This window comes from Cheilinus undulatus, linkage group 2 (assembly GCF_018320785.1).
Source record: "Cheilinus undulatus linkage group 2, ASM1832078v1, whole genome shotgun sequence".
Lineage (NCBI taxonomy): Eukaryota > Metazoa > Chordata > Actinopteri > Labriformes > Labridae > Cheilinus > Cheilinus undulatus.
Window position 1 is genome coordinate 39,535,183 of NC_054866.1, and position 1,055,518 is coordinate 40,590,700.

Genomic DNA, 1,055,518 nt, shown 5'->3' on the forward strand with positions numbered 1-1,055,518 from the left:
GTTTTTTTAGATGTTTTTTGCCTTTAAGAGGGGTTTGGATGCACAGATTGGAGGTTTGGGAGTTTTTTCATTGTCATGTGAAACTCAATAACGTGAGGAGGCTGCTTGTCTGACGGACACTGATGCTGATGCCGGTGTGTGTCATTAATTGAGCGCAGCTTTAGGACCCGGGGAGGCTGACGCGGCTGTTCGCTGCAGGAGAAGCATGGACAGATCTGTATGCGCTGGCTCTCCACCGCTGCACGAACTGCACCATACATAACCGCACAGGATATTCTTTTTCTACCCTGAAGGATACGCTTTATCAAAGAAAGGCTTTGGCTCCTGTTTTTAATGTTTTATTTCTAATAGTCAAAAAGGATAACCGGCGTCCTCTCAACTCGCTCGATCATTAGTTGTAAGCTGAACGCTTGCACGGTTTCTTCTTCTCTGCAGCGCGCGCAGCGAATAAAAGTTTTACGGACTCGCCGGTATGGATCACTTCTGCTTATAAGGGACGGGCACGTGCGGCAGCTACAGCATCATTTTGGAGCGGTGAGTTGGATTTCACTTGAATGGGTTTGTGCGTAAAGAGTGCTGCAGCAGTTTGGAGGAAAAATGGAGCGCGTTGCTCTTTCTGCCGGTGTGAGAGAAGGGAAGCTGTTCCCGGTTGTCTGTACAAGCTTGGCTGCATTTTTTCCCCCTCTATAGAGACCGATTTAGATACTACAGCTGTGCGTAAAGGATGCTGCTTTTACGCAAATCCGCAACAGACAGGCTTCTGTCCTGGTATTGGACAAGATAACACAACACTCAAGCAGCAAATCTTGCATCTTATCTGTCATGAACTCTCTCAGTGTCATTTCATGGTGTAAAAAAAACAGAAACACTCGCCTAATCCATAGATTGTGCCATGCTGAGATTTGACAGGTGTGTTCCTGTCACAGCAGCCTGTTGACAGACTGACTGACAGGAGGCTCGCACTGCCGTGGAGGAGCTGTCTGTGGTGCTGAAAGTTTCCCAGCTGGATTGAGTGGAGAGAGGCGTGTGCAGATAGATGTAGTTATCTTATACAACAATGGTTTAAGGGCTTGGAGATATCCATGAAATCCATGAGATGCATGGTCCAGGGTTTTGCTGGAGGTGGGGGGGGGGTTGTGTTACTCAGCCAGCACTATCTTGCCGCACTGAAAGGAGGATCTCAGCAGGGAGTGCACCGGAAAGTGAGGGACAATGAATCAATACAGTTTCAATGAACACAGAAGGAATTGGAAAAACAGCAGAATCCTCGCTGAGCTGCTTCTCTCTTTGTTTAATAGTCAAAAGCACCAGTTTAGACACAAGTTACTGTAGGTTCTTGCATAATAATCTCATAAATTGACAATGTTTGATGAAATAAAACCAGTCTCTGCCTTTAAAGACACTTTACTTTGCTGTATTGTTGCTTTTTGGCATATTTTTTGATAAATGCATGTTCTCCTTAACTTTCCCTTTAGGTCTGGTATTTTTATATGTTGTCACATGTAAAGGTTGCTGTGCAATTGTCCCCATCATCCGCCGTGATCATCCTCCTCCCCTGTGATTGCTGCCGACACTTTTCTGAGATGAACAAGTGAGGGTTTCTGTGATCAGGTGGTGGGTTGTCCACGCTGCTCTCCCTGCTCATGCTCCAACATGTGCTGTATTCACTCTTGTGTGATATTGCATGAGTCTAACTGGACTTGGAAGCATTTGCCACCCTGGTACTTTCCAGATTGATTTACTTTCCCAGAGAGCTCCCAGAAGTCTTTATCTTTTTATCTCTTTTTTTTTCCTCTTTGGATGGGTTGGTTGGATGGATTTTCCAATCAATGATTTGCTTTTACTTTTTATCAGAGCCAAAACTTCTGCTTTAACTTTCCTCATTTTGATGGGACTTATTTTTTGAGCCCCTTCTTTGTTTGCTAAACTTTAAATTATTATTGACTGCAGCAAAATAAGATATTCTTTTGCCTAGAGCTTCTTGTTTTTTAATTTTATCAGGATAGAGCTGCTTTATCAGTGCAATTCTATCGACTTATTAATCATTCTTTTGTTATATCCCCTTTTATGATGTTGAAAGAGAAATAATGCCTTCAAACAATAACATCTTGCTTCCTTAGTGCTGTTTTATCTTTCCTATTCACAGCACATCAAGTCCACATGCGCGTACGTTTTCATTTTCTTTGTCTGAATATGACATCTCACCCTGGATCAACAAGGCTCTAATTAAGTCAAAAACAGCGATCAGATACAATACAAGCAGTGAATGAGACATTAGAGGCACATTCAGAAGGAACAATAGCCCAAAATGAAAAATGACTTTATTTGCAGCTTTTGTTTGGAGAGTGGGTGAGTTTGCCCACTGTGAACTGCTGGTCACACGTCTGTGACTGCCTGGATAAATCTCTCTAATCCAGACAGGCGGACCAGATCTGCCTTCATGGCAAATTTGGAGCTTATGTGCAGACTTGGAATTCTGTGTGTGGCAGCCAAAAAGGCAAACATTAATAGATTTCATCTAACAGGATTAATGATATTTGGAGGGGAGACAGCAGGCAGAGATGAATAAGACATTAATATCCAGGGAGTAAAACCAACAACACTAATGTGTGAATAAAGATTCTTTAAAAGGCACAGACTTTTCTTTCATAAATCTGCCCAGAAGTGTACAATGATGATTGTGTTTAAAAAGATTAATTAAAATAAAACAGAATCGTGTTAATCTGAGGGGAATGTGGTGCCAATTGCTCCAAAACTCCATGAAAAAATCTGAGCAACACAAGCATCAAACGGAAGTACACTTGAAAATGATGCTAAAATATTTAGGCATTAATAGATCAGCATAGTTCCTAATGGGATTACAATTGATCAACTTCCTCCATGGCCTCCCCCATCTCTCTGTGATACAGTAGAAACAGAATGATTTTCTCAGCCAATCAGTGATCAGTCAACATCACATAAAGTGACATCACACCAATCAGAAGTGGCCCAGTAACCTAGAATGCCAGACTGTTTTATTTATCCGTTGCATGGATTTATTTCACATTCATCTGGGAAACCTCCCATAAACAGCGTTTGCTTAGGGCAGGACCTTTAAAAAAATTCTCTGAAGGTGATTGGATGAATGTTCTGTCTGTAACATTCACTATGGCCCAATCAAGGCAGCAAGACAAAATGAGCTAGTACGCACTCTCAGCTCCAGGAAGCTGGACAAGCAAACGCTGCTGTGATTGTATACAGTGAAGCATTACATGAATCAAACGTATGCCGAGGCCAGCTGGGAAAAGAGAGAAATTGTGTTTCTGCTAAAAGAGTTTACAGTGTGGCTCTTTGCTCTTGATGTAATTAAGAATTGGGGTCTAGGTCTGATTAAACTGCTACCTCTACAGCTACATCCAAGGTAATTGCTACCAGCTTACAACACAAGCCCCCTACCCCCGCAACGATCACTAACTCATGCCGCAGCAGTTCAGTAAAAGAGCAAAAACATCTTTTCTGTTGTGAAATGCTTTTCTCTCTATTATACAAAGAAATGTGGTGTAGTTCTGATAAAACTGCTGCTAAACTAAAGCTACATCCCAGCTAACCGCTACGCCAAGCAGAAGCCATTGCCATCAGCTCACAGTGCAACTAAACCCCACCCCGTTCTCCTCAAATGACACAGATTGGTCTGAACTATGTACTGTTTGACACAAATGTTGTGGATTGAAGATTTGCAGGATAGATTTGCTAGATAACAGAGATCGAGTCTAGCCAGTCCAAGGTGTCTCAAACTTCCTGTTTCCTCCAGAACTCGCAAAATGCAGTTTTACGTCTCTTCTGGTCCCAAAATAATGGCCCTAAAAATCATAACTAACCATGATAAGCTGATGAAACTTACACATTTTAAAGGTAACTAAAAGAGCTTAATGTCAGGATAGGTTTCATTTGCATAGGATGTTTGGCAGTCAATTGCGGTTTAGGGGTGTAAAATGTTTCTAAATCAAGACATATGGCCAATTTATCAAGCAACCATACTAATGGGATTTTCTCGACAGATAACTAGTTATAATGTAAGACAACAGTACATAGTGTAGTTGGTAAATTGTGCAAATTTATTGAAATTTCCAAGTTATAAATAGTAAAATAGGTTTGATTTTTGGTCAGTTTTATAACCTTATAACATATTTATTTTACTAATGTGGTTTCTCTGTTTCTCGCTGTGAGCCTTATTTCTGCTTTAATTAATTGAAACTTTATTTATGATGTTTCTTATGTTTGCAGTTGGATTTATAAAGAAAATAAGTTGTATAAAAAGTGAAAATATGAGATTTTAATCGATTTTACAACAGTAGAACAGTGTTATTCTACTTAAATGGTTTAATCACTTCTTTTTATTGCAAGCCTCATGACTGCTAAAATTTACTTAGTTATTCAATATTTATGATTATTATAGGTTTCTTGTTGGAAGTTTATGATGAAATCGGTGGTACCAACATTATTTGTACAATATCCTGAAGCCAGTCATCTTCCTGGCTCTATAAAGGCAACCTCACCATGTCTTGCAAAATGAATATTTTATATTTAAATGTGCAAGTAAATTTTCATTACACTCTATATGTGTTGATTTTCCACAGTTTAATATGCATACACTTTATGGATTTTTGCCATTCAGGCAAGGGACTATATATGGTGACTTTGCTGGCCATAATTTTAACATAATATGGAAAAAATATGTGAAAAATATGTATGGGGATTTCCACCAGTAACATAGGGCTTGAATTTTGAATTTGAGAATTTCAGTTAGTGCCCTCTAAAGGGTTAAGGAAAAAGTAGTAAAAATAATAATTAGTAATATTTGTCCTTATGTATTTACCAGAGGAGATTGCTGAATTTGTCTAAAGAATGCTTCACACTGCTCTCTAAATCAGAAATATTTCGGTAGAGGAAACATTTTTAGAAGAAAAAAACACAATAATAGCTCTTTTGATAGGTGAAAATGATGGAGGAAGTTCCCATCACACTCCTCCATCTTCCCCTCGACCCTCAAGATGTTCAAACACCCCCAGGCCGCTCACGATTGATTCCTGTTTTATTGTTTTTATTTTTCATCGCGACACCATCCCACATGAAATCACTGTCCTGCAAGGGTGCCTGATTGAAAAGCTCCAGCTCCCCCGTCATCTGGGCCTCATACTCCCCCTGAAGAGCCCCGAGGCTGAGGGTCCGACATCAGGGAGCTCCTGTTTCCCCCCACCCTCCGACAGCCGACCTCACATGCAAAAGGTCGAGCGCTGCAAGCTGTGGCAGGTCTCATCATTCCCTCATGACACGGCCATTATGGTGCCCTCCGGATGGCATGTCAGTCACCCATGGTGGCAAGTCAATTAGTCATGTCTGGGGGGAGTTGGCGTGTGTTTGCTGGTAGGATTTTTGACACTCTTGTGCAGGTGGGGTCACACTGGAAGTGGATTACAATTTCCAATTACCTTTGCCACACATACTGTTTGAAATGACCAGATGACATTTAATAATCAGCTTTCATGTGGATTTTAATTCAACAGTACTCCTGCCTTGTAGATTAAGTGATATTTGGAGGAAGTGGACTCATCTGGGATTGGGTTTAGGGATACTATTGGTATTGTATGGGTTGCTGAAGTACAGTGGTGTCCCAACTTTTTTACTGAAGGCCACATACATAAAATATATGGACGAGTGGGCCATTTTGACATTCCTAATCTTTAGTATGTTAAAGTTCAGTGGGGGTACAAGATAATCTTGCTGATTTTTGGTAAGATTCCACCTTCGGACCAAAGTCAGAAAAGGCTCAATTATTGGATGGTTCTGAGGATGATCCAGCCAGATTTACTGTTTTGTGCTTAGAGTGATCTTTTCCTCTCTGGTCCATTCACAAGACAAGTGGCAATGCTCCGACTATTTTACATGTTCAGTATTTACTATCAGATATACTGTTATGTGGGGGGGACACCATGGAAGGGCATGAGCAGGATTGTCACATGGTGTGGAGCAATACTAAATCAGGAACCAAGCTGAGCGAAGGAGGAAGCACAGCAAACACAGCCATGGCAATGATAGTGACATGAAGCATAAAGTTAGATAGGCGTCAGACATGGAGGACCAACTTGTTGGTTGGTTGGTTCCCTAACCTTTGAACCCACGACTAAAAGGAAAGCATCATGTAAAAACTGACTTTTAAGAGTTTTTAACACCGTTTTTAACACTTTTGGAAATTCATATGTAGTTTCAATTTGTTTTACGATAATTAGTAAAATATATTACTTTGAACTACCATTTTGGGAGCCCCCACTAAAACAAACCGGAGCTAAACTGATGAAGAGAAGAGCTGGAGCAACATTTCCTCCACAGTGAATGTAACAGATAGGTAACAGCTAGCCACATTTACCTTGTTTACTCTAAAGTTGCAGTTGACCGCATCAGATTTGGAATTGTGGGCATCGAGACTTGTTGGCGAATGCGTGGAGTGAGTGTTGGTCATTTTGTTGCACATCATACACTGAAAGGGAAAAACAGTTAAACCTGTCATCACTTGTCATGTTTGGCTCTCTTAAAATCAGTTAAGATTTGAACAAATTTTTTGTTTAAACCAATCTGATGTAGGTTAAAATATGTTGATTGATTAGATATGCTTGGAAAAAAACAGCCTAAATCATAGCTTTCTTTGATGCTTGACGAGGCAAACAGCTAGTCACTGTTGAGGATTCTGGGGTGACCAGGCAGCCCTGGCTGCCACTGGATCATCCCATCGTCAAAATGAAAGTGATGCTGCATAAAAGAGAAAGGGGAGATGCTAGTGGCTCACTTTTTGACACAATTTTTATTTTGACACAAAACACAAAAAAGAAAACCAGACACCTTTGTGGAAACTGGCCATCCACTAGCATTGTGTGATACTGCTTGTCCATGCTTTAAAGGGAAGCTTTGAGACACAAAAGTAGCTTAATAGTTAAGAATGTTTATATTTTCCCTTTGAAAACTCAGCATAGGTGTAAACAGCATTAAACATGCTTGTTTTGGTAGCATTTTTCCCTCTTGCTGCCCAAGGGGGCAGCTGCTGCTACGTGACGTCATCTGCAAAGAATCTTTATAGTCAAGCAAATTCATGCTTTAACACTGGCCATATTTCACGTTACCTTTACAGTTTGCTACAGGCTGATTAAAAAATTGGTCACAGGCCACATTTAGTCCCCTGGTCATAGCTTGGACATCCCTGCTCTATGAGCCAAAGATGCATTTTTTTTTTTTCTCTCTGCTGCAGATAAGTGTCATTGTTATACATCTAAAGTGCACATTTCTTGTTTTTGTTTGATTTCTCACTCTGAATTTATTGATTTATTCATCTAAAGTCACCAGAGTTACATTTCTCATTCAGCCTGCATGATGCATAATTTATTACATGTTTACAAAGTGTTCAGCATGCTGAAAACAAATGCCATGATAAACCAATGGGAAAAAATACAACAGCATCCTAATAATCCCAATACAAATACTCCCATTCTGTTGTTTTAGTTTTTCTACCGTAAATTATGGCTCTATTTTAATTTGTCATGTTGCATTAGTCTTTGATATGCTTAGTGCTTATTTTGATAATATACTTGAGTAAAGAATAACTGATTAAGTTATTAACATGACTGAAGAAGAGGAGGGAGGGAAAGAGGAGGAGGAGATGGTGATCAAAGCTTGGATTAGGGTATCTTTGCCTGGCTTTTAAGGAGATTCAGTTTAGTGTAAATCAAGCAGACAATCTGCAGAACCACATGGAGATTAATGCTGTTAAGTACCTGGAAGATTGCTGGAGTAAAAACATCATAATATACTGGGAATGTGAGAGAGTATGCATGAATAAATAGCTCATTTATATTTACAGGAATATTTCTATAACTAAGAGAAAAATGATATTAATGTGGGTGGATGCCTGTAAATATATATTCTTGTTTGTATTAACACGCCATGACAGAGGTTTTTTTTTGTTCTGTCTCCAAATCTATAATGTAATTCGGATATACAGCTCCATAAAGTGTGAAATGGAAAAGACAGAAAATGTGTCTGAGGCCGTCCTCTATCATTTGTCTCAGGATAACTGTGCATTTACTGCCTCACAACTCTTGGTAACACAACCACATTCAAAGCATCATCTCCATCAGCAGTAGTAAGATGCTCAGTCACACGCGTCACTGTAACAAATATTTCCAGAAAATAGGAGGCAATCCTTTCCTGCATGCCACTTAGCATTAAAGAGAATGTAAGCCTGTGTGATCGACTGCTGTCCTAGCCATGGGGTTTGTGTTGTACACCTGCTGTAAGCTGCTTCATGGCCCTGCATGGGATGATAAGCTGAGGCTGTGAGCCGCCTCAGCATGAACAGGGCTTATACATTGAAGAGCTTACAGATGAATGTAAATGCTCGGAAAACCATTTTGGGTAAGCAGAAAGTCCTGTTAACAGTAAACCATAAATCAATGTAGCACACTTGAGAGACATTTTACCATGTCTATATTTATAAGCAAATTTATATTCATTTAGTCTTTGAGTGTGCAGATAGATCCTCACTCAACAGGCTGAATTGTCAGTTTCTGCCTCTATCGTGCCTGCTGAATCAGCACTTCATAGTCTGTTTATTTTCCAGCCATTAAAAAGAAGCTCTTAAAGCTGACAATTACTCCATTCCATTAAAGAACACAAACATCACAGCTGGTAGAAGTGGGCTTATGATTCATCAGGTGTTTCATCTGGTTTGTTGTAAGACAGTCCACTGTGTTATGAACCACCAGGCCAAATTTCAGTCACAAAAAACGCAAGTTAAAAAAATTAAGCTTCAAAATTGTGAAAAATGAGACCATAAAATCTGTTCTAGGATGGTATGGGCATGTCAGTTAAATGAGCTGAAGCCACACCCACTCACATGAAATGTGATCCTCTCAAATTAAAAAAATACCAGCTAGGTGCCAAAACATAAAGACAGAAGTTGGAGATCAACTTTACTGTTTTCTGGAACAAATCTCACGGAGATTTTCTTTAACATTGTAGCTCTAGGGGGCCAGGTAATTAACCATCAAGACTAGTGATGTCATGGGTTTGGATTTTGCCCTGCTCAAATAAAACCCAGCCACGAAAGAGGTGAACAACTTTCTAACTGTCTAGATGAAAAAAACAATCACACATAGATCTCAATGTTTTCAGCAACCTTATCTAGTGTGATAAGGCACGAAGTTTGGATTTCACTGTCACAGGCATTTTGAACACAAAAAAGTGGGTCTTTAAGCCAGACAAGCTAACGTGCTTCAACATAATAGCTCATCTAATTAGGGGGATAGCATCCTACAGTGTGCCTGATCTTTGTCGCTTGCAAAGCAACAAACAGCTAGCTAACATATTTTACATTGCAAAAGTAAACTTGCTTATTTAATGATATTTTCAAGTTTTCAGGCCCTTCTGTAATATGTTGATAGATTGCTATTCTATTTTGTTGGGTAAAAAAAACACACACACATTTTAAACTGAACTTGGTCCCTTCATAGTCCACCAGCATGGCTGAAGCAGAGTACAGTAAATCAAACATTAGGCTGGTCACACACTTGACAATTTTAAGTCCAACTTAAGATCAGATATGCCCCCCTGACGATTATTTTACTGCCTCTCACAGAATACTTGGAACAACCAAAGAAAGTGAGCAATGAGAGTACTTATGTCTGTAAATGATAAATAGACTTGAGCTTGTACAGGCCTTTTCTTGTCGTCTGACTACTCTAAGCACTTTTACACCTACCCATCCACTCCACATTCACAAACTGATGGCGAAGGGAGGATTGACCATCATCCAGCTATTCAGGGTGGCAGGGGTGCTGGAGCCTATCCCAGCTGTCATTGGGCGAGAGGTGGGGTACACCCTCCACTGGTCACACATATCGAGACAACCAGCCACACTCTCACACCTGCAGACAATTTAGAGTCACCAGTTAGCCTAACAGGCATGTTTTTGGTCTGTGGGAGGAAGTGGAGCGCACATGCAAGGGCAGAACATGCAACCACACAGAAATTCAAACCAGGTAGCTTCTTGCTGTGAGGCAATGGTGTAAACCCCTGCCCTGCTTTAAACCCAGAGTGTGGCATCAGTTTTAGTTAATCCAAACTGGGGGCAAATTGGGGTGAGGTGTCTACCAAAGACACATAAACATGCGACCACAGGAGCTGGGGATCGAACCCCAAACTTTCCGATTGCGACCCTACATACTGATCCACAGTTGCTTGTTAGGTAGATCTGAAATCACTTTTAAATTAGTTAAGATTTGAAACCTATCAGTGTGTGGCCCCGTAGCTGGGGCAAAGAAGGATGCATTTATAGGCCACATTTGAAGGAGCCTACTATTTGGGCAACATTCAAAATGCTTTTGTGAAGAAAACAGTCCTCCAAAGGATGCATCCCCTGAATTGGGACACAGCCATTGCTTTATTGAGAGTGGAAGCTAGTTAGCTTAAACTTGCCAACTTTAGATATTTTTTGTGGCATTAAACAGACCATAGTAGTACAATAAGCAGGATCAATTACACAGACCTGTAGTTCCAAATAGCTTGACAGTAACCCTTAAAACTGTGTTTTACATGCAAAAGTGGCATGTGTGAAGAAGTATTACATTAGACATATTATTAGGGCTCAGCTACATAGACTACAAATCAAATCTCAATATGTTTTTTAGCTGAACAGTGATACATGGTACTTATTTATATATTTTCACTGTATCGAAATAAAAACAGGGGTGCTGATGGCCTAGTGGTTAGGCTGCACCCCATGTATGCAATTTTATGTCTGGCTTGCCACTCCTTTCCTGCATGTCTTATGCCCACTCTTTCATCCCTGTGCCCTAATATCCTCTCAACTCAGCATTGAATAAATCCATAAAAGGACAAAAAATTAAAAAAAAAGAAATTAAAACAAAATCATTTATAAGTAGAACCCACATGGGTCAAATGCTAAAAGTCAAACACTCTGATCAACAATCAGTCCCACAGTGCCATCATGTTTCATGAATAAAATAAATCATTTATCATTTCTCATTTAGCCTAACATTTCAAATGCATGGTTTTGTGCTCAGTATGCATGTTGCTGTGAATTGTTCTTACTGTAAACAATCTTTGTATTAACATCTTTTCTCCAATCAATAAAATTCATATCAATTTAAGCCAAAATGTTTTACTGTGTAAGTAATTTGATTCTTTTAGAAAATTTCTTTAAAACCCATAATGTTGCCCAGCCCTACTGTACAGAGTATCACAGTTTAGCTCTAGACAACTCTTTGTCTCTACCTCTAACTTCTTGTGCTGCTTCAGTGCTTCACTCAGTCCAGTCATCTTCTGCTGCAGTGGGCTGACACCCACACTGACCAGCGTTTGGAGGGATCTCTGCACTCTATTATTTTGTGGTTGTTCTTGCTGTAAGATGTTGCATTATTTAGCAGGTTTTGAAAGTTATAAAAGAGCTTAGGTCTCAGTGGGAGGCACCCAGCTGTACTTGGACTGCTTCTCATTCCCCTGGTTTTAAAGAGATTTTTGATTTGCGACTGTCTGGTACTTGGAGACAGTTTGAAATGTGAGAATGAAAAAAATGAAGGGCCACTGAAAACACATTTATCCTGTCAAAGCGGTGTCATCTATTTTGTGCTCCAACTTTACTAATCGTAACTTTTCCTCAGATGAGTGTCCATGTTTCCTCACATCATGAAAAATTTGCTGTTTATGGGACAACAGGGAGAGTAGTGGATTTGTTATTCCTCAGAAACAAAATAAAACAGCAAGGTCACTTCTGCAGAGTGTCCATGTTAGCTTAGATTGAGGATGCTGCTGATTGTTTGTGTGCCCCTGTTTGTCTCAGGCTGTGTCTTTAAACATAGCTGCTAACTTTGCATGCTCAGCAGTGCCTCAGTGTTTGATGTCAACACAACTCCAAACAGGACGAGGACGAGTACACAGATGGCGTGCATGTGTTGTCGGTGCATCTCTGATGCCTGTGCTGCTCTGATTCTATAATCAAATGTACTCATGTGCTGGCACATTTATTTGTATGATATATTTGCAAAAATCTGCTTGCATACATTAATGTGAATAAGTCAGCAGTGGGAGTACATAAGCATCCACTTTTATGTGTATTTCTGCTACACACTATCCCACAGCAGAGGCTGGGGTCATCAGTAAGGAGAACATGAACACTTTGGCTCTCCCGGCACAGACAAAGGAAGGAGACGCCTCATTGGCTGAGACGAGAACAAAGCCGTGCAGCGTTACATTAAGTCAGGTAGATAAACAGATACATGAATTAATCTAGGGCATAGTGAGATGCTCCCTCTCCTCGTCCACTCCAAATCAATGGCCATTATGTTTCCTGGACTGCTGTGTGGAGAGTGTACCCAACATGCCCCGCGCAGTACTACCTTTCCTTAATGATGGGCCGGTGCAGTGCTGTGAACATCGTTTGTCCCCTTTAATTACCTAGAGGTAGAGATTGTTATTCATGGTATGGGATGGGGTATAGCTCCCCCTCCTTCCCTGAGGCCTACTGCTCTCAGCATTGATGTGGAGGATGTGCACAAAACAGATGCTACCCCATGATTTCTGAGTGTTTGTACTAATGATGATCTCCACTAGGCTATCTTTCAACCCTTTTAATGGAGGTTCAGCCTGATTTAAAGTCTGATTTTATGGATGGAGCTGTGGTTTCCAATCCTGCTCATCACCAGGGGCAAAACTGAGGCTCTTTTATGCGGTGTGACTGTAATTCTTTCAAGGCACTCCTTATTTGGAGTTTAGGGCTGGTCTGGCACTGTTTGCTCAAGAAACACACTGGTAGTGTTTTTCCCTTTACACTGCAAATTGTGTTTGTTTACTGCAGATGTGGAGTTTTTTCAAAGCACTGCACAATTTCTAGGACTTGTGTACCTCTATGGAGGCCACTGATCTCAGTTCATTAATATTTGAATTAGAGCTTTCAAGATTAATTGCAATAACTGCAATCAACAAAGATCCACAACTGGTGCATTAATTATTTTTGCACGATTGATCATTTTTTATTGTCCTTTTCAACACTTTTTGGTAAAACCGCTGCAGCCTCTCCCTGCAGTCACAGTGATGTAAAATAAGGCTATCTCTGCTCCTTAAAGTCTCATTTCACTTAAAAACTCACAGACAGCTCAGTGGAAAAGTGTCCACTGAGCTGGTCCCTCATTACCTAAGATCCATAACAAGTTTTTTTTTTTTTTTTTTTTTCTGTGGATAAGTTCATGTTTTATCTTTGATCTACAACCCTAATTCTAAAAAAGTTGGGGCACTGTGTAAAATATGAATCAAAACAGAATTTCCAAATCTCAGAAACTTATATTTTATTCACCATAGAACAAAAACAACATATCAGATGGAGGAAATTGGACTTTTTTTTTTTTTTTTTTTTTACCCCCTCTTCTTTTAACAACAGTTTGTAAGCATCTGGGAAGTGAGGAGGCCAGTGGCTGGAGTTTTTGGAGAGGAATGTTGTCCCATTCTTGTCTAATGCAGGATTTCAGCTGCTCAACAGTCCTGGGTCTTCTTTGCTGGATTTTTCCTTTTATGATGAACTAAATGTTGTCCACTGATGATAGTTCTGGACTGCAGGCAGGCCAGTTCAGCACCTGGCCTCCTCTACAGCGAAGACATGCTATTGTGATGAACGTGGTGTGTGGTTTAGCATGGTCTGGCTGAAGCATGCAAGACCTTTCCTGAAAGAGACATCGTCTTGATGGGTGCATATGTTGCTCCCAAACCTCTATATACTTTTCAGCTTGATAGTGCCTTTTCACATGTGTAAACTGCCAAAGCCATAGTCACCAATGCAACTCCATACCAGTGTTGCATACTAATGTGCACCATGGCATCCTAAGTCACATGCACTGCAGGTACATTTCAAAGTGCAGCACAGTCAACATCAGAGTTATCAGTCATTCTGCCACTTCTGCAGCAAGGAGTTAATGACATCAGTAAACTGCCATTTAGGCACAATAACAACAACTTAAATAATGTGCAACAAGTTAGATCAGAGAACTTTAGAGCAAAAAATACATAAACAGAAAATCACAGGAAACACACTGTTATATCCACAAAATCCTTTAAAAAAACGAGCTCACTGATGAGTTCTGGTAGTTACATAATTATGGGCCTTTTTCAGCACAGCACTGCCACGAATGAATGACCACAGAAGGAAGAGATGAAGAAGTTTGTTGATTTGTGGGGATAGATAGACAAAATGTTATTTTATTATCTAAACAAACAATACTGATGTATTTGTACTATTGGTTTTGTATTTCAGCAAACTTATTGTACATAAAATAAAATTATAACCTACATGTTGACAACTTTTTAGAGCTTTCCCTAAGCGTCTCATTTGAGGCTTTCAGGAGAGCTCATGCCCTTTTCAGTGGAGTCATGCTCCCCTTAGCTCCCCTGTGATTTGAACTATGCCCCATACCATCAGAGATGTAGGCTTTTGAACTGTGTACTGATAACAAGCTTGATGATCCCTGCAGGACAAGGCATCCATGTTTTCCAAAAAGAATTTCACGTTTTGATTCATCTGACCACAGAACAGTTTTCCATTTGGCCTCAGTCCATTTAAAATGAGCACTGGCCCAGAGAAGATGGCAGTGTTTCTGGAATCATGTTCCCATATGGTTTCGTCTTTACTTGATACAGACTTAACTTGTATTTGTGGATGGCACGGCAAATTGTAATTGGTTGAAGTATCCCTCGGCTCATGCAGTGATTTCCAGAATAGAATCATGCCTGTTTTTAATGTAGTGTCAGCTGAGAGCACGAAGATCACAAGCATCCATTATTGGCCATGGCCTTGTCCCTTGAGCAGAGATTTCTCCAGATTCTCTGAGTCTTTTGATGATATTATGAACTGTAGGTGGTGAGATATTCAAAGTCTATGCATTTTTACCTTGAGGAACATTTTTCTGAAATCGTTCCACTTTCATTAGATGCAGTTTGTCACAGATTGGTGAACCTCTGCTCATTTTTACTTCTGAGAGACTCTGCCTTTCTAAAATGCTCTTTGACTTGTTGCAAGTGAACCTGATTAGTTGTAAAATGATCTTCCAGTTGTTTTTTTAAAGAATCAGAACCATTTACTTTTCCAGCCTTTCTTGCCCTGTCCCTATATTTTTGACATATGTTGCTGCCATCAAATTGAATCTTCTGACAGCCCTATTGCAATATAAAAATTCACTCTCTATTGCATGTTTCACATCACTTGCAAATCATTTCTGCCTGCTTTGACAGATTAAATGCAGTGCTGTGAAAACTGTCTTTGTTGATGCATTCAAAGAGGCTAGGAAATTCAAGATTTTTTATATGGCAAAATTTTGGAAGTCACCTCTTTAAGTTTCAGTTTTTAAAGTGTCCTGAAAGTCCTTGGTCACAACAATATAACTGCACAAAGGTGAGGTCATTTAGATAAATAAAGAAAGCAAGTTGCATCATCCTTCTCCAGGCGGCTTAATCTGTTTGTTTACTTATAGAAAGAGTTCTTAGACCTTGATCCCCTTTACCTCGAATGAATCAATAACATCTCCTGGACACATAAGGACAACACAAATATAGAGTTTTTTAGCATGATATTAATATCATTGAAGAGGGTTTTTTTTTCGACCCATGCGTGGGTGTCTATCCACTGAGTGTTTAAGTGTAGGATGGGATGTCCTGCAGGCTGCCTCTTATTCCCAGAGGTGTCCATCAGACCCCTGTCCCTCCGAGCTCTGACAGAAGGAGCTATTATTTTCTCATCGCCCCGGTGGCCCGCGTCCCCCGGGAGAGTCCTCACCACGTGACTGACAGCTCCGTAAACACAACAGCCAGCCCCCAGGGTGACTGAGTGAGAGCTCACCGTAGTGACGCCCTTGTCCCACCTTCTCTCCTCCCCTCCTCCTCCCCAGCCGTCTCATCTCCATGCGTTTCTCTGTCTTGACCTCGTCCAACCCTCCACCTCCAGATATCGCCCTCACCTGATGCCTGGGGTCAGAGGTCATGCAGGTTGAAGTGAGGGTGATTTCTAACCTTGGTTCACCCTTGAAAGCACTATCCCAGGGAGCAACAAACCCCCAACACCGTGATGCCTCTGTCATCCATTATACTCAGCCAAAGCGCTGTGATATTTTCAATATTTCTAGATGCACTCTATTAGTTTCTTTAATGCAGTATCATAACAGCACAGCAGAGACGGCTGAGGCTGGCCTGCTGTCTGAGTGTGTGTTTGTGTGTCTCACTCCTGTGTAACTAAGACAGATGACTGTGTCAGGGTTGTTTCCCCACAAGGCTGTGAGAGGACTTCTCCTCCCATACTGCTCTGCTCTCTCCACTTTGCAGGCCACGCTGGGCCACGCTGCTTATTGTAATGACCTAATGTGGATTCAGGATCAGCAGCCGGGGACATCCATCTACATCAGAGAGCAGGAGACAGGAAAACCCTCTGAGTGGGTTTGCTGGTTTGTGTCTGTGTCTGTCTGTGGCTACATGTGCGGCTTCATGAGGGCAGGTGTGAGGGCGTGTAAGGATTATTCTTTTGTTCCCTCTTTGTGTGTTAAACAGATTTATTTATGTAGCCCGTCCTGCACATTTGATTTTTTTTCATATTGATCCAGTCACCTATGCAGTTCCATTCTTGCTGTCTTTTTTACTGTTGATTAAAACAATTACTTTGTCTCTTAAAGCCCTAGGTTTTACCCCCAGAACTCCAAATTTAGCCAAAATTGTTAACAAATGTATTTAAAAGAATACACCTGCTCAACATGTTTTTCCCCATGCCCTTGGCAATACGCAAGAACATCCAGAGCATGACAGGGGTTGTGTCAATCCTCCTTTCTGCCTGATGGTGCTCTCAGGCGGCTTACTCACCACATCTATGCCTTACTTCAGCCTCAATTTTTGGCCCAAACACGCCTAAAAGTTCTACACAGTACTACATATGAATACGACAATCAAACCCTGTGTTTGAAATAAAACAATGAATAAAGATCACTTGGAAGATGTGGTACTGAATTGCTTTCAGTCAAACCTTGGAGTAGTTTGTTTGGGAAACCTACACTCATCAACAGGAAAAAAAATCCCTCATTCTCCAATCATACTCCAGCAGTAACAGTGGTGGTGGTGATACCAGGCAATTTCAATTACAACTGATGATAGAATAATTATCTGCAATCCAACAGGGTCTTCATGTGCTTGGGTATAAATTAGCATAAAAATAGCATCAGGTTAACGGTACATCTCCTCAGCAGAGGATCACAGAACCCAACAACATCGACCAGCTCAACAACTCGCTTGGTTCCCAGAATTTTATCCAGGTCATTAAACTGTGGAAACATTTCCTTCTCATCACCAGAACCTCCACTTTTGCAAGCTTGACTCCCCTTTGTCAGAGCCTTTCTGCAGAGTTTGCATGTTCTCCTTGTGCATATGTAGGTTCTCTCTAGGTACTCCAGCTTCCTCCCTCGAACCAAAGAAATGCTTGCTAGGTTAATTGGTGACTCTGAATTGGCCATAGGTGTGAGTGTGAGGGTACTGGGTTGTTTGTCTCTATATGTCAGCCTGTGGTTGGTTGGTGACCAGTCCAGGGTGTACACCCCTTCTTGCCCAATGACTGGGATAGGCTCCAGACTCCCACAATCCCAAACGAGATATGCGTTGTAGAAAATGGATGGAATTTTGTTTTGAAGAGGCAAGTATACAGCCCTTTTTTGCCAGTTATGCTGTTGAAAGAACAAGCTAGTGGCCAATTGTTGATGTCATATGATAACCTGTTATTGTGTTAACAGGTGACCATTAGCCACCTGTGTGTGACTGGCATAATTACAACAGATATGGAAAACAACAAGAGTACTCAGGAATGCATAGAAAATCAAACAACAAAACAGTCATAGGAATGCCATTGAACATCAGTGAACATGGGAATACATAAAATCATAACACTGTTGGAGCTGTGAAGGCCCCCCTCCCTCACCTGTAATTGCTGTGAACTTAAAGTAGGATCAACCTGAGATTTAAACTGAACCAATCTGGACAATTTATGTGAGACTCATATAAACTCTATTTCTAGAGATTCCAGGTACGTCCTGCTTGAAGTCCACATGGGCAATCACAGGTGAGCCCACCATGGAACCTGCAGACGAACCCACGTTAGACCCATATTTGACCGTATTTATTGAGTAACAGGTGTGAAAGCACCCTTAGAAATTGCAGTGTTTAGCTTTCATACATCACTTAAAGCAATGTTTCCAAAACTGTTTCCCTTGGAGCCCCCATTACATGTACCTAAGAAAAGTGGAGCCCCCCAGGACCCGAGAGAAGAAAGAGTGACACATGCTGTCAAATATTAACAAAGAATTTTAATTGTTTCACTGATAAAACCCTCAAAATGGCCTATGCATGCTTTTCTTATCAGAAGACCTTTGTAAAACCTACTTAATAATTGTTTTATCATGGTTTTAACCAATATTTGCAAATTTAATTTTGGCAGCCTCAGAACAGACAAAGCCTTGCACCCCCCCCCCCCCCCCCAAGATCTATGGCACCCCCCTTGGGTGGTCCCAAACCCCAACCAATGACTTGGAGAGTTGTTAGAAAGGGAGGGTTTTAAATCATATGAACTCCTTCCAGCTGTTAGAACTGCCATCCCATTTGTGTGAACACAGAGCTGAGAACAACAAACCTAGAGGAAGTCTGGCTTCATTCTTTTGTGAAGAGTGCATTTAAAATGTTTGCAGACAGATTTTTAGTTTGTGTCCATGAAACCCCCTTGATTCATGTGTCCGTTGTTATTTGGCTTGAGGTCAAAGTTTCTCTCTTATGTGTTTGTTGTATTGAAGATGAAATTTCATAGTTTTTCCTACAGTCAGCAAGGATTAAAGCAGAGATTCAAAAGGTATATTCTTCATTGGAAATGAATTAGTCTAGGAATCTGGTACCAAAAGTGAGGTGAAGCAGGTCATGCAGTAAACAAATGTTTTGTTGTTCTTCAGTCTAACAAAATAAAACGTTGTGAAACTTCCAGAGCTCTTGATTTGTCTGCATCATATATCCCCCTGTCACCTAATTAATGGAGGAACAGAAACCATTTGATTTCTTCCTTATGACGCTTCTGTCCTCATATGCTCTCAAATAAAAACTGCTTTCAGTGTGTTCAAGTGAGCGTGGCTGTCTCAGTTTTAGTGCAGAGTGGGCGACACCTGCTCCTTAGAGGGAGCAACGAAAGGGCAACATCTCCTGAGGTCGTGTTCTGTTCTTTGTCATCAACGCCAAGATCCTGACAACAAATTACCGCCAGTTCTGTTCTGCCTGATACAACCTCACATTAAAAACAAATCCGGCTCTCTAGCAGGGAAACACTGTAATGAGCCACTTTGTGAGAGTGCAGCTTCACAGAGCATGTGAGGGCGAAGTTAATTCAACAAAGCGTGTAAGTCCTCCGTGTTTGAATGAATATTCCGAGCAGTATTCCTGCTGTTTGCCTGCCACGGTCAAGATAAACACACAGGCAGGAATCTGAAAATGCCCTTTTTTGTTAGCTCTCTGTAAACAAATGCTAAAGCGGAGCGGTGTGGATGACAGGTTGTGTAATTGCCAATATAACTTGGCTGGTGGTATCATTTCATGCAACAAGAACTGGAGGAACTGGAGGATGAAATGTTCAGGTTTCAGGAGTTAGAAGAGTGTTACCTTGAGCATACTTTCAAATAAAAAGCTAGCAAAAAATTTCCCCAAAAACACACATCAACAAAGTTTTCATCTACTTTGACCCTTACTTTTAATTGGCTGAGGGAAATGGAGGCTGTGATCCGTGCCTGTCAACGTGTGAATACTCTAATTAACTTGAACCTCGGAGCATTGTAATCTTTGGATTTTAGGGTATCATAATGTATTAACTTTAATTAAGCTTGTGAGCTAAGCACGCTAATTAGATGAATGTGCTTATTTGTAATCTGGATAATATGAATACATTTTACACAAGCTCAAATCAGTCAGTCTTGCTAATTACAGTGTACGTGATAGCTCTAATTGGTGATTGTGTGTCTGCCGGTGGATGATTCACTGAAGCTGCTGTTCCTATCCCTGCACCGGCTTAGGCTAATGTGATGAAAGCCTCATGGAGAGATGATGTGCTCTGCTGAAGGCTGACAGTCCCGAGGAGAGGGGCTCAGCATGTCAGAGGCTTGTTGAACCACGTACACGTTCAGGACCGCTGCTCCTGTCTGTCAGCTCAGAGATGCTGCAAACCCACCATGTTCTCATTATCTACCTGTGGGGCTTTTTTTTTTTCTTTCTTTCTTTGTTCACTGTAGTGATCTTTGCAGCTCAGGCTTTTTATCACTGAGAAGTTTTTTCATGTCTCATATCGCACATTTGATCTTCGTCTGCTGTTTGCTGGAGCATGAAAGTCTTACTATGAGTCGGCAAGGCCGGTGGTTTGAATGTTGGGAGGGGAAGAGAGAATTGTACCTGTTAAAAGCTCTGATTTATTCCTGAGACGCACGATATCACCAATGTTTTAGACTTTTGGCTAAAAGGTAAAAGGGCAGTTAGTGGAATAAATTTGCTGAATTTTACTTGTTTATTTTTTAGCAGAATCAAAACTCAACCATCCAGGTGTTTACAGAAATAATCTGGTTTTCATGGACCAAAAACAGACTCTCATTCAGCTTATTTTTCTATTTTGTTACAATGTAGATGCTTTCATTCAGCGTGATGTACATGTGGGACAGGTGTTCCTGGCATCAAGGACCTTGCCCAAGGGCCCATACTGGACACTCATTGTGCTCTGACTGGTATCCTAACCCCCAATCTTGTGTGAAAATGTCTGCAATGTAAGCCACTGAGCTATTTTCATGAGTCATGAAAGAAGCAATATCCTGTAGTTTTGCTGTTAGCCTTAGTAGAAGATAAGATATTTTGATATTACTGCCCCTCTGTGTGGACTGTATCATCATCTCCGCTTGTTAGCATGCTGCAGCAATGTAGCAACAGTTAGCTAGCGCATAACCTACATAATAGACATTACTTACTATCTAGTAAACTTGAGTAGCTTTAAAGCAGGGTGTATGTCCTGAGAATTGTTGTGAAGCAGCTTAACACAACTAATAAGCTGTAGCTGTGGCTCAGTGCTAGTGTCATCCAAGGTTATTGCAGTCTATCAGTCCTTGGTCCTCCCAGTCTTATGATACTCTTGTGAGGCCTGGATGCTGACTGATAGCCAGAGGCGCTGGCTAGACTCCTAGTGACTACTTCTCTCCGGTACATTTTTAGGTATTGTTAGCAAAATCATACCTAAAGGGGTGGGGCATGGGCCCGGTGCAGGCCTGGACTATGGCCATCAGGAGGCCCAAGCAGTACAGGACCAAGACTGACACAGCAGAATGCCGAACCAGCATATGCTCCCGAACATGACCTGACCTGATGGTTGCAGGGATTCAGGCCCCAAAAATCTGTCATTTCATCTCATGTAGTGAATGATAGTGCACACCAAACAAAAACAAGTCTGAAACACTTCAAGACCTCTAAACAGAAAATCTAGCATGTTTGATTTTTGTCTCCAATTTGTCTGTAATGTCAGTAAAATTGCCTTGTAAAACGAAGGAGCGGGTCAGCGGATGATGAGGTGCATAGCGGCAGAGGTCGCCAACTTTCTGCAAAGTCAGTCGCTACAGACCTCCAAACTTCATGTGGCCTTCAGATTAGCTCAAGAACAGTGCGTAGAGAGCCAAGTGCAATGCCATGCATTAGATGCAGTGGTGTAAAGCACGCCGCCACCGGACTCTAGAGCAGTGGAGCACATTCTCTGGAGTGACGAATTGCGCTTCTCCATTTGGCAATCTGATGGACAAATCTGGGTTTGGCGGTTGCCAGGAGAATGGTACTTGTCTGACTGCATTATGCCAAGTGTAAAGTTTGGTGGAGGAGGGATCATGGTGTGAGGTTGTTTTTCAGGAGCTGGGCTTGGCCCCTTAGTTCCAATGAAAGGAATTCTGAATGCTTCAGCATACCAAGAGATTTTGGACATTTGATATCAGATTATCATAATAGACAAATAAATCTGTTTGACCTCAACCAAAGTGACCTTGCATAAGATTCTGAACCCTGAACAGCTCCAGATACTACAGTACGTTAGCATGTGAATCTGATCCGTAGAAAATCAGCTGATTGTGATGGAAACTTTACGTAGTTCTCTCTGCCATTAGTGTGTGGTTGAATAAGACCTGTGTTTTTGTTCTTTGAATAGTGAAAAGACTAACTTAAAGAGCCATATGAGCAAAACTGCCTTTGGGTTTGTTGTTCTCAGCTCTGTGTTCACAGTGATCTGACTGAGTCTCTTCTTTGTTTATTTTGCACATAGGCTCAAACATTTTTCACATGTTTTTGGGTTAAACCTTTCTCTCTCTGTTGCTCCTGACACTCCATGGGGGGAGTGAGATGTCCCACCCTCTCAGGGAAGATGTATGTTGTAGAGTTTTTCGCAAGAGCACAATTGCAGGAGAAGCAACAAACTTTCCAAACTAAAGAAAAGACTCTAAATAAGATCTGAATCTTACTTTGAGCTGCATATCTAAATGGAAATCAGTCCTACAAACTGCTTCACTCAATCTGCACACAAGGGGACGGATGGGGAGGAAGGGGAGTGCTGCCTAAGGAGGTTTTGTTCTCTTTAAATTTCTCCTTGGGGATCATCCATCCATCCATAGTTTTCTAGGAAACAGCATAGATGCTGAGGGTTTATGGCTGTTACTACAAGCATACATGCAGGTACTCCCAGTCACCTCATAACTGCTTTTCCTGTTCTTAATTTATGTCTTATTGCTCACTTTCACCAGTTTATGCTCTATTGTTATCTCTATGGACCCCTGTAAGTGTATTTCACTTTATTTGATAAAAACAGACTCTGAGTAGTATTGCAAATATAACTCCAAGGTGTTTTATAACGGCAAAGTCTGCTGCTTTCTCTGGTAGAACATTGAGCAACAGATCTTTTTTATTCCCGCCCTTTTAGCAGAATTGCTTTCTTAGATCATCCTGCTTCAACGACAACCTGGTTAACTTTAACTGTAAAGACAAATGAGACAATAAAGTTCACCACGCAGGCAATAAGAGGTATGTCAGATAATAAATGAGGAGGGGAACATGTTCTGTGGAAGAGGGGGAATGTGCCCGTGGCCCAATTTAAAACAGACGCCTGCAGTCATGTTGTCTTCGGTCTGTCTCTGCTTCTGTATTCTGTTTATTCAGCTCCAGGCGTTCTGTGACAGCTGTGCAGAAATGAGCTCGTCAAAGTTCGAAATGGGCTCATGTAAAGTCAGGAACAGCCTTACACAACCACCACTGTGTCACTTCTTACAACGCGTAGCACCAGGGAGCTGCCTGCTGCAATCACACATCACAGCGAATAGATGAATAAGCAAAACAAGCTGTGAGTATGATCAGCACACAGACTGTAGCAGCAGAGGATGCCCAGACGTTCTATTCTGTCACATAAACCTCTGTGGAAGACGTACCTATTTATAAGTTATCACAGTCAGCGGGGTGAGATACATACGGGTGTACGGCAGGCAGACGGAGATTGCCAGCCACTGTCACTTACAGTGAATGAAACCTCAGTGACTCCTGTCCTCCACAAAGTGCATCTGAAACACACTATTAACTTTCCCATTGCCGATGTCACTTTTTATTGCCCTGTGGTTTCAGGTCTTTCTGAGTTGGCAGGCTCTGCTGTGCTGCCTTCCAAAGCCAGATAAATGCTCTTGTCAGTGCACAGAAATACAGCAATGATGGAGATATTATTCTGAAGATTTAATTTGCCAGAGTGGCTTGGAAAAGTGCACCCTTATGGTGATTAATGCAAAAAGGCTACCGCGCACTGCTGAGGGAAAATCATCCTGCGTGTAGTTTCTGTTTGTAGGATCTTTGTGGTTTTATGAAGGCATCTTTCAGCTGTGTATCAATATAAAATGCAAATTTAAACACCCTTTACTGCATTTGTGTTTTAGTATTCAGCATCAAAAATTTATGCTAGTATTGATATTGGCCTGGAATTGTATATCGGCCACTGCGTAAAAACATGGATGCAGTCTCAGTGAAGTCACTGAAGCAGAAATATTCAAGCCCAACAGAAGGGGTCACATATTGGAAAGGCTCTCTTGCTCTAACTTTGGATGGCCCAGCAGGAGAGGTCAACTTTAAGCCAGCAGGCTAGCAGCTTGGTTGTAAGACTGCAAGACCCAGCCATGAAAGGGATACACTGGTGTCAAAAATCAAGATGACTTTAGTTGTTTCATCGATAAAACCCTTAGAAAACAGGTCTACCTAGAGTTTCTCACCAGAAGACCCTTGTATACACTAATAGATTAGTGTTAAAATATCATTTTAGTTAACATTCAGTTGAAATGTAGTTTAGACAACCTCAGAGCAGGTGGGCCTCATGCCCCGCCAGGATCTTTGGTGCCCCCCTCCCAGGCCTGCCCAGATGTCTAGACCCGCATTTTGGAGCTTAAAATAGTACCAACCTTTATTGGGCTCTGATGATGGAATTATTTATTTGTGCTACTTTTTAACCCCTTTCTGTCACTTCTTTTTGCCCATTTTTTTCTGCTTTTATTTGCATTTTTCATTAATTTTGCACAATTTTCACAACTCTTTGGCTTTTTCTTTACCATTTTACAACTTTAAACCAATTTTAAATCCTTTCCACCACTTTTTCCACCAATTTTTGCCACTTTGCAGCTACTGTTGCCTCTGTTGACTGATTTTTGCCACTTTTAATCCTTTCAACCACTCTCTCTGCCCATTTTGGTCAATTCAATTCACATCTTGTTAAGCCCATTTTTGCTGTATGTAACCCCTTTTCACCACTGCTGCCTGTTTTTACCACTTTGACCCATTTTTGCCACTTTTTAATCCAATTTCACCACATTCTCCACCAATTTCTGCCACTTAAAAGCCATTCTTGCATTTTTTTAAAGCACATTCCACCACTTCCTTCACCCATTTTTGCCATCTTTAACTGCATTTCACTGTTTGTTATGCCCATTTTGCCACTTTTCCTGCCTGTTTTTGCTACTCTTAACCCATTTTTGCAACTTTGAATCCATTTCTATGACTTTAGGAGCCAGTTGAAAGCACAATCAGTAGTCTGGTCATAGAGCAGAATTTTTTAAATCTACTGGATGTTCTACGCATTCCTTGGCTTGACTTCAGCCAAATCTGATCTTTCTGCTCAGCTTTAGAAGTGCTGTGTGTAGGTTTCATTGGACTCTGCTTGTATTTCAGTAGACTTGGGCAGATTTGTGCTTCTGGCAGTTGTGCTAGAGTGCTGAATGTGATAAGAAATTCATCCTCTGTACATTGTGACAGTGTCAGTGTCAAGACGAGCTATTCAGACCAAAACCATTTTTGTTCCAGGCTGTAAACTTGTCTGTTTTTTCTGTCAAATGGGCATTTCAGTCTGAGTTTTAATAAACTACAGATAGTCCAGCTAGTCTGGCCTTTAAATAAAATTGCATCTCTTCCTCTGAATTTGTTTACATTTTTACTCATACTATTTTATTTCCAGGATGATCTTTTAGGTATATTTAATGTTTTTTTTTTTTTTTATCCATTTTATTTCTATATTTCAACATAACCTCCAGTGTTTCCTCATTTTGATCTCAGTCTTTTCTCCCTTTTCTCAGAGTGGCCTTTATTTAAGACACAGTATTTGCCAGCCATGTTCATGGATTGTGGGTTTAGGGAGAGCAGTGGGGTGGGGTCTTGTCTTGTTTTCTTTTCTTTGTTAATTTTCTTGTTTGAATGTAAAACACTTTGTACTGCAGTGTTTTTTTATGAAAATTTCTTTATGAAATAGTTTGATTGATTGAAATGCGACATCCAGACTCCTCACCAAAACAACAAGGAGAGACCATATCACTGCCATTTAAGCCTTCCTTCACTGACTTATTTTAGAATTGATTATAAAATTTGAATGATAACTTTAAAGCACTTTCTGGTCTTGTCCACTGTTCATCACTGATCTCACTGAATATCCCCATATCCTCATATAGAATAACATATTCTATCTCTGTCTTATTTTATTGAGTTTCAACTAATATCTTCCTGACTGATTGTTTTGGTTATTCTATTTTTGTCCTGTTCCTGTTATTCTGTCTTTATTAATTTCATTGTACTACACTTTTTTAAATTAATTTTGCCACTTTTTCAACCTATTTCACCACTTTTTCTGTATGTTCTTGCCACTGTTAGCCAATTTTTGCCACTTTCTGCATATTTTTTTGCCTCTGTTTACCCATTTTTGCCTCTTTTGACCCATTTCTGCCACTTTTTAATTATGTTTCACAACCTTTTCTACCCATTTGGCCACTTTAAACACATTTTTCCTCTTTAACCCATTTCAATTCTGTTTTAAGAAAAAGGGCTTGCATTTTGCAGAATGCTTTATACTGTAGCATCAATTTAAAAAATTGCTGCTTTGACATGAGTATATATATTTTTAGGTAAAACATAAAATATGGTTATCGCAGTTTACCTTTATAATATACCATGATTTCCTGACTTCCATGGGACCCTAGTTTGGCGAAGCCCCAGGAAGCTCTCCCTTATATCCCCCCTTATGGGGCCTGCCTTGCTGGCCTACAGACTATTGTCCAAGACAACAGCTGTACAAGTGTACCTCAGAAATGTTGGGGGTAATGTACTCCAAAGCAATACTGTAGTGTACTCAGATTACTTTTTTTGTTGTCTTTGCCATCCTTGAAGAGAGGATTTTTATGTGGTATACTCTACAGAGATGTAACTGTGCTGTGTTACGCATACTTACTGAAAAGTATTTGTGAAGTAAAAGTCAAGTAATTACCTCCACCGAGGAGGTTATGTTACCGAGTGAGTTTGTTTGTTTGTTTGTTAGCAACATAACTCAAAAAGTTATGGATGGATTTTCATTAAATTTTCAGGAAATGTCAGAAATGGCATAAGGAAGAACTGATTAGATTTTGGGACTGATCCGGATCACTGTCTGGATCCATGAATTTTTGAAAGGATTCTTTATTATTGGGAGATAGGGCTAATGGTGGAGCTCTGCGCTGTTACCACTTAACACCAGGAGATGGCGGACATGAGTAACTTCAATCCCAGCAGCATTTTAGGTGGGTTTCCATTCAAAGTTTTGGAGTTTATAGAGTTTGAAAGACACACACCCAGTCAAGGAGATGAGTCAGAGCGTAACAGAGAGAAAGACAGAGAATTGTAGCGAAAATACTCACAATGCTGGGAGGAATAGAGGAATATTCACCCTCTGCTATGATTTCCAGTCAGCTGGTGAGACCATGGGTGAGACTGTCAGTGCATCTGTCGGCACCGGCAGGCATTGCTTCCACCGTGACAGTCACCCCATAGTGAAGCCAATGCTTTTCCTCACCGTGTTTCCACCCCACCGGAGAGGGAATAATCGGCAAATGCCGTGGTGGGGAACACGGGGACGGATCCAGGAATTTTTTAAAGAAATCTTCATTATTGGGAGATAGGGCTAATGGTGAAGGTCTGCGGTCTCCGAGTGCTTTTCTAGCTGGTATTGGGAAGAATATATGATAATAAACATCTCTGATTGAAAGTACAGTATAATCTGTTTGCAAGCCTTAAAATTAAATATGGCATTGGTGGAACTGTTTGCATGTTTAAATTCAGTTTGATTTGCGACAGCCAATTATATCTTGACACAAAGTGTGTTTCTCCACCTTCTAGGCAGGTTTGACAAAGGGGTCAGTAAAGTGCCTCAGTACAGAATTAATAGAACTAAATAATAATAATTATTATTATTATTATTATTATTATTATTATTATACATTTTATTTATAAAGCACTTTTCGAGACATTGCATGCCAAAGAAATCAAAAGACCTTATAACAGCTTAACAGAAAACAAGAAAACAACAAGCAGGTAAGACAAGACCGAATCAAACATTAAAAGCCAGTTTAAAAAGGTGAGTTTTGAGCAATGAATTGAATGTGGAAGAGTCCATATAGTCTTGGATATAGTTAGGGAGGGAATTCCAGAGGGAGGCGGTGGCTATGGAGAAGGCTCTGTCCCCCCAGGTTCGGTGCTTGGTTCTTACAGAGGAGATTGAGGTTTGAAGAGTGGAGGTTACGGGTGGGGGTGAGATGGCGTAGGAAGTCAGTAAGGTAAGGAGGAGCCTGTTTGTTCAGGGCTTTATGGGTGAGGAGGAGGATTCTGAATTGGATGCAGCAGAGGACAGGAAGCCAGTGGAGGTTTTGGAGGACAGGGGTGATGTGGTCATGGGAGCGGGTATGGGTGAGGTGGCGTGATGCAGTGTTCTGGATGTACTGGAGTTTATTGAGGACTGTTGAGGATGTGCCATAAAGAATGCTATTGCAGTAGTCTAGTCTGGATGTGATGAAAGCATGGATAAAAGTTTCAGCTGCAGGAAAGGAGAGTTGTGGACAGATGTGGGCTATGTTTTTTAGGTGGAAGAAGGCAGGGTTTTTTGGTACCCCAAGACTTAAAAAAGCACTTGATTGAGACTTAATTGTTGGAGAAAACCATTCAGCCTCCTGTGGATGGAGCTGAGACTGAGTAATGAGATGGACCACTTGATAAAACGAGCTCCATCAATTAGGCCTATGCAGAGACATATTGGTTTATGTCATATAATTTAGTTAAGGCTGATTCATTACACCTGTTATTAATGAGATATTATTAATGACAGGAAGTGTGAGGTGGTACCATGAGGGTTTAAACCAGCCATCAAGGGACAGGTCTGCTGTTCCTCCATGGGTAACACATGTGCTGCTTTTGTAAGGGCGACAATGCTGAGTGGCATTTGAACATGCGCTTGCTGCATTGTCCACGGGCAATTAACATTGCATAATCTACCTGCTTACAAAGCAACTTTTGTAATTAGAGGTATGATTGCGGTGGGATAATGACGGCCATTGTGCAGCAGATAATGACTGTGGTGCTGCTGGCAGTTGCTGCATTGTTTGTGCGGCAGACTTCTGACATATGGGACACAAAAAGACACAGCAGCCAGGCAGACCGCCTTTGTTCCCACTCAGGCGGACCCAATCACCCCAGACAAATTGTGCTGTGGGCTGTCCAAGTGATGCAGACCTCGGGAAAATGGTTCAGACATTTGAGAATTGGACTATAATGTAAAAAGTTCAGCTGTATGGAAGCATGGACTGTGAATGTGAGCACAGAGAGAGAACCCATGGCTGCAGGAAATGCTGTTTCTCGTGGGAATAAGCTTGTTTGTTGTGCCTTTCATTCTGCTTTATTGCATATGATTAGAAGTAAGAAATCAACCAAAACACTCTACTTCTCATGTTTTTAGCCTAATATTCCATGTTGAGGATGCACAAATGGATTATAGCTGGATTAGTATTTAAAAATCCCAGTCCCTGACTTTATCTGTCTCAGCTGCAAAGTCAAGTCTCTCCTGTGTCAGTGCTTAACAGGGTGGGATGTTTGCTTGGTAATACCACTTGAAAAAAATCAAAGAACCATCCATCTGTCTTATGCAAAAATGGAATTGTCCTTTAAAGAGATTGGCGGAGCATTTATTCAAATAAATTAAGAGTTGTCAGAGAGATGGCATCTTGGGAGGAGGTACTTAGGCCCTGTGGCGTTCGCGGCTGTGCAGTCAGTGGGGACAGTCCATAGAGCAGACTGTGGACTAATCCATCACAGCCAGCAAGGGGGTGGGGGGCTGGTGGCTTGGGGGTGAGCGCTTGGCTTCTCCCTCCAGGAAATAATCAGCTTTTAATTTATCATAGATCACATTCATGAGAAGACAGATCGCTTTGCGGAGGCCTCGTGTGACCGGAGCCATCTCTCCACCGTCACGCTGGAGTGCTTTCAGTTCTGCTAATTTATTCTTATTTCTCCATCATTTTCCCATTTTTGGATGAGACACCCTTTAAACCCTGTTAAATCAAAGTGATTTTAACATTTATCTCAGAGAGTAAAACTCCAATCTAGGCCACAGCAAACATTAAAAAACATTTCAAGGGAGCAGCAGTCATTAAATGACAAACACAAGCGCAAAACAGAAAGTGGGACAGAGACATAGCATGTTTCCCTGTGGAATGAGTGGAGCATATGCTATTATGTAAGTCAACTGCAGGGCGTTCTAATGGCTTTAGATTTGTTTCTGTTCCCCTTGTGCAGCCACAGTCTGCACCTCGGCCCCCGCAGGAGTCAGGATGATTAGTAACAGGACCTGTAGGAGCACCGGAGATGTGATTTATGCTGGGGGGGAAGGACAGTTCAGCCTCATGTCATCCACCCTCCCCACCGATCCCTTTACCAGGTCTCCAGCAGGTTAATCCTTTTATTGTAATGAAGTGAAGGGGCATAATGTACTGTCAATGCAAGATGCTTAATCCAATGTTGGCGTTTTTATGAGGAAGGAGTAGCCATAGTGACATAAGGAACTGAGTGCTGAAGAGGCACGGGAACTATCCATCACAACATGAAGCTGACATAGCGAAACATCCACACTCAGGGGATTTCATGTTTATGCTTTAAGACAAACTCACTTTACTTCCACTGCTCTCTGATAAACATTATATCATGCTAGGCCAGCAACCTGGAGTTATTCTCCACAGTTTGAGGATTTTAAGTTTCTCAGGCGTTGTTAGCAGCAATCCACTATGCCCTGATAACAGTGTTCACCATATGGACAAAAGTAATTGGGCACACCTGCTAATTGTTGAATTCAGGTAGGAAATGGATTGTTATGAAGAGCTCAGTGACTTCAAGCATGGCACTGTGATGGATGCAATAAGAAGGTTTGTGAAATTTCATCTCCGCTAGATATTCCAGTCAATTGTAAGTGACTGCAGTTAGGAGCAAGCAGTGTCAGCGACTGCTAAGGCACATGTTATGTAAAAGACTCCATAGCTGAAGAGTTCTGAACTTGCACTGGCATTAATGTAAGCTAAAAAACTGTGCAGAGGGAGCTTCATAGAATGGATTTTCATGGCTGTGCAGCTGCATGCAAGCCTCACATCACCAAGGTCAATGCCAAGTGTTTGATGGAGTGGAGCACACAGATCTGGACTGGGGAGTCAGGTGGGTGAGTCTGGGTTCTCAATGGGGACCAGGATGAATGGGCAGAAATTCCCACAAAACACTCTAAAATCTTATGGAAAGCCTCCCAAGAAGATCAGAGGTGGTTATAGCAGGAGCATGGAGACCAACTCCATATCATAATAGTACTTGAATAAAATGTCATTACAGTCAGGTGTCCGAATACTTTTGTCCAGATAGTGTACCTGTGGAAATGATGGTCATCTTCTCATTAATGCCAGCATAATCCACAGAAGTTTCTCCCCTCTCTCATTGGGCCCTATTAAATCTCCATCACAAGTTTTTCCAGTCATGAAATGTCCTTCTCTGTCCATGACAAATACCAGGTCATTTCCATTGTGAAGTTTGTTCAGCTTTTAATTCAGCTTTATTTGATGTCTCTTTCAAAGCCCATAGATCCAGACAGCTGATCAGTGTGCTCTAGGTGGAGGAACACTGTCTGGTGTACTACAGAAGTGTGAGCTGGCCAGGAGAAAAGCAATGGCTATATAAATTATTTTTTGTTTTCATCATCACAGAAATTTACCCCAACATTGCTTTGTTAGCACTGTTTTTCTACACTAAATTACGAGGAGCAAACAGCCTCATCTGCATAACTGTTTAATCTTTCTCCTGTGCTGGCACTCAGGCAGGTGTCTCCTCTGGAGACTTTGTCCACAGGTGCTGCTTTTTGCACTGTTAGTGTTCATTTTTAACATAAAACCAGTGTATTCCAACTTAGCATCCTGAGTGAAGAAAGCTTTAGCTGTTGTTAGTCACAGCTCAGGCTGCTCTTGGGTCTGCTTTAGGTTGGAAAGTTTTTAAAGTGCCAAGCTCATCAGTTTCATACTTCTCTCACTGGCCAAGATATCAAAAAGGTGGACTCTACAATATCAGCTTTGTTAACAGCAATGGCAGAGGAGAAACTGATCTGAATTTCTGCTCTGAAGATCTGAATTTCCATGCTGCAAATACCAAGAGGGGATTCCTTTACATATTATTTTCAAATTTTCATAGTGATATGTCCTTGAATGAAGGAAAATATTTAATGCAACCAACAACAATAAAGGCTGGTGAGAATGGCTATGAAACTGAGGTTGTGGACACTGCCACACAAAAAGCAGCACAAGTGGACAAAGGCCCTGGAGGGGCAAAGCTTACAGCACCCCCTGTGGCTTTTATACTTATTGGTGACAAGTACTTCAGACAACCCCACACAGAAAACACAGAGCTACCACTTTAAGTGTGAATTTCAAAGTTTGGATTTTTTAAGGGCCCTGTAAAGTGAAATCCAAAGTTTTTGTCTTAACACTCTAGATATGTAGGAATATGGTTGCTGTAAACATGTGAAAATACTGAGCTCTACATGTGACTGAATTCTGGATTTAGGCCATTTCACCTCTTTCCTGGCTTTGTTTAATCTGGGCGGGGCCAATATGTGGGCTCACGATGTCATTAGCCCACAGTAGGGAATGACCCCACCCCTCTAACACTACAATATTGTGGAAGGAAGCAGTCACCTGGAGCAGGGACTTCTGGGATTATTTTGTGCAAAGGAATTCACTCTTGTATCATTCTATAATGTTCATGTTTCATTGCAAAGTTATAGTTATGCATGTTTTGTTTATTGGTTCATGTTTTTAGGGGAAAATATTTTTCCAAGTATGACACCATGAGTGAGGGGGTTAATGCTGCAGACTACCTGTATGTGTCTTTATCTGTGGTTTTGAATAAAAGATAGCTGCTCATGCTGACTGCATGAGGGCTTGTTAAACTCTTTCGACTTATCTATGAGCCACTCCTCATCACAGTTTGCCATAATCTTAAATCACGAAACTGTTCTTCTCAGTGGAGCCACAGTGGTCTATGGATCGTTTAAAGCATCATGGCAGAGATTTGAACAGACTTTGTCTCTTCTTCTAAGGTCAACAAAAGGTCAAGAAACAGGCTCCATTCAGATTGTAACATTCTTAAAACCTGAGTGGATCATGTTCTTCCTGAGTGGGCGTGGCTTCAGCTCATTCAACAGACACGCCCACGCCATCCTGGAGCAGATTTTACTGCCTCATTTTTCATGAATTGAAGCTTATTTTAATAAACTTGGAGATGCTTTATTTGACTGAAATTTGACCTGGGGGTTCATAACACAGTGATCTATCATACGACAAGCCTAAATACAGATTTATTTTTACTTCACAGGGTCTTTAAGGGTTAAAACTCCCATGGGGAACTTTTAGTGTTGTGGTGATTTTGGTGAGCTACTTGGACAGAGTGGAAGATTTATTTGCTCATATTTTTAAACACATTTTTAAGCCAAGTTTTTATTTTGAATATCTACCTAATCCTAATTCACAATAAATCTTGGGTTTCATCAATTATGACACCCAGAATCTTGGTGTCATACGGGCTAACTGTCAATATTCATGTGGCCTTGATTGCTTGTTCTTGCCAATAGAGGGTAACTCCATGACAGTTGTTTTCAAGGAAAAGGACTTGAAATTTTCTATTTTAAAAGCCATTTATTTATGTCGACCACAATTTGGAATTTTTGAGATCATAAAGTCAAAAATAGGTGATTACATGGATGGAAATCAGACCATATGAAGGAGATTTCCTGCAGTTGAAAGACTAATCAAATGATACTTCTTACTGGGACTGATGATAAGGAAGCACTTTTTAATTTTTCAACATCACATTATCGCTATCATCTGGACTTAGAAGAGACATTTCTATAAAATTGGGTTATCAAGCCACTGTTTCCAGTTTGGTATCTCAGGAATTTTTTTTAAATTTACAATGTGGTTAATCTAAAACATTAACACTTGAAATGTTGAGGTTTTTAATGTTGACAACTATGACTTTTTAAACTTGATTTTTTTTTCTCATAAATTCTAATAACCTATAACCTCAAAAATTTCATTTTCTTTTATCTAAAAAATGTTGACATTTTTTTCTTAAATTGGCGGGTCCTCCTTATTATTTTTTCTCTTGTAGGGTCATCCTAGCATACTGGCTTACATCATGTTTCCAATCATGATGTAAAAAAAAAAATCATACATCTAATTTTGACAACCTCAGAGCAGACAGGGCCCCACACTCCCCCGGAGGCCTCTCTGCATGCACATTTAGACCTGTGCAGATGCTTCAGAATGCAGGCACTCTTCATCTCTCTACACTGACTTCCAGTTGCAAATCGCATCAAATTCAAAACTCTAATAACTGCTTATGAAGCGGTACCTAAAACTGCTCCTGTTTTCCTAGAATCCCTTATCCAGGTCTACACTCCTTCTCGCCCACCATGCTCAGCCAGTAAAAGGTGCCTGATGCTTCCATCACATCAGAGCTCTAAGCCACTAGCTAGACTCTTCTCCTCTGTTGTCCCCACTGAGTCTCCCAAATAGAGTTAGCTTGAACTGCCCCGCTTTACTTCTGGGGGTTTTTCCACCCAGCTCCTTCTGAGCGACCCTATGCTTGGCAGCACCTGTGTCCAACTGGACTTAAAGCACTTTGTGGCACTGACTGATGTTGTTTCCATACGTGGCTTTGGACAAAAGTGTCTGCTAAATGACACTGAAACATTATAACACAGTGGTATAAGAGGTCAAGGATTGGACCAGACTCTACGTCTGCTTTGGAGTGTATAAGGTTGTGTCCCTTCTCTTTTAGCGAAACCTGGCTGATGTTATTACTGTGTGAAATATATATGGAGCTCATATAGTTAGATAAATATGCTTTTGTACATTACCATTTCTTTATGTTGTTGTCCTATTCCTTAATAGTAAAGACAGACGAATTATCACAATATCCTGTTTGAGGTGTATCAGATGACTTAATCTCTGAACCCCTCTAATTAATAGGATTTGCATCTCATTACTGTAGAAAACACTGGGTAATTCATTAACAGAAACTACTGGTTATCAGCGCCAAGGTCTGTATCATGGAAGCCAGGAATAAAGTAGACTGGATCTGAACGGCCTTGTCCCACAGAGCTAATAATACATCATTGTTCTCAACAGAATAGTTGATTAAGCGAGTACATTACAGTAGTTTAGACTATTTGCTACCTCACTGAACTGCAGCCAGTGATTCATGCTATAGAGTGTTTAATCCCTGCACCCCCTTGTGTTTGTTTGAATTCTCCATAGCTGTTTAAAAAGACTCTTGAAACATACAGAGGCATACATTAATGCAGAACTCTGGAGTCTAAAACTTTGTTGTTGACACTGAACTTAAATTGCACAAAACTCTTGACTCTCTGGTGGGTGGCTGAGTGCGAGTCGTGCATAAAAATGTTCTTTTGGTTGCATAGAACCTGTGGAGAGGTGGCTTTGTTTTTATGCAGCTGAGAAACACACGGAGCACGTGGGTAAGGTAAAAAAGAAATCTGGCTTTATAATAAAGGCTGGGCCTTGTCACATTATGGTCAGATTTGTTGACAATAAAGGTAGTGTTGGAATTACAGTTATACACAGATATGAAATAGGAAAAAGATCTGGATTATTTCAAATAGATGAAGGCATTCCCACCAGCAAGATCTTAGTGGACACTATGGAATATATTACTAATTATCCAAACTTAAACTGTTGGAAATATAATAAAGACCTTGTTTTTACACAGCTTGTTAATGGTTACGGTGGCACCTCATAGCATCTTTATTCCGGTTTGCATCCCTGTGAGGCTGATGCCTTTCTATGCAGCTTTTGGTGTCTGTGCATTTGCATGAGCTCTCTTTAGATACCCTGGCCTTCTCAAACAGTCCAAAGATGTGTTTTTTGTTCAATGGCAGCTCTAAATCATCTGTAGGTGTGATTGTTGGTGTAAATGTGTGTCTGTTTCTACATTTAAGCCCTATAGTTTAGTAAAGACAAGTCCAGGGTGCACGCTGTCTCTCACCGAATCACAGCTGGGATTGCTCCAACCCCCTGTGACCCCAAATGAGATGAGTGGTATACACAATGGATGGACAGACAAATATGGACAGTCTGGATTGATGTGACAAAAATATATTCTGGAATGCTCTTTAAAAACATGAAACCTCAGAATGTATCACTCCCATATGTCCATTTAATTTAGAAAATAAAATAATCCTGATAATGATGTGGCTGCTTATTAAATGTATTCACCCCTTTGTTGACAAAACAAACGAAAAGATTTTTTACATAGTAATGTCATTAATGACAGTATGTAAGGAAAAATAACTGCATAAATATTTGCCCCCTTTGAGTCAGTATTTAGTAGATGCACTTTTGGTGGCAATGACAGCTCTGAGTCTGTGTACATAGGTCTCAATCAGGCTTGTACATCTGGACACTGCAGTTTTACTCCATTATTTATTTCAAAACTACTCTAGCACTGTTAGGTTGTCTTTAACCATTTATGTGTAGCTTTCAGGTCATTGTCTTACTGGAGAAATTCAACTTTTCCCAATCTCTTGCAGTTCTCTTGCAAACCGAATAAGATTCTCCTCCAGGATTTTCTTATATGTTGCAGCAGCCATTTTACCATCTACCTTTTCAAGCCTTCCAGAATCAGCTGCTGAGAAGCATCCTCAGATTATGATGCTGCCACCCTTGTGCTTCACAGTGGGGATTAAGTGTTTGTGGTAATGCTAGTGTTTGGTGTGCGCCAAACATAGTGTCTTGTCTGATGGCCAAAAAGCACCATTTTGATCTCATCAGGCCAAAGAACTTTCTTCCACTTGACCATGGAGTCTCCTCCTCTTTGGTGAACTCTATTCGAGATGTAATATGAGTTTCTTCAACCGTGGCTTTCTCTTTGCCACTCTCGGGGTGAAGAACCAGGGCAACAGTTGTTCAATGCAGAGACTCTCATCTCAACTTCAGAGGTGTCATTGGTGTTAAGGTGTCTTGGTGGCCTCTTCTTCTTACTCGATCACTCAGTGAGGACGGCCTCTTCTAGGAAGATCTACATATGTGCCTAATCCTCTATTTCTTGATGGTAGATTTAATTGAAGTCTGGGGATGTTTAGAGCCTTGAAAATGGTTTTGTATCCATTCCCTGACTTCTACTTTCAATAACCTTTTCTCTGAGGTGCTTGGAGTGTTCTTTTGACTCCATGGAGCCAGGAATACTGATTTACCAGTGACTGGACCTTCCAGACACAGGTGTCTTTATACTTTTCACTGGCACTGTATCACGAACCCATCATTGTGATAGGTATCATATTTTTGTACAGTGTATCAATGCATCCCTTATAAGACTGCATTAGAATGTAAACTTGCACCATGTAAAGTAGTCCCTTTGTGTATGAACTCTCTGGGGTATTTGCTCCCGCTGGTTTTGAATTCCTGTCTTCTTTGCTTCATCTTCATACTGTGGCCTTTTCCTCGTCCTTACACTTCAGTCTGCCAGTGTGAGAGCGGGTTGTTTGATTCAAAAGAAGAAGATGAAAGGGAAACAGATTAGACAGTGAGAAGTAGAGGTCCACATCAGAGGTAAATTCAGGTTCATTCTTAGTCTCAGAGGACTTCAACTATCTACCCTTAAGTTACCTTCACTTTTGTCTTTTAAACACTTCACCTAAGTTTTGCTGGGGTTAAAGAATACTGCTAAAAGCACTGCATCCCATTAGTGCATCCAAAAAAAGTTGTGTCCATTCATCCGCACTGATACTGACAAGTTATCCACAGTAGTCTCATCTCTTTCGAGTTTAAGTGCATGGGTCATGTGGCAGTGTCACGATGAGAAACCACAGGATTTGAATGACACCGCTTCGGTTTAAGCCGGCATAGGAAAATCAATTTGTGGGCAGTGACTGTTCTGCTGATGGTTCCTGTCTTTTGTGGGAGTCGGTCACTGAGCCAGCAGCGATGCTTCTTGTCACTGCCCTGATTAATTGGCTTCCATCCATTCAGCAGTCATTGAGTCAGATAAAGAGAGACAATAAGGGCCTTTCATTCCTCTCGGACTGAATTGGTAGTGAATGCAGAGGAAGCCACCGAGACAAGTCTTGTAAAACATGCTCATTTCCTTTGACGGAAGCGAGGAATAGTCATTGATTGGGCTTTGATGCATCTTCGTGTACATGTTTGTGGTTTCAAGAAAGGAAGGCTGGAATAAATCTTCCTTTATCTCTAATCCGTCCATTCATTAATCAAATGAAACAGTGTGATGGGGTGAATTACAAGTCCAGCTCCTTCTTTAAGGGCTTCAGAGGCCATTTCAATGCCATATATCCCCTAATACTGAAACCTAGACCTCTTCATGGTAACTTGTCACAGCCATCTCCTGTCTGGTAGTTGGGTATTTATCAGATTCCCTGCAAGAGGTTGATGCTGTGTTTATCTGACACAATTATCTAGAAAAATGGAGAAACCTAGCCTGCTGCTGCTCCAGAATACTGGTGTGCAACTGGTTTGGGCAGCCCTGCAGAATATAAACACTGGAATCTTCCAGTCTAACTGCAGGGACTACTTTATCAGACATTTTACAGGGAATATGTCGCTATTATCAAATGCAAATGAAGCAATTGTGCAAATAGAACACATAATTCTTTCAGCTCTTGTTCAGCTCTGGAGGAATGAGAGGTTATGATAACACACCCTGCAACAATGAGCTCCCCCATGGTTTAGATCTGACTGACATCTTTAAGAGGCTCTTCTAATTCTGGGAACATGAAATGCATATAAAAGTGGGGAAGAGTATCCACTGAGTGCCCAAAGATAAGATTAGAGAGAAAGGTAGGAGAGGAAATTGGTATGCTTGTGCCTTCTTACTCCTCCAGAGCCATTAAAGAGAGGCATGAGGCTGAGACGAAGAAAGAAGGTGCTGCTGATAATAAGAGGAAAATAGTGGGGCCACTTAGGGTCTTATGAATTAAAATATGACTTTGCCATATATACGCCTACAATGTGCAAGGAGGGAAATTCAGGGCAGTACTGGATGGAAGCAACAATTCAATGACACCTTAATCTCTTTTGTGGCCCCAGTGTGAGGGTAGGGGGTTTGATCCCCAGCACCAGTATGTGCATATCAGTGTCCCTAGATGAGAGTCTGAATCCTAAATTTCCCCCCCTTGTGAATGTGTAACAAGGGGATTATTCAATTCTGCATGGCACTTGAGAATAACCTGACATGTTAGAAAGACTGTTTCATATGTCCAGTTGTATGGGATATATATTACATTTGTCTGGGAAAACCTCCCATTCAAAGTGTTTGGAAAGGGCAGGACTTTTCTCCAAATTCTCGGAAGGTGATTGGATGATTGTTATTTGTGTCACATTCATTTCAGCCAATCAGAGCGACAAGGTAAAATGAGAAAGTAGGCATGCACAGCTCTGGTAGTAACCTGAGCTCAACAGACAGGAACTGTGGCCAGTTATGAACAGCTTGTTGTTGGATAAAACTCATGCCAAGGCCGGTCAGAAGAATTTCATAAACATCTTCTCCGCCAAGTAACATTTTCAGTGTGGGTCTACAGTCTAACTAAACCCTGCCTGTAACTATTGTAATTTATGCCAAAGAATTTCAGGAGATAAGCAAAAAAATCTTTCCATCATGAAAAACTTTCAGTGCTGTTCTTTGTTCTTTATTGGCCCAGATCTGATTAAACTGTTGCTATACTACAGCTACATCCAAGCTAAACATTACACCAGCAGCAGCCATTGTTATATGATCCCAGCAAAACTAAACCCCTGCCTGTAGGTACTGCCTCGTTCTCCTCAAATGACACTGATCCGTCTGGTCTGTTTGCAGACCTGGCACAATCATTTCAGACTGGAGCTACGCAAGACAAACATGGAATCTGGCCAATCCATCTGCTTTGCAAGCAGCCTCTGCAATCAGTGTGTGAAAGTGTTATTTCTGACAGCTATTTTTAATTTTAGTCTTAGTCTTTCAATTACATGTCTTTTAGTTTTAGTCACATTTTAGTCATTTCTACCCTTTTTAGTTTTAGTCTAGTGTTAGATGACAAAAAATCCAAAACATTTTAGTCTAGTTTTAGTCCATAAAAAGCCCTCGCATTTTAGTCTGTACTTTTAGTCCAAGCATTTATTCTCTTGCCTAAATTTGGTACCAAACCATGGTAGTGTGTTCTATGCACTCTGCCAAACCTGGGGTCCCTGCTTTCTACAGCTGAGAGACAGAATAGCTATAGTTGCATTGTATTTTGACAGATTTACCCACAGTGGAGAAATGACTCCCCTCTGTTGCATGATGACCATGCATTTTCATGATTTTATCAAAGTTGATATATTATGTTGTACCAACTAAAACTTTACTTTAAAATACATTTAAACAACATAGTCTGAAATCATACTCTGTAAACATGTCTTGAAGTAGGACTAGCAAACCTAGATAGTTTGGTTGAGGCCATTTACTCCATGTATGCAATGTAATTGCACCTAGCTGATGGAGGCATGTTCCTGTGCTGACTTGTTGAACTGCAACCATGTAATTACAATAAAGAAAGCAGAGAGGAAGCAAGATGTGCAAAGAACTTGTTTGCAAACAGTAAAGTCTTGTATCGATAGTTTGGTCCGTGACAGAAGGGGACCAGAAGAAGGTCCAGGAGGAAAAAGCTGGAAGGAAGCATATTGCACCAAATGAAGAGGAGTTGGACATACTTCTGTTAACTAATGGATTCTTTACCATTGCTTGTATGCTAGAAGAAGAAATATTTAGATAGTCAAACAATTACATTTTGTGTAGTCAATTTTAACAAATGGCAGCTTAAGACAGACATTACAACATAAGATACAAGGGAACAAAAATGCATGAAAATTATATTTTTTTTAAAAAGTTATGGATATGATAACAAGCTAGTACAAAGTGCTATCCCCTTTTCTAAGTTTGATTTTGAATGGAAAAGGGAAAGAGATTACCACAAAAGAAGAAATAAAGATGAGCCGTTCCAAGCTTCAAGACTTGTTCATACATGCTGGGCTTGTTGGTTTGCCAGAGAGATATTTCTCTATCTAGAGCAACTAATTAATGAGTGCTGAGTAAAGGGCGTCCTATAATGCAGCAGGTCCCAAGTAGCCTTTCTTTAATGGTTTAAATTGGAAAATGAATTAAAAGTGTGGACGATTATGTTGCCTGGTACTTTTCAGTCTAACCAAAAGACCTCAGACTCAGGGCAAACTGAACCTGGTATCCCCCTGATATCTCTGTCACCCTCTCTAGGTAGGGAAGACCCACGGTTGGAAACCCCCAATGTAAAGAATGTTATAACTTTCCCATATGAGTCTTTTTTGAATCCCTTTAGAGACCACATAATCACATTGTTACCGTTACAAAGTTGTGTCTTCATGATCTCAAATATGCATGACTCAAAGAGACTCAGTCACCACTGTAGCACCTCAGAATTCCCGATAAAGCAGGTCTATCATATTACAGCCGAAGCATATCCAATTCATCGAGTATGTCATACCGGGGGAAAGTCCCTGAAGGGAAAATCACAATGCATAGCTGTGCAGAAGTTAAGTGTGAATGAGAATGAGAAATATGGAGAGGAAGACCAGGAGACGTTCGGCCTGCTGGATGTAATCAAACAAGGGTGAACAGGTTGTTCCACAGACGGCTGATCCGCAGAATCTTCCGATTTATTTCCATGCAACAGACGGTCCCTGTCACCAACACCCAGGTGATGTCAGCGCTGTGACATCGTCTCGCACACACCACTAAACTCTGACACTTTTGTCTCAGCTGTCTGAAATCAATTTGACACACACAGGCATTTGTTGTTGGCGTGAACAAAAGGAGAGACTGAGTAAGAGTTTAGCACCAGAGGAAGTCGATTTGCAATCTTCTTAACATTCAAAGACTCGACTCTCTGGGGATTTTAAATAATGGATTCCACTAACATAGTATTACAACATAAAGGAAGTCAATAGATAATTGTTATTCATTTGCCATGAAAGCTGTTTTGTATTCACTAATGCTATAGTAATGCTGTTAGAAATTAGATGTTTTATGTATCCTGGTCATGCTTTTGCAGCAATTGTTGTTTACTCTTGCACTCTGGCATTTTATTGTTGATTCACACAATTAATTAACTTTTTCTTTCCTTTACTACGTCAATAAACAGAGGATATCCTACATAACCAAAATTAACACTTATTTTCTCCTCTTTCTCCAGATTGATGCCTCGTGATGCCAGGACTGTGAGCATCATAATGCGTGGCACGTGGTCGGGGGCCATACCCCTCCTCCTGATGGTTCTGCTCAAGCTGGCTCAGGGCCAAGAGGTTCCTTTGGTCCCAGGTAAGACTGATGATATTTCTGTTCTCTTACATGTCATTACATCAGCGATGTACACTCCATGGTCTGTCTGTCTGTCTCTTCATGGTGTGTCTGTCAGTCCACGCTACTGTCTGACTCTTACATGCTTGACACCTTTGCACTGGCTTTAATGATTTATTACTGCACTGTTACTGTGAACCTGCACCACCAGGAGCTACATCACAGTTTTTTAGTAGCAGAACTGCAGCACACAACAGCAACCTTTCTCTTCTACTGCTAAGGAGAGATTCTCTATGCTCTTTTAGAAATCACTGCATGCAATTTTGCAGCACATTGTGTATCCATTTATGATGGGTATAAAGAGTCCTTTCAAGGTTGGACCCTTTATCTTTACAACGCATGCTTAGATAGTCCTGAAACATTGTGTTAAAGATATGAAAAAACAGATTAGACAGACTGTCAGCGGGATATTTGTTACAGAGTGAATATGAGTACTGCTCTATCTTACTGGCCTGGCAGCACTTGTGCCTGATTTGTAAGAATGATAGGAATAATTGGTAACATTTTATAATGACTGCACACTTTTAGCAGTTAAAAAGCATGAATGAACTGCCAAAGTAGTAAACACATAACTCATCATCTTTAAAGTATTATTAATTAATCATATGTCCTGTATAGGGTTGAAGTCTGGCCCTGTTTTGCAGCTTCAACAGCTATGACTCTTTTTACAAGGCTTTCCAGAAGATTTTGGAGTGTTTCTGTGAGAATTTGCACCCTGTCATTCTTTAGAGCATTTATGCTGGGGTTCTCTTACTCTTATTCATGGTGGATTATTCTTGTCTGTAATGTGAGACACATATGCACCATGAGTGAAGTTGTCCACTGAGTTAGGGTTCTTGCTTGTGCTTTGGGTGCCCATTCTTCACCAGTTTGCATTGCCTTGCTGAGGTTGACTCTCTGTTATCTTCTTGCCAGAGTTGACCTACATTGCCAAAGATGTTCAAGAGTTACTGCAGCTCTGTCACATTGCAAAATAGTTAACACTTTAAAAAGTGTTAACTATTTGTAATGTGAACCAATATAGATACTTTTCACATGTCAAATTTAACTCTAGACACGTTTAATTTTGCTGACTTTCTGATGAAGGTTTGATTTTACCTGAACAAACCTGGTTGGAGATCACTTCTCTTATGTCCTTTTTAATAACGAAAGATCATTATTTACCGTACAACTCCTCATTAGTTAGTCAGTAATCAGCACTTGAAGTAAGCTTTAAATTAAATACTTTTTACCTCTACTAGAGTAGATTAATAGACTGACACTTTTACTGGTACATAAGTATGACCAGAATAGCAATAGTTTTACTTTAGAACAGTAGTCATGTACTTCTTCCACTTCTGAAGGATGGCTAGTGTGTGGGCTAAGTTAGCAATGCCATTTTTTAGAAGTTTTTTAACCCTTTTTGGTCATAGTCCTGCAGTTAAAGAAAATGTTTGTGTAAATAAACTGTGAGAAGTGCTGGTTTGATTGAAAAGACTAACCAGACACAAGAACTGGCCAATAGAGACAATTTGGTCACTGTCCATGGTGCTGCACGTCACAGTTTAACCATCCTACCAGTTGCTTAACCTGACATGCAAGATGGGTGTTTGAAACACATCCATCTGGTAAACCTCTCATAGATGCTGTTTGGAAAAGGGCAGAGCCTTTGAAAAAAAACTCTGTCACATCTTTACGGGCCAATCAGAGCAACAAAACACGTGACGTAGCCGCTACCGAGGTGCACCACGAACAAGGAGTAAACTCCATAGAGAACTGCATACCGCAAACCATGGCGACTGTAGACATGTCAGTACACAGCCTTTGTCGATTTTGAAAAGAAAACAAGTCAATGCTGTTCTTTTTTCTTCTTTTAACAAAGAAATGTCGTCAAGCTCTGATAAAACAAACACTGTAGTAGCACTGAAATTGAAGCATTGAAAAACATCACACAGGAAGATCCCCAAAAAAGACCAAATCTTATACAAGTGGGATTTATATTTATTATACACTATACGTCAAAATTCGTTAACTTATGCAACCCCATGCATGCGTGACATTATGAAAGCTGCATCAGGTTTGCAAATCCAGCTTAAAGTTCACTTGTGTTGGAAAATCTAAGTCTCCTGGAGTTTTTCTACATCTCTCTCAAAGAAAGTCCTTTATTCAAGGAATCATTGACATCTTTAATGATCTTAAAAGGGTTTTGTTACAAGTTGACATCAGGTGTTTTGGCTCAGTTAAACTGGGGCATTGAGCCTGAAATTTTTTATTAAAGCATTTTACCGTTTACAAGGTCACTAATGAATTTTAGATCTTTCTGGCATTTGGAGTTCTGAAATGAAGAGTTGTGTTTAAGAGATAAAAGGCAGAACAAGGAAGAAGTAGTCCTGATTGAACTCTGCAGTGCATGATGTCACCTTGTTTTGTCGTAAGGGTAGAGTTAAGTTATGAAGAGCAAGTTTTTCAAACTTAGTCTCGACTGATCTCAGCTGTTTGAGGTCTTTTAACCAAATGTTTTTTCAAGTTTTTATATTCTTGTTTTTCTGTGGCTTTTTTTTCAACCTTCCACAAAGTTTGATTCAAGTAGTTAAGTCTCTCGCTGTAATGTCTCCCTGTCTGTGATAAGAGAAAGGCTTTTATTGTCACCTTGTGACAGTCATCTCAGCCACACCGCATTGATTTCTCTTGGTTTCCACCCAGCTCTCATCAGACAGGAGGACAGGTCCGATGCGGTCCTGGTTAGCGGACCATTTCACACTTGCTGCTCTCTGTTATCTACTTCTTCTGGCTGCTTCGCTTCATTCTATTGCCTTTCACCTCTCATTCATTTTCTTTAACCCATTCACGCCACCATCTTTCTCTACAGGTTTTCTTTTGCCAACACAATCTAGGAAGCAATTTACTTGTCAAGCAAAGGGCAGTGTGTGGCTCCCGTCACTGATTTAATGTGTGTGTTAGAGAGAGTGTGCGTGTGCAAAGGTGAGAGATCTCTACCTTGGCAAAAATGCTCTCACTCACTTCCCTTTGACTGGCAGCAGTTAGAGCTATATTAAGATTGAATTCAGCACTTGGTGAGCTGACACTTCTGCTTAAAAGTCTGGCGGCATCAGAGCGCTCTAACCACGGGGCTTCTCTTATCTCTTTCTGCTTACATTTCATATTCTGCTCTAGTTACATCTGTAAAGAAACAAGGTGATATCCAGAGGAATTTCAAGTGCAGAGTGACGTATCTGCAATCGGTTGAAGTTTGTAAAAAGGGTATTCCACCTTACGTAAGACATCTGATGCCTCGAGCAAGGTGTTCAGCTTCACTGACGATTCACCCAAACCAGAGAGCGATGTCACATCCTCGTCATGAATTGTGCTACCTGTGAATGTGTCTCCTGAAAAGCAGTCGTCACTGATATCTAGATGTAGGAGAGTCTGGTTTTGCAAGGGAAGGGTGTCTTTCTATTACTTTGTCTCAAGAGATATAAATGTCAAGTTATCACTTTGGTTTTATTCCTCTGCCAGCCTACAGACTGGCAGCTCTTTTGATTTGTCTCTTTAAAGTAAATACCAGCCGCTCTCACAAGTAATGACTCCCTTTTTTTTTTTAAAGCTGTGCTCTCTTCATTTGGGTTGTCAGAGGGACTCTGTTAACCCACTCAGGCTGATGAGTAATAAACATGGCCTGTCATAGATGCTAGATAGATTTGGTACCAAGATTTAGAGTCAGTGCAGGAAGTAGTTTGGCTTTTTGTGGCAGAATATGGAACTTAGACTTGTGTTTGTGTGGGCAGTGAGTCTGAGTAGACAGATATATGTCTGTAGTGACATAATCTGTCATTGATGATTGGCTTTTATACTGTAGACCAGGGTGCTCCAGTCTTTTTTATCTAAGATACTTTGAAAAAATGAAAGTGGCCAAAAGCTGCTTGCATCATTCACTTTCATTCACGTTATTTATTAACACAAATCTATACGATCACTAACTGTCCTATATTAGCTGGGACTATGTATACCAAACCAAATTTGTTTTTCCCCAGTGGGACGCCCCTTGTCCTGTGTAAAGGCCACCCACAAGGAGGAAAAAGAGGGACATTTTTCTGTGGCCCACAGGGGCCAAAGAGGGCAAATATCTGGGGCTTAGCCATAACCAACAGGTTTGAGGAACATGCTTCCAGATTATTTTTTGTCCCTATAGGTCCAACCTGTCCAGGCACTTTTACCTTTTCAGAGAAAGTTCCATCAAAATGAACGCTGGTAAAATGGGAACATTTGGGTCAGTCACAAAAAGATTAAAATACAAAAAAAAACAAAAACAAAAAAAAAACATATGGTTTGAAGGCTATTGAGAATCCAGATCCTCTAGCAAGTGAGTTATGCATAAGTTGGTTGAGGTGTAACGATTTACAGATGTTACAGTTTGGTTCATACCCCAGTTTTTGAGTCACAGGTCGGTACGGGGTCGGTTCATCGGTACAAACAAAACATTAAGTTCTGAATTTATTGTCCTAATTCTAGGTTTACCTCATTTCTTGCTTGACAGTTAGCTGCTAATAGCTGCTGTTCTCTACTTCTGCATACTCCCGTATAACTTTCAAATGTAATAGTGTAGCTAAGTCCTCAACCCTTTCTGCTTTTACATCCAGAGGCTTTTTAAAACAGCGCAGAGACATTAGCAAGAGGAGGAAAAAGCCGGAGGATCTCGTCACTCCTCTGCTACTGCACACATAGCTGACTTTTCTTTTTCATATGTTTTGTTTTGCCTGCTTCTTCGTCTTCTTCATTGGTTGTTTAAACATGGTGATCTAACACTTAAGAGTATTACTGCCGGCCCCACTAGAGGGCATACTGTCATCTGTGATTACAGTTTTTCTCCATTCAGACCATAGACTGTAGGAAGAATCCGGACGTATTCATCACTGGGTTACATGATGACCCCCGAACCGTGATGGTTCAGGATGTTTACAAACACAGTTACACTCCCCAAAAAAAAAATTATTAAACCAACAAAGTTTTAGGTGCATGAGTGTCTGTTCAGACTCTTTCGGGATGTTTCGGGATGTCATCAACCATTATCACATACCTTATGTGTGAATTTTAACCATGTTAAATAAGAAGATTCTTAAGTTATTAACATAGTTAATACATCAGTGAATCAGACTACAGCTCCTGCTCTTACAGAGCAATCACTGGCTTAAAGTAAGTAGAAACACAGTAATGGTCGAACATTTAACCACTTTACTCATCTCTAGTTTCTTCTGAAACAGTCCTTTTTCAATGAAGGATAAAAACATGGTAAATCATAGCCTATAAATGCTCACAGTGCAGATATGTTTAATGGCTTTGCTACTAGTGTTTCCTAATCTACTGCCATTCAGACTTTGGGCTTGGAAGTTGTCACTATATCAATCAGGCACCTACATGTTCTATTTGCCCAGAAATCTGTACTTCATTAGGGGGAAAAACAATATTTCCACCTAAGAAAAATATTCCGTCAGAGCCAGTGTTATTTTGTAATATGCAAATTTTCTCAATCAGTCCAATGCTGAGACTAATAAACGTTACGTTGAAGACCAGTATTTGATCTCTTGCCTCTTCAAAAAAGTTGTAACAACTATATGACATTGTTTGGTTGGGAATCTAGAGTACTAGTCAAAGCAGGTACAGATGTCAAGCTAACGCTACTTTTTAAGGCAGTTTTATTTGTATGGCAACTGTAGTAGTAAACTGTGGTAAACAAGCTGTTGAAAGAGGAAAAAAGTTTGATTTTGTCTGTTAGGCTTTAAAAAGAATCTTCAGTGCTGTGTAACAGGTCAGTAGAGTCCATTTTTATGATCATTTCCATTCATCTTCTCTCTTTGGCGTCTCTTGCCACCATATTCTGGACTTACGTCGTCTGCTTAGCTGAGTGTGCCATATGTGTGGTGTATTTACTCTCATATACTAGTCTTTTATTCAGAGGATAAAATGGCTCTCTGGCTCTCTGTATCATTTATATCCCATAACGCTCTGCCAGCCTGTGTGCAACAGGTGGCTTATATTTTTTAAGTATAGGAGTGAGTTGAGCTGTGCATTAACCATATGTTTTATGTTTGGTTTAAATTAAAATTTCAGTATTACAGAAGAGAATTTGTGTTGTTTTTTTTCCCCTAAATGATATCGTTAAAGATGCTCCTTTGAGCACATTCAGCTTGAATTCATTTTAGCTTCCCCTGGTGATAAAGAAACACTTCTTGTTCCTTTGATTAATTTTTCCTAAACATGCGACTCTAAATATTATTCCTTCAAATTGAGATAATTCTTTGTGATACGCCTTTATTGATCTCAAGAGGCAAATTTTAAGGTTTTTCAATTTCAAACAAATTGGTGAAAATTACATGTATTTATAAGGAAGTATAATGTGTTAGTCCTATCCCTTTTCACTCATGAATGTTCAGCGCCTTGGATTTATTTGTATCCATCCCCTGATTTATACTTTTCCATCACCTTTTCTCTTAGTTGCTTGGAGTGTTCTTTTATATTTAAGGTTTAATGGTAGCCAGGAATACTGATTAACCAGTGACTGGACTTTTCAGACACAGGTGTCTTTATACTACAATCACTCTTTGCTAGTTGTGAGACTACTAGCACCAGTTGGCCGGATCTCTGTTGAATTAGGTCAGTCAATTTGAAGGGGGTGAATATTTATGCAGTCACTCCATTCACATTACATGTTTTTATTTAACTGGCATTAGTTCATAGAAAACTGTTTTCACTTTGACATTAAGAGGGCTTTTTTTTTCAAAAGCCAGATTAAATTGACCATGATTGATGTATAAAATCAGTTAAAGGGTTAAACATCAAAGGGGTAAATACTTTTCATAGGCAGTGTAATTTGCTTAATATAGAGACATAAAGGGTTTTGGAGTCTTGCTGTTGAGGCCAGGGGTTCTCCCCAGAAACCTTACTGGATCATTAACATCTGCAAATTTCCTTGAAGTATCAGGGTATAATTTTTAACTATATCATGCATATGGGGTGTGACCAAAGTGTCAGGCCATCTGTGCCCCCAATTTGTCCCCATCTTCTGGTAGAGATTAATATAAACTTCTCACAAGTGAAGCTTTTTTATTGGTGAACCCACTCTTAGTTTGATTATCCCCGACTTTCCATTTTTTTCTGCAGGCTCACAAATGTATTCCTAATTTCCAACATTCCAGGTTTATTTTTAACTCAAGTGGAAACACAGAGCTGTCCTTATGGATAAGCTGTTCCTCCTACATATCATGAGTCACATATATATGAGGCGGGAGAGCTGGGCCCTGAGCTGAACTGTGGATTTTTACCTCTTTCCTTCTACTTTTAAGTATTCTGCTCTCACCCCACCCTGAGGGTGATTAAATATGTGGTTAATACAGCTCCATGAGAGTATTGAATTACACAAGAGCCATGCTGACCTTTTTAAATTACAGAACCAATTGTGCAAGACGGCAGAGAAAGTTTATAACAGGTGCTGCCAAGATGGAGCCCCAAGGAGCATGGATCTGCCGCTGCCCCACCGTCCTGCTGACGCGCTCCTTATTAGTGTTCTGCACCCTGTTTGACACCCGTTCCTTCCTCTCATTCCCTCACACTAGGTGTCATTTGACAGGAAAGTCTTTGTCTCTTTGTCTCACTGCACAAACAGCCTTTAGATCTTCTCACAGATGAGCCAAAATCCACACACGCTTCGCCCACACACAAACTAATTTGACATTTCATTTCACTGTTGATGAGACACGCATCACTCTTGACACCCGCAGCACCCTTACCTCATAAATCTTGATTGCTGGCCTTTTTCCTCCATGCATCCTAGTCAGCATATTGGCTCCGCTGATATCTGAAGGTCGTTTCTGATGCCTGATCTAATTTGAAGCTAAAGCCAGAAAAATGAAGCAGTCTACTCTGGCATCAGTTGCATGACTCCACAGAGTCGCAGCCATTTTTCAGCGATGGCTCGTCTCATCTTCAATCCCCATCCAAAGGATTCCAAACCTAACTGGCAGCGATACAACAATCTCTGCTTGGCAAAGGGCACGCAAAAGCTTTTTACCAATGAGGACGTCCAAATAAAATATTCAGACATTGGAAACAAAGTATTTCTCTTTTCTTGCCAACTTTGAGGAGTGATTCCTGATTGCTTTATGCAGCATTCTGCAAAATGCTCTGTAATTGTATGCAGCTGATCCACCTTCATTTCACCAGTGTTTTATTCCTCTTACTCCAGAAATATTTTACTAACACAGTGGAAGTGGAGGGAGTGAAGTTTAGGCTTTTCATATAATGAAAGTCTTGTGACTGAGTGTTATTTTGTGGAACAATACAATTTAGTGGCACCCTTCATTCCATTAGGACATATTAAAAAGCTTTGTCAAAAAGGATCAAACGCATACAGTGGGCCTTTTTTTTTTAAACACTGCCCAGGCTGATTTCTCAAAGCAAACCAATCTGAGTCTGTCAGGTGAAATTGCACATAGCTTATCCGAGTTGTCACTCCATGCATTTTGTTCCTTTTCACTTTCATTCCCTGCACGTTAACAGATTCTAGCTAGCTTTGAAGGCTGTTGTTTGCTGTGTTGCAGTTTAATCTGTTCCAATACCACTAAGTATGATGTATGGCAGTATTTGTGTTCAGGGAGCAAAATGTTTGCACTTGTGTTTAATGGAATCAAAACAAATGGTGTTGGTGTGATTGCAGACTCATTACTGAGGAGTGTGCGGACACGGCTTGAACAAATGTCAGGAAATCTCTGGTGTTTCTTTGTGACGGGATGTGGGCTAAATCTAAACTGTTCGCTGCTGCACCCACAAATGACTGTAATCGAAAAGCCTTGCATCCTGCATGGTTGTGTTAAAGCTGTTTCTCATTGCCTTCTGTAAGATGGGATTGATTGGCCTCTGAAATAGTACTTTGGAGCGATTTGTTGCTGAAGTGGTGAACACTGCAAGACACTTGGGTTGATTTTGAGCCTGATTCTTCCCCTGCAACAAAACTTAGCAAAGTTTTACAGTTTTTTAAGATCTTGGCAGATTTTCCTGTGAGGTTTGGTGTGCAAAGTGAGATCAGACCTGCTCAGAAGAACGTCTGCGCCACACCGGTTTCAAAATATGATATTTTTTCATCTGATATCCTGTCAAGTGCATTTGAACCAGTGAGACTTTCGTATTGAAGTGTCAGGACTCTGGTTGTTCATGAATGGAGTCTGTCAGTACGTGATGTGCTCGCTCACATAATGTGATGGGTCTCTCGCATTTTCAACAACTGTAAAAATGGTAACAATCCTTAAGAGTGAGTCTGGCTCTTGCAGTGGAGCTTGACTGAGAGCAGTAACAGACTGGGGTCCAAAAAGGCCGTGACCTTTTCAACAGGCTGGCCTTATAGATAAAAATCCAACTGTTACCATAAAATGCTTGAGGAAAAACCTTACAGGCTGACTTAAATGGAAAAATAATACAGAGCATACAAATGATGTACAGTACAATCACTATGGTTCCTGATGTATGCTGACAATGACTGACCAATGTCTGACTGTCAAACAGCAAAATTACTACGCTTACAAGATAATATGATGAGCTGATGAGCTTATGCATTAGCTGCAATAACATTGGTACTTTAGAACCAATGTAGCATCCTTTGGTTTACTTTACATTGAACTGACTCTGTGGTCTGCTTGCTTATTTAGATACTTTGCTGTGTTTATGTGAGGATTTAAAGAACAGGATTAAATAAACTTTATTCTCTAGCCTCTCTGGATACCTCTTATTAGAGACTCACATTTTTTGATGCTTTTCCAAAATATAGCTGTATAAATTTCAATAAAATCACAGCTTTTCTATGGCTGTCAGAGTGTATTATGGAGCTGCAAAAAAATGTAATTCCCTTGTGGTGATGGAGGGCGTGGCTTCCTGAAAGGTTATTATTGATCAGGGATTGCCTTATCCTTGAGAAATATCATTTCTAGTTTTCTGTTATATCTGTATTTCTTTCTGAGTCCAGATTTGAATAGCTACATTATGTACAGTATGAACCTACACTAGGACAAGAACCACCCTGTATTCAACTGCTACCTGTTTGTACTGGAGACGAAAGCCCAACATTTTCAAGGCAGTCTGGCTGCAGACCACAGATCTCAAATGCTCCCCCCTTGCAGACCACTACGGTGAGACGATGCATCTGTCAGAATTGGAAATACACACTGAAACTTTCAAAATAAAATTGGATGAAACTCCTTGTTATGGTTAGGATACCAAAAGCTAAAAGTCAAAAGCCTGCTCTGCATAGCACAAAACATTACAAAACATTTAATAGAGCCGTTTAATAAAGCTTGTCCTACCTGAAAACCAATGTTGGGCAAGTTACTGAAAAATAGTAACTAGTTACAGTTTCTAGTTACTGCTTGCAAAAAGTAACTGAGTTAGTAACTGAGTTACTGCTTTGAAAAAGTAACTAGTTACTTTGAAAAGTAACTCAGACGTTACTATTTTTACTTCAATCCTCATAGCCTACACATCACGTTCATTTTTGTTGTTGTGGCAGTGTGAGAGGAAATAATCTATTTTCATACTACATTGTAAACATTATCATTATGTTGGTAAGTGGTGAAACAGTAGAGCTCAATAGAAATGTTTTTCAACTTTTGACACCGTTAAAGCATTTGCACACTGTTTAAAAAGTCTAAAATAGATGTACAGATTAAATCCCAGCTGCTCTCTAAATTTCTTTCTGCATCATAGTCCTCTCTCGTCTTATGTTTTTTTTCTCATTAGTTCTCTGGAGGCAGCGGACTCTACATCTTATATCAGCATGTCTTTAAAGTGTAAGTGAAGCCCCGGCCCAGAGCTAACTCCACCCACCTCCGTAATTCAACAAATGCACAGAAAGTGAGCAGTTTGGTTCTGAGAGGAGGGAGGGGAAAAGGACTGGGTTTGCCAGTTGAGGCAGGACTGACAGTGATTTCCCCTTGTCAGAGAGAGACACAGACAGAGTCCTACAGCACTGCTGTCTCATAGCGATCTTTTGAAGTGGAGAAGTTTTCGCTTCCAGAGTCCCCTTACACAGGCTATGGTGTGGTGGTGGACCGGGTTGTTTGCTCCAGCAGCGGCGTTACTATAAGCAGTGCAGGAGAGGATGGGAGTGGTCTCTGAATGGTAAAGTCAGTTAGACTTACGCTCTACCTTTTATATAGAGTTTGTGACGATGGTCGGTTTCTACGTCACATAAGCCCCACCTTTTCAGAAAAGATTTTTCAAGGCAGATGTCCGTTTGAGCTAACTAAAAGCCATAAAATCCAGACTTTGATCAGTTTGGTGCAAATTTCAGCTATAACACCAACACTGATGTGTTTTATTATAGTTCAGTAAATTACCTCAGTGTACAGATGAAATAAAATGTTAAAGTGTTCACTACCTCTTTAACAACATATGTTGCTATTAGTCTGTTAGTGCTGCCTTGGTGACACACGGTGGCAGTGATTTGAAATCCAGCCGTGGTTGTTTACATGGAGTGGCTCCTCCATGTCTGCCAGGCTAACGTGAGCTGTACCTGGGTTAGTGGTGTTTGTAGCATCCTGCTCTCTGGAAACTAGCTTAGCTGTAGCATGGGTTTAACTCAGTACTTCGCAAGGTTGGAATAACTGTTCTTGGTGGTGGGAAACTTTACGTCCCTGTTCTTTTTTGTCCTTTATCCCGAGGAGGGAAAAGTAATGCAGGTGTTTCGAAGACAGAGAGTTCACGCTCGAGTGCACAGCTATGATGTTTGTGCGTGCTTCAGAGCCTGTGTTTGTGTGTGTCTGCAGAGGCTCTATTCTCTCACAGGATGCTGATGTCCTTATGGTCCTGTCACGTCGTCCGCTTACCGACCCTCATCAATGAGTTTTCAGCTGTAAAAGTAACGAGCAACGTGTGATTTAAATTCTCAGTAACTGTAACGGCGTTAATGATTTTTAAAAGAAACATGTTACACTACTAGTTACCATAAAAAGTAACGGAGTGCTAAGTAACGTGTTACTCCCAACACTGTTGAAATCATTCTAATGCAGCTAGAGGCTGCACTAAAGGCTAAAGCTAACAAAGCTACATCAGCTACATGAGCTACATAGGAAATGTAGCTGTCACGGATTTCAGGAAAAAACTCAAAAGGGAGGACCCAAATGCAGATAACACAAAAAGATTTAATTAACAAACAAACAAAAGAACTACTTACAACTAAACCCTAGGAATCAAAACTCAAAAGTCCATAAAACAAAACAAAACAAAATCCACTGGGAGCACGAGGAAGCATGAGGAGTAACAAGCACGGGGAGGACATATGCAATAAACCTACACAGACACAGGGAGACACAGAGCTTATATACACAGGGAGTGATTAACAATGGCAGACAGGTGTGGACAATCAGACACAGGTGAAACTGGTGAAGGATAATCAAAGTGGAGGGAAACTCAGGCAGGAAGCAAAACTGGAATCACACACAAGGGAAGGCAACTACAAAATAAAACAGGAAACATGGGGCCTAACACAAGAAGCACACAAGGACTGAAAACTGAACACAAGAAGCTAAACTAAAGAAACACTGAAAACACAGGAGGATACAAAGAACCAAGGAGTGAAACTCAAACACAGGGAGTAAAACTAAAACATGAGACACAGGAATTAACCAAACATGAAACACAGAAAATGTAAAACTAACATTAAGCAGGGAATTACTAAACATGAAACACGAGGAGTAAAACTAGACATGAAACAAGGAATAACTAGACATAAAATACAAGGAGTAACTAAACATAAAACACAGGGAAACCTAAACATGAAGCACAGAGAATAACTAGACATGAAATACAAGGAGTGATAAAACATAAAACACAAGAAGTAACTAAATACTAGAAACAGGAAAATACTACACAAGAATCACGAGGGCTAAAGAAAACTCCAAATAAACTCAAAACCTAATACAAGATCAAACTAGAAATCACAGAATTCACAAAGGATAACCATAGGAAAACTCAGAAACATAATAAATCAAAACCTGGATCATGACAGTAGCTTTAGACTTTACACCTTTCACAGTTTTGCAAATCTCATAAATCCATGTTTTATTCAAGTGAAATTGCTAGCTGGAGCTGAAGCTAATGAAGCTAAGCTAGCTACATTAACCTATGCTACATTTGCTAAAACTTAGTCATATACAATTTTATGTAGCTGACTTAGCTAAATCGGTATTAGCTACATTGCTAATGCTCACATCGCAAAGGCTAAAGCTAATGTAGCTACATTGGCTTATGTAGTAACATTGAATACTTAGCTAGCATAGCTATATTAGCTTCAGCTAAAGCTAATGAAGCTAATGCAAGCATCTGTTCACGTGTAGTTCTAAAATGATTCTGTTGATAATTTAATCCCAGATAAGACTTCAGACCTTTATTCTGTTCTATTTATGAAATGTTGCTTAGTCTGTGAGGTTGCAATGTAGTTATTTCATGAATGTCACTGTCACACTTTGTTATAAAAAAAAGTTTACATTTTGGGGGAAAAAAAAAAACTTTTTGAAATGGGGAATACTCTGTACCAGCAATACTTCTTTTCTGTCCTGACAGATGCTACATCCCATTGTAGTGTTCTCCAAGAGATCTGTGATCTCCAGTCAGACCTGTCTCAACAAGATTCACACCTCAACCAAATCTGAAACAATTTTAAAAACGTGGGAAACCACAGACATCAGGACAATTTCGAACGTTTTTTTTTTATCTTTAATCTCCTGAACATATACACTAGACACCTCAGCCAGACTGTCAGATCACTGGAGACCACACACCTGTTGACCTGCCAACGACCTCAAGCGATCAAGTGACTTAAAAAAACAAACAAACACGGATGTCTGTGATACCCTCCTGCTGCCCCTCCAGAACAGGCGGGCCTTGCATGTGTTACAGGTGCAGCAAAAATCATTAAACAAGGGAAAGACTCAGGATGAAATCCTGCCTGAATGAATCCACACTTGTGTATATGTTTGTGAGCGGTGAAAGGATGTATGATCCGGCTGGTGACGCTGCCCCATCTGCTCGCTCTCATTGGTTCTTGTGGGTACTCCATCTGAGGCACTACGGCCTAGAATCTTAGGTATCAAATGTGTTTGATATTTATGGTTTGGGGTCTGGGAGGCTGGGGATATGCCCCAAGATCGTCGAAGTAGACAAATCTGCCCTCAAATCAGCTTAAAATCTTGTAGTGTGTAGCCAGCCTGTTTCATCCTTTTGTTGACCCCAGCCTATGAGCAGGACTAAACCAAAGTATGAAGTCAGTGCAGCTCTTCATCTGTAGGCATATTACAACCCACCCTTTGTCTCATGTGTCATGGTAAAACATTAAGAGTGTCTTTAAAGTATCTTGTTCTTCTGTGGTGTTATAAAAATGCCACTATACGAGTTTTGCTCCTTCTAAAAATGCAGTAAAAATTTGAAGGAGCTCTGATGACGCTCATGGTCCACTTCCTAATGGATTTTATGTAAAATACTAGCAATCATCTTCTTTCATGAGCTTATCTCTCTGAGCATGCTTGACCATTTAAAAACTAGCCTACATTATTCACTTGTATTCATTACTTTTTTATCACTTTACTGCCATGTGCCATGTTCTAATGTAAATGTATTATCTTTGTTTTTGGCCTTCCTGTTTCAGAGAGAGCCCAGTGTGATTTCAGCAGGAAATCTGTCTGCCATCTTTGTGTTTGCCAAAAACAGATAAGCGTATTGTTAAAAAGTGTCTGACAATATTGGTGTGTCCTGAGGCACAGAGCCCGGTGCTTATCATCTCTCTCTCTCCCTCTCCCTCTCTCCATCCACACACCTTTTAATTACAGAGCGGGGCACACGCCAGTGTTTCCTCATCACAGAGGCTCTGCCCTCAGGCCATCATTTAATGATGAAAAATCTGCTCCAGGAGGTGCAGGACATTTGTTTTATTGTTATTCTCTTCCTTTTTATTGTCTGAGCTCCTCTCTTTTTTGCCATGGAGGTGTGTGAGTTTGTGTGTCTTTTGTACGCAGCCAGCTTTGTTACTTTGCCTTTCATATTTTGCTCCTAGGCTTGAAATTTGATGTCCTGAGCTCTTGAGTGTGCTATTTCTTTATTCCACACCTTTGGCTACGGCTTCACATGCATCCATTGTGACTTCACCTTGAACCAAGGCTCAGTGCTGTTTAAAGCTGGATCTATAACTTGGTTGGTGTGAAGAGAGAAGGAGAGATGTAGGGGAGGTCATGCTTCCTGTAAGGAACCAAAGACAAAATGCAGCTTTCAAAAAAAAGGCATTAAGGTGAACTTTAATTAGCACAAAACTTTGATAATAGCAGATGCTGAGAGCCCACAAGTGTTAGCAAGTCATTTCCAGCATTTTCAGCAAGATCAACAGAAAAGGCATTTTCTTTAATGTCATCATAAAATACGCTGACTAATTTAGAAGTCATTACCACCCACACATGCATCAGAAAACCTCCAAGGAGTTCAAACTTAAATGAGAAGAGCTTTTCTTCATCTGATTTTGAGCATTTTTCACACAGCAATATAAAGTTTTTCTATTGGAGTATTAATATCAGAGTGCTTTTAATCATGACTTTACTAATAAAATGATGCATCTGAATGTACCAAAGAAAGTAATCTCTATCAAATATAATATAAGGCAATAAGGGAACGGATAACACAATAACAGACAGCTGCCTGTTTTTCCCCATGCAGCTTCTTCATGCCTCTTCCCTCTCATGTGTGCGTCATTTTGTGTTTGTGTACACGTGTACACATGTGTGTAACGGTGTGCTGCACATGCTGCAGAGTTTATTGATTTCCACAGAGACATGACACAGGCACCTCTGCATCTTTCCCCACAATCCTCAATCTTACCCCCCTCCCAACAAACACACTCTCTCAGATATCCCAACAGCCACTGCTCCCCATCCTCGGAGCTACAACATCCCTCTCGTGGGGTTTGGTGCTGTGGGGCTCCAGGAGAGTGTCATCTCACAAATGAATTTCTGCTCTTTCCATTGAAGGAGCTGTTTGTGCTCGTGCAGCAGCGTGCAGCTGCCGCTCCCCCTGCAGTTGTTTGTGCTCTCACTCATAAGTGCTCGTTATTTGTACCTGCACCCTCTGTCTACCTGCATCTAATGCTTACTACAGAAACACTGATCCTTACCCAGTTTGTTTACTTTATTGATGTGCTTTCATTCATGCATGTGAGAGGATATTCAGATCTACATTTGCCTTTAAGAGATTTTGTCAAGATTTTGCCGAATAGCTGTGAAGGCATGCTTGCTCCCAGACTGCAGCTACTGCTGCTCTCCAGTCTACACAGCCCAGGGCTAAAGTACACTTCCAGCTTACAAACTAAAGCAGTGATAGCACCTTACCCTGATACACAATAAATGCATAGCCCTTGTGTTTGTTCATTATATATTTAGTTTTTTTTTTTGCAGCAGCAGCAGCAGTTGGTCTTGCACATGAAGTTTTTCTCTGACAGTGTACTTCAGCATTCATAGAGACCTTCAAGGGCAAATGCAACAGCATGAAGGTATCCATTCAGAGAAAACAGTCTACAAATGATTCAAAAGTCAATTCAAAATAAAAAATTTAAATACTTGTTACAAGTAAAGGGGCTTCATGGCAGCGTAGGGGTTTGTATGTTCTCCCCGTGCATGCATGGGTTCTCTCCGGGTACTCTGGCTTCCTCCCACCACAAAAAGCATGCTCGTAAGGTTAATTAGTAACTCTAAATTGGCAGTGGGTGTGAGCGTGCCTGGTTGTTTGTCTCTGTTTGTCTCTGTGTGTCCGCCCAGCGATTGACTGCTGATCAGTCCAGGGTGTGCCCAGTGGCAGCTGGGATAGGCTCCAGCCAAAGCTGTTCTTCCTAAATGCTTCCACTTGCTGATAATATCAATTACATTTGGTGAGGCCAAATACTTTTGTCCATATAGTTTATATTGTTGCTGTAAAGCAAGTGTTCTAAAAACCCAATAAATGTAAAGTCAAAGGACACAAAAAAAAGGATAAATAGGTTGCCAGGTTTGGCTTCTAGCAGCCCTTTCCTGACTCCATAAAAAACACTCCTACAGCTGTTTCTGACTTACGTCTGACCTCCCCTTGCTCTTCTAAAATCTGAGCTCTGTTTTTTTCATCCTGGGAGTCGCTGTCCTGGTCAAAGTCACTGTGAATCTCCTGGTAAACATTTATAATTTTGGTCATACTCCGCCATCATTGCCCTCTCAAGGTTACTGCTCGGTCGCGTTCTCTCTTATTGAAAATTAAGATTTTCCTCAATGCACTGCCTGTGCATGTTTTGAGTTTAGAGTATTTCTGTTTTTCTCTCAGTTACACTTTCCCTGTCACCTTATTTTTCAAATGCACTACACATAACATACATATTTATAGTGAGTTTACTGTAATTGTGTTTTGTCTCTCTGTTTTACATTTTTTAAGATTTTTGTTTGACTTTATGAAACTAAATCCTGTCTGAAATGCATCTAGTTTCAACAAATAGAATTATTTTCAAACACTGCAGCGTATTTGCCCTTTTCAGCAACAGTTCTTTGCCTACATTTAACTTTATGCAACTAGAACATTTACATCTTTTCTATTCCTGTGGGTCCAGCTTTCTTTTATTTGTTCGTATCTGAATTTGAAATTGAAATGGAGGGAAACATTGTCAATCCTTGCACATACAGGAGCTATGGTGTTCTGCTCTCACATGAGATGAGCTGCTCAACAGGCCTCCATCTGCACAAACTGTTGATTTGGATGCTGTACTCAGCTGTGTAGATTGGGCAAACTGAGGGACTAGCAGACAAATTGAGCAACATCCGTGATTGGAAATCTATCTGTCTACGTGCTCAGAAGTATAATGAACATCTCGGTTTGTCTCTATGGAAATCACACACAGACATTTCCAGACATATTGTTGATTTTTTTGCCTTAGGAAGAAGGCAATTTTGGCTAATCAGTTCCTTTCTGTGTGCACCCCTCATTTATGTCCATCTGTGTATGTAAAACAGGATGGATTTGTTAGCATAATGCAGTATGAAAAGTTTATAGAGTGAAGGGAAAGAACAGTTGGATGCAAATCCCCTCAGAAAGTCACTTTTCTATCTTGATGTTCCATTGAATTTGAGCTTTAAAGCCTCAGCAGGACCGCTGGGTATTTGGTGCATGTTGTATAAATGGCCTTTGTAACGCTCTGAATTGTGAGCTCAATTTTCCATGCACGCTCATCTCTTCCCTTTCCCATTTGAGACAAGATATTGGAGATGATCCCCCCTATTCTGGCAAGTGGCCGTTTTTAATAGAAGCTATTTCGGCTCTTTCATTTGTCAATCAGTCTGAAGAGTCAGTCTCCAACGGCAGCTCAATGTGAGCCTGTAATTGTCAGCGTCCCCTTCTGCCCAACGCACAGCCTTCACGTTTTGCATGTGAAAGGATCCTGAAAGAAGACGTGAGCGCTGAATTAATACCCAAACCGCCTTTTGTCTCCATCACTTTGGCTTCTGCTGCCACGAGACACTGAGGCGCAGACGTACAGACAATTGATGAAGGAGCAGAAGAGAGAGGAGGAAGGAGGGTCTGGAATTTTTTTTTTTAGCTTCTGTCTCAGTGAAACTTCAAAAGCTGGCTCAGAGAGTTGGACCCACCTGTAGGTGCTTCAGTTTCAATCAGAAGTTATAAAAGGAGAGGGCCATTTAGGATTAGAAATCTTTTATAAAAAGTAGTCCACTTTCAAAATACTGCAACAAATCAAAGCTCGGGTTGGTGCAAAAGCTTGAAAGCAATGTTTAAAATAATATACTATATATAGAAAAACAAATATTTATGAAAAATCATCCCTAATACCAGAATAAACTTCTAATTTAATAAAGCAGCTAACCCTGACAAATAATAAAGGTGTAGTCCCATTGCTTGGTGCATGTAGTAATACTGCAACTTTCTAGGTCCAGCACTTTTCCTCATGGTTGCATTGAATGCAAAAGGATAAAACTCTATAATAAATTCAACCTTATTAAAAGCATGTTGGTGCAGCCTGGTAATACTCATATATGCATCGTAAAGGCCGGTGATGTGGTTTAGTTGATTTAAAATCATCTCCAAATGTGCCCAGACTCTTGAGAGACAGTCATAAATTGCTGATTATATTCTTCTAATAACTTCAAGCTGAACAGATTGGTTTTCTACTTCACTTAATTACGTAAAGGTGCTTTGAAAATGTAGAAAAGCTGACTGTAGCAGTCAACAGCTTCTTAATCCGTTACATCATCAAATAATTAATCAGCTACCGTAATGAGAGGAAACTATAGTGCATTAAATCCTATAATTACAAATGTATAATGTGAATAAATATAACAACAGTCAAACTGAAACCATGTGACAAACCACGTGAGATCCAGAAGAGCTGCCTCTTTTACAGCTTGGATGAAAACAGTGAAATTTTTCTTGTTTTAATGTTGATTTAATCTTCTCCAGTCACTGTAGAGAACTTAATAATTCCAGTGTAATTTCTTAATTTTGGCTCCCTAAATTAAAATGAGTCCTTCCTGAATAATCAAGTAAACTGTAGGGTCAGGGGTTAGGAGGTCAGGGGTTAGGGCTACAGTGAAATACCATCTAATTACCAGAGAACTGCCACATTATTTATGGAATTACTGCTAATTAATACATTGTGACTGGGGTAATACTTCCTTGTGCCTCATTTCAGTGTTACCTGGTTAAATGCCAACTCGTAAAAAGTTATTACCACATTTACTTTAGAAATTATTAGATAATTACTTTGTATTACTTTAAAATACTAGTTAATTTGGGCCCGCTAAATTTAAGTGTGTCAAAGTATGACCTGGAAGTCATGGGACATGTTGGGGAAGAACAAGGGTCAGCAACTACATTTGTATAAAGGCCAGCTTTTATCTTGGCAGATACTGAGATTGCTGGACTTTTAAATAAACTAAGATAAAATAATTTCACATTTTGATCTAATTAACATATATTTATTTCTTTTAAATGTATTTTATTTAAAGCCTTTGGCAGTGAACTCAGTCTCTTTCCTCTACTTTGCAGCTGGCCTCAAGGGGGTGACCAAAATATTTGAGCTACATATTTCTGGGTCTGCCATGCTGGCCATCACTGGGTTTGATGTTAATACGTGGCATCATGACTGGTGAAAAACACGTGCAGGAAACAGGTCTTTTGATTTGATTCTCAGGCAGGGAAAAATACACCCAAAGCACCTGAATTGTTACTTGATGCAGAAAACAGCAGCTTAAATGAAGAATGGACTGATGAGTGTGTGTTTATCAGGCGGCTTATAATGGCTGATGGGTAGATTTTTGTAAAACTGATCCACAAAAAAGAATCCCACCTATTTATTCTGATTTTTTTTTTTTTTTTTTTTTCAGTGAAACTTCTCAAAACTTGCTCATTATATTTTCTGTCTAAAACCGCAATAAGGGCTTTTTCTGTGCAACTCTAAGCTATAATGAGAGATTTTGTAAACACATTTTTTAGTCCAACATTACCTGTTGTAGCGAAGGGAGCATTGATTAATGAGACACATGGAGGCACATGCATGAGGAGGCAAAAGAGGGACAGCTTCTGTGCTGGTTAGCCACAGTGTGACACTCTCTCCCATCCTTTTAAGATAGCGAGTGTGAAAGATGCCAAACCTGCTTTAAAGTACATAGAAACACAGCAGAATTTATTGTAAGCATGTGAGTTTGACACTTTCATTCCATAAAACTGACTCTAAACTAAGGTGAAAACGTCAGATTTTGCCTTGTCTGCATATTGTTTCACTCACTATTTTAATGTACTTTGTTTTTGGACATTTGTAAATGTATTTATGAATCATCTGGTTTTCAAATAAGATGGAATAGTGAACTACTTAAAGCCCAGGAGCCTCCAGTTGATCAACTGTGGTGAAGGATGAGGTTTTGAAATATTCTTTTAAATTAAAAAAACTCCAATTTATTACTGGATGTGTTGCATTGTAGGGTTTGGTAGTATCAATTTTTAATGCCATTTAACCTTCTCTAAAGAATGCTTTTAATGACACAAGAAGGCCACTGGCATATTTAGAGTCATTAGGACAGGGGATCTAATGAACTTTTGTCTCCTTTTCCTCTCCCTCTGTGCAATGGTAACTTTCGTCAACTGAATCTAAGTCAAAGAATGGACGGATCAATCCAGATCATTTCAGGGCTGGTGGATACAATAGTGTTTATTTCATGCAGAGTTTTATATATGTCAATCTGTAAAGACTTCTTTATCATGATCCCTGTCCAAAAATGCTACACAGCATTCCTGTTCCCAAAGCAAATAAAAGTACAAACTTTTCAGAGGGCGGGATATCTTTTTCAGTTTGTCTGTGGATGTAATGTCAAACTCTGAGCAGATAGCCCAGCTAGGGGCTGTGTCGAGCTGTAGAGACTCCCCAACACTGTTGTGTAAGTCAAAATGTGTGTCTGAGTTTGATATGAAATATTTATGTGCATTGTGCTTCTAAAGCAAAAGGTCAGGTGTCTAGAGAGAATGAGGATGAAGTCTGAGCGAAGCCTTAAACTTCATGTTGAAAAGCATGGGTCCTTTTACACTTATCGCCATGAATAACACAATGATAATGATGATTTTGCAGCAGTTCCTACACTAAAAGTTTGCATAAGTGTTAGCATCAACATTCCACCCACAGCTCCACATGTGGTCCTAGTCTTCTATTAAGAGGGACGATAACCAGCCTATGATTGTACACACCAGCAGATAGTCGTCTGTCAGGCAGGCCTGGCATCTATTGTGTTTTTAGGAAATGAAACGCTGCTGTTTTATGAGTTTTCTCTTATCTGCTCTTAATGTTGTTGTCCCACCTGCACCCTTGTAATCTCCACAGGCATTCATAGCTCAGTTCCAACAAACCTGCCGTCTAGTGCACACAAACGGATTTGGATAAGAAATGTTAGAGGACGTTCTGCGATAGGAGTTCTGTCTAGACTTTGGGAATAGTCCTGTTTATATATTACAGTATAAGGAGAAAGATTAGGGGAGAAATAGGGCTGTCTCAGCTGCACAGTGAGTTATAGCAAACGCCTGTGTATATTCCCCCCTCCTTTATGGTTACTATCACTCTCTAAACTTACATAAACATTAAATGTCCATTTTGGCTGACATGTGGCACACAGGCTAGTTTCTCCTTCTCTCTGTTTGATGACCTGTAATAGATTTCTCTGAACAGTGGGCTCACTGATGATCATGTCCAGGTAATAAGCCTGATTTACAGTCCCATTTCCCTAATGTTTACAGCAGCTACGCACAGCTTTAATTAACCAAAGAGGCGCTCCTGTTGCTCCTGAACAGCCTCACCTGATCAATTATCTCCATTTAGAAGCACTCTTGACCATAAAAGTCAAACAGAAAATGACTTTAAGGAAGCGGTGCCTGAAATGCCTGAGATTAGCTCCCTGTCAGCACAAAATATCACCCAGGAAACAGTGTACTCACAGAGACAACGGGGGAATTAATTTGGGACAAAAAGCCGGTGGCAGATCTTTTACCTTTATCTCTCTGTGTGAACTTCACAAGGAGCCGGATGACATTGGTTTTATTACAGCCGAGCATTGATGACGAGCGGGATGAGCGAAAGTGCTGACGAGAGGGAACGGGCGAGTGATCAGTCACTGGCTGCGTGCCCATCACAGGCACTCAAGGATGCTGGGAGGACGTTGGCCTCTGTCATGTGATTGCCTGCATAGGGAGACCTCTGGCAAGGGGCAAGTGTGGGGGTTAAACACACAGAGCTGAGCCCAGACATTAGTAAAAAGAAAAAAATAGACGTGAACTCCATCATAAGGTATGTACGCACCACCACAGACAGAGAGATAGAGATCACGATGATGCTGAGAGAACCACGACAGCATTTAGGTGACTTATGTCAAGTGTCAGCATTTCCTCTTGAATCCATATGTCGCCCTACCCCCTCTCTCTGCCTCATATTAATGTCAGTAAGAGGCGAGCGAGAGAGAAACTGAGCTTCCTCTACCAATACGGTGTTCTTTGCTGAGTTTTATTGCCTGTGTCTGTCACACCTTCAGGCTTTGGTGCACAAGTGTACTCAGCTTTGGTTTTATCAGCTCTGAGAAGTTGACTGCACGAGGCGTAGCTTGAAGGTTATAGCGCCCCGCGAGCAGCAGCTATTCAGAGTGATGTACTGATATATCCTTCACGCCCATTTTATTGGTCTAACATTAGTATTAGTCACAGCTTTTTTATGCCTGAATAGGTTTGATGGCTTCTTAATTGGTGCTATTTGAGGATTTCTGACCAGTTTATGAGGTCTACTGGTCTCAGGCAAAGGCAGTAAATAAGACAACTTTCAGGAGTCATGGGTCATGTAGAGATAAGAGCTGTGTTATGCTTAATGGTTAATTTCTCATGCCTGGATATTTCAAACACTCTTGCAGGGTTTGGTGTCTTTGGTACAATATTGCAAAAAAATAAATAAATAAACATGTTTGTCTTTATTCACATGCCAAACCTTAACCTGCTTTCTACTCTGTTAAAAAATTTAAATTAAATGTTTAGTGCAAAAAATAGGGATGTTAATCCATCCATCTTCTTCTGCTTGTCCTGGGTCCGGTCGCGGTGGCAGCAGGCCAAGTAAGTCAACCCAGATGTCCCTCTCCCCAACGGCATTTCCAGTTCTTTCTGGGGGATTCTGAGGCGCTCCCAGGCCAGATGAGATACATAATCCCTCCAGCAACTTCTGGGTCTGCCCCAGGGTCTCCTCCCAGCTAGACTTCCACAGGAAGGTGCCCAGGATGTATTCTGATCAGATGCATGGACCACCGCAACTGGAAGTGATGCTCACAGAGACTTATTTCTCTGTTGATTAAACAAAAGTTTAAATTCAGACTAGACAAGTTGTCTAAAGTAAAAAAAAACCCACCAGAACAGTTAAAACTAGGCATCTTTTGTTTAACATTTATAACTAGGGATTACAATGCCTAAGGATGAACAAAGGCAAATAGGTTTCTAAGTAAGGCTAACGTTAGCAGAGCTAGCATCCCCAGCCTTTGGTCCTCCTAACAGGTTAATATCCACATGATTAACCCTCTGAGACTGATGTTGTCATATACAACAAGCAGTGATGAAGTTCATAAAAACTTAAATAACTTTTGAACTATAAATTGTCGCCACTGTTTTGTCGTTTTACCATTCTAATGACGCTATCCAAGCCTCCATAGTCCTCACAGAAGCTTCATTAGCGAGGCTGGAACTTTGGGTGACTTTCTGGGGTTAATCCACACCAATAAATCTGATATTGAATGTGTTTTAATCTAACCTTGCAAAGCAGATGGATACGCCCTTTGTTTTTCACTGGAGAATCCATCTTGCAAAGCTCCCGTCTGAACCGTTTGGGCCCGGTTAGAAAGTGACAGGACAAATCAGCAACGAGGGGAAGTACTTTCAGGCACGGCAGAGTCGTGACGTAAACAAGCAGCAGCAAGAGGCCGGTGCAATTATGGAGGAAGAGATTAGCGTGGATGCAGCTGAAGTGTAAATTTTTTTAGAACTTGACAACATTTCTTTGTTGAAAGAAGAACAAAGAACAGCAGTGAGTTGTTTTCTTTTCAAAAATGACAAAAGTCGAGTACTTACATGTCTATAGTCGCCATGTTTTGCATTATTCCTCTGTAGCTGTGCACGCGCAGCTTGATAGCTGCTACGTCACGTGTTTTGTTGTTCTTATTGGCCTGTAGAGATGTGACAGACAGAATGTTCATCCAATCACACTCCGAGTTTTTTTCAAAGCCTCTGCCTTTTCTTAAACGTTTCCTATTGAAGCTTGTCCAGATGGATGTGTTTCCATCTGGTGTGTCAGGTTAGTTTTAATCCATTTTTCAATCAATTTTCAATTGTTTCTGGCACTAGTGGATAATCCTAACTGCAATTTTGTATCCCACAATGCTTGGTGATGGGCTGTGACAACCGATGGTAGGCTGTTCTGTCAGCGGGTCATGCTTTGTCAAACTGCATGTCTGACACTGCAGATCATGCAGGAAACGGCCTAATCAGCTCATAATGGAGAGAAAGAGATACAGAGAGCCTGTGATGTGGCCCTCTGTGTCACTGCAGACAGGAACCGCTTTGATATGGCACAAAAAGAGCAAAGACAGAGCAGCCCAAGGACTTTTTTTTGTAAATATGTCAATATTTGTAAAGATTTTTGTTACAGAATTATTATTTTTTCACTTTTTAGTCCCCAAGAGATGGCAGAACAAGTCTGTGCATAAAATGTCTTAGTCATTAATGTTTACTGTGTGTAATACATGAAAATCTTTAAGATGGAATTTCCATTTAGTTTTGCCTTTGTCTTTATAGTCCCATAACTTCATCTAAAATTCAAGTGGCATTACCGCAGCACACATGTTCTTAAAGCCCAGGTAATCCTGAAAAAAAAGGATGTTTAGAAACAACAGACTAAGATCTCTAGACTAAGATGAAAGACACTGAATGCTCCAAAAATCTGCTGAGAGCATAACATGGTAAACTCAAGCCTAACAAGGACAACAGATGGAGAAACTGACCTTAAAGTAACATTAGTTAATAATAACTCAATGTAGAGTCTAACTTCAGACTTCTAGAAGTTAACTCCTCTGTTCTCAGCAGCTTAACACAGAACAGATCTAACCATCAAACATGGGCATAAAGAACATGGTCAGTGAAGTTTAAGTCACTTAAAGATCATCCCTGATCCTTCACACTAAAGTAGAGAATTTCAGCCTCACATGTGGGAAATAAAGGCTCACAATCATCCCTTTACACCAAGAGATCTCACAACAGGATGGTACAGAAAGAGAGACTAAATAGAGTTAGAGAATTAGACTACAGATTACTGGGAGAAGTCACATCTCCTCTGAGAGCTCAGCAGTAAGGCACAAACACATCTACTGGTGTTTCACTGTTCTGATGTGATAAGGTAGATTCAAGAGAAAAAGCGGGTTTTTACTTTCAAATGTCTGCTATTATTTATCATATTTTTATTTTCAAACTAAAAAATGCCCAAACATAAAATAAATGCTGACAGTTAAAAATTACTGTCACCAGTCCAGTAGATTTACTGGAATGATATCAATAAACACACATTTAAAGCTGCTTTTCAAAATTCACACACAAAATAAAAGAAGTGTAAGGTGTAGTAAGAAGACTTAACCATCTTTCCATCCTTCAGATCATAGAAGAGCTACAGATTTAATCTCAAACATTTTTTTTCTTCATAAATAAAGGGGACCTACAGTCTAATAATGCATTTTAGCTTATATTGTGATACTCAACAGAGCTTCTTCACTCTCAGGCTCACCTGTAACACCTCTGCTCCTGTTACACACCAGCCTGTGCTGTTCTGTCTCCTCCTCCTCCTCCTCCTCTTTAAGCCTTTTGCTGCATCTTGATTGACTATTTTTTTTTTTTTTTTTTTTTAATTTGGCGTTTATTTACAGTTCCAGTCGATCGTTTCAGCGCATAAGTTTCGTTTTTTCCAAATACTTTCACTTTCAAGCAGGACTGGAGTGGGGATGGGAGAGGGGTAAACGGACCTTTAAGAGACGTGATCGGACCTGTCAACAATCAATATGAAGGGTCAGCGCAGCTGTAGTGCCTGTTCATAGCAGATATAAATAAATGAATAAATCATGCTGCCCCAAAAGTGCCTCAACCCATCAGGAAAACCCCCGGTATGATAGATATCGAGTCCATCTCTGCTTGCAGAGTTGTCAGAGCATCTCCTTTGTAAACAAATCCAGCATGGAGGGGGCGGCTCTCTGCATTAGCGGTGTGCTCTGCCTGCGAGGTACTGACTATTTAAGATTCTACGAACTCCTGGTAACTCAGTTCATGTCGACAGTCGGAGAAAATAACTTCAGTTTTATCTGACATGATCTGAAAGCTGAACCTGCTATTCTAAAGCCTCTGTCTTTTATCCATTTCTGCTCGCTTGCACTGCATCAGCGCCGCTTGCTGATCTGGCAAACTACAGGATGGGTCGAGGGTCACGCAGAACGCGCATGCATTAATCGTGCGACAAAAAAAATAGTGGCATTAAAAGTAATTTGAGTTAATGCGATATTAATGCATTAACTCAAATTCCATCAGGCGTTTCAGCCCAGCAACCAGTCACATTTTTGTCCCATGGTCATACTTTTTTTCAACCCAACTTTTTCTTTTTTTTTATTTTCACCTGAGAACCCTTGTAATTTTAGTAGAAGTTGGGGTGAGCTACTGGGAGAACACAAGACCTTCAAGAAAACTCAGGGGTGATAATGGTCCCATCATGTGTGGAGTGCAAGACTGATGCAATCCTCATGTTGAGAAAATGGTTTACTATGTTTTCTACTTGCCAGTGTGTTCTGTTTGGCTTCATTTATGGTGAATTTGTCCCATCAGCAGCATTGGTAAGGCAAAAAATGTCATCATCGCCCCGGACTCTGATCCTTGTCAGCTATGTTGGTTTTTCTGCCTCCCAAGACCCCATCTGTCAGGGACAACCTCTTGCTCTGAAGGGGTGCTTGTGAACTAGCAGAGAATCAGCAGCTGAACTTTTGTTAGTGGCTGGAGGTCTGATTCTTTTAGAAATATTCAGGAGTGCATGTGTGAAAACAGCACAAACATAAACAGACCTTTGGGTTTTAACTCCTTCCTGCAACTCAGCTTAAAAGTGCATGATAAACAGACCGCTTTATTATTGATATTGACAGCTGGAACAAGTAATGAAACAAAAGTATACTGTGTAAGTTGACCACTGTTTGTTGTTGAAGTGTGGTGTAAAATGTCTACATATCTATATAAATAAAAAAAATACTGTTAAAATACTGATTCATGAAATACACCTGGGGACCAGCCAAACTGGGGGGCTCATGGAGGTCTGCAAAATCATAGTTATTAGAAAGTTAAGCTGTGATAACCATGTTTTATGAATACGCTAGAAAAAGCTCCAATATTTTCACAGCATGCTCACAAATTGACCTTAGAAACACACTTCCAGCCTTCATCAGGACTTCAAACAGGACTAGGAGGCTGTAGGTTCTTTTAAATGGCACTGACAGATAGGTCAGTGCCATAGACTCCATGAATCCCATTTCCAAAGAGCATTTCAAACAAAGTCTTGAGTCCAGAAAACATCCCTTTCTATAGTGTTGTTGAAAACCATATTTGATTTTTAACCCATATAACCAAAAAATATTCACGAAACTTCTTTCAAAGTGGCATAAAAGTGTCATAAAAAGGTTAAAAGTATCAAAAAGTGAAGGAAATGGGTTACAAGTTGCAATAAGCGGCAACAATTGGTTAAAGGTGGCAAAGAAGTTGACAGAATTTTGTTAAAAATGGCTAAAAGATAAAATAATGTGGTAACAAGAGGTTAATATTAGCAAACCTAGTTAAAAGTGACAAAAGAGCTTTGAAAATGGGTTACAAGTGGCAAAATGTGGTAAAGAATGGCCCAAAAGTGGCAAAACATGTTGAAAGTAGCAAATAAATGGCAGAACTTGGTTTAAAGTGGCAAAAATGTGAAAAGGGTTGAAATCTGGCAAAAAAAAAGAGCTTTCAAAGTTTGTTAAAAGTGGCAAAACTTGGTTTAATGTGAAAAAAAATTGTGAAAATTTGGTTAAAAAAGGCAAAAAAATATTAAAAGTGGCAAATAATGCAGCAAAACAGCAAAAAATGTGAAAATTAATTTGGCAAAATATAGTGAAAATGGACTAAAAGTGGCAAAAATGTGGTGAAAATTGGGTAAAGGTGGGAAAATGGTTTAAAAGTTGCAATAAGTGACAATAATGGGTGAAGGTGTCAGAAAGATGTTCAAAGTGGCAGACAAGTTGTGAATATGGTTTTAAAGTGACCGCATGTGGTGAAAATTGGATAAAAGTGGCAAAACAAAAGTAAAAATGGCCCATAGGATGCAAAAATGGGTGGAAAAAAGTGGTGTAAAGGGGTTTAAAAGTGGCATGATTAAACAATTTTAAAATCAGATCCAAATAAATCTTGACACACTTTTAGGTCCAAAATGACATGACTAACCAGAATGGTAGCACCAATGCTACTGGTCCATCACATCTGCAATCATATCATCAATAAATCACAGCTGGGCCCAGCCCTATCTGTGGGCAGGCCTGGTCACTCTACAGGCTGTCAAAGCTCACATCATGTAGATGCATAATGGCCCTTTAATGACACAGTGAGGATGTACCTTTGCATGATGCTGGACAGACTGAGTGATGTGTGCCCAAACATAGTTAGATGTGTGCATGCAGCTGTGCATTATTGTAGGAGTAGGCGCTTGCACATATGCATAATGTCCCAACAAATGAGCAGCATTATGAGTGAGACATCTTCTGTAATGAGATGTATAACAACACGTATACGGGGGATTACACCTTTGCTGCAAAGACTGCTTATGCATACGCTGCCTTTGTGCATAAACAGACTTTTACTGGCTTCCTCGACAGGGTTTTATGCACCTCATAAGGCTGTGATACTTCTGTTTTCTGTTCTGTTTGCACAGATGAAAGCAGAATGGGACAGATATTAATGGTTAAAGATCTCTGTTGTGAAATCACGTGAGTGGCCTGGCAGATTTGTGAGGACATAAAACTCCACAACGGCACAAAGCAGCCTCTTCACTGTCTGGGACATCATTGCACTGCCATTGTGTTTTCAGCATTTTGACTGAAATTAATTACCCCTAGTGCCCTTCATCACCTGACAGTGCTGAGAGATTTGAAGTTGACAGTGTTGACTTCATTACCTCTCATTTCCATATGAACAACCGCACTGAAGAGGCCTTCAACCTGCCCACTTACCTCTGCTCCGCTTATAAATTGTGCGACGCCAACGTACACATTCACAGTTATTCACATATTCCACTCTACTCTTTCGTCCAAAACCAGCACATTAGCATAGATAACTGCCCTTCACAGCGTCTGACAGGTCTTTTTTTCTTTCTGAAAGTGCTGCAGTATTAGAATATCTTCATGAAGTGCTAGTGGGGACAGGAGAGTGAGGGACAGAGGGACGCTCATTAATTGGTTACTGGAATCCGCAAGACTTCGATTTGTATGGATTGCAGCCAGGTGACGGAGGGGTCTGAGGTGTCTTATCAAAAGGCCGCGCTGCTGCAGGTCTTTGTGTGTTGGGTCATTAATCTTGCTGTCAGTAAGCTGTCATTTCAAGTATCTTTTTTGCCCTATCCTCACCCTGCTTTCTCTCTTTATCCTGGGTCGTGAGCATAAAGAAATAGGTGGCTGAGCTCCATGAGGCCTCCACCCATACACCACTCGTCTAATCACTTGATCAGAGCTGTGTTTGATGATGAGTGGGATGAGTGGAGGAGGCCTCCAGAGACCCATGAGGTGGCTTGTTTTTACCTGTTACTGATTGGGAGTAGAACTAGTTGCACTGTGGACTTCTCGTCTCTAGTAAGGCTCTACGTGCAATGCAAAGCATTCTGCAGTGTAAATGGTTTTGCCAGCCGAACAAGTGGACCGTGGAAGAAGCTGTCCTCAGGGTGTGCTGACATGGCCGTTCTGAGCCTGTCTGAGGGAGAGGCCAAGGTGCTGAGCTCATGTTTCCTGACCCGGCAAGTACTAACAGCAGTAAGCAAAGCATAGAAATGAGAGGATGGATAAAATCTAGTCTGAAGCTGAGTTTCCACCAGAAGTGTGCCAGACTTTAAGTCTAGGTACTTTTAGTTTCTACTGAGTCATAAGGAACAGGGAAATTAGGAAAATTAGCCTGCTGATATGGAAAACTTACACCTAAACCCGTGCAATGAAATGTTCAGAGCCCAAAAGCCTACCACCCAGATCAAGGACCTATTTTTGCAGATGAAATAAGCCTCAAGAATATTTTCATGTTTATGTTTTTCACAGTGGAAATGTGCCAAGTGCCACTGAGAGTTCCTAGTCCCCAATGAAGTTAAGGCTTAATATGTGACTTTCAGAGAACACTTCAGCACCAGTCTCTTAGACTCAAACAAAGTCATTCTTTGGCATCCCTTCACTGTCTTTCAGTACAAAACAACACTGAAATCATTGCAGAGGTATGTAGCACTAATCTCTATTAACACATGCGGCCTAATTTAGAGTGGAATCTTAGTCCTGTTAAATATTTTAGTCCAAATAGTGTCTTTACATTATTTATTTTAGTTTCTTTTACATTATTTATTTACTTTACATTATTTATTTTTGACACTACAGATAACATTGCAGACAACAACTTTGCAGGGCTCTCCTTCCCCAGGTAAGATTAATGATTAGAGAGACTAAAAAATTAAAGTTAAAACCTGAGCTGCAAAACCTGATCACAAAATGTTTAATAACGTGAGTAAATAGTCTGCTTACAGGAAAAAAGTTTGTCCCTCGTAAAAGTATTCTAGGGCAGCAACCTTAGCTCACGTGGCTCTGTTGTCTGCAAAAGCTACATAGATAATGGAGCTAAAGCTAAGCTCACAAAGCAGCTACTTAAGCTACATATCTATCTTAGCTTTAGCTATGTTTGCTGAGGCTCAAGTTGCTTAAGCTGACTGAGCTATAGATAATGGAGCTATGTTGCTAACATAACAAACACAGCTAGAGCTAAGCTCACAAAGCAGCTATCTAAGCTATGTAGGTATGTCAACTATGTCACTAAATTAGCTTTAGCTACATTTGCTAAAGCTAACAAAGCCGCATTGCTTATGTAGTAATATTAATTATTTAGCTGGCATAGCTATGTTAGCTTTAGCTACAACAAAGCTCACGTGAGCTACAGTTCAGATGAACAGTCTGTGAGAGCGGCTGTCAGAGATGTATGGTCTACTGCCAGACCCTCCTCAACATCTCTGACCACAACATAAACAAACTTCTTTCTCAGTCAGAGGAGAATCTAACCCAAGCCTGGTAAAAACAAGGCTAACTTTAGCCATGCCTTTGCGCGTGCCAGCCTACAACTCAGTCATGCTGAAAATACATAGTCCGTCCTCTGCTTTAAGCAGCTCAAACTTAATATTTGATTCTTGAATTAAACTCTTGCAAGGAAAATCAGCCTGTGTGCCTACATGCAGCATCCCTCAGTGAGAGTGGGGCTATCTTATTACCCAACATAGCAGGGCTTATGGTTAGAGAAGGACGTTTTCACGCTGGAATATATATTTACCTGAGAAATATGTTTTAGCCTCTGAGCAAAGCCAGCTAAAGGAAGCACTGACCCACTAGAACTACTACTAACTACTACTAATAGAAGTACTGGCAGTTATTGTAGTAGTATTAGTGGAAAAAGAAGTCCCCACAGAAAGTTTTTGAGGTGGAAATGCATCTTAAGCGCTCTCTCCAGGTATTTGAATTTAAGACAATGCCCCTTTCATCCTTCAGTCCCTTGTTCTTTTGTTAAATTCGATGAAGGATTCTTGTTTTTATGACTCTAGAGAGATGAATCATCAAATTGGAAATGAAAGATATTCATGAGCTGTGATGAAGTGTGATTTACCTACGGAATGAAATTGATAACAAAATTGAGATGGTTTTCTTGCCCCGTGTGCTCGAGCTGCATGAATCTCCTCTCAAGTGCCACTAGTGAGATGAATAAATGAATCAGATATTTCAATCTTTCATCCATCTTCTTTTGTCACTTTCAATTGAATTTGTTTGGAAACTTGATTCCTTTCAGGTACACAGATGTTTGTCCCTGATCTTGCTCTTTTCCACAGACCAGCTGAGGGTTATTCAAAAAGTATTCCCTCTTGATATTTTAACACTCAATAACTTGAAACTCACACAGACACGTCAGAGAGCTATACGAACCCCTTCACGCCCTGTGACAGGTACAGTAACAAATGGCAGGGCTCTCTCTTTTTAACAGCACCAAATGTATCCAGCTCAGCAATTACAGACTTTAATGAGGCCTTTAATGACAGATTTAACACTTGTCTTATAATTTTATAGTCACTATATAAATCGATGGAGAAATTTCCCTGCCATTCTGATAAAGCCTCTGGATGAACCCAGTGAGCGACACTGGCTCTGGATCTATTTAAAAGCACCTGGATGGTGATTAGGGATGTGAGTGTCGCTGTGTGGCTGCTGTTGATTGCTCTGGGAGGGAGCTGCAGGGTGATGTCAAGGTGACAATGTCATGGTGTCATTTCTGGACGTACTCATGCAGAACATTGCTTATTTATACATCTGATTTCTCTATTCAATTGGTTTAGCTGCTCCGGCAACGTATCACGCCGAATTCCCTGAGGAGGCCTGACAATCAATATGGAGGTAGCTGACGCAGCGCTCTGGGAATGTGAGTGAAGAGCTGACAGGGCTCACATCACTCCTACGTGACACGTCTTCAGTACATCTGACATGTGCCGTCAAACACCGACCCCTCACCGCCGTACGGCATCAGAGCAGCCAGAAAGATTTACAGTGCTTTCATTCTTTTTCATTACTTCCTTTGCTGGGACTGTGACATGTTGCAAAGTCAGCTTCTTACAGTCCACTACTGTACACACCCCACTGTACTGTACGTGTACCTGCTGATTGGTGACTCTATTTGCTGGCCTCCTCTAACACAAAGGCTTTCAGGAGGTTTGACATTTCCAGATGTTTCTGCTCTCCTGCCATATGTTCAATGAGAAGTGGGCTGCTTAGTATTGATTTTCCATCAGTCATGTGGTTATGCTGGGTCCAGTGCTGAGGAATACACTCGTCTCTGGAAAAAGAATGGAAGGATAATGGATGGATAATGAGGAAAATGGATGTGCTTTCTTAATGCAAGTCAAAATAGCAGCAAAATAATGCACCTTAATGTATGTTTTTATGTCAAAGCCCCTTTTCCTGAGGTGGTTCTCTGCAATTTGTATCTCTGCTTCTATCTTCAGTTCATCATTATATTTGAACTTCTCTGTTCCTTCTATAATTCTAGCAATGCAAGCAATATCTCAGATTATCAAGACATCAAGTAAGGCTGAATGATAGATTTCAACTAGATGGCGATGTGCACATGTGCAATAGTCAGGTGACCGAGTGCATGTCACGCTGCTGCTTCTGTGCGTTTGGATTCAGAAAGTTGTGAAACCTGCTTTGATAAGAATCATCTCATAATCCTTTCCAGAAGACCACCCCACACCACATGTGTGAAGTCAGTAACTCAATGGATAACTTCACCCATGATGCAAATGTGTCTAATATCAAAATAACAAATAATCCACCAGAAACATGAGCAAAGAAATCCCAGCAGTGATAACTGTACCACATGGGACATCTAAACACAACTAACCCATGTAAATACATCTAAAACATGTAAAACACATCTAAACACACAGGCATGATGAGGAAACTCAGCCCCCCAGGTTTGAATCAGTTGACTCTCCAGATTTGGACTAACACTGAATGCATGTACATAGTCAACTGACTCCTACACTGAAGGCCATTTCATTCACAATTGAGTTAAAATTACACTTTTGGGCTTGAAATCAACTCTGAAATCTTTAACACTGAGATTTCAACACTCCAGGTTTACTGTGAACTTTACTTGAGTACAATAATCTTGTACTTTTCCACCTTTGTGACTACACATCAGACATCACATCAGTAGCACATGGAGAGAGAATGATTTACGTCACATTTATAAACAGCAATCGTACATAGTAAAACCTGGAGTAATACCTCAGGGTTTAACATTTCAGTGTTCTGAGTAAAATACTGGAGTGTTTAGATGTTGGTTTGTATGTGTTTAGATGTTTCCTGTTGTACAGTGATCCCTGCTGGGGTTCTCTTGCTTATGTATCTAGTGGACCTTTGTTGTGGGATACATTTGCACCATGAGTGAAGTTATCCACTGAGTTAGAGTTCCTGCCTGTGACTTTAGGTGTTCCTAAAGAGTGCATTGCACACTAGTATGCATTACCTTGCTATGAGCTTGACTCTACTCTGTTCTTGACAGAGGAGACCCACCTTGCCAGAGTTACTGCAGCTCTAAAGTATTTTAAAGTATTGAACACTTTCAAAAGTGTAGTTTAACTGTATGTAGTGTGGACCAACGGAGATGCTTTTTAAGTGTTATGTTTAACTCTGTATAAGTTAAATTACGTAATGTAAATATGGAAAAAACAAGCTAACGCATTCAAAATAAAATCAGATAAAATTTCCCATTTGGTGTTTACAATAAGAGTTAAGGTAAGGGTTTGAATACCCAGAGTTTAAAGTTAAAAACCTGACCTTCATGTGTTTATCCAGATTTCAAAGAAATGCACTTGAGATCATGGTTAAATGCAGTTAATCTTGACAGCCTTAAAAAAAACCGCAGTAATAAAAAGAAGAGTTATCTGTTAAAACTAGACTACAATAATAAGAACATCAGGCTGAAAAGCTACAGTCAGATGTGTGTGCCTCTAAATCACTTAACTTGCTCTTCAAAGCATCCACAGAGAGTAGCTCATTAAGTTTCAGGTCTTTTTTGAATTAATTCCAAGCAAAGGGAGCAGTAAAACTTAAAAACCTTTTTCCTCAGTTTAGATCTGACCTTTGGAACAGATGGTAAGAGAAGATCCAGAGATCGAAGAAAGATCCTAGGACTGATGAAAAGCGGGGTCAAAGAGAAGCTTGCACCTTTTGAATGCAAAATCATAGTCCATGAAGCATTTTATAATCTGTTCTCTGAGATTAGACTGAGATAAGGAGCATAGTAAAAAGTACATAGTCATAGTAATTCCTATGTAATGCTTGCACATTACTGTAAGCATAATGTTTCAGATCATTCCCACAGATCTGTGAATGTAGGCCAACTGTATGTCTGTCACAGTCTAAATTTATGCCCCTCTCAGTTTTTATCATAGACCTAAACCCACCTTCTAAAGGCTTCTTTACCTGCCACAGCTGACAGCTCCTTTCTGACCTATAGTGCAGCAATAGAGCTGTCACCCACACTAATTTAGTAGCGACAATCCATCATCTTGAAAAGGCCCCATGGCTTTTAGTGTATTAACACGCATTAACACTTCCCTCCATGCTGAGCCAACCCTCTCCACCTCCCACCTCCTAGCCCTCCTACGACCACTAATGAAGGAATGTTGAAAAAGACGTTTATTGTTCAATACTATTGACCTGCACATTGCCAGTGATTTATCCACCGTTTTATTGGGATTGTTTTTCAGTGTTTGTGTGTTGGTAGAGGTTTTAAGATCACTACTGCTCCTGCAAATGCTGCACATCCACTGGCTTCTGACTTGATTTATCTGTTTAAGGAGGGAATTGAAGAAAGTGGGAGCACAGTGACATTCCAGTCCATTCATCAATGTAAAGGCCTGTTTCCCCTTGAAACAGAGCTAATTCCAGCAGAGCTCTTAGTGCACCAATGTGGTCATCAGAAAAAAACTGAGCAGGCTTCTTCTGAGAGTTATGTCCCACACACTTTTAGAATACAAAGACTCTGGTGCTATCCTCCCCTTCCAGGCAAAACGAGCTTTAACCTGCACACCACGTCTAGAGCCTTTACTTAAACATATCATACGCTCTACCCCGAGGTAGAGGGCACAGGGAGGGCTTCAGCTCTTTATACCCAATTAAGCTTGCCATGGGAGGGAAGATAGTCCCGACTGAAACCTCCTCTCCCTCTGTGCCCCATTAGAGCACTGAGAAGCCAGAAGAAGTCTTAGTCCCTGGTGGACCAAACCCCTGACCCTGAGCCAAGGAGAAGCTCTCAAACTCCTAAATATACAGACGTGACCACTGAATAAAAAGCTGCCGAGGCAAGATAGGGGGCTGGGTACATGAGTGTGTGCTGGCATGTTTGTGTGTGTGCCAAGAGAGGTGAGAGATCATTGTTTGTTTTTAGAAAACAGGGTTTGTCTGAGACGAAACCAGAAAACAAGGAGAAGAATGTAACAAGTAGAGCTGGGAACTGCAGAGTAACTCATGAAATCATATAATAAGATATGATGCACCAAAATACAGTAAGAAATGATATGATACAGTTTGTTTCAATACATTACAATACAGAAGGTTGTGTTACATTACGTTACATTGCTATACAGCATAAGCTACAATACAAAACTATATGATAGGATATATGATCGGATACAGTACAGTACGATAGGATGGGATACGAAAGTATACAGTACGGTACAATCAATTCAATATGACTGGATACATTACAATATGATAGGATACAATAAAATACGGAAGGATACAAAATTATACAGTACAGTATGATCGATTCAATAGGATAGGATACGATACGATACGATACGATACGATATGATACAATACGATATGGTACAATCAATACATTATGATATACAGTACATATATGGTACAATATGGTATGATCTGGTACCAAACAATAGAGTACTACAGAATACGACAGGGTACAATACAATACTATACGATACAAGACACCAGATAGTACACAGTGGGTGGGTAGAATACATAAGAGGGGAATTGAAATGAAGCAATACAATATGATGAAATAGTTACAATAAAATACGATACAAGACATGAAATAGGAAATGGTGCATTGCAATACACAACACAACACAAAAAAATGACACAATAAAACTTATGATGGTACAACACAATAAGATGTGATAACAATACGTTATGATACTATACAGTATGTTACATTTTATTATGTTAGGTTATGACACCTACCGTTATGGTACCATACGGTAGGTTTTCTACAACACAATACATGACAAAATGATAGGATACTACGTGTCATGGAATGTTTTGTTAAGTTATGTAACAAGATGTCACATTACGTAACATAATGTAATGTTGCGCTACAGAATATAATGTTAAATTACTACTCATACTTTACGTTACATTACAATCTGATCTGTTACGTTATGTCACGCTACCATATGAAACATTGTGTTACGGTACGATAGGGTAGAGCAGGGTAGGGTACAATATAATAAGATATGACAGCACACAATACAATTAGATAATTACCATATGATATGATACGATACAGTATAATGCATAGTGATTAGGTTAGGATAAGATAGGATAGGATACAATATGGCACAATGGGGTACAGAGGGATATGATACAATATGATGAGGAAATAGTTAATGATAAAAAATGATACAACAAGACGAAATAGGATATGGTACTATACAATGCATCAAAATGTAACATAAAAAATACAATACAATAAACATACAGTGGTATTGATATGATAGAATTCTGATTAGATTTTGGGAGTGATCTGGATCACCGTCTGGATCCAGTAATTTTTTAAAGGATTCTGTACTATTGGGAGATAGGGCTAATGGCGGAGGTCTGTGCTCTCCGAGTGCTTTTCTAGTTTGTTTCTGATATTAGTATTATTTTCAGTGTTCAACACTGCTAAGTTAAAGGTTTCAGTTGTAAGATATCTGTGAGTATGGCTGTCCATTCACCAGTTTTGCTAGGAAAGGGAAGAACTGTTGTTAGCATGCCAAAAATATTAAACCAAAAATCTTTAAATATTGGCAAGCCTAAAACTAGTGTCATAAACCCTCTTGTGGGTAATTGTTGTATCTTAGGTGATGATGGAATAAACTATTTTTTAAGGTGCACCATATGGATAACTTTAGACTGAATAAAACAAAGCAACAAGATTAATCAAATCAGAACAATTGCTACCTGGGGTCCTACTTTAAATGTTCGTTTATTTTTATCACTTTTCCCATATACTGAAAATTCCCATTACCACACACTAACTTAAATCATGACCAACGTATCTGGTGTGCTAATCCAGTGCTTTCACATCACTCATAATTTTACTGTCCCCCATCCTCCCTTCCATCTGGGATCGGCTTGCCCCAACAGGGGAGTCAGAGCCGGCGCCGCTGGTGAGCTGCAGCACCGGCCCATCTGTCCCTGCCCGCAGGCTGTTGTGTCGATCCTCAGCTGTCTCACAATCAATGACCATGCAGACACTCGCTTCTATGCACCTCCAACTCTGACAGGTCTGCAGGTGTTTGGGCTCTGACTGTCTGGCAGGCTGTCTTCCTCTTTATATCGCTGTCTGTTGTCTGTTGCACCAACAGCCTACATTCACCACTCCAAAATCTCCACCCCCATAGCTTACACACCTTTCTGCAGACAAAAAGGGCTATCAGTGGAGTGTTCGCACTTGGATCTTAACTTCAAATGGCAGTATAGATTGTTCATGAGCAACACACCACCTGCACCTGAAGCCAGAAATCCACTAGTTTCCTTTTAACCTATAGGTAATCTCACCAGATGCGGACTGTCCCAAAAACAACATGCATTTTACCATCAACTTTGCAGCAAAGGGCAAGGATTTAGAAACTTTTAATACCTTCGAGTGACATTTTCAGACAGAAAATGGAGTGCAAGGTGCTAAATGTCAGCTTGAAAGCCAATATCAGAAGTTAAAGTCTGCATTCTTTTGCTGATCTATTTGTCTTTACCATTCCTTATAAATGAGTGATCAAATAGCAAGCTCAGATTTCAAAATAGGTTTTTAATCCTTTTAATATCATCACAAGCTGCTAATTTATTAGGAATCACACTCTTAACCACACTTGCATGTGCTCAAACACTGGTTAGGCGACATTTATCTCATTACAGAGGATTTGTTTTTTGCACCATGTGGGACGCCATGAAGACATTAGACATGCCCACCAGTGGTTTGCTGGTGGAGGGGGAACCAGTGGAGGGATTCATGTGCTAAGCCCAGCTAATATGTCAAACAGAGGCTGAACTAACTGCACTCAAAGCCCCTGCTTACCCAGTTTTCACTCAGGTTATTTGCATATTTTGAAATGTTTAGGTATGCCAGAAAAATAACCAGGAAAGCCACTCAGGACTAACTGCTTTTAGCACATGAAGACAAGCTGGAGATGCAGCAGAAGCAGTAGCAGCTTTTCAGGCCAGAGACGTTCTCATGGTTGCCATAATTGACAATCAGGCCCGCTTCTTGTGAGCCAGCTCAGCTAACTAGCTAAATAAATAGGACTGTGAGAGTCTGGTGTCACTGACTGCAATTGGACTGTTAGGAGGGGGAGAGAAAATGAAGGAACAATGGAGAGACAAGCCCCACATAAAGAGACAAAGAAACTGTTTGACTGAAGAGACAGTAAAGCAGAGTTTGGGCACCTATGAGGCTGTTATAGCAATTAAGATGAAAAAAAGCTGATTAAAGCCGGGGGATTGTGGTATTCTCTGCACTATTACCTGTCTGAATGTGTGTTTGAGAGGCAAAACAAACTAGACAGAGTGGGTGTGTGACTTGGAGTGGATTTGAAGCTTTATTACCAGCCTATATTGCAGCCCAAATTTCTAATCTGAGCAGTTATTCCTGCCTCGAGATGTTACTTCAACCCAGCGTTTGAGGCAAATCATCCTGTAATGATATTGCTTATTGCAAATGAGGGAAGTGATGGAAGGTAATGAATGAGGCGGGGGTACAATCCGATAAGGTGCCACCTAACTAAGTGGGTCTCTCCTCCTCAACCTTCAGCCAGCCGACCCCTAAGCATAGACCATTATTCAAACAGTAACAAGCCGATTCATTTAGGCTGTCTGCGAGCTGAATTAGATTCCCGCTTCAGCGAGCATTGAGCAAAACATAAAGATGTTTTCCGCACCAAACATGCAGCATTTGAATAATTTCTTCTCAGGTTTGGGGCAGCAGTAATAAGTTATGATAAAACTGTCATTAGGGGGAAGGAATGTGCAGGGAGACAGAGAGTTCAAGATTAATATGGGAGCTCTCCGCGGTGCTGAAATGTCAGGGGACAGAGAATAATGAGAGCGGCTTTGTAGGGATAACATACCTGTATGGGCACATACTTCCCAGTGTGTGAGTGCCTGAATATTTCAGTCTGGTTACATCTGAGAGTCTTTGTATACTAATGTGAAGGTCAAAATGTGTGCTCTAATGTTCCTCCAGCAGGCTGCCCTCAGCATATGATTGCTTTCACAATGGAGGAAACCACAGCAGGAGATACTGAAGGAGCATGAACTAAACTATTAAAATAAACTATTATAATATCCTTGGTAGCACAAAAAATGCCGAACCTATTTTCATTTAGAAAAAAAAGCACGTACAAATAACACTTTAGAGTCTGTGCAAAGCAATGCAAAACACAGAAGCCTGTGTTATTGTACCTGCCCATATTTCAGCCTTAAACAATTAAGTATTTAGAATTATGTGTCAAAGACACAAAGAATTTAGCAGGGAAGATTCTCTAGTGGAATAAGGGACACATCAAGTTGGCAAAACTTGTGATAGAGAGGGAGAAGAAAGTTGCTTCAGCACTGCTTTTAGTAGTGCTTTTATATCTTTGAAGTACTAGAGGGGTGGATAATGATGAGGGACTCGGTGAAAGCAACCCATCATTTGGCACAAAACTGAAATATCAGGCAACTAAAAGCAACTTTTACAAACTGACAACCAGTGTTGGGGAAGTTATTGAAAAATAGTAACTAGTTACAGTTACTAGTCACTGCATTCTGAAAGTAACTAGTTACTTTGAAAAGTAACCCAGGCATTACTTTTGTACTTCAATCCTCACTGTAGCCTACACATCACATTCATTTGTGTTGTTGTGGCGGTGTGAGGGGAAATAGCTATTGTCATATAACATTGTAGCCATTATTATTATGTTGGAAAGTCGTGAAACAATAGAACTCAGTAGAAATGTTTCTCAACTTTTGACACTGTTAAGACGTCTTGAATAGCTGTACTCTACTGACAGTATACAGATTAAATCCCAGCTGCTCTCTAAATTTCTTTCTGCATCACGGTCCTCTCTCGTCTTGTTTTTTTTTGTCTCATTATTTCTCTGAAGGTAGCGGACTCTACATCTTATATCAGCAAGTCTTTAATATCATACCTTGCTATTATTCCGTTAGTGCTGCCATGGTGACACACTGCAGCTGGCAGTGATTTAAAATCCAGCTGTGGTGGTTTACATGGAGTGGCTCCTCCTTGGTCTGCCGGGCTAACGTGAGCTGTACCTGGGTTAGCAGTGTTAGTAGCATTCGGATCTCTGGAAACTAGCTTAGCTGTAGCGTGGGTTTAACTCAGTACTTCATAAGGTTGGAATAACTTTTCCTGGCAGTGGGAAAGTTTGCTTCCCTGTCCTTTTCGTCCTTTATCTCAAGGAGGGAAAAGTAATGCTGGAGTTCCCAAGACAGACAGCTCACGCTCGAGTGCTCAGCCATGATGTGTTTGCGTGCTTCAGAGCCTGTGTTTGTTTGTGTGTGTCTGCAGAGGCTCTATTCTCTCACAGGATGATGGTCCTGTCACGTTGTCTGCAGAACCGGGTGTTTTCTAACCTTCATCATCAAGTTGTCGGCTGTAAAAGTAACGAGTAACATGTGATTTAAATTCTCAGTAATTAGTTACCATAAAAAGTAATAAAGTTACTGTAATGTTACTTAGTAAAGCGTTACTCCCAACACTGCAGCCGACTTCCCAGAGACCTTAGTTGCCTTATACCATGCCAATGAACCCTTGTCCCTAGTCCCCTGCTGGCCTGCACTCACATTACTTACACTGATATGCCAGTACATCAAGATATGACACTTTTACTTTAGAAGGTTCTCACAGAGTCAGCATTATGGAGAAGTGCAAAGACAACATGACACTCTTCTCACTTTGTGGCTAACTGTTGAAGAAAACTCATCTCATTTAATCTTGACTAGAGTTCACCAAAAGGCATATGGCAGGCTCCATGGTCAAGTGGAAGAAAGTTCTTTGGTCTGATTAAATCAAAATGGCACTTTTTGGCCATCAGACAAGACGCTATGTTTGGCGGACCCTGCACATCACCACAAACACACCATCCCTGAAGCAAGGTGGTAGCAGCATCATACTGTGGGGATGCTTCTCAGCAGCCGTCCCTGAAAGGCTTGTAAAGGTGGAGGGTCAAATGAATGTGGCAAAAGATTGGAAAATCTTGGAGACAATCTTATTCATTCTGCAAGAGAACTGCAACTTAGGCGAAGATTTATTTTCCAGCTACACAATGACCCGAAGCCTACAGTGACAGCAATACAGAAATGGTTTAAAGACAACAAGGTGAATGTTTAGGAATGGACAAGTCAATGCCTAGACCTCAACCCAATAGAGAATTTGTGACTGGACTGGCATAGGGCTGTTCATGCCTGATTCTTGTGAAACCTGGCAGGGCTTGAGCAGTTTTGCAAAGAAGAACAGAGTAAAATTGCAGTGTCCAGATATGCCAGCACTGATTGGGACCTATCCACACAGACTCAGTACCCTGATTGCAGCCAAAGGTGCATCTACTAAATCCTGACTTGAAATGGGTACATGTTAATGCAGTCACTTATTTCACATTTTAATTTAATTAACATTGCTTTTTAGAAATCTGTTTTCACTTTTACATTCAAGTTTTTTTCTTTAAAAAAGCCAAATTATATTGTCCATGGTTGATTTATAAGATCAATAAAGGGGTATAATATCCAAGGGGGTATTTCAAATTCTTGTCCTGTGGTTCCAAGAAAAAAATGCATTGTTTGCAAAGTCTTCCTGCTGTTTTTCTTTAACATGATTGCAACAATTCTAACATTCATCATCTTGTCAGGGATAATCCCACATGGACAGACTCCTAACTATCTAATAACACATCTGTTCTGCATTTCTCCTAGTCAATCCTTCTCTATTTAGCAGCACCTGTTTTTAAAAAAGGGTGTTAATGGACTGAAAAACTCTGTAATTACTTAAACAAATGTGCCTAATAGATGTTACAACACAAAAAGAGCTTCAGGAGGACATGGCATCCAGGATAATGTGTGATTTATCTCAGTATACTGCTTCAAACAGAACAGTAGATGGAGATCAGTTGGATTTCTACATGTGCAGATCAAGGCAAGAACATGTTTGGCCATAATGGATGACTTACAGAAAGTGTGCTGTGTTTTCACCTGTGATGCTGCTGTTTTAAAGGAAGCTTTTACCCCAGCATGTGGCTTTGAAATGGATGTGAACTTAATGGTTACACTGCTGCTTCAAGTCTTATTGTAAGGAGATTGTGATTTAAAACTAAATGCTTACTGCAATTTTTCCTTTTTTAAGCAGCTATCAAATTTTCCTTGAAATTTCAGAGAGCAGTATGTGAGCTACAATAGCTAAGAAGTGGGTGTGAAACAGGGACTCTAGTGTCACCGTCACTTGGGGATTGGGGCGGCAACAGAGCACAATTTAACAAAGATTAATCTCTTCCACTTACAGTGCCTGGTGTGTTTATTTTCCGAGTATGTCTTTGGAGGGGGAGCACATTACTTTGCTCACCTTTTGTCCTCCAACGTGTGGACATTTCAAGACACGGACTCAGCTATTAGTAGTCTTAAAAAATGCCTTTTAAAGTCAACATTCACTGCATCCTTCTCTCTGTTTTCCCATCATAGCTGCTCTCGTTCTCGCCTCTCTGGACTTGGTTTAACCTGCAGCATTGATGTGCCTCCTCTGAAGCAAATCAAACGCAGAGCCTCCGCCTGAAACACGCCGATCTCTCTCCTGTCATGGGCTTTATTGAAAAAGCTATAGCCCTTTATAGAGAGAGTGTCAATTTCAAGACAAAGTCAAGATGGCAGTTGCGCAGAATCCATATTTAATAGTGGCAAACGGAGCAAACACAATTGAGGAAAATCAATAGCGCTTTCACGTCTGATCATACATCACGTTCCTCTGAACTGCTGCTTACCTGCGTCCTTTTGTCTGCCTGAGAGAGGCTGTGCAGCTCCGACAATAGACTGTAAACAAACATAATAGTTCCACTTCTCTTTGTGGTTGTGCGGACAAAGAGCCTTCTATAGCTGCCTACACAGACAGGAAATGGCTGTGAAAACATGGCATTAAATCTGTCAGCGTAAGGGAAGAATAAGTCTATTTTTTCTCTCGTCTGCTGTCGATTTTACTGCTCTCTGCTCGGGCATTTTTTTACACAACAAAGCACTTTAGTGGTTGTAATGATGTGGTAATTGGCATGAACAGATTTAGGCCAGGATTCAGTGGAATAAAGCTTTTATGGCGGCCACGCTGATGTAAAAAAGGGCCTGTGTGCTGTGATTTATTGGGAATTTAAGCTTCTAAGACTGAACATTATGGCCGGAAAAAAAGCTGATCCTGCCCAGATTAAGTTTAAAAATCATAAGCACTGGACAAGCAACACATTTGAGGTCTTAAATATCATTGGTTAAATCATGTTTGGTCCAGGGGAGGTCATGGCAGTTGAGTCTTAGTTTCCTCTAACCCTCATCATCAGCAGGCAGCTTGTTCACCAGATGGGCTTCAGGCGCCGACAGAGCAATGGGTTACTGCGAGATGAAGGTGGGAGGGCACACACATGATAACCTGTCAGGTCCTGTCACCTGTCTTTGTCTGCCTTTCTTTTCTCCGTGACCCCCCCCATCTCTCCAGCCCCTCCCCCCTTTCTCCCTGCTCTGCTTCAGAGCCCCACAGGTAGCGAGCAGCACTGTTTGGTGATGAAAGGCCTCAGTAATGGATCTTTTCTGTATCCAAGCCCGACTAAACTGGTGTGACAGCTCTTCCCTGTGTGCAGGACTGGCTTTATATTGTCTCTGTCTGCGAGTGAATACATTCTGAGTGAATGAATTTGATTACAGACCCTTCTGTGTGCATGCATATATGTGTAGGGGCGTGTGTGTGTGCGACTATGCAGGCTAGGATAAGGTGACATGTATGGTCTGTTCCCTGGTGGGCTGCAGAATGTGTGCATGCATGTAATATATAAAAGTCAACACTGACCCTGAAAGAGCACTGTTTGCCGATAGTAGATCAAGTAGAATAAGATGGAAGAGCTAAAGGCTGTGTTAGGATTCAGTCACAAGGAAATGTGATATTTCGGACACAGCAAAGAAAGTAAATTTGTTTTATATTGCAAAGATGCAAATTTGAAGTCAATAAGACAATTGTTCAAAAATTAAATCATTCTGATATCTCATGGAAACAGACAAAAACACAAATATTTCCCACTGTACTCAAATTGTTGGATTTCCTGTTGGTGCTAGAGTCTGATCCCAAGATTGTCACATCTTAATTTGAAATTCCATAACTATAGGTGAAAATGAAGGTAGGGGGCTTTAACTTTTAAGGCTGCAACATGGTGCTATCAAGCCAACTTCCTACATGCATGCATTCACAAGACAGTATGATTTTTTAGCAGGCCTAATGCATGTGCCAGTTGACTTTTGAGTAATGTATAAAAGGGGTGGAACAACGTATCATTAACTCTGCTCATGAAAAACAGTCATTTAACCATCTGTACCACACAATGATTTTTTTTTTTTTTTTTTTTAGGGTGGTGGGGGGGGTTTGGCCTCCCTGCTGGTTTGACTCAGTATGACTACTTCATGACTCCTTATCATGACTCTTATCACATGAATGAGTCTTATGTGATATGAAATTTCAAAATCAAAGGGGAAACAGTTGGAAGAAAGAAAAGGAATAAAAGAAGCAGAAAAGATAGGGTGTAAGTGGTAAAAAGAAGTTAGAATGCATTAATGTTATGCTTTATAGGGTCACTTTGTGTTCTTAGTTAATCAGATGTTTGTTTATTCATTAAATGAATGACTTGCAAAATGACAGTTATTATAGAACCACTGTATCTTGATTTGATTGTATTGTATCAAATATTCATTACATCATATCATATTATATCATATTGTATATAATCTCATATCCAAGACAATATTGGACAAAGTTTGAGTAACAGGCTTAAGACAGTCTAGCCGCAGACTGCTCATCTCCGACGCCCTCAGCTCCAGCAAAAAATTTCAAAAAAATATTCGACTAAACTTCCATTTAGGGTAAGGGTTAAAGTCAAAAACCTATTTAAAAATGTTTAATAAAGCCGAGTAAAAAGTCTGCTTGCAGGAAAAAGTTTGTCCTCCGTGAAAACATTTATCACAGCAAGTGTAGCTTACATCACTCCGTTAGCTCTGTTCGCCTCATTAGCTCAGTTAGCTCCGTTAGCTCCATTTGCGAGACCCAGGGGGCTTTCAGGGGGGTTTGGGTCCAGTCCATGTCAGCCACCATACTTAAAAGGCTGTCTCAAACTGAGTTAAGATCAGACTAGAAACAAACACAGTTGGAGTTAAAGGGGTCTTGGGTTTCTTAACATACAGCTATATGATGCCAACTTTAAGTCACATCGCCTGGTTATAAAATGACAAATATACGTACAGTGTGTTAACTGAAATGACGTCTTGTGTCATAACGCATCATGTTGTATCACATCATCTTCTCTTGTCTCATCTTGTCACGTATTGTATCATATCTATTTTGTCATATCTATGGTATCGTATCTATCATATCATATCTGTTGTGTCAAATCTATTGTATTGTATCCATGGTATTGTATCTATTGTATCATACTATGTTGTATCGTGTTGTCTCCTGTTATAGCATTCATACAACATCGTATTGTATTGTCTCACATGATATTGTTTTGCATTGTATCATACAGTATTATCCCATCATATATTAAGTTGTGTTGTATTGTGTTGTATCATACCATATTGTATTGTATCCTGTCCTATCCTATCATATTTTATCATAGCTTGTTGTATGGTTTATGTATACACATTAGTTAAAGGAATGTATTTCACATGAGAAAGAAAGAAAAGCAACCCCTGCACTTGCTTTCCCTGCCATGTTTGCTGATAGTGAAGCTGGTTGTGTCTGTTTACTGGGACCGTATGTTGAGATTCAAGCCAGAGAAAGCCATTCCAAAGCCAGCAGGGAGATGATTGACATGGGAGGCTTCCTCCTAATGTATAAAAATGTGTCTCTGATCGCTGCTCACTCATGCAGTGGAGCATGCTGGAAAATACCGAGCCCGCCGCGAGCTCCAGATCCCCCGTCGTTGTCGTCCTTGTTGGATGATGTCCCCCCCACCCCCCTCACCCCCCATCCACACCACACCATTCCTGATGCTCAATCTGGTGCACAAGTACCCATCCCTCCCTCCTCGCCCCCAAGTCTATCTTCTACCCAGCTCCTCCTCCTCCTCTTTCTGCCCCCGCCTTGGCACACACACTCTGGTATGCAGTGAAATTCAATCAGATGCTTAATTACATCTTAACATGGGTTCCTACCAGCTGGCTTTATTCCCCTGATTCTGATTAAAGGGATTAGAAAAATGAAATTTAACAGTGGATTTGCATACAGCTCTAAAAGGGGGAACTGGCACGTCTCTGTGGCTGTCTGGCCGCTGTTTGACGCTTTTGCTCCCTGTTGTCCAAAAAATAAGGAGAAATACACAAACATGTTCCTTCCTGCATTTCTGCACAGCAGGTAGAAGTAATGATGAGAAATAGAAGCTGGGTCTTACTCTGAATCCTGTGGACATTAAACCCTCTGACACAGTGTTCAAATGCACAGATACCAACAAGCAGCATGGAGGAGACAAAGGGATGGATTTCTGTATGTTTCATTGGGAATAAACCATTCCCAGTTACTTAAATCTAACTGAAAAATGGTGCACAGGGAAGCTGGGTGGCTTTAGGCTTCCTCCTAATGGGGCCAAGTAGGCCCACTATCCAAGCTGTGCAAAGAAAATGGGCCCATTAATCACAGAGCCACCACCATCATCTCCATATGATTATTCTCCTCATGTGTTGGCTAACTCCTCTCTGCACAGGAATTATTGTGACATCCTCAGTGCTCTCCACCGCTCTCTCTCATCCTTTTTTCCCTCAAAATAACTCGCAGGCTTACTTTTCAACTTAATCCCCTTGCTTGTAGCCGAGCTAAATCTATCCTGAGAGGAGATCTGGTTACGCATTCACTGTTTATTTTATGCAATTAAAAAGTGATTCTGTTGGAAGTTTGTATTAGGGGGATTAAAGGCTTTTTGGTCTGTCAATTCTCAGGGAGAGAAAGAGGAAACTGTGAGAGAGAGAGTGGGAAATAAAACAGACAGGAGGGGGCGTCTGACGGGAGATGAGGTGGAGAGACTTTAAGTGTTAAATATGAGCATTATGTCAGCATATACTTTAAATGTGTGTTTACTTTGACCAATTAGTGAATGCTTCCTCAGAGCAGTCATTTTGGTATCACTTTGGGAACAAAAGCAGATCAATCATTAACATTTTTCTATTGATGAAGAACTCCGTAATTAGTCCCTGTGAAACGGGGATGATATGCTCAAGGAGAGGAGAGCTGTGAGGAGAAAGTGGCTTGCAATGTGACACTCTACTGCCCTCTTTTGGATGTGGAAAGAAAATAACTTCAAACAGTGCAAGAAAGAAAAGAACACCAGAGCCATTATCTATACCAGGGGTTCTCAAACTGTTCAGCCCATGACCCCCAAAATAATAGCATCAGAGATCGAGGGCCCCACCCTTAATTTTTTTAGTAATTTTTATAACTTTTACTTACATTTAATCACAAATATCACTTGATAACTATGCTATATTAAATTTATTCTTGTTTTGTGTAAAGCATCCCTTGACCCCCTTCACTGTCTCACAACCCCCCAGGGGTTCCGACCCCCACTTTGGGAGTCACTGATCTAAATCACTGGCTCTCAAACTTTTTTCTTGAATGCACATGTCACTATTTTAATCAGTTTATTTTAAATTAATCAAATTATTGATAGTGCATTAGGAGGAGTGTTTTAAATGTATATTTGTTTTACAATTTGGCTAATTAAATTAGTTCAAAGTGAATAAGCATCATGATCAAAAGTACACACTAAACTGTAATGACTTTTTATCAACTGAGACTTGAATTAAAATAGCTTAACACTGGTCTACACATGACAAACTGACCAAGATACCTTTGTAGAAACAATTCATAAGTGTTATAATACAGTGCCTTTAAAAAGTACTCTAAGTACACTTAGATATTTTACCCTTTTATTAAATTTATAAATCAATCATGGTCAATATAATTTGGCTTTTTTGACAAAAAAAAAAACCTTTAATGTCAAAGTGAAAACAAATGTCTACAAAGTACTGTAAATTGAACAAAAATGTGTAATGTAAAAAAGTGACTACATAAATATGCACCCCTTTCAAGTCAATATTTCATAGATGCACCTTTGGCTGTAATCACAGCACTGAGTCTATGGGGATAAACTGTATGTCTCAATCAGGCTTGCACATCTGGACATGGCAATTTTACTCCATTCTTCTTTGAAAACAGATGTAAACAGCCCTTTTCAAGCTACAAATCCCCTATTGGATTGAGGTTTGGGTTTTGACTCAGACACTCCAGAATATTCACCTTGTTGACTTTTTAATCAAAGGTCCAACTAGAGACAAGAGTTGGAAATAAGCAATCGCTATAAACTTTCTGTGCAGCACATCAGCTTCACGCTCTGTAATGAAACTTTGTTAAACTGCAGTGTCCCTATCAAAAAAAAAAAAAAATCCAATTCAGTTTAAACCATTTCTGTGTAGCTTTTACTCATCTTGTCTGATGGTCTCATCAGACCAAAGAACTTTCTCCCACTTGACCATGGAGCCTCCCACATGTGAACTCTAGTCCAGATTTAATGAGTTTTCTTCAACAGTGGCTTTCTCTTTTCCACTTTTCCATAAAGCTCCAACTGGTGAAGAACCAGGCAGCAGTTGTTGTATGCAGAGACCCACCCATCTCAGCTGCTGAAGCTTGTAACTCCTCCAGAGTAGTCACAAGTGTCTTGGTGGCCTCTCTCACTAGTCTCCTTCTTCCTTAATGAGGATGGTGTCTCCTGAGGCTCATTTAGTTGCTTCGGCATTAGTTATGAGTGTTGCGTCATGCCAAGGGTCTTATGATATTTTGAATATTAGTGCTTGTGCTTTTTTCTAGAAGCCTTCAAAGTTTTATTGTGAGGGATATTCCTGTACTTCACAGCTCACTAACTCTAAACATGTTGGTTGGGGCCTCTACCCTGCAAAAGCCAAGTAATATAATAAAAACAAATGATATTTCAGAGTGCCAACACTTCAGTTTTTGTTGGTAAATTTAGGACTGACAGTAAATATACACCAGACCTTCCAGCTATATTAAGATAATAATAAAATGGCCTGTTTTATCTCACCTTAGGGGCCATACTCCTTCCTTTAGCCACATCCTACATGGGTGACGTGTTGTCCTCTGTATTTCAATAGACCCTCTGCTCATGTGTAGATGTGTATAGTGGATGGTGGAGAGGGGGGCTTGAAAGTATTTTCATCTTTAAAGAGGGGCCTGGCAGAAAAGGTTTGGGAACCAGAGGAGTAGGGGTTTACTTGACGTTTACTTGAAAGTCTGTCTGAAATTACCCAAGAATTAATAAACTGAAATTATAAATGACCTTGCTGCGTTTAAAGAGGAGTTCAATACAAAGTTAAGACAAGAGTTTGAAGACTTTGAGGAGGACATCAGTCTAAAACGGACGGAAGACAGCAGCAAATAAACCTAATGAACCAGACACAACATAAATGAATCATGTTTGGTTATCTAAAGTGTAATCTTTTAAATAATAGATTCATCAAATCTCAGCTTTGATTTTTTTTTCCTCTGTTTTCTTTGTTGCAGTGTTTAAAATGGTTTGTTCTGTATGGCTTTGAACTAAACGATCCTTTAAAAGTATTTTATTAGAAATTAAATCATTAGAGAGTGTTGTGTCAGGCAGGAAACCTGCACAAAAGAACAACTCCGTTTCCTATCACATAGTGCCACCTCCTGGCCAGAGGGAGCATTTTCAATACTCCCATCACCTCCTGCATCCCACAATAGCTGGTACTAAAGCCTGATGTTCAGATAAATATGGCTTCAATATTTTCATTTTATGTGAAAAAGGATTCCCATATAATTTTATGTGCTGGATGTTTTATGTGGACAGCGTTTGCTGCCCTTTGGAGATAATTTTGCAATTTTGTGGTTGAAGCCCAACAGATAGCAGTTTTGTTTAAAGGATCCCTTTGTGCAACACAAAATTTGATAGGGAAGACACTCATGCCACAATACTAATCAGTGTTTACACTGCATGTGCACATGTGCAGACATTAGCAGATCTGCTGCTGAGGTGTGCAAAGCTGAGAGAAAACTTAAGGGCAGGCAGGCATTAAAAGTGTAAGCACCTCTTCTAGTTTCCTTCGAATCTCTTCTTACTGTCTGCATGCTTATCTTAGACTCAACACAAAAAAAGAATGGTTTAAAATACAGCTTTTGTTCAATTTTTTTGAGCCGACCAAAGAATATTTTTCACTTCATGAACACCTTTTGTGCTCTCTTTTGTTCACTTGATTTGACAATTAAGTCAGATGTTTGCAATGTCTTAGGCTTTGTGGGACTCGCATGCTCTCTTCCATCCAACGCACTCATCAATCGTCCTTGAAGCTCTCTGAGGAGAGAGTGTTGTATATGATGTGTTAATAATTTATACCAATCAATGCCACTGTAAGTGATCTTGTAGATAAAGAGCATCTGATTTACAGATCAGATCTAAAAGGGTCTAAATCAGGACCCCGCTTTCACACCTAACGCCCTGATCATCCTCAGGTGTCCCCTAACCTCCCTTGGGTGCTTAAATATTGACAGAATCCAACGCTGCCCCCTGCTGGCGGATAATTATATCACATGAGCTGACCTCAGAAGCACCCTCTTTACATCTGCTGCATATTTGGCAGCTCTTTTTGAAGCGTGTTCCTCTCTGCTCTTTAATGTTCTAACACCTCTTATACGACACCAGATGTTTCACCTGCTTCTCATCACACAGGCCGCTGAGCTCACACTGCAGCAGGAGGCTCTTTAGAGGCACACCGAATCGGAGGCGCTGAGCATTAAAGGATGCAGAACCACTGTTATGACACTCCCATAATCATGAATGAGGCGCATTTACACTGAGGGTTTAGTGATTATCACCTAGACTCTTGGGGGAGAGCCAGCATCAATTTGTGTGGGTTTGGTGTCCGAGGATTTTGTGTGGCAGACAACTTCAGTCAGAGGAAGGTGCAGGTGTCTAAAGTGCAAGCACTGATAACAGGGTTGACTTTAAGGCTTATATCAAACATAATTTATAACTTAAGTGCCCCTAGCTGGTATTCAAATGTGAGCAGGAGCATAGATTTAAAAGGGGTTGAGTAAATTTACCCTTACTCTATATGTGAGCCCATTCTTCTTTAGGTCTTTGTTTAAAAAAGAGATACAGAGAGGAAAAAGATTAACTTTTGCCTTTGAAAGCATTGTGCAAACTCATTAATCTGCTCTGAATGGCTTCAGTAACTTCCTACAACTTACTTTTATCATCTTTAACATTCTATAAATGGAAAAAGAAAACGTGTTGAAGGCCAAGTATTTAACTTCCACTGTGCCTCATTTTATGAAAAGTACCTTCTAATAATGCTGCATATTATATCCTCCAGAGAATCATGATTGATCATGCATTGCATTGTATTTATAATGCAGTAACATGTGGGAAGTGATCATTAGCATTCCTAGAAAACGTGCATGTACACTTGTGCAAGCAAAAGAATGAGAAGAAAAAAAGCTCCATCAGCATTTTCTGCACACTGTAGATGAAATAGTGTATGTTATTTTATGCAAAAGAAGAAGAGACATGCAGCAAGCATGAGACATGCACTAAGCAGGAGTAAAAGTCAGAGATAGAGGAGGAGAGGGCGATTGTAGAGTGTAATGCTGAGTGCTCAGGAGTAGTTATGGTCCAGATGGCCCTGCAGCAGCAGCAGCTGTAAATCACTGCATGTTGTGCGATCCAGATGATAGTGCTGCGGGCAGGAATCTCTCTGCAAGGTGAGAGCGCTGACGACAGCCATTACAGGGAATGAAGGCAGGACTGTAGGGTGAAGGAGGACAGGGAGGGAATGACATTAGCTCTGTTTGTCTCTATAATGGAGCAGATGCTACTATTGTCATAAAATCTTATTGCATTATCAACAGCATGGTGGTTTCAGCATCAGATCTCTTTCTATATATGACTGTAAGGATAAATTATAATGCATTTTTAAACTGCAAACTGTATATTGCATCAAATATTTTCTTTATTTATGTTACAGAAGCAATAAGTCTGACCTGCACTGTTCTGTAAATTTGACTTTGCTCTTTGACTTGCCTTTAAGATACTCAGAACCAATCTGATGACAGTGCAGCTGCAGGACAGTTAGTGATAAGATAATCTCAGTTTACAGATTCTGCATAGAAATGTGTACTGTTGAGGTGCAGAAGGCCTTGCGCAGTGGTTTTCAACCTTGGTTTGATCAAGGCACACCATATCCATACTGATACAGAACAGCCTCTGTAAGTTTGTAGTAATAATATGTTGTTGGCTTCGAGCCAAAACCTCCAAAATCACCACTTTATAAGGACTGACAAAAAACTTGTATTTTCCAATTAATTCAGCACTGAATGGTCATAGTCAGCATTTTTCTGACACCTTTTATTGTTCTTAAGTTTGTTAAGAACCCACTGATGGATGCAAAGGGTGGCCAATAGCACTGATTTCTTTTTTTATTCAAATAATAAAAAGAAAACTGCTGACACTCTGTTAAAAATTGTACAATGCCTCTCACGTCCTTAGTTTGAGAATTTATAAGATCCTTTAGAGATGCCAGAACAGAATTTGCTGGGCCACAAAGAACGTTTACAGAGATTAACATAAGAAAAGAAAACTTTACTTTGCAGGTGCCTGATCAGAATAAACAAGAAAATAAAAAAAATAAATCATGGTGGCTCATTTAAGGTAATTTGCTACCCCACAAACACTTTCTGAGTAATGTTATTCCCTCCAAAAATTAAGTATTTGCATTTTTATTCTCTGTTTATAAAATAAGAATATAAAGAAATACTTTGAGTCCCATGCCGCTGCTGAACAAGAGTTTTGGTCAGCCCCAGAGGACTATCGGGTCTCAAATCATGCCACAGCATAGTGAAGTTTGGGAAAGGCTGATCTAAACAAAAAACAAATTTTACCAAGAAGTTTTTTAATTGCAGGCCACTGACTTTAATTGAATTTAAGAGGAATCCCAGAGGCATATTGGAGAAAAGAGGAAACTGTGGTTGAGAAGCAAGATCTAAAGCCTGGAACATCCTTTAAGATTTGTAAACTCTTAACCCATTTTGAAAATATGAGAGTCCCCACATGATGACAGATTTAACAGTATTGTTCTTACGGTGTATCGTGTAAAAAGAGAGTTAATGAGATGACACCACACACTAGCAGATTTATTTCTCAACTGCTGGAGTCCTTACTCTCAAAACTTCTAATCTGCATGGTCAAATGCATCTTTTCAGTAAACAAGCTAAATGTGGCTAGCTGTTAGCTACCTGCATCCATTCCAGTAGCAGTTTCAGTCCCACTCCTGTCTTTGTCAGTTTGATTTTAGTCTGTTTAACAGGACACATTGGATGAACACTTGTGTTGTTGCCAAAAATCAACAAGTTGGTCCTCAATTTTTCAAAGGAGTCCTGCCATGGCTGTGTTTGTTGTGCTTCCACCTTTAGTCAGTGTGCTTCCTGATTGGCCATCATTCCATCCTATAATCTTCTGAGCAGACAGGAGAGGGAAAGATCCCTCCTAACAAACCTCACACCACAGGAAAATCTGGCAAGATCATCTTCAGAACCACCAGATAACCAGGCTCTTGCTGAGTTTGGTCAGAAAAGTGATATTTGACCCAAAATCGGCACAGTTATCTTGCAGTGTGTACCCTGGTTAAGCACTTGAATGCTGGTATCCAAGAGATTGGTTTAAGCTCAGTCAATTTCATTTTTTATTGGGTTTTCAGGATTGCATTGTGGCAGACAGTTTTTACTACTTTTCTATTCACACAAGTTTAAATCTTGCAAAGTCAAAGCTTGCTGGCAAACTATCAGATGATGCCACTTTCACTACAAAAGGAAATCAAAACACTCCCACTGCCAAATTCAGGTTGTGCATCAACAGATATTACATGATTATGCAGGATTTCTGAGCAGAGATTATGCACTTCAGGAAAAATGATGCTTGGTTTTGTCAGAGTTGTAGCCAAACCATAATTCTGGTAGGTGTTAATCACAAACAATCGACAAGAAAACACACAGAGAAATCAAAGTAGTGTTGCAGCCTGTTCCACTACTGCTCTGTTTAAAGTGTAATGTGTAACCACAGCGAATATTTATGCAGTTTCGTTTCTCCTCTGTGTGATCATATGTGTTTTTCCCCTGCACACATTAACCTTCAGCCAGGTTCTTCTCATGTCTTCCTATTGATTGTAGAGGGATACTGAGCCTATGTGTGTATTGGAGAAGACAGATATGGTCTTGAGGTGTGGGTGGGACTGATGATGTTGATTGAGTGGGTCATTGTAACCTGGCCCTGCGAGGAATTCTGGGCGTGGTCCTCTCTATCATCCTCCGTCCATGCTGCACATAACTCATTCAGAAACAGCGGGGGGCTCTGCAGCAGATGTATTGATATGTGTATCCAAGTAAAGTGCAGTGTTACAACACTCCCCTGAGAATGTACACACTCACACACACTGCCCCACACACACTCACAGATTGTCTGAGCTGTATTTACAACCTGTAGATTAGATGTCACCAAGCTGCGTGTCCTGCAGTAATTCTTAGCCCAGGTTGACGCCCACTCCTCTGTTTATGTGGATTGATCCGGATTTTTCTCTGCATTCTTGAGGGTGAGACTGAAATGAAATATGAATTGTGGGTAAATCTGGAATGTAAGTTTGGAACAAAAATCTGTCAACACACAGTGTGTGTGTGTTCAACCAGAACACTGGTGGCTAATTTATGCTCCATCTGCCTTCCTCCAAATCATTACAATTAAAATTCTGATAACATGCACCAGAAAGAGGCATACTGTTAGCTACTGGGTTAATATAGCCATGCATCACTAGAGACCTTTATCTTAATACATTATGCACAGATATGGACACCAATTAGTATCGTCTTTAAGCTAATATTATTCCCAGTTTTATTCTGAGCAGATATGACCTTGTCAGTGATAGCAATAGGAAACATGAACCTCTGTGTAGCTACTTACTTAGCTTGAGATTGTGGAAGTTAAACTTGCTCTCTTGCAGAGAGGGAGATGTTTAAAGTGATGGAACTGTTAGCTAGCAGCAAGATAGCTTAGCTAAGCTACGTCAAAGAGAGGGAAATAGCAAGCTGAGCTCAAGCGTACAAAAACATACATTTACTAGCAACTCATAAGCTAACACGTATGGTCTAAGTGATTTTCCGTCCTATTTCAACAATTGTGCTAAGCTATTTTTTTCAGGTTGTCACTGTAAGTTATGAACCTAGTTTTTGGCCTACTTTAGGAAGCTAAGCAGCGTATCTACAAAAATGTCACTTTCCTTTTAAGGTCCCAGAATTGAGAGTGGAACGATGGACACTTCCCACCCCCAATGAACACCATATTGCTGACACAGCGGCTATGTCACAAACTTCTCAACTTTCAAACTGTAGGGAACAGCAGCCACCTCGCGACAATGTTGATACAAGTCATATATATTCTTGTTTTGGCACAGTATAGGTTCTTTGCAGATGATGTCACACTGAAGCAGAGAACTCCACTTGGAGGGCAAGAAGTCATTTCTCCATAGAGAAACGCCACCAAGAAGACCATGTTTTTATCTGATAATGACTATGCCAAGCACTGAAAGTGTGAAAATATTAACATTCCTTATTCTTTAGCTACTTTTGTGTCCCAAAAGTAGTGAAATATTCAAGCAAAAATTAAAAGTTAAAAAAAGGCCTCCATCTAGAGCCCAAAAGTGTGCTATCATGCCCTGCTTGTGTATAGTCGGTTGCTGGTTTGGTTTAGCACAGTTTTGCTGGGGTTTAGCACATTAAGCCCTGATCTTACTTATGTTTCTTCAGCCGATGTCCATCCAGTCTTGCTCGTTGTGACAGGAAATCCATCTCTTCTAAGAGGTCCAGATCATTTGGCTTAGCTCACTAGAGCTAAGCCAAATGATAAAGCCCTGAAGTTAACCTTTTACCTACTGAGCTGGCGCTGGCGCTGTGTTTTATATGTATTATTACCAAAACTCTGTCAAAGTTTGTCCAATCAGAAAATTTCCAACGGTGTTGGAAAGCTGAGAACTTTGGACATGCGCACATATATGGTTCATTACGGTACTCACAGCCATATGACATGGGCATTCATAGCAAAACACCATAGCAAAACACCAGAAGTATTGCGAGACCGCTACACAGATTCTCAACATTGTAACTCCTCGAAAATTTGCTCAATCTAAGAAATTCCAATACTGACAGAGAGCTGAGAATCTGTGCTTTCTGGCAATATATGAGGTGTGGTATATGTATTATGGTAATGTCAAACAGCACCACGAAAACGGCAGCTTTGGCACAAGACGAGTGAGAAAGGAGAGTGAAGGAAGAGAGTAAAAGGGGAGTGAGCGAGAGTGGTGTTTTGTTTTCAAAAAATAGCGTTAGATAGTGGCATTTGTGTGTGTCTGTCATGTGCAATAACAATATCTTACTTGAGAATGTTGAGAATGCATTTTTCCACCTTTATTTACATTAATTGTCACCTATGTATATAGTTATCTCTTGCACTGTTTTTTGCACACCCAGAGTCCTAGACTCAAAAAATGACTGGTGATTGTTCTAAGCATGTATAGGTTCACATTTCAAATGTCAAATCAAAACTTCATGAGCAATAACAAAATTTCTCCTCATAAAAGCCATGAAAAACAAATCTGTTTTTGTGTTTTTCTTCTTTTAAACTGCTGACAATTCCATATAATGTGCAATAATCATTAACCAGATGTTGAAAAGTCAAGTTCAAGTACTCCTGGGAAAAGGGACCAAAGCTCTCAGACTTAGGGCATTTCCTGACTATTTTACAATAACAAAATATGTCCAAACCGCCATTTTTAGACTCAGTAGGTAAAGGGGTTGAACATCATTGTCATACTTAAGGTTGAGGAAGCATGCTGACAGCTGAAGTGTTACTCTGAAAACTTCCAGTAAATTGTTGAGAGGTTTCCTAGCATTGATTTATTTTCTTAAATTGTATAAAACATGGACATAGTTCAAGCGATGTCACCCACTGACTTTTGAGGAGGAGTTTTGAAGCCACATCATGCTTGTTGCCACATTTGAGCGTGCTATCTCGTTCTGATTAATAGTCAGTCTAGTAACAGGAAAAGAGGAGGAGAGATGACGGTGAGGAAGGTTTTGTCTTAACAGTTTAATGTGCCCACCTGTTGGCCAGATCTTTTTGCAAAAATCAAAACGTTATAATTTAAAATGAATTAGCTATTTAAACCAGGATGTTTATTTCTGCCATCAAAATCAGCACTGATGGGAATTCTTTCATTTTTGGAGTCAGCTTTAAGAGGGCTCCATGAAACTTTACGACTGATGGCAGCTGTGTGGTCTCACTGTATCTGAAACTTTCCTTATGTCAGTGGTCTCTCAGGTTTTGAAAACTAAAATTTTGTCTAGTGTATGGCCAGACTAAGTTCTGACTCAGATCCTTAACATCTTAAACAATTGCAGTTCTTCCCATGAGCCAGCTTTTCTTCTTGCTTCCCTGCATGTGTGGGTGCCCATGAGTAGCAGAAAGTGGGTGCCACTACCCCCCTGAATCTCTTGCTGTGCTCCAAGCTGTGTACCAATGTCCAGTCCTCTCCGCCTGTTCATCCCTGCTGGGCATCTCTGTACCGCCCATCAATCCTGCTGTCACATCATGTTGGCAGAAGTGAGAGGGGCCAGAATGTGAGCTTCAGAAATGCCAAACTAGGATGGAGGAGGGACAAAATACAAAGGGGATCTTGTTTTCAAGGGAAATGCATGCTCTAAAACACTAATTATACATACTTTTTCTCAGATAGTATTAATAGTGCTAAGTAGAGCATTTGCAGAGAAAATAGGGGAAGGAAGATACACATTGTGCTACCACCTTGACCAGAGTTTATTACTCTCAACAGATTGTCAGATTTTAAATCATTTTTATGATCAAGGTCAGAGACAGAATGTGTCTCGGCTTGTCGAAGTGATATTTGTGTTCCTTCTTTCAGCTCCTGAATCATTTCAGCTCTGTGTTGCAGCAGTCCCCAGCCACAGTATGTGCATTAACATAGCTTCATTTAAGCACAAGTACAGGACTGTGAGACTCACACTAAGCATTTTATACTTTCTCTAAGTATCAGCATTTTATAATACTTAGTCCTGGGGGAAGTCATTTGATCTGAGCTGTGGAGGATTGCAAAGGTGAGCAGTTGTTTCAGTCTGCAGCTGCACTGAGCAGTCAGCTCTAGCAGTGGCATAAAAAGGTGTGGTTTGATGGTGTTTCTCTCTCTTTAGTTTACTGAAGTCTCTGGAAACTTTTTGCCAAACATCCCTGTGAATAGTGAATGTCAGTTGTTTAGCCTTGAGAACTTTACAGCTAAAGTTAAGGTGGAGAGAAGTTTGGTGATTTTGAGGACTGGGGTCGGGAGGTTGTTGAAGTTGTTCTGACAGGGTAATTGAGTATCAAACCTGACAACAAAACTTGTGACAGAGGTGAAGGAGAAATGTTCAAATCAAAAACAAAACTGTGAAGGGGTGATGCCAGACTAAAACTCCAACTCTGTGTAATTGTGCCTTTTTCCCCTGAAGGCGTCTTGGAGACATACAGTAGCACAGCTGAGGTAAAGTTTGGCACAGCTTCTCTGCTATCAGCATTCAAATTAAAAGATGACTCCTGCCTAATCACTGACACCAACAACAAAGAGTGTAGAGGTTGACAAGATAAGGCGGCGGTTTGACCCTGTGGGGCTCTACAGCTGCCAACATGTGTGTCAGACCTCAGATCCCTCAGGAGACGAGGTGAATTCTGCCAGAGGAGAAAGACAGATAAACAAGTCCAAGGATTTACTTGAGATAACAGTGTTATAGATTTATGGAGGCAATAGAATATACCATTCAACATTTAGATCAGCTGAAAATTTAAGCTTGTTCTCACTTCAAATACCATGGCTAAGCCTCAAAACACAGAGCTGATGGAACCCCTCAAGCATTATTTCTGCATGCTCTACTAGCTTATTGCGTTGGATTGGTGTTGAAGTCTGGTGACTTAGTTCAAAGACTGAGCAGAGTCTGCTTGTGTTTATAGTTGAGGCTGAAGATCTTTGGGAGGGCTTTTGTCTTTATTAAGAACACTGTAGGGACAGAAAATGTGGTGAGAAGGCTAGCAGGTGACATGCACAAAACAGTCAGTGTGTTTGCATGTCAGAAAATGTCCAAGCTGGATTCTTATAATGCATGTAAATATGAAGCAAAAGTCGCATTTTCACCTTCCTGCAGTTATCACTGCTACCGTTACATTTATGCCATAAGTAAAGTGTAGAGCAGTGATCACCAACTGCCAGTCCAGGGGCCACATAAGGCCCCCCACAGCTTCCCATCCGGCCTTAGAAGATTTTTAAATTCAGGAAATTTGAAAACAATAAAATGTAGTAAGTAATTTTTAAAGATGTGTTTTGGGGGCTTTTTATGGCGTTTGTTTTTTTTTTAAATCCAGAAGGACTGTAGACCCAATAAGAAACAGGATTGAGAGAATGGGCGAAAGACATGTAAGAAAGGAGCCACCTACTTGAACCTGGGCCATCTGCATACATGGGGCACAACCCAACCAGTAGGCCATTTGCTCCACAGCATGCCATTGTTTAACTTTTTTTCCCACAGTTTAAATAAAACATTCAACCCAGCAACTTATTAAACAAGAAGCACGCAAGTACGGTACTTTTTAAGTTGGCATGGTAAACGTTTACTTGACAGTCTTATCTGAAATAAAACTGTGGTTTTCCTATCATTTTCCACCCAAGTTTCCTTGAGAGTACAATTTCCTTACTGTTAGTCTACAATGAAGATCTGTTTCCTACATGTGTTTTTAGCCAATGACGACATAGCATATTAGTATCCAACTCCACACTGTTCCATTCATTTTTGAAGCAGATAATGTTTTTATGAGAATATGTTAATCAGACCAAAATATTGATTTTATTGTAGTTCATTTCTACATCTATTCCCCACAGCATCTGTTAAGAAAACTCTGGTCCCTTTGCAAATAAAGTTGATGATAGAGCATGTATGAAATGTAAAGGGGTGTAAAAATGTATCATGTTTTTAGTATTCTATATATAGTTTACTGCTTGCTATCTTGTTGGCTGATCATTGCTAGTTCATTAGGAAGGTCAACAGGAAGAAGGAAGGGCATATAGCCATCTTCCAGAGCTCTGATCATGCTCTGATCAATGAATCACTTCTGTTGCTATGCATGTATACTGGTACGATGAAGGTAGTCCAGGTACAGTAAATGGCCAAGTTGAGCAGGAACCATAGCTTGGCTTGTCTGTGCATGTAAACCTACTCAGTGTCAGGATGAGGAGTTGAACCCCTGACCAGTTTAATTACAACTGTGGCCTCTAAACGGGCACAAGCTGAGCTAAATGAGTAACATGCATCTTTTTACATTGGCTAATGTAAAGTAGTGATGTATGATGTAATAATATCATCAAAGGAGCTACATTAAGTATGCAATATATGTTAACTCCAAACAAAATGTTTTCCTTTTAAAAGCAGGCTTTTACATGAGCAAGTAAGCCTATTTGAGGTCAAACAAAACCCACTCCATAATTTTGTAATGTTAATTAGCTGTTTATGGTCATAAGAAATCAAAAAAACCTAAAAATTTGCCTGGATATTTCTTATGTAGTTTTGCAAACATGACTGCTTTGACTTTTTGTTAACAGAGCCTACAGTACCCAGCAAATCCTCAAGTGGCGCCAACACTGTCAAGTTTTGAAGCTAAGGGTCCAGACTGAGTTTGATAAGATGAGAGTTATAATGCTGTCTAATATCTTCCTCATAAACAGTACTGTGCCAAACTTTTAGGCATTTTGGGGCCAAAACCTGAGGCTGTAGTAAGACGTTATTGCGGATGAGTTAACCTGCCTGAGGGCACCATTGGCCGGGAAAAAGGATTGACACAACCTGTTGACACAACGTTCTGTTCTGGATGTCCTTACCAGGAGCATGGGAATATAATCTGTTGGAAAAAATATCAAAGTCCACACCTTTAGGGCAGAGTAAGGGGTGGATGTGGAGAGTAAGAAAGGAGTAAAGAGGTCCAGACAAAAGAGATGCCGTCCAGCTTGACCATGGCTGATAAGCGACACACATGTCAACGTGTCGAGATTGTCCCTGCCCCCTCTCAGCCGCTTGTTGTGGCACATCAAGCCTCATGATGAATCCTTAGCACCCTACATGCCTGAAACTTGTGCACATGAAGATTTATATCATTACAAATATCTGCCTGTTGCCTTTCAGTTAGGTTTTTGAAAATGACCTTCATTTGAACTTTGAACAATTGAATTTGGAAAGTAAAAATGACTTGGCAATATTTCTTTGCGAATCAGCTTTGGATGTGCTCAGTTTAGCAGGGGTACAATAACATGTCTCCACAATACCTGTAACACTTGTTGGTTCTTGCCTCTTTTCTTCTAAAGCACAAAAGATTACCTAAATCTATATTGCCTGTACCAAGAGCTGAAGTGGTAATCTTTCATCAACATATCTATTTTTGTCACAGCAAGTTATTCCTCTGTTTTTCCAAGCATGGTATCTACCTGTGTTACCCGCTGGCTCTGAGCAAACATGAGGCTAATCTGTTTCTCAGGCTTCATATCAACAAATATACACATTAGGCTACCCGTAGACAGCAAATAAATGTGGCCTTTGTTCTAACTTGCCAGCCAATCTATTCTCCCTGCACAGAACTAGCCATACATTGTCTGAGTCACTAAGCAGTTGGCATTAGCCGTGACATTTTGCAGGTAGAAGCCATGTTAGATTGGCGTCCTAAGGGGCTGAAGTGGCCTGTCCTCTCTGCAGTGGTAATTATTCCAGGGGCCTAATCATTAGAGAGCTGTTTTAATCAGACTTCCATCAGTGGCTAATGTAATGTGATTAATTACATCTCCAGGAGCGTGCTCCTAAAGGGGCACTTCATCAGGATTACATGACTGACAAATAGAGACTCTAGGGTAGAGCATTGTCCACATTATCAACAAAATAAGAGCATCATGTTGCCAGGCTTAATTTGAACACATATGTAGACTGACACTATTTTTGTAACACCTTGTTAGTGTTCAGCAAGTGAGCCAGCACACAGACTGACCTTGAACCTGGTAGATTGCCATTTATTCTACAGTGTGCTAGTTTAGAGAGGTTTACACTTGCCATTTTTCACAACACTAATGAAGGGCAAATGAGAGAGACAGGGTGGAGGGCATTGGGGGGTGCTGCTGACACCTCCAGTTTCCCATGTTAACCTGTTTCACCTGCATCCTTACAGTGCAGGCAGAGGAAACGAGCAGTGTAACTCTAAACCCAGACTTGCTGAGCTTGTTTTTCACCAAAATAGGCTTTGTGGTTTGTGCACTTGTGTGTGTGTGCTCATCAGAGCCTATGCCTATATTGCTCTGTGTGTTTACACTTTAAACACAGTGATGTGCAGCTGTAAGACTCTCTAATGACAGGATGATGAGGTCATTTGTTGGTGAATTTAGGTCCTTTTATTCCCCTAGAACAAGGTTTTTGCAAGGTTTTTTTCAATACAGAATATACATCCACTTCAATCTCTATCGACATTTTGGTGTTTTACATTCCCATTGTATAGTTTATCAAAATCAGCCTTGAGTTGTTTAAAGCTACTCTTACTTTTAGTCTGATTCAGTGGCATTAATTCATAGGAAAAGCAAGAAATAGCCTAAATAAGACTCATAACAAATGTGAAATGCTTTGTCATCTGTTAATATTTTAAGTCAGTATAAAGCCACCAATTATTTATCAATGTGTTTTTTAGTCAGACAACAAATCTGCATTTTTGTGCTACAAATACATTAAAATGTTATCTTAAGACTTACAGATCTAGACCATACTCTCTGTTTTAACTGCAGAGGACCAACACTAAGCCAACATGAGCACCCCTTTGCAACATTCAGCAAAGTTACAGCAGCAACGGAAAAACTGCTTTTAACAGGCAGAAACCTTGAGCAGAACCAGACTCAAGTTGCAGAGTTCTCTGTCATGGGAGATGCAGAAATTGAGGGACACACTGAGATAAACAAACAGAACAACAATGAAAAAGCTAGATTTATAGCCTTATGCCAGTCATGAAGCTAACAAAGTCTGAGAGTAGTATTAGCATTTATGGTGATGATGAAAAATGGGTGTATTAAAGGTATAAGGTAAAATACTGATAGTGAGCTGGAGCTTATATTAATAGTTGTAGTTGTTGAGTCCACAGCAGTGATCAGAGGAACCTTCAAGAAAAAGGCACTCAGTAACTCCCAGGAAGATGCACGATTAGTGACTTATAATACTATACATGAAGATTTACATTTGGTGACATGTAGTAATGTAACCTGACACGCCAGAAGACTGTTTCATATCTCCATTGCATTTATATATCTTACATTCATCTGGGAAACCTCCCATAGAAAGCGTTCAGGAAGGGCAGGACTTTAAAAAAAGTCTTAGAAGGTGAGTGGACAAACATTCTGTCTGCCAAAATCATTACGGGCCAATCAGAGCGACAAGATAAATTGAGGTAGTTGACATGCACTGCTCCAGGGTTAAGCTAAGCTAAGCTAAGCTAAGCTATACGCTACTAAAGTGCCAGTGTAAAATTCATGACGAAGATTATTGGGAGATGTGCGTAAACGTATTGTTTAGAAAGAGAAGCTTTCAGTGTGGTTCTTTGCTCTTGTTTTGTGAAAGAAATATGGTTGAGCACCACAGATGTTTGCAAATGGAGACTGCATGGCTAGGTACTTGATTTTATACACCTGTGGCAACGTGTCTTTTGGAAATACCTTAATCCAGTTAGTAACAGGTGTGGCCAAATACTTTTGTGCATATAGTTTAACAGCTTTTACTATCATTGTGCAAATGTGGAGTGAATGGATGTGAATGGTTAAGGGTAGTCAGACAAGTGCATGCTCAAGCTCATTTATCTTTTACATCTATAGCGTGTTCAGAAACCAGTTGCTTAGTTTTTCTTTCACAGTCTTAAAACAAACTATGATATCCTGTGTAGGATGACTCACCTGTAATTTTTCAACTGTTTCTAAAAGCTGAAATTGTTCCAACATCTTTTCTAAACTCTGTGGTAGGTATTAATTTGCAACAATTACCACTGAACTGTCACACAAATGAACACCAGTCAGACTGGTCTGCGTGCCTGTCAGTACAGGTGCATGTGGGACACGTCGGTTGCTTGTGCATGTGGGTGCCACAGTTATTTTCTTTTGAATCTGGGAAAGCATTAGGTTACAGTAGCCCTGCTTCAGGTAGCACACACACAAACACACAAACAACTCAGGTAAAAACGGTTGAGCTCAGACAAGCTTAGGCATATCAGCGATGAAGATACTCATGAACAAGCATCAAAAGCACAAGAGCTATTGCACTTGAGAAACTGCTACTTACACCCCCCATGCTCCTCTCACTGAGTCTCTCTCCTCCACAGCTCCCTCTCCCCCTCCCTTCCTTCCTCTGTAGATGCTCGCTCTCCCTCTTCCTCCTCTCTCGCTGTCAGACGCTCTTTTGACAAAGTCAAGGCTGCTCTGAAGTGAACTATCTCTGTGATTTATTCCTTATTATCATATCAACACGGGCTCATGTGATCTGAGACGAGTGTGAGGTGGATGAAAAGAGAAGAGAGAGAGAGAGAGGGAGAGGGGGGAGGAGGAGGACACACTTGCATTTACACTCCTGGACACAGTCGCCCATTCAGTCACTGCCTGATGCGGGTGACGGGAGTTTGCTGTCGCTGCCGGATCAGTGATGTGTCACCGTCAGTGTCAGCGGTCCACACTGTGACCACAACAACTTCTGCTCTGCAAGACAGGGAAACAGTTTCTTCCTGTGCTATCTCTGCTTGTGGGAGCTGTTACCACTGAGCTTGGGTCCAGGATTTCACCAAAAAATACTCAAGAAGATACTGAAGAAGAGGGGAAAGGATCAGATCAATATTTCAAACTGAAGCCCTACAAATCCAGGCTTGCTTGCCTGTCTGCCCATGCTGGAATTACAGTCAACTCGTGCAGCTTTTGCCCTCAGAAGGATAACTCCAACCCCCCCAGGAAGAAGAGGAGGACTGTATTTGGTGAGTGTGTGACCCTGCAGGGGCGTCAGAGTCGTGGCCCGGAGGCTAACGCTCCAAGGGAAGCTGGGCGAAAGGAGGAGGAGGTGGTGTTGTTGTTTTTGAAGTGTCCACACAGCTGTGGGAGATATGACTGAGTGTGGGACAGTACTCCCCATGGACCTCCTCGACTCTCTGCTGTAGCCCTGATGAGAGCTCCAGAGGCCGGCATGGCTGGCGGGCGGATTCCCCTGCTGCTCCTGGTCGTCCTGGTGGAGGTGCTGAGTGTGGTCTGCGTGCCCGGGGAGGGCTCGGTGAAGCACAAGGGGAGCTGGAGGTGGAAGGGTGACAGGAGCCGTGAGTAACTCCTCCTCCTTCTCACCCTGTTCCTCTTTGCTCTCTTCTTTCCTTTTCCTCTTGCTCTTAAATAAACAACAGAGTGAGATATCTCTTCTTCCTTGCCCTTTCTTTTACTCTTCTTTTACGTTCCCTGCTGACAGAGTGAGATCTGGGAAGCAGTAAACATTGTGTGCCACTTTGATTACTCCGGTTGCTGTTTGAGTCTCAGCTCATTTCTCTGCGGCACCTGGATATGAGAGTGAAAAATAAATCGTCTATATGAGGCCAGTGACCTCGGCCAGCTTTAAGAGGTATCAATATGACTGCGAGAGTGCCTCCTGGTTGTTGCATTTGCTGTGAGTTGCAGTTCACACAGTTTATTATCCCTCTCTCTCTCTCGAAGCATCACTCTAATATTCCTGCATGAATATCTCATAGGGGCTCATTCGTAGTCATTAATTGATCAGTGTTGAGTTGTAAAAAGCTACTCAGAGGGATGCTGCAGCCTATTTCCTCTGAGTAAAAGCCGGGAGCAGCTCTGAGAGTTCATTATACATGCTGACACATGAGTGCATGGATGTCAGGAGGAGAGAGGATGTCCTAATGAGCATAGTTGTGGTTTGATTCAGGACTTACTGTATCTGCTGCTGCTTTACCCCCAGCTTTTGGCTGGAGGCTAATGGGATTGTTTGGCATGCCACCACCGCTCGACGCTGAGTGATGAAGAGGGGAGTTTGTACCCTTGTGCCTGTCCCCTCTGTGGAGGTTAAAGGGAGATCGCTATCTTGATACTGTTCCAAGATTAAATGACTGCAATGGGATGGAAGAGGCACTAAGTCAACGTAAAGCAGGTCACTTGACTTCCCAAGGAGACAGGAGCTGGTCCCAGGGTGGCATGAAAAGTGATATCCTTTATAGGTTTGGATGGCAATGACAGTGATGCCTTGAGTTTGGGGTTATATTTAGCTACACATCCCTGTGTTTTACCACCCTACTGTTCAACTCAATACAGCTCAGAGATGAGTCTCATTGAGCGGAACAATTGAGAGGATTTTTAGATTTGCTTCTCAAAAAGAAATAACCTCTAACGCTTGTTTTTATTTGCCTTTATAAAGATCGGTTAATGTTGTTGTTTAATACATTGCTACCATAAAATGATAGATTTATTTTGAGTGGGAATGCACAGTGTTACTGGCATTATAGCTTGAAAAGCCAACTATGGTGTCAGCAGATGTACATTACATGGAAAAAAGTATTCAGCTGTCTGATCATTACACCAACATAAAAGGCAATTATACTTTATTCAGATGCATGATCTTAATATAAAGTCCCCTCTTCCCTCTTTTCAGCTGTAACAGCCTTCACTCTTCTTGGAAGGCTTTTCACAAGATCTTGGAGTGTTTCTCTGGGAAATTGTGCCCATTCATTCTGTAGACCATTTATGAGGTCAGGCCATACACTAGAAAGAACTGGATAAACCCTGTGTGACGTCAGCCATCTGCTTACAATAGGCGGACTCAAATTGCTTTGAAGTCAATCCGTGGCGGCTTCCATATTGAAATCGCTGTCTCAGCCGAACTTTGGATCAACCTAACAGCCCGCCCACTAAGCTTGACTTCCTGCCAGCTGATGCTTGACGTTTTAAAGATTTACCTGATATGTTGCAATCATATCTGAGTTTTTATTGGCCCAAAGCTGACCTATGTGGAAGTCATTGGTTTAGTATGGTTGTTTTATGGTTCCTGTATGTAGTTATTTACTTTTTAATGACATGGCATTACTTGAATAATTTTTTTGAATTATTTTGCAGACCCCCAAGCTGTGGCTCATGGACCCCCAGGGGTCCTGAGACCCCAGTTTGAGAACCACTGGTTTAAGAGATAGAAAGAGAAAACAACAGAGAAGGCAGTGGGGGTCTGTTTAAATTCTCAGGTTGACATTTCGTCCATTCAGCTTTAACTCTAAAGTTGCATTTATGTTTCCCTTAGACAAGCAGCAGATGAGATGATTCTGTCTAAACTGGAATAATGCACTGTTGCTAATGCAAGTTGTCAATAAAGACAGTGTGCAGGAAATAGATATTTTTGATTTAAAAAAAAAATTTAACTACATGAATCTGGTAGCCTCTGGCATATTTTTTGTTGCTGTGGCATCAGAATTGGTGTATATATATGATTTTATATATGGTTTTAAAAGTTTTGCAAGTCTTGTATCAGAATGACCCTTGTATTTTCATTTTATAGTCATCCATCTGCAGTTTTGCATGCTTCTGTGCATTCACTGTTTGGAGCTGTCTTTATAAAGGAAAGGATTGTGCTGAGAGACAAAAAGTTGAAAGCAACTCATACATTTGCAAAAACCTGCACCACTACTGTGAGCTGTTCTCACACAAAAATCTTTGTGCATTCCTCGGAAAAAAACTTTTCAAAGTTTGATTTGGAACGGTGATGAAATATAGGACAGGCTGTTTCAGTAAAGTTTCTAGAATTTACTGCTTACAGCTTGGGCATTGCTTTGTGGGTCAGTGTTTTTTTAATCTCTAATCCTCAACCTTGACTCTGTTGCAGCCTTCTCTCACATGTACATTCCCCCTGTCAGTCAACTTTACTGCATCATGTTTGGGGTTTGTTTCAGCAAGTGTAATAGATCCATGGTTTGATTTGGGGCTCAAAGTCTGTACCATGTTGTACCAAAAACTCTAAATGCTCAGTGGATGTTTTCAACTGAAATCTACAATTATCAACATTTTTGTATTAATAGTGACTGAAAAAAGTCCTTTTATTTTAATCAGATTGGTTTTGTAGCCCTAAATCTCTCTTCTTTTTTTGTAGTCTTCACTTAGTAAAGGTTGTACCCAGATGAAGAAAACCATGTTAAAAAAAATACTGGAATGTTTAGCTCTTGAAGATCCAGATTTTTTCCTCAGGAAATTTTTGGAGTGTAAATATCTGACCTAGATTTGCCAGCTGGCCACAAACATGACTCCTGAGTTATTGAAATGATGTTGCATAGCTACTTGAAGTTAAACATGCAAGTTTTTTGCCACTGTATCAAATCTGCCAATTAGATTAAAACCTTATTGGGTGTTTTTTGTTTGCAGAGACAAGAAAGATTCATTTAACCATGCTTAATGTTGAACTTGTGATGAGTGTGTTTCTTTTGTCATATGCAACTCCTCTTAAAACTTAAATGTGCTGGATGTATATTTCACCACGGGGAGGGGGGTCTCCATGAAATACAGGAACAGTAAAAAGGTTGACTTGTCCATGAAGCTGTCTGTGAGTTTTTGAAAGTAAATTGAAACAGTCAGGCCTTGTGGCGTGCTTTTATTATTATTATTGTTATCATCATTTTTATTACTATTACTATGATTATTATTTATTTATTATGTATTTATTTATTCATTTCTTTAAATTATTGTTGCAATGGCTTAAATGAAGAAATTAATTCTATTTTATGCTAATTAAAAAGAAAGGAAGACAATGGGTTGGATCAGACCTTGGTAGGAGACAGCTGGGGACATGGAGGGGTCAGCTGGGAGGATACCTGGAGAGATGGGGCATGGGTTTGGAGCAGGCCTGGATGATGGTGATCAGGAGGCCAGAGCAGTACAGAATCAAGTTTGACAAGGTGAAATGCCAAACCAGCATATGCTCCCACACCTGACCTGACCTGATGGACCTTACTTGCGTCACTATTATGATGAATTAATGCTGAAAGCCCTACTTTTTAAAACTTATTTATCATTTGAACAACAAATCCAAGCATGCAACATATATATGAAATTCCAGCTGCAGCAATTACTCATTTTACGCCCAGTGTATACATACCATTTATCACACAACCAACACAGAGCCAATGGGCATAAAAGAATTAAAGAGGGTGAGAGAGAAAAAGCTTTGGCCAAAAACAGAATAACAGTATAAGGGTGTAAGTTGCCTTGATTATATTAGATTGGCACTCTGACAAATTTTTGAAGTAGCAGAGCATTACAGGCGCCCTCACTTTAAGTAGGTGTAAGGCAGTTGTAAAGGTTGACCAACAACACTAAGTTATGAAAAAAAAATGGAAATCATAAAAATTGGAGATACAAGGTTTCAGCCTTAGGCAAGCAATACATGTATGTGTTTTTATCAGACAGACATTATATACGGAGGTGACAGCCTTACTTTTAACTGCTTTTCTCCCTCATTGTAAAATTCATCCATGAAATGAAGACAGCGGGTGACTGTTCATTAAACAAATCTTACAGCATGCATTTTTACTGAACAACTGAGCTCATGAAGTAAGCAGTAGAGGTGGGCTAACCTGAACAGCCCACCTCCACTTCTCTACCCAACTTGGAAATGTTTAATGGGACAACAGTACCACAGGGGTTATGGGAGTGCATAGGTGACAGAATGCACAGAATGCACAGTTGATGTCAGTATGAAATTTAAGGAAAACACTGTGTTTTCTTCTTTCTTCCACTGCCTCTGACACTGTTTAGATCGAATCACCAGTGTCATGTTCCCGTTGTCTCTTCCTTTACCTTATCCAGTGAATAAATAATCTGCTTATCTGTTATTATCACTCAAGTATTCGCTTGCTTCCTTAAATAATGTGTCTCGTCTTCTGTGTCACGCTGCAGTCTGCACACAAAAGTTCCATTTGGTAGCACTAAGAATACAGTGATATGCATGAAGGCAGCCTGCTGATTTAAGAAGTAATGTCACCTGCTATTATTTGCTACCTGAGACTAAATCTGGAGTCAGACTGTGAGGCCCTGCTCTTCTGTCTGACTGAGCACTTTAAGGCACACATACTCCATCTCTGACATAAAACACACATACGCAGACACACGCACTCTGGCCAGCACATGAACCCACAGCAGGACTAATATGTAAACCAGAATCTGAGCGTGTTTGTGTGCACGCTGTGTGTGTTTGTGTAAGCGTGCGCGCATGATAAATAAAATATCACACCATCTATTTTTAGTGGCAACTTGTCTCCTCGAGTCCGTGCAACTCAGATATGTCCCTCTGTGAAATCCTTCCCTTATCATTTGAGACTTTCCTCCCCGCTTTTCACATCTTCTCCTTCGCAGCGCTTTCAACATTTCAAGTTTAAAGATGAAAGTCAGACGCTTTCCTGACGGCAGATGGATGACCCTCTTTTAAAATGACATCGTCATTCATTATTAATACAGTGTATTTACCAAATTCATGCATAAATATGAGCCCTGGTCCAGATTGTAGACCTCCAGTCTGGTGTTGTGAGCTGAGGTTTTGTTTCCTTTCTAACACAGCTTTGTCCTTATGATGGATGAGGAAGATTAGAGAGTTTACGGCTGATTTACTCTGCTCTGGATGCTAATAGAAGCCTCGCAAATTTCACAGGCTGACTCTTTGAATTCAATCAAAGTACCAGGCACTTATTTATTTCAGATATATCACGGGCCATTTTCCATGGACTCCGTTTCTAATGTTTTTTCTGCAGAAAGCCTGCAAGACAGACATTTAGATGTAACTCCATATAGTACTGAGAGCATGTGTGGTTTGTAAAACACAATATAAGACTGCTGATGACAGACAGTGTAGTGTTAAAATGTTCTGGCTGTATACTGCATGGTTTGTGGCTTCATTTGCCTGCATCATTAAGATCACCCAGAGAGCCTACATTCTCAGTTAGGAACTGTACTAATACAGTTACATTTCATCTGTAGCTTAAACTATCATGCTTTATTTTCCCTACAGTTATGTAGGGATATGGACTCATGCATCCAATAGATGGCAACAGTCACATACACTCTGGTGGAGCTGAAGTGAATGTTTGGTTCTTAATGAACTGTGCGGATCCTGCGGTTTAGGTCAGAGGCCAGACGGAGTCCAGACAGACAAAAGCATGCACACAAAGCCAAGAGAAAGTTCTCCTGATTCAGTAGAGCTTAGCAGGCATGTAAGTAGTAATTTAACATGAATTTTTAAGGAATGCATGCTTTGGATGATTCCCATAAGGATCAGATCAGAAACTTTTTTTTTTCTTTGCTTTCTCATGAATGTTAAAATTTACAATGTCAGATCTTCTTGTATTACTTTAAATGAATTTCCTTTGAAATCAATAAAGTATTCATCAGTCTAAAAGTTTTATGCTCATTCCCTAAATTATTCCAACAGTTGCAGGATGCTCCTGTTTTAGGCACTGAGAAATAATGAAGAAACTGCATGGTTGGGTCCAAAATTGCACTGTCAATTATTATCCCCTATGCATACATACCGTATATCCCCTGTACATGGGGAGGTCCTTGAAGAGGACCTAATTGGAAGTAAATTTTATAAATAAATAAACTTCCATTTTTACTCCTTTTTGGATGCAGATAGTGACATTATTGTTATGGCTTAATTAAGATGTGCAGCAATCCAGGGATGATTTATGAATAATGATATGAACACTGTTAAGCATTAGTAAAGCCTTAAAAATTTTCTAATAATTTTTAAGCCAATCCTCCACCCAGCTGTTCAATGGTAGTTGTCTGCTAAGCTAACATCATATGTGTATATATGCAGAAATATGGACCAAAAGAATGTAGAGGTGGAGCGCTCCTTCTGTGTCCATAAGTGTTTTAGACATAGACCATAAATGAGCCTTTAGGGTTAGGGTAACTAATCTTTGCAAAGCAGATGGATTAGCCAGACTCCATGACAGTCTTGCAAAGCGCCAATCTGACACGTTTGTGCCAGGTATGAAAATTGACCAAGACAATCAGCGTTGTTTGAGGAGATCAAGTCGGTAGTCGGCTAGTTACAGTGTGAGTCAGTATATTCAACAACTGTGGGTGGAGCAGCTAGCTCAGATGAAGCAGAACTGGACGTGTCTTTATTATCATCTCTTCCAGCTGCCCTGGGCAGGAATTTTAGCTACTGACAAAAACTATGGCATCGCTAGCCTGTAGACCTCATTTTGTTTTGTCATCCATAATGAATGTGAAGGACAGATTACTCATCCAATCAGCTTCAGAATTATTTTTTAAATAAAAATGCTTTGCACAGGAGGTTTCTCAGATGAAAGTAATACATGTCCATGTACTGGATATATTTGAAACAGTCTATCTGGCATGTTAGGTGATGGGGTTTTCAAATGTAACTCTAATGATTTAAGTATTTTCCAGTGCTTTACTAATGCTTTGATAATGCTGTACTTAATACTGTAGTTATTATGAGGTGTATAACAGCTTCTAGTTTTTGCTTGTGCTTTTCCATGCAGACAAACATCATGCTCAAACTCTCCAAAGCTTTTGCACTCCAATGCATGCAGGAATGAACTGCTAGGCTAGGTTAGTGACCTTTGATTGTACACTACTTTTTACATTGCATTTTGCAATGAATCAGATGTAGGCATAGGCACTGATCATGCTCAGTCCTAATTTGGACACAACAAAATGGCGAATGCTCTACAGTGCTACGTAAATAGAGAGTGTGGGGTTATTCATACAGACACATGTCATGTTTTACATGCCAGACAGTTTAAGACTAAAGTTAGGTATAGCTTAGGTAGTGGTGCATTCTGCCATGATCTGCGTACGAACTCAATATATTTCCTTCACTTAATCTGAAAAACAAAAACTATAAATAAGCTAAGAATATTCTTGTTTCATATTTACATAAGGTGACATCTAATAACGCATCATCCAAGCCTGTTTGTGGTTACCAAACATTTATATAGCAATTACTGATTTAATTTTTCTATGGGTTTTCCACTTAGACACCATGACCTCTGGTGTTTGTAGCATTCTTGTTTGAAAAAAATTCATTTGTGACAAAGTATGAGAGCAGTAGAAACTTTTTAGCAGAAGGAAGTGGAAAAACAGGTGAACACTGTGATTAGACATGGCTCATAAATACAGGGCTCTGAAAGACATGGGCCCAAGCAAAAGCACAGGGATCCAGCCTTCTGAGGATATGTGAGGTCAGCAGTCATTGAGTGCTGAAGCAGATCTGTAGAGGTTAAAAATCAAACACTACCACTCCTGCTGCTCCTTGAAGTTCTTTATCTCCCTTTTCACGCCACTTTCACCTCGTCATTTTTACAGGCGGATGTTTGCACTAAGAGACCCCGGTTTGAACATCTGGATCTGACACATATGCAGCAACATAGAATGTGGAAAGATACATTTGGACTTGTCTTTTGTACTCTGTGTCAGCCCTGATGCTGGTTACTTTAGTTCACTGAGACACTGAAACATTATGTGCTTTCTGTCTGCTTCTTGTTGACAGATTGTGCCTCATTTGCAATCACATTTACATAACAGCATGGGAACACATTCATAAACAATGCAAAATATTGGATAGCTGATATTTTAATGTGTGGATGCCATCTTGTTCAATTATTTATTTTTTTTGTCCAGATTGGCTGCTCCTCAAACAATGTGGCATGGCAGACTAAATGGAAAGTTTGATTTACAAATTGGTTGCAGGGGGAGAATGCATAATGACTATTAAAACTTTATCCATACACTTAAATATATTGGGCGTTGGTTTAGTTCAGCCCATATACAGAGGCTAGAGGCCTTAATGCTCCGGTTGTGGGATTGATTCCTCATCCCAGAATTGGTTGGTGCATATCTCTCCCCCCACTTCTTGTCTCTTTTCAGCTGTCTGATCACAATGGCACAATCCCCCCAAAAATAATATTAAGAAAAAAATGAACAAAACAAAAAAATAAATCAAATTTTATAGAGGTGAATGGCACTTTTGTGAAAAAAATTCTCATCAAAACATTGATACAATTTGTTTTTGCCACCAAATCTAAAAAGCAGGGCTAAGCTAGAGCAGATAAATGAAGGCATATGTGTAAGTAACAGTAACAAATGCATCATCCACTCTCAATAAACAATTTATTCATGCCAGATTTTGTGTTGTTTTTGATCAGTACATTTGCATGCAGTTAGAAAAAGTCTAATTATTTTTAGTTAAGTCAGACAACTCACATTGCAATTGCTCAGACATATTTATTGCAGCAGCAGAACCTCATCCTTCTTCCCAGATTTATTTTACATGCAGTAGAGTGATGAAACAACAACTTAAAGCCTTGTCAGATCCTGCAGGTGGATGTTGTGGTGATGATGGGCTGAAGGCAAGAGCGCATACTGGTTCAAGGGAGAGCTGGCAATAGCAGAGCAGAAGGAGAGACTGGTGATCTTACTGGTTGGTGTAGAGGAGTATCTTGACTAGAAAATGTTAACTTTAGAGCCTATTCTTATGATTTTACACTCTTTCATAGGGAAGTGATAAAAGACTGCCAATGTTTTTGTTCACGCCTCTTTTAAAATGACAAGAAGTGCAGAGCAAGAGATTTAAAGAGGCAAAGGTGGAGAGATTACAATGTGAAGAGGAATAGTTTTGTTGGCTGTCTGATTAAAAAAAAGAAATGTTAGGGTTTCTTTAAAGCTTCCTGCAAGAATGGTTTAAAATAAATGTTGAATCGGCACATTTTGTAGTGAGAATTAAAATATTCAAGCGTGACAGAATGAGTTCAGTTTAAAGCACACTTTGTCAGCTCTTTCATTACTGCTTTTAGCTGATGAGACAGCCTTTCTTTTGCTTTCTTGAAACGCACACTGTAGGGCAGTCAGAGAGAAATGCGTGCATATAGGGCACGCAGACTGTCTAGCTGACAGAGACAAAGCCTACCATCCAACCACAGCAAAGACGGGACAAGCTGTTTACCATCCCAGACGAAAATCTGCTGGGGCCTCCATTTTTTCCTTTGCTTCACTGATGAAGTGGTAATTACAGGACAGGCCTCACACCTCCGGAGAGCCCAACATCTTACACGCAAAACACCCCACTGTTATGCCGTCTCAGACACATTTCGGTCACGCCACTGACCAGAGGACATCATGTCTAAGAGTTGCTGCTGCTGCTTTGTTAAATTGGAGCAGGGAAATCTCTGCTGTGTGACTGTCACTTGGGCCAATTTGATGTGATCACAGATGGCAATTCTATACAATTTTAATGGAAGACCTCGCTCAACTGTGAAGGAAATCTGGAAAGTAGCAACTTAGATTTTATTTGAAGGGTTGCATGTCTTTTTGTTCTCTTTTACACTGATAGAACTATGTCAGAAAAAACAAAAGCATATTTTCCTACAGATGTGGAAAACAGCTTAATAGCTCTTCCAATTCAGGGTGTCTGCTTGGCTTCCTTAGTGGCAGATCAGCATCAGTGTTAGCTCAATCCAGCTGTGTCAGTGGTTGGTCTTCCACGGTTAGGGCTGAGACGGTCTTTGCATCAGCAGCCCTCTGTTGCTGACACAGCCTTTGCACACATCATTTCCACCCAACAATCCCCAGCTCTGTCCAGCAGCATCAGCGCAGCCATGATGGAAATACATTCCTCACTAAACACTAGCTAACTGTTAGCTCCTGTTTTGTATCTGTGTGGAGATATTTAAGACATCTGTTTCCACAACACAGACAGAAGGGAGATTTTCTTTGAGACTGAAGTCAGAGTCAATTGGCCTCACAGAAGGAAGCGCAGAATCCAAGGCTAAGTATAGATTACACTCATAGTGGTAAATTGAGCATCATTCTCACCATATGTGCCAGCCTCATGTTACTGTAGAAAATAACACTTGTTTAGTCTCCAGTGGGCCCTGTTTTAACATTTAAGATGTAGCTGAAATAACGTAATTTCAGATGTTTTTAACCGTATTTGTATGTAGCCAGTATACTTTTTGGCATACGATCATGATAAGGCTTGGAAACTCAAACGCAGTTATTTTATTTGTCCTTCATGTTGCTAGGCTTTTTAAAAAATTATTGGTTTTATCACTTGACAGCAACCAGATTGTTCGCAACTGACATAACTGACATTGAAAGATTTAAAAGGAACAGATCTAATTCAACAGAGGTTCAGCCAACTGGACCTAGCATTCTCAAAATTAGTAAAATGGGGATCGCCTGAGTGCAGAGACTGTGTCTCAAGTAATTGTAGTATATAGGTGGTGTCTGGAACGTCCAGTCATAGGCTAATCAGCATTCCTGGCTACCATTACACCATGAAGTCAAAAGAACATATCAAGCAACTCAGAGAAAAGGTTGTTGAAAAGTATAAGTCAGAAGATCAATACAAAAAGAATTCCAAGGCACTGAACATCCCCCTGAGTTCAGTTAAACCCATCAGGAAATGGAAGGAATATGGCATAGGTGTAAATCTGCCTAGATGAGGCCATCCTTACAAACTGAGTGACTGTGCAAGAAAGAAACTAGTAAGATTGGCCACCAAGACACCTGTGACTACTCTGAGGGAGTTACAAGCTTCAGCAGCTGAGATGGGAGAAACTCTGCACAAAACAACTGTTGCCCTGGTTCTATACCAGTCAGAGCTTTATGGGGGAGTGGCAAAGAAAAAGCCACTGTTGAAGAAAAGTCCTTTTTAAATCTGGACTAGAGTTCTCCAAAAAGCATTTGGGGGGCTCCATGGTCAAGTGAAAGAGAGTTATTTGGTCTGATGAGAGCAAAATGGTGCTTTACTAAGCCATCAGAGAAGACATTAAGTTTGGCAGACACCAAACACTGCACATCACCACAAACACCATCTCCACTATGAAGTACAGTGGTGGCACTATCATGCTGTCGGGATGCTTCTCAGTAGCCAGTCCTGGAAGGCTTGTAAAGGTAGAGGGTCAAATGAATGCTGCAAAATGTAGGAAAATACTGGAGGAATCTTATTCGTAAAATTATGGCTTGGGAGATGATTTATTTTCCAGCAAGACAATGACCCAAAGCATACAGAGTTTTCAAAGACTGCCTAGCTCAAACAACTTGGAATAAGTGGGTGGGATTCCTGGTGGGAGTTGAGTAACGTACTCTTGTATGTTTGTATATTTATGTTATGTTCTGGCTGATGTACACATGGTGAAAATAATACATTAAAAAAAAAGCACTATGCGCACTTAAAGAATGTTGTATTTAGTACAGAAGCATGCCGTGTTTGCTCATGTGAGTTACCGATGACTGCCAAGCTAAAATCACTTACTGAGACTTTGTGACTTCTTAGCTAAGATGTGAAGAGGCTAAATTTGTTAGCTAGAAAGTTGTTGAAGTTGTTGACTTAACTGTCCAAATAAGTTAGCAAATTTGCTGTTTCAGAAACCTACAGTCAGCTAAGTCGCAGCAGGTAACATTACTATCCATTAGTTTATATTATCGAGAGCAAGGAATATATTTATTGTTGTCTACTTAACAGTAAAAAATTGATCAAATGAAGTTTTGGCTGGTTTCTAGGGTACAGAGCAACAGCCATGTTAGCTGTTGTGTGAGCATCGATAACAGGCTTTAAAATGTTAAACTTGAACTTTGGTTCAGTTTTTATTATACATGTTATAATTGCTGGTCAGTCAGGGGATTTTATAACATTGTAAAATAAACTGAATGTATACAACTTAAAACCTTGAATACCGCAGTAACATTAAAGCAGCATTTAGGCTTCCTACCCTGAGTGTGACGCAGCTGTTTGAATTTGGTCAATTGCTATGCTATAATATTATTACACTCTGAAGGCCAAACTAGAAATATATGAGTGACTTTTATGAGCAGCAGAACAATAGCGAGTCACCCACAGCTTGTGACTCAGTGAGAGGCCAGCCGAGGCAGTGGGACTAATCAGCTCTAATGAAGACTGGCAGTGTAGCCGTGCACCATAAAACCTAAAATGAACCCTTCTAATTAATTTGCTAATTGGAAATCTGGATTGAGACAAGGTCAGCGTTATTATACTGAACAGCCTTTTTGTAGCTTTGATTTGAAGAGAAATGCAGCTGGTGATTATCCAAAGTGGCATACATTTGATCATTGTCCCACTGCATTTATTTTAGGTTTTGAATTATGTTAGCACATTATTGTGCCCGCTTACTTACTTGAACAGCATTTTCTCTAATGCTGGAAACAGATCTTTTCAGCACTCTGAACACAGCAGATTTCCAGGATTAAACTGGATGTGCATAGAAATAGTCTGACACCACATGAAGGCACTATTGCACATATTACCACCAGATGTCTGACACTGGGGATTGGTCCCCCCCTCTCATACACATGAATGTAACGAAAGTGTTGCTGGTGTCTTGTGTGATTTACAGTGCTGTGGATTCATTCCAATAAAATGTGAACATTCAGCTCTGTATTTTTACATTCTCAGCTTTCAAGGACAAAACAACACCTTCCTTTCAAGAAAAAGCGCCCTGGATTTTTTTAAGTGTCAAAGCTTAACACAAACAGATGGTAATATAATACACTTCACTGTAGCACATCAGCCCATAACCTCGCTGTGATCCAGAAAGTCACCTGCCTCTAATAAATCTGGCTGATTTCATGAGCTGAAGGGGTGGCAGAAGGGAGGCCTTGACAGGAGGTGTGGAGAGTTGCACTTTGTCTTTTGTTGCATTTCTGGCCTTTTTTAGGATTTATGATCTGCTTCTCACAGCCTCTGGCCTTAGCTTTCCCATGTGTCATATGACACTACAGCTTTGTAGTGAGCAAACACTCATCATGCCTGAGAAGATCGTTGCAGGGCATATCTGGCACAAGATAAAATCATTACTATTTCATCTTCAAGCCTGAAAGTAAACTTTTAATTGGCTAGAAAAATGACAAACTGTGCAAACAATAAGACAATCTCGAAGAATTGCTGCCTTTCGGTGTTTACCAGAATTGGACTTTACATGGTCTTTTATAATACATTATAAGCATAAAAAAACACTCATTTCTATAAACATTCACATAAGACTCATTCTGCAGCTTTGCTGAATGCAGAGATGTGTCATCACTCTATAATCATTCATTTTATTGGGGATTATCATTATCAGAGGGTAAATAAAGTAGAAAGTTGATAAATCTGCTGACTGATATATAACCTTGATATTTTTTTGCGTATATCTCTTTGGCAAGATTTTGTACTGAAATGATTTAGGGCAAAAGCATAATGAAATTGAGAATTGCCTTATAACCTATAATTATGTCATCATCAGAACACCCTCTGGCTGGATATCAGGTGCAAACAAGCTTTGATTTAATGGGATGACAGTTGGATGGATTGCATGGGAGGGGAAATTTGAGGTCATTTTTTCAGACATACGTAGAAATATTCAGTCAGATCTTTAACTGCAGGGGTACTTCAGATGAGAACATGTCAAAAAAAAATCCTTTAGACATTGTCAAAATGTCATTTTACTGCTTTACAAGGCTTTCTGTGACTTCCGTGTGGAAACATGTATGGCTTAACCTGTCAGAGAGCAGACAGGGTGTTCTTACGTTGTAAATCCTGATCCTGGCTTCTTGGAGTCAAACTTAGCCCTAGGTGATTCACATATTTCCTTTAACTTAACGGTACAATATGCAACATTGTAAGCATTAATAAAGCAGCAAGTGTATCACTCAGTAAAAGTGAGGTCAAATTACCCATGTCTGTTGTTCTCAGCTGTGTATTCACAATGATGTAAAGGAGCTTCCTCCCACCTTTTTTATGTTTCATGTATGTTTTTCCAAGCCACAAGTTCTTCAGTTGAAAAAATGTAATTTATTTGATTAGGTTAAATACTAATTTATGCATAACTAGGGGCACAGCAGATGGGAACTACAAGCCAGCATGATGTAGCGTTTTGTCTGGAGGCTTGAGACCCGCCTCAGCTTCGTCTCTTTATGGCTAGGTTGATCTAAAGTCAGTTTGAGGTGTTTTGGATACTGCGGCCACCGTGGTTTGGACCAAAAAGCCGTCTTCAGCAACCAAATAGCTGACATCAGTCAGACTTGGGCAAATATTTTCTACTGTCTATTGCTTATGCACTTGAACCGCTACTTTTCCAACCATTAGACCTGCCAGCATGTGGTGAGATTATGAGCCTTCCCATGCTGTATGTGCTGTATTTTCATTTCTGCTTGTATGTTAACAAGTGAGAGCTTTCAGACTGCCAGCATGAGCACCAAACCTCACATACCTGATACATGCTGAGAATCTAGAGAATAGAAGGCTTGCCTATTTTTTCCCATGAGCCATGTGCATCTCAAGGCCAAAACTGTCGGGAAATGTTAAATAGCGAGCCATATTTGCATTCTTCCTGAAGATATGTATGTCGGCATTAGTAGAATGTGTTTACAGTGTGTTTCTTGATGATCCTGATAAATGACAAAAGCTAAAATGCATTAGCATAATGTTTTTTCTCTAAACTACTGCTGTTGGTGGAACTTTTCTGTTACCACATCAGTAGAGCATGTCACAGGAATGATAAATCAGGTGTATAGCATTAGTTAGTTGTTCAGTTAGTTAGTTCAGGCAGGCCACAGAGTCAAGTCCTGCCATAAAATTGAGATCAGCTGATATCCCACCAGCCCTTGTCAGCTGACAGCCAGCTGATTTGCTCTAAGCACACTATTAGCTAATTGCACTCAGGCTGCCTGATTTTAACCATTCCAGCCTGACTACACTCTGCAAGCTGCATTTGCAACCTTCCTCCACCCTAGCTCCTCCTTCATTCTGCTTCTGACTTAATCATTCTGTTGTCATTGATGCCTCCTCTGCTCTGGGATTTTTTGTGCAGCTCTCCCACCCTTAGTGGAAGCCTGTGCTGTTGCTGCTTGATGCTGTCTACATAGGCTCATGGAAGGGCAGAGGGATCCCAGGACAGCCACACCGCCAAACATAAATAACAGCATAAGTGCTGAGTAATAAGTGCTAATAAAGAAATATTCATAAACTTAAGTCATGTGTTTGTCAAAGCCTAGTTTGGCATTTCTGTGCCAAACCCTTCTCATTTGTACAGAATGCTTTCATCTGAGTTTTATATAATCTGAATTATACAATGAACCAAATAAATTGTTGGAATATTTATTAAGGTAAAACTTATAGAAAAAAACAGGGCTATCAGCAGTCAAACTCCCCACCAGCCACTGCCTGGCCAGGCACTTGATACCAGAAACTAAAGCATTGGAGCTCGCTTCCCCACTGAGTTAGTGAAAAAAGCTAAAATAATAGTTGTATTTCACCTGCAGCCAAGGCCTCTTACTTATTCTGCACCAAGAATAAAAGATAGTGCTAAATTTCTTCTTCTGCACTCTCAAACTGAGCTGCTACTTTGGCAGCCAAGATGTGCCAAACAGCTGTTCTATCATGGAAAGACTTAGCCTGCCGTGGCCAGCAGATTGAACAAAGCGTAGCGGCATAAAGTGCCATAGCACGTCCATTCGTGTCTGGCTACCACCAGTGTGGGTTTGTAAATAATGGGAGCAACTGTTTGGGTGTGCATCGATTGGTGACGGTGTGTTTTGGGCCTCACAGTCTTCACACAACCAAGCACCCAGTCTGAAGTGGGCGTGAGAAACTCATGCTTAAGTGTGTCACTGTCACTGGACACCTACTCTGAATGTATCATATTATACCTTTAAGCCTCCCTTATACTCAACAACTTAATACAGCTCTTTCCATACAAGTTACCACATCATTTGTCTTTCTTTTAGCACAAAGAAAAGGTCCTGCTAATGCCAAAGGCTTACTGTTAAAAACAGATGAGACCAGGAATGATCCAATCTGAGCTGGCTTACTCACAGCTTCTCTTACATTCCTTTTTAGTGACTAACAAATGTAAGAAACTCTGATCCTTGGGTTCACTGGACTCAAAATGATATCACAAATACTTTGTGATTGTTTGACACATCTGAGAAATGTCTAAGTATTCCCTATCCAGTGTCACACAGAGGAGAATCAAAGTCACGCCACAGGCTAGCAGTCATTTCATCCTCACTCCCAGCTGTAAACTACTGTATGTTAGAACAACAAAAGAAGAGTGATGCTTGTCATGTTAGCCTGCAGATTTAGACCTTCTTTACCATCCCCTTGTGGTCTCACCGACTGTTTTTCACTTCTAAGGACATATTGCAGAGAGAATGCACCGCCTCTGCTACCTAAGCTGCCAGTATTGATCTGCCTGTCTACAGAGATTGTTAGCTTTCTTTTAAAGAGTGCTGAGAAACTGGCTGCACTACTGCAATATTCTCACCACACATCTTCTCAGTGCCTCGTTTCCATCTCCTCTAATCACGGCAAGACATATTGAGACCAGGAGTTGGTTTATCTGCACCCTCTCATTGGGCTGTGAATAGTTAGTGAACGCTCCAGTGAATTAGCATACACATGTTTCTCTCTGACAAGCACCAATGCGTGGTGGAATGATGGAGTGTGTATTTGTGGATGGAAGGAGAGAGACTGGGAGAGGGAGATAGGCCCTGCTGTTTGTTCTGTTTGTTTGCCTGACTTTAGATCAGATGGAGACTGAACTGTGACACAGGCAATCACAGAAAAATGAAGGAATTCATGACGTTAAAGTTATTACCACTCAGCTATATGCAAAGCAGCTTGTCTTCATGTTTTAATATTAAAGTTCATCGTGTTTTGGAAAGATGAATATGAGCACTTGCAGCTTTAGACTACCCTTTAAAAAGTGAATTCAAGGGATAGTCATTATATATTTGTCTATATTGCATAAATCAACTGTAAAAATATTTACATCTAACTGACTTTAAGGGATCTTTTATCAAAATGCAGTCAGTGAAATCATTTTAAAACTGCCTGGCTGGATTTCCTACTCTTTTCTCTCTCTACCTCATCACTCTGGGCTTGATTTTGAAAAGGCATGGTGTATGGTGTACCACACCACCTTTACGAAGAGGATACTCAAATATACCTGCATTTAAAAAACCCAGTAAAACTGAAGTCATTGTATTAGGCTCAGGTGGAATCCAGGATGCCCCTGTTTTGGAGCTGGACCTACTACTACCATATGTTAAACCCACAGTGTCAAGTCTTGGAATAAAAATTGACAGTGATTTTAAGTTAGATTAACAGATTAATTCTGTCATTAAATAATCTGAGGCTTTTATCCAAGATTAAATCGGTTTTATCTTTGAACAACTTTGAGTGAGTGATTCATGCTTTTATTTCTACATGTCTGAACTACTGCAGTGCACTTTATATTAACCTAAACCAGACCTCCTGTACACATTTACAGTTAATCCAAAATGCTGCAGCAGCACGTCTATTAACAGGTAAACATGAACAAGTTCACCCCATTCTCCCCTCCCTCCTCTAGTTCCCTGACCTTCTAAGATTAATTTTAAAGTTTGATTTTTTCTTTTAAATTGTAAAATGGATAAGCTCCCCAGTACATTTATGACCTTTTAAAAGTTTGTACCCCATTGGGGTGCAGATGGCCTTGTTTAAGGTTTAAGGTGTGTCCCAATCTGGGTTCAAATCTGACCTGTGGCACCATTTCCTGCATGTCTCTCCTCAACTCTCTCATCCCTGTTTCTGTTTCTATCCACTGTCCTCTTCAACCAATAAAGGAATTAAAGGCCCAAAAATATATCTTAAAAAATGAATAAAAGTTTATGCTCCATTGAGATCTTTGAAGTCTGCTGTTCAACTCCCTCTTCTTGTCCCAAAAGCAGATTAAAACCCCCTGGTGATCTAGCATTTTCTGTGGTAGTAAATTGTGAAATGAGATACCTCTGGAAATCAGAATGTCCCCCACCTTACTTCAGTTGCATCTTAAAATGTATTTTTATTCCTTGGCTTTTAACTGAGCATCAGAGTTATGTGTGTTTGATATATTTTATTTTACTCATATTCTTCTGCTTACTCATATTTTTAAGCTTTATCCCTTTACAGGACATTCATTGAAACACTTAGGAATTAATAATGACCATGTAATGTTCCTTGCCTTATGGTGGGAAAAAAATCCATAAAAATAAACACATATAGAGGTGAATGAGTATTTACTCACACACTGAGAATGTATTTAAATAATAATACTTTTAGAATTATTTTCAAGTTAGATAAGGAATCTTTAAAGAGGTGCTTGAAATACAGCCAGGTCAAACTGAGTCATCTGAGGTGACTGCAGTGTCTCCTGACAGGGTTGGGGACATCAGAGTTGATAAGGTTGTCTTTAGATTCAGATCTTTTTTGTCTACTCTAAGAGTGGTAGTGATGCCATCAGTTTTATCTCATAATTCCAACACCAAAATACCAAAAAGAGACAAATATTGAATTGAAAAGTTAATTATAGCTGTGACGAGGCTCACAATAAAGATAAAAACTGACTTATGCATTAAGTGTAATAAAAATAAAATCACCTAAATTTCTCTATTTGTTTGATTTAATTTTCCTTATAATTCCATCAGAAAGCCCTGAAAAATCCTAAATATTGTCTAAATTAATTTGAGTGTAAATACGCTGAAAGTGAAAATAAAAATGAATATAACTACATAAGTATAACCAAATTGTTATGAGGTTTTAAAACTGACCACAAATTGCACCTGTTTTTCACTAGTTATACCTTGAAAATGTCTATTTGTCAAATTTACTCTTGGATCACGCTTTGATATTTTACAAACCAATAGTAACATCTTATTACACTATAAAGAACTTTCATCCCAAATCACGTCAAGTTACTTGTGAAGAAAATCACTCTATTGTGGCCATATGTGTTAATATAGACATTTTACACCAGTCAACAGGCGTATGATCAAATATGGTTCGACCTGTTTTTACGCTAAAATTGCAATAATTGCAAGTAATCCTACACAAGCAAAACCTATCATTACATCACTGTTCACCTTTATACGTAATGTGTGAATTTCATCAGCCAACCATGGTTGGTTACAAAATTAGAGCCATTTGTTTGGGACCAAAAGAGATGTTGGTACTGTGTGTTGGTAGTTCTGGAGGAAACAGGACATTTTAGATGCTCTGGGCCACTGCTGATTGGTCAGATCGTCAGATGTGATGTCACTTTCTGTGACTTATAGAAAGATCTCAACTGATTGGCTGAGAAAAATCAAGCTGGTTCTACTCTGACAGAGAGTTAAAGGGAGGACATGAAAGAAGTCAACTGAAGTGGCCGTTAATGGTTCCTCGCCCCATAAAGAGTTACAGAGGTTTAGTATGAAAGATGCTGCTCATGTCTTTATGTTCTGAATATGCACAAGATAAAACTGAACATTGTGCAGATATTTAAACATTCAAGCACACTTGTAGAGGGAGTCTCCCTTCAAATATCAGCAGAAAGCCAAGAGAAAGAGAGAATATATGAACACATGCGTAAGTGTATCCTTCAACAGCACTTCTATTGTCTATTGTGTTTTTTAACTCAGAGGTCAGGAAGAACACCCTGGTATGATGTCATAATTGCTTGTCATTCGAGGTATTTGGCAAACATTGCAAACCAAGGTGCATTCAGTGTTTGCTCATTTGTTTTGACCATAACACAGCTTGAGAGAAGAAAGAGATGATTAGGTGTGCCTGGTGTGAACTGAGCGCCGGGTGTCATCACATCAAAAGAGCGTGGAGGTTAAACATGACTGCTGGATGTTTTCCTCTCTGAGGATCTCTAATTAAAAAACTTTTTCAGAATTCCCCTTGGCTCATACTTTAATGGCACAAACAGCCCCAAGGGATTTAACAGGAACGAGGGCACATGTGAACTTGGGATAATAAACGACTATTACACCTCTTTTGATAAAAATGAATATGATTTTTCTACAACCCTACAGCAATGGTTACATTTTTACCAGCAATACTGTCACAAACAAGTCCAGGAGTCATGGTCAAGTGGTTGTGGTCATGTTTTCCTTTTGAAAGCAGCTGTAATGCATTTCATTTAAGTATAAAAGTGTAATTTCCCAGCCTGGAAAGTCAGACCATCTCCTCAAAAGATTTTGCTGCAAGGAATGATGGATTAGAGGCTTGTTTTTGGCCTTTGAGTCTGGGAAAGAATTGCTCCCATTAACATATTGATGGAATTTCAAAGACTATACTAAAAGCATATGTGGATAAAGTCTGAGGGCTCTTTCCTTCCCTTTTGTCAGTGTGCATGTTTGTGTTTAGACCACATGTGCATGATTAAGTGAAGCAAGGTAGCGTCAATGCAGTGAGCCTTAAATGTGCTGGATTATCTGCTCCGCTCACTTCTTAACTCCTCTTCTAGAATCTTTAGTGTCTCTGTTACATGACATTTTCCCACGTCTTTATCTCCTCTCATCTTTGTGATGAAGTTAGTGAAAGTATTGGTGACTTTATCAGACGAAGGGTTAAAGAAAGTGTCAAAAACATCTCTAATGATATTATTCTGTCAAATCGCTCTTAAAAGCAAAGAAACCTTTGTTTTAGAGTGAAGTGCAGCATACAGTACTTTCAAAGAAGCAGGGTTTTATACTGAGAAGTCCTAGAAGGACATTTTTCTGGTAAAGATGTTGACAAGCTGAGTATAAGCCGTGACCATAAGCTGCAGATTCCAGATCAGCCTGAAGCACTGAGAGGCTGCTCACCTCAGATACAGGACTTGCAACTTTTGAAAGACTTTGTTGTTATCACCTAGAAAAGCATCTCAGGCGTCAGTGGCGGATTCAGGGTGTTTGAGTGGCAGGGGCAAAAGTAATAAAAATGGCACCCACTGCGCAGTGAGGCACCAAAAGTTGTCATTTAAGTGAGATACTAGTTGGAAATTCTGGTTAAAATTGAATATTTCTTCTTATGATGATACCTACGACTATAATATATCATGTATTGTCCATTTAAAAGGCAACCTAGAGACACTTTGTCATTTATTGTTTACTAAAGGGCACTAAAGAGAACACTTTGCCAGATGTTGCACAGAGGGCACTTAACAAGGCACTTTGTCAAAAATTATCTATTTAGAGTGCAGTTAAATTGACACTGTCATATTTTGTCTTCTTATAGGTAAATAATAGGCAATTTATAAAACTGTGTCTGTTTAGAGGGCACTTAAAAGGCAATTTGTCAAATTTTGCTGGTTCAAGGGTGCTTAAGGTGACATTGTCATTTTTTGTCAATTTAGAGGGGACATAAGAGGCAATCTGTCAAATATGTCAAATTGTGTCAATGAAGAAGGCCCTTAAAAGGGCACTTTATTATTATTTGTCTATTTAGAGGGCCCTTAAGAAGGTCCTTTGACATATTTTGTCCACAAAGAGGGCACCAAATTGGGTATTTTGGTTGATTCTGTCCACTGAGAGGGCACCAAAGGGGGCCCTTTCTCATGTTTATGTACCTTACGGGCCTACAAGAGGGCTCTTCTGCTGTGATTTTTGAAAACATCTGGACATCTACCAGCGTCAGGCATCAGGCGTTCTATTTTTTATACTCCTTTTACTTTTCTCTGGTCCGATGTCATGGAGATGGACATGTGGGCTGTTGCCAGCTGTGTTGATGCTTCCTCAGCTGCACAGAGAAGTCAGTGCAAGTTCAGACTTCTCACAGGCTTGAACTCACATGACATCAGTAACTGAGAAGAAAAGTTTATAGTGCATCTTACATAATGTAAAATTATGAGGAATTAGATATCCATGAAAAGTTAAAGCCTTTCTTTAAATTTAGCATGATCCCAAAAGGGCCATGACAGCAGCTGTGATGCTAACAGTGCTAGCGGCTAACTCACTGAGTAACTCAGTGAAGTGACCATGCAGTATTAATCACCCTTCAAGCCAATCAGCTCTATTTGTCCTGGAACTGTCTCTCTGTTTTTCTTCCTGTGGTTGGGTTGCTGATGCCCTCCGAGCAAATCTATCAGTAAGCAAACTTGCACGTATTTCTCTCCTTGACATTTGCAATTTTATTTATTTAACCACAATCAGCCACTCATGCATTCAAAGATGAGTCACATTCCAGCTTTGAAGAGTGGCGTGTGTGTATGAAGGGTGGGGGTTTTATAACCAACAAAACGCTGGTTGTGAACAGATAAAACATACACACAAAACAGCAGCGCGACTGGCAACAGTAAACTCCCGTGTGCATGCGTTCAGCGACAAAGTGGCGGGTAGTGATCACAGTCTGTCATTGCACTGATGCTTCCTCCAGCTGGAGCAATGTTCCGAAAAACTGAGACTGTTGGTGACATAATGAGGGAAAATGTCTGCAAAGTCATTTGTCAACATTTGGTTTTTATCTGCAGTTAACCCATGGGAGCTAATGCAGTTCTAATTGTTGCAGTTTTTCTTTGTAACTACAATGACTGTAGAGAACATGATAGCAATGTGTACCATTAAGAGTCAGGGACAAAACTTGATTTCTTCTCTTTTTGCTCTTAATTCCACTATTTTTTTCCCAACATACACTGTCTCTAAACATAAAGCATTCCTATAATTTCCCAGTTTTTGAGACTTAGCAGTGTGAAAATAAGTCAATGCACTGATCAATGCAATTTATATTAAGTTAGATAACCGTAAATCAGGACATAAATAAGACTGTTTTACTGCCAGACTAAGAGCAGGCTCAGCATTGTGACCTCAAACATACAGAGTAATGACATATGCTATCATACACACATTTTTCCCTCTTTGGTGATTTATAGTACAGTCTATGACTCCAGCCTGGAGTCAAAGGCATCAATTAGCTATTAATATACTTCACAGTGGTTTTGGTGGCAGACTTTCCTACATGATGAAATGTTAAGAGCCCATGGGTCAGCAGAGCTCATGCCAAATGTGAGCGTGAGTATTAAGTGTGTCATTTGCTCCACTTTCTCACGACAGCTGCTGCATAACTCACTGATTTGTGACTCTGTTTTTTTCTAACATATGGGGAGATTAATTTTGCTAAAGATTTATTCTGAGTATATTTATCATATGGATATTATTTGCATCATTTAAATTAGCTGCTAACGTAATTAATGTTTATATAATGTACTTGTATGGTTATGAAAGACTACTGTTTAATGTAGGGCACTAAAGGCCACCTATGGAGGGTATAAAGGGGAGAGCTTTCTGGGGTCCTGCCAAATGAGGGGAAGCAAAATCACGGTCCTATTGTAAGCTTAATCTGTGATAACCATATTTTATTTTCAACCTGAATAATTACCACTCTTAATATGAAACAAGAAAATAATTGTATTTATTTTTTTATGCTGTAGTACATTTAACTTTTTCCAAAATGTAACCCCCCTTTTTAAAACAGAATCAGGATGCCAAAATTTAGATTAGAGAAAACTGAGACAGCTGTAAGAGGAAAAAAATTAATTGGTTGTGAAAATGGCAAAAAAAAAGGGTCATAAGGGTAAAAATGGGTAAAAAGTAGCAGAAATTGGTGGGAAAAGTGGGGGAAATGTGTAAAGGATTGGCTTAAATGGGTTAAAATTGCAAAAGAACAGTGGCAGAAGTGGGCAGAAAAAAAAGGTGTTTAAAAATGGCAGAAACAGACAAGAAGTGTAAAAACTTGGTTAAAAGTGGCAAATATGGGGTAAAGAGACAACAGTGGGTGAAAAATGGCAAAAAGAAAGGCAGCTAAAGTTCTTAAAAGGGTTTTTAAAAGTGACACAACTGGCAGAAAAAGTGAGAAAGGGATAAAACAAAGGGCAAAACAGACAAGAGGTGTAAAAATGGGCACATGGTTTCAAAAACTTGGTTGAAAATGGCAAAAGAATGAGAAGAAAAAGTGGAGATGACAAGGGTTTAAAGTTTCAAAAATGAGTTCAAAAGGCAAAAAAGTGGAAAAAAACTGGGGATTTTAAAAACGGGTTAAAAGATGCACAGCACTTTGCTCCACCCAGAGGTGAATTACCTCCTACACTGGAAACATGTCTGCAGCACTGCTCAGCCCTGAGTAGTTTGATCTGAGATCACAGGAGAGCTAAGAGGTCACTCAGGACTAGCATGTAAGCAGCCAATTTTTTGCCTCCCTAGGGTGGATTTGCCATTCATTTCAACATGATTTCATGGTTTTATTGCTTCCACCATTCGTAAGCAGATTATGAAGGTAAAAAGTTGATGTATATGCAGTTTCATGTAAAATTCAGTGGTTTTCCACTTTAAAATGGATTTTTTTCTTGTTAGTGGTGCCATATTGGCTCTGTGACCCACTGAACTCCTGTTGACCATTTGCTTGTGCCACAGGATGAGACATAATGTTGATATAGTGATGATTTGCTATCGGGAGTCCATGCACGGATTGTTAAGGTTTGGCAGTGGCCACTGTCACAGTAAACCTGGCAGGAATCTCCAGCGAAGTGTAGCAGAGTGGCACTTCTGGGAAACACCAGAGTATGGGCAGTGGAACTGCAAAGATTGACCACAAAGGGAGCAATCTGCTCCGCGATGCACTTGCACAAGTGGATGGCAGCAAAGAAGGAGTATGTAGAAACTGGAGGTTAAAGACTGTGGTGTCCTTATGCCTGTAAGGACATTAGAACATAGCACACCCATTACAGTTGGATGTTGGTCTCCCACTGCCTGCATTATGATGTTACAGAAGCACAAAAGAGCATGCACATAGAAACATGTACACACAGGGAGCTCTCATTTACCATATTACATCTCTGTTAATACCTCTGAGGACTGATGGGGGGTAACAACTTTGCCCCACCATACACATTGTAGATGAGATGTTACATTGGCATAAATATCCTACAGTACAACTGCGATCTACAGGCATCCAAAGTCAGCCTAAAAATTAAACTGAAGGCATTTTTACATGTTCTATTTTTTATATTATAAAGTTATATTTAACTTTTTTAATGTTTAGCTGCCAGTTTACCTGAGGCCGAGTAGTTAAATGTTGAGATTGATGGAACTTTTTGAAATGTTTTTGAGTCATTGATTGTTGAAACCAACTACATATTTTAAATGTGTATAATTTTGTCTATTTTTTACAAAATCTAACTTTTTTGTAAAGGCGTCTGTCAGAAAAGTTGAGTTTAAAGACATCACACATATGCCAAGTAATGAGTTGAGTCATATCTTTCTTTGATGATAAATGCATCACTTTTATTCTATAAATCAATACTAGGATTACTTGAGCCCCTATTACATTTTGACAGAAAATACACCAACTCTTATCTTAAATAGTTTGGCATTATCTCAATCTCAAGTCCTTTGTAAAGAAATGAAGATTTCTTTGCTCATTTTTGTAAGTCACGGACAAAAAGCCTCTCCACTCTGACTTTGTCCTTCTCCTTTTCTCTGCAGCAGTAAGAGCTCTCTGTGTATGTATTATCTCAAGGCCTGATTAAAACTCCATTAGTCATGCAGAAAACAAAGAAAGTGTAATCAAAATGGAAATTAGTGTAATGGGGCTGTGGAAACAGATGAAGCGAACAGACCGCCTTCTGCTGAGAAAGACTTTAGTGAAAGACTGTGCTGTTTGTGTGTCTTCAGTAATGTTAAATCTACTAAACTCTAAACTAAACTGATGAAGTTACTGTGAAATTGGATTATGGATTGTAAATTAAGGAGGAAAGACACAATTTTGACTTTTAACTGAGAACTGATGGTACAAGCAAGTAAGATCTCAGAGCCCTTTTTCCCTCCTCCTGTTCAGGTTTCTCTCTCTCTCATCAGACTAAAGCTTTCCAAGAAAACAATGTAATCATTTAAATTGCTTAAGGTCATGTAACAACACAATTATGCTGTCTCTCTGATCAGCCTGTGTAGAGGAACTTGTCCTACAGCCACCAATCAGTCAGCCCTGTTAACAAGCCCTAGAGTCTGACTCCCCCCTCATCATTTTAAGGCCATCCATCACTTCTACAGGCTGCTGGGGCAGCAGCACTTCTGCCAATACATGACAAGATAACAATGAAACAACAGCTTTGGCTCCTGCATCCTCGTCTATTAAGAGCTCACAGTGTTTGTCACACTAAACAAGCTCGACAACAGGGGCAATCAGTTAGACATCAGGTTTATTGTTATGTCAGGGCATGGAGGGAATCAAGTGTTGATTGAGCACACTTAGCAACAGAGTTACATACTGATACTGAAGTTTTATTTCTTGTTAGAGAAGATCTGAACATGCATTGGTAAATCTGGTTGCGCAACAATTACCTTACATTAAATTAAGCTTTACTGGTAGCTAGACCTCTGAGAGATGTAGCAAAAACTAGCTGGCAGCACAGCTAGAGTAGCTGTAGCTGTCACTGAGGGCAAACTAAGTCAAAGTCTGACAATTTTGGTGACAGAAGAAACACTGGTAGTTAACATACTGCAACATTATTTGGTTCCCAACTAATGCTGCTACTTTTCCATGTAGCTATAAATAGTTACCTGTTATTGGGTTCTTAAAAATATCAAATACAGCATAGAAACAAAGTCATAAGCCTGTGTCACTGAGGAATACTCCAGACATGGTCTTCTTTGAGGGGACTGACCAAAGGGGGCCCAGGCCAGCCTTTGTTTTGTTTGAAAAGCAGTCAGTTATCTGCACATGTGCCCTGCTAATTATCCAACAGGGAAACTGGGGCTGGGAGCAAGATTGGGGTTAAAAGGAGGGGCTTTGTGGGATAACATTGAGGTCCTGACTTTTCATCCTCAGACCCCAGAGGGAGTTGGATGTAACACCTGTTAATGCCTCTAAAGGGGTCACTAATTGGACCTGACAATGGAGCAAATCATGTAAAGACTTACCAGGGGAATTGGATATGAAGAACTGATATAGCCTAAATCTTACAAGATAACACATTAATCAAGACTTATATCAAGATAAAAATGTTTAAGAATTCATCTTGCTGTATATCTTCTGGTGTGTTTTACCAGTAAGTGTTAGGATGTGTAACCTCCCCAACACTGGTTTTAAAAGACCAGCATATTCAGGATTATGACTGTACATTTTCACTGTTCAATGGTTATTATTCAGACCTGCACTGCTGTAATCAGCAAAGCAGTTTTGATTCATATTTTTCCTGACAAACTTGTATACTACTCATATACTAGAGCTGCATAGTTAGGACAGGGTCACCATCAGGATGTATTCCTTCAGGAACCAGACAAATACATTATTAGGTTTCTAAGTTCAGGGCTGTGCAGCTGTGTTACAGCATATATTCACCGATGCTTTAAATTAGGCTAGTCATATGTTTGGCTGTTAGCAGAATAAAAAATGTGACTTTTTGAGAACAATTTTAAATCTCACACAGGACATGGCCAATAAAGAGGAAATTTGTAGGCTCCAGCTTTGTCCACAGGGGGCACTAAAATCAAGACTAATCCAAAATTTCCTGGAGATGCTTTTACCAGTAAATGGAAAGGTTTAAATGCTCTGTTCAGAAGCTGAAAACAAGGCTGTTGTTATTTGCATAAAAGGTCCACTTTTGCATCTACACTGTTATCACAGGAAAAGGAAAAAATATAGCTTTATTTTGTATAACTCTTTTTTTTTTCAAATATATTTCACAAAGCCAAGAAGAAACCATAATCTTCCATTGTAGACCTGAAAATGAGACTTTTATTTTAAACTAATAAGTCCAAAGACAGCTCAAACACTGCAAGATATCATACTGCTTTTGCATCTGCTTTACTTATGTACAGGTCTTGAAATTGTTTAAAATGTATTGTTTTTGTAAATTCACGTGTGTTTGATAAGAGAGAAAGTCACTTAACTTCCAGTAAAGCTGTCAAGATTAAAGGTCGTACTCAGTTTGTCCAGGAGGTGGTGCTCTGCTCACACTGTTCTTGCTAAGTGTAAACAGCTAGGAAGCGGTGAGAACGTCAGAACACGCTGCGTAGCAACTGTGACTCCCTGTCTGTGCTCTCAGGTTAGTAAACTGTTGAAAGTATATTAAAGTGCACTAAAATGGCACAAAATACAAACAGGCTATTTCATAAGTTATGTGAGCAATTCTATTAATCACGGAGGACTTGTAGATGTGAGTTTTAGACAATGTTAGCTTCTCGTTTTTTCCAAGCTATGATGTTAGCTTCTTGCTAGCGGGCTACACTGTGAGCTCAAGTGCATAGCTAGCTTTCTGTTCATGAATATTTTAATTACATTAAAGCCACAGTAAGTTGTTGCTGAAGTTGTTGCTTAGGTGAATGAATGAGAAGATTAAGTAGTAAATGTCACATATCACATAGTGTTAGAGATACATGACGCAACAATTATTACTAAGAGGAGATGGACACTCTTGTAGCCTACCTATATGATATGCATTATTACCAGTAATGGGTGGGAAAATTTTTGCTTTTTAACATTGAAATGTATTGTCTAAAGCTGTTGTTTTGCTGTCTCCAAAGAAAATAATTGCCTTGATAAGTCAGTAGCGAGTGTGCACTATACTGTTGATCAAAGGACTCATGATTTAATTTGATTTTTTTTTTAACCAATTGTGTACAGTTTTTCAATTCTTTTAGAAAAGGCAATATATCAACATTTTCAATGCATGAACCAACCTAACCAGCTACTTAAAGGCATTTTAGACCCCTTTAAGATGTGCTGAAGCACCCCTAAATTTCACCTCAGCACCCCTAAAATGACAAATCTACGGGTATGTGAGTCCATCCCTCAAGATTTTTGGCATTTGGGCGAAGCTTTCTGAGCATCATTTTGGAAAAAGGCATAGTAACTACTAATAATATTTCAAGTCACATAATCCTTCTGATGCCATATCATACCTTAAAAAGACTTAGGCCTACACTTTTTCACAGTCAGTTTAGTCCAATAAAAGCAACTGGACGAGCAAGTTCACACAGACTCAGACATGAATTTATAGGTAGCAGTAAATCACTGAAGTATTATTTCACTTATTTAATCCTTTGGTTTGCTTGTCTGGGGTTGTTTTGATGTAGCATGTTAAATATTCATCAGAACAGCTGAGAGGCGAGTGAATTTTAACACAACGAGAGGCCCTTCAGTGTTTTTGACTGCTGTATTGTAGTCATAGGTAGCCAAACACTGATTTAGAATGATGATTTTAGGTTAATAGGCAGATAAAAAGCTCCGCCCTTCAAACATAAAATAGTGCAATAATATTGCAAAATGTGAGCTTATAGAGAAATCTTATGTAGTTGTGGTTCTCAGGTGGTCCTGCCTCAGGACCCACTACCAAATTGATAATGAGCTATTGTCAGCGGCCAAATTTCTGATATTCTTTTCAACCAGAATTACTCAATGAACCATTCCATGATTATGTTCTGTGAAAAGTCCTTGTAGCCTAACTAGCTACTGCTGAAAATTCTGTAGAGTTCCTAGTTCCTTGTTAAATTTAAAGATTTGGGGGAAAAGTCCCAGAGAATGTTACTAAAAGTTTTTGAAAAAATGCCCCCATATAAGTTAATACTCAAAAATGAGGGGAAATTACTTTACGTTTCCTAAAAAGATTATAGGGAAAATTTCTCAAAGATTTTAGGTAAATTCACAATAAAAATTCTTGAATAATTCAGAAAAATATCTGTCAAGTACATTTTTTGTTCACTTTCTACTGACAGCAACAAAATTGAAAAATGCTTATAGTCTTTGGCCATTTTTTTCCAGGCACACCTTCTCAACCCACTGGAAACATCATCACCACCCACTTTGGGTGGGTCCACAGGTTGAGAACTACCGCTTTAAAAGAAATGTCAATAGATTAGCAGAAAAATCACCTTTATGTACTTTTAAAATTAGGCCTAGTAACACTATGTAGAGATACATGAAAGTCCTGGATTCAAAACTTTGTTGATTTAGAAGACTCATTTAATGGCATTAATATTTGTCTCAACAATGAACAGAATTTCATCACATTAAAAAGCAGATAAAAAAAAGTAAAAGTCAAGTTCAGAAACATATTTTCCATAACATACTTTCCTTCTAATAAAATGAGGGATTATTCGGTAGGCACAACATCCTATGGAGCTGAACCTTAAATCCCCCCTTTAGCTACCTTCATACTCATGTCTGTAAAACATTAGATTTTGTAGTATTTCTTGTGAAAAAAGGTTGCAGCTGACAGTGATCATCCGTGGGCGTGGTATACATTTACATGGTTACTGAACACTCTACCTATCAGGTATTTTTTCTGACACTCTAGGATTGTGGGTACTGTAGTTTTTTGGCTATTATTGCAAGTAAACTGTGTTTTTCTGTCAAAGCGGTTGATATCTTACAGGCTTTTGTCTGCTGTGTATGCCCAGCATAAGCCATCATTTCACACACAGGTAACACAACTAATAATCAGATCAGCTATGGAGAAAATGAATGGGATTTTCCTTCCAGGATCACACTGTTGAGCTCTTTAACGATGATTGAATTGTTAAGAACAACACGCAAGCAGTTGGCTTTGTTGTAAGTCATTCTCAGTGTGCAGTCCTGAGGCCAGTACACTTACATAGCCCTCAGTGGAAGTATGTTTACTCCTTGCAAGACGAATTACAAAAAGCTCCTCGTTCTTGAACAGATTTGTTTTTGGTACTTGTCCCAGCCTGTAATTCCTGTCAGTGCAACAATTCTTTTCAAGTCAGAAGCAGAGACTGCATCTGTGCTTAATTTGTCTGTTTCACAAAAACCTCAAAGAAAACACTGCCACATCTTCCTGGTGTCACGCTGTAAGTGTCAGACAGTACTTCAGACTCTGTTTGATGTCTGTGTTTCTACATGTCGACATGTTTTCATCTCGTGTGTAATGTGTACCATCTCGCTCCATTCATGTGCATGACAGAATAACCTATGCGGTTATTTCTGGGTGACTCAGGCGTTCTGCTCTCCTGTAGTGTTGTCAGTCATACGCTGCTGTTTGGATAAACAGGAGTGGATGATGATAGGTTTGTGCCAGTGTGACGTCCTTTCACTGTCACACTCTGATTGCAATGCTACAGGAGCAGCAGGGAGGAAATGATCACTATGTTTCTAGTGTCTTTGTCTGTGTCCAAATCTGTTGAAAGTGAGTTTGTGGGTTGAAAGTCTGCATGGATTTTTTTTCTCTAACAGTGGGAGGGGTGGATGAAATGATGGGTTCCCTTCTTCTTCACACTCCGGTGATCTAAAGTACCCTCCAATAAGCGATTCCGTCTGTCGTCTGCTATTTATCAGAAGTGATGCCAGATCTCATTGAAGAAACAGATACTTCCGACAGGCCGCCACCCAGCTAGCTTAAAGGGGTTGGACTCTCTTTGATTAAGATTCTCTTACCTCCCTGGCCCAAATTAACCCCCTGTCAGAGAGCCACAAAGAGAACAAGCATGGCTGAGTTTGATTTATTCCTCACAGAGCCATCATGAGGGCACAGTTGGCCTCCCCATTTCCCCCCATAAGCCATGCACAACCAGACACTCTTGGCCTCTCTTTTTCCCTCCCTCCCCCTAGCCTGTCCCGCCCTCACACCTCCTGTCGCACGCACTCAACCTGTCACTCACAAAGATGACACACACAAAAAGACAGGCAGGAATCAAAAGGAGCTGATTAGCAATTAATGGTGCATCATTGTATTTGCATCAGGAGCATGTGTGTGTGCATGCAAAGTGGCGATGTCAATCATGCAGAGTGTCCCCCGGTCCCTCCCTCCCGCTGTCCGGTCCATGTGCTCCCTTAGGGGTGCAGCCACTTATGGCTATTGATACAGGGGAGATGACTCTGTTTAGTACCCACACACAAAACACTCACGCCCAATGCAGGAGAGCACAACGACCTCCTGCTGAGACAAAAGCTGCAGACACCGTTCTGATGGGTCTTAACACAACAAGCTGACACATCTACCAGGCAGAACACTTGGAATATACTCCGTTTTTGGGATTACAATGTGGCAGTTTGGATTCTGCACTCAGAGACAGACTGTAAAAGGATGGAGCTCAGCACTTCTTTGTGTGGTTGCTCTCTGCATGTGTCACGGATGCAGAGGGCTGCAAGTTTGGACTGTGGGTGGTGGGGGAAGTGTGCAGAATGCGTCCAGGTTCTCAGTTCCTGTGGTGTTATTGTTGACAGAGACGGGAGTCCCTCAAGAAGGAGTCAAGGAAGGGGCAACACCAGCTCCCACCACTGAACACGAGGATGACAACTCTCTGGGCTACACAGGTACTGCTGCTGCTTTCCCATTAGTCTTAAGGCTCATTACTGCTTCCTGTACATATCAAAATAGATCTATATTGTTTACAATCCTCACTGCTCATATACTCATGCATATCTGGTACATTTAAGTGACTGGTAAAAAAATTACATCAAGGGGGCAAGGTCTCACATGGACTTCCACTTCTCTTTCACTGCTCATTTGTGTTGTTGTAGTCATCCATCTAAGTGACCATGCAAGCTAACATTATATTTCTCTTTATAGTTTCCAACCAGCTCTCACGATCTTTATACAAACTGTCCTGTAATTTTCAAGTATTCAAGTATATGTGTTTTACTAGTCTAGTTTGAAATGTTAACTACATCACTGAATATGCCCTTTTGATGTTGGGTGCCATTGCAACATTTGGTCCATATCCATAAGCCTCTAGAGAAAGTACAACATTTTTTCAAAATGTTCAACCACACATATTTTCATAATTTGTAATTAATAATTTGTAATATAAATAATATGAAATATTGCAATTCCTTTTTGGAAAAATGATTAAACAAAGAGACTGGACAAAACAAATATCTATATAAATTACATGAATACAGCAATTTGACTCTATTTTCCCAAAATACCATAGAAATTTGGTAATTTCTCACAAACTTCCATTATTATCCCAGCAAAACCAGCAGTGTTAGGAGATATGTGATTTGAAATCTTGAGAAATAGTCAGAAATGTACTTGTCCTCACAAGAAAACGGAAAAAACATATGGGTGTACTGTATGTTCTTTTAGGGCATCCAGTCATCATGGACTTTATGTCATATTTTTTATCCTGGCACACATTGGGAACTCATTGGTAACAACTTTGCAACTCACTTTTGGGTCCCGACCTACCAGTTGAGAATAATTGGGATAAGCAGTATAGGTGATGGATGTACAAATTATAGAACTTCTCGTAATACTATGCTGTTTGTCTTTTAAACTGTTTTCATGTAACCCTGTCCTTATATTTATCAGAAAGCACTGGCTGTCTTTCAACACATTCTTGTGTGTAATCCTCTAAGTATTGTGTAAACATACAGTAGATGACGCTCTTAGATTCAAAATATGACTCTGGAACATGAATTAAAGCATTTTAAGGTCAGATTTGCTATAATACATTGGCAACCTCTGGGTAGATCAACAAAAAATGATGCCGATAGTAGATGAGCAATATCCAAATCAGTTCTAAAACTTGCAGGTCATATGTTATTGCTTTTAGAAGTGCATCCATTATTAACACATGGTCAACATAACCAATTGGTAAATGGGTACAGAAATACTTATAGTTACGTGCAGGGATAAAAGCATGATTTAAGTAAATAATAATGTGCATTCTTGGATGAAAGTACTGAGTATTAAAATACCCATGAGGAGTTTTAGTTGGTAATGAAACACGAGATTGATTATATTTATGCCATCATCTTAATGCCTGAAACAGCTGCTGGGGATATGTGTTGGACCAGATGTTTGATTTTTGTGTAGGATAAAATCAGAAAAGAGATGAAACACACCTCATGGTCCACAGGAGGCACAAAATTAAATGGAAAGGTCCTCACAGGTGCTTTAACTAAACACACACTTGACTGATAAACTAGTTGACATGCCTTTAGTTGATAAATACACTTCTTACCTAGGAATGAAGTCAAATTCTTAAAACACTGGAATTGATCCCCTGTTTAATGGTTGAACATGTCAAAAATGTTTTAATTATACATCCGTTGATCTGACTTCGCATACAAACTCTGTGAGCCTTATTCTTTGTAAGTGGTTTAATGCAAATTTAAGAAAAAAGCACAAATTGCACTCAAGGGGCACCTAAAAAGCTTTTCACTTTTTTGGCGACTGACTGAGCTGCTGTATTTAAGCCCTCTGAAGTGAAAACAGGCTAATTAATCAGACCAGAAATACAAAAATCACTTTGTAAAAGCTATAATGGAGGCAGAAATCAAAGTTAAAAGTTTTCAAACTGAAAAATGCATACAAGTATTGTCAGATCTTTGTGTCTTAGGTTGCTTTGTGGTGAAGAGCTGTAAGAGGGAGTCCTCACATGTGGACTCAGACTCACCTCATGAGGGCTCACAGGTTTCTGGAGAAACATTGTGATGACGTATGTGTTTTGGTTTCAGGCTGAAAGTGAGTGAAATAAGTGTTCTCAGTGTGTTTCCCCAGTGAGGACGCTTACCTCCCAAGGAGAATAACTGACCTCACACAGCTTCAGGAAACCTTGTGCAGAAAAGGAAGTCCAAATTAACTGCCAGAGGGTCATCGCTGTGTGCAGTGCTTGCTGCTCTGGACTTTATTTGCTTAAGAGACTAAAAAAAAAAAAAAAAAAAAAATCCTGAAATTTAACTATTATCAAGCTGTGCTTTTATCTTTGATGCCAAGCATTTGAAAATTTTGAGTGCAAACTAGTGCAGAAATCCTTAATGTAAACTTTGAGAATATCATCAGAGATCCCAGTTTCAAAAGGCTCAGCATGCTTTGAGTGAGTGTTTAAACAGGAAAATTATGTCATGCATCATTTAGCATAAGTTCATCTTAAATCTGACGGGTGGACAGTGCCAGAAGTTCATCTTTAATCTGGCCATTTAATCCCATCTGTGCATGAAAATGAAGGAAATTGATCTGGCCCAGTCAGTGGATTGGAAATGAGACTAATGTGTCCTAATACCTCAGTCTGCCGTTGATAGGGTGAAGTGGGCATCTGCCAAAGATTCAATTTTCAGGGAGCGTGATTCGCTGCAGGAGGATTATCTTGACAGCTGCCACTTTTTGCTCAGGTGAAAGAACAGTGCACCTTCAAACATGATGCTGAAGGCTCCTTTAGGTGCCAGCTTGGCTTTAATTGTCATGTGAGTTGAGTGATTATCATAGAGAACGAGAATCACTGATTTCAGATTAATTTTCAATGTTTATTTGAACTTACTCTGACATATGACACTCAGGCAGAATGAGGAGGTCTCGATGAAAATTGGGCTTCTTTATCACGGCCTCAGTCAACTCATTTTCATATCTACACCCCCATGACACAAGTTAGGCTTTACAAGCTTTTAAAAGGATAAACTCACTGTTATTTTAATCATTTGATTATTTACGCTATCAATGACTGAAGCTTTGAAAAAACTGAACCTATTTCATAAGAAGCTCCATTAGAGAAGAATAACAACTGTTTCAGACTGGGTGCTTGACAGGATCATGATAGAAGCTACTTTCCATGTCAACATGCATATTAGCAATTCAGCGCTGCCAGACCAACAGCATGAGCACTGCTACTCAGACTGCTCATGCTCAAAGAATCAAGAGAGTAGAAGGCTCACCTGCAAAAATTTGCTTGATAACAATTGTTAATTACTAGGACTACTATGCAGTGCTCTTACTACCTCTGCATAGTAAGACACCTTTAGTTGTGGTTCCAAGCACACCTATCCAACCCTAAACGGTGGAGCTAGACACACTGCCAGCTTATACCCCCACATTTTCAGGTCTCCTTTGAAAAAGAGATCTCTGATCTCAATGGGACTAACCTGGCTAAGTAAAGGTTAAAAGGTTAGATTGCAAAAAAACAGAAATAAACAAACAAACAAATAAAGGTACAGTTGGCTATGTTAACTCAGTTGTACAAAACCAGACTGCTTGGTGAAATGAATCATAAGGTCTTCTTCCTCCATAGCCCCCCCAAACTCCTTTGTTTTTATCCTTTAAAACCTTGAAGCAGCTGCTACAGACAGTGATATGCTAATGTCTTATATGGTCGTCACCTGGGATTAATTCAGCCCACTTTGAATTTTAAGGAACCACGTGCTGACCTGAAGTTCACAACACATTGAAAGTGTTTTTTATTGGTCCCCCAAGACATCAACTCTCAGCTAGCTCTAAATTGTTTCCCAATATCAAAGAGCTTTGCACAGAACTTAACATTCATAATAAATGAGACTGACCTGTGTAAAGGCAGAGGATTACAAAAAGCTCTCATACTTTGCTACCCAACACACATATAAGGCCACATAAGTCTTTGGCTCTTCTGCCTGGACATGAAAGGCAGAGCGTGACTTCAGAGAGCGCATCAGAACTCATATCCTGCCTCTCTGCTGACGGCTACCATTGTGTTTGTCACCGATCACAAAGGAAGTCCACCTCAGAGGGCTGCTCTATTTGTCAGGTTGTGAAAATAAAAATGGGGAGGAAATTGATACTCTCTCCACTGATTGGCTGCTGAATAGAGAGGCTCAGACTACTGTGTTATTGAATTTGATTCTTCTCTCAAAGCGTTTAATCCTGAGCGTCTACAAAAGAAACTTTGCTGTACTGACTGAGGTACAGAGAGGTCAAGAACTAGCCAACCAAGTCAGAGGAGGGCTGAGGAATCTAAGTGGATTATTTGATTAAGGAAATATGGAGGATAGCGTTACAATTAAGATCACCACAGTACAATGACAGCTCTTAAACCATATTTCTGTGTTGAAGATATGACAGCAGATGGATAAAGACAGAAAATAAAATAAAGATTTGGACCAGTCAAGTGATGCAACAAAGAAAATTCAAACCCAATGGTTAATGAAGGAGAAATCTGCTGACCAACCAAAACACATAAATGATGCAACACTACATCTCAAAGCCAGTTTTGATGTTCTAGTTGTTGTAAAAGCACAGCTTTGATTGGATGATTCACTCATAAATTAAAATTGCTGAGAAAACAGAGGCTAACATCAAGTATATAAATGATTCATTAGGCTAGTTCAGTTAGATGACTGATATGATACCAGTGGGGCTATATACACACCAAGCAACCACCTTGGATATATCCCCCTACTCATATATGCTTTGTCACAAGGACTCAGCCTTTTTAGGCTGTGGCTACCACTCTGGCCAATCTGATATAAGAGGGTTTGGTCTACAGAGGATTCCCTATCTGCACCGACAGCTGTTCCCATGCTAACCCTTTCATTGCTTAACACTACCCCAGTCATCTAGCAACATCATCAGCTGCACTGGAACTAACAAATATGACATACGTCATGTAAATTGATCTATTGATTATTGGTTTCAAGGCCCCTTAAGTTTCTTTTAGATTACCATTTGTAGCTGTTTGATTAAGTTTAAACCAGTTTCTTAGAGTTACAAAAGTAAATATAAAGTCGCTGATGAAGAAAACTCATGCTGAATCCCAATTAGGGTCTGCCAAAAGGCGTGCGGGAGACTCCATAAAAAGGTGGAAGAAAGTTCTTTGGTCTGATGAGACCGAAATGGTGGTAATTGGCCATCAGCGAAGACACTATGTTTTGGAGACACTAACCACTGCACATCAACACAAACATACCATCCCCACTGTGAAGCACAGCGGTGGCAGCATCATGCTGTGGGGATGCTTCATGGCAGCCAGCCTTGGAAGGCTTGTAAAGTAGATGCTAAAATGAGTGCGACAAAATATTAGAAAATCCTGGAGGACAATCTAATTCAGTCTGCAAGAGAATCACTCACAGATTTATTTTCCAGTAAAACAATGACCTGAAGCATGCAGCGAAAGCAACATAGAAATTGTTTAGAGACAACAAGGTGAATGTTCTGGAGTGGCCGAGTCAAAGCCCAGACTTCAGTCCAGTAGAGGATTTGTGGCTGGACTTGAAAAGGGCTGTTCATGCCTGATCCCTGTGCATCCTGACAGAGCTTTGGTAGTTTTGCAAAGAGGAATGGAGTAAAATTGTATTATCCAATTGTGTTAGCCTGATTGAGACCTATCCACACAGACTCAGGGCTGTGATTTCAGCTAAAGATGCATCCTCTTAATAATGGAATTGAAGGGGGTGAATATTTACCCACTGATACCACATCATTTATTAGTATCCTGTTTTTTTCATTGGTTGGGCAAGGCGCAACCTGCCCCACTCTGCCTTTAACTGGCCAGAATTCATTTGTGCCTTCATTGTTTGGTTTGGTAAGGATTTCAGAGGAAAGCCAGTCAGAGGTAGAGTAGAGCAGGTCATACTTAGGTCAGTACTTTCTATCAGCTTACTTCCCTCATCATGATTTCACAATGATCCTTATCATCTGAAATCAAGCAGCAGGCGTTGGTGGTCACTGTGCATGTGCATAGACTGTTTATCCTCAGCTGGACAGGTTGCTAAAAAATTGAGGCATACATGCAGATAATGCCTACTTCTGCAGACTCAACTATACTACTGCTCATGCACAGGGCCAAAACAGTAAAAAGATATGACAAGGCTTTGTCAGCATTTGGTGCCAAAGTCAACACAAACCAAAGGTTCCTCTTGGGGGCTTGAACTAGAACTAAAATGCTTTCGTTTTAGTACTCCAGCACTTACACAGATTTTTTATTCATGCTTTTGGCTGTGTTTTTAATCTATCTCCTTAACTTTAATGATGTGCCACTCATTATCCCTAAGTTTGATATTATTTACCACACCTGCACATAATTTTCCAAGGAATGACACATGCTTAGAACTTTGCACATTTGCTCACTTCCCTTGAATTACAATTGCTGACTCATACTCATGCAGCTAAGCTTGTTAGATAGGAAAAATAGTCAAACATGTTGCTACAAGTTGTTGCACACATTCACTACACATGTATCATTTGAAGAAGGATAAATCATTCTTAGAGTGCTAGAGATTTAATGACATCTAAGATTTAGCTTAACTGTTTATTCTTCTAACTTCATAAAGATAAATAAGAGCATGTTCCACTTTAAATTGAGCATTTGATTCTTATTATCTTATCCTATTATTGTTAAGGTTAGTGAGTGGCTACAAGAAGCCTGTCTCCCCTTATTGCTGTAGAGGAGGAGTTCTCTCTGTGTGAAACATGGCACTGACAGCTTTACCATGAGAGAGATGGAGAGCTCTACTCTCCATTTGTCCTCTGCTTTCATTACCGGGCTGTTGCTCTGGCCTTGAGAGTTCCCAGCCTGAAAACCAATTTCATTGACAGTGTCACCCCCCTCATTTATTACCCCCGAGTCAGCACAGCATCAGGGTGGCACATAGCCATGACACTCACTTATGTTCATCAGTGTTAGTGCTATTGTAATCATGATGCAGGAAACAAAGAGAGCGCTACACGCTAGGCTAGCTGCACTCTCATATATTACTCCCAGTGCAGCAGCAGGGCTCATTTGCTTGCAGTGCAACAAAAGAGAAAGATCCCAAGCTATGCCTTAAGGAGCGATTCACATGAGATATAATTGGCAATAATGTTCTACATGCAGTTAAGGTTTTTTTGGTTCCCCCATCCAATCTCATTTCTTCTCCCTTGTCTGCACAGCTTAGCTTAGCAGCATCCCAGGAAACGGCTCTATTAGCCTTTCCCATCAGGATGGAAAGTGGTGTAATGTGGTCAAGAGGCACTGGAGAGGGGCCTGAGATTTGAGCTGGGAGTTAGCACAAATGTGAAGCACAAAGACAGCGAGGTGAGAATTAAATTAGACATATTCAGATTCACGTTTCTAGTGTCCTCGTGATAATTGGGGAGAAATTTGGATATGGTTTTGCTAAGTGCTAATCATCAGCTGCTCCTGCCCTGTCAAACAGGTTTAATCTCTCAGTGAAAGGATAATAAGTGTTTTCTGATGATGTAAATGGGTCACATTCTTCAGTGTCCCAGGGGAGAAATGAGGGAATGATTTGGCTCATCTGACTTCAGGGTTCAAATAACAGCTGCAGCGTTTTCTTTAGATCCTAATTTTCACTTTCTTTGAAATGTTGTCTTTGACCTCACTTTCCATCCCTCTAAAGCTCCAAAGATTTAGGCCCCAACAATCAAGGGGCTGTGATACAATTTGAGGCTCGTCACAACCGATTATGGCACAAGTAATCCTCAAGTGTGTGGTGTCACTATGATTATTTTACTGCTCCTGATTGAGTTGGAGCCTCTCTGATCTTGAATTGTAAATATAAAAGGTTGGATTTTTTAGAAATTAATTCATCCATCCATCAATCGATCCATTTTCTACGCCTCTTATCCCGTGTGGGGTCACAGGGGACTGGAACCCGTCCCAGATTTCATTGGATGAGAGACAGGGTACACCCTGGACTGGTCACCAATCAGTCACAGGGCTGACATAAAGATAAACAACAGAGCATGCTTACACTCACCTGTGGCCAATTTAGGACGTGAACTAGGAACCTATGTCAGGGACCAAGCTATCACACACAAAGACAAAGGTGTAAAAAGTAGAAAACTGGTTTCACCCTTGTGTTGTCTTAAATTTCCATATACTTCACTTATTCTAAAAGTAAAAAAAAAAAATACTCTTCACTAAACACCTGTAAAATAGAAGATGAGGAGAAACATGCAAGAACATTGCTCAACAATCAAAATGAAGTCAACTAAGTGAAAGGAACTAAAGTATCAAGACATAATTAAAGAGACCTGAGTCTAAGTGACACAGATGGGGTTTTATATAAGGACCAGTCCAATATAAACACAAGGGGGAACCTACATTTTTAACTGACTAAACTGACTAAAGCTAAAACCAACAAAGTCACCCTACAAGCCTACAAAGTCAGCAGGTCATTTGTCAGGAGATCTCAGTGAACAGAACACAAGAAAAGGCAAGTATTACTAAAATTAAAGCACTTGGTATCAAATTAAAGCATGTGACAGAGTGTTGGCTAAACTGTGTGCACCCATATTTGAAAACAACTTTCACAGCAACAGTGAAGTAAGATTTATTTTAAATAAAGTAAATGCATTGTTTGGTTCATTAAAGGAGGAAAAAATGGCAAAGATTTAACATATTAACAAAAAGATACACTAACATGAGGGAGCAGCTGATGCAACTGCTGCAGTCTCCCACATAAACAAAACAAAGCCAAACAAAAAACACAAAACGATAGAGTACGACTACATTGAAACACACAACATCAGTGTAAATATTAGCCCTTGAGGAACAGTGTGGTGTAGCTGCCACACTGTGCGTTGCATCAAGTGACTCATCTTTCCAGCAGAAACTTTTAAAGTACAATTTTCAAAAATGAGAAGCCCATAAAACTAAGAAAACATTTTCCTAGGATCACTAAAGCTTTTAAATCACAGAGGACTATCAGTCCTGTCTAATGCAATTTTGAAAGTGTAGAGGAGTTGTATCAGTAAATTATTTAAAGTCTTTCCTATGTTCAGGAGCTGAAGGAGGTGAGCGTACTCTTTGTGTGAGCACAGGCATCTCGTCTAAAATGCACAGAACTCTACAGACTGATTTAAAAATATAATATGCCTCCTTAGAAACTTTGGAATTATGGAGACACTTTCTTGGAATGCAGTATCCTGTTTTCTTAGCATGCCTGTTGTCAATACAACATCAGATTGTGGTTTATTTAAGAGAGCCAAAGGCTAAAATAAAAGAAGTAAATGGATGGACTGAAATACAGAGAAACAACTGGAGCACTAAACCCTGACTAGAAAGTTTGTTCAGTTTCACATCCATCACAGATTGAATTGGGCTGTGTGCCTTCAGGCAGCTCTGTGTACTTCTCCAGCTTTGAAATCAGGTGTATATATAAATGTCAAAGGACCGCTCTAAAGTTAAGGACCACTGTGTCTTAATAGTGTGTAGTAGGGGGTAGACTGACCACTGGCACAGTCGAATATTGATCCAGATATTTGGCATTTAGCTGATTATGGTATCAGTGTTTTGTTTTACCAATACTAAAATCAGTTAATTCAAAGGTGTGCTACTTTGGCTCCACTACATGGTGTGTCTTCCCCTCTGGGTTTGTTTTCTCTCTCTACAGTCTCATCTAATGTTCTGTCCACAACACTATCTGACTGGCTTGATGTCTCACAACTACCGGCCAATCAGCACTGAGGCCTGGGTGGTACTGACACAGGGAGTGTGGGGTGTCACTTTCTCTTTCCTGCTGTCACTGTGTTACCCTGTGCTGTTTCTTATGTTGACTGAGCTAGTGCTAAACTGTGTATTTTCCCTATTTTTTCAACATGCAGTTTTACTTTCACCACACTAAGTACATTTTGTTCTTCATAACAAATGCTTATCAGTTCCAAGTATTGGTCACTGGTCACATGCACAACTAATAGTCAGCATTGATATCAACTCTTAAAAAACAATATTGGTCGACTGTATGGATCTCTTTCATGTCCAAATGGCCCCAAATAAAGCACAATCTATTCTTTTATTCAGTTCTGTTATGTAGAGGATATACACTTTTCCAACAGACTACACTCATGAAACTGAGTGTCAGCACATTCTGAGGCCTGGTTGTCTGCAGTATGGAAAAAAAGTTGGAGTGAAAAAGGCTCATATCTGCTTAGATTAGGGACATTTGGACTCAACAATGATACCTACTGTTCCCAAAGACATAGTGGACTGTGCACACATTGATATGTGGCCAGATATCAGGTTTCATAGCATTCATATGATAATGATTACTTTATTTATATAGCACTTATCAAAACACAGTTTCAAAGTGCTTTACAAATTGCATAGAATAAAACAAGATAAACAAGATCAAATTAAAAAGAACAAACAATATTAAAAAAGGAGAGGAAGAATACACAGAATAAAATACAACAAAGATTATAGGGAGGAGGGTGAGGTATACAGACTAAATAGGTTAGTTCCCAAAAATTAACTAGGATTTTCAATTAAAAAAGCCTTCCTATAAAAATGAGTTTTACGCTTAGATTTGAAAACCAGGAGTGGGTGTGTCAGCCTTATATTCTCTGGTAGGGAGTTTCAGAGTTTAGAGGTTCTAGTGGCAAATATCACATATGGACATGAAGTTCACAAAGCAGAGCTTGAAGACATAACATGAACCACTGCTCGATGTGAAACGGAATTAAAGTTTAAGTGTTTTATTACTTCAAGGTTTCAGATCACTTTTTGTTATTTTGTATGCCAACGATCATGTGATCATTTTTACTGTGCTTATATGTAAAACTATCTCTCTGTGTTTTAGTCTGTTCAGATTTGAGGTGTAATCAAAGAAAGATTAACATACCTGGGTGTTCTTTAAATATAAACTAGCTCAATTTTTCACTGGTTATATTTAATATTCTATTACTATAACAGCGAAACTGTCCTTAATATGTGTAAATATGTTTGGCAAAAATTAAAAGTATAGAGTTAATTTACTGATTTCATTTAAACTGTGATAAATATCTGTGAACAAACCTTTATTTTTTCAACTCTATCTGAAAAACTAGCCATGATAATCAGGTTCTACAGCTTTGTCCTGTTGCTTTGTTAACACAATGTTATAAATCCAATCATACATGTTACATCAGCTGAGGACCTACACTTCCTATGGAGAACATTATCAAGAAATAATTACTAAATACACAGCCATTTTCAGCTGAATCAAAGCACTTTACTGCATACTTTCTGTTGATTAGATTGCAGTCACCAGTATGGTCTTTCCGCCACAGGTGGTACTTCAGTCTCTGGCACTGGCTGACGCAGTGTGCATACCTTCTTTTTTCTGTTCTACTTTGTTCTTTGCTATTTTACACTGACACTGAGACAGAGACCCGTTGTGTGCTTCTTGTATTCAGACTGCTGTTAGATTTTAGAGATGAATTCATCAGCCAGATATTTCATCATTTTAACAGAAGGTAGCAGCAGTGTTAAGCACTTATTATAACTAGTTCAAGCATTAAATTATCTTATTTTTATTGTGTTAAGAGAGAATGCTGGCAATTTTTTGTACTTTCCTTGTAAAGTTGAGTGTTTCGACTTAAACACTGAAAAAGTAAATGGATTCTTTAGATCCGCCTTTGCCTTTAGATCAATTAGTGATTTTTATGAGCAAACACATAAAGAGTGCCTCTCTGACAGCACCGTGTACTCCTCCCTGCAGAAATTACTCTAATAACTGTCAGTGCTGACTGACAGCTTGATGGCCTGTAAAACCATAGCTGGCTTTTATTAGGGCTGATATGATTCATCCATAGTCATGTGGCTCACCAAGTTCAGCCGGAGCTGATATTTGGCCTGTTTCTCTGAGCCTCAGTGTGAGACTCAGCGGTGTGACCATGTCTCAGCAGGGCTCAGCGTCTGTCTGTGTGAGAGAGGAGAATGTCATGGGTGGGTGGGGTGAGGGGGGGCAGTAAATCTGAGCAGCACCTGCTCCCTGGACTCGAGCGCGTGGTGTGAGGTCAGCAGCGCCAGATATCCCATCGATCATATTTATTACATTCATCACAGCGGCAGTTTGTTTTGGCAGCTGATCGCACCGGAGAGAGAGAGAGAGACAGAGGAAGAAAGAATAGTCTTTTTATTCGAGGGGCAGGGGAATTCTTATAGTCTGAGCTCTGTCTTTGCATTTTTCTCTGCTCAGAGTCTTCAGAGAGAGATCATTCACTGATGCTGGCTCGGAGAAGTTCCCATTAAAACCACAAACTACTGCAGAATGATACTCTGGAAAGTTTGTGGGAGAAATAACTTTGAGAAAGACAAATATTACTGCTCTATCAATTCTCAGCTTCTTGGCAGTTTGGTTTTACAGTCACACTTTGTCTAGAATGTAGAGTGTTTTTGTTTTTCTTCTTTGATGGATTTCTCTGCAATTATGTCAAAGAACAAATGTAGAAAACACATATTTAATAAGGAATATTTATGTAGTCGTCTAAATCTGCAGAAAGTATTACAGACTTTTTAGCCACTGTCATAACAGTGATATTTGTCTCTCGGTTAGAGCAGCAGCCTCGTTAAAATGCTTTGTTCTAAATTGTTAATTTGTTTACTGGCACACAAAGTACGAGGAGTGATTTTTCAGTTATTACTTACCTGTTTTGGTGATGTTAAGGCAATGAGTTATTCATAATAGGTTCCTTGCAGATGATGTTACACGGCAGCAGAGACGGCCATGTTTTGAGCTGTTTACACTATGCCAACCATTCACAGTGCAATAATAGAAACATTCTTAATTCCTAAGTACTTTTGTGTCCTGAAAGTAGTGAAACATTTGGACTGAAAACAGAAACAAACAACACTCAGAGATATGGCAGCAGGCAGGAATTGACAAAGCTTTCATGTACTGCCTGGACACGTAGTGTCACACATCAATCGTGGTCTGCAGGACTGAGTACTTGGAGATATTGATCGCCTCTATGCCAGGTAAATCAGTTTAACTGTGAAAAAACATCACTTTTTTAGTAAAGTGAAGGGATAATACTCAATGTGTGTAGAAATGTTCTGGTTCCTGTTCATTCCTCAGGGCTGTCCCCCACTTCCTGACCCCCAACAGACACTGAGGATCACATTATTGTAAACAACCTATATACGGCTGATATAGACAGAAAGTTTCATATCTGCCGATACCAATATCACACCGATAATATTGTATATCCAGTGGTAGCTTTTCCAAGAGGCCAAAACCCTGTCTCAGCCCCTCCTCTTTGCCTGTTACTTTTCTATATGTCCAGTGTTGGGCTTCAAAGCTATGCTTCAGTGATGTCACTGACAATACGTCCATGTTTTATACAGTCTATGGGACAGTGGGTCTGATGCACAGTTTTTGTTTTTTGCCTTTAAATGTTACAAATACAATCCATTTATGCCATTATTTAAAAATTGTATTGCCCAGAGATTTATAGGATAAGTCAGCAGAAACTGGTGATCCCCTCACCTTTTTTAAATGTCTCTATTAGTTTGACTTTGTGATATAAACCATTTTACCAACTTTTAAATGATTGCCAGTACTTAGGAACAAGTATTGGTGTCCCCCTTGGATGAACTGCATTGACTCTTTTCCAGTATGGTGCCATTACTGAATTAGGATTTAATCTGCACACATTGGCTAACAACCAAATTGAAGTAAAACTGACAAACTTCCCACCAGATTCAGTTTTACTTAGTGTTTATACTTAATAACACAAGTTAGCATGCAAACCCACCAAAGACAGTGAACATGGTAAATGGTTACAAGTATAGATAAGTTAGCATATTTTGATTATCGTGAGCATGTTAGCATGTTCGCATGAGCATTTAGTTCAAAGCACCTAAATTAAGCCTATTAGAGATGCAGACTTGACAGTAGACTCCTGTTGGCACTCCTATGCTGCCATTTCAAGGTGGAATATTTACACCACTATTATGCCTCATCTGCAGTGTGAAACACACACTGACAGATTGGTAACAATGGAGGGAAGACTGGCAATATGTAATATTAGAGTAGGCTGGTCTGGGCAGAGCTGTGCATGTGTGCATGCTCCAGTGTGGTTGTATATGGAGCCTGTAGACACTCTGGGACAAAAATATCAGGCATTGCAGATTCAATTTGTAAGAACAAAGCTGTAATGATGGCAGAACTCTGTTACTAGGCTGTTGTTGAACCACAACCTATACAGGACTCCAGTCTTGTTCAATTAGTGTCGGCAATGGAACTGGGATTTTGAAGAAAAGGGAATTGACCCAATTGGGACAAACTGAGCTACTGACCTAAAGATACAAACACAAATCAGTAATTTGTAATTATTAGATCGTCTTTGCTGGTCTTCTTCTAGTACTAGACATTATTCCTATTTAAAGGGTAGGAGCTGAATTCTTTAACTTGTTAGCAGCACTTAAGAGCCAGTCATGTAGTTTCACACTGATGACATTGCTCTGCATGTCTATCAGCTTCTTTGACTCTTATTGAGTTGTTTAATCTGTCACTGTCAGTTTTGTCATGTGTTTATCCTGAGAAGTTATCAGAATAGAATATTTGACCCTTTTTAAAAACCTTTACCGCTGATGCTCACATTTGTAATGCAGTTACACGTAATGAAGAGATTAAATCAGGAAATCGCTGTTTATGCTTCCTCTTAAACAATGCTCAGATTGTTGATGTGATCTGCAGCTCTGCTCTCAGTCAGGATCTCGTCTTGTATCTCACCGGCTTTTGATTGGCCGCAGTCCAGCAGCGATAAGAACAAAAGAATCTCTTGGCTCGGTTACTCCGAGGCCCACTGTCACTCATTAAAGCTCTCCTGCCTCTAAACCAATTAAGCCAATTAAGCATGAAACACAATGCTGCTTGTTTCTGCCATTTTGCATTTTATATGAGGGAGGGAGTGAGTTGTAGGTCACCAAACAAACTGCACAAGAAGAGAAAGGAGCAATTCAAGGACAGCCAGAGAAACTTATATTGGATAATATGTTCCAGGCTCCTTTTTCTTGATATTATGCAGCGGGGCAAAGAAATGCACAAACTGGATACAAGTGCAGATCAGAAGGCTGAATACTTGTTACTAACATAATAAACTTCCACATGAAACATAAGCAACTAATAAACATTTCTGAACAGAAGTGGCAAATATTCATGCTCACTTCCTGAACGTCTGCTGCAGCAAATACTCCAACATGTGACTGTATTTTGAAGTCGCCGCCAGGACGTTATGTGATAGCCGGGTTATTTTAATCAGCCTCCACAGGCCATGTCGAGGCTGACGCTAAACAGATGCTAATGTGAGGCCCATTAAAAGACATGGGGAGAAAAAGAGGGGATTCAGTGTGTGCAGGCAAGCAGAAAAGCAACAGCCTGTTTATCGCCTCATCCTGCTTTGTGCTGCAGAACCTCGCCGCGGCATCCTGTGAAGCTCCCCCTTGCTCTTTCTGCCTCACATTTCTTGCAGCAACGTCATGCATGGGGGCATTCCCTGAACAGAAACAGATTTGTTTAGTTCTCTGTCCTTTTTTTCCTCTCATTGGACCCCCTGTCCATTTTTTATCATGTCTGAAAACTGAACAGAGAGGCTATGGTGTGAAGAAGACTGTTTCACTCTCCACTTTATGTTTTGTCACACATTTCTTTGCATCTGTCTTGCTCTGTCCTTTTCTCTGCCGTTTGGCAAACGCTCAATAAAATGGTGACAAGAGACATTTTTAGCCTTGTCTGCATTTTAAAGAAAGTTTTGGCTCCTCTCTCATGTTCATCTGAGTGGGTTAACTGTATTTATTCTGGGACAGAGCCCAGATTTCTACATTCCTGGGCTCTTGTGCTGGGCTGAAGGGCCAAAGTATAGTCCACAGTGGACAGGCAGGAGGAAACGTCCTGCCAGTCACTAAGGTTTCTGTAGATGTTCCAGAGATGTGACGGGACAGCACTTAGAGCTTCACTTTCAGTTTATGCTGACATGTGTCAAGGTCCAAATATGCTATTTTTGTCTAACTGACCAGCTTTGATTTAAATTCAGATCAGTCTTTTGGCACAGAGGACACATTTTTAAACACAGATGATGTCTGTTCAGAGGGAATCAGAGAAACCAGAGGATAGAATAATTGGATAGTGTTTCTAAAACAACTTTGACCTCAAGATAATTTCTGTAGGAAAGTTCAGACCTTAAGTGAAGTGATGTACGGTTCACCCCCAAGCAAAAAGATGTTGTTAATCATTGATTCATTACATTTTCTGTGAGTATGCTGTGTATCAGCTGAACACCACCTGTTTTTCTGTTTCCACTGAGTCTCAGTTTCAGTGGGTAAATTCAGTCACTTATTCCACTATGGCGTACTGGATTTGTCTGATCTTTGCTCTTTTATTCCATATAAATATATTTTCTTGTGATTTGATTGCAATTGATTGGTCAAAAGTTTCCCAAAGTGATCATGATTATGAACCAGTTTTGTTAAAAGTAACAGTGCTGTGTCAGATCAATCTCAGAGAGACCAAGAAAAGAACTTATAAAATGTTTGTTTTTGTAATAGAGGTCAGCTAGTTCATTTGTAAATCATTCCAGGAAATCAGGGAAATCTGAACATTGATTTGTGTTCATGTCACACTGACAATCAAATGTTTCACTTCGATTTAAATTTTTTTTTAACTGACACTATAATGCCATAATTTATGTAATCTTGAACATTTATACCACTCAAGGTAGATCAAGTTGCATAACTACAAGTGACAATAACTAAAAGATGCACACTAAGCCAAGAAGTCCACTTCTGACATGTTCAGTTTACCATCCATAGAATAATGTGGTTGCTCCCCAGCGACGAGACTTTTCTGAGTCAGTAACTTCACTCATGGTTTAAAAGTGTCCATTACTCAAGCATTCTGGGAAAACTGTGGATTAAGAGATGATTGTCAAATAACTTTAGTACGAGTTCAAAATATATTTAAAGTGACTGAGTACTAAAATTGTTTTTTTTTAACTCAGAAAATAGAGCTGAAATAGCTGGTCTGGATTTTTAAGTCAACACAACTAATTTTTAATAACCTTCAGCTGTTGGGTCTTACAGCGCATTCAGTAATTCCTTAATATTCATGTTTGTGTCATGCTACATGCATGAATTTCTTTTCCTGTGATAGTCTTGCATCCTCTGCCACAAATTCCCATCATACCACTGACTTTCAATTTTATTTTGTCACTAGAAAAAATTATTCTGTGTTTGGTCTGAACACACTTTTACAGTTTAACCCAAATTTTATCAACCCCACACTCATTTTATTTGCGCTTTATTCATTTAAACTCATTACAAGTAAACTTCTTTCCCCATCAAAATTGATGCGAATCAGCAGGTTTCAACTTCAACTTTGTTGTTATTGAATTTGGATCATCAGCAGGCATCGAGACACAACAGATACACCAAAGACAGCTCATAAGATAGAAATAAGACATAGAATTTCTCACTTTAAGTGAAGGGCAAGCATACTTCAACCACACAGGGTAAGAGGCTGAAACGGCTTGAAAACTTCACAGTTAAGTGCATCCTTAAGTCAACTACAGTGATGTGCAGAGGCAATAGGTATAAAAGTGTTTGATCTTAAAGGTAAGATAAATAATGTGGACACCAATAATAATCAGTATTTTAAGAAGTGTTAGGCTGGAGTACTCTTAGAAACATCAGAAATTCATTGAAGACAGTACAGCTGATGTTAAACAGCTCCTTCACTACCCTCAGCAACCAATCAAAGGGTTTGTTTCCTAATTTAGCAGACATAGCAACACCAATATGATCCAGCTTTGTTTGGACTGTAGGTCATCCCTCCTCTCTGCCCTCACATCACTTCTCCTCCTCCTCATCCCTTCCTCTCTGTCTTTGTCGGCCCCACGTTGACAATCTGTCATCCCACCTGAAAATCATCCCATCCTCAGGAGGGCCGTGACAGGGCAGGGAGAGGTCTCCTGTTTTTACGCCCACTGCATGACAAGGCAGTGTTCATTTCACATGATTTATACCCCGCAGACTCCAGCGACCACACAGACCCATCATGCAACAGTTACTTCTACAGGAAGTCTTCAAATAAGAGATTTCCATGTGTTGTGAGAGAATGGAAAATGCTGGCTCAGGTGAATAAATGCAATTCCATATGGTGACCGTCCTTCATTTCAAGGCTGATTTTTGTTTAACAGTGAGGGTTTAAGGCTTTATATGCCACATTCTGAATATTACCCTGAATATACTCTGTGTAAATATATTGCATGGTTGTGGCTTCCTGAAAACAGAGTGAAGTCAACCTCCTTTTGGGTTTGTTATTGTCAGCTCTGTGTTCACAGTGATGGGATTGGATTTGTGTTGTTTGTATAAATCAATTGGCATATACAGCTTTAATTTTTGACTCACTAAGTTTATGTTTTAAATGGTCATTCTTTTTTGGATGCACAACAATGACATGATGAGCATTCAAACAAAAGGTGTGTCAGCAGTTGCTTTTCCGTATTTTCTTTCCATCCATGTACTTCAGTATGTCCAAGTCGTTCAAAGAGCCAGCTGTTCCCAACCAAATGGCCATGGACCGGTACTGGTCTGTGGGTCATTTGGTACCGGGCCACACAGAAAGAATAAATAACTGATTTTATTTCCATTATATTGACTGTAGGATTCTTACAGATGTTTTATTTAGAAAAATTACCAAATTCTCTTCCATTAAGTCATAACGTCTGTGCCTTTGGCCTCTTGACACATGTTAAAATACTTGTCTCGGTCATATGATAGCCAAAAACTAAGCCTACAAGCTAGCTAAAATTAGTAAAAAAAAAAAAAACAGCAAACAGCATTGTAGAGCTTCTTTGCAGAGGGGCAAAGGCTCAGCGAGGAGACAGAAGTAGAGCATACGACTGCCAAGAAAAAGAAAGCTGCGTTTAAAAGACAATGCTAGGAGTCCTTTAAATTACAGGTTTATTTTGACTCTCATGCCCCAGCTGACTCAGCATTATGGCGAGTTGTATTTTTTCTGCAATGTCTGTAATTTAACTGGTCCATGGCACAAAAAAGGTTGGGGACTGCTACCTTAAGTGACACATCATAAAAAGTGTCTGGCATGCAAGGTTCTTACTCTAGCATTGGCCATATTGATAAAGTAACAAAACCATCAGAAAGTACATGTTTCTGAATGGCATAAAAACTCCACTTATTAGTCAATATGCTGTTAATCTGTGGAATATTGATTTATCCATAAAACAATACAAAATTAGGTGAAAAGAAAATTTTTATGAGTTTCAATTTGTTACTTTAGCTGGTTGTGTGATGGCAACGGAGTGTGATTAATAAACACACATTTTTAATTGCATTTGTCACCCCTGTGATGAATTAATCAATATTATTTGAAATTTTTGACAATTTGTACTGTTTGATTTCTGTGTCAGAGCTCGGCATGGGAACTGGGGAGTAGAATACTTAGCAAGTTTATCGTCAATTGTGGTGCACATGCATGAGTAAATCAACTCCAAACTGTACAATCTTGACGTGTTAGCCTTACATAAAGAAAGTGGAGTAACACAGTCAATCAGGTTTTTTGAACTGCATGTAAACGTTTTGTTTTTAGGAGCATAATGATGAAATGTCTTGAAAGGGTACAGCTGGAGGAGAACCGGCAGACAGGAAAAGATTGTCTTTGTCCTTTGGAGACAAATACCATAGATAACAGCAGGCACTGTGAAATGAAGTTCAGAATCTTGTTTTTAGATGTTTATCAGCACTTGTCTGCCACTTTCCCTCTCACAGAAACTTGCTGGTGAGACAGAACAGGAGGGGTTTTGGAGGCAGGAGAGGAGCTAAGGGATGATGGAAATCAAAAGAATTATTAGTTTTAGTCTGGAAATCTGTCATGTAAGTTGTACAGTAAAGCTTTAAATGATGGAGTAAATGCTGTTAAATCCACATTTTCCATACAACTTTTAGTCTAAATAAGCCTAAAACAGGCATGAGAGGGTGTTGCACTCATGCAGGTTTGACTTTGTCATCCTAGACTGTTTTGGATTCATCAGTAGCTGGTCTCATGTAACTGTAAAATGAGTAATCCTGCAGCTATTTACCTATTGTTCTGGGAAATTGTAATAGAGCTCAAACTAAACACGTTCATTTTTACCTTGTGTTCTTCATGTTTATCTCTTTAAAACACATTGGAGACCCGGTGCCCAGTGCCAGCTCACAAAAACTACAAATTTGAAATGCTGTCTTATAAAAGAAAAGGGACACAATGAATAAATAAATAAAAGGATGGCTCTTCAAGGGCAGGACATGGATGATAAAAGGCTGGAGTGAATGTGAGGCAAGTGAAGTATGCTAACCATCCAGTTGGAGCGCCTGTGAAGCCAGCTCACATATACTGTACCTGCAACTGCCACATTCTGTCCAAGGTGACCCAGGCTGCAACTTTGACAAGTTTCTGTTTACTGCCTAACATATTCAGGAGGGAAAACTTCAGTCTGAGGAGTGTGATACCCAAAATGCATCAGTGCTTTTCCGAGGATGGAGAGTGCACTTTTCTGTCCACTACGGGAAAAAAAGTTTTTGTTGTGTCTCCACGGGGAGTTTCTTTTCATTTTGGAGAAAGGTTTTGTTTTATGCCATCTTGTTTGGTGCACTGGGGAGACGGGAATGAAAGCCATTAAATAGTCTTAGTAAAGGAAAAAAGAGATTGTGGCCTCCTTTGCTTTCCCCCCGCCTGTGTGTCACCCCGTCACCTCTATGCCAAGGGGGCCTGAGTTTTGTGAGGAATCCAACACATCTGAAAAGAGGGACTCAGCATGACGGCTACAGGATCCCCCGTCCTGCTGCATGCATAGAAACATCATAAGGGAAGCCGGATGGTCCACAAACTCCCTTTGAATATTAAAAGGAGAATTATCAGAGTTTCAAAAAAGGCCGGGAAGATGAGAGACAGCCTCTCTATTGAGCGCTTAGATGGCGAGATGGAGAGAGGAGTGAACCTCACCGTGCATATTGTTGACAGAGTTGCCCTCATTAAGATCCCATCATGCTCTTGGGGGAAACATTGTCGCTGGATTTAGGAGAGCAGCCAAGACTGCAGGGGTTTATGTATTTGGCAGATCTCAAGGGAAGCAGCATGAAGGATTCCCGGTGGGAAGTGCGGCGATGTTTGCAGTTTGTTGCCGTTTTTTAAGACGGTCTCTTGGTTGGATTGTAATTATTTTCCACTTTTAAAGGAATACGTGAATATAGCAGCTGAAATACCAAGTTTTATGAAAGCAAGAGGCCATCCTTGCAGCCAAACCCAGCACCATGCAGATTCTGTGTGTGCTGGTGGTGCTGTTTGCAATGTTGGTCATGCTGGGAGTTCCTAAAGACCACCATAAGGGTCCACACGGGTCCCATCGAATCAAAGGGTCAAAGAAGTCTCACTGGTGCAAGCGACTTTCTACACTTCAAACTTTGAGGCACTCCCACAGCAAACTGCATGAATGCAACTCTGGCTTCTACAGTAAGTAAAAATAAGAGTCCCATTTTGCAACTTTCCTCTAAAGTATGATGACTCATCAGATTTTTGGCGTTGTTTTGGTTCTCTTTAGTGGTTTTTGAAGCCTCAGGGTGCTCTGAAATCCAGGAAGGGGAAGTTTTTTAATCCTTTTGTATCTTGTGTTTCCTTAGAAGTTGTTTTGTGAGAAAAGGATCTGGCTGTGGTGTTAAAAGCTCTAAGCTGACTTCACTACATCACAGATCTGACAATGTATCATTTTTCTTGGCCTGGCTGGTCACATTAAGGATGGAAGAGCGGAGGAAGGGCAGAGATCCTCCTTTTTATGGAGTTAAGGTGTCATATCTTGCTCATGCTGTGGATTTTTGTATTTTATTTTGTGGCAGCCATAGTATAGTGATGAGTACACTCACAGATGAACAGGGGTTTACAGCAACATTAGTTGAATAGAATGTGGTTTTATGGTTACTGTCTATAGAGTAGCCAAAACATTAGCTATATGGACATGAGTATCTGCCACACCTGTATTTGTGTATTGGTGGTTCAAAATGGGTCGTTTCAAAAAGCTCAGTGACTTCAAATCCGGCCATGGGGCATTTAGGAACAACAACTGGAAGTGGAAGACCACATGAATTCAGAGTGGAGTTAAACCCTGCTATGGCGCATGGTGCGTGAAAGTTGCCTAGCTTTGCTGATTCCATATCTGAAGAGTTCAGAACTTTCATCGGCATTCATTTTGTAATCTATCACTGAAATGTATTATTTATTACGATGTGTGCTGCTAACCTCTTTGCCAGGTCACCCTTGTAAAAGAGATCTCAATCTCAATGGGTCTTTACCTGGTTAAACAAAGGTTAAATAGATAAAAATGTAAACACACAAACTGTGCAGTGGGAGCTTCATGGAATGGGTTTCCATGGCCCTGCAGCTGCATGCAAGCATCACATCACCAAGTTCAGTGCCAAGTCTGGGCAAGACTGGGTCTGATGGATGCCAGGGAAATGTTACCTCCCTGAATGCATTGTGCCAACTGTAAAGTTTGGTTGAGGAGGGATAGTGGTATGGGCCTATCAGCATATCAAGATGTGGATAATTGTATGCTTCCAACTTTGTGGCAAGTTGAAGGTCCTTTTCTGTTCCAACGTGACTGTACCCCAGCGCTCAAAACAAGGACTACAAAGACATGATGATGAGTTTGGTGTGGAAGAACTTGACTGGCCCACACAGAGCCCTGACCTCAACCCCATGGAGCACCTTTGGGAAAACTTGAACAGATATTGCAAGCCAGGCCTTCTCATCAGACATCAGTGCCTGAACTCATAAATGATCTGCAGAATGAATGGGTGAAAACCATACTGGTGTCATGGTCAGGTGGCCAAATACTGTTTTTTTTTTTTGTTTTGTTTTGTTTTTTTTGACTCATTTCATCTACATTGATTTGCAATTATTTATTATATGCAGGGAATTTAAGTGGGGGAAAGACATGCAAGTATTTCAAATGTACAGAAGCCTTTAAAGAACATGAATTTATTAATTTGCTTTTTGTCCATTGTAATGGAAATCTCATATGTATCAAAAGACATGATATTTATGGGGTTTTGTCAAGATGGTAACACTGTTTTTTTTTTTTGTTTTTTTTTTTGTCTTCATAACAATTTAATTTGGTCATGCTCTCAAGATCTCTAATAACAAACTCATTATTCATGATTAAACCGGCAGTTTCCAAGATTACAAGACAATTAAAGTCAATATCTCAAGAAACTATCAGAAATGTACTTATTATGATAATGTTTGATTTAGCATGATAGCTGGGTTATTTCGTGAGATATTTATAACATGAACAAATGAACTTCTTATCACAGAAAAAAACGACACTGCCATCTGGATAAAACCATGTGAACAGGTCAAGATCTTGACACTACAGCTACCCAGTGTCATGGAAAAAACTGTGGATGTACAGTATGTCTGCTTACGGCCTCTGTCAGTGCTGTTCAATCATGTCTGGTTTCTGTGGCACAAATAATTCACGTTCTTTAGCGTTGATACATCAAAGAATTGAAGAAAAAAAAAATCAGCCCTACAAGGAAACCTTTTATCCAGTTATGTCTAAAAAGATTTCCTGATAATTGCTTCCAAGTTTAAGTTCCCTGCTGCTGTCTGGAGGAAACCGTACAGTTGAACTGCTGGTGTTCAGCTGAATGGCCTCTGTGCAGGCCCATGGCTGTAAATGGCTTGAGAAAAACAGGGCACATGAGGACTGAGAGGGAATGGAGTGTGTCAGCTGTAATATAACACACGCATGGATGAATGAGAAACAACAACAAGGATGCATGAGTTGAAAGGCATGAATGTGTCGGTCGGGTATCGTTCAGGAGTCTCAAACTGCTGCAGCTGAACATGCAAAGGCAGGGCTGCACAGAGAAACTGCAGGGCCCTTGAAAGACAGACGTGCCTCCCCATGCTTGGTTTGATCCTATAAACCCATGCACATCCGGTATTAGCACCTGCCTCTGGCTAGCATACAATAACAGCCTGGCTTCAATCAGCGTTAAAGGTTAAGAGTTATTGAGGGAATGACTGCACACAATCCAACAGTTGAGTCAGTTGGCCTCTTCACAATTTTGACAATATGAAAAAAAACTTACCATTTTAAGTAAACAGGGTTTACATTTTGATAAAGGCCACATTTTAATGACACAAGCATCAACAAGCCATAACTGTGATCATCGCTTAAATTGGATGGACTATTTTTTCCAAACTCTAGACCTGAACGTTTTCTTCTTTACCCCCCTCATGGGTAGTCGTTTGCAAAGGCAATACACAGATTGGTTGACATGGATCTAAGGAGGATTGTTGTTGTTTCTGTGTCTTTCTCTCATTCTGAAAGCCCAACACAGTCTCAGTGTGATGGCTGTTAGACATGAGTGTGGCTCTGTTTCAGGTTTCTGCCTGTTGAGAGGGAGTTTCTCCTGCCACTGTTCCTGCTGAAGATGACTCTTTATAGCATTTAACAAGCACCACAGATCCACCATCCCATATCATCTACTGTGCACATAATTACGTGATACATTATTCATTTTGGCAGCTTTTTTAAAAGTTTTAGTCTTAGGATCATCAGCCGCATTTTAATCATATCTATTCTTTATAGTTTTAGTAAACAAAATCTCAAAAACATTTTTCCCATAGAAAGGGTTTCACATTTTAGTCTTTACTTTTAGTCGAAACATTTATTCTCTTTGCCTGAATCATACAAGGCAGTAAACAGGAGACCTCTCTGGGGTCATGCCAAACTGGGCGGCCTGTGGAGGTCAGCAAAATCCTGATTTATTTAAAAGTTATGCTGCGATTAACATAGATTTTTTTTTCCTGAATAATAATTACTCTTATCAAATCAACATAGCCTATATATTCAGCCCTCTTCAAAATGTAAACCTCTTTTCTTGAAACAGAATTAAAATGGGGAAAAGTCACTAAATTAGTTAACAGAGGGGGTAAATGAGCGGAAAAGTGGCAGAAATTGATTAAAAGTGGCTAAAAAAGGCAGAAAAGAGGTGAAATAAGTAACCAGGCAACAAGGAATGGAGTAATAGTGGCAACAAAAGAGGTGAAAAGGGGTATATGGTGGCAAAACGGGTGAAGAGAGGCACACAAGGCGGAAATTATTGTAAAATGTCTTTAGACAACATTTGTTACCAGTTGGTGCTTTTTATGTTTCTGTATTGATAAATACCAGCATTTTTACATGATTGACTTCTTCATAACAGATATGATCATTTAAGTTCATCTTTCCATGTTTGGGTAGTTTATATGCTTATGATGACTTTCTTTCTAATGACTGCATTCAGACCAGATTAGTATTTTTAATCCACAGTGTGATGATGGAGCATTGTGACGGCTCAGCTGACAGAAATGTAAATGTCAGCCATTTATACTCAACTTTCTGAAAGAGATTCAACTGAATCTCCTTTCCTTCTTATGATGAAGTGTTTTTATTGTTTCAGCTTGATTCTTTCAGACTGTGATGAGTCTCAACAGTTTAGCCTACAGCATGAAATGTCTCAGACAGGAACGTCACTGAACGTGGGTGTGTGGGTTTCTAAGAAGTATTTGAAGCATTAAACCCTTCCAGCACCTCTGTACTTGATGACTAATGTGTCACCAGGCTCTCTGGAGCTGACATATATGGGGAGAACAGCTCCTTATAGTTCAGGCGTTCTCCACTGGAGGGCGCTGTTGGGTAACAAATGCTCAGTGGAGCTCTGAGCTGTGGAAATGAGAATCTTTGACTTCTTTTTAGTCATGTCTCCCCCGCATTCCAGATATTTCAACTTTATACTTTTATAAGTTAAACTTCCCAGATCTTATAGAAGTTGTGAAGCTGAAGTCAGGCAGACTCAGAGGTTCAAAGAAACCGTTGGAGAAATTAATCACACCAGAGCAGAAGGGTTCAGAGGAGTTTGAATTGGAAATAAGATGAGAAACACATTTTTATGGGAGAGTCCCTGATTTGTTGGAAAATGTGAAATTAGAGCTGTGGATGAGCAGAGAAACAGGCACAGTAGGTATGAATTAGCCAGGTGCTGTCATGGAGCACTGATGCTCACTCCTTTAGGCTGCTTCCTTTACATTTCTCCTGTTTTCATACCTGGACCCCAGCTTATGTTTGGAAATGAGGTTTTAGAGTGGATGATGTTGAGTTTCTACGTGAAACAAACTTCTTAAACAAAGTTGGAGCACAACCTGAAGATTTGGTGTTTGGCATATTGGTGTGTCAGGTTTGTAGTCTGTTTAGAAGGATAAAAATAGCATGTAGAGCTAACCCTTGTGGTGATATTGTAATATTAATGGAGTATGAAACCACAGGAGGAAAAACAAAAGTCTAAAGTAGGCTGACTTTGAGCCATTATATAATAACTTGTGAGTTTGAAAAGCACACAGGGAAATCCCTGCAGGACTATCAGCGGAGTCTGATTTTACATGAGTTATCAGTCATGAATCGCAGAAACATTAAGAGCAACATGTCTGATTGTTTCCTGAGCTTCTCTCTTTATCGGACAAAGTGAAAGAAAACACAGCAGCCCGTCAGAGCGCTGCTGCTCACAGCGATCCAGGCGGGAAGAGGTTAAATTTCTTCTCAGGGAAACATTGTCGGGTCTATGGAGGGGGTAGAAAGGCGCATACCAATTGAAGAGCCATTCCTCTTTTCCTTCAATGAAATGCTGTGAATATGAATCCGTCTTTGCCCCCTCGCGTATGAGCTCCGGGGGTCTGCGACGCGCACGCGGATCTTGTCCGAGTTGCAGCGGTGGAGAAACGAGGGGAAAAGTGATGGAAAAGTTGCTCTGATCTCGTGTGCGGATCCGGTGGATGAGGGAGGACTCGCAAAGTTTCCGATCTCCAGTGACAGATTCAAAAGTGGACTAGAATAATGTGACTGCAAGGACGGAGCGTTTACGCGTGGGCTACAGCGACAGCTGGTGTTATTTGACGCACTTTTTACTCAAATTTCGGTTTCTGTGGATTTATTATTGTGTCCTTTTTACGCACAAAGGAACTAAATGATATGAATGAGATCGTTTGAGTGGTCAGAGCGCAGAGGGATGAAATCACAGACGGCACAGAGCTCCTCTGCCCTCTCTTAGTTTGAGCTCATTTCTTCATTCAGTTCTCTTTGAATACTGAAACGGAGAATTCTGTGACATTTCCAGCTGTTTGGGTTTTTTAAACTGTTATTTTATACCATTTTCTTCCACAGAAAGAAGCCAAACAAGCTCAGCTTTGGTATTTCACTTTCTGTGACTCTCACTCTAAAATCTGGACGTTAAATGGATTTTAAGTTTTTGTTCTGCAGTTTGACATGAAGGAGTGGATGCCCGAGTCTTCTTCTCAATAATTTGGATTACTCTGGAGCATTTCTCTTAAGAGAGACGTTGAATGATGTCTCCAACTTCTATTGGATTTGTAATTCTGTTAGGAATTCTTCATGTGTGCTCAGGTAAGTCAGACAAAGTTGTGATCGATACTTTTGAAGTTGTTGCTGTAAGAAAAAATATTTGACAAATATTTGAGAAGCTTGACTCTTTATCCTGTTTAAAGATTACATGGCACCCTGAACAAATCAGTCTGTTGGAGTAAAATCATGACTGTAATGTTTAACATGAATGGTCCTTCAAACGTGGGCACAAACTTTCCAAGCCATAAGAACAGTCTTTTTGAACATTGGACTCTTGTTAAGCCGTGAGAGTTTCAGGCCCTGGTCTGGTGTTTATAAGACTCTCATCTGTTGTGTATTTTCAGTTTCATGCTCTGAAATAAGGACAGCAGCTTTGTGATACACACAGGAGAGAAAATTCTCTCCATTGACCAAGGACTCTCAGGGTAAAGGGAGATTGTGTAACTTTGAATAGCTGAGCACACATAAAGTCACATTTAAAGTGGTGCAGCCATGTGGGATGTGTGCAGAGAGGAGCTATCATCCCTCATACAGACAGCACAAACCCCTGTGGAGACCATGTTTCCATGTATGTCGCCTCCCTGCCCATGCATGACTCTTATTGCTGAGTTCAACGTTTTCAGTTAACTGAAAATCTGCAGCATCTACAATAATAGGCTCTTGTTTTTCTTTCCTTTTACTCACTGTTGGTCTGTTTTTAATTCAGATTCATGTTCTTCTTATTCCCTGTGTGCCACTCCAGAGGCTTCAGTCTTGGTCTTATTGTATTGTTACACATTATTCCTCCTCAGCTTCACATGTCTGTCTTTTTAGAGCTTCTGGACCATGATAGCTGGGGTTTTCCAGGTCACTTGCTTCTGTTATTAGGAGGCTACTGTCCTCCACCCCATTATAAGACATTAGGGAAAGTGTATTATGAGTAGAGGCTAAAGGGGCATGTTGAAGCAAAGCATGCACACAAACTGTTAAAAGTAGGGCAGTTTAAGACAAAAACACACAACTTAGAGGATATTTTCTACCCTGCATCACAGCTACAACACACCCATATAATTACATGTAAGTACAAGTGTAATTGTGTTCAAGTCAGGACCTGAAAAGCCATTTGAGCTCACCTGTCCCAACCTTAAGTCTGTGACCAGATGTCCCTCGAAGTAAAGTCCCTCTGTGTGTTTTGCACATGCTCAAAACTCCTGAAAATGTCCAGAAATTTTAGGAAAGGGCTGTATGTTTGAACACAAAGCAAAACACTCGCCAGTACAAAGCAGCACAACCAACTCGTCTTAAGTGGAGAAAACACTCAAAAATTCTCCACAGGGTCGTTGTGTTGTGAGGCTGCTGTGCTGAGTAAAGTGTGGCTAAAATTAGCGGCTAGCTCTGCCAGACTTTGTTCCTCTTTTCAGATAAATGTCATCCTAATGTGGTGACGAATCAATGGAAATGTCTTATTGTTTCGGTTCCCTGCTTTGGTCTTCTCCACATTTTGTTGATTATGCTCCACTACACATTGCATTGATATGAAGGTGAAAACTTTTCATCATTGCACAGGATGTGGCTTCTTTTTCCGCCATGTTTGTATTTTTTTTTTTTTTTTTACATCATATCCTGCCTCCTCATAGCTCCTGTTCAACAAAAAGAAGACTCCTGCTGTAAGGTGCATCAGTGAACGGCCAAACCAGGAAGATTTTGGGGCAACTTGTACCTTAACAGTCTTGTCAAGAGTGCATGTGTGTGCAAAAGGCTTACAGACAAATGCTTAACCTGGCAGGCCTAAAAAAACTTTGTGGCTGTCTTTCATTTAATGTTTGCCGATGTTTTAGTCAGTATCTTTCTGCAGAATTTCAGCATCAGCTCTCTCTTCCTGATTGGCTTCCTGAATTGGCTCTTTGTTTCCTGAAAAGAAGCACAGATTAAGCACTTAAGAGAAAAATCTGAAAACGTCGCAGTCATTTGAGGAAACACAGTGTAACACCTAAACAGGAAACAATGTCATAGGTCAGCGTTTGGAGCTATAGGTGTCGGCTCCATGTGGTCCACCCTTGGCCGGATCCTGAGCCCCTAATGGTCGTGTCCTGGGAGAAAGACTTTCAGACACTGAGGTTTCCAATTACGCCTCGCTGTGGGATGTTTTCTGGAGAGAGGCGTGAGAATGAGACCTGCTAATAGAGATGACCAGACAGCAGATACTCAAAGGATTGCTCTTGGATTAGATACAAGTGTCAGGAAAATTGGATTACACACCACTTGTCTGGAAAAGATTTCATATTTGCTGCTAATTGGAGGGTTAACTACTTCAAGTCAGTGTAGAGGAGGTGTCAGATCTCTCCAGTGGTGTTTGGTAACATCTCTGTGGATAAAATGAAGATTATTTTCTCTTTGCTGGCCTTCGCGTACATGTGAAATAGAAGGAGGGAGATGAGATGATCTTTGCCCTTGTCAAGCTGGTGGTGACTTGCTTATTGCTGCCCTGCTCTGTGTGAAGGTTGTAAATTGATACCTTCATCTATCAAGCCTGGCCCTGTTATCAGGCGATCTGTCCTCCTGCTTAACACTAAATGGTTGTTATCTCAGCTCCAAATGCTCGTCACACCTTTTACTCACCTCAGAGGGGCCGTTCAATCGAGGGCAAGAGGTAGCACACTTAAAATGACACTCTGGATTATGTTGAGATGATGAATAGATCAAAATTTGGAGGCAATTCCAGGCAAAATCTTTTAAAAACATAGAAACATGAGTGAAGGGTGTATAAATCTGGTCTGAATATTGGCTGTAGCAGTAGTGCCCTTGTAATCAGCCGTGGTTCCAGAAGCACCCAGGCCTCGAGGTCTTGACAAATTGACTCGTAAGTGCTGATAAATTGCAGACCCCTTCCACCTCCTACATCATGGCGGTATGACAGCACACAGCAGGCTGCAGGGCCAATTAATGACCAGAGAACACAGGTGAGACCCATCTCTGTCTCCTGTCTAAGGCCTGAAAACACATTCATTAAAGACAGCCTCTTCCCTTCACCGTCTTCTCCAATTTTTTAGTGTTGCGAAATAGAGTTCTGGTATTTCAAAATCCCCCAGTTATCATGTTGTATTTGAGAGTTTAACCCTCTGCACTGAAGCTGTTTAAGGCAGCTGGCATCTAAAAAAAACCCCACAGAGCCTCGTACTCTGAGGAAAGAAATCTCACACCTGCGTTTGGTGACAGTGTCCATAAAGCTGTATCTCTGTAACTTCCACTAATACACATTAATCTGATCCTAATCCAAATCAAACAGGATTTTACACCCTAAGATCCAGGATTAGGCCGACTTTGGCTTAGCGAAGCCGTATGGAGGAATGCAAGAGGGCAGGCCGTGTCCTCCTTCAACTCATGAGAACTAGCAAAGTCATTAATGAGTGCCTATATAAACATTTCAAAGCAGTTTGTTTGAGGGCTAATGATTAGGCAGTGACTCCTAATGATCTTTTTCTCCCCAACAGTTCTTCCTTTAATGACCCAAAAGCTCTGTTAATTGGATTAATTAACAAATCCATCTGACGTCAATAGTTTGTAATTTACCATGGCTGCTGCTCGAGTGATACGCATGTCTGCACAGAGAATCAGAGGATTTAGATAATTTAGTAAAACTAGGGGTACATCCCACTGCCCTCTGTTTCAACCTCTTGAAATTCCTCAGGCATTAACGACAATGTATCACCAGCTTAACTTCAGACAGCTAGTACCGGGTAAAGTCCTGCTCGTGGCTTGCTGATAATGTTGTTATGATTTATTTAGCACGTATCACTTTGTCTGTCAAGTTGTCCGTCAGTCTAAGCTGTAAAAACGTAAAGCCAGACAGCGATAAGCCGTCTACACCAAGAATACTCTGGAATATGACTTCAAATAAGCTTTCTGGTCTGGAGCTGGCTGATACTAGGAGGCTGCAGCCACATTCAGGATTCATGGGTCATTTGGGATGGTAAATGAATCTTGTATCGCCAGTTGATGTGGAGGGCAAACATTCCCTACGGCTGCTCTGTGTGGGGGTTATAAATGTTGCGTCCTTAGTGGTTGAAAGGTGTTGCTAGTTTCTGTCCTGGTCCACAGATGGCATGCTTGGAATTCCCACAGCTTTGCTTCCTGTTCTTTTCTTTTTAAATAACTTTTTGGGGCATTTTTGCAAACCTTACTGCAGATATAGACTGTTTCACACTTCCATGGTGTGGTTTTTGTTTCACATCCATATGGGATATACCTCATAGACGGTGTTTGGGAAGGGCAGGACCTTTCATAAAGCACTCGAAGCTTGACTGGATGAACGTTTTATCTGTCACTTTCCTTACGGGCCAATAAGTAAGCATGTGCCACCCCTGCAACCGTTACCAATGTTCACTATCACTGGAGCTAGTTGGTTAAAAAAACTTTTGCCGAAGCAAATCAGGAGAAGAGAAAAATAGCCAAGAAAAGTTTTCAGTATAGTTTTGAAGTTTGATATTGTTTATTTTAATATTGTTTCATGCATACAATCATGCCCAGCTCTCATGGGCTTGCATGAAACCAAGAATTCACCCAATCCACAATCAGAGTGCCTAGAAGGTTTGGCCATTGTCATTGAGCAAATGAGGATAAAGAGACAAAGTAAGAAGGAACTAATTTACCCTCTGAGACCGATCATATACGACAAGAGAAACAGGTAACAGGTTATCTCAAGTTCCATAAGTTTTTAATCATAAATCATAGCCACTTTTGTCCCCCTCTGGAAGCCCTCCATTGTGCAGAGCCCATATAAAGTCTATGAAAGCATGGGTAGCCTCATGAGAACTTGGGTGACTTAAGTGACTAAACCCACATCATTAACTCTTATACTGAATGTCTTTTTATCCATTTTTAATATATTTTCAATCGTTTTTGCCACTAGCTTAGCATTAGCCAACATATTGTTTCCCACAATGTTTGTCATGTGGGCTGTTTGTTGCATCATGCTTTGCACAACTCTGCATGTCATTACACTAAAGTCATGCTGGAGACAGCCTGAATAGCTCATAATGGAGAGAAAGAGAGTCAACATGTCTGTGACGTGACCCTCTGTGTCACTGCAGACAGGAACTGCTTTGAATAATGGCTTAAAAAAGCCAATATAAAAAGACTTTTTGTCAAAGATTGATTGTTTTTTCACTTTTTGGTCCCCAAGAGATGGAAGGACAGGTTTGTGCTAAGAAAAGTCTTGGTAATTATTCTTTACCGAGCTTTACACATAACAATCTTTGAGTTTTATTTTTATCTTTTGTGTTTGTGGTCCCATATAAAAATTCCAGAAACATCTTAAAGCTTAGGCTGTCCTGAAAAAAGGATGCTTAGAGCTTGATTGTGCACCTCAGGGTTCATGCTTTACAAGCTTTTCAAAACAAGAAATCCAGGTGAGACAAAATGGTTAAGATATAGCTCGGGTTAAACAGAATTGTCTCCTTTTTCCAGGCTTTTGAGACAAAATTAGCAAACCTAAGCACATCAAGTTTAAAGAGCCACTTCAGTTTTTGCTCATCAGGCCACTGTAGTATTTTAGGATTTTGACAAACCATTTTATAGAGCAAAACTCTCGCAGATCATCAAATTTTGTACAGAGCAAAAGAAAATGGGACTCACTGTCCACTTCAACTAAATCACATAACTCACAAAGTCAGCTATCTCTTGGAATAATTTTAATCATTTCACCTTAGTGGGGAGAGAAAGAAAACCAGATTTTAACTGTGCAACCAAGGACCTTAATTTATTATTCAAACGTACAACTATGTTTGATTTGCTCATGTTCTTGTGGTTCTTTGCTCTTCTTCCCACAAGGTGATGTCCAGGTTTGCTAAAACTGCTCTTAGAGCTGCATCCACTCACCAGCCACCATGTTTACAGGCTTGCAGTTCACCCAAATCCTGCCTTACTGGGAACAAGGGTTTTCAGCTTGAAGCATTGCAAGATGGATCTAACTGATTGTAGACATAGAATGGCTACATTTTCAACACCTTTGCAGAGGACTGTAGCATCTAGTCTTGGGGCAGTGCTCCAACTATTAAGCTTGAGCATGTTGGCTTTGCTTCCAGCCTCAATTTGTATTAGCAGACAATGATGCATGAGCAAGTTAAGCCGTTTCTCACGCTTGCAGTATTGAAAAATCTTTGCATCCCACTGCTAGACACTAACCTTGGTTTGCCAGTATGTGGAGATACCACTAGCTGGACTTGATGCGCAAAGAACAACCTGGAATTGGATCACAAATCAAGAAGGTCTGACACTGTGACGATCATTTTTGCTTCTATAGTAGTGCTATGCATATTTCAGCATAGTTACTGTATTAACCAAATTGCAGAGAAGAAGAAACTGGTAAGGAAAACAAACAAACGAAGTGGTTTCAGACATTATCAGCTCTCCCACTCACTTCTGAGTTTTCCTAAATATTTCCTGCTGTTTTCTCCCATCAAATCACCCCGACTCCATGTGCTGGGTGCTGGCAGGAGAAGTTCTGTGTAAGTCAGAATGAAAAATGTATGCCATGCAACTCACCCTGAATTTATTGGGACATTTTAAGGACGTTTGTGCATGTTTGAAAGCGCCATTACATAATCCTAATCCCCATTTGATTCCAAATTGTAAATGCATGTTTGCTGTCATACTGCAGCATAGATTAGCTTCCCGTGACTCCACTAATATAGATGTTAGCGAGTCGGAAGGGCAGGGAGGAGGGGTGTTTGTGTGTGTTTGTGCGTGTGGAGGGTGGCAAAAGGAGGCTTGAGGAATCTCTTCATCCCCTTCTCTTACCCATCCCCCATTTTTTTGTCTTTTATTTGTTTTGTTTTGGCCCAATTTTTTAAGACTTGCCTTTTTTGTGGCTGGTCAGCTCAGAGCCTTTCTTCAATAAAGCAGGAAAAAAAAGCCTGTGGGGACAGGGAGGCCACATTGTGTCGCCTTAACGGGGCAATTGTAAGGCATGGAGGAGGGGAAGGGAAGGCTTCATGAGGGGGCTGAGGAGTGTGGTAGAGAAAAGGGGGGGAGTGCGGTGGCTACACAAAGGCTACCCCAGGGTGTGGGAAGGGGAGGGGAGGATGGAGGATGGAGCAGTCAAACATACCATGATACACCAGCTCAGGGAGTACCCTTGATCTGGCTCTGTGTGCTCACATTGCATATTCTCTCTGGTCCCTCGTGGCAAAGAAAGTGCTGATGATCGGGGTGGTGGTGGTGGAAAAACTCTAAGGCAAGGATGCCTTTCTTTTAAAGGTGGACATCTGGGGAAAGGTGAGGTTTTCTGCTTTAAAAGTGCTGAACGATAAAATGATCTCCAGTGTGGCATTGAGGGTTTGGTTTGGTGAAACACAACCCACATCCCCCTCATGTATCTAATTCTGCATGCTCAGGAACTCCCAGAAGGCTTTGCCCTGGGCCTCGGCGTTAGCCGCAGTGGAGAAGCAATGCTATGCTACCATGGGGAACTCTGCCTTACACATTTTAAAAAGGCTCAGACCTCCCTTTCTTTCATTTTCTCCACCAGGGGAGATGGAGAGGTGGCATTGAGGACAGCCTTTTCCCCCAGTATCCTTCTTTTCTTCCTCACTCCCTGAGCTCAGGCCTCCTCCCGGCCTCTGTGACCATTCTATTAGCCTCTCACTGCAAGGCCTGGATACACTTTTGAAATGCTAAACCTCTCTTTTGGCTATAACTGACAGGGGAAAATACCATTAAAGAGGCTGAGAGGGAAAGATTGAATTAGCAGTTAAAAGAGAGACTGCTAATTAGTTGATTAATGTCTTTGGTTCCTCCCACTCTTAGCTGTAAGATTCCCTCTGCTGACAAGCTTCTTCTTCACATTCAAGCATTATTTCTTCTAAGTTTTTGCAATCAAGCATGTATATTTTTAAATGTAGACAGTGCAAATAATACATCAAGATTTCACGTTGAAAAGCCCCTTATTTGAAGCTGTATCAGCAACTTTCCATATGAGTTCCTGGGGGCTCATTCTGTCACACAAAGGCGATGATAAAAGTAGGAGGGAGTGCTGGAAATCATAATTAATGAGAAGGTGACCTTGAAATTCACCATTAGTACTGCTTTTAGAGCCTCTCCCACCATTCAGCAGTAACCATGGCAAGGAGGGTTGAAATAAGTGGGTGAATATCAAACATGTAAATACAAAGCTGCTCAGAGTTAGGAGAATAAGTCTTATCCTGACTCTACTGTCTGCAAATTGGTGACTTTTTGCGTAAATGTGATACCACCATAAGAATGAACAAATCCCAAACACGTTCCTACCAATTTTCTTTACTTCAGATAAAGTGTGTTTCCCTTTTTGAATCTGCAAACACTGTCAAAAGTTTTGAACAAGAAGCATACTTTGATTTCTACTCAAAACAGCAGGATTTTCACCTTTTCAAAAAGCTTTTAAAGTATACTTTCCAATTCTGAAAGAGCTGTTTATCAGCCCCCTCCTTTCACCATCCACAATCCGTCCTTTTCTGCAGTCACTCTCTCTGCCTCCCACATCCCATCTCAATGCTTATACAATGAAAGCTCTAATTGAATAACAATCGTCGTCACCCGGTGAGAGACAGGTTCTTCAGGCTTTATGCTCAGGATTGCTTTCTTTTTGCCTTTGCCTGCGCATCTGTCACCAAGTCTTAATCGGAAGCTTCATACTTAAACTATAAAACGTGTGCTTTAGGTTTAGAGCCTCACCTCTGATTCCCTGCATGTGCTGGGCTGCATTTTTTAGGTTTATAAGACCGTTCAGTGTAAAGGTGCTCTCTGATAAATGCTGCCCTACTTGACTGTTGTGATTCTTTCCAACATGCAGCGTTGACAGGCGGTGTTTATCCCATCTCACTATATCCTCTAATCAGAGCACATTCACTCTGGACTCCACCTTTGCTTAGTGCTGTAATGAATATGATGGGCCTGCTTTAGACATCACAAAAAGTATTTGGCTTCCTCTTTCTGGGAAGCTTCAATAATTCAGAGCACTTTCTTTCCCTTTTCACTGATTGAGCAGAGCTAATGCCATTTTGTTTTGTACTCTGACTTTCAGAGCACATTTTGGCTTTATATTTGCTCTCATTTACTATTTATCTCTTTTGACATGGAGGATTACAACCTTTTTGCTACAAATGGAGCATGAATGGTGGGTTTGAAACCAGATTAGTTATTGTTCAGTAATCTTTATTGGCTGTCTCAGTTTTTACAGGCGTAAATCAACTACATACTTTTAGCTATGTAAACTAGAGTTAGAGTATGTATTAGTGAGTAGGGTGGGAATGACTAGTGGCCCCACGATACCATATTATCATGATATTTTGCTCCCGATTCAATATACAGTGCTTATCAAATTTATTAGACCACCACCTAAAGTAAGGTTTATGCCACAGCTGCCCTAAATTAACAGTATTGGTAATTACCAAAATCATTTTTTATGTTTCTGCAATGGTTAATACACCAATATGTCGAAGCTCTTTAACCCAAATGATATTTTTAATGCTAAAATATAATTATTACTGTTATCAATGAATTTTCAAATTTGCTGATTTACAAAAACACTGAAAAAATAGTAAAGAACATTATTATTTCTTGATTAATATGTCAAATTATAGTTATTTACTTCCATTCCTGAAGAGAAAAATGACTTTTAGTGGTTGAATGTTATGCTTGATTCATTTCTGACTTCTCAGAGAAGCCCAGTGAGCTGGCTCAAATTTGGGTGAATTCAGTTTGAAATCCCTCATTCCTGTTCAAAATGGTAAAGCGTGGAGAGCTCACTGAAAATGAAAGAGTCCGCATTAAAGCACTTCATGATGCTGGATGGTCTCTGAGACAAATATGACAGGTGATCTTATAAATTTGTTAAGCACTGTAACTGCGATTTTAAACATTTTGTAATACAGTTAGTATTGCAATATATTGCGATCGATACCATTTTTTCAACTGTTTAGCTAATTTAGCATTAGTCTTGCCCTCATGTTTGTCGCATTTCCACAGTATTTTATTTTTATGTAGCACTTCTTGCAAACCTCATGTGTCAAGCTTTTATACATCCTGTCCCTTCCTTCCCCACCTTTCCCTTAGTATTAAGACTGCAACCATCTTTAGCACGGTCCTCTATTCAGATATGCCGTCCAAAGTTGATTAAGCCCTTATCTTTTGGAGTACTGTCAGTGTGCAAAAGTTTTTTTTTTCTTGGTCTGGAAAGTCTGTTATTGTCCTTAAATTCTATTGTTCTGGCAAAACTTCACTATTTTGCCTCTAAGTACAACATCTCTGAGGGGACGGGGCCAGCTCGTCTTGGTCACAGGTTGGAAGTGCTAGTGGTTGGAGAGGAGATCACAAGAAATGTATAGGCTAACATTTTCAAAACAGATGGAGCGCCCCTGGTTGCCCACGTGTACACAGGCAGCCGGGGTCCAGCCTTTGGCTCATTTCCCACATGTCTCTCCGACCTTCTCCCATCCCTCTTTCTGACTCTGTCCACTGTCCTTCTCGCTCAATAAAGGCATTAAAACACTGAAAAATATTATGTAAAAAACACATTTAAACCTCTGAGTGAAAGATAAGCGAGACACAAGAAGTGCTGTCCCATTACTGTGAACACAAAGCTGAAAGCAACAAACCCTCAGGGAGTTTGACTTCACTCATTGTTACTCGATGATATTTCTTGTTTTAATGTTTATGTTTAAAATCAGCACTACTAGGGAAATTACACTCAGTTGATATGTTCGAGAGCTCTAGCAGCCTAGTGGCCATGTCTGTGTGCCTTTCACAGAGGCTGTTGTCCTCAAAGTGGGTTCAGATTTGTCTGGTAGCTTTTCTCCCATGTCATTCCTCACTCTCTCTCTTTCTAATTCCAACTTTATTCACTGTCCTATCTGAATCATAAAAAATGAAAAATACATTTGATTTGAGTTTCTTGTGCTTCAACCACTCCACAGGTAGAGGTTGGTGCTCTCAGAAAAGGTCAAGAGATGTTTAAAAGATTACTCTCTTATCTCAGGAAACTCCAAGACAGAATCTGGAGCTATTTGGTCACTTTTCTATTTAGTAAGATGCAAGGGACGAACGTTTTGCTCTGCATCTCCATCAGATTCAAACAGTATAGGTGCGGTTTTAAAAAAGTTGATTGAGCACCAATGTTGACTGGTCACTCAGAGTGGGAAGTAAGCATGCAATGAACCAATACTGTGACACTCTTCACGGTTTTCAACTCTTATCTGCTGCCTGAAGCAGAGTCTAAGCCTCGTCCATATTGATTTCCAACTTTTTTCTCCCTGGATGAAAGCTGAAAATAAACCTTCAAATAACAAATCTTTAGACATGTTGATACGCCATTGGGCAAGACAGTTGACCCCAGTTTGCTCCCACTGCTGTGCTAGTGGTGTGTGAATATGTATGGATGCATAAGAATAGGGTTAGCTAATACTAATGGCCACTCTAAATCACATCCTTCACCATCAGTGTGTGAATTTGAAATGAATGGGTGTAAATTGTTAAGGGTCATCAACAGGGAGTAGTCAACAAACTAGAAAAGTGCCATACAAGCTTAAGTCCTTATTAAAAAGAGTTATTTCTCTGAAAGAAAGGCTTCTGTTTTCACTTTTGATTTGATTCAAGCCAGATAAGCCAATCATTGTTTACAGAGCTGCATTTCAAAAATGATCACATGCAGCATTACTGTGTGCAGAGTAAAAATGCCAATCAAAACTGGATTGGCCACGCCCCCACAGCCTTAGGCAAAAGTCTAAACTGGATGCTTATTGAAGCTCTCAACTTTAACATCATAAATACTTTTTTACTGTTTCAGACACATTTCCAGAGGCTTTAAAAAAGAAGTTTGGAAAATCAATATAATTCAGCGTCTGTGGAGAAGAGATATCCTCAGGGTGGTTATTTCCATCTCCTAAACATTTTAAAAGTCCATTGGTGATAGGGATATTTAGTTTCTTGCATGTGTCATCACAGCTGTCTCACAGTGATCTGCTTCTCCCTCCCCCTCCGTCTTCAGCTCTGAAGGAAAACAGGTCTCTTTTTTAATTCAGAAGTCTGACAGTATATCTGCTGTCAAATGTCAGAAACTGATAGACGGGAATTAAGGGACTGGGATTCATTTATGATCGAGCCGTTTTTGGGATAGAGCATGAAAAGCAAACAGCCTCTGGTTGGATACGCTGTGTACCTGGACAGTTGGTATGTGTTTTGAGGAGACGTGGTAAGTGGGTGCTGGAAAGCCGACAGACCAGTGAGCAGTTGTCTGCAGAAGGAAATTTGATTTTAATGCCAGACTGGGCACAGTCTCCCCTCTGTGGACGTCGAGAAAAAGGTTTCTTGGCACGCATGGCCCCTTCATTAATTTTGACCAAATATTTACTGTGCATCACATGGCATGTCTTACATCCCACTCTCATTTTTCCAGGCCAGGTTTTGAACACTTCGGGGCGATTTGTGTTCCATTTGGCTGGACTCAGGCCATGCCCCGCTCAGCAGGCCTGTACTGCTGTCTCTGGGATTCTGCCACATGAGAAACTGGCTCCACTAAGTCCTAACCTACACTGTGCCTCTGGGAGCCACGTTTCACTTTAATAATACCTTAGATCCAGAACTACACTGCATGAAGCGCTCCCACATGTATGTATGCACATGCACAAGCTTTCACACATTGACAGTCTGATGCTATGTGCTCCGTGCTTACCCTTTTAACCTCAAGGGTACCAAGGGGAAATGTGCCAAGTTTCTGCACCCATGGCATCACAGCTGTACCCTGGTCTGAATGCTGTAACTAAAATTCCCTTTTAACAGCCAGCTGTCTGAGATTTGCTGTAGAATGTGTTTGGCCGGACATTTAGAATAGCCTACATAAGGTCAGCGGCTCTGCTCTCTGGGGCTGTAATCTAACACTGATCCAGCAGCAGGCCCGTATCAGCCACTGCCATCAGCTAAATAACATTTAAAAAGCATTAGGTGCTTTTTGGCCGTGTCTGCCTCCATTCACTTTGGCTTCTCTACAGAGCTGCTCTTTTTCTTGGCACCCAGCCTAAATGCCATACTCCCTGTGGCTGTGCAGTGCCAGCTGAGCGTGCTGGTTCTACTTCCTCCTCCCTGCTTGTCAGCCCCTCCTATGCAACCTAACCCAGTCCCCCCATGGCCGGTCACAGGAACAGAATCACTGCAGCTGGTCCAGGGAGTCACCTTGATAGTAGCAGAGCATTGCACAATAATGTTGTGGAAGCACACAGCAGATTTAGAATAGGATTAACCCGTGTTCTGTTTGTATTAACCCTGCATTAATTGCATAATAAGTGTGAAACAGAGCTATACTGTCTATTTATATGAAAACCACCCTTATATTATCTGCTTTCACATATATTTGTTTTTTAAAATGCTAAGCACATTGGCTGAAATATAATTTATTAATCTCTGGAGAATTTTCAGCTCATGTTTGAAAGAATCAACAGAGAGATGCCTGCTTTTCTCCCTGTTGGGGAATAAATGCAGCATATTCAATTACCCCTGCTTCTCCCATGCTGTTTGTTGAACGCTGCTTTGATGTATCTCAAAGATCGCACTGGTCAAACCTCATTAAAAAACGCTGGAAAACAAAAACAAGTAATTGCCCACTTGCACTCTTCAAACCTTGCCTGTGCTGCATACAGAAGCTAAGCTTCCTAATAAAGGGTCTAAGCCTAGTCCATATTAATTACCAGCCTTTTTTCTCCTTTCTGCAGAAGGAATGACATCTAGACACCGGTGTTAGAGCTCTTTTTGGCCTCGTTCTCTTCTTAGGTCATCACTTTGAATATTCAGGGTCAACCTGAGGAGCCTGAGAGTCTACTCAAAGCCAAAAACAGACATGCACATTGTAGTTAGATTGATAGATAGAAGCTAGACAGACTGATTTGCACTCATATAGACAAACTGGCTCTTTTCTTGCCTCTGTCCTGCTCAGTTCAGCCCATCTGCCTGCACTGTCTCCAGAGCCAATTTGACAGGCAGCTTTCCTAACAAGCATTCCAGTCTTTTCCACCACAGATTCCCCTCCTTGTCTCAGTGAGTGGATATAATAAAGCATAGGAAGAGTGTTTTTATCCTGCAGGAATGAGTTCTGCCCTCATGGCCTTCTCTCAGAGTTTGACAGTTTTTATTTGTGTCTAATGACGCTCAGTGGAGCAGCTTGGCATCGAGAGAAGCTATAACTCGTGCACAATTGTGTCCCCTGGGTTTCTGTTGACAATTCATTATGTATAGTATATTTTCCTCTTGCCATGTCCCTCCACAGTTACTCCCTTTTGTCATCCAGCTGACAGTTAATGTAAAATTACTTCAGTCTATAAATTACAGTGAAAAAGCCTTATTTACATGAAGAAAGAAATAATGATTTTGTTTCAATTTTTTTACTTTTATGCAATAAGGTTGAAAAGACAGGCAAAAAAAAGCTTCTCTTGTCATCCTCAGTTGACTTTAGAGGTGTTTCTGGAGCATCAGTGCCCCTTTATCATGTTTCCCATCATGCCTGGTGTTTTGTAAATGTGTCAGGCCTGCAGCAGCAGTGGAAAGACTGTTCCTATTGTTGTAGCTCCAGATGGGGGCCTCAGAGCAGGATGGACCCCAGCCTCCCAGAGGAGCTCTCCTCTGCTGGTGCTGTCTTATTCCTCGTCTTCCATTGCCAGGGGAGAAATAGGGATGTGTTCCCTGGATGACGCAGCCAGGAGTCTGGGCTGCTGCTCCAGGCCTAGGATGTCTTTGTTGGATCCTGTCCTGATGAGGAACAGTGGTTATGCCAAAAGGCCTTGAGCTTGAAACCCATGTCCTGAGCAAGGGAGGCAGAAAGGCTTGTTTATGGTGTCATCAGCAGATCCACATATCTCTACTGTATTTGACAAATGATCCAGGAGAATGTAAGCAAAAGTGGTGGCATACTGGGCCTAAATGTATCTGTCCATATATGAAAAAATAAAACAGAACTGGAGAAAATTCTTTGGTTTACAATTAATTCAGGCTGCCAGATTTGTCAGATTTAAAAGTACAATATGCTCCTAGTAAAATCAAAGTTTATGCACCACAGCAAATTAGAAATCTGCAGAGCCAAATATCAGGTTATTTATTTACAGTTGTCCATTCACTTGTCTGGACCAGCATTTTGAATGCATTATCTCTAAAACAGTATGAGGTATCTTCACTTAAACTTTGCACAAATGTCCATTCTGACTCAAGGGTGAACTGGTTTGATTATGAAGGTCATATGATAAACATCAAGGTCATTAGGCCTCATGTTTATTCCTAGCTTCTGAATGCAATATCTCAAGAACCCTATGAGATAAAGTGCTTATACCAGTGGTTCTCAACCTTGGGGTCTGGACCCCATTGGGGGTCGCGAAACACTAATAGAGGTCTCTGGATGTCGTAAAAAAAAAAAAAAAAAACCTAAGAATATTTTTAAAATTACACCGTTGCCACTTTACTCCAATTTCTCCCCTTTTCATCATTTTTTCCCACAAATTTCAACACATTTTTGCCAGTTCACACATAGTTTTGTCAGTTTTAAACTCTTTCCACCACTTTTTTCAGCCTGTTTTTGCCACCTCTAAACCAATTCTTGCCACTTAAGCTTAATATTTCCTCTGTTGACCCATTATTGCTAGTATTAACCCCTTTTAACACCCAATGTTTCCCATTTTTTTTAATCACATTTCACCATTTGTTATGCCTAGTTTTGGTAGTTTAACCAACTTCTGCCAATATCTGCCTATTTTTTCTTTTTCAGTTAACCCTTTTATGAATATCAATTTTTCATCCCATTTCACCAAATTTCCACCCATTTTTGCCCATTTACAGTGATTTCAGCCACATTTTAACTCCCTTTTACTACTATTTATGCCCATTTCTGCCACTTCCAACCCATTTCTGCTACTACTGAAATTCAACTTCACCACCTTATTAACCCATTTTAGCCATTTCTAAACCATTTTCATTCTTTTTTTGACAAAAGGGATTTCCATTTTTTAAAAAGTCTATTTACTACACACATGAATAAATAAAGATTTGTTTCTTTGGTAAGAGTGGTTATTATTCAGGTTAAATATAAAATATAGATATCACAGCTTAACTTTACAATGGACCATGGTTTTGCTGACCTCCATGGACCCCCACTTTGGCTGGTCGCCAGAAAGCTCTCCCCTTTATCCCCCTAAATGGAGGGCCTTGTCTGCACTATTCCTGAATGTGCATTGCTGTTCAACCACCTTCTGGGGTCCCTGGTCTCTGGCACCTTTTTGGGGGGTTGCAGGCTGAAAAGGTTGAGAACCACTGGCTTACTGATCATCAGCCAATATTGGCGTCAATAATCAGTTAACCCCTTATTTATAAAATGTGAAGGACTTTGCCTGTAACTTTTGAGGGATTTATTCCTTGTCTGCACATCTGTCTTAAGAAATAGGTGAAAATGTTGAAAAGTCTTTGGTCCCTTCTTAAACTCTGATCAACAAATCACAAAACTTACAACATCAAACTTGAAAGGGTCTGACAACCTAACTAAATATGAATTCATGATACCTTCCCTGTTTATCATGTGGTGCACCTAACTGAAGAAAAATGGAATCATATGTTTTCCTGCACTTTGTGTCGCAATTTCAAAGGCTGCTATAAATTTAGAATGTTAGTTAATGAGTGCACTTATGTAATAGTTTCTGGGAGGTTATTACAAGAAACTTAGAAACCTTAGCTTTTGTATTTAACAAAACAAAACAAAAGCAGAAGTTACGTAACATGAGAAAAGAATTAACACTGCTGTACACTGTGACTTTATTGTAAGCGAGCAAGACTTTTCACCTGTGGCTTCCTCAGTTCTTTTCTTATTGTATATTTATCAACGGAGTGTGTAGGTGGGCTGTGCATAGGAGAGTCCTGCTGGAGTTCCTATGTGTTAGGAAAAGTGTCTGATTATTTGCCATTTTATATGTGCAGCGTCATTATTAGGCACTGAAATGTCAATTGGGAAACAAGATATTGCACAGCTCTTTCTGATTCTTTCTAGTTGTTGAAGAGAAATAAAAACTGATTGTACAGGTTGTGTTGGAAGCCTTTTGGAGTAACCACAGCTTGCGGATCTGTTTTCTGATTACCTCCCTGACCTTCTTCAGTGTCTTTGCCTTCATAATAACAAAGAAGTTTTGTGTCATGTTTACACTGCAGTCTGCTGAAGCCATATTTCACTCAATATCAATAGGAGCTTTGTGATCTTCTACAGGAATCTAGACTTTATTGAGTTTACACAACAACAAATACAGCTAAACAATCAAATAGTGCCGTGTTGGGTTGCAGTGTTGTATATAAACTCTTGGGTAGTGTGTTGCACGTCTGCTTTGATTAAGAAAAGCACAGATTTGGACTGTGTTGGTGCCTTTTTCTGTAAACTGATCTCTGTTCTCAAGTGCTGCTGTGGTATCAGCGAGGTAACTTTAACTGGTTGTGTTTGCTAAACGGAGACAAAGAGAAGAGAAAAGAAAGAAGCTATAAAGATATCCATCACCCAAAAACCCCACCCCTTAGTCTCCCTGTGCACACATACACACACAGAACTCTAATCCTGCCTCTTAGGAGTGTAAGTGATAGCCTTGTGTAACATTAAAAAACAGGTCCGATCTGATGCAACTGGCAAAGTCGTTCAAGCGGCACATTCCACGGTAGGATCCTGATGTGGAAACGCTCAAAGATTCAGTTTCACTTTCCTGTTAATGTCATCTGATCAGCAGGAGAACGCTGCCTCGCCTTTTCTCTCTGTTTCCGTCTCTCGCTCTTATCTCTGCCCTCTCTCTCCGTTATCATCTCTAATTCAACAGAGAAGGGTGCCTTTTCTTCCCCTTCAGTCATTCATAGGCTGACACTGTGCCAAGAAGGCGTGTCTCCAGCCTCGAGGGACACGCCCTCTGCTTTTATCTCTGCCATAAATCCCTCTTAAGTCGCTCTAATCACAGATTAATGGGACTGTAGATATGGAGTGCCCTACTGTGCTCAGCCTTCCTTATCACAGAACCATATTCCACGTCTGTGCCATTGCTCAGCTGGACATCTGATATGGGGCAAGATGATATGGCTCAAACTCCCGCAACACCTCCCGATTTTAGCATCTGTCTTTATGAGATTCTGCAACCTTGATCTTTATGATGGGAAATAAAATCTTACTGCTATTGCTGGTATAATCACATGCGACCTGAGGCGGGATCTTTGTTCTTGTGGACTGAATCACCCAGTGTTGTGGAGTTGTTCTTGTTGTATCTAAATTGACCTTACAGTCCCTCTCCCCTGTGAATTTCAGGGGTAAAGTACACCTGTCTGTTTGTTTTCTGCCTAATCGTGCTCTGTTAAGTAAGGAGGCCTTAAAACTGCCGGAAGAGACCCAAACTTTTTAAGTCACAGACTTTACTGGACTAGAACTTCTGCTAGGTGATTGTTTTTATCTCTTTTCTCCAAGCCTTTCCTGTGATAAGTGATAGAAATGCAGCACACATGACATAGCCTTTGGGGATAACAGCAGCTTTTAATTGCAAAGTGAAAACGTGCCCTGTTTGACGAATGACCCCAGCTTTGATAGAGCTGACCCTGTCTGGATTTGTCTTTTCCTAGGGCTTCTTGGAGTCTAGTGTGTATTTCCAGGGTCATCCTTTGTTATTTCATTTAACGTGTTTAGATCAATGCTTCTGTGTAGCACTTACTGTAGGCTTTGTCTTGTAGTTGTTCTCTTTGCTGAAAGTGATAAAAGGCCAACAGAAGTCTCTTTTATATATATAAAAGAGTATATTTTATGTAAGCCATAAAACTCAGAATTTAAGTTGCACCAAAACATAAGTGTCAGTATATTTTAGGGGACCTCTCAGAGGGAAAAGGGGGTTTCTGTCACTCGTTATTAGGTACACAGTTGAACCTGGGGCTCTTGCTTACATCAAGCTGTGTTCCTTCACATCAACTCCCTTTGCTTTTAGCCAAGTCTACCACACACAGCTCTTTGTATCTCTTTCTACTGTGTAGGTAGGTAGTTGAGCTGTGCCCAGGGTATGATTTATAATAGAGACAGCGCATATTTATGACAAAGATTAGCTAGATTTTTGTTAATATGGATATGCTGCTGTTTTTAAGTGTCAAGTATCAGTCCTTAATACCTCTGTGTATCGTTTATTAATTTTCTTACTTTTATTATTTCTGACCAAGTATTATCAGTTAGATGAACCTTGAGTGTTCTAGCATAGTTCTAAGTCACTTACTAAAATAGCTGCACGGTGTGCAACCACTAGTAACCAGTGTTCATTTTGACAGCTATTTTTCAGGTCCCTGCTGTCTAAAGCTGAGAGGCAGAAGTGATACAGATGCATTGTCTTTTTGACAGATTTAGCCACAGTGGAGAAATATCATGGATTTTGAATGTCTGACAAAAACATCATCAGATTTTAGTCTAGTTTTAGTCATCACAGATCTATCTTTGTTAGTCTCAGTCTACTTTTTGTCATGGAAAAAAGTCTGTCAACTAAGATTTTTAGTCATAGTTTTAGTTGGTGAAATTACCTCTGCAGAAAATAAGAAATAATTATAAAATTGATTAATGGCCAAGGCAGCCTTTGTGTTACTGTAATATTATCAAATGCCCCTCTTTGCATTCTGTAATGGTGTAGTGGACACCAGTGTATAAGACACAACCCACGTTTTAAAAGGAAAAAACGATTAAAATTGTGTCATATTAATTTTACCATCCTTTTTTCACTGTGCTTCCATAAATGATCAAATATCACAACTTATTTACGTAAAGGAGACGTCACACTCCTTCTCTCTTTGCAGTTCTCATAAATTAAGTGTTCTTACATGTGGCCATAACAGCTCTAATATATATGGCTTATTTGTGTTAAAGTTTGATCTAAATGGTTGAAAAGTGTTGCAAGTTAACTTGGAATGAATAATTTGATGCTGAATCTAATGTATAACACTGAAAAAATGAATATGAGGGCCCAACATAAAACAGTTAACAAGTTTCACAGCTTTTTTAAGTTGAAGGGCCAAACTTGATCCTTTTTGCTGAAATAACATGCTTATAGCTAAAATGTTGTGTGCAGAAAAAATTCCAACAGAAATCTATGTTTCAGTTAGCTTAGCTAAAGTAGTTGTGTCACCTATTTAAGTTGAAAATGTTGGCTCAACTTAAATCTTTATGTTCACTCAGTATATACCTCATATTGTTTGAGAAACTCAACAAGTGTAGTTACCAAAAGCGCATCTGTTTTTTCCCTTAACACTACTCAAGTTTGATTTTTACAGCAAATAAAGAACTAATACAATCATTCAATGCATCTTGGCATCTACTTTACACAGTTTTCAAGTGCAGTTAGGCTTCCTCACTCTTAATACAAAGTTTTATATTGATATCTATTTTGGTAATCTTACTGGGGAGCAGTTTGTAATAACTTCACAATATTAAGCATTAGTAAAATAAGACTTTATAGTAAATGGTAAACTTATCTATCAGGCATAATTAACTAATTTATCTGTAATTTATTAGCACATTTATAAATGCTTTATTGATGAGTGATTAGAGCATGAAGTCATCATCTTAAAGCATTATTATGTAGTTGGTATGTCCTTTACACAGAGCTATAGAGGCTGTATTAATGCATTAGTAAAGAGGTAGTTAGAGTAGAGTAATGCATAAACAAAGCACATACATCTGAGTTTATCAATGACGTATATAAATAATAATGTTTTTTAGATAATGTTAAGGTTTAATAATGATCTATTAATGCTAACGGAGTGTGTGGAGGGTATTGTTTTTGCTGTTTGCTCTTGACAGTGTTGCACTCTTTCTTTCATTTTATGCAGATTACGAAGACATTAAATGCACTCTGATTCTGATTATCTTGGTCATTAACAGCAACGCAGAGCCATGGAAGTCATTTTCACTGTGCAAAGTTTTCCTCAGCCTGTCTGAATCTGATTAACCTCCAGACTCCGTGGTTTACTTCCAAAGTGAGTGCCCTCTGCAGTAGGTCACATCATATTTTAATGCATTTACACAATTGGTACCAGTATGCTCTTTTTGCCTGTTAATTTTTATATCAAAATTGAGGAAAACAGGCTTATCTCTTGGTTTCATAGATTCACAGCACATCCACTCATGTTGCAGGGTGAAAATCAAGATTAGCCCCAAGATACGGATGAATCGATAAGAAGCTGCAAGCTGAAATGTTAATATACAATGAACCTATATGCTGTAATGGACAGCAGGATGACCTTGGATTCTTCAGAGGCATCACAAATCCAGTGATTATGCCCTGCCTGTCAATGACTGGTGAGGGGAAGAGCTGGGATACTAATGTTGGGTAAAAACCCCGGAGGTCTTCATGAATCCTGGGATGCTTACAGACACTGTGCATGTAGGGGTCACCGTCTGGGTCTGGACCCTTGTGGTGGCTGCACAGTTGTTAAATTTTTCTTCTTGTTGTTGCTCTTGGGCTCTCATGGAATTGTTGTTCATTACTGAGATTGCTTTTAGCAGTGAGAAAATAGTCGGAGAATTGTGGGTTTTTTTAATTACCTCCACTGCAAGCAAACACCCCCCCCTAGTTGAATTTAGCTTAGTCTGTGTGTGAGTAAATGAGAAAAAAAAGAAAGACAGAGCGCTCCAGCAAGTGAGAGGGTTAAGGGAGAAGGAGAATCACGCCTCAGGCACCAATCGATCAGATCCTCGCAGTAGAAGTCCCAGCTTCCCTTTGGTGCGGCTGTGTATTGCATTAGCTCATCTCACATTTTCTGTCTGTGAGCGGAGGAGAAGGGAGGAGGGTGGGACGAGGGGGATAGAAAGTAGGAGAGAGGGCGTTTGAAAGCAGCAGAGGAGAAAGAAGGGCAAGGCTTTGAAATAAAGGGAGGGTTGGACGACTCAAAGAGAAGAAAACATGTACAGCTTGGTTCGGTAGCGAGGTTTGCTGTTTTCTTGTTTTTCCTCAGATTTCAAAGTCTTCTTCAGGCAGGGAAGAAGACAAGCTAGGTTGTCGGCCGTCTTCTAAAAGCGTGCACCTGTAGCAGGAGGCATGGGAGAATAATCCTCAACGCTGGCTCTGCCTTTTCCCGTGGTGAGGGGTAATGGAGCTGAAATAACCGGGGTCACTCAAAGTGTCTGTGGGGATCAGCACAGCACAAACTCACACATACACAATGAATTTAATCAGAGACAAGGCAAGCATAATACCATTGTGTAACTGATACATGTTCTCACCCACTCACTACTCAAACAAAAGCACACACAGTCTCTCAGGAATCACACAAACACTTATTAGATTTCTCCAAGAACTGCTGAATATTTATTCGCTATGTTTTATGTTACACTATACTGTAGCCTTTATTGTATTCTTAGTCTGCATATTAATCCTGCGGTAATCACGGCGAGCAAACAGGCACTGATCAAACACTCTACACAGCTCCCCTCACAGCGGGCCGCATCTAAATAGTTAATGGTTCCTCCAGAAAAACCCCAAACTTCAGACCATTTCAAATTAGAGAGGAGCCATCTAAATCAGGAAGGGGACGGGCAGAGCAGATAGCGGCGGAGCTCTTCAAAGTCCTCTTTAATAAAACATATTAGCCTGCCTTGTCTGGTGAGGGGCGGCGGCGTTGGTGGTGGTGGTGGTGGTAGTGAGGTGGTAATGGGCTTGTGTATGCAGTAGTCTTTGCTCCAGTGTGCTTCCCAACTAAAGGGGGAAATCTCGTTAGCATATGGTCTGCAGGTTTAAAAACTAGTCATGGGAGAAGGTTGCAAATGGGGGTTAATTAGCTGAGTAGTGGTTCATGCAGCTTCAAACGCCAGGAAGTTAAGAAATATATTTTTTATAAACACCATTGAGCATCATATAGAAGGCTGATTCATTCATGCTGAAGGCCTCATACACAGCTATCTCTAACCCTCCATCTGTTTCTGTCTGCCTCTGAAATGCTTTAATCTTTTCAGATACATTTTTAGATCCACAGAGTTTAAATAGACATATAGAACCAAACATGTTTCAGAATTACAGGGATTTCTGTGAGACTTCATCTGTCATTGTGTGACTAAATAAATACTCATCATCTGACTGAGTTTGGAGTGCTTGCTCTAAATAGAGAAGCGATGGATAATACCCTCAGTGCCGGAGAATTAAGCTGAATTTCAGTTGTAACGTTCCTCCATCTTAAGCCTAGAATCTCATTTGTTTACTTTTATCTGTAGGGCATCAGAAAGTAAATGATCCTCAGCCCCCTTAAAGCCTTTAATTTGTGGCTAATTGGCTATTTACTACATCACATGGTGTTTTTTCTCTGACAATGAGCTCCGGGTGCTTTATTGCTACATTATGTTTTAGGTTGCACGTTTAAAAGAAGTTTCTGGAAAAGACAGTGCAGTTAAAATCTGGAGGGACGGCAGACTATATATCAAGCTAAAACAACTTTATCTATATAACCCTGCTACTGCCTGACAAAAGCCAACACCATCATTTGACCAGTATATGATACTGTTAGCGATTTTATTGGCATCTGTAAGCAGCAGCATTTCTTCCCGTTGGGGGGTCTGAGTAACCTGACATGCCAGATGGATTTGTTCCACACATCCATCTGGAAAACCTTTAATGCTAAGCGTTAGGGAAAGGGCAGAGGCTTTGAAAAAAGAGCTTTGAGTGTGATTGGATGAACGTTCTGTCTGTCACATCTTTACGGACCAATCAGAGCAACAATACATGTGATGTAGCCGCGACCGAGGTGCGCGTGCTCAGCTACCGAGGAATAACGTGAACCATGGCGACTGTAGACATGTCAGTGCACAACTTTTGTCGTTTTTGAATAGAAAACAACTCACTGCTGTTCTATGTTCTTCTTTTAACAAAGAAATTTAATCAAGTTCTGATAAAACATAACTGCACTGGCCTCTTGTTGCTGCTTGCTTACATCACGACTCCGCCACACTTGAAAGTACTGCCCCTCATTGCTGATTTGATCCTGTCACTTTCTAACCGGGCCCAAATGGTTCAGACGGGAGCTTTGCAAGATGGATTCACCAGTGAGAAACAAGGAAACAGGCGTATCCATCTGCTTTGCAAGGTTAGGGTCTGGGGGTATCCTCTTCCATAAAGATTTGAATGAACAATGCCAATTTTGATGCATTCTTATACTTTTTGGAACCTCATCTATGCTCAAAAATATGTCATCATTCTAATTTCTCTTTCATGTTTCAAACTGCAAGACATTTGCTTGTTTTCCAACTTAATCACTTATCATGTTGATAATGTGAAGGAGACAGAGAACTAGTGCATTTGATACTTAATGGGCAATAAGTGCTTCATGTGAAGATAAAAACATGCAAGGATGATAAACAAGCTAAGCTACAAAGTTAGAACTACCTAATTGTTAGCTAACTAATGCTAGCTAACAATCTGTTGCTTACCCTCACAGTTCTGCTGATAAATCCCTCTTGCGTCTGAGAACAGGCGTTAGTGATGTGGTGGGCATTGCTCGTGTGTTCTTAGGTATATCTGGAGATATCTTGAAAACTTGACAATACCTTGGCATTGTGGACAGAGACAAAAAGTTATCCAAAAGCCAGTTATCTGAGTGCAACCAGCAGGTAGCTCCTACCGTGCTTCTGCAAACAGCCAGTGAGACAAAGTTATCTTGGTCATACCTCTGTTTCATTCACTTAAGTCAGGAAATTACAAAACTGCTGTCTTATTTAGTGTTACATGGCTCAGTAAAGTACTTTTCTACATCCACAGTCAGAGAGGAGGAACATTGTCCCAATTGCCTGGGTCAGCCAACGCCTGTGTCTGTAAGATAAATTGGCAGTACAGATAATTGGCCGAACACCTAATTTCAGCCCAGATAATTGGTCAGGCTGATAATCTTTTGACCCCTAGCTACCACTACAACATGAATGGGGGCTATTTGGGCAGTGGTGTGACAATACTGTATACTCTGACCAGTCAGTGGTTGGCATTGTCTTAAAGTCACTTTTAGAACTTTCCCACCTCACCAGAGGTGATAGCAAAAAAGTCCCAGGTATGATCCTTAATGGGAAACGAAAGGAAAACATATCTGTAGATTCAAGATGAGGTTAGCTGGTTCCTCATAGTAGAAAAGCACTCTATCCTAGCTTGCAGGTTATCAAATCTACTGCTAAAGTTTAGAATATGCTCCAGTTCTCTTGAAGATGTCACTTTACATTGTCCTTTCAACCCATTTTGACCTAAGGCCACTAAAATAAACAAAAAAAAACCCTCTAAATTACGTATTGTATGAAATTTACTTTTTTGTGGGTTCTGTAAAAAAAACTGCACAAAACTTCAACTTTCACCAAAATCTTTTTTTCTCAGCTTCAGTAGCAGATAAAAATGTGAAATAAAAACCATCTTGGAACTTCAAACCTTGGTTTTCATTTTAAATGTTGGCCTTTCTCTTAAAATGTATCAACATTAAAAAAATAAAGGAAATTTTAAACAACACCTTTAAAGGAGTCGCAGCAGATCAATATTTTTTCATGGTTCATGGTGATAGTTTGTACTCCTTTCCTTCCCTTGTCAGTACTCCTTATTGATCCAAGTCCTTATTAATATTGATATCAATATTAGATAAACAAGTTGCAGTTTTTCAGACATTTGTGATCAAATTTAATCTGAATGAGTGTATGTGTCAGGTTCCCAACACAAAATGACTTTCCTTCTTGAGACATTAGGTGTTTCAGCTTAACGCTAGCACACTAGCTTCCCATTCTGATGATTGCATTAGAGAGTTATGTGTCTGTGTGGTTACCATGCTTTTGTTTATTTCACCATCATTGCAGTTCGTGGCAAAACAGTTAAAGATCATGCATGGAAAGGTTAACTAAACTGCAAAGTTGAAGCCTAAATCACATCTTCAGAGAAGCTGTAGTGAGGAAAATTCACAGAAAAACAATAAATGTAGCAGATGTAAGATCACAGTCAACCATTTTATTGAAATAAGTCCAAATATTACACCCTGTGATTGATAATGGTTAAGAAAAGACTTAAAAGGGCTTCTGATCATGTTGTCCTTCACTGGACTACTGAATTAATTATACTTCACTGACCACACCACACATTTGCATTGAAGTGATTAATCTTTCCAGGGAGCTGTCACTGATTATGCTGACTTTACCTAAAAGATATGGCGAACGCAAGAAGATGCCTCTTCAGCAACGCTAGACTTGCAGGGTGTCTGTGGTGGGGGATGGGCGGAGGGCACAGAAATGAGGCGGTGTGGCAAGTTCACGGGATGCTGGGCAAATTAATTGCGGGTCTGTGCCTCCAATTAGACCCGACTCTGTTTAATTGGCACTGAATGGGCTCCAAAGGCCTTATGCTTGGAGATATGTGAGTAGTGGAAAAAAACACTCTCTTTCTCACTTTCCCACTCTCAGACACTCACACACGTACACTACTGTGTGTGTAGAAGCACAATGCATTCACCAGCACCAAGTCCCACCCTTCAGGAATTAACAACAGGAAGCTAATTTGCATGTAAAGCAGGATGATAGCCACAGCTGACTAGTCGGAGAGAGCAATTGTAATGGCCTTAGATAGCACCAGGGTGTTAACCCCCCTGGCGCTGCTGTTGGCACCGCTTTTTAGCTGCTCTGTCATTCCCTCAATAGTTTATCTCAGTTGCTGTCTCTTCTTTAGCTATGCACTGCATCTTTATCTTATCTTTTATCTCTTCATTTCCTTCTACCCTAAAGGTGTGTCATATCCTTGTTTACTGTTGACTTCTCTCTCTTTTTTCTGCTCTTTGATCCGTGAAATGACAGAATCACAAAGCTGAAGCAGCGCTAACTTTAGATAAAAAAAAAAACTGCTAATGTAAAGGTGACTTTTCTCTCAGAATGGCAATTTGTGTGATCTTAACTTCCATGAAAAATAATTCTTAGTTTACCTTAAAAACAGCTCTACTTTATTGTATGTTGCTGTACAGTTATTATATGAGACATGTAGGAGTGGAGTTACATATACATGGAGCATAAATATTCATAAGTGCATATAGTGTGTTACTCATCAAGTTGACTTTGTGACCCCGAATCTCGTCAAAAACCAGAAAAACTGCATAATAGGTTGGCATGCTCACCTTAAAGTCAGTAATTAAAACAGAAAATAGACTGTAGGTGGTACTCATAAGAACTGGAATACCAACCCTGTATGGTGACCTCACTGAAATGTCTACGAGCTGTTCATTACATGTTGAAGGCCTGATTCACCAAAGGATTGCATGGCTATTGCAAATGCCGAATCTGTGCAAATGAGTCAATATTAGCACCGTCAACTTCATAATACACAGGCAAAGGGATAAATGCACTCCTACGTACACAGTGGTGCACAGCAAGTGTTCAAGTGTGCCTGCACTACTTGCAAAATCTTAATGATCCGTTATGAAGTTACTGGGGGACAACCAGGGATGGGTACCTTTCACATTCGAACTTGTACAGTCCCTATTCCCAGTACCTGTGAACCGGCACTGGTACAAAATGGTACCAATTTTTGAATGATATGTAATGATAAATGTTATGTAACCTCAAAACTTCTGAATTTTAGTTATTTATGTCTCAATATCAAAACACTATCAAATAAAAAATATATCAGAACAACATCAAACACTGTTTGTAATATAACATCACAAGGGTTTTTACAAATTACTCCAACATGGAAAACCTAAACTACTATAACCACCCACTATTTTTTCTTTATATTGCCCAAATGAAAACCCAGCCCCACCACCACCCATTCCTCTAATTTCCCCTCTTGGAAAAATGTGCGTCGGGGTCCATGGAGGGCAAATAAGTTTAAAACAAATGAACAATAGAGTATGGAGTCAAAATAACTAACTAAATAAATAGATAAAGGTGGGTCATTACTCACATGCGTGCAGTGCTGCGTTCATGTCCGGCAAGGAAAATTGACTACTCTTCCAATCTCTTGCAGTCACAAGGATGTGTTTAGGTACTGTACAATTTGATTTTACTTCAATCAGTACTCGGAAGTACCGACAGAGTTTGGTCGGTACCTGTAAAAGTACGGAATTCAGTACAGAAACCGGCCCCTTTCTAATGCACTAGAAATGCACCAATTGTGAAAATTAGGGCTGAGACTGATAGTGATGTGTGAAATGACAATTTAGCCAGATGCAGATGTTTTACTCACTACTGTCTTTGGCTTAAGACTCACTTAGGCCAACATTTTCTCTTGCTCTTCTAAATTGATTGGATACAACAGATAAACATTGGCTTCTGATATCTGTTCGTGCCTCGTTATTTGCCCTGGATGTTTTGAAACAGGTCTGATATCGACCAATGTCAATGTTAACCCAATGTATCAATGCATCCCTACTTTCTATGTTACTCAGCCTCACTGCAAATAATGTTTGATCCTCAAGCACAGAGTGTCCCCAGGGTTTTAAAAAGTATTAAAAGTGGATAAATCAATTTAGCTAACATTAAGGCTTTCAAAAAGTATCAAAAAGTCTGAAATGCAAAGCTGTGGGTAAGAGAGTGAAAAAAACTTACTGTAAATGATAACTGCCACTGTATTCTAGACGGATGTCAGACTTTTCACAGACTTTTCAGTGATTCAGAAAACAATTCCACCTCTGTATGCCTTAGAAAAATGTATTGGCCTCCTCAGTGGTCACCCCAAATTCTAAATTCTAAATTATGACTGGACATGTGTTATGTCAGAGACAAGACTTATATTTGAATTATTTTTTTTAACTATGTTGCAGATTGCAAGTAGCTCCCACTTCATGGCACATTTGCTTGGGTTGGTACTTGAAGCTGTAAATTCTGACATCTTTTGAATCCTTGAAAATAAAGCTAAGAGGATCTACAGTACATGTTGTCATATACACAGGAATAAAACACTTGTAGGATCCATTAGCATTAGTGGTTTAATGAGATATGCTCAGCTAAATCAGAAAGGGTAAACAGATGTTATTAATCTTGTTTCAGAGCAGACATACTTCAGGCCACCTCTGCACAGTAATTTTCAACTCTAAAAGTTCTATTTTTGTAGAACCAAAGATTTAATCAATCCTTGGCTAATCCTTAGCGAACATAGTACTTCATCCAAATGTGGTGATATTTCCAGCTCCTCTACTAACTCCTCCTCTTTATGTGGTTGAAATTGTGCTCCATCAGCATGCAGACTGAACTCTGTGCAGAGTAAAAATGGAGATAACTTTCTTACACATTCTGATGCAAAACAAGAGAAAAGAGCATAAAGAAGGACCACTTTTGAGGCTTGTTTATAACCTGATTATCATTGGTGCTACATGTTTTGAGAAAATGACTTTGACATGGATCAAAGCATATGGAGCAGGAGAAAAAGTCATGCATATTTTGGTGCTACTAGTTACTGCAACCAGGTCTTAGTGCATCAAGCCCTCAGAGTGAGTCAGTGTCTCAAAAGCTTTTGTATTCAGTAGGTGGAACTGAAAAACAAAAGCTAGAAAAAACTATATAATTCCTTGCAAATGTAAGCTTTAACTTTAACTTTTTCCTTTCTACTTAGGATCCCGTCTGCGCCAAGAGGACACCCCACCCCGGATTGTTGAACACCCTTCTGACCTGATTGTGTCCAAAGGGGAACCTGCCACTCTTAACTGTAAAGCAGAGGGCCGTCCGACCCCGACAGTGGAGTGGTACAAGGATGGAGAACGGGTGGAAACAGACAGGGACAATCCCCGATCTCAGCGCATGCTGCTTCCCAGTGGCTCGCTTTTCTTTCTACGCATCGTCCATGGACGACGGAGCAAACCAGACGAAGGTTCCTATGTCTGTGTTGCCCGAAACTACCTGGGAGAGGCAGTGAGTCACAACGCCTCGCTGGAAGTAGCCAGTAAGTACAACACGTCTTTCCATCTTTGCCTTCAGTATGGGTGTGAATGGAAGAGTTTGGGTTCAGATGCAGCTGAATGGCAGCTCCAGTTTCCCTCAGTGTTTGGTTGCTGAATGTGTTCATTGAGTTGAATAATCTCTAAGAGATGGGCAGGATGTGTTTGGCCCAGCGCTCTCCGTAGGCCTGCAGAGCCTTTGGGGGAGAAGTGGTCTGATCATTCCAGGGTGAGTGCTCTTCTAAAGAGCCCTTGGTAGGTGGTCAGGAGCCACAATGGGAACAAAGCACTTGCTGTTGTGGCCCTATTTCTGCTTTTGTCAGAGAGATAGATATGAGGTTTTATTTCGAAAGGAATGCAATCATTGCATCTGAGTTTAGTCATCTTTTAATGAAGAGCTTTCTTGCACATTTCATTGTAGTATCAGAGATTGCTTTCATTGGCTGTTACCCTTTCCCAGTGACAGGCTAGCTTTGATGTAAAGTGGATTCAAGCATTTCCAGGGTCAACCGACAGTTTGAGACATATTAGTGAGGAGTTAATTCTGCAGGCAGTACTTATGCAATACAGGCAGCAAAAATAGTCTCAGTCTCTTTGAGAGTGGTGACCTATGTTGACAATTTCTTCCCATGATTCTTTAAGGGCTGCTTTGGTTGGTGAGGTCAGCTCTTCAGAATTAGGCTATTATCTTTTTGCTCTCTTGACCGGCTGAGAGTGAAGGCGGAGGACGAGAGCTCAGATATCAACCGCTCCTCTTGCATGCCCAGAGGCTGTCACCAAGCCGCTCACTGTAATCTAATCAAGATGGGGAAAGAGAGAATTGTGTGTGTTTGGATGTGTGTGTGTGTGTGTGTGTGTGAGAGAGAGGATGTGGACTATGGGGGTTTCTTAGTGGGGCATTGGCTCCTGGCTTTTTGGAGGTTGTGATTTTGGGTATAATGTGTTGGTCAGATAAATCAGATTTAGTTTTGGATTGTAGTGGAGTAGGGATTGATTTTTAGTTGTTTGGTCCAGTTGGTTTCCTGTCAAGGAGTGAGCCAGTAAAGCAGATTGAACATTAGCTGTGAACACCAAGACTTGTTTTCTAAGTACAACAAAAAAAGCTTTGAGCAGCACACAGTTTCAAAATGAGTTTATTAGTTCCAGGTTTATCACAAGGAGCTATAATAACTTCATTTTTTGTCAGCAAGTCTTAAATCATTGCTATGGCTGTCAGAGAGGGGCTGCTTTTAGTATGTTTTTTGTTTTTAGGCTAGAATTCCTTCACTCTGTAGACTACACATTTTTACTAGCAAAGATATACAAGTATATATCTTTATTCTTAGAAATCAAAGGATCATTAACAAAAAAACAGGGAAGAAACACTCCAAATAATTTAGCTAAAGTCAACATTTGGTCAATTTTTGTCACTTCAAGTCAGGACACACACATAGTTTGCAGTTATTCATATTTTAATTTTATTGGCAGCTACTGTTATGCATTTACTGTCGTTATTTACATTTGGTGTATGGCTGGGATTCTGGGATCCACCTGCCCTTCCACGAGCCTTTGTGAAAAGTAGCAAGCAGAGACAGCACACATTCCTGTCACAGGTAGAGAATCAGCAAAAAACCCTAGTGCAGAGCAGGAATCAGTGACAACAGAATGACACTGATTATGTCAGGTGTAGCATAATAGAGGAGCTGGGGTGGAGGAGGGTTTCAATTGCAGCTTTGTTTATATCAAAAAATAGCTATATCTAAAACAGGAAACACATTTTACATGCAAACTATGTTTCTTTTGTTCTGAAAGAGGCAGTGTCTTACAGTAGTGGTCTGCAAGAGGAGCATCTAAGCTCTGGGGTCTGCAGCCAGACCCCTCTCCATGGGCAAACAAATGTCATAAAAGATCAGGTAATTTTCAGCTTAAGAACAGTTTTTCTCAAAATTGTGTTAATGTAGCATTTGAAAGATTTTAAGTACTGTTAAAAGATATTAACCAAGAGTCATTTAACATGTTTTGGTGGACTTTCTAACACATTTTTTTCCCTAGATTATTTTTTGATCATTTTAGCAAAATATTTTATGATTGTGATTTAGATTAACATTTTTTTATACTTTAAATTCCAAATTTTTAAATTTGTTTTGTTTTTTTATATTTATATAATGGGAATAATATATCTTTAAGATGAAGTTAAAGGTATATACAATCTTATATTAGGAATTAATCACAGTTCAAGTATAAACAGAACTCATACAAGCAGCTAAATCAGGGTTTAAAAAGTAATACACAGTTATCAAAAGCTTTGTATAGAACTGCCAAATCAGATCCAATCAGCAAATCTCTGAGTCAGAATTGTTCTCTGATCCTGCCTTCATAAATCCTGCTACAGCTAACACTAGCCAAGCTTGTCAACATCAAAATTAACGTCAGCCCAAATCAAACAGAATTATCTAAACTACCTTGTAGGAAAATAAATTACATGAAATATAACTATAAGAAAATAAAAAGACTCTCACTGGCACATATTGAAAGTTTCCAAAGGTCAGAAAGCTAAAAATATTTTTCCGTAGTTGTAGATGATATATAGTGTTTACTTCTCAGGCGGGTGTCCCAAGTAGAAAAACAAGCCGCTTGGCGGGACTTTTGAGGAGCAGGGTGCAGAGAGCTATTGGCTCAGGCTCAAGTTTAGGCTGCTTATTCTGTACGAGGTTCAAACAGACCCATAATGACAAGCCACTGTGCCTCAACAGTCTCTCTCCTTCTCGCTCGGTTGGTGTCTCTCACTCCCCTCTCTGCTGCTCCTGCTTAACTACATATAATTATGTTGTCGGAGCAACTGGGATGGAACCCTGGCGGAGAAAAATGCCATAGAGAAAGAAAATGTCAGAGGGCGACTGAAACTTCTCGACAAATATTCATTTAAACTCCTGATAAGAGCACTGCAAGCCATAGATCAGGCTCACAAGAGCATAAACAAGTTTTAGAGTTTTTGGGGTCTGTGACATCAATAAAGCTGCTCATAACACGAACACTTTTACAGGCCATGTTTTACTCAGACTCAGTGTAAGGGGAGGGTACCACCAGCCTTTTTTATTTCCAATGAAACTCCTAAGAAGGAAGTGGTGCTTTTAATTGTGTTTACTTTGCCTTGCTCTCCCCTCCTATAATGTTTTTGCTCTAAAAGCTAAGAACACATCTTTTTTTTTGTGATGTTATTCTAAGAGCTCGGCTCTTACAGTTTCCCTTACTCACCAGCGATTGTTAACATAATCCAAGTTTCAACAAGTCCTGTTTTGTCAGACTAGGAGAGCTAACCCAGTTTGTTTGGTTTATCATTAACCACATGTACAGTACAGCCCACAATCTCTCTATCACAGCCTCTTAACCCAAAGCCTGCACTAATGCATTAACCGTGAATCCTGTTTGAATTGTGTATTCAAACAAGCTTAAGACGGGATTCTTTTCCTATTATGTTATTGCTTTCTTTGTGTTAGTGATGTGGATGTCAAATAAAGGACTTCCTCTGTGCACACGGTTGATAAAGTACTCAGGATAAGGCCACATTGAAATTTGACCTACATTGTTACTAAAAGTGTTTGAAAATATTATGTTTCCTTAATCTGTGAAATGTTTGATGAAAGTCATGTTCTTACCAGGGTGTGAGTGAACAAAAACATGCTAAATAGTCAGTAAAATAATGACAGATTCAAAGATTTGTTTTCCACACCGTTTATTCTGTACTGTGACACAGAAATCTCCTTTCCCCGGTGTTCTTTGTGGCCCAGAGTCTCTCTATGAATAGCTCGTGTCCTTTCCCCTGGATGCAGAGATAGTAAAGTGAGGTAATGGACGGCACACTGCTCCACTTCAGCAGGCGATAACCTCAGGGCCGGCTGTCTAGTGGCCTGGCTGCCTGCACAGTGCTGACCACACAGCCCTGGCTGTAAGCCTCATATTGACACACACACAGTCCAGAGTCAGAGTTTACTTTGACTGCCACTAACAACAGAAGCAAAGGGATGTTTACTTGAATTTGGTCCATTGCACATAACTGCATTCTGCCAAGTTTATCTCAGAATCTCATTGATCTCACTGCTCCTGATGAAATCTCCTTCAACACGTGCAGTCAGCTGGCTTGGCCGACTGTGTTTGGTGGGGGCTGTGGCTGCAGATTTGTTGAAATGAGCAGGGTTCAACTTGACAGACTTTGGGGCCATGCTCGAGGGTCATCTGCAGAGCGGGGGGACAGTTGGCTGGCATGCACGGGTTAGGTTAGGGTTACGAATCTGAACCTCCCACTGATAGGACGGCTCGCTTGTCTATCTTGTAGGAAATCCCTTGTAGCACATCTGTTGGCCCTCAAAGACTTTGCTTTTTTATGTTCCGTGCAGCACAACCCCTTCTTCTTCTATCATATTTATTTGCTCTATTTTACTTGTCATTATTTTTCCACTGTGACCCAATGAATTGGAACAGGCCCTGTGAGTGACACAGTTTCTTCCTCTACCTGGTGGCACAGTAATTATTTATTTGTCATGGTGTTAGCTTCCATTAACTTATTATGAAAGTGTAAGTTTAGCACAGCAGCTCTGTCTCTTTCTCTCTCTGTCTGCATTTTCACACATGCACAAAATTCTACCAGGAATTTGCTGCATATGTGAATGCAATCAGCCAAAATTTTCACCTCAACTTAACCCTGAAATTTTCCAGCAAGCCTCCGAGTAGATCCATTTGAAGTTGGGGTCAGCCACCATAGAAAGCAGTGGATATATATTTATCTTGTACACAGTGAGGCAGCGTCATTCTCTTCAGCTTGCAAGTATTTTCTTTATCACTAAGTTGTTGGAGCTATGAATGCATCCAATTACATAGCATCGGTATAAAGGCAAAAACTGTCTTTATAAAGTCAGTCTGTGCCAGTTTGTTGAGCATTTCCATGATGTACTTTCCTGACATCATGTTCTGCATTCTGAAAAATCCAGTCTCCCTGCTCTTGGATGTTGAAAATCTCCCCCACCAGGTATACTGATTTGTTCATGTGTTTTGCACTGAGGGAGGCTTCCATCTTACCATAAAGCCCAAGTCAGTGAAGGGCTAGAGTGATGTTTGTCCTACTGGAATGTCCACACAGGATTTCTGGAACTCAGTCAGAGTAGCCATCAGGTTCTTGGTCGCCTCTTACTAAGGCCCTTTTTCCCCATTTGCTCAATTTGGCCAGACAACCAGCTTTTCAGAGAGTCCTGGTTGTGCAAGACTTCTTCCATTTGAGAACTAGAAAAGCACTCAGAGAGCGCAGACCTCCGCCATTAGTCTCATCGCCCAATAGTGAAGAATCCTTTAAAAAATTCCTGGATCTGTCCCCATGTGCCCCCCTCCACGGCATCCCCTATTACTCCCTTCCCAGTGGGGTGGAAACACAGTGAGGCAAAGCATTGGCTTCGCTACGGGTGGACTGTCATGGCGTCAACCTGCTGGTCCAAACAGATGCACTGACAATCTCACCCATGGTCTCACTGGACGACTGGAAGTCGTAGCAGAGGGTGAATATTCCTCTATTCCTCCCAGCATTGTGAGTATTCTCGCTACAATTCGCTGTCTTTCTCTCTGTTACGCTTTGACTCGTCTCCTCGATCTGGCGTGCGTATTTCAAACTCTATAAAACTCCAAAACTTTGAATGGAAACACTGCCAAAATGCTGCTGGGATTGAAGTTACTCATGTCCGCCATCTCCTGGTGTAAAGTGGCAACAGCGCAGAGCTCTGCCATTAGCCCTATCTCCCAATAGTACAGAATCCTTAAAAATATTCCTGGATCCAGACGATGATCCGGATCACTCCCAAAATCTAATCAGTTCTTCCTTATGCCATTTCTGACATTTCCTGAAAATTTCATTGAAATCCGTCCACAACTTTTTTAATTATGTTGCTAACAAACTAACAAACAAACTAACAAACGAACAGACCCACCTGATCACATAACCTCCCTGGCGGGGGTAATTATGGAGGCCACTGTGCTCTTGGGAACTTTCAGTGCAACAGAATTTTTTTGTAGCTTTTCCCAGATCTGTGCCTTGCAACAGTCCTGCCTCTGAGCTCTGCAGGCAGTTCCTTTGACTTCATGGCTTGGTTTTTGCTCTGATTTGCAGTGGGTCTGAATAGTTCTATCAATGTGATATTTCAGTTTTTTTATTTTTCACAAACTGGGGGAAAAGAATCATGATGGGGTACTGAGTATAGTGTTGATGAGAGAAAAAAAAACAATTTTGGCTGTAGCATTAGGCTGCAACATAACAAAATTGACAAGTGAAGGGGGTCCAAATAGTTTCTGAATGAACTGTATGTGAAAGCTGTCAAGCCAGGGAGTCTTCATGGTCCTCTGTCCTGATATTCACTCAAAACTTTTCCTTTATTTAACCCCTACTTTCTGCTCAGAAACATTAAGGAGTCACAGATACAAAATTATTCAATGAGGAAAAGTGGAAGAAAAAGTGAGCGAGGTAGACAAAAGAAGCAGAGAATAAGAGATGAATAGCAGGAGGAGAAGAAATCAGGACAGCTAACCCCAGCAGGAGCAGCAAAGAGTGTGCTGGCGAGCCGCCAGGCGACTGGAGGCAGAGTGTGTTACAGCTCTGTGGCGGTTATTTGTCTCAGGGAGGTTCACAGCAAATTGGTGCAAACGGCACAGCCAGGGTCTGCTTCATGAGTCAACAGGCAGCCGAGGCGTGGGCTCCACACCACAGACCCTCCTTGGCCTCTTCTCCAATCTGTTTTTTTTATTGGAACGCAGACAGAGCCGTTCTACAATCTCAAAGCCCAGTTGTGTTTATGTGTTTCAGAGCTGAACTCTCTAAGTAAACTTTCTCTGTCTATTAAAAGTTCTGCATACTTACTGTTTGTGGAAAACAAAGCTCAAGTGAATTCTTGTTCATTCATTTCACAAATTTTGTCTTAATTTGTTATCTTACCCTGAATAGCTGCTGCTTGTGAGCTGTTGTTCAAGGCTATTCCGCTCCCATGCTGTTAATCTTTATGTTACAGCACAACTGACCGGTGTGTATTTATCCCCAAACACTATGCATTACTGTCAGCTCAGTCTTTGTGCAAACCTCTGCAGCAATGATATGCTCCACACTTGCATTTCAGTTAGCCTGAAAGTAATCTATGTATGCAAAAGGCTATTTTATCATGCATGTTGCATGTGGTCCGAGCATATTTAGCCCTTCAGGGTGTTTGCATAAATCAGTGAAATCCATGTTGTTAAACCAGTGGCATGTATTTGCTGTGTGTGGTCGATATTTAAATGTCATTTCAAGAGGAGAATTTCAGCAGGGAGGGCATTAAAAAGTGTGTGAAGCCTCTTTTAGTGTGTTACCACCTTAATACATACCTGAAGACTTTGGCCATGTTAACTTAGAGACACTCAGTCTTATATTGGATGTCATAAATGACCTAAAGCTCAGATGTCACATTCAGCCATCACAGCAGGCTGCACTGAGCAAGAAGATGCTCCTGTCTCTTTCACTCATGTAAAATTGTGTCAAATGTCACACTGATTTTGGGAGTTTTGGAGCCTGTTTTCCACATGCATATCTTCGCCCACGCGTAGCCCGCCCTCCCCCACCAAAACTAATACTGCTGGCAAGATGCGAGGCCAAGCGCTGAAAATGCTCACCACAGGGAAAAAAGAGTGAGCAGTGCAGCAGAGGATAAGAGCAAAAGCAGGAAGCAGGGCAGCTTTTCTGACAGAGTTAGCTGCTTTGTGTTGTTTTACAGCGAACACTGGCTCTGAGCCTAAAGAAAGACTCACATCCTACAGAGAGAGAGAGGCTACTATGAATGGATTGGATTATATAAGAATGAAGCCGTTTGATAGAAGCAGATTGGGCGAGGCAAGGCTTCCTGTGTCTGTATGTGTTTGTGTTTAACTCCATCAATCTGTCATTGTGTCTACACTGCTTTAGCGAACAATGTCTCGTAGAGTTTTGTATGACAGAGTCTCTACATGAGCTAAAGGGGCAGGTGTAAAGGAGCCTGCCCAAAGTCCCATCAATCACTCCATGCTCCGCCCGTCTCTGACAGCCCACTGAGCCGGGGAAGACGGGGGAGACATAGCATCCAAAAGTACAACAGAACCCCTTTCATTCCTCCGTCTGTGTCCTTTCTTCCTACAGGAAAAAGAGGATGAGACAAAGAAGTGCTCAATTTGAGATTTATGGATGTAAAAAATCCAAATTAGCATATCAAGGAATAATCGCATGTGATTCCTTGTGATTCCCATTCTGCGTCTTATCATCTGCATTATCAGATTGTCACGGGTCGAATTTAGCAGGAAATTGCACCATAAAACAATAAATACAGAGCTTTGGTGAATGAGGGACTTTTTAATGGCCACATAAAAAACTTCCTGGAAAGCCATAGCTTGAGGTAGGCCCTGTAGTGTGATAGATATTTGTCTGTTTGATCTCTTATGTCTATGAAAATAAAAAGACTGAAATGTATTAGATATGCTTAACACAGCTGCTTCACACTGACATCCACATTGTTTTTTGGCTTTCAGATCCACTGTCAGTGTTCCTTTATGTGGCAATGATTTATCTCCGTTAAAGGGAATTCCTATTTTCTGTGTGTGTGTGTGTGTGTGTGTGTGTGTGTGTGTGTGTGTGTGTGTATTAGAGGAAATATCTGTGATTTTATTTTACCAGGGATGTTCACATCATACTGTTTTCCTAGATCGCTGAATTGACATTTAAGTCAGGATTACCTACAAGAAAACTGAGAAATCATTCAATATTGAGCACACTTTATTTAAAGTTGTCTATGGGGAATTTGGTTTGCCAGCTGTGGTTTATGTTTATACTGCACACTCTGCCAGCCTCCAGTTGCTCATGCAGGTTCACGTCCACATTTCTGTCCCAAATATGAGTACACATCACTGTAATTAAACTTAACTTAGCACAGCCTAGATTTTTATTTCAAAAAACATTTTTAAGTTGTGCTGCTAGCTCAAGATGCTATCTGTTCTCTCTGCTTGTTTATATCCAAGTAGCAGAGCCCTAAAAGAAGGCCCATTAAGCCAGTCTACTCCGGATTCTGATTAAGACAACGTTATTGATCCCAACTAGCTAGGTTTTGGAGTATACTCAGACTAAGGATATTCCCAGACTACTATTTCCCTATCTGGCTAAACATGCACTTGAATTACATTCAACTGACTAGTCTATAGAGGACAAAATGTTTGGAAAAGGGTTAAATTCAGTACAAAACAATGAACCTGCATGGAGGGCTATAACATTATTTGCTTATAACTTACGTTCATTCTGCTGCTGACCAGAAAGAAATCATTTCTTTAACTGTGCAGTCAATTAAATGCACACATCCCTAATTTCTGCACATTTTTCTTTGAAAAAAACATACTGAAGTTTTGAAACCACTCCATCAGATTACTTTAGCCAGCAATTGCTAGATGGATTGTAATGGCTGTAAGAATTAATTTTAATACTGGTGTATGTCCACTACAAAGATTGTTTTTGCAGTTGGCACAGTTGGAGTTTATCCCAAGAGTTCAGGAAATAATTTGGGATGCCTGTGGTCAAGTGGTGTATTGGCACACTCCATGTATAACGATGTTAACCTTGAAGTCCATGATCCAGATTTGGGTCTGACCTGTGGCACAAGAAAAAGCACTAAACCCCAAAATAATAATTCCTAAAGAGCTGATCATCACAAATGAAAAAGTAAGATTCAATTTAGTGCAAAACATTACACTTCAAAACCACCCGACAGTTTCCACACATAAGACAGTTTCACCTTCTAGTACACAAGAGGTTTTCTTACACCAGCCCTGATTGTGTAGTTTGTTAGTTACTGTTTGACTTTGAAGTTTTAAAGGCTATCTCAGATCCAGAATAACATTTCTGTCCCAATAACATACAATAAATCTAATAAATTAACACATTAAGGCTGCAATAGATAAGCAGGTTATGTCTAGAGATAAAATTGTGTCTCCTGCTAACAGAATTTTGCACATGTGGATGTTTGTGTTTCCAAAAAGAAGCACCATACCCTCAGTATAGGCCTCAGCTTTATGAAAATTTGAATTACCCTTTAACAAGGCCAGAAATGCTGATGTATGGGGTCCACTTTGAGCACTTTCCACTGTTTCTGTAGAGGTTTTCGCGGTCCCTCCTTTACTGATGATGACATTATCCAGATATGTCTTGCTGTCTTTCAAAAAGCAGACCTACTGCACAGTTTTGTGTCTGGATGCTTCCCCAACTCCAGTGCGTCAGATGTTTTTTTTTTGTCTGGTGGCCACAGTGTCTGCTTATTCATCTCTATGTAATCCACCCCCCTGGCTTTAGTACAGCACAGGATCACTGGTAGGGTGGGTGGGTGCAGGGTCCCAATAGGATGGTAGAGAATGATATTAACATGATGAAGTGCTAGTCTGGAGGAGATAAGATACTGTATGTGGGCTCTTGAGTCCAGTGGTCCTGCACCCACTGATAGCAGAGTACTTCTACTTCCTGTCCTCTTGAAAACACATCTTCAATGTTAGTGTGGGTGCATGTTTCAGTGTGCTATAAGTACGTTTTTTATGTGCATCTTTTATCAACATGTTTCCATATTTGTTTGACGTGTTCGCCTGGCTCTGCTCCACATGTGATGAAAGCTCTTGGTGTGTCAGCGCTTGTGAGAACCAGATGAATGTATGCTGCTGACTCTAATCTCTGCTTCTTCTGCAGAGACCTGCGTATTACTCTTGTTGCGAGGTGTAATCTCCTCTCGGTCTGAGCCTCTCCTGTGGCCGGAGAGGCTGTGTTATATGTGTGTTTATGGGTCTGTGAGGTTTGTGCGTGCGTGTTTGGTCATATGACGAGGTGTTCTGCTCCATGGACATGCTCTGGTTATTAAACCCAGGTTAAGCCCTCACTTGAAACCTTCTATCATGCTCCTCGATCCGAGACGATGGAGTTATGGGAGGATTAAGGGGTTGAGGAGACTGGAACTTTAGGGATTTTTCAGCAAACATTTTGGCAAAGTTTGAAAAAGAAGCTGAAGGGGCACACGCAGCCCACTAAAGGTGAGCCTGCATGGACCTTGTGATGGCGTGCGTTTTTTTCCTCCCATCTCCTGTTTACTCCCAGACGGTCACCCAATTCGTCACGTGTTGATGGTTTTCAGCTTGTAGCACAGTGCTGACATTTAGCTGTGAACTCTGGGTAAAATGACAGCAAGGAATGAGACAAGACCAGATACAGACTCAAAAACCTTGCATCAAAAACACTTAAGACCTTATGATTTCAAAATTGTGAAATATGATAAGTTTATCAGCATATTGGTGCAGTTACAGTCACATTTGCTTCTATTTTCTTATTTTAGTTACATTTGAAATGAACATTAGCATTTTTTAAATGTAAATACATGGAGAAGTTTTTGTTTTTTAATCTCTGATATGGACATCTTTATCTTTTTAGTTTGTTTTGGAGATTGTTGAGGTCTTGAGAGGCAGTTTTGGTTTCAGCAAAAGTAGCCATAGAGAAAGAGGCTGGTTCTGCTTTGATTTGGTGGATGTTGTGTTCACACAAGGTGTGACCGATCGCATATCTGAACGTGCAAATATAGTGAGTTTACCCACTTAATTTATTGTGATTCACTCAAATAACTCGCTCCACACATATGTCAAATCACATGTACTCAAGTGTCCAAAAGACGTGAAAGGGGCAGGGCTTCCCTCTCTCACATCTGTCATTTTAGCTGGATTTGCTCAAATTAGCCTCATTCAGGTGAATCACTTGCACAGTTTGTACCGCAAATTCACCACGTTCACGCCTTCTGAGCTGAAATTGCGTATTCTCTCATCTTTACATTGAATAATGTAATTAACTCGCGCAAATGATTTTCTCGAATCTGATGCGAACTCGATGTTACACTTCTGGTATGTGCTTTTTGAAATAAAACTCCAGTGTAGCTTTGGGATTTCTAAGGAGAAACTCTCTTCTTTTGTACAGAAAACCTTTTCTGACATTTTTCTGACTCAGTTATACAATCAGCCAAGTAGGGAGATTTTTTAGGTAAAACTTAGAAAGGCTGTGACAGCATGGAGATGCAGCCATTCTGTGCACAGCCAGTATAAAGCAGGGACGGCCTGCAGCAAATTCACAGCGAGTCTGAAACAGGTGTAACATCTATGTGGTTAGGGTACATTAACTATTGCATATATGCCTCAATCTGATCCAAACTGGCCTTGGCGTTCCTGATTGTGCTTCACAGTTTCAGTGCCAGCCTTGTGTAGAAGAAAGGCAGAAAGAAACACAACAAAGGATTCAACATGGTGAGAGCCAGAGTGAGGATAATGCATTTTGGACACATAACAAGGTATTTTGTGTTTATCAGCCAGCATGTACAGAGCTAAATAGTCATGTTTTCTCCCTTTCGCATTCAACCAGTTCACCACTTGTTTGCCAGCTGTTTATTATGTGACATAATAGGTCAACCAATAAGAAGGTCTTATAGTTACTCACCATATCACCAGCTACCATAGTAGGGTCTGACATAACCCTGTCAGTATAAGGTGCATGTGCTGGATCAGGGATCTAATCTAGCTATGAAAATAGTTTGACTTAACTGTACATCCTGACTCTTTTTCCTTGCTTGAGAAAAATCTTCTTTAAAGTTATTTATCTTTCCTTTCCCACATTCTACTGCCTCTTCCTCTTTCCTCCTTTCTCCCTCTATCTTTTCCCCATCGTGACTCCAATATGAACTGAAAGAGGAAAAAAAATAAGGCAATAAAGTCAGAGTTTATATCCAATACTGCTGGAAAGGAGAATAGATTGGAAATGGTGGAGGTGTGGGGGAGGGCTTTGAAATTTTATCAGAGTTGTAGCATGTTGCTGAGCCTGAAGCAAGACACACTAGAAGAGCTGGCGAGCCAAGCAGTCGACCCAAACACTGATAATGATCTGATGAGCGCTATATCTGCCTCCAAATGAAGTGCGGTCTACTTGCTGCTGACTGTGGACAGTCTGGGCCATGCCATTACTCAATGACACATGCAAACAGGGGATACGTGATGGCATTCAATTGTCATCTAATTGTCCTTGGTTACCGTGGCAGCTAATCTGATCATTAGGGCAACAATTGGGAGAAAATTAGTTTCTCCTTGTCGTGTCGCCTAAAATAGGGTCAGTATGAGGGAGTTGTTGCTCATTATCACGCTGTGGTAGTTGCATGCAAGCTCTCTGTTATAATGACCTCTGTGTAATGCTAGCTGTTCTCTTCTGAGCTCCGGATACTCAGCATACTAGGTCTCATGTTACAAAAGGAAGGATTTACCCCATTATCACTGTAATGATGCAGTAATGACAAAGGAGTGAAAGAGTAAAACAGTTCAACAAACTAACTGGAAATATGCAGGTTGTATCTGAGGGATTTTGCTTTTAAAATCACTTTGCACAGCGTTGTATTATCTTCAAGAGCATTGTTTACACCCCTCAGGCTTTACTACATGTGCGGCGAACATAATCATCCTCATTGGAGTGTATGTAAACAAATACAATAGTCTAATTAGGAGCATAAGGAGAAGGGCAGTGTCACCAAGAGATGAATGGAGCAGATACACTCTCACCTCTCCTTTATGCCCGTTTGACCTTTCCAAACAGGGTGTGGCAAGGACACAAAAGCATCTCCATGTAACAATATACTGCAAAGAGGTGGATGAAAGACAGACAGAAGGACGTCATGTGTAAAATGAGGAAAATGGAGAGGATCCATTGAAAATTCAAACAGTAGTCAGCTGCTGTGGGTGAAGTTTGAAATAGCTGACATCTGACTCAGTGAGGCCCCGTATTGTATGACCGTAGTGCTGCTGCTGTAGGGCTCGGGGGTGACATTTCTATTCTCCCTTCCAGACCCCCACCTCTTCTTTCTCTCTCTCTCTGTCTCTGGAACTAGTATCAGATTCTAATCTGTCAGTGATGCCTCAGCTCCATTTAGTCGATTGGCTCCCAACTGATGGATGGGATAGAAAGTCCCTCAGTGACCAACCGGGATATAGCTCAATTTTTCCCAAAGTTTCTCACCTCCCTAAAGCTTAGCCCATTTTAAAAGAGTTTAAACAGAAATTGAAAATGTAAGAGATCCCACACTGAATAATGACATTTTGAGCACTTCCCACCATAGATATAACTTTTTATACAGTTTTAGTCCTGATCCTCAAAAATGTAAACCTCCTTGAATCTCTTGCAATCACATCTTCAAAATGAAGAAACACAAGAGATAATGCGCAGGGAGAATTAGTAGTGATAGTTTTAGCTTTACTTTTTACTCAGTTTCTCAAAGGTAATCTAAAAACTTGAAGTCACAGAGATGGCAGAACTTTACATGTGAGAGCATGAGATGGAGCCGCATCATTGGGACTTTGAAAATGAATCTCTGTGATATTCATGAGGTGAAGAGGACAACAGTATGGACAGTGAAGAATGGTCTGTTATATATGTTGCAGATACAATTAAGAATAATTACAGCGTAGAATCCTGTGTAAATCATAATTTGACTAAAATACAAAGGCTCTTCCATGCACACTTCTATACAAGAACATTTCTATTAGTTTCAGAGAACAGCAGGTTTAATACCACTGAGAATAAGTCTCATTTTCTTTCTAACTTTCCTATCTATGAAGACTTCAGGGTTGTACTGTTTAGTCAGATACCTCCCTGTAATGCTGATTTATTCTGGTTGGACGATTATGAAGAACTGGAGTTGTGCTGTGGAAAAGGGACTTTTTGCAGCAGATTTTATCTGCAAAGCCTTGGAGAAAAGGCAGAATACAAAGTGTAAGGCCAAGCTAAAGGGAGCATGCAGCTTTGTAATGACTTGTTTGAGCACTGCAGCGATGTTTCTGATGTCTTATAAACATAAATGGGTTGGTATCTAGTGTTCATGACACATTTATAAAATAAGTAGAATTGAATCTATTGACTAATAGTTCAATCAGGTGAGACTTCATACAAGTTTAACAAAAATTGTACACATTTTAATCAAATAAAGCTCAGTGAATATTTCTTTTGTTGGCAATCTTTAGATTTTTGGTGTGAGACACAGCACTCACACAGACGGTCTGTATCCCTGACATGTTAACAGGAAGGCTGAAATGGATTTCAAGCCATGATGCAGCTGAGGTGTGGCTGCACGCACCCAGTCTGAACAGCCGTAAGATAGCTCACACCCCAGGAAGAGCTGGCAGGATAATCTTTAGAGAAGGAGAGGTGTGACTGCATACTTGCTCAATGCCAGATTAAGTTTGCTAAATCACAACATTTCCACAAGAAACAAGTGATAGGATTGAGAAGTGATTTTCAAAAAGTGATTAAATAAACTTTCTTGTAGCAAAGAGGAAGTGTGTGTCTTCTTCTGCTGCTGTCTGAGTTATCCTGCACCTACCTTGTATGTGATGAGCAGGTGACCACCTTGCCTGAAAAATCACCTTTACAACCATATAATAATATGGCTTTTTTGTATTTTGGTCAGAAATCAGGCCCAAAATTGTCATCATCACGGTTGAAATGCATTGGAGATACTTTTTGAACCAACTTTTAACACCAGTGTAACAATTGTACAGCTCCTCCACTACCTGATCTCTTTTGGTGGATTCGGACTTTCAAACCTGCTTAATTTTCTTCGTTAGCATCCTGCCAATAATCACGGTGTTGTAGCAGATAATCTCGGGCCCTGGCCTTTGTGTCCACTCTCATTTTTCCCCCGCCAATGGGATTAAAGAGTGCCGACTCTGCAGGTGGAGCCGTAAGTTAATTTGCCTTCACTGTTCGGAGCTATAATAGCTTATTGATTGCCTGACAGAGATGCAAGAAGCAGCATGGAAGGGCACAGGGAGGGTAGAGAATAAGTTAATCATCGCGCTGTGTGTTGCCAGGATTTAATCACATTACCCAGGGTTCACCACTGCCATGTAAATTCACTTTCTCCCTCTGAGGAGTTGGACTAAGACAGAGGGGACCCCGCTGCTTCTGTGAAACCTCTCCTCAGCTGCGGTCTAGTCCCTGCTGGCGTGGCGCTCCCTGCCCGGCACCCGCCTCAATCCTGTGGGATGCATTCTCCCTGCCCAGGGGCCCTGGCTTAATTCATGCTAAGCTGTTGGTTTAATTTTAGCTATGCTACCCAGTGGTGACCTCCATCTGCTATAGTGCTGCTCAGGTTGACTGAAAAACATCAGCCTGGCCTCCAGGATTGAAACTGTAAGTCCCAGACAGCTGGTAGGGCCATCATTCACTACTTTCACAAGTCTTTCCCAGGCTGAAGTGTATAGTACTGGTGTGTATACAGTATATGCGTGTTTCTGTGAGGAACTCCGGCCCATTAGCACTGCCATCATATACACATTCTCACTACGGCTGGTTACCTGGAAACTGCACATGCTGCTTTTATTTGGCTGGTGGCACTCGAGCTGCCAGCACCGATTGAAAGAATGTTCCCCTCTTTTAACAGCTTTAGTGAAAGCTGCCATTAACACTATGCTCTATATTAGCATGTGGGCCATAGCTGAGCTGACTTGTTCCATTTCAACCCCAGCTAGGATGGATTTCACCACCATTTAGGACCAAAAATCCACTGCCCACGATGTTTACTGTGAGGGTATCACATTGGCATGTGTTTACACTGAAAGTAGCAAAAGCAGGTTGAGCTGTGGTTATAGTTTGCTCGTGTTCAGCCTGGCTTCTATCAATCTGTCTGCACCCAAACACTCCACTAACTAGAAACAAAACAAAGGCACAGAGAGGAGAGAGGTGAAGGAGAACGAAAATGTAAACACAGAGACAGAGAAATGGCGACCTTACACCCCATCAGATGCACCCGGTCACTGACCTGATGCTCACATTCCTATCTAACAAAAGAAGAAACATCTGGAAAAATTGTCCTCCTTTTACCCAAATCTAAACCTCTTAAGTCTCATTAGTGCCAGGACTGCAGGTACATCATTTAGAGTTCTCCCCTGTCTGAAGAAGCCTTGATGTGATTCAAAATAATTGCAAGGAATCTCATGCTTTGAGATCAAACGCGCAGAAGGAGAGATGAAAACAAAGACAGGGGATAAATTGTGGACGAGAAAACGGCAGACAAGCTGCCATTAAGCATTGGATGAGGGAGATGGAGGTGGCTCCAGTTGGATGGAGCGTCTCTCTTGGCTCGTGAGGGGAAGATAAGGGGACAGGTGGTGTTCTGTTCCCTCAAAGATCTCCGACAGCTGGCAACTCTCTGGCTATAAGCACGCTGCCATAGAATGTACGTGTGCGTGTCCCTGAGACTGTGATATGCTTGTTTGTGTGACATTTGTTTGTGTGTGTTTATAGCTACATGTGCCTGCATTTGGTTGGTTGTTTGAGCACTTGCCAGCTAAGATATCTCCCCAAAGCCAGTCTGTACTCTCATACCTATTTTTTTTTTTTTTTTTTATAGTTTCCTTGTTCTTTTTTTCTTCTTACAGGCAGAAACTGGCATCGTGCCATTTTATACCAGTCTGCTCAACAAGAAGATTTTTCTCTGTGTATTTGGGCTTTAGTGTGTAGCAGTGATGTGTGAAAGTCAAATAGTTCAGACTCAAGGAGTGTTCCTACATGCTGCTTAGTCTTTTGTTTATTTTGTCTTGGCTTTTGACAAATCTCCTGCCCCTTTTTGTATCGTTGGACTGCTTTTTTGTTTTAATAATACAATGTTATGTACATATTTCTATGTAGCTTAAGGTGTTGTGTAGTTTATATCCCTGAAACTGAAAATCGTGAAAACTGTGCAGAAGTTCTTGATATTTGTACTTATTTCAATATTTTTGTTGTTTTTAATTAGACTGCATGGTGTTGCAGTGGCTGTGGCTGCCAACTTTGGTCCAGAAGGTTCCTGGTTTGAATCCCTGTCAGAAAGGCCCACTCTGTGCAGAGGTTGCATGCACTTTCCCAGGGTTCTCTGCGGGCTCTCTGGCTTTCTCCCTCAGGCAAAGACATGCTCACCAGGTTAACCGGTGACTCTAAATTGTCTGTAGTAAATGTGGGTGTGCCTGGTTGTTTGTTTCCACATGTAAACCCTGTGATTGACTGGTGGCTAGTCCAGGATGTACCCCGACTCTTGTCCAAAGGCAGCTGGAATCAAGTCTAGCTTCCTGTTATCATAAAGGGGACAGGTACACTGAAAAATAGAAATTTATGGACCAACTTGGTCCAAATGCTTCAATTTGTTACAATCAAGTTAAATATGTTTTTTCAACTTGAGTAAATAAGTAACTTCCTGCATCTTCCTGAATAACACAAACAACGACATAATTTCAATCCAGTATTATTGTGTTTAACTTTGTATTATTTTTACAGATACCAGGCTGACCTGGGTGTTGACGCCTTCTGATTTAAGCCATGAAATTATGCAATCATGTTCACAAACCAGTCGCAGGAAAAAGTCACATATTGTTCATGATTTTTTGGCAGGTTTAGCTGCCTTTGAGCTTGTAATTTCTCTCCACTTACAACCTTCGTGTGTTGGGGTGTAGCTTCATGAAAACACATCACCAGCTAACAGGGATGTTGAGTATCAAAATCCCATAGTATGGTATTAATTAAGGATTTCTTTGATTCTAATATTGATGGCTATATTTGCCATTAATTATATATCTTTTCAGAATAAAGATACTGAAGGTAATCTAAACAGTCATACATTCATTTTTAGCCTTTCAATCCAAATTTCCAGAGTCTGGGGTTTGTTCTTCTCATCAGTCTGATTTTATGACCACTGAACCCTCCTCCATACTAAGCAGATACCAGGATAACAAATGAGCACAAACAGAAGGGACCTTAGACTCCTGTGTGCTGTCCTGACAGTATATATAGTCTTCATGTACTCGGGTTAGTTCAGAGTTCTTTACTGTGTTGTTTTTGGGCTCATTCCACATTCAGCTCCGTGTTTGATCGGCTGCTTTCGCAGTAGCCACTGAGAAGAGCTCGTGTCGTCTCAGTGGCAGTCGGCTTTTGTTTGCAGAAAGAAAAAAGCGATGGCACTAAATGGGCCAGAGGCGGTTATTTGCTGTTGGCAAACACAAACTGTCCTCAGCGGTGAAGCACTCAGTTGCCGCTGTGGCCTGACAGCTGGCTTTCATCCTCTTGCTGCTGCAGAGTCTCCTCACAATGTGAGCCGCTCTTGAATGTAATTCACGCTCTTAAACTCCACATGGCCATCGGGGCTCTGGTGGACGCTCTGCATAAAGGTTTCCCCTCCAGCTCTGCTTCTGGTCAACAGAATGGAAATCAGTATCTGAGACCACTATTGATTGATGTCAACTGTTCTACGTGCCCTCTTTTCTTCCCTGTGTTTTACCAGTGGTTTCTTTGAAGTTGCCATGAGTCTTTTCAGCGTCCCACCTTCAATGGAACAGTCGGCCTGCACCTGATCCATTCATGTTTCTCACCCTGGAGGTCACCTTGACTCTGATGGCCTCTTTGTGGTGGGAACTTTTTCATATGCTGATGATGGTGTTTTATGATAAAAGAACTCTCCACACTTGCACCATCTGTATCCCCTCTCCACCTTGCTAGAAATATTTCACTCCCCACCTGTCTTGATTATAAACTGTAGCCTTTTATATAAATCACAGTGATAGGGACTTGTTCCTGATCTAATCAGCTGTTAAAGGACATTTAATGTACCTTCATGCCCATAATCACACCTTTACTTCAGCCAATTTGGCTCATATATTCCATCACTTGTGATCATTGACTCAGTATAATATAACTCCTGTTACTGTGCATCTCATCAAGAAATCATTTACGCTAAAGCTCTTTATAATTAACATTTGCTGGGATGATTCTGCAGATCAATAGCTTCTAATTGCTTGGGGTTGTTCTCACACCCCCTCATCTTAATGGAAATGTTTATTAAGGAAGGACTTTTTCAGAGTAGAATAACACTTATGCTTGATTTGTTTTCACACAACAGTAAGCACTCTGATTCTGTTTTTGTGTCTTCTCTGGGACTTTATGCCTCTTACCTTCCTTTGTTTGGCAAAGTTATTGACAAACTGCAGCAATTACAGCCCCAATTCCAAAAAAGTTAAGGTGCTGGGTGGAATGTAGTAAAAAGCAGAGTGCTATGATTTTCAAATCTCACAAAGCCGTATTTTATTCAGAATTAAACATAAACAACACATCAGATGTTGAAACTGAGGTATTTTATCATTTTATAAAAGTAGGAGTCTATTTTGAATTTGACTGCAGCAACAAATCTCATAAAAGTAGGGATGAGGCAACATAAGGTTGGAAAAGTAAGTGGTACTATTGAAAACTGGCTGGAGGAGCATTTTGCAAATTAATTAGGTTTATTGGCAACAGTTCAGTAACTTGACTGGGTATAAAAGGAGCAGTTAAGAGAGGTAGAGTCTCTCAGAAGTAAGTATGGGCCTAGACTTTGATATCCCACCATCTACAGTATATAATCTAAGCAGAACATTCAAAGAATCTGGAGAGACCTCTGCATGTAAGGGGCAAAGCCAAAGGCCAGTAATGGAGGCTTATGATCTTCAGGCCCTCAGATGGCGCTGCATTAAAAACAGGCAGATTCTGCACGGGAAATCACTGCATAGGCTCAGGAACATTTCTGGACATCATTGTCAACACAGTTCACCGTTCCATTCACAAATGCAAGTTAAAGCTCTTTCATGCAATGGAGACATATACAACAATCCAGAAGTGCAGACGCTCTCTCTGTACCAAAACTCCTTGGGGTAAAATGAAAACTGCTCTGTGGTCAGATTGCAAATCTTTACATTCTGTTTTTATTTACATGTACACAGAACCTCAACTCTTTTAGAATTGGTGCTGTATATATTTTAATGCATTAATTAAATGCGAGAGGAACCAATCTATTACAGTGACTATCACACCCTTAGGACTCTTTTCAGATTCACTTTCCCCCAAAAATATTTCTGCTGCAGAATTTTCAAGCTTGATTTGTGTCAGAAAGAGTCCCCTTCATTGGGTCCAAGGTTCCAGACATTTCCCCAAGGCAAAGCCACACAGAGCCAGCTTTATCCCTTTAATAAAGCTGCCCCATTATGGCTATAAATATATCCACTGGGAACATCAACTGTTATTCATTTTGGCGATAAACCTGAAGTTCAGAAACAATCACGTAAGAATGAGTCTTAGGACACAGAGGGAAATGGCAGCATCCTGGTTTGTGCTCTAACAACAGTGTAAACGTCTCAATAGAGCTATCAGTCAGATGGCGGAGCATGCCAGTGCTGTCTTATCTGTATGCATGCATTTGATTCCTTTTGTTCACAGGTCAGATTGTTGTTTTCCAACTTGATAAAAACAGTGAGTCTTCAAACTGAAACAAGCATATGTGAGTGGGTGTCAGGATGTTCCCTAGAGAGGTGGAAAATCAAAGAGGCTGGACAGAGGAATATAAAATCTAGGCCAAGTTCTCTGCAGACAGCTTTTCTCTCTCACCTCGTCTGGAAACTGTCACTGGAGAGGAGATCAAGGTGACCATTTTGCCCGTCCAAACAACCCTGGAAGCCATCGCCGCTGGCCACTCATTCCTGAGGGCAGGCTGAGCAGAGCAGAGCATAAACCCTTAAAGCAGGTTTTAAACAAACACTCTGGCAAGAAGGCTGCGTGTGGCTCTGCTGTTTAAATGCCTGTGTCCTCCTCTGTGCAGGGCTGTGTGCAAGCAGCACCGTATCCCTGTCTGATTTATCTCTGCAAGGTGAGATAAGACTCTCCCTCGGCCCGCCAGTTAATCCTCTCAGGCACAGATGGAGAGCAGGCATCAGTCCGGCTTGTAGACAATGGGTTTGCTGCATGGAAATGGTTGACTAGACACTTAATACACACCTGTTCTACCTTGACTATCTGGCTTTTCTGGAGGAATTCAGGGAAGTAATTGGAAAATATTTTATCTTAGCAGGTTTCCCATTGGTCGTGGGCTTTTGGGAGTAACTTTATCAAGGCAGAGAATGCCAAGGGGTTTAATAAATTTCCTTGAGAAGTCAAGTATTATTAAATCATTATTCAAATGTGTTTATTTAATTGAATTCTTCTCCCAAAATGAGAGCCCAGATTTTTCACGAGACCATTTATCATTAGTTTTCCTGAGCTGCAAAAGTCACTAAAAAGATTGATCGCAGTTGTTTTTTGGACACAAATACTAATGAAAAATGTGTAAATACTCAATTAAGGCTAAAATTAGAAACCCAGTCAAAAGGTGCTTAGCATGGTGTTTTACTCTCAGGTTTTTCCATACAGTAATAATACCTCCCCATAGCCCATTTTTGCAAAGCACTGAAAGGACTGTATTCATCGTTCAGCTTTGATGTCAGGTTAAAAGACTTTAAAAGACTCTTTGAGTGCACTCCTGCTGAACTAAGTTAAACAGATGCTCATTTTTTTCTCTTCAGATGATCACAAGTGAGTTTGTGGAACAAAGTGAGACAGATGAGACCCCCGGGAACATCTTTCAGCAAGCGTGTGTACGTGTACTTTGGATGTATAGATGGACACCAGATGAAACCGATTTATTTCCTGGACATGCCTGTATTCATCAGGGAACCTCGGCATCACTCTGTACTGCTGACAGCACCGACCTGTAATAGGCTGACAAAGTTAAATGTCTCTGGTGTGGACCAATAGAGGAACTGTTTGGTCTAATATGAGCAATGCCACACAGGCCTCAGCGCAACCCTTGGGTCAGAAACCCAGGGAAACGTGGAGGGTAAACAGTGGTTCACTTAGACAGAGAATACAAATGACTCATACTTCTTGGACCACACTGTAGCCCAAGAGGCACGCCGCTTCGCTGCACTACAACGATTGTCCCCAGCTGTCCTTCTCCTAACAATTTCACTCCTCTGTTCCCTTTCCAAAGAAGTGTCAGCACCATGTTTGTGAAAATTACAGGGATTGGTATTGGGATAATGAAATTTTGTTGTGCTGAGGGTGGAATTAGACTTTGGGTGATGAGTGAAGGTAGATAGAAGTAGTGGGTTGATAACGTGCAGCTGTGGAGCATAAGTGAGCTGTGCTATCCAGTAGAGTTTTAATGAAATACTGCCTATTTCACAAGACTCCACTTATTTTAGGACGACTAATGCATGCTTCAAAGAACATGGTGATTTAATAGAAAAAATTATGTAGAAAGAACCTGCATGCTCATTGCTATAAGACATGTAGAAGTTCCATAGGCAAAGCACACACTGTTTAGTGACAGAAATGGAAGCTCTCCAGCTGGATCTCTTTGATGTGGTAGACAAAAAGCAGGAATGGCGTCCCTGAAGAGCACTTATGTTCAGGGTACATCCCTCCCGATGTGCAGCCCAGCTGTTATCAGTTTTATAAGCTGGTTTCTAACTGTACAGTAACTACCATTTACATGATAATGCTCCCTGGGTATATAAACCACTAACACTGCCATGTCTTTTTCCACTGCTTTTCCCTCAGTGTGGTGCCTATCATTACTCTCTGCATACTGGCAGAGAAGAAATGATGAATAAATAGAGCTGGCTTCAGTTTACAGACATGGTTGATCCTACAGTTTTCAGATTCTTATACTTAGATGTGTCCATTTGTGGCTATAAGTCTCATCTCGGAAGTGTGGTGGTTCTAATTTTGTATTTCCAGTTTGGAGTGTCCAGTTTGGTTGTTCCAGTTTGCTGCTTCTAGTTTGGTGTTTTAAGTATGGTGATTCTACACTGGTATTTCCAGTTTGGTGTTTCCAGATTTGTTCCTCCATTAAGGTGCTTTTATTTTAATGTTACCATTGTGGTTCTTCCACTTAAGTGCTCCCAGTTTGGCGTTTAAAGTGTGATACCTCCAGTTGCCCTCCCTCCCCAAGTTTGGGCCAGTTCATTTCATGCAACCAGTTGGTTCTTTCACAATGCTTCCAATAAAGCATTTCCAGTTTGGTACCTTGTGTCTGATGTTTCTAGTTCAGTGTATCAAATCTTGCTCTTCCTCTTAGATTCTTTTATTTAAGTATTTCCAGTTTGGTGCTTCAGTTTGGTCTCTCTGGCTTGTTGCATCCACTCGATGCATCCTATTTGTTGCTTCCAGTTTATTGCCTCAAGTGAACTGTTTTTTCTTTTTATTTTTGCCTCCAGTTTGCTGCCAGCTTGTTTCCTCCACCTTAGCTGAATTCACTTTGTTGCATCCAGTTTGATGTCCTCAGTTTTCTTTTTCCAGTTTTGCAACTTAATGTCTGTCAGTTAAAGCATAAAGGGTTCTCAATCTCCTTCTCTTTTGCCATTGACCTCTGTCCTTGCACCTTTAATCCCATCTGTCTGTGTTTATAAACTTTATACCTTTTGACAGCCAGTGTTGTGCAAGAAAAACTGTTTTCAGGGGGTATGCGGGATTTTTTTTTATCTTCCTGAGCCCCACTTCCCCACTTCTCAGCCAGCAGGGAGAGAGACACTTTAAAGGCTTAAAAATAATCGCTCTTTTTTCTGGAAGGGGCCTTTCTAATTGAGCCGTGGGTGACCCCTGAATGTGACCGTGGCGTCTGGTTTCCATCGCAGCACTTGATTGAAATGGGAAAAAGTAGACAGAGATTCAACTCATTCTTATTTATTTATGTTTGGTCGTCCCCTGTTTTGCATGGCCCAGCGGTGGATTAGCACGCTATAGATGGGTCCATGGCAGAGGGGGCCCCATTTCCCTGTCACACTCAGGGGGGGCTGGAATGTGAAACACACAGTTTGGACTAATGGTGTATGAGAGGGGGGTTGTGTGAACTGGCTACCTTAATACACCTCTCTTCTGTGTTGGGGGGCTTTGCATGATGCATTTCTCCAATTCTCTGCTGCACATTATTTTGTACTTCAAACTAAAGAAAAGTTTCAAATTCAACTCCAAAGAATTAAAGCATTGTTGAATTGAATTGCAGTTCATGTCATCTGCAATATGATTCCCACTCTGGCCAAAAAGCGGACATTTTTAGTCCTGTTAAAAAGTCTTGTGGTAAACAATGTTGACAGCATGCTTGTGTACCAGGAAGTGCAGGCAGGATGCAGGATCTGTGTAGGTTAAACACATCTGTCGAGGCCACAACACTGAGTCCATTCATTCTGGTTTTACATGCAGCATGCTATCAACCTCTGACTGACAGCTAAATGTGCTGGCTTATATTAGAACTAAGCCAGTGTGTAATTGAATATTAGTTAAATCCTGCTCATACTACTGAGATTTGACCTAAAAAGAAACATCTGTAATTGGAGGACTTGCGGCTCCCCTTAGGCATAACAGTTGGGCTTTTACTATTGCATTCATCTCATAGACTGTATAAAACATGGGCATAGTCTAAGTGAAGGCACCCATTGGTTTCTGAAGTGCAGTTTTGAAGCCAAATGATGGTGGTCGCAACATGTGAAAAACTGTCAACATTTGTTCAACTATGCAACAGGCAGGCACAGGTTTAGCTTAGTGGGTAGAGCAGGCACCCCTATAGTGAGGCTAGAGAATACACTGGTAGTTTGATTGATAAAAAGAGCCAGTGCAAAGAAGTGCAAGGACTTTTTTGTAAATATGTTAATATTTTGAAGATTTTTTGTCACAGAATGATTATTTTCTTACTTTCAGTCCCTAAGAGAATAAGAACAGGAACTCACTACTGACTTTTATATTTACAAAGCAGATGAGTTATTACAGAATCTGCCCTTTGTACAGTGTGTGGCAATAGAGAAATTATATTTTCAGATTAAATCTTTTAAAAATGGGCTGTTTGTTTCTGCTGTCAAAATTGTTATTTTAATAATGTTGTTAATGGGATTTTCAGGGCTTCTCTTCCCAGCCTCAGGTAGACACTCAGGGAACTGCGAGGTTGTACACTTCTGCATTGGTTCATTTCTAAACAGTGGAGGTTGTAGTTAGAATGATCTCATCTTAGTTAAGATTTAAAAATGTATTTTTTCAAGTCTTTCCCAAGGCTGCATCACCAAATTTTGGTCTTAACTACATGTCTGGGAGGAATAGGTTGCACTTATGTTGTTTTCTAGTCATTTTTTCAACACCTTTCAAGTCAAGATGAATGCAAAAGTTGTGCGAGAATCTTCTATCATCATTAGCCTCCAGCTTTTGAAGATGTCAGTGCACAGCATACAACTAACAGGCTTTGATCATTTTTATTTGGTGTTGGCTTTGTCCACGTACTGTGCTCTGTTGGTGCTGAAGTTAAGAGGAAAAAAAGAGAGAATTGGTGCCATATTACACAGTCTGTGCAGAGTTACACTATGCGGAGAATTCCACAGTGAGCATCCTGATTAATGTAGAGGAGTATTAAAGCATCTCCAGGAAGACATGGGCCTAGACAGCAGCGCTGTTTGATAAAACATCTCTAATTAAAGTCCATGTTTCCTCTCTGTTGTTCTTTGTATATATTATCTTGATTTTTCTTTGCTCACTGGGGAATAGGATGAGATGCATTAATTAAGTTGTGCTCCAAATGAGCCATTTTCCTGTGTTTAGTGATTTTTGTTGCTGCAGTTTGCCTTGCCTGTTAATTGAAAGGCTTGTAAACGAACTAACAGCCAAGAGACTTCAAGAAGCCCATCTGTATCGCTCAGTTGTTTCCTCACATCACATTCACCATACAGATGTCTGCTGCAACTGTTCTCTTCTGTCCTCTGTTGAGAGGTGTGCGCGTCCTTCAGGGCTGTGTGGGGAGTTGGGTTGCAGAAACACAGGTCAGCAGTGTTACGATTCCTCCGGCAGTGTGCACAGGGGAAGGAGAGAGTGAAGGAGAGGCAGGACTATCATCATAGCTTTGTTTTTTGAGTTTCAGTTGTGCCCTGGAGCTCATTAGGTTTTCCCTCTAGATGCTTCTCCCTTTGAGCCTCTCACTTTATTCTTTTAACAATCCTGCACTAAAAGTTGTTTTGGACATTACCTGCATGAGACAGGAAAGTCAAATTTCATTTTCTCCACAAAAGAAATCAAAGTCGACAGCATCAAAGATTCATAGAGCTCTGTCCTTTTGTTTTTGTTATTAGGGTTTTTTTGTTTTGTTTTTTTTTTTTTGAGTTATGGATTACCTCACGCCATGTTTTTAATGTTTTCAGAAAAGCTTTGGAACAAAAGAGAGTTTAAATGCCAGAGAATGGTTTTAAAAGACACAGTTAAAAGTAAAGAAACAAACAGGAGCTGAAATATCATCCACTGACCCATTACAGTAATGTATTAAGATCTAGATGTCTAAAGAAGGGAGAGGAAACAGACGTGATGGATGTTGGAGGACGCTCGTCTTAACACTCTCAGCAGGGGTGCCAGATAATGCGAGCCACTTAGTAGCTAGACAGGAAGGAAGGACGCAGCTATTCTTTTTTACACATTGTGAATGCCAGATCTCCATCTGTTGGAGCCAAATTGCTGCAGTGTTGTTCATAACTCCTCTGCATTCAGAGTTTTATGTGTCATTAAATACAGTTTTGTGAGAGCATAGTGCTCACAAAGTGGAACGGAACATACCAAACACTAAATTGAATTGACGATAAGAATGGAAGAAAAAGTCTTCTTTTTCCTCCTGTCTTCATTTTCCCTCTCAGTCCGAGTGTCCTTCAGGCCTCTCTCCGTCCGAGCACTGCTCGAGTTGACATTTACCCCTCCTGCACACAAAGAGCGCTGGCACACTGAATGGGGGAGTGGAGGGAGTAGCCGGCAACTCCAGGGCACAGGCCAGATGGATTAACTTGAAAGGCATGGCATTGTAAACCAAATTCAAATTAATCCTTTTTTTGTGTCCCCTGATGGAACAATGCTTCTTTCCTGGGCCTCAGAGAGACATTGACGCTGAGGGGAGAGTCAGGCCTTCGCCGTATTCGACACTCTATTCACATCACTGCTCTCAATTACCTGCAAAGAAATAAGGCCCTTTTTTGACACTGGACTATTACCTCCCATGAGTCAAGGCAGCAAATACTGAATATAGATTTGAATTTTAATTGATGGATCTTATTTTGAAGATAATTTAGACCCCTGGAAACTGGTTTTATCATATGCCCAGTGCATATTTTTCCTGGTCTGACGTGCATTTTTAATGCCAACACAGTCAGGATTTCCATATAAAATAGTTCTCAGACAACATGGCTCCATCCAGTTTTTTTTTTGGGCATGTCTGTTTCCCCTGCGGCTCTGACAAATAAAAGTGGACTCCAACCCCCCCCTCTCTACTGCACAAAATCCCTGAACCTTGCTGAACCCACCCCCACTTCACCTAGAGTTCTGGTTTTGACCACTTTGACCAGTTTATTCTTCTAATTCGCTGTGGTTTGCTAGTTTTGAAAGAATGTCTTTATCTGCCAGCTTCTCTCTTTCCATGCTGCGTCTCAATGATGCTCGCTGTTTCACATTTTATTTCCTTAAGACATTTTTTTCTGGGGAAGTCTGTTAGTAAATCACTATTAAACTCTTTTTGGAAGCGCTTCTTAATTCTTCCTCCTCCCCCTTCTTTATGTGAGCCTTTTGTGTGTGTAATGTGCAGCAGAAGTAGGACAAGGAGCTCCCACTGTTACAGCTTGTATTATTTGACAAAGCTATTCATTAATTATCTTCCCGGCGCAGTCTTCCTTATCGCTCATTGTTTTCCCTTTTTCTGTTTTATGCTGCGAGCACCTTGTTTGACGCTGCTCTAATCCCTGCTCTTTGTTAAACATTCGCCTACCAAGTATCCTTGGGAATGTCTAAAAGAATACAAAAAATGGCTATAACATGTGGCTTTAAATGCTGCTGTAATCTGGCATAAACCAAGGAAAGACAGGACTGAGAGTTTAACCCTTTAGAAAAAATATTGCTGGATGCCACTCTTAAATGTCTTTCTCTTCACATCTGTCCCTGGGGTCACTGACCAGCTCCAAGGACAGATTTATGTGGTGTTTAAGTCGGACAGAAGTGTTTGGATTTACCACCAAAGGCTCAGAGGGAACTTGCACACGCTTACACAGACACCTCCAGCTCCTTAATGTCACACATGCTTTTACTCTGCTGCCCTGCTTTGTTGATGGTGGGCTAAATGATCCATGGCACTGTATATGAACTGCACCTCCTCTCATTGGTCACACACACTTGCTTTTTATTGAATCCTTCAGGTTAGTCCATACAAATGTTGGCCTGTGTAAAGTCGTCAGTGCTGATCAATGCAAAGATTTATAGATTACTGATTTTATAGCATTTGAAGTAAGACCTTTTGTCCACTTGCAGCTTCTAAAAAACAGCTACTGGCAGATGGCTGATCGATTCTGTTCAAGCCCTCTGCTTGGTAAAATGAAAATTTTTCTTGCCACAGTAGGTTGTTTGCAGTCACATGATCCTGATGATGTGCAAATGTCAAATGGAGGGCAGGACAAGAGTCCTCTTGTACTGAGCAAAGAGGCCAAGTGTGCCACTTTAACAGCTTTTCTCCCTTGTTTTGTCATGATTAAACCTGCTTTTAATCCAGTGTTATGCAACTTACATTCTTAGAGCCAGGGTTTGCTGTGCCAGACTGTACCATTCCATACCAAACCAAACTTGACCACTTGGTGATAACGGACCAGATACTGTAAGACAAAACAGTAAAAAGGTTATTGAAGAAATGAAAACACATAGTAATTTTTAGGTTAACAGTACTCAAATTATTTGACAATCATTCCTTAATCTGAACAGATTTCCCAGAATGTATTAAGGCATTAGACAATTTTGCCATAAGTGAAGTTACCCACTGAGTCAGTGATGTCCCGCCCCAATGGAAGAGCACTTCCTAACTCAGCACTATTCAATCATTGTTGCATGCAGGCGCTAAATTAAGACTACCTTGGGTGGCATGAATGTTCAAAATTAAAATATGTGAAAGAGTTAAGTGAAAATTACAGTGGATATATTTTGATTCTTTTTTAGGTAATCAAATACACCAATATTTTGATTTCTACTAACTTATCAGGCTTTAGACTGATGTTTTTAATTCATGTCTACCACATTTTTTCCATGAGCTTAATTAACTTTTCTTCCTTAGATCAATTGATGAAAATGAATTGATTGTTGATTGCCACTTGTTTTAGGCTTTGCTCCCTCAGCTGCTCCTCCAATCACAAGCAATTTTTTAAGGTCCACTCTCCACTCTGTGGCATCCTGAAGCACAGCCTGTGTGGCTGTAGGCTAAACCTAAAATTGTTCATTCTCAGTGCTATTAATAAAAAACGTTACTGACAAGCACAACAGCAGGAATGTCGTGCAGTCAGTTATAGACAGAAAGGCACACGAGGGAGAATTATTGACGGTGGGCGACTCAAAGTATGCTGAAACCTGTTTGTGGAACAGGGCGTGTGGGGGGAACGTTGATGTTCGTGCCCCTGCCGAGCTCTGGGTGCTGTGATGAATGGTGCTGTATTGCGTTTTACTGCCCTGTGCATTCCTGTGTCTGGGCTGTTTACTGTTACCACACCTCACTCCTCTGTGTAGTGGTAACCAGCAGGGTAACACATGCTGATGTCTATGCCAGGAGCATAACCCTAGCTCAGTTATTCTGACCCTGCTTTACAACTTAACTTACTCTGCTGCCCAGGCAAGTCACAGACAGATGGCATAGCTTTATAGCACGAGATCTGAAGTCCTGAAGCAAAACAGTTTTGCAGCTGCAGAATGCCATCAGTTCAGCATATTCACACTGTAGCCATATTTCTGTGATGGCACGCCAGGGGTGGGAAACTCACTATAATGTTTACTTTTCCTTTGCAAGATGTATCACTGAGTAGGTTTACATGCAATATATTAGTCCTGCTGAAATCAGAAGGAGTCAAATTTTGTGAAGTTGGATGCACACACCTACCTAGATAATGAGATAAGCAATCAACTGACACTTTTCTTCCTCTAATTTTATTCTAAATTGGACCCAAACTGGCCTAGGTGTTCTGTGCTTGCTCCACAGTGTTAGCTCTGGCCTTGTCCTGGGAGTCAGACAGGATTAATGCATGGTTTTGCAGAATTCATGATGTCAGATATTACTGTGAGCTAGAGGAAAAGGGTGTATAGCATTCATACAGAACGTGAAGCCTAGTGTTCATATGTACAGAGCTGTAAAGCTGGTCTTGTTTCCACTGTTCAACACTGCTTTCACTGGCTTGCTGTTCGCTCACTTGGAAGCAAGGTGATGAAGAAAGTCTAACAGTAATTTCCTGAAAGAAGCACCAGTGACATAACAATAGTTTATTAGCCTTTTTAATTTTCTATCAAAGAAAACAGCAGACCAACTTTAAAATGTGTGTTTGAGCTCCACACCACTAGCCTTACTTCAGAATGAAATGGTAGCTGTGTGAATATGTTCATTTGGTGCAATAGTTGAGATGAATTAAGCGATTCTCATGCCAGAGGCATTTTAAACCATTAGCTACTGTGCCTTGTTTTGTTATCCTAAGTGTTCATGCTGCACAGCTGTTTGTTTTTTGTTTCTGTCAGATGGATTCCATGCCTTGTTAAGGCTGGATTTATGTCAGCAAATCCACATTAGCTCCAGGAAGGACACTGACCTCCAACTGTAATTAGACTGAGACTCCGCACCAGCTCAGTCCCTTCAAAACTGGCCTTGACTTCCATGATAATGTGTGGACATGTGCTGATCTGCTGGGGACAGGTGGGGGTGTCATCATGACCTTAAGTTTGAAGCCTTTGACTCTGGCTCTCCTCTCTCTTCAGAGAAATGCTGATATTATTGAAAAACTTGAATCTTTTGCGGATCGTTGTTTCGCCCGCTAACTAAAACTTTTAGCCAACTAGCTGTTGTGGAGAGTGCTGACAGCCATGAGAGAAACATTTGCCAGGTTGGAAGACACATTTTGCCCCCTTCAGCCGGTTTAGCATCTCGGCGCCATCCTGGCATGTCCTCCGGTTAACATTTGTGAGAAGAAAAGAGGAAATTCAGCGTTCAGTGACAACTGTGAAATCATCTAAGATGGAGGTAAAGTGGAGGATTAGGCTGGGATCAGGCCAGAGGAGAGCAGAGTGACTCAGGGACTCAGAGAGGGGGATGGAGGAGGAGCAGTTCACAGAAAAATGCACTGAATAGATTTTAGAGCCTCTTTAATTGTCTCTCTCTCTCTCTGTGCTGTCCTGGAAAATCACCCACTCCTCCTCCTTGCCTATTCTTTTAGTCTCCAATAAAGTTCTTTCAGCTTTGAAGCTGTTGTTGCTAAAGTCTCATAGGTGATAAGCAGTTAATAGGTGATAATCATTGATACTTTTGGCTGCAGACACATTTTGTTTGTTCCATTCTCACTCTTTAAATGCTGATTCTCTCGTGCAGTCTTAACTTGTTGTGTTTTCCCCCTGCTGTCACATTGAACTATTTCTTGTTCCCTTTAAAGTGTGTCTTCTGGAGTTGTTTATCTCCCTGCTGGCCTTTTCACATTTACCACGCTATATGCAGCAATGTGTTGTGACACACAGCACACTTTCAAGATGCTCTTTTCTTCCTCTCTCACCTGTCTGTTCCTATTTCCTCACAACACCAGTTATTTTCCTCTGAAAACTATTCTGACTTCTTTTCTATGACAAACAGATAGGGGGTTTCCTTAGAGCTGTTAGCCCACCACTATAGTCTGCTTTCCCTTCCTTCGGCCTCTGTCCATCATATGTCCACTCTCCTTTTTAAAGTTTCTTCTTAGTCTTCCTCCTCTTCCTCTGACATGCTTTTTCATCTTCCTTTTGGCATCTAGCAGTGGCACCGTTTCTTTCTTCCCTTCCAACTCGACTCTGCTGGATGACTGGAGCCCTTGTTGAGGTGTTGTTGTACTAGCTGGCCCCGGCTGTTTCTCAAGGGGCTCCTTCAGCTTGTCTCCCCTCCCTGAGTGTCCCTGGCCCCTGGTCCCCCAACTCCCACTCCCCCTACTTGCCTCACAAAGCTGCTGTCAGTTCACGGGCCACATGTGTCAGGACTCCAGTCCTTATTTAAGACCCAGGTCCTGCCTAGGCGTCACAGCTCCAGCAACACTGAGGGCACCATGAAAGAGAGGGTGTCGGCGGCTATTCAGCCATCCGGAAAGACACAGAGGAAGGTTGGACGAGAAATAGCGATGGAAAGAAAGCAAAAGCACTCTCATTGGAACAATCGCTCTTAGCCCAGCTGACACGGTGAACCCTTAAAAAAGTTCTCCTGTTTGTTGAGAGGTAGAGTGACTATTCACCCACACAGAGTGCTCCCAGTTCATAAGGCTTTGTAAAAAAGTGTGAATATGGTAGTTTGGCTGGAGGGGACAGTGGAGCCAAGCCAGGCCAACACACAACAGGCTCTCTGTTCGGCTTTTTCTCTCTCTTGCCCAGACACATTAACAAATACAAGCCTCCAATAAAACTCCCTGTTCCTCCAGCTCTGCCAGTGGTCTGATAGGCTGTGTATGAGGTGCAGAAAAGCCGTGCCATTCATGCCATTTGGGCTCTGTTTTTCTTTACAAGGCTTTGGTTAAACAATGATGACTCATGCCATATCTGAGAGTGCCAGAGGTTTGATTTTGTTGCTTTTTTAATGCTGCTTTCAGCCATTTCACATTGCTTTTTATTAGTTCACTGCTTGCGTTGTTTACTCAGTCATTAGTCCAGCTCTGGGGACGGTCGGTGGTTTGTGGTGACGCTGGCTTAAAATAGTGTAGAGATAAAACCAGGTAGAGGCCACTGAGCTCGTCAGCAGCTTCTTTAAGTCTTTCGTAGGGGGTCACTGGAGACTGGGACTCCAATTGACAATCAGTGGTGAGTGTCTAAATGCAGTTATTACAGGGGGTGCAGGGCCTTGATCAGCCAGTGTGGAGAAACAGGAGGGGGTAGAGGAATTTCATAGGATGATTGTCACTTTATCCTTAGGGTTAAAAAAAAGAGAGACTATAGCCCAAATGCTGATGATAACAGCTAAGGGAATGGTGTGTCTGACCCTTGGATGATCACATACTGGATTTTTCTTGCCCTCTGAGGTGGTTGTGAAGCCTTGCTGAGTAGGATATTGGCAGTTTCCAAGGAAAGAAGGTGAAATAGAGCATCCATCTTTGTTTTCGGAGCAGACCCAGCAGCAGTCTGTGGACAGAAACAAGCCCAGACACAGACAGGGTAAAAAAGGGGAACAGGGCAAATTAACATTTTTGCCAAGACCCAATTTGACGAGTCGTAAAAGTTTCCTCGCTGTGGTCAGGAGGCAATATTAAGCATGAAAGGTTTGAATTAAAATGTCCAACATGAGCACTGGTACATGTCTGAGCGGCGTTTCTAAAATGGTAGGCGTTTTCAGGGGCATTTTAGAATTATTGTGATTTCACATTTCATTACTTCCCAAACCCGTATTAATAAATCACAACCCTGGTGAGATTTAAACATTGGTTTACAATGCAAATAATGATATTTTCTTATGTTTATACTTGTTTCTTTTCAGTTTCAACTCTATATTACACTCTTTTATGCAAGATGCATAAAAACCTCCGCAGATTACATTTGGCATATCTATTTTGCTGGCAGGTATTTCCACATAAAGCCTTCCTTGTTTCCCTCCATTATCCTCTTTTAATTAATTTATCTCCCAGGACCCGTTGTGTACTGTAATTAAAGGCTAATTGCACTCAAGGTCAGTGGATTTATTAATTTATCTGTTCATTTAGTTTGTAATCAGCCTTTTTTAAAAGTGATTTTATCTCTCCTGCTGTCTGGCGTCGTAGCTGTCCTTTCCTCACCTCCTCTGCAACAGAACACCACCTTAGCCTTGTAAGCCGAGCGGAGGTGGTGATGGCTGTAAGGAGGAAACCAGTGACACATAGAGGTGTCGCTACTAGCCCTGCAGGCCTAAGAGACCTTGTGCTCCTTGTGGGCTGGTGTAAGGCGGCGGGCGCCCTCAGGATATGCAGTCTCTAGAGGCAGTTTGATTCAGTGTTGGGTGTAAACAGCGATATGCTCCCGGCGCTGGCTGGGGTCAATGCTTAACGGAGCTGTTAACATTTCTCTGCTTTGTTCAACAGAATTCTCCTCGTATTAATGTGCTCTTGTCTTTTTGCCTCCTGGTGTCCTTTTATCAAGTGACTCTTTCGTCTGGGCCAGAAGAGGAGAGAGTCCTTGGTATCTCCGATGTTGCCAAGTGCTTTGTCATAGCTTGCATCATTTTCATATTAATAGTAGAGTTGTTCTGATACTGATGCTCAGAAAGTAGTAAGTTTACCAGTCAATGCACTGATCCAATTTATCAATTAAAATCTCCATATTTTGGTTCTTTTTCCAACCACATGTTTTGACTGCTCTTATCTCTCTTATTTGAGTGATAGATCTATTGAAACATGCTCAAGCTTCACAAGCACATGTCATCATAGCATCCCCTACAAGCAACAGGAAGTGACACAATTGGGCCAGATCCTTATTCTAATTACTGAATTGAACCGATCAAGCTCAGATTTCCTGTGAAGTTGGGGAGCATTTTGATGTCTTGCCAATTTCACAGGAAATTGGCATAATTCCCATATGAAACATCTGATTTAATCATTTTGCTGTAGTGCTCCCTACTGGCAACAGGAAGTGATGCAATTAAACCATATCTTTATTCCTTTTACAGAGCTGAACCTTTCAAGCTCAGATTTTGATAGAAGGGCCTCATTATTTCTCAACAACACTGATAGATATTTTTTAAGTATGCCTCACTGCTGAAGCTGACCATTTTCAATATCATCACTTTCACAGGAAGTTGGCAGAAGCCTCAAATGAAACATCTGATTTGCTTCAAATTTCAGATGATACCTCAGCAGAAGTCTTCTCTTTATTTATCATCATTCGGTACACTCTGAAGTGTGTTCTAAGGACTGATATTTGAGGTCTGAACCACTTTTAACTATCGGTATTGGCTAGAATTATGTTGAAACAATCTGCCTATCAGATATTGGTAAAAATCTTATATCATGCATCCCTGTTAAGAAGACTGATCTTGTAACCAGCAGGTAAAAATGGTTGGGTTAGGGTAAAGGACCATCTATATTTTTTAGTCTTTTGTTACAGCACCCGCAAAAATATACAAACACATGCTTGCACACTCAGGTACACATCCATAAAGGAATGGCCAAACAGACAACCTGCATGCCCTTGCACGTCGTCAGTCGATGGGGTTCCTGCTCAGCATGTGTGCAGTAGCCCACCTTGCCTCTGTCATGTTTCCATATTAAAGTGCCAGGATGGCGGGCTCCTGCTGGTGGCAGGGTAGGGGCCCTGTCCCTGGGCTGTGCACGTGGGTCTAATCTCCTCATTAACTCAGCCAGTACTAGGCGCAGATGGCAGGTTGGCACTGAAACCCGAAGCACACCCCCCTTCTTACTACCGCAGTCAGACCCTGAGATCACTCTGACTGGTACACTCTCATTACTGTTAATGGATCTCTGTTGGTCTGTCTTGACTGCACCCGTGTGTTGAGTGTGTTTTTGTACCTGTTGTTTCACTAAGGGTGTGGACAAAAATCATCCCAAGACCCATCTGTAAATTTAGCGCTGCAGCCCTCTAATCTGCAGAATATGTCAAGAAAAATGAACAAATGCGAATGAAGCATAGCATGATGCTCTCTAATACAGGCTGCAGAGGGGATGGTTACACCCATGACCACACACAACTTACTCCTCTCTCTTTGTCTGTATGAAAGATTGTTAGAAACTGCTATTTTCACAAGCTTTACTCCCTGAAGTGCCGCTGATTATCAGAAGTCCTAAAAAAGACATTTACAAGCTTCTCAGCAAAACTGACTCTGCCAGCCCATGAAATAACAAACTCTTGAAAGCGTTCTTGCAAATTTTCTGCCAACAGGCTGGGGGAAATATGAGGGACCTGACAATAAAGACACAGCACTTGAGGTGCTATGCACTCTTGCACTGGCAAAAAAAACTGAAACCTTGGTGTCCTTTGAGAATTTGTCAGTCCTCTGCTGCAGGGTAAATGTGCTGGCACTGTGGTTAAATATAACGTGTTTACAAAATGTCAAATAGCCCCCTTTTCATTGACTTACTAACAGAATTTATTTGTCTAATTCCATTTTCTTGTAATAATAACCCAGAGTGGTGCTGAACACAACCAAACATCAACTTTTATTGTAAGAGAGAGGAGCAGATATATAGTCTTGGAAGTGGGCCAGTCATGGACAGATGAAAGACTGGTGTATGTGTGTAACTTTGAGTATGTTTGACTCTTTGAGCATGTGTGTGTGCTTGTGGAGGTCATTCTGGGCTTCCTGTTGACAGCTGCAGGCTGTGGGCAGATTTACTCCACAGCAGATGCTGCTGAGGGACACAACTCTGCCTTAAGTTTATGTTGTACCATTTGGCTGCATCTATTTATGGAGCAGAGCTATACAATGTGGATGGGTAGACTAAGCAAAGCTGCGTTCACTAGTAAAACCGTCTTGACAATGTTTCTGTCCGTGCTTTCGGCTGTGGGTGATGGTGATGGTCTTTTTGGGTGGCAGTTGCTAGCTTAGTTGGACACCCTCATTACCAGACATGCACAGGAAGGCACGGTTGATTTCTCTGCACAATAGGGCACGATGGGTCTTGAAAAAAGTCCACAATAGACTCACTGTGACATCCTGGCGCTTCCTTTCATCTCCTCCTTCCTCTCGTCCATGCCTCCTTCCATGCGGCTGTTCTGCTCAATGTCTTTACAATGTGATGTCACATGTAATTTGTATCCCTGCCTGAGATTTTGTGAAAGAGGATAAATCTGGATATTTTCACCGGGTGAGTGACTGGGCCAATGCTCTGAATCTGTTCAAGTATGTCAAAGACTGGTACCAAATCATTGTCCCTAGAGATGGCAGGAATGGTCTGGCTTTCCTCAAGGTAAATATCAAAGTCCATTCATGTTGGAGAGCCAACATCCGTAAGTGAACATCTAGATACATCTGACAACCAAAGAAAGCACTCATCTGTTCGCTGTGAAACCGTCATCATCTTTGCTTTTTCTTTACTTGGACTAAAGAAGCACTCACTGCCTTTGGTCGGTCATTGAGCCAGCTGAGTGACTTATGGATTTGTACTGTATGTGTTGGCAGTCTTAGATCAGGGGCCAAAATCCAAACAGAGCATAGGACCTGAGGGCCAAATGGGACTACTGAAAGTTCAGAAAAATGCATGTTTAAGCAATTACTCAAAGAAAATTAAAAAGCACAAAGTAAAAATAGCTATGTATTTTATAAAGCATTGAAAATAATATGTATACGTTCCACTACTTCCCTAAACTTTCCTCGTCTCCTGCCAAAAAACCCTGCAGGTTAGCTCGATGAACATAGATTATATTTCATTGCTCAAGCATTTACCGTTTTGCTTCACTATGTATCAGCCTGCAGTTTTACAAAAGCAGCTATTGTACCAGAGGGACATTTTTTGGCTTTTCTTTTTCTTCTCAAGGCTTCATTGCTGCATACTAGCAGGGGGGCTGCATGACAGATAAGTTTCACTTCATGCCCACAACAATCAAAGCTCTTTTGTTCAAACGAGGCGGTTTTGTTTGCACACCCATGTCAGAGAAAAAAAAAGATGAAAAGGAGAAACAAGTTGATTGCATGTTGCTCTAAACCAACAAGACACATGCCAGAATTTGTTGTGTTTTTCATGTGCTACTGTCTTGTTTAATTTTAATGCCTTGGCATGTTCATCCTCTCATATTTTTCTATACTGAAGGCTGGCCAAATTGCATATTGGTGGCTTCAAAAAGCCATGGGTGAAAACAGGAAAATTGCAACATTTATTATCAGAAATATGGCCAGGAAAATGTCAGGGAGCTGTAGATAGCATGCTTCTGTTTAACAACCCAGGCAGTCTGTGGTGATGTACTGTATAGGATGAGAGTAGCTCTTTTTGGATAGAGTGCTCAACGCTTCTGTTATAAAAATAGACTGTTTGTATTTCAATTAGTCACTTCTTGTGAGCGAAGTGTCAGTTTTGACTTGTGGATTTGGAGGGTTAGGATTAGGGTGGATGGGAAAGGTGCAGGAGGTGTCTTTGGCCCAAGTGAAGGAGTTCAAGTATTTCTGGGTCTTGCTCATGAGTGAGGGTAGAATGGACTGCAAGATCGACAGGCAGATTGGTGCTGGTACTGTCTTGGTGAAGAGGAAGCTGAGCTGGCAGGCAGAACTCTCAATTTACTAGTCGATTTTTGTTCCAACCCTCATCTATGGTCATGAGCTGTAAGGGAATGACCAAAAGAATGAGATCACAGGTTCAAGTGGTTGAAATGAGATTCCTCAGGAGGGTGGCTTGGCTCAGCTGTAGAGATAGGATGAGGAGCATGGACATCCAGAGGATCCAGTTGAGGTGGTTCGTGCATCTAATCGGGATGCTTTCTGGCCGCCTCCCTGTGGAGGTCTTCTCTTCTGGGTGCGTCCAACTGGAAGGAGATCCCGGAGTAGACCCAGGATTGTAGGAGAGATTATGTATCTCATCTGGCCTTGGAACACCTTGGAATCCCCATGGGGAAGCTGGAAAGTGTTGCTGGGGAGAGAGATGTCTGGGTGGACCTGCTTAGCCCGCTGCCACTGCGACCCCCTGGGAGAGGAAGAAAACAGATGGATTAGGGTTAGGGTTAGTTGCAATTTAAGAGACCTCTCTGTTTCATAAAGCTGTTTCTTCCTTGATTGTTTGGTAAAACAGCCTTTTATATGGTTGGTACTAATTTGGAGTTTGATTTTACTGACTTAGATCAAGTGGTCTGATCATTGGGGTGACTATATTTGAGTCATCCACCAAATGTCAGAGTTCTCTTGACCTTAAAGCACATTTTATGTGGAGCTAAAAAAAATCCAACATATCTTTATTTTGAAAACCCATGTGTAAGTACTGGCATGTTTGTTGTACTGTGGCTGTAGTCAGAGACAAGGACAGGCTAAATGAGAGCCAGACTGTTTTCTGTAAGCCCCGTGGGGTCGCTCGTGTTGACGAACAATATCCTGGCCCCCTTGGTCTGTGGCTCCTAAGTGCCCTTCAGCTACATGACCTCCTTTTCTCTCAGCATCTCTCTGTCATCAAACTACTTATCCTGGTCCCCCGCTATGACAGCTGTCCTTTCATCAAACATGGCCCTTTTAGATTGATGAGGACTGAGTAACAGTGGCATAGCTCTGTTGACAAGCGTCATGGTGAATGATTTTAGCTGCCACTTTGGAGATCTGGGTTGTATTAGGCAGCTTCAGGGCTTTTTTGTGATGTATTTTCCAACCTTTACCCATTCACCCAGATTCAGGACTCTGAACCTGGCTGGATGGTCAATCATAAACAGGATATGAGGTCATCTTCTTTGTGAATCAAGCTAGCTGGAAAGTACTGCATTGTCAACTCTTCCTCACCCTCTCTTTATCACCCACAAGCTTCTTATCAGAGCAGAGTCACTCCAGTGTTGACCTTGTGGGAGAGGTTTGGCCTTGCCCTAAACGCAGCGTTCACAGCCATTGTTTGCCATTCTTTACAGATCAGAAAGAATCGATTAGGCCATTTGCTGACTCCATGGGCAGAGGTTAAGTGTCCTAATACTTGACTTGTGCATTCTCTTTTAATGATAGGGATGCCCTTTGAACACATGACTAACAAGCAGAATTACCATCAAGAATTTGTCAGACATGGCTTTGCTGTTGCGTGATATATTTTGCCTCAAGCGTGAAATGTAGAAGAACTTCTTGAGTTTGGTTTTACATGTGTCTCCTTTCTTGACTTTTCTCCAAAGAAGTGTCAGGGCACTTGTCAGGGGATTCTGTCTTTTACCGTCATCCCCCAAGAGTCCAGCTTCTCAGTGTTTCGTCAGAACCGCTACATTATATTTTTCCACATACTGACAACTCAGAGACAAGAGGGTTAGCTATATATTGAGACGGATTGGCAAGAAATGCCAATATGAGGAAAGAGAGGAGAACAGAGAAAAGTGTATTTATTCTTTGAATTGAATGAATTCCCCTTAGGAGTATATGGATGTGTGTTTCAGATGCACACCGTTGTTCTTTTGTAATATTGGTTTTGGGTTTTTTGTGCCTGAAGCTATGTCTTACACTTTAAATTTCCCACAATAACAAGTTGTGGACTAGCTGCCACAAAACTAAGAAAAGTTGTCTTCATTTTGGAGGAATGATTGGATTCTTTGTTCACTCAGGTTGTGTGTAAATATCTTTCTCAAGATATCTTTTTTTCTCTGTGATTCTGTGATTGGAGTGCTGTGGACCGATCCTTTATGCGAAATTGAGAAGAGGGAAATTTGGACCAGCTAATACAAGAGAAAAGATACACTTGACCAGCTTATTGATTCTCCCCCTTCCCTACCTCCTTTTACCCTCCCTCTCACTCTATCTGTTCCTCTTTCCCTCTCCACTGGACTGCTGATGAGCCCGCTCCCTGCAGACCTGCTGCCAGCCACAGTCAGGATTTTTTGAGACCATCTCTAGCCCTGCTAGGCTGAAGATTTCTCCCGAGGCCAAGAGGGGAACAAGGCAGATTCTGTTACAGCCAACGCAGGAGGAAGAAAAACGTACTGTTACTAGATATGAGTGAAATCAAATCTGTTTGACTTGCCCGGCAGCTATGACCGTTTTCCATGCAGACAGAGAACGTGAGGATTGAGTGATTGGAATGCAGTTGCTCCTGGTGCGGCTGACAGATTTGTAGCACTGTGAGTGTTAAAGTAGATCTGATAAAGAATTATTTTATTTTCATGAAAGGCAGATTTGGTAGCAAGTGGTAGAAATGCTTGCGCCTCCCAGGTTGTCAAGTAGATTGAATTTCACTTTCATTCTATTTTAATTATCCAGGGCCATATCACGACACACTAATTTAATCACACTTAACAAAGCCTATAGAGCAGTTCAGTACTGTCATTTTGTATGATTGTATAAGATAGGGATACATGATATTATCAGCATATGGGTATTTGCAGATATGAGCTCAAAAAGATAAATATAGGTATCAGCAGATATGAAAATGTCTGCTCATATTTATATCAACTGTAATTATTGGTATCTATTAGCTGTATATATTAGCCGTATTTACCAACATGTACCACATTCTAGGCAAGATCACAGGGGGGCACTAAACTTTGTCTGCACTTAAGTTATCAAAATTAGTGTTACAGTCATGTGCCTAACTTTTAGGCATGTAGGGTGCTAAAGGTTCACCATGGGGCCTGATGTGCCACCACCCAGGGCTGGAGGGGGGTGGCCAGATTCCGGCTTTGCACATGTCGAAACACACGTGACGCTTGGCAGCCAAGGTCAAGATAAACAGCATCTTTTTTGTCATGGCCTTTAGACCCCTGGTGAAATCCCAGCAGGTTTCAGACCCTTTGGTCCTCAGCATTACCAGGGGCTTGTGGTGACCCTACTAGCCATTCAGACGGTATGGTAGGCCTGTGGTTTTCAACCTTGTTTTGTCAAAGGCACACCTAAGAACAAGCCAAAATCTCAAGGCACACATATCCATATAAAATAGTCACTTTAAAACATGTCTTAGTGTCTCAATTTTTGTATTTTTAGTAATATTAAAGGATGTACAAGTCCCCATGGCATACGAAGACTTGCGTTGAGGTACGCCAATATGCCTTGCCACACCATATGAGAACCACTGCCTTAGGCCATGCATACTTGCCACATCCACCCCGAACTCCAACCTAAAGGTGTGGACTTTATTATCATTTTCCCATGCTCTTGATAATATGCAGAGACATCCAGAGCACTACTGGGGTTGTGCCAGTCCTCCTTCCCACCTGGTGGTGCCCTCAGGTGACTTACTCACTTCATCTACGCCCTACTTCAGCCTCAATATATTGCTTAAACATGCTCAACAGAAAAAAGGTCGGTAGCCACTGCCTTAAGGCATATACATTTGACCAGGGATAGCATGATATCTGGTGTTCCTCGTTTGTAAATTCACAGTGCATTATGGCATCACTGGAGCATGAGAGCTCAACACAGTAGGGGCTTCACACACAGGACACATAGTGCTTTGCTCCCTGCTGGCTCTGCTGATCCCATTCTAGCCTCTATGATCCCTCTGTTACTGACCTATATTATTTATAGTGAGGGCAAAATGTCACAGGGGTGCTCACAGGTATGAATCAGCCTAGAAAAATTTGTTTTACAACGCGAGAGCTCATTTCTTGGTAATCACTTGGCAACAGCTGCATGTTTCTAAAAGGCAAGGAAAAGCTCTCCTCTGTAGGCAGAAAACCTGAGCAGAACTGGACAGACTAGTGGACATCTATCTGTCAATAGATGGCAGAGAAATGGAAATGGATCCATTAACCAAGTAGCAATCAATAAATTAACATATATATTTATTATACAAGTATTACTGGTAGTTGTGCTTACTTTTTACCCTGTTAGGCTGCTTTTGTGTCACCTTTGCATGCACCTTTCCGTAGGCATGACACCATCCGGCTCAGATGACAGCAGAGTTGGGCAGCAGCAATTTTTTTAGCTTCTATCAGGGCCCCCTATCAAGCCAAATGTCTACAATAAATGTCTGCAGAGCAGACTGAGGGAGAGCACGCTCACTCCAAAGCTGCTCTCAGATGTCTAAACTAACATCCAGCCTTCACTTCAAAGGCCTGTGGGCGCTGACACACTGCCCTCCTTTGTGTTAGCGTGTATCTGAGTAAATTGAAATTGAGGAGCCAAAGACAGGGCAGGGAGAACAATGGGTCATAAACAAACCTGGAGTCAGGCTCCATAACAGTTGGTGGTGTCTTGTGTTTGCTCCAGCAGTGTGACAGATGTAACTGTATGGCCTTTTGCTGCTTTTATTGTCTGTGTGTTTTGTGTGTCAGTGTGTGAGCGGCCGAGCGAGTACGTTAAGGAGAGGGAGAATAAGGGCACATTCCAGAGGAAGAGCTCGGCAGATCAAGCCATTATGTGCACTTCACTGACCCTCTTTGGCTGTAACAAATTAAAAAAATGCTCTTTCCGTTTTTCTTTCTCTCAGATTTATTTACTGTCTATCCTCCACTAGAAAACACAAAAAAATCAGAAGGCAGTCAGCAGAAGCCAAACAGCAAACCTTTTCCTAATCAGAGCTTGTAGCACTACTACACCGTTTTTGCTTGGTGGCTTACGTTTGAGCCCCACTCAGGCAGCCTCTCTTTTTTTTCCGCCCACCTACAAGATGCTAGATGGCTGGCAGACCCACTAATTGGATGGTGCTGTGTGTGTGGAGCCCCGTGTCCCTCTATAGCCCTTCATCTGGGCAGATGCTGCGGATATGGTGGATGTTAATGTGAGATGCCGCAAGCTTCATCATCTGGTATCCGTCACTCTGTAATTGGACCAGCCCTGGTGGTTGGTTGTAGCCTTCCCAGGCCCCTGTTTTAACCCCACCCACGCTCTAATAGTGGATGGGGCTCTCCATTCCTAACCATGTGTGGAGGAATGGAGGAAAAGGGAGGGAGGAGGAGGTTGATCTCTTGCTTCCTGTCCGGCTCTTGAGGGTACCCGTCTGGTTACCAGGCTGCATCCCCCTCCCTCTGCTTCCTCCCACCAAATCCACCATTTCTACCCATCCTCCCTCCTACTCTGCTTTTTCTCCCACTAAAATGATGACGGATTGATCTCACCCAGCGGAAATGACTTTTTAACGCCCACACATTTTTTGGGTGCTGTGGTTTATTTGTTGTCTGTTGTTGTTGTGTAAGTGCGCTTGAAATATACTGAGAGAGGGGAAAAAAAGGTTCAACCCCAAAAAATGCACCCCTTCAAACTTCCCTAAAGCCTAAAATTTGTGTTTTGAAATATGTTTTTGCATTTTGGGGCACATGATTTTAAACGCGTGTGTATGATACCGTGTGTGTGCATGCGGGAGCATTTCTGTGTGTATGTGTACTCTTCTTGTGGAGCTAATTAAAAGGCCTTGTGGAGGACAGAACCATTCATCTTAGTGATGGGCCCAAGCTGTCTCTTAACCCACAGTCCTATGGGGGAATGAGCCGCAGTCGCAGGAGTAAAGGACAGCACAGTCTCTTTCTCTCCCTCAACATCTTAAAGATTGTTGCATTCAGTATGAATCTACCATCTCTATGATCAAAAATTCAAATTAGTTGCATTTTCTCTGCTCATCTTTCTTCTCTTTTTGTCTATGATGGAGAGAAATCCCCTCCCCCTGTCAACTTCCCCCTCTAAAGGTGACAAGAACTGTTAATGTTGATACCTTTGACGATGGGATACAGATAAGCAGACCTCTCCCTTGTGATTCTCTGTGCTCAGCAGGCTTTTTGGATCACAGGGCATTTTTATTAGCAGTGATGGCACTGACAAAGATTGCTGCCAGTGGAATTTGTAATTGATGCCTTTTTAGCATGCATCTCAGGCTTGTGTATCCTTTGGCCTCCTTCACCTGCTCCCTTGCCCCTCTGCTCCATGGGTGAACCCAGAATGCCTGTCCCCTTGCCCTCTCATTAACTCTGCAGATCCTGGGGGTGCTGCCCGGGCACTGAGAGGTGAAGCAGCCGGGTCAGAGCACAATGCTGTTTCTGCCTGCAATGACACCAGGTAGATGGTTTGAAAATCCCCCATTACATTGTCATGCATGAGAAAGCATAATGCTGTCTCTTATTGATTATGGATGATGGAAATTGATTGGGCTTCTTTCCCCTGCATAACATTATCTATAACCGCATTCATGTGCAGCTGCGGTGTGACTGTGTGTACTCCTATTTCAGGACTGGTTAGTCATCAGTTGTGGGATACACACATTTATCAGAGTTAGTGGCAGGAAGTCCTCCGGGAGGATGAGCAAAGACACAAATAGTTGCTGAGATCAGGTTTTTCTGAGCCTTTTATTTATTGGAACTATCTGGAAAGATGAACAATACATTGCAGTTTCTGCGTCATGGTGTAATGAAGAAGTGCAAAACAGACTGCAGGAATATCACAATAAATATGGGGGGAAACTTTTTGTTCATTTGTACATGGTATTCACAATCAGTGTGCTCTTTATTTGGCCTGTCTGGTGAAGCTCAAACAAGATTTAAGGTTGCCTCAGAGTAGCTGTTGGGTTTGCAAGTATGGTTAGGCAAGGAGAACAGGGAAGAAAATAATGCAACCTACACCTTGTGGTGCAAAAGAGCAGCACTCCTCATATTTTAACTATGTTGGATTCAGAAGAGAAGATGTGTTATTAACACAACTATGATGGAAAACATGCTGGACCACAGAAACACTTGGAACTGAGTTAGACATTCTGCTATTCATAGAATGTCAACATGATTAAACAAATAGAAAGGACAAAAAACATATTTAAAAAGCGCAGACACCCTGGAAGGACATGCATGCATGCCTTTTTTTTACTCAGTTTCCTGTAATTACATGTACATTTTGGTTGCTTTGAAGAGATCTTGTAATACTTACACATTACCAAGGGAAAACCAGCATTTTTGCCTCCTCTGCAATGACATAAATAAATCCATATCTAAAGAAACCAACCAAAATGTACTCATTAAAACAGCAAAATGAAATAAATGCATGTATGTCCACTTAGGACTTTGGTATGTCTAGTTTTTTGCAACAGTTGTTTTTCATTCCAGACCCACACTGTAAAACTGAACAAGTTGAAACTGCTCAAAAGTTTTGTTGAGACTCTTTACATTAAAGTTTTTAAGTCGTAGAAACAGATTTTTGAGAAATCATTACTTGTACATTTATGTTTAGGCAACCTGAGTTTTGTAAGTTAAACTGCGCTGTGGAAACTTTCCTACACTTGAAAATTCTGTTTAAATCAAACTCAGACATGGTTAAGTACTTTTCGTAAAGCTACATGGTCTTCAGCCGCTGCAATTTCCCTTTATTTCTGTCACATACTTTAATATAGAGCATTAACGTCCATCAAGGTGGTCCAGTTTAAGGGACTACAAGTGGCAATAAGTGAAAAGTCCACACTGAACCAGGAAGTCCTCTTCCATCATGCTCAGTATACCCTCCACTGTATGTTAGAGTTGTTCCCCACAGATGGGACTTCTCTAACTGAGTCAGTAACTTCATGGTGCTAAAGTGTCTAAAGCCCAATGGAATTCTGGGAAAACTTTGCAGATGAAGAGATAATTGTCAGATAATTTATGTACGATTAAAAAAACTTTAAAGGATTGAGTACTGTTAACTTAAAACTAAAGGTGTATTCTATCAACTCAGATAAATAGAGCTGAAATAGCTATTTTGGATTTTTAAATAAAAAAACTCATTTTTTAACAACCTTCAACTGTTCAGTCTTACAGTGCACTGAAAGCAGCTCTACACACCACTTTTGGCTCATGAACCACCAGTTGAGAGCCACTATTCTAAATAACCATGATGTTCACTGTTGATAACTATATAGCTCTTTTTATTTGTAACTTTTTTATCACTTATGGTTTTTGTTTCTATGTCTGATTATTTCTAATAGTATGGTTGTCTGAAATATGTTCATTATGGGGCACTGATTGTCCTTGTCCTTTGGTCAAGCACCCCATGGACAGAGGCTAGTTCTTAAAGCAGGCTGCCGAGGTTAAACTCTAATCTGCACCCTCGTTCCTCGTAAAATTCCTCGCTATCTCTTCAATTCCTATCCTAACTAGTGTCCTTCCTCTCAAATAAAGGCATACAAGGTCAAACAAGGGGCACCATGGGTGTAAGCAGAGCCCCATGTATGTATCATCTAGTCCTGAATCAGGCAGTCTGGGTACAAATCCGACCTGTGGCTTCTTTTCTTACACCATTCCCTGCCCATAAAGAGCAAAATCCCCCAAATAAATCTTAAAAAGTAAAGATGTCTGTAACATGTCATATCATCACCACAGGAGTGTTAAATGTTACCATACACTTGACATTTCTCACATTGTGTGAGCTTACTATGTGGCTGATAATATCCAGAAGTCCAAAAAGCAAAGATATATTTGTAGGGGTGAAAGGTACCTTGGACCTGCATGCATGACTTACAAACCATGCCACACTGTGAAATGTCCTTCATCACATGTGTCAGGACACACAGGCGAGAAAGCACTGAAATGTTTGGTGATTTAAAGACACTTTGGCATTTTGAGTGATTGTTCTCACCATGCTTCACGGGGTCATCCCAGGTCTGCCTGCCCTTTGCCCTGAGAAGCCCTCCCACCTAGAAACAATGCGACTTTTCTCTTCTGTTGCTGTGCCATTTGAGATCATCTTACAATAATTACAACCTTTTTTTTTTTGCAATTCTCGCTCTGTTGTAATCCTCTGAATGCAGCTGTTAAGAATAGGGTGCAGACTGTACCTGCCGTTTGAATAGCCCAAAGTGAGATGAAATGGGTAGTTTTAATCAGTCTCACAGTTGGTGATGTTCAATGAGAACTTGGTTTGAAGACAGTTAATATCAGCTCAGATCTCTCTCTGTTCTTGATAAGAACCAGCCCCTTTTCTTTACAATGGTCAAGCAATGGTGTATTTGTATGCACATGCTGGGAATCTGTCTGCCTGACAGTGTGTTGCAGCACCTGCACAGCACATAAAAGCAACACGTGTGTATGTGTATGTGTATGTGTGTTATTTGTTTGTAGGGGGAAAGAGGTCGATCCCTGAGGGGGTCTGCTGCACTGGGACACATAGGGAGCAAGGGGTCACTGAGAAGGGGAGGGAGGGGCGGTGGGAGCCCTCACCTCCGTATGAACCTTAGACTGGTGAGAGAAGACAGCAGAGAGTGAGACTGGGGGGTGATGGGGGGGTTGAGACTTGAGCTTGAACATACGTCTGCAGGGCCTGAGACAAATGATTGGGATTTCCTCTGCCTTACTGACCACGTCTGACTGTCTAAGCCCTTATCTTATATCTGTCTGTCTGCTGCTCCGAGGGAAGAGGAGTGCTATCTATGTAGCTACGCTTGATACTTAAAGCTCCTGCAAGGAGTTTAAGCAAGCATTCAGACATCCTAAAACGAATATTGATATCACTAAGAGCTACAAATAAGCAAACTAGACCACCAGCAGCAAGATTTAGTGTTTTTATTTGGTTATTATAATGCCTGTCACCTTTGCAGCAGGGTAGGTGTCCAACGGTGAGATTGACAGCTAACCTGTGAGACATTCTCTTCGAGGTATTTCTCATGTAACACCCCACAGGATCAACTCACAAGATAATCTTGAGAACCATCCGGTTATCTGGCCTTTGCTGACTTTGGATGGAAGGAAGGATTCAGCCTGACAATCAGCACAAAGGAGGCAAAAATTACTAAAATGTGGCTAAAACTAGTTAGAGTTTTTGTGAAAAGACTTAAGACTGAATCAAAAATGAATACTGATTGCACCAGAAATGTTAAGATGAATTGATTTTGTCAGAAAATTGCACAGAGAATTATCCACAGGGGATGCAAAAAATGATATAACAGGAAAGTTCCTTACTGGAACTTTAATAAATATCTAATAAAATGTGATAGAGAAGACTAGGTAGAGATCAGAGAACATTGGCTGAAAATCTTTTTGTCAAAAAGTTCTTTTCATAGCTTTTTTCCCTCCTGTCCTTGGAAAGTTGTTTTCACAGCTAAATATGATCCAGCAGGTGAGGAAATACTCTTTTAGAACCATTTTTTACATGGCACATTTACTGTTCCAACTTTGCTAACAGGGAAGTCTAAAGGTATGAAATCTTAAAAACTGGATTTTTATTTTAACACGCTTTTTCGCTCTAAAGAAAAGAGACGAATGTCAAATATGGAAAATCTGTTAGACTGTTAGATTGCTCATGGTGAGAAGTGTTTGTGAGCTGAAGCTGTTAATGGAGTAAAACAGCATGAATCTCTCCACAGGATAGGCTTAATGTCCAAAATGACAAGAAAGATATGGCTGTCAGATGTGCTGCTGTGTGATGGATTGACAGAGCCGGGGTTACAGCAGGGTCACCATGTTTGTTTTGTAGTGTTTGGGTGGAGATGGGGCGAGAGGGGGCCTCCAAGCTTTACTTTGTGTTAATAAGGTCTGTTTGCCACACTTCATCACCATACCTCAAAGTCTGATGGGAGGTGTGTGCAACCTCTCCCCCCTCCTCCATCTCTCCCTCCTAGATTAAATAAGGGGCGTTGAAAGACACTTAATCACTATCTGCAGGTAAGTGTGAGTGATAGTATTTCCTAGTAAGTAATTGGTCCCCCTTGGTTGAAGTTAGCAGTGTTTCTCAGCAGCAGACAGTCTCTCCATCTATCAGCAGAGCATCCTTGAGCAGGGGGGCCTGCCCACAGATGTGCTATTATTCTTTACTATAATATCTTACCTTCAGTGAAATCACCAATTCTCCATGGGATGAGAAAAAAACACTCTGATGGAAGTGAATACAAGCTCACAGACTCTGAGGAGTAACCTTTTATCCCTGCGTATCATCTGCTCCATCACTAAGCTCTTTTCACTGATGTTTATAAATAGCTGTGGAATCAGTTGCCAAGGCTGCCCTTGTGACCCGAGCTATCTTTACTATGGCGGTATATGAGGATCAGTTATCCATAATGGATCATAATTCACGTTTGCTACAGTGGGTGACCTGCAGCACAGTTTCAGTCACATTACTTACACTATCAGTGGAAGTGGGAATAACTGACCTATCATCATCAGGGTATGGATGGCTTTCCAGCTTGTTTTACCAAGGCTGTTCACCTCTATCTTTTTTTTTTTCATCTCCAGAACGAGTGTTGTAAGCATGCCCATTTCGATTTAGTTTCCAGAACATTTTCTCATGCTTGATGCTGACACTTCAAGCGTGAGTTCTAAAGCTGGTGTGTCGTGAATAGAAGCTGCATTCAGGTCAGAGGTGTGTGTCTGTGCCATATTTTCTAAACCCATACATTATCCAAAATAGCACAAGGTAGAGTTGTTATGATACCAGGATTGTAGACTTTGATAGGATTTGGGTAATATCCAAATGATAGACAGATCTGCTTTGATAGATACCTAATATTAGGTGACTCATTAGCCTCTGTTAGCAGTGACTCCTGCATATTTTTTAACTTAGAGAAATATGCTGGCACTGTTTTAGTGTGTAGGGTAGCATGTGTGTAGTATAGAGTGTTTTTGTTTGTGAATTATTATGGATTCTTTCCTCTCCTGCACATCTTCCAAAATAGACTTACCTGTATTTTTTTATGATACTATTTTCCGTTAGAGTAATGCAGATTGTCTTATGATGAAACATGTGGTATCAAAAATGACCGAAGGATAGATTTTTTTAAATATTTCTAAATATTTTTTCTTGATTTGTAATAAGAGTCAAAATGACTGTATGTATGGAAGCGTTAAGCTGCCATACATCCGTTAAATGTATTTGACTGATTTCCCATAATGAAAGTGTTGACAGATTGTTTTCTCAGGGTCCTGACTTATTTATTTTTGTCTTGAGATAATAAATCTGGTTTTCCATGATTAAATCTCTTAAGTATAACTGAAAACTGACTTGTTAACACAGGATACCAGTGTTTTAATTCCATTTACATCATTTTTAATGAGATCAGTGAGTTAAGTTTAGTTTATTAGGTTATTAGTTTAATTGGCAGGGATCCTACCAACACAACTGTCGGACCAATGTTAGGTCCTTTAAATCTATGGTCTCTTTTTAAAGCACATGATTTAGAACAGTGGTTCCTAACCTTTTTCCTGGAACCCCCCCTTTACTTAGCCTATATCTAAGAAAAGCCGAGCCCCCCCAAGACCCACACGAACTAAAAGATGACTGTCAAAAATTAACATCAATTTGAATTGTTCATTAGACAAACCCCAAAGAAAGTAGGTTTATATATGTTTTTTTACATAGACATTTATATAAACCATTTAAGTAAAGTTCTACCATGATCTTAGTAAATACATGCCAACCTAACCTTGACAACCTCAGAGCAGACAAAGCCTGTTTGTGAGTTGATATACTCTAGAATTTAATAGAAAGAGAATACATGCTTCTTTAATTCCAAAACATCAAATCAGAGACTCTTCAGTGCTGTTTTCCTCCTGTTCCCTGTACAAGGATGCTTCTGATCTCCCTCCTGCTCCCTGAGTCTGACTGTCAGCTGCTGCTGCTCTAATCAAACTAAATGTAATAGCCAGAGCCCTCACCTGGAACCAGGAGGATCACTGGGCCATATCCTCACTTTCACGCCAGACTGTCCCCCAAATAAACTCCATACATGCTGGCAGTGGTCTCCTGCAAACCCTGTCACATTTATCTTCCCAGCCTGAGTTGGCTTATCAGGGTTCCAGCGTGTCAACCATGAAAAATTATCATATAAAGGGTACCATGTCATAGCTTGTGAGCTGAGAAGAGGGCATTTCTATGTATTGCACATGTTCGATGTGTGGTTGAGTGTTCACTTGTGACCAAATTTGTTTTTTTCTCTAGGATGAGATGCTTCAGTTGAGATTGAGACACATAAAGTAGGCTTAGACTGTGGTGCATGGTTTGAATTTACAGATAATGGATACAGAGCTGCTAATTTGTCATTTTGTGCACCTGTTATCAGCACAGTCTCGCAGCCAAGTTGTGGTCAGACAGCTGGATTAATCCTCTCTTTAGAACAAATCAACCCCCTTTTAACCTTTGTGAAAGGCGGGGGGGGAGGGTGAAAGATGAAACGGGCAGAGATGATCACACAAGCTGATAGAGCTGCTGTTAATGAGCATCACAAGTAATGACTTTCCCAGGAAAGGACTTTTGTTTATGTCTTCTATGTATTATAGAAGGCAGAAGATCCATTATTTCTGAAGCATCTGAATGACTCAGTGCTGCAGTGTTTGTGATAGACCTGGTACAGAGAGTTTTCTGATTGCTAAAAGCATTCCCATCATGTACTTCCCTTAGGATGAGGTTGCTCTCACAGCAGCTCTCCTGCCAGCACAGATTTGGGAGATTCCAGAGGACCTTAAACTCCCACTGTACATAAGGGAGGGCAAAGAAAATACAACAGAGGGAGAGGCGTCTATAACCAGCATAAATGTGTTCTCATCAAAGCGAATATTTCCCCTCGCCCCCACTTGTTTCATCTTTTATGTATTTTCTCTGACAAAACATGTCTTTGAGGCCACATTCTCTGACAGATATTTTGGCGATAATTAGGTTTACAATAAAAGAAGAGCAGACATTTGAGGATTCCCTCTGCTGTTTGAACATTTCTTTTCAAGGGGAAACTTTGGGCAACTTTTCCCTCTTGAGATGAAAAGTCAGAGAGACACTTCACAGCTTCATAACTGTCTGTGAGTTCTTCCTTCCTCCTCGTTCCTCTCTATTTAACCCGCTTGTCTTTCCACATGCTTCTCCGCACCTACTCATTTACTCACTCTGCTCTGTCATTACCTGGGACAGAGGTGGGTTCATGGTGCATTTTGCTCTCTGTAGTTTCCCTTCCTTCCTCTTTTATTTGCCCTGCATGCAAATAGCCATCATGTTAGAGAAGCTGTGTTTGAGGGAATCTTCTCCTTGGTCTTATGCTGGCATTTTTTTTCCTGTGTGCCTCTTCAGACTCAGATATGTCACATCTGTGCTGTTGCCTTGAATTCTTTATGTTTTCAGAGCAGACTGGAAGGACATTCTCTCACATACATGAGTTTGATCCACATATTTTACAGCAGTTCTGTAGCTAATCATTCAGATGTGCAAACCCAATTCCAAAAAAGTTGAGGCACTGTGTAAAACATAAATAAAACAATGATTTGCAAATCTCATAAAGCCATATTTTATTCACAGTAGAACATAAACAACATATCAGATGTTGAAACATTTTAACATTTAATTAAAAATATTAGCTTATTTGAATTTGATAGCAGCAACACATCTAAAAAACGTAGGGACATGGACATGTTTACTATTGTGTAGCATCTATTGGTCTGGACTACAGGCAGGCCTGTTCAGCACTTGGGCTCAGGCCTTCCCTAAAGAGTCGTCATCTGGATGGGAGCATATGTTGCTCTAGAACCTCAATATACCTTTCTGCATTGATAGTTCCTTTCCTGATGTGTGAGCCACCCATGCCATAGGCACTAATGCAACCCCATTCCATCAGAGATGCAGAATTTTGAACTGTGCACTGATAAAGCTGGATGGCCCCTCTCCTCGTTAGTTTGCAGGACACAGTGTCCATGGTTTCCAAAGTAATTTCAAAATTTGACCACAGAACAGTTTTCCATTTTGCCTCAATCCATTTTAAATGAGTTTTGGCCCAGAGAAGATGGTGTTTCTGGATCGTGTTATGGCTTCTTTTTTGCATGACACAGCTTTGACCTGTATTTGTGGATGGCAGTGATTTCTGGAAGTCATCCAATACTAACCTTCAGCCTTCTCCAGCTTTTCTGAATCTTCTCTGCCCATCTTTACAGTGTCCCAGCTTTTTTGGAAACATGATTATAATTAATGTCTTATTAAATTAGAAATCCTGTCTGTTTTTCTTTTGCAGTTGGCTCTGAATACTAACCCTCTAAGGCTTTTTAGGTGTTAAAAGTCCAATGTGACCTTGCCCTGAGGTGAGAGATCAGTACTTTAAATAGTCAGGTCAATTTGGCACTACTTTCCACATTGAAGGCTAAAGCTAGCTCTAAAATAGCTCATTCTCAGAATGCATTTGTCTTTGAAGCTAGGTCAATCTGCGTGTGTGTTAAACAGATGCACAAACTGGATGAGGTTTTTCTATTTTAAAATTCTCCAAAGGATAAAAGCAAGGTCACGCCTGGGTGTAAACAGCCATTTGAATGTTGTGCTGTGTTTAAACAGGTGTTCAAAAGAGAGGTTAGTGTGTCTAAGTAGTGTTTACACACATATTCCACTGAATCCACCAAATTCTGTGCTATGCTCCCTCCATAAATCACCCACAGTGTCTTTCCTGTGGCACTTTCCACCCAGTTTATTATGCTAATTGTGTTGCATTCATTGTGCTGTTAGGCCAGTGTGCATGACATCTGTGTGCATGTGTTTGTGTACAGTTATGCGCAAAGTTTGAAAAAGATTTAAGACTTTTCAGACAAATCCCCCTGAGCTTCTTCTGTCTTTTCATTGTGGCCTTTCTATGACTCGCATCTGATCTGTGTAATCTTTAAGCATCACACGCAAACTTGTAAGTGGAAAAGACAAAAGTGTTTGAGTAGACAGAAAGTAAGTCAAGCTGAGAATAGAAGAGATGGCAGTGTACTGGCCTAGAAGTGAGAGCTTTGGTCCACATAATCTCTTTTATGCCTTTAATTTGGGCGGATTAGTAACCTACATTCTCCCCTTTTATCTCTGTGAGGACAGCCTTTTATGGATGGACACTGAGTGCACCCTTTATTACGCCTCCTCTTTTTATTAGGATCCAAACCGTCATTCTGGTACCTGAGCACTCGCCAAAAAATGAAAAACAAAAGTGCTTGTTGCTTTGCATGGATCTTGGAAATTTGTTAAATGCCTTTACACACAAATATATTGATGCATGACCAGAATATACCCTTGAAAAACACAAATAACAGGCAAAATATTCTACTGTGAGGCTGTGAACTTTTTTTTGATACTTAATTTTTTTCAGTTATACATTCTCATTATTTCAATGCTTCTTCAGAAAGTGAGAGACATGTTTAAGAGATAAATAAATCTTCCAAAATTGAAAGAGACATTTGCACACACTGTTCAGATTGTGTAAATAATTGCGGACATCAAAGTCCTGAAACGTTGCTGTCATGTTTTTTCAATTTTCAATGGGTTTGCCTGAAATTTTTGATAACTGAAACAAGAAATTACCAATAGGTGCCTAGAACTTCTATGTTGGTTGCCATTCTACTGAATAGGTCATAATATTGCTTTAATTATGCTATCAAAAGGTGACATAGCTTTATAAAGACCTTTTTTTATTATATAACTTTAAAAGATGAATAAGTTGATCTAAATTTGCAATGGACACTCCCAAACACTGTCCTGATTGCATAACTACATTGCCAATATCAAGGTCCTGAAATGTTGTCATCATATTTGTTCAATTTAGATACTTTTAAGGAGTTTGCCTGCAAGTTTTTTATAATTCAAAAGAAGAAATTACCCAATAATAGTGGTCAAAAACTCTATTTTTGTAGCCACTGTTTTGAAATAGGTCACAATATTGCTTTTTTTGCCAGCATCATACTAAATTTAAATATTTTAGTGTAATGATAACCCTAGACCAGTGTAATATGGTTTGAACTCCATAGTTACATAATGAAATGCATGAATTTTCTTCTTTGCTTGGATTTATTCCCTGCCGCATGATTGGTCAAAGGGATGATTGCCAATCATCCTTCATTTCTTCCACTCAGTCAGATGATTACCAGTGGGGGGGCTGCAGTTGTATGTACGGATTGGCTGTGATTATGTAACACACACATACACAAAACACACAGACACACACAGACACACAAAAGGCAAAACCACTTCAGCATGATAAATTCCTATCACCTACTGTTGTCCTCCATTGATCCGACAAACGGAGGCTTCCATTGATTGCGGCAACCCGCAGATTACAATCAGAAAGATGCACGGTCCGAGCTCTTCTTTAAGCCCGAAGACACAAAAGACGGATGCTGGGCTGTAAAGTTCCTGCATCTTAATCCATCCAGATGCCACCCTGTAATCCTCCTCCTCCATCCCACGCACTCCGCTAATACATCTTGCTTTTTCTGTCTTAAGTTTTAAGTTAGCCTGTCCTTAGAGTGCAGGAGAATGGGGCAGGAATTACTGCAGAGCTGAGTTTGGTTGTGCATAAATCACAATATTTGAAGATGAATGACTCTGAGTGCAGCTTTGTAATTGCTGACAGAGGAATAGCTTCATTTTGCTACAGAACAGAAATAGATTGATGTTTTAAAAGTAGAGTTCCTAATGTGCTCTCAGACTTTGTTCTCATTTTTATTGATGTCCTCATTTGATATCCACATCAGCACAGAGAGTGAACTGCCACTCCCCCTGATTTACACCAGACCCATCCGTGTGTGCGTGTATGAGCGAGCGAGACAGAGCGACTAGGAAGAGAGAGAGAGAGCAATAATTCAACTCTTTATTTGTGCTCTCTGGAATGAATGTGGCTCATTATAACACCCTATATTATTAACAAATACATCAGAACTATAGGATTAAGTGAGCAACAATGTCATGTATGGGATATTAAGAGCCAGAGCATTTAATTTAAAGATAGCTCAAGAGCACGGGATGAGGTTAGGGAATAGGACTAAATGAATAAAGGTTTTAGATAAGAAACATGAAGTAACTCAAAAACTTTCTGCTCACATAAGAAGTTAACACAAATGCAGATTTTCTCAACATTTATTTTCAGCATTCTTGATCACAATTTCTTCTTCCATGCATTCTTACACCTTCTAGTCTCCCCTCTAACATAGTGGTCACCAACCTTTCCAACTGAAGAACCCTTAATAATAGTACATCTAGGGAAATATCTAGTCCACATCAAGTGTTAAAGATCTACCAGTAAACCATGCTCTACAGGTTGGTGCCCCCCACTCCCCCCACTAAACTTCAATATATGTTCTTGAACTATGCACTTTGGCCAGTTTAAACCTCTTAATTGATTTGAATAGATTTTATGACTTGGTTATTTCTTGAAATGTTTTTGATATTTAGTCATGTCCAGAAGATCTTACATTTTAATTTATTCACTATCTCTTTAACCCTCTGAGATCAATGTTGCATACAAGAGGAGACACAAGTTACACAAAGTTAAATAACTTTTACCCATAAATCATAGCCACGTACTTTTTTCCATCTTGCAGCCTGTTGTTTTGCCATTCCAATGATGCTATCCATGCCTTCGTAGCCCTTGTGGAGATTTTTCTAGTGAGCCTGGAATTTGGATGACTTTCTGCGGCATTTAAATATCAAATCCACACCAGTAACTCCCAACACTGAACGTCTTTTTATTCATTTTCTTATCCATTCCAATCAATTATTTCTACTACTAGAGGTTAATGCTATCCACCATTGTCTCTCATAATGCATTGTGATGGGCTGCAAGCAACCAATGAAAGGCTGCTCCATCGTCATGTCCTGCTTTGTCAAACTGTGCTTGTCTTTATACTCAGCTCATGCAGGAGTGGTCTGAATAGCTCATAGTGGAGACAAAGAGAGACAGAGAGCCTGTGACATGGCCCACTCTGTCTCTGCAGACAGGATCAGCTTTGAATAATGGCTTAAACATGCAGAAGACTTTTTGAAGACTTTCTGTCACAGAATGCTATTTTTTTTTCATTTGTTGGTCCCAAAGAGATGGGGTAAGTTTGTTCAAAACAAAGTCTTATACATTATTATTTACAATGTGTCACACCTAAAAATCTTCTGTTCAGTTTGTTCTTTTGTCTTTATAGTCCCATAACTTTTTTTTAATTCAAGTGACATCACTCCAGCACACATTGTTCAAGCCCAGGTTGTCCTGAAAAAAAAAACTAGATGTTTAGAGCTTGACTGTACACCAAAGAGTTGATGTTTTACAAGCTTTTAAGACAGTAATTCCATTAGAGACAACATGGGGTTAATAATCACTTTTGAGGTATGCCAGTTTACCTCATTTGGTTAAGCAGAGATCACACATACAAATGTTAAACTCTTCATCATTCTGGACTCAGCTACAACTCCCAATCAAAATTGTCTCATTTTGCTCAAGGTGTCCAATCAAATTAAATGGAGATGCCCTAAAATAATCTCTAAAGGCTCATTTATTATATATATTCTTATGTATCTTGAATTCTCTTTTTTTTTCTAAATAACATTCTTACTGCTCTGTTTTTTCTCTATGTAAAGCACTTTGAGGGGGCAATCACAATTGGAAATCCATACTGTGCCAAAGCATGCTTGGTCCCCAAAGTCCAGTTTGTAGTGTGAATTTGCTTCATATTCTGCTAGGGCACGGCACACTTCTTTGACCCTGGCACAGATCCAAGAGGACCAGTGGGTCTCACTTTGGTCATATCAGACCAAAAGGACTGAAAATAAGCCATAAAGTGAGTTAAGTTGTAGTCCTGTAGTCAGTGTATTTCTCAATTGTGCCAGCTCTGTGAACGTGCATGTCATATAAAAATATGAGGACGTATTCATTCACAGGCTTGGAGCAGTGTGAGTGCTTAGTGTTTCAAGCTTAGTGTACCCTCTATAGCTCTATGTTTAAACTGTGTTAGTACATTAGCTTGCTTTGCCTATAGAAAGTCTGTGCACAGTCTAGCAAAAGCTTTAGCTTTGCTTAGTCTCTGATTTCTATTCTGCACAGTTAACCTAGCCAAAATTCAACTGGACTTGTTTTTAGTCCAGTTGCCCTAAGCGTCAAGCTTTGAATCACCATGAGTAAAAGTGTGAATATATTACCTGTGGCTATGCAGAATAGTGGATGTGCTTGAGGGCTAAAAGGCTGTGACCCTCTTTTTTCCCCATTTACTTCTAATCTTTGTTCCAATGTGAAGTAAATGTATTGCTTCGCACATCACCAAGCAGCCCCCTGCCCCCCTTCTCTTGGCCGGGCACACTCACTCTCCATGAAGACTCTTGTTAAGACTGGCCGCTGATGAAGCACCAAGGGCCTTCCAGGGTCAGGCCTGAGTGCCCTCTTGACCTTTGTCTGCTTAACTCCAAATTATGATGCATTAAGGCACAAAGGACGACTAATGGCTTTGCATGTATTAAACATCTGTGCGGGTCCTTGATCAAAGGGCCGTTTACAACAGGACTCTAAATATGCTCACAGGAAGTAGTGGTGAGTAAAAAAGGTCAGAGGTCTTAGCGGGCGTGTGAAGTGGACCTGTGGCTAATTATTGGTTTGAGAGAGTCTTTGTACTGGTAGCCAGCTGTAAGAGGACTATTTAATATCCTGTTTGCAGCCCCAAATGTTTCTCTGTATCAAAGAGGAGCATTCCTGGAGGAAAGCAATGGAGGCTGCTGCTTTGATGATGATCGGGCTTGTCCTCTAGTCCTGGAAGCAGATGCTAATCTGCAGCGCACGTGCCTAGAGAGAGAATATCTCAACCTCTGATTGCGGTGAGGAACATTTCCCGTTATCGCAGCTCGCGATAGCAAAACAGCAGTCAGACTTCAGGGTAACTCGCTTTCCTCAAAGAGTGTGAGCATTGTCTCGGTTTGGAGTTTGTGGCTCCATTCCTGTGGTGTCAGAAATTATACAGTGGGTCTGAAACGACAAAATCTGCTGTTTGGACTTGACTCGGCCACAGAGTGCAGGGCTGTTTAACTCAAAACCCCTCAATTTGCTCCGACTTAAATGAGACATTGAGAAGTCGGCAGACATTCCTGGAGTGAGTGAGCAATCACTCTGCATTGTCAGGGCAGAGACATGATGGAGGAAAGCAATCAAATAATTGAGAGATGGTTGAGGTAGGTCACAGGTTTATGGGTTACCACAAAAATTGGTAGTGTTTACTGGGATGTTAGGTTTTCCTAGAACTGAGTTACTAAAACTGTGGGGGGTTTTGATCCTGATTTTTGTGGGTGTATGAGCAAATACTGGATTCTTTTGAACATGCCTGTATCCGTTCAATAAAACAAAAAAAATATCCTCTGAAAGCTCATGCTTTATTTACTATTTTCCAATCTCCAACTTTTTAATTTGCCTGCAAAAACCAAATTAAATCACCTTAACCTCTTTAAAATTCCTCCAATTAAAGCACCTTTAAACTGTGCAATTGGCTATCCTCTGAAAGTCAATAAGTCACTGACCCCTTTAATGAGAAAGTGAGAATGGATGATTCTTAATTGTTCCATTTATCTCTGCTCTGGATGTGCTTGAGGGCTCGCGTTACAGCAGCATCTTACCACTTCTTGACGGAATAAAATATCCTGAGGAGAAAGATGGGATCACATTGTCTTAATAAAAAACAGACTTTGTGTTCCTCTTTGTTTAGCCCTGGATTCAATCCTCAGTCAATTTGACAAGTGACTCTAAGGGAGACAATAATTACAGTCAGCCGCACTGTAAATTATAGTAAGCCTTGTAAAAAGTGGCAGAGAAAGCACAGAGAGCTTTTGTGGAGGGCTATACATGACATTATTCATTAAGTAATAACACCATTAAGTGTTACTCTATCAGGGATTTGGCTGGGTGCAGTTTCTTTAAGGTTGTAATCATCGTTTTTTCTGGAGCTGGCTGTCAACAGATAGAGTATTGTGCATGGTTATTATATTCCAGTGTTTTTTATTTTTTGTACTCCTCGGAGAAAAAGAGCCCACACAGCAAAGTCAACGTATACTGCCAAGAAATAAAAAACAGGTGAAATGTGCAGGTCACAACTTGTCCACAGGAGCGTTTTGGAGTTGTTGGATTTGTGTATTTGATGAGTTTGATGAGGGAAAGCAAAAATTCTGTCTGCTAACATAGCGTTAGCGGTGCAGCTGGTTTAACGGTCCCCCCAGATCTAGAAACAGCTTGCACCGACAACTAAAGGAAACGAACCTATTAGTAAGACTATAGGAATTATGGCAATGGGCGAATTTGCCAAAATGTTGAAGTATCCCTTTAAAGGAGGAGGCTGGGATGGAGGAGGTTAAGCTTTGCTACCAGCAGCAGCGTGGTGCAACAGCATTAATACAAGCAGGAGAAAGTGGTGGGAAACTTGAACTAATACAGTTGTTTGGATGTTAAATTTGTTATAACAGCATATCAAAAAACAATACACGACACAATTCAAATACAGATAAACCTCATTGGTATTGGCAGTGGATCAGCTAAGCTCATTGATTAATGACTGCTATAGGTATCAGCAGCAAAAATGTGATGCAGGCATCTCTATCATGAACCTTTAGAAATTATTATGGGTAGAGGGATCGTTCACAAGACACCACATTTCTACCTTACAAGAAATCTCCACCTTTCCTTACCTCACCTTTCAAGAAAGTAGCAGAGAAATGTACTTTATCATCCTTATCTCTTTCCATGCTTGACCTTTTTTCTCTCCCTCCTTATGTCTCTATAGGCCATGTTTCTGTCTTCTCTTCCTGTCTGTCTCTCTCAGTGGGGGTGTATACTCACTCGGTGGAAGAGGTCTCTCCCCTTTCCCTCTAATTGGCCAGCTCCCCTCTCTTCTTCTTCGCCTGCTAGATAATTGGACATGCAACCCCAGCCCTTGCATCCCGATCATTGGCTCTCTTCAGCCCCCCCCTCTGCATTTCACACACTTCTCATCCCTGTGTGAGTCTCTCCATGGACCTGTCTTTGACCACTGGATCAAAGGGAATATACAATCCTGTGCTGCCCAAATACATCGCAGCTCACAGGCTGTTTCTCACCTCGCTCACAATACCAAATATCAGTGTGAGATGGATTTTTTATGTCCAGTATATTGCATACAACATCTCCCTCCACTACCTGAGCCCCTGGAGAAAGAGAGAGCAGCCTCTCCTTCTGCAGTGTATCCAGAACAAGGTAATTCATTTTGGGGGAGCCCTGCTGGAATTATTCATAAGGGGTTCAATATCAAAATATTCCACTCTGCTCTGGTCCTTAATAATTCATGCTTAGCATCCATCTTCATTGGTATACAGGGTAGAGAAGTCATCCATCACTATAGGGAGCCTTGGTTAAGGTAGTACCCAGCTCCAGTGTTGGTTGTCTGGGTTTACAGAGGTAAGGCAGGAGGGAGGGAACAAAAGAAAGAGGCGTGTGGCTTTGTCACACTGACGAGTGGGCCCCCCCATCTCTGGGAAGGCAGCTCAAAAAGGAGGAGAAGGCTGAGCTGTTGACCTTTGGGAAAGGACCATTGGCTTTAGATTGAGTGATGGTGTCAGCCGCTAGTGTAAAACACCTCTATTAGGAATGCCTGGCATGCTTGGGCGCTTCTAATTACGAAGAATGCAAAACAACAGTCAGGAGAGACAGGAGAGGTCGCCCCGCCGTCAGGCAAACCAGGCTTACTCACCGACCAGCTACTACTGTGTGGGACTCACCACCATTACTACTGGTCTTATCTCACAGAGCTGACACATACCATGCTTTGTATCACAAAAGCTTTTTACTGCAGTCAGTTCTCTCAATCTATAGTATATTTATGGTATTTTATCTCATCATATATCAGACCATATCGTTTAAAACTGGGCCTTATTATGTTGTATTGTTTAAGTCCATTTCATATCGTATCATGTGGTATTTTATCATTTCCTATTGTGTCATACTGCAATTACTGTGCAGAATTGAATTGTAATGTTTTTGCAATGGACTGTATTGCATTGTATATTATGTTGCATTGCATATCCCACCATAATGCAATGAACTGCATCATATCCTACTGTATGGATTGGTCTGGTCTGGTCTGGTCTGGTCTGGTCTGGTATGGTATAGTGCGGTCTGGTCTGGTCTGGTATGGTATGGTATAGTGTGGTCTGGTCTGGTCTGGTCTGGTCTGGTCTGGTATGGTATGGTATAGTCTGGTATGGTATGGTATGGTATGATATAGTCTGGTCTGGTCTGGTCTGGTATGGTATGGTCTGGTTTTGTCTGGTCTTGTCTGGTCTGCTCTGGTCTGGTCTGGTCTGGTCTGGTCTGGTCTGGTCTGGTCTGGTCCGGTATGGTATAGTATGGTCTGGTATGCTATGGATTGGTTTGGTTTGACACTATAATTATTCTATTGTATGGCATGGTGGATATTGAATCCCGTCCTATGTGAGTTGCTGAGTGGGATCTCAGGCAGCTTCCCAGACTCTTATCAGTCTAAAACCACAAATATTTCACCAACAACCTTGACCCAGAGAAAAATCATTCAACATTTGTGCTTACATTTAAACAACCAATGATATAAGCCATCTGTGTGCAGCTTGACTCAACTGTGTTGTCATCCCACCTCCCTGAAAGGTATCCCTGTGAGGGTAAAAAGCTTTGTAACATTATCAGCAGATATGCATAGCTACTGGGCAGCCAGCGATGAAGGGAGGAATGGACAGGCGGAAGGATGGAGTAAGTGTGGAGCTCAGCGAGGGAGTCCTTGGAGATTTTACCACCAAGAGACAGAGGTCAACAGCAGAAAACATATAGGCTTTTTTTTTTTTTTGAGAGAGAGCGATTGTGAGGGAGTGAAACAACAGTCCATTCTACCCCCCTCCTCCACCTTTCTGTCTGCCACTGAAACTGAGAGCTCATTACTGTGCAGCTCAGAGAATGGAAGAGGTGATAAGACTAAAGTCTGGGGTTAGACACAGTCATGCTAGGACTTTGGAAGGACATCTTTGGATCTTAGAATTTTGTGTCTTCAATGCAGAATTTATTTCTTTCAAGCATCAGGGAGATATTTCAAGCATACCCTCTCTCTTAATAAATAAAAATCAAGATAAATTGGTGTGTATCTATCATAAAACCTCTCAGTATTCATTCATTCCTTCTTCAGCAATAAACCTTCCCCCCTGTGTGTATTCAGAATAACCCAACCGGCAGATTTGTCATGTCATACAGTTTTACTGTCACAGCACCCATAAAACATCTCTATTTATTTAGTGGCAGCCGAGCGTTGCTGTTCCTCTGAAAGGAATGTCCTTGTGCCCACCCTAGTAACCTTGAGCCCCTAATGGAGGAGGTCAGTCCAGAGCAAATTGGACCTATAATGAGGGAATAAAAGACTCAGGGTTACTAATGATAGTAAGAAATAGCTTTTTGCTGGAACCAGGTGATTATTCATTATCTGGAAATTCACAGTGTCTTTGTCTCTAAAGCTATTGTTGTAGTTCTCACATCTCAGCAAAAAGTTTTCTCTTGCATTGCAGTTGTATAGGATTTAGAATACAAACACTTTCTGAGTATGCATCCTCCAAGCTTTATTTTCTGTTGGTAGGAAATAACGGTGCCAGGCAGAGAGTCAGTGACAGGGGAGGGCGAGAAAAACAGAGTCACAAACGAGGTCCAGGTGTGCGGGTAATCAATTTCATGGAGTTTGGTTTTGCAAGGCTGCATGCTGAAGGAGACTGTCATAATTGGGCCACCGTTTCAGACAGGTAATGGCTTTACGGCATTCATTCTCTTTAGGATACACACAGAGAAACACACACACTCACACATTCCAGCGTGGGCTCATAGAAATCACAGGCCATTGAACACAATTGAGACAGATAGGTTTGTGGCATTGCCTAGTAACCCCCATGTTTCAAGGACTCTCGCAGGCTTGTTCATTCATCATCAGGGGAAAGGCTGTTTGGTGGAGCTTTTTATTTTCTCTTGCTGTAGTCAGATTTATCACAGAGCACAACTCCTGTTTGGCTTCTTAACATTAGCTGGATGAGCTGTCCACAGCTGCTGTGCTGCAAAGTTAAAGGGGCTTTTATTAAGGCTAAACTGCAAATGGATTCACATTACTGAGCTTCTGTGCACACTTACCAGGGTATCCTTGGAGTGCCTATTAGTTTCTTCTTCTTTTCTCTCTTTTTCCTTTACAGGCTTGCAGATACAACAAATGCACAACATGATTTCATACCATACCTTACCATACCATGCATGTCCGAAAATGTAGATACTATTACAGTGCAGCAGTGATCATGGATAGAGTGCTTGTCATTACTGAAGTGGGGTTCACTTATGATAAAATACACGATACGATACATTTTATTGTTCCCTCTGGGAAATTCATCTTGGACTCCTAGAGCACATATACAGCTGCCACCACAGTAATTTAATTAGAACAAAAAGCAACTACAATACACTTCATCGTCAATACAAAATCTACAAATTTACAGAATAGCAAAAAGAAATACATACCAATAAAAACTACTTTCTACTATTTACTATGGACCTGTTGACCTTGTCAATAGGTTAGCTAGCAGCTAATTGGGTCTGTGTTGAGAGGTCATAACATGGACTTAATAAGCCTGAACGCTTTGTGCACGATTCGTGCTTTACTTTCAGTACAAACAAGATAAACACCATACCTCTAGCTTAAGGCAATATCCCATCCTATATCTATCCAAAAGAAAACAGTAACATGGGTTCTGCTATGCTACACATTTACACTCATCAATTTCTGGATCAAAGCCCTGTTGTGAGGCCATGGAGCAGTAGTGTAGTGCAGGGTTTACCTGCTTATTTTTTACTCTTCTTAGAGTATTCCTACTTCTAAATGTCATCTACAACTCGTCAATCAGTTGTATGCTGCTCTTTGTTGTTTACTATGGCTAAGGCATTGCCTACTTTACTCTGCCTCTCACTGGCAAGTACTTATTGCTTTTGTTGGATGCAGAGTGCAGAGTGAGGTGGGTCATATTTTGCAGGCATTTTAGGATATCTAGTGACTTGAACAGAGCTGGGGCTTTCAATCAGCTTGATTCAGTCATCATCATTTTTTCATAATGATCTTTTTTTATCTGAAGCCTGGCAGAAGTTGGGTGTCAGTGTGCAAATACAATGGCTTATTGTGGGAGTATCAAATATACAAGCGCAATCTTTATTATATTTCATCTTCAGAGGATGGGTTGCTAAGAATATGCAGCAAACCAAGTTTTGATAGACTACATTTCAGTCGTACTTTGATCTTTACCAGGTCTGATTGTTCACACAATAGCAACCCCACTTGTATTTATATGTTCTTAATCCAAGCAGGCTAACATACAAACACCAACAACAAGTCCAGGTGTTACCTTTTCCTCTTTGGCGTTTTAGGGGCCTTTCACCTCAGTGATGTGCATTCAAGTCTTCTCTATCTAACATAAATCAAGAGAATACCCACTTTTTCAGGCAATACTACACCGCTGTTGTGGGCATGCTCAGAATGCCCTTTTCCTTGATATGACTGAAGTGCAAGAGTAAATGTGTCTTCAGCCTCATAATCTAGGTGTGTTGATCCAACTTCCATGAGAAATTCAGCTTCAGAGATTTCAATCAAGCATATTTACATTCATTTTGAAAGTTGAGTTTTAGTTGAACATAATTGTTTGCTTTTTTTTAGCTGCATTTAAAGATGCTCAGTGATTTACACCCTAACATGTCTAGTGTTTATAAATGAAAGATCAAGCTCACATTTAAAGTATTTCTTTCTTCCATAAGGCAGGACACATTCATGTGACTGACAGAGCGATATTAATATTCAGCACAGTCGACAGAATTGTCATTAAAATGACTTGCTGCCTTTATGCCTGTAAGACTTCCAAATTATATTGTGAAACTTTATCTAAATTGGTCCCAAATTAACCACTGTTTCACTGTTGCAGCAATTAAATTCAAGAGGAACTGACATGCACTGGAATTTTTTAATGACAACATGCATTCACACACACATCGAAAAAACACTTGCAAACACAAAAGACATGCATCTTACAGTCTCTTGCCTTTTTCTCACTTTAATGGATCCAATTACTCTTTCAGAGACTGCCAACACTGTACCTTATGCTGAGCCAATTGAGATGGTAATTTGGTTGTTTTTAATGGACACTCTCAATAATAAACCTGTGGGGGGAAAGATTTTTCCAGACAAATTGCTGCTCACGTGGTTAACGTACATCATGCTAATGTGAGGTGCGGAGAGGTTGTCGTGTCCCATGAGGTACAGGGTGTCATATAGCCCCCTATTATAATGGAAGAACCCTGCTGTAATTGCCCCTAGTTTTGTACGTTAATGGGAAGCGAGGGGTTTGATGTAGTGCAGAAGTATGTCACAGTGTGCTGAAATAACAGGAACTGATAGATTTCCCCTACTGTGGTACAGTGTGTTTGGCTGAATTGGTATGCATCGTTTATTAGTCATGGTTTGGATCATGGACACACTCTGCTGCTTTGTTTGAGGGAGTCAAATATGACAACACAGCAGATGGCTCTTAGATTCAGTCCAAATTGTTATAGCAAAACACAAAAACCGAGTACAGCATTCTTTCTGGTACGATCACTCTGATCCAGAATCATCCCATCCTGCTGCCCGAAAGGCTCCTGTTCCAGCCCCCCCCCCACTCCCACTCCCAGGTTCTCCATCTTTGACACTCACCAGACAGGAGCCTGGGATGGAGACCACCGGACACAGAGGGGGTCACTGTATCCCTTTTCACCCAGAGACGATGAATAGATCTGGGACAACCAAACACACACTGCCCCCCCAGACTGCCTCAGGCACCACGGTCCGGAGAAAAGAGGGGAGGGAGAATAAGAAAAGAGTGACTGAAGTGCATTCCTGAAAGAAGGAGAGATGGGATTGAATGACAAGGGAGGACGGGGGGCCGCTGGTGACACTGGCAGCCACTAGGATCGGGTTTTCTGTCTGAAAAGCAGGCTCAGAACAACAATGACTCGTGCATCTGTCTGGAAGGGGGGAAACAGAGACTGGGATCCTGTGAAGCAGAGGGAGGGTTCACGGGAATGCCTTTAATGTAACCCCACCCGGCTCTCATCAGACACTTCATGGCTCTCCTTGTAAAATGTAACATGAATAAAAGTCTATCAATAAAAGAGACACACTCACCAACTGTGACGCTCCTTGTCGCTTAAACACAACAGAGGAAAAGATTACAGTGAATAACTGAGGTTTGTGTGCCAAGATGACTTGTCTTGTCCTCAGGCCATATCCTACATTAGATAAGGATCAGCATTCCTCCACTTTACAGATGTAGGTCATGTAGCCACAGTGGAACAAGCAGCATTTGAGTCTTGCTTCATTTGTTTTATTACCCATCACTATGTACTGTGAATTTTCTGTCTTTGCACCTCGTAGATCAAATTAAGTATCCAGCTCCACTTTGTCTAATCTATTCCACTGCACCCACAAAGATTAGATACAATCAAATCAGCTCTTCTCTCTAGGCCAATGATTTCACTCAAGCAAGACAATAAGGCACAAGTTTGTTTTTAAGAAGTGTGGGCACCAAATCAACCATGTAAAAAATAGTAATTTGAAGAAACTCATGAAGACTAAAACTATGTTAGTCTGATACCTGTCAACACAGACGCAGAACAGAAAAGCATACGTAAATGGGCAATAATTCGCTATAATATTTGATATTCACTGTTGCTTCTGAGAAGTTTTATCTGCTAATGAAAGGCACTGAAATCAAAACTGATGCCTCACTATGAGCAACAAGAGCAAACGAGACCTTCAGCTAGAGGGCTGTATCCTGCGGGACCCAACGCAAATCTCGCGGGAGTGGGCGGTTTGAACTTTGCTGCGGGCGGGAACGGGTGGCTAAAACAAACACTGCGGGATCAGGATGTGGCTTGGCGACAGGATGGTGGAGTCAACAAATGATGTAGAAAAGAAGCTCAAACAAGGTCTTTACAACTGAAAAAGAAAACAAGACAAGTCTGACAAGTTTTGTTTCTGCAGACAAGCTCTGATGGAATAACAGATTAATTTCTACTACTGAATACTAAATGGCGAGACAAGTACAGTTTCATAGATAAATATTTCAACTGAAAAAGCGGGTTTTTGTGTTGTGAAAGTTAATGTTTATGCTGAGAGTGGCTAAATGAGCTGGCCTTGGTGCTGAAACGCAGCAGATTTGACTGACAGCTGCCGCTCAGAGAGCGAGCGAGTGAGGGAGAGGGATGCTCTCCGTCGATGGGCGATTGTATGTGCTTCTCTGCAGCTGATTCTGTTTTTTAATCATTTAGATTAATAGGTTGTTTGCACCCACACAATCTTCTTGAACCGTTTTTGCACAAGGCACTGTTTTTCGTTTTTGATGTATTCCGTGACATTTTTGTTTCCCCTTTACCGCCGGAACAACACCCGGTCTGCGTTACAGGTCCTGAAGATTTACAATAGAGCACTGCCCATGAATCTTTATTAATAGCCTATAAAATGACGTTTTTTCTCCTGCGTGACAGGAGAAGACACAAAATCAATGCATCTCTATTATTGTGCGGGCATGAATTCTCAGGGTTTTTGCGGGTGCAGGTGGGAGTAGACAAACACATTGCGGGTATGGGCGGGAGTGTAACACACACGTTGCTGGTGTGGGCAGTAATGGTAAGAAATTCAGCGAGAGAGGCCAGGAGCAGGATGAAGAAAACAGTTCCATGCAGGGCATTACCTTAAACCCACAGCTAATGTTATTTTCATGACTGCTACCATAGCTGCAGGGTAGGAGTCATTAAACATAATGTTTTTGGTCCTTCCTTGCATTATTTTTTGTTTGTATTCAATTGTTTAAGAAGCATGCTTTAGTTTTCAGTTAGCATTAAAAATTAAGTCTATCTTTGTCTGAAAAGTAATGGAGTTGCAGTAGTTTTCTGGTAGCCTTTATCCACCCTGAGAGGCAAACTCAGGGCATCTAAGTACGAAAAAAACCCTCTCTATTGTTTGTAAAGCTGTTGTTGAAATTTCAAGCAACCCAGATATGAACAATCCAACGGTTTCCTCTCCAGAGATTTCCCTGAGTAAGTCAAGTTAAAACTGCAAAAGTTGAAGAACTGAAATAGGATTTTTTTTAAAAGTGAGGGTGTGACATCCCTGTAATCCCCCTGTGTGAGTTATGCCCTTAGTCACACAAACACACACAAATGCTGATGCACACACAGAGGAAGTGTTACAACATCATGCCGGAAAGAATTTTAGAAAATGATCCATCGGGGAGTTGGTGGCAGGTCACGGGGTAACTCCTCTGATGAAGTATGACGGCAGTTTGAACGAGTCCTTATGGTGGGAACTGTCAGAGTCAGTGATATCCATCAGCAGAGGCTGCGGCGTACAGGCAAACACAGGTCAGGACGTCTGCACCCGGCAGCCCAGCCAGGGGCCCGACACACCCTGCAGACCCAGGCTGCTATCACACTACCCACTGCTGAGCTTTTGTTGGTGGTTGTCTGTGAATCAGTCCAGGGAATATCCCTTGAGTGCCCTTATTGCTCCAACACAGGAAGAGGCTAAACAGAATCCAATTTGCTTTGATTTAAGGTCAATTAGCTTCTTTCTTCATCTATTTTCAACTGTATATTATCTTTGAGGGAAGGAAATGATGGGAGCTACTCTTTGGTTGTCTGTTGAACTTATGCCATCCATCCAAAACAAGTGCCTGAGCACAAACACACTCAGAGGAGTAAATAAACAGACGGACAGAGACGTACAACAAAGGCAGACTCAAATCCCAGGCGGCTGTTTCTTGTATTTTAGTGGAAAGCAGAGCATGTTCCTGCTATTTTGAAGGTTAAATTAAAATTTGAATTGAATGGCAAATTTAATTAAATGTACTTTTAAGGTTGTTTCTTCGTACATAGATATTTTAGGCGCATTATGCTGTCCACTGAGCTGTTGTTGACGTGGAAGGAGGGAACACTTTGGCTTTGCTGCAAAGGAAATTGAAGAGAAACAGAATACCAGGAGTCAGATTTCATGAAATAATAGCTGTGACAGAAATGGGGAAAAGCAAGGCAGTAGAGAAACCAAGAAAGATTTTTATTCTTGGCCTAAACAAAACACAGACAGAAGACAAATACTTCATCAGGATCGTAACAAATGGGCCATTGTTTAAGCACTTAAAATCACACCGTGTAGTTGGAAGCAAATATTGCTTCTGTGGAACTGTCATTTGAAGCTGAGGTTGGTCTGTTGGTGCAGGAATCTGATTTAGAGTTCTTTGACTGCAGAACTCTCCTGAACTTTTCCTCACTTTCTTTCCTTCCAGGATTTTCTAGAGGGAATTATTTTTTTTCCTCTTTGTCAAGACAGAGTTCCAACCAAGCGTGGCATCCTGGATCAGGTCCATGTGCCTGTGGCTTCTGTGTTTTATGGTGACCTGCCAAGAATTCTGTGCCAGAGGGTTGATCTTACTGCAAACCAGTGCTGCTGTCTTTACCAAGCCTTTAGGCCACAGGTCAAAGGGCTACTGGCTGGAGCTGTCAACTCTGTTCTTCTTCTTAGCAAAAGCACACAGTCATAGACCAAGGCACACAGTATGCATGCACGAGTGGTCAAGCTCACATCGCAGGGTGCACAAAAACATCAGCACATCGGGCCCTCTTGTGCCTTATCTCAAGTGGGAAGTTGTCCATTTTGCTTTTAATTTTGTTTTTCTATGCATTAGCCCAGGGCTCGTTGTGAGCTAGTACGGGGCGTGGGTGGATGCGTGAAGCCGTGACAGAGGGGCTTTTAGTGGACGGATGAGAAGGTGGAGGGCCTCATCAGCCTGGGCATCGCTCTTGTAACTCGTGTAGAGTGGCCGTGGATTGCTCTTACTCCACCATTCAGGCTGATCACTGCCAGTCCTTCACTCCAGCCTTCCTAAACAACAGCTTTTGTTGGTGCTGGCGACTCATTTCAAGGACATACTTTGGAGCACATTGGTGACGGACGCCGCAGAGCACCCCATATCCAGCTTGCACCTGTATGACATTTGTCAAACATTATTTGTGCTTCCTTGTGCAGCTGAATGACCAAATAAAAAACAGTGATAAGGGCTAGAAGGGTTAGTTCAGCTGATAGAACTAAAGTCCTCGATGCTTGGTTCAAGTCCTGATCCTGGCCCTATTTGGTGCATGTCTTCCTATCCTCTCTTGCTCCATATCCCTGTCTCCCTTCAGCTGTTAAAGGCCCAAAAAATAATCTTAAAAAAGAGGGAGGATCAGGACACACATACTCTTTGGTGCTCTATGTTATACTTGAGCTGTTCAAATAAGTACATTCATTTTCTTTCTCATTACTGGACTTATTACAGAAAAGGGAAAAAAATGAATCAGGAAATTAAGATTTCATGGATCGTATCCTCCTCTGTGGCTGGACGTGGACCAGTTTATGCTGGACTGGTACTCTAAGATTAAGTTCTTGTTGAGAGAAAACACACTGAAAGCAAAGCAGAGGACAACTCAGGGCAAAAGAATCTTATCCTTATGCCTGCTCCACAACTCAAAGCAGAGATACCCCAGTTTTCGAAGTTTCCGTTTGAATGAGCACACGGGGGAAACTTGGAAACACAAAAGTTTGATAAACACACACATTGCATTTTGTCAGCAAACTAAATTACAACCCAGAATGTGTTACTGAAAGTAGGCCAAGTAAAAATTCACTCATATCAGTCTGAAGTTGGAGCAGGTTCTGTCATAAAGTAAAATGTATTCAAATGAATTCACTCTATGCAGATAACTTCCCGACATACTGTAGCTTTTAGCTAACAACCTTCAAGATATTAGATCTACAGCACAAATCAAGAACGGAATTTCTCAAATGGTTGCTACTGATAGGCGCAACATATCCTGGTACGATGCCAGCCTCACCCCTGTGTAGATTAAAACATCGGATCAATAGGAAAGATTGGGTCATTTGTAATTCAAAAGCTTGAAATATAGAAACCATAAAGTTTAATGGCAAATGGGTTTTTGCACAAAAAGATGGCATTTCTGATGCACATTTGACACACAAAATTCAACACAATTTTGTTTAATCACACTGCTCTTGTTGTTTCCTAATCTACACCCATTCAGTTTAAGCCAAATGGGCAGGACAGACTGGCTGCAGACGGTTCATCCCTGATGGCCACTTGGCAGACTGTTCATCTGAGATGCCATATAGCTCAGAATGGAAAAACAAACTTTAAATCAGATTAAGGTTAAGGTAAAGATTAGAATACCAAACCTAAAAAGTCAAAAACCAGATCTGCAAAACCTGATCACAAAACATTTATTAAAGGTGGGTAAACAGTTTGCTTACAGGACAAAAAGCTCGTCCTCCATAAAACATTCTAATGCAGCCACCGAGCTTACGTAGCTCTTTTAGCTGCATAAGCTGTGTAGATAACATTGCTTTATAGCTTATGTGGTTAAAGCTAAACTCACAAAGCAGCGTAACAAAACATTAAGTAAGCTTTAGCCATGATTGCTAAAGCTCATGCTGCTAAAGCTAATAGCTATAAATAATGGTGCTACGAATCAACAATTGCTATGTAGCTGATGTTGCTAAAGCTGATCTCACAAACTAGCGATGTAAACCAGATAGGTACATCATTTACGTTGCTATGTTAGCTTTAGCTACCTTTTGTAAAGCTAACATTTGTAAAGCTAACATAACTCCATTTGCTTAGTAACATTAAATACGTAGCTAGCGTAGCTATGTTAGCCAAAGCTAATGAAGTTGAAGCAAGCCTCCATTCATGTAACTACTTCTTAAACTGGTCTATACATAATTTAATCTCAGTTAAGACCTCTGATCTTTTTCTCTTTTTTTTTTCTTTTCTTTTTTTTTAATGAAATGTGGTTATTTTACAAATGGAACTGCGAGATGCTGTTTTTGAATAAAGTTGAATTAGCAAATTTCAACACTTCCTTTCTGAGATACAGAGTGTCTCAGATGAATGGTCTGTGAGAGTGGCTGTCAGAAATGTATGGTCTGCAGCCAGATCCCTCTCCAAATGGGGTCATGGTCAGTCTGAGAGTGAGAAGTGATGTCACATTGCTCTTATCAATTCAGACCAGATAATGTTACTAGAATGGCCAAATTTAGGTCACAATCAGTCTGTAAGTTGACCCTTAATCCGTATTATGAGTCTAAAATGTAAAAGGTAAAATATGATTTAAAGACTATTAAGTCAGCCTTGAAATGTCATTGAACAGCATGCTTTTGTTTTCTAATGCAGAATTTCATAGCTAGAAGAGAGGACGTTCAGTAAAATGCATGTATGTATGAGATGCAGTGAGGCAGGGAACCCCAGAGAGATCATTACTCATCACTATGCAGAGACATACTGTACGGCCTTGTCTGTCACCGCTGAGGGGGGACGCACTTCTGCAACTGGTTCGTTCCCCGATGGCTCCGACAGTATCATGCTCAGATGAGCAAAGAAACCCATCTCGCGTACAGTAAGAGAGTTATTATTCTCGACCTGTGTGCTGATGGCGTGTAGTTAAGGAGAAGCAGTAAAATAGATGGTGACAGATCGAGGGTCAGACGACAGAATTGTAAGGACAGCATTGGTGGGGGGTTTTAGCCACATGATGACAGAGTTGACACGAAACAGCGTCTGGCATGCTTGGGATGTCTTTGTTTACTCGTCAAGGTTTCCACTCACTTGACTTTGTTGTAGTCCTGTCAAGAGGTGAGGTGTCCACTTCAGCAACAGTCAATCAGAGGGTTACATTGCTTGAGTTTTCTAGTCTGCTTCTGAGATGTCTCCTCCCTGATCTTTCTCCAACGCTTGGAGTGTTCATCCCTGCGGATGAGGGTTGAACAGATAAGACAAAAGATTTTATACAAAGAGGAAACAGAGCAGAAAGAGGAACAAAGACAAAGAAGGAAGCAAGATGATAGAGAGAAAGATATTGCCATCAGTTGCTTCTGAATTATTCATAGCTCCTTCATAATCGAAAACCCACTTCTTTTTATGATGTCATATTTCACAGCTAGTTTATGGTTTGGACACCTCTTAGACAATGGTCTGACACCACTGACTGAAGAAAGAGATATTAGATGTGGCTGTGATACTCTAGTGTGGTGTTTTCCCTCTCCAGCTCAAACATAGTGTAGCTCTTGGGTCATCCCTCATAATTCTTTCTTGCACGTGTATATTTTCTGTCTCTGTTCTGATACCTGAGGCCATGCTGATTACCCGTGCATGAAAATTCATCAGATCAGACCACAGTCAATGAGGTGAACCCCGTCCTTTGTGTCTGTCTCTTGCAAACACCTCGTCTGATGTGGATTCGCTGGTCAACCGAGCACTTGAGCGTCCTTAAGAAGCTCTGGTCGACTCACCTCAAAGCCATCTCTCATCACAAAGAGTGCGTGCTGCAACCGCAGAGCCCGGGGTATTGAGCTCACATCTATCGCCACTTCAAAGACCAGCACAATCTATAGGAGCCACTGCCATTGTCTGCCGTGCAGGTGTGCTGCCTCACACAGGCTCTGAAGGTTTCTCAGAGCTTCATAGAGAGGGTTCTGCTGAGATGCTATCGCTCCCAGATACAGACAACATGGTCGGGACTCAGACAATAGAAGGCATGTGGTACTTGCAGGAGGGGGGATTATAATCAGTGCTAACATTTGTGGGCAGACTGGAAATGGTTGCAGGGGAACTTGAAATATGAAGTTTTCCATCCACCATAATGTGACCCTTGTGTGCCAGTTTCATCTCGCATTCCAAAAAGATGCAAATCAGGTGGCAGAGTACTAGCCTGCAGAGTGTCTAGCTCTACAAACTTCACAATGGATTTGCTTAATGAGATGATCATTTTTTTCATCTTTACAATGACAGTTTCTAGAAAACTTCAGGACAGGCTGCCCCTTAAAAGGAGACTTCCTTCGTCATACAGGAGAGGAAGAGAGTTCAACACATTTGGCACATTTATCCTGGCAAATAACAGCCTCCTTGTTTTGGTTTAATCAAACTACCAAATATCTAAAACTGGGGAGCTACCTCTGTGAAGAACAGGAACTAAAATCCAGCTGCCACTGCAGAAGAATCTATAAATCTAAGTGCTGCTAAATCTGTGCTGTCATAATGAATGGATGTGGGTTTTCAAGTGATCACATTTTATTTGTCTTTCATGTCATTTGTAAATGCAATACAAATGTAAAAACAGTCAAATTATTGTCATGGTCTTTCTGGAGTCAATAAAGAAATGTCCAGTACTGATTATTAAACTTCAGCCATGCTGATCTCTTCACTGGCAGCCATTGTTTACAGGCTTGCATTACAACTAATCCACATCTTTAGCTACTGCCTCATTTTCCTGAAATGACACCCATTAGTCCATTCATTCTGTGAACGGGAGTAAATTTTCCGCTTAAAGCTTAGCAAAATGGATCTGCCTGGTGACAGACATGGAATCTCTTGCCAATCTGTCGGCTTTGCTAGTTTGACCTGTTTAGACTATCAAAATAAAAGCAAAGGACACAAATAGAAAACCTAAAGAGACAGTTTCATTACATGCACAGAGATGCATGTCAGCTGCTTGCTTTAATCAACCACTCCCTCTTTCTAGCAGAGAACTTTCCAGAATATTTCCTACAGCATTTTCACACACACACACCCTTACTTCATGGAGAAATTTCAGGACTTTCTAAGAAAGAATTCCCAGTAAAGGGCCAGGAAAAGTCCAGGAAAGTGTTCTAGTAAAGGCAGGATAAAAAAAATCACTCAAGAAGTCCATCCCCTGAAACTTTTGGGAAGTTTTTAGAAGTTTAAAAGAACTGCATGAACACACTATTTATGAGATTGGACACCCATGGAGTCATGATTTTTTGCTATGACTGCAGAGATACAAAGAAGAATTCAAGAACCTGTTGTGTTTCACTGACTCTCACTGCTTGCATTATTTAGCACATTTGAATTTTTTCACCATAAAAGGCTTCTTCTCTTATTCTTCAATGTCATGCAGAGTGACTTGCTGCCATTCCAGTGTCCGCTCTTCTCTACCAAGATGAAACCAGTGCACCCATTGGCTATTTTCATCTGTGATGCTCTACATCTGTCAGCCCTGATAATTATCAGGCTGATGTTCCATGGTCTCATTCCAGCTGAGGACTTTGGATGCATGTAGCAAATATTCAGGGATATTTCTAGTGAAAAACCTCAAAAGAATATAATAATTGACTTAGTGCAGGAACATTTTATTGATAAAACATGGCCCATGTGTCCTTTGCTCCCAGGCAGGTCTCACCCGCATGACACGAACTGCTCTGTTTTCTTTTTTCTCTCTCCACAACAAACTGAACACCCTCATATGCAGCTCCAGAGGGCAACAAGCCCCATCACATCCTCCTCCTGATTTGCTCTTTCTCCTTTGTTGAGCACAATGTAGCTTTTTAGCTGCACAATCTCTTATCGTGACGGTGTTGGCATATTTTGGGGACTGGCAGAAACTAAACATGGATTTATTTTATGATTTGCTCCAAGGGGAAGGTAGTGGCAGCAGTTTGCAGTGAGTATTGTCCCCATTTGAGGCACGATTGCCATGTCTTATCTCAGCGAAAGCTGGGAAAAGCGGAGGGAGAGTTTATCTGTTCATTGAGTCCTGACCTCTCTGTGCTGATGATGTTCAGTTTGTTGAAGAGATAGTGAGTGAGACAGTGACGGTTGTGAGGGCTTCTTCTCACTGCTGGATGATCTCATCCTCTCTCTCTCTCTCTCTCTCTGCCAGGCGACAGTTTGTTTGCCGGCACAGAGGAGTGTTTCATGTTTGCTTTCACGCTTGCTTGCGATACGCCCCAACTCTGCTGCTCAGTGAGGGCAGTGAACCATTTGGGTCAGCAGGTGCTAATGAGATGTACCCCTGACCACACAAACCGGCAGCTCTTAACACACTGCTGAGTGTGTACACATGGACACTGACCTCAAATACACATACTGAACCCATCACTCCCCCATATTTGTGCGTAGAACCTGGAGGCTAACATGAATTGACTGTGCCAGCCAAATTCTGCGAGGTTTCATCATATTAAAGGTGTTTTTAGAATGTATTCTACTTGTAAATGAGTTAATTTTCTTTGACATCTAAACTGGCAGGATTTAGATTCTCCCCTCATAGGATCTGTTACCTAACCTCATCTTGCCTCTTTCGTAGCCTAATTTATTGCAGTCCAGATCTCCTGCCCAGTCCGTTCACCCCCTCTGGCAAGCAAACTTAAACATCTGCCCCCCCCCCAAACTTCTCTGTCTTTCTTTCCTGCATTCCCTCATCCTCCAAATCGCCCAAAACCACTTCTCTGTCCTCCATTTCTTAGATTTCCTCTTCCACTCCCCTTTTTTCTTCCCCTCCTCCACTCCAGATGGGCTCCTCTTTTTCTTCCACAGTAATCTGTCTACGATGCATGGGGAGCTTTGGGCTGACCACATGCCTTTGGATGTTGGAAATGGCATCCATGTTGAGGAGGAATTTTTTTTTTTTTCTTTTTTTTTTTTTTTCTTTTTCTATAGAAGGGTGAGCGAAAGGTTGCGGATTCCGGTGGTTGTCCCTGTAGACACCTGCTCAGCAAAACCATTTCAGAGATGGAGCAAAGCCTGTGGGTCATTTTGAACTGTGTTTGCTGTAGATTTATGCTCATAAATTTGAAATTAGCATCTTCTAGTGGTTGAATATTATGCTTGATTCATTTCTGACTTCTCAGAGAAGCCCAGTGAGCCAGCTCAAATTTGGGTGAATTCAGTTTGAAATTCCTCATTCCTGTTCAAAATGGTAAAATGTGGAGAGCTCACTGAAAATGAAAGAGTCCGCATTAAAGCACTTCATGATGCTGGATGGTCTTTGAGACAAATATGACAGGTGGTCTTAAAAAACTTGTTAAGCACTGTATGCTAAATGAGCCAATCAGTTAGTCTTCTTTGGTATTGTGCAGATTCATACCAAAAAGTATCTCTCTAGGCCCGACTGAGACTTCAACTGTTACTGCCACTCCCCCAGTCAAGTCATTCTGAACTGAAGGACAGAATACCTACAACTAGCATAGCAAGAAAGCCTACCTAGAAAAAAATCACAGAATAAATTTCATCTAACAGTAAGTTTTCTTTATAGTTTTTGTTGTACATTTGATTGAGTGGTACTGTTTTAAAAGGGTTTGAAATCTTTCCAAGAGGCCTGACTTCTAGAGAAAGCTTCTTCAACATAATTATGTGTTCGGATATTTATTTTTCACAAGTTATTCTTTTGAAGAATTTATCAGCAACTGTTTAATAGAGAGAGTCAGCTGGATGGGATAGACAGATCATCTAAGATTCTCTTTTAAAGTCACCCAGTAAAATGCATCAGATGTCATCAGCTTTTATCAGGTTTTCAATCATATGCTGTCTTATATAGTAAAGATATCTTTTCATCTTAGTATGAATTTGCTTTCAGAAGGTTTCCATTGACAGCTGCTTGAGAGTTGGATTATATCACGGTAGGGAATCCTTTCGCTTGTTTATAAGAATGAGCTTCCTGACAGGATATGCTTGGTGATAAAGAGCTCTGATTGGGTAGACCCACAAAAACTGACATCCAAATTTCTTTAAATATATCAGGCTTGTATCAGGCTGCCAAGCTTAAATAAGTTGCAAGAGGAATTTTAGAGGAGGAAAAGATTTTCCTCCCACTTCTATAAATCTAGTAGATATTTTAAAAGTCATCTCAGTAGAGTTCATGCAGTAGCCTGAGATTTCCCTTGCTGCTTGGCTTGGCTCTATACCCTTGGGATCATAAATCAGCTCACCATGTTTCAGCCATGTTAACAGCAGCAAAGAATAACATGAAACAAGCAGCACAAATCTATGAAGGTGCTTCTTTGACTTTGTCTTGTTTAAGAAAAATGTAAATCTACAGCTTAACATCGTGACTGAAACCTTACACAGTGTCAATTTCACAGGGATCAGGGTAATTTCTAGCACACTTAGGATACTCTCCCCTTGGCATCAGCCATGCTTGAGTTTGCATGTTGCACAACTTGACAAATGTGGTGAAAAGCTATAGCACCAAAGTGTTTGGCAGTGATCACGCAGGCATGCATGCTCACGTGGTGGGCAAGTGCTAAAGATGAAATTTCAACTCTCCTCTTTCTTTCTGGCACTCTGTCTCTGACAGCATTCCCTCGCTCAGTATCCCTTCCTGCTGTAACAGATCCTCTCTTAGATAGGGATGTGGACATCTTTTCATCTTTCCGGGGTCCATCTGGGAAAGTTTAGGTCCATGTGGAAACTATCGGAACGGAATGGCGACTGATCAGAGAAAGATGTGCCCCTCTGGAGGTGCAGCACATGTTTGGATCCCTGTACCCTTATTTGCTTTGTCTCACCCTCTTTTACATTCCTGTGCCCTCTATCCCTCAAGGACTGCTTTTGCTTAACCCTTTTTATCCTTTTCCTTTAGTTGTCCCTTTTCCTCCTTCCTTCCCCGTCTCCCTTGTGTCTGGTAAAGAGATTGGAGAGGGATCAGCGTGGTGGAAATGAAAGTGGCCATGACGAAAGGCTGAGGGATCTGCTGTAACATTACATTGAATCCCCTTGTGTTTTTCCTTCCCCGTTTTCCTCTGTGCCTGCCCGATATCGTATTACTCCTCCCCAAGTCACCTCCACAACAGCCGCTGATGTAATCCAAGTTTATAGTCCTGTCTGAATCAAGACCAATGTTCTCCAAGACAATCGCTCACTCCTACTGTTTCCTAAACCTCTATCAAATTAGACTTTCATTGGAGACTCAGTGAATTAGGCTACAATTTCCATTACACCAATTTAAGATGAAAGGAAAACGTCTAACGATTCTGCTTTGAATTAGCTGGTTTGGCATTTACAAGAGAGAGAACATCAGCTCACCTTATGTCCACTGGATCTCATTAAACATACATTAATAAGGTGTAGCCCAAACAGACTGGCAGCAAAATCAGTAGGGAGAAGTAAAACAAAAGCAAACACACCTGCCTACACAGACATGCTCACAGATTCTGCAGTGCTGTTTTTACACTGCTGAAAAATGGGAAGAAAAAAAAATCACAAGGGTAATCACAGTAACATCTGTAGTTGAGTTTATTTTTAAAAATACATGCCAATATATCATACAGGAAAGTCTAGAAAGTACTCAACCTATTTCCAGACAGTTCAGGACTTTTTTGAGCAGGGTGGCCCAGCTGTGGAGCTAACTTAGACAGGCAGGAAGTCCGTATCTCTGCAAGCACACAAATGAGTAGCATTTGTTTAACCTTTGTATCTCCACTACTCATATCTACTTTAACCTCTGGCATTAAGGCAAGATACAGTGTTTTTCTTACTGTGTATATTTTTGACTTAGAACTCCTGTGAGAGGTTTTAAGCTGGTTATGAAAGACTAATGTATTTATAGCACCTTCCAAAACAAAAGAGACCAACAGCAACAAGATGAATTATTTATTTAAAGGTTTATTTAATGTCTGTTAATGCTGTCACAGTGTAGGTGTCAGACAGCATGTCATATGATTTCTGATCACAGCACAATTACAATTCAGAATTATACAAAATAACTTCAGATAATTGCTCTTGTCTTATTTTATAATGATAAATATTAATAAGACCCAGTTGTTCTAGCCTGTACAATATAATTCTGAACATACATTTTGTCCACACAGCATGCAGTGTATAGTTACTGAGAGGAACTGAACACGTTAACACACATATTACATGTTCAAATGTGCATTTTAATGAGATGATAAAGGACTTAATACGTTCCTGCTGCCTGGTGAGTAAAACAGACAACAAGGTTAGATTCTATGATGGAGTAAGGAGCGGAAACACTTGCAGAAATTTGCAATACATACCAAATCCTGCATTTTGTGTTGAGTTGTGGAGGTGTTGTTTTTTAAGTTTTTAAGAGAGTAACCATTTTGAAACAATCAGAAGGTAGCTTGTTCTGCATCTGTGTTTCAGTCCCTGTGTCTACACACCACTGCATGCTCCTCCGTCTCATTCTCCCCACTGGGAATGAGAGCTCATCGACATACCACTTGAACCATCCAGCTGGAGGCCCTGCAGGTTTCAAGGATGGCTAAGGCCAGCCTTGGACATTGATTGATCCTGTCCCTTTGCATTTCAGTCACATTGTTAAACACAGCATTAACATGAAATATTTATTTCATTTTAATTATATTTATTACTTATTCAAGAGAGCTTCAGCTATTCATCAAAAGACTTAAAATTGAGTGGGTGCTTGATGCACTCACATGATCTCCTGCTGTCTCCTAATCTTATCTTCCATTGTTATCCAAATGTTACCTTCACTACAGTGCAGTCTTACTGAACTCTACTGTCTTGCATATTAGCAAGTTATTCCAGCCGAGTTACTGTGGCTGAAATGAAAATATACCTGAAAATGGTGTGAAATAATCAGCAGAGTCATCGGTTCATGTTTCCTCAGTGAAAATTGTGGTTTAATGAGAAAGATTTCCCCTGGTGTGTGGGTGGAGACAGCAATAATCAATCTCAGCCAATCAGATTAAGACATCTTTGCTGAGCACTGATAAACTACAATATGTTGCTGGTCAAATTAAATCACAAATCACATAAACAATGTCAAATAAACACCATTTAAAACTATTGATGTAAAGATTATGAATTTGAAATAAACACACTCTTAATTTTTTATTCTAATTGGGCATGGCGTAGCGGCAAAATCAGTAGAAGGTCCAGTTTATCAGAGGCGAGCAGGAGCTGCATAACATTTGTGCTTTGTGTAATCTTTGACATGAATCAAAGCCAGACCCACAGTCATTGTCAAGGGTTTCATCTCCAGCTCCACCCCAGGATCTCATTCCCTCTGCCTTGGTCCTGTTTGCACAGCGCCGCTCTGGAATAACACTGTATCAGCCTCCACTGTTTGCCGATAGTATATCTTTGTTTTGGGAAGATAAGTGAGGGACTGGGGAGCGTCGTATAATCTCTTCATGAGATCTCAGTCTAATAGAGAAGTGAAAAGATCGGCTGCAGATGTTCCAAAATGCTCCGATGAGGGCAAGCAGCAGGTCAAATGGCACTCCACAGGAAAACAGGCTGTGTTTGTGGATGTGATTTCTCTGATGGTGTGAGTTAGCCCACTGACAGGCTACTCTTACAGTACTCTTCCTGAGAGGGACCATGCACTGCTCACCAAATGAGCCCTTATCATTGCATGTCACATCAAATTAGGAGTGTTTGCATTGACTCTGCCGCTCTCACTGGTGCCTTCATTGAACCCCGCATCATCCCTAGCGCTCCAGTTCTTTTCACAGATGAACACACGAACAAACACACATGTAAAAACAGACAACCATGCAGATTTTGGTTACGCAGGAAGGAAAACAAGTTCCCTCATATCCCCCTCGTCTCTCAGTCCAGTCATATTCCAGAGTCCCGTGATTGGTCCAGGTCCCACACAGCTTCTTTGTCATTGCAGATCCAAGGTGGGGTCAGGTCTGGAGGAGGTCCAGGGGGAGGGTTGCTGGAGGCTCCAGGGGCCAAGAATGTTAATTGGGAAGATTGTTTTAATAAGGCCCTCATCTCTGCAGATGCTGGGAGAGGGGCCACACAGACGGGGAGGGCAGCTCACAGTGAGATATTGTCAGCAAACATAACTGACACAATGTGAACCGAGCTGCAGAAAACACACAGGAGGGATTAAGGCACAAGTGGATAAAGATATTCCACGGTGCTTTCTGTGTTTACGCATGCTTTTCTGGAGGTAAAGGGATTTACTGTAATGAGCATTCTATGGTGACGAATGTGCGATCTGCATGTTACACCAGTTGTGTGTTGTGTAAAATCCTATTACAGTGTGAAGACTCAGACAGGCGAGAGTAGTCTGAATACAGACAGTAGAGAGAACAGCAGGAAAAGAGGGAAATCTTCCATTTCAAACCATGCAGATAGATCCACTGGGTGTAGTTTTTAGGAGATTTCTTCTCCTCCCAACTACAAAGCCAGTGGATTTTGTTTGTCGAGTTCACAACACTGAAGTATGCTCATTTAAAAAATTCAACAGCAGCTTCTCTCTCCAGAATCAATGTCCTCATTACTGTGGATAATCCACAGAAGGCTCTGTCAGCAGTTTTCATTGGAAATATTTTCTTCTGTAGAAAGTATTTGGAATGGAAATGTTAATAGCAAGGACCTTAAAGGGATACAGTTAATGGGAAAAAGCTTATTATGAGGCCTGTCAGTCATACGTTTGATTAAAGAGAGAGAGTACAACAATAGGAAATAATAGCCAGCATTCATATACTGGAAGAAATAACCCTGAAACATTGCAGTGCAGGGCTTTTAGGCATTTTTGGGCCATAAATGGGTTTTTATTAAGGTGTGTAATGGAAATTAAGTCTATCTGAGAGCACCATCAGACAGGAAGGATTGACATAACCCAGGTGGTCCTCTGGATGTCCTTGTATATTACGGGGGGAATGGGACAAGAGTAATGGCTGAGTAATGGGTGGATGTGGTGATTAAGCATGACCTAGGACACTCATTCCCAAAGTCTGGGTCGGGACCCACCAGAGGATTTCTTTTGGGAAAAGAGATCAGACAGCCGCTGAAAGCCCAAGGGGTGGAGCATGCAAGACAGCCAGTGGTGAAGTGGCTTCTTCCAGGCTTGTAAAAAGAAAGCACCAGATCAGGACCAGGTTGAGTCTGAAATTAAGTTCTAATAATCCAAGCTAGCACCCAACATCAGCTCAACCAGTCAGCCATGGACAGCACGGAAGGAAGACTTGATTAGCGATAACGTATTTAAAAAAATATAGTTGTTGGGTCGCGATGGCTTTTACCTTCTGATTAGTGGGTCACCAGAAAAAAAGTTTGGGAAGCACTGTCCTAGGGTTCCAGCTGTGGGAGTAGTAGGGTTCCCAAAAGCCCCTAGTTGTGCTGCGGATGTGCCAAGGGCCCATAAACCGCCTGTAGTCTCAGGGTGTATCACCAGACAAAAGAGATGTTGTTGAGCTTGACCTTGGCTGCCAAAAGACACGTGTGTCAACATAGGTCAAGCTTGACTCCCCAGCCTTGGGTTTCGGGCACATCAGGCCCTGTGATAAATCCTCAGCGCCCTACATACCTAAAACATGTGCAAATGACTGTACGTATAAAAGGTTTTGATAATGTCAACATGTCTGATGTGCAGGGCTGCTTGTGTTAATTGATATCCCATTGGTAAAGAGTTTAGAATGCAGTGATTTGTGGTGTTCAGGTGTAATTGATGATTTCAAAAGTAAACTTTCCTACCTTTAATATTTGCTGACATTGTAAATGCAATGATACCTTTAAATACAGTTGAAAATAGGTAAAAATGGGAGCATTGTCAGTCCACTTGAGGCAAGGGGAGAGCTTTATAGATATTGTAAAATCAAGTACAGATTGTGCCGTGAAAGATGCATCGTGTTTCAAAGCACAAGTGTTGACACAAGGTGAGCAGAAAACTAACAAGACAAATACAGTGCAAATATTGCAGAAGGCTCACGAACGACACAAATAGCACTACCAACATGACACAGCACGTTAAACAGTGCCATGCTGCAAAGATCAACACACAAAACATATTAATAACATATGCTGAAGAGCAGTTTTGAAAGCTCACTTGCCCAAACAAGTGTAGGAGCCATGGAGCACTACAAGGGTTGGTGTTTTAAGGATTCAGGCTGACATGTAATGTAATTATCCAACTTTTCAAGAACTAGAATGAAAACTTATTTTAGGCCGCTAAGCATGGAAAATTCATCGTCTTTTAAAAGCTTTTTGTGTTTCAATGCCAGAAACAAAGGCTGCAACTCTGGTTATTTTCAGATTTTTTGATTTGTGAGATACTTGTTTTTTATGATTTAGGATTTGTTTCAGAATCCGTATTTTACTTTTAACAAAAGTTGAAACTTGACTTGTATTATTAGTGTCACACACAAACTGAAAATTATGAAGCAAGAGCAAAGAAAGTAAGGACTGGAAAATGTGGCATTGTTGCTGTTGGATGATTGAAAATGACTTCAGTCTCATAGCTTTATTTAAAGAAGGAAAATCCTAACAATAATAATAGAATTTTGTAATAAACTGAATCTTTTGATATATATTATAACAATAGCTGAGTGGTTTGTTTTGTCCAATAGTACTTTTAAAAAAACATGTTGACAAACAGATTCAGAGGCTTGAAATACTTATGGAAGAACAATTACGAGTAAAAATAACAATAAAACCTTATTTAAATAATATTAGATTAACACTATTTAAACAAGATGAATGAGAATAAAATTTGATTTAAAAAAACATCATGATTAGCTTTTATCTGAATTCATATCATGTAAAAACATTTTTTTGTCTGTATTGTCTACACGTGAGTGAAGAATGCATATTGTTCCCTCGCCACAGTTCACAGAGGGCAGGTCAGAGACTCATTACCTCAGCCTGTGTTGTGTGAGTGATAAAAAGAGAGCCTGAATGAGAGAGCACACTGTACAGGTGTACATGTGAGTGTGTGCTATACTGTTACATCTGCTCTTTTGTCTCTCCATGCGGAGAGCTCCAGGCTCTACACAACACAGCGAGTGGTGACAGCTGAGTTACTGAGGTTTCTCAATATCCTCCTCCTGGTCCTCAGGGAGCACACAGCACAGCTCCACCTAAAAACCAGGACACATGATAGACAAGCTGGTCTCAGTGCTGCTGTAGCTATGTCATTATCTTTTGCTGCTGCTAAGGTGCAAATCATGGCAATTCTGTACTTGTAAAATACTTAGATTTACCTGTTTCTCCCACCTTTCTCTCCCTCATTATTATTTTATGGCATTGTGAAACTCCACTGTTTGGGAATGGAAACAGAATGAATTCCATTGGCATCAGCTGGATGCTGTGTAAACAGACTATTTTATTTCACACGGTCTGCCTTAATGAGAGAACTATATATGTCTCAGTGTGTTTAATGAACCACATATTTGGTGCTAGTTTTCCACAACAGTGTAAATTTGGGCAGCTATTTTGAATTTAGCCTTAGTTGTAGTCTTAGTGTAAAGTGTTTTTGGGGTCCCATTGTAATCATTTTTTACCTTTGCAGTTGTGGTCTAGATTTAGTTAAATGGTCCCCAAAGTGGGGGTCCAAATACTGAGAGTGGGTTGCAGGATTCCTTCCAGAAAACAGAGAGTATTTTTCAGGGGTTTTAAATTGTATATTTTATCCATTTTGTAGAAATACATGCAGGAAATGGCTCAATTTAAAGTAAGAACATGTTTATTTGTGAGACTAATGCTGCAACTAGCCTTAGGGACAGTGGGAGTCGCCGGTTTCTGTCACCATTATTTTAGGAGTTGTGGGCTGAAAGGTTGAGGAACCACTGATTTAGTTGATGAAAACTCTGACATTTTAGTCCAGTTTTAGTCAATTAAATTGTTACATTTAAGAATTGATCAATTCTTGAATTGATTTAAATACACTGATAAAAAAATGCTAACATTCCTCAGGTGCATATATTGAACATTTTAGTTCAGTTTTAGTCTCCATGTGGAAAACTAAACCTACTTTTCTTCAGAGTTTTTATCACCAAAGATCTATTTTTGCTGCTCTTTGTCTAGTCTTCCTCAAGGAAAAATGAAGTTGATTAAAATTTGTAGTCATAGTTTTAGTCGATTAAATTAATAGTGTTCCAAAAATGTTAACATACTCTCCTTCAAAATAAAAGCAACCCAAAAACTCTGAGACAGTGAACTGAATGCCTGATCTTTCAGTGAAAAAACCCCCCCAAAAATCCCGTGTAAATATTATAACACAGCTTGTGTTGTGTTTAGGGTGATTAGTGGGATTTGTGTCCTTTTCTTTCCACTTGTGAACTACACCTTAAGCTACTTTTTTCTTTACATTCCAGCCTGCACTTGAAACTCTTTATTTTAGTCCACCCAGCGCTCCAATCACACAGGCTCTGTTTATTGAACTATGAGGTGCCAAGTCAGTCACTCACTCGGTCACTCACATAAACCTGCCTCCCTGCTTGCCCTCTGTGTCTTTTCGTCGTGTTCATTCGCCAAACGCCATCCCTCTCTCTCTGTCCGAGGTCTTGACAAGAAGACTTATGACCATTTAAACAAACACAGGCACTCAATGGCCTCTCTGTCTGTGCGGTTGTGGGCTAACGTTTCCTATATGTGGTGCGAGTGTGCCTGCCTGTGCGCGCACTGATGTTTGTGTTTCTTTATGTACAGACATAATTGCAGTTGGATACTGAGACACATGAGGTGTGCATGTGTTTTCTGAAGTGAGAGGTTGAAGCTGGGGTTGAAGAGTCCCTGCGCGGCTATCTGCAGCCTCAGCGGGCCGTGGCAAGTGCAGACATGCTCTGCTGTGCCACTGAAAGGTCCACTAAGCCATCTGCCTGTACTGCAAGTGCCAGGTTATAGACTGTAATCACCTGGCACTGCAGTGAGAAAATGCCCTCACCCCCCTCACTTCAATCCGCAGACACGCAGAGCCTGGTGGAGTTTACATTTCTCCCTGTATCCATCTTATTCTTGAGAGCTCTACTGTGGATGTGATTATACATGCAAATTCCAGTGGAAAAAAACGTTCCTACCAGTGGCTAAGCATAGGGGCTAACCACCAACAGTGGTTGCTTTTGAAATGAATACACCCTTAACTTAGCAAATACTGCTCCATTAGTTGAAAATTAAACATCCAACTAAATTTTAGCATAAGCTGTAAGTTACAGGTTATATTTTCTGAAATGTCTTAGTTCTAGTACCTGTTCTTCTCTGTTTGGTTGTACTAATTGTGTGACTTCAACAGCTGTGGTGTTTCAAACATGCTATGTCTTAATCATTAGGGATGTGATTCTTTATAAATTAATACAGAATTTCAGATTTACGGACCAGAAAAGGCAACCATGTGAATCATGGATAGATAATAAAAACACATAGGCAATTAAAAGAGGAACTAGTTTCTAAAATATTAGGTCTTCAGAACATGAAATAGATAGTGAAGAGGCATGCCAACTGTTAGGTGTGTTTTAATGCGGACTTTGTATTTATTTCGAAGTGTGAAACATTGTTAGCCATTACCCAAAAGCACGGCAAATGACACTGAGGAAAACTCTACACAGGCCTGATCCTGACTTTGTCTGGACAGAATTCAAGCAAAGTAGCCTATCATGGTGGCTAAAGAGTGGGTACTGGGAGGGCTTAGGGGATACTCTGGTGCAGTAGCATGTATACTTAATTCACCTCTGTGTTTCTCTTTGTTCCGCCTGCAAAACCTTGATAAAAAGGTTTGGAGAAATGAAATAGATAATGGTGGCTGGAAATAAAGTGGATAGCTCTCCAATTCAATTCAGTCCATTTTGTTGCAAAGAATGAAAAACATTTAGAGAAACTGTTGAGGCAAATGTCCACCTAAGTTTTTTCTATTTGCTAACTGGCTCACATGATTTTATTTAGCTAACGGGTATTTTGCCTCTGCTCAGTGACGTGACACCACATGCAAGTCAGCAGGATGACCTCATAGCGGTGGGCATGCAGGTGCGAACCCTAAAGGCCCAGCTGGGTTATAGTGTGTCTGCTTCTGTCGACATATTTATGGGTGACCACAAGGTGCCTTGTGGTCAACAAGACACCCCTGCTGTCAGACATTTTTAACCGATGTGACTCTCCAGATGTGACCTCGTATTCTATGTCACAGTTGTCTGGACAGCTCTTATTGGTTTTTCAACATTATTTATCAGTAGTGTGGGCAATCTTTGAGTTGAATCGTAAATTTTCAAAATAATCAGAATGGGAATTAGTGTGATGACTTTATTGTGATGTCTTTCTTCAACTTCAAGCTTCCTTTCATGGCAGGTTTTTCTCTGTTTTCGTGCATAGCTGCAAAGTTCATATAAAACAATATATCTTCACAGTAATATGGGCACGTTCAGTGCTGCTTGCGAGCTGCTGGGTAGGATCGAGTTTCTGCAGGGTGGACAGGAGGGCATGAGCTCAGAGCAAAAGAACGAGAAGCAGATTGAGAAAGAGAGGGGAGCCTGCCGTGTCCAATCTCATCTCCCTGGTGGAGGGGTCAGAAGGGAACAAGGGAACGAGTAGGAGGAGGGAGCCAGTGATTCTCCAGAGTGCAGTAGGAGCCCTGTTCAATCTTCACACCCACCAGCAAAACTACAGATTTATGCAGTGCAAACACACATGCACTTACACACTTTTTGTACACACGCCGCTGGCAGATTATCCACCTGCAGCAGCCTTTTTGCAATGGAGTGGCATGGGTTAGCACACTATCGCTATGAGCCACTCTTTGATGTGAGCTGCTCAGTGTCTGTGAGCAGAGAGAGAGTGGAGATAAGGGGGTCAAATGCTGAGAGGGGAGAGAGAAATTTCGAGACAAAGTGGGAGAAACACGGCGGGAGAGGATGAGAGGTGTTTGTCCCAGAGGACAGAGCTGGAGGCGAGGTGAAGAACAACAATATGGAAGGCTTCAGTACATAGCTGTAGTCTGAATAAGGCAGATTATTTGCCTATGGCATAAACAGCACACATGTAGGGGCAGAGGAATTATGTACAGTGGGGGTCTAGAGTAGAGCTCATGCCATGTGGGTTCTTTTATTAGACAAAGATATGTCTTTAACAGGAGTGGGCAGATTCTGATATCTCTATATGAAATATCATTGAGGGCTTTCTTTTAATTGATTTATGGTTCTCTGTTTTTCAGACACTGAATTGTCCATCTTTTTCAAACAGGAAAGCCTTGACATGAAACAGGTGGGGGAAAAAGAGCAATTCTCCTGCAGCTGAGGTTGCCATCGAATATAACCTCAAACATCTGGAGCTGCTTAGCCATTTGATGTTTCTCTGTGTTTTTTGCAATGTTTAGTCACCCCTGTCTTCCTCATGTCCTTGGGTAATATGTAACCATATTTGACTTGCTGATATCCTGGTATTGCAGCGTGTTGTGAATCAAATAAAGCAAATTTGTTCCCTTTAAAGGAAGCACCTTCACAAGGCAGGAAGAGACCACAGGGAAGGGATCCAGATTATCCCCCTCTAAATGGAGCAGATTATTTCTTTTCCCTTACTTCCACTGTTCTTTTTCCTCTCCGGTAGCTGACTTTAGCTTGGCTAAAGAGGTTAGATGTCCACTCTGTTTCAAGGGAAAAACCCCAAAGCCAAAGGCAAGACCCCTACTGTGCTGTGCTTCTCGGCAGGATTGAGTCCGGGTGCCTTTTGATAAATCTTTAATTCCCTTGTGGGTCTGTTTTTGTATCCCGGCAAAGATTTGTGTGGAGGCTTGTTGTGCTTGGTTTAATTTCCTCAGAACAAAGCTCATCTGATCTTCCCACCCAGACTTGTGTGTGGCATTAAGTCTCCATTTTCATTAATGTTGGAGGGGCAGCAAGGGAATCTCATTTTAATTTGACATTTAAACATCTGTTTTCAATTTCCTGAGGAAGAGCGTGTGTTTAGATGTGCGCGTGTGCATGTGTATGTGCGGGCGGAGACTTTGTCGGGGTGATGAACCTGGGAGTTTTCAGCGCTGAGAGCAGCCATCTCAGCTGACCTTTACAAGATCGTTTGGATGTCGAGAGATGATGGCAGCTAATTGCGTTAGCCTCGGCACTGCTCCAATTTGCTACTTTGAAACAGGGGAGCGATTTATCATAAGGAACATTAGAGTGTGGTTAAACTGGGCTTAGCAGGGCCCTGCAGATGTTAGCTACCTCAGACTAAACCTCTGCTTTGATAGAGTATGGTTGCTTTGTGCACAGTCAGCTTTTTTCGTCTTGCAGCGAGGCATAACCAGATGAGATAGGATTCTTTTTGTTGTATGAAAAAGAGGAAATGCAATGCAGAATAGAGCCCACCACAAAGCGTACTGATATCTGTTAGGCCCGGATATTCACTCTGTCTCATCCCATCATCAGCATATTTGAGCAAATCAAGGACGGACAAAGAGGCGTCTTCATGCTGGGACCTGTGACTCTGGCCCATTTCCACACATTAAGCCACAAACTGAAATCTCTCTCTACACACACACATTTGTGTTTGGCCTTCCTGTTAATAGCTCAGGAAATATTATCTGCTAGGGGACAGCTGCAGGCTCACTAGAGAGACAGAATGGTAGAGTAGGCTCATTATCCCAAACACAGACATGGACCACACCACACAAACACACAATTTTAGGACTGCACACAATGTGAGATCCTCTCTATCCTGCATTTTCACCCAGTTCTGGGACGACAAGGCAAACAAGGCCCAATCTGTGCAATATGTATGAAAACTTGACTGGTTTTAATGATAATTATGATAACAATTTTCCAGTTATCACACTGTTCAAATTAAATTATCATTAAAACTGTCCAGATATCACAGTAAATAATGTCCAGACAGCATGCAACAAGGAATTGTTTGAGGTGGACAGGCAAAAAATTCCCACACAGGTCGACTTGAACTTAAAGAAAAACATTCAGGGAGATGAGACATCACTTTCTCTCTCCTCTGCTCATAGCCTACCCACAGATTGGAAAAAACCCTCTAACAGTAACAGCATGCACTTATCTGCTCAGATCATCCATGAAAACGCTCACAAACATTGTAGTAAGTCCCATTTCATTCAGCCACTCTTACATTAAACCATTTTATTGCAAATATATACACAGTTTTACTTGGTGGAGAAGGCTCTACCTAAAAGATGCTCCCTGGGTTAGTTAAGCAGCATGCTTTGACTTTTAAGGGAGTGCATAGCTTAAATGGATTCATTTATGATAATGTGTATTGAATGCAATAACATGAGTTTAAAAGCAATTAATCCATTGTAGCATACATCTGAGTATGAGGGTACAACAGGCGTTATGCTATAAAGGAGGAGGCTGGGGTGGAGGAGGTTAAGCTTTGCCGGCAACAGCAGCAGTGTGGTGCATCAGTATCAGTGCAAGCAGGGATTAGTCTGTTTCCTGCCTAAACTAAAGCTAAGCTTCTTTAGTTAGTGTTGAAATCAGTAAAATGGACCTTAATTAGCTCAAAAGCCAAAATGTAGTCAACTGACCATTACAGTATAAATATAATGTTATGGTGTGTTTAAATGTAACATCAGGAAACCTAAAACTCAAATGCAAATGTGAGGATGGGATTTTTTCCAGCTGTCTAGATAATCCAAAAGGAATCATTACCTTTTTAACTTAAGCTCCTCGCAAATTTTACCACCTTTTAAAAATTTGTTGTCATTTTCTTCTTACACCAAACAATAAGTATCAGTGGGAGGATTGCTAAGGACTTAGATCAATTAGAAGCTTTGGATTTTAAGTGTTAGTCATGCTGCCTTCTTTAAATTGCTCTTGCCTAGCTGCATTTTGCCGCTCTGTTTTTAAGCTGCTCTCGTAACCATCCTCTACCCAGCTCCTCCTTTATGCTGCTCCTGACCTAATCAATGTCATCCTGTTGTCACTGATGACTGCTCTTCTGTGGCGTTTTTGCTGCTTCCTTCCCTGCCTTAGGCTTTCCTTATCACCACAGGAAGAGCAGGAACATGTGCCATCCCTGCTGAATGCTTTCCATGTAGGCTGGTGAAAGGGCAGGCACACTGCCAAATATAAATAACAGCATAAGTGCTAGTTAAGAACTGCTAAAAAGGAAGTATTGATAGCCACAAATCATGTGTTTTTGACAAAGGTGGTCCCGACTGAAGTACTGTTTGTCTGTGAAATTATTTCTTCTGATGTTATCAGTAGCTTTTGAACATTTTAAAGCACATTATAATAATACCATGAGAATACTGATATCTGTGATATTTTAATAATTGTGATATAAAATTATATGGCTACATCTTTAATGTGCAGGGAGAAAAGGGATGTTGGTTGTCTTATTCAAACCAGAGATGCCAAAGGCAGCTGATTCCACCACAGCTCCGGATCTGTTGGGGCTTCTGGCGGAAGAGTTTGGGCTTTGTACCCCATCCAGATCTGGGTCTTTCCGCCTGTCTGTCTGTCTGCTAGTCTGGCTGTCTCTGTCTCCCTCTTCCTCATTCTGCCTCTATCCCAGAGGATTTTGTTTTTCCTCTGCGCAGATGTTCGGGGCTGTCTGCTGCACTGCACTCAGCTGTGTTTATAACAAAGAGGTGTTGGTTTGGAGGAGGAGAGAGGAACAGCGAGGTGGGGGAGTGAGCTCTGGAGGTCACCGGGCTGTTGGTGTAAACACTAGAGGATGCCAGCTCTCCCTCGGGCCTCACTCTTGTCGATACAGCATCCTCCTTTTTCACCCTTCTTTTCCTCTACATGCAACCTTTTTAACATTTTCAAGAAAGAGAGATGCATCTACATGCAGGCTGAAAGAGTTACAGTGAAGCCAGCAGGAGATGTAGAGACCTGCTGAGAAGAGACGACGTGCACTTAAAGTCGCAGTTAAAGTTACTGAGCTCACTCAACCAAGCATTTATTACAGGCTCTGCAGGAAAAAGAACATGACTACGCACTCTTAACTTTAATTTCTTTGGTGTGCATGCTCAGAATGAACAGGAAAATGCTCATGGGGATGCAGTATTTTTAAACTTTTAACAAAAAAGGAATGATTGAAGAATAAAAATGCACTTTGTATAATTTTAGTGTAGTTTGGCCAATCAGTCCCTTTCGTATTTGCACAGCTGACTTGTACAAAAAGAGCTCTCCCTGGCAAATGCAGAGACAGTGTTTCTTCAATTGGAGCTGGTGCTTTAATGGATCGGATGTTTGGTGTTTACATTTGCATTCCTGGATGACTGTATCTGCTTTTAACTACAGCAAATGAGCTCATTCCTCCTGCAGCTGCTCTGCTGAGTTTGAGCTAGAACAAACTGAGTGTACAAAATTGAGGATATCACTTTTGTAAATGTTATGTGTGTTACTATGGAGTTATGCATCCTCTTTATAAGTGACAACAAAAGATGAGTCACAAAATGTCTGATTAATGTTGTTAGTAAGCAAAAGATTGCAGGTTAGGCAACATCACAGCTGTCTGTAGGGAGTTGTGGGTGTGATTACGCAGCAAAGGGGCAGATTTGATGACCACTGTTGGATTGGATTCTCCCTCCATGTTAAAAGAAGCAGAGAGCCGTATCTGTGATTGGTGATAACCAATTATGAGCTTAAAGGTTTTAGTCAGGAATTTGTTGGCTGTCAGTAGGTGAGGGGTCCTGGGGTGAGCCTGACTTTGATCTAGGACGGAGGTGACTTTAGAGCTAGCTGAGGAGCGTGAGACAATAGACGGTAAAAGCTTGGATACACAAGTGCACATTTGCATCACTTTTCCTCTCGTGCACAAGCACACACTGCACTGACCTTGCATACTTTGTGTGTGGCCTGAAATTTACAAGCGGTATTTTCATATGTTTTTATATGTGTACGCAAGGAAGCTGGGAAAATGATTACTGGCACAGAGTCTGCAGAAGGGAGCTTGTTGCTTTTTCATTACTTTCTCCCCTCTCAATAAACCTCCAGTTTATCTCTAACACCAGATACATGCAGTTCACAGATATGTGCTTTTCCTCTCCCCCTCAGAACGGAGCTACGCAATGATCTGCCTACCTGTTTGTAATGATATTGATATGATATTCTGATAAAGCAGACAGGGAAAGACTAATGAATTTATGTGAGGAAAGTTTTGTAATTCAGCCGTGAATGAAAATCAAAATTGCTTTGTTCGTCTCCTCAAACCTTCACATCTATTCAATACAAGATTACACTTGGAAATGAAAGGCTGTAGACCTCTCATGTCTGAATAATAAAAATCCATGGCTGTGGCATCTTTTGTACGGCATCTTCACTCAGAAAATCAATGCAAATAAGAAACAGCTCCTACCAAAGTCAGTGGTAGATTAGATCTAATGTAGATTTCCAACTATGATAGGAAGCAAATGTAAATATGGAGTGTCAGGCAGAGATGGAGAGGCGATGATGGAGAGGTGATGATCACTGTAAGAGGAAATGTGTATGTGCATTTAGGTTTGTGTGGCTCGGTCAACAAAGAGGAAGGTCATTGCTGTTAAAGCTCTGGGGCTCACACACGCGTTGATTTTGTAAAGATTATAGACAGGAAGGTTTTTGCACAACAAAGCAGGCCATTAAAGATAGCCTCGTATACAGTGCCTATAAAAATATTCACCCCCTTGGATGTTTGGCCCTTTTATTGATGTCATAAATCAATCATCCTCAATAAAATGTGGCTTTTTTGACAAAGAAAATGACAAAAAAGCATTTTAATGTAAAAGTGAAAATAGATTACAGAAATGTAAAGACTACGGCACGTGTGAATCTGCCTACATCACACTGTCCTCACAAACTGAGTGACCGTGCAAAAAGGAGACTAATGAGAGAGGCCACTAAGACACCTATGACTACTCTGAAACAAGGTTGTTATAATTATCTAAATCTAACTAAATAACTAAAAATAAAATTTGAAAATCATTTTAGTTAACTGAAACTAAATAAAAACCAAGCTTTACCAAAAACACGAAAAACTAACTAAAACTGTATAGTGCACTTACAAAACTAATTAAATAAAATAAAATTAGAGACAAAATATCCTTTGTTTTAGTCTTTGACACAACCATACTGACTGGCACTTACACCCAAGCCTGGGAAGTGTAAAATGACCTGATTTGATTGGATAAGACTTCACACAGTGGTAGTTTTATGTCTAGAGTTGTTTCAAACATCAACTTTAAGCAAATAAAATGATAAGTGATGAGTAGCCTGTTTGAATATGTTTTTAAAAATGTATGACGTTTACTCAGCCCCGACATCTACCTGCAAAAAACTTAAACTAACTCTAAAACTTATTAAAACTAAACTAAACCAAAGCATTTTCGCAAAATAAAAACTAAACTAATAAACCAGCAGTAAAAACTAATTAAAACTAAACTAAAATGAATCCTTTTTGCAAGATAAAAACTAAACTAAACTACAAACCAGCGGTAAACACTAATTAAAACTAAACTGAAATTGAACACGGAAAGAGAAAACAAAATTAAAATTTAAACTAATGAAAAATCCAAAACTGTTATCACCTTGCTCTGAAGGAGTAACAAGCTTCAGCAGCTGAGATGGGAGAGACTCTGCATACAACAACTGTTGCCCAGGTTTTTAAACATTCAAAGCTTTATGGGGGGTGGAAAAGAGAAAACCAATAACCAAGTTTGCCAAAAGGCATGGTCAAGTGAAAGATAGTTCTTTGGTCTGATGAGACCACAATGGTGCTTTTTGGCCATCAGACAAGACGCTATATTTGGCAAACATCAAACACTGTGCACATAACCATGAATACACAGTCCCCACTGTGAAGCACAGCGATGGCAGCATCATGCTGTGGGAATGCTTCTTAAGAGGAAGTCCAGGAATGCTTGTCAAGGTAGAGGAATAAATGCAGCAAAATATTGGAAAATGCTGGAGGACAATCTTATTCAGTCTGCAAGAGAACTATGGCTTGAGAGAAGATTTATATTCCAGTAAAACAATGACCCAAAGAATACAACAAAAGCTACACAGAAATGGTTTAAAGATGTCAAGGTGAGTGGCTTTGTCAAAGTCCAGACCTCAACCCAATAGAGGATTTGAAAATGTTCATGCCTGATCACTGTGTAACCGGACAGAGCTTGAGCAGTTCTACAAAGAATAATGGAGTAAAATTGCAGTGTCCAGATGTGTATGTCTAATTGAGACCTATCCACACAGACTTAGTGCTGTGATTGCAGCCAAAAGTGCATCTACTAAATCCTGACTTGAGGGGGGTGAATTTTTGTGCAGTCACTTATTTTACATTATATGTTTTTGTTTAATTGACATTACTTTGTAGAAAAGTGTTTTTCACTTTGACATTAAATGAGTTTTTTTTTTTTTTTTTTGTAATTTTCTTCGTCAGAAAAGTCAAAATATATTAACCATGACTGATTTATAAAATCAATAAAGGGGTAAAACATCCAAGGGGTGAACACTTTAATAGGCTGTGTACAGATGTATCTATATAGTAGCTTTGTATAGTTCAGTCAATACTGTACATCTGAGGAAGTCTTGTTGGGGTTGTTACAGTTTTCATGCTTGGCTGGCAGCAGTAAATCAATACTGATGTCTGCCTTACATTTTGTCATCTGTGCAGAACTAATTATGTGTTTCAGGACACCTTGACTGCTGTTTTACTAGCTGCCTCTCAGCTTCATAAACGTAGCAACAGCTTTAAGTGTTTTCCCTTTTTTACTTGCAATCCTACTGTAACCCTTCCTTGACTGTGTTTACCAAAATTAACATCTTGTTCCTTTTTGCCTTTCTTTTGCTCACAGTTCTTCGTGACGACTTCAGGCAAAACCCCGCAGATGTGATCGTGGCAGCAGGAGAGCCAGCAGTTCTCGAGTGCCAACCTCCACGAGGACATCCTGAACCCACTATATCCTGGAAAAAAGATGGAATAAACATTGATGATCGAGATGAAAGAATTACGGTAAGATGTTGCTGCTTTGTGATGTGTTGATGTGTTAAAATGTATGGCATATACAGGCCCACTGATGCAGGTAAAGTTATTACCAGCAGTGTTTGAAGACTGATTTGTTTGCCTCATTATTCTCATATGCATAGCAATTACCAATGCCTAAGCAGCCTGTATTGGACGCTACAACCTTTAATGACTGAGGTAGATAGAATCAGTCTTGCTCCATCAGTCAGCAGCGTTGCATTGATTAGGAACAGCCTGCTGATGGAATCCACACGGAGAAGCGCAGATCTGGAGGGAAAAATGAGCTGACTGGAATCAAAAAGGAGAAAGTTGCAGTTAGCAGCAGCAACTCCCACAGAATCCAAACGACTTGACATGTGCTTTGCAACCAAACCAGCTATTATTCAACTCTAATTAAAATGGCAACACAGCCAACACTGCAGCGTCAATCAGCTGAACAAACCAGCTTACTAAAGGCTTGTCCCCCATAATCCATGCTCAGACTGTTTCAACTACACACGACTTTGTGTCTATACTACCTTGGGGAGGAAGGGACTTTTATCAGTGTTTGATTAATCTGATTGGATGTGTGCTTCAAGGAAGTAAAGACCTTGACTCAGCGTTCTTCTAACACATGCAGGTAGGGTGGAGGAATTAGTTAGCAGTGAGTCTGGATCACATTTACACAAAATAACCAGTGGGGTTTTTAGTTTTTGGCTGCATATTGCTCATTTCTTGAGCAGACAAATAGTTCGGCCCCCAAAATCTGACGATGGCCAACTTTTTAGTAAACTCGTGGAAAATCAAATGTTCCCTAAATAATAAATACAAGGTCTTAATAAAGATGTTCCACTATGTATGCCTGTAGGGTAGCTAAAGTCCAGACTGGGCTACTTCTTCTCCATACGTTTTCATTATTCAGTAAGTAAAAACAGGGATTTATTCCTGTGGGCTGAGGATTGTACATGACTAAACACAGTTTTTTCTCAGCGAGGGCCAGTTGAGGTTGAACACACTGGGGTCTGATAGCAATTTAAACTCCTAAGTAGTGCATTTTCTTTTTTTTTTTTTTTGTCTGTTTCTAGGCCGCACAGGCAGAAGATTAAGAGTCTGTGTCTGGCTACTGAGCAGTCTAACTCAAAGAAACAAGCGCATAATCTAGTTTACATTATGATTAAGAGAATTAAGGTCATATTTATCCCTATCAGTTGTTAGAGAAGAGCAAAAAACTTTAAATGCACAAAAAAGGTCTTGTGGCTTTAACCCAAGTGTTTGTTTTTTTTTTAAGTATGTTTCTATTTGCATACTTTCAGCCAACTTTCAGTTTTATTTAAGGTATGTGGAATTTTAAAAAATAGATTATAATAAATCAGATATAGCCGAAATGAATTAACCATTGAGTAATGCCTCTAAATTTTTTTTTTTTTTTTTTTCATGTGAACCCCTCCCTACTTAACTGTTCTCACTGACCACTAGGCTGGAGATATACTTGCTTTAAACTGTGCAGACACATGATGTCTGCCGCACATCCCCTGTATCAGTTTGATGCATGTACATGTCCTCAAAAATGAACATGACGCAAGATGAGTCATAAATTAAAACACACATTTAAAAAGTTGTTTAATCGATTACTATACAAATCGCTATAGCGTTAGGCTCAAGACGAACCGAGTCGATCCATTGCAGCTCACAGCTTGTAATGCAGCCCCGAATAGGCTGACAGCGAAGCTTTGCAAAGTGAGCAAACTTGCCATAAGACTTTGAGAGGAGAGAACACATGTTTTAACTAATTTCTGTGTTTCATGGAAGGGTTGCATGGTATTGGATTTTTGCCAGTATCCAATATGCAATATTTACAAATCAATGTTAGCTGATACCGACACTAATGCTGATGTTTACCTCTGCCAAGGAGGTTATGTGATCAGCAGGGTTTGTTAGTTTGTTTGTAAGTTTGTTAGCAACATAACTCAAAAAAGTTAAGGATGGATTTTGATGAAATTTTCAGGAAATGTCAGAAATGGCACAAGGAAGAACTGATTAGATTTTGGGAGTGATTTGGATCACCGTCTGGATCAAGGAATTTTTTAAAGGATTCTTTACTATTGGGAGATAGGGCTAATGGCAGAGGTCTGCGCTCTCTGAGTGCTTTTCGAGTTAAATGTAGTTTAGAACTAGAATTCAATTCTTAAAATGCACAATTCAAAGTTTGAGGAAGAACAAATCTACAAAGTCCAGTCTTTAAAACACAATTTAAAGCAGGGATTCCAAACGATTGTCCGGGGGCCAAGTGTGGCCAACACTCCATTTCTGATTAGCTCGCAGCAAATTCTAAAACTATAGCAAAATATGACACATTATAACATGAACCTTGTGCTCGACTCTATTGTATGTCTTAGTTTCAGCTCAAGGCGGTGCTACCATGCTAATTTTGCATACCAACATTTTGACGAACAGATATCTTGATTTATAATGTGCTGATTGGCTATGGCAGCAAATAGCAGCATCAGTAACATTTCAGGGGCAGAGCCAGTGGTAGCCAGGTCCGAAAAGGGCTCACTGAAATCTAATTGGCCTCTCAAATTCCAAAACTTCATTGTCTATTTGTCTTTAACAAGCATAAAGTGTAAAAGATTATGAATAAAGAAATAGGCCTTAGCTGATGTATGTCTGTTGGTTCGACTTAAAAACTCCGATGACTTATTTTATTGTACAGCCAATATTTACTACTGATATAGGCACATTTTTCTAACTACCATATCAGCTGTAAATAGTGGCAGAAATGTTCATATCTGCCAATACTGATAATTCACTTTACAAGCTAATATCTACAGATGCTGACATGATGTCAACAATATTGTGATGTTTGGCTTGTTACTCTGCTTCTCCTTAGTATCAGAGTTAAACATGCTGATGACTGCACTCAGAATGAGCTGTTGTCTGTCACATATCACTCTTCTACACTAACAGTGGCATTGCATTGCTTGTTTTGCCTTGTGTGTGCTACAACACAGCGCTGGTGATGATGATGTTGCAAAAATCCATTTTTTGGTAGAAATTTTACCAATGACGGGATTGATGCCAGTTTATCTCACCACTACCATCAGATATTAAAAAAAAACAAAAAACCAAAACAAATTGAAGACTTTGTTAGGTCTTAAATACTTCAGATACCTAAGAGCCAAATCATATTTTGGCTTCATATATGGGTCAAGATCAGTCCAACAAACATCTCAGTCAAAGAGGTAGAGAAGGACGTAAAGAGGTGAAGTGGTTTTGTGATTTAGGTCTGAGAGACCACGGATCAAGTATGATATCCTCTCCACATCTGCTTTTACATATACTTCAAGGGGAATTCAAACTATTACTGGTCTAACTGGCTTGATTTATGTTTTTGAAACGAATAGTGTTTTTCGATATACTGCATGCTGTAACGTGTTAAAGAAGAGGTACTTTAAGGACAAAGCAGCACTGTTTTATCTCAGTGTTAAACATGGCGTCTGTGCACATGGCCTTTCAAGTAATAATGTTTTAGCTCTGCTGAATGTAAAACACAAACTCACATACACACTTTTCTCTTGTTTATAAATCATCCCTTCTACCCCCCGCATTGTGGACTTATTCTTGCTTCTGTATGCTCGATTTTGTGCACTGAGGGGGAGAAATCCTTGGAGTAAACGATGTGAACACGGCTGCTGTAACACAGCCTGAATGACTCAGAGCTGTGTCCTTGTAGCCTGCAGCCATGTTGGGCCTTCTGAGGCGCTGAAAACAGGGTCTGGTGGATTTAACCGAGCTGCATGAACCAGCTGGTGTTGCTCACGGTAAACTTCCTGTCAAGCACAAAAGCATACTGGCTGAGTGTTCCCAAATGAGCACTTTTAAAGTAGCACTAAGTATGTGTAATCAACTGCACTGACAGATGGAAGTCTGGACGGTGTCCCGTGCACACCCATGCTTACAGATAAAGATGACTTAGAAATAGGGCAAATCATGGAGCGATGTCTGCTGTTTGTTTATGCTGAGTGAAAATAGGACTGTGCAGAGAGAAGCTGAGACTGGAATCTTTATAATGTGATGAACAGCTGAGCTCATCAAAGGGCCCCCTCGTCCTGCCTGCATTGTTGTGCTTGCTTCAGTTCATTCCTCCCACCATGCAACATGCTAGAACGTGCAGTCTCCTTGGTGATCGTTGGTGATCAGAGCAAGGTCCCAAACCACCTGCAGTGAGGATTTTTTCTCTCCGTGCGCCACTTTGCTGGGATGGGTCGCCTCGGCTTTGGTGGCTGCAGCGTAAAGAGGAGGGAGTGTACATCAGAGGGAGGCAATCACATCAGAGGGAACCCCTCTGTTTTTTCGATCTATTTCAGTTGGCTGTGTGTAAACACAAATGACATGCTGGGTACCATCTCGCGTTTATTCATGACTTCATGTGGGGCGGCTGTGAAGTTTCCCATTGAGCCATAAAAAGTGAGGCTGGTCTATTACCCTTAAGCTGCAGCTGGCCGCATTCCAATCCACTTTGCCAAACAGGTCTTTCAGGAATAACAAGTAAAAGATAAATAAACAGAAACAGGAGAGAGGCCAGTATTAAAACCTTGACCATTGTCTGCCTTGAGCAGGAGTCCGTCAGCAGCGTCATAAATGGCCAAAATGCAGCATTGTCCTGCTCCTTTTGTGCAATAGTTGTGGCTAATTATCAGCCTGGAAAATGAGCCACTGTGTGAATACCAACAGAGCGAGCTTTGAATGGGGCTTTTTTTCATTATCAGCAATGCCAAATGACATGAGACAAAAGGCGACAGGATAGAGCCATCTCCCTGTAATGCAGGGATAATGGTCAGACTGTCGGGGCTTTCAGCGGACTGTGTGCTCTGCTGTGCTGTGTGCAGAGGATATGCATGCAGAGAGAAAGAGAGCAAGCTGCTGCATTCATTTACTTTAGCCTGCTCTCAGAGTCCCTGCTGCTCTGGCACTCCAAATATGCCTGTGGAGAATGAGAAACTGCCACAGACCTATACACAGAGGTAAGAATATGGATAGAGTGGACGCGGCCTTAAGTGGATCCTCATGTCAAAGCCCTGTGGACCAACATATCACCCCCGCTTCTTTCTCGGCTGGATGGTCTGCCCTGACCTTGGGCCTTTGTGAGTGTCACAGTGTTTTAGCTGTTAAGCCTTTGCTCAAACAAACAGTAACATAATGATACTTCAAACCCCTCCAGCACCATGGGGTGCCCTAAATAAGCCAGGTTTCCACAGCCTCTTCAAGTGCCCCTTCCTCCTGAGTTACTATGAATATTAAACAAGGGCGAAGGGCTTAGGAATGCCTCAGTAGAGGGAGAATATGTCCGGTTGCAAAGGTCTCCCTCAAGAATCTTAACTTACTTTAAAAACTGAATCCATAAAGGCTGTTTCAAGTGTGTTTGTCATGTGCAAGTGATGAAAACTGGCATAGATTAACTGAGACATATCATAGCTTGCAAGTGAACACACATGTAAGAGAGGTTTAACATGTCAATCACAGGGAAAGCAGATTTTTGCAATATTGTGTGTCAAGTTCTCTGTCAGTGCCTCCCTAATGAGGGTATCGATTACACGCTTGCAGGTGGTGGTCCTGGTCTCACTGGCTGATGTGTGTATTTAAAACCTTAAGCTCCATCAAAGCGCAGAGATCATCGCTGCTCCATGCTATTGTCTGCCTCTGTGCTGACTGGCATGCTAGCGAGCTGGGAGAAGGGCTGAGGGGCTTGTGCTGGGGCCGGGGCTGCCTCTCTGACTGCCTGAGAACAAAGCACCTCCTTTGGCCTGTAATCAAAGCCCTGGGAAATAACAGACATGACATTCACCTGGACTAACACACGCTCATGCACTGCTGGGTGTGTGTGCTTCATTTGCTCTCATTTGCAGTTGTACACACACAGAGAAAAAAAATCCCAAAAAGCTATTCTTTCAAACAATCCCCACAATAATAGACAAAACTGTCCTGAAGCTCTGTGAGGCGACTGGGAAAGAGCTCACAGTCCTCCAGAACCTCAGGTGTTTCCTCAGGGATCTGCGGTCGTGTTGGATTTGGGAAGTGTTCTTTGGCTCGGCTTACCCTGAGGAGGAACAAGGGGACTGATAGTGGTTCAGAATTTAAGTGAGAGCTGAGTGGGAACAGCAAGAAATGGCTTGAGAGATAAAACCAGTCAGTCAAGCCCGAAAAGCATGGTTAAACACCAAGGCATTATGTGTTTTGACTTTTCATCATGGTGCTGTAATGCTGACTAAACTCCCACAAGAATTCTAATATGCAATCAGGAAATGTTTTGTAATATTTCAGCTGGTTTCTGTTTTCTCTCTAGGCCACAAGTGTCTGTAATGTTGCTGTTTTTCCCCTTTCTGTTTAGCCTCTCACCTCTTCTTCTTCTGTTCCTTCAGATACGTGGAGGGAAGCTGATGATCACAAACGCCAGGAAGAGCGACGCTGGGAAATACGTGTGCGTCGGCACAAACATGGTTGGAGAACGAGAGAGTGAAATAGCCGAACTCACAGTGCTTGGTAAATGATGCCTTTTTCTCCTTTAAAGTATGAGACTGCTGTCTTCATAGTGTCAGTCCACATGCACACACACAACACTTTATTTTGTTTCTCTGCAGTGAGAAACAGAATCCAGATGATAAGCTTTGATTTTCTCGCTCCCAAGGAGCTAAATGGTGTCACTGACCTTTATCAGACAGAGTGTGAGATGACCTCCAATCTCACACTTAACTATGAATCCCACACTGGCCCCCAGCGGCTTCGCTCCTCTGGCCAGCTGCACCCTATTTCACCACAAGTGACCTCTGACCACGACACTCTGCTGTGTACCAAGCAGAAAGCATGTCCAGACTTCTGATTGTATCCCCAGCTTTTGTACTTCCTCTACCTCTTCTCCTCACAGAGCTCTTATAATCCTTCAGAAAGACAGAAAACAAAGACATTTTACTCAAGATTACTCTACTTAAATGATTCCGCCAGTGCTGAATGAAGCCAATTCTTTTTGTGTTTGTGAACTTGAATGACTGTTTTAAAACTCCCTTGGGAAACTGTTGATGTGAAGTTTGGTGACATCAGTGGAAAAGGTGGTTAACAAATCTGATTACGAAACTTTTCTGCACATTAATTGGTCTTTTCCTACTTTCTTATACAGTGAAACTTATTACTAACTTTGAATCCTTACTCTGGAAATTGTTAAATGAGGCTGCTTCTTTATCTTGCTGTTGATGGCTGTATCTTAACACTTTCGATAATTTTAGGCAACAAAAATAATAAACAAAAAAAAAAACCCACACATTCTCATGCATTTTATCATATTTGCTTTTTAAGAGCATGAAAAGGCATTTCTATTAGTTTCAGTCTGCTCCTAAAAATCCTCTCAGGAGCTTTAACCCCAGATCTCTATTTAATCAGAAACCTGTTACAATTTTTTGGACAAGGCTGATGTGCATTCGTAAAGCATTATTAATAATATTATATGTCAAGAATTGACATGGCTGTAAGTGCTTTATTGACACATTAGTAAAAAGTTAACTCATCATTTATAACTAAGCATTTTTACCTTATTTCTGTGTCTTTTATAAACAAAAACTATAAGTGCTATAGTGATGGATTAGTAAAGCAATGGTAAATGCTTAACTTATCATTTATAATGCAGTATTAAGTAAGTGATGTGTTTCTATAAACACAGCTATAAATACTATATTTGGTAAAGTAAAGTGGTATGATAAGGGTTAGGGCAGTGGTTCCAAAAACTTTTTCTTCTGGGTCCCTGATTAGCAGTTTAAAACCCTTCTCTACCTTTTGCTGTGCACATCAATGCATACATGTCAAAAGAAAGGAGTTTGTCTCTCCACATGACCCAGCATGTTAAGAGTTAGACTCAAATATGACTCAAATATAACTTTGGCTATTTTAAGCAGTCGTGATGTCAAGTGAACAATCATTGGTAGCCCTACATTGTTCTGAGAGTTGTTTTACAAAATTGGCAATCCTTTTGCAGCAGTGCAAAATAGTGTTCATTGATTTTATATGGTCTTGTGGATATATCAATATAGCATTACTAGCTGTGTTTTATCAGGTTTATGCTAGTTTTAGATTTTTCATTATTTTCATGTTTATTTAGTTTTTATCTTTTTGTTTTAAATTTCACTTTAGTTTTAAAAGTTTTTTTGCTGGTTTGTGAGTTTAGTTTAGTTTAGTTTTTCTTCTTTTTTTTTCTTGCAAAAGTGGTTTATTATAGTTTAGTTTTTATTAGTTTTACTCTTTTTCAGCAATATGGGATACTTTCCAGGAGTGTGAGCCAAAAGAGTCAGAAAAAGTAAACAATGCTCCAGTGTCATTTAGCAGATATTTTTACCCATAGCAGCGTAGATCTTGGATAGATGTTCCAGGTATTAAAGACTTCGACCAAGAGCCCACACTGGATGCTCATTGTGCCATGACTGGGATTCAAACCCCCAATCTCCTGTAAACAGTACAAACCACTGAGCTATTCATGATCATAAGATTTTTAAAAACACACTCAAACTGGCTTCCATTCACTTTTTATTTTATTTGTTCAAATTTGATATTTGAATACAACTCAAGACCTAAAATTAACCATTTTCTGAAGTCTTCTTCAATAACTCTGGTAATTTTTATTTGATTTAATTCAATTTTAGTAGTTTTGTAAGCACAGAGTTAGGTTATAGTTAGTTTCCATTTTTGTGAACTTTAGTTTTATTTGGTTTCAGTTAACTAAAATGATTTTTACATTTTAGTTTTAGTTATTTAGTTATTTTGAGTTAACTCTGATAGCCTTGGTGTTTATAAATGGCTTACAAATGGATTGATGCTCTGAAGATGATGACTCAGGCTTTACTAATGCTTTTTTAATGCATCTTAAAGCATTTATTGCTCAGTTCATAATGATATTTAACAAATTAATAATCCATTATAAGTTTTTACTCCTGTTTTTTTATAATGCTAATAATAAAAGTTTGTAGTTATTATAAAGTGCTACTTATTCCCTTTTTTAAATAAATTAAAAATCACAAATTTTTAAAGTTCCCACGAGAGTCGGCAGTGGAAAGAGAGTTTGACTTTCTGGGTCTAGGTCTCTTTTAGTCTCCTGTCTTTAATTAGTTTAGTGTTTCGTCATGCTTAATTGTAACCATATTCAGGACCACAAAGCAGTGACTGTTTCCTGTTCTTAGGTTTTCTTGTGAAGCCTGTGTGCTGTCTAGTCTGGACAGTATTTTTAACTTATCTAATTGGATAATCATAAATTATCTGTAACCTCCTCACGTCATGTCTTTGTAGACAAACTAAATTATGGCTTCACATTATTTCATTATTTTATTCCAGGACACCTCACATGACCTCAGAGTGGAAAGCTAAACTTTTTCAAGATGTGTTTTTCCACTGGGTTTTGTTCAATTTTCAATTTAATTTCAAATGTAGCTCTAAAGCCGCATCTGAAGCACAAATCCAAGATTTATTGTTGGATTCAAAGCAGCAGCTTTAATGGCTTTAACTTAATTTGTGTGCTGTTTTATCCGTGCAGAGCGTCCCAGCTTTGTGCGGCGCCCGTCCAGCCAGGTGGTGTTAGTAGACCAAAGTGTGGAGTTCAGGTGCGAGGCACGAGGTGACCCAGTTCCCACCGTGCGCTGGAGGAAAGACGATGGTGACCTACCCAAAGGAAGGTATGACTCATAAACTGGTCTCCTTTCATCACATATAATACCTTCCTCCCTCACCTGCTCCCTGTCTTTTGTTTGAATCGGCTCACTTTTGTTCCAGGTATCAGCTGACGCATGTTGTATTCATTGAGTATGAAGTTAGTGTGTGTTTAACAGCATCTAATACATGAATGCTCTAATCCAGATATGAGATTCGTGAGGACCACACCCTGAAGATCCGTCGTCTGACCTCAGCAGATGTGGGCTCCTACAGCTGCGTGGCTGAGAACATGGTGGGCAAAGCGGAGGCATCGGCCACGCTCACCGTCCACGGTAAGACAGGATACTGTTAGAAGTCATAGCTTCACACTGTTCATTTCTAAGTGTTTCATTTACAGCTATTTCTAGATTAATTTTCATTCTGCAGCTTGATTCAAACACAGTTTAGCTGGGCCACATAGCAATAATAGCCTCCAGCTTTAGCACAACACGGTCATCACTTTCAACTTTTCTCTCTCAATTAGCTGATTGATTTCTAATAAAAAGAAATGCAGGAATCCATAACAGCTGTAGAGTTGTGCACATGGGAGCTCAACAGCAATCGATTTCATTTGCCCTACACAAGTGGCATTTCTCCAGAGGCCTGTCTCCCTCTGTGTTTTCAGACATACAGTACTATTTGGGAACCTATGGAATATCTGCGTCTCCAGTGGCCCTCTCCTTTGGACATCTTATTAACACAGTTGGAATATAAAGCAGTCGGTCACAGAGTGTGAACATTCAGAAAGGAACCATTGAAGGGGACTGGGGGTTGGGATCACCCCCAAACCCTCCTGAGAATCAGAGGAACACAGGGGCCATTTAACGCCAAACTAATGGGAATGTTGGGAGTCGGGTGAGGAAGAAGGGAGGGGATGGGAGATAGGGATTGGGTGGTAGGACAGTGGGTATGTTGGTCTTGGTGCTGGCTTACAACTGATGCAGAACGGGTTGGGAGTTGGGGGCGATTGTGGTGAGGAGGACAGAGGGGGAGAGAGGTTTCTGTGGTGAGGTCAGTCATATTAATGTCACTCCAAGCAGTCGCCACAGCTGAGATATAAAGAGACAAGGCAACCCTATTCCTCTGCCAACCCCCACCCACAAACGTAGATAGTTCATCCTCACTTGGCTACCCTTTGCAATTATTTCTTGATTTTCTCCACAACACAGCAATCTTTAGATTGGTTCTGAGAGCAAGATTAGGCACACCTGCCAATACACCCATCAATAAATCTGCCTCTCTTATTGCCTTTTTTCACTCTTTCTCTCCCCCTGATGAAGGCTTAGTTAATGAAAGGGAGCAGCATTGATGCACTGGTTCAATAAGCTGATCTTCTGGCGTAGAAACATATTTGAAATGCTAAAACCGTCCCTGTCCTCTGTGGAAATTAAATGTCTCAACCCTATACCAATTCCTTGTCGAAGACTCAAAGCAATGACTCTATATTCATACATTATGCCTTTAAATCCCCTATGTTCAAGATTTAGATGAGCATGAAATAAAGTTTAAAAAAAACAGTTGAATTGATTTCACTTAAGCAAAGAAAACTTCTGCCTTAGATTAAGGTCACACAGTTGATACTCTTCTCAAAATGTAGGTCTTAAAAGCAAAGAAAAAAAACAAATTATAGGAATTGAAGATGTAATCTCATGGTTATATATTGGACATTTGCCTCCAATCATTCAAGTTCCTAGAGCCATCTTCCATTCAGATCTCCAAGCTTCATCCAGACCCTTGCATGAGGAGGCCAGGCAAGCTGTGGGCACTGAGCAGTCCAGCTAATTAAAGACAAGCAGGCCACAGTCCCACGCCCGGAAATGACATGCTTCTAATTACAGATGAGGGCATAGTAAAGGAAAGAAAAGCCGACTAATTGTAGGTCTAAACCGGCCAAGGAAGTTAAACGATGTGTAGGTAGCAAGATGTCGCTTGACATAGCAGAGAAGACAACAGTGATGTGGGGGACAGAAGTTTAGTCTGTGGGTGCAGTGGACCCTGCTGTTGCCCTACATCAAGAGTTAAAGTATGGCAGGATTGCTAAACCGCTGCATAAGAATAACTGAGCAGCTGAAAAAAAATAACCAGTGGCACTGAGCGACTGGCAGAGAGCTCTAAACCACATAATGGGTAATCTGATACTCCAGGCAGAAATGAAATTAATGTAAATATTATCTGAAGTGAATGTCTTTTGCCAAACCAGCTGTGACGTATAAATGGACAATTAAGCAGATGGAAGTTAAAGTTAAAAACCTGACCTGCAAATCCTGATTATGACACATTTTTAAAGGTTGAATAAACAGTCTGCTAACAGGAAAAAAGCTCATCCTAATGAAAACATTCTAACATAGCAAACGTAGCTTAATTTGCTTTGTTAGCTGTGTAAGCTACGTAGATAACATAGCTAACATAGCTATGTAAGCTTTTTCTAAAGCTAGCTTAGCTACATTTGCTTATGTAGTAACGTCAACTACATAGCTAGTGTAGCTATTATAGCTTTGGCTAAACAAAGCTAAAGTGAGCTACTGTCTAACAACCTCAAAAACAGGTCTATTCATAACTTAATCCCAGTTTACACTTTTTTCTCTGTTTTATTTATGAACTGTTTCTTAATCTGTTAATTTTGCAATGTGTTTTTTTCATGAATGTAACTGCCAGAATTTGTTTATTAATAAATCTAAATTTAAAAAAGTCCCAAACTTGATATATGTTGGAAAATTACAGCATTTCTGTTCTGACAGAGATGGAGTCTCACTTAAACGGTCTGTGAGAGGGGCCATCAGAGTGCAGTCTGTGGTCAGACTGTCTTGAATCCAGTGGCAGTGAACTAAAAACAATTTAAAAAACACCTAGCTGTTGTATGAATGTAGTGAATGATCAACCTTTCCTTAATCAAATTCATATTTCAATTTGGCAGTCGTATTGAGAATGTAGTTAAAGCAAGACACACACTACTGAAATACCCTTAAAAGCAAATCCCAGTGGGAGCTGCACAGATCATAAGATGAATCCAGCTCTGTGTGGACAGAGGGAGAATTCACACCTTCACTGGTCTGAATGTCAGTGAACAATGTGGACTTTGTTGAAGTCGTGCCCCGGGCTGTTTTTCTTTCAGTGTGCTCTGCTCTCATTACCAACTTAATCCATGAATTATTGTCCTATACACATGTTAGATGGTCCACTACACCTCCTCTGGACTTATAAATATGTCAAGTAAAATACTTCATTGATTGATGGAAGGAACACATAATTGGCCAAGTCACAAGCTGTATTTATGGTTTTGTTGTAAAATCATTAATGTAAACCACATGAGAATGTCAGAGTGAGATGGGCTTTTCAGCTAGTATCACAGTGAGGGTGTGCATGCATGTGGGAGTGTGTTTTTAAGGCCCTAACAATCACACAAAGGCATTTTGATCTGGCTTTGCTGTGGTTAGATGATGTTTAGACTGTGTTTTGTTAATTACACCTTACCAGTGGACTTCCACTTCCACTATAGGAATGTAAATATTGTTTGAGACTGTTTTGGACAGAAGTTAAAAAACCAACTTGTTATTTTTTCTCAGCTGGTTGAGCTTTCCCCTAGCAGTGATTTATGTGCACAAAAGTCTTGAATAGAATGGTAGTCCCCAGAGCAGCGCTGCTAATAACCCATGTAAAGGGTCTGGATGGAGACTTGGAACCAGTGCCAAAAGAGAATGAAGGAGAGGAACTCTCTTGTCAGCAGCCTGTGTGCAATGATAAATATATGAGTCTGGTCGAGTGCCACATATAGAAATACAAGTTTTCTTTGCCTATCTCTCAATCAGCATTTAGTTAACCTCACTTGTGTGTTACTGACGGCCACGCTAAGTTGTTCATCAGTTAAAATCTCAGGGGCTCAGATAGACTTTCATATGCTACAGACCTCCCAGGGGGAACAGCTATTAGTCATGTTAAATCCTCTGCATGGAGTCTTGCTTTCGTGTTGATATTAGACCTGCTAACAGCAGCAAACCTAAAATCCTCATTAATTTCTCTGCTGTGCTCACAGCCTGCCTCCTATTGGGCTGGAGGCCACAGTGCTCAGTGTGCTTCCTCTGCTGCTCTGATCAGTTTATTGATAGCAATTCCCCTCTGCGCTGTAAGCTAGCAGAAAGCCCACAACAAAGTAGCCCGGTCAGATTTGAGACTCACCTCTCCCTCCAGTTCCACAACTGTGTGATCACAGCAGCCCGGTAGAGGTAGAGTTACCTCATTAAAGGTTTAGACACACATGAATGCATGACTGTAGGTGTTTGGATGGGGAGGGGAGAAGGGGGTACCTTCTCATGATTGTGTGCATCTGGAGGCTCACACACGGATAGTGGTGAGCGTCTTCTTCTGGGAGCGTTTGATGTGAGTCTTATCTGCATTTTAAAGGCCAGCAGGGGGAGGAGGGAGGGGCGGGTCATTACTCTGACTGACAGCGTTTATGTTTCCGTGGGAGCCGTTGAAGCAGACAGATTAGATAAGGTGAGTGATTGGTCGGGGGAGATTTATGGCCAAAGAGTGACAGTTAACATTCACCTTGTGGTTTTATGAACCTGGCTTACATTCGCAGGGCTATGTGTGATCCTCTGGGTGCTCTAAACCTCATTAAGGGTGCAAGGATGTTCACCTTCACACAACACCTAGACATAGACGGGGAAAAATAAAGCTGCTAAGGATTAAAGCATCTACTTTGTGTGTTTTACAGCTGCATGTGTGCATTTTTTTCATTTTATCCAACATTTTCCTGTCCTTAAACATGTCCTAAGTCTTAGAATGAATGTTAAATAAGATGTTCATTAGTATTTTCTTGTGTGCCTTTATAATATATTCCTATCCACCCATGGTAACTATCCTTCACTCTTGGCACCATGTGCTCCCTTGAGTTTGAGCCAAGAGTGAAATATGACATGTCTTCACATTCACAGAACAATAAAAACATAATTTTTTTGTACCCATGAACATCACATTATGTTCCTTATCTCTCCTCTTTGTGTCATGCTGTTTATTATTTATTTATTCATCCTTGGGTTTTTTGTTGTTGTGTTTTTGTTTCCTTTTTAGTCGTGTCTGGTAAGTTGAAATGTCACCCGTCACCTATTCACCGCCCTGACAGAGACAGGAAGCTGTCACAACCCCCCTCCATCCACCTCCCATCACTCCTCCACCCTCCAATCAGAACTCATGTTTCTGTTGTCACGGGCAACAGTGACACAAAGGACATTAATGGGTAAAAATATGCCCAGCTTGGGCTCTCCAAGGTAAAGCCGCATCATTTCATTCTATTATTTGCTCCTTTAATGCATTACCAAACACCCCATCTTATTCAGGGACAAATTATGTCTGTATTTCAAATGACAGTTTCCAGATTGCTTTTCTCTGTTTATCACACAGCCCCTGTATAAAAGAATTAAAATGCTAGCAGATTTATGATTTTTAAGAACATATCAAAAATCCTTTTAAAGTTAAGGTGGCTTGCTTCTTGACCTTTACATTCAGGATGTCTCCTCACATTGATGCCTGTTAGACAAACCAGCCCAGTGCCACTGTAAAGCCGCAGAGATGACATTGGGAAACAACACCACACTTAGTCTGAAATGGAATTTGTCATTAAGATGCATGGATACAGCTTTCTGGTTCAGGCCTGCACTATTGGAGGGTGTCAGCATGGACAGATGGCTCAAATTTATTCCCCATTTCCATGTAAATTTTAATGGCTCATGCCCTTGCCCATGCAAATGAGGGGGCAGGGTAGTAACCCTTGTTTTTTCTATTCATTAAATCCATAATATGCTTGCATTTTGAATTTGATTATCACTCTGTTTAATCTGCAATGCCCACGCCATGCAAAGTTCTGAAAACTAGCCTGATTCCTGTGAATACAGGCACCACAGCTGTATTCAAATCTCTTTTGTCACTTATTCAAATAACCCAGACCACATCTAACTTTAATATTATGATTCCCACAGTAACAAACTATGGCATGTTTGTCTATTCAATGGCTAACCGTTCTCATGGCTGTCCTCCAGTGCCCCCGGCATTTGTGGTAAGACCAAGAAACCAGGTGGTTGGCGTTGGCAGAACTGTCACCTTCCAGTGCGAAGCCACTGGAAATCCACAGCCAGCCATTTTTTGGCAGCGGGAAGGCAGTCAGGTAAACAAAATAAGCTGGAATAAAGGTTTTCATTTTAAAATCCTTTTTATCCATTTGGAAAGCATGCTAGCATTCTCATCCAAAGCCTTGGAAAGAACTATTTTGTGGGGAAGTGTTTCCTTGAAAAGGCTTTTGTGTCCAAGTTAAGTCTTTAACCTTTCAAATAAACTTTCCCCGCCAAATGCCATTTTGTTTATGTCTGATTTACATTACATACTTTCCTCCCCCACAGAACCTGCTCTTCTCCTACCAGCCTCCTCAGCCGTCCAGTCGGTTTTCAGTATCACAGACTGGGGATCTGACCATCACTGATGCCGAACGCTCAGACGTGGGATACTACAGCTGCCAGGCCCTCAACATTGCTGGAAGTGTCATCACCAAGGCTCTGCTAGAGGTCACTGATGGTAAGAAACCTTTAACACACAGTGCCTGCATGGAGACAAACCTCAGAGGGAATTAGGGGAACACTGAAGAGAACGCTTGATTGGATGAATGTTGGTATCTCAGATAATCTTTGGCTCAGGAGGATAATTCTGTTCATCTGAAGGGCTGTGGTCATGCTACAGAGCGTATTAATATCCAAAAGAAGGCTTGTGAGGTTTGGTCTGGCCTGTTCAGTGTGTTCCTGTCAGAGGTGGAGACTCACTGGTGCCTGTGCACCCAGACCGTGGCTCAAGATTGGTATTCCATGGCTGGCTTGCTGCTGTCTACCATTGAAGACTGTGGCTGTGTGGTGAGGTCTGGATAGGGTCCTCTAATTACCCTGCTAGCCAATCCCCTGTTAGGCTGGTGGACCAACCTTGGCTTCATTTCCAGCATTCCCACAGAGATTTGGCCGGCTATTATTTCGTCTCCGGCACACCTAGATTCATCCCTTCACTTACAGAATGTCCTTTTTCATTTTAGGCCTACGATGGTATGCCCCATCTCCCTATCTGCTTCTCTCTCTCTCTCCGGTTCTGTCATGCTCTCTGGATAATAATAACAGTTATTAAAGTGAGCAGCCTGCTCCGAGGCCACCACTTCTCTGCAGGCAGATCTGGTAATTACAGGTCATGCTGACAATGTTTTAGTAATTGCACCATCTCCTGCACAAAAGCAAAGACAAAGAAGCCTTGAGATTACACCACAGCATGCGTCTGAGGAATTACCCACACATACATACATACATCATTATGTGTTGCCTTTACTCTTTTTTTAGCCATTAATGTGATTGCGCCTCACTGAATGGAAGTTGCTAGTAAATCAGTGGGGCCAGCAGCGATGGTCATCAATAGTGCTATGAATGATAATAATAATCAGAGGGAGGCAGACAACCTATAGCGCGGACATGACGGATCACACCACAGTGGTGACAAAATAAAATGAAAAAATTATCGGGTGCATGTAATTAAAGTCTCTCTTCTCCCTTTGTCTCGTGTTCCTCTCTTTTGTCTGCCTTACAGCCTTTCTCTTTCTGTCAAATACATGCCTTCCCCCTCCGTCTTTGTTGTTTTTATGTTTACTGCTTGAACACCCAGGGTTCACAGGCAGGGAGGAGAAGTTTAAAAGTCCTCATGCTAATAACATTGTCTGTTCAGGCTAGATGTTGTTTTGGGGCATTTTTCTTGCTTGTTTTGTGTTTTACAGCTAGGGGGGAGTTAAGCAAAGGAGGGGATTTTTGGCGGGGAGTGCGCGTAAATGGGCAGTGCCAGGCGTCTGGTGGAGCTGAAGTGAGAAGACTGAAGTATCTGAGGCTGTTTCATTTTAATTGCACTGCTTGTATTTGGCGGAGTCCGACTCCTGCTGCTGAATGATTAGAAAATTGTTTCCAGTTCTTAAAAATTGGATTTAATTCCTCTCCTACTTGCCTTGCAGTTTTTACATGCTTATATTACATCATCAGATTCCCACCATGTTCTGCCTTTTGTGCGTTTTCTCACTCAAGCTGGATATAATTGTCTGGATCCACTCTTCCTTCTGTCACTTTTTAAAACACATGAACACCCAATTTTCCTCTTTCCACCTCTCCACATAATTGCTTCTTCCCATCCTTCCACAGTGGTGTCCGACCGCCCACCACCAGTTATCCGACAAGGCCCCACCAATCAGACGGTAGCTGTGGACGGTACAGTGGTGCTCAACTGTGTGGCATCAGGAAATCCTGCCCCCACCATCTTGTGGAGGAAGGATGGTGTTTTAGTGTCCACACATGACTCCAGGGTCAAACAGCTGGATACGGGTGCATTGCAGATACGCTATGCAAAGGTAAGGACCTTATAAACATATTGGGATCCCTTATGAACATCAAACAAGTCAACACTTCTTTGTGGCTCAGCATTTCAACAATAAAGGATTAAACTTTCCTCGAATTTCTATGTTTATATGAAAATATAATTATGTTTTTAATCAAGTCTTTCTGTTAGGCTTCCTTTAATGTCTAAATTCACTCCAGTAAACTTCAAAGCTGTCCGTATCACATCCGTAATGTGCCTAGTGAACCCCCGCTGGTTGGTAAATAAAGCATATGTTCCTTGCCAGCAGCCATCCCTCAGTGCACTGTCAGTCAGTTGTCGCGGGTTTGAAACGAAGTCTGTGAAGTCGAACAGTCTGCAGTTTCTGTCAGTCAGCGAGCACAGTGGTGTTCCGTGTGTTATTTTGCATGTGAGCATCCGTGTGTGCGTGTTATTTCGAACACAAGCACATGAAGAGACGAGTAAGGGGGTGCTGACGTGTCTTCCAGATGGAGGCGTCACGGGGTCAGAAGTCACGTCAGTTTGCGGTGTGCTGATGAATGCTGCTGTGTCTTGTGGTGACAGGATCGCGGTGCGAACGGGCCGCCGGTGTGAAGCAGGCAGGAGGGGATGTGTCTGAGCCCCTCTCCCCTCCCGCTGTAATCGTGTAAACTCTTACATTAATGAACTTGTCATTTCTCCTTGACAACATTTTAATGAAGACAATTTTGATACGTGAGGTGAATTATTTTGTTCATGTGGTCGTGTGGTTCATTCTAAGTGGGTTTCAACTAAAATGTTCTTTTCCGACAGAAAAAAATCAGCCTGTGAGAGTTAGAGATAGATGTTCAAACTTCCTTAATTAAATGATTTATATCTGTTTTTCTCTATTCTGTTCACACACTACCAAAGTAGCTTTTAGCGAACTTTACATGCATTAAAAAGCACAACAGAATTATCTGTCTCATTCACTTTAGCTTTAAACAGAGCAGACATCTTTAAAATCACAGCTGTGAGAACATATGCCTTATGAATTTGGCAAAAGGGGATGTTTTGTTTATAATTTCATTAGATAGCTGAATATTTCAAAACATGTCAACTGCTTTCAATTAGATTAGGAGGAAATTTGGGCCATGAGCCAGGAAACTAATTATTTGTGTTTGGGATTGATCCAACATCGAGTTGTCTATCAGAGTATTCTATAAAAGGAAAGCCCTTTTCCCCAAACTCTTTTCCTATAAGCTAGTGCACAGGAAAAAAAATCTGGCACATGGATTTTTCTTTTTCTGTGTGTTTTGAAGCAGGTCCAGATCAAATTCAGATTTTATTTCCATTATCTAACAAAAATGTGGATAGATTTTATTTAATCTCCCAGTGTTTTCCACTGTTGTTTTTTCTGTATTAAATTGCAACTTTAAAACCCTAATTCCGAAAATATTGGGACATTGTGTAAAATATGAATAAACTCACAATCTTTGTCAACCTATATTTTATCAAATACACCACAAGGTCAAGATATTCATTGTTTAAACTTACAACCTTTATTTTTCAAACATGCACACATTTTAAATTGGATGCCTGTGACACATTCCAAAAAAAGTTGGGACAGGAGCACATCTCCCACTGTGTTTCATCTCTTTTTCTTCTAACATCACTCTAAAAGCATCTGGAGTATACTTCTTAGCATTCTTGCCTGGTGTATAAATAAAGTTGCTCAACAGTGCAGGATTTTCTTTAGGGTATTTTGCACTTCATAATGTACCATACATTTCAATCGAAGACAGGTCAGGACTACATGCAGGCCAGTCTAGCACCAAACTATGAAGCCATGCTGTCAGAACTCATACAGATTGTGGCTTAGTTTTGTCTTTTAGAAATAAGTAGGGATGCCCCTGTTAGAAGCATATGCTGCTCTAAAACCTGCATGTACCTCTCAATATTAATGGTGCCTATGCTATGGGCACTGTTACACCCCACATTGTCACAGGTGCTAGCTGAAGGTTGGGTGGTCCTTTTCCTCTTTAGACCAGAGGGCTTGACAGCGATTATTTTCAAAAACAATCTGAAATGAACTCATTGGACCAAAAGCACACTATTTCACTTTAAGTCAGTCCATCTTGGATCAGAGAAGTCGGCGGTGTTTCTGGGTATAAATGGATTTCGTTTTACATGATAGAGTCCTGACTTACATTTTTATATGCAGTGACATCCTGGAATTGGAATTTCCCCTTGCAGGACTAATATCTTATCTTATCTTGTCTTGTACTGTGTTAAATGCAATGTTTTTCTTGAGTGTTCCTGTAATTTTCATCACAGATATATGTCAGTTTTGTAGTCGTGCCATGTGTTGATTTTTGGCGCTTTCCTTTGCATGCAGAGAATGATGTGGAATGTTCCAGGATTCCACACATTTCCCAGCATTTTCATGCCCCTGTCTGAACTTTTTTAATGTGTTACATTCATCTAATTCAGAATGTGAGCATATTTAGTAAAAAAAAAAACAGTATGAACATGTGTTATTGTGCAATATTGGATTGTTTTAATTCACATTTTATACAGTGTCCCAGCTTTTCCAGAATTTGGGTTTCCAATTCAAATTTACTTATGCTTTCATACATGTGTAATTACAAGCATATGAGTTATCAAGGTTCAACCATACATATTCAGCACAGATGAGTAGCACATCTGTTGCACAGAGCACTCACTACCATGTTCTGCACTCAGGGGGAGGGTAAAGAGACAGAAAGGTCTCCAATTAGTCCGTGATCCTGTGAAAATCTTTTCCATTTGACTAGGAATGCTCTGCCACTTGGCCTTTCCAGCTGCTTTCCCCCAGTTTCTGCTCTAAAAGCGATGATATTGAGATTATCAGGCAATGACAGCTGCTTGCTACGGACTCTGCTAGAATGTCAATAAGCAGAGCAGTGATTTGGAGAAGAGATAACAAGAGGCAGAAATATGGAACAAGACTACTACCACTTGCAGAAAGTGTGCCACAGAGTTAGATCATTTCCATTTATCCAAATGATCTCCACTCTACTCCTGCAGCTCGGTGACACTGGCACGTACACCTGCATCGCCTCCACGCCCAGCGGAGAGGCCTCATGGAAAGCTTTCTTGGAAGTCCATGGTGAGCTAACTGTGTGGTTTTATGTCCACCAGTAGGTTTTTTTTCCCTTATGCTCTGCTTTGTGAAAGAATCAGTCAAATAAGGAAAGGTCTTACTGAGTATTGACAATGTTTGCATGCATTTCTTTAAAAAGAAATACCAAAAAACCTACAATCCTCTTTATTACCTTCACCAAGGAGGTTATGTGATCGGCTGGGTTTGTTAGTTTGTTAGTTAGTTTGTTTGTTGGCAACATAACTCAAAAGGTTATTGACAGATTTTGATGAAATTTTTAGGAAATGTCAGAAATGGCATAAGGAAGAACTGATTAGATTTTGGGAGTGATCCGGATCACTGTCTGGATCCAGGAACTTTTTTAAGGATTCTGTACTATTGGGAGATAGGGCTAATGGCAGAGGTCTGCGCTCTCCAAGTGCTTTTCTATATTCCTTCTGTCTGTCTACTTTCAGAGTTTGGAGTCCAAGTCCAACCAAACAGACCCACTGACCCAAACCTGATCCCCAGTGCTCCCTCCAAACCTGAGGTCACCGATGTCACCCGCACCTCTGTCACCCTCTCCTGGAAACCCAACCTCAATGCAGGAGCCACCCCCACCTCCTATATCATAGAGGCCTTCAGGTAAATCTAAACAGCAGCATGATAAATGAATGAAATCACTGCAAGGCCTTAAGAAAAACTTTTTAATTCTCTCTGTTGTGTGTCCACAGTCATGCATCAGGGAGCAGCTGGCAGACCTTGGCAGAGCATGTGAAAACAGAGTCATTTGTACTGAAGGGCTTGAAGCCCAGCGCAGTCTACCTCTTCTTAGTCCGGGCAGCCAACGCCTACGGGCTTAGTGATCCCAGTCCTATCACTGATGCTGTGAAAACACAAGGTGAGGATGGCCTCTTTGCTCAATTTTTGATATTTTTAGACAAGCTCTTTGATTCTTCATGTCTGCTTTGGCCTGCAGATATCCCTCCTACCAGTCAGGGTGTGGACCATCGTCAGATTCAAAGGGAGCTGGGAGAGGTGGTCATCCACCTGCACAACCCCACAATTCTCTCCTCCTCTTCTGTCAGGGTGCAGTGGACAGTGAGTAGTGTATCTCTTCAAATGCTTTTTTCATTAGTTGCTTTCTTAGCACAGCTGCAGACTGCTACAGTTTGCCATATGGATCATTAGTAATCTTGGCCACCAGAGCTCCAAGGTTAGCTTAGCGATACGCCTATGGTCAATTTGTCAGGCCACTCAGCCAAGCTAATGCGCTAACGTCCTAGCACCCTACAGAGGAAGGACACTGCAGTGAGCAGCCCTGGAACACAGTCCAAGTCTTCTTAGTGTCCATCTGGCATGAGCCTGAACTGGTCGACTGGCCAGAGACCAAAAAATCTGCAGCTTCACCCACAGTGGACGGCTCATCCGCCCTGAAAGTCAAGACTACAGATCCCAGCATTCTGCAGGCCAAGTAGTACCATACAGCAGTGTGTGGCGTGCCAGCCTGTGCCCTCTCAGATTAAAAACACTTGCTGGCTGTTAAAATAATGCAAGTGAGAAGGAAGAGGCGGCCAACTCATGCTCTTAAGTGGAAATGGCTTACAGATGTTAGATTGGATAGGTAGAAGAGGGAGAAGTACAACTGGAAGCTTAAAGTGCCTTTTTTGCTGATAAAAACAGGAAATGAGGCACAAATAGTCACCTACAATTGATTGCCTTTTGTATATTCTTAGGATAGTAGACAATACAGCTAATTTCCGGGGGGGGGGCTACTTCATACTGTAGATATTAGTCCCAGTTTTACCTTTTGACACACAGCCACCCCTACATTCCCAGGTATTATGAAGTGCCAGAGTGAGTGATGAATGGGTCTGAGGAAATGTGAAAAGGATACTGACATGTCAAGACTGATTTAAAAACATTACTGCCCAGTTACTCTGTCTCCTTGGAATGTGCCAGAAAAAAACGCAACACGAGGGGACAGCCGGTATAGTTTCCTTGTTCTTTGGGGTTTTAAATCTATTCTCAGTGTGGAGTGTCTTGGTTTTACATTTTCCTTTGTACAGTGGTAAATGGTTGCACAGTTTTCAGGCTAATGAAGAACACCTGAGCCGGCAGCGTGTTTTACAGGCGAGGGATAAAGAAATCACTAAAATCTTTACAAGCCAGGGCTGCTTGCCTTCCACAGGGACTCGTAGGGATATTAGCATACTAGTTATTCTTTTTCTCCAACCAGTGCGGCTTTAACAAACCCTTTCCTGTACCATCTATCCTCTTTTTGTTGCTAAATCACAAGCCTTGTAACTTTTTGTATTCTAGACTTTTAGTACCCTGAATAAAGATTCTCTTCCCCCCTCTCACCAGTCAGTACGCTGGAGAGCAGGACAGGATGAGACAGGCTGCTCTGGGAGCCTGGGCCCTATTTAACCAGCTCCAGACTTAGAGGAACCTCTGGCCAATGACCTCATACTGTGGTTTGCACAAATCGCTGCTGTTCCAAATGGCGCATAGAAAGGCAGAGAGATGTAGATGTGGATGGTTAAATGAAGAGGTGATGTGATGAGTTAGCACCCCATTCCATTCAGCACTGGCTGCACCAGTTGCATGAATCCATGGCCATTCAGTGATGCCTCAGCATAGCACATTAGTGTATGATTTTCCACTGTAAAGCAGCTAATCAAGTCAAGCTGACACCATCTTTGTTCTCTTCTATTCACTTAGGCAGAGCAGCAGTCGCAGTACATCCAGGGCTACAAGGTGATGTACAGGCCTTCTCCTGAAGGGTCACAGAGGAGCGAGTGGGCTGTGTTTGAAGTCCGCACCCCTGGGGAGGACAGCGCTGTTGTGCCACAGCTCCGCAAGGGAGTCACGTATGAATTCAAAGTCCGCCCCTTCTTCAACGAATTCCAGGGAACAGACAGCGATGTCAAAATTGGCAAGACGCTGGAGGAAGGTGGGGGATGTTCCTGTGTGCGAGCTCACTTTGGTGCATGCATGTTTTCATGTTTACACAGTTTTATATGCACAGCTTGCATGTGTGAAAGCATATAACAGCTGTTCACAGCAGGCAGGGAGAGCAGGATTATGTTCTGTTCAAATGCGGTGTATTCAAGCATGCTAGGCTGGATGTTCGGCTCTTTAAAAGGCCCTATGGATGAACACTCGAGTGCAAGTGTTAAACTGATTTCTCAAAGGGCGTGGCTGTGGCATTCTCATGAGGTTTGGTTGAAACCCAACTGCAAATTTTAATTTGTAGTGAACAGTGAGGAGAAATGTGAGAGCAGAGTGTTTACAGCAGAGTGTGTGGGAGTGTTTTGATATTTTTCTGCTGGATTCTTTCTTCCCAATTTTGTCGATAATTGTTTTTTGGGCTTGAACATCATGTTTGCTCTCCAGCAAGCAGAGAGAGAAGCTATTTTAAAATGCACATTCACGCTGTGATTAAGTCTTTTATGTTGCATTCATAATTATTTTAGTCTAATTACTGCTGGACCACAGGTTGGCTTTTATACACCACCGTACACCCCAGCATCATAACTGTTTTGTGAAACACTTGCTAGCTTTTATTTACCCACATGAGTGCTTGTACAAAGCAAACACAGTTTCAGGATAAAAGCATCCTAATTTTCATGATTAGTCCTTTGTTCTCTACTTGGCTTCAGTCTCATGCAGAGATAAAGAACCGCGTCTGACAGCTAAATGTGATGAGAGGAGACAGGAAGAGACTGCATGCAGTTATGGCAAAAAAAAAAATCACATATGAAGGTGTGTTTTTTTTTTTTAATCTTTTGTCTACACCCTCAGCACCCAGCGCCCCTCCCCGTGAGGTTACAGTGACAGAGAGCGGGGACAATGGGACCGCCATCCTGGTCTCCTGGCAACCCCCTCCAGAAGAGGAGCAGAATGGGGTGGTCCAGGAGTACAAGGTAACACACAAAAACGACTCAGCCTCTCCTCAGGTCTGAGCGATTGGGAGTTTTAATATAAAGACACCAAAGGAGACATAAACAGGGATGCAGATAGCACAGGACGAGACAATGCACTGACATGGAAAGGTAATGAATTCCTGGTTGAGGCGCACCTTTGTACGCTCCTCCTCTGTGTAATGACAGAGACTCAGACATAGGGGAGGAGAGGAGGCAAAGCACAGGGAATGGTGGGAACTGTTATGAAACAGTGCCATCTAGTGGGCATGGTAGAATCACACATCCCATAGTTTACAGAGGTGAATGAAGGATCATAAAACAAAATTTTTGCCATAAATATTAAAAGCTTTGCCTTTTTTATCCCTTCATAGTTGTTAAGTGGTGATTAAAGATAAATGCACATTTAGTGGAGATAAATGTTTGACCTGCCATAACAGATTGTGCAGGTATTAAGAGTTTGTTTATACAAATAAACATGCAAAAAAATAAATATTTACAGCCATATAAATCTTAACTATAGAGGAGATTTTAAATGATTTAATAAGCACATCTTTATAAAGGCAGGCAATGGGGTGTGTTATGGAGCAAGCTATAACAATAATGACCAAGGACAAACCAATGAAGAGACAGACCTTTATTATAATTCCAGTCATATTTCAGGTCCAAGCCTGTGCGAATACATCCTTCAACCAGGCCTGCTCACAGAATTTGCTGGATCCCTGAAAAACTTAGAAAATGGGCCTACCTTAGTTGTGATTTATTGATGATATTTATGTGTTTGATCGTGCTGATATTTTTTTTTCATTGTTTTTATAAAAACACATTTACAGTAAGACATCAGCTATCTCATTACAACTTGTCATGAAATATACATTACTTCACATCTTGCTGAGTTATGTGTTTTTTTTTTTTTGTTTTGTTTTTACCAACACAAAAGAAATCCATCTTCTAGCAGTATTGCTCAACTTAAGCCGTGCTGATATCTTTTCTAACAGTTACCTCATTTTGAAGCTGAAAAATGTGTCAAGCTGTTGTTGAGTTCTAATGCTAATATGTTTTTTTCTACTTTTTTTAAACCTCTTTTCACCTTTTTGCACCAATTTTACCCTTTTTTCATCACCTTTTCCTGCCCATTTTTTCCTTGTAACCCCTTTTTGCCACTTTTAACCAATTTTTCCTTTCATCTATTTTTGCCTCTTCTTACCCAATTTTTCCCCTTTTCACCACTTTTCATGTCCATTTTTTGCCTCTTTTAACCCATCCTGACACTTTCATTCATTTCTTCCTAGTTTACACCCATTTTTGCCTCTTTTAACTAAATTTTTCCTTTTCACCTCTTTCTCTGCCCTATTTTTGCTTGTTTTTGCTCTGTTTACTTCTTTAAATCTCCTTTTTCCATTTTTTGACAAATTTGCCACTTTTATCCAAATGTTGTCACTTTAAACCCATGTTAAGTTTACTTGCAATTATTTAATTGTGTTTCTCTTAAAGTTGTCTGTTTTTTCTGCATTATTTATCTGGAATCCTGACTTTTGTGCACTTTATGGCTTTATGTTCTATGTCCATCCACAATGTTAACATTACAAATAATAATAATATTAAAAACAACAATGTATCAAGAAAAGAGGTTAACATTTTGACAACATCTATATCGTACTAGAGCATAAATTAAAAAAAAAAAATGTATTGTTTGTTGCTTTGATGAGAGTGGTTATTATTCAGGTTAATAATAAATACTAGATAACGCAGCTTAACTTTTAAATGGACCATGATTTTGCTGACCTCCATGGGCCCCCTAATTGGCTGGACCCCCTTTATACCCCCTTATGGGCAGCCTACAGTTCTCTCTTTGCCTCCTTTTCCTCCTCCCTACCTGATAATGTGTTGTTTTTTTTTTGTTTTTTTTGTAATGGCTTCACTCTTGACAGCCTTGTCCTTTTACATTATGCTGTGGAAGTCCTGTATGTTAATTGGAAAGCCTCTCTCTGTAACAGGAAATATACTTTAGTAGCAGGAGAGGAGATGAGGCAGAGCGAGTGGAAAAGTTAAGCTACTGTTAATTTTCCAGGTAAATGTTTTCAGGTGCTACGCTTTATAGTAATTTCATGCTTTTTAAGTTCAGCATGAGAACGCTCCCTGCTCATTACCTAGCCCACTCCCTCATGGCACTTACACTAACTGGAATTTCTTAAGATACACTGAAAATTTCATGACTTTGTAGTTCCATGATAGAGGTGCAAATGTTGGTACATGCACATGTGTAGCACACAGACCATGAAGTGTGTAAGCAAACCCGGTTAACTGTTTGGAGGAGGTCGGGGGTAAAGAAAGCACAGTGTCAGGGCTTCAGGATGTGGAGGTCTGCAGGCCTCATGCCAAGGTGAATGTATATGTCTCTTTGTGACCCTGGTTTAAGTCAGCCTGCTCTGCTTCCTGGGAGTGACAGCACTTAGCTTCTGCTCAAATTGGGTTATGGAGGCGATTACTGATTCCCATTTGTTTTTCATGGGCTTAAGGCCACACTGAGCCGTGTTATGGCTACCTCACCTAATACTGAGCCTATGTTGAGCAGAGCCTGTAAAACATAAAGGCAGGCCGTAAAATGTTTTCCTACCTCAGAGATGTAACATAATACCCACAGAGCACTGAAATGTTGCAATAGCAGCACAAACCAATTATAAAGACGCAGATTGGTGGCAGCTACCAAAATGAATTCTGTCACAAAACTCTCATAACATCACCTCCATCTCCTCTGTTTCCTTGTCTCTATTATGGCAGATTTGGTGTTTGGGTAACGAGAGCAGGTACCACATCAACCGCACAGTCGACGGCTCAACCTTATCCGTGCTGATTCCCAGTCTGGCCCCTGGGATCCGTTACAGTGTGGAGGTAGCAGCTAGCACTGGGGCGGGTCCTGGGGTCAAGAGCGACATCACCTACTTCCAGCTTGGTGAGTAGAAAGAGGAATAAGCTCTCTCTCAGAGGAGGTCATGTCATTATTGTGTTTCTCTACCTCCCTTAAGCCTGTTTGTCCTCTGGCGATCTTTGCACGCAGAATGAAACCCAATCATACGACAAATAATTATGGCATCAATCCAGTCATATAAATTAAACCCTTACTGCAAAGTTATCAGACAGTTATGTAATTCCTTTCTCCATAGTGTTGGACTTGTTCAAGCCTCTACGTGTTCTTTCTTTCATTATAAACAGCTGCACTTAAAATCTGTAATTAAGATGATTAGTGTTTTACAATCATCATATACTTTGACACGGGGAGTTTGAGTGACAGGGAATCTAAGTCGTTTCGTGCACCCTATAATGGAGTTTTGCTGCAACAAGGGCACATTAAATTCCTGTGTGGCAGAGCTGTTTGGCTTGTGCCCCACCCTGCTCTGCTCTGCTCTCCAGTCAAGGATGCAATGTTTTCGGCTTGTGCTCTGCTTCAAACAACAAAGGCAATAATGAATCCTAGTCTCTGGGTGCAGACATGTTATTAATGCTAAGAAACTCACTGCAAACTGCATAGGGGCTGTTTTTCTGCATGTATCTCTTGTTTTTTATTGGTGTAGATAGACGTATATTTTGAGATGTTTTGTCAGTTTTATTCCCTGAAGCGATGTGCCGAGGAGAGGGATGGGGGACGTGAATATCAGGATGAGGCAGAAAGAGAGAGAAAAAGATGTCCGTCTGGTTTTAAATGTGTGATCGAGTGGGCCGGGATGGGCATGAAGATGCATCGGCTGTGACTGATACAATTTCTCTCCCTTGAAGAGTTCCTGTGGTGATTGTTGCCATGTACCAACACTGGAGTGGAACAATGCGCCTTAGGGACCAGCTCTCCACCCAAATGCATTTGTCACACTTTGAGCTTGCATGCGTCATCCCAGCCTGGATACCTGTACAGTCCCTTGTGGGCTGCTTAGTCACATTGGCATGCTTGGTACACTCAGCCAGACTGAGGCACAAATTGAGAGGATGGGTAGTGAGAAGAGAGACACAGGCGGAGTGACTGAGACAAAGCCAGACGCAGGGATGTGGAGGAGTGCAGGCAGAGGGCTGGTTTCATTGGGGGGAAGTGTTTTTGCCTCTGGCTCAGAAAGTTGGTAGAGATGAGTGGCTGCAGCATGAAAGACTCGAGAAAATGAGATGAAGACAAAGTAACACGAACATGAAGAAATTTCAGAATGGCGGGGGGTGGGGCACAAAGAGAAGTCTTTCATGTCTCACGCATGAGGGAGAAGCACAGAGAGAATAGACAGATGAGAAAAACAGACGAGAGTGGCTTGTTGTGAGCAGACGGAGCCTTTACGCCACGATTCACAGCAGAAACAGCTTCAAGGCGTTCACACCTCGGCTTTCCACAGATGTGCCTGAGTTTGCTAATTACTGTGGTGTCTGTGTTTGAGCATGATCTCATTGGATTTATTTATGTGATTATGAAAGCAGCATTGCTCTGTGTAAATGAGGCCCCTCTCTGTGGTTTTCTATCTGGCTCCATCAGGCTTGTTTGGTTCACACAGGCTGAGACTGAATTCTTTGGTTGCTTTCCTCTGCTCACCTGCCATTGTTGACTTGGATCTGCAATGAAAGCCTTTTGAATAATAGAGAAAAATGACTCCATTTTCATATTCCAGCCTCATACACTCCTGCTGAGATGATGAATCCTTTCGAGCATCAGGCAAACGAAGAATGCTCATTCTTAAGTACCATGCTGAAATCATTTATTTAAAGAACATATCCTCCCTATTTTAGGTTTTCCACTGGGTTTCAGCTCAAAGTTCAAAGTCATTTTTCCTGTCCTCCTATTCCCTCACATTTCCCGTCCTAACAGCAATGTTCTTTCCACATATGCACCAGCTAACGCACTCTAATCCTGTTCTTGTACCTTTAGATGCATCCGGGCGGATGACAGAAACTGTGGTCCATGAGAACCCTCTCTCCCAGCAGATCTCAGATGTGGTGAAGCAGCCGGCATTTATAGCAGGAATAGGAGCCGCCTGCTGGATCATCCTCATGGTGTTCAGCATCTGGTTGTACAGACACAGGAAGAAAAGGAATGGCCTCTCCAGCAGCTATGCAGGCATACGCAAAGGTCAGTAAAAATTAAAATGCCACTTTTAGGTTGGAGGAAGTTTTCTAACTTGTAAAATTTAATGAGAAAATTTTGGTAATACTTAATTTTTGTGGGCCCTAATAACCTGTAATTTTATAGTAATTAGGTGATCATTTCATAGAAATTATTTGGCATTTTACACGTCAAAAATATGGTGATATCAAGGAAGTACTGACCAAGTAATAATGTATTAAATTATCAAGAAGTTACTTGTAATATTGTGGCAGTTCTCTGGCAATCAGGTGGTATTTTTCCCTAACCATAAAACTATCATAACCTTTAACCCCTAACCCTAAACATTTCTCGAGAATTATTCAGGCTAGACTCACTTTAATTTAGTGGGCCAAAATAAATACACAACCTTGAAATTATCAAGATACTTATATAGAAAGCTATCATCTTATTTCTGAGAAATTACTGGGTAAAATACCAGCTGATTACCAGAGAACTGCCGCAATATTACGACAGGGTTAGGGTTCAGGTTCAGGATTAGGCTAAGGTTTGGGTTAGGGTATAATACCACCTTATTTACAGGGACTTGCCTCACTATTATGATGGCTAGGATACAAGTCAGGTGAGGGATTAGGTTTAGTGTTAGGGTGAAATACCACCTGATTACCAGAGAATTGCCACAATATTACAATGGTTAGGGTTAGGGATTAGGATTAGGAGATTAGGGTTGGGACAAAATAGCACCCAATTACCAGGTTATTACCTCAATATTACAAGGAATCACTTGTAAATTAATACGTTATTACTAGGTAAAGTCCCCTATATATCCAAGTTACTAGGGTTGGGTTAGGGTTACTAACCCTACTTTTAAAATGACAATTTATTACTTGTAATTACCTCCTTGTTCATGTGTAATAAGTAGATATTTACCTTTATTACTATAACATTTCTTGTAATTAGGGCCCACTGAAATAAAGTGCTGAAAATTCAATGCAGTAGTTAATATTTCTGTTCTTTATATATATTTTTGTTCAAAGTTAGTCCCCTCCATCCTCTTCCTCCCAAATTCCTTCAACCCTCCCTTCAGATCCGGCCTGTCACTCACAGAAAGACGTCTTTGTAGAGCGCTCTAGGTGAAGTCTAAGTGAAAGTACTCTCCAGTCGAGTACTTTAAGATGTGATGTGAGCCCCCGCTGAGAGTGCTGCGTGAAGACGTCTTTTATTTCTCTTTCATACTTCTGTCACGCCGATTCTGCAGGCGTGTGTGAAGAGTGTTTTCAGTAAAGTACATTCTGAGGTCCAACAACTCCCCCCCTTTTAGCAACTCCCTTCTGACGGTTCTGGGAAAGAGAGAGTGGCTCGCTATAATCCTGCTTTATCAAGGACATACTGACATTTTCACATGCCTCAAGTACTAGTTGTGTTTTCAGAGAGGGGCCTTTTATATGGAGGAGTTGAGCATTGTGCATTCCTTCTAGTTGCATCTACTTTCTTGTGTTTTTCAAAATAAAGAACCAACATGTCTTTTTCTAGCCTCTCAGAATAGCCACAGCAGTGTATTTTTATTTTTTACCTGACTTGAGTTGAAGTGACAGGGTTCATGATATGCCCAACCTCAGCCCACAATAGTTACAGTATAAAGAGAGCTATTAGCCTTTCTTTCTGAGCCTCATTTATGTGTGGGCTGGCTTAATGTGTGGCCTTGGGCTGTGCAGCTGCTGCCTGTTAGCGCTACCTGCACCGACCCCACAGCAGGGCTCAGGTTTACCTCCGACTGTCAGGGTTAGAGAAGATCCTCCCTTCAACCTTGAGACATAAGCAACAATAGAGTGGCTTAACTGATGGTAATCTGTAGCTGTCACATGAAAAAACACTGGCTATACATGTTCAGAGCCACTGCACACGTGCTAATGTTGGGAATTTTGAGTCATGTGAAAGTGAGAGACATCAGCCAAGCTTTTGCTTAAGCGCTGTGGTTTTTAACAGCTTTTACACATACTTGCGTCATTTATAATTGTAAGGAGTGTTATATAATCTTCAAACTTCTCCCAGTGAACAATTCGACACTTAGAAACGGTGCGCCAAATAAGATATTTTTTAAATCTGACCATCATAAGACTGCTATAAATGGGCTCCCAGATTTTTTCTGATGAAGGAACCCAAACTGGTTATTCAGAAAGAATAAAGATACAGAATAATGGTTTTAAAATATTTATGGCTACATTACGGATCCACAGAGGGAAATAAACTTTGCTGATGCTACCCGCTGACTTTCTGTGATTCTATATGTTGATGTTTACTCACATGGACTCACAAAGCTCTTCAAGAGCACAGTAGTGTTGTAGTAGGCAGAAGTGCTCCCCCTCCTCCCCCTGCTCACTCAGACCACAAGAGGCCTCAGTCTTTGTTGGAACTGGTAACTAAGAATGTTTTGAAAGGAGTATAATTGCAACCACATGAAGCAACAATCTGCATTTGAAGTGAAATAGACTGAATTGTGACTTTTGTATGTGTCTGTCTGCTATAGTGTTTTCCTGTTTTGCCTCTCATAGATGCACACATTGTAGTTTGAAAACTCCAAAGGATCATTCCAGAAAGTTTTCTTCTCTAGTGAATGTATTGATGCAAATCTTATGCATCAAAACTGAACATTTTGCAACACTGTGCAATACGCACACAGAAGTTTTTCAAAAAGGAAAGTCTTGCAGCTGCAAGGATCCAAATATAGTCTGGCATTGCTGCGATCTAAAAAATCTCTGAATCATAGCTCGTATAAAGCTTCCTCCAGCTGGGGACTGAACTTCGGTAACATTCTTGAGTCAGAATATAAACCTGATTTACGTATTTCAGTCACATGCATTTGTCACAGACTGGTTTGCCTACCAAGTGTTAGTCTGTCTCCTCTTCAAAGGCATTCATCAGACAGATAATAAACTTGTTTGTGCACCAAGAGGACAGATTCAAACATGATAAGAAGACTGTGGCATTCAGAGGACATTTTTGGCACACATTTAGTATATATTAACTGTTTGAGGAAATACAAACTTGACATCAGCTGTGTCTTTCTTCTTGGATGCTTAGGTTGAAAGAGAGGAGCAACGTTTCTAAAATGCACATATTTAAGGTAGTGCACTGGATGACTTTCAGCTCGGTGAAAAGTTGCATCAACTGACATGCATACTGCAGCATTCCTCAGGTCTTCAAAGAGGGCAACAACAAACAGAATGCATTTTGGAGACGATGCCGTGCAGCTTAACCAGCCCTCATTACAGAATCTAAATCTGCCTGCAGAAAGTTGATGCTTTGCACAGAGGCCCCCTTCAATGCCAGAGTGTGTGATTGAGCTTTGTGGGTGATGATGTGAGTGTTAGAGATAGCAACATATATCTCCCTGGTGTGTGACCCTGGCCCAGCAGGTCTGCAAAAGTCTGGGCCAGGATTTGAACTAGCAGCTGGCTCAACAATCACTTTCTCTCTGCTGGGGTCCAGAGACATCTCCAGGGATCAAAGAGTAGCGTGTGAATACAGCCTAAAATACTCTTTCAAAAACAGAAATGATGAGTTGATGAAGTACATGAATCATGTCATGATTGTTTCTAACTTAATTTTCGTCCTTTTTTTGTCCAAACAGTGCCATCCTTCACTTTCACACCTACAGGTAAGAATCTTTTTCCTCAATTTACAATAAAAGACCATTTATTTTCACTGAACAGCTTATACAACCACCAATTTCCCCTTTATTTTTAAACACAATTCTCTTAAATAGTTTTAGCATATTTGCCTTCAAAGTAGGTCATTATAATTCAAGATTACTGCCATTTAAAATACCGGGTTACTGCGTAATAGTGATGGGTCAAAGCTGCGGCTCCGAGAGCCGATGCTTTATAGTGAATCAGAAGAGCCGGTTCGCATAGAGTGAGAGCCGGCTCCCAAGTTTTTTTTTCTTTTCGCTGCTTAGCTCTCATAGTGCTCAGCCCCAGCTCTGGTCAGAACTTTGTTTCTTATTGGCCAGCGTGGCGGCCATGTGGCCAATCACATGTGAGGATAAAGGATTATACCATTATGTGAAAACAGAGAGGGGGGGTGTCGCTACCCAATCCGTCCCAGAAACCCGATTTGTACTGTACATGTGCAAACACGCGTCTACATCCGCTCAGCATTAATTCTAACCCTAACCAGTGGAATTTAAATGCAAACCGAAGAAGGATTTTGTAACAGAATAAATGCACAAAATTAGGCAATTATAAGGCTTCTCATAAAAACACTGAATGCAAAAGGGTTTTCAACACACTAACCATTTTTTTGCGAAGTTAAGGTAAAATATAGGGCTACAAAAGATGCTAAATAAAGAGGCATTCGGGAGTCGGCTCTTCTTTGGGAGCCGAGCCAAAAGAGCCTGCTCTCTGAAAAGAGCCGAACTTCCCATCACTACTGTGTAACTGAGAAAACTAACATGTCAGAGTAATTTGCATGACCAAAATTGAACACTTTACATCTCAAACATGTTGATTATATCCTTAATACAATAGCACATAGCTGACTGTATTTCTGCCTTTGAATGTACTATGTTTTTTCACAGCCTAGTTTAAAGCCAATAATCTGTAGCTCTGTACAATAGTAACGTGAATATTAAATGTGATAACCTTTACAGGTCTTTGAAATGCTATCAATATGACAGTGGCTTTTAATATGGGGTCATTTCACAGCCTTGTTAATCTTTTCACCTTGGTTTTTATCTCTGGTTTTGGTCTTACGTTCACTGATTTTATGTACTTTTTAAACTATTCATTTTCTGTCTCTTCTTTGTAAAACACTCAAGTCTGCATGTTTTTTATGTATGAAAGGTGCTACACCATTAAAGCTGAACTGAGTTGAGGCAGCTAACTGAGTAAACTTGTGGACTACAGACTGCTCTCCTAATAAAAACATGCAGCCTGGATTTTTTTACTTACCTTGATGTTGTTCATCTTTTGTCCAAAAGATATAACATAATGGGGATATATCCACAGAAGAAACACTGCCCTCTCTGACATTTTTTTAATTCAGTGCTAGATTTACAATAACACTGACACAGCTTTAGGTTTTCCTACTGCACATACACAGCTGCAAGTAGTAGAGAAACAAATGTTGTGTGTAGGTTTTGCTCACTTGCTAGAGCAGTTGCCAAAATAAAGATGCTACAAGCTTTAATGCAGTGGCTGCAGGTTCAAATCTCAATCCTGGTGCTGGTTGGTGCATGTCTTGACTCACTATCTCTGCCCATATCACTTGTTGCTCTTCACCTGTTCTGTCTAATAAAGCCAAATAGTCTAAAAATAGTCTTTAAAATGGAGCACACATTCTTTGCAGATTTTTTTTTTTTAGCAGTAACAAAAAAGGAAAGGAAATTTCAACATCTTTTCCAGTGAAGGAAATACTTCTATGATGAAGTAACTATTGAATTGCAGAACTGATGCTCTATGGTATAACAATAAATAAATAAATAAATACTCTGATGGATTAACCTAGCAGAGATCTTTATAATTCAAAGCTGAAACCAATGCAGAAGTGCAAAAAGCTGCAGTTCCTCAAGTGTCCACTTAAGGCTGGCTGCAGAAGCACAGGAAGTCACATAGACATCCGAGTGTAAAATGCTGATTTCACAACATAAGTAAACATGTTGGGCACACCTTATGGGTGTTTTTTATTTATAACTTAACTGTTTTCATTTGAATAAGAATATTTAGTTATGCATAATCAGGGGCATGGCTGGTGTAACTACAAAACAACACAATGTAGCTGTTTGTCAGGAGGTTTAACCCTCTTAGACTGACATTGTATACAACAAGAAGAGACACAGGTTACAAAAGGTTAAATGACTTTTAAACTATAAAATAGTAGCCACTACTTTTTCCATTTCCTCTAGAAGCCCTCTGTTTTGCCGTTCTAATTACACTAATTATGCCCTTGTAACCCGTACAGAAGCTTTTCTTATGAGCGTGAAATTTGGGTGACTTTCTGGGGTATTTAAAGATTAAATCCACACCAGTAATTCTGATACGGAACATCTTTTGATCAATTTTCTCAATCAGTTGTTGATCATTTATGTCACTAGCAGCTAATACTATCCAATATATTTGCTTTGTGACAGGCTGTGACAACAATAGCAGGTTGTTTCATCGTGTCATGCTTTGTCAACATCTGCAGCTTGTCAGTGCCTCCATCATGAAATGGATGGTATAAACAGCTTATAATGGAGACAAAGAGAGACAGAGAGCCTGAGACATGACTCTCCGTGTCACTACAGACAGAAACTGCTTTGAATAATGACACAAACTGCCAAATCTTTTTTGTAAATATGAGAATATTTTGAAGACTTTTTGTCACAGAATCACTGTTTTTTTTTTCACCTTTGGCCCCCACAAGATGGGAGAACAAGTTTGTGCAAAAAAAAAAAAAAAATCATATTCATTATGCTTACTATGGGACACATAAAAATCCTTTAGGTTAGGTTTTTCCTTGTCTTTATAGTCCCATTACGTCTTAGAAATTTAAGTGACATCACTGCAGCACAAATATTCTTAAAGCCCAGGTTGTCCTAAAAAGAGGATGTTCAAAGCTTGGCTGTGCACCACAAGGTTGATGTTTTACAAGCTTTTTAAGACAATACTTCCAGGTGAGACAAAATGGTTAACATAGCTCAGGGCTCAGGGCTCAGAGGGTTAAGACCCATCTCAGCTCCACCTCTGTTTTTATGGTTGATGTAAAGATAGTTTGGAAAAGTGTTTCAATATGGCTGCGACCACAGATTGGGCTCAAAAGCCCTCTTCAGTAACCAAACCACTCAGACCTGGTCTAGCATTTCATACTGTCCATGGGATTAACACATTACCCTCCAACGCTACCTTTAAAACCAGCAGAGTGATGAGAGCTTTTGATAGTGAAGTCAGCCAGGGACACTTGATGAACACTAACAAAAGCAGCCAATCATTGACACAGTTTGAAGATGTACCAAGAAATAAGTGTTCCACTGAATGTTCGGGTCTTGTCAGAACATAATGAATAAGGAGAAGGGGTGCCACACTACTGAGAAGCTGTTAAAACTAGTGGTAACTTGATCAAAGAGCTGCTGGCACCTTGGATGGGATTTAAGAGGATGACACATCACCATTACTCCAACACGCCAATTAGATAGGCAAGCAGAACCCGAGCTAAGGAGGTTATCTACCAATTGAAGTGACACAGTGTAATGTAGATAAAAGAAAAGCTCTCTCTGTGAGTCTCTTTCTTTTTCTCTGTGTGAGTTTATATTTACAGTCCTCTCCCTTTCTTTTATCAATTTGAATTAGTTCTTTGTGCCTCAGAGGTGTGTAAGGGAGGCTGGCACTTTTTAATGATGTTGTAGATTTGAAAAAGTGAAAGGTGAGAAGAGGTAGAACTGAAAAGAAGACAATACAGTACAGTTTATGTTTGTGGTTGTAATGCTGGATCTTGTCTGTGCAGAGGTCTTTTCAAAACAGTAGTGCTGTTGTTTCTGAGTGCCTTGAGGCTTTCAATCAGTTAGAACAATTTATGAAGTTGCAAACATGTTTCAAGACCTTTTGGAAATCTTTCAAATGACGCACATCCGTTGTATATGAGGTTAGCTTTCTGTTTCTTTAAGAAGGGAATCTCTAGTGTCTCATGTAAAACCAGGACATTTCAGCGCATTGTGACAATTTTTATCTTGATCCAGATCATGACTCTTTGGTTCACATTAAAGAAAGCTAATCTCATAGTTCCTCAGACGGCGCGCAGAGGCCAAAAGCACACTTCCTGTCTTGAAAAAAGGGAGAGATGAGGAGTAGGCACAGCTACCTTCCCCTCTCTCCCATCCTCTCTCTCCTCTCAGGGAAGAGAGAGATTGTAATTAAAGTTGGAAGTTTATCTCTCCTTCACACACCGGCAGCTTAGAGCTCCATGAAAGAGTCCAACTTGCAGCGCGGGGAGCTTCAAACACGCTGAACCCGAGCCAGAAAACCAAAGAGCTCTGCATCTCTGTTCCTCATAAGCCTCTTACACATCCTTCCCTGCTCCTGTTGCTGTCTGCCCTGTATGTGTGTGACTCAGCCCAAAACTATACCACACACAATCATTCACATGCCCACAGAAAATAGTATCGACATCATAGCTGAAAAAAATCATAATAAAATCAGTCATTTTGTGCTGATCTTGTATAAAAAGGGGAAAATGCAGTGACAGCAGTTATTTTGATTAAACTGTGCTGTAATTTTGTTTTTTCTTGTCTTCACAGTGGCGTATCAGAGAGGTGGAGAAGGCGTAAGCAGTGCTGGAAGGTAAGAGTTTCTTGTCTTTATTTGATGAATATATTAAATAAAATATCAAATCACACAAAGGGACTGGATGATTGGAATTTAATAAACAAAAAAAAAGGCTGTGCAGGGCTGGGCATCTGCACTACCTTTCAACAAACACTAGGGGGAGTGCTTTGACTTTATAACCAGCAGAGAACCAAGGAGTGGTAAGGAGTTGGATTTGGTTTGTTAGAAAATGAACAAAGCCCCATGTAGTCTGCCAGGAGCCCATCCTCATCCTGTTTGGTGGAAAACCACATCCAACCACAAGGCTGTGCCATAGCATCACCTTAGAAACAACCATGAAGACACGTGCAGACATGGAGAAGCAAAGACACACCTCTTCATGCTGTGGAATGGTGCATTGTGCACAAACAGTGACACTGGGTCTGTAAACACTGCATCAGTGTGCTAATAGTAATATGTAGATGCACTGGATTAGTATTGACATGTTTTTATAACGCTATGGAACGTGAAAACTGAGTGTAAAGTCAAAAAAGTCTTTTTAAATCTAAGTTCTCTGCTCTTCATGTGTTAATGAGTCGTTAGCTCTGAGCCATCAGCAATAAATCCATATTCATTATTTTATGATTGAATCCCCTTATATGCAGTAAGGCTGTGTCAGCTCTACACAAAGACAATGGCCATTCAGTCTCAACATACAACTGCATGTGGGGTGATTGAGGAGCTGTTGTAGAATTGTATTTGGCTGCTTGAGACAAATGTGTTCATTACTCGAAATGAATCCAAGAAATGAGCTATTTGAGAGGGAACGTAATTCATCTTTAATTCAGTGTAGGGGTATGCAAACCGGGAGTCGTTCTGTTGAGATTTGAACAGTGAAACACTGTATGGCTCTGCACTCTCTTTGTGCTCTGGATTGATTCATTTCATGAGCAATAGGCGGCTATTTATTCCCAGCTCCTTTAACTCTCAGTTGTTGGCTTGAGGTCAGGTTGTACAGTAGATCCCTGTTGAACAAGCGATCCTGTATTGTGTTCGGATTAAAAGCAGCAGAAATAGGAGCAAGATGTGGAAACAATAGAGATGGATTGCCGGGCGATGACTGGTCCACCAGGGGTTTCTCTTCTGGTGCTCCAGTTCCACTTCTTCACTTCTGTACAGCTCCAAAAAACTTTTTAAATGACAGAGATGTTTTTTGACACCATTGAATCTACTCTGGAAGTGTTTGTGGTTCACTGGCTGTTCATGACGCGTATTTCGTAACATTGGCTGTCTAATCCATGCTGATCGCTAATGCTCACGAGGAAAAGTGTCATCGGCTGTGGGCAAGTCAAGCACACACAATTTATTTAGCTGGGTTTTGCTCTAATGTGCTCCCCAGGCCTCTGTGTGTGTTTGGCCAAAAGGCAAGAAGAAGTAAAGCCGGATTTCTGTTTTTCCTATTCTTAGCTGCTGGATAAATAAACTCCACATAATCTTCTCTTTCAAATATTATGTTCTGCGGGTGTTTCAGTTCATTCACATAAATGTCATTGTGGCTTTGGCTTAGTCTCTTACTATTGTTAAACATTCAGCCCAATTTTTCCCTCTCTCAGGCCTGGTTTGCTGAACATGGGGGAATCAGCCACACAGCCTTGGTTAGCTGACACATGGCCCAACTCATGCTCCAACCACAACGACTGCAGCATCAACTGCTGCACTGCAGGCAATGGCAACAGCGACAGCAACCTGGCAACATACAGCCGCCCAGGTATGTAGTGTCAACACTTTAATGCACAAACAACTACCAAAATAAATATTCCCCTCAAACCCAACAATGCAGCTCTTGAAAAAATAACTATAGATATAAGAAGTGAAGGAACTGGGGGAATCCACAATGAGTAAAATCTGATATGTGGGTTAGCTCCCTGGAGAGTTGTTCTGTGTATCTCTCCTTTCTGCAGGTCTCCACCAGAAAAACCTGGAGAAATATTAGGATTAAGAGCGACTGTGCTTGTGTGTTTGATTTATCGTGGGTTAAAGTAGAGCTGTTTTAGGCAGGAAATAAAAGAAGCACACTGAGAGGGGCTTATGGCTGTACTCTGTTGCTAATCGAATTGCTCTGCTGATTTCCATACTGTTGTTATAGCCTGTAATGTAATTTCCCCTAAGTGCTCAGTTATTTAAGAAATGTGCAGCGGGCGAAGAGGTCAAGGCTGGACTGCAGACGGTGGCCAGAAGCAGAGGAAGAGATGGTTATAGAGGGAGGAAGGTGCACCTGGAGGAGCAGATGGAAGGGAGGAGGAAGGAGGGATGAGGAATAAGTTTATGCTAAAACATACAATAAAACGAAGGAGAGGAGGAAGAGAGAATGTAAAGTAGGGTGGCAAGGGAAAGGGAAAGATGCTTATGGAACAGCAGGTGGCCTTTTTGTTTTTCAGCATTACTTAGGGTAAAAAAAAAAGCCTCACAGGAGCAAACTACAGCTCAGCTATGTAATATAAAGTTTTAGTCTCATGCACTATGCCCTATTTGGAAAGAGAACAAAGTAAAACTTAAGGCCAAAAACTTCAGCATGGATGACACAGAACTTAATGTTATTAATGTTCAGCTTTGACCTAACTCTCTTCAGAAACTTGGACTGCTATGAAATGCTTTATGTTCTAAATTATGCACTTTGGGACTCCGTCTTTAAGGGCAGCCCATAATTCCTACCCAGCTGTTTGGCCTAATATCCATCCAGCCCTGCAATAGTAGCTCATTACTTCAAACCTTTCCCAGGGTGGATTAATAATTCATTTTGTAGACTTTATAGTCATCAGGTTGAGTTCTTTCTCTGTGCTAATCATGCCTTCTTCTAGGGTTGAAGTGTTTAACTCAGCCTTAACATGATGTGAGATGTTTAACAGGGAATAACAGGCTAAAGGCAGCCCTCACTCTTCGCATGACGCCCCACTGTATGACACTAAGGAGCTTGCCAGACGCATGCTTTGTGTGTGTGCCAAACCTAAACTCTGTGAACATTAAGAGGATCACTGACGAGGTGACAGAGCAAAGAAATAAGAGTTAATGTCCCTTTATCTCTGCCATAGGGGCGCTTTCACACGTCAACCTTTGAAGTGTCGAGCTGATCGAGCCCGTGCAGCTGAAATGTGAGGCGCGTGGCACAAGCAGCACACACCTATGGCCGTCCTTGGTATTTACCGCAAGGCTGGCTCTCAGATCTGCTGGAGGATTTGAATATTTTATGAGCCAGGGAAAATTGGATCTGTCAGTGGAGCTGTGCTTTTACTTCACGCCCCTTTCCAGGTCTTTGATACAGACATGTCTCTCTGTCCCTCTCAATGAGCAAAGATGCTCCTGCTGTCAGATGGGAAAGAACAGAGATGACACCCACATTGAGTCATGGGAGAGGGTGAGCAGGAAGGTGTAATACAACCCGTGTCACTCACCCAAAGTAGATCATTTGGCTATCATCACTGAGACTTTAAACAGAAATAGAAACGTCTCTCTGTTTAAAAAACTCAAAATTAGTATGTAAATGTTGCTCACTCTCCTCAAATAAATGCTTTCAGCTCGGCAGTAGGTCAGATGAAGCTCCATTGTTTTAAGCTTTTACCGCGCTGGCATACTGCTGCTAAGCTGATCAGCAGCAGACGAGATTGACTAAATACCCTCCTCATGTTCTCCAGCCGACTGCATCGCCAATTATAACAACCAGATGGAAAACAAGCAGACCAACCTCATTGTGCCAGAGTCAGGAGTCTACGGTGACGTAGACTTGTCCAACAAGATCAATGAGATGAAGACCTTCAACAGCCCCAACCTGAAAGAAGGACGCTTTGTGGGACCGGGAGGCCAGCCAACGCCATACGCCACCACCCAGCTTATCCAGTCAGCCATCATGGGCAACAACATCAACTCAGACAGAGGGACTGGTGGGAGTGGAGGAGGAGTAGGACTTGGGGTTGGAGGGGAGATGAACGAGAAACACTGCTGGAAGCCCAGCTCAGTGCAGCAGCAGAAACAGGACATGGGCTCCCAGCTGCAGTACAACATCATGGAGCAAAACAAGCTCAACAAGGGTGAGTGTGTGGAATACCCAGCAGCCAGCACTGAGCCGTGATCTTCCTTCATCTGATACTTCTTGCTTTTTCCTCCTGGCTCTTTCATCCTTTCCTTAGAGGCCCTGTAGAAAAAAAGTTTCACTCTCATATTTTCTCCTCAACATCAGCATCATCACTCTTTCTCTCTGCTGTCTGTACACAATTCATGTAACCCCTCATCACCCTCCATGCAATCCTCTGTAATCTTTGCCGCTAAATGTGGGCCCGGGCCTGAATTGCTGTCGTCGGTATCTGGGTCATCTTTTTGTGATGAAGGCAGGTGTGAGGGTTTATCTTTGGTGTCACATTTCTGAAGGGAAGACAAAGATAACTCTGGGATCTTTAGGAGCTTTGAACAAAGCTATCATCACGCCGTTGTACCTACAGAGGAACCACAGCTGGTGTGATAGTTTTGAGGTTTTTGTGCAGATGTTGCATGTGTAACATACTCACCTGAGATTATACAGCATGTTCTGCATGCCTCTGGTAACACGTAACACCGTGTTATGTCATACCATGGTATAATTTCACTTTTACATTGTGAAGTGTTTTCTTACCTTTGCATTACCACACACTAGATTAGGATGTAATTAAGTTTGACAGATGTCTGCCTAGCACTTTACTTACCATACTATTAATTCTGCCTACCATCAGATCGCTACAGAGGAGGGGACAGCCCCATGCCAGCCACCATCCCATACAACCAGACACATGACAGCCATGGAGGCTCCTACAACAGCTCTGACCGAGGCAGTAGCAGCACCTCTGGTAAGACCGCTGGGGCATTAAAGGAGTAGTCCTCGGAAGAAGTGACACAGGTTATAAAAAACAACCTATCAGGGGACTTTCTCTGTTAAAATTTTGTTTCAGGTTTTGTGTGTAGGCTCTATTCAATATGTTTTCAAGGCGTATTATTGTTGTGAACCATATAATCACATGCACTCCCTCCAGCCCTGTTTGAAAATACTCAAAAGCAATAAATCACTCTGAGGGGCTAATAATGCATGCTCTAAAATGGCGATTTGATTAATTTCCATGTCAGCCTTTCCTGAAGAGAAATTGAAAGGGAGATGCCTTTAGAGAGTGGAAAATTGTTGAACACAAAGAGAAGAGGAAACTGACAACAATGCACCAAACAAAGGCACAAGCATCATGCAGTTTTCTGCTTGAGTGTTATACTTGTTGAGTACAATGCCAAGCTATGGAATATTTATTGCAAATAAGATAAAAGGTTGATTTTTAATCAGTTCTTTGTTTTCTTGCTTTTTACTTCTTTGTCCTTGCATTGCTAACATTAATTGGCTTTACTTTAATTCCAGTATGGAGCAGCCTAATTTCATCAGGACCTCAATGTCTGTCTGCAGACAAGGACAAATGATAACACATTGCAGGCGGCATGCAACGCTGCCACCTTAATGCCATGTATCCATTCTGATATTGCATTTGAAGTTCAAGTCATTAAGGAGAAGCCTTTAATGCTCACTGCACCTCACACCTCATTGGTTCACTATTCTAATAGTTCAGTATTAATTGGACCCTTTTCTGCTGTTTTCTTCCTACCTTTTCTCTTGCCTCTTGGTGAGATCGCTGTAGGGAAATAACTGAGTTTTATAAAAATGTCCTATCATTTAATAACGTGAGGTTTGAGTGCTCACATGCATAAAGTATGGGGTTGCATTAGCCTTTGCACTCTTATGTGTAAAAGGATTTTCTCTTTGTTAGACAGTCTTGTTAAAGCTGTCGATCCCTTACTCATTACCAGGTGATTTCTTCAGCATTAATAATTGATGTGTTTTTCAGACATAGACTGAATGTAAGTTGGTGTGTCTGCAGGTGTCTTGTGACTGACAAAATGCTTTTTTTCCCTGTTTTTAACAGGGAGTCAGGGTCACAAGAAGGGAGTGCGCACCCCCAAACTACCCAAACAGAGCACAATGAATTGGGCTGACCTCTTGCCCCCTCCCCCTGCAAACCCACCCCCAAGTCGGAGCACAGAGGAGTACTCTCTGTCAATGGAAGAAAGGTGGGACATGTCTGTGAGGACACAAAGAAACAGACAATCTGACAGGCATGCACACACTATGTTTAAATAGTACTTCCTGTCTTCTCTCATGTTTCTGGCATCCATTGTGAGCACTTTCCCCTGAGGGTTTCCTATCTATTAGCGCTCAGTTCTTGTCAAACCTTGATAGAAGGATGGCATGAATATTTAGTGCATGTTTTTCCGCCTGCAGTATAGAAAAACATGCATGTTTTCAGTGAGTGATATGTAGGTAATGAGACTTGTTTTTCTCTTTTGGCAGCTGTGACCCAGACATGCAGTGCCCCATGCCTCCCTCTCATATGTACCTGCAGCCGGACGAGCTGGAGGAGGAAGAGGAGATGGAGAGGGGGCCCACTCCTCCTATCAGAGGGGCAGCCTCCTCCCCTGCTGCTGTATCTTACAGTCACCAGTCCACAGCTACCCTTACACCCTCACCCCAGGAGGAGATGCAGCCAATGCTTCAGGATGTACCAGACAGCCATGAACGCAGGTATGCCTGCAAATAATACAGTCAGTCAGGATCATGACTGGGGTGAAAGAAAGCAATGAAGAGAGAAACATTAGCTCCCCTGTATGACTATTAACTCCAAATTCTGTATACTGTAAGCACTGTTAGTCCTTTGCAAAGGATACCATAGCTTTTAGATTAATTTCTTACCTCCAAGGGAACCCTTTCTCTAGGTTCACCACAGCATAACGATTTGGCTTTCTTGAAGAGATTTTGAAGTTCTTGTAAAGGAGTAATACATCATTGTTTGCATTTAGTTGGTTTCTGTAGATTTTTTTTCTTGCTGTATTTCTTTTTGTTAGTGCACAAGAAGACTAACACATCTTGAATTAAGCCTCAAACTACCAAACAAATCCTTTTAAAAACAAGAAACTTGTTCAAGCATATCAGTGTTGATATTTTGGTTCTTTTATTTTCATTTTATTTTTTTGTTTAAATTCATGGACAACATAGTCCTCTAAAATGAGTTTTAGGTGTGAAGATCCTCCTTGGAAATTAATCAACCCATGTTTAAGTATAAGTCACTTTTAATTATTAGGCTCAAACAACATTTCCTATTATGTTGGGACAAAAAGTGTTTAATGTGGTGAAACATTACCCTGTCAAAGGTTTTTGGATTCTTGTTGCTGGTTCTAAATTCAAAATTGGCTCATATTTTTCCATTATAACAATATTTGATATGTTAACTCCCTTGTTCAAACTTTTAAAGAGACAGGGTTGTACATGCAAAGCCAACTGTATGGCTCCATGATGATTTGAGGGTTGATTTCTCTGAATACGTCCACAGATATTTAAGATTTTAGGTGATTCTGACACCACATTTTTAACTCGTACAGGCGCCATGCTGTGAGCCCCCCAACCCCTCCACGGCCCCTCTCCCCTTCGCACACATATGGCTACATCACTAGCCCGTTGGCCTTGGACACTGATGCCATGGAGGAGGACGATGATATATTGGAAGAAGAGGAGGAGGAGTGTGATGAGACAGATGCAGAGGTAGCCAAGATGCACTACCACCACACCCACCCCCACACACACCCCCACCATCCCCAGATGCATCCGCGAAGGTTGCTGCTACGGGGGCTGGAACAGACGCCTGCGTCCAGCATGGGCGACCTGGAGAGCTCAGTGACTGGCTCTATGATCAACGGGTGGGGGTCGGCTTCTGAAGAGGATAATGTCTCTTCAGGGAGGTCCAGTGCCGTCAGCTCATCAGATGGATCCTTCTTCACTGATGCTGATTTTGCTCAAGCGGTGGCAGCAGCGGCGGAGTATTCAGGCCTCCGGATGGCCAAATATCCTAATGCACAAGGCCACGAAGTGGGAGGAGCTTCAGGTACATTTAATGGCCACTTCCTAATGAAATGTCACCGCAAAACTGTTGACAGTTTAAAAACTACAATGTCGTTTCCTATTTCCAGCACGAAAATACCAAATAAACCCGTCGGGCCACCGTCCTGGCAGCCCGGTGTCCACAGACAGTAACATGAGTATGGCAGCTGTACACAGGAGGCCTCCCAAGAAGCAGAAACAACATCCTGTGGGACATCCAGGGAACCAGCGACGTGAAGCCTATAATGAAGGTACACACAAGATAACACAGTATTCTCAAAGCAGAAGTTATTTAGAAAATGGTGCCCATGTAGCTCACCTGCTAAATCTCTAGTGCAACATGTGTTCAAATCACACCTAAGCACTTTGCTGCAGAACATCCCCTTTCTGTCCTCCCTACTCTCATCTAATTAAATCTGTTTGTATCCATCGGAGGCAGGAGATGGCTTCAAGAACTATATTTTTTAATGAATTCAAGTGAGTTTATAGGGTTTCAGTAGAATACTAGATAAAAACTCCTCATGTATCTCACACTAGCGTCCTGACAAAACCCCTATTTTAACCTCCGTCTGAAACGCTTCAGTTTCGCTGCTGTCTCTTTAACACCCCCCTCACGGACCTGCTTTCGTCCGATTGGCCGATTTTCTGGAGGCTGGCCGGCGGCAGGACTCAATGTTTTGTGCCCGCCCCCTCCAATGAAAATTTGCATACGTGAAGTATGGACATCCAACATTGTGACTTTATAATTATGTTTTAAAAATCGGAAGAGTATAATACCCCCTCTTTAAAGACTGACTGGTTCCTCCTTTTGGGATACAAAAAAGTCACAAAGTTATTGTTCAGTTTTTCCTTTTGTAATGTAGATACTGTGAAGGGACGGGTATCAGGCATGAGGTTTTTGGCAGAGCCTTTTTTAGGAGTTTGTATCAGTGGCTCACTCTAGAAATCCTCAACTGATATAAAGAGAAAAACTACAGTTTGTCATGATGAGTGTGGGTCCAAAGTTTCAGTCCTTCGTCTGTCATGTGTTAATCTCTATGCGTGCATAGCAGCGCTGCTCCACTGTAATGCTGCTGAACAGATCAGGCGTGTTGGATGTAGAGGGGAGGGTGTCTCAGGGGTGCTCTGACCAGCCAGGCTCTGCTGACACTGGGATGTCTCTCCTCTCAGCCGCTAATGAAATTGATCCAGGTGCACAGGCTCATACTGAAGTGCCACCTTTTGCTCTTCAGAGCCCAGACATAAACCAAACAGGGGCTAACACCAGAGCAGGAAGAGAAGCTTTAACCTTGTTAAGGAAAAGAGCAATTGGCTTTTTATAGTGTCATTTTTAACCTACCAGTGGCTTGTTCTTCTGCTTAGATCTTCTGAGGGGTCTTTTTTTTTTTTTAAATATATCAGATTGTGAGCATGAGCACAAGCTCTGTCTACTGTATGTGCTGTCCCAGTGCTGGCTCTCCTCTCAGTGTCAGGTGTCCTTGAGTGTTGGAAGCACTTGGCAGGGAGATTTAATATCCAGCTCACTGGGAGCCAGACCAGCTATATCACTGCAGAAAATCCCACCCTCTACCCCAAACCCCCACCTCCTGCCATCATCCTTATATCCTGGCTCCTTCCCCATCCTCTGCCCCTCCCTTCTGGAGTGATCGCTCCATCTCTCTCCTCCACTCTCTCCTCTTCTCCAGCACTCTCCCCTCTCTCTGCCTCTCCTCCGTCTTTGTTTGAGCAGTGAGGGGGCGGATGACAGCTCTGCGCCTCTGTCTGTCCATCAGCCCTCCTGCTGATTGCATTTGATCTGAATGGATTGTTTTTCATTTGGAGGTTATTGCCTCGTCTGCCCCCCTCTCTCTGTCTCCTCTTCAACCCCCATCCTACACACCATGTCTGTGGTCCTGAGGGCTGGTGTTGAGGTGATAGGTGAGGGAAGGTGGACTTGTGAAATTCAAAGAGACGGAAAAATGGAAAACATTCAACAGATTTATGTTTTACTGCAGTTTTGACCATGACTTCTATCCAGACTACATCAACACAAATAAATGCCATCAGACGGCAAACAAGTGAGCCAGCTGTTGTGGCAACCCTTCTACTTCCATTTTTCATTTTTCTCCCTTACCCCCCATGACTCCTACTCATCTCTGCACAGAGGATACAGAAACACCCGACTTGTATTACCCCTAAGAGTCATATTGGATGTACTTTCTTTGTCTCCATCTTTGAAGTTAAACCTTTCCTATTCCCTCTGATCTGTCCCGTCCCTGTCTGTCTAATTAACCACCAGGCATTCCATTACACCCTCCTTGGTGAGCTCAGAGCCACATTTCAGACCTGAGCTCCGTCCTCACTGATATTTCCTCATAAATCTAACCGGCGCCCTGCTCTTCCCGTGCGGTGAGCTATATCTCACTGACTGTGGCATTGATCGGACTCAGACCAAGGCAGGACTCAGGAGGCAAGAGAGATATTAAAAAACTGCAGACGCCTCTCCGCTGTATGATATTGACTCACCCCCCTTTTGTATTCAGGACGAGTGGACGGAGGTGGAGGATAATCAGAGGAGTGTGTCGAAGCTGCTTGATTCTGCAGCAAAGACATCACTTGCCTCATTAGCCTTTTTGGTGTGTAAAAAAGGAAATTAAAGCTGTGATTCTCCTCCGCAAAGTCTACGGGCATTTAAGGGTAGCCTCCAGGATCCAAGGAAGCTGTAAGAGTTGGCACTCGCTACATCTTTTAACTGTCTAATCCTATGTGAATTATGTGCCTGGATGCTGGCAAAACCATCCTTCAAGTCGGACTCTGATTAGAAGATGAAAAGTCATTGATCCCAGGTGGACAAGGCGCTTCTCTCTGCGTTCTGTTAAGATGTGATGAGAGCGAAGCAAGGCTGCCCACTGAACAGCCTCGTATGAATAATGGCTCAAGGACGAGCAGCATTGATTCATCGACGGGGGGAAGTCGAGCAGGTCAGAGAGCCAGCTGCTGACCGTCACGCTCCCCTCTTCCTTCCAGCTAAGATCTCATAACTCTCTGGGCTTTATCCTGCCCCTGTAATGTCGTCTCTTCTGTTTACTGTGGAGTGTACAGTGCTCAGAATATGTACACACTCTGCAGCTGTGTTTGCGTGTCAGCTCACAGGTGTGAGACAGCTGACTGACAGATTGTACACATAAAAGTTTCAAGAGTACACAGATTCTCCTTTCTCTCACTTGTGTAATTACATAAACCAGAGTTATTGATGTCGTTGCTTATTGTTTCTTATCTCCTGTGTTTATTCCTCAGATCTCCCACCTCCACCCATCCCTCCTCCTGCGGTGCTAAAATCGCCTACGCACCCCTCAAAGACAGCCCTGGAGGGGAGAGGAGTAATTTCACCTAAAACAGGAGAGGGTCGAGACAAGAGAGGGGGGACGGGAAGCTATCGGCCCCGAGACGGCTCAGATACCAGAACCAGCTCGTCAGAGCGCAAAGACGTTCAGGAGAGACAAAAGACTGCTCACGGAGGGAAAGGGAATAAACATGAGGGCAGCATCGCCAACAAGGCACGCCAACACGCAGGTAATAAAATAAGCCACCTGAGGATATCCCTTATTCTGTTTATGATTATAGAGGTTTTAAATCTCACCTTTATTTGTGACTTTTAGGTTCAGAGGACATTTTGCCGTACAGTCGACCACAGTTCCCCACAGTCAACAGCCCCCGAGACCCTAGCTCCTCCAGCTCCATGTCCTCCAGGGGCTCCGGGGGCCGGCGGAGAGGAGAAGGAGGCCGCAGGAACCCTGCAGACATGGGCCTCAACACCACGGGGGCCTTCACACCAGGAGATGAAGAGCTAGAGGTAAAAAAATTATTTCAGTTACACAAATTGATTCTCAAAGCACAATGGGCCTCAATCACCAATATCCTACTGAGTTTCCCATTAAAGGTATTCTTAAGGTAATCCTACAAATTGTTTTTGGCAGTTTCATGAAGCTTCTCTGGGTAAAGCCCTGGTGTTAGATTTTAAACTTTGCTGAACGATGTCAAATTCCTCTGAAATCTGAGTGGGTCTTCAGAAGTCATTTCTTCCCAAAAAGGGTTGGTGAATGAGGCCCAATGAGTATAAACCTGTTAATAAAATTTTTATCATAAACACATACATTGCACAGCTTGTGTATCTTTTTCTATTTGTGAAAGATTAACAAGTCTTTTTTTCCCACAGATGGTAGAAAGCTGAAGAACAGAGGAGGAAACCGAGGAACTGTCCTGATTTTTCCCAGAAAGGAGCACCATTGTTTCTCTTACAATTTAAATATCTCAGTATTCACCATCATGTTTGCTGCCATCAGTAGTGTTTCTTTACATTTGGAAAACAGACCAATTGTTTTTTTTTCTAACTTATCGTTTTCTATGTCCATTTAAAAAAAGGAAAGAGAGTCTGAGGATAGAAGAAATGGTGCATTCAAAACAAAATACACACTAGTATATTTATGTTGAATTCCAATGCAATATGGAGGGAAATCCTACTCCAGACATTGACATGACTCGGCTTGCCTTTGACCAGAACTGTGGGAGCCCATACAGTCACACGTTACTGTAATAAAATAGCTGCAAGCAGAGAGAGGGGCGGACTGTCTGTAAATATACGTGTATACATGATGTCCTCTTGTTTTACCCATCGTGGTACCTCAAATTTGTCTTCCTTGTTTTTATTTTGCGAATTCTAATTTTATTATGCCAGTAAATATAATAATTATTTTATCATTTCCATCCATGTTGTAAATGCTATATTATTTAGCTGCCCCAAGAAAGTGCCACTTTGGGATTTTTTTTCTTTGATTTTGTTTTTTGTAATGCACTGTTATGTTTCGTGTTGTCGTCAATGTTTGTTATTTGTTTTACTTTGGTTTTAAAAGCACAATCACTAAACTTTATTTTAAACCATTCTATCTATTAACCTTTTTGTCTTACTGGAGGAAAACAGGTATGACAAAAGAGTCTAGTTAATCCTGATGATGACGATGATGATGATAATGTAGGTAAAGGTTGCTGTTTACGAAGGCTGTGCTTGAAAGGAGACTCCTTGCGTTGTGATTGTCTGCCTCTCCGGTTCTGACACGAGCTCAAGTGATAAGAAAGGCCGTTAATGTGAGTTATAGCTGCAATGTAAATATCTGTTTTTCGCATTGACCATAAAACTCAGCTATTGCACATTAATCCGAAAAGGTTTTGTTGTCTACTAATGCACTTAAACGAATGTTAAACACAGGAACGAAGAAGAGTCACTTTGGGAATCTGGAGAGGCTGTAATTGGACAAGAAGAGTCTCTTTTCTTGGCAGGGCAGGGGTGGAGGACCCCTGTTTTTTAAGGAGAAAAGGGTGCTGTTGTTTATTCATAGGACATCTGCAAACATTTGTTTCGTAAAGCAAAAAAGGAAAAAGAACTAAAAAAAAAAGAGATGAATAAAAAAGTTCAAACAATACATGTTCCTTTGGTTATTTTTATGTAACCTAAACAGATAACGCTGGTCTTCTATGTTTTTCTCACTCTCTGAAATGAAATACACAATATGTGACTGGTTCACCGCCTCATCTTCATTTTGAAGACATAATCATGAGACGGTGCCACATAAGAGTAAAACCCCATATCTGTGTCTTGAGTCTGTTAACTCAGAAACAGTGAAGACTGAGCAGAAATTGTGACAGAATCTTCTTATTCATCCAAAACTACAGGCAACATGCAGTTTTCAACAGCCACTCATCTTCCTGTCACTCAGACACTTAAAGTGCTTTCTATAGATGAATCAAGGGACATTTTCTTTATAAACCTGTTTCAAAAAGACACTTTTTGGCACAGATTACTTAGCAGTAAGGCTGAGCTTCACATACTGATGCTACATTTATTCAGGATGGCAACCCAGGTTCAAGCAGGGATGAGTATTGAAATCTTATACCAACATGGTGTGCAGTGACATCTGGGGATCAAAAATGATGGCAGAGTTTCAATAAAAGCTAATAGTATTCACTTTAGTCCTGCCCACCTTCCCCACCACTGCAGTTGTTTTTCAACTTTTGCTATAGCACATTGTCCTATAGTTACTGTGACATCCTCACACAGAATGAAGAACTGGCAACATGAATGAATATTAATAAAAGATAGATTCAAATGAAATATTTGATACATTTTGTCACTTCTAAAAACCTCTCACTCACACAGAGACTCAGACCATTTTCATGGCCGCCACCGCAAGTCAAAAGACCATTGGAAAATATGAGCTCTAGTTCTTTTTTAAGGAGAGTAAGGTGAAAACTCGAAGTATCACAAAAAAGTAAACAGTAACTAGAGATGCACTAATGCATCAATTCAACATTTTTGTTCGTCAATATATTAAACCCTGTGTACAAACACTGGCAAAATGATATGGCATGAACAGAAATCAGTTGCCAAAGTTTATCTGTTGTGTACAATCAATTAGTAAATCTAGCCTCTGATTTCAATAAGGATTAAACCAAACATCTGAGTTTACATTAGCAAACCAACTCTAGCAGAATTCTCATGATTTTATTAAAACTTTGGAAATTTGTGGCTTAGAAGTTACTTGGAGTGCCATTTGGAATGAGGCAAGAATAAACACAAGTTTGTGCCGTTTGTTTAAAAATTGTGATACACAACTGTTCGGAGAAGGAAAAGGGGATCAGAAAGGAGACCACATCACAGCCAGATATGGACGAAGCCTGCAAATTAGTTCTGACAGTCATGCCAATGATTCACACCTGACATGCATCTTATTCAAATCACATGACTGACATCCTCCTAGTCTGATCGTCTACTTAAGCTGCAAGATTTCCAGTCTCTTCCTTTGCTCTACAATACCCAGCTCTGCACTCTTGCTTTAATCTCCCCTCCACCCCAGCATCCCCCTATAGGCTTCAAACACAGTTTAAGATGTTGTTTCATCACTCCTCAATTCTACATGTAAAATGTTTGAGGAGTGATGATAGACGCTGGAACAGTTACAAACATGAGATGACTGACTGAAATGGTCTTTGTTTTAAAAAAATCTCACATTTAGGTTAAAGACACTAACTAAGGTTATCTAAAACTGAGTTAAAGTATCTGTGCGCATTATTCTCTAGTAATGACTGTTAGACAAGTGTCTTTGAAAGATCTCATGTTTTTATACTTGTTGAGCTCTTTGTAGGCACAATAGTGCATCATAAATGCTGGTATTGGGAAACTGAACATGTAGGCACCGGTTTCCAGTAGAAACGTCCTTGATCACCTGTTTGCAGATCAATACTTATGTCTGCTCTGTTGTGCTTTGGACTTTTCAATGAGAGGATGATAAGTAAGTTGTACAGTCCACTGATCGTGTTCTAGCAGTGAGGCTGTACACATTTGCGAGGGCAATCGTCAACCACTCACTAAAGCAGCTGATTTCTATCATTAGATCATGTTATGTACCAACACCAGAGACATCTTCATCACAAGGAGTCACAGTCTTAAAATAAACAACCTAGTGTATGCCTGAAATAACAGCTTTACAGAAGGAAACACATTATTTCTGTGTGTATGCTTACTGGTTTAATCCTGATGCAGATTCATGTAGGTGTACATATCTATGAGGTTTTGTCTTAATACATATAAGGAATATAAATTCACAGTTAGTTTTGGTCTGCTAATCCACTTTTAAGTTGCTGCTGTAATCAGTAGCTTTAAATCTAACCACCACTTGTTAATTATAAAGGTTAAAACCATTGATAATTTAGGGTATGATCATTAACAATGTCTGCAAAGCAGTACAACGCTTACATTAGTGGAGGTTTGAACAATTCATAAAAGTAATAAATTGATTTTATTGGCATATTTATTAAGGCTATAATTAAACAGCATCATAATAAAACTCAATGTCAGTACATGAGTTGTATTCTAATTTGAAGTCATCTGAGCCTGCCTCGATGGAAAGGACACAAAGTACTTCAACTACAGAGTCAAGGAGGGAACTATCAATATCCTCAGCTCACAGGCTAAACTGTTATTTCTGCTCTTGCTATTCAAATGTATTACCTAATGCCAATTCCATTAGTGTTCTCCATTACTCACAATATTAGCGTCCCACGTCATTCAGTGAAGACATTTGGAGCCATAGAGAGAAGCTAAAACTAACAGTGAAGGGATTATATTCAGCTTGACAGGCCTAGATTGCTGCCAATTAGGCGTAAGGAGGCTTCAATGAGGTTACATAAGAGAGGGAATACAGAAGTCATCTCATTGCTCATCACTCAATAGCCGCTGGGATAGCTGCTGACACGGCAAAACAGAGTATCCATAAAATCGGAGGATGTCACCGTGTGATTTTAAAAGGCAATTTGTCCTAATTGGAGGCTGAAATACATTTGTTCCAGTTTGGTACATCTAACCTGCTGACTGCTTTCTCACAGAGGCAATAACTCGACCTATGGGACTCTTTAATGTCAACTGCTGTCTGTCCAGCCTCTTCAAACATCAGTGATGAAGAGGGAGACGGTTCCTCCTCTTAATACTCCCTCCTGAGTCTCAAACAAGCAGAACAGGAGTCCTGTTTTTACAAGCTAATGACTAGCACTGCCCACCTCAATATTCTGGGGTCTCTGGGGACTGAGTCTCTGAATCCTCTGCTGAAAACCCTCAGAGAGATTCAGCAAAGGCTAGATTTATTTAAAATAAAAATTAGTGGGATTTTATGCCACTCAAGTTTTTTTTTTTTTCTTTTATCACCTTTTTCATGTTAATCTACTCAAAAAAAAAATCACCTTTTTCATACACCAAATACCCACACTTATTATCTTTAGTAGGAAAAAATGATTGTGTACAACATAAAAATACTAAAAGTGTATCAGTTTAATTCAGCTAGGCTATGATAATAGTTAAGCAATGTTGACTGTGTGTCTGAATTCCTGCCCTCCTCCTCCTCCTTTTGGATCACCCCTCCCCCTCTCATTCCCCCAGGTGTTCCCTAATAAGCACCTTTCTAAACAAGAACAAATTTGGAACAGGGGAGAGCATCCCCTTACGCCTCTATCCATCATTTTAATGAGTGGAGGTGTGTCCAGGCCCCTCAATGAGATGCAGGTGATTAAGGACATTAAGCGGATACTCTGTCTGCCAGGGTTATTCGGCTCATAATGGCATGAATATGCACGATGAGGCAGTGGTCTGGTCCTTACAGTTAGTCCACCTGTGTGCTGGGGGAGGCTCAGAGGTGTACAAGCATGACTGAAAAATGCTAACGGGGGACAGGGAAATAAAAACAAATCAGTGTTTGGGAATTATTGTATAATATATGTTGTATTTTTGCTCATTTGTCAGATTTTTTAATATCTAAAATATGATATGTATGAAAAAATAACTTTACTTATATACATGGAAAATAATAACTGTAACCCCCAGAAAAAAAGATTAGGAAATTGATTATTTTCGGGGGTTACACTGTGGTGTCCCAGAAGACTTGGACTTTTCTCAAGTGCCAGAGCTTGTCTTGGATAGCTCTCCTCCAGTAAGTTCAGCCAGTGTTTGCCAATGTTATTTGCCAAACTCATTAGTCTGAAAATTCTTTTTTTCTTTTTGTCACTGTTACAGAGACTAAATCAAATCACTGAAACAGGATTTAGCCAAACCAACGAACAGGCTGATCTTCAAGTGGTTCATATTCCACTTTAAAATAAATGTTCAAATGTAGCTCAACAGCATAAGTTTTAAATGAATGGGTTCATTATTTTCACTACTAAAAGATCCTGAGCTGAAATGATGGCATTTATTCCAGGGACATGTAGCTTTAGTCTATTAATATATAACTTCACATTATGAAGTATTTAACTATCAAGTTTTTTGAGACCTTTTAAAGGATTTTCATTCAGGAACTCTCATCATACATTTAAACATTTTACTGCAAAATTGCTATCCAGTTTTACTTGGTGGAGAAGACTGCTCAAAAGATGCTCCCTGGGTTAGTCAAGCTAAACCCCAATATAGATGCATTTATGACAAATGCATATTAAATACATTAAAAATAGTTCAAAAGCAATCAATCCATAGTGGCATGAATCTAAATGATGATCCAATAGTCATGCTACATGGGGGGGGTGGGCTGGGGTGGAGGAAGTTAAGCTTTCCTGCAGCAGCAGTGTGGTGCATCACTATTAATGCAAGCACGGATTAGTGAGAAGTACTCCATATTCAAATACACCGCTGTGTTGAGAGAAAGAGCTGTGATTGGCTGTGGGAGCTGGGAGGCTATGACTGGAATTAGCTGGCCATCAGCTGATCACACCTGGACGTAGACTGGACCATTTGTCCTGCATGAACTAATACTAAGTTTCATTTTAACTGGTCAAATTGAATACAGCCAGCTACAAAAGTAGGTAACATCTGGTTGGTGATACAACAAGCAAAATCTTCAGTGTTGAACTCCCACACTGCTAAATTTAACACTTTCTGTACAAAAGTCGATTTAAGTGTACTTTAACATGTCTTCATTCCTTTTAATTTGTGTGTTGATTTAAGAATTATAGCATTCGGTATGAACACATTGCAACACACATTTCATATTTTATTGATTTGCCACCACATTACGAATACCCATGACAAGGTCAGGTGACCTCTGAAATGGACAACGAAGAGGGAGAAACTCAAAACCTGATAATGCTCTTCTTAGAAGACAAACTGTTGCAGGCAGGAAGTCACTAACTCAGTGGTCAGCTTCACTCATGGTGTAAAAGGATCAAACATCAAAAACAACAACAATCGACCAAAAGAATGAGCCAAGGAATCCCAACAGTGATTACAGTATTACCACTAAGCACATGGAAATGTGCCTAAAACATATACAACCACTCTGTCCAAGTGTATGATAGGAAAACCTGCCCTCATATCTACCCCAGATTTGAAATGGGATTGAGCAGAACTTAAAACTTATCAAATAACTTTAACAATGAAGGCCATTTCGATCAGAGTGGGAATAAATCAAGTCTAATTGTTTAACGCGGAAATATCAACGGCCATCAGTTTTAATACTGTTTCAGTTGGAGATGCGACAGCAGTGAAAATTAGGGCCAATATGATGTTTAAAATAACAATTTAGCCAATTGAAACTAACATCTTTTCATCAATTTCTTTTTAAAAAACGCTCCTACGATGCTAACTTTTTCTTTTGTATTTGACCATGAAATCAGATCAGTTTGTACAAAATCCTGTCATATTTGTCAGCAATACGTTTACCAGATGCCAACACCAAATAAATCAGACGTAACAGATTAACACCAGCTATTTGTATCAGTTAATGCCTCATTATTTGTAGATGGCTGATGTTTGTCAAAGGGGCTAATATCGGGCATTACCAAAGTTAAAATAATACATTGATGCATTCCATTATAATACTCTCTTTATTGTTCATTACAGTAGTTGAAATACACCTGAAGATCCTGTTAACACATCTGCTAATCAGAGGCAACATTAAAGGTTGGATTTGTTAAAACGTTATTAGCTAACAAGAAAACAATCCCCTGTAAGACAGATTACACAACGACTTAAAAACACAAAGTTCTTGTTTTCACACTGCTAGAAACAGCACCTGTACAGATCAGGTTCATTGTTGTGACTCAGGCTTAAAAATTGCTCATTGAAGCATGTGAATAGGTCTAATTTCACAGAAAGGCTACATTGGAAGATGGATGATTAACTCATATTAGTAAAGCAATGTTAGTGTGAGGTCTGATTAGTGTATTTACTGTATTACAGAAATATGCTTAACATGTACAGTTTTGTGTAGCACACTGATGTCTCCTCCTCTTTTTTGTGTGTTCAGTGTTTCACTTTCTGCAATCAATAATTTTAACTGTGGTTGCTTTCAACGCTTTCCCAGCAGCCAGAAACTAATTTCTTTTGTGCACATTCAGGCTGCCTCTCATTTCTGATCGCCAAACTGCTTCATTAACCTCCTTCCCAAACTAGGAGGTAATTAAGTGAACAGCTGTGCACTGTCTGACAACTCGGCTTACTGTCGCTATCCTCGGCAAGAACGCCGGCGAGGAGCCCGTCATCACAGGTGCACAGTGTTTAGACAGCTTATAGTACCTCTCCACAGCCATTTACACTACAGCTGCAGGTCAGACGCCACCCCTTCAGACCATCAATCAAAACTCATTTACGTTTAATGATCTCACCAACCATCTCATCACAATTTCACATCATTAGAAAAAGTTGTTTTTAATCAATGTTAAACACTTAGGCTTGTTTCAACTTATGAAAACTGAACAGAGATGAGTTATTGTGAAAGATAGCCGTCAGTGGAGAGACCACCGGGCGTAATGAGAGAGGGAATGTGGAAGCCAGCCAAACCCAAGTTTTTTAATAACTGGGAAGTAATCTGGGTGATTTGTACATCCATTTGTCACTTAGCCAGTCATTCTAGCCATCCTTATTTAGTGCCGATGGGGTCTGCACAATTAACCCAGAGGAATATAGCCTCCTCCTGCTGTATCCTGAAATCTTCCCTCCATCAGCTTTTTCTTGAATGTCCTCTTTGCATCTGTGAGCTGAGCTCACCATCTAGCATTTAATAACACCAATGAGTCATGGTCACCATCAAAGTGCTTATGATAATTATCAGCTTTTCATACAGAGGATGAATTTACCAGAATCAAAGCACTAATAATGATATTGGAAATGGAAAAATTAATGAAAACAATATGAGGGAAGGAAATTTGTATAAAGCATACAGCACACATAAAAAATACCAACCCAGTTATTTTACTCTTTCATTGACTCTAATAATCATTCATGATTTGATCAGTCTTTTTTTATATGTGCAGTGCTTAACAAATTTATTAGACCACCACTCAAAGTAAGGTTTATGCCACAGCTTCCCTAAATTAACAGCACTGGTAATTGTTTATGTTTCTGCAATAGTTAATACACCAATATGTAGAAGCTCTTTAACCCAAATGATATTTTTAATGCTAAAATATAATTATTATTGTTATCCATGAATTTTCAATTTACTGATTTACAAAAACCCTGAAAAAATAGTAAAGCACATTATTATTTCTTGATTGTCAAATTATAGTTATTTACTTGCATTCCTGAACAGAAAAATGAGTTTTAGTGGTTGAATGTTATGCTTGATTCATTTCTGACTTCTCAGAGAAGCCCAGTGAGCCGGCTCAAATTTGGGTATAAAAAGATGAATTCAGTTTGAAATTCCTCATTCCTGTTCAAAATGGTAAAATGTTTTTAGTTTTAGATTTTAGTTTTAAACAAGTTTTTGAAAGATTTTCGAAAATATTTATTTTTTCTCATTTTTATGACAGGTGGTCCAATAAATTTGTTAAGCACTGGATATATTTTAATTTATTTTTTAACCAAAAAACTTCTTTTATATCAAAAAACCAAATGAGCAGGAGGTATAAGCCCTGAAAATGTTGAATGTAGCTCCAAAAAATGAACAAATCACTGGATCGTCAGCTTCAGAGCTGTTATTTCTGCTCCACTTGGCTCAGTTGCTTTCTCTCTTTCTCTTTTGCATTCTTGCAGCCTCACTCCCTCTCCCGCTTGTTCAAGCTCACTCCACAGGAGAAAAATGACCGAGTAGCTAAAAGCATTAACTGAATGTTCCAATCACTGGTGATGAAGATCGACCAGAGGAGCAAATAGAGAGCTCAAGATGAGTACAAGTTTGTTTCATCATTTTCGTCAATGCTTTTATATCTATTTATATCTCTTCTCAAGTATGAAAATGGTCTTCAGCAGCAAAGATGATCACTTATGATCTTTTGTGGAGTTTTGAAGCTGCTGGTGTAAATCGCTGACTCAGGAGTAAAGAGAACTGCCATAGAGTTGGAAGGTTGTGGATTTGATTCTTGGTGCATTTTTACGTCCAGTCCCCAAAAGTAGAGATCAGATCCTCTGAGAAACAGGTACAGCTGTGTGTCTCAGTGGATTAGTGGAAAAGCCAACTGACTGTGAATCTAGAGTTCAGAGGTTCAAATCTTACCATGGGTTCATCTGTTTTAAAAGTCTAAGTCCAAATATAGACTTCAGGAGACCTGGACAGGAGTTAGCCTTTCAAATCTAACCAATGACTTTAAGTTTTCAAGATTGAGGAGTGCAACACTAGATGTAAAAAGGTCCTCAGCAGCAAAGATTATTGATCGAAGAGAAGTGCAACTCTAGTATGAAAATGGTCTCCAGCAGCAAAGATTGTGGATTATACAGATGTTCTACTCCAGCTGTGAAGTCTCAGAGAAACTGCAGCTAGTTTTGACCGGTGTGTTAGCTCAGTTGGCAGGTGACTGCCCTGGAGTCATGAGGTTGCTGGTTCAAATCTAATGTGGAGTTTTGAAGCTGCTGGTGTAAATCGCTGACTCAGGAGTAAAGAGGACTGCCATAGAGTTGAAAGGCTGCTAGCTTGATATTTGGTGCATTTTTACGTCCAGTCCCCAAAAGCAGACATCAGATCCTCTGAGAAACAGGAACAGGTGTGTGACTCAGTACATTAGTGGAAAAGCCAACTGACTGTGAATCAGAGTTCACAGGTCCAAATCTTAGCATGGTTCATCTATTTTAAAAGTCTGAGTCCAAATATAGACTTCAGGAGACCTGGACAGGAGTTAGCCTTTCAAATCTAACCAATGTCTTTAAGTTTTCATGATTGAGGAGTGCAACACCAGATGTGAAAATTGTCCTCAGCAGCAAAGATCATCACTCATGGAGATATGCAAGTCAAGTATGAAAATGGTCTCCAGCAGCAAAGATGGTGGATTGTAGGGATGTTCTACTCCAGCTGTGAAGTCTCAGAGAAACTGCAGCTAGCTTTATCCTGTGTGTTAGCTCAGCTGGACAGGTAACTGCCCTGGAATCATGAGGTTGCTAGTTCAAATCTTCTGTCGAGTTTTGAAGCTGCTGGTGTAAGTCGCTGACTCAGGATCAGATCCTCTGAGAAACTGGAACAGGTTTGTGTCTCAGTGGATTAGTGGAAAAGCCAACTGACTGTGAATCAGGAGTTCACAGGTTCAAATCCTACCATGGGTTCATCTGTTTTAAAAGTCTAAGTCCAAATATAGATTTCAGGAGACCTGGACAGGAGTTGGCCTTTCAAATCTAACCAATGTCTTTAAGTTTTCAAGATTTGTGTCCAAATAAAGAAGGAAAAGCCCCTCTGAGGCTCTGCTGCATGTCTGGCTCTGTAGCCTAAAGAGATAGTGGACTGACTTTGAGTCTAGAGGTTCCAGGTTCAACTCCCATCTTGGTCTCAGCGAATTTTAAAGCCACATCCTGAACAAAGAGGATAAATGCGCCAGGAGAAGAGATGGTAGTGTGAAAGGTATGGCGGCGGTGGCACAGAGGACTGGACTAGACCAGTTCTGCAGGGGATGCTGGGGTTCAAACCCCACTGTGGCCGGTACCTGGATCAAGGCATGCCTGATGGAGAGGGGGGGACGCGGTGCGGCGCCCCCCTGGGGAGCCGTCAGAGATGTAAGTAGGGGGTTATGCAACAAAAACGCAGACACAGCAGGATGGAGTATTTATTTGCATGCATGGATGATCACTGTGCCCCTCATGGGGACTTCATCGCCTCCGCTGTAGAAACAGGAAATACTTACCACTCTCTCCTCCAGGGTCAGGGTACCAAAGTATCGTTTATTTTGAAAGGGCATTTGAACATACGGAAATCAAGAAAACGGACAACTTCACTCGTTTTTCGATTCTGGACACAAATCGAAAAACGAGTGAAGTTGTCTGTTTTCTTGATTTCCGTATGTTCAAATGCCCTTTCAAAATAAATGATACTTTGGTACCCTGACCCTCCAGGCCCCTCAGGTCCTCTCTGGCCTGCTCCCTCTGCTCATTCAGCAGCCTGCGAACAAAAACCACATGAACTCACATTCCACATAAATAAACGTATGGATGAGTCCTTTACTCACATGAGTTTCTGCAGCTTGGCGTCCTTTTCCTGCTCTTCAGTCCTCAGTTTGTCATAGTCTGACATCAGCCTCTCCTGCTCCAGCAGCAGACCCTGGTTCAGACTGAGAGGAGACGCTCACTAAGCTCTGATTGGGCATTTTTTAATGGCAGAGTAACTGTCTGGAGAAATGTCAACAAATCATATCAACATATATTCATTTTGTTCATCTGGTTTCTGGAAATTTCTCCAAACAGTTATTTGGCTTCAAAAATGGTACAAGGCAGAACATTTCTGAAATGACAGACCTTTACATTTTTAATTGTTTAATTGACTAAATTCCAGCATAACATGCCTACATAAATGAGTTCTTCATAAATATCTGCACATAAACTATCCATCATTACAACGGCATTTAGAGCCACCATAAGAATACCAAAATGAAAAGGTTCAGTCAATTTTTAAGGAAAATCTCAAACATTTGAAATTTAACAAGTCATAAATTTACTAGAAAAAGAAAACTGGAAATTTATGTCAACTAAAAGGTAGAATTTTTTGTCATTATAAAATCCAAAAGAGCCGTGGAAAAGAAAATGACAAGAGAAGAAGCCGTTTTCCTTCCATAAGTCCTACAGTTGATCGCCTAATCAGGAGATTTTTCTTAGTAGGATTGATCAGTGAGGAAATGATCCAAGAATGATCACATTATCATTATTCCCCAGACTCTGAAGAGACATTTCTGTTCACTGTTTTCAGTTTGGATCCTTGTAAATTCACCAGTTTAGAATGTTCAATTCTGACATGACAAACTTGAAATTTTAAAGTGCATGATGAAATAATTTAGGACTTTTGAACTAGAAAATTTTGAGTTCAGGTTCTTGAGAAAATACGACTTTGTCATCTCAAAAATGTACTTTTGAATGTCACCTTTTTCCAAGAAATGTACAGATCCTCTTTATTTTGTTCGACCTTTTAGAGGGCTCTAATACTTCCTCCTACACTTTCAATCATGACTTTATAAATAAAAGTTCATTATAGCCCCCCCAGGGGTGCCCGAACCCCAGGTAGGGAACCTTCACATGACAACAATGTAACAGGTGTGTGTAGACTTTTAGAGCCAGTGTAAAGCCAGACTACAGTCATATCAAGCGAAAAGTTCCTGACTCAGTAAAGAGGAGTGGTACGAGGATTTTACATACTTCCTCATGAGGATCACACACAGTAGACAGTCGTAATGACTGTCACTACTTTGGTTTGAAAAAAACAATAAAAAACAAACTTTAGGATCATTCAAGCCAGCATAAAGTGGTTCAGTGAGAACCAATCAAATCTGTGGAAATATCCTAGATCTAAAAAACATCAAACATGAATAGGTTTGCTGATTTTTCTACTGCTTCATTCTTCTCTGTGGACTTGAAGTCAAAATTTTATGCCCAGTTTAGACAATTTTAGACTAAATTCTAGATCCAGTTCAAGTCTTGTCACAAACAGTTATTAGTCTAAAAAATATTTCTCACCCATTTTTGCCACTTTACACCCCTTTTTTGCCATTTTATTTTTTTTATTTTTTATTTTTTTTTTGCTGTTTTTGGTCGTTTTAATCACTATTCATTCATTTTTACCATATTTCTCATCTCATGGGCATCTTTTTGCCCATTTGAGTCACCATCCACTATTTTTTAACCACATTTTTTTCATTTTTTTTGCCATTTTAGTCACTTTTCACTATTTTATACCACATTTTTTCAGCTTTTTGACCATTTTAGTCACTTTTCATTATTTTATACCACATTTTTGCTGCTCTTTGCCCATTTTAGTCACTTTTCACTATTTTATACCACATTTTTTCAGCTTTTTGACCATTTTAGTCACTTTTCATTATTTTTTACCACATTTTTGCAGCTTCTGACTATTTCTATCATCCATAACTCCTTTTTTAATATCACTTTTCCCCAATTTTTGCTACTTGTGACCTAGTTGTTGCCATTTAATGCCAATTTTTTGCCTTTTCACTAATTCTGTTTCTGCTTTTTGGCCATTTTAGTCACTTTTCACTATTTTTAGCACTCTTTTTTCTGCCTTTTGACCATTTATGTCTCTTTTAATCCATTTTTGCCACTTTTCACCACTTTAAATGTGGCTGTTGCAAAGGTATTTTTCAACAATTTGGCTCTTTGGTTGAGCAGCTTTCAGTAACACTGGTCTAAATAATTAGTGTACTTATTTTACTGCAGATTTTGATTCAAGTATCTCATGCCATGTGTTTCTTCTTATGTCTGTGCTCTCTAACGTCTTTAAAAATGTAGTTGGATTTAAAAGTCAGACTTACTCTGTGAGCTTGTCCAGCATCCTCTGCTCGTCTTTGATCTCATCTCTCAGTCGGCTCAGCTGTTTGTGATGAGCCTCTCTGTGGTTCTTGGCCTGGTGCTGCACAGACCACACAAAAATGTGCTGTTTGTTTGTGCTGCTCAGTTCCTGCCAAAGTTTATATGTTCCATTTTTTTAAATATCTATTTATTTTGTGGTTGACTGTCACTAGATAGCAACCCGACTTCATCTGTCCACACAAACATTTGTGTGTCAGCCATGTTTGTCTGTTGACACCACCAGGAAGAAGGAAAGGTGTGCATGCATGTGTTTCATTGTCAGTCACACTGCCAACTACTGGCCTGGCATGCATACTACAGCAGTTTCAGGCACATTAGTGGATCTGATTGACATTTAAACACCAAACCTTAAAAAAAAAAGAGAAAAAAAAAAGAAAAAAAGACAAAGAAGAAAAGGGATTCTGTTCGCAGAGGATAGTTTTTGGGTAAAAATGACTTTAGTGATAATCATGCTAAATGTGCTGCTTTTTGACAACAACAATAAAAATGGCACACTTCCTGTTTGTTTTACGGCATGGATCCGAAAGGCTTTGTTGTAGAACTTAAAATGATATACTAGTGCATCTCAAAAAATTAGAATATCATGAAAAGTTCAATATTTTTTATCTCTCTTTTCTGAAAGTGAAACCCATATATTACGTAGACTTGTTACACATAGAGTGAATATTTCAAGCCTTTATTTCTTGAAATGTTGATGATTATGGTTTACAGATAAGAAAACCCAAAATTCTGTATCTCAGAAATTTAGAATATTACATAAGATCAATTAAAAAATGATACTTTAAACAGAAATGTCAGGCTTCTGAAAAGTATGTCCATTTCTATGCCCTCAATACTTAGTTGGGTCTTCTTTTGCATGAATTACTACATCAATGTGGCTTGGCATGGAGGCAATCAGCCTGTGGCACTGCTCGGGTGTAACTGAAGCCCAGGTTGCTTTGATAGCGGCCTTCAGGTCATCTGCATTGTTGGGTCTGGTGTCTCTCATCTTTCTCTTGACAATACTCCATAGATTCTCTATGGGGTTCAGGTCAGGCCAGTTTGCTGGCCAATCAAGCACAGTAACACCATGGTCATTGAACCCGCTTTTGGTACCTTTGGCAGTGTGAGCAGGTGCTGAGTCCTGCTGGAAAACAAAATCAGCATCTCCATAAAGCTTGTCAGCAGAAGGAAGCATGAAGTGCTCTAAAATGTCCTGGTAGATGGCTGTGTTGACTGTGGACTTCAGAAAACACAGTGGATCAACACCAGCAGATGCCATGGCAGCCCAAATCATCACTGACTGTGGAAACTTCACACTGGACTTCAAGCAACGTGGATTCTGTGCCTCTCCACTCTTCCTCTAGTCTCTGGGACCTTGATTTCCAAATGGCATGCAAAATTTATTTTCATCTGAAAAGAGGACTTTGGACTACTGAGTAACAGTCCAGCTCGTTTCTCCACAGCTCAGGTAAGACGCTTCTGACGTTGTCTCTGGTTCAGGAGTGGCTTGAAACAAGGAATGCCACATTTGTAGCCCATGTCTATTGGTCTGTGCTTCAGTCCAGCTGCAGCCAACTCCTTTCAATTTCTTGAATGGATTTTGCTTGACAATCCTCTCAAGGCTGCGGTTATCCCTGATGCTGGTGCACCTTTTGCTACCACACTTCTTCCTTCCACTCATCTTTCTATGAATATGCTTGAATACAGCACTCTGGGAACAACCACCTTCTTTAGCAATGGCACTTGTGGCTTACCCTCCTTGTGGAGGGTGTAAGTGACTGACTTCTGGACATCTGTCAAGTCTGCAGTCTTCCCCAATTTGTGTAACCTACTGACCGAGACTGAGAGACCATTTAAAGGCTCAGGAAACCTTTGCAGGTGTTTGGAGTTCATTAGCTGATTAGCGTGTGACACTATGACTTTCCAATATTGAACTTTTTCACAATATTTATGATATTCTAATTTTTTGAGATGCACTAGTATAAGCTCAAGAATTTTCAAAATTCTCAGATAATCCTGCTGCAGGCGCTGAATTTTCAAATGACTGTAGGGGGCATTACTGAGCCAAAAAGCCATGCCCACCGACAATCATCCGATCAATCATCTCGTTTTGCTACTGGGTGTTTTTCTGCCAAGTTTCATGGCTTTACAAGTTTTGTAAGCACTAGATAATTCTACTTCCTGTTACATGGCGAATGAAAAATTGTCACCACCACACCATTTTAGATGAGGACTCTTGACCTTCAAATTTGAGTAATATCAACCTTGATGAATGTGCCTGAGCTAATTTCAGCAGGATTTGGCCAATCTTGTAATAGATGGAAATTTTTTAGTGAGCACCAGCCACTTTCATCACATGATGAAGCATTTCAATTTAAGGGGCCGCCATGGCCACGCCTTTCGACTAATGAGAAAATCCCAAAAAACTTTGGACCTAAGACATCCATTCTTGCTCTACACCAAAGAGCAGGTAGTTTGGATGAACACCCTCGGACGAGTTCTTCAAATACAACCCCTAAAATATGGCTTGTTTTATCAAAAAATTCAAAATGGCTGACTTACGATATGGGTCTAAAAGGATTTTTTTTTTTTTTTTTTTTTTTTGCGTCCTGACATGACACATCTGCCCACACATGTTCAAAATCCTAAGTTAAACCTGCTGGGGCTAAATTTTTGAAATGTTCTAGGGGGCTCTTTGAGGGCTTGCCATGGGCACACCTTTCGACTAATAAGAAAACCCCAGACAACTTTTCATCATCCATGTCTCATGTAGCTCTGTGCCAAAGTACAAGTTGATCAGATGAAATCCCTCAGAGGAGTTAATCCAGATATGACCCCTGGAAAAGGCCAAAAACAGCCCCTTTTTTGCATATTTATTCAAAATGGTGAATTTCCTGTTGGAAATAGAGTGTAGGCCCGAGAGGCTTTTTTGTAGATATCCCCAAGGCTGCACCTGCACAAAAAATTTCATGAATCTACAACAGAGTCAAAGCTTTAACTCTGAAAAATGTTAGGGGTGCTATTTTTGCAATTCTGAATTTTCACATCGGAGACCTAAAAATATCAAAATTTTCACAAGACCAGATGTACATGCAAAGTTTCCAGCAATTTCAGAAATGTTAAGGGTCTCAAAAGTCCATGCAATGATGGCAAATGCGTAAGTAAAATAATCCTAGCAAATACAATTAGGTCCTCGCACCACTCGGTGCTCGGGCCCTAAATATGTTTGGAAAAATTAGTGATTGCATAAATATTATCCCCTTTAAAGTATCAGACCTAATTCAACAGAGGTCCTGGAGGGTCTAGTCAATGGTTAATTAGTATTCCAGGCTACCATCAAACCATGAAGACAAAAGAACACTCCAAGTAACTCAGGGAGAAGATTATTGAAAAGTATAAGTCAGGGGGAAGCAAACAAAATTCCAAGGCACTGAACATCCCCCGACTTCAGTTAAATCCATCATGAAGAAATGAAAGGAATATGGCTCATGTGTAAATCTGCAAAGATCAGGCTGTCTTCACAAAATGAGTGACCATGTAAGAAGGAGACTAGTGACAGCAGCCTCTTGGACACCTATGACTACTCTGAAAGGGTGGCAAGCTTTCACACCTGAGATGGGAGAGAGACTGCAACAACTGTTGCCAGGGCTCTTCACCAGTTTAAGTTAAGGGAGAGTGGCAAAGAGAAAGCCATTGTTGAAGAAAACTCATTAAATCTTGTCTAGGGATCGCCAAAAGGCATGTGGTCAAATGAAAGAAAGGTCTTTGGTCTGATGAGACCAGAATGGTGCTTTTTGGCCATCATACAAGGCACTATGTTTGTCAGACAGTACAATGTGCCACAAACACACCATCCCCACTGTAAAGCACTGTGGTGGCAGCATCATGCTGTGGGGATGCTTCTCAGAAGCCAGCCCTGGAAGGCTTGTAAAGTTAGAGGGTAATATTAATAAGGCAAAATACAGGATAATCCTAGAAAGACTTGCTTATTCAGTCTGCAAGAGAATTAAAGCTTGGGAAAAGATTTATTTTACAGCAGGACAGGACCTGAAGTATACATCGAAAGCTATACAGAAATGCTTCAAAGACAACAAGGTGAATGTTCTGGAGTGGCTGGGTCAAGCCCAGACCTTGATCCAACTGAGGATTTGAAACTGGCTGTTCATGACCAATTCCTGTGCAACCTGACAGAGCTTGAGCAGTTTTACAAGGAAGAATGGAGTAAAACTGCATTGTTCAGATGTGCAAGCCCGACTGAGACCTTAACGCACAGACTCAGCGCTGTGATTGCAGCCAATGGTGAATCTACTAAATATTGACTTGAAGGGCTGAAAATTAATGCAGTCACTTATTTTACATTTCATATATTATTTGACATTACTCAGTAGAAATCTGTTTTCACTTCAACATGATTTTTTTTTTTTTGTCGAAAAAGCCCAAATATATTGACTGCGATTGAGTGATTGATTTATGAAATCAATAAAAAAGGATTAAACATCCAAGGGGGTGAACACTTTTATAGGCACTGCAAATCCATGTTAATGCATTGTCTAAGCAGGGTCATAGACTGGTGGTGTATTGATGGTAATATCTGAGTAAAAGTAGCATTTAACGGTCCCATAACATTGTTCTACCTCCTTTCTGTGGATAATTAATCCTGTTCTTGTCTGGGGATGTTAACTGCAGAGTAACTCTAGATACAACACGACATCATATGATGCAGTGCAACATGTTATGAGAGAATACAACACGATGAAGTATGATAAGCAACAATACCCTATAACAAAGTATTGTTTAATAATTACATTGGCGATGTGTGCAATGGTCCAATCACTGGATGTGCATCATCAGTCCAGAGACCTGAAGCACTTAACGCTAGCCAACTGTGTCGTTCGATGGTAAACGATACCAGCCGCTTTCTTATTGTCTCCTTGACTAATCTGCAATACATGCCTGTCTGATATTACCATCACCAGTCAGAGAACTAAGCATGTGCATGTGGGGTCTGTATGTCCCCTGCATGTAAAAACACAAAGGCTAAAGGGGACACTGCTGCCATCACAGATACGATAAATCCGCCAGCCGCTCATTTCCATGTCAATTCAAAGGCACCCATTACCACACTCATGTCTTATAGGTGATGAGTACTTCTATAATGACAGTATTGAAATAACCTTTTAACCCTGCTGACTCCTCCCCTGGGTCAGGAATGTGTAATGCAAACACATAATCACACCATTCAAAAGCAGCATATTTTCACAACAGCATTGCCACACAGACTCAACAAAACACGGACACGACCAATCATAGAGGCTAAATGTAAATGATGATGGACAAAAGGCCCGGCGGTGCTTCATGTTCAGCAGGGCCACATAATGGGGATGAATTAGTCTGTTTTCTTAGTCAAATGACGTGGGGAGTGCTGGTGATTTGAATGGCTGGTGTTCCTCAGGCAGTGATAGATGGAAGGTGAGGACATGGGTGAGCGGGCTGAGGAAGGGAGGGTGGTGTTGGTGAAGTTTAAACCTTTGAATCCATCCCCCTGTTTCTGTCTCATAGGTGACAGACTGCTGACTGAATGAGTGCGGGAGATGAGACATGGGTTCATCACGCTTTGTGTGGCCTTGGTTTTTTTCTTTTTCTCCACACATACAGGATGGCTGATGTGCTTGTGTTGCCATTTTAAGCTGTTGTTTTGACCATTTTTCTCTTTTATGACTGTGACCTACTTGAGAGCAACAGCTACACTGCTTTACCTCTATTACCTTTTTACTTTGATACATTTATGTAGGGGAATAATTCAAAGTGGATAGATTGCTAAAGACGAGGCAGCATCATATGACTGGCTTGTGGTTGTATGTTATTTGACTGCAGTGTATTTCGAGACCATGTCTAGACCATGTTCTATCGATTATTATTTTTCCTCCTCTCAAAAAAGACTAATGAGCCTGGCGAATTCCAAGAGAAAGGTTAATACAATATTGAAATGTCAGGAGATTAATGATATTGTTCTTTCTTCCTATGGTCCTGCAGGAGAGGGTGACAAATGTCTTGCCCTTTTCACTCCGTTCCTCCCTATTTGTGATCTTTTACTTTCCCACCTCTTATTCTCTTTGTCTCTGTGTCTGTTTCCCTTTTATTCTCCATCTTCAGTTTTTGTGCCTTCCTGTCTTTGTCTCTTTCTCGTTCTCCTCCACTGATCACAGTCTTTAGATTCCAAGGACTTATCCTCACCACTGCATGTAAACGCTGTAGGGATATGTGGCAGCACAACGCTGGAGATGGGCTGTGCTGTACACTGTGCAGCTGTCAGAGGATGAATAGCATTGATCCATCTTCATTAGGAGGCGGAGATTTTATCTGGAGGAGTTTGCAGAAACTGCCTCATAAACCAGACCATCATCTGCATATTGTTACTTTTCTGCTAGATCATAAGGGGTGAAATGCTTATCCTCTCTGTATTTTGGCCCTGGCGGTGGATATGATATCTGGTCTTATGTGTTTAGGGCTTCCAACAGTGCACATCTTGACTCCTCCCATGCTCCTGCGGCACACTGGCATGGGGTCCAAGTTTTAATCAACTCTGCATAATTGGAGTGATTCCCTGTCTTGCTGTATATTTCAATCCATCTGTATAATTACGGTGAATTAAAGTCTTTGTCAGAAGGAACGGGGAGGGAAAAGCCTCACAAGGACCGAGACACAATTACCCATTGTCTTGAGAGAAAGAGGAAATTACTTCTTTTGTCATCTCATTTTTCACGGGTGGGGGCTAAACGTGCAAGAGCGTCAACAATAATTAATGCATCACAACAACCTGTGCAAAGAACATCTCCTACATCCATATCAATATCACAGATCAGCAGATTAGCATCACACATTAACACAAAGTCACTGTTGATATTATGCAGAGTGGCTCTGATACATAACGGCATGAGTCTAGGCAGCCAATACTGCCTAAAAAGCTGTGCAGGGTAACAAGCTGCGTTTCCATTACCCTTAGAAATGCGCAAATTCTAAATAGTGCAATAAAAAACTGGTTATGGAAACACCAGAATTTTGAAAAACCTCTCAAATATTGCAAAAAAGTTTTACACTCTCATGAAGAGGTTTTTTCAGACGTTTTGATATAGAAGTATACCCCAAAAGTGTAATGAAACACTTTTTCCGCATTTACAAGTCACTGGACGTGACGTACGGTTTCACATGACCAGTGATTCCGAGACAACATGGCACAGTACGTGTGGATAGAAGAGGAGAAGAGACTTTTATTAACATCACACTTATACCCTTATACGTGCCTTTTGCCATATATACAGACTTTGCTTCTGAACTATAAGCCGTTGCCTCCATCTTTTGTTCAAAATTATCAAGGCAACTGCCGTAGATGTAACCAAAATATACTAACATGCAACAGGTTTTGAGCGTCCAGCTTCCCTGCAGTGGATTCACACGATATGAGACTTTACGAGAATTGCAAGGCTCATTCCCAAAACTCCCTTCAATGGAAATGCATTCAAAGCGCAATTGTACTTAGTCGAAATTTAAGAAATATTGCTTTTATTTTGTGAAAAACTGTAATGGAAACCCAGCTACTGTGAGTGTACAAGTCAATGCTATTATCCCACATCCTAACCAGTAAGCCCCAAAACTCTACTGGTTCCAGGTAATTATTTTTTATGATAAACACATTGTGGTGCTAGCAGAGAATGTTATGTAAGTGGGGTACACACTAAAAGCCTCAATATTTTAATAAGTTTAAATTGGGATGTATGTTTAGTGGGCTTAATGATCAGCTGTCCTTAACCACACACTGCTATCCACTCATTATACTTGTTAACATTAGAGACGTGTCTTTCAGAAGCAAGGCATCAGGGTATTTTTTGCCTGAGAAGATTGAGATGAAAAAAAAAAAAAAAAAAGCTGGGAACTCAACTACAGCAATGCAAAACCTCTTTTAGAAATATGAATTTTAACATGCAAGGAGGACCAAAGGACTAGCACAGCTAACATTAACAACACTCTGCAAACCCAGGGGAAAAGGTTGGGAACCACTGCCCTAATGAGTTACTGTAGCTGTCGTATAGCAGTTGTTGTGACCGTAGCCTGGCTTGGTGTGCCAATAAAGCCAAAAGAGTGTCCTGAGAAGTTGTGCCTTTCTGTACGATCCATTTTTTCTAACTTCTCATTCATTCAACATCATCAGAGAAATCTCCAATACAAAACATTTAGGAAGGGCAGGACTTTTCTAACAATTCTCAGACGTTGATTGGATGAATGTTTTGTCTGTCGCATTTATGACAGGCCAATCAGAGCGAAGACAAAATGAGGTTGTAGGCATGTGCTGCTCCAAACTACCCTCAGCTATGCAGGCCAGCCCTGTCCTAGTATTTGAATCGGAGAGCTTATCAGTGGCTTAGGTACATGCTGAAGCCTGGAGACAGGATACATGTAAAAACATTAGCAACAGCTTTCAGTGTGGCTCTTTGCTCTTGTTGTAACAAAGAAATGTGGTCCAGGTCTGATTAAACTGTTTTTCAACAGCTACATCAGAGCTAATGACTACTAGTTTATTTATTTTTTTCTTTATTCAACAGAGAAATGTGGTTCAGTTCTGATAAAACTGCCATTATACTATAGTTGTATCTGAGCTATCCGCCACACTTGTGGCAGCCATGGCTATCGGCTTACAGTACAACTTAATCTCACCTTTAGCTACCGCCTCGTTCTCCTCAAATGACGCTGATTGGTTAGAACTGTTTTCCAGATGGATTTGCCTGAGGACAGACATGCTGCCTGGCATACCCAACTGCTTAGCAAGGTTAAGTTAAAGTACACATGGAGCATTAAATCAGTCAAAAGTGATAAAACACTATTCAAATTACGGCAGTCACACTGAGTACACAAATACTTGTACCCATCCCTACTACAGAGCATACGAAAGATTTTCATGCAAAATGAAATCGACTAGCCAAATGGGATTTGAGCTTGTGAGCACATGTTTAAATGCTATTCTTACATTTTCTTCCATAGCTCTTTCTTCTTTATGAATTTTCCAAGAAAAAGTACTATTCTTCCTGCCCATCTCTCACCATGCTTGTATACTCTAATCCTAAACAGAATCTGTTAGTGTGCACTGTGCTGTTTTGTTCCCGTCTTTGCTCATCACATGCTATGGAATCAAAATTCTTCGTGTCTCTCATATTTCAGAGGCTGTTCAAACTAAAAAATCTTATAGCGTAAGCCTAGCTGTTGTAAATTCTAGCTGAATGCCACCAATAACTGTTTTTCCACTAATAAAATGTTCAAGTAATTTCATGATATCTTAGTGTAGCTGACAATACTAAAGTCTGAGCATCAGAACTGGTAAAAGGGAACAGACAGAATGGTGGTATATGGTTTCTATTATTAGAGGTACAGTATTTTCTGCTGTAGGACTGGTGTTTAGAAGAACAACAAGGGGTGGTGATGGTGATGAGGGTGCTGTGGGGGCTTTGGCCAGCCATGCCTCAGTGCAGTAATTGCATCGATGAGAAGAGAAGCAGTAGCTTGCAGGCGAGCATGGGTCATCATTACTCTGCGTGAAGCTTGCAGCCCTAAGGTAGGCCATTACTGCAGTGTGTCAATAGCCGATGCTGTCTATGATAGAAGCAGAACGTTAGACCTCCCAGGGTAAAGTGACCACTTCCTGCCTGCAGGTGAAAGGTTCAGGCAATTACAGGGATGCCAATTTATCTTCTGTCTATACTAGGTGATCTTCTGAAATTGGTCAAATGAGATCTTGCGCTGCAAGCAACTTGGCCAGAAATGGAGATGTTGCTTTCTCTGTCTTCCCTCCACTCTCCATTCTTGGCATGGCTCCTTTTGTATTATCATTGGCATCCAAGTCATAGACTGATCCCTGGTCTATGTCGCTCTCATTTCCTCCTCTCATCCATCCTGCGGCAGACAGCTACTATCTCTTCCTCTATACGGCTGACATCTGCAGAGTATGGCCAAATCACTTTACTCTCCCACAGGGGAAACAATCCTCCAATAACTTCAAACCTCCATCTAGGAAGTCCTGCATTAACCATGAAGCTAGTTTGCCAAGTCATAAGGTTTCATTCATTTTATCAGAGCTGCCAGATCCTGTGAATAATTGCTATTCTACAGAGGGGCTCTTTCCTTTATTGTTCTGAATTCAAGCCAGTCGTGGCTCAGCATGGAGGTTGTTGTTAGTGTTTATGATGTAGATTACAGGAGATATGCTGTACAAGAGGAATGCTTTAAGCTCTAAAAACAATAACACGGTCATTATACGAAGAAAAATGGCCTTAAATAATTTTTAGCTGTCTGTATTGTAAATTTATTCTGCTATAGAAATAGTTACAGTGCTATGTATAGCTACACTTTTCCAAAACTGAATTTGTCATCTTCATCATTTCTTATAACATCTTTTTATTTAGAGACAGTCATCTCCAATCTCCGGACCTTGATGAGACATTTGACACTGACCTTGGCCTTCTCCCAATTTTCACTTCACAACCCCTACCCCTTTGACCCTCACCCTATCTTCCCCTCTTTTTCATCCCTCCATCATTGTCACCTGGCCTCCAACTCCCCAGCAATTGGAGCTTTTTTTCACGCAATTTTTCCGACAGCCAATTTAGACAATGGCAGGGCGCATCTATCTCCTGAAAGGCTGAGCACTGGTGCTCTGTCTCTACCAGCTCTCCAACTCACTCACAGTCGTACCTGAAGCCCTGAGCTCTCTGTGACTGTCTGAATGTTTCTGACTCATGAGAGTTTGTTCGAATTAAGCCGGTGTGAACTCTAGTTCAAAAATCGTGTCACAAAGTGGTTTTGAAGTGTTGGTGACATGCTTACTCTACTGTAAGACTATTGATTCAAACTAAACACAGCTCAAAGTTGGCCTGCATTCAACATGCCTATCATGGCTACAATCAAAGGCAGGGATCAAAAAATAAACTGATTCAAGGCAAGCTTTATATGCAGAATAGGAGGGGAAAATAAATTTCAAGTAAAGAAACAATGGGGACAATGGTGGATAAATCCACTTACAGGACTATTTAATCCACCACTAACTTACCATTCAACTAAGTTGCCTCTAGTTCCTCTAAGACTCAGTGGGCTGTACTGTAAAATAATCACTTGTTAAAAGATTGGTCAACCATAATTTTTCAGTGAAATCTCTGCATTTTTTCTCAGTTTTGTTGCTATAAGAAGAACAATGAAGGCACAAAAGCATGGCAAGCTGCAAACTTTACAAACTCAGGCTCAAATTACAGCGACATCATGAAAGAGTTTGGTTCTGAGTGCTTTGGCGTCATCTGAAGGTCTTTTAGTTAGAGGTTTTCCAATATCATTTTTACCTTCCTGATAAAGAGCGTTGGGTGTTGGACAATACTGAGAACCGATACCAGTGTAAATTTCCTGGAGCGCCTGTGCGGTGGAAAACTAGCACATTATTTTAGCCTTACAGTGAACTGAGAACATGGCTCAACAAACAGGATAATGTGCAGCATCTCTGTGACACTTGGGCCCTGTCCACATGGAGACGAAAAGGATATATTTTTATTTTCTTTTGAACAAGACTAGGTTAAAACCTTGTATATGGCTGACCGCAACTATCTGGGAATCACTGGCAGAGTGATTGTGTCATTATTGTTATTTTTTGTGAACCAAATTTATCGTGGCTACTTAAATGTATAGCTACATGCTGTCCTCTCTCTCTCTGTCTCTCCTCTTAATAAAGCTCTTCTCTGTTTACATAAAGAGACGTGTGTCAGATAGAGTCAATAGAGACAGACACTGAGTCACTGGAGACTGAATGTTTTTTTTGTCAGATAAAAGTCTTTAATGGTAGTAAGTTTATACTAACAATAAAACACTAAATGTTAATGAACTGTTTATTCTAAAATAAAGAAAAACTGCAGCATGTTTCATGAACATTCCTAATTCTCCTCAGACAGGTGTGTAAGGGTCTTTATATGTGTGAAATTAAGCTGAATTTCTACTTTAATGTTCCTATCCTTTTTTATATCCGTTAATTATCTAAAAATAGCACATTTATCATATTTCCTGCAAAAAAAGGCATGCTAAACATATAAGTACCGTTCTCGTAAGAGATTTAGATTTTAACATTTATTTGTTCTCCATGAACATATATTACTAAGGGAATATTTACCAAATATTTTTTTTACATAGTGCACACCCCTGGCTCAGGTGGGAGACACAGACACACACTGCTGAAACGCTGACACACACAGCACTTAGGCACTGGTCCTCTGTGGTCAGAGAGAAGCTTTAAGAGAAGAAAGTTCTGCTGTTTATCCTCCAAACTTTCGCCCTCAACAGATAGAAGCCTGAAGTCTACACTACCAACACGTTAGAGTGCGTTTCAGTGTAGGTGTGTGCGTGAGCTTTGCGTTTGTATGTGTCCTTTTCATGCAGCATGAAAGCAGACGAGGATGAGAGGAGAGAAGTCAACACTGCTGCATAAAAGAGGCACGAACAGTCAAAGATAAAGGGATGATAGAAGAAAGAGTGAGAGGGGGACAGGAGATCATGATTAATAAAATTAAAAACCAAAGATTGTGCATGAGTCTCAAATCACGAGTTTGAATCAAGTACAAGAACAGCAGTCCAGTTCGGAGTAAACTGCAGCGGTCATACAGCAACATCCAAGCTAACAGCTAATGGTGGACTAAATGGGACAAGCTCTCTGCCATGATGAGAAAGCCATGCCAAAAAAGACCAGGAGTGGAGAGAGAACTTTTTTCTGTCACAGAAAGCTTTCAGTGTTGCTCTCTGCGCTTGTTTGGATTTAGACACGTAGTGTGGTTCAGACTAAAGCGCCGGTGCGTCTCAGTCTCAGCTAATGATGCCACTAGCTGGCCGGCTAGAGTCATTAGCTGGGACACAACAACTCATTAGCTGTAGGCTATACACGCACGCACCAAGGGCACACCAATCGCTCTGCAGAGCAAAATAAAAGCTATGAGCATAACGTCAATAAGACCAACTAACGAGCTAGGTAAACCAATGCAAACATACTAGAGTCGCCGCTTAAATACTTTCCCCCAGTTCAATGACTGGCCAGCAGTGGCGCTCCATTATTTCTATGCTGCTACATAAAGAAATGTCCAGTTTTGACTAAAGTGCTACTGTGATTAATTCAGAGCTAACTGCTACACAAGCAGCTAGCATACACAAGCATTTACACAACAAGTTACCCTTTCCCCCTCAACTATCACATAATCATGCCAAAACAGGTCAGCAGAGTAGTGAAAACATCTTTCCCAACATGAAAATCTTATATGGTTGTCTTTATTCTTTGTCATACAGAAATGTGGCCCAGTTCTGGTTAAACAGAGGCCATGCTAAAGCTATATCTGAGTATTGAGAGCAGTAGAGGCAGCCATTAAAGGGCTTTCAGCACAAGTAAACCCCGCCCATAGTGCAACTCTTTATGTATGGCTCTAGTTAACACAGTGGAGGCAGCTATCACTGACAGCATTCAGTAGAAGCAGACACAACTCTGTATTGTATGGCTTACACAAAAGGATCACTCAGTCAGTTACTTACCGACAGACTTAGACACAGACATTGCCATGTGTAGGGCTGACCTCAGTAGTCAGCCATAAAGTTTTCTGAAACACTGGATTGTTTCAAAAGATGTCCGCGTAAGCATGGAACCACTGACGACTGAGAACGCTGTAGTATATATGTAGTACATAAACATGTACTCACCTATACAAATACTCCAGTTTACGCAATATTGGATATATTTCTGAAACTGGTATTGTAATTGGAACAACTCCACTTTTAGTGTCACTGCACGATCGTAAAACACAGTGGTGTTACGCCTCCCATGAGACAGCGCAGAAGATGGAGGATCTTGCAAAGACACGAGAAGCAAAAGAGCCATATCACTGAAAAGGCACAGCCATACTACTGAAAGTTGTGCAAATATGATTCTACAGACTGTCTCTGCATCGTTTCCAAACTGTTTGCATGTGGAGTAATTCATAACAGATACAAGAATAAAGTGAAGCAAGGATGCAGAGATCGAAACGAGAATATTACTCATCCATTCAACTAGGGATGCACTATATTATCAGTCTGATATCAGTATCTGCAGATATTAGCTTAAAAAGTGAAATACCTGTATCGATAGATATGAACATTTCTGCCAATATTTAAAACAGATTTTTTGGCAATAAAAATCCACCTATCAGCTAGAACTATAGTCCAAACAGACAAATTAGTGGAGTTTTAGGGTGGACCAACAGACCTACGTCAGCTGAAACTTTTTTGTTCCATCATCATTCCTTACAATTTAAAGTGTATGAAGGGCTTAGATTTGGTCATTTGTTCATCTTCAAGCTTTAAATTGTGTACTTTAAAGACTAGCTGTCAATGTAACTATCTATCTATCTGTTCGTCTGTCCGTCCATCCATCCCTCTATCTATCAGTACTAAAGTGGAAACGTTACATATTTTTCCTATAATCCTTAAGGTTTCACTAGGCCAAGGTCCTTCCCCAGGAAAATTATCTTAGGAGTTCCACTCTTACCAAAATAATTTAACCTGCAAATTCAAACCACTTCAAGATTGGCTAAAGCCATTTTAATTGAAAAAGAGAGTTTCTCAGATATTCTTCATCTGACATGGCAGATCAGGAGGGGCTTTTAGCAGAGCTGTTTGCAAGACTATTTGAAGAGCTTTATATGTATTTTCAATACCATGTTTTAGGCTAGGATTGCTCCAATTAAAGTAAAATTACTTAAAACACTTAAAACATCATTAAGTTGTTGGCCAGGAGTGTTTCCATGTCTGGTTGAGAGTCAGGCTTTCTAGAGTTACAGGTAAAAGCTAAGACTTGTGTAGGCTTATTGTATGATTAGCTGTGGTGCTGAACTCCAAATAAAAGGGAAATTGGTCTCATTATCAGTGATAGGACTGATAAAATCTGGACTGACAACATATCTGATTCTGGACTGCCTTTATTAAAGATTTTTTTGGACTGTCAGCTGAAACCAATCCTTCTCATTAGGCTTGTCACACACTAGATGATTTTTAAACCTGGAGATGCTACCTGGCCTGCTTGCTCTCATTGGTTGTTGTGGGTTTTCCGTTGGAGGCACTGCAACTTCAAATCGTAAATATCAAAAGTGTTTGACATTACAGTTTAAAGTCTGTGATGGTACAATGTGATTTGGAGCAGTAAAATAACTGTGTTGACACCAGACACTTAAAGATTATTCAGACGAATAATTGTTTGCAATGAGCCTCCATCCAGGATATGCCCCCACAATCATTGGGGGCTGAAAATCTGGCCTCAAATTAGGCTTGAAATCCTGTAGTATGTGGCCAGCCTTAGTTTTCTAAACTGCTGCAAATGTGATTTTTTTTGTCATATTTTAGTTATCAGTTAAATAAATGTAGCAATTCAACTGCCAATAGAGCATAAAGATGTTCATAATTTTAGCCTGTAAATCTTCTTTGTGAGCTTAACCATCTTGGACAGATTCAGCCTTCAATGATGGATCTGTCCATCAGCTAGTCTAAGAAAGCATACACATGATGATGTGATTCTATCTCACAAACATTACAGTACTCTCTCCTCAGCTACACAACAATCAGCCTTCATGTGTCATCTTCTAGTCCTGGCATAAGATCTATGCAAACAGCAGAAAACAAGCTGTAAGAGAAGAGCAGCAGTCAGTTTAAACAACTTTATGATGTCTTTAAAGTGCCTTAAAAAGTCTGTTTAAACTACTTCTGGCTCTTTGTAGATTTACTCAGCTCTTCAAAAGCCTGCTCAATATTTGATAACCCAATGTTCTGTCTTTTTCTCTGTATATCCTCTTAATCAGTCATATAATGATCTATGCTGGTACTACAGTTAATATTAATTATACATCAACCCAATTAGACACAGCACATCCATGCTACAGCTTTATCTGATTACAAGACCAGTACATTAAAAAAACTCACATTGTACACGAGTGGGCTTGTTTCTCTGAGATCACTTATCTTCCTGAGGACATGGAGTCGAAGTAAATTAGTGCAAATAGTTTTTCATGGAAAGACGACAAATCGCATGGTAGGTCTTTTTGTCACAAGTTGCATTTTTCCAATTTGCGTTTCTAATTAGGGTGTGCAGCACCCCGACATCCAGTGGATAATCTGGCCTTTCTGTATTAGACGGGAAGTGGACCGTGAAAGTAATTGGTGAGTGTTGCACAAATTGGATCTGAGCGTGATGCCATTTTTGCTCCTCTGAGGCAATATTTGCAAAGCGATTAGAACAATGCTGCAGCTGCACATTTTCAAAAGCTTTGTTACGTACCTGTAACATTTATGACCGGGTGTTAACAGGTCCAATAATCAACCTGAAGGAGGGAGGCAGCACGTGACACTCACAGTCCACAGGAAGGAAAAAAAATGCAGATTACAAGCATGGCCTTGGCTACTTTTAACAAGGGAAAAATATATAATAAAAATAAAATCCAAATGGTTTTCATCACTGAACCTTTTCAAACTGTTCCAATCAGGATTTCTATTAGATGCCTAAGAAATAAACTGCCAAATCAAGCACAAAAATATGGATGGACGAGTTGTTTTCTTTAGAGAAAAAAATCCCTGAGTGAGACTTTTAATTTCTGTTCCTGTTAGGAGGACTGTTGCATGTTTACCCAAACTTGTATGAGACACTTACAAATAACATGATTAGGGACAAATTCATTAGCAACTAGCACCACTTGATAATGAGATCTTGGGCTTGAGTGGGTATTCACTGGGGGTTCAGTGAGCCAGCCAGAAATCATACCAGTGTGACCCTGGCATCAAAAGCAGAGAGATTGAAAATATATCTGCAGTCTGTGGATGTTTTCGTGCTGATAAATGGGGTTTTATCACTTTAGCAGAAACCTGGCCAGCATGCTGAATGCTGAACAGGACAACTGTGTGGCTCAGGAGGGAGGACTGATGGGAAGAGATTTTAGTCTGAAGAGAGGGAGGTCTGTGAGATCCGATGTCGTTAGAAGCATACTGGTGTTGTACTGACATAAAGATTGTAAAAGCTCTGTTATAGATACACGGAGACATAAATAGCTCTCTTAACTGTGCTAGAGCTGCAAACATGAGGGGGCAGGATTCAAATTCACTCAAGTATTTCCATGACAACTGACAACAACTCATTCAATGCCATAATATGCTGATACTTCATCCAATCTTTTCACAAACCATGAAAAGTCCATAATAACTCAGCATGTTTAATTGATAAAATTATAAAGCAGAAAAATCAGCACACTTACACACCAGACAGCTAGAACCAGCCAAAATTTAGCACTTTTGACATATTTGCAAACATTTTATCAAAGGAGTAATTGTTACTCTGACAAATAATTTGACAATTAAAAACTGATCAAATGTAATAAATACTCCAAGTCTGACTACAATTAGAAGGCATTTTGTTGGATAATGTCCTGGTAGATTTTGTTATGTCTAAGGTTGAGAACCTCCAGTTGTTTAGTTGATTATGTGGCTGATAAGTAATCTTGCAAAGCCAATGGATTGATCAGATTCTATTTCTGTCATCAGGTGAATCCCTCCTGTGAAGCTTCATGTTTAAGTGTTTGCGCCAAGATAGAGAACTGGCTGACCAATCATCAGCATCTGATGAAAAAGAGGCGGTAGTTACAGATGTGGTTTAGCTGTAGTGCAGGTCAGTAAAAATGGCTCCTGATGAAGCGAATAGCACGGTGGTTCCCAAACTTTTCTGAATCAGGGCCCACTTTTAAGTCTCAAAAATTTTCATCGCCTCCCATAAATACGGAGGCCATATAATGTGTTCTCAGAGCACTTTTTTTTAATTGAAGATTTAACATAAAGGACTGAACTGAATACAGGAGAAACATATTGGAAGCTCCACAGTCGCTAACACAGCATCTGTAACATGCTGCAACACCTTCAGTATCACAGTTTTCAAGGAGCTGTCCACACAATAACCTCTAGATAACAACAAAAGCTCCTATCTCTCATTTGCTTGTCACATGTCTAATACTTGAAGGGAAAACAAAACAAACTAATGAAAAGAATATTTGAACATTTTTAATATCCTTTTAAACATAACTGAGTTTTAACATTTAAAACATTATTCTGTATATTTTTATTTATATATAATTATCAATCCTTAAACAGCACTGTCTTCATGATGGTAATATGAGTCATAATGTGGCTATTTTTAAATACCCCAGAATAAAAGGTTCTGCTCCACCTAAACACAGACTATGGGCGGTTGCCCAGATGGATGTGAAATATATCCAGTGTTATGGATATATAAAACGGTCTATCTAGCTTGCCAGGTTCGGAGGCTTCAGGAGAAGGGTTTTATCATCTTTGAAAGGTGCCCAAGCTATATGAGTGACATATTCTTTTTCCTTGTATCCTGTTATCTCTTAGGGTTAGCTTACTTATAAAGATCCTGAATGCCCTTTTCTCAGATATGAAGTTGTTTGCCAACATGCATAAAAATACTAACAACACAAAATAACACACTTGCAAAAACTAAGCTCTTTCAAAGTTGCAAGAAACACTGAAAAAAGGCATCCTCTTGTTGCCGAGTCTCATTAAAGCTCCCAAAATACCTGTTGCAGTTACTTTTGTCTGTGTGTTCATTGCAGAGCCACCAGACTTTGACAACATTCTCACAATATTTAGTTCTCTCCAAAATTAAACAAAAACTGAGGATAAATTAATGTTAAACCTGCAGCTTGGATGCCAGTATCAACAAGTCAGCGATGTCCATGCTGATGTGTCAGTTGAGCTACTCCTTAACTAGCTAAGCATTTTAGATAAAACACCATTTTTTAGTCGTTTACCTAATTGTCGAGGTTAAAACTGGTGGGTTTCCTCCAAGTTTGCATTGCGTGTCTGTACCAGTAAACCTCCATCAATTACCAGCCACAATCCGCAGCATGCTGAACACAGAGGAGCGTGTCAGCAGCCCGAGATATGGCTCTGCACACGCATGAAAAGCCCAACGTCCAAACAGAGAAAAAAGTCCTGACAGCATAAATTACTGGGTGGAAAAAGGTGAAAGCACTGTACATGTATCAGGTCTTGTTTGCTGTCAGAGGCTGGAGACAGGGAAACAAAGGAACGCACCGGAGAAAGGAAAGAAGAAGCAGGATGGAAAATAAGAAGCAGAGAGGGAAGAGGAGCAGGAAATGCAGATAGCAGAGGAATGGACATAAAGCCGGGCAGCAAACGGGCAAAAAGCATCCTCCAGCCGACTGTCAGGCATTTTGTGAGCAGTGTGGTAAACAGGAAGAGAAAAAATAGCCTTCAGTCTTGTGTGGTGGCAAGACAAACAACCAGCGGCACAATCCGGTGTGCTTATTGTGTAGTTTGTGGAAGAGGAGCTGTGGAACTATTTGATGAGGGATATGTCTGGGTGCCTGTGCTATTGTTCACCACAGTTGAGAATCATTTATCACAATAGGAGCACCTGGTGTTGAGGAAAAAAAAACAGCTTTAACAGAGCAGGAGCTGGAGCACCACAAGCTGAGCGTCTCAGCGAACAAAGAGGGTGAAAATAGCAACATCTTTCCCTGCATCTATCCCTGTTTCCCTTCTTTTTCCCTCAATCTCTCCAGCTCTTCCCTCCCTTCTTCTGCTGCTTTTAACATGCCTCCATCTCCTCGTGTTAATTTGCTGCTTCAGTGACACGCATCATTGGGGGAGTCATTTCTAATAACCCTGCCAGCCGCCCCCCCCCCCCCCACAAGTGCCTTTGAGTCATACACAGAGATGTCATTCAAATTATTAAGCATAATGGTGACAATGATCCATTTCTAAAGCCTGCTTCCTTCCTTACATGACTGCAGTTAGCTCAACAACCTTCCTCTTCCCCCTCCTCTTCACAAATGAACCCCTTCTCTTTTTTTTAAGCTGCTGGGGTGAATCTTTTTATTTCCCGAAGCGTTTTGCCACGAGAAAAGTCTTTTGATTTCTGCAGGATCCCGGGGTGTCACAGCCTCCTCAGTGTCAGCGTCTTATCACACGTCATGATGCAGGGCTTCTTGTTTGAAAGGCTTTCAAAGTAAGAGGGGTTACAGGCTCCTACATTTACCGTCTTCCCCCCCTGACCTGAGTCAAAGCACAGCAATTATTCATTCATGGCGGGCCGTCAGGGATGATGTGCTGGTGACATTTTCCCTCGGCTGCTTTGTTGTTGCAGATCCGAAAGCAGAAAAGATCTTCGGAGTCGAACATCTGCTGTTTTCTGTCTCAGCCTTGGATTGGTACAACAATCTCAGCAGCAAGGAAATTAACTGAACAGAGCCACAGGGATTCTCCCTCTCTTATTTACAGACTTTCCAGTGAATTTTACACATGAAAGATCAAATATACCCGCACAATATCATGGTCAATGTCTTTTTAAGTTCAGTTTTTCTGTACTGGAACAAGCAAAGCTGAGAAGTAAGCTATTAGGTTAGTGTGATTTCCTCTAAATGGTGATGCAAATATCTGAAGGAAAAACTGTCTTTGCATTGTTTTTCCACAAACATGGCCTTGACTTCCTGCACAATTCCACGGTGTCCTGGATTAAAAAAGCAGAAAGCAGATGCCTCAGTAATAAAGACAATTAAACCTGCAGCTGTACCATCTGCTTCTGTCCGTGACCAAAGTAATGAGTGAAAAAAAAAAACAAGGAATTTGAAGGCGGTAGCCTCATACAGCAAGCAAATCTTCAGCATCATCCAGGACCTTCAAGTGCACAGCAGCTCAGACCTATATAATATGTATGATAGCACAGCTGACATTTATGTGGACGGACACAAACAGATTATAGATTCAGGATAATATGACATATCTCTTTAACATAATCCCCTGCATCATACCCTGGCTGAGTGTGCAGTGTGTGTCTGCAGTGACCTCGCTCGTCTTGGGGTGATGAAGCCTCATAGGGTGGTGGCATTTATGCACAGAGGCCAATATGGTCCTCCTAGCAGGATACCAGTGCCCTCTTCCCCCAGTGCTCAATTGTGCTGCAGAAAATCAAGCCAATAAGGAGCTATGCAAGAAGCATAAAAAAGATCCATTAAATACAACGCACTTAGAACTCTGATTGGATTAAAGCAGGCTTTTATTCTTAAGCTTAAAGTTTATTTCATAAAAAGGGAGTTTATTATAATGCAGTGCTATTGAACGCAGCCACAGCCTTGTGACACTGAAAAGACGAGGGCACATTTCTGTACAAGTCCTTGGTAAAGACTTCTTTCTGCAGAGCTCTGCCCATCATCACAAGCTCAAGTGCTGCTATTGGAAAAAAACAGAAGCAAGGCTTCACAAAAGTTTGGCTTTTAATGAAAATATATATCAGGTTTGTGCTTTATGGCTGTGTATCCATGAGTGACAGAAGCAGAATCAGAGAGTTTTGCATATTTGCGCCCCTCTTCATACAAGCAGAGACAAAAGCTGGCCTTGGCAAAGATGTTTCTTTTTTCCTTCAGTGTTGTTTTCAAGCAGAAGGCAGAGCATGGGTTTAAAAAAAGCCTTTTTTTTGTGGATGAGATTTGAAGGACATGCAGAGGGACACGTGTAGTTTGGACTCACAGGCGGAGAAACATTCATCCTCTTACTTTGTTAAAAAAAAAATCTTAAGACATTTAAAAGAAACGGCTTATTTTTCCACAGAAAAACCATTAGCTTTACCTCTGGATAATGGTACTTTAATCAAATTCAACCACAACAGTGCTACCACACAGCTAGCAGACAAACATGAGTGCACTTCATGATTTCTGTTTGTATTTCCATGACATTATTCTGCCTAATCCAGTCCCTCATAGTGAAGGACTCAGCCTTTAATTAACGGGAGTCAGACGAGGTTTTGGGGTGTCTCCCACTGTGTTCCTTAACACACATCATTAATCAAGAGGGGGGGGCTTCCATTAAGCGGGTCACTCAGGATCATGCTAAACAATTAGGCTTTGATTAAGAGATTGTTCATCAAGCCATCCCACCAGCAGCCGACGGTGTGTTTAAAGCCCATCGGAAAAGACACACTTAAAGCCCCGAAACACTGAATGTGACACGTGTATTAAGAATGAAACATCTAGTGAAAGAGAAAAACACGCACATACTATTCATGTCAGTAGAGTGAAATCGTGCCCACTCTGTGGTTTTCTCTTCAACAGCTTTTACCTTCTCTGGATGTCATTACAATACCTGACAATCGATTCTGTTTATTTCTACCAACAGTTTCTTTTCTCTTGAATAAAATCTCTCTGCTTTTATGAACATTTTCTGCTCTCAGCTTGTTGGAAAAGTCTCTTTTGAAAAGACTACAAGGTGAAATGCAACGCCCCCGCACGCTCTGCATTTTTCACACAGCTATCAGTCTGTCTATCTGCAGCAGGCAACAGTTACAAAATGACCTAAACTCAACAGTTAGAAAAAGGAAAGAAAAAAAAAACAACAGAAACCTCAACAAAACTAATTTCAGACTGATTGCCAATCAGCAGCACTTATTCACTTTAGAGGTCTAATCAGAACTCTAATATGAAGGTTATGAAACAAGTTACCTGTGGTTCAGATACAAAAATGAAGTGTGTCAAGTGAAATAAGATGATAATGTAGCAAGCTAATGACATGATGAACTATTTATTCTTTGGTTTGTCTTAAACTGTACCTGCAAATGATATATGTAATGTTTAAGACTCTATAAGTCTCTAGGAGCAGATGTTATTTTATCTCATTCTGGAGAAACCAGAAGTTTGCATAGGGCTGCACAATTAATCCAGTTTTAATTTCAATTATAATTTTTGCTCCCCAGAATTATAAAAACAAGGTAATCCTGATTAAGCAATTACTGTGCTGCTTGCTGTGTTAATGCCTGCTTTGTCATGTGGTAAATGATTCAGTGTTTGTTCATATAGTTTGCCATTAAAGGATTTTTTTCCTTCTTAATTATTATATAGCACTGATTTTATACATTCATGTTTTTTGCACTCATTTATTCTCCTTTATTGGTTATTTTATTGCAGTGACTAACTGTGTTTCATAATCATGATCTCAATGCTGATTATGATTTTTGCCACAATCTAGCGTCCCTAATTTAGTGACAGCCAGCATCCCGACCAGACATCCTTTTCCATGCTGCATTAAAATCTTTATTAAAATACCAGGGCTGGATATTGCCACTGACTGCCTGAATCTATTAAATTCCAATTCATACAGCTCTGATTCCATTTGATTCATAATTCAATTCAATACTGATTCATGTGGGGATGTTTTAGCTATAAACTTGGTTTGCATCAACATTTTCTCAGAGACCTTTAGCTGAAAATATATCAAAGAATGTTCGAACCAGGCACATTACTGAACATCTGGATTTGGATTAAAAAATTACCCCAAACTGGTGTTTACATCACTTTTTCCCCTCCATGAGGCACATCTTGATATGACCTCTCTTTCATCTAGCTTGTCTCTGTCTTCACAGTTTTCAAATCCAAAATACAGCCTGATGATCTCTCTTAGGTTTGTCTGTACATTGTTGTGAATGTTTTTACAACTGTAATGGAGTCCTGTCTGGAGTACCCAACAAAACCCTGGACAGGCTTCAGTATGTCCAAAACTCTGCAGCTAGAGTTCTCACCCGAACTAGACCCTGGCAACACATCACTCCTACCCTCATCCACCTCCACTGGCTCCGTATCAAGTCCCATATCAATTACAAAGTCCTCCTCCTCACATACAAATCTCTCCATGCTCTGGCTCCCCAGTACCTTTCTGATCTCCTCCATCCATACACACCATCCCGCAACCTTCGATCTTCAGACACCGGCATACTTTCCATGCCCAAAACCAAACTCCGAACCTATGGAGACAGAGCCTTCAGTGCTGCAGCTCCCACCCTCTGGAACACTCTTCCTGCAGACGTCCGTAGCGCTCCATCTCTGGACATTTTCAAAAAACGTCTCAAGCACCACCTGTTCACCACAGCCTACAGTCTTCACTAAACCACCCCTTACACTCATTCTACCCCTCACATAGTTTGTCCATATCTATGTGTTCCTGTAAAGCGTCCTTGGGTTTCTTGAAAGGCGCTATATAAATTCAAGATATTATTATTATTAAACAACTAGAGCTCATTCCCCCACTGTAAACGGTGACAGGCTGTGCGTAATTAACGCGGCTGTGAAACTGAGGAATAGGAAAGTAAAATAAAGCACACTGTACGAAGCGTCATATATGGGGCTTTCACAAAACACTCTGGGTTTCAGGCACAGGCGGAGGTTTATGTGTGAGGAAGAGATAGCCAGCTCATATTGATAACACATCTAGATATCCAAAATATAATGGCTGGGCGTAAGAGTCAGACCTCGAATCAGAGTCTGATGGCTTTTAGAGGCGAGTGCAGTTCAAGTTTCAAGCTGCATAAGCGACATAAGTCTGAGACTAATAGCATGAGGTGCTGCCAGAAAAAAGAGAAGGCCAATTTATAAGGATCGATCTCTGGATTAAATGATTCGATATTGTAATTCAAAAAAAGAATAGATCTGAATCAGAGAATCAATTTTTTAACCTAGTCCTTGGGAATACCATAATTTCTAGTTCCATGAAGCATCTGTTCACATGTTAGGCCTTGGTTCAGTTCATCAGTCAACTACACGTCACACGACTGCTTCACCTTGACAACTTCGGTCTGTCATGTTGGTTCATTTGGTTTGCATTTGCGTGAAAGCTGTCCACGAGTTCTGACACGGGCCAAACAACTGGACTGAGACTGCTTGATAAAGGTGGCTCTATGTCTGCTTGTACTTGGACTCTGGTGCAGTTTATATTTAGTGAGGACATGAACTGATCTCAAACACTTTTTTGGCCTGAACCAGCTACTGTAGCCAGAGAAATATGTAATAAAACCACAGACAGACCTGAAGGAGTTTGACAAACAATTGCCAGGTGTGTTTTCTCCTCTCATCAGCTTGCTGTCAGTTTGAGAGACAGTACAAAGGTAATGCACATCCAGCATTTGCTTCTTATGCGTTGTATTTGTTGTATTCATTTAAGAGTATTTGTGACCTAGAATTTTTCATTTCTTATTGATTTATATCAGGCTGAGGTATCAAAGCTATATACCGCTGATCATCAACTGGTGGCCTGGGGGCCACAACAGGCCCCCCAAAGCTTCCTGTCTGGCCCCTGAAAGATCATTAAATCCAGAACAGGAGGAAAAGAAGATTTAGAGAGCATCTTTTGGCTTAAAATGTCTGCAGCTGTTAAATCCCTCCTGCAAACAACACTGAAATAGTTTTAGAATGACTTACCATTTGATATGTTTTTACAGAAATTTACTGTCATAATTAGTAGATATTTAAAAAATGGTTGAGGTTGGCAGAAGTGCTGCAAAAATTGGCAGAAAAAAAGCTGTGAAAAAAGGTTAAAATGTGGCAAAAATTGATAATAGAGTGGCACAAAGTGGATAAAACACGCAGGAAAAGTGGTTTAGAGGGGGTTAAAATCTTTCAAAAAATTGTGTTAAAGAGGCAAAAAGGGCCAAAAGTATCAACAATGGGTTAAAAGTGGGAAAAATCGGTTTTAAAGTTGCAAAAATTGTTGAAAAAATGTAATGAAAAGGGGTTAAAAAGTAACAAAAATAGAAGTAAAGTGGCAAAGATGGATAAAAAAGTGGCACAAAGGGGATAAAACATGTAGGAAAAGTTGTTCAAAAGGGGTTAAAATCATGCAAACATTGGGTTGAAGAGGCAAAACGCATCAAAAAGGGGTTAAAAAAAGGGGGGGGGGGTTAATATTGGTGCTAAATGACAGTGAGGGAGGGCCATTCTCTTGGATTTTCATGGGTCCTGTTGTCAGGTCTGTCTCCTTGTGTCCTGCTGCATTATAGATAATAGGGATAGACCTCACTGGTAATAACTAAAGATGTTGTGTAGTTTAAAGGAAAATGCAAATACTACCACAATAATATTTCAATCAGACCAAACTGTTCATTTAATTTTTGTGTATTTGAAAGTCCGGCCCCCAGAGTTTCTGTTGTGACTAAATCTGGCCCTTGTGCAAATGTACTTGATGACCCCTGCTTTATACCAATTACTCTGTTTATATATTCATGAGACACAAGAACTTGTCCAATGACAGAGCCCTTTGCTCGTACATCTCACATTGTGGTCCACTTGTAAATGCCCCCATATGAACAAAGACCAAACTTGATGTAATTACACGATGATGTAACAAACGGATCCAAGATTAAGACTAGAGTAATGAAGAAGAGGTGTGAAACTCCCTCAAAGTTTCTCTTTGTTTGACAGTACTGTAAACTACACAAATACAGGCTTCATAGATGTCAGAAGGCCATACTGGAAAACAGAGCCATAGATCCATGCCATGACTGGAGGGACAGATTACACGGATGTAACCAACCAATCATCATGACCGATGTGATAATCCTGAAAGGTATAATATAAGACTGGACCAGATGACACCCAGCAAGAAGACCATAAACAAACATGCAGTTACACTGTTGTTAGTGCTGGACTGTTGGATGTCCAAAATCCATGTCTTTATCCACTGTGCACATAAGGTACATCAGTGTATTCTAAAGTAATTTAGTCCATTAATATCAGTGTTTTAGATTTATATCAGTTTTACAATTCAGCTGATTAGTTAAATGACAGTAAAGATTGTGACTCAAAGTAAAGACCTAAATGTAAGGCCTTTTTCTTGACTAAAACTAGACTAAAAAGTTCAAATTTTTAGTGACACTTGCTGAGTGCTAGAGAGAAGTTACTCACTGGTTTGTTGAAGTCCATCTGTAATTTCTTGCTAACATTTCTCTTTTGTGAGTCTGCTGTCTTTGATGGCTGGTCACAAGGCATCCCAAATATGGCCTTGATTATCAGTCACTATGACACATTACACAAATACATTTGATATTTGGGATCCAACAGGTCCTGAAACCCTACGTCTGCTGGATCAGGCCACAATCATGGTTTTAACATGTAATCTGTCAGACCTAACAGCAAAGTAATGCTAACATATGAAAAGTGGACAATCGGTCATTGGCAAGTCCACATCAGAGCCCTTACACACTTAGTGTCTTTGCTATGGTACAGCACTGAACATTAATTCACATACCAGGAGTTTGAGAGTGTTCAAGTCTGAAGATTTGGGTTTAGCCACTGCTGATTACTGGAAACGGCCAAGTCAACTTTTAACGGTCTAAATGTTAAACAAATCAAATCTGTTACAAATTAACTAAGAAAATACGAGCTTAACGATATACAAGTTTGTCAAAGTTAGACTAGAGACCGAGTTTGTCCAGGGTCTCCTATTCCATGGTACTTCTCTCACAATGGACCAGTATCATGGTCATTATCGTTCCCTCTCACAGTCATTAAGGACTGAACAGCACAGAGATGGCCCTCTTATCAGAGGAGAAGTGCATAAAACGAGCCAGACCAGTCTGTTTTTCTGACACAAAGCTCAATATAGGGAAAGTGTTGCTCAATAACACCATGTTTTCATCCAAACAGGTGGAAAATTATGTGTCTCCGAGAGTCATTTATCAAACACAGCGCAATGACGGAAATATAGAGAGATAAAGGCTAAGGCAGACAGAGAGAGAGAGAGAGGGATGAAATGCTAATTTCTGCAGCTTGTCCCCAGCAGCTGCTCTGGCTGTTTGACATGTGTGATGAATGGTGTTGCATTGGTGCTGCTGCCCTCTCACCTCCACTCATTGTCACCAGAACAGAGACAAAGAGGAGGAGAAGCAGGAGGAGGAAGAAAATCCTGCAGGAGTAGTGGATGCTTCCTTCCATCAACACACACAAGCTCAGGCACAGCAGCTTCTTTTCTCCCTGTAAAAACCCACTGTTACAGACATCAAAGCACACTCTCTGATAATTTGAATCTTACTGCAGCATGTATTTGCTGAGCAAAGCTCATTTCCTCCTGCCTCACTCCCCACTTTTTCTCTCTCCACAGACCACTTCCACCAACATCTGATGCAACAATTACCGCGCTGTGTGAAAGCTTCTTCTGGGAGTATACACAGAAAGATCTCAGCAAACTGCATATTTGCTGCACACTCAGGCAGAGGTGAGAAATGAGGAAGAGGTGGATGAGTGCGCACTGGTAAACAGTGGGAAATAAAAGATGGGAGCACAAAGAGAAAGTTGCTTTGTTGGCAAGGAGCAGAGCAGTCATTACTCGTCCCGCCCCCCTCAGGCTCCAGCAGTGGAAGAGGTGTGAAATGGGAGCAGCTCCTGCCTCATCTGCACTGATGGGTTTGTTTAAAGGGTCAGGATTGATCGCTGAACCTTTGCTATAACTATGAATGCAAAAAAGCTTCCATCCGACCCAAAGAAATATCAGGAAAATGTGTTAGTCACACATGAACCTGAGTGGGTTGTTTTACATTTCATGCATTAATGGTCCTACAAATTAAAAAAAAAAAAAAAAACTGTTCTACCCTCCAGTGTCTGACATTTTTTGCTGTAAACAGGTTTACTTAACATCATAGGCAGATCTTTTATAATTTGATGGGAAGGGTGATTAAGGCTGGCTACACACTAGATGATTTCAAGTCTAATTGTAAACCTGATTTGATACCCTCAATCACAGGGACATGACTATTATTTGGCTCGTTCAGGTCACGTATGGGCGCATATGCCAATTCGGCACTTCTCCTTGGTCCTGTACTGCTCTGGCCTCCTGATGGCAATCCTCCAGGCCTGTGCCAGACCCACGCCCCATCTCTCCAGGTATCCTGCCAGCTGCCACCTCGACAATGCATGCAGTTGCCCCCGGCATCTGGACCAGCCTTCCAGGTCCTGGGCACCCAGTATGCAGTGAGCTGGATCAGGCCCAGGAGAGTGCACCAGGGGCCCATAAAAGTGCAGCTGCCATTTCCATCCTTGCTCTCCTGAGCACATCAGCATGCCAATAATACACAAAAATGCATAGAAGAAAAGTTGTCATAAAGAAGTCCAGCTGACACCTCTAGCGATCGGTGAAGGTCCAGGCTTCACAAGAGTACTGTAAGACTGGAAGGACCAAGGACCAAAAGACTCTAACTTTAGTCCACATGCTCAGATAACGGTAACACCACTCTGTCTTACTCAGCAAACCCATCAACACATGAGTGATTCCAAGTCTTTGGCTGATCTCAGCTTCACAGTCAGCGGATCGATGGATTACGCTTCCAACGCAGTCGAATTGCTCTACAACTTCGGGCTCTCACCATTCACAGTCACAGATTCAATGGCAGCATCCAAGACACCAAAATCACTGGATCTTTGTTTTGGCCCAGGAGACGTGCATTCCTAGAGCTTCAGCCTCTACTCAGCAAGTTAAGAACCCCCACAAGGACATCTACAGTCTCCATCCTTCGTATCAGCAGATAGTAGCTCAAAGAGTTATCATCAGTGTCAGAGGATATTTGCAGCCAGCTGTCATGATCTACATCAGTCGAGTCCTCCAGCCTTCATTCCTTAACCCATTTAGAGACACTGTTATTTCTACCTTTAAGACCTGATGCAATGTGGGCATGCCTTGGATGATTTCATTGTGTTTAAGCACTTCACTAATTCACAAAAATGCACACTGTAAGGTACATGGGATCAAAGATGTTTTGGTTTCAGCCTCTTTGGCTTCAATATGGAAAAAAAATAAGTTGAAGTTTAAAAAGCTTAGCACTGACAAAGACAAAAAGGGGAGGCAAATAGAGTCCAAAGTTGAGCTGGGTTTAAGAGAACGAAAATAACAGTCATAACCTGGATTATTAAAGAAGTCGGGACCTGCAGGTCAAAGATCAAAGCTCAAAGCTCAGTAGATAAGGTACATGTTTGGAGAGGAAGGTAGCTATGTAAAAATAAAAAAACAAAACAAAACAAAAACTTTATATTACAAATTTCATTTTATTTTCAGCTAAGTCCAAGCGTTTAAGATTTCAAAGGTTTTTCTGAGAAATAATGTTCTGAGGATGAGAAATAAAGTTTTAAGTAAAATTCTGTAAGTCCTTAGGTTTAAGAGGCTTTTTTTCCAAGACAGCTTATGGTCTAGATTGGTTACACCAAGGACTGACTGTGTTCTAAGTGCTGGAGCTATAAACTTTACAGTGCATTTAAAGGAACTTAGAATAGTCGTGTCCTAAACATGTGCTTGAGTCCTCATACCAATTACTTGCTTTTGAGAACAGTTTAGGTCTGAAAATGATCTTGTATGGAGCCATTCTAAGTGAGACAGCTTGTAACAGCTAGACTTTGGCCAGAAAATCTAATTTCTTCTTCAGGTAAGAGATTTGCATTTGTTCCTAACATGCATGACAACAACTTTGACAAACCAAGATAAGAAATGCCATCCTCACATTAAGCAGTGCAGCGCTGTATCCAAAATAATTTAATCCATCTGAAATTAAACCTATCACTGAGGTACAGAGGTGTAAATAAGCTGGTTTTCAGAGCTAAGCAGGAGGCTATTTTTAAAATCAGACTTGGGTGCAGTAAGGAAAAAGTTTCACTCACTCTCTGACTGCAGAGCACGCTCGTCTCCTGCACCCACTGTTCAAAGGCTCTGCAAGATAAACAAACAAATAAACAAGTACATAAATAAACCCTTTTAATGTCTCACTGATGCAGCCCTGGTCCAAAAATAAGAAGAGAGTTCGAGAGAAACTGGCTGTTTTTTCCTGCATAAACATGTTTATTCAGATGGAGGAGGAGGAGAGCCAGGAAGGAGATGGCTGAAGGGAGAAATTAATTAGCTTTACACATGTCATTACTTATTCATGCCAAGTAGATCTCTATTTTTAAAGATATCAAGTGGGTGAATCGGTAACCTTTCAAAATCTTGGAGAATTTTTCTCAGTCATAGAGAAAAATGACACGGTCTTTGGTGGTCTAAAACCACAAGAGAAATGACACAGCTTTGGACAATACAATTTGATACTGGTTGATTTCTTTAAAAGGGAGGGAGGACATTAAGAACAGACAGTTCTCTCATTATTATGTGTCTGAAAATAAATGAAATGACAATTTCAGTGATAAATACAAATACAGACATAATTTTTATATCCTGAGCATCATTCTAAATTCTAAAAAAACAGACTGATCCACATGGGGCTCTGGGCAGTTTTTAATACAGTTAAAAGAAACATCACCATATTTTTCCAACCTATTCAAACTATATGGACAAAAGTATTTGGCTGCCTGACCATTACACCAACAGGTGCCGTGATGACATTGTATTCAAATACATGAACGTTAATATGGAGTCGGCTGCACAGTTTAAGCTACAACAGCCTCCACTCTTCTTGGAAGGCTGTCCACAAGATTTTGGAGTATTTCTGTGGGAATCTGTGTCCATTCATCCTGAAGAGTATTTATGATGATGTTGGACAAGAAGGCCTGGCTCACAGTTTCTGCTCTAGTTCATCTCATAGGTTCTGAGGTCAGGGCTGGATGCAGGCCAGTCAGGTTCTTCTACATTTTACTCAAACATGCCTTCATAGCAGAGGTGGGAGAAAGTCATTGTTTTGCAAGTCTCAAGTAAGTCTCAAGTCTTTAATCCCAAGTCTCGAGTCAAGTCTTAAGTAAAGACGTGCAAGTCCAAGTCAAGTCTCAAGTAAAGACAAGACAAGTTGGGTCAAGTCCAAAGTCATAGGCTTGAAATTTTCGAGTCCATACAAGTCATAAGCACTGCCATTTTAACAATGTAAAAATCTATTAAATTTGACAAATACAATGAATGCATTTTGAACTGTTTTATTTTTTTAATAAAATAAGACCAGTGTGACAGACCTTAATCACACAGTGTGGTGAGTGTGCGTATATGTATAGGTGTGTGAGTGGATATATAGGGTTTGTGTGTGTTTGTAAGTGAACATGTTTGACTGGTCAACATTAGGTTTAAGGTGTTATAACCAGTTCTTAACCTCAAGTTATGTGTTATGTGTTAAGTTATAAGACCTCAAGTTATGTGAACACAATGACTGCCTCCTAGTGAATAAACAAAAAAAGAGCTGATGAATCATGGGTGTCTGTTTGGGTATTTGTATTTAATATCTAGACATTTACTGTAGTTGTGTGACTCTGTTAACTTAGTTATGCTTTCTATTTTTTGCAACTGGTCACTAAAGAGCCACATGTGGCTCGAGAGCCGTGGCTTGAGTATCACTGAGTTCATTGAATACTTTGAATAGGGGCACATTTTACTCAACACACTCACTGAAAATCTCAAGTATTTTCAAGTCTTGGACTAAAGTCCGAGTCAAGTCCCAGGTCATTGATGTCAAAGTCCAAGTTGAGTTGCAAGTCTTTGATGATATTGTCAAGTCGAGTCCAAAGTCATCAAAATTTTGACTCGAGTCTGACTTGAGTCCAAGTCACGTGACTTGAGTCCACACCTCTGCTTCATAGTCCTTGCTTTGTGCACTGGGGTAAACTGTTTCCACAAAGTTGGAAGCATAGCATTGTCCAAAATGTCTTGGTATGCTGAAGCATTAAGATTGTCCTTCACTGGAGATAAAGTCAGGCAGGTAACGTTCTTCCTCCATCCACCAAACCCAGACTCATCCATCTGACTGCCAAACGGAAAAAGCGTGATTTTTCACTCCACACGTTTCAAACGCATTACCACTGCTCCACAGTCCAGTGTCAACATGCCTTACACCACTTCATCAGATGCTTGGCATCAGACTTGGTGATGTGAGGCTTGCATGCAGCTGCTCAGCCATGGAAACCCATTTCATGAAGCTCCCATCACACAGTTTTTGTGCTTATATTAATGCCAGTGGAAGTTCACAACTCCCCAGCTACAGAAACAGCACAGCGATGGCAACTTTTGCACCCCATATGCCTTAGCAGTCCTCAACCCTGCTCTGTGATTTCATACGGTCTTCTGCTTCGTGGATGAGTTGCTGTTGTTCCTTAGCTGGGCGACATGGCCTAAAATTGATATCCCAATATATTATTGTTATATCCTGATACAGGATATATATCCCAATATTTTGAAATGTCCTCGAAGTAGCTGTATAATGTTTAATTCAGCCCTAAGTGACACCAGTTTGGTGATTAAAATAGACTGTTCTATTGGATTTTTAGTAAAACTGTATGCAGAAAGGGTAAAAATCAATATAAAGTCAAATTTAGCAGTTTGATTTTGAAAAGGACTTCATTCAATCTTTTACTAATAAATCAAAAATACATAAATCATAAAATCCTCTGTCTTTTACAGTGTATGGAAAGTCCTAAAATATTTTCTGTGTTATGTTTACTATTGCTGATTATAAAATTATTATTTTCCTCATTTAGGGTGAAGCAAACCTAAACAAAACTCACCAATCCTGCATGCAGCCAGAGGCCAAAACCTTGCAGTCTAGTCCACCATTCAGGCTCACAGCTGTGATTAGGTTACATCTGTGATACGTCTGTAATCTGGGCTGATGGTGCTGGAGTGGTTTCTGTAAGTTCATGACATGAGAGCATCTTTGGAGCTTATTTAAGAAGCTCTCCTGAGTGATCATGGGGGGTGGGGCTTGTTCAGAGGCAGGAACATTGTAACTCCGCGTTGTCGGTGTTTTGAGCTGTTAGGCTGAGATAAGTCTCCATAGTTGTGGAGAAGTGGATCACATTTGTCCGCTGCTGGGCCATCTTCTCTCTGACACGTACGACTCTGGCGGGGAGTTTTCAGGAAAATGCTTGCTCCCAGGCAAATCACGTATTCTGGGTTAAGTGTCTTTATGAGATTTTTGAATCCTGGATTTTCAACAACACTGGGCTCATGACTTTAGTGACATGTTGTGTTTTTGCCACCGTTATCTCGGAGTCATCTTGCGTCATATTTTAACGAATACCACACGAGTTCGACCTCTTCCTTTTCAAAGTTGAATGACTGCTCAACGCTGCAGATCCAGCGCTGTTTCTGATTGTCCATTTCTGTACGCAGCTAACTCTCCGCTAACTCACCTTCCTCTCCCTTGCTTCTCTCTCTGCTGATACAAGAACTTGCATGTGTGGAGGAGTTTTCTGGATGGGCAGGGGAGAGAGAGACAGCTCTCTGCTGTGAGAGATACATTCAGGGACCATGGGAGAAGTGAAACACCAGCGAAAAATTCACACTGACGGCTCAAAACCTCCACATAATTCATACTCGATGTTCGCGATATAGTCATGCGTGCGAACAAAAGCCGCGATACATCAGGAATACTTGATATATCGCCCAGCCCTATCCTAAATGCTTCCGCTTTCTAATAATATGACTGTGGAATATCCAGCACAGCAGTGATGAAATTTCTCAAACCATCTTATTGCAAAGGTGGCATCCATCACAGGACCATGCTTGAAAATGCTGAGCTCTTCAGAGTGACCCATTTTGTATCACAAATGTTTGCAAATGGAGACTGCATGGCTGATCTGATTGAAACTCCTGAATTTTATCAGTAACAGCTGTGGCCAAATACTTTTGTCCATAAAATGTATGACGCAGGTCCTGCCTCAGGAAACTGTCATTTTAACTTCTCAGAAAAAAGATCCTACAGTTGTTGAATATGACCTCATTATTATCAAAACTGCAGTAACAGACCCTTCCTTGAACAAAACTGGCTATCAAAAACTATTTTCAAGACTTTAAAGATATGCAAACCTCAAAGGCAGAACAAACATTGATAAACGACTTTACATTTAATCTCTGAGGTTATTTATTTTATTCTGCAGTTGGTCGCCACGACCCTGCAAGATTATTACTCTGAACTGAAACTATCAGTGGATTCCTTCTAGGAATTAAGTTGTGATAGCTAATCAATCGTCTGCCATATTAATAACGGCATAGTTGGTTTGAAATCTGTATAAAATAATACCCGGGGAGGTTTGACAGACTCACGCAGGTCAAATTTGAGTACATAAAGCCACAGGCTAGTTATAGATATCTTTCATTAATCACAATGGGTGACTTCCCACCTAGCTTAAACAGTCAAGCTAAGCACCCTTATTAGCCCTCAAACTAAACTGCCTGATTCTCACAGAGTATTACCTACGTTTGATCTCCGTGGCAAAAAAAGAAAAAAAAAACCAACAGTAAACAGCATTTCACAAACATCTGCTGCAACAGTGACTGCCATTACCTTATTCATTCTCCTCTCCATCGCCGAAGCAGCGTAGTTTGTTCCTCAAAAGTTAGAAAAAGTAGAGAATATCCCGACATATGTGGCTTACTCTGTCAGAAAATACCACAGGTGTTGCGGTTGATGTCAGGGTCTCGCGATAGCATGGTCCATCTTGAGTAAAGGGAGAATGGGAAAATAACGCGACATATTTGAGGCACCTTTGGAACACAGTTCATCCGGCTGTTTCAGCTTGTAAAAATGTAAAGCTCAAACCTGCAGGTTTTTTTATTATTGCGTTGGATTTGTTTTTACTTGCCCTTTTCTAACAAAAAGAAAATACAGTAGGTAGGAGGTAGAAACGTGGTGCTTGTTACTATTTTTATTTAAATTGTTTAGAACTTTATATTTGTTGGCCTGTTAGCTCTTGCCTTAGCCAGTGGTACCCCAGACCCCTACAGAAACATGGTCATCCTACTATTTTATGAAAATTCTCTACACGCTCTGTACTTTTGTAAAGAATTTACTTTTCCTTGAGTAGATTTATAGATCAGTACTTTTACTTTAGTACATTTTAACCATGGTAACTGTACTTTTACTTGAGTACAATAGTCCTGTCCTTTTTTTCACACCTCTGTAAAAATCACTGACAGATTTGGAGGATGACCAATACCCCTGATTTATGAAAAAAAAAAAAAGTTAATTATGAAAAATAAAGATAATAAATTACGGCCCATGCCAGCGATAGGAAGATATATGGACTGTGTAAAAAGAGGCCAATGTCTGGAAGCTGGATCATCTGCCAAAATGTGTCCTTCCCACCAAAGCTGTCCTTGATCAGTTGATAGGAAGTGATTGCACCACTGTCAGTATGGACAGCACACCTAAGATTATGACCTACCTTACGTTTTTGGCCCAAAGCTGTGGAGCATTACAAAAGACACAAATGGCTGCTCCTGCAGATCTTAACCTTAACTGGGTTGAATATAGACAAACTGCTTTATTTCAGTGACAGTCTGCTGCTCAGGAGATGAGATTTAGAAGAGATGTAGAAATGGAACATTTGTCCCCAGCTAGAATCAAATAAGGGACAAGTTTTGTGGTATGTACATGATCCTTACTGAGAGCCCAATGGAAGCAGAACCTAAATCTCAAGGAAAATTGCATTTTATGGATAAATAAAACAAATAAGAGCAAGCTCTTTCTTACTTGTTAATAATTACACATAACACAGATACAGAGGCTGTTCCTAGGTTTTAAGGCTCCTGTTATGTGAGCTCCATGCAGAGAGAAAGGTTGAAAGCATGCAGCCTGTCTCGGTGATTTAGGAGATTTGGATTTGTGTTTGAAGCTGCTCCTCCACCAGGATCAAGGTAGGGATTGGTTTGACATAAAAAGAGCAGCTGAGTCAGGAGCTCCTTAGCAAACACATATAAGGTTACACACTGCTCAAGCAAGAACACACAATGCACAAAGTAGCAGCTCTCTTTGATGCTGAGTCAAACACTGGAAAGATAAAACTTTTCATTTAGAAAGTTTTGCAGCTTTAAGTACATTTATTTTAGCAAAGATACAAAAAGTTACTTGTTTCTGTATTATCTAATAATCAAACAGAATTTTAGTCATTTTCATTTTTCAAAAATATTTTATTTGATATTGATCCAGGTACAAGGAAATAAAAGAACATGGATTTATCTTACAGGACATGGGAATGAGACTGTAAAAGTTTATTTTCTTGATCCACTCTCTTCTTGGACAAGGACATGCAAGTGAGTACAGAAGGTGGTTTACAGAAAAAGAAAAAAAAGCAGAATGTACTGTAGAAATGGCATCGGATCACCCCGTACTGTACAGAAAGACTTCACCCAACAACTTTCTCTTTTTGTCGTTTTTAATCCTCTTTTATAGCAAAAAGGCAACACACAGAGAGGCTACAAAGAATCAACAATATTGAGAAAATAAACAAAAGAGAGGGAAAGCCAAAGTACTTCCATCCTTCCAAAAAGACGTTTTCTCTATTGTCTCCACAAGCAAATTGTGAGCATTTTTGCTCCTTGTGTTCAAAGGGGGTTTAAAGTTTCTTCAGTTTTGACATGAGAGGAGCAGTGCGGTGAACATGCAGGACGAAGAGTGACTCAGACGACTACTGACCCAGCATTTTTCACCTGTGTGTGTGCTTCCTATCATCGCCGCCTTACGGCCTCGCTGCTCGCCTCTGACAGCAAACTTTACAAGGAACAAAAAACACATCTTATATTCCACGAATCTTTATGCATATTTCACAATATACTTTTATTATCATTTTAATAAATACAAAACGACACTGTGATTGGAAAGAAAACAATGAGTATTAAAGAGACACAAAACGCAATAGACATTAAAAATATCAATCTTAATTTGGTATGTTCTTTTACTGACATCTTGTCTTAAGGTGGATGAACCAGCACGTTTTACTTAGAATCAAAAACCCACAGCAGAAAAGAAAGGAGGGGACGACAGAAACGGGCATGAGAGGGATATTTTTGTCAATGAAAACGGAATGGCATAATCAAGTGGAGATGCGTATGGATATATACACATATATACACATACATAAACACCACCAGAATGTAAAATAACCTGAGATACTCTTGCACCTCATTTCCAGAACACTGGCCACTGGGCGGATGATAGAAAATGACGATGGCATGACGACAACAGTACAACAGCATCTGATGGCCTTTAGTTTCCACCCCCCCTTTTATCAACATTAGCAGTACAAAAAAAGACAAAACAAACAGTCATCAAACCACAAAAATCCTGAACATTTATATCGAAAACATTGTTGTAAGCAGCGTTTTTGGAGTCCATAAAAGGCATACAAAGAAACAAGCTTTTCATTAAAAAAGGACAACCAATAAAAACATTGTCTGAAGAGACAAAAATATTGAGATTCAGAGGCTGAGAAGTTGAAGCGGCAGATGATAAGTGTGTTTTTGTGGCACACAGGCAGATAGAAAGTGATCTGCTCCACAGTGTGGCTGTAGACATGGAGGCAGTGAGACCTGCTTTGTTAATATACAAGGCTTTTCTCCATTGTAACTCAAAGCTACATTGTAAATCATACACGTTACTTCTCACACAACACTGTGCTGATCAGAGTGCGCTGGCGACTGAAGCACCAACATTTAGAGACACCTCAGTTTAGCAGCACGTAGCTGGGCCTAACATGCCACTGGATTCTTATAACAATGAAACAAAAATAAAACAGTAAGTGCTCTAAAAAGCAAACTATATTTAAATGGAATCAACTAAAGACATACAATTTCAAACATAAAAAGATGTAAACAAATTGTGTTGCTCCACTGATCATTAAGGTAGATGTGGGAGTATAATTGCTACTAATCACAAGAAATACTCCTTTGTGATGTTTACCTGTTAACCTGTTAAGGCGATAAAAGAATCATAAAGCAGCCTCTGTAAGTGCTCTGACTGGACAGATTTTCCCTCTTCTTCTGACTGTTTTATGGTTAGTTTTTCTGAACATGGAGCATAAATTTGCCAAAATTTTAGGCAGTAAATCAAACAAACAAAACTTGAAATGCTTGACGACACTTATAAAAAAATAAAACTTCCTCAGTCTGTTTCTGTAAATAAGAAAACACATTGAAATGTCTAAAATACAGAGCACTTAAAGTTTCTAGCATGAATTAAATATTCTACTCATTCGGCTACAGCTTTGTGTCCAGTTCTTCACGCCTCATATCTGCCCCTCAGACTCTCTAACCTTGTGTGTCTGCCACCCTTTTAGTCTCACCTACAGAAATGGGTGCCTTATTTGTGAGCAAAGCCTAACTCTTTAATATCTCTCTGTACATTAGTATATAATTTTCTTCTCTTTACTTTACAGTACAGAAACTCCTCTTCACATATTCTTCCGGTTCTTCATGTCAGCAGGAGCTATGTTTTTGTGCTTATCACCAAAAATTGCAGTGCAAAAACAATAATTAATAATAATAATGATAATAATTAATGGTAACTATTAACAAACAATGGATTATAAAACAATTATTTTATGGCAAAACAGCCACTCAAATTCACATATAATACAAATGACCAGATAAAACCGACTGTTCCTGTTTATGTAAATAAAAAGCTCAAACTGAATCAGGCTTGCATAGCAATGCAACAACAACTTAAAGAATATATTTACATGAAACAAAATTCCCTTTTCCCCCCAAAGGACAGTTACCAGAAAAAATTGTTCTCTTATAGATGTTTTCTTGTTTTTTTACTTGCCTTTTTCTAACAAAAAGAAAATTACAGTAAGGTAGGAGGTGGAAAATATTTTCTCGAGGACAAAAACATAGTGAGATGTACAGTATGTCTGTGTCTATACATCACATTTACAGTTTCTGTGACACTGCTTGCCCTCTGCTGCTCTCCCTCCTCTGAGGACACACAGAGAAGGACAAAGTTCGTTGCCCTAACCGGGAGGGCATCGTTTCTTCGAGGACAGGCCAGCTCTTTCTTCCAGTTCACATCCCTGGCAGATCACTCTGTGGGAAGCAGGGGAAAAAAAAAAGGAGTCAAAATTTAGAATTCATTATAGATTAAGAGTCCCTTTAAAAAGTCTACACACTGCTGTTGAAATTAAGAAATTAGAATATTAAAAGCCAAAATGTCTGGCTGAAAACTATGTCTATTACCAAATAAGTATAGTAAATATCTGAATGTTAGATATTGTGTTACCTAGTCAATATGTTGCAAGAACACTTTAATATAAACTCAAAGTAATTTTACTATAATTCACTTCCTATTGTGTGCTGGGGTTGTTTTTCTATTTGGACAGCACATGGCTAATTTAGGCAGTGAATATTTATGTGATCAATGAGGATGACATCAAATGCTGATTTTCAGGGGACTTGAGAGCTACTGAAAGCTATGCATAGACATTAGCAGTATGGAGAGATTTTGAGTCATTGATGCTGATAATAAGGAAGTCAAAACAAAGGGAACTGTAGAAAGCTGTGCAGCATAAACAAAGAGGAGAGAATTGTTGTGTTGATGAGCAGGTAAATTTACCTATGACTAGTTCTCTGATGAAGTGAAACTGTATTCAACACAAAATCCTGTCATGCAGAAAAGCATGAGTCATTTGGACTGGTGGTGAGAGCACCATCTCACTTTGCCATAGCTTGGAGTTCTAGTTCTAGGCTTTCTGGCTAATTTAGCCTATAGCAGAAGCAAATGCAACTTCAGCTGCAGGGGAAAAGCCATCAATGAGATGAGGAGAGCATTGAATCATCCACAGTGGCTTTTTTTGTCTTTCTTCAGGACTGCTCCAAATAAACCAGGATGATAGGATGACTTTACTGAGGTTACAGTTAAGATCATCAGTTTATAGGACTAATGTTTGACAACTGATGGTAAAACTAAATTTTCTTTTGTAATGCTGAGTTTAAAGGTGGTGTCTAGTCAACAGAGCACTGGTTGGTTATTTGTTTGGACAATTCGTTAGTGTTTTCAGTAAAGGATGTTATATGGCTGCTGAGCTACTGAGCTATGGAGCAGCTTCTGTGCTAATGAGCTAACTTAAAGCAAACAGTGCTAAAGTGAAGCTAAGTGCTGTTGTTTATGTGTAAAGCGTGGGCATTTGTTGTGTAGCTGACTGCATTTGCATAAAGAAAAGCTCACGATATCAACTGTTTGTTTAAACAGCTTAAACAAAGACAAATAAAAGAATGTCTCTATGCAGTCATTTCCAATGTGTAGCATGTGTCAAGGAGCCTGTAATAACAGAGTGACAAGAACTGGGGATCGATTTCTATTGTGTTGGATTTGGATCAGGTTTAGACGTGTTTCCTCAGTCCTGCTTGTGCACAGGCATAAAGCTGTATCACAGTGTTTCTTTCATTGTATGTTTTATTCCTGTCAAATTCAGGTTATTGGTTGCATGGCCATCTGAAATATATGTCTGGTAGTTGTTCTAAATAGCCAGAATTATTGGGGACTGCTGGTCATTTTGGCTGAAGAAAAAGTCTAGCAGAATCTCTCCCCTAGACTGATACTTTGTTGAAGCATGTTTTGATTTCATGACAGCATTTAGGCTTTTTGGGTAGGAGTCTATCAGCTTAGCCTCTCTAGACTTAGCAAAATTCGCCCACTCTTCCTTAAAAAATCACTCAAATCCGTCAGATTATGAGTGCATTTCTTGTGAGCTGTCCTCTTCAGGACATCATGAAAAAGAAAATCATAACCACAGCAAAGCATGGTGGGGGGAAGCAATTTAGTTAAGGTGGAGGGAATTATGAAGAGATTCAAATACCAGTCAGTTTGGCACAAAACCCTCAGGTATCTGCCAGAAAGCTGAGGATGAAGAAGAATTTCCCCTTTCAGTGCAACAATGACCCAAAGCATACATTCAAATCTGTAAAAAACTGGCTTTATCTGAGAAGATAGACGATTTGGAACGGCCCAGCAAGAGCCCAGGCTCCAGTCCTATTGGCAATCTGTGGGGTGATAGTCTGGGGTGTTCTCTTTTTATAGCCACTGTATACCAAAAGAAAGACTTCAGCACTGCTGGGATGTCTTCTATACTCTTTTTTTCCCAAAAATGTATGATACCAATCTGCTGTGTTAGCATTACAGAGTTCTTGCAAGGATCCGCTTAGCTTAGCATAAATTCAAATCAATTTTTCGGTCAGATTGTGCTGCTACATAAAAGAAATTTAACTCCAGCTTGCATAAGCTCTTAATAAACTGACAGAGTGTGCAGAGGAAACATTTACAGGAAAATACAAAGCTAAACAAAGTTACAGTATCAAGTTAAACAAATCAGAGCTTAAGGCCAAAAGACTACAACAGCTAGCACTGCTCTTTCTAAAATTAGCTCATTAATGCTTTGAAAAGTCTCTAATTAACATGTGTTTGTGGGTTTAATCTGTAGCCAAACAAAAAGAGCTGTGTATTTAAAAAGGAGGTGTGTGCTTTGAATATTTGTCAGTAAACAACAGGCAGGGCCAGTGACCTCGTTGTTATAGTGAAGCTGTGAAGAATCCACAGAAGTACCGTGTGATTGTAAAGTTGATGTTTTGCCAGAATTATTTATAGCAATCTCATGGCTAAATAACAAAACAAAACTGTTCTCTTTTTGAATGCTGGAAATCCTACTCACATAACTCTCCCGAGTACTGTCCCTGTCCGTTGGCCCCCAGGAATTCTGCATGCTCTGAAGCCGTCCACTGCTGCGGCTGCCGTGGACCTTCGGTCTTGCGTGGCCCCGTCGAGCCCTTCGAGGAGGCTGTGCCAGATGAGCTGTGGCCCCCGGGGGAGGGGAAGGATGGTTTACTGTATGGCAGGCACCCTTCCTCTGCAAACACAAAGAGGGGTCACTTTAAGTTTGACACAACACGTGACTTTTATTGTTGCAGTGAAACACATTGAACATCTGATGCATGCAGACAAAGAGCATTTAGAAACATTCGCCTCCTCCTGACATCTGCAGAGTGGTCGTGCCAACAGGCGATGCCAGGGCGCGCCACAGAGAGAAATCTCAGCCTCACACATGGCTCTGCGGCTAGCAGCCTTATGCGGGGGTAAATACAATAACACAGGGACCTCTGGCTGTTGTGGCCCCCCCTGCTGCAGGGCATCATAACATTGACCCTCAGCAGTCTCCATCTTTCCGTGAAATCTCATCAAACTGCTCCCCACTGCTTGGCTAATGACTGTAATAGAGGCTGCCCCGACCTCGCTGGATTCTACTGTGAATCAGTCAGCTCTCTGACACATGAGGGAATTCACCTATGTGCGTGTTTTTTTTTTTTTTTTTTTAAGACGATGAGTGCAGCACCTGTCTTTGTCTCACAGTCTCAGATGAACTGTCTGATGAAGCACTCACACACAAACACACATTAGCGCAGACTCACACAGATGGGGTGTGGAGTGGCTGCTGTTTGTGTGTGAAAAGAAAGCTGAAGCGATTAGGGTGCATTTCGGTTGCCGGGGCCTCCTGCTTCAGTTGGAGCTGAGCTGGCCAACTTTGGCAACAGTTACAGGGGCGTTTGGGAGACTGGGGGGTGGGCATTCTGGAAACCAGAGCAAGTGGCAGACAGTGCAATCTGTTCATGGGAGCCCAGTCTGAACGCAGCATGAGAGCTAACTTCAACACAAGAACTCGGGGAAATATCTCTTGAAAATTCACAGCAGCAGCAAAACTCCTGAGTCCTGCTATGAAGCAATTAATTAACTGTTTCATAAAATGCTTACTATAAGAGTTAACAGGAATGTTTCAAACTGTTTAGATTGTGAAACTGAAATGTTTCAATTCCTTTTTAATGAGTTGCTTTAAATGAGCAAAACAATTTCATGGATTTCGTTTAGCTGGGAAGTGGTGCAGAACTGGATTATATTACACATTATTCTGGCAAGATTTCATTTTCACAAATAAATAATGCTGCTGTTTATGCAAAGCATGGATGAAGATATGTGAACGGCTCCCCTTCATGTGTGTGTATGTATGTATTACTGTAGACGTCAATATGTCAAAACTTTGTTGTTGAGAAAAAAAAGAAATGACAACTAGCTAGCTCATCTTCTGAAATAAGATAGCTGAAAGTTTAGTTTCCAAACACATAAAGTCAAGGTAACAAGCAGTATATCAAAACCAATAACCAAATTTATATCTTAAAGTTATGACTGCATTCTATAATTGACTTGTACCTTAAAATGTTACAAGGCTAAAAAGAAGAGATTATAACCTAATGCTTAAATTAGGATCTAAAAAAGTTTAGGGCCCAGTCCACATGTAGGCAGGTATTTTTGAACACTGGGACTTTTTTACATGATGCAAACTGCATTTCAGGTTAGATTATGGACCTCTAATCAGATTTAGCAAGTAAGGTCAAACCTCCATAATGAAGCCTAAATACAACAGCTGTTTTGGGATGTGATATTAGAGATGAACAAAATTTGATTTTTGCCAATATCTGATATGCTCATATTTACTGATTAACTTTATCTGAAACCAAATATCGATACTGATATTTCAATGAAGTTAAGACATAAAACTTTGGTCCTTCAAACACTTTAAAGTGTAAGGAATGGTAATGAATCAAGAAAAAGACTTCAGCTGGTACAGGTCTGAAGGTCCAGCCTAAAACTCCACAAACTTATTTGTTCGTACTGCTAACATTTAGAACTGATATAGGCAGATTTTAAAAACCAAAAAAATTGCTGATATGGTAATTCCCTTTTTACTAAGCCAATACCTGCAGATACAATTGTGCAAGTAATATTGTGCATATTGTGTTGATAACACTACTTTGGGAAAACTACCCTACTAAGAGTGAAAACTGAGGATTAAGCTTTCTCCTCGGTTTGATGTCATTGGTGTGCAAAGTTATGCCTTTTGCATGCATGACAAATGGATACCAAACTTGTGCTTGTTGAACCTTCCACATGCTTACAGATACTAACAGTTGCTCTCTATGAAACTGTCATTGCAGAGGAAAAGCAAGAACATTTTCGCATGTCAGGGACATCCTTGTGGCCTCTAGGTGAGCTGCTTCACCCACGCAGGTGAACTACTGACCTGGTGTGTACTTTCCAGCACCTAACAGTGCATTTTTGTGTTTTATGTGGAAAAGATTATTCTTGACAACAGAGATGGAAAAACTCCGTTTGCAAAAATTACCAGCCTTTGTATGGACTAGGCCAAAAAATCTGGGATATTTTCTTTCTTTATATGTTTACTTCTTGAGCCATACCTGTTTTGTGTCCCCTCCGTCCATCATCAGCTCGGTCCACGGAGCCCAGCCTGTCTTGGGCCTGGCGATGATGGTCCAGAGTGGCACGCGCCTGTCTGTCAATGGAGTTCTTTACTTCATCAGACAGGACTCCTGACATAGGTGGGCGCTCCAGAGATGAAGCCTTTCTCTCTGTGGGGGCTGCCATGCCGCTTATGCTGCGGGCCCCCTGGATACGGCCCTGCCCCTGACAGGGAGGAGGCTCAGGGGGAGGAGGTAGGTCTGTACCAAATGAGACATCAACAGAATGAACCGAAAGAACATTTCAATTACTTAAAAAATTGTAATGCTTGTTTAAGTATCAACGACTCAAATAATACACTATTATGGTGCACATATGTCAAAGTCCTTCTTTTTGATAAAGAACAACAGATGTTAAAGAAAACTTTCTAAAAAAAAACTTCAGTGTGTTTTAATGGCTGCCTCACCGTCTGCACCAGGATCTCTCCGGTGGGGTGCTGTGCCCTGGCTTCTCGGTTTGCGTGTGGGCCTGGTGGCCCTCTGGTGGCCCAGGCTGTGCGTGCCGACTGTGCTGCCATCTGTTGAGAATGGACTACTGGGCCGGGGCCTGTGGGACAAGCCTTTACCTGCAAGATGATGAGAGAAGCACCAGCCAGCTGGTTAATAAAGACACTGAGAGCTAATGCCAAGTCAGTGCAGCTGAAGCTGTCATCAAGGAAGGAATGGGTTATCAATCAATATCCAAAACCTATTAGAAAATAAAGGTCTGAAGGAGTAGAAAAGACGCTTTTAAGAGGCTGCAATGATAAAATCACCCAAATATTAATAACCAAAGAAGCCTGTTCAAAGCCAGAATAGTCAAAGAGTCAAAGATGGAAAGGTCTGCAGTCTAGCCATGTGCAAAAGAGGCCATGCAAGACCAGGGCAAGTTTCCACAAGCAGCAGAGAGAAAATCACCAGCCAATATCAGCCAATAGATGGCAGGAGGACGATTGAAAGCAGAAAGGAACATCGTCTGCCACCATAAGAAGATCCAGTCCAGCAGAGCGGAGCCAGTCTCCACACCAACCTCTCTTGCTGAGACTTGTGCCTTCCAGGCGGTATCCCGCCTTGTCTGCCGCAGCCACCAGGGCCTGGGCAAAGCTGCAGTGAGTAAAGATGGAGCCATCGGACGAACTGCCCAAACTGGACCTGTGGCTGGAGAAATTACGGTCGTCCTCCGAGGCTGAGCCCCACCCATTCACCATGGACCCTGAGGAACACCACAGGCTTCAGCAAATGTGCGTTTAAGTATGTTAGACTGCTTGTGTGAATAAATACTTTAATAATTTTCAGCTCAGTGGCTATAACCTTTATGGAAATATGATCTGACATTTGAAACATCTGTGCCATGATTGAACATTTAGATGGGTGAATGTATTGAGTGATCTTATAAAAAGATTATATACACGTTCTCGACTTAAATGATTTCTTGTTTGCTGCAGGGCATTTCTTTTCTTGCAGGTGAGTGCTTCTGTGTAGTCATTCTGTTCCGGCCTGTCCTCTTTCATCCAGTACACACACACATACAGAATATATGATGCATACACGCACACAGGTGCACGCAAACACACACACCATAATGCGTGCAGTGGAACAGCAGGACTGGCATCGACTGATTTGCTCGTCTTTTGATAAAGAACAATGAGCACACCTGTGCTGAGCAGACTTAGCAGCAAAACTGCCTCAGGTGACACTGATGAAGCATCACACAAAGCAATGTACTGAATCAAACACCTGGTATGCAAACACTTTTTTTGTTTCTGTTTAAAAATGCAAGGCTAACATTGTCTTAAAGATACAGAAACTTTTTAAGAAAGTAAAGTATCACTTGTAGCTTTAGCAACATTGACTCAGACATGATACCTTAGGGATGGTTAATAAACAGGAGTGACAATCAGTACCCTACAAAACAATCTGCAAACAGTGAACATACACTATATTGCCAAAAGTATTCACTCACCCATCCAAATAATTGAAATCAGGCACCTAGGCATGCAGACTGTTTGCACAAACATTTGTGAAAGCATCTCTCAGGAGCTCAGTGAATTCCATCATGTTACTGTGATAGGACGCCACCTGTGCAACAAGTCCAGTCGTGAAATTTCCTTGCTCCTAAATATTCCACAGTCAACTGTCAGTGGTATTATAACAAAATGGAAGCCACTGGGAACAACAGCAACTCAGCCACAAAGTGGTAGGCCACGTAAAATGACAGAGCAGGGTCAGCGGATGCTGAGGTGCACAGTGTGCAGAGGTTGCCAACTTTCTGCAGAGTCAATTGCTATAGACCTCTAAACTTCATGTGGCCTTCAGATTAGCTCAAGAACAGTGCATAGAGAGCTTCATGGAATTGGTTTCTATGGCCGAGCAGCTGCATCCAAGCCATACATCACCAAGTGCAATGCAAAGCATCAGATGCAGAGGTGCAAAGCACTGCGCCACTAGACTCTAGAGCAGTGGAGACGCGTTCTCTGGAGTGACAAATCACGCGTCTCCATCTGGCAATCTGATGGACTAGTCTGGGTTTGGTGGTGGAGGGAGGATTATGATGTGGGGTTGTTTTTCAGGAGCTGGGCTTGGCCCCCTAGTTCCAGTCAAAGGAACTCTGAATGCTTCAGCATACCAAGAGATTTTGGACAATTCCATGCTCCCAACTTCGTGGGAACAGTTTGGGGATGGCCCCTTCCTGTTCCAACATGACTGTGCACCAGTGCACAAAACCAGGCCCATAAAGACATGGATGAAGGAGATTGGTGTGGATGAACTTGACTGGCCTGCACAGAGTCTTGACCTCAACCTGATAGAACACCTTTGGGATGAATTAGAGCGGAGACTGAGAGCCAGGCCTTCTCGTCCAACATCAGTGTGTGACCTCACAAATGCGCTTCTGGAACAATGGTCAAAAATTCCCATAAGCACACTTCTAAACCTTGTAGAAAGCCTTCCCAGAAGAGTTGAAGCTGTTATAGCGGTAAAGGGTGGACCAACGTCATTTTAAACCCTATGGATTAAGAACTGGATGTCACTTAAGTTCATACTAAGTCAAGGCAGGTGAGCGAATACTTTTGGCAATATAGTGTATACTTCAAGACTTTTTCATACATATCTGTGCTACTGCAAGTAATTCCCCATGCATAGACTTTTCTTTACACAAGCAGTTAGGCCAGCACTTTAAATATAAAAGTATCAGTCTGCCAATAAAAATATGCCACTTTGGCAAGCAAAACACAGCGAACAGTCGGCTAATGTGACAGCTTTCAGTGGGACGAGTTTGGCAGACTTTGTACAAGTGGCACAAACCCAAATGCTATGCTCACACACAAATACACAAGCACACATTATCCCTGCCTCACACAGAACACAAGAAGACTGATGTGATTGAACAGACTGCTGTAATGGAGAACAGGGGAGGTGTGAGAGTAAAGGTTGTAGAAGGAGTGATGGGGCAAAAAGATCACAGCAGGATTTATTAGAAGGTCAGTGTGATACAAAAGGTACCATACACCTTGGCAGATTCAAATCCTCACACTTCCTCAATTTATTAACTGTCAAAATAAGAAATCAAGATGCTTCTTCTGTTTGCAGTGTGATGTTACACATTTGAATCTTTCTTTAAACTTGGTAATATGATAATGCATGTTTCTTTAATCCAGAGATATTGGGACCCCCCTTCAAAGAGCTCAACATCTAAGAGTCTCTTCATCTTTAACCCTTCATCTCAAAAAGGTCGTTACTCAGTCACTGCTTGTAACTACGGGGAATTGCACCTTTAACAGCCAAAGTTGCAACAGCTTTTCAGCCGTATTGCAGTCAAATTCACTCAGATTAATGGAAACTTCTGTAAAATATAAGCTTGCATAAGGCAGAGAAGCCCTTACACAACCCGTTTTTATGGCGCTCACTGAAATCCAAGGCAGTAACTACTCTGAGCCCTCCATCTCACAGAGCTATTTTCTTTGAAATTCTTTTCTGAGAGTTTTTCTCTAAAGAAAGAAAGACAGCAATTCCACTGGGTCCAATCCTCCCACAAAGAATAGAGCAGATATTGAAGTATAGGCAGTGCCAGCCAAAGCACTGAGGCTTCCAACTCCTCCGGCTCGGCGAAGGAACACTGCCTCAGCAAATCACATCACAGAATGACTTTTCACTTGCACTAACTGCCACTTTCTACTGCTGAACCTCTGGAGCACTTCTATTCTCTGAAATAGCAGACCAATCAAACTGTGATCATTGTAACATAATTTGATAAAAATTCAATCTAGTTTTCTTTTTGCCCTAGAAACGAGGACTTTTCTTCTGTAGCTCCAGACCAAGCTGTGCTGTCCTTTTATAATGTCTTGAACCAGAGCAATGGGCCAAACCATGTACTCTAAAAACCACTGGCTTACACCTCTCCAGCTCCATGCGCTGATAGAGCAAGGCCAGTAAACGGGAGCTGGTTGGGGGGCAGTAAAACCAAGCCTTGGCCTCCCCTGCCACTAAAACTGATTTACACGGGCAGAAACCCTAATCTGCATGTCGTTAAGCGGGAAAATCATTTCCCCTGAAGAGAAGGCGTCTCCACCTGCCGTCAAGAGACGTGACCTCGCTCCTCGCAAACCTGGCAAGGCTTTATAGCAGAGTAATCGCCCAGAACAGCCCAGCTTTCAGATCACTGTAGGCATAACAGCATTGCTACAGCATCTCAGATTTACACGACCTTTACCGCCTACACACAAAGCCAGGTAATACCTTTGTGTTCACTTCATCTCTCTGGCTCAAGCAAAACACAGCTCCCCACTACCCAACACAATATCAGGATTTACATTTATCTGTGAAAAAAATGTGCAGCATTATCTCAGAATGGAGGGTAACACATTGGGAAGCCTGTGCAGAGAATCTGCTGGTGAAAAATGGTCCCCAAAGGAGAAGCTGGCTCTTTTATTCTGGGGCATCCGTGAAAGTGTTTGATTTACTGGCCTTTGGTGTAACATTAAGAAAACAGACCTATTTCCATATTATTAAAACAATGACAAATCTATCAAGTGAGGCTCGACAGGAATCTACCCTCCCCTATTTGTACAGCCTCAAAATGGTGGCCGCAATAAATCTGAGCAGTTTCTCCTTTCCTCCCTCTCTTCCTCCTGCTCACCCTGGAGCTGAAACCGTGTCTGTGTTGTCAGCGGATGGGGTGTGAGGCAGACTTGCGGAGAGATAAGAAGAAATAGTGCTGTCTTCAGAGTAATACAGTGGAGGAGAGATGCAGTAGATTAGGGCCCCGCTGCTGCTTTATATTCCTCTAAATACATCAGCAGTAGCATGTGTCAGCGCTACCAAAACCACTGTTCCATCATTCCATGGAAAACTACTCTTTAAGGCTGCCACTGACAGGAAAGACCAAAAAGCAGCACCGTCAACCCTCTTTTTCTCATGCTCTTTCTCTCTAAAATCAGATTCAGAGTATTTTCTGCCTGCTCTTTGCATCTCTCACCCATAATTTTGACATTATGGAGTTTGTTTTTTAGTTATTGCACACTTTATTGGAATTTTTAAAGTGTCACTGGGCTAAACTATAGCCTTTTTTAATACCATGATATCCAAATGCCAAACATAGTTCATAAATAACCTGCCAGTTTTGTCCCTGTAGACTACAGATGGAGCGGGTGTCCTGGTCAGTGTTATAGCTGCAGTCTACAGCCCGGCTCTGCAGCTGCAATGTCGTTGCCCTTCATATGTCCCCCTGACAGACGGCTGTAAAAGTTTTCAGTGAGTTGTAAAAATGGAAATGGTGCCTCTGGTCTGGAATGGAATATGCCGCACGTGAAATTTATTTCAAATCTCCTCGGGAAGATATGGGTGGTGCTGGCTCCTGTGTGCAAGTTAAATCACAGTCGCTCTCTCCTTCTTGCCATGCCTCTCCCTCCTCTTAATTTCCCTCTCACTATCCTGTTTAAAATTCATGGACTTTCTTATCTCTTTTTTTGGGAAATGATAATTATAATCCCCCAGAGTCTGCCAAAGTGCTTATAATTTTTGATTGAGGGACACTTGGTAAGCGTGTTCACATAAAAATGTACGCAGAGCAGACTGATTAAGAACAGCAATCCATCTAACACAAGACAAGATGTGACAACAATGGGAAGTAAATGTTTTCACACGCCAAGTAATTAGAGCGTTGTCATAAGATTTAAACAAAGACAGTGAAAAATTGATTAACAACTGTTTAAAACAGTGAAAAAAGTGCTATTATTTGCTCAAATACATGACTGTGGATCAGGCAAAAGACATATTTCTGCATCAGACATACCTGTTAAAGAGCTGTCCAGGTTGTCCATGCTAGACCCTGGTGTGTGCTCAATACCACGAGGATGCCTGGCTCCATAGCCTTCGTCCTCCTCCTCTTCCTCCTCTTCCTCATCCTCGTCAGGCAGGTCAGTCTCCATGTCAGAAACCATTGTGCTCGACACATAGCCCACTGGAGGAGCTGGAGCCTGGGGAGGAAGGGAGCCAACCTGCATGTGCCTGATAGAAGAAAGAGACAGCTGTTACTACAATGAACACAGCAAATACTGTATATCAAGAAATGTGAAATAATTATGAATACAGAGAGATTCAAAGAAATAGACAACAGATACAGAAAACAAGGATATATGTAGAGTGACAGTTGGTGTTCCTATATGTGAACTGCTGAATAAATGTGGACAATTCTCACTAATTCTACTGTGCCACTTGCTTGGTAACATAATGGCCTACTAATTGCTGCTGTAGATGTTACAAAGGCAAGCTCTCTAAGCCTGTCCACACACGGCTGTCACCTCAGTGGCAGCCTGCTCTGCTGACAGCCACGTTTGTTTGAGGAGTGCATGTCTTTGACGCTTTTTGCAGTGGGAATTGGTTGTAATTACTGGCCCTCTGGTGTTGTCAGAGATGCTCTCTAACCAACATAGTCATTACTGGGTAACATGACATCTCCCGCCTGACAAGGCTTACTTGCACACCCCCACACACACACACACACTCTTTACTATTATGAATGAATGCCAGTCTCTCATTCTCCTTGCGTTGCCGACAGAATGAAGCATGGCCTTCATCTGACTTGCATGAGAACAACAACAATGGAATGTGCCATACGGGAGATGGGGGAGTAAACAACCGTGGGTAAGAAATCGTGTCTCTTAGAGGAAGCAAAATACAGTAGGCGCAAAAGTGGTAGCATGGGCCCATTAAAATGAAATGATTAATGGGTTTATCTCCACTGCACACACAGATGACATGAAGAATGCTGCAGCAATGCATGCAGAAAACAATGTACAGTACGCATTTTAATATAACCACAAAGCATTTATTAGATAGATAGATAGATAGATAGATAGATAGATAGATAGATAGCGAATTTTACTCTGTGTAAATCTGTTAACACTGTAGTTTTTACCATGTTTGTTTTGCCATGTCCAGCTGATATGCTCTGGTCAGTTCGTCTAAATGAGCCTGGAGCATGGGCTGCATTTCGTCTCTTGGAGAAGGCGTAAGGGTTGCGGTGGACTGCTGTCCAAAAGAGACAGCAGCTGGGGAGGAGGCAACACCTCGGATGGGTGGGGTGGGAACCCGCTCTTCCTCCTCCTCCAGCTCATCCTCCATGCCCTGGTGAAGATATGTCTGCACAGGCATGGGGGGACCCCAGCCATCACTCTCATACCTGGAGAAAAGAAAGATGCACTTTTATATCTGATATAAGGCTATAGCACAAATGAACATCATAGATGTAGCAGCATCGATCTCTATTGTATTTCCTTGTATTATTTCTGTATTTTTAAGTCAAAGTGTGAGATCTTAGTGTCTATTAAAATTTTCCCAAACCGGGTGGCTTTAAAAACATCCTTGTTGATGAGAGATGGTTACAAACCCAAAGACAGTTGGTGCACTTTAAGATAGCAGCATAGCCCTCCTTAATAAGTAAAAGCACAAAAATGCAAGTAATGCAAGTACTTAACCTAAAAATCATCTAACATAGGAGTGGCCAATTTAAATAAATACAGGCATTTCAGTGCCAAAATTCAACCCATTATAGCTTTAACAGTAAGCATTGTTATAATACCTCATGAAAAACTACTACTTTCCAACACAGGGCTGTGTGACCTTGTCCAACTTTGGTAGGAATTTATTACACAACAGGTCTGAGAGGAATTATGAAGGTAGTCAGGCTTCACTTCCTCATGGCTGTGCTTATACTTGCTGAAATAATACTGGCCATAAAGAAAATGTTCATTAAAGAAATTTGTCAGTGCACACTCCATAGGACATAACTGTTTTAATCTGCTGCCATTAAGAGCCGCCTCAGATTTACAGTGCACGGGACTCTTCATTTGCCAGATAGCCTATTAAAGCCGATGACTCTCGCAGATTGGAAATGGGAGTAAGAGGACGTAGCACCTACTGGACCAAGGAGAGGGACACAGACTAACACTTAACTAAGCTTCTGTTACTTCTGATGAGCATGTCTGAGCATCTGCTGGATTCACTTTGCTTCATCAAATGCTCCAAAATTGCTTACTCATTTTAAAATGTAATGAGAGATATATACTACAGAAAAGGTTTATAATGCATATGACATTTAAATGAACAGCTTTTACATCTTGTTTAGACTCAGAGGTAGATAAAATCCTGCTGATATAAAACCCTGACGGTCTGTCTCCCACTCTTTATGAAACAATGCAATTATTTTTTTCCCTCTGTGGATACGAACAAATAGATTAATCTGAAACCATCTGTGTATCTGTGAGCAGTAGCAGCAGGAGATTGTTCGAACTTTTTTTTTTCCTTCCTCCATTTATTTTCCAGTCATGAAGTCATCCTGTAGACTGAAGACAGGATGAGCAGATAGTTTGATCTGAAGCCATCTGTATCTGAGTTTTCATGGGGGCGACTGTGTATAGGAGCATACATGTGTGTGTTTCCTGCCGCCTGAAGAGACAGCGCACACACTGATCCTTCACTTTTCTCCAGATGTACAGTTGTAAAGCAATTAGCTGCAGAGAAAACATTTCTCAACCCTGTTATTACACAAAGAAGTATGTGGTGTTGGTTATGTTGGCAAGCACTATCATGTTTGTTCCAGCAAGAAAGACTTGACTGCTGAGATGGTCAGACGAGGGAACCATTCACTGCATGCATCATCCATACAGCGATAGCAACATACAAAGGATAATTGTATTTCAGTGCTTCAAATGGTAAGTTATTCCCTTCTTGCATTTTCAATTCTTATAATTGCATTTTTTTTGGTTTATCAGCACACAAATGTTAAAACATTTAGACCTGTTCCTAATATTTCCACAATTTGTCTGAATAAGTTATCGTAAATTCATAACATAAGTTGCTCTGGTAGACAAGATGCAAGTAAGATTAAGGGTCGACAGGTTTTGGTTTTTCAGGGCTGACGTCAATGCCGATTATTTGTAGTGCATGTGACCGATAACCGATATTTGGAACCGTTAAGCATTTGTAAAGACAAACAAAATGTTTTTAATGTGCATTCTAAAACAGCATGTTAAAAAAATTAGGAAAATAAACAATTTAGTACTACTCTGTCAACATGACAAACAGCACAGAGCAACAGTGTAGCAGCAGGAAACAGGCAGTAATGCCGCGCCTGCCCTGTGTCAGTGCCACCTAGGTCTCAGTATTGAATGGCTGGTAGTAGTGTGACATCAAGCCAGTCAGACTGTGTTGTAGGCAGCACATTAGGTGAGACTGCGGAGAGTGAAAACAAAACCAGAGGGGAGGACACGCCTTGTTGTGAAGCCAAAGTAGCACACCTTTGAATTACCAAATTTTGGACGATTATCAGTAAAGAAAATGATGAATCAGTACTCAGCATCAAATACCAGCATCTAATCAGACAGGCCATCATCTGTCTACCCCTATTTCAGATTTTTATTTTTGGGATCTCCAGTGATCAAAAAAGGCTTGAACTGTCTTCCTGTGTGGCATTTTTATTGTGTAAGGCCATATTCGCAACATGCAGCTTCTGGGCAGTTGTGAATCTCTCTGAATATCATCTGTTTGGCTCTTGGCTCTCTGTGATGTTAATCATTGTTAATTAAAGCCCCACATCCTGGGAGTTGTGCTACCGACCTCTGATGGTCACTTGTTGTCTTTTTAATCAAACTAGTGCTTCACAAAGCTCATTTACTTATAATGTAACAAAATTTTCTCAAAGTACATAACCATGACCTTTAAAGGGAGTAAGTGACACAGCTGCAATGTATCCTAGCATGCTTTAAGCAGTGAAACTACTGCTTGCAATACAGAATTAACTAGAAAAGCACCCAGAGAGCACAGACCTCCGCCATTAGCCCTATCTCCCAATAGTTAAGAATCCTTTAAAAATATTCATGGATCCAGACGGTGATCCGGATCACTCCCAAAATCTAATTCGCCGATTCCTCCCTCCCTGGTGAGATGGAGACACGGTGAGGCAAAGCACTGGCTTCACTACGTGTGAAAGTCATGGCAGAGGGTGAATATTCCCCTGTTCCTCCCAGCATTGTGAGTATTCTCACTACAATTCGCTGTCTTTCTCTCTGTTATGCTCCGACTCGTCTCCTAGACTGGGCGTGCATCTTTCAAACTGTATTATCTCCAAAACTTTGGATAAGTTACTCATGTCTGCCACCTCCTGGTATAAAGTTGTAACAGCGCAGCCCTATCTCCCAATAGTACAGAATCCTTTAAAGAATTCCTGGATCCAGACGGTGATCCAGATCAGTCCCAAAATCTAATCAGGTCTTCCTCATGCCATTTCTGCCATTTCCTGAAAATTTTGTGAAAATCCATCCATGACTTTCTGAGTTATGTTGCTAACAAACAAACAAACAAACAAACAAACCCACCTGATCACATAACCTCCTTGGCGGAGGTAATAAGTGAGAATGTAAAAATGTGTTTGGTTGTGTGATGGAGGAGGCTTAACTAGCATCAATAACAGAGTGTGTCTCAACATTTTATCCTGGTATTTTGGCCACAGTGTTTAAGACAAGGATTTTACAGTAACTGATTAAACATATCACATCTAAGGCTGTTGGCTGCATGGCAGCGCAGGAGTAAGCACTGTTGCAGACATGCAGTAAAGGGCCACGGGCCAGATTCGAAAGCGGACAGCCCACGTACATGGATAGTGCCTTAAACCACTTGGCCATCTGTGTGCCAGTACTGCTTAAAGTCTGTATTGTCAAAGTCCAAAAGAAAGTTCCAACAATTGGACAGAAATAATCTCTTTTTTTGTTATCAAGGCTAAGTCTAGACTTCCTCATGGTAAAAAGGAACATTTTTAGTCATAGTTTTAGTTGACAAAATCAACCCTGCTATTTCTTTCCAATTGCCTCCCAAGTCTCTGCAACTGATCAGCACTGGAGTACCTGGGCTGTGCACAGGAAGTCCAGCTTAATATTCCAACCACAGGACTTTGAAAGTCAGAACTCTATTTAGCCACAACAGCTTTTCCACTGGACGTTGTTCAAGAATAAGATCAAGTCCAGAAGCAAATTAAATCTGCCTGCAACATTTAAGAAAAAATGAGAAGGATATTGCCAAAAATGGTTTTCTTTGCTTTTTCCTTCACTTCTGAGATGGTTCCTAAGTTTAGTTTTCTGTTTTCTTTCTGCTTTCAGGTACTAGAAGTGCCATGTTTTAACAGTTGATCATGGGATAGAGAAATTTGAATGTATCTGAAATATATCTGTTCATATCTGAGGAGATAATCTGTGATGGTGTATATCCATAGTGCACATACCCTCCTCCTTCATGAATCTCATTGGGATAATGGTCCATCTCAGTGCCAGGGAGGGGGTGAACAGGAGGAGGGGGCAGGGGAACATTGGCCCAGTTGGACCCATTAGCTTTGCTGGGTTTGGAGCCAGCTTTGGTCTTCTTCTTCTTTCCTCCCTTTCCACCTGGAATGAAGGCGAGAGAGACATTTAAAAGGCGCAGTGGCTGAAAATTAGATTGTAAAAGAAAATCAATTAAAAACTAATAAACGAGTTGGATAGCATTGCAAATTACAGTAGCTTCTGTTGCCAAGTGACAAATGTATCTCGTACTAAAACTCAATTTAATCAAAACATGCCTCTAAGATCGCAGATCCATACCGACTTCATACACAATTTCAAAGACAACATTTCAATAGGCTCCTGCCTGTCAGAGCTTACATAGAAAAGCTCAAGGTTGCCTGATGAAAAGCATGCTCCCATTGATTAATTGCCTGAAAAGCCTCAAATCTCCATAGAAACAGGCGAGAGTGGCGGTAAACGAGGCTGAGGTGGACCTTTGTGCTCCACCTATCCCTCAGTGTCCCCTTTAACACCAGGCTTTAGGCTCTACAATGAAATATCTCACTTCACAGCATCATCATAATGAATGGCTTGTGTAGCGTCAGTGTGTCCCTAATGGAATTCACTGAGAGTCTATTACTACTTTCATTTCTTTTATTACACCGGAGAGCCACTAACCCCATCCATTTCCACTCATATCCCTCCAACACCAGATTCTTCTCCGACCCATCCATCTTTATAAATCTGCCAGCCAGGTCAATACTGGATTTTATACGATTTGGTCACTGTGAAGGAAGCCTTTATTTCCTTTGAAACACATTCATCTTCGAGCCCAAATCTGTTTTAAATTCAGGCAAATAAAATAATGCCTATGACTGAATATAAAGACGTGCTGATGGCAAATCAAATCTCACTGGTGTTGAGTTACCAAAAAATTTAAAAGTCAGTTTTGTACTGACACCAAGAAGATATTTAAAATTGACAATGACAAAATTGAGGAGCTTTTACTTAGTTTTTATTCATAAAGCAGAAAAACACATGGAAAGTAATCTTTTGAATTAAATGTTTTTGGAATGATTTTTTGATGCTCCTTGAAGACTCTGAAAGTAATGTTGAGATTTTTCTTTTATTAGTATTTGATTAAAATTTATCTAAACTTGACTTTTGTCTTGTGTTTCTTGACTTTTATTTTCGTAAATAAAACTTTACTTTAGGGATGCTAACTAGATTGAGAACTAATGTGTCAGATTGGCTGATACTGATCATATTTTGTGTTTTGATGTAGCAGCTGGTTTAGCAGAGAGATATTAGATATTTAGATATTCTAGATATTTGTAGTATACTGGAACATCAATAAATGAAATGATTCATTAATTATATTTATTAAATGATGTGAACTTATAGGATTATTAACAGACTGAAAAACCTATTAATCCTATTCCATTGGCTAAGCAGTGCAAATGCTCAAATAAATAAATGGCAATAAGTCTCAGAACATTAACTCAGTTTAAATGTTTTATATTCTTATGGAACGGTGCTGCAATTTAGTTTAATGTCTTTACAGTGCTGTTGTGCTAAACACTTATTGATCGTTCAGTCTTACTAATTGTGATGAGAAATTTGCCACTTTCAGAGATCTAGATCACAGATCTGATGTTTTGCTTCCAAGCAGCTCTTCATTTGGTCACATTTGGCTTTTTCAATGCTGATTAAATAACAAAAAAGGATGGAGGAAAGGAAACTGGCACTCAGACAAGAGCTAGCTACTGAGGCTAACATAAGACAGTTGTTTGGTAGAACAGCTTTGACTGTGAACAACACATCCTCACTTGATCGCTTATCACACAAGGTTTATTCAGTTCAGTGTTTAAATGAAAAGCATGTTTATGACTAAATGTGATTTTTGTTTAAATGTCAGAGGGGCGCAGCTAGCCTCTTAGCTCAGTACAAGACTGCTTAGGACACTTGTCTCTCTTCATCTCAATAGAAAATGCTAGGAGGCCAGAAGGACTGAGTACCTTGTGATATTGATGGCCTCCACGCCAGGTAAATCAGTTGAACTGTGGGAAAACCCTTTTTTAATTCAAAGTGTAGGGATCATACTGGATGCATTGAAAGATTTTGTGATGATAACTGCAGCACACAGGTACATTTAGAGCTTTAAGTGCTAACTGTCCTCCATTCCCATTCATTCCTCAAGGCTGGCCCCCACTTCCTGCCCCCCCAACGTGTCATCAGAATCACGTGACTGCAAAGAACCTGTTGAACTGGTGGCTAAAGCATGAAAGCTTTTCTACTGAGCACATATTACAAGCACAATTGTCCACTCAGCATTGGTTAATGATTAGTCAGGGCATCTCTACTTAATTATATGGGACTTTTAAAACACAGGGTGACAAAGTGCGTCACAATAAAAGCAAACAAATAAAATCATAATAACAGCAACAACTTAATAACACCACAGAGACAGATAACTCTGTAACAATAAGGCTGCAAAAAACTTTATTCTTACAATAAATTGTTCAACAGTAACCTTTGGTCTAAAAAAATCTTGAAATTAAAATACTTTTACAATTTTCAAAGAAAGGAGGTAAATTTTCAGAAATTAATCCAAATTGACTTGTAATATGAAATTAGACTTAAGATGATTAAAAAAGACTAGCCAATAGATAAAAATATTTTAAAGGTTTACATCACACATCCTATAAAATGAGAAAAGTGAACCAGCCTGTCACAGCCCACTGCTCCACACAATATTAAGTGATTATATACAGTAATAACATCTAAGTTTATTATGGCTGTCTACTACTTATTTATGAGAATAGAGGTTTTTAAACACAGCTCTTTTCTTTCATGCTACATACAGTAGATGGCCATATTTTAAAGTTGTGCATTACGGCAGCCTAAAGGTCCCCCTCACCAGTAAACACGTTAAATCTCAGTCATGACTATAACCCAAACTGACGCCAGCAGCCACATAGACTAGTGACATCTTTGGGAAACTCTGTCAAACACATTTGTATCTGTCATCTGTGGTTAGCGTCCGCTGCCAAAGGCCTGTAATCACTTTTCCCCCCGGCCACAAAAAAGCTGCCAATATTGCATCTTGTGCAACGTAAAATCATGCACTCTACAGTAATCTAATAAACTGACTTTATTCACAGGCAGTAAAAAGTAGATCACTGTCATCATAAGAAATGTAGTGATTTTTTTCACTGATTTTATCAAAGCCAGATGGCAGAAAAAATATTTTATTTTTCAGGTATTTTAAGTTTTTTTTAAATCAAGAAAAACAAAAACACCTCCGTGATGAGTATGGTGCTAAGGCTTAGTATGAAAAATGAGGCATGAGGAGATAGAGAGGTGTCAGTAAAAGATTAATCAAGAATGAGATTCATAAAAGAAACAACTGTAAGCCCAAGGCAGACTGCATCACAGTGTTAGTATAGTCTGAAAGTGATTGGGTTTCCTAATCGTACCTCTGAGCGACGCTCGACTTTTACCAATAAATAGTGAGCTGACGTGATTGTTCAATCATCCTTAGTCCCTCCACAAGACCAGCTATCAATATTGTAAATGAGCCTCTTCTATGAAAGGATGGTCTGGCACTGAAGTTACAACAGCTCACCCCAAATATGAAAAATACAGAGAGAGGCTGTGGCTAGGAGCTACACAGGAATTACACAGTGAACCCATCTCCTGTGACAAAACTGGGCCCCCCTTCAAAGGGGAACACATACTAAATATAGACTCAGCATTGGGTATTTATACTCTAGGTTTGGGCGCTCCCAGCCTGTAACTGCAGGGCTGCAAAGCCTTGAGCTTGCTTTGTTTTCATTGGATGTGTCAGTGCTGAGGGGAAAAGCCACAGAGCAGAGACTCTTGTAAGACTATGCAGCCAGATATAATCTTTGTTTGGGAGAATCATTTCAAAATGGACTTTGAAATAACACAAAGTCATGTATCTTTTTTTAGTCAAAAAGTACAACATGTTACATAACAGGGAGAGATGCAACATATGTGAAGAGTGCAAAAGGGAAAACAGGTCACACACAGCCATGGACTTCACATATTCAAGGACTAGGTGGCTTCACAGAGGGTGAGGGGAGTGCAGGGTCTCAAACTGCCATAGAAAATGCAGAAACATCAGCTACCTCTTCTCCCCTACTCTAAGAAAGCTTTTAATGAGCAGCTTCATGTCCCCAGTGGAGATCCATGCTGCCATGAAAGCTGCTCTATTTCTGTTCCTTTTCATCCCGGTCTCCTCCTTTAGACCTGACATTCATTATTCCTTCCATCTCCTTAGAGGCAGAACAAGGCACTGTAACTTCAACTCCTCCCCCCATCAAACGTTGAACTTACTTTGGTTGAAGCCTGAATAAGACCTTTGCTTGTGTACAGCATATACAGACTATGTACAGTGCTCGGCAAGAAACAGGTATATTGCTCATCTAATGATCAAAATAACAATAAGTCTGAATATAACTGAACAATTTTATGATACTTATTTTATATCATAATTTATGCAAATTCCCCCTTATCATCTTTTAATTCCAATTCAGATACTCAATTATCAGCCTTGTAAGACGGTATCCCAAAATAGTTACTCACCATTTTTAGAAAAATATAGAAGAAAAGTTTGAAGGGCACGAATTTAGAAGTATCAAACATATAGTGTCAATATCAAGTTGTATTTGTCTGTGTCCCTAACAATGTAATTTTTTTTAAAGCAGGAGCATGTCTCTTTATTTGTTTATATTTTAGGGATGCACAATAGTAGGTTTTTGCAGATTTCCAATACACCAATATTTGCAAATTCATTTTAGCCACTACTGATAATGCAACTGATATATACCAATGTAGTTCAGATGTTAAACTAACCATTTGTTCCAATGTTACAGAAGTGACCCTTTGAAGGAATTTGTGTTGTTTCTCCTTATCTCACAGAATTGTAAAGCAGTATGTTGAAGACCAGCCCTAACCCTGAGTAACCTGCATGTCTATGGAAGAATCTGCCTGTAAGGCATGGTCACTTCCCATCCTTCTCTCCATCCTGCTGTGTGCCAGAGCATTGAATTAGAGACCAGTTAAGGCAGTGGCTTGTAACTAGATAAAAGAGAGGAGTGGATGGGAGACATGCAGAGGGCTGCCTTGGTGTCCTATAAATGACATTGTAATTCTCTGAACATGGGTTTTAGTGTAGCCAGCCACCATTAGGGGAAGAGGGAAAAAGGGAGGTATTTTTGCCACTTTACCCAGCCAAGCATCTCTAATGGTGTGTGTGTGTGTGAGTGTGCATAGTCCACTCTGTCTGAAAGACTCCCTCTGCCCCTATTCCCGTCTGCTCACTCACTCAGTGAGAGACAAAGCCTTTACAGCCATGGCAGAAACCAGCGTTTGCAGCTATACTGTGTCAGGAGATCATCAGCACTATTCTGTCTCTGTGATCTAAATGTTACGTTTTCTTTATGCTCCAATAAACTGTCAACTCCTGTGCTACATCCCATCATGGTTATTGTACACAGTAAGCCCTATAACTAAAGAAACTGCTTGAAAGCATTCATATGTAATCAACTGTAAGAACTCAACTCCAATGAATGAGAGAGACCGTGTTTATAAAATCTCCCTTAGATGTCAGGCTTGCACATGCAAATAACAGATCAATAGAGCAATTAAGACATCAGTCAATCATAAAGTGAAGTGGCAGAACCCCAGAGAGACTCCCAGTCTGCTGTGTAAGATCCTCTGCTGCGTAAACCAACCTGAGAGACTGCCGCTGCGCTCTGAGCTGTTGTGAGAGCTGGTGGTGCTGAAATCTTGTGATTGGTTGTGTGGGATTCTATTAGACAATCCATCGGCCAATCGGTAGTCAGGAATGAAAAGGAGGGCTACAGTGGGGGTTAAAGGGCAAAAATCACAGTGGCATCAGGTGATTGGCAGTTAGCACAAGCACATGCAAACATGCAGTTAGAGCAAAAAGCAAGCAGGACAAGTTCAGGATTCAAACATTCTACAAGCTGCATTTGGGTAATCTGGTTTTAATTTATTTTATTTTAAGGTTTGATTTGTTTTTAATTTTCAAAAATAATGCTAAACTTATCAACACTTGGACCCTATTTTGATGCCATGAAGTGCACATTCTAAAGAACATGGTGCGAGGTGATCTGGGGTATGTCTGTCTACATTTTGCTATTGTGATGGCGCACAATCTGGTTGCAAATTCAGGCACAGACACAAAGAGGTTGATTGAAATTGCTTGATAATACATGGGTGTGAATCAAACAAATAAGAGTGTCAAAACAAAACATTTTTTACTCTTTCTATCTCCTGGAATCCCTGGCTACATGAATGTGTAACAGACGCTGGACAATCTGTATTGCTATCTGTGGGATTGATTGGCAGTGGCACTCAACGGGCTAAATAAGATTTATTATAAATCCTAGCCCTGTTGCATTAAAACGTGAGAGTCTGTGCACCTCTGGCTGTGTTTCTGTGTTTATCTGCATGTCTTAGATGTGCACTGGAGTGAGTGAGCAAAGAGGAGAGCTTGGAAAGGAATGCTTTCTGTTTCTTGACCCTCTGTTTCATTCTAAACTTATTTTAAGTGTATCAGAAAATGCACTAATATGAAACTCTACAGAATGAGCCTGGAACACACTAACTGTTCACCTTTCTAACACGCCCTCTAAATATCAGAGGCAGACTGTTTCACAGTCTTTAGACCCATTGTTCCCAACCTGGGGGTCTGGGTCCCACTTAGGAGGGCACCAGGGATTTTTGAGGGGTGTGAGCCTCTGTTTGCTCTGAGGCTGCTAAATAAGGTTTATACATACAAACTAATACCATGATTAAAAAAAAAAACAAAAAAAAAAAAAACTTGTTGTTGACAAAAGGGTCTCTGGGTAAGAACATTTGAGCTCAGGGCTTTCTTAAGGTTTGACCACTAAAAGAAATAAATCAATATTATTTTCTTTCTTTAGGAGGCTAAAATTTTCTTAGAAACAAGTACGGGGGACCAGAAGGAAAAAAAGGTTGGGAACCACTGCTTTGGACAATGTTTCAAGTCGTCTGAGGCACAGTCAATTGCTGCATCTTCATTATAGCAAAGTGCTGGATTGTATCTGTTCAACTAACAGGGGCATGTAGTTAATTTGCTATTTAAACAGCATGAGTACTGGGCGTAGCAGTGATAAATGCATCAGATGGAAATAAGACAAGACACCTGCACAGCATGCCAAGACACTGTGTATGATAGAGCCCTTTGTTCATTTCATTAAACTGAACAAAGAGGAAAAAAAGTGAAGATTTTCAGACTATATTTTTTACCCTTTAGGTTGTTTCATCTTTCAAAAAATGATGTCTAGGGATTTCAGAAGAGGATTTTTTAGTAAGTGCATAAAGGGACTACGTAAAACCATGACTGATCTATTTCAGTCTGTTGGAAAATAAGATCATAAATATATCATAAAAACAACAGCCAAAGAATATTCACCACACCTAAAGTATGAAACTCCACTTGGCTTTGAAAAATCCTGCATCAAATCCAGGTTAATTAATTTGGATTATTTTCTTTCATATTAGTCAAGCTAAAATGGATTAGCTATTACTCAGAAGCTGAGGGAGGAGTGGTGCAGACATGAAAACCCTGCAAGAAATAGATGAATGACTTTAACTGCACCATTCATTCATTCATTCATGAGGTGTTTATACAACCTTGGAGAGTAACCAAGATAATGTCTTCTGGGGGGAAAAACTACTCTTTTTAAGACAACTCCCCCAGACCGCAGTGGGCTTGGAAAGGCTTCAGAGACCTTTGATGGAAAAGTATAAATTCAAATAGGGGTCTTATTATAACTGTAAATTTGTGGCTTGTGATGTGTCTACTATTTTTGTTGTTCCAGGATAAGGATTATCTCTTGGGAAAATATAATATCTACTCTAAAAACATTTCACAGACCTCACATACAACGCTAACAACAACTCTACAACCCCCCCCCCCCCATTATCACACTCATGTCTTCTGTCTCACTTACTGTTGTTGCAAGAGTTCTTGTCAGGCAAGGAGTAACCCAGGCTGGCCATCTCCTGCTTTGCCTGCAGTGAGGCCTTCCACTGGGCCTCAGGTAGGTCCACAGCCAGCTCGTGGATACTGCTGGAATGGAGAATCTGGGTGGTGGCGTAGGGAGTGGCCTGGGATGTTTGGCCAGGGCTGTTGTAGTTGGCTTTGGTGGTGAAGTCTATGCTACTGTAGATGGCTCCATCAGATAACATAGTGCCTGTTTTATCTCCTTGACCCGTGGGGATATCTGGGTAGGAGGAAGGGAGGGAGTTTAGAGGGTAGGTATTGTCTAGAATAAATATGCTGAGTCATTTAAATACAATTCATCCTCAGTCTTATTTAAGACAGATAAAAACAAAAAAATTCCATTGTGGTTTTAATGCTTACAGTTCAGCTCAACGTTTAAAATACTGCTCTTCACAGAACAATCTCATAAAAAAAAAAAAAAAAAAAAAAAAATCACCCCAGTTTATTCATACATTTCAGCTTTCAGCCTTCCAGTCCAGGGCCCAGTTTCCTCTCCACAACTGTGGATATCTCACTCCCTTTCCTCCTCTGTACATATACATAAAGAATAATCCTGCAGCTCTCCATGTGTGATGGAGGAAGGGCTAGAGAAAGAGCTAGGGAAAGAGCAAGCAGCCTCCCTCTGCAGTGCATGGCTTGCATGCCCAGCGAAGGGTAGATGATGTAGAGCCGTGGCGGAAGTGTCCGTATCTGCGCCAGTCAAGCTGCGCCTGTCCTTCACGACTGGCTGCTCAGGACCATCCTTTCAAACACCCATCCACCCCCTGCTCCTCTGCCTCCTCTGCCCGTCTCTCCCCTCACATTCTCTCGCTGTGAGGTATGGGCTATGACACCAGGCTGGACTATTTACCATTACTCAGCCAGGTGGTGACAGAGGGGGCCCTGCTGTTAATGATCTTGCTGTCCTCTGATGTGATATATAAATATATTCCCATATGATATGCATATATGTATGCATCCTGTATTGATAAATGTACACGATGAACAACAAGAGAAGTAGGACAAAGCCATCAGGCCATCATCTTTCATCTTTACGGTTTCTTTATTAAAGCTTAGGGGACAGCACCAGGCCACTCACCTCCTCGGCCAAAGTTGCTCAGGTCATTGGGTCCCCCAGAGCTGCTGTTGACAGGCAGGCTGGTGGCAGGCCAAGAGTCCGCTAACCAGGGGTAGCCTGGGTCACTGGCGTTCAGCAAGCCTGGCCGGCTGGGCAGAAACACAGGATGAAAAGCTACTTTACACACAGGCTGTAAAATTACATTATTATCAGAGCTTTATGTGCAAAAGTCCCAGTTACTTATTATGCATAGTGTTATCTACATTTTGTTGCTGGATTCAGAAATAATGAATAAAAACATGACAATAATCAGAAGCAAGACAATGAAAAGACAAAAAATCAAACATATGTTTAAATGTTGGTCTGTGCACGAGGAAGTGTGTTTGTGTGAGATAAGCCTGGTATAAGCAATGGTTGCTAATGAAAGTATTTTGAGATAGGGGGAAATACTGTATGGATACATTTCTTCTCCCACAAAGTTGGAATTCCTTCAGGCTAACGCAGCCCTTTATCTCTCTGTTCCTCCTGCTGTGTCTTTGTCACATTCCCTGAGTTATTAATGCAAAAACACTGTGGAGACTCTAATGCATGCATATGCTCTCTGCACACATGTGCAGCATTACACAAGGACACCCACATGTGCACGTTTCCTTAGCCATTAATTTCCTGCGCATTCTGCTGTGTTTTCCCATCAACCCCTTGTGGTGATGTCCAGACGGTCTAAATCTTATCTGATGAGACGTCAAACCCCAGCCATACACCCTACATGTTGCCCCGACCCACTTGTGGGATGCCCGTATGTGGAAGAGGGCAGTTCCATTTAACAGGTGTTGTGTCCCTCCTGAGGGGGTGAGAACCATAAAAAGCAGCCATTAAGACTTTAACCTGTCATGGGTGACTGCTGGGAGGCCATTAGGGCCACTTTACTGTACAATCACGTCTCAGGCTCGTTACCATGGGTAACACAGATGGAGTTAAATGAGAATGAGATGGAGCTAAATGCCTTTGTTTATGTGTCACTTTGTTGGCTAACCATACTGTGCTTCAGTGACTTTGCATTAAAATGGATAAAAAGTTATTTATATTTTAATAATATTTCATATGTACATTAAATATTATACTTAAGAAGAGGAAGAAAAAATAAAACACATCTGAAGCAGAAAAAACATCAAGTAACATGCTGACGGTGTTTTATTTAATCATTTCCCCATGAGAAATCATTCACTGCTACCGGCAGACAAGCACCACATGTGATGAAGCGGCTGGCATCTTCTTCTTAGAAACACAGTACACCCCGCTGTCAGTGCCCAGCAGTGCTGTATGTAGCCGGCTACAGATACACATGTGAATCCTGAGAAGCTTCCCACATTGAGTAGTTAGCAGCCAGGCTGCCTGATAGGGGCTTTTTGTCTTAGCTCCAGCGGTGTGTTGTGTTGGCTCTGAGGGACTGGGAGAGAGTCAAGCCCTGAGGACAAGGGCAGGTAATGGGCATGCTGCAGTCAGCCACAGGTTCTAATGAGAGGAGCTGTTCCACTGAGAGGGGGGTCCAAATGAACTGCAGCCCTGGCAAGCTAAGAGCACTCGATGTGGTTCCTGAATGCCAAAACAGGCCCTCGAGGGAGACAAGTCATTCAAATTGATGGCTGTGCATCAGACAGTTGTACTTTTATAGGGTAATACATCTCCCCGTCCTTCCTACCTCTGTTTGTGGCTGCCATGTTTTTCCACTGCCATCATTCTCTGTTGCCATACCATCTTTAACTTACCCTGTTTATTTTACCCCTATACACCTTCACATCTTTCTTTCTTTCTCAAGTCTTTGACTCCTGTGTGCTACTATCATGCTACAAAAATCCTAAAATAAAAGACCGTGTCTTTGTCTGCCTTGTGCTCCACCAAGGCCTGCCCAGCCCACCAGAGAAAGACCATTTGAGAGACATGGAACTGACAGTTGAAATGGCTGCACTGTCCTTGTATTGATCACACAACAGCATTCCAACTAAGCATAATTAGAATGAGACTGATTCATACTAGAGTTATTTTTTGAATCTGAACACATCTATATGAGTGAAATGGTTCAGTAATGGAGAGCAGGTGGGAGTTTGGACACCAGGTCATACATCTCATGAAAAGTCAACATATAACTTTTAATTCCTGGCCGACTAAGGATGGATGGCAACCTTGGCAGATAAAATTTGATTTGGATCGTTTCTTCTTCCTCTCAGACACTTCAGTTAGTTGTGATGGGTGTGAAACCATAAATACTGCCAAAGATGCCTGACGCGGAGCCTCCCATAAATAAGTCCAGCGAGAGATATTCATTCCAGAGCTACTTCATAAATCAGGTGTTTATGGTCTTACAGACTAGAGGATGGAGCTTGGATTAAAAATCTAGACATTAGCTAACACTAAAGCAATGAGAAGCACAGATTACTTTCTAGATTAACTCTCAGTGAACACACAAGCATTTAGCATTCAGATCCAGGGATGTAAAGGAATCTCCATAGCAACAGTGTTAGTGAAACCTGTTCACTGCAATGCTCTGCTCATGCTTAACGCCTATAGGAGTGAATCTGCTTTGCTAAAATATTGATCAGTGCCAGGATAGGAAGTTATTACTAGCTCCTAATTACCATCTCCCTATTGGCAGAGGGATAAGGAATGAGCCCTTATCGGCTTTTATCAATTTCAATTGAGCAGCCAAGTCAAATTGCGCAGGTCTACCAATCTGCAGCCTATTCATCTTGCATGAATCATTTATTTTGTGATCGATTAAGTGTAATTGTTCAGTCAGGGCAATTTGGCAGGAGCCAATGAGGAACTAGAAACAGACGCGGCTTCATTTGCTATTGTCTAATTAATGCAATAAACATCTCATGTAACAAATGAACACATTTTCCTCTGATACCCTGCTGCACAGTTCCACTTTCAGGGTGGATGGGCAAGTTGCAACATCTGGGAGTTGATGGCACCAAAGTGACTACCAGATCAGAGGCTTGGGTAAGAATAAGAGTTTCAGACTGTGTGGAAATTGTGGCAACCGCTGCTCCTGACCAAAGATATGACAAATACAGAGCACCAAGAATACAGACGTTTCAAATCCCATTCGCTGGAGTGAGAATCTGAACCACTTATGTGGAAAATTGAAGGAAAAACACTACAGCAGAAAGTAGATGAGAAAAGGCTTGGCAAGTGGCGTGGCTAATTCATTGAGAGTGTGCTGGAAGCTTATAGAACAATATAGGCAAATTCTCCGTTCTGGCATTCAGTCATACTCATACAGTGAGGGATGCAACTGAAGAAAAAAGCATAAATAAAAATGCTGCAGCCAGTCTGCAGGGCAGACACATTCCCAAAAGCCCAGAGACACGCAGGGTCAGATTCAGTTGGCAATCTTCCGCTGAGTGTTTGAGATCTGCAAGCTTTACCAAGTCAGGTGTGATAAGCAGTCGACAGAAAGAAGCCCAGGATTCTCAAGGGACTCTCTTGAATACCCACAAAGGCTCAGTAACTGGTGTCATTGAAATGTGCCCTATTCTCTGTAGCCCCTCTCACTGTCACCAACACAGAGCAGGCTGCATGGGGGTGCTAGTGGGGTACCTCCACACACACATATCTATCCCCTGGGTAATTATTTTTACATTATTACATGTGCTCAGATCCCAGCCGCCCACGCAAGGTGACAGGCAAATTTATCACTCCGGAGGGCTTCTGGGTGCCTGTAGCCAGCAGCGGAAGATAAATGACAAAATAAAAGCACTCTCTGCTTAAATTGTTTCTGTTAATTCTGTTGAGGAGATTTATGAGTTCATCTATTGATGCATGAACGGAGATGTGGTAGAAATGTATATTTGCAAGCTGGTTTGCATGGCAGGCGCACAAACATGTATTGGTTATCTATCAACCCATCATTCATTCATCAGGGTAAGAATCAAATAAGTCTTGTTGCATGACTATGAGGGAAAGGTTGTGTTGAAACATGCAAAATGTTGGACTCGGAGAATAAAATAAAGATTGATGAGTTTTTTATGTGCTTGGAATATCAAACTCAACAACTGATGGCTGTTGTGTTGTTTCTGGTGGGAAACTCACCTTCCATTGCTCATCAGACCACCATCAACTCTCTGGAACGTAACTAAAGTCAAAAAGAAAAGGGAAACAGACAAAGCCAGATGTTGAGTTTTCTTAATAGTATACATAGCAAAGAAACAGGAGTTTTTCCACAATAAATACCTTGTCTTTTCAATAATACCCAGTTTGCCCTTGTGCTGCAACAGGTATAATTTCACCTGTTCTCTTTTTCTTACACAGCTAGACAGATGATGGAGAAACTAAGGGAAGCAGATGTCCCCCTGTGTCCAATGAAAATTAAAAAAAAAAAGAAGTGCAATGATGAGGATTGGATATTGCTTTGCTTTGCATAAGTGGAGGTGTCATGTGTTCCTCAAGGACAAGATGCCTTATGAGAGGCAAAACTCATTTCATATTTCTTATTTTGCTGCAGAGTTATTATCAGATTTGTGATTAAATCTCAGCCCAAAAATGATTAGAAAAGGCAGAAGGCTCATTAATCACATGGAGTTTTATATCTGCAAGCGCTGAGGCTGAGTTACTGATCCTTCAGCATGCAGGGCTCCCCAGAAGCCATACATGTGGCCTGTTCCATTACAGTGATCTATAGATAACAAGGGCCGCTCTTTGTCAGTGGCTAGTAAAACTCTGTGGCTCACAGAGAGAGACGGCTGTGAAGGACCCATTTCATCTCTGTTCAACGACCATGATGACAAAGCAGCAGCGAGACTTCTAAGCGTGTAAGATCTTCAATGGATCACACAGGAAACACAGAAAAGCAGCAAGAGTTTTGGAAATCACCTCATGCCAATGAGGGGAAAAAAGAGAGTAGGGGAAAAAAAGAGAGCTGGTTTACTTGAGAGGAAGAGAAGGAGAGCTGTTAGTAATTTGGCTCATTTGTTCCACAGATGGAGATTAAAGAGAGGAGGAGGCTGAACATTCCTCCTCTCTCTTCTGTTTCATTCAGGTTGATTCCACAACAAGCCCAGGCACGGGCAAGAGATGGGACTTTTCTGAGGCTGAAGCAGTAACGTACATGACAGAGAAAGGAAAACTCCCACAACAGCTTACAAGACTGCAAACAGGACATTTTAATGCATCATCAACATTACCTAAGCTTGCTTAATCCAATTTTCTTTCTTGTGAACAGAATTGTGGGATTTTAACAGGAGAAACACAATTTGAATTTGTCTGAGATGCTTGTCGGAGAGGTTTATTTACTGCATTAAGTAACTGAATTGCTGCAAATGGAATTAACTGCTAAAAAAGTTTTAGACAAAACCAACATGGCAGGTCTGTCTGAATTATATATAGCTTTTACAGCTCGAGACAGGCTTGGCATTCCTTTTTCAGTCACAGCTGAAGCTGATTCTCTTTGTTCCACCAGCAACAAACTTGCATTAGAGAATTTTCTGTCGTTTGAGGGAGAGGACTGACAGGAAGAAGAGGTGGAGGCGAGGGGAGGCTGTGCAGCGGGAAGGCCTCTGAAGTCCCTATCTGTGCTCAGGCACATTTCTGTGCTGCTGTGGAATACTTTCATGTTAGCCAGAGTGACACGGCGGCATTGCTGTGCTTCTCGCCTCCGTCTTCCAGATAAGCACTTTCTCCAATATGAATACAGATTAATCCCCTTTAATAAGCATTAAGGGGGGGTGGACGTAATCAGCATATAAAAATTCCATCAAATCTCTTTCCTGTTGGCCGTGTGCCCCAACAGTGTGCTGATTTACCTCTCCTGCACTGACAGCTTTAGGGGGCTGAGATAGGACACTCTCGATACATCAACTAATTGTCAATAGAGGGAAGAGCAGCACTGTAGGACTCTTCAGATACTCTCTGACTCATGTTCTAAATATTACCTCACTCTTACTCTGTAATCTTTGCTACATCTGACCTTGTCTTGTGTTTCCCCCTTAAAACTTCAGTGGGCTAACATTTGTCCTTTCTGGCCTCTCTTAAGTGTCATTTTTGATTAAAAGCAGACTTTCACAACGATATTAGAGTCTCCTACTGTGTTAAGACTAAAAGGCATACTGATCCTGATCTAAATTGGATTTGGCTTGTAGCTCCACAGGAGGAAGTAGCTACATGTATATCCTACAAAAACAAGTTCTCTGTAAAGTTTGTGCCAGTTCAGGTAACAGAGGGAAGGGGGGTTAACACCCCTAACTCATTACACCAGACCTATCTTAATAAAGTGGATCAGAAATGTGGATGTTGACCTGCATAGAGGGTTGAAGGCGAAGCTAGCACTGCTAACAAAGGTTAATAGTCACAAGCTGAAATGGAGTATATATCGTCATCTACCATAGCAGAGTTGCACATTCTTCTTTTAATCAATCAATTCTCCTGCTGTGCATGTATACATTCAGGATAGTAGTCTATCAAATTGCTCGATAACTGTGCATGTAAATGCACTGAGTTTCCTTGAAAGCTTCTCTCCCATCAGACCACTCAAATCACAGAATATAACATAAATAATCTGTTAGATGCTCGTTTCGAATAAACAAATAACTGGTGCCAGATATATACAGTAGTAACGGTGGAAACTTAGACAGTTATAAACCACAAAAAGGAAGAGGAAGGGGAAAAGGGAGGTAATACACCACCAGGGTCCCTAAATGACACCTAAGGAGAACAAACATGGAAATCACAAGTTCTGAATCTTAAAAGGAGAAAAATGTATAAGATCACTGGAGTAAGAGGGAAGAGGGCAGCCTTACCCTGCATCACAAGACTGCCACCAAAAAGATACACGAGACAGGATGAACCTACATTCAAACCAGGTAGTTACAACAAACATACACATAAATACAACACAAGATGTAAAGGAAGCTGCAGAACTAAGAGCTTAAGTTTGCAGGGTTCTGGTCATGGCCAATAGCAAATACAAAAGAAAAATTATCTTGTTGGTTAAATGGTACTGTGGCAATAAGGTTTAGATCAGCATAAGCCATGACCATGACTCTGACAATCCAAGCTAAGCAATACTGTTAGTGGGAAGGAATGAATCTGCGTTGAAGTGGGGTGAGGAGACGGGACAAATGAACAGTACCTGCAGGGGTGAAGGTGAAGGACTGAACTGCAAAACAAGAAGACAGAGAAGTTGTGCGTTAAAAGCCTGCAGAGATAAGCGGTGCTTTAGGGGTGTCTGCACACTGGGGACATGGTCAAGCCAAGACGAGGTGAGGGTCATTAAATGTATGATGGCATTGTCTCCCGGTGTGCAGAGCGCAAGCCAAGAAAGCAGCCAGCTCAGAGGCCACAGAGGTGTAGAGATGGTGGCAAAAATTAAAGAAAACACACAAACACACAAATGTAACAAATAGAAATGAAGAGCAAATTATTCGTAATAGCATTGCTGCAGCTGAGCATGCTCTCTATCACATGCTTAAAATAACAAGAAAAACAGCTTCATACATGTTTTACATGGATTTATGCTTTTAATAAGGCAAAACTAATGTAAGAAAACAGTCTAGCACTGACAGCAGCACTAATGTGTGTCTGCTCATTACCATTTCTGCTCCCTAATTAAATCCTGTACCCTTGGTGGTGAATGTAGACTTGGTGGTTGCTCGTATTGACCAGGAGGTCACTGGGTAAGATGTTCAGGTCAGTGTGTGGGAGGAGAGCTGAGCCAACTTCAGCCTCAGTGACCAGAAGAGAGTCCAGTCTGCCCACTCAGCTCAGCCCACCCTGGGCTATTAACCAACACTGTGGGTGGATTTGTCAAAAAGTGTTGCCTTCTGGAAATGAGTCACACTGACATCTGTCTGCCTGTTGAGCTTTAACACCAAAGCCACCCCAACAGACTGCTAGCAGCTACAAAATGTTTCATAAAAATTGTTCTAATTAAGACTGAAAGATAATGTAGTTGTGAAATTATCCTGATCTGCCTGAAATAAATTCTGAATTATAGAAGAATTTTCATGTTTTCCGAGATGCAAGAGCAGAATACCTTACCTGCATAGTTGCTCAGACCCTTTCTCTTCTTTCTCCTCCAGTAGAGCCAAATGCTGAAGCCCATGAGGATGACCCAGCAGGCCCCACCGATACCAGCGATAAACGCAGGCTGTTTCACCACATCAGTGATCTGCTCTGTGATGCTGTTGTTCCGGTTCCCGTGTATAATCACGTCTCTGAACTCCTTACCTGAGGGTACAGGGAAAAACAGGCAGCATTAATGTGACGCTGGGTGGATACTTACTGGAGAGAAACATCAAAATAATAACGCAGATGTGGTCGATTTGCTGTTTCAAGGAGAAAGTTAACAGTTGCCAATGTAATACACGAAGGCTTGAGAATGTCCCACTTTTCACTGTGCAGAAATAACACCAATAGACATATCAAGAAAGGGGTTAAGGTGCGATTAAGCTCAAAGAAAGACACTATGATGAATTTCAACTGAAATATTGACTGAGGGAGCAGGACATGGATCTTAAAGATGTGCAGTGAAACACAATGTTCAGACTGAAAAAGGACAAAGCCTAAAAGCTTATAACAAACCCCCAGGTGAGCAGATTGTTTGCTTAGCTCAGACCTTAATTCACTCCATTGCCGGTAAAACACACCATGTGAAATGAGAGCAGAGGATCCTGGTCTGTATTGATCTCCGATTGCAGCTCACCCTGCTTAGCCGGCTTGACACTATTTCATGATAAGTCTCAAAGCACAAACAAATGTTCCCGCAAGTTGACACGAACAAATACACACACATAAAGATTGACACACACATATATGTGTAGTGTATGCATGCAAAGTTTAGCATGTGCTCTTCATATTTTTTATTGCTGTGTTACCACAAAAACACACACCCTTTCCCACATCCACAGACAAGCAAACACGCAACATATTATATCAGCAAGCTCAGGGCTCTGCTCTGGGAGATGGATTATGTGAGTGACACTGGGGAAATAAGAACATGCTACAGGCCAAGCCATCAGTTATGGGTCAAATCAGGCACAATCTGCCTCAGCTCCACATAAATCAAATGTGGTCAGGACACATATCAAAAAAGTCCTATTTAAACCATATGATCTATTTTGCACGTCTAGTATTCAAATCAGTTTTTGCAGTATTTTTCTTTTCTGCAATCATGCGCTAACACTGTCAACATCTGGAAAACTGAAACTGCACATCGGTGATCATCAACTGGCAGCCTTTGGACCACATCAGGCCTCCCAAAGCTTCCTATTTGGCCCCCAAAAGATTATTAAGTTCAGAAGAAGGAAAGAGATTCGAAAGGATTTCAGGGTATCATTTGTCTTTGAATCCCTAGTTCTATTAATTTAGCCCTAAAACAATAAATACTGACACGCTTTCATCAGGAATGGCTGTAAGTTGAAACTGTTTTAGATAAATCCACCCAGCCATCATTGGTAAACATGATGCATGATAAACACATACTTAGCCGTCCAGTCCTAATCAAATCTGCAGTTATATGCATCAACATCAGAATTAAGGCTCTCGGAGAGTGCAACTTAACCTTCCTGTGAATCAAACAAGACCTGTTTCCTGCATGTGTTTATCACCAATCACAACACGGTATATTAATGTCAAATCCAGGGATGGACAACATGGAAACCCCAGTACTATGTAGCCAAAATACAGTATCTCATTAGCTCCATTTCGGCTGGCTGCAATATAGGTGGTAGGAGCTTGGCTCACTGTTAATGCCTGAAAAAATATGTACAGATTTAAAAAATAGGAATATCAATACAATATGTTAATTAGACCAAGGTATTTATATAGTTTCAGTTTATTGGCTAGTTTGGCCCCCACATCATCTGTCAAGGCAAAATCTGGCCCCTTTTCTCATTTAGTTGATGACCCCTGCTGTATGTGAAAAGTTCTGATTGTTTCTTACCGATGATAATAGACTGAGGTTCGCTCTTGACTCCAACCCCAGCACTTGTGCTTGCAGCCACCTCCACCCGGTACACCACGCCCACTTGCAGCCCACCCACTACAACTGAACGTATGGCTGCATCCACTGTCTTATTTACATGGAAACGTGTCTCATTCCCTAGACACCAGATCTATAGGAGAGAGAGAGGGAGAAAAACAAAGAGGCGGTTGATTCCATTTGGCTTCAGATGGGTTAAGTGAGGATCCATGCTGACTCAATGGGACAAACCTTGTACTCCTGGATGATGCCGTTCTGGTGGTCTGGAGGAGGAGGGTCCCAGGAGATGCTAATTGAAGTGCTGTTCTGGTTTCCCACAGTCAAGACTGTTACCTGCTGAGGAGGGGCACTGGGAGCTGGATAAGAAGGAACAGTAAAAACAGGTCAATGATCAAATGCACTCTTTTCTACAGAGGAGTTAAAATCCTTGGGTTCACAGTAGTATAACTGAATGTGTTTGAATAGAAGATTGTAATTATGTACACACAATGCATGTACAAAAAATCAGACATGCACACATGCACATAATTTTCCAAAGAGTGCTATTCTTCAAGGACAGCACAGGTGGTGGGGGGCTGTCGAAATGTCTCATTAGAAGGGGATTTACATGAAGACCATGGCAGGTCTGACATGGCTATAACCTGTCTTTAGAGCTTCACTATGATTTAATATCTCATCCTCTGCTACAGCCTGGTGGATTTGCTCAGAGAATACGGGTATTGATTTGTGGAATAAGGCCTGGCACAGTCAAGCAAGTGCTCTCTGTCAGACTGAGACTCTTTTACTGACCGTGCCAGGGTGGCATGCAGGTCAACAAGCTTATCGGATGAGGCGCAGACAAAGAAGAAATATGAAAAAGGAACACATTTCAGGGGAAGGAAACAAAGTCTCAGTAAACATATTGACTGATTCCATCGATCAGCCAGATGAAACTAAAGCCAGTAGGTAAGGATCATAGAAAAGCTGTCTAAATGAATCTGCTCCATTCACAGGTAGACAGATAGGAACAAGACAAGTCCAAGCTTTCATAAACCTCACTCTGTTGTTATTCTGATAGCAACAATTTTCTGACCCCACAAGGGTTGACTGAGGAAAAATAAATAACAGTTGGCCCAACTGGAAATAACATTTTAAAAATAATGTTTTTTCATTTCCGCAGTGGCTGGCAGGGGAGCGGCACCACAGCAGAATACTGACAGGTCAATTACTCCTGGGCTGCCTCTCCCTCACCTCGCCGCCATCCAAAATGGCACGTGTCACCCTGTAAATCTGTGCTCATCCCTCAGCGCGATTGGCCACACCGGCCCCCAGAGAACCAGGAGGCCCTGGCATGGTGGAAGATGAATGGGTCCAATGATGAACCCAACACCTTGGCCAGATTAGAAACAATCTACCACGGGAGCATCTGATCAGCCATCATGCTCTTGGCTCTCCAACACTGCATTACATCCAGGTGACAAAGTGCTGGATTGGTGCGCAGCAGCCATCAAAAGCAATGTCGTTCAAAGTTAATGTTATGAATGATTTAGCAGCTTATTATCATGCATATTTGGGCTAAACAATTCACATTTTTCATTAGAGGCCTGGGAGGCTGTGCTAATAGATCCATTAGCGGAGTGATGTATGGTGGGCAGGAATGTGACCCCCTGTCTCTCATGCAAACACGATGCTGTGCTGCACGATGAAGGAATACAAGCATGTCATATCCACACACAAAAGAAGCCAATAACTAACACAAAGCAGCGGGTGGTGAGTAGAAATCTCTGGACCCTCCCCTGAGATATCCATCAACATGTCTGAAGATTACTTCACAATAAATGAACATTTCTACAAACATTACTGGTTTCCCTTAGGCTTTATTTTGCATTAAGGATTCATTCTTAGACCGTCCTTTAGTGGGAATCAGATGGCAACTGAAGATCATTTTTCAGCCATGACATGACTGTCCAGATTGAGAGTGAGGGATTGTGTGAAAAGGAGGAGGGAGAATACAACGATGGACATAGCGTTGGCTGATCTTACTGTAAGCCGGCAACCGTCTGGACCCGCTCTCGGGATTCTCTAATTGTGTTAGCTAATGGACTACCTTAGTTTTAATCACCCTCTGAACAAGACTTCTCTATCCATCTCCCTGCCCTTCTCAGTACTCCCACAGTCTCTAAGGAGCCTAGAGCTGTGTGTCTGAAGGTGTATCAGCTATGACCAGGCACAGCGGCGGGGTTGTGACAGAAATAGAAAGGGGTCCAGCTCACTGAGGGACTGGGATGCAGATAGGACAGAAGCAGGGAGCGTTATCAGCATTGGTAATTACTGGGACATGCAGGTTCTGAAGGCCATAGAAGAGGTAGTGTGGTAGGATGTATGTGTGCACTGTATGTGTGTGTTTTTGGACAGCTGTAATAGGATGGCAGCTTCACTACAGCAGTGTGCAGACTGGCTGGCCACACGAGATATAGTCCCTCTGAGGAAGGGAAAATAAATGGGCCTGTCACACAGACAGGATGTGAACTGTCTCCTATACATGCAGGTCTAAATATGTTGTGGCAAGATGGGCTTTGTCTCCAGTATAAAAAGTCTGTGTTTGTCTTTTTGTGCTGTTGTACGCATGCACAGTCTTTCTTTGCTTCAGATCAAATCATTGTTTAATATCAGCTCTTTGACTAGCAGGCAGGAGTAAAGCTGCTGCAGTGAACGTTGGATAATTTCCGTTCTGGCATAGGTCAAAAGGTAAATACATCCAAAAACAGACCTGTGTAGGGGTGTTTGTAGGGGTGTGTGTGGGGGTGTCATTGTGCCTTGTCAGAGGCTGTCTGAATCCAGCTTTGGGCGACAGATCATATTCGCAGGAGGAAGTTTGTGCTGTGTTCAATCACAGCTCAGGCCTGTGGCTGCTGGGTGATGGATTAGAGGAAGGTTGGCACTTACACCACCAATCGTAAACAAAAAAAACAAAGCAGGAAGGTCAAACAGACAGGCACAAATATGCATCCCTGCACCCATTCATTCACACATCTAGTCTCAGTTCTCAGCATGAAAGGAAGGGGCAGTGGTTTTCGTGATATTGTGACAAAAAGCCTGAAAACAACCAATGAGACCATGGTTTACCCAACATATCATGTCTGAGTGGATGCATCACAGCTGGACTTACACTATTGTACAGTAAACATGCTCCATTTTTTTTTTCCTTTTTCTTCATACCTTCCTCTGTCGTCCGTGCTGTTCTGGATTCGCTGTCCATGCCTTGGAACTCGTTGAAATAAGGACGGACTTTGATCTCATACACAATGCCCTTTTTAAGTGAAGAGAGGACAACGCTGCGCTCAGAAGGAACCTTCACATCCTGAGTCTGCCAGGGTCCTGGCAAAGGGAGTCCTGAAGTCTGCCTGTAGAGCACTCTGTAGCCCTGGATGAACTGGGACTGACGGTCCACCTGAGAAAGAAACAGTATCACAGCTATGTCTCAGAGTAAAACACCTTTAAGAGACTGGGAGGTGCTAGTGCAACTACTAAGCCGGTGGTTCTCAACTCAAGGGTCAGGTTCCAAAAGTGGGTCACAGAGCTGCTTCAAGTTGGTTGTAAATGTGTGCATGGAAAACAAAGCGGTGGCAAAAGTCTGCGATGCACAGAAACCCTAAGTTGACATACATCTATAATAGGGCTGTCAGCATTATTACAGTACCCGCAATTAATTTAGGTTATTATTCAGTGCATTATTTTTTTTAATGGCACCCATCAACACACTTCGGTTAAGCCACTGCAACGTCTTTATTGCAGCCACTGCTTCTTAACCTCCTAAGACCCTGCACATATGAGGACATTACATTATGACTTTCCTACAACATGGGAATCATTTCTGCTATTAGGGTTTTTGAGATAATTGTCCAGAATAACCAGTGAAGTTTCAGTAATTTGATGGAAATGTTCAGAAAATATGCTGCTTGGAAATCTTTAAGTATTTTAAAGGAATTTAGGGGATATGGTTTCTCTATTTTGTAGTTTCATTGGGAGTCTAAGGAAAAATGTGCCTTGGATTTGTTTTTTCAGGGGCATTTTCAGGGGAATTTGGGAAATTTGTCAGATGCTTGAGGAAAGATTGGGGAAGATTATTAAAATTTACAAATCATCATGGGAAAATGAGTGGATTAAAACATAAACATGCCTTTCCTCAAGTGCTTCTGTAATTATGTATATTTTAAACATGTTTTTGTCCTGTCTCTTTGTGAAGTCATATGTTTGATTCCATCTAAGGACAGCAGAGCAACATTTTCCATGAATAAATTTGAGTGGTTGAATTTTTCAAAAATTTGGGTTGTGATTTCTCCGATTAAGGAAATGGTGGTGGATCCTGAGGCTAGACGAGACAAGAACCACTGCACTAGACAACATAAGGATGTTTTATGGAAATGTGTGTACTCCTCACACAAGATTGGATTCATGACACTTAAGAGACTGTTACTCTTTTAATAGGCCCTTCATCCCCAGATATGACACACTTAGCTCAATTAACTGTGCAACATTACCTCATACACCAAGCTCCCAACCAAAGTGTCCCTTCCTTTATTAAAATAACACTCCGTAATGCCACTTTAAAGGACATATCCATGTCTCACATGTGTTATAAATACTAACTAGTGGCTCTGGAAAGCAGCTCCAAACACATTTAAGATGGGCTATGAGTATGTGAGCATCACACAGCAACAAGACACCCGAGGGACATGATAAGAATACACAGCAGAGACTTTAACAGCAGATCTGTCCCATAGAAAAGATGGAGAGAGTAGAAGTGTGATAGCCCCCTGCAACCCACAGAAGCCCCCTCTCTTAAAACTTGGGCCCATTTAGCCAAACAGAAAAAGCTGAATTTATGCAGAGCAGAAGCAGGCACATAACTCACTGTAATGGCTTGTTAACAGTAGAAGAAGTGAGCAGGGCTTTCAAGTGGGATATTAAGCAGCTGTTTTGTCTCCAGTGTAGCCTGAGTAAATCAGCAAAATGGATGCATGACTTTTATTAATGGAATGATTTGGGAATATAAAAGCTCTCTAAGAGTGGCCCCTATTTACTGAAAGGCTCCAGACTGATTAGGCAGCCATGTTAGTGTTGATTGTACATTACAATCACAAAGCAATGCTTTAACATTAAATTAGCTACCACGTCGTTGGGGTGAGACTTATTACAGGGGTCAATAAACATGTCATCAGGAAAACTGCTAATGTGGTTCATTTGGGAATGGAAACAGGAAGCTGTTGCCGCCAAGTGATAGGTGTATACAGCAAATACCTGCATCTGAGTAATTTATAGCAACACAAAGAAAATAAACCAGCACACGTACAGTGTAAACACCTTAGCTTTGAATAATAAAAATATGCATTAAGTCCTCGTTACCATACGATTAAATAAATCTCATTTCAGCTACGATTGAAGCCATATTTTCCACACAGAACAAGACTTTTTCATTTTGGGACCAAATGTGCTGATGGATGTGGTAAGCCAAACAGCACAATATGCTATGTACACATTTCAATAGCAGGTGTAGGTATATTTATTTTATTTATGAATGCAAAAAGAGATTAATCATCTCATTGTGCTGCCAAAAAAGGAAAACAGGAACATTTGTATTTATAAAAACCCAGCTCAAGCACAGGCATTAATTTCAATTGAGCAAAGTCAGTTTTTTAAGAGGAAAGGAGCTGAGGGACGAGGAAGACTGACGAACAACCAGTTGTCTCTGACATCGCTTTTGATGTTCGGTGTGGTTAAGGAACTATTTCCACACTATTTGATCTTCAGACACTTTAAAGTCACCATTTACAATATTTCAAAGCTGCAGACTTAGGAAATAACCTTACTAAAATTTCCTGACATAAAACAAGTAGTAGCCTCGAGGTGGAGCATGTCTGGCTTCAAAGAGGGATCCTCAGTATTAAGTTTATTGATTTTATAACCCAATTTGTAAAAACCATAGAATTTTTGGGGATCAGAAAACCAAAATGTAAAAATCTTAATCCTTGTTACATAAAAAGGGGTAGAAATACAAATATATTTGCACTGATTCCACTTACCGTCCAAGTAACCTGAATGGTTGTGGGGCTCAGGACGACTGGGTTGTGCAAACGAACTATGACCTCTCCAAGCTCTTTCTGTACATGCCTGTGGTCCACACCCTGAGCAGGAGGACTTATGTCTGTGGGATATTAGAAATGTGAAAAATTAAAACAAGACACAGGCTCTCAACTTAAATGTTGATTTCACTTCTCAACTTGGCTTTTACAGAGTTTCCAGAAAACCTTTCTTTCTTACCATCAGAGGTGGAATTGTAAAACGGTGACTGAATAGACCAATTGGTTTACACAAAGGAGCCTACACTTGGTGATCATGAATCCTTTTAAGAAGGGAACAACTCCATCTGCATAAAAATGACCTCATTCTATTTTTATAATGGCCCTTGTCTGGTTTGAAGAAAAGACAGGGGAAGAGTGCTGGCAAAGTTTTTTTTTATTAATATGTGACTTGTCTGCACTCACTGGGCTTGAATGAAAAACCATGTCAACAAATGAAATGAATTAGAGACCCTTGTTATACTGGCTGTGAGATGAATGAACAATCTGACATTTTCTGCTGCTCATTTCCTGTTTCCACTTGCATGTGTTTGGAGTTACACACAACAACTTGAGCGAATGAGATACTGAGTGTGGTTGAACGAGCCACATTTTGAGTTATTTATTGAAAGGAAGCAAATAAAAAACTACAAGAGGAAATCATATTTTCAAAAACATGTAATTTAAACCCTCCAGCACAGTCATGAATCACAGGACACACTAACAGCGTAAGAAAGGCTAAAGGAAGTGAAAAATCAATTTGTCATTGCTGTGTGCCACCATCAATGCAAACATCTCTGTATCATCTCAAGACTCTCACTTCACAGTGACAGGATTGTTGCAAGTCATATTTTAAAAACACTCTTGGCTTACATTTGATAGAGCTTGGCCAAAGGTTGCACTTTTTGTTTCTGGTTGCTGGCAACTTTTCATATCAACATGGTCTGGAGTCTGGGGTCAGTCCAGTACCAAAATCAAATCTTTTTTGGCTTAAAAGGCAGTTATTCTCTACTGTTTTGACAATTAACATAGCAGGGATAGCACTAACTCACTGAGGCCTCCCCAAAGTAGACATCCTTATTTTACATAATTGCTTAAGTGTCGATTTAATGAGCTGGGCAGAGGTTGGGAAATTTGACCTCTGGAAAGTTATGCAGTGTTTCAAATAGTTGAGAGGGGCTGAAGAGGATCGCTCTGACTCTACACTTACAGAAAGAACAGAAATACAACGCAGGAATAAATAAACTTTAATACTTTATATTAACACCCTTAGAATTTTGTTAGTGCTAGTTTATAGTAAATAAGACACTAATAGGATACTTATTAACATCAATAGTTATACAATTGATAATAAAAGCATAATCAAGATATTCATTTTTACTGAGACACCTACTGGTTTAATAGAAAGTGGATGATACAATACCAAGAGATGTATTAATATCATATGAAAAGGGAGGTACTAAGTTAAATTAAGTGTGTCGCCCAATGCCAGCTGGGATAGGTTCCATCCCCCCTGTGACCCCCAACGGAATAAGCGCTATAGAAAGCAGATGGATAGATGATTATGATTTTAATAAACACAGTTATAGTCTTACTAATGTTAATAAACAATTCTTTTTATGAGCTACCTGGAAAAGTTAAGATTTTATGATAAGGACCTATACGTTTAAACTAATAATGAATTTGTTAATTATTCCATAAATGACCTTAAAAAATTAATTCATGTTAATTAACATCTAATTGATGTTGACTGTTTAACTGTTCAAAGCAGCAATATTCAGTGCGTGGCTCTTGAGTAAAGTGGCTCTTTTGTAACAACTTGTTCTTTCAAGTATTACTCGGATAAATAATCTGCCCATAAAAGTCATATCCATTGGTTTGTTTCCCGTACTTATGCTTTAAATGTCAAATTCAGTTGTCAATCATTATTTTTTTTTGTCTGTTCCATTGGATGTGTGCAAGTAAGAGGATGCAAGATAGACAGTATATGACTGTTTCTTGAGAAAGGGGACCAAACATGTTCCCAACTTGACTTCATACTTTTGTTTTACCACAATAATTTGAAGTGGATATTTGTGCAGGTTGAGGTTTGGACCTCAACCTGCACAAATATATTAAATATCTTAAACTAATCTTTTCAAAAATTTGTTATTATTGCAAATGGATTAGCTGGTATCTTAACAAACAGAGGATAATGATTTTTTTTGGTAAAACAAAACCATCATCTGACGGATTTGACTTAAACTAGCTTTGCAACCAAAATAATTACCTTGACTTAACATAGATAAAATAAAAATGATACCCCCACTCCTCCAGGTTAGGATTCTTGCCCTTGCAAAGGCATGTTTTCAATAATTTGGCTCGTCAGTTAAGCAGGGTTGAGTAACACTGGTTTAAAGGTGAACTGATACTAAATGAGAACCTATAACTGTCTTATAAGTGATAGTTAATGTCTTGATTACCTGTTTATTAACACTTAAAGATACTTGTGAATATTTATAAGCATCTTGTATGCTATATAAGTGTAGGCTATATAAGTGTTTTATTAAATATTAATAAATGTAGACCATAATAGAAAAAAACAAATCAGCTGTGATCGTTCCAATGACAGATAACAAAAAGGCCACAAATAATGTGAATACAGTAAGATCCTCTCATATCAAAGTAATGTGAGGTACCTTGTGTTCTGACAGGGTCAGACATCGGGCTCGGATCACTCAGGCCCTGGTTGTTGACAGCTCGCACCATGAACAGGTAGATGGTGTTGGGGCGCAGACCTTTGACGGTGAACTGAGTGGTTTTGATATGATCTGCAACTGTTTGCCAGCTGTTGCTCACTGACTGACTGTAAGGCAGGAGAATAAAGGTGATGTTAAAACTGTTTTCAGTACCTGCCCATTTCTTCGGCACATGAGAAAGCAAAAGTTGCCATTCAAATCCCCCATAGACATATCATAAAATTCTTAATACGACACTTTGAATGTATGAACCAAGCTAACCAGCCAACTGAAAATTGATGACTATAACATGTTTTAACCTGATACGCTTCAGGAAAGCTTCAATAGGAAATGTTTGAGACAAGGCGGAGGCTTTGAATAAAACTCAGAGTGTGATTGGGTGAATGTTCTGTCTCTCAAATCTCTACGGGCCAATCAGAGCAAGAAAACACGTGACATAGCCGCTATCGAGCTGCGCGTGTGCAGCTGCTGAGGAATAACATGAAACATGGCGACTATAGATATGTAAGTACTTGACTTTTGTTTTTTGAAAAGAAAACAACTCACTGCTGTTCTTTGTTCTTCTTTTAACAAAGAAATGTTGTTCTGACAAAACTGGTGCTTTAACAGCATCCACGCTAAGCTCTTCCTCCATACCTGCACCAGCTCCTGCTGCTGCTTGTTAACTCTGCTGTGCCTGAAAATACTGCCCCTAGTGGCTGATTGGTCCTGTCACTTTCTAACCGAGCCCAAACGGTTCAGATGGGAGCTTTGCAAGATGGAGTCGCCAGTGAAAAACAAGGAAACAGGAGTATCCATCTGCTTTGCAAGGTTAAAAATGTTTAGTTCTGTGCATAAATGGCATTCAAATACAGACAAAAAGACAAAGGTTATGTGTACCTATTTCTCTACAAAGCTGAAGGAACTACGTGTCCCACAATCCATTGTGATTTTTTTTCATTGTTCAGGATAGTTTTCCAACTTGAAACCCACATCAGTAACTTTTATCAATGCTTATCTTTATTGTAATGTTTACAGGTTAAATGAAAAAGTATTACATTGAAGTTTGCATATATTTTGCTTCATACTAGAGTGGCAAGCACCAATCAGAGATGTGGCTCTGACACTAAAGGATTGTGGGTATTGCAGTATTGGCTGATATTATGAATAAACTATGTTTTTCCTCAACAGCAGCTGATATATTACAAACCGTTGTCCTCTTCAGGAGCACGTATCGTTTCACACTCAGTTACTTTATGGTAAGTCCAACTTAGATACTTTCAACAAAATTGCAAATAATCAAATCTGCTGTGGCGGAAATGTATGGGCATCTCACTTCCAGAACCACACTGTTGCGCTCTGTAAGAAGTGACTGGTTATGTTTAGTGCATACATCATACCTGAATGCTTCAATGACAAAAGAGGAGACCGGGGATGCTCCAACCATCCCAGGCTGCCAGGATAAGGACACACTGTTCTTGGTGACATCAGTGACCTGAGGTTTAGATGGTGGGCCTGGAAGCTCATTTTCATCATGATTCTTCATAACCAACACACCCCCTGATTCTGCATTTATGGAAGCAGCAAAAAAAACATCGTCTTAAGTAAAACTGAAGCAGGAAACCTCCATTTTTCTGTTCATAAACTGTAAGGAATAATTTCTCTATGTTTCTGTATGTACCTTTGACTTCCAAGAGAGCACTCCAGGATGTTTCACCACTAGAGCTGGTAGCCACACATGTGTAGATCCCAGAGTCTGAAAGCTGGTGCACAACAGAATACACATGCATTATCTACACACAGAAACACACAGATCTTTATTTCTCCACTAATAATACTTTTAGTAGGAGAACCATTTCATTTCACACACTGTGAGAGCAGCAGCAGAGACTGAACACATACAATCTTCCCATCACTGAAAGACTGAAAGAGGATGAGGCGACTTCATGCTTGCACTGGCTAAATTGTGTGTCATTTGTGAGTGCTTCAAAGTGCTGACGCTAATTTCCTAATGAATTCCATTTTCTACTCACCACCCTTCCATCACTTTTCCACTCCCCCCTCCACTGTCCTGCCGACCACAACAAAGCCACCCTAATTAATTTAGGGTGGGCTGCTAGAACCCCCTGGACCGATGACAGCTGGCTTGTCTCTCCATCCCTCTTAGGAACTTTGGTTGTTTGTTGGTTTTTGTCCCTGTGCTTTCCATCCATTTATTAAATAACATGTCAGTGGTCGGCAGCTCTGTCAAGCGTAATAGATATTCCACTGAGGCCTCCGAGTGGGGAAAGGAAGATGTGAGCCTTTTAAATTTAATCTACTCTAAATGTGTATGTGTGTGCATGCGTATGTGTATATCTATAAGTGCATACATGTTTCCATGCAACAGCTGGAGTCCATTCAATCCTGCACAGCTGAGCCCAGAAGGTACTAAGTGATACCATCAAACAATTAAAGAAAAATCAATGCAGCCTTTTCATCTCTTTAAAGACATTATGGTACCTTGCTCATGGAGGTTATGCTTTAGCTGTGTCTAACCATGCAGACAACTACAGGGACATCTTCAAAATCAGACACAGTGTGAAGTATTAAAGGAGCCAGTAATACACTATTTACTGTTTGGTAGGTCCTACCCTCCTTAGTAACTGTTTATAAGGAACATAAATCTCTTGTATTTAACTGATATGATTCTGAAGCTGCACGGTGGTGCAGAAGTTAGAGCTGTAGCCTCACAGTAAGATAGTTCCTGGTTCACTTCCCAGTCAGGGGTTAATGTGCATAGTTTACATGTTCTACCCATGCGTGTTGGGGTTTTCTCACTTTTTGTCCTTACCGAGGAGTCAAACCAGCACTTAATAGCAACAGTTACACTAACGGTATACTTTCAGTTTTCTTTAAATGCACAATTAAGACCAAAAAGGAAGGAGGGCAGTTAGTTAGTGCCGTCAAACCCTGCTGGTCTGTTCTGTGTGCAAGGTATTTAAGCACATTCTGAGCAGTGAAGCAGCTGTTTGCAATACACAATGAAAGGGATAACTTTTCAGTTATGTAAGGTCTCATGCAACTTGTGACAGGGGCAGCTACATACACTTGGCAATAAGGATGTTGTGTCTCAGCACTTTATTTTGGTATATAATTTGCTGTGCTATATAAGCCACAGTCAACTTTTGAGATGAAAAATAGGTATTAAATGTGTGGCTTATACTCCAGATTTTAAGGCAGTTGCTTTTTACAACAATGAAGAATACTGATTGCTTACCCTGATGCTTTTGATCTGCAGGCTACCCAGCTCCTGCAGGGACATACGAGGGTCCTTCCCCAGCAGACTAACCCCATCCTTCAGCCAGCTGACAGAGGGGATGGGGTCTCCTGATGCCTGGCACTTCAACAGAGCCACACTGTCCACCGCCAGCGTCTGATTAGACGGACCTTGGCGTATAATTGGGGGCGGCCTGTCTGTGAGCACTGCAAAACAAAGAATATTATAATAAAGTTCAAGTAGTCATTGATCATAAAATGCTCAGGGGGTGGATGTGGTTATCTATCATAAAGTAGACTATTTTCAATGCAGGTCTAGTAATTGCACCACAGAACAATGACCATATCCTGTATTTCCAGGAAGCAGGGAAGGAACAGCTGAGTAGGGCTTTCTAGTTTCATTGATGTGGCAGAGGGATGCTAAGCAGTTTCCAGTCACTGCCTGGGTAGCCTTATTTTCATACACTACTCAAGACTTGTGGTACAGTTTGGCGGTGAGACTCTTGGCTTTTGAATCAGTGTGGTTCAGATAAATACATCATTATGTTCAGCATGGGGCACAATAAAATGTGAATTTCAACTACTCACTGAAACCACCTCATGATGCTCAACAAAAGTGAAGAATACTATTACTCTGAAGTGGAGACAGTTCATATTTTGTTCAAGCTTACTTTGGATGAATGCTAATGCTGTGACGAATTTCATTTACATGAGCAGATTCATTTGTTATAATGTGCCAAAAAAAGCCTTTGGGTTCCTTCGATGAAACAGTGTAGATGTCAGAGGTGAGCTCAAAGAGAGTTAGCACTCCAGCACACCAGCAGTTTATATATTTAGAGTTGAATAATGTGGAGTCCCCCTGGCACCACAGAGGCCACATTAATTAGAAAGTATGGATTAATGATGGCAGACCTGCAGGGGCTAATTACCAAGTCTACCTCTGTAACCTTTCAACACATTATCACACCCTCCTTTTCACCCCTATTTTCTCTCCAGCTGCAACTTCTGACAAAAGGAAGTGATTTCAAGTAAAACACTTTTGCAGTCTTTGCTTGGGGTAACCTCAGAAAGATAAAAGAACACGGTGTAGAAAGCTGATATCAAACTACCAAAAGACAAATTTGCACATCAGTTTCAATAATGAAATTTCACAGATTGTTTTAGCATTTTAAATGTTAAAATTGGGGTGACTGCAATCTTATAAATGAAAAAGGAATACAGAGGATTAGCAAAGGAAGGATTCAAAGCATCAACAAGAATCAGGCCTAAGCTGAAGTTAATCTAATTGAAATAGAGATGAAACATGACACCTAGGTTGTTTTTAGTGTGCTTTTTCCTCTGCCTAAAAATGTACCCTAACAGAACAGCTCATTTTGTCTACTTAATAGTCTGCTGTGCAACCATTAATGGTAATTCTCCCTGTAAACTTGATTAAATCAGAGCATTATTTCCAAGAAAAAAAAAAACATGATGCAATTACTATTTTTTCACAGAGGCAGATGAAAAAGCACCAGGACTTGATAGGTCCAGTGATGTGATGCGTCTGATATATGTGATGATGGCATGTAGGAGTGACAGAGGGAGGGGGCGAAGCTCAGCCAAGGCCTCGGGTCTCTGGATCAGGAATTTCTCATTACAGATCTCCTTGAACTCCACAGACTGTTTTCAGGGCTCAGGGCAGTAAATCACACAAAGACTGCGGCAGGTGTGGCCATGACCTCACCCTGGCCCTCCTGTATTCTTTCTGCATCTCTCTCTCTCTCTTTTTAGGACCTGCCCAACACCCTTTTCACCAGCTAAACCTTTTTTTGCAGCATTCAGAATAAAGTAACTACAAACAAGCCAAAATCTTTGGCTTAAATGTGACTCTATATTTTTCTAAGATCTTGATGGACATGCCAATTTTGTATGTGCAGTTGAGCAATGCCTGGATCAGTCTACATGTTGAAAAAAAAGTGTTCCTGCAGTGTTTTTAATCTTTCTGCGAGCAGGTACTTCAGTAGACATATGGATGGCTGTCTATCTTCCCATCACTGCAGCCGAGCAGATTAGATGCTCCCACACCTCACAGGACCACATAATTCATTCCACAGAAAACCACTGTTAGTCACTCACTCAGTCATGTCCCCCCTCTTTCTTTCTCTCTGTGGCTCTTCTTACTCCCTCCCTCTCACACGTACTTGCACCTCGCCCACTCACCATAGCTATGATCATTAAACTTGAAGGAACTCAAGGGCAAGCGCTTTATTTCCTTTTGCAAAAGCAGAAGTAGAAATTTTTAATTAAATTTTTGTCGCTGAGAACACACAGTAACTGAAGGTCATGGGCACACTGGTATTCCTCAAATCGAAACTGAATTTATTCCTGCACATGCAATAACAAAATCTAATCACTTTTGCTTGTGTACCTTTACTTTCAAGGGTGTTAGGGGCTAAATTCTCATTTTAATTCAGCAAGGCTATAACAATGTTGTGGTTTAAAAATGAAAAACTAAAATTAGATGTCATTTTTGTTGGCGTAAACAATGTGTTTGTTGGAAATTGTATCAGAAATACACAAACTTCTCCACATTTGTAAAGGTGCTAAGTTGGTGCTGATGGACTGGGATTGAAATGAAATGAGCCTGTTTTTTTCCTCACCATCTGTGACCTCCAGTTGAGCCTTGGCAAGTATACTGCCTGCAACGGTCAGGGCCTGGCAGATATAGTAACCAGCATCTGCCCGCTGCACAGATGAGATGGTGAGGTCTCCGCTGGGCGACACCGAGAATCGACTGTTGGGCTGCTGGGGTTGGTTGGGAAAGAGCAAATTCTGCAGGAAGACGAACAAACGGGCAATTAGCGACAACATGGAACCAGTACAACCTGGACACATGACAAAACAGCCACACACTGGACAACACTAACACACGTACATACTGTGCACACTCACAGACACACTGATCAGCTATTACTGCTATAGAATGAACAATTTCAACTTTCACTTGGTTAACCAACGTCACTTACTGCCCAACATGTGCAGCGTTTGATGACTTGGGTTCATATTCAGTCTTGAGCCAAGCCAGAGGCTCCACTCTGTTATGAAGGAGACTTTTGCTCTTGTTGGCTCTGTGATTATTTTCCCTTCTGTATCAGGTCTACAGTTCTTGAAAGCTGCTCTCTGACCCACAGAGGCCAGTCTACACAAGACAGGCTTCTGTTAAATCAGGGGTGGCCAACTGGTGGCCAGAGGGCCACATGCAGCCCTCTGCCTCACTCGATACAGCACAATAATCTGCCATTAAAAAGAAACAGTTCTTGTATTATTTTGATTATTGGTATACTCGCAATAATTGGATGCAGCTGTTTCTGTAAAAACTTCTTTTCTATGCATCACTTAAAGCACTCGTAAAACAAGACTAGGTTGAAGCCTAGTATATGGGTGACCGCAACTATCTGGGATGCCTGTTGAAATGCCTGACTGAATCGTGTGTTGTGGCAGAGTGATTGGTTTTTTTGGGGTGTATCATGGTGCTGTCCCTTATCTCTGTGGGTTGAGAATTGTAGGATCCCAAAAGTTTAAAACTTAAAGCCCTGCTGGCAGTAAACAGCTAACCTGACACACCAGATTGAAGTGTTTGAGAAGGGCAGGACTTTTCAAAAAATTTTAGAAGGTCACTGAAGGAACATACTGTCTTTCACATTCATGACAGGCCAACCAGGTGACAAGACAAAATGACGTGTGCATGCACTACTCTTGATCTGATAGGCTGCCTTACATTGTTAATGGCAAACCTTCTCGGTGAATAAAGTTGATGCCAAGGCCGGTTAGAGGACGTGCAAAAACATCTTCCCTTCAAGACATGCTTTGGTGTGGCACTGTGCTCTTGTTTCAAAAAGAAACGTGGTCCAGTTCGAATAAACTGATGCTTTCCTACAGCTACATCCCAGCTTACAACTACCGCAGCAGCAGCCATTGGTTACGCTGGCAAACCCCACCTGTCACGATTGCAAACCCATGCCGAAGCAGACTGTGAAAAGAGCGAAAACATCTTTTCCATCATGAAAAGCTTTCAGTGTTGCTCTTTGCTCGTGTTTTACAAAATGCGGTCCAGTTCTGACAACCTACCGCTGTGGCTATGTCCAAGCTAATCGCTCCACTAGCAGCCATTGTACATACCCACTAACAGTACAACTAACCATCACCATGTAACTCTCACAAACTCATTCCGAAGCAGGTCATCAGATGAGCGAAAACATCTTTTCCATCATGAAAAGCTTTTAATGTTGTGTTTTACTCTTTATTTCATACTACAGCCAAGCTAATCACCGCACTGGAGGCAGCCATTACAAATGGCTGGTGTGACTAAACCCCGCCCATAGCTATCACCTTGTTCTCTTTAAATGATGCTGAACAGCATCCAGCTCGGCACAAAAGTTGTGGATTTGGTGTCTGACAAATTTTGCTTTGCAAGTTTGATTGGCTGCATCTGTTTATGTAAAAACTTGTTTTTACTTGCATCACTAAAAGCACTTGTAAAAAAATTATATGCAGATAAAATATATTGAAATAACAAGTAACTATCATGCAAAAAGCAGCTTGAACTTGTTGAATTCTGTTTATCTTATTTGATTAATTTCTATTTGCACTTGAGTTCAAAAACATAAATGTTGGTATAATAAATGATCATAAAAGCAAAATATTTTTCCTTTCATTTAATCCTTAGTAATTACAATGGTTAAATAGAAGATATAAGGGTGTGCCAGTAGTCGAGTGGTTAAGGCGCGCGCCATGTATGTAGGCGACCTGGGTTCGAATCTGGCCCCTGGCACTATTTTCGGCATGTCTCTCCCCACTCTCTTCCCTGTTTCCAACTCTATCCACTTTCCTATCAAAAAAAGGCCAAAAATAAATAAATAAAAACTGAAAATATAAGACAATTTGGTATTGACAATAAAATGTATGTAGCCCTCTTGGTAACCGAAGTTGCCCATGCCTGCTCTCAATATAATATAATTCATCTTTAGACAAACAAAAGAATCACAGGTAATCAATTCCACGTACTTTAGAGTAAATACACTGGATCAGAGGACTAATCTTGCTGAAAAAACATGATCCTTTGCCTTTTTTCTCATTAGCTACTCATCCTCTCTCTCCCTGCTCTTTTTTTTTGTACTCCTTTTTTCTTATGATCCCCAAAGGTAGCAAGCAAACAAATTAGCAGGACTTAATGATACTTAATCACTTTAATACAACAAATTATGTTGTTTTTATTTAAATTAGGCTCTGCGCATCTCCAGCACATGAGAGATGTACATTCCATTATCCTCAAGTGTAAGAAAAAGGTCTTTCTGTCATTTAATTGCCACTCTGAATTAGCTTTAATTTGTTCTTGCAGCAAATGCCTTCACACCTTTTGTACATCAGCGTGGGTGACATGGAGAATGTACAGATAAACACAAGGACAGGAAACAAGTGTAGATGTAGCAAGGACATGCAACTGCTTGAATAAAAGTGTTTGCACTGCATTCATTTTAAAGGGCTCATCTTTAATGACAATGTGAGACACATGCCGGATATAAATCTGCTCTATTTAAACATGTCCACAACATTACTCAGAGTGAGTCACATGCTTTAGGTCATACAGTGGTTAGAGATAAAGTGGGTGAGAAGTGTACCAAATGTTTGTGTGAGCAGGTAAGCATGTGTCTGACTTGTGTTCACTTTTTTAAAAGAACTTTGCTGTAATTGTTTCCCTGAGGGCTTTGTGTGGCTGTGTGTATGTGTGCGTTTGAACCTTAGCCAGAGCTGAATCATATCTCTGGCTCATCTACAAGCCTCAACAGGCTCCTAATTGGCACTGTTGTTGAGCCTCGTGAGGACACCCAGGTATTTGAATGGGTTATCTGCTTGAGTGAGGGATAGGATCGTTCTTATCAGTGCAGGGTCACGGGAAACCGATTAGCACTTTGCCAGGCACGCTGTCGTTTGGCTGCTCCTGAGAACAAAGGTGTTTCTGTGTCTGCTGTAAAGATACTGATGGCAGATAGTGTACTTTCAAGTGCTGTGTGTATGTGTAAGAGAATCATATGTACTCTGCAATCGTGCATACAGCAGAGGGAAACTAAACAAAGTGCTGAGTGTTGATAACATGAGATGACAAGTAGATAACAGCTGCCAACTGAAACAGCAATATGGTTTCCTTTGTAAGGAATGATGTGAAAAGCAATAAAAAGATAAAGCTGTTTTCCATACAATGGCCAGAGTGAGACTGTTTGTTCTTACCTGGCTACCCTCTTTCTGCCAGAAGACGGCAGGCTGAGGGTTTCCTTTGGTTTCACATGGGAAGGTGGCAGTGCGGCCTTGAGCCACGATTTGGTCTCTTGGACGGATGACAAACTGGGGTGCAGCTGAGAGCAAAGGGCAAAAACACAAGTGTTAGGAGAGCAGCAGAATAAAATGATACAAACACTGTGGCTTTGGAGCACGGCTCTGGGATTACAAGCAAAGACAAGCAATATTTAACACCATCAAATCAAATGGGAGTGCCGTACAGAGCTTCCATGCAGCTGAATTCCCATCTTTAATTCTTAAAGGCTCTGAACAGAGGGAAGACACCAACAGCTGTTAAGACTATCATTGCCATGATAACCAGATTGGCCATTCATCCAGGTAAAGCCGAGGCTGGATGAATGACAGTCACACTGGCATTCACACAGGGAAGCGCCTTGGTCACAATGGCATTTAGATCTGAGACAACACATAGGCACACCCATGCCCTGGAAACATCCAAACTAAACATCCAGACTATGCACAGGTACAGACATAGAAGGGTTAACCACGTCTGACTTTCCATATGAAAGACTGAGTTTGCATCGGAATGCATCTCATCGAAAAGTCGAGATCTGAAGTGGCTCAGTACTTCTGATCAAAGATGTATCAAAAGGAAGAGAGAGAAAAGACCATTCCTGTGTTTGCCACACTTTGAGCTAACACCTCTCCATCAAAGGGAGAAAAGGCTTGAAAAGCTATCAAACTTTCAGATCGCAGTGTGAAGTTTTCTCAGTCTATATTCACGACTCCATCAGGAGCCAGACCAGTTGTCACACACTCACACAGGAGACCAAGTAAGACGTTTCTGACTGACAACTTGACAGATGCACTTCAGTTAAAAAGAAAAAGGGAAGGGAGAGTGGAGATTAGATACAAGTTCTTTTGGTGTGTATTTTCTGCTCTCTGTACTTTCTTTACCATTCACTGATAGCTGGTTAGAACGACAGGATTGAAAAGCAAGTTCAACAAGTTTAACCAAATGAAATAACTTTTTACAGTGTAATATTCAGCACATACTGATGAATATGAGTGAAGGATGGGATAACAAGAATAGGTTTTTCACCCATGCTATCAGGTATGCCACTTGTGACACTAAAGCTTGGTATACACTGAGCAGTTTTTGGTTGTCCAAGACAAAAGATGACCAACCATGGTGAGATGCTTGGTCATGGCTCTATTGGCAGACATCGTAGCCTGCGACTTAGTAGCATCTGTGGGAGTTGTCATCGTACAGTCTGCACACAACAAACTTGATGTTGTCTGAGATTCATGTTGCACAGTGTAGCATGCCAGAAACATGTAAGATGGCTAAAAATATACAGCCTGTAGAAGGCTTAAGACAGATGATAAGATTTGAGTAATTGATTTAAAATTTGCTTTGTTCTAAATACTCAAAAGCTAAGGTGACCTACATGTAGATTGCTACAATTCAAGTAGAAGACAAAGGCGCAATTTCAAATATTGTATTTAACCTGCAGCTTACACATGCTTAGATAAATGTCCATCCATCCATTCATCCATTTTCTACACCGCTTAACCCATTCGTGGCCATGGGGGCTGAAGCCTACCCCAGCTGTCATTAAGCGAGAGGCTGGGTACACCCTGGACTGGTCACCAGTCAGTTGCAGGGCTGACAAAAAGACACAAACAACCAGGCACACTCACACTCAGAATTTAGAGTCACCAATTAACCTAACAATCATGTTTTTAGTGGTGGCAAGAAGCAAAAATATCTGTAGACCCATGCATCCACAGGAGAACCAGGAACCTTCTTGCTGTAGGGCAAAAGCACTAACCCCTTCCATCCGTGCAGCCTCTAATCAAATGCGTAATCCAACTGTTTTCTAATCTGCAATACTATAACTAGATCACTTGAAAGGTTCAAACTTTATTGTAATATGAAGAATTTTATAGCTTTTCCCCCAAACATCTTTTATTTATTCTTAAATTATCTTATTTAGTCACTGACAGGTCTTAGTCATTTGTTGGTAATGCTGCTGAGATTAAACTTCAATAGCATGAGGAAACATGATTCCTGTGGATACAATGAATGCCGCCAAATTTAAGACCCTGATTCCTTATAATAACATTATGTAGATGTAGACATTTGGTATCAGATGCAACTCTTCTCCAAACAAACAGAATTGTAAGTTGTGAAATATACAAAGTTTGCAGTAAAACTTAAAATGTGACAAAGAAAAAAATCTGAATTGTTGCAATGCAACATCTTGCACCCTTTCTGTTCCCTTTGATTTCTTTGTAAGTCCTTTCACTGACAAGCCAGCTGGTTCCAGTAAGGCCAAACCCTTCCCATTTGGCTGGTTTCTCCATGTAATCCCTTTTTGGGGGTGTGTATTTGTCAAAGATACACACAGTTGGGAATGGTACAGATGGCTACAGATTTACTGCCTTCCCATTTGGCCTTCTGCAGCTTGCATATCTCGTGGCTCTCACAATGCTGGGCCTGATACAGAGCTTCTAAATCATGCTGGCAGGGATTCGGCTACTTTCCTCTGCTTCCTCTGCTCTGTTCGGTCCCACATACTGCACCGCTAGTCACTAAAAATATGGTTTAACACCTTGCAGACTAGCCAATATCTCTACATCACCCAAGTATGATCCAGTCTCACACTCTTTTCATGACTCCTTCTTCCCCATTCTCAACTGGCTCTTTTTGCTGAAGAGACGAGTTCGTCAACTCACTTCCTCTGTGACGGATAAGATTAAGTGATAAAAGGAATCAAGCTCACTGTATTATTTAGAGTTCTTTAAATTATAATCATTTGAAGCTACATGCTAGGAAAGATTTCAGAAAAACTCATCAAGAAATGATATCTGAAACATCCTTTGTGTTGTCAACTATCTAATGGCACTTGTCTAAACGTTGATTTAACTTGAGTACCTACTGACACTTGCTTTGATTTTCCAGCTCTCATTGGATTAATGTATGGCTGTTCTATACCTGGCCACTGCCTTAAAACATGGAGAAAAAGGATACAAAATACTTATGGGAAATAGTATGTGGGTGGACATCAAAGAAAGAGGAAGTCCTACAGAGAAATATAGATCAAAAACTCTGCCGAATCAAGAGGAAGTCAGTGTGTGATGGTTTCACAGCTTGGCTCAGAACAAACTCACACTGGCCGTGTTTTGATTCAGAGACCCTTAATGACATGTGAGAGGCTCCTTCCTGTCCCCCCCTAAGGAAACACATGATCAGGTGTCCATATTTAATTCATGACACAGTCACATCTGCCTGGTTTGTAGAGGGCTCGACATAAAACAGAAGTCAGGGAGAAAAGAGAAAATGGACAGAGGGACAGGCATACATTCAGTGCGGCAGGCACACAAACTACGAAAATTTTTCCCCTCCTTTAAAATCCCACGCTCAATCATATTTTATTCAGAAGTCGACAGCAATTACTGTCTCTTCCCACAGGCAGAGTGAATGTGTAATTTCCTCCATCTTCTTGAAGGCTGACAGTTTGACAATCATAGAAAAGCTGCTGCTGTTTTGGCAACCCAAGTCCTGCCACTGAGGCAGTGTCTGGGTTTTTCTGCCAGTTGACGCCTGTCTCGAAACATACTTCTGCCATTTTTTTCCTCTCTTTCCTTTGTCTTCACGCTTGCTTCTTGTACCTGCATTCCTCGTTTTTAAACTCAAAAATTGTACCTTGCTCTCCAGATGCCCCTTCCCATACACTTCCTCTGTAAATTACACATCTTAAGTGTATCCTGTCCGCATTTGCCATGACCTTTTCTCTCAATCTATAGGGAAATAAAAAAGAGATCCCTGGCACTACGCTGTGGGGCTCAGAAGGAAAGAAGCTTGTCCAAAACAAACAGATCTTGGATATGTGTTCCAAAAATCCACAGATGGCCACAAGACTTGCAAGTCAAACATGTCCTGCACCATATGAGATGACAATGTCTGATAATATCAGACTGCCAGCATACTCAGTCATTGTATAAGACAGGGTCTTCTGCATCTAAAGGCTTCAAACTTTTACTTACTTACAGTGGTTATCATATTTGTGTTGTAGCAAAGGGTTCTTAAAACCAATGTGTGCTATTTTCTGTCATCCCTGTATTTCTGCTATGTCCAATGATTTTCTGCTGTCTGATGGTGCATACTCTACCCCACTGGAATCATATATTAAGTGGAGCTTAGCATAGTGCAATACGGAGCAGCTGGATTCATACATACAGGAATAAAGAAAACATTTAAAAAGCATCTAACTTTGCTTTTCTGAGGATGATTTGCAGAGGCATCGGTGCCTGTTTTGATATAGGAATAGGACAGGGAGCCATTGGGCAGTGGCTGGTTTACAAACCCAACAGAGGCTGTTGTCCTCAGAGCAGGTGGCTAAGGTTAGACTCCAACCTGTGGCTCCTTACCTACGTCATTCCCCACTCTCTCTCTCTCCCTGATTCCAAAACTTAAAAATTGTTCTGTCTCTCTGATAAAGGCATTAAAAGCTCCAAATTAATCCATCTTTTCTTCTGAGATCCAAGATGGCACTGCAGGTGGCAGCCTCTGTATTATGCTCTCTTGTACTCATAGGTGTTACAGGGCACTGCATGTCAAAACAATCTGACATAGACATATTTTTTTTTTCTCTAAGGCTGTAACTCTGCTGACTACTCAACAGTTATAGAGTTACTGTGATCAGTTGCCTTATCAGTTTTATTTCTTTAAAAAAAAAAAAAAATCCACTTGGCATTTCCATGCCAGGCTTCCCACTGGAGGTGAGATACTCTGTTCAGCTTGTAGAATGCTGACAATGGGCGCCATTAAAAGTAGACTCAGTGCAAATTCCAAGCGTAGCAGAGTAAAGTACCGTTTGTGGGATAGGCCTGAAGATTGACCACGGGGTGAGCGGTAGAAACTTAAAGGTGCAGTGTGTAATATTTAGCCTAGTAGCATTTAGCAAAACAAGCTTGGTTAAAATGAAACATAACATTTTTAAGTAGATTGATCTAAATTAGTGTTGACATCTGATAACATTTTTTAAATCTATTTTTTTAAATAACTCAGAATAAGCCTTTTATTCATACATAGGGAGGGTCCCCTCCAAGGATGCCGCCATCTTGGATTTTTGCATTTTGCCTGTTTCTATGGCACCACAGAAGGAATCAGATGTCAGATCTATCATATATACATATATATATCAGATATCAGATGTCAACACCAATTTAGATCAATCTACTTATAAATGTTACGTTTCATTTTAACCAAGCTTGTTTTGCTAAATGCTACTAGGCTAAATATTACACACTGCACCCTTAAGCATTGACTAGAGAGGTCAGGATCTGCTCCTGACTGCATGATGCAAACAAATGCAGTGGGGTCGTGATACCAATCCAGACCTACAGAAACTATGTACATGTATCCAAGATAGCCGTTCAAGAAAATGTGTGGCTGTTGCTTATTATATATGGTTGAAACCTCAAAGAATAATTTAAGAAATGCACCTTTCATTGCAACGTTAGAGATCATTTACTGTTACATCATTACATGTATTTCAAGCAAAATTCACAAAGATAGATACCCTAAAATATATGAAGTGACATGATAATTATGTGCTTACTCAGAGCTCTGCCAAGTTGCTGCAAGCAAAGTAAGTAGTGCTGGCTTTAATGATTAGTCTCTGTGACTTTAATATATAATTAAAATACAGATCTCTTGTAAAGTGTTTTATACTAATCATAGTCGAGCTAAAAAAACTCTACACATACTATACAACTATTTGCAAACACTAACTCTAAGGGTAGACATTGTGATGTAACACTTGTTAGCAGATACAGTAACAATAAAGCAATGGCTTTTGATTGTCAAGCAGTCATATGCAGAGGTGTGTATGAAGGAGGCATGCAGGATGGATTCAAATCAGAAGGATGGGTACTTACCAACAGGGCGAGCTGGAGACACAACAATGGTGGAGTGGATACACAAAAGAAACAAATAAAGACACGGACACACAAACATATAAACAAGAACAAAAAAAAAAAAACAATAAAGTAAGACAAAAAGAAATCAAAGTCAGAATGAATGACATGTGTTGGGGACATCACATTTCTTGCACAGGGTAAGCACGGCAGAGAGGATCCAGTAGCCCTGTCAGCTGGACAGTTTCACTGAGAGGCTCATAGCTTCTGCTTCTCCAGACAACTGATTAATAAAGGACGCCTGGTATAAGCACCCTCTGGTGGTCAATAATCAAGAACTACATTTGAATAGCTTCAGGAGCGGCCAATTCTACTCATCAGAGACAAATAAACTGCTGGACCTTCACTGTCTGCATTTAATGAAATCTACAATTCTATGTGCTGATGGACAGAGCAAGAGAAAGAGGAAGAGAGAGAGCATTTCAATTGTGAAGACAGCATGTTGGTTATAGAAACTGAAGCTTCTGATGTCTCACTCTCTATTTAGGAGAACTGCTGCAGGCAGGGGTTCCCCAGTGGCTCCTCTATATTACTGTGTGTCCTCCCCATCACGTAAAACACCAAGACAACATCCACCTTATTTATATAAAATGAAAAGTCAACCTTGCTTTTCTCCCTTTGGCCCCCTGTGCTGCTCTAAAACGGTCCACAGAGAGCGTTAACACTTGGGTTTAATGGGAAGAAGAGATTTGAAAAGCAGGGAAATTATTGTTAGAATGTTTTTATTAACCTTACAAACCCCAGGTGTGGGACCGGCGGTGTGCACCAGTAATCTGTGAAATGGCTTTCCTGACTGGTTTGTTACTGCATGGAGGGTTGCGTGGCCAGTAGACCACCATGACTGGGGGAGGGTGGCAAAGTGTGGCACACCTCACTTGGAAGTGTAAATAATTAAATGGATTCATAGACTGTCTACATCTCTCTTCGCTGCAAAAGTCAGCATTCTGTAATTCCATTTGTATAAAGGAGGGCCTCTGGAATAAACTGACAATCTAACTCTTACATCAAATATAAGAAACATAACCTCGGTGGTTCATGACTTCTCTTAGAGATGGTTTGTGCAATCTAATGTGAAAAAAACAACTGAAAATATAGGCATTTCATACCTCTGACTGTGAGAGTGGCGGACGCCTCCAGCTTTCCCACACGGTTTTCTGCCACACAGGTGAACGTGCCCTCGTCGCTAATGGAAGCCTTCTTCACTCTCAGCACATAGTCGTCCTTGTCATACTTGATCTCGTACCTGTCAACAAAAATTTGACATCATGAAACGGAGGTCGCCTTCTTAGCAGTATATGAAAATACAACAAAGTCAGACAAAATATTAACCCATTTAAAAATAAGACTTCAGTATTTCACTCATGCCTGTTGACTGTCTGCCAGGAGCAGTGAAAAGTGCATTTCCTCTTCCAGAGGTACACAGAGCCACAATTGTTCAATGTGACAAATGGAGATTGAAGAAAAGGGGATCAATTATTCAACAATGACACACAGTACACAGAGAAGGGTGCGTTCAGTCGGAACCCTCAAAACTTGTTCAATATTCATGAGATGTTTCTCTGCATGCGTGTGGATAGCTTTAAACCATACTCAGAGCTACATGTGGGTGTCATTGCATGCTGGCTACATGTGCAGTATATCCACACTTATTGTGAGGCACCTGACTGAATCAGTACAGCATCTAGACAAAGACAAAGTTAGAGCGTATTTCTATTTGACTACACCAGTCACATGTTTGTGTTTGCCAATGGTCGTCTGTGGGTTTAGACCTGTATGAATTGTATGGCCGTTGACAGAAGGATAATGCTGCTCTGGTTTGTTGTTCCAGGCTGTAATTGAAGAGGCTGCAGGCCTGGCAGTGTGTAAGCAGTGTGCTGGAGGCTGTGTGATGGTGGTCTGTCAGCCTGACAACCTTCTGCTGTCCACAGTCTGTCACTCACGGACACTGAGAACAGAGTTGAGATGAACAGATACAAGGCCGCTGTATCATTGTTTGACACCACATGAGCCTCCTCCTTACTGATGTGTATGTCTTCTGAATCTTAAAATAGTTTGCTTGAAAGGTACAGTATGTCGAATTTTGTACTTAAATGCCTCTATAAATCTTATTGGTTGAGTTGCTACATTATCTAAAATATATATAACAGTTTTCAACGCCTGATAAATTCTTAATTTCTATAATGGTTACAGGATGTGTCTTATTATGGCAGAGTCACTGTGACAGACATGGCTTGTTTGTGAAGAAACTCTTGATGTTCTGAGTAAGACAGCTACATAAGGAAGCAAAGACTGCCACTGGATGCTGCTCTGCTGTTGTTGTATCTCATTCATGTTTTGTGCTACCTGCTTCTGAGTTAGGGATAGCGCTGCACAGTTAATCTAATCCCAACTCAGTTACTCTGATGAACACTCAACAGTCACTGCTGTAACATTGTCCTTGTTTGCATTAATGCATGATTCTTTTGTTTTACCCAGTCCACTTCAAAGACCTCTGTTGATATATTCATATCTATATTTTATTTTATTGCACTACAACCACTTTTTTACCCTCTACTGGTCCATTTTTTATTACCATGCTTGTATATTTATTTTTAGTTGAAATCTTTTTCTCTACAACCATCCTTGGCTTTCCATTTTTTTACTCTGATAGTACAGTTTCGTTCACATCTTCAAATGCCGTTACTATCAATATCTGAGACCTGTATTTGAAATTGTCTGTTTATAGTTTTCATTTTTGTATATGAACATACATATACTGTATATAACATTTAAAAACCTCTATTTCTTTATATTGTTTAGATTTGGAATTGTGTTTTTTTCTGTTACACATCTGCTCCTTTCTCTTTATAATGCTTCTGCCCTCAGTGATTTGAACTGCCCCCTGGGGACACTTTTTTTTAATTGAACTGAATTGAATTGAACTGCAATAGCAATGTCAGGCTGTACAATTTCACAATTACATAAAAGGCTGCAGATGTTTTTGAATTAAGTAATACTTGAAAGGTTTACAAACATGCCTGCAGAAAGGCCTTTTCAAAGCTGTGAAGACTTCAGGGTTTACATTCTTTATGCTTAATGTTTATATGTTTTGAGCTGAGATAAATACAATTCAAAGCTATAATTTCTCTGCATTTTCTTCCTTCATAATTAAGCAGACTCATGATACTATTTATGGCTATAATATCGTAATCCCATGTTGCAATATAGTTGCACATTATTACAAAATCGTGCAGTACTAGTGACGGACCACAATTGTTCTCTGCCTTCGGGTGCAAGCTCAATTGCCCAAGCTCATCCCCTCGACACAGAACCCCAAATACTCCTCCCATAACATGGTGGCTCCTCTAGTTATCTCCAGTTTGAACAGGCCGAGGTATGCAACTTACTTCTTGCTTTGAATTAACAACTACGCTCACTAAAAACAGAACTCCAAAAAGTGTAATCACAAAACAGAACACCAACGATTTTGTTTCATAAATGACTTCCACATAATGGGGGCAAAAAGCTGTTAAAAGTGTGCTTCTGGATGCTTGTTTAGGGCAAATTTTAGAGCAGGCACCCATATACAGAGGCTAAAGTCCTCAACATACTGGTTGCAGGATTGAATCCCAATCCTGGCACATGTTTGGTGTAATCTTTCTCTGCTCCTCCCTATTTTTCCCGTCTCTTTTCAGCTTTCCTAATATAGGAATAAAAGCCAAAAACTACTCCTAAATTAATCCTTAAAAACCCTCTGGCTATAAAATTTACATACTGTGTGTTGAAGCTGAGACAATCCAGGGAGCATTGGAGAAGTATTTGTGATGTTTTCAGCCCCTCAATGTTTGCACTTTTGTGACTTTTTTTTGATAGTACCGCTGGAGTCCCTCAAGCCAGAATTTTTTCTACCCACAAAGGGGCTTTAAAAGACAAGCCTGAAGTTATATTATCCTTTTATTATAGCTTATGACTTGGTTTCATAAAACTCCAAACTTGTAGTCCAACAGCTATTAAAATCACATAAAAGAACCGAGAGCAGTGATGTCTGCCCAACATGAAGCTAACCCTTCAGAGACTGAAAATGCAGTCAGAATTGTTTTAGAGCAAAGTACACTGGTCATGTTCGTAGTAATGAAGAGAAATGAAACCGGCTACAACAGAATGACTCTTTTATGTGTTTTTAACAGCTTTTGGATGATAACAGAGCTCTATGGCACAGAGGAATATGCTATACAGGATTACACAGATGATGCTTGTTAAAGGTATAAATTCATTTTTTTCTCTCCCTTTCTAGGGGAATAGTTTAAAGTTGCTATTAACGGTTTATACTATGTTTTACATTACACAATTAGATTTGGCAACCAAATTTACTATCAAGCGATAACTCCCAGTGTGATTTTAAAGTAACAGTATGTTATGGTCTGTTTCCCTCAAAGTGGGAAAGACCCCTCAGCTTGACCTCAGGTGTACTAATGGCTGCTTGCCATGAGCAGCTGCAGAACTAATATGCCCTGTCTATCCATGTCTTATTTTTTTACCTGCTGTTACGACATTTCCTGAGCAAGCATTCAAAGGCAGCTTTATTGAATCACATTCCTCAACTTTGACTGCCAGTTCCTCCTCTCTGCACAGGTACTTAAGAAGCCATAATGATTATTTGACTGAGTCATGACTGAGCGCTTTGTTCTTCACGGAGGGGATGTACAGTTCAGGTAATGGCTGAGGATGTGAATAAAGCATTTATTGTTGCAACAGAATGATTGGCATCCAAAGGAATGAGACAGCACCTTTTGGGACATGCCTGTTGTCAGATTAAAAACAAACAAGGTAATAGAGAAAGAGTCCTGCCATACCCAGCCTGGTCTCTGGCTAGTGGAAGGGACAAGTTAGGACTCAGGGAAGATGCCATGACTCCCACACTAACCTTAATGAAAGCAAGTGAACCAAGTCAGATTTGCCAGTAATCAAGGCATGCTTGCTGAGAAAGAACAAATGTAATGTTACACCCAAATAGTTTGTCACAACAACAAATTACTTTGCAACTTTTATTGGTTCATTTCACTTCCATTGAAGTTTTATAGTCAAAACATGACCATGTGTAAAAGAAAGAAATTTTCCTTTTTTTTAATCCAACAGAGAAAAAATTTTAATGAGATGGATTTGCTTGAATGTAGTGCCTTCATCCATCTGTTATGTGTTTCTGTGTCCCATTTAGACCTAAACTGCCATGGTGCAGACACACTGTTCACATCCATAAATACTGACTTCTATGAAAGACATTTTTTCATCTCAGTAAGATGTACAAGTCATTTTAATGTCTGTTAAACACAGGTTTAATATAGAGAAAACAATATTCACTCCTGCACTTTCATTTAGTCCTGACTAGGAGTGTTAGCTGGGAGTACTATCACTGACAAACACATGTTGAAACTGTTTCATTTTCACTAGTTTCATAGCAAAGTCCTCGTCGTAAATTAATTGGAAAAGACATTCTGAAACAAACCACCTTTTCCACCAGTAAAAGCTTAAAAAGGTTTGTCAAGTTTTGATAAAACTACCACTTTGGCTGCCTCCATGGAAATCTATGAACTCCTCATAATTGTTTACAGGTTTACAGAACAACTCTGTAGCTTAGATAGACACATCTGATGACAGACACAGAATCTGGCACATCCATCTGCTCCGTAAGGTCAGTATCATGACCCATGGATCATAACGTGTATCATGTTGTCAGGCACAATAATGTATGGCCAATAATTGTTATTACATGGCCTGAACTGCACTGAACTGTGGCCTGAGTATCAATGCCGATATGTTCTCAATAAAGGGGAATATTGTTTGAAATGTTCATGATGTTGGTTAAGCATGCAATTATTTTAACATTTCCATATTAGTGCTAAACACAGATACGCTTCCTCTACTGGGAATGTTGTTGAACATAGCAAGTGCTTTGTTTTGGGTGAAGAAAAATTTCAAAGTATAATTGTAGAACAAAGCTGTATGTTGTTAATTTAACATTGCATGACAGCTGAGCAGTCATAAACTTATGAAAAAATGGCAACAGGAGGTTTTGAGATTCTTTCTAAGAAAAGCTTATATTGAGAAAATAAACTAGCAGCTGCCTACTTGAATTCAGCTTGTCCCCTTTCTACAAATGGGATTCATGTCCGTTATATTTTCTTTAAATTATGAAATTATAGAGCTTACAACTTCTCAAAGAAAAAAGCCTTCATTTAAGCTGCTCATACAGATTCCCATAACCTGAAATCATCCTGATTGAGCCTGTGCAATGTGGATAACCCACATATGCACCTACTATACAACATGCTCATTGTTCCTACTCCCGTCTCCATCAGTCTCTCAAACTCAACCTCAGGCTGATCCTTGGCTTATCAGCGGGAAACATGAGCCCAATCAATCTGTAATCAACTTCCTATATGAAATCAGCCTAGATGACAAGATGAGTGGAAATACTCAAGGATAAGAGGTAGTTGTAGCCACATACACACGTCACTACACACCAAAAGGGAACAGTAGCTCTTTATTGAGACTAGATCGGAGTGGAGCTGTTCTCCATTATGGGAGGAATGTAATTGCACATGTAGAAGGGCTGTGGAAAGGATAGGAGAGCCAAGCTCACCCCGCCTGACTCTACCTCCTTTTCAACTCAAAAATGCACCCTGTATACACACAGAACAAAGCATACAATCATCGGACACATATCCACACATGTGCAGAGTCATTCACTTGTTCAGGGAGATGAGGAGTGATAGGAATGTAAGCAAATGCCAAGACAAAGCAGCATTTTTCTAGGCTGTCATCTTGATGTGTTTGCTGCATGGAGAAGGCTGTGCAGAGATGAAAACTTTATTGGATACACTTTAAAAGTATTTCATTTCCAAAATCCTCTTCATCTTCTGAGAGAATTTGCCTTGAAACTCTGTCTGTCATGCTCACCCATATTTCTTCTTTAGATTATGTGGCAATTCACTTACATTTCACGGATTTTATCTCTTTGATGAGTGAATTTCTGTGTACACTTAACCACAAAATGACCCAACCTGAGAGGATCTTATCTGCGGCCCCCTTAGGCAGAGAGCTTGTGTGCCAATTGTGAGGACATGAGTCAGACTGAAGATACAACACTACAGGACTAATTCCAGCTGGCTCTCTGGCCTCACTGCTCTGACACAAAGTCCCCTCTCTGCTCCATTTCATTCTGACAGTCTGATCCACTCTCACACCATCTGACTGCTACTTTACCCCATCCTGATCAAAAGAGCTGGAGTCTACCTGTCTGGGCATTGTCACCCATGAGAGGGAATCAATTAACAGCTATCGTTTCTCATCTTCCTTTTGTAAAGCCCTTAGCCAGGACTGCACTCCCTCTTGGCACATCTCATGCCTCAGCAGGGTCATGGCCTTCCCATCAGTCCAACTGAAATTAATCACCTTATCCTACATTAATCAAAGAACTGTTTGGCAGGATTTCAGCCCTTATGGTTAGGCAAAGGGGTTTGTAAAAGGCAAATTGATCCTGAATTTGCCTTTTAAAAGAGCTGCTTCTCGGTGCCATGGCAGTGCAGTCTGGACTTAATCAAAGAGACCTGGAGCGGCAGCATGGTTGTACCGGAAAATGTAACAGAAGGAGAAAGAAAAAGTTCAGCTCATTGATGGATAGCTGGAAGCAACTGTTACACTCCTGTTTCTGTCAGCCTGTGGGAACAAAGGATGAACAAACACCCAAAGCCTGGAAAAAGTCAGAGGCTACAGTAAAAACAGGCTTTTCTAAAAGTAAGGTATTTTTCAGTCATTCACGAAGAGCTATCAATGCCGGCATATCAGTACTCTTCATTCAAGACAGCTGATACATAATGAATGATCAGCCGCACATCTCTGCTAATCAAAACAAAAATAGGATCTATATTCTACCTCATAAAGAGGAACTATTATTTTATTCCCCATAATCAGTGTCATAAAACCTTAGAGATAAAACACAACCCTCCCTCATTTCCCTCACCAGTCTCCTCACACATTCCCCCTCATAAATAGCAGATGTGTCCACTTATATATATCAGGGAAAGTAATGGAGACAGGAACCATAGCCTGCCGTATTTTCATTCTGCTGAGTTGCGGAGGTGAGAAATCACTGAAACTGGACGGTCAGCACAACACAGGCGCTCCTGTCACACTAGCTTTAACAGCTCTCTCAAATAGAATGACCCACACACCTCTATCATACACACACACACACACACACACACACACACACACACACACACACACACGGCACCGAGGGATTGAGTCAGAAAGAAAGGCTTTTTCTGCTGAAAGTTGCAGGGGCTGTACTTTGGAGGTCAGTGGGGATGGGGGAGGGGGGGCTGAATACAGATAGACTGCAAGACCAAAGGGGCTCTGATAAGGCACAGGAGAGGGCACAAGGGTCCACAGCAAATGAGGAGGGAGCAAGGAACCAAAGGAGGGATAGATGTGGGCCCACACACTGCGCTGGTAGGCAGAGAGAGAAAAAAGAAAGCACAAGTCTTTTCACTGGGATTCACAGACTGTGGCAGAAATTACTCATTTTTCTGAGACACAAAGCTGTGTGGTTTAGGAGCAGCTTTGGTGCTTTACAGAAGTTGCTGCTGAGATGCTTCACAGACTAACATTCAGCTGATTATGATATTAATCCAAAAGAAGACACTCTATTAACACAGTGGCCGGAGTATGCCTGAGCCAGTGCTGGTGACATCTATATCGTTAGCCATGTTATAGAATCCAGCTGCTTGACAATAAATCTCAGCGGGAAGAGGAGAGCTAGTTAAATGTATTGAATTATGAGTCTGTGCGTTACGGCAACTGAAAAATAGACTAGGGGTAGGAATAAATTATTTATTATAAAATCTTATCCTTCTCCTTTAGAAACACTTAACGTTTTCTTTGTGTAACAGTGGTTGGATCAGTTTTTGGAAGTGAGGTTGTACATGGGGATGCACCGATATCACATTTTTCCAGACCATGTATGAGTACACATACTTACATATAGGTACTCATCGAGGCTTAGTATAAATACAATTACTTAATAACTCCAGATCTGTTCTTAATTTCTTTTTTAAAAGAGTGTTTTGTTCCAATCAGATGTTCTTCATACCTTCACTTGACAATTTATCAGTGCATAGTTTTCATTCTTCTCTACTTTTTCATCCTCATTTTTGCTAAAATTTCAACAAATAGCAAACATGGCTTCAACTTTGGCTAAATACTCACATTAATGAGAGGCTGACATCACAATGGTACAGAGTACAGTATCTACAACATGCAAGTACTTAGGCCTGGTATCAGTATCTGTGCATCCCTTGTTGTATGAGGTCTGCCAATAATAACAATTTGACAAATACTCGTTTGTTTCTAGTAGGCTAAAAAAGAGTTTAAAACTAAATACAGTGTTTGAAAGAGTTATTATAAAGTAACCAACACCTGCCCCTCTTTTTCTTTTCGTCTCACACTTTCTTATTTAGTGAGAGAAATTATCTTCAGCTTGTCATATTAACATTTTAATTCTGGTTGAAAGTGCAACAGATAACCTCACTGTAAAAACTAATAGGAGGGTCCAACATTAACTGATAAGTTAAGTGACATGGTGCTCTCAATCAAAACAGTAACAAAAGGTGCTGAGTAGAGACTTGCTGTTCTGCTCCACCTATCTCTGTTCTTACTTCTTGTTTTGAATACAAAACTCTATTAATAAAAAAATGCAAGAATCAAGTTATTATTACTAAGTTTCTGTTGTTGTATCTAGTTCATGCTGTGAGCGAACCAAAATGATATGTGGGTAGTACGTAGTGATAACCACTTCAGGCCACTTCAGATAGCTCTTCTCCCCCAAAATGATTGTGTTAATGGTTAATAAATGAACTTTGCAGAACTTTTTTAGAGGTAGGCAGAGCTGAGCAGTGGGTCTGGTCTTTACCCGACCTGGGCCAAAACATCCCAGGTTGGGTTCAAGGAAACAGGGTGTCCTGATTCTTGTGGAATGGTGGGGTGGGTGGGGGGTTTAAATGCTCCTACAACCTTGTGAATCATCTGCATCATTTGAAAAATAATCTAATATCATAATATTATTATGTCAACAATCTAATATCATAACTTAATGTTGCTCTAATGCATTAGGATCTTTTTTTTTTTTTACTTTGAAAAGGCACTTAGAAATAAAAAAACAAAAATGCTTGTAGCAGAAATGCCTGGTTTCATCATTGTGTTTGTTTATGTAACGCTGTTGATTACATATTGGACAATTGAAGGGTTGAAGGAGATAAGGGTCAAGGGGGCACTTGTAAATGAGGGGTGAGGGAAAACCTCTAGAAACCTCTAGAAATGAGCAATTGTGTCTATCCTGGCAGCTCTGTGCCATTCAAATATAAAATTATGCCTTTTTTCAAGGCTTTACACCATCTCTCTGATACCCATGTAGTAGCATCGCATGGTTTACAGCTCAAAAAACTCCTCGTTTCTCACACTGGCATTCTGAAAAACCCTTATTTTAATCTCCGTCTGAAATGCCTCGTTTTCGCTGCTGTCTCTTCAACCCCCCCCCACACACACACACACACAGACGGACCTGTTTTCCTCCGATTTCCCACCCCCTCCATGTCTATGTTTGTGGCTACTTATAAACTTTGAATGAACCGGTCCGACTGAGTAAAATATGGCAAATTTTGATATACGTCCGTACGTGTTAGACCCAGAGTCTGATCCTGATAGTTTGGAGAGAGAGGGGGAAGAAAACCAGCAGCAGGGAAGGATAGAGCAAGACGTGTCTCTTTGGTAAGTGTTTAACTACTGTGTTACCAAATGGCTAAATGGCTAAAAGGCCTTGTGGGGGCGGTTCCGCTTTGCCAGCAGCACGGATGAACCAGTCAGGAGATCCTATTGCAATGACCTCATCAGTTCACTCCACTGAAATCTCGTCTCGGGAAGATCTCAGTTTACAGTCTACTTAAACTCTAATTCCAAGATTACTGCTACATACGTTTATCTTACGGTTTGAAAATTTGCATACATGGAGTATGGACACCCAACATTATGACTTTATATTTATGTTTTAAAAATCTGAAAAGTATAACACCCCCTCTTCAAGGACTTATGTGACATTGCAAACTGCTGGAAATGTTTGAGGTAGTTACTACTCAAATAAAATATATTTATAACGTAGATGTTGTCTTATTTTAATAATGAAGACATTTTGGTCGAAAGATTCTAAATTTCATGTTTTCTTATTTATACCCCTAAAGCTTCTGTATTGTGATGCAAACCATATATATACATTAAAGTGAGATTTTCATCACAGTGTTGTAGTAAAGCCTGTGGACCAGTGTCCTTGAGTAAACAGACCTGTTAGGTGATTTCAGTTGTGGTTCCACAACCACAATAAAACACCCACACAACCAACACAGAGGCAGAAAAAAAGGATCATTGTCTTTGTTCTCTAATTGAAACCATCCCTCTGTTGTCTCTATCTCCTCCTCTGCCCCAGAGAGACTGAAGCCAGTGCCATCCTGGCACGCTTCATGCCTGTGTGTCAGTGGGTGCATGTGTGTTTGCCTGAGAGGCTACTGGAGAAACTGAGCATATTTAAGACCTGTTTACTCAGCTGAGGCTTCATCTTCCTAGTATAGAAGATGCGCCCACACAAACACCTACAGAAGGACATAATCAAGCACAAAGGGTATGAAAGGAGCAGCAAAGCATAGTTAAAGTATTTGATGGTGAAGAGGGAGCGGCCTTGCTAAGTCTCTCTCTTTTAACAGCTTATCATAATAATAAGGACAGTGTAACCTTTGTGGATGAAGAGCAAACAAAGACCGCTCCCCACTGAATAAAAAGAGTTTTATCTCTAGTTATCTTTATTCCTGCAGTGAAGACCAAAACTGATACAGCTATAGTCAACACAGTGTCATAAAACAATGGCTGTGCTGGAGTAGCTTTCTTTCTCTTCTTCTTCTCTAGTTATTAACCTGTTAACTATTTTATAGGCTTTTAAACAATTCTACTGTCAATCAAAGAGAAGAGCTATTTGAAGTTTATTAAATGAGGATAAGCAGTACAGAAAGCAGGAACAGCTCTGTCACTTAACAATATGAGAAGCCTTCTATTTGGCACAGCATGAAAATGTCAGAATTAGACTATCACACTCTTCACGCTTGCTTTCTGCTTCAAAGCAAAACTGGAGAATTAAATAAAGCGTGGAAACAAAAGCTCTCATGTTGTAATTAGAAGAACTGCAATATTAAAAGCTTATTAAATTTGGTAGCGTCTTTTTTGTTGTTATTTTTTACTCATCCAAATAAGGCTGAACTTCAAACAGAGAATATGCAAGTAAAGACTCAGGCACATGACACTCATCCTACCCTGTTATAAATCTGTTAATTAGAGTTCAAAATGAAGCCACTTTTAGAGCCAACTCCATATCACAGACATGAGTGAAATACTTTTATGTGTTTACTTTGGCACCGCACTCGCATCCCACTGCCCAGTGAACCAAATCCTTATCGGACACAAACAAGCCGCCCACACTTCACTCTGCGGCTAGCCTTGAGAGATGTCAGGTCCTTTAAGTGTATATTTTTATGAGGTGATCCAAAGAGTGTGTGACTAGTCTGTTGGCTGGGGAGAGAGTGCCGGCCTCTTTGAAGTCCACTCCTGACAATGACACTGCTGTTGACTGTGGGTCCAATGACTCAGAGTGAAGCAACAGGCAAACGCACACGCACAGGACCTGATGGGAACAGTATCGCTATGTCATCAGTGGCTTTTTTACAGGATGTGAGACAGACTGGAGCTGGCCTCTGTTCCAGCATTTATCAGTAAATTACAGAGTTTCAGTGCTCTCTTTCATCAGGCTTGGTTTTTGATACTGTGGGTGCATGGATGTGTCATATCAGCCAGGCTACACAGAGTGATGAGGGTTAAATGTGTAAGAGAAGGAGTGATCATCTTTCAGGTATGGTGCCAAGATTCTACCTGAACAGCTGCACCTGTACAGACACCACGTCAGCTGCTCTTTTGTCTCTTTATATCTCCTGTCATTCTCTCGCTCTAAATGTCAGCCTATTCTTTTCTGTCTACCTTTAAGCCTTCCTGCCCACCAAACTATCACTCAGTTTTAATTGTATAGCTCAATATCCGTTTGGCCAAATACTGGCCTCTTTTTTTGACATGAGACTCTGCTGTATCTTGTCATAGTCCTCTGAGGCATAAAGGCAATGAAACATACAGTAGGATGCATGATTAATCGTAGAAAAATCAAGATCTTGATTCATTTATCCATGCAATATCATTTCTAAATTGTTTTCCTGTGTATTCAGAACAAGCTGCTGTTATATATTATTCACAGTAAGTAACATTTGTGTCCATCTTTACCTCCCAGTAATGTCACCAATGCAAAATGCCATAACTGTCACTTTGGCTTCACAATTGTGCAACATGTGGATATGAAGGTGTTCTGTCTATTTTTATATACAGTCATTGGTACGGCCTAATAGAGCTAATAATATCCTCTGCTGGCAGCCAAGCCAGGTGAGAGTCTGCACAGTGAGCTATCATTATTTAGAAACAGTCACTCACGTTGACATCATGCCTCTATACCTCCTTTGCATTGTTGCAGCCTGTCACACAAGTATTACACAATTGTGCTGGTATGCAGAGACATTCCATCTAACTCAAAATGGGTGTTTATATGCAGTAAGACAGGCAGGGTGAACTTTTTTTCAATACTATTTCTGGGAACTGTTCTACTTTGTAGGAAAAAAACACTTTTTAGGAATGCTATGTAATTAGTAAATGTGCATACCTTCCACGAGGAACATCAATGTCATCTTTCCTCCAGCGGACATTTGGCTGAGGGTCTCCTTGTACCTGGCAGCGGAACTCCACAGTCTCCTCTTCCAGCACCACCTGGTTGATGGGCCTGCGGAGGAAGGTTGGTCTCTCTGCAAGATGAGCAGAAAAGATAAAAATAGAAGAGTTATATAATGTAATGCAGGAGGTTTGTGCATGTATGTCAAAATACAGGACATGTTCTCATTTATTTTTCGGACTGATCCTCTCTGATTTCATCTTCAACTAAACAATTTCTCTCAATAAGTGTCTGTTTACTATCACCAAATGATAACCAGGGACCTCTCGTATGATCATTACAACACCATTAGCATATAGTTTGTATGAGTTTATGAGTTTGTATGATCTCATGTTTTGGTTCTCTCTGGGTACTCCAGCTTTGTCCCACAGACCAAAGACATGCTTGTCAGGTGAACTAGTGCAAGTGTGCCTGGTTGTTTGCCTCTATAGGTTGTTTGCAATAACATGATCCAGAATATCTCTTTGGGGTCAGGTAGTGGGGGACAGCCATTAGGAATGAATAGGAATGCAGGAAAGTTTTAACTGAAATGGACCTCCACGCTGCACTTGTCATCAGAAAATTTCCATAGACATTAAATAAGATTCTTACACTCTACAAAACAATTATTACCTCCTCCAAGGATGTTATGTGATTGGCAGGGTTTGTTTGTTTGTTTGTTAGAAACATAACTCAAAAAGTCATGAACGGATTTTGATGAAATTTTCAGAAAATGTCAGAAATAGCACAAGGAGGAACTGATTAGATTTTGGGAGTGATCCGAATCACCATCTGGATCCAGGAAGTTTTAAAAGGATTTTTTACTATTGGGAGATAGGGCTAATGGCGGAGGTCTGCGCTCCCCAAGTGCTTTTCTAGTTTTTAGTTATCTTACAGATTTACCTAGCTTGGAGTCTATCAATATCACAAATTACTCAGCCCTGCAGACCTCCTAGCATCAACCATCATGTAGCCAGATGAAGGGAAACAATAGTCTTGAAGAGTCTAATTCAGTGTAAGAGACTAGCTGATCTGCTTCAATATGTAATTGCTACGAAACAGCTCTTTAATGTTAGCCACTATAGTTAGTTCTTGTTTGAGTGCCAGTTTCCTTTCCTTCCTCCTCTGCCGTTATTTAGTTCACAAATAAAAATCCAAACTGGTAGAAAATGACAAGCTGTTTCAGAGTTGAACAACCAGCTCTACTGAACTGAGCAAAATTATCTGAATCACTTTAAAGAGAGAGATTTCCAGTTACAATAAGCAAGGCTGGAGGTCAGTGAGATAGATCTGGGTCCTCTGCAAAGAACCTAAACATCAGCACTGCAACTGACTGGCGACCAGTCCAGAGTGTACCCTGCCTTTTGCCCACTGACCGGCTCTAGCACCTGGGACCCTAAACAGGATATGTGTAGCCTATAGATGATGGATGGATGGACCTCTATAGGTCTTTGCAAAAAGTTATGCATGACTAAAGGAACATCAAGGTTCCTCTGTTACATCACTGTACAGACAAATTGTGTTTCAGAATAATGGAGAAATCAATCTTACCAAACACAGTGACTTGTGCTGTCTCGCTGTCCCTCTCTCCGACCATGTTGGTACCCACACAGATGTACATGCCCGCATCGCTCTTTCTTGTGTTGGAGATCATTAGTTTTCCTCCACGGATCTACAATTAATAAATACATGAAAAAACAAACAATATATTTTCCCTCTTCCCCTTCATTTCCCTGGAGTAATGAAGTACATCCTGAACAATAATTGCTGGTTACAATGCAACCCCTGACTGCTACAAACATGTTCAATGGCATTACATTAGAAAAACAAAAGCTTTTTTTTCTAATGGCTCACACACTAACAGTAAAGTTCCCAGCAGATCAGAACAGATGGTATTAGTACTCACAGTGATCCTGTCATCCTTGTCGTCTATCCGCACTTTGTCTTTCTTCCAGTAGATGGTGGGTTCAGGATGGCCTCTGGGAGGAACACACTCCAGGATTGCTGGCTCTCCTGCTGCCACCACCACGTCTGTCGGGTTTTGTCTGAAGTCATCTCGCAGCACTATAGGGAAAGAGGAAGAAAAAAGTTCAGGATGTGTACTGCAGTTCTCTCTGTTTGAAGTCAACTTGCTTAGAGTTGAAAATCACTATTAAAAAAACAAAAACAAAAAAAAAAAAAAAACTTTTTGTATGATGTAAGTTGTGTGCACAACACTGCATGAATGTGTGCAGCTTTCATCCTGCCAATTGAAATGGGATGTGCAGCTTCATCTGACAAGGCGAGCACAAGTGAAAGCTAATTGGAGTTAATGGAGGTCCCTGTGGAGGTAGCAGAACAAACAGAAACAGAATGCCCTGAAGCCTGGTGTCACTCACATGTGAGAGCTCACACTGGTGTTACACTGCTTCACTTTACTGGCATGAGCACACATTTAGATTTAGACTAACACACAAAAACAGTGGGTGGTCTGGTGAACAACTGTGGCCTTGTATCTAATCACCCCCAGGTAGGCCTTTCATCACATAGATAGCCTTTCACTCTGCATAGTGTTCAGTTAAACACACAACACCAGCTCATTATTAAACAAAGAGAGCTAGTGTGAGACTCAAACACATGTAAGAGCATATAAGCAAATGAGAAAGCACAAGCATTCTAAATACATCTGTAAAGAGCAGGATTGGTCTTCAATATCAGTGAGTGAATAATGCCTAATGCAAATGGATGCTGCCTCTCCTGCTGTGTGCACTCAAACACATCTTCCGTTATTTGATGTACATAAATCTAATCTGCAGAGAAGCACATAAGGAATTTCAGCTACAGTAGAGTCTGTCCATCCAGTAAGAGCTGCGTAATTCCTCTGAAGGATAAAAGGACTGAGCTTGTTGGAGGATGTTTGAAGATGCTTGAGGAGGGCTAAATTAAGGGCAGCACCACAGGTCCTTATGTAAATTCCACACAGTGCTGGGGACAATGGCAGGGAATGCTGGGATTATAAGAGGGGATAACTGGTCCCTTCGCTCCAGGCTTCTCTCATCTCTTCATTCACTCTTCGAACCCTCTCTACAGAAAGCAGAGCAGCCATTGTCTTCTTATTTATTTATTTATTTAGACCAAGGGGAAGCGGGTGTAGGCAGAGAGGAAGCTTTCAACCCAATTATCCTGGGGATGCACTGGGGTACAGAGTGGGACTTTTGTGTGACATGAATTCAAATGAAACCTTTACACAGGGGTAATAGGAGAGAATACAGAATAGGTAGAAGTAGAGGTTTTCTGTCTTTCATGCAGGGCTGCCCTCTAATCTAAAAAGCTAAGGTAATTAGCCAGCTCTAGAGTGGCCGACCCTCTGTGTAGGGTTGGGCAGGTCAGCATCACCACTGTGCTCTGTGTATTTGCATTACAAACGGAGGTCCTGCTGTTTAAAATCATAGCCTGGTTGGGACTATATGCTGCCTGTTGTTTCCAAGATCACATTGGATTTAATTGCTCGCCTCCATTCATTGCTAACACCCATGGGATTTAGTCAGAATCAATTTCCTCTGAAACAGAACAGTGACAAAAGAAACACACATTAGGTGCATCATGTCCCATGCTCATCTAATCAAATATTGCAACGTGCGTCACAGTAAATGCTCTCCTGCACTGCAATCAAAATAAACACACAAAATGTAGAAACAGAAAATGCAAACAGAATAGCCACTCACTAAAGCAAATAAAATGAAATACACACTTGTTGAAAGTGAGATAAACATGGACTTACAAACAGCTACAAGCAAACAAACAGATAAGAGCTCCAGCGAAGGGATTATGCCCCATGTGTTGGTTCAGGCCTTGCTAATACCAAGAACAGATACACTCACTCAGTAAATGAGAGGAGTGGTCAGTTCAAAATACTCTTTAGTCCACTATTTAATCCAAACAAGGCTGCTGCCATCAAGGCCAGCCTCCTACAATTAAAGAATACACACAACTCATATATTCATCACTGTAAAGTTTACCTGCCCTCATTAAAGTACAGGCATGTATCTCTGTTATTGTTGCCTGCAGGCACCTCCACGCACTGGACTACACTATGTCGGGGATCATAAGGCAAGTAAATACTCCCATATAAAAATCAAAATATTACTGCATTCACCATTAACCTATGTGAGGTGCATCTGATATGTGTGTATCATTAAGCGGGTCTGCGTATTTGCTGTCAGACACGGAGCACCAGCCAGCCTTGCGGCCCTGTAGGCATTCAGGGCCCGAAAAAGCCAACAGACGTAAGGTAATTGCCTTTCTATCCCCCTGAAACATGCAGCTCTTCTTCTACTGAAAATATCTCACCTCCCATGGAGTTCCAGCAGGCCCCAAACTCTGCCTTCATGCACACCGCCTTATTAATATTTATATATTTTTTTACATTTACACCCCTCTGTTGGCAAGTGCTACATCTGTCAATCTGACTGCAGGCTATAAAGAACTCATATCTGAATAATATTAATCTGCTTTTGCCTCTTGTATCTTATTTATTTATTTCCTAACTATCAGAGGAGTGGGCTGATTTGTATGAAGGAGCATCAGGCAGGGGGCAAAGCATGGCAAATTTGCAGCTCATTCAGCTGGCACTGATTCAACTCCTCAAACTTGAAGGGGAGGGAGTCAGGTTGCAAAGTTGTGCTACAAAACAGCCACGGGGTTGAGAGTGGAGGTCTTTGCCAAAAGAAAACACAAAGGAGACACCCACGCAGTTGTTTTGTAAACCAGATTGTCCTACACTGGCAGGAGAGGCCTGCGCCAGCTTCTGTTAGGGGAGGTCCACTATACTATGCATGTTCTTCTCTATGATACAGTGGCTTGGAAGTGCAAAACAAAATGACAAAGTCTGAAAAACTTTAACAAAGCTTAGCACAAATTTACATCAGCCAAAACATTTTTACATTTCATAAAACAAATTTACATTTGCAAAAAAAAAAAAAAAACATTATAAATGAGAAAACAAATTCACAGTTTACAAAACAAATTCACAAAATATCCAATACAAAATCACAAACACTGAAACTCTTCACTAAACTTGAAACTAATTAATTAAATCTGATACACAGTTCAGAGTCTAAAACAGTTTTACAAAAAGTAAACAAAAATTAACAAAGTCTGATACAAAATTGCAAAGTCTGAAACACTTTTACAGAACTTAAAACTTGTTTGTAAATTTGGTGCAGCAGTCTCTAAAGTGTTTGACAACTTAAAATTTTACTCAGCTTGTGTAAAAGAGTTTTGTCTTTTGTACATTTCTTTTGTAAAATGCAAATTCAAGGTTTTGAATGTTGTTTTTAAGTCTTAGATTTGTTTCATTCATGCTAAAAGTGTTTTAGATTTTATAATTTTGGATCAGCCTTTTTATTTGTTTCAAACTTTTGTAAAATTGTTTCAAACTTTGCAATTCCAGATTTGTTAATTTGTTTTAAGTTTTGTAAAAGTATCTCTTACTTTCACTCTTACTTTTTTACTTTACAAGTGTTTCAGACTTTTTAAAACAGTTTCAGACTTTGTAAAAGTGTTTCAGACTTTATGAAAGGGTTTCAGACTTTTTAAAAGTTTCAGACTTTGTAAAAGTGTTTCAGACTTTTTAAAACAGTTTCAGACTTTGTAAAAGTGTTTCAGACTTATTAAAAGCACTACAGACTTTGACATTTTGTATCAGACTCTGACAGTTTTGTGTGTTTCATACTTCTGATTCTGTGTTGGACATTTGTTTTGTAAAATGTAAATCATTCATGTGTAAAAGTGTTTTGCTAATCTTGATTTGTTTAATGAAACATAAAAATGTATTGGTTCATGGAAGTTTGTTTCAAGCTCTGTAGGTGTTTCAGACTTTGTAATTTTGTATTACACTTCCAGTCCCCTGTGCTACAATAGACTCAGTAGACGAAAAAATTACATTCTGTTGCGGATACATGACAGTGCAGCATCATAACACTGAGGTGGCAGTGCAAGGACAGCATGAGGAGAGATTTTTTGTATAGTGCACCCTCTTCTCCCACCCAAGATATTACTCACAGGAGGGTGACACACCTTGTCGGGAAGATTAGTGGGGAGCCTTGACTGAAGCGTCCGGCCTGCATACTGAGATAAGTGCTGACAAATGCATTCACCTACAGGAGCGTACCTAGCTCTGGTTAACAAAGGTTGCGTTTGCTGCCACAACACCACAGACTCATGTCGGAGATGGTTTTTTTTTTTTTTTTCTTGTGTTTTGACATTCACATCACTTTGATAGACACCATGCACACAAAAACCCACACACACAATCCAGACAGACAGAGACAAGCTGCAGGGCTTGGTATCTTTTTGTAATACCGCAAATTTGAATGTTTGTGTATGTTTGTGTAGTTTTTATTACTTTTCCCTCCTTTTACCAGAGGAAAAGACCTTCCGTGCTTTTATAGATATTCTCCTGGGTCAGGGTTTAAGAAACAGAGAGAGCGATTACAACAGCCAGAAGCCCCGGGCCATACCCTGGCGCCCAGACCCACCACCTTCTACCAACACTCTGATTAGAAAATAAACCATGCACATACACATACACTGAGAGAACTTTTGAGAGGTAGCTCCAAGCTATAATATCATTTCATTCGAGTGCTTTTCGCGCTTCATCCGGCAGAGTGCTATTACAATAACGCCATTTTCAATTCTACCCTAAGAGAAGAGAGACAATATATATGTCACTTGACAAAACATACCAAAGCCACTCTCTGTGCTGTCATTGATGTTTTGTATTAGTGTTGAAGCTGAAGGCAGGAGAAGGTTAATGCCACATTGTAAAATGTCACACTGTGAAAGGAGATGTGCTCCATTTTTCTGGATGCAAGCTTCTTCTTCATCCCTGTTTCACTCATTTGCCCTCCCACTGGCCAGAGCTGGCCTTTGCCCCCTCATCCAGATGCAGAAATTACCCCCTCAGCATGCAGGCAAGCAGCAGGTTCACACATATTCCTCTACTGAGAGGTTGCAGGTCAGATCGGGGAAACAGCTGCAAAAATATGGCCGTCTGGTGCTGCCCAAGGCTGCGCCTCCTCGGAGAACTGAGCCTAGACTCTCATCATTAGCACAACTCATCACCATCCCTCTCTGTCCATCTTATTCTCTCCCATCACCATAAGGGGTCATCCTCTTTCTTTCTTTGTCTTATGTCCTCTCATTGTAATTTTTTTCCAATCTCACAGCCTGTTCCCATGCACTGGATCTTGCCCCTTCACTCACTTTCACCAGCTCGTCAGGTTTTCTCTCTGAGCCGACTGCAGATGAGCTTTTCGCAGATGAAGTCATACGCATGCACACCAGCCTATCATTCTCCATAGACCATGGCCAAGCATGATACAATCTCCACCACTATTCTCCCTATCTCCAAATCCAGAGCTAAGGGATTGTAAATAACACTGTCACTTCTGCAGATAAGATGCAGGAAATATGGAAAAGAGTGAAGGTAAAGAGAATCATATGGCCAGCAGTGATACTATAGTGGGGGAAATCACTGGTGGTGATATGGGATGAAATGTGAATCTTTAATAGAGCCTTAGGTGGAAGAAAAGAGGTGTGTGCTAGAGTGAGAACGCAGGAAGAAAAGAGTGAAGACATAACCCGACACAACAGGGGGAGAGAGGATGCCTGATTCAAGGTCAAAGTGAAGAGAGGAGTACAAAAGTGCAATAGATAGAGCCTGACTGTAAATGAATGGAACACATTCCATCAAACTCATACCACATACTGAGCTTCTACCTTGGATTAAGTACATAACCCTAAACAAACATCCTTATTTAAACAGCGGCCTCGTTCAAAGCTCATTTTTCAAACAGCACCCCTAATTTGGCCTAACAAGCCCCTGGGCGGCACAGTAATGACAGGAGGACCACAGTGGGCAATTCTGCCGGCCGAGCCAGAAAAAATATGTGCTGCCACTCCTGAGAAACAATATAATTAACTCTTAATGAACCTCTTTCCTTTACACCCTTTAACAATACCAACACACATATACACATCAACGCACACACAATTCAATTTGGTCCAATCCATGCTTTATGGTAATGTATAGCTCATTAAAATGTTAGTTAAAAACTCATTAAAATTCACTTGAAGAAGTAATGGCTTCATTACAGTAATATGCTGAAAAGCAAAGAAAAAGACAAGTAAGGACAAGGAGAAGAAAGAGAGCAGAGAGCGACAGCTTTCTAATCACTTAATTGTGTCTAAAATGGAATACATTTGCATAATAAATAATGATGTGCTGTATTGTCCTCTCTATCTTTTCCAATTCTCATAGCACTCTGTAATTAACAGTGGTGACAATTAAAGATGCATTTTGCCCCAGAATGATTTTTGGTGGCCACTCCACTTCTCATTCTGTTGTCTTGTTTACTGTCATGAATGTGTTTCCGGGGCTTGGCAGACGCAGACAGTGCACCGAAACTGGAGCTGGCTGATACTGAAGAACAATGTGCCCATGGGCTTTTGTGCCGGCTCTGATAAGCCATGATGTTGTGCTGATGCTTGTGCTCGGTCCAGGATGGACACTTTACAGCCGGGAGGGGGAGTAAGACGTGAAGGAAAGAGAAGAAGAAGAAGGAGAAGTGGGTGGTGGTGGGGAGGTGAAGGTGGGAGGGGGTTGTAGATGAGAGCAGGATTGATTTCCTGCCAATTCCAGCACAGAGACAGCAGCACAGACAGAGGTAGTGAGGCGTTATGATGGAGCAGGTGGGTCTGTTCCTGCATCGGGCAAAGGAAGGGAAGAGAGGAAGTAAGGTGAGAAGAAGAAGAGGAGAGGAAGTGGTGCACTCAGGCAGACAGGCAAATGTCTCCTGTTAATGTCTTCTCTCTTAGTGTCCTATTGCATCAGTGCTATATTGGCATGATAGATAATATGCTATGGAAGCTGCAGGAATTTTTGATGGGGAGTGTAGTAGTGCTGTGCAAAGAAGTGGCTGAGGAAGCATATTTAAAGCTAAATAATGTTTTTTTTTTTTTTTTAAACAGTAAGAGCAAAGTTTGCTTTGCGGCTTTCACAGATATTTTTACAGATATTTTTACATTTTACACAGTCATCTCATTAAGACTGGAAACTACGGATGCTCCAAGACATTACACTCAAATCTGGTTAAATATAAAATTTAATCATGTTTGTTCGACAAGATCAGAAAATATTTAAAACTTAGGACTTTTTTAATATACTGTATTACGGTGTCAATGGAAAACAAATTAGTTAGCTATATGATGCTTACGTCAGCAGTGCTAACACCACCGGCCTTAAATCTTCCTTGCAGGTTAACAAACACATGCCTGTACTTTATATGGTCACTCATTGCTTCAGTGTGGTTGAGTAGTTATACACCAATTTAACTTGACATGGTCTGCAGCTATACTGTGATTTGTACACTGAGCTTGCTTACATCTAGACAGTAGAGCATTATGGCGACATGGCAGTAGCCATTAACCTACAGGAGCTACTAGTTGCAGGAGGCTGCAAAGTATTTTAAATAGAACATATGACTGGGATTGAGAACCTAAATTGATAAAAACATAACAGATGTCTTGGATGAGCTGTTAATTATTAGACACTACAAGACCGTTTGTAGTTCCAGATGCCAAGGAACGCACCAGAGTTTTGACGATGACCTGCAATGTTGCAGTCAGGCCAAAATCTGTCTGAATTTGGGAAGTCTGAGCCAGCCTTCTGAACTTCATACTTCAACGATGACCAGCTGCTGTTACAGTTTGACCAGGAGTGTGGGCCTAAAATGATTTTATTAATGTTAACAATTACTCTAACCAAGTCTTAATCCCACCAACAACTATAAAGGGATCTGAACAACCATTTGACTGGCTTATAGCATGCATTCCTATGAAGGATGTGACTATAATTGTTTAGCCATCTAATCACACACACCCTTACAAGATACACTAGTTTTTTCAACCCTTTCAACCCTAACCCTTTCAACAAAAAAGTGCTGTAAAAAAGTTGGACATGGTTTCCCTTTGGCTCAGGGTGTAAATTTAACTCTTGTACCCCACAGGGTAAAAATTCACTTTAATTTATCATTGTGTAAAACACTGGAAATGAGTTAAACGCTTGGACTCTCATCAACAAGTATCATTACGTATTATCATTTAAAGAATCATTTATTTGCAGAAACATTTTCTTTACATGCACACAAAATAACCATATCACAAAGCCTATTTCATTCCCCTTATACATCACCTCACACCATGTCTTTATATTGCATCATTTATCCTCTTCACCATATCTTTCTCACCTGCAGTGTTATGGTTAACACATATAACCCCCACTATGTTCTCATGGGGCTGTTTCTGTGTTATATCTATGACAAGTTCAGCTGTGATGCACTGATGCACCGGAGAGATAATGTCATTAAAAGAGAAGTCATGTTAGAAGCTATTACAGAAAAACAGCTGCATCTGAAATAAAAGTAATTGGGCAGTTTGTTTGTGAGTATGAATGTGTGCGCCTTCATATTTGTGTAAGCTCTGGCCTGATGACATTGAGGTAGTGACCTTCCACAGGGAAAGATAATCCTCAGGATGCTGCTGAACGGTGTCCAGACTGAGGGAACTGGGCTGGATTTCCTCAGAGACTGTGCAAATTCTCTCTCACACACATATGGAAGCTACTTACACAAGCATCTCTGGTGAAAATGAAACCCCTGAAGCCTAGTTCTGCAGTCCACCGAGCGAATCTTCATATAATCTTTAATAGCTTTTCCCTCTTTTTCTTTACACCCGCCTATTTGCTGCAGCTCCTTCTGTATCTATTTTATTGTTTTAGTCTATAATTGGATTGGCTGTAACAGCAAGCACAGAGCCGTTAGGAGCTTGTAAAAGGTGTCACTCTGCGATGGCAGAGCTGTTTTAATTAAGCTCTCGGCTGGAGTTGAGCAGCTTTTATCTGGTTTGATCTGATGAGCCCAAAGTGCAAGCAAGCTCCACCACACTGTACTACAGGACAGGCAGGCGGTGGGAAAGGAGGTGTTTACAACGGCTGTAGATAGCCCAGTTTACTGTATTCAGCACCCCTCCCAAGACACCAATCCACAAGCCTGGACCAGGAAGATACTGGGAGACATCATAAAAATTCAGTGTGCTTCTGTGCGTGTGCCATTACTGTGTCTCCTTGTGCTCATTGTGACAGAGCCCCACCCATCAGCAGAGTGCAGTCATGTGTGCATTAGTGCAGATGCAGAGCCAGCCCCTCAACATGGCGGCACAGAATAGAAACAAACAAGAGTCTAAACAAACACAACAGCAGACTGGTCTTACAACACTGCTGTACATTCTGGACTAATCCCACTTTACTGTCCAGCTGCCTGTGAGTGCGGTAGAATCTGCATGTGAGGCTGATGCTGTAGGCAGTGCTGCATGTGGCATAATGATGAGAGAGGTGTTCATCATAGCTCTACCTCGCCCATCCACCCCCCCCCCCACTCAATCCTCCTAATGGCCTCCTCAGATCATCTTTCCTTCAATCAATACTGCCTGAAAGGAAGAATCCCACACCTAAGGACATGTTGTTCCCCACCATACATCACACGTGTCACATTTACCATACCAGGAATCATCCCACAGTCCTGGATCAGAACCTCACTGAGGACTTTGAACCAGTTCTGATATCAATCAATCGTAAAGGTCTGAACATTTTCTAGGTGGCTGGATGGGTGATAGAGCTGAGATTTGTGAGCAGAGGAAGGTTGAGATGTGTCAGTGTGGCGACCAGAAAGCAGGCAACAGATGTGGTGGGGTTCTAAATCACATGCAGCCTCCATGCAGAGACATTTAAAGAGATTTATTGATCACTTTATAGATCTTAACTCTTGAGGAAGAGCAAAAATTAAACTGGATACGGGGATGACCTTTACAATAGCTTCACCCACAGATGGGAATTTTTTTAAAACTCTGTGTCCATGTTTGATCTGTTTATGACTGAGGGGGAAGACGCCATTCACCATTTAGTCAGACTGTATGTCTGAAAATTCCCCTGTGTGAGCAGCAGCGCTATCATCCCGAAGATGTGCTATATACTTTATGTGTGTCTGCTGAAGCATGATTGAATGCTGCACATAACATCTAAATACTTCGAATAAATTGTAGCTATGCGGCTGCCTGCTCAGCAAATCACTGCTACATTAGGCTCACCTAAGTACCACACTTTCACACATGCACACAAATTACAATATAGAGTGTCTGTGCTGCAGTGTCAGTTTGTATGGAAAGCAGGCAACTAGTACAAGGCGACCAATGCACCAATACTACTAATAAAGGACTAATCAATCTGTACTGTATATAGTTAAACCTATATTCATATACAGTCAATTACAATCACAACTCTAAAACAGTTGGTGCGCTGTGTAAACTGTGGTTAAAACAGAATGCAATGATAAACAAAGGTCACAAACCAATATTTTATTCTCAGTAGAACTTTAACAACAAATCAGATGTTGAAACTGAGACTTTTTACCATTTAATGAAAAATACCAACAAATTTTAATTTGATGGAATAAACACATGCCAAAAAGTAGAGACAGGGCCATGTTTACCATTGTGTAGCATCCCCTCTTCTTTTAACAACAGTCTGTAAACATCTGGGATGTGAGGAGGCTAGTTGCTGGACTTTAGGGAGAGGAATGTTGTCCCATTCTTGTCAAATGTAGGATTTCAACCCCTCAGCAGTCCTGGGCCTTCTTTGCCATTCTTTTATTTTCATTTCATGATGCACAAAATGTTGCTATTAGTGAAAGGTCTAGACAAAGGGCAGGCCAGTTCAGAATCTCTAGTCTTCTACTGAGAAAACATGCTGTTGTGATGGATGGGGTATGTGTTCAAGCATTGTCTTGCCAAAAGGAGACACTGTCTGGATTGGTGCATATGTCGCTCTAAACCTCAATATACTTTTCAGCATTGTATCTTTCCTGATGTGATAACTGCCCACACCATAGGCACTAATGTAACCCCTTACCATCAGAGATGCAGGCTTTTGAACTGTGCGCTGATAACAAGCTGGATGGTCCCACTCCTCTTCAGTCCACAGGACTCAGCATCCATGGTTTCCAAAAGGAATTTCAAATTTTAATTCATCTGACCACTGAACAGTTTTCCATTTTGCCTCAGTCTATTTTAAATGAGCTTTGGCCTAGAAAAGACAGCAGTATTTCTGGATCGTGTTCACATGTGGCTTCTTCTTTGCATGATACAGCATTACCTTTTATTTGTGGAACACAACACACAGAGAACTGTGTTAGCAGACAATGATTTCTGGAAGTGTTCCTGAACCCATGCATTGATTTCCGGTACAGAATCATTCCCGTTATAAATGCAGTGCCAGCTGAGGGCACAAAGTTCACAAGCATCCAACACTGACCTTTGGCCTTGTCCTTTTCACACTGAGATTCCTCCAGATTCAGCTGTTTTTTTATTGGTACCATTTACTTTTCTGGCCATTTCTTGCCCTTACCCTACTTTGTTGGGATGGCTTTATTCCATCAATTCAAATTGAGGTAATATTTTATATGATATGGTAAAATGTCTCAGTTTTAACATCTGAATTGTTGTTTAAGTTTTTTTGTGACTAAAATATGGGTTTATGAATTTTGTATATCAATACATTCTGTTTTTCATTTACGTTTTACACAGCGCCCCAACCTTTTTGGAACTGGGGTTTTAGACAGTTGCATGGGTAAGAAAAAATAATCCAAAATGAACAAACACACAAGCAGATGGTTTACAGTATAGCTGATTCCCATGTTCATGCATTTACATGCAATACAAAGCACTTGAGCATGTGTGCTGAAATGCTCTGGCGTTAACTAGCTTAGCTGAGCATTTAAATGATTTATTAGAGCTATAGCTTCACTGGCGTCAGCGTGGAGGAGCTCTACATCTTGAGAGAATCCGCGTGACAGTCCGGTTGCTTATTTCACAATCCAATTCGTGTTAATTGCATTACAGAAGGGTAATTGTGTTAGTTCCATCTGTAATCAGCTTACTGCCTCTGTGCAGCTGGATATACCTGTACACCAGGCTTATGTAACCTGTGTACTAATGGGGGGAATTTCATTCATTTCAGGGCATGGAGTAAAAACCCAGGATAGTCGCTCAGGTAATCTGGCCTTCTGGAACTGTCAGTCTATGAAATATCCTTGGTGTGTGTGTTTATGCATGAGTCAAGCCATGCTCATATTATCATGCAAATGGAAAACAATCTGAAACACACCACTGACTGCCATGCTCAGGATCAGTGCAAAGCCCTGTGTCTAAACCATCCCTGTTCTGCCTCTCAGCCCTCTTTTTTAACTTCTCCATTTCTTTCCTCCTGGTTTATCTCAGCCTCCCTTTAACATTTTCAGGCACTAAATCAAGAAGGCGGATTAAACAGCACAGTTTCATACTGTGTTGGTACAACAAACTTGTCCAATTCATCTGTGTAGGCTGGAGCTGTGAGGTTAATCATTTAGGCAAAGGAACAAAGTTAATGAGGCAACTTCTAATCTGAGGCTATTTGGAGTTCTGTCAACAGTATTGACTGCACTGCAGATGGGATACGATATCGTTGGAGGGCACTGATGACCTACATAGCAAGGACAAGACAGTGGCTCAACAGCAGCACAGCACAGTGATCCCACAGCTCTCCAGGGCACTGATTCTGCAGCAAAGACACAACGATAAAGAGACGCTGTGTGTGGATGTGTAAGCCGTATATGTGTGTGAGCACATGCAAGCATTTACACTTCCTCCCACGCATCGTCCTTATCTTTACAGGCTCCAGCTTTCACATCACCCTGTAGGAGAATCCAGTTTATAACCAGCTTTTTATACCACTATGACCACTAGCTGCTGTGCAACACACAATCAATACTGATTCCACCTGGCAATTAGCTAATAATTCAATGAGCTGCAACTACTGAGCCAGAACTGCTAAAGATAGAAGATAGGAAGGGGGTGGAGTGGGTTCTGCTGTGTTCTGCAACATGCCTGCTGTAAACGATGCTCATGAGGGTGTGCTGCTGAATCTTTGTGCATGAGCCTAATAACAACAAGGAGATAAAATCAAGCGTTATTTTCTGGTTTGTTACAACCACAGAGAACATCAAGGACATTAAAGGATGCTTGCTGATATCAGGCAGCAAGGCTTAATTACCCTATCATTATTAGGATGCAGAAATGAAGGGACCATGGGGAATCTTTGATTGAAGAAATGAGGGTAGTACTTTACTTTTTCAAACTGTAATGGCTTTGTAATAATTGAAATAATAAAGGCTAAACAATAATGTCACACCTCCAAATATTTTATTTCAATTGAACCAAGAAGATTTTACAGTGTTTTTAGGCATCTTTCAAAAAACATAAATAAAACTTTTTTTTTAAAGCACCTATGAGGAATTTCTATGTGGTAATGAAACAGTCTTAAATAAATACTGATGCATCTTTATGAGCTACAAAAACCAACAAGAACACCAGCATACAGAGTGATGATTGCTTCATATTTATTTCTAGCTTTATAGTTACCACTGGTGGGGGGTAGGTGTCAGACATTGAGATAAATAGCATGTTTCAGAAAGTACATCAGTACTTTCTAACGAAAGAAAGATGAGATTTTGAGTTGTAAAATACTACTACAGGACAAAAATCTGCAAACAAATAAGAGGTCCACAGGGGCCAAAAACTGATGAGTTCCTCACAGGAGGCTTTAAAGGTAATTCTTGTTTTCCAAAATGTTTTCTAACCAACTGCATTGTCTTGAAAGACATGCCTGATATATTCCACCTAGGGGTTACCCAAAATAGTTAAATACTCAGTGATTCATCCAAAAGAGCCTGAGTCCATGGCTTTTCTTTTTAGTCAAACACCTACCTATGAAACAATGATCATTCCAGTGTAGCTATAAATGGGTTCTTTTTTAAATAGGTTTGCTTGTTTTCTCAGGATAAATCATGACTTATAGCCTATCTTGACAGAATTATAAACTTTTTCATACTGTAAATGCAATTCTGAAAATAATCCATGTACTTTTAATCAATCTCCTTGAAAAACAAGTAAGTGCATGAATAGATTCAAGGTAGGCTACCCCATTTTACTAACCAGTACTGGAGTAGCAGTATCTCAGCTGCCCTCTAAATCTTTTTAGATTACCTATAGCTTGCAATGTAAGGAAGAAAAAAGCTCACACGTGTGGGAGCATTGTGAAGAAGTTTAAGATGATCCCCAAAAAGTAAAGTAAAGTCATTTCTGCTGTTTTCACTGTGATTTAGGATGCTGTATGACAGTTTACAATGGACGAGTTTCTCAAAGTTGAGGGTTCTACTCATGGCTCTGCTACCACTGGGGGAGTATGTGGAGTCATACCACCAAAATATCAAACATGTCAGAAATCCATCAAATTTGTGTCTGAATTGGATAATAGTTGCAAGGCCTCCACACAGTCATGTGAATGAAAGCTGCTGAGACAACACAATGAGTGTGAAAAAGGGTAGTTTCAGGGCTATCAAACAATGCATTTTTATTTCAACTCTTGAAGAAAAATATATTAATTATGTGGTTCATCTTGTTGCAGATGAAGAATATATACATTTTTAAAAAGCATTTTCAAGATGACTTCAGACAAAATCAGACCAGTCAGTCAGCTATGTAAATCCTTAGTCTGGGACACCCTTAATTCCAAAAAAGTGTGCTGTAGGGTAACTGAAATGTCTTCAGCATCCTCTTAAAAACATAATTTGGGGCACAGATAGCCTAGTGGTTGGGTTCTGCCCCATCTACTACATGGAAGGCCCGTGTTCAAGTCTGGCTCATGGTTCCTTTCCCACATGTCTCTCCCACTCTCTCATCCCTGTTTCCTACTCTGTCCATTGACCTCTCTAAAATAAAGGCATACAACTCCCCCAAAATATATCTTTAAAAATTGTTAAAACATATTATGATCTGATTAAAAAAACACCCCTGACTTCTGCCCTTTTATTGTAAATTTAGAGTTCAAGCTGTCCTAAATTCATTGAATTCCTGAAGAAATTCTATCTCTGTGGACCAAAGATAACTACTCTTGCCATTTAAGGCAGAAAGTCTTTTTTTCTGTGATTAATTCCAGGTCCTTGAAAGGTCACTGTGATACGATGACATTTCAAATCGTCATATCTAACCCCAGAAAGCAGGACGTCGGGGAGCCATTAGGGAGGGACTTCTATAGTTGGTTGGGACATTTAGTGAGGCTGCAGACACCACTGAAGCCTTTTCTTTTTTTTCCTCTGCAGGAAACCCTGATTGCACACAAGCACTGCACTCTCAGATCAGTGGGGGTAGTTGACACACATATCTACACACATATACACTGATGCTGTATAGTCTCTGTATGTCTGAACACAGACACAACCAGACGCGGTGTCCCCTGGGTAATGAAAGAGCATTGTGAGATTGTGGTTGCTGTAAAACCCAATTAGTGTGTGTGGTTTTATCAGTTCTCTCACTTTGAGCTACATATGCTGATAACAGCCTCCACAAGATTGTGTTTTGGATGTCTGGTGTTCTGCCCCCTGCTGGACACAGACAGACAAGCTGGTATATGAGGAGGATTAGAGAGGATGGTGATAAATTACTGTCATCATGCATTCTGGGTTAATTTGATCCCCATAGGAGGCTTAATCAAGAGTGTAAAATAATGAAGTGTCTGTTTTGGAAAGGCTAATTCATAACCCTATACATAAAAACAGAACCATACCTCCCTGATAACTGGGGAGCCACAGCACAAGAAAGAACCACATGTTGTATTAAACCCACAATACTGCATTTAATCTCAGGTGATGCAAGATAATCCACACCCTCTGTATCACGTATAATTAAACATTGATCAGAATTCTTCCCTGGTATCTCCCCTGCAAGTTTCAGAGCAGGATTCCTTGCCTTCAATTGACTGTAGATGAAGAATGAAGCAATGGCTGACAGCGTCACAACACCAGCCTTATCCCTGTCTTCAAACACCTCCATCTCCCACAGCCACATAAAAGAGCAGAACAGAGTGGTGGCAATCGCAGCCGGCGTGCTGTGCAAGCCTCTGCTCCACCGCAGCCGTGAAAAGGGAGATGCTTCTCTATTCATGTGCCGCATCATTCTGGGCTCTTTGATGGCACAGATCACTGTCAAGATGCTCAGGCTGTCACCATACATGCTTTAAGGCTGGAAAATAGTGTAAAGACATATAGGAGGCTGAAGAATTTGATTAGTATAGATTAGCTAATCATTTTCTATTTGCATTAGCATCATTGAATATCAAATGACATTATAGTGGCTTTTCTCCCAATATTATTGACTTTGCTGATGCTGAGAGACGCCCCAGCTCAATAGGAGTCAAGAGCTAAGCAGCAATTCAGTCAAGAGACAGAGAGAGAGTGAAAGAAACAGGGAGTGAAGTGTTTTCTTCACCATCTTTTATTATTCAGCCTCAAGCCATGAATATCTGAATAACTGAATCTATGATAGCAGAGACGGAGGGCTGTATATTTTCATATAGCATGTTTGAATGTGGGGGGAAGCAGAACAAGCCTCCTCCTCCGTCCAAAGAGGGCTTTAAATGAAGAGCTAGGAGCTCAACTCATGCATGACCGCTTCCTCTACGTCCATTTCAGCGTGGAGGACCTCTGCACCCCCACCCCTTTTCATGGGATGCACTCAAAACATTTAATAATGGTGCCTAAAATGTCTGCTACTTGTACTCTGCTCCTAAGATGTGTCTTACATTAATAAGCCATTGACCATACTTTGGGTCGTTGTCATTATTAAAGACACTATTAAAGGAGCTAAAATTGTCGGCCCATGCACCAAAACCACACACATTGCACACTACTCCATACTGAATTAAACAAGAAGGTGGGAGGGGAAAGGCCAAGAAACAGGAGGGAGATGAGAGGAGATGGGGCACAGCGTCTCTGTTTAAATAGCAGAAAGGTGACACGCGAGCACTCTGCTGGGGAAAGGGACCCCTGACCTCACTGTGCCACAGTGACAACCAGCACTTAGCATTCTCCCCGGGAGTCTGATCTCACCAGGTAATTGTTGCATGTTTTACACCAACATGACCCTGCAGGAGTGTGTTACTGACAAACACACTGAAACAAACAACACATTTAAATTTGCTTCGTCACATTGTAGCATGAACACCGTCGCCTGACTAAAAACCTGTCATTAACATGGATAATTCACGGCCACTCTACCCCAGCGCACTCAGATGATTAAAGTCGATCAACTCATTTGAAAAAAAAAAAAAAGCTGTTAAATTGCCTTTCGAATTCATCTGCTGATTACCATAATCACTTCATGGCTGACAATACAAAGTAAATGTGTGTGCTATTAATGCCGGGAATTATGGGGGCTAAATGCAAATGTGCTGTCAGTATAGACGGATCCATCGATCAGGGGGGATAACGCACAAGCAAACACAATCTCATGTTTGCCACTGCAGAGTGACCCCTCATTCCCGCCTCATCATTACACTCTTCGAGTTCTGACCAAGCAATAGAGGAAGAAAACTTTGCCGGTGTTTCTACTACACACGCAGAAAAATGGGCCCTAGACCAATTTATCGGGGTAATTTTACTGTGAAAATGGATTCATTCTGAGTTCACAGTGAATGCCTTCTTGAAATGTAATGGCTGCTCTCCTCTACACCACTCCAGCATCTGCCTTCAGACTGTGCCTCAAGCTGTAGATCACTCTCCCGCGAGCCCTTACTTCACTGTCAGGCCAGCAAATTCCACCTTCATTAATAGCAGCCACTCATGTCTGACTTAAATTAACGTACAGGCTATCAATTAGCTCGACCAAGGCCGGGCTAGTGTACTCAAGGGGAAAGGAGAGAGGCTGCCTGGATAGACACTGGACAGCAGACACAGATGAGACTGAATCTTTAGCATCATTGTATCCTTTTCCCCCTCTTTCCTTGTTTCTTTTCTTCATTATTTAAAACTATTCACCTGTTTGACAGTGTTTTGTTCTTTACTCTGCAGTAATTGACCTTCTTTTTGACAGGATTAATTTCTCTTTGTCAAGCTGTGTCACTTAAAACAGCTGCATACCGCGTAAACATGCAATATGCAGGATGAAATGTCCACGCTGCATGACTCTTCTCATTTGCATGCATGTTTGTTCTCCCACATCACTATGGAGCAGGTCAAGAGCAAAAAATTCATTTGCATTAGTGACACAGTCAAATCATCCATCCATTCATTCATTCACAAATAAACAACCAGCTCACCTGACGATACTTTACTAAATTATTTTCTGCACAACCCTGACATTTTTGTCCTCTTGATTATTCATGCATCCATCCATCTTTCCATCCACCGCTTTTCCATGATGAGTTAATTTCTCTCCCATTGCCTGTTGTGTGAGTGACCCTGACGACCCAGGAGAATCTCCTAACAGGCTCCCCTTGCCCATCAGGATTGATCGGTCCACAGCACCCTGTCAGACGCGATCAATACATCATTCCTTCAGTAACGAGCCCTGCTCGCTTGCCGCCTCTTCCTTTCCTGCATTGCTTTGCTTCCATTTTATTATTATTTCTCACATCCAATCGATGCGGGCAAACAGGCCCCACTGTAAACCACACCACAATTAGAGCAGCGTCTAATCTTCTCGTTGACTCCATCTCCTTTACAACAGCCAACGTATAAAACGCAAATGATAATGAAATCTAATGGGATTCTGTGGAATTAAATCACCTGAACAATGAAGAGAGCCTGGCCACAGTTCTGAACCAATAAAGATCCTGAGAGAGGTATAGACCAGTCAATATCTTAGATGCACATAGGCTTAACAAGCTGGAGGAGCAGATTCTCTTTGTAGTGATGGATCATTTGGTCCAAAGCTTTCACAGTTAAAGTCCCTGTAAAGTGGTTATATATTTTTTTTATTTTAGGTTTGCTGTATGACAGGCTACTGTGTTAGAAACACCCAGGCCATATTTTGTTAATGAAAAACATCTCCAAGTTTGTAAAATGAAGCTTTAAAATCATGAAAAATGAGGCAGTAGAATCTGATCTAGGAAGGTGTGGGTGTGTCGGTTGAGTGTGCCAAAGCCACACCCACTCAGTCATCTCAAAAAAAAAAAAAAAAAGCTACAACCAGAATGGAGGAATCCCCTCTGTCTGTTACAACTCTCTTTACTAACCACCAGAGGAAAAATCACATTTATGTCAGCTAAAAAGTCTCGGTATAATTTTCTCATCCTGTATTCATTTTTTCAGGTATCTCTTATATCATATTTCCTGAGTTATGTGAAGTTATGCCTCCTGTTGGTGAGACGTCTTTGTTGTTAAGTTGCTACAGAAAACACTCCATTTCCTGACGTTGCTCTTCAAAATAAAAGTTTTCAGTGATGATTAGCATTGGTGGCTTTTGTTGTGACATACAGAACGTGTCTATCAGATATTTTATTAAACTTTAGAATCACGATGCTAACAGATATGAGCGATTGATCTGTGGCTGCTCGGAGAGGACAGCCACAACCTGCTTCTTTAAATCATCCAAGGCTAAAGAGAAGTAAAATATGTATTCAAACACACCTTTGGCAAGTAAGACATTTTATTCTGCTGCATCTGGTTCAAGTGAAAAATAGACAAGCACTCAGGGCAAAGTAATTCCCCATAGGTGCCAGTGACATGGTGGGTTTCTTATATTTGCCCTGCCCAAATCAAACCTAGCCAGGAAAGAGGTGAATAACTTTCCAATGGTCTAAATCCAAAATTCAGTCTCATGTAGATCTCAGTGTTTTCATATGTTTACAGCATCCTTAATCCAACATATCAAGTGTATCAAGACACAAATTTTAGATTTCACTTTATAGGGACTTTAAAAGTGAAATCATGCAAAAAATAGTGTACTATAGCATATAACCATAACAATTCCCAGCAAACAGATAGAAAACATGTTCAAATGTAAAAGAACCTACATAAACATTCAAATGGATGTACTAACCTACATCTTAGAGAGTGATGACACACTTGACTGAATATAGTCAGAACTGTAGATCTAGTTTCATCCCATTAAGTGAACCTCTACAGAATAAAATTACATTTCTAATATTGAGCGTAGAGAATGACTTGCTTTGTAGTAGGATAATTCAATAATGAACTCCAAGCTTAATTAAGCTAATTTTGTTAGGGGAAGCACTAATGACATACTTAATGTTGCATTGTCAGCTTTACTTCCCCCTAGGAGCTATAATGACATCATATTTCCTAGTCTTTCCTGTAATATAAAGGAAATCCCAAAATTAAGGTCAAGACTGTCACAAGAGAGAATATTCCTGCAAGTCATCGCCTTAACAGCTGGTTTACAAGAAGGCTAAAATAAGCACAGAGCTAATTTGATCATTGAATTATAGATTCAACACGCCTCTGTAGTTTGGCTTGGGTTTGAGGGTAAGGTTTGTCTAAGAGAAGCACTGGATAAGACAGAGAAGCTGTCTGCTCCGTTCAGGCACTGCACCGGGGTCAGCAGCGTGGAACTGCAGGAGTAATTAGGGAATCGGGCCCCCAGCTCCCTGTGAAGTCCAGCCTTTGAAGGAGGGAGCTCAGACCGATCAGTGGCCCCTCTGATGTATGTTTGTGAATCTTTCAAGGGAGTGAGAGCTGCTAACGAGGCCTCATCTATTACCATTTGAGATGTAATTAGCATCGTTGGAGGAATGGAGCAGGGCCAAGCAAGAGTGGCTCAATCTGGGCTTTGTGTGCCTCCCGAGTCCCACAGGGCAGCAACAGCAGGAGGATGAAGTGGAGGGAGACTCCCAGGAGAGGGGACAGGGCCTCACCAGTCCTGACACATAGGCCAGACAGGCACATAGCCACCATACTGGAGCACATGGGTGCATAAAGGCTGGCAGAACGCGGCTCATTGTTGGAGAAGAAAGGGGCCTCCTAAATAAACATATGCACATGTTTCTCAGCCCCAGTTAATCTGTTGCATATGTGTAGTTGTTGATCTAATCAGTCAAAGTTTCTCCTCTTGAAAGGTACCATCCCTAGAATCATGTTTATATTAGTTTTCTTGATTGGAAATGATTTCTGTGAGGTCTTTAAGTTATATCTAGAGTTAGAATTGCACATGTGTGATAGTGTTGCTTCCACATCATTGAAAGATTCTGATAACCTCCACAGCCCAGGGGGACAGTGAGATGACAGCCTTTTTCTCCCTCACTATTTGTGTCACAACACCTCCAGTTATGCTATTCACAGCACAACCTCCTCCAGAGCTTATAATCTCCTATACACCTATGTACTGTGAAAAAAATGGGAGGGTCTGGAGAGACAGATTAGTGGGGAATCTAAATGGCAGTGATTCTTTTCCTCTCAGGTTACAGCAGGGCCGGGTAAGGTGTGACTCTTCCTCCTTTACATGTTTCAGCTGACCCTTAACCCTTAACCCTTTTAGGTTCAGTTGCCTGAACCCCTGGGTGTCCGGAGGGGCTGTGAGGGTCATGACTGTTTTTACTGAGCATCAAGAGTGATTTAGTGGAAGCTAATTACCCATTAGTCTTCATCAGGACACGCTCTATGGACGTACTACCAACACATTACAAGCTTAAGGTATAGTAGGGACACCTGCTAAACACACCTCTTTGTTCTCAGTCTTTCTGCCAGAACATGTGCTGTGCTATGAAAAAGTATTTTCCCCCTTCCTGGTGTCTTACATTTTTTTGTATTCCACATTTCAATTTTTTAAGATCATCAAATAAATCTTAACATTAGAAAAGATAACCAGAGTAAATACAAAATGCAGTTCTTAATTGTTTATATTAATTATAAAGGAAAAAAGCCATCCAAACAGATAAGAAACAGAGTCACTGACATCTATCAGTCTGGAAGGCTTTGGCAATTCTAAGGCTTTGGGACTCCGGCAAATGACAGTGAAAGCCATTATCCACAAATGGGAAAAACTTGGAACAGTGGTGAAGCTTTCTTTTGTGGCCTCCTGGATGAATCGATGATGCGCTCTTGGAGTAATTTGGAAATGTTGGCCTCTCCTGAGAAGATTCACGACTGTTCCAAGTTTTCCCCATTTGTGGATAATGGCTCTCCTCATGGTTCGCTGGAGTCCCAAAGCCTTAGAAATGGCTTTGTAAATCTTTCCATACTGATAGATGTCACTGACTGTGTTTCTCATCTTTTTGGATGGCTTTTTCCCTTATCAAATGATATCATTTAAAAACTGAATTTTGTATGTACCCTGGTTATCTTTGTCTAACATTTCAATTAGTCTGATGATCTGAAACATTTAAGTGTAAAAAAATATAAGAAACCAGGACCCGGGCAAATACATTTTCACAGCTCTACAGCTTTGACTAAGACTTACTGAAAACTGGTGAAAACTAAAGAGACCAAAACATACACCCTGCACCATGCAGTCACCTCTCTGGAGAGTGGTGGCGTAACTGGAGTGGGAAGTGCTGAGGCTATTCATAACAGACAGTAATCTGTGTCAGGCCTTGCCATTTTTTGCCCCTCCTTCTACTCTCTTAGACAGTTGAACTAGGGCATTAGGCGTCAGAATGCAGCATGGAGATGTTGAATTAATAGTGCCTGGTAGACTTTCCACTCTCTCACCATTGCAGCCCAACTATTAATGAGCAGAAACCAGGGCCGGTCCATTCCCCTGGTGGCGACACGCTAAATTGCCAGCCATGAATCAACACAGAGTTTATGGGCAACTGCAAATTAAAGTGGCTAAATCTGCAAGGACAACCAGACCTTGTATAAACAAGAGGATCACAGGTAAGGGAGAGAATGGGACCCAAGGAATAAAAAAAAAATACATAAATTAACAGAGAATAAAATATATTTAAGGGAAAATGGCTTCCTCCAGTTCTCTGTGGACATATTTGGTCTGTTGTGAGCATCAGGATCAATGGTAGACTCGTATAAATGCCAGGCCAAGCACCTGGTGAGTCATTCATTCTTATCAGAGCACACAAGCACAGTTAAAAAGAAAAACAAGCCAGATATAAAGGAGAAAAAAGGAGAGACAGAACGATATTACAACGGACTGTATAAAATGAGAGGCATGGTAACATAATAAATAGGTAAACAAACAGTAAAGCTGAAGGGGAAAAGGCTTTTAAACATTTAAGCGCAGCGGCGGGAGATGCCGCAGGATGACCTGTAATGGGAGAGAGGGGGGAAGCGGAGGAGTGGTAAAAGCCTGATAAAATAAGAGACTGTAACCTCACTCCACTTAGCCGTCAGACAAAGAGATGCTTCGGGGAGTGCATGAGCAATATCACTATAAAGTCACAACATGCTGTGTGTCTGGAGCTGTCTCTAAGTACTCTGTCTTCTTATCTGCATGCTAAAATGAGTAAAAACACCTCTCTCAAAAGAATGTTCTCTGAATGTAATGTTTAGCTTGTGGAGGCATGATTAGAAAATCGTGACATACATAAGATGCCAAGTCATGGGGCATGATAGAAGTAAAGTATGAAGATTATCTCTGGTGTAATTACCAGACATTATAATCTAAGGGGCTTGAGATGTGGGAGGTCGGTCTTGAGATTAACCTCGTCATACATGGTCCAACATGCACAATCACTTCAATCTCATCTCTGAAACATTAGGTTTCAGCAGAATGATGTGATACTGGCAGAAACAGACGTCAACCCTTTCAATAAAATAATCACAACCAAAAAAAGGAAACTATTTTGATTATCTGTCCTCTTATATAATGCACAATCACTGCAGAGTGGATTAAGTTTGACCCCAGCTCAAGCATCTGACTAAAACCTCACTCAAAAAAATCACTGAATCTGAGCTACACAAGGTATTATCCCCACTGTGTCAGGCAATCAAATGGATTGGCTTACTGGAATTGGAGCAGCTGGTTTCTGAGTCGGTGCCAAATAGAGGCGTTTAGATAAAATAGAGAGCCACTGCTTGCTTGATTTAATAGGTGTATGACTTTGAGTATGTGGCCTTGTGCTGAAGCTTTGCCATACCTTTTTGATGGAGAGTACGGCTGTTTGTAGGTCATTGTGCTTTTGACAGTGTGTCAGTGTGTGTCAAACATTAAACGCTTCAAAATGGGCCTCCACTAAAAGTGCCTTGGGACCAGAGCGCTCACCCTCCTTCCATCTCAGCGGTGACAGTGCGGCACTGAGGGGGAGACAGTCTAATTTCACTGCTGGCTGACGTCCATTCAACGTGAGTGATGAGGGAGCAGGCCCTCATGCACACGTATGTGCACACATGTCCAGAAGCACACACCAAGCGCGCACAGAAAATGATACTAAAACAGTAAACTCAAAGTAAGGTTGGCTGTGCTGACAGGCCCATTAACTCTCCTCTGACCGTCGTTTCAGTACAGACTCTCACCCACCATTTCCAGGAAAATATACTGGTCTGCAAAGCCCTTACTGTACGCTCCAGTGCACCGCAGACCCTCTGAAGCCATCCTCGTCCAGAGTGCTGTCCTTTGTTTGCACTGCATTCCCCCTCTTCATTATCATGCTGAAAACAAAGCTGCCTCAGAGTAATAGGTTTTCATTGTGTCTGCCATCAGGTGCTTTTCAAGGTAAGCGCTGATGAGAATATGCATGGACCTCTCAAGAATGCTTAGACCAAATGAGTGAGACATGACCAGAGATGGGGGGCCCGCACTGGGGCCGGGAGGCTTCCACTGCGATAGACCCTGATGAAGACAAATGGACAGGCCCAATATGGCCTCAGTGTGGCAGAGTATCATCTATAGGAAAAGGGGGTCTGGGATGGCAGGTTGGATGATGGACATTCGGCCTAATTGCTGACCTGCGGGGTTAGAGGTGAGGTGGAGGGGGGGCGGGCTGCGCTGACTGAGTGGCATGAGTGGCAATCTATCCTAAGCAGGGGTCAAGTGATCTGCAGGGGCACTGTTGAAGGGATGGGTTTACATTTTAAAAAACTGCCTGTTTGCTACTATTGCATGGTTGAGCAAAATATACACAAAACATACAGTGCCTCTAAAAAGTATTCACCCCCTTGGATGTTTTACCCTTTTATTGATTTTATAAAAAAAATCATGCTTAACATGATTTGGCTTTTTTGACCAAAAAGCAAAAGAAGTTCTTTAATGTCAAAGTGAAAGAAATGTCAATTAAATAAAAATATTTAATGTATCATAAGTGATTGCATAAATATTCAACCCTTTAGAGTGACAGACCTAATTTAACAGAGGTCCAGCCAATCCATGCTAGTAGTCTTGCAAATGGAAATGGTGATCACCTGAGTGCAGTGTCAAGATGTGCAAGCCTGATTGAGACCTGTCTACACAGACTCAGTGCTGTACAGCCTAGGGTAAAACATCCAAAGGGATACTTTTTATAGGCACTGTAGATGTACAGATTTGTAAGTAAGTACAAAAAGGAGGATTGCATCTGTAGAGGAAAAACAAAGAGATGATGGTACATTGGGAGGAAAGTCTTTGTTTGCATGTGGTTTGTCTGTTCAGCTTAGCAGTGAATACTGTATCTTGCACCCAGAGAAAGATAGCAAAAAAAAAAAAAAGATTTCTTGTTGAACACTAATCCGAGGCAGAATTTGAACATTGCCCTCTGTGCTCAGTTCTTTGCAGCAGCTGGAGGGAAATCGATCACACGCCTGAATTAATACTTAATCATAGCACCCCAGATGCTCTTAGCTGCGCCCTGTGTCCACTGCTGGGCAAACATGGACGGCATAAAAGGAGGAGGAAAGGGTATGAGAGGAGCGCTGAAGCAAAGTGTATTACAGAGTGGAAAATAAACCTGAACAAATATATATATAGATACACATCAACATGCATGAATGAATGTATGCACACATTCTCCAATCACCATCTCCACCACTAGCCATCAACATCACGTTTAAATACAGTGCGTACGACCGCTGGCTTGAAAGATGTGGCCCAACAAGCTACATTTTCCAGTGAGCTGACCAGACAGTCTGTCGTTTCATCTTCTTGTCTCTTAGAGCCCATTTCCATTCAAGAGCTATTCGTGCACTATTATCTGGTAAAATAATATGGAGCTCAGCCTTAATGGACAGCAGAAAGACTGACTACAACCCTGTGGAGAGAAACGTCAACATGCTTCCTAAATTCACATCACTAAAGTGACACAACAAAAGATGATGTGAATATGAATGGCTCCAGTGCCCTGGCTGCTACTGGAGAGCTTCCTCCCTGAGTCTATTCAGACAGAAAACTACCGAGCCAAAGTGTATGAGGGGCTTTCACCAGTGACTGACATGGCTAATCACTCTGGCCTCTGATTGGAGAAGAATGAGACAGAGATAGCCATTAAGGGAATCCATGTGAGAAATGGTTTTAAACCCTGTTATTTGCTACCAAGGCAACAGATGGAAACACATTTATTGTTGTGTGTCACCATAGACAAAAATAATGGCTGCCCAAGGACGGTCGATGACAATAAATCAAAAAAAAAAAAAAAAACCTTAGCATGCAACACATGAAAACACTGATGAATAGTTTCCCATTGAAACCACTAATCTTAAGAAAATAACTGCAAGAGTAAAGAGTCCAGAAAAAACATTATATTCATTTGTTTTCACTTATTGACCCATTTATTTCTCTCTAAAATTTTCTCACTAAGTCTAACGAGCAGATAAGTGCAGCAATCATTTCTTTTTATCTCTAATTTCTTTTTGAAAAATAAAAAATTTCCCTCTATGAAAAAAGAATCAATGTTCAAAATTACAAATGATTAGTTATGTTGAGCAAATAACTGATTTATCATTTCCCCAGCGGATTCCTCCCAAAACTGTTTCCATTAAAGAATGAAAACTGCTAAGGTTTCATTCATTTCTTTTGTATCTGACCAAGTCCTAAAAATGGTGTATGCAGAAGAAACAAACAGGGCTTCTCTCTGCTCCAGGAGGAGGCATAAAGTAGTGCCACGATTACGGTGAACACAAAGAAACAAAAGAAAAATGAGACGGAAAACGAACCCGTCTGAATCAAAACGGCTTTGGGGGCTTTATCTGGCGGCACCATGTGGGAATGATAATGACCATCTTGCATCCAAAAGGACAACCATTCATCTTAACCCTGGTCTGCCTGGCAAAACTCATAATCCCCCTAACACCCACGACCCACCACTAGACAGACAGCAGGACAAAAAATGGCACTTTGAAGGCCCAGGATAAGACAAAACAATACCCATTCCTCCCGGTTCTCTTTAGACTCAGCATGATTAGTTAACATTCCCTGGAATACGCTCCATCTGCCAGCTGGCATTAATTCCTTCTTTTACCAAATCTTCACCTTTACACCGCTGAGATTATGTCACTCCTGCCTCCCCTCCCACTCTTTTACTCTCTTTACTTAGTCCTTCAATCAGACTAATACCTTTTCCCTAGTGATGAATCATTTTATTCCTTTATTCCCTCTGTCTGCAGTCGACTAGCATCAACCGCTCTTTTCTCTTTAAACATCCTCTATCCATCATAGTGGGAAGCCTGGCCTGAGCCCCCCCTGTATCCTCATACTGTCCTCCTATTCAATCCAGCTCTATTTTTTCCCTCTTTCTTCTTTAAACTGGCCATCAGGATGAAGGATGGTGAAGGTTAGATGGCTTCATTTTAACCCCCCCTGGCCCAAGTCTCTCCCTGCCTGCCCCAGGTGACATTACTAAATACTGCTGTCTCCTGTGGAGTTAATAGTCTTGCCATTTATTTTGAGAAGACTTTTTCCCTCCCTTTCTAGCAATAAAGCTCCATGCATTTGTTAAAACACTAATACAAAAAACACAAAATAAAACACAAAAGTCTCTATAAAGTCATAAAAAAGTCTTTATTTTAGGTTTGTTGTATGACAGGCCACTGTGTTATGAACCACTAGGCCAAATTTCAGTAATGAGAAACATCTCAAAGTTTATAAAATTAAGCTTAAAAATGAGGCAGTAAAATCTGCTTGGGGGTAGTGTGGGTGTGTCAGTGAATGAAGCCACACCCACTCACGAGAAATACGATCGATACAATGTATGGCTCTGTGAAAGAGCAGAGAGAAGTTTGGGATTAAATTTGCTGTTTTCTGGCACAAATCTCTCTGTTATGATACTTTTAATGACCCCTGGGCCATTGTGGCTGGTAGATTTGGCTAATTTAACTCAAAATGAACAGACAATAACTTTCAATGAAGGCAGTGACATTGGCTAACAACAGACTGTACTGAGATAAACTGCTCCGTGATTTTATATCATTGTAGAATTTTGGGGGCTCAAATATTTTTCCTGCTTAAATAAAACCAAGCCAGGACAGAGGTGAACAACCTTCTAAGGGTCTAAATCAAAAATTCAGTCATGCATCGACCTCAGTGTTATCATATGTTTACAGCAATCTTATTCAAATGTATATAGCGTATTAGGACGGATAGTTTGGATTTCACCTTATAGGGACTTTAACATGTGGCAATATTTGTGTCTTTTACTGTATTTGCAACCCAAACTCACAAATGATTATATATAATCTTTTATTTAGCAAATAAATGTCTTAAGATTAAAGCCTGAGCTCATCAAAAGCTACTTTATCATCATTTCATCTTAAATAAAGTTTGCCCAGACTAAATCCCTGAAAAGTCATGTGAAAGCATAGCAAAGTGTATGAATATCTGTGTTTATTATGTGTCAGAAAAGGGTTTAAGTATCTTCTTCTTTCTAAAGAACTGAAATCCCCCAGGGTCACAGTTTGTTGAGTCAACTTCTGGTCTGTAAACAGTAATTAGCTGAAAAACATCCTCAAGCATCTCATGGATCAAAGAGGACTGAATTCATGACCCAAATTTCACCACTACTACGTTTTCAGTCACTAGGAGGAATACAGCAAAGAAATAGCTGCCACAACAACAGAAAAAAGGAAGACAAGAAAGATTGACAGTTCCAAATAAATAAGCGTTAAAGCCACAGAGAACAAAATAAAGACTGAAACAGTCCTAACAGCGTGGTAAATCTGATTAGGTGTCAGAGCAAGGATGACAAGCGAGGCTAAGTGACTGAGTAAGTGAATAAATAAAGGGGGAAGATTGTGGTGGCCGTGTGCCACAGCGGCACGTTATTTGAGCAGCCTCGTGTGTACACAAGCCAGGTTGCTACAGGCTGAGTTTTCACACTCAGCGCAATTACTCTGACTGTGTTCTGTGGCGGTGAGCTAATTAGACCTTGGCGAGCCAGAGACCAGTAGACTAGAAGATGAGTCTAGCCACTGGGGATGGAGATGGAGGTGATAGCCTCTGTTTTTCACCTGAAGCCCTTTTCCCACACAAAGGGGAGTTTACACCGCAGACTGTAAACGGGAAATAGCCCCCGAAAGGAGGAGGAAATGTGGCGGGGAAAATGGTTGAGGTGCGGCTGTTAAAGCAGCTATGCGTGCCCCCCATTTTTCTTTCTTTCTCTCTTATTCTATGTGTCCCTCTTGGGGAACACATAAACGCACGCTCCATCCTGTGCCACCAGAAACACCCAGCTGTCCGCTCTCTGGCCTCATGCTAATCCAAGTCTGCCGAGTCGACTCCCACCCCCGCTGGAGTAACCCAATAACGCTGTGTGTACTTAAACAGCAGTGCTGGCAGGCCTCCTACAGTCCCAATCTCCGCTTGCTGCCAACAAACACACAGAGCTCTCTTTCAACAGTCCTCTGCCGGACTCAACTCCTTCTGAGAGTCGCTGTTTAAACAAACATTACCCACAATGCAGCTCACTGTGGCGTTTCCTTAAAGGATGAAGGAAAATAAGGACTGATGATTGCCCCTTCTCTCTCTAGGCATTATTAGGCAATATGTTATAATTAATTGAATTGTGGTCTTGTTGGTACATGAGGGTTCTTGGCGGCTGAGCTCTCTCATTAGCTACACAGATTCAAGCCCTAACCTAATGAACAATAATAATACTCGCCGGCTGAAATGTGTTACGGAGATGAAACCTGATGGCCTCTGCTGGTAATTGGGCTTCCTTCCACTCATTAAGGGGAGGAAAGCAATAAAGAGCAATAACAATCGCAAAGTGCCATCAGAGGAGGAATGTGGCACTTTCTTTTTGACAATTCATCAGGAGTGAAGCCCTGCCTATTAGCTGAACGAGAGCCCAGGGCCATATAAACATCTCCCACTCGGCACTGACTGTTTGATGGGTAAACATTCTTTGATGTGCTCGCTGCTAGACCCTGATATTCAATGTGGACATGACCATCAGGGCAAAGAGAAGGCCATGAGAGAAATTTTAGTGGAGTTAACTATTACAGAAATATGGTAATCCAAGGTCTGCTGTGTTTAATCAGACCTCTTCATGTGCTCTTAACCCTGCAGGTTAAACTTTGCACACATGGAAGTGGATAGAGTTGGAAGGTTAAACCCTAAAGCAAGGGCGTGATTACATTTCCCTACAGGTAATAGGAGGAAAAATCCGCTACAAGCGTAGTCACCGAACTGCAGGATTTTCTTCCAGGTTCTGCACTCTCAGCTCCTTCATCAACCAATTTCTCTCAACAGCGCTGCTCCTTGTAATTTGTTTTCCAAGCAATTGACAGGAGAAGCTGTCATGCACCAATATATTCATATAAACAATTACCTCTGACTGGCTCAGGAAACAATGACAGGAATGTTACTACCCACACTGTGTGTTTCAGCTTGCCTCTTCGCTAAGCCTGTGGTTTTCAAGCAGTGAAAGGAGAGGATATAGGCCAAGAGTGACACAAAAGTCATCCTCAGGTCTCATTCCACCGCTGCCCTCTGTCTGGTCCTGACAGGGTTAGCACGCAGGCAGCGCAGAGTTCCACCGCAGCTTGGTCAGGGAGATAAAACCTGTCTAAATGTAAGACCCTCTCCTGCCCTCTCCATCCGTCGACTCGTAGAGGGATGAGGAATCAAAGCCAGAGGAAACAAAGGTGATGTCAGCCCAGGAATTCAAAACTACTTGTGGAAAGTTCTCAGGATTTGTTTCAACAGTAAAAGCTGCAGCGGATTGGCAGAGATGACAAACAAGTGCATGGTTGAGCTGCCATAAGTCATCTGAGAAGGAAACTTTTCAGCCATTAAGGAGTGAGGAGTGTAAAATAGAGAAGCATGAAAAAGAGGATGAAAAGGCCAGTGCTAAGCTTGAAAGTCAATCTATCTTTTACATAAGTCTGTGCTGCATATACACCATCCAGACTCATGAATATACAGATGAGCATTAAGGTTAAACCTATATATTGGTAAACAAAGATGGACCATTTGACACTGAACTTCCCATCAATTCTCTTCACTAAGGAAAATGTGCAAATAAATGCACATGCTGAGTAAGTTATCATTACATTACTAAAAATAGTAGCAGCTGTACATGTTGTTAAATGGCATTTCTGCTTGGTGAAGCACTCATTTCCTATTCTTTAGCTGTTAATTCACTGTATCGCAAACATGCAAATCAAGTCAGGGACAATTTTCCAATTAGAGTACCTGCGGTATAATTTTAGTTGAGTGAGCATGTCGACCAGGAAAAACACGCTTTATGAAAAGCTGTTTACAGGGTGATTTCACACTCTAGCTGGAGATTTAAACGGCACTGGAGCAGCATGACTCTGGATTGTCCAAGGTTTGACACCATTTTAATAAAACAGTGTACAATATACAGTGCTGATACAAATTATTCATCCCCCCTTGGATGATTTACACTCTTATTGATTTTATAAATCAATCATGGTTAATATAGTTTGGCTTTTCAGACAAGAAAAACAAAACTTGTTTAATACCAAAGTGACAACAGATTTCTACAAAGTAATGCCAATTAAATGAAAATATTTAATGTGAATTAAGTGAAAGCATACATTGAAATTACTTTGTAAAAATCTGTTTTCAGATTTCAGCCAAATTATATTGACCATGACTGATTTATAAAATCAATGAAAAGGTAAAACATCTAAGCAGGTGAATGCATTTTAGAGGCACTGTACATTAAAATTGAATCTTAATGGTCTCCATTGGTGTGGCTGTTGAAAGATCCTGATTATACATGCAAAATGCTGCAATAAAAGCCCAAATACACACAATGACAGAAAACAAACACACAGGGCAGAGTTAAATCTCTTGGACATCTCAGCTTGGAGAATCCCTGCTGGCACATTTGGACAGCTTCACTGAGATACGGAGTGTCAGCCGATCCGGGAAGTCACAGTTAAAAAAAGAGAGAAGGCCATTACAGATGTTCTCCAGACAAACTCTCTGCCTTCTCCAATAATCACAGCGGAGCAGATGAAACATGCCATGTTTATGGATGGCCATTTCCTCTCTTGCTTTCTCTCACTCTCTCTGGTTATGTCATCATGTGCCTCTGGAGAGGAGTAAAAAAGGTCAGACTACATAAAGCCTCTTATCCATTGTACATGGCTTTCCAGAGCACAAGAACTGAACCAGCGTTATTTATTTGTTGATTTTTTTTCTAGTTTTTTTTTTTTTTTTTTTTTTTGCTGCTGATTTAATGCATTTTTGTTTAACATGCAGGGTGATGTAGCATCCTGGTAAGTGACAGTTTATTTCCTTCACACCTAAAGCCGTGTGGTCACTGTGGTTTGTATTTGAGCTTCGCTAAAGAAGAAATGTTTCCTGACTCATCAGTTCCACTAGCATGTGGCTGCTGTCTTATCAGGAAGTTGTCAGCATACAATCTGTGCAGGATTCAGACACCTCTTCTATCCCGCTCTGCTGCCTGCTGACTGAAACCACCTGCTGTGGAAAAGCTGCCCAGTTTAAGCAGCACTATAGACATACAAACAAAATTATACAATGAAAATGTTAATCCCTTAAAATATCTAATCTGCTACTGCACTAGTCCATATTCTCTACTATAAAATGTTGATTGTTTTTGTCTGTTCTTGTCTGCTCCCTGTGCCTCTCCCTCTCTGATACAGAAGGTCATCGTAACAAAGGCGGCCCTCACTTGCTGCTATCTGTCTGTGCTCCAACGAGATGGACTCTGTCTGGATCACCTCCCTCTCCCCCTGACAGTAACCCTGGAGAGATAACACCAAACTAGCAGGAATGTTGTTTTCTGGGTGAAAAGATGAGACAATGGGTGTGATACACAACATGTGGACCAGACAGAGAGACCTGGATATGCCCTCATAGAAAAAGTGGGAGTGATATTACACTAACTGTAGAATTTAGGTGAAATGTAGGCATGTTTCAGTAATGACAATCACTGTTACAGTAATGACAGTTTCAGCTTCCCACACTCATAAAAACAAATGGTTACTGTACCACATGTCCCGATGTGCTCCTTTTGCTATGGAGCATATGTACCCTCCCTTAAAAGCAAAGCAAGTGCTCACAGCATTATGTCTACATGCACTAAATGTGCATATTTTTGATGAACAGTGAATTAAACAGTTCAATATATTAGTCAATGACAAGTAAGTGTAAGTGTAGTTCTCTCTAAAGCCAATGAACAAGCATTCAAGCTCTGCAACATATAGAGAGTTAAAAACCAGAGTGTGCAGAAGCAGATTCAATACATGTCTGGTAAGGGGATCAGGGTTTTTTTTTTTTTTTCAAAGATACAATAATATCCCATGTTTTCTAACTGTGCTTTTCTTCAAGTCTCTGGTGAACTTTCTTCGCTCATATATCTCAAAGGCCATGATTACAAAGTACTGTATTTAAACCCTTGGTTCTCAACTGTTGGGTTGGGGCACAAAAATGGGTTGCAAAGCCGTTTTCAGTGGGTTGCAGAAAGGTGCCTGCGAAACACATGTGGCTAAAGTCTATGACATGCTTTTATTTTGAAGAACATTTTAATTCAATGTATGTGGTTATGACTGTAATATTCGAGAAATATGAGTTGTAATTTTTGGTGGTAGTCGGTCCTGATGCTAGATCAGTGTTTCACACATCCATCTGGAAATCCTTCAGTACTAAACGTTTGGAAAGGGCAAAGGATTTGAACTTCATGTGTGATTGGATGAACGTTCTGTCTGTCACATCTTTACGGGCCAATCAGAGAACAAAATTCGTGACGTAGCCACGACTGAGGTGTGCGTGCGCAGCTACCAAGGAATAGCATGAACCATGCCGACTGTAGACATGTCAGTTCACGACTTTAGTCATTGTTGAAGAGAAAACAACTCACTGCTGTTCTTTGTTCTTTTAATGAAGAAATTTGTCAAGTTCTGATAAAACTGGCACTCAAGCAGCATCCACGCTAAGCTCTTCCGCCATAATAGAACTGGCCTCTTGTTGCTGCTTGCTTACATCATGTCTCCGCCGTGCCTGAAAGTACTGCCCCTCAGTGCTGATTAGTCCTGTCACTTTCTAACCAGGCCAAAACGGTTCAGACGGGACCTTTGCAAGATGAATAAGCCAGTGAGAAACAAGGAAACAGGCGTATCCATCTGCTTTGCAAGGTTAACCTACAGCTATTTTTTAGAGGCAAAGGCTAAAGAAGGTTAGCAAACACACTTTTTTTGCACATATTGTAATACTAAAATTGCAATCATTTTAAACAACAAATGCCGACCTCACTTTTTCTAAGTCTTCATTTGTTGTTTTGGGATTTTTGATACTGCAATAAAAACTGTATCGTGAACTTGTTACCAAGGTATTAACGTACCGTAATTACATCCCTATTGAGCACATATCTCTTTGACCCTCTCAGTATAGACTCAGTCTTTATGAAATTTATAAAACAAAGATATTTCATACTTTATATTTCAAAGCTGTAGCTGTCTCTCAAGGCAACACCATGGCATACTCAGGCCTTGTCTTTTGAAACTCACACACAGATAAAGAGAAAAAATTATTCAGCAATCATATTTAATGATTGTTATCTTAATATCAATCAAATAACGGTAATTATGATTTTTGCCACTATCAAGCTGCTCTAGAAGAAAGCCAAAAGAGAATGCCCAAACTCCATATAATTGTGTGTAGGAAGAGAATCGACTAAAATTGTGTCAAGAATTCCGGCAGACGAGGAGATGGAGCACTTCCTCTGTGGGAGTGATGTATGTTTTATGGATTCAGAGGGGTTCATGACCCTGTCCTTGGCCTCTTTGGGACCACAGATATCGGCTGAACCAGCTGTGGAAGGTGGGAGTACGACTGCAGATGAAAGTTTAACAGCCCTCCCAAGGTCTGTGTACTTCCACCCCCATGTGATGGAGCTACATGTAGGAAAAGCCCGTCCTCTCTTCCATCTCCGCACAGGGCCTCATCAAACTGCTCAGCTGCTCCTCACTCAGGGAGCCCATCTGGTGCCAAGCAACCCTAGAGGTGGCAACACTAGCAAGTCGATGCAGTGCCCTCCCACACATCCAAACATATTTGTACAAGTGCACCGTTCCAGATAACCTCACTCCACATCCGCCTCAATTTCTCCTGTGCCGTTTTAATTTAAGCCAATTAAGCCGATTTTCTAGATTTTATTTTCTCTTCAGCAGCCCACACTCGCTCCCTCTGCACTCACCAGGATCCCAGCTGGGCTTAAACACACACAGACGGGTCCTCAGAACAAATATTAACTGCTCAGCCTGGGAGGATTGGGTAGGATCCTTGTTTAAGTGTGTAATTTGGGGGCATGAGAACATGTGTTGAAGATCCTGTTAAAGGCATTAGATTTAAACCGAGCGGTTCTTAGCCTTTGTGGTAGCTGTCATGATCTTTATGTCTCTATCAACATCTATATCCAATTTTCACTTCTTTGTGTGCTGCACCAATAAAGTACATTTCTAAATTTGAGTTTTGTGTATAGACATAATATGTTTTACTTACCTTTGGATGGCAAAGCAGATGTTGAAAAGGACACAGCAGATGATAAAGGGATCATCAGGATCATATATGAAAAGAAAAATAAAACAGCTGGTTAGTTTGAGGCAACCAGGGCGCAGCAGAAACCTTCAGTAAGATAGAAAGCAAAATAAACCATGCATTTCACAAACGACTAAGAGGAACTCATGTGACCTGAGGTTACTGGAAGAACCAGTCTGAGACCTCAATCATATTCCTAACCCCTTTTCTTCATGCCCTCTACCTCCTCTCCCCCGTCTCCCTTGCATCACCCCATCCTCCCAGCTTTCCCTCTGACATCTGCTAATCCTCAGACCTCTGACCCCAGGAAATTTACTCTCTCAACCTTGACCATTTTCTTTCTCTTTTCCCTCTTTATGCCTAGCGGATCACCATTATCCATTATCATTCCATTGTCTGAGGCCAAGAAAAACAATTTAAATTCCCGTGGACTGACATCCACTTGCAGGCTAAAGGCGATGGGGGTATATAACTGGATGTGAGGCTAGAGGTATTGAGTGTCTGTGGTGCGATCGTCTGGCTTTGCAATTCTTTACCAAACACTATAATAAGCTGTATATAGTGCCTTTAGCTGCCTGAAAAAAGCTATTTATTACATATTTTATGGCTGTCAAAGACATCCTCCACACTTCCAACATACATTTGTGAAAATTACATTTTACTTAATGCCTACAGACAGCAGAAATCTTCATATGAATAATGGGCCCAGATGAAGCTTACGCAGCGTATTAGCTTTGGCCAGGCTGGATGCAAGTTAAAAGTGTAAAATTTGGTGAGACATCTGCTAGGAGGAAATGTCTGGCTATTTCTATGATTTTCCACTAACTTAGAAATCAACATGTGGATTCTTTACCATATAATTATCCACATTTTAAGATTATATCCTTTCTTGAGTATGATGATGAATTCACAAAAGAAATACCAAGTGGGGAGGGAGGAAGGGAAAGGGCAAGGGATTTGTGCTGAGCTTTTTCATTGTTAAAATGAGACAGCTGCCAATGGCTTTAAAATGTCACTGACAATCACTCAGGTGTTATTTCTTAAGTTAAAGTGTTATACCTCCATACCCAGGGGGGAAACCGCAGCTGAAGCCAGGAGATGCTTTCATACCTAAATCATCATCTTTTTGGTGAATTTGTGATCTGTTAACGCTGATTGATTTATAAAGTACAGTACGTGTCCATGTCAGAAACAATGAAAGCAATGGCAAAAATTGCATTATGCTTAAAAACTTACTGGTCTGTCAAGAACAGGCTTAAAAAAGAACAATACATGATAATGAAGAGGGCTTTTAACACAGCTGCATTTGATCAACTCTTTTAGAAAGGATGTGACAAAACAGGACTGGAAATAGTATAAATTATATGTTACACTTGGATAATTACACAAAAATAGGATCTAGAGTTCCTTCTTTCAGAGTTATAATAAACTGTATATGTTTGAACTTGTAGTCGTGCTCCTCTGAAGTTCTAAGGATCTTTGTCTCCAGTGTTAGGAGTAATGCATAACTTAGTAACATATTACAATGACTTTACAACCATTTGTAGTAGCTAGTAGTGCATCTCTGTTCATTCCCAATCTAAAACACCTATACAGTTTCAAAAAATTAAAGCACTCATTACTTTACTTGTAATAGCTAACAACTGTTTTGCAAATAGATGCAATTAAGTTTTATAGTTAGTAATCCAAGACTATACAGACAAGTTGTGTTGTAAAAGGCATGCTTCCAGCTGTTGAAGTCCATTGCGTTATGAAAAATAATTAGCAAATGATGTGCATACTGAAAACAGCTAAGTTGTAGGACATTTGACACTTGTTTTCCCTGACACTGCCAAAGCCACACTAAATAACGTCAAACTAACGATGCAACAATGCGTTGATAACATCAGCCGATGGTCGTCTTGTTAATCATCGGCCCATCGGCAAATAATGTGACATGCACAGATGACAGTAGCTAATGTATGCCAAATGTCAAAAATAGAGCATTTGTCTCGCACACCCTCCAGCTGGCTATGTAGATCAGCCCTATTTGTAGCCAGAAGCATTTTAGATGAGATTGAAAGTGACCGAAAAAAGTGCCTACTCGCACCCTGCAGGTTCTGCAGGTGGCATCTGGTGTGAAGCCAAAAAGACTACAGCAGCTCCAACTGGTGGAATATGTTTATCATAATATCAAGCTTCTTTGGACAAAAACAGCCACTCATGATGTATACCTCTGCCTATGATCCCCCACAACTTTGACTGCACAGAAGTTAGTTTGAAAATTATATCACAGTTCTTTCTCTCCTTTTGAACAGCTGACAAGAGAAGTAAGTGCACTGGATTCATTGGCTGCTGACCTGATCCACTTGGTAAGAGCCCTGAAATGTCTTTTATGTAAGGAGGCAGTCATTGATTATGGCGTTAAAAATGACAAAGACTACTTCATCAGAGGCTGTTAGTAAAAGAGTCTGATCCACTTCTCTGCATTGCTATTTTATTAGATCCTGGTACCCAGAACGCTATTTTGATAAGGACATAGAACAAAGCACGCCTGAATAACCTAACCTAACACCTATGCTGGAGGCTGGACTGCTTCCCACATCTTGGATAAGAGGAGAATCAGACTGAGCTGCAACAAGGCAGAGATGCTAATTTTTGTAGAAGAATATGCATCTACACAAGAAGTGGACCCTCGGGTATGGCTAGCCAATATAACACTGATTTGTTTTTAAATGGGAAACATTAAACATGATTGTTTGTAACATAATTAATGCTGATGTTGATTTGAAAACAAAAAGTGATTTATTTCAGGCCAAAAAGGCTATGCTGCAATTGTCTAAAAAAAAAAAAATTTATTGTGAAAAAAGTTTAAATAAAAAGTTGTATTGTGGATTTCTATGACTCAATTCTTACCCTCTAAAGTTATAAAGCATAAAATTTTACTGTTGTTCACAAATAAAAACATTTTGGTGCCTGGCCAATGAAAAGTTCAGTATTAGCATTGGTGGTCCCTGTAACTAGACACTAACATTCAGTAACTGGCCCATCACTTGTAGTCATTAAGAAGTAAAACTCACTAGTTAAATCACAGTACATTAAGACCATTACAGGAAAGGGGTCAGTAAATTAAACTGAAATACCTCTAAAATACCATGTGAGTAAAATTCCTGGGCACATGTGTCTGAGCGTGGAAAGACTTTCTTTTCAATCTCTTCAAAAGCCCATAGACCATCATTTTATCTTCCCCAATTTGGATATGTTTTAAATCGGAACAAAAGCCTTCCCAAGCAGCCAGTTTGTCTACATACAACTTAACAGATCAGCTGCGATGAATATATAGATGGTTATAATCTTCCTTCCTGCATCCAGCAGCAGCCAGCTCTGCTCCCCTCGAGCAAAGGACCCTGCCACCTCCACTAAGGCCTGATCTGACCAGATCAGAGGAACATCAGGATCCTTCTGTTGTTGATCTGTTGTCTATCTGTGCAGCACTGGCACCCATCCAACTGTGTGGACTCTGACCCCCGGAGGCAGAGAACCCCTTGTACACCCCACTGTTTATGCCCGCCCATGGATCCTGGCACCACATGGCACACTCCCACAATTATTATTCATCTGCTTCATTACTGTCCACATTTATTTACCATCAAACTGACGCTGTTACTGCTGGAGAGGCATTAAGCTCTTCTTCAATATAAAGATGGGTAAGGAAGATGAAAAGGAGATGCACCATCCCACTGTGATTTCATTCAACTTCCTCTCTCAAAGCGCAGATGACTAACATGAACAGAAGCAGGGGACTGAAGTGGAGTGCTGCAGCGGAGTGGATTTGTGTGGAAATTGCCAAGAGGACACTGGCCTCATCTATCTTAGGTCAGCATGCTAAGCGCAAAGAGAAGCTCGGTCATTCCTAAGTAAGGATATCCAATCAATTCCAATAGCCCCCAGGGCAGCCACCAACCCAGGACTCCATGCAAGTGCTGTCTTTCTGCCTCCCAGCGCCTGGAAGCAGGCAGCTTATGTGTTGGGCTGAGCTCAGTTAATTGCCTGAGATAGGACCCTGGGTGGTTTGTGGGAGAGTTTTTAAGGGTTAGTTGTTGTGGTTGGAGAGATATTCTCTGGCTCATAAACTAGAGATTAGCCTCTCAATGGGAAGGTATACAGCACAACTTTCCTGTGGGACTAAGAAGATATGTATGAGCCCTCCATTAGCACAGTGAGAGAGGCTGCAGATTTAGAAGTCTGTGTGCTTTATGTAACTGTGTTTGTGTGTCTGGCACTGGATTTCAGAAAATTAAGAGACAGAAGTACACTATATGTTTCTGAACAAGCGAACCTGCAGAGACATTTCTTCATCTATTGCACGCTTCCCTCTTCCTATAATCCCATCCAACACATATTTAAGATCATTCTGCCAAATCTCTTGGCTGAAACTGCTGAATTAAACAAATTAGAAAATTACAGACTTAAAAAGAAATATGATGCCAGCTTTTATAATTACATTCATTTTCGATCTTGATTATTTTTTCCCATTTTCTCATAAACCAGAGAACTGTGGAATCCATGTTTATTTTGGATACCATCATAATAATTCAATGTGAGCACTAACCCAGCCCCATAATGACTTCTCTCTTCTTTGCTGTTATTTCTGAGCCACCAGCCTGTGCCAGGCTGCTACAAGGCTCAGCTGACCACAGAGGAGTAACTCTGGTCTGGTTGTGGTTTTTGGACTAAGTTCTATGTTGGGAGTCCATTTCAAATCCAGCCCTTTTCCTCTCCCTTCCACCCCTCGCTTCACATGGTCAAGAAACTGGCCCCACTCCTTTGGACTTGGATTATGGAGACCAAGCCACATTGTACTCACAGCTAACAGTATAATTTTCAAAATGAAGAAACAGGCCACCAGGCACTGACTGTATACATATATACACTCAATATGATTCATCTCACTCCTGCCCTCTTTGTTCTGTTTACACGATATCTGCTGTGCACATCTGTGTCTGTGGTGATCATTAGCACACACTTGAAGTACATGTCCTAAAAAAAGCAAAGTCCATCTCTAAATGATCAAAGCCTCTCTGCTGTGGTCAAAGCAAAGCAAAAACCCATGCTGAGGCCACAGAAAGACACACAGAATGGGATGTTTATCCTTGAGTGAAAAAAGAGAAAGAGAGGAAGTCAAGCGAAGAGCAAAGAACCTCTGAGAATTTAAATAGTAACCTCTGATAGCTAATAAAATGGAAAAGGCAGAAAACATCTTTCCTGAATTGTGGTCTTTTATAGAACAGGTGTCAAAGATAATAACACAGGGTCACTCACTAAACTGTACTAACTAATGAATGAGTTAAAAATAAAAGTGTTACTCTTAGCATGCATAATGCCCTTAATATTTTCAATTGCTGCTCTCCATCACTACTTACACTAGCAGAATTGTAATAACGTGGATGAAATGCCTGCAGCTGTGTAAAGGTCATAGGTGAGGAAATACATAGGGATGAGAGCTGGCCTCCATTAATTGCAGGAAAATACAGTGCTGCACAATAAGTCAATATGCACACATTGTAAATCGATGGATGCTAGGACAGACATTGACTTGAGCAGAGGCAGCCCAGTAAAGGGCATAAAACTGACCCATAGCTGCATACATCTTTCTTTGACATTTTAATGCATTGCATGTTCTCCCCTTAAAATAAATCTTTAACTGCCGTTCTTTGATAAAAAAAATTAACCAGTCCGAGAGGGAAGATGTTGGCAAACACATATTTTAACATATATTTACAATAAGGCTGGGTGTTACGAGCTGAATTCTATATCACAGTTTTTCATTATGGTAATGGTATTGTTTTGTGGTATTGCAAAATTAAAAGTGGCAATCCTAAATGTACAGTAGGATGTTTTATTCTTTTATTGTTTTTGTAAATAAGTCATCTCAGCTAGTGAAGCTTGTAACTCCTTCAGAGGAGTCATAGGTGCCTTGGTGACTGCCCTCATTTGTCTCACTCTTGCACTGTCACTCAGTTTGTGACGATTGCCTGATCTTGGCAGATTTACACATGTACCATATTCCTTCCATTTCTTGATGATTGATTAAACTAAACTCCAGGGGATGTTCTGTGCTTTGGAATTTGTTTTTGTATTCACCCCCTGACTTGTGCTTTTCAACAACCTTTTTTTGTAATGGTAGCCAGGAGTACTAACTAACCAGTGACTGGACCTTTCAGACAAAGGTGTCTTTATACTACAATCACTTGAGACTTATTTACTGCACTCAGGTAATCCGTATTTCACTAATGGTGAGATTACTCACACTAATTGTCTGGACCTCTGTTGAATTAGGTCAGTCACTTTAAATGAGGTGAATATTTATGCTATCACTTATTTTACCTTACATATTATTGTTTAATTGAAATTACTTTGTAGAAATTGTTTTCACTTTGACATTAATGAGAGGTTATTTTTGTTTAAAAAAAACAAGCCAAACTATGTTGACCATGATTGATTTATAAAATCAATAAAAGAGTAAAGCATACAAGAGGGTGAATAATTTTCATATTCAGGTCTTGAAACCCCTTCACCTTCTTAAACAAACCTGTGATTGCATACTCAACTCATGTCTAAGCATAACATCACAACAAAAAAGATTTGATATGTCTCTCCTTTTTTAGTTGTTTGTAAATGCACCTGTAGTTTTAAGTTTAATTTATCTCCCATTAGGTGCCAAGCCTCTACTGACAATATCATATTACCTGATGTTGCTGTTGATGATAAAAACCTTCAAGCAAAATAACTGCATACATTTATTGTGAAGGACTAATCAGAAAAAGAGTATTTATCATTGACTAAACCTAGCTTTAGCAAAGTTGCCTATTAATGTACAAAGCAACCATGTTTTTCTTTTGTTTTTCTTTAAGATTTACTTTTGGGTTTTAATGCCTTTATTGACAGAGGAAGACAGTAGACAGAATTGGAAACAGGGATGAGAGAGCGGGGGGGAGACATGTGGTAAAGTGCCACAAGCTGACAACGCACACAGGGTGTTTAAACTCCTTTATACTGCTGTTTAAACTGTTGCTAAACAAATTCCTGCAGCACTAGGCTCAAGACGAACTGACAGAGCTGACAGAGACGCTTTGCAAAACAAGAACACTCACTGTATGTTGTTGTTTTTACATTAATAACGCAGACACAAATGAGTGACGCTTGGCTGGTTACCTGGCTGCTCTTTAGTGTCGGAGCATTACATGCTGATGACTGGACTCAGACTGAGCTGTTGTCCGTCACATATCCCTCTGCCATGCTAACAGAGTCATCAGTAGTCCTTGTTCGTGCACTACAACACAATGCTTGTGTTCAAACTGGGGATGAGGGTGTTACAAAAACCCATTCAGTGGCAGATATTTTCAGGTGACAGTATTGATACCAGTTTAATGCCTACCACTAGCTTGCAATATACAGAATTAAGAAAATGTGCATGCGCCCTCCTCCCAAGGAAGCTGTGCATTTTATGTTTCTTACACTCTTAAATACATTATGTATTGCCCTCCTGTGGGGATAAACCTGAGAATGATGTGTTGCACAATATATCAATCCTCGCTTATACCCTTCAATTACCTTCCCAGCCCCCCCAACAGGATGTACAGCTTTTGTAGAGCCACAAAGAAGAAATCAGCCGATTGAAACCCCCAAAATGCATCACACTGGGTACAATTATAGACCACTACCCGCTTGTCTGCCCTCTCAGCCCCACCCACACATGCACAGGGGGTCATTACCTCCACCCTCACCAGCACGCTGCTGGCATCCAGTTGGCTGTGCAGCATGAGCTGTTGTGCCTACATGTGGTGCATTTAAGGGAGAAGCCATGTGCACTTTATAAGGCTAAAATGACGTTGTGTAACACCACAGCAAAATGTTCCAGCGGTCCTGCAGGCTGGAGAGCCAATTAGATTAAAAGAGGGCAGAACTGTGGTTCTAAGATGTCCGGATTCACTTAACATCTGCTGAAAGTATATGAAGCAGTACGTGATAAACTTCATCAGCAGACAACTGATCAATCCTCATAACTCTGCCACACAATATAAACTGTGGATAAAGTGAATTGCAGTGAAAGAGCAACCAACAGCCATCTTGAAACAATGACAAAAAAGGACACAACACCCTGTCATTCACTGGATTTGGCTTCTCAGCTGAACCATTTCCTTGGCTTCAGAAAGAACCTCCAGCTGCGTCTTGTGCCACCATATGCATGAAAAGGGGCCATCAAAGAACATATTTCTTTCATTCCAGGCAATTTCCCTAATCCCTGATGAGCTGCAGGGGAGAGGAAAACATTATGGATGTGGGTTAGCAGGTGGTGGAGAAGGGATTTTGCGGGTGGTGCATAAGTGTGCGTGTTTCAATGTGTGCAACATGAGTTTATCTGAATAAATTTGCATTATTGTGAAGCCTTGTTTAATGACTGAACTTTTTTGGTATTCTTGTTTATACTTGTGTTTGTGAGCATGAGCATGTGCAGATATTAGACACACACAAGCCCCTGTCCCCCTGAAGGAGGGACTGAGAAGCCTTGAAGTAGCTCCCAAGGATTAGTTCATCCAATCTTCTACTAATCGCAGATAAATTCTTTCCACTGGTGGGTTCTGCACAAGATCCCTCTCTCTTAAGACTCCTCTCACTTCAGCTGAAAGAGAGAGGGCTGAGGAAAACAGCTTAGACCCATACTTCCTTTTTAAACAAACATTGAATTCCAGACACCAGCTACTGCTGCATCTACTTAGATACGATCACTATTGTTTCTCCCACATTATAGCAGGTGATGGTCCAGTGACTAGTGGCACTTCTCTCATATTTCAGGTCAGGGCACAGCAAGGGGGGATATGCCCTCCAGAAAGCAGTCAGTCCAATTTCCCCACTTCACCACCAGCAAGCTCCTGACAGCTCTGAGATGTGGGCTGCAATAACGAGGAACAGCAGCAGCCCACAATGTCAGCATTTTTCCTCTTGGTGTTCTGAAAAACCTCTGGGCTCTGGAAGGAGGCGGGGGTTGCAGGGGCAAAAGATGGGGTGCCTAGGGCAAGCTTGTTACAATTTAATAAGTGTCATTGTGGGGCATTATGTCAACTGCACCAGCAGGCTGCAATTTCTGCACCATGCATCTTCTTTCCTTTCCTGGATAATGTTTTGGAAGCAGGGGGAAAATCCCTTTTCCTTTCCTTCATTTATGCAGAGAAGGTCAACAGAGCATGCTATTTTTCCACTGCTTCCCTACTTTGCATTCACTCATGGAAGCTCTCCAGACTACTACTGTTTGCAAACAATAAAATACACAACTGGGAGTTCAGGTCTCCATCTAAGTGGTGGTTGCAGTGTATTGCTCCCTTACTGTCCCCACCCATATTTCCAGAAACATATGGGAGTCAAACTAGGAACATTCCTGTCCTAAACTGACTTCTCTGGCTTATTCTTGCTCCTTTGTTGTCAGAGATTTATTGCTACATATATAGAAAACATAGCAACCATTTCCGCAACTCCACTGAGTCAATTCGAGGCATGCTTGGGTGGAGTGCGGAGTGCAAATGTAAAGTACAGCCACTATACAACACAAAATGTTCCTTCTGAATGGTGTCAGATAGGGAGGAGAATTTCATTGACTTGATCTCAGAAAACCATTCACGCTGCGCATGTAAGACAACAGCAATCAAAAGTGGCCTTTCAACAAACTCGCTCCTCTATTCCACTATTGGAACGCAAGCTACAAGGGAGTTTCCATTACTTTCTGGCAAAAGATCTTGGCTCTGACAATAAACGGGGGAGGGGAGAAGAGGGAGTCAAGAAAAAAAAACTGTGAAATCTGACTGGCTGACTTCCAAGTCTCCTATTCTTCTTTTTATCTGAACCCTGCCCTCACACTCTGCCTGGCTGCTTTCCAGACAGACTGTTTTATTATTCCTTACTTTTTTCCCCACTTCTCTGCATACTGTCTTTCTCTTTGATTCACGTCTAACACTTTTTGAGTTCACTGCAGTATTCCCGAACACACCTCTCACGACAAATGGCGCTCCATTAGTCACTCAGTCTCACTCTGCATATTCACAACATACATTTTCCTACCTGCACTCAAACTATACCTGTTAAACTAGTTAGACCAGTATATGTGGCATTTCCTTGCATGGAATAAGTAAAACATATATCTGACAAGAGGAAGGTTAAACAAATTGTGCCCCATTTGATGGATTGGTTCAATTTGCACTTCCTAAGCCTTGGGTCGTGTACAAGGAGGATCCCAAGTGTAGGACAGCTGAGCAGCTGGGGGTGCTTAAAGAGTGCTTTTTTACCGCCTGCCAGTTTCCTTTCTCAGTATACGACAGAGAGCTGCAATGATTTATGAAGCAAACAAATTTGAAAATGAGCGCACACCACTTCAACACGCCACATCAACAAACCTGCTGATGAGAGACAAAAAGAGCAGAATATGCAGCCTCATAGGCGCACACTTCTGTCTCCAGGGGTCTATAGCTTCTGTACCATGTAATTTTCCATTAAGAGGATGAAGTTAATTCAAGCTTGAGACAAAGGCTTCATCACAGCAGTGTGGCACAGGTGCAAGGCCACAATGATCAATGAATGCAGGTGTTACAAAAAACACATAAAGAGCCTCATGTAATCATAAGAATGAGGGAGACAAAGATAATTTACTGGAATTATAAAGTCTAAAGCATTTATCATATCATGCTTTCATTTTATGTAGTTTTTCAAGCGCATCATATCATGCTGGCATTCCAGCAGGAGGGGAACAAGTGAGAGACTGACTGTTGGGTGGTGCTGATGGGTGGGAGGATGAGGGTGGAGCAGAGTGGCAAGAATATCAGTTCTGTTCTTCCCCTGAGGGCCGAGATATGAGGAAGCAGTGGGGAGGGGAGAGCAGGTGTATGGGAATTCAGAAATCATTGCATATGCATGCTGCTCAGACTTATACAGAAAGAGAGATACAGCTTGAGGAGAAGTAATGCTCAAGAGGGTCAGCAAGAAGTGGGTATGAGGGACTTGAGAGGGGGTAAATTGTACTTTTTCTGACCCCAGTCTAGGCTTTAAAATCCTGCTCTCCATACTAACTAATATCTCCATGCAACCGGTACAAGCCATGTTGGTCCTCCTGAGTCGTCCCTCATCAACACTGGAACTAATGTGCTTGAACAAGACAGCTGATGGGGTTTGCCAAAATCAAAGGCCTACCCCTGAAAAAGGCCTGCTCCAACAGGGGCCCCGCCGGCAACAACATGAGGGGACAACAGGATTGGGGGCTCCCTGTGCATTGAGATCATAGTGCAATCACACAGGGAACACAATAGGCTGTTATTGTGACAAGAGCTGACATGAGGCTGCAAAGACCACACATTGAGGCCGATGCAGGATATTGTAGATTAGAGTTTTGCAGGGACATTAAATTTAATGAATTGTTTTAAAGTCGAACAGTTTAAGTACTGAACTTTAATAGGCTGAAAGTGATATGTTTAGGACTTTAGTCCTGTGTGCTACCTGTCAGAAACCAAACTAAGATGTAAACTTATCAAATCCAAACAGCTGAGGCAGGAGAATCAACAAATGAACAGCTGAAAAAGAAGAAAAGGATGTCTCCCCCCCTCACTGAGCTGTGTAATAACCTTTTAAATCATGTTTGACATTTTTAAGTTGGCACTGGCAATATCCAAGCTCTGATATTAAAACCAGTTACTGGCGGTAATCTCATTGCTTTGTTTGATGATTTGCGATATGACACCCATCCCCCATGTCCTCAGTCACCACATAGCCTCTCGCTCTCCCCATGGAGACAATCCCTTCCCGCCCAGATTTGCCCTTGCCCTGACACTGGCTGCAAAATAGTGCTGCTGTCAAGGCAGGACAGGAGGAAAAGGCCTGTCTGTTGAGCCTCTTTTGAAAACTCACTTGTTTTATGATTGTGGACAAGATGAGGCCTATATTTCTTACAGTGCAGTGATTAAAAGGCTTTTCCTTTCTAATAGCTGCGAGACATGACTGTTGGTAGCTGTTTGAGTGTCTAGTCGGAAACATGCACAATCTTGGTCACGCAGCTTAATCGAACACGCAGATGAATACATGATCAAAACAGTGTCAAACATCCACAGAGGAATGTTTGACACATTGACAGGCTGCTCTGATTGAGCATCACAGTATTTCTGATTTATTGTTGCCTTTGATGAAGGTGAAGTCAAATTAACTGTCAACACTGGTGGGTTGTGGGAGTGCAGCCACAGTGTGAAGTCTACAATCTGGTGGCTGCTACGGTGCAAGGGCAAACGTCAGGCTGTGGGAGCAGGTGGGAGACCGCAGCCTGAACTTGTGCAGGGACATGAGAGGGAAAGAGAGGAGGTGGAGAGGCAACACAACAGGCTCGTTAATTAGTGTAGCACAAATGTCTCCATAATGAGGCCTAATCACCTGAGCATGGCGGTGGCTATACAGCAGCGCCATGCTAGCTGACTGGCCCATGCTGGAGCAGGTACCACACGGGGGAGAAACCCAGATGGAGCGGGTTTCCATAAGAATGCAAAACAGGAAAAGCTGGAGAGTTTCTGTGACTGAAAGGTGTATGACAGCAGCAGGTCTGTGTTGCGTATGCGTCAACTCTCTTGTGGCACAGTTAGGCGTTGTACCTCGGATTAGAGGATGGTCTAATTGGCCCACTGGGCAAACAGGAAAAGGCTGAGAGGAGAGCTGCTGTGACAGCGATTTCCTCAGCAAATAAATCATCTAGTCCCTTTCCTCAGCAAACTGCTACATCTAAACACATCTGTCATTAACGCCAAGCCCGCTAAGACATATTTACCGGCGCTGATTTGATTATGGTTATTATAGATGGAACCACTCTGCAGCATCACCCCACATGCTACACAAATCTCCAGAGCTACATGTTACAGCATCAGAGTACTTCGTGGTTTGGATGGTGTTTCATAATGAAGAGAATAAATTCAGCTCTATAAAGACTACATTAGCATTTACATATGAGACCTAGAAAAGAGCTGATAGAGATGAGTAGCTGCTGTTGCATTCTGGTAAACAGTAGTCACAGGCACAGTTGCTATTACTCCCACAGGTGTTTGTGTGTTGCCATGGAGAGCCATTTGTGGTAAACTAGTGTGAAGCAGGGACAAGAAGAGGCTTGTTCATGTCTGCCAGCTTCATTTCCGTCTGTCCCTGAGAAGTGGCAGTGGCAGGAGAAAACACCACAGGGATGTCCTGAGCTTCTCCCTACCCTGAAGCGAACCCTCTCATCACTGTTAGCTAGATAACCAAGCTTTAAAGAGAACATCCCCACTCCCTGCCACTTACTCTTTTACGGATTATACCACTGAACAAGCAGCACTAGCCTGGTGCATGGAGCACAAGAAGGAGGGTCAGCATATTATGTCATCAGAGAAAAGCTGCCACGCACAGACGGAAACTGCAGTCCGCAACCTACCACTTAGTGAAGAGGCACGCTGAGATTTAGATTGGATGGGTTCAAATTATACCCAAGAGCTGGCAGCTTAGTTAGAGGGAGGATTAACATCTACTTCACGTCAAGAGCTTTCTGGTTGTAACATCCAAAGAACATAAAACCAAACACACACACACGCTTTTATTTTAGTTATCCTTACCAGAATAAGAGCAGGACCAATGGCAAGCTGCCCCCTATATTAAGACTAAAACCCATTTCATAAACCCACTAAAAAACATTTGGAATCAAGGCCACAACAACCAAGGACTCCTTAGGAGCCTGCTGGATGGTTCAGAGACTTTGTGAGATTATGGAAATGGTGACCATTTGACCTAATTTTTGAATTATTTGCTGTCAAATCATTGATTTCAGCAAGGCGCAGACAGCACATTTAGATTGTTTTGACACAGATTAGGAATCAGTGAATGTGATGAAAGCCAAGCTAACATATACTTTGCTGAAGCATAAACGAAACCCTAATCTCCACAGAGTGTCTGACAGGGGTTAAAACAGTGAGCAGGAAAGCCTGGTAAACATCTTTGGCTTCTCCACTAATCAGCCCTCGCCTTCCCCCACTTCCCTGCCCTCCCTCTCTCTTTCCCTCCGAGGAGCTGCCACTGCCAGGGCCACCATATTGTCATTAAAGACCATGGCATAGCGAGGGAGCACTGAAAACCCCAGAGCCACATCTCAGGAGGACTGGCTACTCCGCTGAGGACGGCGCAGAGTCCCAGCCACAGCGATGCTCACACAAAGGCACAGATAAACAAGCAGAAGCACAGACTGTCAAGCAGACAGACATATGTGTGCACATTCATTATATGCATCTTCAAAAATGAAGAAAAAAAAATCTTTTTGTAAGGTTTTTCCTTTTATCTCTAGAGACAGACTGGAATGGATTGGTATTCTATTTAGCTCCTCATAACACCCAAAACTGAATCCTCAGCTGCGAATTTTCTTGGAAAAAACCCAAAATGCAGGTTTTCAACTAAAATCCCTCCCGCAGGCTTTTTACCAGGAAGGCTTGAGATTAATTGATTCCAAGCTGAATAGTCCGCTAAAGAGAAGGGTTTAAGTAGCAATAGAACAGAGCCTCTGTCTGCCTTGAACTATCAGTAGGATATGTCTCCAGTGGATACCAAAAAAAACTGGAGGCAGGGCCGTAAGACAGGGAGGACTATAATCATCTCCTGCATATGTGCGATGTACGGAGTTTGGGAGATGGGGCGGCAGTGTCTGGGTGGTCGAAAGGGAGGCGAGGGAAAGATACTAGGAGGCTGAATCCAAACGAGGGGGCTTTTCTGTAGACTGAAAGCGCCTGTGTGTCTCCAGCAGATGGACTATTGTCTGTTGAGTCCTGGGGAGTGGGTGCTGAGAGTTTTCTTGTGCCCAGGGTGGCCCATTCTTTGTCCCATACTTCACCTCTCTGTCTCCCCCTCAGCCTCGGGCTTTGTTACACTCTGTTTTGTTTGCTGTTGTTTTGTGCCTCGCGATGTATCTCACTTTTGTTAACCTTTTTTCTCATACAAAACAGAGAGATTTCTGTTTCAGAAGGAGGGGGTGATTTTTCTCTCTGTACGGGTTGTTTTGTGTTGTCTGAGGAACAAGTTGGAACGCCGGCTGTGACAGGGGAAGAATGCTGAGTCGAGCTGTTGCAGCCTGTTCGGTGGCTGTCCCTCCCTGAGGACTGAATGTAAAGACCAGCACATAAATCACCAGCCACCCAAACAGGCAGGGTGGAAAACAGCCATCAGACAATGCAGCTGATTACAGCAGGAACCATCATCCATATGCACCACCATCATCCATGCATATCTGACTATCTTTGCAACCTTTGAAAATCTTGCTACTGCACGAGTAAAACATCTTTAAAATGACAAGGAAGACAAAGGAGGATTCTTGACTACACTAGGGCCAGCTACATAAAAGCATAGCCTCCTCTTCAGTAGAAAACTGTGCGTGTATCATCCAGTCCAACACGTGTGTCCTATATTTTTTTCAAAGCATTATAGAGAAGTCTGTCTTTACTTTTCCCATATGGTAACGTTTTCCTGTCCCTCTGTGGTTTTCTGTCTTGCGCTGTTAGAGTCATTAATTACATCACTATTCTAAAAGACAAGTATATCAGAATCATTCAGAGGGATCCTTCACCACACTTAGAAACATTTCCAGGAACAGCAAAAGATATATTAAGCCAAAGTCCTTTAACTCCCCCTCTACCCAGAGTCAAACATCCCAACCTGGCACAACTTGACAAGATGCTCTGACGTCATGTTGTTGGGTAACCCCACAAAAGCCCCTATACCCGTCAGAAAAAGGCTTTGGGGTTGTCTGCATGAGTGGGCTGTTACTGGGTTGAAGGAGGTGGGTGGGATGAATAATAATCCAAGGTCTCCCCATGTTACCTCAAAACAAAACCAGAGTAGGCAAGAAAAAGGGCAGAGCAGAGAAGTTAGCTTTATAAAAAGGGCCTGGCATTATTTATGACTCCCTATAAAAGCTGTAGTTAATTACAGTGCTTTAGACTTATAAATTACAGATTGTGAAGCTCCTGTTATAATTAGAGCAGCGGAGGCTGGGCCTGGGCTTGGTCTCTGGGTTAGGAGGTGGAGAGGAGTTGGAGGCCGGGCTGCTGGATGAGGCATCCTTACTGATGTGGTAAAACCAGGCCAAGAAATCATCCCCGAGCAGGGCCCTGCCTGCTGCATGTGGCAGCACTGGGCTTCTCTCTGCAAAAGGCTCTGTAATGCTAACCCTCTCTGTCTTTTACCAAGCTGGGACCATCAAGTGGGCAGCTATACAGCATGTAGTGTAAAGGTTGCATTGCAATCTGTTATTTGTTGTAGCAAAAACAGCTGCTTTCTTATCTCAAAATTCCTCTTGCAGTGGATCAAATCAGACACCCTGTGTGACATATCTGCCACTATTGATTGTCTTTTTGCAGAGGCTCAGTGAGGCAGAGCCAGACAGGCAGATAGACAGTGGGATGCTAAAGAGGGTTAATCCTGGTCATCCCCTCACACTCATTAGCTGAATTATCAATGGCCTTTAGCAAAGCCAAACTGCAATACGTGTAGACAGAGAGTGGCCTCAGTGTATCATGGGAGATCTTCTAACAGCCAGGGCATGCCCTGAGGAAGTCCCTGATGTCAGAGGTCAATTCAATGGCCTGTCCTAATGCACTATGTAGTGTCTACTATATCATTTAAGGTATTATGGTGATTTTGATAACCCTGCAGTTGTTTTCTTCAAAATCAAAGGGGATAACAGGCAAAATGCATCAGTTCCATTTAGTGTTGTTTTTCTTGGATTTCCTTTGTACTGTGGATGTAGGCAACTGGAATGAGCCTGTACACTTAGTCCGTGGGTAGCTGAGTCCATCTGAGGCACAGGAGCCAGCAGGGAGGTCAGCCATGCCATTTCTGCTTGCACACATCTGGCTTGAGTGCCTGAGGTAGAGAAGTAGGTGTGAAGTTACACCATCACCTCACACTAATGCCGAGCTGAGAAGAAAGTCCCTCAGGTGGGAGTGAGTGCAGCGAAACTACTCAGGTCCACAGGGCATCTTTAGAGGCTTAGCATAAGACGAGACTAATCCCTGGGATTCAGCCTTGTTTGGAGCAAACATTACCAAAAAAAAAAACCCTCCACAGAAAGCTGTTGATTGTGTGCATCTGTTTGAAATCGATAATAAAAAAAACTACTGCTTAGTGCCAATAAATTAGAAACATTAGAAGTCATTTTAGCTTCTTGATTTTATGCATTCATATTTTTTTTCAATCCAGTTATTCAGCATGGGGTTGTTAGAACTGAATTCTGAATCAATAAGCAGCATAATTTTAGAGAGCCGAGACAGCAGGAGGACATTGTAAGTGAGTGAAAAGGCGTCAATCCTCACCCAGTCTAGCAGCCCTAATCAGACATCCTCCACAGCAGAGTGGGTGCATCTCTGTCTTGTTTCCACATCATTTCTGTACAGAAGAATTCAAGCTGAATGCTGTGAATTAGCCATAAGGGCAGTGTCACCAAAGACAGATGCCAGCCTCTGTCACCTCAGACCCCCCCTCCTTTGTTGAGCACGACCTCCAGCCTCCTTCCATATTCCTCTCCAATTCTTTACCCTGGCCCCGGGCTACAGGCCTTCTCTCATTAGGGGCGCTGACAGGCCCTGTCCTCACCCTGATCCCTCATCATTAGAGCATGTAAATCTCCCTGTCACACATACAGGTACTCACACACATACACAAGCTTATGATGATTATGATGGGGGGGTAATCATGTTCACCTGAGAAATAGGAGCCACTAACCCCGGGACCAAGGAGAAAAGAAAGGTTCAAGCATATGATAAATGTGAGTGAGGGAGAGATTATGAAAGGAAATGCCATGATCTGAGTTAAAATGCAATCCTGTTGATTAAAATGCACACAAAAATAACAGACTGTTCTCTGATCCACTGCCCTTATACTAAAAAAAATCTAATATCTAAATGGAATCCACCCACGTAAAACACAAAGAGACAAAAGATAAGCACAAATACAACAAGTGCTTGTAAAGACAAGCAAAAGAGACAAAAGCAGTCAATCTGGAGGGCAAGCATCTGGTGGGTCTCGCCTGGATTGGTGTGCTACTGCTGCTGCATGTATAATTCAGACCGGCCCTATACTCTCCTCTCCTCCTCACTCCTTTCTCTTCCTTTTCCTCTCCTCCAGCCATGTAAACAAGCCTAGACACAGCATATGGAGACAGGGATAGCGGGGCAGAAAAGGAGAGGAGAAAGCAAGAGCAAGGGAAATGGATAAGGGGGTGGGGGGAAATGGAGACACAGACTTGGAGGGGAAAAGGGGCTGCTAAAGGCAGGGGGATATGTAGAGGAAGAGGAAAATGAGGAGGGGAGAGCAGCTACCTGAGGTAGATTAGCAAAGTTGGTAAAACAAGACATTGGAGGGAGTGTGCAGTTTGGGGGATGTACTCAAAAAAGTTGGCTGATTTTTTTTTTTTTTGCCATTTTACAGCACAAAAAACAGTCTTACAGGGCTTATTGCTTTACGCTCTTAAGAGGCCTCCAAAGGAACATCACAGTTATTTTAGCCTGATCCCTCAGGATAAATCTCATACCAATCAGCTTATTCAGTAAGCAGTTATGAGTGCAGATGAGTAAGATGCGCATGTCTACATGTTCATGAACTGTATGTGTTTACATGCTTGTGTGTATACCTGAGTATGCTACAATGCAAGAGATAACTGGCTAACTCCATTTACATTTGGTTTGTAGGGTCTTAAACCTAACTTGTAAGTGTTTCATCAAGTTCTGGAGGAATAATATCAGGTGTAAACATGATCAGATATATGAACATTTTTGCATTGATAGCATGGAAAGGGACTTTAACATGACTTACCTGAATGATGAGATTTCAGCCAGAAAAATGTCACAGGCAGGAGAAAAAGAGAAAAGACAGAAACAGAAACATTAGGCAGAGGTTTACAAAAACACTCTAAGCAAGCATTTTATGTGTAATTTTTTGACCACTACTACAAGAAAGACTGGATTTACAAATAATCTAAAATCCCTAAAATGTTTTATTACTGCACTTTGCTCCCACAAAACAGATAACAAGGAATCTGAAGGAAATCTGTGGATTTTGTAGCTACATTACAAATGTCTATCTAAAGCTGTAGAGGTTAAATGCACATTTAAAAAAGGGCATGGATTGCCAAAATACAAAGTGCATTGTAAAAAAAGAGATACACAGAGGGGAGCAGAGGGACAAAGCTCGGAGTCAGAGAAAGAGAGAGAGAGAGAGAGAGAGAGAGAGAGAGAGAGAGGAGAGAGAGAGAGAGAGAGAGAGAGAGAGTGAAAAAGGCAGAGAAATCATTTATGCAAATGGTCCCCAGAAGCCAGATAGACTGAAGTTATTGGAGATTACTGCTGTTTTTGGAGGGCGTTAATTGTTATTCATGATGCTGGGACTGGGCCCAGTTGTTTTTGAAGTGCTGGATCAGGCAGGGATTTATTGACCATCGCTGCTGGGGGTACAGGCCCACAGAGGGATGTCAGCCGGGATGCAGGAGGACTAGAGGAGGGGGAGTTAAGGCTGGCGGTGTGTGGGTCAAACCTCCAACCTTACAGCTATCAAATACTGGGTTTTCCTGCATGCCTGTAGCTGAGCAGACCAATAGTGTAAACAGCAGACAAAAGGGCCATCGCTGTCTTCTCCTTTTCCAACCACTTGTTCAGCACTTGACCTTAATACTTGTTGAAAGGAAGATCTCTGGAAAAAGCAACAACAAAATCTTCTATGATTGTTGTTTGGAATAAATAGCCATTCAGTCAGGACATTTTACAGAGATAGACTGCTAAGATTCTTCCATCTTTCTGAGGCTCCAAGTTTGGGAATGTTAATATTTTATGACTGTCAAACATTTAATTTCAAAATCAAAATTAACTGTTTAAGTTTAATAGACAACAAATTGATCACATTTTATTTGCATGGCTTTGCATTAACAATATGATTTTTATGTTCATATTGACCATTTGAAGCAATGGCCAGTATTTATATTCAGGGCTGAAATAGATGCAAAAATATAACATAATATATGATCTTGACTTTAAGATTTATCATCTGGATGAGTCTCGCAATGCTTCACCAGTGTGATCTTAAAACAAGTGAAAAAATAAGGGCCGATGCCAATAGCAATGTTTAAAATAACTTTTAAGCTGATGGCCGATCCCAATATATTTCTGCTATTTCTACATGTAGGACTCTCAAACTATTCCTTCATGTTTGACAATGAAAACACAACAGTTTGTTCAACAGGTTGCATCTTCTGCCCAGTGATCTCATCTCTGAGTAAAATGTGCCTTATCCCAGCATTAAATCTATACAACAAAATAGATCAACATATGCTAGTGACATAAGTTTAGTACCACAGAGTTTGCTGATGACCAAAATCTTTCAAAGGGGCGGATATTGGCCAATAAATACATTAAAATGATGCATTAGTACATCCCACTTCAAGGTGTTTCTTTATGAATTATTGTTTAACATTTTAATTGTTATGTAGGAACGAGAAAAGTCAAAGATGTCATGGAAACAGACTGGTTTAAAGATCTGTAGCTTTTACTGCACAGCTGGGTCTTTGACAGAAGAAAGACACGGTATACAAACAAGAACATCATGTTTTACTCTTGACAGCTAGTCACTGGAAACTGCCACGTACATATGCCAATCCCTACAAGGCCATCTCACTATTTCTGGCTTGCTGCCAACCTAGGCAAACACAATTTTAGCTGTGTTACATGATTCCACGCATACCGTGGAAAACTCACACTAACAATAATGCATTTAGAAATATACAAGAGTGCATGTACAAAATGACTCAGTGATGCCCAATAATCCCCAGTCAGTGTGGCAGCATTTACACTTTAGTTGCATTATCTGAGGGAGTAAGCAATTATGGTTAATGTTTTAGCCTAGAATTCATCTAAAGAGACTGGGTTTTTTTAAAATTCCTTTTTCTTGGTAATCTTACTGCCTTAAGATAATGGTACTTTACTTCCTGTTTGTATAAAATGCTTCTTTTCAAAGGATCAAAATTTTTTGCATTAGCTTAAACATGGAAAAAATTGAAATGTTTGAAACCACATTGGCAGATTGATTTTGTCCACTGAGCTGTCTGGGAGAGTTTTAGAGTTAAATGAGACATAATAAAAAGTGCCAGTGACTTTATCTATTATCACTGCAGGAACAGGAACGACTACAGTGAGTGGCATCAAACTACTGTTCTGCTATAGTAACTTAACTACGCTGAAAGATCAAATGAATGGGATTTTAAAACTAATGTGTTGATGTTGTGCCTAAATTGCTTTGCATCCAATGCCTTAATGCCACCAGCCTTGGTATATTTCAAGCATACACTGGCAGTATTTGCCTTAGTAAGTACAAAGAAATAGTCTGCATGCCTAGAACAATTCATTCAAGTATGATTGTGTGCCCAGACAGACAGGGGATGTAAATACCTCTGTGTCTGTATGCTGCTAATTGCAGGCATGCGGCCATGTGTTCAGTCTATAAGGCCGGGTGCTGATAGAGTGACAAAACTGAGCTGCCCCCCTTTTCAAAACACACACAAGCTTGCATGAGTATTCACACACATGAGGACAGAGTCTGTCAACAGGCCTGTCAGAGCAGAGTAGCCCTGACAGCCACTCATTCACCACCAGTGCTACTGCATAGCGCTAACTGCATTATCTGCATATTAGCATTGCTATCCAATAATATTTTCCCGTCTCAGTCTCTAGTCCTTTACCCACTATAACCTCCACTCACAGTCACTGTAGTACAGCATAGAGATATAGATACATGCACTGATGATGGATGGATGGAGGGAAGGATGGATGGACAGATAGACGGGAAGCACAGAGGAGTCAGAGGCACTGACCTCTCACTGTCTATAAAATGACCTACTTCAAAGGGAAGAGAGTCAGAGGGACAGAGAGGAAGACATGAGTCGAATCTGAAAGGATAGGTGGGTAAATAAATAAAGAGGCCTGCTGGATGATAACATGACAGTGGCCTCAGTGTCTTCTTAACCACTAAGCAAATATACACAGGGACAGGCAATACTGGCTGGCAGGTAAGGCAGGAAAAAGTCCAGATAAGGGAGCTAAAGTAGATAGTATCAGAGAGCATATTGCCTTAGCTTGTTGCTAGTATTATCTCAGCTAATCTCTGTGATCCACTCGTCTTAGCAGGGAATTTAGGTCTGCTCAACGGTTTTAAAGAAAGTCGTAACATTAAATTGTTTTATATTGGATGCGTTTTGACAGGAGTGGTATTTAGAGCATAATGCACTTTTATAAGAAGGGGTCTGCTCTGTTTGTTTTTGCAGAACAGGGTGACTCAGACATGCCAACATGTTGTCAACAGCCTGATCTGTGATGAAATTGCTGGTATTGTGGTGATGCAATGTGTTGAAAAGACAGGTGAAATTCATTTTGTTGCTGTTGTTGTTGTTGTTTTCTCCTTGAGTCTTATCCTCTCCAAGTCCCTCTCTCCACATGACCTTGCCTAACCCACCATTGGGTTTTCCTCTGACAGAGGGGCAGCCAAGCAGAATTTATACGTCTGAGATCAAAAGGCGGAGAGGGAAAAAGGAAGCCAATGGGTGCAAGCTGAGGAAAGATTGCATATCCAGGCGTGAACCCCAGGAAAGGAACACAGGTCAACAGACTTCCAGCACTGGCAGTTTCCATCCAGGCACACCAACATCACAGACACAGATCCATCTTTGGCTATTCTTATCAGTAAATGAAAACTAAAATTGATAAAAAGGACATGTCATCATCTGCATATGGAGAATGCTACTCTAACACCATGTTACACATACACATGAACACACTGACTCAGATACATTCACAGCCCTGACTCCTATCTGTATGACACCAGTCTCAGGGGAATCCCACTGAGGTGTGAAGAGTGAGATGGGATCACAGGAAGCTGTGGCCTCTCTCCACCAATTACTCTACAATCTGGCCTCGTCCTAATCTTCTTCTGAAAACGCCCGACTTGGAAATGGTGCAGAAAACAGCAGGTTGCCCACCAGGCCAGACAAGCTAATCCCGGTGCACTGGAGTGTGTTCGCTTTTATAAATACTAATACACTTGTGTGCCTTGCGGGTTCATGTACACATTTGACGACACCTTCTCAAAGGAGGGGTAGATACTATCAGCAGCTTTGTCCAAAACGGTGTCCAGAGATAGAGTGGTCTGTCCTCAGGCCACCTCTTTATAGGTCAGACATGAGATCTAACCTTTAAAAGCACTATATACAATACCTAGAGCATTATGCACAAAATAAGAACACTTTTACCATGTGGTATGCATGAATAAGTGTGCCATGACTGGAGAGTTCTGGGCAATTACTTTGCAATATAAGCAACACAAGCCAGAATGTCAGCAGTAGTACAGTTTTAACATAAAACATAGCATAAAACCAACTGGGCTTACAGTATGTTAACTTTACATCATCTAGAGCCTTACTGTATAGAAAAACAATAAGCATACAGTGTTATGAAAAATCAATGGTGAATCAAATGGAATTTTATTCAAATCACCATGCTTATGCATCAGTCATCATCAACCCACCAGTAATCTAATGAGAATTAACACCTCAAAAATAGCTTGTGATTTCCATAAGTTAATCAGGATTGAAAATGACTGATGGCTTTAAAGGCAGCACTAAAAATACTGAGCAGCCCAGAGGCCTGCCTTTGATCCCAAAGCTCAAATTAAATTGATTGTAACTGTTTCAGACAGCTTCCTATGTGTCCTTCAGATTCAAACAATGATTTCATCAGGCTCTCATCACACATCTCTGCCTAAAGCTATCTGGATGGAACCCCTGTTTCTTGATCCTTCCTGCGCCAGGAGGAGCAAGATGTCTCCGTCTCTCTGCGTATAAATAAGTGAAGAGTGAGGGCAGTCCGTCTGAGAGTGGAGCAAATAAATGAATAATATAAAAAGGTAAAGTGGATGTCAGTCAGCAGGAGCATATTGCTTCAGATGGCTGCTGTGGACAGGATGTCTCTCTGTTTAGGCTTGTTCCATAGATCTCTGACAAATTAAAGTTGCCCAAAATTGTAGTCAGTTCAGTGTTTTGCCTGAACTCATCATTTTTTGTGAACTGTGAACTCAACAGACAAATTTTCTAAACTCTACATAGTCAACTCTTGATACAGAAAATGACTGTCAATGTTTCAAGGGGTTACTTGCACTGTGTCCTGAAGTGAGATTTGAAGCACTTGATAAGGATCCCGCTACATTGCTCATATACCCCAAACTTGAAGTTTAAAATGCAGTAAAATGCCCATTGCTCTTCATAAAGTAAAAGCCCAACTTGCCCTTTCACACGGTGTTTTTACTGTAAATTTTTTTTCTGGAACAGTTTTATTAGTTATTGAAGTCACTTGCAATGCTGTTAAGCTCTTTCTTGGGTCCCTGTAAAAAATAGCTCAGTGAAGCCAAAATAAGTAAACCAGTTCAGTGTAAGGATTGTGAACTTGTTTCAATATTCAAAATTGTCAGCTATGGACAATAACCAGGCCATTTAAATCCGAGCAAGCTCATTTTAAATCTTAACTTGCACAACACTGAGCCTTGCTCTGCACAACACAAAAACTAGTGCATGCCATCACTAAAGCTTAACTTCATAAGAAAACATGCAGAGTATTTATACCCAGGCAGCCCCAAAGCAGCTGTTCTTCATCCTGTGGCCGACACTCACATCTGGTGTCAAGGCCCTGAACAGGCCAACAACAAAGGCCGTTCTCTTTGGAGCTGACACTACAGAGAGAGACAGGCATCTTTCAGCATACAGTCATTTCACCATAGCCTCAGGGCTGCAGTGACCTCCCATCATTCTCTCAGCTGAGCACCTGTCCTCGATGTATCGAAGGTGCTCCCCCAACACAAAGGTGAAATGGTATAGCTCTTTTTTTTATTATAAGGATTAAGAGCTCCTTCTCCCCTTAGATTTCCTCTCAACTACCACGCCTCCTGCACTAAATTACTCCACACAGCATCACCCTGGCTCCCATTAGCCCCTTCAATCTGCCTGCCTTCAGCATGACGAGCCCTGGAGCTATAGGGGATGGTAATGATCTGTGTACACTCCACATTGTACAGCCCCCCCCCCCCCCTTCTTCCTCCATCACCCCTCTCTCAAATATCTACCCTCATGAGATACGTCCCACCTCGAAACCTTAGCGCTGTATTCAAGATTTGCCTCGGTATCTTTGGTAACCCGTGGTGTGGACTAGACGTGCACCAAATTGAAGTGGGCTTTCTTTATCTGCCATGGTGGCAGAGGGGGGTCTTCAAGAGGCAATCCTCTAGCCCTATCTCAACGCCCCGCTCAGTCTCTGAGCAGACACCCCCATCCATTAGTGACGGAGAGGGGTGGAGACCCTGTAAATTATAGACGAGTTCTTCACAGTGAACAATAGTGCATCCACTCTGCATTCACCCCCACATCTGCATTCCTCCACAGCCCACGACTCAACCTTTCAGACGATTTTCCTATACATCAGAAGCCAGCGGAGCTATAAATAAAAGATTCATGGTTGAGATTTTGTACTCTTTTTGCTCTGAAAGTGGATCAATCAATAATCTACATGAATATTGATTAACTAGGGGCATAAAAAGGATATCTATAAGTGGGCTCTGCACTAAAAATAAGACTGAGATTTAGATTCCTTTGTGCAGCCAGTTGTGGATGACAACAACACATAACAAGACAGATCAGATCTGGTTAAAGAATGAGAAGTCTGAATCATCTTCTTGATGTAAAGAAATGAATGGGGATAATTAACATTCCTTTCTCTGCATCCTTTCCATTAAACTTGCATTAATGAAAGCTCAAGATAAAGACATGAAATATTCTCTGTCATCCTAATTCTCATCTCCAGAATGAGGCCATTCTAAATCCACCATTAGCAATTACTCTTCCAACATTACATTTTATCCTGTTCAACCCTCGATATCATTCAAAGCAGCTGAATGAAAGCGTTTGGCATTGGCTGGGCAGGAGGGTGTGTCCAGTAGGAACCGTTTGGGATAGAGCTCATCTTCTTCAGCCTTAGCCATGCTTCTTTCCTCCCAGACTGTGACCAATAGATTGCCTTTCAGAGAAAAGTGAATTTAGAATGAGGAAAAGTGAGAGCAATTGAAAGGTAAACACAGCATGAAGCCTCTGCTACAGAAGTCTGCGACATGCCTCCGTCTTGAATTCAGAGTCAGCTCTCTGTGCCGCTGTGTCCATATGATTCAACACAGACATGTCATTTTAATCAGCCATCTCCTGACTGAGCCTTTCACTGAAACACACTTGGTTTTTATTACTTTGTGCTGCATATTCACCTTGATTATGCACTGTGAACTCTATGACCACCAGGTGAGGACAGGGCGTTGACTGGCTGTTGAAATGAGTAGAAATGAGATGCTTTCACTCTCCACAACCCCCCTCTCTGACTTCCTGGGCTAAATTCCCCCTAGATGGGCTTGTGTCTAATCCTGAAACACTGTGTACGTGTGTATCCATTAGCACTGTGGCCTGGAGGCCTTTCTACCGCCCAAAACCCAGGAGTAAACCCCCCCCCCATACTCTCCATGGGGAAGATCAGGTTAATATTATATTGGTGAGGGAGACAACATTTCTTATTTATTGAAAGGCAGTCTAGCATGAAAGAGTGTTTGCAGGCAGGCCAGTGGATTACCTGACCCCATCCCCCCTTTTTTCTATCAGATCAGCCTGGACCCCAATAACTTCACGTTCCTTCGCTGTGAACAGAGGACAAAAGGGAAGATAGACAACAGCTTTCTTAACCCCTCATCCGCCTCATTGAACACTTTGAAACACTGCTGAATTTGTGGCCAAGGAAATCAGTGCAACTGGCCAAACTGTTTTCACGTGGTGGGGCTTTTCACCTTGTTTTGAATTATTTGCTCATTAAATAATTACTTATTCATCTGTTATTTTGTAAATGTTTACATTTGACTAAATTAATGCTTTTATATATAATATTAAGACTGTAAAATTCATGCTTTATGCTGATAGAAGAGGTAGTTTTGCATACACTTTGGCAACCACAGACTTGGACTCGTGATGTGGTCATGTGTTCGCTGACAGCGTGGCATTGCCGGTATCTGAGCATGTGGACGTAAGAGTCTTTCAGTCCTTGGGCCTCCTAGTCTTACCCTGCTCTTGTGAGGCCTGGACGTGGACTGATAGCCAGAGGTACCAGCTGGACTCCTTCGAGACGACTTCTCTTCTGCGCATTTTTAGCTATCATTGGCAAGACCGTGTGTCTAATGTTGACATGCTCAGGAGAGCAGGGATAGGAAGGGTTTAGCTGCTGGATATGGGAATGACAGCTGCACTTCTACCGGCACCTGGTGGGCTTTCCCAGACCTGATCCAGCTCACCGTATACCGGGCGCCCAGGACCTGATGGGCTGGAGCAGTTGTAAAAGGGTCAGTTGGGAAGACACCTGGAGAGATGGGGCTTGGGCCTGGTGCGGGCCTGGACAATGGCCAGAGTAGTACAAGACCAAGGTTGATGCAGCGAAGTGGTGAACTGGCATATGCTTCCATACCTGACATGACTGAGGCAACTAGACAGGCTGGGCAGTCACTGGGGAAAGGTGGATGGTTTATGATCACAACCTCAGGGCAGGCCATGAAAACACGATGACAATTATCATTCATTCTCAGCCAAAATATTTCAGAACACAAATGAATTGGTGCCTCTGCCTGAAATTTTACAGTTTATTTTGATCCTACATAGAGATGTAAAAATATTAAAATCACTATTGTCGTCCCTAATCCTACATATCCGACTCATTCATCGCCCCCTTTGTGTGAATTTTGGGTGTGACTTCTGGTGCCAGCTGTCACTGAATGACTAAACCACTGTTTTCTAGTAACCAGACACTAATTTTTATTATCAGTGTGACTCAGGGATTAAAATGTGTGCGTAATCTCATACCTCAAACAGGATAATAATTTTCCATCTGCTATTGAGGAATGTTAGAACAATATGAAAAGTGGCTTCTAAAAATGTACACAAGCATATTTAGTGAGCTGTATTAGCTCAGTATCAGTGTTATCATAGTAATAATGTCAGTCAGGTTTTGTCAGGGGAGGTGGAACTTAACAGCTCATCACTACTCATAGGTTTTAGGGCTGTTTTCTGTGCTGTTAGCTGCTGGTTAACAATGTATCAGACATACAAGTACATTCTGATACAAACACACAAATTGCTGTCTATTTCTAAAACAGCCTAGTTAAAGCTACACATAAACATTAACATGGACACAAGTATTGTCACACATTATAGGATGTGTATGTTCCAAAATTCTCATTATTTCAGAACTCACTCCGTCGTTTGAAATGTATTTTTTACTGATATTCATGATTTCTCGGGGCAACTCTTCAGGTCAGTGATAATTCTGGATTTATTTCAAAACAATAAAATCCCCAGAGCAGGCAGACAGGGAACAGCATGTTAAAAACATCACCCTTAAAGACACAAATTTAACTTTGCCAGGTTATTAGTACAATAGCAACATGTACTGTACAATGAATACCAGAACACCAGAAGGACATCTCAGAAAACAAAACTTATGACTTACAACTTAAAATGTAACTTTGTTGAAAATCTGATTAAAAAAAAAAGAATCAGTAATTTTTAAATTGCAGGTGAGTTCCCTTAAAAACAGCTGCTGTTGGTGATCAATCCACTGTGGTTAGTCACTTGGATAAACATATTTTTCCTACTTTTGCTGCATAACAAGAAGTTCCACCCATTATCTTATCTTCAGTAAAGACCCAAAGAAAAAGGTGGTTTAACTTCTCTCCCTGAATCTAATAGCTGGTTTGAATCTTGATTAGCGTTTATGTAATTTGACATGGTCAAATAGTCGTTGTACCAGGATTAAAACTCCGGAGAAGATGAGAGATGCACAATAATATTGGTATGTTTTCTGTATCAGCAGATATTAGCTTATAAAGTGAAATATGATTATGAAAATTTCTGCTGATATTTACAGCCAATGTTTGGATGCAAAGATCCGTCTATACCAGCTGTAAATATTGCACATAAGAACAAAGAAGTTAGTGGAGTTCTAGTCAGGACCAACAGACGTAAGGAGACTGAGGTCTTTGTTTTTATTTATCACCATTCCATACACTTCAAAGTGCGTCTTAAGGATAGAGATGTGTTAATTTGTTTATCCTGACACCTTAAATTGTGTGCTTTTAGGACTGAAATTTTAGGCCTATTGGTTGAAATTAATTTGTAAACTTCAGCATCAGCGAAAATCCACTATGGTGCATCCCTAGAGAAGATTACTGAGCAGGGGGGGATATTAAAAAAACACAGACAAGCATTAATACTCCTTAAATTATCTCCATTAATGATTGAAAATATTACCTTACTGACTTTTCTAGAGGCTATTAAGCTTACACAGTTTAATAGCCACATCTGTTGTATGTGTAAAATATCCCTGAGAGCATGCTGTTGCTTCTTTTGGCTATAAATCTTAACATTTTCTTCCTTAAACTGATCCATTGTAGCTTATTTCTGAGCCATCTTTCCACTTTAGTTATTCACTTCTAATTTACTACTGCTTTTCTTCAACATTGATAGAGAGATAGCAGTGGCCTTGCTGTCCATGCTTCGGCATTTCAAACAATTTAGTTCATTTTTTTTTTATTTCTTGGCAGTTTCAAGGGTCATTGTCCATGGCATTGGAGGCGTACAAAGACGAGGACTACTTCTTCTGACTACACACTCATGTTGGAGGAGAGTTAAATGACGAGGCGAAGGAAGGAGGGCAATCGCGAGGACGATCGGGACATTGAGAGAGATAAAGGCGGGGGGATTGGGCAGGAAAATAAAGGAGAAAGAGGAGATGGGGAAAGTGATCACAACCTTGAGGAGAACAAAACTTCATTGAGCAAATCGGTGTGAACAGGAGGAGGAAGAAGTTTGTGTGAGAACCAGGGTCACAGTTTTTATGAGAGGGTGTAAAACATGACAAAGACCTTGAAAAGAATTAAAACACATTCAAGTCTGTTCCCAGGAAATAAACCACGCCAGAGAGGAGACACTTTATCTTATTAAAAGAGCTAATCAGAGGAAGATTACCTTTAACAAACTCCAGGGACAAACAACCAAAGCCAATGTAGTGCTGCTTCAAATACTGTTAGCATTAAGGGCTTTATCCTGTTGATAATTTAAATGCATCCTTCCTAATCTTGTCATCACAACCGAGGAGAATGGGAGCAGCCTAAGTGGTGCCAACACAAGGACTCTCTGAATGAGTGTGTTATGGTGCTCCTGGCACTACTGATGACCCACTGTGGTTAAAAAAGCCCAAATGAGAGATTGCAATGAGATCAACAGCCAGTGGGTGTTCAAAAAATGGTAGGAGGGCTCTGCTGGCTCTTATGTTACTATGTATTATGTAAAAGCACTTACTCTGTCCTTTCCACTTATTTCAGAAGCACTGCTGGCCCCTCTCCCTCTCCCAGAGTCCCCTGTTTCAGGGAGCAGACCTGACTTCTGTTTCTGCTCGACATGATTCTTTACCCATACTGTAGATCGTCGCTCGTAGTCTCTTTGTTCAACAGAGCCACTCAGCAGAGAATCAATGCTGAACAAAGAGAGTCTGGAAAGAAATGGCTGCAGGAACACTTTTATATTAAACACCCCCTGCCAATTAAATACTGTTAAGAATTTGCATGTTGAATTTCAATGTGCCGAGCAGGACCGTAGGACACCGAGCGATCAAAGCAAAAGCCTGTAATGCTGACTACCACAGTGCTGCGTGCCCTGGCTTTATTTCAGCTGTTTGCAAGAATTCAATTTTGATGTTGATAGGAGCAAGGGCATTATCCACTTAGAGTTATTAATTTGGCTGTTCTCAGGAGGAGCTGGGGGGATGTTGATGCTTTCACACTGCTGCAGATCTGCGGATATTCACAGGCTCTAATTGATTCGACCAGTGTGGATTCACAGCTGATAAGATATTGTGTTGCAGCCGAGGTATGCATGGGCAGGCAGCTGTGTGGTGTTTGTTTCTAATGGCTGAGGGAGCAGGGACGGGGGGGTGGCCAAACACTTCTCACTCCTGACCCACATATTTACACCCCTTTTGACAGAGCCTCAGGCCAATTGTGATAACAGCAAGTGGAATATTCAGATTGAACATGGCAAAACTGGAACACTATTCCTGTTCTGGTGGTAAATTATATTTGTACTGAGAAAATTACAAAGATAAGGAACAAGTCAGAAACATAAAAAATGTATGCCATATTCAAATTTTAACATAATAAGCAAATAATAATTCTGACTACTACCCTGCAGGAATGCTTTGTTGAATACAGAGTATTTTTTTGTTTTGCTCTTTAAGAAAAAACAAAAGTCAAGTCAAGCATCTTAGGGTAAAGATAAAACAAAGGCCTAATGAACCGACTCTGCCACTTCAGTGGGAGCCTCTCTGAACGCAAATAAGGAGGGGGGCCTTCTTTCCAATTAGGCTTTTGTGTGCACTGTGGCGGGATGATTATCATGTATTTTTCATGTGCCCCCTCCATCTTTACGCTTGGCCTGCAGGTCTAACATACAACAACACAACATCAGCATCCGCAGCAGAGCCTCACTGCAGCATGTGCACAAACTCACACACATATCACACAGATGCACTCATTCACAGACACAACATGCATCCAGTTAGGGACACTAAAGTGTACAACAGTCCATATAAAATTTGTTAATTTTGATTCCTAAGACTGATTACAAGCTCCAAACTGTGCACACACCCTTAACCTAAATATTTAAATAAATTAGGGAAAGAGTATTTTGACTGGGGGGAGTAAGAGCACAGAAGCAAAGACACACTCCTGAATATTTCAACAGATTACAAAAAGGAGTTGCAAACGATGCTGGCAAAGGCACGCCAGATGTCTGAGGATTTAATGGGGGGTAAATGGAAATCAATCCTTTTCACTACTCAAGACGCCCAATCATAACACATTGTTTTAATGGTCCCACTGGATGATATCCACATTATATGTGGAAAGAAGACGGCTCCGCTGCTGACTATTATTATACCCAGTGGTTTCAGGCAGAGACAGACAGATAAATGAGGAGCACACTTAGTGGATAACTATGAGACAGACTATTTGAAGGTTTTATGTGGGTTCCTTATTTTTTTAAACAGTGTCTGTTGTGCATTAAAGACAGATAATATTTCATTTGGCAGATTTAGTGCTTTATCTCGTCTCTGTGATCATGAATTCCCAGCAAGTTGCAGTAAGAGGAAAAGAACCCAGTTATACACTTAGCAGAGACAAGCAAGAAAAAGTAAGAATTAAAACCTATCTACATTATCCAATTTCATGCTGGCTCTTTCCAGAACAGAACATTACTTGAAGTTCTGACTGATTTACAGATGCAGATCTACACAAAACAGCTAATATGCCAACAGATGCTGTGTTGTATGCCATATGTGCCACACAAAGGTGAATATGCTCAGAGTTTTACCTCACCTACCTGAAGTTTTTACTCCTTGTGTCTGAATAAAGGAGGCAAAGCAGAGCATTTAATGGGAGCCGACACTATGGGGAACTTCATGTCACAAGAGACAACACAGCAAATTAGCTGATAATTAAATTTTTCTCCATTAGGGAAAGAGCAGTGTAATAACTCACACAGTAGGACTGCCAGCTCCATTAATGTCTTTATTCTCCTCATGTGGGAGGATGAAGGAGCGAGACGGGGATGTCAACAGATGAAAAAAAAAAAAAAAATCACACAGAGAGACGGGAGGAGACGTAGGAGGTCACATCCTCATACAACCTTAATGACTGTATGAACAGTGTGACAGAGAGGGGTTTGAATGCTCTGTGTTTTGTTCCTGGAGTGCACAGCGTTGCAAAGAAAGAGTAAAGTAGTCGGCCAGCTGTGCTATTGATTATCACAGCACTGGCCACTTGTGTCTTTTCAGTACAGGTGAGGGTAATTCTTTTGGACCGTGTGCTTGCGTTGATGTCTGTGTGAAAGTGTGTCTGTAATCACCCAGCTGTTGAAGGGGCTTCAGCCTCCAGCTGTTAGCCTGGTGATGACAGCGGTCCATGGCCCCACCTTCATGCTCGCTGATCCGGGTAATTACCTCGTCCACCTGACCCCCCCCACCCCTCTAGACGCAACTCACACCACTGTGACCTATGGCTGACTGTCACAACATCAAGGAGAGAGGGCTCTATGGATGCTACGATGACATGTAGCACAAGTCTATTTTAAAGATCAGCAGCTCTGCATGTTATAGTGGTAAAAAAGGCCAAGGCAACGACAAAGCAACAAATTCCTCCTGTTGGATATTAGGAAGCCATTTTGGAGCAAAGAAAGAAAAGAGAGACATTTAAAGTGAAACAATCACCTCTGTATGTAAGGGGCATCTAAATTAATCATTTTTATGATGTTTTGGAATATAGAAGTAGTAATTCTGCATTGATGCAGTGACAGAACATAACTGATACCAATCTTGGTATCTTGGTATTACATGGATTTTAAAAAATGATATCAGAATAATAACAATTTGAGTTCAACTCTATTTGACTGCCTGTCTTGGTTGCTGAAAAAGTAGTCATGTGCAATTATAAGAGATATTAAGGACCCATCATGAATCAAATTGTTTGCAGATGATGTCACATCATGGTATAAAGCACCTGGCCATGCAGTGGGGAGTTTAAATGTTGACACACTGCTGTTGGTGTGTGTTAAGGATAGTAATTGAAGCCTGTGTGTTTTGGGCTTTAGAGATCCGATCATTTGGCCCAGTTTAGTAACAAGTATCTGTCTTTTGGCTTCCAAACTGCTCTTCATTTTGTATGTTACGCTTTTTAAAATTGTCTATTAAACAACAACAAAAAGGGAAAACCAGAGTTTTATCTTGTTTTTTTTTCACATAAAAAAGCGGTTTCGTTGAGCAGGCTTACACTTGAAGGGTGCATCAATACTCGTTTGTATTCCCCACAAGGTTTTCTGAGTTAAAAATACATCATTGTTTCTGTTAAAAACATGTTTATGAAAAAATGAGGGAGAAAAGCTGTTAAAGGGTGCAGCTAGCCCTTTAGCTCAGAATAAGACTCCTAGAGAGTCTTGGTTCTTTTTGTCTGTCTTCATTACGTGGAGTAGGAAGTCTGCAGGGTTAAGTCATTTGTGATATCGATTGCCTCCACACCAGGCAAATCAGATAACCTGTGGGATCATAGGAGGTCATGCATTCATTGTATATAAAAGTGATACTAACACCGTACAGGTTCAGCTAGAGCTTTAACATACTAACTTTTCTCTGTCTCCAATGATTCCCAACCAATGCCCCTCACTTCCTACCCCTCCTAATCTGACAAATTGTGTCATCAGAATCATATGACTGCAAACAACCTATCAAATTAAATCATTAACTGGATAATCATGATCATACTTGTATCAAATTGTGAGAGCAGTGAAGATGCACAGCCCTATTGTTAGTTTTGAGGTTAAATTCTCTGCCTCCACATGGCCCAATCACAATCTGTGTCAGCCATTCTCAAAGGGGGGTGGACACACAATCAGTCTTGGAAAGATAGGCCTCAGCACCTGATGACAGTGAAGAGGAAGATGGGAGACAGGGAACACATGCTGAGCCAAATACCTCCCCATCTTTTTCTCCTCCATCGCCCCTCTCCAACGGCCCCCTTTGCTCCTCTTTCGGTGAGCAGAAACAAGAAAAACCCGGATGATCAGTAATTTCACAGCTGACAGACTTCCCTTTCCCTGATTTGATATCATTTGTAAAAAGAAGGTAAATCTTGCCGCTCTATGTCTCTCCCCAGTGGAATATAATGCATTCTGTTCATCTCATTTTCTGGAGGACTGGGAGTGTGCAACAGCAGGCCAATCTCGACTGGAACCAGCCAGGAGGGGCAAAAGAGAGCAAATGGGGGGAAAACGGGGAATGAAATTAAGACAATAGCTGTGCATCTGCCCGAGCTCACTGCTGTGTGCGTATACAGTTTGTGTGTTTAAACATGTAATGGAGAGCAACTGTCTCACTGCGTCCCATGTGAATATAATTAAGGCTTTACTATCAGCAAACACCTGGACATCTGGCCCTGATTCTAAGAGTCCTATTTCTCAAAGAAACCACTTTCATCCAACTCATCTCGTATTTATACGCTGGGTGTTTGTGTGGTTGTAGCCAGCTGTGATTATAGGTGTGTTTGATTAAACGTACTATATGAGGTGATTAGTGTGCAGAAGCAACACTTCGCATCTGTGTTTCTCTTAGCTTTCCTGCCCTGCACTTGACTGGGTAGCCTGGCTATGTCCCAGTTCCCCCAGTGACCCCTCCCTAATCACATCCACCCTTGAGGGGCTGCGTCAGCTGGACTGGACTGGGGATCAATGCAGGGAAACAGCCTCATAATGGGTCGGATTAATGATGAAAAATTTGGTGTCATCCTGTGAGCTCCTAGATATTTATCACTGGGGATGGCTGGGTTGCCAATAGCAGCCTCTTAGCACCCTTCTGACCTAGGAGGTTGGTGGCAGGACAAGAGTGTAACTGTGGTTGCTACTGTCTCCAGCTGGAGTCCTAATGGTGGTGCTCTCTGGAGCATTTGCCCTGAGGAGGATGGATACCCTTAAATGGGTACTAGAGCTGTTGCTCCTGCTTTTTTATAGGCTGGAGCTGCAGCCGCTCTACCACTGTTTCCATTTGAGAATGCAGCTCACATAAATAAACCGTCTGCAGTCAATCTCACACGCAGGAATGCATTACATGTCTCAGGTACTCTTACCACCTTCTTTGTGTAATAACCATTTAAGAGCAGAGGGAAAAGGTGCGAAGAGAGCCCATGGATATTCCTTTCTTCCCACTGTGATTTCAAAAGAAAGGAAGAAGGCTATTTGAAGGAGAATAATGTCCATCTAGTTCATAACGCTGGCCTTGGTCTCCATTTGAGAAGATAATACAAATAGAAACAATCTTTTTGCTATAATCATGGTCTCTTCAGAGAGATCTTTCACAAGGCCTTGAGAATGGTTTGGCCCTAGTCTCCTGGTGATTGAGAGACAAGGCTATTACAGGCTTGTCAAGGATGGAGTGGTCCTGAGGAACCTGCATCCGCAGGACTTCAAATGGTTCTCCAATTACGTTTAGACAACCCAAAGTAATGTTGCTTTCTAGGAAAAGCCTGGATGGAGCTCTGGCTGTTTGGACTTGCATCCCCCAAAGGAAGAGATACAGAATATGTGCTGTGGTCTTCCCTGTTTCAGAGAGCTTCATTCTGGATTTTCTTGCAAAGAAAAGAAAAAAGCTGAGCAGTGAGTTTTTTTTCTGTTAGAAATCACTCTTTCAGTGATTACTGTAGTCCATAAAGTATCATTAAATCTGTCAGTTTCCATTGTTATAAGCAGTTATAAAGCATGAAATGATAAAAGCAAAGGAAAGGTACTTCTTTCAACAAAGCAAACCTCTGCAACCCCTTGTGCATCTCTGTGGCTCACGCATGAAGGCCCGTTGTCCTATTTGTGTCCTCCTTAACGTGACCGTCTCTCTGGGACTGTATGTAAGGCTCTGTGAGGACATCACATCAATGCTCCTCCAAGCCCTCTGTTTTTATTTATTTGATGTTCTCCCAGCATCCTCAGTGGTATGCCAGCTTTGACCCTGAGCATTTGGGATCGGTCAGTCCTGAACATCATGAGCAAATGTCAGCAATCCTTTCCTTCTGTGCTGCAGAGGAGAAAAACTCTGACCTCTTCCTGTGCTCAGAAAACAAGACTCTCCTCATCTGTTAACCAAGATGACAGCAGCCCCTGCCTAACAAAGCCAGAAATTTTTGTGCCTAGTTTCCATTGCCGAGCAATAAATCCCACGCAGCAATGGCACTAATGGACATAAGGCCTCCATCCAGGAATGTGAGGCATAAGCAGATATCAGGGCCTGAAGCAGGGTGGGGGAGCGGGGGGCAATTAAGTGTGTGGCGCAGGGAGGAGTGCAGGTGTGTGGACTGGTGATAAGGACAGTGGTGCCGCCATTACTCATCCCCCCACCAACAGGAGCAAATAGACTGCCAGCAGATGACGGGTCTGCTATGGCAGCATCCGAAAGCTTTTCCTCAGCTGTAGAGGAGAGTGTGTGGCGGAACAGAGTGGATAAGGAATAGATAGCACCGAAAAGAGCATTTCATCACGCTGGGAAAGACAGAGAGAAAAATGGTTGTATGCAATATTGTTGAGCGAAGAATCGTTTAGAAAAACGAGGTGATTCCTGAGCTGGCTTATTTCAAAGCAATTAAGATTAATTAAGTGCTGCTGGTGGCACTTCATATTTTAGATACTGGGTTTTATTATTGCTAAACTGCTGCATTAAAGTGCCATACAGGAACATAATTTAAAGAGGAATGTTTATGCAAATCTTGACAATAACAAAGATTATAACAGAAATCAATAAATCCACCTTTTCAAGATAGCAACAGATATCCTATTTTCCCCTTCTGGTAAACATTAGCCAGCATTAGCTGTAATTCATCGCTCTGGCTGTGACAAGCAGTGGTTACACAGTTACAAGAATGTATTTTTGTAGAATTAACAATAAAAATAGAAACAAAGACAAAGCACTAACTTCATACTTGATTTAGAAATAAAACAGAATGGGGTTGCTGCAATGCAATGCTTCTTGCTCACTCTTAACCCCAATAAATGCTTAATTAAGAAGGTACAGTTTGATATCTCTTCTGTGGTTAGAAATGATATGTTTGATTTACTATAATTAAAGAACAATAATATGCCCCTTGCCTCTTGAAATAATAAATAATGAAGAATAATGTAAGAGACCTTTCAGCATGCTTACCTTAAGAAATAGGACAATCCCAACCCCCTCGGAGCATGAACATTCCCTTAAGAGAGTAAGTTGGTGAATAGCCCAAAGAAGTCAGTTTGAATATCACTCTGCTGATATGCTGACAGAGTCTACTTTGTCAACTAGATCCAGAAGTTCACCCACAGTCACACAGTGCATCAGTGTGCCCCGAGGATCTTGGTGGCCTGTTTCTCCCGGTCAGCAGATCCTGTGTTGTCTCCCTGGCCTTGGGGCTAAGGACATCCTGTCTGCCTGTCTGCTAGGGCAGCCGTGGAGCACGACAAGCAGATGCATGCTGTTTCATGTGTAGCAGCATGCATATGGATGTGCAGGTTCAACCCCTTGACAAGGGATTGAGACCTGTGAAGAGAGCATCTCTGCTGAGGGACTGAGGGAAAAGGGCATCTCTCAGCACTGACAAACTCATTGTCATGTGTGACATTTATCTTTGTCTGCTGCATATCTGTGTCTCATCATCATTTCACTCTCCTGCTTAAACAACCTTGTGGGCGGCAAGATGTCACATGGCAACAGATTTGTACCAGCAGCTAAAAATTCAAAGTGGGCACTGAACTTTATGAAGGAGAAAACATCGAAGACATTGCAGCAAATTGCAGTTTTTGCAGAAATAAATCCATGAGCATTTCTTTTCATTGCAATGCTTTCCTTCTCCCTAATATGCCTTTTGGATGCTGATGTCAGCAGTTCCCAATTCCCAACCGCAGAGCCTTGAAATGCAGCCCTCCTCCCTCTCAAAGGCCTCCGGCAGTCTTGTAGCGAGGTCGAAGCAAAATAAAAAAAAAAAACTAGGTCTATTTAACCAAGAAGAAAAACAACTTGGCTCAGTAGACAGATTTGAACTCAACTGTACAAACTAAAATTCATACGAGCACAGTTATAGTACACAAAGAAATCAGGCTACTTGTGCAGACAGAGCAGAAAGGACAAGAGGGAAGCCCTGGCTTGCAGACAGGGAGTGATGCCACTTTGCTGTTCCATGCCTCTGTCACCTGCTTGGCATCATCTCTGTTTAATTAGCTGCTGGTAATCAAATGGTAGGAGATTAAGACTCCTAAAATACTGTAGGCAGATGATAAATTCTCAGGAGACACAAAGGCCTCGCAAAGGAAAACAAAACACTGAAACTGTTTATTATGTTGGGTTAGAGGGAAGATTGAGTGAGACAGAGGGCTGAAGGAGAGAGAGAGAGAAAGAATGCTTATCTCAAATGTACTGAAAACCAGTCGAAGAATAACAATGTGTAAATCTCCTCACCAAGCACAGGGCTGCTGTAATTAGAATAAACGCACCCAGCACAGACTAGGGATGTGAATCTTTTGTTACCTCTTGATTCAGTTCGATTTAGTTTGATTGTAATTTTGATTCCGATTCAAATTCTAGGGTTACATGGGTTGATTTGATTATTTCAAGAACTACTGCAGTCTGCTGAGAAGCTGTAAATTATAATCTGACATTGAAAAGCACAATGATGTGCAATGTTCCTTTTTAGCTAAATGCAAAAATGTACATAGCCATAAGAAAACATGAAACAAAAACTAAATCTATTTCTGTCTGCGTTAGAAAATATTTTCACTTTAACTGTCATTTAGCAGACTTCACATACTGAATACTTCAAGACAAGCTTCCTCTTATGCTTGGCTGGCCCATCCAGACATTACTGGGCTCTTCATAGGTCCAATTAAAGGGCCCTACTCAGGTGTGATTAAATAATATCAACAAATGGATCAGCAGCATTAGCATCAGCCTTCTGGCTACCATTTGCCTCAAAGGCCAGGCTAAGATCAACATTGAATCAAACTGAAAAAAAATGTTGGTCATATGCAAAAAAAACAACAACAACAATAACAACAACTTCAAATAAATGTAGAACATGACAACATAATGCCTGAATATATTCAAACATCTCCTGAATTGTGTTTTTTTTCACCATCCATGGTGCAGTATCATTGCTCTTGACTGACCTGGAAATTGTTCTCCCACCACCATGATGAAGGATTGCACATTTCCTTAAATGTACCTGGAGGAGGCAAGGATGGAGGAGATAGGAGGCTCCTGGAGGAGCCCAGACCGAGGAAAAATGAGTCTGTCCTTCACTGAAGTCTTTAGGTGAAAGATGTGACATGAGTGGTTTGGAGGAACCTGCTAAAAAGCTGCACCTCTGCACGGTTTCACACTTTATTCTCACAGCACTGATCTGCTTAAAATATAACCCTTTAATACTGACAGATGAGAAATATATTCATACACTTAACAACTGTGTACAGGATCTCTCCTCCTGTCTCTTCCTCACATCTCCCTTTCAATGCCTCACTGGGTGGAGCTAAGACAACACAAACAGAGGAAGAAAGGATACTGAAATGCGAAATGAGAAGGACCCACTGTCTTTATTTCCTAAAGTCAAGAGGGCACACAATGGTCAAGTTACGCTGAGCGCCCTCTGCTGGATCGAAAGGCAACTTACGTCAGGCAGTATGGTGTGTTGATAAGATCGTGTGTTTTGACTTGAACGCCTCATTTCACTTTGAATATGAACTTTCACCTCTAGATTTAAATGAATGTTTTATTTTAAAAAAAAGTCCTTACAGAGAAAAGGGAATTACTGATAGTTAAATTGGCCCACCCCATGGTGTTAATATCACAAGAAATATTAGAAAAAAAGGCTTATACCATTTCAAGTGGGGGGCTTACATTTTGACACAGTATGCGCTCTCTAAAGCAACAGAAAAAATTTGTATTTTTCAGATTCAGATTCAGATTCAGACAACTTTATTTATCCCAAAGGGCAATTTAGTTTGCTGCCTTCATGAGTATTGTTAAAAATAAGATTTGGTTACCATCGCTAAAATGAGGATTTTGCAACTCTTCATGGTCACCCCATGTGCCTGGGCCCCATCTATCTTTCCCTTTTATTCCCTCTAATGGGCAGCCTTGTTCCAAGGGGATTGTAGATTCCACAATGTCTAAACACTTCTCGAGTGAAAACAGGATGAGCTGCATGTCTTACTGCTACAAAGACTTTACAGGTAGTGTGCCAATATGTCAGACACAGCCATGTTCTAGCACTGCTAATGCTAGCAGCACAGCTTACAAGGCAGAAGTGACACACCTCCCTGATACAGCGTGCCAAAGGGTGGAGAGACTGCACAGAGGAAAATATGAGCAGCAGAGGTTGCTGGGATCAAACTTACTGTTGAGAAAATGTATTAAGGATGAAATAAAGTGCATTTAAAGATACTGATTTCGAACTTTTTTTTTAATCAATTCAGACTCATGGAAATTATTATTTGCAATTCTCACATGCATCTTTTTTGAGCACCTCCAATAAGTACAGACAAAATAATATAGGAGTTATTTTATTGACTGAGCAGCCCTAAACTGCAGTGATTTTTTCAGTTTACACAATGCTTTTTCCTTGATCTAAAATAAATTAATGTGTCACTTAATATCTGGTTTTATGATGTGTAATCATGACACTACAGAGCTTGTGCTAAGTATATCTTAAGCATGCCTGCTGATCAAAGCCATGGCTGTTATTGCTCCATGTTCAACAGAGTGAGAGGCACACTTATCTGAAGGAGTCTAATAGCGGTTTGTACCCACATGTCAGCCACATCTGTCCTCTGGTAAATTCTTGTGGGCTGGTGCGTACTACTGCTGGTAGTCATTATCATGATAAGTTGCTAATGTATTTGTCAACGACACCAAATCTTATTCAGCAGCCAAAATTAATGCAGAACTGTTATGCTTTTAGTGAGACTGTCTTCACATAACGGCACACAAAGACACTGGATGTCTTTAAATGTTGAAGACTGCACATGCAGTGTGTTGGCACGGGTGTGTCTATCTGTGTCTGTGCAAATTAATTTTACCCCAGCAGTGTCTGATCCTCTGGATCCCCGACTTAGAGCTGGGTGGTGTTTCATTCCCTTTTTTTCTCTCCCCCCTCTCATCACCAGGGATCGAACAGGTGCAGCAGGGATTCTCTCTGTATGCTCACCACACACAACCCAAGTGTGCCTGGACACAAAACGAAGTGCTCAAACACAACCTTGACCTTTTCCTACAGAAATTAGAGGTGAGGGGGAGGAGGGTCAAGGGGGAGGACAGTGACTGCAACAACGTGGGGTTGAATTTTAGAAGAGAATCAAAGAGGGATATCAAGAAACTGAGATATTCTACGGAGCTACTGTGTGAAGAAAATGATGCTAGAGGCTAATGCATGAAGATGTAGGAAGGAAAGTCTTCAAGGAAACTTTCAATGCTGTTCAAGCCTCTCAAGTATTCATGCCCTTTAGCCACAAGTTGCTATGGTCAATCACTTCGACACAAAATTCTGACAGACAATTTGTGCTCTAGCTACAGATACATAAAGACATAAAGTTGATACAGCGGTTTGTAGTGGTAACCATGGTATGTTAATATGGAAAGAGACTAGTGTTTCTGCTCTGCTTTTGTTTTAGCTAGGAGTCAGTGGGCGAGACAGGCCTTCGTGGCTTTGATGAGTGTAATTATGCTTTAAAGAGTGCCGCAGGAGTAAATTCATTACCCAGCCAGCTAGCTCTGGTTGCCCGCTCTCTAGCTCTCCCTATGTCTCTGTCTCCCCCAGCTCCCCGCACACAGACACGGCCTGCAGACACACACACACACACACACACACACACACACACACACAGTAAGCTCCCCACAGACCAGCCGCTGCTATAGGGCTACAACTCTGCAACCACAGCCCCCATCTCAACTCTCCATGCAACCCCAGTGATATTGGATGAATATGTGGAAAGAAAAGACACTCATGCAGGAGACACGCAGATACAACACACCCTCCAAAACACCCGTCTAGGTTGCTTTGGGCTGTTATCTTCACTTCTTCCAGGAAGTTCTGCATAAAAAAAAACAGTGGAATAACAATGACCCTGATTTCCTCCCATGCTGCACAGAATGATGTTCCTCCTCATGTCTATTACAAAGAAGCACTCTTTGACATGCATGTAAACATTTAAGAAGCCTAGTATTTAAAATCAGAGGCTGTGTGCTTAAGTCTTCAATGACTGTGACTGAGATTGATCAAAAGAATTGATGCAATTGATTCACTAGGCTGAAGTGTCTATTACAACAGGAAAGGTAAAGGTGAAATCGAGTGGAAGGTCTCAGCTGATTGGTCGATAGCTAGATGGAACTGACCATCACTGTCTTGGGTTGATGTGAATGTGAAGAGCCCTCAGGACTCTTATAACAAAACAATGTAGAAAAATGTGATCTGTTCCAGCACTGGGCTTGTGCGTGTTTGTTTATGTTTAAGCCCTAAGCCATGTCTTATCACTCTGACCCTGGCTGATGTGCCTCCACCCCTCCTCTCCCTGGCGCTTCTTTCCACTCCAGGGAGCCTGCCGATTTAAGACCTCACAGCATGGGGAATATTGAGTATTAACAGTCCATCATACAGGGCAGCAGCCTCCATATTTGTGTGTGAGAGAGAAAAAATAATCTTTCATTAACTGAGCTTCCTGCTATCTTTCAAATTATTCTCAATCAATTTTTTTTTTCTTTCTTCGATGTTTGTCAATGAAAAGCTGCAGCCATTTTATAAGTCCTTGATTATGGCTGTCAGTCTGTGTGTCTTTTGGAGAAAAAATGTCTGCAGCCCCTCATCTCCTCCCCTTTCTCAGCATGTCGGTCCGTGTGTCTGTGAGGATTCATCATGCATCCTTAGGAGTCGATCAAGGGGAAAACACCTCCCCTCTTTCTCCCCCGCTCTCTCTCCTCCAGCTCCTCTTGCCCTCATCTAACATTAATGGCTGTTGGTTTTTTAATGAGGAAGTGGGTGTCCCTGTGCAGCGTGTCCGTAGAGGGCTTGCGGAGGAAGGGGGTGTGGGGGGTGGGGGTGTGGGGGTGTGGAGGGAGAAGAGATGTACTGGTGCAAAACACATCCCCCGGCTGTGAAGCTCAAACGCCAGCCTAGCAGGGTGGGACCGAGGGGGGCACTCTCTCAGTAAATATTGCCATGCCCTCCTCCAGCCTTCAAAGAGCAAAACAAGCCAACTGCAGCATTCTGCCTCTCATGCTCTCCACTCTGCACAGGGAACATGCTGTATGCATTATGATAATAGACATCTCTGTGTAAAGCCGCAACCAAGTGTTTTGTGCATCAAAAAGGCCTTTGTAAGTCACTGCATACCCCCTTCTTTGCTTCTGGAAATGTGAGATTTGTCTTGTCTAATTAGAGGCTACACGGCATACAGTGTGAAGAATTTGTTTTAGAAATGAACAGAAACATTAATCTTTCAGTCCAGATGCCTGGAGAAGTAGCTATATTTAAGGGATATTTTTTTTCTTGAGAAATTACTGGGTAATTACACTTATTGCAATAAAATTACTAGTCAATACAGGCCCACTAAAGTAAAGGGTTACCAAATATTCCTTTCCAACCTAGGGTTTCCTTTAGATGGGGCAGTGAACTCAAACTTTGTACCATGAGTAACAAGTTGCATGGAAAAGTACGTTCCAGAAAGTATTAATGGTAAACAAACACATTTATTTTGAATATCTGTTAAAAAAAAAAAAAGGCACACGGATTTATAGGCGCAAATCATCCTTTGTATTGATGCATGTGTGGGTGTTTGAACAGAGCAAGGTCTTTCCCCTTCAGTGACCCTTTCCAATACCTATTTGTGGGCTCAGCTGAGCGTTCACTGCTACACATTTCTTCATAACACTTGCATATTTTAAGTCTAATAGCAACCCACCCAGCTGTGGACAAATAATGGACATTTCATCTCTTTTCCTCACCTATTTTTAGATGTTAATGAGAATGAAAACAACAGCTACAATAGCAAAAATTAAATAATAAAGTGGATGACAAGAAAGGCAATTGAATTTTTCCATGAAGGAAGCTTCAGTATGACATGCTCTACATATTTGTTTTTTTTGTGGCAAGAAACAGCCTGCTCGCTGCTTTCATCTTAATTATATTTTTTTGCAATCAACAAAAATGTTTCCTGAGTAGTTGATGAATGTTTTCCAACTAATATGTGTTATTTATCTTTGAAAAATAAATAAAAGGAGGGAATCTACAAATGGATGTTCAAATTAATTAATGTGATCCACTTGTACACTTTGTGGAAACCCCACTAAAAAGAAAAGGAGGTTTATTTTCCCCATATTGTTCAGGCTATTAGTGATATGCTGCATACAGATACAAAAGACACTTGTTTGATGTGTCTCTAGAGCTCTCAGCTGTACCCTTGTTCTGCACCCTGCTAGCTAAAAGAGTGCAGCATATGCATGCGAGAGTCTAAAATGACAGGCAACAAAGACACTGAGATACAGGCAGCCAATTAAATAAAGGAAATGGCCTTCATCATTGTATGATTAATGGAGCACACCATTAGTGCACCCCCAATATCTACCTGTGAGAGCGTGCCGTACATTTGTGTGCGTGTGTGAAGATGAGAGAGAGACAGGGTGGGGCGGGGGGCTACCAGAGTCCCCAGGGTGTAGTAGCTAGAGGTATTCATCGCTCTCTCTCCTCCCTCTGAGTGATAATTCTGGTGTTATTCAGGCAGGAGTGGGACGGCCAGTGCCGGGCCTGTGATGAAGCACCCTGGCCTTTAGAAATTCATTTCCACCCAGCATTCATCTCATTCCCATTCAGAGGCGGTCTACAGGCTGCACTCACACCCAGACGCACAGAGAGAGTCATTACAGAGCCATGATCCGCACTCAAAGACCCGTCTCTATCCGCCAATTATAAAAAAAGCTCCACCAGATATGAAAAAAAAAACAGCATCAAGCAAGCACCAGAGCCTCTCTCATCGAGTATGAATGAATGTATATCCAGAAAAAGTGCCAGGGGATGAAGGAGAGAGCAATGGAGGAGAGAGGGAAAGTTTTCAAGGCTTGATGTTTGTTTCCAATGTACGTAGCAGAGCATATGTCCGGATCAGAAGCTGTCAAAAATCTGACAGTTTTCCAGCCGCAATGAAAAACTCCAATCTGCTTTTTTTTGCTGTGCACCAAAGAACAGCAGACGGACTGACTAGGGATGGAGAGAGCTATAATGCACATGTCCAATCAAATCTGTCAAGTTGAGTGCCTACTGACCAAACAGTCACAAGAACAAAATACATGTATGTACATGTTTCAAATCTTTTAATTAATACTTTAAACAAATCTTGACCTTTGTTAGAGGGCAGAGATCACTCCCAGATGTCTTGTCTGGAGTCTCACCTTTAACATTTTCAGATGAGTGGCCTCAGAAGGACAGCAGGCTGGACAACAAATGTGCTCTCTATAGTCCCTTGACTGCCCTTCACTGGCCATGTCACACCCCCTAGACAAACATACACCCCTAAAACATCTGCTCAACATGCTGATGCTCCATCCCCCAATCTGTACAGAGAGCACCCCCGACCATTTTCACTTAACAGCCACACCCCTACACCATCCTCTCAACTTCCACTTAGCAGTCCATCCACATCAAACCCCTCCTCCTCCAAACACAGTCAGACTGAATGGGCCTGCTTGGCAACCTGCCCCGCCTGTCCGTCTGTGAGCTCACCCCCTGAGCCAGCGCATCAGGATAGCCTTCCCTGAGGTGAGGGTGTTAGGAGGTTGTCGTGTTGGCTCTGCAACAGTACCACAGAAGTTCCATAGTGCCTCCATTGGCAGGCGCACTGATGGGTCCCTAACCGCTGACGCCTGCCAATGGTGTGCCCCACTCCTACAATCACCGGGCCCACAACTACCATTCAGCAAACTCTGGGAGACATCATTAATATGGAAGTGTTAATAGGTGGAGCTACACACTAATTGCACACTGGAACGGGATCGTGTTTAATATTAGAATCCATTACACACCGGCTGTTGCAAGTGGAGGCAAATGAATTAAGACAACACATTATTTACTCGTGCACGGGGCAAATGGAGACTGACAGCAGCGAGAAGGTTGACACTCAACATGGCAGCTGTTACTCACATCTGTTGGCTCCCTGATCTGCAGAGCTCATTGGCCCTTTGATACGAGCTGCTCCCACAATTAGCTGACTTTCCTCTGTTTTTGTGTTTGGCCAAATGTAGCTGTAGTGGGCAACACAAAGATGCTGCCCCACTGCAAAGCCCAAGGTTGTTAGCAGTGGGGTCTTAGCTGAGGCTTTTAAACAAGGTCAGCAATATGGTAAACATAAAAGGTAGACCTGTAGAGAGATATCAAGCAAACAAAAAACATCTGACAAAATCTCACTGACCTAAATTAATGATTTATTGCACTAAAATAAAACTATCACTGCTTATGAGTGGCTTCTGCATTCTCATAATGTCTGCATACATTGAAAACAATAGAAAATTCAAGGACAAAGTCATAAAATATCACTGACATATTTCTTCCCCCATCTCGCCTTCCTTTCACCAAGTCCCTAATGAGCATGTCGCTGGCAGAATTAATTTTGTATTGTTTAATTGATCTCCAAACAGCTCTCATCCATCATAGGTCCGTTCAATACCTCACTCTTTTAATCTGCGTCTGCCCCTCATCATAATTCTATAGCACAGGCCATTACACATTAAAAGAGTGCTCACACTGTGCTGTAGGCATCTTTAACATCACCTAAACACAAACGCTGACACACCAACACACTCATCCACAGACTCACTATATCGTCGAATCAATTCTGTTTCTATTAAAAATGCATCCAAACAAGCACAGCAGTTGATGCTACAGTGGTACAGACTCCAGCGATGAGAGCTGGTGCACCAGGGAATCCGTCTAACATCTGTTTTACATTAATGATTCCTACTGCTGCTCACTAGCTCCTGTAATATTCACAAGGGCTGTGAAATAGCAGAGTAATTGGGATGTGTTTAGTATGTCTTACTATGTTCTGCAAGCAAAAAGCCAACAGCAGGCTAGCTTTCACTTTCTTCTCCCAAATATGTACTGGGTATCCAGAACCAAGTAAACAGCTATGCTGAGCTTGTTTCTAGAAAGAAAAAAAAAATTAACTGGAATGCTCTGACCAGTACAGTGTAATGCCCATTTAGTTGCACAAGAGCAGTGAAAAGTATTTACTTAGCAGTGCAAAGAAAATAAGTAATGCTTCCTCGGCTGGCTGCGTAACAACACGGTAATGTTGATTTGGCTGTGTCACAGAGTGCAAGAGCGACTGTGAGAGCCTCGTCATGTATCAGCACCCACTGACATGCCCATCCCAGAGGCGACCACTGCACCATGTCCCGTCCCTGACACGCCAACATAATGAATGGCTCGGCTAATGAAGGCTTACTAATTGATTATGGAGAAAACAGAGTATTACTCACCCAATGATGGCAGCTCCAAGGGGTACCGAGACACTTTGTCAATGCTCTGTTTTTTCTAGCCCGTCCAGCCCATTGGGCCTTTATATTGACCTTCTGACTGACACAGACGCCTCACATTGGATTCATCTATAATATTTCATTATCCTCTTACATGTTTTATAACACAGATCAGTGGGTATTTTCTTTTTTATGCATCCATTAACGGCAATTCAGCAAATTAATGTCTTGTACATCTTGCTGCAGGCATACACCAAACCCAACCAGGTGTGTCCACCAGGGATGAGGCTGAATAGGGATTTCAAGGCTTTACACTCTGAGCTGTTGTTCAGTGAAGCAGACAGAAGCTGCTAAGGTGGGAGGTGTATGTAGAAGGCTATTGTCTTTGATTAACTAATTAGCAGACATTATCAAGACTAAACAGAAGTCATTACCACTGGGCTTTAGTGAGGAGGCCCTCATTTCCCTATGGACCTCAAACCAGTGTCTCCCCTTGATTCTGCCCAGTCCTCCACAGTCCAGGTCACTTATTAAATCTATAACAACTAATTTTGCTTTTTAAATGAGGCTCTAATTGACTTTCGTGTGAAGAAAAGCAATGTGAATGACCTAACTTGTATTATCTGAATCACTGATTGAACCGCTGATTGAATGTGAATCAGTGATGTGGGATTGGGTTTCCAGACAATGGTGGTCAAGCTACGGAGACTGCTGACCCGACTGCTGATGCTGCTCCTCTTTACACGCATACAGTCAGTCATTATTAGACATTCTTTAATTTATTCATCCTTAATATCAGGCTGCCTTCTTCTAGCTTGGTCTTATTTCCTATCTTTGATCTCACTCTTTGGAAGCTGCTTAAACTGCAGTTGCTGACTAGAAATATTCCTGCAATCTGAATAAAAATATGAAATTACCAGGATGCTCAAGAATAAAAACAAGCATCAAAAACTAGCGCTTGTGTATGAAGACTCTAATAGGAAGTGTTTCACACTACAGATCCACATGCTCCTTGTTGCCATCTTCTGCTGAGCTCAGACAAGGAGTGTCCTCCGGCTCACAGGCAGGGGCCAAACCATAATCAAGAAATTATCATAATTCACTCTAATCATAAGTGAAGGAGGGCAAAATGACTGGAATTAAATTCTGGATTACTGCCTCAGACTGCAAGGATCTTACAGTAACTGGTATTTTCTGCCAGTATTTTAAATATACCTTTACTGTTCTTGTACTGCCAATTAAAACATTAAATCAGTGGGAGTGCCACAGGTTTACTGGTAAGCACCACACATACATGCAGTTATACTGGGGCAAAGGCTGAAAGATGTGAATACTCAGAGTGCTGCATAGCTGGGCTCCCATTCCTGGGCATTAGGTGGCTCCACTGCAGAGGTAGGAGCATGCTGGGAGGAGGAAGGAGGCAAAATAAAGGCCTGGTCAGAGAGGGCCGTTCTGGTCTAATTGAGTCCTTTGGGCTGAGGCTCCACTGATCAGAGACTTGTTACAGGAATCCGGTTTCATGGTTTCCAAACAATGAGATTTCAGAGGAGGGATTTGTAGTCCTTTGGGATTCCCACCTAACCTTTCTGTGATTTTTGTGGTTCACTCTTGGTTGTCTGCCCTTGTGTTCCTCTGTTTTACAATCCGATTACTATAACAATATGGAAAGGCTGCGGTCGAACCCAGCAAGTGGTTTTCGCATATAAAACATCGCAGTGATGCTGTGCAGTGAATGTGAACATGCTGTTTGATGCCTACAGTGTGGTTTCTTTGTCAGATTTGGAGTCTGTTTCTACATGATCAGACCATGTCCGCTTCCATATGGATATCCTGTTTTTTGATGCTGACTCACCAGAGCAATCAAAGCCTCTCTGGCCACTGGAGACAACTGTCACACAGGTTGGAGGATCAAAGCTTAAAGTCTTTTTTTATAAGGTACCATAAATCCTAAAGCCATTATTCAGACCTGCTGTCCAGTTGATTAAATATTGATGAAGATTGACAGGGCTGGACACACATATGGTGTTGGCAGAAGCTGATTTATGGCAATGAAACCCTAAAAGACAGAAATTTAAAAGTAGTTAATGCTAAATGTGTTCAGCTTTTGTATAATGTATTTTAAAGTAGGAGAATAAAACAATCCACAGCTGTTGTTGAAGAGAAATCTCACAAGAGGCCCCAAACAAACAGTAAAGAAAAGTCTAGCTTTCAATACAAAGGCCCAGATCAGAAACATTCACAACATCTCCAAAAGGAGTCCTGAGAGAGAGGCATGTTTTCTTGCGTGCTCCTACTCCCTCTCACTCTTTATCTCTCTCACTGTCTCTCTTTCTCTCTAAACAGTCCCTGGGAGACAGAAAACAACAAAGACAAATGACTTTGGCCTTTTAAAAGAAGCATCAAACATCTCCCTCCAGTGGGCAGAGGATCCACAGAGGTGTCCATGTTTCTGGCTAACCCCCTGCAGTGGCATTAACTAGCGGGGGCTCTAGATGAGCTTCCTGTGGAGAAGGAAAGGCCAGGACAAACACAGGCGCTGTGCCGGTTTTAATAGGCGCGAGGCCCACTCAAGTGTAGCAGTTCATAAATTAGAGAGGAGAGCAAAGAAGAGAAGATGGGAGACTGAGCAAATACAAGCAGCTAACACATGACAGAGAGCGGCCCACCCTCTAGATCATCACTCACTCCAGCATAATGTGACAGAGAAGGAGAGAAAAGAAAAGCAAGAGCGAACATTGAAAGAGGGGATCCAGTAAAAGTTATTTGCAGAGGGTTCAGTGAAAATATAAACAAAAAAATCCGACTGCATGAAAGTACAAACACAGAGTTGTATCAGACTGAAGTATATGGTTTTCTGTTGTCTGAAGAGGGATTGATTTGGGAGGAGGGAAGAGGGGACAGGGCTCCTCATCCACCTGATGCCACAATGCTGCCTCGCATGGCTTCCTTTTGTGGCCCAAAGTGCTGGGCAGAGAAGAAAGGCAGACACAAAGAACAGACAGGACTCTCTGCAGGATACGCATTGTGCCATCGCCACTCACAGGCGGCGGGACAAAGCTGTCAGCTGCCCAGACACCTCGTTAGCCCACTCCCTGTAGCTCTCACATGGCACAAGGTTGACTGCGACCCTCCTGCTGGGACTGGCTCACAGCTAAAGTGGAGCTTCAGCCACAATGCAGGACTGTAGAGCAATACAGAGTAAAGAACAAATACAGTGCAATAAAACACACCTGTTCTACAGAAGGTTCAGGGCCCTCCCTTCACAAATCTTTTCATAGATATTTGCTTAGGTTGATCTTTTCAGATGCGGCCCACTACAAAGGCCCTGCAAGCCTGCAGGAGAAAGCTTGGGGAAACGGATGAGGCTCTCTTTCCTTCTAATGCTCTTTTATCTTACAACACATTTACTGTCAACATTGGAAGAGATGCAGGGAGGAGAAAGACAAAGGGTGCAAGCTAAGGATGGGTGATAGCTGGCTCTATAGATGAGAGGCTGATGAAATCCTATGTTTAAAAATACATGCTGGGGTTTACATTCAGACCTGACAGCTAATTCACAGAGAAGCACGCAATAAAACAAGCTTTCGAAACCAATAATTGACAATTACAATATTGTATGGTGAGTGAGTAGATTATATCCTCCTTGTAGCTCAAATGTAAAGTAAAATAACAAAAGGAAGATGTAAAAGCAAATTTGAGCATTTTAAAATGCTACATATTTCAAAGCTCACTTGCAAGGAAATAAATTGTCTTTTGACATTCTTGGGTGCCATCATTTTTCCACTCACAATGATCCAAAGGCTGTTTGAGCCTGTTTTGCTCCCACCAATAGGCTGTTGCTGTTGCCATGCCCTGGAATATTAAGTAGGGAGAGTGCTAAGCTTGCTTAGACCAAGCCAAATAAATATGCAGGAATTAGTTCCAGTTTCATACGCCTTCAAAATAGGATCCACCAGTCAATGCAGCAAAACAACCCATTCACCACACTTCAACTCATTCTGGCTACAAAGAAGAGCAAAGCAAATTTCACATTGACACAAATAAATAAATTTATGCCAGGAGCTTTGAGAGCACAGGGAGAGTGCTATACATAAATGCAAGGCAAAATAACAGCCCAAATCAGGGATAAACATACGACAGGTCACACAAAAACACAGTCACATACTCTATCTACACCCAATTATTCATATCTACTGAGCTTTCATTTCCATAAAATGCTGCAACATAGCAGGTTATTATTTTGATAATTAAATACCATCATTTTAATAAAAGATATAAATATCAGTATTTCCTATGTAAAATGCAACATGTGTAGGGACTTTTCTTTACATATTCCACCTGTTTACCTCTACTTTTCCCAGCATGTAAAATATGAGGTTTCATTTTTTTTTCTTAGTTTTCCAGTGACACTCTAACTGCAAAGAAGAAAATCTATCTAATCAATTGCTAATCAATCATAGGCTCCTACAGCACCTCTCATGTCTAATGATCAATGAGATGACAACATAAATGACCCTTGTCTTTAACGTTAAAAACTTCTTCCAAACTACTGTAACATCTAGGGGTGTAATAGTACAATAAGCCCACAGTTCATACGTAACACTCTTTTTGGTATCACTTTTTGGCCATCAACAAGTGCCAGTTTTAAAAGCATCTGTTCTAGAAATGCACTGATTCTAAAAAATCAAGGCAGATGCCAATGCTTTTTCATCACTACTTTTGTGTAATACTCCTAGTATGCCAACATTTTCTCTCACAATTGATTAGTGCAGGGCAATTATTCAAGTTTCAAGTTCAATCAGGACTTTAGCTTTTTCAGGATCATAAATACAGGTAGATAGATTTAATCATATGGTAATTGTCTCACAATTTGTAGTTCTAAACTGTCCATAAGGGTATTTTTTGGTTTATTTATAGCAATTAAATATCATTACTAAGGATGTTCAGAGGTGCCTACTTCCATATTCAACTAAGTACGCATTGAAATTGCATTTAACTGACTAGTCAAAAGATGAGAAAAGACTCAGAGAACAGTCAAATTCATCCCAAGGTCACTGTATTAGCAGAGTAGAGCGTGGCTAAAGTTAGCAGCTACAATACCTTTGCTAGCCTTAATTCTTTTTTGCAGATTAATATCCTGCTTAAATGTGGTCACTCATCAGATTGGTTAAGTAGTTATACATGAGTGTAACTCTCAACAGCTTACAGAAAACTAATGTTACATTTTCTTGTTCAAACACTCCCACACCATGCTGTTTCTACAACATGCTAAACTTCTCATATTTACATTAAGTGCCAGGGGAAAACTACTACTGCCGGGAGGCTTAATACAGTTTTTAAAGAGCATTTGACCAGAACTTCATGCCTGTATTTATGCAAAAATGATAAATAGTTTAACCAATGAGTAAATCTTCTGCCAGATTTTTTGATACATGAATTTAGCCATATAGCCAACCAACCATGCCCTAGTCATTATCCTTATGTTTCTGTTTTTTTCTCACACATTTATTTCTTGTTTATCACAGTTATAAGTGTTTAAGTTTGATAACTGCATGTTATGCTGACATAGCAAGCCTGTAGAAAAATAATTCATACATTCTGAAAGGTTCAATATCATACTGAGTGTTGTTGTAATAATGTCCTCATTGCCCAATTAGCAAAATTGTTTTCACTTTCTCGTATGTGTAGTGGCTGTAGTCCTGTTGTAAGTATTGACTACATGCTGTAATAACTCTAAAATCATGATCTGAAACCAGCATTATAATGATTGATATGACAAGATACAACCTTAATGCATACAAAAACCAAACAATCAACATCCTCCAGCACTCAATCAAAGGAGACATAGTCTTTGCAGCCATTACAAGGGATGATGTACCAGAAGGCAGCAATCAGTCAGCCTGCCTGTGGCCACCACCCATGTATCAGTCTGTACATCCTTCCTATTCAACAGCTGTGGACTCATATGTTACTGTCCCTCTACCTGTCACTGTCCATCCACAACCACACCAACCACAGCACACATCAATCAGCCCACCCCTGCTGCTTTTTAATCTGTTCCCACCCCCAAGGAACGACTATGCTTCAAAATTACAGTGAGGAAAGGTCACCCCATCCAATTAGAACATCATCAGGGATGCACACTAGAGGGTCATTCCTTGAACCCTTGTAGCACATCGTAAATCCTGTGCTGCCCAAGTAGGAACACCCACTCAGGTGGAATCAAAATGCCTCACTGATTTCAGTGCTGGTAAATGAGAAGCGTGTATCTTTAACTGTACTGGACGGATTTAGTTATATTAATTGTTGTTTGTATTGATGTGAGGTATAATGGCATGTGAGAGTGTCGAGATAAGACTATTTGCTTAGATGGTACCATGTTTTCATCATTCCTTGTATTGACCCTGTGATGACCCCAGGGCCCAGATCAATCAGGACTCCAATCACTATCAGATCAGGCTGTCCTCTGCATCCTCACCCAACATTCTTATACCATCAAGATTTAGCTCCATAATAAGAAACACTTACAGTGATATTGACAGACCTGCAAAAACTGGAGAGGGGATTTTGGATCACACGGTCCACTGGTAAGGACCATGTGGAGACCATTGTCTTAGCTTGGCTGAGGAACAAAAGCTAATGAGAGATGGGTAGAGGGTGAGACAGAGGCAGAGAGAGAGGGTGGGTCAGTGAGCTTTGAGCCTCTTGCGGGTTGATCTAAGCCAATTAGAGACAATTGACAGCTAAGCAACGTGCTCATGACACAACTAGACCATGGCATGGCTATGAGCCCCCACACCCCACGATTCAAGCATGACTTGGACCCCAACAAGCCTTTCACACCCTCCCCATGAAGGCTTAAAAATTATTCTCCTGCAATCCTCATCACTGAAGCCAAAGACGACAGAGAGAATGCTTGACAAAAACACTGTTCTCTCCCCTTCTGTGCTGCTTCCTCCACTCTCCAGATCGAAGTGTTCGGCCAAGCAGAGCTCCCTGCCTGCCTCCGTCATGGTCGGCCAACTGTCTTGACATCTGATGTTGTGAAGAGTTGCCGTGGCGACCTGGCAAATCCACTGACCTTTGCCCCAACGGTTCAAATCTTGTGAACCCGAGACTGGAGAAAGCCAAAAACCTTAGAAGGGGATATGTGAAGTGAGGAGTTTCAAATGAAAAGGGGGCTGGGTTCAAGTGACCACTGGCAGCTGTCATCGCTGTGTTGCCTTCTTCCTGTGAGGAGATAATGGCACACAGCCTTCCCAGCATACAAGAGGGGAGGTGGTGGGCCACCAGGTTGGGGCTTGTCAGGGCTTCTGCACAGGGCTTTTGATTAATGAGACCGGGCGTCGCACCGCAGGGGGCTCAGCAGCACGTGCCACACTGGTGGTAACCACAAAAACTCTTGACACTGTGTGGTAAGGGACCCTCCGCACTTTCAGAAAGAGCCAGTGTCATAATAATTTAACAGTGAGACAGTTATATAAATGTAGACCGATGTATCCCCACACACCCCAGAATACCTTGGATACAAATTGTGAACACCAACAATTATGTGGCACAGCCCTGACACTGAAATTGGATATGTATCCTCTGATGCATCCACTCATTCACCCTTGACTGAACATCAAGTGTATGAAATTTGTGGCTGTTTTGGGGGGGGGGAGAAACAAGGAAGCAGAGATGGATGATGACAGGAAGGAGTGATGGGGGTTGAGGGACACCCAGCAGGGGGTGGGACAGGACACCCCTCCACACATCTAACGTCTGCCACTCAAGAAAGTTAATGATGCCACATTCTTGAGCCAACCATCCCCCTGCTGCGTGTGAGAAAAGACACAGACAGTGAGAGGGGACTGACGCTGGTGATGCTGGCACAAGGATGCAGTCGGAAGAGGTGAGATGCTCTTACTGAGAGAGGTGGGGGTGGGGTTGAAAATTAAAGGTCCAAGAATATTTATGACAATCAACACCCTAGTTGGCACCGTTGAGTGATTTTATGATGAATGATCTATACCCCGTTTTGTTCCCCGATCCTAATCAAATCACTGTCTCCTGCCTTTATCAGGATCCTTTATTGAGTCAAATAACTTATTAAGGCACATGAGAAATTCTGCTAATTTTATTAGCAGGCTGTCACTAGATCGTTATTTGATTTTTTTTTATGGCAGGAAGGGGGAAGGGGATGAACGTTTTGGATCCTAGGCTGAAAGTGTTATCATCTACTGCCAGTTAGGGAACAGCAATTCAAGGGATAAGGGGGAAATGGAGGCGGGATGGGGGTTGAGGAAATGCAAGATGCTGAGTACAGATAGCAACATCCTGTCTTAGACAAAACGTGAGAAAGGTTTGGTTTCACAAAAGGCCTTACATAGCAGGAAAGGCCTATTGTACTGTAAATGATAAGATTTATGGTAAAGGAAGGGTATAAAGGGTCCTGAATGTCAGAATACTACTCTTAGCTCAATTTGTCATGAAGAAGGTAATTTGTTGAATCCGGTTTCAATCTAGTTTTAAGGATACCGCCGTAACAACATAACTTGAGTACTATAAGAATGAATAAGCTGACAGATGCTCATATCCCTCAGCCGGCAATTGAATTATCTGTGCTTTCTTCCTCTGACACAGGAATAACCCTGCCTTCTCAGGCTATTCCTCCTTTCATACATCTCCCAATAACACTAGGTTAACTATATTAGCAGTATATGCTAGAGATGCTCTCCAGACTGCCAAATGGACCCGTATGCAGCTCTGTTTCAAGCCTTGGGGTCAGATGATGGTCAATCGATGGTCAGTCAGAGGTCACACGTAGAGCTGGCCAAAGGTCAGCCTATCTGAACTCAGAGGTATAACTGGCCTATCAACTCCCTGTACTGGTGTGAAAGAGGCTAAATCATGTGGACAAGTCCCTTCTGTTGGGAGTCTGAGAATGTGATAAGAGGGACAAATTAGCATACTCTCAAATTTAACATTTTAAACAAGATTAGTCATCTAGGGATCATGAGACCAATTAAGAAAGTGCTGACAGTATTTCTAAATTATACTTAATTTTTCATGTTCAGGTTGTTTTTTACTGGATGATAGTGTGTGTGAAAGAGGAGAAGCAAATTACCAAAAATAGGCAATTATACTAATAACACATTAGTTGCATAAACCAACAAATGGCTAATTGCAGATGTATCCCACTCAACATGTTTTGAATAATACAGTTTCCCATAACCTCCTGCATAGCAGCAGTAGCCAAATCGATATTCATGAAGTGTCAGGGTTGTAATTCATGTGTCTGTTCCACACGAACACCACAGGGACCTTTAAAAAGAGGGACAGGAAAAAAGCCAACATGTAAATTTCATAGTTAATGCCTGGGCATGGCTTATGTCGGCCAATTAAGCTGTTCTTTTCAGCTCCATTACAACGCAGTATCTGGGGGTTCATTTTTCCCTTACTGTGCCATTTAGGTTTCAGATGGGCAAACGTTCACTGTGCAAGTTGGACGACAGAGAGGGAGTTTGAGTCTGTTACAGACTGTGTGTGCGTGCCTGGGTACTGGCACGTGCATATGTGTCTGTGATATGTATGAGTTCCAAACATTTATGTACTGCTGTGCCTGTGTGCCTCTGTGTGCACAAGCCCTAATTTGAGCATGAAACAGGAGAGCGTTAATGGCTTTTAAAGATCGGTGGAGTCAAATGAGTGCGCTCATCAGTTAGCCGCACACCCCCTGGTGATCACTCACTGTCGTTAGATTTCATTTCCTGTGGAATAAGAAGATCGCGGTAGATCCAAGACAAATCCCTGCAATTACAGCCACACTTAAGATGATGCACTGCCTTCATTTCAGTCTCCCTGGGTGGTGTTCTGTTGTGATATGCATCACTGAGTTTAGACTAATACATCAAAAGTAATACACTTAGAGTAAGATGCATTTCTTAGAATTCTACAAAAAAAAAAGCCTTCTCATGAGCATCCAAAAATACCAAAAAAAGAAAGGACAAGCATGCGGACAGCTGACCTTAAACCTATCACAACACATATACAATGAGGAAGAAGAAAGCATGGGAGGCACCTGCATGTTGGTTAATAGCTTTGCCCTGGACAGTGTAGAGCATGAGGGCCAGCAGCAAGAGGCATGGAGATAAGGTTCTGTTTAGCATTTCAATAGGGTGTTCTGATTTCTATTCAGTTGGCCTTTGGCCAGGCTAGTGCTTAAGTGGTCTGGGCGAGCCTGTCTGGTCTATACTGTGCCAACCAATGTGCAGGCTCATATCTGGCAATGTGAGCTGTCTGTCAGTGTCCCAGTCTGTCTGTCTGTCCGTTTGGCTGAACGAGTGTCTGGCTGGTTAATAATCAGCCTGGCTCTCTGCTAATCATCCTCCCAGCTGCAGAAGCAGGTGGCCACACATACCACAGCTCCCAGTCTCATTCACCATGTGATGTCATCTCACTGCACCTGGTAACACTGCATCACACATAAGTGAGGTAGCCAGTTTCTCTGTATGAAATCATGTGTCTCTGCTTGTCCTGACGCTGACAACCTTTGACGTTTATGTCTGAACGGAGTGGATGTGGCGGCTCCTGCTGTGAGCTGGTGGCTGCTGTGTCTCCTCCTTCAGAGCCAAGCCTGGGACTGATCGCAGAGCAGTGTAGGCCAAGGCTGCAGTTAGGACACACTCCACATCGAAATAGGAAGCTATTAACTCTGCAACACACAAGGTCACCTTCAACTAGGCACAGCACCCACCTAACTTCCTCTACTGATACACCCATAGGATGTAGAGGTGCAGTCATGTAAAGGTCAGGCTATAAATCTGAATGGAATCACAGCTTTAGTAGAAACCTCACTCTTAAACATTTGATCTTGTCTCCCTTCACTTTGGAAAGTGATCAAAATGCTTTGAGTATCACTTTCAAACAGCAGATGAGGAAATGAGAGAGAAGGGGTTGAAAAAGGGAAAGAGAGAGAGATAGAGGAAGGGAGAGAGAGACTGAGTGATCAGGTTTCAACTCTGGTCTGCAGCTGTTCAGAGCTCTGATGGCAGATAGGTGTCCCTTACAGCTAAAGTAATCCAAGCCAAACACAATATCTGTCTACGCCATCAAGAGATCACCAAGTCATAACAAATCCGGACCCACAATAACTCTCCCGTGGATCAGGGCCAAGTGAAGCCTGGTAACAGTTTAAGGGTCAGCAGAAAAAAAGAATAAAAATATGTTATTTTCTTAAAAGCACTAGACTGGCAAAATTGTACACCATGTGATCCCATTTTACCTTCCCACAGAACTGCGCTTCCTCTTTGTCCACACAGTTCACTAAAGAATCAAATGTAGCTGAAACTACATGTTTCCTCTGCTCCCATAGGACTTCTTTAAGGAAGGGCCATCCCTAATGTTTGCACAACTACATAAACAGCTACAAAGGCCATTTGCCTGAGTGCTTGAACACCCTTCACAAGACATATCTGTCAGAGTGTGAAAGTGACAGTCTTAACCTAAAACAAACTGACTAAATCGTGGGTCTGACTGAGTCCTGACCTAAGCACAGGATCAGGTCAGCATTGTGCACCCTACAGTGCTGCACAAAGACATGTATGCGTGTCAATGAATGTGTATTTAAGGGTGTGAGAGAGAGTAACCAAGGAAATAATGGGCATTTGAACCAGGAACATCAGTGCAGAAATAACACACCACTCCACACACCAGAGGGTGAATCAATTTCAGTGACATTCGATTCGAAACCATATCAGCTCGTGCCTGAACTTCAGCCCCATCACCCTGTCACCTCCCCCCCAGCTCCGTATGATGGATTACAATCTCTGGCAGTCTCAGTGGGTCCCTGAAAGAGAGAGAGAGAGGAAGGTGGGTGGGGGAGGTCAGTCACTACAGAGACGCATTCATCGAGGGGAGCTTTGGGTTAAGGAATTATGGTTTGACAGCGATCTACGGTGGATAGGAGAGGGCAAAGGGTTCTCCAGGGGTCAGAGGATCCAATCCCAGCTGGACTCAATGGCAAGCCACCTTTGGTATACAGCGGTCCACAGGGATTTATCTCAGGGTCGCACTTTCTGATTAATATTATTATCACTCACTTGTCCTGTTCGCCCACTTGACAGCAAATAGAGTGGTATCAGACATATTCATCTACATGCTGGTAAATATCCCACCTGTGCAACTATTCATAATGGACTTGGAATTCCCATGTGTTGGACCAGCCAGCCAAAGCCTAATGAACTGATTAATAGACTGATAAAGTTGGGTACTGGAAGACTTTTTAAAAGTGAAAATAAATGCTTTAACTTAAAACGGCATGCTGCACAAGGCTTGAATAAATTACAACCTTGAGTCGATATAAAACCAGAAATCAAAGTGCAATCCGACCATGAAAGCAAGAGCCTCTGAGCCTGTCTGTTTTAAAGCTGATCAATAATCAGCCTGCAGACAGATCTCAATAATTTACAGCTCAGTCTAAATTCAAACTATCTGAAGAGAGTAAAAGAAGCAGCGAGACAGGGTAAGCGTCTTACAAAGAATGCTCTTGTCTGAAGGTGCTTACTTTTTACAACGGCCCTGCCAAGCTTGCACAATTTAAGGACCCGATTTTAATGCAAAGATTTATTTATCAGTCACAGCCAATCAAGCACCCATGGTGTGAGGCATGGGTGATGAGACTCAGAGGGGTGGAGGGAGCAAGGAGGAACGAGGAAAGAAGAGGCAAAACACAGGCAGACAGGAAAGACAAAGCAATAGCCCTGCATTGTCAGAGTGGAGAGGCCATCAATAACAGTGTCACTATAAAAGAGAGAAAGAGGGAGAAAGAGAGTGTAGGAGCGAGAGTAGGGTGTATAAAAGAAACACAACAAAACCCCTGTGCGGTGGGTGCTTCATCTTGCCGGGCACTAATGGGCGTGAGAAGCGGCTGGCTCAGCGTTCTTTCCTTGACGGCTTACTCCTCTCCTGACGGGCCGTGGCATCCATGACGGAGCGCTACACACTTGTTTAATCCAGTTTATACACTCAAAGGTGACACAATGGTGGAAGTAGAGAGGTGGAGAGTGAGACAAAAAGGGAGAGAAAGGGAGTGATAAAGGGCTGTGAAGGATGGTCAAGGGTCATCCTAAACTTGGATCTCATTACGTAGCACAACTTCTCACCACGCTTTCAATCTTTGCCCTCAGCTCTTGCTGCGCTACTCTGTCATTGTTGTCATTATTAAGCCATAAGGTGCCACAGTCTGGTTGTGCTATATTTCCCATCTTCAGCTACATCTTAACTTGCTTCCTCTGAGGGTAAGAAGGTAATACAGACAGTCTATTTCCCTTTGTGGAGCTGGGGAGGTCAGAGCAGGGACACAAGGCCCGCTGAGGATAGTAAAACTGCAGTCTCAGGACATATCATGTGTGTGAGAATGTGCTAGTTTGTGTGTGTGACAGGGAAAGGTCAGAGTGCTGCTAGCGACTGCAGCGTATTTCGATGATTTATCTCCCTGTGAGAGTTATCCAAATTTCTGGTCCATTTCTGCAGGCCAGTCTATTTTCATGTACTGCAGAGGGGCTGGGCTGGGGCAGAAACTCCTCATTTACTGTGGCCATCTGTGGCTGATAAATGAGAGAGAAATCTGCATGCTGCTGTATACGGCTGCTGAAATCTGTGTGAGTGTACAAGTTAATGTTTGAGTGTGTGTGGACACTGTGTGAGTAAATCCCCGAAGATAACAACAGCACTTTACAGAGGTCAGCAAACTCCAGCAGCACCGACACTGAGCTGGCACATTTAATCAGGGATTTTTACTGTACCACAGTTTATCAGGGTAGATATTTCCCACACCTTTGCCTTCTCTTACAATTTCTCTCGCCACAGAAGAGCTGTTTCACCTTTTGTACATTCATACATTTCACTTTCCTCTTTTGCCACTGAATTTGTCCACTTTCTGCAAGAAACACTGATAGTTCAGGGTGGTTTAACCAGCCCCAGCACTAGTCAGTCTGATCTTATTTACCCCAGTATGGTTCTTTGTTTCTCGGTTAAGGAGTTACTGCAGCTTTTCTGGCTTTTACTATTACAATAGAGAATTTTGAAATCACTGCTATTTTAGGGAAGAGGTAATCCTAAAGGCTATAAAGGAGCATGAATATTATTTTCAGCAATCCTACAGAGAAACAAAATAATGTGACACCAGCTGTGTTGCTTCAGCATCTCAGCAGCCTGTTAGTGTCATAGCTTCTTAGACCTTGCTACATATCTTAACTACGGCAGAGGGACCAAGCAGCATGTGTTTGTAGCTACTGAATTAAGGAGTGTGGGGGTGTTACAGGCACAGCAACAATGACCAAGGAGTAATTTAAGACATCAGAGCCACCATCTGCAAAATCAAATAGGAAAAAGTTGCAGTATAAGTGTCAAACACCACCCAGAACTACATGCCAAAATAAATGCACAATAATTGAGGGATATGAGCAGAGAGTTTCTAAATTAAACTATGTTATAAGTAGGGGTGTAACAGTATTGTGAATATCGCAGTACTGCGGTATCAGATGCATCTAAATACTGTTCCCAACATGTGACGGTTTCAAATGGTATGTCTTCAGGGCAGAAAGTGAGGTTTTTTAGTGGAGCAGAGCTAATAGATGTGAGAACTACAATTCCCAATTCCCCTTGCATCACCACCATGCTTTGCACTCCAGTCGCTTGCTTGATTCTACAGCGCGAAAAAGGTGGATGCATAGAGTAGCCAGGGAGAGGCAAGTGACAATGTTTTTGAGACTGTGGGGGCTCCAGTGACTTTTAAATCTGATGTGTGGGAACATTTTGTTTTCCTGGTGTCAAGAAATGAGAAAGACAAAAAAGTGATGGACAAACAAAAGACAGTATGCAGACACTGCCAGACCACAGTGACACACTTCATAGGGAATACAAGTAACACGAGGAGCCACTTGATAAATCAGCATCCTGAAAAGATTCGCAGAGATCCAAGGAGCAAAATCTGGCCAGACCAAAAGACTCTAAGGAAGTGTTCACATGTCCTTACTCCATATATGCTAATCTAAGCTAATCGACTTTTGCAGACTTCAAAGCAAAAAAAGGCCTTGCACCTCTCTGAGATCTTGGGTGCTACCCTTAGGGGGTCTAGGACCCTAGGTTGGGAACCAAAGATTTAAACCTCTATCTAATGTTCATGTGGTTTTATAAATAAGAATTCAGAAATGAATGCAACGAAGATTATTTCTTACTACAATCCAGCGAGGCATTTTTGCTAATGCCATTGGAGGTTGTGGGGGCTGGTCACCAGTCAATCATACATATCAACATGCAACATACAGAGACAAACAATCTGGCACAATCACATCTATGGCAAATTTGGAGTCACTGATTCACCTAACGCGAATGTCTTTGCTTGGGCAGGAGAAAGCCCACCCAAGCACAGGGAGAACATGCAGACTCTGCACAGAAAGGCCCTGATCAGGAACCTTCTTGATGTGAGGCAACAGTGTTAGCCCCTGCGCTGCTATGTAGACTCATACTACAATCATGGCATTGAAATCACTGATCCTAGCATTCCTACTTTCAGGTTAATTTGTGACTCTGATTTGCTTTGTTTCCATAGCAACAGAAGCTGAGGCTCTTGGCTGAGGTAGCATACACCAGTCTCCATGGAAAATTGTAGAAGGAAAATCCAATGCTGTAGGAAACACGCTTTCTTCAAAGTAACTTTTCTACTCTACAAAATGCATCAAAACAGATCCGTTACAGTCTGAGCCTCAACCCCATGTTCTATACACATCCCAACAAATAAACAAACAAAAAACCTACACTCAGTCTACTCTGAATACAAAAGAAACTGAGCAAATTTTCTAAGTCTGTGTTTTAATTCACAAACGTGGCATGAATCATTAATGTGCCGTAATGTTGCATCACTGCTGCTTCCTTCATTACCCTTCATTATTTCTCAAGGACTTCAACACAGATTAAACTCGGCCTACCGGGGTTTATACAAGCGTGAGGGCAGGTGTTTGCGTGCACATGCTCTGCGTGCAAGGGTTTGAGTATCTGTTGTTTGTGCGCACACTATCACTCCATTTTCTCACTGCTGAAATGGAATAATGAGTCCAGATGAGCTTGTGAAAGCCTGGGCAGTGCAACTCAGCCTGACTCCCCACCTGGCCTGCCCCTCCTGGCCTGTCCCTTTATTAGCTTCCCCTCATGCTGGACACAACAGGAACAGCTTGGTGCCCTCCTCCTCTCTTCTGCACTCACACCTCTCCTAACTCTATTTTCCTGCTAATTACCTTGTTGTACGAGCACCAAATGCTACCTAACGATTCACTTAATTGCAGAAGTAGTACATTAGATGATATCAAAGGACCTTTTGAAAAAGTCATCCAATCCCATTCCAAGCGGCATTTAGAACCAGCCCCAGACATCTGTTTCATTTCTCTGTCATTTGCATTTTAAAGGTTACAAAGTGAACATGGCAGCGAAGGATACAGATGTACAACTCAAGATCTTGTGTCTTCATTCCTTCGCATTTTGTTTCCCATGAGACAACAACACATTTACTGTACACAAACAAGTCAAAGGGCCAGCATCATACTGACACACAATTAAAAAGTGCAACAGCTCACCTTGCCTGCTTTATCTGGAGCACAGCATACCTGTGCAATCCATCCAGTTGAGAAGATGAAGCTCATTAGAATTTTCTTTAGGATCCTGTTGCCCCAGGTGTGCCTTGTCACACTTACATGTACACAGATATCCACAGTACTAGCAATTTATTCAACAGTGATGGCTGCAGCTAGCATTTCTGACACTGGCTTCACAATGATTTATGAACCTGCTCATTGACCCAGTTTGTTCTGAGAAAAGAAAAGGGGGCACATCCCCTCGTATATGCTGCATAGTATATTCATCCCATGGAGCTGGTCTGCAGTCAGTTTTAGGAGACACTGGAGAAGGAAACCAGACAGCTCAAAAACCCTCCAGGCAGCACGTTTTACAACTTCTATATCATCTGAAGAGCAGGACAGTGAACAACAGCTCTAATGAAATCCCAAAATGCAGCAAAGTGCATTATACCCACACACTGCACATGCACCACAGACTTAGATAACATGAGGCACTTCATGCTCTTGCCCACCCATTTGTGAACAATGTGTGTTCAACCTCCAACACTGAAAGGAGACACGTTTGAGAGACTAAGCAGAGTAGCAGAATAAGTCCCCCAATCTGGCCCACATTAATAATGTAGAGGCACCTCTCACAGGCCTCTTCCCCCTCTTCCTCTCTGCTCCACCTTTCCTCCTCTGACAGACAGAGCGCTGAGTGCTGCCCAGCTTGATGTCCAGCATGCAGCAGAGCCACTCGGCTCCGTGGACACTGAGTTCAATCTGTTTCAGAGCTGCAATTCAATTATCTCACCAGGGTCCTGCTCAACCACTCGTGAACAGAAGGGGGGCAAAGGTGTGTTCAATACAAGGGGAGGGAGAAAGGGAGGTAGGAGGCAAAAGGGGGGGCTAAGATGTATCATAAACACAAACCCAGTTCAACATGGATATGGATTTAAATGCTGCTTTTTCTTGTGCGATTAGCTTTGGCTTTACAGTCACTAGACGGATGTCAGGACCTGATAAGCTTAATCACTGCAGTAAGCCAATGTGGTGGGATTAAACACCCAACCTCCCCTTCTGCTCCCCAGCCCCCCTAAGACCTGGGTGAAAGAGAAAGCCAAGAAAGCCAATGGCTTGAAACAAGCCGGGCATGGAGAGCTCACCAAATGGCCCTTTCTCTACTTTGGGATCAGTGATTGTCACATTTCAGGCAAAACAAAAACACAAAAACAAATCAAACCAGGCTAATTTGAATGTAACTGATCTTCACCTCATTGTTGCTGTGAATGAATACTTGTATTTTATATACAAGCATACATTTTACATTGGAACATGATTGTTTAATCAGCTTAAAAATTAAAAAGGCAGACTCATACTCCTGTATATTTAAGAGAGTTGGTACTCCAGTGGTTCTACATTAGACAACACTGCTCTGATTCTGTCCCTCATGCTGCCTGAGGCCACACACTTGATTGGTTTGGACAACAGTCCCGAAGATCCGCTTGGGGACATCCTGCTCAATATCCCTTAGATTACTTGACATTAAAGTTGCAACAAGTCATTAATACCTTAATGTAATACCTTATTTTATTTCCTCTTCCCCTTGGTTTTCATTGCCTCTTAGGGCTTTGATAATAAAACAATTTTTATCAAAATAGTGAACTTCTTAAATTTCAGTGATGTGTTGACCAAAAGGAATACCTACTTCTCTAAGGCCACACTGCAGCCCATTCAGGCCAACCCTCCTGTCATTTTCAAACTTCGAGTGTCTCAAGTTAGGTCAGGTCAGGTCAGTCAAAGCAAAACTGTTGAGGTAGAGTTGTTCTGGTAGCAGAAGTACTCCAGGCTACAGCTTTTTTTTGTTGTCTGAACCAAAAAGATGGACCTGGTTGGGTGCACTGGTGCAGAATGCAGGTAAAAGATGAAAAACAAACTATAAAGGCTATAAAAAGGCCAAGATGCTGCATGCTTGTTTATACCTCCAGCTCAATACAAAGTGACCCGTAAAGAAAATCAAAGGCAGCAGGGTGTGCATCCAAGGTTTCTTTTGCTCTACTTTTGTTTGGCATGTGCAACTGTTGCCTAAAGATGGTGTTGTGTCAAAAAACACATCCTACAGTTGGATGCAGCTTGCTATAAGGTGTAGTTCTGCATCCTTGTTTATACAGAGTGTGGCCTGAAGCTTTAGCCTAAACCTCTCTTTTTTTAAACCCAGTATCACTGCTAATACTGTGCTTCTTATTTTCTCACATTCTCACCTCTTTCTTATCCCCTCGTCTCCTGCCCTCCTGACCTCTCATCTCTCACCTTAAAGCCATTCAAGCAGTCAATGACTTCTACTCAACCCCCTCCTCTGCTCAACCCGTATTACATGCTCGAGAGTTCAAAAAGTAACAGTATGAGAAAGGAGAAATAAAATAATCTGGAGACTTCATCAATTTTTCATGAATTTTCATTTGGATAGAGGAGAGCCCTCTTACTGCAATCGATAGATCAAGCTGCTGTCATGCAGTTAGCACCTGGGGGCAGCTGAAAGGCCCTTGGGAAGGCAGGGGACCGGATCAGAGGCGGAGACCAACCCCCCTCCTTTCAAGCGCACAGAAAGTCAGTTTCCCAGGATTACAGACCAACAAACCTTCCTACAACCACTAGTCAGTGTAGTGAGCCTAGATATACAGTTTCATGACCTTGATAAGTGAACCAATTAAATTTTTTCTGCTGTACTTCTCTGTCAAAACATTGAATGAGAAGAATATTTGCTTGCTTGATCTTGAAAGGAGCAAGGGGCTTAGCATTTTGCCAGCAGAGCTTATCTGCAGCTTACCCTACCCTGCATTAAGTACATATAATAAATTAAGTCTCATTTTAGTCCTGAACATGTGAAATCTCATTAAGAATGCACTTAAAAACACATTATATCCAAATCTCATGTTATTGATTGAAGCACAGGGCTTCGGAACTAAGAGTACCACCCATTAAAACATAATCAGGACTTTCAGGAGACTTTACGCTCCTCTAAGGCCACTTGAGGTGACTGGGAGCAACTCCATGAGAGGCTCGGCCAGATCCTCCTGGGGGGAAAAAACTCATCTTCAAAGGTAATTTGATCCCCAGCTCAGGTTCTGCCTGTCAGCCTGTGTCAGATGTCCATCAGGACTTTGATCTGCGCCAAAAGATCAACCCCTACCCACCTGTGAGGGACCCATGTACACCATGCCATCACTGGTGTCTTGCACAGTCTAATTTTTAGCTGCAAGGTCTGCAAACAACTCCGATAAGATTCCTCTCATTATGAATGCAAATGTATCCTTGAGTCCTTGAGTGAATAACTCATAAGCCCACCAAACAAGGTGTATGTATGTTTGTGAGACCGTCACAGAGGTAGACATACAGGAAATTATTTCCATTGTGCAAATGAAGAACTGTAGAAATAATACGAAATCAGCCCTTAATATAGAGTGATTAGAGCTCTCAAATTAAACAGCATGTTTACCATCATACGCCACAGACAAGACAATTTTCCATTATATATAAAATGTAAAACTAGATGATGTAGTTGTTGTTTAAAGGAAATTTTACCCCTGTACTTTCTGATGCATAATGTGAATCCAGTCTTTCCCTTCTGAGCAACTAAATTAAAAAAAGACAGCTTGAGTTGACTCACATGCTACTTCCAAAGATGCGTTACGGCTCACAGCTTCTCCCAGGTAGTTCCGGGCCACACAGACGTAAGCTCCCTCGTCTGGTTTGCTCCGTCGTCCATGAACAATGCGTAGAAAGAAGAGGGAGCCGCTGGGCAGCAGCATCCGGTGAGATCGTGGGTCATCTTTGTCCGTTTCCACCCGCTCTCCGTCCTTGTACCACTCCACTGTCGGGGTCGGCCGCCCCTCTGCTTTACAGTTGAGGGTGGCGGGTTCCCCTTTGGAGACGATCAGGTCAGAGGGGTGCTCAACAATCCGGGGTGGGGAGTCCTCCTGGCGCAGACGGGATCCTGAAGGAAGAAGAAGAGATGGAATTAAGCAAAAGGGGCCAGCAAAGACACTTTTAATTAGTTACAATACTCTGTGTTTGAATGGCTCTTTTTATTTTTGCCACTGATATCAAGACATGCAAAAGTAGAACAAAACAGGTGTATGACCAAAAGTAGTTAGCAGAAGCTTATCTTTGGTTGGACACATGCAAACTTAAATTTTATCCTTTATTCAAAATTTCAGACTGGTCAAAGAACAGCCATCTGCTCTTCTGGACCCTATCTGCAAGGGCTTTTGGGTAATTGGACCCATGGGTGACCAGTAAATAGAAGCCTGCTTTAAGCCAACAAATATATATTTGACTTTCAGTGGGACACAAACCAGTCAAAGTGCTGAGTCCACTGCTGTGGAAGCATACATGTGGTGTGCATATGAATGGCGAGGTCCAGACTAATGTCAAATGCTAATCCCCTGTGGCTTAAAACCTCAGCCCACTCCTTTCTATTAGGCTGTGCAGTGGCTGAGTGCTGGGAGTCTGGCAGCAAAGATAATGCTCCAAAAGTCAGAGTGCTCTGTATTTCTGTGACCGGGTCTCTACCACTGAGATAAGATGGTTTAGGCCACACGCTATCAAACATTTACACCGCAGAGGCCCTGGGAACCATGCACTGATCAAAGAGTTTGATCCAGCTTCAAACAATTTAAGACAAAGTAACAGGGGAGCAGAAAAATCCAAACTTTCTGATGGATTTCTCTTTATCCTCTTTCTTTTGAACCAAATTCAATACCACATCAATAACTGATGCAGCCAAATGTTAACCAGGCTGTTGTGTATTAAGCTGAGTGCCCTGGCTGTTTTGTCTTAAAATTAGTTGTTGCAGGTGTGGGTGTGTGATTGAGTTGAGTTGATGACTGTGCCCTTCCCCGGGGCGGTGCAGTTGGGTAATAGGACGATGGCTGCAGCACAGAAGAGCAGTGTACCACATAGGTCTTTGTGCTTAAGGGCTAAATTTAACATGGCATGGAGGCTAAACAGTGGAGGTTCCAGCTCTTTGTTTGCCTGAATTTGCACATGTTCCACAGCGTATCCCTTATTCTTGAATCTCCCAGGGGGGAACTGGGATATGCTGTACCCTCATCTTTCCTGCCTAAGAGTCTCCAGAAGGACGGGCACAGTGAGAAACCCACTGATCAGCACAAAATACACTTCAAAGACTCTGAGTGTGGTGAATTGGTGTGTGCTGTTTCCAACACACACATGCACATACACTCTGAGTGAGTGTGCGCCATTTGTCTTTACAGGGATCAGGCATCAGACGGTGGGATATTGACCCCTGAACAGAAGGTAGTCTGTCCTCTCTTCTTCCTAATTTGGGCTAATTCCCTCCATTTCCCTGTCATTGATTAGTGATCAGCCATGGTGTCTTGCTCTAAGTGGGGCCACAGATAGGGGATTGTTATAAAGGGGGTCTTGATAATGTACTACTGGAGTTTGTCATCTAATTCCATTAGAATAAGGAAAAAAAAACGGAAGATGTGGTAGGGAAAATAACACTACAGTGTGTCTTTGTTCCTCCTATAGGTACCAGTAAACAACAGAGCAGCCTGTTTTCCTTGTCAGCGCAGGGGCAGCAGGGCAACTTTGTATCCTGGCAGTAAGTGACTAAATAAATGAAGTAGCAATTAACACCATGACATTGATAAATTGGGGGCAAGATAAAGGAAGGACATGGAGCTCCCCCTCTCCCTCAGATGAAGTGTCAAACACACATTTATTCTTATCTTATTGGAGCATCTGCTTCCCTCATAATCCAGAGACCCTGTAGAGGCTTTTTCCACTATGGCTAGTGTGCATGCACAGTGCTAAACTGCTGCAACCCCCTTCGATTTATATCAGTCTAATTTCTTTAAATCCAATTTGTATTCCAATCTACTGCCTTCTAATCACTTAAACCTTGAGTCTCCATCTGCTCTCCTCTTTCCGGTGGAAATGAACACAGCAGATGCCTCTACAATTGTCCTTTCACTGCCAGAAAAAGCTGAGCAGGGTGCGCGGAGGGCCGGACGTGACTGGTCAGTGTCCTTCCTGAGTGGAGGCAGTCAGGTGTAGAGGTAAAAAAGGTTAAAAGCACATCCATATGCCATGGAATTTGTTTGAAAAGAGGGAAATTAATCTCAATTAAAGATAAACCTCGCCTGTTGTTTGAGAAAGTTTAACTTTTAAAGGCACAGAGTAATAAGTTTGTAGTTGTTTGTTCTGTTTATTTACTGTGGCCCTTTGTGACTCTCTTGTCTTTAAGACGGTGTCCATGAAGATCAAATCAAAGAGCTTATGTATATCCCCACAGCTCAGCTAAGAGACAAAGCCCCTAAAAGAAGAGAAAGTCAATTTTCAGCTTCCTATTGGGCCCCCTTTCTCAGTCTCTTTACGGTAAATGGGCTTTCTGTTGCCCTTTTAATGCGATCATTGGTGCTGTGCAATCAAGTGCTCTCTGAGCTGAGGCGAGTGCACTTCACTGGGTCTCAGGGCACACGCTCCAATCAAAATGCTGTGTTTTCCCCTGTCTGCAATAACACCACCATTACTTTTCACCACCGCTGTGCAGTCATCCTCTCCTGGAGGAAAGCGGGAACCAGAGAACAAACAAACAAGCACACAGACAGAGGATAGAAGCAGAGTAGGATTACTGAACCAGAAGCTGATGCTTTTCTGCCTTTTCCTTCACCCAACTTATGTCAGCTTCACTGAAATCGCATGCAATTTTGCAATGTGGCTTTCCAAGAAAAGTGGAATATTACTGCATGTTTTGTCTCTTTTGTTGTCTTTTTATATCTCAAGGAAAACATTTCACATACTTATTTTTGTCACAGAACTACAGACAAAGGAAGTGAAACAGCTAAACAAAAAAGGCTCAGATTATTTTACAGTGCTGAGAAAAAGAATTTGCCCCCTTTCCTGATTTCTTGCTTTTTGCATTATTGTCACACTTAGATGTTTCAGGTCATCAAACAAATTTTAATATTAGACCAGATAACCTGAGTACATACAAAATGCAGTTTTTATATGTAATATATCAAATCCCCCCCCCCCCCCCCGTAAAATCATAAATTGACTTTGATAAACCACAATTTTTGGAAAACATGGAAAATTTAACTCGCCTTACTCAGGCCTGATTACAGACCTGTTGAAATCCCTTAAATGGAACAAAATGAAGTAGGCTAAAGTAAAACTAAAAAAGCAACACATCATGCCACAATCGAAAGAAATTCATGATCAGACGATGAGAAACAAAGTCACTGACATCGATCAGAAAGGGCTACATAACCATTTTCTTTGGGTCTTCAGTGAGTCATGGAAGGAGCCATTATCCACAAATGGAGAAAACTTGTAACAGTGGTGAGCCTTCCCCAGAGAGGCCTGCCTACCAAAGTGACTTTAAATTCACATCCATGACACATCCAGGAGGTCACAAAAGAATCCAGCACAACATCCAAAGACCTGCAAGCCTCAGTTGACTCAGTTAAGGTCAGTGTTCATGATTCAACATAAGACAGAGACTGGGCAAAAGCAGCATCCATCAATTGGAACACAAAGGCTTGACTCCAGTTCCAAAAACATACATTTTGATGGCCCCCAAGACTTTGGGGAATTTTAGGACAACGGTCCAACACGCAACAGCAAGTCCAACTCTGAATGGCTTGGAAAACAAAGTTAAGGTTTTGAGGTGGCCTAGTCAGAGTCCAGAGTTAAATCGGATTGAGATGCTGTGGCACGACCTTAAACAGGCTGTTCATGCTCAACACAAGAGGGAAAATATTCCTCCATAGCCATGTTAAAGACTCATTGCCAGTATCGCAAACGCTTGCAGTTGTTGCTGTCAAGGGTGGCACAACCAGTTATTATGTTAAGGGGGAGATTTCTTTTTCACCCATGGCCAGGTAGGTACAGATGGCCTTTCTCCCTTAATAAATGAAATCATCATTAAAAACTGTATTTCATACTTACTTTGTTTAAAAACATTTAAGTGTGACAAATATGTAAAAAAGGGAATCTGCAAGAAGGCAAATACTTTTTCACAGCACTGTAAATCTAGAATAAAAACACCACTTTAGCAATAATAAAGCTCATTTTCCCCTCATGTTTGCACTGACCACACACATAGAAGCAGTCTTTTCTATTATCTTTGTCACATATTTATTCATGTGTGCAACAGAAGGTCAGGCCTTTGATGATCTTTTTGTAATTATTTCTATTAGCTCCCAGGAGAAATCCCAGCCCACCAACCAAATCAATACCCACACCAGTCTCAGCCAGAGCATAAAAGGAAGGGCTCCCCAAAGAGATATTAGTTATTCTGCCAGCAGACATGTGCGCTGATCACAGGTAACCAACGGCAACCCCTGGACCAAGGCAAAAAGTTCCAGTCACCAAGGCTCCATAAAACATCAAACATGAAAACCAAGGTCCCAGCCAGGATGCAGTAAAAGTATAATTTGGATACAAGGGTGGTGGAGACAGGATGTGCTGAGATCTAGCAAGATGACTGAATATAGAATCCCCTCCAAAATAGTAAATAAATAAATAAAACCTCAAAGAAATTTCAGAAAGAATGAATTATGCATTGGATCTATGATGTCGATCCTGAAAAGTATTCTCCCTCTTCCTCCCACTTCTTCACAACCTTCCACTCCATCTCCTTCTCTCTGTATATCTCAGCCTCTCCCTCCCAATATCTCTCTGTCTCCTTCACTTGCTCCTTGTCCTATTACATCCTGCCCTTGCTGTGAGGGTGACAGAGTCATATCCGTCATGTCATCAGAAGGGAAATCTGAGCGAGCGGCACGGGGAAACTGGGGGTGGCGATAGAATGATGTTACTGGCCGTCCTCGCCTTTGCACTAACCCGTCGTGACTCTTTGCAAGCAGCCTGCTCTGCACCCAAGATTCATCTTCTTTACGGGGGGCTGTCAGTGGCGTCACAGCACATGAGCACCAGTACACCCCCAATACCAGACGTGCAGCCCATTTCAAAGAACTAAAAACAACCTCTCCTGGACCCCATCCTAGCTGCAAAACAAGCCTCAAATACTCAAAATCCTCATAAAGAAGATGCAACATCTCTGCTTGAGAAGGAGTTACTAGCTAGCAGGCAAATATGGTGGGCTCTGTTCCACTTCTCTGTTCTGCATACTGCCCCCCTCTTTCATTCTCCTAAGATCTATACTCTGAAAGCAAACACAGGAGTAATTCTAGGAGCTGCTCACAACATCTCGCTGCATCCATGCTTGCCTCCAACAAATATCAGATAGGATTCCACTCTGAGTGTATTTCAGGCAGTGGTGTAGTGGGGTCGTATTGACTCTGCATCTGTATATTTGCCCTCTCTCCCCCATGCAGAAGGAATATATAAATAGATTACTGTGGGAAACAGAATATCTGATTTTGCTGCAAAAGGCTGATTCACACAGCTTGCATTTCAAGCAGTTACCACCTTGTTTTTCTCTTCTTCTCTCTGCTATCAGTAGCCATGAACAGAAAATGGGTGATGTTATCTCTTTTTTTCTGTCTCAGAAGAGCTGAGACGGCAACAAGAGGCTAAAGAAGAGGAAATAGAAGCCATAAAAACTTTTTAGGACTCTTTATGTTGGACTGACGCTGCTTGCTCCCTATATAGGGGAGTTTGTGTGTGGAGTACAGCACCAGCTCTGTGCGACTGTCAGCCCACTGCTAGGGACACTAAACTGTGTGATGCAGATTAAATGATTTCCAATGCCAGGGCCACTCAAGCATGTAGCTTGCTGCACAACCTCACCTCTTTTAACTCTGTCTTTATCCCTATAGATCCTTCTGAGCCATCCACATTCGCCATTTTCATGCCTCCACTTTGCATATCAAAAGCTTTGATATCAAAGTAGTACTAGTTTGTGGAAAATCACATCACACATCTTTTCCCAGTAAAAAAGTAGCCTGAGACCCAGACAAATCTACTGACTTATAATCTGTTTTTTTTTTTGGCAGATGTGCCTGGTCGACCTCGAGCTGAGACACGTTTCCAGGTGACCTGGCTCTGATCGATACCTTGACTGTACCCATAAGTGATTCAGTAAACAACCAAGATGGCTGTTAATGTCAACTTGTGCCTACAGAGAGCAAATAGAGGGCAGAATACTTAAAATCCCTGTTATACTGGACATCAAACTTGTAACACCTGGAGGTGGAAATGGTATATTGGAATAATGGCATATTAAGTGGTTCCTCCCCTGATCGGCCATCGAAGGTAGTGACAAAAAGGGAATGAGCTGACAATGCATACTGTCAGAGACGTTATGGATGCAATATGTCACCACAAAGACACAGTGACTGTGGAATTTCATTATGGTGCTTTAGTAGAACCATCACAATATATAAACGACTAGACATTCTGTGCCAGCATCTAACAGAGTTGGTGTTGTTTGGATTTTTTCCGATACTGGTGCTAAATCAGTGCTTTTAAAATGGTGTTGGTGCCTGAACAGTGCCTGAAACAATATTTTAACTTTGCTAATGTTGTTCAGTGCTGAGCTCATGATGTATTAATGTCAGGGCTTTATAAATATGAAAACAGTACAGTGTAGACCTGCCCTCTCTGTAAAACGTCTTGAGATAGTATTATTAAGGGATTGGCGCTATACTGTATAAATTAAGACTGATTTATTAATTGAAAAGGTGAGTGATGTGGTTTGAGGACCTTTATACAAAGTACCTCTAATGAATACTGTCACAAAAGCAGAAATACACAAAAAATAAACCGGGGGTCTTTGAAAAACACAGCATGTGACATGGATTACATGTTGGGACTAACCAGCCCAGCATCTTACAGCCATTCAGCTCCATTTCTCTGGTCGCATTAATGTCTGTAAATGTGCTATAAAATTTGATTAGCAAGCAGCAGCGCTTATGTTAGTGTTTAATATCTTCAGTGTGTAGAATAGTTAGCACAAAATTCACTTCAACAATCTCCCCCCTTCAAGTATGAGCTTCTCTAAACAGCTCCTACTGTGGAAGTGCAATGAAATGAATGGTTTCAATTGATTCTCCCTCAAGCATTGTAATCTCTTTACCTGCATTGCTGAGCTGCCCCTGCAGATTGAATAGGGCAAAACAAATAAGTGCTTTATTGCTTTAGAAATGAAGGCAAAGGGGAGGGGAGGGTGAAGGAGGAGGCCTTCAGGTGTCCATGATACACTGTGTTGAGAGATGAGTGGATAATTGGAGGTGTGCTCGAGGTGCTGACCTGTGCTGAACACTCTACAGTGTCCCTGCATGTCAATGAGGGCAGTCAACACCTCCAGCCATTCCACTCAGCTGTAACCCCACACATGAACATGAGGAATAACCCCACACCATCCACACCAGTTCAAGTGATGGACTCGGAGAACTGAGCCGGGTAATCTAATGGCCCTTTTACTGCACTGTTTGTGTTTTTAAGGTAGAGCTTACCGAGTCAAGATGAGATTTATTAAATTTCTATTCCATGGGACACCTCATCTGGTCTGGCTTAGGGCCGACAGGGTCAAGGGTGCCAGCAGTAAGTGGATGAAGGACTTGTTCAATTTACTAAGGCCCATAAATCCATGCTAACGTAGAAAAACAATGGGCTTTGATGGTTATTAATGGTGCTCACAAACACATTCACACACACAAACACTCACTACATTTCATAATTCTACCACTGGCTGCGTGTTACCAAGCCTCCAAATGACAAATGCCCGTGAGCAGCTCTCCAGAAAAATCATCACCATCCTGGAAGTGAAACTGGAGAGTTCAAACGTTCAAGGATGCGATTAAGGCTTTCTTCCTCCCCGCCGCAGTGGTTGTGACACTTGGCTTGCGCCGTGTTCAACGCTGAGACTTCAACCACAGAGCCATTCTCACTAGGAACCATTATATACAGTAAATCAACTCACCGCTGGCCATGGTGGATCGGTTTGCAAAGCAGTGTGGTGCTATGTTTTTTTTGCAGCGGGGACACAACAAGGACAGATTCCCACAGCACTGACATGCAGCTCTCACCATGTCACCTACCAAATATTATGTACATAGCAATGTGATCAGATTAAATGTCATGATGTTAAACTAGCTGCTTGGTTTATCAGTATTTTTTTGCAACCGAACCATCATTAAACATAAATTAAGCATATCAACAAATAACTTAGCATATCACACCATATTACAGCATATATTAGCACAAAGAAACACTGACTGCACAACAAGGTCATTAAGAAATACACTGTCAGTGAGCGCTTCGTCTTATTACCAGTTTATGTAACAGGGCATAATAATAACCATACAATATCTGCAATTCATAGAAAAGCCTGCACACATCAATGCTGATGCAAGGAAGCCGGGAGACATCAAGCTGCTAAAAGAGGTCAAGTCCCTTTAAGGAACTCCAGGTTACTACAATTCTAACAAAAAAAAAAGGTGATACTAGAGGGTTTAAAGTCTATCTACTTCATAAGGTTAGATTCCCTGGTTAGTTACAGGGAAGTAAAGGCACCAAGCTGTCATGGCTGGGTGATCCACAGACCAGGTCAGGGATGGGGACAGTGGAACGAGACACTTATTCACTGGCTCCAGCTTTCTGAGCGGCATTAACGCTGCGCTGGACTGCTGCTGTGTGTGACGGATGTGTGCTCGAGTGTCATGCTAGGGCTGTCCATCTTCAGACGTCTCACACTGCGAGACAGCTCATGCATTTTTATCAGCAGGCCTGACCTCATCTTCAAGGCACTCAGCTCAGGTACAACTGTCAAACAAACTCTTGACAATGGAGAACAAAGAGAGAAGATGGATAGAGCCTGAATAAAAAGAAACAAGGAGGAATGTGCTAATGTCTGTATAAAACATATTGATAAATCGGTCCATTTTAAACAAAAAGTCAGTGACATACAGCGATATTTAATGATTTTTTTGTCATTAAAATGTCTCAAAAGCTTGTTTAGGCCTGTTTTAGTTGTTTACTATGACTTTGAATAGGTGTATAACTGTTTTGATTAGTCTTTGAATTAAAAGGCAACTAAACTGATTCGAAAAATCAATGAAGTCATAAGGAAACTTGCTTTAAATCCCATATGAAGACTAAAAATGTTACATGAACAAGATGATAAATTCATCTAGTATGTGTCAATGTATTTTTTATAGCACATATGTACTTTATCCTTACTTATCCCTCTTGTTGAAGAAACTCCTACACCGTTGTGTCTGCTAGAATGCCTTTAAATATTTCTTTGTGTGTTTACAGTGTGAATTTGGGTTTGAACCCATAAGCACTGAAAGATCTACAATTTTGTGTACTTTCTGAGTTCTCTACAGCGACATCCTTCACTTTCTTCAGAAGTTTGCTGTTAGACAGCCAACCAGAGGGCAGACTGAGGGCAACGGTGTAAAGAGAAACTAAACTGTTCCCCAGAGTTCACAAGACTTTTCAGTGCAGCAAACACTGACAAGACAAACATGCCGTCTCTTACACAAAGTTTAAGGCATCACAGGCGAATGCTGTACTCCATCCTGACTTCTTGTCTGCATTTTGGTATCTTTTTATAAGAAGTACAATTTATCTTCACATCTGTGAAATGTAATCCATCATAAACAGATCTAGTTTGAGGTGTTACCACTGCCTATAAATTCAAACCTGATCAATAAAGGTTCATTCACTGTCATGCAACCATTAGAGGTTGATATTAGAGGTGTCGGAGTATTTGTATTCATCAACATCACGGTTCAATGTGCACAGTCACATGAAGAATACGTCTGAGTGGAGATAAAAGACAAACGAAATGGCCTCCACACCAGGAGCTGTCCATGAGACAGATAACCGATATTTGGAAGCAATATGCTTTTGAAATGAGCCGTTATTTCAGATGTTACATTTACAACATGTGATATTACTGAAAAAACAATAACTAGGCTTTTCCATTAACAACACCCACAGGTTATCAAGAAACCCTTACCTCCAATACTGGAAATATACACCTTTAATACATGTACTGAGTTGGGTATAGGACAAGGAATAGCTAAACACTTGGCAAACTGGGAATGAGAGGGCGGCAGAGGAAGAGGCAGGGAAAGTCCATAGAAACAGTGTTGCTGTACTCAAGATCAGTCTCAGTCTTGAAATCATATTTTGAACGTCTTGGTCTTGTGTTGGAATTGAGAGCATTTTTACTCCATCTTGTCTCAGTTTCAGACTGGCTGGACTCAGGATTTTCCATCAAGACCACCACTGATGTGCTATTCTTTGATGTCATTCGTGTGACAATAAGGAGAAACCCAAGCTATAAAACAAACAGCAAATGTTTGCATTGTGGTGCTTTGAAAACAGAGTTGCAGACTTGCAGAGTTGTTCTTTGCTGTCAAATTTATTTTAAAGCAACCTAAAAATAAAGAGAGTGCTTTCAATCTGTTCAACCTTGTGATGAATTTTAAATTGGATTTATATGGTCTTTGTTTTGTCTTGGTCTCTGCTTTTCTGGGTCTCGGTCTTGAACCCCAAAAGTCTTGGGCTTATCTTGGTGCACTCTTGTCTTGGGCATGTCTTGGTCTGGGATAGTGTGGTCTTGATATAGCACTACATACAAGTAAAGCTAACAGCTAGGCTAAGCTGTGGCCAAAAAGAACACACTAAGCAGATCAGCCATTAAAGAGTAGGACTTCTAGATGATAACTTGTGTATGTCTAGGCGTGCAGTTATCAAATAAGAGCAGCGATCAATAGCTCTATCAACAGTAAAACCAGCACAGAGATTCAGAAGTGGCAGCAGGAATACAGGAAGTGCGTTACAGTCACTGTCCCCCTAGCACCAAGGCTTCAGTGTTAATTTGGTATTATTTGTGTGATGTCCAGCCAATCAGATAGTGTTGTGGGTGGGACATAAGGTGAGTCAGTGGAGAGTGAAAGCAGCTACAGGGTACACCCAAGAGAAAAGAAACCCAGTATCAAAGATCTGAGAGAAAAAAAATGCTGATACAGATTATCAGCCAAACGTCCAATGTCTGCCCCAATAACTGGCAAAGGGAAAATGCTTGTAACTAGCTGCTAACAGCTATTTCAAACACACAGAGAAGAAAAGTTAGATGCAGTAGCGACTGGTGGAAGACCAGTTGAGCCACAAGACCTGCCAGCTTATAGCCCTCTCTGATAAAAACACTTCTTATGCATCTGGGACTCACTTTTTTCCTGTCAAACTGAACTCAAACTGAACTGTGACCTCTACGAACTGTTACACCCTTATTTATCTATATCTGAGATATGCCGTTTAGTTTGAGTGTTAATATCAGGCAGAGCAAAGACTAAATCTGCACCTTGAGGCCCAGATGGGTAGGCACAGGTGTGTATTCTGTACATACAGGTGTGTGAGACAGGTGAAGGCCCAGATTGCTTACTTTAAATCTTAGTCAGAAGGCTTGTTTCATCATAACACTCCTCCCCCATCCTACACTCCACACACACATCCCCTTTATGCAGCCATCACAGGTGTACAACAACAGCGTCTGTGTTTGAATTCCACCCCCATGAACCACGCCAGCAGCCGATATTTGTGTGAGCATGTGTGTGTAAGTAAGTGTGTGAAAGAGAGACAGAGAAGAGACGAGTCTGGAGAAGTTTGGAATCGCACAAAGAAAGATTCTTATCCTTTACTGCCGCCTACTTGTTAGAATTAACTTCTGTCTCTTCCAGCTCCAATCTCACATCCTCTTTTTATTTCTCCAGGCAAAAGCATGAAGGAATCAGAGGCCTTTTTCTGCTCTGTAAATGTCAGGGGTATGCTTGGCTGATGCTTAATAAAGCGGAGGTAAATCAGGGGAAAGTGGTATTAGCTCCCCTGCTTTCTGCTGGTGTTACAGCAAAATCAGCCATGTGCATCGTCTGATGCTGACATTTTCTCTCCCACTTGCACTATGAAAATGTAAGGCATTAACCAGCATGATCCCTGGATATGAAACTACTGTGAATGCTTTTAGTTTTAAAAGATCACAAAGAGAGATTCTGGACTTGAAGAAGTATGCAGAGTCTATCCTGTTCTATCTTGAATGCGTGGAGCGATGTGTGCTGAAAGGTGATCCACAGGGTAGCCGGTCTTGGCTCTTAAAACATCACAGGAGCTGACAGGTCGGCGTCACCGGTCATGTAACACTTTTTACTCACACGCTCTCAAGGCTCGGTACGCTTATTTTCATTGGAGTGCTCGCCTCATTCTTTGTACGCAACTCATTCACTTCCTCTTGTGATCACCACCTTTGCTGCTATTCCCCCCTCATTTTTTGATGTTAATCAGAGAACAAACAGCAGTGCGCTTTGAAGCAGTGGGACTTGGCTTACTTGACAGTGATGAGACCATGGGAGACAGTACAGAGGAGTTTTCTGTAGATCTCACATGAAGGTTCATCATTACAGCAGCCCCATTCTAGCAAATGAAGCGCAATTACAATAACACTGCCTAAACGCTGCCAACTCAGGCAGAACAATCACATTTGGGGCAAGACATTGTGATGGTTCTTACACAATGACCTCAGTCTCCCTCATCATTCACCTCTACTATTTTAATCTGGGCTTACTTTCCATTACAGGGCAGCACTTTTAAACTGCTCTCATTTAATCACAACCATCAGCAGAGCTGTACGTCTTCAGGGTGACTTGGTGGAACAGCCTCATCTCCACCATCTCCACTTTGAAAGATTGTGTTGTTAAACAATTCTCCTTTCAATTTTTAACCTTGATCACACTCATTTTGTTTCTCTCCCCCCTCCTTCTGACACAAACTCTGACTCAGCGTTACTGTAACCACAACCCTGCAGCAGAACAGAGAGCTGTACACAGTCTACGCCACTAAGCACCTCAAGTGGTCGTCTATAAAGCCTCTCAGACAGATTTAAGTTGGAGGATATTTCAGCACCTCTCGGCGGGTCTCCCAGGATGGATGTGATGTCACCAGCTCCTACATCAGACACAAGCATGCAAGAGACCTCAGAATAGCATGGGGTCAGGAATGCATGTCCACTATGCAAAGTATGTTCTAATCCTGCTTCAAAAGCATCATGGCAGAGTTTAAAGAGATATTCAAGCAGCTGCTGGCTGGTGTATTCCTGGAAATGACTTCTACTGCAATCAGTCTGGTATTTTAAAAAAGTGAGGCAACGTCGAATTTATGTGCAGAATCTCTCTCCAAGACCTCAAAATGACCTCCTCTCTTTGAGCTCAGGCAGCAACACCCAACACACTCTGTCTCTGCATCTCACCTTTTCTCCCCTCTCCTACACACAAGCAGTATTAATCACAGAACACTAAACAGTGACTGACGCCATTCACAAGGCTTGGCTTTGTTGGCTGTGCTGCCCAGAGAATACAACTCCAGACCTTTTTGTCTGCCTAAGTGGACTCTTTGAGGAAGCTCCTCCCTCTCCAAGGACCCTCAGATTACCTCTGAAAAGAGCTGGATGATGGGTGAGTTTTGCAGGGGATGGAGTTGGAGAGCAAGGGAGTGTAGAAGAGGGGGAGGGAGGGTGACAGGCAAATGATTGGGAAGATCCACTGCTCCAGGGGAGAGGTGCACCCTCTCCCTGTGGACTGCTAGCAATGCCATCCTCCACTGCTTAGCAACCAGTGGGTTTGGCTGAGCTGAATGAAAAGACACCAGAGAAAAAAAGGTAGAAGAAAGAGGAAGAAAAATATTCAAATCCCAGCAGAATGGAGGCTTGATTTGCTAACATCAAACTGCTGCACAACCAAAACTCGCAGCTGTGAAGAACAAAAGCAGAAGCTGACAGGTGAAAGCAAAGAAAAATGGAGACTTGTAGGCTCTTGCATTCAGTCACAACAAAACCCTGGCTTTACATACCACTGTGCAAACAATACAAAGCAAACACACGCGTGAATCATCACTTACAGCATAGTGCTGATTTGATGTCCCACTGGGTGACTGGTCAGGTGTATTATTTTCACATTCTATGATTATGAGTCTAATTTTTTTGTATTTGGGCCTGTGAGTGCGTGCTTGTGAAAAGGAAGGTGTGTCCGATTCAAGGCAACAATCTAATCAGGATTGTGCATTTAAAAGCAATACATCTTAATCCCTCCCATCATTCCTCTAGTCACAGGTTGGACCAATCCCAATCACCCTTTCCTTCACCTCAGCCCTCCTATTTGGATGATTGATGTGAGTCATCACATTAACTTTGCAGTTGAAACTGTTTTAATTCCTCCATTAAACCAGTTTTCTTGTAGGCCAATGAATCCTGTGAAGCCTTGTAAAAACGCAGAAAGAATATGTGCTGAGTGAGCATTCAGCAGGAGATTGGGCGAAGACGGCTGCAGAAATTAAGCAGTATCCATCTCATTTGCATTATTATTAAAGTTTAATCAAACAAATGGGCATAATAAACTGGGGCACTGGCCAAGCTTGGATTTAAGCTGCTTTACTCTATGGTGCACAACTGCAGCAATGAAATCCTGAAGCAAAAATGACCAGAGGAATAACATTCAATAGAGAGCAGACAGAGCAGAGGCAGGGCGTTCACTACATCAAACACCTGCAGCACACTCACCCTCCACAGGTCTGAGAGGAGACTTCTCTGTCTCTCATTTCTCTCACATCAGGTTTTAAAACCCATTTCTAAAACTCCCTCCTCTTATGCTTTTGATAGTCAACCTGTGCTCAGTGTTAAAAACCCCTCAGATTCATTCATTTTTACAGATTTTTGCTTTATATTGAGTCTCAGGGAGATAGAAAGAGGGAAACCCATCTTTGTCTACTCCTTTTAATCATAATATAAGCATTTATAATGCATTTTTATTTACCAACCATTAACACAGGCATGCTGCTTCCTCTGTCTGTTGCACTGAGAAAAAGAGTGAATCAACTCATGTCTGCCTTCATTCAAACCCACTGAGGGAGACCGCAAACGCGTGTTTATCTGTTGCTGCAAGTTTAATGAATGAGCAAAAATCAGTGGCAAAAATGTTGTTGTTATGCAAAATAAATCCGAATCACAGCTTGAAAATTGTCTCCCTTGATAACAAGTGGAAAGTTACAGATGTAACCTTTCTTCGCTGATCAGAACTTAGCAAAAAAAACAACACTCTAAAAATCAGAGTCCAAATCCAGAAACTGTCATCATTTCTTTCAGATCCAGCTTATGAATGAATTGAACCGTTTTTAAGGGAAGCAGAACTCAATTTTATTATTAAAGGGGCAAACAAACGTGCTTGCAAAGCACTTTTACAACTTACCATCAACTTGAAAATACAGTAATCCACCAACAAGGATAAACGCTAGCGGACCCATACTAGCATATTAAACATCCACGGCGCGCGCGCAAATCCTCGATTTCACTGCAGAAAAGATGTCCAAAAGAACAAACAAGTCTGCTCCGTGTTTGTGAGAGTTACAGAGAGGTCCTACTTACTGACAAATGCCAGTTTCACTGTCCAAACACTAAAAGGATCCATTTCACTCAGCGGGTCACCCGGAGCTGCTCGGGGTGCTCATATCCAGCAAAGCCTTTAAAGCCAAACTCTCGCTGTTATCCCCGCGAGTTTATCCGTAATGTGTGCCTCTTCTCCAGGATGACCCACAACGAGAGCTGAAGCCAACAGAGCTAAAGAGAAAAGAACTTAAAGTCCAGAGTGGAGAGGACACGCAGTCGTCTCAGTACTTCTCCTCGGCTCCTTGGGACGCGTCTCCGGCTCCTCTCCAGTCTTCAGCGCTGCGCCCTCACTTCAGCACATGGCTCGGCTGATTCACTGGACAGAAACCAGCCGGAAACTCTCAAGCATTCCCAAAAAGTTGTTTTGTTACATCGGGAACCAGCTCCCAAAAGACCCATGTGCCTGTCCAGGGATAAGGCGCTGGAAGTGTAACGTTACAGTCATAGTACAAGTCAGTTAGACATCCTCCTTCCCTCTCTCTCTCTCCCTCTCTGTGCTTGACGGTTTGAACTGCGCTGCCGCTAGGAGCGCACCACCTCTGCGCACCCGGCACAGCCTGCACACCAAAGCCTGACACCCTGCACTGAGGCACGGATCGGTGGAGGAGAGGAGGGCGGCAGGGAGAAGGGAGAGAGACTGAGGGAACTAAAGTCGAGAACTGCTTTTGGTTTAAGTCCAAATATGTCAATGAAAAGGAGTTGACCCCTTTTCTACATTTAAGAATGAAGGCAACAATCAGCAGGGTTTGTTTTAAAGCTCTATACAGGCATCAATCCACATAATCTCAATATTGAAATAAAAGAGGCAAATGCTAAGAGTATACAAAGTAACCACACTGTTTTCAACTAAATATTGGGAAACTGATTTAAAAAAACAACATGTGTAATATGAGATAAGCTCAACTGAAAAGCCTAATCATCTGATAAAAACAACATTAAAGCAGAAAATATGGTGAGAATCTGATGAAATGACTAATCAATAACCTTCACATGTCTGCATATTCAGGAGACTAGAGAAAAGGTGCTGAATGGTAAATGAATGTTAATGTATTGAGATATTGAAGCAGAATTGTAAATATGATCTCTGTCAGAAATCAATGACTGATTGAGCGCTCCCCTGGACCCAGATGAGCTGAGAGGAGGCCTCTCTGCATACCAATATTACACACACGCACACACACATGCATACATGCATGTTATGTAGGCCACAGTATGCACAGACAGACTCATGATCCCTAGATTTTTTTTTTTTAAATATAAATCATGGAAACATATTGGGGATGTGATTGGACTCAGCAGTGAAGAGCAAAGATATGCTGAGGTGCAGGGATGAAGGTGGGGGATTGTGGATGTGGTCAGCACTGCTTCCCTTCTGCCCAGCAACCTCTTTCATACGCTCTCATCAGTTGATTAGGGAATGTGCTGTGAGCTGAGAGCTCCCCCTACTGGTGACAGAGGAAGTGGCTGTCTTATCACCATGCAGGCTCTTTAATAATGCCTTATTATGTGGCGTAAAAGGGAGGCTGCAAATGTTGCCACAGTGACTGTAGCTTTTATTCCACAGCTACATGATATGGGATAACAGCAAAAGCAGTCAGTATAGATACATATTACATCAGAAAGCTACCTCTTCAGACAGTGATGGTAGATTGTACTGTCGGCATATGGTTTCATATTATAGGGCTCATTTTTAGCAACACTTACAGGCAGTATGTACGGTAATTCTACAAAAAAACCCACCCAATATACAGAATTAAAACATATGTTCTGTATAAATTAACTCAAAATGCTGTGAGGAAGTATTTTGCCCCCCTCCTGATTTCTCAGGTTTTTTCATAGTTACACTTAAATGTTTCAGCCCATCAAACATATTTTAGTGTTACAAAAGATAATCTAAGTAAATACAAAATGCAGTTTTTAAATTTCATTTTTATTTCATTTATTAAGGGGGAAAAGTTATCCAACCCTGCCTGGCTCTATGTGAAAAAGTAATCCCCCTTGATAAATTGTGAATTAACTGTGATTAACCCCTTTTTTTTTTCAAAAGCTGAGTTCAGTTTCACTAGCCACACCCAAGCATGCTACCATCAATGATTTAGAACCTGTCCGACAAAATGATGTAAGAGCTCAAACAGCGAAAAGAAATCCAAGAACAGATGAGAAACAAAGTCACTGACATCTAACAGTCTGGAAGGGGCTACACAAAGCCATTTCTAAGGCTTTGGGACTCCAGCCAATGACAGTGAGAGCCATTATCCACAAATGGAAAGAACTTGCAACAGCCGTGAACCCTCTCAGGAGTGCCCCTGCCTAAATTACTCCAGGAGTGCATCGACTGCTTATCCAAGAGGTCACAAAAGAACCCAAATCATCTAAAGACCTGCAGTCCTCACTTGACTCGGTCAAGATCAGCGTTCCTGTTTCAACATTTAGAAAGAGACTGGGCAAACATGACATCCATGCAGTCAAACATGGTGGTGGTAATGTGGTGGTCTGGAGCTGCTTTGCTGTTTTAGAACCTGGACAACTTGATGAAATTGATGGAACCAAGAATTCTGCTCTCTACCAGAAAGTCCTGAAGGAGAATGTTCAACCATCAGTTTGTGACCTCAAACTCTTGGATTATTAAACAGGACAATGATCCAATACACACAAACAAGTCCACCTCTGAATGGCTTAAAACCAACAACAAAATACCTGAACGGAGTCAAGTGAGGCCTGAAGTTCTTTAGATGTTGTTTTGGGTTCTTTTGTACCTCTTGGATAAGTCGTCAGTGGCTCTTGGAGTACTTTTGGAAGGCTTGCCACTCCTGGGAAAGAGCGTCACTGCAGCAAGTTTTCTCCATTTGTGGATAATGGCTCCGACTCGGGACCCAAAGCCTTAGAAATGGCTTTGTAACCCTTTCTAGACTGATAGATGTCAGGGACTTTGTTTCTCATCTGTTCTTGAATTTCTTTAGATTGCAACTTGATGGGTTGCATTTTAAGATGTTCTAACCTACTTCACATGGGGGGAGTGGGCAATATCACCTTTTATTCACAGGGCAGGGTAGGTTTGGATGGCTTTTTCCCTTAATTACGTTTTCATAGAAAACCAACTCTTCAGACAGTGATGCTAAATTGTACAATTTACATGTGTTTTTATTACACAGCCCATTTTCAGCACCACTTGCAGGTAGATTGAATGATAATTAATTTCATAAAAACAGCTCTCATATACATAAAAAACACACATTCAGTATATAACAATGAATTAACTTATAACTAACAAGAGAAGAAGATATGTCTTAGATAAAGAGATAAGAAAGCTAAAGCTGAGACTTTGTTTTTACCTGAACAGACATAAAACTCACAGGAGTACAACCTAAAAGGCTCAGATTTCCCACTTCATGACTTGCATCAAAGTCAAGCATAGAACAAAGCCATCAAAACTGGCAGTATGAGCCCTGAAGGTGTCTGTGAAAACCATACTCTCCCATTAAAATAGAGAGGCTAACACTACGACAGGCAGCCTTTGGTAGAGGGAACCACATCTATTGCCTTTAATAACAGCTTTGACTGCTCCTGAGTCTTTTTTCTCCTTCCGTTTGTTTGTCAAGTTACATGTTGGAGCGTGCCCTATAAAGGCCTTACTGGGAGTTGCGACATGTTGTGAGTTCACTTGCTTGCTCCTACTGCAGGCAGTGCTGTCAGCTGGCCAGACACAGTGATTTGTCTTCATATTTTAATATGTTTGTGGGCTGCATGCAAATCATGTCTTCTCTGTTCATAGAGGCCTAGATTCTACCAGATACACACACACAGTAGAACACAAACACAAAAGGCAGAGCCAAAATAGAAATTTATTGTGTCATCAGTGTTGCTGACGGTTCAAGGCAAATAAAAGAGGGGAAAAAAGGGAATTGGAGAAAGGTAATTTACTAAGAAGAAAAGCTCACTTGAAACATAAACAATGGAGTGCATGGCTTCATTGATGAAAAAGTAAGTAGAGTGTAATTCTCCCACAAGCCCTGCCTTTATTCCCCACTTTCAATCACTGTATCTGTAGAGGAGGCAGTGATATTCCCTAGGTTTCTAAATATCAGCTGAACGTGGATTTATTCTAATTAAACTGGAGGCTGTGTTTACTCGGGGCAAGGCATGTTACATAAAAAATTAGATGGCGGGGCTGAGCCATGGACTGATAACTCGTGGAGGCTTTAATACAGACTATTGCTTCATTTGACTGCTGGAAGAGCCCCACTGATCTTTTATTATGGTGACATTCATGATATTACTGACAAACAAGGAATCCTCAGCTGATTAGTTCTTCCATTTTAAGAGCCGAGAGCATGAAGATGAGGTGTAACCGCAAACAAATAAGTGTGACTTCACCAAGGGGGTACAAAAAAGCATGAGTGGTGGACAGGAACGGCTGCATCACCACAGATGAACCCAGGATATTAAAAACATCTCCCATGCCTGCAAAGAATATTCAAGTTAGCCAGCAGACACAGAAATGGATCATTTGTTTTAACCTAAACTAATCATGTCACAATTACTGCCATGTTTTTTGTGCAATTATGTGTTTTAAATTAAATGAAAACTAATAATCAATCAGATAATTTCCCGTTATTGTCTAGAGAACATCTGCTCATTGATGGATCCTGGGTGGAGCCGTTCATTAGGGGGGCTGTTCTGTCTGACCCACATCAATCCTCGTCTAGTTTTAGAGTGAGGTGACGTCAGTGGGTCAAGTTGATTCCCAAAGAGTCTGAATTTAAGACAAAAATGTTAGAAAAGGTTGATTTGTTCTATTTAAGTACTTATACATAAACCAACAAAGTAAGATACTTAAAGCATTAAAGGCAAAGAGACAAGTCAAAAGTCATCTGCCCCTTGTGCTATCAAACATTTGCATTTTTATAGTTCCCTTTTTCCTTTCAATCCATAACAAGTTCCTTTTATGGTGGTTAAGATCATGTCATATTCTTTGACCTTCCCAAATGGGTTTTTTTCCATTACATTGAGTAGCTTGGCTCTACTTTGTTTGACTTGGCATGGCAGCCCAGCACTAAAGGGGTTTTGCTTTTCCACCACAACCAAGCAGCTAGTTTGAGGGCGTGTCTAGAGCTGATGACGTGGCGTTTTGAGTTGATGATGTTAAATAGCTATGCTTTACACTCAATTTAGGGCAGTACAAAAATCGAAAATGAAACAAAAACAGCTGTTAATTGCAGATTAATGGAATCTTAAAGTGGAGAGATTAATTGCAATTAACTACAGTAATTATGCGATTATGTGATGTCTATATAAGGATAGAAACTTTAAATGTTTAACAGCCCTACTTGAAATATCAGCGAAATTTAACAGCCAATTTCAAGATTGCAACCCTAATTTCTGGTAACCAATGGAACTTTAAAAGCATCTAGAGTCAGCATACAGGAATACATTTTGAGTTGCAAGACTCACTTGGAAGTCAAGTTGACTTTCAGTGTGAAATTTGTCCACCCGATAACTGTCCAGACTGGTTGAATGGATTTCTGGCATTTTTGATATTTTGGTCAACTTATTGTAAATGTGAGAGCAGAACCATAAGCAGGATCCCTAACTGAGGCGTGTTTTTTCTTTGTAAAACTGCCACTATAAAATATCATTAAAACAGCAGAATGCTTATTTGATTTTCCTTTCTGGACTACCATAAAGGAAATAAACAAGCAGGAAATAGGCCCACCTGCAGACCTCCAGCTGACATGGAATATTTATTATTTATCTGCTAGCTGTGTTTGCTTGTGATGCTGTCTATGTGTGTGGGGATTGCCAGCGATTTGAAGTATTAAAATATGACGACAGATCTGACTTCAACCCTCGTCCAATGACATTTGTCACAGTCCATCTCGACTTCATTCATGTAGCGTATGCACACAAATTGTGCAGGGTGGTCATGTATGATAACCAATTCAGTCATACAGAGTGAGCTGGCATGACTATAGTAGTGTTGGATTGAAAATCGCACAATATATGCCCAGTTGAACTGTTACACGAGATGGCAGAGCCTCCTTATGTGTGGAAAAAAAAGGCTTATACTGTGTATATATTTTTATATTAATATATATATATTTCTGGTGATTCAACACTAATTGAAACATACTTATAAATATTTTTGTTCCATTTTGTTTCACCAAGTTTGCTCTGCTAAATGCTACTAAATATTACACACTGTATCTTTGAAGATCATAAGTGCTGCATCTTCTGATTTTCCCTTAAGTGCATAAGGAGGTTTACTGGTTTAGTTGATAGAGAAGAAATGAGAACATCATGTGGTACACTGTTGTAGATAAAAGCGCAGCTGAGGATCAATAGGGGGTCCAACAGTGGGAAGTGTGATATCCACAAGACAACCAGGAGTGTGAACAGCAGCAGCAGCAGCAGCAGCAGCAGCAGCAGCAGCAGCAGTAATACACTCTGGGGGTTTGGATGCACATTCCAGCAGAGGCATTTTCTGTATCTTAATTGCACAAAACCAGGGTGCAATTCAAATGCAAACTATGAATCAAAGGCAGACAGTGACAAAATGTGTCATTTCTGAAATGCTGAATCTGCCTGCATGTATGTGTCTGTAGGGAGAAAGAGGAAAGTGTTTTTAATTGTGAGCTGGGTCAGAGGTTCAGGTAGCAGCATCACTCATGATCAGATCAGAGTGGTATTTGGGGAGCTCTTAGCTGGAGATCTTTCATGGCTGAGTATCCCCTTACTGGGTTTGGGTCTCTGCATGGGGATGATTAGGAGCTTGGGTGGGGGGGTGGGGGGGAGCAATGGGAGGGTGATGTGCGAAGGGGTGATTAATGTAGATGTCAGTAGCAGCCCTCCCTACTGTGCTCCCTCCCCAGCATCCGTAATGACACCTGGGGAAGGCGGAATGGGTCTACCTGCGGCCCAGGCTCCCTCAGCAGGGTATGATTCTTCCCCATGATCCTCCTCTGTCAGCAGACCTGTCACTGGGCTCGGATCAGGCCCCTTATTAATGGGCCTCTATGTCAAACATAGATATTAAGCTGTGCTCTGCTCGGCGCTATCCTCCGCAATAACACCCACATAGGCACACACTGACATGATCATTTCTGTACAATACGGTGACGGACACAAACACACCCACACACAGCAGAGTACAGCACACTCATAACTCAAAAACACATTACTACATGCGCTCTAACATTCGCTGAAATATCACTCTCTTATTTAGCAAGTTTAAAGGTTAGAGCACAGCAGCACCCACAGATCTATAAGGCATCTCTGTTTACATCTTCTGTCTGCACTCTTTTATGCACACAACACAATATGCTGAAAGAGATGACAAACCTCTCACTATGATACATCATCCTTCAGTGCAAAACTCCATATAGCAACAGAAAAAGGTTATATGGCCACTAAGTATGACTCAGTGAAGTCTCAGTCCAGAAATGAGGCAGGCTGAACACAAATAGACCAAATGTTTTGGCGCAGCCTCAGCAACCAGGGCTGCTATAGCTATTCAGAGCTGCGGCTTTAATACGATACATGCAACAGGGAGACATTTATAAGAACTTAAGTTTTTGGAGGCATAACACAGCAAATCTGGGTTTATTTAGAGCAGTAAACCCTTTAATGGAAGTCAGTGGGTCATGTGTTAAAGTCCGTATTCTGCGATACTCCCTCAGTGCGGGGCTTTGAGAGGAGGCCAGGCAGACGGAGGAAGTATGGAGGACACGACACCTGAGCTTCATGCGGAGAGAGGCTTCTATCAGCAGGACATAAAGTCTGTATGTAATGCATCGCCCCGTCTTTCTCTGTGAGCACTGAAAGGCACAGGAAGTGAGATAGGGGCGCCATATCAAATGTTGCAAAACTGGGGATTACTGTGCAGGAATTCTTGCTTTTCACTCAGAGCTCAGCTATTTCTGCCCTGGCTTGTCTCTTCTTCTTTTGGGTCGAGCAAGGCACTGAATAAACTAGCTTTAAGTGTGTGTATATTTATGTGTAATTAAGTTTCATGATGAGGCAATAATATGTGACTTTAAACAGCAAATTTGTGTGTACATGTGTTTGTTAATGTGCAGGAATAGAACTTGACATTTCTTTGCTTTTAATATCTAGAGGAAAGCTTCAAAGCTTCCTTAAAACTTCTTATCAAAGCTTGAGTTTTCCTCCATTAAATATTAATGCTTTAAGAAGCATAAATCAGAGTTTAAGTTAGGAAAACATATCCTCAGACATTTTATAGAGATTTACACTCAGTTGATATATTCTGGACTTTGTTGCTGGTCTTTGATCAGATTTGATTGAAGTTGGCTTGAAAAAGAAGCAAATGACTCAGCATATTTTACATAAGTGGTGCTTAGCTGTGGTTGGGTAATAAAGAAGCACGACTGTGCCTTTAAAAACTGGGGTATTCCACCTGTGAAATAACCTAAACTTTATCAACAGCAACAAAAAATGGGTGTCTTTGTGTCTCAGAATACCTTCCTAAGCTTTAGTCTCTTATAAGGAATTCAGACCCCTCAGGTCCTCTGGGATAACTTTACCAAATGTTACCATATGTAGACCCAAGCAGCTTTTAGTTTCTACATTCTTCACCTGTGGAACAAACTACCAGAGAACCTGAGGATTTCTGCACCTTTTAGCTCTATTTAAACAAGTCTTCAAACATTTGCATTCACTGATTCAACAACTCTTTTAAGCGATTAAATATTTATTTTTTAGCAAAATATTTATTCTACTATGCAAATGACCATAAGTAGCAATCTTACAGAATTATCATATTTTTAATTATTTGACATATTTCTACAAATTACATTAACTTTTTAAATCTCATATTTCAATATATTTAGAATTTTAACCAGGCCTGTCAATTCAATTTGAATATGATTATTGACAGAATTTCTCTAGCTGATTGTGATAAAGCTTTTTTTTTTGTGACTTGTCCACTGAACTGTCTGTGTGTTTTTTTGTGAACTGAGACATTAAGGAGCAGTGGTGGACTTATTTTAAGTCATTGTGCCTGCAGGGAGATGCTGCACTGGCTTAACCAAAGTGTGCTAAAAGGGACAATAAAGCAAGTAATTAAAAAAGAAATGACTGCACTATTTATGGATCTTAATGGCACCATAACTGATGCATTAATGGTAGCCCAAATTTTAATGTCTTGTTTTTGCTTTGTGTCATGTTTTTGATGTTTCTGATGCTTTTAATACCTTTCAATGCTTCTGGTTCGTACAACACTCCATGTGAAAGCTAAGGAGGCTTTCATGTGTTTTACGGTGACCTGAGGCTTCAGTAGCCACTCTGCCATAAGTCCAGATCAGGGCTACAGTGATGATTGTCCTTCTGGAACTTTGTCCCATCTCCACACAGAGTCTCTGTAGCTTAGTCCGAGTGACCATCAAGTTCTTGGTCACCTCCCTTAGTAAGAGCCTTCTCTCTGATCGCTCAGTTTGGCAGGGTGACCAGCTCTTGGTCCTGGTTGTGCTCCAGGTTGTGCCAGACAGTCCGTGGACAGACTGTCCACTAGAGAATTATGGAAGCCACTGTACTTTTGGGATCATTCAGTGCAGCAGAACTTTTCTTGTAGCCTTCCCAAGGTCTCTGTGTTGCAACAATTGTGTCTTTGAGCTCTCCAAGCAGTTCTTTTGACATCATAGTTTGGTTTTTGCTCTTATACTAGTATGCATTGTCAGCTTCAATAGAGACTTGTGTGCATTGCAAAATCATGCCCAGTCAGTTTAATTTATGATGTTTTGTTCCTTTAGCATTTACTGTTATTTTCAGTATTATCCTTTGATGTGTTCTTGTTTTGGCCAACCTTGTGTTTTTTAAATAGGCACTACAAAATATAGAAATTTAATGATGACGCTAAAAAATATGAAAAATTGTAGAGCGCATCATTATGATTTTAAGATTTTATCCCTTTAAAATGATGGTATGTCAATTTTCCTCCCTAAAAGCCAAACTCAAAGAATGTTCTGACAAAGTAACAATTAATGTCAAAAGATGATCTGTAACACAAACTAGGAGATGAATTCAGCTGCAGGGAATCCTAAGTTAACTCAGCAGGATGATCTCTCTCCTCCCTCCATTTTATCTCCTTTATGTCAGCCTCTCTCTTCCTCCCTCTCTCATTAGATATTCCAGCCGCTCTCCTTCAACCACATTCCTGTCACTTCTGGAATTTCCCCATCTAGGTGAAAAACAGCCCACTCCCTGGGTCCTCAGAACTGCAGCTAATTAGCTGGCCTACTTTTTACCCTGAACATGGCCGCTTTATCTGCCTCTGTGGAAACTCATCACAACTGTCATCCCCCACCTAGGGCAGACCTTGATAACAGGGTGCGTGTGCTCGTCATGACAGGACAGGGTAAACAGTTTGAGCCAGTAAGCGATGGGCTACAGATGCTAATGAGTGAGGGGAGTGAATACTTGAGCTGTGACGAGTCAGGCGGGAGGGGATGACAGAGAGGGAGGACAAGAGCTTCTTGAGTATCTCTTCAACCTTCTTATCAGTTCGGACACTGTCCTTCCTCTCTGCAGTCCTCCTACTCAGACTTAGAGCTACGAGCATCATTAGCACAGATCTGAGCTGATCTGACTCCTCTGGTTTATAAATCCTTTCATCCTGACCCTCTGACCAGACCTTATATACGATATGACTGGTTTTATTTTTGGCCTTGAAAACCAAAAAGTATTAATGTGTCCATAGCATCCGCTGGGATGGGGTACATTTACCTCATCACCTGAAAAATTATGGTCTAACGAAGGATATTTAAATTATCTTACGCTAAAGGTACATTTGGGTTCTTGGAAACAGTTATGGTAAATAAATGGTGATCCTTTATGTGTGTATGCCACAAACTTCAGTGGCATAAGTCTGGGCCCTAGATGGACACCCCACTCAGAAGGATTGCACTTGAAGGCAGGCCTGCCCACAGAAAGGCCCTGTAAATGGTCCGCTTTATAAGAATCTGTGCACATTCAGTAGCATTAGTGCTAAAATGTGCTTCCTGGTTCTGGATCTATTCAGCTTTTGCAGTTGACTGAAAATTTAGTTTGTTGATAGTAATCCTAACATTTGCTAGTATTATCCATGCCAGTATCTGGCATGGATAATACTGGCCATACAGTAAGCCCAATGGGCTTACCTGTATCTTCATAAAACAAAGCAAAACAATTAACAAACAAAATGGCTCCTATCACTTTAAGAAGGACATTTTAGCTTCTGAAATTACAATAAAATATCTTGTTTTGTTGCTTTAATAAGTAATTGTGAACATTTAGCTAAAATTTGGTTATCACTGCTTAACTGCAGGATGGACCGTATCTTTTCTAATCTTCATGGGCCCCATGGGCAGCCTTGCTTGCACGTCATGTTACTTTGTCTAGCAGGAAAGCAGGATCTGTTGATGAAAGACATGGAGGAACAGGGACAGGGACATATCTTTCATTCAGGTAAGTGTCATAAATAGAATGAGAGGAGTATGACCATCTGCGCATCACTCTCTCTCATTAACAAGAGGATGAATCCTCGCTTTATGTAAATAAATGAATTATCAATCAATCAATCAACTAGTACATGACAAGGAAACATCTTTTATTTCTTTAGATAAAGGCTCAGCCAAAATTAATATCCTGACATTGTCAGATATAAACGATAAAGGATATGTGTAAGTCAGTGTGAAAGACGAGAAGTTGCCCTTAGAAGGAAAGTGTGTGGAGCAGTGCAGAGACAGTGTTCAGGACAGCTAAATGAGTAAGAGACAAGCATGTTCTGTTGAAACAAAATAAGATAATCATGTAGGCTGTATTTGGTGTTTTTCATTTGGAGTCGTGGGGGTCATGTTGAGGGTTGCAGGCTGCCACCTAAAATGAATGGTAGTGGAAGCACTGATGTATGCAGAAGACAGCATATACAGTGTATATTAACAATTGCAGTGTTTATATTGGCAGCTAATTACCTGCATAAATGTGTTTTTAATGAGAGGTGAGCAGGATATCTTGGAAAGGTTTTCAGATCAGTGGGGAGTGCTATCACGATTGGTAGCACCTCGCTTCATGCCAGCACTCTCACACATATGTGCTCTCATGCCCACTGTTTACATCTGTAATTGTATGTGTTGACATGTTGTCAGTAATTGCCTGTGCATTATTTCTCCTCATCTGCATGTGTTATCACATACAGCCTATACTGTGAATGTGAATGCCTAGACAGTTTTTAATTGCTTTATCAGCTCTTCTAGTTAAATATACCTGAGACATACCCCTGCATTAGCAGCTGTATTTCTTATTCTTTGTTGCACGAAGCCCAGTGGGTGTGAGCATGAGCTAAGAGTTTAATTAAATCTCCTTCTGTAGAGGTGGCATGTGATCAATAAACAGTATTTAAGGATTGCGAGAGTACTCTTTTGTTGGAACTCATGCAATTTATTTTCAGTGTTAGCAGGTAGAAAAATGTGCAACGGAAAAAGCATTTCACTGCAAGCTTAACAAAGGTAGCATCTCTCTATAAACGGCCGTGTTCATAATATGAAATGCATTAAGTATTGGATTCACGTATACAAGCTTGTGCTCATTCTTTTCTGGAACCCTTTGTGTAGCTTGTGAATCAGCTGAACAGCTGTTCATACAGTCATGCAAAGTGATGCCGACTTCTGTACTCGCATGTCTCTATGTTGAAGGACTGAAATGAAAGCTAGATTTTGTGCTGCAATGTTAAATATTTCTATGAACAAACTATATTGATCAGTATTTGTCTTACAAATAATAACATATACATGAAGAGTTTAATTCACTTGTAATGTTGGCCTGTGAAGAATTAACAGTCTGATGTACCTGGGAGCCAAAGCCCATTTTCAGGGACTGTGTATAAACATTTAAAAATAAAATTTTGCTATAATCTTCTAAAAAGCTGTTTCATTTCTGCACACAGCCGAGATTACACTCAAAATATGCACCCCATTACACTCTCATCTCTGCACTCACTTTTGGAAGAGAGCCCAGAATTAAAACGGCTCCTCTCATTGCTTCTCTCCTCCCTACTTTAACATTTTCAATCGCCCTATCCCCTCTGTACACTGTAAACTGGTTGTAATCATAACTAGACAAACAGTATAATCCCCCTCACGTCCTTTGACTTATCTGCTTAGCTGCTCACCTTCAGTCAGGTGTTAGAACAGGGAATCATTGATCTCAGTGTTCGGATGTGGTAACTGCTTGATCTGGGACATTTTGAACGTCTGTTGCCCAAACTGCCAGAGACTTAAGTTGGTTGTGCATTTTAGTGTGCAGTAGGGTTTTCCCCATATCTCTATTTGTTACTAGTAAAATCTAATGATACTGATCCCTGTTTCGACATCAAGGCAAAAATAGAAGCATGTCATCTCAAGTTAAATCTTAAGTTGGTCTCTTAAAACATGATGTATCTCAGGAAAAGTTAGGTAAACATGTGGAAGGACTGATATTTGACTAAATTAAGGATTTAGACTGTTGCAAAGTTCATCAATTAGTTGCAGGTTTTTGGACAGGATAAATGAAGGGCTCAACAGATGCACTGGGCTCCTTAACATGATTTCACCTTCCAAATTGTTACAACATTTTAAAAGCACTTAGCACTTGATACAAGCTAAGTCCAAGCATAAAAATAAAGACACAACCTACTAGCCCTAACATGAAGTGTACATTAAAGAAAAGAGATAAACCGTAGGAAGAAGGGACTGGTTTTCATGACACAAGCTGGGTAAGCTCAACCTGCACATCAGGTCAGCTGGGCCTCAGCCCTGCGTTGCTGTAGATGGTGCTGAAGTAAGTGGCGAGCCCAAGCTTCACTGAAGTTCAGTTTTTGTTTGTTTGGATTTTAATAGCAACCATTTTTTTTGCATAATTCATTCATTCAATTGCATGGTGCATTTAAGGCTGACAGACATTCCAGAGTCATTCCAACACAGTGTTTGTACAGACTAAAAAACAGAGAAATTTGCCTTTTAAAAAACACATGCACAATCTGTGCAGACAGTTCATAAATTCTCAAGCATGGATGATAAGAAGCAGCCTAGCATTTGCCCCTAACAAAGTACGGTGCCTTATTAAACAAAAAGAGAAAAACACACACTTCTTTGTGAATCACAAATCTACTGTCATCACGATTTTAACATTGCTGTTACATTTTCCTCATGTCGTGTAGGCGTACCACCCAGGTTGACTGGTTGGTTGGTTGTGCACTAAAAACAAAGAGTCACTTTCTCTTACAAGGCAAATTTCCAACATAAATACAGCATCCCTCTATATATTGTAGGTTTATTTAAGCATCTTAACCTTTTTATAAAATAGAGTTGTAGATGTCTACTCTAAAGCAGCATCTACCATTTGGCTCTTGTTTATCAATACTTTTAGGAATTGATGTGACCACCGTACCGAATAAAACACATCGACTCTGAAAATGAGGGGTTCTGCACTTAAACAGACAGCCCCGCCCCTCAACGAAGAGTGCTATCGACACAATCAATGGAAGGCAACGCACATCAGAGGTTCAAACTTAATTGTTCCCCAGAATGGAAAGTGATTTAGAGCCCTAGGTCAAACTCAGTCCCAAATGACACATTAGGGCACCCCTTCCCTGTGCTCGATGAGAGACACTATGACCCACTGGAGGAAGGGGGGGTATCCAGACATTGGGGCCCTCTGGCAGGCTCAGTAGCCATAAATGCCTCAATGTCACCAATCTGAGCTGAGTGATGGTCTGACACAGATGAAGCTGGACAGGACTACACTGGCCTTTAATTATTTTTAAAGCATCCCCTTGCAGACAGGAACAGAAACAGTAAATACCAACAAGCAGCAGGTGCTGATGTTAAAGGAAGAGCCTGGGAAGCACCACTCTTTGTTAAAGCACTTCAATGAAGGATAGATTGATTCTGTTTGTTATGATTGTTGAGATGACAGAAGGCTGCAGGCCTGCTGTATCATTCGGACCCCCCTCAAACCTCTGAACTGGTAATAAAACAAAGTGGATTCCACAGGGTGTAAGTGGATTTCACAGCAAGCAACTTTCCACAGCTGCTCCTAACCTGTGACCTCTTTCTGTGTTTGTTAACCGTCTCCCACAAATAATATGAGCCCCCCCCCCCCCTCAGCTGAATGAATTACACAGACAGTATGATCGTCATAGTCTCTTCAGGCCCTAATGAAACTGGGCTTATGCCCCTGACATTTCCATCCCCCCCCAGGGTACGAGGCTGCAGCCGTGCAAGCCTCGTACCCTGGCCTTGCCACTTCACACTCTAATTGCTGCCTCATAAGCAAGCAGTGCTGCAACAAATCCAGTTAACGACAGTGGCACATTGATCGGTGGCAGGCAGTGAGGGAGGCAGGGAGGCAGCCCCCCTGTCCCTAGGTGTGGGAGGAGGGGCGCTGTGGCTTTTACTACCTGAGGGATGGCTTCACCCAATAAAGGGCAGGTCCCTGTGACAAAATAAAAACCAAAAGAGGGTCAGAGTGATACAATTACAGCTTGGCAGCTCTGACCCAAACTGTAGGTGAACAATAGACTGCAGGATGATGGTGGGAGAGGGGGGCGGAGAAGAGGGAGCCCTCATTATAGAGGTAGGCCAGAAGACCTGTTCAATTTGCTCCATTAATGAGCGCTGAAGAAGCACTTTCATGCTGTCCCAACAGGGCCATTACAGGCCGAGTGTGAGCGCTGAAGAAGTCAGATTTCACACTGTGCCACAAATACTGCCGGCAGCTCTGGGACATTAAGCCAAACAGAGCTGAAAGCTATGAATACACAGAGGCTGTTCAAACAGCAGCCTGTAAATCTAAAATGTCATCAATACATAAATGCTGCACTGCTACTTAAAATGCTTTACAGTAACATGGCATGTAACTCATAATTTCCTTTTATTTATTGTATGCTAAATATTGCTAACAACTCTAAACATATTACACAACATAAGCTGACTAGTACTGCATAACTTTGGGTGTTTTATGTAGCTAGCAGAAGGCCTAATTGGAAAATGAAACAAAGCATATTAGTCAAACTACTCATTTACATACTCAAATGGCACCAAGAAAAGCAGTGCTGCATTTTCCTCTAATTTATTTGTGCAGCAGAGCACAGAAAAGGTGATAGAATGAGGCCAAACAATGGGAAGCTTAGCAAGGCTGCTTAAATCTAACATCCATCAAAGATGTTATTTTTCACTGATACTGTATATCATGCATTTATTGAAGATGAGAAACATCAAAGTTGTAAGCAATCATCAAAGAGCATTTTAGCACGTTCCATAATCTGTTTTAATGCAGCACTAAATTACTGTTTTCCATTGCCTTTGTTGTCTAATCTGGCTTACTCTCAGTTCACACCAACGTGCTGTCTCTCCCTCTAAGAATAGCTCATTCTGCAGTTTTAAGCTGATACAACAGACTCTCTCCTTTATTCCAGGCACATTATAAATTCAGCCTCAAACATTTGTTCTACTTACTGCAGTTACTAAATCCACATTTCACTACCAATGTGTATATGCAGATTCCATCAGCTGTTAAATACCGAGGAGGTTTCTCACATCAGATTGTATGAAATAGTCTAAGTAAAGACTGCAGTAGATCTACCATTGTTTCTGGATTATTCTGATCTGTTATGTGAAGGCTCAATCTGTTCAGGATGTGACAATTTCATTTATACTAAATGATATCTGATGTGTTTTAATTTCATTTCAAAAATGGGTTAGTGGGTCTAACTTGAAATGGGTCAGTAGATCACTTTAGACAGTGTGAAAAGTAAATAAGTTGAAAGATTGTACAGTAGACATCTAGACTGATAAAACATGGCACTGATTACTCTGGAAAACTCTGTTGTCACAACATAAACTAGAGTGGTTTCTGGCACTGTCTCTATGTTTCTCTCTTTGCATCAACATCCTCCTCCCTCCACAGTGCTGACCCACACCTCGTCTCATCTGTAATGAATCAAACAGTTCTCAGCTGCCTATGGAGTTTGGCGTGAAGACACTCAGAAAAGTTGAGCTGCTGCTGCTATTTAAATCTAGATCTGACAGCACTGGCTACTGATTAACAGCTGCAAAAGACGCTTGTCTTTACCAACAAGACAACTCTTTACCCTGGTCAAATCATCTGCCTATTTCTTCAAAACCTTATCACGTCTTTACACACAGTCCTGCAATTTTCACAAAATTCTTGGGGTGAGCTGCATATGGAAAGAAAAATAAATCATAAAGACAAAAGCATTTTGCTGCCTAACCACTATAACAGAGGACTGAATGATATTTTATTCATGTACTTTAATACAGAGCTGCCCGCTTTTGCAGTTATAACAGCCTCCTCTCTTCTTGAAAGACTTTCCAAAAGACTTTCGAGTGTTTCTGTGGGGATTTGTGCCCATTCATTCTGTAGAGCCCTTGATAATTCAGGCACTGACATTGGGCAGGAAGGCCTGGCTCACAATTTTCTTTCCAGGTCATCCCAAAGGTAGTCAGTCAAGTTCTTCCACACTGAGCTCATCGAACCACATCCTTGCTTAGTGCACTGGGGCACAGTCAGGTTGGAATTAGAAAAGGGCCACCCCCAAACTGTTGCCGCAAAGGGGGAAGCATAGCATCTTCCAAAATGTCTTGGTATGCTGAAGCATTCAGACTGACCTTCACTGGAGATAAGGGGCCTAGCCCAAACCCTGAAATACAGCTCCATAACATTATCCCTACTCCACCAAACTTCCCAGTTGGCACAAAGCAGTCAGACGGGTAACATTATCCCAGTATCCACAGCCCCCTGACTTGCCCATCTGACTGTCAAACAGAGAAGCGTGAGTCATCACTCCACAGAACACATTTCCACTACTCCACAGTCCAGCATATTTGTGCTTTACACCCCTTTATCTGGCGGTTGGTATCGGACTTGGTGATGCAAGGCTTGCATGCAGGAGCTTGGCCATGGAAACCCATTCAAGAAAGCTCCCGCCGCACAGTTTTTGTGCTTACATTAATGCCAGTGGAAGTTCAGAGCTCTTTAGCTATGGAATCAGTAGAGCTTTGGTGACTTTTACACCCCATACGCCTTAGCAGTTGTTGACCCTGCTCTGTGATTTGACGTGGTCTTCCGCTTGGTGACTGAGTTGCTGCTGTTCCTAAATGCCCCCATTTTCTATTAATATCACTTACAGTTGACTGTGGAATATCCAGCAGGGATGAAATTTCACAAACTGTCTAAACGCAAGGGTGGCATCCATCACAGTATCACACTTGAAGTCACTGATCTCTTCAGAAAGACCCATTTTAATACAAATGTTTGAAAATAGACACTGCATGGCTAGGTGCTTGATTTTATTCACCTGTTGCAACAGGTCCGATTAAAACATCTGAATTCAATAATAACAGGTCTGGCCAAATACTTTTTTTCTGTATAGTGTGTCACCCACAATTTTCCACTGAAAGCAACCTTGTAAAGTTCTTTGTTTAGTGTGAAGTTGGGATTATGGGGGAGATGATGTATATGTTGCAGATATAATAAAGTGGGATTATCCTGAATGAAATTAATCTGCTTCATACATTTTTACACTCGTTGCAGTGAATATCTTTGCAGCTTCATCTGTCATGTCCTTTTATGGATGTAGAATAGATGAAATAGATGGATGTGAAATATATCCTATACCATGGGTTTGTGAAACAGTCTATCTGGTGTGAAAGGTTAGGTTTCTGCAGGCGTTCTGAAATTTTACATAAATTTTCAAGAACTCAAAACAATGTAATACCTACAGTTAAATGATGCAATGAGGCTGCATGACACTTGTTTTTTATTCTTTTTGGCTTATACTTCTTTCCTTTGGTGTATGAAGTTTGTCACACAGTGTTACACCATACAAGCAAAAAAGGAAGGAAATAGGAAAAAGAAAAAAATATATACAAGGCAGTGTTTGGCGGTTTACAACTCTTAAATTATTATTTGTAAGCAGAGCCTGGTGAAAACGGCATTCCAATATTTCTACCAACACACATAATTTTTATCCATGGCATCTGATCATACACGTGTTTAACTATACATATATTCAGACACTGTCAAGGCAGCAGCTTGACACTCCGATGCATAGTTTTCTTTGTTCTGATCTACAGTTAACACACCCACAACCACAACATAAAAAAGACAGAATAATGTTACAGTACACAACCATAAATTATGAATGTGTTTCCAGCAGGAGTGAATTGCATTATTTCATTCCAAATTGAGGTCAGACTTAACATACAACATCACAATGCAGACACGAGGGAGTGAATTACTTCTGCGCTGATGCTGTGACTCGCATGAGCTACATCCAAAAATGTTTTAAAAAGAATGAGCTGTTTGAAGCTTGATGACCAGCCATGTTCAGGGTGTTGCCGTTGCTGCTGTGGTTGGTGTTGCAGCCTTGTAGAAGAAAAAAAAAAAAAAAAAAAAAACAGTGTGTGGGCATGCGGCCTTGGGTCAACAACATTATTTGGATTTTACAACACTGGCAGAGCTGTGCAAGGCTGCTGGCCTTGAGACTTTACTGTGTGCCATTAAGGGCTAACATATAAACGGAAAAGGTCATTTCTGCTCTAAAAGCGTGAGGTTGTTACTTTTACAACAGAAAGAGAGACAAAGATAGAGGTGAGAGAAAAAGGTAATAGAGACAATCTATGTTTGCCCAGTTTAAAACAAAAGGATGAACGAGTTTTTAGACAAGGAGCATCAAAATGGAAATCCCTGCAATGTTGTGTCTGTGATATTTCAAATCAATAAATTGAAGCTGCTTTTCTCCTTAGAAGTCTTTTTGTTGATATTTATTGTGTCTGTATTGGGAGCAGAGATTATAGATTGTTTTTTTGCTCCTTATTGTGTGCTGGGAAATTCTATACAGTCTCCAGTAACCTACAATTACATCTGGTCGTGATCGTTCTCCCACTATCTTCGGGATCAAAAAGAGGATATAAGAGAAAACAAGTGCGGATGTACGGGTCAGAAGGGATTGCAACAATTTAAACGTGCTAAGCCATTTGAGCAGAGCTTAATGATGTCTGTGAGACAGTGTCATCCAAACACCTCACAGAAAAAAAGGACCTGTTTTAATAAGGCCCCTTGTTCTGAAACTACCTATTGATTTTCACTGTGGCGGGTTGTGGGGCAGTGACCCGCTCTGCTTCCTGGCTCCAACAAAAGCTAAATTGAGCCATTTAGAAGCTGGGTCTGTCTTTAGAGACTCCGGCTCAGCACTGACTCCCCTGGCCAATTTATTTCCATCAGGTGGAACTTTTGTCTGGAGCTGCAGAATTTCAACGCAATGGAACTGAAGATCCTGGCACGTAATGTCCTACTTCCTTCCATCAGGCCCCACTAAGTTTGGATCTAACCCCTTTACTTTATTATGATTAGACTCTGAGCAGCTACAATGGGCTCCAGTTTTCTATCTTTTCGCCTTTTACAAAAAGTCCTTTGGCCTGCTAAAAGTTTGAGAAACACTGCTTTGGTGATTTTTTCAGGAGAGAGAGAGAGAGCAGGGGAATTCCTGGTCCAGGCACCAAACAGTGCCTGGACCAGGAATTGATCCCACAACAGGCTCTGGGAGGTTTGTCTCTGTCTCTGTCCATGGATGCCTGCCTGCTCCACCAACTGCTCTTAACATGTGCCCATGATTTTTTGTAACACAGGCAGAGCCAGTGACATGAACATGCTTACCAAAAACTAGACTAAAAATAAAAACAGGGGATTAAACACACAGTGGGGCATCAGTTTTGGATTAAACTGCCTCTCACACCACAGAAAATCTGCTTGGACTTATGTCCATTAATAGTAACACATTCTTGACATGTAATATTTTATTAATAACAGAGCACATCATTGGCTGCTACTTCTGTCCACTTTGTTAATTAGTTAATATGCAACAGAGATTGATTTCTTACAAGTTAGAGCAAAATTTTTGCTTGCTTTCAAGGAACCGCTCCGTCTGAATTTGGAATCTCCAATGACATTGACCTTAATTGGACTGGAGGAATACTGCACATATAAACACAGCTAACTTTGCATGCACACAGAACTAATGCAGTAATGTCTGCCCATATTCACAAACCTTAAAGGACACATATTTGTAGAAATTTAGGTTCAAATTGAGAGGAAAAGTCTTTAATTGGAAACAGAAGCAGATTAATAAAGTGAAGCTTTTTAAGTCTGCCAACCGTATTTTGAATTTTCCCAAGATTAACTTGTTTGCTGATGATAAGGCTTTTCTTGTAGCTTGGAGATAATCACTAACCTGACACCCTAAAACCTTCAATACTAAGCGTTTGGGAGAGGGCAGAAGATTTGAAAAAAACTCGAAATGTGATTGGATGAACATTCTGTCTGTCACATCTCTACAGGCCAATCAGAGCAACAAAACACACGACGTAGGCGCGACCGAGGTGTGCGTGCGCAGCTACCGAGCAGAGCATGTGAGCGGAGTGGAGCGATGAGATTTCCCGCTCCTCGCTCACAGAGCTGTTCCTTGTGCCCGCTCGTCCGCTCAGAGGGGATTCACACCGCTCCACTCAAGTTTATACCCACTCCACTCCAATCACTCACTGCTCACGCAACGAAAACACGGAAGCGCATTATCATTACCATCTTCTCGGTTTCAGACACTGGGAAATACTGATGTTTTTAAAAAATGACGATGGTGTTAATATTAGCATATCAACACAGTGCAGGCATCTCAAGTCTCTCGGATTATTCCGGCGGAAAGCCCAGTCTGACGTGCTGGATGTCGCTGTCTCTCTGCAGGAGCAGTGAAACCAACACGGGATGCTCCACGGATACAAAGTCTTGCAGATGCATTCTGGGTGAGACATGCTTCAGACGCATGGTGTGAGCAGTACCGGAGCAAAATTGGAGTGGGATGGAGCGCAAGATAAGGTGCCGGTCCACTTTTTTTGAAAAAAAAAAAAAAAAACGCTCTGCGCTCTGGCCAAAATCCTTCCGCTCGCGCTCCCCGCTCGCTCCCGCTCCGCTCCGCTCACATGCTCTGCTACCAAGGAATAACACGAACCATGGCAACTGTAGACATGTCAGTACAAGACTTTTGTTGTTTTGAAAAAAAAAAAAAAAAAAAAAAAAATCTCACTGCTGTTCTTTGTTCTTTTAAACGAAGAAATGTCGCCAAGTTCTGATAAAAAACTGGCGCTTTAGCAGCATCCATGCTAAGCTCTTCCGCCATAATTGCACTGGCCTCTTGTTGCTGCTTGCTTACATTACGACTCCACTGCACGATTTGAAAATTGCAGCAGGCCATATTGTGATTTATCTTATTTGCGATTAATTGCCCAGCCCTATCATGTAAAAGTCTGTCACTTAACATCCAGCATTTCCATTGCAAAGATAAACACATAGTATCTGCTACAGAAGCTCTGTCATGACAGCCACAGTAAAAAAAAAAACAAACAAACAAACAAAAAACAATACAATTAGAAAAATTAGGAATTTCTCTGGCTTTGTAAATGTTTGGAAATATTTGAGGTAGGAATTGCCCAACTAAAAAAAAAAAAAATGGAACATAGGAGTCATCTTTTTTTTAATGACTGAAGACATTTCAGTACAAAAAAAATAAATATCGTAGCTCTTAAATAAATCCATGCTAAATGGATCTGTGTCTAAGCTGCCAATAATAATATCAATGTTGCTATATCTTTATGTTCATTTAGTATTATGGGTGTGGTCGCTACCTATAGCTTGCAGAAACAGAGCCTAGGCCTGTCTGAACTGTCAATACTACAGTCAATACTGCCATTACTATCATACTGGGTTCACTATGTTACTTAGATGATCATACCCACATTTTTACATCATACTTTATAATACTAATTAAATTCTATGTTTTTTTTTGTGTGTGTGTTTTTTCTAAAATTTGATGTTCTTTACTGTTACTGGTTTTATACTGTAATGCTCACAAATAATTTGGATCGGGAGGAGGTTTACTGCATTTGTTACAACTGAGGCAGCATTTGAAGTAGGAAGCTGGTTCCTTTCTGATACACACTCAGTCAGTCTAAGTCTACATTCTCTGCATTAATTCTTACTCCCTACCAGTGAACAATCACTAATAGTATGTCAGTATCTCCTTCTCACATAACTACATCCCACCCCTTGCATTAAAAATTGTAAACCACAGCTGTGGCAATAGTATAGTTCATGGACATCTGTAAAAATAAACAGCCAGCTGTAGCACTGATCTCTCAATTGTCAGAGCTAATGAAGTTAAGAGGCGTGTAAAGTGCAAGTGTGGCTAAAACTGCTGTTACAATAAACACTTTGTTTACCACAAGTGTCCCAGGAAGGTCAGTACATTAGAATGTTTTTTCCATTACGAGTCTCATATCCAGCTGTGTCTGCTCGCTACATTCAGCTTCATCAAAGTGTAATGTGCTGGTGGAGAAATGCAGCCTCACACTATTAGAATCCCGGTCAGGGATCACATACAAGCACGTAACATACTTTCCATCTGAGTGAACTGTTGCTGAAGGAGCTAAAAAGATGAAAGGAAGCAGAGGATGCTTCATATAAATGATCTGAACCGCAGATCAAACAAGAACCGCTTCGTGTCATTTTCTCTATCAAAGTGAAGAACAAATCCAAATATTTTCCCTTTCTTTAGAAGGTCTGAATAGACGGTGTAATTCAGGTTAAGAGAATGTGACTACTGTAGCATAGGTCACTGGAGTTACAGCGTACACGAGAATATCAGAAAAAGCCATGAAACTGTGCTCAAAGGCAAAATGAGAAAAACTGATATGAAAGTATGAGAGGGGGAAAAAACATCCAAGGTCACCCTCGCTCTTTTCCCCCACGGCTGCAAAACATTTCAGCGTACAGTGCTGCAGCACATTCATAGCTCAAACCAATTTTACAAGAGGAATCAATATGGCTGAAATATTGGGCTTTTATGAGCTGCTACATTCAGCTGGGGGCCGTGTGAGCGGGGTAATGTGTTCAGTTAGATTAGATTTAAACAGCCTGGACATTGAGAAAAGGTGAAACAAACTTACAAAAGAGGAACAAAGAGGAGGACAAAGGCTGTGGTTATTACCATTATCATTCATACTTTTATTGATGGTTGCATCAGTGTTGTCCTGGAGCTCATGCTCATTACATTTAATGGTGGCTTGATACGTTTCAACACATTTAATATTAGCATGTTTGATTATGAGTTGTAAATTATATGACTTTAAGCAGCCATATCTTTGTGTTACAGTTTGCAGCCTATAAGCAAACTATAATTGATTGTTATTCATATTTTATGTTGTTAATTAAAACAAGCACATGGCTCTTTTGCCATTCATTATTTATTGAAGCTTGTTTCATTTGTGTTAGCACATTGCTGCAAGGTCTGGGCTTAATGATTCATGGAGTCTGCTTCATTTCTTTAAACGAAGCTATTTGCCTCCTTCTCAGGAAGGCATAAATAAACCACACAAGCTAACTATATCTATTAACTGCAACTTTTGTTTGTAACCTAACGTTTAACGTATATTTTTCATTATTGTTGCGGCTGAGCTATTCCTAATGACTAATCACAACCTTAATTGTATCTCCAGTTTCCTCTGAGCCTTCGTGTCTGGACAGGTTGGTGCAGTTGGTTCTTGTGGTTTCTGACAGCAGCTTCTTTGAGACCTCATAAAGTCTCAGAGGTGTGGAAAAGAACATCATGTCAGCCATGCTGCCACAGAGCCACTCCTAACCCAGTGCCTGAAAAAAGAGCAGCTGAGGAAGCCATTACACCGCCATCATGCCAGGGAGAGAAAAAGGGTGGGCCACTGGGGCCCCCTGGCAGTGTTACAGTCATTAATGCCCTCAATTTGCCTTAATGGCTTTCTCAATCCCAGCCCTCAGTTCCATTCGTCCCCACGCCAGACTGTATTTCGTCTCCTCTCACTGCCTGTAATTAATCCATTCATCTCTAAAAGATCCGATCAATGCTGTCTGAAATGAGAGCTGCCATGCTATACAGGAAAAACATGGAGACAAGGTTTGGGCAGCAATGTTTGCAGTTCCATGTCTTGACTGAAAATGAAATTATTGAAAAAACAACTGTAAATACTGGTAAGCTGTAACTGCATATAGTAATGCGTTTACTGTGTAGTACCAATAAACTGTGACACAGAAATAAATGTTATTCACAGATGATATAAAAACCCTTCAGTGCTTCAATACATGTCTGAACTCCCACAGCGAGCTATTACAAAACTCAATAGGATCATACAGTGAGCATTCCTACTGGAGATGATTTTCAATTCCATTCCCATCATATTACTCTTCCGAGCTAAATGTCATGCACAGTGTATATAAAAAAATCCATTTCCAATTTATGTATTTTAAGGGAAGAGATGATGTTCTGTGGGAGTATTTCATATGAAACCAGATCCAGTCCCCATCACAGCCATCAGGATGTTTTTGTGAACAGAAAGCTTGTTAGAAGTGCATGTCTGGGCTGTAATTGCTTCATTTTGGGTAAAATATGAAAAGGCACCGCATGTGCATGGATGCATGTCTGTGTTATTGTGTGTTTTCACATTTCAGAAATGCTGGCTGGCAATCAGGCACCACGGGGCCCTCCCACTGACCTCGCCACTAAATCCCCCTCCTCGGCCTGGCCTGGGATCAATAAGTAATTTTTTGGAGCTGATTAGTTTGCAGCAGGAAGGTGGTCACTGTCTGATCTGTCCTAAGGTTATAATCAAGCACTAAAAAGTGGCATTATTGCTACTGCAAAGTGAACAGGATGGGAGTAATAGTATGATGTGATACATGTTTAAGAGAGGATGGTGATTATGGACCATGAGCTGTAAGTGCTCTGTGGACAAGACATAGAAAACAGGAGATGAAACACCTGGAAGAATAAGTAGATGTTACAAAGATTTATAACTACATCTTACCATTAAAGGAATCAATATAAGTGAAGGAGCTGTTCAACCATGTTTATGTATTGGTTTGTTAAGTGGGTTACCAAAGGAAAGCTGAGAAAATTAGTGAGAATGAGTGGACAGAAAGAATGCATACGAATGGTTAATTTAGGGCCTTATGGACAAAAAAGAGCTTATATCACTCAGCTGTTTATAATAATGCCAGATGGGGGCAAAGAAAGGTAGATAAAAACACTCAACTCCTCTGTTGTTCTCTCCTCTCTTTCCTCATGAAAATGAGGGAATAGTGGGAGGTAGAGTCTCAGCTTGACCTCGTAGGGGTGAGTGCTAGCTCAGAACAAATACCTCACCCAATCCCTGCTTCCCCTCATTCTTTTGCTAAGCTTTTCTGTCTCTCTCTCATTTTTTGTTTCTTTTTTCGTACGTAATGTTGGCACCAATAAAAGTTGTCTTTCTGCGATGGCAATGTTGAGTCCTATTAGGGTACTATCAGCATTGTCACTATCTTGAGCTTGCATGTACTGAAACTGGATCTGTTGAAAGTGGCTGTGGTGTTTGGGCAATGATGGTCATGTGAATGGTAAGATAAAGAGTATCTCTATGTTGGGATTATGGGTGGTAAGAGCTAGCATGGAGGGGGATAGCTCTGAGATGCTGGGGCCGGTTGCACCAGCTGGTTGTAACTTAAGTCAGTCTTATCTTCTATGTCTGACACCGCTTTAACTGACTTCTAGGCTCAACTTTACACTAAGCACAGCAAAGAATGGTTGTAGTGTATACGTCCGGTCTTATCATTTACGTTCACGTGAATGCTTGCTAAGGGTGAGGGTTGCCAAGAAACACACTTTCCTCCTCCTCCATCCTAGGTGTAAAAGTTACACCCAGATGCAACTCTGACAGAGCTTAAAGGGATACTTCAACATTTTGGCAAATTCGCCCATTGCCAAAATCGCTACAGTCTTACTAAGAGGTTCGTTACCTTTAGTTGTCGGTGCAAGCTATTTTTAGATTGGCACTGCGGAGTTAGGAGCTGCTCTGCCAACTCTATGGAGTCATATGGTATCCCGGCTTTTCCTCATCAAACTCATCAAATACACAATCCAACAACAAAGCCAAAGATATCAAGGGGAGAAAGTTGTTTTTTTCCCCTTTAAATCCATAAATGGTCCAACAGCGTGACTGTTAATGGAAATGAAATGCAAACATGGGCAGTAAAAAGGGAGGAAGGTCTACCCTGGTATGGTCCATGTCCAAAATATTTCCAAACAGCTGTGAGAGGTGTGGATATCTTCTTCATCCTCTTAATCTGGGCTTTTAGCAGTTGCCCATTTACCACTGGCTTGTCTGAAAGTTCCAGGTGATTCACAGCTGGGCAGAAACTATGGCACAGGCTTGCGGGGGGAATTTCAAAAGGAATGTGTAGCTTAAAGATGACAATGAAGATCAATGTTTTGATTTTCTATCAATTTGACTGGATATTTGATGAACAAATTGATGTGTTGATCTGTAATAGATACAGACCTAGTGTTCAGCCCTCTGAAGGTCTTGTGGGACTAACTGAACAAAACACAGGTGAAGGGAGGTTCTCACTCGGCAACCGTGATGAAGTGCTGGCTTTTTGCTGCCAGTCAGTCTGCTTGGGTGACATGTGTGGGCCAGAATCAAGAGTTGCTGGGTTTAGGGATTTCTTCACTTCCTTTCGGTTAAGCACAAATATCTTGTATTTCACTTAAATTTAAGGCCTATTAAACGTAATGTGGAGCTTCCATAACCCTGCTATTTTGTTTCAAAGAGGCTAATCATAGCAACTTAATGAGCAAAAATGCACCAGGAATGTCAAGAATTCCTACTTCTTTTAGTTTAAGTAGGCCAACTAATTCTGCACATACAAAGTTTCTGGAATTTCTGTATTACTGTTAAAATCATGCGTTTACTTTGTATATTTGTAAGTAGAAGCTCATGGTAAGGACACCCTGGTGTGGAGCAGGTTTACAGTACAATGAAGATAACTGTACACTGTCTAAAAGTAGGACACAGTTTTTCATGCAGATACATGCATGCAGTCTTGATGCTATAGTAACCTAATTTGAGCAAACAAATTTACCAGTGCAGCCTTGAGTCTAACAGCAGTGAAGGAGAAAGAAGTGGGGGAAGATGCAATTGCATTTATATTTTGACACACTTTGTGCAGCCTTTCTACACCAAATGGAATTGATCAGTCTAAATTAGGCGGTGGTTTTGGCTGTCTTTGGCCCAATTAGATGTTCTGTTTGCATTTGCACTTGTAACGAAATGTGTGGTTGATAGGGCCAAGAAGCAAACAATAACAAGATGGCTGATATTGCGCACTGATGTGTGTATTTTCATGCATTTTAAGTTTTTTGATTATGACAAGGTTTGTAAGGAGACTGTCAATTTTTCCTTGTTAAAGTCCATTTTTCGGGGCAAACTTTGAGTAGAAAAACATCGTAGTAACAGGTTCAATGCTGTGTAATAGCTCCAACTATAAAGGAAGTGCTACAAAGTAGTTCCTCTAAAATATTTTCTAAGAGATTTTTTTTTGCCTAAAGTTTTGAAAAGACACAAATGGGTGAGGTCCTCCTACAGTCAGAATCCACTAAATGAGACACTTCACATCTTTATACAGTGGCAGTAAAACACAGATAAAAATAACTGGCAAAAACATGGTAGAATTCATTCTTGACATATCTGCCAAGAAAAAAAGCACTAACAGGTTGCAGTGGGATGTGGATTGGATCCGAACAGAATATTTGTACAAAATAGTAGCAATTTATTCTGAGAAACAAAGATTTCACTGAATAAATATAACAATATTTTTCTCACTCAGTGACCAAGCAGAGCACCTAATAAAAAAACTGAAGGTTATTATTTAAGCTGCAGGATATTTACAGTGTGCTCCCTCTGAGAATCAGAATGCAAGACTGAGCTCGCCTCAGGTTGGATATTTTTCATTTAGATAAGAAAATGTTTCTTGGACATATTCCATCTTACAAACTACTTCACATTCAAGTTGTTAGGTTTGGCACCACTTCTAATGCTGTTTTTTTTATTGATGTGTACTTGTAGTGTCTGCACTCTCCCTTACTAACAGCAGGTTGTCTTTCATGTACTACATTACACAGGCTCTGAGGAAGTATGTCAACACTAAAAGCTTTCAAACTCTTAGATTCTTTACTACACTGCTGAACAGCTTATTCTCCTTTTTTGAATGTTCAGATTCAAATATTTCCTATGAAAGCACCAGCACTAACACCAGAAAATAATATCAACACAATAAAATGCAAATTTGTGTTTTCCCTTAAAGTCATGCCCATAATTGTCACTTTCGGTATAATTTGGGAAGAGAAGATGGATGTAGGGCCGTATGATTTCCACATTAATGGAATCCCGGATGGAATCATGGAATTGGTCAATAAAAACGGAATCTACTATTTAACGCAGAAATTGCAGAAACTGAATGTATTTAACTGAAAAGCCGTGTTTTTTAGAAAGAGGAACATATATCTGGGGAATGTGTTCTGGGGGATCACTAAAGCATGGCACAATGTGTGCCTCACTTCACAAACATTTGCCCCACTCCCTCCTAAACAATACAAAGCATGTCAAAACTGCTGCTCCAAACACCGGCAAACATCCCGTAGCTCAACACAGGGCAGTACAGGGCCACATAATGTTGCACCTTCAAGAAAAGTCATCCGTGCTTCGAGTTATTTTACCTCAACACACCAGAGAGTCATGGAGAGAGAGAGGTGTGTCTGTGTGCAAAACACACAGCTGAAGTCACAACTTGAAGACCTGCTCACCCCTCGAGGGCTTCAAACTCGAGTCGGATGGACTCGAGATTTTACGAAGTCCCGCAGTCTAAATGATGTTACATTCAAGTGCCGAGTATCAATTAGCTTAATAATTCCTCCTGTAGATACTGTAGTTCCCTGTGGTTGCTTAACGAGCCAACATGTGTCTGCATTTACATAGCAGTCTGATATGAGGCAGACGGACGGACAGCGAGAATGGAGGGAGATGATGAGAGAACCGTTACAGTCAGGAGTAGAACACCATGCAGCGCCACACTGCATGGACTGTTACATATTGAGAGAGTAAAGAAAATTTAGCGTACAGGTTTACTTTTAACCATTTAACCTTAATGTTACTTTCTTATTAAGTTACTATCACTCTCTGTTTGAGAGAACAGAAGGATTTCCTCATTTACATTATAAACACGACTGTTACACTGGTTATAATTACTTATATCAGGGTTATCCAATCAACGGCTCCTGGGCCAACTGTGGCTCTTTTTCAATAAATTTAAGGTTATTTCTATTTAATATGAACATTTCATTCATTTACACAAAGCCACGGTTGCAGGTTCATAAAATTAGTTTTTACCAGAGAGGTTTTTGATAGACAAGTGCACATACTGAGCCCCAGTCTTTTGCATATTTCTCTCTGACACTGAAATTCAAAACACCCACAAATGTAATTACAAACTACAAGCATTAAGCAACAAACACAAAGAGACTTTTCGGAGGTCTTATGAACAGATAGGAGTTGAGCCATCATAGGCTTGTTTTGGGGTAAGAAGGGGGTTTTCTCACCTAGACACACAATTAATTTGCAAGCATTTTTATTTTGTTGTATCAGGATATAATACCATCACTGCAAAGACTTAAAAGAATGCTGTGATCTAAAGTGTAGGTCTTATCACCCAGCTCTACCAAAACTTACTGATTGAGAAGTGCTGTGTTGTCTGTATTTTATGTTAGGACCTTATTCAGCTTAAGCAGAAGATGTGTTTACTAAGATACAGTAAGGAAGTCCAAACTTCTGTACAGATTATTTTATTATTGATAGCAGCAACACAGATTGTATACAGAGGTCTTAAATATATATACAGCATGTATTCTACAGTTTTAAAAGCTACATATAGAGCGGAGAAATTCTTGCCCTTCATCCTTGCTTTCACATACCAACTATGTTAAAATGGATGTACCGTATAATTGGCTATATGTGATGCTTGTTGCTGGAGGATACCTGTATAGGGAACACATGGGTTTGTCTGTGTGCAGTGGCAGAGACACAGAGTAAATGTGTTGATAACAGAGTACTTCATTTATTGGATTGTCTTCAAAACTTTCAACCACTGGTAGTACTGTGTGTTGGGTGCCCATGAAGTATTTTTTTGTTGCTGTGATACTGAATACTTACTATTATCGTATCATCATTTTAAGTTCTGATAATTCCACAACTCTATTTCTGAAAAGACTTGGTTCTGAGTAAAAATCTTTGGTTTATTTTAAGGTCTTGCTATGAATGATGTGTCAGAAAAGCCCAATAGATCAATTATTTCTTATTTCTTGCCAAGGCGCACTGTATAGAAAGGTATTTCATGCATCTGCCCTAGCAAGTTGCATCAATTCCAGAAGAGCTTCAGCCCACACAAATACCCCATTTAAAGGCCACTGAATCTGCTCTAATGGGTGCCATGAACTCTGATAGCGCTGATCTCCAAGTGACATTTCTCCTCTATGAAAAGCAACACAGTGATAGTTAAAGAAACCAGACATACAGCCTATTCAAGAGGATTAAAACACATATTTTCAGAGGGTTTTAAAGTTCAGCACTCAAACTCTATCCTTTAGTTGAAGCATTAAACTTTAGACCCCTTCTACTGGGGTTGTTATGCGTTTTTCCTCTGCTGTGTCGCCACAATGTTAAGCTTTTTTCCCCTGAGTGTCATGATGGCAGCCATAAATTGGGGGTGGGTTTCACAGAAAAGTGACCAAGGTTGTCCCTGTGCATCTCATATTTTAACTATAATGTAGGTACAGATCATATTATTTACAATCTAACCATTAAAATGACATCAAGAAAAGCTTGATGTTTAAGAACATGATGGAAGTCGACCTGTAAGGGCAGCATTTTACATTTCTCTCTCTTCATAGCACACTAGACACCAAATAGCTCACTCCCTCAGCAGAAATAACAGGTTTGACAAAGCAAAGAAAAACTAAAGAACAGTAATAAAAACAATCTGAAAATCAATCAGGTGTGCAGCATGTGAAGATAAAAAAAGAGGTTTGATGGTTAAAATGTTTTATAATGCTTTTACCCTGTCTTGGCTGCAGTTTAAGTTCAATATTTGATTCTTGCGTTATATTCATTCACCGCAGAGATGGAGCAGAAAAGGGAGTGTGATACAATAAAACAAAGTGATTTAAATCATTTAGTAAAATGTGCCCTCTACTGGATTTTGACAGTAATGTTTAAGGAAGATGCAACAGAGGAGAGCACTTTCTTTGAGCCAGACGGTGCAAGTCCTTCATTTTAGATCTGTGTATGAATGTTAAAAAGTAATATGACCCCTAACTCTGGGAGGATTATAGAAGGGCTATGAAGTTGTGGATTTAGAGAAAATGCCCCATGAGAAAAGGTAAGTACGTCTGAGAAAAACAAATGCAACTGGGGAAAACAATAGAAACAGGAAGCCCCCTGGTTCCACTGCCATTGTTCTTTGAATGAAGATAAATGATCAGCCAGATTTTTTGACAAACTAATCCCGCTTTATCCACCCTGAGAACAAAGAGACGTCTCTTTTTCAGGTAACAGGAAGGACTTAAATCTTTGTAAACTGAAGACGGGATCCAAAGACTCCTATTACGTCACTAAAAATTCCATTTATCAAACCAAGTCAAATATTGATTGATCACAATACAGAAAATCTGGGATAATTAATACACATATTGTGAGACATATGGAATTACTGAGGAATGTAAAATGGCCAGAAAAAAACCACAGTGTTGGGTAAATGTATTTGGTCATTGCAATCCAGCCTCAGTTTCACTTCCTTTTATGGATCATCCTTTCACTTCTTTTCAACTTTATCCTGCTATCTTCTTCTTTTATCCCATGGTCAAACCTTCTTTGGCCAGTAACTATTTTTCATGCTACCCACATGGATATCTCAGATGCAATAATGACATTTTGTCCTGCATCAACGTTGTCAGTGTTTGCCACAAATGCCCGTAAAACATCCATACCTTACACTTAGAGTATCCCTTTAATTTCTGCTTTAACTCCAGGTTTGCCACACTTAAGATTTGTCATAGACTACCACAGTTGACAAAAAAAAAAACCTTTATAACAGCATAAAGAGACCTACTGGTGCTCTGACTAATGGAGTACATTATGTTCAAGAATGAGCTCTCTCCTTTTTTGCAAACATGACTCACTGCAGCTGCAGTCATCATAATCTCTTCCTTAAAGCCTGTAACTGAATTCAAAGCTAAAGATGACTGATTTTCTAATAGTTTTGATTGAAGACTTTTCTTCTTTGCAAACAAATGGAACAATGTGTTAGATACTGCATAAATTGTCATAAACAGTTCTAATTTTCTCTAATGACAACTTGGAAGATTTTTGGAACAAGAATTAATTGTCCTCAAGATGTTGTTTGTTTTTAAGACTGCAGTTGGTGTCTGTGGGCTGTTTCTGGTAGACAGTAATGACATCTTTTGAATGGTACATGGAAGATAGACTTGAGCTTGTAAAGCACTTGTACTGTGCAGAGCAATGGTCAAATGGAATTCTTTGCCAAAATATATTATTTAAGAAAACAATAAAGACTGGTTTAAAATTGTGTTAAAACTGTATCTCTTGTATTAAATCAATGATAATATAAATCCTCTGAATTATTCAACTAGAAAACTGACCATGAAATAAGGCCAATCAGACAATGACTTATGTTTATTGACATGTATACATGCATTTAGGTGCATGTATAACATATCCATTTATGAAGAAATTCAGCAGGATATGAATTTGAAGTCATGTGATTATGATTTTGTGTTTTTGCACAATGTCTATTAAATGGGTGTATATATCCTCTTTTTTCATATTTTCTGAGAGGAGCTGTTTGGTTTGGGCCATGTTGGTTTGTTTATGTTGTATTGTCATTCATCAAGGTCATCCAAATCTTGGTCCAAAGGTGGGCAACTGGACTTGATGGAGGTTTTTAAAGACATTTTGCCTCTTCTCCAAAAGGCTTTTTCTTAAGGATCAAGGATATCTCCATTGTCCCTCTGAGAGGCAAATCTCTTCACAGCTAGCGGGACCACACAAATCATTTAGAAATAAATAGAATAGAAGGAATAAAATAAAAATATATATATATCAAAAAGAAGAGCAATGACATAATGAATATCCCATCACAACACCACACTGGACAAGGGAGTTTTTTTGGCCTGTTAGACCTTCATGTTGGAAGGACATATCTGCTACCAGACAGAGCAGCAAGATGGATGGGATCATCCGGAATCAAGCATGCCTTTTTAAGAGTTCTGACTTTGAATATATCGGTCAGGTCACTGGAAATTGAAGAACTGAAACTCAGAAATGAAGACTTCTTTTAGAGAAGGGATGAAACGCCATCAATAATTTTGGTCCAATTCACCTTCCTTGGCCCAAGACTATGATTTTTGTACTGTGTGCAAGTGTGTAAGATTGTATGCATGTTTGACTGCAGGAAGAATAGTTAGATACTTATGCAATTGCTAATGGGGATTCTGATCAAAGAAAAAGAAAGACAGAAAGCCACGCCCCTAATAAGACAAATTTGAGAATAATTCTTCAGCTTGATAAAATAAAAATGGATGACTTATAAAGAAATAACCACCCGAGCAATGTACCAACGTAGAAATGAGCTGATACTTAATTTATTTTTCCCTAAACCGGGATTTACATGTTATGTCTGCTGTAAAGATGGGCATTTTAATACAGGACCTAATAGGGAGTCCTTGGTTTTTGCAGCTCAAGTGGACATTTGAGTTACTGCAGTTTTTTTCCACTTCTACATTGGCTCAGTTTTTTCAGCAACTGATGTTGCCACTTGTTTAATACTCAAACCACATTTAGATCATCTTAATAGAAATTTCAAAGGCTTTAATGGCAATACAAATCAGCTTTAGCAATCTGTTGTATTAATTCTCAATTTCTTACCTTCAACTAAAGCTACAGTTTACTTTGCAACATCTAAACACACATTTAGAGATGAGGTGTAGTGGTTGACCAGAGAAGCAACAGAGGGTGTGTTGGGAATGCATTACAGTAGCATTACCACATGTCCATTAGCTCATCCCAGCACACAAAGTGATCTCGTCCGGGGTTTAATCTAGTCCATGTCAAGAGATCAGCCCCCAGGAGACTCAGAATACAACATGTTATATATGGTAAAATCACAAGACTAGCATGGCAACCATACACTCAAGAGAACACATACATTCACATTACCTGCATTAAAGACACAACAATAGAATGGATGTGAACTGAGTTTTGTGGAGAAGGTTTTCTGACTCACCCATCACGAATAATTGCAATCTTGTGTCTACATCAATGAGGATGGGTTTGAAAGGATGAGCATTTTCCCTCTAACCTAGCATCAACAGTATATAAGGGATAGTGGGGGATAGATGGCCTTTCTTTGAAGCAAGGAGATGGTCTGAAAAGCACCACCACAGGTTGGGTTTTACAAGCAGGATCCAAATCAAAGCAATTAGACCATAATGTGCTCCATAAACCTAGAAGAGAGAGGCCACTGAAGGGGAAAATGGCAGAAATACATTTACATGCCCGTAGCTTTAAAAGGACTTCAAGCTATATTAAAAAGAAAATGAAATTACTAGTCCATGGCTTAGACACTACACCCTTACCACTCTACTTATATGATGCAATATACTGGCTTGCATCTATTCACAAAAGCTCAAGCACTCTTTCTCAGTGTGCATTTCTGCTGCCCCGTTGTTTCCTGATAGAAACCACAGGGGGTTTAAATGTGACCAAATGGATTTCAAACAATCCACACTGCCATTTAGAGAGGTTAATTGGCTGGTCCAGTGCCAAATAGATCCAACAAAAGCTGAATCTGAGCCACGACTAGAAGATATACTTCAGCTGATTGTAGGAAAATGTCATAGTACTGCTGCTTAGCAATCAGACAGTGGCAAATATCCACAATCCTGATCAAAAGTCTTAACTTAAAAAGGAAATAGAGAAAAGGTCCCTACACTGAGGTCCAACCACATGAGAAATCAGGTATTGATAACAGAGCTGCACTGTAGGAACACTGAGGTTCACTGCTGTTTTTAACAAGCTCTGACTGATGGCCAAAAAGAGGTTGTTTCCTTTCTGTGACTCCACTTCGACCACGGGCTAAATGCAGCCATAAACAAGACAGACCTTATAATAATGACAGGGCCAGAGACAGTCTTGCCACAACGGCAAACTCCTACGAGGCTGCTGAATACAAAACACCTACAATAAAACATATAAAAGCACTCATGTATCCTTAGTTGAGCTAGAAAGACCCATGTTGTAAATGCTTTATGCAGCAGAAGTTGTGCAGTTTTGCTTACTCAATAAATCTAACTCTATGACTCTGACTACATAAACAGGATGTCCTCAACCTTGTCTACCTCCCCCAAGTTACTACAGAAGGTACATACGTAGCCAAACTCCTTCACAGAGGTATTACATTTCCCCTGACCTAATCGCACGCCCACACAATAAGAAGCATAACAGATAGGGGCCACGTCTCCTCCATGCCCCCATTCTGGACTGGACCTTATCTGCAGGGAAACACATTTCAGCTGGGGCTTGTCCTCATGCAGAAGACTGGCCTGCTGACGGTAGGCTCTGAGGGCTTAACCTGAGCTTACTGCACCTCCTCTCTCCCCCCTCACAAGTACTCCCCATCTCTCCCAGCCCCCTACTCCTGCAGCTCCAGATCTAGTCCCTATGCCGGTGCCGACACAACAGAAGACACTAGCTCTGCACAAAGGGGTATTTACAGAGCCTGTCAAGTTATTAAACTTTAATCCCACTAAGAAGAGCATATTCTGACAATGAATTATAGATGACACAGGTTAGAGTCTCCTATATGACCTCCATTCCACCAAACCTGCCACGGTGGGTTTTAATAAACTGTATTATCAACTCAGTTAGGATGCTGCCTGCACCTAGATGGGGGTTCATATATATCTTATGGAAAGAATATGGAGGAAGCATGAAGGAGAATCTAATCCTGATGTGCATTACAGCTGTGGGGGGTCAGGCTCTGACTAAATCTATGAGTGCAGGATGGCAGGAGAGTATCAAGCTGAAATCTACAGCACAGAATGTGGAGCAATTATGAAAAGGGTGGTGTTAATTCAGTCACAGGAGCCCCGTCAGTGACCCCACTGCATTTCATTTGTTTAGTCTTCGGGGAGCCAAACAGAATTGCCACTTTCCCATCTGTCAAAAATTGGCAAAAGATGCTAAATGAGTTTTAAAATTCAGTAGAGACCAATTGTCCTTCCTTGAAATTATTTTATCTGTTGCCCCCTGAGATGAGCAATACAGGCTGTCCTCCTGACAATATCATACATACTGTGATTTAGTGTGCAGTGTCTCTTAGAAAGGTTACATTGAAAGTAACATCTGTCATGGGTCTTTGTTGGTTTGTTTAAGGCCTTTTCTAATATAATGTGGTTTACTACATAGGACTACAAATAAACTGCTTACTACGTATTCAGCACTTAATACTGTATACTGCATACCTGGCAAGTATGATTTTGGCATAAATGATAATCACAATGATACTGATCAAACTGGAAAAAAACATAAAGAATAATAGAGGACCTAACCTAACGTAAGTAGACTGGTATTGAAATATTTTCAATTAAGGAACACACAGAGGATTTTTTTGGCATTTCCTTTCCTGAAAAGGCCAATATTGTGATCGCGGTTAAAAGGGAATTAATTGTGCAGTTCTACTGCATGCTCATCTAATGACTACTATGCCATTTCCACCACACTACTGCATATCCTCTCTACATCACATGAGTCTGTTTACTGATAATACTGCTCCAAGCTACACTGAAAACCAAGCTACCATGCTTGTGGGGCAGAAAACAGATTTAACAACAACATACAAACAATTTACCACTTGTACAGGAAAGTAATTATTTGAATATTATTTGACCATACAGTGTATAAAATGTATTGCAGTTGCTTGTTTTCTAGCTGGTGAGGTCTGCCATTAGATAGCATGGCCAACAGCGATACATTATGAAGTAGTTTAATATGACAACCTCCTGTATCATAAAGTAAGGCAAATCTAGTATAGATCTTTTGCATACACGCCTCTATTATGACCTTACTCACTACAGCGGGTGGCATAAGCACCAGTGTTGACATTAGGCTACCAGGCATCTAGTCAACCTAAATTCTAAACGCATTATAGTAGGATTTGGGAGCAATACACAAAAGAGACAGTATACCATACTTTAGCCAACTTAAGATAAATGTTAGTGACTCTGTCAAGTGGAGTGATTCACCAAACTGCGATCACAAACAGAGAAACTTGTGAAAAGCGAACTGAAAGAGGTGTTTCTTTGTACACAGGCAGTGATCTTACAGCTTATAATATCCCTGATGTCTATGTAGCTGTCCTTGTCAACACTTCTTGTGTTTCATCAAAATGTAAAAATGTGGGGCTCAGATGGCCTAGTAGTTACGCAGGTGCAGCTTGGGTTCAAGTCTGGCCTGTGGCTCTTTCACTGCATGTCATTCCCCACTCTCTCATCCCTGTTTCCAACTCTATCCTCTGTCCAACATCTCAAAGAAAGGCAAAAAAAGGCCCAAAATAAATCTTAAAAATGTCCAAATATGATCATCAGAATACACAGAGTCATTCATGACTACTCTTTCTGTTTTCAACATCTCATTTGGTTGAAGCCACCAGAAAATACTTTTTTGTAAGCTTCACAGAATGACTTGCAGAAATCTAGTACTAGATTTCAAGCTTTCTAAACTTTCCGTGCGCCAATGTGCAATACACAGATTATTTGGGGGGAATTTATCAGTTGCAATATTCAAGTAGCACTAGTATTCAGTGAGTAGCATGCATATGCTACATGGTGCTGGACCAGACAGAACAGACTGTGTGACATTAGATACAAAAAAAACTACTAATCAATTTCCCGTATTCGCAAAATTGGGTACTACAAATTCAATATACACTAAATATTTAATTTGATGGTTTCTGATTCAACCTCAGTCACTTAATGGTTATTTTGACAATTAATACAAATGATCTAAAAATGGGGAATCTTCTTGAAAGCCTTAATACAATTTTTAATAAAACAGGGCAGACACAGATTATCTGACATTAAATTAAATACTGTTTAAGACCTTTTCCAAGACCCTCTTCATACATTTTAAGACCTTACTGAATCTTAAGTTTGTAACCTGTTACATCAGCAGCACTGTTGTATTTTTTTGTGCTAGTAAAATCAAAATTTGACTCCAACAACTCTGAAAAAGTTGCATGTACCCATAATTTCAACACATTCATCACTTAATCACATACAGTTCATTTGCTAGCTTAAGGTGCCCAGTGGGACAGGACATGAGTACACACAATCAGGTCAGATCTGGGAGAGTCAAAAAAAAAAAAAAAAAAACAATCTCACATGTGATCAAATCTTTTTACAAATAAAAGCAGAAAAACTGGACAACAAGCCCTTTGGATGAGTATAAAAATAGTAAAAACTATAAAGGTCAAATGAAGTTTGGAGGTCTGTAGCGACTGCCTCTGCAGAAAGTCGGTGACCTATGCACACTATGCACCACAGCATCCGCAGACTCTGCTCCAACATTTTACATTGCCTACCACTTTGTGGCTGAGTTGCTGTCGTTCCCAATGGCTTCCCGTTGTTGATTTTATACACCTGTGGCCATGGAAGTGATTGGAACACCGGATTTCAATTATTTTGATGAGTGAGTGAATACTTTTGGCAATATAGTGGATGTTGCTGCAGATCTTTGTAATTCAACTCAAAATTGTCATGCAACCTTAAAAAACTTAGTTACTGTTTTGATCATATTTCTTATGCTTCCAACTTTAGAATTCAGACTTTAGTGAGGTGACAGCTAATTATATATGACTCACATATTGCCATCAATATTTAAACATTAGATATTTTCAGTCTACAATCTTAGGATGGTATATAAACATATGTTTTCAATGCTTAACTAAATGTATGGGCAGTCTGAGCTGTCACTGAGGTCAGTGTGTTAGCAATGTGACCTGGAGCTAGGGTAACTTCCTGTATCTCATGTCTCTCTCGTGCAGTCCAGACCAGGGGCCTCTCATTACAGACTGGAATCCTGCTTCTAAATTGCAGGGCATGGATGTTGACTCCCTGATTCTGGAGTAATGGGATCCAGGGTCATCATTATCAAGTACACAGGACCTACATCATAGAAGTTTTTACAGCCTTCAAACAGCTGCTTTTAACCCCCAAAAACCACATTCCACTCCCATCCTCTTTCGAAAAACCTCCCTTCCCCACAGTGCTAATCCCGCTCGGTTGAGGAGCGTATTTATGGGGTAAACATCTTGCAGCTGTAGTCACACTGAGAAAAAGCGCTGTCTACCTGAGGAGCCAAGTGTCTTCCTGTGTTCCTTATGGAAGAAAAGTCACTAATAGTGTTCTATACCCCCAACAATTTCACTGAATTTAAAGGAGTAAACTCAAAAAGGAAAGTGATGTTGGAGTTGCACATAAGCATAAAAACAAGATGTGATGCATGTTTCTCTCTTCAGGGTGCTCTGGATTCAACAAAGAGAAAAACAATAATGGAGTGGCGCATATGGCACATAGCTGTAGAGCCTTTGGAGACCCAGCAGTAGCTGTCATCTTTGGACATGACTATCAGCATGGTAGAGACACAACAATGTGGAAGCAAACACAGTAATTACCCAGTCAGAGAATAGGACTGTGTTTGCGGGTAAATGGCAGGTGGTTATGATAAGTGGTGAGGCTATTGTGCCAGCAGGCCTTGCCTAGTCCAGTTAAAGGTGGAAGTCATGCAGGAAAGAAAATTACTCCTGCAACTCTGTCTCATGGGCTCCCTCTGTGTGCAGATCTCATGGAGAAAAAAAGCTTGATAGCTGCCATTAGCTTTGCAATGGTGCATTCGGTGGTAGTATACACCTTGAGCAGTCTCCCCTCCCAACAGAAACGAGAAAAGAAACTCAGCTTCAGTAATTGCATTAGCAAAAATGCATGTTTGACATAAAAAAGTCTCAGTTCTCTCATCACAGTGGTCGAGTTTCACAGGGGCTATAATTGTACAATTTCCATTTAAATGAGGTTCAGAGAAGGCTGTTGGAGGCTAGAGTTGCTTGTGCTTGAAAGTGTAGAGCATATTAACAAAGGCAGGGAAAAAAGAAGGTGCCCTTTGAACACTAAAGTAAAGTGAAAATAAAGCAGACTGTAATGGTGTGACAAATACAAAGGGCAGTTTTTAATACTAACATCACCTAAGGGCATTTTAGTGAGAGTTTGGATCTAATTCTTCCTTAATATCACGTCCCTGTAGACCTCCAGCCTCTGATCCTAAGGAAAGGTAGCAGCAGGGTTGTTGCAGGGTTGTGAACAGCCCCCCTCAGAACATGCTGCGTGTGGGCGGTGGGGCTGCTACAATTGGTTGTGATCTAAACCCCGAGGGGTCAAAACCAGAGCATGATCCTAGGGTCAGCCCAGCTCCTCGCTCTCTGGTCTCTATTCTCTGCTGTGCTCCTTTCATCCAGCACTCTTAACTAGTCATTACAGGGGTTCCTCCTCCCTGTAGGTGGAGGTAGCCTTTATGTGGCCCTGTGCTGTATACATGTACGGTGTCACGGTCACTGACGAGGCAAACTGGGAAAACAGGCAAGTACATAGTGGATTAGGTGAGCCAGACTCTGGCAGTGCAGGAAAGTGGCTTATATCTTACTGAAAGATTGTGGAGGCTGTGGTGACTATATACTGGTTCGACTTCTTAGCTTGAAAAGCGAAAGAAGCACCGCTCTACAAAGATGAAATTGAAAACTTCAAAGAGGAAACATATATAAATTTTATGTGATATTAGAGGGGTGACAGATTGTTTGTAGAAAAAATGTTGAGTATATGTGCACATGCAATAATTTTAGATTTGATACAGTTTTATTCAAACCTTTAAATTGTGCTGAGGATGAACTGTCTGAGGCTTCGCTTTTACATTTTATGGTCAATCAATCATCAAAACAGCGAGATGAATACAAATGCATTTACATACTGACAACATGGAGGGATTTTCTCTCCAGTGCTTCAGGATATATGCAAGAACAACAACTATCTCCATCTGAATGCACAAATACACTTTCACAGCACAGATTTATCACAGATCTTCACTACACAGTGTAACTGATGCTTTAAATTTAAAAAGCCACAAAGGAATTTACAGGGTCAGACTACTAACACAATAACAGAGCTTTGCGGATTCATGAAGCTGTCACTATGTTACAAATCTAATGACTATTAAACTTGAAAACGAGGGCTCCCGTTTTGCTGCTTTCAGCAGAACCGTCTGATGAAAAAGATTGCAGAGGTGATAGAGAAAGGCACTGTGAAGCCCAGTGGCCATATTGTTGAATTAGAGAGGGATATCATAGAGGCATTATACCGGATATTTATCTCATTAATCAATAATCGTGGCATATGTGTAATCTATGTGCGATGTGTGAAATGTCCATCCTTTGTCAATAATCTTTTATCAGGAGGCAATAAGGCTGTGTTAGCCCAGCTCGCCCATGCTGCCCTCTGCTCTGATATTAAAAACCTAGGGGGGTTTCATCAGAGCGCAGGGTTCAACGAGCAAGTGAGCATACACCACAGATCCCCAGCGCATTGCTTAGCCACATTACCCAGCATTCACCAGCACAAATTTCATTATTAACTCATTGCTAGACCGAGCTCAGCCACGAGCGAGCAGCACTGAATCATAAAGGGCTCATTTAGCGCCAGATCCAGCCGCAGATTATCCTTCACACTGGCCTTAGATGCTCTGTAAAAAACAGGCCTTTGTTTCAACTTGTTCTCTAAAACAAACCTTCTGTGTATTTGCATATGTAAAAGGTTAAAGGACTTTGGCATATAAAACTTAATTTCTTCTTTATCCTTAAACCATATCAACAATATAAAGCACTTATTTATTTATAAGAATGTGTATGAAGTGCTCTAAAAGCATTTATAGAGACACCTATGTAGAAGTGAACTCATGTATTTTTCAGTGTTCATGAGAAGAAGCCATAAGAGAAAAAGGAAGACTGACCAATGCTGGGAACCAGGGAGGACACTGAGAAAAAGTGTCCACATTAGCACAGTTTCTGTGCTCTACCTCATGAAACTTCAACAATTGACAACAGGCCTTCAGTGTTTTCTGTGATGTATCATACATGTCAATATTTCTTCAAACAAAGAAACATGGGATATAGTATAATTTTTGTGCACTTACCTAGTTCAAATAAATGTCACCAAGGGAGTCATCCAGAGGGCAAAAGAGAAAGAAAAGAAAGGATACTTTTAATGCAGTGTAAAGGTTTCATGCACACTTAGAAACACAGCACTGTTTCATATTTCTATGCATATGACAGCATGCTAGAGACAAATAGATCAAACTGACATAAAAAACTGTTCTTTACCCCTATTTCTCTTGCAGAAAAAAAAAACAGAAAGGGAATAATGCTTTAACTTGTGCACATAATAAAACTGTTCAAGGTAAGTGAAAAGCTAAATAGCCAGTGTGGTATGTTACAACAGAAGCAGTTCTCTATACATTTAGCAAGAAGGACACTTTCTGGGTTGGTTTACATAAATGAAGCTATATTTTAAAGCACTAGAAAGCTCATATTTCCACCATATGTTGTTGGTGTTTTTTTTTCCTGCAGATGGAATGCTACAATTGAGACAATATCAGTTGGATTAATAGTATTAGATTTCCTTTAAACACCATTACTGTCAAGTTAAGAGTTTTGTCTCATACAAACTGTAATATGATATGAAATAATATCCAGAAGTTTTTTAATAAAAGCATTTTGAACAAAGGAAAATATCTGCTGTTTGCTCATGGTGTCTAGATGTACAGATTTGTGCCTCACAGACATCTGTACCCAAAGATTAATGTACTGAATGGTGTAATAATAACCTTGCAAAACAGACTCCATGTCTTTCATCGGGCAAATCCATCTTGAGAAGCTCCGATCCACAATGTTTGTGCCTAACCAAACACGGTTCTGACCAACCAGCGTAGTTTGAGGAGAACAAGGTGCTACAGGCAAGAATTAATTGCACTGAGAGCTGGTTGCAATGGCTACCTCTAGTTCAGTGATTAGCTCAGATTTAGCTTTAGTAAAGCCTCAGTTTTACCAGAACTGGATCACATTTCTGTATGAAATAAAAATTAAAAGCATCATGATGGAAAAAATGTTTTCACTCTTCTGCCGACCTGCTTCAGCATGTGTGTGACAGTCGTGGAGGAAAGGGTTAGCTGTAGTGTGAGTGGGTATATATGGCTGCTAGTGGAGTGATAAGGCATCCAGAACGTCCCACAGCTAATTCAAAGAAGAGATTTCTTTGCAGGGCAGAAGAAGTCAAGACAGTCTCTTATCTGTTTCCATGGTCAAACATGAGGGAAAATGTTGGTACAGTGGAAGCCTTCCATTAAAGGAAGTGATGAAGATGAACAGCATCAGTGTTGGCAATCGACATAATTGTTATTTTAACGCTGGTTTTGGCACAGGCCCTTGTTTTCACAATCACTGCATCTACTAAGATGTCATAAATAACCTCAACCTACATTTACTCAGGCAAGTTAGGATGAGAGCTATTTGGCTTAAAAGCATGACCAAAAGACATGCTCAAATGCTACATTTAAACATCCTTCTTGGCAGATTATTCAGTTTTTAAAAATCAGTCTTGTCTAAATAAATAAAAAAGCACGAACTGGTAATAAAAATGTTGTCAGTGTAAAAAAGTGATCTAGTAAATTCATACAAAAAATGAACAAGACACATATTTCCAACGTCAGCACATGACAAATCAGCAAAGAATGAAGAAACAACCCTCTTTTACTAGCATGTTGGTGGCCATTTCCCATTTCCATTTTTACAGCAGGAAAAGATCTGTTTAAGAGCTACTGTCTGTTCTAATGAGATGTCTCTTGATTTAGGGTCAGGCCGCACGAAGGCTACAGTGTTTCACACAGGCCGCTCTGATGGTCAATAGAAATCAATACAGCCAATGCAATTATTAATACAGTCCTAGGCAGTTAGATGTGAATGAGACAGATGACATTAGGCCAGATTGATCTAGAGGGAAATGGATTTCATGAAGCACTCAATGCCTTCATTATATTCCACACAATGGAGAGTCTGGGGGAGCTCAAAAGCGTGCACACTGCACTTCTCTGCCTCCCGGTGCACTAACATGAAGGGAAATTACACTGCTAAATCTAAATGTTGTGTTATAACACATTGATGTAATACAAGGCTACTCTTTGTTGTTAATCTTGTTCTGGTGACCTCCACAGTATTGTTGCTTTTAAATATTAAACCATAATATTGTTCTGTTTGCCCTGTGCCGCTATTTTGGTATTACAAACAACAGCATTACTTGATATACAGCACATTTCTACAGATCTTCAGAGACAATAATATGGCATGAACACACAGGTGAATAATGAATGTGTTGACTGTTGCAGATATTTCACTGAAACAATGCAGTCAATACTGTGCATCTAGCACATCTCTAATGAAGAATGAGGATGGGTTGTGGAAGATGCAAGTGAGTCTCAGGTGTTCCTCCCAAATGAATATTCACCCTGCAGAAGAAGCGTGCTCCCTGTGGGCCTGGATGTGGCACTAAATAACACAGCATTAAGGCTGGTAAACACAAACACAGCTCTGTGTGTGCTCTAAAGGGCTCTGTTTGAATAACCTCTACCTCTTCAGCTTTAAACATGGTCTACCAATAAAGCCTGCTTATTGTCCCCAAACCCCCACAGCTTCATTAACAATAATATCTAATATCTATCTTTATTTGCTTTTTTATCCTTCTCTTTGGGGATGAAGCCACTTTATTAGCTTTATGTTATTTCATTTATTCCCCGGTTTGATGGATAAGAATGTCACTATTATTACATTATTTGAAATGGCCAATGCAGACCATGAAGAGATAAGATGGCACCATCAGAAAGACAATATGCTCTGCAAAAACACGATACTTTAACTTTTCATCAGCAAGACTGATATGAAAGCTGGGCTGGATATAGCTTGCATATTTGCATATTCTGACATCTTCTTAAGATAAATTATTAAGATGCACTGGGGTCTGTATCTACGGACAATGCTTTTTGCACAGGAGGCAGCCACAACCTGCATTTCAGAGTGCTTCTCACCAGCATTTATTGTTGTGAGGTGAAATATGCTTCTCTTGGTAGTATCCTTTAGGTTGTGGATCTCTGCTGGTTGGTCTTTGACCCAAAAGTGAGTCGAGAGGCATTTTCAGGTGGCACAAATGTGTTCCTGGAAAGAACAACTGAACCTAAAAGTCCATGAAAGTCCTTTACAACATGCTTGTTTTGTCCTGTCTCTCTTTTTTGTTACCATTTTGGCCTGCATAAGGTCTATATAGACAAATTTATAGAACAAATGTATTATTATTTAAGTTATTGAACCAGGAGAACCTCATTGAGATCAAGAATCCCATTTACAAAAGTGTCCTGTCCAAGACCAACCTGGCATGCCAGATGGATGTGTTTCACACATCCATCTGGTAAGCCTCTCATTCAGAGCATTTGGGAAAGGGCAGAGGCTTTGAAAAAGAAACCTCGGAGTGTGTAGATGAACGTTCTGTCTGTCACATCTTTACGGGCCAATCAGAGCAACAGAACATGTGACGCAGCCGCCACCAAGGAGTAAACTCCATACAGAACTGCATAACGCGAACCATGGCAACTGTAGTCATGAAAGTACTTGACTATTGTCGTTTTTGAAAAGAAAACTACTCACTGCTGTTCTTTGTTCTTCTTTTAAAGAAGAAATGTTGTCAAATTCTGATAAAACTGGTGTTTTAGCAGCATCCACGCTAATGTCTTCCGCCATATCTGCACTGGCCTCTTGTTGTGCTTTCTTACATCATGACTCCGCCTCACCCAAAAGTATCACCCCTCAACACCAAGGGTGTTTTCACTCATGAATTGAAAAACTGCTGAAAAAGCTGCACAGCATTAGGCTAAACTGAAAATGAGTGCAGCCTGGACAAAAACAGTGGCTTTGGACAGAGGCTCTAACTCTACAGAGAAACCTCTTTTAAACCTCTTTTAAATATACAGAGATTATCACTCAACTCACATCTCTGCTCAGTTTGCAGAAAAAACAACCAACTACTGTCATCCTTGTTACTCAGCACCATTAACAGTTGATAAAACTTACCATCAATATCTGTATAAAACAGGCCTTTAATGCTGGTAAAATGTTATGCCAAAGCAGCTGCCACGGCAAGCTGGTGGTCTATAAAAAGAGTGCTACCCATCAAAATGTTCCACAATGTGGCTTTGTACAGAACAGGGGACAATGTCTATGCTTCCCCTAAAATCTGAACTTGTTCCTCATATTCTGATTTTGGAATAAAATAGTTATTTTGCTCAAGGGGCATTTTTGATCTGGTAAAAGCATAGCTCCCGCTATTGTTTTGAGATATGGTCAAATTTGTCAACAAGGCAGCCCATCTTTTCAGAACAACAGGACTGTAGTTGTAGTTAATAGCTGCTGCCATAATACTATAATCACGTTCCTGGACGTCCAAAAAGAACAATATGTAAGTGGCAGCTGGTAGAGCAGAGTGATTTTTCTGTATTTTGATTTAAAATGGAAATAAAGTTGTATGTAGGCTGGTTCAGGTTAAACTGGAACATGATCACTCAAAGAGCAATGCGTAACCAGAGTAGACATGTGGATGCAAGGTTGGGTTGTAATATGGCAGTATCATAAACCAGGGTGTTTAAAATAGCCATGTTTCCCTTAAATGGACAACAAAATATGCTGTTTAATGTGTGTATGTGCAAGAGTATGTCAGTTTTCAGCAGCACGATTACTGCCTGTGTTTGAAGATACTATAAAAGTAACGTCATGACCAAATGATAAAATCCTCATTTACCAAATAAAGAAGCTGTTAAAGGACTTGCTATTCAGACCTGCTCATACTCATGCATAACATGATGGCCCATACTGCTGTCTCTCCAGGAGGCAAACTGTAATGAGAAATGGGATGAAATGCTTTAAGGCTCAGCTTTAAACTACTTAGAACGTAAAAGTCTTTCTCAGATGTTGATGTAGGCAAAAACAAAGCCATAGTGGATATTAAATTTGTATTTACAAGGATGACAAAACACCATTCAACATGTCTGTGATTGTCAGATAGGTGGGTAACACCAACTTTTGTATGATGTGTTTGGATTTGAAGCCATAAGGTGATTTTTTTGTGAATGAAACAAACAATATAAGGCAGCTGTGCTGTTGAAAAAAGTGTTCTGATTTTTCTTCTTGAAGCAAAGAGCAGCTCTGGCACTATTGTAAAGAATAAAACCTTGGTGTACTGTGCCTTTTTATTATCTTTATTTTCAGTGATGTCAGTTTGGTAACCCGTGAGAGAGGTGAAAAGCCCCAGGAGGTGTCTGGCCAGTGAAGGGTATAAACTGAGTGAGTCAGAGTGTGTCCTGAAATGTGACAGCAGCTGGTGTGTGAGCTGAGCAGAGACTGTTTCTCTGCCATGGCCGGGCAAACAAGACAGCAAGGCTGCCAGGTCTGTGTGAGCACACAGGTAGAGTGGAGACACAAGGCCACACATAAACACATTCAAGCACAAATCCAGGCACACAGAGTACACACGCAAACAAAAACATTTACAAAACAGCTGCTTCCATATCTGCAGTCACACACATACATAAACAAAACACACCAAACATGTTGGTTTTTAAATGTTTGCATTCCTGGAAAATTCTGCAAGCTCCTGGCATTTTCCCTGCACTAATCCAGCGTTTAGTGTAAGCAGCAAATCCTGTGATGCTAAAGCACTAATAATGCTCGATGATCCCATTTCTGCTGAGTCTATTTCCCTTAACCCTGTCTGGAAAAAGGATGCTAAAATGTAGACCAACACCAGCAAGTCAGCTTTGCCAAAACACTTCAGTTTACCAAGACTCACATCTGTGAGTCTTGTGTTTTTTGTTTAAAACCCTCAACCTATTTTTTTTTTTTTCAAATAAAAATGTAAGTCTATGGCTATTGAGTAGTGCTTTTGATCAGTTAAGGCCTGTGTCTAAAGATGGATTTTTTTTAGCTCTGGCAGTGCCTACAATTCCAGAGCACTTCCCGCCAGCGTTCCTTGTTGCTACGTTTAAAAAAAAAAAAGACTCCTGCTTTCCTTGGTAGAATGGTACCATAGATGCTGTGTACTCCATATTTCTGCATTTCAAGTAAATATTATGAAGAAAAAATGAGGACAATGTAAAGGAATCCCTTCTCCCTCTCTCTCCCTATATGCATATATACAGTTGAAACCAGAAGTTTACATACACTATATAAAAAGGCACATAAACATTTTTTTCTCATCGTCTAACATTAAATCAGATTAAACTTTTCCTGTTTTTGGTCAATTAGGATTACCAAAATTATTTCTATTTGCTAAATGCCAGAATTATGAGAGATATCATTTTTTAGACAATTTTTTATTATTTTCTTGAGAGTCAGAAGTTTACATACATTTCATTAGTATGTGGTAGCACTGCCTTTAAACCGTATGACTTGGGCCAAACGTTTTGGATATGCTTCCACAAGCTTCTCACAATAGTTTGCAGGAATTTTGGCCCATTCCTCCTGGCAGAACTGGTGTAACTGAGCCGAGTTTGTAGGCCGCCTTGCTCGCACATGCCTTTTCAGCTCTGCCCATAAATTTTCAGTGGGATTGAGATCAGGGCTTTGTGATGGCCACTCCAAAACATTGACTTTGTTATCCTTAAGCCACTTTGTAACCAGTTTGGCAGTATGCTTAGGGTCATTGTCCATTTGGAAAACCCATTTGCACCCAAGCTTTAACTTCCTGGCTGATGTCTTAAGATGTTGCTTCAGTATTTCCACATAATGTTCTTTCCTCATGATGCCATCTAATTTGTGAAGTGCACCAGTCCCTCCTGCAGCAAAACAACCCCACAACATGATGCTGCCACCCCCATGTTTCACAGTTGGGATGGTGTTCTCAGGCTTGCAAGCTTCCCCCTTTTTTCTCCAAATGTAACGATGATCATTATGGCCAAAAAGTTCAATTTTAGTTTTGTCAGACCACAGACCATGTCTCCAAAAATTAAGGTCTTTGTCCCTGTGTGCATTTGCAAACTGTAATCTGGCTTTTTTATGTTTCTTTTGGAGTAATGGCTTCTTCCTGGGAGAGTGGCCTTTCAGCCCATGTCGGTAAAGGACTCGTTTGACTGTTGATAATGACACACTCTTACCAGCTTCAGCCAGCATCTTCACAAGGTCTTTTGCTTTTGTTCTTGGGTTGAGATGCACTTTTTGGACCAAAGCACGTTCATCTCTGGGACACAGTGCCTGTCTCCTTCCTGAGCGGTATGATGGCTGGACATTCCCATGGTGTTTATACTTGCGTATAACTGTTTGAACAGATGAATGTGGCACCTTCAGGCATCTGGAAATTGCACCCACAGATGAACCAGACTTGTGCAAGTCCACAGTTCTCTTCCTGATATCTTGGCTGATTTCTTTTGATTTTCCCATGATGTTACACAAAGAAGCAGTGTGTTTCAGGTGTGCCTTAAAATACATCCACAGGTGTGCCTCTAATTAACTCAAATGTTGTCAATAAACCTATCAGAGGCTTCCAAAGACAAGTCATCATCATCTGGGCTTTCCCAAATTGTTTAAAGGCATAGTAATCTTAGTGTATGTAAACTTCTGACTTTGAAAAAAGTAATAAAAATTGTCTAAAAAAATCCTTTTCTCATTATTCTGGCATTTAGCAAATAGAAATAATTTTGGTCATCCTAATTGACCATAAACAGGAAAATTTTCATCTGATTTAATGTTAGACGGTGAGAAAAAAAAGTTTATGTGCCTTTTTCTATAGTGTATGTAAACTTCTGGTTTCAACTGTATATATATATATATATATATATATATATATATATATGTATATTTTTTTTCCCCCATAATAAATAAAATCATCATTTAGACACTGCATTTTCAGTTTACTTGGGTTGTCTTTGTGAGTTATTAAAACTGGTTTGATGATCCGAGACATTTAAGAGCGATAGATATGCAAAAAACTCAGGAATCAGAAAGGGGGAAAATACTTTTTTTTTTTTTTTTTGCTTTTTTTTTCTTCAGGTTCTTTATCATTGCCAGAAAATAAATTAATGAAAGAAAAGAATGAAAAAAAAATCATGGCCAACACAATATCTAAGGACAAGGAAAGTGAATTCAATGTTCCGACAACTAAAGGGGAGAAATGATGTTATCTTTAAAGAACAGTAAAGATTTAATGTATTTCTGTCTCTTTCAGAGGGTACGGTCTATTTTACAGTCTAGTCTGGCTCTTTGGTGAGAATGTTGTAATAGTTCTGCTCAAACATACTATGAACTAATGTTGATCTGACAGAAGCCTAATTTAAATGAGTTGTTTTAATGTCAGAAGTATTCTAGTTTAAATGATAGCAAAGCTTTGATTACATATCAGAGGCTCAGCTTTAATAATTAAAACAAAAAAGGTTGAAGATGGTTTTTCTTTTTAATCACAAACATCTGACAACATGTAGAACAGCTCTAATAATTATTTAATTAACATGAGGACTTGAAATAGCAAAGGGCACTGTTACTCCCCTCCCCCTGCTCTGACTCATGTTAGCTTTGCCTCACACACGCACAGTCACAGTTACAATATATGCACTTTATCAAAGGACTTCAGTCTTAATTTAAACATATATATTGAGGTTAGTGTTAGGTAGACAGGGCTGTCTTGAAATGCATATTTTTGTGTGTCTGTTCCTCTAAGGACATGAGCATTGATGCCACTTTAACTCTATTTTATATAATGAATGTGTGGAGCTGCAATGAACATAAAATGTTATCTTTATAACCTGGTTTTACAGCAAAAGCACCATGCCAGGGTTAACATAAAATACAGGCAGAGCAGAGGTTATGCCGCAGCGCATCCAGTCGTGTTTGGGCATACAGCAAAGGTAAGCCATAATTACTGGTTTGTAGTAAACACTCCCCCTCCCCCTCAGTTTCCATCGCTCTGAGACCTTCTGTCACCATGACTGGTTTTAAGGCCTTTTTTCTTTTTTTTTTTTTTTTTTTAGCCCTGAGACAGCACTGTTGCACTGCATTTCAATCTCCTCCCCGGCTCCCTCTATAGATGGGAGCAGAGAGCAGCTGGTGAAAAGAGATAAAGTCATGTTCTGAGTGCTGCACCCTTCCAGTCTAGCTTGCACTGCTCACCCGGGTGCTGCGAGGACAATGATAGAGGCAGAAAGTAGATTAAAGAAAGCAGACGCTCTCACTCCCATTACTGCCCACATGAACACCTTGAACCAGTGAGGTTCTCCATCTCTGCGATTCCTGGGGTCGAATCATGTACACACTATCTGATTTCACTCAGCCGGCGTGCTGTGTTTTGGTATGAGTGCCTGCAGAACTATATATTGATCATCTTGTTCTACCCTCTGAAACACTGATGTAGTCCATAATGATATAATATAAGCTCGACTCTAAGGCGAACACAGCCCATCCCCCATTTCTTAATGAAATTAGCTTTTGCCTCACTAGAAACACTGCCAGTGGCAAAGAGAGGTGACAAAGAAGATCATCTTCAAAGGTTACTCCCCACTTCTTTGTTCTTATTGCCTTCTCTCCCACAATCAGTACAAGTTCATCTCTGTCCTGAGGCCATGATCAAAACATTTCAGTGGGGCTTAAATTACATCAATAAAACATTCTCACATAATTCCTGCACACAAAGTGAATATTGAGGATGGTATAATTTCTCAATAATCACTTTGCTGTTTTTAATATTTCATGATTAGAAGCCATAAGAGATTTGTCACACCATCTAATGCAGTGTTATTACCTGGATAGATGTCTGAGCTCATGGATTAGTTATGATGTTGAAGACAGGCAAGACATGAAAAACACAGGATGAAGGGTTTGTGCAATATAAAAAAGCTGCATCATGCTGAATATTTGTAGGTTAGAATTCAAAGTAAAGCATCATAAATCAGCTTCACGTTTTCATGCCCATTTGATCAGACAAACTAGCTACTCTGAGATGACAACTTTTCCCTACACCACAGATCTAAGTTGTACCCATCCACCTTTTCGGAACTCCTAGAAGGAAAAAGAAAAAAGTAATGACACAAAAGCTGATCCATGGTAGAATAAAAGTATTATCATTATCTGACATATGGAAGACATTATTCAGTTTGAATAAGTTGGATGGGTATGATTTTCAACAACAGTCCTAACTTGGATCCCTGAAATGCATCCAGACTGCAGAGTAGTTTGAAGACAGAAATAGCAAATAACAGAAAATAGCAGAAATTTCATTGAACTTGACAACCTCCAGGCCTCAGCTGGAGCTTGTCTTTGACTTTGCCCACAGACAATTCAATCAGCAAATCAACCAAGCACCCAATCAATCAAAATCAAATAAAATCCTGGGGCAAAAAAAGTAGTGAACACATAACATTGATGATACTGAAAAAGTCTAACCTCACATTTGAATCAAGAAATCAAATGAAATTTCTTGAGGGAATTTATCTTATCAAACTTCTGGAAACATCCAATGCAGCTGTTTTTTTTTCTAACTGGACCTGTTTTTGCATTGAAATGTCTAAATCTATAAAATACGGACTACTTCTATGTTATATGAACTTAAAAAGTAAATGTTTTTGGTAGATTATTTCTTTGTTATAACAATGCTTCTTGGCATTAGATTTTAAACTCCATGGAAAGTCTGTTTATTTCTCTTTTAAATGGAGCCTCATTTGTAAGGAACATGCATTTGGGGGAAGAGCAGCAGAGCTGAGTATGTGGGTTGCGCCAAAGAAAACTTTGCCAAATCGTATCTGCCAGTGCCAAACATTTTAATCTGCTGTTGCTATTGACTCTTGGTAACCCCAGATGTCTGACTGTCACCTGTTATGTTCAGCAATGAGTCCAGATCCTGCCAACGGCGGTTGGATCACAGGGCCAAAGTGCGTGGAGAAGACACAGAGGATGCAATGCTGATTGCTGCACTGATTGAGTAGCATCTTTTAGTAGAGGCAGTGTGATGGTGTGGGACGGCATCTCCCTCACTGGAGGCTTGTCATCGTTGGAGGAAATCTTAATGCAGAATATACCGAGATGAGATTCTGCAACCAGTGGCAATCCTATATCTCCACAGTCTGGGACCGAACTCTATCCTCCAAGACAACACTCATTTCCACAAAGCGGGGTTTATCAGAGACTACCTCCAGAACTTGGGAGTGGAGAGGATGGAATGGCCTGCCAGCAGTCCTGACCTCAAACCCACTGAACACTTGTGAGAGCAGCTTGAATGTGCGGTTCCTACCAGAGTGACCAACACAACCACGTTGGCTGACTTTTGACAAATTCTGGTTGAAGAATGGGATGCCATCCCACAGCGGTATGTGACCAGGCTGGTGATCAGCATGAGGAGGAGATGCCAGGCTGTTGTGGTTGTGTGTGGTTCTTCCACTACTGAGGCTCCTGTTTGTTTCATGAATATTTTTTTTTTCAATTTAGATTTTACTGTACAAGAGCCACTCATCTGCTCCAAGTAAAACAAAAGATGATACAACTATACTTAAACTCACTGGAATGTTAACCAACTCTGTATCATATACCTTGCATTGAACCCATCATCCTGCACATTTACGAGAATAAGATCATAAAGGATTCTGCAAAAAATAGAAGGACAAAAAGGAGTATAAAGTATCCAGAAAGTCATACATAGTAACAGTGATATGATAATGAAAACATATATTAATAAATTAATAAACTATAACAGCGCAAACAGCAATAATAATAATAATAATGACAAAAATGGAAATTATTAATTAATTAATACATTTTTGAATTGCCAGTTTTTCTTGTTTCTTCAGACTTCAATCATCCAATCCACCAAACAAGAGCCAATGGCAGATAAAGCTGTTTGGCATCAGCAGATAATATTTTAAGTTTTAATTAGCACAACCCACATACTCAGCTCTGCTGCTCATCCCCCAAATACATATTCCTTACAAATGTGGCACCATTTAAAAACAAGATAAACAGGCTTTCCAGTGGTATAAGATTTTTGCCAAGAAGAAATCATCTACCAAACTCAAATTTCCTTACATTTTTTAAGTTTATAAACATTACCTCAAAGAAAATTCTTGCTTTTCGTAACTATAACAGGGCATGTCTTGTTACCATGGCTGACACAACAAAGCCACTGAGATGGACATGACTTGAAAAGTTGCATGTTACATAAAAGCCTCCAGCAGAATGGAAAGTGAACTAAGCTGACCTTTTGGTCTCCTTTCTGTTTTGTGCTGCTCACTTGTGATCAACCACAATTATTCTCTGCCATTGGTTGTGAGTTCAAATGCCCAATCTCACCCCCCACCCATAATGCTGCAGCCCCATGAGGCATTTCTGGTAATGTATAGACCCACCAACTGCTTCACTGTGTCCACCTCCGCGGATTACCTCTTGTTTTGGTTTGAGGACTCTGTTCATTGAAAACAGCACTCCATACCATGTATTTATTTCAAAGTAAACTGGCAGTTTGGTTTCATGGATGAATTTCTTATAATAAGAGAGAAAAGCTGTTAAAAGTGCCCTTTTTGATTTGTGCAGCAAATGATCCAAGAATACTTGCTCATCAGTGAAACCAAAACCTTGATTTTCTGTTCAGTAGGTGACACCTTATAGAGAGCATTTATGTGGAACAGAGTCCTCAATTCAACACAAGATGTAAACAGTGGAGATGGGCAGAGCCTTGTAATGGTGGTCTCTGCGTGTCTGTCATTGTTTTGACTGCGAGCCCACTGGGGGCTGAATTCATATACTGTGTGTTCAAAGGCAAAATGTTTCCATATTCACATGATAAGAGAACACTATCACTGTGAAAAATGTACTGTTTGAAATACAAATAGCTATCATTTCCTGAAAAAAGGTTTGAATTCACCCGCTGCCACTCATTTGTTGATCATCAAAATTTGTTTGAAATTTTGCAGCATTTGGCTGGAGGTGTGTGCTTTTTCCAACAATGATTGGCTAATGGCCAATGGGATCCTAATCAATAGCTGCAGAAATTTAGCAACAAAGATGTTCTGGAAAAAAGGCACCACCTGTGATGTGCTGTTTCTGACCACAGTTGGTGTTGATGTGTGAAAAGTTTTGTCAAAGAGTCGTTTTTTCCTTGAAGTCACAATCATTTTTTTCTGACTGAGATAATTGTAGCAATCTGGTGCAGCACTGACATCGCAACAGCCGTGACCAGCAGGGTGAGGAACACAAGCTGTCAGACAATCACACAGATTGGAACCAAACCTTCTCAGCCAAATTATATAAAAAGCCTATTTGGAGACACAGCTTTAATGAACAAAGATTTAAAAAACAAAAACTTTGGACACACAGAACTTACTGATCTATGTGAACCAGTGACCTTGGACAATATGAGCCCTTTCCTTCTGCTATCCAAAAGTGAAGCCAAAATACCCACGCAACAGGCTAGGACATATTTTGATGGTGACGCAATCTGGTGTCAAGACATCCACAGACAGGAGCTGGCTGGTTGAACTGACTCCTTCTGCTAATTGAAGAGGCACGATTAACTATAAAATGTTAAAGACCCCTTGTGTCACAGTTATGGGAAGTATAATGACTCTTGTTTGTTTTAGCTGTATTTTCTTCTGCCTATCCTCTTCTAGGAACATTGCAGGAGACACACATGTCAGCAGAACTGTCAATTGTGACATCACATTGCCTCTTCTCTGCATCAAATAAGTAACTACAACAGAACTACTTAGAAAAAGGAAAAATTAAAATCAAATATCATAACAGAATCCCAATTAGATAGAAGTTTATATGACACAGGGATGTGTAAAAAATTGAGTTTTAAATTATTACACGTTTGCCTCTCGCTTCAAATCCTTAGGTTTTTCTGAATGCTAGCTCTGTTGATCAATTGTCAAAATGAGTCAACATTTTTTCAACCAACGTTGAGGCAAGTGCTTAGGTTTATAGGTGCTTCTAAACTTGAAGCTCAACAAGGGAAACAGCAGAAAAAATATACTGTTTGCAGTTCATGATAAGTCCATTCTTAGCAAAGGAAAAAGCAGATGTCTACAATCAGGGATGTGAGACGCATATCCCTCTTCACTCTTTCTGCATCTCTTTCTTCTCTCTTTCTTTTTCATCATTGACAGGACAGCCTGATCTAGGCAGATTTACACATGTGACATATTCTATCCATTTCTTGATGATGGATTTAACTGAGCTCTGGGGATGTTCAGTGCCTTGGAAATCTTTTTTATACACACTCCCTGACTTGTACTTTTAATAACATTTTCTTTGAGTTGCTTGGGGTGTGCTTTTGTCTTCATGGTGTAATGGTAGCTAAGAATTCTGATTAACCAGTGACTGGACCTTCCAGACACAGTTGTCTTTATGCTACAATCAGTAGAGACACATTCACTGCACTAAGGTAATCCCCATTTCACTAATCGTGAGACTACTAGCACCAATTTGCTAAACCTCTGTTGAATCAGGTCATTCACTTTAAAGGGGGTGAATATTTATGCAGTCACTTACTGCACATTAGATATTTTTGCTTAATTGACATTACTTTTTAGAAACCTGTCTTCACTTTGACATTAAAGATGTATTTTGTATTTTTTTTTTTTGACAAAAAAGCCAAGTAATGTTGACCATTATGGATTTATAAAATCAATAAAAGGTAAAACAAGGGGGTGAATGCTTTTTATAGGCACTGTATACACAGAGCTACCCACCTACTCACCATCACTGGCATTTTCACCAGCAGATGCTGGACTAAGGCCTCCCACATCATGAGGAACTCCACACACCTCTCAGACTGTTTACCCTCCTCCCATCTGGCAGGAGACCGTGCATCATCAGGGCCAGGACCACCAGGTTCAAAAACAGCTTCTTCCCTGTAGCTGAACAGCAGCTCAGGACATCGTCCTCGAACAAAGCAATAGCTTTGATTCTTGCTGCCACCTCTAAATACTGATTTATCCATGGCGCCTAATATTCGAAAAGCACCTTCTTATTAGGGCTGTTTCCATATATGCTGCCATTGCTTTTTTTGCTGCTATGGCTTTTTACTGTTGTTATGGTTGTATTTCTTATTGCATGGGTTGAAGAGCAATATTACAAACTGTGTGACACTACAAACTTTGGAAAAAAGATAAAGCTCCTTGAATCCTTGAGCTACTAAGTTTAAAATCTGAAGCATATTATTCAGACACTGAAGGTTAACTCCTGTGTCTTTATTTGCTGCTGAAGTTGAGAAACTTGGCAGCAGAAGAGAGTACATAATCAAACATCTGGTGGTAGAGCTGCCATGTTGGACCCTGTGGACTCTAAATGACCCAGTGGGAGATGCTCTCCCAAACACAGCCTGCTGTTTATTACTGACATCCAATCACTATTGCAATCATCTTGTATATTTGAATCCTGAGGTGTTATTGGAGCAATCAATCTTGTTCGGAGGTTTATGTGGTCACCTGCCGGCCAGTTGGCAGCTGTCCTGTATGGGGAGCTGGCACTGTCCTGAATGCAGGCGTGATCTGTAGGGGCAGCCGAGGCTGGAGGTTAATGAAGCAGATGTTGGTAAACAATCAGGTCAGGGGTGAAATTAATCTGCACCTCCAAATAAAAAAACAGTATCAAACCCACAGCTCATATGAGCACTCATAAATCTAGAGTCAGAAATGAGCACATGTGGCAAAAGAGCCAACATGTGGCAAATGATCTCTGTATCCACAAAGCTTTCGTGGTTCCACTGCCAGGAGGGAGTGTTTCCATGACAACAAATTAAGCATTAGGGGTAATGGATCAACTCCCCAATCAATCAAATATGCAAATATAATTAAGCAGAAAAAAGGCAATTTTTTAAGGAATGTTTGGTGGGATAATACACTATTCTAGCTCTAGAAATAAACACCAATTTAAAAAAGAATCTGCAAATTAATATCCTGCAGAAAAAATATGATATTTATTTGCAAAGCTACTCAACCCCTTTAGGAAAAACATTGAATATGTCTGGGAGCAAAATCCAGATAACCTGAGGGTTAGCATATGCAAGTAAAAGTGATATGATACAGTAATAAGAGCAAAAATCAAAGCTTTAACTTAAGAGGAAAGCTTTTCTTAATGCTCTTGCTGTCACTCTCACTAGTTGCTTTTTACACTGGAATAAAAATGTTTAGTTAAACCACTCGAATTCTCTGTACAATATCAATATAAAAATGCATATGTCACTTATGCCACATATTTTGTGATGTACATATTCATCTTCTGTCAATATTCAAATGTATTTTGTACATTAATTATTTAATTAATAGTTTAAACATGCATCAAACATCACCTGATGCAGAAACATTTGCAGTGACAGTGTTTGTTTTTTTGTCCCTCATGGATGACACAGTCTCGGTCTCTTTATCTAACCAGCTGTTTCTGTTAATTGCTTCCCCTCTTGCTTCTGTCAATCTAACATGGCACCCTCCTAACTGCTTAGGAATTGATGACAATAATGGAAATCAGCAGAGACAATAGAAAGCGATTACACTCTGAAAAGGCCAATTTTTTCCTCCACAACAGAAGCATACAGAGGGATCAGAAAGGACTATGTCTCTTGAAATAGACAGAGCCTTTTTATTATATGCTAAACAAACCCAACAGCTGTACAATTAATCCTAAATGGGGAATATAGCTTGCACTTAGACCATCTGGCATGGAGGGGGATGTTAAAATGAAGACTGAATTGTCTGGATTGAAACCGATGTGTGCAGAGTGAGTTAGGAAGATGCTTCTCTGTTTGCCAGTACTGCTGTTCAGGAGGAAGGAGATACTGAGGAAAGACCTGAACACTAACTTAAAGCGGCTTCCACTGAGACTCATGGGTGACTATGGACCCTTTTTAACAAGTGCTGTTGCACCCTTAAATTTCATCCCAGTACTCCCTTTCTATGGAGTTTTTTCCATGAGAGGATAGTGGGAATTAAACCCATATTTTTTTTTTTTCTAAACACAAATGTAATGTTTTTATGATGCTTGACACAGTGAGAACAACAGAAATGTAAAAAAAAAGACAAAAAAAACAAGTGCATCAAAATGCATCAATAATTGATTAAGAATTGAATCATAGCCCTATGAAACGTAATCGAATCGTGAGGTGCCTACAGATTCCTACCTCTAGTGAGGAAATAGACCCATGTCTGCTTAAAGGCAAAATTCAATTTAAAAAGCTGGTGAATGGAAGTTTTGATAAAATTAAAGTTGTGTGTCAGCAAAGACGCAAACATCAACACAGGATCAAGTATTGGTCGCCAAGCTACTGTATACTGGTGGAGTGCAGCAGACCAGGATTTGTCATCAAAACGACAACAACTGAGCTCACTAATGCAATCACTAAATGGGTTGCTAAAGACTGCAGACCATCAACAACATTAAAGACGAGTGCCTTCATGTCAGTTTACATTTACTTTGCAGAAGAAGCTATTTGGTACTTGATGTGCATGTCTGCTGATTAAGTTTGCATTCTATAAATACTATTGCTCAGAAAGTTAACATATTGTAATTTACAAACCATTGCAACTAAGCTTAGATGTTAAGTAAAGATTCAAAACTGTAGTTTGCCATACTTGTACTTCTTTGTACTTCTTGTACTTCTTTTGTCTATTGAATATGATTTTTTTCCTATTGTCATGCCCTTTAGAGGCCACACTCCTGTGGTGACTCAAGCAATTATTACTGTCTTTGTCTCAGTGTCACTACACCCTGAAAAAGGCACCAATGTATTTTTAATGTTTCTAGCCATGTTGATTTAAGGCCTTCTACATTTTTCAAATCATCTTGAGTGGCTTGACCTGGATTTTTTTGACAATAATTTTTGGTTAAGTTTTCCTTCCAGTTGTTCAAGGGGCACCAGCACCCTCCTGTCTTTTTCATGAAGTATTATAAGTGCTCACCAGCAAGGATATTAGATTTTTATTAGACTCAGAAGCATTGGCAAGTTATTTCTAACAAAGCATTCAGTTTAAAATTATTCAGAACAGCTCAGAGCTGTATGAACTTCATGACAGTGGGCTGAAACATTAACCACCACTTTATAACAGGTAAGATGTTGGTTTTTAAATGGGATTCCAAGACAGGATGAAGAGAAAGTTAGTTTCTTTCTCAAATAAATGACAGGAAAAAACAGATATGACTAATGCCAAAGACAGGACACATATTGCTTAATTCACGTTTGGGTTACCGTATTTTCTGGACTATAAGTCGCTCCGGAGTATAAGTCCCATCAGTCAAAAAATGCGTCATGAAGAGGAAAAAACATATAAAAGTCGCACTGGACTATAAGTCGCATTTATTTAGAAACTGACACACCGTTGCCCGTGCTCTGATAGAGAGGCGGTTGCGTTGCGTGAAGCGGTAACACCAAGAAGGCCCACCTGCAAAGTCATTTATATTCCTCTCCTTGGCAGCTACCAGGGCGTGGAGACGTAACTGCACCGTTGACAAGCCTCTCCCAGCAGCACGTTGTTCAAGCACCCATCTGTGTACTCGTTCCTCCAGCTCTGGCCATCTTCCTTACAGCCTGTGATTAGCTTTCTTTGTTTTCTTCATTGCTATAAGAGTAACCTCTGCTTTTTGCCAGTCCCTCATAAGTTTCTCACTCACTCTAAACTTTCTTTTTGCTGCTCGATTACTGTTTTTGTTCATTTTTTCAGTGGTACAGGAGCATATAACCAATTGCATATAGTTGCCACCATGGTTGTCACAAGCCTAGAGCGCCCCCTCATGGCTGTAGATGGTATTGTTTACTCCTTGTGCATGTCAGTCAGTATGAATTAACAATAAAAAACATGTTAAATTATATATATTTTGATATATAAGTCACACCTGACTATAAGTCACAGGACCAGCCAAACTACGAAAAAAAGTGCGACTTATAGTCCGGAAAATCCTTTACAATGTAGTGTTGCAGTGTCAGATGGCACAGTCCTGATTTCAAAACTTTCTGATATAAAAGTACAATGTAAGCATCAAAATATGTCCAAAATTACAGAAAAATCCATAAGAAATTTAGTTTGTGGTGTCAAACTCATGTAATTTATCTTTATTGCTGTATATTTCATAAATGATAAAGGTCGGAAAAAATTACTTGTTTTGGCAGGTGTACTGAACACTTACAAAGATGTCTCCATGCTACAATGTCTTTGGAAGCTGAGCACCAGTTAAGTTCCGATTCCTTTCTGAAAAAGGTAACAGTAGGGTACTCTGTCCGGACTGCACAAACTACACCACATCTGTGCAACAATTGCAAAAAAGCCACGAGTCAAACATCTAGTACACGTGTATCCCAAACAAAAGAGGAAGCAGCTGGCTCTGCTTTTGGCTGGGAAAAATAGCAAAGCAGTGACAGACAGGTTAACGTCTGCCTGTGTAGATGAATCTGAACACAGACGTTAAATTGAAACACAAAAGAATGAGTCCATTACGTGAGTGTGCATTAATGCAAACATTGTAGCTTTTTAAATGTGAGTCTTCAGCTCGGTGTTTGCCTAAAACTCACACGTCAGTCTCAAAACAAAAATCTTGAGCTGAAGTTACCAAACAGGCAGGCTTGTAAGTCTTGTTCATGAGAAATGAATATTTCATACCATGTACTTTTCTCACACAATGTTTCACTCTGTTCTGCTCTCCTCCCTGCTAGGCAGACACAAAGAAGCAGAAGATTGGGTTTGGCCCATCAAGGACATAATGGTGCTGGTGGAGGAATATTAGATCTCAGCTACAGCTGGGTACAACGAGCATGTGGCTCCTCCGCAGGGACTAACTCCTTGCACCTAATGCAATCAGCCTCACAAATCACACATAGGTTTGTGTGTGCGTGGTTGTGTACACGCACACGCACATGCAATACAGGGCACAAAGACTTCTCAGCATGTCTTGCCGTAAGTCAAATCATCATCACTCAAATGTGATTTGGGTCCAGAGTGTTCTGACTGCAATTTCCTTTATTAAAGCAGTCAGATACACATCAGGCCCTGTTCAGTGCTTCTGGGTTGCGCAGCATCCAGCAACTGAAGGGCAATCTGGGGGGGGGGGCCTGCTGGAGCCAGTGGGGGTGAAGGCAGGAGATGTGCAATTGGCAATGTGTTTAATGACAGCTTTAATGGAGACAAACATAGCTGTGGAAGTCCACAAGTGCACACATTTCATTCATTTTGTTGGTAAAAAGGATAATAAATGTGTGAGTGCATCTGTCAGTTTGGGGTTGGAGATTCAGTTACGCTTGATCTAACAACGAGAGTTAAACTGTCTTACACTGATAGCTGGCAGCACACTCAATCCAGTATTTTGAATTATTAATGCTGCTGGCGAGAGTGCTCAAATGAATCAGTAAATAAGAGTCTGCTTCTGAAAGATCTAAAGAAAGAAGTTAAGAAAAGCTCATTTATTCTAACACTGTAGAAATGCAATCATGAGTTTATGCAATTTCTTAACCCACCACTGACCTTCAGAAACTGTAAGATCCCACACTCCAAAAGACATTAACAGATTAAAATTCCAGGGTAAACAAAACAAAATGACCCCATCACTTTATAATCATACAAAGCACACAACCTCCCATAAAAAGTGACAGCATTTCACGCATCCAATCCCATGTGCCAGAATGCCCATCTGTTGTTGTAAATTATGAATGAGCTATTAAATTTTTATCCACCTTAAATGTCTTCCATTTCTTAATTATGAGACATTGGGGTGTCTCATCCTCAGAAATGAGATTTTTTTTTATATCTATTCTGAAATGTTCAAAATCCTTCTCCATGTCTTTGTCAGGCTATAGGGCTCTTTATATGTGAGTGCAGGAATTCAGATCCACTGCAGCTCCGGCTCATTCTGTACATAAATGCTGCCACCTGGTGATATATCATGGACAGCCCATGTGCAAGCAGGAAAGCTGCTCTATAAATCTGTGGAGGTGTCAGACAAATATCTGATCCCAGCTTTAATGCCATTATCATCACATGCAACATTTCCATTTTTAATTGGTAGGATGACCAGCTGCATACAGATAGAAAGGTCAAAGCAATAAAGACAACTGTGGGATCAAAAACACAAACACAAGCACACACATAGGCTACATTCACTTCTACTCGCACATCAATCAAAATGGCTGCTTTGGGAGGTAGGGTTAATGGTTTTATTTGTCATGCCAACCAAGGACGTGAGCATGCGTGCCCATTGGATGTGATGTCTTTATTAGCAGACATGACAGCAGCCAACTCACCAGCTTGTCCTCCATGTGGAGCAACGCCAACCAGTTAAACCCTCCGGGTTGTTTAACCAACATGCAGACAATCTAAACAGTAACTGAAGCGATACACAGACTCACAGACAAATTTAAATTGGTGAAAACATCTTGAATTAATACTGTATTAACTCATGAAAATCACAAAAATGCTTTTGATGTAAACTATTTTGTTGCTTTAGAATGTCAAGGCACAAACAGATCTCTCTTAAATACCAAAATAACTTAAAGTAGTTTAATGCAATCTTACAAGAAAATCAGATTATTACACTAAGCTCTTAACTTCACTCCACTGTATATTCTCCAATTAAAGTCTTTGTTTAGCTGGTATACAGTGCTGCAAGGATGATGCATTTATGTAGGCCATCAACAAAAGTCTATGTATTTTTCCTTCTGTTTTTGCTGAAATTAATTGCTGAATTAAGCTCAGTCCCAAAAAAAGTGAAACATTTTGTTCATCAAGATAATCTTAACAAATGAAGAGTACTTTCATCATACTTGAAAGATAAGCACAAGCAGCCAAAATGAAAAAAAGGATAGAATTGCAGAATGTGGCCAACATTAGCAGTGCCAGCACTGCCGGCCTTCAATCCTCTTTGCAGGTTTACTTCCACATTCCTGAGCTGAATATCATCACTTAATAATTCAGTTATATGTATGTACGTTATATGTATAAACTTAAAACAAAAAGTAAGGCAATTTGTGTTTGGTACATTATTTCACATTTTTCATGGGCGCAACCCACATACTCAGCTCTGCTGCTCATCCCACAAATGCATGGTCCTTACAAATGTGGCATCATTTAAAAGGGTAATAAACAGTCTTTCCAATGGTATAAAATTTATTGCCAAGAAGCATTGTTACAACAAAGAAATAATGTACCAAACACAAACTGCCTTTCTTTTTGTTTTAAGTTATAACCTGGCAGCTTTTGGACTACTTTATCCCTCTTTTCTAGATCAAACCACAGTGGCTAACAGTGACTCATAATACTGGTGCCAACTGAAAAAGGGATCAAAATTTAATCTAGCTGGCTAATCCCATGCATTTCTGAAACAAACTTCGCACTGACTTCAACTACAACACCACTAAGATTCCGACTCTTTTATGGTGGGCTTTTACCTCTTCTTAAGCCAAGGTCAGACTACACTATTTGTTTGTATGTTATGATAGTCACTGTACCAGATTTGTTGATCACAGAGCTGTAAATTCATGCTATGACTTGATATTAAAGACAACACAGATGTACATAATCAATCACTGCCACTGAAGCCATGATGTTGAAAGGAAGAGGGGCTGGGCTACATTACATCATGAAACAAGACTGTGAGCAAACAAATCTTATTTACTGTGCCATATTGTTTTTGTTTGGCATTATAATGAATGATACACTAATTAATGCCTCTGTTATTTCTTGGCAACATTTCCCTTTTTTTTAGTCCGTAGTGGTAGTCCATCTATGACGTAATATTAAGGCAGGGATGTTGTTGCAAGAGTTGACAAAGTTTTTTCTGTCTCACAGTTTTATCACATAGCACCACCTTCATCACTCTCCTTTCGCTGTTTGTTTACATTTGTAACTGCTGCACATGCAGAGCGCTGTGTGCTGTCATTGGTCACCGTCACTGAAGTCATGGAACAAGTTGTAAACAAAAATCAAACATGATAGACTTTCTGTCAGAAGGTGTCACAGACAGGTTCTTGATTGTTGTTCATTATGATTTACTACAGGAGATGAAACAACAGATTTTCAGGGCCAACAGGTCCTGTAACCCTTCGACTGTCAGATAATCATGCAAAAAAAACATTTAATCTGGACTTGACTTCAATTTGACCTGTTTTAGTAGTAATGGTTGTGTCAATTGAGAGTCTTACACTGTTCTTTTTGAAGATGGGTTTACCTGTTTGGTATGAGGACATTAAATGTCCCTGACAAAGTCTGTGGTCTTAGCCACTTATGAGCAACAGTCTTTTAAAAGACACGAAACAGCTTCAAAATGAATGTGAGGAGCAAATCCAGATGCATACTATGTTGCAGGAAACAATGTTAAAATTTCTTGAGCTTGTGTTTACCACTGACCTTATTTTGGGCATCCAACTATTCACATATTTGGATGGAAACATAAAACCAGGATTACACACTATTTGGGTATGTTTACCCTGTTTAGCCACAGCTTATCACTATGGGTTGTGTTTGTGATGCTTTTACACAAGTCTATTAAATGTGTTTATAGCTCTTCCTTATGTTAAGGGTTGTTATTGTAGCTCTTTGTTCATGAATGTCATGAACAGCACTGCTATAAATGTGCCTGAAAAGCACTTACCAAAATAATGTGTCAAAAATAAACAGACAGGGAAGAAGAATGTCTTCTTTTACAAATATGAATGAATACAAAGATGTTGTTTCAGAGAGAGCACTATGGATGGAAATGCTTCCTGAGACAGGAGTGAGATTGCATACCAGTTATTTACTATCCTCAGGGTGTGTTTTATCAAGAACGAGGGCATCAATTTGTTTTCCATTGGAAAACTAAAAACAGGAGCACAGCTGATAGGGATCTGGTAAGTCAGAAAAACACAAATATGTCATTTGCTTTATGGCTAAACTGCCAAATAATAGATTTTTTTCATTCATGTAAACAGTGCATTACCATAGAAATGGTCTCTTATATGCACATATGAGGGCCAAAGTGGGTGAGTGGGGGATGGAGTTGTTAATCCTGTTAGTTTGCCTTTACCTCTGAGCAGCTCCAGCAACCAGCTCCCATCCTGAAGGGACGGGCACGATAATAACCCAGAGACACTCAGGCACATTCTCAGAAATTCTCCCTGCTGCAGGCTCTAAGTCGGGCTGTGAAACTTGCATCTCATTCCTCCTGGTTAATGTGCAACTCTGTATTTTCACCTCTTCCTTTTTAATGGTAGGCTAGCTCAGTATGATGAGTGCTGCCGATTGCTGGATCCTTGAGTGAGAGAGAAGAAGTAGTATTGTGGAATTTCAAATCACTGTCAGGAGGAAAAAATTATTTCAGGGAAACTGCCAACAGTGAAACAACTTTTTATGTTCCAATATTGTCCCCCCTGGAAACCTGGGGATGTTTTTGCAACTTCTCTGTAGCTTTAATTTATAAAGAAGCAGTAAAAAGCATCTGATTTTGCCAACAGAGCAAACTGATGATTCCTGAAGCAGCACAATTATAGAAACTGTGATTATGTTAAGTTTACAGTGATTAAGCTATAAATTCCTTCATCAGCTTTAACTGTAGTCCCTGATCTCTCTGAACCTAAATGTTTGACACCCCTCTACTGTAGCATCAGGTGATTCTTGGAGAAAGATTCTGCTGAAGAGAACCAATAAAACGTGTCACATGGAAAATCTCAAGGGATTCATACTGTTGATGGATAAATCTGAGTGCTGTCATGAAACCAGGATACACACAAACCTTGTTCAAGAGCTCTTGTTTTGATGTCAACTGTCTTTGTCATGCCACACAACCAGCTATTGCTTTAAAGCAAATCAGAGATTAACCACAAGCTGTCTATCTTTTAAATCTGATTTTTTTTGGTTTATTCCTGCCCAAATTAATCATCATAACAGAACCCGACCTATTCCATTAATTTCCAAAAGAACTGTTTTCACATTAGATGTTTCAGTCATTTCTAGATGTCGATGTGTTTTCTCCGAGCACTGTTAGTAACGTTATTTATATCAGCATGCACATTTGCTGTTAGATGGATTGCAAAACCAAAGCCATTAGTTGATAATATGCTGTCTGTTTCTCGCTGTTACTCATCGGCAAATTGCATTAATGTGGCACGCGGATTGGAGAAACTGTTTGTCTTCCTGTCTCGTGTATGTGTGAGTGAGTGCATGTCTGTGTGGGTTTGTGTATTGTTCAGCCCTTTTTGTTTCCTCTCTGGAGCTGCTGTGTTAATATGTCTCTCCTGTCAATTTTATGAAAGTTTATGTCAAACTGAAATTCCAGTTGAATATTAAAGGTCTCAGCAGGAGCTCATGATTGAACTGCTTTCCAAACATAGTGTTTACACTGCCACCCCCATTACTCACCTACAACACAGCCTCAGGGTACAGTATAGCGCCCACATGATGAAAACAACAGGAATGCATATGGCTATCAAAACCTATTAAGTGCTAATGCATGTCTTTTGTGGTTTAGAATATATGGCATTAATTCTGTTTATCTTAATGCTTCTCTTCATGGGAAATATCTAAAATAACACTACAAGGGTAAAACATTATATTACCCTTTAGAACCTCATAATAGGTAGCATCATGATAGGTTGGCAATAACTCATAGATACAGTAAAGGAATAAAGCTTCAAACAACAAAGGTTACCAATGAGATGTGTGTGTCTATGTGTACACAAACTGTGTGATGAATAAGGCAGTATTCCCATCTCCCCCCATGGCTGCTGTGCTGCAGAGTGAAGACATATGGCTGGTTATGTGTCCTCCTACCCCACCCTGTGGTCTGTCTTTGACATGCTCTCACTGTCTCAGCGAGAAAGAAAGCCAGACAGAGTGAGAAGAGAAACAGAGAGGAAGGAGAAAATGGGCTGACCCTGATCACCAGAGCCACATTCAGTGTAATCTCTGCCCACCCTGTGATTTATAAGGTGAAAGAAGGTGATGTTTTATTGTAATATATGTAGGTTAATGCTCCAGCTTGGGGTGCAAAGCATTACTGCAGGCATGAGCCTACTGTGTTTGTTTTACCAGGTCCTAATCAATCAGGGCATTCAGTGGGTGGAATAACTTTGAAATGAGCTCTGCTCTCATTAAGCAGACAAATCATACATTGTATATTACAAATTACACACCAACACTTGGCTCCATTCCCCCTGCTATCATTTGCTTGGGAATGGGGATCTCTGGTAAATATTTGGTTTATGTAAAAATGTAGGCAATAAGAATGGCTTGAATGGACTAATGTGTTGGTAGAAGGCGAAAGGAAAATAAAGAGCACTCTTTATGCCATTAAGGTCTTTATTATGAAAACAGAAGGCTTGAGACGAGAGAGCCTCCGGAGGAAAAAACAGCCTGCCATATAATAAATGATACAACATGTAGGGAATATAAAAAATCATGAATAGAATTACATTTTCACTTTGCAAATGTATTTCTCTGCACTGCCTCTACTATCAGTTTGACAGGCAAACATAATTTTGCAGGCAGAGCAACAATAATGATACCTTTGTTTTGTAAGAACCAATAAAAGTCCATCTTGTTTGTGGCTGTATTGGTAAGAGGCTTATGCATGTTAAATTTGGTCTGACAGGAAAGAAGAAGAAAGGCTGGACTTGTCATAAGCGGTGCCTCATGTAAATTCACATTATGTCTTTAAAGACAGGAATTATTCACATTTAGAAGTGGTGGCAACATTTTGTATTAAGATAAACACAACCTCTTTCCTTAAAGCCACTATTAGGACACTGTAAAACAGACTGAAATAAATACTGATGTCTCTTAATGAGATACAAAAGCAAAAGAGACTGTCAGCCACAAGACTGATTATATTTATATTGTAACTTTAACTGTCTAAAACCACTGTCAGGGTCAGGGGACAAATGTTTAGCTGAATGTTGCCAAAGTAACCTTTATTTTTAGAAACAAGGGAAATGATTTTCCACAGCAATAGTCCTTGATGAGTGATTTATGTGAATGTTTAAAGAAAGAATAATAACATTCCTGCTAAAAAAAAAACAAGATACACCTCAACACTTCCCACAAACAGCACTGAACTTTGGTGGAAGGGATGGCCATCCTACCCTGCCTCATTCTTTCAATTTGATGTTTCTGTTTCTGCTCTTTTGACAGTTTTCATCAACAGTACGATGTACAAAGGAACTTCAATAACATCATATGACGTTAAAATGTTTCACATGATACTTCATAATCATAGCAGGTGAGATGCATGTTTGGAGGCTTATTGTTGATGGAGATAACATCAACAATCATCCTCCTAGAGTGCCAGAGTACTGGCAGAAAGGGGCTGCATACTGGAGTGATGGATGGTTATCTCTCTCCACTCTCCCCATATTTCCTCTCTTTCTTCAGCTGTTCGTTCAGAATAAAGGCAAAAGTCCAGCCAATAAAATTATCTTTGAACAAATGCTATTTAAAAGCTGTTTTGTGCTACTCTTCAGAGAGAACTGACAAAGCTTGACTTTTAACTTTTTAAGAATCTGCATCATGATGTTTTCTGGCAAACTTCATACACCCTGACTGTCATATTAAAATTAGCTTCCTTTTCAGGCTCTTACAGCTTAAGCGAGCACCTGAAAAGTTGCAGTTTTTCACATACAGTATGCTCTAAAGTAGACTTGAGATTCATCTGGTAAATGGTGCTAGTCTAGGGAAAAGAGAAATCACAGCTTTACATTTGAAATGTAAATGCCAAAACAGAAAAGGAAATATTATAATAATACAACTACACAAATACAGTATGTAGGCCATGTGCAAATCAAAAATTTTGATTTCTTTGTCAGTGTTTTTATGCATTTCAAAATGACCTGTAATTCTGGTAAATTTGTTCCTCTCCACTGCATCGTTCTCATGTAATTTATGTTGAGTTTTAAAGCTTCTGTAACACTGCGATTCACTGAAATAGTGGAGATTGTATAGGTATAAAACAATAAAGATCTCCAAAAGTATCCAAGTATCAAACATTTTGCCAACTTTTGTCCACAGGGGTCACAAACTCAAGTATAAATCAAAGAAACAAAAGTTTCTTTCAAGAGTTTTGAATAGGTCATTGTAGTCCAAACGACAAGAACAAAAATCCACCTTACATAAAGTGACAGCTACAAAATCAATAACTTTTACACCTTTTGAACAAAAGCTAATTCTATTTTGTAGAATTATTCACCCGCATCCTTCCGCCCTGACAAACTTGACATCGGCTATAATTGCACTCAGAGAAACACGGTTTAATTTAGCTTAAACATCTAAGAAACAGTACCTTTCACCTTACAGAAGACATCTGACATATTTTGTCAGCTTTACTTTGCTGAGGCTGACACACAGATCAGGTTAAAGCTGTGCTCCAAGGTCTCAGGTGTCAGACTATGAAAAAATGTGTTGCTGCAGCTCACTGTTTTACATAAACGGCTGCTAGCGTTGTTTTACCACATCTGGTAGGCAGTAAAAATAAAAAGGCACCACTGTGTGTTCATTTAGAGCTCTATCCATCATTGCCAGACAGTAAACAAGCAACAACAGCAAGCTTAAACTCACCACATAACAACACATGTGCTCATTTATTTTACCTAATATAGTGAGTGCCCAACAGCTAACCAAACCTAATAAGCAGAACTAGTGAAAGCCAAAGGGCAGCTGGTTTCATCTTCTAGGATCATGTAATGCAAACTGCTTACATGACATGTCATTAATTAACTGCCTGATGCATTAAACTGTGTTTTGTTCGTATGTTTGCTGAACAGTGACTTTATAATCCTCCTTCTCCACATCTCTGCCTTTACTTTGGCACAGGAGTTCAAACTCAGCAGTGAGGAAGCAGGGAACCCAGCCAGGGACACCGGGGGGAGACGAACGGTGTAGATCAGCTGCTAACATGACATTAAGCTTTGTCAATCATCGCATCTACAAACCTCAGCTGCATTTTTTACTCATATAGGTAAGAGCAAAAAAAAAAATCTTGGCAAACCCTCCAGCTTGTACAAGTGTTTGATAACAAAATGCTAAGCTTTGGTGTAAAGTACGCAGACCACGACTGGTTAATGTGAATTGAAGTGCATGTGTGCATGTGCTCATGGATGTGTGTGTCAGTTCATAAGACTCCTTTTTTTTTCTTCAGTGCCAGTCAGGCAGCAGGAGCAGGAGGCTTCTGTGGAGGAAGGGAGCTTGTCAGAGCTGTCTCACTGGGTGATGTTAATATGGCAATGCTAAGCTGGCACAGGACTTAAGCAGCTTACAAAGTACAGGGAAATAAACTTGATGATTCCACAGCAGTTTGCAAGACTTTTTAAATCCTAAAGAGTTTAAATACACATCCCACCTCATGCTGGCTGCATGACAACTTGGCTGATGCACACTTCATCGCAAATGTACAGTTGGCTTATGCATCAGTAAAGATTTTTAAACAGTTTAGGAGGCTGCCAGATGCATCAACATTTTTTTTTTCCATTGACTGCTTCAATGGCATGTGAGAGCAACTGGCCAATAGAAGTCTGATTCCCATTAAGAATCAATATTCATCTGGGTCATGGTAAATCCCTCAATTAACTCCAGGAGCAACTCTGTATCAGCGTTTGTGTGTAGCCTCTTTTATCTTCTCTCCTCATGGAGAGTAAAAGAAAAGTGAGCTGCCTCAAAGTAGAGGATCAAGGGCCAAATACCTGATCAATAAGAATTGGCAAACACATCCAAACAACCTGCTCTGTTTCTTGCCAACTAGTAAATCATCATCACACACTCAGGAGTGCCAGGCCATACCTTTTCTCAGTTCATCTAGCATGCCTTGGATTCATATAGATTGCTATTAAAAGCTATCAATCACTCAAATGGCCCTCATAGTTCTGGTGAAATGTAATTCCAAATGTTAGATAGTATATGGAGAATACAGTATGTCCATCATTGTCCAGTGATCTGATGTCATATTGGGCTGTAGGAGCTGATGTTTTATTGTTTAAGCGTTAGGCTTTTATGGATTTGCTGTCACTTTGTTGGATATCAGCAGTGACCTGGAGATCGACCTTGTCAGAACAGGGGTCCACTGATGGCAGTTCCCTGAGCCGACCCCGCCTCTGAATACTCACTCTCCCTCGTCTCCTACAACCCACATTCCCCGACCATCTGCTTGCATCTGAGTGTCACTGAATCCCAGTTGCCGACACTTTCACCCAAATTTCTCCTGCAATGAGAATATCCCCAATAACAGTCCTAATCCCAGCACGCTGCGCTGCTCAATTACAGTCTTTAGGAGGATGGGATTAGGAGCAGAGATGGTGGGAGGGGAGGGGGCAGCATGAGGATGGAGGAATGAGTTGAGATGAAGGGTGAGGTGGAGGAGAAGGAAGGGAGGAAAAAGGATAAGGGGGAGGAGAGGCTGCTTTTTACTGCCATGAAAGGCTGCAGATGAAGAGACAGGCACAGCAGCAGTGGGTAAATCCCAAATAGCCTGTCACCAGCCGACAGCGCACTGGAGCGTGCAGAGCACAGAGCAGCACGGCAGACTGGCAGCCCGGGTTGAGCCAGGCTACAGGGAGAGGGAGGAGGTTGTCTGGTGGGGCTGCAGGAGATGTTAAGGGTTGGCCAATTTGACTCTGGCATGGAGACAGGAGGTTGGGGGAAAAATACATCAGGTGACGGAGATGCAGGACAGGGTGGCTTGGGTCAGGATTTCAAGCTTGGCTCATAAACATTTCTTTCTGATTGTGTCGGGGAGGGACTGAGGAAGGGGAAGCAGAGTAGAAAGCTGACGGGAAGAGAATGAGAAGGAGCATGAAAGAGGGTGTCTGGTAGAGAGAGAGGGAAAAAAGCAAGGGAAGTTGAGCTTAGAAATAAGGCATGGGGCTTATGCATCCACGCTGGCATTTACAGAATCCAGGCCCAAATAAACATCCCTCTTCCTCATCCCTTTAGTCGTGGATGTTGATTGAGGGTGCTGGCAGGCAGATGAGCCATAATCAACTACCCATCACAACAGCAGCCATCTCACACAGTGACACTGGCAGCCATGCGAGGGATCCTGCAGCCAAGTGACAAATCTGGGTTTGCAGAGCAGATTATATTTACACACACGTCAATGTTCACTGTGTTTCTGTAGTTTAAGCACATTGGTAAACTTTCCAAAGGTAATCATCATTTGAATATGAAACTAGTAATGATCCTGTTTTAGTAGAGAGAGGCAGTCACCATGAGATAACGGGAAATCCTTTGATGTGGACCAAGACCATGCTATTTATAGAATAAAGCAAATACTACATTATGACTGATCTGTAGTGTGTGTTGAAAAGTTTATATAACATCAAGAATAATATCAAGCTTAAAATGTAAACATTAATCAGAAATATGTTTGCATTTAACTATAAACAAGCTAGATTCCAGAAAGAAATATTGAGCACTTTCTGAATGTCTGAAACATTATCTGTGATCATTTAGAGGATTATTGTTGGGTATTATCTCTTTAAAAGCTAGTTTTGTATTCATACAGCAGTATGCATCTTAAAGATAAGCTTAAAGGGATCCAACTACTGTTGATAAAATGCAAAAACAAATAATATGGTGAAATGTTTGATGTCTATGTGTATCTCCAATCTGAATTTACATTCTATCACTTGTCTTTTTCTACACTGATACAAAATAATTGCAGTTGAGCTGTTAGATGTTTTATCCCTCATTTATGCTTACAAAATCCTGCTATAAGTTTGAAATAACATCTGTACACAACATGGCATAGCATGACATCAGTGATGCACAAAAAAAAAAAAAATAAATCATTTGTTGATCTTTTTGACTTGCATGATAGGACAATGGCAGTCCCAAAAACCATTTCTGTCCAGCTTTTAAGGACTTTAAGGAAAGTTTTGTTATGGAAGAACCCAGGCTGTCAGCATTAACTAGAGATGTAACGGCAATGGTAACTTCACAATATGGCATTGAGGGATGCGTCTCAGTACCGTAGTGGTCATGTGAAAGTTTCAAACGATAGGTCTTCAGGGCAAAACGTGTCATTTTTTTTAGTGGTTCAGAGCAATGGGGAGTGGGAACTACAATTACCATTGGTCCTTGCATACATATCAACCTTTGCACCCCACTCCCTGGCATAAATTCACTTATTTTTTCCAAGTCTTCATTTCTTGTATTTATATATATATATACATACATATACATATAAACATACATAAATACATTTTATATATATATATATATATATATATATATATATATATATATATATATATATATATATATACACCACAATAAATACTGAACAGTGGACTTGTGACCAAGGTATTATAATACCATGAGATTTTGACACTGTAGCACCCCTAGCATTAATGTATTGGTGATTAATTGAGGTCTCTAATTATTTGCTTTTTTTTTCAAATCTTATATAATAGAAGCTTTATTGTCTCTTTCAGGGCTTTGGTTAAACCAGTGCTGAATCTCCCTGCTGACATGTAATAAAAGTAAGTCCACCACTGCTCCTTAATGTCTCATTTCATTTGAAAAATTTCCCAGGCAGCTCAATGTACAAGTCAAAAATCTTTTGCACTTTGTGTTATCATCTTTTACTGTTTCCTTATTTCCTTTCAAATCCAGAGCAAGTCCCGTTATCTGTGGTAAACATCATGTCATAATCAAAGGCAGGTTTTTATCGAACCAGGAAGTGAATTACCCTTGGCTAAAGTCAGTAGAAAAATCCAAAATGAAATAGTTTTAAAGAAAAACAGTGGCATTCAAGGTGCAACAGAAAGGGGAAATCAATTGTGATTAACTACAGAAAATCTGAGATTAATCACAATCAAAACTTCAATCTCTTGACAGCCCTAGTAAAAACCCTTCCTTAACTCTAAATAAATTATTGCTTATAGCCGATTGGTGGTCAAAGACACCATGTACCGTGCACTTACTGTGAAGCATTATGGCATCACTGCCTGATCTTTAAATCCTCACTCTCCTCCTGTGGTCTACAAGTTCAAGCTATTAAGCTAGCAATGTGACTTAAAACGCCTTCTTAGACTCAAATAACCTCACCCAAGGGCACACAAAGCATTAAACAACCCTTTCACTGCCCGCAGCACTAACCGGTGAGTTGTAAATTGACTGTGACATGTAAAATGGGTGGTGCTCTCTTTAAGTAAGAGGATATTAAAACAAAAAGAAAAAAAAATTGTATCCATCAAGGTGACACCTCCTGTTCCTTTTTCAGCTAGTAATGTAGAAAATAAAAGTATCATTTAAGCATTTGAAGGGCCATCCGTAATATTCCATCAGGTCTCAACTGATGTAGAACAAGAAGTAACAGAAGGGTCAAACAAACAGTGAATGAGATGTTTTACCCACAGAGAAATAGTCTTTTTTTCTGGCTAACCTCCTCCAGAGGGAACCTTCATGTTCTCTTGTCAAGTTCTGTTCCACTGATTCTTCCACTGATCCTGCACTGTCCTCGTGTCAAGCCCAAAGTACACATACAGACAGGCCCCGGTCAACACAGCCGTGGCTACCAAAGCATGAAGTGAAAAAAGAAAACAACCCCCCCTCCCTGCCTCCCTCTCCCCGGCACTGACCAGCCCCTGTGAAACAGCAGCACAGCACCTGATGAAGCTGATAAAGTGGCCTGATCAGCTCCCAGTGATGGTCACTGGTCCAGAGTAGTTACAACGCTGTGCAGAGGGAATGTACACTTACTGAAGTAAATCGACACAGTCCGACAGTCCAACTGCAACTGGCTAAACAAACGGAACAAGTATGGGTGACACGGATTTACACAGTGTGGATAAACAATGGGTAGCTGTGTGTTATGTACTGATCAGATTATAATTACGAGAGTAAACCTTTTCAACTATAGTCTGAGTTTTTTATTTTATATCAACCGCTACAACCTGGCTTGTGCAACCAGATAAGGGCTGTGCAATAAATCAACAGCAATTTTAGCATTACCACAATATGAACAATGCTTTCTCGCTTAGCATGGACACTTTTTCTCAACTACTACATGTATGATGGCCATGCTTAGATCAGAGGTCTCAATCTGCTTACCCTCTTTTCAGCCCATGATAGAACAGAACATAACAGACTCAGGCATTTTAATTTCTCTCTAGCTTCTAGCAAGATTCAATAAAAAATGGTATTTTGACTGGCCCACAATAAACATGACTTGCCAGGGCATATCCAGCAGCTTGAAGTTTTTTAGTGCAGGTGTCTGCATGGGCAATTTTTTTGTTGCTTGCTAATTGGGAGGCCTTTTCCAAACAGTTAAGTAAATTTGTCAAGGAACAGACACAGTTTAAAGCAATATAGACACAGCAGTATATTTGTTGAGTTCAGTGAAAATGCTGCCTACCTCACATGGAAGAAAAAAGTTGCTGTTTAAAAGGAATATAATCTCAAGCATTATTACTGGACTAAAAATGGAGACTAGTATGAGAAGTGCTAGAGAGACCAAAGGAAAAAGTGATCCATGCAGTGCATATAGACAGGCCTAAAGCTTCAGCAAAATCTTTTCCATGAAGCCAAAAAAAAGCTGATGCTGCAGATACGGCTACATACTTGGTAAATAAAATAATTGTAAGCGTGCTGAGAAACTCTTTGTATATGATGGAATTGTTCATTCGGCCATGCAAATTCATATTTTCACCCCTAAATCCCTAGGTTATTTTCTAACAATTTTTTCTCGCCTGGATTTATTATCTTTAAAAAAAGCTTGTAAAACATCATCCCTGTTGAGCACAGTAAAGCCCAAAACATCCTTTTTCAGGACTACCTGGGATTGAAGAGTTTGTGCACTGCAGTAATTTCACTTCAATTCTTTTTTAAAGGTATGGGACTGTAAAGACAAAAGAAAACACTAAATCGAAATTAAAACTTTCTTTTCTTTTTTTTTTTAGTGTGACGTAGTAAACAATAATGACTAAGCCTTTTTTTTTTTTTTTTTGCACAAACTTGTCCCCCAATCTTTTGGGATCCAAAAAGTGAAGAATAATGATTCTGTGACAAAAAGTTTTCAAAATTTAACATATTTGCAAAGAATATCCTTGGGCCTCTTTGTATTGGTTCCATTTGTGTCAAAGCACTTCCTGTCTGCAGTGACACAGAGGGCCCCATCACAGGCTCTTTGTCTCTCTTCATCATGAGCTATTCTGGCTGTCTTCACCAGAATCTGGCAGTTAGGTTTGTGCAATGTCACAAAGCATAGTGCAACAACGGAACAGCCATTGGTTATCAGGATACAAAATGACGATTAACATTAGTTGCTAGCAGCAACTTCCAGGCTGACTAGGGTTATTAGCCGTAGAACACAACAGCTAACTTCATGTCCCTCATGTCTGTGGGTTGAGAATTGAAGGATCCAAAAAGTTTAAAACATAAAGCCCTGTTGGCAGGAAACAGCTAACCTGACACACCAGGTTGACTCATCCAAGCCACTAGCAAGCCTTGTATACAACCACTCACAACAACTAGCCTAACCCTTCCCCATTGACTATTACATACTCATGCTAAAGCAAGTCCACAGAAGAGCAAAAACACCTTTTCTGTAGTGGAAAGCTGGTCAGTGTTGCTCTCTGCACTTGCTTTAATAAAAAAATGTTCAGATCTGAAAAAAGTGCAGCCGTGGCTAAGTCTGAGCTAATCACTCCACTAGCAGCCATTGTATACAAGCATTCACACGGCAAGAAAATCTTTCCCCCTATGCCAAAGCAGGTCAGCAGAAGAGTGAAATCATCTTTCCCAATACAAAAAGCTTATGGGTATGTTGTTATTCTTTGTTTCGTACAGAAACGTGGTCCAGTTCTAGTAAAACGGATGCAATGCTAAAGCTATATCTGAGGCATTTCCAGCAGAGGAAGTAGCCGTTAACGACAGCTCTCAGTACAAGTAATCCCCACCCATAGCGCAACTCTGTATGCATGGCTCTATTTACTGCACTGGAGGCAGCCATCACTGCAGCTTTCAGTACAAGCAAACCAAACTCTGTAATGTATGACTCTGAAAGTAGACTCATTCAGTCAGTCAGTCAGTCAGATACAGACCCATCTGTAGGGTTGACCTCAGTGGTCACCAAAAAAAGCAAGTATCACAAAACATCCATAGTGTTCATTTATGTACTTTTTAATGTACTTTTTTTACTCTTTCTTGTAGCATGTTAAACTTGTATTCAATTTAAATATACAAAGACATCTTAAGGAAAAGTATAGACAAAAATGTTTAATGAGAGAAATAGAGAAACATTTAAGTGCCTATGCTCTTAAAAGTGAGGTATCTCTTTTTTGACACTAAAAACTTTACTGCATACTGCTGCACAGAAAAAAATGACATCTTGTGCAGTGAACAATTCCACCTTGAATCATACAGCTTTGCATTTGAATTCAAGCAGCACAGCAGTCTGCCTCTGAGCTCTAAGGCTTTTACACTCACTGTGTCAAAAACACACAATGGGGAAGTTTGTGACTCAATCTTAAGAATCTATTTCATTCTGCCATGTTTAACAATCATCTTCTATACTCTGTATCAAAATAGCAGTGGTTCTCTACTGGTCTGGTCTGAGGACCCACCACTGCCGCCTTAATGGAAAATCACAGCCCAAATTTACCAAAGCACTTATGCCTCAAGATCATTAAATGAAAATATTGCAGATTGGACCTTAGATAGAACAAAACATATGACTACAAAGAAATAGGACAAAACAAAACAACACGGTAAATGGTAAAAAGCAATGTATCATATTCATGACTTATTAAATGCGCTGTGACATAGATGTTGATAAAAAGCCAGTGCAGTGGTTAGTCATGCAAAATCCTGAGTCATGTATGTCAGTGAAGGAGGATATCTGCTCATGTAAACATAGGATGGAACGTGGTAAAGGAGTCTAAGCAGAACGCTTAAATTCATGTTTGTAGTTGGTGTTCTCTACTTCTACAGGTCTGTGTGTAGCCTTTAAAATGTCATCAACCCTCTCTGCTTTCCCATCCAGAGGCCTTTTAAAAACAGCGTTAAGATGAGAAAAGGGAGAAGAAGCCAATTGTGCTGCTCTGCTTCTCTTGTAGTGGCTGCGAGTGAACTTTTCTTCTTGGTGTGTTTTGTTTTGTCACCTTATTTCTCTTCTTTGCTGGTTGTTTAATAGCGATTAGCAACAAAAGCAGACATTTGATCAGCGATTCTGCCCCCTATACTGGCAGATAAATACTTATCTCAACTGTTTGCTTTTTCAATTGTTCAGACATATTCATCATGGGACTATAGCAACTAACTGTGACCTCCAAACCATGACAGTTCAGGACGAATACAAGAACCGTTACACCCCCAGAAATAAGATATATATATTTTTTATTTCAGCAATTTTGTATTACATTATTGAACACACCAAGCTATTGATGGAGAAAAGGCCAAAATATCAATGAAAAAACTAAATCAGTTTTGGAGAAGGGGCTTGTTAAGAGTTTGTGGCTCCACAGCACACTTTAATGCTAATAATGATCTCATGAGCGGAACTGTGATGTTTCAGTCTGTTCTCTGAACTAGCTTGATATGATACTGACTTTCTTTCAGGCTGCAAAATGTAAGGGAGTCAATTCAGGACAGTCTTTTTGAAGTTACCAGCTCCTTCACTAGTACATAAGCCCTCTTTGAACTGCAAAAAACATCTCTAGATCTGGTCTGCACATTCTGATCAAGTTCAAACTGACTCACTTTAGAGTTGTATTAAAATATAAAATGTCCGTCTTTAACAGAGGGAGGGTGCTCCCTAATCAATGGGTCACTGTAAAACCATTGGTCAGACTGGAGCCCACTGATAGAGGGTGATTAGAGGGGGAGCATTCAAGGCAGTCAGCCTAATTAATCTACAGATAGCTCTGATCTGGCGCAGTGGGGGGTCACAGGAAGTTACCATAGTGATGTCCTGGCCGGGCAGCCTTGATTATTTTCTAGCAGATTGCTCTCTCCCAGCACAAGAGCAAAGCATTCACAGAGTTTAGTGTGAGGAGCAACTGGTGCAGCATCTGGCTCCCACGTTTACATGCAAAAGGACAAGATTAATGGAGTGGATTAGCATATCTATGTAAGGATCTAAGTAGTGTGCATTCTAATTACTTCTACAGCCAACACTGCCAAGACCAACTAACTCCCTCTGTCTTCAACTGAGTCGAATTCTGGTGTCACCCTGACAGAGGAAGAGAGGGAGAGGGGAGCTGGTCACTGATTTCAGCTGTCTGACTAAGTTTGAGAGTGAGAACATCATGACGATTACCTCAGAGATCAACAAGGAGCCTGAACACAGGCCAAGAGACACAGCACAGCGACAACAGAACTATTCTAACCATCTGTAACCCCTACAGTCTCCGGTTTAGCGAGACAGCAACAAAGAGAGGAGAGAGAGAGACATCAACGGAGGTTTGTGAACACATCAATCTCACAATTCTGTCCGAGCAACACGCTCTGCAACAAGGACAAGTGGTGTCACAGGTTCACTGACAGCAGGATTATGAAGGACAGACAGATGGATGGGCTGTCAGCAGGATCAAGGGTAAATTATGCAGCCAGTGTCATTCAGTAATTACCTGAGTGGACCTGTGCGTGAAAACAGGATGGGTATAACCCATGTTAGAGTTGATAAAGAGATACAGTTGTTCCACATGAGTCAGTACATCTGTTGTTAAGAGAGGAAACATCTCTCTCAAGACAAACAGTGATGGTGGTGAATAAAACAAGTATGTGTGGAAGCGTTCTGACAAGTGCATGTATGTGTAGGTGGTGGGGGTTTAAACCAAGCAGTGAATCTTTATAGAGAACAGACAGCAGCGTCTTCACATGTGATGGCATGGCTCATTACTGCAGGATCCAGCTAGTTCATGATGGGTCTGAACACTTAAAAGGGTCCTTGACAGTAAAAAGCTGTCAGTCAAATTAAAAAGGTCAAAACAGCTAACGCAGCTCAAGAGTAGTAGAAAATGAAATGCTGATAACACTTAATCTGCAGGTAAGGCCAGGATGATGAAATCACAGTTTTCTAGAGAAAAAGATCATTACTTCACACTTAGGAACAAAAACAGCTGTAAAGGTAATCTAAAAGCAGTTTTGCTTGTAATAAAATCTGTTTAAAATAATTCCAGTTAAAGAAAACAGGATCCTCACAAAGCATAACAATTTGTAAAAAGTCTGACATCACAGCCTACAGTACCTGTAAGGTGGGTAACTTAGTCCTTATCAGAGGGTGAAAATGTCTTTCCATCAGAGTGAAAAGTTCAAGAACAAATTAATTCCCAACCCCACCCCTACCTTCAACCCTCCCAATGAGTGCCACCTGAGTGTGAAAAGTTTAATTGACTATTTAGCTCTGCAGTAAGGAGATCAGTGGGTGCAAAATCTTCTCAAATTTCTCCAATCTGGTTTTTGAAATAAATCTGATTCTCTCTAAATGAAGTGTTTCTTTCAACTCAGTAAACCACACAGAAGGTATTTCTTTCTTTTTCCTACCTGGGGGAATGAGGTTCTTAGAAATTAGACGCTTAAGCTTTTACATGTACAATATGCTATCATAATTTGCATCATTTTAAACAATCATATGGCAGATATTGAATGCATCTTTAATAAATATATAAGTGAGTAATGACTGTCTTAAAAATCTATGAAGTCAAGCTCTCTCAAGGTCTGTTGTTCTTGACTCTGTGTTCACACCGAGACGTGTTGTGTCAGTTTTTGTTCATGTTTTGTCCAGAGTCTTCAACATGTTTCATAGACAATTTTTCATGTCAGCCCCTCTATCTCCAATCGACAGCCCTACCACCATGAAGAAAAGAGATGGCCTCACACAAAGACGCTGTTTGTGGGGGCATAACAGTGAAGTTTTGTAGCAAGGGAAAGACCCAAGGAGAACCAAACTCTCCAAATCAAATCAGCAAATCTTGGTATGCTGATATTTACAGCCAAAATTGGCTGTACATACTTGCCAAATGTTTGAATGAACAATGATGCTGTACCATGATGTACCATCATTTTATAAGGTGAAATGTTATGTTAGTGCAGTTTTAAACAGAGTCAAAAGGCCAACCTTATTTAAAACTTCTTCGTTCATTTTCATTCCTTAAACTTTAAAGTGTGCTCTAAGGACTTAAGTTTTAAGTCTAAATTACAGTATATTTTCAACACTTGGAAAACAAAATATTTTTGTGCTATTCCAAGCCCTTTTCAGGATTGTTTCAGGGAACCACCCTGCATATATGACCCTTTATTAAATACATTTTCATTTAAATCTCTCTAGAGAGCTTACTGTCTGTCAGCAGGTTGTTACAGGGCTGTTTGTGGCTCATGAAAAGGCAGATGAAGCTTGGTTTTACTCTGTCATATACATTTTAGTTATAAAGTGCATTCAAAACTATTCAGACCCCCTTCACTGTATTCAATTTTGTTATACTGCAGTCTCTCTCTCTCTCTCTCTCTATATATATATATAGAGAGAGAGAGAGAGAGAGAGGGAGAGAGATTTTTTAATTTTTAACTATATAACTATAGAAAAACTATAAAAGTTAAATAATTACATTAGATTATGCCATATTTAGCATTTTAAGGATCATCTCCCTAGAAATTTTGGGTGCCAACACTTTATTTCTTCTATTGTAATTTATTTATATTCTCCAATATTATCTCCAATTTGTCATTAAAATAAAGAGACACTTCATCATTTTAACATCCTCTTGTCAAAGCCTTATCAAATTACTTGGGATGCTGAAAGTTTTTGAAAAATACGCTGCAATCAAGACGTCAGTGCGTTGAATTTTAAATAGTTTATAAATAAATGCATGATGTGCGCACGTGGAAGAGAGAGAGGGGGGTGGGGAGCACGAAAATGGGACTTGAATCGTGATGCTTGACCGTTTTCTGTAAAACTGTTGGGTCAATCAGAGAAGTTTTTGAAATTCCCTGAAGTCTGCAGACACAGACTGAGCGCTGACTCACACCAGCAAGTCACGCAGCGCGTAAACTCAGAGATCTGCGTAGGCTCACCAGTGCAGGCGTAGTGCTATATCTGCCATGAAGCCACAGCCAGTGGCTGCGTAAAAAACACAGGACAAGTCCTGTAAACATCACTGCATCAACTTCTTTTCCTTTGTGATTTTCATGTTTCGTATCATGCATGTTATGTTATAGTAATAGCGAAAACAAGTACATTGTGCTACACATATAGCTCTCTGTTAACCTGACACACCAGATGGATTTGTTTCACACATCCGTCTGGGAAAGCTTCAATAGGAAACATTTGAGAAAAGGCAGAGGATTTGAAAAAAAAACTCGGAGTGTGACTGGATGAACGTTCTGTCTATCACATCTCTACGGGCCAATAAGAGCAACGAAACATGTGATATAGCTGCTATCGAGCTGCGCGTGCGCAGCTAGTGAGGAACACATGGCGTGTTGTCCAGGTTTACAGCATGGGCATATATGGATACATGAGTGATTTAAGCAAAGCCTCAAGGCAGATAATTTGCCTTGAGGAACTCTTTTAATCGAATCACTCCCATAATTCGAGGAATCGTTTCAGCCCCAGTACTAATACAGAGAACACTGTATGAAGCAGGGAACAGCTGCCATAACTCATGTATTCTGTTTTATAAGAGTAGCCAAATGGGTCAACTGCTAAATGCAACTCAAGGTAACCACAATATAATTACAGTCCATAGATGATAGTATGAACATCAATGGTCACTCCATAAGAATGGGCTGAATGACATGATCCTGTTGTTCCAAGGACAGACTGAAAGAATGGTCCTAGATAAAACGGTAGGGAGAAAAAGTGAAATAACACAAGGTCCTTTACTCTCACTGTTACATTAAAGCAGTTTAAGCGAATGTTTAAAAGCAATGGAAGCAATAATAGTCTGCAGTTTTAATCATGAGGGGGTTCTATGTTGCTATCCACATACACACAAAGGCTTCCAAAACTCAGTGAGCCCTGTTCAGTGTGAGCCATTCCTTTAACTTTCCCCAACACTGTTGACAACCACTGCGCTTGAATACTTGACTGAGCTTTCAAAGGGCTCTCTACATTATTGAATACCTTGGGTTTTAAATGAAAGCATTCCTCATGGTTCCTTCTCTGCCTGGTTATCCAACCACTTCCTTTACACAGCTCAGGTCTTCAATTATCCATAAATCATGAGCTCACTTGTATTATAAAGATGTAGCTACTCTGCAGCATCTATAGAGCCTGGAAAGGTATGCATATCTTCTGTAGTGTATAAAGAGTAATAAATTTATTCATCTGATAAAGACATTTTTTTGAAAAGCGCAAGGCTTTCTTAAGCTGCACAGTGATGATGCGATGTTGCTTGTACATGCATGTAGAGGTGAACGTGTCTACATAGCAGAGTGTATGTGTGTCCATGTACAACTTGACATGCGTATGCACGCTTTGAAACGGAGAGCTAAATTGAAATAAATGACATCCGTGAATCTGCCCCACCCTGTGCATATATCTGACGCTGTGAGAATCCAGTAACTGGGTCAGCAACATAAACATGCTTAAACACGAGCTGGATCCTCCACAGACGAGATGCAGAGTGACACTAGAGATACAACTCTGAAATATGGATGCATTGGGACACAGTTCATAATCCCAGTACCCAGAAATGGTGTTTATGTGTGTGGGGGTGAGTACATGTAAGGTTTTTTATAGCTATAGTAGGGATGATGGACAAGGAAGAGCGTACCAAGAGTAGAGGATGTTATCAAGATGGGAAAACAGATCAGGTGACTCACTTGAAGATAAAAGCAAGACGTACTCTAAAAACAAGGCTGTTCCCTAAAGGTTATTAGCTTTAACTGAAAGGTTGAGCTTGGATTGTTTTAAAATGCTACTAAAGATAATGCTCTGAAAGTGCAAGAAATGTCATTTTGGACTTCAATAAGTCAGCACCTTTAAATCCAGGATACTCTTAACATTTAAAGCAACATTTTGAAACTGTTTTACCTTGAAAAATAACAGCTTGAAATTACTTTGATGGTGGACTGACTTTAATCCCACTTCATGTCCAGAAAGTTGGTTCCTTCCTGCATTGTGTAACGGGGGTTGAATGGGTACAATGTCCCACGAGTAGTACGTAATGCTTTAAGGAACAGCTTTCTGGCAGAATGCCTGGAGGCAAATTTCTCCTGTTATCATCGCAGAGGCAAAGAGACTGAAGAGGATGTTGATGGAAGAAGCTAAGAAGAGAAAAAGAGAGTGACTGAGCAAAAGGCCGGACAAGAGCAATCTTGGAATTGCTTCTAAATCTTTTTCTGGGAGAGTGAACATTGCTTAAAAAAATGGAGGACTGTCAAGTAAAAAATGCCATAATTATGCTTTAGGTTTTTATATCCAAACCCATTTGAACATTTAAAAGTAATTCTATTTGGTTTAATGACTACTTTCATCTTATGTATGATTGGGAAGCAAGCTGCAGCAGCAGATACAATAATGGCCATTTCACACTGGATGTGTAGCGGCCACATAAAGGCAGCGTCGTGGATTGATTTTTATTTCAGCTTGCATGATAACCAGTCAATTAAGCACTGCACTTCCCATGCAGAAAGTTTTTAAAAAGAAAGAAAGAAGGTGTCTCTCTGCCAAAATAGACAACAAAATAGTAAACAGACCCTGTAGAACATATCACAGGGAATATGAAGTGTGGTTACTAGGGGTGTGAATCTCTCCGTCTCAAGATGATTTGATTCAAATCTCGATTGACAGACTACGATTCGATTCACTGATGATTCATTAAAATACAGAACGATTCGGTCCGATCCAATTCGATCTGGTACAATCTGATTATTGAATCAAAATGACTTATCAAATTTCAAATTTTCCCAAGAAGCACAAATTAAAACAAATTTAAAGTCACAAAGAGATTTGGATAGAGAGAGCTCTGTGTGTCTGCTAGTACAGAAGAACAAGGGGTTCAAATAATATTGAAAACAGTCAAATTAAAACAGCTTTCTATACATTTTTTCTTTTCATAATTCCTCTTCATGTGAGTATTTAGTCTACATGTTGCAAAAACATTGTTATTTCTTTTCTCTGTGTATCTGACTTGATTGTTTTCATTCCTGAAATAATACACTGGAGAACAGCTGATCTCCAGCTCAGTGAAGTTTTCTCTGTCTAACATCATATCAGTGGGCTCAGATGTATTGGTTATGTCACCAAATCAATCACTTCCAACAGCACGTTACGGTTGTAAACCCCACTGTTGTTACGGTGATAACTGAAGACTTCGTTTTAACTTAGAAAAGCGTCTAGGTTCGGGTCTGTTTGTGCTGCGTTTAGCATAAGCATCTTTGCTAAACTTTAGCTCCGCCTTCTCACAGGTGAGATTTATGAGCTGCCGTAGTTCTTAATCTCTTTCTTCAAAGGGTACAGATGGCAGACATTTCAAAAGTTATCATTCCTTCATATAAAGTCCACACGATTTTTTCCTGAGGTGCAGAACTGTAACTGAAAGACGTTGTGGCAATGACCAGTGGAACACATCTAGCTACCTAGCGAGCACCTATGGCAAACGGAACTCGTTTAAAGGTAAAAGGTCACCACGGGTCTCATGAGATTATAGATGCTGAGGCAGAGCATGGTGGAAAGGGGTATGAAGACAAGCAGCAGAGCCTCAATAAATGGATCAATAACCAGTCCAAAGACCGGTTCGTGCCACATATTTACCGATCCAGGGCTCCGTGGGCCGATGCACTCAGACCACTGATGTCAAGATCAGTTAAGCGATCCATATCGGATTATCTTTACACCACTAGCGGTTACACTTCTGGTTTGTGATGTTCAAAGTAAAGGCCCGGTTTGGGATTTATGTGGAGGGTTCAAGAAACTCATCTTGTTTGTTCAGATTGCTTTAATTCCGAATATCCCTGGAATCAGGTATTCAATGAATCAAGTCCCCTTAAGGGGATTTATTGAGGTAAAACTTAAAAAAGGCAGGGCTTTGACAGCAGGGACATGAAAACAACATGCAACATGCATGCACCTGGTATGAAAGCCATGATGGCATGATCTGCAGCTGACACGCACCACAGCTGTCACACAGCCAACATGTACCCAGCAAATTAGCATCCAACCAACAACATGCAGCAGTGTCAGGTGAATCACTCAACTTACAGGTTGGAGTGATTTTCTTACAGCAAACGGCACAAATTAAACCCCTTGTTTTGCTTCCTACTGATTTTATGAGCACAGCCAAGCAGATCTACATGCTCACTGTTCAAAAAACCCTGCCAGTCAGAGCTAATATCAAATGTTTACAGATGGCCTTGTGCTGTGATGGTTTGACTCAGTATCATATAAGGGTAGTTCTCCACTGGAACAGTGCTTAAATCAATGTCTTCCTTGTCACAAGTCCAAGGTAGCTAAACAAAGCTTGTATTTGGCATGAGACTACAAGAAGGACACACACAATATTCAAACCTAGTGATTCTGACACCTTTATGCAGGAAAATTACTTTACAGTAGACATGTAGGAAATGCTGCAAATGTTTGCATGGTCGAATACAGGACAAATTGGTCAAGGTTTTAAATGAGCAACAGTATAGGTCATTTAATTCTCCTGCCAAAGTGGCAGGTAGATGAAAAGTTATATTCCAACCCTGGTACCCAGTCTCATAAGGCTGTGGTATAAACATCCACTTGTGTACTGGGTTGCACCAGCCTGTCCAAACTTACCCTGATCTGAATGTAGCCTCTTACTTAGGAAGGAGTTTACACAATAACATTAATTTTAAGACATTTAACTAGCAGAGATAGTTTCAACATGGGAACAAGTTACAACTTTAATCTTATTACTTCTTTTAGGTTTAAAGTCCTTCAAAAAAAGTCGGCTGACATGGTGATGTTTTGAAAGGTGCATAGTATAGAGGATGAAGTGAAGCTGAGGGTTTTAAAGCCTGTTTGGCATTGACGCTGGATTCTCTGCAATAGATTAAATCCCTCAGAAATGCATCATGACTTTGATTTGTACTCCCACTGTTGTTTTCTATGAAGGGGCAGAATTTCATCCACCCAATGAAAGTGACATTAAATTACATCATGTTCTAGTGGAAGATTTCACCACTATGTTGCTGTTTTTATAAACTGGCTCATGTTTATGGGTGAAGTTTAGTTTTCACCTTATTAAATACAATTCTTTGTCATAAGTGAGGTTTCTCATATTACATTTTGCACATTAAAATGACTCCACACTACATTTGAATAATAAAGACTTTTTAAAATCATATTCTGCCATTTTTTTCCTCATCTGAGGTAGATTTCCCTTGCTGTTCCTGTGCTCTGAAATCAAGCTGCTGTATGTGTTTATGTTGTGTTTTCATATAAACCTTTGGCACTACAGACAGGCATCAGTACTCAGTCTTATTCCTCTGTTAACACTCGGTATCATTGTCCTGGGGGTAAAATACTCTCTACATTGGTTTAATATTAAATAAATATGTAGAGGCATGAAATATAAACAGACAATTTAATTATATGCCAGTCCTTTTTGATGAATAGTATGGGAGTCCATGCATCTAATCTCACATTTACAATAAAATCAATACTTGCATTAATCAAGTCCCAGGGAGTCATTATTACACAGTGTGAGGCACAAACGATGGAAAAATGCATGAGACATGACAGCAGAATGCAGACAGGGATGTTAAAGGCAGTCACTCAGGGAAAACCTGGCAGTCACGCAACACAGTGAAATCCAGCCGAGTGACAGGCTCAGTGTAACTTTGAATCTAAGCTTTAATGTGGCGCAATGTGAGGGAGTAAATGGGGCTAACTCGCTTGTAATGGGTCTCAGATTTCTGCCGCAGAAAAGCAAAAATTTAATTTGTTACGTTTCCTTCAGAGCAGAACACACAGAAAACAATCATCTGGACAGGAGAGATAGGATCTAACCAGAATGGCAGGTGAAACAATAGTAAAAGTCCTCAGGAATATGTTGAATGGAGGCGCTCCACTGAGTATACACACTATTTCAATATCCTGCATGGTTATTGCCAAAGTTGAAATTGCTTTTTAGCCTCTAAACAGTGTGAGTAAACTCGTTAACACCACTTTTCTGCAAATCCATAATAATCATCCCCCCGTCGTGATGGGAATGCCGAGGTAGGAGAGGAAATAATACCTCTATCTCCAAATATCTCCCGAAATAGTCTGAGATTTATGGAATGTCAGATTAGCTCCAATACTCAGCCAGCAGCCTTCAAAGAGAGAATAAATATACAGTTTGTCTAAGGTATTTATAAATCATTTTCTACACATACTCCACCCCTGTGTGTGGCAGATTTACATTTTTATGAGCTTTAAACTAATCTGGAACAGCAGATGTTTAAGATTCCAAACAGGAGATTGAGGACAGTTGTCCACATTTTAAATAAAATGTAATATCAACACAGACAGGGCTTTTCCTTTTACTTCTAGCAGGCAGGTGAGGGGTTGGGGAGTTTCGTATATGCAACCTGCATTCTAAACTTAGCATCAACCAGTCCTATATATCACTGCAACATTAATGAGGGCATATGCTGTTTCTGGATGCAGAAAGAAACATTTGGCCCTGTAGTTGGCACAGTAATGTATGCATCTATAGGGCAAAGTGTTTCTCAGCGTGCAAACATTAACAATAGAAGGCTGAATTTTGGCTGAGAAGTAGAAATGAGGAAATAATGTCTCTTGCCCCATAACTAACCACATCTGGTGTAGGACAAAGGGAATGTTCAAAAGGTGCTTTCCAATTAGGCATTAATTCGTCACACAACCTCGCACTTTAATTAAATGTAGCACATCAAATGGAGATGTGAAATGTGGGGTTATTAATGCGATGACCGATAATGGGTGTTGCCAAGCAGGGGCCTTCATACCCAGTATAAGCCTGCACCCTCTGAAGACTGGTGGCATCACAGCTTAGCCTTAATCCCCCCGCCCGTCAAAAAGACACATTTTCCTAATTGCCTCTTAACTTATATGAAATTAGCACCTACATAAGACAAATTATCATTGCATGATGTGGATAATGGAGATTGGGGAGGGTGGTTTCTGCAGTGATAGGCTGGTTGAGCTCATTAATTATTGTGTTGCCGAGGACGGCACCAGGGAGCAGAGAGAGAGAGCGCAGCAGTAAGGATGCGAGGATAGCGCCTCTCATGGGGGTGATCCGGGGGCATTAGCCCTCTCCTCAAAGGATTATCCATGCAGTGTTCAAGGCACTGCCAAGGGAAAAGTACGCTGAAGAGGATTTTGGATAAACTCCATAGAAGAAGTAGGTGCCATGAGAAAGTCTACTCAACCGACATGGCATGACTGAAGTGGTCAAAAAGAATCAAATTTATGTTATAAAATTATCGGTTGTATCCTTCTGATCCATCTCTGAGCTAAATACATCTCTTTAAATGAATGAAGATGACCTAGTTGATAGTGCCAGATTGAGATTAGAGTCTTTACACAATTTGGGATTAGAACTTTAATGAATGATTCTATAGATGAATTTTCATCTAAGACAGGTCCAAGATTATTGGACATTTTATCATTTAAAATCCAGTCCATATATTACCCTTTACAAGAGCATGAGGGGCCAATTACATTAGCTGAAAGTAATGTTTGATTGTCATTTGGATTGACCTACATCTCCTGATGCATGTTTCTGACAACATTTTTAATGACAGATGGCAGAATTCCCAAAGCGATAGATCAGTCTGGCAACAAAAACTCATCAGCGAATGGAAAATAAAAAGAGCTTTGATTGGTTTTGCATGATCTGTGAGGCAGCTGTTAAATCTACAAAAACAAAACCATGGAGCTGGTAAGCAGGAGCAGAATAATACCAATGTACAATGAATGCAAAGGGTTCAAAAACATGCTTGCTCTTCTATGTTCAAGACTAACTACTGTACATTTAACATGAGGGGGTATAATTTGTGCTTTGATGGTTATGTAAGAGGGCTCTGTTTGAATCCGACATCATTACTAATGCAGAAACCAAACATCTTGTAAAGAATATAATGCAGTAGACGAGTATTCAGATTAGGTTTGTTGTACACAGAGCAACAGAAAAATCAGACTTCTGTCACTCCAGGCTTATCGTTCTCGCCACCGCCGTTTCCTTCATCCCCATGGCAACCACTCCTCTCCTTATCCTAATCACTACAAGTTAACCTTGATATGAAACAGCGCCCAAGGGACCACTCACACTTTTGTGCCGGCTTCAGAAGACAGACTACGTTTCTAATAATAGCCATATAAGAAATCTCTGTCTGAATATTATAGGAGGTTGATAAATGATGAGCTTAGCACGACAAGTTAGAGATAGTTTGTCCAAGACTTGAAAAGATGCACTTGAGGACAGAATCAACAGAAAATATGTGTCATCTGGAGAAAAAAGCTGTATTTTTCACTGCTTGGGTTTTTTTTTGAGGATGTTTATGAAAAGGTTAAATATTGAGCAATAACGCTGGAACCTCAGTGTCCTAAAGCACTGACACTTGGAAGTATTTCGACCTCAATTTTCTGACATGTAAAACACACAATTACACTCAGTTCTCCTCTTTGCTCCTATTTGTCGAGCAAATTTACTGAGCGAAGCCCATAATCCTCTAGTTTGACTGCTGTAAATTAGAACTATATTGCATTTAAAAGAAACTCTGCCCTAGTTTTTGAAGGTCTAGCCTTAATGATCTGAAACACAAAGCAAGGCATCTCCACAGCACCTAACCTAATCTATCAACTCATAAAGCTTTGAAGCTGTCAGAGACTAACCTTTTGTTACATAACACCCCTGGTAGAGGCCTGATTTGACACTATCTGTTATTATGAGGTAGGTGTGAAGGCTTTTGATAAAGATTAATTCTACTTGCCTTAAGATAAGAAACACATGTTCGGAGAGGGTAGAAGATTGAAAGGAGAGCGGGAAAGACACGGTATTCTGTGACGCCTTGATGCAGCTTCATGCATCACTAGTTTGAGAAATATTCAGCGTGGAAAAAACAAACATGATTGACTCGTCACTGCCCGGGGACACTGCCTGGTGTTTTATGGAAGCGTTTTGCTGAGGGTCGCCGAACACATTTAAAACTAGCACTGTAAAAACTCACTCCAGAAGAGCGGAGATTGAGATGACCTCTGTGGTTTTTATGGAGCCCCCAGGCTGCAGGACAGCTAATTATGAGTGACCCAGGATACGTGTGGCTGCTGGTCACCTCTGGCCTTGAGATGGCCTCTAGTGGCCCTGCCGCTCCCATTAAACAAGGCCAAGACTGAACAGTTTATGAGACAGAGCAGAGACAGCAGAGAGTAAGATAAATAAAAGCGTGTAGATACACTAAGAGCATTGACAGACAGTGTTTTTAGCCTGGGGACAAACAAAACATCCTGAATGAAACTTTATTAGAGCTGCACATACGACTCTATCATACATTATTTACCATTAATCAATAAAAAGCAAAGCAATTAAATACAAGACAATGGAAAAGCATCCCTATCTCAACTTTCCAGAACTGAATGTGATATTTTTCAGACCTAAGATCTAGTCTTTAAAGGCGCAGATCCATTTAAATACTTATCTTTAGCCTGGATTTTGATTTAATTTGTGCCTGATAGATTAAAATTCAGCTGTAGAGGGTATTCAACTGGCATCAGGTTTTCACAAGATTCTTGCTCCAAATGTGAAGAGGTTTGCATCATGACTATTTACTTTTTGTGTTTGACTTCACAATGTTTATCCTGCCTGAGCCCAGACAGAAAAAGGGACATGATACTTCCAGGATGCCAAACCTTAATAGATACTATTGTCCACAAATTCCCTGCAGTTATCTGTGCAGTGGATATTTAATATTTTTCTTAAAGAGCTTGAAATTTTAATATTATATATAAGAATATAAATTTATTAAGTGTCAAACAGCATATTCTATGGCACCGTGTCATAACAGAAGCACTGAGTGGACAAACATAGCAAAAGTCGTTACAACTGGAAACGTGGCTCTGCTACTGGCGACTTTCAACTGAATGAGATGTTGAAAATGGAAGAGCTGTGAAAAAAGGTACTCGTGGATGCCTCTTTGTCTAATTTTCCTTTAAATACATGTCGGATGAGAATATTTTGACTTTTTAATCAAAAAACTAAATAAAGAGGTATTTGCAAAGACAGCTGTGTAGGCTTTAAGGCTTTTGTATGCTTTAAGATCACCTTCTGTGGTTTTCATAAATTTCGTGCTTAACCCTGTGGCGACTCTGATCTTTTCACAGTCACTGACATTTTATTATGTTACTTTTGTGTTGCTTTTATGCCTAAAAGATTGCACCTCAACATGCAAACTAAAATATATACAACAGGGGATTAATGTGAACACCAGTACTGTAAAAAAACTGTTTGATGGTCTCCAGAATGAATACCATTAGTCATGTCTGCAAGGGGTCAATGTTGCAAAAAAACCCTCTTTTTTTACTTCAGGAAACTTCCCTGCCCACTCAAACAATTTAAGTTACTCAGCAACCTAATGATCCACAGCCAACAAACTAAAAGTGATAGTCGAAAGAGCTTGCACAAATCGCTATTTGCTAAAAGGAAACACAGAGGAACTGTTGGTTAACACAGCATTAAGATAGTTGGAGAAAGTCTAGGCAATCTTGTCTTTTCATTAAGACACACCGGGTGCCTTTTCCCTTTTGTAACTTTCTACTCATGGCTCTCTTTCACTCAAGACAAAGAGAATAAACGGGACTACTGCAGCTGCTGACTGCACTGACAAAGTCTTAGTTTCAAGAACATGGATGGCACAAATGTTTGCATTCCAACATAAATTGAATGAAAGTCACAAGGTTAGTTGTAATACAGGTCAAACAGAAGTAGTCATTGACTATACAACACTGGAGTGGTGCTATAAGTGGGAAATCCAACAGTGAATCAGGAATCAAAGCAATGCTGCACATCTACACCAGGCACTCTCAATTTGACAACCTAACTCTTTATGCTGGATATAAATCCATATGGTATACACTAGGGATACGCGTTGTTAAACGGTTGACTTCATTGGGTTAAAAAATGACCTATAATTTGTTTAAAACACAGGCTGAAATCCCGGTCTGTAATGCCCTTTTAAACTGTAATGAACCTCATGCCACTAGAAGCTGCTCTACCTTTAGTTAATGGCAGCTGCCTTCCTGTCTGAGCTTTCCTTCGGCACTTCACTGAACGCAAATATGAAAAGCTTAGCAGTTATGGTGTTGTAGGAACAGTGCAGTATGACCGGTTTTTAAGTAATAAATTGAAATAAAGTGGTATGTATGCTGTTGAGGGTTGAACTCATGTTTAACTTCTCAACAGAAGTGAAAGTAGACCACATATCAAAGCATGACATTGATCTGCAAAGCAGAACAAAGGCTGGTGGAGCTAGCTGCTAATGCTAGCCACGCTGTATAGAATATATCAGGCTCACATCACACCCACTAACAAAATAATCCTGTGATGAATTTTAATGCTTTCTGTTTATTCTATCCAATGCAATTCAATACAATATCTCTACTACGTAAGTATTTTATACCATTATTATCGGGCCACACACTACGCAATTACCGTGCAAATTGAGGGCCTGAATCCCTCCTTCCAGCCAAAGTCAGAAAAGGCCCAAATTTCATATGGTTCTTAAGATTACCTTGCCAAACTAACTTGTAGTGTGTGGTGTGTTATGAGTGACTTTTCCCTCTCCGGACCTGATGGGAGGTGCTTTGACTCAAGATCATAAATATAAAATGTGTTCAGTATTTATGATCAGAAATCCTGTTGTGTGTGGTGAGCCCCATGGACAGCCAAGCAGGATCCTTTTATCAACTTCAAGGATTGAAATGTATACATTTATTTTATCTTAGCTTACCATGACTAAAACTATGCATTTTAGAAGCACTACTAGTCAAAACATATCTTTAAGAAACCTGAGTTTCCATCACATCTTTGATTTTCTTTACAATCTAGGCTGTTACTACAGTTTTAATGATTCTTAGCTGACAAGTGTGAACTCTTTTTCATATATAAAGGGCTTATAAAAATCTGAGCTCAACAGACTACAAACATGTGACTTTTGACAACATTGTACACGAAACATACACACATCGTCATTTAGCAGTGTGTCAGTCTGTAGCTGCAGTGCACAGATCAGGCAACAAAAAAAAGAAATGTACACTTAGGATCTTTATCTGCAGCAAAGACAAGACTGTGAAAAACTCTGGCTAAGGTTCATGATTGTTCCTAATCGCTAATGCCTGCATGGTAAACACAGTCATGATGATATAAGATGAAGCAGTGTTTAAAACAAAACTTCCATACAAAATGAATTATCAACACTACATGTTTCTGTATGAATGTTGGCAAAAAAAAAAAAAAAAAAACATTGAGAGAGTCTACCTCTAAAATGCTCCTTTTGTACCCAGCCATTTTATAGACGTCTTGACAATTAATCTGAACAGTTCCAAAATGCTCCTCCAGCTGTTTTTTTATTAGTATCACTTCCCTTTTCCAGCACTTTATGCCTGTCTTTACATTTTTCAAAGTTGTTGCTGCCATCAAATTGAGAATCTTCACTATTTTGATGAAACGGTAAATGTTAGTTATGTATGTTCTGTTATGTTGTTTATGTTCTATTGTGAACAAAATACTGGTTTATAAGATTTGCAAATCATTGCTTTCTGTTTATATCTACATTTTACACAGTGTTCCACCTTTTTGGAATTGGGGTGGTAGGATGTATGGTCAAACTGTTGAATTTTATTGTATTAGATTGCAGGTGGTCATAATATTATTGCTGATTCCTGTAATTTATATAAATATAAAGGTTACTACTAGGTTAAACTATGAAAAAAGTCAAATACTGACTTCTAGAAGAGTAATACATGATTGTTACAAAAAGTGAGTTTAATTGATAGTACTTTGATAAAGTACATTTAACATGTTTGAACAGGAAACATTTCAGTGCAGTATTCATCCATGTTCAGTGGGTGTGATGGTACGATGGGCCGACCTGCCGCTAATTCTGGGAAACACAATTACCGTGGCACAGTAATGGCTCATGCAGGACGTGATGGTATCATTTAGGCCATTACATTTACAATTCACAGGCACATAAAAAGAGTGAAATCTTTTCTGGTTGAAAAATACGAGACAATGAACACTTAATCACCACATTAATGAGATCAAACACCCACGACTGGCTCCTCTGAGACAGGAAGAGCGATATGACCAGGATAAAAAATGCTCTGCTTCAGTGTTTACAAACTCTGTGACCGTTCTCCTCAAATTATTAGTAATTCATCTTAAATCTGTGGGTGTTACATGTAGTATAACATAATTCCAGCAACCCGAGTTAATGTGCCGCTCTAAAAACATAAAAGACACACAGGGGGTCAATGTGCTGTGGATCTGAGGTGTTTACTATGTATTTGACCTCAAAACATAATTTTCAGCAACAACGCTCAGTCCATCCTAATTGCACCCACAGCACACACCCATGTGTAAAACCAGGCTGTTAAACAGAAAATAATCATCCACCAGGCTTGGATATTACCCTAGAGTAAAAAACACTGAGTAAACGTTTGCAGCAAAACATCCTTTTCTGATTCGGCAAATTATACCTTGAAGCAACTTAACAGAAGTGAATAGGAGCGGTGTGTTTCCAAGGCAAATCGTTATCGCTGCTCTTCAAAGAGAAGCAAAATAACTTCAGAGAAGGGAGAAAAGGAAAAAAAAGAGCGAGTAGGAGGAGTGTGTTAAGATTGAGAGGAGAGAAACAGTACAGCCTGAGTGTAATGGAGTAGACGTAGAAGTGAGAAGTGGCTCTCTCCATAAGGCCATAAGGTAAACTCTGTGGGAACTGTGACTTCAAGCCAGAGGTATTGAAAAGTCAGGCGATAGCAGTAATGAAAGAAATGCAATAATAATGCAATAAAGCTGCTTGGGTGAGTCAGCTGGGCCTGCGGCATTGTGAAGTAGATGACCTGGTTTCTCTCCTGTTCCGTTCCTCCACTGCAAACACCGGGCCAAGGTGCTAGCCATCAATAATACATATACACACTTACCGTTGCCACAAGCCCCTGAGCTGCACGGGGCTGAGGTGGAGGCTTATTAAAGTCCCTCTCTTCTGTTATTGTTTAGCCCTGAAAGAAAGTGTTATTATGAAAAATAGGACGACAAAGAAGAGCATGGCTTGGCACTGCGTCAGAAACAGACACTACTAAATTGCCATTGTCCTTGGACAGAAAATTAAGGCTGGGCTGGGCTGCACATTTAGGCTGCGTCTGTCCTGCTGTATGTGTCTTGTTGCCATGTCACAGAGGAAGAGCAGGCGTAGCCACAGAGACTCTTTTAATGGTCACTTACACACTCAATGATGCTGAGCCAGGACACAGGGCTTCTCTTTATATTCTTGTGCTTGTCATCACACCTCAAAACTTTTCTTTACAAATTGGGATCTTTCAGCACAAAATGTTAAAAACTATTCAAAGCCTATCACTGACCACCATCCTGAACTTTGCAAATAGGGATGTCTTTTTCTAGGGTTTATCATAAAGGCTCCACATTACTGAAATACATACAATCTAAAATAAAAGGTTTAATGATATATGCTCAAGAATGACGTTCTTATTTTATGTTAATTATTATAAGGTCAGGCAAACAAGTAACTAAAGGCCACCAACAAAAATTCTATAAAAACCCTGTAAATTAGACACACTTCTAATAATATATTGTTTGTACAACACTAATATACCTGTGATCACCCACTGGCACTATCACCCACTGTATTCATTGTATAGTGCAAGCAGCTACTTCAATGCTCCAATCATGCTGGCAAACAACAATGCCGAGCTATGCCACTTTTCAACATCATTTCATCAGACCAAAATAATCCAAACAAAACTCCAAATGTTGTTGAAATAAACCTTGGGCAGAGCTGGTTTGATTGGGGAAAAATGCTTAGTTTAAAGCAAGTGACCAGTGGAGGTAGGTAGCACGACCTCTGGGCTGTTGGTCCATACCCCTAAACTATACAGGTTAAAGGCTAAAATACTGTTCCAGTGGAGTGAAAACTCGACATGGTACTAAAAGATGGTACTACAGAGCTGCATACAAACTGCACAGTGAGGACTTTGCTGAACATCGTTGCAATGGTGTTTCCCTCTGGAGCAGTGGTTCTCAACTTATCTCGCGTCAGGACCCATCACCACTTCTTTCATGATAAACGACGACCCTATCATAATCAATCAATCAACTTTTTTAATCAGAACTGGGCCAGTTTAGACTTGAAATGGGACTCAAACTATGACAGGACAAATAGATTTATCCTTCAAAATAAAAGCACGTAGAAACTTTTTGCCACATATAACTTTTTTTTCAAAAACATCTGTGACACACTGAAAATGGCTCCGTGACCCACTTTTGGGTCCAGACCCACCAGTTGAAAACCAATGCTCTAGAGCATGAGTGTCAAAGTCAAGGCCCGGGGGCCAAATCCGGCCCGTGGCGCAGTTATACCTGGCCCACCAGATCATATGATATCTTTATTAGAACTGGTCCACCAGTATGTCTGCAGATTACCTCCAGTATAAAAACATAAACTTAGCCTTGATGATTTATAACATACTTGATGAGTCATAAAAATTAGAAAAGTAAACAGTAAAAATAATTAAAAAAAAAGTCAGGAACATGGGGAAGAATTGAGTGTTTTCTCTATATTTTCAATTTTGCATCTCTTATGACTAAAAGTTAGGGTTTTGACTTTTTCTGTCATATTTTAACCTTTACATCACATAACTTTGACTTTTTTTGATCTCATATTGTTACCTTTTAGATTAAATATTTTAATTTCAAATCCTATTTAGACCTTTTAAAGCCATGACTTTTTGACTTTTATCTCATGTTTTGACATTTTTTAACTCCTAACTTTAAATTTTATCTAATTTTTTTTTCACCTTAAATGCAGAATTTTTAAATTTTATTTCATATTTTGACATTTGAAACTCAAGATTTTGATGTTTGCCTCATATTTAGACTGTTAAAAATTATGATTTTAAATTTTATCTCAACTTTTGACTTTTAAAAATCATGGTTTCAATATTTTATCTCATATTTACCTTTAAAAAACATTATTTGACTTTAAATCTCATGTTTTTACCTTTGAACTTATAGGTTTGACTTTTTGATCTCAGATTTTGAGTTTTTTAACTTATCATGTATACCTTTTAATCACAAAATCATTTGTCATCAGTGCCATGGTTTTTACCCCCATAGTTCATTTCTGGTGAAAACAGGGTGAACATTTAATGGTTAAATATTGACCCTGTTAGGCCCACAGGTAAGACTTAAGTTCAGAATCCAGCCCCGGCTGTGACTGAGTTTGACACCCCTGCTCTAGAGGACCCCCAAAGACGTAATGTGTCCTACACAGGCACCACTAATACATATAAGGGGTATAACAGTATGGGAAAATTTCGGTTCGGTTTGTACCTCGGTTTTGAAGTCATGGTTCTGTACGTTTTCGGTACAGTAATTGAAGCGAATAATACGCGAATAACAGAGTTTATTTATTTATTTACTTTGTTGTTGTTTATGTACTTTGTTAAATTGTATTAAAATGAATAGGGTGAATAAATTACATTGAAATTATCAATGATGCTGTGATCTCTTTCCAAAATGTCTTCAATGAATACAAATATTAATAAATAAATACAATTTTTAAATTACTAGGTTATTTTAATTGATATATTGACATTTTTGTACCCATTCTTTAAACACTTACATTTCCCAGCCAACTTTAACAGATCATCATACAACTGTAAGTTAGCTAGGTAAGTATGCTACTTAGCATCTATCCTGCCGATTTCAAGACGGACTTCAGCACTGGATTACTTTTTTAACCAATGAGACCTACTTCAAAGTTTGGGAGAACTTTTTACAGCCCATCTTGGCAGATAAAGCAGTTAGAGCCATGTGAAATCAGAGGGTAAATTACCTATGACGCAGCTGCTGACATGATGTCCCCTCTCCTCCGAGGCTGACAGTTGAAGGAACGCCTTTAGAATTAATTTGATTCACAAAACCAGAGCACCATTGTCGTAATAAAAAGATCTTAAATCATGGGGAATTCATAACTGACTGGTGAGACATTTTGTTGTTCCTCCTCGTTACAGTGACATTCTTGTTTGAGTGGTGCCTTTTGAAATGCTTTGATTAATCACCTGGACAACGTACTGTCAGCAACACACCTGCTGAATAATGTCAGCTCTACTGTTGTTGTCTTTGTCCGCTGTTGTATTTTACTGGGAAACAAAGTGCTCCAAAACAGGACACTTTTATCTGGGGATATTCAGGCTGTTGCTGTCGTTTTCTGTGTTTGTGTGGTTGCCAGGACAGTGTAAGTTGCGCTCTAGTTTTCCTTCTGTGTATGAGCTTCATTCATCCCACATGTATCAGTTTGGTACACGCCTGTACCATACCGAGAGGCCCGTACCGAACGAATATGGTGCAAATACACATACCTTTACACCCCTAATACCTATATATATATATATATATATATATTTTTTTTTTATGGGAATTGGCATGTTAAAAACTACATAAACAGTTTGTCAATGTTAGACTGTACTACGTGCTTAAAGCATCTTACACACATTGAAGTAGCTAGACTTTTTGTAAACATATACAATAAAGTGTCTTGATGTTAAAGCAGTGGCCAATAACTTTTATCCGTGCAGATTTATGTGACCCCTGAGCAGGGGCGGACTGGGACAATAATTCAGGCTGGGAATTTGATACCGTCCCAGGCCACCACTGCAAAACGCAAAACACCAAGAGTGAGTTAGGTTGGGCGCCTACTGATGTAAGAGTGTAAAATAATAAAACAAAGGCTCCGCATGTGCCCACACACAGCTTTTTCTGTTTCTTTTACCTACTAAATAAATGTTTCTGTTGTGTTGCAATAACCTGTACTCAAGTCACATAAACTGAAATTATTCTGTTTCATCTACTACTACACTTCAAATGCGCAGGCTGCACATTTAACAGTGTAGTAGTAGATGAAATAAAATAGGTTAAAGTACACATCATCCACCTTGACTTGAGACCAATCCTATTTTTAATGTAACAAGTACCAGACTCGTTATAAATTGGACCACTGTGTGAACCATAGTATCATACCACAAGTGGAAGGTACACAGGTGGGGGAACTAACCTCCTCATTAATCTAGTTGTGCTGGATATACTGGATTTTTTCTCAGTTTGCAGCACCCCTCAGCAGAAACATGTTCTCGCGTGCATGATTGTTTATTAAAAAATCATGCACAACCCAATCTGAGCCTTTGGTCCTGACTCTCGGCAATCGCTGAGTGGGCCAGTTCGGCGCCCAGGCCACCGGGAAATGTCCCGGTGCTCCTGATGGCCAGTCCACCACTGCCCCTGAGGGTAAAACAGTTTTGAAATGAGTACTATGTTCAATAAAAACTGCTCTTCATAAGGAGTATTTTACCAAACAATAAACCACTGTTTGGTTTTGAATTTCACAAAAGATGAAAGGTCCTGCTTGGAAGGCTGTGAACCACTTGCAAAGCTTTCTTAGGCTACCTGCAGCACAAACCAGGGAGGCCACTTTTTACAGCTTGTTTTTCCTGAAAGATGTTTGACTGTTCTATAAATACACCTTACAGGGTGCATTTTTTAAATCACAGTCTTCTGTTTAAAACTTTGAAAAATGTAATAAGCAATGTTGGGCAGAGCTTAGCAGGACATTTCCAGTCCACTTGGAAATATCTAGTGGGACCACACTGTTGAAGGAGATTAATGGGACATGTCACGGGGAAAACTTACGTCAGAGAACGTGCAGCCAGTGGCAGAAAACAACTGGTACAACACAAGTAAGCAGCACAAAGCATGATCCAAATACAGCAGCAGAACTGCAGTTTCCAGAAGCAATTCACACGTTCTCGTGTAGCAGTGATCTGGTGCTTCCATGGCAATGCTAATACGTTGTGTCTGTCATGGAGGCTGCCATGAGAAGACGTCTTGTTGCAGCTATAAGGATTAAAGACATCTCCGTTTTTGAAAACTTTTAGAAATGTTTGAGAGAATGTACGTACTCAAAATAAGTTACACAGAACACAAAGATTTGTCCATTTGTAATATGGTTTGGAAAATCTAAATTACTTACCCTTAAAAATAACTATCTCAACATCGTCTGACTTTTCTGTTTTGTAAGTCAAATTATGAAATCGCTACTGACTGATATCACAGAACCTGCAAAAAATTCTGTTACCGCTATGTTTACTTTGAGACCAACAATGAATTATGGCAACTACCTTAAGATACCATCATATATTACAGATTTTGGCACATTGTTGTATCTTGTAAGTCAGGTCAGTGAATTGAGAGCTCATCTAAACTCTATAACTCTCAATATTTAAATTTTAACCATATTTCAACAACATCAATTAATGCTTATAGAAAATGTCTTTAACTGTAGTATGATTGAAAAGGAGCATAATGAGTTAGCAGTAGTAATCTCTTCTGACACGATAAAGGTATAATGACCCATTTCCAACTAAATGTCATCAACAGTCAACCCAATGAGATACATATGTACAAACGCTTTTTACAGATCTGTGTAAATACAACACTATACAAGACTTAAGTCAAAGGCAAGCACATACTGAGCCTTAGTTCTGATTGAAAAATATTTGCATATACACATCTTCATTGTTACTATTAATGTTAAAATGACTGCTCTTTTATCCAGCTCCACCACTGACATTTTGCTTGAACGATTTGAGCAGAAGTCATGGTCTTGTAAAGGTTCACTTAAGTCTCCTGTCTGAGCAGGTTCTGTGCTTGTTAGTGGGTCCCTGGTAGGCTGAAGCAGAGGAACTTGTTCAAGGTCTGATGGAGTGTGGCTTTATCACATCAGCTCATCAGGGAGAGACAAGGTCCTGCAGCAGACCTGACAAATGTAACTTTTCCTGATGACTTCCTCCCCCATACCTGCACCGTGTCCTGACTGTCCTGCTGGTGTCTCAGCTTACTGTGGAAGGTTAAAATCTGACTAACGTGTGTGTATGTGAGCGTGTGTTTCATATAGCTGATGGTGATCTCTGTGGGAGCTGTTTGTCCATGCATCCGCTCTGTAATCACTGCCATAAAAGAAACAAGAGGCGACGAGAGACAAGCAACTGGCAATAAATGACACGTCCTCCCAGCGGTATAATAAGTTCCCCATCCATCAGTCAACCTCTTTTCAGGCATCTCTCTCTCCCTCTCTGCCATTGGACTTGCTACTCGAGCCCGACTCACTACAGCTTTCCTCTCTGGGGAAGAATTACTCGGACGGACAAAGGAATTGATTGAGCTCGGCCACAGTTTGATGTTTATTTCAGCTTGAATGAAACTGTCTTGTTCCCCTCAATAAACCTCTTTGCCAGACATGCAGGTAGGGGACTACAGCCACATGATAAATTACAATAAGATATCACACTTTAATATGTTCAACCTGATTCAGACTGGGTCATGCTTCGCCAAAAAGACCTTGAAATTAATCCACAGCCCTCCCATCCAAATTTACTGGAGCAGCAGGGTTCTCCATGAGATCGATTTTCACACCTTATTCCCGTAAATGATTGCTGGCATGTCAAAGTCCCCTGCTCCCTGCTGAGAGAGGGGGCAAAACAAAGACGATGAGAGGAACAGGGGAGAAGAGAAGTGGGTACATGATATTAAAAAAAGGGTTCAAAGAAAAAATATGTGAAGAATCAAAGAAAAGAAATAAAGGAAAGCAAACAGGAAAAACAGAGCACCGTTTGGGAAGACAGAAAAGAAATAAATAAAACAAGAGCAGGAGCTAAATTTGTTCTTTCACAAACATGCAGGGCTGAGGTGATGGCGGCCCCAGAGCAGCGCTTATTTATCTGCGGGGAAAGTCGCATGTCACCCTTCTCTCTGCCAGCCAGTGAGAGGTCATAAATTACCTGTCTGTAAACCGTCAATCTGCACCGGGGGTGACAGCTAACCACAAGCTTACACTCAATCTCACACGCAAACACACATGTCCAAATATGTACAGTTCACACAGACACACACATAGTCATGGAGCTGCCTGTGCTCCACTGGCACAGTTTACCGCTGCACCAAACTTTCTTCACTTGCAGATAAACATTCCCAGACTTCACAAACACCAGCAGAGAAAAGAAAGCATGCTCACTTTCTGCACGACTGAGTTAAAAAAAATCTTTTTGATAAATTTTTTAATTTTATACCAGGAAAAACCAAGTAGCATTAAAAGATGACTTACATTTGTGCTATTTTCACACTATGCAGCACAGGATGGGATGTATTCAAATACCCTTTCATTTCATGAAGCACATACTCCTTCTGGCACTTTGATGAATTTTTCGTTTTTCTTCAGCAGAAGCTTCCAGTCACATCCAGTTAGACCCCCTTCAGCATTAATAATGCACAAGCCTTTATCTCCCTGCTCTGACCTCTTAAATCACTATCACAAAGCTGCTGGTCATGGAGTTAAGACCCTCTCCCACTTCCCTCTGCTTTGCCTCAATCCATTCCTCTTCATTACCTATAATCTTATCTACACTCTGTTTTTCTTCAGAGGAACCATGAGAATCACCAGGATTACTCATGGGAGAGAATCTTTTCTCTTAGCAGCCATGTCACCAAAGTTACAAATGCTTTGTCTGGCACCATTAGTTAGAACCAGTAAGGATGTGATGGATTTGGCAAAGAAATTGTCCCTTTTAGTGTGAACTAAACACCATCGGTGACAAAGATGCAATGTCATGCTATTGTGTGGAAGATTTGCAAGATTTCCCATTTTTCAAAGTGTGTGCGCAATATTGTGTGTCATTGTGTGTGCTAGAGTCAAAATGAGAAAGAGAGAGGGAAAATCTGATGAATTGTCTCATATATGGAAGCCATCAGCAGTCAAGTGATTTATGGGGTTAATAACGGAGTCTATTCACAAGCCTGCAGTCCTGTTGTTTTCCTGTTTGTGGTGGGATGACAGAAATACTACAGCCAACCACCCATTTGCTCAATCCCATCCTCATTCAGAAAGCCATAAACCCGGTCCTCGCTCGCATCTGTAGCATTTGGCACTGCAGGCAGGACCATGTGCACACATGAGCTCAAATGGTGGCTCTGTTTGCATGAGCTAAGACAAACATAATTACAAACCTTAAAATTATTCTTCCTGTGTTGTGCCGAAGATCTGAAAGATTGGAACAAACATGCAGGCAAATGTGCAAATGGGACGAGAGGTTATTTAAAGAAAAATATTCTGCAGGGCACGAGTGTAAAACCGCAAGGATTGTAAACGCTCTGAATGCTATGCTGACACCTGGCCTGTGCCTTGTTATGTAAATTGTGCGTATACCACGCCTAGTTGAAATCATAGAATAATAGCAAGTAAACAGGAATAAACACTTTAGGAGCAGCAGTTCTTTAAACTTGCAGGCTATGCTGTGTGCCCTGCCTTGTATGAGCCAAAGTTCTCAAAATTACACATAATTGAGATAATGCAGTAAATACAGCAGACAGATATACCCCCTGAATGAAGAAAATTGCATTTATTTTGTCCTTAGAGCTATAGGTGTGTAGGGACATGGTGTACATTTTTTGAATAATGTTAACCGTGTTGATATGGCCTCTGATAATATGCAGTGTTATTTGTAAAATAACACATCTGACAGCGAATCAATCATTTCAAATGAATAAATAAGAAGAATGAGCATGTTATCAAAACAACATCAATTGGAGTATACAATAGATGCACCTGTTTCACTGCTGTCTGGGGTAATGTAATTGTGTACATCTTCTTGAGTTTTATATAATGGGGGCAGTCATTATACATGCAGAGTAATGAAAAGATAATTATGAATCCCCCAACCGTGTTCTGTCATTTGGCAGGCTCTTTAACACAAAGCATACGTTCCAATGAGCCTCGGCTAATCTTCACAAGAGAAGAGGAAATTGGCTCTCTTCAACCGACTCCATTCCACTTTCCATCTGTGGGCTTCTGTGCCCGTTTTGAAATCAACATGAAAGATTGGAGGATGAGGGCAGAACAAGAGCAGGAGAGCACATGAAAGCAGAGAAGTAAACGAGAGCCACGGACTGCGCTGGAGAAGGAGCTAAACAGAAACGAGGTGTGCAGGGAGGGGGGGACTAGAAAGAAATGAAAAGGGGGAGGAGGGGGCACAGCAGCGGTGCTAATATGTTTACCTACTTAATGCTACTGTGCTGCTGATTGCTTTATCAACCCGAGTCAGCCTGGATATGAGATGGAAGAACTGTAAACAGGAAGATCGATGAGACTAGTGTGCAAGAAATAATGTGGAAAGAAAATCAGCAGGATGTGTAATAACAAGGAGAGAAGAAGAAGAGGTAGAGAGAGGGGTATCATGCTGAGCTAGCTATTGCCTTGTCTGCTAAACGCTAACTGTAGCTGTCACAGCAGACTACAGGTTACAGCATGTGATTGTGGCAACTAGCCTGAGCTGGCAAGAGTTAATGGGAAGCTGCAACCTCCACAGCTCTCTAATTGCAGTATTAAGTGGTGGGTAGGCAGATAAAAGGGAAAGGTGTGGGGCTAAATGTGTGAGGACTCATAATGTTTGAGGTGCAGACGCAGACAAATTAGCCTGTTGATAAAGGCAGCCATGGAGGGAATGGCAGTGTGTTTGGAACATTGTCGCGGGTTGATTGATCACCTTACCACAGCTCTGTGTGTGCATGTGTGAGTCTACGTTTGCACTCACAAAAGGAGTGTGTGATTAATTACTTCTAGCATCAACCTACCCTGGTTAGTGGGACACAATTAAAATGGAAAAGGAATCAGCAGCAAACATTGTCAGAGTTGTACAGATGCATTAAAATTTGGCTGTATTGAGGACGAGCTCACTAAATCAAAAGCAGGCGCTATCAGCAGGTACCTGAATACGCATCCATCAGGACCCAAAGAAAACAGGCGACTCAAATAGCCACAAGAAATATGTTTTGTCAGTTTTGAGAAATAAAAGAGCACAAGAAAGGTGTTTGCATTACAATTTGTAAAAAGTGCTCGCTCGGATTTGATAAAAGATTCTTTATTCTAGTGACTGTGCTTTCAACCAGCCTTGAATGTCTTTTGTCATACTAATGCAATTCTTTTTGACAGCCTCTCTTTTAGCCTAAAATAGATCCATCAGCATTCTCTCAATATATTCAGTGCTCACAAACACATTTTCGCTTGTGCATACACATTAAAAAAAGCATGCACCATGAAGTTAAACTGCAATAACAACAGGCACGTATTGTAGATAAAGCCTAAACACATACACACACCCACACACCCTCTCAGGCTTATAAAGAATCTGCAGCTCAAGCTAGAGGCCTTGATATGACAAAGACACAGCTCAAGGATAGAAAAGCACTTTTCCCTCACCAAGGCCGATTGCTGTGAAATGGAATGGAAACAATGATACCTATAGCGAACAACAAGCGGGCAGACAGACAAACAGAGGGAGCGAGCTAACATCACATCAGTGCCGCTGCCACAGCCTCGTTTCATCGACAGTCAAAGCCATTTAGACAGAAGCTGTTAGATGGCCGGACCCAGGGCTGCTGTGGCCCCTCTCTCTCCCAACGACTTCAGAGGCCATATTTATCTGCATCAGGGATTAAAGTGTGGGGACAATCAGATTGGAGATTGCTAATTCCACAGCTGTCTACCCGCAAAACAACAGTTGATTATTCCTTAGACTTATCTCTGTGTGTGTTTAGATGAAAGAGCTTGTTGTCTTTTTTCTTTCCCCTTGTGTTTTCTCATTGCTTGTTTATCACCCAACCTTCGTAGCGCATCCCAAGTCGAAGTGGCTAGGTTCAAACAAAATGCCTTCTTGCTAATTATCTGCAATTCCTCATCTTCATAAGACCACTCTCCCCCCACTTTTGAAAATGAATGAATTTGAATAATAATGACTTCTTGGCTCTGTGCAGTGTACATAACTGGTTGATGCAGGCTAGTTGTCCTAATTTTATTTGTAAAGAGACAGGTTAGGCTCCTTAAGGAGTTACTTGTGGTTATACTGCTGCCAAGTTGAGTGAACAAGGCCAGAATCAAAGTACATCTTTTACTTTGAATGTTTCTTTTAAGCAATGCCACAAAAATATATACCAACTCCAATCAAAGTTTCCAGCGATGCTCTGATACCAGTACCAGTACTGAGCATGAGTGCCAGTACCAAGCCTAAATACTCATACTCTAAAAATATTGCAGATGCTATAGTCAGTATCAGTATGAGTTTAGCCTCAAATTATCCAAGCAGGTAGGTCAAGTTCAAGCCATGTATGCAGTCAAGTCCAGGCCTGCGGCTCCTTTACCACATCTCTCCCCAATCTCTCATCCCTGTTTCCACCTCTATTCACTGTTCTCCTCTGTATATATAAGGCTTAAAAAGCCCAGAAATATATTAAAAATAATGCAGTATTTGCCACCATTTGAAATCATGTCAAGGCATCTAATGTCAGGAAAAATTTACTTGCTGACATTACGGATTAAAGCAGCTTTATGCCACTTATGGTCTCTAAATCAAAACATAAAGATGTTGTTTGATGACTGTGTACAATAACCAGAGTCACTGTTATGTACATTTGTTTAATGGATCCTTAACAATCAGGTGTTTTTGATACTACTAACAAAATGTTTCCATTATTTGGTGCTAAGAACAAAGTATTTGTAACAGGACTTTTGTATTTCTTGTAGTGCTGGGGGAAGAAAATTCTTCTCCACTGGCAGATTTCAGGTCCTATGTTACATGGCCCACAAGGCTGAATAGCAGCACTGATGAGCCCGACTTGTATTGATGTTCAGGTTTTGAGAAATAGGTATAGGTCCTTCTGGAACAAGGGTCTGATCCCAAGTTGATAGTCATGCTGAAGACTTATTATCACAGCCAAGATGTATTAAAAAAGTCTATCTCACTTGATTAAAGCTGAAATTACAATGAGTCCAAACAAGTTGTGTTTTTAAAGCTATTCACTTATATTCATGTTAATTTGCCTTTTGCCTTTCTAATGAACTAGCTGCAAGTTGCATTTGTGATCTTCAAGAACCCATGACTGTCTTTGCTTGCTGGGAGACACTGATCATCATATATTTCATATATGTATACATCATATATTTAAAGACCAACTGAATAAAGCGACCTGGACCCATAATCATCTTTTTCTATATATGAGTAGAATAGAAAACAATTTGAAAGATATACTCCTATAATATATATGTTGTATCTTAACCCCTTAAAGCCTGTTGTATCATATTTGATACATACTTCTTTAATACCTTTATCTAATCAATATGATCATAAATTACTTAAAAAAAAAAGTAAAAACTTCTGAATACAATCTGATACATGATAAAAAATGCCCTAAAGTGGATTATGAGTAACAAAAAACACCTAATATATCAAATGAGATACAAAAAATATAAATGTTAAATTTTATGGAAATCTTAATTTTTTTTGGATGTCAATAGAAAGTGAAATAAACATTTCAGTTCCCAAAAAATTGAATTTTCTGGCTATAGTTTGTGTTTTCAGGCTTTAATGGGTTAAATTCCGAAATTTCAGTTTCAGATATCCTCTTAGTCATTCAGAGGAAATGCCAGATATTACATACAGTGAACACAAATTAGCAAAGGACATATGAATCATTCATATAAATGGCTGTTAGCCGCAGCCCAAATAGCATCATAACGTCAGGGGTTGCTTCGTTTAAAAAAAATAGTGGAAACTGGGTTCATATTACATCCATCAATGATTCAGAGGTGAATGCCTCCCTAACAAAGAATTTCAGACTATTTATTAACCAGCATCTGCATCCCTCTAAATACATATTCAAGAAGATTAGTCAACAACATTCAAGCCCACACTCTTAAGCCTAATGTTCAAACCACCACACTTTTGTTACTCAGCATTGACCCTTACACCTGCAAATCAAACATTTTAAATTACTTCCTGCCCACGTCTCTTTCTTACACAGTTTAAGTGATTTCTTATTGATGGATCTAGTGATATTTCTGAGTGAGCAGTGGGATAACTTGTTGACAGAAATAAACAGAGCATTTTCGCTGGGTTTAATGTGCTGGTGACATGAGGGTACCACTGGCAGAAAAACACCAGCCCCGCCTAGTCGTGTTATTTATGAACCTGACTCCTATTAATGGGTGCAAGGAAGACTGATGGGCCCATTCAACAACGCACCAGCACATACACATACACATGGAGCAACACATACAAGATGGATGTATTTACCATTTGGAAAGTTCACCCAAATGTAAATAATGTCGGTAAGGTATTTTTTTTCTTTCTGACTGACATTAATGATGTTAGGAGGAGGGGAAATTGACAAGTAGTTTTTCAACACCTAGAATGGTGGTTCTACGGCCAAATAGAAAATAATGATAATATAATGATAATGATGTGTACTGTGAACTTATATTGATTTCTGCCTACAATAGGGGTGTGCACATGCAGTCAACTGTGAGAGTAAATGTTGTCGCCTTTGCTGATCAGCACCAGAATGACCAGTAAGTTAAACAATGTAAGAAATATTTTTTATATATCAGCCTTCAATGCTTGTCAAACATTATGCCCAAGTGATGACACAATTACCTGCCACTAGCTGGGGCTGTAACTCTGGTTGATGGGCCCACTTTTCAGGATCTACCACCTAAACATAAACAAGCATTAAGAACAGGTAGCATCTCATTGCACAGAAAAGTTTGGGAGTAAATATAGTAGGCCTGTAGTCAACCAAAGAAAAACATAGTTGACCGAAATTACAACCAGGCACCAACCAATCGGTTGGTTGGTGCCTGGTGACTTAAAAAAAAAACAAAAAACAAAACAAAACAAGAAAACACCTAGTTGCGGAACAGTTTAATCCATGACAGGTTACTTACTGCACCTGTTTGGTCTTGATTATCTTAAAATGAACATAAGCCTGTTGAAGCATTAATACATTGTTTAGGCTCATTACATTGTACTAAAAAAAAAAAAGAATTAATTTAGAGACGATCTTCATGCACCTGCCTTTGATCATATGATCTCCGTGATCCCAGCACGGTAACTCTTCAAACTCTTATAGCCTAGAGCATAAAGCAGACAGCATGCAGTGTTTATTTATAGCAAAGGCTGGTAGTGCTGGCATTAGCCACATTTGTTGAACCAAATTACATTGTGGGACAGATCCAATCCAATATTTGTATCAGGTCCGATATTATGGTATTTTTATAATGGATATCAGATTGACAGCGCCAATTCAAGTCACCTATCCAAATTCCAGCATTTTCGCTGGGCCATGCACACACTGTGCCATCTCTAGTGAAACAGTGTGCTTTGTGACAGACAACAACACAGACTGAGTCAACTCATCATTGACACAAAAGAACTGTCAGATAACAACCCAAACGTCAGCCGTTTGTGTCCGTGTAATCAACGTGAAGCACAGTAATGAGGTCAGGTGTGCTCTCTCTGCTGTGAATTTTATTTCTGTATTAATGCAACACCAAGAGAACGTAATCTGTCTGTGGCTTTAATATGAGCTTTAGCGACTCGTATTATAACAGCTATTTAAAGGCGTTTTAACTCATTACTCCCTCGTTTTAAGTCCATGATGATTCAGAGCTAAAGCTAAGTTAAATCAATGATAAACACTGTACTTCCGACAAATCCTTAAAGATATGAGTCTGTAGTTGTTTTGCTCAAGTGCTTTAATTTTGACAGCCACATCAGGAAATGTAGTGCTTTCAGTTGCAGCTTGCTTTTTAAGTCAATTTTTAGTTTGAAAACTTAACAGCTGTTGCTTTCTACTGCAATAGTCCCTAGTTATTTCCTGTTATACTGTTTATTTAAATCGGTGTTTTTTGACATATTTGTAGCATTTTTTTTGTAAATATTATTTCTATATATTAACTTCTTATTTAGTGTTGCATTGTTACTTTAAATATATTCAGTTTGCTGCAGTAGCCCTGTGGTGCTATTTGTTGTTTACAGTTGTTTCTGCTATTTTCACAGTGCACTGCAGATTCAAATATTAACTTTGAAAAATTACATTTGTTGCTTCTACCTGTTTCTATGTGAAGCCAGCACAAAGTTGAAATAAATTTAATGAAGTTTGCGTAAGTTCATGCAGGACACGGAAGTCATACGCCCAGCTGTTATCAGCTGACTGGCTGATGCTCGAATCACTATTCCCAACCCCACTCGACCAATCACAGCGCATGTTTAGCAACAAGGCGGTGTATTTAAATTACATCTCCACTCTCACTTATCCCTGCTACTCCTATGCTACTCCGTTGCTGCTGTCTGAAATATTGCCTCCTCCACCCCAGCCTCCTCCTATTAAGTCTCCATGTTGTATCCTATCAAGTCTCTATGTATGTATTTACCCATGTGGGGGATTTTGCATGCACTCCCTGGAAAGCTTAAGCAGGCTGCTTGGCTAACCCAGGGAGTACTCTGAAAAGCAGAGCTATAACGCCAAATCTAACTGTATTCCATTTGGCAATAAATGGTTCAAATCTATGACGAGAGTGTTCCTGACTGAACTGGGAATTAAAATAATATTATTATTTCAAAGAATTTAAAGTATTTTTGATCCTTAAATAAGAAATACAGTACAGGTTTATTGGAGCTTTGTACAACCTTTTATATTTTAACACCAAAACAACAAGAAAAATAATTATGATCATAAAAAATATCAGAATAAATATTGGGTATCAGTGCATATGTACTGGAATCAGATCTTAACAGCCCATCTCTACATTGTTTATATTCTGCAGATAATTTAATAAACTGCATTCAATTTAGACATTTTTTGAGAGTATTCTTACTTTAACATTGCTCAGTAGGGATGCACAATATTTTTGTCATGATACCAGTATTAATAAAGTTAATGTTATGGTTGTTGTATCAGCAGATATCAAATCTCTGCCAGGCAGAGAGTACAAACCAACAGATTACCTTGGTAGTAGATTTTTCTTCCTCTATTATTCTCATAATTATTCTCAAACTTTAAAAATGTTTAAGGAATGAGGTTTTAGGTTGTTTTCACACATGATAGTCCAGGGGACTTGGTTCAGGGCTGAAATTACACCATTGTTGCTCTTTCATGTGGTTTGGTTCGCTTTCACTTTGCACTTGGTCAAACAAACCAAACCAACTGGACTACATCGAGCAGTTATACGTTTATGGCACTGTCGTCCCAAACAAAGAGCAGTGAGAGAAGACGTTATGGAAGACATACCAAATAAACAATGAAACAGCACCAAATTTAAGCTGTCTTTGGATTTCTGCTTTGCTTTGGTGTCATTATGAGCAGCCAGTGAGGCAGTGAGCTGTCTAGCATATCATTCTTTGCATGAGACAAATGAATCAGTATCGAAGAAGAAGGTGAGCCAAAATGAAAGTGAGAGACTGCTACATGTTGCCATGGATACCAAGATGCCGAGCGAGGTACCAACATGTATTTAAGTTTATTAAATGACATAAATAAATTCTGTTTCATGCAACTTTCTGCCTTTAATTCACAATTGCAACCTTTGCTTTTATTGCACAAACGAACCACACTAGGGTTCATATGATAGTGAACTGAAACCTCAATTTTTTTTAAGCAGACAAGAGTTAATTTGTTTGGTCTGCATCAGAGTCCGAATGAGCTTTCACACCACTCCACATGATCCAGACTATCCGAGAAAACAGACCAGAGTTTGTTCAAAGCGGATGAAACAGCTCTGGTGTGAATGCAGCCTTAGTCTGAACTTGGGCTTGTTTGAATTCTTACACTTGAGAAAGCACTTTGTAATGTATTTGAATGAAGTTGGTAAATGGACTTGAGCTTGTATAGTGTTTTTCTAGTCGTCTGACAACTCAAAGTGCTTTTTACACCGCAGGTCCCACTCACCCATTTCCTCCATATTCACTCAATGATGGCAAATGCTGCTATGTAGCGTAGCCATCAGTATTAAATCATTCCATTCATATGCATCCATAAACATTCATGCACACTGATGCAGCAGTGGGAGCAACCTGGGAATGCCCGAGGACACATAGATATGCTAGTGTAAGAGCTGGAGATCATACCCACAACCTTCTAGTTGTGAGATGACAAAGAAGGTCACTTACTGTACCGGAGAGACTTGGTGTTTTTTTTACAATAAAAAATTAGGTAAAAAGTATTAGTATTGACTAAAATAGGTCTGGAAATTCACCATGTTGGATATCAACAAAAATCCAATACAGATCATGTCTACAAATCAGTTTATCCGGATTTAAGTTTGTGTTTGACTTTAAAATTAGTTGCGGAAGATCTACAAAGGATCTCTACCTTTATGTAGTTTTGTATCATGCTTTGCACAATCTTCAGTTATTTCAGGGCAGGGAATTTGAGTTAAAATGACAATTCTGAAAACAGCAAAAACTACATAAAAATTTAAACAAAACTTTCTTTGTGATAATGTTTTACAATGTCTTTAGGTAAGAGCTAGAGATAGAAGAATGATAGTTACAAGAGCTAAATCTTAGACATTTAAGCTCCTCACACTAATAATGTCATATCAAATAGATCAAGGCTAACAAGATGGAAGAATTGCTTAAATAAACTGCAAACAGTATTAAGTTGAGCAGAGAGGAGAGAAGAAGAGAGAAGGTTATATCTTCAAAACACTGACAAACATTCATTTTAAGTGCTCTTGAAGTTCCTTGCTTCAGTATACATCACTGTAGCACTCTAAAGCTGTTTAGAGGAGATAAATTTGAGAACAAACTGACAGGTCAGTAAAACTTTTGACAAGACTACACTGACACATGAAGGCAAATTTTCCTCCTCCCTGAGTGTAGCAGCCTTCAGAGGGAGAACAGATGATAAATTGGTCTGCTCTGGCTCCAGCAGGGACACTACAAACTCTGGAGGCCGCCAGGCTCTCACTCTCCCTTCAAGGGAATCCTTTATTAGCCCCAAAGCTCCATCTCAATAGCAGAAGATTTAAGCCTATCCCTTTTTTCTGGATTTCAAGCCCCACATCTCTGTATTATTCCTCTTTCCCTGCTGGCCCTGATGAGAGCTGTCCACCCTCCCTCAGTGCTCGAAGCCCCATCTCACCACTGTACAACCTCCCACCCAACTCCACTCTGCACAGTCCCCTCTCTCTAATCTGTGATTCAAGCTCCGCTGTGGGTTAATGCCATTGGACACACTCCCACCCGATTCCAAATCTCACCTCTGGAAACAGATGAGCAGCATGTAAGATGGGTGGGGTGAGTTGTGAGAGAGGAAGTGTAGGGTGGATCTAGCTGTGTGATATGACTCCACAGCCATCAAGGAAGCACTGTGCGGGCTCTATACGGAGGAGTAAATCAGGATTACTCTGGGGAAAACACCCTCTCTCTGTGATATGGCAGCTGTGGGGATGAACACTCTGCATGGCCCACGCAAGCTTTGTATGAAACAGAGAACAGGTGACTGATCACAGCAGTGCAGCAGGACGGGGGAGAAACCAAAGGAGCCCCCCTGAGATTAACTGTTGCAGGCAAGACTGTGATAAAGGGAACGGTCACCTCATGTGAGTCAAATCAAAAACACTTCAGGAGAAACTGTCTCTTCAAAGGGATTCTGGATAGGACCAAAATGACACCATATGTCTGAAATACAGCGTGATGTAGCAGACTCAGGTGCAGACTAGGGGCCTGTGGCATCCCGGCTTGAGTTGAACTCCCAGCCTGCACTGCAAGAACTCACTGTTACAGCTGCAGTGCCCCAAGAATAAAGTTAAAAAATGATAGCAACAAACTCAGCTGGATACACACATAAATCACTGCAGGTGAACAACAAACAATACACAACACAACATGAAGCAGAAACCTTCCACGGCTTGAGGCAACTTGCAAAGGGACCTCACTTTTAGCTGTTGTTGTTGTTGTTCACTTTGGCGTGAGTGAGTGGGAGTTTTTGCCCAGAGGGAATGTTTCTTACCTCGGTTGGGGACTAAATCTCACATAAATCTGCTTAAAACTGGGACACCTCTGTTTGGAATAAAACCATCTACAACTCATAAAGTATAAAAGAAAACTTCTTAATGGAGGCATTAAGGGAAAAGCCTACTGCTAGTCTATATATTTTTTTTTTCTGTCAACAAATGCTATAAAAAGAACAAAAAGTAACAACTTACAAGAAGTGGCTGTTCATCCAAAGCCTTATGTGTCCTATTTTATGTGCAATAAACTTCTTATTGGCCTAAAACTATGAGAGCATATTATAGCTACAGATCCGTTCTATTCAGCATGTTAATTTTTAACAATAATGGGCTCTGTAACTTATTTCAGATCAACCCTGTAAGCACCATTGTGCTAGCTTAAAACATATAACAGTTAATCAACAAGCAGTCAGAAAACTAGCCTAAAATATGCATTCCTTTGTCCTGTTTTTTTATATTTTTGTTCAGAACCAGATAAATTTCCCATTTTCAGTGTAATTTAGCTCAAGCCAGGTTAAAGATGTCAAGGAGTCCATCATTTCTTGAGTTCTTATAATCATTTCTTGAGTACTTATACAAGGTGAGATGTAAATTTGATTGAAAATAGGCCACATGTTGTCCCTGTAAATGCTTTTTGCTGTATTACTTGAATAAAAATATCAAGGGCATCTCGTTCTAATAAATAATAGGAGGGGGTTCACGTCTGCTGAGATATAAACATTGATACAAAGGGAGAGCTCGTAGGACGATGGCATGATACATGCAACTGGGTTATGTGGTATAAGGATCAGTCACTGCTTTCATCGTAATTGCACATGACATTTAATTGTGAGGGAGCTGTGTTGTTTAATCAGATGTATCCTTGAGCATCTAATTAGTCTTTACCAAGAAATGAAAGAAAATTCAACAGCAAACAAGCCCCCATTTGTTTAGTGGTGTTCAAACACAGTTCATCCTGTTATATTTGATGTGAAGGAATCATTTAAAGAGTGCTCTACCCCACTTAATGTGACTCAACTGATGTCTGCCTTCCTATACAGAGCACATGAAAGTGTATGTGTGTACTGTGCAGTGTTAAATGCCACCTCAAGAGCTTTTTATTGACATCTCAACCTTGCAAACAGAAAACTTCTGGCTGACTGCTGTCCACATTCATTACCAACCCCCTCCATATTTGACTCAGCCTCATAAAATGACGCTCTTGAGGGTGGAAAAAAAGATTTCCAGGACTTGAGAAAGGCAATTAATGTCAAGTGTAAAATTTCCAACGCTGTTGAAGCCTGGAAAGTATGGCTAATATCCCTCATTAGTATGATAAAGGTTTTCACTCTCCTTCAATCTCCATCAGGGCTCACTTCCTCTTCAATGGTCATAATATGGATGATATGAGACTTTTTCTCATTAACTCTTCAAGTCCGTCTAATGTGGTGGTTCATTTCAGACAAAATGCCTCAAAACTGCCTCCTTGTTTGAAGGATATAAAATTATATAAAAACACAGCATAAAAACATATATTTTGTTTTTCTTGTATTGTGATTATTTAACACAGGAGTTCCAGTTCAGCCATGTCACACCTACATTAACATGCAGCTCAGAACAGGAAGTGCAGAGGCCCATACCTAATGAGTCATGTTCCCTGTCCTCCCCGTTGCAGGCTGATGTTCCCAATGAGCTGTGGCTCCATTCCCATCCCCTTCTCCCACTCCCACTCCAAGGACCTCAGCCCCTCTCCTCCACTGACAGCCTTCAGCAGCCCCCACTGCTCACCTGGAGCCGCTCACATCAGCGGCACCATAATGGAGTGTGAAGTGTGAAAACATTTAACTGAGAGGCACGTTCATTTGAGCTGCATCGTTTCCAACCTGTCCAGACAGGAGACGTGTGGCTTTCATTACACCTAATGTCCAAACAGACATGCAGGTGCTCAGTGCCAATTGCGTATTTTCCATTTATGGTTTGCCTTCACATAAATAAGAGCCAGGGGGCTCAGCCACTCCAGGCATTGTGTATTCATCGCTTGGCTTGACAGGCCTGCTACATCCTGCTGTCAAATCACCTGTATTAAGTTTCTCCACCTCTGTTGTCCTCCAACGTTATCAACAATGACCTCTTGAACCTCAGAGAGTTTATTTAACTACCCTGCAGCTCTACTGCATGATGACTAGAGCTATATCTTAATCCTGGTGATGTGTGTGCCTGATGCTGCAGTGTAGCATTACCGTACTTGGCTGGCAATTGTTTACCTTCATACTGTATCCTTATCCTCTGGGATATTCTTTATTGTACAATGCTGACCACGGGGACATTTTCACTGAGCGTAGCAACCTGGTGTCCTTTTTGCTTTCAGTAAACAGCAGGATCAGCGCTGTCATAAGGACTTCACATGAGCCTTTTGATTATGGAATCCCCAAACTCCCGTGGTCAGCACCCTTGCTTTTTTCACCCTTTTTGATGATGTCACCAGGTGGGTACCCCCCCCCACTATGATGGCCAAGTTCCACCGCTTGCACTCAAAAGAGCCCTTCCGTCTAATCACTGCTGCCCTGCAGAGTCTCTTCTCTGCCCCCAATCCCATCCGTATGTCCTGCTCCTAAATTACCCTGGCTAAGCACCCTCTCCTGCTCCACTCAGGGCCATTACGCCGCCTGCCCCTCCCTGTTTGACTGCCAGAGTTTCAATACTGTGTATGCTGTGAGGGTTGCCTGACAAGCCAGGGGTCAGACAGCCTGTATCTCCTCTTCCTCAAATTACAGCTACCTGCCAACGCAGGCCTCATCACAGGCTCAACAGCATAGCATCAGCAGCACACCAAAGGGAAGGCTCTCTTCCACTGGTCTCCAAATATCACAGGTTTTTATGGCTTGGAAGATTTGGGCAAACAAAGCACAAATCAAAAGCTAATTTAGAAACAGATCACAGAAGCTAGGAAAAACAGCCAAAATTTACAAAGGGATGAAAATAATACAAGTTGGTTAGAGGATGCTTTGGTTGTTTTTTTAATCAGGGAAAAACACACTTTCCTTTAATGTCTGTTTTTATTGTCATACTACCCTGAACCTTCAGGCCATTTCAAGTCAGCTTGTCAACCAAAGAGGATGCCATCTTGATGGTTTATAACTGCTTTAATATTTCAGTCCCTCATGAGGAGATACTGGCCATCCCTTCTGGCCTTTCAAGCGATGGGTGATGGATTAGACATGGTGGGATTCTGGGCCATAAGCTCGCCTTTCTTTTATGCCTGCCTTCCTGCAAGCTGTTCCTGGACTTTTGCAAAGCCCAATGTTTTTCCTCTCACTGTGCTAATTCATCTAAAAACATAGCACCCTGACAGCCAGAACCCCTAGCTTCCTTTATGGGTTAGGAGGATGATTCTTATCCAAAGCCACTTGGCGCATCCATCTGTTTGGCCCTGCAACCTAGGCATCTGCTCACTGCTATTGTTAGGCTCTGTCAGATGACAGGCCAAGACCCTCATGGGGAACCTTGGTCAACTCTCATGCACAGTTATGTGTATGCACGCGTGCATGTTGCATGTGTTTGTGATTGCCTACAAGGGCCAGAGAGAAAGGCCAAGTGTTGGCTCAGGCCACTGTCTTTGTTATGGTGACCGGCGGTGGAGGCAGCAATGGCCAGGAAGCGTGCTGGGAGCCCTTGTGCCATCCCTGTAGACCTGCCTGGATGACCTCCAGCCACAGCGACAACTCTTTCTTGGGGGAAATGTTTCTAGAAGATACTGTCAGACTGTAGAAGATGTCATAGGTGGAGGTCAGGGTTTGGCTACACTTCTACCCTCAGATGGGCATTCAGAATACATAAACTGGAAGCCAATTTACATGCACAGCATGGAGGAGAAAATGCACTCATTGAGCATTATTTTCTGCTGTTTTCCAAAAGACAAAAGAAAGAGCAAATGCATCATTAGCATGGTCACAAACATGAATAGCCTTTCATTTCATTTAAGCTTTTAAAATGTATTCAAAGATTAATTTACGTCCAACAAATTTCAGGATAAATTGTTTCAGACCAAAGTAAAATTTTTAAATGTCTGCCCTAAGGGCACTGAATCTGATACTACAGAAAGTGAATGGATCAAATCAATAGTCTACATAAATCAGTACGATTGCTTCAGTTTCATTTTGATCTGACCTGAGAGCAAAATTCACCCAACTGTCTGTCCTGAATGGTCTAGGCCACAACCTCTACTGCACACCAATTGCAACTTCCCCCCATTCCTGCATTCACATTTTATCAAGTCAAACCTCGTTTATTTGTCTAATGTATATCTTTGACTTAAAGGAAAAGAGAATTGACACAATAACCCTACAGCACACTGTGAAGACCTTTATATAACCACCTCCACATGTGTGTTGAGTTGCTTGTGCCTGTGTTCATCTGTTCTTTCTTTTTCACATTTAACTTTTCATACATTTTGCAGTTTTGAATAATTAAGAATGTTGATTCCCACATCATGAAAGATTAATGTGTGAAGGATGCATAATTAAGTACTTTAATTCTAGGCATTCTGACGCATTCCTTGTTTAATTATCATTTTGGGGGGAAGGGTTGAACATAATGGAAGGAGACAGACACATTTCATCTGAACAATGTGACCATCCAAATAATAATAATAATAATACAGCACTCATGGGAAAGAAATGGTAGGATTATCTCATGAGGGCTGGGGAGTTTGTATGGTATGAGAAATATCTCAGATTCAGAAGCACACAAAATCTCATTGTATGGAAATACCTCAGTGTTAATATGCAAAGTTGTCTCTAAAAAGGCTATATAATGCAACTAAAGTTTGTTGTTTCAAACAAAGACTTTCAGGATTTTTTTTCCCAGAAAAGCCTTGGAGCCAAGCACCAGGTTCCAACAGCTAATTTGCCTCATGTTTTCAATGATGAATGGTTGCCATTATGCAATGAATAATAGGAGTCAAGAGGATTTATTACACACAGTGTGGTAAAACTTCAATAATGCATCCAGCACTTGAGATACACAAACAATAGTGACTATATTCTTTATGTGCTATATATTCTTTACTAAACCTGCCAAAGACTCAGCAATTTGTTTGTATTTAGAGGAAATTTCGTGTCATACCTTTATGTCTATCAGTTCATGATACGAAGACCTCCTTGGCCTCATGCATGAGTAAAAAACATCCCTTCTTAAATCATTAATGGAGAAACATTCATACAGCGCATTCAGAAAGTATTCAGACCCCATTCACTTTTTTCAATTTTCTAACGTGGCAACCTGATGCTACACAGTTGAAAAAAAATTTTTTTTTACTCTAAATCTACACTCAGTACTCCACCATGATAAAGTTAATATTCAGACCCTGTGCAAAAAACACTTGAAATTTAGCTCAGATGCCTCCCATTGTCTTGATCTTTGCTGAGATGTTTCTGAACCTTAGTTAGAGTCTACGTGTGTTATGATGAATTGATTGGGCATGATTTGGAAAGGCACACACCTCTCTGTAGAAGGCCTCACAGCTGGCAATGCATATCAGAGCAAAAACCAAGCAATGAGGTAAAAACAAATAAAAAAAACAACTTCCTGCAGAGCTCAGAAACAAGAATTTTGCAAAGCAAAGATCTGAGGAAGGCCATAAAAATTCTACTGCACTTAAGGTTCTCAAGAGCACAGTGGCCTCCATAATTCTTAAATGGAAGATGTTTGGCAAAACTGGGACTCTTCTAAGAGCTGGTCACCTGGCCAAACAGCAATCAGGGGAGAAGGGCCTTAGTAAACAGGTGACCAAGAATCTGACGGTCACTCTGACTGAGCTCCAGATATCCTGTGTGGACACGGGACAAAGTTCCAGAAGGACAAACATCCCTGCAAACCTCCACTAATCTGGGCTTATGGCAGAGCAGCTAGATGGAAGCCTGTCCACAGCAAAAAAAGAAAAAAAAAAAACAATTGAAGCCCCTCTTTGCTCTCCCATGTAGTTTCTTGCAACTCCAAGAAGGCTTCATCTGCTTGTTGTATTGCAGCAAAAGGCTGCAATATAGCAAAACCGAAAATAGGGGTCTGAATACTTGGAGTGAAACATTTAACTGCAAAAGAAGCTATATATCATGGGTTAAGGTAATTAGGTTTGTTGTGTTTGTATATCATCCCTCACTCACACCACTGCATAGTTACAAAGTTACACTGTAAAAACTACCAGCTTAACTCTATGTCTATTTCAGCTATACTGAGTACCAGGTACATTTAGAGATGCACCAATCATGAAAACTAGGACTCGTACCATAATTGGTGTCCAAAATAACAGATAAGCTGATGTCGATTCTGATACTGCAGCTTTTTTCATTGTAATTATTGTGCAACAGTCCCATTATGCCCACATTATCTCTCATGTTTGCCTACAAACACACATCAGAGTATGTCCATCACATCTTCTAACCACTAAAAACAAGTCTTCCTTGATTCAGTACATAGGTGTACTAGATGCCAGCATTACTTGCTTGACACAACGGATTAATATTGTCTACTGATATCTGTTCATGCCACATTATTTGCCAATAGCCAGTACTTGCTGAAAGGGCCAATACTGATGTTAAACCAGTGCATCTATGCATAGCTACAATCCTCTATTTTGATGCTACTCACTGTGTCCCAAGTTTTTACAGATCTGAGGAGAACTGCATTTTTCTACAATTCACCTTAGACATGGAAAAACCTTTAAAAAGGGCCAAAAATAGAGTCACTATTGCCAAGCAAGTTTAAGAGAAGAATAAGGGAGTGGTGACAGAGGAATGTAGTTGCTTTTCTTCAAAGACCACTGATCATGGGTTGTGATTTCCCCATGTCATGTCATTGAAGTTATTTGTTTGCAATGGCTGCTACTTTACCTTCTGTAACAGAGGTTTTTAATCTTTATGATACTTTCTGGTAAATAATGATCAAATACAGTTACACATTAATGTCAAGTGATTCTAAGGTATGTTTACCTCACTTATCATAGGGGTTATGTTTGCAGTACAGACGAACATGTTGTTTCCTGAGGTCACAAAATGGTGTAGTGCGGCTGTATGCACTGACTGGAAAAGACTTGTACTTCTGATAATACTTTCTATTATTGTGATGTAAATAAGTAATGTCTGTGTCTGTTTTGTCTCATTTGTTAGAGCAAGTATATATTTATGTACTGCAAATGTACTGTATTCCAAATGTAAGCAAGAACTGTAAGCAGGGAAGGACAATGCATCCACAACTTACTGTGTCTATGGTTCAAGTTAAATAAACAAAACAGCATTCCTACAGTGACCCAAAGGTGAATAAAAATACATTACTTTTTTGTTAGGTTTCTGCTGTATAGCAGAAGTCAGCTTTATGTGTGTTGTAGTCAATTTAAGTTTGGGGTTAAATCAACCAAAACACAGTTTTGAGAAACTGTAACAACTCAGCAAAATATTTAAATATGAGGCACGTGGAAAATATACAATATTCTCTTTATGAATAAAGTTATTATTTAGTGAAATGGTTGCAATTTCATCCCCCAGGACCCCAGAAAATGCCGTTCACTATTCTAAATGAATTGGGCTGATTTAGTCCAGAGATAGCATGTTAACACTAAAGTGTAATCATGCTGGTCTGAGGAAGAGACAGCATGGTTTCTCCTATTTTATTATAAATAGAAAAGTCTCAGCTCCACATTGGTGTATTCTAATTTCAGTTGCTGAATGTCAGTTTATTTGTGTGCAAGGGTGAGGGAAAGTGAGATCAAAACTTAACTAGAGTAAGAGAGTTGAGACAATAAAGACAGGATCCAGTGAGCGACAGTACATGTTTCTGTGCTCAGGTGTTATCAAATGTAGCGTCTTCAGTCCTGGGAGGAGCCATGGAGACAAACGGATGCTGCTGTTATGTGGCTGCTGGTTAACTTCTCTGCCTCCTCTACACATTAATTAGTACCCAGAGGAAAAAGGGAGGGGGGACTGGGACAGAGGAATAGTGGGTAGGATGACTGGGGGGTTACAACAAGGATCCCCTAATGACAGGTATAACGCGCAGTATACCCTTGAGGACACATCAGTGAAACAGAGATGAAGTTCCTGCCCTAAAATATCATGTTTTCTTTACTGTTACCCAGCATGATTTTTTTTTTATTATTCACAGATATTCAGTTCAAATATTCAGTTCCTCTCAGCAATGCAAGAAACAAAACAAGTTGATTTAGAGCTGTGCATGTTGAAAAATAATAATGAAAATAATAAGGACAAATAATTATCTCTACAGGTCTTTTCAAAAGAATTCATTAATGGTTTCTCAAAAAGATTAAGCCAATTTCACTTTTTAAAAAGTCAGCTTCACCTCTGGGAAAAACACATTCATCAAATGATACCTTTACAATATTTTCTAATTTCACTTTCTTAATTACCAACCTTATTCCTTGCCATATAATTCATCAGCTAATTAATGACTTGAAAAGTACATTTTAGAGCCAAAATAGAGTACATATCCTCTCTGTTTCCTAATTGCCAACCTTCTGAAGCTGGCCTGGCCGTCCCTCAGAGAGTTAAAACAAAACTTGGAGCCAGTTGTTTTAGTTTCAGTGCACCACATATCAGAGGCAAAAGTCCTTTAGATCTGACAACTCTTCTAAATCAAAGCTAGAACGCGTGTCTAGCTGTCAATGCTTTTTACTAAATTTGGGTCTATTTATTTCTGTCCTGTATTTGAACTGAAATGCCACTACACTTTTATGTAGCGCAGCACTGTTCAGTGGATAACAGCACAAGACCGTGATTTTATCAGGCAGCCACAGATGTAAATGTGCGTGTAGGTGTGACTGCATGACTGTGAGACAGGACTTCTCTTTCAAGCTCAGTCAACCCATGAATAACCCTGCAGTTATTCATGACAAACACTGAGCAAGCTACAGTAAACAATGAGCCTGACAACTATCCTTTGCTACTCTATCAAAGTACAGCAATTACTTGCTTTAAAATATTAAATATTTGTGCTCTGCTGTCTTTCACTGAACTGCTTATCTGCTAAACTGTCACTCTATCAAGAAAAGCACAGACCTGAATATCTGCCCTAAAACCTGAAATTGTTTGGTTAAAACACAGGGATTTTAACCAGATCTTATAGCATTTATTGTATGACATTAGTGGAAAAAATGAAAGTGAATAAAATCAAAGCATCAAGGTTTTATTAACAATTGTCTCCCTTGATGACATGTTTATCCTACTTGCAGTAACATTAAAAATATTTACATCTTTAGCCGTATGTAGCAAAAGGAATACTTTGGCAAAAAAAAGGCCAACCATAATGTGTAGTTTAATATATTTGGCATTAAAGTTACACATAGGAATGCTTGTTTGATGGTTAACCACATGTACTTAGAGTATAAAGAGAAAGAAGCAGATACAGACACAAATCAGCCCTCAGTTTCTGCTGTGTTTCTGCAGCGCTCAGCTGTTGTCTGATACAGCCTATGATGGTGGCTTGTACCCCATAATAACAAGCCCCATCAGTTCACAGACGCTTTCTCCTTCCACCAGACTTAATGTGAGCATGTCTCCTGTCACTGTTTTCATTATTAGCAGGCCAGTAGCCCCTGCTCTGCTATCATCAGGACGTGAGCTAACAGGGCTAACTAATGATGTGATGTGGGACTGCCTGTTGTCTGCTACATTTGGAGAAGTTTGTGTCTGTATTATTTCTTAAAGATAAAAAATAGAGAATTTGCAAATAAACCATAATTTTTCATACAGTAATGAAAATACTCAAACACTAGAATTTACCTATCGCTAAACACTGCCCTTCAATACCATGATCCAATCACATTTCTTGCTGCTACACATTGCACTCGGACATCTGACTTGTAGACCTCCACAGAAAGGCATCAGAACTTTTTTTTTATTATCCTGTGGTTTTAAAGAAATGTACACAGTTATAACTTAGAAAGTCATCAAATGATGTGCACGGGGTGAGGTTGAGAGGCTAGAAAATAAAGTGTGTTTTATCCTGCTCCACAAACCTCACATAAACACAGCAGAGTGCCTCCTTTGGATTAAGCTGTGTGGTAGACCACACAGTCAGCTCAACACCATGAAGATCAATGTAGATGACTGCATTTGTTCAAAGGTAAGGCAGCATAGTAGGGGTTGACTGATACTGGGGTTTCCAGGGCTGATACTAATTTGAATACTGGTAGTTCATGAAACCAATAACTGGTATTTGAAATTGATTCTAGATGCACAGTATTGGATTTTTGCAGATATCCAATATGCCGATGTTAACAAATTAATTTTAGTAAATATCAATATCTATACAAATATTCAAATGTAGTTTGGGACTAAAAATTCAGGCCTTAAAGCACACAAATTAAAGTTTGAGGACAAGCAAATTGATAAATGTCAGTCCTTAAAAAACACACTTTAAAGTGTCAGGAATAATGATGAACAAAGAGAAAGACTTCAGCCGATAGCAGTCTGTTGGTCGAGCCTAAACCTCCACTTTTTTCTTCCTATGGCCAATAAGTACAGCTAATATAGGCAGATTTGTACAGCCAATTACTGGTTCTAATTATCAGCAGAAATATTTGATATCTACAATTATCAACAATTCAATTTTTAAGCCAATATCTGTGGATACTGATATTGTGCTGCTATTGTCCCTAATTGATGTGCATTTATAATGACTAATGAAATGTTCTTTATGTAACAATGATAAAATTGCAAAATAAAAAAAAACAAAAACAAAAACAAAAAAAGAATGATAATAAATAATTGAGCAACAGCTCTTGTGACCCCCCCCCCAGCACAACATAGCAGTAGCAGGAGGTGATGTCATATGCTTACTTTGTCAATGGCAACCAGGCTGTAGTGTTTATTGGCTAGTATTTATGTGGCATCTAGCCAGTCAGAGTGTGGTGGGCAGGACATTAGATGGGACCTTGAAGAGTGAAAATAGATCCAGATGGGAGGACACACCTTTCAGTGGAGCCAAATTAGCAAACTTTTTATTCATTTATCTTATTTTTCTATTGGTAAAATAAAACACCAAGACAGATAATTTGCCAACTGCCAATCAATTGGCCATGATAATTAGCCAGGCAGAAAATTGGACAACTTGCCAACATAGTGTTAGAGTTTTCTGCACTAAAACAAGTACATTTGATCTCATAAACTGCCAGTAACAACATGTTTGAAATCATCTTGCATTGAGCTTTCTATTGCAGTAACATAGGTAGGCTAATTCCCACAAACGTTATGGCCTTCAGCATTGTAATGTTTGCTCACCGTATCAACTTTTCAACTTAGTATTTTTGTTCTTTGACAATCAGACATTGGTTTTTACTGTAGCTAAATGTTGTTGTCAAAGCTCAACCATCAGCTGGTTGTTCATCTAAATGGGCGAGAGGGTCGGGGCTTAGCAACAGATCAATTACTCAAATACAGTCCCTTATTAAACTGTATATCAGCTGTCTCAGTAATAAAAAATGGTATAACTTCCAAAATTTGCGTCCTAAATATTCAGATTTGAAAATAATACCTAACAACCACTGTTGTATTCAAGTCTTTTGTAATCATTTATGTGTCATATTTAATAAATGGTTTTCTTCAAGCAATTAGGTTGTCTGAGAGCTGCCAAATACAGTGCCTTTTAACCAGAAAACATGGGCCCATTGCCAGCCGTACCAGCTCATATGTATGTATTCCTCAGTCACTTCTAAGCAGCTTTGATCATGAGTCTACCAGAGATAATTTCTTCAAACAATGCCAGTCTTTGAGAACTCAGAGTGTTTAATCCAAACAGCTATAATCTGATGGACATTGTGGTAACAAGAGAATAAAAACCTTTCACATCACATGGCAGAAACATTTTTAGCTTTCTCTTTGGTGTGTAGATATTGCTTTCCAAAAAGATTACAGTTTGCTTGTGTGCACTTTTGTGTTTAGGAGGTTTCAAAGTGTTAATGACAAACTGTCACACTGGTGTCAAAATAACGATCGGTCCTGCTAAAATAATAATCACAGAGAACATCCTGACACAGATAAATCTCAATGAGTCTGTGTTGTTTAATATCAGAAAGCTTACAAATGCTGAATTAAAGCCATTTAACACTATGGGAATCTTGATTAGGCTTAGATGAAATGCTTGCGTGGAGATCATCGGTCGCCCAAAGGCAACATTTCTTTTTCAGGGAATAATTAAGCCTTACATTATTAGGACCAAGGGTGTATCCCTGGTAATTATCACCCCTCAGTATTACACTCAGCGAGACTGCATGAAAGCATCTTGCCTAATGTGCTCCTGTTTTAATATTCAGTCCTTTAAAAAGACACCCAAATGGCAAGATGAGCCTAATCCTGTCATGCAAAATTGACACCCTCGTATGCCATCTGTTTAAATACAGTAAATCTGGTTTAACACAACCAGCTCATAATGAAAAGATAGTAATCCTATAAATTGGGGCAATGAGAGAGACCAATATCTTAAAACGAAAACTCCTGCTCGGCTTCAGCGCTGCACATTTCCATCTTGGCAGGTCGAGCTCCAGTGTAGCCTAATGATGCTTGGTATAATTTTCCATTTGTTTGATGTGTTAGACGGATTCAGGTACAGATTTCATTAAAGTGGGTCACTCAACATGTAACCGAATGCTGGATATGCTTACAGTCAGGCGAATAAGTGCGGTGGCAATGAAGCAGATTATTAGCTACCTGCTGCCGATGAGGAACCAGAGCTACCAGAGATAGAGGTGAGGGGAGAGCATGGGGGTGTTGGGGGATTCTGCAATTTATTATCCTCTGGCAATTAGCCAGGAAATGCTACAGGCTCTTTGATTGTGGGGTGTTTAAAAATGGGAGAGATAAGAGAGAGAGCCACAGATGTAGCAGCCCTTCCTCATGGTAGACACTGGCTGCAGGCGCAAGAGATAGCAGGAGCTCTGATAGTCTCCGAGTCAGACAGAAAGGCCCAGATAGGCAGTGCTGAGCTGATCCACTAGTGATAAGTCCTGTCAATCAGGCCTTGGGCTTGATTAATACATGCAGCTCATGGGAAAATTGGGCCAAATGGGAGGTTTGATGTGAGGGGTTAAAGAGAATTAAGTTTTTGGAGGATGAGTAGAGGAGATGCAGTGAGGCTAGGCTAAGCTGTTTCAGCTAATGACAGTGAGTGAAAGAGAAACATGCCACTTCAGTTGTGTCATGGAGGGAGCCAAGAGCTCGTCATGGGAAAGGCAGTTTGACTGCCGAACCCGTCATGTCAGCTGGGGTCAAGGTCACAGTGAATCTGTCAATGTCTTATGGTTTCAATCAAAATTTTGATGGAGGACTCGGTACTGTCCATAACCCCTGCCCCTCCCTGTCATTTTTGAAGTCCATCTCTTTGGAACTTGGCCACAGGGACATCTGCAATCATCTGCAAGCACAATTTTTTAATCAAATTTAAAACTTGAACTGCGGCTGGACTCAATCCATCATATGAGAGAAGAGCATATTGTCAAACAGCCCACAATCTAAAATATGTTAACTGTATCTTCACTGATGGAGTCCACACCAACTAAATAAAAAATATGAATAATATATTCCAAACAAGCCAAAGACCATCTAGATTTCTAGCTGATGTTCATAACAGACTGATCAGAATGTATGTGTGTAAAACATTCAACCAATTTCCATCTGGGATTGAGTATGGTCCATGGTCTTTATCAATAATGGCATCAGATCCTGGGTCATTACACGGGTCTTGGTATTAATAAGTTTCTATCGTTATCACCACTCTGCCTGTGTTACGATTGGATCTCAATAAGTAAGTACATTAGGTAGACGGGGCTGGTAGATACAGTTGCCCCCGGTCAAGGGCAGTACAATTAAATACTGCTATTAACCAACATTTTTTCTTCCTGCTGCTTTGGCTATCCCAAATATTTACAAAAAAATAAGAATACATTTTCCACTTTGCCAGTTTTGCTTTAAGGGGTAAGGAACAGATGGAGCGATGTGTGGATGTGTTTGAACTTCGCAGACTGCATTTAAAATCAGTGTAAAATAGGATCATAACATGACCATTTCCAGCAGTGGTCTGGTCAATCAAAACTGCATTCTACAGTAATTGTGTCTATTTCTATTGACATTATGTTTCTGTCCTTAGACTGGCTACATACTAAACAACTTTAACCCCTAGTTTAAGCCCGATTTGAGGCTTGTCACAACTGATTATTTGTCCAAATAATCCTCAAGTGTGAGGTGTCAGTGCGTTTTTTTCCGCTGCAAATCAAGTCAGAGCCCCTGGAATCCAGAATTGATTCCAGGTTGGCCAATGACAACAAAATACCCACAAGAGCCAGTGAGATTGAGCAGCAGAGTGGAGGAAGTACAAGACCTGTGTACTCCAGTAAAAGTACCGTTACTGTGGTAGAAGTTGAAGAACTGGTCAATAAATCTAACTTAATTAAAAGTGAAAAGTAAGTAATTTGTAGTTTACTCAAACTACTGAGTACCAAGCAGCTACTTGTGCCTGTACAGTAGAATAGGATCATTCTTTAATGTGTAATAACAACAAGAGAATTTGAATCTCCAACCAGGCTGTTTATGATAAGGTATGACTTTACCTAAAGTAAAATTCAAAAGATCCTGTTGCTGCCAGAGACCTCCTCATTTTGGCTTTTTGTTTTGTTTAAAATGTAGTGAAGTACAATATTTTATTCAAAATAAATGTACATAAAATTACTGATTTGAAGAAGAAATAAAACAAAAGTAAAAGTACACAAAAAAGCAACTCAATTACAATAGCCTGAGTAAATGTAATTAAGTTCCTATCAACCCCTAGTGAACAGACTGGATAGTGTCATCAACCAGACATTACATACTTTTACTGCTCACAAACACAACCACAACTCTTTTTGTTTGATCACTGCAAAACTTTATGCACACTAAGACAGCCAGCTGACGCCATTGATCACTCTCCATATTTGTTTTTCTTTTGAAATCAAGTTTGATCATGGGATCTCTGTAAGATTTTGTGTTTCTGGAATCACCATTTTTTATATTGTAAAAATTGTAAGTATGAGCAACTTGTTGATTTGTTGCAACAAAATGAGTGTTTTACAACTTGTTTAGTAAAACATACCACAGACAAAGGGCCAACGGAGAGAGCTGGGCCAAATTGCAACCACAATGGACTTAGCATATAGCTAACAGTTAACAACAGTAGCTTCCTCACTCAAAAGTCACATTTGACCGCATTTGACTTAAAAGACAAGCCCGGGCTGAGACTCTGGTAGTCGGTGAACAGAATCTGTTAGTATGTGTTGTGCTGAGTTGATCCTCTCGTTCTACATCACACACGATATAAACAAAACGATGTAATCAGTGATGATATGTGTCGTGTGGGGTCTCTCACATTAAAAAAATTAAGTGACGATTAAAAAATCTTGGTTTGTGGCAGGATTTAGTCAAGAAGTCCTGATTCACATTGTTTGCCAAAACCATGTGATATAGTCACATGAATATACGTAGATCATCAGAACGTGATCTGATGCCAGGTTGAACATTTGTGTTTATAATTATCCCTTTCACAGCTCATTCTATCCACATTTCTTTACAGACAAGAGTTACATACCCTGAGTGCTCCTCTTTACTTTTGTTGTTCCATTGGTTACACTAAATAGGGAGCATGTTATGCACTGAATACCCTCGATAAGTCAGATGTCAAGAAAATAATAAAAATATCTCTGACTTTTTCACAAAAATGTAAGTTAAGGGGAAGCTGACACATCTGAGCAGAGCACTGTTGGTAAAGATATGAATAAAGCAAAGCTTCTAAGTTATGAAACTGACATTTAAAAACAAACACTGATTATACAGAAGGCATTCCCCAAGAGCCCCATGACATCAGAACCACAACAGAAACTGCTGTTAAGCATAGTATTGATTCCTTTCATGCTTATCCCTCCATGTTATACCAGGTGTATTTAATCCAGCTGTCCTTGAAGCCTTGTACTTCACACTGAGACAAATCTCTCCTACATCCCATCCCTTCTTTACAGTGTTAACCCTGATGACCTCAGTCAGAGAGGAGCGAGAAAAAACTAATTCTGTGTAACTTTTTAATGTCTGCTGCTGATTAAGATAAAGCCAGCCTGTCTCGTCTCCTCGTGATTCTCCTTCCCACTCCCCTCTGGAGCCAATTTTGTTTGGTTGGGAACAGTGGTAGATAAAGCCGAGAGTTGGCGAGTTCTCTAATCTGAGGAGCAGTGTTGGAGCAGTTGGGGTGACGTGGGGGAGTATTGTGCTCTCACAGCATGGACAGATAAAAAAGGCTATGATTGAGATCAGGAGTTTGATGTTGGGTGTGAGATAACAAAGGCAGCTTGTCATCCCAGTGGGACTAGGTTGAGGATAAAACCACTCCCTCTGCCTCTTGTCTAGATTTACTGAGTCGGGGGCCAACAATAGTATTGAGATGAAATTGGAATTTGAAACAAAAGGTGATCTTTTGCTCTTCCTGAAAATGTTCTATTGAGATAATGCAGTAATTCCTTGAGAAAGATGTACCTGCAAAATGTTTCCTGTAGATTTAGATATTTCCAAAACTAGGCACAGAAACAGCCACTGCATGAAAATGTTACAGCACACCAACAACATGTGGTCATCTATTATGGATAATTATGATGACTGAGGCAATGATCTAATCATGCAATTATATAATGTTTAAAAGGAAACAGCAGGAATGTCAGGGTTTCAAACAGAAGCAAATACAGAGGTGTTTTATGCATGCAGTCTGTCTAATAGAGACAAAGTTGGGGGCATACTGCTTAAAATAAAAATATTAAAATATAATCTGTTAGAAATCTGCACAAGCGTGTCCTTTTAACTTGATGTATTGCTTAAGAACACTTTTTAAAGGGATACATGGGTAAAACAGAATGCCATTCAAGAAGCATTACTTTCATATTAATATAAGGTCGAACGTGGAAAACAATACAATACCAGACGGACTGTGATGCACATATTAGTTTGTTAGCTCTATGTGTCAGTTGCCATTAATGGGTCAACAGGCTGAACATTGCAGTCATGAAAATTTGAACTTCAAAATTATGTACTTTTCTCTACAATATTTGGTCTGATGGATGTTAAATATGTATTTTTATATTAGTTTTTATGTCTTATAGATAGCTTCCTAAGCTAGAAGTTGCAAGGGATGTGAGTGATTGGCTGTCTTAAAAGTTAAAGTCACATCCCTTTGTCGTCAGCACCAGAATAACCAGGTGGTTTGACAAAACTAATGGCAGCCAGCAAACACAGCTTCTGATTAGCATAAGCCACTGTCTGACAGTAGTACCAAAGCAGAAAGTAGCAGAAAAATAATGAAAAAAATCAATCTTTTTGTTTTATTTCATTTCAAATATTTTTTTTGTTTGGGGGGGGGGGCAGTTAACAACAGACAGGAAATATAGGAAGACAGAGTGCTGCCCATGCACCAAACAGCACTGTGATCAGGCAATGATCCCCTGACCAATGCATTGAGGACTACAGCCTCTGTATGTTTAAGATGAGATAAAGTCTCTTTAAATCTTTAATTTCAATGAATTAATGACTATTCAAGAACTCAAAAATGGTGTCTAATTCCAGATAGCATCATTCCTAATATGGTCACTAATGGCCCCCAAAAAGCAAGGACATAATCACAAAAATCTCAAGTCAGTGCTCAAATAAAGGCATTACATAAACTACTTAGTGCTTTTACAGTCTATGGATCCAACCAGTAGCATAAAACCATTTCTGGTACATCCACAACAGCACTGAAAGGGTTACTTTGAAGACCAAAATATAAACAAACAAGTCTAAATGCAAACAAAACATAATTAACAGTACAATAAAGGGATTTGTCTCTCACATAAATGGCATATGCATGTGTTTATGCTATTACCCAACTATAACACCATTAGAAAAGGGGCTTCAGTGACAGAGTCGAAGCCACTGAGGCTTTATGGAATTCCTGAACAAAGTAACTCATCTTATATGCCATTATTATGACTCAATTTAGGACTACAGAGAATAAAATAGGAAAAAATAAACACGAAATGGTCAAATTATTGTTCTGTTACCACAAACATTATTATAAGTATTTCAGATTACAGCATTTTAATCAGATGGTTGAGCCATACAGAGCTGCTAAGGTTTCTGTGTATCAGTAAGTCCAGTTGTGAAATAGATAGATAAATAAATAAATAAATGCTCTCCCCCCAAGGCTCACTGAAGTAACCCATTACAGCACATACAATGAAATATTCATAGGTGATCATGATGGCCTATTTACAGTAGCACCACACCTTCCTTACTCTAGCCAACATACAGTTCAGCTAAGTGGATAGAGAACATTAGGGCCTCATTTACCACAATAAGCCACTCTGTTACCATCTGTTTGTATCTCTGCAGTTAGCTTTAGACACGGTAGATGTACAGTTACAGGCCAAGTATGATGAATGTGTATAGTGCCCCTGCATCTGCTTGAAAACAGTTATGTAATGAGCTTTAATACACACAAAAATCAGAGGCGTATGTGTAAATTAAGCATCCTGATTCTTCCATTCTTACCTTGACAAAACTGGTAAATGACAAGATCCACCATTATTTTATTCAGTATGTTTTTGGATATTGTCAAAATAAGTCAATAAAGACAGACAGCAAACAAATGACGATAAAATAAATCAATTTTTGTCTTATATATAGCTGTGAAACATTAAAACAAAGCATTACATTATTGGAGGAGAAGCTCTATTATTATTCCAGGGTGTAAAGTAGGTTGTTTTTCCATAATATCCCCATCACGAGATTCACCTGTGGTCGCACACTGTCAACTCACATCTGCTCATTCATCTGTTTGAGTCAAACTCTATCCTCTCAGCTGCTACTGTAGGCTGCCACCGAGCACAGATTTGGGGCATGTGTGGGCATGGGTGAAATTATCTTCATTAATTGGAACAGTGCTCCAATATGCTAATGGTAAATTCTTAATCACAAACGCATGTCGACTGCAGAAAGATTCTGCGGGATCGACAAACTGGATAACTGCATCTCTGAAACCGTCCAAGTAAGTGCTGGAAACATTTCAAGCATTATTAGCAACACAATTGAGACCATTAGAGTGTTTGTAGCTAACAATCACAGTCAGCAACCACTTGAGTATCGCAGAGATTGAACCTGCTTGTCAAATTGCTGCTTTGCAGTTTCACTCCTCGGCTCTTTGCAGAGTAACACCTCTCCTGAGCTCCCGTTTATAAGCAGTGACACTTTCCGGCAGCTTTTCATGGCTCCTTAGAGAGTCTTGTTTGCCATGCAAGTGTAGCAGAGCAGCAAGTTCAGCCTCCGATGATTCTGAATGATAAGACTTGAGGTGCCCTCCTTTCTTTTGCTCGAGCAGGTGTTGTTCAAACTAAGACTGCCTGTCAGGGCCTAAAATAAGATGACAATAAGCGTGCTGACAGAATACTGGATCAAAATGATTATTTATAGCACAGCAAAGTTATTCAGACCACCAACAACAGAACAGAGACACAAATGCTTTAATCTCTACAAAAGGGTCCGGTTGTATTTGTTAGACCGAAAACAAACATTTGTTCTTCTGCAAAAATGTTAAAAATTTGTCTAAACCGTACCTTATAGCACAGTAAAATCTTCTAGCTCTTTTCAGCACGGAGGCTACAGAAAGGGATAAGAGCTTCTCAGGGAGCCAGACAGCCATTCTTCTCCTAAATTTGCATATCCTACTGAGACAAGCTTGGCTTCAGATTCAAAAGGACAGAAAAAGAAACAAACACGTACAAAAGCAAAGCTCATTCACCAAGCTTTTGTATTTGAATAATCCAAGGCCCTCTGTCTCAAATATTTTGCTTTGGCAAGAGAAGTAGGCCTTTAATGTATAGAAATATTTGATGGCTGCTATGGTTGATATTGAAGGATGAATAAAGAGATTTAGTGTGACCATTTTAGCAACACAGTCTAGGACATCAGCAGTAACATATTGGCTGTCACCGGCCTAATTGAAAAAAATGGAGCCAAGAGGTGTTTTTTGCTGACTGATTCATTCCTGGGGTCTAATGCTCTTAAAAAGAGCTTGCAGAGTTGCATGTTGTTGCTATCATGGCAGTGATGCACTGGTGCTGATCCTTAAATAAGATTTCATCCCCTGCTCCACGGATTAGAGCAGTGAAAAGATTCAGCTGTAACATATTATCTTCTCCACATGTGGAAAAAAGACGGAGGGGAAGCCACGGCTTTGAGACGGCGATATGTCTGTTACAGTCTTTTACTGCTCTTCTCATAGTCTCTCAAATTTCAAGGTCTGTAGTAACAAATGAAACCAGCAGAGGAAAAAAGTCAAGAGCATTGACACAGGGCTTACAGACTTCAATCAAGTTTGGAGACGAGTATGCCTGCTTCTCCTGGTTTCTGCTTTCTCACACCGTCAACTAGAGCTGACAGAACTAAACAGTATAGTGGCATCTGATATCCCACCACACAATGTTCCTGAGCTCCTTCTAATAATAGCACGCGCTGGAGACGGCCACCTGACTGTATTCTGCAATGCTTTCTGCATTTTCTGCACGGTGAAGCAAAATGGGCTTTAGTCTAACATAAAAAATCCATAAACTTCAGTTATTCAAGTGTCTTAATTTTACCATACTTACTATGCTTGCCTGCATTAATGAGGACGTTCCAACGCACTAAAAGCCCCTTTCAAACATGCACCTTCTTATGCAATTCGATGCCAATTTTGCTTGTCCATCTTATATCTGAATAAGTTTCCAAGTCACGTTCAGCTTCTGTGAGAGTCAGAACGGCAATCACAGGGATCACAAGTCTGGAATGAATGCAGCCAGATTAATGTAAAGGTCAAACATGCAGAGGGAGAAATCAATTGCATATTTTGAATTATTTAGAGAACGGCAATAAATTTCATGTTATATGGTGTCAGATCAGTACTTTCCCTTTATGGTATGGCTTAAAACCAACCCTGTTATACCACAACATCATACCTGAACTTTTAAAATGCTCTAAATCAGATCTTAAAGGAATCTGATGCAAACTGTATGGTATGACACAGAATGAAGCACATTCTCTTTGTGATAAAGGAGAAATCTGACAGGGGGATTCACTCACAACTTTCACAAGTTCAGTATTCATCCACATAAGACTTTCACTGATGCAGCAGGAAAAAGAAACATCATTTTTCTATCTTAATAATAATACTTTTAAACTCATTCACTTTTAATGCCACACATCTCTATTCTGTGAAGACTGAATTAAAAATTCAGATAGAAATCAGTTATGACTCAAGGATGAAATGCTTTATGTTGACAGAAGCGAGCAATGTCGCATATTCCATGTGTGAAAAGTTGAGTGCTGAGCAAAGTGTGGGAATGTGCAATTCGTTCTCACACCTTCTGGGGCTGTACATGTAGGTAATGGTGAGGTGGTTCATTAGGCTGAGCTGCTGGTGTAGCTGTAACAGTTTCTCAGCTGAGCAGTCCGGGTGGAGAGCTCTGATGGCTTTCCACACTGCACAGCTGGAGGCGAGAGGCCAGGCGGGGGAATTTTTCACAGAGCTGTGCTGCCGGCTGCCTGACCTGTCGTCTGAGCTGAAACAGGTGAAGCCATTCTTTGTGGCACCTCCACACTTTCTCCAGTGTGCTAAACCGCAGTTATATGGTTATTGCTGTGCTGCTCAGTAGCATAGGTGAGGTCAATAGTGTGAACAAAGAATTTGCAATGGAATTAGTGGTGGTACTTAGAGAAAGAATTAATGTACTGGAGTGCCAGTATTCATTTGCAGAAAGAAAAAGCAGATGCAATTGACATTATGAAGCTGTTGCAGTCTTTACACTTGAGCACAAGCTGTTTTTGGTCACAAGAAGGGTCATGCACTGGAAGACAAAAAAGTTAAGATTTCCAACCTGATATTAGCAAAGAAATTCACTCCAAAGAGTGTCACTGCAATCTCTATTTCCTGCTCAATCCTGCCTCTGGACCTGCCCCTCCTCTCTCCTCAAATTAGCTTTTCACCTTTAATTATCCAGTGTCTGGCACAGCACAGCATCGAGACAATGTTGCACACACCCATTAACACAAAAAACCTGTTTGGAGAAAACAAATGCCTCCTGCTTCCCTTTTTGAAGTTCGTTTAACAATGTCCTCAAGCCACCATTTTCCAATGTGTGAGGAAGTGCCGGCAAACAAGACATCCATCAAATTGACAGACAAAACAAATTACAAGGCAAACAGAACCTTAATGTGTCACCGGAGCTAATGGTGTCAAGGCTGGTTGGCAGTAGACCCAGACACTCGCATGCTGCTGCTGTCACACTCATACAGCCTTGCTTTTCAACTCGCAAACTGAAAAGGAGAGAGGGATGACTTCTGGATAACACTCAGGTATTAACACCCTACACATTATTAACAATGCATCAAACTGAGATTCATAAAAGTCCATTAGACTGCGGTGACTCAGGACAAGAGGCTTCCATGCAGGCTTGATCTATCTGTGCTGTGGCCTGTGCTCACAAGTGAGATTATTCTTTAAATGAATGATGCAGTCTCCCTAAAGCCAATAAAAGTGTAATTACATGCCTTGGGCCTTGGTGACAAAGCCTTTGCTGGTGACAGCTACCTGGAAATGAGGAAGAAAGGATTACCTTCACCTCTCATCTAGCCTTGGCATGATCATCTCTCCACAGGGGTCACCTTGGACGAAATGCCACAATTTTACCAGTCATTAAACTCTTAATCCAGCCTCAGCGTGCACACTTCCATCTCATCTTTCAAAGCATCCATGCTCTTATATCACTTCAGGCTGCCATTGCATCATAGCCACCCATCAGCCAGACAGCAAAGGGGAGAATCCTCAGCTGGAACAGTAACGACACAGAAGAAACCTCAGATTGAAGTTCCCAGTGATTCAACATTTTCTCATTTCATACATTTTATGGGCTTAAGCAGAAAATGATCCTTGGCAGGTAAAGCAATATCCTGAGAATTACTTTGTTTTACGCTCATTGCCTTCAGGTTAATATTCGACAAGTTATTTTGGTCTCTGCAGGAAATCGTGCTCTCGAACCTTCGCGGGGCATCAGCTGTGAGATTGCAGAGACCGCTTGCTAATATTCGTCTCGCTGTATTTGCAAAGCAGAGCCATTACGTATTCAGAGATAGGGAGATATTTTTCATGGCAGGCGAACTGAACATGATAAATTGGACAATAAACAGTCTAATACAACACCACAAAAGTGCACAGAGGCATAATGCTGCACTTAATACGACTTTACAACAACATGCCCATCACAGAAGCACAGCAATGCACAAAGAATATCATGCTCATGCTCACACACAGGTGTTTATTATACGATTTCTCACTTTTATAATTGAAATTTCTAACAGCTGAGATTGAGCCCAAACAGTTGGTTTTCTTACTGTGACGAACACAATAAAGGACTTTCAAGCCCCCAACCTGTCATTAGCCATTAAGCTTGTTTACATAAAACAGACTTACTCTATCTGCACTTACAATCAGGCTGCACGGAGACTCGAAATGCCTAAAATAGCTTCAGAGCTTGCTCCAGTGCATTTAGAAGCTTTTGTGCATGCACTAATATTAAAGAGTGAAAAATCTTGTTTTGTGCTTACAACTTGCTTTTACAAGTTTAAAAGCTAGTTTCCAGGAGTGCAAAAAACTTCTCTCATCTCTATTTATAGTCTGACCACAGAGACCACTCTCAGCTTTCTAAGAGCCCAATCTGTATTTGTTAAGAAGTTATACAATGTGTTTTTAAGCTTGGGGATGCTAGAATTGTGATGTCTTTCCAGATCTTGCCACCTCCTTTAATCCGTAATGCTAGTGCAGAAACTTTAGACAGGCAGATTGTCTAAGTTTTATCTGTGCAATTCTTTCTATATTTAAAAAATCACTTTGAGTAAATACCCTGTAAATCCTGTGTTTGTCCCTATTTAATGACAAAAGCAAGTCTTTGAATGTTTGACATTTAATCCAAAGCCAGGACCTAACCATCCACATTATCCTCATATCAAATACATTTTGGGGGAAGTTTGTGACAACTCAACATTTTTAAGTCCTGATGTTGACCTTGAGGCGTCTTAATCTCCTGATATCTGAGCTTTTGTTTGGAAAGTATTTTTAGTTTCTTACAATTATTTGGGATAAGTAGCATCTGATAAGTTAAAACAACAGCCTTTCTTGGATTTTTTTCTTTCCAAAATTCAAACAATTTACCCTAAATGTTAAAGAAATTGCCTCGAATTTCTATTAAAAAAAATCTTATAAACATTATTATAAATATCCCATAAAATGTACCCCAAAATTTCTTTAAATAGTACTAACAGCTTTCAGCAAAACTTTTATTTATAAAGCCTAAAAATTTCAATTAAAAATCCCCTTAAATTTCATGCAAATTCTTGAAGAGTTTAAAGCAAAATCCCCAAATATCAGAGCATATTGATTCTTAGCAATCCAAAAAAAATTACAAATATATTCTCCAAAATTCCATGAAGATCACAGAAACATCCAAAAACATATAAACAAATTCCCTGAAATTTGAAAAATCTGATCATTTCGAGATCATTTCAAAGGGACAACCCCTACCCCCAAATTCTCAATCCAATTCCCCAAATCTTCCAATGAAACTCTCCAAAATATACAAAAATATTCCCTAAATTTCCATTTAAGTATTTGACAATTTCCAAGCAAATCTCCCCAAATATCAGCAAATGATCCCGACAGTTCACCCTAATTACTTAAACTTCAATGGACAGTCTGGACAATCAGCTCAAAAATTCTAATAGCAGAAATTATTCATGTTATCAGAAAGCCAAAGTGTAATGTCCTCATACGTACATGCAGGGTCTTATGCCTTATTCTAATACCATTTGTCAAAGTGTTTCAAAGTTTATCCCTGCAACAAGACATGAAACTTTGCACAACTTATAGCTAATAATTTCACAAGAATCCAAGCTACTTCATGTGTCTTCTCTATCAGCCTGTGAGACAGAAATGCTTAAGAAAACTGGAAATTGTGCTGCTGGAGTTCACTACTGGTGGTAACTCAATAATGGCAGCTGGCTGATAATGTGGTCATATTTAAACATGACCGATAAGGCAGCTGTGATTTTAATCAATCAATCTTAGTAATGAGAACAGGAAGTTAATCCATTGTTATGCATTATTCGTCAGTAAATTAAGGTCTTTTGGGTTAATTAACTAGTGGGCTAAGGACAATGTTAATAATGCAGCACTAATATGGGGCAGGTAATAACACACGAGAGAATATCCTTCTCAACTCCTGCTTTCACTTCTTTTCAAGGTAGAAAGGCAGATATATCCTGACAGCTCTGTATGTCTTCTTCACTGGAACAGACACGAACACTGCTTTATTTGGCACTGTATTACTCTAGAGGTTATTAAAATAACTTAAAAGTCTGTTCTTTAAATGGGTTATTGACAAAAACTTCCTTCTCCATCTAAAACAAAGCAGCAGCCTACGTTAAATATCAAATTTAAGCTTAATCACCCAAAAAATTATTTCCAGGCACCAGTGACCACTGACTTAAATCCTCATCGTTGTCTGGGGGGAAAATTTATATTAGTTGGAAATGCACAAAAAGATGACATAATAATTAGTCATCAGGACAATTAAGTCACTAATGACTGCTTCAACGAGTAAAAAGCTGCAAAATTTAACCATTAGCGTCCACACATTACCTACTGTACAGTGCACTATATTTGGAGTAAATATCATTCTGTTGTGCTGCCACAATTCTGGTCTGGTCTCTTTGCTAGCAGATGTTCAAGGTTTTTAGATAATTAATGATTCAGTAACATCATCAATGGTTGAAAGGTATATCTTTCTATGCTATTACTTTTTAGTTGTGTGTTGATGTGTATATGCATGTTTAAGCATACATATATTATCTTGTTCTTACATTTTTATGTATTTTGCACTGCATAGAGTGGCGTTTATGTAAGGGGGTCTCAATGTATTTATACAAACACTTCTAGGTTTATGTCAATCCACTTATTCTTTTATCCATTTGAGGTTGCAGGGGGGCTTAAGCCGATCCCAGCTGTCACTGGGCGAGAGGCAGGGTGCACCCTCGATGGCTTGCCAATCAATCCAAGGGCTACCATATGGAGACAAACATTCACACTCATCCAGCCACAGGAATTTAGCATAACTAATTAACCTAATGACCAACTATTAGGAGTCTGGGGATGTCATTTTACCTAGAGATAACCCACGCATGAATGGGGGAGAACATGCAAACTCCACACAGAAAGGCCCTGTCCAACAGGGGACTGTGCTAAGAGGCATCAGCACCTACCACAGCACCACAGTGAAGCACAGTTTTATGTAAATACATAAATGTATTTCATTTTCCAGGAAACTTGACTGTGTAAGTGGACCTCACCTTCCACTCCATCTTGACACTTTCATGTCCAGAAGAAGACCTTTTGCAGCCAAAATTGGCCAAAAATGTTCCTGTTTGTCTTTGCTTTTATCCTTTATGTCCAAATTAGATGAAGGCAATTTAACTCATCCTGAGCTCTAGCCAGTATGACTGAAGACAGCCCTGTGGTTTTCTTCCCAATTTAGGTGGTATTTTCATCATCAAGAACACACAGGCTAAAATTAACTGGAGTTTACCATGCTTGCACTAAGAGCACAAAGTTTTCATCTTTTTTTTGAGCATTATCATATTACACTCACTGTATGTCACTCCATGTCAATAACCCAGCATTATGTAGAATCATGTGCTGCTGTGAGAGTTTCAACAAACAGAAAGTGCCATTTTATTGTTCTTTATACCCAAATCTTGGTCAAAAGGGGCAACAGCACTTGATTGAGGTTCTTGAAGACATTTCTCTTAGCTCCAAAAGGGTTCCTCGGTTTAAGAATCATTTGGGCCAGGGCCAGAATTACAACCTCTGTTGACCATTCATACAATAATGATCTTGGTGATCACCTCGAGAATTGTTGGCAGAGTTACTGACCTAGTTTTACCTTAGGGAGTGTCTTCTGTGCGATGTTGGGTAATGTGATCCAGTGTAAAAGCGTTCTTTGAAACGTTGTCCAAAGGAATGAATGGCTGCATTGTACGTAGAATTGTCTTAGTCTGCCAACTTTGTTCAAATGGGCTTTTCTAGCTTGACATAGATGGCATCCATCAACACCTCTCTCAAACCAGTGATCCTATCTGGCCAGTTCCTCAGATTCTACAAGAGCCCGACCGATTGATCGGGCCAATTATAGCGTATCACAGATTAATCAACATCGGCCAATATGTAGCCAATATATTAACTTTTTTGCTACACAGGGATTCTGCCGCTCTGCTCCTGTGTGTCCCTGCTGAACTCAGCCCGAGTGCCTGGTCCCTCCCCCTCACACACAACCTCCCCACTCACTCACTCGCCTGCAGCAGAGAAGAGGACTAAGATCAGAGAAACGACGAGAGAAACTGCATTTTTTTACTCCATGGTAAGCTGTGACTTTATAAAACAATGTAGCACTACAATTTAGTGCCCCAGGACAGTAATGTTCTTGCGGAAACACGCTGTTAAGACACGTCAAGGAGAGCATGCTAGTTTCTTCACTTAAGTTTTAGAGAGCAAATTACAGCGTTTTAACGTCATCTAAGTTGCATCATTTTGAAATAAACAATGATAAATGCAACTGTTAATTCACATGTCCACCATAATCTAATCTAAGACTTCTATACAGCATTTTAACCTCGTCCAAGCTGCATCTTTGTGAGATAAACAAAGATATATGCAACTGTTAATTCCCATGTCTATTAATATAACGCGACTATAAAGCGTCCCACTTCACTTCATACTGACATGCAGGATATACCGGGGCTCATAAATTCACAAGTTAATGTCTTCATTAAAATTATTCTGAAAAGGTTTCAACTAAGTATTTAGTTGTAATTTCATGTATTTCATGTTTTGAAAGTACATTTTTACTTAAAATCTAGTTTAGTCCCTTGTATTAAGTCAAGTATGTATCCTGTGTATATCAATGTTCTTATTTCATATATGTGCCAATTTATTGGTTAATCGGCCAACATATCGTATTTCGGCTGATATATCGGATATCGGCTTTTTTTAGCCCCCAGTATCAGTATCAGCCCCAAAAATCCCATATCAGTCGGGCTCTAGATTCTACAGAGAAATGTAGCATGACCAGCATAAAAATAAGACACAAAAGAGTTCATACTTCTTAGAATTTTGGCTAAAATCAGTTTGAAAGATATTTTGCATTGTTTCAGGTTCAGGTGTTCAGGTGCATGCAATGGCTCCCTCTGCTCCTCACTTAGATTAAATCAACAGTAGTTTTGGTGAGAGGGTTAGGTGAGTTTCTAATATCAGAATTTAAGACTTTTTAAACTCAGTGAATTCAAGTGTTTCTAGTAAATGTAAGACTTTTATACTCCAAAATTCTGACTTTGTCTTTGTGAAAATATACAAATGTATAATCTCAGAAACTTTGATTTTCTCTCAAAAATTTGGACTTCTTCTCAAAAAATTACAGATCCTAGTTAGTTATCTTTTAGGTTGGCACTAATATGTCATCATACATTATGTGTCTCATCATGATTTAAAAGAAAATGCACATTTTATTTTGACAACGTAAGAGCAGACAGGGTCCTCTACCCCCCATGAGATCTTTGGCACCCCATCTCGGGGTGCCTGGACCCCAGCTTGAGATCCACAGCAGTAGAGAATGGGACAGTAAGCTTCACCTAGGACACATGACAAAACCTATGGACAGTAGTTGCTTAATATTGATTTACTTTAAGCCAAAATTATGGGTCCACCAATACCCAATATCAGTATCAGGTATCACTCACTGCGATTATCAAGCCTAAGTAACTAACTTTAATTGAACATTTAATCGTGGGGACTATCTTTTCATTCTCCAGCTGAACTGTGCACTTCTAACAAGAATGACCTGTTGGTTCAATCAGTATCAGAACTGAAAATGACTTTGCTTTGAATGCCAATTAATGAGCTTCTCATCCATCATTCTTTTTATCAGTCACATCTGTTTCCAAAAGTAAGTAAAGATGCATCGAAGATTATTTTTCATAAATGCTACTGAATCTTTGCAAAGCATTTTAAAAATAACTTTGTGAACAGCAGGAGCCATTCTGGTAACATCTGTGTGAGGGAGAAGAGAGGGAATCTGAATAAGATGTATGCTAATGCAAAATGTAAAGAGGGCCTTTGTAGATGCCTTAATCTGGCAGTGAAAATCCCTTACTTTATATAAAATTTCACTGACATATTTCTACAAAGCCGGAGCTTATTTCTGCATCTCCTGGGGTCCAAAATGGCATTCAGCAAAGGGTTGGGCATACTTTTTCCTGCAAGGCAAAAGGCAAAAGGCAAAATGTAGCCTGTTTCACTTTTAATGCAGCCATGTCTGACCTCACAAACTGCCTACAAATGTTTGAAAGCCCTAATGATGCATTAATGATGTTTTACAATCACCCCAGGTTATTCATGTGTCTAAAAACTTGTGTGTGTACACTCTATGCTTTAGGGATCACATATTAAGCTCCAAATCTCGACCCTAATCTTTTCATGTTAAGTATCTGCTGTAGGATTTATGTCTTAGTGAATTATGTGTTTCTTAATAATGCAGTTATACATTCTATACCTGAATAGCTCCATTTATGTGCCTCAGTATTCTGGGTAATATCCACAGAGCAGAGACATCAGTCTGGATCTGTTAGAGCTGGAAGGTTTAGTCAGGATTTAGACAGACAGCATGAGGAAAATATGTCAAGTTCAAGTGCAGTTCATGCCTACATTGTTCAAAACACTGTCCTGATGGGAGATCCTGACGGGTTCAAGTTTGCCTCTTGGAGAAGAGTGAGAGATGCAACTTTGTGTACATGGTGGCATTATGTGCGTATCCTCTGCAATATAAAAGGTCATCTTGCTCTGTATAAATGAGTGACTTCATATTAATCAAACTTAAAAGTGTGTTGTGCACACTAAATGTTATGGGTGTTTTACTGAAAAGTTCTCTCAATAAAGGGAAAAAAATTTCAATGTCAAAGAAAAGCACAGACTTTGGAAATAATGTGTTGTGGCAACATTCTCAGCTCAAGGTCTACTTCAGAAAAATAAGAGATGATAAACATTGTCAGTGGAAAATTAATAACCAAATAGCAGCTTTCAATGACGTTTCCATTTTTGACTGAAGCACTAGGCTTGGTTTTTTTATTAACTGATGGCCAATATCTATTAGAAACGACAATCTCTGTTAGTCAGGATAATGCCAGTATGCTCCTTTAAGCTATGTTCCTGCATTAGACTGTTCCCGTTCTTTTTTAATGTGCTGCTCTATCCAGCACAGGAAGCCTTATCTGCATCCCAGCTAAGCGCTGGCACAGGGAGAGGCCGTTGCTTGACACACCATATTGGACAAGACAGTAACATGGAACATTTAGAGGAGGATGGAGAGGGTAGCGTCGCACCAGGCTTGCCAGCTGTGATAATGATGTATAATTTAATTGAAGGCTGTGCTTCTATCCTCCACAGAACTCAAACTGCTCTTCTCTTGTCAATGCATTATTCAGACTAATGGTGACCCTGAAATAGAAAAAAGCTTCTTATCTCTTTAAAGTTTTATTGCAGAGAGCAAAGAGAGGTAAGGAGGTATATGGAGAGAAAGTGAGTTAGACTGAGGCACAGAGTCAGTGATAAGGTAAAAAAGCTTACTGAGATATAGTTCTGTCTACTGACATGCTTTGTGAAGGATTTTTGTTTCTGGCCATGACAGCGTCATCTTCTTGGCAACAGCTGAAAAATTCAATTGGGCAGAGACTGTGATGCTACACTATCCTGAGCTGCAGACACCTCCAAGGAAATAATAAAGATTTCAAAAACAGGAAACGCTTCTGACTGCAAATTGAAGAAACTGCTTTACACACTCCCCTCTGTAGAGTTTCCTGCTTTAAGAAATACCAAATTCAAATATTAAAGCTCAAAGCTTTTATTCCATCACGTTCATCAGCATGGCCAACATTATCATCTCTAGTGAGCGAACAAGCGAGAGAAGTTAAGAGAAAGATATGGAGCGCAGAAAGGCGGCCATGCATACACTATTACACGTGGACCGTCTTCACATGTGATCAGGCAGATACTCTGCAACTTAAATGTAGCCAAGTCAAGGGATGACAGGGGTGAAAGGGTCCTCTGCAGTAAAAGGCACCCACTTATATCCATCATAAGTTGTCATATTCACAGTCTGAAATTCACCCATAAAACACTGTTACTGTAAGTGTAATTTCCACTGCAATTAGAAACCAGCTTCATTAAAGAACATGTGACTGCAGTGTGGCAATAAAACTCAGCTGTACAGCAAGTAGGAGGGGGGTGAGGAGGAGGAAGAGGAAGTGTCATATCCAACGATAGCAATTCACCAATTTATTCAATCTGGATTTCCTGACTCAATGTCTAATTGTTCAGAAGAACTCTTTATCAGATTTGACTGATATGAAACTAGTCTAACTTTATGAAAAATCCCTCGTATGATGGATTATGACAGTTCAGAGCTAATGGACTATTTATCTCTTAACCTGGTAATGATGTAAAAATAGAGCTTTATTACTGCAAAATGATTCTGTAGGACACATATTTTATAACCAAAATATAAAATTGACCATCGGACAATAGGCTTCTTGCTATATGAATACATTTGCAAACTTAATACATTTTGTTAAATGTGTATGGAATTTATATCCCATTTATGACTCAAAATGCCCTAAGATGAATAACCTCTAAATAATACTAAAACTGCTTTTTACATTTTTAGGACATCAGAGTTTTATCTTGATTTGGTGAAAATCAAGGATCTAATAATAAAAGGACTAATTAGAAAAATAAACTGATTTTGTTGCATGTGAATTGGCAAGTAAAGGCAAATAAAAGTGTGCAGCAACGGAACCCAAGACAAATTTGCCCAAGGGAACTGAAGTGTATCATATTTTATAATTTTGTATCATATCGTATTTAACGTGTCTCATCATATCAAATTGTATTTTGTCTAATGATATGATCTCCACTTTATCACAATATCTTGTCTCACCTATTATATTCTATTGTATCATGTCTCATCACATGATCCTGTCAGAGCTGTCAGATAAATATAAACTCCTAATGTCATTGTAATTGTCATAGGATAGTAAGAACTAATGTTTCTATTATGTACTATTTATAATGAACAGTATTGTGTTGTAACTTAGTGTATAATGCAGCATCCTGCCATATCCCATTGTCATTTCTTCATGGATAATATTGTATCATATCATACTGGATGGTACTGCATCCTATATTGCGTTTGTATCATATTAGTGTTTTATGAAAAACACTGATTATAGGTTAATGTGTAAGAGGTCAATTTAAACATCCCAGAAGTCAAAGTCAAATTAAAAGTAGCTTCAATGTGTATGACCTTCTCTTCCTTATCTTCTGAGTAGCAAATTCACAAAAACAACAACCCTCACCACACATCCAGGCCCCGTGAAATTATCAGAGGAAGAATACTTTATTATTTTTTCAAATTAATTTATGATATGTTAATATTATGTTAATTACATGCTCAGAATTCTCAACATCTGTTTGAAAGTGTCTACTATATATAGATGTATGCTATTATCATATCATTTTATGTTAAACTACTACAGATCAATGCTGTAATACAGTCAAACCACATTTAAATTCTTATCTTTTAAATTGATTTGATAACAGCTCTCTCCCACTCTAAATTGGGCAGCAAAAACATTTACCAAGAACCGAGTCAATCCTGTTACCACTGTATCTGTTGTCTCGCCCACACTTTACAGCCGGTACACATTACATTTATTTCTAACAAGACGTAGGCGTACAAAATTATGGCTACATTGAAGACACTTATTCTTTTCAACCTGCTGCGGCACAAAGCTTAATGATCTAATTTTACTGATGGAGGAACAGCAGGAGTATTTTCTGTCTTTCTAGTCTTTCCCTTCATTATTGAGTAATTATGAGGGAGTAAAGTCTGCTTTATTATACATGTACTTGTCGGCTGTCTTGTAAACAGTTTGTTTTTAACATCAAGTGTTTGGGAAAACTAGAGATCTGACCCACATTTTAACATTAGCAAACATGGGATGCTAAAAACTGGTTCTCAGAGTTCCCACCAGTGAAACCAAAGTGAGTCACAGTTTGTCAGCAAAACGTCACAGAACAGATAGAGTGATTTTCCTCTTGCTCTATGACAGCCATCCCTGTGTTCTCTGCCCCGAGACACAAGTCAAAACATATTAATTAAATGTAATGACAGTGATGTAATTTTTCTGTCAGGCCTTTGCTTAATTTCCTCCCCATTAGTTGTATAATACGTCTCCCCCTGCAGCTAGGTCTGGCTTAATCCTAGGACAAGGACATGAGAGGCACAATGGAAGGGTTGGTGGGTTTATTCGTTTTAAGTTAATCCACATAAAATGTTCATAAAGCTACCGCAAAGCCTTCAGATAATATGCACACCATGTTGTGATACTGCAATATTAATAAGTCAAAGTGCTGTAAGCGTCAACTTCATTCCACCAGCTAACCAAAAACTATGAAAAGGTCTGGAGTCACTCAGGGCAATATTCTTTCTGAAACAGAAATTAAGATAAAACAAATTCATTCAAGCAGAACTGTCAGGGCACTGATCAAATTAAGAACTTCTGGACTTCTGTGTTGTGAGTGTGTGTGTAAAGTGTAAGTAGTCAATTTAACTCCTGTCTAATTTAAAGTAGGATTTTTATCTGATGACACACCTAAAGATCACCACCCTCCACACTCACCACATACTCCACACTGTCCAGATGTAAACCAGCATGTTGGGACAGATGGCATCTCAAAGCAGGCTACAGTTCTGCAGTATTTTAATCAATATTCATAAGATATAAACACAAGTTAATTTAAAGCAAATTTAAAGATTAACCGACAAGTGATAAAATAAGAAAAAACTAAAAAGCAATCAGAATTGGACACACTTTATTAGAAATTGGCTGTATCATTATGGCAAAAAACATAATCATGATTTTTCAAAATTGATATAAAGAACAAGTTTATTAAACATGATTACTGATTGGTTTTACAACATCTCTTTCATGCACTTATCACACCTAAAAAACACTTTTAACTCTTGAAACAAGAAAAAAAAAGAAAATATATGAGAACCTAAAGTATTAGAAACTTGTATATAATAAAAATGAATAAACAAAAAAAAAATCATGGCAAAAATATAACAACACACGGAATATTTACCAGATGACGAAATTTATGAAAAAAATTAGACTGAAATTGCAAGATTGTCTTGTCAACATGATCACAGGAAGCCAAAATTGTGATTAAAATTGAAACCTGATTAACTGCTCAGTATTAGTAACAGGTGTCATTTCTGTTCAGCAAGTATGGCTGACATTTGCAATACTAGCACCACTAAAGTATTAAAAACTACAAATGAAGAGCAGAGGCCACTCCACACTAATCAACAAGCCTTATTCCGAGAAAAAAAAAATTCTTATGCACCCGTACCTTGCACACTGAGTCTGTTGCATTCTATTTGTATTCACAGCGAAAATTTGTAGAATGTGCGATGAAATGAAAATAAATAGCTAGGGTGAGCCTGTGGCTCTGCTGCTCATTAAAAATCACACTCGATCCACATGTCCTGACGGAGAGCTGCACATGACACCAGCTGTGCCAAGTTAGAGAGAGAGAGAGGAACTTTAAATTCAGTCCCTATTAATTGGCTGAGAGAACAAACTTGTGCCTTTATCTGTTATATTTCCATGGTTGATATCCACATAATACACAGGCAAAACACAGTGTTTAAAGTGAGGTTTCAGTGAGAGAGGGAGCGATTAAAGGGAGGGGGTGTGCGAGGAAGAGAGAAGGAAGCAGTGGGCACTGTGCTGAATTAACAATCATCACACCACTTCCTCAGACCAGAAGTATTGCCATGACGAGCCTTGCACTTTTCGCAGCGTAATCTGCATCGTTTATTGAAAAGTAAAGCCATATCTTCAGCCTCTTCCTATCAGCCATGCTTGCTTTGTTGATTGAATAAGCTGCTACTGATTACGCTCTCGTGCGCACAATGCTGCATTTGCATCCAGCATAGAAAATCACCTACTCTTCCACTCTCACAATCATGAGGACGTGTTTTGGTACCAAATATGGCGCCGATAACCTTGCAAAGCAGATGGGCACGCCCGTTTCCTTGTTTCTCACTGGGGAATCCATCTTGCAAAGCTCCCATCTGAACCGTTTGGGCCCAGCTTGATAGCAGCTACGTCACGTGTTTTGTTGCTCTGATTGGCCCGTAGAGATGTGACAGACAGAACGTTCACCCAATCACACTCTGAGTTTTTTTCAAAGCCTCTGCCATTTCACAAACATTTCCTATTGAAGCCTTCCCAGATGGATGTGTGAAACAAATCCATCTGGCGTGTCAGGTTATGGCACCGATTGATTTTACGTGAATCAATACTCAGTGGAATTCAGTTGGTAACTATAAAAGTACCAAATTTGGTACTCATCCAAACACAAAGATAGTGGTAATGTGCTCCACTGACTTGTAACACTGATGCAGACTAATAAGACTCATGATATTCAGCGTTTAGTCAACTACATGCACACCCCTGATATTTTTTTATTGTGAAATGGAGATAAAGTTATATTTACAGCAGTGCTTGGCAACTGATTAAGATTCAATTATGCTTACAATTTTAGCTTCCCATCATAAAAACAAGCTAATGGAGGCTAAGCAGTGACTGGCCTGTTGCACTTGTTTTGTCATGTGTTTCCTTCTATCACAGAACAGCATGTGCTCCACAGTGATGTATGAACGTGCCAAATTATCATATCTTAGCGTAATTATAAAGGAAACATTACAATTCACACCTCATGAGCAACATCATGAGTGTAGTTCAATGACAAGCACAACGTGCTGTGGCAGATTCACTGTATCCATACTGTTTGTCCTTATGTGCCGGGCAGGAATGTAAGATACAATGCTTCTGGTATGCATTTTAAAGTAAAAGCCCTTTTTTTTCTTGATGATAAGACTAACTGTGGTTTGACACAAGACTTCTATGCTGAAGTTGTTTCTGGTGCAGTTTTCACTGATTGAAGTCAGCTTTTAAAACTGCAAAGGCTGTTGGTATGAGCTTTTTTTTAAATTATATAATACCTCAGATTACGGGTGATATTTCTTCATTGGAGATCTCACTCTCTACCATCCTCTCTCACTCCTCTATGGATGCCTTTTTATGTATGCTTGTTAAGCACACATTCTTAATGTACAGAAGATCATTTTCATGAATTCGTATAGTAGTATTAACCACAGGTATGACTAAAGCCTGTAAAATGAATAATGACTAATGTGTCTCAAAATGTTTGTGCACAGATTTTCCAGGCGAGTTGTGCTGTCGTACCAATATGGTTCCCGGCATAATCTTTTCTGGAAATTGACGGTATTTAGGAAACGTTACAATTAACTAATTGTAAAGTTTAATACCGCAATTAATTGTGAAAACGGGTAATCGTGCCATCCCTAAATGGGAAATTTATGCAACAAAATGATTTACAGACTTTAGCTTATGGCAAAATCTTGAGTAGAACTTGTGAGTAATGAAGAAAGAAAGCTGCCTCTTAAGGTGACTCAAAGATTTACTAAATCATTTGAAATTCATGCAAGATTCATGCAGATGTTGTAAAATCAGTCAGTAATTATGTTTTATAATTGTGATCTCAATCAAAATAATTGTGATGACGATTTTTGCCATAATCAAGCAGTTCTTACTTACAGTATGCTGCGTCAGTTTACAGTGGCATATAACCATTCGACAACACTGTTTCCTGTACAGCCATGTGGGAATAGTCCCACAGTCAAAATACCAATTTCACATTCAAGTTTGGTTTGTAAATATGACTGATATTTAACAGACAGTTTAGGTAACCTTTCTGAATCACACCCCTCACATTTTCTATTTGAAATTATCTTTGCTATGTGGGGGGTTGTTTAAAACTTATATGATCAAGTGACTGCTTTTGCTTCCTGATGTGTTTCACTTATTTTTAGTGATGTCTCAGCAGCCATTTTAACGTGAACAAATTAAAAGAATTATCCTTAACAATATAAGCCTCTCAAAATTAAGGTGACCAATAATGACTAGTCATTAAATAGTGATTTTAATTTGCAGTGGTAAATTAAGCAAATTCAAGGGAACCTCCATCAAGTAAATGTTGTAAGTAAATGTTTTTAGTCAAGCTGTAGATGCTTGTCTTATTCTTTCCAGTGGTCTCTGAATAGCACCTTATAATTACACTCTTAGGCTGTATGTGCAGGCACTGTGATGAACTAAGCAGTTTGGGCTGTTGTTCTGGAGCAGGTTACTCTATTCCTCTGTGAAGTGGTAGTATTAATTTCTGCACATCTCTCCTGGTCCATAAATCTGATACTCTCTCACTCCCCTCCCAGATGGTCACAAACACACAGCAGTGGAAGATGTAGGAGTGTGAGAGGTATTTCTGTAATTCGTGCTGGTCACTTCTTTTAACCATTACTCTTACACTGACTGCCTCAGCAGGTCCCTGTTTAGTAAATCAGTTGTTGAGAACATTACGAAAAATGACCCTGTTTCCAAACCTGAGCTGGTGCATGTATCGTTTGTCTTCAGAACACCACCAGCTCTCTCTCCACCTGGTTCTGTCTGCACATTACCATTTATTGTAGTTTGCTAGGATTGTAATACATCCAGTTGGATTCTCCCCATATCGCCTGGCGCACTTCAATCTGTGCTGCCCCTGATCTTGGCGCCGGTGTAATATTAGTTATGGAGACTTCTCTGCAGGGTGCAACAAGAATATAACAGGAACAGTAATTTGCTGGATTCTGGGCAATGTCATCATGCAAAGGAAATCCATAAAGTTTGTGGATTAGAAGACCTTCAGAACTTGTGCTACTTTCTCTAGAGATGGGATGACAATAAATAACACTTAGCTGCAACTTTCACCATCCTGCAGCTGTTTGCACCTGATGTTAATCCACTGACTACCCACAGTCAGCATACGTCAGGCTGTGCAAGGTCAGCTAAAAGTCAGAGTGAACCATGGTTTGGCGCCACAGAGTCATAAAAATACAAGACACTATTCTTTGAAAGTTTCACGTCTGTTTCATCCTTTTTCGGATATGTTGGTCTTTGATTCTTCTCCTTGTGAGGCAATAAATACTAAGAAAACACCTTTTGATTTATTTGTTTTTTGTGTGGCTGAGGTGATATGAAAAGCCACAATGGCTGACTAACTGGAGCAAACACTGTGTTTCTTGTGGCTTTATTGGATGTGGATCATAGCAGGCAGTTTGCAGAGCAGATGTGTGGTGCAATGGCATATTTTACTGCCTAACCTGTCCTGCAGAAGCTGCACAAAATTGTGAGTCCCACCTTAAAAAAGACATTAAACTTTCTATTTGGGATTTCACAGGATTTTATCCTGATTTGGACCCAAGAGCTGAATTTTATATTGCAAAGGAGTTTTTGGTGTTTATACTCTGTAGGTGTGATCTCCATGGCTTCCTATTGCAGTGATAAAAGCGCAGGTGTTGTATTAGGTAGGCTGCTTTGCAAAAAGTCAACACTGACTCATAATGTGAAATCTAGCAGAGTAAATAAGTGAATAATAATCAGCACATGTTGGAGAGAGGTTTTAGACTATCTCTATAGAGTTTTATATTTATTAAAGGGTAACTATGTTAGCTTATGCATGCATTCAGGGTATACTGTATTTTTCAAGATTATTAAGATTAAATTAATGTACAGCTATACTCTTACAATTCATACAGGGTGGCTGTGCAAATTTTGAGTCAAAACTAAGACTTTTATGACTTATTTTAAAGCCAAACAAAGAACATCAATGACATAAAAAACATTTGCATTATGTGATTTGCATCTGTCCTTCTCCGATTTCATGTAGAAGAATCCTACTATCAATTTAAAAGCTTTTATTTTTCATAACTTGCAAGTTGTCTCATGCGGGCTTTTTTCAACTTGAAAACAAATTTCCATGAACTTGCATTTTTCCATATCTTCATCTCCTTTTCTCCTTTGAGATGCTTTGTGAATACAAAGGTAGTGTGTCTTTATGCTGTTGTAAATGCCACAAGTAGTCATACGAACAACTAAATTCAAAGACACAAAGAGTAGTACAACATCATATAATGTAAACTAGAAGGTGTACATCTGACAGTATTATTCAGACATCACAGCCAAACTGCCATCTAACATCCAAGGCAATTGTGGATTAAAACAAGACCCCCGAGGACATTAAGGACCTTAAAATTCAGCGGGCGATGGTGTAAAGCAATCTTAATAGCAAAGTTAGTTAATCATTTGTGTATTTATTATAAAAACTACCATAAGATGCCCTTGTCAACTTGTATCAATGCATTGTTGTGTGAACTTGCAACTTTTGACTGACTGCACTCATAACTATTCCCTCCATATACTCATATACTTTTAGATGATGATAAGACAACCACTGACATTCGTCATCCCTGCACTGACTCTTTATCTTAATGACAGAAAATATCAGCCTTTTTAAATGTGTCACAAAACTATAATTAAGCACACAAGGTCACAATTCAGAGTACGGCTGTGGGATGAATTGTTCAACTGTGCACAGTTAGGATGGAGTCGATGGTCTAATTACTCCAAGGAAGGTCACTGCCCTCTATTTCACTGGGGGCCACTGATAGCTGGTATTTCATTCTCTATCTGCTTTTACCCTTGGTTTACAGATTGCCAGTTATGTATCAGAAGCAAACCAATCAAATTGCAACCTTGAACACAATCTTTCCTATCATTCTGAGTGAGACAAAAATTGTACTAAAGGTGTTTGTTGTTTTAAAAGCATGAGAAGAATTAAACTTTCTCTTCTGTCGTTCGATTTGCAAATGTCACTTTTATTACAGGTTGTTGTTACATCATCAGCAACACCTGAAATGACTGAATGCGTATGAGTTACTTCACCAAGCATGTAAACACCAACAGTTTACACACATTTCAAGAGAAATAAGAGTAAGAGAAAAACTTGACATCAAGAGAGAGATTGGTGCAATATCCAATTTTAGGAGTGGCTAATAGTATTTCAACTTGAGAGCATGGTTCAAGTCATTAAGTTAGAGCTTCTGTGTGGTAATGAAGCATGTCCATGAGAAGTGCATGAACAAGGAGGGTGTCAAAGAGATGCATCTGAAGAAATTGAAAGTAGAAAACGAGTGAGACAGAAAGAGAGCAAAAAGCAAAGTGGCAAGGAATCATTAAAATAGATCACGGTGGTAACCCTGCCTCTTTGAAGACACACACATCCCACAGAGCATGAGCCTTGAGTGCTAACAATGCCGATAGGCTGTAGGGAGCATCTCTCAGCCTTCTCACTGAGCACTAGCACTAAGATTAGAGGTTCCTTTAATCCGACAAAGGGGATTAAATGCTACAAGAGAGGCGAGAGGACCGCTCCCACGGAGGGGCTGAGATGAATTATTAACACCTCTCCTCCAGACTGGTGATCTAAGTCTTTAAACCAAACATCACAGTTCTGAGACACTGGTGGCTGTCCTGCCAACCAAACATTCCAGGGTGCACCGAAAAATGTGATCTCGCCCAACACACCCTGCCACTCAAAGAGGGCGGTGTGTGTTAGAAGAGGAATGTGGAGGGGCTTCAAAACACACCCTTAAGGAACGATGGCAGAAGACTGAAAAGATAATGGACAACCTAAAATCTCTAAAAAACGTTTTTGATATCTGTACAGTTGCTTTCACTGAAAAGTTAGACCAAACCCACAGCTGATATGACTGGTCATCACTTCTTCCAGAAAACAGGTCAACTTTCTGTGAACACACCTCAGCTGTTACACTGAATCATACATTTAAAGACAAGAGAATAAAATGATAAGATCATCATGTGTAACTCAAGACTTTTACATACATTCTGAATATACTGTCAGGAAACAAGCAAGGTCAGTCCTTGTTGAGGATATCTCAATCAAAATTTTAACATCATCACACCCATAATAACCTGAAATGCCCATTGAATGATCAAACTCAAGAAAAGCACACTGATACAGCACAGCTGAACATCCCTGACTCAAATGTATGAAATGATAACAGATGTCAGTCACGGCTGCCCATCATCACTTACCCCCCTTGTTCCATCTGCCTTTAGTCCTTGCCTGATAGGTGAGTTGGTGACAGCCAGACAGCACCAAGAGAAAAAAAACAAGTTCAAACACAGAAAGAAATCCAGACTTTGCCCTGGAAAACATGTCCAAGAGTTGCTGGCAGCCGAGTCACTTTCACATGGCTGTGTTTCCTCCTAGAGCGGCGCGGCTGTGGCGCATGGTAACCCACGCGTGGGCTGTCATCATCAGTCACGCTGGTGTCAGCAGTGGGTCTGTAGTCCTACCATGCTGCTGTGTGATGCCCCGACAGGGTGCTGGTCTTCACTGATGCTGGAGCTCCAAGTGGAGCCACATCTCTCCCTTCTGTAAGCTCTGCCTCAGCAGAGCGCACGGGAACCAAAGTGGAACACACAGCTTGCCACGCGACGGCACAGCTCAGCTTCGCTCGGCACAGTGCATAGGAACTCGCTCTCACACAAGCTCTCACACACACACTCTCCCTCTCTCTCCGTCTCTCTCACGCTCACTGCTGCCACCGCTGTCGATACCGACGCTGCTGCTGGAGCTGCTGCTGAATTATTTCCTGCCCTCCTCACTCTGGGTTTCACAGGGAATTCATTCCTCAGTGTGCACTCCTTTGCTCTGAGCTTTACATCGCAGAAGAGACATGAGATGGAAGCAAAATCCTCCTCTTACCCTCCAGAAAGACTTCTTTAGGGATGTGTTGTGCTGAGGCTGTTTGGTAACAACAGGCAAGGAAGAATTACAGGTAGATACTGAGCAAACAGGGGAAAAAAAGTCTAGGTAAGTTCTAATGGAGATGCTCTTTATCTGTGAGAAATTATTATGGAAATTGCATCCCCCTTTGCTGAAGTAGGATGCTTTGCTTCACTGGGAGCAACAGAGCCGGGAAAGAAGGAGAGAGAGGATGCTGATGATAATAGGAGAAGATCAGAAGGAGGACCTCTGGTGAGGAAAGAGTAAGGTTCTTACCCAGTGACCCATCCCCCTGAGCAGTGACGACTCTTTATGAAAGAGTATCACTATACCAGTGAACAAAAACCATACAAAAATCATAATGGAGGATTTTTTTTTATTTAAAGGATGTTTTTGAAAAATAATAAAAAACGTATATTTTTTAGTATTAGACATCTTAACTAATGCATAGAAGGCTTGGGAATTAATGGTACAGTTGCAAAGATTGTAATGATGCTTAATAAATATGATTAAAGAAGATGAGATATTAACATAAGACAGATAAGATAGTTTACATTTAAACAGTGGAAAGGTCATGTGAAGCGAGCTGTTGTTCCACAGTGTAATATTAACTCATATATATTTGAGAAACTTACACCCAGCACTTAATTTGACTGTCATAGTTGAGCTTGGATTTTAATGGTTAAAGTAATGTTGCTGATAAAGTTGGTGCACTGATGCATGGGTTTAACATCAGTATTGGCCAATATCGTCTCTTTTGTCAAACATCAGCCAATGCCAAATGATGTGGTCAAATACCATGTCAGTAGCACCTGATTATCTGTTGTGTAATATCAAATTCATGCAGACATTTAGCATACCTAACTGCTGATCCAGAGAAGAGATTTATTATTGGACAGAGGATGTGACATGTTGTACAAGTTCTGACGTGTTGTCATGTTCAAATAAGAGAGAAAGTGATGACAATGTGGGAGTGTGATGCCAAAAGAAATAAAGAAAAGGACACTGGCATCATTGTCAGCCATTGGCTTAATTAGGGATAGGTGATATTGGGTTTTTGCCAGTATCAGATATGGCAATATTTCTTAACTCATTTTAGCCAACACTGACATATACACACCTTTTTATATAAAGGACACGTCACCAGTGCAAAGAGAGGCTGAATCAAGAGGAGCAGGGAAGTAGACAGTATGGTAGTTGCTGTATGTTTGGGTCTTCATTCAAAATGTTCAGGGCTCACAGTGGGTCACCTTAAGTATGTGGCATTCAAGTCAAATGGTTCTCAAAGTGGGGTTTATGACCTCTGAGGATCATGAGGTGTTTTCCAAAAAATAGAAAGAACAATTTTAAATGATTTCAAATGGTATAATCTGCTTCCAGTTCCCAGTTTCTGTCAGTCTTTCTGTTTCCTTGTGCTATACTTATGCCAGCAATTACAAAGGCTTAGTGATAGCGTATGGCTGTTTATATTATTATGTGCTTTAATGTCATGATAGTGGGGGTCCCTAGACTCTGGCATTTTTAATTTGGGGGTCCCAGGCTGAAAGTTTGGGAATCCCTGCACCAGGCAACTAACTATACCTGATGGTAGAGCCCTGCACTGGAGCCCTAGGCCTGAGGGGCCCGAGGGGCCCGACAGCCCGACAGCCCGAGGGCCGGGCTTCAGGCTAATGACCATATTATTTCCTCGGACACGGGCCGGTCTCTTTTGTTTTTAACCTGCCAATTACAGCTATTTGTCGTGTTTGTGTTTAACCAAATTAAATGGCAACACTTGAACGCAGCAGCTGCTCTGCCCCTTCCTCCCCACCCTATGTGTCAGCTTTACGTGTCCCGTCAAGCAATAGCAGCAGCGAGCACGCTTTCTGCGCAGCTGGAAGAGTGATAGAAGAAAGGAGGACTGGACTTGCCCCTGAAACTGTGGATGCTATTCTTTTTCTGCATGATGCCAAGTAAACAGACTGTTATCTTTGTGGTGTTTAAAGAATGGAGTTTACCTTGTTAAGCAGCTCACTGTTGTTGAATTGGACGTCGCCATGTTCAGACTTGATTAATAGTTCTACTATAGAATAGAAGTGTTTCTTTGTTAATAGGCATACAATTGCTGCAATATGCAGGTCAGCTGTTGCTGTGCGCTGCTGCATCGTGCGCGCGCAAAAAAAAAAGTCGGGCTTGATACGGGTTCGGGCCTGATAATTCTGAAAACCTGTCAGGCCGGGCCGGACCGGGGCTTCACCCCCTCGGGCCAGGGCCGGACTCGGGCCCAGATAATAGGCCCATGCAGGGCACTACCTGATGGTATACTTCTCAAATTTACCAATATTTAAGGCAGACATAGGATTTATGCTGCTGATATTTATAGACGCTATATTGACAGTAAACAGGAATCTTCCCATCTGCCCATAACGATATTTAACTTTGTAAGCTATTATCTGCTGATACCAATATCATGCTGATAAAACTGTGCATCCCTGGGCTAAAATAATTTTAACACTGGTATTAGCATTGGCTCTGATATTTACAAACTGACAATATAAAGTTTATAATAATGCATCTCCCATAGCCAGAGGTAAAACAGTCAAATGCCTGGGAGAAACAGCGATTCTTGACATCTGAGCAGCCAACAACTAAAAATATAATTGCTTCGTGGCTCATGAAATGACCAACAAAAACAAATGATTAGAATAGCTGACTGACTAACAGATAACCTATCACTTTTCCCAGCAGACTTAGCACCTCCTCCTCAGTGTTGTCCTCCTATGCTGGCTGCTGAAGTACTGCTGAGGCAATATGTTGATCGTTTAAGAGCCACTTAGAGAAAATAACTTTTTTTTTTTGTTGAGCTCGACTTCTCTAAAGCACATCAGAAGAAAGATAAAAATGAAGAAATGAAACCATCTATATGCTGAGATAACCAAATAAATCCCTTTTTTGGAGCATGTGAAAACAATAAACAATAAAAACAGCGCTCTAACAACACTCCAAGGTGGTTCTGCTTCCAAGTTCATAAAACGGCTATTTACAGTCTTGTACACACACCATGACTTTAATTTCCTAATTAGACATTCTGAGAGAATCCATGATCAAGTCCATAATTTTTTACACACAGTGCAAATTAATTCGATTCCTCTCATAACCACGTGTCACTTGTTTCCAACATGCAATCCCCCCATTCCTCCACACTACCTCACTTCCCCCCTTCATAACAACATGAACAACATGAGCAAGAACAATAATTAAGCTTTCTGCACATGAGGAAGGAAGTGTGTATTTTCTCCTAAACACCAGCAGGAGCATCTGTCTGCAATACACACTTTCAGTGAGGGATAAACAAGTGCAATGTTTGCTCCTCTCTGGGCTATTACACAGTAACCAAAGTGCATAATTATAAAGTACGACAGTCCTCTGTTAATTGAGTTTAGAAATTATGAAGCTAAACTGTACAAGACAAGGTAAATTCAAACCCTAATGCTACAATAAATCTTGTCGCATGTCTACACCTTTTAGTAAGATTTTTTTTATGAGTAGCCTGGAGCTTTTTGTGTTATACAGTAATACTCAAAGGTTTTTCTTTGTGCATATAAAGAGCCTGCTACAGTACCTTGGGCTGCTAATTTAAATGTTGCAGGCGAGGCTACAACCAGATCATAAAGTGAAAAACTAGAAAAAAACAGAGAGTAATGCTGTATGTTTAATAGTAAGTGGTCTATAGTTATAGCTTGTCTGTGTGTCATGCTGGTGCTCTCTGATGAGTCACCATCATAGAGCAGAACCTTGAAAATAACTGCTGCCGCTTTATTGGTACAAGTATTGTTAGAAGAACAAAACAAAACTTATCTCCATCTTTAAAGGTGAAACTCTCATTCCCACATGTAGCCTAGCTATAAAGTCATCCCAGTGCAACATCAAAGAACTCAGACTTGTTTTCTTTAACAAAGGTAAATCTAATCTATTAAGCAAATGTGCATTACACACCCTTTAATCTGAGCTAAATGAAAAAACAACATATGGATCTGTAACAGATGTATGAAAAATTATGAGGAATAAGTCCTGAAAACTAAAGTTCAGAAACAGAAAAAGCTGCACAGATGTTCCTAAAACAACACTCTGTGAGTGTCATCAGTGGATAAAGGGACAGCATTTGATGTCTGCTGCCTTTTGTGTAAAATTAGTTCACACAGATATAAATCTGTTGAAGTGTTAGCACGTCTTTGTCTGAGATCCCTTTGAGCCCATTTCACTAAATATTCAAAGTTATTTTTCTTCTAAATACTTCCTATTTAATTCACCATCCTTAAACACAGGAAGGGAAGGAGGAGTGGGAATAAAAGGTGTAAGAGGGGAACCTGTGCAGTATGTGATAGTCATGCAGGGAAAATGCACAGAAAAGAATGTTGATTGGGAAATTGTCACCAAAACAGTCACATCTGTTATTGAAGGAGTAAAGCAGAGAAAGTGGAGTGAAGTGGAGGGGATGTGGGAACCCCTACATCCATACTGGTGAGTCTGACAGCTTATCACCCCCAGACAAGAGCCCCTCGGATAAATATGGTCAAGCAGGAGAGGAGCCCGGCTTCAGCAGTGATGGGGTGCGGGACAGCGATAAGGATGAAGCTCTACTGGGCAAAATGGGGGAGTGAAGCAAGGGGCCCCAGGCTGAGAAACTCAGCCAACAGCAACGCTCATTCCAGCTCTTGCTGGCTAAACCTCTTAAAAAATTTACACATAGGCATTCACCATACTCAGCAAATATTGGTTACAGCATGGGTGTGTTCGTGTGTCTGAAGTGTTACCATACATGTGTGCAGTAGAGGGCAAAGCATATTTGCACGTCTTACAACTGGGCCCAAAAATGGAGAGTGATTGTGTGAAGAAAGAGCTAAAGAGAAGGAAAAACAGAGAGTGAGGAGGAGAAAGAAAGTCTTGATGTTTTTGCCGAGGCTGGCCTCTTGAAAACCCACCATGAAATTTGCTTTTTCACAGGAAGTGACAGAGCGAGCACCATGAATTGATCCCCTGATGGAGATCTGGCTCTTTGTGTAGTCGTTTTCTCCTCTGCGCATCTGCCTGCCCAGATACTGGATAATCTACTCGCTTGCGGCATTCCTAATCCAACCATCCATCCCCATTCACTCCGCCCATGTGTGTCCCAGCACAGGACAGGGGTGCAGTTTGGAAGTCTAAAATGGAATAGATTTAGTTGTTTGTCTCTCTCTAAATGACTGTTGTGCAGCAGTGAAATGATTATTTCTCCTGTGGTGCTTCTCTCTGGGTAATGATTAACATTCTAATTATGTTAGAAAATTCAGAGCCCAGCGACTTTCAATCTGATTATCACTGGTGAAACTTATGTGTCCTTTCCCTGGATTTTTAAGAGACCAGTATTGGCTCTGAATACATGTCTCAATCTTGCTGACATGGATGTTCAATCTTTGTTTTTTTTTACATGAAAATTTTCACGAAAAGTTTACAGATTATGGTCAAAAAGCCACATACTTCAACAGAGCACTTCTCCCTGTATTGCTTTACGCAACCAAATGTTTCAGATCATAAGCCGATTATGGCTTTGTTAGCCAATTCAAATAAGTGATCGAGCCAGGCAAGAAAAAAGCAGTCCTTAGGCAGAAAATGATTTCAATGTTTGCCTTGCTGGTCTGTCAGATGAATTATCACTGGGAAAACTGGGAATCACAACAGCTTGGAAAGCAATGTCCTTCAAAAAAAGACTGTGGTTTGATTTTGAATAAAAAAGGTTATTCCAGTTCTTAAAGACAAAATCAGACACAAAAAAATCCAACATAATGTGTTGGAATATAATTACAGCAGTTACAGAAGGCAAATGTATGTGCTCCCATTAAACTCAATATGGATAATCTAATTTTGAAAAGTAATCAAAAATGTATTGTGTTCTGCACCTACATAATGTGCTGCACTAAACAGCTCTTCAATCAAACTGCTGGTACCTGCATCCATATGTAAATTTTGTATGCAACCATTCACAAACAGGCCAGGCTTGTTATAATGTACATGAAAACAGCAATTGAAGTCGAAAGTGGGGCGCTAGCTGAAGGTGCAATTACATCAGGAATAAATTCCTTTACAATCAATCCTTTATACTGCATAAACTTGTGCACAGAATGTGGCTGCGAATGGTCCCGCAAGTCGAAGAACAGAGAAGTAATAAGAATCAGAATGAGTTAGTGATGGCTGTCATAAAATATGGCAGGGGCTTCTATTTACAACCTGTAATAAAACTGCCTCCGCCGCGATTTATGGAGATGCTTGCCCCACAGAGCTAAACCCTTTTTGCCAAGGGCATGTTAATAACCTCCGCAGAGCATTCTGAATATATTGGCAGATGGACATTTTGTCTAATAGAGCATCGCAAACTGGAAATCAGGTGCTAAAAAAGGCAACAGTGCGATGCTTATGTGGTATTCTGGTGGCAGTGTGGCTCCAGCCTGAGGCTTTCCTCCATCCCACGGACCCACCCAAACTGTTACTGCTCGCCTTCACACCAGACAACTTTCTGCCTCTCAACAGCCACCAGGCAACAGTAAAACCCCGTTTATGGGATCACTGTCATGAGTAATGGAAAAATTGTAACTCAAAACATGGACTTGACATGAGCATTTGATGGACACTTCTTACAAAGCTGCATCAAGCTTTTTTATAGTCTAAACAAATTGCTCAATAGTCAAACTTTAAATATTATTGTTGGTTGACAGGGTAATTTAACTCAAGGTCCACAGACTAGCTTACACTGCATGATGAAGTTTGCCTAGTGGACATACCAATGTAAGATATCATCACATGATCTTGTTCTCAGGGTGACGTCCAATAAAATATGCCAAAGTAACATCAGTAGATAATATTAAAAAAAAAAAAAAAAACTAGCTTTCTTGCTCATTATACTCAACAGCTGAGTAAAAAATAAATATGGCATGGCTGGCATGTTGCTGCCCTGTCTACGAGACTACTGGAGCAGCCTGTTATGGTGCCAAATTTTGAAGCATGGTGAAGTTGTCGCTGTTTTTTACAAGCACAAGAGTGGAAAAGATACTACATCCCCATGTTTGTATTGGTACTTAACATCAGTCTCACAAAAGTGGTAAATCACTTAAGACATACTGGACATAGACTTACAGTATGCTCAAAAATTAGCATTACATTTTCAAATTAAAATGATACTATGGCCTCATATTATTCTATTAGGCTAAGTTTTCAGTCCCATCAGTAGCTGCTAAAACAGCAATGAGCACTGACTGGCAAATATTCATTCGTAGTTGAATGCTAACAAAGTCTGCTGGGGCTTCTGGTCATATTATGTGAGGTTTAAAAGTACCATGTCTTACTGTTATTTCACCCCAAATGTGAGAAAATATACAGGTGCATCTCAAAAAAGTTGAATATCAGTAAAACGTTTTTATTCCCCATGGTTTACTTCAAAAAGTTAAACTTGTAATTTTTGATTTTCATCTCGATGATTACAAAATATAAAATCCACTCTCAAAATAACAAAATAAGAAGAAAAGTCCAATTTGCAAAGGTTTTCTATGCCATGATCCTCTCATTTTCAGTGCTGAGTAAACACAACTGCAATCATGGGGAAGACTGCTGACTTGACAAATGTCCAGAAAACAATCATTGACACCCTCCACAAGGAGGGTAAGCCACAGAAGGTCACTGCTGAAAGGGCTGGCTGTTCTCAGAGGCTGTATCAAAGCATATAGTATATGGAAAGTTGACTGGAAGGGAAAAGTGTAGTAAGAAAAAGTGCAAAAGCAACAGGGATGAATGAAACCTTGTAACCTTCAGAAGATTATCAACCAAAGCAGATTCAAGAATGTAGAGGAGCTTCACACAGAGCTGACTGAGGCCAGAGTTAGTTTATCTAGAGCCATAACACACAGATGTGTCCAGAAAACGGGATGCAAGGGTCGTGTTCTTAGTGTCAAGCCAATCCTGAACCACAGATGGCATCATTAGTTCTCAGTTTTCACCTGGGCTACGGAGTAAAAAGAGAGGACCATTACTTAGTGGTCCAAAGTCCTGTTTTCAGATTAAATGAAATTTTGAGCTTTATTTGGAAATCAAGGTCTCAGGGTCTGAAGGGAGATCCAAGAGGCACAGAATTCAAGGTGCTTAAAGTCCAGTGTTTTCAGTTTCCACCACAGTTGGTGATGGTTTGGGGAGTAAATTTAGGATTTTTGTGAGCTGTAAGCTGTAATCATCTACCTTAAAACAAAACAAAAAAATCTTTAAATATTTAACTTTGAATGACATGCATATACAATATATGCAAATGTTACTTCTTGAATTCTTGAAATCATGATATAATTTTTTAGATGCACCTGTACATTTAAGTGTTTTTACTTTAAATATGAAAAAACAACATCACATTTAGCCTTTATTGTGGGTCTTTTTGTTCAGTATAGCTGAAAAAGCAGGCGAGTGAGTCAGTTCAATACCAGTGCTTCAACATAATGAACAATCAGGGTAACATCAATAATTAGTTTTAGCCTTGCACAGCATTATAACCTCACCAACACATCAAAATGAAACTACTTTGTGCTGATTTCTATCATATTACCGCTTTCAGGTAAACAGTACAGTACATCTATCCATCCAACATATCATCAACTGGTGCATCAAGTAGAAAAGAGCCAGAATAGGCAATGTTGTGGAAAGGTGAGAAATGGGCTGTACTTATCTGAAGTCGATTTGCCACTAGACATAAATCATTACCTCAGTTTAGCTTCAGGCTGTTGCACAGTCTCATTCATTTGAATGCTGTATATTTGCAAACTACTAGACTGTTGTCTAATCGATCATCAGCTGTATACAGTCCAGAGGCTTGTTTGCTATGAGAATATAAAGTAACTTTGCTGAGGTTATTCATTATCAAACACAAAATAACTATGACAAGAATGCCAAAAGGTGGTCTGGGATCAGCAAAAGAAGCTCTCATTATAAAAGAACAAACTCAAAGCATTGTGGGAGTGCTATTTAGTCAGATGGATGAAGAGAGACACAGAGTCTCTCAGACTAACTTTCTGGAGGTGTTTACAAAATGAGATCCCATGCTGCTGGCAGAGGAGTAGGGGAGACTGCCAGCAGATTGAAAGCTATACACATCCATTACCCCATATCATCAGCAACAATCACATCATCTCGCAGACACTTCCAGGTAGACTTGAGCCCCCTCAGGCTTTATTGGAGCTGCCAGCCTGGCATCCGTACAGTCAGCCAAGCCTACAGCTCATCCTTCCATTTCAGTAACACTTTTGATCACTGCAAATTGAATGAGTATAATAAGCCAGTCAATATGAAATCTACCCCCTTAGATTCAGTTCAGAATATGAGTGTGCAGAAATAACAGCGGGAGAGAAATGCACTCACAGTGAAGTCAGGTGTTCTTATAATGATATTCTTCTTCCCCCCTGCACCTTTTTGCTCTCTTCCAGAAAATAGGATCACTATCCATATGGGGAGAAAAATTTAGTCTTCTACTCTTCACTTACTCACTCATACAGGGGGCATATTGAAACTGTGTCAACACATCTGTAGAAGAGACTTTTAAATCTGAATGATAAGCTCCACTATTTTTGTACATTGATATTTCACAAGAGAAAACATCTGATTGGTTTTAAAGAGGTTCTTGTCCTTGTTGACATGCTGCACACTGCCAATACCTACAGCTGGTAAACTTGACGGGTGCATGTCTTAAATGGTAAATACACTGCTTGTCTTCTAAACATTAAAGGTGCTTTTACACTACATGCCACACTCACTTACAAACAAACTCAATGACTAACAAAGCACCATGCAAGGCCATTGATCAGCTAATCATTCACAAACATTCACAGCCAATGGGCTCTAGCCATGGATTCAATAGCAATTCAGGGCTCAGTGACTTGCCCTAGGATGTTTCACTACATAGAGGAGCTTGAATTGGACTGCCAACCTTCTTTTGGAGGCTGACCACCTCTACCTCTGAGCCAAATCCGCCCCATATATTCACATGAATCTACATCAGCCCATGCAGCTGAAGCACACTTCATTTGACAGCACATATTCTAACCTCTGCATAGGCTGATTTAAACAAGCAGAAGAGTTCACTGTCACAACAGCGTCTTTTCAGCAATTTAAATATCTCCCTCTGCAGGAGAAGATGACAACCGACACAACAAAAAGGACTGTGTACATCAGGAATGAGATGCACAAAAGGGAGAAAGGCTGCAACTAAAGATCACAGAGTAATCAATAGCATGAATAAACCTATAAAATATCAGCAAACTGTGAGAAGAACAACCATAATTTTACAGTACCACAGTGTTATATGATTTATCTTGCTTGTTTGCACAGTAGTCTAAAACCCAAGATAATCACTTAACACCCTTCCCCTTAACAGGGAAAACAAGGAATCTTCCTTTGTTTCGCACAGTGACTGTCAGAATAATGGTAATTATGTACTAGCCAGACAACTATTTAATTAATTGTTAGAATAAAACATGCTTTGTGAAAACTAAAACACTTTTTATTATTTACTGTATTTACCAACGTCTGCTTCAGTTTGCTTCACTATTTTTTGCCTGTCCTTTGGATGTTTGGGTGCCCGCTGAGGAGCAATATTAATCAGGTAAACAGGTAAACATGAAGTACTAATGAAAGTGATCAGCTGTTTTTCTTTTTCTGATATGTTTTACAAGCAAACTTAAGTTCCCTTATAAGGCTAAACAATCTGACACCACAATGTTTCCACTTCCCCCTGTAGGTTCTTTGCAGATGACGCTGCAGCAGAGAACTCCCCTTGGGGGACAAGACATCCTTTGTGCATAGAGAAATGCTACCAAAAAGGCCATGTTTTGAGCTGTTTTTGACTATGCCAAGTGTTCAAAGTGCTATAGTACAAACATTTTTGATCCTTCAGCTACTTTTGTGTCCCAAAAGTGGTTAAGTATTCAGTAGGGCTGTAGTCAACCAAAGAAAAACTTGGTCGACCAAAATCACACCCAGGCACCAATTAATCGATTGGTCGTTCAGGTAAAAAATTTCATTCATTATAAAAAGTTACCTCGTCTGGGACTAATTCAATCCATCCAGGCTCCTCACTGCACCTGCTTGGTACTCTAAAATGATCCTAAAATGAATGTAACAAGCCTTTGTAAGCATTAATACATCTTTTCAGCTCATCACGTCTTACTATATAATAGAATAAATTGAGAGACGATCAGCTCGCACCTGGGATCTCCGTGATCCCGGCGCGGTAACTCTTTAAACTCATACGGCCTACAAAATAACCTCAGATCATCGTTTTTCATTCGTTTGTGATGGTAACTAATAACAGGATTACTTGACTCAGCCCACGCTGTCATTTACAAGCACAAAGCAGGCAGCAGGCAGCATGCAGCGTTTATTTACGGAGGTGAGAGGAAAAAAGCTCGCTTGTCGGGACTTAATGACCAGCTGACATCGCCTTTTATCACCTCTCCTTTCTGTGTGACTGTAAGAGAAGCTAAAGCTAACGTGAACACTTTAAGGAGATTATATAACGACATTATACTACGCAGCCTATTTGTCGACAGGTAAATTAAACTGACCGCAGGAGTTGATGCAGTGAGGGAGGGCAGAGCAGAGAGACTCAGCAGTGCCACTTCAATACAAACAGCCTGCAACTTTATGACGAGTTGATGTGTTGTTTCTGAGTGTTAATGCTGTAAAATACCAGAAAATATCCCACTCTGGTAGCTTTGTGTACTTCTCTACCTGTAATTCCAGGAGCTGCATTGCTCCTGTTCCCAGCAGCACGTCTCTCTCTCCCAGCTGCTCACATGCTTTTGCCCCCAGACCAGCGTCTAGGGGCAGGGGAGCGATTTGCCGGCCAGGGTGATCTTGGTCGACCTAAAGCTTTCCGATTAATTAATCAACCAATCGACTTGAAGCTGTCAGCCCTAGTATTCAGGCAAGATTTTTTTTAAGTTCTACAACTCCAAGGAGAAACAACAGTAAGCAGGAATTTAAAAAGCCTTCATATAAAGCTTGGAGTGGAGTCACACGACACTCAAGTATGGTCTGTTTCCCCAAAGTGGTCTGGTTTGGTCCAGTACAGTTTTGCGATTGTTTAGCACATCAAACTCTGATCTTACCCATGTGTCCTCAGTTGAGGTCCGTTTCACAAACCTCCAGCCTCGCTAGGTGTGACAGAAAATCTATCCCTTTTCAGAGATCCAGACGATTTGGCTAAGCTCAGTAGAGCTGGTTGTTTGGCTCCCAGACGGCTCTTCATTTGGTGGATCATAAGATAACTGGCACTCAAACTGGAGCTTGCAACTGTTGCTCACATTAAAGAGCCATTTCATAGAACGGCACATCTCTACTTGGCCGCTTACTCCACAAGGTTTATTTGGTAGATAGTACATCACTGTTTCAATTAAAAGCACATGTGTGACAAAATGAGGAAATTTTTATATGCGGGGAAAGCAGGCCTCTAAGCTCTGTACAAGACTCCTTATAACTCTTGTCTCCCTTCATCAACAATACACACTAGGAGGTCTGCAGGGCTGAGTAAATTGCGATCGTTCCCATTCATTCTTAACATCTGTCCCCCACTTCCAGACTTCTATCTGGCATTTGCATATCATTGGAATCATATGACTGCAAACAACTTAAGTGTTTGTGTTACAAATGTGTTACAAAAACGTCTTCAACCAGTTCTAACAATGCTCAAAGTTTTGTTGGGTCCAACTTCTGTAACTGTAACTTCTTATTAAGCAAACACTCACTGTGTTTAGAAGCTTGTAACTCTTACACACTGCAGCACACATCTGCAGCTATAATATAAACATCTGCAGAGCATCTTGGCATGCTCCTAAGGGAATCATTTCCCATCTGATTGAACACAAATTATATTTGTGTTTAGCCGACTAAGCCAAAGTCAAGTAAATGCATAATGTAAACAAACTTCACACTGCAGAGGGAAATCAAATTCACACCATAACGATGCAAAGTTGTTTTGCAGAATGTGGCTAATGCTTCAGCGCTAGCACTGATGGCGTTGGATCCTCTTAGTAGGTTAACGTCCACATTCCTGAGCTGAAAATGGGAATCCAATGCTTTGGTTTTACGTGAGTATAACCTGATACATGTACAACTTTATCCCCTAGATCAAAATAGTGCTAAACTGTGCTGTTTCTATGTGATGTTATCGTTGCTGTGGGTCATCATCAAGAGAAAATGTAAATAATATTCTAACCAACTTGAAATTCTTGTGCCAACTACACAGGGATCTGACTTTAACCGTTTAGCCTGCTAACTGCACATATCCCTAAGAGCATAGGTGCCATTGATGGATCGTATCTGTGGCCATGGTATTAGCCAGACAAGATGCTTCTCTCGATGGGAATACCCTTAAGATCAGCCTTGCATAATTGAGTGTCATGCCAGTGTATCTGTGACTGTGGCAGCAACAAAGTATCCTTCATGGAAGGAGACGTTAAAGGAGACTAGGGCTGAAACGATCCCTCGTATTATCCGAGTGATTGATTAAAAAAAATTCCTTGAGGCAAATTATCTGCCTCAAGGCTTCGCTTAAATCAGTCCAGTCTCCATATACGCCCATGCTGTAAGCTTTGTGTGTTGCACGGCGTGCTGTGTTTCACACGGATGGTTATTTGTGTGGCACAATGCACTTGTTTTTGCTGTTACTATAACGTAACATGCATGATTCAAGGCATGAAAATCACAAGGGAAGAGAAGTTGATGCAGTGATGTTGACAGGCACTCGTCCTGTGTTTTTACGTGTCCACTAGCTGTAGTTTCATGGCAAATATAGCACTATTTCTGCACCGGTGAACCTACGCAGATCTCCGAGTTTACGCGATACCTGCATGACTCACTGGTCTGACAGAGTGCTCAGTTTGTGTCTGCAGACTTCAGGGAATTTCATAAACTTATCTGATTTACCTGACGGTTTCACAGAAGACAATCAGACTTCACGATTCAAGTCTTGCTTTTTTTTTGTTAAAATGATTAGAATTATACATTACCATTTCTGTTTGTCATGACCTGGTGTTGGTTCCTGTATAACACATCCCAGACACACAATTTCTATTCAGATCCCTTCATGAGGAAGCAGAAAGGTCAATCCAGTGACCTATAGAATAACTCTCAAGGGAACTCAAGGTTCAGCCACACAATACCCCCACCTTCAACTCTTCAAACAAACAGAGAGTGAGAAGGAGAGGGAGAAAGAGGGAGAGAGAGATGGTAAAAGAGAAATACACTCCTCGATGTGCTGGGGTTGGCCCATTGCTCTTGGGAGTACTGTGGGGCATTAAATCTGCCTGCCGATGAGAAAGAGTGGCAGCCACTCAGCTAGGGGCCTCGAAACACATTTTAAATTTTGTTGGGATGACATGCATCGTCCACTTCTCAGACCGTGCTGACAGCGCGGACAGTTAGCCCCCTTTCATGAGTCCAACTTGAAGGCTGCAGAAATCCTACTGAAACTAACCAGCAAATATGCTTTCTACATTTGAACAATCTTACTTCTTATCTTTCTTAAATGAATCTGCTTGTATATGTACAGAAATTTGGTTCTAAACAAACAACTGAGACTTAAGCATAAATTTTATTCCCTTTAACAAACTGCCGACACAAAGCTGACCACACCACATTTATCATATTTACTGCGGTGATGATACAAGGCTGAATATGAATGTTTGGAGATAAATTGCTTGTCACCTGGTGGCTGCAAGCCGACACTCATCGTGAGTTTGTTGTGTGTTTGTCCCTGGCTGAACCTGTACTTGCTGTACAGAGACGTCAACATGTTCACTAGTTGAAAAAAAAACTATTGTTTGCCTTTCTCCCACAACATAATGACAAAGCATTATAGTACAGGGACTGACAAGGTGAAAGAGTGGAGGTATTAGACATAACACAATCAAAACTCAGGGTCTGTGTCCAATCTGAAACATCAATTAGTTATGACTGAATCAGGAAGTCAATGTAAGTAAGATTTTTCTCATGTGATATCAAGCTCCATGGACACAGAAGTATTTCTATTAACTTAACTGATTGAACTAAACTGTAAGTAGGCAGGGCAGTCAGGAGAGGTCTTGGAGAGCCAGTTACCAGTTAGTTACAGAGTGGAAAGTGTTCGGGACTGTGGCCTTGTACAGAGTGGAGAGGTCTCAGACGTTAGAGAGATTTATGAAATCTGCTGGAAATGAGCAACACAGCAAGAGTGAGAAGATCATTTCAGAGAAACAGAAGGATGAGATAAAAGCATGCCAGCATATTGAGATGAAATTATCAGAGCTTAGACATATCCCAGGTGCTTTACAGTGTGCCAAAAACAGCTCATTTAATTTTCGGCTCACCTCAAAATGCTATATTTAGTTGAAATTATGACAAAAGAAATGTACATTTTCATAAACACCATGCAGGGCAAACAAATAGAAAAGAATACGTTTTTTGAGCACTAAAAGCACTTGTGATAATTTTGTGCTACTGTACGTTCTTAATTCCTTTTTCATCATCCTAGCGTCTTGAACACAAAAAAATGTCTAATTCTACCAAAAAACCCACTCCCAGCCAGTTTGACAGTCATGTCTGTGGCTGTGCAGTGACAATATAACATTGCACAGATGTAGATGATTTCAGACTTGGTTTAAAATTTTGTCTTATAGCCATTTCTGTTCCTACTGCTACAACTATCATTATCAGCTTTACATCTATTATCATTATTATAAATGTTAAAGTGAATTAAGGAGGCACAGTATTATGGGCATGATATTATTTCAAGATAAAAGCTTAAAAGACTAAGAAGCTATATCATCAGGTATGAACAATTTTGCTGGTATTCACAGCTAATATATCGGCAGTACATATCAGTCAGTGAAGGTGAGTGGGGGGGATTTCGGGTCAGAGTTTGATTCAGAATGACTTCATGGTTCAGAAAGATAGAGGAGAGAAAACGTGAATGCACATTTAGAGAACATCAGAAAGGTGCATTTCAAATCTTGTTATACCAGTTACTTTTATGATGGTGCTTATCCATTTACCTATGACCTATAGATAATAAATTCATCATTTGTAAATACACTCACTGACTACTTCATTAGACATGCCTTTGCAATGTAATGAACACCAATAACAAAATCTCCACCTTGAAGTCTACTTAAATAAATGTATGACTTTGTAAATGTTGTCGACACTGTCAGAGAGATGATCCATTCCCCTTTACTAAGATTATGGTAAGTGTTGCTGTTTTTGTTAGAGGTATTGCTAATATTTTGACCCTCTGGCGCATGTAAGTGGGGTTGGCAAAATATCCCAGACTACTATGAAGCTCTTCACTCCAACACCTAACCTGACACGCCCGATGGATTTGTTTCACACATCCATCTGGGAAAGCTTCAAAAGGAAACATTTGGGAAAAGGCAGAGGATTTGAAAAAAACTCGTGTTTTTTGTGTGATTGGGTGAACGTTCTGTCTGTCACATCTCTACGGGCCAGTAAGAGCAACAAAACACGTGACGTAGCAGCTATCAAGCTGCGCATGCGAAGCTACGGGGAATAACACGAAACATGGCACATTTCTTGATAAGAGCGTTCAAAATAAAAGCATTTCAGAAAAATAACAACCACAGACTTTAATTGTGAAGAACTTGACGGAAGCAGCTTGGTTATCATTGATTTAGCTTAGCTTTGACTGCTGTACTGGCAAGTTTATGGAGCTAGTTTACAGCTGCTTCTCTGACTTCGTTTAACGTCATAGCCTGGATCTTTGCCTCATCACAGAAGAAAGCAATAAGTTAAAACACACCTTTAAATGGTTGTTTAAGCTGTAGTAAGATGAACAGCTGCAGAACTGGGCTCAAGACAAACTGAGACCAGCCAAAGTAGCAAGCAGCTTGTGTTAAAGCTGAAGATAGGCTGACAGAGACAGCACACTGACTTTGTTGTGGTTATTGCAGCCATCAAACTTGGAGAGGAAAGAACACACGTTTTGCCTGTTAGCCGTGCTGAGTTACAACGGTTAGTTACCTGGCTACATATAATGCTAGGCCAAAACATGCAAATGACTGGACTCAGCCTGAGCTGTCAGCCACAAATCACTCGCTCCGCCAGCTGTGGAAGCAGATATGGCCCATAAGTGCATCACAGCACAATGTAGGCATTTAAACCGGTGATGACAGTGTTGCAAAAATCCATTCAATGGCAGAAATTTTACCGGTGACGGTATTAATACCGGTTTACCGCCCACCACTTACTGGCAGACTGTACAAATGTTGCTTAGTGCTGTGCTCATTGTAGATTAATACTTGGTTTTAGTAAATCATACAACAGGTAATAGACCAGCTCTTTGTTTTCTTTCTTTCTTTGATTGCTGTTGTGCTGTCTCTTCACACCACTTTTGACTCAACAATGCCCCTACTGGTCAGATTTGAAGTTGTGCACAACTGATGCACAAAAGAGACTACTGAGATGTGTGGGAGCCATAATGCGTACGCACAGAAATAGTTAAAAGCAAATTGCAAAAAATGGTGACCCATATTTGGATAGTAGAGCAGAGACTGTTATGTCTAGCCTTAGACACAATATAAGGGCCTTTTTGAAGTATGCCTTAATTAAAAAACATGTTATTATATAATAAATTCAACAACAGTTGTTGTAACTACTTGAGGTGAATTTTAGATTTGACACAACACAAACTCAGAGCTTTTTCTGTTTAAACTGTGTTTTTTAAGACGAGGGTTGTTCTCTCCTGTTGATGTATTGAGTATTTAAGACAATAGAATTGTGCTTGTCTTCACAGTATGCCTTATGCCTCATATCAATGAATACTTGAAATTATATCATTATTGGATTTTATCTTTAAGAAGATTCTCTCTCTTTGCTACATAAACACACAGCGTCTATGATCCGCTGTTAGTAATAACAAGTTTCGACTTTTTCCCCGTCATTTCGACTTTAACCTCGAAAATGTGTTTTAACATTATTCTCGTCATTTCGACTTTAATCTCGACTTGTCCAAAATTATTTTCTCCGTCAAAAATGACCCTAATCCGCTTCCATACCGGACTATATCGTTATATTTATATAATTAGTTTTACATTACGTCACCATTTCGCCTACTTCTCTTGACTCTGTGTTGCTCTTTGTCCTTCCCCGCCTCCTTTGCCCTCCGAAATGTCATGAAACTCAAAAGCCCACCCCTCCCTCCCCCTCCGAGACCTCACAAAACTCAAGGACCCACCCCATAGACTGTAGAAAGATTGAACAAACCCCATGTGACATCAGTCGTCTGCTTACAATAGGTGGACTCAAACGGCTTTTGAGCTCATTTGTGGATGCTTCCATATTGAAATGGTGGTCTCAACCGAACTTTAGATCAACCTAACAGCCCGCCCACTAAGTGCGACTTCCTGTCAGCCTGCTAGCTAGCATTCCGGTTGACAGAGACGGAGCCTCTGCCTGCCAAGCTATCTGTCAATCACATGAGACGCGCCAATCACCGTGAAGTGAGGTTTATCCTAAATATAATCCAAATGATCGTGGTACAAAAAAATTCAACCCCCCTACAGTAGAAGCACAATAAGACACTAGCTAATGAGACATGTTTGGTGTTTTGAACCAGGCTGTAAACCAGTTTATTTTGTGTGTCAAAACCGGCTGTTTAACATGTGTGCAGACGGAAATTTCGGTTTTCCTGCAGCCAGCCTCAAGTGGACACTCGCGGTACAGCAATTTTTTGCACTTCCGCATTGGCTTCATTTTTTAGGACCGGAGGTTGCCACTTGACCCACCCCCTCCCCCCACAACAACACAGACAACATGGAGACAGCTAACAAAACGAGTGTAGTTGAAGAGTTAGTCGGTAAGAAGAAAAATAGTGGCCCTTTCATTTAGAAATGGTTTTAAGACATCAGACGATCAGCAAATTAATGTTTTTTTGTAGAGTGCCAAAAACAAATCGCAACTAAAGACTCGAACACGAAGAATCTATCATCATTTGCAGCACCGGCACAGGGTGCAGTATGGAGAGTGTGGACAAACTTGTGAACCAAAGGCAGGAAGAGGCATTAAGCGTACTAATATATATGGATTTATATGTGATTTAGTACACTCAAACACATGTCGGTACCTCACTTGGCATCCGTGTACCCATGACAATACATCGTAGTCTGTGCTGATTTATCTGTATCGTGTAAAGAACGACATGCTGGACAGCTCACTGTCTCGCTGGCTGCTCACAATGCCCCAGTGCAAAAGCAGAAACCCCAAGACAGCGTAAATTAGGTGTTTTTTCACTGTTTATGTGGAAAAAAAAGACCGGCCCTAACGGGCAGGGTTTGTAGGTGTTAAGGCGGTTTGGTCCGTTTCAGCCAAGAGCAATGTGAATGCGAGCCAATTCAAAGGAAAGTGCAACAATGTTGCAATGAGCCCTATGAAAGAAAAGGTAAAAAGTAGAGGGATATCACAAAAGCTGTGGCGTATCATATTGCTAAAGACATGGTGCCAGAGTTTTTAGTTGTAGTGGGAACACTGTAACCTGCCACAGAGCATCCTTGTAGCCTGATTCTGTTGACAGGCTGGTATTCCTAGCACAGAATCTGTGAGGTGTTGAGCAGCGGGGCCTGGCCTGCCTAAGTTTTTGTTCTCACATATTTCCTGTTTTGTGAGCTTAACAGAGAGAGGCATATTTGTTACATTGCCCATGTCAGATTACTTTTTTTATTAAAACAAAGTATTTGAATGTTCAGGACTCAGGGGCTGTTCACAAGAGAAAGCACTTTTAATAGAAAGAACTACCAATCTCAGAGAAAAGTTACTTTGTCAGATGTAGTAAATGTTATTTGTGTTTTGTATTATCTCTTTTTACATTTTGCTTATTTGCACAGCTATATGTATTTTGTTTCTCCAGAGAAGAAATTTACTTTATATAACCATTTATTACTTTACTTATTACTTAAATAACGTGCTTTCTTTCTTCATTTAATCGATTTCATTCTTTATTAATTGATATACAGGTAGTTTCTGTTCATGTAATTAATGTACATGTCAACCTATGCAACTGGTTCAATTAAAGACAGTATTCAGTTCATGTGGATTTAACTCAAAACTGAATCTGTTTTTATTTCTTCTTCACGAACAAATACAGTGCTTAACAAATTTATTAGGCCACCTGTCATATTTGTCTCAAATACCATCCAGCATCACGAAGTGCTTTAATGTGGACTCTTTCATTTTTAGTGAGCTCTCCACGTTTACCATTTTGAACAAGAATGAGGGATTTCAAACTGGATTCACCCAAATTTGAGCTAGCTTACTGGGCTTCTCTGAGAAGTCAGAAATGAATCAAGCATAACATTCAACCACTAAAACTCATTTTTCTGTTCAGGAATGCAAGTAAATAACTATAATTTCACATATTAATCAAGAAATAATAATGTGCTTTACCATTTTTTCTTTTTTTTTTTTGTAAATCAGTAAATTTGAAAATTCATGGATGACAATAATAATTATATTTTAGCATTAAAATATCATTTGGGTTAAAGAGCTTCTACATATTGGTGTATTAACCATTGCAGAAACATAAAAAATGATTTTGGTAATTACCAATGCTGTTAATTTAGGGCAGCTGTGGCATAAACCTTACTTTGGTTAGGGTTAGGGTGATCTAATAAATTTGTTAAGCACTGTATATCGAGATATATATCGAATATCAAGACATACATTTTGGTCCATATCGCCCAGCCCTACTAAGAAGTAATATCATTAAAGATCAACCACAAGCTTTTCCTTGAATGTGTTCACTGAAATAACTTTCCTTGAAGGTTAGCCAAATTATTAAGGGAAATGTACTGATGCATTGATGGACAGAGGCATAACATTTTACAATAGTACTTCATTTGATTAACGAGACAAGCAGATGTGATTAAGACGCTTCTGATTGTGCTGTCAGTCTTCCAAATGGACAGGACCTCAGTGCTCACCTCTCTGCCTTTCCAGTCCAAATGGCTGGGTGTGGAGATGTGTCTCTACATTTCCAGCACTCACTCATTTTAAAGACCCCTCAGCTCATCACTAAATCTTCCCCGGCCCATCTGGGGATAAGGTTTTATACAGGACAGAAGTCCACTCAGGCAAGCCATCACCTTTACTGTCTCTACAGATACAGCATGCCATTAGCATTAAGACCAGCTGGGATATCGAACACAAGCTTAAGACACAGACACAAGAGTGTGTTTGACAAGTGCATCTAAGTAAGTCTAAGTAATAAAGCTGTATCAAATAGTAATACAGCTTTTGATCATTTCTGCTCAATCAGTTTACTCTATAAACATCCAGTTGCCACTTAAAAGCCCAGTTCAGACCAAAGATTTGCGATGAGACGAGTTGAAACTTGCAACTGCTTGCAACGTTCCACTCTGCAACACTTTAAACACCCCCAGTTCACACTGCTGCAACTGAAGGAGACGATGCATCGTTTACATGGCAATGACTCTTACGGTCACTCTCTTTAGAGATTTATCTAAGTTAGTGTGCAATAAATAAATCTGTCTCTAAAAGAGGGAAAGTACTGCACATTCACTGTTTTTGTATTTTGTTGTCATCATGATCACGCCTTTATATCACGTGCGGGTGCACGTAAGTGATTACTCCTCAAATAAAAAAATGCTAGATTAGTCTTGTTGTAATGGAGATGTCCGCTGAGAAAAATATTTTTTTCCACAAACAGATTTAGCGCGGACAGCCTTTAATTTCTCCTGCCTATCTTATAAAGCGCAGTGCGCCCTGGAAAGAGAGCCTTTCCAAACGATATAATCTATTAACCTTTCATTTTTTTTATATTACTTGTCTGTTGTGATCTCATAGATCCTTTTTGTTGTTGTTTTTACACAGAAACTTCATTCTGTCAGCTGAGCATTTTAGCCTGATGTGCTGGAGGAGGCAGGAGTTTCACAGCACAGAAGCGCAGTTTAACAGCGCATATAAACACAAAAATCCTTTCTAGCTCACTCATATCATAATGAACATATCTGCTGAGAAAAATAATTTTTCTAAGGACAGATTGAGCTCATTCAGTCTGTTAATTTCTCATGGATTATCTCAGCCATAAGTCCTGTCTGTGCGCAGCTGGAAAGAGAGATCCTTTGCAACAATAACCTTTCATTTATTTATTTATTGCATTATTTGCCTCTTTGAAATGATCAAATCAATCCTCTTTTTTGTTTGTTATTACACAGAAAGTTCAGTCTGACAGCTGTGCGTGAAAGCCTGATGTGCAGCTGTTGGAGGAGACAGGAGTTTAGGCAGAGGGGTGTGTGGTTTATGCGGTAGATGGTATAAATGATATAAATTTGGCCTACGGTTGAGATTTGGACTCTACCCACCAATCACAATAACGCTTGTTAATGGCGTCATCGTATCTGCCTCAGTGTTAGTTCCTCTCAAACTCTTACGGCTGTACCGCAACTAAGCAGGGTGCTGTCTCTGTCAGCCTGCCTGGGGCTTTAACACAAGCTAAGTGCTGCTTTGGCTGGTCTCAGAGCCCAGTGCTGAAGCTCTTCCTCTTACAATGGCATAAACAACCGTTTAAAAGTCTATTTCAACTTATGACTTTCTTTTCTAAGTCTATAGTGAGTCAAAGATCAACGCTGCAATGTTAAATGAGGTCAGAAAAGCTGCTGTAAACTAGCCGTATTCTCCGGTACAGCAGCCAAAGCTAAGCTAACTCAGTGCTAAACACAATACTTCTGTCAAGCTCTTCAGAATAAAAGTCCGCGGCTGTTATTTTTCTGAAATGCTTTTATTGTAAACACCTTCACTAGGAAACGTGTTCAAGCCAATATCAGCTTAACACACCTCATCAGGTTAGAGATGAAATGTGAAACTTGGAGTGCAGTTAGATAGAAGTAAACCTAGATAGACTTAAAAAAATAAAACATGTTTTCTGTGTTCCTATATTTAGAGATAAATTGAGTATGCCATCAAAAGCTTGTTTTAAGGGGGAGAAGGAGGTTAATAATACTTGAATTTGAATTAAAAAGCATTATCTCTTTTTAATTTTGTAATACCGTGATATAATACCGTTGTCGTCAAAGGCAAGAAAAATACTGTGATATGATTTTTAGGCCATATCGCCCAGGCCTAACTGCAGCGCAGTTTAACGGCACATATCAACACAAAAAGGCTTTTCTAGCTCACTCTTGTCATAATGAAGATATCTGCTGAAAGTTATTATTTTTGTGAACAAATAAGCTTCTACAGCCTTCACACATGAAGCGCACGCGTCCTGCTTACAAATGCAACTGGAATATGGGAGACTTTTCTAACAGGTTGTTTCTATTTTCCTTTATCATATATCTGCTCCTTGGAAGTGACTGTATATGTGTGTGTATATATATATATATATATATATATATATATATATATATATTTTTATATGTTTTCACACTTAAATCTCAGTCTGAAAACTCTGCTGTCTCTTCCATCAGCTGTTAAGCCTGATATGCAGCTGATGGAGGAGGCAGGAGTTTGGCAGGCTGAAGTTTCTGTGTTAAATCATTAAAAAGATTGATGTAAGCCTAATTATTTCCAAGAAGCAGACAGATGTGAAAAATTGAAATACTTTATTTGGCTGAACTCATAGGTAGAAAGCACTGTGCTTTACAGGATAATCCATGAGAAATTCAAGGCTGAAGTAGCTGAATATGTCAGTGGAACATTAAATATCCTCAGCAGATATCTTTGTTATAGCAAAACTGATTTAGAAAAGCATTTTAGTGTTTATATGTGCTGTTAAATTTCATTGCCGTGCTGCGTGGTGATGATAAGTCATTATCAGGAGGATCGATGAGAAGGGAGATATTTTTTAAAAATTATTAGCATAAGTATCTGACGGAATTGGCGTATATAGCCTTTCAAAACAAGGTTTATATTTGCATTTTCACATTTGCTTGCTGCGTTCTAAACCCACTCTCTGCGACTGGACAGGCTGAATCACATGGGACTACATCAGATGGCTTCATTCTAGCTGCAACGCTCAGTTCAGACTGCTGCGACTCATTCTAGAACCGTCTCGTTGTGTTGCGAATCTTTGGTCTGAACTGGGCTTGAGACTTCAGTTATTTCTGACTCAGTACCAATTATCAAACTCTCACTTGCTTCAAAATGCTTAATACCAAAAGTTGAACTGTTTTCAACTGAGGGGGCTGTGAGTAAAGCAACAAAAATGGCTGACGCTGAGGGCATTTTTTTTTTTTCGGCTTAGGGCACTGAGCACTGAAAACGCTGGACTACACTACACTGGCTTTATGTTAAAGATGAGCACTGCCTACACTAAAAGAGCTAACTGTGGACTCCAGCCCTTATACTGGCCTACTTCTAGGTCAAAGTTCAGAGCAGAAACTGTGGAGCATAACACCTATACCAGTCTGGGTACACTTGAGCTCTGTACATGCAAGAGTAAATCAGTCTCCAACTGCATCACCTAGGTGTGTTAGTCTGACTGCGAACAATATAATATAGTACAATTTTAGTTGAACCAACAAGTTTAAATGTGTGTTTTGAGTCCAGTTTAAGTTGGAATTACACAATCTACTTGTTTGTAAACATGCTATCAATGACTCAACGTTGGCTGACTCTAACCTTGCAAAGCAGATGGAAACGCCCGTTTCCGTGTTTCTCACTGGAGAATCCATCTTGCAAAGCTCCCGTCTGAACTGTTTGGGCCCAGTTAGAAAGTGACAGGACCAATCAGCGACGAGGGGCAGTATTTCAGGCGCTGTAAAATTGTGACGTAAGCAAGCAGCAACAAGAGACCAGTGCAGTTATGGCTGGAAGACATTAGCGTGGAGCGTAAGTTTTACCAGAGCATGTCATGTACTGACATGTCTACAGTTGCCATGGTTTGCTTTATGCAGTTCTCTATGGAGTTTAATCCTCGTTAGCAGCTACGTCACATGTTTTGTTGCTCTGATTGGCCCGTAAAGATGTGACAGACAGAATGTTCATCCAATCACCCTCCAAGAAGCCTCTGCCCTTTCCCAAATGCTGTGTATCAGAGGTTGTCCAGATGGATGTGTGAAACAACTCTATCTGCCGTGTCAGGTTAGGCTGACTCATATTACAATAAATGTAAATGTACTTTATATATACAGCCCATTACAACACCCCACAGGTGACCAAAGTGCTTTACGAAAAATCAAATAGCATTAAAAACATAGCACAAGACAAATCCTTAAAGATAAAAAATAATACCATAAGAACAGACTTAAAGGATAAAACACTCCCTGCACTACTAGGTATTAAAAGCCATCCTGAATATATAAGTCTTTAGTTTTGATTTAAAGAGGCTCAAGTCAGAGATAACACACATATCAGAAGGGAGATTATTCCCGAGCCTAAGTGCAGTAACTGAAAAGGCTCGGTCACCCCAATGTTTATATTTAGACCCTGGGCACTTCCAACAAAAGTTGACCTCAAAGCACTGCCATGTTCCTGAACAGTTAAAATCTCAGATAAATAGGATGGAGCAAAGCCATTCAGAGCTTTCCAAACAAACATTAAAAGTTTAAAATCAATTCTAAAATGGACTGGAAGCCAATGAGGGAAAAACAGAATGGGAGTCATGTGCTCTCGTCTGGTTGTGCTTGTTAAAAGACATGCAGCTGCATTTTGCACAAGTTGAAGGCGACTGACTGAGGATTGGGAGATTCCAACATAAAGTGTATTACAGTTGTCCAGCCTGGAACTTATTAAGGCATGGATAGCTATCTCAAGATCAGCTTGTCTTCACTACATTGTCAATTTGTTTATCAAATCTCAGATGACTGTCAAAAATCATTCCAAGATTTCTGACAGACTGACTGAACCTGGAAGACAAAGCACCAAAGTCAGCCATCTTGGCATCTCCAAACATAACATATTCTGTTTTTTTCTTCATTTAAATGAAGAAAATTATGAGCTAACCACTACTTGATATCAGAAATACAATCCAGCAAAGAATTTTGTGCACTATTTTCATTTGGCTTCATTAGCAAATAGATTTGCAAATAGTCCACATAACAATGGCAGGATAAAGTGTGCTTGGCTATAATTGACCCAAGTGGCAACATACATTATAAAGTGAAAAAAGAATGGGGCCCAGAATAGACCCCTGTGGGACTCCACAGGAGAGAGAAGCACTAGATGAGAACAGATTACCAATCATTACAGAAAACTTTCTGCTTGACAAATAAGATGTGAACCACTTGAGTGCATTGCCATGGATGCCAACATGGTGGTTCAAGCATGACAAGAGGACTGTATGGTCCACCGTGTCAAAGGCCGCTGTGAGATCCAACAACACCAAGACAACAAGGCATTTGGTATCAACAGACAAAACAATATCATTGTGAACCTTTAACAAAGCGGACTCAGTGATATGATGAGACCTAAACCCAGACTGGAATTTCTCAAGAACAGAGCTGTTTTCTAGAAAGGACTGTAAACTAAGGCATGTATTGATAAAAACCAGAAGGCCAAGACCTACGATGTTGAAAACCGCTTTCAACACTTCGGCAGGGACAACATCGAGAGGGCAGGTTGTAGGCTTCAGGGATTTCACTATGTGAGTGAGAGAAGAAAGTGAGACCGACTCAAACTCCTCAAACAGCAGAATGACCAGGGGCAACAGACAAGTCCTCATGAAAATTTCTGCTTGTACTCTGCCTGACAGAGTCCACTTTGTCAACAAGAAAGTTAAGAAAATTTTAACAAGTAGTAGTTGACCCATCAATCACAGTAGAAGTAAAAGGGTTGACAACAGAATTAATTGTGTTAAATAACACTCTAGGACAATGACTGTTGCTGGAAATAATATCAGATAGATACTGTGATTTTGTCTCTTTCACAGCCCTCTGGTGGTCAGCTAGACAGTCTCTTAATATTTCCAGCGACACATTTAATCTGTCCTTCTTCCACTTTCGATCAGCCTGCCTGCAGCACTGCCTAATGGCACGGGTGGTGTCGTTTAACCAGGGATCCATTCTTGTTGTGGCAGATTTTTGCCGAAACGGGGCGGTAGAGTCAAGAATCCCAGTGCAGGTAGTGTAGAAGGAGGACAGAATATTATATGGACAGAGGGGAGAAACTAGGCCATTCAAGGCAAAAATAAATTGAGTCCCTGAAAGCAGCAGTAGATTCAGTCCCCACAAATCAAAAGTTTATCATATTTTGGGAGAATATCTGCCAAAAACTCAGAAAACTCATGAATGAAGTCCTTATTATATTTGTGTGTATGTGTGTGTGTGTGTGGGGGGGGGGGGGGTGAAAGACCCCCCCAGCCAGATACCACCCACAGGGAGCTGAAGAAAGAACAGCCAGAGGGGAGGAGCTCCAAAAAGGCGTGGTTTTCACCTGGTTTGAGCCAGGTTTCCGTCAACAGAAGAAAATCCAGGGAATAAGACATACAAAAGTCACTGAGGATTAAAGTCTTATTTGCAACAGATCTCGTGTTGATCAGAGCTATGCGAATAAAACACCAGTCAGTCTGTTCGGGGGCACGACTAACCAGGCGGAGATTCTTCGGTGCGCAGCTCCGTCTGTGAATCTTCATGGGCTGGTAGCAGGGACAGGGATACCTGGCCTCTGGGATAGCTGGCAGCAGCCATCGGTAGCAATGATCTGTGGAGCCTTGCGCGTCATAGCTGATGCAGTCCTTTGGAGCTCAAACATCTGACATCTAGCATAGAGGACAAAGCTAAGTAAGCTCTCAGTCTGCGGATTACTCCTCCTCTCCTCTCCTCCTCGTCTCTTACGGCAGCTGTTGTGAAGCAGCCCGCTGGGGGAGCGCAGCAGATACGGAGGTATGGACTCCAGCAGAGGCGGCAGTGTCTTCGGCTGTCTGCTAAACTCATGGATTGGTACTTTGATCACAGAATTGTGGATATTTAGAAGAGTCAGAGTCAGCCAATAGGGTTCTACAGCAGAAGACAGCAAGTGGCTATGTTTCCTATCAACCAAAAAGCCAACTACTGCCTTGACTGACAGATTTCCAGCAGAAAACACCAACACAAATACAAAATATATGACTATTACATTCTGCATTCTGTTCAGATTAAGAGCTTGCTGCATTTATTTAAGAGTTCCAGGATACACTTAGATCAACTCTTGTACTAATTAAGTCACCTGATCTTTGTTCAAGTAAATACTTGCTCATAATGTGTGAATGACAACCTTGTGGTGTAGAAGTTGAGAAAAAGAACATATGCATATAATGTAAAGGTTGTATTGTTTGATGGTGTTATTATCAAAGATCTGACAGGTTTACTAACAGCAGGGTGCACATGCATTAGTGACACATTTTATGTATTGACACATACTACATTAGATTTAGCCCAAAGTTAGTTTCATTATATGATGGTTTTTAAAAGAGCTCAAACTGTGAGTAGAACATGCAACCAACATTTTTCTTCTTTTATTTCATGCCATGTGTGACTTATTGAGCAATGTTTGCATCATTATTTACTCTCATGCTGCTTTTATTTGAACTCTTAGACCTGCAGCAGAGTTTGTTGATAAATGACATGTCCATATGTTGTTTGTTCACATATAAACTCAGCAGAACAGCAATTACTCAAATTAAATTGAAAAAGCTACGCTGATTAATTATTATGACATTATGTTGGGCACAAAAATCAAATGGAAAACACTGGGACTTGGCAGACAAACTGTGCTCCAAATGCTAAGATGAAACAAAACAAAATACCAAGTGATCAAAAGAAAATGTACATATTATCAGGCTGAACTACACCCTAATGTGTTTTTGGACTAATTTACAACTTAAACTTGATAGTCAATGCCAGCAGTTCTTTATATTCTTCATACAAAATGAAGTTTAAAAACATGGGGCAATTTATAGACTCCCAATTTGATTCTCCCAATGGACAATCAAAGTCAGTTTGTCTCAATTTTTGGCGGATTTTTGTTGATCTTTAGATTTTATCAACTCTGTCTTGTAGCAATTTTACTGAGAGTACCAAAAGGTGGGACCATGGCAGTCATCAAGTGGAATTTATTTTACTTTTTAAAGTATGGATAGCTCATTGGGTTACATCGCTGACTTTAGTGTAAGTGTTCGATGTTTCAAATCCCAATTAGTGCATCAATATCCACTTTGGGCATGGACAAGGTCCTCAACTCCTGGAACACCTGTCTACCCATCAGATGTACGTCACTTTGGATAAAAGCGTCTGCTAAATGACATTGTAACATTGTAACTAGCTGGGAGAAAAAAATCAATACAGCATAGTATTGTGATATTTTGTCTGGTGATATATCGTATCGTCTTGTCCACCAAGTGTCGATTTTTCTACAGACACCAAGACACCAAGTGTCTATGATATTCGAAAAATAAAATCAACTGTTTGTTCAGTGAGGTTGGCAGATGTGACAGTCATAGAGCAGGAGAAAGTTAGTACAACAAATATGGCAGCACTAGGGAAAGGACATTACGAATGCATGCTGGGCAGGAATGATATGGTCATGACACATGAGGGTTGCAAGAAGTGCAACATGAAAATAAAATACTACAGAAATACAACAAACATGAGGGCAAGGCTAATGCCAAATCAGCTAAACATCTGAAAAAATGGTATAGATCACAGTATATAGTATCGCAATACTCATTGTATTGCAAAATGTTTAAAATCACAATAATATTGAATTGTGACCCAAGTATCATGATAATATCGTATCGTGGGGCCACGAGTGATTCCCAGCCCTAACTGGAACATTGGACGCACAACTTGGTCGTTCATGCACGGCCAAGGCAATGAGCACTGCCACACACTAAAGGTGGGCAGTAAACCGGTATTAATACCGTCACTGGTAAAACTTTTGCCACATCATGGATTTTTGCAACACCGTCATCACCGGTTTAAATGCCTACATTGTGCTGTGATGCAAGGCAAGGCCCTTGCATCACAGGACAGCTGGCAGAGCCATGGCTGGCAGAGCAATTGATTTGTGACGGACAGTGGAAACCAATGACAGACTGTCCTGTCTACATGTCATACATCATGCATTGCCATACTGTGCATGTCATGATGTAGCCCTGTGTCACTGCAGACATAAACTTTTTTTAGTAATGACAAATAAACAGCCTATACAAAAAAAGCCCAAGCACCATTTTTGTAAATATGAAGACTTTGTTGTCACAGAATGATTATTAAATACATTTTTGAATGAAGAACTCTGACTTTTTGTATTTATTTTTAGTTCATATATGTTTGTAAGTACATCAAATTTTTTTTTTCAGCTGTTATCCAAAAAATAAATAAATAAAAATTAGGCCTTCAAAGCCATCAAGGGATCCCACACCGCGGCACCCGTTTCAGTGGGTGGTGACAACTTGACCATAGGAATAATCGTTAGTTGCACCCCTAATTATAAGCAAAACAATTCAAAATTTTTAAAAGCATCTTTGGTGGATCAGTACAGACTGTAGACTTTTGAGCTTTTGATGTTTAAGTTGAACTTACTAAGCTCAAAACATTTGAACAGACTTCAAAGCTTTTTTTTCCCCAGAAATATCTGGTCCAACATCACCGCAGCCAATGGTAAAAAACATTGGCAAAGGCACAGTTGATAACAAAAACTTCTAAACTATTTTTTCTTATGTTCCAGATCAAATAATATTGGGCTGTCTCCAGCAGCTTTTTAATCAACCTATTGAGGGACACTAGAGAAATACACAAAACTATAAAATCACTAAAAGTTTGACTTGAAACTAAGTTAAGTAAGCTTGAAACATCAACCTCCCTGACCTCCTGAACTCCTGACAGAGGTATAAACCCTGACAGCAGAAGTGAGGTGAGGAAAGCATCCTGGAATAAGGCGAAGTAAGGATACAGGCAAGACAGATACATACTGTGGGAGGATGTGGCATGTCTGGAAGACATGTGAAGCAGCTAGATGATTAACCCTATATTGCTGATTTACGTCAGAGAGTCAATGAGAGAGTGAAGGAGAGGAGAAAGAGTGACAGGAGACGACTAGCGGAGAGGGACACAGGAAGTGTCAGCATTGCTTTAGACGGCAAACAGAAACACAGGCTGACAGGTGAACCCGTGAGGATTGACCGGCCTACATCCAGCTGTCAGTGAGAGCTCATCTGGCACCAGCAGAGCTTATGTGTCAAACAGGAGAAAGGACAGGAGGATCCCTGCATATGGCTGCGCATGTACAGCTGTGGCCTGGTCCCACACTAAGCAGCTTTAATGAGCAACATGTAGCAACAACAGAGGACACAAGGACACGTGAGTGATTATCATCTCACACACAGCGGTGTTCAAGTGGATGCCATGCCTGCACATGAAATCCCCTCTGAGAATGTGCGGTGCTGGATCTACATAGATATCCATATTACTGGATCTGACGTTTGAAGAGTGAAAGAGAATTGTTTCTGATCAAAATTTTGGATTTAAAACATTTTTACATAGGGAAGAGATATATAAACAGAAAAAATACAAATCTGGCCCTAAACTGATAATGATTTCTTTCAGCTAAATATCATAGAGAACAGTTCTTCTTTCTCAGTAAATGTCTGAAAAGAAATAAAGGATCTATGGGCCTGTGGAAAGCATCCAGCACTCAACAGCCTTTCTTGTCCGGTGTATCTAAAATTTCCTTAATAAGTGCTATTTAAAAAATCTTAGAATAAGCTGATTCTGTTCAAAAACCTATTTTGCCTCATACTTCAGTCAAGTGTGTACTTCAATCTTTCTGACTTTCAAATTAGGTTCCGTTTTCATTATCACTCAGATGAAATGGCAATAAGGTTCCCCATAATGTGAGGCTCTGTCACACAGGTACTAAAAGACAGGATGGTAATCTTTAACTGATATCATTCAAAATCTGTAACTTGTTCACTTGATAGAAAAGCAGTTGCATTTTCTGGCTGATATTGGTGCCTTCCAAACCATTTCCTTGTATTTATAAAAACAGACAAGGCAGTTCAGCTAACTGGGCTGAACAAACATCACTGTCTGACTAAACAAACAAAGCAGAGCTAATGTGTGGGAGTATGCAGCCATTTAATTTGAAAGTGCTGACAGAACTTTTTTATTCAGAGTTTGCATTTTTCCTTTTTTTTTTTTTTTTTTTTACAATTTTTTAAAATAATAACTAGAACCAGGTTGCTTTATCACAAAGATGTGGAAAAAAAAATTCCCCCTTGCAGGACCAATAAGGGAATATCTTATCTTAAAAAAAGCATACTGACAATCAAGACTTTATCTGAAGTTGAGCAGGCAAATATTAAGCCATGTCTGGAAACACTGCTTTATAAACTGACCTGATTGAAACTTACTGACTGGAGTTACCAGCTATGAGTTGCACCAGTTCAAACTTAGCCTTGTTGTAACATTTATTTATCATTTCATTACAATGCTTTGCATTTGCCAGATGTTGCATACACTTTTGCTGCTGTTTGCTGATTAGCTACAGTTAGAGATTATTCTCAGTTACTGGTTAGTTCAGTTCAGAGACTATTTGACAAGGCATATGTGCAGTTAGCTGGCTGAAATGCTAAATTTGGATATTAAATTATTCAGCACAAGATATACAAGTTGGTTAAACTAATTATTCACCATTTTTAATAGATACAGGCCTGAAATCGTGGTCAAATGCTTGTATAATTAGGTCATGGAACCAGATTAATGATCTCATGTTGTTCTAATCGTGTTTGCATACTGATGCCAAAACTTTTGTCCGTCATATTTTTCAGAACAGGTTTGATTTAATGCCTCACAAAAACCTCACTTTAAATGCCAAAGTTGATCATTTATTATGTGGATATCAGCCATGGAAATATAACAGATAGATGGGTGATTAATGATTCAGATCAGCGCTTGTTGCTTTTTTCTCTTTTGCTTGCTCACCCCCTCACCCAATCCCTCCCCATCTCTCTCCCTCTCTCCGAAACCTCACTTAGTTTGCTGGTGTGTAATGTGGATATCAGCCATATCATAGCTGTAAATACCTGGAAACAGAAAGCTGAAATGTTGATCTCTTGTCTCATATTCATCTTTTGATGTCAAACACAAATCTTCTCAGTCTACAGAAAAAATAAAGGAATTGGCCTCACCGGTCCAATACTTTTGGAGAGGAGTATATCAAGCCAGATCTTAGATTTTCGTTCATGTCCTTGATCTTTACCTGAACTTTGCTGATTTGAATTTTTAATATCATTCTAATTGGTCTCCTATGCAAGAAAAAAAAACCTTGAAACAAGCCTTACTTAGCCCTACTTTATATGTTGATTTATGGTTATGCTTGTTCATATACAAAAAAAATATGAACTTGCAATGAGGCCACCTTGTGGGCTGCAGCCTTTGATAGTTCATCACTGTCCATTGTTTATTCTTCAAAACTGAATATTACTGCATTACACTGTTACACTTTGGGATAAGGTAAAGAGTAGTGAACAAAAACTCCTCCACTGGCAGCAGCTGTGTGCCTTGGCAGACTCTTTAAGCACCAAATGTTCATTTTTTTCTAAACATTTGAAACAACTGGTGTGTCAGCACCAGCAAAGCAGAAGAGCAATCGTTGACAATCTGAGTGTCCTCTCTTTGGACATGATGACAGCTGCTGCTTTCAGTGACTTGAGAGGCTTTGCTATCATCTGCTTTGGAGATGTCCATTTGGGTTATTGTGTACTCTTTCTTTTCTGAGAAGAGAGGAGACAGAGCAGTGCAAATGGCAGGTTATTGTTGGAGGAATCTCTCCACAATGGAAGGTGAAATTCCATCTGATGGCCACATCAGTCTCTAACTAGTGAGTCAGAAAGTGCATTAGCCTTTTGTTTCTCCTCAAGAGTATGATTAGCTGTGGTGATTCAGCTAATCCTTTCAAGCTGTCAGGTCAAAGAAAGTGGTGGCAGAGCTACTGAACAGCAAAATGTCTATAAAACAAATGTTTAAAACTTAAAACTTGTCAAGATGTGTAGCATAAATTGACAACAGGTTGCCACTCATCTGGAGGAGATGAAGGAACGCATTCTCAGTTTAGAGTGTGTAGCATTACTTTTTATCCTAGAGCAGGGGTGTCCAAACTTTCCCCACAAGGGACGGTTGGGCCACTTTCATATACCTCACCTTTACCATACTCAAGTCAGTATATCCAGTCTAATTTAGGGAAAGATGTGCTTAGTGATCGGAAATGCTTAAATGGCTAGTTAATAGCTGAAAAGTAAAACAGTCAATCATTTCAAGAATTTTAGGGAGGCCAGTCAGATTTCAGAGTAGCCCTGGTTGGTCCTGGCTATCACTGGGTCCAACCTGGTTAGAATGATAATGATGCCCCATCTACCAGAGAATTTACAGTGTTGTCTCAGTTTAAGTCATGAAAAAGCATCAATAAATTATCCTGTCAAAATGTTTGTTTACAGAATTAGCACAGTGGCACTGCCTAGTGCTGAAATTAAAAAATACACTTATCCAAATAAACTCTATTTTTTCAGTGTTTTCTTCTTGACAGAGGAGTATAGTTTTGTATTACCTTCCCAGATGAGCCCCCAAGGTAACACAAAACTATACCCATCTGTCAAGAGGAAAACACAGAAAAAAAATACAGTCAAGCACAAGCTTCATCTTCTAATGTGGGCCAGTTTTCATTTATATTTCAGAATTTGCTGCAGGCCAATTAAAAATGGGCCAAGGGCTGCATTTGGCCCATTTTGGACACCCATGTCCTAGAGAGTTGACAACTCAAAGCAGAGTCATAACTCAAATAATTTGAGTAATAACCAAGTGTTGGTTACTTCTTGATATCTATGGCTAAACCTTATACAAACAAGCAATACGTGATTAAAACAATACTTAGAACAGAAACTAATTTAACTTTCTGACACAAACTTCACCACCAATAACAGGAAATCCCATACTTACTGAAAAACATGTGGGTAATTGCAGCACTGAAAATGGCCTTGGCAAAGTGTAAATCCTAACCAGGAAATGACAAAATGGTGGTTTCTCCCTGCACATGTTCAGACAGGGCAGTATGTGCTCCTCATTTGAACACAATTTTTTTTATGTCCCTGGTACACAATTAAAATCAACAAGCCTGAACACATTTTTAAGATTACTTTTACATAATTAAAATAATTTGGTCCGTAGTTACTGCGCATGTCTGGGAATGCATCATAGTAGAATATCTTGGCGTGTGTCTGATTTAAGTAAGATGGTTATGTTCGTTTTAATCTCCTGTGTTTTGTAGCCTTGACATCTCTTATTATTACATTATTCCAATGAAACCTTGTTAACTTTTCTGTAAAAACTAAAAAGTTATAGTAATTTTCACACAACAAAGTTACATAGTATGAACAACATCACTATTTCATTTCTTAGAGTGTATTCCCACTTTGTTTACCAGTAAAATACAACAGCAGACAAAGACAACAACAGTAGCGCTGACATTATTCAGCAGGTGTGTCGCTGACAGCACGTCGTCTAGCAGACCACTCAAAGCATTTAAAAAGGCACCACTCAAACAAGAATGTCACCATAACGAGGAGGAACAACAAAACGTCTCAACAGCCAGTTATGAATTTCCTATTATTTAAGATCGTTTTTATTATAACCATGGTGCTCTGGCTCTGTGAATCAAATTCATTCTACCTTTAACCGTCAGCCTCGGAGGAGGGGGAGAGGGGACTCCATCATGTCTGCAGCTGCGTCATAGGTGAAGTTATCTTCAGATTGTACATGGCTCTAACATCTTTATCTGCCAAGATGGGCTGTGAAAAGTTCTCCTAAACTTTGAAGTAGGTATCATTGGTTAAAAAAGTAATCCAGTGCTGAAGTCCATCTTGAAATCGGCAGGATATATGCTGATTAGCACACTTAACAAGCTAACGCACGGTTGTATGATGATGCATTCAAGTTGGCTGGGAAATGTTATTTTTAAAGAATGGGTATAAATATGTCAATATATCAATTAAAAAAAACTAGTAATTCAAAATGTATTATTTATTAGCATTTTTAATCACTGAAGAACTTTTGGAAGGAGGTTGCAGCATTATTCATAATTTAAATGTAATTTATTCTGCCTATTTATTTTAATACAATTTAATTTTAAAAAAATAAATAAAATTCCATTTATATTCGCTTAAATTACCATACTGAAATCATACCAAACTGTGACTTCAAAACCGAGGTACATACCGAACCGAAATTTTTCTGTACCGTTACACCCTTAATTGAACATGTATCCTAAACAGTGTGATTCATCAAAATTATCCTAAACTTGTAAATTATGATCTTGTAAATGGTTTCCAACCCTAAATGTAGCTGCAGCTAAAAAACTTCTCCTTTAACTATTATTTCATGGAAGATCATTTCTTTCTTCAGCACTTAGAGAATTCAACCAGCTCATATTAAATTGGCTGCCACTTAAATACTTCTGGGTCATTTGACACAGTCAGGAAGCTCCATAAGCAAAAGAAAAGACTATTCAACCTCAGCCTGTGTCTTCCACTGTGTCACTGCTTTCTCATTTAAATGGAGTTGGTATAACTGGGCCAAAATGTGCAATGTGATAAATGAAGCCTGTTGTATGAGCCCTGGTCTGCTGATCCCAACCCCTTCTCACTATTAAGTTTCTTGACGATAATTTGACATTTAAAAGAAACATGTTTGGAAAATGATAAAAAAAAAAAACTCAACTTCTGTTAGCAGGAGGATATGCCATTAGGGAGATAAAACTTCCCAATTGGTCAGAATTGTAAATACTTCATACATATGGGTACCATGTTCTTTATTTTTGTATTTTTTGATAGTACCCAAAGTACCATAGTTATTAGATAAAACAGACATACAGCCATATTTCTAACCCACAGCTACTGCCAACAGAGATAGAGGCAGAATGCAGTGGTGGGTGATCAAATAGAGAGAAGTGCCAGTAAGTGGAAAACAAAGCAGTGATGTGGATAAACATGGTGTTATTTCTGATTGTTTTATCGTGGTACACTTTAAAGCAGTGGTTCTAAACTGGTTGGGCCTCAGGACCCATCATCAATTCCTCAATGAAATATAAGACCCAAAGTTTTGATTATTCAACCACACATATTTAGTGAAAAATAGTAGAGTTTGGATTTCATACAGTTGAAATCATGTGCAAGCGCAAGGAAAAAACAAGTGTTTTTCAGAGTTTTATGGACTTTTTGGCACAATTTTTCATTTCCAGGAACACATTTGTGTGACCCACTGAAAAGGGCTCCTTGACCCACTTTTGGTTCCTGACCCACCAGCTGAGAACCACTGCTCTAGACAACTTAGAAACACGCAACACACCTCCGCATAGATGTAGACAGATAACTTTATTAATCCCCAGGGAAATTCAAGTTGTAGAGGAAAGTTCATGATTTACGTAGCTTTACTAATGCCAGAGAAATTGCTTCTTTTCTGCCTACTGCATCTCCTTGCCATCCTTCATGAAACTGTTTAATTCATTGGTGGTCAAATACGCCTTATTAAGTCTCTTTACCATCTCATGAATATGCAAATGTTGTATTAATGTTTATTTTAAGAGGCTATACTTTTTTACTTTTAAATTGATGTTTGCTATTATGAGACTGTTTCATAGCACCTTTAGCACACATGTATAGTTAGTCCACTGGTAGGCCATCAGCTTTGGCTTTGTAGGTTAACGTAGTCCCACCAGAGACATTGGTGGCCCATTCTGTTCACCTAAACAGAACACAGGGGTGTTACAGTTGATGAGTTGCTGTAGTTGTTGTTGGTAGGTGGCAAGCACTGTGTAAAACTGAGTGGATGAATGGAGCTGTCTACTTCACTTCTGGCGCTGGGCCTGCCTACCTTCAGAGCTCTAGAAACACTGTTTTTAATTCTCCAAGAATTTTAGACACTATTGGACATTTACACTAGTCTAGTACCACACTGCTCTTGATTAAAAGTACCAAAAAGGACCAAAATTTCAGTATGCCATGCAACACTACTTGACTATGTACTGTATGGTATACAACAATGATCCTGGAAAACAAAAGCTGCAGTTGTTGCAGAACTGCAGGGACTGCTGTTGCTGACAGGTTCATAACACTGCTGTGACAAAGGATTAATGGGTTGTTTTCAGACACCAGCTGGGAGCCTTGCCCTCTTGGTCAGTAAGCTATCATTTGAAACAAAGACAGTTGGGCAGTAATTAGGCAATTAATGAGCAATGAAAATGGATGCTTCTGTTAGAATTTATACAATGTTAAGAGGCCCCAGGGTCAGAGAGAATAGTTTTTGTATAGCATGACTTATAAATGTATGTTTTATTGTGTGTTGGCAATAAACCTACCACAAATGTTTTAATGCTACAATAGGAAGAATTAAAGAAAATACTTCCAAATTGTTAGCATACTACTTCTGGATTGTTTTTGTATTTAAAGGAAGGGCTTAGAAGCGCTATTTTAGCTTCTCTATGGTGATAAAGGAAATTTACCCAAACAAAACAAAAAACAATGCAACAGAAAAGACTGGCACATAGCTCTTGTTAACAGGTAGGCAAGTACAGCGAAAACAGAATCTGTAGCACATTGACATGATTGCTGCTGTCGGATACAGTCTGGTTTGTGATCTACGTCATAATCTCACTGAGCATTTTGACAGCTAAAATTCAACCACAATTTGTCTTACACTGATCTTTCTATTAGACATCTGCAAGCATGTAAAACTACAACTCAGCATTGAGATGCTTCTCTCAAGCCTAGTTCCACTTTTCTCCTAAAGCTGCAAGTTTATCTGTAAACAAAAAACAGCTCAGTGAAGTGAGAAGTCAGTGAGAAGTCTTGATAGAATATCACTAAGTCACTACACCCTAAAAAGCCCTAAAAGCTCTCTGTCACTCAAGCTATATTGTTAGATTATGGCCTGCTCAATATGGGCAAAACCTCCACTTGATTTCATTTTCTTGTATTTTGAAGTATAAATGTTACCTTTCTGGACTATTTTACTGAAAGTATGATTTCACTTTTTCTATGTTTTTTCTTGTACATTTTATTGTGGTTCAAAACTGTGATGCAGCTTCTAAAAACACATAACAGACTGTTGAAGAAACAACATCTCACTGTGCATAATTACATCTTTACTGACAGTCTTGACAGCCCTAGTGACTGCCTCTACTCTCATAAAAACAACCAGGGCCATTGTGAACATGTTTTTCAGTCTGTTCTGCATTTTAAAAAATCATTTAGAAATGGAAAACAGATTGGACTCAACAGGTATTGCTTCTTTCCATGTTTTGTGTCATCTTTCTAGTAATTTTTCTTGGCATCTCAAAAACTCTGCATACCCACAGCTACTGGAGAACAGTTTGAAAACACCTGGCACATATCATATCCCAAAACAGCAATCAGACACTGTTACCTGTAAGGAAAATGTAACATTCACTGCAATGGCTGTGTGCTATGAAGACTGCTGGAAAGCAACACTCGTATTACTGGTTGCCTACAAATCATTTGTTAAGCAAGGCTGCCCAGTCACTTCTCTGATGGATCATACACTTCTATTTTGGAACCAAGATAATTGTTTGTTTGCCCAAAAAAGGCCTACACTCAATACTGTTGACATCCTGTGTAGACACAGAGCACTGAAGCTGCTGCTGCTACTCTGCCAACATACTGCTCACACTACGCCTCCTGATTAAATGTTAGACTGAGGATGTCTTATTTAATAAAGTCTAACTAAATACCCCTTATACTGACATACTTCAGACATTCAAGATAAAACTTCTGATTAAATACCTTCTCCCATATGTTGTTGTTTGTTGGTTGAATTTTATGAATCGTCCCACCACCTTTAATGCAGGTTAACACTCATGCCACAGATCAAATACACAGTTTCCTTTCCTGCCGGCTGTGTCTCAGTGGGCCCTCACACCAGGGTAACACAATCAGACTCAGCAAATCTGTTTACTCAGGTGAATCCACCATCTGGCTAATAGATGTGTGCCAGCAGGTAGTTCAGCCTAACTTGTTAACTTCTGCTTTACAACAGAAAATCAATGAGATTTGAAATAGTTTGTGGATACAGTCTGAAGTATGAGTCTTATGTCCATATTCCAGCTAATAATTGCCAAATGCTAAGTCATAGTCATTAAGATCTGGATTTTTGTCTCCTCCTGATAAGCTAACATTCCCAAACGCTTCTTAGCCAACACTGATAACAACAGACACCTTTTATACTGTACAGAACATCAAGTCCATCTTGTACTAAAAAAGACCTGTTCTTCTTCTTATGAGGTCCACTAACACATCCTTCTTGTAATTGCACAGATAGGGATGTAATGTCTCATGTAAAAAACAAAGCTTTATATGCCTTCTTTGCAACATTTTTCTATGGATTCTTGCTGCCAATATCCTTTAGTATTTCAGGACTTTAAGATAATGTTTGCAATACACCACCTCAACAACATTAAGCCTTCACATATGCAGCTCAGCGGCTATAAATACAGGATATTAAGGGTGTTAGAAAATATCGATACACTGATATATCCCGATATTTCATGGGGATATACTGTATCGATATTTTAAAATGCAGCATCGATATTTTTCAAATAAATAATTTCCTTTTTGGAGCGGTAGTTTGTGGTATAATTTCATCCCCTGATTGCTGATTGGCGGCAAGCTCTGCCAGGTGGCAGCAAGCAGTTGACTCTTCCCTCTTCTTCTCTGCTTAGACAATGAGATCACACAAGACTTCCGGTCTGAGCAAGCCGGTTGCTCATGCCTACCCAGCAGTGCAACTTCTGCTGCATTTGTAGCGGATATGTGGACTTATTTTTTGCTTCCAAAAGATTAAAGACGGTACTGACTTCTACAGGAGTCAAGTCGTTTGTAAGACATGCCACGCCAGAGTGAAATACTCGAAGACATGACGAACCTGAGCTGGAGACATCATAGCGATAGTTTAGCGGCTAACAGCTAACGTGAAAGAAGCCTGCTGCAGCTACTGCTGATTTTTACTCATGTACTGTAGCCATAATTACCCTGACAATACTTTGTTTATTTTTGTAAGGACCTGTGCCATCGCAGTGTCGTTAAGAATGACGGCTTCTGTAGTACGATAAAAAATACACTGACCCATCACGTCATGCCCTCCTCACAACACAGTACATCAGTCCTTAAAGCTAGATGTGAGAATCAGTCTTCCTCCACAAGCACCTTGTCATTACGTAAAGACATACAAGCAGATTTACGATGAAATATAAAAGACTTTAGTACATTTACTCTATATTGATTCATTTTTACACTTTTCTTTTAGGGTGCTTTTACATTAGGGGCCCAGTCCTGGATCCGAGTGCACTTGAGCCCAAAGTCCGGTTTGTTTTGGTAGTGTTAATGCAAACAAACTGCGCCCAGGCACCAGGTCAGAGCCCACTAGGGAGGTGGTCTCGGGCACGATTCAATTGGACTCTGGCTCGGTTCAGATGAGATGTGAATGCAACCGCGCCCGGATATGGGACAGAGCACTGTATCAGCTTCATGACGTCATAGTAAAAGCTAAACTTCTTTCACAGCATGGCAGTTTGTTCACATTTTCCATCAAGGGTGAAAATCATCAGAATCCAGTCAATAAACGGTCTGTTGTAACTCACCTTACAGATGAACACTAGTTGGAGTCAGTAAGAGGAGGTGCAAAGGCAATAAAAGTCTCCTTTCACCTCAGAAACGGCTGTATCTGCACAGCGCAAGCCCATTTAATCCTCTGAGCTGTATGTAGATGTGGAGATACGAAGAGTGAAGTTGCTACCATCCTAAAAAGTGATTTTAAATTCTCCATGGCTGCAGGATGGACTTTTTGCAGGGTCAAAACAAAAACAATCTTCGCTCAGGTCATGACCCCAGCAGTTGCCATGGTAGCTTCTTCTTCTTTCCCCTCCTTGGCGGGGTCGTAAACCAGCTACATGCATACTGCCACCTACTGTTTCAGACTGAGTAAATACGCAAGTGGGCCTGGGCACAGATTGATGATGCTAGTGTGAAAGCAAGCCAGCAAGGGGAAGGGGGAGGGGGAGGAGTCGCACCGCGGCGCAGTTCAAAACAACTGGGCCGAATGTGAAAGCGCCCTTAGAAATCCTGAAAGCATTTTAATTCATGACAACAAATGGGAAAAATCCTCATCTTCAAATTGCAGAAAAAGAGTTAAAACTCTAGATGATTCAGGACCATATATTTTATAGTACACCATATAATTTTTAATTTACATACTATACATATAATTGTAATAGATTTCTATTAATAGCTTAATTCTGTTCTGTTATATTCCTTATTAACTTAACATTACATAGTTATTCATTTCTATAAATAAACATATATATATATATATATATATATTTATATATATACACACATACACACACACACACACACACACACACACCCACATATACATACAAATTTATATATATAAATAAGAAAGGTAACAGTACAGAAAAATTTCGGTTTGGTACATACCTCGGTTTTGAAGTCACGGTTTGGTACGTTTTCAGTACAGTGATTGAAGCGAATAAATAAAATATAATTTGAATGGTTTAAAATTAAATCGTATTAAAATAAATAGAATAAATTACATTTAAATGATTAATAATACAGCAACCTCCTTCCAAAAGTTCTTCAATGAAAAAAAGCCAGAGCACCTTTGTTAAAATAAAAACAATCTTGAATAGATAAATAAATATTCATAACTGGCTGGTGAGACTTTGTTGTTTCTCCTCGTTACAGTGATGTTCTTGTTTGAGTGGAGCCTTTTTAAAATGCTTTGATTGGTCTGCTGGATGACACGCTGTCAGCGACACAGCTGCTGAATAATGTCATCGCTCTTGTTGTCTTTGTCCACTGTTGTATTTTACTGGTAAACAAAGTGTTCCTAAACAGGACACTTTTATCTGGGAATATTCAGGCTGTTGCTGTCGTTTACTGTGGTTATGTGGTTGCCTGGATAGTGTTACAGTGAGTTGCACTCTGGTTTTCTGTCTGTATGTGAGCTTTGTTCCACGTGTATCCGTTCGGTACATGTCTGTACCGTACCGTACTGCAATTTGTACATATACATATATATATATATGTACAAATTGCAAAAACATCGCAATATATCGCCTTGCTCATAGCATCGAAATATATCGACATCGGCACGTATCATATTGCGATATTTTGCCAATACACACACCTACAGGATAGCAAGTGAAACATTTGAAAAAGTGAGTGATGTTATATGAGCTTCTTGATACAATGTAATGTGGATGAGTACTGTCAAAAGAACAGAAATAAAGAAATTAAACACACAGAAGGACAGAGGATGGTTATCTCTTCCACCATGTACATCGTCAAATACTGTATTGGCAAATGCAAAAATTTACCATCAAGTATAGGTGGCTGCCTAGAGCACCACGCATTCAAGGTGTCCCAACGAAAGCCTCAAGTATTTTGAAACATAAAACCACTATCAGACTGTCTACTTCCTGGCTCCTCTCTCAGCTCCGCTTGACTCAGCCAGTCTTTGCGAGGGGACACCTGGTGTGTTTTACAATAAAAATGGTGTGAATGGGGGTTGGCATCAGTTTTGGCTAAAATTAGTTTGGAAATACTGACATGACATATGATATTTAAGGCAGATGTATGATTTATATCGGGGATACTGACAACCAACATATCCCCTGTTCATATCAGCAGACATTTTCATGCCTGCCAAAACCGATTGGCAGATATGATATCCTTCATCCCTATCATGAATTCCTTTTTCTTCATCTTTACGTTACAAATGATCAAGTTCTTAAGATCATGGACTTAATACTGAAACAGGCAGTTAGTCAAAAAGCAACCACATAAAAATAAAATGGCACACTGTGTAATTGAACCTGATGGGGCACCAAAAGTGCAGACGATTTTGTGTTTTAACTTAAAAAAAAACAAAGGAGTTGAAAGTTCACTTTCATTTGAAACACTTGTTTGAAATTAAAGAGAACTTCAAAGTGAGCCTTGAATGTTCCTGATCTCAGTCTTTCGCACGGCCCTGCTCTAAGATTGGTTTCTGACCTATGAGGTTGGAAAAACAATCTGGGCTGTTATGCTGCTGATGCTGCTGAGTTACTAGACTGCTCCTGCTTTCTATGCTACAAGATTATATAGCAGGCTTGGGAGCAATGAGGGAAAAATGTCATAAGGGAAATAAGCTGCAGCTATGCCTGAAGTCAACGTGAAGAGGAGCTCAACAGAATTTTCCGCCTACAAATTTATGTGCAGAGATGAATGATTCCTGTAAAACCACACAACATCTGATCCTTCAAAATCTCAATGTTTTTATGTGGTCAGTGACTTTCAGTAGATTTAAAATGCCCATTCAATGAACAAAGAACAGGTTTAATAAACCTAACCTAATGCACTGACATGAAGAGCAGTTGTTTATCGAGTAAAAAACATATGTACAAGCTGAGAAGAAAAACATTCAATATAACTTCAGTTCCCAACAGCTTTCTTTGGGTTTGACTAGTTGCTGAATAGAGACCTGACAAAGTCAACAAAGACACCGAAATGTCATCAGGATAAATGATGACAGCAGTAAATGTTTCCAAACAAAACATCATACAACAGTGGACACAATTTCAATATTTCTGCTCTCACTCTGTTACAGACCAACAGGCGCAGACGTTTGGAGGGGCTCTCAGGACGAGAAACTGCAGCCCCAGAAATGGCACTATAATCAATAGCTTCCCAGGCTGCTTGTTAAAAATGCCATTTCCATCTCCAAGTCACTGAGAGGGCTCTTTACCAGGAAGGAGCCACATATCATTCTCTCCAGACAACTTGGGGAATGAAAAATAGAGGAGCACTGTCAGCGACCAGTATTGATTATGAGTGAAAATGTGATCATTTTGTATTAACTCGCCCCTAGGAGCCCTGTTCTGTCAGCTTTGCTGCTGAGAATTAATACTTTCATATCATGCTTTACAAAAATATGGGTTGTTTCTCATTTTGGCCTCAGGGCATAGAGGTATATGCCAATCACAGGAATTTAATGGCTTCCGCAAGAGAACATAATGATACGAATTAGGTAAAAGCTATTATTAAACACATTTTTCCCTACTTTAAAGATATTTATTATTGCCCTAGACAGCACTTTAATGAAGCTCCAGGCCTGGCATTTAAAATATCAATATGTGATGATTAGAGTTGTCATTGTTAAAAAGAGGAAATGTGTAAGAGGGGAGGGGCTTGCTATCAAACTGATAGGTCTTACTCTGTTAGGTTGGGATCAAGACCGGGACAATGTGAAACTAAACACATTTACCAAAGATGAAGGATATTTTGGTACACCACCTCGGCTCTGCATTAATTCAAAGGCCTCTTAAAGGGGACATATGAAAAACCTTCTTTCAGTATGCACATGAAGTATATCTGGATATGCAAAGTGTCTACAAACCGAAATAGTTAGGTAATGTTACCTACATGAGCTTGTGTTGCAGTCTTTACCAATAATGCTCATAATCTGTTATCTCAATGTGAGCTCCATTAGACACAGGAGAAGATATATGATCACATAAAAAGTATGAACATACTTTAGGGACCTGCTGTCAGTTACAAAAATTTGATTTCCTACATGGATTGTAGCACTAATGATGCAGGCTGACAATCTCCAAATTGGCCCAGACAGTGTATTCTTTGTCAGGCCATAACACACCTTAAGTACTGCTCTTGTTTTAACCAGACTTAACACAAACCAGACAAGACCTAAAAGCTAAATAGCAGTGTTTTGTTTTCTTAATCCTGACCTCAACAGCTAAACTACAGTTTGGAAAGCCAGCCTAAAAATGTGAAAGAGCTTAAAAAGGAGAAAATTATGAGAGCAGAATTTTGATTCTTCTGTCTTACTAGAATGTTCCCAGTAAAACACAAATAAAACAAATGACACAAACTTGAAATCTTTGGTTTCTTCTAGGGTTTCTTTCAAATGCACAGCATACTTAAATCACAATGTAATGAAGGGATGCAAATGAACAGAAAAACTGAAAATGATTGTGTCAGCATGACAGGAGAAAAAAGGCAGCATGAAAAGTCATTTTGGATGCAGCGTGATTGGCTCTGCCTCGGCCTCATCTTAGCAGGGCGGTGGGGGTTTACAATTACAACATAGCCTACAGACAAATGCATAAACCTGTGCCGCTCAGTTCTTATTGAGGTTGCATTGTCAGAAAAGGCAAAAAGTCATAAGTACTGCCCTATAGGAAAATAACCTGTGGTGTGTTATTAGTTTGAGTGTTTTTTCTCCCATTGAAAATTCAATAAATCTGTACCAATTCTCTCATGCCTTTACACACAAACTGCCTCATGCAGTTTATCCTTGCAGGCATTTTGTGCCAATCTCAGACACCGAGTAGTCAAGCAATGTCTACAGTAGTGATATTACACTCCATGTCACATACCACAGACCTTATCAGGCCTCATAAGTACTTATATTCAAGAAGGAATGCATTAAATAGAAAAGAGAGGAACTAATATCTTTTGTTTGTTTCAGAGAAGAATCCATATGAAAAATTTAATATACAATCCTTCTTGAGGAGAAAATATTGTGTATACCCGTCGACAAAGCTGGAGTTAATTAAATTGAAAAAATCTTTGGAAAAAAAAGGTATGCAAGCTCCTGTCTACAGAGTTAGAACAGTGTGAAATGATGTGAGAAACAGTATAAAGACAGAGCTACAAAACAGAAAAGAGGGAAATATTCTGAGAGTTTACTCATTCTTCATCTGGCTGTGATGGCCGGCTGACTTTGTGTAGAAGTGTTTGTGGGTGGAGGTGCCGGCCTTGTCAATAGTCAGGTGTATCATCTGTGCAGTCATAATCCCTCTCTGGCTGCAGGGGAGCCACTGCAGTTGTCAGGATGCCGCTCTATACAAATGTACTGGATTACCCAGAGTACCCGGCAACAGCAAACAGATGTCGCACAACAGCGCACTGTCAATTTCTGAAGACAGGTGGGAACCGCTCAGCAATCTGTGGCACTGTGTATAAGGTGAACTAGTGAATCACACTATATTGAGACAAGCCTGTAGGGAATATCTTTCATATTCTCTTGTTTGGTGGAAGGACAGAGGTCATGTTAAAAGAACAACTTCAAATAAAGCTCAAATATACACTCCAGCTTTATTGTTTTTTACCTAATTCCATGTCTGTTCAGTCACATGAAAAAGCAAGGCTTACAGCAGTACAGACACGCTTAAACATACAACATGTGGCTTTACTTCCTCTTGTTGTTGTCAGTTTTGTTGGACTGATGTGTCCTGCACTCTTGAAACTTAACAGCATGAGAAAAAAACAAGAGGATATACAGGATAATGTGCAGTGATTAGGTTGCTACAGCCGCAGAGACCCTTTGTAGTCCTACTCCTACTCCAAACAGTGGAGGATAACCACAACAATTGTTCACTTTGTGATACAAGCATGAAATTTGGTACAGTTATAGCCAAAGGCATTCCAAAGAAAACTGGATATGGAGGCATCCTGAATTTTCAACATGGCGCCCACGGCAGCCATTTTTCAAAATGGCCACCAATGATAACCATTTTCTCATTAATTTTCTTATCAGGGATGATAATAAAGGATGATGAAGAATAAAAAAAATGAAGACTAATTATTGTGACAGTAGTCATGTGTTACAGACAGTGTAATAGAGTGGATGTTCAAGCACAGCCAGGGGACACTGGTGACACCACTGCTGTGAAACTCAGCATGGGGTTCAGTGTCGGCTAAATACATTAGCCATTAACGTCATTATTTCTGTAGTCAGTATCGCCTCCTTTTAGTGATGGTTTAGTGGTAGAGTAGTGTAGTTTCCTAAATGCTATCTGATTTTAGTCCCACATCTAGTTGATATTGTGTATATTTAGATGTAGTTAGATAGCCGCATCTGAATTGACAGGGTGTGCCAGTGTGGGAGAGCCGCGCCAAGGGTAATGGGGCTTTACATGACTTCATGTAGTTACTCGATGCACAGATCACACGGGAATTAAATGGCACTGGATGAATGATCGGGCTAGGTCAGTTTTTACATCTGTACATAGTTGTATTCCATACCTGAATTTGTGTTTCTGCAGTAAGGCAGTAAAAGGATAACCCCGCGGCCTTCACTGTTAGACGATGTCGATAAAATTGTCGAAGAACTTCAAACTTGTGCATCTTGATGGTCAAAGACCGTCAACTTCTTGGATAGCTAAGACTGACTGGAAGCTCTGTATTATATGCCAAGAAGACAAGGCAGAGGCATTGACACGTCCAATTCACTTGCACAGCAACTGATTCAGTTCAATGAACTTGGCCAGCTCCCTTCAACACTCCTACTTGAAAGATTGGAATTACAAATACAAACTAGTGTAAATTGTAAATAGTCCTGCAAAGATCCCGAAGAGTGGAAAGAAGTCCTCGAGTTTTAACACAACAGATCTTTTAAGTCATTTAAAAGTCATCATCCTGACGCCGTTATAACGAAGCGACAGTAGCCGCTGGCCTCAGCCACGGGCATTAGGACCAAGCCAATGACTAATACCAGGCAGAGTGCTCATTCAGCAGGTGTTAGAAACTGCAGAAAGTTTGCCAGAGCCAAAAGGCAACGTTATAATAACAAAATCAGTCTGACAGTCTCCTGATCCACCGCTACTTTCACAGACGTATCCCTGCCTGCTCTGTTTGATGTGTTTTCATTCAGTCTGATCAACGTTAGGAACAGAAGTTTAGCCACAGACCACGGTGTACTTAACACTTTTAACCTATTTGTGATATGACTTACGCCAGTGCATATTTTTAACCTTTATGTAAAACATCAGCTCTCTTTATTTCTAAATTAAGCAGCAAAAACAGACCCCAAAGCACCTCTATTTGTTAAGCATGACAGCCTGTTATCATTTGGTTTTATGTCTGATTTGGCATAAGTCAGCTGAATTCTTGATTAGTTGATTGAAATGTCATATTTGACCACTTGCCAGGATACTTAAATTCACTTCAAGGGAAAAGGGGGGAAATTTATGTCAGTTGTTTGTATATGTTGTACTTGTTACACAAATGTTTAACAAAAAATATGTTAACTATAATAACAGTTATAAAGCCAGAATAGTTTTTTGTTCTTTGATGTAAACACAAGTGATGTCAGTTAGAATTAGTTCTAAATATCTTTGCCCACTACATAATATCCCTTCTTACCCCCAGATGTGCATAAATAGGGCCTACATAAAATAAACTTCTTTCGTTAAATCAACAATTGAAAAAAAAATAGGAGTAGGAGTAGGCCATTAGGAGTAGGAAATTATCAGTTATCGTATCGGTTCAAAAAAATACGTATCATTCATCACTAAAAAAAAACTTCTGCTGTAAAGTGAATGGTCAGGTGTGCCGTTACCCCGAGGTAGCTGAAGTTGCTGACTGACATCCAGTGGTCTCTTGTCAGTGTAATAAATGTAGCTCAGGTCAGCTGCTCCACTTTAGTTGCCTTTTTAGCTGTCATACAGTTCACAGATTCTTGTGACAGTAGTTCTCGTAGGTGTTCTGAGGTACAGGTCATCTGAGGCGACCAGGATGATGTCTTGAAGCCCCTTGTCATCAACAATGTTGATGGTCTGCAGTCTCTGGCAACCCATTAGTGATCACATTAGTTAGCTTAGGGTGTACTCACACTAAACCATCCGTACCATGCCATATTCTAACCGTGCCGAAGCCCATTTGACCCCCTCCCCTGTCCCCCCTTTGTCCTGCACTCACACTGCTCAATGCATCCAGGCCTGGGCATGGATACGTCACGCATTGACATCATTACACAAAGCATCCACCACCGATGACTCAGTATGCATAAGTGTTGGTTTTTAGGCTGTAAAATAGTTACAGATTTATACGATATCTGATCCGACACCAGTATTATTTCCCCTGACCTGAAATTTAGCTACATTAACTATACAGAGCCCAGTGAGGAGAGAGAGAGAAAAAGCAGTTCACAGCGGAGAATTATCACTCACAGCATATAATCTGGAGCCATCATAGAGTTCCAAGCACTTCTGCTGAATGAAACACGGACTTTTTAACTCATATGAGCCCCTACAGTCATTCTGCGTGTCCTTATACTATTTGAATCACATTGGCATTCCTTTATGCGCCACGAACTGTGCCTTTTCTCAGCGTAATCTTGGATGCCTGATGCACCTGACAAGCTCTCATGTGTCCAGAGCACGATTAAATGGTCAGTTTAAAGTTTTTTTTTTTTTTTTTACCATGACGAGAGCAATTTCAACCATCTGATGAGAGCTGGAGGTGAAAACGCCTCAGGATTAATAAACGATGCTCCGCTCAAACGTCAGCGATCAAGATCCCACTTTCACTTCTTGGTGATATGAAATAGAATTAGAGGTAAGTTATTTCAGTGGATGATAGTTTGGCATTATAATCTTTTAATAAGAGAGGTTAAATAAGCCGTGTGATTAACCCCGGCACACACTTGTCCGCTTATTTGGCACTCTCCTTTATGCACAGAGGATGACAGGTGTTTGTTATCCTGTGAGCTGCTGTTTGTGACTAAAACAAGGGAAGAAGCTTTATTCTACAAACCAAAAATCCTCTTACAGTCATTAAAGCCTGACTTTGCCAGAAACTGGTCAGAAATGTGGACTGCACTGGGATCCTGCTGTCTCTAGCATGCAGCTGCTGCCTGGTGGGCTCTCTGAGGCGGGTCTTCTTGTTATTACTACACGCTACGTCACATTCCCACGCTTGTGCTCCTTCATTTGCATCCGTGCCGTGCCTAAGCCCACCTCATTCATCAGTGCCGGGGCCGCAAAGCATGCCGCGCCGAGGCACGGAATGACTGCACTCACACTCACAAGCCAAACGTTCCAGACTTTAGGCTAAAATGGGCCCAGGCATGGTACAGATGGCCTAGTGTGAGTGCACCCTTAGATGTTGTCATTTTGGGGACAAATCTGGGTCTGCTGGATTTTGCTGGTGTAGCTTGACGTTATTGCTTGATCCCGTGTTATTGTTAGCGTCTTTGCTAACATTAGCAACATTAGCTATCATGGCTTGATCCCGTGTTGTTGTGAGCGTGAGTGTTGTTTGCTAACATTAGCAATGATGCGTTTTGCCCGGAGGTGGTACTTAAGACCCATTGTGCTTCGGTGTAAAGACAGTTCATCACTGCAGTATGCACATACAGCTTTTGTTTTATCCAGACTTTCATTAGGCAGCTTTTTAAATCGAAATTGGCCATGAAGCAGACCTGGGTCTGTCTCCTCACTGATCACTGCTGGCTGCATTTGACCAGCCTTTAAATTTTTCACCCCGACACGTAAACGTCCACACAGGAGGACTACGGGAGGAAGCTGTGGTCAAACTTAGTCATATGATTAAATTGCTTTTTTTTTTTTTTTTTACACGTTAAGCTTTCCAGAGTAATTACAGGCATTAACGCATTTATATTAACAGGCCTAATTTAAATATCTATGAACTCAGTAAACGATTGGTCACCTCCGCCAAATATTACTCCAGTGCAGCTGTAAGGTCTAATATCTAATTTAAGAGACTTTCTGAGGTAGCTGAGAACACAAGGAAGCAGTTTGAACCCTCACTGTCACTGTCTAAATAACTCCAGTAGGTTTGAAATAAATAAGTAAACAATAAAATCAATTTAAAAATTGTCATTGTTTGTGTTCAAAGTCTTGGCTTTGAACAGAAGTGCAAACTCTACAATGACGGCGCTATCAGCAACCCACCAGAATCTCAAGAGCCCATCACAATCTGTGACAATGAGTGCTGGCCAAGACTGTCAGCCTTTTTTTCTCTCAATCCTGTTTTTATTCTTTTTTCATTTGGCTTGGCATGCCATGAAGTAAATTCTAATTAAACAATCAAGCCCATGCAGTCTCATTCCCCCTCTGTCCTTCTGACTTTGTCACAGCACTCATCCTCTCTTCAGTATAAAACTCCCATGTCTAATGCCAGCCGAGGAGAAGGGCTGTTGTCACACGCTGTTTGTCCCCATATCTCTCTTCGTCTCTGCGAGCACAGTCAGCATCAAAGCAGCAGGCATACTGAGCTCTAAGAGAGCAAACCAAAGCTTTGAGTGTTGAGTTTAAGCTAAAGTGCTGAGCTCAAATATGACTGAAGTTGCATTGCGGACTTGCATCTCTGAAAGTGCCTTTAAATGACTTTCTCTTCATGTAGAGGATGCAGGAAATTAACTATTAGGCACAGCACTTACAGTAAAGAGGTTCAAGATATTATAGGCAGAAAAAGTAAATTACTCTCTCTTTATAAATATTAGGTTTATAGTCAGCTAAAGAAAAATTTGGTCACATTAATTCATACCCCTGCATCAAACCATACGATTGGTTGTTGTTGTGCATGTGAAACCTAATCAGTGATAGTGTAGTCAGTGCATCCTGACCAGTAGTCTAAATGAACTTAAAAATGAATAAAACAAGCTTACATGGCAGCATAATTAATAATTTTAATGGGGGGGATCTCTCCTTCTCAAAATGATTAAATTCTAATCTCAATTCACAGGCTATGGACGATTCATTAAAATACAGAATGATTCGGTTCAATCACATCTGGTTGGATTTGCTTCGATTCAATCTGGTGCAGACTGATTACAGAATCTAAACTTTTTACTTTATAAAACTGGATAAAGGGGGAAATAAGAATAACTTTAAAGTAGGCGAAGTGTTAATTTGAGTTCAAAACCCCAGGCCTCCTGTGCAAACATTCTGGCATTGTGTTTATGAACTTAAGTCTTCATAACACCCTTTCAGGTGTCTCACTTTAACAGTTAGTTGAAGGGAAAAATAGTAAAACAGTTTTGACTGATACATACATTTCTGTCCTTCTGTACTTGTAACTTTAATGGGTTTATCAATCCTGCTCACAGTAAAAACAAAACATGTATTGCCCAAGAAGCACAAAATGAAGTTAACTTAACAATATGAGAAGATTTGTATTAACACAGTGACAGAGCTCTGTGTGTCTGCAGTAAAAGAGAATAATGAGAAAGAAAAATATTTTAAACAGTAAAACAAAAACAGATTTCTAAACATTAACATGTCTTCATTCATAAAAATGGACTACTTGAGAAGTTCCAATCTGTAGCAGTAGCTGTAATCACTATTCCACTGCCTTCAAAAAATAAAAGACTGCTTGGCTCTGAACTTTTAACCCCTAAATGAACAAAAAACTGAGGTAGTCCTGTTTTCCCCTCCTGACTCCACCAGTTCCCTGCAGAGGAACCTTGGCCCACTATCATCCCACCTTCAGTCATCTGCAAAACATCTTGGCATGATTTTTGATTTTGCTTTTAAATTTCCATCCATCCATCCATCCATCTTCTTCCGCTTATCTGAGATCGGGTCGCAGGGGCAGCAGCCTAAGCAGGGAAGCCCAGACTTCCCTCTCCCCGACCACTTTGTCCAGCTCTCCCCTGGGGATCCCAAGGCATTCCCAGGCCAGCCGAGCGACATAGTCTCTCCAGCGTGTCCTAGTTCTTCCCCGGGGCCTCCTCCCAGTGGGACTTGCCTGGAACACCTCACCATGGAGGCGTCCAGGAGGCATCCGGACCAGATGCCCGAGCCACCTCATCTGGCTCCTCTCAACGCGGAGGAGCAGCGGCTCTACTCCGAGTCTCTCCCGGATGGCTGAGCTTCTCACCCTATCTCTAAGGGAGAGCCCAGACACCCTGCGGAGGAAACTCATCTCAGCTGCCTGTATCCGAGATCTCGTTCTTTCGGTCACAACCCACAGTTCATGACCATAGGCGAGGGTAGGAACGTAGATCGACCGGTAAATCAAGAGCTTTGCCTTTTGACTCAGCTCTTTCTTCACCACGACCGACCAATGCAGAGGCTGCATCACTGCAGACGCTGCACCGATCCGCCTGTTGATCTCCTGCCCCATTCTTCCTTCACTCATGAACAAGACCCCAGGATCTCATTCCCAACTGGAGAGGGCATTCCACCCTTTTCCGACTGAGGACCATGGCCTCAGATTTGGAGGTGCTGATTCTCATCCAGGCCGCTTCACACTCTGTTGTAAACCGGTCCAGTGAGAGCTGGAGGTTCCGGTCTGATGAAGCCAACAGAACCACATCATCCGCTAAAAGCAGAGACCCAATCCCGAGGCCACCAAACCGGACGCCCTCAACGCCCTGGCTGCACCTAGAAGTTCTGTCCATGAAAGTTATGAACAGAATCAGTGATAAAGTGCAGCCCTGGCGGAGTCCAAACCGCACTGGAAACGAGTCCGACTTACTTCCGGCAATGTGGACCAAGCTCTGACACCAGTCGTACAGGGACCGAACAGCACTTATCAGGGGGTCCGGTACCCCATACTCCCAGAGCAACCTCCATAGGATTCCCCATGGGACACAGTCGAATGCCTTCTCCAGGTCCACAAAACACACGTAGACTGGTTGGGCAAACTCAAATGCACCCTCCAGGACCCTGCCAAGAGTGTAGAGCTGGTCCACTGTTCCACAACCAGGACGAAAACCACATTGTTCCCCTTCCTAAAGAGGGGAACCACCACCCCAGTCTGCCAGTCCAGGGGCATTCTCCCTGATGTCCGTGCGATGTTGCAAAGGCCTGTCAGCAAAGACAGCCCTACAACGTCCAGAGCTTTGACGAACTTAGGGCGAATCTCATCCACCCCTCGGGGCCTATTTATCAGACCTCTTAATCCGATATACCCCACCACGGTCCCTCAGATCCTCTGAGCAGTCCCTCCTGGTTGCCCCTAGAGTCCGGAAAAAAATCAGAGGTGACCATGCTTTTACAGGGAAAGGTCTACGTCTATGGAACAATCTGCCTCCTCAAATTAGAGGTGCAAACACCTCACATTCATTCAAGGCCCAGCTCAACCCACCTATCCCTCTGAATCCCTCTGTACCCCCTCTGTAGTTGGCACTAGATTTACATGTCGATTAAACTAATTATGACCAGTTTTTTCAGATTATTGGGTCCACAATCCTGGTCAAATGCTCCATCCAAACTGTAACACAGCAACTCACCACTATTAGACACTGAATCATTCTCAAACACACAGTATGTAAAATTATGCCACCAGGGGGCTCTCAACCAAAACAATAACAATACAACAGGTCAGACCAGCTCTGCCAAGCTCTGCTGTTTGGTTCTTATTTTGAACTGAGAACTCTGTTCTATAAAATCTGCACATCATAAGGCTTATTTATTAAACAGAAAACTGACGTTCCATTTTCATCCATGAATTCCTCATAATGATGGAGAAATTCAGTGAAATAGTCCAATCAACCAGGAATGAGCTGGATTGCCAACCGACATTAACTCCAAAAGGAGAAGAAAGGAGACGAACACCAAAGAAGAAGAAGGCAGGCCAAAGTGTGTGAGAGCGGGGGGCGAGGCGAGTCTTGGGGTTATCGCGCGAATCTACAGGTTTCACATAACTCTTGTGAACAATGAACAATGGCGAAGAGGACTATCAGTGCTTACTTTCTCCCCACTAAAACTAGTATGCCAGAGGAGACAAATCCCGATAATGAATCCGACTCGTTTTGTAAGGAAATGGTCATGGCGAAAAAAAGGCAGGAAATTCTGGTTTTGGGATGAGTGGTTGCACGAGTTCACCTGGCTGAGATATTTCAGGGAGACGAATTCAATGAACTGCAAATTCTGCTGTCAATACCCACAACATGTGGGGAATACTAAATTTGCTGGTAATACTGGCACTACACAATTAAAACACGATACTTTGAGCAAGCACAATGCCAGTCTGAAACATAAAATAGGGCCCTATGATTTCCGCATAAACGGAATCGCGGAATTGGCCAATAAAAACTTCATTTACAATTTAATGGGGAAATTGAATGAATTTGACTGAAATGTTGTGGTTCTTTAGAAAGAGGAACCTATATCTGAGGAATATGTTCCCGGGGGAACACTCAAGCAGGGCACAACTTGTCCCTCACTCACAACACTCACCCCGCGCCTTCCTAACAGCATATCAAAGCGGCTGCACGAAACACAGGCGAACATCACGTAGCACCATACGGGGCAGTACCCTGGACATAATGTTGCGCCTTCAAGAAAACTCATCTGTGCTTCAAGTTATTTTACCTCACCACACCACCTGAGCGGTGTGCCTCACCTCACACGAGGCACACCGCTCACCCCTCAGAGGCTAAAAATCAAGTCGGACGGACTCGAGATTTCATGAAGTCCCGCAGTCTAAATGATGTTAAATTTGACTAACAGTTAGCTTAATAATTCATCCAGTAGATACTGTAGTTCCCTGTGGTTGCTTAACAAGCCAACACGTGTCTGTATTAACGTAGCGCTCAGTTATGAGGCAGACGGACAGACAGCGAGGAGATGAGGAGAGAACGTTACAGTCAGGAGTAATACACAATGCAGCATCAGACTGCATGCACTGTTACTTATTAAGAGTGTAAAGAAAAGTTTAGGTAACAGGTTTACTTTTAACTATTTAACTTTAATGTGACCTTCTTATTAAGTTACTATCACTCTGTGTTTGAGAGAACAGAAAGATTTCTTCATTTACATTATAAACATCAGTTAGGATGTGATAATACTCGTAAATGTGTCTTGAAATGTTGGAAACATCTGATTGGTTATAATTATTTTATATCAGGGTTATCCAAACAACGGCTCCTGGGCCAACTGTGGCCCTTTTTCAATAAAATTAAGGTTATTTCTATTTAATTAGAGAAAATTTGATTCATTTACATAAACAGGACACTTTTTTTTATGGTAAAATTAGTGGAAAGGTTAAAAAACAGAATTCCAAAAAAATAAAATGGAATTCCAAAAAAATAAAACGGAATTTGGCAAAAAATCAAACAGATTTCATAGGGCATCAATAACATGTGCCGTGACCTGTGTAATGAAAGTGCAAACCCACTCCAAATTGCATTAAATGTGAATATTTACTTTGCAAGTCGATTTACAGTGTGCACCCCTAAATTTTCTGCTTGCGCCCCAAAAGTTTTAAGTTAGGGGCCACTGTGCTCCTAATAAAAAAAGGTAGTCTGGAGCCCTGACTATATGAACTGGACAATTAATATTTAGAATCATGTACGAGACGAGTGTAACCACAGTAAAACACTCAGAAAATAACCTCTAAATTCTCTGTATTACTGCTTTGTATGTAATACAAGCTCTCACATTCTTCAACATCCAGTGCAACCCTATTCTCTTTCACCTCTGAAATTTTGGTCATACAAGAGCTCATCAACCTACTAAATACCCAAAAAATTGGAGGGTGTCTGCCCTAATATTATTTTATAATCTTGCAGTAGCTGTTTAATATCAACATCACACTTACTTGGTACATTACATATACCAATAATAAATTGCAAATTATACACAACTTATATGACATCTGAGCAAAACTTGCATCTAAAAACAATCTTAATGTCTCATCTTTACTAGAGTTTTTTTTTAATTGGTAAAAGTATTTTTGACTTCACGAAATGTTTATAATATAGCTTAAACTGAATGCTCATAATGTAACTTTAAAATGCATCAACAACAAAATTATAACAATACCTTTAGGCAGAGGTGGTTACAGATGAGGCACTTGAGTCCACACAAAAATCCTATGAACCAAAGTAGTGGTTTATTTAATGCAGAAAGGACTCATCTAAGCCACATTTGTTACTTTACATGTAGAAAGTGGTGCATTATGTGAGGAGATTATTACTCCTATGGATGTTTAAGATCATGGTCATTTTTAAAGGTCAATCATGAAAGCACTTAGGCAGTTTATCTCTCATGGGAAATCATCAGGCAACTTCAAAATTATCCTCTCCAATCTGCTTAAGAAGCAATAAGAGCATTTCCTGTAAAGGTTGATTACATCTGTAAGTTCAGAAAATGTGATGGAAAATGATGTATCACCTTGTACTTGTCTGGCATAAACTTCTAAATTGTCATGAGGACCATGGGAAACCACATCTCTTAGAGATTTACCACCAAATTTTATAAAAAGGAGCAGTGTTTCTCTGATATCCAGAAATCTCAGAGGATCATCAGTGACCTATTCATATGATATTTAAAGACAACAGGAGCAGACAGGACAAAAACACATAGCAAATACTATAAACTGTACTGTCAGCATGAACAATTCTCCAAAAGGCACTAAAAACACAAATATGGCTGAGATGTAAAGTACAACAGCCAACTGTCACTCAAAGTGACTGAACCACACTTTAATACTGAAAATATTTTCACCTGCCAAAGGGGGGCCTGATAGAAAAGGTTTGGGAACCACTGGCAGAGCATATCTGTTGGTTTGTCTGCAGCCTTAGACAAGCTGGGTTGTCTCAGTTTGTCTTTTAGCCCAGCGCAGCACTGCAATGATTTGGCTTAATTAACTGTTTAAAGGCGTGTTTAAACTTGTGAATCTGTTGATGTGAGTCTATGTGGAATCCAAGGAGCAATCTGTATTGTTAAACAGAGCCAGAAATGCAGCTGTAAATACTGCAACCTCTTAAAGTCTGTAGTACTGCTTTCGTCAATTCCTTCACAGTAAAAGTACGTACCGTATTTTCCGGACTATAAGTCGCACTTTATTTCATAGTTCGGTTGGTCCTGCGACTTATAGTCAGGTGCGACTTATATATCAAAATATATATAATTTAACATGTTTTAAAATGTTAATCCATACTGACTGACATGCACAAGGAGTAAACATTACCATCTACATCCACGAGAGGGCGCTCTAGGCTTGTGACAACTATATGCTGCTCCTGTACCACTGTAAAAAATTAACGAAAACGGTAAACTAGCAGCAGAAAGAAAGTTTGGAGTAAGTGAGAAACTTGTGAGGGACTTGCGAAAAGCAGAGGTTACTCTTACTGCAATGAAGGAAACAAAGAAAGCTAATCGCGAGCTGAAAGCAAGATGGCCAGAGCTTGAGGAACGAGTCCACAGATGGATGCTTGAACAATGTGCTGCTGGGAGAGGATTGATAATGGTGCAGTTACGTCTCCACGCCCTGGTAGCTTCTCTGTCAGAGCACGGACCACGGTGTGTCAATTTCTAAATAAATGTGACTTATAGTCCAGTGCGACTCATATTAGTGAAGGAGATAACCACAACAATTGTTCACTTTGTGATACAAGCATGAAATTTGGTACAGTTATAGCCAAAGGCATTCCAAAGAAAACTGGATATGGAGGCATCCTGAATTTTCAACATGGTGCCCACGGCAGCCATTTTTCAAAATGGCCACCAATGATAACCGTTTTCTCATTAATTTTGTTATCAGGGATGATAACAAAGGATGATGAAAAAATTTAAAAAATGAATAATTATTGTGACAATAGTCATATGTTACAAACAATGTAATAGAGTGGATGTGGAAGCACAGCCAGGACACACTGGTGACACCACTGCTGTGAAATTCAGCATGGGGTTCAGTGTCAGCTAAATACATTAACATCATTATTTCTGTAGTCAGTATCAATCTACTCCTTTTAGTGATGGTTTAGTGGTAGCGTAGTTTAGCTCCCAAAATTCTATCTGATTTTAGTCCCACATCTAGTTGATATTGTGTATATTTAGATGTAGTTAGATAGCCGCACCCGAATTGACAGGATGTGCCAGGGAAGGAGAGCCGAGCGAAGGGTAACAGGGCTTTACATGATTCCATGTAGTTATTCGGATGGTGTACAGATTGCACAGGAATTAAATGGCATTGGATGAACGATTGGGCTAGGTGTAGGTCCATTTTTGTAAGAAGAGTTGTGACAGGCAGTGCAAGTGCAAAAAAGCTGAATTAAACTGTACATCCCTTTGTTTCTGTGAAGGAGAATGTAGAATAGACTGCTGTGACAGACAGAAGTGCTTTCCCTCTCTTTTCATTTTTTAACCCCATTTTATACATCGTTTAAAAAAACACCTCACTCCCCTCACTCTACCTTTTCCCCTACCTCTCCCAGAAAAATACCAACAAAAAAAACGTTTTCATTGATTCACTGAAGGTTATTTCAAGTTCAAGTTTATGTAAAACAGTGTAAATTGTAAATAGTTCTTTTACTCTTGTAATAAAAAAACACTGATCTGAAACTTAATTCAAGATTCAAGTTCATATAAAATATAGTTTAAATTGAAATGTTCTCTTCCTCTTGAGATCAAAAGAATTGATCTGAAGCTCAGTTCTGAGGTGTCTCTAATTTTCTACTAAACAAAATATAGCAGGTAGCAACTTTTGTTCAAACTGTATCAATTTCAGGCTTAAAAAACAACCTCAAACTCAATTTCCATTCCATCTTTTTAATTTCTATGTTTCATATGACACTGCAAAAATAAAACAACCCTGGTTTAAGCCACACCCATTTCTGATCTAAGCCCCGCCCAATTCTCACCTAACCTTCACCTTCTCCAATGGTATAGTAGACAAAGTACACTAATTAGGTCCTTAATATCAGTAAATATCTATTCTTGATATAAAAATTGATGAGAAAACAGTTATCATTGGTGGCCATTTTGAAAATCGGCTGCCATGGGCGCCATGTTGAAAATTCAGGATGCCTCCATATCCACATCTTTTGGGAATGCCTTTGGCTATAACTGTACCAAATTTCATGCTTGTATCACAAAATGAACAATTGTTATGGAATTTCTAGTTAAGCTGCCCCACTATATATGTGTTTTTCCTCTTCATGACGCATTTTTTGACTGATGCAACTTATACTCCGGAGTGACTTATAGTCCGGATGTTATTATATCTGAGGTGCTTTTAATGTGAACACCCCCAATAGGAAATGTGTTACAGTCAAAAGCATCTTGACATGCCTCAGCACTACAGAAGCAAAACTTAAAAGTACTAAAGCAGTTACAAAGAAGTATATATAGAGCAACTTATTACATCATTTTTCTGTGATCTTAAACTCAGACATGAGTTAAGTATATCATCACAGGTTATTTTAGGTGAGGGAGAGGTCTGTAGCACCAAATGTGTTATCTAATTTTGTAATACTGCAATATAATATCATTACCATAAAGGGCAAGAAAAATACTGGGATATGAGATATGATATTTAGGTCACATTGTCCAGGCCTAGAGCAGGTGACCATAAACAGAGGCTATAGTCCTCAACGCAGTTGTTGCAAGATTGATTCCTGGTCTCTGCACATGTTTGTTGAATGCCCACACTGTCTCTCCCCATGTTTCCTGTGTCTCTTCAGCTGTCTTGTCCAATAAAGGCAAAAAAGCCCACCCCATTTTGTCAGGATTGTCTCAGGGAACCGCCCTGCTGTTAACCTGTTGTTTAATACAGATGATTAATTTTAACTGTGAAGTATAAGCTGAATAAAAAAACTTATATTCTAGCAATCTACAGAGCCTACCCTCTGATAGCAGGTAGTAAAACTGCTATTTGTAGCTCTGTATATATATATATATATATATATATATATATATATATACATATATATATATATATATATATATATATATCAGTATCTGAAATAAGTATATATAGCAGCATATTGGATATAGGCAAAAATCCAGTATTGTGCATCCCCAATCTATAAATCAAGCCCTTGTACGGTTGGAATGATGAGGAATTGAGCTATAAAGGCCAAGATAGCTTAGTTTACTGGACATGTTTGATTTTCCTTTTAAAATCAAATTTTGGCACGGAGGTCTGAAGCAATTCACATTCATTGACATAAATTTCTTGCTTGCCATCCTTTTGCATGCAATACAGTATGATTTTCACAGATTAGGGTTACAAAGGAATGGTACCAAGTACAGACATAGACCCAGGGCTTCTTATGTACTTCTCAATACCATATTACATCATGTGCACCCATGACGGGCCATGGTGCTGCAGTCTATGTTCTTATGCAAAGCTGTATGTAAAATGAGCACCCCCTTCTGTTAATACTGGAACACTTGCCGTTGTGTGGCACAGAAACACAGCTGAACTGAAGAAGGGCTTCCATTCCCATGGCAGGATGGGACCTTTCCAAAGAGCCACCCTGTCCAAGAGTAGATCCCCATGTTTTTAGTGCTGTTTATGTAACAGCGTTCATGAATTCTACATTTCCCTGTCAGCGGTCATGATGTCTGCTACAGCATGCAGCGGTTGCAGACCACACCCTGTCTCTCTCAGCAGTGGCTTTGAGTATGCACACGTGCCAGCCCTGGGCATCAGTAGAGAGATGAGGTAGAAGGCTGAGAACACTCAGTCGTACTACTCAGGATGGATGTTTCCCATCATGCAGCTCAATCAGCCGCCCAATGATTCATTTCACAGACACTTGGGTAATTATAGGAGTCTGCTCTTCACCTCTAGGGATGAAACTGCATGAGCGCAGCCAGGGTGGGGAGTGAGGGGTGGGTGTTGGCTGGCGGAGGAAGCAAAGACAGAGTGAGAAGTGAGTGAATGAAAACAAAGAGACAGCAAAGACAAGGGTGAAGATTGAGTGGGAGATGTAGTGAAATTCATTTAACAGCTGTCATTGGTCTTGTTTGGGAAAAACGATATTTTCAGTGACTTAACATTAAAGAGCACTAATCACTGCTGTGCGAGCCTCTAAGACCTTTGACAACTTATGTGGCAAAACAAACAGAAGCAATGAAAATATTCTGCACATGACCTTTTTAATCTGGGGAGTAAAGTAAAGGCCGTAAAAAGGGATGTAAAGTCAGACATGAATAAGGATGCATGTTGAAGGACTAAACAGAATGTGTGAAGATGGTAAGTGTGCAAGCTCCCCCTATTGGTGAAGCTATAAAATGTAATTTACATCACCCACATCAGTCCTAGACTGAAATACAGCAGCATTTCGAAGTTAAAAGACATGCATTCAATGAATTTATGAAGTATGCTTTGTTGATGAGAAATGTTTGAATCAAGCATCTAAACAAAAAGACAGAATCTGTGGAAAAATGACATATCCAAATCATTTATGAACTTTAAAGTTTTTGTGAAGTTTAATGGAGTTTCGAGAGTATTGATTAAGATAAGAATAGCTGATTGGAAAGCATACAGTGAGGCGTGGATAAAAATAATAAGTAGTTGGTTGGAGCAGCTCATAGATTCAGTTGGTTTTGCCTCCAAGTGTAAAATATTCATTGTGGATGTGCATTTCAACATATCAGATTGAGCTGGCTGCCTTATTCTGCTCAGCAGATTTTCATGGGTTGTGTTTCCATTCAAGTCATAGGAAGAAGTAACAGTTATGATGCCCAGAAGATGTAGGAGTTTGTATACAAACTGTGGAAATCAGTCCTATCAAAGCTAAGTGACAACAACGTATTGGACAACAACATGCAGTCCTTGAAATTATTGTATGGCAAGTTAACATGTCTGTTGAATACATTTTCTGTTATAAATTCAATACCTTTAGCTAAATAGGTGTATAGCTCTAGTCAGGGGCTGTATATGAGGTGACTGTGGCTCAGTAGGTAGTCAGCTGTCTCTCAAAGGGAGAGTCAGGGGTGGTGGAGAAAGTGTTTGAGTAGTCAGACACCTAGAAAGGTGCTATATAAGCTCAAGTACATTTACAATTTAATAAAGCTACTATTTCTTATGGGAAGGGATCAAAGAATGCACTGAAGATACAATATGTTTCCTCAAAACAAAAATAAAGTAAAGGTATGGCTTATTGGCAGTTGTACAGGACTGTGTTATGTTATACAGGTGTACCTTCTAGGGTGGGATCAAGTGAAGGGTTTTCTGTAGAATAATTTTAGGACTTTCGTTTGTATTTTTCTGGTCATCTTTTTATCATTGAAAATTTCAGTACGATGTTGTTTTGAAATCTTTTTTAACGGGGGGTTAGGAACACAGCTGTTTGCATGAGGCATGATAAAGTAAATGATGTAAAGCAAATATTGGGATAGTATTCCCAGCTGGCATGTATTTCACCCCTCCTCCTCCCTAGTCCAACCCTCTCCGCTAGCTTCCTCAAGCATTTTCTATCCATGTTGTGACTTCATTTTTTTATAGCCTGGAGTGCTGTGTTCAGAAATGTGATGCTTTGTTAGAAATTCCAAGGCTATGGAGAGCAGGTGCAGGGCCATTGTGACAAGCACAATTTATCGGCTGCTCCCAAGCAAGGGAACACATTCAATAATGTGCTGGGAAGATTAATCCATCCCCCCACATGGGGCTGGGCTCACAGGGTGCTGCGACAGTGATAATTTACACATGCAGGTAGCCCAACTCAGCAGTTAAGGCCTTTGGAGTTGTAAAATAACTGTATATTAGCAGTTCCGATCCATTTAATTACACTTTAAACTTAACTGTCTGTCTAAGTGTGAATTACAACTACAAGGCTGTCACACAACTCATACAGGATGGCTTTGTCATCCTTTTTCTAAAAATATCACATTTTCAAGAATGACTCCACAAACTCTTACGTCCACTTTGTCCCCACAATGTTTCTTAATGTATATATCACTCTGCCTGTAATTTATCCAGAGAATGATGAGAAAATGCTCAGCTTTATCATTTCACTTAAGTCTGGGTGGCAAACCACAGGTGTCTCTTGAGCTGAAGGCGACAGTGCCACCCTCAGCTTTTTCCCATAGCGGGATGGGATATAGGAGAGAGGATCATTGACAGGCAGAGAGAGCAGCAGGCAGTAAGACAGACATGATGTACAGCCCTGCATAATCAGCTCTCAGCCCCATTAATCTGGGCAGACTGCAACACTTGATGAGACCGTGATGCATTTGGTGAAAGGTCCCTCCCATAGATGTCACTTTGAAGAACAGTGTCAATGCTACTGCCAGAGCAGGACCCAGTAACGCAGCCACACACCCCCTTACCACAACACCAATACCACACTCAGAGGACAAAAACTCTCCCACGTCAAGGACATCTGGATTCTTCCCACTCCAATGGCACAGCTAAATTTATAACCACACTGGTGAGCACAGAAAAAACTCAAATGCATAGTCAGCATCACCTGGCACAGGCTCAGGCACAGGCTCTCATTTCAAAAATCAAACAGATCTCCTTAATGATCGTCTCTCCAAGGGCATGGAGTGATATTCCCAAATCCTGAGTCTACAGCTAGAATAACTACAGGATCACGATGAGAGAATGCCATCTGGGCTCCTCTCAAGGGAGAAAGGGCATCACACAAGAGTACACAATGTAAGGGTCACTGTGTGGGATGACAAGGTGCGCTGGACCTTTTCCTCTGCAGCTCCGACTCTTCCCTCAAGGCAGGTCAACCCACAGTCACATGTTCCATTATGGCTGAAAGTGTTCACTTCATCTAAAGAAAGGCCAGCTACAAACTAATCATCAAGCTTTCCTTGCTATAGGCATGTGGCTGCCATACATTTGGATGCTCACAATGAAAGACAACAGCAACATGAACAAAATATGCTGTTCCTAATTTTAAAAAGGGATACATCTAAATGCAACCAAATCATCTAACATTTTTTTATTATTATTTTTGGCTTAATTGTTATTCTTTGTTAGCAACAGTGTTTCAGTGTAGTTATCACCATTCATCTATAACTCCAGACCTCAGATAAAATAGGCCCTATAGCTCATGTTGAATCCAAATAAATAAAAAAAAAACAAATAAGTAACAACAACAACTTTCAGTCCAATAAGAAAACTAGACCCACAGTGGATAATACAACCTTTTAAAAAACTGATGAACAGTGAGGTGACAGGTGTCAAACATTCCCTTCGCCATTCTACAGCACTGTTAAAGCGCTAGATCCTACATTTCCCTGAATGTAACCAAATGCAGCATCTTTTGTTAGACATTCAGGCTGTCAATTGCCAAGTCTGAAGACTCAGCTGAAAACAGACATGGTGAATACCTTGAGCAGATCATAATGGAGTGGTGCTTCTGGCATGTGCTATTTGAAATTTGTGGGCTGGTGATGTCAACCATTAGGTCAATGTAGGGGACTTTTGAAGCCTGCCAACAGCAGTCACCAAATTAACTTTCTGTCACACCATCACTAGGCAAAGAGCTGAGGCACTAGGGCATGTCTTTAGCCTCCCGACAAACAGCTACACAACGCCTGCACATCAGTATTATGATAAACCGCTATCCTTCAGAAAATCCCAATAGATGAGTTATGAAGACTTTCACCCTCTTAACAGTGTGAACCAGTGATGTGAGCTATTCTTATACATTCTTTTTTTAAACCAGGCTACAAACATACCTATTTCTCTTGTAAAACATGGATATTTGACTGGCTGTGAATCTAACTCCAGAGGCTTAAGCCTACAGTGGACACTTAGAGAACTGCAGTCTGCACTTCTACATCCGTAGAAGAAGAAATCCCTTATTTGTATAGCACTCATTTGTAATAAATATCATCTCAAGACGCTTAACAAAAACTGCATGTTACAACTGTCTATCTGTAATATTAATCCATGATTAGATGAGCAGCTGTCAACATTTAACTTCCAACAGTGTTAAAAATATGTATATTATCACAGTCAGAAACCCTGAGTGGAACCACACTTACACTGGACAGTCAAATGCTTTGAATGTATTGGGCTTGGAAAGTGGGATAGAGGGAGTGACAGAAAGAGAAGGATAGAAACAAACATCTCTTTAACAACTTGTTCAATAACAACTGTGGACACTTGATGATGTATCAGCTCACATACTAAAGGACAAGATAGTTTGACTACAATTTCTAAAGTTGTACTCTATAAAAACATTTTTTCCTTTCTTCTGACTAATTTTTGTCTCTTCTCTGTCTGCTTTTTGCTCTGGGTATACTGCAAAATAATTCAAATGTCTTTGTCATTCCCCAGTTCTCCAGGACCTAAATTTAGAGGGCAAAACCTCATATTCTGAACTTAATGTATGTCACATTTATATTATTTTTCTCTTGTAAAATGGAAAAAACATTATCATCATAGTGATTTTAATGGAGAAAAAGGTAGTGCTGGTGGGAAACATAAAGCCAGACATTTAAGACTTAATGGGGCTTGCTGTGTATAGGGAGTCAGAAGCTGTGACTGTGACATAGTCCACTGGGAGCTCGCTCCCTTTATTCTGTCCTGGGCCATAGATGTGCTGTGCCTTTTATAGCTCTCTGTAATATTTCATGATCCTGTACATTGGTAAATCAGAGTGAAGCAGTTTTAATGAGACAGTAGCCACAGCCCAGGCCTTCTTGAATAAACACTGACACAAAAACTCTTCCAGCTTGATATCTGTGCCTCAGTAATATTAAGGTTATCAGAATAAGCAAGTTCAACCAGGCATCCAAAATGAACTCCCTAAATGGTGGTTTTCAAAAGATGGTTTTCTTAAGTCATTTGTGTTGTAATGGAGCCCCTGCTGTGTTGAGGGTCTGTTTTCAATTGAATTCAACAACCATGCTCAGGCTAATGAATCTTAGATGACTTTTGCTTTACACTTTCATTAAAAGTAGACACAGCAGCCCCAAGGGTCTTGCAATCACAAAATCCAACAAACTCTTAACAATGTTGTGCAAATATTTTGCTATAAAATCCATAATTTCCGTTACTTAAGTTAAAATAATAGTAAGAAGCTAAAGGAGCAAATCCCTCCCTGGAAGACGTAAATAAAATCAAAAGCAACGTGAAGAAAAAAAACAACACAAGAAACAGATTAAATCAATGACAGACTACTGAAATCACTTCATAAGAACTGTTGATTAATTTAAGTGTTCTTGACACATTATAGTTCCCACCTAGAGCAGAAAGATGAGCTGCACTGTTCACACAAAGCAATACTGCCATCTAGTGTGATGAGAAATTTGGCTCATTGCATCCTTACCGGCTCAACATAATCCATAAAAAATCTTACAAACTGAAAGGGGCAGTTTGAGCCCATAAGAAAATGCAAAGTACTTCTTCAGTCATATGAGGTCTTGTAAATAGGTGATAGTGGGATCTGCGCCTCATTGTTTTGTTTAATCTGAACAACACCATTGACATGATGGATTGTGAAGAGGAAATTACATCAACATTTGCAGAAAATGCTGATTATAATAAATGGAAGAGAGGGGAATTGTATGATTTAATTTGTTAATGTAAGTGACTCTGTTCTGTAAGACCATGTCAGCATAAACTACCCAGTAACCACTCCTTAGTTTCCTCAAAATACAAGAAAGTGTCATGCCAAGTCATGATCTACAACTCTACACAGTGAAATATGTTTTACCTTTATCAAAGTAAAACATACCCTCTTTTTATTAATATGTCATATTCTTCTCTTAATCCATGCTTAAAAGATGCATCAGCCCTTTCCACTGGTGTTTTCAGTGTTGCAAACCAAAATCAATGGACTATGTGCCACATTTGGCAGAATCTATTCATCACAGTCATTATAAAATTCATAGTTTCCCTCATCACTTACATTCATTCAGCTCCTAGTACATTATACTGTGTATTGTATCATAATATTGAAGATTTTCGACTGATACTGGTATGCATTGTCATGGTGCATAACACTGAAAAATCTAAAAATGTGACACACCATCATATTTTCAGAAATATGTATTTGCATGAGGCAGCATTAAGTTATACAGGGAGTTTGATATTCAGGTTCTGTTACTCATGCTTGTTGCTTTTTGTATTTTGTCATTTACAATCTGCCCGAGAAAGTGGTGCCTGTGGGTTGTGTCAAAAGAGCAAGGACTCAGTTAATACACGTGTTGAACAAGTATGCAGTACTGTTTCCTCTGTGCCAAAAAAACTTCCTCTTTCAATTTCTACCGTGCTCTCTCAAGGTTTTGAATGTTGGCTCAGGTGTCAGGATCAACTCGACGCCTGCAGTGACAAAACGGCATGATAGTCGTCGTCGTCGTATCCTGGCTCAGTCTGAGCCCTCCAGTGTGTTTGCCAGATATCAGCACATCTTTGCTTTACTTAAAGCAGACAGTGAGCTGTCAGGAATGTGTCACGAAAGCCATCCCCACTCTCTCAGAGCATTATAGTTAGAGCACGCCAAATGCTATTTACTACACTTCAACTGAGAACATGGATTAAAAATTACAACTGTTTACATAACATGCAGTAGAGAGAAGGAGCATAGCAGTTCATTGCTTCATCAAAATAGTATTAGGACTGAAGACATGGGCTTCACATAAATTGACACCATTTACTGTTAAACTTGCTGTTAGTGTAACACCAGAATAAAGTTTTACAAATCAAATGGTACTTACAGAGAGAGTCAGAAAATATGACTATTGCAAGTGTAATGGGCCTCTTAATGTTCCTACTCACAGGTTTGGGCACTTTTCAATGTGTAAATGTAAAATACTACACCTAATAGAATCAGCTTAGCTGTCAAACTACTTCCCAGTGCTGGACTCAAATACATTAGCGTCTTCATTGCCAGGCTGCTGCGTTACTCACAGATTCAATATCCATTTATTCTTGGTAATAAAAAAATCAATCTGCAAGGTGGTTGGCAGGCATCCACAGCTGCTGATAAAGCAGAGTTGTCTTTTGGCACAAGCAGCTGAAGTACCTCCAGTGCTGTACCGGGGATGTCCAGTCCATCTAGGATATAACTCACATATAATTCAAGTTGAATGTTTGCACAGAGATTTTGGCTTGGCAGATTACAGCAAACAGCTGTATTCAGTTTTATGACTGTTATTACTGTGCTGACAAAATATTCCCACACATTTTAGACTGTCATAGGCCAAACAGACAGACACAGACAGTGTGTCAAGAATGGTGTTTTGTTTATAAAGCAGCTACTTCTGGCCAAGCAAGCTGATTGGATAGAGGCATTATATGACAATATAGGACAACAACATCACTGGGACTTTCACAACACATACAATATCACTTCACCTCAGGAGTTCTACAGCTCCTGTACCAGCTACACAAAGTATACAGCAGGTTAAGTATATTAACACAAAATGAGACACACGAATAAGCAAGTCAAGCGCTCTCCAATGATTTATTATTAACATGCACTGAATTTCAATCAAAGTTTACTCATCAGTTTAACGTTTTCATTTACACTGGCCCTTAATGAAGTGTCAGCTTGGTAGAACTTCACAATTTGACTAGTTGAGTTATCAACTTATCAACATCAAGATGATGACAGTTTTGTGAAGTTTCTATTTGAAGTCTCCAAACCTGCAATCTCCACACAACCGTCTCTGCAGTGTTGCGGGTTTGCTCTGACTGAAGGTGAGCAACTTCGCACACCGGAAGCGTGTCTATAGAGCTATGCAACCCAGCGCAGCGCAGCCTTGATCAGCTTGAGAAAAGAGGCCAGAGATTACAGGGGAACTGCAGATTATTTTGCCTCTTTGGGGTTGATTTGCCGTTCATTTTAACATTATTCCACGACTTGATTGCTAATGCCGTGGTTGAGTACATTATGGAGTTAAGAGATTAATGGTTGCTACAAAGAATTTGTGGTTTCATGTAAAATTCTGGGGCTTTTTACCTAAAAAGTTCACTTTTGTTGTCTCTCTGTTACTCACTGTCCTCCTGATGGCCTTTTGCTCAAGCTTTAGGATGACATGTAGTGTTGATATAGAGTGATGATTCATGATCTGGAGTCCATGCATTGTGTTGTATTTTAAAGTTGACTGGACACTTCGCACATTTTTCCGACCGTTTGGATCGATCCGCTCTATGTAGACTGACGCAGTTTGGCAGCGGCCACCACTGAAAATAGACCTGCAGTGTATCTCCAAGGAGCCACAGGGTGGACATCGGAACTGCTCCAACTGATTAGAGAGGGAGTGATTTGCTCCACAGCACGATTCATGTGGATCGTGCCACAGTCGTATGTGGAAATTGCAGGCAAGTCTTACAGTCACATGATATCTTCTGTATATAAATAAGTATTTATCTCTACCAGTGATTTGACTTGTCAAAATTCTGATCTGACATAGCAGTGAGAAAAGCTTACTCTCCTTCCTGTGTCTGCGGGCAGAAAGTTCACCTTGACAAGAATATCATATCCTCAGCAGAAAGCATAGAAGCAAGGGAAACTATTAAAAAGGCTTTTAATCAATTTCCAGATGTCTGCCACAAAAATGGCATCATAGTTGACTACACAGTGGTAAAGTCATACCCTCTAGGTGAAAGGGTACCTCATTATTCTACATTATGTCCTAAAGCTTCTATAAGAGTGCCTCTTACAGAATTAACATCAGTCCAAATCATGTACTAATCTTTACTCTCCGCACAAAACATGAACCTAAGATCCAAATTTTGTTGATCTAGATTTTAAGTTCTCCCTATATTCATATGTTTAGCTACACTGAGTCAGGGGGTAACTTTTAGCTAAGGACTTTAATTCTAATCCCTTTTTTTAAATGCCAGATTACCTTTTTCTATTTTGTTAGGTTAAGTGTATTATTTTTTTTAGGTCTGGCACTTGTCCTCTCTCGTCCTCTCTCACAATTCACTCTGGCATATGCCACAGAGAAGGCCCATTAATCAGGGCTCATTTTATAAGGTCTGCATACACTACTCACAATTCTCATGCATTAACCTTGTTACTGCCCCTTAACACCCCTGAAATTTGGCACCACTGTGCTGCATGCGTGTGTAGGTGTGGGTTTGTGTGCAGGTGTGTATTTTGAGACCTTGTCACTTGTTAGTGTGGAAAACCCTGCCATGCTATAAATAAAAGCAGTCAGAGGGAGGGATAGAAGCCAGTGGAGTGCTCTGACAGCAGAGGGCATAGTGGCCTTGTCTCCCTTGGATATGAGGATTAAGTTCAGTCAACAAAATGATAGCTTACTCTGTGTGATGTGATATGTCATACATTTGCACATTTTACATCTTGATTTTACCTTACGTTAAGTTTGTTAATAAAAATAATTGATGAATTAATTCCCTCTCTCTAAACTGTTGATAATATTCAAATACAAGGATACTTTTGATAATTTTATGTGATATTGCCTTGAATATACAGTATAACTAAGATGCCCTGTCATTTGTGTAAAGATATATCATCATAACTTTCATACCTTTAGTGTTTATAGCCTTTTTGGCACCAGTAGTAACAGGAGGAGAGTTTTTTAAAAACTAAGTCTCTGAGTTGGTGTCACTGTTGTATCATTACCATAATTTAACATTTCCAACACAGTTCAATGTGTGCTTAATGTGCATATAAGCACTTTATCCTTGGTCTTACTGTCAAACCAAAAGTTTGCCATAATGTTTTGCTCATGGCTTTTATCGCACGTCAGTTCCACTTGTGATCCACAGATGTAGCAGTGAGTGACAGTGAGTGTCTACCAGCTGGCCAATGATAATAAGAATACACACTTTGCATAACTCTGACACACACCTTTTACAGGCAGCTGATTCACAGACTTTCTATTCCAAACTGTTAGCACTTGTCATTCATAAAAAAAATAACAAGTACTTCCTGCTTCAAAACAAATACTTCACAATTAAAAGCTTTCCATCAGGCTAATTTCTCAAAAAAAGTGCTAATATTTATCCCAAATTAAATGCTAGCTGTGAAAGGTGTCATACTACCCCTGCCAATTAACTCTCATGCCCTGCTCTGGTGACTTATTGGACAGAGATCTTTAAAATGCTGTCAGATGCACTCAGTATCAATCCCAACCTAATGCAGCAGCAGCAGTCATATCTGGTATTACAGATTTAAAAAAAAAACATTCCATTCAATGGAAAAACACAAAAAACACTAATTTTACAACACTTGCACACAGAAGATTATCATTATACTGGAAATAATTAAACCCACTCAAAGCATCCATGTGGCTTAGAAAAGATATAATACTCGCCTTTTACCCTCACTTGCACTGATATGTCGTGTTTTTTTTTTAAACAAGGGTTCTGCTTAAGGTCGGCATAGCAGGCTATGTGAGTAATCAGCTGATCATCATCAGTACCTGACGTCACTCAGACTGAGGCTGTGAAGTGAAGGTTTTCTCATTCACTAAGGCTGGCCACACGCTACGTGATTTTAAGCCCAATTTGAGGCCAGATTTGCCTCCCCTGATGATCGTGGGGATGTATCCGTAGTGGAGCCACATCGCAAACCGTTATTTGTCTGAATACTCTTTGAGTGTCAACATGATTATTTTGTTGCTCCGAATCGTGTTGTAGCCTCCAAGACCCCGAATCATAAACATCAAGCATGTCTGATATTTATGATTCTAGGTCATATTGTCTCTGATGGAGTACCCACAACAACCAATGAGAGCAAGCAGATGGGGCAGCGTCAGCCAAATCATACATATTTTCACCACTCACAACCAAAAACAAAACTGTACTTTCATTCAGCCAGGATTTCATTCTGTCTTTCCCTTGTTTTATAATTTTTGCTGCACCTGTAACACATGCCAGAGCAGCCTGTTGTGGAGGGACAGCAAGAGGGTATCCACAGACATCTGTGTTTGTCACGTGATCACCCAAGGTCGTGGGCAGGTCACAGGTGTGTGGTCTCCAGTGATCTGACAGTCTAGCTGAGATATCTAGCTTGTGCGTTCAGAGGATTAAAGATGAAAAAACCATTCACAATTGTCCTATGTCTGTGATCTCTCACGTTTTTAAAATCGTTTCAGATTTAAAAATTGTGTAGTGGGTGGCCAGTCTAAATTGTGCCTCCTTTCTCCTCCTGTCTCTTCCTCGCATCTCTCTTTCAGTGCCTCTCTGGGTGAAGCTAAGACTCAAGGAAATGACATGAATGGAGGAAGAAAAGACACCAAAATGTGAAAAGAGAAGGCCCTAATGTTAAGGCTTAACTAATATATACTCTGCCTAATTTTTTGCTTTGTAGTAGATTTTAAAAAATATGCAACAGCTGTAAATTTCTATTCACAGTATTCTTGATGTTCATTATTTCAATAACACTGGAGCGACAAAGAACACCACAGTCTTCAAGTATTTATGATATCTTGTGATGTTAACACTCTTTAGTCACTCATCAGTAAATCAGCCTGTCTTTGGGTTGTTTCAGGTAAGGAACCCATGCCTAAAGAGCACACATGACCCCAAAATCCAGGTTAAATGATCAGTATGGACCCAAACCTGCTTGAAGAGCTAGCCTTTGGCACAATACATGTGCACTTGTGCATGGTACATGGAAGGTGTGAACATAACCATGCCTGAGTACAGTGTACTTTTGAGCAAACAGAGCACCAAGGCATTCTAAACATCTCCTGTCTTTTCAAAAAATGCTGTATCTGTATCTATGTCATCCTCTGAGCTGTTGAAGTAAGACATTTTCAGTAATGTGAAAGAAGACTAGTGAGGGGAGGGAGCAATCGTGCTCTGGGACAGAATGAAACAATCATGCCTACAGTGAAAATGCCATTAATCTGTGTGTTTCTCTGTCAAACTAAAAGCAGCCTTACAAAAAATCTGACAAATATCGATTTTTATTACATTTCTATCTATAGATTCACGATGATTTATTCAAAACAAAATGAATAGCTCATCTTTGCAGATTCTCTCTTTTGAAACCACATTGGAGAAAAAGACTGCATTAGGAAGAAAAATAATTCCTACCTTGACCTTGGACATTGAGTAGGTGACTGCTGAGAATAAGAAGGAGCTGGACAGTGGGAGAAGTTACACCAGCTCGAAGCGCTCCATATTGTACACTGCTTTGGCTCCTTGAGGTCATGGTACCATATGATACTGGGGAAAACAAGAACTATAGTAAGACTTGAGACAATGAATTATTAATAACATTTTTCTTTGGTTTTAACATTTGTTTTAGCTGGAGAAGCAGTCCATTCAAAAGAAATAAATATGAGACTACTAAACTCATGAGGGCTTGTAGCGCCACACTATGTAATAATGCCGCATTATGTAATTACCCTAACCATAGGACTTAGTGTGGGATCCAAGGTATGCCCTACCCAACTACCTTGCCCTAACTCTAACCACTTAGTGACTTATGCCTAAACCTAACCCCCCTTCAGGGCTCTAGACTTAACACCTAACCTTAACCCTAGGACTTAAGGTGGGCTCCAGGGTATACCCTACTACCTTGCCCTAACCCTAACCGCTTAGTGGCTTACAAAATACGCCGTTATTACATAATGAATTGAAAATGTATTACATTATTACATAATGCGGCGTTATTACAAAATGTGGCGCTACAGGGCTAGCAGCAAAGATAAATCATCCGGCTGGTTTAATTAACTAAATGTTCAGCACTAAATATCAGTGTTCAACATTTGCACCAGGCACCACAAAAAGAATTAAACAATTAATCATATTTTAATGATACAACTGTTAACATGCTTCATAATACACTATAGCCTGAGTATTCAATTTCTTATCTATTCTTGCATAGTCTAGCAAATAAACATTGACACAAGTAAACTCTAACTTAATAGCAGATTGTTATGAATAACCTCAGGGGCAGTTGATTCTTGATACACTATAAGGGTCTAATAAGATCACCTGGCTTTTGGCATCTTTGGCCAGGCAAAGTGGAATCGGTAGTTTGATCAATTTTAAATTGAAATTGAAATTTAAGAACATTTGGCATTCATTGATTTCCTTTCTGCAGAGCTAAATAATCAATTAAACTTTGCACATGCAGTGTCAGATGGCACTCCTTGGTATGGTTGGGGGGGTACTTTGTTATTGTTCCTTTGTTCACTTTTACTCTGATGGAAGGAGTAAAAGTAAACAAAAGAGTTTTGCATTCTGAAAAGGAATAAGTAACCCACCTTATGTTTACTGTAGACTGTGATCGTAGACCTTGTTCAAAGAAAAAAAGTAAAATGTTTATGTGTATACTATGTGTGATACTGTCTCTCATAACAAAAATATCTTAATGAGAAAAGTACAGAGGAAGTACAAAGTAAAGGTTACGGTTTAGGCAAAATGTTTTAATCTAAATACCTACCACATTTGTATCAGCACACACAGACTTAATCTCCATGGACGTAGTGATACATCAGCAACTTCTCAGAAATATATCCTACCTTTAGACAAATTTCAATCTTTACTGTCCCCAAAGGTGTCCTCACAAAGAAACTGCTTACGTCAAATGTAGGTAAAGCTCTGACTGACACTATAATAACTGATTCTATCTCATCCTCATCTCCAATATAAATTCTAACGGCTGAAAATGCAATGCAGTATAAACTAGAAAAGCACTTGGTGAGCGCAGACCTCCGCCATTAGCCCTATCTCCCAATGGTGAAGAATCCTGGATCTGTCTCCATGTGCTCCCCACCACGGCATTCGCCGATTACTCCCTCCCTGGTGGGGTGGAAACACGGTGAGGCAAAGCATCATGGTGGAAGCATTGCCTGCTGGTGCCAACAGATGCACTGACAGTCTCACCCATGGTCTCACCGGACGACTGGAAGTCATGGCAGAGTGTGAATATTCCTCTATTCCTCCCAGCATCATGAGTATTCTTGCTACAATTCACTACCTCCGATTGGCGGAGGTAACAAAATAGTGTAATAGCTTTAAAATTAAACATCTAAGAGGTATGGAGAATGAAACAGAAAATCACTGCTTTTTATTACGTCAACACTGCACTTGATTACACAATCGAGTTGCACCTTGTCTACACATGATGCAATTCAAGATTTTCAGCTGTCCATCACAAAAATCAACTCTTCTTTTAATTAGCTCATGTACTCATGTAAAATTATCAAAAATATTTAGCACATTTGTCTTTATGTTCTTGACATCTAGTGCACATAATTCTTTAATAAAAACAAATGGTCAGGGTTGCCCCAGACACTCTCCCCTCTGCAGAGAAACTGTATTATTTATGAGTTATATGCGCACAGCAGAATATTAACTAAAGTTGAAAAGCCATTCAGCCATTTATAAAACAAAGCAAGGGGTCAGAGGGGACAATTAATATTACTAAGCATAATTTTTCATTCATGTTATATTTCCAGATTAAAATCAAACAGATTACACAGATTTATTCAGTAGAGCTAAACAGTTTGACAGCAAGCATTTCTGAGAATTTTAACTTTGTTTCACAATAAATTGTTCATATCATAAAGTCTCAAAGCTTGACAGCCTTAAATTTAATGTCAAACTTTAATCTTGCATTAAAGTGCTTTCAATTTTCTTATAAAAAGACAGCGAAGTCATGAAGTCACACTTCATCTAAGGTTAAAGTGGATCACTTTTATCACCCTAACAATCACACAAACTCTGAAGTTATTACCTGTACTGTATCTGCACCTCCGTGTTGTCTTCTTGTTTTGTATCCTGAGATCAAGTCCTGCTCCAACGACTGCTTCAGTGACTTTATTCCGTTTGCCTCCGCTGTACCTTCACAACTGGCACAGCTCTCTTCCCTTTCTCCAGCCAAATGGTCCATCTGCAATGACAGAGGGAGGGAAAACCGGAGGAAAAGAAAAAAAAAATAAAAATGAGAGGAAAACCGATGGATGAGAATGAGAATAAAAAGAAAAGGGGAGACGGATTGCTTCGATAATGCACATTGTCAGGAGCTGCATTCTTGGAAAGCTGATGTGCACTGAGTAAAAATCGCAGAGTTAAAAAAATTTGATTTCACATTTCCCAAGTGCAGCAGTTTCCTTTTTCTATTTATTTGTCTGCATTTTGGCTTTAGAGCTTTCAATAAAAACCATGGCTGCTGTGCATTTAAATCACAATATATCTTAGATATTACTGAAGCACCAGAGAGCATACCACGCTAATACAAAAAGTAATTAGAATTATTTCAAATTCCCCAAAAAACAATCTGGAAAAAAGAAGGGAGAGAGACTAATTCTATTGTGGATGAGAGTTGAATGGATGTTAGATAGAAATGCTTTAAATAAAACACCACAAAACTGAAAATGCTATCTAGAGCTTGACAGTTATTGCTCTAAATATTGGCTAAGTAAAAAAAAATAATTGTTTTTACAAATGAATTGGCTCAAGCAAAGTACTTGTGCATAGATTATCCAAAAAATTTTTAATTTTATTCAGATGATTATATTTTTTGCTGTATGGCCTATTTCTAAAGTCTCATGATTTTTAACAAATGCATTTGCATAATACACACAGATTTGGCCTGCTGAGGTGTTGTAGGTTGCCTTAACCTTATTCACTGTAGCAACATGCTTATAATGTGCAAATGCAGCATAAACTGACTGACCATTTTGTCACTACCTACTGCCTACTACTAAAAATTGTACAATGTGGTTCTATATCAGTGAGGTGTTGCCATCATTTCTGCAACTCTATGAAAAAAATGTCATCCCCCTTATCAAGGGTAAGGTCGCCACAGCCAGGAGCTCAGCTACATACCCCCTAAGAATTCCACAACTTCCACAAAAAAACAAGCTGATGCAGCAACTTGAAACAGGATCTACAGCTGAAGGACACACCCTGCTGTCCAAAAGGTATATTAGTCATATGACATTGTCAACTGTGAGTAAACTTAACCTTGTCTTAAAATAGAAAGCACCAATCCCATGTTACAACTCCAGCATTTAATATAGTCTGAAGTACAGGTAATGAAGATGCATCAGGTGAAAAAATTATAACAATATTAAGAATTAACAAATAAATAAAACAAATTTCTCATGGAATCCTCAATGCTCTCTCTTAGTTGCTGTGGTAAATAGTCCAGTTATTAACTTTCAGCTATTTCATAAGACAGGTGCGTAGCAGAAAAAGGTGTCGATCAAAAACTTCCAGGTAAACCCCTGCATACCGTTTACTGAGCAAAAAAGAAAAAACAAATACTTGCAACTATTCAAGTGTTGGACCTGCATCAGGAGAATAGTTTGTTAAAAAAGCGTTTGGCATCTAAAAGAGGAATCAGGAAACAAAAAACAAATGACAAACAGCAGCTGCCTGAATGATGAAATACAATAAAAGGCTACTGAAATCCAAAGAGACATTTCTAAACAAATGATGTTATGATGATCATAATCTTGAGGACTAAAGATCCTACAAAAGATTGGAAATGATCCATGTATAAAATGATAGTATATTCACACTCAAGGTCTCTATAAGGGTAGCTGTACTCATTTTACACTCATCTTGAAGGCTCCGGCTCTGTGTCAGTGGCATGGATCTGGCCTGTTGTTTGGCTGTGATTGGACAGGACAGTCAGTAACATACAGAGATAAAATAATTTCATAGCACAAGCCAAAAACAGCTGTTGCATTTCACTTTGTTATAAAGGTCTGCCTTTTCCTTAACAACCTGGCCGAGGATTCATATTCTCACATTGTTACTGCCAAAAAGGAAAGTTCATATTTTACTGTACAACCCCTCAACAACCTAGTATTCAATATTTTAATAAACTTTAAATGAATTACTTTTTACATTCTCTCGAGAAAATTCAAACGCCAGGAAATTTACTTTGACCTAAGCAAAATTTGACTGTACTTTCACTTGAGTATGAAAGTCTGGTAGTCTGCCCAGCTCTGTATATTTAAATATGTGAGCAGAAAACAGCAGCAGCGTCAGTCAAACATCAGACACACCTGCACATGCAGTCCTTTAATTAGTGTCATTAATTACACCTATGCTCCCAATTATCTCACCTGTCATTCAAGCTATGCATCTCAATGTCAAGCCATGAAGTTACAGCTTCAGTGCGACGCGCTTAATAAAAGATTGTGAGTTTCCACACATTGAAGAGTTCGCTTAAGTGTAAGCTGTTCAACAGTTCGTATTTTTGCTTTAGTCCACTGGTGACCAAGTAGGTTTTTCTTTACTATTAGTGTAGGAATACGTCTTAGTGAGGTGTTAGAGAAATTTAGGCAGCATTTCATACATGAAGTACAGGGCTAAAGTAAGCTATCTATACTGTATTATTTCGGTTGGAAAAATATCAACTTTAGCTAGCTTTACCTCTATTAACGGCTGTAACTTCAGTGAATTAGCTAGCTAGGCTGTTAACTAGCACTTTAGGAAATCAAATTTGATGCTAACACTGGCTAAAATTCCGCTAACTATGTTTGTTTTGCAGTTTCACCTGCTTTTAGACGCTTTCTTCCTGTTGGCGTAGACATGTATCCGACTTTTCACTATTTTTTACGGATAGGAAGTCGAAGTGGACAGAAGACTGACCGCTGGCTCACGTATCAGACGCACGAATAAAAAACACTGACGTCATCAGTTACGCTCGCTCATCATTTGGACTAAGCTGCCACAACCGGACAAAACGAGTGTCCCTTTGTGTTTCCTCTTGCTGATCATCTGTTAAATTAAAGTTCAGCACACTTTTATTCTCAAAATAATTTCAAAGAGCAAGTTTATTAAACTGTTAATGCAATGGAATTTTAAACAGAATTTAACAAGGAGAAACTCAATATCAGCCTACATCACGCTGACGAAATAAGCTATTTATCTTTCTTTTAAAATGCTGCATATTTCCCGTATTAACGCTTAACAGTTAAAATTATCTTAACATATTTTCTAATTTTTGTGTATCTGCACAGCAGTCCTAATTTTCTGCTATATTTATTTTGCTTAAACCTATTATAGTATTATTTCATTATGTTCATTCCATACAGATTGCTTTATAACTTCCAAAAATAGAAATTTTAAGGATATCACATCAATGTTTCCAATGGTGGCTAGAATAACGATGAGCAGATCAAAGAAAATATTCAGGAGAAAACATGGTCAGGGCTAATCCAAGCTAAACACATAGAGCAAAAATTCCTTTCTATACAAAAATACCTAAGAAAAGCCTGTTTTTATTGTGTCCACAATTTGCCCACATCAGCCAGAAAGTTTTTCATTTTGGCTTCTTCAAATTTGTGAGAATCTGCAAGAAGCTGTCTTCCTTCTGCTGAACATCAGTGATGTAAAAAAATAAAAGAGCTGTTTAATACTAAATATTAAAGATGTCAAATGTTGAGAAGATGTCATATCATGAGATGTGCTTGTAATTTCTTACTTGTTTTTTAAAGGTGAATAAAAATGTAGAATTTTCTTTGGCATATTGATTTTCTGTGCATGATGTGAAACAAAATGCTAAGTGAAAAATATACATGAGTGACTGCTCAATTGTATTAAATGTGTTAAAACACAAATACAAAAACGTGGAAACCTCCTAAGCAAACTTGTGTATTCCTACCCATGTTTGTTTCAACTGCTGAGAAATGAAGTCTCTTCTTTGTCCTTGTGCAAGTTTCCTTTGGTTTATGTATTCTAAAGATGAGTTCACCATAGTGCTGCTGACCATGAACATCTCAGATCCACCAAGAGGTAAACCTGTTAAGACTGAATGTCACAAACACATCTTTAATCCTTAAATAAGATACTAAGTTGTTTGTATTTGAAGGAAATAAATTATGAGGAGACCATATTGATCCAGAGCTTGCTCATTTGTACAGTAGATTTGAGGCTGCCTCAAGGTTAAAGTCCCCGACTTACCATAAATTCTCTATCTGGATTGACTTGGTTATCATTTTTGATATCAGTAACAATAATTTGAGATAATTTTAAAATGTTTATTACCAGGGATAGGACAGTGGATAGAGTCAGAAACCAGGGAGAGTGGGTGAGAAAAGAACCCCAGGTCAGACTGGAATCCATGTCTGCTTGGAGGACACCAGATTGGGGCGTGCTAACTAGGCCAACAGCTGCCCCGGAAGATAATTTTTTAATCTTTCTACAAGATTTATCTTTGAAAATGTCTGAGACAATTCGCTGCTCACGATATTGACAAACAAGCATAACAGCTGTCATACAGTATGTGATAATAAAAAAAAACAGCGATCAAGATGATCTTTTGCTGCCCATATCACAGTAAAAACCCCGTTGCTCACTTGCAAAAAAGCATCAGACAGCTCTTCCTTACCTGAACTGTCTCATCCAGGTGTACATTCTCTCTAACCCACTGTGCTCTGCCAATGAAAGGTGCCCAGTCTTACCCTCACTGGCTCAACTCTCCTCTTTAGTCTCTTATAGTGGAACTAATAGAAAAACTCCATTCTGCAGAGTCAATTATGACCTTTAAGAAAAATGTAAGGCCCAGCCACTTTATTAAAACCTACACACCCAATGATATTGATGCTAAGAATAACATCATTAAAGATGGTATTGATAATGAACCAGTCAATATTGTAGTTGATGATATCTTCTGTACACCCTGTTTATTCCCTCTGTGTACAGGTGTCCGATCAGACTTGAAGTTTCTACTGTCAAGATCCTTACTTGTGTTGCACTTCCTCTCAGATTAGCATCATTTTAGACAAAAACATCTGCTTAATGAAATTGTAGAAATGCTATAAGGAGTACTGAACTATATGAACCTGAACACGAAACATTAGAAATTAGACAAGACATTTACTTGCACTGGGAGGCAAAAGAAAATCAAGGAGCAACATCTTTAATCTTAAAGCTAAGTGTAATTTTGTGGCACTTGTGGCACAGTCTGAACAGCAGGAATCAAAAACATCCTCAAACAGTCACAGTTGTTCTTTACAATGCTTCCGTACTAAACATGTAAACTCACAACAAAACATTTCTGTGCTGTTAATGTGCAGGTGGGCTATGAGTCCTTCATTCTGTTTCAGGATCCTAATGTGAGTCTGGCTCTAGTTGAGAGACAATGAAGCCCTCCTGAGCACAACACGAATGATTAGGAGTATTGTTGAAGCTGTAAGAACAGCAACTGCAGTGGAAACCTGTAGGGAAATAAGAAAAACGAAAACATCAGCATGATTCTGAGAAAGTGGGCTGGCAGAAAAAAATGCACAAATACTCAGGTCCTCTAAATTTAAGATAGTTAGAATTTGCATATTTCCATTTTATATCAGTTTCTTTTTTAAGATTATTTTTTAGGCTTTTTGCATGTATTTGACAGGAAAGCTGTAGAGAAACAGGAAATGTATGAGGAGAAAGTGGGGGAAGACACATCAAGCACCAGCAGCAGGATTTGTTATTTTGAGTAGAGCTGGAGAGCTTTTTTATGACCCACCCTGAACCATCATGCTCTTAACCTAAAATGCATTATGATCATAATAACAAACAAAAATGAAATGATCATATACATATAGTCTGAAGAAGTGACTTTTCTTATATGACATTTTACTTCACCAACCTTAATAGCAGTGTTGTAGTCCTTTTGAAAAGATTGAATATACACATTGTAGAGAGCAAGGCTGCAAGGTAAGTATCCATCTGAATTCCCTGAATCCCTGCATCTATTGGAAGAAAAATCTGAATTACCTTTTTTTCCAGATTTTTTAAGGTGCTTACAAAACAGTTTGATACATACATTCAGTGCTCACACACCTTTCATACAAAGCACTTTGAAGCAAAATGTTGTCTTCCAGGTAGAGCTCTGAAAGGCCAAGTTTGATCAATACTGACAGAGGCAGCCTGTAACCCTCAGCAACAAGAACGCCAAGGTTGTACCATCCCTGTGAAAGAAGAGTATGGCACACACTGATGTTTACACATATGAGCAATTATAAATAAAAAAAACTTCAAAGAAATATCTCAACATAGCAAGAACATCAGTTTAAAAGAAGGCCAACCTGTGGCTCCTGCTTCATTGCTGCCAGTGCGTACATCTCTGCTGCTGAAAACAAGTCTTTGTGAACGTCAGCTCCCCCCTCATACAGCAGGTCACCCATCTTAATCAAGGCTGGAGAGGCAACAGAGGTAGATATCAGCAGGATAAAGTGCAACATGTACTCAAGAGTTTCCATTTGTTAAATTCACAAAGGATGGTTCTTTACCATATGGGTCAGGATTTTGACTTTGGATTGTGAGGTTGTAATATCTCCACATGCAGCTTGAAGCAAAAACAGGATCCAGAATACCTAACTAAGAACGCACAGAGTATGTACATGTTTTAAAAATGAGAATACACTTAAAACAGAATACATAATAACCTGACAGTACAGCTAATAGAGAGATAACTCACTGTATTGTGTTCACAAAGATAGGCCACATTGAACTGTGCAGGTGCGTACCCACACTCAGCAGCCATCAGGTAATATAACAGTGAGGTAAACCTGTTGAAAGTCAGAAATTTTAATTTGCAGCAGCGGCAGATTATCAAGTGGCCTGATAGGAATCACGGATAGAGAAAAAAATTACATGTCACGCTTGAGATATGAATCCAAGGCTTTCCTCAAGATGGTGCCTAGGTATCCGTTGTGCTCAGCTGCCCACTTCACCCACCTGCAGGCAGTTTAAAAGACAATTACAGGTAGAAAAACACACATGTAAAGGGAGTGTGATAAAAGAAAAGAATACTAACAAAACAGCATGTGGCTGATGTCTGTTGATGCGGCCAGGTATCCCAGTAGTCAAAATCTCAGCTAGGAGAATCCCTCCTCTGATGTTGCCCCTCTCTGCAGCCTTCACATAGTACAGATAGGCTACAAACTGGAAGAAAGACAAATAATTACCTCTCTAGAAACACTGGCTTCCCTACAACAATCAAAGCCTGGCTTTCCCTTTGGAAAACCTAATCAAGGATTTCTGCTCGGGCTACACAATATAGGCCATTGTCTACAGCCAAAGCTTTGTTTTTTCCTAAGAGCCAAAATGCCCTTGTAGTTCAACTTTTTGAAACAGGGCTGCACTCGTCGTTGTCACTTCATTCTCACTGATAAATCCAAATCAAAAAGAGGCAGAACTTTTGATATCAGCTTCATCAGCAGCAGAGCCCTTGCGGCTGCTTTGTCTATTTGAGGGTGGAATTTCCCCTTTCTACAGCTGCTGCCAATGTTAGGACATAACTTCTACATTATGAGCTATTACAGGCCTAACACATAGTACGGAGAGAAGCAGAAGTCAGCTTCCGTAACCTAGCCACAATAGATGCTGGTGAGTGGATCAATGTCAGCTGTGGACGCAGGTCCCTTTCTGTTTAACCATCTCAGTTACAATGTGCACAAGAGCAACCGTCAGCACAGGGCATGCAATGTCAAACATGACTTGAGTGGCCAGGGGTTGGTGTGGGTATGATATGCGACTGTACTGTATAAGCAAAAAATGTTTCTCTGATCGGTTTATTTTACTGAATATTAGTTGCCATCCATAATGCTACAGGAAGCACTGACTCGAGCTCACCTCATCAGCAGCTTTTCCAGGATACCGACCCTGGGAGTACAGAACACCAAGGTTCAAAGCAGCATCTGGAGACCCATGGTGATCAGCCTGCTCCCACAGCTTCACTGCTTTCTCATCGTCATGCTCATGCTGCTCATAGTACCAGGCCAGGGCACTAATAGCAGGAACAAAACCCTATGGGACATACATTTGTAAAACATGCAATGGGCCTTTGCAACAGAGGATTTACTCTGAAAGTTACAGTAGAGGTAAAAATGACTCATACAGGATGAATTTTACAATACACAACCTTGTCCATTGATTTCTTTAGGAAAGTGATAGCTCTGGGAACATCCTTTTTGATCCCCTGCCCCTACAAATAAACAAGAATTTAACAAGAGGACATGAAACTTAAAGAAAATATAATAGAAGATAGTTCTCTGGTTAAGATGTTAATCTTTTCAGTAAATCAAGATGTGATTCTGACCTCCAGCAGGACTATGCCATAATCGTACATTGATACAGGATCCTCCAGCTGGACAGCTCCTCTTTCATAGTGTCTCACAGCTTCCTGGATGTTTGGGGACACTCCTTGCTGACCCCAGAAGAGCATGCGAGCAATAGCTTGCTGTACAGCAGATATTATTAAAATGATTATTTAATTTCAGTTTTCACTAAGTTTGAACATTTGTGACTAATTTATTTTACATAGAAATGTAAAACTTGAGATGCAAACCTTAAACATGATGCCTCACCTCCTCTTTTCATGTTACTTTATGTTTGTGCATGCACTGAGACAGTACCTCTGCTTCAGCTGCTCCCCTCTGAGCCTGATGTTTCAGCCATTGAAAGATGTGATGGTCCTTATTCGTCTGAAGATTCAACACCTCCTCATTGTTTAGATAAACTGCCTCAACAAATGTCTGAAACCAGCAATTGGGATGAGAAGAACAAATATCAAAAGTTGCAGGTTTCCTTTTCTTTTGTTCTTCTCCTTTTAAAAAGTGATGCAGATATTTTTAAAATGCTCCCCTCTGTTTCAGTCCCAAAACATGAGGCCTTTAGAGGATCAAACCCCTGCAAAAGGATTTACACTCTTGCTTTTTTTCCTTGAAAAAGTTCTAACACTTGAGCAACAATAAAGGGGGGAGAAAATACTTGCCATGCAATATACAGTATCTTCACATTATATCTAACCAGCTCACAGCTACATGAGTTTCTTTTATGACTCTGCATTAATGTTAATGAGTCCTAACAGAAAAAAGTATCAACCGCTTTTATTCAATACTTTGTTTTTTATCATATATGTGACTACGAACATTTCAGTAATGCCAATAAAAAAAAGTATTGGAGTATTTTATTAAAAGGGTTTTTTGTTTGTAACCATAAGGATGTTCAGGAAGTCAAGTGAAGACACTTTGGACTGAATGAAGTCATGTGCAAAACAGCACATCTGAGAACTGAGTTACAAAAGCATGCATTACCTGCCCTGGTATGGGACTATGACGGTCCAAATTTGTCTGCTTAGCAATGTTTGCATAATATGCATAGGCCAGGGCTTGGTCTACAGGGAAGCCATGGAAGCCCTGGTGGTGTAGGTGCCCAAGATGCATCAGTGCTAATCGATCATCCTTCTGAGCTGCCAGCAGAGCCAAGAGCCAAGACTGAACCAAAAACAAGGGCAAGTTAGGTCATAAAAAGTGCAACTTCTCAAGTTTTACTCTGACTTGAAAAAAGGTACACCTTATAGGGCTGTTTCTTCACTCCCAGGCCAGAGCTGTAGAGCACAGATGCCATGTGCAGGGCTCGGTTATCAGCTAGGCAGCCCGCTTGGAGCAGCAGTGGTAAGATTCTGCTGACTGCTCCAGTTCTGCCTCCTCTGTTGAGTCTCTGAAGTGATAAAGAGTACAGTGCTCTGCCTAAAGCTGCCAGGCTGTCTCCTCTGTCTCCTGCAAATCAGGGAATGAATTGATTTAAGGTCCTAAAGCTAAATTACATGGGTTTCAACAAGAAGAAGAAGAAGAACACAGTCAATTTACTCAGCTTGATTACAAGTGACTGGGTCTGTCAATGTAGAATCATGTAAAGCAATTTTGCTCCCAAAGATATGCTTTATAAGATGCTTTTGGACATCAGAAGCCTTTCTAAGGAAAATAAACCTTGATAGAACTCTATGCTTTTTAGCACATGACCCAGGGTCTGTTTTAGTCCTGGGGGTAGAAAATCCATCCCTTTCAGAGTTTTTGCTAAGGTGTTACTATTTTCCAAAGGCGCAGAAACTATGGGGCTGTTTATTGAACATTCCTGACTGGTAACTTGCTCAGTGACTCTGTAAATGACTCAGGTGACCTCCTAGACCAAAAGGTATTTTTCAACCAAATACCAAGACCATTAAGTCTGTGTTTTCAGCAAGACCTAAAGTCCCAGGGTGATTATGCAAATCAGGCATCCTGACAGAGTCAGAGAAAGACAGGAAGACAGAGTAAATCAACGTGATTACACAATATCAGATCATTACTGATAAAGATTTAAATGCAGTGTTTCTAAATTTAACAGAAGGATTTTAATTGTTAGATTTTGTTGGAAGTGACTGTTTTTGTGCTTTAATTTTAGTTAGATTAACAACTTTTTCTTGTCACATTTCGATGAATTGAGATAAATGGTCTGGGGGACAGACATGATCGAATGACTGTGCAGTAACTCAGTCATCCAAGTTATCCAAAGTTTGATCAAAATGGGGCAACAGGACTTAGTTAAGGCTTTTGAAGACATCTGGTCTCTTCTCTGAAAGGCTTTTTCAGCTCTAAAACTGACTGGAGCCAAAGGGAAATGTAAGCCTTTGTAGACCATATGAATGCTAATGATCTATGTGGTCACCTGAGAGCTGTTGGCAGATTTAATGACCTATTTACCAATCAGAAACATTCAGAACTACAGCCCCATAGTTACTGGGCCTTTGGAAAGAACAACCAGGGACTTGACAAGGAGTACATTTTCTACCTAAGAACTACATTTAGACCCTGGTGCCTGAGGTCAAAAAGCACAAAGCTCAACGAAAGGTTTCTAGTTCCTGGAGAAGGTTCCTGCTGTCAAACAGCACCCTATGTAAAACTGGCAAAATGTTTATTCAGGGATAGCTCTGTATCTATGGCATTTCGTCTTCTGGGTACATCTAATTTATGAAATAAGTTTCATTTGCATTAGCTAGTACATTCATGGGGTAAATAAAGTGATGTTAAGATTCTGATCCCCATGCCTTAAAGCATAAGTTAGTTAGAATATGTCAAGATATTTATCTGACTTCCAACCAATGGATATTGTGCATCAGTAACTGTCAAGTCATTTTTGTAGGTATATTTCTCACCATGTTTGAAAGCTAAAATCTTCGCAAGTTTTGCAGCTTCTCTCCTGTTAGGAACAGTTTCCTCCCACGGCTCACACTGTGGTTCTGATGGCTGTCTGGTCTTTTCTAACCACTCATGGAAAGCATCAAAACTGTTCTCTGAAAAACAGGGTCAGTTTCTTTCTACCTTTACTAACTCAACAGATCCAAAGCACTTGAGAAGATTTCCTAATGTAGTTATTTTAGCACCACCTATTGGATAAATATGCTTACTACTGGACTCTGCTCTCTCTTCAGCCTGGTGAGAATATTCTCTGATCTTCATGCTCATCTCCAGTTGAAACAGTTGACATGAGTGCATCCATCCAGTCAGATTCACAGCTCTGATAACATCTGGAAGAAAAACCTCAGACTGGAGGAAAGACAAATGATTAGACTCAATTTAATAGGATAGTTGATCTGGACATTAAGAGTTGACAGGTACAGTATATCTACCTTGTGTTGAGGTAATACTCTGTTGCGATGGAAAACCAGTGGCCCATAATAACCTTCAATACCGTTAACGTATCGACTTCCACCAATCACAAAATATCCGACTGTGTCATCCAGAACGACATTATGCCCAAAGCTGCAATCATAGTGATAATAATAACTATATTTTTATCTGTCCAAAAAACAGATGTTTAAAAAGTGTTTTGACAGACAAAGCAAAGGCAGGAAGATAGCACAAGAGCAAGAATGAATTCAAATACAGAAAAAGAAACAAAAGGTCTCAGAAAGTCATTAAGAAGTATTAGAGTCAGTTAAAAAGACCCCAAGATAAGAAGAACTGTAAAAAAAATCATAGGATTGAACAGTGGATTACAAAAAGGATAAATGCATGCAGAAAAAATGAAATTCATAGATTAGTGAAAACTATTAAGCAGGGGTGTCCAAACTTTTTTAACTGAGGGCCGTATGTAGAAAAATATAAGGCTAAATGGGCCACTTTGGTTTACTCATCTTTACTGTACTAAAGATAATAAAGCTATGAAATGCATGGTAATTGAATATGCTGAAAGATAACAACTTCCCAACAATGGCAAGGCAAATATCCAATTGGGAATCCAAGGATTTCAGAGTAACTAATCAGATTCCAGGTCCTGGTCAGCCCTGACTACCGTTTGATCTGCCCCTGGTCAGAATTAGCCAATAATAGCAGCAAAAGACAAAAACAAAAAAATCAAAAGAGAGAAAAGGAGAAACATTTCTAGCTAATTCAGGACTGAGACTGCCTCCTTCTGGAAATTCCATCTCTTCTACTCAGACCAAAAAAAAAAAAAAAAAAAAAAAAAAAAAAATCTGACCAAGTCGGCATCATATTTTCTTATCATGGTATCACAACATGATGTAGAGGTGGATCTCTCGTCTCCTTACTGCTACCTGACCCCATATCAACTTACATAAGACTTAGTTATTCTCTTGAGACATCTTTCACAGAGATTTTCTTTTCTTCCCATGTAATGAAAAGCCTAAATGAGCATTAATGTTTTTATAATTATGTTGTACCTTCTTAATATGGATATTTATCGGTTAATTACTGCCAATAATACAGTATATGCAATTAATTTTGCTGCTCCAATTTTTTGCTCTTTTTCTGCCATCCCTCCTGATGATTTTGCCTTCCTGTTTTATTGTTGTCTGTATCTTGACTTCATTGTAAATGATGGTTCTACCCTTGTGCGTTTAACAAGGATTTAAATGAATGAATGATGTGTGCAGTCTCTTATATTTTCAAATTCAGTTGAGATTTCAGAAATCATTTAGAGAGTGGCAGGCGTAAGTCATGACAAAATGCACATGAATTAATTCTTCCTGTCAATATGTTTGTTTACAGAATCAACACAGCAGCACCACCTAGTGTCAAAAGTAAGAAGTACAATACAGCTAAGTACATGCTTCATGTTGTAATGAAACCCATATTCATATTTTTTATAGACTTTGCTGCAGGCCAATTTAAAATGAACCATGGGCCACAGTTGGCCTGGGACCAGGGTTTGGACACCCCTTCAATAAAGGAAGGAAACAGCAGACAGGGCAAAGATAGAATATTAAGAGCGGTATAATGAAGAAAACAAAGACAGTGATCACGTGTTTACTGTAAAAAAATATGCCTAGAGTGTGTTTCTATGTCTGATATAGTTATATATTCACTAATCGTAGACTTACAAGTATTGTGATGCATATTCAGTTCTCTGTTCCCCATCTACACACACCATGGAGACAATCACCTAAGATAAAACAACAAAATAATTTTCCTCTATACATTCAAAAAGGATTTCTACTGTAACCATTTTCCCATAAGAGCAAACTACTCACCCTTCTGATGAACATCTCCATACGAATTTGGCACCACTCACTTAAAGGCACCTTGAATGAAGTGAGAAATGCAGAAGAGTCTGTTGACTCTCCATTCATCTGGATGTGAAGCTGGCCTGCAGAAATTACGAGAATACTCACACAAAGTCAGGTAATGGTGCAGTACACTGTAATGATATCATGAGGGCGTCTAAAGATGACAGAAATCTTTTTAACTGTACCTGAATTTCTTAGGAACACTGATGGCGATATATAGTTTTTATTAGAGTCTATATGATGGAGCAATCCACACAACTTTTCCTGGCAGTGTCTGTTCACAAATATCCACATGGAGATCATACAACTAGAAGAGAATATGAAGAACACTTAGCCTCCATAACTCCTGTGTTGGCAGTGTAGATGCTGAGACAGTGAATGTATGATTACCTCGGAGAAAAGATGGCGTTCATACGTAAAGACTCAAGAAGAGAATCATTGAACGGATCCAGTGTCTTTGTGATGCCAAAGTGTTCTCCAGTGGAAGCAAACACTGAAGACAGCATGTGTACTGTTTCTGGGTGACAAAATGGTTTTAGAGTTAGAATTTGAAGGCTTAAGATTTCTATTCCATGTTTAACAACTGTAAATACCACCATCCTTTACAGACAATACACAATGTAAATATTCAAAATCACACTAACTACAAATCAAGAAAGCTGTACTCTGATGAAACTTGAATACAAACATTTCAAAACCTGACTATTTGAACAAGTGTTCCTAAAATCCAGCCTTTAGATCCTACCTTGCTCGAGAAGGCATTGTTTCTTTGAGAAGTGTTGAGTTAATTGCAGCATTTGCATGTCCCAGTTAATACACAGCTGATGCTGTTTCATGGGCCGTTCAAAGAAAGGAACAGGCTCCAAAGCTGCCCCATCCTCAGCTGCAACCATCTCCTCAGTATCATCGAATCCAGGGTATGTGAGTGCGATTTCTAGTGTACAGCTCTGCACCCACTGGGAGTCAGGAACAATCCCATCAGCTTGATAAACCAACCAATCAGGCAGGTTGAGCTGAATAGCCTTTATTTGGGGGTCACGGGGGTTGCACCTCCAGTCTGTCAGCTGGATTATTTCTGTGATGCCGGTGTCAAAAGTCACAACCAAGTCCAGCTGAGCTGTAGCAACTCCATTACAAAAGTAAATCACATGCAGAATGTGGTGTGGTAGGGCCTTCTCAGGAGGATTCAGGAGAATTACCTCATTCAAGTTCAAGACCATCTGTATGATGAAGAGGACATGCAACAGCTGCTAATGACATCTGTTCAAGCAAGGGGAAAACTTAGAGATCAGTGCCTCTCAGCTGACTGTCAGGACACACCACCGACTCCTTTATGAAATATCACAACTCAGATTTCAGAGAATTTTCAACCAGTCACATTTATTTGACCAAAAAAGTTTGTGCTGCACAATTAATCTGATCACAGTTGCAATGTCAGGGTGTAACCCAATTGCATAATCGCATAGAAGGCAGCAAGTATTTTTGTATTCAGTTGACTTGAAAAGTTCACAAAAAAGCCTGCAGGAAGAAATATAAGCTTACAATAGTGCAATTATTGGAATTTATAGAAGTAGCTTTATTTAAAAAAAGGGAACAACTTTTCATTTTGGGAAAATATAACTCCATTTTGAAATACTGAAAAATCCAGTACTGGGAAAAATGATTTTTCATATTTTATGTCTCTAAATATTTGTGGGTTTTGAGTTGAGAACTATTTGTATTATCTTGTATTGTGTTTGCTGTGTATGTCTGCTCTTTGTTTGTTTGAAACTCTGCAAACTGCTGCTGTCGGTAAGGCTTTAGTGGCAGATAGAGTACCAGTTAAAGCTAAAACGCACAGCACTACTGTATTACTTAAGGATATAAGGGCACCAAAGTATCCAGTAGCAAATGTTACCTGCTTCTGTGTAAAATCGTCATGGCCAAAGTTTGTCTCCTTAGCAATGTTTGCATAATATGCGTAGGCCAGGTCCAGGTCCACAGGGAAGCCATGGTTACCTTTCTGGTCCAAGTGCCGCTGTCCAAGATGCATCAGTGCCAAGAGATCATCCTCCTGAGCTGCCAGCAGGGCCAGGAGCCAAGACTGAACCAAACACAAGGGCATGTTGTTATAAAAAATGAATGCTCTCACTCAGGAACAGTTTTAATGGAGCTTTCCAAGTAGCACTCACCTTATAAGGCTGTTTTGTCACTCCCAGGCCAGAGCTGTAGAGCACAGATGCCATGTTCAGAGCTCGGTTATCAGCTAGGCAGCCTGCTTGGAGCAGCAGTGGTAAGATTCTGCTGACTGCTCCAGTTCTGCCTCCTCTGCCAAGCCTCTGAAGTGATAAAGAGTACAGTGCTCTGCCTAAAGCTGCCAGGCTGACTCCTCTGTCTCCTGAAGTAAAAAAAAAAAAAAAAAAAAAAAAAAAAAAAAACTTTCAGGACTTCAACACAAATAACATGATCAATCATTATCAGGGAAGAGTAAGCAGCAACATGTTTACCCAGCTCAGTTCAGTACAGTCATGCAGTTAGACTGTACTTTTTACATTTTTATAATGACTCCATAGAAGCACAGAATTGCAGGAAATGTGCTTGATTGTTATTTCACTTTATGTTATACTGATGCCACTCTTTTATTTTGTAAAAAACTAAATAGAGCTGTTATGGGATTTACCGTAGTTAAGCCCAAAATCAGTTTCTGGCCAAGCACATGTAGACATACAAGAAATCTGACCTGGTGTTTTAGTTAAAAAAAAAAAACTTATAAGAAGAATGAGAACAGGAAATAGTGAGAGTAAAGACAGATAACAATATCAAATGTAATATAAAGATGGAAAGGGTGTACATAAGGTGCAGTGGAGGAGCTGTACAGATGTGCAGGTTTTACAGGCACGACTGTGCTTAATAAGTAACAGTGCAAATATCGTAGTCTATAAAAGACTGTCTATTATGTTTTGTTTTTGTTCTTTAATTGAATTTAAATGCTGCTTTAATGATCAGATATCACCAGATATAGCACTTAACTACCAGGCTTTAGATACTACTAATAGGAAGGGTTCCTTTTCACATCCTTACATCATCTCCTATGTTATGACCTGGTGTTGTGGATTGTGCATCTAGCTAAGGTTTTCACATTTGTAAGGAAAAGTAAAAACATACAGGTGCAGAAATTTGGGCTGATAAATAAAGAGGAGTCAGTTTTGTAGTCATGTATGATCTTGTCTTTCCTTATTTGTTATTTTGTATTATTCAGAGATATTATGTATTCTGTGTTGTTTTGTCCTTTTTACTTCTCAGAGTCCATTCATTGTCATATCAGCTGTGCCCCTAATTAGCATTAAACTCATAACCTTTAAAAAAACAAAATTCACCCTCATACAGTGGGTATATAAACACTGACTATTGAAACCAAAACTGTTTTTCTAACAGGTATAAATACCTTAATTTCTAATGCAAACCGTCATTTTAACGTGACACGGTGCTTCTGCAGCCAGCCTCAACTAGACACTCAAGGAACTGCGTTTTTTGATGTTATTTGCTTCACTTTTCACTCATTGAGGCTACTACTTGTTTGCCATGTGTCTCTCCAGAACCCAAAGTAAATAGCTGTAATAGACAAGTCTCCATAGAACAGGCAAATGTAAGCATGCTGACTGACATAGATTAGCTTGTGTATAAAATGTTCCCCTATTATTGCTATAATTCAGACCTCTGTGTTGTGTTTTCATAATGTGATGAGGATAGGATTGCAATTTATTGTACAGCCCTAGAGGAGATACTGCCTTTTAATAAAGTAAATGTAATTAGTGCTACTTTCCTCTTTAAATCATAATCTAATATATCATGTAAATTTTCTCTCACCATGTCTGAAAGCCAAAATCTTGGCCAGCCTCACAGCTATTCTCCTGTGAGGAGCAGTTTCCTCCCACAGCTCACACTGGGGTTTTGATGTAGTTCTGTCTTTTACCATCAGCTCATGGAAGACATCAAAGCAGGTGTCTGAGAAAGAGAACGTTAACTTTTTAGAGTATTTCATAATGCAGGAATTTTAGCAGCACCTAGTGGATTTATGAGCGTACTACCAGACTCTAGTCTCTGTTTAGAATATTCTCTGATCTTCATGCTCATCTCCAGATGAAACATTTTGCATGAGTGCATCCATCCAGTCAGATTCACTGCTCTGACAACATCTGGAAGAACAACCTTAGACTGGAGGAAAGACAAACAATTAAACTCAGATAAACCAAATAGTTGACCTGGGCGTTACCTGTTGGCAGGTGCATTACACTTACCCTGTGTTGAGGTAATATTCTGTTGCGGTGAAAAACCAATGGTCCATAATAACCCTCTCCACCTCCTATAAATTTACCTCCACCAATCACAAAATATCCATCTGTGTCATCCATTACAACATTATAGCCAGAGCTGCAAGACACAATGGCAACATGTTTTGAAAAGAACAGTTAGAAAGCATTTTTATAAATTCTGATAGTACCTTATTTCAAATGGATTGTGTTTTTGGTTGACTTACATGTATTCAGCAGAATAAGCAGTTCTCTGTTCCTTATCTATACACACCATGGAGACAGTAACCTGAGTTGTAGCGAGAATGACCACTTTAATTTAACATTTACAATCATTTACTTTTCATACATGGGCGTGCCCAGGGGTAAAGCAAGAAGTGGTATTGGCTGCCCTGAAATATGATCAGCCACCTCTGATCTCAAACCCACAATCTTTGGCTATAACTGGCTAGAGGTGGGGCTTAGGACTTACATAATTGAACTTTTTAGGCTGTGCTGCAAAGGGCTGATGTTAGCCTTTTTGATGTGGCACTCTTATTTTGGTTTCTATTCTTATATTTTTGAGCATCCAAAAGAAAAGCACACAAGACTTTAATATTGCCAATGGGCAGCAACCTGATGGTGAAAAGTGAAGCAAATGGTGAAGTACAAAAAACCCCCCCGCAGTTCCTTGAGTGTAAACTTGAGGCTGGGTAAAAATCTACCTTAGGTCCAATGTTAAAATGCTATTTTTACACAAAGATAAATATGTTTACAGCCTGGTATAAAAAGTAAAATTATATTCTCTAGCTTAGCTTGTAATATTTTCAAAAGACCATATTTCCAATAGGTTGAGCACCAAGAATGCTATCCATAATTTCTCTGCAAGTACTAGTGGGTGATCCCTAAAGTCCAGTTTGTTTGACAAGTGTGACTTGCTGCCTACTGCACTCAAGCACGGTACACTTCCTTGGCCTTGGCATGGATGGAAGAGGTGGGCACAGTTTGATTGCTCATGCATCCACACAAGCAAGGAAACATAACGTGATGTCATCTTGACAATTAAACTAAACAATGGCAGTAGGGTACACATGCAGGGGCCACCTGCGCTCCAAGCCCAAACAAGTCTGAGCACAGGCAGGTTTACAAGGTGTATAGTCTCTCTGAATCAGTGATGGAGAAGTGCACAGACAACATGACAGTAACTTTACTCACTTTGTGACTTATTTTGAGTTGTTTTGGTCAGATATAGCCCACTGACACTCCGCCTTTATCAAGATGAATGTCGAGAGGAATGGTTGCATCAGTTATGTGTTAAGTCAATGCTGTGCACCTTTGCTGTGATTGCAATAGCAATTTTACCACACCAAATCCCACCAGTGTGGCGTTCCAGATATCTGAACATGCAGAAGAAAGTCAGAGTCTTTCAGTCCTACGATATTCTTATGAGGCCTGGATGCTGACTGATGGCCAGAGGCGCCAGCTAGACCCCTTTATGACGACTTCTCTGCTGTGCATTTTTGGGTACAATTGGCAAGACCGTGTGTCTAATGCTGACAAACTCAGGAGAGTGAGGATGGGAAAGGTCAGCTGCTTGATAGAGGAATGGCAGCTGTGCTTTTATGGGCACCTGGCGTGCTTTCCTGGGCCTGATCCAGCTCAAGGTATACTGGATTACCTTGGACACCGAGAGCAACCGCGTGCATCATGACCTGGCCAAGTGCTGAACCGGTATATGCTCCCATACCTGACCTGAAGCCCACCTCAAAGAAGTTTGTTGTACCTTGGCACAGAATGGGGTGCTCACGCAGATCAAACAAAAAGGACTTTGAGGTATGGTACAGATTGTCTAACATGAGTGCACTCTTAAAGAATAGATCTGACCAAAGTGGCTCAACATAAGCCACAAAACATCAGTGAAGTTGCTGTCATGTAGTCTCTTTCTCCATTGTGCTGACTCTGAGACTACTTCTTTTAAACTGTGTGTCATATTATGATGTCATGACATCTTTGCACTCGGGCCAGTGGGGGATTGGGAAGGAGGGACAATCATGCTTCAGCACAGTACGGGCCAACTAGGCCTTGTGTGAGTGTGCCCAGTGCCTCTATTTCATAAAGTTTAGAGCTTTAATGTTGTTTTATACTTTAAATTAAAACTAGTTTTAAAAATGCCTGGGGGTCAAACACAGCTCATGTCACCCCTTGAAGTCACCCAATCAAAGTCCAGACACGCCTCTGATATCGTGATATGTCTGATATGTCCACAGGAGACTACTCACCTTTCTAAGGAGCACGGTTATACCGATTTGGCACCACTCATTTAAAGGCACTCTGAATGGAGTGAGAAATGCAAATGATTGCTTTAACTCTCCGTTCATCTGAATGTGAAGCTGACCTGCATGAGAGACAGATGAATATAAGTCAACATAATAGCACAGTGTAAAAATATAAAATATGTGACGGACATAAGAAGACTCTAAATTTCACCTGAATTAATGATGAAAAGTGCTGGTGTGTTGTATTCATTCCTGGAGTCTATATGGTAAAACAATCCACACATGTGTTCACAGTGTCTGGTCAACAACACCCACATAGAGAGCATGAACCTGGTAGAGAGTCAGGCACATTCACCCTCAATAACAGTAATGTTAGGAATATAAAAAAATATTAGGTAGTAGTTACATTTTTTGCTATTTACCTTGTAGAATTAATTGTTTTCACACGCAAATAATCCAGAGCTTTATTCCTGAATGGGGCCATAGTCTTTGAGATACCGACGTTTTTTCCCACAGAAGCAAATATTGAAGACAACAAGTGCACCTCTGAGGACACAAACCTTTATCATACATCTAAAAATGCAAACATTCTTTACAGCAGTGGCTCTCAACTGGTCTAGGCTCAGGACCCATGTCCACCACCTTTAAAGAAACCATGATCAGAATTGAAAGTAAAAATAATCACTAAAACTGATTTAATGAAAAAATGTTGCAGTTTGGGCCTTGGATTAATGGGCCATCTGCATTTGTAAATATTCTGAAGATGTGTGAGCCCAGGTAAAAATTCTATGTACAGGACCCCTACGGGCATGTCTGAGAACACTCACGACTCAGAGGATGCATCAAAAGTAAAATTGGCTTGGGGTGGATGTGGTGAGTAATTAAGGTATTGTCCAAGCCAGTAGCAGGTATGCCACGAGCCCCATGTTGTGGCACATCAGGCCCTGTGATGAATCCTTAGAGCCCATAGATGCCTAAAACTTGTGCACATGACTACATTTAGGTTGTTTCCCAAAGATTTTGAAAAGTTATTACATTAAAATGGGAAAGACAAGTTTGTTATCCTGAGATTAAAAGTTGAAATCTCAAGAAAGCAACTAAAGTTTGGTAAATGTGATGACAAAATTGAGTTACATAAAATAAATGGATGTATGTCCACTTAAGGCTTCCATACATCAGACTTTTTGCCAGTCTTTGTCACAGGAACACAGATCACCAGTTGAGAACCACTGCTTTGTAGGATTATATGAGATTAATTTATCACCCAACACTCAGTAAAGAGGTTGATGCTGAGTGCATATTTTAATCAAACTTTGGACCTTACCTTGCTCTAAAAGACAATGTTTGTTTAAAAACTGTTGAGTTAATCTTAGCATTTCCATGTTCCAAGCAATGCACAGCTGATGCTGCTTTAAAGGCCGTTCAAATAAAGGAACAGGTTCCAAATATGCCACATCCTCAGCTGCAACCAGCTCCTCCATGTCATCAGATCCAGGGTATGTCAGTGCTAATTCTAGCATACAAGTCAGCACCCATGGGGTGGAAGGAACAATCCCATCTGCTTGATAAACCAACCAATCAGGGAGGTTCAGCTCCAAAATCATTAATGACTTGCCATAAGGGTCACAGTCCCAGTGGTTTAGCTGGACCACACGACTGTGGCCAGTGTCAAAAAGTACGATCAAGTCCAGCTGCACTGTAGCAGGTTGGTTACAGGAGTAAAAGACATCTAAACGCTGGCTTGGCAGAGCCTTCTGTGGAGGATCCAGGAAGATGACACTGTTGAAACCTAGGGCCGCCTGCATGAGGACAAAAACATGCACATACGTGCTTAAGACATGATGTAAAACATGACAGTGAAATAGATGAAGGGAAAATGCTCCTACCTGTACACTGAGACAGAGCAGACAGATGAAGATGTGCTGTAAAGAACTCCATCGTTGACTATGTCGTTTCTGTAATCTCTCCATTAAAGTTTTTTAAGCTGCAGAGGAACAAGAAGCCTCAAGATCCGTGCCTCATCCTGCTCCACCTCACAGACATCGCAGCAAAGGTAAATATTTAACAGCACAAGGTCCCACCCAATGACTGTACACAGGACAGGTAAGGTGGAGCTTTCTCATTTAGACTTAGTATTACCATCCAGGCAAAAGATAACTAAAGCATCAAAGAAACAGACAAGCACTGCTCTACCTTTCACATAATTTAAAGAAAAATAACACGACAGAAACAAAATCCAGCATGCAGTGTATTATAACAGATAAATCAACTCATCTTTCATTCAAAATAGTTTATTGCTATCATGCAGGAGTGCCATAAAAGTCTAGACCATCACAGAAGATGCAAAATTGTCTTTATCTCTGTACAAATATACTGCAGGTTTTCATAAGTAGAAACCCAAAACAAATAGAAAGAAAAAGAAGGGCAGGAGGAAGTAACGAGTTGAAGCTGTTCCACTCTTTTAACCCAATGTAGGTTTCGTTACAGCAGTTGACATGCATCAACATTGCAGTGCATTATACTGGGAGCAGACAGACACGCACGCATACACTCACTCTCGCACATTCAGACAGCATATTTCATTTACAGCTCTGTCGTGCAAAAGAGGTACAAATGACACTTTACAAAAGTACCAGTAGGAAATTGATAAATACATATACTTTTTTTAACTGGTTGCTAAAATAAAGTATTGAAACATATCTTATTCATCCAAACCACCTGTTACATTATGAGGCTGGGGGATGCCCACTGTGTCTTTTGCAGCACTTTTGGTTGTTCATCGGTCGGGAACGCCCTACGTGTACCGGCGTCCCTTCTACTTTAATAATCACCTACAACTACTGATGCATAGTTCTGTGCTCGTATGAAGCGCTCAATATTAAAACTGGCACAATGTAATCTGAGGATAGTATTCATCTGTAACAAATGTAAACATACTGTACTGATCGTACTGTTACAGCTACAACACCCTCGGACATTCAGTGTTCAAACCACAGGATGTACATCACAGACTCGATGTAGATCATGTTGTTTAGGATTCTGTGTAAAAGGGGCTCATAGGACCAAACACACTACAAATACAAAGGCCTCAGACAGGAAAAAAGGGGGATTTGGCACTCTGATTTCTGCTTCCAGAGCTCATTTCTTCATAAAAGGTGGATTACAAAGAGAAAACTTCCACTTTATGCAGAGTAAACATTGCTGTCCTGTAACTATAGCCCTTTCCAGCGCTCATTCCATGCTCCCAAACTGCTGAGAAGTTTCCTCTGTCCACCTGAACAATCATTTAAACAGAAATATCACTGAGAGACGGGAAGCAGCAAGACCTAAAATCAAAACTAACCCTGCACAAGGTTTAATAAACTTACATTTGGTTGAAACTGCTTGAAGGTTTTGCGTTAAATGTTTTCTGAGAAGCGAGAAAAATCTGCTCTTTCATTTTTGTGGGTTTTGAACTGTAGACGTTTTCTTTTGAGGTCTGTCATTGATAAACATACTGTGCACTCTATTAAATCTATCCAAATATCTAAATTTAATAACAGATCTGAGTTTATTGTCTTGCATTCTCTGGTTTCTGAAAGTTTTGGTAACTTAACAGTTAGGTCCAGAATTATTTGGACAGTGACACAATTATCATTTTGCTTCCATCTACGAACACCATGAAAATTAAATTAAACTGTAAAGATGTGACTGAAATGTAGAATTCCAGCTTTGAATTGAGGGGATTTACAACAATAAAGCATTTACAATTTAGGAACTACAAGCATTTATGCAAAGTACTTGGACAACTGACTTTGGAGCAGTTCCATGGCCACATGTGGCCTGTTCCCTTCATATAATTTAAGACAACGGAGGAAGATAAAAGGTCTGGAGATGACTGCAAGAGTTAAATCAGCATTTTGTTGATGTTTGACTGGAGCTATCAATGTGAAGTCTGAGGAAGTATCAACGCAAGTGAAGAAGGCCACAAATTGTGGCCCACAATTAGGCTGAAAAACAAACAACAACAAAAAAAAACCCATCAGAGTGATGGCAAAAGCTTGTCAACTGTCTAAGTCAACAATATGCTTCCTTCTTAAAATGAAAGAACACACTGACAGGCTCAGTAACAAAAAGCCCTCAAAGGACAGCTAGGGTGGATGGTAGCATAATCCTTTCCTTGGTCAAGACAAGCTGCTTTACCACATCTAGACAAGTCAAGAATACCACGGAGGTGGTCTGCATTTCAGTGCCTAAATCTACAATTAAGACAGAGACTTAACAGCAAGGTGAAAGCCACTGGTAACATCCAAGAACAGGAAGACCAGATTAGACTTGACGGCAAGACATTCTCACATGTACTTTTGCTTTGTTTAAAGTAAAAACATCTTGCATTGTCCTTTAACTGACTTCAATAAAAATACTGTTAAAAAAAAAAAAAAAAAAAAAAGAAAAGGATATCACTGTGGAATGCCTTACTTTACTAAACGGTGCATCTTCGGTGCACTATTTACGTCTCATCTACCTCATGTTACTATGTGACAAAATTACATATTTCATACTTTAATATCATGCATGTTGCACTCTTTGCAGCTTTTTGATGCATACATACCTGTATGCATTTATTAAAGTGTCGTATTCAAAGTTGCACATATTTATATTAAAAATCTTTTCTTTTCCTTCTTAATATTTAATCCCTGTACATTGAGAGCAAAGCCAACCAGAGTCAAATTCCATGTTTGAGTAAGCATATGTGGCATACACAGCTGATTTTGGCTGTGACTTTTCCATTGAACATCTTAAAAAAAAAAAAGTGTCCTAAGTGTACTAAGACTTTGGACAGATGAAACCAAGATAAACCTGGACCAGAATGATAGCAAGAGAAAATATGGAGAAGGAAAGGAACATCTTATGATCCTAAGCATGTATGGCTGCCAATGGAGCAGCCTCACTGGTGTTTATTGGAGAAGCAACTGCTAAGAGAAGTAGCAAGATTAATTCTATAGTGTATGGCCAATACTCTCTGCTCACATTCAGTCAAACACTAAAAAGACTGATATGGACAGGACTTAACATCACATATGGACAACGACCAAAAACATACAGTGAAAGCCACCCAAGAGTTTCTGAAGGCAAAGAAATGGAATATTCTTCAATGGCTGAGTCAGTCACCTGATCTCAACCCAACAGAGACTGCTCTTCAGATACAGATGATGAATCTAAAGGTAGAAAGACCCACAATAAAGGCCTGGCAAAGCATCTCCAGGGTAAAGAAACTCAGGATTTGGTAATGTCCATAGGTTTCCAACTTCAGTCATTGACTGTACAACCGTACAAAGAGTCAGAAACAGGATTAAAGGGAGGGGAATGATGTGGTGAAAGAGCCAAAGGGTGGACTTGAACTGGGACCGTACACGTACATTAGGTGCGACCTCACCACTGGGCCACCTGGCATGACTGAAAAGGATTTTCATCCATGTAATGAAAATATTTTTATAGTTTTAAATATGTTAGTCTGTCCAAATACTTTTAAAACTCTGAATAAATTGGCTGCAATTCTGTTTTTTTTTTTTTTTTGGGCTATTTGTGCCTTTATTGATGGAGGAAGACAGTGGACAGAATCTGAAACAGGGATGAGAGAGCTGGGGAGAGACATGTGGGAAAAGGCTGCAGGTCAGATTCGAACCCGAGTCACCATTGTAGATGGGTCACGCCTTAAACCACTAGGCCATCTGAACCTTGGCTGTATTTCTTAAATGGTGTTTTTCAGACACCCCTTAAATTAAAGCTGAAAGTCAACACTTCAGTCACATATTGTTTTGTTTTAAATCCACTAAATCTGAGCAAAATATTGAAAAGTGTCAATGTCCAAATAATTACAGGCCTACCTGCATGTTTGGTAACATTGCTGCCTTATCATAAAAAGACACTTGTATCACCCCTGGACTGTTCAGCTCTGTTATCTGTTAAAACCCTGGTTTAACAGATCTCTAAGTAAATTTTTACTTATTCAAACTTTAAAAAGCTGCAGCACTGCATCTTTCTCTCACTCATGCTCACATGCACTCAGCCCTAAATCCTAAAATAAAGCATAAGATCAAAAGCTGTAGCTGAATTGGTACTTGTATAAATCTGTGAGGCAATTTACCTCTTGTCAAACTTCCTTAAAGCTGTTTTTGGATAATTTCAAAGGTTGTACATTGATATTTAGTCTTTAAATTCCCTGCTGTTTTAAAATGAATCATTTAGAATGAATATAAATCCAGCCAAGTAGCTACTTTTGCTGTTTAACATTTTTAAGAGCCATAGTAGAGTCTGTATTAAGCTTTTTAATAAAATTCCTTTGTTGGAGGATCTACTTCATGTGTAAGCTTTTCCAAAAAGGACACAACATAAGACAGAAAAACTTATAACCATCAATAAAAACAAAGTACGCAGTGAAAATCAAAGGTGTGCGCATTCACTTTGGGATTTGTAGGCTAGTTGGTTAGGTAGTAATAACCAAAACATTGAATGTTGTCTAAATGGGTTAACGACAAGAACCAAGCAAACACTAAGAGCATTCGAGTATCAGTCAAACTAAAGTGAAGACATGCAAAATGTTATATAACAAGAAAGAAAAACCAACTGGGAGACACTTTTCCCTTTGAGACTGGCACAAATTTCCTGCAGAATAAATAATACTTTACATTCCAATGTACAAACCTACCCATTCCCCATATATTCAACATTGACCGAAGAAGCAGATAAAACCGAACAACTGTTTAATCCCATAATCCAGTTCATCAGAGTAGGCGTGATACCTACAAAAAGATTCAACGGCAACAAAGTGCGCCATAAATTGACCAGAAACTTGTTTCCAAAAACCACCCAGAGGAATTCAGTCAAGCAGCTTAACAGCCTGTAGTTCATGTAGCCCTTATTTCCTCTGTTTCTTGAAGATCTTGAAGGTGTGTTTCTTGCGGCTGGCAGTGGAATCTGTGTCTTCTCCTGTAGAGCCACTGTCCTCCTCCAGGGGGCTCTTCTTGGAGGACAGCTGGGGGATGCGACTGCCGCTCTTTGCCCCTACGACCCCGGGCTGCCCTCCTCCTGTGGGTGACGGTGTGTCAGGTTCAGTGGAGTTGGGGCTGAGGGAGCGAGATGACTCTGACAGGCTGTTGATCTCACCCAGGCTGGGCGACTCCTGCATGCCGTACACCTTCTTCATGAGGATGGGGCTGTCTGGGCTGGGCTCTGCAGGGTTGGTGTCGGGAATGCGGTTTCCTCCATTAGGGGTGTGAGAGTGCAAGGAAATGCTATCTTCTGCACGGCTGGACAGGCCGTGCATTAGAGATGTGGGCTTGATCAGGTGGCTTTTGGAGCTGTAGGCAGATAGCCGATCACCAACTTGTGACAAGGACAGGGAGGAGTCGGAGTCGGAGCGATTAAGGTCCCTGTGGGAGGATGAAAACTAAGTTAAAGGAAATGAAAGATAAAACAAACCAAAACAGTTGAAAGTTGAAGCCTTGCATGCTGGGGTTTATCTACACAATGCCGGTAAAGCCAAGGACACGCTGGGCACAGCCGAGGCACTGAAACTGCACAGTTGTTAGTTATGCAGGCAAAAAACAACACGAAGACAGGTTAAGAGGAATGAATGCATAGATTCTCTAATGCTCATTTGTAATGGTGTGAGAACAAAGAGGAACTGAAGAAAAATGAAACACTACAACAGCATGAAGAGAATAATGAAACCCAAGAAGGTTGTTATGATCCATGTGTCTCAAATGAAACAACAGCAGTTGGCAGAAAAATAAACACCCACGCACATGCGATGTGTGTGGAGAAAGAGATGGGTACCCGTGGCTTTCACTGTGTGCTTTGGAGACATCTGAGAAGGTGAAATCAGGAATGGGGTCCATGGGCTGAAAGGAAGTATGATAAAAATGGGAGGAATGAGGGGCTGCAGCACCACCCACAGAACTGGGCAAGCAGGAAGAAGACGTGGAAAAGGAGGACAGTGACTGAGGGTTTAGGCTGGACGCAGAGATGATGGAGGGGTGAGACACGGCCGAGGAAAGGGGAGGCAGAGGGAGACAGTCGAGCTGCCCGAATGACTGACTGCGAGACTGTCTGAGGGTGGCCCTTGACCTGGGTGGGTATGGGGATCCCTCTCCCTGCTGCCCTGTCAACAGGCAACTCTCTACCAACCTCTGGGAGCCCATGGCCAGCTGGGGGTCAATGTGGCGTTGGCGCAGGGACATCATACTGGGAGCTGTGGGCACAAAACAACAGCATTATCAAAAAAACACAAAGTCTGAAGAATAGCAGAGACCATTTGAGAAAGTGAGGAAAGATACTCAGGAGCTGGGATTGAACTCCTAGATATTTGCTGGCCCAAGACTTTAAGAACATATATTTATTTTAGATATCAAACATATTAGAGCCTTTACTGTTATTCCATAATTCAATCCCAGATGCTCCTGTCTCATCTCTCCTATTACCAAGGGAAAATGACATCAAATAAAAGGAGAAAAGAGTGAGGATGTTACCATCTAAACTTGGTTTAATTAAATAATGGAAATAAAACACAGATACTCTAGTTATGAGGAAAGTGCCCTTCAAAATAAAGAGAAAGTGCTTTGGAAAAGTAAGCAAGGGTAGACTGGGATGTGACAAGGTTAAAATGAGGATGACAAGCAAGCATTTACAGCAAAGTCTGGGGTGTTTTTTTTTAATAGATGAACGCAGCATTCGGTGGTTCTGTCCTTTCAGCTGTGTTCATCTGCAGCCGCATAATGTTTGATCAATAAAATATCACAGCTTTATGTGGCGTTGAGACAAGGGAAGAGAAAGGGAAGGACTAAACTGGGACGTTAAATAAGTGGCCAACCAGGATATTTCCACATGTGCTGACTGTCTGAACCGACGAACCACAGGTCGCTGGCTCGCCGTTCCAACACCCGCATACCGTCTGTTGTGTGGCCAATGAGACGGCAGTGGAAGCCAAATGGCAGCGAAGTAGTGGAGGGAGGGAGGGGAGTGAGATGGCAAGAGCAATTAGTGTGGATTTAAAGACTTACTTAAGATTGCAGTTGGAAAAGCATTCTGCAGTGAAACTTGAACCTGATGTTAGTCAAATCCAAAACTTAGGTCAAGTTTTGCTTCAGTATGAAGTCAAATAATAAGTCTTTGACAACATGGCGACAAAACATTACTGTGATGATTTTTCTTTCCATAAAAAACATGTGATAGCCATAAAATTCTGAAATAAAAATTACTGTTAATGTGCATTAAATATATATTTTCATACATTTTGATGTCTTTCATCAGAGCCCTGAGATGGGATTGGAAAAAAGGTCATGCAGATCCTTTTTCTAAGTAAAACATTTGTATGGCATTTAAAAAAGAGCAAACGTTTTACAAATAATCTTTTTAGTTTCTAAATAAAGTGAAAAGTACCTTAGAAAAATCATCTTTGGGAAAATTTTACTTCACCTGTGCCTGTAACATAGCTAAAAAGGTTACATACTGTCAAATACATTTTTTGTCTGTCTCAATTCATAAACTACCAAGAGAAAATAGAACAGATCAGTGGATATTTCCACACTAGCCTCTGGAGGACTCTGTGGGCCTCTTCTTCAACCTCAGTAAGATTTTAATTGGACACTGACTGTGTATATTTTCCTTTGGTTGCAGCTGTTTGACCAAATGTAGATAAATCACATCTCAGGACACAACCACTAGAAATAGGTCAGCACAAAAATGTGTTCTCATTAAGAAATATATTTTCCTTCACAGTTCAATTTCCAGACAAGAGTCACACGAGTCTTCAGACTCAAGTTAACACTTTATCAAAAAAGAGAAGAATTAACAAAAGGCATTGGCTGGAATTGTGCTTAAAAACAAGACAATTATGTGAACTTACATGACACAGAATATACAAATGTAAAGCAACACTCATTCAAATCAAAGACATGGTCGACCCTCACCACCACCAGAAGGACTGCATGGTCAAAATCAGATAATTATTATCCAAAAGGTCCAAATTCTCATGTGGGCAGATTTTTGGATTTCCCCAGCAGGGCCTTGGAGTTTTTAGGGGTTCGTTTGCTACTTCCCCCATAAGAGCCCAGAGATTCAGATGAACTCTTACATTGCAGAGTTCCAGGCACGATACCCTCGTCCAAGTCGTCCATGTCATCGGACATGATGAAGTGCTGAGGCGTGGCTCTGCCACCCATAAAGCTGGTGTCCAGGTTGAGGCTGGAGGCCAGAGAGGGAAGGCCTGGGTTGTTAACAATGGTGAAACCTGTGAGGATCTCTATCTGCTGCCAGCGATGAAGCCTCTCCCGCAGAGCAGCCGTCACCTCGCCTAGGGCTTGTCTAGGAAAGAGGAGAAGTCAGGTGAATTTAAATCTTAATGTTTGTTCTGTTGGGACTTTTTTAGTAAATAAAAACACTGCTTTTCTAGTTTGTAAAATTATTGTTTTTATTATATCTCAAGCTTACTTTGCAGCCAATATTTTGTGGTCTACATCATCCAGGGAGGAGCTGTGAGCCACATGGAAAGTCCCAAAGAGAGTGTTTCTCTTTTTCTTGATCTTTTCTGCCTGTGAAAAAAATCCCAAACATTATATCCTGCCAGTGCCTTTTTGCACACACTTAAGAGCCTTTTTCCTGGTTATACCAGCAGTACAGTGAGTGATCAATAACATGAAAAGCTTTCCAAGAGACATAATCAAAACTGCTATTAAGCTGTCTTGTATTTTGGCTTTTAATATTCATATTGCTTACAAATGGAAATTAAGCCCAAACGTATCCTGATAAGTTTGATTACGCAGACATTTTTCATTCTCAAATCTTCAGTGACTTTAAAATAAATCCTCTTCAATGATTACTGATAGATTGTCCCATTTTCTAGGCTATAACATTGGCCCTTATGATATAAAATGCTCACCCCTTCTTTGGCCACCAGGAGCTGTCGTTCTGCATTTTGCTTCTTGATGTTGTAGTACTGCACCTCCACCTCATGGGTGAGCTGCAGCCACTTCTGAAGGGACTCTGGTGGTGACCAGCTGCTCCGTGACTCCAGCTCCTTCTCTGCCTTCTTCAGTGCCATACGCACCTGCAAACAACCAACCAGAAATAACAAATAAATGTGTGAAAGATACAAAACCATACACTTACTGATTTTATCAAATAAGTCTTTTGATAAGTAAAAGTGGAGAGGTTATGTGAAGAGCCACATAGCAAAAATAGTAAGATTAACCAAAAAGACATTTCATCTAACTTGTTCTTGTTTCCTTGTTTTAATATCTGTAACCAAGACTGAACTATAAACAGTTTTATGCAGTCAAAATACATAAAAGAGGCATGTATCTGTAAGACTGTCAAGATTTTGGAAACTTTGATACTTTTCTATACTACATGTGTTAAAATGACACAATCCCTTTTACTTTAAGGACCAATAGTATATTAACATAAAAACTTCAAAAAATCTTAAGATCTTCAATCCTATTTTGCAACAAAGATATGCGTAGAGAAGAGTGCACGGTCTAGATTGCTCAAAGAGATTGGCAAAATTTAAGTGCCAAAACACTGCCAATTTCTTGTGAAATGTTGACAGCATGAAGAAGTTTGCCTACAATTTTTCAGTATTTAAAAAAAAAAGTTACCCAACATTGGGTGCTTATGTCTTGTATTTTTGTTTGTTGTAGAAACAGTAATTAATGTTTTTTAAACTACTGTCAGAGTATGACACTGTTATTGTGACAACCCTACTGCTCATTCAAAATACTCCACAGTTTTCACAATGAAGGACTGATCTTAATGTTCGCTCCTGCCAGTACTAAGCGGTGCCTAAAGATCAAATTCAAAGCATCTAACAGCTAAACTGAATCTGAATGCCTTCCAGGTTTCCTATTTATCCATGTGACGGAGGTGTCTGAGTAACATCACTGTGACAGTCCCTCAAATAAATACTCTTTGCTTTGCTTACTTGTGTGGGCTGTGCTATGCCGCTACTGCCAATATTAATGGACAAAGGCTTCAGTGGGTGTATTTATATTATAGCAAGTGTGAGTCTGATAGACCTAAACATACTGTGCAGTTAACACGTTGGAACTTCATGATTCAATCTGCTCTGAATAATGAGGGTAATAAGGACCTTTCCTTTGAATTGAAATTGAACATTTACTTGAGTACTTGATAATACCACTACCTGTTCCAGTTCTTCCTCAGCGTACTTTTGGCGACTCAGTTCGTTCTCTGTGCCCTCTCGTAGCTCCCGCAGGCGTTGGGCCTCCTGTTTGGCTGTGTTGATCTCATCCCTCAGCTTCTGCTCGAGGTTGACCTTCTCCACTTCCACAGTACGGTGCTCCTCCTGGGCGATCTGCAGCCTGGAAACAATGAGAGGAAAGAAACAACAGTTGTTCTTTGGTTTTTATAGGAAAGAAGAAACCAGTGGGTGCTTCATAAGGCCAAGCAGAGAAATGTAGCATAGTAGGAGCCGGTGTCATTATCTGTAGGCAGGCATGATGTGTAAGCAAGTATGTGTGGTATGTAGGACTTGCATCAGTCGTGCATGACCGGAAACAATGGCTAACATGCAGAAAGCTAAGAGAAACGGTCAGCTGCTGGGCGACTCACAATAAACTGACATCAGAAGCAGCAGAGCCAAGAATGAGAACAGCTGCTAGTGTGTAACTTTAGAACAGTACAGTGTAGCTCAATGCCACTGTCGTATCCAGAACCAACATGTTGGTTTGTATGTGGGCTATTTTTAAACTCGCCTCTTAAGAAAAGCCTACTTTTGGAGGAGGGGCTTGTCACCCATGATGTAATTATTTGACACACACATTTTAAGAAAGTGCATCAGCACCACAGACCAAAATTACACTATCACCTTCATGTCTAGACTGTTAGTGTTTGAAGTATGACGTGTATTTAAATGAAATAGATGGGGTAATTTGGTCTGTTAAGCACGTGGGAATAATATGCAGAAGGGGTTTGTAAGAATTGTTCTTTGTTTGATTTTAAACACAAAAAGCTGCAAACTAAAGATCCTTCAGACTTGATGGGGCTGGAAGTAGTTCTACCTCTCCCTCACTAGAGAGAGGCATTCTCCTCCTTTCAGGATAAAGAACAGCAGAGAAGAGCAGAGAAATGAAAGATGAGCCAGAGAGCTTGCTATGGAAAATGTGGGTGGTGGGCAGTCCTGCTAATGCTTTCGACCCTGACCTCTGTCGCTCTTTCACTAAGATTCGAAAGCATTGGCAGAGCTACAGTGCCCAGAGGGAAGTTGCTGAATGCTGTTTCACCTGACCTGCATTGCAGGGCTCTGAGGACGCAGACACGCTGTCTCTGCACACTTTACACAAGAACATAAATCATAATCCTCCATTTTATACACTAACATTTCTACATTTTCTTCACCCCTCTTATTTGTTAACATTGTTCTTGTGGAAAGAGAATTAGCTTATTGATACCTATCATGAGTTTTGTTATTGTCCTTGTCACCAGAGCTATCAAGGCTGTCTGTGATAATGCCACACCCCACTCCAAATGTCAGTGAATAAGCACTAGAGCTGACATGTTAAGCACTCATGCTTTTCACCATCTGCAACCAGTGAGGTGGAGGCTGGGTCAAACAGTACTCGAAAAGGCACCCAGGAAATCCAGCTCCAGGCAGAGCCTCCTCCCACTGTTTCCCAACAAGGGAGCTATGGCTGAGCCAGGCTACTTGATACCGGCACAGGATCTGCTTGAAGGTATGGAAAGAGAGCAGCTGGCAGTAGGGATCAGGAAGAAAGGCATGGCCACAGACAGAGGACATACCTCTCTCTCTCTCTCTCACTCTCTATCTCACTCTCTCTCTCTTTCTCTCAGCTCCAAAACCATGCACCAAGGGAGACAAAAAACCTCTTCGTTCTTATCACACTGACCGCCAATATAACATAATATCCTTTCCTACAGCTACCGTGCCAGGCTTTCAGGGATGTAACGCATCCCTGAAACCTGATACAAGAGTTTAATACTTAACACCAACTCTGTTGTATGTCTGAGAATCACAGTCATGTGCGTGCGGTATGTGTCTTTGGCAGCAGAATAATATGAAGCACCGGTTTTGACTACACATTGTCTTTTTGTTAATGAATACACAAGATTAAACCCCATCTTGTGCATATCTGTGTTATAATAAACAGTCATTTTAAGATCATAGTGCCTTGCGGGACATTTCATACTCTGTGACAAACAACACAATTGCTTTTCTTGCTCTCACGCTGAGCTCATCCACTGGATTTAAATGTGGTTCCACATTACTGAAAAGTAGCAAACCAATTGTTGTGTAGCTCTAAATAAAATGCAACATTTTGGGTTATGAAAGATAATTTAAAGCCTGCAATAGTCAAGGAACTGTGTGTATGACAAGATGACGATGTAGGTTAGACACTGACTGAATAACGTCTGTACTTGTGGCTTTTAAGATGAAAATCCCTGTGGTTCACTCTACAAGAGAGTGAGGTATGAGCAATTAGCTTAGTGAGAAAGATGGTCAGAGCCCACTTCAAAGCTGGCAGTGGAAGGTGTGTTTTCCCAGCTGATCAAAGTATAAAGCTGCAGAAGCAGCACCAGGCTGACCTGGCATTTAATCAAGGGACACATTTGACCTCAATAGTTTGTCCCCAATGACAATCAATCGCTCTTTTGGGCAGATAAAACACTTTCGCTCACTTTCGTAAAGAGCTAAGCCAAACACACAGTAGATTCTATGAAAACTGGGCATATGGGAGCACCACAAAAGATACTGGAGTGTTTCAGAAAGAAGTGTTGCTATCAGAGAAGGAAAAATCTAAGGCTGACAAAATAGCAATGCTAGTTCAGCCAAGGAAATCTAAGTTTTTCTTCATTCCAGTCTATTTGCTGTTCATCAGAGCATGTCAGCTCATGTTACAAACCACTGTCTACAAAACATCCAGTTGAAACAAAGAGCTATTCATGGGTAATAAGGGCCATACACTATACAGAAAGTCTTGATGCAGCTAAGCTAACCTCTCTTTGTTCCACAGGGCAACATCAGGACAGGAATGTAATGCAGTCATGTGGAAACGCCCGTCACTGCTCCTCCTTACTCTGGCAGATCTTTCTTTTTTTTAATCAAATTGTTAAGGCTTACCCAGATGTGGAACCCTTTCATTTGAACCAATCCGTTTTTCAGTAAAGATTGCTTTTTAAAATCACTGGTGCAGGAGGATCATTTAAATATGTTTTCAAAACACAACACACTCCCACTGACAACCAACCGTCACCTTTTCCTAAAACAACCAACCCTATTCTAAGTGAAATGAATTAAATGGTAACTTCATGGAAAAAACAGCAGGTTTAAATACAATTTACAATATGACAGAAATCCACTTTCAATCATTAAAAAGCTACACTATGATGCATTCAGAAAATGCATTCACAGCCTTAGTTAATGCAACATTATGCTAAAAAGCACATTTCCCAGGTTTGCGTCTGCGTCAGTGATATGTTATAATTAGAAATACTTCTTTATAGATGTTAAACACCACATGTTACCTTGTTTTGAATTCATTCACTCTAAAGGCACCATCTACACATCTTGGTGGTGATCTCCCTGATCTTAGAAAAAAATAAAACTCATCCTGTATGAGGTGAAGCCCTGTTGAGTATCCTTTAAAGGAGTAAGAAGACACAGAGCAGCACACTTTAAAGCACATTCCCAGCATTCCATGCTGTATTAACAGGACCAAAATAGTAAGATTTGTGTTATAATCTCAATTTTTTCCCCATGAACCCACAAATAACTGCAAAACACTTTATCATTCAGGCAACAGTAACCTGATATTCAGCAAGAGGAATCACACACAACGGTACTATGTGCACCAACAATATTCACATGCTGTAGTTTACTGGCTTAACTAAAAATGTTCTCTGACTTGTTTCCCGCCATGACAGCTTGATGGCAAAGAGCAAAGGTACCTGTACACAAATCAACTTAACCGGTTCCTCTCACTGGGAGGAAACAGCACCTCAAATAACAAAACTCACTGAGCACCACATTGCTTCATACAGACTCAGGTATCATCTCACTACTTACATCTGTAATACTGACAGCCAAATCACAAAATAAAGTAAGCCTGATATAGAGTCTAATTACTATTACAGCAGCCAAAGCTAAAGGCAACGCTGCATGTTTCACATCATTATTCAGTGCCTTAAAACAGCAACATTTCATGTCTTTATCACAAATACTGCAGCTTCATAGGAGAAGATAACTCATCTGTGTTGAGTGTGAGTGTGTTTTAAAGGAGTGCTTGGAACTGGCCAACTCTGATGCCATCTCCATTCTGCACTGAACACAGTTATGAAGAGCCATGTTTGTTTCTTGCAGTGTTGGGGGTAACATGTTATAAACAAGTTCTAGGGGTATTCTAATTACATTCTCTTCAACCACTTTACAGGGAGGTATCTACCAGCAAAAGGCAAACCTACAGTTGTGCTTGCATGTGTAACTAGCTAGTTCAACTTGCAAGATGACAAAAAAAGACAACATTTACTTTGTGGAGCTATCCCAATGATGCAGATTGTTTTTAGGAAAGGGACAATAACATGATGAAACTTAAGGTTAAAAACCTATCCATCTGCAGTAACAAATGCAGAAACACGCCTATGGAAATTTTCATGCAATAGGTACAGTGCTTAACAAATTTATTAGACCACCTGTCATATTTGTCTCAAAGACCATCCAGCATCCTAAGGTGCTTTAATGTGGACTCTTTCATTTTCAGTGAGCTCTCCACATTTTACCATTTTGAACAGGAATGAGGGATTTCAAACTGAATTCACTCAAATTTGAGCCAGCTCACTGGGCTTCTCTGAGAAGTCAGAAATTAATTATAACATTGAACCACTAAAAATAATTTTTCTCTTCAGGAATGCAAGTAAATAACTATAATTTGACATATTAATCAAGAAATATTAATGTGCTTTACTATTTTTTTTTCAGTTTTTTTGTAAATCAGTCAATTTGAAAATTCATGGTTAACAAAAATATATATATTTTAGCATTAAAAATATCATTTCGGTTACAGAGCTTCTACATATTGGTGAATTAACCACTGCAGAAACATAAAAAATGATTTTGGTTATAACCAATGCTGTTAATTTAGGGCAGCTGTGGCATAAACCTTACTTTGGTTAGGGTTAGGGCGGTCTAATAAATTTGTTAAGCACTGTATATGTGCAATTAAATAAACAGGCCTAAAGCAAATATGCAATTAACACATGCACATCTATAATTGTCTGCAATACTCAGCACTTCAGCACTAAGGTACTTTACCATCCGCCTTATGCACTTTAACAGCAGATGTTCAATTACTTTCTGGTCAGTCTAAAGCAGAGTCACACAGCCACCTAGTTATATTTGGGTCTTTGTATATGCATGTACTGTTTATGTTTTTTGGTGTATTGTCTGGTTTTATGTATACGTCTTATATTTCATTATGTATATGTTTGGTGTACACTTTATTAGCGATGCACCGAAAATTCGGCCGAAAATGGCCCAAAAGTGCATTTTCAGTTTTTCGGCCAAAAGACTTATCGTTGGAACAACAAGGCCGAAACACGACGTTTTGATGACGCAAGCAAAAACCGCGGCCAGCACACGCTTGGATCAGTGGTTCTCAAATAGGGATACGCATATGTGAAGGCACTGGAGGGGGTACGCGAGATTTTAAAATACATGCCGGCTATTTAAGAAAAATAGGGTCCTTCTTTGCACGTCAGGAGCGACATGTTTTTGCGAGTATATTACGAACATTCTTTCATTTTTTCACTGTTTCATTCACTGTTTCATTCACTGTGCCAGCCAAGTTTGTGAGAGGAGGAACTGACTTTTCATTCATTCTATGTCAAATATGATCAATAAGAGTTGTAATATTGCACAGCTGAGGCTCGCAGTGAGAGGAGTTAACTCTCTCCACAGCACACAGACTGGCTCACCTGTTTGTGTTCAAGACTGTTCAGAGGAGTCATTTAGCTGGTTGATCTGGAGCTTTTATAAGTCGTATGTCTGAGGTCAGAGGAGATTGTGTTGGTAAATATTTCACTAAAGTCCCGTTAGTTTTAGAAACAGCTCCAGCTGAGTGAGTTTCGCTCCAACGAGCGCACATAGTGGTGTTGGTGGTGCAGATTTTTAAGGTAGACAGATGAAAAAAAACGTCCTCCTCTCCAACACCGCCTGATGTTTGATATCTCCTCATGTGTTTTTGCCTCTTTTTTTTTTAACCTGGTAGAGAGGGAGACAGGCAGCAGGCAGCCCAACATGTCCACATGAGCGCAAATGCGCTACTTAAATATCCGCAGCAATGTCGCACTGCGAAATGATGTTGCAGGTGTGGAAGCTTGCTTTGACTCGCTACAGGTTCTAAATGTAAATATTTTGTGTAAATAATTTGCATGAAAAAATTGCGTATAGAGTGTAAGGACCTTAAATTTATAAACTGGAGTTAATATTTTGTATGCTCTTAAATTTAATCACCCTAAAACCCCCTGAGTCTCCCCCATGGCAGGATGGTTTGACCCACACTGGCACATGCCTGTCAATCACTATACTCACAACCTCTCCATCCATAAAAAGGTTTATGATTTATTTTTTTGTGAAGAAATGCTGATCTATAACTAAGTTCATGATTTCAGTTTGAGAAGAGAGAAGTCTTTTTTATAACTTGTTTATTATTTACAGGTTTTTAGTTCTTTCTAACTCTATGTTTTTATTTCCAAATTGTTCCAGAGAGCCCACTGCAGCTGAGCAGAGTTTGGCACACTTCTGGGTTTAAAGGCTTTCCAGTCACTGTTTTCAACAGCTACATTAATTTGAATTCCCACATTTAGAGATGAGAAGATGTGCCATGACTTTAGTCATATATTTTTAATATTTAAAATGTATGAAAAAAAAATCTAATATTTGTAATTTGAAAGTGTTTATCAGTTACAAAGTCTGATAAATCAGACGGCTGTAACAGCACTGTTTAATGTCTTTCTTTTTGGCCAAAAAGCTTTGCGCTGTTTAGGGGGTACTTGGCTGAAAAAGTACTTCACGGGGGGTACACGATTGATAAAAGGTTGAGAACCACTGATTTAATGTATACATGATTGCGGTCAAGTTAAACATTTTATTTTGTATTTCATTTTATTTTATATTGTGTATTGTTGGAATGAAGTGCTTAATAAATATTTACATAATTTTGTAATTGATTTATACTTTGAAGCATTAATATTAATTTTTGCAATTGCAGTTGATTTTAGTGAGGTTAGTACACAGTCATAGCCATAAATGCAATGGTACTAATAATTGGCAAAATAATTTCTTCCAGTGTTTCGGTTTCCGGCCTTGGTTTCCCCTTTTTTGGTTTTCGGTTTCGGCCAAGAATTTTCATTTCGGTGCATCGCTACACTTTATATGTATACCACCAACCTGCCAGGGTCTACCAATGGAAATCAGCTTACTGCTGCCACATTTACATAACCATTTTCTTCAATGTGCAATGTCCCCAAAAACAAATGAAAAACTAAATAAATGTGTGTATTTTTTCATTGAGAGCGTCATTTGTAACAATGTTCCTCTGCCCAGTGTGCTGTCATATTGTTAGTAGAATGAAGAGCTGTAGTGGTTCTATTCAAGTCCTGTTATTATGCTGTTGCAGATTATGGCCTATTAACCAGACTGTGCAAAGACAGAGTCAATACATTAATCAGTAAACAAACATGTCAGGTGACATCTGGACAATATAACATGTATATTGAGTTGCAAAAGGGTATAATTTCGGAAAGGCAAAAGCACTCTTGAGGCCAATTTCCTTAGTATGTAATGACGCATCTTAGCAAGTCACTTTGAATCTCAATATTTATTTTTGAGCTTTTTATGCCTAAACTGATAGAGGAGGATGGAGGATGGAGTCAGAAGCAGGGATGAGAGACTGGGGAATGACAGAGCCACGGACAGACTTGAACCCAGGCTGGCTGCATTCTTGAGGTGTGACCTAATAAAGGCACTCCCACTCAGCCAGTTTCTTTTGAAAATACCATTAGCCAACACTGCTTAAACTACAGCCTGGATGTGTTTGTTTAGTAGGACTAATGACTAGAGAAAACATAGCATTTGTGCCATATCTATATCCACAAAACAAAAAGCTTTAGGCATTCATCAAAAAAGGAATGACTTCCACCAAAATTATTTTCACTTTGGGTGTATTCCTTTTTAGAAATTTGAGTGAGATGTAAATCTTAATCAATAATGACAGGGCTTAGGGACCATTTGGTAACAGTTAACTTCAGGGTTAGTTTGCAACTGCTGTGCATTTTTTTCCACCAGCCAACCGTTAAGTAGGGCTGGGTATTGCTAAGAACCTCACGATTCAATTCGATTTCGATTCTTGAGGTTGCGATTCAATTCGATATCAATTCGACATTGATTTAAATGCTTTGATGTTGATTCAGTAAGAAGTGGAAATACACAAATGACCCTGTTGACAATTTTTAATAATTATTTTCATGCCCATGTGAACATATGTGGTAGGTCACCTCACATTTTTTAGCAATGAAACAGCTGAAAATAAAAATTTGCACAATAATAACTTATTTGTGCATAAGGAGTACAAAAGCAAAAAACACGCCAGTTCTGTATAAACACTGAGAAAGTAAAGTGCATGTAAACTTTAATAATATTTCTTTCCTCTTGGAAATTGTGATAAACCTCACATAACATGGTTATGGTTGGTTGTGGTTTGGTCGAGTGCGGCCTCTGTCCATACAATGTGAACCACACGCACAGTGACCCCCACTGGCCAGGAGGTGAATCGATTCAGAGGATTTGCTGAATCGATATTGAATTGAGGGGGGAAATATTGCGATGAATCGATTAATCGATATTTTTACCGACCCCTACTGTTAAGGCAATTCAAGCTTTAGACTAAAACATGAGAGAGCAACACATGGCAACTCAAACTTGGATGGCACTAACTTCTTCTAAAACTACTGTGTACCAACATCATAACAATCCTAACAGAGGTTTGCATCTGCTTCAGCTATTTAGTTTATTAAATGCGAGTCATTAAAGTTAGTTCATGTAGGGTTATTTGTCTAAAGGTTTGCTCAATAAATCACAGCGAGTCTCTCATTACCTAACAGTTTTTCACTTCCTATTTTAGAACAATGTGGCTCTGTATGGACAACCCTGTGAAGGTTATGACTTAAGGTTGAGTTATGACTCTGGGGTTATATATAGGAGTCAAAACCTGCACGTTTAAATTCTTCACAATTAGTCTCCTGTCAGTGATTTTTACTATGTAGAGCAGGGATCCCTTCAGCTGCTTCCTTGGAATCAATGCCTGCTACACCTGGAGCCTACAGATATGAGCTTTTGTGAAATAAGCCTCTAACCTTCAGAGACAATTAGTTCAGGGAGAATTTCTCAAACCAGGGCTTTAGAAAATAATATCAACCCTTGTATAGTTACCAAAACTGTGACAAACAAAGCATCTAGTGTACAGTGTCAGAGCCACATACAGTCAGAGAGTCAGGGTTAAAAAATGGCAACTTATTTCTCCCATTCCGTTCCTGTTCAAGGCTAAATACTAAATAAGGCAACAAGCAGGAGATGTGTGAAGAGTATTTCAATGAACATGCAAAAAATAGTAGAAAGGTTATCAGTCCAAACCTGGCAGATGTCAGTGCATGTGCATTAAGAGGGTTATAAGTTGAAAAATCCCTACAAACTTCCTCTAAGACTGTTTCCCACTTTTTAAAACCATTTAAGATTAGAAAAGTGTTTTATCAATAGTAACATAGCTGTTTGTGTGTGGTTGGTTGGTAGGAAAAATCCTCACTTTTGTTGTAGGTCATGCAGACTCTGCTCAGCTCTCTGCAGGCCCTCCAGATCCTTCATCATCTTCTTCATGTGATCCTTAGAGTAGCGGTTTTGGATGTAGGCAAACCAGCAGCCCCCCATGCCTATGACTATTGACACAACCAGCATAAAGTCCTTGAGATGGTTGTGTCTGTTCACTGAAGGTAAAAGAAAAACAAGGAAGAGCGGTTACAATTCAGCAACAAACATTAAAACCTTAAGACAATCCTACAGGACTCGGGGTGCATTTTAGTTTGGACAGTTTAAAAAAAAAATCAAGATCAGAAAAGAAGCTGTCTAAAATGAGAAAGCCTCAAAAGAATGTGATGCAAAGCCTGTGCTTGAACATAGCCTCATTCTGCAAGTGACACAAATAGAAGAGCCATTAGCACACAGTCAGGTTGTGGTTAGAGGGTGCTGGTGCAAAAGACCACTATCAAGCCAGCTTAACAGCCTATTTCAGTGGTTACCAATGCCAACAAACATGCACAAAAAATAAACAGTGGTAGCTAAGACATTAAATACACATGCAGAGCTTCGAATCAGATCCTAGCTGACATTCCTCTAAAGTGTCAGTATGCTCTCATATTGTCATTGTGAGGGATTCAGAGCTATAAAAGTCACAGCAGCTTGAAAGCAGCTATCCCATTTGTAAAAAGCCTAAGCTCAGATGCAGATCAACTCTTTAAGTGTGGAGGACTTTCACAGAGGCCATCTTAAAATAGAAGTTTGGGTTTAATGAAGTCCATTTGACATCTGATGAGTCAGAAGAGCACTGTCATGCAGCAGATCCCTGCCTTTATTTTTGCCTTGCAAGCTACAAGATAAGAGGCATGTTTTTCTTGCAAAACCTGCAAATGGGTGAGCGGGAAAGAGGTGTCAAAAACATTACTTCTACTTCCTGGAGTGAGACAAAAAGGAAGTTTAATTAGGAGCAAAACAAAACAGTATAGGTTTGTTTCTCTTAAGATTTTATCAGGTTATGCCACTGTTCTTTACTAACACATTTCTATACCACTGGCTACTATCGACAAAGAGCCAAGTCAAATAACTCCCTGTATTTAAAAGGTTCTGCACTGCACATACCTCTTTTCACATGGACCCTGTCTGTGTATGGTAAAAGGCTCAATACCAAGACTGTTGCTTTTGCTAAATGATCTTTCAGAAGTACAGTGTATATTCACAGAGACTTTGCTTATAAAGTCCAGTGCAAACAGGGTTTATCAGAGTCAAGGAAGTTCGGCCAGCCATGCCTGCTATTGTGTAAAAGAATGTACCAGAAGTATGAAAATAAGACTCTAAACTGTAAGCCACTGCTTGTGTTTTATTTCTCTATCCACTTAATATACGAGTAAAATAAGAGGGCTTTCTGGGCTATGACTTTCTCAAGTCCCAGTTTTACAACCAAGACCGCAACTTTTCAAAAGAGGGTCACAATTAAAAGAAATCTCTGTGTGCTCAGTTTCTCTTGGGCCTACATTGTTTTTGAACAAAGGAAACACTTTGCATTATCTCTTGGATGGAGTAAAATAATTTCCCAATGCTTACAACACTATCTGTCTCAAACAGGAAACACAGTTTGCCTTCTGTCATCTGCAGAGTCGACTCTTTGTCATATGCTGCAAACATACTGTAAACATTCACAGCTTCTCAGAAATACCACCAAGAGGGCACAAAGGGAGAGTTAATTAACCACTAAAGGGGAAATGACCGAGCTCAATTGTGCTTGGGTACATCATTACACAACTGTCCACTGCATTAAATCAACCTATTGTGAGATGTGTCTTAAAGAGCTGCTGCTACAAATAGGCAATCTGACTACTAGTGGGACCCCCTGGCTTTGAGAGGCTGTCAAATCCAGACAACGCTCGGTAGTGTCTTCCTTTGGTATGACTCTAACAAAACACATCTACAATGACACATGCCAGACACAGACTGCTACATACTTCTTCTTTTCTAAGCAAATTCCAGATTTCTATGAAGGTTAAATATTTCTTCTGCAAAGGACTTAATGTGACTACCCTCACCAGCAGTTTTCACTGATTGCCTTGGGGTTTTTTTGACTTATCAAATTAAAAATATAATAGGATATAGGATAATAGAACAGGATGTATGGAGTATCCGCAAAGAAACACTGAACACCATAAGAAGTATATTTATTAAGAGGAACCAATAAAATATGCAGGTTTGGATGTGAAAACTTAATTGGACCATGAGACATCACTGGCTCTCTCCTCTGCTCTCAATCGGTCTGTAGCAGACACAAACTCTACCATGTGAATTTTAATGAGATGATAAAGGACCTTAAAATGTTTTCTGCAGAATGGTAGCAAATGGGCACTGAAATACAAACAAAATTCTGTACCTATCAGCATATCTGTACCTAGCTGTTGGTTTGTTTTTTGTTTTGTTTTTCTTTACAGTGTAACCTCTGAAGCAATGAGAAAATAACATGTAGTACCCAACACTTTTATTTATCGACCAACGCTCCTCTCACTACCTGGATTGCCCACTGCTGCATGCATCTGTCTCTGTTTCCCTCTTCTGTGTGCTTGCTCCTTCACTCCCTCTCATTTTACTTGATAAGTCCCTGAATCTGCAACTATCTGACCAACACGAATTTGGAAACGTGAATGCATATCGAACAACTGGCTTAATGCCATCAGCTCTAAAAGACACAAATGCTTGGTATATCTGGCAACCATTTGAGCACTTTAATTTCCTGTAAGACTGCTCTCTGTGATTGATACACTAGTGGAGAATGTCATTTTTTCTCTGTACTCTTGGCCTGTTGCAGTACAGGCTGATACGTGTGTGCCTCATCCTTTTCTGTCTGGACTGTTTAGAAACGCTTCACATCATTAATGAGACTCATCCACAGGCTGCTTCCCCTCCCCTGAAATAACAGTGCATTTTTAATGACATGTTTACAGCTTACACTTTTACCCCAAGAAGGAAATTCAGTTTACTCATGTCAAAAAAAAAAGAAAGAAAACTGACTGAAGTCACTAACTGGGTTTGGTTTGGAAAAAAAAAAAAAAAAAAATGGAAATTCAACTCTAGGCCATGTGGTCCAGCCCTATCTAACTGTCAACTGTCAAACTACAATAAAGCTTTTGTTCTTTTTTTTAAGGAAATTCAATCTGGCAGTCATCCTGGAAGATAATTTTTCAAATGTCGCCTCATTCTATGCAAAACATTTAAAAAGTCTTTGCAAAAGCAGCGACAGCTGAATCACAACCCATTCATTCTTATTTTGCAAAACCCTTTTGAGAATGAAACAGAGACAAACCTGGAGGATTACAATCTGCAGCTACAGAGCTGTAGCAGAGCAGTGATAGTGGAGACAGAGAGGATGAGTGGTATGTTTATTTGTCTCAGCACGCAGAGGGGAGTGTCTGGAATACAGAGCAGTGTGCTCTAACCGTGGCCCCCCCCACTCGATCTTTGAAACTATTTCAAAAGGAGAGGTTCTCCTTATAAATGTGTTTGATGACTACAGTGAGTAAATAAACGAGTCAGTAAGTAGATGAGTAAGTGGCTAATGTGTACAAACAAAACCAAACTAAACATACCATTAGAAAAAGCTGATGAAAAATGAGAGCAGGATGTTGGTTAAGGTGGTGGGCTATTAAGAAGAACTCAAAACCTCCCACAAAGTATAAGAGAGAGAAAAAAAACTTCAGTTCATGAGAACTAAGTCTGTTTTTATAAGTGGGCCTGATATGATGACTCACTTATCTGGAAATCCTTTCAAGTTCTTCTAATTTGCCGTTTTGTGACTGGGAACTGGTTTGGTGAAAGATTTGGGTGAGCCATTAACTACAAACGCATTTACAGAGAGAGCACTCCCTTTGTCAGAAACAGCTTAAGTTTTTATGGAGCATTTAGCTGTCAAAGAGCCAGAATATTTCAAAATTGGATTTGATAATTCTTGCAAACAGAACAGTATCTTAATATAAAAGAAGTGAGAAAAAATCATTGCCCTGTTACAACACCTGCATAATTTCTACAGAATTCTGTTGAAATTCTTCCAGAAATGATGTCTTTAAAAAGGTATGAATGAAAATGTTCTTCACATACCTTCAGGGTTTCAAGAACAGTGCAACAGACAACTGATGTTTTATGAATGACAGCGTGAACCTGAGCTGCAAAAGGATATTTAAAAAAAGTTGAGAAGAAAGTCACATACTCAGAGGCGCTCCGAATAATACAGTATCCAAAGCTTTGAGCTGCAACTTTTGCACATGGCTTCTGTCCAGAATCTTCAGAATAGTGTGCATCAGAGTTGTGTTCTTTATGGCGAGCCTGAGGGAGAACAGACTCACAATCACTTTGGGTAGATGGAAGAGAAAGGGGTGAAATCTACTGAAAGCTATGAGTAACACAGCCCATTAACAAATGTCTAACTAACAAACAGGATCTAAAACACTGATGCTTATTTTACAAACTAATAGGGGTGAAACGGTATAGAAAAATTTTGGTTCGGTACGTACCTCGGTTTTGAAGTCACGGTTCGGTACGTTTTCAGTAAGGTGATGGAAGCGAATAAATAAAATCTAATTTTAATTTAAAAATTTTAATTAAATTGGATTAAAATAAATAGGCTGAATAAATAAAATTTAAATAAAATTTAAATTTTAAATAACACTGCGACCTCCTTCCAAAAGTTCTTCATTGATTGAAAACATTACTAAATAAATACATGTTTGAAATACTAGGTTATTTTCATTGATATATTGACGTATTTATACCCATTCTTTAAACACCAAAATTTCCCAATCAACTTGAATGCATTATCACACAACCGCAAGTTAGGTTGTTAAGTATGATAATTAGTGTCTATCCTGCCGATTTCAACACGGACTTCAGCACTGCATTACTTTTTTAACCAATGGGACCTACTACAAAGTTTGGGAGAACTTTTCACAGCCCATCTTGGCGGATACAGATGTTACAGCTGTGTGAAATCTGAGGGTAACTTTGCCTATGACGCAGCTGCAGAGTCTCACTTTCACAGAATCTCACTCCTCCGAGGCTGACTGTTAAAGGTAAAATTGCTTTGATTCACAGAGCCAGACCACCGCTGTTATAATAAAAACTATGTTAAAGAATAGGAAATTCATAACTGGCTGGCTCCTCCTCTTTACAGTGACTTTTTTGTTTGAGCCATTTCAAATGCTTTGATTGGTCCACTGGATGATGTGCTGTAAGCGACACAGCTGCAGAATAATGTCAGAGGTAATGTTGTTGTCTTTGTCCACTGTCGTATTTTAGGACAACAGGACACTTTTAACTGGGAATATTAAGGCTGTTGCTGTCATTTGCTGTGGTTGTGTTGTTGCAATGACAGTGTGACGGTGAGTTGTTCTCTGGTTTTCCATCTGTATTTGAGCTTGGCTCCACATGTATTTGTTCGGTCCACGTCTGTATTGTACCGAGAGGACCGTATCGAATCTGTACGGTACGAATACACGTACCTTTACACCCCTATAAACTAATATTTAATCACTTAACAAATCTTCAGATACAATCCTTTTTAAAGCAAAATAAATAAATGGCATGGATAAAACAAGAGGAAAAGTCTCTCTGATGTAAACATGGAATGTTATAACTGTGAAAATTAGGAATACAAGTCATTTTTAAATGCTAACACTATTAAATTTGAATTTCAATCATTTGTAGATTAATTAATTAATTCATCCCTTTATTATGCATCACTGTTGTCATGAGTTTACTTATGTTAAGATACATATGACAAATTTAAAAGAAGTTGTAATATCCCTTACCTTGGCATGGCACTGCCATTTAAATTCATCTTGGGAAACGCCTCCACATACTGCGGGAGTTCCACATATGAGATCAGCCACTCTACCACCTCATCCACCGTCCAGTTATACACTGAAAGAAAGAAACAACAAAAGACAGGACTCATCAGTTCTCATTTATCTTACACCTACATAAATCAGCATTAAGTAGGCTTAAGGAATGTGGTATATTTTTATCAAGAACTCTGAGGTCAGAAAGTATAGTAAGTATTTGCCTCTAGGAGCCTGAGTCACCGTCACCGGGGTACAGTATGTGGGGTTATATAAGGGAGCAAATCCTCGAACAATAAAAAGGAACTAACTTTCAGGAAAGCAAGGCTCCTAACCCTTTAAAACACATATGGCCCTTTTCCACCAGCCCGTCTTAGCCCTACTCTACTCAACTTGACTCGACTCAGTTTGTGTTGCGTTTCCACGTGCGTGGTACCTCGTACCAGATACTATTTTTTAGTACCTGCTCTGCTCTACTCTGGTTCCAAGCAAGCTGAGCCGATACTATAAGTTGACGTCGACCGACTACCGGCCACTGATTGGTCATTGGTGTTTGTGTCGCGTACAAAATGACATGAACGCAGTTTCGCGCAGCTGTGTTATGACGACCCCGCCCACCGTGAGTAGGTACTAGGGTTGGTGGAAAAGGTACCCAAACCGAGTAGAGTCAAGCAGAGTAGAGCCGAGTCAAGTCGAGTAGGGCTGGAACTGTGTAGTGGAAAAGCGCCAACAGATTAGCTCCAAACAACTGTTAACAAGAATGCCAACATGTACTTTTAAAAACAACCTTGCAGGAAATTATCTATTAAAGTAAAAAACCGAGAGGCCAATGTGCAGTTTTTTATGTGCTGAATAACAGACAGAAAGCAAAAAGCTGGAGAGAAAAAAACGGAGATGTCTGCAGTACAAGCCATCTGGATCATCCTGAGGGAAGTTAGCAAGTGAATACAGATGTCTATGGCCAAGTGTGAGAATTACCTGAGTCTCAGGTAGGGCTGCTCATTTATGAATAAATTAAATACTGATTATTTCTTCTGATAACTACACACAATTAAGGCCTTTGCACAGAGTCCTTTCTTTTGGTCCAAAATTGTGGATGTTAAAAAAGAAAAATGACTGCATGTTTCTCCAATTGTGTTTACAAACTGACACCGAAAGGTTCATCCATCATTATCTTTTTTTTGGGAATAGGTTTGATTTTTTTTGTGTTTTTTGGAATCCATCCAAGTCATTTGAATGGGTGACTGATGATCCAGAACAGTGAATGCTGCTCCCTTCTCACACACTTTACCATTCTAAACCCTCTGAAAAGTAAGTGATAAATGAAAATGAATTTGTGAAAAAGTATGAATCTAAAAAAATTATCAATATTAATTAACAATGTTTTTTCAATTTGGCAGTGATGTGCTCTTGTGTCCAAATTTAGTAACCATCAATAAAACGTTTGCCACACAAGACAAAACTTAGAGACACAATGATCCAACATGGCAAGTGGCACAATTTTATATTGTTTTCATGACGACTGGAAACCGAAAATCATATTTGAACTTGATTTTTAGATTAGTTGCCAAGCCCTAATCCAAAGTAGTGTTCACTTGTATGAGTGATTTCTACTCCATGAGTTTCAGTGTCTTCAAAATGTTCGAACAAAGTTTACATTGTATTATGTTGAAAAAAAAAAAAAACAACAACAACAAAAAAACAATGTAAATCCCATTAAATAAAGATAACAGGTAGCACTAACCTCATCAATACTGTTAATTTAAAAAGTTACAACAGAGAGGAGAAAAGTCTGTTGCTATTCCAACCCCTGTTTAATGGCACTGTGTCAAAGCTTTACAAATCAGGAAATCTGCAGGGTTGTCCCTGCACAGGCAGAGCAAACTGTAAGCTTAAATCCTCAAGAAGAAATTCTGGGGTGACTCTTATGCAAAATCCATTTCAATGAAGGTAAGATCAGATGGTGATTCTGTGTGCGTGAGGAGGGCAATCAGTAAATGCCCAACCTAATCATATTTTAATTCAGTTTGTACTTGAATGTTTAAGTTTGGTTGGTGCCTTTGTTGTTCTTTTCTTTTTGTCTGATAGTTTTTTTTAAATTTCATATTTAGTTATCTTATATTCAATGTCTTTTAACAGTCCTTATGTTAAAAAAAATTCTAATTCCAACTTGGTACAACATTTTGCAATTGGTGCCTTTATGTATAAATGGTGCTCTATAAATAGCTACCTTGCCGTGCCTTGCCCACTGTAATAACAGGGTATTGAAAATATGCTCCCAAGCTCCTTGCAGACAGTGTATGCTCACTGTGTTAATATGTTGCTCTCTTGGAAGAAAAAAAAAAAAACACCAGTTTTCTGGCTCCAAACCTCCAGAGCCTTGTCAAGAAACTGCAATGCAGGGTTAGTCAGTTTTCAGGGCAAACCAAAAAAAATGAAGAGGGGCAGCTGGGGGAAATGGTGTTAGAAGAAACGAGTGCCAGATACACATTAAAAGTGCTCTCAGGGAGTACACAATAGCATAGCTGAACAGATAGTCAGAAGGAGGTGAGAACATGTTGGGTGAATTTGTGATGACGGATTCAATGATATCTTGTCTACCACTGTGTGAAGCAGGAAAGCACAGCACTCTGCCACATGCCCGCTGATAAAACCACTTTGGTGGTTGAGTAACAGGTTCAAGGAGGGGTAATTTGTGCAACTGACTTGGTCACAGGGAAATGTAGTAAATAACTTGGCCATTGAAACACTAAAGTCCAGTCTGATAATCAAAATCACAAATAAAACGTTAAGTATCAGTCAAATATCAAACTGGCAAAGTGTATCACTGTGAAACATGCCATGCAAAACAGTATCACAATCTAACACTCAGTCAAAAAAAACACAGAAAACTAAAAGAAAGGTCTGTTTGTTCAGTCGCTGCAGGCCTTCAGGGGAAACAAAGTTGTCTCAGAGCTGTACCTTCAGAGCCCTTCCATGCGTTCCACAAGTCCTCCACACTGATAAACTGGTCATCCCCGTGGAAGCTGTTATGCTTGGCTTTGGGGTCATGGTAGTTTAAATCTTCTCGCAGGAACTGTAGGATGACAAGGACATTTGGTATGGTTACAAAAAAATCACTCTAAAGGTTACCTCACAAAAGCAGGCCTCTTATCTCACATTTTTGGTTAGAAAACCACATTTGCAGCTTCTTTACAGACTCAGCATGGAACAGTCTTTCCATTGATACATTGCGTGTCTCATTCTGGTTGCTAACTTCAATCAGTAATTATTTTTACAGCTTTATAAAAGCAGACAATCTAAACAATGCAGAAAGTGAATCCCAGTGGGGCTTTACTGTTTAAACGTGGGAATGGAGAAGAACCTTTTTCTAAACCCTGACAAAATTTAATTTTAAGGGTTTTTTTGTCAGCACTGTGACCTGTTTTCCTCCTTCTGTCTTCACGAATCTTTAAAGAATGAAAATGCATTCCCTTAGGCTAATTTGAGTATTTTCTTCACAAAAAGTCAGGAAGCATGAAAAGCTACACAGTAAACATCTCAACAAAGCGTGCTGTGATTATTTTCAAAAACTATTAAATGGTCTTGAGCAGAACAAAACCTCTACTGTGGCAATAAAAAAAGACAACAGGGGTAAGAGAACGAAACAGATCTGCATTGTGACACTCAAACTTACATGCATCTTTGAAAAGAAGATTATCTATGCAGAAGGATAGTACCAGATCTATAAGGTGTCATACTATTGTCTAGTACAGGGGTCAGGAACCTTTTTGGTTGAAAGAGCCATTTTTGCCTGTACCCTCTTCCAGAAAATCTTTGAAGAGTCACAAAATAGATGAGCACAAAACTCCTGCTACAAATGTCATTTGTGACAAGACCTTTGTTCCCAAGACAGGAAATCGGCCGTATGCACTTCGCCATAGAGGCACGATATGACGCATATTTAAGTTGATAAAATAGGCCTGTTTGTAAAAATGAAGTTAGAAATGAATGAAAGAGCTACATTTTTTTGGATAAATATACAAAATTATCTCAATGTAGCATTACAAAAAATATTCTTCTAATGTTAAAAAAAAAGAAGTTTCCTTTAAATTTGGTACAGCTGCAGAGAGCCACTTGGGAGGGGCAAAAGAGCTGCATGCGGCTCCGGAGCAGCGGGTTCCCAACCCCCGGTCTAGTACATAGTTTTAATTTAATTTTCTGCTGCTGCTTGTTGCCTATATCATACTATACTCCTGCTCTCAAGGATGCTGGTTGCAATACACCATCTCATCAACAATAATTCTTCGTAAATGAAGCTCGTCTGCTATAATTACAGAATACCAACTGTTATTTCAAAGGCCAGTGATACTATTTGGGTGTCATTAGGTCATAATCATGCAATTAAAGAAAATGGGAACCCTAACATTAGTGGTATCATTATTGTTGAGTACTGGTTTAACTGGTAACACTCCTCAGTAAGAGAAACAAGTGACAGGAGGATGAGGGCAGAGCGACTCCCGGGTTGTAAGTATGTCTCACAACAATCACTAGAAGCTGAGAACTCAACTGCTGTACTGTAGCTAGCAGATGTGCACAATCCACAAAGTGAAAAACAGTGTGTGCTATAACAGCAACAGAACTGCACAGAAACAGCACTTTGTGGACTTTGCTGAACACAATGTAAATCCTCCCATTAGGGAATTACGAAAACTAGACTGCTGCTAATATACCAGGGCTATTTATGTTGCACCTTTTATGGTACAAAAAATTGCAACTAGCACTGTCTAAACTGCACCAATACATTTACAACATACAGAGTTCTGCAAAAGCCCAATTTTGCAAACCAGCGTCCGCCAGCACCTGCACTAGAGAGCTCAGTACCCAGAGCCAACCGATTGCCTGCAATTTACTCCATTTAATACCCGAATTAGTCCTGACCTGTGAATAATAGAGCACAAACCCAGAAAATATTCTATAATTATATTTTCCACCCCTAGCTGAACATTTTTTTGTGTATCTGACCCTGTTAAGGTCTGTACTATCTGATTGAAACAACTCTCTTTGCTTGCTGCAGGTTATTTAAAAACAACTAAAGATATGGGTTATTTAAGGCTCTAATCTCATTTGTTACTATTCATTTTATAACAGAGAACAAAGTAACTGTGTCACTAAGACACTGGTATTGAAAAGCATCAGAGTATTGAGATTTTAAACAACCTTACTATGCTGTGTCAAAAGGTGGACTTCCAAAACAAATCAAACACAAACAGGATCAAACTAAACAGAGTCATAGCACCCCATAATTTTATTAAGTTCTGACAATATCCTTGGCTTTCCTTAAAATTTAAATACACAGCAATGCTTAAGAAAGAAATATGATCAGCATGCTTAGGCTTAAGTTTAAAAAAAAATCTCAAAACAACATAATATGTCATTTTTGCAGTGAAATCCAAACAAATAAAATGGGCTAACAGCTTAAATACATAGGGGCCTACATCTCTGTGTGATTTATATTTTGGTAACTTTGGTTAAACTGCGACTCTTTGCCTCCGTTTGAGTGGTACTGGTCAACTAATGGTCAAAGTAACCACTCTCCTGTTTGCCCACCATCATGTAGGCTACTTAGACAACAGGTTTAAAAAGAAAAAAAAAACCTACACATGTTTTTACTCCCACAAAAGCCAACTCATACAACACCAGTGGAAGACAGTAAGAAGTCATGAAGCCTTTCTTTCTTGATAGATTGGTGTGGGAGGATTTCACTACAGGGAGAAGAGACAGTCTGCGCTCCAGGTGAAAAATCACTCTCCTGTAAATATATATATGGGAATATAAGGAAGACCTTCATAATGTAGCCAAGGCCTGATGCTTCATCTTAAAAGCCAGATGCAGACTTTGATCTGGGTCATAAAGAAATCAATTATTCTTGTTATTTAACCACTGCGTGATAACAGGAAGCAGGGCTACTGTGTTGAAGAACTCTAAATTGTTTTGAGCTTTCCATTTCAAGGCTCAGAGCCACCCCAGATGTAAGTGCTCACTGTACTGCACTTGATTCTCAGCGTTGAGGGTATGTACATGAAAGTGCTGCTTCTAAAGGGCAGAGTAGCAACAATGATGAGGCTGCCTGATTTGGTCAGGACTATAACACATGCCATAGTCTGAATCAAACTGACATGTGGCTCCAGAAGAGGCCTCCTCATGGCTTCTATGTGTAGTTTAGACTAGAGCTCAAGATGTAAGCTAAATGGGCCATATGTGGCATCTTAAAAGCATAGCTAATGTCTGAGAAGCAACAAACTTGACTTCGGGTGAGCATTATAGTGCTGTGGAAGGAGATAAGCTGGAATTGCTTGTAACGTGCTTTAATCATATTTCACTGTATTGAAAAAAAAACAGCTTCAGACAGTTATTAACAAATCTCAAATGAAAGAAAACCAATTAGCTTGATTAATCCTTTACTGCATTTTTATGAATGGCACCACTTCCATGCCTGCAACATTTATCCCACTGACAACCAGACTTCATGTGAACTAGGTTAATTATTAGTCAAAATCTTCACTCTAAAGGGCTCTGAAGCATAGCGAGGACAAATCCTCTAGTTAGACTAAGCTAAGATCATTATAAGGCTATGATTATCTGACTGTCTAAACAGCAAATCCTTTGACACGACAGATGATAGAGGATTAAGATAATGATACCTGTAAACCTCTTTAGAACGAATCAAGACCACTACAGTGACTATACAGCCAGTAAAAACAACACATCCAATGTTTTGGTGTGTTTCAGCATGATGAAGTATTTAGACTGGTACTTACACCGTCCGTCTCTACCACGTCTACGTTGCCGTTTGCATCATCATCCATCTGCTTGTGGATACTACGTATAGCCTCGAAGCTGAGGATGGCATTCTCGTCTTTGCATAGTGGCTCATCGATGCGACAAAAAACATCTGGTGAAGAGAAAGAATCATATTAAGACAGTAATAAAGGGATGCTTCAACACATGTGGGTCATCACAGATTCAACAAGTTATATTCACAGTAATACCACATTACTACAACTGAATAAAATGGGAACTGACGTATATTGTGTACAGAGAGGATATCAAATGTGGTAACTTATGGATAAAGAAAAAGAGTAGGTAGTTTTGCTAAGTACAGAGCAAGTACAACATTCACAGCCAAATAAATGCATTTATAGACCGCTTATGTTTCAGATTAGTTTGCTTAATTCTCAACCACTACTGGATAATCTAACAATTACTACTTTATTTTAGAATAGTACTTGCTTTTTAACAACAAACCTTGGATAAAATGAAACAAATCACCTTCTCTTGGAGGTTTGATGAAATGCAGGATAGTGGAATTTATGTATTTTCCCTGAATGCCCTATTTTAAAATGCATTTAATCAATTCATATACACCTGCACATAAACATATGTGTAGTTTTTTTGAATGGGAATAGGACTGAACAATACTGGAAAAAGAAACATTGTGACAGGTTTCATCATTCACCACAAATCATTCTGTGTGATTTCAAATAAAATGGGGGAAAACACAGCAAAGAGACAAAAAACTGTATTTCAGTGTTGAGCGAAATGTCTATGCTGATATACTAAGTATCATTAATTCCTGGTCATTTTGAGACCAGCTTAGTTTACAGCCTGCTATGCATTAATGTTTTGGTCTGCTTACAGTGATGCAACCCCAAACAGCAATATCATTGCCCATTAAGTTTTCCATTCCAGACATCTTTACATATCAATCTGGCAATCATTCCCCTGCCTTACTCCATTAGTCATGACAAGCAACAGCTGTGTTGCCACAATGTGAAATTATATTTTAAATATTCTTTTGAAAGTTTTCTTCCAGTCCTTTAGTTGCTCTGCCATGACACTGAGGATTTTAGTAATTGGAAATAAGTATTTTTTTAATGGAATTCAAACCTGCAATTTTAGCTGAACTCCAGGAAGGTGATTATGTCACTCAAGCATTCTCAATCTAAATGCTTTAGTATATTTCCTAACACACAATGTTCTTGGCCTCTGCCCTTTTATGCACTTTGCAGAAAAGTCAGAATGCAAAGTCCCAGTTGGACTGCTCTCATTCAACCTCTCTGTAATGCTTAGACTACCAAACAGAAGAATGCCTTGGCTTAAGACAGACTTGTTTATGTAAAACCTTTGAGTCAATGTGGGGATGTTACCAAGAAGCCAGATACCATAAATGTTAGACATACAGTGACATCAAAAGCAGGTCAAAGCACAAGGTAAACTGCCTAAATAAATACTTGGTTTCACCTTTTAAGAAACCCATCACCAATTTTACTTTTAGATATTAGGGCTAATAATAATGCTTACCTCTATTTGTGTTTAGCTATTTGACATGTAAGGATTTCAGTTTGTAGGGCTCCATGATTAATGGCAGATACATCATACATTCAGGTCGGATGTTGAATGTAATGCAATTTAGTACAAGTTAGCTGTCTGCCCCCTGTGTTCCCTCTCCTTCCTGAGGGATTAGAGATCCTCTGCCACAGATCACAGATAACATAGACACTCCCACAGAGAGGATGTTATGCATGTACTGCAGACACTTTAGTTGTGAGAAAGGGCATGGCAGAATACCTGTGACAACAGCAAGCTTAAATGGGAATTTTCATTCAAAGCAGCATGGTTGTGTTAAGGACATACAGGCATAGTCCTTGAATTCTTCTTTAGTGTATTTCATTCACTTCCTTTGAATTCTCTCTTATGTAACCAGAGAGTTCTCTGTGATGCTGCTGTTAGCCTTGATACGTGTGAGTTTGAAATTTCAAATTTCAGTGATGTTTAATTAAGCCATATAAGAGGCTTCATTCAAGCACAGTATGCTGTCCTGTATTAGTTATTGCATTACAACCACAAAACAGGAAGAGGTGGGAAAGGGTTATGGCTCACTTGCCAACTTGAAAAACGGCTCACACTTCCTTTGTTTGGTTTTTACAAACAATAAGAGCCACCTACATAAAACTTTAACAGATCATTCCTAGTGACAGCCACTAAGTTTTGCAGAATAAAATGCTTGTTTCTGTTGTACTCATGTTCATTGTAAATTATACTCTCTGTTTTGGATGCCTGAATGATCCTCCACATAAAATGTAACTTCTTTCATAAATGGCTGAGCTTAGATTCATCACTATTGTTAATGTTTTATTGTTAATTATTGTCACCCGCGCACAACTGCTAAATCAACTGCTGGGATTCGGTTTGTCTTGCACTGACATTTACAGCATAATTTCCCCTCCCACTGATCAATGCATCATACCAATCCACATTTTTTCATTCCTAGAACCACATGTCCTGACAGGTTTGCTTACCAGCTAGAGGTAAAAAAAAAAAAAAAAACACAGGGTGAAACAAACTAATCACTACAACTGTTTCCATGAGTGTCTGTAAATGGTTCTGTAGGAGGACAATGAGCCTTATGTTTCTTTACCTGAAACCACTACACCAGAAGTAGGAAGACTGGTGACAAAGCATGAACTTCCGGGTGGTACAAAGTTAATTTTTGAACCGTACTATGCAAGCACTCAGCTGGAGAGAACCTGCAAAGCCACATACCTAGCATGTGCTTATTCTCACTCAGTCTCAATCACTGTGTAAAACAAAGAATGATGGTTACCCTAGTGAAAGTCTACCACCTGGAACACTCTCATCCACCCAAAACTGGACCTCTCTCTCATTTGGCTTGCAAACCTCCGGAGACACTAGATAAGATATTTACATACCAGTCAGCCTGCCTGCCTTTTTTTAAGAGCTCATGTTACGCAAGTCATTCTGTATTGCCTGCATGTGGACGAAGCACACACTCGATAACTTTGTCACTTTATTACTGTAGCACTTACTATGTCCTATCAGCATTCAGAATACCTCTCAAGCTTTGAAAGTCACTGTCAGGAATATTTTCCCACACTCTGGCCTCTTGGGGCATGTGACACATTTTAGGAAAATGTGCTTTGGATGCAAAAAGGTGGATGAGGAACTTGTCTCAGCAGTTCTCATTCAACCAGACACTTCAGCATCTTTTTTTAACTAATGTTCACAAACAAGTTGGTAGTATTGGGTGTTTGCCCATTTTTTGCTTTTCTTGCACTAATGGCCTTAGTGAAATAAAATCTGAGTCAAACAAAATCTTAACATGCTCACACTTATCCCTGGTAAGAATAAGCAGAAATTAAGGTTCATGGTCTACACTGCATTTTGTAGTCTATCAAGATACACTTTGTAGATGCAGCCAATTTCACTGATGTGAAATCTCTTCATGGATTTAAACAGATTTCCCAGTGATTTAGAACCTCATCTCATAAAGTTTTTACATCTTCACAAAATCAGCTTTTTTGAATCAATTGACATATTTAACTTGAAATGAAATCCCATATTTAAAAGTAAAACACAGGCTATTTATTACCATGCAATAAGGTACCGCATGAGTATGCTGTTATGAGACGCACACACAACCTCTAACACATAAGCCCCATCATTATGGTTGCATGGTTGAGAATCTGAGGGCACATGCATTGTAAAACAAGAAAAAGGGGCTGAGAGGTGTAAGACAATGTCAAAACATTTTAGCATTGCAACTTAATGTATTTCGACACACTGTATTTTATTGTCTATTGTGACATAACATGTATACAGACATGCTTATTTAAATACTGATGCTAATTCCTTTGCTCATGCTGCACAAAAGTAGTGCTATGATGTTGCTTTTTCCATGAGTTTTTAAAAAACCCCACTGTTTTTGCTACATAAGAAGTTAATTCCATCTGAGTACAATCAGGTTAACATGTTATGTTCTTTCTACATTGGACAAAAACGACAATGCTTTTAGAATCACAATATATCTTCTTGTATATCACTATTTCCTACACAGGTATATCTGCAGAGCAGATTGTTTTTTCTTCTGTATTTTTAAGTTTGTATACAAGCACCAAATATGCATACAAAAGATATCCACTTGCATATTTCTTCTGTAAATGCACTGACTGAGGTGTAATGTCTCATGTTAAGAATGAGGCTTTATATAATTCTTGCTGCTAATACCTGTACTCCTGCACTCAAGGATGATGGTTGTGATGCCCTACCTCACCTGTTTTGATTGCAGATTATAAAGGAACTATTTCAAAAGGTGAGTGATGTCATTTAAGTGTAATTGTACAATGTAATGCTTAAGAATACTGTCAAAAGAGCAGAAACAAAAATAAAGATATATATATAAATGTTCACAATAAGGCTGGTTGGGATGGTCCCCCCTACTGTCTAGGTGATATGTCTTTCCATGGATTTGCTATTCTAATCTCTGTATGTGACACATATACATGCCAGAAAGGGCAATAAACTAATTTAATAATGGCATAATATAAACTATGCACTGTGTATTAAATAATGCAGTGAGACATTTGACGTTGAAGTTTTTTCTTGAGAATGTAAGAGTGACTTAAAATGTTGGAGATCATGGTAACAACTCTGAAACAAAGTAGTGATGATAATCTATGAAATGTTAGAAAAATCTTGATTTAAAGTAACTGACCCAGACATTACTTAACACCCATTCTCTTTTGATCAACTAGCCGTTTAAATAATTACTCCTCTTCAGCTGGCTGATGAGTTTGAGGACAGAGCTTAATGGAGAATGTCATCCAGACTATTCTCAGCATGGCTACATATAGGCTAGAGCTTGCACCATCACAAAAGATGCAGCATGAACAGGGATACTCTATATTGCCAGTAGAAAAATATACTGTGTCAGCTTGGTTCCACAGGTGGATAAAAATCAGACATGCTCCGATTATTTAAATAAGGGCTGTTTTTCAACAATTTTGTCAGCTGAAGACTGTAATGTTTTCCCTTGACTTATTTTAATTTCAAAACTCCTACAATGTCAACAATTTCTCTCACAATTGGCAGTGAAACGGTGTAAGGGTTTGTCCAACAGGTGACCACCTCTGCCTAGTCAAAAACATCCTCCTTCATTCAACACTTAGATACTAGACACTGGTATAAAACTGACCAAACAAAACAGATAAACACCTGCTACTGACATCAGTTCCTGCCAATGGGACAATGTTTGCCAAAAGGGCAGATATCAACTGATACCTACTTTAAACAACACATCTCTAGTAAAAATGACGTATTTATGTCATGGTTGCTTACTCACCTGACGCCCCATTTTCAATAGCTTGGCTCTCTGGTGTGGGTGAACTTGGTTTGTCAGTCCAACTTTCCCCAACGAGACACAAGCAAAATATCCACAAGGTCACCAATTTGTTGAACTCCATGGCTGGTGTTTACTGGTGATAAGACAAAAGACTTCATTGTTGATTCTTGTAATTTTATGTGATGAATTTACAGCTTTTATGCCTGAATGTATCAACGAAGAAAAGATAGCAAGTGAAACAATGTGGCTTCTTGGTCTGTTACAGGAAAGGAAGTTGCATTAATCGGCTTTAGACACAAGAATAAATACGGTTAGTTACATAGAAGTCAACCGCAGACACATGCCATCACCTCTTAATGGGTCGTCTTCCTTAATGAATGGAAGTACAATGTTGCTAGCTTGTAGATGCCTTGGTTTGACTAAAGATTCCTTATAGTATCAGTTCAGCTATGCCTCGGGTTTCTATGTGGCATTTTTGTAAATACATGTCAGCGGAGAGAAATAATGAGATTAGGAAAAGTAAAAGCAGCGTGCTCTGTCTGCGTCTGTTGGCTGGAAGTCTGACAAGCACCGACTAGCTAGCTTAACACGTAGGCTAACTAGGAAATGAAGTGAAATATTCAACAAAGAGGGTGGTAACATAACAGCGCTTAACACATACGCTTCCGTATTTTAACAGCTTATGTCGCTGCCAGTTTACGACATGGTGGACACTTGAAGAGAAGTTAGCGGCCGTTGACGTTTACTAGCTAACCACAGAGCGGCGAGTCTCACAAGAGACGTTAATAACGGTTACCTGTAGTTTTAGCTAGGCTGAGTGTTAGCGTTACTACTGTAACAATGTAACACTGAATAACAATGAAACTAAAGTTACCCTTCATGTATCACAGACGGCAGATATGTAGTTTCAGCTCTGCGTAAACATTGCAGCAGACGCCAGCTCACCGGAGTCGAAGCACAGCGAACTCCACCTTCTGTAAAAAAAGGTCTCGGTCTTTCCCCCCCGACCGAGACGAACTGAAAAAGCCGCAGAATGTGGACAGACAGCGAGCTCCTCTTCCTCTACATTTCACTGTTCGTGGTTTTCTCTAAGAAGTGTCGCCCCCTATCGCCTGGAGCGCGTGAATTAATTGCTGTAGTGTGCCATCTAGTGGCATATCATGAAAAGAAGAACTACACTTCAAATTTTAACCTTTTGTTTATGAGGCATTTTAGTTTCTCACACTAACTGGAGTTTAGTTAGTTTTAAAGCTTAGCCTTGTCTTTGAACAGGAATTAGTTAAGCTCGTGTTTCTGCAGGAAATACGGCACTAGATATCTCTTTGAGCTTTTTGTGTTGGTCGGTTGTTGGGGTCTTCAGTCAGTCAGAAATGGTGTCAGTCACTGAGAGGGGTATGGTTTAGTCATTTTGCAATATTGATGATCATTGATGGACCACAAGACGTGTTAGGGCCGGGCATGAACAAAGTCTCCATCAAAAGTTATGCAATTCTGGGAAATTTTTCCTTTCCAAAATCTACTCAAACTGACATAAATTTAAAAGCAAATTCTGCAAACCGCTGTGAAAATTCTCAAACAAAATTTCAAACTATCCCATAAAAACCATCACTTTTTTTTCAATAATTCTTCAAACGTTTCAGTGAAACATCTCATAAAGCCTAAACATTCCAATAAAAATATTCCCAAAAATTCTGTGTAAAATCCTGAAAATGTTCAAGAAAATTCCTTTAAATTTAAATGCCAGTTCCCACATAATTTTAAATCAAAGCTAAAAACACACACACACAAATTTCCTAAAAATTCCATGAAAATGATGGAAAATTTCAACGCAAACTACCAACTAAACTCTCCAAAATATACAAACATATCCCCAAGATTTCCTTAAAAGTACTTGACAAATTCCAAGCAAATTCCCCCAAATATCCAAACAAATTCCCCCAAATTTCCGAGAAATTATCTCGTATTTCTGTAAAAGTTTACATATATTTTAAAAGTATCCATTTTTCCAGATACTGCCTAGATGTTTTAGGGAAACTATAATAAAGCCTAAAAAATTAAATCAACCTTTCAACCTTTAGCCTTTTTTCAACCTGTTTCCTCTGAGTTTCTACAATGCCCCCACATCACCTGGTGACCCCCACTTTGAAAAGCAACCAACCTTAACACTGGCTTGTCATTTTTCCTACATAAAAGTATTTCTAGTTAAAATTGACAAAAAACAAAAAAATGTGGAGAAAAACACTGAAACCGGGGCAGTTAGTATTTATCTATAAGGAAAAAATTAAACAGTTCATGCACCCTTCTGGTATTTGAAACATATTAAAACATAAAGTGGGTTTTAAGAAAAATGTAAAAAAGGATTTCCTTCTGGTTTTTAAATATTTTATAGTTTAAAATAGTAATGTAAAAAATTAATTTATTTTAAAAAGCAATCTGAAGGGGAAAAATGTGATTAAAAAAAGTAGGACAATTAATCACGCTTTGCTGTCCCACCACAACGATCCAGAGTAACTTTATAAATTTGATGAGAACATGCAAAAAATCTCTTTCTTCTTCTTTTATTTTTAAATAATTTTATCCATCCCAAAGATTAACACAGTCTGGTCTGAGTATGATTATGGGCAATCTGCCCTCAGTCTCTCTTCCTTCTGTGTCTGTTTGCATCTACCAATCGTTTCTGTTCAATATAGGTGCATCTTTTTCAAAGGCTTGAATAAAGGTTCCAGTTCCAGATCATTTTATAACCACTGTTATTAAATTTACCCTTGATGCAATCCTTCCAATTACTTGCTTATATGTGATTAATTGATCACAAATCCTGCAGTTCACTTTTAATCCATTTACAGCACTAGTTCAAATTAGTCCCCATCCATTGGATTTAACCATAAAGCATATTTTGAAACCAGTCACATCTTACCTTTACTTTAATACCTAATCCCTTCAAAGTTTTTTACATGTCACATTCAGCGATATAGAGAAGTATAGTGCAATAAACAAGATATATCTGATATAAACCTTCTTAAGGCTATGTTCGGTTGATATTGATATCAGCAAATAACTAACAATAAACCTTTCAACTTTAAAATTTAAATAATTACCCTAAATTCTTTATTTACCTCATTTAACACTGAAAATTATCATAGATCCCTCGCCTGACATACAATTAAAAAATACAATTGTTTGGTCATTGAAGAAAGCTATAAGAGCCCTTTCTTTCACAAAGGCCCTGGGTCATTAGTCCTACTTTATCTCCCATCATGACATCCATGGACACATATACACATCTGAAAGCTTATAAAAAGATGAAATAAAATAAACACCATGCATATTTAAAGAACCACCACTTTACTTTAGTACACATAGAATAACACTACATGTTTATGTGTATTGTACAAAAGTCAGAATTGCACATTTTACGCAGCAAAGGCATCTATGAATGAGACACTGAGGCAGTAAGTGCACCAACAACTAACTGAAGAGACCTCACAGTAGCACATGTGCATATATTTTGCTCAAACTTGTCTGACATCTACGTACATCCTGTAAAAGAGTCTTCATCATGAGAATATGTGGAAAAGACCATCCCAGTCCTCCTCATGTGGAGGCTCAAGGCTGTTGTCATCAGTGGGTTCAGTGGTTGTACTTTTAGCACCTTGCTCTGAAGTTTCTAGTCAGAAGTCTTTGTCTTCAGAAGATGAAATGACCATCACCTCCCGGCTCTTAAAGTCCCACACTGCTGTGACATGGAAGGCCATGTTGGAAAAGACCAACAGATACTCAAACAGAGCGAAAAAAGTGTAACCTGTCAGAAGAAGAAACAGCAGGAGGGAGTTACTGTTATGGCTGTGCAAGCTGCACATGTTTTACTCAGACTTGTTTGATACTTACTCCCTGATTCACAGTACATGTTGTGTTTCCAGTAAAAGAATCCAGCAAAAGCACAGCAAGATACATTGAGAAATAAGAAGCGTACTTTCCAGTGGTGAGACTTGGCATCCTTTTAAGACAGGAATAGATTTATTCATAAATTGACATTTGTCTATCAGGTTATTTCAAACACTTTGCATCATATCTTACCTCAGGATTTAATGAATACTTCTTTATCGCTTTCCATAAACGGCAGGTTATCAACATGTAGATAATGGAACTGATAATGAAGAGGACAAAACCCTCCTTATGTACAACTAAAGAACAAAAATATGGAAAGAGAGGAAGACATATGGTCAGTAAAGGACAGGAAATACTGCATATATAAAGTGAGTAAACATTTTGGTCACTTACAGTAGGTTTCACTGGACGACACATATGTGAGCAGCAGGAGGCCGAGGTTCTCAGAAATAGAAAAGGCCAGGCTCAGGCATGTGAGCGGACTCTCAGGAAACTTTGAGGCAAATCGTGCCTTGTAAAATTTGAAGTACGTAAACGCCAGCAGGAACCTTGGTGCTGAGTGTAGCCCAATGCAGAACCGCCATATGTGGCACTCAGGACTCAGGCTGATGGAGGCACTGATAGATGGCAGGTAATTAGGAACCTGGAACAGACATAACACTCAGGATTTAGTGCAGTTTAAGAGTAAGTAAATTTGAAATTAGAGTCTGGCAAAACATAAGAATATATATATTTTTTGTTTTTGGCCTTTATTAGATAGGACAGTGGATAGAGTCGGAAACAGGGAGGAGAGCGGGGAGAGACATGCAGGAAATGGTGCCACGGGCCTGATTTGAACCCGGGTTGCCTGCGTATATGGCATGCGCCTTAACCACTCGACCACCAGAGCGCCAGAATATATGTTTTTTTTTAAATTAAAAGTATCGGTACAGCTTTGTGGAAATGCAATTTTCAGCCAATCTAATGTTTTTTTTTCAACTTGTTTAGCCTTAATAATAGTCATTTTCCTTACTCATAAAGGCACTTAAATTCAGTGAAAATTCCCACACTTTGGCGATACAGAATGGGTAGGGAAAAAAATAAAATAAAAAGTTAAATGCAGGGGCAGCTGGAGTAATTTGGAGGACTAAAAAAGAACAGTATGCCATCTATTTCCCCTGAGGAAATGCAAAAATAAGATAATATATCAAAATCATAGCTAGCAAAAAATTTAATTTAAGGTTCAAAGTCACAAAAACACATTACTACAGATGTACCTAAAGCTGAGCAAGCAGTTACTTACTCATCACCTTATCTTTTAATCTTAAAGGTAAGAACCTTTATGTGCCTGTATGTGCACTACAGGTGTAAAATCATAACCTTGCTAAGCAGATTGATTTGCCAGACTTCATCTCTGTCTTCAGGCAAATCCATCCTGAAAACTTCAGTCCACAATATTTGTGCTGAACTGAGCACTGTTCGGACCAATCAGGGTCATTTGAGGAGAAAGAGGCGGTAGCTATGAGCGGGGTTTAGTTGGACTGGAAGACGTTTGTAATGGCTGCCTGCAGGGTGGTTATTAGCTCAGATATAACTCTATTATAGCTTCAGTTTTACCGGAACATGACCAAATTTCTGCATGAAATAAAAATTAAAAAGGTAAAAGAATTAAAGATGTTTTTACATGTTAGCCATGGCATCAGTTTTGTTCTCTGAAAAGCTCTGTCATTAACAATCTGCCACAGCAATAACCTGTCAGCGCAAGAGAAGCACATGCATTCAACCTTATTTTGGCCTGTTGCTCTGATTGGCTCAAATTTTTTGTAAACTCTTGCCCTTCCAAAACACTTTCTATGGGAGTTTTCCCAGATCAATGTGCAATATATCCATGTAGTAGATATATGAAACAGTTGTTCAGCTAGGTCAGGTTCGTAATATCAGTTATTACCGCCATGACCACCATGAAGGTCGTAGGGAGGACTTAAAACCTTTCTCTTAAGTCCACGTATGAACAGTCTCAGCTGGCAGAGGCAGAGTCAGACAGCTCACTAGTATTTAAAGCCACAGACACAGAAACAGATTGCTCTGAGCAGGGCTGAAACAGAGGGGTTTTTTAGACATGCAAAAATCCAATACTGGAGTGCTTTTTCAGAAATAAATTTCCCAGGCATGTTTTGGGGACCTCCAAGACCAATTTAAACCTGTCTTAAAAGGGGAAAATATGTCACCTTTAATCACCACCCATAGCTACTGTCTCTTTCTTCCCAAATCATGCTGATTGGTCTGTTCATTCTCAGACCAGGAACAAGCATTTCAGCCTGAAGCTTTGCAAGATGGAGCCACCAAATAACAGACATGAGATCTAACTGCTTCACTGGAATTGCAAATTTAAATTTGCCATGAAGAAATGTTCTGTTTTGTTGACTATACATTTCAAAAGGGGCTTAAATCTCAGTAGGAGATCAAGGTGTCCTTACCGGAAAATTTATTGGGCAAATTCTATTTTGATTCTACTTTATTGATACGTCTTAATACTAAGTAACTAATGTATTTTTTCCACATTTGATGGACAATTTTGCCTATGCCTTGAGGCCCCTTGTACCATGAGACTCTGGGCATAGCCGACATTTATCTGACGAACTACTAATGCAAAAAGAGAATTATTTATCAAGTAGAATGGAAACTCAGTTGAAGTAAAAGCATTTCATCATATTCTACCCCCCAGCAGTACTGCAGATAAACCATTGTTGGTTTGTGAAATAGAGACAATACCTGGCAGTGAGTACCAGTAGAGTCCTCGTAGTGAAAGGTGGAGGATATGAAGACACATGTAATGAGTCCCAGTAGTGGAAGGCACACCGTACCCAGAACACAAGAGCTGAATGACACCCTGATGACCAGGGGCCTCTCATAGCCAAAGACAGATGAGCCTTGTAGCATCTAGAAAAAGAAAGAAAGAAAAAATCACAGGAAGTGATAGCCTACATGCAGAAGAATAAATTCATTCTCTAGCCAATTTATGATGGCTGAATATGAATACAAATAGAGATTATAGTAAAAATGCCATTCACTGAAATGTTTGGGGGCATTTTTATACATATACATGCATTCAATAAACATCTGAAATCTGAATAATTCAATAAACCTACCTTGACCAGATTAACAGTCTACCAGGCTTGGCAACCACTAAGCTATCACAACACCATTCATAGACCAGGCTGCTGGATCCACCTGCATGTACCATACACAAACAATACGCAGCAATGCTTTTAAAAAATGGGAGCTGGATCAATCTGGCAGTGACATTTTCATTTGGATGCTCCTTAAAGATGATAAAACGCTCGCGGGTGGAACATCCTCCTACGAGGAAAACATCAGCACCCGGAAGAGAAAGAGCGGATGAGAGGGATGGATGCTCCGTTTGGGCGGTGCAGTCAGTCGAAGAAGCTTCATACCATGAAGTAAATGATAAATAATGAATAAAAAAATGTAAATATGATCAAAATAATGAACAAGGGTTAAATAAAGGGTTTAACGCTGAGGGTTTGTTTTCTTTTTACAGTTAAAAGAGCTGTCTGTGGTACTGAACCGGAACAAACAATCTATCGCCTTTTTGAGTAATTTCTCGAACATATTTCCGCTTGAACATTTCCTATCAAAGACAAGGTGAAAGTGTGCGTTACGACGTGAGTTGAATGGGCTTTGTGTGCGTGAAAAACGTGGCTGATGCCCCTCCCTTCTTTTTTTTTTTATTAGAAGGCTTTATGTGGCGCTCAAAGCGGGATAGCTGCATTAGTTATCCATCAGGCTGATTATCTTTTTCCCTTTTTCATTTTAGTGCATTATTTGCACCACTTTTATACAGAGCAGATCTTATGGTCTTCGGGTCGATGTGATTTGATTTGTTTCTGCAAGATGAAACGATGGAGAATCCAAACTTTGTTGTGCCTGCTTCTGTGTGCATACTTTCTGCCAAGTAAGTTTATATCTTTTATTACTTTTAGGGTATTTCATGAGATCCAGTCGACTTTGGAGGTTATAGGATGTTTTTTGACAGCAGTTTTAGTGAATTTTGGTTTTAAGTTGATTCCACAGAGAAATCAGAAAAGCATTTGTCAGGAGAGACGATAACATGTATCAATCACGTCTGTGGAAAGTACTTTATTTTTAGTATTAAGTGTTTTATAGAAGCATACTTTTAGTAATCAACTGCAGGAAATCAAAATGTCACAGCAGCTATAATCACAATAAAAAAGAAAACATCTATCTGATTTGCAAAACTGGCTCGAAACTGAAAATTACTAACTGCAGTCTAAGTAAATTGATTCAGTACATAAATGTATTTACGAATGTTAGTAAAAATGTCACTATATGTAGCTTTCTGTACACAGGTTGTTTTCTTTTCTTTATTCCTGCCAATACACATTCGCATTTTGCAATAATTGCTGCATTCCTCAAAGCCTGTTTGACATGTTTAATTTCCCAGAAGTCTCCTTCCACAAAAGCTATGACCTAGAATCTTGCAGCCAGTTGTTAAGGGATTTACCACGATCATAATCCCCCAGACCATCTTTGCATCCAGCTCAAAGGTTTTTACTGGAACACCATTTCAGAGCTGACATCTGGCTGAACTAAATCTATTGTTGACCCTGGAATCAAGCTCCTCTTGGATGAAAAAAATATTGGATTTCCACATGCAAAAATATTAATCTTCAGGAAAAGTGGACAAAAAGAAACAAGAATAATTTCCTCTTGGACTATTATTATTATATCAGAATTTATGGTGGTCCTTTGTTGCATAACACTACACATCACATATGGATGTTTAATCTCCCTGTTCATGCTCATTTTGATAATCATATGTTATGTCTCCATGGATTAAATGTTCAATCAACACATGCTAAACATAACATACACTGCTGGTACAGATTTGCCTGATCTCTTTCTAGAGCTTTAGAGGAGGGAAATCTATCCCCACTGGCCCCTCACACCATCTGTCACGCAGCACATTTTCTCTCATGTTAACCCTTCTTCCTATGTCAGAATCCATATCACTAGACAGAATCTGTACCAATACTGACTAGGAAAAGCAGAAAGTACAACTGATAAGACTGATTTTTGACAGTATTTTTTTCTCCCCCTGTCTTAGGCTGTCGGTGTGCTCATGGGAAATATGCTCAAAAGCTCCTAAATGACCTATTTGAAAATTACACCAGTGCTCTGAGGCCTGTGGAAGACACAAACTTCATCCTGAATGTGACTCTGCAGGTTACACTGTCGCAAATTATTGACATGGTAAAACAACACGATGCACGCAAGCCACAACAGGGTTATATGTGAATATAAGCTGCAGATATCAGTGAAGCTCAGGAACTCATACGGCAGGGATTTTCCTCTGATAGGAAACTCAAAGCTAGAATTATGTCATAATCTTGAGTTTTAAGTCATACATACCTCAAGATTTGTTATCATTTCACCGTGGCTACTTTCACAGTCATTTGAAAAGACGAGATTGTAAGTGAGTCATATCTGAAGTTGAAACAATGTAGCTACTGTTAAACAACAGCTAATGTATGCCCTTAACCCTTAGCTAGCAAGTGTTTTCTAGCTTACATTATTGTTAATTACCAGGTGGAATCAAGGTAACATTTACATTGGCAATATTACTTAGAGCAAGCAATTCAGGCCTCCCTCAACTAGGGCTGAAGAAGGAGTCCTGCCAGGCATAACTTGCTCAGGATTTTCTGGAAGCAGACAACAGATGTCAGTTGGCTCGGAGGGCTGTGCGGAAGGAGTTTGGGGAGGCTATGAAAGAGGACTTTCGGTTGGTCCCAAAGATGTTCTGGCAATACGTAAGGCAGCTCAGGAGGGGAAAGCTGGGCTTTTCTTGGGCTGTTCTCGGCAGGAGTGGGGAACAGCTGCCCCATGTGGTTGGACGGTGGAAGGAACACTTTAATCCAACTAACATGTCCTCCAAGAAGGAGACAGTCTAATGATCCAGGGGAAGAACTGTCTATATTCTTGGCTGAGGTCACTGAGGTAGTAAAAAGAGCCCCTCAGTAGCAAGGTACTAGGTGTAGATGAGATTCAAGGCTATGGACATTGTTGGGCTGTTGTGTAGTGATGGGAAGTTCGGCTCTTTTCAGAGAGCTGGCTCTTTTAGCTTGGCTCCCAAAGAGGAGCCGGTTCTTTTGACTCCCGAACGGCTCTTTATGTAGGATCTTTTGTAGCCCTATATTTTACCGTAATTTTGCAAAAAATAATGGTTAGTGTGTTGAAAACCCTTTTGCATTCAGTGTTTTTACGAGAATCCTTATAATTGCCTTATTTTGTGCATTTATTCTGTTACAAAACCATTCTTACTGTTGTTTAATATCTTAATCAAACTTTTCTATTGCACAAATTAACAAAAAACTGCAAACAAATCCATGGAACAGAACCAGAACCAAACTCAAGCAAACAGTATAAATGTCCTCAGCGCAGGTTGGCATTCAGAAACATCAGATGCCTCAGCTTGGATGGGCTGATCCGATTTCTTCTCTCAGTGAGTATCTGCCGATTAGATTTAGGGGATAGCTCATTGGGGTAGGTGTATATTTTAATTGATTAGCTTCCTGGGGTTAGGTTTAGCATTTAAATTCCACTGGTTAGGGTTATAATTAACGCCAAGTGGATGTAGACATGTGTTTGCACATACACAGTGCAAATCGGGTTTCCGGGACGGATCGGATAGCGACACCCTTCTCTCTGTTTTCACATAATGGTATAATCCTTTATCCTCACATTGATTGGCCACATGGCCGCCATGCTGGCCAATCAAAACAAAGATCTGACCAGAGCACAGCTCTGCGCAGCTCTGAGAGCCGCAGCATTTGCACATGACCCATCACTACTGTCGTGGCTAACATGCCTTTTCAATCTTGCATATGGATTTGGGACAGTGCCTATGGAGAGGCAAACAAGGGTAGTGGTTCCCATATTAAAAAGGGGGACCGGAGGGTGTGATTCACTTATCTGGGAATCACACTACCCAGCCTCACAGGGTAAGTTTACACTACAGTGATGATCGTGGGATTAATATAGTTTCTATCTTTCCTAGATCTCTTTACCCTTGCAGAGCTTGTTGAGAGATCACAGGTGTGTGCTAATCCAGTCAACATTTGGAGAAGGTTTGTGATTGTGTGCCTCAGGGGGTCATGTGGGGGGAACAGCGGGAATATGGAGCCCTGGAGTTGTTGTGGCGGCCCCTCAGGCTCCTCTATAACCACAGTAACAGCACATTCTCAGTGTGTTTAGGCCTCTGTCAAGGCTGCCCCCTATTACTGATTCCGTGTGGGATTTTCATTGACGGGACCTCAAGGCACAGTCAGGGGTAGGAGGGTGTCCGGTTCAGGGACCTCAGAATTTCATCCCCGCTTTTTGCGGACGATGTGGTTCTGCTGACTCCTCAGCTGGGGACCTCCAGCAGGCATTAGAGCATTTTGCAGTCATGTGCAAAGTGGTCAGGATGAGGGTCAACATCTTCATGTCCGAGGCCATGGTGTGCACAGTGGATTGCTCCCTCCGGGTGGGGAGTGAATCTCTGCCACAAGTGAAGGAGTTCAGGGGTCTTGTTCACATGTGAGGGTAAAAAGAGTGTGAGATTGATAGGAGAATTGGTCTAGCATCAGCAGTACTGTGGGCGTTATGTTGGACTGTTGTGGTGAGCTGAAAGAGGAATTTTGGCCACATATTTGTACGATCGGAGTAGGCTGAGGTGCTTTTTCTATATTAATACTGTCTATGTTTCCTACCTTGACTGACATCAGTGGAAAACTGCTTCGGTGTACATTTGGTCTATGACACTACATCTGTCATCCCAGCTTGTATCTGATATTTCTGCTTTTCTGTAAAATGTCTACTGTTGTCTGTGTCATAATTTTCTAAATTTGTAATGTTTTACAGGATGAGCGAAACCAAATTTTGACTGCATATTTATGGATAAGGCAAGTGTGGGTCGACGCACACCTGAAATGGGATAAAGATGATTATGATGGACTCGATACCATCCGTATACCTAGTAGTTATGTATGGAGACCTGATATAGTCCTATATAACAAGTAGGTCGGACTGGTATTGAAGAAATCATCCAGTTATTACTTGTTTGGTTTATGTTGGTCAGTATAGAAGGCACAAGCTGTACATTTCTTAAAGCAATTTCTTATAGGAATGTCCAGGCTATTGTCTGCTTTTTATACACCAGTAATGTAAATGATAATAATTATAAGACAAAATAATACATGTGGTAATTCTTTAATCAGAATCAGAACCCTTTGAATCTATAAATCAGAGGAAAAATGATACACTATAGAAACATTACCATTTTCTTCTTATTAACATGAAATTAGCAGTTTAATGATGCTCTTTTTAATAAATCATGGAATACCGTACTATCTGACTGCTTTGAATCACACCTAGTTATTTTATATAAGACATATTCCAATCAAAATATGTATTCTACTCATATATGGCTATTAGAATCTGTATTGGTACGAAGAATGGTATCTGAGCATCTAAATACAAAGGCTGCATTACTGAAGAGTTTTAAAATGCAGACATGACACTGAAGAATGAGTTCAGCTCTACTGAATGTGTTGACTTCTTCTCCAGTCAGCGTTCTTGTGCCTCCATGTCCTGACCAGCTTTTATTTTTAACCAGTTACTTCTGTTTATGTCAAAAGTGTCAAAATTACATCCTGAATGTGAGCTCTGTCAGATGAGACAGCAAAATGTTCCTCTGTGTTTCAGTGCTGATGACCACTTCACAGGTCCCATGGATACCAATGTAGTGATCCGCCATGATGGCCAGATCATGTGGGACTCCCCGGCCATCACTAAGAGCTCCTGCAAAGTGGATGTGTCTTTCTTCCCCTTTGACGCTCAGCAGTGCAGGTTCACCTATGGCTCCTGGACCTACAATGGAAACCAGCTGGACATCCAGAACGCCATGGAGAGCGCCGACCTGGCTGACCTGGTGGAAAACGTGGAGTGGGAGGTTCTGGGTATGCCAGCTAAGAGGAACGTTATTCTGTATGGCTGCTGCGCTGACCCCTACCCTGATGTGACTTACACGCTGAAACTGAAGAGGAGAGCTTCTTTTTACGTCTTTAACTTGCTTATACCGTGTGTGATGATCTCTTTCCTGGCTCCACTCGGCTTCTACTTGCCTGCTGACTCTGGAGAGAAGGTGTCTTTGGGTGTCACTGTGATGCTTGCTCTCACCGTCTTTCAGCTGCTGGTTGCTGAGATCATGCCGCCTTCGGAGAATGTGCCACTAATCGGTAAGAGAAAATCTGGTCAAAGTATGAAATATTCTCTTACCATTACAACAACAGAGACTGTAATGACATTGTATTCAAATACATGTACTCTAATATAGAGTTGACCCCCACCTTTGCAGCTACAACAGCCTCCACTCTTCTTGGGAGGCAGTCCACAAGATTTTAAAGTATTTTTGCCCATTCATTCTGTAGAGCATTTATGAGGTCATGGCACTGATGTTGGACGAGAAGGCCTGGTACATAATCTCTGTTCCAGTTCATCCCCAAAGGTGCTCGATGGGGTTGAGGTCAGGGCTCTGTGCAGGCCAGTCAAGTTCTTCAACATCAAACTCATCAAACCACGTCTTCATAGTCTTTGCTTTGAGCACTGGGGCACAGTCACGTTGGAATAGAAAAGAGCCTTCCACAAATGGTTTACACAAAGTTGGAAGAATAGCATTGTCTAAAATGTCTTGGTATGCTGAAGCATCAAGGTTGCCCTTCATTGGAGATAGCAGGCCTGACCCAAACCCTGAAAAACAGCCCCATACCATAATCCCTCCCCCAAACTTCACAGTTGGCATAATGCAGTCAGGCGGTTAACATTCTCCTAGCATCCGCCAAACCTAGACTCGCATGTTTCTACTGCTCCACAGTCCAGTGTAGGTGTGCTTTATACCACTTAATCCGACGCTTGGCATTAGACTTGTTGAAGCTCCCATCACAGTTTCTGTGCTTAGGTTAATGCCAGTGGAAGTTCAGAACTCTTCAGCTATGGAATCAGCAAGGTGCAACTTTTACTGCGACTGCCTTAGCAGTTGTTTACCCCGCTCTGTGATTTTACGTGGTCTTCTGCTTTGTGGCTGAATTGCTGTTGTTCCTAAATGCTTCCTTTTTTTAATAATATCACTTTGAGTTGACGGTGGAATTTCCAGCAGGGGTGAAGTTTCAAGAACCATCTTACTGTAAAGGTGGCATCCATCACAGTACCACACTTGAAGTCTCTGAGCTCTTCAGAATGACCTATTTGGTATAACAAATGTTTAAAAAATGAAGACTGCATGGCTCTAAACTTGTTAAAAAAAATTATGGTTAAACAGTTTTTATGATGTGGTTATACCTACCATACCTTTGTGAACTTTATTTTGATGAGCTTAGAGAAGAGGTAGTCGGGGTAGAATTTTTTATTTGGCCTTGTATTTGGAGATATCAGTGACCTTGTTTGGGTCTGCTGGGATAACCCTGTAAAGGAGAGGCAGTATAAATTCAAATGATCTGTCCTCTCTACAGCTGTTACTCAGCTTCACTTTGGAGAATGACCACTCTACTGTAGCTGCTGCTACCAGCAATGTGGAATACACACAATTTTGAGGAGCTTTGCCAGGATAGGGAAGGCCCTTTAAATTCCTTGTTAACCACTGGTGGGGCATTTTAGGAGGCCCTTTACCATGTTTTGTTCCCTGGGAGAGCACCAGGGAGGCACTTCCATCATGTTTGTCCTCTGGAAGGATATCCTGAAGGGCACTTGATCACATTTTGTTCACTTGAAGGGCACCCTAGAGGGCACTTAACAATGTTTTGCCTACTAAGAGGGCACCATGGAGGGTACTTCATCATGTTTTATGTACCAGAGCACTTCACACCTTAAAGAAAAGAAATAGGGTACCAGGAGGGGTAATTTGAGATGACGACCTTTTAAGCCTAATGGAACATCATATAAACAGTAGGCTTAGTACTTCAAGTCAAAGCAAAGTTTTTTTAAACAGCACATTTAGATCAACCTCAGTTAACCAAAGTGCTTTACAGGTTAATAACAACATGTCTAAAAATTTAAATAAAATGAACAATAAAAAGGAACACCATAAATAATCAAAACTAACTATGCAGTGATGGCAGTATACCTGTCTGAATATGTAGTAGTAGTATGTTCTTCGGTATGTTTGTAGTATGTAGTTTGGGACAATCCCTGGCTCTGCTTCTGAAACCAATCTACAATCAAATCCCAACATTTGTGACAACTGTGTGTTACAAGTCTTTATCTCCTTGTCTCATTTCCCTCCACAGGAAAGTATTACATTGCAACCATGACCATGATCACAGCCTCCACTGCTCTGACCATCTTCATCATGAACATTCACCACTGTGGCCCAGATGCCAAACCCGTTCCCAAGTGGGCCAAAACACTCATCCTGCAGCACTTGGCCAGAATGTGTTTTGTTTATGAAGTTGGTGAGAACTGTATGTCACCACAGGCAGAGAAACAGGAGCCTCCACCCGTGAAGAACAACAACTGCACCATGAACGGTCAGGTCGGGCCCTGCAGAGAGGACTGTGTTTTCAGAGTGGACAGAGAACAAGAGACGTCAGAGGACAGAGAAGACTTGGACCAGATGATGAGTCCATTAGGCTCAATGGGGAAGAACCCCACCAACAACTACAGTGGGTGGAAGAACGGCGTCTACATGAGCATGGACTGTGGGGAGTCGGGGGCTCAGGGAAGATGCAGGAAGGGAGGAGTGAGTGATGGAGAGAAAAAGGACAGAGAGGTTTCTTGCAAGGAGAGGCAGCTAATGCAAAATATTGAGTACATAGCAAACTGTTTCAGAGATCAGAGGGCCACACAGAAACGAACAGGGGAGTGGAAAAAAGTGGCTAAAGTGTTAGACCGCTTCTTCATGTGGTTATTTTTCATCATGGTGTTTTTCATGAGCATTCTTATCATGGGAAAAGCCATCTGACTGCAGAACTGAGGAGATGAGTCTCATTATAGTGTTTATCAGTGTAAAGAACCAGGGATTATTCCATTTAATAAGTATTCAGATCATCCTTTTCTTCACCTTTTAGAATGAATCCTTAATGGAGACAGTATTTTTCCTACTGTAGTACTTGAGATTAAATAGATCAACAGGCCACGGTTCCTATTTTGATGTCAACAACAAACCCAGACTTTATCAATGCTCTGTGAATATGACAAAGCTTGAAGAGAAATAGCCATTATTTTGCAAATAAATACATTTATTTTAAATAAATGGAATATTCATTTATTTCATTACAGCAGGGGTTGTCAACTACATTTATACAAGGACCAACTTTTGTCTTTACAGATACTGTGGTGGGGGGGCAGACAACTGGCTGGATATTTGCTAATAAGAATTTAATTTACCAAAAGATACATACATGTGTAATGAGTGGATAAGATATTTGTTCCAATTCCCCATAATTTCCTTTTCTGTCTTTGTAACAATTTATTTAAAAGGATATGTTGGTATTTTTGACGTTAGGTTGTATGAGGCACTTGGCGATTGTAGTGGCATTAGCCTCCAGAGATTTAAGTGAGCATTACCCCTTTAAGATGACTTGTTGATTGTGCCAGCTAGGCCATATGTCGCTAAAAGACTGGTACAGTTGCTCTGCATAATTAGCGAGTCTTGGTTAAAAATGGACCAGTAATATTGGTTCAGTTGTACACAGTATCAAACATTTTTGAAGCACTTGTCACCCAGAAAGCCTCTGTGTGTATTTGGCACTATTTTGCTGCAATGTAAGCTTCAGGAACTGGCAATGTGCTCTACAGCATATGTAGTCAGCTTTTAGGGCTGCATGCTTGAACAGCGACATCAACAAGCTAACCTAAAACAAAACTAAAATGAGCTTTACTGATTCAAGGGATGATGATGTGCCTTTTACTGTGGATATGAAGGGATACTTAAATGAAAAGAGTACAGAGAGGAATTTCTGCAGATGGAGACTCAGTTGGCTGACAGAGGAGAGATCCTGAGTTACCTGGAGTTGTAGGTGCTTAAACTGTGAGTCCATGAACCCACATAGAGAGCTGCTGCTGTCACAAGTGGATCTTCACAACACCTAAGACATTTCTGGTTAGAGGATAGCAGCTCACAGACACATAGAGCCTGCATCACTCCATCCAGAGTTCCCTGCCTTGTTGAACACCAGTGTATTATTTACCACTTTCTGAGGACAAACTGGAGAAACCAACCTCAACCAGAAGAGCTGAATAAAAATGTATCATCCATGGAAGTTTATGGCTACTGCTTTATTCCACTAAAGAAGTGCTTCCCAAAGTGTGTCCTGGGGCCCAAGGTAATACAGGTGGGCAGCAAGATGTAATTTACAATGATAAAAATCACAGAAATTAAAAACAATCATGTGTTAAATGATCATAATTTTTTTGTCATCTTTTTTAAAAATAATTTTCCCCTTTTTCATGTCTCTGAAGTAAAAAAAAAAAAGCAGGCAGAAGATGTAATTCAGTTGGTGTCATGGTTTGACTGGCGTTGGATTAACTGATGACACTTCATGAACCATTTTACTGTGCTGAAAAACAAGCGAATCTCTATAGACCACATTTTAGTGGTACAGCAGAGAGTAACAGTTATTAAAAAAACCACAAACATATAAGGCTCTGAGGTCTGTTTTTCTAAGGGGCTTTGAGGCTGCTCTTGATACTATGTCCAGACTTGGCTCTATTTACCAAATTATAAACTAAATTAAAAAAAAAAACACTGATAAGCTGACTAGTATCAAGACATACATGTAAAAATAAATGACAGAATCCCTTAAATACTAGAATCAATATAATGGAAATAAATCTGTAAAGGTTATATAATAAAAGCATGACAAGCGAAAAACATCTTAATGTGCTTCACATGGATTATCTGTTAAATCCCCTCCATCACAATGAGTAGCATTGCTTGTTGTGTGTATTATCTGGTCTTAATGTTGCAAAATGGACCTTTAATCTGACTCACAAGGACAAGGAAATGCAAACCAAGCAGGACATGGTTTTTACATCAAGCAGGGCACGTTTTTATGTAGACATGTAGAAAACAAGACATTTGCTATGAAGGATTTCAACTTGAGTTATTACTAATACAACACCATGTAAAACATAAAAAATAGAGATATATCTATCATAATCTTTGATTACTGTCATGGGCTGTATTCTTTATGCAAAGATTGGCAGATAAATTTGCTGAAATTGTCTCTGCAAGCAATGTTATTAAAGCATTATTATATTTACTGCCAAAATAATGGAAAAGTAGGTCGCTTAAATCCAGTGTTTAGCTCCTTAATATTTAGCATTTGTAAGCATGAGTAATATGGTTCCAATATGTCAGTATTTGCCAAAAAAATTCTGACAAAAGCTTCAAATTCGTTCCATTCATTAAGTATCAGAAGCCCAATTAGAGTTTTCCTCCAGTCATAACAATTTGGACCTCTTGGCAACCAAAACTGATCCCACTTATGGGACCCTGGCCCACCAGATGAGGATCACAGTTGTAAAGAGCTTGTTGTTAATAGGCTCTAGCACACAGGGGCTATAGGGGAACCAAACTGTAATCCATCGGTTCCCAACTTGGGGTCGGGGGGCGGCAAAGATCCTTGGGGGGAGCGAGACTTTGTCTGCTGTGAGGCTACCAAAATTAATGGGGGGGGGGCTCCAAGAAAAATGGTTGGGAAACACTGTAATCTACTGTCCTACTGTCTTCAAACTTCATGTAAAATATCCTAAAACATGACACACTTAATAGCATGACACTTCTTAAAAGAAGACAAAAATGTTTTTCTCCTGTCTGCAAATGTTGCTAGGGTCATTTTTAAGAGGCAACGTCCACCTGTTTTAGATAAAGACACCTTAAAAACATGAATAATGAGAGAAGAATTAATGCATCAGTATGTTCAAGTCCTAAGCAAATAAAAATAAAATAAACAAAGGTAATTAAGAACTAGGTTGGGGTCACTTTTCTTTTCAGTATTTGGGTAATTTTTTCCCTTAATGATCTTGTTTGCATCCCATAAATAACCGGGTTTAAATTTGCCGGGATCACATGAAATAAAATATAAGCAATCTTCCTGAGATCTGGGTAATCTGGGAAACGGTGTAATATGATAGTCAAAAAACCTGACCAGAGCATTATGACGTACAGAACCAGGTGGCTGGCACATGTTTGTAGCGCTCTGTTATTCAGCTCTTTGTTCTTCTTGATCCAGCAGATTAGAGCTATCCTAATGTAGGTGACAGCTATGCCGCCGATGGAGCAGCTGAACAGCAGCACGGTGAAAAAGAGTCCGTAGATGTTGTTGATTGATACATCTTCACAGGAAAGCTTAAAGAGGGATGCATTGTCACAGTAAGCATTTTGAATGAGAGATCTACAGTGAGACAGCCTCACTGTGAGACCAATAAGAACAGACACCAGCACCAAAGACACCCCCCATGCAGTCACAGACAGTCCGATGACAGTTCTGGTGGTCATAATTGAGCTGTATCTCAGAGGGTGACATATTGCTACGTATCTATCAATAGCCATAATGACAAGGATCATATGTGAAGCAGAGCCGAACGTGTGGCTGCAAAAAGCTTGAAAAGCACATTGTTTGAAGGTGACAAAGCGCTCTGTGGAGATGATGTGGGCCATGAGCTGAGGCAGCAGGACTGTGTTACCGATCAGATCATTGACAGAGAGGTTACAGAAAAGCATGTACATCGGCTGGTGCAGACTCTTCTCTGTGATGATGAGCACAAGGACTCCAATGTTGGAAAAAAGCAGAGAGAAGTACACAAACAGCAGTAAGAAAAACAGAGGGTAAGTAAACTCAGGAGAGATGCTGAAGCCTTGGATCTCCAGGATTTCCCCTGACACGGTCACGTTGCTTTTCATTCTGTTTGACTTGAAGAAAAACCCAAAAGAAGAATAAAAGAAATAGCTGAATGGTCATTACACTTAATTAGAAGATTAATCAAAATTCTGAATACCATAAGGCAATACTTACTTGTTTTCTTAATTTTTATCCTCTTCTTTTCTAAAAAATACTGCAGAAAAATTACACAGTGAACCATAAATTAAGCATGAATTACAAATTTTTAGCCCTAAAAAACAGCACCACAATATCTTAAACTCTTATCAAACAATAGATGCACAGCAAAGCTTACAATCAGGCATATTCACAGCACTGTAAGTTAAAAAGACAGCAGTGTTTGTCCTCAGAGATGTCACTACCTTGCTCATAGAGACTGATTCTCTCCCCAGCTTCATCTTCATCCTTTATATCTTCAGAAAGAGTGACATTCAACATTGCCCTCCCAGTTCAGAGCTGCAGTGTGTCATTATACTTTTCTTTTTTTACACTGATTTTATCATTACGTATAAGCATGTGCTGATGGGTGTGATGTTTCTGTGGGAGTTACACAATTGCCAAACATTGCAGATACAGCTGTGGGTCAAGAAGGGCTAGGATGGTTTCAGCACTAGTGTGATTGTTAGAAATCTTATCTCTTCAATGATGTGGATGTATGTTTTATAATAAAGTTTGGATTATAGTGCTAATTAACTGTGCAGGTGCTAAATTAATGCATAAATGACCTCTGACCTTATAAAGTTTGTGGCAAATATGACAGAAATCCCCCGACCTGTGAACTTCAAAGAAATTAACAGAGCAGAAATTAGCAGAAATGTGTACCAAGTTTTAAGAAGTGTTTGGAAGCTTTCTTGATAAGGAAAGGAAGGAAAGCAAGGGGCTCAATGACCTTTGACCTAGGAACTCTGAAATTTGATCAGTTTTTCCTTGAGAAAGTGTGGAAATTTGTGCAAAGCATCCTCAAGATATTTTGTAGTACACTATGATGATATGTATCTGATACTGACTGCACAAACAGACAATTGGGTGGATGCACAAACCAAAAACAAAGTGTCTCTGGCCCACTTATGTGGAGACTATCATTTTTAAATGCACCATAAAGAGGCAACAAATAGAAATGATTAGTGTTACAATATGCTTTCACAGAGTCATATTTTTGTTGTCACTAATTTGCATCTGTTTTATCTCACAAAACTGCACATAATTTAGAACAGAGCTTCTCAACTGGTCCAGCCATTGGACCCACCACCTACTGTAATGTGTAGTAGAGACCTATATGTCTAATTTTATTAAATTAATTCAACAAACTATATATACAGGTATATCTATAAAAAAAAAGGAAAATCACGAAAAAGTTCAATATTTTTTGTCACTCATTTCAGAAAGTAAAACCCATATATTATATAGACTCATTACACATCGAGTGAAATATTTCAAGCCTTTATTTTTTGAAATGTTGATGATGATGGCTTACAGATAATGAAAACCCAAAACTTAGCATCTCAGAAAATTGGAATATTACAAAAGATCAACAAAAAAGGTTATTTTAAACAGACATGTCAGGCCTCTGAAAAGTATGCTCATTTCTATGCACTCAATACTTGGTCAAGCCTCCTTTTGCATGAATTACTGCATCATTGCGGCGTGGCATGGAGGCGATCAGCCTGTGGCACTGCTCAGGTGTAATGGAAGCCCAGGTTGCTTTGATAGTGGCCTTCAGGTCATCTGCATTGTTGGGTCTGGTGTCTCTCATCTTTCTCTTGACAATACTCCATAGATTCTCTATGGGGTTCAGGTCAGGCCAGTTTGCTGGCCAATCAAGCACAGTAACACCATGGTCATTGAACCAGCTTTTGGTACCTTTGGCAGTGTGGGCAGGTGCCGAGTCCTGCTGGAAAATGAAATCAGCATCACCATAAAGCTTGTCAGCAGAAGGAAGCATGACGTGCTCTAAAATGTCCTGGTAGATGGCTGCGTTGACTGTGAACTTCAGAAAACACAGTGGACCAACACCAGCAGATGCCATGGCAGCCCAAATCATCACTGACTGTGGAAACTTCACACTGGACTTCATGCAATGTGGATTCTGTGCCTCTCCACTCTTCCTCCAGTCTCTGGGACCTTAATTTTCAAATGACATGCAAAAATTACTTTCATCTGAAAAGAGGACTTTGGACCACTGAGCAACAGTCCATTTCTTTTTCTCCACAGCCAAGGTAAGATGCTTCTGACGTTGTCTCTGGTTCAGGAGTGGCTTGACACGAGGAATGCCACATTTGTAGCCCATGTCTAGGATTTGTCTGTGCGTAGTGGCTCTTGATGCGCTGGCTCCAGCCTCAGTCCACTCCTTGTGAAGCTCCCCCAAATTCTTGAATGGATTTTGCTTGACAATCCTCTCAAGGCTGCGGTTATCCCTGATGCTGGTGCACCTTTTCCTACCACACTTCTTCCTTCCACTCATCTTTCTATGAATATGCTTGAATACAGCACTCTGTGAACAACCAGCTTCTTTAGCAATGACCTTTTGTGGCTTACCCTCCTTGTGGAGAGTGTCAATGACTGTCTTCTGGACATCTGTCAAGTCTGCAGTCCTTCCCATGATTGTGTAGCCTACTGACCCAGACTGAGAGACCATTTAAAGGCTCAGGAAACCTTTGCAGGTGTTTGGAGTTAATTAGCTGATTAGGGTGTGACACCATGACTTTCCAATATTGAACTTTTTCACAATATTCTAATTTTCTGAGACACTGAATTTTGGGTTTTCATTATCTGTAAGCCATAATCGTCAACATTTCAAGAAAAAAAAATGCTTAAATATTTCACTCCATGTGTAATGAGTCTATATAATATATGGGTTTCACTTTCTGAAACAAGTGACAAAAAATATTGAACTTTTTCATGATATTCTATTTTTTTAGATTTACCTGTAATATTCAACCTGGGCTTCTATAGCACCTCAGCAGTGCCACAGGCTGATCACCTCCATGCCCAGCCGCATGCTACAGTAATTCATGCAAAAGGAGCCCCATGCAAGTATTGAGTGCTGTACATGCTCAAACTTTTCAGGCGTCCAACATTTCTGTGTTTAAAAACTTTTTTATTGGTTTCAAGTAATATTTAGATTTTCTGAGATACTGAATTTTTGGTTTTCATTAGCTGTAAGCCATAATAATCAAAATTAAAAGAAATGAACACTTGAAATTTATCAGTCCGTGTGTGATGAATCTATAGAATATAGGATTTATTTTTTTGAATACTGATTACTGAAATTAATCATCTTTTTTGATTATAATCTAATTCATTGAGATGCACCTGTACTCTTAGTTTAAGACAGTACCCTTGTGCAAAAAGGTGGACTTTCAAAATACGACAAAAAGGGGAGACTAATCCAGATTAACTTCAGAAATTCTGAGATTAGTTGTGAGTTAAAACTGTGGTCATTTGAGCTGCCTGATTCTTATATCAAACTACAATACAGTAGTGGTGGTAAAGCACAGCGGCATGGCTAGGGATTTAGGGCCCCTAGAAAGATTATTACACTGGGCCCCCCCTTAACCGGCTAGCCAAGCAACAAATGCTGCCTCTTTTTTTTTTTTTTTTTTTACAGATATCACTGCATTTTAATGTATTTTTGAACCATAACTTCCCCATTTATGAGCATTATTTTTACTATTATTTTTAATTTACTTGCATTGTTTTGCAGTTCTGGACCACACCATTTGGACATTTTTAAGGGAGGAGCAGGTGCCCCCAGTATTGTATTTTACACTATTTCAGTGATACTCAACGTGGGGCTCTTGAGCCACATGTGGCTCTTTTGTGATGATTTGTGGCTCTTATGTCTTAATTTGAAATATTATTCCCCAGAAAACCCTAAATAAAGGGAAACTTTGACCTTAGAAATTATCCATTGCAAGTTACATTAATCAGTTTGTTTCCCACACTTATAGAGTTGGCTTTAATTGACAACTTTTGAAATTGTCTGTATATTTTTATTGCCCTTTTTTGCATTTTTTTGCCACTTTAATCAATTTTTTACTGCTTTAAGCCCACTTTTGACACTTCTTTTTGTCCAGTTTTTGACTCTTTTATTCTGCTTTTTACAGCCCTGTGATTGACTGGCGACCAGTCCAGGGTGTACCCCACCTCTCACCCAATGACAGCTGGGATAGGCTTCAGCCCCCCCTCAACCCCTAATGGGATAAACGTAAAAGAATGGATGGATCCTGCTTTTTACTATTTGCAATTTTTTCCCTATCTTTGCCACTTTTCACCCATTTAAGCTGCCTTTCGCCATTAAATGCCACTTTTTTCCCAAATTTTTGCCACGCTTTGCTGTTTTTTGCCCATTCTCCCACATTTGGCTGCCTTTTGCCTATTTTACACACTTTCCACTCATTTTTTGTCGTGTTTTTAGTACTTTTGACCATTTTTGCCACCTGTAACACATTTTTTGTCACTTCTCACCCACATTTTGCCACTTTCTGTCCTTTTGTGCCACTTTTCTCCCCCATTTTTGTCACTTTTCACCCAGTATTTGGCCTTCTATGCCGATTTTGCCCCTTTTCACCCTTTTTGCTGCTTTTTGACCATTTTGCCCCCTTTAACTTATTTTTATTGCCACTTTAACCTATTTTTGCCACTTTTTACCACTTAGATCGTGCCTCTTGCAACGCTGCTCTATTTGATACAAATTTCAGTCTGTTGACCAATTCATTTAGTCACTTTTGATTCAAATTATGACACTAAATGCTAAGAAAAGTAAATAAAATCACACTTTTCATTGCTGGCTTCTCAAGGGCCCCTTCCTACTGTGGGCCCGGGTAATAAGTACCACCCCGTGCTACACCCCTGGTAAAGCAATACACATGGATTACAGCCACAGTGAAAGGGAAGGTAATTCTGTCTTCACATCTCCTCTCTGCTGAGAGTTTCCCAAAGTGCCCCCTCCTCAATAAACTACATCCTGCTTAAATATCTTTTGAAGCAGCTTCATAGTGCCTTTTATACTCATGCAAATAGCATCTTAGGTCCTCCTTCCATGGGGAACATTTTTCTAACTCTGTTTATGTGTTAATGTGAAAACTGAATTTTGTGCTGGTATGCTTCACATTTACACATGATGCTTGTTGATGCTTGCAATCAAATATCATTACCCACTCGTGCAGCACTAGTGCAGAGGTGCTGATGTGTTTCATAGGGATGCAATGTATTGTCTACAAAATTCAATGACAACTTTTCTCAATGAAGGATTGTTTTAAAGCCAAGACAAAATACAGCTTGAATTCAGATTCTTCATGGCATATAACCTCAATAACAGTTATTGACCATGACAGCTGTGATTAGAGTGTCACAAACTGTAGAAGTGAAGGATTCACTTTTATTAAGCAGAATGAAAAAAAACTCAACAGTGAGGAAGAAAAAATCAGTTACATGAGTGAGAATGCTTTCATATCATTTTGCCGCACTCTTTTTACAGTGTGTTGTTTTTGCAACTGTGTCTCTGAAACTGGACTGACTCAGTATTTATCAAAACATTTTAACACTTGTGAGTTGTGGACACCAGAACAATTCACTTAGTTTCTTCTGAGAGTTCAAATAAACAGAATATTATTCATTTATTGTATGGTATTTATTGTATGCACTTGTGATATACAAGGTTTTGTGACATTGGTACATCTTTCACAGGGAAAGAGTAAAACGAAGAATTTTGTTGGTGGGGTAGGAAACCCTCATAATTAAACCTCGCCATATTACATTCAGAATGAAACTGAACACACTGTAATGAAAGAAAACAAGGAGATTTTTTTCTAGTTTTCTTTTTCAAGGAAAAATGTGAAAACCAACTTCTTGGAGACAATGAACAGGACAAAGTCATATTTTCTGCTAAATGAAATATACTTCCTTGTCATTTTCTTATTTGCCATTTAAAATAAAAAAGGTTTAAGTATGAACAAAAATAAACTCAAAGGTAAAAGTTTGATTGTATAGGGAAATATATTTTATATTTCAGAATAAATGTGTTGACAAAAACATGAGCCAATTTCATAAAGAGCAGCATTAAAGCTGATATTTTCCCTTTTTAAAGTGTGGCATGCTTCACTTTAAAGCTGTCATTACTTCATATTGTCAGTCAAATCTGTGCTCTGACCATGATGAATACCACGGTCATTCTCTCACTTTAGTATCTATTTTCATCTGTGCTTCATTTTTGTTGTAACAGAGGGGAAAAGCTGCTCCATGTCTTGTTTCTTCACAAGGTGAAACATGAAAATATTTTACTATTATACATTCTGCATGTATTGTCCTTACAAAGATCTTTGGAGCTAACTTGTACTGCTGGATTTGTCTGTCATCACTGGTTGCTCAGTATTCTTCATTTTAAAAATAAAGCATCTTATTCCCCACAAAAAATATCAGATGTTTTATATCAAAAAACAGAGAATGTGTCACAGCTTTGATGAGCCCACGCTTCTCCTCAGAAACATTTTAATGCTCTGCTTGAGTTCTGCAGTTTTCAGTCCGTAGATAATCGGGTCCAAAAATGGGGGGAAAATTATTACTGACACTCCGAGGGCCCTTCTCATAAAAGGCGACGCGCTCTCGATGCGGTGAGCGAGGAGTGTGATGAAAGTGTTAAATTCGAGGATCATAAAGATGACTAAATGTGTGCCACACGTCTGAATGGCTTTTCTCCTGGCGTCTGGTTGACTGTTCATCACACATGTACGTAGGATCTGTGCATAGGTGTACAGTATTATCAGCAACGGCCCACCTTGGAGAAAAGCTATACCAGCTAATCCATAGTAGTTGTTCACTCTGGTGTCCTCACAGACCAGCTTTAATAAAGACGGATTGTTACAGTACAGGTCTACAATGTGAGTTCTGCAGATTTTCAAACGTACAAGCAGAAAAATTAAAGTAAAGATCAAAGAGAAATTAATAAACCATGCTGAAATGATAATTTTCACCAAGGTATTTGAACTCATGATGGCATTATACCTCAAAGGGCAACATATAGCGATGTATCTGTCATAAGCCATAGCACTCAGGATCAGTAAGTTCCTGTGCCGTAGATATGAATGAGAAGAGCTTGAATGACACATGCAGGGTATGATATCAGTCTGCTCTTTGTCACGATGCTCACAATGAGCTGAGGAAACAAACTTGTAGCTCCCACCATGTCACTGGTGACCAGGTTTAACAGCAGGATAAACATGGGCTTCTGCAGGGATTTAGTCCAAGCGATCGTCATTAATATCAACAAGTTACAGAACATGATAAACAGATATGTTAAAGTCCCTAACAGAAAGGCTGGGTAAACAGATAGATCAGATAAACCCAGGGTTTCCAGTGTGAGCAATACTACTGAAGAGGCATTTGTGGACATGATTGCACAACACTGTCAAACTTCTGCCAACTTCTGATGGATCACCTTGTAGCTGTAAAATAGAAAAACATCAGAAATGTGATCCCTTAGATGACATACAGTCTAACTCTGTGTGTAACCTCTTACCTGGGACAGCTCCCTGCACTCAGCTGCAGCTGTCAGAGGCCATGTAGAAGACTCTGCCTTTTATTAAAGGCCCCCCATAGACTGTGGAAAGAACTGGAAAAACCCTGTGTGACGTCAGACTTCCATATTGAAATCACAGTCTCAACCAAACTTTGAATCAACCTAATGGCCTGCCCACTAAGCATGACTTCCTGTCAGCTAGCTAGCTGGCATTTTAGTTGACAGAAATGCAGCCTCTGCCTGTCGAGCTATCTGTCAATCAAATGAGACGCGCCAATCAGTCCGCAGTGAGTTTTTTCCTAAATATAATCTAAACCATTGAGGTACAAAAAAATTCGCCCTCCGTACAGTGAGAGCACATGCAGACATTAGATGATGAGACATGTTTGTTTTTTTGTTTTTTGGGGGGGTTGCTGCTGCATACCGGAAGGACATTAAAACAACTGCCCTTTCCATCCCGCTTTTTAATTCATTTGAACTCCCTTGTCCCACTCCTCTGATCATTGCCATCATTTATCGCTCCCCCAAACCAAATCCCAACCCTTTCACAGATTTTCCAGACTTTATAACCCAATTATGTTCCATCTCATCCTCTGTTCTCCTTCTTGGTGATTTTAATTTCCATAGTGACAATACAACTTCCAAATCTGCCAGTGAATTTCTGGACCTTTTACACTGCTTCAACTTCACCTAACAAGTCAACTTCCCCACCCACAGCCCCGGACACACACTGGACTTAGTTTGCTCTACTGGCCCCGAAATTCATCATCTCTCAAGTTTCAACCTCCACATCTCCGACCACCTAGCTATAACCATGGACAGTGAGCTTCCCATCCCCACTCCAAGACAAAAACACATCATATATCATATATCATATATCATATCCTTCAGCCTCCGTCACCAACCACATCACATTAATGGCATTTTTTCCCTCTGACATTACTTTTACTTTTATACTTTAAGTAGTTTTGAAACCAGTACTTTTATACTTTAACTTGAGTAAAAAGCTTGAGTTGATACTTCAACTTCTACAGAAGTCTTTTTAAACCCAAGTATCTATACTTCTACCTGAGTAATGAATGTGAATACTTTGGACACCTCTGTTTGATTCCAATTATATACCAGCACAAACTTAAGAATTTTATCCTCTATAATGTCAGAATTTTCTTTATCTTAAGCCAAAAAAAAAAAAAAAAGAAAAAAAAAATCAATCAGAGCGTCATTTTTGGTGACTTTATTTGTTCATAAAAGGCTTTAAAGTCATGAAACACTCAATAAAAGCATCAAGGTAGGAGGAAGAACTCTGAATATGTTCAGTAGCTCATTACAGTTCATCAGTGATTTATTATACAGAAAAACAGCATGTCACATGATGCAATGAGCTACAGTAGCTCAGTCTGTCAGGATGTAAAGGCTGGGAACAGAAGAGATGCCGGTTCCTTTCTAAATCAACCAGAGGTGCCAGGTCACTTCCTGAGTTCTTGAGGCACTGAACACCGGACTACTAAGGTGCTCTGGTGTGGGCACCAGCCCCTCACTTTGGCATCTCTCCATTAGTGCATGTCAGACTATACATGTATTCCAGCCTAAGTGTGTGTGTGTATAGCATGTTCCACAACACAATGTAAAAGTTGAATTTCTCCTTTAAGTTCATTCCCTCTAACTTAGGTTAATAAATGCTCCTTAGGTTTTTGTATTTCTTAGAGTCTATTATCTTTTCCCCCTAACAGATCCTTTTTTTCCTTTTATTAGACTAAGCTCAATTACTCTTAGTCTATTTATTAATTTATCAGCCTAATTTATATGTGTGTTTGTTTCAGGCCTTACATACTGTTGCTGTCTGAGTCACTGTGTTTTTATCTGTTTTTATTTACAAGCTGGGTAAGCTTAAAAAAAATCTTGTTCTTATGTAAAAAAAACCCATTTTTTTAAAATCTGTGACTGCAGTGTATCAAGAGTCTCCTGTCTTGTAAAAAAATGCATTTTCATGTAAAATAGGCTTTCTACAAAGTACAGAACTGTTAAAAAATAATTCCAGCTTGTGTTCTTGGACTTTTATGAACATATTTTTGAGAATAATGTCCACACAGATTTCTCTTAAAATGGCACACTCTTTTCTTAGTGACAAAAGATTAAAAATGACAAAATTATGCAGAATTATGCAGAAACTCTACTCTTCTTTAAGACTGTGAGTAAAGTGTTTCGTATTTCTCTTGTATATAAGCCGTATACAAGCGGATTGAGGAGAGGAGGAACAACAAATATCAGCATGCCCATGATCTTCTGCAGGTCAGCCGAAACATTTTTGAACCTGTGAGATAAAATAGTGAACATTCCTACAATCTGAAATATGATGATTATGACCAGCTGAGCCACACATGTGTTGACTGCTTTAGCTTTTGCTTCAGACCTCCGTGAAACCACACATGTGATCAGGATCTTCACATATGAAAACACCTGAACAGAGACACTCACAACCTGCATGACAGCTGTGGTGAACAGTCCTATGATGTTGTTGAGCATCGTGTTTCCACATGTGAGCTTCAGCAGAGAGGGGTTATCGCAGAACACATTCATGATGACAGACCTGCAGCGGGGAAGTCTAGTCTGCAGGGAGAACAGTGAAACAATCAGGACAAAGTCAAGACCCCAAACTAGAGACACGATAAAGACGACAACTCTGGGGGTCATGATGGAGCTGTAACGTAGCGGCATGCAGATGGCTGCATAACGATCAAAAGACATGGCTGCGAGTATAAACAGAATCCCTCCACCGTACATGTGCAGCAGAAAAGCCTGTAAGACACAGAGAGGATAGAAAACTCTGCTGGACTCAGTAACAATGTCTGACAAGACTTTAGGAAGCATTGCAGAGATCCCAATCAAATCATTAAGGGGAAGACTGAACAGGATGAAGTACATGGGCTTGTGAAGGTTTTTCTTCACAATGATCAGAGTCAACAAAGTCAGGTTGCAGAAAATTGCAAAAAAATAGACTGCAATACCAAAAAAGAATATGGGGTACTTTCCTCCAGGTGGGATAGAAAATGGGTCCAGAGTTAACTCAGATCTAAAACCAAATGATTCATTTTCCATGTTTATATCAGTAAATAGTCACAGCAATGCTACAATATCATTTGCTGAGATTGAATCAGCATTCAAGACTAGCAGTTTCCTGTTATACATCAGCAGAGTAGAGCTGAATGAATGCTGACAGGTATGGGCTGTCCCTGCTTTATTTATGGTGCCTGAGCAGAATCTCAGCTTCATAATGTCACCTTTACCTCTGGGATTCTGGACGGCTCTGCAAAGACTTATATTATCACAATAACTTTATAAATGAATGAACACTTCACTTGCATGCACAGAACATATAACTTGTTTCTGAACAAAATGTTTAAAAATGTCCACTAAATATGAACTTATTCCCAGCATATTCAAAACAGAATAAGATGATGCTACTAACTGATAAGAAACAGCATACAAAATAGGCATGAGATGTAAAACTCAAAAAGAACCCTTTTTAATAATGTTGGTTAGCTAAGGGCTTATCAGTCTTTCAAAGCCAAGGATCACAGCTAGGAGTCCTGCCCTCAAAATAACTCATACTCTTAGTACACTCCAGAGACCTGTATCAGAAATGTATCGCAATAAAGGTCAGAAATTAAGCATGAAATAATATAAAATAGCCTTTGTGGTCATTTACAACTTTTAATCTTATATTTATTGATGTCATTGTCTTTTTTCGTAAAACTTTATTTTCTTTCTCAACACTAAAAATGACTTTTTAAGAACTATACCTCTTGTTATTCATTCTTTGCATTGAAGTCTTTTTCTGTCTGTCTTTGTAATTCTTTCCAAAGCAACAGTATTTAATTTTACCTCCTTAAAATAATAATTTGATATTCAGTCTACAACAACTTTAAACAGAGAAAATGACGTTCATCAAATTTCCACAAAGCACCCCAATCTTCTGCTCTCAGCACTGTGTAACTTTAGCAGCAGGCTGCATTTATCTCAAGAGATTTTTTTTATAGCACCAGTTCACACACAGCCTTAAGCCAAAAAGAAGCCAGTTAGCCCAAGACAATCCGGCTGCAGTCTGTTCATCTCTGATAGCAGCTCTAACAGATCGTTCATCTGAGATGCAGTATATTTTACAACAGAAACACATGAAAAAGTTAGGGTAAGGGTTTGGATACCAAAAATTAAAAGGTGAAAACCTGACCTGCAAAACTTTATTACAAAACATTTAACAAAGACAAGTAAATAGTCTGCTTTCAGGAAAAAAGCTTGTCCTCCTTGTAAACATTCTAGCAGAAAATGGATCTTGTTTAGCTCCATTAGTTACCTTAGACATAGATAACAGAGATATGTAGCTACCATAGCTAAAGTAAAGCTCACAAAGCAGCTACGTAAGCTACATATCTACATTATCTATGCAGATGCATTAGTATTGGCTACGTTTGTTAAATCTCACATTGCTAAAGCTAACTTGGGGCATTGGCTTCTCTAGTAACATTTGTTACGTAGCTAGCATGTGTTAGCTTTTGCTAAAGCTAACAGAGCTATAGTGAGCCACCATTTGTGTAACTACTTCTAAAACGGATCTATACATAATATAATCATGGATTAGACCTTTGATATTTTTCTGTTTTATTTATGAAATGTTCCTCAGTCTGTGATGTTTGCAGTGTGGTTATATGATCAATGTCACTTCCAGACTTTGTTTATGATGAAAGTCGAATTAAAGAAAAACATCTAAAAGTGGAAATTGTTGTCTCTGATTAAGTAGCGTCACCATGTGTAGAAAGTAATCTAATCAAAGTTATTTCTCAGGCTTTAATACAAGTAAATGCATTTTATGGCAAGAAATTGTGTTTTCCTTGTTGATCTTAAAGTTAGTCTTTTCTGTTATAAAAAATCCTGCAACTTCTGTCTCAAAAATATTTAGATCCTGGCTAAAACCAGTTTGGTCTAAAACTACAGTTTATGCAGGAGACAAAATTAAGCACAACATCTTAATTGTCATCTCATCATCTTATTATCACTGGACAAACTGCTGGCTATTATGGACAATAACAGCCACCCTCTGCACACTGCCATCACTGCCCAGAGGAGTATGTTCAGCAGCAGGCTGCTCTCAATGAGCTGCTCCACAGATAGATTGAGGAGATCTTTCCTACCCAGAGCCATCAGACTGTACAACACAGCACTGGGGAGGATTGCGGGGGCCGGGGAGGAAGCAGTACAAGCACAGCTACTGCATAAACATGGACAATAATAATTTGCAATTCTATAAAACAGAAGCACAATAATAACAACAATAATAAGAGCACCATGCACCTTCAAAATACAGTTACTGCACAACACTACTTTCATCTGCACTACCTCTTTGCTGTACTGTACCTACAGCTGTATGTTTATTCCACTGTGCCTTGGGTTCATCTGCATTATATATTTATTTATTTTTTGAGTTTTGGTAAGTCTGTCTTTAACTGTCTATTTAACCTAAACCTCTCCAGTAATGCCGGTTAATATTGCTTCAAGAGTTTCATCTACTGCTTATGAAAATATATTTTTTTTATAATGTTTCCCCATCTTACTACAACTCTCCTGCCTCTGTCTGTCGCCCTCCTGTTAACACTCAGCATATTATGTTACAGTTTATCTTGTATCTTATCCCTATAGTTTTTTCTACGTGTATAATGTTTTTATATCTTTCTAATTTTAGTTTAACTAAGTACCCTTTTGCACATTTCAAAACCGAGCTGCTGCAAGTGTTCTTCTTTCTTGTTTTGTTACCTATACCCTTGTTGTGTATGTATGTTATGGAACAGCTGAAACTTGAATTTCCTTTGGGATCAGTAAAGTATCTATATAATCTAACTGAATCTAATCTAATCTGACATAACTGTCTGTTTCACTTTTTTTCTTCAGTAAGCATATTTTTGATACCTTGTTTTAACACTTTTTTGTTGACTAATTTTATTGTGATAGTTCAAACCATTTTGATGGCTTATCTGAGTGTTGAATTTTCACTTAGAGGAGGACCACTTGACAAGCCCATATGGGTGTTTTTTGGCTTCTGCACATTTTTGTAATTATTACAACTTCCAAATTATCATTCTCATGTACTGTATTTTTTGTTTTATTCTGTTTTTTTTTTCCCTTTTGTTTGTTCGTATGTGAAATGCATCAAATTAAAACAAATTGAATATTGCTTATTTTGTTTAATACAGTATTTAACACTGTGATACATTTAACAGTTTGCAGTAGTAGTGCATGTACAAAATGACTCACTAAAGTCCAGTGATCCCCAGTCAGCATGGCAGCGTTTCATTCCAGTTGGGAGAGACCAGTAAATGATTTGAGATATCATTTGTTTTACATTGATGTGACACTAAATAATACTTATTTTACATGGATGAGAAGTTGGAGTAAGTCTTTGGCGTTTGGACTCTATGTTTATGAAGCCCCACATGTTATTTAATGTTTTATAAATAAAGTTAGATTTATGGTTCTCCCGCTGATGATGTTTGCTGGTCTCTACAGGACCCTTTGGGTTTTTCTTTAATATGCAGATTTGCTGCATGTATTAAAGACTCCACATGACAAGTCAGACAGTCAAAAGAGACTGGATTTATATGCATTTTTACCTTAATTGTACAGTAGGATTGTTTCAGACTGAACTTTCTGGATCAACAATTACATCCTAATTAGAGCCCATTTTGGCCCACGGTGCTTTAGCGAGACTCTTACTTGATTTAAAGTGTCTTTTCAATCTACTCTAGTTCTTGTCAGTTTGGAAGTATGAGATAAAAAAATGATTATGATAATTATCTATTCCAACTCAAATCCATCTTCATCAAAAGGATGAGTTCATTTGTGTTATGTAACTAGAAACAGTTGCAAATTGGCAGAGTTACATCAGCGTGAAGGCTCATTACTTTGTCAAAACATTTTTATTAATGAGCCCCTTGGAGATTAAAGTAAACAATGTGTTATTAACTGTCTCACTTTGTAATTAATCCCCAGACGATCAGTAAACCTCCGGTCCATGATGAGACTCTTTGTTTAATAAAACTCCAGAGACGCTGTTACATATGAGGCTGTGTCAGGGTAGAAACATTTGATTCTTTAAAATTATTACATGTCATTATTTAATAACAGATTAAAGTCCTTATGACTCTTCAACATAATCATCAAAAAACATGAATTTGCTTCTTGTTTTTCCATGCCTTTTAACCTGCAACATCCTATAAGATTATCCAGTTTTAATTTTTGAGTTGGATGGCTCAATAAATTAAAGTAAATTACATTTTATAACTGATATTGTTCAGCTTTTTTTCTTTCCCTTTTTATATGTACTTCAATTGAAAAACACAAATTGAAACAGAGCCCTAAAGCGGTCACATCGGGCCTCTGGGAGCAAGGACACCCAAAGGTTTGTTAGGACACAAGGATAACAGAAAAAGACTAATCATGTCACCCAAGAGAACCATGGATGCAGTGGACTCTGACACGACTCTGATAACTGATTTGACCCTCTTTAATACTCATGGGGAGTGTGTACATTTTTTATGTTTTCCCCCTTATATCCTTACAACTGCAATCAAACTCAGCTCTGTAAATGAATGAGCTTCATAAATAAAACTACTATTAACATTGTGAATGAGGTGTGCCAAGAACAACTAAAAGACATAATTTATCACTGAAAGGCCACAGAGAACCCCTCATAAAATGTTCTGAAGCTCAAGTTTTTATCTGCACGCATTCAATGGCACAGTTGAAAATCCTTTCTGATTTTCTTGAGGTTTATGGTCAGTTTGCCATCTTTACAAGGATAGTAAGATATTTAAATTGATGAAGAAACTGTTCTAAATACAGTTATTTCTCCTGTCTCCTGATCTGGACTTACAGTTCATTCAGAAAATATTCAGACAACCTTGTTTCAGTTTTATGATGCAGCCTGACGCGACTGTTGTTACAAAAAAAATGTATATTTTTGCATTCATCTATACTCTGTTGCCGCATAATGACAAACTGAAAACAGAATTTAAGGAACTTTTGCAAATTTATTAACAAGGATAAACTGAAATATTTAATTTACATAGGTAATCAGATCCTTTGAAAATAAAACTAGAAATTTAGTCCAGGTCCCTTCCATTTCTCTCTGTCTTTGATGAGATGTTTCCACACCTTGATTGGAGTCCACCTGTGGTAAATTAAATTGATTGGCCATTATTTAGAAAGCCACACCTCTCTTTATAAGGCCTCATAACTGACAACGCATATCAGAGCAAAAACCATGCCATGAGATCAAAGGAGCTGCCAGCAGAGCTCAGAGACAGGATTGTTGCAAGGCACAGATCTGGGGAAGCAACAAAAATTGTTCTGCACTGAAGGTTACCAAGAGCACAGTGGCCTCCTTCATTTTCAAATGGAGGAAGTTTGGCATAAACAAGAGCAGGCTGTCAGGCCAAACTGAGCAATCGGGGGAGAAGGGCTTTCATCAGAGAAGTGACCAAGAACTCTGACTGAGCCAACGAGGACGGAGATCTAACGAGGAGATGGGAAGAAGCTCCAGAAGGAAAACCACTACTGCAGCCCTCCACTGATCTGGGCTTGTGGCAGAAGCCTCTCCTCAGTGCAAAACACATGATAGCTATCTTGGAGTTTGGAAAAAAAAGCATTTGAAAGACTCAGACTGTGAGAAACAAGATTCTCTGGTCTCACGAAACCAAGATTGAACTGTTTGGCCTCAGTTCTAAATATTGTCTGACGAAAACCACTCATCTCCTGGCCAATACCATCCCAGCAGTGAAGCATGGTGGTGGCAGCATCATGCTGTAGGGGTGTTTTTCAGCTGTAGGAACTGGGAGACTGGTCAGGATTGAGGGAAAGCTGAACGGTGCAAAGTACAGAGTCCCTAACGAAAGCTTGTTCCTCAGCTCTTAGATCCTCAGACACAACTGCTCAGCAAGGCTGCAAATCACGGCTAACTGCTCTGTGTGGAGTGGCTGAAAACAAGAGAAAAACACAGATATCCACAAAAATAAGGGATATTGGGACAGAGATCCATATGTGACGAAATGGGTTCCCTGACATTTATATGGACCTGATTTCATGAACATGAAGCAGAGCCTGAAGGCACACATCTACCAGGATCAGCAGCAATGGATGTGTATCCCAACGTTTTGTTAATACAAAGCTTTAGATCGGTTGTTTCTTTGTATTGCAGTGATTCATTTACTTCTTTTTACTTTAGGTTATCTGTGAATCTGTGGCTGTTAAATTTGCTTGCAAAAATCTGGGGTGTATTTTAAAACAAGATTGATGTACCTTAGCTTTTTTACTTAATCTAGTTCGATTTTAACACCTGTTAAATCTCCCTTATATTTTAAATGTGAAAAATTAACAGTACAACTCCTAGCTTTAATTTTGTATAAATTGTTATAGCATCAGAAATGTTCACTTAATGAAGCAATCACAGAAATAACTTGATTTTTCAAACAGAAATAAATCAGGTTAATATACAAAAGCTCCTTCATTTAATCTGTGATAAATATCTTTGGCTTCAGGTTTTTTTTCGTCTTTAAAAGTAGCCATGTTAATCTGACATCACAGGACGTTATGTACAGCTAAAAAAAAAACTAATGTCATTAAGTGCCTGTTACATTAGATATTATTTTACTGTGTGGTTGATCTGATGAAATTGAAGGTCCCAGTTTTCCTCAAAGGTAAGAGGAAGAAGAATATAGTGGAGTTTAACTTCTATTCGTCGTTGACTACTCGTAGTAACTACTATAATAGCCCGGCTTTATCTTGTGTTTTTTTAAATGTGCCGTTATGGTTAAAAAAATTATTTTTGTTCACACTATTTTGGGGTAATTTTTGCCCTTTATTTGATCAGACAGCTGAAGAGAGACAGAAAACATCAAAAGAATATATAATATAGGTTTGGTGTGGGCAGGTGCCAAGTCCTGCTGGAAAATGAAATCTGCATATACCTAAAGCTTGTCAGCAAAGGGAAGCATGAAGTGGGCTGACTGTAAACCTAATTACACACAGAGACCAACACCTGCAGAAGACATGGCTCCCCAAACCATCACTGACTATGGGACTTTACTCTGGACCTCAAGTAACTTGGATTCTGTGCCTCTCCTCTCTTCCTCTAGACTCTGGGACCTTGATTTCCAAATGAAATTAAAAAATGCACTTTTATCTGAAAAGAGGACTTTAGACTACTGAGTAACCGTCCAGTCCTTTTTGTCCTTAGCCCAGGTAAGTTGCCGCTGACAAGACTTGTGTCAAGACTGGCTTGACACAAGGAATGCTAGCTGTAGCCAACTCCTTGTGAAGTTCTCCCAAATTCTTGAATGGTCTTCGCTTTACAATCCTCTTAAGGCTGCAGTTATCCCTGTTGCTTGTGCACCTTTTTTTTTTTTTTTTTTTAACATTTTTTTCCTCCCATTCAACTTTCCATTATTGTGGTTTATCTAGCACTCTATGAACAGCCAGCTTCTTATGCAATCAACCTTTCTGTCTTACTCTCCTTGTGCAGGGTGTCAATAATCATCTTCTGGACATCTGTCGAGTCAGCAGTCTTTCCCATGATTGTGTAGGCTACTAATCCAGACTGAGAGACCATTTAAAGGCTCAAGAAACCTTTCAGGTGTTTGGGGTTAATTAGCTGATTAGAGTGTGATTCCATGAGTCTCAAATAGTGACTTTTTTCACATTATTCTAATTTTCTGAGGTACTGAATGTTGGGTTTTCATTAGCTATAAGCCATAATTATCAAAATTAAAAGTAATAAACACCTGAAATATATCAGTTTTTTTGTAATGGATATATAGAATATTTGAGTTTCATTCTTCGAACTGAATTACTGACAGAAATCAATCTCTTTAATGGTATTCTAATTTACTGAGATGCACCTATAATTTGCGTCCTGTTTTGGTACAGGCCTGCTTTTATTTGGAAGGAAAATAAGGAACTGTTGGCATCAATGACTATGAATACATCAAAAGATGGAAAGGGAACTTGTTATGGATTATAAATGAATGAAGGAAACAGTAGAATGATAAACTTGTCTACTGAGTTGTCTCTAAGTTTTTTTAATTGAAATGGGACAGTAAGGGATATACGTCTTTCACATCACTGTGGCTGCAGGGAAATGCTGAAAGAGACAAAATAGCACTTGAATAATTTTGGTTTGCATTGTGGACAGGTGGGTTCAAGGGAAAGTGTCTGTTTTATTCTGTCTTTAGTATAAAAACTGCATTGCATCATACATCTCTTTCAACAACCATGTGTAGAGTCCCAGGCTGCACTCTTGGGTGTTCCCGCTGCTTAGCAGCTTAATAAAAGGCAGAGTCTTCTACATGGCCTCTGACAGCTGCAGCTGAGTGCAGGGAGCTGTCCCAGGTAAGAGGTTACACACCGAGTTAGACTGTATGTCATCTAAGGGATCACATTTCTGATGTTTTTCTATTTTACAGCTACAAGGTGATCCATCAGAAGTTGGCAGAAGTTTGACAGTGTTGTGCAATCATGTCCACAAATGCCTCTTCAGTAGTATTACTCACACTGGAAACCCTGGGTTTATCTGATCTATCTGTTTACCCAGCCTTTCTGTTAGGGACTTTAACATATCTGTTTATCATGTTCTGTAACTTGTTGATATTAATGACGATCGCTTGGACTAAATCCCTGCAGAAGCCCATGTTTATCCTGCTGTTAAACCTGGTCACCAGTGACATGGTGGGAGCTACAAGTTTGTTTCCTCAGCTCATTGTGAGCATCGTGACAAAGAGCAGACTGATATCATACCCTGCATGTGTCATTCAAGCTCTTCTCATTCATATCTACGGCACAGGGAACTTACTGATCCTGAGTGCTATGGCTTATGACAGATACATCGCTATATGTTGCCCTTTGAGGTATAATGCCATCATGAGTTCAAATACCTTGGTGAAAATTATCATTTCAGCATGGTTTATTAATTTCTCTTTGATCTTTACTTTAATTTTTCTGCTTGTACGTTTGAAAATCTGCAGAACTCACATTGTAGACCTGTACTGTAACAATCCGTCTTTATTAAAGCTGGTCTGTGAGGACACCAGAGTGAACAACTACTATGGATTAGCTGGTATAGCTTTTCTCCAAGGTGGGCCGTTGCTGATAATACTGTACACCTATGCACAGATCCTACGTACATGTGTGATGAACAGTCAACCAGACGCCAGGAGAAAAGCCATTCAGACGTGTGGCACACATTTAGTCGTCTTTATGATCCTCGAATTTAACACTTTCATCACACTCCTCGCTCACCGCATCGAGAGCGCGTCGCCTTTTATGAGAAGGGCCCTCGGAGTGTCAGTAGTAATTTTCCCCCCATTTTTGGACCCGATTATCTACGGACTGAAAACTGCAGAACTCAAGCAGAGCATTAAAATGTTTCTGAGGAGAAGCGTGGGCTCATCAAAGCTGTGACACATTCTCTGTTTTTTGATATAAAACATCTGATATTTTTTTGTGGGGAATAAGATGCTTTATTTTTAAAATGAAGAATACTGAGCAACCAGTGATGACAGACAAATCCAGCAGTACAAGTTAGCTCCAAAGATCTTTGTAAGGACAATACATGCAGAATGTATAATAGTAAAATATTTTCATGTTTCACCTTGTGAAGAAACAAGACATGGAGCAGCTTTTCCCCTCTGTTACAACAAAAATGAAGCACAGATGAAAATAGATACTAAAGTGAGAGAATGACCGTGGTATTCATCATGGTCAGAGCACAGATTTGACTGACAATATGAAGTAATGACAGCTTTAAAGTGAAGCATGCCGCACTTTAAAAAGGGAAAATATCAGCTTTAATGCTGCTCTTTATGAAACTGGCTCATGTTTTTGTCAACACATTTATTCTGAAATATAAAATATAATGTGTGCCATTTCTTTGAACCAACATATTACCCTATGTAATCAAACTTTCACCACTGAAGTTTATTTTCTTTCATATGTAAAACTTAAATTTTAAATGGTAAATAAGAAATGACAAGGAATACATTTCATTTAGCAGCACTTTTCTGAGAGCACCCATTTAAGGAGCAAACATGCAAACAAACCCCTATAAAACCCTGTTTGTATAACATAATTCTGTCTATAGCTATAGGTGCACTGTATTTAGATCTGCATGAATCACTTTGTCCTGTTCATTGTCTCCAAGAAGTTGGTTTTCACATTTTTCCTTTAAAATAAAAAAAGAAAAACTAGAAAAAAGTCTCCTTGGTTTCTTTCATCACAGTGTGTTCAGTTTCATTCTGTATTTAATATGGCGAGGTTTCATTAAAAGGGTGTCTATTCTTCTGTTTATTTGAACTCTCAGAAGAAACTAAGTGAATTGCTCTGGTGTCCACAACTCACAAGTGTTAAAATGTTTTGATAAATACTGAGTCAGTTCAGTTTCAGAGACACAGTTGCAAAAACAACACACTGTAAAAAGAGCACAGCAAATGTGAGAACATTCTCACTCATGTAACTGACTTTTTCTTCCTCACTGTTGAGTTTTTTTTTCATTCTGCTGATCAAAAGTGGATCTTTCACTTCTTCTATGAAACAGTTTGTGACACTCTAATGACACCTATGAGAAACACACCAGCACCTCTGCGCTAGTGCTGCACGAGTGGGTAATAATGGTCGACTGCAATTCTACTGGACAATATTGCAATTTTTGATTATGACTGAGACATAATACATAAATGGCATCATGAGTCTGCTTGCTTATGAAGGAAAATGCAGAGAATAATGATAGTTTTGAAGTTTGTAATTCTGTAATTCTTAACTTAAAATGCAGGAATATTAAGTGGTATAAATCAGTGGTTCTCAACTGGTCTGGCCTCAGGCTCCACCAGTCTGCTTTATGACAGATCGTGACCCAAGTTTCCAAAAAGAGGTTCAGCAACGTATGTTTATTTAGTTGGATATGTTGCAGTCTGAAGCATGATTGGACCAAAACACCTGCTATAAAAAAAAGGGACAAAACTGACGCATTTTATACCCTATTTCCTTATGATTTTGTGTAAATTTTTGCCAGTTTTCCAGAGAACTTGTGAAATTACTTCATTACCATGGGAAAAGTAGCCATTTATCACAAAAACAGGAGATAAATTAGTTGAAGTGTTGATTAAACATTTAGTTTACCCAATTTCCAGGGTAAAAAAAAAAAAGGCATGTCCAATGAAGAGGTAAGGACTTTTGACATCATTTTTTTAATGACACCTAGTCGCGACACACTAAAAACTGCTCCACGGCCCACTCTTGGGTCCTGATCCACCAGTTGAGAACCACTGGTATAAATAATTTTGAAGTTTTTACAATATTACTTTCAGAGCATCTTTGTATTTTCCAAACAATAAAGTTTTTCCTTTTTGAAAATAGGAGTATCTTTATGCCACCAGTTACACCACCAATACATCATCACTGTGCACCAACATGAATAGGTCCACTGTATAATTATTCTGGACAGGAAATGATCATTTCCTGTGCCTCAGTGAGGCACAGGGGGATTACTGTAGTGCACACATGCTGATTCAAACGCCCAGCACTCACAAATCCCTCTTCATCAGTGCAATAAACTTCATTTGTGCAGAGCACTGCATGTACAACAGCCTCTTCTGTCTTTCAGCTCAAACATTAGTTGCAAATCACCTGACAATCAGTCTTCAGTCTGGCAGTCTAAACGGATAGCAGCTTCCATCCTGTTCCGTTATCTCTGCTTTCTGCTGACCAGCTGAGCTTCAAACTCTCAGTGATGCTTTGGCTTATTAGACTTTTCCTCCCTGGCAGCCAATCATATATCAAATATGACGACTCAGAGAAAAATATGCACTGTTTTTGGTTGTTTGTACAATAAAAAAGCAAAACAAATGAAAATGATGCTTGTGTTTATGCAAAGCAAGAATACCATGTGTAGTTATTTGTTCTGGATGAGTCTGTGTGTTTTAAAAATAGATAGGAAAGCTTTAACGTGTGTTTGTGTGGCAGTGTTCAATAATCTGGATCTTATACTACGTGTTTAAAGCTTGAGTTGTTTTTTATATCAAGTGTGTTAGTGTGTAAGCCTTTTTGGTGTGCCGGTCTGTTTCTATTGTTCTACCGGATATCCTCAGGATAAAGGAAGAAGTTATACTTTATTACACCCTCATGGGGAAATTCAAGTTCTACACTGTTGTTGAACATGCAACACATACATAAGCTGAAAAATATGCACAAACAGGATCCTGTGGAAACACACGAATGCGCAGAGATGTACAAGAAAGAGCCTATGGTTGGAGGTAGGAGATGGAGGGCAAGGGCACAAAGTGAAGTAGTACTTCACCTAGACCAGACTGATTCCCAAACTAACCAGTGAACCTCCGGTTCACAGCCCTAATTCCCACAGGCCAACACTGTAAGAGCAGATGAAAATTTCCGACCATTTGCCCCAAGCATCAACAAAATTCTGCGCCCATTCCTGCTGCTGAAATAAGGCCCAGAATTACGTTGGTACCTGAACTTATCAGTGAGTTGACATTTTTTCTCAAGGATTTTATTGGTACGATTACTCTGTCCGTTTTTTAACGCATTTTTTTGCTCTGATTTTCTCTGATTAAACTTGTTGTGCAATATTTAAGTTGTTATTATTGTGCCTAAATGGAAGATTATTGATGGCGTTAACTCCCTGCTGCAGAAGTGGCAGAATGACTGCTAACTCTGATGTTGACCGTGCTGCACATATGCATGTACGTGTAGAGCATGTGACTTTGAACACTGTGACAACAATCACTTGAGACACATTCACTGCACTAAGATGATCATCATTTTACTAGTTGTGAGACTACTAGCACCAGTTGGCTGGACCTCTGTTGAATTAGGTCAGTCACTTTAAAGGGGATGAACATTTATTTGTTCACTAATTTTTACATTACATGTTTCTGTTCACATGACATTGCTTTGTTGACATCTCTTTTCACTTTGACATTAAAGAGGTTTATCATCTCCTTTTTTGGTCAAAAAAGCCAAACTAAACTGACCATGATTGATTGATTTGAAATCAGTAAGAGGGTAAAACATCTGAGGGGATGAATACTTCTTATAAACACTGTATGATATTAGTTTAAAGCCTTACTCTACTGTTTTGAAGGTCCAATGCCTACAACATCAAAATAAAAAATTCAGACCGCTTATAACAAACAGAATTATTTACATTTTCCTCCAAATTACTTAACATTTCTTAAAGTAACTGGAACATTTACTTTTTCATTTCTTGTGCATAATTATAAGTACTGATGGACCCACTAAAACACTTGTTCTCCAAATCCTCCAGAGTCCTCTAACAGTCCCTGTCAAAATAAACTGATGACGAACTTGAAGGCTGAAGCATTAATCTCACGGGAGCTGCCTCATGTATGATTTCTCCTATAAAGCTGCAGATCCTCCTGAACATCTCTCCAGTTAGTCGTTGACAGTATTGATGGTTTGTTTCTAGCTTTAATGTTTATTGAACTTGTATGTAAATACATTTACTGTTATCTATTTTTATGCAATGTGCATTTTATTCTTGGAATTCAAGTGCAGAAGAAAACAACTTGATATTTATGTAGGTGTAATATTTAACATATAGCTTGCAAAGCTAATTATTTATAGATACAAAGTGAATTGTTGTGGGCATAATGAGGCTTTAAGGACTTAAAGCTTCTCTGTGAATGTTTGATTTAACTGTGACTTCATGCATTTTGTTGTATTATGTCTGTACACTTGACTTGTTAAATATCTTAAATGGGATGCACTTATTAGATATAGACTTCTTGTTTCAAGGCAATCAACAAGTAAAACTTCTTTGATAAGACATTTTACTTATTACAAGAAACACAGGCCTTCTTTTTGAGAGGTTAAGGGGGCTAAAAGAAGATGCTTATCTCAGCTTGTCTGGTGATTATGGCTTCTAATTAGTGTAAAGAGATATTTTTTTAACTAGAAATAGGCAAACACACTCTCAGATTTAATTTTTGTGTTGTTCTTCATTGCTGAAAGACTTTGTGCTGACAATTATTTTTCACTTTTCTATACAGAGGGAGCATCAAAATGCAGAACCTGTACAACATATCGTCTACTTTGGTGCTACACGGCTACAATCTCCCCTCTGAAGCCGTCATTCCTGCGTTTCTTTTCGCAAGTCTGAGCTACATGATCATCCTTTTCTGCAACCTCATCCTCATCCTCACCATTGTACTGAACAAATCCCTGCATCACCCCATGTACCTCATCCTGCTTAACCTTCCCATCTATGACCTTATCGGGGCCTCTGCTTTCTTCCCACAGTTCATTAAAGAGATCCTGACAGATAGCAGGACTATGCAATACTCTGCGTGTGTCGCCCAGGCCTTTTTCATCCACATCTATGGAGGAGGGACTGTGTTCACGTTGACTGCCATGGCCTATGATCGGTACATTGCCATATGCTGTCCTCTGAAATACAACACAGTGATGACGAATGCTCACATCATGAAAATCATCACAGGTGTGTGGGTGAGCAGTGTTGCCACTATGGGTGTGCTTTTCATTCTGCTTTTACGTTTACCTCGCTGTCGATCTGAACTCACCCTCACCTACTGTGACAACCCCAGTCTGCTAAGTCTGGTCTGTGCTGACACCACCATCAACAACATCTACGGCCTCTTTGTGGTGGCCGTCTCACAGGTAATAGCTAACGGGATGATATTGTACACGTATCTGCAGATCCTTCTAGCATGCTTTAGATCTAAAGGCACAGACACAAAAGCCAAAGCTCTGCAAACATGTGCAACACACATGGCTGTGTATCTGCTGCTGGAATGTCTGGGTCTGTGTACAATCATATCCTACAGGGTACAGAGGATTTCACCTCATCTGAGGAGGTTTTTGGGGATGTCTACGCTGATTTTCCCACCAACGCTGAATCCGATCATCTATGGATTGAGAACTAAAGAGATTAGAGACAAATTCATTCACTTTGTTAAAAACAAAATCCTTCCATTTTAATGCACCCTTTTGATTTGTTTTTTTTTTTTTGCAGAAAGCAAGAATTCTTTTTATTATCACTATCAATGCTTTATTTGTCATGCTCCATTTCAAACGAATTCCTGGTGATTTTTAATATTTAGTGCCATATTTGAAGCACACAAGCCATTATAATTCAGTTGCCTTTCATTTATTTCTCCCTGGGCAGGCACAATAAATCCAGTGTTTTCTAGTTACGTGTTGTCTAATGTTGTCAAAAATGATTAAAAATTCAGCTCAAAACCACACCTTTCTTTGGCGACTGATGTGTTCTTTGTTTCACTTCATTTCTTATGTTGATTGCTTGATTTGTGAATCCAGTGTTTCGAAATATTGTGCTGTAACCATGTAGACATGCATGTAAATAAACAAATCATTTCATTGTATATTAAAATCAAGACCTGAGCCTCCTCCATTAAAAATGACCTCAGACTACTTCAGTTGTAATTTGGACTTTCTGAATGAATCAGCTCAATCAATATGATATTTTAACACTGTTTGAATTAAAGGTGAATATTAGTTATACTTCTATTACATATCCAAAGAGAGACTGATGTTTATAGAATAAAAAGAATGGCAATGCTTCCCTTACACTTCAACTTCCCTTTTAAGTTCATGTGCTACTTTCTAAAAACCTTAGAAATAAATAATTAAAAGACATGATTCACTCCCACACAGAGTAGAGAGTTGATACAGTGTGCAGGTGTGTTTTTGACCGCTAATGAAATCATAGTAACAATTATAAACAAGAAGAAATTGAAACCAGCTCTTCATACTGTGTTCACAGCTCCAAAACAGAAGAGGGCGCCATAAGAACACAATACACAAAATCTTAAACAAGGGGGGGAAAAGATGGTCCCATCACAGAAAAATCTTTTGCTTCCAGTGAACTTTGCTGCCATCTTGTGTTGTTTCAGGGCTCCTACATGAAAGTCAGACTGCATTTTACTCCCTTAAACCAGTCAAGGTGGAGGAATGTGAAATATAAAGCCAATCATGGAAAAGGTATGTTTGGAAGGGTCGAGACCTGGAGGGGATTTAAAAAAAAATATTGAGATAAATAAAGACTAGAACTAAATCAAATGTCATCTTGGCTTTTACCAATGTAATATATTGCACTCTATTTCAATATTTTTAAATGAGACAAATGCACAGGAGGAAAATCAGCCAATTAAAATGTGTGATAATTTTGATCAACTCTGATATTTTCCTTTAAAACAAAACATGAAGGCTGTTGTTCATCTCAACCAAAGCATATTAATGATTATAACAGAATTTTCATTGTTTTACTGCAGCCACATACTGTGTATGGTTCAATAATCTGCATCAAATGGATATATTTTGTTTTGAGATAAATATTTTCTTTGTTAAAGCAAAATCAAATTTAAACAGAATATGCATGCATGCTTAAATGCATTGGGGTTTTTACCTTTGGGTTCAAGTTGGCAGTTGCCAGGGGCCTTGTGCTCAAAGGGGCTTCAAGATACAGTCAGTTCAAGTATGAATCAATTAATGAGGCATATATCAAAAATTACTTTTAGTGATTGTACCAGTGCTTCAAATGGGCTGGTACGCTCCACTTCTAAATTTTACCCCTTGGCGTACTGTGACTTTTGCCAACACACTGGGACTTCTCACCAGTTGTCAGTGCAGTCTCCTGTCCTCTCCACAGCTTACAGCTTTTATGGATCATTCACAATAGCATCTTAAAAGACACACTGCCATGGTAAACTTCTCACTGAGTGCTGTAGCTCATCTACATGGACAAATTCACACAGTTCTGGACAGTTCAGTACGAGACCAGAGCATGCAGGTAGTAGCGCCTACGCTGAGGAGCCTGATGCTCCGCTAACACCTGTGCCTGCTGATACTGCCACCAAACAAGATGTCAACAACAATATTGAATAACAGAAGTTATTCCAAATGTATGGCCACACTGTTATCCAATATCAATAGAGTTATTCAAAATGCATGAACACAGAGTTAGCCAAAGGATCAAAGGAAGTACTTTGCGTACTTCAATTGGCTTATTGGAAAGAAAATCCTGGACACATGGTGTGAGGCAAAGGTGTGGTCAGCTCACAAACACAGCAGGGACTCAGGGTGTCAGGGAGTGGAGAGGCTGTTTAATCTCTACATTTGGTGCTGACAAGGAAAAACAACTAAATTCAATGCATGAGAAACTGAAATATCATTTATTATTCTATTCTATTTATGTTTTTGAAATGTAATTTGGTTGCCTATTTTAAAATTTAGTTATTTCATATTTAATATCACAGATCATTTCTTTAGATTTATTTTGGGCGTGTTGCCTCTATTTGGAGAGGACAGGACAGGGGGCAGGGTGGGACATCCGGAATAGAAAGTGAGAAATATTGATATAAACAGACAAAACAATGACAAAATGTGTCATCCTTAATGCTCAGTAAAAAGAGAGTTTAGGAGCCACTAAAAGCGATAAACCTGTTGACCACAAGAGAGAATTTGAAATGTGAAATATTTTGTCTAATGGGGAATTAGCATTTCATTAGTCTTATCTTCTTTAAGGAGCTTCATCATTTAATACTGTGTTTATTTTGTAGATGTTGTTCACTTTGATGTCATTTTTTATGTCAGTGTTGACACTGTGCTGGCTTTTAACAAAAGTGCCAGTGTGACATTCAGTCTTTAGTTTATGAGGATTTGACTTGGAAGTACCTGTGTTTTTATTATTTCTTTGAAGAAAAAATAGTCAAATATATATATATATATATATATATATATATATATATATATATATATATATATATGTATTGCAATTCAGCAAAAAAAATGACTGATGTATGATTCTGATCTATATCGCCTGACCGTCTGTTATTGTGTGACACACTGACATTGGTTGATTAAGAGGAGTATCAGCATCATCTGATTTTTTTTTCCCACTTGAAGAACTGATGAAGACATGCATTTTGGATGTAAAGCAGGAATCGAGCCCCTCAGAAAGCTCCAAAATGTCCTCATATCAATCAAACTACAGTTGGGTAGAGCCTTATAAACATATTGAAGCAATGAACAGGGGGATTACTGTGTTAAAATAGAATGAAATAAATAAAAATGTATGATTTATGGCAGAAGATCAGATATGGACCATATAATCACAGCTGACACGTTCCTGTGATGTCATGCTAAGGATGGAAAACTTCTTAAAATATCATCATGATGTGCTGTAAATCTATTTAGTTATTTAATGAACACGAAGATTATGTCTGCTGTTTTTATTTTATTGCTCCCTGATTGAAAAATCAGGGAGCAATAAGACAATGGACACTGAAAATCCGGAGATGGGCTAGACCACATTTTAAGTTATTATTTTTTGTTTTTATTACCCATTAGCTACCATCAGACTGAAGTTAAAAGTTAGTATCCGGCAGCTTTCAAAAAGACAAAAAACAAAACAAAACAAAACAAAACAAACAAACAAACAAACAAACAAACAAACAAAAACAAAACAAAATAAAATCAGTGGAGCTAGAAGACAGAGCATAGTTAATGCTATGTGTAATTCATAGATACATTGCTTTTTTTCTAAGGTTTGCACAATTTTTTCCAAAATGATTATCAAAAGTATTTATAATTTTGTATAAGTTTCACCTGCACTAGAGACATGTGGAAATATTTAGACGCTGTAAATTTTTTGGTTATGATGCTCCTTCATATTTCATGTTTGGGTATCTCCAGTACTTCTCTGCCTTTGTTACAAAAAAGATGCTTAAAATATTCTGCTAACTTTAAATTTGTTATTTCAGTCAATTGAATACAAGTTGAAATGGAGAAAAATTGAACTAGTTGATATTTTGACTTGGAGAGTTTTTAATAGCAGGTGTCGGTATCTGACCCAAACAAGGCTGTAAAGGTTAAACAGGAGCCTGGTAGAAGGATGATAAACAGCACAGAGTCAGTGGGTAGAGGCTGTTTTGTATCTGTGTCTGTGTACTGTGACGTTTCATTGGTGTACTTCTTGTTTTTGTTTTGAGGATATATTTCAGAGGAGAGGAGAAATGAATGTTATGTTTTCCATTTCTTTGCAGTGCTTGGTTTGAAATCTAGGAGATGTAAGAAATTCTTTTTTCCAATCCTGATACTCTTGATGTCACGTTTACCAGTTGCTGACTGGTTAACTGTGAGGATGCTGTCACCAATCAGAGCATCTGTTCTCCCTCTGAACTTTAAGTGAATCACAACAATCCCTGTGTCATGGTTTCCTCCTCATGGTGACTGTTTCTATCTTTAACGCTGCTCATTAGATTAATGACTTCTTTGTTTACGCGGTGTTGATGGGAAAGGCGTCAGTCAGCCCTCAGGGACGATTTTTTTCCTCAGCTCTCAGCACTGGTAATGAACCTCAGAGGGTTTGGTGACACACTGTCACAAACAGATACTGTTTTTGTTTTGCAACATTTCAAGCAGTGACTGACAAGAGAGTGAGACAAACAAAATCATCAAATGCTTTATCTTTCAATGTCAGGGATGCTAACTTTAAAAAGTTTGACATAGAAATGCAAACTTATCAAATAAATTCAGGGATGTAGAGATGTAGATTGGTGAATTTTGCCATGAAAATCTACTACAATAACAAGAGTTTAGTAATGAGACAGAAATAATTACAGTAGGGGCTTTTCCTCTTCACTGATGTTCAATTAAAGGAGATATTTTTAAGGACTTCTGGGTAATGACACACTGGACCATAAAGTTTGGTCCATACACTAATATTGCTTGATGCTTTTTTTGTATATCTTTGGTATTTGTTTTTTTCATGCTTTTGTTTATTTAAAAGGATGGTTGATAGGGTTAGAAACAGGGATGAGAGAGTGTGGTATGACATGTGGCAAAGAACCCATAGGCCGGACTTGAACCCAGGCTATACTTAGGGTAAAACTTCACCTTTTAGGAAATCTGGTCCCCTTACAGGCCTTTTTAAATCTTTAAGTGAAAATACATTTGAATGTGTTTTCCATAATCAAGGAAAAAAATCCACCACATCATTGATTCTTCTGAGCCTCTGAAGACCTTCCAAATTTAGAGACCCAAAGTTTTACTTTTACATTGATTTATGTTGTGTATAGCTGCTCAAGCAGTCATTATGAAGGCTTGATGATGATGTTTCAGTGGGTCACAGAGCTACTATGGCGCCATTCATGAGGAAGTTCACTTATGAGGTGAAAAAACCACAGAATTTTACATGAAACCACACATCCTGTGAAGAAAACAGAAACCTCTTAAGTTTAAATGTACTTGACCTTGGCAGAATAATATGATCATGCACTCATGTTGAAAGGAATTACAAGTCAACCCCAGGAAGACAAAATAATCTGCTGTTTACACATTATTCCCATGTGAACTTATAGTTCTACCGTTATCTCATGTCTCAAGCTGCTTAGGGCTGCAAGGCTGGATCACGGCCCAAGCGGAGTATGTGGAAATTGAAAGTTAGACAATTTCCCCTTGTCTTCTCATCTTTGTAAGAGACATATACATAATGGTACCCTGCATAAGAAGGCACACTGACTTTATTGGAGTGACATTAAAGTCTTTTATTGAATGTTGTACAGAGAATCATACTAGATTTCTGCATTTTGGAGAACATTTTAGTTTCACATGTAGACTGCCCTTTCTGTGCATTGCACTCTGGTTAGAAATGGCATCTGCCTGCATTATTCCTGGTTTCAAATCTTTTTGATTTTACACACCTCAACCTACATTACAGTTACTTTGGGCTTAGGTTTGAAATTAAAACTGTTTTAAGGATGATGCTCTGCAGGAGTGACAGTGATGTCATATGGCTGTATTCTTCTCTCTGTGGGGTGTCATACTCAAAACCTTTTCAATTTTAAAACCACTGCAGTATGGAGGATGAAGTAACTGTAATGTAGATTGAGGTGAGTAAAATCTGAACAATTGTACTTACCTGAAGAATAATGCAGCTGAAAGACTTGACTATCCAGAAGGCACTGGATAATAATGGCAGTCTACCCAAATCTGTTTTCTAAATTTACACAAATATGTAGAAACCTAGTTGTTTTCATACAACATGCGTACATTTAGAGCACACTAATGTTAATTTAGTAAGTCAATATGTCTGAAAATGCAGGTTCCTTTTTAAAAGCGACCCTTTAAAGGAACCCTGCATGATCAGACCAGTTTATCTTGTTGGATAGATATTTGTTTTTCTAGTTTGTGTGCTGAACTAAAACACTCACTAGATATTTGCATTTTGAGTAATTTGAGTTTATAAACTCACAGGACGCTGCCATGTTTTGGTCCTCGCTGGTGGTGTGACGGAAGAGTTCCTCAGCGCTCCTCGCCATAGCCATATTTACCTTATATCAAATATTTACCTCCACATCAGTAGAAAATATTTGAAATCTGTTTCTTGATGAAACAGCTTTCTGTTTCTACATGGTTACAGGTAAAGGCCGGCTCAGACTACATGATTTTTTTGGTCGTTCACGACAGCACCATGTCAGACTATGCCACCAAAATCTTGTCCCGTCTTGGCCAACAGCCTAGCCACACTGCAAGAGTGATCCCGACCGCTCACCGTATGCTGACATCACCCCTGTCTCCGCGACTGAGTGCGAGTTCACAGGTTGACGGGGAGGCGGGGAGGCGGGCCAAAGAGTGTCAAAGATGTATCAAGAGGAGGACAATGTGGACTGGCTCTCCTTCAGATAGGACTTAAGGTATGCATGTGATAACGTAAATAAAATAAAATAAAACGTACCCATTAGTTTTACAGAATAAAAGGGGATAAAAGTGGTAAATCTTGTAAATGATGATGCAAAGATAAGGAGTGAATGTTCTCCTGTTGTTAGACGTCAGGATTCACTTCGTTAACGTCAGGTCAGGGTGTCAAACTAGATGAAGATGTATGAAAAATTCTGACATGCTAGTCTTGTTGAATTGTGGTCGTGGGGCATCTTGGACTTGTTGTTAACTATGTCACACTACAAGACCGTTAGTCATTCCCGACTCTCAAAATTGTGCCCGAGTTTTGACCATTAGTCGGGCTTAAATCTGGCTGAATTCATGAAGTCTGTGCCGGCCTTAAAGAAACGCAGTACTAAAGGAATTTCGGTCTGCGCTTTTCAAAGTAAAAGTCCACTTTAGCGTTTCTTTGGAGAAACTCCCTTGGTATGTACATTCTGGTTTAATTTTGAAAAGCTCTAAAACATGGCGGCCTCCCGGTGAGTTTATGAGCTCAAATTTACTCAAAATGCAGATATTTGGGGTATTTAGGGAGATTTTTAGTTCAATTTACATTTGAGAGATACAAATATCTATCCAACAAGATTAACTTATCTGATCATGCAGGGTTTCTTTAAAGAAATATATTTCTCTATCCTTTTAAACTTATGGAAAAGTGGTAAAAAAAAAAAAAGTTTTTAATCTATGGTACATATGGAAAGTGCGTTCACAGAAATGTGAACTGTCCCCACCTTTTTCCATATGTGGCTTTCCTTGCTCCGTCACCAGGTTTCCTCTGTGCTCTCATTTCCTTGAACTGAGTCTTGTATCAGCTGTTTTTTATTCGATGCCTGTCTTTACAGCTGGCCCTTCATCACACTGAGTGAACTGAACCTGCAAAATGGCAGAAAAAGTGTAATTACGTCTAATTTGATAAAATGATGCCTTTTGTTGCCTTTATTGGAAAGACAGAACAGTGGATAGCTTCAGAAATTGGGGAGAGAGCGATTGGAGAATGACATGAAAGGAGCCATGGGTCAGGCCCAAATCAGGCTGCCTGCTTTGGAGACAAAAGCCTCTGTACATAGAGATGCAAACATAACCATGAGGCTAGCAGCCCCCCTTGAGGCATGGGTTTAACAATTATTTTGGTAAAGAGAATTAAGCCTGCAACAAAATGATGGGAAATTCTGTATACAGTTGAGAGCCATGGCATTCATTTTTCTTGAACTCTTGTGATAACTCGTACCACTAAACTGCTTTCAAACTGACTGTCAACCCAAACCCAAAACAACATAAATGCTTCATGTAGAGGAAACGTGAACAGCATAAGAGTTATCATAACTTTGGTCCTAGTGCGATGAGTTTGTTCAAAGATGATGACGCTCAGAAGTATAGACACAAATGAGATCTAAGAGGAAGCTCATTAGTGTATCATGTCAGTAACTGTCTCAGGTGTGTGATTAAAATGTGCATGTGTCAGCATAGACCTCTTTCCATCTTTGTTCCTCAGTGAATTCCCATTTCAAAACACTCTTATGTAATGCCCCAGGATGGCCTGTTTTTCTTTACTGAGCCATAAAACTTCCTGCATCTGAGGCAAAAGTTTTCTCCTACTCTTTGTGGGAACAACTTCTCCTTTAGAGCTATTCATACCTGAATATAATTCATCCTTTTCAGAGAGGCAGCTTTAGGTCTAAGTATTTAAAGCCACTAAATATGGTGGCCAAAGAACATATTTGATTGCAAAAATTTACACACAAAGTAAAGACAAATAAAACCATTTTCACAACATCTTTACTAAGAAACAATAACATAAAAGATGTTGGTGAAGAAAGGTAGATTTTCAGATAAGCACCACTGAACCAAAATGAATAAAAACTCAATCTGAATAAAAACCAAACATGAATGTTCTTAAATGAAAAGATAAAATGTAAAGGCCTAGAGCTTCACTCGCATATTTGTAAAGAGAACTTTGATTCCTCTAAAGTGGCTATCTTACACAAAAAATAAAGAAACAGGCTACAGCTGATGCTCACTATTCAATATATAAAATAATTCTGCTTTTGATTTAATATTTACAATTTTTTTTTTAAAACTGCCTAAGAACCAGAATTTTGATGTTGATGAATCTTTCAAATCACAATTGCAAGGAATACAGTAAACTGTGTTTGAATGTGAAAAGTTGAAATGTTTATATAACTTAAAGGAATTACTTTCTCTTTGTTATACGGCATTCCCAACCTGTCTTATAGATATTGCTTAATTGTTATAATTATATTACCCATTCTAAAGCCATAACTATTACAAATAACTCAGTAATAATAAATATATAAATATGTGAGCATTCTCCAACTCCAAAACTCAAAATAAACATCTACCCTGTTAAACTTCAGCCACTTTTATGTTACCTTAAGGCCTTGGTTCCAAACATGGAGTCCAGGACCCCCTAGCAAGGCACCAGAGATTGTGGGGGGGTGGGTGTCAAGACTCTAAGGTTGTTAAAATCAGTACTGCATTAACTAAAATCATGATATAACACATGAACAATTCATGCAATGGTCTGGATAAGAACATTTGTGTAGAGGGCTATTTAGTTTGGATTAAAAATAGAATAAAAATAAAAAAGACTGTAATTTTGACCACAATGGATCACTATTTTTTAGTGTCAGTCCAAAGTGGTGCAAATTTTAAGGGATTTGCAGAAGAGCTACCTTCTTGGTTAACTCAGACTGTGTGCTTCAAGACCTCTATTAAACACTGGGGATAACAACAATACCTTTATCAGTATTCATTTAGACAAACACGGGGGTTTTGTGAAGGTGCAATTAACTCCTTTGGGATCAAGCATCCATTAGTGTTATTAAATTAATGAGTTAAAAGGTCCCACTGAGACCCAAGATAGAACTTCGCTGCAATGCAACGAACATTCAGTGCATTCTCACTGACTGGTAATTACTAAATGATTGATAATAATGGAGAATATACACTCCTTACAAGAAATAAAAATATTTTATAGGACAATAATTTAATTTTAAATTAAAAAGCAATTAAAAGCAAAAAGACACAGAGGCATAGACTTGAGGTCCAGAGTTGGCTAGGCTCCTGAAAGCCCAGTCAAGGGGCCCTCAGCAGATGTTATATGATTATATCAATGGTTATTATGAATTTTGTTAGGAAGTCAGGAGGTGTCACAAATGTGGCCCTGGCGGTCATTCACCACAAAACTACAGGGGATAAAATTATTTTCATGGCTGATGTGTCCCAAAACCCTATGACTGCCTGACCAGGCTATATTCCTGCTTATAAAGTCTATTTCTGATAACCTTAACATCTTTTTAATAAGCTCACAACCTGATAATGAACTGGGAAGAAGCATACAGCATTAGCCACAGCTACTTCAGAAAAAAACGATACAACAAGGGTCCCTAAACTTGTGCTTCATTGCATTATGCTCTGCTCCTTTTCTGTCAAAAAATTAACATAATAAGGGTAATTCCATAAAGTAAATACTGACCTTTCTGTCTTAGCTAGCCATGCAACTGCAAGACAGTTGTAGATTTACCCTCCAATGGTACACAGCTACCTGCCCCCAAGAGAAACAGAAACTGTGCAGAAGCTTCAGGTTTTCCTTTTATGGCAACAAAAGTTAAAGGGGAATACAGGATTTATTTTTCTCCAGGAAGAAAGGACTTTTTATGAAAAAGTCAATAAATGACAGATCACTTGAACTACAGAGCTGATGTGTGATGCTAATTGTTCAGACAAAAAGTTACCTGAGTACTCTAACGCAGTGGTTCTCAAAGTGGGGGCCCGGACCACCTTTTGGGGTCACGGGACACAGAGGGAGGGTCGCCAGATGCCCTCTAAAAAACAGGGAGTATTTTAAAATTATTCATATTGTTTATTTTACCCATTTTTGATCAAAAATGTATGCATGAAATTAGTTAAGTATAATATAAAAATGTGCTAATTAGGTGAGATTTATGCTGAAATCAAAGTAATGCTTAAAAAAACTTAAAATGTAAGTCTGCACATGACTATTCTTGACTGTGCATTGCTATGTTCAACTAAGCCTCAACCACCTTCAGGTACAGCGGGGGGTCCCTGGTCTCTTGCACCTTTATTTTGGTGGTTGGGGGCTGAAAAGGATGAGAACCACTGCTCCAACTATTATCATTGCTTAAATCTAGGATGGCCAATGTTTTTGTGACCTTTCTCTCTTCAAATGTAGCATTCAACTGACCGATTCATCGATCAGGGACCCTGAAATGTCCCGTAGCAATGTTGGCATTAAAAGCAGTGCTGCAAGCTTTTATCATGATATATAACCTTTGTTCTTATCGTCCACTGGCATATCATTAAGAGCTTAAGACTTGACAGAAATCCTGTGGAGGAAATTCAACAGTAAGATTTGCACAAAAAGCACAAAGTATTAGGAAGGATTTTAAAAATATTGAAACGGCTTCAATTGAAGTCTAAGGCATTATAAAATTGCTTTTATTATTACCTCCGCTAAGGAGGTTATGTGATCGGCAGGGTTTGTTTGTTAGTCAGTTTGTAGTTAGCAACATAACTCAAAAAGTTATGAACAGATTTTGATGAAATTTTCAGGAAATGTCAGAAATGGCATAAGAAAGAACTGATTACATTTTGGGAGTGATCCAGATCACCGTCTGAATCCAGGAAATTTTTAAAGGATTCTTTACTATTGGGAGATAGGGCTAATGGCGGAGGTCTGCACTCTCTGAGTGTTTTTTTAGTTTTAAAATGTGATTCTAGCTGTAGTAGTGTACAAAAAGTTTGTGGGTACGTGTGATAAGGAGGGCGGTCTTAGGCCTTAGAGTTTTCGCTATGTCTGCCAAGATAGCAAAGTTAAGGGGGTTAAAAAATGCAGAAAAGTACAATGGGTTATGAGGAGGCAGGGTGGCCTCTGCATCAGAAATAGCCTTTTAGGTCCAGACTAGTAGATTTTAAGATGAATAGAACTGCATAATAAAAGCTAGTACTGGCCTTTAGTTTTGGACAATTGCAGCCTTTCTACACTGGTTCTGGGCTAAATGGTTGTATTTTTTTTTAATAAATCTTTCAGCTTTATCCAAAATATTTCATCTAAGTTTATTAAACCAGTTGAAGAAAATTAATACAATGTATTATGACTCACTGTTAAATGAACAGCTTTTCTGTTTTTTGGCACCACTCCTCAGTGTTTCCAAAACCAGAGCCATTCCACATTATGAAAGCACTTGAACAAATCTTATCTACATAGGGAGCAAGATATCATGTTTGAGGGGGCTACTTTTTTCCTATGTCATAGATATATTTGGGGATTTATCGGGGGCACTCAACTGTTAAGATTTTACTTCTGGGGTTGTCAATGATCATTAGGAAGGAGTTACCATTTTTGCTTTCTGGGCATGTTAGATATTCATTTGAGAATATAACCCTATGAGAATGGGCATGGTCAGACATCACATGGAGAAAATATTAACCCTGTTCCCATGCTAGGCTCTCAATTGTTGGCCTGCACCTGAAGGTTGGTCTGACTCAGAATGCTTAACATAAAACAATGAAGGGTTCTGTGTTGTCTTTTATTGGTGATATGCTTGTTTGAGAGCTTTTTTAAATTGTTAAAATGCAAACTATTTATTTTCTAATTCTGTTAGTTTCAAAATTAAGGGCTAAAAATGAAATGAATCTTTTTTCTACACATGCTATTTTAAGGAAATCATTAATGCTTTTACTCGTTGTATGACAAATATCCATCATAAGTCACACAGAAATGTGCTTTGTGTGCTTACCTCCTCTGACCAAAGATTTAGAAGCATTTAAGATAAACTTTAATGAGACATAGGAAGCCAGAAAATCCTAATCTATGAGAAACCTTCAGCTATTTTGTGTATTTAATGACAACTTGAAGGTAGCAAATGACTGAGCTCAATCTTTTTGGGAAAACTTTAAATTCCAGGATGCTTTTTTGTTAAAATTATTCCTGAGCTGCTGTTTCAAATGACTTCTAACTTTTTATATCTTTGTTTTTGTGCTTAACCTGCAACAGGTGATGATGATCAACTCTAACTTCTCCAGAATGAGAAGTTTCTTAATCCTTGGATTCCCTGGACTTTCCCCTCAGTATTACGGTCCCATTTCAGCTCTGCTCTTCTTTATCTACCTTGTTATTGCACTAGGAAATGTGTTCATTTTAGCATTTGTGATGTATGAGAAGACCCTGCAGAAACCCACATACCTGGTCTTTTGTCACCTGGCATTGAATGACTTAACGTTTGGTACTGTGACTCTCCCAAAGATCATATCCAAATACTGGTTTGATGATGGTGTTAGTTCATTTCACAGCTGTTTTACACAGATGTTCTTTGTTCATTATCTTGGATCAGTGACTTCTTTCATCCTGTTAGGGATGGCTCTTGATAGATTTGTTGCCGTATGTATTCCTCTGCGTTATCCAGTCCTGATCACTAACAACATCATATCCATACTCTGTGGCTTAGCCTGGTTCATACCAATGCCTCTCATGGTGACTATAGTTTCTCAGGCCCTCACTTTACCATTCTGTAAATCAAACATCATTGCTCAGTGCTACTGTGACCACATCTCTATAACAAGCCAGGCGTGTGGGGATAAAGTTCAAACTGTGGAGGTCATTGCTCTCTGTCTGGCCATGTTCTGTCTTCTGCTTCCTCTTGCATTCATCATTTTTTCATACATTTCTATAATTGTGGTTATTATGAAAATGTCCAATACTGCTGGGCGCAAAAAGACCTTATCCACATGCAGCCCGCAGATATTCATCACATGTCTATTTTACCTTCCCAGGTGTTTTGTTTATGTAGCTAACACTGTTGGATTTTCTTTCAGTTTAGATGTCCGTATTTTATTGATACTGTTGTACAGTCTGTTTCCTCCTGCTGTTAATCCAATAATTTACTGTTTTAAGACTCAAGACATAAAACAGATGCTGATGAAGAGGCTTAAAGCAACCAGGATTGGAGTAGAGATTAATCTTTTATTCTAACTATGTTTTGATGATAAAAATAAATCATTTGATTGTTTTTTAAATACTGCCATGAGATGTAAATTACTTTTGTTTTCATTTGTGTAATTTATGCATTTTGCTGAGGAAAAGGTGATAATGATATTTAGATATTGCTCAGTGATGATGTGTCATTTATTTCTGAAATGTATATTTAATAACAGAAAATAAGAGGTAATAGGAAAAAATAACTGTATATTAAAAACCTATGAAAATGCAATACTGCAACTAGGTTATGTTTTTATCCATACACAAGGATCTATTTTTCCTCCTACATATGAGGTTAAATCTTCCATTCAAAAACTAGCCTTCTAAAATATTAGTCTACACCAACAGCAGCGTGATTTTAATCCAGTTATTTTCTTTGTTCATGCGCTAATAAAATAATTATCAATAAGAACAGAAACCAATATAAATAGGCTGATGGCTGTCTTGTTAGAGATAGCTTGCTGTAAACTTTAACTAGTAATAGTTAAAATAGGGCACTTATAGGGGGTGCTCTCACACTAAGAAATCCTTATAGGGGATATATTGTGCAAAAATCCCTTTTTCAGACTTTTCTAACACAAATATGTGCCCCTGGCCTGTCCACAATCCCCTCAAGTACCAGAAATCAATCAAAATTAATGTAAAAAAACAATCACAAGGCTGAACAGTTAATGAGCATTCTCTCTTTAACTTTAGTTTTCTTCTTAATTTGAGAAATAAAAACAAGTCTGCAACTCTTTCAAAGCACAATGTACAAAAATCTCAACTAACTTCTTGTAAAAAATAAATGCTTGTATGTATATAAATGCCACTGACAAGTCCGGAATTATTTTAAATATCTGAAAATTAGATGTTTAACTAGATTTATCAGAGGAATGACGCTAACGTAAGTGTTCAGAGGTATTTCTGACTCCAAATGAGATGGATATATGTGGTTTTAGAAAGTGCAGCTCCTTATTGTCACATTAATGAAGTTGAAGAAAAGCAGATCAGTGCTGGTCTTGTTGGAAAATCCTGAGTCCGGCTAGACCGAGACTAAGACAAGTCCGAGTAAAAATGCTTGAGTCCGAGACAAGACCAAGACATTCAAAATGTGGTCTTGAGACCGGTCTCAAGACCAAGACCGTTCTCAAGTATTACAACACTAGCTGAGTGAACATACATTTTTTGAAAGCATATTCAATCTAACCTGACATGCCAGATGGTAAACCTTCCATAGACGGTGTTTGGAAAAGGGAAGAGCCTTTGAAAAAAAAACCAGAGGGTGACTGGATGAACGTTCTGCCTGTCACATCTTTACAACCTTGGATCAATGACAGCATTCGCAATCACAGGAGAGAGTGTAGGAGAATAGAGTGTAGATGGAAAAAATCGGGTCTCCTTGTGCATTTTACCTTCTGAAGGATTTATTGACTATTTTTAAATGTATGGAAAAGGAAGCAAGGAGGAGATATTTTTCAGAACTAATTTTTAACAATCAACACAACCCTAGGTTTTTATTTAAAACTGTGGACCACCTAGTAAATCCAGCTCCTCCAAGTGTCCCTGTTGAGTCTGTGGTTGACTGTGAAATGTTTTTATCATACTTTAATGAAAAGGTGGAGTCAATCAGAGCCTTATGCTTCTGAAGTCCTCAGGAAATTCTGGGCTCTTCTTTCTCTTCTCCATGCTTGGTGTGACACACACAGGCACACAACACAAAGGTTGAGTCAACTTTTAGACATTCTAACTGGCTTCAGGTGGGATTTCTAGATTGCCAGCACCTGTTACTGCCACAGGTGAGTTTAAATGAGCATCAAATGCTTGAATAAAATGATTTACCCACAGTTTTAAAAGGGTGCCAACAATTTTGTCCGGCCCATCCTTTGAGTTTTGTGTACAATTACGTCAATTTTGTCTTTCTTCTTCTATTTTTTTGTGTTGTTCCAATGCACATAAATAAAATAAACATGTGTATACCAAAAACATTTGTAATTGCAACAATTTCTGGGAGAAATGGTGTATTTTCTGGAAAAATTCCAGGGGTGCCAACACTTAAGTCCACGACTGTATTGTGCATGTTTCATATTCTGTAAAGCACTTTGTAACGTCTGTTTTGAAAAGTACTTCATAAATAAAGCTTATTATTATTTTTTTATTACGGGCCAATCAAACAAAACACATGACATCATGGCTCCAAACCAAGGTGCACCACTACTGAGGACTAAACTCCATATAGAGCTACATAACGTGAACCATGGCGACTGTAGACATGTCACCACGGGACTTTTTTTGTTTTTGAAAAGAAAACATCTCAATGCTGTTATTTGTTCTTCTTTTAATGAAGAAATGTCTTCAAGTTCTGATAAAAGTGGCTCTTTAGCAGCATCCACGCTAATGTCTGCCGCCATAACTGCACCAGTCTCGTTCCTGCTTGCTTACGTCAGGATTCCACCGCACCCAAAAGCACTGCCCCTCGATGCTAAATGGACCTGTCACTTTCTAACTGGGCCCAGATAATTCAGACGGGAGCTTTGCAAGATGGATTCGCCAGTGAGACACACAGAAACGGGCAAATCCATCTGCTCTGCGAGGTTATATTCAAACAGGCTACTCTTCATTTATTATTTTATTTGTTTAAATATTATGTTTGAATACAATTTCAGAAGTAAAACTACCACTGTTTGAAGTCTTAACCAATCAAATCAGGCCATTTTACACACCTCAGGCTTGGGTGTAGGTGCTGGTCAGTATGGTTGTGTCAAAGACTAAAACTAAGGATATTTTGTTTCCATTTCTTCTTTTTTTTATTTTAGTAAGCTTTATAAGCAGACTATGAAGTTTTAGCTAGTTTTTTTTTTTTTTTTTTTTTTTTGGTGAGGCTCAGTTTTTATTTTCAGTTAACTAAAATGATTTTTGAATTTTAGCTTTAGTTATTTAGTTAGTTTTCGTTAACTGTATAACCTTGCTCTGTGCTGCACTAGGGCATGGTAGAGGTGTGTGGAGAACAACTGCTTGCATACATCCATGAAACCCAAGCGTCCTTGGGTTTCTTGAAAGGCGCTATATAAATTCAAGATATTATTATTATTATTATTATTATTATACATGCAAGGCGCATAACAAAAGCAGCCATTCCTCTCAATAATTATTTTCAACAATGGCAAAGTGTAGGAGGGCAACTAATCCCTATGTAGGCTAAAATGTGTGAATATGCATGACAACAACTAAATCCCTGTAAGCAGCTGAGCAAGGCCCAAAGATGCTGTGGTGGCCTGATATAGCCTACTGTCATAGTTTGGTAATGCTCAGCGCTTTCTGTGGTGAAATCATAAAAACTCTGATGTTTTCCTGTGATGTTTCCAAAACACAGTCCACTTTTCTCTTCATAAACCATCTTGTCTGAAAAAGCAAAAGTGTTAGGTTAGCCTATATTAAGCTGATATAAAAAAAATACATTGCATCTAAGCTGCACACAGCTCAGCTCCATTGCTTACTTGTGAGTTTGAGTTGCAGAGTCTTTTCAATAAAGAAAAAAACACTCAACTCCATTGTTTCTATATATATCAGAGATAGAAAAAAAAGTACATGACTATTGTACTTAAGTAAAAGTACAGTTACTCTGGTTAAAACTCACTTGAGTAAAATGAAAAGTACTGGTCCATCAAGCTATTCAAGTGAAAGTAAAAAGTATCACATTTAAAGTTTACTTTAGGTACTGAGTAGCAACTGAGGAGTTGTTGTACAGTAAAATATAATATCTCCTAAATGGCAAGAACAACAAGAGAATAGATCTTAAATCAGAGTGTTCAGGTAAAGTCACACCTCTGTAAAAAGTAAAATACACAGCAAAATCAACAGTGTTAATGAAACTCATAAAGAGTTCAATTTAACACGATTAAAGTGTCCATAAAAGTGTCCACACTGTAGTTAAACTGAAGTGTTAAATGTTTTACTATTTGACAGAACTACAGCAACTCTTGAAATTCTGTGGAAAGGTGGGTCTCCTCTGGAAGGAAAGCAAAAAGTCAACCTCATCTCATGGCAGTCAAGACTGATGGACAATTCACACTATGTGTACTTTAGGAACCCTAAAGTCACAGCAGGGTATGTTATCAGTATATTGACATTATACAAATATAGTTTTATGTGTCCAACTGTATCATAGTTTACACATGGTGTTGCCCCATTGTAGAGGTCTGCTGCTGAATGCCCCACCATAGAGGTCTGCAGCCAGATCCTCTTGGATATTTTACTAAAAGAAGTCTGCTCGTACTCATGACTATTGGGAAAATTATGCATTAATGTCATCCTATACAATGAATACAATTCATTTTCAGAACACAGAGAATGCAGTACAGCAAATAGAAATGTACCTGAATAAATCCAGAGACAGAAAATGTAAGCGTGGGTTCAATCCTCTCGTCAATATGCCTGACAAATATATTTTAAAAAATACATCTACAACACTTCTTACAAGAAGACGCCTTGGCGTCGACAGCCCATATGCACAGAGAAGCCCCTCAATGCAGTGTGCATTAGGGTTACTAGTATGCATGCAGGCAGGAACACGCAAGCTCACACAGCTAATAGCTAGCTAGCTAGCTACGTAGCCATATAAAAACCTGCTCAAATGCTGGGATGGACAAAAAGTTGAAAAACGTTGTTAAAAAAAAGTTGCAGAGTTGTCTGGTAAAAAGCATTCCTCATAATGTAGTTGTATAGTAATCATGGCTGTAAATTACATCATGTCTTACTAAATGTGTCACTTCATGCTGATCTGCCTGGGTCCATTTGGGAATGAGCCCATGTGGGATAGACCTGTTGGCATACGATATAAAATCAAGTCATGAGATGTAAGAACTAAGTAGTGGGGCACTGAAGGGAGACGTCTCATCCACTGTGTGTTACAAGATCAGATTATAACTTCAGATGCTCTGCAGACAGCATGATACTGAATTATTGCCTTCTTTCTGTGCATTCTTGTCACACTTGAATCAGTTTGGTCTTTATTTGAATGCATCCATGATTTCAATATTTATAGTGATTTGTCATGTCAAATAATCATCGTAAAAGGTAGTAATTTTAATATTAAGGGGTTATGTTGTCCACTAATATAACTAGAATCCATAATTTCGTCATCCTTGGGTTTCCTGGACTTTCACCGGACCATTATGGATTTGTATCATTCCTGCTTTTCATTCTCTTCTTGGCGATAGCTGTAGGAAACATATTCCTGTTAGTGTTTGTTAAATGTGAAAGGTCTCTTCATAAACCCACATATCTCATCTTTTGTCACTTGGCACTCACTGATTTGGCATTTGGGACTGTAACTTTGCCAAAGATTATATGCAAATATTGGTTTGATGACAGCATTATTTCTTTTTACGGCTGCTTTGCACAGATGTATTTTGTCCATTTTTTAGGTGCGACTCATTCCTTCATCCTGATGGTGATGGCTCTGGATCGCTTTATTGCCATTTGTGCTCCTCTGCGTTACACAGCCCTCTTCACTAGCACCACAGTGTCCGTGCTCTGTGGTATATCCTGGTTGATGCCCATATCATGGATGGTGGGAATAGTTATGGACGCTCTTACTCTGCCTTTCTGTAATTCAAACATCATCATACAGTGCTATTGTGACCACATAGCTATAACAGCACTGGGCTGTGACAACGTACGGCAGGTTCAGGTGGTTGCCTTTGGTCTTGCTATGTTCAGTCTGTTGGTGCCTATTGGTTTTATCATCTTCTCTTATTTCGTTATTATCGTGGCCGTGATGAGAATGTCGAGCTCTGAGGGCCGCATGAAAACTCTGTCCACATGCACGCCTCAGCTCCTCATCACTTGTCTGTATTACATGCCCAGGTGCTTTGTGTACCTGGCAAATAATGTTGGATTCACTTTTAGTGTTCCTGTTCGCATCGTTGTTGTAATGCTCTACAGTCTGTTACCTGCTGCTTTCAATCCCATCATTTACTGTTTCAAAACAAAGGATATCAAGGAGAAACTGAAAAAGAAATTCTTCATTAAAAAAATAAATATCAGTTCAAAAACATAAAAACAACTTAATTGCTAAAATAACAAGATAAATACAGAAACTTATAATCTATATTTTTAGGGTCAAGTTTTTAGTTTTTTTAAACAAAGTCCATTCCTGATAAATTCAACATATTTTGCCAGTTCAAAGCAAATAAGGTCATGTATTATTTTATTTATATATGTATGCAAAGATGTATTTATGTAGGCTATGCATGCATATGTTCTGATTTATGGAGATATAAGCTCATGTGGACAATTGTCTTTGCACAACTTTTTCCACTATTTGTAATTAGTACTTCCATTTTGTCTGTGTTTTTATTTTTGTTCTGTTGATATATGTGTAAAATAAAAATTTCAAATAAAAAAGCTGAGCAAAAGAAAATATATCCCAGCGATGTGTTTTCTTTGTGGGTGTAAATTTCCTATTCCTGTGATTCTGGTGTCAGCCTTTCTTACATTGAGGTTTCAGAGTAAAAGAAATGTCTGTGAGCCATGGCACAGTCTGAAATCCTCAATCAGGTCTCTTCTGATTGTTCCAGTTGAACACGATGTTTGTACTTTTTTACTTCAAGTTTCTCAGCTCTTCATCTTAGGTGAGGAGCCAAAAACAGAAATCCTGCCCAAAGCCTCCCTTTACCTGTCGATTGTATTTCAGTCTTTCAAAATCTGATTTTACCTTTGTGCCTTTTTTCTGGATACTGTTTTACTGTTTAACTACTCTTTTTTAATTTTCATGAAAAATAAAGAGAATTGTGTAGTTGTTCTGACACTTTGTTGCACAACTAAATATTAAAATGTGTTTTTAAGGTACAGAGTGTAAAACTGGTGATATTAGAAACATTTAACAGATAAGAACAGAGCAATTTCCAGAAGGGCCACCCTACTGAGGGCCATTGGGGCCACTCAGTGACTCCGAGTTCCTATCAATGGAGAACATTTCCTGAGTGTGTTAAGTTTTTCATCACTTCCAGTGGAAAGATTTACACAATGGCAGACCAAAAGTTTTTTACTGCTGGACACAATGCAGCAGCTGGATTTGAGCTCGATGGAAACTTTGCCATTGTATGTAAAAGTATTTTCTGTAAAGATATAAAATATGTTTTTCTATATATTAAGGAATTACACCACACGCGCTTGATGCCCAGGACAAATACTTCCTCAAAAAACTACTGATGAAAAGCAGAATAAGAAATAACCAGCATTGGATATCCATTGTAAAGGAATTATAAGATGTGGAGCAACTGACCTTTTCCTCAAGACTCTGTTAAGATAAATTCTGTTGACACTGGTCCAAATGGTCATGAACACAGAAGTAACAAAGAAAGGTACAATTTAAAAAAAAATGTATTATGATTTTATTATTTTTTTTATACCCTTTGTTCATTTTTTCTTTGAGTCAGTCAATTAGACTGTACTGATCTCTAAGATGTTTTTAAAGGTACTATATCAGACCCATTCCCGGTTGGCCCTACGAATGAAATGGATGCTAACCTTATTTTGATATACCTTAATAAACTATAACTAAAATGAACTGTATCGTAGCACCTTTGATGATCTGCTTGTTCTCTTGTACAAATTGGGTCTCAGTATGAAGCAATAATATGTTTTTAACTACTTTTGAAATAGAGCTGTTAAAAGTGTTGATTTCCACAGACGACTTTGGCAAGTAGGAAAAATGCTGCATCCCATCATGCTTTGCATTGACCATAAATCACTGAAACACACAGAGAGCTGTGATGAGCCCTTGGTACCCGTGTTTTGTTTGTCAGCCCTGATGTTTACTAGAAGCTACAGACCCCAGAGGACCCTGTCTCCCTCTGCAGCTCTGGCTGGTCCACTTGTACACGTAATTTAATTGGTAACGACAAACATCCGTCTTTTCTCATTGAACTTTTAAAACTAAAAGCAAGCTCGTGGACCAACCAGCAGACCAAAAATGACAAAATTGCTGCTTTTCCTTTAAAGTTTTCGTGAAATTTTTAAGGCCTTTTTGTTGTATTGATTTATTTTTTCCCTACATGTCATCAGAAATCAAATGTTGTGACTTATTGTACTCATAATGAGTCTGTCCAATGATTATTATACAGACTCACTGAAATGTTTGGATGGCTTCACTGCAATAAAAGATAAATTTAGTGTTCTGAGAAAATTCTGGTGAAGCTTCAGAAAAGCAAGTAATGGATAATAAAAACTTAAGAAATATAATTTTGAATATATACGAATTTTTTTTTATCTATTGACAGCATGAATAGATAAATATATGACATTTTAAATCATTATTTTTGTATCAGCACTGTCTGTAGTATTAAATCTGTCTCACTTAATGTTTTCTATATTTATTTATAATTGGTTGACTGTGGATCAATAGGTAGAGTCGGTCATCTCTCAACTGTAAGTTTGGAGGTTCGATCCCCAGCTCCTGCAGTCATATGTCAAGTGTCCTTAGGAAAGACACTTAACCATGAATCTCTCTCACTGCCTTGTCAGCCAGTGTGTATGGATGCATATAAATGGGATTAGTCATGAAGCTTAGCATAGATTCAAGCAGAAGGAAGGTTTTATTTCCATTCATCCTCTCATTCGTTCATGTGTCTCCCTTTCCCGCTCCGTTTCCTGCTCTGGTAACCTGCTAGTATGAACGTCTGCTTACTTATGTTTTAAAATCTGTTCTCTTTACTGTGCAGTCAGTTGTTTCAGTGTGACCGCTGCAGCCCTGCTCCACCCAAGCCACCTCCATTACAACCCATCAATGTCCAGCTTCAGCTCCTTCATGCCATCCTACATCCCTTCATCGCCACCCCCAGGCCATCTCATTGGTGTCCAGGTTCAGCACCTCAGAAGTCTCTTACTCGTCTTATCCTGCTCCTTTCATCACCACCATCTGAGTGTAGACTCCATAGGGGGGATGTCCTATCCTGCTGTCAGCCTTACTACCCCTTCATGTTCATAAAGACATTACGATGGCATCCATCCACCATAGACATCACAATTTAAATCGTTTCCAAACTTATAAAATAAATGATGGATAAACTTGTGTTACGTCTCTCCTGAATGAAATACTGATGGACTCTACATAGCAGCCTTCTGCATCAGTGTATCAATGTGAATTACTGGCTATAAATGGGTGAAGATGACTTGTATCATAAAAAGCACTTTGAGTAGTCAAAAGCATTTTACAAGCTCTCAAGTCCATTTTAATGTACCATGTCACTGTTTCTATGCTGTAGTTTTGAGTCTTGAAGTTCTATTCATTGTTATCTCTTAGTTTCAGCCCTTTTTAACCGTGTTTGGTTGTGTATTTGTTCAAAGTGCTATGTGCATTTTCTTTAGCATCGATCTAGGGTTGGCAGTTGTGTTACATATTACTGCCGGTCGGTTAAAACCTCATATCTCTATTTTTTCCTCATTGAAGTTGTTTTTAAATTCATAAATCAGTTCTCTTGCGCACCTGTCACAACTGCCAATAGGTTTTTAACACATTTTAAAGCAATCAAATGTGTCAAAAATAAGCCCACTATGGCTATTTAATGTTAAATTGTTTTGGGAGAAAAACTGTTTTTTTAAAATTCCTCTGAAAAATTGGGATTTTGGAGATAGATAGATAGTTCCAGTCTGATGTCATCAATATGTGCTGTTATAAAGTAAATAAGAGGTTAGATAAAATAAATGTAGACTTCTTTTTTTTAACAAAAAAAAGGCTGCTCTCTTTTAGTTGAATATGTTTGCTAATCCTGATCTTTAGGTTCACTCTATTATTGTTGATTTCTTTAATCTCATTTTTAATGTTTTTATCCTCAAACAAGTGTAACATGAAGATTCCCTTCCATCAGTAATGTGAAAAACTGACTAAGTTGAACTGATTTGGGAATAAACATGTTTTGTCAAAGCATGCACCTGTAATCTAATTTTTCCCGTCTTGCCTGCAGTGAGAGATGACACCACACCCCTCAGACTCCCCTCATAAAGAGGCAAACACATGCAGATGGTTCAGGCAGACCACATGTGGAGATAACTTGTGTTAGATCCTCCACTGCTTCTTGTTTGTATCCTCTCTTTGACATTGCTATATTGCTTTTGCCTTGTGGTTTATATTGTAGCTGTTTGTTTCCATACCTCCAGCACTGTCTTGTTTATCTTTTTAAAGGCTGTTTTTGTGTGCATGTTATTATGAAATACATTAATATTACAACTATAGAAAATTTTATCATTGTTGGCTTCCCTGGACTTCAGCCTGAGTATTATGGAGCAGTGTCTTTCCTCCTCCTCCTCCTCTTCTTATCTATTGTGCTTGGAAACGGTTTTATTTTAGCTGTGATCCTGCATGAGAGGACTCTACACAAACCAACATACCTGATTTTTTCCCATCTTGCACTGACAGATATTGTTTTTGGTACAGTTACTCTTCCAAAAATTGTAGCTAGATATTGGTGGAATGACATGATATCTTCATTTGGGGTCTGCTTTGCACAGATGTATTTTGTCCATTCTCTTGGAGCCATTCACTCTCTGATTTTAATGATCATGGCTTTGGATCGTTTTTTTGCCATATGGCTTCCATTTCGATATCCTGTTGTGATTACAAACAAATCAGCGTCTGTTGCTTGTAGCCTGTGTTGGATTCTTACGTTCATACGTATGATGGGGATTGTACTGCATGCTCTGACTTTGCCCTACTGCCACAAAAACATCATCTCACACTGCTATTGTGACCATTTATCAATCACTCAGCTGGGATGTGGTGATGGGGTTGCATACGTAAAAGCTGTCGCTCTTGCTAATGCCATGGTCAGCCTCCTGGTCCCTTTATCTTTCATCATCTTTTCTTACTTCTCTGTGATCATAGCTGTGCTCAAAATGTCTCAAACAGAGGGGCGGACCAAAGCGCTGTCCACCTGTGCTCCTCAGATCTTTATCACCTGTCTGTATTATGTGCCCAGATGTTTCAATTATATTGCTCATAACTTGGGGTTTCGTTTCAGCAGTGATGCTCGAATTGCTATCACCATGATGTACAGCCTCATCCCTGCTGTGGTTAACCCAATAATTTACTGTTTGAAGACTAAGGACATTAAAGAAGCACTGATCCATAGATTTAAGAGGAGGAAGGTGAACATTGCAGTTGACTCTAAAAGATAAAGTACAGTTTAACTTCATATAAGCTGTAAGAAATAATAATGCAAGTGTTTGTTATAACTATGAAGGTGCCATGCTAGAGGTTAGTGATACACTTGCTTCATTTTAGCAGAAGTAAATTACCAGAGTTTTACATTTCATATATCTTTTAACGGGGGGTAGGTTCAGCAGGGTTACTGCTGGAGCTCTGATTTTATTTTCCTCATTATTAATATTCTCTTTTATTTTTCTCAACTTTTGGTGTCTGGAAGTAATAAAAGCAAACTTTGTGCCTTACATTTATTAAGAAAGAGATATCCTAATGCTTGCAGTCAGCATGGACTGAAGTCATTTGTGCTTAAGGCTAATGCTGTTCTTCTAATGGGCAAATACACTGAGACTGTTATGTATCATAAAGATATCTGCAAGTCTGAAAGAGTTCAAGTGTTGCAAACTGAAATCCCAGAGGAATCTGGACTGCATGAAATAACCATAAATGACTAAAATGTTTTTTTTTTTTCAAAATATGTGAAAAAATGATTCCCAGAGATATATATCTATTTAGTGAAATGTTTTATCTTATGTTAAGTTCATAAAAAATTTTATGTGTTCTCCACTCAGGGGCAGCTTTAGTGATTTGGAGGCTCCAAGCAAGGACAAATATGATCAAATGGTAAATGGACTTGAACTTGGATAGCACTTTCCAAGTCATCTGACAAGGAAAGCTTGTCAGATGACTCAGGAGACCTACATCCGTTAAGCCACATCCATTTCCTGAGAGGAGTGTGATCAGGGGTGGAGTCAGACAGTTCATTAACATTTAAAGCCACAGACACAGAAACAACTCGTTTTGAGCAGGGCTGAAACAGAGAGGTTTTTAGACATGCAAAAATCCAATACTGGAGGGTTTTTTTCAGTAACAGACTTCACAGGCACCTCTGAGACAAATATAAACTTGCCTTAAAAGGGTAAAATATGTCCCCCTTTAACACCAGAGGTCACGACTACCCAATCACACACTTTCACTTCACATTCACCCACTGATGGCAGAGGTTGCTATGGAGAATTGGCCATCAGTATGAGTTAATCACATTCATACACATTTATATGCTACCGATGCAGCAGTGGGAGCAACTCGGGGTTACATTTCTCACCCAAGGACTGATCAACATGTGACTGGGGGTCGAACACACAACCTTCTGATTGTGGGACGACCAAAACTTTCTCTCCATTTAGCTACAAACCATCATAGTGAGATAACAGAAATTTAAAAGTGTGTCTTTTCAAGTAACAATCCAAAAAAATTAAAGGCATCTAAATACTTAAATTCTCAACCAAACGTCACCAAACTAGAAGAAGCACCATAACTCAAACCTACCACATCTGAATATTTAAACATATCTTGTTAGAAAGGTGGATTTCTTTTGTGACTAAGTTTTTATTGTTTTTCAACATATACCATACACCCCATATTCACAATTATATACATTTCTTACATTAATACAATAAGGGATCAATTCCATAGCAATACTTAGATTTGTGCACAATGAAAACAAAAAAAAACAAAAAAACAAAAAAAAAACAAACAAGGCGTTCACACTCAACTTTGTGTTTTAAACACATTATCATCATATTAAAATATTAAATTTCATGTCCAATTATAAGCCATTTGTACATTTCATAGTCATTTAAGAAGCACAATTCATTCCAATACCTATAAAAAGTGACAAAAGTAGGTTGGGTGGAATTTATAACAAATAAAATTCATTATCACTGCTGGTGCAATATATGCACAAATCATACATTTTTATTAACTGCTTAGCATTTAACCACACTGTAATTCACCAACTCATTGTTTCATCATGTTAAAAGATCCATATAACTATAATTTGCTTGATAGAAACCAAAGACATATGGGTGCTCTTGTAAAAAGATCATCACAACAAGCAAGGCCGAATGTATAATGGCATGAAAACACAAGAAATAACAGGATTGACTGTAACAAAAAATGGCAAACTGTACTTAACTAAACCAGACTGTTGGTGGAAAGGGACCTAACACAGGTATCATCCGAAACTGATTGTTTTTAGACAGAGTTGCCGCTGTTTTTCAGAGCTTTTTACATTTTTTTTCCCCCAGGATTTGTCACTACTTTGTTACCCGACACAACAGATAGATTGTCTTGTACATCCATTGCATGGATATATTTCACATTTATTTGGGGAACCTTCCATACAAAGTGTTTTGGAAGGACAGGATTTTTCCAAAAATTCTTGGAAGGTGATTGGATAAATGTTCCGTCTGTCACATTCATTACAGGCCAAACAGAGCAACAAGACAAAATGAGGTAGTAGGCACGTGCAGCTCTGGTTGTAACCTGAGCTCTGCAGGCTAGCACTGCCACAGTGTGTGAACAGCCGTGCTGTCCAAGCTTTCCATGTGGATCTTTGCTGTTGCTTTGATTTAAAAAATGTGGTCCAGGTCTGATTAAACTACCTCTGTGCTGCAGCTACAGTGCTTAACAAATTTATTAGACCACCTGTCATATTTGTCTCAAAGATCTTCCAGCATCATGAGGTGCTTTAATGCGGACTCTTTCATTTTCAGTGAGCTCTCCACGTTTTACCATTATGAAGAGGAATGAGGGATTTCAAACTGAATTCACCCAAACTTGAGCCGGCTCACTGGGCTTCTCTGAGAAGTCAGAAATGAATCAAGCATAACATTCAACCACTAAAACTCATTTTTCTGTTCAGGAATGCAAGTAAATAGCTATAATTTGACATATTAATCAAGAAATAATAATGTGCTTTACTATTTCTAAGTTTTTTTGCAAATCAGTCAATTTGAAAATTCATGGGTAACAATAATAATTATATTTTAGCATTAAAAATATCATTTGGGTTAAAGAGCTTCTACATATTAGTGTATTAACCATTGCAGAAACCTAAACTCATGTCAAAGCAGGTCGAGAGAAGAGCTAAAACATCTTTTCTGTCATGGAAAGCTTTCAGTACAGTTTTCTGCTCTTGCATACAGAAACGTGGTCCAGTTCTGATAAAACTGACACTATACTAGAGCTACATCCAAGCTAATCACCACACTAGTGGCAGGCATTGCTATCGGCAGCTTCGGTACTACTGAACCCTGCATGTAACTACTGCCTCTTATCCTCAACTGACGCTGATTGGTCCAAACCATTTTCAGTTTGGCACAAATGTTTCAGACTTGAGCCTTGCAAGAGGGATTTGTCTGATTACAGACATGGAGTTTAGCAAGTCCATCTGCTTTGCAAGGTTAACCACTTTCAGGGCTCAAAAGTAGATTAGGATGTTTGTTTTTCTAACATGAGTGATTGACACTGTCATAAACAGTATGCAACTGTGACATTCTGAGATCTTATATCTCTGCAGAAATCACTTCCTGCCCCCCATCTGGAGGTCTTTGCTGTGGTGTGATATCACCTGCAAACAACCTATTATCATAAGGACTCATTGTGATGTCAAAAGGAATGCAGATTTTGAAAAAATATCGGATTTGTGTTCATAGACATTGGAAGATAGCTAACAAAAGACTGGGTTGGCTTATTTTTGCCTTTTGTGTGTCAGTAGATTTGTTTCAATCTAATAATCAGCATTACAATATCCTGGATTTTTTGCAATGTATACTATGTGACTTCTCGACTACAGAGCTGCATTTTAACCCAATGGTAAGCTCTCCATTCCTCTGGATGTAACCTTAAATATGACCACTAGATGGGGATAAATAATGGGATCATTCTGTTGTTTCCTTGTTTACACACAAGTAAGGAGACAACAGATTTTCACTCTGCAAAAAAAAAAAGCAAGCAACAGACAGCATGAACATATTCCCACCTTAGTTATCAGTTTCAACATGATGATCAATAATCAGATAATTTCCTCAATGTCACCTTGCATATCATAGCTGTGACTGGGCTCAGTAGGCAGGCATGCTATATCCTCAAATACTGGAGCATAGCTGCTGAAAGGTAGGTGCATGTTTAAAATACTGTCCCATTGTTCCAACATAGAGCAGGAACCCCTCTCAGTGTTAGCAGCAAAGGGAGAGTCAAGTTTTGATGTTACATTTAGTGTGAAGATGTGTTGTTTCCTGAAGCTGTGCACTGTCAGAGATGGCTGATCATGTGAGAATTTCCTGTCACTGATGACAGAAAACTGTCCACAGTCAAGCTCTGCACCGGTGAATGAGCTGTCTGTGTCACTTTCAGATGAAACCTCCATCAGCGTGCTGGATCTCAGAGATGCTTCGCGTGTAGTTCTCTCCTCTAGGGGATTATTTAGTTTACTGATCTCGTCAAAAGTCAGACATTGTACAGGAGCGATGAACTCTGGTTGTGGAAAATTCTTTATATTACAAGTTGAGAAATCCTGGAAATTCTCTGCATCCATCTTCATCAACATCTGCTTGTTTAGGGAAGCCATGTTTTGATGTTTTGTAGCACTGTTACTCCTCTCTTCCCTGCAACATTCATTCTTAAATCCTGTTAAAAGCATCCTCAGATCTCCCCAACGTTTAGGCTCAGCTTTCACACTCTTTGTAAAGTTTGAATGCTTGTGAAAGCTGAGTGTCAGTGAGGCACTTTCTGAATGGCTTGCACTGGAGATGCTGCCAATCTCATAATACTCTGGCTCGCTGTGTGGCTGAGGCTGAATACTTGACAGGCTGGCCTCAGAGTAAAACTCCTCCCTTAAATTCTGTTGGTCTGCATTCACTGGGTTGTGGTTTTTCTCTTGTCCTGTGGACGCTGCACCTGTAAGGTTTCTGTTATCATCAAAACAGAAGGCCATGTTGTCTGTCCCTTGCTTGGTGTTCTGCTGCGTACTCACACTCTCACACTTTGCAGTTTGCTGCCTTGCTTTGAACAGAAAAGCAAGCATCCCTATAATCACCAGGATAGATATAAGAGGGAGAACCACAGCTATGAGCCACAGAGGCCCGCTGCCCTGAGCCTCTGAGCACCTATCACGGCTCTCTCTTGTAGAGACGCAGACATCACAGGTGTGGTCAGAGACGTTGTGAAAACAGATGCAGGAGATGTTCTGCACAGCTGCTCTACACCTCCACCTGTGCTGACAGTCTGCAGAGTGACAACCACCTCTGGCTGATTCATCACCAGAGCAGGATGACACGAGGCAGACACCAGGAGAGCTGCAGCTGGACTGGAGGAGAGACGGGCTCGGCCAGATGTCTGCTATCACGTCACGTCCACTGACAGGCAGGGAGTGACCGCTCACGTTGAAAGACTGCACACAGCCAATGAAGCCTGTCAGTGAAAAATTAAGAAAGTTTGGATCAAAAGTTCATTAAACATATCATTAATGTTCACATTCTATTTACAAACCCAGCAAAAAATCCTCTTGAACCGCCTTTGATTTTTACATATCAGGGTGATCTGATTGAGTCTCTGTCTTCTTATAAACACTTTGGATTCTAAACTGATAATTTTCTTTCTTTTAAACTCAAAATGGAGCAGCTTGTAGAGAGGTTGAGGTTGTGGGTGGGTTTTTATTTCAGAAGTAAGTCTTTTTTTCTTTTTCTGCACAGAAAAGTCTTGTTTCTGCCACTTTTATGCTTCTGATTGATGAGGTGATGTTCGATAGGCTATATACATGCATCCTCTCAAATTCTTAAATTTCTGGATACTGTTTACAATGGGGCAGTAAGGGCCATGGGCGGGGGTTGAGGCTTTGTCTGCTCTGAGGCTGTTAAAATAAGGTTTGCAACATTTTATTAAATGCTAAATTACGTTTTAACCATAAATCGTAGCCTCTTATTTTTTCTTCTTCTTTAAGCTAGCACTTGTGCAGTTCCAATGACGCTATCCAGGTCTTCAAATCCTTTAAAGAAGCTTTTCTAGCCTGGAACTTGATTGATTTTCGGAGGTATTTAAAGATTCAATCCACACCAGTAAATCTAATATCAAACGTCTGTTTATCCCTTTTTAAACAAAATTTGATCATTTTTGCTGCTAGCTTTGAATGCTAACTGCCATGTTTTATCTCACACTGCTTTTTGACAGGCTGACAACCAATGGCATTGTCAAACTGTGCACCTGTAACTGCACAGATCATGCAGGAGACAGCCTGAATAGCTCATAATAGAGAGAGACAGAAAGCCTGTGATGTAGCCCTCAGTGTTCCTGCAGACAGCAACTACTTTGAGAAATGGCCCAAGGGATTGAAGAACAAGTTTTGCATCCCATGACTTTTTTTTTTTTTTAAATTCAAGTGACACTACTGCAGCATACATATTCATAAAGCCCAGGTTGTCCTGGAAAAAATGGATGTTTACATCTTGACTGTGCACCACAGGGTGGATGTTTTACAAGCATTTAAAGACAAAAAGTCCAGGAGAGACAAAATGTTTTGAAAACACGTTAGGGCTTGAAAGGTTTACCAAAACTCTTTTGGTATAAAAAAAAAAAAAAAGGTTTAGATCTAAATTTGATTCCATTAAAGGAACATTTGTCTTGTTTTCATTCCAAATATCAATTTCACTACTTGTCAAAGATCACAGTTTATTTACCTGACAGATGGAAAGTTGAGTCCTCTGTCACAGCTGCACCAAGAACAATCTTTTCCACAGTAACAGGAGTGAGAACCATTCTTTGATCAGTGACGTTCAGGACAGGAAGACCATCTAAGTGCAGGAAAATGTTTTGTCCTTTGCTGAACAAGGAGAGCACATGCCAGACCCCATCAGCCACGGGAGAGTCTACTGTGAACTCTGGCAGGCGTCCTGACAGTGTGTCTTTGGAAAAACAAACAAGCTTCCTGTCCTTTATCTAAGATTTAATGAGAAAAGACAGCTGTTTAATTTTCTACATATGAATACATTAAAAGTAAATACGTTGTAAAAACACATTTTCATAACTACCATTAGCATGGTCTGTCCTGTTTGATGAACAATGAACATCAGCACTCCATCGTCTTGGGTCTTGAACTTAATGCTGAGTGTGTTTTGGTTCCTTGTGTTTCCTTCTTTCTCATCATTCAGTAAACTTTTTAGCAGGAAGTCTCTCTTGAATCTCTCTTTGAGCACATACTGAATATAGTCCATCCCACTGAATCGCAGTACAAGCTCTTCTGATATTTCTTTTCATGAAAGAATGATAAGAGAAAAGATTGTTTAATTGGTGACAAAATAAGTTAGGAGAAACCATTCTTTATATGCATAAACTGCATTTACCTTTGGTACAATTGTTTCCAGTAAAAGGGCTTTTGCATTCACAGTGATAATCAGACCAAAGGTCATGGCAGACGCCACCATTTTTACATGGGCTAGTCTGACATGGAGACGGTGTTGACCGAGGACACCTTTAGAAAAAAAATTGTTAGAATCAAAAATCATTAGAAACAGTCACATAATGATTTATTTATGCAACAGTTACAGTTAGTTCTGAACAAGCTGATTGGACAAGAGGCATCCTATAAGTGACGATATGAGAGCAAAACATCATTGGGACTTTTCACAAGATATGCATATCACTCTGCTTTAGCCAGACATTCTGGATAATTTTAATTTACATTCACAGCTTATAGTGTTACATTGTAATATTGAGCTGTCAAACACCACTTAGCACTCTCCAGAGCAACCACACCCCCATCTGGATGAAAACCAGCCCAAAGAATGTACTGGCTGAGGACTGGTTGACTGGACTGTGGTTCAATGCTACTGAGTGGATGGAAGAGCTCCCTGGCTTTGGGCTGGAACTAGAGAGGGGTAAAGTGGTACCAGAGTGCTGGTGAAATGTGAATAAAAGCAGAATGCAATAAATTTTAAATCACATAAATGTATTTTTTATTCAAAGCAGAACATAAACAACATGTCACATGTTAATACTGAGACATTTCACAGTTTCAGGAAAAATATAAGCTCATGTTGAATTTGATGGCAGCAACACATCTCAAAAAAAGAAGGGACAGGGCAAAAAAGGCTGAAAAAGTAAGTGGTGCAAATGAAAACAGCTGCAGCAATTTGCAGCTAATTACTGGCAACAGGTCAGTAACATGATTGGGTATAAAGGGAGCATTTTAGAGAGGCAATGGCTGAATCTCAATCTCCTTCCTAAACCCTGAGCCCTTTTTGTCTTAACTGACTGCACCTGGAAAGTGATTGAGTGCATGAGGCTGCAAGGTGCTTGAAGTGGTAGAAACACGAATGGGACAGCCCTTTGTTTTTTGTTGACAGTCGGCATTTTGCAGAGTAAACAAAACAAAACAAAACAAAACATAAAAGCAAGTGTGTCTCTCCTTTAGACCTATTTTCTCAGTGGATGAAGAGTGTTTTATATACTTTAAGGAAAAATACTTGCTTTTTGCAACGTCAACCCCTTTTGCACCTTCCATGTGTTTTTTGTTTACTATTTTGCTCTTTTCAAGTCATTTTTATAGGGTTTGCTCGCGGGCATCCCCCAGTAATTCCTGTCATACCTCACAATGCTATGAACTATGGGTAATCCCTCAGGTTAAGTCTGCAGATATGCCCACTCATTGAAAAGGGTGCATGAAGGGCTCAAAAAGTCTGTGAGTTATCCCTCATGCACTTTACGATTTGACAGTGGGACAGCCCTAAGCCCTCGCGGACTTAGCAGGAGCGCTTCTCAAAGTCAGTGAGTGTGTGAGTGTGGACACTGAGACTGGGCCAGAGTCTCTCAGAAGTAAAGATGGGCAGAGGTTTCACAATCTGTGAAAAAACTGTGTCAAAAATTGTGGAACAATTTCAGACAAATAATCTTCAACAAAAAATTTCAAAGACTTTGAATATCTTACCATCTACAATAAATTATACCAAAAGATTCAGAGAATATAGAATCTATGTCCTCGAGAAATTATTGTCTGTCAACACAGTTCACTGTGCCATCCCCAAATGTGAGTTAAAGCTGTAGTGTGCAAAGAAGAAGCCAAATGTGAATATGATCCAGGAACACCACTGTCTTCTCTGGGCCAAAGCTCATTTAAAAAGGACTGAGTCAAAACGGAAAACTGTTCTGTGGTCATAAGACTCAAAAATTGAAATTCTTTTGAAAGTCATAGATGCTGTGCCCTGTGAACTTAAGAGGAGAGGGAACATCCAGCTAGTTATTGGCCCTAAACTGGCCCTAATTGGTTCTAAAGCCTGCATTTCTGATGGTAAGGGGTTGCATTAGTGCCAGTGGTGTGGACAGCTTGCACATATGGAAAAGAACTATCATTGATGAAAAGTACAAAGAGTGTTTAGAGCAACATATGCTTCCATCCAGACAATGTATCTTTCAGGGAAGGTCTTGCATAGTTCAGCAATATGATGCAAACACATACTGCATGCATCACAACAGCATGGCTTCGCAATAAAAAAGTCCAGGCTCTGAACTGGCCTGTCTTTACTCCAGACTTTTCATCAATTCAAAACATTTGGAGCATCACGAAACAAAAAATCCAGCAAAGAAGACTGAGAACTGTTGAGCAGCTAGAATCCTAGAATCAGACAAGAATGGGACTGCATACCTCTCCCAAAACTCCAGCCACTGGTCTCCTCACTTCCCAGGAGTTAAAAGACTGTTTTTAGAGAAGAGGGGATGCTACACAAAAGTAAACATAGCCCTGTCCCTACATTTTTTAGATGTGCTGCTGCCATCAAATTCAAAACGAGCTAATAATTTTCATGAAATGGTAAAATGTCTCAGTTTCAACATCTGATGTGTTGTTTATGGTCTACTGTGAATAAAATACGGGTTTATGAGATTTGCAAATCATTGCATTCTATTTAATTTACATTTTACACACTTCCTCGACTTTTTTAGAATTGGGATTTTATAAGAATCCTGAAAAGAACTGGGAAATGCTTTAGTACTCACTTATTAAGGATATTGTATGTTGAAAGGGCCACTGAAGGTGTCAGCAGAATGCCATTCACACGAATGTTTCGTAAACATCCCACAAAGTCATGGGTCTTTATCTGGGCAGGATTCATCAATATAGATTCAACAGCCCTCAATCCACCAAATGTCATATTACTGCCAACGTCTAGTGTCCTGTGTGGATAAAAACATAGAGATCAACTATCAAGACAGCTTGAGAGGCTAAAATCAGACATTATTAGTAATTGTGCTTAGTTTATAATTCACAGCTACCTGTCTGAGCTGCTGCTGTCACTCTGAGAAAAACAAAATCCACTGTTGTCAACATCCGTGCAGTTATCGACATGCAAGGAACCAATCTGTTGAAACACAAAAGTTATCAGTCTTTTTAGACATAACCATCACAACTTCTATCTAAAAATGATCAACTGATTAACTTTGTGAATGATGACATTTTGAACACACATTGCCGATCCTCCTGGCAGTGACACTGTGAAAATATCCGTCCGCCACTTGCTTGTTTGTCTGCAGTCTCACAGGTCCTGAGTCCAGGTCATAAGAGAGCTGAACAGATCCATCCACAATCTCCAGAGCAAAGAACTCCCTGCTAGTGGATCCTCCAGGGTTATACAGGAGCAGCGAGTCCCTCTGGACTGTTGCAAAGTCTAGGGAGATTAAATTAATCCTGCGATCCAAGGGGGGAAACTCCATGAAGGACAGCTCTTCAAAGCCGTAGCTCTGCTCTTCGCAGTGCGCTCCAGTATCTCCTAGGAGAAAAATGAAATAAACTGTTGGTCAATTTTAAAGGATGATATGATAAAGTTGTCATAAATCTCATAAAATGCTGGTATTCCAACTCATAATTTGGGGAAATATGCACAGATGAAAAAGGTCACATACCTTACATGCATGGAGAGAAAAGATGATGGATTTTGAACACCCAGCAGTCCAGCACTAACATTTTAGTCTTAGTCTCCTTGATGAAAACTAAGCTTACAATTCATGAGAGTTTTTATCACCAAAAAAAAAAAAAAAAAAAAACTAATTCAAGCTAGTCCCAGTCTTACTGCCCTCATGGAAAAAAGGCAGTTGAACATTTCTAGTCATAGTTTAGTTGACTGAATTAACACTTCTTTCTCTAAAGCCCCATATTGAAGAGAAAGATCCAAGAAGGACCTTGATGTAAGACTTTACAACAATACAAATTATAATATAATACAAATAATACAAATAAGTGTTGGTAATTTTTCTTCTTACCAAATGGACAATGGCAAGTGAATCCTGTCTGTGAACTGGAGCAGCTGCCTTGAGCACATGGGCTTGATCTGCAGTAGTCGATGATTCCCTCACACATTGTACCTGGAAGAAGTAATCTCGACGTTAGAGAGAGTGTGGGTAAATCAAGAGGAATAAATGTGTTTTATTTTAATGAACAAGCCAAAGCCTACCTTCAAAGCCAGGCACACACTGACACTGATATCCATCCTGAGTGGGAGTACAAGTCCCTCCATTCTGGCACTTCACCTCCAGGCATTCATCTCCATCAGCAGAGCAGACAGAGCCAGAGAAACCACTCGGACAGAGACAGTAGAAACTTCCTAAAGTATTCACACAGGTGCCTTTGTTCTTACAGGGATTCACCTTACATTCATCAATGTCGTCCTCACAGAGCGTCCCGGTGAAGCCGGCGGGACAGGAGCAGTTAAAAACCTCCTTCTGGGGCGATACAAAAATGACCGCCTCGCTTTCCAGAACGGCGACGTCCTGGCTGATGTAGATGTTTTTGTTGCATGTTGCTCCATTTTGGCATGGACTGGTAAGACATGGATCATTGGTGATGTGAGATATCGTCACATTACTCTGCACCTCCAGCAGCCTTTTATGCCCTGCAGAGATACCACTGGCTACCTCTTTACTGAGATATCGACCGTTGTAGTTTTTAACCGCAGCCAGTAGAAGGATTTCACTGCCAATCTGTTTGATTCCGAATACATGAGTCTTAGAGGCCTGTAGGTTGAAAAGACTATCCAGAGCTTTCACAAAACGCAAGTAATTACTGGACACAAATTCCTCTATAGAGGATGTAGACACATAGAATAATATGCAGCTATCTATGGAGGCATTTGTGAAGCCTTTGTAGTTAACATAGATGCTGTTGTTGACAGGAAAGTGAAGCTGATCTGTAGCTTCCACAGTAAGGTTAAATGTAGCCTCGCCTTGAAAAGGAGATGACCAGAGCTCACATGTGCCATTAGATATCGTAAACATATTATGTGATCCACTTTTGATTGCACAGTTGAAAGTATCCAACTCATCAGGGTCCTCAGGATGCACATTACCGATCATGCCTCCTTGGAAAGAGCTGCCGAAGTATTTTACCTCGATGACAATGTTTCTTGGCGTTGGAGGATTATCGTTCTCATTGATGATGTTGATGCTGAACATCGCCGTTGATGACTGCTGAGGGATCCCTGCATCACAAACTGCCACCAGGATCTGATACAATGAGATTTCTTCACGATCAAGAGCCCTTGTAATGATGAGAAGTCCATCAGCAGTGAGTGAAAAGGCGTCATCTGTCAAAGGATTTACCAACCAGAAAGTAAAAGGGCCTTGGTTTGGCGACAAATCGGAGTCAGATGCATTCAATCTGGCGACAATGGTGCCCTGTGGCTGATTTTCCTCTACATGAGCTTCGGTGAAAGTGAGCTTGGGAGCATTGTCATTGACATCCTCAATAGTTATGATGACGTTAGTTGTCCCAGTAGCAGGAGGGGAGCCGTTATCAGTGGCTATAAGGGTCAGATTATAAAAGGACCAGAGCTCTCTGTCAAGAGGTGAGTTGACCGAAATTAAACCACTGGATGGGTTAACAGCAAAAGAGAAGTTAGTGTTTCCATTCTCAATACTGAAAACGAAATGGTTCCAGTCCATGAAGGAGTCATCATCCAGGGCACTCACAGTTGTCACAGATGTCCCGACCAGACTGTCTTCAGACATGTTTGCCTTATAAAGCACGGACGTGAACACAGGTGCTTCATTTGTGTCGATCACAGTGACATGGACTGGCACCTCATCTTCATCCATGCCAGTAATAACCCCAGGATTCTTTGCCAGGACTTTCAAATCCATGTTGCTATTTCCTTGCTTCCTCAAACTGCGAGTTGTGAAGATTTCTCCGGAGAGGTTGTTGATGTCAAAGCCTGTGTATTTATTTTGACCGAACATCAAGTAGAACACTTGACCTTCTGGGCCTTGGTCATCATCTGTAGCTGCCACTTTACCGATCACAGTCCCAACAGGAGCATTTTTAAACACTGAGAAGCTAAACTCTTTCTCATTAAATCTAGGTTTGAACTCATTGACATCTGAGATTTGAATGACAACATGCGCCAAACTAAACAAAGCACGACCGCCAGTGTTCGACGCCTTGATTGTTACACCAAAGCTCTGCTCTTGCTCATAATCGAAGACGACTAAAGTGGTGACTGTGCCGTTTCTTGAATCGATTGCAAATTTATCCACATGCCCAGCAATGAAGGAGTAAACTATATGCGCATTTACACCTGAATCAGCATCTTCAGCCTTTACATTGAGGATATTTCTTCCAATGTCTGAGTTCTCAGGCACAGAAATGATGTACTCTAAGGATGAAAACACGGGAGGATTGTCATTCACGTCCATAACTACCACTGTTACATTCAACACGCCAGTTTTTGACACCCAGCCACCATCCATAGCTTTGATCCGCAGATGATAAATACTTTCTGCTTCAAAGTCGAGCTCTCTGATGAGCGTCAGCAGCCCAGACGTTTCCCCTACAGAGAAAGGTAAATACTGATTTTCCAGGGTAATGCGGTACATGATGGCACCGTTTGAACCATAATCCTTATCATCTGCTTGGATTTTTCCAATTACTGATCCAACAGACAAGTCTTCAGGGATAGAAAAGGTGACATCTGGCTCTCCGAAGCTTGGAGGAAACTGATTCCTTCCGGTAATTTCAAAAAGGATTTCAACCTGTGATGATAAAGAGGGAGAGCCGTGATCTTTTGCCAGCACGACTAACGTGAGAAATGCATTCATACTTTCAGCTATACTTTGATTTAACATGAGTTTTCCATCGTCTGGATGGATCCAAAAGAAACTAGAGGCATTACCTCTTTTTAGAAAATATTCAACACCATTAGTGCTGTTGTTGGCATCCTGATCTATTGCTGTAAACTGAGCCACTTCAGCACCAACAGACAAGTGATACGGGATAGCAATCAGAGGCTTTGGAGGTATAAAAACAGGTGAGTGGTGGTTATATGGCTCTAGTCTCACTGTGACGGTGACATTACTATGCAAAGGAGAGCTTCCACAATCATATGCAAAGACTATGAATTGGTAGATTTCTGAGGCAGAATCCTTTAGCATCAGTGGCTGCTTTGTGTAGATTTCCCCAGTGGTAGCATTCACCCAAAACTCCTCATTTGGAGGTTCAATGACGTACAGAATCTCACCGTTAAGCCCCAAGTCTGCATCTGCAGCTATGACCTGCATTACAAACACTACTTTATCTTTTGTTTCAGGGAGGACAGCAGTGTAAAAGTGATTAGCAAATACTGGTGTGTTATCATTTACATCTGCAACCACTACAGTGACGTCAGTGCTGATGCTCCACGCTGAATCATTTGCATTAACTCTCAAGATATAATGATCCTCCACCTCTCTGTCTAGGGGTCTTCTCACAGTGATGAAGCCATTAATGTAGTCAATATCAAATGGAATATCCTCATTTTGGCTGATTATAGAGTAATTAATCACTGCGTTAGGACCAGCGTCATCATCAGTGGCGGTGACGTGTATGATCGTGTGTCCAATAGGGGAATCCTCCGACACCACAGTGAGGAAAATCTGTGAAAAACGAGGCGCATTGTCATTTCTGTCCAAAACGACCACGATAACAGTGGCGTTTTCTCTGTTGAAAGGGTTATTCAGCTCTGAAGCTTCAACAGTTAAATGAAATTCAGGGTTAATTTCTCTGTCTAAACTTGCAGTGGTGCTAAGTAAACCAGTTTCAGGGTCAATTGTGAAAAAGCTATCAGTATTTCCTTTAGTGATGTTGTAATGCACTGTGCCATAGCTGCCTGAATCAGCATCAATAGCAAGAACATCACAGACAAAAGATGGCGGGGAGTTCTCAAAAACCTCACATCTGTACTCAGCTTGGGTAAAATGCGGGCCGTTGTCGTTGACGTCACTGATGTTTATGTGAATTTCCTCAAATGATGAGAAAGGAGCCAAGCCGGAGTCTCGGGCTTCTATCAATAAAATAAACTCCTTCTTACTCTCATAATCCAAAGGGCTCTCCACTGTCAGTGCTCCGCTTAATTGCTCCACATGAAACATGTCCTCAAAGTTCCCAGAGGCGAGATAAAAAGAGACGGGTTCAGCTCTGGTGCTGACTGCAGAGACGACGGCCACTAGTGTTCCCACCGGCTCGTCCTCTGAGAGAGAATAACTGAGAACATCCACTTTCATTTCTGGAAACTCTGAAATGTTCTGAAAGCGGATGCTGATAGTAGTGATGTCGAATTTGGGGTTTTCTCCAGCGTCTTCCACATGCACATTGATGGTGATGTCTTCTGTTCTCTGGAGTGAACTGGAAGTAAATACAGTGCCGCTATATGGGTGGATGGAAAACAGATCAGAACTGGGTCCATATAATAAATAATGAAGCTCTGCATTCATGTCAGTATCTCCATCTGTTGCTCTGACTGCACAAACAACTGAACCTGTTGGGAAAAAGAAGAGCTATAAACACATAAAATTCAGTTTTTTTTAAGTCATCAATACTATTTTTATAGAGCTCTTAAGTGGGGCTCAAAGCTCTTACCTGGAGCCATCTCTGTGGGCACGTAGGCCACATAGGGGCTGTTCATAAACTGAGGCCAATGGTCATTAACATCTCCAATGAGCACAGTAACAAGCACTGAGCTTGACAGAGGTTTAGTAGGATGTTTATCACTGCCAATCACCACCAGTCTGTAGATAGCGACTGTCTCTCTGTCCAGGACGTTGGTTGTAGACAGCTCTCCAGATGTTTCATCAATGGTGAATGGCACATCGAGGTTCTCCAGGGAATATCTGAAAGAGAGCCAAAAGGTGCAACAGAGAGTTGATCTCTTTAAAGTACAAATACACAGGTATATAGAATTCAAAGTGATTTCCAGCGATGCTTATGCAGTGAAATAAAAAGTCTCTTTACCTTATTTCCCCATTGATACCTTCATCAATGTCCGATGCTGTAATCATGGCGAACACAGTGCCTGTAGGACTGTCCTCAGACACTATGGTGTTGTAGATTTCCTCATTAAACTCTGGTTGATTATCATTGATATCATCTACCATAACGTGTACAGTTAGTGTTCCTGTTAAAGGTGGCAATCCTAAACGACAGAGTAAATAATAACTTATTAAAATATTTAAGGCAACCATGAAAATTTGGCATATCTCAGTTTCCATCTGAAGTACCTGAATCCACAGCAATGATGGTAACTTGGTACGATGGTTCCTTCTCTCGGTCCAGGCTTTGCAGGATTCGAAAAGTGCCACTGGGAGTGACAGAGAACAAACCGTTGTTGTTTCCATTCTGTATGAAGTATGTCAGCTGGCTGTTGACGCCCAAATCATCATCCAAAGCTGAGACCTGGTTGGAAAAAGAGAAAAGAGTCCTAGAAATCAACATCAAATTACAAAAAAAACAACAACAACAACAACAATAATCTTCCCGTGGTTTCACTATAAAGCAAAGGAATGCAATTACCTGAGGCCTTGTGTGCCAGGGGGGCCTCATAATAAGTAAAATTGTGCTTGAAATGTGAGGCATACTTTAAAAATGATTTTAAATATCAGCATGAGTGTTCAAAATGTAAGTAAGGTGCTCAGAGTGTCTGAAATTACATTAAAAAAATAGCTAATTTTGACTTCAGCTTTCCTTTTTAGTATCTGTGACTTCATTCTTACATACAACCAAAGTTCCAAAAAACTTGGGACAAATTAAAACAGAATGTAATGATTTGCAAATCTCACAAGCCCATATTTTAATTCACCATTAAACATAAACAACATATCAGATGTTGAAAATGAAACATTGTATAATTCAATAAAAAAAAAAAAATATTAGCTCAATTTGAATTTAATGGCAGCAACACTTCTAAAAAAGTAGAGATGGGGCAACAAAAGGCTGGAAAGGTTAACTGACAACAGGTAAGTTACATGACTAAGTATGAAACTCACATTTAAGAGAAGCAGAGTCTCTCGGAAGTAAGGATGGGCAGAGGTTCACCAATCTGGGAAACTTTACCTAAAGCTGCGAAATAATTTCAAAAAACTATTCCTCAATGTAAAATTCTAAAGACTTAGAATATCCTGTCATCTACAGTACATAATATCATCAAAAGATTCAGAGAATATGGAGAACAAGAGACAAGGATGAAGGTCAACATTGAAGCTGAACTGGCCTGCCTGCAGTCCAGATCTTTCACCAATAGAAAAAAACTGGTGCATCATAAAACATCTACTTTTTATTTGAGACATGCTAATCTAGTGAGATGTGGAAACTTTGAGTTTACGTATCCTGTAGTTATGTAGTTCAGTGGCTTCACTTCTTGAAAAGAAATGCTTCAAAATATTTTTCTTCGCTTGCTATTATTGCTTAAAGCAAAATGGAGAAGTGACTCAAATTGCCTCTTTGCCTGAGGGCCCAAATTAAGAAAACTGCCTCTGTACTCCATCAAGCGGCTGCGCCTGGAGTTGAAAAATTAAGACAATGTGAAAGTACAACAAAAACAAAGCAATTCTTTATCTTCATGAGCAACAAACTGTACCGGGGGGGATTATTTTTTTCAACAAATCCTCTGTTTTGGTTTTAAGAGGGAGACAATTTAGCATAATTAGGGGCATGTCTGATATGACTGCAAGCCAGCAAATATAGCTGTTTGTCAGAAGCATAAGGCCTACCTCAGCTACAGCTTTTTGCCGTTTCTAGTTTCATCTGATTTGCTTAAAAAGAAAAGTTGATGTCACTCAGACTTACTCCCATATTCCAAACATTTTTGCACTGAGCAAACTCTTCAGCTAAAAAGAGACTGTAGTACCTGGTGTATTAGCTGGTATGGATCATCCTCGTTCTCCATGACGTGTATGGTCAGTGTCTCTGGAGTAAAAGTGGGTGTAAAGTCATTGACATCCAACACTGTGACACTGATAGCAGCAGTAGCAGATCTGGGTAAACCCCCTCGATCTACAGCTGTTATTATGAAGTCATAGTTTGAACGCATCTCCCTGTCTAGTTTCTCCATCACACTAACAACACCTTGAACTGAGTCCACCACAAATGGACTCGCCTGGGTCAGCCTGTACCGCACTTGTCCATTTTCTCCAATGTCACCATCAAGGGCGTGAACTTGAAGCAGGCTGGTCCCTCTTCGGATGTCCTCCCTGACTGTGAGGCTGTAGGTGCTCTGGGAGAACTCAGGGACGTTGTCATTGACATCTTCAACATGAGCTGTTAGATTCATGGTGGTTTTCATCCTCGATGAGCCTCTGTCTGACGCTGTAACAGTGATCACCAGGGTATCTACCTTTTCTCTGTCTAATTCCTCCTCCAGGTAGATGTGACCACGTCTTTCATCAATGCTAAACAAGCCTCCAGAAGGGTTGTTTAAATAATATAAAACTTCCCCATTTGAACCTGTGTCTTCATCCTCTGCCTGTACAGTCATCACGACAGAGTGGAGAGCAGCATCCTCTGGTATGGTGAACATTTTGGCTGACACAAACACTGGAGCATTGTCGTTGATATCATGAACATCCACTGTAACACGTGCAGTGCTGGTGAGCTGCAAAGACACAGGCTGGGCACAGTCACTGGCCATCACTGTCAGGTTGTAGGAGGATTGTTTCTCTCTGTCTAACTCTGTTTTCAGACATAAACTACCAACAGAGTTAATAAAGAACACCCCCTCTTCATCTCCACTGACCACTCTCACTGTAAAGTCCCTGTTGACACCTAGTAGAAAGGAAAAGACAATAGATGGCGTTATCACAAATGATGGATCACAATATTTAATCAAGAGAAATAAAGACAGTTGCAGTTTGCCACCGACACACAGATACCAAATCTGTTTTGCTGCTAAGTGCATATAATAAACATGTAATTTAACTAAAATTACTTCAAACAGACAGTATTTAGATTCTGCTGCCAGGGGGCTCTTAGCCAACACTATATCAAAAGAGACAAGTACAGATCTGCTCAGTTCTGCCCTCTGATTGCTTCTCATTTTAAATGTACAGTAAAAGTATGCACCCCCTTGAATGTTTGCTGTAGGGATGCTTCTCGGCAGCCATCCCTGGAAGGCTTGTAAAGGTAGAGGGTAAAATGGATGCAGCAAAATATAAGAAAATCCTGAAGGAAAATTTCAGTCAGTCTGCAAGAGAACTACGGCTTGGGAGGAGATTTATTTTCCAACAAGACAGTGGCCCGAAGCATACAGCGATGGCTACACAGAAATGGTTTAAAGACATGGTGAATGTTCTGGAGTGGCTGAGCCAAAACCCAGACTTCAATCCAACAGAGATTTGTGGCTGGACTTGAAAAGGGCTGTCCTCAACTAAGAAATATTAATAAAAATAGAAGCAGTATTTAATTCAGTTGTTATAGATATTTAACTGCAAAAAGTCAGTTTTCATGGCAAATGTGAAAGTAAAATGTACAGATGCAACCTTCCAGCCAAAAATAAAGTTTTCCAGTTGTGTTTCCAGTAAGATGCAATCAAACTAATAGATAATTTTCCATGTTTTGGAGTGCTGGTAGCATAGTGATTATGTCTGTGAGCATTTTGTACAGAGGTTGTTGTCTGAGAAGTGAGTGGTCTGGGTTTAAATCTGGCCTGTGACTCCTTCCACGTATGCCATGCCCCACTCTCTCTGTCTTCCTATTGTTGACTCTTTCCACTGTCCTATCTTAATAAAGACACAGAAACACTAAATAACGCTAAGTCCTATGTCTGGACTCCACTCTCTGAGTGTAGCCCATATAACCAACTGGTGTGTAAATTTAAGTGACTTACTTGTTTCAGTCATCCTTGCTTTTCCTCACACTTGAGTGGCAGATTGAGCTCACCAAGCACAGGTCAGTCCAATTACTGGGGCAACATTTTTCCTAGGAATATCTTTTATTGCTATGATAAACTCAAAGATGAGGATAATGTGTATGCCAATGGCAGGGAAGTATATATCTCTGGGGGAAATCCTATCATACATAGTTACAGAAACTCATTAGCTTTGTCTGAACTGCACTCTGCAATGAGAATTGTCAATTTGACCTTGCTTAATTGCTTGGACCCATAAATCCCCATGTGCTAAAGAGAAAAAAGAGAAGATAAGGGGCAGTAAAAACAATTTCTGGATTTGCAGTGTATGAGGCATAACTATATAGTATTAGACTCTGTACTATACATGTAAAAAGGGGTTCTTTTGCAAATTTAAATAAAATTAGGATTTTTAATTAAGTTAACCCCTATTTTTTCATAGTTTAGGAGTTGATGTCATCATATTAAAATAGGATGGTGATAAACAATTAGCGAAATATTATCAGCATTCAGCAGCGTTGAATGCTTCAAGATCTTTTATTTGACTGTTATATTGCTATCTGTACTAGTATTTATTCCTTGTTATTCTATTGAAGTATGCATTTATTTGCTTAAAAATACATTCTCTTGATTTATTGTAAATATCTTTCTTGAATTATAGTATATTACTGAGAAAGACTGGCCAGGAAGAGAGGGTTTATTGAATGAAGCACTGACTGTTCTTCATGTTATCTAACTGTTAATTATACTGGTGTGAATTCATGCAATGTTACTGATACATGAGGATGCATTTATACCTGCTCAAGTAAAAGAGTAAAGAGTTTGAATTCTTGGTTAATTTGTCCAAAAATATTTGCCCTTCACATGCATGTGTGAAGAAAACTGAACTAATGTATGAATATGAGACAGAAAACCACATGGCAAAGCACAAATAAAACCTGGCAAGCAGAAGCAGACCCAAGTCCAATCATCTCCTCTGACTACCATTATTTATCTAATAAAAAAAAATAGGGCTGTCAAACAATTACATTTTAGCTGTAATCAAACTCAGAATTTCTGAGGTTAATCTCCTTTGTTGTCACATGTTAAACTTCCACTATTAAGCATGTAAAGTTGTTTTTCTTTCATTTTGAACTTTTGCTTGATCTTAAACTAAGGGTAATGACTCCCTGTGTGGATATAGACTTGCTTTTATCCTGAAAAAAAAAAGGAACTTTGGGTAGACCAAGGATCATGACATGAACATAATCACTGAAAAGGAAACTGGTTATGGACTGAAAAGTCAAATAAATGTGTGCTAACACAAGGTGCAGATGACTTTTGGCTCATTAACAGACATGAGATATGAAGGAGCGGTGGTGAACTTATTTTACATCACTGTGGCTGCAGAGAGACACTGCAGAGGCTCAATTTGTGTGCTGAAAGACACAATAAAACATTCAGTTAATGTAATTAAATAAGTAAATGTATTAATTATGGACCTTTTAGACTTGCAATAAATGCATTATGCTGATTACTCTAAACCCTAACCTAACCCTCTAATATCAACTCTCTGTAAATAAACAAATGCAGATTTGTTTTAGCAGGTGTGATAGGGGAATATTTTTGAGGATTGTTTTTGATAGTTTTGTAACATCTAGATGCTGTGATGAATAGTATTATTGAAAGATTGAAACTCTTGGTTGTTTTTGGCTAAATGAATTATAGGTATGAATTGTCATGAAACCTCAGCTTGGTTTATAGTGTTTTCCTGTATGAAATGTAGTTTGTAATGGTGTAAGGGTTGCCTTTAAGTGCAGTGCATTCAGAAAGTATTCAGACCCCCTTCACTTTGCTCTGCAGGCAGTTCCTTTGACCTCACATCTCACACAATTCGTGCAGGACCCTATCAGCATCCCTGAATGCGTCAGTGATTGGCAGTCTAATGAGCAGTTGAACAGCTGTACCTAAGGAAGCGATCAGTGAGTGAACATCAGCTGTATTTTTTTTAACTCACCATCATCTTTATCAGACACATTTAAAGACAAGAAGCAAGTGCCGGCCCGTGTGTCCTCCAACAATGATGCAGAAAAAGTTTCCTGACTGAAGAGAGGGGGATTGTCATTCACATCCAACACGTTGAAGTACACCCTGACACTGGATACCCACTGAGAGTCCCACTGCTGCAGCGCCACAGAGAGTATGTAAAATCTTTGTACTTCAAAATCCAGACTGCGGGACAAAAGGAACTCCCCTGAGAGGGGGCTGAGGAGAAACAGGTTCTCTCCATCATCCTCCAGGACTGAGTATGTGATAGGCGTGAGACTCTCAGACCCTGTTTCCACTTTTCCCACAACTGTTCCTGTCGAGACAACACAACCTTTAGCAACACTACTGGGAGAATTACTGTTCTTAATTAATAAAATACTGATCTAAGAAAAAATGTACATGCATTTTAAGAATGTTTACCTTAATTTCTCTTCAAAATAACTGTCAGCTAACATTATGCACTCGTATCTTATTTTCACAGTTTAAGGCCTTTCTGCACAGATGACTGACCTGGTGCTGTGTCTTCTTTCACTTCAAATGAATAAACACTTTTGGAGAAAGCCATCTGTGTTCGCCATCTGCTATGAGGGTGAAGGCTGCTGGTGCCATGATTGGGCACAGCATCAATAGATGTATAATACCATGAGGGGGGAATATGCTGCCCAGGGACAATATCTGCAGACTGTCTTCCACCACTCACATTGACTGGATTTCCGGGTGAAGGTCGATGACAGGATGTTGTATTAAACACCTGAGAAACAACAGAATAGAAAGAGGGCCGTTGGTTTCTAGTCTTAAGTATTTTATAGATACACAGGATTAGCCCCTGACAAACCAGTGAACTGGCCCACCTTAGTTGATATTTATTTACGATGTCAGTGCATGTGTGTTGTATCAGTAACATTGTTGCTAGCATTCTGGCTAACAGCTAACTCATTTTGGAGCTGAAAAGTGTGTCAACCAATTATTGGGTCTGATGTTAAAGCTGTTTAATCATGCAATTTTAAACAGTTCTTCACCTTTCATTTCCACCAATTATAACCCATTGTCAACAACTTTTGCTACTTTTAACACATTTCCACCATATTTTTGCCATTTCGCCAATCTTTGCCACTTTGAACCAGTTTCACCACTTTTCACTGACTTTGAAACTTATAATCCATTTTTGACCATTTTTTTCCACTTTTAACACCTTTTCACCTGTTTTTTTCCCTTGTTACAACTATTTGCCCCTTCTAACCCATTTTGCCACTTTTTGCCAATTGCAACCCTGTTTTCACATATTTGTTGCCACTGTTAACCCATTTTTAATACTCTAGCCATTTTCTTCATTTTTTACCACACCAAATTTTGACCCTTAAACCCATTTTGCCAATGTTCTTTTGAAACCCCTTTTCCACCACTTTTTTATACTCATTTTTGCCATTTCTAATTGTTTTGTTTTGTTTTGTTTTGTTTTGTTTTGCTTTGTTTTGTTATTTTTTGCCAATTGTGCCCCTTTGGACACCTTTTTGCTACTTTTAGGCCAATTTCACAACTTTTCTCACACATTTGTGCCCCTTTTCACCTATTTCTGACCATTTTTCCACTTTTAACCAATTTCACTATGTTTTTGCCACTTTTAACCTCTTTTTGCCCTGTTTACCAAATTTGAATCAATTTCCACACCTTTCTGCTGCTTTTACACAATTTCATTTTTGCCACCTTTTTCTTTACCATTTTTAACCCATTTTCGCCACTTGTCTCCATTTTTTGCATAATTTCACAATTGTTTAATTATTTTTCTGCTAAAGTTATCTGAGTTTTCTCTACTTTTTCTGGCATCCTGATGTCTGAGATTACTTTTCAAATGGTTCAGTATAGTGTGCCCATCTACATTGTCGTCGTTACTTAAATGAGGTAATTCTGTTTTTAAGAAAGAGGTTTAGATTTTGAAAATGACTATTTTGTACTACTGCAATAAAAATCACTTTTGTTGCTCAGCTTAACTTTACAATGGATCATGATTTTGCTGACCTCCATGTGCCCCCATCTGGCAGGGCTAAGAAAGATCTCTCCTTTATCCCCCCTTAAGAGCCTATAAACAGGCCATATTTAAGTGCTTCAGTATTGGGCAGATTGTCATAGTATTGCCGAAGGTATAAATGTAACCTCAGTTTAAACATGTTTCTCACATTTACATACATTCTGATTTTTCCACAACAGTTGCACCTTTAAACACAAGTTGCGATCAGTTATGTTTTAAACACAAGCTTGCAGCATAGAGTAAAAACTAAAAGGGTAGCTCACCAGAAAGTGGAAGAATAAAACAGTGTATTCCCTCCATTGTCCAGTAGACTCCATTCTGTAAGTTAATCCAAAGTTCTTCTTACTTCATCATTTTAGCAAAAGTACCTCAAAGGATAGATCGTGAGCAGGAGAAGAGGTAGCAGTTAAAAGTGAAGTCCAGAAAACTGCACAGGGTTACCTTCATCCTGAACCAACAACACAGGAAACTTTAAAAGCTGTATCCATAGTGATTACTCAATCTTCTCAGTTTGTAATCCTGACTGACACGCCCCTTTGACTTCACTCCATTCAAATCCTGCAGCACAAAAACAATTCTTTTAGGGCTGCAAAATGCAGTAGATTAGAAAGTTAGCTGTTATTTTACATTTCACACAAAAAACATGCCTGAAAATCTGCAACTTAAAGCCTGTTTGTCATTGCTTTCTTAACAAAACTGACCTACATTCTGGCTGTTGAACAAGAAATGAACAGCAACATACATTACCATGTGTCTCTAAATGAGTCTGCTTTATATTCTCTGCATGGATTTTGCTTTTGAGGTTCCTCCGTGTAGAGATGAAATGGACTCTTTGAACCTGCAGTAAGGTGGCCTAGAGGGAGCCTTTCTTGCTGCGTGTCAGATGGCTGATTCATTCAGAGACTGCACGGCGTTCATTTAGCGAGTGAAAGGAAAGAAAAGAAACAAAACTGCTGCTCTGAATCACAGCTTTCAAAAGAGAGACGACATGATACTGCAGCACTGATTGTCACAACTGAGTCTGGATGACAAGCATTGTCAAAATATTACAAAACACTCAAAATTAAAAAAAAAAAAAAATGTTTCTTTGTCATTGTTACTACAACACAACATCACAAGATAAAAGCCTGCGTGTGTTTAACTACCAGAAAGCAGAACATTTCAAAGATGCTTTAGTATCACAAAAGACTTATGCTGCTGAGAAAAGTCTGATAAAAGGACATATGAACCTCTTTTAAGGGGCTGAGGCCACCCTGACTGTGTGACAGTCTCTAATTACACACAGAGGGAACTCTACCCCAGCAAAGCTTCACAAAAGGCCTTGCCATGCCTGCTCTCACTGGGAAAGTCCACCCTGAACACAAAAACACTTTTCACTTTGAGTTAAATGGACATGTAACAATTGCTTGTCATTTGTATCTTGCAAGTACATGGCAGTAGGATTTGTAGACTGGTTCTTATGTGTTGCAAATAACCTGGCTGGAAATTGTGTCTGCTGTGCAAAATGTTATTCACTTTCAGCTCTTTAACATTTAGAGAAGCTTAAAAGAAGTTAAAGCAGGGAAGTTTTTCCATATTCATTTAGTTTACTCACGACTTTGGTGATCAGCTGATTCTGAGTGCTTATTTTTAAGTAAAATCTCAACATATGTTTAATGTACAGGGCCGTTTCTTGCTATAAGCGGACTATGCAAATGCATAGGGCCACACAAGCCACTAGGGGGCCCCAAAGCTGAATGTTCGTTCTCATCTGAGGAGAATTAAAATTGCCTGTCTTTATTACTTATATGCTTAAAAATGTCAGTGTCTGAAGACATCCGGATCTTCAGATCCACCAGTGTCCAGACTCCAAAAGGGGGTTTCCTATCCTGCTGATGGCCTCACTGCCCCTTTGAGTCTAATCACCAAACATAATGCAAATTTCTCATTTTCTGAAATTTTACAAATTGTTGATCATAAATAAAGTCTCTCCAGATTAAACTATGTTTCATACAAAACTAGCACAGTAGTGCTTCTCAAAGTTTGGGCCAGGGCCCCCTGGTGGGCCCCAGAGGTACTGCACGTGGGCAGCGAGAGGTCATTTTCAATAACTAAAAACCATGAAACTTATGAAAAAAATCTTGTTTTAAATGATCATGAAATACTTTTACTCTAAATCTCAGAAGTAAAAGAACAGGGCCAGAAATTTTAACTGACACCTTTTCATCATCTACTTTGTCTGATGTATACAAGTAGTGTCACAGTCTAACTGGTGTTGGATTAACTGATGACATACATTTCTACTACGCCACTCACTCCTCAGTTAAGAATTTTTTTCCTTCTATGTAAACATCAATGCTACTAAAACAGAGTGCTGGGCCAAAGGGATTGGCCTAGATACACATAGTAAAAGAAAATGTGTTGTCATTTGACATGCCTGATCAAACCAAATAATTGGCAGCGGCTCATTAATTATACTTTGTGACCCCACAAACACTTACCGGGTAAGGTCAATGTGATCTATTCTGGTTGTAAAAGGGTTTTGTGGTGGGCCTCAGATGATATTAAGGTCTGAAAGTGGGCTGCAACATACTTAAGTTTGGGGAAAGGCTGGGATATTTGGATGAAACATGCACATCTATAGTTCCAATATCACAGAAGAGGATTAGGACCAGAGGTGAAAGAAAACAACAATCATGTAGCTTAAAGTCGAAATGAGGAGAGAAAAGATGAATTTTGAGAATAAAGCTGAAATCCTTCCTCTATATTAAAAAGTTGAAAATTCAAGAAAAAACATGTAATTCTATTTTTGAGAAAAAAAGTCTAAATTTTCCCCCAAAGTCCAAACTTTTTAGACCACATCAAACAGCCTCGTGAAACCACTGGATTTGGATTGAACAACAAAGAGTTTTTCTCTTGAAGCGATAGTCTAATAGTGTTTTACTTTATGATCAAAATTTTCACTTTTTTTCCTTAAAATTGTATTTCAACTTTATTTTTCAAATTTTTAGCTTAATTCTTGACATTTTGACTTTTTTCAGCTTTATTTTGAATTTTTGCATTTCGTTTTTCATCATTTCAACTTTAATTGTGATGTTTATAATTTTTTTTCCCCCTTCGCCTCTGGCCCTTATCCTCTTGTGTACTACACATTATTGTACGTATTCATATTTCTTTTTTTATACAAATTTCTTAATTTCTTACTATTCCCATTTATTTGTGTTACATTATAATTTAGTATATATGACTGATATTTTTTTATTTTTGTTACTGATATCATACTTATATTCTATGTAGGTTCAATTTTAACGCCCAAATTTTTCTCCATGAGAATGAAAAAACTATCTGATTCTAAGAATCAGTCACTCTTTTTAAATCACTTTTCTCATAATGCTTAAATAATTTCTCTGCCTTTTTGATCTCCTTTGTATTATTATTAGTTATTATCAGTAGTGTTTATTTTGAGTGTGTTTTAATATCTATTATTCTTCTTGTTGTTTTTTTATTTTCTGTCAACAAATATAATTTGTTTTTAAGGCTAATACTGGTTTTTGCTTTTTTCCTTTTGATGAGCGTCTCATTTTTAGTGTTTTCTTTCCTCTTACTTGTGCTTTTACTTTTCTTTTTAGCCCTCAGTGTTTTTAGTTCTTATAGCTCTTTTCATAACTTCTTTAAACCGTGGTCTTCTTGGTCTCAGTTTTTAGCTGTGTTCCTGTCTTGTCTTGGGTTTGGGTTCTGCTACTTTATCTTTCTGCTATGAAAGCAATTTGTAAACCCTTTTTTAGAAGTGCTGTACAAATAAAATTATTTCCATTAACTCAAACCTGACTATCTTTCCGCCCTGCTTGTTCTTGCACCTCAAAGGCCTGCCTCCCTTTTTCTTTATTTTGGTCTTTCCTCCTATCCATAGGGCCCTAATGGTGCTCTTCAAGCCTGGGAGCTACAGCAGATCCCCTATGCTACCTAAAATTATGTAGCAAACATTAAATATCACTGACTCAAAAGAATCATTCCTTTATCATTAATGAATAAATGCCAGATTGCATTCTGTTTGTGGTGGGCCCATACTGGTGAGCTATGTTTTATCGACTAGCAGTTTTGTTGTGTTGATACACTCGGTAAGGTAAAACGTGTTTTATTAACCACAATATGAACGATACAATGGACAATAAAACATAACACTAAGTTCTTATTCTGCAATGTGATATATGTAGGTTTAATAGGACATCTCACAATTTTAATGTTATTCTTACTGGCTTTTACACCCACATGGTAATGACAAAATAAGTAGTTCTACAGTAGTTTCAGTTTTTCACTTAAGAAGTCACCCTCATTGTGGCGCCACATTCTGGACAGAGACTGCTCAAACTGAAGTTAAATTCTCAACAAGAGATTACTTCTGAGTTACTTTATGGCTAAATTGTGAGTCAAGCTCAAGCAGCACATAACTATGCTCATTTACAGGATGTAATTAACCTCCAGGATAACGATTCTCTAACTCATTAATATTCCCAGCAGTTCTATCAGGGATTATTAAATAGTAAAACCTAATTTAAGACTGTTGAAGTAGCACTTGGCAGCAGAAATGGGACAAAAAGCTGTCAGGCTCTCTTACGCTTGTGCATCCAACAGGGCCATATTTATTTACAACGATACAGCCCAGAGTTAATAATTTATTTGTGTTTACCGTCTTCAATCGTCGGTCGATATGTTTTTTGAATATTGTATATTTTGAATATATTTGTTGTGAATTATATTCACATATTCCTGTTTGGAATAGATGGCTAGACACGAGTGCTCTCACAGTATTGGTCCACTGCGGGCTGACGTCCCACCCTAAACAACCAATCAGTGTTGTAACTCTTTATTCAGTAGGGTTTTTAGGGTTTCCAAACTGCACCATTACTGTTTGACTCTGATGAAGACGCAGTGCGCGTCAAAACATTAGTCCTCTGCACGTGATTAAATGTCACCAAGTGATTTGTGTGCTCCAGTTTCTTCATTGGGTTTACCTGGTTTATCCATTGAACCACTTCTGTTTGTTGCTGGTCCTTCTGTGAGCACCAACCTCCACCTGTGTAGGGGCTGAAGTGCAAGAGACTCTCCCATTAATTTATTTGTGTTTTACATGTTGGGTCTTAAGGGCCTTTGAGCTGCCGAGATTGAAAGAATACAATAACAACTTCTTAAAAAACAAACAAAAAAAACGACCTTTATTGAAGACATTCTTGAATGTCGACAGCTGCATTTGATATTAGCGTGGTATTCAAAGAACAATAAAAAGACATCGAGACAGCACATAAAAAAATAATTTTTAAAGTAAAGAAAAATACACTACCAACTCAGAAATCTCATTTTTGAGTTGTCACACCTATTACTAATTACTTTTATACTGCTTTGTAGTTCTTCTAAATTGGTACATATTACGGCAGGGATAAAGAGCTAACACTAGAAAATCCAAAACTTAAGATATGTAGTGTTAACTTTACAAAAAAGGAGAATAACACTGTACATCTTAAAAACATTAAATATACACATGATCTTGTTCAATTTGATTTATGTTTCAAGATGGTGAATTGAGTATATTAGGGTTATATGGCATAAACAAAATTCCAGGTCCCAACCCTGTGCAATCTACTCATCATCCTCTTCGTCGTCTTCTTCCTCCTCCTCCTCTCCCTCCTCCTCTTCTTCGTCCTCATCGTCATCTTCTGCTGCAGCAGCTGGTGCAGAATCCACTTTGCCCTTTGTGCGGTAAGCAACAATATCCTATGGTGGATAAGAAAAAAATTTAATTTACCTCTATGAAAGCAAAAGAAACAGATCTGAACTCAAAAAGTGTAAAACATTAGTTCAAGATTTAAAAGTCTGGCTTTCTATAATTACCTTGTCGTACTTCTCCTTCAACTTGGATGCCTTCTTCTCATAAGGCTGCCTTTCCTCTGAGGATGAGTCATTCCACATCTGTCCCAACTTCTTTGCTGTGTCTCCAATGGAGAGCCCAGGGTTCTCACCTTTTACTTTGGGGCGAAAGTCGGCACAGAAAAGGAAGAATGCAGACCTGTGGAGAAGTGATGCATTAGCCAAATGCCACACAAAGGAAAGAAGAAATAAAAGGCAATGAAAATGCAGAAGGACACATACGGTGGTCTCTTGGGGGCGTTGGGGTCCTTGAATCGCTTCTTCTTCTGGCCCTTGGGGGGAATGTAATTCTTCATTTCCCTCTCATAACGAACCTTATCTTGTTTGGCCATGTCTTCAAACTTGCCCTTCTCTTTCGGTGACATGGTCTTTAGAGAAAACAGGATAACTTCAATTAACTACAAGTGAAATTCAGGATTCAGAAAAGGGGGGGTGGGTGAAAAAAAAAAATGTATACCTTCCATCTCTCTGAGCATTTCTTGGAGAACTCTGAAAAGTTGACAGAGGCATCCGGATGCTTCTTCTTATGCTCCTCTCTGCATGTCTGCACAAAGTAGGCATATGAGGACATCTTGCCCCGCGGCTTATTTGGATCTTTCACCATCTTGAATTACTAATTGAAAAGGAAATAGAAAAAACAACATATTTCATAAACACACATCAAAATCTGTAATCTAAAGTCAGTATATTGTATTTAATTGTGTGCCTCTAGCTTCAGATCCATCCATTGTTTAAATGGGAGGGGGAGGAGGAGGAGGGTGTCTGGGAAGAGTGATAATCCATTGTACGTAAAGGCAAACATGATGCTGCTTAAACACTCACTCAAAAACAGATTTTAATTCAAACATCACGATCTGGTGTGTAGTGTAAAGCTCGTAAAAGGCAAAGCTCATTTAATCAAGTTTAATATATCCTCCCGCCCATACAGCTTCATGAATATATTTGCATGGGCTTACGCCGCCTTTGATTCCCCGTTAGCTGTTAGCCTCTCTGAGACCGCTTTTGCTTTGTGTACTCTCGCTTTCAGTGTTAGCCTCAGGCTATGCTAACAAGCTTTAGCACGCTGGCGTGCGCCAGTGCTCATTTCATGAGGCGATTATTAAAATGGCTGATTTGATTGCTAACAATGGCTAGCAGACTGCTATCATACACCACCCACTCTGGCTGATTCTGTAATATGCTGTGGGCTTACACTGTAAGTTTGAAGGAATAAAACTACGGCGTTCATAAACTTATGAAGTCAAAGATGCCCCGCCTGCATCAATGAACCCGAGTTCCCTCAGCAGCAGACAGTCGTGTTAACCTACGTTCACCTTCTGGCTGCCGTTAGCTTTATGATGGCATCAATGCTAACATTGGAGTTAGCTCGTCGCTGCAGCCGTTTAGTCAGAAATCAACACACAGAGGTAAACATTGTACATGTCCGGCTTAATGTAGTCTGCCCCGCTTTGATTTTCTTATCATCTAAGCCCACGAGTCTGCTCATCCCCGCTTTAACTACGGGGCTCAGCTAGCAAGTCAGTGCCTGTCATAGGAGTGACAATGCTAGCATCCTTTCCAGCTCAGTCATGCAACTAAACACGTTAACCGCCTATGTATACAGAGCAAAGCGCGACGAAGCACTTTGATAACACGTAAATGCGAGGAATTTTTTTTTTTTGATGAAAATAACATGGTTATGCTTACCCCTACAGAGCTACAGGAGGCCAGTGGTGTGTCGGTTCGTCTCAAACAATGGGACGAGAAGAACCATCAGTGCGCGGTCTTTTGGCTGCGAGGGTCCCTGTCTGTGTTTACCCTGTTTGCGTGGAGGGCTCCGGCTATCGGACATTGGCTGCCGTCTACTCCTTGAGGTATCTCATTGGACACTCGCTCTGTGTTTTCTGGTCCTGGTACAGTTGGCTGTCCAAAACACGACGGGACGATGGCGCTAAACTTGAATAACAAAAACAGTGAACGCCCTTGTTTTAGTGGAGGAAAGATGATGACAAAGAGAGAAGTTAGGGAAGTAAAAGCGGTGCTGAAACGAAGGGATAAATTATAGAGCCCAATAGGGTCCAAGGAGATTACATTTTTAAAGTAGGCTTGTGGTAGTTTTCGTCTTAATGATGATAATAACAACTGTATTTATATAGGGAGAATTCAGCTAAAATGTGCCAGTTTTTGTAAATGGTCTATGTGACTATCAATTATGTCATGCACTAGATGTAATGATACCTTTATGCATAGACACAGGCCTCATGAATGTGTTTAAAAATGTGGGCAAGACTATTAAGATATCCAGTTTTGAGCTACCAGTGATTAATGGAAAAGCATTGTTATTTTAATAGCAAATTGAAAGCAGATATTTCTCTGATGTGCAATGGAAACAACACTGAAAACATGTCATGTATGAAGAACTATTTCTTTGAAAAATAGATCTTAAATTAAGCTGATCATGTTGAACACGTTCCTGTATGCAGTTGTTTTGTTTCTGTTTTATGTGCTGACTGTCCTGCATATGAGAATCATTAGTCAAAGATTTCCTTAACAATTTAACATTTGACAATGAAAATAACAAAAGCAGCAAGAGACAACAGCTTTGCTGCTATTGTAACTTTGCAAAGTAATATGCTCCAAGTCCACAAATTAAGCATTTAGGGTCTGCCCTGTCTTTGCATAACCCTCACTGATATCACCCCTCACTCTGTAATTTCTGCTTTGGTTGTGTTTAGATCTTCTTTCCTTTTCCTGTCTTTGTGTTGTCTCTTTTTTCTCTCTTAATCCCATTACTGTCTTCCTGCTGTACTGTCATGTCCTACTGTACTGTTTTCTGTTTAAAGCCCATGTAAGAGTGTATATTTATGTGGCAAATTTAGCAGAAAATTGTGGCCCTCTACGTGACTTAATAAGCTAAAACAGACCAGTGTCTAAAATGACTTTTTTCCAAAAAGTATAAGTTTCTATTCATATTTTAACTTTCTTTTAATTATAAAGAGCATTGCAAAGTAAGTAATCAAAGTTATTCTTCTTTCTTGGTAATTTTTCTAAAAATCTCTCTATGTATTAGTTCTGAGTCAGTTTTGTTTGCCACTGTCAGTTTCTGAACAGTTTTCACTCCTTTACTTCACATAACATTTTGTCCAGCAAAATGAAAACTGTTTATTGTCTATTGTTAAAGCAACAATATGATATCAGTCATTGTGACTGGCAGTTAAGGTTTAAGGGGCCAGGATGCTCCAACCTTATCTGGCCCATTTTACCTAATGGCCCATTTTATCTGAATTCTCCCAGCACTTTTCAAAACAGTTACAAAGTACCTCACAGCATAAAAGCAGACAAACAATAAAATAATAATAAAAAAAAAAAAAACAATAACAGCAGCAGGACATGAATGAAATGACCACAATAATCAGTCAAGAAGATAAAGGTTGAAAAACATTAAGATAAGATTAAACCAATCCCAAAAACTGATCAAATAAGTAAAAATTAAGTTAAAATTGGGTTAAACCTCAGACCCAGTGAAAGTACACTTGTATATTATTGTTCCACAGAGTGGGGGCCCCGACTGAAAAGGCCCGTCCCCCTTGGTCCTCAGCCTGGATGATGAAACAGTTCATACCTCGGAGACTGGGCTCGTTGAGGGAGAGGAGATCTGTAATGTAGTGGAAGCAAGACCAGAAATTGCTTTAAAAGTTATCATTAACATTTTAAAATTAATTCTAAAATTTAAAACTTATTACCTCAATCTACCCCTCCAAACTTTCTTATTTTTAAGTGAAATTTTGCAATAAGGTGATCTATTTTTTAAGCCTCATTTGGAATAATGCATAGCATAAAGTGATAATATTTCAAGTCACATAATCCTACTCATACCATATATTACTCCCGAAAAACGTACCCTTCTTTTTGCTCAAATAATATTTATCCAGTGTATCATTAAATGATCAGCTTGTCCATGTGGGCCTCATGTGGGTCCCACCTGTGAACTTATAAGTGGGATCATCATCAGGCCATATGAGACCCATGTAGGCCCCATGTGGACCTTGAGTAGGATCTCCTTGGCATCTCCAGAGTACCAATCAATCAGAGGTTACCAGAACACCCATTAAAAGTGAAGAATCTTAGTTTGTTTTTAAGGATGATAAAACTTAAAATAATTTCCAGCAAAGTAGTGAAATAAAAAATCCCAGAATTTCTTTGTTAAATCATAAAATCACTTGATTAAATGCAGATTATTTATAGCACTGCAGACAACATCCATCCAAATGTTGAATTTTTAATGTAACATATCCCCTGCTGAGCAGCTCACAGTAGACATCCAAATGTTGTACGTCTCCATAACCACAGCACCTTAGCTACGTCGTGCTGGGCTTTCTGCCTTTGAGCAGATACAGCAGATACCTTAAAGCAAAGTTTTGAAGTTTTCTTATAATCATCAGGAAGCCACTCACGGGTGAGCTGTCATCTAAGAAGCCATTGGAAAGGCTTGGATTACACAGAAAACAATCGTAACAAAAGCTACCATACCAGCGGTCAACAATGACAGCTAAAGGTAGGATGTGTTAAGAATAAAAATACAGCTTGGAATCTTTTCATTTACGTATTCCATTAACATCTGGTTTCGCTGCTCTTTAGGGACAGTGTACTGCCTATTTTCTAATAGAAAAGAATAATTACACAGTTTCCGAGTCATGTTCAGTATAATTTCTGTCATAGAGAACCTGCATTTTTCTTTGACAGCATTGTAAATGGGACTGTAGCAGTGTCATGCTCAATTTCCCATTTAATGCCCCTTTACCTCATGCTAGATTTGGTTCTTCCCTGCTCTTTAAATGTCTGTAGAGATGCAACATCTGTTGGGGATTCAAGGTAGAAACAGGTAAATCCTGTTTTTGTCAGAATGAAACAATACTAGTGCAGAGCATTTTTGAGCAGTTTAGCATGGGTACTATGAATATGGTCAAATTCATTTTCCTCAAGAGCAAACATTAGCAAGCATCAAACAATGCAACTCATATTTATGATATACAGTCAAGTACAATACAAGACTTTACAAAACAGTCAGTTACCAGTCTGACATTTCTCCTTCCTTAGAAGGACCCCAAGTATTTAGAAACTTTGGATGAAGAAAGAATACTTGATTTATTTAAGATCCCTTCAAGGCAAGAGATCATGTCATTTAACTATTTTTATATCACAAGGAAGGGAAGATAATTTCTTCTCTTTCCAGATAACTGTCTACTACTCCTAATATGATAATAATAATGATAATAATAATAATAATAATAATAATGAAGATAATATAATAAAACATAAATTTCAATGCTACCAGCAGCACCATGATCAAAAAGTGACATGTGTCATGTCACTAGGGGAGCATATGACACATATGGCAGTAAGCACTGACTTATGCCATACTCTTGCCTGCCATGCAGCACACTAGTGCCACCCACCTTACACCTGTCATGCATGTAACTGCTGTCAGGCCATAACCTCCTATCCCCCAAATGACCACATTTCAGGGAATGAAAAGAACGCTGTATTCTTCATATCATTTAACACTAATAAAACATAGCCAGCATCATTAACACTTTTCATTGGTTAAAATTTGTAAAACCCACTGACAGATGTAAAGGGGGACCAATAGCACTAATTTATGAAAAATATTAAAATCATGATACATTGTCTATGAAATGTATTCATCGCCTTGGATATTTCACTCTTTTACTGAGTTTATAAATCAATCGAGGTCAATATAATTTTGCTTTTATTAACCATAAAAATATTTTTAAAAACTTGTTTAATGTCAAAGTAAAAAAACAGATTTCAACAAAGTAATGACAATTAAATGAAATGTGTAATGTAGGGACTGTATTGATATTCTCCTTCAAGTATTTGGTAGATGAACTTTTGGCTGTGATCACAGCTCTGAGTCTGTGTGGATAGGTCTCAATCAGGCTTGCACATCTGGACAGTACAGTTTTACTCCATTCTTCTCTGCAAAACTGCTCAAGCTCTGTCTGGTTTCCATTACGAGCCTTCCAGGGCCGGCTGCTGAGAAGCATCCCCACAGCATGATGCTGCCACCACTGTGCTTCACAGAGTGTGTTTGTAGTGATGTGAAGTGTCCACGAACTATAGTCTCTCCTCTGATGGCCAAATCAGACCAAAGATCTAGGCAGATTTACACAAGTGCTCCTGACTTATACTTTGCAATAAACTTTTCACAGAGTTACTTGGAGTGTTCTTTTGTCTTCATCGTGTAATGGTTTCCAGGAATACTGATTAACCAGTGACTGAACCTTCCAGAAACAGGCATCTTTATACTACAATCACTTGAGGTCCATTCATTGCACTCAGGTGATCCCCATTTCACTAATTGTGAGACTAATTGGCTGGACCTCTGTTGAATTAGGTCAGTCAATTTAAAAGGGGTAATATACTTTACATGTTTTATTTCATTGACATCACATTGTAGAAATCTGTTTTCACATGACATTAAAATTTTTTTTGTATTTTTTTGTCAAAAAGCCAAATTATGTTGACCATAATTGATTTTTAAAATCAATAAAAGGGTTAAACATCTAAGGGGTGAAAACTTTTTATAGACATTGTATTAAAGCCTACATGTCTGCAAACTTGTGCTTAGACCAAATGTGATGCAAAATAAATAAATTTTTAAAAACTTGGCAATACAACCTTTTCAAAATAGTTGAGGTCATTTGACAGAGGGCGGTCATTTGACCTTATCCAGAATTAGAGAGTTTGTTGTGGTAATCTTACACTCAATGTGGCTTCACATTTAATTATACAGACAAAAACAGAGCCAGCTTCTCTTCCATTGGTTGTTTAAGGCAAACGTTTGTAGGTTGCTAGAACTCAAAATTTCCCTCCAGTGCCTCTTTTACACAAGAGCACATGGGAAATTTGGTTTAAATAGGCCATAGGGGTAAAGTCTAAGCTGAACCCCCTCAGTAAGTTGTGTTTGTTTGTCTGCATGTTTACTGACATGACGTGTTGGAATTGGTGTAAAAGACTATTCAAACATAGAGTTGACCATGCTGATTGTGTGAACCCTTCAGTGATTGGTATGAAAAACATGAATTCCTGGAAATAATCTAATGATATCTGTTTTTGCAGAGGGTAAACAATGGTGGGATCCATATGAAACCTCCAATAAGAGACAATTTATTTACCGGCCAAACTCAGCAGCAGAGACAGTGCTGTAAGTTCTCTTTGTGTGCCTTTTATTAAATTTCAGAATATACATGTAGAAGTAATGCAGGTGTTTGTGTGTAATGAAATGTCCATGTTGGTGCATAGCTGCTGGAGCCCAACGTCCACTTCATTTATAGACACCTTCTCACAGTCTAGACCCCTCAGTTCAACTGTTTATAACAAGGATTTTTGCTGGAAACCAGTCTGCAAACCTGAATGTATTCGCTCAGGGACAGCCTCAGGGCAGAGGAGAAACAACCCGCATCCCACTCAGGTTGGTATTTAGGCTGTATTAGCTTCAATCTTTAGATTTATACTCTCACAGCGTATCACAACGTTTAAATTATTTTATTTTTCTTTAAGTCTTTCATGATATGGAGGCTGCCCAGGGAGGCTACTCAAAGCTCCAACTATGTCAGTTTGCCATGGAGATGTCCTCCATCTGAAGGAGCAATCCATAAAGCCTTAACAGCCCAGTACAGCTCGACCTACAGGTGTGACTTCCTGGGAATGCCTCAAGGTAAGATGAGTCTGTTTGTTCTGGCTTGGCAACAGAAAATATGTCTGCAAATAATACTACACAAGCATGCAGGAAGGAACCATCACTTTTAATAACATCATTTTCTCTGCAGCTTGTTCTCTTTTTACTGTGTAACTTGTCTGACAGGTTATGATCATAGAAATAATGGCGGAGGAAGGTTTGCAGCTCTGCACAGCAGGCGTGAAGTGCTGTTCTCCACTGACACAGAGATGAGGGATAATTATCGCAAACCGGCACAGAAGTCAGACCTGCTAGGCCACAGCTACCACACAGATCCAGCCTGTCATGGAATAGGTACTATGTTGTAAAATAATATCTTAATTAAACCCAGCTGAACTCACCATCTTTGCACAGCAGGGGTTTTCCACTGAAGTTATTTGGAATGGTAAAGTTGTTACCCATTCTTGTTTGATCCAATCAGTAGTAAAAACCCAGAGGGACATCCAACAATTCTGTTTGATAGTACTACTGTAAAAAGAAAGGCATAAATCCCTGCTAACCTTTTCTTTTTTTGAGCTTTAACTAGATAAGGCTGTAGCTGGTAACTGGCTCACTGCATTATTATGTAGTTTGCTGATGGGTTATAGAAAATGAAGTTTTACTTGCACAAATTATAAAAAAATGCTGGCATAAAAACGAACATATTTGTTCCAGGTTTATGAGTGTTGTGAAGCTAGGGGCAAAAAAAAATATCCTTACAACTTATTTTTTTTTTGACCTGTCAGATTGACAATGAAAATCCAAATGGCTGTATTTTACATTAATACAGGTTAATATCAAAGAGGATAACATAAAAGAAAAGCTCCTGTTAACATTAAAACATTCTTATATATTCTCATTCAATAGTTTATGGTGCACACAAGATAGTTTGTTGGGAACACAAGGTAGTTTCTGGTGAACACGAAACAGTTTCTGGTGGACCAGAAGTAGTTTTTTGATGAATACAAAACAATTTCTGGTGAACATAAAACAGTTTCTGGTGAACACGAGATACTTCCTTGTAAATTCGAGATTTTCTGGCACACCTAAGATCAAGCCAAACTCTTAAGGCACTTCATAACCACATCCATACAAAACAGCGTCTTTAAAACATATTACATTGACTAAAATGGACTAGCACTCCTCTAGTCTTCTGACTGCTCAAAGCGTTTTTACACAGCAGGCCACGCCTACTATTTCACTCCATCTTCTCTACATTCACACACTGATGTCAGAGGTTGCTATGGAGAGTTGGCCATCAGCATTAGCTAATCCCATCCAACTCTACCTTCTGAGCCACAGTTGTATAGTTGCACTAATAATAAAAGTTGTACAAATTCCCACGACAAACCAAGACTTGCCTCAGGGCGTACTGGTGTGCCTTGCAACACCATCCTAGACACCCAGTAATACAGACAATTGGTATGTGAAGTCAGTTGATGACATCTCCGGTCACATGATGGGCCTGTTTGTCAGGTTTGACAGAGAGAGTCTGACCAGACACTCATATAAACCTATAACTGTGATTATTTTTAATGTTATGATGCCAGTGGTTGTTCTGAAGAGTCATCATTTTAAGTTTCACCCTCTAGACACTGAATTTGTGCTACTTATAACTGTTTAACAGCCTTTTATTTTTGTATTTTATACTTTTAAATCATTAAAGAACATAAGTTCCTACATACCACCATTCAGTCTGATGGAGTGTTTTCACCCAGAAGGATGAAGGCCTGCATCGTTAGGGCAAAATCCTGGATAGATTGCTCTTATCAATGTACTGTTGGACCTGCAGTATTAAGAGAGGTGTAAAATCCAACTCAACAGCAAAGTAAGCAAGCCAACAGTCCCCCTTTTTAGCAAGCAACATGGCAGGAAATGTTAAATTGCTACTAGGCTGGCTGTTATGGTAGTTGCTAATGGGTTATGAAATATAAACTTTACCCTGAAACACAGCCCTTATTTTTACAATAACAAAGAACAATCTTGTTTGCTGGGACTACTAAGAATGGCATGAAATATCAGGTAACTATCATGTTAACTAGCTAACTGGGGTTTGGAAACGATGTATTTAAAAGACTTACATACGTATAACATGGCAGTACAACATTGAAGCATTGCTTGATTTTCTTACCCTGCTCCTGACTTCAGAGAAAAATGTCCGCCTGCTGTGTAAATGTGGTAAATCAACCCTAATGATGTTTGTGTTCACCTCTGTGTATTTCAGTTCCAACTGTTGTGCAACGGCATGTCCATTCACAGCAAAAAAGATATGATTTAACAACCTACAACAGGTTTTATGGAAAGGGAGTTGTCGATGTTAAAGGTGTGCTGAAGTCTCTGCTGCCACACGAGCTGCAGCAGCTGAAAAGCATTTTACCTGAGGAGGGTTGGTACTAGCATGTGCTTTAAAAAATGTCTGAGCATTTTGTTCTGGTTTCTTACTGTTACTTTGACAGATGCATCATAGACACTTTGTGTGTTATGGTTTTGCAGAAAAAGAAGCAGGAAAAACAACTTCAAGCAAAGACACTCGACCAAGGAAAAAGTGAATAAACTTCCAGCAGTTGTTCATAATTCCTGCACAGCAGGGTGGATATCAAGCTGGCCAGGACCAGACTGAACCTCATATTAGTAGTAGGTGTTTCTGTCTTGTGTATAGTATTTTTCTTTGAAGGGAAAGCAAGAACATAATGACTATGTTTTGAAATTTTTTGTGAAATTTTGTGTTGAAATAATTAAACATCTCTGCTTAATGAAAAGATATTTGTCTGCCTTTGGTTTTCTACATGTTTATTTTGCTATCTGACATCATGCAAGCTGTCTGAGGATAAAAAACAAAGTAAAATGCATTTTTAAATTGATTTAACAGGCCTTATCACCAGCAGCAACACTTCCCTCAGTGTTTTTTCTGTTTCCAAGTCTATCCATTAGTTATTCCTTTAGGGGTGACATTTTAAATGAATGTTATAAAATGCATTTATTAACTGGATAAATTACTCTCTGATTGTCTTTTAAATTGATTTTATTTCATTGTACAGTGCACAAGGACGAGATGCAAACGAGATTTATCTTTCTGACAAGACTGCTCCTCTCTGTTAGTGCAGGGCTCAGTCTGTGAATTTTTGGTCTCAGTTGTCACCCTTGGTTTCTAAGTAACCGAGGGGCCACCTGCACAGCTCAGGTGTAACACTAGAGTTAGTGTCGGGTAGACTTGGGAGAGATCTGTCTGATTAACATCTGTTAGAAAGTCTGACTGAGGAAATGTGCTGCAATAAAGTCTGACCTTCATCACTTCAGCATTAAACCAGGATGCCAGTAGGGAAAAAGATTCGCTCTTCTTCAGCTTCAGGAAGATTAGAAAGTCAGCGTGTCAACAGGTATTGTTGCTCTCCTTATCTCTGCTGTAGTTAGCGTTTGCTGACTTTATCTTACCAGTTTTAACAAAGGTTAAATGTACAGGCTAATGATGTGTTGAAAGTTTGAGAGCTGTTTTGCATAACAATGCCACAGATACACCTTCTCCTTAGTGTTATCAACTTTTAACCCCAAGCATCATATATCCAGGGCTGCACGATGGTTCAGTGGTTAGTGATGTTGCCTCAGGAGCAACAAATCTCCTGGTTTGTTAGACAGGGCCTTTCTGTGTTGTTCTCTCTGTGCACATGTGGGTTCTTGCTGGGGACTCCAGCTTTCCAAAGTCCAAAAACATGCTAGTTAGGTTAACTGATGACATTAAATTGTCTATACAGCAAAATAAACTGTTAATTCTAAGACTTTTTCCAAGTTTATATAATTCTCACAAGCTCTGAGTTAAATTAACACTTTGGAAAGTTTTCGTATTTTAACTATTGTGTAGTGTTACTTTTTAACATGTACAGTGTTGTTTTTACACATTAAAGTGTACTTTTAACACAATAGTATGCTATTTCCTTTCCTCACTTATAGTGTAAATTTGAGGTATTTTTAAGTTTGAATATTTAAACAGTGTAAAGCCACCTTGCATTGAATTACTGTGCTAAAGTCAGGTATCTTCTGTTAAAGATGGAGCACCGCGTCAGATGCCATGCTACACTGCATCCTTAGTAGAGTCTGCACTCCTTTCATTGATTTTGACCTTTTATTACCACAGGCAGAAAATGACCAACTTAATGGATAACTCCACATATTGTGCAGAAGTGTCTAACATCAAAACAACAACAGCATGGATCGCTGTGCAACAGGCAACATCTAAACACAAAATCATCTGAACACATAACTACGTCTAAACACATATAAATACATCTAAACACATATAAATGAGTGTGAGCGGTCCAGTTGTTTGTCTCTGTGTTGTGATTGAGTGGCAATCAGACCAGATTGTACCCTGCCTCTCATCCAATGACTGCTGAGATTGGCTTCAGCTCCCTATGACCTCAAATGGCAAATGGCTTTAAGGGTATACCCAATAGATGAATGGATCATGTAAAATGGCATTATTAAGGGGATTGTGTGGTAAAAGATGATAACAATGACTAATTTCAGAAAATACATGCACCTATATTGATCATAGGTAAAAGCATTGCTAGCTTTGGTTGATTCATTAGACACAAAATGGTGCTACGTATATGAAGGGCCATATGGGAGCCTAAAGATTGTCTCTCCTGACTGAGTTGAGCCCAATGACCCAAATCACGGAAAAGAAGACCCATCACTACTGTAGACAAAGGGCACTGTAGCTGTGGCTGTGCCTCGTCTCTGTCATGTTTACTGTTGTCATGGTGCTGCAGTTGCCATCTGTGGGTAGTAGTTAGCACTGTTTCCTCATAGCCTTTCTATGTGGAGAGTGCTTGTGTGGGTTCTCTCTGAGTACTCTGGCCTCCTCCCACAATCCAAAGACATACTTTAGGATTAGTGGTGGTTCTAAATTGCCCGTAGGTGTGATGATGAGCATGAATTGTTGTTTATCTCAGTGCTGTTATTAATTGGCAATCAATCCAGTGCATACCCTGCCTCTTGCCTAGTGACTGCCAGGTTTGCCACCTTGAATGGAACAAGATAATGGAAGGATCTTCTTGTTATCAAAAATAAAACAGCAAAGCACAACAGAGGATAATAAAATATTTAGATATATTTTCACCCTCTCCTGAGACAGATGCAGAGCAGGGTTATTTCTTATTTTCCAACAGATTCAGATGTCACTTCTATGCTGTGCACGCATGTTTCAATAACAGCTTAAGTTGCGCTCCAGTTTACACTCATGGGTGTATTTATTTTAAAAAAGGAGTTATCAGGCACAAAAGTTCCCTGTAAGATCAACACGTTGAAGGTTGTTAAAAAAAAGTTGTTTTACCTTAAAAATCCAAAATAGCTGTTTCAGCTGTATTTTTCTATGTTGACTGAACATGTTTTTAGTTTAAAGTAAAAAGTACTCAATCGTTCTAAGTGTTTTCTTCAGTGTTCCCAGAATGCCTTTGGGCATTAGACACTTTTGCACCAAGTGAAGTTAGTGACTCAGTTGGAGGTTGCCTGTTGGGAGTAACTTAAACTCAGAGAGGATGATGTACTAAACTCAGTAGAAGAGCATGTTCTGGGTGGAAGTGCACTTCTTAATCTTTGAAACTTGTAGTCAATCAAATCAGCTCTTTTTAATTGATATGACTGATAAAAATTAAAATGTTTGACAGACTTAAGAGGACATTGCAGGGGATGACAAAAATAAAACATATGTATTTTAACTTGAGTCATACTCAAAAAAATGTATTCCACTTCTTAAAACCGTAATGTAATCAGTTTATTAAGGATGACAAGGATTTTGAGTACTTTCATCTTGTTAGGTTTTGTGGTGTGCACTGCAGAGCTTGTTTCACAGCACACCTGCTCCACATCACTATGGAGTAAAATAAGATACATGGATGTGTGTACGCTGATAGGGCTACTGTACCTCATAGACTTTATAAACATTATTTTTCGACTATTGTACTCAGGTAAAAGCACAGTTACTCTTGGGAAAATTTACTGAAGTTTAAGAAAAAGAACTGGTCTATAAATCTACTCAAGTTAAAGTAAAAAGTGTTCATTTAAAGTTTACTTTAAGTACCGAAGAGATACTGATAAGTTGAACAGTAACATAGTGGATAATAATAATAATTTCCCTCATGGTGCAGATGAATTTTAGATCAAAATCAAAGAGTATTGTGTTCAAGTAACAGTTACTCTGGTTAAAACTAATTGTGCTCAATGACAGTAATTTAAGCAAATTACTCAAATCCAGTTACTTTCCACTCCTGTATTTTCCATACACACATTTGTGACCAATTTAAAATGTAAAAAAGTAGAAGACTCGTTAATTTTTGAGAAAAAGACTTGGAATTTTTGTAAAAATTGAAAATTGAAATTATAAAGTCATGAATTAGTGAGAAACCAAACTTTTTAGTTTGAAATGTGTACATTTATTAGGAAATAATTACTTTTTTGAGTTTAAAAAGTCACAAATTTTGACCTTATAAACTTGAAAATTTTAGTTTACAAAGACAGAAATTTAGGACATCATGAAGTTGTTGATGTATGAGAAAGCAAACTGAAAACAGTGGTCGGAAATCCCCTGGTTACAGAATTGTCTCTTCTCAGATAAAAATAATGTGACAATTATTAGCTAAAATCACAAGTATTTCCTTTATCTCACTCCCAATTAAAGATATGATTTGATTAGCTGTAGTATTTGTGCAAAGAAAACAGATTCATCTTGTAGGATTTTCTTTCATGTAATTGGTTATTTCTGACTTAATCATATGAAAACGTTTAAGTTTTGGTTCATAAATTTACAACTTCTAAACTGAACATTTTTTTCCCAGAATTAACCAATCCTCCACATATTAGAGTGACTTAAATACACGGTCGTATGGTCCACTGACAACAGCTCTGGGACCAACTTTTAACCCTGACCCACCAGTTGTGATCTACTGTGTGAATACAAATGAGCACAATTCATGAATTTAACCAAAATAACATGTTTAATCCTGCAGCATCCTCTCTGAACTGGGGAGGAATAGGAACACGAGAAACACCTCAAGCCCGGGTAGTCGGGTCAAAAAAGTCACTGATGATTTCTCAGCACCGGGTCGAGTGGTTGTCAGCGAGAACAGACATGAGCAGCCTGAATGGTTGACCAGACAGCTGCTGAAACAGAACAGGAGACGACACTCTGTCACACTTGGAGATCAGGATGAAATCATGAGACAACAACATCTCAGTTTTGACTCCGCTCAGAGAATCTGCAGCCTCCAGGTACAGCTCAAATGTGACCTATTTGAATTGATCTCTGCATCTGAAGTCTAGATAATTTGAGTGATATTTCATGAGTCATTTTCTCCCTTAAGATGCTGCTTTCAGCCTCAAGGTGTCACTAGAGTGTCACGTTGCACTTGTTTTCCAAAGAGCTTAAACTTAACAACAGCTGAAGCATATCTCAGCAGCAGCAGCAGCAGCAGCAGAATGAATGTGAGTTAATGCCAAAAACGCCATTTTAAATCAAGTTGATGCTCAATTTACTCACAGCCTGACAGCGCATGGTGCAGAACAATCTGTCCCACAGCCTGGGACGGCCATGTTTCAGGCCAAAGTAACACAAACACAGTGACTGAGCCAACTTCACTCTAAAGAACCCGCATAGATTCATATCCCAGCTTTCAAGCTGCCAGGAGTGATGGAAAGATGTAGGAGTTATTGTGTAAATGCGCTGGATAAACCTTCTGAGGTGTCAGTCACACTCGTGCTTTATGTAATGTTCAATGTGTCATAACAGATTAGACAGAAAAGGCTCAGGAGTTCAAAGTTATGCGGCTCCAATGAAGGCATTTGGAAAGCATTCAGGGGTTGTGTGAACACTTTCACTCCTTCCATCACTTTGACTGATTAAACAATTATCTTTGCAGTTCAGGAGATACCATGGGGGGAAAGCTCGACCCTTGTTACATCCTGTGAGGAATTAGAGGTGTTTATCCCTGTTATTTATTAATGACAGATCAAAGAGTGTCATGGATCAAGGACCCCATTGCTAGGAAACCAAACTGAAGAGAGGCCATTAACCCAGAGAGCGTGGCTCCTCATTCAGCTTGTAAAAGCATCCCAGAGAGTTGACATAGCAGGTGGTGACTTGTGGTGGCCATTATAGAAAGTCATTTACTCTGAGGTGGAGCCCTAATCATGTTTATTGATAATTAAACTGTGTCAAAATACCGCCTCCCTAACCTTGATTTGCATTTTTTTTAGCACTCGGACTTAATGAACTGCCTGGTGAGTGGATTTCATTTCCCTGGAAGGGGCTTTTATAGCCCTCTCAGCATAATTTTAACTCTTATTGCTTTACTTTTTTCTTCTATAACCTGCATGTTTGCAATTAAATCCTGTCATTTCTTTACCCTCTCCATAAGATTGACGATGCAGTGTCCCTCCACAACCTCCAGAAACTGAAACAAGCATTTGAGGTGCTGTATAACCCGCACCTTTTTAAAAATAAATCTGACACTTTTGTTTTTCATTTCTGCAAAGATTTGACTGTATTTTTCTTTCTGAAGGAATCTGAAACGCGTGGCTTGAGGTCCATCGATGCGAAGAATTTTAGACGCATACTGACAAAGTGTTTGGGTTTGCCCGAGACAGTAAGACAACATGACATATCTTTTTATATCTTACTCTCTCAGACTCTTTCAGCTCTGTTTTTTTTCTCACTGCAGTCCGCTTCTGAAATCACCTGATTACTCTAAAATAAGTCTGATTGTACTTTGTTCTTTTGTTCCTCTAATTTCACAGAGCAGTGCACAGATTCAGGGGCTATTCAAAAAGATTGATTATGCAGGTCGAGGACGGATTTCATGGGTGAGATGAAATTGATATTTGGTTCTTATGGAGCATGCAGACTTTTTATTGAGTGTATGGCCTCAGTAATAAAACATTTCCATGCATGCTAACACCAGAAATGTGCAATAAAAAGTTAGACCACAGGAAATGTGACAGGGTTATTTCCGCAGCTGTAATTCAGGCAGGAGTGGAAGAGATGACTGGTATCACTGATTCAGGATGAATCTGCTTCTCTGGAACTAAGGCGACTCTATACCAACATACACTCAGTGATCACTTTATTAGGTACACCTGTTTAACCACTCATTAAAGCAAAAATCTAATGAGCCAATCACATGGCAGCAGCCAATGCATTCTAGTTCTGAGGACATGATCAGGTTGATCTGTTGATGTTCAAACCGAGCATCAGAAAGGTGAAGAAAGGTGATTATATGACTTTAAACATGCCATGGTTGTAGGTGGTCTGGAGTATTGATATTTCAGTATTAAACATGATTTTAACTCCTAAAGTGTAAGTTTAACTCCATTCTCAGTGAGATGTTCCTCAGTGTTGGAGTTATTGACAGAGTTTATCCACCAGTGCTCATTCAACTCAAAAGATCTTTGCTCTGCCCTCTGTCCCTCTGTGATTTCCAATCTGTGACGATGTTTTGGCGGAGTTCCCATCAGTAAGAGTGTTTAGATGTGTTTTGGGTGTTTTTAGATGTGTTTGGATGTAGCCAGTTGTGCAGTGATCCCTGCTGGGGTTCTTTTGCTCACATTTCTGGTGGATTGTTGTTTTTAATATGAGACATATTTGCACCATGAGTGAAGTCATCCACTGAGTTAGAGTTCCCACCAGAGACTTTAGCTTATATTTCATAATTTGTATTATCCATTGTCCTAACTGCATGCTCTTATTTACTCTATTTTTTGTTCTATGTCTCTAATGGCGTACTTTGTTTAGACCAATCTTGCTGCTGTGAGTTAGGGATTTTCCCTTGAGGGACAAATAAAGGAATATTTTATCAGATGTTCAAAAGTTACTGCAGCTCTGTCATATTGTAAAACATTTAAAACTTTCAAAGAGTATTTCAGCTAAATGTAGTGTAAACCAGTCGACACTTCTAAAATGTTAAATTTTACTCTATATGAGTTCAACCCTATTTTTATGTGTATTTTACTTTATTATAGAGGAGTGACTTCACGTGAGCAACGTGGTTGAAGATCTATGCTCTTGTTGTTCTTGCCAATAAGGAACGATCATCCTGACGATGTCTACGTGCCTAAATGCATGGATTTCTGCCATGTGATTGGCCATGATTATACACATGATTATATATTTGTGTTAATGAGTAAATAATCATGTGTACCTAATAAAGTGATCAGTCAGTGCATTTGTCATGTGCTGGACCAAGAGAACTCTTTTCCATGTAAAGACCTTCATAGATTATTAACATTGACTTAAATGTGGGTATCTTTGAGGTGTTTTTTTCCACAGCTTGACAGCTCGTCACTCTAAAGGTTGTGCAGCGTGTAGAGCTGATAAATTGTTCTCGTTTGTACATTTGTACAAAAGCAATTAGAAAATATTCCGCTGTCTGGCCTAACGCTACAGCATGATTAGTTTTTAATTGCAAGTCAAAGAATGAATTTCACAGTCACACTTATAAGAGGGCCTTGTTTACCCTGGAGATGTGGAGGACTTTCCCAACTCACTTTTTAGATTTAAACCCCTGAAGGCTTCTTTCATTTTCAGCGTTAGAGGTATGGCATTTAATCTAGGGTTTTTCAACATTAAATGTACTCAAGTGAGTTTTGTGTAAAGTATGGACAATACCAGATCTGTGAAAGGGAGGGTTGGGCAAGGAAGAAAACAAATAACGTGCAAATAGATTAATAAATTAATTAAAAAATAGTGTGTGCCTTAATACACTATGTGAACAAAGGTATTTGACCACACCTGTTAATTACTGAATTCAGGTGTTTTGATCAGACCTGTTGCCACGGGTGTATATAATCAAGCACCTAACCATGCAGTCTTCTCTTTGCAAACATCTGTGATACCAAATGGGTCATTCTGAAGAGCTTAGTGACTTGAAGCAGGGTACTGTGATGGATGCCGCCTCTGAAAAAAATTGGTCTGTGAAATTTCCTCCCTGCTGAATATTTCACTGTCAATTGTAAGTGATATTAGAAAGTGGAAGTGTTTAGGAACAACAGCAACTCAGCCACAAAGTGGAAGACCATGTAAAATCACCGAGTAGGGTCAACGACTGACAAGGCGCATGGTGCGTAACAGTCAACAACATTCTGCTGATTCCATAGCTGAAGTTCTGAACTTTCACTAGCATCGGTGTGAGCGCAAAAAATGTCCTTCAGGAGCTTTATGAAATGTTCCAAGGTCCAATGCCAAGCTCTGGATGGAGTGGTGTAAAGCAAAGCTACGCTGGACTATGGAGCAGCGGAAACATCCTCTGTGGAGAGACAAATCACACTTCTCTGTTGGGCAGGAGAACATTACCTGCGTGGTGGCATTTTGCCAACTGTGAAGTTTTGCAGAGGAGGGATAATGATATGGGGCTGTTTTTCAGGGGGGCTAGGCTTCTTATCTCTAGTGAAGGACAACCTTAATGCTTCAGCATACAAAGACATTTTGGATATTGCTATGCTCCCAACTTTGTGGCAACAGTATGGGGAAGGCCCTTTTCTATTTCTACATGACTGTGCCCCAGTGCACAAAACAGGGGCTATAAAGACATGTTTTTATTTGGAAGAACTACACTGGCCCACACAGAGTCTGGCCTCATAAATGCTCTGCAGAATGAATAGGCACAATTTCCCACAGAAACACTCCAAAATTTTGTAGAAAGCGTCCCAAGGAGAGTATGGTGTATGTCTAATGTTGTTATTAAACTAGCAGAATGATAGTCCATATTGCTGCACATGTACCAATAATAATCTGTTCAAACAGTTCTCTAACTACTCTGACAACATTTTTCAGGGGGATTTCTGTGACTATGTCCTGCTGGAATACAAAGAAAAGCAGGAAACCATCAGACGTAGCAAGCGTGTGGCCTTTTCTCTGCCAGCCACCATGAGGACGCTGTGTCACGGCGTTCCTATCACCAACATCCACTTCACCCGTGATGGTACCATCGTCACAGTGAGAGAAGACGGGATGGTTTGTTACTGGAGTCCTCAACTCAAACCAGTGAAGACCAAACACATGTTTGTAAGTTTTAACTTTGTATACTTAGATATAAACTTAAAGACAAAGTCTGATGTCATCATATGTGCTTCCACATTAATCTAATCCCATAAAATGAGAAAAACCAGTAATAAATAAGTTCATCCTCCACTCCACAAGATAAGATCAGATGCAATAAGATATTCATGTCAAACTCCATATAGTGTCATTCTCCTGTTGTCATGGCATACTTTGAGAACCCTCCCTCCCAGCTGACAGAGAAAGCCTCCCACTGTGAGGGACGTTTGTTACCAAGCAACTTCATTGGCAGCTTGCCTGAAGTCTGCTTGAAATTTCAGGCATGTATATGTGAAAACAGGGGCTTTAAAATAAATAACGGATTGGTACATTCCTAAACAAAAGCTGAGCACTGAAGTTTTTAGCATAAATGTACTCAGACTGGAGGAAACGATGCAATAGTTGAGGACTTCACTGCAGATTAATCCACCTGCTGCTGTAGTTAATGCTTACAGCAGCTGGTTCATAAATGACGAATAAATTACAGGGACATGTTCGCTTTAATGAGGGACTATGTCACTTCAGTGCAACAGGATGGTGCAGAGATGTGTTTTTAATGAACAACCATGGAGGTAGGTGAGGGATCCAATCACTGACCACTTCATTAGACACACTTACTCAGCTGTTCATCAACAAATATTTGTTATCACAGCAACAAGTGCATTATACATGACCAAGATGATTTACTGAAGCTCAAATTGAGCTCAGGAAATCATCTTTCGTTGCCATTCTGATGCTCAGTTTGATCTTCACCAGATTACCATGACCACATATGTAGGGCATCAGTGAGCCTGAGCACCATCTCCAAACTGAAGGCCAAATTCCATATAATGAGGGATGTCAGAGACAGGCAGCAAAGAGGGCGTCTTAAGACGACACCCCATGAAGACCGTTTCCTCACCCTGTAAGCTCATAGGAACTGTAGGCTGTCTTCTGTAGATTTGCAGTCAAGGTTTTCAGGACAATATGGCTGACAGCTCTCTGTCCAGACAGTCCAGAGCAGACTGCACTCAGCCTATCTCCAATCTCATAGGGCTGCCATGACTGCCCTTCAGGCCTGTTTGTGCTGATACCTGAACATGTGTAGAAATGTCATGTTCAGCAATAAGTCCAGATTTTGCCTATGACAGTTGGATCGTAGGGTCAAAATGTGGAGAAGACGCTGAGAATGCTATGCTGATTGCTGCACCGATTGAGTAACATGTTTTGGCGGAGGCAGTGTGATGGTGTGGGCGGCATCTCCCTCACTGGATAAACAAGGCTTGTCATCATCGGAGGCAATCTTAATGCAGAGAGATATCGAGATGAGATTCTTCAAACAGTGGCAATCCCATATCTCCACAGTCTTGGTCTGAACTCGATCCTCCAAGATGACAAAGGTCACTTCCACAGGGTGGGGTTTATCAGAGACTACCTCCAGAATTTGGGACTGGAGAGGATGGAATGGCTTGCCAGCAGTCCTGACCTCATCCCCACTGAACACTTGTGGGATCAGCTTGGGTGTGCTGTTCATGCTCGAGTGACCAACACAACCACATCGGCTGACTTGTGACAAATGCTGGTTGAAGAATGGTATACCGTACCACAGCAGTGTGTGACCAGGCTGGTGACCAGCATGAAAAAGAGGTGCCAGCCTTTTGTGGCTGTGTATGGTTCTTCCACATGCTACTAAGGCGTCTGTCTGTTAAATTAATATACATTAAATTGCCAGTATGTCTTGTTTCTTCAGACTTCACTCATCCAATTCACCAAACAAGAGTCAATGGCAGAATAAGCAGTTTGGCATTGGCAGAGAAGATTTGGCTTTATAAATAGTATATACTGTATATAAACAAAAGTTGACGGGTTGGCTTTGGCTGCTCATCAAGGTTTAGATCTCACCATGTAGCATGAAGTAACATTTTTTTCTAGGCATACAGAGTGAAACTGCCTCACATAGTATTTGTGTGATTTCAGACCACTTCTTAACAAATCTGAATGCCAATATTAAATGCCTGTCACAGCCCCACTTATCCACTTAGACGTGTGTGACATTATTCTGCTGTTCACTGTGACATTTACACTGTGTGCTCTGACTAAATTTTGTGTTTGAAAGACATCACAGTTCATGACTTTTTAACCTTTTTGTGTCTGACAGACTTCACTGTGGCAGGCCATACTGCAAATTAGACACAGTCATTGTTGATCCTCCTCCTGAACTTTTCTAACATACTGATCCATACGTTTTAAACAGAATGACAGCCCTGCAAACAGAAAGTCAAAGTGGGCGAGTGATTTCGCCGTGATGCCAGAGTACAACAAGCTGATGATTGCAACAGGGTAATGAGAGATGAGGTTTAATGAAAAGACTTTAAGTGCAAATGACTTATTGAGCAAATTGGCTACCTTTGTTTACTGCCTATTCTGGACTCTTCAGACTTTGTTTATCATGCCTGTCTTTGTTTTCCTGCAGGGACAGAGAGATCCAGCTTTATGATCTCAACACTCTGGAGCCTTACTGTCAGATCAATGCACTTGACACTGTGCCTCTAACTTTAGACTACAGGTGAGCAACAAAGCTGCACATTAACAAAACGTCAAAATGCCACAATATCACGCTCACATGGTTGTGTGTTTCGTAGCTACACAGGCTCTGATAACTGCTGCATTGTTTATGGAGACACTAAGGTATTGTTTTAATTAAACACCCATCTGATTTCAAACTACAAATATGAATTACATTTGATTAATAAGAAAGGCTTATTCAAGTGTTTTTGTTTCAGGGGTGTGTGACGATTATTTTAATCTCCTCTGCTGAAGATACTCTCAGGTAACTGTGCTTTTTTAAAAACTTATATGTGCTTTCCTGAATAAACTGATCAATCAACACTCATACACATTTGAACAGGAAATAGATGTTACCATAGAAAAATGTTCTCCTATAAAGAATGGACTAATTTTACACTATAATTTGATTAGCACTTCAAGAGGATTCCTTCAGCTGTAGTCGGTGAGCTTCTCAAAATTAGTGATTAGATTATTTGTTTCATACACAGCCTGGTGACAACCAAAAACATCATATCAACCTTGAACAGTTGATAGGATCTATAAACTGTCCTATTTCTTGCACACATTGTTTTCTGGCTGTTAGACAGGAAATTGTAACTTGTAAAATAGGCACAAAATTGTTTCCTGTGAATGGGGGGCACTGTATTTGTGGTGCATTTGAGTGTTTCCTGAGCAAATTAAGGCAAAAACAGACCCATATACTTTTTGCCCCTACCTCTACAGTGCCTCTAAAAAATATTCACCCCCTTGGGGAGCAGGTGGCCTAGTGGTTAAAGGCGCCCCCCACGCACGCGGGCAGCCTGGGTTCGAATCTGGCTTGAGGCCCTTTACCGCATGTCTCACCCCCACACTTGACCCTGTTTCTGACTCTATCCACTGTCCTCCTCTATCTAATAAAGGCACAAAAAATGCCCAAAAATAAATCTTTAAAAAAAAAAGTGTTCACCCCCTTGGATGTTTTACCCCTTTAATGAGTTTTTTAAAGCAATCATGGTCAATATAACTCTACATTCTTACTCTTTTCTTCTTTTCAAAACTGCTCAAGCTCTGTCAGGTTGCATGGGGCTCAGGCTGAACAGCCCTTTTCAAGTTCAGCCACAAATTCTCTATTATATTGAGGTCTTCTCCCAAACCATACCCACTTGAACAACATTGTTCTCAAGAATGTCACCACATTAGTTTTGTCCTCTACCTTTACAAGCCTTTTAGGGCCAGCTGCTATGAAGCACCCCCACAGCGTGATTCTGCCACAAGCATGCTCAGCAGTGGGGATGGTGTGTTTGTGGTGATGTGCAGTGTTTGGTGTCCACCTAACCAAACATAGCGTCTTGTCTGATGAACAAAAAGCACCATTTTGGTCTCATCAGACCAAAGAATATTCTCCCACTTGACCATGGAGTTTCCTACATGCCTTTGGAAAACTCTAATGGAAATCTAATAGTTTTCTTCAATAGTGTCTTTGTCTTTGTCACTTTCCCATAAAGTTTTGACTGGTGAGGAACTCAGGCAACAGTTGTTGTATGCAGAGTCTCTCCCATAAGCTTGTGACTCCTTCAAAGTAGCCATAAGTGGCTTGGTGGCCTCTCTCACTAGTCTCCTTCTTGCATGGTGACTCAGTTTGTAAAAAAAGGTCTGATCTAGGCAGATTCACACATGTACCATATTCCTTCAATTTCTTGATGATGGATTTAGCTGAAATGTTGAGTGCTTTGGGATGTTTTTTTTTTCATCTATCCCTTGACTTATACTTTTCAATAACCTTTTCTCTGCTTTTGCTTGGAGTGTTTTTTTTCTTCATGGTGTAATGGTAGCCAGGAATACTGATTAACCAGTGACTGGACCTTCCAGACACAGGTGTCTTTATACTACAATCACTTGAGACACATTCACTGCAATCAGGTGATCCCCATCTCAGTAATCTTGATAAACTGGCACCATTTGGCTGGACCGCTGGTGAATTAGGTGTCACTTTAAAGGATAAGAATATTTATGCAGTCAATGTTAGAATTGGGACTGAATGTTAGTCTTGTGAATAAGAAAATTGTTTTGTCTCTACAGATAAAAAAGTGAAGATGTATTCCATCCTTAATTCTTCCTAACTGGACCGTATAATTTATACTATAGTAGAAAATAATTTTGAATAGATTTAAGGGTTGTATTAAATCCCCAGGCTCTAACAAGCATCAGAAATCTTTTTGTGTGGTTCCAGTGAGTCAGTTCTTAGTCATTCTCTGACTAGGAGGTCATGTAACTCACATTATTCCAAACACAATCAGTTGGAAAGCTATTTTCTTTTTTGTTCAGTGTGACACCTTTCAATCTGATCCAGCGTCTCCTACGTCAGTTACAGAAATGATACACTGCAGTGTTTGAAATGCTGAATGAAAAGCTCTGTTTGAATCATATTTGCAGAGCTATTTTAAAAATGTGGTGGAAAATTATACCTTGTCTCACGATAGGCTCCCTGCCAATCCAAAGAAATGACATGTTCTCTGTGTGAGGCTGTGTGTGGCTGCTTTCAGGCAGGGGCCAATTCAGACCTTGTTAACAAGGGTGGTCCAGCTTTTACACTGACTCATACAGGGGCACCTGAAGAATGAAGTATGCACACACATGAATAGTATTCATTCACACTGTCCTTGTCCAGTTCTATCTTCTGTTATTACTGTTGTCCAAAGCACTAATTACCCTAATATATGGGTGCCTGTTTGGCTCAGTTTGTAGAACAGATGCTCATATTCAGAGGCCACAGTCCTTGATGCACCATCAGCTTGTTTAAATCAAACAGATACCTCCAGTGTTGAAAAATGAAGCCAGTGGGGATGTGCAGGATAAAACTGTGGTTTCTTGAATGTCCTCTTGAGGCTGGCTCCAAAGCCAAAGAGTCTCATAGAAACCTTTTAAAAAGCAGAACTAGGCATGTTTACAGCCTGATCCAAAAAGCAAACTAGGCGCCAATAGCTGATCTCACCTTCATCTCTCTGCATGTGTCTAGAGTGATTTTAATTTTAAGGCAGAAATTCCAGCATGGCAGCCACTATTCTTAGCTGTCACATGACAACACGCACTCATATTACAGCCTCCTTGAGGGGTCTGGGTCTGACTACAGACTCTGAGACTGATTGACGCATGTACACGGGCCTGCCCACAGAATCAGCTGGGCCCCTGAAAAACCAGAGAAACGGACCTCCTTAGTTGTGATTTACTGATGATATCAATGCACATGTATTGGAGGGGGAGCATTAGTGCCAGCATGTGTCCCATCATGTTTCCTCATTTTGGAGCTGAATAGTGTGTGGAACTCTTATTGGGTGTTAATGTTGATATTACTTACTTTCAACCAATTATACCACTTTAAACTCATTTAATCACTTTTAATTAATTCTTGCCACTTTTCATCCCCTTTTCACCACATTTGATTTTATTTTGCCACATGCAAACCACATTTAACCAATTTTGCCTCTTTTCACTCATTCTCTTCTCTCTTTATTTTATTTAAATTTTTTTTTTTTTTTTACCATTTTTGCCACTTTTTATCCTATTTTCATGACTTAATCTGCCAATTTTTACACTTTCACCCCATTTTTGCCTTTTTTTGCCACTTTAAACCACATTTGCTGCTTTCAGATCTGTTTTTAAATCTTAACTTCTCTTTTTATAGATCATGGCATGAACTACCGAAGGTTGAAAATATACCCAACATAGCGATTGACAATGCAGTGCTGTCTCCTAATGTCACCTTTGTTAGGTGGAAAGTCCATCAGGACTGGGTGACACAGGTGAGTTTTTAAAACCTTCAGATAATACAAGCTATGCTGAGTGACAGCTTAGAATATCTGCAGAAAGCATTTTATAATTCAGTAAATATTGTTCAGCTGCGTGACATTTTTCTCTCATTATAACTAAAAAAATATCAACTGTCAAATAACTCGTGTCTAAATTTAGGCAAAATATTTTCAAAGTTTCCAAGCTGTCGCCTCCTCATCAAATGAAGAATCAGCGTCTCTTGTCATAGGTAATTCATGTTTGGTTTCTTTCTTCTTCTTTTTAGTTTTTGAGGTGTATTTCTGGAACAATTGGAATAACAAGACAAGACATTAAACATAATGAGTTGGCTCTTGCTGAAGTGCCTCCTCTTTTAAATGCATGATATCTTTGATTTTAGATCTATATAAATACTCATGCATGATATATTTAATTTTAGATCTGGATAAATACAGATGCATGCTTGTAGTGCTGGTTAAAGTATTTTTAATCTACACTGTGCCATAATTAAAGTCTGAGTTGAACATTAGGCAGCCTGGTAGGAGAGCTGTGAGGGATGACTGCTGATGACTCATCCATCACAAATTCACCAATCAATGCAGGGATGTGCCTGTGTGCGTGTGTGAGCGAGTCTGGTTGATCGCTCATGTCCACTTGCCAGCTTGGTCATTTATTCTGATAATGACTCACCCTTGCTCCAAAAGCATGTTTTGATCGATGCTTGTGGCCTTGTAATAAAATCCCTTTCTTTTTTTTTTTAAATCCCGAAGGCTGTGTGCTGCCTCTAACAGACGCTGAGCAGCAGCTGATTGAGATCAGAGAGGCCTGCTATGAAGGGAAGATTAAGAAAGTCCAACTGAGCTGGAGTCTGCAGCAGCGAGCGTCATGTGACCAGACACTTTTCCGCGTCTATAAAGGGGTTAAGACGTTTGACCTCTGTGAGAAGCACAGCCTGCTGGTTACAGGAGGCATGGACAGACTCGTACGCATGTGGAACCCTCATTTTCCTGGGTGCGAAACCAAAAATCTGCAGGAATCGTTGAAGAAAGTAGCACAGATTTAAAAACACATCTCCCATTGGTTCTGTTTTACTTTTAGGAAACCAACTGGCATTTTAAAAGGCCACTCTGCCCCCATCGTTTTCCTCAACATCGTTTCAGAGGAAAGCCAGATCTTTTCTGTCTCCACAGATATCACAGTGAAGGTGATTCATGCCACGCTTACATTTATTACTGCAGACGATTCAACCACTTGGTGGAAATTTAGCAGTAATATGCACTGGTTTCATTCTTCAGCAACATTTTAGATCAGCTTTAAGCAGCCTCATTCTACTCAAACACTTTTTACACCACAGGTCAAAGTAACCGATTCAATCCACATTCTCACACTGGTGGTGAAGGCCGCTGTCAACACTGTCCTAAATTATTATGCAATTACAATTCCAGTTGAATAAAAATTTGATTTTCAGCGCAGGTGAAATAAAGCCTCGCTACATTGTACAAATCTACACAGCAAGCATAAATACAGCCCTCACAGAGCACCATTTATTTGATTTTCAGAGCTTGTTTGTGCTCCATGGAGGTAGTTACAGTCTCATTAAGCCTTTCTTTTTCCAGAGCACTGCTGAGATTTTTTTTTTTTTTTTTAAGGTTTCTTTTCAGGCTTAAAATGACTGTGAGTAAGGCAGCTGTCTAGTCTCTAGTCACGTGAGGTTCAACAGATTAAAGGTTCTACTCTGAGATGTCATGGACAAACAAATGTCAGCAACATTATCGCAACTTGAAAAAGGAAGTGTTGCCTGGAAGTCCATTAGCACTAAGCTGCTGGCTTCACAGGAATTTCTGAGAAATTCACGTTCAATCTGGGAGGAACATACTGTCAATCTGATAGCTAATGATTGCAGATGGATTCAGAGTGCATGTACAATACCCTTTTCTTGATTTTATACATCAGCCATGGTATATATAATATGACTTTTTATTTTCACAAAAATTAGAAAAGAAAAGAAATTAAAACCATCTTTAATGTCAGAGTGAAAACTGATTTATAAAAAGTAAATTCAATTAAACAAAAATATATGATGTAAAATAAGTGACTGCATAAATATTCACCCCCTTTGAAGAGGCTGACCTAATTCAACAGAAGTCCAGCAAGTAGTCTCACAGTTAGTGAAATGAGCATCACCAGAGTGTCTGAATGTGTCTCAAGTTGTTGTAGTATAAAGACACATGTGTCTGGAAGATCCAGTCATTGGTTTACCAGTATTCCTGGCTACCATTACATCATGAGGACAAAAGAACACTCCAAGCAACTCAGAGAAAAGGTGATTGAAAGATATAAGTCAGGGCATACAAAAAAAAACCAATCCCAAGGCTCTGAAAATCTCACGGAGTTCAGTTGAATCCATCATCAACAAATGGAATATGGTCAAGTGGAAGAAAGTTCTTTGGTCTGATGAGACCAAAATAGTGCTTTTTGGCCATCAGACAAGATGCGGACACCAAACACTGCGCATCACCGCAACACCATCCCCACTAGGAAGCATGGTGGTGGCAGCATCATGTTGTGGGGATGCTTCTCAGCAGCCCAAGCTTGGAAGAGTTGTAAATGTAGAGGGTAGAATGAGTGCGGAAAAATACAGGAAAATCCTGGAGGACAATCTTGTTGAATCTGCAAGGGAACGACAGCTTAAGAGAAGTTTTATTTTCCAGCAAGAAAATGACTTGAAACTTACAGCCAAAGCTACACAGAAAGAATTTAAAGACAACAAGCTGAATGCTCTGCAGTGGCCAAGTCAAAGTCCAGACATCAATCCAATAGAGAATTTGTGGCTGGAATTGAAAAAGGTGTATTCATGCCTGATCCCTGTGCAATCTGAAAGAGCGTGAGCATTTTTGCAAAGATGAATGGAGTAAAATAGCAGTGTCCAGATGTGCAAGTCTGATTGGGACCTATCCACACAGCCAAAAGTGAATCTACCAAACATTAGATATTTACCTGGACTTGTTAAATGTAGCTTGTATCAAATCTAAAGAGATTTTGTAAGACACATAATAGCTTAGATAAGACATATGTAAAAATAATTCATAAAAGATGATGCATGAGCCCAGAGTAAAATAAAATGAAAAATATGTAAATGATGCCAGATACAGCACTTAAAGTGCTGCAGATGCATCAATAATAATGATTCAAGAAGAAGAAAGGTATTATTTATAAGCTGTGTTTCATAATTCCCATCCCAATTATTTCCATAACTCCACCATCTATCTTTCATATCAGATTGTGTCCCATTAGCATTTGTTTGCATTGTTAATATAACCTGAAATCCAACATGAAACAGCAATAAAATGCCCTCAAAGGTTTGTTTCATTAAAGCCTTACAACTTTTGCTTGTAATTTATTTCATATGGCACATTTTACTGAACTTAATAAAACATATATGTTCTCCTTTATCTGTTCCTATCTCAGATCTGGGATATTCAGGATCAGTGCTGCCTGTTTACAGCAGAGCCAAAAACAAGCGGGATTCACGGTGACATATCTGCATGCTCATACTCCTCTGCTCTGAAATCCCTTTACATCGCTGCTGACTGCATGGCTGTGCTCTCCCTGAAGATAAGGTTAGCTGTCAGGCCTTTGTGCTTTATTCATCATAGATTCAATGGACTCTGGAGGCAATTTGAAAACGTTCCTCTGCTGAACTTATTATAAAATGATGGTTTTGGGGAGTTTTAAAACAAAAAGACATCTGATGATTTTGAAGATATCCTTCTAAAGGTTTAAAAGCCCTCCGTTCACCCAAAAGATACATAATTTAAGATTTCTTTTTCGGCCATTAATTAATAATAATCTCCCCTTTATTCATTTTGTTATCTTTTCGCTCTGGAAGGCCGAAGCTTCACAGACGCCTGACTGTTTCACATTATGAGCCTGTGACATGCTGTGGCTACACAGAGGAGTTTCGTCAAGTAGTGAGCTGCACAGAAGGATCTGTGAGTAAATATAAACGTTACTGCAACACAGACATGTAAGACAAACATCACTACTGATGGCTAATGATGGTTTTTAGGAGAAGACTACTTTTAGCTGTCATCTAGAATGTATTTATGTGTCCTGATGCTTTTTTATCGCTGTACCTGGCTGTATTATTCCCAACATGGACAAAAGTATTTGGCCACATCTGTTAATTATTTAATTCAGGTGTTTCAATTAGACCTGTTGCATCAAAATCAAGCACCTAGCCACGCAGTCTCCATTTGTAAACATTTGCAATACAAAATGGGTCGTTCTGAAGAGCTCAGTGGCTCCAAGTGTGGTACTGTGTTGGATGCAACACAGGCTAAGTCCCTTATCTCTAGTGAGGGTCAATCTTAATGCTTCAGCATACCAAGACAATTTGGATAATTCTGTGCTTCCAACTTTGTGGCAGCAGGTTGAGAAAGGCTCTTTTCTGTTCCAACATGACTGTGCCCCAGTGCACAAAGTAAGGACTTAGAGATATGGTTTGATGTGTTCAGTGTGGGGAAACTTGACTGGCCCACACAGAGCCCTGATCTCAACCCGACAGAGCACCTTTGGGATGAAATGGAATGGAGATTGCGAGCCAGGTCTTCTCTTCCAACATCAGCACCTGGCCTCATAAATGATCAACAGAATGAGTGGGCTCAAATTCCCACAGAAACACTTCAAAGTCTTGTAGAAAGCCTTCCAAGAAGAGTGGAGGGTGCTATGGCTCCAAAAGGGGGACCAACTTTACATTAAAGTAAATGTATTTGAATACAATATGATTACAGTCCCTGTTGGTGTAATGTTTAGGTGTCCAAATACTTTTGTCCATATAGTGTAGCATACTCTCTGCACATTTTTTGAGTAAGGTTGTCTGAACGCTGAAAACAGTTCAGACCAATCAGCATCATTTGAGGAGAATGAGGCTGGAGCTACAGGTGGGATTTAGTTGTACTGTGAGCAAATAGCAATGGCTGCCACTAGTGTAGCAGTAAACCTAGATATAGCTGCAGAAAAGCAGCAATTTAATCAGACCATGACAGCATTTCTTCACTGAAACAAGGGAAAGAACCACACTGAAAGCTTCTCTTAGCAGAGAAGATGTTTTTGCATATTTCCAGATAGGCTTCAGCCCTTCCCAAACACTTTGTATGGGAGGTTTCCCAGATGAATGTGAAACAAATCCATGCAGTAGAGATATAAAACTGTCTATCTGATGTGTCAGGTTAAAAAAAGCCTTAAATACACCAAAAGTAGCAGCAGATGGAGTTACAGAGGTTGTAGTCATGGTAGTAGTCATAGTCGTTGCAGCTGTAGTGGTATTATTAATAGCAAATATCTCCTGGCTTCTCTTGTTTCAGGTGATAAAGGTGTGGGATTTTGACACTGGGCGTCAGGTTTTTGAGTTTGGTGGGACACATGACCTTTCTGCTATTACATGTATGACCTTTGATGCCAAAGGAAGAAGGTATAGTGCATGAAAGATCTTGTGAGATGATTCAGTTTCCATGAAACCAACTTAGCCTCACATTACAGTGGACTTTTTCAGACTGGTCACAGGTGGAGAAGATGGTTCTTTAAAGATCTGGAACTTTAACAACGGCCAGTGCTTGCAGACTCTCAAAAAAGGTTTGAGTTGTACACTCTCTCAGAAAAAAGATTTTAAATACAATAGAGCCTTCTTACTATGAATTTCTCACTTCTGCTCATTCCTGCAGACGGTGCTGGTAAAGAGGTGTGTGACTGCATCTTTCTTCAAGTTCACAGAAACTAGTGAGTAAAGATTTGACATTTGGCTGCTTTCTTTGCTTAGTGTAAACTGTAATCCATGTTGAATTTGTGCTATTTCTATTTGAAGCCTAGTGTTGTCTGTCGGCCAGGATCGGAGGATTGACATTTACTCAGTGAGTAGAAAAGCAGAGGTATTATTTATCAGCTGTGTTTCATAAATCCCATCCCAATTATTTCTCCTATTCCTCCACGTCTCTATCGGATTGCACCTTATTTGCATTTGTTTGCGTTGTTATTATAACCTGAAATCCAATATGAAATAGCAATAAAACACTCCTGATAGTTCATTTCACATAGATGCTGGTTTGAATTTCATTATTAAAACAGACAATTGAGAAAAGAAGCAGCATATTTTTGCTGCATGGTTGATGACATTTTTTTTTATTGTCTAGTAAATGAGATATTTTGTGTCCATAGGAGGATATTCCAGCTAGTATTTTTATAATCCAAACATAACATTGAGGTGTAAATGTGTCCTGTTTGTTGAATGTGACTCTCTTTTTCATCAGGATGTACCTGAAGACCTCCATCATGTCCAGAGGCCGCAGCCTTCCTGGCAGGATGATCTGGTAACACAAAACTCTCCCAACAATAACCCTGTAAAAAGCTTTTTATGTGGACCTGTTTTTAGGAGCACTTCAATAGGGCTCTGGCTGAGTGTTTGCATCCCTCTGTGACATTTGCATCAGTCTGCAGTGGTGAAAACATTGAAAGGATTCACCCATTGTTCCTCCATTACTAAAAAGCATACATTTTTGCTTGTTGAAAAGGAACAAAGGAAAAAACAATATCCTTATACTGTGACCTGAATGAATCATGAAAAACACACTGCAGTGACCACAGACGGTAAACAGGGGTGTCCAAACTTTTTCCACTGAGGGCCAAAGACAGAAGAATATAAGGAAGACTGGGCTGCTTTGGTATACAGTGTCTATAAAACCATTCACCCCCTCTGATGTTTTACCATTTTGTTGATTTTAGAAATCTGTCATGGTCAATATAATTTGACTTTTTAGAACAAAAAAACCCTCCATAGTGTCAAAGTGAAAACAGATTTCCACAATGTAATGTCAATTAAATAAAAATGTAATGTAAAATAAGTGACTGCATTAATGTTCTCCTCCTCAGTATACAAAGATACACTTTTGCCTGAAATCACAGCTCTGAGTCTGTGTGGATAGGTCTCAATCAGGCTTGCACATCTGGACACAGCAATTTTACTCCATTCTTCTTTGCAAAACTGCTCAAGCTCTGTCAGGTTACTTTTGTATCAGGCATGAAAAGCACATTTTCAAGTCCAGCCACCAATTCTCTATTGGATTGATGTCTGGACTTTGACTCGGCCACTCCAGAACATTCAACTTGTGTCTAAACCACTTCTGTGTAACAACTGCTGTTTGCTTCGAGTCATTGACTTGCTGGAAAATTTAAAAAATCTCCCAAGCCGTAGTTTTCTTGCAGGCTGAATGAGCCTGTCCTCCAGGATTTTCCTATATTTTGCTGCATTCATTTTACCCTCTACATTTACAAGCCTTCCAGGGCCGGCTGCAGTAAGGCATCCCCACAGCATGATGCTGCCACCACTGTGTCTTACAGTGGGGATGGTGTGTTTGTGGTGATGTGCAGTATTTGGTGTCCACCAAACATAATGTTTTGTTTGATGGCCAAAAAGCACCATTTTGGTCTCATCAGACCAAAAACTTTCTCCCACTTGCCCATGAAGTTTCCCACATACTTTCTGACAAACTCTAGTTGACATTCAGTCTGAGTTTTCTTCAATAATGGTTTTCTCTTTGCCACTCTTCCATAAAGCTTTGACTGATGAAGAGCCCAGGAAACTATTTTTTTTTATGCAGAGTCTCACTAGTCTCCTTTTTGTCACTCAGTTTGTGTGGACGGTCTGATCCAGGCAGATTTACATGAGTCATATTCCTTCCATTTCTTGATGATGGATTTACCTGAACTCTGGGGTATGTTTGGTCCATTTGATTTTTTTTATATCCATCCCCTGATTGACACTTTTCAACACCATTTTCTCTGAGTTGCATGGAGTGTTCTTTTGTCTCCAAGGTGTAATGGAACCAGGAATACTGATTAGCCAGTGACTGGACCTTCTAGACACAGATGTCTTTATACTACAATCACTTGAGACGCATTCACTGCATTGAACTTCACTGACTGTGAAACTGCTTGCACCAATTGGCTGAATCTCTGTTGGATTAGGTCAGTCACTCCAAAGGAGATGAATATTTATGCAATCATGTTCTTTACCTGACATATTTTTATTTTGTTTTATTTACATTACTTTGTACAAATCTTTTTTCACAAGTATTTTTTCTTTGTCAAAAAAGTCAAATTATATTAACCATGACTGATTCATAAAATCAATTAAAGGGTAAAACATATGAAGGGTTGAATATGTTTTGTAGGCACTGTCCATGTAGTTGTCAGTTTGGATGCTACTTTTCACAGGAGCAGTATTTCAACATAGGTGCCATCTTGGAGGGGGGTAGTTGTGGCTCCTAATGAATGTAAGTCTGAAGCATAAAGGCTGAAAGCTATCCATGGTACAAATATTCATAATTGGCCAACGTGCATCAATGACCATCACAAGTATTGACTAGACAAAGAACTGGAGAGTTTTTAAGGCTCATTTATGCTCCATATAAGTACGAAAAAAGGATCCATGCATTTGAAACTATACAAACATCAGTTCCCACATACAGCTGGCATTTGTTACATTAGGGTTGATTTTGTTTTTAAGATTTTGCAGGGCTTGTTGCCATTGATTATATAGGATAGCTGAATGAAATATGGGGATAGAGAGAGGGGGAAGACATGCACTAAACAACAGCAAGATCGGGAATCGATCTGTCCAGGTACTTTGCTCAAAAGTACCTGGACAGATCGTACCTATCAATTAGCCAAATTGTTCAACACTGCTCCCATGATTGGCAGTGGTACTGCAGTGTTTGGTCCATATTTGTAAACTCTAAGAATGGACAAATACAGACTAGATAAAACCAGGGAATAGACAGAAAGCTCTGTGCTTGGTACGCATTTTAACATAGAGCCAATGAATCTTTAAGGAGTAATATCAGCAGAATGCCTTATTATGTATAACTATTATCTCTAATAACATAAAAATGTATGACCTTTAAAACACATTAACTATGGCACAGTGCGACCTGATTCAGACCTGAGCTGTTCAGACCAAAAGTGTTTTTGAACAAGACTGTAAAGATGAGATTTGAGCTGTAAAAGCAGACATAAGGTGAATAAACGACTTTTGGGTTTTTGGAGCCATCCTCCGGTGGACACTTGGGGAACTGCATCTGGAGATAGCTCTACTGCATTGGTTCATTTTTCAACATTGAGCTACAGCTTGACAGATACACACAGTGCAGTAGCTCCATAGTTAGACAACTGTTTCTTAAAATTATAACACTTTTTGCACAAAAGACAAAGGTTTCTGCTGCTTTAATTCTCACTTAAATTCCAAGAAATGTAATAGTTTTAGCAGCATTTTTTAAATATTTGTGATCAGTTTGTGTTTCTGCATTTCTGAGATATTTTGTACTAGCACATGATTACAAGCTTTGAGGAATAAAAGGAATGAATAAAATATTCATTGCAGTTTAAGTGTCCATCAGTACATAGAATAGTAAAAGGATTTCCACTTCTGACATTATGGGGTTTCTTGTCCGGTTGTGTCGTTGTCTGCCACAAGCTCTGAAGATAAAGCTTCCCCACTGGTTCTGTTATTAAATATGTCAGACACACAGGGGAAACTCTATTCTTTGGTCCCAAGAATCGTTTTCTGCTGACTGGATGAAAACCTCAGAGAGGCAGAGAGAGATGTGTAACAAAGGCTCCCTGATCTCTGCCCTACTGTGCAGCTCCGCCTGCAGACAATTCTTGAACTGAGCAGCAAGTTTCTCTGTCCTCCACCTTCTTTTTTCTTCATCCTTTCTCTTTTCATCTGCTTTAGTTTTCAGAATTTCTGTTCCAAATCTTAACTCATAATATTCTTTGTGTTAATGTGCCATCTTTTTGCACTCATATTGATAAATACAGTGTATTTACTGGATCTGTTTTCATAAGTTTTCTCCTGCCTTATTGTTCTTCTCATCACATCACGCAGCTTCCCTTTGTGTGTGAGTCTCCGTGCAGCCAAGCTTTGACCTGTCAGTACCTGTAGTGTGTGACAGCCTCTGCTTCAGGGCTGTCAGTGAACTGAAAGGAGGATTTTATCATGACTCCCCTCAGATCACAAGGTGTGCACCAAATGCCCCATGCACTCTCCTCACAGTGTCTGAAAGGGCTATGTCAGTTTTTTCAGCCCTGCTCTTTCTTTGTTTTTGTCTATAGGATCATTCCAGGGCTATTTTTAGAGCAAAATATGAGTTGCACATTTAGTTTGTCTTTAATGTTACGGAGATATATTCTGAATAATTATCTTCACAAAGACAGACGATTCTACCCTCGGAAATGTTCAAGTGTTGAGATGCAAGGCACGTCAGCAAACTGCTAACACTGCTCATGTTTTTTAAAGATCTGTTTTCCTCATCATTGATTAATGAGGCAGAGCTGAGCTCTGAATGCGGCTGTTGATAGTAAAAATACTTATTTGATGAAATAAAACAACCTTCAGATTACATTTTAACCTTGAAAAGTCTTGTGAATAGAATTCTTTGCAAAACAAAACTGATGTGTGAACATAAAATCAAGGCTTCTGTAGAGAGGGCGGATCTCTATCAGGTCCTCCAGCCTTTTGTGATATAAAAATGTGCAAGTGTAATGGTATTCTCAGGATTATTGGTCAAACATGATATCAGTAGAAACCAGTTGCACAGTTTTGCCCAAGCAATTTATTTTGTGAGTCAACTCACAGTCTGAAATTAAAGGTTCTTTTTTGGCCAATGATTAGCCTTTCTACCAAGTTAAAGTAAAAAAAAAACACATAAAGGTTTCTGTTGTAGATTAAAAAAAAGGTCAAATTAACTATTCACACTGTGGCAGAGGTCATTAACAAAAGACTACTAGAGACTGCTAGCACTAATTTTCTGGACCTCTGTTGAATTAAGTCAGTAACTTTAAAGGGGGTTCATATTTGTGCCAAATTATATCGACCGTTATTAAATTATAAAATTAATAAAAGGTTAAAACATCCAAACATTTTCTATGCACTGTACATGGCTGCCACACACCTTCTACGTCAGTTCAGTGCATCAGCTGTGCATGTGCTTAAAAATGAATGCTCCATTGATGCTAGATGCAGTTTACACATGTGGTGGGACAGTGTAGAGACCGAGGGGCAAGGGGGGTAGCGTGAATGTAACAGCAGGAACAATGATTGAAAGTTTTAACGACGAAATTGGTAAACCAAGTCTACAGTTATCCCCTTTTAATGATATCTTGTTTCACTGCATGGAGACAAAAGGGCCTTTCAAACTAGCTAGGACAAATAAAGTCTGTTATACAAGTTTTAGATCTGTGTATCAGTTCAATAAATGATTATGTTAACTGGAGACTTTCAGCCAGGTGCATCTGCGGCTGCATTGTTATTATTTTTAATAAAATACAATCTATTCTTTTGACCAAGCACAATCTAATAGATGTATTTTTATTAAAGAGACATTTGTCAGGACTCTCTATGTTTCAACAGCTCTTATAACGATGACATCTCCAGTCAGCTGAACGTCCCTTGTAACACTGTGAGTAATTAAAGTGAAACACTGGGCTGTTACGTCCAAGCACAAAGGAAATGTAAGAGAAACAGAGTGCAGAGGTGCTGAGGGTGTTCTGACTGGTCATGAGTCACCTGAGCTGATCTGTTTACAGTGCTGATTATTGTTGTTTGTTATATCAGTGCCAAGCCCATACTTGTCAGTGTTAATGTCATTGAGACTATAGGTAAAATGTTAGTCAGTTACCTATTTTCATGAGAAAGATGAGACTAAGGCTGGCCACACGCTACAGGATTTTAAGCCTGATTTGAGGCAAGATTTGCCTTCCCCGATGATCGTGGCAGCGTATCCCAAGTGGGGCCTCGTCACAAAAGATAATTTGTCTGAATAATCTTCATGTGTGTGGTGTCGATTCGATTGCTTTACTGCTCCAAATCCAGTTGTAGCCTCCAAGACCCCAAATCGATATTTACGATTCTAGGTTGTATGCCTCCGATGGAGTACCCACAACAACCAATGAGAGCGAGTAGACAAGGTAGCGTCACCAGCCAGATCCTACATACTTTCACCACTCACAACCATAAACACAACTCTACCATCATTCCAGCCAGGATTTCATCCTGAGTCTTTCCCTTGTTCTATAAATTTTTGCTGCACCTGTAACGCATGTCAGAGCAGCCTGTTGTGGAGGGACAGCAAGAAGGTATTGACAGATATCCATGTTTGTTTGTTTTTTCTATAGTGACGTGATCACCTTGCAAAGCAGATGGATTCGCCAGTTTCCGTGTTTCTTACTAGCAAATCCATCTTGCAAAGATCCTATCTGGACTGTTTGGGCCGATCAGAAAGTGACACGACCAATCAGCGTCAAGGGGCAGTACTTTCGGGTGTGGCAGAGTTATGACGTATGCAAGCAGCAAGAAGGGGCCGGTGCAACTATGGCTGAAGAGATTAGCGTGGATGCTGCTAAAGAGCCAGTTTTATCAGAACTTGACAACATTTTTTTGTTCAAAGAAGAACAAAGAACAGCATTGAGTTGTTTTCTTTCCAAAAACAACAAAAGTCGTGCACCGACATGTCTAAAGTCGCGTTATGCAGCTCTCTATTGAGTTTACTCGTGGATAGCATCGTACCTCGGTTTAGGGATACATCAAGTGTTTTGTTTCTCTGATCGGCCCATAAAGATGTGACAGATAGAACATTCATCCAATAACCCTCCAAGTTTTTTTTTCAAAGGCTCTGCCTTTTTCCAAATGCTGTCTATGAGTGTCTATGAGCGTCAGGTTAGCTCACCCGAGGTCGCTGGCAGGCCAACAGGAGTGTGGTCTCCAGGATCTGACAGTCTGGCTTAGTTGTCTAGCGTGTGCTTTCAGAGGATTAAAGATGAAAATTCTTTTGAAATTGTCGTCATGTCTGTGGTCTCTCACAGTTTTAAGATCGTTTCAGATTTAAAAATCGTCTAGTGTGTGGCTGGCCTACGACTGGCTAAAAGTACATGTTTGGTGATGACTCTGATGAAGTAGAGAGGGTAGAGGTTTCAGTACATGAGTGAAATGTTTGGTTTTGGTAAAAATTAATATGACTTCAGACATGCGTTCTATCTCTTGGTTGTGAAGCTTATCTTTAAGGTGTGACCAGTTTCTCTGAAGCTTTCAGCGTAATGGAAAAACAGTGAAAGATATTCTGCTGCATTGGCTTGAGCTGTGGTGGTGGGGCCCACAGTGATCTCGTTTCATAGGGCCCGGAATCTCTGGGGCCACCTCCTCACCACTGATACCTATGCCAAGATCCATGCCAATCTGACAAATAAATATGGGAATTTTCAGGCAAAACTTAATTCATCTTCCAAACACTTTGGAGACAATATGAAATGCAAACTAGATTACTGTAAAAGCTCACATTAAATAGCCATTCAGCCAATAAGAATCATTTAAAAATAACTAAATGACAATTATAAATGAAGCCACATGCACTCAAGCTTTACAAACAGCCCCAGTATTATCACTCAATAGATTACATTAACCGTATCTGATTTTCTGTGTAAAACGTGGTCAGGTTACCCCTGGCAGTGGGGCACAGCTCCCTCTCTGTTCCAGGAAAATTGATTCTCACTGCATGATCCATTGAAGGAGATGAGGCTGACTCCCCCTCCATCTCTTCCATTATGGCTGCTGGTTACACTCACCCTCAAAGAGGTCCATTAACAGAGCAGAAAGATTGCATTTACAGTGGCCGGTAAGAAAAGTGACCTCTTTGATTATCTACAGGGCCCTCTCTTGAAATAGTTTTTCATTAATGGCCTGCAGGAGGAAGATCAATGACTTACTCTATGTAGGTCGCTCTCTTTTCCTGATCCTCTGAGCCTCAGGTTCACTTTGTATTTTTCTCTCCCTCCAGATGGTCAGTGTTGCATCACATTAAAACTTTAAAACATGGCCCAGTTCAGCTAAATATTTTACTTGGGTTTGGATGATAATGCACTGTTACTTCACTTGTCAGTGCCCGAGTCAAAACTGCCATCTGCTTTTCCTGAAATGTGTAGTTTCTTGTTGACAACGCAGCTCCAAGCAAAATATTCCTCTTGAGCTCAATGAGTCCATGCACTCTGGGTTTTGACATTGTCAGTTCTTCATCCAAAATGTGTGACCCACTTGGCCAGAGTACCACGGGCAAAATCCAGACCTCAGAGACACATCTTTGACATTTATGTTACTCGAAGAGAACTTAAAAAACAAACAAACAAACAAACAAAAAAACATTTTTCACCCATTCCTGACATTTTCTTAAAGTTTTTGGTTGAAAGATCGATTGACTCAGTGGTATTTTCTTCTTCTGTGAGGCGTGAAAAGTCTTTAATCATGTCTAAACTGACATTTGGGGAAATAAGCTTGTTTGCTTTCCTGGTATGAGCTGGGATGGAAGATTAATAGATCTGTCATGTCTGTTAAATGTCTGGTTGAAATATACGCTACATAAACTGTTGATAGACTTATCTTTCACTGCAAACACTCAGTTCTTAGCGGCTATTTTTTGTTTAAAGAATCTCTCATTACACTTTACAGAAACCAGATAATAGAGATGCATCGATTATTGTAATTAGGACCTTATTTTAATGCCTTTTATATCCAATTAATATACTCTGGACTTGTCAGGCTTTTGTGGCTCATAATAAGTGTAAAGACATATCTTGGCAAGACAGTAGACACAGGCTACGTTCACACTGCAGGCAGGGCCGTTTCTGGGGATAGGCGATATAGGTGGTTGCCTAGGGCGCCACGCTGAGGGAGGCGCCGTCATGAGCCCTGAACATTTTGGTCCACCAATGTAACGGATCATCAACTCCTACACTCCTGTAACCTCTGCGCCCCTCGTTCCTGAACCGTCCAGCCTCACCTCGCCTCTCTCTCTCTCTCTCTCTCTCTCTCTCTCTCCATGCGCGCCCCCAGCACACGCACACTGGGAGCCCAACAAGACATTTAGAGAAAAAAAGTTTTAGTTTTCCGCGTTCACACAGCGCTGAACGGACAGGTTGTAGAGATAGAGTCCTGCATTGGACAGCTAACACCCTACCTGCCCATTCCCCCTGATTTCCTGATCATTAACACCTGCTTGTACAGTGTGTGTCATCTCTCCCACCTGCACCCACAAAATGCACGCCCAATTCCTCCTAAAGTCTGACCATCCATGTAAAACACGGAATGACAGAAGCTGCGTTCAGTTTAAGAAATTATAATGCTGTGTTCACTGTCCTTGACAAATAAAGTTTTTCACTGTTCTAGTCAAAGTTTTCTCAATGAATGGAGCATGAAAGAAAACACTCACATCCTTGTCAGCCATAACGCTCCAAAAACATCGATTATAACAACTGACAGCCTAGACTAATTCAACCCCTAGTTACATTGAAAAGAGAAATGTCAGGGTCATATTTACAGACTTTATGTACACATCCTTTGTTTTTTAAGCCGTAGGTGGAATTATTTTCCTGATCATTGTTTGCAAGTGCCTAAAAAGCACACCATACTCTAGTCAGATCCTACACAGTTTAAGTTTTTACTCTGTTTGCCCCTCTCTGTCCCTGTCCTTGTCCTTTAAATTAGACGCTTCATGAAAAGAGGCCAATTTTTATGGATAGAAGGGATTTCCCCTTCAATAACAGAATGTTGGCTCAGTATCTCTGTGCCCATCCCTTCCTGTGCAACATGAGGCACATCAGAGCAGTGGAGACGCTCATACTGAATGTCTGCAGCACTATGAAGAGCGTTAAAGCTCCTGGGCATTTATAATTAGACTGTGCCTTGTTAACTAACAGTTTTAGTGCAAGCAAAAACTAAATTCAGACCTGATCCCAGCGCAGCCCTTTTACTTGGTTCTTTTAGTAGAACTAACAGGATTATTCTCCTTAAAAACTGCTGCAGGAGCTCTTGAAATATGTCTGTAATTAATTATTTCCTAATGTGTTTATAACCCCATGTTTCTGACACTGTGCTGATATGATGTGTAAATCCTGTTTAGTGGGTAAGTTTATCAGTCAGAGGTGGAGCCATGGGGTGGCTTGTGGGGGCCTATGCCCATGTTTTCTAAAAAGCCCTGAATCTTTAACTTTGGTAAATATACGCTATCTCTGATTACTGATGAATGTAAAAAAGAACTATCTTGGATTTTGCAAAACAGACTGACCCTACTGATCACAACATGAAAATTTCATTCTTGTTGCCAAACTGAAAAAACCCATATCAGATGGTTTTTTTTTAACTTTGAAAAGCTTAAAAGCACATGCTACAGAATGAATAAAGACCTTACTATTAATATTTCTGCATTTTTTAGGAAATATGCATCTTTAACCACACATTTGGTGGGGAGGGGGGCCACCAAATTGTAAGTTTGCCTAGGGCAACAAAATGGCTAGAAACGGCCCTGCATGCAGATCTTCATGCTCAGTTCTGATCTTTTTTCAGATCTGACATATTCAATTCAATTCCAAAGTACTGTATCTGATTTAGAGCCACACCACCACATATGGAAGTGGCCTGAATTGGATTCGAAAAGGTCAGATTCAATTTGACTTGTGCTGTTCACACTGTCACAGAAAATAAGATTCAGGTCACTTTTAACTGCAGTGTGAACGTAGCCACAGACACTTGCTATGATTTGAATATTTGTGCAAGAAAAAGAGTGAACAATGGAGACAACATTTAGCGTATAGCAATTAGAATTCCCATTACTTTTCTCGTGAATAAACAAACTCCAGTCTTTATACTGAGTTAAGCTAAGCTAAGTGGTTGCTGGCTGTAGATTCACAGTTAGCTGACAGATTTGAGAGGGGAATCAGTGTATCTACCTCTGTTGGTTTAAAAGATGAGGAGTTCAGCCTTAAATTTAGCCTCACATAGATAAAGACTAACTAGCTGAAACAGGGAGACAAGAGTCCATTGTGATATCTCTATCTCTATAAAAGTTGTTAACATTTGCAATATTTGACACTTTTTTGCCCATCTTTAATACTTTTTAGAAAATATCAAAAAATGTCAGTCATCTCTCTGACAAAGTGCCCTCTTTGGTGTCCTTTGGACAAAATTTGACAAAGTGCTCTTTGGAGTGCCCTGTAATTAGGCAAAATTTGACAAATTCCCTTTCAGGGGCATCTTTTAATGGACACAATTTGACAAAGTGTCCTCTTTGCGTTGCCCTGTAAGCAGACAAAGTCTGCCAAAGTGCCCTCAATCATGTCCTCTTAATCGACATAACTGGACAAAGTGCCCTTTAGGATGTTCTCTTAATGGACACAATTTGACATAGTTCCCTTTATCATGTCCCCTAAATGGACAAAATTTGATAAAGGACCCTTTATTGTTTACCCTTAATGGAAAAAAATGAGTAAATCTGTTTACAATGCAGGCAAACTTGCATTTTTCTGCTTTAAATAACAAGAAATATTTCATTTTACTGCAAATGCATCAAAGTTTCAAATCTGATATTGAGACACATTTGATATCTAGTAAGAACTGAAAGTCAAAGAGGGACATCTTTTTTCTGCTATCTTAATTTGGCCTGACATCAATTATTTTTATCCCACAAGTTTTTGAGGCACTCATCTTTACTCTTCCCTCAGAAAAATGGCCATAAGGATGACATCCTCTGTGTGGCACAGTGCCCCCCGTCTCTCCTCGCCACCAGCAGCTGTGATGGAGAGATCATCGTGTGGAACACTATCTCTGGATGTATACAGAGCCGCCTTGTCAGTCCTCCTCTGACTGATCAGGGAAATCCTGAGGGTGATTTAGGAGAGCCAAAGTAATGTATATATGTAAAAAATATATATATCTGGGAAGATTGTATTTATTTGATCATTTTTCTCTCACTCAGGTTTGGATGTAAGTGTTCCCAGCATCCTTTTCCTAAAGAGCTCAAAGTTACACCAGTTTTCCTCGACTACAGCTCTCCTCTCATCCGGAGCTTTAGGTCAGTGTTGTGAGCCAAAGCTTCAGCACATGATTGCACTTTATATTCCTCTGTAACACCTGTAAAAACACCTGTAATTTGGCCATGGTTTGTCTCCTTTTAAAGGCTATATAAATCTCTGGGACATGCTCAGTGGAGGAAAATTTGTGGGCACCTTCAAAGCGGTAAGATAGTTAGACTAAAGCTCATTTTTTGGTTTCACCATCGAGAAACAAAGCTCTTCTTTAAATGGGCTTTTTCCTACCTGCAATGTTGCTGATCAAACAGAAAGATAGTTCATGGTACAAGGTTTCTTTGCTTAGTTTTTTTAAGAACTTGCAGGTAATTTCCACGCAGCTGCATAATGCAAAGCAGGGACCCTTTGTATCTGTGATGGGCTGATCTGGCAGGAATCTTGCAGGAATTGAAGATGTGCAATACAGCCAAATGATCCACATATTTTTCACCAAGGCAATCAAGAATATCTCAAATAATTGTTTTACTTCGCCACCACACTTGTATTTTGTAACCAGGCAACACTACTCTTACTTGTTACTTGCTATTACTTAATGAACTTTCATTTCTGTAGATTAGTTAATATTTTGCCTTGCTTATTCTGAATTGTATTGTGAGGACTGTTATCTGCTGGAATGTATCAAGCCTCTCTGCAGGAAAATTACCATTAAGTCACTAAAGGGGAGATAACTGTTGGGTATTATAGAGTGCCAAATAATGATATTTTGGAAATGTCAAAGTTTTCATTGCAAAGTACTCAAAATAAGTTGAATGTAATGTGTTTTTGCAGTCTAAATTCCAACAAAAGATTACTAAAATGGCTAAAACAGAAGAAGGGAATTTGCTTTATGCTGCAGATAGAGGTGGTTACATCTATGTTTACAGCATAGAGAAGTTTCACCCTGAACAGAGAACACCAAGAGGTAAGAAATACTTCTTTCTGCTAATGACTATGATTACATTTAAGAGGAAACCATACTGCGGCAACATCTTTAACTCATTTATGTAAGGGCGTTTCTCTTTGTTTTCCACATCCTTTCAGCTGAAAATTTGTGGCGTGCTCACACCAGCAGAATTACAGGGTATGTAAAATGCCAACCCAGTCTCATGGCTGCTTGTGAAATACTCATAAAGTGAATCTATTCATCTGTGTGCATGCCAAGTTTTCTTTAGTCCCCTGTTGGCCAGCCTTACCACATTATGGAGGAGGCACAAATTTAGTCTAGCCAGCTTTCTACACATTGTAGCAGGAAAGTTCAGTCTCATTATCCTCAAAGCCAGTTGTAAATGTCCTGTTTGAAACCAAAACTCTCCAGAGTTCAGCCAAGGAAGAGCTTTGCAGGCTTGCAGTGTTAGAAACACGTCCCTCTTATCTGGTGTTATGTCCAGTCCTTACATGTATGTTTTGGCATGACCAAGCACCTGAGTTGCTTGGAGTGTTCTTTTGTCTTCTTGGTATAATGGTAGCCAGGAATACTGGTTAATCAGTGACTGGACCTTCCAGACACAGGTGTCTTTATACTACAATCACTTGAGACAAACTGAGGTGATTCACATATCACTAATCACTAATTGTAAGACCAATGAACCTCTAAATCTCTGTTGAGTTAGGTCAGTCACTTTAAAGATGGTGAATATTCATGTCGCCACTTAATTTAACTTACATATTTTATTTAATTGATATTATTTTGTAGAAATCTGTTTTCACTTTGACATTCAAGAGGATTTTGTTGTCAAAAAAGCCAAATTATACTGATTGATTTATAAGATCAATTAAAAGGTAAAGCATCCAAGAGGATAAATATGTTTCATCGGCACTGTAGTTGATAGTTAAATGCACTCACAGCGGTCAGACAACTATAAATATAAGCTTTATAAACTCAAACCCAATTATGATTTACAAATAATTGTTCATTATCTTTTTAGGTGTAAAACATACTGTGAGAGTGTTGTAAACACTCTGCATGCTGTAACAATCAGTCCCAAACTCATTCTGTCTTAAAGATATTCAATAACTGCAGTCAAACATATATTAGATGTTGGGTTTAATATGTAAGTTTAAGACAGTTCTGTACCTAAAACTCCTTGTAAAAGCATCCTTAGCAGAACCAGTCATTCTCAGTGTCTGCAGTAACTGTAAACTTCCCTCAGCTGCACTGAAGTGCAGAAAATACTGAGATTATGAGTGTGGGGAAAGGTTTTGAAACAGACAATCAGTGTAGGTGAGATACTGCCTGGAGTGCACATCAAAGTGGTTGATTCAGAGTGTGTTCTGCCAGAAACGCCGTCTCTCATTTCATCTTGTGTCTCTTTATTCTGGTCCAGACTGCAGATCGTTGACAGTGATCAAGTGGTGCTTACCTCATCCTCAGACCACACCGTGCGCTTGTGGAATGCACGTGGAGAATTCATAGGTGGGTGTCACTCAGCATCTGCCAGTCCGATCTGTCTAGGTGTTATTAATGTTCATGCAAATAGCATTAATCTTAAGCATTCTGCCATGGTTACGGTGGAAATAACATTATTCATGTGCAGGTTTATACCTAGCTGATTTTATCAGTGGATGGATTAACTCTTGAGAGGGATTTGGGGGGAAAAATAAATAATTAGGCCTACAGGCCCCCCCCCCCCACCCCCCCCCCCCCCCACTCTCTATGAGTGCTTTTCAAGGACAAAATACCCAACACAAACTATGACAGGTTAAGGTGTTTTCACACATGCTCTCCTGAAAATATGTATATAATATCAATAATATCAGACAGGTTTCCCTCTTAAATCTTCTGGATCAGGTGGCTTATTCGCCACATTGACGCTTACTGATGTAATGGCACCTTTTTCAGCCTGTTTGTGTCATTTAAAATTCTGAACGTATGTCCTTCAATCATTAAAAACTGCCTGCTAACTCAGGGACCCTCTTTTTGGGGCACAATGGCAGAGTTTTACTGCAAGAATAATTCAAGAGAAACAAACAGAAAAATATGTCTTTCTATACAAATAACAGATGACCAAATCAACTTTGAAATGCCTATTGTCACTTGAAATTGATTGCGTCATCTTGTTTCCAGATGTTTATCATTAGCTGACTGCCGTGATCTGTCTTACAGACTGTGGCTGATGGAAACAGACCAGGTAGTGGGAGGAAAAGGGGATTTGCATTGGTCTGAAAATCTGCTCTGAAAATAATTCATCATGCTGAAAGTATTACAGGTGCAATCAAAGTTATTTAACCCCCATTGCAAATCAGGTTTAATGGGAAAATGTACAGACTTTCAGTTGTTTTCAATTAACACATCCAAAAAAAAAAAAATTGAAACAGCTCAACACAACTAATGCCTCAAGTGGTTTCCCCAAACTCAAATGAAAATTCAACTTATAATGACTTCTCCAGTCTCAAAATGATTCAACCCCTTCATGGCAATCATCTTTAGTACTTAGTAGAGCACCCTTTTGCTTCTATGACCTGTTGCAAACAAGATGCACAGCCAGACACCAGCTTCTGGCAGCATTCATGTGGAATCTTAGCCCATTCCTCATGTGCAATTGCCTCCAGTTCAGTAATATTCTTGGGTCTGCATGCTTCCTTCTTCAAATCCCACCAGAGGTTTTCTATGCGGCTCAAGTCAGGTGACTGTGATGGCCATTGTAGAATCTTCAAGGACTTCTTCTGCAACCAAGTCTTGGTGGGATTTAAGGTATACTTGGGATCATTGTCCTGTCAGAAGGTCTAATGATGCTCAAGCTTCAGTTTACTCACAGACGGCATGACGTTTCCTCCCAGGGTTTCCTGATACTTAAGTGAACCCAACTAGCCTTCCACACGCTGCAGGTTTCCAGTGCCAGAGGATGCAAAGCAGTCCAAGAGCATCACAGAGCCACCACCATGCTTAACTGTGGGTACAGTGTTGTTTTCAGTGTATACTTCATTCTTCTTTCTGCAGACATACCGCTGATCAGTTGTGCAAAAAAAAATCCAATTTTGTTTCATCGCTCCACAGAGAAGAATCCCAAAATCTCTGTGGATTTTTTTTAGATGGCTTTGAGCATATTGGAGGCAACTTTTCTTGAGCTTTTGGGTCAGTAGTTGGGCTAGTTGGGTTACTGCACACACTAAAACCTCAGTCCATGTTGCCACCAAGTTTTGCTGGAGGTCTTTTGCAATCACTCAAGGATTTTTCACAACCTGCCCCTTCCAGGTAGTGTAACCACTGTTCCTGTAACTTTGAAATAATGCTTCCAATGGTGTCTCTAGGAACATTCAGTGCCTTTGCTATCTTTTCGTATCCTGTTCTGTGTTTGTGAAGGGCTTCTCTTAACTTTTTTAACAATTATTTTGACTTTGCCATACTTCTAACATGAAGTCAAACTTGACACTCAACAAACCCCTCACAGATCAGATATTTCATGTGTTCCAGCTCAAGCAAACCTAGTGCAATTAATGAAGCTCTTGATTAGTCATATCAGGTGTGCTTGAAACAACACTGGTTTTGCATATTTGAGCTGAAGTGAGGGAATCTGTTCAGGAGAAGACTGGAGAAGTCGTTATAAGTTTCATTATCAGTTGGCCTTGGAAAGCATTTGTTGTGTTGTGCTATTTCACTTCCTTTTGTTTTATTTATTCAGTGCAAAAAAAAAAAAAGCCCACAATTTCACAATAAACCTGATTTGTTTTGGAGTTGAATAATTTTGATTGCAGCTGTAGTTGAGATGTTGATTGCATTTGCAAACAAGAAAGAAGTAGTCCTACATCTCACCTTGGTAAAAGCATGTGTGCATCTGCACAAAACAGACAACATGTCCATTGATAATTTGCTGGTAATTTATTTTAAGTTACTCATAGACCGAGCTAGACAAGCAGTTTCTTCATGTTTCAAGCTTTTTTTTGCTAAGCTCAGTGAAAACAGGCTGCTGTCAGCTGAGCAGCCTAAATTTTAGCCTCATATTGAGTGCAAAAATATCAAAGTTTTTATTTTTCTTGTATTTCCAAAAATGTCAGAGGATTTCTCCAAACACCCGTCATGCTTAAAGTATACAACATTTCTTATCTTGACATCAAAGTTTCTCTAAATGATCTGAAAGGGCAAAGGAAGACTGTGTTCCCACTTTGAGCCATCTACAAACTGAAAAAAAGCATCAAAATAACTGTCAAAAAGCGTTTTTATTCTGGCAGGTATATATAATTATAAGCTTAACACTTCAAGTAGTTTGTCATCACTTTTGTTGAACACAAAGTCAGAAGGCAACACAAAGAATTTCACATCTATCTTGATATTTTTACAGTTTTGTAGAATAAAGCAGCCATACTTTTTGCCTATTTATCAAAGGTGTAAGGCTCAGTGGGGCTCTGCTGCAGCAAAATGACCTCAAATTGATTCAGACATTGTGACATTTCGAGAAGCCTCAGTTTTGACAGTGTCACATTCCTTCAGCACCACGCCGCGCAATTTGTCAAAACATTAAAAGGAGGGACCTTTGCTCTTTATCCACAGGGACATTTGGGCAGTCAGAGAGCTGGAGCGTTCACGTCCCCTCTTCCTGGAAGCATCCTGCTGTTCCCTACGAGGTCCTGATTGATCCTCTGAGTATGCCAGATCAAGAACATCTGAATATAAAAACATGTCTCTCTGGGGCCGTCAAACCTGACAAGGCTGATGCTCACAGAAGGGAAGAAAAAGTGAGCTAGCTTATTTCACTAGTGATTATCTGAGCTGTGTCTGTCTTTTCTCTCTGCCTCTCCTCCTCCTCCCATTGTCTTACTGAACTGAACTTTGCCTGCTCCTCTTGCAACATAATTGCAGCCAGAGAGTCGGAGTAAGCCGAGACTTCCTCCAACATCCATCAGTAGCACAGACATTGTGGAAGATTAAAAGCCAGCTGCACCCAGAGGAACACAAGAGTGGGTGTCTTATAACCATTACAACAGCAGAGAGTACTGTACGTATGCAACGCAAGTCTTACACCAGACTTGGCTTAAAAAGTGGTGGATTTATATTTAGAGTTGGCGTGGTATTTTTTGCATGGCGGGCTGTGCTGTGAAACTGTCAGGCATACTAACAAGCTATTGAACCACAGCGCTCTGAAAGACTTTGATACCACAGAGCCACCAAACCCCAGAGTAAGACCTGACCTCTCCCCCGCTGCTATCGATCCTTTCATAAGCAGTACTGAGGAACAGGAGTCAACTGAATAAAGGGAAACTATATCGATCACAATTTGTAAAGTGGGGCATTGCCGTAGTACTTTCTGCACACACAGAGTAAGAAAAGTTTGGTACAGTGACTGAGAATTGAGGTTGTATTTGAAGAAATGTATCTGTTTTTTTTTTTTTTAACATGTAATCTAAAGGAAAACTGGATGAATGGAGGAGTCAGAAATGATTTGAATGATATAAATGAGAACAGATGGATACTTCCAAAAGGTATTGAGAGCTAGGCAGCTGAGAGAAGTCTGCTTATGACTGTGGTTCTACAAAAATCTGATGCCACTAGTATTTGCACTTGCAAGTCTAGATGAAGGGCAAGGTGTGTTTTTGAACTTGACTCTTAACCTCCTAGTGTTTGAGTCAGAGTGGATATTTGTGCCAATTTTGAAAAAACTCTTAAGATATCACCTTTTTGAAACAAGGGGTGGGCATGATGTCTGGTGACATTAACTTTTAAACCTTCTACCTTTAAAATCAAATCTGTTCATCCTTGTGTCGGCGTGGATGTCGGTGCCTCGGGCTCCTGTTGATTGCAAGTGCAAAGGCACTAAAAAAATCTATAAGACTCTTAAAATATTTAACTTCTTGTTATTTATTTCATATTAACAATGGGACATATGCTGTACATAAAAGTGCATGTTCAGCATTATTTTAAGAGCAGTAATCCTACATAAAATAACTCTGGGTTTGTTGTGCCTTACACAGTAAAAACAGACACTAACAACTGGGACCGTTAAAAGCAATACTATATTACAAACTTGGATGTTAAAAAGTAATTAAATTAATTCAAGGAATCAATGACATGATATCTGCTCTGCTTGCCTCACAGTAAAGCTTTAAGTTTCCTGACTACAGTCTTGCCTGAGTTTCTGTTAGCTGGTATTTTCCCATCTTTGCCTGGTTTCACAGCCACAGTTTTTTAAAAATTCTGGTCAAAATATCCGGCTTAAAAAATGTTCCAATTACCAAACAAGTACAAAGGGATAAATTACATATGATATATTGTGTGACCTAGAATATATGTAGCAAGAATACTTTATTATAAACTCAAAGTAATTTGTTTATGTACATAAAACAGCACGTGGAAAAATTCAGGTGGTGAATATTCATGTGATCAACGTGGATGACGTCAAACAAAGCCCATCTCCATGGAAGTTTAAACTACCGAAAACTGTGCAGGGAAATGGATGGTATGGAAGGATTTGAGTTAGTCATTGCTGAAGATAATAAAAGAGTTGAAACAAAGGGAACTGCATCAGCTTAACACTGATGCTGTGGCCAAGACAAGGGTAGGTCTGGGCTAAGCAGGGAGTAGTTGTGGACTTCAAAGACCGGGTAAATATACCTATGACTAACGAAGTTGAACTGCATTCAAGGCAGAATCAAGTCATGCAGAAAGGCATGGATCGTTAGTACTGATCGCAACAGAACCATTTCACTTCCCTGTAGTGGGGTGTTTCATGCTTGGGGCGTCCTGGTTGACCAGTAGCACTGTGAAGGGCTGGGAGGGAGGACTATACTGAACTATCCACAATGGACGTTTTTGTCTTTCTTGGGACTATGGTTGGATTTGACTGTTTTAGTGGTGGTTACAGTTGAGATCATCAGTTTATAAGGACTAATATTAGACAACTGATAGTAAGACTAAATTATTAGTTGAAATGCAAAGTTTTAATGTGGTGTCTAATCAATGGAGCACTGGTTAGTTATTTGTTTGGATGAGTTGGACAAGTTATGATAGGAACTAATGTGCTATGGGCTAACTTAGAGCTAACTGCTAATGTGAAGCTATGTGTTAAACAAAGGCAAATATTGTGCAACTGACTGCATGTGTGTAAGGAAAAGCTCACAGCTTTCTTTATGTTTGTTTGAACAACTTAAAGAAAAATAAAACAATGTGTTTCCGAATTAATTTCCAAGGTCTGGTCATGTGTAGTATATGTCAAGCAGGCTGTGATAACAGGGGTGACAGTAACTCTGGTTCACTGTTGACTTTGTTTCTTCTGTCTCAACCTTGGGTAAGGTTCAGAAAGACATCTGTTTTCCCATTTAAGTGCAGGCATGAAGCTGTATCACAGTGTATCTGTTTTTATATGTTTTATTGCTGTTTAATGCAGGTTATTGGTCGCATGTCCGGTAGTTGTCCTAAATGGCTGGAATTCTTGAGGACTGCTGGCCATTTTGTGACCTTGTGAAAAATACATACTGTTATTTTAGGTAAATGAAATAAAACACTCAGTTAAATAACTTTAGTTGGCATTAAACTTTTTTTTTTATCTCCGTGGTTAGGGTTCTAATGCATTATCCATTATTGAAATGTCATATTTAAAGTGCACTGACTTTAATGCTGTTATTAGTAAAGGCATGAATACCTTTTCAGTTCACTGTCATTTCTAATAAATCAATTATCTGAAGTACTACACTCATGTCAGTCCATTTCTAAGTAATATTTTATAATGTGACACTGGAGAACAGGGGACTTTTAGCTGGGAGTGAAAGTGAGACATTTTAATGCATATGCTGTAGTTTTAAATAAAACATGACATTAATTGACAAAATGAGGGAGTGAGGTGTATTACAGTCTGTGCATTAAAATGCCTTTTGCACAATCCATAGTCCCATTGATATTTCTATTGTGTTTGAGTTTGGTTCATAGAAATTATTCCCACAGAGATCCTTAAAAACCAGTAATTTTTCATCTGTTGTACTCTAATAAACACATTTACCTGCACATTCCTTCTTTTACTATGAGTGTAAGTTAGTGTTAATACACATGAGAACTACAGGAGAGACCCAGAGCAGATGAAACACCCCATTTGTTTTGATAATGAGCAATATCAACTCTTAGCACTACCTTGTAGACCTAATTACATTCTCTGATTCAAAGCAATCAGGGCTCTGAATGGATATACAGAGGGAAGGAGACATTTTTATCTTGAAAACCAGAAGCATTCTGGGTGGTAAACGTTGTAATTATAGGTTATGATTTCCTCAAATCCACATGTTTCAGTCACACCCAGGCTGGAGAAGAAAAACACATTGAAAATTGGCCTTAGGATACTGAACGCTGATGCTAATGACAATATAATTCACACTTATTATATAGATAATGAATACCCATTTCTAAAAAAGCTGCAGAGTCTTGATTCATCAAACAAGTCATGTCTCAGCTGCAGTGACACCAAGCTGCTCATACTTTGTTTCTTTTGCCAGCAGTCATGAAACCAGAAGAAATGTAACATGTGTCTGTAAAGTCAAGTAACTGTCAGCATCCACAAATGTGCTCTTTCATTTCCCGTCATCTAATAGAAGATTCAGGGTGACATCGTCTTGGTTTTCTCTTTTCAAGCTGTTCGTAGCTCCAACTCTGGACTGATCTGTCAGAGTTCATCTGCATGAGCGATGCCTTCACAGGATCACAGAATGTCAGACATGCTGGCAGTTTTAGTCATGTGGAGGCTACAGGCAAAGACCAATATGAGGCTCGTCCCCATTTAGCTGAAACCAATCATAGTGAGGGATCAAACTACACTGAAGGAGCTCTTTTCAGGTGACAAAGTCAGAGAACTACAGAACATTCCCACATCAGAAATACACCCAATCATCCCCATCATTATCATCATCAACCTTTATTTAGACCTAGAAAATCATGGAGGTTATTTACAATAATTTCGAATTCCAGAGCAATGTGCCATTACAATAATTACAACAATCCATAATGAAAGAATACTGAGTGGAAGCAATCACACACAGAGGTGAAATGTTTTTAGATATCTGACTCGAACTCTCTCAGAGAAACTAGAGTGTCAATCATAAGGATGTGTTGTAAAAGACTCCATGTATTTGGTTTAAGGAAGCTAAAAGTGGATTTTCCTCAATCAGAGAGAACCCAAATACCCAACAGATCTTGGTCATCACCTCTTAAAGAACATTATGATTCCACATAATTATATATGTCTCTAGGCCAGGAGTAATTTTTGAAAATTAAGAATAAATGCTATTACAATTCTTCATTCAACTCAGGAGGTTAAATCAGACCACAGGCGTATAAAATCAAATAAATCAATCTAGCCATGCAGTCTCCACTTGCAAACATTTTTGATACAAAATAGGTTGTTCTGAAGAGCTCAGTGACTTCAAGCGTGGTTCTGTGATGGATGCTACCGTTGAAATTTCATCCCTGCTGGATTTTCTACATTCAACTGTAAGTGATATTATTAGAAACGCAGTGGGGTAAATGACTGCTGAAGTGCATGGTGTGTAAAAGTTGCCAACGCTCTGATGATTCCACAGCTGAATAGTTCTGAACTTCCACTGACATTAATGTGAGCAAACTGTGCAGCGGGAGCTTCATGACTGGGTTTCCATGGCTGAGCAGCTGCATGCAAGCCTCACATCACCAAGTTCGGTTACAGCGTTGGATGTGGTTGTGTACAGCACACAGACACTGGACTGCAGAGCAGTGGAAATGTGTTCTGTGGAGAGATGAATTACACTTCTCTGTTTGGTAGTCAGATGAGTGATTTCTGGTGGATGCCAGGAGAACATTACCTTCCTGACTGCATTGTGCCAACTGTGAAGTTTGGTGGAGGAGGGATAATGGTATGGAGCTGTTTTTCAGGGTTTAGGCTGGACCTATTTTCTCCACTGAAGGCCAGTCTTATTGCTTCAGCATATGCTTCCAATTTTGTAGCAACAGTTTGGGGAAGGCCCTTTCCTGTTCCAACATGACTGTACCTCAGTGCACAATGAAGGTCAGAAGAATCATGGTCCAATATAAAATAAAGCTGTAACAACAATATTGTTTCAATCTGAATAATAATCAGAGACATCAGAGTCTCCTCTGCAGGCATCATGGTGAGAACGGGAAGGAAGTGGGAGGCTCAGGAGGCAGTTGCTCGGGCAGAAGCAAGGCTGAGGCATGGTGTCTTGGTAGTGGGTCGAGCGGGTCTTGGAAGCCACACAAGACCACGGTTTGACAGAGCCCAGGGGAGGGAGGGATGGCAGCTGGTGCAGGAAGAGATCCATGCAGAGGTGGAAGAGGAACGCCGACGCAGGGCAGTAGCCATGCGCCAGCAAGGTGCTTGGACGAGATGGGACAATGCATCTACCCGTAAGATCACGTGGACAGAACTGTGGAAGTCAGAACCAGCTAGACTCAAGTTTTTGATCCAGTTGGTGTATGATGTACTCCCAAGCCCATCCAACCTGCACTGTTGGGGCCTAGCAGAATCACCGGCTTGCCCAACGTGTCAGTCATTAGGTACCCTGGAGCACGTCCTGAGCCGCTGCCCCACGGCCCTGGGAGAGGGGAGGATACATGGCGTTATGACCAGGTTCTGAGGCCGATGGCTGACACCATCTGCACAGGAATCCAGCAGAGCAAACACCAGCTCAGAAGTGAGGCACAACATCCTCTTCGTCAGGGCAGGAGAGAAACCTCAAGCAGAGCGTACGGCCTCAACCGGGCTGCTAGCCTCAGCTGAAATTTGTATCAAATAGAGTGAAATAAAATACTGGGGGGCCCCTGCTCCTCCCTTAAAAATGTTCAAATGGTATAGTGCAGTGCTGCGAAATAATGCAAGTAAATTTAAATTAACCATTGTAAAAATATTGCTCATGCATCAGTGAATTATGGTTTAAACATATAGATATTTGTAAAAATGGTGCAACACTTGTTTCTTGGCTGACCAGTTAAGAGGGGTCTTGTGTCATATTCTTACTGGGGGTGTTAGGTGTGGAAGTTTGTTGTAGGACCCAGAAGCAGACGAGGTGAGCAGTTTGAAGGAGTTTTTTTGGTCGTAGTTGTAGGCTGGCTGGTTGGTTTGGGTATCAGAGGAGACAGGTGAATTCTGGTCCTGTTGACTTTCCGTAGCTGTGTTGCTGGAGGAGTCGTTTAGATGGCTGGATTTGTAGAATCTGGACACAGAAAAAAGGCTGTTAGAAACACTGGTAAGGAATATTAAAGCAGTAGAAACTCTGAACTAAATTTGCACAGCGGGGCCGATAATAAATACCACAGAGTGAATGTAATAAGATGAGTGGAGCTGAAACCAGGCTTCTTGTACTGAAGCAGATGAGTTGATGGGATCCAGGTGAGTCATCCAGGTGATTCAGCCAGGTGCTTGATTGCAGGTGATTGGAGGGTGTGGCACACAAACACTCAGAGACGGACAGGAGGCAGCCAGAGCTGTGACAGGGGGCCCAAAATCCTGGGCTAGGCTCTGCATGACAACATAGAGCTTTTGTTCTGGACCATAAAGTCAAACAGGAAGATCATCAGCACAGTAAAAATAAAAGAGAAACAAACAACAGTGCATCAGGTAACTTAGCATATCTCAAATCCAGTACAGCTAAACAGGTGTTGCTGTTGCTCATTAAACCCACGCTCACATTGACAATACTCTGGGAATAAATGATGCAACAAATCACCACTTACAAGAATGATAAAGGTGGAGATGACTCACTCTAATGAGACAGATGTCAATGAATCACATTAGTGGAGCAACATGCGTTGGTGTAAAATATGTTTGTCTCCATAATAAACGATAAATAGTTTGTTAAAAAGTGTTGATGATTTGTTTGCTCTCAGATCCTAATCATCTAACAGAGCACGTTTCCAAAACACTCCTCTAGTCCTTGTTCTCTTCTATACAGCACAGCTCCATTATCACCTGAAGGTCCACTAACTGAGGGACCTTGTTGGTCTTTCACCAAGGAAACATTAAGAATTAGCTTTAAAAGAAAGCTCATGTTTTATTTATAATATAACCAATGGCTGCAGCCTTGCCTTGTTTTGGACCGGTTTATATGGAGACCTAAACTGAATGGAGCCATTAATAATTCATTTAATTAGTAACACTAGAGTGCTTTTTGTGCTCTTACAAGACTATTATCTGTTGAGTCAAAGTTTAGAGCTTTAACTTTGTCATTAGTATTGCTCCCTAACAATTTGATGCTTTTCCCAACCAGAAGAGGCTAACTGGAAAAAAAAGATTAATTGCAATTAAACTGTTGATTCTGGTCCCGTAAAACAATACTAGGTTAAAATCTGGTCTATGGCCGACCGCAACTATCTGGGATGCCTGTTGTAATGCTGGACAGGGGAGTAGCTCCACCCACTCCCCTGAACAATTTCCACAGTGCTATAGACAGAGTCTTAATCTGACACCCCAGATGGACTGTTTCATATATCCATTGCATGGATATTTTTCACATTCATCTGAGAAAGCTCCCATAGAAAGTGTTTGGGAAGGGTAGGACTTTTCAGTAAACTCTCAGAAGGTGATTGGAGGAACGTTTGGTCTGTCAGATTCAGGACGGGCCAAGCGCCTGACCAGAAAAGAGTGACCAGACAAAATGATGTTCTGCGCATGCACTACTCATGAGCTAACAGGCTACTGCTGCCATAGATTTTTAATGGTGGAGCTCCTGGTGGATGTCAAGGACAGTTGGGAGATGTGCAAAAACATCTTCTCTGCCAAGACAAGCATTTGGTGTGCTTCTTCACTTTTTATGAAAACCAAATGTGGTCCGGTTCCGATTTAACTGCCAACAGCTACCGCAGCAGCAGCTATTGGATACACCGACAGACCCCACCCGTTACTATCACAAACCCAGCCAAAGCAGACCGGAGAAGAGCGAAAACATTTTTTCGACTATACCATGCCCATAGCTACTGCCTCGTTCTACTCGAATGATGCTGATTGGTCCAAACAGTGCTCAGTTCATGGAGTCTGGCAAACCCATCTGCTTTGCAAGGTTAGCTAGTCAGTACTTAAAGTAAACTTTAAGTTAAAAACTTCTATTTTTACTTAAGAACATTTATAGACCAGTGCTTTTACTTAAGTAATTTTTATCCAGGGTTATTGTACTTTTACTCGATAGTCATCTACTTTTCCACCTTCATTAAAGATATAGCGTTTTCCAGACATTTATTGAAACTTCCGATGTAGACTTAAAGGGATGTGCAACTGAAACAAACAAACAAAAAACTATAAAAAAAATTGTTTCTATAATGCAGCTGTTTTTAGGGATATTATTAGTCTGATGTCGAGATCAGCAGATATTAGCTTAAAAAGTAAATGATCAGTATTGGCAGGTGCAAGACCAACAGACCTACTTCCGCTGAAGTTTCTCTCTATTCTTTTTATCACCATACTTCGACTTTGAAGTCTGTTTTAAAGAAAATTGTTCATCCTAATATTTTAAATTGTGTATTTTAAGGACTAAAATTTTGGCTCTGAACCACATTTAAATATCAGTATCGACTAAAATTATTTTGTAAATACTGACTCATCGGATATTGGGAAACTTTTCCACCGAGTTAGAGACCCTGTCTGTGACTCAAGTTGTTCTTAAGGCACACATAGCGGATTAGTACGCAAAGCCCTGCTATGAGGTTGACTTTCTGCATTGTTCTTGCCAGAGGAGACCCACCTTGCCACAGATTTTCGAGAGTGGGGACCAACATGACGATTTGTTAGAGTTCAGTTTGACTCTTTATGAGTTGAAATAACTGTTGATTTTGGTGTATATTTTACTTTATTATAGTCGTGTGACTTTGCCTTTACAACCTGGTTGGAGGTCCAATCTCTTGTTCTTGTCAATAAGGAAAGATCATATTTTACAGTACAACTCCTCAGTAGCCACTCAGTGCTGAGTTCTAAAAGTAAACTTTAAAGTTAATACTTTTAACTTTTACTTGAGTAAATGTACAGACCAGTAGTTTTACTTCTGTAAATTTTAACTAAAACAACTGTACTTCTACTTGAGTACAATAGTCAGGGCTGCCCACAGAATTGTCTGGGCCCCTGAAAAACCCAGAGAATAGTATTTGTGCTAGAATTTGTCCAGGCTAACAGTTCCC

At 40.2% G+C, this 1,055,518-nt stretch overlaps 15 protein-coding genes and 1 pseudogene across 39 annotated transcripts; 8 read left to right on the forward strand and 8 right to left on the reverse strand.

The window, feature by feature from the left end:
• Positions 1 to 215: 215 nt before the first annotated feature.
• robo1 (roundabout, axon guidance receptor, homolog 1 (Drosophila)) lies at positions 216 to 350,658 on the forward strand. Of its 4 annotated transcripts, XM_041803292.1 has the most exons (32): positions 216 to 534; positions 42,254 to 42,378; positions 142,576 to 142,665; positions 199,813 to 200,139; positions 298,625 to 298,782; positions 305,193 to 305,313; positions 308,339 to 308,477; positions 308,659 to 308,786; positions 313,564 to 313,572; positions 314,529 to 314,653; positions 314,886 to 315,057; positions 316,695 to 316,900; positions 319,915 to 319,996; positions 320,446 to 320,614; positions 320,704 to 320,870; positions 320,949 to 321,070; positions 322,694 to 322,925; positions 323,777 to 323,898; positions 326,677 to 326,848; positions 328,790 to 328,990; positions 332,595 to 332,621; positions 337,236 to 337,278; positions 338,856 to 339,010; positions 340,932 to 341,324; positions 342,000 to 342,113; positions 343,224 to 343,368; positions 343,649 to 343,879; positions 344,734 to 345,233; positions 345,319 to 345,480; positions 348,506 to 348,781; positions 348,868 to 349,061; positions 349,425 to 350,658. In XM_041803292.1, exons 2-32 carry the CDS (start codon positions 42,258 to 42,260, stop codon positions 349,437 to 349,439), a joined length of 5,118 nt encoding a protein of 1,705 aa, XP_041659226.1. In that variant the 5' UTR covers positions 216 to 534; positions 42,254 to 42,257; the 3' UTR covers positions 349,440 to 350,658. The 4 variants fall into 4 exon arrangements, with proteins under 4 accessions (XP_041659226.1, XP_041659251.1, XP_041659234.1 ...); XM_041803317.1 differs by lacking the exon at positions 340,932 to 341,324; XM_041803300.1 differs by lacking the exon at positions 142,576 to 142,665 and having other exon boundaries at positions 217 to 534.
• A 49,656-nt stretch (positions 350,659 to 400,314) lies between these two features.
• robo2 (roundabout, axon guidance receptor, homolog 2 (Drosophila)) lies at positions 400,315 to 839,193 on the reverse strand. Of its 17 annotated transcripts, none has more exons than XM_041802870.1 (34): positions 838,879 to 839,193; positions 836,101 to 836,256; positions 834,626 to 834,656; positions 833,448 to 833,579; positions 583,923 to 584,249; positions 479,474 to 479,631; positions 479,119 to 479,239; positions 477,523 to 477,661; positions 464,801 to 464,937; positions 463,656 to 463,667; positions 457,698 to 457,822; positions 454,073 to 454,244; positions 451,435 to 451,640; positions 449,857 to 449,938; positions 449,576 to 449,741; positions 448,137 to 448,303; positions 445,423 to 445,544; positions 442,559 to 442,790; positions 439,592 to 439,716; positions 439,322 to 439,493; positions 437,419 to 437,607; positions 436,511 to 436,537; positions 433,477 to 433,519; positions 429,406 to 429,533; positions 428,275 to 428,547; positions 426,004 to 426,129; positions 420,205 to 420,364; positions 415,849 to 416,112; positions 414,724 to 414,938; positions 409,465 to 409,647; positions 408,863 to 409,021; positions 408,396 to 408,656; positions 405,803 to 405,997; positions 400,315 to 403,184 (listed from the first exon to the last, which is right to left on the reverse strand). In XM_041802870.1, coding segments are annotated over exons 4-34 (4,806 nt in total). In that variant the 5' UTR covers positions 833,566 to 833,579; positions 834,626 to 834,656; positions 836,101 to 836,256; positions 838,879 to 839,193; the 3' UTR covers positions 400,315 to 403,182. The 17 variants fall into 17 exon arrangements, with proteins under 17 accessions (XP_041658804.1, XP_041658818.1, XP_041658828.1 ...); XM_041802884.1 differs by having other exon boundaries at positions 838,445 to 839,193; XM_041802894.1 differs by lacking the exon at positions 838,879 to 839,193 and adding an exon at positions 837,929 to 837,985.
• Positions 839,194 to 841,279: 2,086 nt separating this feature from the next.
• On the reverse strand, positions 841,280 to 858,012 carry LOC121516927 (protein sel-1 homolog 3). The gene is made up of 32 exons (XM_041798357.1): positions 857,527 to 858,012; positions 856,630 to 856,751; positions 856,419 to 856,537; positions 856,211 to 856,326; positions 854,180 to 854,241; positions 853,941 to 854,073; positions 853,731 to 853,857; positions 853,510 to 853,647; positions 851,835 to 852,040; positions 851,561 to 851,746; positions 850,409 to 850,883; positions 850,054 to 850,180; positions 849,849 to 849,970; positions 849,628 to 849,743; positions 849,478 to 849,539; positions 847,765 to 847,897; positions 847,543 to 847,681; positions 847,291 to 847,428; positions 845,670 to 845,875; positions 845,411 to 845,590; positions 844,730 to 844,849; positions 844,414 to 844,554; positions 844,237 to 844,299; positions 843,948 to 844,121; positions 843,130 to 843,257; positions 842,967 to 843,050; positions 842,791 to 842,881; positions 842,603 to 842,690; positions 842,399 to 842,508; positions 842,154 to 842,281; positions 841,960 to 842,062; positions 841,280 to 841,543 (listed from the first exon to the last, which is right to left on the reverse strand). Exons 1-32 carry the CDS (start codon positions 858,010 to 858,012, stop codon positions 841,454 to 841,456), a joined length of 4,713 nt encoding a protein of 1,570 aa, XP_041654291.1. The 3' UTR covers positions 841,280 to 841,453.
• A 476-nt stretch (positions 858,013 to 858,488) lies between these two features.
• On the reverse strand, positions 858,489 to 897,175 carry stim1a (stromal interaction molecule 1a). 6 transcript variants are annotated; one of them, XR_005992454.1, is made up of 14 exons: positions 896,971 to 897,139; positions 896,097 to 896,229; positions 890,716 to 890,849; positions 886,877 to 886,991; positions 883,886 to 883,997; positions 882,289 to 882,404; positions 878,077 to 878,254; positions 868,389 to 868,566; positions 867,126 to 867,293; positions 866,678 to 866,778; positions 866,322 to 866,551; positions 864,026 to 864,440; positions 863,006 to 863,619; positions 858,489 to 862,946 (listed from the first exon to the last, which is right to left on the reverse strand). XR_005992454.1 is itself a non-coding variant. In XM_041797367.1 (13 exons), the coding sequence occupies exons 2-13, from the start codon at positions 896,215 to 896,217 to the stop codon at positions 863,106 to 863,108; spliced, it is 2,382 nt and encodes a 793-aa protein (XP_041653301.1). In that variant the 5' UTR covers positions 896,218 to 896,229; positions 897,042 to 897,175; the 3' UTR covers positions 858,489 to 863,105. The 6 variants fall into 6 exon arrangements, 5 of the variants coding, with proteins under 5 accessions (XP_041653301.1, XP_041653289.1, XP_041653309.1 ...); XM_041797367.1 differs by having other exon boundaries at positions 858,489 to 863,619; positions 897,042 to 897,175; XM_041797355.1 differs by having other exon boundaries at positions 858,489 to 863,619.
• Positions 897,176 to 899,442: 2,267 nt separating this feature from the next.
• LOC121525708 (post-GPI attachment to proteins factor 2-like) lies at positions 899,443 to 903,340 on the reverse strand. Its single transcript, XM_041811828.1, has 6 exons — positions 903,113 to 903,340; positions 902,736 to 902,903; positions 900,378 to 900,627; positions 900,174 to 900,280; positions 899,985 to 900,093; positions 899,443 to 899,898 (listed from the first exon to the last, which is right to left on the reverse strand). The coding sequence occupies exons 2-6, from the start codon at positions 902,901 to 902,903 to the stop codon at positions 899,768 to 899,770; spliced, it is 765 nt and encodes a 254-aa protein (XP_041667762.1). The 5' UTR covers positions 903,113 to 903,340; the 3' UTR covers positions 899,443 to 899,767.
• A 473-nt stretch (positions 903,341 to 903,813) lies between these two features.
• On the forward strand, positions 903,814 to 912,197 carry chrna10a (cholinergic receptor, nicotinic, alpha 10a). Its single transcript, XM_041811520.1, has 5 exons — positions 903,814 to 903,939; positions 905,113 to 905,258; positions 907,908 to 908,062; positions 908,751 to 909,283; positions 911,327 to 912,197. The coding sequence occupies exons 1-5, from the start codon at positions 903,879 to 903,881 to the stop codon at positions 911,998 to 912,000; spliced, it is 1,569 nt and encodes a 522-aa protein (XP_041667454.1). The 5' UTR covers positions 903,814 to 903,878; the 3' UTR covers positions 912,001 to 912,197.
• Positions 912,198 to 915,009: 2,812 nt separating this feature from the next.
• Positions 915,010 to 915,945, reverse strand: LOC121524359 (olfactory receptor 13H1-like). Its single transcript, XM_041809717.1, has one exon. It carries the CDS (start codon positions 915,943 to 915,945, stop codon positions 915,010 to 915,012), a length of 936 nt encoding a protein of 311 aa, XP_041665651.1.
• A 6,426-nt stretch (positions 915,946 to 922,371) lies between these two features.
• LOC121516933 lies at positions 922,372 to 923,312 on the reverse strand (annotated as a pseudogene).
• Positions 923,313 to 925,595: 2,283 nt separating this feature from the next.
• LOC121516943 (olfactory receptor 52J3-like) lies at positions 925,596 to 926,534 on the reverse strand. Its single transcript, XM_041798382.1, has one exon. It carries the CDS (start codon positions 926,532 to 926,534, stop codon positions 925,596 to 925,598), a length of 939 nt encoding a protein of 312 aa, XP_041654316.1.
• An 8,463-nt stretch (positions 926,535 to 934,997) lies between these two features.
• LOC121516950 (olfactory receptor 1M1-like) lies at positions 934,998 to 935,939 on the forward strand. Its single transcript, XM_041798396.1, has one exon. The coding sequence runs from the start codon at positions 934,998 to 935,000 to the stop codon at positions 935,937 to 935,939; it is 942 nt and encodes a 313-aa protein (XP_041654330.1).
• Positions 935,940 to 940,574: 4,635 nt separating this feature from the next.
• LOC121516954 (olfactory receptor 10A3-like) lies at positions 940,575 to 941,510 on the forward strand. Its single transcript, XM_041798409.1, has one exon. It carries the CDS (start codon positions 940,575 to 940,577, stop codon positions 941,508 to 941,510), a length of 936 nt encoding a protein of 311 aa, XP_041654343.1.
• A 12,805-nt stretch (positions 941,511 to 954,315) lies between these two features.
• On the forward strand, positions 954,316 to 955,284 carry LOC121525298 (olfactory receptor 52E8-like). Its single transcript, XM_041811204.1, has one exon. The coding sequence runs from the start codon at positions 954,316 to 954,318 to the stop codon at positions 955,282 to 955,284; it is 969 nt and encodes a 322-aa protein (XP_041667138.1).
• A 5,086-nt stretch (positions 955,285 to 960,370) lies between these two features.
• On the forward strand, positions 960,371 to 961,315 carry LOC121523799 (olfactory receptor 52E8-like; the record flags this gene model as incomplete). Its single annotated transcript, XM_041808852.1, has 1 exon — positions 960,371 to 961,315. A coding segment is annotated over exon 1 (945 nt), but the record flags the coding sequence as incomplete, so codon positions are not given.
• A 4,163-nt stretch (positions 961,316 to 965,478) lies between these two features.
• Positions 965,479 to 966,447, forward strand: LOC121516961 (olfactory receptor 52Z1-like). Its single transcript, XM_041798423.1, has one exon. It carries the CDS (start codon positions 965,479 to 965,481, stop codon positions 966,445 to 966,447), a length of 969 nt encoding a protein of 322 aa, XP_041654357.1.
• A 29,217-nt stretch (positions 966,448 to 995,664) lies between these two features.
• hmgb1b (high mobility group box 1b) lies at positions 995,665 to 998,289 on the reverse strand. Its single transcript, XM_041795936.1, has 5 exons — positions 998,084 to 998,289; positions 996,855 to 997,010; positions 996,620 to 996,765; positions 996,362 to 996,536; positions 995,665 to 996,244 (listed from the first exon to the last, which is right to left on the reverse strand). The coding sequence occupies exons 2-5, from the start codon at positions 996,999 to 997,001 to the stop codon at positions 996,110 to 996,112; spliced, it is 603 nt and encodes a 200-aa protein (XP_041651870.1). The 5' UTR covers positions 997,002 to 997,010; positions 998,084 to 998,289; the 3' UTR covers positions 995,665 to 996,109.
• A 5,018-nt stretch (positions 998,290 to 1,003,307) lies between these two features.
• Positions 1,003,308 to 1,006,785, forward strand: LOC121526182 (testis-expressed protein 26-like). Its single transcript, XM_041812624.1, is given in 7 exon segments — positions 1,003,308 to 1,003,604; positions 1,003,703 to 1,003,871; positions 1,003,961 to 1,004,117; positions 1,004,265 to 1,004,432; positions 1,006,342 to 1,006,503; positions 1,006,611 to 1,006,652; positions 1,006,655 to 1,006,785. Coding segments are annotated over 7 exon segments (885 nt in total). The 5' UTR covers positions 1,003,308 to 1,003,500; the 3' UTR covers positions 1,006,738 to 1,006,785.
• The last annotated feature ends 48,733 nt before the right edge of the window (positions 1,006,786 to 1,055,518 follow it).

What these genes read in the sequence shown, in the direction of transcription:
- LOC121524359 (XM_041809717.1), bottom strand. Translation starts at nt 915,945, where the DNA reads ATGAAAAGCAACGTGACCGTGTCAGGGGAAATCCTGGAGATCCAAGGC.
- robo1 (XM_041803292.1), top strand. Translation starts at nt 42,258, where the DNA reads ATGCCTCGTGATGCCAGGACTGTGAGCATCATAATGCGTGGCACGTGG. An exon ending in CTTCACTTTCACACCTACAG is followed by an intron (nt 332,622 to 337,235) that starts GTAAGAATCTTT and finishes TTGTCTTCACAG; the next exon opens with TGGCGTATCAGAGAGGTGGA. An exon ending in GCAAAACAAGCTCAACAAGG is followed by an intron (nt 341,325 to 341,999) that starts GTGAGTGTGTGG and finishes GCCTACCATCAG; the next exon opens with ATCGCTACAGAGGAGGGGAC.
- LOC121516950 (XM_041798396.1), top strand. Translation starts at nt 934,998, where the DNA reads ATGTCCACAAATGCCTCTTCAGTAGTATTACTCACACTGGAAACCCTG.
- LOC121525708 (XM_041811828.1), bottom strand. Translation starts at nt 902,903, where the DNA reads ATGCTACAAGGCTCATCTGTCTTTGGCTATGAGAGGCCCCTGGTCATC. An exon ending in CTACTGGTACTCACTGCCAG is followed by an intron (nt 900,628 to 902,735) that starts GTATTGTCTCTA and finishes TGTCTGTTCCAG; the next exon opens with GTTCCTAATTACCTGCCATC. An exon ending in GTCGTCCAGTGAAACCTACT is followed by an intron (nt 900,281 to 900,377) that starts GTAAGTGACCAA and finishes TTTGTTCTTTAG; the next exon opens with TTGTACATAAGGAGGGTTTT.
- hmgb1b (XM_041795936.1), bottom strand. Translation starts at nt 997,001, where the DNA reads ATGGTGAAAGATCCAAATAAGCCGCGGGGCAAGATGTCCTCATATGCC. An exon ending in AATGCTCAGAGAGATGGAAG is followed by an intron (nt 996,766 to 996,854) that starts GTATACATTTTT and finishes TTTTCTCTAAAG; the next exon opens with ACCATGTCACCGAAAGAGAA. An exon ending in TGAAGGAGAAGTACGACAAG is followed by an intron (nt 996,245 to 996,361) that starts GTAATTATAGAA and finishes TATCCACCATAG; the next exon opens with GATATTGTTGCTTACCGCAC.
- robo2 (XM_041802876.1), bottom strand. Translation starts at nt 833,565, where the DNA reads ATGACCTCAAGGAGCCAAAGCAGTGTACAATATGGAGCGCTTCGAGCT. An exon ending in AGCACGGACGACAGAGGAAG is followed by an intron (nt 439,717 to 442,558) that starts GTATGAAGAAAA and finishes CTTCTTATCCAG; the next exon opens with CTCCCAGTGCCCCTCCTCAG. An exon ending in GAGCAACTTTGGCCGAGGAG is followed by an intron (nt 428,548 to 429,405) that starts GTGAGTGGCCTG and finishes CCTCCTACCCAG; the next exon opens with ATATCCCCACGGGTCAAGGA.
- LOC121516954 (XM_041798409.1), top strand. Translation starts at nt 940,575, where the DNA reads ATGCAGAACCTGTACAACATATCGTCTACTTTGGTGCTACACGGCTAC.
- LOC121525298 (XM_041811204.1), top strand. Translation starts at nt 954,316, where the DNA reads ATGATCAACTCTAACTTCTCCAGAATGAGAAGTTTCTTAATCCTTGGA.
- stim1a (XM_041797367.1), bottom strand. Translation starts at nt 896,217, where the DNA reads ATGGAGTTCAACAAATTGGTGACCTTGTGGATATTTTGCTTGTGTCTC. An exon ending in AATGGCAGTGCCATGCCAAG is followed by an intron (nt 882,405 to 883,885) that starts GTAAGGGATATT and finishes GTTCTCCCTCAG; the next exon opens with GCTCGCCATAAAGAACACAA. An exon ending in ATTATTCGGAGCGCCTCTGA is followed by an intron (nt 878,255 to 882,288) that starts GTATGTGACTTT and finishes TTTTACCTTCAG; the next exon opens with TGAACAGACACAACCATCTC.
- LOC121516961 (XM_041798423.1), top strand. Translation starts at nt 965,479, where the DNA reads ATGAAATACATTAATATTACAACTATAGAAAATTTTATCATTGTTGGC.
- LOC121516927 (XM_041798357.1), bottom strand. Translation starts at nt 858,012, where the DNA reads ATGCAGGCGGCCCTAGGTTTCAACAGTGTCATCTTCCTGGATCCTCCA. An exon ending in ACTTTTCATCATTAATTCAG is followed by an intron (nt 856,327 to 856,418) that starts GTGAAATTTAGA and finishes TCTCTCATGCAG; the next exon opens with GTCAGCTTCACATTCAGATG. An exon ending in GAATATTACCTCAACACAGG is followed by an intron (nt 853,858 to 853,940) that starts GTAAGTGTAATG and finishes TCTTTCCTCCAG; the next exon opens with TCTAAGGTTGTTCTTCCAGA.
- chrna10a (XM_041811520.1), top strand. Translation starts at nt 903,879, where the DNA reads ATGAAACGATGGAGAATCCAAACTTTGTTGTGCCTGCTTCTGTGTGCA. An exon ending in TGTCGCAAATTATTGACATG is followed by an intron (nt 905,259 to 907,907) that starts GTAAAACAACAC and finishes AATGTTTTACAG; the next exon opens with GATGAGCGAAACCAAATTTT. An exon ending in GATATAGTCCTATATAACAA is followed by an intron (nt 908,063 to 908,750) that starts GTAGGTCGGACT and finishes TCTGTGTTTCAG; the next exon opens with TGCTGATGACCACTTCACAG.
- LOC121516943 (XM_041798382.1), bottom strand. Translation starts at nt 926,534, where the DNA reads ATGGAAAATGAATCATTTGGTTTTAGATCTGAGTTAACTCTGGACCCA.